At 39.0% G+C, this 1,112,292-nt stretch overlaps 12 protein-coding genes and 1 long non-coding RNA gene across 26 annotated transcripts; 3 read left to right on the top strand and 10 right to left on the bottom strand.

Annotated features, from left to right (window-relative positions):
- Nucleotides 1-71,091: 71,091 nt before the first annotated feature.
- LOC307185374 lies at nt 71,092-80,345 on the bottom strand. Its single transcript, XR_013828029.1, has 4 exons — nt 80,238-80,345; nt 75,946-76,032; nt 75,307-75,431; nt 71,092-71,680 (listed from the first exon to the last, which is right to left on the bottom strand). It is a non-coding gene; the product is annotated as an uncharacterized lncRNA (long non-coding RNA).
- Nucleotides 80,346-137,635: 57,290 nt separating this feature from the next.
- Nucleotides 137,636-489,712, bottom strand: SLC4A4 (solute carrier family 4 member 4). Of its 5 annotated transcripts, none has more exons than XM_079920094.1 (26): nt 489,651-489,712; nt 434,990-435,063; nt 415,141-415,320; nt 344,383-344,518; nt 335,694-335,854; nt 326,632-326,811; nt 284,289-284,365; nt 249,627-249,784; nt 242,866-242,953; nt 240,508-240,662; nt 239,766-239,879; nt 237,388-237,562; nt 217,608-217,741; nt 210,837-211,108; nt 201,337-201,407; nt 188,951-189,142; nt 175,701-175,814; nt 173,883-174,044; nt 158,985-159,163; nt 157,639-157,711; nt 149,819-149,887; nt 147,230-147,403; nt 144,812-144,973; nt 140,892-140,988; nt 138,469-138,548; nt 137,636-137,762 (listed from the first exon to the last, which is right to left on the bottom strand). In XM_079920094.1, the coding sequence occupies exons 2-25, from the start codon at nt 435,060-435,062 to the stop codon at nt 138,505-138,507; spliced, it is 3,240 nt and encodes a 1,079-aa protein (XP_079776220.1). In that variant the 5' UTR covers nt 435,063; nt 489,651-489,712; the 3' UTR covers nt 137,636-137,762; nt 138,469-138,504. The 5 variants fall into 5 exon arrangements, with proteins under 5 accessions (XP_079776220.1, XP_079776222.1, XP_079776218.1 ...); XM_079920096.1 differs by lacking the exon at nt 489,651-489,712 and adding an exon at nt 485,988-486,184; XM_079920092.1 differs by lacking the exon at nt 489,651-489,712 and adding an exon at nt 441,526-441,775.
- A 1-nt stretch (nt 489,713) lies between these two features.
- On the bottom strand, nt 489,714-597,781 carry DCK (deoxycytidine kinase). Of its 3 annotated transcripts, none has more exons than XM_079920098.1 (8): nt 597,067-597,781; nt 592,447-592,562; nt 582,625-582,818; nt 581,474-581,621; nt 576,477-576,592; nt 574,862-574,952; nt 540,031-540,093; nt 489,714-489,797 (listed from the first exon to the last, which is right to left on the bottom strand). In XM_079920098.1, exons 1-7 carry the CDS (start codon nt 597,155-597,157, stop codon nt 540,073-540,075), a joined length of 777 nt encoding a protein of 258 aa, XP_079776224.1. In that variant the 5' UTR covers nt 597,158-597,781; the 3' UTR covers nt 489,714-489,797; nt 540,031-540,072. The 3 variants fall into 3 exon arrangements, with proteins under 3 accessions (XP_079776224.1, XP_079776225.1, XP_079776223.1); XM_079920099.1 differs by lacking the exon at nt 489,714-489,797 and adding an exon at nt 508,781-509,011; XM_079920097.1 differs by lacking the exons at nt 489,714-489,797; nt 540,031-540,093 and adding an exon at nt 571,342-573,128.
- A 3,691-nt stretch (nt 597,782-601,472) lies between these two features.
- MOB1B (MOB kinase activator 1B) lies at nt 601,473-662,501 on the bottom strand. The gene is made up of 6 exons (XM_079919172.1): nt 662,238-662,501; nt 625,352-625,518; nt 619,622-619,715; nt 613,391-613,524; nt 611,138-611,301; nt 601,473-608,536 (listed from the first exon to the last, which is right to left on the bottom strand). Exons 1-6 carry the CDS (start codon nt 662,249-662,251, stop codon nt 608,459-608,461), a joined length of 651 nt encoding a protein of 216 aa, XP_079775298.1. The 5' UTR covers nt 662,252-662,501; the 3' UTR covers nt 601,473-608,458.
- Nucleotides 638,523-639,822, top strand: LOC307185991 (large ribosomal subunit protein bL20m-like; the record flags this gene model as incomplete). Its single annotated transcript, XM_079920634.1, has 1 exon — nt 638,523-639,822. One exon carries the CDS (start codon nt 638,523-638,525, stop codon nt 638,970-638,972), a length of 450 nt encoding a protein of 149 aa, XP_079776760.1. The 3' UTR covers nt 638,973-639,822.
- A 38,224-nt stretch (nt 662,502-700,725) lies between the features above and the next one.
- Nucleotides 700,726-720,524, top strand: GRSF1 (G-rich RNA sequence binding factor 1). Of its 2 annotated transcripts, none has more exons than XM_079919772.1 (10): nt 700,726-701,175; nt 703,696-703,852; nt 704,894-705,049; nt 705,448-705,591; nt 706,384-706,519; nt 710,499-710,683; nt 711,628-711,749; nt 713,299-713,434; nt 714,091-714,166; nt 715,138-720,524. In XM_079919772.1, exons 1-9 carry the CDS (start codon nt 700,816-700,818, stop codon nt 714,138-714,140), a joined length of 1,446 nt encoding a protein of 481 aa, XP_079775898.1. In that variant the 5' UTR covers nt 700,726-700,815; the 3' UTR covers nt 714,141-714,166; nt 715,138-720,524. The 2 variants fall into 2 exon arrangements, with proteins under 2 accessions (XP_079775898.1, XP_079775897.1); XM_079919771.1 differs by lacking the exon at nt 700,726-701,175 and adding an exon at nt 701,456-701,473.
- A 4,811-nt stretch (nt 720,525-725,335) lies between these two features.
- Nucleotides 725,336-810,090, bottom strand: RUFY3 (RUN and FYVE domain containing 3). 5 transcript variants are annotated; one of them, XM_079919766.1, is made up of 18 exons: nt 809,489-810,090; nt 762,165-762,338; nt 761,409-761,526; nt 760,480-760,581; nt 757,497-757,620; nt 756,291-756,352; nt 755,006-755,071; nt 753,668-753,737; nt 743,847-743,939; nt 742,387-742,470; nt 740,194-740,361; nt 739,587-739,684; nt 735,408-735,527; nt 734,228-734,327; nt 732,301-732,365; nt 729,759-729,786; nt 728,924-728,992; nt 725,336-727,080 (listed from the first exon to the last, which is right to left on the bottom strand). In XM_079919766.1, exons 1-18 carry the CDS (start codon nt 809,835-809,837, stop codon nt 726,937-726,939), a joined length of 2,034 nt encoding a protein of 677 aa, XP_079775892.1. In that variant the 5' UTR covers nt 809,838-810,090; the 3' UTR covers nt 725,336-726,936. The 5 variants fall into 5 exon arrangements, with proteins under 5 accessions (XP_079775892.1, XP_079775893.1, XP_079775894.1 ...); XM_079919767.1 differs by lacking the exon at nt 809,489-810,090 and adding an exon at nt 793,604-795,534; XM_079919768.1 differs by lacking the exon at nt 809,489-810,090 and adding an exon at nt 785,631-785,780 and having other exon boundaries at nt 725,337-727,080.
- An 18,425-nt stretch (nt 810,091-828,515) lies between these two features.
- UTP3 (UTP3 small subunit processome component) lies at nt 828,516-830,693 on the bottom strand. The gene has a single exon (XM_079920432.1). The coding sequence runs from the start codon at nt 830,583-830,585 to the stop codon at nt 829,170-829,172; it is 1,416 nt and encodes a 471-aa protein (XP_079776558.1). The 5' UTR covers nt 830,586-830,693; the 3' UTR covers nt 828,516-829,169.
- Nucleotides 830,694-830,726: 33 nt separating this feature from the next.
- Nucleotides 830,727-866,908, top strand: JCHAIN (joining chain of multimeric IgA and IgM). 3 transcript variants are annotated; one of them, XR_013828176.1, is made up of 5 exons: nt 856,914-857,205; nt 861,017-861,143; nt 864,806-864,886; nt 865,473-865,737; nt 866,530-866,908. XR_013828176.1 is itself a non-coding variant. In XM_079920351.1 (4 exons), exons 1-4 carry the CDS (start codon nt 831,620-831,622, stop codon nt 865,675-865,677), a joined length of 441 nt encoding a protein of 146 aa, XP_079776477.1. In that variant the 5' UTR covers nt 830,727-831,619; the 3' UTR covers nt 865,678-866,404. The 3 variants fall into 3 exon arrangements, 2 of the variants coding, with proteins under 2 accessions (XP_079776477.1, XP_079776476.1); XM_079920351.1 differs by lacking the exons at nt 856,914-857,205; nt 866,530-866,908 and adding an exon at nt 830,727-831,647 and having other exon boundaries at nt 865,473-866,404; XM_079920350.1 differs by lacking the exon at nt 866,530-866,908 and having other exon boundaries at nt 865,473-866,404.
- On the bottom strand, nt 849,022-849,394 carry LOC307185820 (large ribosomal subunit protein eL39-like). The gene has a single exon (XM_079920349.1). It carries the CDS (start codon nt 849,186-849,188, stop codon nt 849,033-849,035), a length of 156 nt encoding a protein of 51 aa, XP_079776475.1. The 5' UTR covers nt 849,189-849,394; the 3' UTR covers nt 849,022-849,032.
- Nucleotides 866,909-869,678: 2,770 nt separating the features above from the next.
- Nucleotides 869,679-884,241, bottom strand: ENAM (enamelin; the record flags this gene model as incomplete). The annotated part of the gene is made up of 7 exons (XM_079919825.1): nt 869,679-873,324; nt 876,866-876,916; nt 878,365-878,427; nt 879,434-879,715; nt 882,141-882,185; nt 882,307-882,375; nt 884,188-884,241. 7 exons carry the CDS (start codon nt 884,239-884,241, stop codon nt 870,478-870,480), a joined length of 3,411 nt encoding a protein of 1,136 aa, XP_079775951.1. The 3' UTR covers nt 869,679-870,477.
- Nucleotides 884,242-908,600: 24,359 nt separating this feature from the next.
- On the bottom strand, nt 908,601-947,653 carry AMBN (ameloblastin; the record flags this gene model as incomplete). The annotated part of the gene is made up of 11 exons (XM_079919824.1): nt 908,601-909,146; nt 910,953-910,997; nt 911,433-911,477; nt 911,570-911,629; nt 911,894-911,932; nt 912,842-913,075; nt 914,600-914,710; nt 915,201-915,248; nt 916,539-916,589; nt 919,294-919,362; nt 947,576-947,653. The coding sequence occupies 11 exons, from the start codon at nt 947,651-947,653 to the stop codon at nt 908,601-908,603; spliced, it is 1,326 nt and encodes a 441-aa protein (XP_079775950.1).
- Nucleotides 947,654-953,494: 5,841 nt separating this feature from the next.
- On the bottom strand, nt 953,495-977,580 carry AMTN (amelotin; the record flags this gene model as incomplete). The annotated part of the gene is made up of 8 exons (XM_079919823.1): nt 953,495-953,619; nt 964,454-964,718; nt 967,412-967,438; nt 968,728-968,763; nt 972,226-972,315; nt 973,212-973,277; nt 974,253-974,339; nt 977,527-977,580. The coding sequence occupies 8 exons, from the start codon at nt 977,578-977,580 to the stop codon at nt 953,495-953,497; spliced, it is 750 nt and encodes a 249-aa protein (XP_079775949.1).
- Nucleotides 977,581-1,112,292: the final 134,712 nt, after the last annotated feature.

Below are 1,112,292 nucleotides of genomic sequence, written 5' to 3'. Positions count from 1 at the left end.
TTTTTCATTATAACACATTGCCGTTTTAAAACTTTATTTTCAACAACCATGATGAGAAGGCAGTTTGGTAGTGTTCTCTTTTCTTGCTTTATAACCAGTAAATTTATAGCACTGCTGCTGCTGAGTAGCCAGACTTTCCGTAATAGCTAAAGAACAGTGAGAGGAATGGAGTTGAGATACTCATGAACATTTGATTATTTAGAGCCCTCGGACGTTAGACCCTCCGGTGTTCGTTAGCCTTTTTGATTGTCTTTCTACGTTAATCTCATTGTGAGGCAGGTGTGCTCACCTCTGCTTTCTGACTTCAATCTGCTAGAACAGCATTCACTTTAATTCTCAATGCTTTGTGTAAATATTTGTCCCATTTACCCTATAATTTGGATTATAACTTCTCATTAAGTTTATCATTTAATCTCCTCATCCAAATGCTTGACAGTTTCTTTTCCTTTTAAGTAGTGCCCATCTACTACATTTACTCCAAGTCATTTATATCCAGGGATCCATTTCTGTCTGCCATTCTAAATATACTTGGCACAGTTGCTAGAAGAGTGGCAGAAGGGGCCTCTGAACCATACTAGATCAGTGTTTCATTACGTGGTCATCTACCCCTACCTACCCTCACCCTGATCTTGAAATGATCAGGAAATAGAACCATCAGTGTAATCTTCTTTCGGCTCTACCATGGCACTCAGGACCGGTCCATTTTTATATTCCGTAGAGGCCCACTGACTGTAGAAAAACTTACCGCTACAAAATTAGACTTGATTTTTATTTCTCTCCATCATTCAGGCAAGGCATCCCTGTTCATTCTTCTGAAAACTCATTACTATGCTATCCCTAAGATATCCCAACAGACTTCCCAAAGTTTTCAGAAAGCCACTGTTATGCGCTGGAGTTGATCCTTAAAATTTCGAAGACAGTCAAATGCAAATAGCCAAGAGAAGCTGGGCAAAGAGGAGACTGACTCTTCCTCTCTCATCCCCTTCACCTCCTTCTCTCCCCTTTTCTTCTCTCCCATACTTCAGGAAAAATTGTTACATCTCTCAGTATAAGTAGATTTTATAATCCACAGTGTCATAGCTAGCAATTATTAAACAATTTCTATTTCTTAAGCAGGATATTAATAGCTTTACATGTATTTGTAGAACGATCTAAAACAATTCTAAATGTTAGGTAACATTATAATTCCCCTTTACACATGGGTTGAGTGAGATATACAGAGATTATATAAGGAAAATCATAAGTTTATTTAATGAGTCTGTTACCTGTCACTCCATGTCATTGTCAGAATTCAGCCCGAATTTAGCTAATAATGACAAAGGCAAATTACCGATACCGGAAGACTATTAATTACTGACTGAAAATCCAAAATTATTGTTAAAATAGCAAAAAATGATACCAGGTCAGTAGTATCACTCTAAATTCCATTCATCCCACTTCCTTGGAATCTTCTTTCATTAGTTACACTCTTTTGTTTCAACAATACCTTTTTAATGATTCTAATTTAAAGTTACTTATCTCCTGATCTTAAAAAACTAAGATACTTTAGACACTACTCCCTAGCTACTTTTCTCCTTCCCTTACAGCCAAGATTCTTGAAAGAACAGTATATACTCTCATTCCTTACACCTCTTATTAATTCCTCTACCCTTTGCAGTATGGCTTCTGATGCTACCATACCACTAATGGCAAAGTCACACTGAAATATTCTTGCTAAATCTAATGAACATTTTTCAGTCCTTATCTTACCAGCCTTCTCTGCAAAACACTTGATACCCACAATTATTTTTCTTCTTGAAACAACTGTCATCTGCATTATCATATTCTACCTTTTTCCTTCTGACTCTTCCCTTCTTACTCTCTTTAGTATTGTCTTCCTCTCTACCTATCCCTTAAGTTTCCATGTTTTCCAGAGTTTTTCCTTGATCTTCTTCACTTTTCATGACATGACATTTTCCCTGAGTGTTCTCATCCATGGACACGCCTTCAATCTTCAAATCTCTACCTCTAGCCAGAATCTCTCCCCTCAGCACCAACATTTTTATCCAACTGTCCATGGGGGCTCTCTTGTCCCACAAGAAATTCAAACTCAACATGCCCAAAGTCTTTCCCCTAAAACCCCCTCTTATTTCCTAAATGTATAAATATTATCGTCATTCACATTGTCTAAAATGGAATCCTTGACTTCTATATACATTCAGCTAAATTCCAAATCCTATCAATTCTAACTCTTCAGTATCTCTCAGTAGATACCTTCTTCTACATTATCAGTACTCTTAGGCATTCTTTGCCGGGATTACACCCTTGGTCTCCCATCTCCAGTCTTCCTCCAGTGCCTCACACCCAATTCCATCTCTATACTGAGGTCAAAATAACCTTTGCAAAGCACAAAATGGTGAATACATTCTAATTGCTCTCTGTTGCTTCTAAATTGAAGTCCAATTTTCTTTTTTAATCAAAGAATTTGGACCCTTGGTTTCCTCTCCAAACTGATCATTACTTCTTGCTCCTCTTGTGTTGGTTCTCCTGAACTACTTGCAATTTTTCAAGTACATTAAAGTTGCTCTTACCTCAAGGTTTTGCACCTAATGACTCATCCTAGATTGCCCTATTCGCACCCTATAACGTGGCTCAATCTTTCATCAAGATTCCGGGTTCAGTTTAGACACCACCTCCTCTGGGAATGCTTCCCTGGCCCCCAAGCTGTTATGCTTTCACATTCAGTGCACACCCAATAATTAGCACCTATTAACTATCGTCATTTTTTCCTCGTCTTTTTTCCTGGAATACTGTAAACTCTTCAAGAGCAGGGACACAGTAAAACTAAATAAGGATGTGAAGGATGGTCAATTAAAAGTTCAATATAAAACTGCATTTTGACAAGAATCCTTTCCTCTAAACAAGGTTCAAAAAAATTTGTTATACCTTTTGAAATGACCTACTAGTCTACAAACGAAACACTCCATGATTTAAATAATTTTCATTTCAGATTGATGCTGTAATGAATACCCTACAGTCCTGATGCATGTGTACTGTCTTAGGTAAGTACAGTTTTTAAAGGCAGCAAAGAACCCAGCTTTGTACAATGTATCTTTAAAATCATAATGGGAAGGAGACTATTTGTCCAAATTATTCTAACAATTATTTAAAGTCATTTTATGAGACTATTTTATGAGATGAGAATATTAAGCATATGGAAAAGTTAAGGAGCTTACGCAAGTATATACGACCAACTTCTGACAAATTTAGGACGAGAATTGAGATCCTCAGCCTGGTACTATATCTATCTTAACCTCACATCTAAGATAATGACAGTATAGAGATCATTTCAGGTATTTTAATGCATTCAATAGAAAAAACTGAGTTCAAAGACAGAGACCATCAAGTCTTAAAGATAACATGGCAGGATTCTCAGAAGGAAAGCGGCATTCCTCAAATTAAAGCAACACTGTTGAAATAGTACCACTTCCTTCTTTCAGATATTACATTTTCACCCATTAAGAAATGCCTGATAAAGATATTAAAAGTATAAAATAATTTCGATAGAACTCCATACTTTAAACTGAAGGTGATCTCAACTGTGCACATTTCTACAAAAATATTTCCTCTCTAGATTTAATTGTATTCATTTTAAAGATATTGCTTCTGGGCTTCCCTGGTGGCGTAGTGGTTGAGAGACCGCCTGCCAATGCAGGGGACACGGGTTCGTGCCCCGGTCCGGGAAGATCCCACATGCCGCGGAGCGGCTGGGCCCCTGAGCCACGGCCGCTGAGCCTGCGCGTCCAGAGCCTGTGCTCCGCAACGGGAGAGGCCACAACAGTGAGAGGCCCGCGTACCGCAACAACAACAAAATATATTGCTTCTGAAATTTAAAAAAATGATTTAAAAAAGTGGTTTTGGCTTATCTCAGATCTTAAACAGGCTTTTCAATGATGTAAAATTTTAACTTTGCCGATTTACTGGTATCTTTTCCTAAAATGATATGAAAGCAAAAGCCTTTGACTAATGAAATTCAAGCTTCCAACTATCAACAATATGAATCATTAGAAACAGCAAAAGGAAATTAACATTCTGAGAGGAACTGCAATGGAGATGATCAAGGAAACTCATTTTTGGAATCACCCAATCTGGATTAGAAACCCCTCTCCGTCTATCTTTATAAACTTAAATTATACTGCCTAGAGCTCGGTTCCCTTTTCTGTAAGAAGAAAATTGTAATATCGACTTCTCAGCATTGTTGTAATGATTAAGTGAAATGATTATGCATATAAAATTCCTAGAAAATAGCAGTAATACTAGCAAAGTTGGTACTGCTGCCGCTTCTACTACTGATACAACTGTTGACTAAAGAAAAACATACAACCTGAAAGTTGTGAGTTATGTTTTATTTGGGGACCTTACTGAAGACTACAGCCCAGGAGACAGCCTCTCAGATAGCTCTGAGGAGGTAAAGGAGGAGCCAGGATATATAGGTGTTTTTTTTGCTGAAAAAACAAACATGAAGTTGAACATCAAAGATTATTACTAATCACAAAGAACAGACATCTCAAGTTAATGATTTTAGTTCTTTTCTATTATACGGGAAGGTGCAAGAATCTGGGGTCATTGAAATTATTGCTTTAGATATGCATAGGGCCAGAATCCAGAGCACGGAAAGTTTTCTGTTTTTCTCCATCCTGAATTCCCCTCAGGGCACACTGTCAGGACAGCTGCAGTGTCTGACGGCAGGCAACATTCTTTGTCTGCAATATGAATCTGAACTAAAACAAGTTTCTCTGCCTATATATTCTTGTGCTTTTGCACATGAATATTGTGTCTTAAAGGGAAAGTAAGTTCACTGAACTATTTCTGGAGAAAAAGGCCACACCTGGAACTAATATGTCACTTACACCTCAATTAAAAAATTAAAAGTGAAGTCACTTGAGTATAACTATTCTAGAGTTAAAAATAGTATCTGGTCTCTGTTGCTGCTAAACTAATCCTTTTCCCTCATTTAAATTAATTCAGTCTCCCTCCATCTCAATCCACATATAATCTATATAGAGTTAAAATCCCAATACACAAGTTACCTCACCTCCCACCCTTTGAGGTATCCCTAGCCTTAATAAGAATTCGGGTTGTTTGGAAAGCCATATAACTTCGCCTTTGAATTTGTCTTCACCGGATTATGTTATTCTCTAGGAACTCAGTGCATTTTTTGGTGTCTCATGTATATTCATATTCTTTCAGTCCCTGGGAGCACAAATTGAAAAAGAGAGTATTTTAAGGAGACGTAACACTAATTTGATAGAGTTTTTTTTTAACCTAACAACTTTCTGAAATATTTAATGCTAGCTAAATCAACAGGTAAACTTTTTTTCAGTGACAGATTAATGAAGGGTTCTAATATACTGATTCTTCTGGTTCTAGTCATTATCTTCTATAAATATTTTATCATTTCTCTCGCATTAGTCAATATTTTTCTACGGCCTTTAATTAGTCCTTCAATTTCTGCATCACCCAATTGTTTGATGCAGAATTAAATTAGTCAATTCTTCAACTGACTAATTGAAGAATTAGTCCTTCAATTTCTGCATCACCCAAACACATTTTGATCAGCTAGAAGGAAGCCCTAAAAATCACTCACATATTCCTTCCATAGGTTTCAAACTCTATTTTACCCACTGCCTGTTTATTATAACCACAACCTGCAATTATAAAGGGTTGTTATATTTGGAGCAGTTATGTGGCTTTGAAAGAGCAAATTATACCTTGTTCACAAGGTTGTGGGACTGGGGCACTTGATGTCTAGAAATAATGATGCCATAACCTAAAAGTTCTATTAGGTTTCTAGAACACAGCCAGCAGATTATGATTCTTGGGTTCCAGGTGAATTCTGTAGCTCTGTAGGACAATCCTGGATCCATTTAATTATCAGCAGTTGTGAGCTGCTCTGAATCCAGCACTTGACTTTGATTCCAAACTAAGTAGTGAGCACTTGTCTTCCCTCCCCCATCTCCCCACAGACCAGCCTTTTCTTCATATCTTAAATTGCTGTAGAATATATCCAAGTTCTTCTATGGTTTTTCTTACTCTAACAATTATGCTCTTGATGACAGAAGTGGCACATTATTTAGCGTGAAGCAGTTCCTAAATCCATTAAACTAACTTTGGCTGGCTATGTATTTTTCACTGAAAGCCTACCCCACTCGAGATGTGAACAGCTTATAGAAGCTGAAGCCTTTGTCTCAAGGTGTTCCCATCCTTAGGTACACCCACAATTCATGTCTTCCACTCAACAGCTTGATGCTATTTCATTCTTAACTAAAGTCTTTTTATAAAACGACTTGTCATCTTGACAGTTATTGGGCCCCTTGATCAATTTCTTCTAACCCCCAAGTTGATTGTGACCACATTTGCATGCCCCATTGGAGAAGGAATTACTGTCTTTTGAGAAATCCCACAAAGCCAGTTATCTTTTGCCTTCAGCTTTGGAAACAATTAGTGTTCCTTGGGTTGCCAACAGATAAAGGAGTTAGCTCATGCTGCGGAATCGAGTCAGAGGGAAAATACTACTAGAATCACACTCAGCACAACTAGGTGCTGACACCACAAGAGAAACATATGAGGGAAGCATGGAGGCGTCTCCTTTCTCATCCTCACTCCAAGGCATAAACTCATTGAGGTCAATGAAAGATGGAATTTCTCGCACTGTGCAAACAGAATTATGATACAACCCTGCTGTAGTGTCTTGGAAAAGAAAATAAACAAGGGGGAGACACATTTGCTTCATTACAAAGTAGAAGGTGATTTGATTAAAACCTCACACTCAGTGAGGTACTAAAATAACAACAACTATTATCTCAGTCCCATGACTGAGGGGCCTCATGTGCATTGGTTGTTTTTTTTTCGCTCTGGCAGTGATTATTCATACTCATACATCAGAAACTTACATACACCATTAGTTCAAAGAAAAAAAAACTGTACGATGTACCTTAGCATAACAGTGATGGCTTTATATTCAGGCCTTGGGAATTTCTTACATTGACTCTGGACCCATCAGGTGGGCTGTAGTGGATACACGGGTCACGCTAGACAGGTTTATCTTTATGCGTAATAACCTGACCTTATATGCATCTGTTGAACTGTAGGATGGCTGTCGCCCATTAGCTCTGGTTTTCTAACATTTATTTCCATTATTCCCACAGACCTAGAGCTGGAACCACTCTGGGAATGACATCTGACGGCCTAACCTAAGCAAAACCAGAGCTCCTGGGGAGACAACTAGGATACTCCCTGCTTGTTATCAGCTGCAATAGCCTCGTACTATTGTTAAGTATGATGATCTGTTAAGAAAATAAATGGAACTACAATGCAAACCATAAATGCTACTGAGCATGATGCTACCATGTTGATCTCCAGCACTATTCCTGTGACCTTCACCAAGACACTACAGGAGGCAGCCTCAGCCTCACAAGGCCCCGCTTTTTTCTAGATTTGCTGTGTCCTAAAAGATTCACAGCCTAAGCATCCACTTTACACTTCCCAGCACACTGAGCTCCATGCCTTGATCGCTTCTCAGGCTTAATACGTACCATTAAGAAAAAGTTAACAGCCTTCTACCATAAATAGCCCAGAAGAGCTCACTTCTTAAAGACAAATTTTGTTTTTAATTAAAGAAAAAGCAGCCTCCCTGAGGATACCTTCTTGCTCCCAGCTGCAAGTTGTACGCCATTAATTAGGTAGTATCTTCCTGGCAACAAGTTTATTGTTGCTAAAGACGAGTCCTCAGAGCAATTTATTGGGTCAAAGTTCTAAATACAATGATTTCAGCTGAATTCGATTTACCGTATATACACTATAAGGTACTATTTCTATGTGCTTGATTTGCCCATGGAAACTGAAGGTGTTCTAACTCAACAGATTTTGCTTTGAAAGAAAGATTATGTTTTCAGAATCAATGCTCCTCTGAAACCAATACAAGCCAAGGAAAGCCTTCTATATTTATAGTTAACTGCTTCAAGGAATTGAAATTCATCTCGTGGTAGATGTAGAGTTTTATGGTAGAGAGGAAGCATGTTTTACAGCAAATATAACTGGAGTCATATTAACCAAAATCATCCCTGGTCCCCTCCCAAGATTCTAAGCCCCAGCAGGTTGCATTTCATTAACTAAACCAAGATCAGGTGCTCAAGACTTCAGCTGCCAAGAACTGGGAAAGCCAACGCCTGCTCCTTGCAGCTTCTGCAGCAGAATGTGCAGTTCTACCCTCCCACAAAGATTCCAAGAGGGAAAATTAACCTCAAACAGGGAAGTTCTTCAGGTGATTCCATGAAGTAAAAAAGCAACAACCTACCCATTTCACTTGTAGGCAGCATTCTAGACCTTTTAAAGTCTACTTTTTATTTCTAAAATTAACTTGCTGAAGCTTCAAAACCAACTCTGAGAAGTAAACAGCACTGATAAAAGATATGGGGAACGAGACTCCATAAAGGTGGGTGAAGGGCCCAAGGTAGCAGAGTTAGTAAAAAACAAAGACTTAGTTTTCATTTCTAGCACACCAGTCAAGACTCATAGGCATACTGGAAGAATGTGCTCACTGATCAAATTAGTTTTGGAATCACAATGTAGTGTATGTCCCTTGAAGAGTTACAACTTACGGTATACAATTTATTACTGTCTACATTTAACCAGTGATCTCATTTCCTTTCAGTATGGCCCAGAATTATGGCTCTGTGAAATTACTTTTGATAACTTCTGCTCTGCTCTTATCTGAAAGGTCACATTTACAAATTATTCATGAACTGCTTACAAACTGGTCCATTTTGGTCAAGTATTTTTACACCTGACTAGGCAGAACTGGGTGTTTTTTTTTTTTATCACTAAGTATTCAATAAATATTACATGATTGGTTGAAGTAGTGTAGTCATGGTTCCCCTGGATATATTTTCCAGCAAACTGAACACCTTTCACCATTTAATATTGAGAATCACTGACCCAAATATTCCATCATTTTAGTACAAGAATCTTAAGTTTAGACTTTATACCCGTAATTATGCCTGCATTTCTTCCGTTTCGTAGGAAACAGAGATTTTTTGAGAAGATATTGCCAGAATTTATGCTTATTTCCTAAGTGCTTCCCAACATTAAAGAGACGCTTCTGAATTTCCACCTACTACTGTCAACCATAGCTGACTTTACCGGTTAATGTCTATTATATAAGTTGTCCTCAATTTTTTATACCTTACATATCACCTTCCTTGAAAAACACTGGTCCTCATGAGAGAAACAAAGAAAACAATACTTTGTTTCTAAGAATGTAATCCACAAACTCCATCAGTCAGAGTTCCTCCAAGAAAATAATAGGAGATAGATTGATTTATTATTAAAACTGACTTACAGAATTGTGGAGCTGGGAAGTCCGAAGTCCGTAAGGCAGGCCAACAGCCTGGAGACTCACGCACGTTACAGCCTCGACATAGAATTCTCCTCTGGGAAGCCTCAGTCTTTGCTTTTAAGGCCTTTGCCTGATTGGCTGATGCCCACGCACATCATCAAGGGTAATCTTTTTTACTTGAAATCAGCTGGTGGGAGAGTGAATCACATCTACAAAATACCTACAGAAACATCTAGACTAATGTATAACTACACAAAAAGGCACCATAGCCTAGCCAAGTTGACACCTGAAATTTAACCATCACACAAGCCTTCTGTTATTTTTGTGCCCTTTGCAAGGTTTAAAGTCTTTCAAGTTGCAGTATTAACATCCTGTGTTTTTCTGGATGCCTGAGTCATCCCACAGATGATTCTTAAACCATCACCTGGGAACCATCTCCTTAAATGGTCTACACAGGATTAGTGTATTAGTACCTAACTGGAAACTCTTGCAAAACAAAGCTTCTTCTCGTGGAGATTTAAATTTTAAAACATAAGGGAAAAGCTGTTCTATTATGTCAGTATGTAATATGCTCTAATGAAGTGAGAATTTAATCAACTTAACTGTTTATTTCCATTTAGTGATAAATAGCTAAAAACAAACAAGAAGGCTCAGAAGGTTGTCTTTTTAGGCCTCTGGTCTCCCTTTTGTGTACCTCTCCCCACCACAGAAGTCTCATCCCCACCCATCCATAGACCAGTGATTCTCAAGCCTAGCTGCATATTAGAATCATCTGAAGAAGGGATCATCTGAAGGGAAACAAAACAGAGCGGTGCCCAGGACCCCCCTCTCTGAGATTCAGATTTAATCAGTCTTGATGGAAGCTGCTAGCCAAGACTGCAAATCACTGCTCCAGAAGCGTGGTACCTCACCCCACTTAGAAAAAGGAAAGCTTCTGAGATCAACCCGTTAAGCACCAATTGGCTAAATGACTGATTGTACCGGAGAAGGGAAATTTTCTAACACTGCCTTATCTCAATCTGCTGTTGCATTTTGAAACTTCTGTCAAGTATAGAATGAAATTTTTGTCTCTCATTATAGAAAGCCCAGTCATAGATAATCAAGTCAAAAGATGGCCTTTCCCAGAAGCTATTTCATCCTTGTCCATTTCTTCCAGGATCTAAAGTACTCTTTTTCCCATTTGTCCAAGAAAGTACCTAATTGTTCTTTCCACCACATCCACCGCCACAAGACTCTTAGTTTCATAACTTAAGCTTTTTTGGCAAATTCTGGTTTACATTTAATGATAGGACCTACTTACTCATCCACAGATCAGGGGTTGGAGGTTCCTATATTGCTTCTACCCCAGCAAGAAAGTTTCTAACAATGAACCGTGTGTCTGTGTCCTCACTCTTCAATTATCAGAAGCACAGATCATTTTTTAAAAAATTATTTATTTATTTTTGGTTGCGTTGTTCTGTCCCTTGTATGTTGCGCCATGAATAGCCTCAGGAGGGCATGGCCATTTCAAATCAGAATCTTTACTGCCACCTTGTGGATGACAGGTATAAATGCAGATGGCTGTGGAGAAATCTATTCTAAAATCAGATATTAATAAAATTGATAGTATGTAATCACCTTAAACAAGCTTACTTTGTGCTACAGCTCTATTTAGAACAACATGAAAAGCTTGGAGGCAAGCTAACAACATGCAGAATTTTCAACTTTTATTCTCAGAGATTTTAACTGTGTCAATTTGGCAACTTTGTGCACGCACACTAAATGATCCATCAAAGTTTTTCATTTAGCTCCTTAGAATGTTTAAAATTTTGAGAAGAAAAAGACCCGTTTTATCTCTTAAAAGATAGCAGTAGTGATAAAGTATATCTTCTCAATATTAAACTCCTTCTAAGATTAGGTTAAAAGATGTTAAAAATAGTAAAATACTTCACTTTTTACATACTGTATTACTTTTCAAAGGACTTTCCTACATTTATTATCTCATCTACTCTTCATCACCATTACATGAAGCAGATAATCCAGGTCCTAACACATCTAATTTACAGATAAAATGGGTTCAGGGAGATAAGCACACTGATAACAAGCTAACAGCAATCACTGATCTAACAATAACGAACACTTACTAAGCACTTTCCTTAAATCAGGTAGGGCACATACTGCTCTGTAATTGTGCCACTTATCTATTGTTTGTAACGTGTCACCCTGAAAGAGCAGCTTAGAACAATAATTAAATCATTAAATATGGTTACAAATCTGGGGATTGACTGGACTCAAAGTTTCTCATATAGTTACAGTCAGGCAATGGCTGGGGCTGGGACCATCTTGAAAGATCTTTTATTCACATAAGTGGCATGAGCTGGAAGGAATCAAACAGCTGGGGTCTGGAATAATGGGATTCCTTGGGCATCTCTCTCTAGTGGTCTATTCAGGTGGTCTCCATACAGCAGCCTCAGGGCAGCCAGACTTTGCAAGTGGTGGCTGAAGATTCCCAGAGTGAGTTTCCCAAAATATGACGGCATATCTAATCAACCCTCAGAAATCAGGCAGCATCCTTTCTACCACATTCTATTCAACAGGCAGTGCAAAGATCCATCCAGTTTCAATGGGAGGTGAAATAGCCCGCATCTTTGTGTGTGTGTGTGATGAATGGAGTATCAAATAATTTGTAGGCATTTTAAAACCACCATCTACACGTTAGTTTCATTGACCTCCATGAGGTAGGTACTACTATTATCCACATTTTACAGATGGAGAAGTTGAGGCACAAAGTGGTTAAATAACCCTCCCAAGGTCAACAACTAATTTACAGTGTTAGAATTGGAATCCAGATTGTTTGACTCCAGACGCTATACTCTTAAGCTATATACATACTCTACTGACATTGAAATTGGTAGCTGGGTATACACTGGCAATACTGAGTATTTCACTATCAACTATAATTATCAGGTTAAAAAAAGTGGAAAACCCTATATTTATACTTCTCTTTATCCCATTTCCAAAAGGAAATCAGATCTAGCCAGGCTATGTTTTGCAGAATACATTACCTTTTTGATACAGCCACTATGGAGAACAGTATGGAGGTTCCTTAAAAAACTACAAATAGAACTACCATACGACCCAACAGTCCCACTCCTGAGCATATACCCTGAGAAAACCATAATTCAAAAAGAGTCATGTACCAAAATGTTCATTGCAGCTCTATTTACAATAGCCAGGACATGGAAGCAACCTAAGTGTCCATCATCAGATGAATGGATAAAGAAGATGTGACACATATATACAATGGAATATTACTCAACCATAAAAAGAATGAAATTGAGTTATTTGTAGTGAGGTGGATGGATTTAGAGTCTGTCATACAGAGTGAAGTAAGTCAGAAAGAGAAAAATAAATACCGTATGCTAACACATATAGATGGAATTTAAAAAAAAGGTTCTAAAAAACCTAGTGGCAGGACAGGAATAAAGACGCAGACATAGAGAACGGACTTGAGAACATGGGGAGGGGGAAGGGTAAGCTGGGATGAAGTGCGAGCGTGGCATGGGCATATATACACTACCAGATGTAAAATAGATAGCTAGTGGGAAGCAGCCACATAGCACAGGGAGATTAGCTCAGTGCTTTGTGACCACCTAGAGGGGTGAGTTAGGGGATAGAGATGGTGGGAGGGAGATGCAAGAGGGAGGGGATATGGGGATATATGTATACATATAGCTGATGCACTTTGTTATACAGCAGCAACTAACACAACAATGTAAAGCAATTATACTCCAATAAAGATGTTAAAAAAAAGATGTAGTACATATATACAACGGAATACTACTCAGCCATAAAAAAGAATGAAATGATGCCATTTGCAGCAACATGGATGGAACTAGAGATGATCGTACTAAGTGAAGTAAGTCAGACAGAGAAAGAAAAAGATCATGATATCACTTATACGTGGAATCTAAAAATATGACATAAATGAACCTATCTATGACACAGAATCAGAATCATGGACATAGAGAACAGACTGGTGGTTGCCAAGGGGGAGGGGGTTGGGGGAAGGATGGAGTGGGAAGTTAGGGTTAATAGATGTAAGCTTTTATATATAATGGATAAACAACAAGGTCCTACTGCATAGCACAGAGAACTATATTCAGTATCCTATGATAAACCATAATGGAAAAGAATATAAAAAAGAATGCATATATATATATATACACACATACATATATATGCATTTATAAATATATATGTATAACTGAATCACTTTGCTGTACAGCAGAAATTAATGCAATATTATAAATCAACTATACTTCAATTTAAAAAATATTAAAACTTAAAAGAGAAATAAGTCATGCTGTCACCTCTACAGTAAGGCTCTAGACAACTCACCTGGTTAAATAAAGAGGAGAGAGAATACGTCTTCCAAGTCCTTCAATATCCAGCTCTGGACTTTCTTTTTTACTTTTTACTTAATTCCCCTTTTTACTCAAACTCTCCTCAAGGTTTCCAGTGTCCTAATGACAGTGATAATAACATCTTATGTTTATATATTTTTTGACTATTTTCAATGCATTTGTGTTTTTATTAGTACATTTGATATGTTTATCCAGTCTCCAAATTGGGCTAAAAACCTTATGTTGATTTAATTTAGTATTTTCTTTCCCAGAAACATTTGTTTTCTTAAAGAAATATACTGACTGAAATTAGAAGCCAAAGGACTCAATATATAACTCAAATTTTAGAAACACATGGATGGGAGAAAATATTTTAGAACAGTAGACTCTCCAGGAGACCAGATCGCAGCATGAGGACACGTCTTCTCTGTCCATTTCTGAGGCCAACAAACCCCATAGGGGTCTTACCCATTCTTCCAAATTACCCCTGCCTTAAACAAAACCATCTCAGCTGTGCTCCAGTGCAGTGCCCTGGAAAATGTAAGACACTGACCCAAATTCATAGAAATGTGTAAATAACTGAGACCACAGATACTTTGTTAAAAACAAATTCTGTTAGGAAAGGAATGAGGCCAAAGGCCGCTAATGGGGGTGAGATTCAAAATATTTAACAATTGATATGGCATAGGTCCTGACTAATCAGAACAGGACACTGAACAGTAAGAACAGATGATGGCCATGAACAACCAGCAACTGGCTCAGCCATATGGGGCTGGGGGGGTGTCTATCTATATATTCCCCAAGGGAATATTCAGATGGACCCCCAATATGGCTGAGTTGTTCAGGAATGGAATAGCTGAAGGAGTTAGGAAAATCCTTGGAGAAGGAGAAGGGGCACCAAAAGATAGAGTGAAAGAATCTAAGATAAATTTTACTCATTTGGAAAATTCTAAGATCGACATATTTGTCATTGGCAGTGGCCATGCAGAATAGAACAAAACACTCCTAAGGTTGGGGAAATAATGTAAATAGAAGCCAAAGTCAAATGTAGACTTGTTGAGCAGAAACAAAATTATCAACATTTAAAAAAATTAATTTCAATATCAATAATCTGAGAAGTCATTCATAGAATAAATTTAGATATTATAAAATTACTCAGATGAAAATAAGTTAATATAAACTCAGAGTAAGGCCAAAAGTGCTAGAAACTTAACATAGAAGGAAAAAAAATGAGTTCTAACCTATAATAAGTTTTTCTCATCCGGTCTATCATATATACAGCTCATTGTCATTCATATGTTCCCGGTTATGATACCTAATATACTCAAGCTAAATTGACAATTATACTCAGCTGCTATTCTAATTCTAATGGATTGTTTCTATATAAAAAGCAGAGAATTAAATTGTGAAGGATCATCAGTTTATTAACTCAAAAGACAGCAATGATGAAACCTGTGATTAATTTTGATTCAAATAAAATCAATACTCTCATCAGCTGGCAATTATATAAAGTCAATTATATAATTTTTCATTAGCACAGCTGCATTTTTAAATTGCTATTGCTCTAAGCATTTCCATCGTTATATAATGCAAACATTGAGGAAATTTTTTCTGACACGTTAAAAAGTTTTAAATAGCACCGTTGGGACTTCTTTGGTGGCGCAATGGTTAAGAATCCGCCTCCCAATGCAGGGGACACGGGTTCGATCCCTGGTAGAGGAAGGCCCCACATGCCGCGGAACAACTAAGCCCATGTGCCACAACTACTGAGCCTGCGCTCTAGAGCCCGCGAGTCACAACTACTGAGCCCATATGCCACAGCTACTGAAGACCGTGCGTCTAGAGTTTGCGCTCCACAACAAGAGAAGCCACCACAATGAGAAGCCCACGCACCGCGACGAAGAGTAGACCCTGCTCGTTGCAACTAGAGAAAGCTCGCATGCAGCAATACCCAACGCAGCCAAAAATAAATAAATTAATTAATTTTAAAAAATTTAAAAATAAATAAAACAGCACCGTTATTGCCAAAAATTTAGCATCGATCACTGTTCCTGAAAATAGATCTTCCAGAGCTTTCTTCTATTTCTTAGCTAATTCTGAAAAACAACCATGAAGCCAGGGTGTGCTATGGTTTAAATACTTAACTAAGAAAAAGAGACTGTTCTCTCAGGAGCACCTGTCCGTGAAACCAGTCCCTGCCTCCACTCCTCTGCTTAAATTGATGGATTGTATAAAGGAAACACCAGACAAAGGACCAGACTTCTACCCAGAAACTCAGGCTATCAGAGCACATTACCCACAAGATCTCCATGCCTTCGTTTGTGCTCCAAGTGCAATGAGGCCATCACTAGTCACCATCATCTATTTCACAAGCACTTGAGCACAGGAAGGATGATAAATGACCAGTCATTTGAACTCCACTCTGTCTGACTTGCGTACCTATGAGATTTGAGCCTTTTCTGCTACTTTATATGAAATACGGTACTGTTGACCCCACCCAATCAGAGGTTGATTTGTGCAACTGCTGGTTCAGAGCATAATCTTTACAATATAGGAACAAGGTCTATACCTTGCCCTCTTCACCCTCCCCTCCTTAATGAAAGATTCATCTTACCCATGGAATAAAATGTTAAGAACATCAGTGATGTGGAATTTTCAGGATTGAGCACTTTTTTCCATACACAGATAAGTAAACACATCATTTGATTTTAAAACTGGTCATAACAGAACTTCAAAACAACTGTACTATCCACACTTAGTGAGGTTTTGTTAAAAGGTGGCCTGTTTCCCCAGTCATCATCCACATACTTCCCAGCCTTGTTTTAAGTCATTCCTTTCTCATTTAATAGCTGGGCTGAGAAAGAGGGAACCTGTGATTCTTATCTGCACTATCAAGTAGAACAGAAAGAAAAGGCATTTGCAGGGAGATGTCTTTCTTCTCAACATACACAGTTCATTTTACTCCTCAGACAGAAAGCTCTACCCTATACCGTGTGAAGCAACGACTATGCCTCTTTAGAATTTAAATGAAAGGAATTCTATTTTTTTCTTCAAAGCCTGAAAGCAACACTAGTTCTTGACCAGGACCTCCCTTAGACCTGGTATACAAAGCGCCAGCTCTGAGCATCACACCTTAAAGTGTCCTGTTCTAGCCTTCGTCCAGCCAGGACCCTCCCCATGGAGCCAGGCATCCAAGGGGCCAAAGGGATATGCCCACCCAATAATCCATTCCTCCTCCTTCCAGACCTCACTCTAGGACCCAGGATGCCAGAATTCCTTGCAGAATTCCAGCACCTGCACAGGTCTCCAGGCAGACCACACTGTCAGCAGGCCAAGAGGCAGCTGTTTGCAGAAGATGCGGACACGGTTTAGACACGTGGGCCAAGGTCTGCACGTGCGTGTAAATGAGATCATCAGAGAGCTGGACAGATTCGAACTGGGAAGGAAACAGGGACAGGCCATGGGCTGGAGGCTGGCTTTCTGCATTCTGCCAAATTCTAGTACAGAGTTTGGAAGCATCTAAGGATTTTAAACTTAAACCTAGATTTTCAGGTTGTTATGAAGGTATATTTGCCAAGTGAGGAGGATAGAACAGACTTTATTTATTTAACAGCTTGTCAGCTTGATTTCAAATTTTCAAATATTTCGACATATGCAGTGTGGACCTCCATTTGGACTCTTACACCTGGGCCTGCAGTTTCAGGTCAGGTCTGTATTTTGCAGGTACTAAAATGAATCAAGTAAGTGACTTCTTCCCTTTCTCCCCCCACACAAAAGCAATACTCAGCTGCCTCATCCAAACAGGCTTAAAAACAACAAACTGCACCCAGGCTTATCAGGATGGTGACTTAAAGCAGCTGCTGGCCTTCTCTCCAGAATCAAGTCTGGAAACTGTGAAAGAAAACGAACATGATTTGAGGAACTAAGAACCATAATAATAATAATTATTATTATGAGAATCCTTGGAGAGTCTGAAGGCTGGAGGATCCCCTAAAGGCTATCTTGAAATTGGGAACATCGTGGAGAGGGGCATTGAATTGTAGTGGATTCATCCTTGGGCAGAGGAAACTGGAGGAAAGCTTCTAAAATCTGCTCATGCACTCAGAAAAGTTTAAAACGCTAATAAAATCATAAAAGATAGCCTGAGTAAGTGAAAAGACAGTCTATGCTCTTGCAGTGAATGACTTGCTATCATAAAAATATCAATTCTCTCCAAATTTATCTATAAATTAAATGTAATCACCATTAAAATTCCAGATGAATTTTTTATCAGTCACTCAAAATCTTTATTTGAAAATGGGTGTAGAAATATAAAGTCTACAACAAAGAAGCCTAAAAAAGAAAGTGTAATGTGTGGGAATGTGCATAACCAGATATTAGGACATAATACAAATAATAAACAGTGTAATAACATACAAAGAGTTAAACAGAATAAAATAGAAATCCAGATATACATGGAAACTTACAACATGATAGTAATGGCACCAGAAATCAATGTGAAAAGGTTGGATTATTTTGGATGGTGTAGAATTTTTTAATTATGTAGAAAAATTGAATTGAAACCCTATCAAACAGCACATGCAAAGTAGACTACGTGCAAATGGACTAAAGACTTTAAAGTAAAAGATAATTCTCTGGAGTTAATAAAAAATGTAGGTAAATATATTTGTAACATGGAATCAGGAACTACCTAATAAAAATTCAAAAAAGACAAATCATAGGCAAAATGTTGATGTTACAGAGTTCTGTTCAACAAAGGATACCACGGTAAATTTCACAGCCATACGCAGACAAAGAACATATTTGCAAATCTAAAACCAGCAAGGCATTAAAATTTAGAAAATATGACAAAATCCACAAAGAAAAGAATAAAAATGCATCAATCAAGTGACTAGGTGAAGCACAGGGAATTTTTAGGGTGGTGAAACTATTCTGTATGATACTGTAGTGGTGAATAAATGACATACATTTTTCAAAACCCATAAAAATGTACAAAACACAAACAGTGAACCTTAATGTATGCAATTCTAAATCTTCACCTAGAAGGTCGAGGATCCCAGGAAAGAATACAGACTAAGACAAGAGAATCTAACCGTATTACACATGTATGAAACAACTTCACTGAAGGGATAGAGGGAGAAGATATCAACCTACATAACTTGAGAAATGAATGAAGTCTGTAGGACTAAAGGCAAAAGGAATTGCACATAAACACTGTACTCCAGTTGATAAAGTTATTTCCCATGGGGATACAAGTTAACAATTCTGATACTGCTATACATGTATTCTGGAAGTGAACAATTAAGTGGATGGAGGTTAGTAGGAGCCCGGTCTCTCACTGTTGGAGAGGAAGTTTACAAATAAGTGAGGGGGGAGGCAGAAATGATCAGTGCGGTAATGGATTAGAGTTGAAGATACAAGTAAGACTCATGTTTAATTTAAGGTAGATACAGATGGCCACACACAGAAATACTTATACATGTGTGTCTATACAGGGGTTAGTTTACACACATATATTTGCTTGCTCTGTCACCTGAGAAGGTCTAAAGGAAACAACAGTCCAGGAGCAATGAACACACCTAGCACCCAGATCTTTGTTTCTAATGCCATTCTCCAATAAAGGGATCTCAGAATTCTTGGAGAACTTGGCTATTCTAGGACTGGTGAGGAAATATTAAAAATCAGCCTGGAGACCCTTGTAGTGCTAGGAAGAATGAAAGTGCTCAAAAAAAGGAAAAAAGAAAAAACACAAAGTTTGGGGTAAGTCAAAGGGACACAGGAGCCAATGTAAAGAGTTTACAGTGGTGAAGTCTGGAACAAAATAGATATAATGGTATTGGATTATAACCCAAAGTGTAAAATAAGTGTCCATAAATTAGTCCATACTAATATAAATAAATGATTGCATAAATTAATAAATAAGAGAGAAGAATTAAAACTCCCCTGCAAAAGCATTTCAAGTAAGTTATGTAGATGCTCCTTCCTTAAGTACGGACTTTGCATAGTGAATTCCTTCCAAAAAGTACAATACGGAAAAAGAAGGGGAAAAATAAACTTCACAGTGGAGAAGTCTGAAAAACACTCTTCAGCCAGGAGATCAAAGTCAACATTAACCGTGATAAACTGTGTAGATAGTGTGTACCCTTGATGTGATGGAATGAAAATGAAACTTTACCTCTGGTGTCTTCCTCTTAAAAATCCATAAACTCAATTTATTAATGAGAAAAACATCAAACAAGTCCCAATTAAGGGACATTCTACAAAATACCTGGACCAGGACTCCTCAGAATTTTCAAGGTCATCAAAAACAAGAAAAGTCTGAGAAACCATCACAGCCTATGGAGATACGAAGACGGAGTGTAACGTGGTGCCCTGTACGGGATCCTGGACCAGGAAAAGTATGTTAGGTGAAAACTAAGGAAGTCTGAATAAACTATGGTTCATTAATTCCAACAATTGTAACATACTAATGTAAGATGTTATTAGGGGAAACCTTATGGGGGTGGGGGAGGGAATACGGAAACTCTGTACTATTGGCTCAATTTTTCTCTAAATCTAAAACTCTTCTAAAGAATAAAGCCTATTAATAAAAGTGTGGTTTATTGGTGAGGAAGCCCAAAAGGCTTACAAGCATGTAAAGAGATAGTCAAACTCATTAGTTATCAAAGAAATGCTAATTAAAACATTAGTGAGATATCACTTTACCTCTGTGAGACTGAATGAACTTGGAAAACTGGATAATGCAGGAAAACTGGATAATGCAGATAAAGGAACCCTCAGTGCACTGCTGGTTGGAGTGCAGCCTGGTGTATGTGTTCTAAGAGGCCATTAGTCACTTACATATAGGAACAAACTCTGACTCCATATTCTGTTCCAGAAAATAGATAGATCTCACATGGGTGCCCAAGAGAATATGTAGAAGGATACTGTTGTGGAAACAGAGTAAAAAAAAAAACTGGATATCCAGCCCTAGCCTAGAAGAATAAACAGGTAGAACATGAGGGATGCACACCATGGAATATTACACAGATGTTAGAAACATCAGAAGATGCACATATAGCAATGTGCGTGGATCTTAAAATCATGGTGCTGAGAAAAAATACAAGAAATGCAATGACATTTTTACACATTACCATCTACATAAATTTAAAATGCATACATGCAAAACAAAATTTTGTATTTAACAAGAACAGACACAACGAAAGTATACATAGGAAGCACATAGAATGGTTACTTATAGGCAAAGGGACATGTGGTATGAGGAATGGGGATAAATTAAATAAGAGCTGGGCCTTACATGAACCAAAGAAGAGAACATGCATTAACTGAGAAGTGTGATTATCATTCACTAACCTTCTGCACTTGAGATCCAACAAGAAAGAAAAAATATTCTAGCTCAGATATGGAAATGAGGTCTGAAATCTCAAAATCTTATGCCAGGACTTTATCACTCCTACACACGCTGTATAGTTCAGGTCAACACTGTCTTTGGCTTTGTCCAAGGCCTCTCCCATGGTCTATAACAATAGTTGAGGGAGATGGGGAGGATATGATGTGGTATCCCAAGGAATTCTCCAATGTAAATCGTCCAGGTCTTCTGGGCCAGGCCCAACCTGTCATTAAGACATCATTCCCAGGCACCAGTGGTGCCTGTAGGCTCCTGCCCAGGGACCAGTTAGCCAAGAACTAGGCCAGAACTTAGCATTGTCTGTATGCTGTTGAAGAGTAGCCTACATTGTCATTTACTCTTGTGATGTCAAGCAATTCAAACAATTACAGAGGAAAAAAAAGAAATAATCATTCCAGCATTAGACTAATTTGCATCCTGCTGTGGTAGCCTAGCCCCCGCATAGTACAGAGCAGAGTCAAATTTAACACATTCACAGAAAACCCTGTTCTTTACAAGACACTGAAGAACTATTCTCCAAGGAACAGAATTAGTTCTAAATGGTTAGAATGGGGATTAGTTCAAGAGAAATGTTATGTGAGTCATGACCCCACTGAGCTAAGCTAGACTTAGATTACTTCAAGATCTCTAACTAGAGCCCATTAATAAGAATTATTTTAATAGCTGAAAATTATTGTTTACTATATGCCAGGCATTGTTCAAAACACTTTAACTGTGCTATCTCATATTCACACACTCACACAAAACAAACACAGAAACCTCTATGAGATAGGTTCAATAATTATGCCAATTTTATAAATCAGAAAACTGACACATAGGGAGATTAAGTGACTAGGTGAAGGCTACCCATTAGTAAGTTGTGGTGGAGCTGGGATTCAAAGCTGGGTAATATGACTCAGAGCCCATGTACTCAACTTGTACACCCCTGTCTCTGCCCCCTGGGTGTGGTAGTTTAGGAAGACCAAATTCTCTAAATTATGCACAAAGGTATGATAGAAGAAGTTGTTCATGGTTTGGTCAGAAAGGCATTTTCTACCTATATATTCTAATAGCCAGGCTCATTTAATATATTCTTGTCTGGATCCAAAGGTTTTTGTTTTTCTTTCTTCTTTCTTTCCTTCCTTCCCTCCCTCTTTCCTCTCTCCCTCTTCCCCTCTCACCCTTCTCTTTCTCTCTTTCTTCTGTCGTTATAAAATTGCTGAAAATGCGGTGGAATTTTTATTAATGTGTCCAGCATACTGCAAAATTGAAGGTGATAACAAATAAGACATTTGATAATGGCTTCCACTTATGAGAACGGCTTGGAGAAGTTAGAAAAGAAGTAAAAATTTTTGTCAAATCTCCAATATTTCACATAGAGACAAGATCATCCCCCAAAACACAAGAAACGCTTTTTCCTGGTAGAAGTCTGTGTTTCTCTCTCTCCTAGCTCCACTGTGTTTCAAAAGAACACCACTAAATAAACAGTTCTTAACTCCTCCAGATATTCAATACATTGTTTGAGGTAAAGGAATTGAAGAAACAAACTAGCAAATGTGAGGAAGAGAGAAGAATCCACCATTTTAAGTTACTGTCCATTTCAAACATAGAGACAACAAACCAGTTCTTAAATATTTAAGTTTATCACGGTAGATCTTGTATGCTATCTGACATGCAAAATTAAGTTATCAAAAGTAGAAATAAAAATCTGCTTTTGAAATAAGCATCATTGAAACTCATTACATAACTCCTCTACTGCTATGACTACAATAGCATAAAGTGTATTTTATATAATGGATGCTGTATACTCTATTATGTGTACTTTACTAAACATTTTTTATTTTAGTAACTTTTTGAAATACTGACCAGGCAGTCTACTGCCATCCAGCGTACTTCTAGGCTATTATAAGTTATCAAGGGCCCAAGAAATGGAAAATTATTCTAATGTTAACCTTAGAAAACAGATTATAGATACAGATGGAGGTACAGACATAGCCATAAGATATACAGATATGGAGATATAGATGAATATCCATATTACATACACCAGTTTTTCCTTCTATTAATATAACTAAGAACTGACTGCCCAAATGGGAAGTTGAATGACATTATATGCACTTAAAGCCTCACAATACTTCAGGCAAGTACTTTCATTCTGTATTCTGTGAATTGAAAGGAATCCTTCTTTCCCATTGGTGGAGTACCAGAGAAAAAGAACACTAAATTGAAAGCGAAGAGACCAGAGCTTTATCCTCGTTTTGCCACCATCATATTGTGTGACCTTGGAGATTTCATTCAATCTCCCGAAACTCCCATCTGTAAAATGTTGACAATGGACTATATAACCTCTATAATTCTTTATTCACCCCATATTCTCTGACAACAGTATACTGTGTGTGTGTTTGTTGCTGCTCTATGCCCAGCAACTGAAACTTTTTGAAAAAATTACTCAGTTGACCCACTAGATGGTAGCAGATTCCTGGTATGATTGTAGCAGCCAATTCAACCTTCATAACACCGTGAATTCTAATATCAAAGAGTTAATGGGAGAACTTTTCCTTGGTCATCAAAAAACTGAGTTTTATTCAGCTCTGCCATTTATTACTATGATCTTGGCCAAATGGGCCTTTTGGGGTTTCTGACTACCTACCATTAAATCAAAGGGCATCTTCCAGATCTAAAACTGTGATGTGAATATCCTTACCATAGCAAGAACAAGATAATGTTAAACAGTGATGTCCTCTTTTTCTACCTTGAGCCATTCAAACAGTTTGCATTTGACACAAAGAAAAATTCCATTTTCTATCCATGAGACCTTGGGCAATTAACAACATTTTTGTTTGCTTGTCTGTAAAATGAAGAAAATAATAGTATCTCTAAGGGATATTGTAATGAGTAAACAGATATGACAAGTAAAGCGGCTAATAAATGTCAGCCATTTTTAGAAATTATTGTTTATTATTATGTTTTCAATTATTATGATTTTGTTCCATGGCATTTGGACTCCCTCAGACCATTATTCCTACCACCCCTCTCTCCTGATATTTGAAGGTATAAGCCAGTGACTTTAGGCTGACTCTTATTTATAGGTTCAGAGTCTACACAGAACAGCACATGGGTCCAGAGATACCTCATGGAATCCTCTTCAGTCTAAGTTGCTGCAAATAGTTCTAGGCCTTGGATCTGTAAATCCTGAAGAAATCTAGGTGTTTTGCCTTAATCAATCCTCACTAAAACTCCTTGAAAGAGCCCTCAGGTCTGGAGTTGTAGCCTGTAGTCTTTTGGATTCCCCCTTAAAGAATGGGGACTCAACCTGAAGGCCTCCAGGTAAACATGGTGGACTTCCAATCTTAGCAAAGCACTTCAAAGACTAGTAACTCTGAAAGATGCCTAACCTAGATTGCAGAAGCCAGTGTATCTGGTTCCTTCTTGAACTGGCTCTGATGATTATTTAACACATCAGCAATTATATTGCTTCTAAATAAAAATATTGTATTACATATTGTGTGACAAGAGTTACCATTTTCTCTTAGGTATTTGTTTAAATTCTTGAAGACAGGAAACACATGAAAAGGCCAAAGGTATCGAGTCAATGGAAACAAATAAAATCCCTAGGATCCACTGTGCTTCTTTGACCTCATTAGCTATCATCACTTTGAAAATATTGGATGTTATAACCTAGCAGAATTACAGTGCAAAGCAAAGCAAAAACTAGCTTTAGTTCCTAGTACAAACCATCCCTTTACCCACTCCACCTCTTTTTCCAAAGAAGCCTGCAACAGATTTCTCTGGTTTTCTTTTTTCTTTCTTTCTTTTTTTAATAATTCAGTGTTTAGCACATATTTTATTTAGCAGGAACATAGGTGTATGCTGATAACTTGTTCTGTGTAACAGGGTGAGTCCAGTCAAGATATCAGTGCCAACAAAGAGTGATGAACCAGAGAACATGGCCTAGCCGGGCAAATGCCATGGAGGACGTAGCACAGCCACTCAAGATCAGAACAGGTGATGAGAAAGCAGAACCAGAGATGAGCTGGGTCTAGAAATATCTAGCACCCTTTAGATACTGGCAGGGATGAGACAAGAATGTAAGACTTAGGAGAACTCCACGATCTGAGGCTGCCAGGGGTGATGAAGAAACCAGAAAAAAAAACACCTGTGGTTACCCCTTAAATGAGGCAGTATTAAGAATCTATCTGCTTCCAACACTGGTTCTTTATTCACCGTAGACTCCTCAGGGCCTTCAAAAAAGGCAAGCAAGACTAAACATTTCTTAAATGCATATCTCACATTTAGAAAGAGTAATGAATACAAAATAGAATAAGAGGCAAAGAAGAGAAAAGGCTGGCCTCCACTTACACTTTTTAGCTCAGGAAAAATTCTGCAGATGCAGACCACACTGCACTGAGCTCATTGAGGGTAGAGACTGAGCCTGGCTTACCTGCTTTATCACTGGTGATTAATCTGGTGCTTGGCATACCTGTGCTCTCAGTGAATGTTTGCCTTCATTACTGTTGTTGTGGATGATACAACCGAGTATATACTGAAAGCAAAAGCTTGTGATAATGTCCTGTTGAGACACTAAAGTGCAGAGTCATAAACTCCCTGATCTTTAGCCCTTTCCTGACTTTTAAGCTGAACGTATACATAAGCGTACAAAAGAATTCAACCACCCCAAACAAGAACTAAAGCCAGGATCTAGGCTTCCAAAGGATGTAAACTCCCTGCATGCCTAGTACAGTTGATGGCCTCTGGCACTCTGAATGCCATCCCCGCTAATGGTGAGTTCTTTAGAATTGCTTCATAAACATGGTACAATTGGCAGGAAGTCAGAAGATCTATAACCCATGTCTGGTCTTGGCATCTACCAGCTGTGCAACCTGGAGCAAGCCATTTAATTGGATTTTTTCATACGTTAAACTAACAGTCTAATTTCAGCAATAATAGTCCATTTCAGCAATATTATTCTGATTCTGAGCTGACCATGAAGAAGAGAAAATTGGATTCAGCAGCGTGAGCCAATGTTCCTGATCTTTATAAATTCTCACACAGTCTTTTACTCTCCCTAATCCACATACTTTTCAGTGTGTGAACAACTAAACTGCTTACAGGAGATTTACTGATCACATAAACACAAGGAGGATTCCAGCAAATTACATGTAATCATCTTTCTGTGTGCTTTAGGGCAGTGTGAACTCTCACCATTTCAATATGCTCCTGAATTGGTTAACTAACAACCTAAAACAATTGTTTTTGAATACCTTAAAGAGAAGCTATAAAAATATAGGCATCCTTATACTTTATCCTAGAACTTTTATAAGCAATGGTCTTCAAGGTTACTACAGATGTCACATGAAAATGATGACAAAATTAGCAAATGTGACAAATGAAGCCATCAGTGACTGGAAAAATAGGGCAATGGAGGTGGAATTCTATGATGCTCAGTTGGCACTCTTGTGACACTGAGTCTTATGGTAAACTGTGTCCCCGAGTTGAAAAGAACTCCAATCATTTAATATGTGGCCTTCAAGGCTGCCAGTATAGGGGGTGGGGTAGAGGGAAAGGGCAGAGGAAAATGAGTTCAGGAGCTGAGGCAGCTCTCGGTGAAGTTATGAAGAAGAAGCTGTTTAGCTTCAATCTTCATATAACCCTCTCATCATCATCACCATCCCAATAGGGAACTAGTGTCCAGTTGCAAAAGTTTATCCGTTCAAAGTGCATTACCTTCCAATGTAATAAAAATGTTCTATTCAGTTCCAGTATGGAGTAAGATAGAATAAACACATCCTATCCTGTCTCTCCGACTGAATGTTGCTAAGAACCTAGACAGATTGCATGAGCAGCTATCTGAAGACTTGGAGCAGGTGCAGCAGGAAAGAGGATGAGATTGGAGTACCTCTGAAACAGCAGTGCATTTACCTTTCTCTACCACTGGTATCCCCTGGCCTCAACTCCAAGCAGCCCAAAACCCAGAAGTAAGCCTCAGTGAAGACAGAAATAGTTCCAGGAAAAACTCTTTAGGCTTGAGAAGTGGGTAAGGGGTCACCTAAAACTCTGAAGGAGAGGAAACTTCCTCCCCACTTGGAAGAGTTATGGTCCTAAGACCTAAGAGAGTGGGGTGAACCCTCACTGTTTTTCTCTCCATATATCTTTCAGCCACCAATCCACAAACACTGGTGGAGTCATGAAAAATGCCTGGCAGAGCAAAGTAAATCAACTTCCAGCTTTCTGGCAGCAGGACTGAAAAGGGGAGCCTCGGGTAACTGGAAAGAAATAGGGAAATCACAGATAGGAAGGAGTTCATGAAAACAATACTATAAAGTTGGCTGTGAACTCCTGGGCTCACCCCCAAGCTGTACATGCATGGATCTGACCCTAGTCAGCATAGGAAAGACTCTGAGAACTAAGCTAAGAGTTAGATCATTGCTTATGTCTCAGACTTGCAACTGAATAATACACACACAGGTCAGATCAAAACAGGGCTGCAGAGACTATGAAAAGAGGAGTGAAAGAGGGAATATCATGACAGAATCTGCACACACTGAAAGAACAAATAGGGGATACTAGGCAGAGACCTACGCACATAAATTTGACATCATAGATGAAATAGACTGCTCAGAAACCACAAACTATCTAAATTCATCCAAGATGAAACAGAAAACTGGAATAGTATTACAAGAATTAAGGAAATTAAATATAGAGATATAAGCATTCCAAACAAGAAATCAATAGAGCCAGATTGTTGCAATGGTGAACTTTACCAAAGCATTGAAAGAATAACACAAATTCTACACAATCTCTTCCAAAAATTAGAAGATTAAGAAACATTTTCCAACTGATTTTGAGGCCAGCATTACTCCTATACCAAAATGAGACAAAGACAATACAAGAAAACTATAAGCCAGTATTCCTTATAACATAGATGCAAAAATCCTCCATAAAATGTTAGCAAATTGAATGCAGCAATATATATAAAAAGAATAATATACCACAACTTAAGTGGGGTTTATCCTAAGAGCACAAGGTTGATTCAATATCGAAATTCAACAAATGCAATCCACCATATTAATAGTCTATAGAAAAAAAACCCACAAAATTATATCAGTTGATGCAGAAAAGCATTTGACAAAATTCAATACCCATTCATGATTTCAAAAAAATCTCAGCAAACTAAGATGAAAAGGCAACTTCCTCAATGTAATATTACTAACATCATATTTAACTGTAAAAGATTGAACGTTTTCCTAGAATGGAAACAAGGCAATGATATGACTCTCACCACTCCTACTCATTATCATCTAGAAGTCCTAGCCAATGCAACAAGGCAAGAAAAAGAAATACAATGTACGCAGATTGGAAAGGAAGAAATAAACTCTTTATATTTACAGATAACATGATTGTCCATAAAGAAAATCTCTAGTAACCTATCAAAAGGGGGGAAAAAAGCTCCTAGTACTGATAAGTGACTTTAGCAAGGTTGCAGTATACAGAATCAATAGACAAATATTGATCATATTTCTATATACTAGCAATGAACAATTGGAAAGCAATTCTAAAAATACATGATTTATAATAAGTAAAAAAAATGCAATACAAGGTATAAGTCTAACAAAAGGGATCAGACTCTGAGACTCTCTATGCTGAAAACTACCAATGTTGATTAAAGAAAGCAAAGAACACCTAAAAAAACAAACAGAAACAAATCAAAACAAAAAAAAACTGGAGAGACATACCATATTCATTAATTGGAAGACTCAATGTAGTAAAGATGTCAATTCTCCCAAACTGATCTACTCAGACTTATCCATGCTTCTCATAACATTAAAGAAGCAGAGAAGGTACAAAGAGAAAGATGAGGCAATGAAAATATGAATATCACAGTCTTGCAAATAGCAGATATATTAGTTTTCCATTGCTGCTCTAACAAATTAGCACAAACCTAGCAGCTGAAAATAACAGAGAGTGTAATTTCACCATTCTGCAGGTCAGAAGACAAAATCAAGGTGTTGGCAGGACGGGCTTCCTTTCTGAAAGCTCTAGAAAAGACTCCTTTTCCTTGCTTTTTCCAGCTTTTAGAAGCCATCCACATTTGACGGCTCATGGTTCTATTCCTGCATCATCAAAACCAGTCACATTGCATCTCCCTGTGCCTTTTGTCTGTAAATGTATTTCCTTCTGACTCTCCTGTTTCCTTTTTCCATTTTTAAGGACCTTGTGATCTCATTGGGCTCATCCAGATAATGCAGGACAATCTCCCTATTTTAAATCCAGCTGATTAGCACCCTTAATTATTTTTTGTTTTGTAACATCATATTCACAGGTTCTGGGGATTAGGATGTGGACATCTTTGGGGAGGGGCATCATTGTACCTAGCATAGCAGACTTTACTAACTGATTAATTTTAAGAATCTGATGAAGAATTTTAAAAGATATTGAGATGTTTAAGACAAAGCTGAAGCTAAGGAAGGGTTTCACACGGGACAAAGAAAATATTTATATATGACTTAAAGTTGAAGTGTTTTTATTTTGTTCTTATAAGTTCTCCTTATCTCATTAATACTACCCAGAAGGTCAATAACTGTTTTAGGTCAATAACTCCATAAGCATGAGGTTGAATTAGAAGTCCATTTGGTGTCCTGTATAGTTAGGAAACCAAATAAGTGCATCACATATTATAAAATATAAGCCTAAACTGAATTTTGAAGTGCATCTTAACATGATAAATGTAATCAGAGAACATAAAAAGGTATTACTTACTGATGTACCTGGAATAAAATGAATATAATTTCATTAGTAGAGAAAAACTTTGGAAAGTAATAGAATAATGAATAGAAAAGTACCATAATAACGAAAAGTATTCTTACACAGTTTGTGTTCTTCAAGAACAATCATTTGATTAATCATATAACTATGACCTTATAGGATGAGTGGAAGAAATATTTACAAGGACAATATCCTTGGGTTGATAATAAAAATATCTCCATCTGGCAATAGCTAATGAGAAATGTAATCTAGGATTCTACTAAATAGAGGATGTCTATGTTGCTTTTAATAAACTATATTGACAAGCTCCGTGTTAGTACGCGTACTCCTGGTAAACAGGTGCACAAATGATTCTCAGCATTTCTTCCACAGTGAGCATTCATGAGAGATGATGACACTCATAAATGCAATGGACATAAATGACATTTAAGCTCAATTCCCTGTATAGTATTTCTGATGCCACCTCTTTTTCTCCCACTCCAGGTGATATAGTTAACAATTTGAGAATTAAATTCATGTGATTATAGGTATAACGTAGAAGCCCACTAGCTTCTTGGCTTCTCCCTCCTTTAAAACCTAAATAATTACAATCTGGGCCTCCATTACGCGTGGCTACACAAAGTCCAGACCCCTTTACAAGTCCTGAGACTTTGCAAACAGAGCTTATGCTCTCCTGGTTGTGGCTATGCCAGGCTTCCCCACCATTTTTCTCCATCCCCACCATCTCATAATTACTCCCCATGCTAGTGAAGTTGTCTCTGCTCTGTGTCACTCCAAAACTAAACACCACTTCCCTTTCTCCAAAACACAGCTGACACAGGGCTTTGTTCTTCAAAAGACTTCACGGAAGGAATTCTGCTATGATATAAGCTACCCTCTGTCAGGAATCTTTGTCTGTTTTGTCACTGATGTATCTTAAACACCTAGAATATTGCCTAGCACATAGTATGTGATCAGTAAAAGCCTGTTGAATAAGTGAAAAGTTTGTGGGGAAAAAAAAAAAAGAAAATACAGCTCCTAAAACCCATCAGTCATTCCTCAGCTCTCAATTAAATTCCTAGGACACTTTCACTCTTCTTACGGCCAAAACCCCATCTTTGTTCTAGCTTCCCAGGAGAAATCAAACAAGTTAACCCCATAATAATCTTTCAGAAATGCTACTGTGACCACAGAAAACACAGTGGTCATTGTTTTGTGGAGTAGTTGGATTTCTTTCATTCCAAATCCAGCATTCCAGAATAGGATTTTATTTTACCTTTGCATAATCAAAGATTCATGCAAATGTTTACTCCCAAAACCAAAACTCCTTCTCTCTCAAACATGACAGGTTATTCATCTTTAGCAATACAAAGTGTCAGTGAAAGCTCTGAAGTCCCAGGCTTTTTTCCTTAAATACTTCAAAGAATCCATATCAGTTCCCCACCTCCTCCATCCCCATCTCGCTTTGCATACACACAGCAGTCTGGAAAATGGAAAGTGTTTCCCAATCTACCCTAGAGAAAAGGAAAAATGTGTCTCTGTTTATGGAATCACAGAGGTCATTCCTTCCCCCTGCCCCAACATACACGTGCAAAGATGACTCTGATATCCTCTAATTGTTTTTATTTAAAAATATAAATCATATGCAAACACTTTATAATGATTGTTATTAGTACTGTATCACTAGTGATCTTTCCTCACAACCAATGGTCCACACCAGTGTGTCATGACACTTCAGATGAAAGCACAAAATAATAATTATAACCTAAGGTCTTCACTCTCCCAGGTTTGTTTCCAAACTCATACATGGTGCAAAAGGAGTATTTTCCAAAAAGCATAATTTACAGATTTGGAATATAAAGCACACACATGTGCATAATCAAAGCAACAGCAACTCTATATCATAAATGAAGAAAGGTCACACAATACAGCATGGTAGTCAAGAGCACAGGTAGTGCTTCTTACTACCTAAAATCCCAAAAGGGTTCATGACAATGCAAGGTGGTAGTATATGGTTAAATATACAGATTTTGGAATCAAAAGCACTTGAATCTGAATCCAAGTTCTGCCTCTCATTACTGTGACCATGAGCAAATTATATGACCTCTCTGAGCCAGCTTTCTCACTTGGAAATAGGCACATTAATACAGGTCTTAGAGTGCTATTGTCCAGTGGCAGATATACAGTGGTGCTTCTAGAAAGTCAAAGTCCCAAGTCAGTTGGGCCTGCAATACCATCTTACAACCTTTTTTGCTCTGATCTGTTTGCTCTCCCATTCTCCATGGCTACTATTTAATACCTTTCATTCTACTCAAGCCTGTGTCTACATCTCCCCTCCAATGCCACTGAGAAAAAGAAGTAGCCATCCTAAGTAGGGTGACTATATAATTTCTCATCCAGACTGAGACAATTTTGAGAATAAGAAGGGAAACTCCCATAATTACACCAGGACCATAGATATCAACCAAGATTTTCCCAGACAAACTAGGACATATAATTACTTCAATAATAAACTCCCTCAATTTCCAACCACCAAGCTGAAATAATCCCACCTATATTTCCACCCACCCTTATTCTCCTTGCCTCCTGTGAGAGTGAAAAAGTTACCGCCCCTCCTATCAATGGCAAATCCCTCTGCCTGTGCTCTGGACCCATCTCATCTCACCTTCTCACCTTCCCAACTTTTCAGCCTTGCTCTGTTATTCCCTCTTTCCTGTCTCTCCAACTTCTCTCTCTCTACTGGCTCTTTTCCATCAACAATCAAATATTCTTCAATCTTTCCTAATTAAAAACAAAAGGTCTTCCTCAATCCCATGTCTTGCTCTGGTCATTATCTTATTTTTTGTCTCTCTTTTACATAAAATATATCTCGGAAGTCTTCCACTTGTTTCTTCAATTCTGACTACATCTCTACACACTGCAGTCTGGTTTCCACAACCACTGAAGTGCTCTTGACAAGACCTCCACCTCTATTTCCAATGTATTTTAGTCCTCATATTTTTTTTTATGTTCTCAACAACATTTGATATATTGGTAATGCTGGTCCTTCTCCCCTGACTGTTACGACACCACATTCCAAGTTTCTGGCTATTCTTCCTCAGTGCCCTTTATGGACTCCTCCTTTACTCATACCTTACTCGTAAGTATTCTTCAAAGTTCTGTATTAAGACCTTTTTTGTTCACATTCTCCTAATCTTTCCTATGTAATCTCATCTCCTCCCATGGTATCAATTACCATCTTCATCCTGATGGCTTCCAACTATATGTTTCCAGCCCAGATTTCTTTCATAGTTTTCAGATCAGAATGTCCACTCCTTTTAAATTCATACTGGAACCTCAAACTCAGCATATCCAAAACTAAACATTTCTTCTTCAGAATAGTTGTTCCATCTTCAGTGTTCCCAGTCTTGGTAAATGGCACTACCATTCACTGAATTCCTTGGTCAAAAAATTGGGAGTCTTTCTTCTCCCTCTTCCTCTATATCAATCAGTTCTTCTCTGTAAATATTGTTCTAATTAGTTTACTTTTATCATTCCCATACCCTAATTCAGATCATAATCACCTCTCATCTATATTACAACAACTCTCTGGAAATAGTCTGCAACCACTGGCTCAAGGTATGCCGGGAATATATGGTTTTCCTTCCTTGCTATCTTTTAAAGATAGCTTATCTTAAAATTTTTTTTTTTAATTTAAAAAAGCTGACACAAAGAAAGCAGAAGTGAAGAGGAAGCAGATGCATCTTGTAGCACATGAACCCCTGCTAGGTAAGCAATGCCTGAAGCCACATTTCTCTCTCAAACTTCTCAGTTACCTGAGCCAATGCATTTCATTTTTCTTTTTGATTAAGCAAGTGTATTGGATTTCTATCAACTGCAACTTAAGACCAATACATACTCATATGGCCAGGACATAATCTGTCTTTTATCCTCAATTCCTAGTACAGTGCCTGGCCAATGCTTAACTTGTTGAATGAATGATGTGTACGAAGCACTTGACACTCATTTTTACCTCCATACCAACAAAAAGCAAAGTGCTCTCATTCATTCAGCAAATATTTGTTGAACATGTACTACGGGTCCCTATTCTAGATACTGGGAATACAGCCCTGAACAAAACACACAAAAGCCTCATTCTAATGAAATTTACATATGGTATATGCAAAAATAATGAATAAGGAATTAAGGTGTGCTATTTGGTGGAAGATTTACTATTTTTGTCTGTAAATAATAGGAAAGCCCCTTGGATTTTATGCAGCAAGATAGTGTGTCTGAATCAAAGAAATCCTTCAGTGTTTATCAGCATAAGATATATGAAAATGAATCAAGGGCATGGTATCCACCAAAAGTTAGGTCCAAACAAACTTCAGGGCTTAAAATTCTAACAAAAACAAATTCTTTTATAGAGCGCTAAGGATCCAGGTCACAGAAACTCAGTCACTGACCCTTTAGCTCAATATTCAAGGTACCATAGAGAAAAAAACATAATACATAACGTAGGCAATCCTAAAGTTGAATCCTAGATTTAAATAAAAGCTGTGTCTTTTTGGGAAAGCTTCCTACACTTCCTAAGCACTATTTTTTCATGATAAAAGGAGGATTGTAACACCTAGTCCACTAGGCCTGTTCTGTTCACTTTGAAAATTAGCCAGAGATCACAATATAGTTGAATGAATGCTAATATAAATATTCAACAAGATGATATATATGAAAGCATTTAGACAATGTAATGTGCTATATAAATGTTAGCTGCTTTTGGTATTATTATTATTATTGTGAGAGCCAAGGTTGTGGAAGAGTTGGATAGGAGAGGGTACTAGAAAGAGAAGGAAGTATAAAAACTGACTTGAAAAGGGTTAAATGTCAAAGTGTCTAAGAGGAAAGTGAGCAAGGCCAACAGTAATGAGCAATATTTCCAGGTAACAGAAGTTTGGTTTCACTGCTTCTGTTCTCTGGGCTTCCCTTCTTTGTAACGCTCATGATTCTCTCCATAAAAACTCTTAATCTTATACTCTGTGTACATACCAAAATTACCTCCACCCTGCCATTTTTTAAGATGGTTTTAGGAAGGCAATCTGCTTAAATGATATTACAATGTCATGAAAATATTGCTATTTTTGTGCTCCACTGCTTTGGACTGCATCTTGCTTTCCCTATGGGATGTCACCTCCTCCTGTAATTACTTCTTAATGTTAAAATTCCCACACAATGGCAGTAGTCTCTGACATTTTTTCCTTTTTGTTGTTTCTAATTTTTCTATAACAACTTGGAGTTATAATGAAAATGAACACATTACTTTTGAAAACAGATTTTAATAAAACCAAAATGCTCCAACAGTTGAAAACTAAACTGAGCATAGTTGAAATCTAAATGTTTTAATCCTTGGCTAATTTATTTAATCTCCCCCAGCTTTTGGAAATTTAGAAGAGATAGGTAATGATTTCTTGTCTTGTCTTCAGACGTTTTCAAGGTAAATGCTTGAGTCTGGGTAGGAACTGCCTTTAAATAATACCTTGGGATTTAAGGAAGAAGAAATTGATCAAGAGAAGAGGAAGCCTAAAGAAACAGACTTCTATTCTCCCATCTCTGAACTACTTTTCAGATTACCCTATTTACCTTAGCTGTATAGAAATATTATTTTCATTTAAATGAATAGCTTACTATTAAAAGGTTATTGCTAGGGCTTCCCCGGTGGCGCAGTGGTTGAGAGTCCGCCTGACGATGCAGGGGACGCGGGTTCATGCCCCGGTCCGGGAGGATCCCGCATGCCGCGGAGCGGCTGGGCCCGTGAGCCATCGCCGCTGAGCCTGCGCGTCCGGAACCTGTGCTCCGCAACGGGAGAGGCCACAACAGCGAGAGGCCCGCGTACCGCAAAAAAAAAAATAAAAATAACAAAAAGTTTATTGCTAGCACAATAAACACCATGCATACAATTAAATGTGTTGACTTAATTTTAGTGTTAAGCTTTCTTTGGAACAGCAGTGTTATTCTATACCCTCTAAACCTTTGAAATTTCTGACATAGCATAGCTGCTTGATCATAACCTTCTAAAGAAGAACGAATACTTGTCCTGTCCAGAAGATCACAAGGATAAGAGCTAGGCTAAGGGCTAGGATGAGGAGAAGATGTAGGAGTGGGTCAGACTCAGGAAGGGGCTCAGAACCTGTAAGTTAAGGTGGGTCTGAACCCGGGGAGCTGTGGGCAGTGGAAGTATACATTGATTCTCAAAGGCTTGCAGGGGTCAAAAATCAGTTCAGAGCATATAAGGGGTCACAGCAGACAGGAAAATCTACGGAGCAGAGGTTAATAACACAGACAGAGTTTAGGGGCAGCTCTTGGGTAACAGCAACAAGCAGAAACTTTCCATTTTCGCTAACTTCCTGTCTCACCTACCAGGTTTTTACGTGGTTTCTATTGAAATAGAGACAAACTGGCATGGTGTGTTGAGGTCTGAATAAAGGAATATGTAATAGAAGAGTATGGATGAGAGAGAAGAGGTAGAAATTTTGTTTGTCGGGGGGGAGGGGCAGGAGAGGTACAGGACAAAGGTTTTTTTTTTCTCTTTTAACAAAGTTCTCTTAAATTAAAAAAAAAAGATAAGAAAAATAAAACTCCAAATGTTTGAATTTGGGGATCAAATAATCAGAGCACTGTTTTGACCACCTTTCTCACTTCCCCACTGCACATTATTCTTAGACTTGACAAGATTCAATAAACAAATTTAAGAAATTTTAGAAAAGGACGAGAAAAACTACCTTCACTATATCTAAAGAAAGCAAATACTGTCCTAACACTTATTTTCCTGAGGACCTTTTAAAGATAATATTTAGTCAGAAACACATCTTGAATAGGTGGTATAAGGGGGTGTGTAGTACTGGACAACTTTCATCTCCAAAATATACAATCTTGGGTTTCTCCAGTGTGTAAGTGAGACTGATGGAGCAAAAATTTTACCATGCTGAAAAGATGAGGCAATCATGTCCAGAACTGATCAAGAGAAAACAGAATACTAAAATCTTATTACCTTTCAAAGTCCAGAGAGCCAAAAGCACCCCAGATTTTTTAGGGTTAGTCAAAAACTCCCTCAAAGGCAATATATCTCTAAGAATAAAACAGGGTAAATGAGGTCTTCTTGAAAAGAATTACTTTTAATACTTATGTTAAAAAGAAGGAATGAAAAGTAAGTCTTTTTTTCCACACTTATAAAATCTCACACCCAATACTTGCCTATTTGGTTTGCTTAACCCATGTTTCTCTTGAGGAAGTGGTGGAGAAGATATCTATGAAAATGAGAATTAAGGATTTCTATTAATAGAAATAGAATGATCACATTCTATGTCATCTTATGTGCTACTTTGTGTATTTGAGCAAATAGTGTGACAATTTCAGAATGAAAGAAAATAATGTGAAAAAGTTAACTAGGATAAACTGTGACAAACTTCCTCAGAAAGCTGAATTTTTACTTTGAAAATTTGTAAAAGAAACAAAGATGGGCCAATATGAATTTAGTATTGAGAGCAGCACTTTGGTATGGAGAAAACCATTCTAAAGCAAGTAAAAAGAAGCTTACAATTATCTTTCTATTCTGACAAGCGAATTAGTCAATTGAAAGGGCTTTTCAGACCAATACTTAAAATTAATTAATTCCTAGAAATCCCTGGGAACCAAGTGACAAACTCTTGAACTTTGTCCACAGTTCTTAATATCAGCCATAAGAAGGTAACAGGATAAAGGGTAATTCCCAGAGACATTTAGTAAAAAATCTGTCCCCTACCAGGAGTCTAGAAATCCAAGTTTCAACAGCCGTGACATTTTCGGCTAATCATTTTCCCCTCATTGCGTCTTAATACTTTCATCAGAGGATGAAAGTGTGACACAAACCATTAGTTGCCCCAGTAACCCTTTTAGTAATAACCACCCCCCACCACCAGCCAAGTTTTATCAAGGCACAAGAGTGCCCAGCTAGAGACTGCATTTCCAATCGGCCTTTTAGCTAGGAGTGGTCATGAAATGGCAAAGATGATTTTGCAATTTTTATATCATCTCTTAGAGATGAGGTCACTTGACCTGGACTCTTCTCTCTCCCGCTGGTTGGGAAATGCCAACAACTGGAGCCACCACGTTAGACCCAGCTGGGAACCCACACATTGAGGATGGCAGAGCTTCCACCCAGCCTGGGTTCCTGAGGACATCATTGAGCAGAGAAGTCCCACCAGCCCTACACCACTTCCCTCTGCACTCTTACGTGAGAGCAAAGAACAGATGCTCCTCTTTTTTAAGCTGCTTTAGTTTGGGTTCTCCTTGTTACATTCGCTTAGCCCAAACCCTAGCTAATGCAGAAGTTCCTGAACAAATAATCACAGAAGTATGTTCATAACAAAGAGTTTTGCTTTAGGACGAAAACAAAAGGTAGAATAAACCTTGTTAGCCTGCCAGCGATGATCACCGAAGCACATATTCAAGCTTAAGATCAATTTTTAAATGATATTCTTTTCTTATTTCTTAGCAACTCAGACTCAGAGGCCCCTTTATTATATCTTTTAATTGCTCTATTAATCACTTTCAATGTTCTTCCATTTTACTACCATGCAGTATGACAATAGATTACCTTCTCTACAAAGACTATCTTTAAGTTCCCAGGGGCATTTAGTAAAGTTTTATTATCCCCAGGCATAATCCTATGAGGAGATTAGATCACTAAAATAGTTTTCTGCCTAACAGCATAAGGCAGCCGGGGAGGGCTTGCAGATGATGTGGGGTTTGAAATCTTGAAATCCTGCAGTTTAGAGGAGGAGCCAGAAGGAGCTCTGGGAAAGTCACCTGAATCAGACTCGTTTTTGCTTATGCAAGTCATGGACCAAAAAGGAATTTACAAAGCCACTCTCTAGTGGCTTTGTAAAAACCCAGACTTAAAAATGCAATTTTACACCTACACACAAATTGTCTTTTATTAATTGCTAAACATTTTTATTAGCAATATTTATTAGCAATATTTTCATTTGAAATTTAATGTGAAGTCTCAATGATCTTAAAAGACCGAGTTATTTGACAAGTTTTTTTTGTGCAAATTTAAACTTTGTAATCTGTTGATATCTAAAGGAGAAAAACACAGTATGAGTGACAGATGAATTCAGAAGCATAGAAAGTTTCCCAAGAGAATCTTTTACACAGGGAAGAGATTTAGGTATCCCAAAGGCCAATTAAATGGCATTCAAGGCCTTGAAGTAGGGAGAAATATATCTAAGGGAATGACTAGAGGAAGGCTAAAAAAGAAAGGTGGAGGGATGCAATATAGTCTTTTACCCACTTACTAATCTATCTCTCACACTGAAGCTGCAGCAATCATTTAAAAATACAAATCTGACCATTTTCATTTCCCTGCTTAAAAATCAGAAATGGTTTACTATGGCCCCTAGAAAAATGTACAAAATCCTAACTTGACCTAAAAACACGTTGTGTGCCTGGACCCTAATTATCTTTCTAAAATCACATCAAACCACACTCTCTTCTCTTCTCTGCAGGCTAGGCATACGGGGTATTATGGGGTTGAATCGTGTACCCTCTAAATGTTATGTGTTGTAGTTATAACTCCCAGTACCTCAGAATGTGACCTAATTTGGAAATAGGGTCATCGCAGATGTAATTAGTTAAGATGAGGTCATTTTGAAGTAAGGTGGGCCCCTATTCCAACATGACTGGTATTCTCATAAAAGGGGGAAATTTGGACGTAGATGCAGGGAGGACACCATGTGAAGAGGTACACAGAAAGGGGAGTGATATTTCTACAAGGCAAAGAACACCGAAGACTGCCAGCAAATCACCAGAAGCTAAGGGGAAGCATGGGACAGATTCTTCCTCATGGCCCTCAGAGGGAACTAATACTGCCAACACCGGATCTCCAGAGCTGTGAGATGATAAATTTCTGTTCTTTAAGCCACCCAGTTCATTGTTATGGCAGCCCTAGGAAACTAATACACTGGGTTTCTCCCAACTCTGCATGGACCTTTGCTCTTTCTGTTCCCTTTGTCTTGATGGAGCAACTTCTCTAGCCAAGATTTAAGTCTTACTTTAAGCATCGTCTCCTTGAGAGAGAAATCTTCCTTAACCTCCCAGACTACGTAAAACCTCTCTCCTCCTGAATCTACACTTACCAGTAATTCGACAAGACCCCGAACTTCTTCAAAGCACTTTGCCCTCCTGAATTATTTAACTGTTTACTTAATGTCTATCTTCTGCATCTGGCTATAAGCCCAGGCTAGGACTCTGTGTGTCTCATTCACAGCTGTATCCTCTGTGACCGGCACATAATTAGTGCTCAAGAAATATTTATTGACTGGTTCCCTTGATTTTTAACTTGGAATCCTCTGTTCCCAAACATTGTTTCAAAGATCCCACATCCTCAGTAATAATTCCCACCAAAGTATTTCTATCCTCATGTATATATTCATGTGCCTGAAGGCAGCCTCATATTTCTATAATTTGTTGTTGTCATACCCAACATTTTATTCCATTCCACCGCACATCTGTATAAGCAATAACATTTGTAAATGTACTAGCCTCCAGGAATGTTTTTGACTTGGGTCCTGTATTACTGAAAAGAATCTCAATTATTTGGCAAGCTGATACCCTCATAAGATTCTACCTGTCCAGCAAGGCAGAGGAGGAAAATCATGTGAGACAGAACACGAAAGCAATGAAGCACTTTTTAAACAAACAGTTGCTTGACCTGTGATTCCTGATATGAAAACGTTTGGTGTTGTATGAGGTGGGTGTGGGGGGAGAGATTTGCTGAGAATTACGTGGAATCCATGGAATAACGAAAGTTAATCTCAAAGCATCTATGTCTACGTCTGTCTCTCTGGGTAGATATACGTATAGGTATATTTATAAATGGGAAAAAAAGAGCAAATGGTTCTAGGTAGGCTATTTCTACCTCTCAGGTAAATTCTAAGTTAGTTTGACTTTTGACTCCCAAAGAATTGCACCAATCCTTGAAAAGTGTCTACTTAGATAGATCCAGAAACCTCTCTGTAATGAAGGTCTTAGTGAGTGTGTTCACTGGATGGAAACATTTTGACTTATCCTAAAGAGAATTTCCTCAGTAAATGTGTGTTCGACAGATATTCTCTTAACAGGATAATAGTTGGATATGCTACAAGTTTTAGTATCATGTCCTCAGACAGATTCTTCTGGTCACAGAAGGACTCAAGGGTGGCAGGTCTGTTTTGAATTCCATCAAATAATGACAAACTATAGTAAGGCCCACTACTCTTGGGCACAGGAAGAATAAAGCAACAAGACTTGTCCTAGTCATGTATTTAGTAAATATTTCTTGAGCACTTATTCTGTGTCAACAATTGTGGCAGATGCTGTTAAAACAAAATTAAATAATAGTAACAATAAGAATAGCTTATTCTTATTGGCTGCTGGTTATGTGTTAGGCAACATGCTAAATGCTTTACATACATTATCTCCTTTAATCCTCACCATAGCTTTGTAACATAGGTACTATCACTGTCCTCATTTTATGAAGAACTTAAGTCCCAGAGAGGTCTAGTAGTGTATCCAAGGTCAAAGAGTTAGGATTTATGTACAGCTATGCCTGACACCAGTGCCTAAGTTCCTACCCAGTGCATTATACTAACTCACAATACAGAGTGACTCAATTACTATAATTTTTTCCCCCAAATCCAGAAAATTCAGCTTGAGCTTCTGACCTGAGAAAGGTAATGTAACAGTGAGTTTGAGAAAGGGGATTTAATTCCACAGTAATACAGAAATGGCATTAAGTAACCTTTTCTTAGAATGAGTTTATGGACCATTTCACATAAACTCCCCAAGTTCAGAAGTCAGGATTATAGTGATTTGGGCCCATCTCAAGTGAGCTTAAGAAAAACAAAAATGAAAGAAAGGGACTTTAGACCCTCAAGTCCCATGTGTGTGTGTGTGTGTGTGTGTGTGTGTGAATACAAAATAAAAATAGTGTAGAAAAAAGACCTTAAGTTTTGAGTCAAGGAAAAAATCCAATCTCTTTTTTAATCAATAAGGCAGAAATTGAGTTTGTATATATTTTTGGTAGGGAAGAATTCATAGCTCCCGTGAACTTCTTTTAAAATACTCTGACCCAAAATTTTGAGTCAAAACAGAAAAGAAAATATATTTTTCAAGAATCCAGACAGAAGATGGCACACAAATATAACTATGAGTAAACTCAGAATTCTCAAGACAATGTTAAGGTTATCCCAGATCAAGAGAATCATTGGCCTCTGCTTTGTTACAGAGCCTGTGTATCCCCCAACACATGTCCTTTTGGCATTTTGTCTTTCGTGTTAGAGAGGGCATGCATCTTCCCCACCGCTGATCTTTCCTTCTGTTTATTTAACACCCCTGGCCTCTCTCTGCCTCCCTCCCTCATTCAGTCCCAGAAGACTAGGAGTGAGTTCAGCTGACTGGTGAATTTGAGAGAGCAACTGTGAAAGATTTCAGGAATCACGTGCTTGCTCTCCTCTACAGCTTGGGTGTGTTCTGCACCGGAGCAGAGGGTGCCTGCCCCTTTCTAGCGCAGACAAAGCTAAACAGATGAACCTCCTCATTCTAGATTCAGCATTTGGGAGCCAACTTGTCCACAGGTAGAAGTCAAATTTCCAGTAGTAGTTTTATCAGTAATTAAGGTAACATTTTTTGGCCTCTACCTACTGACTCATTTTCTTATTTCTCAATTATTCTGAAACTAAAAGAGGAAGCAGTGGATTATTTATTGAGCCCCTTTAAAGACCCCCAAACTGCAGATAAATTGATAACAGTAGCTTGCAAACAGGACACAAGAAAAGAAAAGTTTCTTTTTGGTATATTCTGCAAATAAAGAACTAGAATTGAACAAAGGGGTTTTTTAAAAATTATAGTGGTCCATTTTTCCATCCCCATTTTTTTCCATCCTACATTACTAATGTAGCCCTGCTTGGCCAGATCCAGTGAGACCCATGTGTAAATGGGTATGTTAACAGTTTAACTGAAAAGCCCAGAAAAGTCACAAGAAGATCACCTCTAACCCCAGTTCTGTAGCCAGTGGCAACATTTGATAGAGAAGAACTGGAATTAACCTCAGAGGATTAGTGGGGATAATTCTGAGTAATGAGGGAGAGGGCTTCAGATATTTTATTTTCTAGTCACCCTATCTTTTATCTTTCATTTTCTTGTCTACCTGTCGTAACTGAAGCAGAACTGTACAAGGTATGGGGGCCATGAGGAGGTACTTTGCCTACTTCCTACTACAGAGAGAGTAACTGACCAAGAGCCCCAGCTTAGAAATCCAGTGATTGCTTTCAGGCTGCCACTCCCTTAAGCTGTTCCAGCCACTGACTGAGTACAGCAGTGATACTAAGGTAGATTCCTTTCCAGAGAGACATAAGACTACTGTTGGCCAACGTTGTCTGCACAAGCCCCTGATGGCTTTGCTGGCACTGTATGGCACTCCACCCAACATTCTCCCCCTCTTTCCCTCACTCTGGGTTAGACTGACCTAGGGGTCAGACGGATCCCCCAGCTTCCTCTGGGTACCTCCCTATTCCTTTCACGTGGGCATCTTCTCCTAAGAGAACCCTTATATGTTTAATGCCATCTTAGTATCTGATTCCTAAAGGACACCAAAGGAAAGTTGTACAGATTGCACAAATGGAGCCCATTCACATTGGAAGAGAGCCGGAGACCAGCATTTACACAATTTTATGAAATAAGAACAGAGTTAGCTAAAGCTTTGGAATGTATAGTTATTGCACCTCTACAGCCAATGCACAGTGGCTCTGTACTTTAATGGATGGATTTCGGGCAACATCGAAAAGAGGTAATACTGTTTGGATTTGTCAGAACTGATACTGATTTTTCAGCAGGTATGAGAATTGGAGAACAATTAGCATGAGATTTAGCTGAGAGGAATTGTCAGTGTAGACTCAAAACAAAGAATGTCAGAGACTTCCTAAGCTCCACTAACTACAAATTCTATCCATACCACATACTGAAGTGATTGGTGATTAACACCAGGAATACCTGATTTGGCTCTATCCAGTATGGCTTCCGGAATGAACAGACCAAGAAGCAATACCCCTTACAAATCGGTACCTGAACAAGATATATTCTTGTTTATATGTACTACTTTTCCAAAATAATTCTGAGTCTTGCCAATCCATCATTGGATCATACCTCATAAACTAATAGAAGTGCACAATTTTGCACTTGGGCTGTGGTGTATTGAAAGGAAGATTCCAGAGCTGTGCTATCTAATATGGTAGCCACTAGCCGCATGTAGCTTTTTTAATTTAAAATTAAACGGCTTAAACTCGAATACAATTTAAAATTCAGTTGCTTACTATACTATCCACATTTCAAATGCTCCACAGCCATATGAGACTCATGGCTCCTACACCGGACAGCACAGATATAGAACATTTCCAATATTGAACATTCTGTTCTAGGAATTTCCCCAGGGAAACAAGTTATCTGCTTTTTTAAAGTAATTCTGCTACCTTTGGTGTGGAGAGAGTGTTGCAAAGTCACTGTTCCAGGACAGCTTCTCCTCACACCTACTAAAGAGGCTTAACAACAGTTCTACATGCCATTGATATTTTTAGGAGTCACTGAGGAGGGCTCAGTTTCATCTAGAATGAGAATCAGTAACCAACATATATCATGGATATTTTTAGCTAATGTGATATTTTTCGTCCATGGCCTCATGAGATTGTGTTTTAGGACAATGAAGTACCCTTATCAGCTTTTGGGTAAGTAAGCAATGGACCTGGAGAAGGGAGGCACCACCCTGTTGTTGAAATACAGGGTGAACATAGCCGTCTGTGTGACATTTAGTGTGTCTGAGAAGAACCAGGGTTTGGGAGTCTCCTGTAGGCAGGTGAAGAAACCAAGCTTCAAATGGGAAGTGGCAAGGTAGCATGTCTTACTTAGCAGAGACACCACGACCATGCTCCTGAGAGAGTCCATGTGTGCAGAGCCTGTTAGACTTTAAACAGAGGTGTGGTATCTCAAACAAAAAGAATCTTTCTACTAGAATTGTTGACTCTGCTGGAAAGAATATTGGAGGTAATAGGATATAAAATATGGATCTAGAGAAGTTGATCAATGAAGGTCTCTCAGAGGAGGTGACTGAGCAGAAATACACATGTTGAGAAGGAGTCAGTCATGTAAAGACCCAGGGGACAACCTTGCCAGGTTGAAAGAACAGCAAGTATACAAGCCCCAAGGCGTGAATAAGCTTGGCATGTTCATGGGCGAGAAAGAGAACCAGTGTGGCTATTACAGAATAAGAGAAGGAGAGATTGGAAAAAGATGAAATTGCAGAGTTACGATCTTGAGGTTCTATCAAGGAGTTCGGATTTGATTCTAATTGTAAAGGAAGATCATTGAAGAATTTGGAATAAGAGAGTGGCCTTATTTGACTTGGGTTTTAAAAGAGCTCTCCAGACACGAGATGGAAAGGAATTTATAACAGGCAAGGCCCCAGTAAGAAAAAGAGCCACATGTAAAAGTGCTTAAACGACAGGAGTTTATTTTACTTCTAGGGGAATGGGTAGATTAAGGCAGCTAACAAGGCTGAGTGAACTACCCCCAACAGAGAGGAATTATCACTATGCCAAAGCCTGAATGGACAAAAAGAAGGTACAGTGGTGCCTGAACCACTGGTAGAGCCGAAGTAAGGGAAGGAAATCACCCCATGAGAGCTGTTATCCATGGAGGAGCACCGCCACTGCCAGACTATGGGAAGGAAGCCCCCTTTCTCCCTCCAGTCTTCTACTGGGACTCTGAATTTTCTGGACCCAGCCATCAAAGCAAGAGAGCCAGATATAGGGGCCAGACCACGTATTTTGTAAACCTGGGGGGTCAAAGCAAAGCAGAAAAGGATAGAAAGTGAATATAGAGAGTTCAGTGGAAAGCAACAGGACAGGTTGCAGTGGATCAGGAGTAAATCTGTCAGAACCAACTGAGTATATAGCACAATAATAAGTACTATGGAAAATAAAATTACAACACAGTATAAAAAACATTTGTCAGTGTTATATACAGTTTCCCCAAATACAGTAGTGAAAAGACATTTATAAATACTGTGTTTAACTAGTTTATTAAGGTGGCTTCATTCTACCTAAAGAAAACAGTGCTTATGAAAAATAACCTTAGTATCTTTTGAGATAAATAAAGGAAGAACAAGTTATGTCAAAGCCATAAAACAAAAAATAACAAAAAGCAGGTCATATGGGAAAAATCTACTTTATCTTCTGGGTCCGTTCCCCAGGGTATTCATGCTGGCCTTCCTAACTCTTAAATAAATACTCTCCCAGGTAGAAATATGAATGATAAATGATTCTGGGCAGACATTAAAACTATGCTTCCATGAGAAGCAAATATTAACTTCAAGAAGAATGTTCTCATAAAGAATGTTCTCATAACCTAGGACCGAATATTTCTCCCATCTTACTGTTTTCTCCATCCTTCACTACCTTCTAAGGTCTCCTTTTGGGATACTGAGCCATAAGAAACTAACAAAATAACAAGAGAGTTTTGTTAAAACACAGAAAAAAAACATAGATTATTTTAGCACATTAATATATGAGACTTACGAAAAGGAGACAGTCTTAGCAATATTAGGTAAGGCTGAAAAATAAGACAGAATATTTTAGCATAAAAATGATTGGGACACTTGTTAATGGAGGAACCAATCTTAGAAGTAGAAAGCTTTGCTTGCCTTGTAGGTGCTTTGCTCTCTCTTCCTTATCTTCCTTTACTTGTGCATAAGATCTAAGCCCTTTCCACCCCATCCCCCCAAAACTAAGATAAAACAAATGCTGGGGGCCTGAGTAGTGGGGGAAAGAAGCTTGACAAGGGGACAGGCTGACGGTTAAAATGTAAAATAGACTTCTATTTCTGTCTACAAGAAAGTAAGGCAGTTTGGAATTACCCTCTAGACCACTAGAAAACTGGACAAAATGTAAGAAACAACTATTTTCAGATATTAGACAACAGGCAGCACAACCATTAGAATACGTAAGAAATGGGGGTGGTGGAAGGGACTAGTTGAAACTTCCCATCACTCAAGTGATACAGAGAGGAAGAACCCAAAGAGAGTCCAGCAGTATTACTGTGCTAAACAGACACAGATTGGAATTCAGGGAGGCCAAATTGCTAAAATTTGCATACCTGAGACTATAAAATTACATAGAGAAAGGGCTCAGAAACTTGTGTAAGGCTCATCTTGAGTCTTTAGCTAAATAGCATTCTGCCCGTTTAGAAGGTGAAGTTCCACGAGGACAGACAAGAAACATTTCTGAGGAGACAGCAATCACTAGCAAGCTGAATTAATAGTTAGTAGTTCCCAGAGCAAAGAATCGGCCAGGAAGAGTTTGAATTCCCTCCAGACAGAATGGAGAGACCTTGCCACATATTTATGGCACTCAGTAGACTGTAGAAGGGCCATCCCTTAAGGGTGAGAATAAATTTATTTCTAGAATAAAACCTACTCTATATCCATCCAAGATAAAAGAGCTTAACGACAAGCTGTGAAATGATTCAACTAATCCACAAGTGATTTAACTGTCTTCAGAAAAAGATCAGAACTCATTAAATTAACACAAAAATATCTATCACTCCATAACATAAAATCAGAGGCCTAGCAGCCATTAAAGAGATTAGATATGCAAAGAAGCAGGCAAATATGACAAATGATCAGAAGACTCAGTCAAGAGAAACACATCCAGAAATGACAGAGGTAGAATCAGAAGATTGAGATCTTAAAATGTTACCATACGTTTACTCCACATACTCAAGGATGCAAAGGGGAAAAATGAACATGATAATGAAAGGAATGGAAGACATACAAAAGAACCAAAGGGGACATCCACAAATGAAAATTATAACAATTAAAATTTAAACTCTACTAGAAGCATTTAATAGTAGTTTAAACACTGTAAAAGAAAGATCAGTGAAATTGGGGCCATAGCATAGTACCTATCCAAATGAAATACAAAGATTAACAAAGACTAAAAAATCAACAGAACCTCAGTGACTTGTAGAATAATATCAAGTAGTCTAACATAGATATGATTAGAGTCTGAAGGGTGAATGGAAAAAATATTTGAATAACAAATGGTCAGATATTTTCCAAATTTGATTACTTCTATCAACAGACAGATCCAGGAAATTCAATAACACCCAAGCAAGATGAACATAAAGAAAATCACACAAAGGCTATTATGACTGAACTGCTGGAAACAAGCATTAAAGAGAACTTTTTTTTTAATTGCACGAAAAAAGACACATATGCACAGAGAAACAAAAATGAGAATGTCCACAGACATCTTTTTAGAAACTAAGCAAGCTATAGGATAATGCAGAGAGAAGAAATCTATCAACAGAGAATCTGCACCCAGTGAAAATATTCTTGGGGGAAAAATCAGAATTTTATCAGAAAAACAAAAGCTGAGAGAACGTAATGAACAAACCATTTGTGGAAGTAAAATAGAACCCTAAAAATATTAAATTAATCTAAAATAAGGCAGGAAAATGAAAATGAACAGAGAAAACAAATACCAAGATGGTAGATTTAAACTCAACCATGTCAATAATTACACTGCATGTAAATAGTCTAAATATTTGAATTAAAAGACAGAAATTGGCTGACTGGATTATAAAATAAGACAACTGTACACTGTTTGTAAGAAACTAATTTTAAAAATAAGACATAGATAGGTTAAAACTTAAAAGATGGAAGAAAGGTATACAAAAGGTATGCAAACATTAATCATAAGAAAGCTGGAGTGGCTATATTAATATCAGACAAATTAAACAATATAATGTTATCATGAAATGTTATACATTATTTTCAAGTGCACATGGCACATTCATCAAGATAGACCAAATGTCATTCTATAAAAATTAGTTTCAACAAATTTAGAAGGATTAAAATTATACCACATATATTACTTTACTACACCAAGTTAAGCTAGAAATCAATAACAGAAAAGATATTTAGAAAATCCCCAAATATTTGGAAATTGAACTTTTTTTTTTTTTTTGCAGTAAATTGATAAACTTCTGCCTAGATTTACCAAGGGAAAAAAGAGAGAAACAAATTACCAATATCAAGAGTGAAACAGAGAATATCACTATAAATTCTGCAGACATTAAAAGGGTAAGAAAGGAATATTACAAAAAAATTTTTGGCAAAAAAATTGACAACTTAGATGAAATGAGAAAATTTCTTGAAAAACACAAATTACCAAAAACTGCCTGAATGAGCAATAGAAATTAAGTTTAAGTTTTTTAAACTCTTAAGTTATTTAAGTTCAATAACCTTAAGTTTATTAAAAAGCTTAATATATAATTTGAAATCTTCTCACAAAGAAAAAGGCCCAATGGCTTCACTAGTGAATTCTTTGAAACATTTGCAGAAAAAAATAATACCAATTTTATACATACTTTTCCAGAAAAGAGTAAGAATTAACTCCCAAATTGACTGTCCTCCCAGAGAATGTGAACATAGTTGTTCAGTTAATCCCTTCTAATACTGCGAGTGATAGTGTCAGGTCCCCTCCAGGGATGTCCATGTGCCATTAGCTTCCCATGGGTGTGCTGCCTACCCCTGGTGCGGCATTGCTAGGCACACCAGTGTCGAGTCTTCTGTTGTGGGACCATTGTTAATGCATGGTGCTGTGGGTCTGATTTACTCTTTTAGTCATCTTTCCTTGAAATGTCAAGTCCAGTCTCGTTGCTGTTGCTGTCACTGTGGGCATTTGCTGCTAATCATGAAGTTGGTTGCAAAATGTACATTGGAAGCTACTGCTCAGTGCAGTTTTCCAAAGTGGAAGCCTCTTCTGGAGCAAACAAGTAGGAGAGGCCTGTGCGGGCGGGAGACCCCCAGGCCTTGGGACTAAGATGGATGGCGGCAGGGGTCCCAGAGCTGCCAGCACCAAGTGTGATTCTTGTTGTCTATTTTCTCTATTCCAATAAAGCAGACTTTCACACACACACACACACACACACACACACACACACACACACACACACACACAATGAACCGTCTAATGACATTAAGAGGCCAAAAAACTCTAATACTTAACAGTGTAAAACTAAATGCTTTCCCACTAAGATCAGGAGAAAGGTGAGAATGTCCACAACTTTTCCTACTCAAAATTTTACTGCAAGGTTTAGTGTAAAAGGCAAGGGAAAAAAAGATATACAAATTTGAAAGAAAAGTAAAACTCTTTCCAGAAAATATAATCATGTTCTTTTTTAGACTCCTAAAGAATCTATGTTTTTAAAAGAGCTACCAAAAATAATAGTCTAGTTAAGCATGATCAAAAGATATATTACTATACACAAAACAATTACATTTCTATATTGTAGCAATAAACAATTGGAAATTGAAATTTAAAAACAATACCATTTATCGTAGCGTTAGAAACATAAAATGCTGAGAAATAAATTTAATAAAATATGTTCAAGAACCGTTTAGTGAAAATAACAAAATACTGCTAAGAGCAATTAAAGGAGATCAAAAGAAACGAAGACAGATACCACATTTCTAGACTGGAAGAATCAGTATTATTTCGATAACAATTCCTTCCAGACTGATTTCAAATATGGTAATGGTCTTGCCCTCCTGCAGTATGTCCTCCAAACTAACACCAGAGTGACCTTTCTAAATTGCAAATTTGATCATGTAATTCATCTACTTAAAAAAATCTTTTACAGCTCCCCAGGGCTTATAGGATAAAGCCTATACTCCTTAGAACAGCCCTCTGTGATGGGAACCCTCTTGCTGTTCTCAACAATGCCTTCTGACTGAAATGTCCACTTTTAATCCCCCTGGTGAACTCCTTTTTACCTTCTAAGATCCAGACTGGACCTTGATCCATGAAGACTTTTCTCATCTACCCAAGAAGATTTAACTGCTGCCTCTTTTAAGCTTATAGGACCCTGTGTTAGCCCTTTTCACCAATATTGCCATAATTTATTTGATAATCTCTATCTCCCCAAGACAGACTATGGGCTCTTTTATGATCTCCACCTTGAGGGCAGGGACTGTAGCTCATTCATTTTTGTCTCTCCAGCACTAGCATCTCATCTGACACATAGTAGACACTCAATATTTTTTTAAAATAAATCATTGTCTGATCTCCTGACTGGAGCAAAGAGAATAGGAGTTCTTTCAAAGATGAAAGACCCCAAACAGGTTGAATTTTAGAAGTGAATGGGATCCCTTCTCTAAGGTTGGCTAAGATAAATATGAAAAAGGACATTTAATAACAGGAAGAATTATTAAACATTTTTATTCTGGCTCCCTTCTCATTCTGGTATTCTCTCTAATCTAAAGCAGCTCTGAGGACATTATGTTTGACCACAAGCCCCACAGACTATTTCTAGTTTCCCATATTAAATCCGAGAGAAATTTTTATAATATGTCATTTATGGCCTCATTCTACCTCGATCTTCAAATCCACCCACACCCCCCTTTCACTCTCTCTTCCACACTAGACAAATTTCCCCAGGGAAGAATGAAGGTATTTCCAGCAGCCAAATAAAGAACTCTGTCCTGGAAAGTCAGCCTGACCCAGGGAAGTCTGCCTGCTTCCTTTCCACCATCCACAGAGTACTGAGAGCATGCTCACCTCCCAGCCCTCGGGAATTAGCTGCTGCCCTTTCTAGGGCTTGATTCTCCTGCATTGTCTTTGACCTGTAGGTTTGGATGTCTGCACATTCCTTTACGAACATTTTCACAGATTTCCAAAATTATACTGACATAACTTTTCTAGACAGAAGAGTAAGGGGATCTCCACGAAAACCAGTTTCCTTTTGGTTTCTGGAAATAAACACATTTGTGCTAAACTGTCTTATATATTCAGTTATTTAAGATACTTTGTTATTTAAGATACTTTGTTTTGAAACAAAGTCTGAACAATAGAGAGCTACGCAGAAAACGTGACAAAACTAAAATGAAGGCAGGAAAACTCTTGGGAGAATTCCCGAAGTTCCTGTTCCAACCAGGGCAGGCAGAAAAGCCTGGCAAAGTTGACGGAGGCAAAGCTTGTCTTCCGGAATAACTTGTCTCCTCCTCTGCGTATCCTGATATTCTCTCATGCTGCCTTCTCTCTCCCACCCTCTCAGGCAGCTTTCAGGAAATGGTCTCATGTTTCTTCACACTGAAACTGTACTTAAATGTGTAGTAAGAATGAATGAATTTCCTCTCCTCGGGATTTGCCTTGTATAAGAGGACAAAGGTCTTTCCAACTTCACCTTGGTTTAAACCAAAAGGAATTATTTTTAGGAAGAAGCAAAGCAGATGGAAGAGGGAGCAGACTTATTCCTTCCCTTATGGAGGAAGCAGACAGTGCATAGCTGATGGGAAAATATTCTCTGCCAGCACTGAAAGAAGTACTCAGGGCCGCTTTAGCAAAGGCCAAGGAGCCATCTTCACACGTCCTACTGAAGACGCAGCCAGGCCTTGTCAACTGAAACTCACACTTTGAGAGAAACACACACATTAAGGAACAGAGGTAATAGAGGATCCTGACTTCCCTTCACCTTACTGTCTGCTAACACCCCAATATCTTTTCTGTCACACTGTAAAAAATTGGTTTCTTTCACTTCTCCTTGAATGTAAGAGATCTGTTTCTCCTTCCTAAGTGTGTTAGCATTCTTTTGCTACATGTTTTAAATTTTCCCCTTTGTCTTTTCACCTCAGCTTGTCAAGATTCGTTAAATCCTATTGTTATCTCCTAAATTATTACCTCTCTATCCAACTTAATGCCAAAAACCAACTCCTAAAAACAGAAAAATTTGAGTGTGTTAACTGCATTCAATAAATCTTATAGTACTACCAAGAAAATGAGAGCAAGTACAACCTAATTTCCAGGACCTAAAGTTTTAGAAATCATTCTGGCAGCTGCGACCATGGTTACTACTTAGTAAATGGTTTTAACCTTGCATAACTTTTTGTTCCACACTGTGGGGTGAACTGGTGACAAGAAATGGCCTGGCTGAATATCAGTGCTTCTGAAAGCTTGTTACCTCAGCCTACTTAGAATGCCCAGGCTTAGAATAAATAAAATTGTAAGTGAAGAGAATTAAGGGAGAATATATCTTGAATCACAAAAGGGATTGTTCAGTAGTTCCCTCCTTCGGTCAGGTGAGGAATGTTAAAGTTCAGTGAGGGATGTGAAAAATATGTATAAAGAATATTTAAAGAAAGTTAGGGACTTCCCTGGTCGTCCAGTGGTAAAGAATCCGCCTTCCAATGCAGGGGATGCAGGTTCGACCCCTGGTCGGGGAACTAGGTTCCCACATGCTGCGGGGCAGGTAAGCCCGCGTGCCATAACTACTGAACTCCCGCGCCACAACTAGAGAGCCTGCGTGCTGCGAAGTACAGAGCCCACACGCCCTGGAACACACTTGCCACAACTAGAGAAGAGAAAACCCACACACCACAACTAGGGAGAAGCCCTTATGCCGCAACAAAGATCCCTCATGCCTCAAGGAAGATCCCACATGCCACAACTAATACCCGACACAGCCAAAAAACAAAAAAAAGAAAGAAAGTTAATAAGGCCTTTTAAAGACTCAAAGCAGCGTCTTAACTTGAAACAAAGACTGACCTTGGGCAGAGGGACAGATGCGGGGCAGGCGACTGATCAGGTGTGTGTACCCAAGGTGCCCAGTATGTGCCTAAGCTGTACCACAGCTGGGGCTCAAAACCGGGAGGAGTGAAGCAGATGTTACAGGAGTTCATTTGCTTTCAGACCAAGGACTATCTTGAGAAAGAGTGGTCTGCTGCTGTGAAAGTGACAATCAATTACACAAGTTTGGTGGAGAGCAAATGTTTCAAGGTCAGAAGGAAAAACAATGTTGAGAAGCTCAACAGAACTTGCTCCTCACATAACCCCTGACCCAGCTCTCCTGGCCTTCTGTTTGATTCCCAGGATTACCTGTGCAAAACTGAGTCACCAAAGCCCCATCATGCTTTGATCCAAAATAATTGGCAAATTATTTTTGGTGCTAGGATCCAAAAATAATTGGCAAACATCTGTTCTCAAGGTCTCCTTTTATTCCAGTTTAAGTGCTCCACGAAAAGTAGTCTCTCTAAAATGCATCCCAAGAGGCATCTTAAAATTCTTGCCTCCTTTCGCTCCCCTTCACCGTTATCCACGTGCCCCATCCCTCACTTCTGCACTTTCCTTAGATCTCTGTTTGGCATCAGCTTCTCATGGAGGCCTCCCTGACAACCCAATTTGAAATGGCAAACCCCTAATACTCTCACCAACTGGCACCCCTTTACCCCTTTCCCTGTTGTGTTTTTCTTCATATTAATATTTGATATCCTGTGGATTTTGCTGGCTGATTATATTTCTCCCCTCTCTAGTACATAAGCACAATGAGGATGTGAATTTTTTTTGGAGGGGGGCTGGTTTTGTTCACTACTTAGTGTCTGGAATAATAAATATGTATTTAATGAATTACTAAATCAAAGAGTGAATGCTTGTATTGTTTCATGTATTGCTTTCTTTCTACAAATTCATAGAATCTTTCTCTTACCCTTAGATGACTCCATCTACCCAAACTGACTACAGAAAGTTCTAGGTGAACTTAATGACACTGGAACTCATGAGAAATAACTGCCTAAGGTTTCTATTGGTTATGGTCTTAACTGTGGGTTGAGGGATATTACATTTCCTGAGCAAAAGTGGGCCTTAAAAGGAAATTGAGAATTAGGGAAGAAATTGTTTCTTGGTTGAGACAATGCTTCTAGTTATCTCTGCTTTTAATGCTCTTTTGTGTGGTACTTTACCTCTCCTTGAAACTATTCTTGAATCAGGCTTCTTCTCTGTTGTGAATAATCACTTCAAACATCAATGAGAACAAAATAAGAAAAATATACATATTTCACTTAGAAAATTCCCAGGATGATTCTATGACCAAACAGTAATTAGATTTGTTTGGTTCTGATGCTGTTTCCCAGGATAGAAAATACAGAATTGCATCATTAGGCCATTTGCTTTGTATAGCATCCAGCACAGTGAGATGGATACCCATTCACAATTTCATGGAATTTTTTCTGTAATGAAATCTGTAAAGTGTAATCTTCTGCTAAGATATTTATTGCATTTCAGGTTTGATAATGTGTTGGAACCATGGTGAATCCAAGAAATACAATCTCTTCTAGGTAGGAGATTATAATCTTATATAAAAGGGAAACTAATAACAAAAAATAATATATGGTTAAGTAACAAGTAAGTTTATTGGATGTGTTCATTTCACCATAAAGTTTTTTTACTTCATTTGATAGTTAAATGTTCTCTTTTAATCAAGAGATCTAATATTGCTAGTAAACTAATAGGCAACCTAATTTTTGTTTCTGGCCTATGCCTAGAAGTTTAATGTCTCCATTCTTAGCCTCAGTTTTCCCTCAGAATAAACTGCATTTTAAAGCAATTTTAGGATTGACATATATACACCATTGATACTATGCATAAAATAGATAACTAATGAGAACCTACTATATAGCTCAGGGAACTCTACTCAGTGCTCTGTCATGAACTAAATGGGAAGGAAATCCAAAAAAGAGGGGATACATGTATATGTATGGCTGATTCACTTTGCGGTACAGTAGAAACTAATACAACATTGTAAGGCAACTATACTCCAATAAAAATTCATTTTAAAAAAAAGCAATTTTAGCTCAAAGGATCAAATTGAGCTCAATTTGTCTTTCAAAGGAGGAAATTTGTTTTGCCCAGCAAGTAGAATGTAGTGTCAACTGATTAAAAGTGACAATTAAAAGTGAAATGCAATGACTCAATAGCCCAAGTATTAGTTGTTAGAGATCAAGTTCCATAGACTATTGGTTGGTTATTCATTCAAACTGTTCTTTGACTTTAATTTGTACAAGTTCTATTGATGAAGCTGCTTATTTGAGAAGAATTATGTAGTAGCATATTTGCATGAATTAAACCTATCTAATTTGGTACATAATGGCTCAAAAGTCATTAAATCCCAATAAAACTGTGCTTTTTAAGTCATGGGTCTCTTTTCCCAATGTTTACGATAAACTGTTTCAAACTTAGAAGTCTTAGAAGAATTTCTGAAGATAGCTTCAAATTACTCATTCACAGCTGTTTATGTCAGAATTTATCTCAAATAATTTTTGTTGCCAAGTTTTTCTCTACCTTTGCAATAACACATTTCTTTGTCAACAACTCCTGTCACTCCATAGACAGAATACAAACTAAATTTTAATACTATCAGAAGGAAAGTAAAATTAGGATATTAGGACTATCAAAAAAAGTGATTTGCCCCAAAATCAAGTATAAATTTGTTTCTATTACTTACACTGTTTCTCTCCTCCGTAGATCTTAAATATTCACTGTCATGAAATGTTACCTTTAATTAGTTTTCACAGAGCTAGAGACTTAACTCTCCAAGAATAGTCAGGAGTGGTGATGTAATGAAAAAAGTACAGCTTTTTTCTCTCCCTAACTCCTAGTGAGAATTTTAAAAGACATTAACATTTCTGAACCTTAATTTTCTCACCTCTAAAATGAACTTAATAATAATTTACTCACAAGAGGTTTATGAGGATTCAATCAGCTTGCTGTATGTGTCTCCCCCCCAAGAAATTTTGTGCCAAATTCTAACTCCCAATGTGATGATATTTGGAGGTAGGATCTTCGGGGTGATTAGGTCATGTGGGTGGCTCCCTCACAAGTGGGATAGGTGCCCTTATAAATAGACCCCAGAGAACTCCCTCGTCCCTTCCACCATGTGAGAACATAGCAAAAAGCTGAAAAGACGGTTGTCTATGAATCAGAGAACAGGCTCTCCCTAGACACCAAATCGCTAGCACCTTCATCTTAGACCTCCCATACTCCAGAACTGTGAGAAATAAATTTGTGTTGTCTATAAACCACCCAGTCTATGGTATTCTGCCTTAGCAGACCAAACAGACCAAGACAGAAATTGGTACTGAGAAGTGGATGCTGCTGTAACAAATACCTAAATAAGTGACAGTAGCTGTGGCCCTGAGTAATGAATGAAGGCTGGAAGAGTTTTGAGAAACATATTTGAAAGCCAGCAATGCCTTGAATGGACCATTAAGGGCAATTCTGGTGACCGCTCAGTAGAGAAAGCCTCATTTTTCTTAGAGTATACCAAAACAATTCTGAACAGAATGTTGGTAGAAATATGGGCAGTAAAGCCTATACTTATGAAGTCTCAGACAAAAATGAAGAACATGTTTTTGAAAACTGGAGGAAAAGTGATCCTAGAATAAAGTGGAAAAGAATTTGGCTGATTTGTGCTTGTGCCCTAGCGTTTTGCGGAAGGTAGAGCTTGTGAATAATGAACTTGGATAACTGGCTGAGGAAATCTGTAAGCAAAGTGTTGAAGGAGTGGCCTGGTTCCTCCTACTGCTTACAGTGTAATGTGAAAAGAGAGAAAATGATTTAAAGATGGAATTGTTCAGCAAAAAGGAAGCAGAACTTAAAGATTTGGAAAATTCTCAGCCTTCTTATATTGTAAAAAATGAGAATGCTGAACAGAACACTAAAAGTGTGAGCAAGCAAGCACTGGATAAGGAGATTCCTATGGATCAGCCATCTCGACAGCAGCTAGGAACTATCGTCCAAGACCAGGGCAGAATGACCATGAAGGCAATTCAGAGATCACCAGATCTGCCACTCCCATCATAGCCTAGAGAGTAAGGGGGGCAGAGTGATTTCAAAGGAGGGACCACCAGTGCCGGTGGGGCCTCAGTGCACCCTGCCTGGGCTGCCTCACATTGCAGTCTCTGCTCCCAGAACTTCAGCTCCATGTTTCTCGGCCACCCTTGGCACAGCTCTGGTGAGCCCTGGTGCTGCATGGGCTGCTCTCAGCAGAACTTTGGGGGGAATGGCTGCCTTCACCTAAATTTCAAAGGGTGAGACCTTCTGGCAGAGCAGCAAGCTTAAGACACCAGCCCCCGAAAGCAGCAGGGCCCAGGCAGAGAACCAGCATGGAGGCAGGCCCACCCAGAGCCTTGGGGGTCAAACCCCTGTCTAGAAAAGCTGTGAGGGCAGGACTGATGTCCCAGCGGGTCAGAGGGCAGGACTCCTATCCCTTGTGCCTGGAAGGCAGGACCTCCACTCCAGTGAGTCTGAGCATCAAGCCAAAGAGGATTATTTTCAAGACTTACAATCTCGTGGAGTTTGCCTTGTAGCTTAGACTTATTTGAGACCTGTTACTTTCTTCTTTCCTGCTTCTCCCTCGTGGAATGGGAATGTCTATCCAGTGCCTGTCCCACTGTAGTATTTTGGAAACACCTAACATATTGATTTCACAGGTTCAGAGCTGGAGAGCAATTTGCCTCATGATAAATTGTACTTTGAGTTTCAACCATATGTGAGTTAAATGAGATTTAAGATTTTAAAGTTGATGCTGGAACAAGTTAAGATATGTAGGGCTATTGGGATAGAATGAATGTACTTTTCATGTGAGAAAACATGAATTTTGGATGGGAGTCAGGGGTAGAATGCTGTAGACTGAATGTCTGTGTCCCCACCCCCAAATTGATATGTTAAATCTTAACTCCCAATGTGTTGGTATTAGCAGGTACAGCCCTTGGGAGGTGATTAGGTCATGAGGCTGGAGCCCTCATGAATGTGATTAGTGGCCTTATAAAAGAGAACACTCTGCTCTATCTGCCACATGAGGATACAGTGAGAAGTCTGTAACCGGAAGAGAGCCCCCTACGGAACCCAACCATGCTGGTACCCTGATCTCAGACTTCTAACCAGCAGAACTGTGAGAAATAAATGTTTGTTGTTTATAAGCCACCCAGTCCATGGTACTGTGTTATAGCCTTCCAAACAGACTAAGACACAGTTAACAGGGTAACACTCTCCAGAGTATATGGCACACGGCAGATAAATATTAGTTTCTCTTTCTATGGTAAGCTTCTTTTAATTTTTAGAGCTTTGAGATTGGGGATTTTTCTAAAACTTGGTATAAATACTTTTATATCAGTGTTATTATTGGATCTTGATCCTAGACAGAGAAGGACTACAGTGAGTCAAGTGAGGCAACATTTAAGGAGGCACTTGCTCTCAGGGTGGTCTCAGCCCTGCACTAGCATTGATCTAAGAGGGGGTTGCCTCCTTAAATGTAGCATACTAGGTGCTGCCCCATCCTAGTTCTAATCCTAAATGACTTACGTTAACTCTCAAATTTTTTCATTTTATTTTTTCTCATATAATGCTTGTGGCTCGATTAAATTATATGGCCACTACGATTGTTTATAGAGTCCTCAGGGCATTTGTGTTTTGATTGAGACAAAAGAAAATATGAAATATGTATTAGGTATCTACTGTTGCATAAAAAATTAGTCCAATACTTAGTGACTTAAACAACTGTTTGTCATCTCACATCATTTCTGAGAAAACAGTTCTAGCTCAGGGTATCTCAGGAGGTTGCAGTCAAGATGTCACTTGGAGCCACAGTCATTTGAAGCCTTGGCTGGGATGGAGGATCTGCTTCCAAATTCACTTACATGGCTGTAAGCAGGAGGCTTCAATTGCTCAACATCTGGGCCTCTCCATAAGGCTGCTCACGACATGACAGCTGGCTTTCCCCAAGTGAATGATCCAAGAGAGAGAGAAACCAAGACAGAAGCTACAGTGTCTTTTATAACCTAATCTCAGAAGTGACATACAATCACTTCTGCTGTGCTCCACGGGCCACACAGACCAACCCTGATACAAAGTGGAAGGGACTACACAGGAAAAAGTACCAAGAGGCAGAGTGACTATAGCAGGCCATTCTACCTGAGGCCAACTACCTCAATATGTTTTTAGGAGTTTGTTTTGGTTCTTTCAATTAAAAGCCATTAATTAAAAGAAGGTTTTTATCTCCTCTAAACCTCACTTGTCTCGTCTATAGAATGCGAGTAACACTTATACAAAACCTGCCTCATCTTACAGTCAGATGGGTAGAACTCCAAGCATGCAAGTAAAAAGGAGAAAGAAGACAAAAGAACAATAGCATCACAACAGTGCTGCCATCCTGAGGTAGAAGCCAGCTGTGGACTGCAGAAGGCCAACAGAAGACCATTCATCTAGTGAAATTTCTAGGAGTGCATGAAAGCCAGGAATTTCAACAGGACAAAGTAGCCATGGTTGAATCAGCAGCAGACCCCAAATGGGCTGTATGCAGGAGAAAAGAAAACCTGAGCTTCAAGTGACCTCTCCACACAGCAGTGTAAGCCCAAGGGGCCCATCCACAGAGCCAGACCAGGATGATGGTTTATTAAAAGTCCAAATAATCAAATAGGAATAATCTGCTGGTGCAGTTCATAGGATTCCAGGAAGCTGTGGTGATGTGTATCATTCCCTGCCTCTTGAACATAATGTGCTTAGGGTAACCTGGCAATATTGTTACAGTGTAGACTCTGAGCCAATAGATCTGGGGTGGGATAGAGATTCTGCATTTCTAACAAGTGCTCAGGTGATGTCACTGCTACTGGACCACAGATCAAATTGAAGAGCCAGGGTATACACCTGTTCATGTTAGGAACAATCAGGGCATCACTGCAGGGTCTGGAAGACAGGAGCCACCTGAGAACATCTACTCAAAGTTTCAGAATCATTTCTCTTCATCCTGGCTGCCAGCCACCCCTGAGCTAATACATTGGATAAACAAGTCCCTGTAGAGTGTACTGATTCTTCAATCTTTATAAAAACAGGTTTTAAAAAGTAGAAAAAAGTCAAAAGATTAATCCTATACAAATAAAATCTGGTTTCAGAATAAAATGCTCACTCATACTGGGTAAATAGCTCCTTCAAGGCTAAATGATTCCCTAAATGGAACTTCCTTTTTTTAATCTCACATGTCCCTTCTGTCCTTGGAACTGCTTTCCCTTAAGGGAGTATTTGATTTCTTAGAAGTGCGTCATATTTTTGATTCTTGATTCAGTCTGAAGTTAAGCTAAATGTTTAAACGTGCCATAAATATTTAAGTAAGACCCTCAAATTTTGTATGTACACAGAAGTCAAGTATTCAAGTTGCTAAGAGCAATTAATTTTGGGTAGATATGAAGATTACAGAAAATTTAAATTTTCTTTTTTGTGTACTTCTATGTATTCCAAATTCTCTAAAAGTAGAATGAGTAATTTTCATATAAACAACCATATAGTTATTGTATATGCAACTAATTTTTCTGGTCAAGCCATACAACCATCATCAGATTTTGTCACCTCCCAAGATCCAGACATTCAAGAAATATTAATTGGTTTCTACTATGCTTTAGACACAATACTAAGAACTGAGGGTGTGTACACACATGCACACACACACGCACACACACACACACACACACACACACACAGTCCCTGTTTTTAAAAAAGTCTGTTCCAACAGACCAACCACAAGCACTGAAACTGAAACTGTGATTAAAAATCTTCCAACAAACAAAAGCCCAGGACCAGATGGCTTCACAGGCGAATTCTATCAAACACTTAGAGAAGAGCTAACACCTATTCTTCTCAAACTCTTCCAAAGTATAGCAGAGGGAGGAGCACTCCCAAACTCATTCTACGAGGCCACCATCACCCTGATACCAAAACCAGACAAAGATGTCACAAAAAAAGAAAACTACAACAAAATACTAGCAAACAGAATCCAACAGCACATTAAAAGGATCATACACCATGATCAAGCGGGGTTTATTCCAGGAATGCAAGGATTCTTCAATATACACAAATCAATCAATGTGATACACCATATTAACAAATTGAAGGAGAAAAACCATATGATCATCTCAATAGATGCAGAGAAAGCTTTTGACAAAATTCAACACCCATTTATGATAAAAACTCTCCAGAAAGTAGGCATAGAGGGAACCTTCCTCAACATAATAAAGTCCATATATGACAAACCCACAGCCAACATCGTCCTCAATGGTGAAAAACTGAAACCATTCCCACTAAGATCAGGAACAAGACAAGGTTGTCCACTCTCACCACTCTTATTCAACATAGTTTTGGAAGTTTTAGCCACAGCAATCAGAGAAGAAAAAGAAATAAAAGGAATCCAATACAGAAAAGAAGAAGTAAAGCTGTCACTGTTTACAGATGACATGATACTATACATACAGAATCCTAAAGATGCTACCAGAAAACTACTAGAGCTAATCAATGAATCTGGTAAAGTAGCAGGATACAAAATTAATGCACAGAAATCTCTGGCATTCTTATACACTAGTAATGAAAAATCTGAAAGTGAAATTAAGAAAACACTCCCATTTACCGTTGCAACAAAATGAATAAAATATCTAGGAATAAACCTACCTAAGGAGACAAAAGTCCTGTATGCAGAAAATTATAAAACACTGATGAAAGAAATTAAAGATGATACAAATAGATGGAGAGATATACCATGTTCTTGGATTGGAAGAATCAACACTGTGAAAATGACTTTACTACTCAAAGCAATATACAGATTCAATGCAATACCTATGAAACTACCACTGGCATTTTTGCAGAACTAGAACAAAAAATCTCACAATGTGTATGGAAACACAAAAGACCCCGAATAACCAAAGCAATATTGAGAGCGAAAAATGGAGCTGGAGGAATCAGGCTCCCTGACTTCAGACTATACTACAAAGCTACAGTAATCAAGACAGTATGGTACTGGCACAAAAACAGAAAAATAGATCAATGGAACAGGATAGAAAGCCCAGAGATAAACCCACACACATATGGTCACCTTATCTTTGATAAAGGAGGCAAGAATATACAATGGAGAAAAGACAGCCTCTTCAATAAGTGGTGCTGGGAAAACTGGACAGGTACATGTAAATGTATGAAATTAGAACACTCCCTAACACCATACACAAAAATAAACTCAAAATGTTAAACACCTAAATGTAAGGCCAGACACTATCAAACTCTTAGAGGAAAACATAGGCAGAAACTCTATGACATACATCACAGCAAGATCCTTTTTGACCCACCTCCTAGAGAAATGGAAATAAAAACAAAAATAAACAAATGGGACCTCATGAAACTTCAAAGCTTTTGCACAGCAAAGGAAACCATAAACAAGACCAAAAGACAGCCCTCAGAATGGGAGAAAATATTTGCAAATGAAGCAACAGACAAAGGATTAATCTCCAAAATTTACAAGCAGCTCATGCAGCTCAATAACAAAAAAACAACCCAATCCAAAAATGGGCAGAAGACCTAAATAGACATTTCTCCAAAGAAGATATACAGATTGGCTTGCCAACAAACACATGAAAGAATGCTCAACGTCATTAACCATTAGAGAAATGCAAATCAAAACTACAATGAGATATCATCTTACACCGGTCACAATGGCCATCGTCAAAAAAATCTACAAACAATAAATGCTGCAGAGGGTGTGGAGAAAAGGGAACACTCTTGCACTGTTGGTGGGAATGTAAATTGATACAGCCACTATGGAGAACAGAATGGAGGTTCCTTAAAAAACTACAAATAGAACTACCATACGACCCAATAGTACCACTCCTGAGCATATACCCTGAGAAAACCATAATTCAAAAAGAGCCATGTACCAAAATGTTCATTGCAGCTCTATTTACAATAGCCAGGACATAGAAGCAACGTAAGTGTCCATCATCAGATGAATGGATAAAGAAGATGTGGCACATATATACAATGGAATATTACTCAGCCATAAAAAGAAACGAAATTGAGTTATTTGTAGTGAGGTGGATGGACCTAGAGTCTGTCATACAGAGTGAAGTAAGTCAGAAAGAGAAAAACAAATACCGTATGCTAACACACATATATGGAATCTAAGAAAAAAAAAGGTCATGAAGGACCTAGGGGTAAGGCAGGAATAAAGACACAGACCTACTAGAGCATGGACTTGAGGATATGGGGAGGGGGAAGGGTAAGCTATGACAAAGTGAGAGAGTGGCATGGATATATATACACTACCAAACGTAAAATAGATAGCTAGTGGGAAAGTAGACGCATAGCACAGGGAGATCAGCTAGGTGGTTTGTGACCACCTAGAGGGGTGGGATAGGGAGGGTGGGAGGGAGGGAGACGCAAGAGGGAAGAGATATGGGAACATATGTATATGTATAACTGATTCACTTTGTTATAAAGCAGAAACTAACACACCATTGTAAAGCAATTATACTCCAATAAAGATATTTTTTTTAAAAAAAAGGCTGTTCCAGTCAGTGCTCTATCACCAGGTACAGTGGAAACACAGGACAATGCTCACATCAGTCCAGCAACCCAGGAAAGTCTCGAAGAAAAAAATCAGAGTTTGCCAAGCAGAAAAACAAGGAGAGGACATTCCAGGCCGAGGGAAGTGTCCATGAAAGACACCGTCACTGCCTAATTTTTCAGCAAGTCTGATTTTAAAGCACATTATCCTCATTAACTGGGTAGTGCATGTCAAATCTCTAAGGGTTATTTCTGTGAACAGTAAATCTGGTTGACTAGACTTTGATGTTAATGAGAGCCTCATGTTAATTTGATGGCTTGCCAAAAGAAAGTGCACAGAGAAACTAGGGTGAAGAACCCAAAAGACTTTAATCCCAGCCCATAATGGCATTCTGAGACAGGCAGTCCCAGGAATTTATTCTCTGCTGCTCCCGAGAGCCGGTTTTTGAGGCTGTCTTTAGGAAAGTCATTTTTCCTGCGGCCTCCCCATCCACAAACACACACAGACACACACTCTCCCCATCACCTCCAACACCACCCAACATATGCATATAACACTTAACTTCATGGAAACCAATAGAAAGAAAATCAACTGGTCAACATAAACTAGCTCCACTTCTGAATGGAAAAAAACAACTCAAAATTATGCTCCATTAATATTGGTAAAGCAGCTTTGGTTATCCCTTCCATTATTCATTTATTTAACAAACACCTACCAGGTACTAAGGATTTAAATCTGACTGAGACATGGTGTTTTCCCTTAGGAAGCTACAAATCAGACCATGGCACAGTGCAGTCAGTGCTGTGACGGATGGATGGAGATGGACAGTGTGTTAGAGGCACAGGTAGAGTGCATCTAAGTCGTCCTTGGAGGAGTTGTCCTGGAAAGTTGTCCGGTTCCCTGGGAAACTGCAGAGGACTACAAATTGCTCAATACTGCTGGAGCCAAGGTTGAATGTGAAGGAGTGTGGGTGATAAAGCCGAACATATAGAAAGAAATGGGGTCACAAAAGCCTTAGATACTAAATGAAAGAGTTTGCACTTTCTCCTTGAAAGCTGTTGGGAGCTATTGAAGGATTTTAAGCAAGGAAATGGCATGATTAAAAAGATCAGTATCACAGCAGTGGGGACAGATTGAAGGGAGGCCACACAGAGGACAGGGAATGCATTTAGGGGCTATTGCAAGGATCTAGAGATGTTTAGTGAGTCCAAATCAGGGAAGCTGTGTGAACAAAGTGGAAGGGAAGAATTCAAGAAATAGTGAGGAAGAGGATGTTCACAAGAGAAGGAGTCACCAAGGATACCTACCCCAACTCCATGTATTTAGTGTAAGGCGAGAAAAATTACAGGGAAAGCAATAAACTCATCTCAGGGCAGTTTTCAGTTAGAGTAAAAGGTGAACGGAATATTCACAGAGGAGATGGAAGGTGTAAGGCAGTTTGTTAGTGATAGGTCATGAGTTCTGGAGGTCCCAGTGGAAAGTTCTGGAAGGTCAGGTGGGCGGTGTGATGAAGCAGGTTAGGAGAGACATAGAGCAGCTAAGAAATGAGCATTCAGGTAAAGATAGGTTATCTGGAAGTCTTGAACAGAGATGTGGGCTTGATGTTGTCAATCTCAGATGTTCGAAGGATGTGGTATACCCGCGTTAGTCAAACTTACCTGACTGTGAAATGTTTTTCAAGTCATAATGTATTGCTGGAACATCAAAAAGAGTTCATGAAATATGATGAGCTCTTTGATCAAAGTAGGTAGTTAAAATGGTCTTAAGGATAAATTAGTTGTTACAAAAAATGATCAAAAAGCTTTTATTTGTGTCATTTCAGTGTCTAACAGAGGGAAAAATTAGAGGAATCAAATATTTTTGTTTCAGTAAAAACGGAAAAGAAAATCACAGGAAATGATAAAGATAGAGGTCTCTTGCAGCACAGGGGCCCTCCTCGCATATGCCCAGAGGTTTACTGTGATGCCATCCAGGCTAGGTAAGTTCTCACCACAGTGTCCCGGCCCTTTTTCCTGGTTGGTATCAGCCTTTTAGTTTCCTCAAAGGAATTAAAGCTGCAAAAGCAGGTTTGAATTTAGAATGAGTGGACTTTTGGAGTTTTGTACTTGAAGCAGGTGTGGAGGTTCAACCTCCAGTCCTGGCCCCAGTCCCCAGGCTGAAATCCCTTCCTACTTCCCAGCCCAAGTTTCCCTCCAAATCACCAGGGGCAGCAACATGGTCTTCCCCATTAAAAAGTCACAATCAGGCCCTTGAAGTGGGCTCACTGTGGTTGGTTGGGGCATTCTAGGGACCAAAGCAACCAGAACACAATTTAGATGGAGGGGGAGGGAAGGGCAGCAAGGGTTTCAGTTCAGCCCATCCTCTTGGGCCCACAAACTCCTAAACCTCAGGGGAGGAGCCCTGCGGGAGGAGGGCCAGAGTGATGTCTTCTGAAGTGCAGGATTCAGAGCAGGGACCTTCCTGCCCAGGTGAAGTGAGGAGCTGCACCCAGAAGTCAGAAAAAGCAGAGTTACTTCTCACCATGTACAGACTTCACCAGCAAGCCATAAGAAAAAGAGTAACCATTGCTAAAAGCAAGACAACAGGACCAAAATGAAGTCACTTATGCTAAGCCCCACATAACCAACCTGAGAATTAATTACGCAGATAGCTGCTGAGCCCCTTGTGCTAGCCACCTGCTCACTGTCTCAGATGTGGGTGAGCCCTTCTAGGATCCTAGCAGCACAGCTTTCACATTAGGACGTTCCAGACTTTATTGGAGCATTTCTTTTTCCAGACTGGGTCCGGAAACCAGTATGAGTTAGACTGGGTCCAACTTAAAAACCAGACAGGGTTCAGAATTGGACGGGATCCAACTTAGAAACCAAACTGAGTCCAGGGTTAGACTAGGTCCAACTTAAGCAAGGCTGCATCCAGTGTGAGGCCTCAGGTGAATAAAATCTTGTTTGAAGGGGAAACAAGCAGGTTAAACTTACCAAAGATAATCTTGAATTACAGTGGCCATAGTGGAGAAAAATTCTAACCTAGATAAGTTTATCCATTTATGAGGTGTCTTAGAGAAAAGGGGGTGTCAGCCAAGCACTCACCATTAAGGGTGGAGTGAAAATTGTTTTTCATCCTCTGCAGTGTCTGGTGACCAGGCTGAGAACTGCTGGGACAAGCCACTCCATCCAGAGCCTACAGGCAGAATCCTAGGAAAATTGGCAGAAGCCCGCAAAGGGTGAGAATTCTTACCAAAGTTTACTCTCCCAGATCTGTGGTGCCTGATTGAGAGAGGGAGGTATAATTGTATAAGCTTTCCTTTCCAAATTCACATTGGCAGGCAAAAAACATTTGTAAGAATTAAATCTTTGAACTGTGACATTAATTTGCTGCCAGGTACCCACTGGTGGCCAATCCTTTCTCTCCCAGGGTGTTGTCTGCCTGTTTGTCTCATTTCATGTCCTGAGAACTTGACTTGGCAACCATCAAGTTATGGTCCCCCCAGAATACTGGCCAGACAGAAATATGGGATGCACCTTACAGTGGCTACCTACTGTTCCCAACAATTTTCTAAGAATGTTAGTTGAGTGTTGGCTGCCATTACAGGAGAGAATTTTTCTAGTAATATGAACTAAAATTTCCCCCAAATTTCATTTAGGCTTCTATTTTAAGTAACCAGAGCATAATTATATATCTGGAAATTCAGATTCAGAGAAAATATAAAATGCTCTTTTAATCTTTTGTTGTTGCCAAGGTTGACAGTATACTTGCCTATTCTTTCCAAGGACATTGAAAGCTGTGGTTAAACTTTGTCCAAACTTTTCTTTTTTTAATTCTCTAATGAAGTCTGATAGTAAAACAGATGAAAAGAATGTATCTGACTATGACCTTGGTGATTTTCTCCCTAATTTATATTTCCAATAATCTAATTATCTCCTCCCTTGCCCCAGTTGGCTGAAATTCTAGAATGAGAGATAGAATCTCTGTTTTCTGGAACTATCGCTCTATAGTCAGTAAATCTTCCTCCACCCTCCACCTCTTTTTCTACCACTTCTTTGCCCTCACTCATGATTCTCCCATCAGGACTCCATGTTCCCAACAGCCTCAGTGTCAGCAGCTGGGATCAAGGTCTCTTCTCCCATTGCCACTTCCAAACTATTCTTCTCCATCTCTGCTTAAACGATAATAATATATCTACTCCTAGGGAATGATGAACACAAGTTCAGGAAGGTGGTTTTCTTAGAGTGGGGTTGGCAAGTGAACTCCAGACTGCCTACTCAACATCCCAACTTTCATGTCAACTGTTCATGTTGACATGAACAAGCATAATACTCCTCCACAGATTCATTCTTACTTTCCAGATGTGGAACCAACTATCATTTAGTTGGTCAAGTCATTAAACCCAAGAAGCCTCCCTCAGACGCCAAATACAAAATGTTGTGTTTCCTTGCTGCCTTTGCTCCCTATAGATACCTTGAAGCCATCTGCTTTCTTCTATCTCCACAGCCTCTGCTAGTACAACCACTGTCATCTCTAGCCTCGTCAGGTGCAATATTTGCCTAACTGGTCTCTCCATTCTAATCCAGTACCACCACCCAACCTGCTCTCCATCCAGAGCCCAGAGTATTCTTTTCAAAATACTAATCTGATCATGCCACTGCATAAAAAGCTTTCAATGGCTCTAAAAGCTTGTAGGAAAAAAACCTCCCAAATCTTTAGCAAGGCCTTGCGTCATCCTATGTCTACAACACCGTTACCCTATGGGCTCCAGTCACAGTGGCCTTCTCTGTGGTCCTGGAACATGTTACATGCCTGTTCACCACAGGGTTGCTACACAGACTAGTCCTTCTGTCTGAAATACAAGAACATTTTCTCCCACTTCACCCTACCTTTCCCAGACCCCCAAACCCCAGTCCATCATCCCTCTGTTTCATCATGATTTTCTCTTCATCAACTCTTATGTTTCATTCAAATCTCAGATTCAATCACATCTTCAGAAAATCTTTGATTCCCACGGGTAGATGAGGTCTATTTCTTGTATGTTACAAGAAGTATGTTTTTCCCCCTAGAAGTATGTAATTTTATTAACTACTGTCTCCTCAAATCAACTGCAAGTTCCATGAGGTCAGAAATCATGCTTGGTTTTGCTAATTATTATATTCCTAGCAACTAGGCTAGTACTCAGGACATAGTAGGCTTTCAATTAAATGTGTTAAATTGTACAGCACAGTATATTCATTAACTTTTGCCTCATAACAAACAACCAAAAAAAAAATTAGTGGCATACAGCAATAAGCATTTTTTCTCACACTCATGGGTTTAATGGTAACCTAGTATAGACTCAGTTGGGTGACTCCACCTTAATCTCAACTGCACTTGCTTTAGGTTGAATATTGCACTCAGGTCTGCTTCATATGTCTTCCCCAGGACTGATCTCATGGCAAAGTCAGAAGCGCAGGATCCAAGCCAAACCACACAAACACACTTATGGCCTCTGCTCATGTCAGGTCCACTAGCATTCCTTGGCCAAAACAAACATCATGGCCAATCCCAACACTGATGGGGCAGAGAAATATATTCCACCCAGAAGGGGAAAGGGAGGGGAGTGAATATTTGCAGGGCAATAATTCAAACCATCATAGATAGTTAGAGAACTTACTGTAATTCAATTTATAAGGTGTTAGATGACATAAAGATGACATATTAATAAAGGTCAGTGTAATTCAGTGAAAATTTTTTTTAAAAGGGTAGGGCATCATAAAAGAAAAAAAGTTTTATGAAAGAAATTTCATTCCAGGTAGTCCTTGAATAATGAAAGCATTTGAACTTGTGGAGACAGAGGTACCTAGATATCTCAAGGGGCTGAAACAGCAAAAGTAAAGGCCTAGAGATAGGAATGTGTGAACGTATTTAACTATTAAAAGAGTAGGACACATAGAACCTGTAAGGCAGTAGACAGAGAAAATGCAAAGTGATTTTATTCAGCAGTGGACAGTCAGTAATGGCTTTTAAGCAGTGGAGCGACATGGTCAGGGCTGGGCTTTGGGACTATCAATTTGGCAGTAACACACTCATGAGACTTTTTGGAGGAAAAGAGATCGAATAGAGGAAGAACCATTAGTAAATTCTTAGAATGTCTGTGAAGGTGTGACAACTGCTTGATCCAGAAAAGTATCAGTAAGAAATTGGCAATTAGTTGACAGTGGAGAGTTAAAAGAGAAAAGCATCAAAGATACTTGGGATTTTTTAATTTAAGAGACTTGGAAAAGAGTAGTAAAGTTATCAGAAATCAAAAAGCTCTGGTAGAAGAAAAAATTTAGAGAAGATGAACAGTTTGCTTTTGATATATTTTTCTTGATGCCTCAGCATGAACATCCAGATGAAGATATCTGACAGGTGCGGAGATTAAAAGTGAGGCTAGGCTGAAGACAGATACTCGTTCATCCATTCAAGAACCGTGTATTACTATGATCATTTCATGGGCCACCCCATCTTGTCACCATTGTATTTCTGGTATCTAGCAGGTTCCTGGTTTAGTACAGGCTCTTGGAACATACTAATGGAATGAATGCCAGGCAATGGGCCTGCAAAGGTGAGGGAGATACAGACCATGCTCTCAGTAAGTTCGCAGACTAGATTTGAGCGTTATCATAGTAGAAGTTATGCTGAAGCTATGAGAAGAAATATAATTGCCTAGAATCCTTTACCCAACCCTAACTGCCCCAAAGTAAAATCTTGGTAAATATGAACATGCAGGGATGGAGGGGGAGAACAAGAAGGAAGCTGGAGCCATCGAAGGAGTAATTACAGAAAAGAAGGAAAGCAAAACAACCAAGTCTTATAGAAGCCATGTTAAGAGAAAACCACCTTAATGTCACAGAGGTGAGGATTAACAGAACTTCTAATAGGATAAAAAATACTAACATGTTATTAGACTTGGCAATAGCAGGCCCATGATGCTTTTTAGGAGTTGAACAGCAGGGGCAGAAACCAGATAGCAAGAACTTAAAGAAACAGTAAATGCTATATGAGTCAAGGCAGTAAGTTCAGTCTCAACTTTTAAAAAGAAATTTGGTAGTAGTTGGAAAAGAAGGAATAAAACAGTAGTTCAGGAGGTTCTCAATTATTGTACTAAAATAACTCACAACCATGCATGAATGACTAAAATCCTTTTTTTTTTTTTTTTGTTCCCTGTTCAGTTATTCTACAATCCACGCCAGGTAAATCCCTACGTCTAATCTTGTGACTTTCTTCCTCATAACATTTCCATTGGTCATTACCTCTTAAAGTCCTACATTAGATTTTTGCTTTGGTTAAGTGCCAAACCCGTATTTAAGGCATTTTCATCCAGGTCTTTTCCTTATAATATGTATTCTATACTCCCAAAATATTGAATAATTTTCTATCCACTCCTTCCATTAAAAAAAAATTATTCTCATGCAGGTAACTGTTCATACTCCTACTTACATTGCCTTATTCTTGTACTCTTGCTTTCCCCATAAGGCAACTGATCCATGAAGTCTTTGTTAGTCTCCTCAGGCCACTGTCTTTTTCTCATTTCTGAATAGAAAGATACAAATACCAAAATAGTGAACAGAGGCAAATAAGTATAGACACACAAACATTTTTAAAATAATAAACAGATGAGTTGAACAACTTCTATGTTAAAAAATTTAATCTAGATTAAATGGACAAATTATGTGCTCCACCAGAACATAAAATGCTGATATTTATGCAAGAAAATATAGATACCTCAAACGGATACATAACAATGCAGTTAATCTCAGACCCAGAGGGTTGCAGGTTAAGTTTAAGAAACTTCAATGAACAGGTAACCCTGTATTGTACTAGCTGTTCGCTAATTTCAAACATGGTTGGAGAAGGAGTTGTCTAACAGATTTTAGGATGCAAGTATAGCCTTGATTCCAAAATTTGTTTTGAACTATACAAAAAAAGAAGATTATAGGATCATTTCACTTATGAATATAGATGCCGAAGTTTTAAATAACATATTAGCCTACCAACTCCAGCAGTGTATTCTTAAACGACAATCAAGGAAAGGTTAACCCAGATTGAAAAAAAATGATTGAATAATGGAAAATTCTACCAATCGTAATTCACCAAATCAATGAATGCAAAGTGGATTATCACGTGATTTTTCCAATGATACAGGAAATATTTGAATATTTATTACTTAAAAACTAAAACAAAGAAAAACATTTCCTGAGACTAGGAATAGAAAACTTGGAACTTCCTTAATTTCATAAGGCCTGACCACCAAAATTCTATACCAGCATAAAAATAACATCTATTAGAGCAATTTCAATACATCAGCAAGTTTTATAAAATCAATCTGAAAAAGTGAAAGCTCTCCTCTCCACCAGCAATAACCAGCTACCAAATGGAGATCCATTCACAATAGCAACATGAAGTGGAATTAACCTTATAAGGAAAGTCCAAGAACTTTATGGAGTAGATGTTCATGGTGGGCTGACTTAACATCTATAATTTCAGTGTCATCTCAACCAAAATTCCAGTCAGATTTTTCAGACTTTTAAAAATCCTCCCCTCTGCATCACAATTATATATATGTACACTTGTCTTCTTTCCTCTCCTAAATCCTAAGTCATGTGAAGACAGTAATGTCTTCTCCATTTTTAAAATTCTTCGGCATGCCTAATAACACGGAGCCTGGAATGATAGGTGCTTAAAGAAATATATGTTGAAGAAAAAGGAGGAAAAAGACTGTGAAGGTACCCTTCCCATTTTTCATGATTTGTCCTAGGAAGAGTTCTTAAAAGAGGTATGTAAAGTAGACGTCAAGGTTGAAAGGCTTCTCAATTTCTTTTCTTTTCCTAAAGTTTTTATTACGATCGACTCTATCCTAAACTGTCTGAAGTTCTAATAAAGGTTTGGCATATTTATATTTATATATCACTGGATTTTAAAGAAATATTTCACTGACAGTTTCACATTGATTTCTAATCCAATTTCCCTTTGGATTCTCATGCACCAGCTATTTTCTTGTAATAGAAGCTTTGGGGAAATTATGTCATTTAAAAAAATTATTTATATTACTGTTCCTTCTCTTTTTCACAAAAAAACCCCCACATACCTCTACTTTGTTTCTAAATTACTTATCAGTGTCTCTTTAAATAGCATATGAATCAGGCAATGCATCTGGCAAATTACTAGCTTGTATAATGTCCAAATATTCCTCAATAGAAATAGAACCAGAATACTCACCAATTATCCAATGGTATGAAGATTGTGTCTATTTTATGAAAATTTTTAAATTCTCAGGAGATTTATGAGCCCTGAACCATAGATTCATAAATATTAGGCTCATAAATATTAGAACCTGAAACTGATCTCAATAATTAGATGAGGAAAGAGAGAGGTTAAGTTAGTTTCTCACAATCAAAAGAAGTTGGTGAAAGAAAACACAGCAGACACAATCAATCCATCAGCTATTCACTGACTGCCCATACCTTTTTGTTCTTATCATGACACTGTTATTCACGGCAGGGTAAATTTGAACAAAGTCATATAGAACAGCCAGACCTGAACGAAATTGTGAGGTCACGAATATTTTCCTTTCTTTCACAAATTTCTCTTCAGTGGAATACCAGTTCCTCACTTGGAACCATTACCTTGGAACCATTACTTAACCTCTGTGAGCTTGTTACCTTACATGTACCCTGGAGATAATGCCTATTCATAAAGATGTTGGAAAAATTACAGGACAAATGTAAGTCCTTGCTTCATAGTAGTTGATGAAGAGCATTTTTTTCTTCCTTCCTCTCTTTAAGACAATACGGTTTCTTAATCTCTTAAATTCTACTTCTATGAAAACAGGAAAAATAACTCAACCTAACTTACTTTTTGATGAAACTAATTTATATCATTTTCCAAAAATATTTGTTATTTTATTCTAAAATAAAAATTATGATGACTATATAAAAGAAATATTGGATGGGTCATTTATGTGAACTCCTTCTTTGTGTCTATATATCATACTGAAAAACATTTATTTATATCCTAAAATTTGACGTTAGCTTTATTACAAATTTCTGACAATCCAAAGGGAAGGTATGGTAGAAAGAGCACTAGATTAGGAGTGAGGAAAACTTGCCTCTAACTCTGGCTCTGCCATTATTAATCATGTCATTTGGGGTGAATCACTTAATCTCCCTGACTGCTCTTCTCCCCATCTGCAGACTCAAGGGGCTGAGCTAGGCGATTTCCGAGGTTCTTCACCCCAGAAGTGTCTCTGTTTCTCAGTGCTTTTACAGGTGCTCTAGTCCTTCTGAGATTTCATCTTTCCTCATATACTTGTAACTTATACAAAACTACCAAGGACCTTACCACTTCTCTGAGATTTGCTCTTGGAAATTGGAGATATAGCCTAAAAATTAATAATAAAGGAATATGAAAACATTATTATGTTTAGGCTATGCTTATGGTTACACAAATGCTCAGATATATGTAGAAGAATATTAATCTATTATCTCACCCTAATTGTTAGAATATCATAGCAGTTTCCCTCAGAATATGTGTCAGAAGTAAAAAGAACTTGAAGGGTAAGAGTACCTACTTTTTGCATTTAGAGAATGGAAAAGGCTAGGCCAATTGTCCAAGTTGATAGCATACGTAATTACAGTACTGCATCTCCAACTTGCACAAGATACTTGAGGTACCCTAAATTTTTTTTAATTCCCTAAGTATGGTTCTCTCTGAAGTCACACTTACCTTCTGCTAACCTAACTACAGTTATCTGAAGAGAACACTTTTCATTCATTTCATTCATTTACACACTGCCTCATCTATTCAAAAGCAATTTTTAAAAAATTGAATCCCTCCATTTATGCACTGGATTCCAACTCTTTTATCTACTCAAGGAAATTGCTGCAGCAACTCTTCCCTAACCCACATAAATTTGTCATCTTTCCTGAGTATTTCCCATCTGTATAAAAATGCTATAATTTTCTCCCATGAAAATATAAACCCCTCTGGACCTCACAGCCCCTCTAGCTTTTCTTCTCCTTATGAAAGAATTCCCCCAAAGAACTGCCTGTAGTTCTTCTCTCCAGTTATTCTCCTTCATTTTCTCCTGACTCCTACCCTAACCAGGCTTTTGCCACCACTGCTTTACCCAGATAGCTCATGCCAAGGTCAACAATTACCTTCGTGTTGTTAAATCCAACAGCCAGGTTTCGGTTCTCATTTTAGTTGACATATCAGCAGCACATGATGTAGATGATCACTTTCTTTTCCTGGAAACAGTTTCTTCAGTTAGCTTCCAGGATAACTGTTATAAAAACAATAATAATGACTCACACAAGCCAGCACTGTTCCATTTTGAAGTTCATCTGCATCTAGCATGACCCATCTGGTTTTCCATAAAGGTGAATACAGATGAATTCAACTGTGATATGATGAAGACTACTACCCCTCCATCTTGTGAGTCTCTTGTAGGAGTCCTGTAACTCCTCCTGGATGGAGTCCTGTGGTACTATGATTTACGACCTTAACTGAGAGGACAGGGTGGGAGTTAGGAGTTAGAGGGCAATTTCAGAGGCTTTCACTTGCTTAATTGTCTACCAAGGCAGTTACAGCACCTCCACCTCTTTTACTACATCATTGTTATCTCCAGCATGTTAGGACCAGATGCAGGTGTTATTGCCACTACGTTAAACCCTGAGTCATGAAAGCATCTCCACAGCAACAAACCCTTCCCTATCCAGTTTTATAGTTTGCCCCACTCCTAACATATACTATTCCCATACATGCTCTCCCAGTTCCTGTCCATGTTAGCCACATACTTTTTTAAGTAATAATCCACTTCCTCCAATCACGGAAACTGTACTTCTTTCTTCCTTTCACGCTAAGACTTGACCCCAGCTATTTGTCTAGAAACAATGAGAAAAGGTGTAAGCAGACCTTGAGGAGGGCAAGCATCAGCTTGGAAGTCCTCAGGTTAAATCTTTGCACAGCTTCCAGGCAATAGGAGCTGCTAGCCTGAGAGAAGGGCTGCTTCTGCTGAATTTTAGGGTTCCTGGAAACCTCATAATAGCGAATGCTGCATGCTACCACCACCCCAATTAGTATCAGCCATTGGGATCTTTATTTTATCTGACCCAGAAAATGATCACATTGCAGACTCTCATTCTAAAGGTCTTCTTTCTAGGACCACTTTTCATTCCAATTATTTTAGATTGGGTTTCCTAAAAAGCAGGCTCTGAGTCAAGGATTTGGATGCAAGTAACTTCCTTGGGAAGTAATTCTAGAAAGCATGTTAAGGGTGTAGGGAATTGTGAAAGAGAATGAAGGAAATCAAAGAAGCAGAATGTTAAAGTGCAGGTTTTCACAGTAAGCAACTGATATTCTCTGGAAAACTACAGAATACACCTCAGAATTTTCCCACCAAGGGGCAAAGAAGTTGAGGTATTTATCCACAACTCCTGACCGTCACTGTTGCTGGCTCAGAGGAGTTAACTCTCAGTCCCCTTCTGGACCATCCCCAGGCACAGGCCAAACAAACTCCCTCGGTCAATTAGGCAGAAATAGTGCATCTGTATAACCCATAGAAGCTGTAGGAGATCCAGGTAGGTCAAGGAAAAATGATGAGGTATTGACAGCACCTGCTACATACACTACCATATACTGAAAACCTGTCTCTCCTGCCTTAAAAAGAAGGTGCCAACTACATTTTTTAATACACACAAAAATAAATATTATTTTTAAAATGTTTATCCATTTCCTACCTAAAAATCTTGTTTTATTCCACTATTAATATGCACTCTGCAGATTGGAAAAGATTGTAATGAACAACCACTAAAGAATTATTTATGGATACAAGAGATAGACAGATATAGATATCATAATTATGGATATTTTATATAGATATGGATACAATTTATATATATATATAGTACTGTGTGTAATAGAGATGATGAATTGAAAGGAAGAAAGAATACATGCATGTGTAGGGAAACCAGCTGGGAGGCTATTATAATCTCCAGAGCATTAACCAAGGCAGTAACTATGGGTGGAATGGAGAAAGGGACACTTTTGAAAGATCTTAATGAGATGTAATTTATAGAACTCATTGACTGATAGAAAATGGGGATTAGATGAGTAGAGGAATCAAAATATAGTTAACATCTATTCCCACCTTTTAGATATGCAAGGAAAGTATTGCGTTGGCCAAAAAGTTCATTTGGATTTTTCTATAACATCTTACAAAAAACCCAGATGAACTTTTTGGCCAACTTAATACCTAATAGCAATCAAGTGAAAGAGAAATTATAGACATCCTCATAAAAATCTAGTAGAAATCCTCATACTGAATTTTAAACTAACTCCTCAGGTTATTTTGATACTTTCCAAAGTTTGAGAACCAAGGCCTAATAGGATACTACTAGAATTCCTTCTTAAGAGATTTGAGTGTCTTTAACCATCCTACAGGTATCAATACCCAGAATATCATCTATTTCAGGTGTTCAAAGTTTCTATATGGAAATGTACAAAGTCATATTAGTCATATCATAGACCCAAACAATTTAGCTGTACATCTATCAGACTTCCAGTAACTACCTTGACACTCATAGCCAAACGGTGTGTTAACCATTGTCGGACACCATTCTGAGCAGAAACTTCCAGCAAAAGGAGGTGAACTGGGAGAAACATTGAAAAACAAACAAACAAAAGATCCAAATAGCAAAATATAAATGCTTCCTACTCTGTTTGTAATAAGCACTGAGTGAATATCAACTGAGGCAGCTCCAGGACGAAGCAGGATGGAATCATGACTGGCCATTCTAACTTATTAATTGCCCTGTGTTAAACTCACAATATGGTACAATCTGGTTGCCATGTCACTAACACAAACCAGCTGTGACACATTCTTTCCACTTGAGAGACTGATTTAATGCACCATTCAACGGAAGACTGTATTTCTTTCAAATTTGCAAGAGGATTTCTTGTAACAAAAAGAGGCCAGTTTTTCTCCAGCTTCCTAATGACTGAAAAGGTTAAAAATCTCACCAAATTTCAGCAGAAATAAAAAGCATAGGTTTGGTATGAGAGGAGTTATTGAGGTTTTAGGGATAGTGATGGTAAAATATATATCCTGGAAAGATCTTCAAGAAAAGTGGAAACAAATGTTTATTTCTGACTGGTTTAGTACAACTTAATGCATTCAACAAATATATACAGAGTGTCTATTTTATATTTGACTGGCACTTTCTCTGAATGCTGGGGACATAGCATTGAATAAGATAAAGTGTGTCCTATGAAAACCACAGTGGTAAATATTTAACCACCAGCTCTCCAGAGGGAAACGTTCTGATCTGTAAACTTCACTGATTCCTACAGTGTAAATACTCTGATCATGGCCAATTTCAAGCTACTTACATGACATCACTGAGGAGCTGGGAAGTGATGTACACAATTGGCTTTCAGGAGCCAGTAGGAGCCAGCCCCAGCACACCTCTGGAGCATAGGGACAATGGGCTTTCTCAGAAAAAGGGGTGGTTGATTTATGTAGAACATATTAGTTCTGAAAAACACTATATCCCTTTATTGTATACTCTATCCTTCTCTTAGAGGTGCTCCAAACACAGCCCAATAAAAAGTCCCACAGTAAAGACTCATTCAGAATGATCTAGCCCGTGTTTCTCAAAATGATGTAACCACAGAGCTAGCTTGCCAGCCCGGTAATCTTTAAACTACATAATCAGCCCTTGAAGTTGGTGCATCTGACTGTGAAGGACTTAAATGTGAGGATCTCAAAATCCTCAGGACTGGCAGGGGCAGGTACAACTTAACGCAGCCAGAATGACATTTCCCAAAGTGACTGTGTACTCCAAATACATGGAAAATCTGCTCCAGACATCATTTGGTTCTCACCACCAAGACTTGTTTCAGTCACCATTTACATATCTATTTCTCAGTCATTCAGGGAATGGTCAGGTTACATCTTTGTTTGTGAATTCATAAATCCTTCATTTCCTTTTCCTAAATTCTTCCTTGTCATCCATTTAAGGCTGATAGGATAAAAAAAAATTAAAAGTCAAACCAAACCAGTAATTTTATTTGATAACAACTTGACATTAAAAATAACAGCAACCATAACTTAGGCTTCAAAAATATTGATTAAAAGACTATGATTGGATCAATAATTGAGACTTTTTTCCAACCAGCAGAGATAACTGAGAAATTGTGATAAATCACTTATACTTTTATGACAAACAAAATTATGGAGATACTTGAACATTGATTTTTTAAACTTCATATATTAAAAAAAAGAAAAAAAAAAAAACGCTGAGACCCAGAGCAATGACGTACACTAGAAAATATCTAGTAGTGATTTTGTGTTGCAGGCTTGGAACATGTATAATTCTGAAAACCCAAATTCTATCACATAATGTAGTTTTCCATTTGAGGCTTTAAGAAAATTCCAAAATGGTGAAAGCCTCTTGGAAAATAATATTTCTTTCTATCTATCTACCTACCTACCTATTTATCTGAGTTTTGTGGTGGGATCAAGATACTAAAAGACACAATATGTTTACATACACTCATGAAAATATTTCTAGACATTCTTAATAGGATTTTGGATATATTTAGCCTTTTTAGAAAAGTGTCCTAAATACCATTTAGGGAAATTGCAATGATTAAGCCTCAGACTCCAGAAAATGAGGTTTCAAGAACAACCTGGATAAATGATAAAACATGATGCTAAATCAAACAATATTTGAATTTAATTCAGTAAATTTTGACTAAGAACATGCTACGAAAGAGGGCCTGTGCATGACAAGGGGGAATCAGTCCTAGCTGTCAACAGTTCGCGTCTGTCAGAAGCTGAAGTGTTTTAAAATCTTTTGATGATAATTTGTCCAAGGGGAACATTGACAATGAAATAAACATTTGCTGCATAAAATAGAAGATCAAGTTAATAATCTAAAGTCATTTTAGTTAAATTAAAGACAATCCATACAAATCTGGCTTTATCAACAGGGATGAGTTTAAGCTGGAGAGTTAAATTATTGACTCCACTCACACAGTTTTTGTCAACTTATGAAATGAAATCGCTGCCTAGAACAAAACCTACCAAATATTGTAGAATGCTGACCTCACCCATCTTGGTAATGATAGTTATTCTGCAAAATCTTGTGAAGCAATTGATTGTGGCCTTCTTAAATTCTGTTTAAAAGGTTTCCTGTTGTGAAATAGATGAATTTGAATGAAACATTGCTCTTATGCTTTCTGACCATTATTTTTCCCATATAAAAGTGAAATTTTTTATCTACATCCTCTCTGGTTGCTAAGATACAATGTATCCTTAAGGTTGCTAATACTAGTAGCAACAACAGCTGTTGAATCTAATTTGCATTCAAATGAACAATTCACAACTATGTCCTTCAAGTCCCAGGGTGCTCCTGAAGGATTCTCTGTGCACCGATGCAGTAGTAGATGCAAGATGGAAATGAAGTCAATGGTAAATCTAAAAGCTGCATCAGTTAATGGATCAGTCACTCTATGAAGGGCTGCTGATATATTCACAACGCTTTTGAAAAAACAATCATCCCAAAGCTAATGTCAGATCTCCATGCCAGGCCATCTTCTTATATTTCAGGCTGTTCGAGGGTTAATTGCAGCACGACTAGAATTGACCTGAGTTATTTTACCACCTAATAGGGATACCAAAAATCCTTTATTCCTGGTCAAGGCAGGGAACATATGATTATAGTGTTGCCCTGTACCCATGCATCCAGGAAATTTCAGAGAAGTTTGGACCAACTTGTTGGCATTGTTTATTGGTAACAGTGCGACTGATGATTTGTACCTAATCTTCATGAAACCCCTGAAGGTCTCTGCCATTGGTGTTGCCAGTAGTGACAGACAGGTTTCAATCGCTAGAGAACATTCCCAGGACCCAAAGTGACAGTATTTTCCAATCTACAGTTTTCCAAGAAAAACGTACAATATAGCAACAGCATTAAAGTGCCACTGGTGCTCGTCACACAGCAAGACTATTGCTATGTGACCAGCAGATATAAGAAAGCATATTCCTTTTAGTGTTTTTGGCTCTGAAGTGGTTCTTGATCTGAGGGAACAATTGCATCCATCTAGCCTTTACAGAGGTAGAACAACTGGAACTCCTACTGGCCACTTTGAACTCCTAATATTAGTGAGACAGCTATGGACTGTGATGCATATTCTAACTTTAATCCTTATTTTAAAATTCTCCTTAATAATCACCTTTAAAGGAATCACCGTTTTTTTGTTTTTTTGGGTTTTTTTGTGTGTGGTACGCGGGCCTCTCACTGTTGTGGCCTCTCCCGTTGCGGAGCACAGGCTCCAGACGCGCAGGCTCAGTGGCCATGGCTCACGGGCTCAGCCGCTCCGCGGCATGTGCAATCTTCCCGGACCGGGGCACGAACCCGTGTCCCCTGCATCGGCAGGCTGACTCTCAACCGCTGCGCCACCAGGGAAGCCCCAAAGGAATCACAAATTATTATCTGCTTATCAAAAACTTAGAGACTATAAAAAATTCCACTGAACAAAATTGAAGTTACTCATAATCTTACAATTGAGAAATAACTATTAATACTTTGAGTCCTCCTTACCCCTTCCCTGCCAGATTTTCTCTTTGCTTTATTGAGAACTTGTACTGATAAGAATTTTGTATTCTGCTTTTCTTCAGGTAGCCTTTATAACATTAGCATAACACTTGATAATGTCATTTTACTGACTACATAATACTACACCATGAGGGTATCACATCATCATAAAAAGAGCTGTACAGTTGAAATTTTCATTTACTTTTATTTTTCTTCTTGCCAACTTAAAGACAAACACACAACATAAGAGTTGTGAGTTTAAGTTTTATTCAGGGTCTTACTGAGGACCATAGCCTGGAGACAGCTCTGAGGAACTGTCAGAGCTGTCTTAATTTCCAAAAAGATAATATCTATGTTTACACTCACAAAAACTGTACGAGTACTCTCTCTCTCTCTCTCTCTCTCTCTATATATATATATATACATATATGGATATATATAAAATTATGTGAGTAACACCTCAGAAACTTCCCAGTTTTTGACAACATATATTACATTTTTACAACTCTTGAATCTCCTTCTGGACTATTTTCTATCATTTTCACTCAATTATTTGGACTTTATATTTTCTAATGTTTGATAAATTTCACATAATTAGTGGGGTTTTTCCCAATTTTTAAGCCTCTCTCATCCTTTCATTTTTTCCTCAAGAATTTAGAATCCCTTCATCAAAATCTAAAAAGAAGTTGAAATTTTTACTAAACCCATAGCAATTGGTAGATAATTAACATCTTTATAATATTTCATTTTCTTATCCGGAAACACAGTATATTTCTTCATTTATTATAATTTTTATATCTCAGTTTTGCAGTTTTCTGTATATAAATTCAATAATTTCTATTTGATATAATTATTAAGAATGTAATGTTTCTGTTGCTGATGTGTATGTAATCTTATTTTTTACTATACTTTCCATCATTATTGATATGACTATAATCTCATATTCAGTCTTTTTTTAACTCATTAATTTTTACAGATTTTCAGCTGATAAAGTTTCTTAACTATCCAATCATAACTGCTGCATATAACCATTCAGTTCTGTTTTATGTTTTTTAGCATTGGAGAGAATTTCTAAAATACATTTAATAGTAAAAATGATTTGTCTAACCATAGAACTAAAATTTTTTTCTTGTTGATCTAGTCATGGATCAAATATATTCATCATGAGAATCTGTAGTTATCAGGTACAAGAATGCCAAATTTTGTAAGATGACATAATCATGGCCTTGAGGAAGGTCACAGCCTACTAGAGAATAGAGTAGCTTCCAAGGAAAACTCTAAAATGTATTCTATACACCTTTACATCAGCTGCAAACTTCAGTCACCAGAGAAAGGAGATAGCAAATGATCAAGAAATAGGCAGACAGAAATATTCTTGAGTCTATGGGCTAAAAATCAATCAATATAGCTTATTACATTTACTGAGTTCAAGACAATTGTTTTTTAAAATTATTGCTTTAGTGAATTTTAAAATGCATAATTTTAATTTTTAAAGAGAGGAACAAATTTTTTTTTTTTTACTCATTTTTAACTCGGGTCAAGGCATGGACAGTACAGTGAAGAGTCTAACAAAACCTAGGTGTGGCAAAGAAGAAATTTCTTCCCTATAAAAGTACCACACCATGATTCAACCTTTCTGAAATCCTAGGGGCCTTTGGAATTTAGTTTCTTAAATTTAAAGATTATTGGTCAACGTGAATTATTTCCAATTTTTTGAGTTTGTTCCTACCATGTGTGGATTTATAGCGGAGATTAGAGAAAACATATAAAAGTAACTAGTAGAATTTCTGGCCCAAGGAAAATTCATAATACATATTAGTTTCCCATTACTGTGGTGTGTGTGTGTGTATGTGTGTGTGTGTGACTTGAATTAAACTTTTAGTTTTACTAAACTTGGACTCATTTTATGGTGGAAATAATCTATAATTTTTCCAAAAATGACTTGTGAATTTTTTACCATCAGCTGTTAAGAATTCTAATTTTGGTAGTTATCAAGCAAACTATAACTTTTGGTGCACAGCAACCAATTTTTATTTGTCACAGAATGCAAAATTAAAACACCAGATCCCTTATAGAAATATATGCAAAATAAAGTTGATGTAAAGATTAATACATTTTCTTTTAAATTCCATGTATAGTTTATTTCTATTATACCTAAAATTGGGATTTTCTAAATTTAAAATAATCTCGAAAGCTCTTCTGGGGTTCTTATATTTGCCATATATGCACCTCTATTTGGATTGAATTGACTCAAGGGAAATGGATGGGTGGATAGGTAGATAGATAGATGATAGATAGATAACAAAGAAGGAAGAGAACAGAGAAAATTTTCCATGATACGTTTATAAATAAAAACTGTTGCTTCTTGGAATCCAATTAAATTATTGCAAAGTTGAGGTTAAAAAAAGTCACTCATGATCTAGAGTATAAATCAAACAGCTAATCCAGTTACTGCCCATTTCACCAACATTTTCCACCTTATCAAGGATTGATTTACCACAAATTTCCAGGAGGAAAATTTGTTTCCCAGTCTATTACAAGTATTTCTATTTTCTAAAACTTGGATATTCTCCTGGGAAAATTTGAGAATAAGAGTAAAAGTTAACAGAGTCTGTCTTCTCAAATGCTTGTTTTGAAAAGTGCAAATTTGTTCCAAGGTAATTGGCATATTAGGGAACAATTTGGGCATAATGGAACTTCACATTTACTTATGCATGATTTTATCTGCAGAAAAAAAACTACATGAAGGTAAAAAAATTGCACCCAACTGAACTGAGTCAGAACGCACAAAACACATTCACGTAAACACCTTAAACATCTGCTAACTACCTCTATTAATGCATGGGTTAAATTGCAAGGTTTTTTACTATTCTTTTGCACTTGTAAACTTGTTTTATTTTTAATCCAGCATCTTCAATATGTCTAAATGGTTCAAAATTCCAACCTATGCATGTAAAAGGAAAGCTTTAAGGAATGAAGAGAAGCTTGAAATGATAATGCATTTTGAAAGAAATGAGAAAACGTGTGATACTTTCTGAGCAACAGAGACAACACTGGGAAATAAAAGGTTATGGTTGAAACATTTCAAATGCTGAAAAGTCAGTAAGAATAAGGCCTAAAGAAGCAGAAAAAATAGAAAGATTGTTAAGCATATGGATTGACTACCAAATAAAAGTAAATCAGAAACAACCTTCCTCACAAAGAGAAAGCACTATCTATATACAAGGACCTTCAGCAGAAATCACCAAACCCTGAAAATGACCTCTTAATTCACAGCTTTCTTTTTTTGCGGTATGCGGGCCTCTCACTGTTGTGGCCTCTCCCATTGCGGAGCACAGGCTCCGAACGCGCAGGCTCAGCGGCCATGGCTCACGGGCCCAGCCGCTCCGCGGCATGTGGGATCTTCGCGGACCGGGGCACGAACCCATGTCCCCTGCACCGGCAGGTGGACTCTCAACCACTGAACCACCAGGGAAGCCCTTAAATCACAGCTTTTAAAAACAGTGGTGCGGTTGGTGGTTTCAAACAAGGCTGGCATTTCCAAAGCCTTCAACTGTTGGATGAAGACATAAGCACAAACAAGAAAGGCACAAAAAAATTTTTCCAGCAGTGATACAGAAGTTAATTGAAGAAAAAGACTATGCTTTAGATCAAATTTTTAATTTTGAAGAAGCAAATATCTATTCTCTTGTATGCCTAGAAGGACCTACACCTGAAAGGCAGAAAAATATGCCCTGGGATTTAAGGTTGTGAATCGTTTAACTGTGATGTGTGGCTCAAGGTCAATGAGCCACACTTACCCAAACGTTCCATCTGACTTCAGGTATGGTCCTGCCACAATTCACAGCAACTCACAAGTCACAACACTTCTGATGCCCACTTCCAGGTCCTTCTCAAGAGTAAGTGCCATATTTACTATAGTACTTACGTATTAATCATTTAACATGTGTAAAACTATGCTACCATTTCTTCTTCTTTTTTACATATTTATAACATGTCACTGATGAAGTTTTAGAGTATGGTGACCCACTTTTCCCATAAACTCTGTGTTTTTTATTGCACAATTTTCATAGCTTTTCCATTTTGAGGAATGTATGTATCTTGCTATAGCAGGACTGGCTGTACTTCCCTTCAGAGAAGGTCTCTAGTTTTCTACAAATACAACTCATCTATACATTATACTTAGTATGACAACTATCCAGGAAGAGTCTAGTAAATAAGATTAATGGTTTGTCAATAATAGGAAGCAGGGGGTGATGGGGATTTCATCTCTATGCTGACAACTCCTAAATTTATACATTGAGCTCAGATCCTTCTTCTGGCCTCCAGGCTTACATAATGGGCAGGTACTTGACATTTCCTCTTAGACATCTTGCCACCATCTCAAATGCACTTCATATGTCCAAAACTGAACTTTTCATCTTCTCTTGAAAAATTGTTCCTCCTCCAGTTTCCATCATCTGAGTAAACTGCCCCCCTGCTCTTGTTCTTTCTCCCACTCGTGCCTGAATCCTGGTCGTTCCAAACAACTCTCCCCGCCACCCCCAAATACAAATGGCATCTAAACCATCACCAGACCTGTCTGTTCTACCTCCCAAATGCATTTCCACTCTCTCCCTTCTCTCTGTCTGCACTGCCCCCACCTGGTCTATATCTCCCTGGGACCCCCACAGCCTCTTCCTGGTGCCCCTGCTCTAGGTTCTTTCCAGAGTATTTGGGGGGAAAACTAGGATCAAGTGACACCTCTGACTAGAAAAGTCAATGGTGGCAGAAGACCTAAATGGACATTTCTCCAGAGAAGATATACGGATGGCCAACAGACACATGAAAGGATGTTCAACATCACTAATCATTAGAGAAATGCAAATCAAAACTACAATGAGGTATCACCTCACATCAGTCAGAATGGCCATCATCAAAAAATCTACAAACAATAAATGCTGGAAAGGGTGTGGAGAGAAGGGAACCCTCTTGCACTGTTGGTGGGAATGTAAATTGATACAGCCACTATGGAGAACAGTATGGAGGTTCCTTAAAAAACTAAAAATAGAGCTACCATACGACCCAGCAATCCCACTCCTGTGCATATACCCTGAGAAAACCATAATTCAAAAAGGGACATGTACCACAATGTTCATTGCAGCTCTATTTACAATAGCCAGGACATGGAAGCAACCTAAGTGTCCATCAACAGATGAATGGATAAAGAAGATGTGGCACATATATACAATGGAATATTACTCAGCCATAAAAAGAATCGAAATTGAGATATTTGTAAGTGAGGTGGATGGACCTAGAGTCTGTCCTACCGAGTGAAGTAAGTCAGAAAGAGAAAAACAAATACTGTATCCTAACACATATATATGGAATCTAAAAAAAAAAAAAAAGGTTATGAAGAACCTAGGGGCAGGACGGGAATAATGACGCAGACGTGGAGAATGGACTTGAGGACAAGGGGAGGGGGAAGGGTAAGCTGGGACGACGTGAGAGAGTAGCATGGATATATATACACTACCAAACATAAAATAGATAGCTAGTGGAAAGCAACCGCGTAGCACAGGGAGATCAGCTCGGTGCTTTGTGACCACATAGAAGAGAGGGATAGGGAGGGTGGAAGGGAGGGAGACACAAGAGGGAAGAGATATGGGGATATATGTATATGTATAGCTGATTCACTGTGTTATAAAGCAGAAACTAACACACCATTGTAAAGTAATTATACTCCAATAAAGATGTTAAAAAAAAATTCAACAGCAAAAATTGTTAATAAAATGTTAAAAAAAAAAGTCAATGGCTTTCCATTGCAGGTTCTATAATCCACAAAATTTCTTAAATTTGACATGGCAAGGCCCAGACTACCTTTTAAATCTCATCTCATACTATTCCTCCTCACCACCCCCATTCCCTGCATCCTGAATCCTGGCTTAATGGAGCCAGCTTCTTTCCTCCTCACACCTCCACTCATATTGTTCATTTGGCAGGCATTTCTGTCCTATTTCATTTCTACTCAGCCTTCAGATCTCCAGCAAATATCACTTTTTCAGAAATACTTTTCTACCCCTTACTCTAAATTAGCACCCCTCATTCTCTTTCTGATCTTACAATCACTGTCTTTCTTAAGGCTTATCACAATTTTTATGTATTTATTCATTTGTGTAATTATTTGTTAAATTCTCAACTTCCCACTAGACTATGAATCCCATGAGGTCAGAGAGCATCTCTGTTTTGATCACAATATTGCCTAATACATGACTGGCACCAAGTACACACTTAAAAATATTTACAGAATGAATAAACTCCTTCAGAAAATGTTTATCATACAATGTTTTGGAAGTTGGATTAAGCTCTGGGACTATATCTAAGAACATATGATCTTTTGTGGGAGACATTTAATCAGATAATCATCATCATAGCAATAATTAGCATTTTGATGACTCGTGTTGGGTGATGCATTATCAAAATCCACCTTGACAACAACCTTATGAAGTTTGATACAATTGTATTATTATGCCCAGTTCACAGAAGAGGAAACTGAGGTTCATCAAGGATAAGCAATTTGTCCAAAGTTATAGCCAATCAGAGGCAGAAGTTTAATCACATGTGCTCTAATTACTCTCTACAGGGGCAGGAAACACCTACCAGTCCCTGGGGAGTTGGGAAAGCTTTCACTAAGAAGTGACATTTAATCTGCATCTTACAGAATGAGTCAGAGGTTTCCGGATAGAAGGAGGTGAAGGCACACTGGGAGGAAGAAAAAGCAGAAGCAAGTGTGTGAGGGGGCACGGGATATTTGTTGCAGGGCAAAGGGTTCAGAGGAGCTGAAGTGCTAAGTCACAGGGCAGAAAGTACATGGAAAGGAGGCAAGAGAAATAGGTTGGGACCAGATTGAGAAAGTCCTGTGTAAACTCTAATCTGATCAAGGGAAAGCCAGTGGTAGTTTTAGTCTAACAAAAATAAAAATATTCCAGGTAACTTCTCATCTCTTAAAATGCTATGTCCATAGATTCTATCAAAGAAAAACAAAAGTGCCGGACTTACTAAAACACATGGCTAATTAAAGACAAAATGTTAGAAAGTCCTACTTACTAATAAACCAACAGGTCTCTTCCTCTTCCCTACTTCCTTTCCTGGACACATCAGTCCCAGACTATCAGGTGTGGCCAAGTGTGGTAGGAGTCCGCCTAGGAACAGGAGAGTCACGGGGGCCCAGAGTGGGATTTTGCAGCAAGAGCAGGGTGAGATGAGTGTCCACCCAGGAAGGCAGCAAGGGTGGGATGTCAGCCCTCAAGTGGGGTGAGAAGACCTCCATGTGGGCGGGCAGCCAGGCACAAGACGTTGAAGCCTGAGCATTTCCATGGAAGCTTAACCCAGGGTGTGATAGCTAAGGAGGGTAAGGAAGGATTCAAGAAGGAGGGTGCTTGGCACAAGGTGTCAAAGCCCAAGCGGAATGAGGAGGGTGTGTGTGTGGAAAGGGTGACATGGGGTGTGGAACTGGAACCCAAGTTGGGTGAGGAAGGAGGTCTGGGTGTGGGGATGATTCATTGCAGAATATCAGAGCCCAAAGTGGGTGAGGAAGGTTTCTAGGTGGAAGAGTGGCCCAATGTGGGGTGTAAGAGCCCAACTGGAGTAGAGAGGGTACCCATATGGGGGAGGGAGCCATGGCAACAGCCTAGCATGGGGACTTAAAACCTGAATGGAGTGAGGACGGTATCTCTGGGAGGAGAGGGGCAGGATCAGTGATGAGAGTGAATTACATACATGCAGATGAATCAATAAATTAGTATATTAAGGGTAATGGTGCAGGTTTTTTCCTGCCAGAGAATGGAGTTACCAGTATAGAAAGATACCCTATGGTGTTGATTGAAATTGAAGGCTTCAATGTAATCTCAGTGTTTTACAAAATTATCTATATGATAGATAGAGAAATAAATATAGGTTTAAGTGTGTGTATGTGTGTGTGTGTGCGTGCATACATGTAATTCCCAGTTCTGTCCACTAAGATGGCATGATAAGGGCAAAAGCCATATGCACACTTAGCACTCAGATCTTCCTCTCTGAAGACCTTTATCCACTGGAGACAAGGCTTCTTTGAAGAAATAGCTGATTCCAAGGCTGAGAAAGAAAAAATATAAGATGAGCCTAGAATATTTTATGTATCTGAAAGTGAGGAAGTATTAAAAAATTATGGGGACTTGTCAAAAGCCAGATTGAAGGGCTCCCACTGGCCAAGTCAGGGATAATGTGAAGGGCAAAATAAATACACAGGAACAGATTACAATCAATTCAATTAAATAGAATCATAAGAAATGTACCACTCAGGTAGGGGATGATGATAATGGAGGAGACTGCATGTGTACTTTCCTCTCATTTTTGCTGTGTACTCAAAACTGTTTTTTTTAAAAAAGCTTTAGAAATAAAATACAAAATCTTGAGTCCATATTAATATAAGTAATTGAATAAACAAATAAATTGAAAGTATGATGAGAAAGAGGATTTCACACTCTCAAAATACCTTCCCATAGGAAAAAAAAAAACTTATTAACTACAAAGAGAAAAAGAGTAACTTCACAGTGAACAACGCAGGCAGACACCACCTTACTGAAGCAATTAAAGTGAACACCCCTAACAAGAGGAAAATGAAATCATGTCTCACCTGATAAAATGCAAAGAAAAGAAGGCAGCATCACTTTTGCAGTATTTCTGCCAAAGAAGCACAACCTGAATCTAAAGATAAGGAAATATTAGACAAGCTCCAACAGAAGGACATTCTCTAGAGTAATTAGTCCGTAATCTTCAAAAGCGTCAGGATCATCAGTCAAGGAGAGACTGAGGGGCTGTTCCAGATTGAAGGAGGCTAAAGAGACAAGACAACTAAACGCAACATGGGATTTTGAACTGCAGCCTTTAACTATGAAGGATATTACTTCAGTGTGGTCTCAGGATGAGATACGAGTACGGCATCAGTGTTCATTTCCTGATTTGGAAGGTTGTATTGTGGTTATGTCCTTCTTTGTAGGAAATACACATTCAAGTATTCGGGATGCTGAAGCAGATCAGCAATCTACTCAGAACAGATTCAGGAAAAAAGTTCTTTGTACTTACTGTAATCCAACTTTTTGGTGGTTGGAATATTTCTTTTAAATAAAGAAGCAAACAAACAAATAAGAATATCAGACTGATGTCAGCTCAATTCTCCAGAACTCAGCTTGAACTCAAATGTTATACAAGAGCATCTTCATCATTTAACCCCTGGCAATATACTTCTTCCCTTAGCAACGTACTAAACATCACATTCATTCTCACTTTCCTGAACAAATTATACTTGGCTTTCAATCTTTCCTGCCAATTACTTATTACATCACCACTATTGAGGCTGACAGATCAAAGACTACCAGGAACACACTTGAGAAAAGAAAAGAAAAAAAAAAAAATACTGGTGAGTTTATTTAGCTTGTGCAGAAAGGAAGACTGCAAGCCCTCGGGAACCACAGGAGCATCTCAGCAGAAGGAGCTGAGAAAAGATTCTTATGGGGTTTGAGCTCACCTTGGAGGATTCTAAGGAGGAGTTAAGGAAGCAGGGACCAGTTCTGGATTGGAAGCTCTCAAGAAGCCAGTGAAATGCAGTGACTGGGAATCTTAACACATTTCCTCTAAGAAGTGGGAAGATTAAATAAGCCTAGTGTTGCCATCGCTAAAGAAACCACAATCTTTCATGTTAGTCAGAAGAGAAGGGTGTTTACTCATTTTTGTGGTCACATACTGGCCTTGTCTATGGCTTGTTCTCAGTATTGTTTATGTTCTATTAAGAATACTGTGGTCTGGTTGTCAGCAGGGCCATTTTTCAATTTCTCACCAAAGAAGTAGAATAAGGACATAAGTAGTACTATAAGAGGCAGACACAGTGTAAACAGAGGAAGTAATCACTGACTACCTGTTATTAAGGGAAGAGTCAAAAAATTAAAAACATGGAATTAAAATAATAATATTAACAATAATCAGCAGCAGCAGCAGCTAACTGGCTGCCGATTCTAAGGCTTTGCCCAGGCTGAATATGTTTAATTCTCAAAACTACACAGCAAATTAGCTAATATTATTATCTGTATTTTACAGATGAGAAAACTGAGTGATAGATTAATTTGCCCAATGTCACTCAGCTAGTAAATAGCAAAGCCAGGATCACTATATAACACAATGGTGGATTTATACATCCAACAGCCAAATATTTACTAAAGTTACTATATATAAAGTATCATCTGGACATTCCAAGGAATAGGATGTAGCACCCTCTAACATATTCCTTAACCTCTCTCCCAAACATTTGCTACTCTCATCAATCCCCCTGCCTTACATTTTCAAAGGATATAATCTAGTCTCATATTTCATGATTGAAATATGGGATCAATAATAACCTCCCTTTAACTTTAACATACCCTCAACTCAGTCCTTTATCTCCTTTCACTCTTTTCTCCATGCTTACATTGTTCTCTTTTTTGAACTCTATTGCCTCATGTATGCTCCATGCGTAGTCTTGCAACCTGTTTATGTATCTGCGTCTTAGGAGACACATTTTAGCTATGGTTTCGTCTGTTCAGCATCCTCATTTCCTTTTGGAGAATTACTCATACCCAGTGATAGGTTGATAAATGTTGATAAATGTTTTCCTGGATCTCCAGGAAAAAAATGTGAAGATAGATAGATAATTTATATATATATATATATATAAATAAAATTATGTATATGTATATATACACACACTTTTTTTTTTTTTTTTTTTTTGCGGTACGCGGGCCTGTCACTGTTGTGGCCTCTCCCGTTGCGGAGCACAGGCTCCGGACGCACAGGCTCAGCGGCCATGGTTCACGGGCCCAGCTGCTCCGCAGCATGTGGGATCTTTCCGGACTGGGGCACGAACCCGTGTCCCCTGCATCGGCAGGGAGACTCTCAACCACTGCGCCACCAGGGAAGCCACACACACACTTTTTATTATAAATTTTGCTCATATAAGGAACATGTAACGATTTATAAATAATAAAATGTATAACACTCTATCTCTTAATTGTAAGTTCCATAGAGCCAATTTATTCTCACAACAAAAGAATGCTTTTGTTGATATTTTGCCAAACTCCTACAGCCAAACTACTGTTGTAGTTGATGAAAGAATGTAGTTATAACTCAAAGGTTGTTGAGTTTTTTGTGTCTATGAATGAGTAAGGCAAAGCAAAACAACAAAGATGTATGTCAGAAGGTTCTTGTTCATCAATGACATAAATGAGTTCTTTGCTGAATCTGAAATGCTTTTGAAAATACTGGAAGACCATTTCCTCAAGTTTTTGTGCTCTTTCACAATGTAATGGCTACAGGTGTGACACAATTTTAAGCTTAATCTGCCTTATTTACATTTCAACACAGCAATAAATCAAGCACTTCTTTGTAGCACTTGTCAATCTCTATGGTATAAAACAGTTCTACCTTGGCCAGTTTTGAGCTACCAACATGACGTCACTGAACACAGAGCTGGGAAGAGACATGCAGGCACACCCATGTATGATATTTCTACTCTACAGCCATATTAGATGTAAACAACCTCAAGAACATAAATAATAGTAAAATAGTTTGGAAGTTGTAAGTCTTGAGTATTTATTACCTTTGTTTTTAATTTTATTTAATTGTAAGCTAATATCATTGAATTTTAAATAATTACTATATTTACCAACTGGCTTATAAACTTTCTGAAAATTTAATAATTGGCTCTAGTGAGCAATACAAGACAGTCCTAACATACAACTGCTTCTTCCCCACTCATCTTAGCTAGTGATGGGTGGGAGGGCCACTTTCTATCTTCCATAAAGGAGACCAAAGGAAATAGTTCAGTGTGTCTCCCCTCCACACTGAACCAAGGGACAGACCTGGAACCTAAGCTTGGTCCTTTGTGAGCTCTCTCATGGGGCCCTGAATCTTGACTGAGACATTAAAGGAGGGAAGAAGTAGTTGGAGATCAATCACCCATCATGGTGGTAGTTGCTAACCAAATAGCTCCTGCTATGGGACTATGCCTGCTTCCCTTTCTACTGTCCAGAGTGCCTTTGGTTACTGCTTCTTTCTACACCTATTCTCAAGCCTGTGATTCTCCCATGTTCTTTCCATAAATTACATACAGTATGTTTCCATTGCTCACAAACAATAAATCTAACAGTTACTGTGTTTCTTAGGAAAAGGGCTGGATCTTCTTCCTGTTTCTAAGCCTTGCACCTTACATGGTTTTAGGACCAGGTATTTTTCATGGAAGTCATACCAAACTAATTTGTATGTTATCAGAAACAGTATTTTTTTTACCCTTTACAAGTATAAGACCTACTTACTAATCAATCAAGATAATTGTTTTAGAAAGGTGCAGAGATTTAATATTCATAATGATGGTGCTGACTCATCAACAAAATGTAAAATTATTTCTACTTTTCTCTCTATATGACACCAATATATTTTCTAAGGTTTTGGAGCTTAATGATATAAACCTCTTATCTGGGACTACATTTATCAGGAATGAAACATTTCCATATATTGCTTTATAAATAATACATCTCTAGCTTGGCAGACTTTTCTAGCTTTCAGGTTTGGAAGAAGCATGCTTTTCTTATGTTTCCACAGAGAGAAGCATGACTGACTGGACGTTAATACTAAACATTGATAAAACCTGGGAAATATTTATGGATTGTGGAAAGTATTTCAGATTATGGAATAAAGAGGGTGAATTACATTTAGGGCTTTTCTGTATTGATTTAATGCCTCATTACTTATTCTGGATCATAAAGAGTTCCCAGAACACTCTGCTAAAGACTCTCCTTCCCTTTTCACCTTTCCATTGATCCATTACCAACCAACTGTGCAAGTGGATGAGCCACTGTTACTCTAGTAGGAAGGAGAGAGACCTGCAAAGGATAGAAGTACAGGGGAGGCCAATACGGTGAGGGCTGTGAGCTGAGCCAAAATGAATGAAAAGCAAGAGACTCTCTAAGGGGAAAAAATTATTTTAATTCCTTCTCCCATAACCCATACTTAAAATTCAGCATAGAGGGATTATTGGACGATATAGATATCATAAGCAGAAATTTTATCTAAAACTGTTAGGATAGGAGGTTGGGATACAGGCATATAAACAAACATCTGTAAGCATCTGAGTAACTGCTACTTGACACCAACACAGCAATCACTGGTCACATTTTCTAAAACACCACCCTTAAACCCCTGAGTCACAATATATATTTTCTAAGAAAAAAAAAATATTTCTAAGGAACTCTTGAGTCAAGTTTAAGTGTATTGCATAAAACGGATTTAATCAAATAAAGTATCTACCATAGAAACATAATACTGTGGAATTCTTTGATAATAGCAGAGATAGAAAAGTGACTTCAGCAGAAATGATATGATGTGGTAAATATATCTAGATATGCAGACCTGGATAAACTTATCTGGGTATCTAAATAAGCAGACCTGACCTGGAAAGCACGTGCGGAAGATTCACAAGCCCATTGTCTACATGATCTCAAAAAGGCCAGTCACAAAATGTAAAATGTATACTATATCTCCCAAGGGATTGTTGAACTTTTTACTCGTTCCAGATTGAAGACAGTAAAGTTTCGGATATCCCACTATTTAATTTGTTTGATGTGTTTATAAGAATCTGGGGACCATTCTTTAAAGGGCATGTGAGAATGTAAATTACTCTGGGCTCCATTGGTTTGAATGATGTGTGTGTGATGTGAAATAATTATATGATTTATTAGAGAACAGTAATGAGATTACTAGTTAGTGATTATTCAGGTGCTGGATCACTTTCATTTGTTCATCAATTTTTAATATCAGTTAAGGTATTTACTCAAATGGTATATTTAATTAACACAAATAAAAAAGAAATAAGTCATCAACAGAAAAAGAAGTGGCCATTGGGGGTTATCTAAATCATTATCTAGGATGATAGATGGAAAGTAACCTCATGCTGGGTTCATTAATAACCAGCCTTCATATCTAAGCTTCAAAGACTACTCTGAAATACAAATGTGTTCCTTCTTACCACAATCTGTGCTGCTTTTTCTAGTCTGCCAGTGAGCAGACTGTTTCTTTCCTTTATCCTTTCTTGATTTCATGCTGTTTTCCTTGCATTCTGAAGAAGTATACGGGTTACATAAAGTGTAACCCTACTTTATGTTACAGTTTGTCAAGAAGGTGGAGCAGATGGAATGGAAGAGGAAGGTCAGAGGCCCACATCTGAAGCAATGGACAGATGTTTGGGCATGATGTTCTGGAAAGTAAGGAAAAACCTATCTTGAAAAGTCAGATACATATTACAAACAACTAACTCTAAAAGGGACAAGGGTCTGGATACAGTAAAAAGTTCTGGAATAGTTGACATTTACTAATAAATAGGCAATGCAATGCACAAGTAGGGCTTTAATAGGGCAGTACTTAATTATTACCAAGACAAAACCAAAACCAAAAAACCTTGGAGTCTACCTCTCCACCTGAATCAGTACAGAACAAGAAGACAGAAACACTAATACAATTTCTCTACAAATGAGCAAATACACCAACTTTGGATAATATCCTCTGTATATGACAGCAAACCAGCAATGTAATCACTACTATTGCTCTCAGAGAAACTAGAGATACCTTTCCTTGCCTGTGCACAGATTTGGGTGTGCATGTGGTCTGGTGGAAAGAGACATTGAATTTAGACATACATGCTGACCACTGACATGCAATCTTGGCAAACTGCTTAACCTCTCTGAGAACTAGTTTTTCCCGTCAATAAAGTGAGGATAATAATAATATCCAAAAGAGCTATTTCCGAGGGGCTACTCACATTTGGAACTCGTTCCAAAATTTAAAGTAAAAAAATGCACTTAAACATGACTTAGTAGATAGATTCTTGAGGAATGTTAGTTCCAATCTTTTTTTTCCCCTCCCCTTGTACCTATTTCCCTGTTTACAGTCATCTGTGGCATAATGAACAAAGGAGATCAATGAATCAACAACCACTTAGGCAAGAATGGTCAAATATTTGGACATTTCAACTCTGCCAAGAAGCCCCATAGCCGAGGAGCTGGGGGTACTATTTCTCCCCCTCCTCCAGCGGCACACTTTCAACAATTTCATAAAACGAATAGGTTGACATAAAGGATGAGAAAGAGTAAAGTATGAGAGCAAGACCTCCAAACTGGAGTTAGAAGGCAGTCAAGGGAAACTTTCCCCTCCAATCACAGGGGCAGATGAGGCCACTGAAGCTCACCCATGCCCAGGCTCGCTCCCCCAAAATGTTAGAACTAGAACCTCTGTCAAGGCAAAATTACCCAAAACTAACATTAAAATTCTGGCCCCTCTCAAAAAACTAAAAATAAAATTACCATATGATCCAGCAATCCCCCTCCTGGGCATATATCCATGGAAAACTATAATTTGAAAAGATACATGCACCCCAATGTTCTTAGCAGCACTGTTTACAATAGCCAAGACATGCAAACAACCTAAATGCCCATCAACAGATGAATGGATAAAGAAGATGTGATACATATATACAACGGAATACTACTCGGCCATGAAAAGACTGAAATAATGCCATTCGAGCAACATGGATGGACCTAGAGATTATCATACTACGTAAAGTCAGAAACAGAAAGACAAATACCATATGATATCACTTATATGTGGAATTTAAAATATGACACAAATGAACTTATCTACAAAACAGAAACAGACTTACAGATACAGAGAACAGACTTGTGGTTGCCAGGGCAGTGGGGATGGCGGGGAATGGACTGGGAGTTTCAGATGAGCAGATGGAAACTATTATGTATAGAATGGATAAACAACAAGGTCCTACTGTATAGGACAGGGAACTATATTCAATATTCTGTGATAAACCATAACGGAAAAGAATATGACAAAGAATATGTATACATGTATAACTGAATCACTTTGCTGTACAGTAGAAATTAACACAACACGGTAAATCAACTATACTTCAATAAAAGTAATTTTTTAAAAAGTTCTGGCCCTCAATCCTTTTCTTAAAACTACAGTAACAAGATGGACCTTTATGGCAGAATATTGGGAAACACACAGGAAAAACATACGGACAAGTGCTAACTTTCCTGCTCTAATGCAACCCTTTTAGATATGACTTAAAATCTTTAAATATCCTGTTTAGTACAATAGCAGATCTTCCCTGATCATTAGTGATCTTTCTTGTGAATACCCAAGATTATCACAAAACAAGTCATTCTTGTCATGTACTTCAACGCAAAATGGGGAGTGTAGAGGTGAAATGATTCACACGACACGTTTAAGCATAATTAAACATACGCTGTCAGTCTACAGTTGTATCTCTGCAGCAAACTTGGAAGGCCAAGTTTCCACAATATTTGCAGGAAAACAGATACTCTATAACCACAGTCTTATGCTGTTCTCGTAATGATTTCATCAAAGTCCTCCAACCCTCCTGAAGTCTGAATTAGGTAAATCATGAAATCTCTTAAATTTCAGTTTTTACATCAGCCTCTTATGAGGGGAAAATAATTTTAAACTATTAGGCATCATATACATAATAGTTGTTGGTAAAATTTATGTATATAGACCTTGCCACATATAAGCTTACCAAATAAAAACCCAGAAGCAAAAATATCAGCACAGAATGTCAAAATCACAAAGGTAATAAATGTGCACATTTATAGGCCATAAGATCTACTAGTGTCAAAGCTGATGTATGAATTTGCCTACAATATTGTTGAAAGCCAAAGTGAAAGGGAAGCATTCAGTTCAACAAATATTTAAGTTGTTAGTATCTGCTATGAACCAACCACTGTTCTAGGTGCCAGGAATACAGTAGTAAAAATAGAAAAATGTCTTGGTTGTTCTGGCACAGAAGAGTCAATTATTTAATTCTCTTTGATAAGAAAAAGATAGCAACTCTTTAAGGGAAGTGAAGCCTTCCCTGGTGTATAGCAACAATTTCACTTGGAGCTTCACATATGCAACACTGCTGGGCTATGAAGACTCTTGTCTCAATGACATACCTATGAAAGTGCAATATTAAATTTCTTCTTGCATCGTTCAGTGAAAACTGAAGACAAGACACCAAAGTTTGTCTCAGTAAAATCAACCCTGCAGGAAGTCAACACAACCTAGCGCAAATGTGTAATTTTTAGCCGATCTAACTTAATTCAAGGATAGAACCTGGATTACTAGATAGAACCTATTTCTCAGAATCTGCATCAGAGTAATCTTGGAAGCTTCTGAATATTGTAGATTCTTGGACTGCACAAAATCTTAGTGAATCAGAATCTCTGAAAATGGGCCTAGTAGTCTGCATTTTGAAAGAGCTCTGGGATTTTCTTTTATACACCTAATTTTGAGAACCTTTAACTTTGAGAAAGAATTTTTAAACTGTTTTCATTCTTCAGGGATTGTGAAATCAATTTAGGGGGAAAGAGGTTTTCTATGAAATAGATTAAAATAAAATGGAAAAGTAAATATTAAAGTGTATTGCACTTTATTTAAATGTTTACCTAAATATTACTGATAGTAAGCATAAGAATATTTTATGAAATTTTTGCTTTTATGAATACATAGAGTATAATAGGTTATACATATATCTTACTCTGGCTTTCAATCAAAATACTATGAAAACACTAATCAAGAGGTATATATTGACTTCAGATCTTTCAAATATTTTCTGAAAATATCAGTCTTCTCTGGTATATTTGAGAATTAAAAGTAAACAGTGGTGGGCTTCCCTGGTGGTGCAGTGGTTGAGAGTCTGCCTGCCGATGCAGGGGACACGGGTTCGTGCCCCGGTCCGGGAGGATCCCACATGCCGCGGAGCGGCTGGGCCCGTGAGCCATGGTCGCTAAGCCTGCGCGTCCGGAGCCTGTGCTCCGCAATGGGAGAGGCCACAACAGTGAGAGGCCCGCGTACCGCAAAAAAAAAAAAAAAAAAAAAAAATAGTAAACAGTGGTATTATTATATATTATATAAAACATACAGTTGCACATAATATATATTATATACATAATTATATATATATAATATGTATCATGTGCTTTTGTTCTAAACACACTAGTGAAGGAAAACATCAAATATCCTTTGTCTACTATGGTGTCCATCCATATTTTTTAAAATATGTATTGTTAGAAGGGTTGAGATGTCCCTGAGGATTAAACACTCATGTACAAATTCATTACCACCAGCAGAAACTTCTGGCCGTATCCTGCTGAGATGTTTAGAATAAAATAGCAATAAAATTTCCCTAGACATTTTTATGTTCTTGATTTATTATTTCACATGAAACAGTAACTCATCCCAATTTTATTTATGATATTAGAAGATAATACTTAGAACATTTCAATGCATTGTCTCTTTATGATTAATGAACCTAAATTTAATTTTCCATCCAATTCTATAGAGTCAATTCTCTGTAAATTGATTTTCTCCCCAAAATTATGATGCATGTCCCATTATAGTGGGTACTATTTCAGAAAGGGCAGATGTTTCCCTTAGATTCAGTAGTGTAATATGAATGCACACGAATTTTGCAGAAAACATACCTTTCAAAGCTTCACAGAGCAGAAAGTGGCTTTAGTACCTCAATATTTCAATAAATAGATATTGTCAGTTCAGAAGTAAAACTACTAAGGCCGTACTTCCCATCTGAATAAATCTTCACGGTAAGCAATTTAGTTAACTATTAAACAATCTTTATTGTTGGGAAACTGTTCTTTAGAGCAAGTGTTTTTAACATAGAATTCGTAGAAAAGTTTCAGCATGTTTGTGAAGTCCCTGAAATGCCATGAAGAATTCTGTGTATACTGATATATAGATTTCTCTAGGGAATGGATTCATAGCTTTCTGCAGTTCCTGAAGGCGTCCATGGCAAACAAAAACATCACAAAACAAATTTTACTGCTTTAAAGCCAATCCTTATTCTCTCATTCCATAATTTAAACTCTAGAGCTTCTCCATCTGTCTTCAGACAAGATCGAACACAGTTTTTTCCTTGTATTTGTACAATTTATTCTTGAAAGCTTTCATTAGGTAACACCCTGACATTCTCTTCTTCAAGAGAGACAAACAAAGCTTCATCGGAAAGAATAATAGTTGAGAGGAATGGTCTTAAAGGAAGTGAAATTGCCAGAGTCAAAGTCTCTTCAGATTTTTTTGTCCAATCTGGAGCAGTAGAATAAAGTACCAAAGTCTCTGTTAAACAACGTGTAACTTCCATAGTACTAAATGGAATCACAATGGAATGTCAAGCCAGGTAAGTCATTAGGAAAGCACCTTTGTTAAGTCAACATTTCCTTCAAATGGAGGAGGTTAATATTAACATGCCTTCCTAGAAAATGATCATCTCTTTACCATAAAGCACACAACAAATGCACAACAGAAGTCATTTTTGAAATATCTTTTAAAATATGTAAAAAAGGAAGTGTAAGTATAGTAAAACATAATGTGTAGTAAAAGATACATGGCAAATTTCATAAAATGGTGATATTCCCAGGTAAAGCTGCTCTTCTTCCATTAGGCTGAGATAACTTCAGAACATGATAACCTTATGTGGATTTTTATTAAGGAAATCCCAAATCTGTAAGAGCATGTCAGTTTTCAGAATTAATGCAAAACCGAAGTATCCTATGTTCAATATAAATTTTATGAGACATTTTCAAGGAAATGTCAGAATTTTTTTCATTAACACTAAGTTTTGGTTTCAATATATATGGCAATAGTTAGGAGTGATACTTTGGTTTTCTTGTTCTTAAATCACAGAAATTAATCAATCATTATCACATTGTATCCCAAATGCATTCACTGAACAATCATCATTTGATGCTTATTGTGTGCCGGACACTGCCCTAAGTAAGTAATGGTACCTAAGGGCATGTAATGATGAAAAAGAACAGGAATGATTGCTTAACTAAACATGAACAGAATGGATGGTAAATGAGTAAATCATATTGTCTTGGACAGGCACGGATAGTGATTAGGAAATCTGGATAACCAAAAGTCAGATATGAAAAAGTGAATTGTTTTAAACAATAACAAAATTCTGTATGCTTATTAAGTGCCAGATATTATACTAAGAAACTGAACGAGCTTACCATATCTACACTGCACAGAAACCCTAGGAAGTGGATATTTGTAATAGGACTCTGCATCACAAGGACAGAAACCCAACTCACAGAGCCCAGTATTTAGAATATAGTGAGAACTCTCAAACCACTGGCTCCAAACCACTGGTTCTAGAAGAACTGCTCAGGTTCCTTACTCTGTCTTCTCTGCTTCTCTTTGCAAGTCTCCCACACTATTCTTTCCTGGTCTGCAGATGGGTTTCCTCTGGTCCTCATGTCTATATGACAGAAAACAAGACCACTAATAACTCAACTCTTAAATTTTTAATACCAAAGAAAAGCTATCCTTTCTGAGTTGCAATTTTAATATTCCTGGCAAAGGACCACTCTTGGCCAAGGTTTATTCAGATGCCCAACATCAGACCAGCAGTGTTCAGGAGGTCATGTCTGTTATATCAAGGTAACAAGATCTTAAAAAGTCAATCTTTCAGATTTTACTTTCTTTCATGCACTTTCATTCTTCCCCCAACTGGTCAGAGGAATCTAGAAGCTTTAGAATTTTTCTACAAGGAAAGTAAAAAGAAAAAAATGCATGTACTTTCATTTGTAGGTTTGGTTTGGTTGGTGGTGGTTGGCTTTGTTTTTTTTTTTTTTTAATGCTTCCTAACTAGTCTCTTAAGACTCAAAAGGAAGTCCCTGAAGGAAGTGGATCAAAGAGTTTATACAACAAAGATTGAAAAGCAAACAAGAGGGAAGGAAATGACTCCAACTCCCACACTTGGAAAAACGATGGTTGAGCGTTAACTGGGATGAGAGAAAGAGGAAAGGGAATTGTGGTGCCAAGACCTCAGGACAGAATTTCCAGACCAGAAGGGAGTTAGGGATGAGAGGGAAGTATTAGCAGGCAAATATTCTAATCATCAGTAAGCGGCCAGCTTTAGGAAGCAGAGTGGAAGCCAAGATACTTGACTACTCTTATACTTACAGAAAAGCCATGCCAGTGACTATCATCACTCTTGGGTAGAGGATGGCTGCCATTACCAGCTGCCTCCACCTCTATCTATGCTCAAAACTTTGCAGAGTCTCTTGTGGACACTGTCTCTATCATCAACTCAGGACACTTATAAGTACCCCAAAAGAGAGCACAGGAAACTTTACCCACCATATGACAGCAGTGGTGGGAAAGGGAAAGCCCCAGTACAGGTATTTGGATGGGCTGAACAGTGGAAAAACTCACCCTTATTTCACCACCCTGGCAATTTCCAGAGCAGTCATGTAAATGACAGGGTAGGAAGGGGAACATTTCAGGAAAAGTGCTGGCTTGCATTACAGGGCAGATTAAAAACTAGGTATCTCCTAGAACATAAATATTCTCATTTGACACATGAGGCAACTGATTCTTACAAATTTAAGTACTTAACCAAGATCACATGGCCAGGAAATGCTGAGCCACAATGCAGACCAAGCCAACGCCCTGAACCATGATGCTGCAGTGCCTCAACACTCAAATCCCTGTGGCAGCTTCTTTAATAAATAAAAATGAGCAAGAGGCATTTGTGAAATCTTTTTCAAATCACAGTTTCAACTCCTGGCACCATAGGAGGCAGATAGCTATCTGAGCAGCCTTGGCGACAGATGGTTCTAAGATGTTGTGTACAGTATTGGGAGAAGGGGTTCATTTTTCTGCTTGTTTTTTGAAGAAAAATGTATTTATTGCTATCCATTATTTCTTTATATCTACACATCCTGAACTCAGTTGGGATCTGAGATTATTTTTTGTGGGAAGTTTGTATATATGTGTTTCCATTTTGATGAAGATTAATATATATATAGAATGGATCATTTGCCACATTAAGAGACGAGTTTTCAAGGAACAGTAGGGAATTCAAAAGCCATTGAAAATGTGCAACTTTAATCCATATGCATTTTTTTAACTTTTAAAAATCTTAAATAAAATTTATGGTAATTGAAGAAAAATCTTCAAATATGAATTATTATGCTTCCAAATCATCATCTTAATAGGTTTATAGGATTCTATTTTTTGAATATGCCAGATATGTACTAAATGGCAAGTTGGAAAAATTGTTGCTCAAGTTAACTTACGCAACAGATGGAAATTCTGGCTCATGTAGCTGTAAAAGATACTGAAAATATGATGATGTCAATCTCTCTCTCTCTCCATTTCACATCTCTCCCAGTCTCTGCTGGCCCTCATTCTGTCCCTTGAGGATGTTCTGAGTCTATGACATCACAGCTCATTATTCAAGAACAAAGAGAGAACTCATCTCCATTGTTCAAATACCAAATTCCTTAGAGAGACCTTGATTAACCCAAATGGGTCACATGTTTACTCTTGGACCCATACCTGAGGCAAAGGGATTGAGCACAAGGGTTGGCCATGTCTCATTCATGTGTCCACCTTGTGTGAGTGTTGCCAGTATCAGCCCCACCAAAGTTGGATAAGAGATAAGAACAGTGGAAGGTGGAGTCAAGATGGTGTACTAGGAGGACACAGAATTCACATCTCCTCACAACTAGGGCACCTACCAGGCACAGGTAGGAGACCAGAGACACCTAAGGAGACAGGAGGAACCCCCAGCAAGTGGTGCAACACGAAGCTTGTGGGATCTTGGTTCCCAGGCTGGAGGTCAGGCCTGAGCTCCTGTGATGGGAGCTCCAAGTCCAAACCGTTGGACTAAGAGAGAACCTCACACCCCAAGGAATATCAGTTGGACTGAGGCCTTCCAGAGGTCCTCATCTCAGCACCAAGACGCAGCTCTATCCAACTGCCTGCAAACTCCAGTGCTGGATGTCTCAGGCCAAACAACCAGTAACAGGAATACAGCACCACCCATCAAAAAAAACAAAAAAGACAAAATAATTTGTTACAGGTGAAGGAGCGAGGTAAAAACCTATAAGACCAAAAAAATGAAGATGAAACAGGAAACCTACCTGAAAAACAATTCAGAGTAATGATAGTAAAGATGATCCAAAATCTCAGAAAAAGAATGGAGAAAACACAAGAAACATTTAACAAAGGTCTAGAAGAACTAAAGGCAAACAAACAGTGATGAACAACACAATTACTGAAATTAAAAATACTCGAGAAGGAATCAATAACAGAATAACTGAGGCAGAAGAACGGATAAGTGAGCTGGAAGATAAAAGGGTGGAAATAACTGCCAGGGAGCAGAATAAAGAAAAAAGAATGAAGAGAATTCAGGACAGGCTCAGAGACCTCTGGGACAACATTAAACATACCAACATTAGAATTATAGGGGTCCCAGGAGAAGAAGAGAAAAAGAAAGGGTCTGAGAAAATATTTGAAGAGATTATAGTTGAAAACTTCCCTAACGTGGGAAAGGAAACAGTCAATCAAGTCTGGAAGCACAGAGAGTACCATAAAGGATAAACCCAAAGAGACACATGCCAAGACGCATATTAATCAAACTACCAAAAATTAAATACAAAGAAAAAATATTGACAGCAGCAAGGGAAAAGCAACAAATAACATACAAGGGAATTCCCATAAGGTTAACAGCTGATCTTTCAGCAGAAACTCTGCAAGCCAGAAGGTAGTGGCAGCACATATTTAAAGTGATGAAAGGGAAAAACCTACAATCAAGATTACTCTACCCAGCAAGGGTCTCATTCAGATTCAAAGGAGAAATTAAAACCTTTACAGACAAGCAAAAGTTAATAGAATTCAGCACCACCAAACCACCTTCACAACAAAAACTAAAGGAACTTCTCTAGGCAGGAAACACAAGAGAAGGAAAAGACCTACAATAACAAACCCAAAACAATTAAGAAAATGGGAATAGGAACATATATATCGATAATTATTTTAAATGTAAATGGATTAAATGCTCCAACCAAAAGACATAGACTGGCTGAATGGATACAAAAATAAGACCCATACATATGCTGTCTACAAGAGACCCACTTCAGACCTAGGGACACATACAGACTGAAAGTAAGGGGATGGAAAAAGATATTCCATGCAAATGGAAATCAAAAGAAAGCTGGAGTAGTAATTCTCATATCACACAAAAAAACACTTTAAAATAAAGACTATTACAAGAGACAAAGAAGGACACTACATAAGGATCAAGGGATCAATCCAAGAAGAAGATATAACAATTGTAAATATTTATGCACCCTACAGAGGAGCACCTCAATACACAAGGCAAGTGCTAACAGCCATAAAAGGGGAAATCAACAGTAACACAATAACAGTAGGGGACTTTAACACCCCACTTTCACCAATGGACAGATCATCCAAAATGAAAATAAATAAGGAAACACAAGCTTTAAATGACACATTAAACAAGATGGACTTAACTGATATTTATAGGACATTCCATCCAGAAACAATAGAATACACTTTCTTCTCAAGTGCGCATGCAACATTCTCCAGGATAGATCATGTCTTGGGTCACAAATCAAGCCTTGGTAAATTTAAGAACATTGAAATCATATCAAATATCTTTTCCGACCACAACGCGATGAGAGCAGATATCAATTACAAGAAAAAATCCATAAAAAAATACAAACACATGGAGGCTAAACAAAACATTACTAAATAACCAAGAGATCACTGAAGAAATCAAAGAGGAAATCAAAATATACCTAGAAACAAATGACAATGAAAATACAACAACCCAAAACCTATAGGATGCAGGAAAAGCAAAAAAAGTTCTACGAGGGAAGTTTATAGCAATACGATCCTACCTCAAGAAACAAGAAACATCTCAAATAAACAATCTAACCTTACACCTAAAGCAATTAGAGAAATAAGAACAAAAAAATCCCAAAGTTACCAAAAGGAAAGAAATCATAAAGATCAGATAAGAACTAAATGAAAAAGAAATGAAGGAAATGATAGCAAAGATCAATAAAACTAAAAGTTCTTTGAGAAGATAAACAAAATTGATAAACCATTAGCCAGACTTATCAAGAAAAAAAGGGAGAAGACTCGAATCAACAGAATTAGAAATGAAAAAGGAGAAGTAACAACTGACACTGCAGAAATACAAAGCATCATGAGAGATTACTACAAGCAACCCTATGCCAATAAAATGGACAACCTGGAAGAAATGGACAAATTCTTAGAAAAGCACAACCTTCCAAGACTGAACCAGGAAGAAATAGAAAATATAAACAGACCAATCACAAGCACTGAAATTGAAACTGTGATTAAAAATCTTCCAACAAACAAAAGCCCAGGACCAGATGGCTTCACAGGTGAATTCTACCAAACATTTATAGAAGAGCTAACATCTATCCTTCTCAAACTCTTCCAAAATATAGCAGAGGGACGAACACTCCCAAACTCATTTTACGAGGCCACCATCACCCTGATACCAAAAGCAGACAAAGATGTCACAAAAAAAGAAAACTACGGCCATATCTTTGATGAACAGAGATGCAAAAATCCTCAACAAAATACTAGCAAACAGAATCCAACAGCACATTAAAAGGATCATACACCATGATGAAGTGGCATTTATCCCAGGAATGCAAGGATTCTTCAATATACACAAATCAATCAATGTGATAAACCATATTAACAAACTGAAGGAGAAAAACCATATGGTAATCTCAATAGATGCAGAAAAAGCTTCTGACAAAATTCAACACCGATTTATGATAAAAACTCTCCAGAAAGTAGGCATAGAGGGAACCTACCTCAACGTAATAAAGGCCATGTATGCAAACCCACAGCCAACATCATTCTCAATGGTGAAAAACTGAAACCATTTCCTCTAAGATCAGGAAAAAGACAAGGTTGTCCACTCTCACCATTATTATTCAACATAGTTTTGGAAGTTTTAGCCACAGCAGAGAAGAAAAAGAAATAAAAGTAATCCAAATCGGAAAAGAAGAAGTAAAATTGTCACTGTTTGTAGATGACATGATACTATACATAGAGAATCCTAAAGATGCTACCAGAGAACTACTAGAGCTAATCAATGAATTTGGTAGAGTAGAAGAATACAAAATTAATGCACAGAAATCTCTGTGCATTAATGATAAAAAATCTGAAAGAGAAATTAAGGGAACACTCCCATCTATCACTGCAACAAAAAGAATAAAATACTTAGGAATAAACCTACCTAAGGAGACAAAAGAACTGTATGAAGAAAACTCTAAGACACTGATGAAAGTAAGACACTGATGAAAGAAATTAAAATGATACAAACAGTTGAAGAGATATACCATGTTCTTGGATTGGAAGAATCAAGATTGTGAAAATGACTCTACTACCCAAAGCAATCTGCAGATTCAATGCAAACCCTATGAAGCTACCAATGGCATTTTTCACAGAACTAGAACAAAAAATTTCACAATTTGTATGGAAACACAAAAGACCCCGAATAGCCAAAACAATCTTGAGAAAGAAAAATGGAGCTGGAGGAATCAGGCTCCCTGACTTCAGACTATATTACAAAGCTACAGTAATCAAGACAGTATGGTACAGGCACAAAAACAGAAAGATAGATCAATGCAACAGGATAGAAAGCCCAGAGATAAACCCACGCACCTAGGGTCAACTAATCTATGACAAAGGAGACAAGAATATACAATGGAGAAAAGACAGCCTCTTCAATAACTGGTTCTGGGAAAGCCAGACAACAACATATAAATGGATGAAATTAGAACACTCCCTAACACCATACACTAAAATAAACTCAAAATGGATTACAGACCTAAATGTAAGGCCAGACACTATCAAACTCTTAGAGGCAAACATAGGCAGAACACTTTTTGACATAATCACAGCAAGATCATTTTTGACCCACCTCCTAGAGAACTGGAAATAAAAACAAACGGGACCTCATGAAACTTAAAAGCTTTTGCATAGCAAAGGAAACCATAAACAAGACGAAAAGACAACCCTCAGAATGGGAGAAAGTATTTGCAAATGAAGAAACTGACAAAGGAGTAATCTCCAAAATTACAAGCAGCTCATGCAGCTCAATATCAAAAAAACAAACAAGCAATCCAAAAATGGGCAGAAGACCTAAATAGACATTTCTCCAAGGAAGATATACAGATTTCCAACAAACGCATGAAAGGATGCTCAATATCACTAATCATTAGAGAAATCAAAACTACAATGAGCTCTCACCTCACACTGGTCAGAATGGCCATCATCAAAAAATCTACAAACAATAAATGCTGGGGAGGGTGTGGAGAAAAGGGAACACTCTTGCACTGCTGGTGGGAATGTAAATTGATACAGCCACTATGGAGAACAGTATGGAGGTTCCTTAAAAAACTAAAAATAGAGCTACCATATGACCCAGCAATCCCACTCCTGTGCGTATACCCTGAGAAAACCATAATTCCAAAAGAGTCATGTACCACAATGTTCATTGCAGATCTATTTACAATAGCCAGGACATGGAAACAACCTAAGTGTCCATCGACAGATAAAGAAGATGTGGCACATATATACAATGGAATATTACTCAGCCATAAAAAGAAACGAAATTGAGATATTTGTAGTGAGGTGGATGGACCTAGAGTCTGTCATACAGAGTGAAGTAAATGAGAAAGAGAAAAACAAATACTGTATGCTAACAAATATATATGGAATCTAAAAAAAAAAGGAAAATGGTTCTGATGAACCTAGGGCCAGGACAGGAATAGAGACACAGACGTAGAGAATGGACTTGAGGACATGGGGAGGGGAAAGGGTAAGCTGGGATGAAGTAAGAGAGTAGCATGGACATATATACACTACCAAATGTAAAATAGATAGCTAGTAGGAAGCAGCTGCATCGCACAGGGAGATTAGCTCTGTACTTTTCGACCACCTGCGGGTAATAGGATAAGGAGGGTGGGAGGGATGGAGACACAAGAGGGAAGAGATATGGGGATATACATATGCATATAGCTGATTCACTTTTTTATGCAGCAGAAACTAACACAACACTGTAAAGCAATTGTATTCCAATAAAGATGCTTAAAAAAAAAAGAGAGAGAGATAAGAGCAATGGTAGCCTGGAGCAAGCTATGGCCCTTGGAGTTGACTGTATGTATCTCCTCCCAACTCCAGACAAGAGATTGAAATCAGCCATGGTGGGAATATTTACACAACAGAAATAAGCATACATTACAAAGCATACACAAGCATACCAGGACTTTTTTATTTTCCTGGGGACAGGTTGTTAAATATTTATCAGAAATTCTTGAACGGGAGCATTTCCCCACAGCGCTGTGGTTAGGGAGACAGAGTGCTGGGTGGAGACATCAGTATGCTGCTACCAGATCCACTTGTTCTCTATGAGTGCAATTAATAAGTAGTATTTATAAAACCAGATTTATTAACATTTACAATGATTTTTCATGAACAGAATGCTGAGATTAAAGAGGTCTTTTAAAACCTTCCACCTGTTTTCAGACTATTCAAAGAGTTTTCAAACTGTTTTTTAACACCATCTACTCACCTCTCCAGTGTTCAAATACAGAAAAATAGACTTACAAGTTCCAAGAAAAGAAAACATACCATCTACATTCCAATAATTCTGTAAAGACATAACCTGTAGACCATGGTATTTCGCTTGAAGTAAATTCCACATCAGCCTTTCCTCAGATCATTTATGGAAAAATAACCTTGTTGTTGAGTCTGTCTTTTCAAAGGGAAGTATTATGCCCTGATGCATGCCACCCACAGTAAATAATGTATTTCGATAACTACTTTCAAAACTTTTTCAACGACCCACATGCCATACAGTAGCATTTATTTTACAAATATTATTTGACCTCTATCTACATACCAGTCTCTGGTTTCACCTTATGCAAGAGTGAAAGTTCCCAAGAGCCAACTTCTATGATTCTCTCTCAAAGCTGATTTTTCTAAGATTTTTTGGAAGTTGCTTGTAAAATGGCCTATGATCATGAGCTCGGCTGCCTATTTGAGCACATTTTTCCTAGTCAGATAATACACAGTGCCTCCTGGTTTTGCTTCAGATATTTTTATTTTCCAGATATTTTTTCTTCCTTTTGTTAAATTTATTATTATTATTATTATTATTTTTTCTTTTTGCAGTACGCGGGCCTCTCACTGTTGTGGCCTTTCCCGTTGCGGAGCACAGGCTCTGGACGCACAGGCTCAGCGGCCATGGCTCACGGGCCCAGCCGCTCCGCGGCATGTGGGATCTTCCCGGACCGGGGCACGAACCCGTGTCCCCTGCATCGGCAGGCGGACTCTCAACCACTGTGCCACCAGGGAAGCCCGGACCTTTTGTTAACTTTAAATGGACTACACTCATTGAGCAACTATTAATACTAGCTATGGAATAACTTATTGTGTTAACACAACTAATATTTATTGAACATTTACTAACTTGCTAGGCACCATGCTAAACACTACTTTCATCACCTTATTTAATCCACACAACAGCCCTATGAGACAAGGAAATCTTATCCCCATTTAACGCACAGGGACAGGAGATGGAAAGAAGATGAATAGTTCTCTCAAGGTCACACAATAATTGAATGGCATTGCTGGGAATCAAACCCCTGTGCGACACCAAAATCTATGCACTCAACTACCTGAATATACTGGTCACATCATGCACTGAGGTGCTTGCAATTCCAACACACAGTCTCTGTGATGGGGGTTTTGTTATTCTCCTTTGCAAATGATGATACCATGGCTCAAAGTGTTTAAGAAATGTGTCCAAATTTCTGAAGCTACAGGTAATAACTGCCCGAGGTGGATCTCAAATCCAAGCGCAACTTCTTATCCAGAGTTTTTTCTACTACGATGCACCTCTCAGCAGAGTCAAACTATTTGAACGTGTTCTAAGTTTAGTATTTAAATTTTTCAAGGGAACAGACTTTTAAATGATGAATGTATTGGTGTTTACCTATATTAAAAACATAGCATTTATTCGAAGTCTTAATTCTATTACAATTTGGGGTAACAACAGATATTAAGGACTAGAATAAATCACCGACACCCCACAATTTTGTGGGAAGGAGATGTCGGGGAGGAATCTATACTCCAGAAGGTGTAGAAATGCATCAGTATCAGCCAGTAGAAATAGAAAGAGTTGAACTACTAAATCCAGGAGGCACTGTGCGAGTCAGACAGAACTTGAGGAGACAGAGAGAGAAAACAAGGAGAGAAAACAGGTAGAATCATTTGTATTCTTTAATCACAATAGTTAGAGTAACCAAGAACAGAGCAAGCTGAGTTAAAGGTCCGTCAGAGCTACACTGCACAAGTTCAACTCTCAGTCATTCCAGCCTTGCAGCAACTCCTTATTGCAATGACTTCATAATGAGAAGACCACACGCAAATGAAGTAAACAGTTGTTAGGGGGCAGAGTCATAGACGTTTATTACCTCAATTTTGATGTGTCTAGGGAGGATTTAGGGGGATGGTTTGCAACGCAGAACAAGATTGATTATCACGAAATGAAAGAATATGACAAATAGAAGAGTTACCTAGCGCCTGTGAGCTGAAGGGAAGGAAACAGACACTCTGGGTCCTGCCAACTTGTTGCTTCTCAAGCTGACTCTAACAGGAAGAAACCTAAGTCATGTATATATCCGCATTGTCTTGCTGCATGATCATTGCTGCTTGGAAAGAAACCCTAAAAATCAAACAATCAGCCCAGAAGAAAAATTGGGAAATTACACCATATTTCTCTTAGCAGAATCAACATCACAGAGATATCAGCTCTCAAGTTGCTGGGAAAAGCAAATATAGTGCCCTCTTTTAAGGCAGGTACACAGAAAGCCAAGAACTAGGCCACTTTTAACCACCTTAGAATTTTGAAATTACAGAGGGACACTTAAAGAGAAATCACTAGTAAAACAAAGGTAACTGATCAGTAGGGTCCCTGAACATAGGTTGGGGGAGGAGCTTAACTATCAGAAAATTCCATTTCTCAGTAAAAATTCTAACAAAGCGAAGAAAAAATATGGTAGTTAGGCAGTGGGAGGGGTGAGTGGGTGGGGGTAAGGGTACTGTGGGAGGAGTTTGGGTGCAAAGAAGCCTCTAGAATTTGCAACAGGCTTTAGAAATTTTCAGGATCTATATTTAGACGCCCATGTACACTAGCAGATTCATGGACAAAGAAATCTGGAACTTGTGTTTGCTTTTAGGAATAATCAAAGATGGGATGCTTTCCTAAACTCCTCCAGGCTGGATGAAGTGTCACTCCTTAGAGCTCAGGTAGTAGCTCTTACTACATGGCCTGCTCAGATCTTCTTCCCCCACTAGATGTCCAGCCCCTCACTGACAGAGAGGTCTCCTAACACAGCAAGGGCTAAACAAGTATTTACTGGGCTCAGCAACTGAAAAGTATTAAAGTCTACTTGTATTACCCTAATCTTAAAATTGTCCACTAGGGAAGAGAAACGGCAAGCGACTAGCTCCTATGCAGGCATTCCTTTCCTTTTTAGACCCAAATGAATTTAAAATCTGATAATCTAAGTTTTTAAATTTCTTTCTTTCTAGGGGAAACTGTTGCCTGTTTGAGTGACCCAGTTTGTTGCTGCCTCATGTATCCTGCTCTTAACTCTAGATTAGCAGCCAGAGTACTATAGTGTGGTTACCACTTCTCACAATAGGAGTGGGAACTGCATGGCCCAGGCTGCCCTTCAGCTGTATCATAAAATAACTGAAGTGGGACTGCCTCCCTCTCACCTCATCTATCAGTGACCCTGATCAGGAAAACATCTTGTACATTTTCTTGGAACCGCGCCACTCCCATGAGTCTTTGGGGACCATAGTTTAAACCCATCCTTCTATTTCCTCATATCCCTGTTGACGGTACTGAGACTAGTCTAAGGGTTAACATGGCCACCTCTGTGACAGGGAGGGAGCAATGGACTCCAGGAAATAAGGAGAGAGAACACGAAAGTAGCTTACAGCGCGCATACCCAAGCCTGAGGTCTGCACACTTGCTGGAGAAGGATTTTGAGGGAAATGTAAGAGCAAGTGAATCGAAAGATAAGAGATAAAATGAACCTGGTAATAGGTTAATGACCTTACGACGTGTTCTGTGTGAGAAGGCAGCATCACTTCATTCAGCTCTCTGCTCCTGAGCCCCAATGCGGAAGCCTTCTGACTCTAGCATCTAGAACAATACATGTCCCCTTGTCAATCTCACTCTCCTTAGCCTGCTCTATGCTGAAACCCCACATGGGCTAGTGATTAAGGGCCAGACTCCAGCCCCAAACTTTTTGGATTGAATTCCAGCTTCCCCTCCTCCGCTGCTTTATTAATTGAGTGATATCAATTTATTAAATCTGTTTTATAATTTTCATCTTTAAAAGGAGGGATAATATTATTTCACTGTATTGTTGTAATGATTAAATGAGTTAATATGTGAAAAGCACTCAGAAGAGTGTCTGGCACATAGTAAATACTATATACGTTTGTGCTGTTATTCTTCACCACATTTATAACTGCCTGATTTTTATATTTGTTTGTTTGAGTAAGAGCTCTTAATATATGATCTACCCTCTTAACATATTTCCTTCCCGTTTTATTGAGATATAGTTGACATACAGCGCTGCCTAAATTTAAAGTGTACAGCATAATGATTTGACTTACATGCATCATGAAATGATTACCACAATAAGTTTAGTGAATATCCATCACTCATATAGATACAAAATTAAAGAAATAGAAAACTTTTTTCCTTGTAATGAGAACTCTTTGGATTTACTCTCTTAATTTTTTAATGTACAGCAGTATTAATTATATTTATCATATTGTACATTACATTCCTAGTACTTATTTATCTTATTACTGAAACTTTGTACCTTTTGACAGCCTTCATCCAATGCCATTTCCCCTCATCCCCACCTCTGGTAACCGTAAATCTGATTTCTTCTGTACGTTGGTTGTTTCTAAAGTATAATTGACCTACAATAATATATTAGTTCCAGTTACACAACAGTGATTTGTTATTTCTATATATTTCAAACTAATCACCACCATGACTCATTTATTTTTGCAGCTGGAAGTTTGTACGTCTTTCTGTCCCTCACCTATTTCTTTCCTCCCCTATCCTCTCCCCTCTAGCAACCACCTGTTTTTTCTTTGTATCTATGACTCTGTTTTATGTTTATTCATTTGTTTTTTTAGATTTCACAAAAGGTGAAGTCCTACAGTATTTGTCTTCTCTGACTTATTTCACTTAGCATGATACCCTCTAGGTCCATCCATGTTGTTGAAAATGGCAAAATTTCATTCTTTTTTATGGCCGAGTAGTATTCCATTGTGTGTGCGTATTTATATATATACACCACATCTTCATCCATTCGTCTACTGATGGGCACTTAGGTTGCTTCCGTATCTTGACTGCTGTAAGTAATGCTGCAATGTGCATAGGTGCATACATCTTTTCAAATTAGTGTTTTTTTCTTCAGATAAATACCCAGGAGTGGAATTGCTGGATCACATGGTAGTTCTAATTTTTTGAGTAATCTTCATACCGTTTTTCATAGTGGTTACACCAGTCTGCATTCCCACCAACTGTGCATAAGAGTTCCCTTTTCTCTGCATCTTTGCCAACACTGCTATTTGTTGTGCTTTTGATAATAGCTGTTCTGACATGTGTGAGGTGATATCTCCTTATGGTTTTTATTTGCACTTCCCTGTTGATTAGTGAGGTTGACCATCTTTTCATGTGCCTGTTAGCCATCTGTATGTCTTCTTTAGAAAAATGTCTATTCAGATCTCTGCTCATTTTGTAATCAGGTTGTTTGGGTTTTTTTGATGTTGAGTTGTGTGAGTTCCTTGTCTATTTTAGATATTAACCCCTTATCAATTATACTGTTTGGAAATATCTTGCCCATTCAGTAGTGGCCTTTTCATTTTGTTCATAGTTTCCCTCACTGTACAAAAGCTTTTTAGTTTGATGTAGTCTCATTTGTTTATTTTTGCATTTCCTTGAGTCTTACAAGTACTCTCCTCTGCCTTCTGGTGTTTAATGTTGCTATGACAAAATCTGAGGTCAGCCTTATATTAGTTTTTAGTGATTCTTCTAAGGGACTTAATGTTTTGTTTGTCTGTTTTCCTGCCAGGTTATTTCCATCAGAGTCCGATGAGAAAAACAGAAACTCCTTTAGGTGTTCCAAGCCACACTTGCAAAAGTGTTGGCAGTATCGGAAGAGGAAAAGAAATTAGATGGTGATATCCAGAGATCAGGAACTGCAGGCAGGTGCAGAGGCCTGCAGGAGCCTGCAAAACTATCCTTGCCATGGATACTGCTGGAGCTACTGCTCTGCACTGACCTGAGGCTCAGGAACCAGCACTCACTGCCATTGCTACTGAAGCCCAGTGTCCCTGGAGGAACTGCTGCTGCTTCTACCTGCTTCCGGCCTCCGAATCTCACAAGTGGCTCCCATCAGCAGACTCTAACTGAAACCTCTGGCAAAGGAGATGGAAAATGTGGCATACTCCCCTCTAGCACCCTGCAATACACAAGAGAATAGCTTCTGGGTAACAAACTATGTCTGGCATATTTCCCAATGGAAAATGGAAAAATTATCAAAGGACTTTCCTTTGAAGTCAACTTTACTAGCTATATATTCCAGCATTAGTTATTTTGAGTCAGTTTCCATGGTTCAAGATGTACTTTTCCAATATACAGATTCAAGTTTTATTTTATTTCAAGAAAGTTTTCCTGCTTGCATTTGTGAATATTAGTCCCAGTCCATTATTTTGACTTTCTTTTGGGGAGTTCCAATTGTATATATCTTGGATTTATGTTTCTTATGTATCTATACTTTTTTCTCCATTTTTCTGTGATTTGTCCTTAACTTCATTTTATTTCATTTCACTTTGTATTTTTCCCTATTTTCATTGTTTTCTGCAGTGTCTATTCTGCCTTGTGTTCTTCTCAAATGTATTTTAATTTCTATACAAATTTTTCTTCTCTTTTTTTTTTTAGTTCACATTATATCTTTTCATATTTTCACCACTTTTTCTCTGAGCTTTTCCATTTTTCCTTTGTGGTTTTCCACTAGAGTAAAACATTTAATCAAAATTTTCATCTGCAACATAATATTTTTTATGGTTAGTGTTCTTCTGTTAATAAGAATTTATTACTACTTTCTCTACTTTCTTTTATTACTGTATCTTAGCATCTAAAATTTACCAGTTCCTTTTTATTACTAGCCATGAATGCCTTGGATTTTGCTAGACCAGCTGTTTTCAATGGTCTCCTGGCCAAGGATAGATTGTATTGTTATATGAAAAAGTCCCTCCTATTTTTCAGCTACAGAGACAAACTGCTTCCAGCAAATATAGCTTTTCTGTGCAATTCCTTGGTAAACCTAGTATCTTCTGCCTCTTGGAACCAAACCAGCTCCAGGATAATTCTATCACATAGGTCACACAATTCCCACCTCTGTGGTCACAAAAAAATGTTAAGTCCAGAGTGGCCTTCATGAGCTGCTACCACTGGACTTCCCACTGTTAATATTTCTCTCAATTTTTTCTGATCTACACTTCTTTTCAAAAGGAATATGACTCAATCCTGAAGGCCTGTTGTGGCCCTTATATGTAACTGAATAGCATACCTGTCTCCTATTTTTACCATAAAAGGTATTTTTACCATAAATGGTATTTTCAGAGGTTTTGATCCTTATTATTTAATCATTTGTAGGAGGCTCTTGGGTGGCACCCCGCAGGCCTGCAAGCCCTGTAGTTGCCCATCCTTGAAACAGAGGAGCCCAGAAACAGTGGCAGAGACATCAGTGGTTTATTGGACAGGGAATCTTACACATCTGAACTGAAAGGTCCTAGAGCAACAACCCACGGTGAATGGCAGACAGCAGGCAGGACTTGGCAGCCATATTCACTACTGGGGGAGAAGGAGGCTACCATTTATAGGGGGGAATTGACATCAGGTTGGCTCATCAGTTACCAGGGAAACCAGCAGCAGGGGCATGTCCCTCACAGCCCCTCAGGTTAACGACCATCATGAGGGCAGATGTTTCCCTTTAATCAACTAGCAGGTGGAGCCACTCTGGCCTAAGGATTGAAACAATCACCAACTGGAGCAGGGGGAAAGCAAATTCAGGTGAAGCAGGCACTGGTCGAGCAGGGAATGTACAGAGAGCAAGAGAAGAGCCATCTTGAATGGCCTGACCGTACACTCCACCCCTACAGACCCTGCATGACCTTTATAACCTTGGTCTGCCTGTCTTCTGAGATATCCCTGGGATCAGGTATGCAGAAGGGCACTGCAACCAAATACCACAAATGCAATACATTCACCAGCATCTAAAGAGTATCATGAGTCCAAGAGGTGGGCAAACTTTGGAGCCAGGCATTTATCAGGTCAATTTTTCATGGAAGTCCAGAGGAGGACGACAATGGCATCTTGCTGTAGACCCAGCAATCAGACTCATTTCTCAGTGAGACCACTGTTGTTGCCCAGTCGGGAACAATTCCCTTCGCTCTGACCAGCGACAGATGTTAAGATGTTTAACAGGCACAACAAGGGACGTTCATGACCATAACGCAAGATACAGGCAGTAACGGCATTCTGAGATAACACCACCCCTGCCTGTGGTTTTTGTCCTGGTCTGCAATACCATATTGCTTGTCCGTCCTCAGTCCCCAGAGCCAGTGCTGAATACTGGACAGGCGGTACAACAACGGGGGGCCTGAATTAATTGTCTTAGTAGCCTTAGATGTCACCTGTCTTCTACTCAGCCCCACCTGAGTCCCTTTCTAATTCTACTGGGGACTTACCTGCCCGTCCCAGGGCCATTTTATACTATGTTCTCCTCGGGGTAGATCCTGTGGCAAGGGCAGAAGTGAGTTATTGTCCTGACCGATAGCTGGCAATGGTCCCAGTGGTCAAGAGTTGATGGTGTTGACTAGATAGTTGCCTCTGGGTTAACATAGCATAGGCACTGGCATAGGCACAATTGCTCCTGGGATGTTCATTTATAGCTCTTAGGGCTTGAGTTAGGCTTCTGGACCATAGGTAGAGAGAATGACATTTCCAGTCTCAATTGTTTGTTAAACAGTCCATTCCTCCTTTCAATCAGCTCAGCAGCAGTGGGGCTGTAGGGCAGGTGGAAATGCCAGCGTCTGTTATTTTTATCAGCCCATTCCTGAACTTCATGGCTGGGAAAGTGGATACCTTGGTCATTATCGATGTCCTTGGTGGGGGGGGCCCTATGGCACGCACAGCTGACCTAGACCCCAAGTAATAGTTTTCTGCATTGCTCGAAAACATGAGTAGGCCTTTTGTAATATCTTCCACCTGTTGTGACACACTGTAGACTGTACACAGCTCTTCCATCACACAGTATTTTTGCTCTACCCCCTTCATAGCTAGGACCAGAAGCCCAAGGGTGCTCCATTTTGCCATTGCCACAGGTCCCAACCATACCCTTCCAGGTAGCCAGCCACGTCCAAGTCACAAGCCTGTCCCTGAGTTAATATCCCTAAAGCCCATGTCTGTAATTATTTAGGGGTGGTGGGTCAGAGGTATGCTTTTCTTACCCAGCTAGATAACACCCAAGTATCTGATAGATAATCCAGCTCTTTGCATTTTGCCCGTATTCACCTGCCTTCTCCGTGCAGTTAGATGAGCCATGAGTGCCGGACTGCTACTTTTTTTTTTTTTTTTTTTTGCGGTACGCGGGCCTCTCACCGCTGTGGCCTCTCCCGCTGCGGAGCACAGGCTCCGGACGCGCAGGCCCAGCGGCCATGGCTCACGGGCCCAGCCGCTCCGCGGCATGTGGGTTCTTCCCAGACCAGGGCACGAACCCGTGTCCCCTGCATCGGCAGGCGGACTCTCAACCACTGCGCCACCAGGGAAGCCCAGGACTGCTACTTTTAAACTGGAAACAGACTCTGAGACTCTCAGGCCCCACGTGCTAGCGGACGGCCACCTTGGGATTACCCCCCACCCCCACCAACTCTCTGTTCCCCGTCCTTATTTCCCGACATCTCAGCGCTCATGGGAGTTTCTTTGGTATCCTGGCTGGCCAATTGGCTCACCAGTTGTTGGGCTATACCCCACAGGCCTGCAAGACTCACAGTGGACCAGCCTCAAGCCAAAATAACAAGCCCAGAAATAGACACAGAGACATCAACGATTACTGGATAGGGGAATCTTACAAGTCTGAAGCAAGAGGTCCTGGGGCAACACCCTCATGGTATACAGCAAGCAGGACGAGACTTTACTCCTTCACTCCTCGGAGGAGAAGGAGGCTACCATTTATAGGGGGCAATTGACATCAGATTGGCTCATCAGTTACCAGGGAAACCAGCAGCTGAGGCACGTCCATCACAGCCTCTCAGGTTAATGACCATCACGTGCACAGATATTTCCCTTTAATCAACTAACAGGTGGAGCCGTTCTGGCATAAGGATTAGAACAGTCACTAGCTGGGGCAGGGGGCAAGCACATCCATGAGAGTAGGGTGTAGGGGAAGCAGGCACTGGTCGAGCAATGGATGTACAGAGAGCAAGAGAACAGCCATCTCGAGTGGCCCGACCGTACAGAGGCAAAGGGGAAAATGGTGATTTCTGCATCCAGGTTTATATATGGAAAATCCTTGTGCTGGTGACACACACAGTTACACAGAAAAATCCTATATATTAATTGCCTACTTGCTATGATACAAAGCAAAACATAGTAGGTATCAAATAAATGATACAAAAAAAAGAGTCATATCAAGAATGACACCAGGGAAAGCTTCATAAAGAGGGAGGTAGCATTTGATATGGGTCTTCATGAAAAGCCTAGTAGAAGGGAAGGATTTGGGGGCAGAAAGAATGCCTCCAAGGCACAGCTTGGGGAACTATGAGGCTAGCTTGGCTGAGAAGAAGGTGCACGCAGGTGAGTAGAGGGAGATCCTATTCCAAGAAGCAGTTTATAATAATCCCAGCAATATTGGGGTTTTAAAGAGGATTACTAAACCTGGAAAGTTAGATGGTGACACACCCGGGTTGAAGATATATATATATATATATATATATATGTATTTGTCTGCGTTGGGTCTTCGTTGCTGCGTGTGGATTTTCTCTAGTTGCAGCGAGCGGGGGCTACTCTTCATTGCCATGCGCGGGCTTCTCATTGCGGTGGCTTCTCCTGTTGTGCAGTACGGGCTCTAGAGCGCAGGCTCAGTAGTTGTGGTGCGCAGGCTTAGTTGCTCCGCGGCATGTGGGATCTTCCTGGCCTAGTGCTCGAACCCGTGTCCCCTGCATTGGCAGGCGGATTCTTAACCACTGCGCCACCAGGGAAGCCTCTGAAGAGATATTTTAAAGCAGCAGAACCTTCAAATGCTACCACATAGATAAATGTCTATTTTGACCAACTCTAAGATATATCTGTTCACCCTTGAATTATATTTAAAAGTGAGTCTCTGACTGAAGCCAAAAAAAGCACCATTAAGCAGTGGATAAATGCAGTAATGAAAGCAAATGCAAATCTAACATGGATATAATTTTAATTTATTTCGCTTCAGACTGAAAGCCCCATGAGGGTAAGGACAGCAGCTATTTTATTCAACAGTATTTATTAAGCATATACCACAATACCTGGTAATAGGCACTCAATACATAAAGGCTTCACTGTGAATAAATAAATTCCCTAAGTGCAGCTTCTTAGAGTTCCAGTTCTTTCTCATACTGTTTTATCACTTGTAATTTTTACCACGATATATTAAAATATACACTAATTTGAAAGACTTTAAACTTGGAATTTAAAAGTAATAACTTTTTCTCATCTCTCAAAATAGTTGCAGTTAGCCAGAATCACAAAGTCAGAACTGGGACTTCACTGCTACAGGTAGTTATGCCAAAGAGATTTATATACTCTCTTAAAACTCTTCTTTTTAACCTTCAAAATGAAGGGTTTTCCTTTGTGAAAACTGTGCATGTGAACAGATGTACTCTGGAGAAACAAAATTTGATCAATATTGGCCAGAGAGCAAAGGGATTCAGACCCGAATGATTTCCACATGTGACCACTGCATATCAGTCACAGGTGACAGCAGTGACTGCTCTGCTGTGACAGAGAGCTCTACTGATTTCCGTTAGACATGCTTCCACTAAAATAGATTAATTCTTAGTTATCAGAATCTGATTTGGGCACAACCTTAGCAGGCTAATTTTCAGCCTATGGGAATAAAGTCATAGTAATTTTCAGATCATTTAATGGAAGAGAAACCAGCAAAGATAAAAGAAAGACACCACACCAAGAGGCTACCAATGGCAAACATTTCCTTCCTCTCTGGTGCATTAAACATCATCTGATTAGGGTTTATTTTAAAGGCATAATTTCCCCGATAATTACTAGTGGTATAGCTTTCAGGGTGTGTAATTTGCCGTTAGAAAAAATGTCACTGGAACGAGGTGAATTAAATCTTTGCTTTCCATCACAGTCTAGCACTGGTTGCTATAGTTGCCTGTGATTTGAAGCAGTATTCTTGGGCTGTATTTTACTTCCAAAGAAAGATAGTATGTTTTAGAGTAAACAGAAAGGAATATTCCAGTGGGAACTTGATTTTTAAGGAAGTAATAACTGGTGACTGCTTTTCTTCACTTTATTTCTTATATTGAAACGGCTATGCTCAACTGCATAACAAACTTGGCTCAAACACACACATATTTATTAAATTCATGCATGGCTTCTGGAGGCATGTTGTCCAATACTGAACACAAAATAATGAAGGTCTTGCTTCTTGGTGCTATGTCATGTTGATACCATGTATTCCTGATCTGAGGCAATGAGGACAATTCACCTCTGTGATATTCTTCCCCCAAACTCATAATTCCAGCTTCATCATGAGAAAACATCAGGCAAATCCAAATTGGAATTTATTTTACAAAACACCTGACCCATTCTTTTTAAAATTGTCAGAGTCATGAAAAATAAGGAAACATTGATAAACTGTTGCAGACTAGAGCAGGATAAGGAGGCATGACAACAAAATGCAATGTTGTATCCTGAACTGGATCCGGGAATAGAAAAGGGACATTAGTGGAAAGATTGGTGGAATATCAATAATGTCTGTTGTTTACTTAATAGTATTATACCAATGTTAATTTCTTGGTTTTGATAAATGTGCCATCTTCATGTAGGATGTTACTATTAGGGAAAACTGTATTATCTTTGTAACTTCTCTTACTGTAGCTCTTTGTAAATCTAAGATTATTTGGTCAAACATTATTCCGGGTGCTTCTGGATGACACTGACACTTGAATTGGTAGACTGAGTAAAGCAGACTGCCATCTCTAATGTGGATGGGCCTCATCCAATCAGTTGAAGGCCGAATAGAACAAAAAAACTGACCCTCCTGGGAGGAAGGAGAACTCCTCCTTCCTGACTGCCTTTGAGCTGGGACACTGTTGTGGTTGTTTTGTTCTTCCTGACGTTGAACTCAAAGTGAAACTCTGACTCTTCCTGAGCCTTGGGCCTGCCTGCATTCAGGCTGGAACTATACCATTAGCTCTCTTGGTTCTCAGGCCTTTGAACTTGGATTGGAAATACACCATTGACCCTAAGAGGTCTCCAGCTTGCCAGCCAGCTCACTCTGCCCCTCTCAGGACTTGTCAGCCTTCATAATCACATGTGCGAATTCCTGATAATCAATTTCTCTCTCTCTCTCTCTCTTTCTCTCTCTCTCTCTACATCCAATTGGCCCTACTTCTCTGGGACACTGGGACACCCTAACTAACACATTGATGCATACCATTGTAGTTTGTTCATTTACTTTTCTGTGTAGAATATATTCATCTAGGAGCTCCAGTGGCACAATTGGTTAGTGTGCCGTACTTATATAGAATATATTTACCTATTTTAATATTGATAGGTATTCATTTTGTTTGGGATTGTTATAATACCAATTTGGGGATTATTATAAATAATACTGATATGGACACTCCTATACATGTGTCCTGGTACACATGAGCATAAATTTCTCTTGGGTATAAAACTAGGAAGAAGATTCCTGCCAGATCTGTAGATTCAGCACAACTGTAGTTTTTTTAAAGCTCAGCAAAAAGGGCTTCCCTGGTGGCGCAGTGGTTAAGAATCTGCCTGCCAATGCAGGCGACACGGGTTCAAGCCCTGGTCTGGGAAGATCCCACATGCCGTGGAGCAACTAAGCCCGTGTGCCACAACTGCTGATCCTGCGCTCTAGAGCTCGCAAGCCACAACTACTGAGCCCGTGTGCCGCAGCTACTGAAACCCACTCGTCTAGAGCCTGTGCTCTGCAACAAGAGAAGCCACCACAGTGAGAAGGCTGTGCACCACAATGAAGGGTATCCCCCGCTCGCCACAACTAGAGAAAGCCCACGCACAGCAATGAAGACCCAATGCAGCCAAAAAAAAAAAAAAAAACCTCAGCAAAAAAAAGAAAAAAATTTAAGAAATTGACATGCTTATTCTAAAATATATATGAAGTTCAAAAGATTAAGAATAACCCAAACAGTTTTTAAAAAGAAATTAACCTACATGATTTTAAGAGTTATTATAACACTACAGTAAACAAGATAGCGTACTATTTGTATCAAGATGGACAAATAGATCAATGCAACAGAATATAGAGCCTGGAAATATACCCACACCCAAGATGCAAAGCAATCCATGAAGGAAAGACAGTCTTTTGATAAATGGTGCTGGAACAATTGGATACCCACATGCAAAATAATGAACCTTGACTGTTACCTCATATAGTATGCATATTTATCTTGAAATAGACCATAGAACTAAATGCAAGAGCTAAAATTATAAAACTTCTAAAATCTCAATTACCTTAGGTTTGATAAAGATTTCTTATATACAACACAAAAAGCACAGTATCTAAAAGAATAAAATCAGTAAATTGGCCCCAAAATTTAAAACTTTCACTCTTCAAAAGATGCTCTTAATACAATGAAAAGGCAAGCCACAGACGGGGGGAAAATTTCCTAGCAATTTCATTCCTGGGTTTATACCTAAGAGTCTAGATTATAAATGACCACATACAAGAATGGTCATGGCAGCTTTACTCATAATACCTTCAAACGGGAAATAATCCAAATACCCATCAATGGAAGAATGGATAAATATATACATGATCTACTAATTTTACTCTTGGAATTGCATCTTAAGGAAACAATGAAGAATAGGCAATGTCTTGATAGAGGCTGCTCCATCAATCTATATTCAGGAATGAAGATAACCTGGTACAGGGCCATATTGGTTTGTAGCCTGAGAAACTAATCTTTGATGTTATAATCCACCGAGATTTTGAGGCTATTAACATAGCATAATTTAGCCTAAACTGATTTATATACAGAAATTGGTACCTAGAAATGCAGCGCTACCCTAACAAAAACCTAAGCTATGTGACATTGGTTCAGGGACCAGCCTGTGCGTGGTGAGGAAGCTTTGTTAATGGAGTCTGGAAAGATGACAATCTATGCATTGGTAAAACATTTGGTAAAACTGTTGCATGCATTAACTTGGAAGACAGTTAATGTGTTGAGTGATCTTTGGAATTCTGCATAGAGGTTGGTAAACAAAATTAGTGGTACTCCTTCCTTCCTATATATTACAAGACAGAGAATAATTGGTTTAAGGGAAAAAAGTAAATTTGCAATCAGAGATGAGAGGGAATAGAATTGAAAGATTCATTTATTTCTCTTCCCCAAACGTAAAGGGCAAAACTAAGAGGGCATTTGACCTACAAAAGGACAAATAAAATTCACCTCACTCCAAGGACCAAATCAAATATGACCATAATGTCCTTTGTTAAAATTTTTGAATTAATTAAGATGGAGTCCTTTCATTTGGATGAAATAGCTCATGGATAAGAGATTAAAGGCATGAATCTACCCCACCTCCAAGAAACCTGATTAGCTCAAGTCGCCTGTAATTAAGTTTAGAGAAAGAGGCATGTCTTGAAAAGAATTGCAGATGAGTCTATAGGCACATGAAGCTGTTAGAATCAAGTAAATTAAATAGCCTTATTCTGAGAGTATTGTGTTAGTTGAGACTAAATACGATTGTAGCTGTTCTTGACTAAAAATTACCATTGGGGTCCTGGGTATTCCATGTAGAGAAAGTAGGCTGAGAAAGCTATTTAGTCCCAAGGAGAACATACTCCAATGTCCTCTTCAATTGTGGCTAAGAAGGATACTGGGGAAAGGAAATCTTTCCAGAGAGTAGAGCCAAGAGCCACGGAGGATGACAGACTGCGAGCTTATTCTCTGGGAACAGAAGAGGGGTTTAATCAAGGAGTATTCTTCATCCTCAGAGTAGGGGTGGTTCTTGAAACAATGACTCAATGTGATTTCAGAATTGCTTCATGCCTCTCATTATTTCCCTTTCTTCCTGAAAGGAAATATTTGTTGTAATGAGCCTCGCTGTCTTCCATCATTGAATTGTGGGTGTGAATTGCAGGGTCTCTTGAGAAAGAGAAACCATACTCAGACCTGACATAGTAAAGACAATCACAAAATTGTTTACTTTCATCTTGATGCTACTCTTGGACTTTTGGATTTTTCTCCTCTGGGAGAGAAATGAGTACATTTTGTGTGCAGTAGGAAGGGAAGCAAATATTTGTGAATAAGTTTGGAGACTGTGCTAGATTGTATTTTGTACTATTCTTCATTGGCTGTCTTTCCAATGTGGGAGGATTATACATCCCTCCCTGATGACCTAAACTTGGTCATGTGGCTTGCTTGGGACGATGAAACATAAGCAGAAGATTTAATAGCCATCAATGGTTCTCTTTTCCCTCTGCCATGAATTCAGCTATATCCAGATGGAAGTACTCCATCAACCTGGGTCTTGGTGCAAAGATGACATGGAACAGAGCTCCAGCCAACAATGGACTTGTTGCAGAAATCAGGAATAAACCTTTGTTCTTATAAGCCTATACGTTTTTGAAGCTTTTGTTACCTCAACATAATTTTGCCCAAGCTGACCAATATGGCTTTTCTCTCCCTCTTGGAGTTTTGCCAAACATACTGACCTTTTGAAAGATGTCCTTGAGCATTTATTTGAGATGTGAGTTTCTAATGTAGTCTCACCCCCACCAAACAGGTGTTTCAGCTGTTGGTTGGGAGCATGAGTCGCTCTATTGTGTCACAAGAATAAGTGCCAACATGTCATGTTGGGGGAACTAGACTTGCTTTCTCGTGTTCCTGTGAGATCACTGAAGTTGGGGAGAGACCTGTGGAAGCTGAGCTCAGCGGGTTTCCACTTGGGCTTGGGATCAGGATGTATTCCTGGGGAACTGCACAAGAGAGAAAACCCTACTTTAAGAGATGAGAAGGACCATAGGCATAATGCCTATGCTTGTTTTGAACTGGAAAACTGAAGTCACTCTCATGGTGTCACAGACACTCACAAGGCTTGAGTCCCTAAGAGGAATCGAGGAAGCCTGTATCGCAGAGCTAGTTCCCCATTTATTGGTTTCTAAACTCCCATTAAAAGTATATATTTATCATTCTCAGTCAGATAGCCTTTGTGGAGTCCATTGGCCTTTCATTGCAGTGAGACTTAGAGTGTAACTGACCTAAAAGATCTCAGAACTTTTATCCAGAAAAGAAACAAAAACAACTTTGCTTGTCTGATTAAATTGGGAGGAGGGTTGGATTCCTGAGAAATCTGTTTTATAGAATATTTCTGAAGTGAAAACTTGTACTTTACGAAGCATATTATTGAAGTGAATTGTTATAATAATAACACCCATGGTTTAGTGGTTGGGGGCGGGGGTGGAGCGAGAGATCCTGGAGCCACACTGCTCAGGTCAGCTCGACCACTTATGAGCTGTGTGATTGACTCAGGATGGGCTCCTGGAAACAGGCCCCAAAGCAGAGATTTCCCTGTAGGAGGCTGGTCCGGGGTGGTGCTCTGGGCATCACCACTTGTGAGGGAGTGAGGGGAAGAGAGGTGAGTGGAAGTAAATGTTGGACTATGATGTAGTTGCACAAGAGGCCTCAGCTTGTCCCCATGGGGAGCTCTAGAACTGGAATGGCCTTTCAGAAATGCCCTGAATTGAGGTAAGGGACATTGGATGTGAGTTGTCCCTGAAGATGGGAATAATCTTGGATGAAAGCAGCTCCCTGTAGCCAAAGGAAGTTTCTGGGGAGGGGTTCACCTGTGACTGTGAGCAGCCAGCACACCTAGAATGAGAGCCTGGGCCCTGAAGGAGAGCTGGGAAGTGCATCGCAGCGCTGCACTTACCGCGGGCAATCCCTAACTTCTCCAGCCCTTGGTTTCTACGACTACAAAATGGGAGAAATAACAGTACTTCTCTCACTGGGTTGTTATGAGAACAAATTAATATTCGTAAAGCATCTGGAGCATTGCCTACCACACAGTGAGGCTACATATATGATTGTTAAATAATTAATTGTCCAGTGGAGGTTGTCAGGGACTACGGTTTAACAAATAGTTAGGGAAGTTTTATAATTAGTCTATTAACTGTTTCTATGAGGATGGTCACCCTGAAAGTACTTTGATATGTTTGAAATCAGTTAATTCTGAAATAGTTTAGAAGTTCTGCATGAAAATCTTAAGCGTTAATTTGCTAGGAATCTACATGTTAGCAATCATGCAAATATAAAATTTATCTCAGGCTTTAGTCAAATGATTACAGATTTTGAATTGCTGAAATATTAATCAAAGAAGTATTATTTCTGACAGGAGCTGTACTAAATATTTTACGTATCTTAACATCTTTTCTTATGCCTCATTCCAACCACCTTAAGAGATAGATACTATACTGTTATTACTTCTAATTACAGATGGGAAACTGAGACTCAGAAGGTTTTGCAAGGCTGGAATTCAAAGCTGACTCCAAAGCCTCGATGCTTAACCACTGTACTCCACTTCCGTCCCTATAAGTCACCCACATTCTCAGCTGTTCTAAGAAGTCTTTGAAATATGTTCGATCTCTTAAGGATTGCAATAAAAAAAAAGTAGCCTGCCAGTAACTCAACAGCATCATTTTGCAGCTTCTTAATGGAAGACTCAAGCCTCCCATCTCAGATAGTAAATAATTAATACCTTGAAATGTTAAACCTAACTTGTTTTCATAATGAAGATGTCAGCTTGCATGGTATTCTAGAAGCACTCTATAAAAAGACACTTTTTGTATTAAATTGCATATTTAGTATGAGGATATGTATCATGGCATCAAAAACATACTCAGCACTTTTCTAATTACAGCTGCTAATCACAGTCTCACCCTTCAAAAAGCTGCTCCCTTAAAAACAGCTTATATATAGTCACTAATCCACTAAGTCATAGTTACTTGTGGCTCTGCCCAAAGTTAGCAATTGTGTCTGCCAGCTGAGAAACCTAATCAATAATTGAAGCTCCACTGTGGCTAATGCTCAACTGATGCACCCCCTTGATAATTCTCTCACTGAGTCTCAACGTTTGAAATAACCTGACTAAGCTCAATTTTTACCAGGCCAGCCTGACATTCAAGGTCGGGTGAAATAGGGTAAAAGAAGACAACAGCACTGCAGATGCTGGAGAATGGCTTGTTTTCAAAACAGAAGATATCACCATGCTTCTGCTCCTTTCAACACCCATTCTTTCCACCCCTTGACACCAATCCTGATTTGTTTAGATAGTAGACTGAGATACCCCAACCCCAACCTAGCCCCAGAAGATGCTGATCAAATTCCTTTTAGACAGTGGTTGATCTAAACGTGGGGAGTAATTCAGATCTACCCAACGAGACACAGGGGAAGTCTGCTGGGCAGAGCTCCCTTTCCCAAATGTGACGGCGAAGGCTGGCTAAGAGAAAGCCCTTAGCCTGTCTACCTGCTTCTTCCTGCTTTGATATGATGACTGAAAGCACAACAGTTCTCTTGTGAATACGAATGAAACAACAAAGAGAATCGCAAGAGATGCCAGCCGTGACAGCATCTAGACACTGAACAAAAGCCAGAAGCTGCCTAACCCCAGACTATTTAAGCCAAAGTTAAAATTTTTCAGTTCTTCCAAATACATTGCTGACATACTGTGTTCCCACACTTCTCTCAACCTTTTCTCTCTCACTCCTACTTCCCAACATTCTTTCAGCCTCCTTTTATGATGTCAAGGTTAATCTCATTTGCATGTGTTTCTCTAACATTTTTTGATGTCCCATGTTATTTCTATGGGTTGGTTCTGAAGGTTGAAACCAATAAATAGTGTTTCCATTATTATGACTATGGTTAATATTCTAATGTTAGCATGATGGCTATCTTTTTTAGAATAATATTTAATAAGAAAATAATAATAACAACAAACAAAGCTATGGGGAGTATTCCCCTCTATGATTTACACGGAAGGAAGTCCACAGAATCCACAAATCTCGTCTCAGCTCAGGGCACTGCGGACATTCTGCAAAGCACAGAGTTAGGCCCTTAGCCAGGGCCTATACAGGTCCAATACGTTCAGACATTTGGTATGATGGCTGTGTTAGTATTCTAGTAGAGCCAAGTAGTGGGGTATAATTACAAATTCAATATAATTACTTACACCTGAGCCACTCATAGGCGAATGTCAAGTTCAAGTAAATTCTCTTTTCTTCCATTCCATCAAGAGTTCAAAACAAGTCTACTACATATTTGGAGTATTTACTGCTCATACAGTATTTATTTTTCCTGAAGTTTCTGATTGCTTTTGTTTTCTATTTGGGAAAATAAACACATGCCTTCTTCACCATATCCCCAATATCTTCCAGATTCTTACTCTAAGAATCTAGTGTATTCTTTTCTTTGATGTCTTCTAACTTCTATTCCAATTGGGACTGGTTTCTTAATTTTTAGACCATGACTTTCTTGTGCAACTTTTCTCCTTCCAAAACTTTCTAATTGCCCTTTTTTTTTTCAAGGCCTTTATCTTACACTCAAGTTTTCCAAGTTTCCAGTCATTTTAACCATTCCATGGAGTAGTTTTTTAATGTTCTCTCCCAAAGCCCTCTGTCCTCTCTCATTAGTTTTGATTGGTCTCTAGGCCTGATGTAGATCTGTTATTCTGTGACTTGACTATTCAGTAAGGTTGGATCAATTGCTTTTTGTGACCTTGACTCTTTGTCTCAGTTAAATCCCTCACAGCGAGGTACCTTCTTAAGTAATTTTCTAGAAGCAGGTGAACAGAAGATAAACTGTTTGGAATTTGATGATTTCTAAATATTTTATTCTGCCTTACACTTGATTGATGGGCTAGTTGGGTCAAAAATTTTCGGTTTAAAATTATTTTCCTCCAGAGTTCTTAAAAAACATTGCACTAATGTCTTCTAGCCTCCAATTTTGCTGTTGAAAAGCAAAATTGCTGTTGAAAAGAAACTTGGTTTTTATTTCTCTGTATGTGGCCTCTTTTTCTGGACAATTTAAAGATATTCTTTTATTCTTGTGTTCTGAAATTTTTATTCTTGGTAATCTGAAAGCCAACAGTGCTATGCACATATATTTTAAATTATTTATTCAGAGTTGTTCAGATTTGTATATGAAGATATGTAACAACCTTCATTTCTGAGAAATTTTATTATACATTGGTACCCTATACATTTGACTATTTTTCTTTTATTTTTGATTCTATATTTTGAAATATCTCACAAGCTTTATCTTCCAACTATTCTTTAATTCTTTTAAGATTTGGAATGATATTTTAAATTTCCAAGTGTTACCTTTCATTCTTTGATTATTCTATTTTAAATGATCCTGTTCAAATTTTGTACAGGTGTTTTCTCAAATGTAAAACAAATTACAATGATTTTTCTCAAGTTATCTCCCAGTATTTGAAATGCTTCTTTTCATAGGATTGATCTTTTCTAGTAATCTCAGTCTTTCTCAGTAACGCTTAAAGGATTTCTTCAAACATATTGTGATTCTTATTGTCTATACATATCTACAGGGTGCTTTATGTCTGTGGGTGAATCTTGTTGACCCTCAGGCCTTGCCTGAGTGTACAGAAAGATAATTATTCATTAATGTCAGATGAGGAGTTTTTTAACAGGAGCTCCCAATTTTTCCCAAGGCAATTTGTTCTGTTATCTTAGAGAAAAACCCTCTGATTTTTTTTTCAACTTAATGATAAGAGCTTGGTATTAGGCTTATTAGCAAGCAGAGGCGGGAAAGGGGATATATATATATATATACACACACACACACACACACACACACACACACACACACACACAGACACACACACAAAACCTGTTAATATCCATTCTCAGCCCTCCACTTCCCATTCCCATCCTTGGTCCTACCTGCAACATCGGAGTCTGAACCTTGCTGAGATTCTCCTGGCTGTCCATCTATGACCTTAGTGCAGGCTGCTTCACACGTGTTCTAGGCTGCAGCTTCCTACGCTCTGCTTCAGCATCCAAACTTGCATTTACCTTTCATCATTAGAATTTTGTGGGAGTTTCTGGTCTACCTGTGCTACCTTCCATATATATTTTTTTATTCCTTTACAATCACTTTAATGGCATTTTAGAGAGGAGAAGTCTTAGTTCACTAATACGCACAAACGTCAGTTTTACATTAAAATAAAATGATCCCGGAAGCAAGACAGGGAGTATATATTTTCAACAGGCAAACCTAGAGGAAGAGGCACCAGTGGGAGGCTAGTTCACTAATCCAAGTAACAGATGATGGAGTCTAAACTAATGTAGTGGCCATGAAGATATTTATAAAAAGTTAATTATTTAGATCTACTACGGAGATAAAACAGAAATAGCGATTCACTGAATGAATGAAATGAGGAAGAGGCAGGAATTACGGATGACATTTAGGCCTCCGGCTTGAGCAGCTATGTGGCTGATGGCAACACCTGTTGACACAGAGAACAAGAAAGAGTATGTTCTGGTGAAATAGGTGGATGGTTCAATTGGGGTATGTTAACACGTGTTACTTAAAGACAAATATTCCAAAATCAGTTGCATATATAAGTGAGAAGCTCAGGAGAGCAATCTGGGCTGAAAGTGCAGATTTGGTAGTTATCCACACACAGATGCTATTTACTGCTTACCAATGGTTCTTTTTCCTCCCTCCTATTTGCTCCCCCGACCCTCCCCCCTCCCCCCCACCACCATTCTCTGATTATAAATTAAGACTGAACTGAAATTTCCTAGAGGGTTGTAAATATTACATGGAACCCTGGGGAGTCTGTGTCATGTATCTTCTGTGGAGCACCATTCCAGGATTTTAATTTGAGTAATTTTTAATAAGTGCTTATATTTAGTTCTATTGCTTGGAGAATTGATGAAATACATCAGTATCATATAAAGAGTCAAGAAAAATGGCATTTTCTATTTCACTAACTTTATAAAAGAAGAATAACAATACCATCTTCTCAATAAACCATTTCATTGATCTTAGTGGACATACTTTTTCTTGCTTTGAACCCTTGCATGATAGTACTTCATTAAGGCTTGAATAGCTATCCTTACAATTTCTTATTTTACATAATTTGAACATCTATTTTATCCTCCTGCCTAGAGTGATGAAAAGCAATCAGAGGTAGGGACTTGGACTTATATTTGTATTCCCACCAGCACCCAAAGACGTAAAATAACAGGCGCTTAATAATTATTTGAAGAGTTGAACAGAAGCACTTGACACTCATAAATGCATAAAGTTACTTTATTTTAAGTATACATTTAATTTTGAAAAATATAAATGCTAAAATATCTCATCTTCTTCATCTCTTAATTCCATAAAAGTCACAATAGAAAGCTTCATAAAACTGTAAAATACTATAATGTTATAGGAATTTTAGGTTTTATATTGGAAAAAAATTATTAGTAATATATTGAAATGTTCTGTACTTTATCATTTTGTTCCACCATGTTGATCTACTTCACTTAAAATAAAAAGATGCATCATTTCTCCAAAGTTAATAAAGACTTAAGAGAATAAAAATAAGAGTATCTGAAAGTGCGTATTGATTCTGAAAAGTAATGTGTACAGATATGTACCAGCCATAAACATGGCTAAAAAGAGGCAACTATTCATTCTCTTCACATTGTAGGACTGGGACAAAGTTACTTATGGCTCTAAAAATTTCACTGGATGACTTTAGCCCTGAGTTGCAATATCTGCCTAAGAAACAGAATTCAGGATTTTTGTATGTACCCATAGAGCACAAAGAAATGAGCCAAAAAACAGAACATATCCAAATTCCTGGTCAAAACGCAACTTGACTGGTTAGCATATACCACAAAGCTTTTTTATTTCAGGCTGCAATGAAGCTTGATGAAATCATCATCTAAAAACTCCCAAGGCCCAAGCAAAATATCATTTGACTGTATTCAGCCACTTGGTGCCACTGGGCTTCATGCTCATGCTGTGAAGAGGGGATGTGAAATCTCATGGAATAAATAAGAAAATCGCAAGTTCCTGCACCAAAATCATTAAGTGGTATGAAAAGGGTTGAAGAAAGCTTTGTCCCATCCCCTGAACAATGTCAACCTCTGTAATACAACTCAAATCGTTTTGTTTTTGTTTTTTAAAGATAGTCAGCAGTCAATACATTTCAAGTACTTAACACAGTTTAAAAAAAAGAAGCAAAAACTTGGAAGACAATCGTTCTCTGTATTAAACACCAATATATAGCTGATAAAAGATTTACTCTGTGTGTGTTGGTGCATGTGCATAAAAATATATACCAACTGAATTTCTGGCGGCAGACAATTGTTTCTCTTTCCCCCTTTCTTTGAGGTGGTGGGCAGCTGACAATTAAAGGTTTGTTTCCCTATGTCTCTGACTTCCTCCATCCCCCCACCCCACTCCACTGCCTGCCTGGACCACAAAATGATTCCAGTTCCCACTATGGAACACAAAATGATTAGGATTGCAAGTTGGTCACTGTTTTACATAGTAGAGTGACGTTTTTCAAGGAAAACAGTGTCTCCAAAAGATTTTCTTTCAATTGCAAAACCATGGGCCTCTCTGCTCTGATAAAGCAGACTCTTGATCTGGTGATGCTTTCCTTCCAATGGTAAGTCTGTACTACCACAGGACTTCTAGTTAACAACTGCACTTACTGCTTTACTTCTAACAACTTGAATCTGTTCTCTTTGCATTTACATCAGGAAGAGACACTTGGTAAAAAATTTACTGTTGTATTCTGTGTGTCCAGTTTACAGAGAAACAAAACCACCAAAAATCTGGTTAGTCCTTTATAGTGTGTAAATTCAGTTAAAATACAGATAATTCGGTGGCTCTGTGTGGACCTCAGGGTTTGTTTGTTTGTTTGGTAACTATCTGTGTTCCTCTGAAAGTAAATGATTTTTAAAATACTTCTCTGGGTTCCAAAATATTGAAAAGGTTTGATACTAACTGTTCCTTTAAGCAAATACAAGGTGCCACTCCGCATTCATATCATGAGTATTGACCTTCTGTCACAGAATATGGATCATAAATGAAGGTGCAGGTAGCTTTTAGATATACTTAAAGGCTGAAATACTGAGTTAAGTTGCTTCAGGAGTTCTTTGAAAGGGACAGAGAGGGGCATGAATCCTCAAATACTTGATTCATGATCAGAAAAATAAATTATTCTATTTAGAGCTTTTATAAAAGTGAACAAAAGTGTCTTTAATTTAACAAGATCCTAGGTTAGGCTAAATTTAATATGCATGGCTTTTAAACATTTTATTGATGCTCAGGAGAAACAAAGAGAAAAACTTCATATAGTTTTATATTAAGGTAATGAAAAACTAGATAATACAGAGTAATCATTTTAAGGATAGCTCTAAATACAAACATGATGCCGAAATTTGGCATGTGAGGTTTTAACAAATAACATTCACTTTGCCGCCTTCATTTTAATGGAAAAAATTGTAGGTCATTTGTGTCTAATTTGTATAAAATTTGAAGTTTTAAGATTATCAGATATAAAAGTAACAGTTAATTTAGAACAATACAATTTTTATAATCAAAATTTCAACAGGACAGAATTATAATTTAATTAATATAAGAATGAGTGGGAGTCAATATGTGCATATTATGAAACCAAAATAAGTGGTTTCGTTCTGCTTCTAGTACTCCTCCAACGACCGTAGTCAGCATATATCACAAATATAGTTATAGGAATCCAAAATTATGGATTCAACATTTAAAATGCTGTTTTTAATGCAGATTCATAATACATAATGCAGCCTATTAAAACACTACATTTAGATAACATGCTAAATTTGGTTAAAGATCTAATTTTCTTTTTTCTAACTTTCAATATGGTACTTTGAAATACACATACACACACGTATATAGACATGTATATTCTATATGCCTCAATCACAAAGAATAATTGCCTTTCAATCTTAAAGACAAGTGTATTGTTAAAATGTATATATATATATATACCTCTGCGATCCAACTGCATTCTCATAGACACTTTATAAATGTAAAAATGGTCTATCACAGTCCTATGCATTTTGTATTGTAAATAAGGGCTATTGTATCAGTGATGGTGACTGCCGTCTGGGTAATAAAGTATATTTACCCTCATCTGCATAACAGTAAGTCTCCTGGACCTCTGATGGATTTTTCATATGTGGTTTGGGTTTTACAAAAACTGACATGAGAGGCTAGATAACTTTGCCCTTCACCTTACCATCACTCTGTCTCTTTCTACCCTTGCACATATGTGTACCAGCCACACACAGAGTACATACACAAACACACAAATGTTTTCAAAATGAAAAAAATGTCTAACAATACTGCATAGGACATCAAAATGGTAATACAATCAGCATCTTTGCCCGGATACTACTATTATCAAAACATCAGTTATTCCCATTACAAAGGAGCGTCTCCCTCCTCCCCCAGTCTCCTTCATAGAACAGTTAAATTTCTCTTAAAGAAAGGGAAAAATGGATGCTTAGAAACATGGTGTTTTTAATCCGATCTAGCCCTCTGGCATACCCTAGAGGTGGTGTATCTGTGTATGTGTGTGTGTGTATGTTTATGTAAAAATCACATTATATACAATACAATTTTTACAGAAAGCCTGGCAGCTACAAATAAGAGGTAGAACTACTCAAAACTATGTTTCCTGCTGCAGGAAAAAATTCATTTTCTTTACAGTAATTAAAAAAAAGTTTAAAAAATTGACAAAAAATAAGTTGCAGGTTAGGCCCCATAATTTAAACAACAAAATCTAGGAAGAAAAATAGTCTTCAATGTACTCAACAGATAAGTTCATTAAAGGGTTAAAAAAAGTTGCATAGGAAAAAACGGACATTCCAGCACTTGCTACAATGATGGCAATAGTTTCTCTAGTGGGAGTAAAGTACCTTTAGTTTTTCTTCTTTTGATAACTCTTAAGAGATTAGTGTTTATAAGCAAGAGCAAGTTAGAATAGCAGCACTTTTTCCAGTCCTGGAGAGTGCTATAAGCGAGAAGGGACTGTCTGGAGGTCAAGGTTTGTTTAACCAGACAGAAAGACAAGCCAGTAAGCACAGCTCCAAAGCTCAAGGGGGAAGTTCCTTCAATATTTTAATAAAAGGTGTTATAAAATCCTTAATACTTTTGCCCTCTGCTTAATAAAGGAAAAGGACAGGGTCTGTGTGTGTCTTGAGTGACAGAGGAATTTGGTTGTCAGAGGACACATTTGAAAGTATAAGAACAAATAGGGGATTCTTCAGATGTTGTTTTTAAGGAACGGTGCACTACTGTCTTGATTTTACCTATGCAAGAGAGAAGCAGAGAGAGCACTGTATTGTTTGGCCAGTGACCAAAAACCAAAACAAAACAAAAATTAAAAAATAAACAATTAGACAAAAAACAAGAACATAAACAACAAAAACTGTCAGTTGTAAGAAAGACAAACAGGTTACAATATAGTTTCTGTTCCCTTGCTCCTCCAGAAATAATCATTGTCTTCAGGCTCAAGTTCTATTCTAATTTGAGGCACAACTTTTACTGGAGTTCTAGAAGGACTAGAGAAAAAGAAAAAAGAAAAAAAAAAAGTAAGTAACTCAGAATTCCTTTACCATCTGTCAAATGTTTATGCATTGTACAGAAGTCAAATAGGTTCTTCTTTGTTCTCTTTAAATACTTACTTCCTCCTTCTGTATTAAAAACAAACATTTTTTAAATGGGATGAAGTTACCAAATAGAGTTAAGAAATTCAAGTAAAAATTTCATAAGCTCTCACACCTAGATTAGGAAAAAAAAACAATCAAGGAAGAGGACTTCCAGGTGGGTGACACTGTCAGAAGTTGAAGGACAAAAAGACTGACATGAAGAAAATATTCAGAGATTTCACGATTTTGAAAATCAAGGAGGATCTGAAATCTCTAGAGTTGTGTTAAGAGGGAAGAAAACTATTGGAGAAGAGCCGCCAGGAAATGCCAGCTACCCTTAAAACAGAGATGATGCTGATATGACAAGAGCTAACATTGATCCTGGGCTTTACCTTAATGATACTGAAAGATTCCATTATTTCTAAGAGTAAGTCGAGTAGGTCTCTTAGAATGTTTTCTACAAGTAAAAGCTGGGATGAGGTCTGGTGACTAGATAATTTATTTAAGAGAAATTGTAGAGGACGGAGAACGGGGCGTTCTGCCGATAACCTGCCATTGGTTCCGTTTCTGTGGGGCGATCATCCCACAGAATAACATAAAATACTGGGCTGGCCTTTACCTTGGTATACCGAGTGACTGAAGGAAAGGAATTTTATCAGCATGATGTGTGGCGTTCAAGGAATGTTGGTGATTTTTCCCCTAAAAAAGAAAAAAAAATTTTCAAATCATAAATAATAGTCATTGGTAAAGTATAACATTAGAATGAAAAATGTTTCAATCTTCACAAAAATGGATGCATCTTTCACAACTGGAAAGAGTAAGAAAGACAAGTTTAGATGATTTCAATAAACACAGTATCAAGCTAAGAATCTAAGTAGTGTGATGAAGTCAAAATCACTCAGTCTCTTTTATTCTAGGTTTTCTAGAATGGGACAATGTTGTTCTTTGCAGCGAGGGGGCAGGGTAAATCATTTCTAGAGGGTGATAGCGCCTACTTAATGCCTAAGCCTTGTCCTTGGATTTCCTGCCATCTTTAGCATTCATAATTTTGTCCTGCTGTTATTCATGCAGGTAAAAAAAAGAAGATTTTGAGAAACTTACTTATACTGCAACTCTACTAGCAATTTTGTTCTTTCATGGATTAATATGATACTGGAAAAGATTTTAGAATGATCATCGGTATTTTGCTTAAGTAAATTTCTAATATCATATCCACTACTTTCAATGTATCCTTCTAAAGCGTTTTTGAGAAAATGAAGAACAACTAGCACTAAATAACCAACTTGCCACAGGCTTCTTCCAGGAGCCTCAAATTCTAGCTGATGATTTTTTTTTTTAAGCAGCCTTTAAATTGTACTTAGAAGAGCTGTGCTAGGTTATGATGCCAACAGAAGACATCCTTTCATAGTCTCTTTTTGCTATTTAATGCTCTAGAAATGAAAAATGAAACCAGACAATGGTTTGGGGAGCTTGAACTTACAAAGAAAATATTCAACTAAAGCCTGTTGATAGGACTGAGAAGAAAGTAGCCTTCATCACAAGTTACAGGCTACAGACTGGACACCAAAGTTGAGATTGCCTTAATTCTCTTTTCTTTAAACCAGCCTCCAAGATGGCCCCCAATGCACCCTGCCTTCTGGTATTCATGTCCTTATATAATTTCTCCTCACACTGTACCAGGGTTGGTTTGTGTGACCAACAGAATATGGCAGAGGAGATGGTATATGACTCCTGAGATTTGATTATAAAAGACTGCAGTTTCTGTCTTGGTTTCTTCTCTGTTATCACTAGCAGCCATGTCATGGGCAGCCCTAACAGATGCCCATGAGCCAAGGCACTAAAATCTCCTGCCAACTGCCTTGTGCTTGAGCTGGGAAGCAGACCCCCAGTTTCAGTCAGTCTTCAGACTCAGCTCCAGCTAAGCGCTTGACTGCAATCTCACGAGAGCCCTTGAGCCAGAATCAACCGAAATCAGCAGCTCCTAAATTCCTGAACATCAGGAACTGTGGGAGGAGATACAGGTTTGTTGCTTTAAGCTGCTGAGTTTTGAGGTAACTTGTTACACACCCATAGATAACTAAAATACCCATTTTTTCATAAATAGTCATTCATTTCAAACTTTTCTTGGTAACTTCTTATTGAAGTTGAAATAGCACTATCAAACAGAAATAAAAGTACTTCAACTGTCTTTTCCTGTAACAAATCAGTATACTTTGAAGTGCATGTGGATCTAAAAGAATGTTTTCTTCAAATAAGAACTCAAAGTAAAGTAGTTTGGAGGCACTTGCTGCTTGCTATTGGTAAAGCTTGAGATATTCACTAATGTTACCACAGGTTTTTACCCTTTTCAAATGGCCTGTTAACTCAATTACAAAAGCAAAGATGACAGGTCAAAAACCATTATACTTTAGTCACCAGGCTACTACCCCAGAAAGACCAGCGCAGTTACAAAGATAATTTTGAAACAGCAGAAAGGGAATGAAGAAATTAGGAAGAAAATGCAAATATCTTATAAGCTATACCCAAAGAGTGGTTGTTAATATTTTATGATTGCCAATTTAATTGAAAATAACAATTATTCCAAATTCTCAGTATTAACAATTGATTCATTGATCTTTGAGAGACCCATTATGCAATTTCTCTTTTGAGCTGATTTGGTCATTGGTGGAAGCCTAAGGAAGACAAACAGTAACAGACAGTGATGTAGTACTAGAAGCTGCCATTCTACATACCAGCAGAAAAAAGGGAAATCAATTAAAAACATGGTTATGAATTTAGCAATTCAAAGAAAACGGCGATAACTTGGATCAGAGAAAAGATGACCAAATAAAAACTTAAATGGTTATGGATAAAAGAAAAAGGTAAGGAGTGAAGGTCAAGGAATGTAAAAATGAAGTTTCATAATAATCAATGTAAATCTTCATATAGGAAAAAAAAGAAAGAAAACAGAGGAAAAGTTAATGAAGATGACAGTCCTAAAGTTTTTTCTCTGTAAGTGCAAATCATATTCAAGCTGGCATGCAAGAGGTTAGTTCTACTCACTGTCGGAAGGTTTGCTATCACTTAGGAAAGGTTGCTGTTCCATGATGTCCATTGGAATTTTAATACTTGGAACTTTTTCTGAGTATGGGCAGTCAGACTGTGAAAGAAATTTATAACAGTTTTTAGAAAGCTTTTACTATACAGACCTCCCTACCTCCCAGTACTGATTAAACGTACCATATTGTCATTTACATTGTACTACAGCCTTAGATATAATCACTTCTCCTTTGCTGACTTTTCAAATTTTATGGCATCTTCCCCTCACATTTGTTTTCTTCTCTTCTGAGTTAAGGAGATTAAGTCAATTAAAACTAGAACCACACCAAATTGAGATCATTACAAATTAAACAATTGTAAAGCTTTCCATAAGCTGGATTTGCAATCAAATATTTATGGGTTAGTTGTATGTGTGTGTGAAGGAAATAATCTCAAACGTGAAAGACTGTTAATTTAGGAGACTTCCTAAACTATAATATGGTCTTGAAATTTTTGTTTCATTTATGCTTTCTGATTCCACCTCCAGGAATATGATGACTTATCTTTCCTTCCAAGACAGGTAAGAAGACTTTTTCTAATATCCACTCACAAGGGGTCATTTACATAGACTTGAAAATAAACCATCTCCCTCACTCTAATATTCCATCAGAACTATTCTGTAGTTTAAGGCTCATCTCAATTTGCTCACACCAAATATATTTGGAAACTTAGCAAAACATGAGAAAATAAAGTCAAAAGGAAGGTGCCTATGATGGCCAGGTAGGCAGAGAAGAATCATAGCCAAAGTAAAATGATAAAACCAGGCAGCTAATCATGAAGCTTCTTAAAGAAGAGACCACCTAAGCCAAAACTGTAACATATTTCCACAGGATTATCACTTTACTGTTTTTAGAATTCATTATATTGAATCTATGTCTATGCCTAGACTCAAAAGATGGAATTCATCTCTTAACTGAAAGTACCAAGGAGATGATGACCTTTAGCTGAAAGGGAAAAAATAGGAACTAGGGGTGAAAGGAAGTAAGAAAAAAATGAATCTTAACATAAAGCTACTACGCACAATGAAAATTTCTTTATGATGAATCTAAAGAGGGTAATGAGCCACAATATTCTTTTCAAAGATTAAGATATTGCACTTCACTTGAAAAAAAAATGAAGATGCCATGTGCCCCTACCTTTGTAAGAATGTCAAGGACAAGTTTTATTACAGTATTTCAAAGTTTCCCCCAATAATAGCATTTATAGATGAACCGGTTGGCAGCCAACCCTTAATCATAGCCTACTGGGCGGGTTCAAAAATGACTGAGCAGCTCAAAATATTGGCAAGCCATATTTTTCACTAATTCTGCTCACAAATATTAGAGTTGGAACTCCCATGCCCTTGTGTGGCTCCCTACATCCATGGATCCCACACCACACAATGACCAGGTGAACATCACAACAGCTACATTTCAAACGGAGAACCCCAAATAATGGCCTCAACACACAGAACGTATTACACAGATACACTCTGGCTGGATTCACTGTCTAGGATAAATATATAAGCTTGTTTGTTTGTTTGTTTTGGTGGGGTTGGGGGAAGAAGAGAAAGAGGAAAAGAAAAAAACAAGTATCACACATTATCTTCAAGAAATCTGTTGGAGATATGGATTCAAAATGATAAATATTATTAATATAAGAATAGCATTATTTAAATAAAATATGATTTGTTGAAAATCAAATCTAAGACTTAGAAGACCTTCTCAGGAGCTCATTTGATCCAACTTCTGACACTAGAGAGCACTAAATTGAAAACTTTCTTAAAAGTGGATATTTTATTACTATTTTTTTCTTAAAAGCCATTAGAGGGGCTTCCCTGGTGGCGCAGTGGTTGGGAGTCCGCCTGCCGATGCAGGGGACGCGGGTTCGTGCCCCGGTCTGGGAGGATCCCACATGCCGCGGAGCGGCTGGGCCCGTGAGCCATGGTCGCTGGGCCTGCGTGTCCGGAGCCTGTGCTCCGCAACGGGAGAGGCCACAACAGTGACAGGCCCGCGTACCGCAAAAAAAAAAAAAAAAAAAAAAAAAAAAGCCATTAGAGAAGAGGATTCTATAATATTATTTCATACATTTGTAATGTATAATGAATTTTAAGTTTGATGTCCATGTACATAAACTGAGGTACTTGTTTTGAAAATTCAAGATGAAATACTGCTTTGGGCTTCCCTGGTGGCGCAGTGGTTGAGAGTCCGCCTGCCGATGCAGGGGACACGGGTTCATGCCCCGGTCCGGGAAGATCCCACGTGCTGTGGAGCGGCTGGGCCCGTGAGCCATGGCCGCTGAGCCTGCACGTCCGGAGCCTGTGCTCCGCAACGGGAGAGGCCACAACAGTGAGAGGCCCGCGTGCCACACACACACAAAAAATACTGCTTTAATTATCTCAGTATTTCAGGCAGGTTTTTTTTTTTTTTGTCTAGAGTAGCCTAGAAATTTATTTCAAATTTTGAATTCTATTCAATGTGTAAACGCCTCGTTCTTTTTAATACTGCATCTTAATCTGTTCTGCAGTTTAAGCACATTCTCTCTTTTTCTGTCATCATTGGAAACAGAAAATCTATATACATGTTCTCATTGAAGATGGATGGTGACAGTCACAAAAGCTCCCTCAGACTCTTTTTCTCTTTAGCTAAATGTGCCTCATATATTTAGCCTTTTCTTATTGGATCAATTTATCTGAAATCCAATTTTGTCTGTTGCCTTCCTTCACTGTACTGTTTCCAAGTTCTCCAAAAATAATTCAATCAGACAGCCTGACCAATCGAAAATAACCAGACAGGCCTGGATGAGAGTTTTGCCTTTGCCAATATGTGTACACTTAGAAAAATGACTTAACATTTCTCAGTCTAAATTTCCCCGTCTGTAAAATAGGAACAAAAATATACTATAAAGAGCTGCTTTAGCAATTAAGAACAAAGTATGCCTGATCCATCAAAATGATCAAGTACAGAGCAGACACCAAAAATTAACTAGACTCCCATGTTAGAATGAGATACTGGGGATTCCACTAGAATGGGGATACTACACTGTGTAAACTCTAGAACAAACCTACAAATCTTCATATAGAAGGTGTCATTTTGGCTGTCCTTTCAAAAGGCTACTGAGATAAGCTATTGGGGTATTTATGTGTGTGTGTGTGTGTTAAAGAAAAGCAAATCCCAGATTTTCTCTTAGCACTGATCACAGACCCCTACTGAAACACCAAGATTTCTGTGAAATGGCTTCCTAAAAAGTGGACATTTTATTTCTCAACTTAGTTATATGATTGCAAGAGGATCACCTAAATTATGACACTGACTGCTACAATTATGTAGAAAGACCCCAAATTCCAATTTCCGTTCCTTTTTATTGAAAGGTTACAGAGAAGTGATCTCAAATCATGTCAAATCCCAATGCAAGGATAAGTACAATAGCAGAGAACTTTGGTTGAGAGCCCACTCAAATAGATACACAGATCACAGGAGGTGAGATCACCAGCATTTGCCCACATTAGGCTTAAAATTATGTAAAACTGAGTTATTATCTCAAATTTAAATCCTGGATTATCAATAATAAACCCAATACATTTTATAGCATTATGAAACAAGCTTCCTTTTTATGTACGAGATCAGAGATTGAAGTTTTTTATATATGGTGGGCTTTGTTTTTTTAGAAGTCATTATATCATTATCAGTGTATTCACAGTTACAGAAAGACTTCAGAAAATACTTTAAAAAAAATAAAGAGACAAAATAAAGGGCAAAGGAAGGTGAAAAGTGACAAGTAGCACGACCAGGTAAACATCCTTGAAATTCAGTCATACATCGCACACAAGGGTTAAAAAAATACCATTTTCACATTTGTTTAACTAACTTTGGAATTTTACTTCGGAATTTTAGAAAGCTCCTTACATCATCATTGTCACTGTCCAGACTTCCCTTCTTCTTTTTCTTTTTCTTCTCATCCTCCTTCTTTTTCTTATCCTTTTCTGGAATGACATCATCGAGGAAGCTGAGGTCGTGCTGGGAGAAGAGGTAGTCCATGCCTTTTCTGACAGCTACAAGTGCCAAGATCTGGAAGAATAAATATAAAAAGTAGGAAAGAACCCATGTCAGAGAAGTCAGAGTGAGTATTAATACTGCCCTAGCAAAGTCAGTAGAAACCTATTTTGTACAAGTCTAGAGTATGACAGAACTCATCTTGCTTGTATGGACTTACATTATGTAGACCATAAACATCTGCTTCATGGAGAAAGTTGGTTCATAGAAGTCTTACTTTAACTCACTGTATTTTGTTCACTGTACTGTATGATCCCTTCATTTGGAATTTCCATATGAAAAGATTATTTTTTAAACCATTTTCTTCCATGTCAGATTTTTAATAAAATAACTAGAAGTTTCAAGGGAAAAAACAGCCTGTGTATGATTTCTAATTATTCAAAATTAAAACATTACACAGGTTTTTGAAAGTCAAGAAAATCTGTACAACGCATAGTACACTGAGACATCTTCAAAGTATTAATAATGAGGTAGTATTTGAGTTTGCACAGACTATTTAGTCTGCTGGGGCAACTTCAATCACCACCATTAACTGAATACTTATCTTGAGTCAGACGCTGTGCTAAACTCTTAGACAATATTTTCTCATTTATTCCCACAACAAACCTGAAAGGTAGATGTTAGTATCTATCCAACAGCAGAGGAAACTAAAGCTTAGTGACATAAGTAAGTTATCCAAGATCACAAAGCCAGATAAAGGAAGAATACAAAGGGTCCCAGTTTTCTAACTCTAACCCCAGTATTCTTGAACTCTGTATCTTTGCTTCTATGAATTGCTCTTGAAGGTATCTTAAAGATGTCTTTGCTCAACAGTAAAATTAGTATGCAGTAGGACTCAGAAGTCCTGGCCCTGCCTCAAATGAACAGTTGTCTTTATCCATATTATGCTCTATGCCAGCCTCTTCATCTCTTAGAGAAATTAATAACATCTAACCTATTGATATTACATGATTCTTTTATGACCAAATAAAAGCTCTGAAAGATGAAAAATACTTTATAAAGGTAAAATATTTTTTATTATTATTTAGCACAAGCAATAAGTGATTTACTGGATATATTTCAAATTTATCCAGGTCTAACTTTGTTTTTCCTGACTTTAGCAAAACTAATACATGGGTAGATTATATTAATAGGCAGATGGAAGTCTCTTCTCATACTCAGTGTGTTTTCCAATAAGTTAATAGAGTTCTTTTTCAAAAGCAGAACATAAGGGATCATCAAGAGTAAAAATCTGATTCCACAAATACTGTTAATATTTGACACCATTTTTTCTGCTTTCCTGGAGGAAAAAACAATTACAATCAACCAGTATACATGAAATAAAATAATAATTCTGGATAAAAGTAAGAAAATTTTTGTAAAAAAAAAATATGATTTGTATATTAAAGTTCTATTTCCAAAGCTACAGGGGAGACAGAGAAAGACCTGAGGTGGGCTTTGTGACTTGTTTCAAGCATATGCATGTGCATTTTCTTGCAACAAATGTAAGGCTACAGTAAAAATTCAATGATTATTCAAAAAATAAAGTCTTAATTAAAAAGAAAAATAAATAAAAATAAGCCACCATAGCATTATTTCACCCACACAAATTCAATGATGAAGCCAAATACAAAGTCATTGTTTCCTTTTGCCCTTCTTTCACTTGTGATTCAGAGTGGAATGTTAGTTGTTTCACTTTCTTTCTCATCGTAACATGGCAAGGAGAGAGAGCCCAGACTTATCCTTAAACTTAGCATGATACAAAGGAGAAGAACTGCAAAAAATTAAGCTTCTCTCTCCATTTCTTCTATTCACTGGATGATCTCTCATAAGTTGCCAAACTGGTGCTCTATTATTTGGCCTGAAATGTGCTGTACTCTGTTATTTAGACAAATTCCAATGTACAGCAGTATTTTAAAAATAACTAACGTTATGTGCACTTGTGTCTACCATGTGTCAGGCATTGTGCTATATACTTTATATTCATTATTGATGCTCAGAATGAAAACAAAGATGCCGCTCTCATTTTACTGATGAGTTGATGGGAGCTCAGGGAAGTTCACTGATCAGCACAAACCAGAGCCAGTATCTGAACTCAGCTGTCTGACTCCAAGGTCAAGCCTAGATAGACCACAGACCTGGCAACCTTAAATTACAACCAATCAAACTGATTAGGTCAAAGCTGGAAAAAAACTGGAAGCCTCCATAAAAGACACATGTGTCATCAATATTACAATAACCACATGATATTGGTGTGACCTCATGGGTAGGTTCAATTAAAACAATCCCTACCATGACTGGAAAAATGATAGCAGCCACAGTTGACTTGAGGATCCAGAGCAGGGCTAGACAGAGCACCTGCAGGAAAGTGAACAGGTGGACTCTGCGCAGGGGGACATGGCGCAGGTAGATAAAGTCAGGCTGATGCTTCAGGGGCATCAGAAGCAGCTTCAGACGATCCATGAACTGGGAGAAGAAAGGGCAAGAGAGGACAAGTACATTACTTCAAGAGCTGCAGCACCAAGTCATCTCTTTCTGTCTAACTAACCACTAGTGATTTATATTCTACAATTTAGGCAAGCGATGTCCTTGTTAGAGGACACTGGCCAGGGAGTGCAGAGATATAGTCTAACACAGTAAGACGTAGTATGAGTCTTCCAATTTATGTTATTACTTTGCAGGAATATTATGCAGCTATAGGAGATAAAGTGGCCACCAAAGGATAAAGCTTCAAAGCCAAATATAAAATAAAGATGCTCATCTCCTACATTCTACTTGTATTGTCTGCATCTTAGGAGAGAAGATCTTGTGCCTATTATTCTAGTAATAATATGCTGAAGGGAGACATCAAACTCATGTATCTAACTGTGCCGCAGCTGTCTTATCTGAAAGGAAGAGGAGATGCTATGTATCATATATATTTCAATAATGTTTCAAGGATATAAAGGAACTATCTGACTTGAAAATGGGAATGCATTGGTATTTTCATAAATTCCACATTATTTATCTACGGCATAACTTAACTAATACATTTAGCAATGAATTAGCATTTCTTTTCAGAGGAAAGCCACATGAACACTGCAGCGAGTTTCACAGCATCAACAACCAGATACCTGATCTAGGAGAGGCTATTACACTGTCATGTATAAACAGGTACTAAAATGACTACTGAGCACCTATGTGCCAGGTGCTGTGCTTCAAAGAATAACTGCTGAGTTTACATCAATGCTGATGATAAGGATGATACTTAAGTACCTATCATAGGAACTTTCAGATGTAAGATGCTCACTAAATAGCTGTTGAATTGAATAATTATGTAATAAGAACTCTGAAATAATATCTCTACTTTCTTGCTGGGGGGAAGAGAAAAATGTAAAAGTAAATAGGCTATCACAATCTTCTCTGAAGTGATTTCCTATCTAAAGAGTTTTCTTTCTTCCTCCAGAGCTATTTTTGACTGGTAGAAGTATTCCCATTTATAAAGACTGGAGTAATAAAATTTTTTGCTAACTCAGATCTTGCCAAAAAGGTCTAAAAGAAGAAGAGTCAAGAGAAAAGTAAAGAGAAAAGGTGATAGGGCAACACCATGGCAGAATTTAAGAAATCCACTAGCTGTCCCTTCAGCAAGGGATTTTTTCCCCATTGTTATGGAATCGCTGATTTTTTCCCCTTCTATTTAACTTAATAAACATGTACTAAGCTCCAACCATCTATTACACACCTAGAACACATAAAATCAAACTTCTGATCTAGACCGACTTATTTAGGCCAAACAAAAATAAGAACTATTAATCTGGGGACCATATTTGTTTCATATTTTTCCATTTAAAGTAATAAAGAATATTTACAATGTCAGGTAAAAATATTTTTACACATTTATACTTCCCCAAAATTTCACGGGCACAAATAAACCCACATTCACATTCGTCTAGTCCCATCTATGAAAAACCACCTTGTATTTTGTAATAAATATCCAAATGGTGAAGAACTCTACTCAATGGACCTAAACAAGGAAAAATAAAATAGCCTTTTCTCTTTTTGAGGGTCTGGCCAGTTGCTCAGCTCCATCTGATTCTAAAATCAAATTAATCTAAATTCAATAAATAAAAGCAAGGACTATTACGAAGGGGTTTAAATAAATTCTTATGATGTTCACAGAACATGCAGTTTTTTCCCATTAAAACATCACTAAGTGCTAAATAAGGCTACAGTTAACAAGGTGCCAGAAAGCAGCAGCAGTACTTCCAGTTTCCTGGTGCCAATTAAATTAAACCTCAATTGAAAGACAAAGTCCCTTACAAAGTTTCCCCTAATGATTTTTTTAAAAGAGGGCTAGTTTTATCCACGATGTGACAGCTGAAGTTTTTGACAAAAGTAGCACATTAACCACATTGACTTGATTCTTTTATTGGTGCAAAACTTTTGATCAATGATCTCAGCCATGTGAAAAGCACATCAAATAATAGCCTGTTCTTAGTATAAGGTAAAGGCAAATGGATAAACAGTATCTCGAGCACACTGAAGGTTAGATTTCCATCAAAGGAAGGAAGGGAGGAAGGGAGGAAGGGAGGAAGGGAGGAAGGGAGGAAGGGAGGGAGGGAGGGAGGGAGGAAGGTCAGAGATAGCTCTCTCACTTTCCTAGCCAAATGGCTTCTAACAGCTTATTTGGAGAATGGGTATGTATGATAACATTTGTTAACACAAGCTAACTTTATTAATTAAATCAGAAACACAGGTGAATGGTGGAGAAAGTAGGAAATAAATGCATTTTAAAAACTCAGCCGTTAAGGATTAGCACTTTTCTTCAATGACCTATTATTGGACTGTTTTTAATACTACCTGAAAAATATGACTCTGCTCAGATTGCTATGGAAAACTTACCTGCACACCATTAAGAGATGCTACCCCCATATACAGGAACACGCCATAGAGTACAGGCATGGGAATAAACTAGGATGGAAGAAAATTGGAGAAAGTTTAAAAACAATAATAATAAAAACAGTAAGAGAGACCAATAGTTTAAATAAAGGCTAAATCTGAGACTAAAAGATAGGACTTAATAATACAGTGACCACTGATCAGTGTGCTTAACTCATCATTGATAAACGTCTAAACTCTTTGTACCAGAAAGCAACAAAGGAGGGTGAAGGAGACTCAATTTTCATTTGATTCTTGTTTGCATTTTTTTTAACCATTAGAATGCATGACCTTAAAAATAACTTTTTAATGGGAAAAGAAGTCTCTGTTATCCTTTCCCCTTAAGAGGAATGACCATGTGAACTAAATGCTTGCATGGACTGTGAAGCAGAAAGAGAGGCAGAGGGTTGCCCCACTCCGGAGACCAAATTTCTTTCCCCATAGTCTGTTGACTTTTCTCTAAATAATTTTCACCAAATGATCCATCAGCTCGGTGTATAAATGCCTCTTTCAATTAAGTAAACATCAAACAACTGTCCTCTTTCTTCCTCTTAGGAATATTAAGAGGACTAATTAATGAGAACACTGCTTGAAAGGAGCATGGAGCATCTGGAAGCAATTAATTACACACACAGATTAATACACATCTTTTAAAATGGAATTAATACATTTCATGCATTAATTAGCAAGAGTCTTGAACAGTAATGTGAAGTGTTTTAACAATGGGAAGTTCCAAGATGATGTTCCTAAGTTTTGTCTATTCCTAGACCTTTGAAATGTCTCTAGTACTGTGGAAACCAAGCAAATCAGGGATGACTCTGTTTCTGGGAAGTCTTCTATCTGAACAACAATAAAAAAAAATGGGTTCTCAAGCTTGGATTTTCAAAAGAAATTCAAGTTCAGGAGTTTTCAAAGCTCAAATACTAAAACCAAAATCAATTAAGTCCAATCTTACCAAATCTGCACAAAGGAGACTACTGTAGCCAGAAAACAGTATAACTTTAGAGTAATTTTTAAAGAACTATCACATGTATTAAGAAACTGAAGCACAGTTTCTATCAGCCTTTCCTTGTGATCACCTCAAACAGTTCTGTATCTGAGACCCTTTGGCTACTACTAGAGAAACAGTAAATTCCAAAACGGGTCACAACTGCCTCTAATTGTTATTGGTTAGCTGTAAAAATTGTTAAACGTATATGGAATAAATATACTTCTTTATATAAAACATTGCATGCTTCTTCTAAAAAAGACTAACAATTTTAACATAATTAATTTGATCTTGAGCTCAGAAAAAAATAAATGATATTGAATGCTGAAGGTGGTGGGAGGGACAGTGTGAGCGGCAGGGAAGCCATGTGGGCTGTAATACCCAACAGTCACCACAAAGAGGTGAACACATTACATCCAAGCCACTTACGCTGGGACATGTGCCTTTATTTCCTTTAAGAATGTGCGTGTTTCCATTCCCTATGATGCCTCCATACAAATTTACCAAAAGAATACAATAGGAAACTAACAAAAAGACCCTTTTATAGTTTTGACTTATTTCTCAATTTTAAAAATATCTTCTATAGACAAGGCCACTTCTATTCTTCCTTAATATATGAAGATTTCTTATCATTTCACTTCTAATTTCTTGGGAAGAAATGAAAGGTGGAAGGGGAAAAAAGAAGTATAGAGTTCATGGGAAACTAGTTAGAAATCCTGCAGTAGTTATTTTTTAATTTGAGTGTTTTTCTGACTTGAAAGAAAGTAATCACATAGATGATCTTGGACCTTAGCCCAACCCCTCACCTAAGCTTAGTTAAGTATTTTCTCTAATGTAGTTCTAATGCCAGAGTGAAGGCAACTTGTGCCTTGGTGCCTAGGTCTGTTCTCTCTGAACGGATGATGACAGGTTATTTGCCAAACCAACCACAAAATAAAATCAGAAGGCAGCATTAACTCAGAATGGGGAATGGGTAGGAGAACAGATTTAGATATGATAATGTTTTAAAAAAATTATTCTTTGGTGAAAATAGCACATATAAAGGAGACTATTATTTTGATTTTTAGCCAATTTCAAAGTGATACAAATGTCTTATGAAATGCACCATTTTCTTTTTTTTTTTTTTTAACATCTTTATTGGGGTATAATTGCTTTACAATGGTGTGTTAGTTTCTGGTTTATAACAAAGTGAATCAGTCATACATAAACATATGTTCCCATATACCATTTTCTTTATGACAGTGTAGTGTCTCAATAAAAATCTTCCAGTTTGGAATTTGTGATGAAATTTAACAGAATTACTGGGTTAGAGGATATCTTTTATTGGATTTGGTTCATGAGTCATGTTAGGAGGTCAACCCTTAAAAATTCATCACAATAGAATCATTCATCACAATAGAAATTTCCCAAAGGAAGGAAAAGAAGACTGTGTTTTAAGAAGGTAGGATACTACTTTAAGTTAAACTAGTATAATATACATAGTAATAGTAGGTAGACATTTTTATAAAGCAAGACAGGAGAAATTAAAATATAAAAAACACAGGGTAGGGCTTCCCTGGTGGCGCAGTGGTTGAGAGTCCGCCTGCCGATGCAGGGGACGCGGGTTCGTGCCCCGGTCTGGGAAGATCCCACATGCCGCGGAGTGGCTGAACCCGTGAGCCATGGCCATTGAGCCTGCATGTCCAGAGCCTGTGCTCCGCAACAGGAGAGGCCACAACAGTGAGAGGCCCGCGTACCGCAAAAAAACAAAAAAAACAAAAAAAACCCCAGGGTATACTAGGTTCATAGGCATATCAAGAAGTGCCAAATGATAAAATTATGCAAAAAATTATATAAATAATCAATCATACCCAGAAAGCCAAAAAGCATAATTGTAAATAAATATAACAATGCTTTTAATAAAAATTAAAAATGAAAAAATTAAGTGCTTGACCCTATAACCAGGCAGAATAGTGAAACTGAGATGAGATCAATATTTAACATATTCAGACTATGTTACCAAATTTTTCAAATTCTGGTGACTTAACCCTCCCTTTGATTTTCTGATGGTGTTAGAGTATTCTCAAAAAAAATATGTAAAAAGGGTAAATTTAATAAAAAAGAGAGGGTGTAGCATCCACAGCACAGAATTCAGTATAAGAGTGAGGTCTCCCAGCAGAATCATAGTCAGTGTGTGGGTGTGTGTGTATAAAACCCAGAATGAGGTCCTGATAAGATCGTGGGCATAAAAGTTAGACAGACCTGGGTTCCAATTCTGGCACTACTGATTGTGCAACCCAGAGAAAACGATCAACTTCCCCTATCCTCAGTATTCTCATCCAGATAGTGCTTATGATAAAGATTACATAGAACAAACATTTAGTTCAGTGCCTGGCTCATAATAGATACTTTATAAATGTGGCACTGATGTCATTACCATCAGAACTTTTAGTAATAAGTCAAGAAGCCTACAAGTGCAAAGCACCACTTTCTTTGGCCCTCTGTGGTGGGTTTGGGTGGCAGGAGTTTAGGACAGAAGGATGGCTACAGAGGTCAAACTTGAAGGCTTGGTTTTATCTAGGCTCTACAATATTGCTTTTTCAACTATAACAACTGTCTTCAGGAATATGTTATTAAAATAATATCCTAATACCCTTAAGCCTTAAAAATCAATGTAAGGAAGCTTCTGACTTGCAATCTGGTCCCTAGTCACAAGAAACTGTGGAGTGAGCTATGATGAGCAGTTTGTAAAAATGCCATCCTTCTCACTACATAAGAGAATCAGAAATCAGACCAGAGAAGCTAGGGAAGATCATCTCATGAGAAATGAAAATGAATAAGTTCTTAGAGGGCAAATACTGTTTTATTTAAAAGGTGGTAAACCATGACGGATATGAGATCAGGCTTTGGAGTCAGAACTGCCTGAGTTCAAATCTTGGCTCTACCATTTAAGAACTTTGTGACCCGGCAAGTTACTCATAATTTTTCTTATCTATAAAGTGGATTCAATCATAAGTAAGTATACTTTTTGGAGGTGTGACTGGAGAACTAAAAATAAAAAAACCTGTGCAGAGCCCTTAGTCCAAGGCCAAGCTCAATAAATGGAAGCTTCTATTACAACAATCAACTTCAACAATATCAGCAGCAGCAGCATCTTCATTATCATTTCTCCTTGTTTTTCTGTTACTGAACAGAGTGTACGGCATACAGCAGGAGCTCAACAAATGTTGTCAAATACAAATTAAACACTATCCTCCACATTTTAGAACACTGAACAAATCTGAAAGATAAATTTTGGCCACTCCTCAAGTTAAAGATAAACTAATTCAAGCAAAGGGAACAGAAGTAGCAGTGAACTTTTCTTGATCTTTATTTCTTCGGACTTGCCAGAAGTATGGAAAAAGTAAGCTCCAGGAACTGTCTTTCATCTATTTGCTGCTCTTCGGTCTACCGAGTCTCCCCATACAGAACACTAGCTTAACAGGCAGTATTTCTGCTGCAGAAACACAGATCTAAACTATCTAGCCAGCCTAGGAAGCCAGTTATTCCTGCTTCCCAGCAGTTCTGTACTGAATCAGTGGTGAGATTTGAGGCATGCGCCACTGTTGCTGGCCAAGGTCAAGGGGTAGCCTCCTGAACTTAAAGCTAGTACACTATGATTGCTTACATTCTTCTATGTAAAAAGACAGATTTTGGCAAAGAGATCAAAACACAGGTCCATCAACTTCAAAGTAATCAATGTTCAAAGTAAGTCTGCCCAAGTAGGTACAGGGAACAACTACCCACACTGCTTAATGCATGGGAGAAAATAACTAGCATCACTGGAGGCCACCAAACCTGTGATGGATGCAGGGAGTTGGGAGGGAAGGTGTTGAGCCATCTCATTTTTAAAAGTCACATGTTTCTCTTGATTTCATTCATTTGATCCGCCTTTCAAAGGCAGCTCTTTTAAGTAAAACCGTTCCCTAAAGTCATCACCTGTTTCTTTAAAACACAGTCACACAGTGGAGGAAAAAAGATTCCCTCCTCCAAGGTAATTCATGACGCCACTTTCTGCGTGAATTCTGAGGTTAATTGTTAATCTTGACTTCTTCTTAGGCGTAACTTAGGTTTTAGTTAAACTACTCTCAACATCTGCTTCTTCCTGTGTTGACTTTTCAGATGAGCTAACAAGGGTTCTGTAGTGAAAGCACATAACTTACCAAACTTCAATGCTAAGAAGGGCACCTGATCTGAAATTGGCTGACCTTTTCAGATGCGATTCCTGAAGTAAGGAATAGCCTCACTTGCTGAAGTAACATACCACAAGAGTCAATGCTAGACTATTTTATCCTTGTTGTTTTTAAATCCAGGTTCCCCACAATATGTTGGAAACTACACTAACTAAACAATTTCATTTCCCACAGTTTGGGCAAAAGATGGTCTAACAAAAATGTTTGCTGAACTGCCTTTTCCACTGATGCTTACACTGACTCTTTGCATTAACTCAAAGTTGCCAGGTAGAAATAGCCACAATTATGGACACGAGTACCTGAATGAGGGTGAGCCAGAACATGAGTACTTAAGGAAGGTCAAAGCAAAAGCAAGTTCATACTCACTGATCCCTTACATCTATCTTTTTCCTTTCTCTGTATTATAATCTGTTCCCGTAGATACTACAGTGCTTTTCATATCAGGGGCAAAAAGAATCATTGTAAAATGAAGAACAAAAGTGCTTTCAGCTTTAACTCCTCTGCAGCCATAGTTGGGTGAGAAAAGAGTTAGGAAGAGGCCTTGCATCTCTTCCTAAAAATAGCAGTTTATACACTGTTTGTTCTCTGTGTCCCTTTGGAACCATGCATGATCATTCGGTTGACAGATTCTCCAAGATTAAAGCCAATTTGCTATAACAAACAAACAAAGAAGAATTTTAAAACACATCTGACTTTTCTGAGTTAGGATTTTATACTGCATTATTGAAAAGGAATAATATAAAAATAAAATTAAAGAAAGAGTGGGTGGTGATGAGTACGTACGAACTGATGGGAAGATTTCTATTTATCTCTTACTAGTGGCTTAAGAACTAAGAGACCCTATAAAAGAGACTTGGCAGTTGTGTCGTGTGAATCCACCTTCAGGGGTCCCAGGGGCAAATTCCTTCCTAGGAGAGCCTCCCACAATGTGAGGTCATAATTACCTACAATGATCTCTACAAGTTGATCTGTCCAGATGAGGTCCCATTGCCTATGCGGTAAAAAGCTGTCATTAGACTTTTCCACCAGCTGATGTGCTGGCGTCTACGGGGCAAGAGAGGAACACAGAGCACTTTGGAAGTGGATTTGATGCTGTGAAACTCATAACAACTCGAACCTCCCCCACAATTCGCTCTGCACTGGCCAAACTGACAACAGATTTTCCTCTGTCCTCACAGAACATAAGATCTGTCCTTTTTTAAGGTCCTCTGTATATAAACAGAAATGAACTCCTTGCAATTACTTTTAGTTTTACTTCCCCGCATATTACATGAGATACATATTCCTTCATGATTCCAGTCAGAAATTAAACCAGCTAATTGACACTGTAGAAACCAGTGACAAAAGATGAATATTTAAATCTTTTAACTGTTTACAAAGTATTTTGTGCATAATGTATGCAGTAATCTAAATACTCTGAAGGCAGAGTCAGTCCTAGCTATACATTAAGAAATTACAGTTCTATTTTCCACAAATTCATCTGATTGGCAATTGACATATAAATGTGTTAATGGGAAAGAAATGGAGAGCTTTTGCCTTTCACTGTACTTCTGTATTCTCTGAATTCTTTCCAAGAATGTACTGCTCTATTACTTGTGTAATTAAATAAGCATTCAAAAAACCTTTTGAAAAATTAAGGTTGTTTAAAGATACACAAAAATTTTTAGAGAAAAATTTGGAAGGATATTGCTAACAGTGGGACTGTTGATAGCTATTAGGTCTATAGGTGATATTCATGCTTTGTACTGTGATGCAAAGCATAAGATACAAATTATCAATAACTGGCTAGTTTTGTTATGTAATAAAAAAAGAATAAAATATTTGTGTCACAAAAGAAAACTGGAGGCTTCAATGACAGATATATGTTAATCTTTTTAAGTACTATCTCTACTTCTAAATATGCTTTCATATATAGTTTATATTTACCTATTAAACATTCACCCCATCAATCAAACCTATATATTGACTCCTAACTTTCTAAATAATCTGTCATTTTTCTTTTTCAAAAGTTCATTTCTAAAGTTTTCTAGTTACAAATCAGTAATTTTATTCCATTCTTTCTTTGTGGCTAGTAGGCCTTCTGATTCAAAGAACACAGAAACACAGTCAGCAATAATTAATAATAAGAGAACAATTACAAAATGATCATTGTGAGTCATTCATGTTATCCAGGAGTCCAATGTGGGAAGGGAGGGCAGGATTTAGGGACGAGTAAATGGGAAGTGATGGGAAGAAAGGATGTAGGGAGACTAGGAGAGTGAAAAATGTCATGGGGAGTGGAGTTCAGTTAGTTAGATTGAACTGTATGAAACTGCCATATGCGTAGGTCCAAAAATTTGAATAGTGGTAATTTAATATGGTTCAACCAAATAACTGCAATAATAATAATAATAAGAGAAGGGGTGAGAAGGAAATCAAGGTAGAAGTTTTCAAAGTCTTCATTCTACCTGACTCCTGCTTCATTCAGCGTGATATGACGTGATAACAATCTTGCAGATATTTCTTAAGAAATTCTACTGTTCACATATCCAATTATCTGTCAGTGTTCTGAGAAGGAGGAAGAAGTGAGTATTTCACATATTTACCTTCAAGATGGGAGCCATAAAGACTGACAGACCAGTCAGAATAAACACAAGGGTTCCAGTGACTCTTTGTTCCCTGAAACCAAATCAAAAGATTACCAATCTACCTTTTGTTTTCATAAACATGCTCTTGTCTTTTCACCTTCAGAAAATACTATACATGGATGGAATCACTGTTTGGCTAAGACAGCAAAGGTACGGATATCATATGTAATTAATACCTCAAGGACAGCATATAAGCTTAACAGAACTACAAAATTCTCTTAAAACTATTGCAGTATGTGATTTGAATTCATCAAGAAAAAAGTGATTCTGCTAAATCCTTTGTCCTTTTAGAATCAGGAGAGAAAAATCACTTGCTCTGGTTCCACCAATTACTGGCCCACTTGAAGCCCTTATTTTTTAAACAACTTGTACTGTTGTGTAATTACACCTTCCTTCATAGGAGATAGTTATTACATTCTCCCACATTCTAATGAACAAACAGCTCAGGGAAATTTCCTAAGTGCAGTAAATCCCATCAGTCTCATTTCCAAATCTACAACAACAAAAGTACTTTTTAACAAATACGATTCCCATACAACACCCCCTCACCCCAAGAAAAATCACCCACTGTTGTGGCACGGGAAACGATGGCTCTGTCATGTGAGCTATTCACCCAAGCTCTTAGGAGCAGAGTCCGCTGCAAAATACGCAATAAAGTATAAAGGTCTCATAAGAGCTCTTCATGGCTACCCAGATTTAACTGCTGGAGGTCAAGGTTTCTCAGTGCTTATGGGACAGAAAATGAACTGGAAAATAAGAATTCCTCTCCTTTCACAGAATCTTATTTTGGCCGCGTGGCTTGCGGATCTTAGTTCCCTGACCGAGGGTCGAACCCAGGGCCCTGGTAGTGAAAAGGCTGAGTTGTAACCACTGAACTGCCAGGGAATTTCCTCCTTTCATAGCATCTTGAGAATCATAAGCAGACTCAATAGTTTTAGGGAGTCTCAATAGAGCCAAAAAATTAAAGGGCCTGGTTATATATATATATGATTGTGATTGAGTATGTACCATAGCACTAAAATGACCTGCACGTTGAAGAAAATGAATGACCTGTCTGCGTTTTTACTCTGCAAAATTTAGTCTGCTGTTAATCAAAGGAAATGTATATAAGATAAAAAGTGAACTCAAGAAATTATGGAAGATTCTTTCAAATGAAAATTTAGTCCTTTCTAGAACATCAAGTACAGGAATAAATTATTCATCACCAGCCCTTTCTCCTCCACATTTGTCCGTTTCTTTCTGACTGACACATAGATGTGAGCATGGTATGTTTTATAGAGCCATTTTTCTCTGACGTAACACACCTCACTCCTAGGAATTTTGGTTGTTCTCCAGGTGCAGAAGTCTCTGTCTCCATCTTCAAACTGTCGATGTGAGCAATGGAGATGACAGTAGCAGCCACGTACCACGGAAGGGCCATGAAGGAGCACACCACCATGAGGATGGCCACCCAAAAGAGATCCAGGTGATATCCAGCTCCTTTCTGTAGCAAGAGGTAACAAAACCATGTGAAGAAAGCACTCATACTGCTATCTAGTCATATTTCCAGATGGGAGTTAAGATTACCCAAAGAAACCAATTCGCTTTGCTTGATACACGTATCTACCAGAAGATGAGGTCCTTGAATGAGACTTCATCATCCTCATACTATCCCCCTAACAATTAAACGCAAAGCTGCCACACGGCACACCTCCTCTAGCTTGATTTAAGTCACAGCTTATTAGTTGCTTATTGTTAATTATTGTCTCTGCATCCAATTACATAATTGGAACAATGGAGATATAGAACTACCCTGAAGAGCTACTGACATCCTTCAAAGAAGTAATTGAGGCAAATCACCTTGTAGGAACTTAAATGGCAGTGATAGTTACGGAGTAGAAGCTCAATAAATGGTGACAGTAGCAATAGTAATACTGGTTGTTTTTAACATAAACAGGATAGGTACCTTAAAAACAGGCATGATGCCTTCTCTGCTTGACTAGCAATATGCTGTTCACCCAGACAGTATTCAGCACATGTAGACTAGTGATGTGAAAGCAACCTTAAGAAAAGCAACCTTAACACTTTTATGTGAAATCTAAAAAAATGACACCAATGAACTCATTTACAAAACAGAAATGGACTCACAGATATAGAAAACAAATTTATGGTTACCAAAGGGCAAAGGGGGGTGGGGAATTAGGAGTTTGGGATTAACATACATGCTACTACCTATAAAATAGAGAACCAACAAGGGCCTATTGTATAGCACAGGGAACTATAGTCAATATCTTATAATAACCTATAATGGAAAAGAATCTGAAAAAGAATAGATTTATATATATAAATAAAAATACATATACAAGTATATATAAAAAATACATATACGTTATAAAAAACTGAATCACTCTGCTGTACAACTGAAACTAACACAATACTGTAAATCAACTACACTTCAATTAAAAAAATAAAGACAAAAAAGTACACAGAAGACCATTTCTCACCCTTAATAGTATATGAAAATAATTGTTTAACAACATATGAAACATTATAATTAAGGTAATTGTACTCCCCTAATAAGAATAGGCTGATTTCAAACATTGCCAGATAGTCACAATAACATTTACTGACTGGAAGAGCAGACAATGTAACAAAAGGTCTAGCTCTTTTACTCACTAAATAAATATTGTCAAATGTGTCCACAATGTTATTCTCTGGTTATATTTCTCTGTTCTATTTATGAAGAAATCAAATACCTAATACCCCTATGGAGACTGAGAAAATAGAGCAGTCCATTTTCACAGCATGGAAGCAGCAGCGCCAAGAGGCTGAGTATGACCAATCTGAGGAAACAGAGAGGTTGGCTTTAAAAAATGAGAATGGTCTTTACACTAGGAACCCAGTGACTGTTATCATTGAGATCCTGTTACAGTTACTCAGAACACTGCTCTCTTCTCACTGAAATGCCAGGATTTCACCCCTGGCTTGCACACACGGGTCTAATCATGTTCTCAGAGAACTCATCACAGCTGACACAAGAAAGAAAAGCATATTTTTACTTAGTCCAGGTTTGGCTAAGAAAGAAAATCTCCTTGAGAGACAAATAGATTGATACATATTCATAAAACCAGTTCACTGCAATACAAATGGTTTGAAAGCATAAGGGTTTGAATTGGGAGTGGGTTAAGGCAGCGGAAAGGGGGCCAAGGTGAGGATGAACTGAAGTAACTTGTTCAGTAGTGACTAATGCGGTGAATATCATGCTACATGTGGGGTCTCAGTCATTCATTCTTTCAACAAATTCTGACTGCCAACCTAGTAACCAGCACAGGCTTGGATGTTAGTGACATATCTGCAAATAAAACAGACAAAAATTCCTGAGCTCATGGAGTTCACATTCTACTGACAGAGACAACAATAAACAACATAAACAAGTAAACTAGACAGTATCTAAAACAGTAGTAAGCACTAAAGAGAACTATGAGAAGTTGGACTTGTATTCTGAGGACCGTCGGAAGCCACCGTAGGGTTTTAAAGGGAAGAATGAGATGATCTGCTTATGATCTAAACACCACGCCTGCTGTGTTAGGAACAGACTGAAGAAAACAGTAACCAGTTCGGAGGCTGGTGCCATGACCCATGCAAGAGACTGTCATGGTTAGAACCAGGGTGGTAACAGTGAACATAGCAAGAAGTGGGTGGATTCTGGCTACTCCGTCAGGTGGAGCATACAGGATTTGCTCACTCCTGCCTGTGGATGTGTTGGCCATTCATGATCTGGCCTCTGTTTACATCTGCAGCCTCATCTTTGACCTCTGCCCTACTTGGATCCTATATCACGGCCAGTTTCAACCATATGCAATTCCTTGAATATGTCTTACTCACTAATGCCTTTTGTGTCTTTGCCCATATAGCATCCCTACCTGGAATAACCTCTCTTTTCCTTCTTTCCTTGGGCCAGTCCTACTCATCCTTAAGACTTAAATCAGCCTTTTTTTTTTTTTTGGTAGTTTTTCCTTCCTTAGCCCAGGTGAGATAGGTGAGTTTAGTTAGGTTAGATCTCCTCCTTTATGTTCCTCTGTCTATCACTTTACACTTTCCTCTATCACAGCACTCATCACACTGTTTTGAAATTGTAGATGTGTTTATCTGTCTTTGATATCAGACTGTAAGTAACATGAGAAGCTAGGCTCTATCCTGAATACCTAAGCAGAGTACATGATGCATAGTCAATGCTCAATTAATTAAAAAGTGAATGACAAATAGCATGTATACATTCTTGAGTGGCAACTATAAACTCTTAATTAGCTACACAAAAAATTTAAACTTATTTGTTAATCGGTAGAAATGTGAACCTTTTGGAGGGGGAAGAGGGGAGGTGAACAACATCTGGAAATACCACATAGTTTCAAGCCTTATTTAGACTAAATCACTCAAGACCATATTAGAGGTACCAACATAGTAATCAATGGGCAGGATCCCCAAATCTTGTCACCAAGGAAACTGTAATAACCTAAGGATGTGCACACTGGCCAGATCAACGGGTCAAAAGAAGACTGACTGCAGCAAAGTCATGCATGTTACCCCGAGCCACTTCCATGCTTTCTTAAACTATTTCAAGTAAAACAAGTTTGAGCTAGATATCCTGGAGACTAGCAAAAAGGGGCCGCATAATACCAAAGAAGGTGGAATGAGGATTTTAGAAAGTAGAATACAAAGGTAACCACAAAACCACCAGAATAAATAAAAGTTCTGGGGCAAAATAATTACAGACACATAATTACTCTGCCTCTTGATATCACTCCCTTCAGAAAGTCTTCCTTTCCCTCAACCACGCTGAGACTACTTGATGCTCTTAAAAGGAAGGGAAAATTATCAACTTGACCTGAAGGTCCTGCCTGATTTACCTCTGCAGAGCTCCCTCTCCAGACTCAACCCTCCCTCTCTCACTACAGCCACACTGGATTATTTTGGTCATTCATTCTTGCCAGGTTACCACCTCTTATAAAGCCTGTTCATATACAGTGATTCCTGTGCCGTCCTGTGTTCCTCTTCCCACCCAGTCTCACTCAGCTAATCCTACTGTTGTGTGAGATCTCAGTGTTAAGTGCCACCACCTTGGAACCCCCAGCACCTTGGGACTAGGTCAAACCCTCTCTTATAGACTCTTAAAGGACCATCACTTGTCTTTCGCGGTACCAGACACATTTGCAATGTCACATTTTGCATGATTATTGGGATGATGTCTGTCTCCCTCAGGGACCAGAAGCTCCATGAGGACAGGAACCATGTGCGTTTTTGTTCACCACTGAAACTCTAGCACATGGCACTGCGCCCATTACTGAGTGGACACTAGATAAATGTTCATTGGATAAATGAATGCATGTTAATTCATCGTTCAATGGCACTCTGCTAGATCCTAAAAATAAAATTATAGATAATGACACAGTCCTTGCCCTCAAGTTGCTTGCAGAGTAGTAGTACAGCTGGACAAATCAATAGGCATCCTCAGTACCACAGTGTTAAAGGTCTACGGCAGGGGTGAGCACCCAGGAGGGGCACTCAGCTCAGCCCTAAGTCAGGGATAGTTTGCATAGGAGGTGGTATCTGAGCTGAGTCCTAAAACGTAAGCCATAACCAGCTGGGAGACAAGATATGGAGATGCAGGGGAAAATAACAGGCAAAGGAGCTACCATTTTGAGAAAAGTAAATAGAGTTGGTGCTTAGGAGGAGATGGGAAAGGGGGAAAATAAGGCTAAAGAAGTTAAGAACTTTGATGTTTTGCTGAAGGCTTTGGAATTCTTTCTATCATAGAGCGACAGGAAGCTACTGAAGGGTTTTAAGCAGGCAAGTGATGCGATCAGATTTGTGTTTAGAAGGAGGGCTCTGTTGGATTGTAAAAGATGTGTTGGAAGAGGTCAGGACTGGAGGCAGAGATGACAACACTGCCGTAATCCAGGCTTGAGATGATGCAGTTCAAACTAAAGGAACAGTAGTGGGGAAACACAAAGGACAGATGGGAGAGATTTTAAGGGGACTGAGTCCAAAGAGGGAAAAGCAATGAATTTATTTTGCCTAATTTCAATGCTTAAGGCTTACAATGTCTAGTATGGTGTCCTACACATAGTAAACACTGGAGATATGTTTGTTGAACAAAATGATAAAAGCTATGCTCAAAAATTCATGGTGCCCCAACTATTGCCATAAAGACCCCAGAACGCAAATGGTTATGTTAGAGAAGTTGTTCCTGCAAAACAAACCTGTATGTATGGACATGAGCCACTTCTAAGGTATCTCTTTTGGCTACAAGTGTCTGAATAACTAGATTTGAATGGAATGAAAATAATATTAAAATATTTGGCACTTTTTAATGGAAATAATACTGTACGAAGTATAGAAAACAGCATTTTTTCGAAAAAGCCATGTGACATCTTTGCTTCTCACCCCTCCTCCCTACTGCCTCTTGCCTTCTTCAGATTCTGATCATCTCTCTCCTGGATTACACAGCAGCCGCCTGACCACTCCCTCCACCCTCCTCCTCTCTTGTACCTCTCCCATCCGTCTTTACTGCTGCCAGAGTGAGGGTCTAAAGTACAGCTGTGATGCCACCCATCCAGGCTGGCATGCTGAGGAAGCAGGGGAGGCCAGTGGGAGATGAGTAGCCCAAGCAGGACGGAGCAGGTCCCACGAGCCTGGCTTCCCACGCCGAGTCTCCTGCATCTGAGTCTGTGATGGGGGCCCTCACAGATTCCTGAAACGATACCGTTCCCTAAACGTGTCCTGCACATTATGTGCCACTCTTCAAACTGGCACTGTTTCTGCAACTTGACATCTGTTTAAATCCATCCTGTCCCTTCAAGGTCCAGCTCAAACTCCGAGGCCTCCTTCGCATCCACTCAGCAACCCTCAGCTCTCGATACCGCTCTGGCCTCAGAAGCCCCTGCTTTATTCTTGTCCCTGACAACCCACTCTCCTCATTGCTTTCCCTGCCCAAAATCCTTCAGTGGCTTCTTGTTTCACTTAGAATAAAACCTAAGCAGTGTAAAATTATCCTTAAGGTTCTACATCGGTGTTTCTCCCAGAACTATTTTGCGTGCCAGGGGACACGTGGCAATGTCTGGAGACATTTTTGCTTGTAACAACTTGGCGGGAAAGGGTGCGACTAGCATGTAGTAAGTAGAGGTCAGAGATGCTGCTAAATACCCTACAATACACAGGATGGTCATGACCAACAAAGAACTATGCAAAACGACAATAATGCTGAAGTTGAGTGATCTGGTGATCTGGTCCCACTCCCACTGACCTTATCTTTTTTTTTTTTTTTTTTTTTTTGCGGTACGCGGGCCTCTCACTGTTGTGGCCTCTCCCGTTGCGGAGCACAGGCTCCGGACGTGCAGGCTCAGCGGCCATGGCTCACGGGCCCAGCCGCTCCGCGGCATGTGGGGTCTTCCCGGATCGGGGCACGAACCTGCGTCCCCCGCATCGGCAGGCGGACTCTCAACCACTGCGCCACCAGGGAAGCCCTGACCTTATCTTAAATCCCTGATTCCCCAAGGCTCCAGTTACACTGACCTGTTATCTGTTCCTCAATACACCAAGCTTCCCACCCAGGGCCTTTGTACCTACTCCTATCTTTGCTTAGAAAACTATTTTTTAAATAAACATTCATTGAACACCTGTGCTAGGCCTTGTGTTAGATAAAACAATAAGAAAGGATACCTGCCCTTAAGAGGTTTACAGGTTATTAGTTGAAGTCAGGTGTGGAAGCAAATAATTTATTGTATGTGAAAGATACAAGGCACAAAGAAGGCAAGGTCGTTTTCAACCTAGGGGTGGATATGAGTGGTGAATAGGGGAAATCCACTAAACTCCTTCAGGGCAGAGACCATAACTTAGAACAATTTTTATCTTCAACATCTAACACAAGTGTTCCATACAGAGCAAGGATTTAGTAAGCGCTCAAGAGGTTAAGTATGTCCTTTAAAGTTTATAAAAGTCCTTGTCTTCATGGATATAAACCCAAAAATGTCCTACTTTCTGAAACTGGAGATTATTTTAAGTACAAGGATAGGAAGTGAAACTTTACCTCCTTTTGATATTGTATATGATTTGTTAATACAGAACAAAGGTCATTCAGGAATAAATCCACAGAAATCAAAATCTATGAGAGACAAAGATTAGCCTCACAGTTTACATCTGATAAATAGATGATAACAAAGGAGTCAGGAGCAGTACACACACACGCACAGACACAGAATAAACATTTGTGCTAGGAGCCCCCATGATTCAGAGAACAAGCTGGTTTATGGGGACACCTAGAACCATGACACAGTTTCTCCCACCAAGGGAGGGGACACAGATTTGTACACAAATTATAATGTATTTTAAACAGAGATTCAAAGAGGTTTGAGAAAGACACCCAAGAGTACAGAGTGTTTAGCTACGTCTAGTGTGAACCCACAAAATCTTCCCGCAGTGATGCCATCTAAACAGGGCTTTGACTAATGCAAGCACTCACTATGAGAACTGGAGATGGGCAGGCAGGTTCTTCGGTTATCACCCACCTCATACGGTGCAACAGCTCTGAGAAACTTGTGGCCACAGATAACAAAATTCTTCAAGATGTATTTACTAAGTCTACCTTATGGAAATCATTGTGATGGGCCACACGAGAGCTGGAAAGAGGCCTAAAACATGGCCCTTGTCTTGAAAACGTTTGGCTCAGAAAAGAAAATAAGGTAATTACACAAAAAAACTACTGTGCAAGACATTATGTGACCAATGCCACAGAGTAATACAGTAAGTAAGAGCAAAAACAACAGCAATAGAAATTAACATTATAAATGAAGGTTATGCTGACAAGTTTTTATATTTGGAGGATCTTAAAGAATGGGGATGATTCTCATAGGTGGTAATCATTGAGGAGTGGAGAGGAGAGTTGGAATAACCAGCAGAAGAAACTGCGAGGTGAAGAAAAAACAATTCATTTGACCAGGGCATTGTATATAGTATGTGGAAAGAATCATTTTAAATTTTGGGTGAGGTCATATCGCAAAGAGACTTAAATTCCAAGCTAGGGCAAATGGACATTCTTCAAGGGGAGACGGTTTAGAGGGCCAAGGTATAAAAGTTTAAGAACTACAGGACTGACATATCAAAAAAAATGCTTTAAAAAATATTCCAGCTTTTGGAATGAAGCAAGGGAGACTGGTTATTATTGATAACTCATGGTTAAACCATTACAACAGTCTAGACATGAGATAAAAGGACTGAATCTAAGGTATCATAGCAGAAATGGAAAGGAAAAATTAAAACAGGGCACGTTTTGTTTTGTTTTGTTTTGTTTTGCGGTACGCGGGGCTCTCACCGTTGTGGCCTCTCCCGTTGCGGAGCACAGGCTCCAGACGCGCAGGCTCAGCGGCCATGGCTCATGGGCCCAGCTGCTCTGCGGCATGTGGGATCTTCCCGGACCGGGGTCACGAACCCGTATCCCCTGCATCGGCAGGCGGACTCTCAACCACTGTGCCACCAGGGAAGCCCCAGGGCACATTTTGGAGTTATCCAAGAAAGCACACTCAAATTAAGTGTTTTACCATAGAGTTTAACAGAGAAAATCTATTGCTACAACGACCTAATATCTATTTCTGGATACCGATTCCAAGCAATTTTTCCCTCCTGCGCCCTATCTTTAACACTTAAAATCACTTCCCTTGTGAGAAGTATCCCTTGCTTTGAAGCCTGAAGCTCACACTCTCTTCCTGCCTCTGCAATGACTCAGGGAAAGACCTTGGAGAAGTCATGACCTTGCTGAACCTGGTTTGCTTTTGAGTGCTCTGCAGGGATAAAGTGGGACATAACTAACCAAAATGATGGCCAAAAAAAGCCAAGTGCCTTGGCGTTCCTCATCAGTACAGAGCTGCTCAGCAGAGTGGGAAGGTGGATCCCATCCTAAACAGAACAGTCAGCCAGCCAGGGCCATCTGACACAGAGCCAAAGCCAATGCCACCCAAAAACATGCTGCTTTTAGTATCACAATGCCTCCACCTCTCTCACTGTGTCAGGTTTCTCTTTTGAATCAATTTCATAGCAGTCAGGGCCCTTAATAATTTTAGATAGAATCTCCAGTTTTCACATTCCACAGCCTCTTTCCCTAATGAAAAACAAAATTATTTGAACAAAACAATATCCAGTGTGAAAAGCCTTTGATTCATGATGATATCCCCACTGGTATCTTTAGATTTGTGTCAAAACACTGGCATTTATTCTATAACTACTGTTATTCAAAGGAATGATTTCTAATAAGCAATTCCAAAAGTGATGAAAACATTTTTTATTTATTCAACTCCTATTTTAAGAGGTAAATCCTAATATGCCTTGATTTTCTAATGTTTTCTATAGGGAGTAGAATAAAATTTCAGTATTTTATCAACCCCAAACTGGCTAAATTCAAAATTCTGAATTTTATTAGTAAGAAAACTTAATGAGCAAAAAGAATAGGCATTTGCCTTCAAGGACACATAGCAAATCTGACTAACTATATATCAAAAGTAAGAATATGTTTCCAAATTTTTTCAGAATAAAATATATTAGTCAACATCTATTCCCAGCCTTTCAAAAGCAAATCAACACTGAATTCCTCCCAGTAAAGAACATCTAAAAATGCTCAACAAAATACAGAAAATATCTTACAGAAATCATGGTTTATCTGCCAGAAAGTAAGAGAAATAACTGGAAACAAAAAATAATGGCAACAGGAAAGAGTAAATCTACAATGTCAGTAAACCCTTGAGGCCTGGGCCTGCCCAGCAAGACTATGCCAATCTTTGGCGGGGTAAGGCATGGGGTAGAATGACCATCTGACACCAATCCTAGGGATATGGGGGAAAGGGCATAGATGGGAGACACCCCCTGAAATAAAACTAGGATACTCTAAACACAGCATACCCATTTGGTAGACTAGGGGGAAAAAACACCCTACAGAGAGAGACAGTGGGGATACAAGCCTCTCTTGGCCTTGCCACTAGATGTAATGCCATTAAAAAAAAAAAAAAGATTCTCCAAAGATATTTCTAACCATAAACCTACAACTCAGTTTGGAGCTGGACTTCACATTACCTCTGCAGTCTGAAAAACCTTAAGCTAAAAGTGTAGTGTGAATTAGTCCTAGCCTTTTATGAATTAGTCTTGCCACCGCACTCTCAAACGCTGCATAGATATAGACATAAAATATTGAAACTATATTTCATCAAGCTTCTAGGGAAGCAGTCAAGACTACTGCAAATTCTTCAGTACAGATATGGCAGATTTCACTTTCCAAAAATGGCTGGGAAAATATCTCCTGTCCCACATATTTTCCTACAATGTAAAATTGCCACTCCTCCATCAAACAGTGGAGTCCTTCCTTATCTCCTTGAATGGAGGATGGTCCTATGACTATTTTGACCAGCTGACTCTGGCAAAGTAATGAAGTAAAACTGTGCCAGTTGCAGGTGCAACCACGATATGGCCTAATTTTTCACTTCTTCATTCTTGGAAGTCAGCTGCCACGTAGTAAGTGCAAATAACCCACTGCCATGCTGTGAGAAGCCTACACCACATGGAAAGACCCTGGAGGATGAGATGCCATGTGGTGAGAGGGGGAGAGGGGAGAGGAAGAGGGAGGGAGGGGGAGAGGGAGAGGGAGAGAGAAGGGGGGAGAGAGGGAGAGGGAGAGAGAGAGAGAGAGAGAGAGAGAGAGAGAGCGAGAGAGAGCGAGAGAGAGAGAGAGAGAGAGAGAGCGAGAGAGAGCGAGAGAGCGAGAGAGCGAGAGAGAGAGAGAGAGAGAGAGAGAGAGAGAGAGAGAGAGGCAGGCAGACACACCAAGGAATATCAAGGTATGTGAGACATGTGAATCAGTCCGGTCAACCCTTAGATGACATCAGCCCTGGCCACTATCTAACTGCAACTGCAGGAGAGACCTCAAGCAAGAAGTATCCATCTGAACCCTGTCAACCCAAAGAAACATGAGAAATAATAATAAATTGTTGTTTTAAGTTGTTAAGTTTTCAGGAGGCTTGTTATACAGCAAAAGATAAACAGAAAAACAACCTGGTTATCTTCAACAAATAAATTACAAGGGGAAACAAACAGATTGATGGAGGGGAGAATCTATGGACTGATAGTTTATGAAAGACTTACGGGATTCCCTGGTGGCGCAGTGGTTAAGAATCCGCCTGCCAGTGCAGGAGACTCGGGTTCAATCCCTGGGCTGGGAAGATCCCACATGCCACAGAGCAAATAAGCCCGTGTGCCACAACTACTGAGCCTGCACCCTAGAGCCCACGAGCCACAACTACTGAAGCCCACGTGCCTAGAGCCCGTGCTCCGCAACAAAAGAAGCCACCGCAATGAGAAGCCTGTGTGCCGCAATGAAGAGTAGCCCCAGCTCGCCACAACTAGAGAAAGCCCGTGCGCAGCAACAAAGACCCAATGCAGCCAAAGATAAATAAATAAAATAATAAATAAAAGTTTATGAAAGACTTAAGATAATGTTCGAACTTTATTTGGATCCTGATTTAAACAAATACATTATGTTTTTAAAGTTTAATATACATATGACACATTTGCAAATTTAAATATTGACTGAATTTTTGATGATATTAAGGAATTTTGTTAATTTTTAGACTGATAATGGTATTGTGGTCATGCTTTTCAAAAGAGATCTCAAAAGAGATCTTATCTTTAGAAATACATAGTCCAAAATTTATGGATAATATGGAATGCTGTCTACACTTACTTCAAAGTATTATAGGAAGGGGATAAGATCATGGAAATTTAAATGATACAAGATTGGACAGGAGTTGTTAATTGTTAGAGTTGGGTGATAAGTACTGAGTTACACTACTCTGTCTTCTTTTGTGTATGTTTACAACTTTTCCATAATAAAAGATTTTTTCATGGGAATAAATTTTTAAAAAAGTGTTCCCAGGTTGGCTGGACTCTCCTATATCTCCCAGAAGCAAATAAAATCTCTGGAAGGCTCTGAAGCATTTCATAGGAAGATTATTAGCTCACATTTTTTTTTTTAAAGAAAAGCACTAAATACATGAGGAAGAAAGTACAGGTAAGTACAGGTAAGAGCTGAGAAAACAAAGTTCAGAATCAAACCCACAAAGACAGCAAATATATATATACAAAGTTCAGAATCAAACCCACAAAGACAGCAAATATATATATAATATACTCTATTATATATATATTATATATATTATATATATATAATTATATATATATATTTATATATATAATATATATTATAATATATATATTATATATATATAATAGATTATAATATATATTATAATCTATTATATATATATAATAGAGTATATGGAAGAATAATAAAGAAGGGGATTATCAAAATTGAACAAGAAGATTTGGAAAAGAACAAAACAGAACGTCTTAACATAAAAAAATTTATAATTCTTGAAAGGAAAAATTCAATGGAGTGGTTTGGTAGTAGAATACAACCAACAGAAGAATAGAAAGATCTGAAGAAATTATCCAAAATATAGCACAGATACTGAAGACAGTAAATGTGAAAACAAAACAGTTTAGTAGAATTGGGGCACAAGATGGGGATGTACAATAAAATTCTACTTGTAATTCCAGAAGGATGTATTAGAGATTGAAAGAGTCAAAGAATTACAAAATTCCATAACTGATAAAAGACAGGAAGATTCAGGAAGCCCAGTAATCCAATAATAGTAAAAAGAAATCTCTGCTTACGTAAGTTATAATAGAACTCCAAAATAAAGACAAAAAGAAAATGCTACAGCACCCAAAAGAAAAGAATGATCACTTACAAAGCAATGAGAATTATACTGACAGTTCACTTTTATGGAAGTCAAAAATAATTGAAAATAGATTCTAAATGCTGGAAAAAAAATAGCTTTCAACCTAAATTATACATCCAGAGAAACCACCTTTCAAGAATGAGGGTGAGAGAATCATTTTCAGGCAAACATAAATGAGAGAGTTTACCTCCCAAAGACGCTCAAAGGAGAAAATTTCAAAAGTCTGGTAAACTAGTACTGTTTAAGGGAAATAATTCAGTCTAATGAAAAATATTCTGAAAAGGAAGGTCTGAAGTGCAAAAAAAAAAAAGAAAACTTCTTTGTAATTCTAAAAATCTTGACCATGTCTAATTAATTGGATTTTAAAATTCAGGTAGCAATAAACTCTGGGTATTAACAGAATATGATATGGGAAAGAATATCAAACTTAAAGCATTCCTTAGCTCTTAGCATTATTCAGGAGAAGTGTAAAAATACTGACTAACTTTGGAACTTAAAAATGCATATTAAAATATGCAACATAATCACTAAAAGGTAAAGTATGTAACTTCCACCCTAACAGAAAAAAATGTAGAAAGCAGAAAATAAGAAAAACAAACCTGTACCAACCTAAAAGAGGACAAAAAAGGAGAATAAAAAAGAAAGAACATAAAGTTATACAAACAAAGCAAAAATAATGTGCTAAAGATGAATCCAAATCTATTACTCATCACCATCAATTTTAATGGATTAAATTTAAAAGTAAAGATTGTAAAACTGGATTGTTTTAAAAGTCCAACCATGGGTTATCTACAGACACAAGATACAAGGTATATTGAAAATAACAGAATGAATACACATAAGGTACCACAGATTTATTAGTACAAAATAAATTAATCTTTAAGGCAAAAAGCATTACTAGAAACAAAGAGAGTCACATAAAAATTCAATTCACTAAAAAGATAAACTATAAATGTAGATGTACTTAATAACACGGTTTTAAAACAAAGCAAATATTAGCAAAAAACAAAGACATAGTATAGAAAATCAATATAGTAAAAAATTGTTTCTTTGAAAGAAGACCAATAAAATTAACAAACCTCAGGCTAGATTGATCAAGAAAAATAAGAAGCACAAATCAATAATATTTATATATATATATATATTTTGTGGTATGTGGGCCTCTCACTGTTGTGGCCTCTCCCGTTGCGGAGCACAGGCTCTGGACGTGCAGGCTCAGTGGCCATGGCTCACGGGCCCAGCCGCTCCGCGGCATGTGGGATCTTCTCGGACTGGGGCACGAACCCGTGTCGCCTGCATCGGCAGGCGGACTCTCAACCACTGCGCCACCAGGGAAGCCCAATAATATTAAGATTTTAAAGGGAAAAATAACAGATTCAGATTACAAAAATGACAAATGATAATGTTATAAACAACACTGCAATAAATTTTAAAATAGAAGAAAAAAGGGAAAATCTAAAACGTATAAGTTACTAAAATTGAAAAATAGAAATTCTGAATGTCTCATTAAAACATTTTGATCACCAGTTTTACAGTTTCATACAGAAACCACCTGGCCCAGGTAGTTTAACAACTTGTCTGATCATTCAAAGAAAAGATAATTGACATATTATACACAATAAAGAGACTATTATATTCTATTTCAGAGAATGGGATGGGAGTGGAATAGAAGGAGAAATACTCTCCAGCTCATCTTATAAGGAGAGTATATTTCTAATACCAAAACCAGACAGGGACAGTATAAGAAAGGAAAAATGCAGGCCAATGTCACTCTTAAACAGAGATGCAAAAATCCTATATATACACACACATATATATACATATATACACATAAATATGTACATATACATATATAAGCAATATATATTATATTACATATTATAATATATATATATTAACAAACCAAGTTCAATTGTGTGTAAGAAAGAAACTATATATCTGCCAGGTTTCAAGGTTGGTTCAACAGTATAAAATCTATTAATATAACTCACCAAGTCAACAGGTTAAAGAAGAAAACTCATATTTTTATCTCAATAGTTTATCTCAATAGTTTCAGAGAAAGCATTTGTCTTTGTCTTCATTAAGGACAGTTACTGTATTAAAATCAGATGAAGGATAACAGTGGCTGAGTGGTAAACAGTTTATATTGCCCTCTCAGATGGTGAAGAAAATATGATTTGAAACAACTTTTTCAGGTTTAAATGAGGTCTTCCAAAAGTATTATATTGAGAAGATGTGTCCACACAGGGTGATCTATGACTCTGCGAAGTCTTTAAAGAACATGAGCTGTAATTCCCATAAAACTATCTTGATTTTGAAGCATTTAATATTTTCAAGCACCAAAAAAGAAAGTAGAAGGCAGTGATAACCATTATTATGAAGATTTACCTTGAGTTTATGTTCTTTCCTGTTTACAATCACAGCTGTGATTTGCTGGTCCATGAAAATGAGAATGGTGACCAACAAAGCAGGTATAGCAGCTGCAAGGTACACCCACCAGGGGTTTCCTCCAAATGGTGGAACAAACCAACCTCGGTTTAGACTTGTTGGCTTTAAGTAGAGAGAAAACATTTTTTAAAACAATATTAATACATACTACTTGGTGAAAAATCAGTGGGAGAGACACACTTTTATATACGGAGAGCCAACATATTAAAAAACAGAGATAGTTTTACTGATAGCTTGTACAAAGATTATTCAGCAAGAACTTCCTAAAGGAGGTTATTTTTAAGGCAATATTTTAAATGAAGGAAACTGAGAATATACGGTGATGGAAAAGAAGTAAATGCCAATTTTCACATTTAGGATGCTCCAAGGTAAGAATCAGGATGGAAGAAAGTGATTTAAGTTTAAGGGGTAGCCATAAGAAAAACCCAAATGTAATATTCAGTAAGGAGGTAGGCAAGAAATTACAAAACAACCATGAATTTTGTTCATGGGTTTTAGCAATTATACAGAAGTTGTTTTTACTACTGCCAAATTGCAATTGTTTCATGATATAATACATATAAAGCTACAAATATTTTATGTTATAATTAAGCTTATTTAAATACCCTGATCTTATTTTCATATTTTCCTATTCTTTTCCTAATTTTAAACAATATAAATAAACTAAAACAGAATCCTAACTATGAATTATTTTCTCCACATTTACTATGAAGAAAGCTTCACTTCTCCTCTGAAGATATTTCTGTCTCACTTTGCTCATAACTCCATCACTGAATCTATTCACATTTTACTACCTTTACCAGGTTGTGAGCTTATAAGGAAAGGAACTTTGTCTTGCTCTTCAATGCATTTCAAATTCCCAGTATAGGGCTTGACTCAAAGCAAGCATTCAATAAATATTGACTTAACTAATGACTGAATAAATGAGCACTTACCTTTGCTAATAAATATATCATGGCAGAGAAAATGCAAAAAACATTTTGTTTGCTATAACACAGACATCCCTTCCTCATCAGGTAGTCATTAAGCTAAAACTGCAGTTCGTTTAATTTTTCTTAGCAAATATATGGTTCTCAGTGATGGAGAGAGAGGTTAGGAGTGTTCTAGAAAATAAGTGAAAGACTTGTGGTGAAAAATTAGATAGGGATATTTAAGAATGAATGAAATGTAAATATTACCCATTAGGCTTGTACATACCCACAGGTTTATAAAATGAATAATTCCTATATCTTTGTAATAATTAAAATGTACATTATATATACACATGTGTGTATATGGAAGGTAGTTTGGTGGCAGGAAAAGAGCACTGAATTAGTAATGTAACCTTAGGTATTTTACTTAATTTTTATAAGCTTCAATCTCAACTTCATAAAATCAGGATGATGATAGTTACATTGCAACCTAGAATTATTATATGGGTCAAGGTTATAAGTTGATAACCTTGAAATATCCAGTTGAAAATACTCTGGATATTTTTAAATACTCTAAAAATATAAAGCAGAGTTTATAATGTTACCATAAGGTATTTCCAATAAAAATCAATATAATGTGAACCTTGCATTTAGTCCTAGTCAGGCATTTAATTTTAGTGAAAAAATAGACAAAATATATATATGCACCTAGCAACTGATCATTTATAAAATAAAGAAATGGACAATTGTACAAAACTAACTCAAAGAGAAATACAACAAACTAGAATAGGGGAAAGGAAAGAAAACCGAAGAATTCCAGGAATGACCAAAAGACAAGTTCACCTACCTTGAACTCACTTGGCACTATCAGTTTTGGAGTATCCACACCTACCAGGGCATCTATTACACAAAAGATGAGAATGGACAAGATAATGGCGAAGTCACTGATCAGTTTCCTTGCCTGAGAAAATAAAAAAGAAACCAGGGACGATTAGGCACTGGATATATATATCTGCCTCTGTTTGAAGTGAATGAAGAATTCTATATTTCCTAACAGTTTATACTAACAGCTTTATTAACAAATTAAAGGAGGTGTCATACTGCAGAGAGATTATTTTTAAAATTGCTTTTGCATCACTTTCTTACCTGGCCAGAAATAATCTAATTGCACAGAACAGGTGAGAGAGAGAGAGAGAGAGAGAGAGAGAGAGAGAGAGAGAGAGAGAGAGTGTGTGTGTGTGTGTGTGTGTGTGTGTGTCTGTAGGCAGGGGAGGGGATTCAAATATAACATATCCTTGAAGTACTGTACAAACACTCTTTCTGTATGCAATACAAAGGAGACCGGAATAAGGATGAAATCTCAAGGCATATTATAAAATCTGCACAAAAATTCAGAATTCTGTTTATTACTTGGGAGGTAGTGTTGTGAGTACAGAGCAAGATAAATTCCACAGGTAACCTGAAAACTCCAAGAACCAAGCAGGGAAAGTGTTACAGTTCCAGTCCAATGAATGGGCTTAAGACCTCAGAGGAAAAAAAGCGATGAAAGACAGAAATCTGATGGTTTCACTAACTTTGCCAAAGAAAATATTTTTCACTCTACGCTAGTGCTTAAAATCTCTTGTATGTGGAGCATCTCTTTCTCCACCACTTCGTAAGTGTGGTCACCTAAACTTCCTAAGTACCTGCCTCTGGTCAGGACAAGGGCTGGGTTTTATGGGAGTGCATTAAACCCAAACCTTTCCCATGGAGTGGGTGCAGAATGGCCATTTCTGTGTCAGTACCAGAACATGGGACCATTTAGTTGGTTGGCGGTTCCTCTGCAGTGTCTAGCGGCACTGACAATGGCCTACGAGCATTACTATAGCACAGACAGCTGAGTTTCCCTGTAAGGTATGTACACATGGTTGTGCATAATTTGATCATTCAACAAAAATTTACTTAGCATATTCAGCCCTCTGTATTCACAGCTTCTGCTTCCGTGAAAACGGAGGGCCAACTGTAAGTACCTAATACTTTGCTTGGCACTAGGGATACCACAGTAAACAAAACAGACACAATCCATGTCTTCATGAAGTTCACAGTCAAGTCATACATGAGGAAGGCTGTTCCTAAACGAAATCAGGATTTATTCAGCAGTGATAACATAATCTCAGAGTAAGCAGTCAGCTTTCTGGTGCTGCTAGGTGAAGAGAGATCAGTGATGGGCTGAGTGGCTGCACAATTCTCAGGATAGAGGGTCTTTGGAAAGAGTAGTAGGACTACTGCAATCAGGTGTTCAATAGAAACTGAAGTGGAGAATGGAATTACTTGGAGATGTGGGTGTGAAGGACATGGTAAAGGACATGGTAGTGCTCAATTTTTTTTTTTTTTTTTTTTTTTTGGTGGTACGTGGGCCCCTCACTGTTGTGGCCTCTCCCGTTGCGGAGCACAGGCTCCGGACGCGCAGGCTCAGAGGCCATGGCTCACAGGCCCAGCCGCTCCGTGGCATGTGCGATCTTCCCGGACCGGGGCACGAAGCCGTGTCCCCTGCATCGGCAGGCAGACTCTCAACCACTGCGCCACCAGGGAAGCCCGGTAGTGCTCAATTCTTGACCGTGACCAGGTATCAGGAGCCTTGGGTACTAGCAGCAGGATCAAAGATGGCCATTTGGCCAGAAGTTCCTTTCCCTCTTGGAGGACTGGTTTAGCTTTCTGGAGAAGTACACACAGAGGAGCAGAGAGCCAGCTATGGGACTTCTAGGGGCAATTTAACACCAAGCACAAATAGATGGCAGGGATCAATTTGGGGAAAACATATAGTACAGCAGTTAGAAGCACACAGTTTCTATAGTCAGATTAGCTGGGTTGGAACTCCAGTACCATTATTTCCTACTTGTAAATACTTATCCTTTCTTACTTTAATTACTTTATTTACTTTAATTACTTTATTTTAATTACTCCAACTGCAAAATGTAGACAAGATAATCTCTACAACTTCATTGGTCTGTCATAAGAATTACATAGGATAAGCCATGAAAGTGCTTTTTAGCATAGCACCTGCAGCATCACAAACTCTCCTAATATACATTAACTCAGGTTATTTCAAGTTCCACAAAGCCTCTTTGGCTGCAGAAACCACTGGAATAACTAAATAATCTACTGTCAGGAGGTCTCTGAAAGAAATCTTGAATTCCAAGAAACAAGAAATAAAAACCCAGTAATAATATGAAACTGCCACTCAGAGCTCATTTTGGTTGGAAGTATCTGGAATCCCTGCAGAAAAAGGATGCTTCCCAGGGGCTCAATATGGGAGGAAACACCCATTTTCTTAAGTTTTGTGCAAGTAAATTTTCACACGGGCAGCTCAGGATGGTCTGGCAAGAGACGGTCATTGTTGAAGCAGGCTCAGGAGTATATTAAGATGTTACAGCAGCCTCTCTGGTCCAGTAGGTCATGAATCACTGCAAGACCAGAGGTCACTGCCAAGGCAAAAAAGAAGTTCTCTCTTCTTTATCACCCTCCCAATCCTTACTCAGCAGATCCAACTTGTTGACAGCTCAGATATCCTACAAGTTATTCTTTCTAAAGAGGGTAATGGTTATTAAAAAGGCACTGCTCCTCCTTTTTTCCCCCCCATAAACATGAGGAGGGAAGTAGAGGGTAGCAAATGAATCCAATTGGCCATTTCTTGGTAGAAATGCCCCTAGGGCCCGCACCTCTGGCCCTTCTAGGGGACAGATCTGCCTGACTGGAATCACTACCAGGCACCGGGGAAATGCTGCTTCTTTACTTAGGAGAGGAGTCATTCTCAGCCTTCCATAAACCAAGCACTGAAGCCCTAAACCTGCTCTTTCAGTAGTTTTCTTCATTTTAATTAACGGCAGATTATTTTTTTCCTATCGCTTAGGCCCAAAACTTTGGACTATCCATGCAACTCTTCTCTTTCTCTCACATCCTACATCCAACAGGTCAGCAAATTACGTTCAAAACATATCTGGGATCCTGTCTCTTCTCATCACCTCCATTGCTATTCCCACCCTTATCTAAACCACCACTTTATCTCATATGGTTCCTGCTTCCTGTCTCTATACTCGCCAACTTGAGGACACTGCCAAGGTATCACCCAGAATAATCATGTTAAAATTTAGGTCAGATAACGTAGAAGGCAGAGTAATTCCCCTCTAAAGATGCCTAATTCCTGGAACCTGTGAATATGTAATGTTACACGGCTAGGGAGAATCAGAGTTGCCGACAGAATTAAGGCTACTAATCAGACGACCTCGCGATTAGGGAAACCATCCAGGATTATTCCAGTAGGTCCAGTGTAATCACAAGAATCCCTGTAAGTGAAAGGGGAGGCAGGAGAATCCGTGTCAGAGTGATGCAGCGTGAGAAAGACTTGACTGGTCACTGCTGGCTTTGAAGATGGAGGAAAAGGGCCAAGAACCAAGGAATGTGGGCAGCCTCTAGAAGCTGGAAAAGGCAAGGAAAGATAGTCTCCCCCAGAGGCTTCAGAAAGAACACAGCCCTGCCAACACCTTGATTTTAGCTCGTTGAGATATATTTCAGACTTCTGTCCTCCAGATCTCAAGACAGTAAATGTGTTTTAAGCCATCGTGTTTGTGGTAATTTGATACAGCAGCCACGGGAAACTACAGATAGTTTGGGCTTCCCTGGTGGCGCAGTGATTAAGAACCTGCCTGCCAACGCAGGGGACACGGGTTCAAGCCCTGGTCCGGGAAGATCCCACATGCTGCGGAGCAACTAAGCCCGTGCGCCACAACTACTGAGCCTGCAAGCCACAACTACTGAAGCTCACATGCCTACAGTCCATGCTCTGCAACAAGAAAAGCCACTGCAATCACAATGAGAAGCCCACGCACAGAGACGAAGAGTAGCCCCCGCTCGCTGCAACTAGAGAAAGCCCGCACGCAGCAATGAAGACCCAATGCAGCCAAAAATAAATAAATTAAATAAATAAATTGAAAAAATAAAGTAAAATAAACAGTTTAAGTTTAATTATTAGTTTCACAAATTTATATATAATATATTTATATTATATATAAATTTGGTAGAAACCCTTGGCAATGGCATTCTTGTCAAGTGTGGCACTATTATACTATAGGTATAACAGTAGCTAAAAAGTCAAATGCTAATAATTCAGGATTACATTTCTTAAAATTATGGGGAAAGAAAGATACTCTTAATAATATTGCTTAACCTTATTAAAAATCACAGCTAGGGTGATATGTTCTGTACAGTTATATTCACTTCTATTTCCCCTTCCTTCCCCTTAAATTGTACAATACGGTTCAGGGACATCAGAAATCACTCCTGAAGAGTATTTATTGTAAGACATTCATTTCTAAGATAGTGGATCTGGTTTGAACTTCATAGTCAAGGAAACTGATTTTTCCCAGGCCACTTGTGTATTCAACTCTAAATCCTCTAATTAGCGAAGGCAGGTAGGGGTGCTATTTTAGCAGGCTCTTCAGGTCTTACCCTGTACTAAAATTAAACTTTAATTTGAACTGCCTGAAAAATGTCAAGCTTTGAGTATACAAGCTTACTAGATATACTCTAGGACCCAGGTACAGTAGCGTGGCATCGGACTTTAAGGAAGTAAGAATCACTCTATTTGGGTCCTTCTTACCTTTCCAAACACATTTAGCAAAAGAAACATGTATGAATTTCCTTTCATTTTTTAGTTTATTTTATCTTTCCTTTTCATCAAACTCGATCTCTTGCAAAAACTCCATAACAGTACCCTTTTATGTGTCAATATATAAATAAAGAAATCAAATTAGAAACCCATAGTCCCTACTTCCCTACTAGTAATGATTAGAAGTGCCAAAGTTTTCATGAGAAAACTGTTCCCACAAGATTTCATGCCCAATCCTGTGGATTCAGAGGCCTCAACTTTAGCTTGGACAAACGTCATAACTAATGGGTCCATCCAATCAAATGCTAAGTCTCTCTAGGCTCACGCTTCAATATCCTAAGAATATAAACTATCACAATCTAAATGAAACACAAGTTAACTAATATATATCAAAGACTAACTATAAAAAAGTTTGCTGTTCTTTTTGGAGTGGTACACAGATGTGCTATGACATATAATAATTCCTACCTCCATTCATGAATGGGGAAAAGGAAAGTGTGTTTCAACTAAGATTCTTATATACCAGAATGGTTTTGAGCTCTTTTATTTTTGTTTACCATTTTTTAATTATAAAATTGGAGAGGAGAAAAGTATTTCTGTCCTCTGCAGAGTTACAAAATATCTCAATCTAATAAAAAGCAACCTGCTTAAATATTTAAACTATCAAAGCAAAGAAGACATTAAGTGGATGGGAAGGGAAATTCAAATAACCATCTAATAAATCTATTATACACATACTCTTCATGAAGGATGGTACCGTATTAGTTATTAAGAGAGTCATAATCATTGAGACACCAACAGTGAGAAGCTAGTTAATTTACAGGGGAAAAAAATGAATTGGGTTCCTCTGAAGCCCCAGAGGATATTTGGTTTTCACTTTGCGAGGACTGCAGCTGCTCCTAAATTAACTGGGGGGAAAGGCTGTGAGCCTGCAGAGCAGTTCTCAATGGATGGAGCTGTTATAAAGAGACAACTACAGCAGCAGGCACTCTGGGGGTTCTCAATAAATATTAATTCAGGATGTCAATTCCTCGCATGATCGCCGTGCTTGGAAAATGCTAAACAACAGTGTAAAAACGAATTTATTCTAGATGAAAAAAAAGTGTGTCAGACAAATATGTGTCTTTGGCAGTCATGAAAAGGCACAAAATACTATGAAAGTTTAAATATTTGATCCCCTTCCCCCCATAGCCAATGCTATACAGCACTATAAAAGAAATAAGCATTAATATCAGTACAGCAATCATAATATACCGTATTTTGAATCAATAATACCCACTACAATTAGAATTCAATAAAAGGAATGTCTGATTTAGACTCCAGGATTTTAATGCCATAAGCTCGAAAGTCAGAGAAATTCAGGGAACAAAGAAGGGAATTGGATTGGGTGGGCAATTTATCTAGGCGGGCCTTAAGAGCCAGTGAAAGTCTACTTGAAAAAAAAATTGTTTTTCCAAGCAGGGAACAGAGGGGAGTAGGCCTAATCAAGTGGTTCAGCAGGGAAGCTAAGGAGACTTTAGCAGCCATGGGCCTCTTCCTCTATTCTGCCTCAAACTGAGCAGTAGAACAAAAGACCCAAATGCGTGAGTGCCAGAAGCAAATGAGTAAATCACCTGGGAAATACTATGTCCCAATCTGGTCACTATATTCTAAGTAGAAACTGAAAATCTGGAACTGGCTCAGAGAAGGATGGCCAGTGGAATAGGAGTCCAGAAATCACATCTCATACAAAATGACAGGAGGCCTAAAGAAGCTGTAGGGAGAAACTGCCTTCAAATATGTGAAATCTGTCATAGAAAAGAAGGACTAAACTTGTTCTGTGTAGCTTCAAGGGCAACGGCAGACCCCGAGGACGAGGCTGTGGAAAGGCAGGTTTGTGTTTTCTATCAGGAATGCCTTCGGAGATGTGAAGTTCCTGTTCCGGGAAGCATTCGAGCAGCCCACAGATGAGTGGTTGTCAGAAATGAAGAGGCAACGATGGACTAGATGGTATTCAAAGTCCTAATACTAAAATTCAAAGATTAAGACCCAAGTGTCAAAATTTCTTGATCCTCTAATAAGGTCTTCTTGGATATATCCCCCCAAAACCATTACAATAAAGGGCTTTAAAAGGAAGGTGGTTTTATAATTTACATTAAGGTACAAAATTTTAAATTTAAAAAGAACTGGTAAGTCATATGTATAAATGAGACAGTCCAGAAATGGAGCAGGAGATCATTTTGTGTTAATGGATAGATTTCAATGCTGGTGACTTTTGTATGGTGCTTCTGACCAACAAGTACCACGGTCAAAATGACTTCTGTCCACAGACTACCTCTATGCTGACATTAAAACCTCTCACATCACACGGCAAAAGGGACTTTGCAAACAAACAAAACCCTCAAAAACACTTTGGCCAAACAATGCTCCCAACCTTTTTTTTCTTTGGGCTCAATTCAGGTTGACTGTATTTTTTGTTATACATCCACAAAAACTTAAGTATTTGTAATCTTTGTTGAATGTTGAACAGATTGGATTGTGTTCAGAACCTATTACCCTCTGTCATTCTTAAGAAAAAAAAAATATGAAAGTGAGTTTTGAATTAAAAACAAATTTGACTTTAAAAATTATTTTCCTTGGTACAAAATAACACAAGAATTTGAAAATCTGATTCCCTTTCACTGACAAGCAAAGTCATTTTCCAAATGAGCTTCAATGGCAGGATGTGGTCTGATGTTTCCGCAAGAACTAGCCAAATGTCACCCAGTATTATTAACACTAGGATGGGACAAAGAATACAGGCTCACTATTTCTTCCTCATATTTGGATACATTATTTGTTTCAATTTGATAGTTTTTACCATTCACCAAAAAAATTTCTGAGAGAAAAAGAAAACAGAGTAGGGATGCTACCTGATTCTTGTAAAGAGTTGTTTATAAACTAAACTAAACACATCCAACATTAATAGAATTGTCACAGGCCAAAAGGCCAACTAAGAATCATGGTTCCAAAAATACAGCTAATTGTAGAATCCTAAACTGTGTTTTATATGGATAAAAACTAACGTGTCACCTAACTAAAATGCTCATTGTGTTTTCACTGAAATTCCTGAAGCCCTACACTTTTTTCTCATCCATAAAGCCAGCTCCTCAAAGACCACCATCAATTTACTTAGGTCACATGAAGTCACCAAAGTGTGATCCTACAGTAGACAGTAAGCATGAATAGGGCAGAAGGATCAAAATGAATCATCCCATTTAAAAACTCAAAAAATCTAACTTATTCAACAAATACATATTAAGTTCCTACTATATTCCAGGCCCATGAATTACTTGTTTTTGTAGCCTTACCATCCAGTGTTGTATCAAGCACACATCAGACTCAAAATAATTTTTTTCAATATTGAATGAATATACTAATTAACTATAGAATTTAGAATACTGTTATTTTTTTAAGAAGGATATCAAAGAACATTCTGCTCAAATGTCATCTAAATAAACCACAGAAGTTGCCAAAGTTATTAACGGTACCTGGCACTTTCTGATCTTCTCTATTTAAATGACAATAACAACCAGAAGGGTATTAAAGAATCTTACCATTACATCAATTCATGGGCGTGTTAGAACTCTTACTTTTCCCAAGGGGAGGAAAAAGAGGAAATTAAGTAGATCCTTAAGAAAAACATTTTCATGCCAATTACGTACATCAACCAGCCACACTGCATCTGACTATATTAAAGTATCAATAATTCTGCCTAATTCAGAGGCTCTGTGGCTTTATGAGTTCTACTAATCACAATCCTGCTCCATCTTCAAGCTGACTGCTTTCATTTTGCCACTACATATTGCAGTGATGGCATCTCTGCTCCGTGAGCACCACCACTTGTCGGTAGGGGACTCTGGAAGAACATCTCCTGGTAATACCCCAGGCCATCTGCCACAGAAGACCACAGATTATGCTGTGATGCTCCTTCAGGAAGTTTTGATGCCAAAACACTGGCAAAAGACTTGAGGCCGATGTAACAGAAGAGTAAATGTATGGGATAACAGACTAATGCACCCCTCTAAAAGGGGTGGGGAGCACAAAGGGGGCAGTCAGTGGGGTACTGTACTCCACCCTGTTCCACTGAGCATTAGGGCTCTCTGGAAGTGCCTGACAGACAAATCAAATTCCTGATGGACAGGCTAGCAAAGGCAAACTGTTTCATCTTAAGTGTTCACACTTATGGACTGCCAGTGGCTTCATGAGGGAGGGGAAGAGTGGATAACCAACCCTGGTCTAGGCAAAGGCAATGAGAGACTGAACTAGGGGAGCATAAGTGTACATATAAAGGAGAGCGATTATAGCAGGATAATCGAGGGGGCTGACGAGTTTAACTTGATAAAGAAAAACTTGGAAAGGTAAATACGATGGATATCATCTTTTATCATACCAGATCCATTTCTACTCTTTTCCACCAGGCTCTCTGCCTTGGGAGGCTGACCTGTGTGGTCTACAATAGGCTCACGTGCTCTCCAGATTCCAGAAGCCTTCAGCCTGGGCAGGCCATGGGGGGAAGAGAGAGATCAGAGCATTGATTCCCAAAGCTATATCCCTTTGAGGTTGCCTCAGACTGGCTAAACCCCTCAATCCAAACTCATGGGGCCTTTCAGGAAAGCTCTCTCTACCATTTTGTCTTCCCCAGGTTCCAGCAACCACTCCTTTTCCACATTCTTTGAGTGAGGGATAGTAACAGTCCCACTGCTACCAGACACTACACTCTCCTTTGCCGTTTCCCTAAACCTGATCTCACCTTCGCAAATGATGCTTTCATTAAACCCCTCAGACTATCCTAATTTGAGGGTATAATTTGCTTCCTGCTGGGACTCTGACTGATACACCAAGTATGATTTTAAGATTTTGATCTTGGGTGGCTGTGAAGAGAGGTGATATTATTAGCTGAGGTAAGGAGTACCAGAAGATAAGGACGTTCCACTGTGGAAAGACAACCCCACGTTTTGAATTTGCTACACGGCGATTGTGGATCATCCACAGAGAGAGGTTGGCAGCAGCTGCAAAAGCAGACCTGGCATAAAGATGGAGAAGATAATGAACTTTTGGGAACCTGTAAGTCCTGATCATTGCTATAAGCACAAGTTGAATACAGAGAACTTATTTTAGGAGATGGAATGAGAAAACTCTCTTTAAAATTATAGAATACTAGAGTTTAAAGGATGTTAACTGTCATCTATTAATTTCTTTAAGTCTCTCCCTTTACGCGTGTGGACTAAAGTCCACATTTAGCTATCAAAGGGCGCACAGTTAATGGCAGTGCTGGCACTAGCATCTACTGCTTCTGGGTTCCTACATCTGTGCTCTTTCCATAAATTGCAGCATTTATCTCTACTTGACTGGTTTCCACTAGTCAACAAATATTGAGTACTAGCCTGCATCCAACCTGGTGCTAATTGATGTGAGGAGTAAAATAAAAGTATAACAGTTTCCCAGCAGTTTACAGTCTTCATCGACTAACAACTCATGCAAAAGTTTGGAAATGAGAGTGCAAGATAGCAATGACTGTGAAGTTAAAGGAGAATCGGACATTTTGTACGGCAAGGACACTGCCATCCAGTATTAGCATTTTGCAATTTTAGAGGTTTCACGTGGACTGTTGGTGTGAGCGAGGAAGCAGTAACAGTTAGGCTTGATTACTGTCACAGTAGTCAAGGACTATCTAACTTACCATGTTTAAGCATATGTTTTAATTGTAGAATATAGTATACAAGTATAAGAATCTATAAACCTATGTGCTCCTACCTATAGAAACCATCCTTTTAAATGACAGTTTAAATGAAAACATGTTTTGGCAAATGAGAGGAAAAAAAATGCTCTTATTATCCATGTATGTATGTTATGAATTTATGTATGTATTATTATTTAGCTATAAACGTGAAGTAAGTAGGGGACATGACAGAGTGAAAGCCTACACACTTAAACATCACTCCTTAGAAATCACATATATTTTCTCCTGCCTGTTTATTTTATAATTTGGTGTAAACAATTGTAAACAATGCGAGAACCTTCTCAATAGGAATTGTAATTAGAATGCTATCATTATTCTATTTTCACATATTCAACATTTTTCAACATTTCTCAATTGCATTTATCAATGTCTGAGAAATTACCTGTTTGGGCTCTTATAAGGGGCAATTTCTTTTAGTCTAAAGAGCTATTATCAATTTGGGAATTACTGCTGGGAAAAAAAGGTGATGTCTATTAAAATTCATCACTATTGGGCTTCCCTGGTGGTGCAGTGGTTGAGGGTCCGCCTGCCGATGCAGGGGACACGGGTTCGTGCCCCGGTCCGGGAAGATCCCACATGCCGCGGAGCAGCTGGGCCTGTGAGCCATGGCTGCTGAGCCTGCGTGTCCGGAGCCTGTGCTCCGCAATGCGAGAGGCCACAGCAGTGAGAGGCCCGCGTACCGGGGAGGGAAAAAAAATTCATCACTATTCATTTTAAGGTTGAAATTATTTTGCCAACTATGATTTACAAGTGCTTCACAAAATTTTCTACTTTTCTACCTACTACTATGCCTAAATAATATCAGACTTTGGCAAATGAAAGATATAAAAAGAGTGATAATTCCCAAAGTGTGAGCCAAAAAAAACCCACAAAAAACAATGCCCCATGAATTAATAATTAAGAAGGAAAAACCTCAATAGAGAAGAAGAAATCACCCTCAAAGACCTCTACCCAGGAATCTGTTCTACACGTAATATACCACTGAAGAGGTGGATCAAGTAAGCACATTTCCCAGTGCGTGAACTGGTGTCACAAGCTCAAATGTCTTCAGGGATAGGCACTTAATCTGAATGTGTGAAGCAGCCAAGTCTTAGACAACAGAGAGTCGTGAGGACAGTAACTACCTGCAAAGGACAGGTTCCACCTAAGCCTCCAAGTGTGTATGTGTGTGCATGTGTGTGTTTACAAACTGTGAAGTAAACAAAGAATGTCTGGGGGCTGAATTCTGCCTGTGGGCCACCAGTTTGTGATGTCCATTTAAGGCAGACAAAGTTGAACGCTTCTTCCTACATTTCACTTTGAGGAAATGTTTCATTCTTTGGGCCAGCTAGCTCGGGACATTTCATTACAGCTGTGGTCTGAATGTTGCGACCCTCCAAAATCCGTATGTTGAAATTCTAACCCACAAGAAGATGATATTAGGAGGTGGGGCCTTAGGAAGAACATGAGGATGGAGCCTTCAGGAATGGCATTAGCGTTCCTATAAAGGACACTCTGCAGAGCTCCCCAGCCCTTCTACCTCCTGAGGGCACAGTGAAAAGGTGCTGGCTAGGAACCAGCAAGAGGGCTCTCACCCAACCATGCTGGCACTGATCTTGGACCTCCTGGCCTCCAGAGCTGTGAGAAACAAATTTCTGTTGTTTATAAGCCCTCCAGTCTGGTATTCTGTTATAGCCACCCAAACAGATTGAGACAATCATCAAACCTTCCCTTTATTTTCCATTTTAAAAGAAATATCAGAGAGTCAAAAAATTTCCTAGCTGAAAGTGAACGTATTAATTGTCAGTTTCACTTCCCAGGAATTAAGAAAAGGAACTTTATCGACTGCATCTCATGTCTTCCAAAGTTCTCCTGCTCCTTCTACAAGAACACAGGAGGAGAGATTCATGAGATTTCAGCTGTGGAGAGCAGCTCATTGATAAAAATGAGGTATAATCAACAATACTAAGAAGTATTGACACCCTAAACAGTGAGAACTGAACTGTAAAGCAAAGGATTAGTTTTGTTCTGCAGGTAAAAACACAAAATGCCATTAACTAAATGTTGGTCTTATCTTGTAGTCTCTCAAGGAACCACATTTTTGACTTTGAGCTCACCTAAGCATATTAATGGGAGACAGGATGTCTGCACAACTCAGCTCAATTATCTGTGTTTCCACAGTAGGGCGTTTGTCACTACAGGAAGGAAAGGTTGGCTCAGATGACACTCATATCTTACACCAGTACTAGTGTAACATGGCTCAAGTTTACTCCTACAGTCCCTGATTCAACTACTCAATTACTCTCATGTGCAGCTGATGAACAAAGAGTTCTATGTCAAAATTCCTGATTAATATGAAAAGAGTGTTGGCTTAGGTACTCAAACACACTACGGATTTAGAAGATCTCTTCTTAACTTGTGCATTTTTGTATAGAATACACCCCACTTTTTTCTTTCAGTACACTTGGAATTACAACAGTCAGAATTTAGGGTAGAATTATGTGAGCAAAATCCTTGGATGGTTTTTCAAAGCTAGACTACAATTATATTAAGAATATGTACGCACGTAGACACAGACTGGAAAGCAATTTTTTAAATGCACAAATTTATATCGGAAAGGTTGAATTACAGGTGCCTTTTTCATTTTGTAAAGCTGTATTATTGTTAATACAGTGGGAATTCAATGAAAATTACTTAAAGCTCAGGTACTTACCGTGGTTGGAAAATAACGACTAGTTTTGAATTTTTTCAGAGCCATAGAAGAGGTGTAGGTGCCCAAGAAAAGGATGAAAGACATGAGAGTGATATCAGGAACAAAACCACAGTTGTTGCCCATGAGCTTTCCTCCATATTTCAAACACTCCTTCGTCGTCAGAAATGCCCAGTCAAAGGTAGCATTATGGTGCTGAAGAAGAAAAACAGGAAAATTTTTCTAGGGAACACTGCCACAACAAAAGCAGCTTTTGATACTTGATGGGCTATATACGGAATTATGCTAAGAGTCTCTGTAAAACAGCCTGAGGGTAAACCATTGGAAGGTGACACCTGAGGAGGTGTTAATGGAATAACAGGTAAGGGGGCCAGGAGGCTATCAATTATTGAAAATACAATGAGAATGATGCAATCCGTTAGCTGGTTTGTGCTACAACCCTACAATCAACCATCTGTTCAACAGAAACAAACCACAAAGTCTTTCTTTCCTGTGAACCTTCCTGAGAGTAAACCAAGACACAATAATATCTTAAGTCTCCAAACGTGAGACTCTCTGAAACACCTTTGTTGTTCAAAAAGTGATGACTTCTGATGGGGCTTCCCTGGAGGTCCAGTGGTTGAGACTCCACGCTCCCAGTGCAGAGGGCACGGGTTCAACCCCTGGTTGGGGAACTAGGATCCCACAGGCTGCACTAAGCATCCAAAAAAAAAAGTACTGATTTCTGTAGTGCACAGATTCTTGTGCTTCAAGCTGATGGCCATAGAGTTAATGCTCTCAAGGTTATATTTGGTTAACTAATTTACCCAGAGCTTTCACAAATGAGCTATTTCTTTTCTAAATAACTATAGAGATTGGTGACTTCAGGAACTAAACTATAAAAATGTTGGAGATCTCTGCTTTTTTCAATTGCATAACCTAATAAAATACAGCTTTTCTTGTTGACTCCAGGTCAGTGTCAAGAGAATCCATTATTGGAGAGTGCTGTGATGGGCTGTGGAGTTGGGTATGGGATCTCTATCCCTGTGTTACATGGCCTCAAGCTCACAGGTCAATTTTCAAATTTTCTTCTGGCTCGTGAACTGCTGTCATGTTGTCAGTGCTGTATTTCTTGACAGGAGCTCACTCCTGTTTCTGTTTGCAATATGCAAGAGAATCCTTTTGCTAGCGTAGTGGATAAGGCCTGGGCACCCATCCTCCAGCTGGTGAGTTTTAGCTGCTATCAGCTCACAGCTGTCTCCTTTTCTAGAAAACTGCGTTTTCCTGCTTTAGAGCAGCCTCACCTGGAAGGTTATGCCCTCTTGCAGCCAGTTACTCACCAACCCTAATGGGGTGCTACTGTCTGAATATTTGGGCTCCCCTAAAATTCATATGCTGAAACTTTATCCCCTATGTGATGGTATTCGGAGGCAGGGCCTTTGAGAGGTGATTAGGTCAAGAGGGTGGAGTCTTCATGAATGGGATTAGTGCCCTTGCAAAAGAGACCCCAGAGTGCTCCTTGTTCCTTCTGTCACATGAGGACACAATGAGAAGACTGTCTAGAACCAGGAAGCAGACTTTCACCAGACACTGAATCTGCTGGTGCCGTAATGTTGGATTTTCTCTTAGGTGCAGGGCTAATGGGTATGTCATGTGCTAACAGAAGAGTAATTTGAGAATACCTTTCAAAGAAATATAGAAAGAAAAACTTTTCCTGTCCGTTGGAGGCAAGAGTTGTCCCTCTCACCAAATGCATCAATATCCTTTACTATTCATGAATTCTCTTAATATAAGTCATCTAGTCATAAAAGAAGGTCACACACATAAAAGAAGAATCTCTGACCAGAAAGAGTTCATATTTTTATAGAGCTCAAAAGGTAAAGTTCTTACATAAGTCAGGAAACCCCCCCCCCCAAAACTCTAGATCTTTCCCTGAAATATTAGTTTCAACTTGTAAACAGCTGAATTGCACAATTACTCTTTTGTTAAAGTCTGTTTCTGAGAGGTGATTAATCACATCTCATTTTGTTTTTCAGATTTCTGCATATGAATATTTTTTGCATAATACCTTTAAAGTTTAGAGGTCATAACAGGTAACAGATTTCTTTGGTTTAAAACCAGCAAAAATTTACCATAACTTCACTTTAATTTCAGCACTTTAATATCAGCAGAATCCTTCTTTATAGCTGCAGCTCCCAGAAGAGGTAAGCTGCATTAAAACAACCCCAACAGGCAGTTTTATTGATTTTCTTACAGAGATTCAGGTTGAGGTGAAAACTATACAGATGTTCAGGACAGACATGGTTTCTTGTTTACATCAACTTAAAATGCCAGTAACACAATTTTGTATGCCTCAAATGATTCTTTGTGTCATTGTACAGAAATTTTAGCCTCCAACACCATCTTTCACTAAGGGCTTCAGTATAAAAACTTTAGGCAGGATGTATTTATATCAGTATCTGTATCTTAACACACAGTTTCCCACTCCCATAAAACAAACTAGCTAAAAATAATTCTACTTAAATATCACTGAAAAGACATCTATATTACTTGTGTTATTTCAGTGTTACTATTCTGCATAAGCTGGTATCAATGAATCTTAATTCTGTAAAACTTCAGGCAAAATCCATATCGTAAACTAAACATTAAGACCAAGCATGACTCATTATTAATGATGTATACAAGTAAAGATGAAAAGTAGAGTGTTAGATAATTAGCTTATGATTTAATCATCACATATATCAATTTATATAATTTTTACTATCACATATCTCATTTTGTTATCTATGAAACAGATACTTCTGCGTAGAAGTAACATCTTTTTCTTCAGAGGTCAATTTTGCCTTACCTAAGTCAAGGAAACATTAAAAACAACAAAAACTGCGCTGATACAAGTTGCCACTTGCTAGAAGCTAATGGTTTTAAAATTTTTATAATCAGTGAAACATCTTTTTCATTTAAAATTTACCCAGGACCCCAATAATTAAAATGGACAAAACTGAGCTATTCTTCCTTTACACGGTTAGGAGGCCTTGAGTCTCTCTGTCTCTCAACATCCCTGCCTACCGCAAAGCAGCTCCTGACTCATCTCTCTGGAATCCTAGCTCAGTCTGAGAGGAGTCTGAGATTAACAGATACACCCTACTATATTTAAAATACATAAACAACAAGGACCTACTGTATAGCACAGGGAACTATATTCAGTATCTTGTAATAGCCTATAATGGAAAAGAATCTGAAAAAGAATAGATTTGTATACATATGTATAACTGAATCACTTTGCTGAACACCTGAAACTAACACAACACTGTAAATTAACTGTACTTCAATTTTAAAAATTGTCATCATCTTCACGGACAGCACTCTTTGCTCCAGGCTGTGCTCTCTTCACACCGAGTTCTCTAACGACAGGTTAGGGGCATGTGACGTGAAGTAAGGATGAGAATGGAGAAAGGTCCAGATAGGTCAACGTAAGGATGAGAATGGAGAAAGGTCCAGATAGGTCAACTTATTCCACTGATGGGGGCGATTATTCAACTAATCATTTTGAGCTCCATTCTGGGCTGGGTGCTGATACAGAGAAGTTCTAAGTGTAGCTTCTGCATTCAATAAACTTAAATCTACTCCATGTTCGTGGACACAAGAAGTTTTCTATGTAGGCAGCCTTAGGTCAGCAGCTTTAAAGCAAAGTAGGTGAACCCTGGAGGGAGGCCGGTGCTGAGCAGAATTATCTATCTACCTATCTGTTTATCTCTCTACCCATCTCTTATTAAAAAGTTATCTAAAATTACCATGAGTAGTTTAATCTAGGACTCAGTAAACAACATTTCACTGGCCAAATACAACCCACTACCTGTTTCTGTAAATAAAGTTTTATTGAAACACAGCCATGCTCATTCATTTACACACTGTTCATGGCTGCTTTTTGCTACAGCTGCAGCACTGAATAATTTCAGCAGAGACTGACACACAAATCCTAAAATATTTACTATCTGGTTCTTCATAGAAAAAGTGTGCCTACTGTGGTTTACTCTCTTGTCTAGGACTCCTATGTTACTTTACATTATTGTACTAAATAAAAATCTCATGATTTCATCAGAATAGCACATTACACATTTTTGTTTGGCAGCCTTTTATACTTATTATTTCATGAATAGTGTTTGTGATGCTGGTTGATTCACTGTAAATAATTCTGGTTTTGATCATTTGTAATTCAGTCATAGAATAAGCAAAAAGATGTAAATGATTCTTCTTTAGTTCATGGAAATACTGAACATGTATCAAAGCAGCCGACTGGGAAAATGCCCTCATGGGTTTCAATCTCAACTCTATCACCACTCAGTTGGAACACAGAAAAAAGTAACTTCACTTTCCTGTGCAACTACAAATAGGACTTTTTACTTAAATAGCTGCAAAAGAGTACCATGAAGATCACCGTGCTCCTAACTTTGGAAAATGCTCTAAAGTGAATAGTATCCTTCACATGAAAACCACTCTGTTTACAGTTCAGTAAGTCATGGTGGAAAATGTACAACCAAATAACACTGGTTCCTGAAAGAAGGCAATACTGTGTTGGACACATCCAGCGTAGATGTCAAGTGACATGAAGAAGAAAGAAATCCCTCAATCCGCTAAAATATGTAAAACATTGTGTGTATGTACATTTATCTGGGAAGAGCGACCAAAGATTTCATTAGAACCTCAAAGGAGGCAGTGATGCAAAGAAGCTTCAGAAGTACTGCCTTCGTGTTGTTATAACCGAGATAATTCTGTCCTCCTAATACGACATTCTCTGTGTATTTCAACCACACTCCAATTTTCATTCACTCTAAGAGCAACTTCCTGCTTTCAGGATTAACAGTGATTTCTTAATCTCTCAGCAAATGTTCTCCAATTCAGAGAAAGATTAATCATTTTGTACCTACTTCTTAGTAAACTATTCTACATCCGTACTTACATCCTCAGAGGCATGTTAAACTTAACCATGTTCAAAAACTAACTCCTAATCTTCCTCAAACCTGCTCCCCCTAGGGTCTTGCCCATTTCTGTTAATGGCAACTTTATCCTCCTCGATTCTAAGAACAGAAAACTTGAAGTCATCGTTAATTCTTTTCTTTCTCGCAAGTCACATTACGGTGAAGACTTTATATTAGAATACATCACATCTCACCCATAACTATGGCTAACACTCTTGTTCAAGCGACCATTGTGTCCTCTGAGCTTAATGCAGGAGACTTTTATCTCGCCGCTCTGTCCTTTACTCCTTATAGGTGATTCTCATTTCTCTATGGCTTTGATCTTTATCTCAAAAGTCTATGCACAGGATTTAAGTGATTAAATCAGAACTTTAATAACAAAACAGTTGGGAATATAATCTCAGAAGTCCTCTTTGCCTGTCAGAACTGTCATAGCACATCATCTCTAATTCTCATGATGTTTCTAACCTCCTATTGCAAGCACAGTGTAGCTCCCTTCAATGAGACCATCAGTGTTATAAGGTGCAAATGCTCAGAGAGATGTCCAATGGGTCTGGTGACCTGCATCTAGGAGAGATGTCAAGTTTGGGGACATCGACTAAGGAGTCAGCTGCAAAGAGCTGATCACTGGAGTAATAAAATTTAATAAAACTACAAAGGGAAAGTGTGCTAGAAGAAATGAGTGTAAAACATCTAGGGTACCTGCAATAGAAGTAAAAACACCACAAAAGACTTTGAGAGTGATGGGTAAAAGGAAAAGTACAATCACAGTGTTGAAAATCAAAGGACGAGAAAATAGTAGTATGTGGGGGAGGGTTGATAAGGGTCTAATGTTGCAGAAATGATAATGAGGGATGAAGATTGAATAAAATCCATTGATTTATTTTCATTGCTTTTTTTGTGACTAGAATATTTTTGGTAATTTCTTGAGGGGAGTTCAAATAAGGGAAATGAGTTGAGAAATATGTGAGGATGAAAAACTGAAATGGCAATTCCAGACAATTTTTAAGAAATTCAGTAACAAAAGGAAAGGCTAGAGCATGCGAGCATTACAGGATCAAGGCAAGTTCTTTAGGGCTGGCGAAGACTTTTGAGATGCTTGTGGTGGATGAGAAAGAACCCAGTTATGGGTATGGAAGGAAAAAGGGGGTGCTGGGAAAAACAAGAATGGAGGAAGGAAGGTGAAAGATTAAGATGCAGAGAGAAAAAGGGAGATTGACAAGGATTTGGCCTCTTTTGACAGGATGGGTAAAAGCCAGAAATGACAAAAGTATAACGCCTGCAGACCAAAGGGACTGTGTGTCACCAAAAAATAAGAAAGAAGAGCAAAGACAGGGGAAGAATTCAATTTAGGATACAGCAGGCGCCAAAAGAAATGTTTGTTAATTGAATGAATGAAATCACTCATCAAGACACAAATATTTGACATATTTAAGGAAGATATCTATCAGTGTATCTACTCTTTCTATCTGGAGAACAAAACTAAAGTAAAAAAAATGTTCAATTTAGATCATCAGGTAAAATCCAGTATTCCCAGTTACATATGAGTTTCAAATAAACAGTGAATAAGATTTTTAGTATAAGTATGTTCTATGTAATGTGTAGGACATACTTACACTAAAAAAATTGTTCATTATTTATCTGAAATTCAAATGTAACTGGGACCCTATTTTTTTCCTAACTCTGGTGATGCTATTTCAGTTAGCTATAGGCTATTTTGAGTAACAAAAGAGAAAGTAGAAAAATGTGGCCAAAAGTAAACAGAAAATGCACTGGGCCCCAATTACATGGCTAACTAAGATAAGCCTTAAGGGAACAATAAAGAAGAATAAAAACAACTTTTAAAAGTTTTATTGGAGAAATAAAATATGCCCACTTAAATATTAACTAATAATTCAAGGCATCAAAAGCAAGTGTCTAAATGAATGCTACAGAGATGATTAGATCAGAAGAGGGACTGATTAATTTCACTGAGCACAGGGAAAACAAAAGTTAAACTGCACCTTGAAAAAAGAATTGGTCTTTGTAGAACTCTCATACTCAAAAGGCAGTAGGAAGAAGTGTGGCAGGACAACAAAACTAGAAAGGAATGACAGAGAGAGTAACAAAAGCCAATGAAGAGGGGAATAAAAGCGACAAACTCTGGGTGTATATTTCTTTCTGCATTGGCAGAAACAAAGAGGTAAAACATTAGATGGAGAGACACCATGAGCAAAGATGCGGATTCGGGGACATACGATGCTTCATTCACTCATCCAGTCAGTCCTTTAGGCACCACTTATTGAATGCTCACCATGAGGAGGAACTCACAGTGAGTGGACCAGAGCAGAACGTCTGTGTAAATGGGTAGTGAGAAAAAAGGTGCAAAGGAAATGGGACCAAGTTGCTGATGGTCTTAACTGAGGTCAATCTCATGAAAAGAAATTTCCACCTATTTTTATGGATCTCATTTTCTAGAGGATGACCCTATTTGTATTGAGTGAATATGTTTATAAATCTTAAAAGTAAAATGTATACTGAAGGATTAATTTTAAAATTTAAAACACCATAGTAGTCTCCGCAAAGACAAAAGTGGGGGATATATGAGAGGCAGTGGGAAAAATTTTGACAGTCATTGAAGCTAGGTGATGTGTACATATGAGGATTTATTGTACTATTCTATTTTAGTGCATGTTTTAAATTTTCCATAATATTTTTAAAAGTAGGAACATGTACTCTTTAAGGAGATTTAAGGACAGAATAGTTTTTGCACTTCACTTTCTTAATGAGAGAAAATCACAAGGATGCTATGCACAAGATTAATATGACATTCCATTTCCCATGAAAATGAATGTTAGCTCCTACAATCACCCTGAAGGTACATCAAATCACAGCACTTTTACTTCCATGTCTGACTGCCAAGCGGTGTTTATGAGACTGTAACAGGCCTTAGGCCCATGATTAACAGCATCTCCATGTAGACTATCATGATATGCTTCATTGGGTAATACAATAAGCAAAAAAATTCAAAAATAAAAATTAAAGAGTCTACATTGCTCTCTTTGAGTATCAACTGGTAAAATATAAGCCTTTAAACACACACACACATATATTTATATACAAACATATATATAAATGAGGGTAATGCTACAAATAAAAGTCTCAAGGTTAAGTGGTTAACGTACTCATTTAGGACTTTTTCCCTGCAGTGGGTAAGCCAGACTTGCAGTGATCTGCAATCTTACTTTATGGTCTACAGGATGTATGTGAGCTGTGACTGTAGTTATATATACTGTTGTGAAATACCAAAACTAATTGGTTGCTTACTTATGATTAAGATATAGAAAGTTACAGGAGACTGTTAGTTGTCCCAACCTAACAATAAAAGCAAGCAGGATAAGCTATAAAATCATAGTTTAAAAAATTCCACCAGTGAGATGAGGATGCAAAGAAACCTAAATAAACTAAATTCCAAAGTTACAAGACCTTCATAGGAGAGAAGAGATCCATGGCCGCCTCATCCCTGGCGGAGTAGCAGGTGGAAGATAAATGCACTGTAGATGGAGGGATGGAGAAATAAGCCAAATCTTTAATGAATTTTTAATGGTTGCCTATAGTCTGGGGTGACACGTTGGAATTCTGTGGAGTCTCAGGTGTCGACAAAGCCTGCGTCCGTCCACCCAGCAAACTTTCTAATGGTCTTTGTCAAATGCACAGATAGTTCAGAAAAGCCTGGAGATTCAACAGAAGAGCTGAGAGAAACCCCTCTTAGACACAGAGTCTCTATCAAATGCAAGAAAGCCACTTTCCTAAGATGGGAAGCAGGGCAGGAGAGCAGAGAGAAACCCCTCCGTGGCATTCAGCTACTTCTGAAAGGGCTAAGGCATCTGCCCTCTGAAGGTGGCGGGGGCGGGGGGCAGAGCAGTTTGGCAAAGAAAGATCCCCCAAGGCTCAAAAAGCTGGGGCATAAAACAGGAAATAGAGCATTTCAAAGCACTTTCTGGGATGATGGAAATGTTCTATATCTTGTTTTGTGTGGTGGTTACATGAGGTAAAAACTTGTCAAAACTCATTGCAATGAGCACATAAGAACTGTGTCTTTTAAGGTATGACTCAATTTAATAAAAAACGAAAACAAAAAGGAATCTAACATGAAAGACAAATACTAACCGATCCATTCTATCACATCTTCAGAAGAGAAGCTTCTGACATTAGATTTTGAAATCTGTTCTCTCCCTCTAAGAGCTGGTAAGTGGAAGCCAGCAAATCTCAACACTAATTGCTTAGATACAGTGTGGATAAGCTGTGGCTGGTCTCAAAGATTTACAGAGCCCTTTTAAAGAGCTGTGTTTTGCAGGCTGAAGTGAGAAATCAATGGGAAACCTGATGAAGGTGAGAAGATTTAAAGACACAATGATTCCAACAATAAATGCAAACAATGGAAAATCTGGCTTTTATCTTGAAGGGTGGTTATTCTTGAGTTCTAACTTCTGTCTAAATGCTCTCATGCCCCGTTTTTCCTGCTGTTTCCCCCAGAAAACAAACCCATACCACAAGGAAGAAGAAAGCTTGTCTTCATGCTAATGAAGCTGAAAAGAAAAGACCTTCCTTCCTCTGACAGGATGTTCTTAGGGCCTTGTGAGAGGGCGTCTCAGGGGTGCCCAGGGGCTGCATGTCACTCTTACAGCACCTTCTTTCATGATCTAATTATGGCCAAATGAAAAGAAGGAAATAAAGTCCTGCTGACTGTAGGTCTTAGGAAAGGCTCAGGGGAACTGAGCTAGTGTGGCCAAACACACAGAGGACCCAGTAGGTGGTCAGAAGCAGTGGCTTTCAACTTCTCTCCACCAACCTGACTTTTGGTGCCAAACGGCCCAGTAGAATGATAAGAACACCTAAATAGAATAAAAACAGTACCTAACATTGACTGAGAGACAAGTATGTGTCAGCCACTCTGCGAAGTTTTGCCTATTTATTAATCTGGCTCTTCTAGCATCTTTGAGGGAATACTTTTATCATCACCATTTTATAGATGGGAAGCTGCGAAGGTTCCACAGCCTGTTTTTAAAGTAGTGGGGCACTGCGTTTGCAACCAGTCTGACATGAGAACTAAGTATCTGTAAATCCTTCTACAGGACATGCTATTCTGCTTCCCCAAAGAATGGAAATATGCAGATTTTGGAGTTAGAAGGCCCTGAGTCCAAATTCTGGTTTTACTATATACTGGTCATACGGCCTTTGGAAAGTCAGCTAACCTTTATAAGCCTCCGTTTCATCTATAAAATACAGGTAACGTCGTAACTCACACAGGTATTGTGAGGATTATAAACAATTAATGTAAAGAGCCTGGCCCCTAGTAGGTGCTCAATAGTAGGTGCTATAAGTGATGATAATAAATCGTATTACCTCTCTAACACTCATTTTTGGATCACATATATGTGTGTGTGTGTGTTTATGCAAAGTATACGTAAAGGAATAGATACAGAGAGAAAAGGAGAAATAAAGAACAGAATAAAAGTGGTCCTTTATAATTACATACACACACATTACATATTTTTCCCTAATTTCTTCTCTCGAGGTGCTGGACATAGCAACTTAACATTTTAATTAAGGTGTGCAACTGATACACACATGAGGGAGTATAGAGCATTCATAGGAACTATACACACATGGAGTATAGAGCATTCATAGGAACTAAAAAAGTAAACAATAGTAAACATTCCAATTTGCAAACACTGAAGCATCGTGGTGCATTAGCAATAGCACAGGTCGTGGAACCATCCAAACTTCAGTTCAATCTTTGTTCTACTAACTTATCGCTATGTGACCTAGAGCAAGAAAGGTTATTTACCTTCTGGAGCTTCAGTTGCTCTCACTTATAAAATGGAGATAATTATGCCCAGTAGGTTGTGTTAATGATTACAATACATATTAAGGTTTATAATGATGATAATATGTATAAAACACCTGGTCTCTTGTAGATGCTTTATAAATGGTAGCTAAGTTATCATCATTATTGTGCCTTTATGTCCTCTGTCATGGTCGTACCAGAAGTCAACCACAACTTCCATTTGTTTTCCATGAATCTTATAGTGACATCTTATTATAATTATATATCAATTACTAGACTCTCTCCAGGACTTGCCCAAAGACAGGGCTTAAAAAATTCATTAATTTTAAAGCTTTCCTTGATTAGTTACAAAAACAAGTTAGGAAACAATCTCTTTTTTAGTCATTGGAAGTATTTTATTAATTTTTATTGCAAATGAACTTACTGTTTTAATTAGTTACATATATATTTTAAATTTTTAATTAGATTTTAATTAAATTCCTTAAAAGTCTAGAAGGAAGTATTTTTCTCTGTGTTTTAGTCACATCCTTTTAGGCACTAGGCTGGCTGACTGGCTTGAAGATTGAAAACTGAACTCTCTTCTATATGTGGCCTTTAAAACATATACATACTCTCTTTCATATACACACTCTCTCACACACACACACACACACACACACACACACACACACACACACACATACACACACACACGCTCTCAAGCATGGAAGAAACAGAGAGGCAAAGTTTGGAGAAAGTCAGAGAAAACAGTAAGGAAAGAAGTCAAGAGAGCCATTGAATATGAAAACAAGAGAGAAACAGGGTCAAGTGAGAGTTGTCCAGGAAAGATACAAAGCATCATCTTTGAAAGGGATGTTGTGGGCACTGATTATATAATATCTGCAGAAGTGTTCTGGTCTCCTGAGAGATGGGCACTCGATCAATACAAAGTATTATGTATGGGTTCTGTCTTTATAACTGAGAGATTGATATTCTTTGGTAAGATTCCATATCCAGTGTAGAAGGAACACAATTACAAGTCTGAAACAGCACTTTCCCCTTTTTCTCTAACACAAAAGTCTTCTTCCAGTGTGCGACCTTCCATGCAAAACAGCTCATTTTTAAAGCTTAGTTCCAGTCCCTTAAAGATCCTTGGTTACAAGCCATGGGAAAGGATATCATGTGACAGAGGCACGGTCCTTTCTAAGTGACACGGGAAGTGTCCTGCTACAGTCACCCTCAGTGAAGGGAACACAGCACCATCTGGTAGTCAGAAGAATTCGTAATCGTACTAGAAACAAAGAGAGGATACTACGCTATCACTTTGCAACTTCGCTCACTTTCCCTTGTGAAAATATTTCAAGGTGACAATTAATGGACATAACAGTCAAATTCCTGAGAAGGTTTGAAAAGTATGTTGCACTTTAAGTGCACTTAAGTTTAAAAGAAAAAAGAAAAGGAAAAAAATCTGACTAGAGTACAGAAAATGTTTTTCTTGTCCCTCTACCATCACTGACTATTAAATATGTGTTCAGACTAGGCTTGCTGAGTGGTGGGAGACATCATATTATGAATATTATTAGAGTGTACAATATGCAAATGATCTGAAATACTAAGCCACTTACTGCGTCAGTAGAAGAAACAGTTGGCAAATCTTCAGGAGCCAATGTGGTATCATTTGACATGGAGATATTAACTGTAAGCAAAAGACCATTTTTTACTGTAAAAATAAAATTAAAGTGACCTATATGCATATTTAGGAATCTAAACAGGCAGGCTTAGGCATTAAAAAAAATGTCTTCAATAACAACATAAAGGCACAATAAGTTTTTCTTTATTATAACTGTATTCACCTTTCACCTACATAAAACAACCAAAAATTTGGACGTCTTTTGTGCTCTAATCTGATAAGAAACAACGACAAATATTTAAGGAGATGATATTGTACTTTGTTTCAGGTTTAAAAACAAAAACCCAACACTTCTATGTTACTAAAAGGCACTCAATATATTTTGCCTAGTGGAAGAAATGGCTGTTAATAAGTGAGGAAGTTGATCACTGGCTTCACGCACAGTCAAATCTCATGAATTGAAGCTTTACTAATTAAGAATCAGCTGATTTCGGAACTTTGGAACTTTGGAATTCATATGAGAGTATATCTTTGCAAAATGTGTGAAAACAAAAAAGTGCTAAATAATAAATTATATATAATGTATTATTATAATGAGCATGAATATTTAATCTAATTTTTAAATTATTTTCATAGTTTGGTATCATTTGTAGATTTATGAAGATGTCACTTGCAGAAGAACCTAGCTTATTTATTAAACCAACCCTCCTCTTTGAAATATTTCATTGCTTCCTTTCTACTTATGAGTCTAAAATTAAAACATAGGATTTAAAAAGTATTCTATAATTACAAGATTTTTCTTTATCGGATAAGCTCTTTTCCTATTATTTGAAGCTTTATGTATTAGAAAATAAATTGTTATGCAGAGACTATCCCTCATTTATGGAAATATTATGAAACAACACTTACCAGGTTTTTGTCTTTGAGGCTCACAAAGTTCATTTAACATCCAAATTGCTAATTATTGTTTGGTCCCAGAGTGTCCCCCAACCCAGCCCCCAGACCTCTAGCCTGTCTTCTTAGTTTGCCATGTTTTAGGTCTCACTTCTATAAACTTCTAAGACGAAACAAACAGGTTTATTTGACTGTTTCAATTTAGAATATAAGATCCCTGAGGGAAGAAGAAAAGGGGCATGGCTTGTTCACTGCTTTTTCCCAGAATCTGCCCAGTCTGGCACTTAACTAACAGGAACTCAAAAATATTTGTTAATTATTCAACCTTAAAAAAGAAGGAGGGCTTCCCTGGTGGCACAGTGGTTGAGAGTCCGCCTGCCGATGCAGGGGACACGGGTTCGTGACCCGGTCCGGGAAGATCCCATATGCTGCGGAGCAGCTGGGCCCGTGAGCCATGGCCGCTGAGCCTGCGCGTCCGGAGCCTGTGCTCCGCAACAGGAGAGGCCACAACAGTGAGAGGCCAGCGTACCGCAAAAAAAAAAAAAGAAGATGTGGTACATATATACAATGGAATACTACTCAGCCATAAAAAAGAATGAAATAATGCCATTTGCTGCAGCAAGAATGGACCTAAAGATTATCATACTAAGTGAAGTAAGTCAGAAAGAGAAAAGACAAATACCATATGATATCACTTATATGTGGAATCTAAAATATGACACAAATTAACTTACTTATGAAACAGAAACAGACTCACAGACACAGAGAACAGACTTGTGGTTGAGAAGGGAGAGGGGGAGTGGGGGAGGGAAGGCTCAGGAGTTTGGGATTAGCAGATGCAAACTATTATATAGAGAATGGATAAGCAACAAGGTCCAACTGTACAGCACAGGGAACTATACTCAATATCCATAATGGAAAAGAATATGAAAAAGAATGTATATATACGTATAACAGAACCACTTTGCTGTACAGGAGAAATTAACACAACATTGTAAATCAATTGTCAATAAAATAAATACTAAAAAAAGAAAAAAATATGTCTGTGACTTTTCCACCTTAAGCTGGCTTTTAGTCTTTGTGTTTAATGAGAGATCTAGAGAAAGAACAAGCTGCAGGAGCTACGAGGAGAAAAAGAAGGTGATATACACACATCAATGATATAAACCTCCTACGTAGAGCATATCAACTGTACTGTTTAAGGCTGTTCTTCTTTATCCTCTAGTGACCTGGCACCAGGAACTACCCCATGAATCCTCCGCTTTACACGTTAGCAGAAATGGTACCATCAGGAATAGGCACCAAAGCTCACTTGAGGCTAACAGGTCAAGTAGAAGCAACAATCGGCCAATGAGGCAGATTTGCCTGCTCTGAAGCACCATCACCTCACAGTATAGAGAAAGGAGTCCCAGGAGAACTGCGCTGGAATGCTGGCTGCTCCACCTTCTGAAGCACAGTGGCCCCAACTCCCTTGCCACATAAACTTGAGAACATTACCTCACTCCTCTTGACCACAGGTTCCGCAATGGTGAGATTGGATTTGATAGCATCCACCTCATAAGGTTACCGTGCAGATTAAATAGGCAATACAGGCAAAACTGCTAGCACAGTGCCCAGTACCAGGTAAACTCTAAATAAATATAGCTAAGATTACTATTAGCTTCACCATCCAAAGATACATATATATTATTAAAATATTATATATATTAAAATATAGTTTATTAAAATCCAGTAGTAAACTGTCTGGCATTTGGATGGTGCTTAATAAATGTTAGTCAAATCTGAATTTATACCTTCAACATAGCTTCTTAGGGTGGAACTGATTAACCTGCTCTGAATAAGAAAAAATTTAAGAGTATTCTCCATGATAATAAACCTTTAATGTTTTATTCCATTCTATGTAAGCAACATCTTAAGGCAACTAAGTAACTGGAAAATAAATACAGAATAAAATTTAGAGTGTCTGGCCTGCATGGTCATGTCAGATGTATTTAAGGATTCTGGATAACTTGAGCACACGAGTGTCTCTTGATAAAGTCAAATATTTATGCTTTAAGTTTCCAGATCAATAAAAGGACAAAAATGGCTTTTGTAGGGATGACAAAGTGAAGGAGGAAAACTTTGGAAGAAGTAGCTCTTGGGAAAATACCTGCCACGATCTCAGCCTTAAGTCTTAAAACAAGCAAAATTAATAGGAAGTTTTTACTCACTATTTCTTGTTATTATCCTTTTTGTTTTCCTAAGTATGTTTACCAAAACTTCATGCTTGAGATTTCCACTGTCATTAGACAAGTTCAAGGTAAGATGTTCTTTAATCCGTGAACACTCTATTCACATGCTCACCTATGATGCTGCACTGGAGCTGAGCTACTATCTGGTAATAAGCTGGATATATTTAGTCACTACTTTCACAAAAACTTCTCTTCTATACCCACCCATCATTACACTTAGGATGTGCATAGACATTATTCTCAGGGACATTTTCCAAATCTGGGTTTTATTCAAACCCAAAGCTAGAGAATTACCCAGGTCTGGTAATTATCCAGATACACTGCTTCTCCTTTTCTGATTCCTGCAAGCTTTATACAGAAACTGCTAAAACATAGGTTAGGTCAATAAAAGGAAACTAAAATGATGGGTCTTTCAAATATCCATGGTTATCTCAAAAGACCATGTTACCATGAATGACAAAATGTCAGCTGCGCTGGTAAAGTATCTTGGCAAATGCAAGCCTAAGCAGTGCTACAGCAGAAGGCCTTGCACCTCCTGTTCAACCCTCGGTCTATGACTTAAACCCACTGTATAAGCAAAAGAGGGAATGACAAAATAAAAATAAAACTGCATAGAATATGATGCAGGTCATGGAAGATGAATTAGGGTTATCTTTTATGTCCTAATTTTCTTTTAATGGGCTAATTATGAAGCACATATTGACTATAATATGGGACCACAGGAGACACGATCCAGCAGTTCTTTTTAATGGTTATGACATACTGGTGCATAGAATTTATTAAGATAATAGAAAAATTATATACAAAAAAAGGTAACGAAATTCCACTCTAGTGATGATAGTTTTAAAGCATTTGGAAGCCTCCTCATGCTGTAAAATATAACCAAGGTGTGGAAATGGAAGCCATGCTTACTTCCAATCACTTGACTTGGTCTGACAGTTTCATGCCAGGAAAAAGGCCATGTTTTACTTAGAGATACTACAGACAGTGATGCACTCGGTGCCTGAGAAAGGCTTTATTCTTCTTAATCATTCATCCATTACTAAGCATGTTCTCCCTGGAACAGTCAACACTGAATCGATAAGATATACCCCTGCTGTTAAGAGTATAGTGTCTATCCCCTTGAGGCAATTTTCCTTGCTTTTCTAATGTGTTTATCATATTTAGCAAGCCTTTTTCCCCTCCAGATACAAAACCAACACCTGGTCAGAAAATTTATTTTGACCCTTTCCAAAATATTAACAATGCCCTTGAGTGTATAGTCATTGCAACCCTGACATATTAGGCAAATGAACAAAGGTACTAGGGTAGAAATTTACTTATAAAGTCTAGGTCAAATGAATTTCTGACCTTATTCATTCAAAAAGTAATTAACACTAATTAAAAAGCAACTCACTTTATAAAAAGCAGTGTGTACGTGTATGTACATGCATGTGTAAGTGTGTGGTGTGTGTTCTGCTTCATTGCAAGTAGCACAATTCTTAAAAAGCAATGAACTGCACCCTCAAATTTTTGTTGATAGCAGAAGGGGAAGAAGAAAAGGCAGGAGAAGGAAGAGAAGGAGAGGGGGAAAGAGAAGGAGGAAAGTCTACGTCCTGTTCCCTATTTACAGAATTCTAGCATTAATGTTTTTTTTTTCTGCGGTACGCGGGTATCTCACTGCTGCGGCCTCTCCCATTGCAGAGCACAGGCTCCGGACGTGCAGGCTCAGCGGCCATGGCTCACGGGCCCAGCCGCTCCGCGGCATGTGGGATCTTCCCGGACCGGGGCACGAACCCATGTCCCCTGCATCAGCAGGTGGACTCTCAACCACTGCGCCACCAGGGAAGCCCGCATTAATGTTTTTGAATGAATTATGTAGATAGACTCTTCTTAGAAGAACTAGGTATCTCACCTCTGGGACTTTAAAGCCTTTTTCTACATGACTGTGTACAACACTTTTGTAGTCTTGAGATTCAGGGGTATAGTATTAAATGATCTAACTATGATACACTGAACTCCTTAACATTTTCCCTTTAAATACCACTTCAATGTTTCATATTTATCTACAACAGTACCTTAGTTTTTGTTTGTTTGTTGGTAAGCTTACAGTGAAGCCTAGTCAATATCTTTTCCTAGGAAAATTTAAGATTTAAATTGAATTTTAAAATGGAAATTTAAATTTAACTTCCGTTTCTAGGGAAGTTAAACGTGTGAACCCCTTTAAAAGAATACAACTAAAAGATTTAACTGCTGGGGCATCTTTTGTGGGACAGTGAGAAATGAGAGAAGCAATAAATTTTTACTATTAGGTGCCAAACAATTTTACATATCCTATTTCATTTAATCCTTAGAGTAACCTCTAAGAGTAGGTACAGTTACTAACCCAGCTCACAGATTATAAAACAATGACATTACGAACTCAGCCTGGCCCAAGGTCACACTGCTAACTAGAGCTAAAATTCAAACTCAGTTTCCTTTACTCCAAAGAAATTTATGGTTTATATTTTATCACACTAACAGTTTTCTACATTGGGATGTTGGTGATGAATGAAATATTGTGAATTGTCCTTCAACTGGATATTGTTCAGTTTTCATTCTGGGCTTTTGAACTGAATCATCTTCTTTCCTATATACCCTCTGCTATGTAACCATCAAGGCATAGTGGGAAATAGAACATCTATTACCTCTATTAACACATTAATTAATAACTATCCTATTTCTAGGAAAAGAGAATGCTAGCACAAAAACCAGGTGCTAATAAGAACCTGACTGATATGTCAAATTTCATGGCTAACTTTCCTAGCAATTGCAACTGAGCTTCCTTAGTTCTTCAATAAATGAGAACCTGGGTATATGATTCTGATTCTGATCTGATCTTACTTACTGAGCAGCAGATGGGGGCAGGAGGAAGGGACGAAAAGGTGCATTAAGAAAAGGAAACTCAGGAGATGATGAAGTTTTATGAAAGCAAGTAAGAACAAGAAAGATCAGGAAGGGGGGAAGAAGAGTTGTCTTCACAAAGCACCAAAAAAGCCACAATATTATTGTGGCCATGGATATAGTTTTCTTAGAGATTAAGTGAGCCCTATTTCCTTTCCTGTAAAATCATTCCTCAGTTTGCAGGATCACGACTCCATCTGCGCAGTTGCTGGTTCATCCTTACATACTGTCCCAGTGTTGAAAAACAAGTCATCCGCCAGTTTAAATATTATTGGCTCATTGATTGAATTCTTTTACTAGGAGTACATGTTGCGATGAAAGACCAGTCTTTTATTGTTTTTAGAACACTTACTCTAGCTGTATATACAACTGTATTATTCTCTCACTATTGGTTTTCAGTTTGTTGTCATGAAGAACTAAATTTATGGTGGGTCTATGCAGTCTTCTATCAAAAAGTATTAAGGTTATGGGAGAAATACATGATCATTCATCTTAAAAAGGGTTTTGTAAAACATGAGATTGTCCTGAAAATGCAAATAACCATTTGCCTTTTTCCATACCAGAAACAGATCTCATCTCCATGGATTAAATAATCGCTCACATTCACGTACATATCTTCCATGAGTGCCACTCGTCTGAACGACTCTAAAACTAAGGGGTGCAACCAACCGTCTCGCTGCAGAATGAGCCAGTTGCCCAACAACATTTGCTTAGAATGGAGGATGATGAAGACTGGTTTGCTTGTCCTGTCATTCATACTTATGAACCCTAAATTTTAATAAATAACAACAGCAATAATAATGGTTGTTATATGGTTAACATTTAATTACTTACTAGAAACTGTCCTAAATGCTTTGTCTGTAAGACCTCATTTTTTTCTTCAAAACAATTCTTTAAGGAAGATACTATTATTAACCCCATTTTATAGGTAAGGAAGATGAGGCAAAGTTTCCTTGGGTAAAGGAACTTGCCCAAAGTCACGCACTGGGCATTAGCCAAGAAGGACCTGAATACAAGATTTTCTGACTTCAAAGCCCTGCTACGCTGCTTTATTGGTAACCCCTAGAGTTAGTGGAATGGTCAGAATCCTTCCAAGACAGCTCCTAGCTATTTAGGACAGACTTTTTATACAACCTAGGGAAAACAGGTCAAAGGAAAAGTTATCTATCACCCCCTCAGCCAGCACTTGCTATGCATGGGTAAAATCGGTTCAAGCCTCAATATCACTTTCTCAAGAAAACAGAAATCCTTCTTGGAAGGAAAATCACATGTAAAATTTTTGTTGTACTTTTCACAATGAAAACGCATTCAGATATGTCTTCCCTGGTTTCAAATTACCTTCTCTGCCAGCATCCAATTAAAACAATGAATGCAAGTTGCCAATAGCCTCAGGTAGGTGTGGGGCTGACACTAGGGAGATCTTTGTGACAGGTGTGCTGACAAAGTCCTCATTTGGTTCATGAACACTTTAAACCTCCAAACAGCTGGTAGTGTATTTTTTCCTCTAGAAAGTCTTAACGTATGATTACTCAGAATGCCTAAGAAGTCAGCACACAGACTTTTCCACAAATAAATAGATAGATAGATAGAAACAAATAAATAAAAAGGAAAGTTCAAAATCCCACAATTAAACATGTCTGTGATCCGATATTTTGAATGTGTGTAGTTTGGACTTCCCCCGCAACGTCCAGGATGCACGGTTAGAGGGAGTTTTACCCCCTTCTCTCCCAGGAAGAGTTCTAGGAGTTGTGTAACGGCAACACATTTTCTGCGTCTCTCTGGGAAGGATATTTAATTGGTTCTAATCATATCTGTCATGTATTAAGTGCTTACTCTTTTCCAAACACTTCTTAAATTTTGAAATATTTCTAATCGGTACACATCTTAACAATAATAGGTCTTTATATCTACGGCAACCATGTTGCCTGAATCTTCAAATTTCCACTTTTTACCTGTCTCTGCTTGCTTTTAATAGGCATGGGATTTATTTTAATGTGAGCTGATTTTCCTTAAGCAAGACAAAAAGAATCCGTAAGTGCAAAACCCAACAATGCCCTATCTTTTCACCAGTGTCACTGACTGACCCATTTTTAGGGAGATACTGTTCTCTTTCCTCTCACCTCTCAAGATGCATATGGGTCTTATAAGACTTCTCCACCAAAGTGGCAGAGAAGGTGGCAGATATACCAGCAAAATAGCCAGGAGTCATCTGACACAGCCTGCACAAGCATTAAAATTCTTCATAGTTCTTGTTGAGCTTTTGAATTAAGCATCTTGCATTCTAGTCTATAACAAAACCATGTTTGTTTTACTGTAAACAGTAAGTGGTTTTTCCTTAGAATGTATAGATAAATGGCTGTTACATGAATGTGCCCTATGTTTAAGCCCAGGTTTACACAGCCCTCAATACGCTGCTGTGCTTCTGGTGCTACAAGACCTTAGTCAAAAAGTATATCAATTTTTATTTTAAGGGACGATGACCTGTAGCTAATGTTACAACTAGGGATCACGAGCACTATTAGCATTTAATTGTCTGACACAAATGTCTACCCCTCATTCTACCAAAGCAGCTGTAAAGCAACTTTCCCCAAAGTAAATCATTTTTTCCCCAAATGCCTTCCATATTATAAAGTGATAATGAATTACTCCAAGAAAAAATTCCAAAGACCAAATTGAGCACTGTTCTGTGACAAGGTTCTGAGGCTGACTCAGGTTTAGCAAGATGGATGTTAAAGTGCTAAGATGTATAGAATCATACTCCTTACCAACAAGTTAATTTTATGTCTTTCCTAACCCTAGAATATAAATCTTCTCCAAGAACATAATATTCCTTCTTTTCTTTCTTTCTTTTGTTTCTTCCTTTCCTTTCCTTTCTTATTTACGTCGTCTAGCCCAGATGAACCATAAAGCTCTACTTTAACACTAGGTGGCTCTAGTCTGAATTTCTTTCTTAATTTCATGCTTCAAATTATATAAAGTGAATTAGTATCTTGCTTCTTCTATAAGTTTAAGATAATCTATTTAGAATTTACTTAAGGAAGAGATCGCTACAGCAATAAAGAAGCAGCAAAATAAGGAACAGAAGTTCAGAGGACTAGGTTGGTATGGTCCTTAATATGTGATATAGATAGCTGGTTTCCTCACCTATCAGAGAAGATCAAGAATAACGTACACAAAATTTCCTTGCAAATACTGTAGCTTGAGTTAGTTTCAAAGCACTGAGCTAATTATGTTCACATTCCAGAGCTCCTGATTTCACTTCCCGGTTGAATCACATGGCTAAGATACCTCAGGCGATGAGACTATAAATTCAGCAGGATGATTTCTCAGAGAAAATAAAACCCTTTCCTGAGGATCGGGATACCGTGTTGAAAGTTTGCATGCATGGAGCCTACGGCTTCCTCCAAACACAGGGTAAGCAGAAATACCATAAGCATGCTGTCCTCACCTGGGTTGGGAGGCATACAAACACAGGAAAATTGAGTATTGTAGCCCACTTTGAAGTTGGAGTTGATGGGGTAGTAATCAGCTAGCTTGATCATCTTCTTGAAAGCATCATAGATAAAGATGAAACTAATCAGAGAAGAGAAGCCCTCTTCAGTGAAGCGAGTGAAGTACTGAACCAAGAAGCTGGCATCAGTGGCCACCAAAATGAGACACATGAAGGCTGACCACAGGCCAATCCAAAGGCGAAACTCCAAGTAGTCAAAATTATGGTCCCTGGAAAGAAGGCAGAAAGGCATTTAGACTCCTCCTCCAAGGAACACAAAGAATAACACAAAACTACCAAATGACTATAGAATGATTGTTAAAAATACAAGATCTCTTTTAGCCACTATATATAAAGCTCATTCTTGATTTTATCCAGAAAGTATTACCTTAAGGATTTGGTCTAGTGACAATAGGCTACCACTAAGAAATAATTCCAGAAGTTTGAGAAAAGTACATCAAAAGTAGTCATAACATTTGAATGTAAATAACTCATTAATTTTCTTCTTGTAGTCATCCTTTTATCATTATACAGTATCCTTTTTTACCTTTCTTTATGGCCTTTGTTTTAAAGTCTATTTTGTCTGATATGAGTATAGTGACCTCTGCTTTCTTGTCATTTCTGTTTGCATGAAATATCTTTTTCCATCCCCTCATTTAATTTTCTCATTCAAAAAAGACAATCCCTGCCTTTAAAGAATTTACAGAATAAACAATTTGAAAGCATAACACTGGTACCCAGCATGTGCTCAATAAATATTTGTGGGCTTTCTGCTTAAGGAAGATGCTAAGATAAATATGTTCTCTGTCCCCAAGTCATCGAAGTCTACTGAGGAAGACAAACTGATAAACATAATCACACTATAAAGTACTAAGTGACACCTAAAGTTCCCACAGAGTGTCACAGAAGAAGGAGTAACTAATTCGGGCTGGCGTGGGTTGGGGGACAGATAAAGTTGCAGGAAAAACTCAAGGTATTTAAGGATAAGCGGGAACTTTCTGGATAGACCAGGGAGGGCCAAGCCGGGAAGAGGAAAGAGTACTCAGAAAGGCAAATGGCATGAAACTGTGTGCAATGCTCCCTGTGGACCAAGTGCCACCAACACAGGGAGATGGGATCAGATATGTAGACTGTAGTTAGATCAAGAAAGGCTGCATTGCCATGTTACCACTAGACACTACCGCTCCTCTTGAAGCTCGCTCACAGGCATGATAACCTTCTGCTGAAGCTGTGTGTGAAGCACAGTTTTAGAATAGGTTGCCTCCATCTAAGTGGGCCATTTTTTTTCAATGCCCTTTCCATTTCTTACAAGTAAATTAGTTTAAGATTCACATTTAGGAAAAGATGGGTCAAGTGTTGACATTTTACCATTTCCTATTGATTCTTTCAAAATTATGTGGAGAGTGTTTTAAAATAGTTTTTTTTTCTCATCATTTGCAATGCAAAAGCAGTTACTGGTAATCTCATTTCTTGTGTGAGAAAAAAATAAATCAAGGATCATGCATACTTGAAGCTCGATGGCCTTGCTTTTAGACGATGAGTTTCTGATAACTGACAGCCACATATTTTAATACTTTCCCAAAGACATCGTATCAACACTTTCATCATCAACATCCCAGCCTGGGCCACCAAGAAGTCTTTGATTGATTCTTATTAAGAACCTCCTTACTAATATCCATGCTTGTCCTGCTCAAAGCCATTTTCCACATCACAGCCAAAATGACCTTTTCAAATGTAAATCAAATGTCCCAGTTTAAAATCTTTTGGTGGCTTCTCCCTGCTCTTAGAATAAAATTCAAATTCTCTACCTAGCACAGTGCCCGGAGCATAGAAGGGTTCCAATAAAGAGTTGGTAGATGAATTAAGCCATGCCTGCAGGTTACGACTTGACAGGGACAGTTACAGTACTGTCATTGGCTGATGAGCTATCACAGGTAACCAGACGATGACCAACTAAAAATTTTACTAAGTATTAGAATTAAATTTGCTTAGAGTTCATGTGTCAACTTGACTAGGCCATAAGGTGCCCAGATATTGGGTCATACATTATTCTGGATGTTTAAGGGTGGTTTTGATAAGATTAACATTTAAATTGGTAGACTTGAGTAAAGCAGATTGTTTTCCATAATGAGGGTGGGCCTCATCCAGTCAGTTCTTCAACTGAACAGAACAAAAAGACCAGCTTCCTTCAAGCAAGAGAGGACTCTCCAGCAGGCAGACTGCTTTTGGACTTGATTTGTAGCAAAGGCTCTTCAAGCAGACAGCCTTGGAACTTGAACTGGAACATCAGTTCTCCTGGGTCTCCAGGCTCTGGGTCACCCTGCAGGTTTTGGACTTGCCAGCCCTCTATAACTGTGTGACCCAATTCTTTATAATAAATCTCTTATATATGTATACACACATCCTATTGGTTCTGTTTCTCTGGAGAATCCTGACTAATCGCCAACTGGTCAAGTATGCCTCATTTTATAGATGAAGACACCAAGGCCAATGGAAACTAAGTCATTTATCCAATGCCAAGGCTTTTTTTTTTTTTTTTTTTTTCCCGGTACGCGGCCCTCTCACTGTTGTGGCCTCTCCCGCTGCGGAGCACAGGCTCCGGACGCGCAGGCTCAGCGGCCATGGCTCACAGGCCCAGCCGCTCCGCGGCATGTGGGATCTTCCCGGACCGGGGCACAAACCCGTGTCCCCTGCATGGGCAGGTGGACCCTCAACCACTGCGCCACCAGGGAAGCCCAATGCCAAGGCTTTAATGGCAGAGCTGGACCAGAAACCAAATCTCTGTACTCTTGGACTGCTCCTTTTAAAAATTCCAGCACGGTTCCTCCTGTCCAATTTATATTTAGCTCATGGTAGGGTGGGCCTTAAAGTCACTGTCCTCTGTTTCCTTCTCACCAAATCACACAAACTGGAATACATTACCAAGGCAGGAGATTAGTAACACTTGGGTAGAAAGTTATCTTCTATAGATTTCCTGAAATCTTTCTGAAGACATCTTTGGCATTCCCTCACAGTTCCCTTTACGTCTGGAACCCCAGTATTTAATCTTATGCATGTCTTTCTGAGATAAGTAGACTCAAGAAAAAGCTAAATTCTAGGAATTTGAGATAATTTACATTATCATACAGTGAGTCAGAGCTCAGAAACAGTTTTATTACTTCTGAGCCAACAGACTTTTTCCTTAAAATAAAGTTTTAAACAATTATCTAGTTTTGCTTCCCTAACAAGATGAAAGTTAGAGCCATCTTAATTTGTTCTAAGAATGCTAATGGCTGGTTACAAAATTGATGTTTACAAACAGGATGAGAAATAAATCTAATCACCAGCTAATGGTCAGGAACACTATCAGTCTGAATACAAAGGGGCAACAAATGCATGTATAAACTTAAATCTTAGGACCTGAACAATATGCCAAAATAGCTCCTCTAAAATACTTCAATACTCCCAGACTGGCTCTGTAAGAATAACCCAAATAAAATCACTAATACCAATCACTCCATTAGGTAGGAAAGTGATATGTTTACAACAGCAAGAAGAAAGAGGAATAAAAGATGAGGAACTTCTTTAAACAAGCCAATCAACAGTAATGACTACAATAAAAGGCAATGTTACATCCAATAAGACTATCAGTCCCCTTGGTGCCAAGTTTAAATAGCAGTTAAGTTATAAAAAGTTACAAGCTCTAAAAAGGAAATGGTAGTAGAGACCAAAGAAGCTATAGTGAGTGAGAAGGAGAAAATGGGCGCATAGCCTTTTGGTAACACTCAGTGTTTCTAGAGATTGTAAGTGATAGTTTTGAGCAGCATAAACCCAAGAGTACAGACAAACTGAAGAACTCACGTTTGAAGCATGCTTCAGAAATCAGCCACTGACAAATAAATATAAACTCCCTAAACTAAATGATTAAATCCAGGAACTGAATAGAAGAAAATCATAATTTGAAGGCCAAAAGTCAACTGTTCATAGAATATAAGAAAGAAATTATTAAATGACCAAATGACAATTATACAGGCTAAATAAACTCCAACTTTAATTATGAAGTTTCTAAGTGGCTTAGAACACTGTTAAAACCTCCTTCATTCAGATCCTTCCTGAAGAAAAGGAAAAGGAATCTAATTCTCTATTATTGGGATAAACGTGTAAAAATAGTGCAAAAGAGACTGCAGAACTGGGGAAACAAAACTACGTGTTCTCTGCAAAGTTGTGAGCTATTCCTTCATTCTGTTACTAATTTTAAAAGGTGACAGCCTGTCATTCATATGCTTTATGATTCCCCAGTTTATAGGGCAAATATTAAAACCTGTATTCCAAGTCAGAGATAAATCTGTGGATTATGTAGAGTTACTGTTTGAGTCCACTGAACTCATAAAACAAGGATTTACCTATTTCTCCCCCCAAAAAAAAAAAAGGTAAAATATGATGGGGGAAATCAGGGCAAAACATAGTAAAACAGTTTCTTTACTGAACGACTTCTCAGATCCCTCACTACGCTAAAGTGCAAAGTGAATGACCAAGAGGGGGATATAATATAATGTACAGCACTTCCCAGACTTCCCGGGATCACAGAAGTTGTTTTTTCATGGGGTATCTAATGAAACTAGTAAGTGATGAAACACACTTTGGGAAACAGTGATCTACACAAATACTCTGTGTCTGTATAAAATGTTAGCATTGCTGTTATGATATGCAAGCAAATGATATAGTATTGTGAATTGAAGAATAAGGTTTGCCACATAAGTGTCACATGTTGCCCAGTGATGGATTTAAAACACAGTTTCTCAAATGTTTCTTGTTGCTTTACAACCATTTGAAAATAAATCACTTGAAACTATGTTTAAGCTTCCAAATATGATGAAACAGAAGGGAAAGTGAGAAAGGAACTTTCTTAGTGAAAGGAAATAATCTCTATCCTACAATCATCTAAAGCAAACCATGATGCAAACATTTTCTGTAGATTAAGGCTCTGATCACATTGCATCCAATAAATCTTTCTGCAAAGGTTGCACATGTTTGTTCCTGTTTATAGTACATGCCTGTTTAATCTTTCCACAAAGGCTTTCTTGTCTCCCAAAATATTTTCTTAAACATATATAAACTGTTTGACTCTTTCTATAAACTGACATGAGCAGAATTCTTTCCAATGGTCCTCTGAGAATTATGATGGAGTGATTTGTAGTAATGATCTACAGAAAACATAACACTATTTAAAATTTGGGACTTTAAATTCTTGGAAGACCCTTGCTTTTCTTTTCAACCCAGTTCTCAAAACACTCATTTCAAATTCTCATCCCCTCCTCTCTCTCGTGATCTTTTTTGATGGCACACACAGTTTCAAAGGCCATTATATGAATCTTTATGTCCATGAGGCATTAAGTAGGTAAGGACATTTCTAATATTAAAATCCTAGAAATGTATAACAATACAAGTATATTTAAATTCCAACAAGGAATGTTAGCAAGTCGTATGAAATTCTGCCATCTGTCTGGGTATTGAAATCTGCCAGTAAAGGCAATTCTCTCTCAGACATATTAAGTTCATTAGAAAGAGACCAGAATTCCCAATCTGATTTTGAAACTATTTGTGTGCTATTGTGGTCACTTGGATAATTTGCTTAACTCAATTTTCCCCTTCTTAAAATGATCCATCAACTTCTAAAAGAAAATACTGGTATCACAACTGTCATGCCCAGTAGTAACGTCTAGTGATTCCATAAAAGGCATAGGCTCTGGAGTCAGAAAGCAGGAATTCAAATCCCAGCCCTGCCAACGACTGGTGATGCAACCTTCAGCAGTTTGCTTATCCACTCCATGCCTGCTGTCTCATCTATAAAACAGGAGACAGTCCCTACCTCATAGGACTGCTACAAGAAATAAATGAGGGAGTGCCTGTAATGTGCTTAGGACAATACTTGGTACATGGTCAGCACTCAATAAGTGTTAGTTGTTACTCATTTGAGTCTAGAAATGTATCTTTAGTTAAGAACGCTGGAATGGGGGTTAGGAGCAGTGGACCACAGGAACACCCAGTCTCTTTCACAGACGAGCCACGTGACCTTGAACAAGCCACTTCATTTCTCTAGTGTGTCAGTCGGGATCATGGCAGGAAACAGAAGGCAATCTCCAATGGGATTCTGAGGAAAACTTAACACACGGACTATTTACGGAGGTATGAATAACAAAAAAATGGCAAGTACGCAGGGACTAGCAATATCAGGAAGCCATTTCTGACCCCTGGCTTGAAAAGGCCAAGGAAGTAAGAGTCACCAGAGCCTGGTGAGGGCCAGAGGCAGGGGAGAGGAGCCACCTGACAGGGGCTACACTCAGAGGACAAAGGCACACTGCCAGACTGCCTGGTGAAGCAGAGGCAGTGAGGTGGGAAGCAGACACGCCCTGACCTCTCTGCCTGCCTGTGTTCCTGGGGCTCTGCAGGAAGCCAGAGGGCAAAGGAGCCTGAGTGCTGCAGTCCACAGCGGCCAGCTTCCAGAGGCACAAAGCAGGACAACAAGGCAGAGAATCATGGGGGAGGGCAAGAGGTAACAGAACATCGCAGCCTCAGCTGAAGTAAACGTAAACACGTGCTGAAGGACTTAATCTCTAAGGGCTTTTCAACCTCCAAATCTTACAATTCTCGTATTCTGTTATGCCTAATTACTACTCTGTGCTCTATCTAGACTACGAATGGTCCACAATTAAACAATTCTAATTTATAGTTAGATATGTATATACATACTTGCTGAAATTAAATAGAAGCCTCTCAAAAACTAGAACAGGTCCTGTGCTGCTCAAAATAGTGAGTGGTTGACCAGCGAAGAGGCAAAAGACGGCTCCAGAGACAGCGGTGCCCAGGAAACTCTCCAACACGCCCTAATAGAAAGAAAATATAGGTGTTAAAAGAAACTTGTCTTGTTTTCTTTTCATGTGTGATGTCACTAGGGGAATGAAGCCACGTGAATATGCTATTATGATGGCTATCGTAAACATATCAAACATAAAGAATAAAGATTCTTACCAATATGAATATTACCTTTTATTTCACCATACATGCGATTTAGTCATTCCTGCCTACTCCAAGGGCTGAACTGCTCCAAAGAACTATAATGACTGTAATGACTAGTGGTTGATTGCAGAAGGCAAAGGGTGACTCTGATCTACTTTTAAAAATATTAATTGAAGCTTCTGTACATAAAATTGTATTATAAAATCCCACCATGTGCGAAGAAGTGATTTAGTACTTTTGGCGGCATTTTTCTCTCTGTGGTTACTTTCAGTGTTTGTTTTAACCAGATTTCACCTTGCACATAGCAGGTACTTATAAGTAGCTACTTTTTTTTTGCAGTATGTGGGCCTCTCACTGTTGTGGCCTCCCCCCGCCGTCGAGCACAGGCTCCGGACGCGCAGGCCCAACGGCCATGGCCCACGGGCCCAGCCTCTCCGCGGCACGTGGGATCCTCCCGGACCGGGGCACGAACCCGTGTCCCCTGCACCGGCAGGCGGACTCTCAACCACTGTGCCACCAGGGAAGCCCAAGTAGCTACATTTTATGCATAAAAGCTATTTTCTACAGAGAAAAGCTTTTTAAGTGAAGAGGGAGCAAAGAGGAGACAAAAAAATGATTTGCCTTCTACCTTGCAATCTCTAAGACACCAATTCCAAACAAAATTTCTTAGTACATATTCAGTGTCCAATGTAAACTTATACAAGAGCTTTAAGAGCTACTTTAGAGGAAATAAATGCACAGGGAATAACTAAACCTTTGTGGCCACATGTCCCTGAAGGTGTATCTCTGAAACAACCTATTATTTCCCTTTAGCATAACAAGAACAAAGAATTTATATGTGTGTGTGTGTATATATATATATATATATGTATGTATATATATGTATATATGTATATACACACATATATACATATATAAAATATCATATAATATACACAAAAGTATGATAAAGAAATTGGTTTTTTAAAATCAACTTACAGAACTAAACTAAGTGCTATCCCCACTCAAAGGCCATCCTAGGAGAACCTTATTATAATGATTACTTAAATTTTTGTTTTTTAGGCTAACAAGAACCCTTCATTCAAAGATCAAACATCAAGGGGAAGAAATATATTCTGTAACACACGCACATCCCCACCCCATGCCCCGCAAAAAAAGCATAAGCAATAGGATACATATTTTCCAAAAATTACTAACAAAGAAGTTAAATCTTTTCACCTTGAAGATATTGCATACAATAAAAGAATGCATCACTAAAGACTGAACAAATTAAAGAAAAATGTCAAAATATTGAAATATTTTTTACATGGCTTCAAAGCCAGCAATATTTTCTTTAGAATGACATTAGCAATAGTATATCCTCCTCTTTTAAGGGTAGGATTCAATTGGGAAAACAGGGAAAAATCCTTTAGCACAGCATTATGTAATAATGGGGTTGGGGTGGGGATGGCGCAAAAAAGCAAGAATTGACAAGTAATAAGACTGGCTCCTCACACAGTGAGCAGACACTTTGTAAACAACTCAGTACAACTACTTCCGTCCTCAATGTCTAGGTCTGAAGTCTGGCAGATGAGTCTCGTAAGTGGACCCCATTTATATACTTGTGAACTCCACTGCATGTTTGAATGGTGCCATCTCGTTATTTTATAGCCATTCCACAGAAAATCACTGTGTCCAGCTCATTCTTCCTCAGGGGGGCAGCAAGCAGAATAACAAGCAAGGCTAACAGAAACAGGCTGCCTTTATGTAGACAGAGAGAAAGAGGCTCCCCTGTGCCCCCAAAATAGTATTAGTCTTGATCTCTTATCCGTGAAGATACTGAGTTTCAGGGGGTTAAATGATATGAACAAATCCACACTCACTGTGGCACAAGTCTTTGGAGTATGGTTACCTGCCCAACTACTACCACACCCTTGGGCAAAGAGAAAAGGTATACCTTCGGCTGGGATTTTCTTAGACTTGCAGTTTTTTACCTCCTGTGCATTGACATTGGGCTTTTTATGTCTTTATCATTTATCTTTCTTTTTCATGACTTATTTTAGTGTGTATGACATGAAAGGGTAGGGACTGGAAGGCTCTGCGTGGCAGGACAAGCCACACTCTAGGGACACGTGATAGGCAAAGTTTCACTGCATCATTCTCTATCAAGCGTGGAGGAGTGACTATTTCTCATCACTACTGCAGGATCAAATTACAGCACAGCCTGAGTGTAAGAGAGAACACGAATGAAGAAAGGAGGAATGCAAGGTTAAGAATTCTCTACTTGGTCTGACGTGAGGGGCCGGGGCAGGGTCTCTGGTGTCATCCATGTTTCTCTCCCTCCCACCATGCTATACACTATCCCACCACATGCTCTGCAAGCACCCAGGAAACACTAAAGGAATCCAAGAAGATGCCCAAATCACACCCTACATCCTGCTTATCAAAGGCTAACAGCCATCACTGCTCATTCAGTAAAGATAACAACTCATTTCTTCCAGAAAACGGCTTTGATTTGTGGAAGTCATGTGACTGTTAAAAAAGTAGAGTACTTTTATTTTAGTACTTGCTCCTTTGGTAAGTGCTACAGTTTCCATTCTGTTACTGACAATTTTATTTTATTTTATTATTTATTTATTTATTTATTTAGTGGTACGCGGGCCTCTCACTGTTGTGGCCTCTCCCATTGCGGAGCACAGGCTCCGGACGCGCAGGCTCAGCGGCCATGGCTCACGGGCCCAGCCGCTCCGCGGCATGTGGGATCTTCCCGGACCGGGGCACGAACCCATGTCCCCTGCATCGGCAGGCGGACTCTCAACCACTGCACCACCAGGGAAGCCTGTTACTGACAATTTTAAAACAGAGACAGGTGATTTATTATACACATTGCACTGGAAACTTGCTTAAACCCAGAGATGTTTCCAGTGTTTTTGAGAAAAGAACTATTTTCACCACATTTTGACATGTTGCTCTTGACAGTACAGAAATTTAAAAAAATAATCTCATGAAATGAATAACTTTAACTGTAACTAGAATTTAAAGCAATTTATAAAGTGAACTATCAAAAACTCCTCTTCTGATTTATTATAGTCAGCGTTCACTAATATAAAAAAGGAAATAATGTGTGGATGTGTGTATTTTTAATAGCTATAGCTCATAAAGACACTTCTACACCTGATTTCCCACAGAGGAACAAACTCCCTAGCAATTCATGAGAATGTAGATGGCTGAGCTCTGAGGGGTGGCAGAATCAGGTGCCACAAAGCACTCCAGCTCCATTTTGATTTGGCTTTTATTTTATTCCATTTCCAATTAGGTGATGTCCAATGTGGAACAGAAGAAAGAGCTAACAACTGGCCCTCAGGAGACCCAGAGTCTAGACTCTGTTCTGTCACCAAAGAGCTGATGATCTTGGGAATGTCACTTAATCTCTGTCCATTTTGGTTTCTTCATGTAGGAGAAAAACATCAAGGCAGTTCAGTATAACAATGGACTGTGGAGTCAGACCACCTCAAGTTGATATCTAGACTCTATCGTTTACTCCACTGATGACTTAAGCAAGTTACTTAACCTCTCCATGCCTCATACCATCCGTGTGAATATTAGATTAGATAATGCGTGTCAAGCGCTTAGCACAGTCATTGATAGATATGTTTTTGATGAACAGTAATATATACATAATGTATCTCTTTAGATATGAGATGAGGAGGCTGAACTAGGTCTCTTCCAGGTGTTTCAGCACAAAGAGCAGGTCTTGGACTCAGGGATATCTGAGTTTAAATCTCAGCTCCACCAGTTATCAACCTCTCTAAATCCTAACCGTCTCCACAATAAAATCAATGGCTATTTCACAGGATAATTATTTGGACTGACTATGACCATACTATAGAAAGACCTAAGAATAAAGTAAAGATGCAATAAGATGCTGGTTCCCTTCTCTTCCTGTTTTCTCATCTCCTTCTTCCCAGTCTGCCTCTATTACTTCTCTGTCCTTCAAAGGAGGAAGGAGACGGAGAGTGACAGTCAAAAGGAGTGATATGAAAAGATGAAGATCAGTCCTCAGAGGAAAAGGGGGAGAAAAGCCTCTTTATAGATTCACAGTGTTTCGCAGAGCAAAACTCCAACTCAACAGAAGCCTTAGAGGGCGACGGCTACAGCCATTGATTTTGTTGCTTCTTTTCATTCCTTGTGTTACTAAACACATGGAATCAACTACAATGAAACAAAACAGTTTTACTTTACAGCAGTGAAGTCAAAATCCACATCTAAAACAATTTATGAACATTTTTCTGCTCACGTGAGGGTATGATGTTAAACCAAAGATGGTCCTTGTCTTACAGAAGAGCCAAGAAAATCAATCCAAGTCTCATAATAGAAAAATCAAGCATAAAAGAAATCTGACCATAGGAGCAAGGTTCTTTAGGAAAAAAAAAAATCCAACCATGATTGGTAACACCAGCATTTTGTCTTTGAGCTACTTGTGACAAGGTCTGCCAGGGCCATCATGCCTGTCATGGCTAACACAAAGCAAACACATTCAAAATGATAAAACATTAAAAATTTATGCTGTCTACTTTGACTTTATTGCAATTTAGTATCTTTAGTATCTTCATATAACACTAAAGAATGACCTTTGTTGTTTTGTGTCCTTCTTATTAAGAAACGTATTACTTGGATTAATAATTAATCCAAATGCAAAACTGCCTTAAAAAACAAAAGATTTTCTATTTCTTTGGCAATTTTCAACCAAGTAAAACTTGAGAAAAAAAATATTTTGGTGGCAATAAATGCTAAAATAGTCACCAACACTATTGCTGTATTTCAAGCCTTTTTAAAAAAATTGTCTTCTAACCATAAAAAGAAATTTCGGCACGTGTTGGTTGTAATCTATTCAAACTGTGTAGAATGTTGATTAATTAAACTTCTCTAGATGAGTTTTTGAATCTGAAATTTAGCCAAGAAAAATGATGCAGCCTAATGCCATTTAAACATGGCCACTGGAAATAAGCAGACAAATCTGAATTACCTATAGGAGTTTTGATGTCAGATCCCCGACATAAATTAGCCAATGATCAAAAATAAGTGGAGAGATGATGCAAGTATCTAAATTAAATTTGAGTCACAGGAGAATTATCTGGGAAGGTTTTTTTTTTTTGCTTTGTTTTTTGGAGTTTTAAAAAATAAACAAACAAAACGTTCTTTATCTCTACTTTGAACAATTAAATCAGGATCTCCGAAGATCAGGTCTGGGGAATCCACAGTTTTTCAAAGTTCCCCAGGTGATTCTCATATGGTCCAAATCTAAGGTGCAGCCATTCAAGCAACCTTCCTTCCTCTATCAAAATAAGAACCACCTGCTAGCATGGTTAATGATGGGTGGTTACACAGACCATTCATCTATACTAGGGAAGAAGACTGGATATACAACCCTCATTTTTTACTTTACCTGTGTAGCTACAGACTATAAATCAATGATCTCTGTCCTGACAGATCACAACTGCCAAGTCCTTAGTGTGCCATCTTCTCTGCCTGAAAGTGCTTTGTTGTCATAAACAGGATTTCTGTTTACACTGCCCAGCAGGAAGAGCAAAAAGAGGGAAGACTTGAAAGACGAATTATCTCTCTGCTTGAAGAAAAGTATGAGCCAAAATCTTTACCAAAGAGCTTCAATTCCAAGTCCAAGAAAATGGATGAGCAAGTAAGGGAGGCTTTAAAATACTGTTTTGTTTGAAGAGCTGTGGATATGTATCTAGATCATCTGAAGTGTCCAAACATCAAATACCAGCATAACCTTACACAAAAATCAATTCCAGATGGATAAAAAATGTAAATGAAAACATAAAAGAACTAAGATATGTGGGCAAATATTTTTCTAATCTTGGGGTGGGGAAACCTCTCTAAATACATCACGAATATAAGAAACTATAAAAGACTGGAGATTTTGACTACAGAAGAATTGAAATCTTCACAGCAAAAGAAATCATAAATAAGGTTAAAAGATATGGCAGACCTGGGGGAAAATGTATCTGTGATATTTCTGACAAGCAAAGGGAACACATCCTTATTATACAAAGAGTTCTTATAAGTCAATGAGGAAAAAAAAAAGAAAAAAGAATGCCCAAAAGGAAACTATTCCAAGAGTACAAATATAAAGATGCATACGTAAGCAATAAAGCGTGTAAGGATATTAACTCTCACTAAAAATCAAAGAAATTTAAATTGAATACGAATGAGCCATCATTTTTTCAAGCCACAGAATGAAAAATATGAGAATATGAGACAAATCCTGTTCTTGCAAGAGTGTGAGCAAGCCAGCGCTCTTGTCATTACTGGGAGAAGTATAAATTGGTATAACCTTTGTGGAGTGTAATCTGAAATAAATAACAAAAATAAAATAGGTATATCCTGCAATCACATGCTGCTAGGAATTTACTCTAAGGAGGTATTAAGAAGAATGAAAATGTGGTTAAGCACCAAGTTTGTTTACAAATGAAAAAACTGAAAAAAACTGAAAGTCTACTAATAGAGAATTTATTAAGCAGATTATAGCACACACATCATGTGTATAAATAGATGCAGCAGTTAAAAATGATGTTCAAGATCGTATTGAAGTGGAAAGACTTCCATGAAATGCTAGTCATGTATATGATCACATATGATCTCATTTACATAAATCCTATACACTGATCTATCTGTTTACACATGCATTGCAAGACATACGGAAAGATATTCATGAAAAGGTTAATAATGGTTATTTCTGGGTGATGGATTTAAGAGCAAAATTATCTTCTATGCAGTGTTACTGTATTGTTTGAATTTTCCACAATGTATAATTATATCTCATTAAAAATAAAGCTACTTCAAAATAATTTCAAGCTAAACACAAAATAATTTTAGAATTTAGTATCATTTGGGATCTCCACTGCTGCCCAAATGACTATCATTTTCTGATCACCAAGAAAATAGAGTTGACAAAGGTCTTAATTAAAAAAACAACCAAAAAGGTTTCTGGCAAATGAAATTTGATAAAAAAAATTATTTACCTTCAATCAAACAGGTTTAATTCAAAACTTGTAAATAAAATGAAGTAAATTATCTAAAGTTAAAGTTCCTTCCAGGGAAAAGGATGACCAATATCCCTTGGAGTAAGCAGTGCAGCACCCTTTGCTTTGTCACTGAATACACATTTATTTTTTCTTACCACAGCAACCTAATTGGATCATTCCAACAGACTATCCTACCTAACTTTTTGAAACTAGAACATGTTTCAGGTACAGATTAACATGTCACCTTCTATTTCCACTTCAAGGAAGAAATGCACTTTGGTTCCAAAGTGCAATATTCGGGTAAGGTGAAATTATTGTACAGTCCCTCATGTAGTAAAGCAATTATCAGCTGCTTTAATCCTGCTGTTACAAAGAAGTATTTATCTTATCAAGGAATATCATATATAAATAAGAAATGATACATTTGCATCTTGAGTAGATTGATCAAATATTCTTAGCACAGCAGTATGTTAAAATAAAGTCTCAAATTTGGAGATGCCAAATTTATATTTATAAATGTTCCTTATTATGAAACAAGTTCCCTTAAAATGTGCTCTGTTAGGCTCCATAAATATCACAAAACTCACACAGTTCTAAAAATCTTACTGTATTCTTTTACTAAAAGGTTTGTGAAAATAGGATTATATTTACTCCTGAAAAAAATTTAAATGACTTTCTTCACTCAGTCTTCCCTCTAGACTGTTCTCAGTAATTCACAATCAACAATGTCGATTTAAAGTAAAGCACTTTTCTGCGTTCCATGAAGCTCAAAAGAACAAATTTTAAACAACGTAAAGACTTGCTATAAAGCATCAAAAAACTGTTCCTTATATCAGTATCTTACCCATAGACTAAGCTATCCATAAATATTTGTTAAATCAACATTTAACAATTTAAAGCATCTAAATGAATAGGACAACCAAGAGTAGTAGAAATATAATGCAATGAGTTCACATGCATGGTCACAGAGAGTTTAGTTGTGAAAAAGACATGTTTTTAGGATAGTGAAGATAAAAGCCCTTGTTTACTTGACAGTATGGCAAGGGGAACAGAGGATTATTACAGTGGGACTTACTGAAAAGGACAGTAAGAGAATTGCACAGTTCTCAGACCTCAGAAAGCCTATGCTCTGGTCCTTTGTCTTTAACTCTAAGAACAGGAAACAATTACAAGCCAGGGCTAGATCTCAGACAAATATAAGGTCAACTCTTGGCAAAGCAGTTCAGTTACTCCCAGAAGCCCAGGCTGCCCACACTTAACAAGGAATCCATGCATACCCACACTGGAAGACTCAAGAGTCCTCTCAGAGAAGCATGATGGCCCAAATGTATGTGGAAAGTTGAAAAATACATACAGTTATCTATGTTACCATTATAATTTGATTATATTTGGAGCCACTGTAGCCTCAACTGTTTTATTTTGAACACAGTTCCATGGGAAATGATCCATGTGGCTCCCAAAATCTGCTTCTAAAGAGGTGTGTGTATATGTATATATACAAACACACACATATAATGTGTGATACATATATCATTACATATATATGTATGTAATGATTACATATATATGTATGATTTTTAAATATCTTTTATTATTATAATTAAATATATAATATACAAATATAACTCAGAATATATGTGTGTATACTAATTACATATATGTTCATATATATAATATATATACTTCTGCTCTGAAATGAACGCTTAAATGTAAATTCCTATCTCTGAGCAGGCAAGACCTCCTGAACAGAAGTTGGCAGAAGAGTTTGCTTAAACAACACCAGTGCAGTGACTCATTTGTGTTTTCACAACATGCTTCTACCCAGCACCCATGTCTATTTGTAGCCTCAAAATAAAGGCTATGTGAACCATCTCTGAGCTGCCTGCCTTTAAAAGCAAGGACACTGTTCTCAGTTGACTCATTTGAGCTGCCCGTGCTTTTGAGAATAACCCACTGTCACATTTATGAAGACATGTGATATAATTTAAGATTATTTCAGGCTGTGCCAATGCTTTTCTGCTTAGTCTCGACCTAATGTTTAGAAAGTCAAATTCACCCCCCTAATTAAGCCCACTACAAACCACTACTGGTATCTCTGGGGGGTATAAAAAAGATTGCTTTATCAACACTCTAGATTGTAAATACCATCAGAATCAACACTCTAGATTGTAAATACCATCAGAATAGGGATTCTTACTTATTTTGGTCATGTTATCTGTATCCCCAGCACTTAAAATAGTGTCTGGCACATGGTAGACACTCAATAAATATTTGCAAAGGAATGAACCAACCTCTGCCTTAGACCTGTGAAATAATAACCTGGGTCTCAGCACCAAATCCACAAAATATTTTGTTGACCTGGTGTCCAAGTCAAGAAGACATCTACCGCCAGAGCATCAAAACCTCTGTACGTGTTATACAGATGGCCAACAGGCCCATGAAAAGATGTTCAACAACATGAATTACTAGAGAAATGCAAATCAAAACTACAATGGGGTACCAACTCACACTGGTCAGAATGGCCATCATTAAAAAGTCTATAAATAAAAAATGCTGGAGAGGACGCGGAGAACAGGAAACACTCCTACACTGTTGGTGGGATTGTAAATTGGTGCAACCGCTACGGAAAACAGTTTGCAAGTTCCTCAAAAAACTAAAAATAGAGTTGACATATGATCCAGCAATCCCACTCATGGGCATATAGTCAGAGAAAACTATAATTCAAAAAGATAGCTGCACCCCAATGTTCACAGTAGCACTATTTACAATAGCCAAGACACGAAAGCAACCTAAATGTCCGCTGACAGATGAATGGATAAAGAAGATGTGGTATATATACACAATAGAATACTACTCAGCCATAAAAAAGAATGAAACAACACCATTTTCAGCAACATGGATGGACCTAGAGATTATCATACAAAGTGAAGTAAGTCAGAAAGAGAAAGACAAATACCATATAATATCACTTATATGTGGAATCTAAAATATGACACGAATGAACTTGTTTACAAAACAGAAACAGACTTGTGGTTACTGAAGGGGGGTAGGGTGGGAGAGGAATAAATTAGGAGTTTGGAACTAGCAGATACAAACCACTATATATAAAATAAACAAGAAGGACCTACTGTATAGCACAGGGAACTATATTCAATATCCTATAATAAACCATAATGGAAAAGAATATGAAAAATTTATATACATATATAAAACTGAAACACTGAATCACTTTGCTGTACACCAGAAACTAAAACAACATTGTAAATCAACTATACGTCCATAAAAAAACAAGACAAAAAAAAAACCACCGCTGTATGTTAAAGTACACCCTTTCAGTTTTTTGGTTTTTTTTTTTTGCGGTACGCGGGCCTCTCACTGCTGTGGCCTCTCCTGTTGCGGAGCACAGGCTCCGGACGCGCAGGCTCAGTGGCCATGGCTCACGGGCCCAGCCGCTCCGCGGCATGTGGGATCTTCCCGGACCGGGGCATGAACCCACGTCCCCTGCATCGGCAGGCGGACTCTCAACCACTACGCCACCAGGGAAGCCCCCCTTTCAGTTTTGAGATACCCTTCAACATATTAAATTCACCTTATTCCCTGGTCTTCAAAATAGATAAAACCAACAGATATACCAATCTAAGTCATCTACCATTGCAGGAAAACCTAATTTGATGACTATAGGTAAAATTTTTCCATATTTAAATACTAGGATATGTAAAATTACTATGTAACTATTGAGCTAGGTATGTGTGCACACACGAGTCCATTTATATTTATATACATTATTTTAGATCTATAAACTCAGCACTTGGGATCTATGAACCCATTTACTAATAGCATTATTCCACCCTAAAGAAATTGATAATAGAGTACTCAGTTCAACAAATATCTATTAACGGTCATTAATTTTTTATCCCTGTTTTTCAGTGTTTCTGCCACCCACTGAATATCAAATTGTAGCATTTCATCAATGTATTTCTTAAAGAAAAAAGTCTTCAGAAATGAAAGGAAAATATGTCCATCACTATTTTCATTCAGAGAAACATTTAAAATGTGAATTCACAGTTTCAGTGAAACTATCAATGGAGGTTACAAAATCTATTAATAAAATGACCAAACTATGTCTAGCAAATTGTCCTCATAGGTTTGAATTAGATACTTTGAATTAAGTCAACTCCCAGGAGTAACATCCAGCCAAAGGTCATTTTAATGGACATCTTGACACACTGAATGCATTTATATTTCTCCTAAAATCTTCAGAACCCAGAAAACAGCTTACTACACCAGCAACGCCTTTCCCATAACACTTATCACAGAGGAAAAACCCACAGTAACTATACATGTTACACAACAGAATCCTTTACTTTACAGAACTCACTCATACGGAAATTAATTCACCAGGAAGGATCACCAATAGACTTTAACAGATTTCTTCCTGTCTCAGATGCAGTGTTTTAAAGCTAAGTCTTATGAAATTGAAAAGGAGTTAAATTCAGTTTTAAAAGGTGATAAACTAACACATAAGAAGTGTCATACTGCCTCTGTCTCAATGAGAACATCTTTGAAAAAAAATGTGTTGAAAAACTATCTTCACAAAAAGTCTCTCTATATTCTGAAAGACAGAAGGAGGTTTTGTTCTTGCCGCCCTCTCAAAATCACATCATTCTTTGATTTTTTTAAAGATCTTTATTGGAGTATAATTGCTTTACAATGGTTAGTTTCTGCTTTATAACAAAGTGAATCAGTTATACATATATATATATGTTCCCATATCTCTTCCCTCTTGCTTCTCCCTCCCTCCCACCCTCCCTATCCCACCGCTCTAGGTGGTCACAAACCACGGAGCTTATCCCCCTGTGCTATGCAGCTGCTTCCCACTAGCTAGCTATTTTATGTTTGGTAGTGTATATATGTCCATGCCACTCTCTCACTTTGTCACAGCTTACCCTTCCCCCTCCCCATATCCTCAAGCCCATTCTCTAGTAGATCTGTGTCTTTATTCCCGTCTTACCACTAGGTTCTTCATGACTTTTTTTTTTCTTAGATTCCACATATGTGTTAGCATACGGTATTTGTTTTTCTCTTTCTGACTTACTTCACTCTGTATGACACACTCTAGGTCCATCCACCTCAATACAAATAACTCAATTTCGTTTCTTTTTATGGCTAATATTCCATTGTATATATGTGCCATATCTTCTTTAACCATTCATCCAATGATGGACACTTAGGTTGCTTCCATGTCCTGGCTATTGTAAATAGAGCTGCAATGAACTTTCTGGTACATGACTCTTTTTGAATTATGGTTTTCTCAGGGTACATGCCCAGTAGTGGAATTGCTGGGTCATATGGTAGTTCTATTTGTAGTTTTTTAAGGAACCTCCATACTGTTCTCCACAGTGGCCGTATCAATTTACATTCCCACCAACAGTGCAAGAGTGTTCCCTTTTCTCCACACCCTCTCCAGCATTTATTGTTTCTAGATTTTTTGATGATGGCCATTCTGACCGGTGTGAGATAATATCTCATTGGAGTTTTGATTTGCCTTTCTCTAATGATTAATGATGTTGAGCATTCTTTCATGTGTTTGTTGGCAGTCTGTATATCTTCTTTGGAGAAATGTCTATTTAGGTCTTCTGCCCATTTTTGGACTGGGTTGTATGTTTTTGTTATTGAGCTGCATGAGCTGCTTGTAAATTTTGGAGATTAATCCTTTGTCAATTGCTTCATTTGCAAATATTTTCTCCCTTTCTGAGGGTTGTCTTTTGATCTTGTTTATGGTTTCTTTTGCTGTGCAAAAGCTTTTAAATTTCATTAGGTCCCATTTGTTTATTTTTGTTTTTATTTCCATTTTTCTAGGAGGTGGGTCAAAAAAGATCTTGCTGTGATTTATGACATAGAGTGCTCTGCCTATGTTTTCCTCTAAGAGTTTGACAGTTTCTGGCTTTACATTTAGGTCTTTAATCAATTTTGAGTTTATTTTTGTGTATGGTGATAGGGAGTGTTCCAATTTCATTCTTTTACATGTAGCTGTCCAGTTTTCCCAGCACCACTTGTTGAAGAGGCTGTCTTTTCTCCACTGTATATTCTTACCTCCTTTATCAAAGATAAGGTGACCATATGTGCATGGGGTTATCTCTGGGCTTTCTATCCTGTTCCATTGATCTATATTTCTGTTTTTGTGCCAGTACATACTGTCTTGATTACTGTAGTACAGTCTGAAGTCAGGGAGCCTGATTCCTCCAGCTCTGTTTTTCGTTCTCAAGATTGCTTTGGCTATTCGGGGTCTTCTGTGTTTCCATACAAATTGTGAAATTTTTTGTTCTAGTTCTGTGAAAAATGCCAGTGGTAGTTTGATAGGGATTGCATTGAACCTGTAGATTGCTTTGGGTAGTAGAGTCATTTTCACAATGTTTATTCTTCCAATCCAAGAACATGGTATATCTCTCCATCTATTTGTATCATCTTTAATTTCTTTCATCGGTGTCTTATAATTTTCTGCATACAGGTCTTTTGTCTCCTTAGGTAGGTTTATTCCTAGATATGTTATTCTTTTTTTTACAATGGTAAATGGGAGTGTTTTCTTGATTTCACTTTCAGATTTTTCATCATTAGTGTATAGGAATGCTAGAGATTTCTGTGTATTAATTTTGTATCCTGCTACTTTACCAAATTCATTGATTAGCTCTAGTAGTTTTCTGGTAGAATCTTTAGGATTCTCTATGTATAGTATCATGTCATCTGCAAACAGTGACAGCTTTACTTCTTTTTTTCCAATTTGGATTCCTTTTATTTCTTTTTCTTTTCTGATTGCTGTGGCTAAAACTTCCAAAACTTTGTTGAATAAGAGTGGTGAGAGTGGCCAACCTTGTCTTGTTCCTGATCTTAGTGGAAATGGTTTCAGTTTTTCACCATTGAGGACGGTGTTGGCTGTGGGTTTGTCATATATGGCCTTTACCATGTTGAGGAAAGTTCCCTCTATGCCTACTTTCTGCAGGGTTTTTATCATAAATGGGTGTTTAATTTTGTCGAAAGCTTTCTCTGCATCTATTGAGATGATCATATGGTTTTTATCCTTCAATTTGTTAATATGGTGTATCACGTTGACTGATTTGTGTATAATGAAGAATCCTTGCATTCCTGGAATAAACCCCACTTGATCATGGTGTATGATCCTTTTAATGTGCTGTTGGATTCTGTTTGCTAGTATTTTGTTGAGGATTTTTGCATCTATGTTCATCAGTGATATTGGCCTTAAGTTTTCTTTCTTTGTGACATCTATGTCTGGTTTTGTTATCAGGGTGATGGTGGCCTCACAGAATGAGTTTTGGAGTGTTCCCCCCTCTGCTATATTTTGGAAGAGTTTGAGAAGGATAGGTGTTAACTCTTCTTTAATGTTTGATAGAATTCACCTGTGAAGCCATCTGGTCCTGGGCTTTTGTTTTTTGGAAGATTTTTAATCACAGTTTCAATTTCAGTGCTTGTGATTGGTCTGTTCATATTTTCCATTTCTTCCTGGTTCAGTCTCAGAAGGTTGTGCTTTTCTAAGAATTTGTCCATTTCTTCCAGGTTGTCCGTTTTATTGGCATAGAGTTGCTTGTAGTAATCTCTCATGATGCTTTGTATTTCTGCAGTGTCAGTTGTTACTTCTCCCTTTTCATTTCTAATTCTATTGATTTGAGTCTTCTCCCTTTTTTTCTTCATGAGTCTGGCTAATAATTTATCTATTTTGTTTATCTTCTCAAAGAGCCAGAATTTAGTTTTATTGATCTTTGCTATCGTTTCCTTCATTTATTTATCATTTATTTCTGATCTGATCTTTATGATTTCTTTCCTTCTGCTAACTTTGGGGTTTTTTTGTTCTTTCTCTAATTGCTTTAGGTGCGAGGTTAGCTTGTTTGAGATTTTCCTGTTTCTTAAGGTAGGACTATATTGTTATAAACTTCCCTCTTAGAACTGCTTTTGCTGCATTCCATAGGTTTTGTGTCGTCGTGTCTCCATTGTCATTTGTTTATAGGTATCTTTTGATTTCCTCTTTGATTTCTTCAGTGATCACTTCGTTATTAAGTAGTGTATTGTTTAGCCTCCATGTGTTTGTGTTTTTTACAGATCTTTTCCTATAATTGATATCTAGTCTCATAGCATTGTGGTCAGAAAAGATACTTGATACAATTTCAATTTTCTTAAATTTACCAAGGCTTGATTTGTGACCCAAGATACGATCTATCCTGGAGAATGTTCCATGAGCACTTGAGAAAAATGTGTATTCTGTTGTTTTTGGATGGACTGTCCTATAAATAGCAATTAAGTCCATCTTGTTTAATGTATCATTTAAAGCTTGTGTTTCCTTATTTATTTTCATTTTGGATGATCTGTCCATGGGTGAAAGTGGGGTGTTAAAGTCCCCTACTATGACTGTGTTACTGTCAATTTCCCCTTTTATGGCTGTTAGTATTTGCCTTATGTATTGAGGTGCTCCTATGTTGGGTGCATAAATATTTACAATTGTTATATCTTCTTGGATCGATCCCTTGGTCATTATGTAGTGTCCTTCCTTGTCTCTTGTAATAGTCTTTATTTTAAAGTCTATTTTGTCTGATATGAGAATTGCTACTCTAGCTTTCTTTTGATTTCCATTTGCATGGAATATCTTTTTCCATCCCCTGACTTTCTGTCTGTATGCGTCCCTAGGTCTGAAGTGGGTCTCTTGTAGACAGCATATATACAGGTCTTGTTTTTGTATCCATTCAGCCAGTCTGTGTCTTTTGGTGGGAGCATTTAATCCATTTACATTTAAGGTAATTACCAATACCTACGTTCCTATTCCCATTTTCTTAATTGTTTTGGGTTTGTTACTGTAGGTCTTTCCCGTCTCTTGTGTTTCTTGCCTAGAGAAGTTCCTTTAGCATTTGTTGTAAAGCTGGTTTGGTGGTGCTGAACTCTCTCAGCTTTTGCTTGTCTGTAAAGGTTTTAATTTCTCCATCAAATCTGAATGAGATCCTTGCTGGGTAGAGTAATCTTGGTTGTAGGTTTTTCTTCTTCATCACTTTTAATATGTCCTGCCTTGGGGCTTCCCTGGTGGCCCAGTGGTTGAGAGTCCGCCTGCCAATGCAGGGGACATGGGCTTGTGCCCCGGTCCGGGAAGATCCCACATGCCGCGGAGCGACTAAGCCCGTGAGCCATGGCCGCTGAGCCTGCACGTCCGGTGCCTGTGCTCCGCAGCGGGAGAGGCCACAACAGTGAGAGGCCCGTGTACTGCCAAAAAAAAAATACATATATATATATATATATATATATATATATATATATATATATATATATATATGTCCTGCCACTCCCTTCTGGCTTGCAGAGTTTCTGCTGAAAGATCAGCTGTTAACCCTATGGAGATTCCTTGTGTTTTATTTGTTGTTTTTCCCTTGCTGCTTTTAATATGTTTTCTTTTTATTTAATTTTTGATAGTTTGATTAATAGGTGTCTTGGCGTGTTTCTCCTTGGATTTATCCTATATTGGACTCTCTGTTCTTCCTGGACTTGATTAACTATTTCCTTTCCCAAATTAGGGAAGTTTTCAACTCTAATCTCTTCAAATATTTTCTCAGTCCCTTTCTTTTTCTCTTCTTCTTCTGGGAGCCCTATAATTCGAATGTTGGTGCTTTTAATGTTGTCCCAGAGGACTCTGAGACTATCCTCAGTTCTTTTCATTCTTTCTTCTTTATTCTGCTCTGCAGTAGTTATTTCCACTATTTTATCTTCCAGGTCACTTATCCGTTCTTCTGCCTCAGTTATTCTGCTATTGATCCCATCTAGAGTATTTTTAATTTCATTTATTGTGTTGTTCATTGTTGCCTGTTTCCTCTTTAGTTCTTCTAGGTCCTTGTTAAGTGTTTCTTGCATTTTCTCTATTCTATTTCCAAGATTTTTGGATCATCTTTACTATCATTATCCTGAATTCTTTTTCAGGTAGACTGCCTATTTCCTCTTCATTTGTTAGGTCTGGTGGGGTTTTACCTTGCTCCTTCATCTGCTGTGTGTTTTTCTGTCTTCTCATTTTGCTTATCTTACTGTGTTTGGGGTCCCCTTTTCACTGGCTGCACATTCGTAGTTCCCGTTGTTTTTTGTGTCTGTCCCCAGTGGGTAAGGCTGGTTCAGTGGCTTGTGTAGGCTTCCTGGTGGAGGGGACTAGTGCCTGTCTTCTGGTGCATGGTGGTGGACCTTGTCTTTCTGGTGGGCGGGTCCATGTCTGGTGGTGTGTTTTGGGGTGTCGGTGGCCTTATTATGATTTTAGGCAGCCTCTTTGCTAATGGATGGGGCTGTGTTCCTGTCTTGCTAGCTGTTTTGCATAGGGTGTCCAGCACTGTAGCTTGATGGTTATTGAGTGAAGCTGGGTGTTGGTGTTGAGATGGAGATCTCTGGGAGATCTCCATCTTGCCGTTTGATATTGCTGTTTGATATTGAGATCTTGCCATTTGATATTACGTGGAGCTGGGAGGTCTCTTGGGGACCAGTGTCCTGAAGTTGGCTCCCCCACCTCAGAGGCACAGCACTGACTCCTGGCTGGAGCACCAAGAGCCTTTCATCCACACGGTCAGGTACATGGGAAGTTTCTTGCCTTTTGGGAGGTCTGAGGTCTTCTGCCAGCGTTCAGTGGGTGTACTATAGGAGCAGTTGCACATTTAGATGTATTTCTGATGTATCTGTGGGGAGGAAGGTCTGATTTTCTTTATGTGAGGCTGCCTGTATTATCATCTCCATGCTGGCCTCGAGGTGCTTCTCCCGTGCTTTCTTTTCCATTTGTTCTCTTGAATGATGTGCTTTAGTTATCATTATGCTCTCATTTAGATGAAGAATAGCTGCCCAATTTGAATACAGATCAGATTTTATAAAAAATACCATTCTGACAACACTGTGACAATTTAATTTATTCATTCTTGTCTTATGAATGAGGAATAAAAGGGGGAAACACTCTCTTCATATAGTTCATCTCTGTGTCCTACCATGCTTGGTTTCGATTTCCCATGCCTGGGGAATGTGCTTTCTGGGCAGAACAATGTAACTTTTAAAATGTTAATCAGTTGCCAATATTTAAGAATCACCAGATTTCATGTAAGCAATCGAATTTTCAACCTCTCTTTGAAAATCAGAAAATGAAGGAATCCTGAGTGCACATTCACATGGGAACTAGGAAGAGTCATGTGGGGAGCCCTCAGTCCCCAACTACCAGACTTCCCAGCCTAGGCACCAGTCATGTGACTAAAGAAGTCCTCAGGCAACTCCAATCTCAGCTGCCATCTCACTCACAAGTCTATGAAGACCCAAGAGAACTACCCACCTGAGTCCACCAACCACCAAAAACATGAGAGAGAATAATAAAATGGTTGTTTAAACCCTGGATTTAGGGGTAACATGCTTTACAGCAGTAGATAAAGGCTAAAAGATAAAAGCTCTCTTAACAGACGAATTACAATTGTTTAAAGTAATGTCTCCCTTTTTGCTTGGGTCAACACAGATGTCATAGAGAGTCTCCATCTTAATTTTGTGTTTAAGCAGAAATCTAAAACATGAATGTGCCCAGGGGAGAAAAGAGAAGTAGAAGAAAAGCAATCCTTTGGAATCAGCTGTATTTTTTTAAAAAAATAAGCTGGTTGGCAGCACTTATGAATGTCACATAGGTTAAACAGTAATAAGTAGTAACATAGAAGGACAGAGTTTGAAAAGGGCTTGAATCCGGTTGTTTTCAGCTTCACTCGCTACTCACTCAGCACCTAGCACAATACCTATTTTTCCCTAATGACTGGATCAACTAAGAGAAGTTTTGTACATAATTTTCTGATTATGGGAATTTAAAATATCTTCTCTATAACTAAAGCTTCAGCTATTATTGATACAAAAGGAGGGTGAATGCCACCTGCAAAGTAACCAGCAAATTGTGCTTTATACAAAATAAGTTAAGCTAGAGTCTACACAGCTTAATGAGAGGCAGATTCAGGAATAGGAAAATCAACACCTAGCTTTTATTCCTTAAAGCTGAGCTCTACCGATAGAGATGTAAATCCAATCTTGAGCAAATCACTCAATCGCTTGCTCACATGAAAAAGGAAGCTAACCAGGCATTTCCCCAAAACTTGACATATCATCAAGTTTAACAGTACGGTCCACACACTCAAGGTAATAGAAGATCTTAACCTTATACCCAGCACAAAACTAAAGCAGCTGATACCCTTTTGCCCAAACAGAATTGTGTATCTCATTTCCTTCCCTTCTTTTCCCCACTTGTGACTCAAGCCAGATTTCATCAAGCTATTTTTGTAATTACTAAAATGCTGGAAATACAGCAGCAGGCCAGAAGCAAAGTAAAATGCAGCATCTAGCAAAAGAAAGAAAATCATGCTGAGTAACTGAAAGGCCATCTGCTTCTAGCTGAGCTGTAGGGGTGAGGAAGGCAATCTGGGCTGTACTATTTGTGTCTTTCCCCAAACCAAACCCACCTGCATGTTGTCAGTGGCATCCCCAAGCAGTCCTCCAAAAGTGATAGCATTAGTTACTGTTGCCAGATAAATGAAGAGAATTGCTGAAAGAGCCTGAATATTTAAAGCATCATAAAAATCACTGGCAAAAAATGGTGCTTTCCTCTTTATGTCCTTAATTAGTCCACCACAGAACCTGCATAGGGAGAAAGCAAACACGTGACAACATAAAATAAATTACCATCAAATTAACCAAGAGATAACTTAAAGATAATTTAACCACAAAGAATTTGTATTTAAAATGTTTGAATTAGAAGATACTCTTCAACTACTTAAGATAAAACCAGAAGACTGTGAATAATAAATCTTCTTCTGTCTCTTTTTTGGTCACCAAATTAGGCATCACGTTCCCTAAAGACTAGACAGTTGGTCTTTAGACGAGAATGAACTGTGTAGATGAATTAAATTTCTCACTGTCTGAAGAAAAACATCCAAACATGTGAGCAGATCATATAAGGCCCTTTATAATCTTGTCATAGCTTCCCTTCCAGCCTCATTCATTCATTCACTCATTCATTCACTCCACAAATGTTTATTGGGCATCTGTGACATGCCCAGCACTATTCTGGGTGCTGGAAAAACAGCAGTGAACAACACAGGAAAAAAATACCCACCCTCATGGAGTTACTTTCTGCGTGGGGGAAACAAAATAAGTAAAATGCATGGTGCTAAAACATCAAAGAAAAAATTAAGTGGGGAAGCAGGTTATTAAGTGCTAGAGTGCTACGCCTGAAATTTAGAGTGGGCAGATCAGGCCTCCCAAGCAAGTGACTTTGGGGTGAGGATTGGAAGGAATTAAGGAAGGAAACCATGCAGGTGTGTCATGGAAGAGCATCCCAAGCTGAGACCCATCACATTCGTCAGCAAGTCAGCTGACTCAAGCATCTGTCAACTCACTCCCCCACCCACCCCGAACCAAACCTCGCTCAGCCTTTCCCATGCTGTGCCTTCTGCCTATGATGCCCTCCCTCAGAGCTCAACAGCCCTCTGAGGTCTTGACCCTCCATTCATAGTTCAGACATTCACTAGAGGCTATCACGTTTTCTCAGGATTGCCTGTCTGTCTATCTTAGCTGCAGTCAGTGCCCTGCTTCAGTTTTCTTGGTACGCACAGGGCTGTGCATGGTACCAGGCATGCTGCAGACATGCAATACATTTAGGGAACGTAAAATATGGAAGCAGGAAATAACAGTCTGATTAAATTAAAAAGTTAAATCCCAAAAATTATATCTGTATAAAAGGAAAAGTATATTCCTAATGGAAATAGGTTGTAAAGAACTAGTCAGAAAAAAAAAAAAATGGGGGAAAGAGAAGGTTTTACTCTCTATTCTTTTTTTTTCTTTTGCGGTACGCGGGCCTCTCGCTGTTGTGGCCTCTCCCGTTGCGGAGCACAGGTTCCGGACGCGCAGGCTCAGCGGCCATGGCTCACGGGCCCAGCCGCTCTGCGGCATGTGGGATCTTCCCGGACCGGGGCACGAACCCGTGTCCCCTGCATCGGCAGGCAGACTCTCAACCACTGCGCCACCAGGGAAGCCCCTACTCTCTATTCTTTAAGATGGAAGAGGAGAGAAATAATGTCCTCTTAATTTGGGAGAGAAACCCAAGTGGGTCATCAGGGGAAGAAAATAACATAATTTCATTCAGATTCGACTGCATATTAAAATGACTTACTTTTGTGTTTTCAAAAAATCTGCAGTGTTTTTAAAAAGCCATATCTTCATAAAGAGTATCCCACTTAAAACTACAGTTAACCCACAATGAAATGGAGAACCTAACCATGAAGGAAATCCTAATGTGAAGAGATTTAACCAAAACGATCTGGGAAACCTGAATTCCCCACTGCAGGCCCAGGAGATGGTAGCCTGGGAGTTACTCATTTCTGTAACATGTTACCCACTTCTGAGTAAATGTACCGGGGAGAGAGGGAATCATGAAAGCCAAGTGGGGAAGACTGGCACAATACTCAGTCTCCCTGCAACACCCACCCACGAGTTCTCTTTCTCTCTAACACCCCTCACTCATGGTAATACCTAATACCTTTCTCTCATCACAGAAACTCCCTACTTCTGCTTTATTTTGCCCCATAAAACCAGATCCACATTTCGTTATTTGCTCATTGTTTGTCTCCTACCACTACAAGGTAAGACCCATAAGGAAAGGGGTTTTTCTTTCATTCACTGCTGCATCCCAAGTGCCTGTGACTAACAGATACACCATAAATGTGTGCTGGCTGACCAAACAAAAGTACAAACAGGTGAATAAAATGCTGACAGAAAGATGAAGGTAAATTCAGATCGGAAGAGAACCTCATCATGAACGACAGACAAATCCATAAGTTACCTTCCAGTGCGCTGTAATTCCTCACAATCCGCGTGCCCTCCTCCTCCATGGCCTCCATCATGGGGCGTGTCCCCGTTCATCTGAACATTTTCTCCACCTGAGTACATATTCTTTCTAAGCAAGACAAGAGAGCCCAAAAAAAGATTAGTTTATTTCATTCACCTGCCTCTTAGCTGGGTCCTGCACTAGCTGATAAAGAGATGGACCGAAAACCCTTTGGGAGAAAGATAATTATTTCCGGCTGCCATCCTAACAAACAACTTTTGAAATGTTCTGTTGAGAGCCAAGACAAATGAGTGGATGAACAGAAAGTTGAATAACTTGCATGTTGTATAAGAGGGAAATTGTTTCACCTGGAAAAACACAGATTTCTAGAAAATGGCTTCTCCTCAATTATCTCATCCAATTTCTTAACCTCTTAAATCTACAGGGAGTCATCTTGAGTAAACGAATCTTTCCACATGTACAAGGAGTCCCCGAAACAACCCGAAAAAATCTCTACAATGTATTCCAATATCATAATCTGAGAGCTCTAATTTGTCATCACTAATCACAACATATAACATTCACTTTATCGTGTCAACGAAATGTCAAACCAAGGCACATGTGTGATTCATTTGAGATATTACCTCAAGTTGAATGGAAACCTGAAAATCTTAGGGCAGTTGGCTGAACCTCTTTCCTTTTCTAAACACAACCTCCTTCTCAAGGATGAAAACTCCCAATGGCCTGAAAATTTTACCTTTTGTCAGATGATGGAAGACTCTTAGGGGGCTCTATCCTGATCGCTGGATCCCATTCCCCGGGTGGAAGGACAATGACTTCATCTAGGAACTCGTCAATGCCAGCAATCAGGTCCTGCCTATCTTTTGCTTTATAAGCGATGTCATGGAACACCTAAAGAATAAAAAGAGATGTGCTGATCCAACAAGAGAGCTCTCCACATGCCTCACATCATGTAGAGCCTGAAGAATGCAATCCATAATCCACTTTAACATTTCTATAACCATAGCCCCATATTTGCTATTCAGCTTACCCCAAAATATTTTGGTATTCAGATTATGAACCCAAAGAATATAGGTAGAGGCATGAGAACACAGCTGTGTTTCTTTTATATGATTTTTTCTATCAATACCATAAAACAACATTGCCTTTCATCTCCCACTAGCATGCACCATTACTGATATAGTTGTGATGGAAGCCAGATGAAAATGGTTTAGAGAAATATACTGAAGATCATTCCCCAAAATAAAATCTACTGCGCCAAACCATTGCTTATAATTCAAGAAGCGTAAGTTCAAGCTGATTCTTAAGACTGAGTTAAGACTCAGACACTGCAGCTCTCAAACACACAAATAATGTGTGTTAAAGCAAAGGGCTTTAAGTAGGTGATCATCTGTCTATCTTTTAGCAAGGCAATAACTAAACCATCCAAGGCAGCAAATGTTCTATGTCTTTTATGCAAATATACAAAGAAGGAGCCTCCAGACGTCCATAATCCTCTTTGTCAATCGCTCCATTTCTCTAACCTGGCTGATGATCTGAAAGTCCTTTACACATAACCTAAGACTTTCATACCTCGCTAAGTCAAATTCTTTACTCTCCAGGAGAGAAGATGGCCCTTATTTGATACCCTTACCTATTCTTAAAGATCGCTACTAAGACTCTTCTCCTCAATTAGAATTTTTAAAAGCTATCAAGCAAACAACACCAATGGTCTGGGGGCTGTGGGGTTGAGGGGAGGGCAATACAAAGTGCCAGCATATCATCTGTAGTGGACACAATTGGCCACAGCCTTATTTTCTCTTGCTACTTCCCTTAGTAGAGGCTGGAAAGTCGTCATTTTCCCAGCCTACCCTGACGATAAGGATGGGCAATTCTGACCCATGAGATTAAAAAAGAAGGGGGATGGGGGATAGCTTTTGAATACCTGTTAAAAGAGACAGACACAGCTAACACTTCCCTTCCTCCTTCCCCCTGCCTTGCATACAGATGACGTGACTGGAGTTGACGGTAGTAGCCATCTTAAGACCACAAAGCAGGAGCCTTGGCACTTGATTTTATCATTAAGCAGTTAAATTAAAGCAACTCCAGCAACCACCTACCTCCAAATTTCCTCATATGTGAACAAAATAAACCCTAAATTGTTTAAGTCACAATAAGTCAAATTTTCTGTCATTTGCAGCCTAAAGCATTTCTAATTGATACATCTTAGGAGGAATCATTTTTTTAAAGAAATCATAAATATGCAAAAATAAATGAAAGAACCCACTGAGATGCTTAGTTGCCTCAAGGGGAAAGAAACAGCATTGCTATTCATCAATGCTCTCAGATTAAGTAACCATCTGGTAATCACTATATAGAACTTGCCATAGCTAAATGCTCTATTCTCCACTTAACACACGGAGAAGCTAACATATCAAGCAATGAAGCAAAAACAAAACATTCGGGAAAATAGTAAGCTACAAAGATGCAAAAGCAGAAATTAGTGCTCCTATATTCTCATAGTATTTCTCCTCCTATGAGACCAGTTTGGAGTTTCGTTATGTCTACATAATGTGTGTAATGACATTCAAGCTATTAGGAGAGTATGGTCATAATTCCAACGTACTAGATGCTCTGCAGTAACAGTTGCTAATGCATTTTAGTATATGTATCATTCCTTCCCACAAGATAAGAAAACCACAAAAACAGGTACTTTCTGATACCTAAGGGAAAAACTGCATTATCCATTTTATTATGCATTATTTTATAGAACCCATCATTTCTGAAACAACACAGTACATGGACACGAGTTTCCAGAATTAATATATTAAACACTTTAAGAGATTAAGTTAATACAGTGTCTTGAACCTTTTAAATAATATTTAACATACCTCAGTTTAGAGGAAGAAAGGAAAATATGACTTATTCTAACATAAAATTTATTTTTTGAAAACTATCAAATGCAGATGTCAGCTCATTTGCATGAACGACTGTACCTCATGTTTTAAGAAGGTTGGTAACTACATAATTCTAACTGAATAAATTGTGACAGCCAACTCACAGTATGAAAACACAAGTAGGACATTCACAGATCACCATCTTCCCGATTCCCTACCTCATCAGACATCAAGGTGGCAATGGCTCTGCCAATCTCATGGTAGGACTTGGCTTTCCCCTTAGGACCTAAGAGAATGAACAAGAACCTAATGGAAGAGGAAAGAAGCAAAGGCTATAACACACATTTCATCAAACTCAACACACATAACACTGAGACACATTTACCCTAATTCATAAAACGGTTAGGTCTAGAATTCACCTTTAAAACAAAGGTAATATTCTTGCTAATATGAAAGATACTCTTTCACGCTGTTGTGAAACACAAACTGTTTTTCATTTATTTGGAAGCAAGGGAGAATTTAGCATGGAAACCTGAGAAGCTTCTTCACAGAGAAGGAAAGGTTCACTTTATGAGTCATTTAATCTTTCTTTTCTAAACTTTCTTCTCTCTCTCCCTTTCTTCTGACTCTCAGAATCTTTGGAGAAAACCCATTAAGCACAATAACGAGAAAGACTTAGTACATCTTCAGATTTCTCTGACGTTTCTTTACCCAATATGGATGATGACAAATGATCCTCTCCATATTTTTAAGAAATATTTCTACTCAGAAGTGGCTGGGAGTCAGCAAAAACCAAGTCTTCTACAAGTAAGCCACATGCTGACAGCCAAAGCAAAGAAAGAAAAATATGAGAGAAATTCAAAATAAAGCACCATGCACAGCTAAAATTCTTTCATGGGCGTCAACAAGTTTCTTTTCCAAACTTGTTTTCTGGAGAATGCACAAAGCACTGTTCCATAGCAAGCAGGTCCTGAAACTCGCAATAATGAGCTTATCTCCACTTAAGTTCACCCCTTATCATGTTGGAAGGAATCCCTCACTGATCATAAGGGCAAAGATGCATGTCTCAACTGGGGAGCAGGAAACCCAGTAAGTAAATGAATTTAAAAACACAGACAAAAGGCAACACTAGATAAATCCCTTCCTTGCTTATTTATGATCATGTCTTACCTAACATGGAGATAATGAGGACAATAAAAATGATCATATCCTCTGTTTGCACAGCTTTTTAAAGCCTGTAAATCATTTCACATTCACACATCATTTAAACTCTTACTAGCCTCTGCAATAAGGACAGGTATCTTATTTCCATTTAATGGTGAAGAAACCTAGGTTCAAGGAAGTTATGGATGAGCCCAAAGACTGTCCCTAATAAATGACAGAGTAGATAGACAGGACTTCTTACCTCCTGTTTTTTTCAGCACACGGTTCTGCTTAATAATACCTGCCCAACCTATATACCAGAGTTGTGACTTCACAGAGAAAAGCTATCCAACTATGACTTCCATACGTCACTCTGGGGAAAGATGTTGTGGATACTTAGCTGAAGACAAGAAAACTTCGGTAAGATTTTATGGGACCAGGAATGGCTTAGGACTTTTCTTAGTAAAATTTTATTCTTTTACTAATTTAATCCTATATATCTCATTTTAAATAAGAAAGGACTGATAGCAAGCACTCTTCAAGGTATTAGGGTCTGTTCCCAAATGCCCTTGAATAGGTAGTTCCTTTTTTCATCATAAAATTCAATCCAAAGAGTGAAGAAAAAAAAAAACAAATTGAGAATGGAAGAAGGTAAATCTGAAAGTCTGAATACCCATATTTTATACCAGAATAACCATAAAACCATTCAGTATTTATTTGCTTAGAAACCAGTTCTGGAGTGGAGCGGTACACTCGCTTTCAAGTGTTATCACAGTAGAAGAAACAGCAAAAGCAATCAGCAGGTGCGAAAGTCTGTTCAAGTATGAAGGAAGTCATTATTAGAATTGGATTTTAGTTCTTCTAACTAGAACTTTTCTTCTTTTGAAGTTGGACCTAATTTATATACCACTACATACAGTATTATAAAGTGTTTTTTTATGGACAGTACAATGCATTTTTCCGAAGGGGCGGATCACTGATTTGAGTGCAACACCCCAAAAAAATATTTAACCACTACAGTAAAATATAAATCTCATTAAGAAACATCTACAGTGCTGGTCACATGTCCCAATCCTATTTACCTGTCTACCAAGGGCCAGCTGTCAGGCAGGACAATAAGCCCATAGTTTTAGGCAGAAGAAGGCAGATGTGGTGCAGTAAGAGAAAATACATAACACCTGGATGCTTTACTAAATACATTTTTAGATAACGGATTTCCTTTGCTCGTCATTTTTCATTATTTCAATGTATCTAAATACTAGTGTCTAAGTAATACGTAATATCTAAAACCTTTCCAGAACCACTCTCTACCTCTTCCTACCTCTCCCTAGTATCTCCATCATGATTATTTTACATTTAGAAATACACATTATAGAAATGCACATTTATCAACTGACACATAAATTAATGATCAGGTTGACTAAATGGCAACAAAGCCTAAATAGTGTCTTGTTAGAAAGTGAGGAAGATACTCTCAGTCATTAACAGTCCCCAAATAAAAACTTTGGCAGACAATGGGTAACTAGTCCAAGAACTGATAGAATAATGGATCCTCTAACTTAAATACTATAAGATGAGGGCATACATTTTCTACGAGTTTTTACTCTGTTCTTTACTAAATAGTACCAAAGAATGAATGGTAGTAATAGACCAGTGGTGACCATAACGTTTATTATAGCAATAAACCCAGCATATGAGAGCTATAGTGTTTTACTAACCTAGATACAAAGGTACAATTCCCCTTTACTGGGTAATGTGATTTTTATTTTAAAAAATTATATATATATATATATATATATATATATATATACACACACACACACACACACACACTCTTATGTATTATTGTAAGTATATATAATATATTATATATCATATATATTATTGTATATAAAATATATTATAATTATTATATTATATAATATATATTATATATACTTATATTTTATATTTTATATATATATATATACTTTAATGGAAATCATCAAGTGCCAAATAGAAATAAAATATTACATATCAGTTAAAATTTTCACATTACTCCAGGCAGGAACCATTCAGTAAATCCATCTCCTTAAAATGATATAGAGAGGAAATCTGGGCATCTACAAGTAGCAGGAAACGTCACCTCTGGTCAAGAATTTCATCTGTAGGAAAGCAGACCCTTAAGAAGCCTCTAATTTGAACTGCGTTGTTGAAATGGGGATGAGAGATCTGGGAAAACTAACAACACAGAAAAACTCATCAAGTTCAAGTTCCCTCTGCCTGAAACATGTTCTCTCCTCTTTAACCCTCAAAGAAGCAAAAGCTGTTACAACTTTTATGATAGAAGTACCTCTTGCCAAACTCAGCTTTTATAATGTACTGAAAACTTCTTTCATGACTCAAGCTGTTTTTTGTCAAGGGACAGATGTTTTTTTTAAACAGAAGCTTTTTTTCTTTATTAACAAATTAGAGTAAACATCAAATTTGTGTGGCTGAAATGGCACAGCTCATGTTGATGGCTTGGGGGAAATAATTTATGTTGCTGAGTTGTTTTTATTCACTCAAAACTAGAAACAAGTCATAGTTAGAATTTTTAATAGTGCCTGGTTGTCTCGAGAATCTTCATGGGGCCCTTCTACTCTTATGCGCTCGCTTTTCCATACAACTAATTGTGCCTGGGGAGGATGTCTCTAGCATTCTCCACGACAAAAATCAGTACCAGATGATCTGTGTCCAGAACCACTGGGCTATACTCACATTCACAAAACAATTATAGGCAGAAACAGAGCATAATATCAGAAAAAGAGCCAGCCTTCCTAAACCACTCAATCTTTTCAGAGAGGATGTGCACCCCCATCCTTCCTGACATATCACAGCTATTTCTAAAATAAACTCAGAATGTATCAGTCCTCTACTCCCTTCCTTCAAAACAATAGTGAATCAAATAACCCAGTGCTCATATTTAGTGGCTTTGGAAAATGTGGCTAAACTGTACCTTCCACAATAAATTCATGAGGACCGCAAGCCCACCGTAACCAACCATATTACAGTGAGCAACTGGAAGACTGTCACACAAGACAGAACTGAACTAGCAGGACCTCCGTCCCAATTCCTCTAATACAATTTTTTATAGTTTTGACAATTAGGCACAAATAACTGCTTTTAGGCAGATCGTTATTTATAACATAAAATATATATTAACTTACAGTGATATAAAGGGGTAATAAGCATTCTAATTTTTTAGAGGGCTAGAGCTCCCTGAATAACTATTTGCCTTAGATGTGAAAATCAAGGTCAGAAAAGGACAAACTGATCAGGAACTTTGATTATTCTTCATGGGAAAACGCTCAAGTATTTTATTCCAATCCATTCTGGATATCTCCTTAGATTTTCCCTAAAAGCCTGCCCTTGGAGTCAGAAGTCTGCACTGGTAGTGAATCGTCCCTGTGCCTCCACCTCTCAACTATAAAATGGGAATTATGTTCATCTCCATGTGGCCCCTATATATGACTGAGTGGCAGCCTCTATGGACAGGTGTAAGATGATAGCAAGCAAAGTATCTGCAAGATGCTAAGAAAATCATAAACGTATCCTAGCAAGTCACCAGAGATCAAAGGACAGAGTTTATTTGCTTTCACATGGATGGCAAGAAGGGCCCCTACGTGGAGAACATCCATCCAGTTGGTAGGAGTCCAGCTGCAAGCAGAAAGCTAAAACAGATCAAGCCAAGAGCAGAGTAGATAGAGAAACTTGTGGACTCTACACAAAAGGAGCAGCTACCACCACATTTCCTAAAAGATGCACGGTAGTAATGCTGTTTATGATAAATAGTAATAATTATAATAATAATAAGCCAAAGAGCCTAACATTCCTCCACCTTCAAAAGGAAAAATGACCGTTGTTACAAGTTGTGCACAGAAACAGACTTCTCGGGTCTCCCTGCAGGACAACAGGGTGGCATGCATGTTAAAGCACATGGCTGAGTGCAGAGGCATCCTTCACAATGACTACCACACTCCTTGTAGGATTTCCTTTATTGGATTTCACAGGATGCAGCCATTGTAAATGGCCCCATATTACTCATACACAAAAAAGCTAATGAGACTCCCTACTCAGTGATTACAGCTTGCCCTGGTTCAGAGGACAGCAAATGGATAAGACTACTTCCTGGAAAAATGTCAACACGCTAGGATATATTATTCAGATTGTTGCCCTGAAACAGCTTTATGACATTATTGAATTACATTCCCTTGAATTGCCTGGGCTCCTTTTTTCTATTCAAATGATGCTGGATTGTACCCCTAGACTAGTACCACCCTCCAGTACAGAAGAAAATGAACCAGACAGGAACAGAAGATTAGAGGGACACAAAAATAGTCCTGACTTGCTACTCAATGAACTTGTATTATTGTTAAACAAAAAGCCTTTTAAAATATTTTTTATTTGTAGCTTCTAGAGAAAAGTAATAATAAAAATGAAAAAGCAAGAGAAATTTAACACTTCTGGGTACACTTTTTTTTCTTGCAAGCTCCAGTAAAGTTAGTCCAAAGAGACAAAAATAAAACCATAGGGACACACAAGCTGGACTTCGGCCACGATCTGAGTCAGCTAGCTGTTCGCCAGGTGATTGTTCAGATAGAACTGCAAGGGTCTGCTGGAATGTTTTCAAGCAAAAAGCTAAGTTACAGAAAACACAAATCATGATAATCCCATTAACTGAATATGATCATCGCCTTTCCTCTGCTATTTGTCCAATGACTGCTTATATTATTCCTATATTGTAATATGACAAATATTATTCCTATTTTAGGTGTCTAAGAAATATAAAAATGGAGTAAAAATGCCTGTATGATAAGAATGGCCTGTAACCTATAAATTGGGAGGCCATAGGAAATGTTCTCCTAATTTGCCTCCTAAGTTGGCTCAGAACAAACCTCGACCCCCTTGTCTTCTTGGTTGATCACACTCAGATCATCTGAGGTCACTGAGCATTCACAGCCCTTCCTGCTCATGTGGGAAACCTAAAGAAAAGTCCCCTGGGACCCACAAGAGGCACCCTCCCCAAAAAAAGGTCCTATTTATATGATAACTTTCTAATGTCAACCTGAAGATTATAAACTGCTCTTTAAACTCTTCTTAAGCACAAGTTTAAGTGAAGCATTAACTTCTATTGACCCATTGCACTTCAGAAGTCAAGCTTCCTAACTCCTCTACTGGGCTCAGTTACAGAAGGAAATAAAAGAGGATGACTTCTAAAGTATTGTGCAGGGTAATGAGTACATGATTGTAATAAGAGTAATATGCTTCCTCTTAAAACTTTATGAGTCATAACACATAACAGTAAAGTGTGCAAATGATTTTTACATATGTGTATATATAATATACATATAGACATGTCTATATATGTAATGTGCATATGCATGTATGTATGTACCCACTACCAATTCTCTAATAAAACAGAGAGCAAATGAAAGCAACTCTGACCTTTGAATCATTCACCATCTATATGATCTTAGAGAAGTTACTTAAACTTTCAAACTCAGTTTCTTCATCTATAAAATCCACATACCTATAGTTTATACTTTAAAAAAATCATTATGAGGATTAAATAGACTAATCCATAAGAAACTGTTCTGTAGCCCAATGAATTATTATAATTGTTATTATTATTACTACTGTACAAGTGCCAAGTAATCTGATAGCATGAAAATCAGACTGAACCATTATTTCGGGTTAAACCTTTCCAATATGCTTGCTTTGGATGTACCCTCATCCTCTTGGTTCTCTAGCCTGAGGGAGAGAAGCTGTCCCTATCACCACATTGTGGACCCCGGCGGGTCAGGGAGCAGCTTACCTTGTGGGCACAGGGACCTCAGTCAGGGCACCCAGCATGACGGCCTGCTGCAGCCGAACAAAGGCAATGAAAGGAGAATCTAAGAAGTTGACCTCGCCAACAAGCACGTTGGAGGCTTCGGCATCACGTGGCAGTTTTTTCATGAACTTATTCTTCAGCTGCACAGGAAGAGCCAAGAAAACACAACTTATTTCCAGAGAAGGGAACTCAAAGAATTTCCTTTATATGAGTCTACACGCAACAGGCAAGCCCTGGCTAGCTATTCTTCTATTATGTTTAACCATTCTATCATAATAAACATTTCTCTGTACTTTGAATTCAAAAACATTGAGAGTAGAGTCACATGGTTTACATGAGGGTATAGTCACATGGTTTACATTGTTTTAACAATATTTACATATATATCAATTCATTTACTTACTCACTCAATAAATGAGTTGAGAGTCTCCTATGAGCCAGGAACTGATCTAAGCCTTAGGGATAAGGGATGCGTCAACTAATTACATGTCCTCCTTGAGCTCATATTCCAGCAGGGGAGAAGTAAAGTATGATTTAAAGTAGTGATAAGTGCTGAGAAGGAAATAAAACACGTAAGCGGGTACTGCTTTAGGCAGGGAGGTCAGGGAAGGCCTCTGAAGAAATACATTTGACATTGGAGAGAGGGGACAAGCCAAGCAAAGATCTGGGCAAAGAACACTGTAGGCAAAGAGAGCAGCAAGTGCAAAGCCTCTGAGACAGGCAAGAGCTTGGCAGTTAGGGGAACAGTAAGTAGGTAAGTGTGGTGGGAGCTGCAGGAGAAAAGGAGAGGAAAGGGAAGCAAATGAAGTTGCAGAGGTTAGGGGGGACCAGGTGGTAAAGGAAATGAAGGCCACAGAAAGAAGTTTTGGATGTCTTAGACGGAACGCACCTACTAAAAGTCCAAGTGGAAACGTGGAGTAGAAAGACATCAATTCAGGAGATACCACCATGTAAGAAGTATTTAAGACCATGGGGTAGGATGACACAACCTCGGGTGTGTGTGTAGAGAAGAGGGAGAAGATCTAAACGCCGGGCTACTCTACCTTTTATAGGAACGGGAGGGGATATCAGCAGAAGACATTGAAAAAGAGCAGCCAGTGAGGTAGGGAGAGAACCAGGACTTCATCAACTGTCAGGTGAAGAAAGGGCTCAATAAGGAAAGGGTATCAGCTGCTGAGTCAAAGCCTGCTGGAAGTTCAAATAAGATGAGAACTAAGAAGGAACCAATGAATCTGGCAAGGTGGAAGGGCTGGGTGATCCTGACAAGAGCTGTTACAGTGGACACCAGGCTACCCAGTAAAGAATGAGAGGTGAAGAAGTAGAGACAGGGAATGGAGAGAATTATTTTGAGAAATGTTGCTGCCAAGAAAAGCCAAGAATTAAGGAGGTAGGTGAAGGCATAAAACAGGGGATTTTTTAAACGGGAAATATGCTAACACTTTGGAGTGTGCATGAGGATGATCTAGTAGAGACAGATTATTGCTATAGGAGAGAGGGGATAAATGCAAAAGCAGCTCAAGCAACCGTGAACTACTGAGATGACGTCCACAGCACAGGTAGAGGGATTAACTTCAGGCGGAACACAGAGAGCTCATCAATCCCAGCTAGGGAAGGCAGAGTACAGATGGGGGTGATCTGGCAAGTTTGTGGGGTGAAGATGAGGGCTTCTGAGGACTTACATTTTTGCAGTGAAATATGAGTGATCTGATGGTGAGGAGGAGGTGGGATGTACATGGGAGCTTGAGGAGAAAGGTAAAGGGGTAAAGTGGTTTTCTTGGAGAGTAAACGTTGCTTAACAGTCACTTTGAAAAGTTATATTGTAGCTGTTATACATTCCTTTCCCCTCCTCCCCAGCTCCCACTTAGAGTAGGATTGTTCAAGCACCCTTCAGCGAGTGGGAAACATCTCCCAAAAGCTCAAGGAGAACATCTCAACAATCATAAAAGGATGGAGATAAGAATTTTGCAGGACCTTATGAAACACACAGACTTCTAGGATACACTTATCATCGATATGAATGTCTCTCCCCTCAAGTCAAAAAGTTAACAGTGAACTTTTTTTGCCATGGATTATTGCTGATATGGGAAGTGGGAGACATGGTCCAATTTTCCCCAGTAATGAAAAATTATAGTAACATTTAATTTTCAATTTCCATTTAAAGAGTTCTTAATTAGGGAAAATAAGCGCCATGACAGTTAATTCCCCCAAACTATCACCCTCAGTAGCATTTTTATGAGATTCTTTCATTTGGTACTTCATACAAGAAGAAAGCTGTGAGTCAAAAAAAAAAGGAAGTTGGGGTTAATAATTTAGTGGAAACCAAAAAGAAAAATAAAGCAAAGGCAAGATATATATTTTTAGATGTCAGAAACATGACTACTTCTAGCAGTAAAAGCCTTTTCCAAAGTTTACACCATTAATCCTTCAAAAAAATCTGTTTACGTTCTACAGATATGAAAAGAGCAGCCACGGGAATGGTCTAAAAACATCAAATTGCCAGAATTGTTATTACAGTCTAAGAAAGTTACAGTAATGAATTGTTCTCTGTAACACAGAGTAGAGTGTGGGGTACAGTCAAGTGACACAAACGCATAACAAACTATCACTGCAAGAGTAACCTTCTTCCACCTCTTTCCAGAGAGAGCTCCCATTACCAACACAGTGCAAGAAGCTCTATAATAATCCAATTCTCTCCAGCACTCTTTGCTCTAGTTAGGCAAGCAATCTGATCATAATCTCCTTCTGTTTTATGTACTTAGACTCCCATACTTAGGATCAAAAACTGTCCTTTCCTCATTTCTACCTTTTCTAAACCTTCAGAACTCAGAACAAGCCTTTCTACTACCTCAGTGCTCCTCTTTGGCAACTCCAGAAGCATTCATTTCTGAATCACACGTTTGCCGGAGGTGAAGTCTTTCTCCTGAGCTTCCTGAGGGTTAGGACAGTTTCTTCCCCGTGGTACTAAACACTTACTTTGCACATAATTCAGCTGTAATAAATATTTTGAATGGCAGGAATGAACTCTGTAGCACTAAAAATCAGACCACAAGACCATCAAATGCCCAGGAAAGTTAGAGAGGTTTTAGAGGCTCATTCTAGACCATACTAACTATGTCTGGATCTTCTATCACTAAGCAACTACCTGACCCACAACACACAGAGAATATTCCACAGTCAACTATTTTCTTCCACAAAACGCTTTACTAGGACTATGGTACCTTTACTGAGATGACTGTACCATCTTGGAAAATCAGAAGTATATTTTTACAGCTAAAGGAACTGTATTCTATGTGCTCTGAAGAGAAGTAGTTATAAAGATATGTTCCTTTAGACCAGCATACCTCAAACTGCGTTTGTGGAATACTAGTGTTCTTGGACAAACTAATAGCTATTCTAAAACAGAAACGTGTGGCACCTGAGGCGCCCCAGAACTTAGTCCTTTGATGGCTCTTTTCTTTCTATACACACTCCCTGGGTGATCTCAATCAAGTCCCATGCCTTCAAATACCATCTACATACTGATGACTCACAAATTTATATCTTCAGCCAGGACCTCTTCCCTGAACTCCAGTCCTATAACATCTCTACTTGGATGTCTAATAAGCATTGCAAAGTTCACAAATCCAAAACTAAGCCCCCTAAGAGTCCCCTCAAACTAGCTCTTCCTGGAGTCTTCCTCATCTGGTTAATGGCAGCTCCATTCTTCCACTCCTCAGGCCCAAACCTTGCTGTCATCCCAACATCTCCTCCTCTCACACCCCATGTCCATCTTATCAGCAAATCCTGTTGGATTTATATTCAACGTATATCCAGAATCCAACCATTTCTCACCATCTTCACTGCCACCACCCTGGTCCACATTACGAGCATCTCTCTCCTGGGTTATGGCATTGGTCTCCCGGCTGGATTATCTGCTTCTGCCCTTGCCCCCCAGTCAGTTCTCCAAAGCAGCCAGAGCAATCAAATCAGGAGTCAGATAAAACCCTCTGTTGGCCCCATTTCACTGAGAGGCAAGACAATATCTTTATGACAAGCTGCAACCCCGGCATCATCTGGCTTCCCGTCAGTTCCCTGACCTCCTTTCCTACTATCTTTTCCCAGTCTTCTCCTGACCCCCCACTCTAGCCTCCAAGTCCTCCCTAAAACTCGCCAGGCACACTCTTACCTCAGGGCCTTTACACCTGCTGTTGCCCCTGAATGGAACGTCTGCAGGGCTTCCTCCCTCATTTCCTTCAGATCTTTACCTAAGTCACTTCCTCATCAGTCAGAATTTCCCTGGCCACGTTAGTTAAAATTTCAACCTCCCTCTCCCCACAGATTCTTCTTACTCCTCCTTCCTGCCTCATTTTTTAGTTCTTTGTATTTATTATAGTCAAGCATGTTGCATGTTTTACTTATCTTCTTTATTATCTCCCCACTAGACTACCCACTAGAATGTAAGCTCCCTAATAGTAGGAATATACATTTCTTTTGTTCAGTGTTGTATCCCTAATGCTTAGGAGAAAAGCTGAATAAATATTTGTTGAATGAATGAATGATGGTTATTATTTCTGCTCTTCACAATAAGCTTTTCTAATGCTTCTTTTAAAGTAGTAGGTACTGGGCATCCCACCACTAGCCAAGCCATCTAAGTGGACAAAAGGCCTAGATATGGCCTATCTTAGTAAACAGTGATTGGTAACAGTGTTACCATTCACACAGGGACCAAAACATTTTGGAAAATTAATACTCAAATGTGTAAAAACCAATATTTCCCTTTCACCTGAGGTTGTTCCCCTCTTTGTTGAAAGGGCCTTTCACAGTACTGTCCACACTAGGAGAGAATGAGGTCAATACCCAAAATGAAACACAAAATCGGGAGAGAAAAATGGATGAAAAGAGAGACTGCTGAGTCCCCAGCCCAGGCCCTGAGGTCCTGCAGCTTCTCCATTCTGTGAACTCAACAAGAATTCTCACTAGTTATATAAGCCAGAAAATTCCATTTAGGGTTTATATTAATTTGAGGTGATTTCTGTCTACTGAAGTCCAGACCCTTCAAAAAAGTTTATTTGTCAAATAAATTTGAGGAATACCATGTTAAATAGAATTAAATAAGTTTCTATACTATACACTCTCTTAGAGTTTTGAATATGCCTATATGCCTAGGAATGCTTTATCTCCCACTAGGAGATAAATAAGGCACATTTTGATATGAGAACAGATTTTAAAATGCTGTTTGAGACAGAAATTTTCTCATCTCCCATTTAATCCTACTCTCAGCTCCATTTAATTCTCTTCAAATTTAATGGGTGCCTCCAAGGTACAAGGCCTGATAGTGGGCACTGCAGAGAACAGACAGACCCTACTCTCCTGAAGTTTATAGTCCAGCAAAGAGAAGCAACTATAGAAATAGCTCTAATGAAAGAAGAAACATGAAGCAATACGAAAGGTATATTGTTCAACGGAGGTCACAAAACATAGCAATCACACCTGGCAACAGAGTTCAAGGAAGGCTCTTCTCTGGATCAAGGTTTAAAGATCCCCCTCATAAAGGTGGGCTAATCAAATACTGATTCATACGGGTTCTCTTTTCCAAGTACCTCAATAATATTTGATAAAGGAAGAACTAATGACTGAAGTATAAAACCCATTTCTGGGCTTACACAATAAAATGTGAACAATAATAAAGTACTAACAAAAAAGCCTGTCAGGGCTTCCCTGGTGGCGCGGTGGTTGAGGGTCCACCTGCCGATGCAGGGGATATGGGTTCATGCCCTGGTCTGGGAAGATCCCACATGCCGCGGAGCGGCTGGGCCCGTGAGCCACAGCCGCTGGGCCTATGCGTCTGAAGCCTGTGCTCCGCAGCGGGAGAGGCCACAACAGTGAGAGGCCCACGTACCGCAAAAAAAAAAAACCAACAAAAAACAACCTGTCAACATTACACAGAATGGTGAAGAATAACCATTCTTTTATTGGTTATAAAAGATAATGAAAAGATAATGAAAGATAATGAAAATAAGAACAGACTTTAAGGCTTTCAAATCAGGTTGAAGATCACCCAATAAATTCATCTGGATTGAATTCCAATGATAAAGTTTGACATTCTTTTCTTATGAATCATTAGCTGATTCTCCAAGGGATACCCAGCCTGGATTTTATGCAGGGCCAACTATGAGAACACACACGGTGGAAAAAAATTCCTTTAGGCAAACTTGATTCCAAAGAAATGGATTTCAAAGGGCTGCCATGTGGAGGTACAATTGGTAAAAAGATACTTTGACTAGCTCAGCGATTTGGGGACACTTTTTTGTCTTTACCAGGTAACATCACCAACTCTGTGAATCCAGGGGTGTACATTTCAGGTTCCTTTTATATTAGCCTGTATTCTTTCTTCCAAAGTAAGGTCTTGCTACAATTACTCAGAAGTATACGGCTTGCCCTCTGCCGTAAATATTTACTCTTAGAATTTCTTAACCTTCCTTACTTTCTGACCAGTTTTCTAACAACCCAGTGATCAGAGTACTAGCATATCAAGAAACTAGAAATTATGAAGGGATAAAGCAGAACAAGTAGACTGATTATAACAGAGATAGCTTACTTGGGATGACCACCCATGTGATGATGGGAAAGTTACTCATACACAAGCAATATGCATCACATATAGCTAACTGAAAAAAATCAATCTTCCATATTCCACTCAGGTCTTAGATTCTCCTGCTCTTTCCTATAAAAACAGTTTGTATTACAATTTTAGGTTTTCTATATGGGACCTGTCACAATGTAACTGTAATCAATCTTGATTGACTGGGATACCATTATGGCGTCCTTGCCTTCTTGCCATCATCCTCAGACCTGCAGCATCACCTGGTAAGTAGGTCCAGGCTATCATATTATTCCTCAGTCACTAGGCAAGTATCTAAACCCTACCTCTTTTTCTTTGCCATTATTAGCACATGTTAAAATAAGTGTAATCAAGTGTCATTTATAACCAGGAGTACTCATGATTTGTCATTTGAGTCTGATTTATTAGAACAGCCTATAGGCTGTTCAATGCCCTTACTACAAGTGTTGTTTCAAAAACCATTTAAATTTGAGTACACTTTTTCATTATTTTTCCAAAGCTTACATCTACCCCCATTCCATACATTCTCTTTTCCTCTCCAGAAGAATGATTTTAATCTTCTAATCTGTGCTTATTCTCAATTCACCCTGCCTAATGCCTCATGTCAACAGGCTAACAACCACCTGCTTTCCTGAGCAAAGAGCTTATTCCCGGCTTCCTTATTGGTGTTCTTTTCTCTCTTATTTTCTTCTTCTTAGCTTATTTTCTCTTTTTCCTGCTGATTTCCTCCTTTCCATTCTCTTTGAAAATTTCCAGCTCTTATTGTTTCCCAAACAAACTCATCTGGTAATCTCAAAATCATTCTAGGTCACCCTAGTACCATGTCCTTCCAGTGCAAAGGTATCTGCATTAGTGGTAAAATAGGGTCACCATAATTATCAGTTTAGTGATACATATGACAGCCTCAGTTTACACCACTGTCCTGGTGTAATTATTAATATTACCTTCTTTCATTCTCAAAAGTGTTTTGGGCTAAGGAAAAAAGTTATATGATCACTCTACATTTTAATCTCACTGAGGTTGACTCCTGAGCAGTGTCTAAGATATGGCATTGGAAAATAATTATATGCTATGAAAACTTAAGATTCAAGGAACTCAAAAGTATGAGGGATTGCCTGGATCAAACAGCATCTTAGTGAATTATGCTCTCTGAGTATGAATTTATTCATCTACTATATGCTAACAATATTAACTGTTAAGATAGGAAGAAAAGTGTTCTCTCACTCACCATAAGTGAAATGATTCTTCCTCTGCCCACTCCCTTTTTCTACACCTTGGGAAAAGTGGCCAATATGATGAATAAAGTTTGACAAATTCATTGGGATTTTTCCTAATGAAAGGGTTGCAATGCCTTGAAGACAAGAAGCAAGCTATTTTCTCTTACAGCAAGACAAATGAATGGATAAAAGAGACTTTACTTCCTAATCCACATGGCTGGTTAAATAAGAAGATTCAGAGTCAGTTTCCTATGCTCAATTATAACTCCATCATAATTCATGTTTCCTAAATCTGTCAATCCCAGAATTTAGATTCTGCATGGGTGGTTTTAGACACGGAGCTGTATATTTGGTAAACTAGAAATTTCCAACCTAAATAATGTTTCTGAGAGACTTCAGTTCCAGTTATTGTAAATTAGCTTCCATCACATCAACCCTTCCAGTAAGAAAAACTGAAAAGCTGGATTTCTATAAGCTGTTTAAAGGAATCAGAAAGTTACTGTGACATTAAAAACCTAAAGAGCCAATGTCCCTGAAGAGGGAAACTGCATAAAGGTGAGGCTAAATTCAGCTCACCTTTTTCTTCTAAAGGCATTTGATGATTCCTAAGTAGCTGAAGAGATTCAAAAATTGAACAGAGCCTTCAGCAGTCTCAAAGTGATGGGCAAACATGCCAGGCATTCAGTTGGGATCCCTAAAGGACAAGACTAAAGGCAAAAGGGCAAACTAGTAATAAACCAACCCACATAAAGACTGAAACCTAGCTTCCAATCAGCTCAATTCCAGACTAAATATTAAGTTGGCCTGCCCCCAGCCTAAATGCCAGCCAAAAGCAATAATCTCTGAAGAAAAATAACATTATCATGTTATCAAATATCAAACAGAATATCAAATTAGCTCTACTATATATATAATATATATTATATATAATATATATATATAACATATATACATAATATCTGACATTCAATCAGAAATTGCTAGGCATACTAGTAGACAAGATCAATTGACTAGAACCCAAGAGAAAAAAAATAGAAATTAGAAACAAATTTAAAGGAGCTACATATTATAGTTATCAGAGATAGACTTTGAAATAATCATAGTTTTAAAACACTGATGAGATGGAGACTTTCAGAAGAATCCATTTAAAAAACAAACCAGATGTCCTAGAGATTAAAACATGTATCAATGACTAGTTAAAGTCAGTATTATTCATAATTTGAAAATAGGATGTATCAAAATTTGTGGAATGCAGCTAAACAAGTGCATGGAGTAAAATTCATAGTCTAAGTGCAAACATTTCCAAAGAAGAAAAGCTAAAGTTTGACGATCTAAATACTATATATCTCAAGGAATAAGTATAAAACAGCAAATGAACTCAAAGAAGGTAATAATAAAAATAAGAGAAGAAATCATGACATTAAAAAACCAAATGTGCTATGCTGATCATGTGTCCATATTGTAAAAAATTATCAAGTAGATTTTATCACAAATATGTTTCACTTTAATAAAACAATTATACTACAATGGGTGTCTTAATAAACAAACGGTTATTTCGTTCCAATTCTGCTTACATGTAGTGCTCCCTTGGCAGGAAATCTTTAAAGGAAGTCAAGGATGGTGAAAAACTAAAACTGTATTCCAAAGTCCTACCTCATACGTCAAAGGCTTTTGTAAAGATTAGAAGAGATAAGAGGTAAAATGCCTAGCAAGATACAAAAACATGTGGGGCTCACTCCTCCCCCACCTTCTTTTAGTTTCTCCAACATGGAAAGTAAACCTTTCTACTGCCTTCTTTCTTCCTACCATGCATATCCAGGAGACCACCTGATTGTGCTATGTCGGAGGTGACATATTCCTGCCTTTACCTTCCAATGGTATACAAACCCTAATCTCTCACTACTCAACATAAATATAATATAACCTAACCCAGTATACTTCTCTCAGGTTAAAATTAGCCTCCAACAGTGGTGGGAAGAAATAGCAGTCCATCAAAAGCAGCCTTGTGAAAACTAACCCCTGGGATCATTTTGAAATAGATTTGACCTACCAAGAACTATGTGTATATATTTGGAACAGACCTACCATCTCAAATGCTGGGGGTCCTAGAGTCTGATAGGTGGAGACCAGTGCATTGTCTCCATTTGACCTCTATGGTTAACTGAAGACTGTCCCTATCGTCCACCCTCCCCCAAGTTTCCAGCAGCCCTCTCATCCCACATCCAAGGAAGAAGAGGACTGATCTGAACTAATCAAATTCTAGAAGTCAATTCGTTTACACTAGCTTTTCTCAGGTACTAGGAAAATAGTTCTTTTCACTGAAATCTCTGTTCTAGCCTTTCTTTGTAGTAGGGGGTTCTCAGTGCAAAGAGCAGGCCTACTCTTGAGTTCCTAGTACAAGGGGTCTCTTTTGCTTCTAGGCTCTTCACAGCTACCAAGATGAGGCAGAAGGCTCTGCCTAGGTCACCAGGGTTCTGCTATGGGGTTTGCAGTCAAAGCCTCAGTCAGTAAGAAAGAGGTCCTTGGCCTTTGATGCTCTGTGTACATATTTCCTGGCATGATCTTCTCGGGAGTGTTGGGCTGAGAGCAGGTTTGGGTGTTCCTAAGTAGCCTAGACAAATACCATCTGAAACACACCCCAGCATTCCATTCCTAAATCTCACTTCTTTACTGTAAATTGTGTGGTTGCCCAACAAGGAAACGTCAGAACAAGGAAAAAGATAGAAATTGCTGTTTTATAAGCTTAATCGGGTATTGCTCTTTATTTTAAGAATATGCAAGAAAAATTATCTCAAAACTTTCCTGTTAAATAAAGACAGTCTTTGCTCATCCAGTAAGCAAATTTGTGGGATAGGACTTATTTGGTGTGATAGAGAGAACTGCCGGAATAATTACTTTAAACGTTTTTTGTATTGTCTTTATTGACTGACCTTTAGGTTACCTTCAAGCTGTAATTTAGAAGAATATTTTCACTGGCTAAATTTAAAAACCATCAGCCCAATGTCTAAGAGGCTAAAAAGAGGAGCTATTGCTTGATTGCCTAAAGAATCCAAAATTTAGACAATCACTTAAGAACTTCTACGATATGGTCTGAGATTTCTAGAGTGTATAAAATATGAAAGAGGGCAAAGTCATTAAATAAGACAAAATGCCAAAAGGTTCTGTGGCTACGTGTTTTTACTTTCTGAACACTATTCTACTTTCACTTATTCCATTTTTTAAAATACAAAATGAAAACAGTCGCCTGAGGGTGATAATTTGATTTCCTAATTTTTCCTTCCAAATATAGACATCTCACCACCATTAATGCAAATGATTCTGCAAAGCAGCACATTTACAAATGGCTATTAAACTAAATATAACATTAAGCACAATCCATCAGTTCTGATTTCCTAAATAGGATGAAATTTCAAGTGCTGACCTAGTTTTTAAAAATCAACTTGTCAAAATCTCTAGTCACATTTTTTTGTCTTACATCCCTAAAAAATATCAATATGTTTATAGCTATTTACAGTGTTTAAAACATTTTCACATTTACTGTGTTACTTGAATTCTTACAGAAAGTTTACAAGAAACGTACTATTTAACCATTTTACAGATGAGGGAAACAAAAGTTCAAACAGTTTAAAGGACTTCAATGAAATTCATACAGCTAAATGGCCAAGCCAGAATGTGAATTCCATCCACTTCACTACACTGTGAAACCCTTACATTTCTGATGCATATATTTTACTACCTGAAGTTTACAAGATATTGTCCTGAAACTTCTAAACCTTTTACATAGCAAACCAATGTTAAGCATCTGCAATGGTTTAGGTGCTGTACAGATATCCTTTAAAAATTTTAGGAAGCACATTTTAAAGTATTCAACAGGATTTAATTACATAAAATAAAATGAGTCACAGAGAGAGAGAGGGAAAGCAGAAAATCCATATAAAAAATAGCACTTTAAAAAGTATTTAAAGAAAATCAAGAACCTGCAAATTTTAGGTGCTAACTGAGTTGGGTAACGTTTTTAAAAGTTCTTTTTCCTCTTTCATTGTTGTGTGATGAACTCCACCATACATAAAGGCAGGTCAGGGAAGGAAACTCGAAATAATCATTAATCTATCTGGTGGGAAATGCCCTCTACCCAGATGTCCCCTTAGATGCTAACTACAACCCTATGCCTCCAAACTCTAGCCAAGCCTGACCTGGACTGCCCCAACCTTCCCTGACTTTGTTCACAGGACCCTCACCTTCCCTCTGAGGTTACAGACTTATCACAATGCACTGACTGACTGGCTTGGTTGTGACTCTTCTTAGATGATAAGTACCTTTTAAAAAGGGTTCTAAAGTACCCTATGAAAAGAAACTACATATTATTCAACTTTGTTTCCCCAAAGCCTTATAAAGGCACCACCTTGCAGGAAATGTTCACTACATGTTTCTTAAATGCCTGGAATCCATGTGATCATGCCTGTGTTGTGGCATCTTTACATTCTGCACAGATAAAAGCAAGGATACTGAAGGCTCCAAGAAAAGTGCTCCATTTGGTGGAAGCAAACTTAAGAAAGGTCTCTGGTGGGAAGCAAAAAGTCTTTATCGATTCCAAAATTTATGAGCATAGGTCAATGAAAAATAACTTTTATTTTTGGGCTGCATGGTAGCTACCATTCATTGTGGCTTTTTTTTTTAAAATCCCTGCCGAAGTTCCGTAAAGACCTACCTTCTTCAGGATTTATCAGTGAGATTTTGAAAGGGAGTCCTGCTTTTGGAGAATTACTGCATGTTGCAACCCTTCCTAATTTAAGATTTCAAATCTCTGATTAGTAAAACTGCACTTTAAAGGCTTTGTTGTTACCAAGAGGCACAAAAGTCTCCAATAATAAGTTCAAATTATTAGTAGTAATACTAACGATTACTAACACTTTTTAGTCAACAGGCACCAGACCAGGAACTTTGCATGTGTTATTTTATTAAATTCTCACCACTTTTCTACAAGCAGTTACTGTTGTCATTGTTTACACCAGAGGAAATGAGATTTAGAGATTACACAGCTTGACTAAGATCAAGAAACTAGGAAAGGCAGAGGGAGGATTCAAAGCAAAGTCTGTCTGTCTGCAGAGCCCAAGCTTCACCAGGCTAAACTTGGAGATTATACAGACTGCCAATAAACACATGAAAAGATGCTCAACATCACTAATCATTAGAGAAATGCAAATCAAAACTACAATGAGGTATCATCTCACACCAGTCAGAATGGCCATCATCAAAAAATCTACAAACAATAAATGCTGGAGAGGGTGGGGAGAAAAGGGAACCCTCTTGCACTGTTGGTGGGAATGTAAATTGATACAGCCACTATGGAGAACAGTATGGAGGTTCCTTAAAAAACTAAAAATAGAACTACCATATGACCCAGCAATCCCACTCCTGGGCATATACCCTGAGAAAATCATAATTCAAAAAGAGTCACGTACCACAATGTTCACTGCAGCTCTATTTACAATAGCCAGGACATGGAAGCAACCTAAGTGTCCATCAACAGATGAATGGATAAAGAAGATGTGGCACATATATACAATGGAATATTACTCAGCCATAAAAAGAAATGAAACTGAGTTATGTGTAATGAGGTGGATGGACCTAGAGACTGTCATTCAGAGTGAAGTAAGTCAGAAAGAGAAAAATAAATACCGTATGCCAACACATATATATGGGATCTAAAAAAAAAAAAAAGGTTCTGAAGAACCTAGGGGCAGGACAGAAATAAAGATGCAGACATAGAGAATGGGCTTGAGGACACGGGGAGGGGTAAGGGTAAGCTGGGATGAAATTAAAGAGTAGCATTGACATATATACACTACCAAATGTAAAATAGATAGCTAGTGGGAAGCAGGTGAATAGCACAGGGAGATCAGCTCGGTGCTTTGTGACCACCTAGAGGGGTGGGATAGGGAGGGTGGGAAGGAGATGCAAGAGGGAGGGGATATGGGGATATATGTTTATGTATACCTGATTCACTCTGTTATAAAGCAGAAACTAACACACCATTATAAAGCAGTTATACTCCAAACAAAGATGTTAAAAAAATTAAAAAAATAAAATAAATTAAAATCCCTCGTTTCTCTTTGATTGACGGTTCTAGCCCACAAGATAGTTATCTTGTCTTTCACTGAACTGCTGCAGTTTATTGTCAGCACCACACAGTTTATCTGGTCTCTGCAACTCCAAGAAAGATGTTTAAAAAAAAAATTAGTGGAGAAAAAGAGAATGAGCTTTGCAGTCAGAGTTATCAGCAAATCTCAATTCTTCTTTTTCCTGGCTGTGGTTACCTTGGGCAAATTACTTCGTGTCTTTAAGCTGAGTTTCCTCATCTGTAAAATGGGGATAATAAGTGACCCACTCATGGAGTTAAGAGGAGTAAATGAGATGATGTTTGAAAATGTTTCAGCTCAGTGCTGAGCAGGTAATAGACCTCTCAATACATGTGTTAAATGGGGGAATATTATGAGACTCTGAGCCTAAAAAACATCAGTGGAGACAGAATGTTGAAAACAGATTTGAGAAAAATTAAAAGGCAGAATATACAGGACTTGCTGAATACCTGGATAAAAGCAAATATTTCACCAATACTGAAGAATAACGGGTACACCAGTGAGAATCTGGCTGAGCACTAAAAATATCTGTGTCCTCAATTTTTATTGTATTATAACCTAAGCAACAGTTGCTGAAAAGATCACAGTAACCTATCTTCTGCATTTAGCCTCTTCATCTGTAAAGTGAGGTTGATAATAATACATCACATGTTGTAAATAATATGTAAAAAGCTCCTAGTACGGTGCCTGAAATAGCACAGTGGATATTCAATAAATAGTAACAATAATTATGATGTCAGAGTTTTAATATAATCCTAGGATCTATGGGAAACAGATGATTGGAAAAATAATAAAATTTCTCTCTCCCAAAGGAAAAAAGTAGTTACGTTGGTACCACATTTAATTCAGATATCCAATTCTCTGAATTTAGATAGAAATCTCTCTGCCCAGTCTGTATCATGGACTTAAAAACATATATTCATCCAGTACAGTACCTCTCTAGGTAAGTTAATTCTACCAAGTGAATCACTGCATGAGTTTTAACTTCAAAAGTTTGCAGAGCTATTTTCACCATGGTAAGGCTAGAAAAAATCAGATACACTGAAGGTTTAGGTGAGCGTGGGTGTATCAGTGCAGCTATACTGTAAAACAAGTATAATGGCTCACAGTAAGGGCACCATTTTATCTGCATTCCCTCAGAATGACACACTTGACCTTGAATGACTGTGTTTTCAGCAGGAAAAAAAAAAAAATACATGACATGCTTTACTTCTAACTCTCACTCTAACTATTAATATCTTAAAAGCAGTGTCTGTTTACAGTTCTCCTTCTCCCACCCCAAAAAGAAAGATCCTAAACCCAGGGCTTCTTTCATTCTTTCTGCTCCACAACCTCCAGCTACCATTGGGAGAGAGGGATTGCAGAAGACAAAACAAACAAGAAAACAAAAATTAGCAGCATGGAGTTAGTGACTTCAAGAGAAAATTATAGTTTAAGGGGAAATGTTTCTTGTGCCTTCTTTCCTGCACGCATCCCAGTCGGGGTAGCTAATAAAAAACATAGACTGCTCTTTTAAAAACAAAAAGTTCAAGAGATGCGGTGGGGGGGGTAGGGTGGAACCATCAGAGGCAACATAGGCAACCAAGAGTCTAAAGTTAACGGCTTGGCAAACACCCATGCAGGGTGCTTTTCCTGCACAGGACTGAGCAGACACCGTCCGGCGCCCGCAACATCTGCTCCACCCCCGTGCTGTCCAGGAGCCGCGCAAAGCTCTGCTCTCGGCACCATGTGAACCTCAGAGCTGGTAGTCCAGGCTTCTCTGTCCTCAATCTGACCTGCAGTTCCCTGCATTCGGAACAAAAGAAAAAGGCAGGGCTTTTATCAAAGCACAGAGCAGCAGTTCTGAACTTGGGGTCCTTGGTAGGGACCCAGGGAGCCCACGGGCACTTTGAAATTATATGCAAGCTGTTAGGCCTACACATTTCTTGTGCATTTCTCTGGTGAAAGCGTCCGTTGTTTCACCGCAAACTCAAATGGATTCTTGACACGGAAAAAGCTTCAGAACCACTGCACTAGAGAGTCTGAACTGAAAACAGTGTGTAAGGAAGGCCCAAACTGTTACTCTCTGAGGTGTAGACCTCTACACAGTGTTCCTACTGAAAGACTTTTGTGGCCCAAAGAATGGAAAATTTGGAATTTCTAAGCAATAGGGAAAAAGACACACAGAATGCCACAGTGGGAAATGGAAAGACTCCCCTCTACTCTAGATGTGTGTCCTCAGCAAGAACGTGGTCCACAGCTGATTCTCGCAGAATTTTGAAACTGGAAGGGACGTAGAAAGGCCAGTTCTGGCTCTCCTGAGGCCCAGAGAAGCTAAAATTCATTCAAGGTCACACTCCCAGAACGGAGGCAGGGGCAGGACAGATGCCCTCGTCTACTCTGTTCCCACCACACCATTGGAACAGAAAATAATTAAAATAATCATCCATTAAAATACTTTTTTTAAAAAAAGCCATTGAGTGAAATTGTATAAATGCAGAAGTACCTTTCACTTAGCATATCCAATGTGGTAACAAAAATCAGCCTGTAAAACTAACAAGTAGACATAACTCTTAAGACCTGTCTGGGTGGGGTGCTTTAATATCTGATTACTTGGGGTCTAATAAGAAAGTATCAATAAAATGTCCATCTCCAGAGAGACAACAGAGGCAAAACACACTATCTACTGACTTCCAAACGGCTGCTGGCAGTTCCCTGAGAATTCAATACTATCAGCTGGGAAGCATTTAAACCAGGTCCTTCCAGGGCTGGGATGTACAAGGGACCATATGGTCCCAGCAGAACACTTCAAACAGGCAGCTGTATAGCTATAATTAAATCTGTAGTAGTCATGCTATTATTTATTTAGCAGATTTTTTTTTAATGTACCCTTCACTGAGGTCTCTGAGAACACACACCAAATTAGAATAGAAAATACTGAAGAAGCAGAGAAAGAGAATCAAGGGGCTGACAAAGGAGCAGGCAACAGCTTTCCAAAAACTTCCGAGAGGTTCCTCATTTGTACCTGATGAGCTCTGACTGAGCACCCGGAGGTGACGGTCACTTTACTGACAGGAGTAATGAACCCGAGGATCAGCTCACTCCTTTGTTTCACGGTACACTCCACTGCAAAGCTGTACCTCTTTCTGAATTTTGAATTTTTGAATCCCTATCTGCCATTCATTTGACATTCATCGAATCAGAAAATCTTAAAAGAACTGTAAGATGATCTAGTCCAATTTCCCACCCAGTAACTATATTCTTAACATCGAGTCATTTGCTTCTTCTTGAACATGACTGTGAAAGAAAAAAGCATTCAACTCAAGAATTAATTCAAATGTCACTTCTGCCCAATCCCCAGCCCCTGGCAGAACTCATTCTCCCTTCTCTGGTCTAAGATATCTACCACCCTATATTATTTACAGATTTGTCTCACAGTCTATAATCAGAATCCCTAAAAGGCAGAGACTGGATCCTATTCATTTTTGTAGTCCTGATCCATTATATAATACTTACTGCAAAGGAGGACTTCATAAATAACTTAGTGATGAAGCTCTATTTCCTATCCAATTCTTACTTATATTAAAATAAAAACTGCTCCATGAAACAAGCACCCACAATCACAAGTTTATGTCTACAGCAACAGACGGTAAATCTGTTCTCTTTAACCAGAAGGCAAGCTTCATGAACTTTCTACCCCTCAAACCTTCTCATCTCTGAAAGTTATGGTGAGGGACTTCCCTGGTGGTCCAGTGGGTAAGACTCCACGCTCCCAATGTAGGGGGCCCGGGTTCGATCCCCGGTTGGGGAACTAGATCCCACATGTATGCTGCAACTAAGAGCCTACATGCATGCTGCAACTAAGATCCCACATGCCAAAACTAAACATGCCACAATGAAGATCCCACGTGCAGCAACTAAGACCCAGTGCAGCCAAAATAAATAAATAAATAATTTTAAAAATAAAAATAAAAGTTATAAGTGAGTTACTTCAATTATTCTTCTCAGGCTAGTGCCCAGGTAGCTCACCATCCTAGTTCCCATAACCACATCCCCTCAACTGTTTTTGAAAATGGACACCTTTGGGGATTCCCTGATGGTCCAGTGGTTAGGACTCCACAGTTTCCTGCTAAGGGCACGGGTTCAATCCCTGGTTGGGGAACTAAGATCCTGCAAGCTGCACGGCGTGGCCAAAAATAATAATAAAATAAATTTTAAAAAAAGAAAATGGACACCTTTGAAAAATCTGAATCTGATGAAAGTTATAAACTTTCTGTCCAAATAAAGTAAGATTTTCCCCATCATTCACTTCATGTTTGAACTTACACAAGTGTACATTTATTCTTGTTAAATTCTTTATGGGTTCAGGCTGTCAAGATCATTCTCCACCGTGATTCTATCATTTAAAATTTAGATAGCTAACCATGTCCATTTTGTGTCCTCTGAGAATCTGACAAACATTGTATCTTAATCCAAATTGCTAATAAATCTGTTCAGTAGGACAGCTAAAAAGTGCCACGGCATTAGAAATTCCTTCTACATTTACATTGGTTATTAATTTATACACTTGAGTGCAATTATTCTCTAGCTGAGAACCCCTGATGGTCATAAGCTCTCAGTTCATCCTAGCGCTTACAACTATATCATCATGGACCCTATGGATGCCTTACTACAACCAAGTGGCCTGCTCAGAAAAGAAAATGTGATATATAAATATACTTGTGTTCTTCTATTTAATATATAGAGCAATAACTTATATCACAGGTTGGCAAACTTTTTCTCTGAAAAGCCAAATTAGGCTTCGCAGGCAAGATACAGTCTCTGTCGTACATTCTTGTTTTTTCAACAACCCTTTAAACTTAGCTTACCAACCATACAAAAACAGACTACCAGCAGGCTATGACCCCAAGCCACAGTCTGCCAGACATCATCTCTTCAACTTTGAAGCAAATGGCCTATTGGTGAAGACAAACATTTAACCAAAAATTAAAATGGGCGTTATTGCATGACAGCTGGGGTAGTCATCATGATGGAAAAGCATAACGTGCAACAAGAGTTTACAACAGGAGGCTCTCTAGCCTAAAACAGGGAATCCCAGGAGACTTCCCTGCAGAGGTGACCAGTACTGAGAAATAATGGGCGAACCCCAGTTGCCTGGGTAGGAAGAACATTTCAGTCAGAGGAAACAGCATGTGCAAAGGGCCTGGGGCAGGAGAAAGACTGGCACATTAGTGGATCTGGAAGGACATGTGTGTGGTCAGAGTAAAGTCAGAGAACAGAACAGAGAACCTTGCAAAAGGACTCTGGAGACAGACATGAGGCAGGATAACACAGGGCTCTGATGTATGCACCCCAGTGTTCACTGCATCGCTATCTGCAGTGGCCAGGACATGGAGGCAACCTAGATGTCTGTCGACAGAGGAGTGGAAGGAGAATATGTAGTGCGTATGTGCAGTGGAGTATTACTCAGCCACGGAAGGGAATGGAATAATGCCATCTGCAGCAACATGGATGGACCTAGAGATTGTCATACTAGGGGGAGTAGGTCGGACACAGAAAGACAAATATCATGTGATGTCACTTATATGTGGAATCTAAAAAGAAGGGTACAAAACAGAAGTAGAGTCACGGATGTAGAGAATAAACTTATGGTTACCAGGGGACAAGCTGGGGAGGGATGAATTGGAAGATTGGGATTGACATATACACACTACTATGTATAAAATAGATAACTAATAAGGACCTACTGTATAGCACAGGGAACTCTACTCAATATTCTATAATGGCCTATATGAAAAAGAATCTAAAAAAAATGAGTGGATATCTATATCTATATCTATATATCTGATTCACTTTGCTGTACACCTGAAACTAACACAACATTGTAAATCAACTATACACCAATAAAAACTTAAAAAACAAACAAACATGGGGCTCTGAAAGCCATGCTAGGGATAAGGATTCTGGGGTCACTGCAAAATGATTTTAAGCCATGAGTGACACCCTCTGTACAGTCCTTCAGGGCAGAGCCTGTCTTATAACATCTCTATGCCTCACAGCGCTTTATCAGCTTCTACATTCAAAGATTTAAAAATCCCAATGGTTTGTATGAATGTAAAAATAATTCTTAACGTACTACTACAGAAGACGGGCTAGTAGCTTGTTACTTTCAGGAAAGAAGAGAGGAAATAGAAAACACCACCATTGTAAAATCTTACCTGTATACTCCTACGGAGACTATTTAATATAGAATCATAAGATTTATTCTAATGAGAACTTTTAACTTCCCCAGTGTTCTATTTTGCTACTTTCTCTTGAATCACTCCAAAAATTACAAATATGTTGCCTCATTTATTTCACTTGCTCCATTTTCCCCTACTTTGTTTCATAGTTTACCCTATCTTGTATTCACAAGGAGGCAGGAGAAAGCAGGTGGGGAAAGGGAAGTAATATTTTTTAAGCACCTAATTAATCTGTGCCTGAAGTACTTCACATATATTACCTCTTTTTATTCTCAGGAGAACATGAAAGATGAGTTTTTTCTTTGATTAAAATCCTTTTCTCCTATTCTTTCCACACTGAGGTATTACAACTTGTGAGTTTAGATCAAGAAGGCACAGCCAAAATAAAGACAATATAGCCCATAGCATGTTCAGACCAGGATGGCACAGATTAAGAAATATACAAGCACAGGAGCATACAGCCCCTAGTATAACATTAGAGAAGAGAGAATCTTCTAAAAACTTTTTATTTTCATTTATTCTTGATTTGAATAAAACCTACATATTGTACTACTTCAGCACATCTTTGAAAAATGAAAAACAATACACAATTTTAAAAACTAGAAACCAAAATGTGACATGAATCAAGGTCTTTCAAAAGGACTAATTGCACTCCATTCCCTCAGCAGGACTTCATTTAGGGACTCCCACAAAGACAGGTGGGAATAAGAACAACATTGCCATCATCCCGCAAAAATCTCTTTATGACACATTTTTATGGATGTTTTCATAATGTCCTAATGAAAAGAGCTACTTACTCCCTGAGAATTCCACACTTTGAAAAAGAGTTTCACAACTATTTTAAGTAGTAGTTTCAATTGTTATCTTTCTAAACAAAGTCTTCCTCCAGAGTGAGTGCCTGGGGACGCCTTCTTAGAGACCGTAATTCAACAGCCAACGAATTATGCACCAAGTTTTTCTTCGAACAAAGCTTCAATGTGGAGGCTACTAATTGAAATGTCTCAAATTCCCTTTCCTTATTTCTCAGTGTCATAAATAAGCTGATATGGAAAACAGGCTTATCCATAAGTTTCATTTGAGAAACAATGAGTAATGCAGCCAAAGACACTATGAGAAGAGATAAACGTCTTTCATCTCTGACCAAAAGGTTTTTCTGAAACAAGTCATCCTAACAGATAGCTGGATTTCAGCTTGACTTGTTCCAATAATATACTTGGGTCTTTACCATAATGCAGTCCTTGGACTCAAAACTATAAGAAAAATGTAAAGTGAAACAGAGTTATAATCATGTATAGAGTACATATATACAATGGAATAATGAAAAAAAGAATGAAATAATGCCACTTGTAGCAACATGGATGGACTTAGAGATTACTATACTAAGTGAAGAGAAAGACAAATATTATATGATATCACTTATATGTGGAATCTAAAATAATGATACAAGTGAACTTATTTACAAAACAGAAACAGACTCACAGACAGAAAACAAACTTATGATTACCAAAGGAGGAAAGATGGGGAGGGATAAATTAGGAGTCTGGCATTAATAGATACACACTACTCTATACAAAATAGATAACCAACAAGGACCTACTATATGGAACAGGGAACTATATTCAATATCTTGTAAAAAAAATAATAATGTATCGAACTAGTAAATTCTCTAATAAATCACATTTAATGATAAATCCTTCCCAAGTCTGATTTGCCTTACTTCTAATTTCATACCATTTCATATCATACAAAATGAAGTAGCTCACATCTAAAAGTAGAATGTTGGACAGTACCTGATTTGAAATGTGCCATGCTTGGGAAAACTTAGCAATACCATGTCATCTTGCAATAGAACATCTTTCTGTTCTTGACAGTTGACTTTTCCAATATGTCCTTGTGATACACTACATTTTGTTTTAAACAAGTTAAAAAAAAAAGATTCAGAGTTTTCTCTAAGCTATGTCAATCCGCCAGGAAACTATGTTCATTGAGCTTTCAATTATGAGAAAAAATGTATAAATGGATTTTAACAAATGAAAGAGCAAACTATATTTCAAATGTTAGCATTCACATGATTGTTCTAGCTGAAAAAAAAATTTTTTAACACATGACATGGGCAAGAATGTTCATTTCAAGCAACTGATTAACCTAATGAAACACTCTATCAGTGCCCACGATAAGAAACAGTAATTTTTAAAGCTGCCAGAATTATAATCATAACTTATTTATATAACTTATTTATATATAATTTATATAACTATAAATTATAAGACTTTAACAATACTTTCAAAAATCACCCTTCTGTGAGAAACCCTCATAGTCACAGTCATTTTCTCAGCCTTTAAAAGAAGATTTTTTGAGAAAAAGGATAAAGGAGAAGCTGATTCTCCCCAATTAGTCATTATTGTCATTACATCAGCAACTAACTTAAAAGACTCCTATCTCTCCCTCCACCCCAGACCCTCTGCTGTCCGGCCCCCCCACCCTAAAAGGAACATGAGACATACAAATAAAAAACAATAACAAACAAGTGAGTCCCTGTGAAGTGACAAACAGTAAGAGCTTAGATGGTGTTAGAATTTGAGACAGGTGTTAATTAACATGAGCCAGAATGTCCAAAGACACGTGTAAGGCAAAAGCAGCACCTGACTTAGATCCTGAAGAAACGGTAGGAATTGGAAAAGCAGAGAGAAAAAGAGATATTTGGGTCCAGTGAAAACGTGCATGCAGCACCACTATTCATGGAAGGCCAGTCAGACACATTTCACGAGAGCGCAGGCAGAGCAGTGGAGTACAGAAGAACACAAAACCCCAAAGAGCCAGATTAGCAACGTAAATCTGAGAAGCGAGGAATGACATCTAAAATGAAATTGACTTCCATCCTACCCAATCTTCCCGCAAAACAAAGCCAAAAATAACAAGCAGTAGTACATTTAAATAATGAAAATGACAGTGATAAATTAAGACGCGTATAATATTTAAAGTGTACTAATCACATTCCTTTTCACACGACAACCCTGTGGAGAAGGCAGTTCAGACTGAATTATATATAAGACCTGTATTATGAATCAGGAAACTGAGGTTCAGAGGAGTTAAGGTTTAACATGTTTATTTAAATCTTCAAAGCTATTCCTGTGATCAGCTTAAAGAAAAAGTTCAATAATAATTACTTTTTCTTCTTACCAGAAAAAAAAAAAGTTACAACGATGTGTATTTATCAGACTTAATGACCTAGAAGTGAATATATATCTGTAGCAAGAACAAATACTGAACAAATACTGAACTGAACTGAACTTTCCCTTAACTGAAAGTTAAGGGACTATGGGGTGTTTCTCAAAGTTCAGGTAAAATTTTGTAAATCAAGTGAGTATCCACCATAGTCCGTGGACAAGTCAACAGGCTAATTAATCTAATCTACTTTTGCTAATTCTACAGGTAACTCTAATTTAAAAATAAATTTTAATTGAAACCCTGTTGTATTTTATCAAATTTGGGGGATTACTGGCCATTATTCAAAGAATTTTAAAAGTCACAATATTTTCCATTTGTTGGATAAATCACCTCATTCACTTGTATTGTTAATCTGCAGAAAGTTACATTCCAATTTATTTCACACATTTCCTACCTAACTCTTTCTCCAAGGAAGAATGCTTTATTTGGCTAAAGCTCTTATCTTCTGTTATTTACGTTCTCTAAAATGGAAAGATGCTTCTAAAATCCCTCGTTTCAAAATTGAGTTATGTGTAATGAGGTGGATGGACCTAGAGACTGTCATACAGAGTGAAGTAAGTCAGAAAAACAAATACCATATGCTAACACATATATATGGAATCTAAAAAAAAAAAAAAGGTTCTGAAGAACCTAGGGGCAGGACAGGAATAAAGACGCAGATGTAGAGAATGGACTTGAGGGGGAAGGGTAAGCTGGGACAAAGTGAGAGAGTGGCATGGACATATATACATTACTAAATGTAAAATAGATAGCTAGTGGGAAGCAGCTACAAAGGGAGATGAGCTCGGTGCTTTGTGACCACCTAGAGGGGTGGGATAGGGAGGGTGGGAGGGAGATGCAAGAGGGAGGAGATATGGGGATGTATGTATATGTATAGCTGATTCACTTTGTTATACAGCAGAAACTAACACACCATTGTAAAGCAATTATACTCCAAATAAAGATGTTTTAAAAATTTAAAAAACTAAAATAAAATAAAATCCCTCGTTTCTCTTTGATTGATGGTTCTAACCCACACAGTTATCTTGTCTTTCACTGACCTGCTGCAGTTTACTGTCAGCACCACAGTTTATTTGGTCTCTCCAGCTAGATATAAACTCATAATCTGAGACCATATTTTATGCTTTATTTTTATTATATCAGCCTCTTCTCATTGACCTCCACCAATACCACTCAGAGTATGGACACAAAACAAACAGTTGATTCACCAAGTCTTTTAATCACTGTGGCAGCAGAAACATCCAGTCACCATAAGACCCTTAAGAATTTTTTAATTGTTGGTTTATTTAATAACAATTCTGTAGATTAGCCTATTCAGAACAATGTGTGCCTCAAAGACAAACCTAAGGTCTAACTATTATTAACCTAACTATTAATTGGACACCTGGGGATTAGGACCTAAAAAAGACCATAATGCAAATAGGCAGAATTCACCATACTCATAAAGAGCACAGGCTCCAGGGCCAGAAAGCAGCTCTACCACTTAGATGCTATTTAACTTTGGAAAAAATTACTTAATGTCTTTGTGCCTCAAGTTTACCAATATATAAAACAGGGTTGATAATACCAACCAAAGCGCTAGTGTGAAAAAGTGTCCAATGTATGTTAGTCATTATTACTTATTCTTTATAAAAGAACAGGCTCAATACCCTCAGAGCCACTGAATGATCAACAGTGCCGCTAATACTGAACTTACAATGGCGTCCTCTAAAATTACTTGGTTAGTTTCTAGCCTCTTGTATGCATATGCATAGAACACTGAATAGGCAGTAATGTCGACTGGGTATGATTAACCACTGGCTTTTGGATTGCAGAAAAAATTACTGCTACCATTTTAACATGGTGGCAGAGAAAACGGAAGTATGATTGTTTTCACTTCAGTTCAGTTCTAGGGAGTGAAACCAGACGATTGGTGGTAACAACAGGAGAAATCAGTGAGCTCTGCTGGCGACTGATAAGGTCATGAGATTCTACAGAGGCAAATAAATCAACTAGCCACTGGATCAATCAGACAAGTGACGTGGAAACAGGGGGAAGCCCTTCTCTTTCTGAAGAAGAGCAAGGAAAACTTCCTCCCATGGCTTGGCCTCTTCGTATCTCTACTCTGCAGAGACTCCCTGTTGCAAGGGAAGTAAGGAAGCAGAAAAATCTGCAAATATCTCCCAACATGTAATTAATGGTTCGCTGATCTTTTTATCAATTATCCTAGATGAAACACTCCATCAAAGCTCCTAATAAAGGTATAAACTTTTCATTTAACTAACTTTACAGTATGTACGTAAGTTCACTTAGAATTCTCTTGAGGGTGGAGGACTGGGGAGGAAGGAGATGCAGGGCCAAGCTGCAAATGTGCTGGATAGTGCTTCAAAGAGAACACTTGTCCAACTCTTCTTGTGATTTTCCTTTTTTTCCAAATGCTGACCACCAAGAAGGGCTCTTAAGAGGAAGCCATTTTTGGTTGCCAAGGAAATTCTCACAAAGCCAAAGGATTTCTCTCAGAGCTGAGAACAGCCTCTCCTTAAGCAGAAGCAATCAGAAACATACAGGTGGCCAAGTCTACGACCACTGGACTTTTCACCTCCTTACCTCAGAATATAGGCAGATTAGCCAGCTCAGAGATCCAATTAGACCAGGAGAATAAACCCAGTTTTAGCCTTGATATTTTAAGCTTCTGAAAAAAGCCCCCAAAGTGAGCTGGGAGGCAGATGCTAGTGACTGTGATTCTTTTCACGTTAACTGAGTTGCTAAGCTTTTAGTGGAATGAATCAGAAAGGAGAAACTCAAATCTGACTGGCAAACAGTATTCTAGCAGTGGAGGAGGATTAATTAAAGTGTTTAAAAGACCTAGGACACAAATTGATATAATCTTTTGAGGAGGTAATTGGCAATACATGGTGACCCAGCAATTGCACTTACAAAATTTCTCCTTCAGAAATAATCATGAAAGAATGCAAAAAAAAAAAAAAAAGTTACAATGAGGGCATTTCTTAAAGGCCTGTTTGTCTAACTGCAAAGAAATGAAAATAAGTAACTATCTATTAATAGAAGACCATTTAAATAAAATATGATTCATGTATACCATATAGCCTTCAAGGAAAATAAGGTAGACATCCGTGGTATTGTTAGTTTTTTTAAAAATCCAGTTGCAGAACAATATGATCCCATTTGTATTTTATATAAATAAGTATATATATTTTTATGCATAGAAAAAGTCTAGAAGACTACATCAACCTGCTAATAGTAGTTATATTGAGGGTGAGAATTTGTGAACTTTCACTTTCTGTTTTATTCATTTTTCCTTTGTTTGAATTTTTACAGCAATTTTGTATAATTATGAATCAGAAAAAACTAAAGTTTAAAAAACGTCATAGATAATAAAATGTTACTACAGAAAGTAAAGAATGAGTTCATGTTTATAGTTAGAATTATTATAAAGGTTTTTAATCATGCCCTTAGGATGTTTACCACAGGTGCTGCTGCTTTCCGGTTTGCCACTTCTAAGGGGAAAAAAGTGTTTTTTTTTTTTAAATGAAGTTCTGGTCAGAGGTAGGTAACGTGTGACATGAGAGCAGACATCCATTAAAGATAATTGTTGATGGCATTCTACTACTCTCTGCAATCTATTCTAAGTATATTTATGGCATTGGGATACAGGCAGACTGCTACATACTAGAAAGAGAAAAAAGTGACATCAAATATAAATCATGCTAGATAAGACATGCCATTTAAGACATGTAAACCCTGCAATCCCTTTTGCTAAATGTTGAATACAGAACACCCTGCGGTGCTCCTGGAGTTCGATTTTCCCAGATACCGGTGAGAGTGTGGCTCAGGACCCCACGGGGCGGCTCTGTCCTCCACCTACACATTCCGATGCCCCTTTTGGAACAATAAGGACTAAGACACTTGTCACTGTTCCTTAGAGAGACCTCTGGTGAGGGTTTCATGAGTCATGACATCAAAAAGAGAACTGCAGGTAACAGATATAATCACTCAAAAGCTCAATCTCACTACTCTTGGTGACCTACATCCATTTCTAGTGCATTAAAATATTTTAATTTTTAATAATATTAATTAAATAATTATTAATTCTAACTAATAGTGCATGGAAAATATTTTAACTAGGAAACTCATTTGCTTTCTTACAATACTTCAGTGGAACAGAAGAGCTCCCTTTGCCAACAGGAATGAGGTCTTGACATCTATTGTCAAACACATTAAGAAATTGGCTATTGGGTCTGTTGAGCTGTTTAATGCACTGTGGTGCTCATCCAATGTTTAATTATAGGAACAACACCAGATGATCCAAAACATTAGCAAATTCCTCCATCTCATCACACGCTATCCCCAGTGATCTTTTTTCAGTGTAAATCACAACACACAACTCTCCAGGTAGAACTCCTAAAATAGTGTCTTACTGAACACAGAATAAAATTAAAAGGTCCCCCTGGGGCTTCCCGGGTGGCGCAGTGGTTGAGAGCCCACCTGCCGATGCAGGGGACACGGATTTGTGCCCCGGTCCGGGAGGATCCCACATGCCGCAAAGCGGCCGGGCCCGTGAGCCATGGTTGCTGAGCCTGCGCGTCCGGAGCCTGTGCTCCGCAATGGGAGAGGCCACAACTGTGAGAAGCCCAAGTACCGCGCAAAAAAAAAAAAAGGTCCCCTGCATGAAAAGGTTACGTGGCCTTATGTACGTCTGCATACCTGCTACTCCTGCTCCAGCCACTCTGGATTTTTTTTCCTTCTTCCTCTGTTATGAATATACCTTATTTATTCCTGCCTCAAGGCTATACTCTTGCTTTTTGTTCAGCCTAGAAACCTCTTCCCTCAGACTGTCTCTTCTCTGGTTAATCTTCTTACCTAAACCAGCTTTCTTGTACCTCTCCACATTATCCTACTGTATTTTCTAAATAACAACTATCATTGTGTAAAATTAACCTATTCATTTGTTTACTTGTTTTTGTTGTTTACTGTCTATCTGTTCCCAAAAGCACGGAAGCTCCTTGAGTCCAAAGATTTATCTGTCTCATTCACCTCTGGAACCCTAGCACTAAGAACGCTTTCTAGCACAGAATATACTCTTTAAATGAATGAATGAATTCAAATCATAGCAGCCTACAGTTATGGGGTGATTTAGAAGTTAACATTTGTTGCAGCTTGTTTTAAATTTTACATGGTTCTAAGTTTTACAAAAGGCTCCTGAAACACCTGAAAATACAAGACAGAGCTTAGATTACCTGAGATAAGTTAGACAGAGCTTAGATTACCTGAGATAAGTTAGACAGAGCTTAGATTACCTGAGATAAGTTTATCTCCCTTCACTTTCAAGCTGACACAAAACCTGTTTTTAAATGAAGGCTAGTTTTCTGTTCCAGATAAATGGCTTTCACAGGAAGTATATCATTATGAAAATGGTAAAATTCAATGATCGATTTCAACTGAGACCCAGGTCTAAGAACACAGGTTCTTGGAAATCACTATGAGTATCAGTGTTTCTCAAACTCTATTAATAAGTATTGGTTGTGAATTCTTTAAGAATATAGGAGGGCTTCCCTGGTGGCGCAGTGGTTGAGAGTCCACCTGCCGATGCAGGGGACACGGGCTTGTGCCCTGGTCCGGGAAGATCCCACATGCCGTGGAGCGGCTGGGCCCGTGAGCCATGGCCACTGAGCCTGCGCGTCCGGAGCCTGTGCTCCGCAACGGGAGAGGCCACAACAGTGAGAAGCCTGCGTACCGCAAAAAAAAAAAAAAAAAAAAAAAGGAATATGGGAGAGAGCATAAGGTGGGAGGAGGAACCTACAAAAAGTCAAATTTCTTATAGAAAGGGAAAAGGAAGGACAAGGCAGTTTTGTTAATCATCTAAGCAGCAAGCTAACCCCCTTGGAAAGGGGCTCCACAGATAACCACTGCAATGGTTTCACCAGTTCCCATCAAGGACTCCTGGCCAAAGGAAAGCTGTAGCCACTGAACCACAGTTACCAGTTGCAGTCACCAATACTGCAGTGACTAAGGACACCTAACGACTGTAACCTCCTCCTCAACAACATGCCTTTCTTATCAGGTTTTCACAGATGTGATTCCATCTGGATCTTTCCTGACACAGCAGTGTTTCAGCGGGCCCTGAAAAGATGCTAAAGACAAGTATCATAACCTCAGCAAATACAAGCCCTTCTCTGCCACTGCGTCTTCTCTGAGTAATGGAGTGAGACCACTCAGTGACCAATGCCAATCAGAGGGTTTTCTGGCTGAGCCGTGAAAAAGAATAGCAGGTGCTATTGTACTCTTCCATCACTGTGAATATGACATAGCTATGAATGCTAAGGGAAGCTGTATGTGAGCCTCAGGATGAAAATCAAAACGATGGAAAAGTCATCTCAGTTGAATTCAGTTGACTCACTCCTGTATTACACACATGTAAGAAAAGGTTAGGGGGTTGTTCAATCACAAAATGTTTCTTTCTAGATTTCACTGTAAGGTAGTCATGGCTGAGCAGTTTCAAACTTCTACATGGATTACTGATTTCATCCTCTTACTCTCTGACAAAAATATTTAAATTTAGGTCTATCTCTACAAAAGACCAAGATTTCAAAAATAGATATTGAGACAACCAAGTATATTTAAAGATAACAGGCAACAGATAGTGTGAAAAATGATTACCATACACTTTAGAAATTAACCTTAGGCCAAATTCCACCAGGACACCAATGGATAGGTTCTCCGATAAGCTGGCTAAATAACGAGTATCAGGGAAGCGACAACCAGATAAAAAGTTACAAGGTTATATAAGCGCAAATGTCTCTCTAAGAATCTTCAAGGGATTTCTACATTTACTGCATTCACTACAGTCTACAGACTGCAATTTCACTTAAGGTTGGTCATATAATTGTGAGATGGTATTACATTATTGATAATCTTTTTTTTTTTTTTTGCGGTACGCGGGCCTCTCACTGTTGCGGCCTCTCTCGTTGCGGAGCACAGGCTCCGGACGCGCAGGCTCAGCAGCCATGGCTCACGGGCCCAGCCGCTCCACGGCATGTGGGATCTTCCCGGACTGGAACATGAACCCGTGTCCCCTGCAACGGCAGGTGGACTCTCAACCACTGTGCCACCAGGGAAGCCCTATTGATAATCTTGAAAAGGAAAAAGAGCCCCTTTAAAAAAGTCATTGTACCACTGAGCACAGTATTTCCTCCAAAGAGTTAAAGCTATGAGGTAAAATAATAAGATTTTCTTATCTTCATAGCTGATTCCATACTCACATGAAAAGTAGAACTAACCCACTGCATTTGATAAGCACCCGTGGCAGTTGTAAATTTTTTCAAGCACAGAAAAGAAATAAAAGGTGATAGAAAAACAAATCAATCTAAGGTAATTGGGGAAGATAACTGGATAAAGAAGAAAAAAAATCCTCCATAGCAACAAAATAGAGGAGATTATTTATGTCCATTTACAAGTAGATGAGCTCCAGATGTATTTTCTAAAAAATCTACTTCTCCCCGGGTGTTTTTTGCTTAATAAATATAACATCCAAGTTGGAATACTGTTGAAGCATTGAATCACCTAAATTTTGGCGATGCTCTTTCTTCTGCTGTTAACTATTTTGAGCTATTTCTCAATAAAGCAGCCGCTACTGAAATCATAAGTACATAGGCTTGGCACAGCCAGAGAGAGAAAGTGCAGTCCACGGATTTGTTTCTTCTGTTTTCCCAAAACAGAATCTTATAAAAAACATGCCCTCGAATTTTGTCACTATGTAGCTGTCAGAAAGAGAAATTCTGCTCCTCTTCATATCTCTGAACATGAAAACCATTTCTTGTGCTACTGGGAAGTTATACAGCTCCAGGAAGTCGTGAGGCACCATCGCAACTATTCGAATTGTATCCAGGCAGAATAATCAATCAGAAAACTTCAGTTCCAGTTGGATGGAAGTTTCTTGGGCCAACTTGGAAAAGCATACAGAACAAGTTTGACTACTGCCAAGATCATTTCCAGGACATTGGCTAATTAATTATAAAAGCTTTTTCAAAACAAATTTGAGCCTGGCAACCTTTTTTCCCTACCAGACAGAGAAAAAAACAGGTTAAAAAAGAAAAGCCCCAGTTTATTGTGTGTGTGTGTTTTGTTTTTTTTGCCATGGCTTCATCTTCTTAGCAAGCCCATTTTCTTCTTCTCACCCGAAAATGATCGAGGAGCTTTTGTATTTGAAGTTAATAAAATTGTTAAGTATAGAAACAGGAAATAATTAGTTTGAATTTGTACTCTACCTTTAGTTATAGAGGAGATGAATGGGTCAATTACAAAGCTTCTCTTCAAACTTTTTGGTGGGAAGCAAAGAATGGAGTTTCTTTCTCTTTGGAGGAATGAAGGGCTCATTGGATGAGCTATGCCTATTGTATTAGATAAATGAAGAAGGACAGTCGCTCTTATAATGATATACTCATCAACTACATTTTCTGGCTTTGAAAACAAAAAGAACAAACCTCCTGAATCAAATCTTCCTGGTTTCATCTTCACATGAACCTTGATGAATATGAGATGTCGGTGACAGGCATCAGAGATTCTGGTTTTAAGGACCACAAAGGCTTTATAGTGTTGACTTTAAAAATGTACAATGTGAGAGCTGCGAGTTAAGTTTTATCTGGCGCACAATGAGGACTGCAGCCGGGGAGACAGCAGTTTCAGATAACTCTGAGAAACTGCTCCAAGGAGGCAGGGGGAGGAGCCAGGATATATAAGAGTTTTGCAACAAAGGGCAGGCAGTCTGAACGTCACAAGATTATTGTTAATTAAAGAAAACCAGACATCTCAAGTTACGGAATTTAGCACTTTTCTATATATGGGACGATGCAAGAGTCAGAGCTCACTGAAATCATTCCTTTGATATGCACCTCAGCTATCTGGGGCCAGGATCCTGTTTTTTCACATCCTGAGTTTCCTCAGGACTCACCTTAGGGAGTCTGTTGGCTGCTAGATGGCAGGTGTTCTTTTCAGCCCTGAGTTTCCTCAGGGCTCACCGGCTCACGATGGAGAGCTGCAATCCTTGATGACTGTGACATCCTTTGTTTATTAATATGGCAGGAAATATTCCATTTATAAATATCCCATTCCATTTATAAATATTCCATTTATCAATAGCAAAATCAACACCCTAAATCATAATGTTCTAACCTATTTCTTCTAACACTGGAATCAAAATCTCATGTAATACACATCATAAGTCATCAAATTTCTTCTGCATATGCTCAGATATGAAGACACCCAAGAAGGTAAGAAATTTCTCTCAGCATTTACCAGTGGCAATTGACAAACTCCTGACAAGAACTGTCCCCAGTAAAAGAAGCCTTCCTGAAAAAGTGTCAACCAGATATTCCTGACTCTGCCTTATCCAAGCCCCTGGCAAATCTCACGATCAGAATGTCGTTTGGTAAATGCTGTAGGGAGCCAAAATGTACAAAATAGTTTTGAGGAAAATTCTCAACAAGTCCTAGTGGACTGAGGTTTCCCTTTCACTACTGGTATGAACCTGCCAATGAATCCAATATTTAAATGATCTTCTCAGAAGCCACTGCAATGAGAAGCCCTCGCACCACAACGAAGAGTAGCCCCCACTCGCCGCAACTAGAGAAAGCCCACACACAGCAACGAAGACCCAATGCAGCCAAAATTAAATAAAATTTAAAAATTTATTTTAAAAAAATAAATAAATTTTAAAAAGGGCTTCCCTGGTGGTGCAGTGGTTGAGAGTCCACCTGCCGATGCAGGGGACACAGGTTTGTGCCCCGGTCCGGGAAGATCCCACATGCCGCGGAGCGGCTAGGCCCGTGAGCCATGGCCGCGGGGCCTGTGCTCCGCAACGGGAGAGGCAACAGCAGTGAGAGGCTCGCGTAACGCAAAAAAAAAAAAAAACAAAAGAAAACAAAAATACATTTCTTTAAAAATAAAATAAACAATAAAAGTGAATGTAAACTGCCTCCAGGAAGCAATAAATAAATAAATGATCTTCTCCCACAGTATTTCAAGAGGTAGGCCAATGGTAGGGAGGAGAGCTAGCCATATTAGCATTTAAGGTTGGGGGGGCAGCTGTAAAAGTCAAGAATTAATCTCAGTGCAGAGGTGGAGGTAATTAAGCCAAACCAAAGCAGAGTCTCTCTTCTGGGAAACACATGTAAGTTACGATGAGAAAGATTACACCAGATTTCAGAGAATCTTAAAAGTCGGGATAGTCTGAACTTCACCTGATATAAGCCATTATAAGCTTTTGATCCAGGGGAGAAATATAAGAGCAATGATATGAAAAGTGTATTGAATTGGGAGAAAATGGGGAAAGGATTAATTCCCAAGGCTTTTCTAGCAATCTGTTCTGAGATAATGAAGGCCCTACTAGGGTGCTGTTGTTTAGAAGGAGAAGGAAGAAAGAATCCAAAAGCCATTTCACAAGAAAGAACATAATTTCACCTTCCCTGCACTTCTGAGAGTTCACCAAGGTCTAAAAAGCCTCTGTCAGTTAAAGAAGAACATTGTTGTAAACAAGGCTTCATTGTCTTAGAAATATATAATTCAGATTTCTTTATTCAGGTAGAATTTTCAACCAATTAGTCCAAATAACTCATTTCATTTTTTAATGTAAAGTGCAAAATTATACCCAGTCACCATTTTCTACTAGTTTCAAGCCCAGATACCCACCCAACTAGGAAAATGGACCAGTTTCTACCATATTCTTTTTAAAAGAAAGCAAATCGAGATTCAAAACCTACTTACTTTTCATTTCAAATAGGTTACTTCCTATATGCTTTAATAGATAAACATACGGCTAACAAGACTGTCATTACCTTTGCCTGAAATATCCCCTCAAAGTTAACAACCGCCAGCATTTCCTACCCCTTTACAGTTTACCAAACCAGTTTTTTCCACAAATCATCTTATTTAACCATCACAATAAACTTGAGGTAGGAATTAATATTACTATTTTAAAGCTAAGAGAACTGTAGCTCCAAGATTTAAACTGCCCAAGTGAATTCATCTATAAGAGTTGGAGTAGAGACTCTTATCTTCTGAACTTCAAATCCCTTCACACACTGCTTCCCCTTCCCTCAGAGAAGGTGAAAAAAACAAAACAAAACAATCTACACATGTTCGTTCGTTTTAAGTTAGAGGACCATCATTTCTAATCTTTTCCCAGCATCTTCTAGATATACATTTAGTCTTACATTTCAAAGAAGCAGGAATTCTTTGCTTACCTGGTCCTTCTCTGGTTTATCAGAGATGTCATTCAGACTGGAAGAAGTCAGATTCCTGTGGGCCATGGCTGGGCTACCTGGAAAAACAGAAGTGAACCCTAATTAAAGACTTCTTGTTAACAACACAAAGAGTTTGGTTGTACATTTCATGACCACTAGTAGATGACGATGGGAATGGTGATGATGTTTAAGCTACATTAGGATTCTCCTGAACAGGTTTCCAGAGTTGAAAAGTTAGTTTAGAGCACTAACATGGTTAAATGAAAAATGTATAAAATCCCAAATACTTTCTTTAAGTCTTCTGGCTCCGTTTCATGATAAGTTAAATTTTCAAAGAAATGTGTAAAACAATAAGCATAAAAATAAACTCACTCCTGTTTTTGGTTTGCCTTTTGTTACGGCCCTTTACACACATCCTAATCTACCTATTTCTGTTGCCTATAGAGATGGGCTTTTTCCTCATCTCAGTAGAGCCAGCGCCAGGGGAAAAAAAGGCCTGGACCTCCTCTCCCCCAGCCTCTGCAGTCCTTCCTAGGGCACCACTTGCTCTGATCAACCCAAAAAGCCATCTGCACTCCATTCTCTGCCTAACACTTTGATCAAGAATATTTCTCCGTAATGGGCATCTGATCCAGAATCCCCATTCTTTGCCTCAAAGCAGTGTTATCACAGCTCCCCTTATTTCCTGCATTCCCATTTGCCAGACTAAAGTAAGTGTATCCCTTCTTCCCCTTAACACGCCAAACTTCTTATTCAAGTCAAGCGATGGATTTCATCAGGAATACTCCATGGGAACCAAGCTCCCCAGCTGTAAAGCTGCCGCAGGTAAAATCCATTGGCAATCCAGCCAGTGACTTCAGACATGGTTATATGAGAACAGAGAGGAGGGACATCTAGAAGAGGGATAGACCATTTTCAAATAGACTGGTTAATCAACAAAATACTGAGCTTTCATTCTGCAGGTGAACCTGAAATTTCCAGGCTTACTAAGCAAAAGAGTAATTCTTCAAAGCCAGGGTGTTTAACCACCCCCCCCCCCGCCCCCGCAGTGTGCTGAGTAATGGGTTCACCATTTAATCCCCTGTGATCTGACTCAGGCTGGTCTTCACACCAAGAGGACAAGGGTTGAAAAACAAGCATCAAGGTTCGAACACAGCTTCACATTTACTTCCACATAATTCTTTAGATTACGGATTTCCATTCCTTCAGACCAAACCTTCTACACATAATTTTGCAAGAGACTCAAATCTACCCCCTAATAATTTAACGTCTATATAACAGCAGCTCTTTAAATAATATAATTGTCTTTAACTACTAGATCAATTTTCTTGAGTTGGCAAAACAGGATATTTTCCACTCTGCTGCATTTCATTGAGTAAGCATGGCCTAGATCTCTTAAACACTTTACCTGGTAGGATGTTTTATTCTAGGAAAATCTGAGCACAGGGCATTCTTCAAAGGAAAGTAACATGTGAAAAACTGCTTTATGAGCAAAATTAAAAGAAGCTCTTTGAAAGCCACATTCTCTTCTCTGAACCACGTACTAGGTTTCTAGTGTCCACTCAACACAAAAGACACCAAGACACCAGGCCCAAACAAGAATGCCTCCAAATAATGCTGGGCTTGAAACTAAGGAAATGATGAGTACATACAATTTTATACTTTACATTAGAAAATAAAACTAGTCTTTTGGACTAAATGGGTGAAAATTCTACCTGCATAAAAGTCTGAACTAGATATTCTTACTGCAATGAAGTCTTAGCAAACCCTTAATCATAAGTTAAAAGCAACTTATGTAAATGAATAGATGAGATTGATTTCTAATTATTAAATCAATTGTACATAAGCAGCAATACTGAAATGAATTTGAAAGCAATTTTTCATTAAGTAATTTAAATTTCCTGGGCAATATTCTAAACTCCCTGATTTGCTTTGGAAATTCTTTATAAATACTACAAAGGTACATTTCAACTCAAGCACGGTCCTAATTGCTGCAAAATATGAATAAGTAGAAGCCAAATGAATAAAGTTTCCATTATAATGGTAATCCTAACTGATGTCACAACTTTTCCAAGAAGCCTCATATACTGTCTCATTTCTCTCATTTCTGAAAGACAGTTATAGGATGGCTATCTATATTTGTACTATATGGGGGAGTAGGGAGGCACAGGGATAAGGAAGTTGCAGGAACCAGATGGGGAAGAGGAGGCCAAGGTTAAGAAACAATCACATCTATTGTTCCTCCCAACCTTATCTGATTCTCATTAATAAAAGTAATATTAACAGCTTCACTGATGTTTAACTTTGTACTACACTGAAAGAATTCAGAAGTCAACACTTTTAGGTAAACCTTAAGCAAGATGATCCGCATTCTTGCATCTTTTCCCATCTCCCTCCCTATCAAACTCTCCACCCCTACCCTGCAACACCCTGAACCAGGGACAAAAGCTTCCCAATGTTCTAAATCAGTGGTGGCCAAAGTGTTGTTCCCAGACCAGCAGTATCAGCATCACCTGAGCACGTGTTAGAAATGTAAATTCTTGGAACTCACCCCAGACCAACTATATCAAACTCTGGGCAAGGGGTCTAGCAAGGTGGGTTTTAACAAACCTTTGAAATGATTTTGAAGCAAGCTAAAGTTGGAGAACCACTGCTCTACATAAATCAGTTATCTTAACCGGAGGCTGTGTCCGGGTCAGAACTGAATTGAAAGAAACATATAACTTGATGTAGCAAGAGAGGTAGCTCTGATAAACTTGTCCTCCTCCAAGCCACTGCTCCAAACTATCATATCTCAAGCAAATCATTAAGTTAGCATCCTTGCCACATAAACACACACAAAAAGATCATACATGGCCCTTCCTCTAAATCCTCGCCTACACAGTCAAATAAATAAATAACTTTGTTAACAGAACTCACTGTTTAATCAGACTTTTCCAGAAACATATCACCCAAATCAAAGAAGACAAGGACAAGATATTACAAACCAGATTATATCTGGGAATCAGAAATTTCCGTGTGGCACTTTAGCAAACCTGGGAAACTTACACAACAGGACCCTAACAATGTTCTACTGTGGATATTTTGCACCTAACAGTCAACAAGACACATTGTCAGGATAAGTCAGCGCTTTCTAGAGTTTTAACCTATGAGGTGAACTCATTATACTGCAATCTTGAGTGAGTGGGGGTAGCAGAGGCAAATGTCACCTTGTAACAAAAAGGTGAAATACAAGCCTACCCCAAACCATACTACTTATTGTGCAAGTGATGATTCACCTACTCAAAGCTACCACTAATAGGCCTTTTCTATCTAATATCCAGGGTGAATGAACATCTCATAACTGGTCTCGGTCCAAAGGAACTTTGTTTATTTATTTATTATTGTTGAATTTTATTTTTTTATGCAGCAGGTTCTTATTAGTCATCCATTTCATACACATCAGTGTATACATGTCAATCCCAATCTCCCAATTCATCACACCACCATCCCCACCCCACCGCGGCTTTCCCCCCTTGGTGTCCATACGCTTGTTCTCTACGTCTGTGTCTCAATTTCTACCCTGCAAACCAGTTCATCTATATCATTTTTCTAGGTTCCACATATATACGTTAATATACGATGTTTGTTTTCCTCTTCCTGATTTACTTCACTCTGAATGACAGCCTCCAGATCCATCCACGTCTCTACAAATGACCCAATTTCATTCCTTTTTATGGCGGAGTAATATTCCATTGTATATATATATACCACATCTTCTTTACCCATTCATTTGTCAATGGGCATTGAGGTTGCTTCCATGTCCTGGCTATTGTAAATAGTGCTGCAATGAATATTTGGGTGCATGTGTCTTTTTGAATTACGGTTTTCTCTGAGTATATGCCCAGTAGTGGGATTGCTGAGTCATATGGTAATTCTATTTTTAGTTTTTTAAGGCACCTCCATACTGTTCTCCATAGTGGCTGTATCAATTTACATTCCCACCAATAGTGCAAGAGGGTTCCCTTTACTCCACACCCTCTCCAGCACTTGTTGTTTGTAGATTTTCTGATGATGCCCATTCTAACTGGTATGAGGTGATACTTCATTGTAGTTTTGATTTGCATTTCTCTAATAATTAGTGCTGTTGAGCAGCTTTTCATGGGCTTCCTGGCCATCTGTATGTCTTCTTTGGAGAAATGTCTATTTAGGTCTTCTGCCCATTTTTGGATCGGGTTGTTTGTTTTTTTAATATTGAGCTGCATGAGCTGTTTATATATTTTGGAGATTAATCCTTTGTCCCTTGATTCATTTGTAAATATTTTCTCCCATTCTGAGGGTTGTCTTTTCATCTTGTTTGTAGTTTCCTTTGCTGTGCAAAAGCTTTTAAGTTTCATTAGGTCCCATTTGTTCATTTTTCTTTTTATTTCCATTACTCTAGAAGGTGGATCCAAAAAGATCTTGCTGTGATTTATGTCAAACAGTGTTCTTCCTATGTTTTCCTCTAAGAGTTACATAGTGTCTGGTCTTACATTTAGGTCTTTAATCATTTTGAGTTTATTTTTGTGTATGGTGTTAGGGAGTGTTCTAATTTCACTCTTTTACATGGAGCTGTCCAGTTTTCCCAGCACCACTTATTGAAGACACTGTCTTTTCTCCATTGTATATCCTTGCCTCCTTTGTCATAGATTAGTTCACCATAGGTGCATGGGTTTATCTCTGGGCTTTCTATCCTGTGCCACTGATCTATATTTGTTTTTGTGCCAGTACCATATTGTCTTGATTACTGTAGCTTTGTAGTATAGCCTGAAGTCAGGGAGTCTGATTCCTCCAGCTCCGTTTTTTTCCCTCACGACTGCTTTGGCTATTCGGGGTCTTTTGTGTCTCCACACAAATTTTAAGATTTTTTGGTTCTAGTTCTGTAAAAAATGCCACTGGTAATTTGATAGGGATTGCATTGAATCTGTAGATTGCTTTGGGTAGTAGAGTCATTTTCACAATATTGATTCTTCCAATCCAAGAACATGGTATATCTCTCCAACTGTTTGTATCATCTTTAATTTCTTTCATCAGTGTCTTAGAGTTTTCTGCATACAGGTCTTTTGTCTCCCTAGATAGGTTTATTCCTAGGTATGTTATTCTTTTTGTTGCAATGGTAAATGGGAGTGTTTCCTTAATTTCTCTTTCAGATTTTTCATCATTAGTGTATAGGAATGCAAGAGATTTCTGTGCATTAATTTTGTATCCTGCTACTTTACCAAATTCATTGATTAGCTCTAGTAGTTTTCTGGTGGCATCTTTAGGATTCTCTATGAATAGTATCATGTCATCTGCAAACAGTGACAGTTTTACTTCTTCTTTTCCAATTTGGATTCCTTTTATTTCTTTTTCTTCCCTGATTGCCATGGCTAGGACTTCCAAAACTATGTTGAATAAGAGTGGTGAGAGTGGACATCCTTGTCTTGTTCCTGATCTTAGAGGAAATGCTTTCAGTTTTTCACCATTGAGAATGATGTTTGTTGTGGGTTTGTCATATATGGCCTTTATTATGTTGAGGTAGGTTCCCCCTATGCCCACTTTCTGGAGAGTTCTTACCATGAATGGGTATTGAGTTTTGTCAAAAGCTTTTTCTGTATCTATTGAGATGATCATATGGTTTTTATTCTTCAATTTGTTAATATGGTGTAGCACATTGATTGATTTGCGTATACTGAAAAATCCTTGCATCCCTGGGATAAATCCCACTTGATCATGGTGTAAGATCCCTTTAATGTGTTGTTGGATTCTGTTTGCTAGTATTTTGTAGACGATTTTTGCATCTATATTCATGAGTGATATTGGTTTGTAATTTGCTTTTTTTGTAGTATCTTTGTCTGGTTTTGGTATCAGGGTGATGGTGGCCACATAGAATGAGTTTGGGAGTGCTCCTTCCTCTGCAATTTTTTGGAAGAGTTTGAGAAGGATGGGTGTTAGCTCTTCTCTAAATGTTTGATAGAATTCACCTGTGAAGCCATCTGGTCCTGGACGTTTGTTTGTTGGAAGATTTTTAATCACAGTTTCAATTTCAGTACTTGTGACTGGTCTGTTCATATTTTCTCTTTCTTCCTGGTTCAGTCTTGGAAGGTTATACCTTTCTAAGAATTTGTCCATTTCTTCCAGGTTGTCCATTTTATCAGTATAGAGTTCTTGTAGTAGTCTCTTAGGATGCTTTGTATTTCTGCGGTGTCTGTTGTAACTTATCCTTTTTCATTTTTTATTGATTTGAGTGCTATCCCTCTTTTTCTTGATGAGGCTGGCTAATGGTTTATCAATTTTGCTTATCTTCTCAAAGAACCAGCTTTTAGTTTTACTGATCTTTGCTCCTATTTTCTTTGTTTCTATTTCATTTATTTCTGCTCTGATCTTTATGATTTTTTTCCTTCTACTAACTTTGAGTTTTGTTTGTTCTTCTTTCTCTAGTTCCTTTAGGTGTAAGGTTAGATTGCTTAGTTGAGCTGTTTGTTGTTTCTTGACGTTGGATTGTACTGCTATAAACTTCCCTCTTAGAACTGCTTTTGCTGCATCCCACAGGTTTTGGATCATCGAGTTTTCATTGTCATTTGTCTCTAGGTATTTTTTTATTTCCTCTTTGATTTTTTCAGTGATCTCTTGGTTATTTAATAACGTATTGTTTAGCCTCCATGTGTTTTGTGTTTTTTAGGTTTTTTTCCTTGTAACTGATTTCTAACCTCATAGCACTGTGGTCAGAAAAGATGCTTGATATAATTTCAATTTTCTTAAATTTACTGAGGCTTGATTTGTGACCCAAGATGTGGTCTATCCTGGAGAATGTTCCATGCACACTTGAGAAGAAAGTGTAATGTGCTGTTTTGGGATGGAATGTCCTATAAATATTAATTAAATCTCTCTGGTCTATTGTGTCATTTAAAGCTTGTGTTTCCTTATTAATTTTCTGTTTGGATGATCTGTCCATTGGTGTAAGTGAGATGTTAAAGTCCCCCACTATTATTGCGTTACTGTTGACTTCCTCTTTTAGAGCTGTTAGCAGTTGCCTTATGTATTGAGGTGCTCCTATGTTGGGTGCATATATCTTTATAATTGTTATATCTTCTTTCTGGATTTATCCCTTGATCATTATGTAGTGTCCTTCCTTGTCTCTTGTAACATTCTTTATTTTAAAGTCTATTTTATCTGATATGAGTATTGCTACTCCAGCTTTCTTTTGATTTCCATTTGCATGGAATATCTTTTTCCATGCCCTCACTTTCAGTCTGTATGTGTCCCTAGGTCTGAAGTGGGTCTCTTGTAGACAGCATATATATGGGTCCTGTTTTGTATCCATTTAGCAAGCCTGTGTCTTTTGGTTGGAGCATTTAATCCATTCACATTTAAGGTAATTATTGATATGTATGTTCCGATTACCATTTTCTTAATTGTTTTGGGTTTGTTTTTGCAGGTCCTTTTCTTCTCTTGTGTTTTCCACTTAGAGAAGTTTCTTTAGCATTTGTTGTAGAGCTGTTTTGGTGGTGCTGAATTCTCTTAGCTTTTGCTTATCTGTAAAGCTTTTGATTTCTCCATCGAATCTGAATGAGATCCTTGCTAGGTAGAGTAATCTTTGTTGTAGGTTCTTCCCTTTCATCACTTTAAATATGTCATGCCACTCCCTTCTGGCTTGTAGAGTTTCTGCTGAGAAATCAGCTGTTAACCTTATGAGAGGTTCTTTGTATGTTATTAGTCATTTTTCCCTTGCTGCTTTCAATAATTTTTCGTTGTCTTTGATTTTTACCAATTTGCTTACTATGTGTCTCGGTGTGTTTCTCCTTGGGCTTATCCTGTATGGGACTCTCTGTGCTTCCTGGACTTGGGTGGCTATTTTCTTTCCCATGTTACGGAAGTTTTCAACTATAATCTCTTCAGATATTTTCTTGGGTCCTTTCTCTCTCTCTCCTCCTTCTGCAACCCCTATAATGTGAATGTTGTTGCGTTCAATATTGTCCCAGAGGTCTCTTAGGCTGTCTTCATTTCTTTTCATTCTTTTTTCTTTATTCTGTTCCACAGCAGTGAATTCCACCATTCTGTATTCAAGGTCACTTACCCATTCTTCTGCCTCAGTTATTCTGCTATTGATTCCTTCTAGTGTAGTTTTCATTTAAGTTATTGTATTGTTCATCTCTGTTTGTTTGTTTTTTAATTCTTCTAGGTCTTTCTTAAACATTTATTGCATCTTCTCAGTCTTTGCCTCCATTCTTTTTCCAAGGTTCAGGATCATCTTCACTATCATTATTCTGAATTCTTTTTCTGGAAAGTTTCCTACCTCCACTTCATTTATTTGTTTTTCTGGGGGTTTTATCTTGTTCCTTCATCTGGTACATAGCCCTCTGCCTTTTCATCTTGTCTATCTTTCTGTGAATGTGGTTTCTGTTCCACAGGCTGCAGGATTGTTGTTCTTCTTGCTTCTGCTGTCTGCCCTCTGGTGGATGAGGCTATGGAAGAGGCTTGTGCAAGTTTCCTGATGGGAGGGACTGGTAGTGGGTAGAGCTGGGTGTTGCTCTGGTGAGTAGAGCTCAGTAAAACTTTAATCTGCTTGTCTGCTGATGGGTGGGGCTGGGTTCCCTCCCTGTTGGTTGTTTGGCCTGAAGTGACCCAACACTGGAGCCTGCCTGAGCTCTTTGGTGGGGCTATTGGTGGACTTTGGGAGGGTTCACACCAAGGAGTACTTCCCAGAACTTCTACTGCCAATGTCCTTGTTCTCACAGTGAGACACAACCACACCCCTGCCTCTGCAGGACACCCTCCAACACTAGCAGGTACGTCTGGTTCAGTCTCCCATGGGGTCACTGTTCCTTCCCCTTGGTCCTGATGCGCACACTACTTTGTGTGTGCCCTCCAAGAGTGGAGTCTTTATTTCCCCTGTCCTGTCAAAGTCCTGCAATCAAATCCCGCTAGCCTTCAAAGTCTGATTCTCTGGGAATTCCTCCTCCCGTTGCCGGACCCCCAGGCTGGGAAGCCTGACGTGGGGCTCAGAACCTTCACTCCAGTGGGTGGACTTCTGTGGTATAAGTGTTCTCCAGTTTGTGAGTCACCCACCCAGCAGTTATGGGATTTGATTTTATTGTGATTGTGCCCCTCCTACCGTCTCATTGTGCTTCTCCTTTGTCTTTGGATGTGGGGTATCTTTTTTGGTGAGTCCCAGTGTCTTCCTGTCAATGACTGTTCAGCAGTTAGTTGTGATTCCGGTGCTCTCATAAGAGGGAATGAGAGCACGTCCTTCTACTCCACCATTTTGAACCAATCTCGAAACTTTGTTTCTTTAAATTTTATTTTTATAAAAAGAAGAAAAAGAAGAAGAACCAGCCTCGAGTGTATAATCATAATTAATTTCTATATCACTGTATTTTGGCCATAAGAAAAAGAAAGATTTTGAGAAGTACATTTTCAAGCAGTTTCACACAATCAAAAACAATTTCATTTTCAAAGTACCCACTTGGCAGGTACATACTGTCTTCTATAAACATTAATTGCATTCTGTACTAAGTTTGAAAATCACTGCTATTCTTTAGCACACATGTAGCAATTCATAAAGTCCTTTGCAATTGTATCTATTATATACAATAAAAAGGAGTGAGGAGAATGTACAGCATAGAAAGGTGATGATACTTGTATGTGTACATATTGGGTAAAAATGTAAACATGTATGCCATGCAATGCACATAAACTGACCCCCCATATCATACCCTTATAATAAGCCTATACAATATATTCTCTGTACCCCCACTGACTCATTGATACACTTTTCCCCCTTTGTTGACATAACAAATCTACTAGAAAATATGTATACCTAAGATTAAGGGTCAACTCATCTTTTTGAGTATAAGTACGTTAACTTACATTATCTTAATCCTCACATAAACACTTTGAGATTAGTATTATTATTACCACTTTATACATAAAATGAACTTCAAGGAGGTTAAGTTCATGATCACACAGCAAGTGGTAAAACTGTAATTTCAATCTGTATCTCATAATACCAATCCCATTACCTCTGGGGGGGGGGGTGGGTCTCTCTATGTTATTTACATAAATAAACATACAAACATCATCATTTCTAATGAAGAGAAAATATAATGTATAACCACAAAGAATATATTCTATTTCCATGCCAATTACATGCAATATAAAACCACCAAGGATGCTTAAGGCAGAAATGTTCTTGGTTTCCAATTTAGCTGTTCCCAAAGATGGAGTTTGCATATCTTTACTTTTTCATTTTCATAAAGAAAAGGAGAAAAAGATTGAACTCAGCTAATCTGCTTGCCAGAGTGATTAAATAGTAGCCCCAAACCACAGCTCCGTGACAAAGAAGAAAGGATGCTAAAAGCAATAGCAAAGTAATTATAAAAGCAATAATGCCACATGCTTCTGAATGTCCTAATTCATAGTCATAGCCAAGGTGTCTGTAAAATTCCACAATGTACATACAGCCAATTCTCCATTATTTCCATATTAGTTTTGTACCTTTCAAGGTACTCCAACTGCAATTTCTTCCAATTTCAACCACGAAAAACAGGAATATAATGCAACAAGGAGAATAAATCACTTGGGATACTCACAATGAGTTTGACTGAGAAAGTCTAGAAGGAATGGCTGGGATAAGCTTGCATTTTGTCAGATCAGTTTCCTAGTCTTCCATAGCAACAGACCATCAAGAGCTGTCCCCACCAAAAATAATTTAAAAATAAGCATGTCATCAAGACCTCCAACCCAGTGTCATTGCCCACCTCTAAATAAAATACAGAAATATTTAAAATATAAATATTAGGGGGCTTCCCTGGTGGTGCAGTGGTTGAGAGTCCGCCTGCCGATGCAGGGGACACAGGTTCGTGCCCTGGTCCGGGAGGATGCCACATGCCGCGGAGCGGCTGGGCCCGTGAGCCATGGCCGCTGGGCCTGCGCGTCCGGAGCCTGTGCTCCGCAACGGGAGAGGCCACAGCAGTGAGAGGCCCGCGTACCGAAAAAAAAAAAAAAAAAAAAAAAAAAAAAAAAAAATATATATATATATATATATATATATATATATATATATATATATATTAGACTAAGGAAAGTTTAAAATATTACCAGAAAGAGCTCTTTGAAAGAATTTCATAACTAACAGAAAATCAGTTTGGATATTTTCGCTTGTACAATTTTTAATTATTTTGTTTTATTTAGAGGATTTCTGTTGTTTGTTTGTTCATAATTTAATATAATATAAACTCCAAGAGTCCAGAGCCAAGGCCCTTGGTTTGTGTTGCTCACAGTTATAGCCTCAGAGCTTGGCACTAGTGGCATTTAATAAATATTTGTGAATGAATGAATAATAGCAACTGGGTATCATTTTACTTCCATTTGGAGTTACTACTATAAACACTACTGTTCAAACTCTATTTCCTATGGAGGGAGATGCTGTGTGCACACTCCAAGAAACTTTAGACTTGGAAAGCCTTAGAGTAAATAAGGAAGAAGTTTGTAGCTGGCCCAGAACTAACAGAATGGAAAGGCCCTGCCAAACTGGGTAACAGCCTGTCAGTCAGTCAGCAGTGGGAACAGAGGTAAGAAGCAATGAAAGGGAGAATAGGAAACCCCGTGTGCAAGAAGAATCAGATGAGAATGAGAGGAGAAATACGAGAAGGTGTCATGACCTCACTGAAAGGAAAGGAGAGGCTTGGGAAGAGAAAAGTCTGGGGGAACAGAAATAACTCAAAGAAAGTGATCAGCTTGGAAAGTAAAGCAAATTTGGAGAAAGGAAGAATACATCAAAAGATCCAGATAACTATCAAAGTAGTTGGGTCAAGCTCTAATCAAAAGCTGAAGTCATCCCTAATATACGGGGTAAGGATGATGGAGAAGACATCCTTATAGAGAGAGCTGGAAGTGTGCAGAGGCCAGACCAGAGCAGAGCAAACACAAAGACTATTCTCTTTCTTAAAGACCATTCTCTATTATTTTGAGACCTCTGCTGTCCACGTGGCCCTTTGTAATCTACCCATCCTCAACTTCCTTGATCCTATTCTCTCCTGTTTTTGAATTTTCTGAACTACTCTGTGGACTTTTCCCAAGATTCAACGTTAGGTCTTAGACATCTCAATGTCAAATACGCAACATTCATCTCTTATAAGTCTTTTCAAATTTCAACCATCAAAAGCAAAATGCTCTAACCCTAGTGACTCCCATTCTAATAATATTGCACATGATATTTAATTTTTATTATGATCTAAAATAGGAGTTTAATTTTTAAAAGGCATTTCATTCCCTTTCTGTGCACACACAACACACACATACACATACACATAACATTTTAAAAATCTCTACTCAGCTGAGGAAAAAAGTTCAGAAACAAACAAGGACTAGAAAATTTATTAAAATAGGAAAGTCCCCATAAAGGACTTCAGGGAATCTGTGGTCCTTGTGATCACATACAGTATTTGTAACTCTTTGTGTGTCACCTGTGCACGCACACACGCACAATATAATACTATGAACCAAAAGTTATTCTGTCTAAAGAATATAGGTGGAAGTACATAAAATAATTTTTGACCTTATCTCATGAAAATAGAAAAAGAAAAGAACAATGCCATCGCAAGACTATGCTAGTCAGTAAAAGGGTAAGTGAGAAAGACTGATGGAAGATTATGACAGAACAAAACAAACATCTCACTGTCTTCATTCCAAAAAGGCATTGAACCAAAGTGATTTTACTAAATGCCCTTAGGCCAAGTTGAGGAATTTCAATAGGTCCCGCAGCCACATCATTCCAAGAACAGGTACCAGTGTCTGATTTCCTAATTTGGGCCTACTCTCTTGAATCTATATGTTAATACCAGATCCAAGATATAGTAAAATTTCACTAAGTCAGATTAATGGAGAAATTCTCTGAATTGATGAAATGTCTAAATTTAAAACAATTTAAGAAGGCTACCAGTTCAACTAAGTATATAACTTGGCAAATGAGTTTATCCCTCTCCCTTCCTAGATACTTTTAAAACAATAGGTTAAAAAGTAGTGAAAACCAACAAGTATAAAACCATATCAATTAAAAGAACTGGTAGAAGAACAACAGAGACAAGAGATTTCAAAAACTTTCTAGAAGAAAAAGAACAGATAAGAGTATTAGACCCTGATACTATTTGCACTATATAGAAATGGCAGTGTAAAATACACACAGAAAGGTATGGAGTCAAAAAAGGGGTCTTCCATGCAAAACTCTGAAGAAGTGCCACACTGGAAGAGACCAAGTACAATGGAGGCCCAAGTAAGATGCAAGCGAAAACGGATGAGTTCTTGGAAAGTCAATACGCCAAAAGTTTACTACGACCCCAGTGGGCAGCACACCCAGCAGCTGAGGCACCACAGGGCTCTCTGCTGCAGAGAGATTCAGAAAAGACCGGGCAATCAGTGCAGGAGTTTGCACCTCACAGCAAAGTCTTCTGAACTCTAGAATTTAGGGGACACCTCAGGATGACGATTCCTGCTCAATCTAAAACAAATCCTCTTACTTAAATACAAATGGACAATTGAGAATCATCAGACGTTTAAGAGAGGAAGCCCAAGACTAAAACACACACACCCACACAAAACCAAAACACCACAACTTCAGTAAAAGAATTACAATTTAGAACATTTAAATAAAAATTCTTACTGGTTTGTGAGAGATCTGACAAGATACTATATCCATAAAACATGGATAGGATGTTAAGAAAAACAGAACAAGGAAAATGCTTTCGAGTTATACTTTTAAAGACTATATATGATTGCAACATATGTATATATACATGAGTTAGAAAATAAAATCAAGCAAATCTTCCAAAGAAGTAATGGTCGAGGGGGAAAAGATCCAAAAAATATGAGATAAAAGATCAGAGGAGGATCAATCCATAAGGCCAATTAGGAGGGCTATTAAGAGTTCTACTAAGCCAGAAGAAGGAAAATGAAAAACAGAATATTATTAAACAGAATATCCTACAACTAAATAAAGGACATATTTCTTCACATCACAAGGGTCCCTATGGAAAAATAAACAAAACAAACCACACACTCACAAAATCCAGTCCTGTATGTAAATGAATCATTACAACACTTCACAACACCAAGAACGAAGAGACTACCCTAAAATTTCCTGTCTAGAGAGAAAAGCAGTAAGAATTGCACTTTGGAATTCTCTTAAGCAACACAAAACGGAAGAAGAGAATGGAATTATGCTTTCAAAGTTCTGGAAGAAAAATTATTTTCAACCTACATTACTATACTCATCCAAACTATCAATCAAGTGTAAAAAACAATAAGGAAACTTTTGGCCAAAAAAAAAACCCTAAAAAATGTCAACCTTTATATGTCCTTTCATACAAAGTCACTTGAAATGCAATTTGGAAAAATGAAAAAATAAACTAAGAAAAAGAGATACATGGTCTCCAACTCAGGAGAGCAATGAAAGTAAATGCCAGAAGAGCAGCTGTGCAGCAGGTCTGGGGGCAATGGTGTCTTATGGAGCAGAAGGGTAATGTAGGATAGAGAGGAGACAGCAAGGAGGGAGGGACCTGTGAGAAGGAAGTATCTACAGGGTTTATTAGTGCCATTGACGTATTGAAAGAGCTTGGGAATACAGGAACAATAGGTAATTTGAAAAAAAAATGCAATTTAAAACTCCAGGTTAAAAAAAAAACTGTACAAGACAGAAAATGTAATTATAACCCATGATATAGCTTTAAATTATTTTCATATTGTCATAATAATATAAATATTATTTATGAATTTCTGACTTTAGATTCAACTGATAAAGCACAGAATGTATTTCTAGTTAACAAGGATGTAAATCTAACCAATATTTACAATAACTTGAAGTACCAGTGACAGAAATCTGAAAGTAAAATTGGTGAGGAGAGGGCCAAGGAAGGGTAGGGAAGCCAATATCCTTTTCTGACAAGGTAAGAAGTCAAAAGATTCTGTCCATACTTGCTACAAAAAGAAATAAAACTTAGATTTATTACCTAAAATTGCAAATGTAATTAATAATGGAACTAAGAATAACGACACAAATGTATTTGGAGGAAGGAAAAATGTTTGTAGAAAATAAGTAAAATCTTTTCTAGCAAAGAAAAAATTAATAGGAAACATCTAAGACTGATAAATCAGAAAAAGCAAAATAAACCAATTATATGAAGATAACCATGACAAAACTAAAAGAAAAAAATAGAAACAACTTAAAGGGTTAAAGGTGACTGCTACAAGGGCAGGTCTGGGAACAAGGAAGATGAAGCAAAGGAGTTTCTTTTTCATTAGAAGTCCTCTGTGCTCTTCAATTTCATAATCATTTGCACACAGCACTTTAGTAAAAAACATAATACATATGTCTATTTATCATATGATAATGTTAATTAAATCTACTTTTATTATTTTGAAGTACCTGAGATTAAGTTGAAACATTACTGACTAGTAGACAATCTTGGGAATTTTAATTAAATCAAATTTTTAATATAAACATGGAGATCAAGATTTTTTTAAGAGTTTAAAATCAATTTTTGAGTAGTTTTAACATGCTCCGTGAAATAATATTTACACTATTTTTTTTTTTTAATGATGGCAAGGAAAATCTTCCTGAAGGCTCTGTCTGATTATCAAAGATTCATCTCAATAGCTTTAGTCAACAAAAACCCTTATATCAAAAAGTCTATGCAGGGGAAAAAATAGTATGTGCAGAAAAGCAAGCTATTTAACATAGTCCTGCATCTGCAGCGAAATAAATATATAGATATGAATGTTGCTATCAATGTTGATACAGATATAGTTTATTAGTATTATATATAGACATAGATACAGATATAAAACTTTAAAAGAGTAATAGACACATTCTCTGGGCCTCCAGCTACAAATGCAGCCCCTCCTAACTACTGATTTACACTCACAAAATGTGACCTGGAGAAAAGCCATTCAATTAGCTTCCTGGTGCGGTAACTCCTCATGGCCTTGCTGATGCACACCCAGTTAGCTGATACACATTGGGCAATCGGTGGTCACAGGTCACCCACAACTCAGAGGACAGCCTCTAGGAGAGAAGGGAACAAGGACCTTTGGGGCCCATCATGTCCCTATCACATATGTGGCCCTGAACACTCTACACCTTTGAGTGTCTGAGCGAGAGCAAAGGCACGGTGTGTAACAGAAGAACAAACCTGACTCCATACAGGATCTATTGCTTTGGCTCTAACCTTTGTGCTCTGTTGCTTGTGCTTAGTCATGCTGGCTCTGCACTTTTGTCTAGTCAAACAGTAAAAGAATGTTACCTATAGCCTTAAATATACATAATAGCAATGACAAGCCTCTGCCTCCCAGGCTGGACCTTCAAAAGCATAACACTTTTCATTCATATAGAGGTAATAAGTTGCAGAACAGAAAATAACATTTGTCTTGTCGAAGGTTTACATGGACAGTAACCAGACCCTACGTGGTTGGCTGTAAGAACAAAAGATCACACCCGCTCCAGGGTCTGGCCAGCACCAAGAGGTCTGCAAAAACCAGTCAACCCCCCTTCCCCTTTTAATATAAAAGAAGCCTGAATTCTAATTCGGGTAAGATGGTTCTTTGGAACACTAGTCTGCCATCTTCTTGGTCTGCTGGACTTCTGAATCAAGTTGCTATTCCTTGCCCCAATACCCTGTCTCTCGATTTATTGGTCTGTCGTGCACCACGCAGTACTAGCTTGGACCAGTAACAGGTATATCACCTTTCCCAGTGTACACTGGCTCATATACTCACTTTCTCTGCCTTGGAGAGGTTTATTATGCAATTCAGCCAAAGTGACATCTAGGTTTCAAATGATGGGGTCTCAAGTAATCGTAGGGTTACTCTGGGGAATTCTGGTCAGAACTAAGACGGGCCCAGGATTTCCTTCTTATTGGAAACCTCGAGTTGAACTGAACGTCTACAGTTCCGAGTTGATAGTGTCTCACTCCTAAATCTCATCTAGTCATCTTGTTCTAAGAAATCCCAAGGGTGAGAGTCTGTAACTCCATGACACAGATTTGCATGACACCAACTGCCACGGGCATGATTTTTCTGACTGGTGGGTGGGGTGTACGTGGTGGTAACTCACACCTCACCCTCTCTCAGATGAACCTAATGGGTCCATAAGGAAAAATATAAAAGGAACCCAAGAGATAACCTATGTCAGCATAATATCATGGAAAGAAGACAAAGGTAGAGCAAGAAAAGATTATAAAATAGAATAATAATAGCTTATAGAACTGCTTTAGGATTAAGCAAGGAAACACATGAGCAAGTGTCCTGCAGAGATGTTCAATAAATTTTAGTTTCTTCTCTTTCCTTTTGGCCTATAATCACATGCATAAGTCCCCTCTGAATTCAAGATCCTCAGAAAACTGTGAACTACAAATTGCAGGGTAGGATCTTATCATTCGTAATTCTCCAGCCTGAAAGATAGTAGCTGGGGGTTAAAATCATCTGAGCTGATTCAAGAAATGAGGATTGAGGCCCAAACATAGGTGTTACTCATCACACAGAGGGTATGCAGTGACTTCAGGCAAACCAAAGTTAGAGAGCTCCTTGCAAAAGTGTTAGATGTCTCCCTGAGTGCAGAGGTCATTAGTAATTATTTACTTGAGAAACCTATGTAACATGTACCTAGCTTACTTATGTGTGTTCCATCGTGCTGACAGGAAGTTCTTTAGGTAATCACGAATGTTTTCTGAGAACACTGTGGTCTTAGTTCATTCTAGCACCTATCATTCTGATTTGAGGGCAATATATGCCTTTCTCTATTTCCTCCTGAAGTGGAATGGAGGGTGAACTGGACGGGAAAAGAGACAGTGGTAAAATATATGAACACTTGAACAATAACAAAAAATGATACAGACTCTAAGAATACTCCACTGGGTCTAGTTATACTGTTTAAGGATTGCTTAAATCAGTGGGCAGAGGTACTTTCTAGAAAATCCATTTTCTGCTGAATCAAGATGAAGAGGGGAAAAAGCAGAGGATGAAAAAAACTCGTATCAGTAATAACCTGAATCAGTATCAAAAAGTTAGCTTCAGAAATTACTTCAGTACAGTACTACTGGAAATATCTCACTGTTATACATATCTCTTGCAGGAAGATAAATACAGAGGGTACAGTAAGTGCAAACGCCCCACAGGGTAGATATTCTGGAAGGCTGGCTATGTTATTAGAGATGTGGCTCAGAGAATCACAGAGTTAAAGGACACCAAGAGCACTAACCAACTTCTCTCCCAAGCAGTTCTTCTAACAACAGACATAACTAGTCTCCCAATGTCTGTTTATATACTTTTGATGACAGGAAACTTGCCACTTAATGAAGTGATCTATTTTATTATAATTAAGCTCATTCTTACATGCAGTAAACCACTTCAATTTCCCAGGTAAGCAGTAGCATCTGGATGGACCAAGAGACAGTGAGTACCAACCAAAGCATATACATGCTTAGAAAGAGCTGGCTTTCATTTAAATACACAGAACTTCTTAGAAATAACGTACATTCTCATATGTTCCCAGACTTAACTAAGGATTTTCATAATAGAAGCCCTTGCTTTACCCTTTACAATTCTCTAGCACTGGGGAGGTGGTCCCTTCAGCCCTCATTCCCTCCCAAGAAGCTGGTAAACAAAGGTCCCTTGATGAGAAAACCCTGCATCCTCATACAAGAGGAACGGGACTCTATCCTTGCCAACAGGGCCTGAACCTGGATCAAGTCACTGATCCTTTGAAAAAATCATTGAAATTCATAAATCTCTGAATCGTGAAAATAAAAATTACACTCAAATCCTCATCTAAAACATCAGGAGTCCAAGTAATATCTTATTCCCTAAAATATTCACCCATAGGGCCTGATTGTTCTTTGAAGCAGCAGAGCAAACTCTACTTTCCTCTGTGTGTTTATACTAAGCCCACTCTCATGAACCAACTACGTTGCCTTTCTCTGATTCCACTCATCCACACTCAGATGGCCGAGGCACATCCCTCACTATCTAATCACATCCCAGATGGTTTCTAGGTTCTCATTCTCTGCCTTCAGATGTGACCCACCCTTCTCTACAAGCACTTCCCACTCTGTTCAAGAGAACCAGCTTATCACCAACCTCACTCTCCCTTTGGTAAAAGCAGGTCTACTTAGGAGGTCTCGGAAGTAGGTGTCTGCCTTGTTCACTGTATTTTACCAGGACTAGCTAAGCACTGGCCAAAGAGTGGTACTTAAAAATATTTAAGTGGGGCTTCCCTGGTGGCGCAGTGGTTGAGAGTCCGCCTGCCGATGCGAGGGACACGGGTTTGTGCCCCGGTCTGAGAAGATCCCACGTGCCGCGGAGCGGCTGGGCCCGTGAGCCATGGCCGCTGAGCCTGCGCTTCCGGAGCCTGTGCTCCGCAACGGGAGAGGCCACAACAGTGAGAGGCCCGCGTATCGCAAAAAAAAAAAAAAAAAAAAAATTTGAGTGAATGAATGAATTGATGATTTGAATAAATTAATGTAACAGCCCAAAACTCTATCACTGCGACTTCATATAATAAAATTATCACCACTATAGGGGAAGGGATACTTCCAATCCAAGGTAATAATAATCATTCTTACAAAGACAATAGTTACAGCTATCACTGAAATTATTACAAATCATAATAACAACCTACACAGCCTAGGCCCCTAGCTGGTTAAGAGGACATGCCACTTTCATACAGGCTCTAGGCACTTCCCTAGAAACACAGACAAAAATTATTCAAAGATGTCCTTTGGAAACCGGGGAAATGATTCAACCGTGACATCTACAGCAGTTCCTAAAAAGAATATGCTACAAGAACTGATTTTTAAAAGACTTTTATTGAGGGAAAATTTTGTCATTATAATTAAATTTATCCTGTTCTTCCTCCTCAAAAAAGATGCTGACATTAGTCTCTCCACTACATGCACCTAATGAGACTGTTCTTTGATTTGTAACCATGGTTACTACTTGCAGAACCCATCATACTGTATGGCTCTTTCTGAAGCAAAAGCTGATCATGGCCCATAATAGTCTGTGTGATCCAGCTGCTTCCCGGAGTCGATAAGAATGGGCCTTAGAAAATAGAACCATTCCAGAAAATTACACTTCTGAATGCTGACTTGTTGCCTCTCATTGAGAATCACCAGGAATTTCATTTTCTGATTTGAAACAACAAAGCCGAGTCATCAGTGTTCACACCTCTCTTTAGCAGACAACAGCACTATCTGTGGCTAAAAGCAGTGAGACCTGAGGGCAGAAAGAATGAGAAGCAGAGAGAGAAATAAAAAGGAACCACGTCATCTGGAGTCTACACACCTGAGTTCAAACCCTGGTCCTTCACTTACTGTGTGACCTCAAACACTCCCCAACAGACAGGCAAGGTTATAGCAAAAGAACAACCTCAGACTCTCATGGCTTAAAACAACAGTGATTTATTTCTCCCTCATGATAATAATGTCCACATGGATTTGCTTGGGTTTTGGTTCTACATCTCTGTCCTTAGGCCAGGACCTAAATGCATGGAGCAGCTCTCACTAGACACACTGCTGGTTTGAGAGAAAAGAAACTAGTAAAATATGTACTGGCTCTTAAAACCTTTCCCTGGGAATGATACCCATCACTTCTGCTTATGTTCCATTGGCCAAAGCAAGTCCTGTGGTCACACCTAACTTCATGTGGGTGAGGAAGTAGAGTATTCACATACTCCCAGGAAAAGAGAGAGTACTCATATATGCCCAGAAAAAAGGAGAGCTGCAACAGCTGTGAATAGCCCTAAAGTACCACGGTAGCATAAGTACTTAACCTCATTGAGCCTCAGCGATTTCATCTATAACAAGAGTCAGGGATGCTTACTTCCTAGAATGTTTTGTGGGGATTAGCTGGGACAGCACTTGCTTGAATAAATAAATGACAGCTAATAATAGCCGTAGTTGCCTTGGTAGTGGTATATCTCAACCATGGATAGAATGATTAGTCAGCAAGAAATGGATGCCCTAGCCAAGGAATCCAATTCTCAAATTCTATCAATACTGTCAGCAGCTACAGAAAAGCAGCAGAGCTTCCCATGCCAGTAAAGCTGGTGAGTTGGGTATGATATGAAGACTATGATCTGACAAATTTAAAACAATCATTCCTGCTCTACGTTTTCTCATTACCTCTCTTTTCCATCTTTTCTCCCATTTTCAGGTTAAGTGTTCAATTAATCAACAAATATTCACAAAGTGTGTGTCAGGCACTACATTAGCCCCCTGAGTAAGAAACAAATCAGTTTTCTCCAAAAGAACCCCAGTCTAGGTAGGAAGAATCACCACTTATGGTCCAAAAACAGCCTGCACACCACCAGCACCCCTCACCAAAAGGAAAAAAAAAAGTTAAAGAAAACTAAGTCATACAAATAAGGAAATGTAGATATATTTGAGAAGAGTACCCAACAGTCAAAAACAGAAAAGGAACTACCTATTGTTCAGAAAGTTTATCTCAGGCAAATGGATACTACACATTCTGGTTAAGTAAATGCTACGTATTCTATTTCCTTTCTTATTTGTTTTCAGATCGACTAAGCTCTTAAAGATGATAAGAGCATATCCTGTCCATACCAACCTAATGGGGACAAAGGAGATACAAGTGTGACTGACAGTGTATGGTTTGCAAATAATTTACCCATGGCAAGAGCTGGGTGGATGAATGAATCCAGTCCAACGTTTACTAAACCTCTACTAAGTGTGCAACATCGTGCTTGGCGAGGGGATTGAAAGATGATGGGATGTGGTTCAGGCTCTTTGAGCACTTTGCCAACCATGAAGGAAACATATTTGTACTATGGTGTGGTGATAAAGTAATGGCAGGGAGTATGAGAGCAGAAATGAGGAAGGGGCACATTGGTGGGAGGGAGGAAGGAAAGAGAAATGAAAAAGAGTCTCCTGGAGGAAATAAGAGCTTCAAGGATAGATTAAATTTAGAAAAGTGGGAGAAGCTGCAACAGCAAAAATAAGGGACAGAAAGACTGAAAGGCATGTAATCTAAGTATATGAGAATCCATATATTACTGGAGCTGGTAGTACCAGAGTGGAAATGTCAAGAGATGATTACAGAGTTAAGCAGAGACCAACTCAAGGAGCATCTCACAGGTTAGAGAACTTGGGCTTGACCTTCTCAACATGAGCAAGGCTATGACGCTTGGGCTTGCGCATACAAAAAATAGGGAGTAGCCACTAATGGTTTTTTTGTTTGTTTGTTTGTTTTGTGGTACGCGGGCCTCTCACTGTTGTGGCCTCTCCTGTTGCGGAGCACAGGCTCCAGACGCGCAGGCTCAGCGGCCATGGCTCACGGGCCCAGCCACTCTGCGGCATGGGGGATCTTCCCGGACTGGGGCATGAACCCGTGTCCCCCGCATCGGCAGGCGGACTCTCAACCACACCACTAATGTTTTTTGAGCAGAGGGAGTGATATGTGTGCATCTGTGACTTAGGTAAGTCCTTCTGGCGGTTGTGAAAGATGGATTTCAAGGGGCAAGAATGAAGGCTAGGAAAGGAGGAGGATATTAAAATAGTTCACGCAAGAGATAATGAGGATCCAAAGTAAAGCAGTTGTAATGGAGAGTCAGGGAAAGGCAGGAATGAATAGGAAGGGGTGAAGGATGAAGGACAAGAAGGAGTACAAGATGATAGGGGATTCTGCTCTGACAAGGGTTGGAAGAGGGACTCCTGAGGGGGAGGATGCATTAAGAGGACTAGAATTGGGATCTGAATTACCAGGACAACTCTAAACACCATAAACATTCAGTTTACCACAGAAAGAAAAGCCATTATTACTGAAGATTCTGCCTGTAATTTTCATCAAAGTAAAATTCTACTACATGCTGCCAAGAAGAAATTTCATTATTAACTTTGAAATTGACAACTGCAGCTAGAATATTACATTTGCTTTTCCTTCAGTCTCTCTCACTCACATGTGGACAGACACACTAATTCAAGTAGTTAGATCTTCAGTGGTCTCCAAGAATTAAATCCAGACATTGTTTGGTCTAATAAGAGTGGTTTACTATACATCTGCATGAAAGACCCTCCATCAGTTTCAAATTAATCCCGTCTAATCTCAGAAGTCTCCCATAAAACTACAGCCCCAGCAGTTCTTTGGGAGACCTTGAACTGCTAACCCTAGTCCTTCCTCACTATGAGAAAAGCTCTCTTCTTCCGTCTATACAAGTAGGCAGGAGGAGAGTATTTTCTGCACACTGGCCTTGCATAGCGTCACATGGTTCTCAGCATTGCTCAGAAGGGCACGCTCCAAAGTCAAGGTTACAATTTCCGTTATAACTGGGTGGGAGCCATTGGTGCTGTCCACCAAATATCTCTGAATCTTTACCTTCTGGGCACATGGTAGGATAACAATTCTTTGAAGTTAGGTATGGGCATATGACTCACTTTGGTGAATGAAATATGAGTGAAAATAACATGTCATTGCTGGACACAAGTTATTGAGGCAGCCCAGGAGTCACCTTAACTCTTTCCCATGCTACAGTGACTGTGGAACCATGAACCAAGATAAGGCTTCCGTTCGTCTGGATCCTGTATAAGGATGATGAGCACGGCTCTCACAGTTCCACATTAAGCATGTAGTAGTTTAACAGAAGCTTCTGTGGTGTTAACTGAGATGTTTGGGGTTAGCAAAATCCAGCCCACCTTGACTACTAGTTGTCATGAAAGCAGTGAAGAAAGGTCAGGAAGACCCAAAAATTAAGAGTGTTTATTTATCTGGTTTAGACCATGTTAGGAATTAAAAATAAAGTTTTAAAAATATTTATTAATTTAAAATAACATAATAAACCCATTGCATGTTAACATAAGTAATGTATTACATAATAAACCCATTGCATGTTAACATAAGTAATGTATTTTATGAAAAATAACTGTATTTTCCAAAACTAAAAATTTGGCAAGAAGAATGGCATTGTTTCACATTTTTACAAATATCTTGAATGTATGGCTTAATGAAGATACACCTGGATTCTCATGTCTGCCTCTATGTTCAATCTGTTGAGATATGCTGTTTTGGTTGAGCGATATAAAGAAAAACCTAAGACCTTTCAAACTCTTTGAAAGGGTCTCAGGGATACCCAGGGGTCCCCAGTCCCCACTTTGAGAACTAGTTCCGTAGTGTAATTGGTCAGAAAACTTTTTCTGTAAAAGGGGCAGATAGTAAATATTTTAGCCTTTGTGGGCCATACATTCTCTGTTGCCACTATTCAGCTCTACCACTGTAGCATGAAAGCAGCCATAGACAATACATAAACTAATGAGCATGGTTGTGTTCCAATAAAACTTTATTTACAAAACCAGACAGTATGTCACATAGGCCTTAATTGTCCATCCCTGCAATAGAGGATACCTAAGTCAACTCGACACGGGTCCTGCTTAAGAAAGGTATAGCTAGTAGAGGGAACAGGACGTACCCACACACTACAACACAAAGCAGAATGAGATAAAGGTCATGGGAGGAGGCGCAAAAAAAGGTGCTTTCAGAATTCAAGGTCAGTAGAGAGTACCTCAAGTTGGGAATGTTTCAAGGAGAATGTGGGCCTTGAACAACTGGCAGAATTTTGACAGAAAGTCTCAGGAGAAAGGAAAGTATTTCAAGTGGAGCGACTGTTCAGGGCAAAGACACTAACAGAGGGAAATATTCAGCAGCTTCAAGTAATGGTAAGTAGCTTCTGAAATGTAGTGTAGATAAAGGGAAATACAACAGCATGAGATGCTGCTTCCTGAACTTTAGGTCACTATGCAATGGGCCTTGAGTGCCACGATCAGGGGGTTGGATGTGACCTGAGATGCACTGAGGTGCCACTGACCATTTCCACATGAGGATGTCAGCCAGGAATGATAAGATTAACTGGAAGGCAAGTATAGGATGCATTTGCCTGTGCCCAGCTATAAGCAGTGACCCCAGATAACAGGCCAAGCAAGAGGAAATAAGGACCTGAACAAAAGCAATGAGAGTTAAGACCAGAAAGGAGACAGAGGCGAGCAACATGACAGACGTACCATTGAACAGATTTAGTCCTTCACTGCGGGTGGAGGGGAAGAGAGAATGCATAATCAAAGATGACTCTAAGGTTCCAAGTCTAAAGGAGGGAGAAAGACGGTAACGGACAGGAAAGACAGGAAAAGGCACAGATTTGGTGAGGAGAAGAAGACTTCCATTGTGAACATATTCCACATATACCACCATTTGGCCAAATACAAGTTTGAATGCTCACAATTCCCAAGCTCTCCTTGCTGGGGAAAAACAACTCTTATTTCATAATTCCAGCAGATGGTCACAATTTTTCGAAATCTGTGCCTCTTAAAATCTCCTCCAAGTTCCCAGTACTCTGAAATACAACAGAATTTCTAAGTTTTTATTCTTTCTCCACCTTGATTCTTTCTATTAATAACTTCTAGAGCCAGCATCTACTTTAGTCCGCTGTAAATACCATATTAGGTAACAGTGAAATAACTAATGAGCCCTTCTTCAGAAGCTCAGGATAAATAGTAACTAACACCCCCTTTTTGAAAGGGGTTAGGACTGTCTGTATTTGAAGAATGTTATAATTTATTCTTGGCTACCACATAAGTTTTCTGAATGTCTTATGTTAACTAAGAAGTCTGAAGGTAGATGTCAGGTTGCTGAAAGATTTCGTTTCCTACAGTCTTTTCATAGTCTTTCACTATGAAAAGCTATAGTGAGATAATTTTGAAAGTTATACTTGGATTTGCTTTTTGCCCTTGAAAAGGCCAAAAAGTATATGTGAGAATGGCACAATAAATGACCCAAATAATATTCCCAATCAAGAACAAGCCCACATCTTGGATACAGGGATGGAAGGTGAAATGCTGGGAATCAAGATGAAAATGATCTATACTCACTAGTTGCCTAAAGAGAGCTGTGATGTGGTGGTCATTCTGCACCCTAAAGACAGGTTTAAATGGATCCCCCAAACTAAGGTGAGAATGTGCCAACAAAGCAGAATTCTAAAAGAGTCTTGGCCCATGATACATAATCTAACCATCTCCTAGTCAAATGGATCTTCAAAGATGGTCCCAGCAGGCATGAAAGGGGCAGAAATAGGGACTGTCTTCTTTCTGTAAACCCCATCACCCTTTTCTATGACAGGTTTCCTACCATCTCCCTGGTTGCAAGCTCAAAACCTGAGGCATCCTGGATTCCTTACTCTGCATCCCCTGACATTCAATGGGTGCCAATTCCTGCAGATGTCTCTATAACACGTCTTGCAATATCCCCTCCTTTCCATTCCCACAGGCACAATCCTAGCCTGGATGCTCGTTCTCTTCAACTGGTCTCCTACAGTCACCCCCTAACTCTCTCCTTACCTTCAGCCTTTCCCCCTTCTAACCCATTTGAAACCCCTGGCAGATTAATTTCCCTAATACACAGTTCTGACCAAACTACCTCCTTGCTAAAAAACGTTCACAGACCTTCCACAAAACAGCTTAATGATTTCGCCACCTTAACACCCACAGGTTCCGTTCTTATGCCCTCTCTGCTAATTAAATGTGTTGACTGACTCTATGTCACACAAACTCTTCTCTATTCTCAACAACCTGGTTGCTTGTACACTTTTCTCTCAGCCTAGTATTACCTTTCAATGTCTCACTCCTGCTTTTACCACAACCTCCATGAATGGAAGGACAATCTACCCTTTATGGCCCATTGAAAAGTCTGCCTCCTCTGAGAAGAATTAATTCCCCAATATTGTTTTATGCCCCACTACCCACTCTTCTAATAAGCATTTTCAGAGAGTATAATGTAAGCTACTCTGTTACACACTGTAGACAAATAGGTCCCTCCTCATACTCTTCCAAGGGCTCTGTCTCTCTCAAATTGTTGTCAGCTGTGAACTTCCCTCACCTCTCTCTCCCACTGGACCATGAAACTAGAAATGGAAGGGCCCAGGGAACATTCGTTGACTTGAATGTGTTAATGTGAACTCTCTGGGTTCAAGACCTTCCTAAAGAAGTTTCAGTACTCTTTAAGAAAACTCTTGAGCCAGAGAAAATTATAATTTTTATTGGGTCAGTAAACTTTCCAACAGTTGAAAGACTTGAATTGCTTAATTCCAGAAATGCCCAAAAAGAAAAAATACAATTTTTTTTTTCCCTAAAGCAAAAGAGTCCCACTTGCATTTCAGTTCTTTCAATTCTAATGTTAACCGTGTAACCTGGTTGTAAGATGAAACAAGAATCTACAGGATTATACCACTGTGGTTTCATTTAAAAAAAAATAGTACTATCTAATATTAATACTTGGGATAGTAATAATATCACACACCGGATAAGTACCTACAAAACAAAACAATACACTGAATTGGACCAGGGGGTCCCTGCCTGGTAGATTTACAAACTAGACAGAAAGACACAATACAAAGCCAAGTGATGACGGATGCTGGAATGTGCAGAAGATGGTAGGAAAAAAACCCCTAAACCTCATTTTCTTCTTTGAAGTTCAGACCTAACAGTCTAAAGCAGCTGATTTCCACTGCCAATAACTGCAAAATGACACAAGTGTTTTCGAAGGGCTCAGAGGATGTGGGCTGTTAGACGTCAAACTGAATTCACAGATAAGCGCTCAGAGTGAAGAGCCATTCTGGATCTACCAAGATAGGGCACACACCTACGCTCTAATAATGGCAAAGCATTTAGGTGGGTATTAACTTGTCCTGAAAAGTAGAGGTAAAAGCTCCTTTGTTCGCAGTAGCCCAGACTGGTTTTAGACGTGCTGGTGAGATCTCTAAGAGGAAGTCATTTTTGGTTTTGTTCCAACTTCTAATTCAATACCTTGGCAGCGTTTGAAATGGATAAGAGCTGTAAGCTCACATCTGCTTCAGGTGACAACTAAGATAAGAAGCACACAATGTAAAAATGGTGAGAGCTAACTCCCCAAAAGCAACTTTAAATGTAGCTTATTAGAGGTAGTAGTTACTTCAAGTTAACACTAAGTCTGAAAATACCTTGCTGAGAATACTAAAAGATAAGGAACCTTGTCCATAAACCTGTTTTTTAGGTGATATTTTGGGTGGTGTTTCTGAAAAAATAATTCCATGTAAACTATTAGAATAAACTGATGACAAAATTCATCAAACTGCAGTGAGCAGAAATACAAGGAAATAATTTTTCCAGGTAAACAATATTCACTTCTGGTTAATAGTTTACTGTGGTCAAGATGGGCCCTAAAGAAAACTGAACTGTTGGTTGTTTTTAAGGAAATGATAGCGTGTCAAGGATTAATAAATATTTGCTGTACAGCTCCTATGTTTCAAATACCTACACTGCACTGGAAGGGACACAAAAGCATGAGATCAGGCTCCCGACCTAAAGGAGATTTTCTATACAGTGGAAATGAAAAAATACAAGTCATGAAACATCAGATGGCAACATAAAACAACATACAGCAAATCCTCCACTGTGAGACACAGACAATAGGAACTAGGAAATTTAGGACCTGAAAAGATCTTTTGTGTTTATGAGAACAATTTTATAAAGGAGATGGGACTTCATTCGGGTCCTACTGAATAGTTTTGCATGGGCATAATTGAAAGGCAAAGGGATCAAGGCACCCACGAAACAAACCAAAAGAAAAAGGACAAGCTGCTTAGACTAGAGCTTCATACTGAGAAGAGATGAAAATGAGGAATAGGTTGGTAGGACCAGCAGGACTTAACGCCACTTTGCACATCTTCATTATTTTATATATTATGTATATTAAGTTTATTGAACTGATGTGGTAGGTAATAGGGAGCCCTGGGCTTCCCTGGTGGCGCAGTGGTTGAGAGTCCGCCTGCCAATGCAGGGGACGCGGGTTCGTGCCCCGCTCCGGGAAGATCCCACATGCTGCAGAGCGGCTGCGCCTGTGAGCCATGGCCGCTGAGCCTGCGCGTCCGGAGCCTGTGCTCTGCAACGGGAGAGGCCACAACAGTGAGAGGCCCGCGTACCGCAAAAAAAAAAAAAAAAAAAAAAAAAAAATAGGGAGCCCTGGGGGAGGTGACTGAGATGATACATCAAAGTCGTTTGTTTAGGGAGAGAATATGTCATATAAATAGACAATGAGAAGAATCATCTCTCATGACTAAAATGTGTTTTCTTAGAAGGATTGGCCCAGGGTGTGATCTTAAGTTAATTTCCAAATAGGTGCCATATTTCCACAACATGAGCAAACTGAACGTTTTGGTCAATTTCCTTGATACTTTATCCACAACAGTATATCAATGTCTAGATGTCTGACATGGAATAAATAAAACTTTAAAAGGATAACAACAGCTACATTTTCTTGAGCAATTCCTATAAACACTTTCCTAGTAACGGTAAATGCTAGATTTACTGAGTGCTGAGCAATACACTAAACACTTTACATATTTCTAAGTTAATTCTCACAACAATCCTATGTTGGTAAGATTAACCCAGTTTTACAGTTGGGTTTTCTGTAAACCCAGATTTCCATTAGAGAAGTAACTTGCCCAAAGTGAAGAGGCCAGTAAGTGGTAGATGCAGGATTCAAATCCAGTTCTGCCTGACTCCAAATTCCAATGACTAAACTTTGTACCTGCATTTATTTTTTCCCTAAGAGGCACCACTGAGAAAAAAGTTTACTGAAAGAAATGGGTGATTTTTGCAGAGAAAATCATGTGAATGCTGAAGGTTCACTGCAAGGTGAGTAAATCTTTCTGGCAATGTAACCATGTGAGTTTCTTACACTTTAACTTCAGTAAGACACTATTTGTAAAAGTTATAGATGAAACTACTACATGAAGAAGTTCAAGTCCTGCCCAAGACACTTAATGATCTGTTATTAAACCTCTCTAAGCCCCATTTCTTCATCTGTAAACTGTGGATAACAATAGCCATTTCACAGGATTGTTCAGAAAATTAAATGGTATCCCATAAAGTACTTAGCTCAGGGTTTGTACCAAAAAAAGTGATGAATTAAAGTTTGTAACTCTTATCATTATTCAAGACAAAATTATTTTTCAAGCTTCTTAGACCTACTGTACAGCAGAAATAATTACAAAGTTAGTAGTTCAATAAGTGGCCCTTCCCCCCCAGTTCTCCTGCCACCAAATCCTTACTTTTCCTTTAAGATTTAGCCCCAAGATCATCTCCTCCAAAAGCCTCTTCTACCATCACAACTCCCAGGCCCAGCAGATGTTTTTGGTACATGTTCTTTTCTCTTTTGGTTTTAGGTATATAAATCTTGTCTCTTTAACAAAACTCTTTATTTTATAAAAAAAAATAAAGATTCTATCTTATGCTACGTTTTCATTGTCTGTAGCACCTACTGCCTTTTTGTCACTTAACAGGTATGGGGGGGAGGGGAGATTTAGACCACTAACTTAGTTTTTCCTCTCATCCAGCATCTGAATGCTTTCACACCACCTTCAGAGACCTCATCTTTAAGAGATCTTCCTCCCAATCCTCTGAAGTAAGAAGATCTGGCGTCATCACCACCACGAGGAAACTGAGGTTCTGTAAGTGTTCCGTGGAGGGAGCACTGCCAGTGCCAAGCCCAACCCTTAGTCTCCAACTCTTTCCACTGCCTTACAAGGTACTCGGCTTAATGCAGGATGGCAGACCACCCAAAGAATACACTATTACTGTCCTCTTTGCTAACAAGAAATGAATCCGTAATTGTGAATTTAGGAATCTGTGAGCCTTACCCTTCAGGCATTCTTGAGGATGTCCTCCACTCAGTAACCATGAGCCCCATCTTCGTGCCCTCCCACACCCACCACTGCCACCATCCTTGCCCTTTCCCGGTCATTGACTTACTCAGCCATCCCACGCTGGGAAAGCGCCGCACTCGGGGGTCATCGTCCAAGGTGCGGGTTGCTAGGCAGGGCACTGAGTTCTCAAGCGGGCTGCGGGCTTTAGTGTCAGAAGCAGAAGACAGGAAGAGGAGGAGGACACATGAGCAGCCACAGCAAGGATGAGGATGAAAGCATTAATTAAGAAGAAAAAAATACTAAAGCAAATCACACAAGCAGGTTAAAGGAGAACAATGACATATTACATTGACACACACACCCCTCCCATGACCCTGCATCCTTAGATGGAACAAATCCCAACACAGAATTTAAAAGCCTAAAACAAATTACATTCAATCATCATAGTTCCCCAAGTACCAGTGGATGATCCGCCCTGAAGTTCTAACACAAAAAACATGGATTATATCCAGAGGAAAGATTTACATAATGAACACTAATCTCAAGATGTACGATCAAGACTGTTAATAACCTTGCACCACATTAGCACACACAGAGGGAAGTTACACACGCTTTTGTAAAGCACAGGGAGCAGGGTGTTACATTAGTAACGCGCTTTCTTGTGATTTACCCAACAGACCCTTTCATGGATCTTGTACACAAAACAGAAAGCAACATTTCAGGGCTTCCCCGGTGGCGCAGTGGTTGAGAGTCCACCTGCCGATGCAGGGGACGCGGGTTCATGCCCTGGTCCAGGAAGATCCCACATGCCGCGGAGCGGCTGGGCCCGTGAGCCATGGCCGCTGAGCCTGCGCGTCCGGAGCCTGTGCTCCGCAATGGGAGAGGCCACAGCAGTGAGAGGCCCGCGTACCGCAAAAAAAAAAAAAAAAAAAAAAAAAAAGCAACATTTCGTACTCTGACTTCGGAAATATTTTCCTTGATGAATACAGAACTGGTTTTCAATTCCCTTTGCTTCCTGTTTTTCAGCCCTTGAGGAACATGAGTCTAGGATACAGACAAATCAACCAATACAAATCAATTTAGAAATGCATGTTATTTCTCATTTTCTGGTGCCCTTTAATACTTAATTTTACTATAATTTTAATATGTGGTGTACCCATGCCAAATGTTAGACCACATCAGAGACAGAATAATGATGTAGGCTAAATATACAGCATAGTGCCTCCAGATATTTTTAATCAACTGGAGAACACCATCAACTTCAGCCTGAAGATAGTTCCATTTGGGTTTCATGTCATCTGTTTCGCTATTCTCATCAAACGCCTCACTCCTGGTAAGACAGGCAGCATAATTATCCTTCAAGGAACAACAATGAGGTTGGAAATAACTAACCATCAGACTACATACATTTGACTTGCGAGAGTTTTTTTCTCCTAAATAATATAGTCATTAAATGATCAAAGCAACAAACAAAAGCATATCCAACCGAAAGCAAAGATTATCTATTGACACAAGTGTGCAAATGACAGGGTAGACAAATAGTCCTCTTAAGGCTATTAGTGACTGGGGAGGTCAAGTTCTAAATTGAATCAATTATAAATTAATGTAAGTTGATGGCCAAATTTAGGCATTCAGCACATTATAAAATCTAGAAACATTTTTGTCAATTTATCTGTCTGTGTTTAAAAGCTGTAAATAAAGCCAGGACTTGTGAGCGGGCCATCTGTGCCAGCACCTGTTTGAGGCAAATCTGATGTCTTTTCTTTGCAATCTGAATTTTTGTTTCCCATAATTGAACTTCTTTGCAAGTTTTTATTGCACTAAGAAAAATGAAAAAGGGAAATGAACCAGTTGAGATTATTCCAAAATTGCTTTTGTTAAGAGGGAGGCATTTAGAAATATATATTATCATACGGGCCAATTTTCACCTCCTATTTCTTTTGACAACTGAGGGACCTGCTTAGCGAGCCAATATTCCTGCAGGCTTAGCTAAAGGAAATGGAAGAGGTTGGACAACTGGCAGCCATTTATCTAGGACCAAGAAAGGACCAACTAAAATTCCAAATCAGTGAGAACAGAGGGAGGTTAGGAATGCAAAGTAAACTCAAAAGAGCCTTCACATTCTTCAGCTGCTGAACAAGTACAAAGCCACCCAAATTCTATCACCAATACCATGGCTTGCTCCTAAAATGAGTACAAGAGGTCAGCAGCTGCTCCAAAACTCGGGTGCTGATGACTGCCTTTCCCCAACAGCTTCTCTCTCCTCTACACCCCCACCCCCCGCCAACATGTCAGTGCGTTATTTGTTGGGAACTAAAGCTGGGAACTCCTTTTTGCATATACAGCCTCCGCTGATGCTAAGCCTCACCATCCAGGGGACAATGGAATGGAGCCCGGCACACACTGGCAAAGAACCTGGCTCCAAAGACAAGCATGAAAACGAAACTGCCCATAGAGACTTGGCACCTGTGTTTTAGTAAAGCTGATTGGAGCCATCTGGCTGCTTACCCTCATGAAAACTGGAAGGCTCACAGCATCCATTACTCATATTGGCAAATTCCAACATTTTGATTTGTTAGACCTCTGTGTACTTCTGTGCAGGAAGAGATACAAACTCTGTAACCTTTTCATACTGCTTTTCTTCTCTTCACAAATTTACTCCAAAGATAAAATGTTGAAAAGTTGTTCTTAAACATGAAGCCAAACTTTCTATGATTATAGATAGCATGGTAATGATATATTGTGTAAGCCTTTTCCAAATAATGCTTTCACTGTACCTCTTCTACACTTAAGCTACAAAATAAATAGCTTTGCTACTATCCTACATAGTCTCTTTTAAATCACTTTTGCCTGACTTCTGGCATAAACAAGGTAGAAACTGGTTCATATTATTGTGACTTGATGAGGAGACATAGCTCTAAAGATTTTCGGGTGATGGTTTCCAATAGCTAGACTGTAGAAAAAGGTGTTGTGAGGAGGATTTTGGGTTGGGGGGGGTGGGAGTAATGATTCATCTTTCCCTTGAGAATCAACTTGTTCAAAACCATCAGTCCTAAATCTGTTCAAGTAAGGGTGTCCCTACTTGAATCAGGCAAATAAACCAAAAAGAAAAAAACACAAAAAAACCCTATCAAAAAAACATTTTCTTAGCAATCCTATTAAGAAGAAAACAAATTTTACTCGTGCTAAAAGTTTAGGACTCTTTCCGGATTGCAATGTTGTATGTTCAAATAGTTATTCAGCACCTACTATGTATTCCACACCATTATTTAGCCAAGAAATTTAACTCAGGAGTTTAGCAATATTTCTCCTGTAAACACATGACATGTTGCCTAGAAGTCTCCATTTAGAAAGCCAATAAAGACATCCGACTGCCATGTTTGGCATGGATTCCTGCCTAGGCACAGAATGACCTCAGAGCCCTTCAACAACACAGGGTTACACAAAGTAAGAGCTGTGGAATCACTGATGTGTGGGAAATAAATTATGGTTGAGGAAGCTCATTACCACTGTAGCTGAATATGAATATTGTTATCAAGGGCACTAGGTTCCCCCACTTCTCTATCTTGAGGAAAGTTATTTTACATTTCTGAGCTTCAGGTTTTTCATCTGCAGTTGGGGATAATGATATAGAAACATTAGAAACATCACAGGAAACAATGCCTGGTGTATAACAGGTGCTCAATTAATGGGAGGTATTATTGTTGTTGCTGCTACTACTACAACCATTGATGGAACGATACTTCCTTTGTTCAACATCCTGAAGGGTGCTGGAAAACATGAAAGACAGCAACCTTGGCTTAATTTAATGCAACTTTAATATCAAAATGTGATTTTTAAGAAATCAGGTTCATGAACCCCCAAAAAAATCTCCTTTTTGTCCTTTGTATTTATACTGAAACAGGGTTCAAGTAAAATGAGGCATGCTTTATCATTCTTGGAAGACTTTGATTTTCTTCCCCCTTTTTTCTTTTGGGAAGACACGGCAAAGAGTCCACAGTGCTCACATCTCATGTCTCTATTTTGCCTTCCCTCATCCCTCATGTTTTCTTGTCCTTCCCTCTCCTCTCCTCTCTATTTCTCTTTCATAGAGACTAGGGCAGGGAGTAGGATCTACACCTACCCTCCTGTCTGCTCTCACAGCAAGCTGAGTCTGGGAAAAGCAAGACTTCACAAGGGCAGCTCTATCAAGGATCTCAAGCCTTGGAAGAAGATTTACTCGAGGCTGGCAGCAGAAAATCAGTTAAGGGCTCTTTTCCAGAGAAAGAAAGAAATGGAGAAGAGAATATTCATACGTGGTAAGATACGACGATGAGAATCATTCCATTCCTTTACTCCATCACAGACCGTGGTTATGTAAAACAGACTGGCAATTAGTAAAATTTTTAAATATGTTTATTTCATGGTAACATCCTGCTATACATGTATTATTTATTGATAGCTAAGAACTGTCATTGCTCAGACATACTAATCAATCTTTATACTCTAAGTTAAAAATATTATAAAGCCCATGAGTGGCACCTCCTTATGTATTATTTGGATTCTGTAAAGTTGATAATGAAAGTAGTGCTGTTTTAAAAATAAAACTCCAAGAATGTTTTCATATATGGAGTGGTGGGGGAAAAAAATTAAAAGACACAGAAAATGAGAAAATACAAAATAATGGTGGGGAATTGAAGCTCTGTCTTCAGTTTTAAATCTGAAAGGCACTAAATTTTCCCCTTAAAATATTTCTGAATAATAGCTGTTCCTTACAATGACATCTCACGTTATGATTATTAAATACTTCTCACAAAGGTATCTCATTTACTCCTGGTTATATACATAGAATAAGACATTAGTACCCTTATTTTACAGATATAGAAACTGTGGCTCAAGGAGATAATGTAAATTGCTCAAACTCATACTGCTACTAAGTATTACTCCCAGATTAGAATGAAGCCTTTGGAAAAGATGGTGCCATGTCTTCAAGGAGAAGATTGTAAAGTAGGCCTTCAATATCAAAAACTAAATACTCACTTGTGTTATATCTCTTAAGACTGACTCTTCATTGCCATAAACAGCAGACTAGACTAGCAAATACTGCAAGGGCATGACCCTTGGAGAAAAAATGTATTATTGTTTATTTAAAGATCTGAACATTAAAAATCTTAGAAGATCAGTCACCTGTCTGGGGAAAGAAAAAAAAAAAAGAATAGTATCTGATAGATGATTTAGAAATACTACAGTTATTAAGGAATACTTTTCTTCAGACATTTTTCTAGAAACTTTCCATGGATTGGTTCATTTAATCTAAGACTGAGAAGAGCTTGGTCATTCACTGAATTCTAGCCAGGACATTCATCTGTGCTGTGCAAATGAACGGAGAATTAGAGTTCTGAACAAAACAGATGGATGTGTGCTGCTGGTTTTTGAAAAGAGCTGGTTATACGCAGAAAGGCACCTGGGAAGATGACTCTCCTCTGAAGGTGATGTGAGCCTGTCAGCTGACCTATCTCAGAACTGGAGAAGCACAGTGACCTGCTTCTGGAACAGAATCTTTGAGAGAAGTCAGGGAAATGTCTGCCTTACCCACTGATTCAGGGAGCAGGTCTGAATTCAAGGGTATGGGGGGAAAGGGATATTGCAAAGTAGAATAACCAGCCAGAAACAATTGGGGTAAGCTGGAATCCAAAACACAGACAAAAGTTAAGAATGTCTAAAGTGACTGAGAAAGCTGCCAAACCTGGCGATGGTCCCAGCCAGATCCACCACATGTCAGTATCTAGGCAGCTTGATCTAATACCCAAACCAAATAGCTGGAATATGCCTAACCTCCAATCGGGTGCAAAGCAGCAAGAGCCTAGCTAATCCTACTTACATTTCAGTGGGACCTAGAATTACTACTAACGGAAAAAAAATGATTTCTTTTCATTGTTTGTTCTACGTTGCTAACCACTATCTATGTTATTATAGGTAACAGCAATAGACTACACTTTTTAAAATACCTAAAGGTGTTGTGTGCAGCAGTGTGGGAAAGAGTTAGGAAGCAGCATCCTGCCTGGCAGATAACACTGAAAAGAGGAATCCGGGGAGAAAGTAAAGGGTGGGCAATAAATGGTGGGAGCAAGTGGACTGCATTTCTCATACCTGATAGACAAACAGAAACTGGTGAATTCAGATAAAATTTGGAGGTTCAATCAGGAGCAGGCCCTGAGCCCCCATAACTACAGAAGAGGCCAAAGTGCACCAGGAGAAAGCCTGGAGGAAGCAGCACGAGGCCCAGGAGCCAGCTGCCCTGGCTTGGAGCTGCCACCTTTTCCAAATCCTCATCCACCTGCTGCAGCGGCTTTAAGTCTTCGATTCTCAGTGTGGTTTCGGGTTTCCCTCAAAGCCAGCAAAGAGGAAAATCAATGATGGGGACAGACTATTCTGTAAGAGGGCTGTGATGAGAAAGGGCTTCTTCCTCTCCCATTGCTAACGAAACGATATTGGTATCATTTATCAAAGGGCAGAGAAAATAAATCAGCACTATACCCATGAGATTCTTCCAAAATAGTTAAGTTACAGAGCAAATAGCATTCCAGAAAATACTCTTACTCAATATGAGATTTTTCTTCCTTACTTGTGTCTAAACTTATTACATATACTTTAGTATTATTTGTTGAGTGATTACTATGTACAGTTACCATTCTAAACATTTTACATTTATTATCTCATTTAATTTTCATTATCTCTGTTTTACAAACATAGAAACTGGGTACTAAATCACCTTTCCAGTTTTTTGCTGAAAAAACTAATGAATATTGGGATCATAAAATTGGATTGGGCAAAATGAAATTCATAGTCTAGATGCAGTTGGATAACTAAAGTCACTTCTCAGTAAAGGGCATCTGTACACCCAGACCACGGAAGGAAAGGATTTTTATGGTAGTCTAGGGGGAAAAAATGAAGCCAGGAAAAGACCAGGGACAAATTCATAATGGCTTCACCCAAATTTCCATAAAGGGAGTGAGAGCCGAATACTCGAATTATGGTTCTTGGTCCTTAAGTTGGGTATTACTCATCTTTTGTAAGATTAGACAATGTATATCAAAAGTATCCATTTAAATGGTAAATTATACTTTTAAAAATCAGATAATCCTATAAAACATGACTTTTTAAAACAGAGTTATCAGGTAACCTTGTCAATTTATTGACTGAATACAGATTAGGTATAAACTTTACTTTCACTTTCTAATAAAACATAAACTAAATACGTCTTATTTGATTTTTAAATACTACCAAGGAATGTTCCTAGGCTTCAATGTTATTCTTTCATAGTAAACTAAAATAATACAGAACTATTATCTAAGTATCTCTGACCAAATTATTAAGTAGAACCATATGAAATTGCCGATAGTCAACTTTATTTTACCCACAAAAATGGCAATTTCATATGGTTCAACCTAAAATAACAGTGAGAAAGAAAAAGAGAATAGCTAAACAAAAGTCTAACACCAGAGGAAATGAAAACTTCATTAATTTCTTCATGCAACACTAACTCCATAGAAATGCCTCAAGTAATATATTGAGAAAATATAGCACTTGCCTAAAATTTAGTACCTGGCAAACATGCCCACCAGAATTCACAGATGTCTTGGATAAGTGGCAATTTCACAATAATTAACACCTTGGAAGCTAGCCTGATTCTTCCCTGATTTATTAAAAATAAAAATGTTTTTCATTTCTTTTCAAAATCATTAAATCATCTGGAATCCAAAGCCACATCAAGACCCAAAAAATTAGAGTTAACCTTTGGCCATGGCTAGACAGTGGTGGGCTGTAGTGCATGGGCTGGTAAATGTTTGAAAACCAGCTCTCTGGTGGAAAAGTGTGTGTGTGTGTGTGTGTGTGTGTGTGTGTGTGTTTATGTGTGTGTGTGTGTGTGTGTGTAGTAAATTTTACTGCTATAAAAGATGTGCAGCACACGTACAAATAATAAATACACAATGCTCCACTGTAAATTGCCTACAGCCGGTTGATTCTCACAGAAAGCTTTTGTTGATTTTTACCAAACTCTTCTATCAGTAGCCAACTTATGGTTTCAGCTGGCAAACAAGCATAGGTCCAACATCCATGTTGAACATCCATTATCATATATGTTAATGAGTAAGACAAAAGTGAAACAATGAAGGTATATGTAAGTATGAGTGTACTGACTTCACTCAATCATCAATGATGTGGGTGACTCCTTCGCTAAATTGGATAATATCTTTTGAATACTGAAAGAATATTTCCTCAATTCTTTGTGTTATTCACATTTTAACAGCTGTTATGGACTGAATGTTTGTATTCTCCCAAAATTCATATATTGAAATCCTAACTCCCAATGTAATGGTATTAGGAGGTGGGGCTTTGGGTGCAGAGTCTTCATGAATGGAATTAGCACCCTTATAAGAAGAAACAGGAGAAAGATGATCGAGCTCTCTCTACCATGTGGAGATGGAATGAGAAGGTGACCATCTACAAACCAAGAAGAGGACCCTCACCAAGAACCACATATGCTTTATCTTGATCTTGGACTTCCCAGCCTCTAGAACTATGAGAAATAAATGCTTGTGTTTAAGCATTTATACCAGTCTATGGTAACATGCTATAGGAGCCCAAGCTAAGATAATGGCTATAGACACTACCTACTTTTAAGTTTAATCTGCATTATTAGCATTTTCTCTATCCCTTTTTTAGGTCTAGAAACAATTGACAAAACAATATATCAAGTCCTGATTTGTAGAGTTTGCTGATTTCTATGGTGTAATACTACCATCGTAACTGAGTCCAAGCTTCCAATATGAAGTCCCTGAATACAGAGTTGGGAAGAAGTTTTCTACTTCCCACTATTTTGTAGCAGAACCCTATTTTGTAGCATTTTGACTACACAGACACAATAGATGTAACCTGAAGAGCATAGCCTATAGTAAAATGCAGTAAAATAAGTAGGAGATAATGAATTTTGAGTATTTATTACCATTGTTTTTAATAATATGATCTAACTGTATATGTTTATGTAATTTAATTTTTAATAGTAGCTGTGTTTTACAACCAGCCCTCAAAATTCCCGATAGCAATTGGCTCTTGTGAGTACGTAAGAGGTAGCACACTACTGGGGAATGAAAAAATTTCCAATTCTACAGTATGTCCATAGATTTCAGCTATTAATTGCATTGTTGCTATCATAACTAAGGCTGGCATCATCCTGAGTCTATTTTCTAAGGCTGTGATAGAAAACCAAGGTGACTTCAGTTTATCTAGGAGTTTACATGGGGGTATTAGAATCTAGCTTCAACTACAATCGATACATTATTCTGATTTATTAAAGTAGTAGCAAAAGTTCTATAATTTTTTATTTTAGAATTTTACTTTAAGAACATTTCTAACTGTATAAACTTTCAAGTTAAGAAAAAGTGCCTCTAGATAACCAAAAATTTCCCATCTGATACTTTATAATAATGTACCTTGGAGGCACATGAAACTCATTACTATAGAATCTCTTAAAGCCAAATCTTGCCTCTGGATATTTAAAAGGAGTTAGGTAACACAAATGCCAATAACATCTTTTAAAAGGCCTAATCATATTCCATGCTGTAGGGTGTAAGCTGAACAGCTGAAGAGTCAGAAAGAAAAAGAACTGCCTGCCCTTTCTACTTGCTTTCTGCCCAGCATCTATGGCATTTCACATGTGAGAAGGTGAGTGACAAATGCAATTTCAACTTTCCTCTGAAGTACAAAGATCTACTGATAGGATAAAAGATTGAATGACCGAGCAATATCAACTCATTAGTTGTATTCCATGTCCAAATGCTTTCCCCCAAAGCACAAGATTCTGGCTTCCAAGACCCATCTGTTCCTAATTTCTCCTCTGCCTATACTTCCGTGAAAATGAAGCTCACCCTCACACCACACTGGTAGAAGGCACGCTTGCTCTACAATATTCATTCCTCTTCTCGTTGCAAATACAGCAACATTTGAAAACAATGCACTTTCTTGCTTCTTTGTATTACCACCAACTTCGTGATAAAAAAAGTAAGTCTCCAAATCATAAAATTTCATTTTATGTGAGAAAGAGGATAATAAAGATATTAAAAAACAGACTTGTACTTTAAATGCCATAATTTTTAAAATGTGAGTTGTTTTTAAAATTATTATTTGTGACATCAGTTTTAACAAACTGTTTATCACATAACATTTGCAGCCATTAAACTCTTCAAAATGCTATTTAAAAAATAAATAAAACAAGAGATATACAAAAATCAAAACATTTCCAGTCAGCCTCAATATTCCAGGTAATGGTAGAACCATCAAATTGTCACAGGAATGTTCTAGATTAGATTCTTCCTTTTGTGAATGTTTTTTATAAAGAACACTTTAATGTTAATTATTTATTTATAACCTGTTGTGCTTCAAAAGAACACTTACAGCAGCAATTAAATCAATATAAAAGTCACTCAATAAAATTGAACTTTTCATTTGATTCTGCTTAAGGACTAGACACTCATTAAAAAAACTACATAGAATGGTTCCAAAATATAGCAAAGTTTGCTAACAGTAAGCTCTCTCCCAGCCAACCATTAATTTTAATATTAAGTCAGAAAACCCGATTTCCAGAAATGGAGTGGCTGAGTTAGAGTTCAGTTTATACACTTCACTTAGTCCACCTTTTCCGTGACAAGATGTTTTATGTTATTCTGAAAGTGCAGCTGAGAACAATGAATTAGAAGCTCCCTTATCTACTTATTTCTCTTAATACTAAAATGACTGGGGGTGGAATGGGAGAGGCCTAGTTTTTACCAGCCCAATGCTTAGCAACTCTTTCCCCACAACTTCATTTTCCATACCTCATGGAAATTAACTTCTCCCTTAGACTGCACCAAATCATGAAATTTATTCGAAACAAAGACAAAGATACAGAGGATAGACACTTTGCAAGAAACTCTGGTAAATGCAAGAGAGTATAAATAAAACACAGTGCCTTTCCTATTGCTATATAATGGGATTAATATCCTACCTTGAATAATTATTCTCACATCTAACTATCAGTATCATATAACAAAAGAGTAGATTGGTCTTTTAAGCAGTAAAAGTAATACTGAACCTTACTTTTATGCATGATCATTTACAGGCTGGACACCAACTCATGTACCAAGCAAACACTTCATGATACGCGATGTCAGAGTATCATATCTTAGTCTATCCTCCTAATTCTGACAAGCCACCATGTCAAAAGCACTTTCCTTGATGTACTCAATAATCTACAAGTTTGCTGATTCATTGGAAACATCTAGTTGTTTTATCATAGTGTTTTATCATAGTATTTTATCATAGCGTTATTACCAAACCCTCTCAGTCAATCAGAATAGATGTGTGTGGAACAAGCAAGGCATCTGCAGCCTACAGTAACTGCTGACATCTTTCCAACAGGACTGCAAACCTGCCCTATCGGATAAAAAGTGTCATTATGAAATGGCTGTGGCATATGAACTTGAGAAAAGAAGAAATAAGAAGAGGGATTTAAAAAAAAATAATAAAGGTGACAAGAGGTGGAATAAAGGTGAGTGAGGCAGGTAAGAGAGAGCAGCAGCCAGGCGGCCCCTGCATTACCATTATCAGGGTTGGTAAACATCCTACTTGCACTGGAGACTGTCTTCCCAATGTCAGCCAGGGATCGAAGGTTGGATTTCTTGGTTTGATGCCGGTGCTTCCGGAGCAAAGTATAGGTCACCTTATCCTTAAGGTCAGGTTTCAATAGGCCTGTCTCAATCTGATGGTCAACAATCATCTCTGATACAAAAACAAAGCAAAACAAAAGCAAAAAACGAAACTCAGTCACAAGACCACAAAGTTCATGTTTTACTGTAATTTTATGGATGTCATCCTCAAATTTAATATCAATATATTTATCTTCCAAATTTCTAACTTTCCACTGTCTGTGAAGGTAAAGATACAGAGTACAGTGCTATTGGCATTAAAGAGAGAGTTATAAATATTCTGGTATTAATTACATGTTTAGAGAGGAAGAACTGTCTTGTAATTTTTTTTCAATCCCAGTTAGTAGTGAATTCACATTAATCACATTCTTCTCTTAGTAACACAATAAGTAATTTATATTTTCCAATTGTTTTGTTTAAAAGTAAGATTAGAAAATTTCATGTACTCTTATCATAGCAACTGTGCCAGAAATATAAATGATACGAAAAAATCTTGAAGAGAATATGCAAAATTTAACATCACGACATTATTGATTTTTAAATCTGTTTTCCCAAATTCTTCTGTAATGTTATATTTTCTTTATAATAAGACAAAGTAAAGAAAAATAATACTATATCAGGTTATTTGAACACCAATTAATCCAATGAAAGAAAGATTAAAGTATAAAATTATGCCTCAGTCTTTTCTAAGAAGGAAGGTTTATTCTTCTTGTTTAGATCCAACTAAAGCCTTTCTAATATATTAGTCATTTTAAAGTATAACCTGATCAGAATTTTCTAGAAATTTTAATATATTAGTCTTACTAAAAAAAAAAAAAAATCACTAAAATTTCTATTAGCTCTAAGTCACTTTCTTACACTCTTTACAAAAATAAACTCAAAACAGGTTAAAGATGTAAAGGAAAGACCTGAAACCGTAAAACTCATGGCAAAAACATAGGCAGTACACTCTTTTGACATGTCTTAGCAATATTTTTTTAGCCCTGTCTCCTCAGGCAAAGGCAACAAAAGCAAAAATAAACAAATGGAACTACATCAAACTAAAAAGGTTTTGCACAGCAAAGGAAACTATCAACAAAACAAAAAGACAACCTATTGAATGGGAAAAGATATTTGAAAATGATACATCCAATAAGGGGTTAACATCTAAAATACATAAAGAACTCACACATCTCAATATCAAAAAAAAATCCAATTTTTAAGTGGGCAGAGGATCTGAATAGACATTTTTCCAAAGAAGACATACTGATGGCCAACAGACACACGAAAAGATGTTCAACATTACTAATCATCGGGGAAATGCAAATCAAAACCACAATGAGATATCACTTCACACCTGCCAGAATGGCTGTTATCAAGAAGACAACAAATATCAAGTGTTGGTGAGGATGTGGAGAAAAGGGAACCCTCCTGCACTGTGGGGAATGTCAATTGGTACAGCCACTGTGGAAAACAGTACCGGAGTTGCCTCAAAAGATTAAAAATAGAACCACCACACAATCCAGCAATTCCATTTCTAGGTGTTTAGCCAAAGAAAACAAAAACACTAATTCAAAAAGATAATATGCACCCCTATATTCATTGCAGCATTATTTACAATAGCCAAGATATGGAAGCAACCTAAGTTCCCACTGATAGATGAATGGATAAAGAAGATGTGGTATATACGTGTGTGTGTGTGTGTGTGTGTGTGTGTGTGCGTGTGTGTGTGTGTAATTGAATATTACTCAGCCATAAAAAAGATTAAAATCTTGCCTTTTGTAACAACATGGATGGATCTAGGGGGTATTACACTAAGTGAAATAAGTCAGAGAGAGAAAGACAAATACCAAATGATTTCACTTATGTGTGGAATCCACAAAACAAAATGAAGAAACAAACAAAACTGAAACAGGCCCAAAGATACAGAGAACAAACTAGTGGTTGCCAGAGGGGAGGAGGGGAGGTGGGTGGGTGAAATGGATGAAGGGGATTAAGGGGTATAAACTTCAGGTTATAAAATAAATAAGTCATGGGATGTAATGCACAGCATAGGGAATATCATCAATAATATTGTAATAACTTTGTATGGTGACATAATTACTAGACATTGTGGTGATCAATTCATAATGTATAATAATGCCAATTCACTATGTTGTACACCTGAAACCAATATAATATTGTATATGTCAACTATACTTCAATAAAAAATAATAAAATAGTCTTAGAAAAATCTTTCCCAAAAAATTTCTATGAGCTCTTTTTTTCAGAATGGTTCTAAGTAGAAAGGATGACTGTGCTTCACAGAAATTGCTCCATGAGTGGGTCTGCTGAAGGATATGTTTTACTCTAACAGAAAACAAAAAGTCCTCTTTCTCACAAATCAGCATGTCTGCAGTATGACATAAGAGTCTCCTCTAACATCACATCACAGGTTGACATATCCACTGTCCAGAATGGAGCACAGGACAAAATATCACAGAATCTGTGCAAGATGCAATGGCAGGGGACTTCCCTGGTGGCACAGTGGTTAAGAATCTGCCTGCCAATGCAGGGGACACGGGTTCCAGCCCTGGTCCGGGAAGATCCCACATGCCACGGAGCAACTAAGCCCGTGTACCACAACTACTGAGCTCGTGTGCTGCAACTAGAGAAAGCCCAGGTGCAGCAATGAAGACCCAACGCAGCCAAAACTAACTAACTAACTAAATAATAATAATAAAAAAGATGCAATGGCAGGACAACACCTCACTGTCTGCAGATAGAGCTTTGTCCCTGGCAGAGAACTAGAACAATAGCCCCCAGGCCTACCTGTTCAGGCCCACCTGTTCAGGCACATGGCTGCATCAAAACACGTCAATATTTTCCTCTTGCTCAAACTCCTCCACATACAAAAGTGGAGAAGAGAACAAAAGCTCTTCTTTTGCAAAAGTCTGAAAGAAAATTGATGGATACTGATAGGATAACGGCATCTCCCAAACATTCCCATCTCTTCGTAAAGTGAAGTTACAGATGTTCAAGGGGCTTTGTTTGGGCATGACTGCACCTCTCATTAGTCCATCTTTTTAACAAGAAGTCATGGAACTGGTCTCACAGCCAGAAGCTGACGATTCACACAGTGTACAATCAACTACCTGGGAGCCAAGTAGAGGCTGAATCCAGGATTTTCCATCACATGCCTTACACAGATGCTATAAATGTCACATAACACTGGACCACTTGGTAGAGAGCCTGGGCAAAGCAGGAAGAGTTTCTCCCATAGGAATGTTTTGGTTTGAGAGTGGCCTTTAGCTCTGAGTATTTTTAACTACACAAACCTTACTCAGTAAAACTCTCAGAACGGATTCTGTAATTATACTTAACCCTCTGTTCCACAGTGAAATAATTAAGTGCTACTGAATACAACCCGTCTATTTTCCCTTTAAGTCTTAATGAAAGTGGAAAGTCCATTTTACAGAAGAACCATAAAAATAAATAGCCCTGGCATATCTCCTGCAAGTGTTATCAAACTCCTACTCTAATTCCAGGGTTGTGGATTAAAGTGTTTCTTTATCTACCCTTCCTGGCAGGGCCTCCCTCTATTCTTGGTCTCCCCTGTAATCTCAAACCAATGCATATATACGCACAGCCGGCCCTCTGTTACTAATGTCTGGAAATCACCAATTAGAACAGGTTACAACATCTGTGTGGCTTATGCCCTTCATTAGGTTTCCATAAAAATGGCCCACAAGGATCTCTTTAAGCATAAACTACAAAACCCTTCAAGGAAAGTGGAGGCAGTAACATTTCACAGCTACACTAAAATTAAGCCTTCAGTGTTCAAAATCCCACAGACGTTACCCAATTGAGAGAGAAAGTGCCAGCTCAAGATGATCGCAGAGCCGAAAGGAATCTCAGGAAGCAGCAGGTTCAAGCTCTTGTTATACAGATGAGAAAAGAGCGCGAGAGGGGAGATGCTCACCGATACAGCCTAATTAAAGGCAACCCCCCACCACCAATTAAACCAGGTTTTCTGGTTCACTGTTTAGATCTTTTTCCGTATCACATGATATTTTTCTTTCTTTAAGAAGGAAACTCTAGACCAAAAAAAAAAAAAACTTGAAGAGAAGATGGTCATGCAACCCCCCAAAAAGGTCAAAGGTAACATTCTTTTTTTTTTAAACATCTTTATTGGAGTATAATTGCTTTACAATGGTGTGTTCATTTCTGCTGTATAACAAAGTGAATCAGCTATATGTATACATATATCCCCATTATCTCCTCCTTCTTGGGTCTCCCTCTCACCCCTCTAGGTGGTCACAAAGCACCGAGCTGATCTCCCTGTGCTATGCGGCCGCCTCCCACTTGCTATCTATTTTACATTTGGTAGTATATATAAGTCCATTCTTAAAAGAAACACAAAAGGCCCAAGAAATATTCAACTTCAAGACTAACAGACAATTTAAACAAATTTATACAAATTTCACCAATTTTATGTTAATCTATCAAAGTGGCAAAATTTAAAAGACCAGTCTCCAGTGACGTGAATGTTGTATGCAATAGACAAGGCCATATACTGATGATGACAGTAACAAACAGGACAACCTTTCTTGAAGGCCACTTGGCCAATACAAAACAAAGCCATTTAAAATGTTCAAACCCTTTGAATATTTCACCGTAAGAAATCTATAATCAGGATATAAGCAACTTCACAAAAGTATAACAAAAATGTTCATTTCTTTTCTTTACGATAAAAACTTGAAGGCAACTTAAATGCCCAACTATAGATTATTAACTATTTTGCAGCCATTAAAATGATGTTTATACTTATATTTAATAACATGGAAATATTCATATTATGTTTTTAAGTTAGAAAGGGCAGATTAGAGGGTTATAGTATGATCCCAGTTTGTAAAATAAATTTCATGTGTGTAAACAGAGATGTACCGAAAAACTGCTGGGAGGATAGCTCTGAAAGATGAGATTAGTGGTATTTTGACTTCTGCGTGTTATATTTTTCTGCATTACTAGAAATGAACATGTTTTAGTTTTGTGATAAAAAATAAATATATTCCCATTTTGAAAATATAAAAGGTGTTAAAAGCAAGAAACAACATGACTAATACATCTGCCAACATGCACAGCCCAGGAATGCCTTTAAATATAAAAATGAGAGAGCGCTCCAAAAATAGAGCTACATTTTCCTAATCCATTTCCCATCATAATAAAATACCTGAAATGGCTTATAATTGTTTTTTAACTAAGGAGGGGAGAGAAATTCTCATGTACTTGGCTTCATATGCGAATGATACTTTAAATGTAAAATTGTAAGATGACAGCAATAATAAAGTGATTAAAATAACCTATAGAAATGATGTTTTATCCTTTAAATAACACACATTTTCTATTAGGGTTCAGAAGGGGATCTTCATGAAGAAAACTAGGAGAGGTCCTGAGGAGAATCAGAATGAGGCTGAATTTTTACACAAGTGTGAGAAGTGACACCCGCTTAGCAGCGGCCCACTGCTCACAGGCCCCCATGTGGCAGTGGCTTTGCACCTGCAAAGGGAGGGTGCCCCTCGGAGGCCACTGAGAAGGAGCAGCAAGTGGACTGCGAAAAAGGAAAGAAATCGTGCTATTGTTTGTTGGATATAATCACACTCATCATGATTTCTGTTTCTTCTTGTTTGTCGAAATGAAAGTCGGGTGAAGGGGAAATGCATCTTAAGACTTAGCTGCATGCAATTCTCAAGTCTGAATAACACCACCATTCAGGAAACAACAAATCCACTGCATCCTCTGCTAGAAAAAGATTTTTTAATAATCAAGTAATGACAGTAACTGAAGTTACCATGCCATTTTACCACTTGAAATCAGGGCAGTTTTTTTTCTTTCATTTTTTTTAACCTGCTGTAAGGATCTGACTCAGAGGATTTTTAAGTATTTCTTTTCAGCCACTTATACTCTCTCAAACATGTTCTTCTCCCCACTCCTCCAAATCTAGTCCATTTTTTTTTTTAATTTCTTTGTTTTGCTTGTGATGTGTGTTATTTGCCTCTGAATTGTTTCTGTGTTATCAGCTCCAGAATGACAGCACTGGCTCCCTGCCTGCTTGCCTCAGGGATGGTAGAGCAAACATAGTACTGAGTGATGACACCTCAAAGTGACCTAGTGGTGTCCAATTTTAAAATTTAATGACATTATTAAAGCAAATGTGTGGAGGTTAGAGAAAAAAAGCCACAGCTGATAATAAAAAGTAACGAAAAATTAAACTGAGAATGTAAAATGCTTGATGAACCTTTCTTAAATGTAGTAAATACCAGAACCTCTCTCTTTGGCCATTGGCTAATGAGGCTCCAGTGTAATGTGGGACTCTGTCTTCTACTCTGTCTTCTACTACATGGAAAGGGTCAGTTACTGAAGACCAGAAATGCCTTAAGATGGCTCTTTCTGGTGCTGAAGACCTCGAAGACAGTTTTACAGAAAAGCCCAAGTATATACTTCAACTTTAACGTTCATCACCCATCTTGACCAGCCAGCTCCAGGCACAGCAAAGAAGCTGTGAGGTTTTTTTCTAGCTCCATCTACTACACCTTTCAGAAGTTTTCCCCTGCTCATGAAGTCCCTGAGCATCTCTTTACCTGACTCAGTCTACACTCAGCCCCTGCTAGGTGACATGTAGAAAGATCTGGATAAACTCATTCATACTGGGATAGTCATCAAAGTAAGTACAATTACACCTGAGATCCTCATTCAATTCTAACGATGCCCTGAGAGGTCTACCTTCATCCACTTTTTACGGATGAGAAACAGACTGCGAATAAGTTAAGCAATGTGCCTTGTCTGTGGTCACACGTGCTAGTAGGGGTAGACTTTAATTAACCGCCACCCCCACTTTAAATCCACCATTATTTCTACAACACCACTCTGCATCTCATGGAATGAATATATATGACATCTGCCAAAGAGTATGCATATTTTAATAGAAAACAAACCCTGGGTTCAGTGAAATGAATCTCCAAACAGTGGAAGTTCAGGCAGTAACCATGGTCTACGGTAGGACTTTTTTTTTCAATACAGGGAACTTCCCGATGACCCTTAAACCACAACACACAGATTGCGATCCATTGCCCAGTCACAAGTTTAATTCCCATTTTGCTTTGCACTTAGGCACTTCTGACTTCTAACTTCAGACATCTTTGCTCTAGATTAGTTCTTACAGCCTGAAAATTGCAAATCTCGCTCAGAAACTGGACTGATTTTTGCTAACCATGATACTTTTTGGGATAACAATCTCTCTTGCAGCTTTAACAAATGAAGAAAAGTCAGTGAAACAAACAGCCTGGAAAACATTCGTTCCCTTTCTCTCTGTCTTCGTAGATGGGCTTCATCTTCCCTGCATACAATAATCCAACAGCTCTCCTCATATATCAGGTGTCCTTTTTCAGTCTCACCTGCCTTGTCAAATACAAAAAATTCTACGTAAAGCAGTATTTCCAACATTATCTTCTCACTACCTATGCGGACATGGATTTGTAACTTATCCCATTTACAAAGTGGTAGATTTGCAAACCTAATTTCAGGGCCTAGAATAGTGTCTGGCTCATTGTAGAAGGCCATGTACCACTGCTGAATAAATGCATAAACTACTTCATTCTGTCCACCCAGCATCTTCACATTAGTCTTTCTCCCTTCTCCACTTGTACCTTAAGCACTTCAGATGCAAGGAAAGCGTGGAGCTGCTTTGTAAATCTAACTAACAAGCTCTCTGAAGAAGAAACAGATGTGTATAGGTCAGCAAGATATATGCCTGATTTGAGAACGGATCTTCTCTTCCAATACAAATACCATAGCCTTCCCGTTGTCCATAAAGACACAGATGCCATAGACAAGCCCTCTGCCTACAGATATTCAAAGAAATTTCGAGATTACACAGGAATTTTACACTGGTCATCAGGGCCACGATCCACATCCTCTCCTCACAATCCCAAAGTAGGCCCACTGCAGACCCTTAAGAAAGTGCAGTCATGCAGTCACCGAGTTATGGAATTTTCCTAGGAATAATAAGCAGAGCCCCTGCACCTCTCCTTAAGGAACACATGATCTTTAGCACACCAACCTGAAGGACAATAAGGCAGCTTAGGCCAGTCTCTTGCTAGAAAATGAAAACAATAACCTCTCTTTGGAATGTAGCGACGTGTGCTCAAGGTGTTCAACATGGTGAGTTGACATTCATTACACAACACTAATTACAAAGATGCCAAAGCTGCTCTGCACCATGAGGTTCAGTGACTTGTCCGGGGTTGTACAAATGATGCTCGGCACCACCATGACCTGACTCAGTCATTAATCCATAACGTTCTGCTGGCTCCTTGCCCCACCCAATTTGCTCTACCTACAGCGAAAAGAGCTTGACTTTCACCTACAAAATCAGCCCAACTGAGGGACTAGACCTAGACCAGTTTCCTTCTTACAGAATATTCAAACTGTATTTTACAGATGACAAAACTGAGGCCCAGAGAAGCTCAGCGCAATGTCTAAGGTCAAGGAGTTCTAGAAATCTAGTGTCCAGACTTCCAGTCCAGTATGACCAAGGACGAAGGGGGGGTGTTCTATTTAAAATATTAATCTTATGCTAATAAGTGGAGGAATGCAAATCTGTACATATAAACATGGTAATTTTTAATATAACATAAAAGTGAAAAGCATAAGAGAGAGGACTGAGAACCAAAACTGGATGGAAATACACCAAAATGTTAACAATGGCTATGTCCAGATGGAAGTATGATGGATGATTTTTAATTTTTTTCTCAATATTTGTATTTTCCAAATTTTTTGCAATAAACCTTACTAGTTTTATAATATAAAAAAGAGAGAGAATAAATATTATAGAATATTCAGCTCCGCTTACACTAGAAGTCATCTGCATTGAAAGAGACTCATGGAGAGGTAGGTAGAGCAGAAAAAAATGATAGGAACTTAAGACAACATACTTACCCACCAACTGCGGGAGAGAAGAAGCCTCCCTGTCCAGCATGATGGATCCTTTCTCCATACATGTCCTCAGCTCAAATAAGCTATGAAGGGACAAGGTGGCCACGTGGGGCTTGCTCCATCTCTCCCCACCCTGTTCCACTTTTTCTTCAAACTTAATCCACCTAGAAACATGAGATTAGTAAAGAACCATTAAAAGTGTTCTCGTCACCTCTGGAAATAGCAACACCAACCCCCCCAGATCCACCCCCACCAGCACTTCCAAAATGTCTCCTTTTGTGGAGTCTTAAAAGCTTATTCTATCATTAACTACATTACCTTTATAAATACACCAAACAGACTCACTAGACCGCTCCTCCCCCTGACGTTAGAGAGAAAGAAAACAAACCAAAAGGAGCCAACGCCTCCTTGGTTTTATATCTGTCTATATGTAACCACGAAATCCTTAAGAATGACTACTGAACCAAATTTTTCAAATAATGTAGGAAAAATATGCATTTCAAATTCTCCATGTGGGTAGAGCCTACAGTGTGTAAAACAACCACCACTGTGAGAATTCTGTTGTGACTTCACAAGGCACGTTTATATAAGGTAAAATATCAGCATGAATCGATGCTGATCTTAAATATTTGAAAGTATGGTGCGTGAAGTGGTCAGACAAATGAAATTCCCCTTTCATGCTTAAAGAGTGCCAGCATGTGTTGCTGTATCTTACTTTAATACATCTCTCTCAGTTGACACATGTTCCCCTCTCATTGAGATGCTAATAGCTTTACCCCTCATGTTTGGCTCCACATGTGTTTAAAAATACACAAGCTCAGAGAACAATGCATCTACTCTGATAACAACAGATCTCTTATTAACCTTAGTAATGGAACAAAAAACCCTCTCTTACAGTTTCTTCTTTCTAAGATTTGTAGACGTTTTGATAACTTAGCAATATATAGGAATGAAAAAAGTTTAATGGAAATGAGAGCGAAACACATTTGACAGTCTGTATCCCACATATTATACATACTGACTCTTCCTACACTGGTAAAGGAAAACAAGAAAGCATTATCATTTTGCTATTCATCAGGACCCAAAGAAAAATGCTGCTTTCTATCACTTCAAACCTCTGAAAGATACTGAACAAGATAAAGAAGGGGTTAAAAATTGTTTTCCTACATTCTTCATGCAAAAGTTTAATGATTGAAAAATGTTTTCCTAGAAAAAGCTAAACACTCACCCAACTCATTAAAGATGAGAACAAAGGGCAGAGATCAGAGGAAGCTCTACATAAGGTATTATTTATAGACCGCTCACCACCCCCAGAGGAAGAAAAGAACACATTAGTAGAACCATGAGTGAAAATAGATCAACAGATCAGCCACAATGTCAAAGAAAATTCAGAATTTTAATCAAGCCCAACACTCATGTGATTCATAAGTACATGAGCCATATCCCAAAACTCCCTCTTCCCTCTCCCGGCCAGGAAACTTCCACGCTTCAATGGCAACCTTAGCCCCAGCTTCACCCTCCACTTTAAGACCCTCCTCCTTTCCCCTGTATCCCAAAAAATGTAGGGAGTAGAGATTTTTACATGTTTTCCTCACATTAAAAAGCCAACACCAAAGAAGTTCTAAAACTTCAGAACTGGACCTTGTTTATTCTACAAAAGTGGTTGTGAAACATTCTGAGAGAAAGACCTTTAATATTCTTGTGTGTGTGTGTGTGTGTGTGTGTGTGTGTGTGTGTGTGTGTGTGTGTGTGAATTAGTAGTTCTTCACTTTGGTTGGTATTAGAACCACAGAAACAGAAGGAAGTGAGAGAAAAATGACAACTTTATATTACATTCTTATAGAATTCCATGGATTTGCCAAAACAATAAGAGGTAATTGGGTTATTTTGAGAGTAATCATTTTATGGAGTATATTACATTGGCTAACTTTAGGCATATTATCTTTTCAGGCTTACTCACAGAACCTCTAACCGTGTTGACTGGGAGCTAGTATATGAATCATATTTACATCTGATGTTACAGTTTTTTGCTCAAGATGAGACTCTAGAAGATTCCATAGTATATGAAACCTAGTCAGGGTTACATATAATTATGTTATCGATAAAGAGTATAGTGACCTTGTTTTTATTCCTAGGAGTATTCTTATTAGCTGAGGGATAGAATCTTTAGTCACAGAATTTAAGTCCAAGATGAATGACAAGGGCCAGCTAGAAACTCAGTAAATGGGAGTGTTCTATACATACAGCCTTCACTTCCCTCTTCTCTTTCCTAAATGATAACCAGTTGCCCTTCTATCAGTCACCATCAATCTGTATGGCCAAATCCATTTTGTAAAAGAAAACTAAGCCTCACTTACATACGGTATGTGACAGTAGCTCTTTTCTGCTATCACCTTCAACTGTCCAAACAATATAAGTTTAATAAAATGTTCTTTAAGAAAAAAAGGAACAAAACCATTGCATTCTTCTGTGACCAATCTCCTCTCCACAGTTTATCTTAAATATGACTTTGAGCAAGTTTTAAAAGTACCTTTAGAAATAATAAATCCCAACTAGGTTGGATTTAGGGAATAGTATTACTCACCCTCCTGGATTATACCAGCCAAGATTGGGTCAAGCTTTAACCATTAATGGAATGGGAATGTAGTCTCAAAAAGCCAGTTCCTTAGAATCTACATTCCTAAGAGACAAGTATTGTCTCATAGTTCAGTTTAAGCATCTATTTCACTTTGAGTTCAGTAAATATTGTATGTTTAGATGATGTCATATCATAGTATAGCTAATTGCACAAGGTAACTCTGGGATAATGACTATTAAATTACTTTAAAATACATTGCTCTAATTGTTCAAGGAACTGACTGTACTTCCAATACACACTTTTACTCAGAAAGTAATGATTTGCTCACTTAAATAGATTGTTTGCAGGTAGTTTCATTCCAGAAACTACACATGCTATGTCTATCCTCCTCACATATCAAGGACAAATTTGGAAAAAACTGAAAACGACTCAGTTCAAATCAGAACCCATTAAAGAAAAGGCTAAGGCAAAGGTACCAAAGTTCAGGCTACTGGAGTGTCAATGAATTTGTAAAGGTGCTTTAGAACCATGTAATTACATTTTTTAAAAAAAGACATTTTTACTGTAAAATGTACTAAAAGCTACTATCTACCCTTCATAATAACTATGAATAACCATGTATTTGCAATAAGTTTCCTACTTTTCCTTTTGTCTCAGTACTTGACATGTTATAAGAAAATTAATTTGAGAAGCTGGCTTTTTAAATGCTGGCAATTACAAAACTGTTGTAACCTTGAAGGAAGAGTTTATTAGGTGAAGTTTATTTATTCCAAGGTCTTTGAAGAATAATGATAAAGTACACTGCAGTTTAACCCACTCTGAGTGACTGCCAACCAAACAGCATTTCACTCATTTGTTGAAGAAATAGAAAGTCCACTGGGAAACACTGAATTTTGCAACTTTCCAATCATATGATTAAATATACTTAAGAAAAGAAAAGACCTCTAACTTTAAAACATGCCAGTTTTACAGTGGAAAATAGACATGACCTTTGTCTTGGAATATAATCCAACTACGTAAAGCTATTTTAAAGCAATAATAAATTTCTTGCTAACTAGTAAGTGCCTCATCGCACATAAAAGAAGCCAGCGCTAGTGTGCATCTGGGATAAATGATGTTTTTAAGGAGAATTCTTAAATATCTAGATCAACTGTGAAAGTTATTGCAAAACAGTGTAGTAAGCACATATAATTACATAGATGATTAAATTCCTTATTCTTCACTTTTTCTTACAGAAAAAGTAAACTTGGTCTAAAATGGAATTTTCCAGAGCCATCCAGTAGAGGAGAGATAGAGGGGTCAGGGTAGATTGGGAACAGAGAGGGCCCTATGCAAAGCCCCAGGGTAAGTACATGTGGCTGTGTTTGATGGCCAGGCCCCGAAGTCATGTTCTCCAGAGGGAGGCAGGGTCACTCGTGCTGTCCCACTAGAACTGAAACATCAGTACCCTTTTCCTTTGTTGGCTTGTTGGGTTTATTGAAACTTGTGATGTCTTTCCTTTTTACCCAGGTTTGGCCGTAAAATCTGAATCGCAGGGAAGAGGGGAAGTGATCTTTAACATATATTCTTATAACAGTGATAAATTCCAACATGGCCCATCCGAATATTCGCTGAGGGAAAACTGAAAGCCAATAACCATGTTTACAGACATCACTGACTCAAAGGAATACAAGCGTTTGGAGTGGTAGTGATAGCCCTTCTTCCTGGCTTTGGGCCAACACCAAAGCTGGACCATGACTTATTCTTCTACCAGTCTTCTTCATGAATCCATTAGCTAACGTCTAGCCATCTAGAAACTGTTAATGAGAAGCATAGGCTCGTTCACTAATACCAAATATTCCATTATAACTACTGCTACGCCACTGAATGTCAGTATTCTAATGACCTAACACTGAGGATACTCCTTTGAAAAAGAATATTCTCTGCATTCCACTGATTATATACATTTCTCAGGTCTGATCATTCTGCCCTTGGGAGAGTCCGTGAAAATTCAAAGTTCTGACTTTCAGGAAAGGGAACAGCAGGGAAAAGATGTGAAAAAAGAGGGTGGTGGAATTGACTTCAAACTTCATGTAAATAAAGATTTCCCTTGTTTATAGTTTTACATGACTACTGTGCTTTGTGAGACTTCAATGGGGATATTTTTCCTACCACTGAAAGCATTTTCCTTATTTTTTAAGACACACAGCTAACCTGAACTTCCTGAAGTAAGACTAAAACTGCAGTAATGCTGAGACTCAATGTATGATATTCTTGGTCAAAATCAAATCTTTAGTCAACTGAAAAAAGTACAGAACGTGAAAAGGGAGAGTACTAAAGAGGGTACTATTGTGTTCTATGGGGTGTAGGCTCACAGTAGAAACTACACTGAGCTTGAGAAGTCTGGCAGGCTAGTTCTCTATGGAATAAAATAGTCCATTTAATTGGAGTTTTCACAAAAAGCAAATAATTCTCCATTTTATGTTAGCCAAAAGAATATTCATGCTGCATTTTCATATGTAAAATGAGCTCCTTCTAAGCACTAAACTTTTATTAGTCTGGTAGGTTTGAGAGCTTTTCATGGGGAAAAAAAGCCCTATCAGGTCTGGAAACTGGACATCATAAATGGCAGTCAGAAATTACTGCAAAAAACATTCAGAAGCAGAGTTACGTTGCAGGAAGTAAAAATCACTGTCAATTTGAATCATTTCTGGAGGCACAACCACCTCCAAACTTTCCAACAGAATTTAGGTAGAACAGTAAACTAGGAATCAAGGTTCTATTTCTCTATTCTTTCATTCTATAAGCACGTATTTCTCGATTGTGGACTGTGTGCCAGGTAGTTGTAGACACTAGGAATATAGTGGTGAACAAAACAACCAAAAATTCCTCCCCTCATGGAGTCTTAATTTTATTGGAAAGAGACAATAACAAGATATGTTAATATGCTAACTGCTGATAAGTGCCAAAGACAAATAGAATGGAGGATGAGGGATAAGAAGGTTTGGGGAAAGTTTCTATTTTAGACAGGGCAGTCAATGAGGTCATATTTGAAAAAAGACCTGAAGGAGGTGAGGAAATGAGCCAGGGAGATGACTGTGGAGTACAGCAGGGAGAGCATTTCAAGTGCAAACCGCATTTGAACAGCAAGTACAAAGCCTCTGACACAGGAGTATGACCAGGCCAGTGAGGCTTGAGCAGAGTGAACCAGGGGGAGAGAAGTAAGAGATGAGGAGATGAGGTCAGAGATCATAGTGTATAGTTCATGAGGGAGGCAAGGGCAGGTTCAGGGAGATGGACTAATTAGGAAGCATTTGCAGTAATCTAGATGAGAAAGGATGGAGGCTTGGACCAGGGTTGTGGCAGCACTGAATGTGAGATATGGTGAGATTCTGAATATCTGAATAACATTGAGGGTAAACTAAACAGGATGTGCCAGTGGATCAAGTAAGGGGTGTAGAGAAAGACAGGAGTCAAGGAAGACTCCAATCTTTCTGGATTGAGCAACTAAAAAAATGGAGTTGTTCAGTGTGGCAGGTAACTCTGTAGGAGGAGATCTGCGGTGGGTAGGTGAGAAGCTCAGTTTCTGACATGTTACTTCGAGATGCCTACTACCCAACCAAATATTTGTTTTCAATCAAACAAGGCAAGAAGTCTGGGCTAGAGATCTAAACACAGATGGCATCAGCATATTGAGGAATTAGTTGGAAACATCAAACAAAGGTCCTCTCTTGGGCTTTATCAATGGTGTACTGGGTAACTTGGGTCTGTCATTGAGCTGTCCATTAGTCAGAAAGAGATGGATTATCACCGAACTCCAGCTTTGATCACGTAATATTTCTAAGAAAGTATTATATTTAGAACAGCAGATTCTAAGGCAATGAGTTCTCAACTAATCACGCTCAGCAAATGTTACTGAACACCTATTACTACCAAGCGCTGCAAAGCACTGGGAATACAGTAATGAAAGACAGACATGGTGGTCTCTCCCTCTAGACAAATTAGTGTAATGAGGGAGACAAAATGAAAACAATACTATCACATATATGATTAATTAATTAATAGTAATTGTGGCAAATCCTATATGAGAAGTTACAGAAGGTAGACTATTTGTGAGTATGTTTCTTCCTGGACAACTTCCCCCGATACATGGTGTACTCCCACTTCCTCTCCAGCTGTACATACAGTCTCTCAGGGACCAATGACATCACCAAAATGACACGTATGTTCCTAAGGAAATAGTAAGTCTTTAAAGATGGTAAAGTATGCATGACCATCTTAACCTTTAAGAACCTTAAATGAAAATACTATGTCCATCTCATTCAATGTTGAACTACCTATACAATGAGCTGTGATCTCTTCACATTTCTGGGACCAGGGGTCACATAAAATAAAGTGTAGTCTGCATTTGGCTGAAAGAGAAAACAGAATGCTACACCTGAATTCTACTCTATATAGTTACTCACACAGAATTTTAAGATGAAGGTAAGAATCAAAGGAACTCTTCTAGTCGCAGCTGACTACACAATTATACGCACAGGGATGGAACTTCAGAGCTATAAAATACGCATGATGTTAGAGAGGATGCAACCCAGTATGACCCTCATTTGATAGTATAGAAAACACAAGCTCAGGAAGACTACATGACTATATAACTTGTCCAAAGTTAAACAGCTAGTTAGCAGCAAAGCCAAGACTAAACCAAAATCTCCCCAACACTTAACTCATGCTGCACCAGTATAATTCTCACTCTGTTTTTTTTCTATTAGAAAGAAGGAAAAGAAAGAATGAAATGGAGATACTGGTACAAGTTTTCACTTTGAGAGCCTTCTTTCGGAGAATGTTTTATGAACTGAAAGTATACTTTATGAAGGACTTTTAATATCCAGGTTATTGGTGCTGAGAGGGGAATAAGAGACAATTACTATATCATGGAAAGTGGTTCCAAAAGAATAAAGAGTGAAGAGCTTCAAGTGGCAGCCTCAGAGATGGAGGAGCAGAAATGAGTTATTGCCCACTTCTGTATTCCCAGTACCTAAAACAGTGCCTGATGTGTACTATGCATTCAGAACAGAGTTGTTGAATTTAACTGATCTGAATTAAATGACTATAAAAGGCATATGTTAACATTATTTTGTTTGTGCAAGTCAAATGCATTGAATCCCCATACAATGATGACAATGAGAGACCAATAACTGTATTATATCAACGTCTTTATGGTACAGAATTTTTGTATGTTATAGAAGATTTAGTCTTTATGGTACAGAATTTTTGTATGTTATAGAAGATTTAGTGTGGCATATATAACTAAATATACATGCAGAAAGACAGAAAGAAAAGCTCTTATTGTGAGATTAATGAAACTTTAGATATTTGTGCAGTGCTTAACAATTTACAAAGCATTTCCATATAAATACCTGTATGTATGTATATAAATATCCATGATATAATTCGATATCTAGTAGAACCTTATATTTACATATTATATATCTTATATCACATACATATATATTATATGTAATAGACATTATTATCCACTATTTGTTGATGATGAAATCAAAGTTCTGAGAAACTGTTATGTAGCCGGCAGGTGACAAAAGTCTGAAATAGAACGCACTCTAACACTTCCAATTCAAGTGAACCTTCTACTCGCTTTCACTGGATGTTTAAAAGATGACAGGTTTTCACCTGGAATAACGGCAAGTTTGTGTGTAACAGTCATTGTCTTTGCAACCTCCCTCCTAACAGGGAATGGGTAATATAAGTCAGACATGGTTTCACAAGATACTTTGGCATGTGGAGACTGTGAACACATATCACTAGGCTATCATGGTTAGGTGCTGGAGTTTCTTTCTTTTAAATATTTTACTATTGAATAGCATATAAACGGAGATTTACTTCTGATTCCTTATAAAGGTTAAAATTATAACAATGCAGATCAATGACTTCAGCAGTGAAATAAAGGGTGTCCTGCATCCATGTCAATGTCAAAGTCGAAAAAGAATCCTTTTACTCCTTAACCCAGCCAACCTCATGCTCATCAATCATCTGGGCTAGAGAAAGGAGCTCACAGACAAGAATCCTGCCCTGCCCTTGTTTTCCCACATCAGTCCTACACAGTCAGCTATGGCTCACCTCGCCGTCTCCTTCCACTCCATCTCCTGTCCATCCACGGCCAGCAGCTCATCCAGTTCCGTGAAGAGCTGAGGGGGTGCTGGACTGTCATCCTCCTCGCCCAAGATGAATCGGATGCGTTCTGCGGCAGGAGAGACTGCAGAAGTGAAAATACTGTGGTTAAACATTGGCTGGACAACCCTGAGGAAAGTGTAACTCCGAGCTCTTCCTCCGTCCCCAAAGCTGATGGGCTTCCCTTCCACATTTTCAGTGGACATCTTCCTTGCTGAGCCTTCCTTGTCCCCAATCTAAAGACAAACAGGAATCCAAGGCCTTCTCTAGTCCTTTAGTTCTGAACTGTGTCTCAGCTCTCCACCACTCTCCAGAAGGACAGCGCTCCAGTTCTGTGTGGCGACTGGCAAAGAACCTTAGCCCTCTGATGAGCTCAGGTCCAACCACATGACCTTCCCTCCTTCCCCACTGATGACCCACCCAAAAGTATAAGACAGAAACCAGCTTGAGCCAATCACTTTTTCTACCACAGTGGGAGGGGGCAACAGAGCACCCCAATGCTGGGTTTCCCCCAGGCCCCCGCCTCCCAGCCACCCTCCCTCTGTCCAATGCCCAAAGCAGCCCACGCCCTCGCAGGTTCCTCACTGCCCATAACTGCCTAACTGCAAAGCTGATGAAGGAATATTTAACAAGATGGAGCCTCTTCTTTACATAAGGGCAGTACCCAAAAATGTTTAGTCACACTTCAGTGCACTTGAAAAACAAGCCCAAGTAAAATATTGTACACACGAGGGGAAAAAAAATTTCCAACACACTCAAGCACATAATTGAATGCCCTACTAGCTCCTTTTGACCCCATCTCCTAAAAATCATGTAATGAAAAATTAACTAGAATTTCCCCCAGGTTGTGGGTATTTTCTCTTTCTTTAAAAAAAATGGAAAGCATTTGGAAACTGATGGCTATATTACAAAACTAAGGCCCACAGATACTCCTTATAATCCCTGGGTAACCAAGAATATACATGTAACTGCAGTCCGAGTACACAGATTTATTCATATGCAGAACTTTGAAGAAATATATGTACTCAACCTAAAAAAACAAAAAACTTCCTACCATCTGAAAACCACTATAATCAGGACAGAATAAAATTCTGTAGATGAAAATATATTTACTACAAATAAACCCATGAAAAAATATTCAACCTACCTAGTAATCAATACTAACTATTAAAATAAAATATATGTTTTACCTATAAAAATGGCAAAAACTGGGCTTCCCTGGTGGCGCAGTGGTTGAGAGTCCGCCTGCCGATGCAGGGGACACGGGTTTGCGCCCCGGTCCAGGAAGATCCCACGTGCCACGGAGCGGCTGGGCCCGTGAGCCATGGCCGCTGAGCCTGCGCGTCCGGAGCCTGTGCTCCGCAAAGGGAGAGGCCACAACAGTGAGAGGCCTGCGTACCGCAAAACAACAACAACAACAAAAAATGGCAAAAACTTTAAAGAATGATCACCTCAATGTTGGCAAGGGTTTAGGACACATGTACCAGCACCTTCCAATTTATGTCGCTGGTAGGAGCCTCAATGCGAACATCTCTCTGAAAAGGTATGGAAATGTTTTTAAAGTGTATCTATCCTGTGAGTCAGCAATTCTACCACTAGCAAGATGTTCATTCTAAACACATAACAGTTGTTATCACAAAGTCTTAACTACAGAGGTGACCACTACAGCATAGTTTATAATTGAGAGAAACAGAAAAAGCTTAAATGTCCAAAAAGGAGGATTGGTTAAATAAACTATATTACAACCATTCAATCAAATACCACACAGTCATAAAACATGAAGATGAGATTATTGTTTTTTGACATATATATCATATAATATTAATTGAAAAAAATAAAATTACAAAATCATATGCATAAAGCAATCCCATTTTGGTAAAGAAAAAATTACACATATATCCATAAAAGAGTCTGGAAATGAGAGAGCCCTCATTTTGCATGGTTCTAATGAGTGTGAATTTCAGCTACCACAGTTTGGTTAAAGAACACTAGTCCCCCAACAACACAGTTCAAATTTCAGCTGGATGGTAAATTAACTGTGAGTAATTGCATAAAACACAATTACTGTATTTTATGTACTGTATTTTACGTATATGTACATAACATATATGCATCATGATCGTGACCAATCATAGTGCTCCTTTCAAAGTCTGCCAGTGATTGGTCACTACACATTTGTTATCCAGTTCATGCACAGACAGCAAAGTGTGTAGCTGTGCTGCCTTCTTGTCTTCCAATGATAAATTCATATGACATGAATAATCAAAAGAGGGAGCTAGCCAACAAAGATGAAAGTACAGCACAGAAACAAGAAGTACTAACACTGGAAGTGAAATCTATGTCAAATACGAATGGAGTTACAGAAGACCTAGCTGATTATGGGAATGTAGATAATGCTGCCATTCCCCATTTGAGAGACTCTAGATGTACAGTCAGAGGAACTTAGTGAAGGCGAACTCATTAACATCAATAGTAAGGCAAGTGGTTGTAACAGGATGCTAACGATGTCCCAGAGGGAGTGATGCTGGCAAAAATCTTTCATGTTACAGGAACCCTCAGAGACATTCCCTAACACAGAAAGCGCAAACGATAAAATGTTGGAAGCTGATCCAGACTTAGAGAGGAGAATGACAATTGCTCTGGGCATAGAAAAGATGCTCACTCCATTTCATGAATTGTACTGTAGGAAAAAGGCAAACTACTTCCGATAAGATTTTACAAAGAAATCAACCACTTTAATCTCAATGTTTCTAATGTTTTAAATTAGCAAATACTAAATAAATAACTAGTTTTACTATTTTTTTTTCACTTCCCTATACCTTAATAGCCAACAGTAAGAGAGATTTTAATGATTTGGCAAATTTTTTTAAAGGTCAAAGAACAATAATAACTCTTCCCATTGATCATCAGGATTGTTTTGTATAATTTCAGCTGGCATAGTCATTTTTATGGTCCTGCGCTACAGTGTAAAGCAAGGACTGCCTGTATACATACCTTTTAAATGTTATGCAGTTTGTTTCTAGGACTTCTATTTTCTTCCTTTCACTTTCCTATCAATTTTAAAACGTGCACAACTCATTCATGTATTCATTCAGCAATATTTATTGAGTACTGTCTATGTTCTAAATAGGCTCTGCTTCAGACTTTGAAGATAAAGCAAAGAACCTGACAAAAAGGTCCCTATTCTTACTGAGTTTAAATGCTAGGAGGGAAAACAAACATTAACTAATTAATTAATTACTTAAGTGAATAAATAAATTAGCACATAAACCAATAAACAAGAAAAATATCTGCAAACTGTTTTGTGTTCGCAGAACATTAAAAGAAGGTAACCGAATACATATTAATATAAGATACAATATGTTTTACTTTTGTAATTAGAAAAAAAGCTTTGAAATTTCTTAAATCTCTGGGAGAAAAAAAATCTAAAGTTCCAGAACTTTTGTGTAAAAACATTTGCAATGCCTTTCCAGTCAATAAATGGGATGTGGGCTTCCCTGGTGGCGCAGTGGTTGAGAGTCCGCCTACCGAGGCAGGGGACACGGGTTCGTGCCCCGGTCCGGGAGGATCCCACATGCCGCGGAGCAGCTGGGGCCGTGAGCCATGGCCGCTGAGCCTGTACGTCCGGAGCCTGTGCTCCGCAACGGGAGAGGCCACAACGGTGAGAGGCCCACATACCAAAAAAAAAAAAAGAAATGGGATGTGTAACTATTTTAGAGGATCAGAGAGGGCATGAAAGAAATGATATGAGGGTCAGAAATGACTGGCAGAATTTAGAATCTGGACACGACTCCTAACAAGTAGAGTGTTCACACTACTAGAAATGTAGTTATTCAGCAGAGTGGTTCTGAAACTGACAGTCACAAATTTAACTGACTTTTCATCAACATTCAACATCAAAGATCCCTGAGATAGAATTAGCTTCTAGAAGGGAAAAGTCTATGTTTAGAGAATCAACTTTTTGTCGCTTTCTAAAAGATATGATGTGGGTTTGTCCCCATCTCTAACAGAGAAGACTATATGTCTCTCCTGCTTAAAGAACAGATTCTCCTGCACAGACACTACACGCATCTTTGCTGAGCTCTAATCCACAGAGCATTACTCTGTGGTCTGGTGCTCTCAAGTTAGGGAAATACAACTCACTGCTTATCAGACAGCAACTCAGCTGTGACTTCTGTAAAGTGGAATGGAAGAAGGATGTAATGTTGTTACCTCCAGGTCTTCCTCTCCAGGTCCCATATCTAAGCACCTTTCATAAGTTGTCTTATTTATTAAATCCAGTCTCTGAGCAACCAATATAACAATCCCTTTGGAATAAAATTCCAAAATTGTGTATCAAAAATGAGCTTTCTACTCTAGTTTCTTTGCTCAGTTGCTCCCCTAATCAGAAGGAAGCTTCCCCAGGAATCAGAAATAAGAGGTCACAGCAATTGTATTGTCAATATCAACATGTGGGAGGGGCATCCTCTATGGCCAGCAAATACCCTCCCCAATTTCTAACACCATTCTTAACACAAAGATATGCAGAGTGAGAGTCTACCCAATGAAGTACATCAGGAGTTCGTTTTTTTCCATAACTTTTGATCATATCAAGAAATGAGCTAGGGCCTCCCTGGTGGTGCAGTGGTTGAGAGTCTGCCTGCCGATGCAGGGGACACGGGTTCGTGCACTGGTCCGGGAGGATCCCGCGTGCCACAGGGCTGGGCCCGTGAGCCATGGCCGCTGGGCCTGCGCGTCCGGAGCCTGTGCTCCACAACGGGAGAGGCCATAACAGTGAGAGGCCCGCGTACCACAAAAAAAAAAAAAAAAGAAATGAGCTAAATACAAGACACAGTATTGCATTGAGACTCTGGAGCCAAACTGGGTTTGAATCCAACCTCTGCTGCTTATTTGCTGTGTGATCTGAGAAAAGCTAGTTAACCTCTCTATGTTTCAAGTTCCCCACCTGAAAAATGGGATGATGATGATCACCACAGTAGCTAAAATACAAGGTTTAAGTTCATTAGAAAATTGTTGACCCTTACTAGCAAAACCTGCCTAACTTCTAAGAAAGAAAGCTCTCACAGATATTAGCCTTGACAACCCTTATAGGTTGAAAATATATAAGGTAAGAAAGAAAATAGCCAAAGGTTCTGCATGTTTTACTTCAGTGAATTAAGTGGCTTCAGTAATGAGAACACAAAGGTGTATGTTTTAGGAAACAGCCAATGAAAGAACAAGGGGAAAATATAGAAACCCCTTCCGCCTCACTTTAATACTGGGGGAGGGGGGGCAGGTGGGGGGCAAAAACATCAGAAAATCAACTTGCTTTACGGATGAATAGATTATGATTCTAAGTAATACCTAATCTAGTCTCATCATAAAAGAGAACCTGGAGAAAAAAATGAGACAGGGTGACAGAGAGGAAAGAAAGGAGAGAGAGAAACTCAAATTCATCCAATCACCTTTGTCAGAACAGAAGGCCTCTAGATCAAAGTGAAGTTAATGTCTCTAATCTGCCTTGATTTTTTTCCTTTTTTATTCTGCCCTCTGGTTAAAATGTGTTTTGGCTTTTTTGAGTAGCTCTAGAATTTCCTGGAGGGTCCTATATCAACATGGTTTCTCTGACCCAGGTCCAACTGTTGGCAGACCACGTGATGGTCTGCAGGGCTTGGGGACACCCAGTGCTCCCAAACCCCCATTGCCAACAAGAAGAAAGCAAATGTAGGGCAGGGATGCTGTCCACACTTACTGCTGCCACCAGCTACTGCAGCAGACATCACTTCCACACCCGCACTCTATCTCCTGTGGAGCTTGAACTTGGCCTCTGCAGTTGCCTTTCATGTAATTCTGGCCTCAATCTGTGCATTCAACCTTTTCTCCCACAGCAACCCAGAAGTGTCTTGTGACGAAATATACCTGCTCATTTTCAGATCTGTTCCTTTTTCCAGTCTAGAATATTCTTTTCTTTCCTCTCTAACTGATTCAATTTCTAAGGCCCAGATGGAGAGTCTATCTTTTCCAATAACCTATACTAACCATTCCCAGGGACATGAATCTCTCCTTTATTCAAACCATAACAACACTTTATGTCTGAATTACTCATTTAGGCACTAACAAATATACAGCTTGCTCATTAGTCCCTAAACTTTTGTAGATGCACCTTCTCTCTCCAACTAGGTCACCAAGGCCCTGAAAGACAGGGTCTGTATTTTATGCACCCTCCTTAAAGACCAACACAGTAGTGTGCACCTAACAGTCACTTTGAGTATTAATGAATTAGACATGACTAAATAAAACTTGGACATTTTCAAATACACAAACTCACAACCGCTTGCTTGCAAAAAGCAGCTTACAGTAAGAACTCTGAAATGGAAAATAAGTTTGGAAAACTGTCCTTATTCTACTCTTCCCCTTAATCCATCTTTGCATGAGCTGCACCAAAATATAGTCGCCATTCCCTGTACAGAAAGTCACAAATAAAAGAATGAATATTTCCGGTGAGCTATTTTCCTCTGCTAGATGCAATCTCCTCCTACCCTGAGAGACCACAACATTTAATGTGCACATCTATTAAGACATTTAATATCCACTGCTTGGTGTGTTATTCATTGCTGTACTTTGTCTTTGCAGCTTTTCATGCCTTACCTAAACTGCTCTTGGCACCTATCTTGGGCACAGTGAAGTTATACAAAAGAGAATGGATGGAAAAATGAGTAAAAGAATGAATGAAACAATGAATAATATATATTCTGTCCCAGTTCCACACAAGCTATCGTTCTATGCTTCTATCCTCTACCTCTTTTTAAGCACAACTAGGAAAATGACATGATGTAACAAAACGAAAACCCTGGAGGCTTAGCAATATTTGAAGTATAGTTCTTACACTCACATTTGATAACTTAATTAATATTTATTAGTTTTTATTGCATGCAACATACTATGGTATTTGTTGAAATGACACAAAATGTTTTTTAAGATAAGATCTCTGTCCTCAAGGAACTTAAAGCTGGAAGATAACACATAATAATGGGAAAAAAATGCTATTGATAAAAATGTAACACTCAATAACATTTTTGAATTGTTACACTGTACTAGGCATTGTGTTTAGTACTTTCCATTTACATCATTTATTTTACACAAGCCTGTGAAATATCCTCTACTATTATTCTCTTGTATTACTCTCACATTACAGATAGGGAAACTGAGTATTAAGAGGCTAAGAGACTTCCCCAAGATCACACAACTAGTAAGTGATATGACCTCAAACCCACTTGTGTTACTTCCAAGCCCATTTCTTGGCCACCACACACTAATGGATGATCTCACTTTTCAGAATGGTCAGATTTCCATATGAACAGTACAGACAGTAAATGTACTGGATTTCAGAAGAGGCAGAAATCATAATGGCATATGAAATAGTCCTAAAGTAAATTAATTTAACATTTGGTTCATTATCCACTGAAAGGCAATTTGCGAACAGGCCCTTTTATTTTTGGTCTGCGAAGCATCCCAATGTGGTCACCCTGCAGGCTACCCAAGAAAAAAAATTTTAATAGAAATAATGATCATAACGAACATTCATACTGTGCATGACAAGCTTACATGCAAATTCCCTTCTGTGGGTTAAGTGAGGACTTCAGGATTTTGTATTTTCTCCTTGTCAAAGTCCACCATCTGGTAAAGTCTTAGATCTCAAACCAAAGTATAAAAAGAAATAACTATTTGTTTCTTTAAGTTATTAATGTGCTATCACCAACTGGTTTACACAGTTATCATTTTAAGTATTCATTTCTCTTCTTCATTCTGAGATAAAAGTTTGTAGGTAGATACCATGGTTGTTAAAACTTCCACAATTTATCTGATTATTAGGCCATTGTAGTACTCTATAAATGCACTTAAATGTATATATAAAATCCTCAGACTTCTTTTCCCATTCATAACTATAAGAAATGATAAACAACCCAATCCAAAAATGGGCAGAAGACCTAAATAGACATTTCTCCAAAGAAGATATACAGACTGCCAACAAACACATGAAAGAATGCTCAACATCATTAATCATTAGAGAAATCCAAATCAAAACTCCAATGAGATATCATCTCACACCAGTCAGAATGGCCATCATCAAAAAAATCTAGAAACAATAAATGCTGGAGAGGGTGTGGAGAAAAGGGAACCCTCTTGCACTGCTGGTGGGAATGTGAATTGGTTCAGCCACTATGGAGAACAGTATGGAGGTTCCTTAAAAAACTACAAATAGAACTACCATATGACCCAGCAATCCCACTACTGGGCATATACCCTGAGAAAACCGAAATTCAGAAAGAGTCATGTACCAAAATGTTCATCGCAGCTCTATTTACAATAGCCCGGAGATGGAAACAACCTAAGTGCCCATCATCGGATGAATGGATAAAGAAGATGTGGCACATATATACAATGGAATATTACTCAGCCATAAAAAGAAACGAAATTGAGCTATTTGTAATGAGGTGGATAGACCTAGAGTCTGTCATACACAGTGAAGTAATTCAGAAAGAAAAAGACAAATACAGTACGCTAACACATATATATGGAATTTAAGAAAAAAAAAATGTCATGAAGAACCTAGGGGTAAGGCAGGAATAAAGACGCAGACCTCCTAGAGAACGGACTTGAGGTTATGGGGAGGGGAAAGGGTGAGCTGTGACGGGGCGAGAGAGAGTCATGGACATATACACACTAACAAACATAGTAAGGTAGATAGCTAGTGGGAAGCAGCCGCATGGCACAGGGATATTGGCTCGGTGCTTTGTGACAGCCTGGAGGGGTGGGATAGGGAGGGTGGGAGGGAGGGAGACGCAAGAGGGAAGAGATATGGGAACATATGTATATGTATAACTGATTCACTTTGTTATAAAGCAGAAACTAACACACCATTGTAAAGTAATTATACCCCAATAAAGACGTTAAAAAAAAAAAAAAGAAATGATAACTAGCTAAATGAAGAAATCTCCATATACATATAAATCTTTAACGTACATACACACATTTTAGTGGCATCTGTTACTCCTGCCCACCTAGCAACCCTAACCTCTTTTTCTGATAACAGCACCCCATTTTCCTTTGGAGAACCATCTTTATCCTTGTAAGTCCACCAAGGCTGAATTACACCCTGTGACACAGGCCTGGACAATGAGAATATCACAACTCTTGGCCACAGCAATTAATTTTCGAGTGGACACTTCATCTAATCCAGGCCAATCAAAATGAAAAATCATCAGCTTTTTGTTGGAACTTCCAGGAAATAAATCTTCACTTTATGCTAAGATGATAAGATGGTAATAAAATCTTTGAGCGCAGCTGGTCACCTTGCAACCCTAAGGGAAAAGCCTGCCTGGGAATAAGAAACTCAGAACCAAGACAGAAACAAGCTCCTGATGCCATCATTTAAGCACCTAGGTCCAGCCATGCCTGAAGTCAGTAATTTTTCAATGCTATGTAAGGATTCCCTTCTAGCTAAAAGTAATGAGGCGATTTTTCTCGTCACTTACAACCAAAGATTTACGATATAGACATCTATGATTCCATTTGAATGGGTTAGGGTAGAACTAACTTATATTAGCCAACCACATATCAGCATCTTCAAAATAATTGCATTGAAGAACCTGTTTTTATGGAATCCAACTTTTAGTGGAGTAACCTGTACGAGTTCACCTAGAGTTTCTCCATGCCCTAATCTACCTCATAGATTACTTCAACATATCCAGAAAATGACTGCTGACTTACATGCTGGCAGGCTCTAGACAGGTAAATTAGATGGTTACTTTTTCTGTTTCAAGTTAGCTAAGAAATTGAAACAGCCAAATAGCATTCATTTAGATGGATAATTTTTTAAAATACTTAGGTATCCATGTATTAATAAGCTCCCACACATGAAAAGCTGTCAATTATCACAGTTATCCTTAACATGCCATGAAATTATTATGCAGCCTTAAAGAGTCAACAGCGCAAAGATCCTAGATTTCAGAATACTACCAAGCAATCTTACTTAGGGGCAGAGTAAGCTCAATTTCAGCCAACAAGAGATGATAAAAACTGGAGTTCACTGAGATATTTTTGGAAAATACCTGTGTCTTAGGCTTTCATCTTCAAAATGTTGAAAAAAAAATTTACCTACAATTTACATTACAAAAATGTTATCAGAACTCAAGTCATATTTACAAGATTATTCAGAATTCTTTAGAACAAAAAGGTGGTAGCCCTTACATTCCCCAATTTACTCTTTCTCCTTCATAATTTCTGCTAACACAGTGGGTTGGAAAAATTAAAACTAGGCTTTTCAGTGGTGTTAATACATGTACTTAAAATGCTGCTAAGCCATTCACAAAGAAGTAGTCCCAGTGATGGTCTACCAGTCAAATAAATTTTATCTATGAAACTACAGGGCACACCATATTGAAACATTGGCTCAAAGACTTTTGGGTCTGCTGATGCTTTTTATTAATCATTCCAATTATATTAATTATATTATTAATATTATTCCAATATTTCAAGAATCTCTATCAGGAAGACTTAAAATTCTAATCAGTCATTTTGGGGTTTAGCAGCCTCAGTAGGGACCTAAAGTAAGTAACTATTACAGACTGAATTGTGTCCCTGGCAAAATTCATGTTGAAACTCTAAGCCCTAATGTGATGATATTTAGAGATGGAGCCTTTGGGAAATAACTGCGTATAGATGAGGTTATGAGAGTGGGCCCTTCACAATGTGATTAGTGCCCTTATAAGAAGAGACACCAGAGAGTTTGCTTCCTTTCTCTCTACCATGGAGGACACAGGGAGAAGGCTGCCATGGAACTGGGCCCTGACCAGGGAACCTAATCAACTGGTACTTTGATCTTGACTTCTCAGCCTCCATAAGTGTGAAAAATAATTTCCTATTGTTTAAGCTACATAGTCTATGATATTTTGTTACAGCAGCCTGAGCTAATACAGTAACTAAACTAACTAATGGTGAAACTAAACTTTTTGACTTTTTTTTCTGGATTTTTCTCATCACCATATCATTTTCCCTACTTCATTTAATCCAAGTTTGCATGATATTCATGAGCCCTTGGCAGGGGGGATGGGCTCATAAAACAGTAATAACCCAATTTCACTGACATTGCTCTAGTTGCATATCATGCGACTGCACCCCACTGATAAATCTACCTCCCAAGTATTTTCCGGGTCCCCAAGAGATGTTTCACACTTATCCTTTTGGCTCCAGCCCCACTGTTGCTGCCCTCTGTCTGCAAAATCACCTGCAAAGGGTACCACATTTTAGACACTGTCACTAGGGCCCAGCATGGCAATGCCACTACCCTGCCAAGGAAGTCAGCTTCCAAAGTTCCCAAGGAGGCAATATCCAAGGTGCCAAAGCAACACAGTAGTGAAAAAAAAAAAGCAGGTGACCAAGAAGTCTGGTGGAATATCATAACAGATAATGTGGATTTTGATGAGTCAGTACATTGTTCAGAGTGTTGTTTGGCCCCTGCTTGAGTCTTAAGTTATGTCTTTTGACATCTACCACGTGCCAGAGAATTTACAGAAGAAAAATGATTCAAGTAAGGAAGAGAAATTCCTACAACTATGTCTATTCACTCAAATTTAACCACCAGGGTGTATCTGCCTTGTTACAAGGTACCTAACACCTTACATATCTGGATAAGCATTAACTTTTGGTTCTTATTTTTAACTCCCTTCTAGTCGTTTGTTCAGATCAAATTCCTTTCCCCAAAGAAACAGCTTTATCCTGACCTTTCCTTCAGTGAATCAATAAATTCTGTTTTGTTTATTCCAGTTATAATTGGGTTTCTTACACTTGCAACCAAAGGCTAATTTATATAATATATATATTAAAAAAAACAGAACCAAATGTTAACAATTACTATCCCTAAATGATGGAATTATTGATTATTTTTGTTTTCCTCATTTTGCTTACGTGTAATTTCCAAATTTTCTAAAATTAACATTAATGTCATTATTATAAGGAAAACAAACCTATTAAGGTATTTTTAATTGCTAACTTGAGGACAGTCATGCCAAATTAGTGCCAGACACTTCCCTACCGTACTTGAAACTACAGAATCTGAATTATCTTTCTCAACAAATGTCCAAAACAAGCATAACCCTCATGCATTTGCCTTAACGGCTGTCTAGGGATTCAAACAGACAGTTCTGAACCATGTAACAGGACTGGGCATGGTTCTGAAAGGCACACAGGCCTAAAAATAACTCCATAGGCACAGAACAATGGAGACAGGGTGAGGGGCTTTCCATGCAAGTGGCATGGAAAAGTAAGATGCTTTCTATAAAGAGGAACTCACCCTTTAATTAAGATGGTGAAAAATATGGCCACCAGCAAGCTCTTCCTAAAAGACTGAAAAGTTCCTAATGCATGTCACAGTTCCCATTTCCATTTTCCTTTAATTTCTCACTCTCTACTTCACTTCTCTTTGCTCTGCCAGAGCTGTCCATGATAAGGGTTATATGATGAATCACTCTGCTTAAGAGTGAATACATCAGCATTTTCTCCAGGCTCAACTCAGAACAATTATCAGCACAATTTATACCCTAAGGTTTCCAAAGTCAGACTCAATTCTCATCAACATTAGGAAGTCTTCCCGATTCCCAAAATAAACTCTACAGACTTGCTGGAGTGCAACTCTTTTCTATACAAAGTAGCTAAATTTACCGCTCCAATATTAGTGTCACAACCACCATGCTAATGCTGCCATTAGATGCCTCCACGTACAAAAGGAGGCATCCTCCTTTCTGTAGACTGTCGTTCAAAATGCCTAGGAATATAAAAAGCACCAAGCCTTAGAGAATCTTTAGGACTCCATCCCCACATGGCCAAAATATTCTACCCATCTTTCCTGGATAGCAATATTGAGAAATGTGATTCAAAACATAATCCCGCTAAAAAGGGAGCATGGGGAATAGAGACATCAAGGAAACATTACATAGGTGCTGATGTTTTCTAAAGAAAAAAAAAGTCACATTCCCCACAGATATATCACTGCTCTAAAGATTTTGATAGAACTCTGAACGTAATACAGAAATGTCAGCAAGATTCTACAGTAAGCTTTTCCGCCTTAAGTCTGCTCTGAGTTGAAGATCCAAAATTAGTGGCAGTGATCCCCCACTTCTCTGAAGCTTAATTACATTCTCGGCAAAGAAAAATATATATAGCAGGTCCTCCAACACTACCAATTTGACATTAATAGTTTCACTGTTCTCAGACAACACGATGCTTCATTTGCCTTGTTTTATCTACCCAGAAGGCTCTGCGTTATTGAAACCAACCAGCAACATGTGTCCCCTGGCCAGCAAAGACCTCAAAACCAGGCCAGAATCTTAAAGACCACTTGTAAAGCCTGAGAAATGGCACATGGATAACAAGAGTCTAATTAATATAAACAATAAGTTTTCATGCTGTTTCATTAAGTACCTTCCCAAATTATCAAGAGCATTTAAAAAATGCTAAATCCATTTTCAGTAACAAATAAAATGAAATCAGCTAAGTTTTTAGAACCATATTTTAGAAGAGAGGAGCATCATTTGTTACAGAAATAGACTTCCTTCTAGCTTATCCATACAGCTAAACCACACAAAGCTGATAGAAAACATAGATCAGACTGTGCATGTGGGCTGGTTAGGGACTTTGATTTCATTAAAGTCTGCTATGAACAATCTATGTATTTCACAGAGTATTATCAACAAACGTAAGGAAGTCACCCTTTTCAACACAATATGTTTTCACTATAAACTTTCCATGCAACATTTCTTTATCCCTTATATAAAAAGCGTATTTACAAGACTTCAAGTCATCTGGAGATAACCTCAGTTCATTAGAGGGAAGTAAATGAGCACCACTTCAGAAGTCATTATTAACAGCTTCCTGTTCAGAAAGAACAGGCAGAGAAAGTATTTAGTCACTTCTAAGGCTTGTGGTGATGTGTAAGGCATGGCTATTCCTTAATTGGCTGCAGAATTTCCAATTAATTAAATATCAGTCACAAAATTTAGAGTTCCTTTGCCTTCTCAGATGGTCACCTTTTCTTTAGATCCATCACGGGTCAGTTTAAGCTGGTTTAGAAATACTTTTGTCAAAATCTGTCTTTCCTAGAACTATGTTCATAAAATGCTTTAGTAACTTCATAAAGTAGAGATTACACATTCACCAGAAAATTGTCCAAATTCCTCTGTCACCTTCCTTATGTGGAGGGGCAGAAAAGAGCCGTGGGATATCTGGGATTCAGATATAGAGGGATATATAAAGAATGAGACAGGGAACTCCTAATAAGACAATAGAAGGTGCTCTGGGTATGAAAAACGAGACAAACGAAAATCTCTAAGAGGAAGCCAAGATCAAATACCAAAGCCAGCAAATATAAGCAGCAAACCTAAAGGAACCAGAAGGAAGAATCAAGATCAAGTTACCAAGTTAAGAGTGAAAAGCTAGGGTAAACTGAGATAAAAGCAACCCAATGGGATATGTAGGTGAGTGAGTAGGTCAAGGCAAATATTAAATATAAATACTCAAGTTGTCTAATAATGTGAAAATGAACTAAAGAAGTATTATTGTTTTGGGGGCTATGATGAGAGGGGGGGATTGTTCTCAATGCATTTTAAGGAGGACTTACGTAAGATACTTAAAGACCCTCCAAACCTTGCAGATATGTTGGCAAATTCCCCCCATGTGATCAGTGAAGTGTTACAGGAGCTCGTTCTCACTTCAGGGGAAACAGGTCTTTCTGACTTAGGAAGCATTCATTGTTCGGATGGAGTTCTGCACATGCCCTCCTGTCTAGTGATAGCCAGGGAATTTACTTCTCAAGACAACACAACCCTGAGTAAACAATAATCATGGGTGGAGTGATGGAATCAGAATTGTAAGTCCTAGATCCCGTGCTCAGCTCCAATCCCAAATGAGCAAATCCCCCTTCACCCTCTGGCTCAGGTTCCCCACCTGGTTGACATATAATAACAACAGGAAAAAGGAAGAAATTACAAGACACATCCATGGATGATGGAATTGAATTTTACTCTTCTGCCTTACAAAATCTATTCAGAAATACAAGACAGTGCTATTAGATTCAATGATCTACTAACGTGCTGTTCATTCTGTCATTTTTTATCTCATCTTTCATTTGAGAAACAATACCTATCAACAAATTTTCAAATGCAAAGACTAAAAAAACTGAATTTGGCATTCTTGGAGGGAAAAACTAGTAATCCTTAGCAACATTCTCACCCTTTATTTACCCTGCTTTTCAATCAGAGATGTGTAGTGAGCAGTCACTAGGAGTATTTAAAAACCAGCGATAAAGAAGTTATAAAATGAATGAAGATATTTACTCTTCCTTTTTCAATGAATTTATCACCAATTGTGGCAACAAAAATAAACCTCAGTGAAAATGACCTAAAGAGGTAAAGGCACATAACCAACTCCAGAGACCTAAGTGAGCAGGAAATATTTAAGAGAATTTTTAAAACTGAAACTTCACTGGAAGAAGAATAAAGCACGTGAATAAGGATGACGGATTCCAAACACAGAAAGGGAAAGGCATGCATGATGGTTCACAGATTAACAAAAATACACGGTAAAAGGAAGTAAGCTATGCACAAGGGTGACCTACTGAAATGAATGTGGAAATTCTGTATAGAACACATGTTTTGATGTACAGGTCCTACTGACAATCAGCTACTTTTTCTCTTCGAGTAGTGTCTGTCGTCAAAGCAAATACACATCAGCAACCCAAGAGATAATAAATGTTAGACAACATTGTTTTTTCTGAGCTGCACCCAAAACACATACACATGAAGATTATTATACCCTTAGGTATACCCACTCAGTCTCTACTCTTGTCTAATAGAGATTTTAGGAAGTGTGATTTTCTACTACAGTAGAACAAAACTCATGTTTTGTTACCATGTTCCTTTAAAAAGTCTTACTTTTTCGAAACAAGAGCCCAAACAATTTTACAGATTCCATTGTTGGTTTACATAAAAATAAATTACAGTTATTAAATACACTCTGAATTTTTGCCTTATATACTCAAAGAAAAACTGGCCAATGCCCAGTTCTTACAATGTTATATTCATCTAATCCTACTTTAAACCACACCCCAAAATGCCATCTAATAGTTACTTGTGATCCCAGCTAAATAAATCCCCTAAACAGCATTCTGAAAGTCAGTTTCTAATCATTTTTCCTGGCTACTAATATAAAATAATAAAATATTAATATTTAGGTCTATTTGGACATTAAATTGGTGGCTACTAAATTTTCTCCTACAGAGTAATTCATCTGAGTCATACGGATGGCTATGTCCAAGAATTCACTTCAGAAACATCAACTGCAACTAAAATTTTTTCTGAAATGTTTGTATGGTATGTCCTGCCATGAATGACAGTCGGTTCATTTGCCTATGAAATTAGTATGCTCTGAGTCCAAAAAAAAATTTACTCTTCCACATGCTGAAATCAAGCTCACTTCAGAAATGAGTTTCTCTTCTCTCTTGAATCTATTACTATTTTAAGTGATCAAAGACTTTGAGAACAATAACTTGGCTTACAATTCATTTGGGATAAAATCGCATGTAAGCAAACTGGGCTACACACCCACTGCAGTCTTTTCTTCCAAAATTTATACTTGTATTTTCCAGAATCACAAGATTTCATTCTTCCTCTGTCAACTGATCACCACTTGCAGGCCTCTTCAAAAGAGAGTTACTAATATGGGATGTTTTGAAGAGTCTTCAGCTTGCTTTCCATTTTTTCCAGCCAAGCAGTATAAACTGTAATATTTGCATTAGTTAGGGTACCTGATTGGAAATATTACTTAATAACAACATCCATCAGTAAACAGCACAAACTAGGATGATATTATCTCTTTTAAGAACACTCCTATAACCTAAGTAGTATTATCTCTATATTCATAAATGAAACGTGTTCAAGGAGGTTACATACATTACTCAGATCACAAATCTAGTAATGGAGGAATCTAAGCTTTAGAATGCAGTTATGTGGATTTGGCTGACTATAAAGTCTGTACTTATTTTATTATAGTGTGTTTCCCCCTTCATTTCCATTTCTACTGTGTTTCTTAACACAGGATACCCCTTCGAGAGCCCATGAACCATATCTCAAAAACATATCTGGCCACTGACTGAACTTTTTGAAAGTGAGTCATGTTAAAATCTTGATAATAACAATGTTTATTTTTCTCTTTTTAAGTAACCAAGCACTATATATTACCAAATGCCTTCCAGTGAGTGCTAAACTTTTGTTATACTAAGCTTGGGATTGAGCCATTATTCCTTTACTTTTCAACAAGCCATCCATTCTATTGCTTTTAATTTATTTTCCTCTGATTATAAATGACTTTAAGAGCTGTCTAAATTCATTCCAGAGCTCAAACAACATAGCCTATGAACTTGTCAGTTTTAACTTTGGGGGTTACAGATCTGTTTGAGAATTAGATGAAATGTGTACAAACACATACAAGCAGAGTTTTGTAAAAAATGAATGCAGTTGCTTTGAAAAGTAATTTTCTTCGAACTCATCAAACAACTTTCAAAAAATATAAAGAAGACATTCATGCCAGGGAATAAACTAACCTCCTAGGGTTGCATGTGCCTAACTTCCAGTGATGGGTGTACACTGGAAAAAAGGAATAAAATTAACTAACAGCACAGACACACACACTCATAAAATCTTAGTGGATTTAAAAAAAAAAAAAAAAACAGTATCCCATAAAAATTAGCCAAGGACCATTACAATCTTTAAGACTAACTGTCAGGGGTCAATTAGTGCTTATAATAATTCAGTACATTAACTGAAAAAGTACCTTTCCATTTTACAGCTCTGTCTAGAGAACTTTAAAAACACACGTGATCTGTGTTTTAAAATGGCCTGTACCGGGCTTCCCTGGTGGCACAGTGGTTGAGAGTCCACCTGTCGATTCAGGGGACACGGGTTCGTGCCCCGGTCCGGGAAGATCCCACATGCCGCGGAGCGGCTGGGCCCGTGAGCCATGGCCACTGAGCCTGCGCGTCCGGAGCCTGTGCTCCGCAACGGGAGAGGCCACAGCAGTGAGAGGCCCGCGTACCACAAAAAAAAAAAAAAAAAAAAAAAGGCCTGTACCACCATGGTGACCAGCTGACCACTCTGCTTTATGGATTCATTTCCCTAATCTCCACTACGGTGAAATATGTCAGACAGATGTTTCAAGGCGCATCTCTAACCAACATATTCAGGTCCAATTAAAAACATCTGCAGATCTACATTACAAATGCTTCCAAAGAGAATTATTCGCTAAGGTCCAGAAATGTTAGAGGGAGGATTTTCTTCTCTACTTCAAGTGCAGCAACTCTTGTTTCAAAAGTCAGGCTGCTGGCGAATTAATTGAAGCCCAGTGGATGACATTCTGTCAAAACAATCTGCAAACGTTTATTTTGCTGCCACAGTTCAGCTGAAACCAGTTCCTACTGCGATACTGACACTGCTATAATGTTGATTCATTCTTTTGTGTCTTCAAAAATTAATAACCGTAACTTTTGTTTTTTAAATGGTTTGCAATTGCCAACAATATGCTACCTCCAACTGGCTCTAAATAAAGCAGTTCATAATTTAGCTTGTTCTCAAAAGCAGGAAGGCATCTCTCTCTGAAACTCTGGGTCCTAACTGGTTTCTCATGCAACAAAGTGAACCTAAAGATCCTACCGCTGTCCTTTATGCCCAAGAAGTGGTGAGAGAGAACTTCAGAGCCATCAGCAAAGAAGTCAAAAAAGACTTTAAAATGTGCACTTTCAGTTGAAAATTTCTATGTTACGATCATTAAATTGTCCATGTTACAAACCAATCCTCTCATCTAATGTGCGTGTTCTTCAAAACTTTAATCAGAGGGGATAACTGAAGTAGCCACCCAGCCTCAATGTATCTCCGTAAATCTCTATGCTCTGTCTTTAAATTTTAAAGAGTCTCATGAATTTTGCACTTAAAATTAACGAATTTATGTTTATTTTATTATAAAAATATTTCTTTCCAAATATCCAAGTACAAGTAATGCCTTCAGGTAAATATATATTTATCCTGTGTTCCGTACCACTCTATCTCAGGAGCAGGTGCAGCCCAGTCTGAGAAGGAAGTTTTCTCCGTGTCCATTGAAGAAGGTCTAAGTCAATGTCAGCACATGGCTCTGCAATGGCTCGACACCCATCCTGGTGACTATGACCAACTCTCAACCATTCTTTTCAGTTCCTCGTCATAACCAAACTGACTATGATAAAGTAATATAATGACTATCCGAAATCTCTTTTCTATTTTTGTTTTCCCAGGAAACGCAACTCAAGTCCAAACGCAACCTCAAAACACTTACTTGCCTTCTCAACCTTGATGAGGTGTGATTTTGGACAGGTCAGCTCTGCCTAAATCTATGGTATTTGCATGAGTTTTAGGTTTGATGCTGTTGGACATAGACGAGGGAGAAAAACAAAGAATTCCATGGGAAAGGGAGGAACCTAGAAACTCAGCCAAATTTCCAGTCTCTCAAGATTCAGATAGTCATTGTTTGGCTTGATAATTTTATAAATTCCAAGAAAATCAAACATACTATTATTTAATATGTTTGGCTTATTCAATCTCCCTTCGACAGCATGGATAACTAACGGTTGACCATGAATGTGCAAAGTAGCTGTAGTCTATGATCCTATCAGGCAGGCTATTGATTCATTCACATTCGTAAGTTTCTATATACTCATATGTATACTATATACATGTAATGAGTATACTCATCTATATACACTATAGTACTCTGAGTGGGCTCACATCCCACAAGGGGGAAAGACCCACATGTAAACAGATAATTACAGTAATTGTGTTAAGAGCTTTTGATTTATTCATTCATCCAACTGACACATTAAACACCTACTGTGTATTGAGTCCCTAGTGGGCACTATGCTAGGGGCTCTAACAGAATAATGTCGTTTGTTTTCCTTAAAGCATTTTGGAAGCCTACAGTTCAGTGCAGCTAGAGCACAGAGCATGAAAATGTGGTAAGAGAAGAAAGAGGAGCGTATAAAAATAGTATGAGATAAGTTGTGAATGGCCCTACATACTTTGATAAGGCATTTAGACTTTATCCTCTAGTACCAATAGGGAAGTATTGAGGGCCTCAAGCAGGGAGTGGTAAAACCAGCTGTGTGTTTTAGAAAGTTGTTTAGGGCAGTGCCATAGTTGGTGGGAAGGAGGGTAGCCAGCTGTTCTTACCACAATGAACATACCTATAACGCTGTGATGGGAGTTGTGGACACCTATTCAAGTTCACTAATTTTTGCATCTCAGCATCTTTGTTTTCTTAGCTGCACACACCTTGAGAATGCAGCTGCTGCTTCTGCTTGCTTCTAACAATTTAATGACCTGTGGTTAGGCTACCCTGATTCAAAACTGTACTCAGCATTTCTTTTGCCAATCTGTTCATAAACGCACCACTTCCACGTATCAGACAACATCTGATAAGCTTACCTTATTTTCATCCATACTCTTCACCCACGTAAAAAACCTAAACTAACTTGTGGCAAACCGAGACAACGGTTCCTGCTGTAGTCAAATAATGGTGGTGTGGCTTCCAATGTCAATGGCTTAGGAAGGTGATCCAAAACTCAGACTTCCATTCTCACAGCTACTCTCATTCTACATTAACCACTATTAACCCTTGGTAACCAATTACACTTGAAGTATCTTTAAGTGCTTTTTCCAATGGTTGAAAGCAAAAATCTAAAGCAGGCTTTTAGCCAAGACAATACCTGAGTTGTGTTTTCCAAACAGGCCTGATCATCAGATTCACCTGAGGTGATTAAAACCACAGATTACAGGGTTTCCAAGTCTCAGGAGGTCTGAACAGAGGGGTGAACCAGGAATCTGTATTTTTAATAGATCTCCTGGGTGAGCTTATGAATTAGGCTGGTTGATGAATCCCAGATCAAAGCTACCTTAATGAGTTCCTTATAATTAAAGAGCATTACGCACATATTTTTCTCTTAAGTACTTTAATGAAACTTATGCAATCACTTTAAGTAATTGCCACCGATTTAATGTTTACTGAAACAGTTTACAACTAATTCCCATGCCATTTTCTAAACGCTTCAGGCTTACTTGGCTTTCCTACTGCACATTAAAGAGTTTGTTAACTATTAATAAAGAGTGAAGAGAAATCAGAATCTGGAGGTCATTTCAACAGTTAAAGGGGCCGCCAAGAAGCATGATTTGTAATTAGCAAAGCACATGTGAGATCCTTGTGGCATTAACCAGGTTCTTATGATCAGGGCTTTAAAGCAAGAGCAGCCCACGAATAAACAACTCACTTCCTAAAATAAGTCACTTTCTCTTTTTTTCCCTATCAATCAAAAAACATACAGGAATATTAACAAATTGAAGGAGAAAAACCATATGATCATCTCAATAGATGCAGGGAAAGCTTTTGACAAAATTCAACACCCATTTATGATAAAAAACCTGCAGAAAGTAGGCATAGAGGGAACTTTCCTCAACATAATAAAGGCCATATATGACAAACACACAGCCAACATCATTCTCAATGGTGAAAAACTGAAAGCATTCCCACTAAGATCAGGAACAAGACAAGGCTGCCCACTCTCACCACTCTAATTCAACATAGTTTTGGAAGTTTTAGCCACAGCAATCAGAGAAGAAAAAGAAATAAAAGGAATCCAATACAGAAAAGAAGAAATAAAGCTGTCACTGTTTGCACCTGACATGAAACTATACATAGAGAATCCTAAAGAAGCTACCAGAAAACTACTAGAGCTAATCAATGAATTTGGTAGTTGCAAGATACAAAATTAATGCACAGAAATCTCTGGCATTCTTATACACTAATGATGAAAAATCTGAAAGTGAAATCAAGAAAACACTCCCATTTACCATTGCAACAAAAAGAATAAAATATTTAGGAATAAACCTACCTAAGGAGACAAAAGACCTGTATGCAGAAAATTATAAGATATTGATGAAAGAAATTAAAGATGATACAAATAGATGGAGAGATAAACCATGTTCTTGGATTGGAAGAATCAACATTGTGAAAATGACTCTACTACCCAAAGCAATCTACAGATTCAATGCAATCCCTATCAAACTACCACTGGCATTTTTCACAGAACTAGAACAAAAAATTTCACAATTTGTATGGAAACACAAAAGAACCCGAATAGCCAAAACAATCTTGAGAACGAAAAACGGAGCTGGAGGAATCAGGCTCCCTGACTTCAGACTATAATACAAAGCTACAGTAATCAAGACAGTACGGTACCGGCACAAAAACAGAAAGATAGATCAATGGAACAGGATAGAAAACCCAGAGATAAACCCATGCACATATCGTCACCTTATCTTTGATAAAGGAGGCAGGAATGTACAGTGGAGAAAGGACAGCCTCTTCAATAAGCGGTGCTGGGAAAACTGGACAGGTACATGTAAAAGTATGAGATTAGATCACTCCCTAACACCATACACAAAAATAAGCTCAAAATGGATTAAAGACCTAAATATAAGGCCAGAAACTATCAAACTCTTAGAGGAAAACATAGGCAGAACACTCTATGACATAAATCACAGCAAGACCCTTTTTGACCCATCTCCTAGACAAATGGAAATAAAAACAAAAATAAACAAATGGGACCTAATGAAACTTCAAAGCTTTTGCACAGCAAAGGAAACCATAAACAAGACCAAAAGACAACCCTCAGAATGGGAGAAAATATTTGCAAATGAAGCAACTGACAAAGGATTAATTTCTGAAATTTACAAGCAGCTCATGAAGCTCAATAACAAAAAAACAAACAACCCAATCCAAAAATGGGCAGAAGACCTAAACAGACATTTCTCCAAAGAAGATATATAGACTGCCAACAAACACATGAAAGAATGCTCAACATCATTAATTAGAGAAATGCAAATCTACAATGAGATATCATCTCACACCAGTCAGAATGGCCATCATCAAAAAATCTAGAAACAATAAATGCTGGAGAGGGTGTGGAGAAAAGGGAACACTCTTGCACTGCTGGTAGGAATGTGAATTGGTACAGCCACTATGGAGAACAGTATGGAGGTTCCTCAAAAAACTACAAATAGAACTACCATATGACCCAGCAATCCCACTACTGGGCATATACCCTGAGAAAACCATAATTCAAAAAGAGTCGTGTACCAAAATATTCATTGCAGCTCTATTTACAATAGCCCGGAGATGAAAACAACCTAAGTGCCCATCATCGGATGAATGGATAAAGAAGATGTGGCACATATATACAATGGAATATTACTCAGCCGTAAAAAGAAACGAAATTGAGCTATTTGTAATAAGGTGGATAGACCTAGAGTCTGTCATACAGAGTGAAGTAAGTCAGAAAGAGAAAGACAAATACCATATGCTAACACATATATATGGAATTTAAGAAAAAAAAATGTCATGAAGAACCTAGAGGTAAGACAGGAATAAAGACACAGACCTACTGGAGAACGGACTTGAGGATATTGGGAGGGGGAAGGGTGAGCTGTGACAAAGCGAGAGAGAGGCATGGACATATATACACTACCAAACGTAAGGCAGATAGCGAGTGGGAAGCAGCCGCGTAGCACAGGGAGATCAGCTCGGTGCTTTGTGACGACCTAGAGGGGTGGGATAGGGAGGGTGGGAGGGAGGGAGACGCAAGAGGGAAGAGATATGGGAACATATGTATATGTATAACTGATTCACTTTGTTATAAAGCAGAAACTAACACACCATTGTAAAGCAACTATACCCCAATAAAGATGCTTAAAAAAAAAAAAATACAGGAAAGCAATATTTTTGCTGGTCACAATGAGTATTTGTGAGGAGACATTAGAGATAAATGAACTCAGGGCAAAGATATGTGTAAGCAAAACACAAAAAATTGCTAATGGCTATTAAGTGATTACTATTCTTTTTTTGTGGGGGGGAATTATCAGACCAGGAATTTATTTACTTTAACATCTTTATTGGAGTATAATTGCTTTAAAATGTCATGTTAGTTTCTGCTGTATAACAAAGTGAATCAGCTATATGCATACATATATCCCCATATCCCCTCCCTCTTGCGTCTTCCTCCCACCCTCCCTATCCCACCCCTCTAGGTCATCACAAAGCACCGAGCTGATCTCCCTGTGCTATGCAGCTGCTTCCCAGTAGCTATCTATTTTACATTTGGTAGTGTATATATGTCAGTGCTACTCTCTCGCTTCATCCCAGCTTACCCTTCCCCCCACCCCATGTCCTCAAGCCCATTCTCTACGTCTGTGTCTTTATTAATGTCCTGCCCCTAATAGCCAAAGTAATCTTGAGAAAGAAAAACAGAGCTGGAGGAATCAGGCTCCCTGACTTCAGACTATACTACAAAGCTACAGTAAGCAAACCGGTATGGTACTGGCACAAAAACAGAAATATAGATCAATGGAACAGGACAGAAAGCCCAGAGATAAACCCACACACATATGGTCACCTTATCTTTGATAAAGGAGGTAAGAATATACAATGGAGAAAAGACTGCCTCTTCAATAAGTGGTGCTGGGAAAACTGGACAGCTACATGTAAAAGAATGAAATTAGCACACTCCCTAACACCATATACAAAAATAAACTCAAAATGGATTAAAGACCTAAATGTAAGGCCAGACACTGTAAAACTCTTAGAGGAAAACATAGGCAGAACACTCTATGACATAAATCACAGCAAGATCCTTTTTGCCCCACCTCCTAGAGAAATGGAAATAAAAACAAACAAATGGGACCTAATTAAACTTAAGAGCTTTTGCACAGCAAAGGAAACCATAAACAAGATGAAAAGACAACCCTCAGGATGAGTGATTACTATTCTTAATGCTTAGTCTTTGCATTTAATTTTTTCCATTTAATAATGCTAGGTACCATTATTATCCCCATTTTATAGATGAGTAAACTGAGGCACAGAGTAGTTAAGTAACCTATCCAAGGTCAAACAGCGCCAATAAGTAGCAGAAATAGGAACTAAAACCAGAGTCTATGCTTTTAACCACCCTGGTGTACTGATGGAAAAAGAATTACAGGCTTGAACTGTGCTTGAGAGAGGTACAGAGCTATGAAACATAGGAAGGAACATGGGAAGAAACATGATCTTCAAACCAATTCAGTCTTGCAAATCAGTATCCAGTTCACTACTGGGGGCCTATTATGTGTCAGGCACTGCACTCAATACTTTGGGAAATATTAATACAAGGATGAATAAGACATAATCTCTTCTCATCTTCGATGCATGATTTAATTGTCAACACTTTCATAAAGCCTTCTCTAACTCCAGATAGAATTAATCAGTGCTTTCTGGAGGTGCGCAAAGTACTGTGTGTGTCTCTCAAGCAGTATGATATCACTTTTCATACTGCATTATAATTAAGTCTTCATATGTCTGCTGCTCCTCCCATTAGGGTTGTAGGTTCCATAGCCCAGGCTGGGAATAGGGATCATGTCTTAGCTCCTTCTCCAGTACCTGGATTCCTAGCAGTGTGCCTGGGCACACTGCTGTCTCCCAACAGATGTTTGATGAGTGAATGAACAAATGAAACACAGAAGGAGGGACACAGAAGTGAAATAAACGGCTCTAAGAGTCACAGTATGCTAGTGGCAAAGAGAAGAAGAATTTGTATATTCAGCCCTAGTCCAACATTCTGTCTAATACACCATATGCACCACACTAATCTTGTCTTTTACTAAAACTTCATGATTTAACATTTTCTCATATATCATGAAACACACAAAATTTGCTCACATTTCATCTTTATGCTTCATCTCATTTAATATAGTAAACCCTTGTAGGCAGGGGCCAGTGTACACCTCACTTACTGTGTCAGGCCATGCTAAAGGCTTCCATAACTGCAGTTTAATTTCCAGAAGAGCCCTCTGAAGGAGCTCATTCTAAAAATGAAGGTTTAGGGATTTCCCTGGCAGTCCAGTGGTTAGGACTCTGCACTTCCACTGCAGGGGGCACGTGTTCAATCCCTAGTTGGGGAACTAGGACCCCGCATGCTGCACCACAAGGCCAAAAAATTAAAAATTTTTTTTAAATTTTAAAATGAAGCTTTAGAGAGGTCAAGCCACTTGCCCAAAGTTACACAGCTAGTAAGACACACACGTGGGACTTAAATCGAACTCCAAATCACACAGTAGTAACCACTGTCCTACTTTTGTGCTTTTAAAGATCCAAATCCCAGCCCTTCCCCCTACTACTTATGTGACCTTGGGGAAATTATTCAACTTTTCTCATTTTTTCCCAGCTTCACTGAGATATAATTGACATATAACATTGTATAAGTTCAAGGTGTAAAACATGATGATTTGATACAAGTGTTGATATATATTGTGATAGTTACTATGATGATGATTACCACAACAAGGTTAACACCTCCATCACCCCACATAATTATCTGTGTGTGTGTGTGTGTGTGTGTGTGTGTGTGTGTGTGTGTGTGGTGAGAACATTTGAGATCTGCTCTCTTAGTGACTTACAGGTATATAATACAGTGCTGTTAACTATAGTCACTACGCTGTATCTCCATAACTTATTCATCTTATAACTGGAAGTTTGTACCCTTTGACCAATATCTCCCTATTTCTCCCACCCCTCAGCCCCTGATACCCACCATTCTACTCTCTGTTTCTGTGAGTTCATGAGCTTCATTTTTATCATCTGTGAGGTTGGTGATTGAGAACTCACAGGAATGACATAACGATTAAATGAAAGAATAAATGTAAGTTGTTGGTCACATAGTAGGTATTCAGTAAGTATGTACCGATGGGCCCACTGAATAATCAGATCCTGCTCAGCAATTCAGCACATTTGTTAATGATCAATTTAGATAATAAAACTTCTATTAAATGCTATGCCATAAAGACAACTATGTTGGTTGAAAGTTGCTAAGAGAGTAGACCCTAAAAGTTCTCATCACAAGAAAAAAAATTTTTTGAAACTCTATGAGGTAATGGATGTTAACTAAAGTTATTTTGGTGATCATTTCACAGTATATACATATGTCAAGTCATTATGCTGTACACCTTAAACTTATACAGTGTTGTATGTCAATTATATCTCAGTAAAACTGGGGAAAAAAAATTTAAGACAACTATGTTGCGATTTCTCTCCCAAACGATGGAGTTCCAAGTGTTCCACAAAATTAAAAGTATAAGTGAAAGTAAGATTCTACAGTGACTAAAGATACCTATAGGTTAGCATTCTTCTAGGATACCTTTGTACCGTCCCTATTTAATAAGTAAGGACTCTAAAATACAAAAGCAAAAAGCTTGGCCAAGGCCAACTCAGTAATTGGGGAATTTGGAACCTGCGTCCTGCACTCGTTTAATCACAGCTACCTTGCTCCCATACTAAGGTGTGGCTCTTTTTCTAAAAAACACTCCCAAACTGAATCACAGACTTTTGACCCAACAGAGGAAAGATTCAGAAGACCTAATTTCAGATTCAGGCTCTACCACATACCAGCTCTGTGAATCAGGCCAAAGTTTCCTCATCAACAGAGTAGGGATGAACAGCTTTCTCACAGGACGCTACGGGGGTTAAATATACAATGCATAGGAATGGGCCTAGCGTAAAGTCAAGAACATAACAGGCGCTCGACAGATGCCGATGAAACAGAAGCTGGAGCTCATGAGATGCAGCAAAGTACTGGTGCCCTTTTTCTTGCAAGTACTTTATTATAGCAAGGAAGAAGGGAAGAGAGGAAGGAAGGGAGGGGGAAAGAGAGGGACAGGGGATGGACAGGAAAAAGAAGGAGGAGAAGGAGGGGGAGGGAGGGAAAGAAAAGGAGATAAAAACACCTATCTGGGATGGTATAGCTGCAACTCCGTTGAGACAGAGCAGGCAGGCTTCGAATTCATATAAAGTCTTGTGATTGTGATTGTATTACAATGTTAAACTAGGGCCTCCTGTTTTATTCTCTCCGGTAAGAGAACAGAAATTGTGATTCCTAATCAAAAAGTAAAATGGGATGGGTCATAAATAGCTACTTTTCATCCATATATACTAGAAGAGTTGTTTTTCAAGCGATGGTCCATGGGAAAGACATCAGGAGACAAAAAAACAAAAAACAAAAAACGCCTTTAAGTCTGAGAACAAAGTCATCTGCAGACATTCTGACAGCGTGACAAAGAAATGTGTGAAAACACTAATAGGCATATTGCTGCTGTGAAATGACACTTACAACTGTGGAAGTGCCATTTGGGCTAAATTTTATTATAAGCAACCAATCTGCTTTTCTTTACTCCCAAAGAAGGATTACATGAGTAATCGATCAACTGCCCCTACCATCCCATTTTAGCATTTATCTATCCATCCCTTCTTCTGCTAAATCCTCAGATTTATATCTGTAATGTCCCTCAAGTTCATGAGAGGTACCACTCAAGATCACTACCACATTCATAGCAGAGATTAAAACAGAGGAAAATGAGATCTGATGGAAATTACTTGAGAGAGAGAAACAGATGGGAACAGCCTGATTTTTAGACTTTTCTTTTTGTAGATGGAAAACCTCATTTATAATAAAATGTATTGTAAACCTCAGGAAAACAATTACCACTAGAAGTGAAAAAGTTTAAGGAAACCTGACAGAGTTTGAAAAACAACCCATCTAAAACCCATTTACCAAAATCTATGCTTAGACAGCATATGTGATGTTTTTCCATCTCCAAAATACCCTATTTAAGCCTAACATGGCACCATCCTCCTTTCCCATAGGGTCGCAAAGTCCCAGTCTTAGTGTTACCAAAGAGTCATACAATGAAGGCTGCCATTGAAGGTCACCATTGAAATACACGTGTCCTGCCTAGAAACAGGCTGCTGAAAACTACGCATTGAGGATAGAGTGCCTGCCTTTCAGAATATCAGCATACCTGGGGGTGGAGAAACAAACAGCCAGGAGTCAACAGTGCAGGTAGCCCACATCAAAGAGAGTGCGCCACTGACAACCAGTTAGGTTCAAGACCCACAAGTCCATGTCCACACATTCCCTTTGCTGCCTTGTATCTTTAAAGGTCATTTTCATTGATACGGAATGTCTCTTACCTTCATTCCCTGTGGAAGGAATCAAACAATTGTGGTCATAGAGAAAAACCACAGAGTCAGAGAATTTTAGATCTGGAAAGGACCTTAGAAATTACATAGAAATATCATTTTACAAACAAGAAAATAGGTTCAGAGACATTAAGGGAAACATCCATGTTCAGCAAGACTTTTTTTAAACGCATGACTCTTAGCTCGTTGCTTCTCTACCACCACGATACGCTTTTCTCAATAACCGGGTTGTTTTTAAAATATTTCCTTTGCTAAGACTGAAAAAGAATCACCATTATTTCCAAGCCCGCAAGAATAAATATATAGCTCTCAACTCAGATACGTGCCTCCTCCCACATCCACAACGATCACTCCTACCTAGAAACTGAAATAAAATAGCATCTTACGAAGCTATACCATTCTTTCCCAATAAAACAAAAGCACCAAACACCAAAAATAGAGAACAAAACTGGGAATGTGTCAGACTTATCATAGTAATTGTTATTCATTTCCTCAGCACCTGTCACCAAATGCCCTATTTCCTATGGCCAAGAAATCAGGGAGGCTGGTTGTCGGCCAGTTGGCTGAAGTCACAACACATCCTCCCGCCACTTTTCTGCCTCACGGAGAGCAAAACCGAATCTCGTAACTTGACTAATTCAACACTTCAGTCAAACCCAGAATAAAACTTTTCTTTGGAATTATAAACAACGTTCACATTGCAAGCATCTAGATGTGTGAGATGTCCTGCTTCAAAAAAGACGTTTTAAGGATAAACATAATAGCTAGACTAATAAATAAAACTTGCTAAGATTTCACTAAAGTTGAAGCCCAGAAGATATTTTCAGCAGAAAAGTTTCCAATGAAAAGAACAAGCAAATAAATTGAAGATGAAGCCAAAAAATGAAATGAAACCGGCCACTCATCTATGAGGCTGGATGGAAGAAAACCAAGTCCCAACTGATAAACAGAAGCCCGTCTACAAAGTGAGAAACACAGAACCTACCTATTCCTGAACCAGAACTGTTTCCTGTTGACACTTTCTAACCTGAAGATGGCCCCAGCGTCCAACTGAGGAAACACATTTTCCAGGATGGGAAACTCACCTTCGGAAATCCTGAATCTTCTTTCCTCTACTGCTTATTTTGTAACCAAAGGACTCTCACTTTTACCAAAACAGCTAGAAAATTTCCCTGAAAAGTGTAATACACATCTGACCATATCTGTGTATTTGGTGACTCACAAAATTATTGTTTTAGAAGTTGTTAAATGTTACTCTTTAAGCATCAATGTAAAGTATAAAACACTATCAACCTTAACAGCTGAACCTAATCCTTCAAAGTGGTCTTTCACCGGGCTGTGCAGAAACTAAGCCATTACTGATCTCTATCCTCAGCCTCCTTCCTTTTCTCCACCCAAGGCTGCTTGCGGAACCCCAGCATATCTGTGATTTTTCACTCCTTACCAGTAGCCCTTAACATGAATATACCTTTTGACCACCAAAGTAGGGTATATTAAGTTTATGTCTTCTCTTCTCTGGGATTAAGATGACTCATGAGGCATTCATTACTAATGCTGGATTATACTGGAGACAGTAAATTTAAAACAGTAACAATAATTAACATTTGTGTGGCAGTTTACAGTTCACAAAATGTTTTTAAATATATTGCCTCATTTGAGGCTCACAAGTCCCAACCAGGATGGGAAAGGGAGATGGAAACAGAGCCTCAGCAGGTCATAGTGCTATTACGTGGCAGAAGCAAAACTTGAACCCAGGTCCTCTGATTTCAAATACTATGATACTATCTTCTCTTTATACTATGGGAAAAGAAACAAATGTATTGGTGAATTTAAAAACTTTATTGATATATGTGTGTATACATATACATGGCAAATATGAAAGTTAGATGTGAGGATAAGTGATTATCTTCTACAGAAACAACCACACGTGAGAAAACGAAGAGTAAGCGGTTTTTAACGATGAATGTGTGACATGATTTTGCAGAGAAGGCACGTGATGTTACAAGGGCAGCTCCAGTATTCAGGAATAATAATGAGGACAATAAGCTAAAGAAGCTCAGAGTATTACCTGGAGACGCAGACTCAGTCCGTGATGCTGATGGTTTACAGCACAGGGGCTGTAGCAGCCTGCCTCTGGGCAGGGCACAGTTAATGCAGATTCTGCAAGGACTCTGTCCCATGGCCAAGTCTCTAGCTGAGTTTTACAAGGACCTCTTTGTCTTGGGCCCCCTCCCAACACATGGGAAACCTCAGAATGGCTCTTGCCACTGAGTGCAACTAAGCTGAGCCACTTGGTATTACTGGCTCTCGAGGGTGGCCAGCTAGTTGAGCCAAGACATATTTCCAATATTTCTCAGTCCTGCAAACAACCTATACTTTGTAAGAGCTTGTCTTTTATCTTTAATAAAAGATTAGGGGGTACTTTTTTCCAATAATACTTTAAAACCCAGATAATTTGAGAGAACAACGTAATATCCAATGAAGGATAATTTCATATTTTCTGCCCTTTACTTCCTATCACTCAGCCAATATGGCAAACCAACATGTCTGTGGAAATGACATATCTACAAGGACAGAATACTTCTCCTTTTTAACCCAAAAGAGCAGATTTTTAAGTAAGTGCAGTAAGTAGAGAATTATTTGAAACGATCAACTCCAAGGTATGCCAAACACACAGAAGTAAGCTACTTTTTGAAATTAGGAAAACATTAAGGAGACAATACAAATAACCAACAGAAATTATCAAATCATGTTTCAGTCTTCCCCAATCCTTTTTTGATGTTTAAAACATTATCATTTAGTCTAGTGTGTCTAAAAGTAACTAATGCCCCCCAAACAGAAAATACATCCAACTCAATAAAAATAAACCCAAGGAGCCTAGCACTTTGCCATTTACCCAGACATTTCTTATAACGTAGAAATGCTGCATGCTACTAAAAGATACAAATTGGATTTTTAGGCTCAAAGTTCATGGATCATTTCACATGAGCTAGGTCAATTTCTAACTATACCTACTGCAAAACACAAGTTATTATCTTTCTACATGTGCGTTTAAATGCATATAAGTCCAAAGAGAAAAGAGTAGACAGATAACCCTGGAGAGGACTCAAGAGCAAAGGGATGAAGAGAGGCTTTGATTTTCTGCTCCATTACTTATTCTGTATTGTATTGCTTTTGACTCCATTCTGTTTCAACTATGGAAATAAAAATACATTAAAATTTTATTTGTACGAGATAAAGAAAGAAAGTTTAAAAAACAGAACAAATTTAAAAGACTCTGTTCAAGGCAGGACAACTAAAGACCTGGAAACAAGCACTGAATGGCACAATGCCTTAGAAGTGGAGGAGTGGGCAGCCACTGCCAGGGATGAGCACACTCCCATTGTGAAGACTCAAAGTGAAAAGGCAGGAGGGACTACAAATATTTTCTTCTCCAGTCAATGCTGAAGAAGGAATCGGTTGTGATTGCTTCCTCTCTTAGGAAACTCAAGGTAAAGCCCCTGAAAATCCCTTACACGGGTATTAAAAAGGATCTAAAACTAGAGGTAAAAGCCAGTCCAGAGTTACTGCATAAATACGTAAGGTTTGCAGCTCCAGGGTCTAAGCTGTCCTTGGAGACAAGGATCAAGAGATAATTTTTCTCCATCTCTAAGTCCAGAGGCAGACCAACAGTCCCCAGTTTCTGTGTGTTAGACTCAGATGGGAAATGACCTCACTCTCAGCGGGGCAAGAAGATCAGTGGATAGCTCTGAAGGAGAACTTGAAAGAAAGGCAGGTGTGGGGAGGAGAAAAGGAGCTTTTCACTTTGCCACAGTCCATGACTGATACAAGAATGTCATTTTTTTAAACTAAATTTTTAATTTTTAAATTTTTTTGGCTGTGCCGGGTCTTAGTCGCGGCACGGGGGATCTTCGTTGCGGCCTGCGGACTTCTCAGTTGCAGCATGCAGACTCTTAGTTGTGGCATGCATGCGGGATCTATTTCCCTGACCAGGGATTGAACCCGGGCTACCTGCATTGGGAGCGTGGAGTCTTAACCACTAGACCACCAGGGAGGTCCAAAGAATGTCACTGTAAATTGTAAGGAGGAGGAGTCTGGCTCAGAAAGGACTCAGCCTAAAATATTCCCAGACTCAATCGAGTAGGAGCTGAAGAACGCTCCAGCTCCCAGAAGGGTTCCAGGTGCTCAGCTGAACTGTCAACCATACCAAGTTACATTAACAGCAAAGCCTTAGCTATTACCTCTGAAGAGAATGCCACCTCCATACAACCTCTCATATACCACTGATCATACTGCAAATTGATAAAGACTTTGTGGAGGATAACTGTGATGATGCATACCAGAAGCTTCCAGTTCTGCTTCCAGACCCAGAATTCCGCGTTTTGCAATTTATTCTGAGGAAATAACCATGGATGGCCTCAAGGATTTAACTACAGGGCGGTTTGTTAAGGCACTACTTATAGTAACCAAAATGAGGAAGAACCTAACACCCCAAAACAGGGGAATGGGTAAATAAATTATGGTACATCTGTGCAACGGCCTTAAAATGACACTGGGTTGGCTATAAAACTGTATAATAATCTAGGAAGGTATTCATGAGACACTGTTAGGAAAAAAAGAGCAGGTTTTGAACACAGTATGTATTTATAGTATAATACCATTTTTATCAAAAATATATACGTTTAATATACAAACTTAGGAGGATATGCCTAAAACATTAATGGCCTATCTATAGATCCCAGGTGATTGTTACATTTTTCTTCTTTTTGATTATTGATATTAATTATATTTTCTTCAATATAAATACATATACATTACTTTTGCAATAAAAAATATTCTGAAGTATTGTAAAATAGATAACTTCTAAATCTACATCTATAATTATGATGTTCCTAAACTTTAGTTCTTTGTCTACAATTATCATTCCCTACAGAAACAAGCTCTATTCCCCACTTCACTCATTGAAATTATTGCCCTCGGTCATCCATACCTAAAAACCTAAGGTCTGAATACGCATACTTTATAACTTCAGCATACCTAAATGGTCAAAATTGTAGAAAGGTAAATAAGCAGCCTCATAAAAGCAGTAAGTTATAAAGAATCTGTTTTATGGAACAAGATTAAATGTTTTGCAAAGGAAAAACTAAACTACCCTTTTGACTAGTGACTTGTCGTGTTTTCAGCTCAATATAACTGTACACATAATATTTGTAACAATTGTGGCTATCATTCGCTTTTTCCATATCATTGGTTGAAAAAAACAAACTACTTTTAAGACAGCATCCTGAAGTTTAAATTAAAAGAGAACATACAGTAGACAGAAATCAGTCTGGTAAGGGGTAATCTCTGTCTTTCGTCCTTAAATCGGTGGCATGTGTATCTTCTATAATTAATGGCAAAATCTCCTTCACAAGCGGTTTCCAGATGCCTTCCTTAAACTAGAGCTAATCAGTCTCTGATTCATCATGTGTTCAGGAATGCTCTTCTAACAGGCACACTTGCTAGCTCAGTGCAAAAGAAATATTACTACCCACTCCACTGACATTAAAAAAAAAATTCAAGTAAGTTTAATCTCTTTCAGGGCCAGTTGTAGACATACATTCTTCCCCTAGCCAGGTCCCAACCAATTTAAAAACACCCAAACATGAACTTCCATCAACCCATGATCTAATGTGATGAGTTCACCAAGGTGTCCAAGAACCCGAATCACGTGCCAAGGGAAATACAATGAACAGGCCGCTCCAGAGTGAACACACACTTCATACCTGGCAGGGGAATCTGTTCCACTGCAGCACGAGACGGCTTCACAGAGGAAACCTTTCCTAACTGGAGAGTTTGCTTCTCCCTTAAACTCACAGAAATCTTACTTCTATTTTATGTACTTTATTCTTCTGGATGTTGCACCTTGTTCCAGAAAAGATTTACTGTAGTTACTAGTATACTCCTAGTTTGGGAAGGAACATGAAAACTATTTCTGGAAATTTTTGTCAGGTTTAGTTCTCCTTTAAATCCACAGGAGAAAGAAGACCCTAACTTCTTCCTTGGAATTTCTTTATCATCTGCTCCAAAAATCGATTGTGTAACCATTACCTCACCCTTCACTAATGTGATGAAAGCTCATCCTTCCCGCCGGTTCATGGTAAAAGGACAGCTCCTATAGTGGATGCTTTCAATTACGAGTGCTCAGACCTTAAGAGTGACAGGGGTATGTCCTGGGCTGCAAATGGATACCCTGACAGCTCAAAACACATGAAATGGAAAGAAATATAGTTACCCCAAACTTAAGTACTAAAAGAATGATCTAACTGGCCCTGGAGACCCGCCATTGAATAGATTTTGCCAAAGGACATTTTCATGTGACACCAGCAGTCAATGGACTCATGGAGCCAGCTCATGAGAACTTGTCGGGTTTCTAATCAAGATGTTGTTAAGGGCATCGTTCACTGCATTATAGAAAGTCCTCTTTATTTCTTTCTGGGTCTGTGTTGGTTATACCTGTGCTTCTCCTAAGCAAGTGATTTGTTTTTAATTCATGGTCTCTATAAGTGGAGTAAGAAAACAAGTTCCACATTTGCCTTGGTTGATAGAAAACTTAAAAACAAAAATGAGGTCCACATATACCACATGGCCATGACTACCCACTGGCTTACATTTGTTCTTTCTTGACTCCATTGAAGTCACTATTTTTTTCCCTTTAGTTTTCCCACTTATTTATAATTTATTCTTTTAGTGTATGTAATAACTATATGCCACCTGGTTTTTGGTAACAAGGTGGAGTTCAAATAAGTAAATTTAGAAAGTTCCTAGACCTTTTGAAAACTATTGGCTCGATTCAATATACATCGCATACCATACAACAGCTTTTGGGAAATCAAGAAGAAACACACTATCATGAATATCACAATCATGTATCAACCTGAATAGACAATCAGGAAATTTTCAGATTCCCATGCAATCCAAGTTTAAGCACAGTTCCATGTTCACCCACCTAAGTTACGTTTTATAAAGCACTTGGAAAACACTATATTTTATATCAGAGATACAACACAAGCAATTCACGTTTTGCTGTAGAGACATGAAAATCTGTAGAAACATTAAAGTCAAATCCTCAATTATAGCAAAATTGTATTTAGCCCATAGTTAGTTCTGGGCAACTACTACCTGAACATAAAGAAAAATGAGCTAAAGACCAAAAAGAAGTTAATCCCGTCTCTACCTTCATCCCTTCTCAACTAGTCTGTTGTGATTATAAATCCAAAATCACATATTTAACTCACCAGAAAAGCAGTATATTTTCATCTACTTACATCTGTCAGACCATGTTACAGCTATCGTTCCAGGTTTTCTAACTAATGAGACTACCACTAATTAGCTGAATAGGAGATAAATTGAAAAGGCTGTTTTCTTACTACAAATGTCTCCCTTTAAGTCATAAAAAAGTGTCTCCTGCCTTTTAAAATTTGAGGTCTTCACCATGTCTAACCTCTCACCTCCATTTATTCATAATAAGTCACTAAATTTACAGCATTGATTCAACATTGACCAAAATTTCTTCGGTGCCCCCATTTCCATGTTAATTAATGTTACTTTTCATAAACTTCAATCTGATGCTTATTGTTTTCCACAGCTCAACATTTTGACAAATCCTTTCAAGCTCATCCATCAGCACACACCAAATAACAGTACCCATGAAGAAGCTTTCAAACCCTGGATTTTCCATTTTCCCAAGGATTTTCCCCAAAGCCAGTATGACCTTGTGATCCAAGTAAGCCCAACATTTCAGCTTTGAGAGCTTCTCTGTCACATAACCCACCAAATCACCTGACTGGTTTGCATAATATGAGAAATCCAACCTCACCTTCTTCCTGAGGTGTCCTCATAATTTCCCTTGAAATACCGAAGACCCAGTTACCCAGTCATATGTGCTAAAGCAATTACAGAAGGGATTTATTTATTAAACATTAATCCCCTTGTCATGCAGAGTACATAGAAAATCCCTGATGCACTTTTGCTCTGAAACTTCACTGGAAACACATTTTTCTAAAACTCCAACGACCTTTCCCTTGACAAATCCGATAGGCCTTTCTCAAGTTTTCAATCCCCTTGACCTCTATGCTTCATTTAGCACTGCTGAAATTCTCTTCTCGCATGGTTTCCCTGGATGTTCTCTGTGTTCTTCTACCACCTCTTTCTCTCATTTGCTGACTTTTCTTTTTGCCTGCCTCCACCCCCTTGGCTGGCAACAGTTTGTAAGGTTTGAAACTGGCTTTCTGCATTTCTCCCTCAGTATTCACCACTATGAAGCATATACCACAGGCGTTACTGAACGATATATCCCCTTATGCGGATGCCTCAAAAATCAATGATTAAGGCTTGACCTCTCAAATTGTGATCCCATCTCCAGTTACTGACTGGTCAACTCAGGCTACGACCCTGACACCTGAAATGTAACATCTCAAAACCTGAGCTCATTTTTTCCAGCCCAGCAGACTTTCCCAACACAGCCCACTGACCCCTCATTACTTACGCCTGGATTACAACAACCCCTTAACACTCTCCCACCTCTAGCTCCGCCACTCCAATCCATTGAAGATATTTATGCTGCCTAAGTAACTATCTTATCTCAACACATTGCATGTATTCAAGAACCTATGGAGGGACTTCCCTGGCAGTCCTGGTGGTTAAGATTCTGTGCTTCCACTGCCTGGGGCGCAGGTTCGATCCCTAGTCAGGGAAATAAGATCCCACATGCCGCACGGCGCAGTGGGGGGAAAAAAAAAAAAAAAAAAAAAGGACCTATGGCATGTTCCTACTGCGGTATCACGTCAAAGCTATAATCAAATTCATCACAAATTATCCATGGCCATGGAAGTTCCATGTCAACCAAGCCAGCGTGCCTGACTTGTTCATTGTCATTTCCAAAACTGTGTCCTCAGATTTAGCTTTCTTCCTACTCAAAATGCCATCCTCACTTTTATTTGCCAATGTACGTTTCTCTCTTATCCAGTTCAAAATTCATCTCCTTCCTCTGTTAGTCCCACATCTTTAGTACCACTCCCTTCATCACTCAATACTTAGAGATTCTACTTACACTATTTTTTTCACTTACTGATAGGTTACTTGGCAAGTGCTCTCAACTGGTATCGTATGTACACATTATCTTTACCCCTGCTAGATTGTAAAACTCCTTGGAAGCAGGGATTCTCTCCTATTTATAATAACATCTTAGTTTGTATATAAAAACATTTAGAACATTTTGGTATTCTATGCAGTACAGTACCAGCAGGTATCCACTAACTAGTTGTTAATTAATAACGTAGTTGTCATGGCTGACTAATGTCTTAATCCTATACCAAAATCCTATAATATAAGAAATATTATATACACATCCAACACACATTTCAACCAACAGTCCAAAAAGATACAATTTCCTTTAATAAAAAGTTTGTAAATATTCCATTATAGACACTTTCCCTCTTCAAATCAGCTTAATTTCCTTTCTCGTATTTTCCTCTTTAGCTTGTTCACCTGCCGGAAGGAAAGGGAATAATTTCTTACCTAATGTAAATTACTTACTCCTGTCTGTATTGAAATCCTGGCTCCTCCAACTGCTTCACTCTGTGCTATTCTCAAAGGCATAAGAATGCACCTTCTCAAGGTTAGCCTAGGCTTCTGCTAAGTCCCTAAAGTTTGAGAACCTAGAATGTAATTCCACCAGCCACCTTAAAAGTCAAGAAGCAGCCTCCATTTGACTGAAAGGTACAAAGGTCATGCACATTTTGCCAGTCACAGAAAGGAGAAAAAAGGAAGAATTAGAATTGACTTTCTCTTACCTATAGCATGGAGCGAGGAAAAAAGCAGAGTGCTCTCCATAGCATTTCCATGGAGATTTTTTTAACTGAATAAACAACTGAACCACACAAGATGTCCCGAGTGAAGATATCGGCCTGAAGGCTCGAAATGCCCTCAAAACCTCCTCTAGAAGCCTACCCTACATTTGCTCTCCAACTCCTTGTTTTCAAGCCAAACCATCAAGAGCTGCATGGATTCACTGTCTCCATCAGAAAGTAAGGCCTCTGACATTTTCAGCAATCCTCCCTGAAAGAAAAGCATTTAGAAAAAACACATGCCTAAACTGATATATCCTAGATCTTCACTCATGGCTCTCAACAGGGCACCAAGCAAGACAGAACCAATTTGAACAGGACATCATCCTGAATGCTGCCCCTTTCTGGCCCAGTCCCCTAGACTATCAGAACCAAAACATGTTAATATGCAATCAGTACACATTAAAAGTCAGATGGACATGGATAGTTGCTAAATGCCCTTTCGTAGATACAGAATTTTAAAACGTCAGGGCAATATATTACATCATGGGCATTTTCATCACCATCAGTAACAGATGACATGAAGTCACGATAAAAGCTTGACTTGAGATTACGAAAAGGTGCCTTGAGTCATTTATTCATGTGGAATCTTGGTGACATTTAGTAAATAGAAAATACTCTGTTTTACCTCATAGTTCAAAGTAGGATTCAGGGCCCAAAAAACTATTTAAGCATTTTGTTTATTTCTTATGTGTTAAAGCTGATCATTGGATTATAACCAAAACTACCAAAACCAAAATTTTTAATTGTGAACTTTCAACAGGAAGTCTAGGATAAATATAGTATCACTGAGACTTTTCTATCAATGGGAAGAAATCACTAGCACAAAAAAATACAAGATGTGCCTGATGAAAGCAAACTTCTGATTCAAAACACAAAGGCCATACTGTACACTGAAGATATAGAGACAGTCACTGCCAAGGGCATAGGCATGAAGGTCAAACGCCAGGTGGTATTAGTAATGGAAACATGATCCCATAAATGAAAGACTGAATGACACACAAAAGCCTATAAAACACAGGACAACTCTATGCTTCAAGAAGAATGGCTAACATTATCAGAATGTGTGTAGACTACAACTTATGCCTTTCCCACCCTTTGTACTTCCGATGACTAAAAAGCATAAATTCCTATTTTTATCAAGTTTTCTAAAAATGTACGATTCTATTTCCTTTCCTTTGGTTTTAATTTTTATATTTTGACTGTCTGCTTTCCTTCCTATTAGATCTTTCTTTCTGTTACTTTCTGTTCTTTCTAGAATGAGTTGCAGCATGGCTTTCTGTTGTATATACTGGTAACTGGCTGTAATGTGTACTGGTAACTTGCCTGTAAATACTACCACCCAGCTTCCTGAGGACGGAGACATCTAATTAGAGGATTGTAATCAATCCAGGCAATCTGCCTTCACACTACCCAGGGTAAGAACCTAACTCAAATCTTGGCCCTGCCATTTACTTAAAGGCGTCACCTCAAGAAGTTACTGCTACTTAACCTCATCAAGAGCCAAATTATTTAAAAAGACCATGATAATAATAAAGGTATTCATAATACCTCACAGTTCTTATGAAGATTCAAAGAGAGAATGAACAAAATGTACATCATAGTCCCTGGCACGTAATAAATCCTGCCTATTTTTTTTTTTTTTTTTTTTTTTTTTTTTTTTTTGCGGTACACGGGCCTCTCACTGTGGTGGCCTCTCCCGTTGCGGAGCACAGGCTCCGGACGCACAGGCTCAGCGGCCATGGCTCACGGGCCCAGCCACTCCGCGGCATGTGGGATCTTCCCAGACCGGGGCACGAACCTGTGTCCACTGCATCGGCAGGTGGACTCTCAACCACTGGGCCACCAGAGAAGCAGTGTCTTTGGTTCTTTTGGAAGGCCCAAGACTGCCACTGTAGCTACCAGTTTCCTCCCCCCGACACTGCCCTACCACCATATCCTCTATCTTGGATTATATTTTCCACTGTATTATAGTGTCTCAAATATTTTCATATAAAGTACATAGTTTTTCTAAATATAAAAATATACTTGTCCTCATATGATAAATAATGTGGTTAACTATAAAAAATTTTAGTTCAATATTTTCCCTCAAATGATGAAAATACTGCTTCACTATCTTCAGGCATTCAGCACGGTTGCTAAGAACTCAGTTATTTGATTTTCCTTTTTTTTTTTTTTTGCAGTACGCAGGCCTCTCACTGCTGTGGCCTCTCCCGTTGCGGAGCACAGTCTCCGGACGCGCAGGCTCAGCGGCCATGGCTCACGGGCCCACCCGCTCCGCGGCATGTGGGATCTTCCCGGACTGGGGCACGAACCCGTGTCCCCTGCATTGGCAGGCAGACTCTCAACAACTGTGCCCCCAGGGAAGCCCCCCTGCCTAATTTTGAAGTATGAATGATGTTGGTTAGAGTATCACTTCTACCATTTACTCACAATCTTAAACTTCCTACTTCAAAAATGGAATACCAATTGCACAAGATTGTTATAAAGATCAATTGAGACAATGTCAGTGAAAATACTGCTTAACTGTATAGCTATACACAAATGCAAGGTGATGTTACTCTGTCCAACTTAATAAGTTGAGTGTTTTCTGAATGGCATAACCAAAAACAACATATAATGATTGACCTGACGTTGCACAAAGTTATAGAAACTGCTGGTGATGACCCTGGTTTGGTTGGGTGTCTCTGTATTTCAACACAGCATAAGAAGAAACACATGCTAGGGGAAAAACACAAGCCTTCAACTCAAATCTTCCTTTGACAGTACAAAAAAAGCATCCACCACCTGATAAGTAGGAAAGCATCATCCTTCACATCCAATGCTTTTCAATGTTTGGTCTTCTGACTGCTTGCAAGAGAATCCACATGGCTGCTTTTATAAAACACTCCTGAGCCACACAACTTACTTAGTCAGATCTCTGGGAGTGAGGCCCAAAAATCTGAATTTTAAACAAGACCTCCAAGGGATTCTGATGTCCACTCGAGTTTGAGAACTGCTGCTTCAAAGTTTTTATTATGAAAAATCATAATAAACAGAGCTAGCACTTGTCACTATGGAAAACTATTTATCAGAAACAAAGGAGGTGGACTTCCCTGGTGGCGCAGTGGTTGGGAATCCGCCTGCCAATGTAGGGGACATGGGTTCGAGCCCTGGTCCGGGAAGATCCCACATGCCACGGAGCAATTAGGCCCATGCACCACAACTACTGAGGCTGCGCTCTGGAGCCCGTGAGTCACAACTACTGAGCCCGCGTGCCACGACTGCTGAAGCCCGCGCACCTAGAGCCTGCGCTCTGCAACACAGGAGGCCACCGTGATGAGAAGCCCGCGCAGCGCAACAGAGTAGCCCCTGCTCGCCACAACTAGGGAAAGCCCATGTGCTGCAACGAAGACCCAACACAGACAAAAATAAATAAATAAATAAATTCATTTAAAAAAAAAACAAGGAGGAAACAGATCTTACCAAAAAATTTTAATCTAAGTACAGATTTTGAAATGCACAGGATGGGCAAATTTCAAAAAAATTAATATTTAACTTTTCAATGACATTTTATAGAGTAATACAAGAATTGTTTTACACCTGGTCATTATTGAGCAGTCCAGTGTCTCTAGTGCCCTAGCTATTGACTTTGCTTCCCTTAACGCTTGCCCACTTGCCTGTGCCAGCCATATGAGCAGGAGTTGAAAGTCAGCATACTTCCAAGTTCCAGTGTTTCATCAGGCCCCAGCTTTCACTGAACTTGCCTGAAATACTAGCATCTTTTGAGCCTAGAGACATCTAATGAGAGGATTATCATCAGCACAGGCATCTGCCTTCACACTACCCAGGTGAGCCTGTAGGGGGTATCCTCACACAAGAGCACCTCTGATAGCACCCAGTTCTTTCAACCCAAAATGTTACCAGGAGCCGGGATGGGATCATAAAGAATATGCTATGCCAAGAAAGTCTCATTTCCTTTTCTGATTAAATGACTGCCTCATTTATCTTGAGTTAAGCAAAATATCTAATCCTATCCCATCACTAACTAGTGGCACTCTAGGTCAATTCCTTGAAGCAGTGCTTAGGGCTCTGGCCCATCATGGAACACGTAGAGAATGACATTGGTATGTCACACTGAAGTCTACAGAGGAGGCTACCTGACACCTGGGTCCACTGAGGCCCTGCCAGGCTACCCAAGAGCAGCAGAGATCAATTTCTCAGCATATCCATAACCCACTGCTGCAGGACACCCATCAGGAAACACATTCCAAGGACTATTACTCCATGACTAAACAGTTGCCTAATCAGATTCCCCATCGAGGGCAGCAGGCTGATAACTACCAGTGAGAGAAGTAAGTTGGCAGGCTAAAGAGGGAAACATCAGAAAACCAGAGGCTACTGAGGGACAATCTACAACCAAAATAAGAACCCAAAGTGTAAGAATCAGAAATATGCAAGAAAAAGATGGGGAGCAAAAGCACTGGTGGGAGCAAAGGGGTTCCAAGACCAGGACCCATGTGGGTCATTATCCTCATTTAAATGCAAAGGTTCAGAAAGATATAAACACAGAGAGAGTTGACTGATGAACCAAGATCAGCTTGGAGAAGTAATGCACTGCCGCATTCAACATTGCCAGCAATGACTTGGAAGAAGAGAGATAAATAGAATATAGCTTATCAAGTCACACAAGGCTGAGAGATGTTATGATTCCTTCTTGTTTTCAAGGGCTGTTACATGGAAAAAGGAGAAAGGATTAAATGTATTAACAAGGATAAAACTAAGACCACAGGGTCAAAATTACAGGAAGGTTGACTTTGATCGAATGTAATGAAAGGCGTCTTAGTGATTAAAACTGTCCATAAACGGAATGGACCGCAGTGCAAGAAGTAAGCTCTCTGGCCCTAACAGTGTGAATTATGACCAGTCAGAAAAGTCGTAGCAAGGATTTCTACTTTGGTGAGAGACAGAATAACTGGTCCTTTGTGCTCAAATTCTACGAAAAATACTTGTGGTAGAAACCAAGTCTTTCCATTATTAAAGGAGTAGCAATGAATCTGGCAAAGAGTATAACATCTAAAATATCCCCAGTGTGAATTACAAGTAGAAGCCCTTTATTTCCATTCTGGGAAATATAACTGATAGAGGCTTATTTTTACCTTATGACATCATACTACTACCAGTCTTACTCCTATTACCCTTATCACTGTTGATTAAGTTTCCAACAGAAGTTTATAGACATTACAAGTCAAGACAAAGAAAAAAAGTGATTCTGTTCCTGAAAGCTGACTACCTAGAAAATTCTAAGATGATCATTCACTCTCCTCATTTAGCATAAAGAAGCAAAAGGAGGAGGGATCTGCAGCCAGAGGACTATAAAAAGCTCACTTGGGTCTAAAAGGATGACACCGTGGACCAGCCTGGTATCGGCTTACACTGAACTCTGCACGGAAGTTCCCTTGGACCGGAACACTTGCAAAACCAATGGAAATTTTGTAAAAGACAAGGAATCAGCTTCATATCCAACCTGAGTTCTGTAAATAACAATAAGTTCTTAATGGGTACAATTTGGTGATCCATAAATCTTAAGGAAAGAAAGTGGGGATCATGTAGCAATAATGTTGATGCAAAAGCCACTCCCCTGACAGCCTCACATTTCCTTCCCCGGAGCTTAGGGTAATGAGGCTACCGCCTTGCACGTAGGACACAAGAGTGGCCTTCACACCCGATCCTGTCGAGATTCTGCTGACTTCCCACCCACAAAGGCCAAGACATTCAGCGCAACTGAGGCAGAACTAGTTTGGCCCTGTGTGACTCTGATGACAAGAAAGAGAAGCTCCCTCTGTGAATCAAATGTTAGGGCTGCACACATTTCAGCTACTGCAGGCAGCTCTGTACCTAGAGTGGCCTCTTGTTCTGGGAAACATGACCATACAAGAGCACACAAAGATCAAAGGTGGAATGGGGTTTTCACCCAAAGGCTTCCTAAGACAATGAAGCAGAAATGAGGGTGGAGGAGGAAGGAGAGAGAGGAATGAATATCGTGATGATGTTAAACAAATATAAAATCAGCAGAGCCATGGTCACTGTCTATCGCTGCGCTGAGGCAGAGAAACAGTTTTAGGTTACCACAGAAGACAAAGAGTGACAGAACTTTTCCAAAACGCATGACAGGACATTTGGTAGGTATTCTCATTAACAAAACTCTGCTCATCAGATTCACAGACCAAGTCCATTTGGTATTGTCAGGCCTTAGCTTTAAACGTAATGTGGTCCCCCTTACTATACAGCGCAGGGAACTATACTCAATAGTCTGTAATAACCAATAAGGGAAAAGAATTTGAAAAAGAATACATGTATATGTATAACTGAATCACTGTGCTGTACCTGAAACTAACACAACACTGTTAATTAACAATACTTCAATAAAATAAAAAATATATATATTTTAAAAATGTAATGATCCCCTTTTCTTGGCATATTTGAAACATCCAGTGACCAGTCACAGGTGTTCCACTCATTAACACCAACTGACACCATACTGGTCCAGTTAAAATCAGCTTTAGAGCTGCCCTTTTTCCTAATTCCGCTACCTGTCTGCTTGCCATACACTATAACGCTCTGGCCAAACAGGTTATCTTCTGGCTTTCCAAGAGCCTGCTTGTAACTTTATCAGCCCACGGCTACTTTTTCTTTCCTAAGAACTCAGATCATTTTCCCATTCCTTTTCTGTTCAAATTCCAAACCAAAGTTTTCAAGGTTTTTTACCAGGGTTCGTTAAAAAGTTGCTCTTTTTCAGAACTTGTACCAGTGAGGAAGAACTAAGATTATGTAAATAAGAAATATAAGAACAAAATAACGTATAGCATGCAGTCATCTCATTCAGAAAATTAAAGGGAAATTTTAAAAAGGGAAAATAAGCTGAATGCCCCTTGCCATCAGTCACTGATGTTGTGCATTGTTCAAGACAAATCAACAGTTCACATGTCACTGACAGCACTGGGATACTGCTAAGGGGACACGCAATGTTTAACATAGATTATAAGCCCTCAAATATTTTTCAAAGAGAATCAGTCAATCAATTAACCCACTGTAGCATTAGATGCATTACATGTAAACACTTAATATAGTACATATTTTAAATTAAAGGGGGCATATCCATAACACATTTAACAAATGTACTATTAAACATCAATTATCATTTCTCATATCAAGGTTTTATATTCCAACCAGCAAGAGAAAATGAAGATCATACCACAGTCCATTTTATTTTATTTTTTTAATTATTTTTACAAAACCATGAAGTGTAAATCTGGAAGAGACTCTGGAGATCACCTTGGGTCCAAGTTCCTTGTTTCACAAAGTAGAAAACTGGGGCTCATGTTGGTTATCTGAGCTGCAGAAAGTTGTAAGACCACTTACTGCAGAACTGACACTAAATCAAGACTTCCTGACTCTTACCCTAGTGCTTTTATGCTACATTATGTTGCCCCTCAAAATCAAATTCTAGTGCAATCTTCTTATCTAATCATTCTTCAGCACTGTATTAAATACAAAGTTGAACTCAGGCCTTGCTTCGCAGCCCTTAGGTAGAGCCTTCAACTGGGCCTCCAGGCCCACTGCAGGATCTTCAGCCCCAAATACAAGCTCTAGTGTCTGCTTTGTAGTCAGCATCTACTGTCCAACTCCCAACCATCTACTACAGTGCATCCGAGCGGTAATCAGGAAGTAAACTTTGGGTTGGGAGATGTACTCCTTTAGATTCCTGCTCTGCCTGAAATCTGCTCTCATCTATTTAAATATTCCCCAGCCCCCCCAAAAGGTATCCAGCTTATGTCTTTTCCTTTTTATTTCTCTGCAGTGACCACTTCTCTGTAGGAGACATTGGCTACTATAAAAAGTGGGCAACATAATAACTTTACATGGAACTTATTACATGTATCTTTTCATACAGATAATATCTTTTTATTTAGAGGAAAAAAATATATGTATATGTATAACTGAATCACTTCGCTGTACACTTGAAACTAATACAACATTGTTAATCAACTATGCTCAATATAAAATAAAAATTTTTTTAAAAGATATTGGTTACAGACATTTTGGTTCTTATTTAGTTTAAGCATAGGATGAAAATACTACTCAATACAAGAACACTCTAAAAAAAATAAAAATTAAAAAATTAAGTTAAGTTAAAACTAAACCTTGATCTAAACCTCACATCCTATACAAAAATTAACTCAAAACAGATCATAGATTTAAATGTAAATTTGTTTTTTAAATCTTAGATGATAACAAAGGGAAAAATCTTCAGCACTAGGGCTTAGTGAAGAGTTTTTAGACATGACACAAAATGTATGATCCATAAAAGAAAAAAAGTAATTGATAAATTGGACTTTATCAAAACTTAACATTTTTGCTCTGTAAAAAACCCTGTTAAGAGAATGAAAACACAATCTATAGGCTGGGAGAAAATATTTGCAAATCACATATCTGACAAAGGACTCATATCTAGACTATATCCAGAACTCTCAAAACTCAACAATAAAAAAAAAACTAAAACAAACAATCTCACTAGAAAATTGGCAAAAGATACAGAGACATTTCACCAAAGAGGATATACAGATGGCAAACAAGAACATGAAAAGCTATTCAACACCATCAGCCATTAGGAAAATGCAAGATAGGACCCAGAATGGGATTATCACTACACACCTATTAGAACAGCTAAAACAAAAAATAATGACAGCACTAAATTCTGGGGAGAACGCAGGGAAGCTGGATTGCTCATACACGGCTGGTGGCAGAGTAAAATGCTACCACTACTCTGAAAAATAGTCTGGCAGTTTCTTTAAAAACTAAACATACATTTACCAATACAGCCCAGCAATCACACTTCCTGGCATTTATCTCAGAGAAATGAAGTGGTATCTATTCCAAAGCCTATATGCACACAATTGCTGGTGGTACCTTTATTTTGTAAAATCCAGAAACAGGAAACAATCAAAATGTCTCTGAGTAGGTAAATAGTTAAACAAACTGGTATATCCATAGTGTAGATTTCTACTCGACGATAAGAAATGAACTATTTACAACAACTTGCGGACGGATCTCAAGGGCGTTACACTGCTCGAAAAAAAGTCAATATAAAAAGTTAACATACTGTATGATTCATTTATGTAACTTTCACAAAACGACAAAATTACAGAGACGGAAAACAGATTAGTAGGTGCCAAGGGTTAGGGATAGTGTGAAAGGAGAGGGTGTAACTATAAAGAAATAGCCCTCGGAAGATCTCTGCGGTGGTGGAACTATTCTGTATGTTGATTGTGGTGGTGGTTACGTGGATCCATACGGGGGACAAGATGACATGGAACTATACACACACTTTGTACCAGTGTCAATCTCCTGATTCTGATATTAAACTATAATTATATAAGATGTAACCACTAGGGGAAATAGGATGAAGGGGACATGGGACCTCTCTGTGCTATCTCTTGCAACTTCCTGTAAACCTAGCATTTTTTCAAATTAAAAGTTTAAAAAAACCCCACATCACTCCAGCTTGCGGTGCCACGGGATTATTCCAGAAGGTCTGCCATGTTCTCAAGCTTTGGAAAAGGTCTCCTATCTGAAGTTAGATCCCGCGTGCTCACTAACTGTCACGGAAACTTTAGTCCCGTCATGTATGCTTTCACTTTGCTCTTCCGGTATCTCTTAGTTTCAGGAGAGTGTGGCAGCCACAACCTCATGGATTTGACCCCTCAGAAAGATGGAAAATCTTTTCACTCTCTAAAGTCCTGATGTTGGTGGAGGATGGGCACAGCTGTGGCAAATTCAAGTTTTTCTGTAAGAATTAGGAAGCCGCAGCCCAATATAGGAAGGAAACGTGGCGTGGGAGAGAAAACACTCGCTTGAGGGAAAGAGGCCTTAAGTTAACTCTTTGGGCCACCCTGGCCAAGTAACTTTTCCCCAGCTGTCTCATACATTAGATGTGGAGGTTTAGCTAAGTAATTTGTGACATGACAGCCTGCTGGATATGACTACTATTCTCCAAGCACTATCACAGAAAGAAGAGCTACATTTCTGAGAAGCATCTTATTACCTTGAAACACTGAAAGGCAGAAAACCAGTTCTAGAATGTACTCTTTAATCATCACTCTCTGTCACCATTATTTTAAGGAAAATTATGACAGCCAGTTTGAACAAGTCCCAAATGAAAGGGAAATTTTTCAGGAAGTATTGTAGAAAGAAAGTGACAAGCCTTTCCAAGGCACCATGCCAACTATATCTCCAGTTTAAATGACCCTTTGCTCAAGACAAAATTGTTCTTTGGGAGGAAAAAAAACACAACTGTTCTGTTATTTGGACTTATCTTCCCTATTCATCTGATTCATTCATACATTCACTCTGGTGACAGCTCAGGGCAACTCAGAAAAGGGTTGTACTGCCACTGGCAACGATTATAGTAGACGTTTCCTGTGCCTCCATCCTTTGGGGCCACTCCTGCTGTTGCAGTGAAAGAATTTAAAAGAATTTTTTTTCAATCAAGGAAGGAAGCAAAAGAGTCTAAGCTTGTGAATGAGCTGAGGACATTTCTCCAAAGGAATCAATGAAAGACAATATAAAGGGTCATTTGGCCCTAAGGGACATTTTGGAATGTCCAGCAACCTACTTAGGAGTTTTTGTTTTGTTTTCATTTATTTCCTCTCTATTTTACTTGTGACTATCTGAAAAAGAAGCTCTTTTCTAGCAACTTTTTTGTTACTGGTTAGTTTATGTAGCTTCAAAAGCCTAAACTGATTTACAGTAGAATGTGAGAGCTGGAAGAAAATTTTAAAATTGCCTACACCAACCCCTCATTCCATGACTCAGTAAACTGAAGCCCAAAAAGATTCAGTGAAGTGCCCAATGTCAGAGAGCTGGTAAGTGGCACAGATGGACTAGAACTCCATCTCCTGAATACCAGCTCAGGGCTTTCTCTGCTCCATCACAGGACCACTCCGTCCCTTGCAGCTTGGAAAAACTTCTGCAGAGTCTTATAATTAGAGCCTCCAACTCCTCCAAAGATACTGCATGTGGAAACTTAAATTCTAACACCTAAATTACTCAGGAATATTCTATTTGGTGACCCCGAATCCCTATCAAATTGTTCACTCTAATTCTTCATGTATAATTCTATCTGAATGGACTCAGAACACAGTCTATCCCATTTTTAATGGGCATTCATATGGCACATATTTACTGAAAGCTTATAATATGCCAGTCACTAGGCTAAGCACTTGATATTCATTATCTCATTTAATCATCACAACTCTATGAGTTAGGGAGTCTTATCCCCAGTTTACAGATGAGAAAACTGAGACTTAGAGTAAGTTGGGAAACTGGCTCAAGGACACACATCTAATCCAGGTCAATCTGATTTCAGCATCCAAAGCTTACCCAGTACGCTTCTCAGAGCTACAGACTTCTTAATCACTTAGCTATTCTTTCAAATCATTATGCCAATTTTTTTCTTTATCAATATACACATGTAGAATTCTCAATCTAACATTCAGCTTAAGGAGTAAGTGGACTTTAGGCAAAAGCATGCTGCTTTTAATAACTGAAACAATGTGTATTACCTACTAAAGAAACCTCTCAAGAACAACGTCACAAGATTAGCTTTTGACACTGAACTGAAACCAATTCTGAACCAAACTTCTTGTGCTCAATAGAGACTCCCAGTCATCTGGTACTTGCCCCACTGTAAGAGTTAGGCTGGGCAGGAATGGTCTCCTCCTAAGTGAGTTAGCAATCTTTCACTGTTCTCTGCATACTTGTCCCCATTATTTTTTATTTCTATTGTTAAGGATTTAAAATCATTTGCATATGAACTGGTTGCATTGTAACCTGCAACAGAGGAGTATCAGTATCTTTATTTGATCCACCATACATAAAGAGCAGACTATTGCAGTGAGTAAACCATTTATCAGCTGTGTGTCTTGGATGAGTTACTTAACCTCGCTACATTTCTTCATCTACCAAATGGAGTTAATAGTTATACCCCCTTCATAGGTTGGTTATGAGGATTAAGTGAGGCTACTACTTACCAAGCATTCAGAAAAATGCTCAGTGAATGTTACCTATTCTTACTGTGGTGATGGTTATTATTATTAGAATAATCACAAAATGAGAGTGACTTCACTTACATCATTGATCACGGTACTAAAGGAATAAAAAAACAATTCTGTATTAACTATTCTCAACTAAGATCATTACATTTCGCTGCATGCTCCAAAATTAAACTTGTTCATATCGATTCTTGACAACCCTATATCTAGTAGCTAATTCACCCTGGGAGTTCCTCAGAGACCCCATGAAATAAAATCCACTGAAATGTGTTTAAGCTTTTCCTGTGGTTGTGAGAGTCATCTGGAACACCTTCTTTAGAAATTTTGCATGTCAAAGTCATCTCACTCATGCTCCACGATGTGAAACTCTGCACGTGAAAGCCACACACGGGACACACGCTAAAGCTGACCCGACTACCTTTCGAGGAAAATTCGCACTTGCCTGTAGCTACCGCTGCAGCCACCTCAGTGCTGAGGTGAGACGACCTTCCTTCCAGACAATAGTCTAGATTAGGATCTCAGTTTTTTCAAGAGGTTAACAACTTTACCACTTGCTTAGCAAGAGGCCCACTAGTACAACAGTAAAGCAGGAGCTCATCAGAGCCAGAGAGATCTGTATTTGAATCTTGCCAATGAGCAACCTAGATGACACTTCCTGAGTTACTTAACCTCAGTGAGCCTCCCCTTCCTCATCTGCAAAATGGGAATAATAACGTACCTTCTTCATTGAGCTGCTGGAAGGACTAAAGAAGATAATGTATATAAAGTGCATAGTATTCAACAACAACAAATAACCATTATTCCAAGTTTAGGGAAACAGTCTCAAGCAGCAACAGAACACAAGCTTGTCTACTACTCAGTACCAAATTCAAATGAGAGAAGTGATGTTTACAGAAGACGATCCTCCATTCTAGGTCTGCAGAACTTAACGATATACTTGCTTTTAGTTAACTTATCTCCGTAAAGCATTGTAAGAGCAAGATGGAGTGGGGAGAACGTGGGCTCTAGAATAAGCAAGGCTTGGGTCTCTCAAGTTTACACCTTACTAGCTATGTGACTTCGAGGAAGTTATATAAATTCCTTGAGGCTGTTTCCTTATCATTAAATGGATATAATGATACGTTAAAAGACAGTTGCAATAATTAAATCTTTATGAGGGTTAAATAAAGTAAGGCACACAGAGTCCCTAGTACTGTGCCCACCACATAATAGGTACCCAACAAATGCCTGCCCTCTTGCAATGAATTTTGTGTCACTGCATAGTTATAAAATTTGGTTGAGAGCATTATCTTCAATTTTTCTTACTGCCCCTTACCTCAAGTGAAACGTTCCCTTTAGAATCCAATTCTACTAAAATCTTTGCTTCCCTTTAGCATACTTTTCCTCTTCTGACAAGAAATACCTAACTGATTGTGTCTCTCTTTTTAGCTGCCAGGAAGCTCAAAGACAAATTCTACTCCATGACAGTACTGGTCTAAGTGGTTCTGCATATTCTATGTTCTCCCTGGTTTGGGCATATATTTTCACCCATATTTAATTATTACAAGACACCTACATCTTCTGTAGAATGTGAGAAACTATTAACCAACCAACTAATTAATTCAGTCAGGAGGAAAATATTGATCTAAGTGTTAGGAAAAGGGCACCTGACTTGGGATATTCAAGACCTAACTACTCTTCACATTTATCCCCTCTCCTTGGGCAATTCATTTAACCTTTTGGATCTATAGTTTCTCATGTCAAGTAGGAATAATAATCTCTAAAGACCTCTCAGAATCATTTACATATTTAAGTGTGCTTTGTCACCTGTCAAGTGCTGTATAAGGTCAAGAATTATTATTTTCACAATCAAAGAAGAGGTGAATGTTCACATGAGTGAAGGTGTGCACATACGCTTGGACTCCAGTGCAGCACTGGGGACCCCTGCAGGCAAACTGGGAAGATGAGTAGCGATGGAGCTCCAAAGTAGCCACCATGCTATAGGCTCACTAGAACACTCTAGGAGAACTCTCTGAGAAGGAAGAGGCCTGATGGAAATGAATGTAAACACTTCAATGGACAATCCCAATTCAGTAACTATCTTAAGCCCATTTGTTGTTCGGGGGTCACTAATCTACGTTGATTTGCTTAAAGTACAGTGCAAATGAGACCATGGTTTGTTCCCCAGGAGCCCGTCGACCGCACCCCTCACTCTCACCAGACTCATCACGGGAACAGGCTGTGGGTCACAAGGGGCTTATAATGTGGGAATCCCACATCTCTCCTTAATCCCCTACCAGCGACAGTGGACAGATCACATCAATGTCCCAAAGTACTCATACACTATTAATGTAATTCAAAGAGGTGGATTTTTTTTAAAAAAAGCTAAATTTGGGCTAGAATCAAGCAGCTCTTAATAACATGGAGGGTAGGTGTTTCTCCATTTTTAGAATAATTTGCTGATTTATTCCAAGGAGTTCAAATGTTCTCTCAGCATCTCTAAGTCTTTTATTCCAAAACCCCTCCCCCTCACTAATCACTTAGTGTAGCAGCTGCCTGCCCATGGAGGAGAGAGAGAAGGAAATTGCTGCAGAATGGCAGGTTGGAAAGATGATGAGGGAGGAGATGAAGTTGAAAGTCACAGGTTCACGTCCCAACTCCACTCCTTGTGAATGTGTGAATGTGATCAAGTCACTGAATGATAATAACTCATACACACTGAGCCTTATTACTTGCCAGTGCCCTTGGAGGGCCTCATACAGCAACCCAATGAGGTAGATACCTTTCTCACCTTATTGTATAGATTATAAAAGCTGAGATTTAGAAAAGTCAAATGACTTGCCCTGCATCAAAAGGCTGGGAGGTAAGGCACGCTGCCATCTGAGCTCAAACTATGATTCCAAGCCCATGGTCTTAACCACTGTGCAATGCTGTTTTTTGTAAATCTTGCTTTTCTTCATCTGCAAGATAAGGGAATGATAAAACAGGCAGTAGATCTCTCACAAGGTTGTTACGAGGATCAAATGTATGTACTCACGGAGGTGACAGCCCTTTATGAAGTCTAAAGTGCTATACAAATGTGACATGTTCTTGTTCAAGTCAGCATGCGTTTCCTAACACCAACTACTTCTAAGCAAGGCCAAAACGAAGTGACTTCTACATACATTCTGAACTCAGAAGAGAAACGACGACGACGACAAAAGATTTTTAAAAGGCATCTGTGAAAATGAGTGACTTCTGTGATAAGAGCAAAGACGGCCAAGCTGACGGGCAACGGGAAAAGCCCGTTCAGGATCTGCCCACGTCCTTCAGAAAGACACAACTATCGCCTAAACTGCTGGAATTTCAGTAGACAGTAGAAGCTATTCTACTGCAACGCTCATCCATCCATTGCCAAGGCAACCCACTTTCAAAAGGAGTTTTCTCCGGGCTTAAGTTGACTTTAGACCAGTCAGGTGGAAGGCAACTATTCATAGCTGTGATTTTCTAATTGTGAATATAGCCCCCCCCCCCAGCTTTGGAGAAATGAATAGCAGAATCCGCTGGGGCCTGACTGCACCCCATGAAGAAATGTGTCCTCATTCTTGGCCCAACAACTCCAAGGTCACAGTGGAATGATACAGTAGAAAGGGAGCCAGACCAGGGGTCCGAAGACCTCGTCCTAAGCCTGACCCTGTAACACAGGATGTGTGCCTTCGGGCAAGTTGGTAGCCTCTGGGAAGCTCTGATCAGTATCCCTAAGACAGAAATCATGCTTGGCTCTCAATGCATCAAGGGTTCTGGAACAACTGCACAGGGGTATAAAAGCCTCTCTAAGTTATATGGCACTACACAAAAATAAAATAGTTTGTAACATATAGTCAGCTCAGCTTCCTCAACTCTCCGAATGCCCTTTGAACTGCGCACAAGGGGCCCAGGGGAAACTTGCGATGCCATCTAAAATAACTTCGATGGAAAAATGCAACTTGGAGCAAAAGGGGAAAAAGCAAAGTGTAAAAAAACAGGAAAAGCGCCATAAAAAATACATTCTGCTATAGTCAATGAGGCCCTCCTGGGACCTTTTCTGATTTCTTTTTAGGGAAGACACACATTTCCTGATCACAGACTTTGAAAGTACAATCGACAAAAATATACTGATGTACTTAGTACATGAAAGTTTCAAAATTCCTCTGGCCAAACAAAATCTCACTCACATCAGAAATTTCTCTTCCTGCCCTGGGTATGACAGAATAAGCTAACAAACCAAAACCATGGCATTAATCGTCACGGTAAGATACCATTCTACACTCTGGTGACAGATGTAAGTCACTCTGGAAGGAAATCATTGAGTAAGCAGAAGCACCTGACCCCGTCATTCGATCCTCCTTCTCTTCCTTATATCATGTGAGTCAGACAGAAAAGGCATATGTATGAGTTAAAGTCAATGTTCCTGATACTTTCCCCAGAATGGTTTGCCCCTCCACCCTTCTACACTCTAAACTGTAGAACTGGTATCCTCAGGGGATGATCCTGACTGCCAGTAGAGTCTTATTACGTCAAAATGGACTGTCATGGAGCCACTAGAGAAGGTAGGAACGCACCTCTCCTGTGAAGGCCGAAAGCTTTTGCTGAGACTCACTAGTGGCTCAAAAACAAATGCTTTATTGGACACACTGATACAGGAGGAAGCAATATTCGCAGAAAAGAAAGTAACAGCACGTAAACAGAAGTCAGACGTGATTCAGTAGACAAAAGAGCATTGGGGAAAAAAAACATGATGTCGGAAAACAAAACATTCTATTTAAACTCAGATAAAAAAAATTGATGCTTTCATTTGTGCGTTTGACATTTTATATGCTTAATCATTAACCTGAAACTGGTACCTTTTATTTTCTCAAATATTAGTCAAAGGAAATGGAATTATTTTCTAGATGGAAGTTTTCTCAGTGAGGCATTCCCATGCTCAGGCAGTGTTGATGGTATGTCTTTTTTTTTTTTTAATTTTTGCTTTAATGATCTCTGCTTTTTTAAAAAGAGTTTTGTTAAAATATAACTCATATAGCATACAACTCACCCATTTAAAGTATTCAATTTGATGTTTTTTTTAGCACATTCACAGAGTTGTACAACTATCACCACAATCAAATTTAGAACTGATTTTGATCACCCCAAAAAGAAACGTCATGCTTATTAGCACTCATTCTCTTTTTTTCTCCCAACTCCCAGTCCCTGGCAACCACTAATCTACTTTCTTTATAGAGTTGGATGGCATGTCTTAAACAAGAGTGTTTATGTTCACTGTGCTTCTTCCTAGCACAGAGCCTGATTTTGTCTTTTTACCTGCAGTGTTCTTCTCTTCAAACTTCACCAATTTTTTTTCTTTCTCATCCTTTAGATCTCAACTCACTATTGAGATCCCACTATTATCACCGTGGGCCACACTCCACCACAGCACTTACCATAGGTGCAATTTAACATTTATTCGTATGGTATTTGATTAGTAAGTGTCTCTCCCAACAGACTACAAGCTCCCTAAGGGCAGGAAGTGTCTTTAATTTTGTTCATCATCATATCTCCAGCATCTAGCACCATACTTAGTACACAGTAGACCTTCAATAAATATTCTGGATGAAGGGGTAGATGGATGAATGAGGCATCTCATCCTTCCTGACACTGATGTGATCCTGGGGGTTAACTGAGAGACTCTCCCTACAGGTCTCAGTACTGAATAACTTTTCCATGACTTCATTTGTTCAGAAGGAACAAAACTTGGAGCGCTAAAGATTTCCCAGAGCAGGGAAGCTGAGTAACATTTTATACTAAAGTTGCCTGAGACCAAAATATTTTCAAAACATGCAACCAAGATAACTGACCAAATTTTAAAACTTTAAAATTAAAAAAAAATTTTTAAAGAACAAAGAAATGAATGATAAAGTGACAGATAAGAGATTTCAACATACGATAAACAGGTTCACATTTCACCCAGAAAGGAAAACTACCTGTGTCCACTGCAAAATCTAGTCATATTACCCATTGCATGTCAATTTTAGCTACTTTATAGTTTGTTTTGTGTACTTTCTTAAATAATAAATGTAACTACTTAGAAAATCAGTAATAAAAAGATGCACAATATGACTTCTGATTCTAAGCCAAGATTTCTGGATTAAACATGTAGGATTTAAAGGGAGAAAAGGAAAGGCTACTTCATCTATTTTGCTTAAGTTCTTAATCACTCTGTAGCGAAAGAATAATAAAGAATCGATACTGACAATGCAAACTGAACTTGGATGTGTACAATGACTTTTAGCTCTCATTCACTCTAGCTAGAAGCTGTGAAAAACTCTGATCTAACATTCTACCTAGTCACGTTAGTACAATGGTTAAGAACCTTTGCCTAGAGTCAGAGAAACAAACACCAGTGCCCCAGCAATGCCACTTGCCAACCATGTAATGTCAGGTGAGTCACTCACCTCTGTGTCCCTAACCCTGAAAATGAGGACATTAACCTCAGAGGGAAATGTCCTCTGAGGAAAACTAAGATTACAATTTCTAGGTACTGGCAGAGTACACAGACCAGATCTTGTGTCCAATAAATGTTGATTGTTATTATTATCAGCAACATTTTATCAACAAAATTCAAGTCACCTTAAATAATGAGATTTATTCTCATTACTTCTCACAGCTCTCCTTCATAAGAAGAGAGTGAAAGGACAGGTAGACATATAAACAGACCAACCTAGAAAATATGAGGGGCTGCTCAGGCTCACCAGCAATAATGACAAAGTTAAGAGATTCCAGGTCTTACTTCCTCTAAGTAAAAACACATTTTTTACCGTTTATGGAATAAATAATGGAACTAAAATATTCATTCACCAATATTCATTCAAATATGTGTCAGCCACCCATCCTTTTCCATTAGGAAACATGCATTTCTCCAAGTACCACCCAGTTCACTTAAGCTTACATCTCATTGGTCAGGACTAAGTCACATGCCCCCCCCACCCCACCCACAAGAGAACCTGGGAAACCAATGTTTTCAGCTGCCACACTGCTGTCATGAACAAAACTGGGTTCTGAGGATAAAGAAGAAGAGAATGGATATTAGACAGTCTACTAAGCAGAGTCTCCTAAAATGGACTCTCATGCTCGTTTAAGTACAGAAATATGATGACCACATTCTTTCCTTCTAAAGAGGGAAGGGGTCTTTTGGTAGAAGCCCCTCAGCTTGTTTACCCTCCATGCTGGTCCATTCCTGGGTGAAGGAGCAGTGAAACCTAACCAGTTCCTCACTCCTCTCCCCTACCATCCTGACATTCCTGATGCTCCAAGGCTCAATTCAAGTGCTCCTTCCTCTGTGAGGCCTTCTCCCACACCCCCTGCCAAACCTAGGCATTTTCCTTGATGCCCTCATACCACCTTGTGTATAGCTCTACTATAGCAATTACCATAGTCTCTGCAATTTGTCTGATTTGTGTCATTTTCTCCACTTAACTGTCAGGTTTCTTTACGAAATTTTCATCTCTGCAGGCCCAGTGCCCAAGTCTATGCCTAAAAAGAAGAAAAGAAGAAGTACTCCCTAAATATTCCTTGGATTGGATCAAAATGGATTAAATTGAATTGACTTGCACTGCACTGCACTGAAGGCTCAGGGATCTGGCTGCAACTCTTTTCTCACCCTGCTGTGGTGGCTCACGGGGTGCCTGCCCCAGAACCAGGAAGGTTGATGACAAGCTTACAAGCTTATGGTTCATACAAATAGATCATGTCTCAATGAGATCATGCATTAGCTTGGCTTGCTGGCCAAAAAGGAGAGTCAAAAAACAGTTACATTAGCTTATTTCCTCTCAGGGGAACTGTGGAGAAAGGAGTAAAAGTCACTGTTTACCAAACAAAAGGCTGAGAAAACATTTTTTCATTTAAGACTATGACAAATTAGTGAAAGTGACAAAAATAAATAAAAACCTACCACATACTCCAAAAGTTGCACAACTGCCTAAAAGCCAAACTGTAATTGTAAATGTGCTGGCATTTGGCACAGAGATCAGGATTTCAAGGAAGCGAGCCACTCTTTTATGAACACTACTAAACTGAAATGTCACAAGCAGCTTTTGATTAAACTATGATTGTCACAGTATATAGGAATGAACTAACATATGGTGTTTTTAAAATAAACTACTAACCACATCCAGTGGTTTCAATTAAAGAATGGTTCATTGCTTACAAAAATTCCCCTAGATCCAGCTGTCTGCCAAAAAAGTCCCATTGCCTCACTGAATTTCCACTGTCATCAGGCAGATTACTAAAGGGCCAGTCTTGGATTTGATGTGGACACTCAGGGTAACCTCTGTAGAAAGTACTTTCCCCCAGCTTTGTCTTGTGGCTGAACAAATCCTGGGGGTAATCTCCTATAAGGAGTACAAGTTGAATTGCAGTTATATTACATGGCCTACTAGAAGAAATAGAGAATACTTAAAAGAATTTTTTAGAATGCTAAATAAGGTTATACCATAGTGTTCTGGAATTTTTAAAAAATAATAATTAAAAAGTATTAAGAAGAGGACTAGTAAGCTGTAACACCCAAGTTCCTGATAGAAGGAACATCTCAGAGATGACTCTAAAACCAATACAAGGAAATAATGTAAATAGATGAATGACAGGAAGCTAGTTAGAGAATCACTGTCATCATTTCATAATCATGAAAAACTATCCCTGGGGAATTAAAGGTAAGGCAGGTAGAGGCCACTTGGAACTTGTTTGAGGAGAGCATGTGGAGACCTGGTCCTGCTAAGAAATGGGGTTCTATTTTGAGGGGTGAGATGTTAGCCTCTGGCACTCACCCAGTGATCTTTCTGTTCTTTGGTCTCACTGCCTTTCTCAAGAGTAAGGGTCCCTCCACGTTCTCTCCTTCTCAGAATTCGTCATCGCCTCTCTCTCCTTACCTTCAGTGCCACTCATGTGCTTTCTTCCTCTATCCCTACGACTGGCCAAAATGTAGAACTCAATGACATTTTAAAAAATCAATTGTTACTTAAAATAAATACAAACTTCACGTTGGTTTTTCTTCTTATACATTGCCCTTGACTGATCTCTTTTTCGTCTAAACTAGTGTGAGCCTTCTATTAAAATAAGGTTCTCCACGCCTTCTATTAAAATAAGGTTCTCCACACCCACTCTTAAAGGCAGTACATTCTCTCCACCTGCCAGACAAGGAAAGCATCTCTGTCACTTCTACTGTATATAAAATATGCAAAGCAGATCCTCAAATTTATCCCATTATATTCACCACTTAGATGTCTTTACAAATGTCAGAAACAATCATAAAATAATAGAATAAAAGGAGCTTAAAGAGAATGTGTCATAAACGTATTTCCAGTCCATTTCATAGAGGAAAAAAAAACCTATAAACCTTCCAAGTTTGGTTCAAGCATGCAAATAATAGCTCAGAAAAAGTTTCCTCAAGCCACACACATCTGATCTAAATGAGTGGCCAGTGGAACACCAGTTATCCACCTCCAGCCCTTCTTAACTACAGTATCTTTTGCTCAAAATCTATATTTAAAACTTGGAGGAACAAGGGAGAGTATTAGCTGTTTCTGGGTGTGGACATCAATAAAACAATAATCCAAAAATCTTTTTGAAATTCTTTGCTTGTTTGTTTCCTTGGTTTTTGTCTGTTTGGGGAATTCAGCAGTTTCACAAGCAGTAACAAAGTAGAGTCAAAGCACTGACAGGATTTTAGAGTTGCTCATGCATGCATTCTGGATACTGGGTAAATCTGCAGTGAATTTCTAGTTAAAGAAATTGCTATCCCCATGACTTGGTAACAGAAATCACCCTATTTTCTGCTGAAAACAGCTTCAGTTTTGAACAAACACAACTTGCTATATGGTCCACATGTTTATTGGAAATTTGCATCCAGAGGTCACATTTTTCCATTACACCTAAGTTATTCCTTCCCAAAGCCTCGTAAATGAAGCAGAATCAATGAAATATAATTGCTTTCTCTGTGGCCCTTGTGGCAAAATTTGGTAACAGACAAAGGATAACTTTAATACAAATTGATGGATCACAGTAAAACAGCTACCAGAAGTGGCTTCTAAGGGTATTGAGTAAATCCTGCTTTTTTAAAAAATGGAATTCTGCTTAATTGGCAAATAGCAGAAGAATAAAAAATTTCAGGGATGCTCTTGTTTCAAAAACATTACATCATAATTCTGAGAAGGATGTACAAAGGTCACCTAAGTTCATCTCTGCAGCAACATGGACTACTCTGTTTATCCATAATAAACATACATAACAATTCTTAAAATTCTCTATGTAAGACACTCCACAAACAGCCTTGGTGACATCAAGTGATTAACAAATCTCACTATCATAAGTAACCTCTTTTATACACTATCCTCACTCAGCACAGCGGAATATGAACCGCAAACAGTCATGCAGAGGCAAGCTTACTCCAATTCAACATGTTAATATGGTTCTTTAGTGAAATGTCATCTAAAATAATATTTTGCATTCTTGCATTGACATGCGTATCTTCACACATTTTAATACTTTCTCATGAGAAAAAGTACATGCAGGGTAGCACTTTTATTTCTGTTTCGAAAACATGAACAATTTCTATTTTATTTACGTGCTAATTAATCATTGCAAAACAAAGCTGTAGAACTATATAGCATGAGAAAAATTACTTTTCTCTCTTTTCATTTCACCATTATTCAACTCACCCTCTTACACAACTCTGGTGATTTCTATTTTAATCACATTTCAATAAGATTTAGGTGGGGGGGTAGTATTTTTTTTAACTAAGGTCGTTGTTAATACTAAATAATTACATAACCTTTCCTCTTCAGTTTTTATTTCTCAGACACAGCAGAATATTTTAAACTAACTGGTAATTTCTAGACATTTTATTTGTGCATCCACTCAAAGGATATGCTATTTCAGAACATGACTCAAAATAAGTACGAAATATTGCTCCTGCCCGTGAGGCTCTAATGATATGGCTGGAGAGCCGACACACAGCTGAATGAAAGAGGTTAAGTCAACACTTGAAGCATCACAGGCCTAAGTACCAGAATATGTAATGTACTTGTAAAATAACATAAAATACTTGCCACAGGAGTTCAAAAACTGGGAAAGTCATTATGAGTGGGTGTAAATGCTCTCTTTAGGACCTTGCTGAAACAGAAGTAACCTATAATTTTCATTAAACTATTGAAAAAAGTAGAGGAAACTCCACTACATTCTCAATTTCTTTTTAAATGTCTATGGACCCCAAGTGAGGAACCTGCTTTCAGTAATGAGGAGCATTAGAAGGTTTTTTTTAATTACCATTATTGTTTGTTTATTTAAAGAGAGACTAGATGGAAGGGACATTTTAGATACCTGGAAGCCTTGTCAGAAATAACTCCCTCCTAGGGAATTCCCTGGCAGTCCAGGGGTTGCGAGATACCTGGAAGCCTTGTCAGAAATAACTCCCTTCTAGGGAATTCCCTGGCAGTCCAGGGGGTTGCAACTCTGTGCTTCCACTGCAGGGGGCATGGGCTCAATCCCTGGTTGGGGAACTAAGATCCCACATGCCATGTGACACCCCCCAAAAAAAGAACAGTGCATTTTGACAGTATGGAGGTTCCTTAAAACACTAAAAACAGAATTACCATATGACCCAGCAATCCCACTACTGGGCATATACCCTGAGAAAAACATAATTCAAAAAGACACAGCACCCCAATGTTCACTGCAGCACTATTTACAATAGCCAGGTCATGGAAGCAACCTAAATGTCCATCGACAGACAAATGGATAAAGAAGATGTGGTACATATATACAATAGAATATTACTCAGTCATAAAAATGAATGAAATTGGGTCATTTGTAGAGACGTGGATGGACCTAGAGACTGTCATACAGAGTGAAGTAAGTCAGAAAGAAAAACAAATATCGTAAATTAACACATATATGTGGAATCTAGAAATATGGTGCAGATGAACCGGTTTGCAAGGCAGAAACAGAGACAGAGATGTAGAGAACAAACGTATGGATACCCAGGGGGGAAAGTGGGAGGGTGAGGGGGGGATGAATTGGGAGATTGGGATTGACATATATACTCTATTATGTATACAATAGATAACTAAGAAGAACCTGCTGTATAGCACAGGGAAATCCACTTCACTGTACAGTAGAAACTAATACAACATTGTAAAACAGCTATACCCCAATAAAAAAAATTTTTTAATTAAGAAAAGAAATAACTCCCTTCTATTTCAAGTTAGACGCTAAAGTCAGAAAATCCAAATAAGAAGATAATGCCTTAGGAATTCAAAGGAAAGGGCAGACACAAGAGATACTTAGAAGGAAAAACCAATAGGACTCAGTGAGTGGCTAATTATGGGAGAAAAAGAATAGGGAAGAATCAAGTATTACTGAGATTTTGATTATACAGGTAAGAGGATGATGGGGACTCAGTGCTCACAACACCTCTATAGAAATGTGATGAAAAGTCAAGCAACACTCGCCATCCATGGGAAAGTTATTAAAAGAACCCAACATTCCTGCTTCCAGATTGTGGTCATGGAAGAATTCCAGAGAATTTATTTATAGAGTATACCCATGGTCCCCCATGGTCCCACATCCCAACTTCTGCATCAACAGTTCAAACCCATAAAGCCCTGAATCTAAATCCCTGGTATTAAGAACCCATATAGTCCTTTAAGAATCTTTTTTTTTTCTGATACGAGAAATTTCCTGAACAGAATACCATTTCAAGAAGATCCCTACCAGTATCTTTCATTCTTTCACTGCATTCCAATCACACACATTCTCACACACATACCCACAAATACACTCACACCCCCAAGCTTCCAATCTTATCCTTGAACCCAAACCACAGGATGAGTCCTGCCTTCTGCTGAGGAAGTAATACCTGTGACAGATAGTCATTTACACCCCCTTCGCTTCTCTAGAGTATACTTCACATCTTAAATTCCATATACAGCTCTAGTTTTCCCCCATTTTCCACCTCAAGTCACAGTCTCTCTTTAGCCCTGAGTACCCCAGCACCTGGAGCACAGTGGAACCCTCTGAGGCCTCTTGAACTCATGAGTCACTATAAATAGCAGCAACATCAACTCTCCCATGACACACGTAAATGCACTATTCATAACATCTCACAGCATGATAAAATGAAATAACTATTGTAATAGAATAGGCAGAGGCAGCGAGAAATGACACCCTTCCATAGCGTAAAGGACTGCCACTTGGAGGCCACTTCAAGGTGATTTCAAGAGCGCTGTGTTTCCAAAATGCAAGGCTCCCTAAGAGGTTTATATAGTTACCCAACTGGAGAAGGCAGAAGCGCTGTGACACAGTGCTCCTGTACTCGTCAGCATCACAGAGGAATAAACAGCAATTATTTTGTACCACACAAAACACAACATTGTTGAGCCAGCCTTGTGCCACCAAAAACACAAGTATGCCAAACATTTTTCCTCTCTGCACAGCACTGCCTTTGAGTTGCTGATGCGTCCCACCCAACTGCCCTTCTTAACCAGATTAATTTCACTGAGAAACACAAAGGAAGAGCCAGAAAGGGATCCTTTTCAGGAAAGAAGGAACAGCCCATTTGCTTGCTGGGGCCCAGAAGTGGGAATTCCAACTGTTGACTGAAGTCAAGGGCACATTTGGTAAGCAGAGTCACTTGCTAGTGGCCCTATGTTACACAAAAGCACAGCACAATAGGTATCACCTCTGCCCCGTGAAAGTCTTATTTCCTTGGTCCTTTCACCTGCCAGCCAGCATCCAGCCTGTACCACTGGCAAGTTAAGAGACTTAGCTCTCCCAAAGATGCCTTTGGGAGCCAGGAGCCAAGCTGACAGCCAAAGCAAAGGAAGAACTAGTGGGATTTTATAGTAGAAAAGGCCAGAAGAGCTTAAAAAGCAGTGATTAATGTTCACAGGGAATTAATCTCTGCAAAGTTTTAGTCTGAAGCTTTGGCATTACCTGTGTACAATGGATGGGAAAAGATGAGCTTGAAGAAAATGTTCAGAATAACCCAAGATAATAATTGCTAACCAGATACACTTCCCATTTAATACTCAGAGCACTATGAAGTAACCTCTGTCATTATTCCCTTTTTACAGGAGAGGAAACAGGAGCACAGAGAGCTTAAGTATCTTGCCAAGGCCACGCTGCTGGTATGAGCTGGGATTCGAACTCTGTGTGGCTTGCATATGTGCTCCTAACTGATATGATACCCTACCTTTCCAGTAAAATTCCATCACAAGTGGCCCTTCTGAAAAGGCAAACTTTAAGTTTTCAATTACTTTTAAATACCAAAAGCCTTTGTTTCAGACCTAAAGATAAAGTACTTCCTCCTACGTACATAAGATGAAAGATAGAGAAGAGGATGAAAAAGATGGTATATTTCTTTTGTGTTTTGTTTCCTAACAGGGACAGAATCTACCTCCTTTCACATACATTCCAAAGACTCCCTTCTCTCCTACATACTGCTTCATTTGGGGGATACACAAATGGCACACCGAAAATTTTTAAAATCTTACTTTGTGATATCAGCATTAAGGGTCTTGCCTAAAAACATTTAAGAATCAAGAAAAAGTAGGAATGCGCCCAGAAGAATGAGGTCAGGTGTGGGGAGGGCGCAGGGGGGTGTGTGCGCTGGGAAAAGAGGAAGTCAAATGACAAAACCCCAAATAATCTTGGCTCTTATGAAAAGCTACTCTGTTCATTTCCCCGGAAGCACCGAACAAAATCAGCTGCCCATTTCTCTGCTTCAGTTTCCTGACTATAACTGGATCACCAACGGGCATCCATTGTTCCAGGCTCACAGAACAATGTTCACTAGCATAAATGCATCAGTTCTGGTACACATCCAAAGAGCTAAGAAAGAATACCACAAGAGTGAATGAGTGTCTGTGTGCGCATACCCAGCGACCAGATTCCACCACGGGCAAGACATAGGTGTGCGAGGCAGTTAGCACCGCCCAGCGCCGATGCATGTGCAAGCTTGTCAAGAGATATACTACACATCAGACCACTATGCTGAACAGGATGTTCTGCTTGTAGCTCTGTTTCCCAACATTCTACACATCTTCAGAGTCTCTGCAGTCACAGAGCAGCCTGTGATTCCCCCATAAGCATCCCAGGGCACTAACAAAACGCAAAGCGCACAGGTCAGAACCATCGATGGAAGGTCGCTGCACTGTGTTTGCAGAGCCTAGCTCATCCAGGACCACCTTCCCACCCAGAATGGGCAACCCTCAGAGGATGGCAGCTGCTAACTTAGGGGGAAAAAAAGTGCATGGTGGGGGAGGCGAAAGGATTATTTTTAAGGAAGAGCACAATCTAGCTTTTCTCTCCACCACCTACTCCACACACCACCTCCTCGTTCCCTTGTCTCTCCTCCTGCCTGCTCTTCCATTTCACTTGTCTCCCCCAGCCTCTCTCCCCATTACTCGTGTACCACACTTCTCACATGTGCTTTCTTCTCTGTGTCCCAAGCTGAGACACCAGCTCGGACACCACACTGAGAAGAGCAGCTGTGTGAGGACTCAGAGCTGCCACTGAGCTCGGAGGGGAAACGAGGGTGGCTAGCCTCCTCCTCAAAGCTCCAGATGCATGAGATTCAAAATGTGCATCCACTCTTTAGAAGCCCTGTCTTGAGACCAGAGCCACAGAGAAGGGAAAAAAGCATCTGTGTTATAAGTTCAATGAACCCGTTAATTATGTCATCTTCCTAATGTGCCTAAATACTGGAGGATATTTGGCTTACGTCTTGTTATAAACGTCCTTTACTATTCATTCTGTGCCTCCTTAATATGGCTTCTGAAGCTGAGCTGCCATTCTTGTCCGGAAGAGTAAGCATTTTTTTTTGCAGTACGCGGGCCTCTCACTGCTGTGGCGTCTCCCGTTGCGGGGCACAGGCTCCGGACGCGCAGGCTCAGTGGCCATGGCTCACGGGCCCAGCCGCTCCGTGGCATGTGGGATCTTCCCGGACCAGGGCACGAACCCGTGTCCCCTGCATCGGCAGGCGGACTCTCAACCACTGCACCACAAGGGAAGCCCCGGAATAGTAAGCATTTTTAAATGTATGGGATGAATCCACGTGCTCTGTGGATCAATCCCTTCCATCACCTGTGGGTGATGAGCAACTCAACACACTCAGGAGTCGTGTACACAGACCAAAGTACCACTTTAGCAATAGTTCAAATAATGAGGCACTTCCCAAAGTAGTATAATTAAAAGTTAGGACCAGACTGAAATGGCAAGAGAAAAAGGCAGAGCAGGGAAATATAAAAGATCATGTGTGAGGATTAAAAACCAGAAAATCAACTGGATCTTTACCTATAATGTGGGAAATAGACCAACAGAAGTAATGTCTTCCGCTGTAGTAATCAACTGCTCTTCAATAAGCATTTATTAGGCACATATATACTATGTACCAGACACTGTACTAGGTGCCAGAGATAACACAGGTGAACAAAACAAACCTGATCCTAGCTCTCAGGGAGCTTACGATGTACCATCAGCACAAGACAAAACTGTAGGCTAACAAAGTCCCAAAGTGAAACATGTATTATGAAGGAAAGAGATAAGAAGTGAGGGGGGCTAACACTGGAGAACCTACGTCAGAGAGAGCAGTAGGGAAAGGCCTCTCTGAAGAGACCAAACTTTAAAGCTGGAACATAAAGGGAGAGAAAAGCTAACCGGGGCCAGAATGAGTGACCATTCCAGAAAGATGGGATTGCATGAGCAAAGGTCCTAAGGCAGAAAAGGTTTGGGCACCACTGAAAAAAATCACTGTGGCTGAATTAAAGTGAACAAGGAGCAAATAACACAAAGGACTCTGGTGAGACACAGTGGGCCCTAACGCCCAACCGAGATTTCATTCTAAGGAGTGAATGGCATGACCCAATTTAAACTTCATGATGATCACTGCTGCCACTGTGTGGGAAGAGACTTGAAAGGCGGAGTCTGTTGCAGTTGCCTTAAGCAAGAAATAAGGCTTCCCCGGACCACAATGTGGCAGCCAAACCAAAAAAGAGTAGACAGATTCAGACATATTTTAGAAGTAGAACCAACAGAAGTCATTGATGGATTGCATATGGAGGTGACAGCAAGGAAAAAAAATCAGAGATGATTCTCATCAAGTTACTCTATTTCCATGTGGGGCTTCTTCAGAAGTTACAAGCATGACCTGCTACAATGCCAGGCCCTTGCAAGAATCTAGTCTAGAGGACCTGGTATGTCTGTAAACATAAGTTAACTCAAAAACCCAAGATCCAAGAACAACATAAACTGGGTGGGGCTGTTCCTGACAGACAGTAATGGCAGGTATTTCAGTGAGTTTTCCCATAAGAATTTTATCTTCATGTTGGTGTCAGAGCCCTGTAGCTTCCCCCAAATCACAGATTTAAATGTCTTTCCATATCTGAGCACAACAATCTTAAGTAGAATTGCACCAGATAAACCAGCCACCAATCTCGTTAGTCTCCATGATAAGCAGTGGAGAAAATACGGTAATTTCTAAGAGGATCTTCATGTCAAATTGGATGCCTCATGTCAAATATGTCACAGACATATGACAGCATAACTTAGTGACTAGCAGAAAGTAACAACTATAAAATACAAATTTATAAATCATTTATTATCATTGTCCTTAACAATGATGTCTCCATAGGATCGCTTCAGAAACCAAGTATACAACCCAATCCAGTACTCCCCAGGGAGGAGACCTCTGAGGGTAAAGAGAATGAACTGCCTTCCTTATTTTACATGTTGTACTCAAACTGGTCCCCCAAATGCCACAGAAAGCCACAGGACCCCCGTGGGAGAGACAGGTTCAGTCTCAGTACCTTTCTGACCTGTTTATTCACTATTACCTACTTGAGTATTACTGGCATTGTTTCCACTGCCCTTCCTAAAAAGCTATTACATAATTATCATCTCAAAATCCCTTGGTCCATTTGTGTAGGTGAGCGTCTCTTTCCTTTTTAGTATTTATAGTGATGATGCACTCTTGTTCTTAAATTGCAGAATGAGAGATTATGAGAGAGAGAGAGGGAGACAGAGAGAGACAGAGAGACAGATCACACACACGCACACAGTGGAGACGCACCTCTGATTCTGGCTTAGGCCTTGCCAAAACAGATAGCAAATGGAGATAAATAGTAGTAATTTATTTGGAAAGGGATGTTATCTTTTGTTCCTCCAGACTATTAACTGTGAACTTTTCTGGCTGCATTTCAAGGAGTTTGCTTGAGACAGACCCCATTTTTTTAGTCAACATATGAACAGTTCCTTTCAGAAAGGCTCTCCCCCGACATTCCAGTGAAAAGCACAGAACTCTTGCCTCCTGCCCTCTGGTCCCATCTAAGTCTTACATTTATTCCAACACTTTAAAATTTTAATTTAGTGGAACATCTCCAAACTGTCCTCAAAACTTTCCTCTTCAATTTGGTGGTCCACCTGATGGCTCCTCTCAGCATAAGTACCTCTCTAGCTGCTAAGCCACCTGTTCAGCTCCAGGAGAGAGACTATAAAAAAAAAATTCACAGATCCACACCACTACACTTCACACCCTCTTTAATTTAACTCTGTAAATTCACTTTTCAACACATCTGAGCTGCTAATTCTAATTTGGCCTCTCATCACCTGCAAAGACTGAACTGGATCTTTATCTCCACCACCCATAATAAAGCGTTTTATTGCAGGTTCCAGACTTCTGCAAGTGTAGCAAAGAGAGGGAGAACTGTGCTGAGAGCTCTGCCAACATGAAAAGCTGTCACTATGTAACTCCTGTTGGGGAATCTTCCCAAATTGGCATATGTTTCTACTGCTTCTCCCTTCTACAGCATATATTCATGTTCCCTTCAGCCACAAAGCTGCCCAGATAGCCAAACGTTCTCCATATCAAAAGGAACCAAAGCAAGAGACACATACACCTAAACACACATCCACCCTAGCGCTTGAATCCAAGGATGTGCTTTGACCTCCTGCTATTCTGTTCCTAATAACACCTCTATCCAAAGTATGATATCTAATAGGTTCAACCTTTCAAGAGCTGTGTCACTCTATATCCTTCTCTGATTTTCAGGATGCTTTCCCACTATTCCTTTTTAAATCAACCTGGCTAAATGTCACCTATATTCCTATAAATGTCATATATATACATACATATATATATATAGATAGATAGATAGATATTTCTCATCTTGACCTACTATCTTAATAGAACCTATTTCTAAGCAGGAACAATCCAAAAATTTCTTGAAGAATCTCCCAGTTACTGTTGATAACTGCAGTTAAATGCCATCTATAACATTCTGTCCTCCTTCACTAGTCAAAACACACAACCACGCCTAAACTCTGTCCCATCTTTTCTGACCAGCTCAGAATGTTACCAGATCTCCTCCTAGACCAACCTGCTGGGACAAGAAAAGCCTCTCCAGAGACATTACGCTTCAGAGGGCACCACTCCAGTATCGCTGCGTCCCTCCCTGTTAGCCACAAGATCTTGACACGTGTCTTTCCCCAGGCTGCGGGAGTGAAGCAGAGAGAGGCACCCACACCCAGGGAGTACTCACTGAGAGGCTTTAGGATGCTGCTACTGGACTCATCCGCGTTCTCCACGTCGGACTTGTCAGAGTAGTTCTCAGAGATTCTCTCCTTTTCCTTCTTTTCTCTGTGCCCTGCCTTTCTCTTGTGACGTCTCCTTCTCCTGTAGCTCTTTGGCACATGGACCCCGATGTAGATGGTGTGGTGGCCTGAGGAAGGTACACAAATCACCAGTCATTTCAAATCACAGTCTCCGCTGCACAGAAATTGCACAAGACCCACAGGTCAGAAAAAAATGTCTATGAATTCAACACTACCATTCCATATTTGACAAATAAACCGGAAAAATAAAATCTTCTCCCAATTTTCATTGCACTAGACTGTAAATCGACCTGTTGGTTGGCACGAGGATTCAGTGACGGTGGGCTCTAATTCTATCCAGAGAGACCTCTTTGTTTAGGAAAGTCAAAGAATACTGAACCGGAAATCAGGAATCCTTGATTCTGGTCATACCTCTGCCATCAATGAGCTATCTGACCTTGAGCCTGTCCCTTAGCCATTCCAGGCCTCAATCTCACCATTCATATAAAGAGAGGCTTAAATTGGGTAATCCCTAGAGGCCCTTCCAGTGCTAACTTTCCTGGAATCTGTGATTATACTGAACACAGTGATGAAAAAGGAGCTCTTGGAACTGTAGGGGGGGCGGGGGTAGGGGGGAGATCTAACTCAAAGGTCAAGAGGTCATTCTGCGGGGTATAAGGTTTTACACTAAAACTTTTTTTACCCAATCAGCAGAATAGAGACTTAGAACTGGGACAAACTAAGAAAAAATAAGACATACTTGGAGAGAAAATTTTAGAAATACTCAAATGTTCACACTAGGAAACAGCTAAAATGAATGTCAGCTACAGTGCCATTCTCATTTTTCTTTTTTCGTTTGCAAAAGTTTCTAAAAACTGGTTGTTGCAGTGATAAAAATAAACCCAGCCCAGTAAAGATTGCCTTGAAGAGAAGGGCATGAGGAAAAAAGATTGTGAAATGCTTTTAGTTCTCTAGATGGAAGGAGCTGCAAAACTGACAAGTGGTATTATTTTTACAAAATCTGATAAGACAGAAAAAAAAGGGAACTCAAAGTTCTACATTTTTTTTTTAACTGGAAAACTTTTACTTTCACTTTATATACGGTCTAACTTCTGAATGCGGGAACCACCATTTCGGAAGTAATGTGAAAACTTTTTTTTTTTTTGAATTGCAAATAGGAATTGCAAAAAAGATGAGATAATCTACGGATTTCCTTTCCCATTCTGGCATTATTCCTTGATGACCACTTTACAGTGCTGCACACAATATCACACACCCACATGCAATACACATACATGCAAATGTCTGATGTAAATGCTGTGAATTCCTTTCCAGGGTAACTCATCAGGCATATCTAAAAACACCATAATCCACAGGGTTGTTCCCTTAAACTGGAAGGATTAAAACAATTATATCAAGAAAGAGGTTCCAACCAAGGAATGCAGAACCCTAGGTTAATGGGTAAGCATTCAAAAGAAAATATCTCATACTTGGAATGAAGTTGGAGGCATCTACATAAAACATGAAGCACCAGCCCCCAGCACACACACAGATATGCACACAAACACACAGACACACACGCCAACTCAACTACTAAAAAGCACAGTGAAATTCTCCTCACAGAATGTGTGCCAATGAGAAATTTATCATGTCTAACCATTTACAAGCAAATTGTTCTCATGGGAAAACTATATTATACTAGGAAGTAGGAAATGTCTCAGAAACAATGTGAATTAAGAAACAGTGTCAATTGTTTCCTGCCCTCCGGTTACTGAGGGAGTCCTGCAGCTTTATCTCAAGTCACACAATATATGTAAGCAAAGCCAACCAATTTCTTCAGTAAATCAAACTCTGAAAGCTTGATTGCCTTCGTTCAAGAAATAGGAAAACATCATGAAAAAAACTAAGAGGTTGAAAAAAACTTTTTTAACCTGTCACATTAAACATTTTCTTATTTTGTTATACAGCAGAAACTAACACACCATTGTAAAGAATTATACTCCAAAAAGATGTTCAAAAACATATTTTCTTATTAAAAAATGGTAACCAAGCAAAAAAAAAAATGTAGTGGCTAAGCTACATGAGTCAAATTGATGTTACACAGAAAGATTTTTTTAATATATTTACACAAATCTGCATAGTATATTTGATAAATCATTTAAAAGACAGTTTACATGGGCTGATAAGATTTTAAGGTAAGATTTCTGGCTATAAAGTGTTGTTGTCAACCCAACAAAAGAGTTGGGACGATTCAGAAGGTGAGTTTTCAAAGCCCAGGAGAGAAAGGTACCTTACCTTCAGAAACCTAACCGGAGTCGTCATCACCATAAAAATGGTGCCACTGTATATGCATCATGATCACAGGCCTCCTCCCTGCCTTAGGAATAAGATTCAGCTTATCCCCATCTCCTCCTGCCCCTCCCTCAGATGCTCCCCCAACCCCGCCGACTTTCCCACAGGTGGGGAAGTTTCAGACACGATGCTGCACCATGAAGCCCAGGTACCAAGAGTGAATATGGTTCCTTTTAAGACAGCCCGGGGCTTCCCTGGTGGCGCAGTGGTTGAGAGTCCACCTGCCGATGCAGTGGACACGGGTTCGTGCCCCAGTCCGGGAAGATCCCACATACTGTGGAGCGGCTGGGCCCGTGAGCCATGGCCGCTGGGCCTGCGCGTCCGGAACCCATGCTCCGCAACGGGAGAGGCCACAACAGTGAGAGGCCAGCGTACCGCAAAAAAAGAAAAAAAAAAAGCCCCTATTTCAGACATTTTTATCAGCTTTATTAAGGTATAATTCTTCACATACCATAAAATTCACTCATTTTAAGGGTTCATATTCAATGACTTTTAGTATATTTACAGCGTTGGGAAACATCACCATAATCCAATTTCAGAACCTGTCGACCGAGCCAAAAAGATCCCTCATGCTCATCTGCAGTCACTCTCTGTTCCCCCTTCCCACTCCTATCCCTTACTAACACTCTTAGGCTTTTTTTTTTAATTTTTTTTTCCCTTTGCGATACGCGGGCCTCTCACTGTTGTGGCCTCTCCCGTTGCGGAGCACAGGCTCCGGACGCGCAGGCTCAGCGGCCATGGCTCACGGGCCCAGCCGCTCCGCGGCATGTGGGATCTTCCTGGACCGGGGCATGAACCCGTGTTCCCTGCAACGGCAGGCGGACTCTCAACCACTGCGCCAGCAGGGAAGCCCTCTTAGGCGTTTTTTTATACTCTCAGTGATGGCCTCTGGGAAGCTACAATTCTCTGGTAACCACACGGCTATGAATTTTGGGGGGGATCCTTACAGCACAGTAAAATAGAATACGCCTTGGGTGAGGAAGCTCTCGCTTTCCAAGAGCTGCCAAACGAAACCAGGGCACTGAGATGAGCAATTCAAAATGCAAAGCATTTTCCTTTTCCTCTCGTACATTACTGGTAACTACATTTTCCTTTTCTGTCTTCGTTCAGATAAAGGAAAAGGAACGGGGTCCTGAGGTTAAACAAGCCTTTAGGACCTCAGAGACAGTGTTTGTGTTTCATCAATTACTTCTCAACCTCTTTTCATTTCAGCTTCTTTGCCCACCAGAAGAGAGGAAGGCAGCCTCACTCTGGTGACTGGGGGAAAGGCATGCTTTTTCAAAATGATGACCAAATCGTTCATAAGCTGTATGTGCTAAGTACCAAAAATACCAGAAATAAAATAAGCTGGAATGAAAGCATTCTTACCACCTCCACAAAATACCTGTCTTTAGAGTCAATAGAAGCAGCATTACTGATTTAAAAAAAAAAATGCTATTGTTGATAAGAATATCATAGGTGATCTCAGTACTTATTTTCATTAAAATATCTTTACCTCTCTCAGAGATAAGCCATGAAGATTGATGGCTATTTTTAAAATTACAACTCCCCAAATGACACCAAGCAGTGGAAGGTGTAGTATTATTTTACATGTAAAATGCAAAGGAGAAACTTGATAGACAAGATTTCTAATTCAGCAAGAGTCTACAAAACAGTAAGATGCTCAGAGAATCAGGGACGATTACCTGCTTAATTTATGAGTGAATTTTAGGCGCAAAAGAAAAAAAATTCTCTGGTAGAAATGTCAGTAAAAACTGCTTCCAAAGATAATGTAAAAAGAAGAAGGAGCAAAAAAAAAATTTTAATAGGTAGAATTCAAAAGGAAATGGTGATTGTTTTAAATGTTATTAAAATAAAGGTTACATTCTTGCTACTCAAAATTTTGTAAAGTAAAACTACTGGAATCTACATTTGACAGTGTTCTCTTAGGTGTGAGTCAAAGGGCGTTCAGTCCTTGATTTGGCAGTGGCCTCAGTAACATGTGTTCAAATAAATACCCCACATGCCTTTCTCTGACAGATGGTGCAAGTTCCCAACAAACTCTAAATGTCTTGGGAATATCTCACAATCCATCCACAGCCAGTACTACTGGGAAGAAAACATGGCTTTCCTGGTTATCTCTGACCATCAGAAATCATCACTAGGTGATCCCTGTTTCTTCCATCCTCACGTGCTCCACCTCAGGTGAAAGCAGAAGTCCTGCCATGTTATCATGTCCACTTCTCCCAATTCCTAAAATATTTCTAAACTAACAGCACTGAGAGCTGCTATCATGATTTCAGGCCACCAGAGAACTTTTACAGCTAGTAACTCTGTAGCCATTCACGTTAAAGAGGCTTTCACATATACCCACTTCCCTACCAATGATGATTTAGGACTTTGTAGAATTAAACCCATCAAATGAGCCAAACTAAAATTTTTGCAGTGGACTGAGTGGTTAACAACATATGCCTCTCTATGCAGGATAGATCATTAGCTCCTTTAGGAAACATGGTGCTGTGTTTATACATACAGATGATAGCAGCCATTTATGGAATTCTTACAAATATGCCAGGTTCTGGCTAGGTCTCCTACTTCTATTGCCTCATGCAATCCTCACAACTGCACGAATTAAATACTGTCATTATCCCCATTGTACAGGCAAAGAAACCAAGGTTCAGGGAAGTCAAGGATATTGTCACCAGCTAACCCATAAAATCCCACAGGAGAAATATCTCTCAGGTCTCAACATCAAGAAGAGTGAGTGCTTCATTACTGCTTTGGTGGTGCTTTGTCTGTTTTTAGGGTGGTTTTTTTTTTTGTAATGTACACTATATTTACACTACCTTATAATTGACTGTGTTTCCTTCCTCATGCTGAAATAGAAGAGACAAATCTCGGGCCAACCGGTAGTAGGTAGACAAGAGTTTCGCGACGTGAATTTTAAACATGAACCTTGCTATTCCAACTTTTTACCCGTTATTTTCCCTTCACATTAAACCTTTTTGGAATAAAGCAGTATGTAAATATTTTTTAAGACCTGAGATGTCAGTACTGGGGGTAGAAGCTGTGGATGGCTGGGGGTGGCTGTGAGGGAAGGTAGATTTCTAGGCAGAGATTCTACTTGTCCTCTGGTGATCCTTTAGCTACAGTTAAATCTATAGGCCTAAATCTCTGCCCAGAAATCTACCTTCCCTCACAGCCACCCCCAGCCTCCTACAGAACTTCTCTAATACTGAGGGATGTTCCCAATTTGATTTTTATCCACATTGTTGCTCTTTCTATAATCAATGGAATTTCTGTTCTCTCCAGTTCGAAGCAAAGATTCCATGACACTTGGCACTTTACATCATTCTTTCAGAACTAATCAGCAATATTCCACAAATATAAATTAAATTCTGCCTTCTTTGGCTTATCTAAAGAACAAAATTGAGTTATTTGTAGTGAGGTGGATGGACCTAGAGTCTGTCATACAGAGTGAAGTAAAAGAGAAAAACAAATACCGTATGCTAACACATATATATGGAATCTAAAAAAAAAAAAAATGAAATAAAGATGCAGACCTACTAGAGAACAGACTTGAGGACACGGGGAGGGGGAAGGGTAAGCTGGGACAAAGTGAGAGAGTGGCATGGACATATATACACTACCAAACGTAAAATAGATAGCTAGTGGGAAGCAGCCGCATAGCACAGGGAGATCAGCTCGGTGCTTTGTGACCACCTAGAGGGGTGGGATAGGGAGGGTGGGAGGGAGGAAGATGCAAGAGGGAAGAGATATGAGGATATGTGTATATGTATAGCTGATTCACTTTGTTATAAAGCAGAAACTAACACACCACTGTAAAGCAATTATACTCCAATAAAGATGTTAAAAAAAAAGAGAGAAGAAGAAAAAATAATGATAATTTAAAAAATAAAGTAACCTGGTCTTATGCCAAGCCGCCTAAAACACGTTGTAGCTATTGCCGAGGGGGATATAGGGGAGGGAGGCAAATTTAAGAGATATGTATTATTTCTTTTCAATTATGAAAAGAACACTGTTGGAAGAGGAGGCAAAGACCCTGGGTGAGTGATAGATTATTAAAAAGATGTTGTGAAGACTTTACTTCTTGGACCAAAATGAATCATGAAGGTTTTTTAGAAGTACATGCATAAGAAACCTTAAACAGAATCACAGTATCAAGTCCAGATGCCACAGACGTTGTGTGTTTGGCACTTTATATAATAAAAAATAGATCAGTATGTCTAATCCTAAATACTTTAATAAATAAATTGCTACTGTATTACTCACAAACCCATAAGAGTGTCCATAACCAGTTCTATTAAGAAATAATCATAGCAACACTGCTAATTTACTTGAGCATAAATACCAGTTCATGAAAAGAAAACTCACTTTGAAAGGCATGATGTAATTTTGCAGTTAACAGAGGGTAAGTCAGCCCTTGGTTAGATGTTTGCATGAGGGTACACACTTCAAACTGACACCACTACTCAGGACAACAGATGATTTTTATTTCTGTATTTTGGATAGGGGCAACTTTTCACATAGAAAAAAAAATAATAATGCATGTGTTTATTAATAGGTAATTGCATGCTACATATGTAATCTATTTATAGACCATTTTGAATGCTGATTAGTAATCTATTTTATTATTAATGCTACCAATTACACTTAGGAGCAGGCATGCAAGTAAATAAATAGTAAAAGTGATGAAAAACAGGGAAATACTTTTCTTCCCACTGAACTGCATGGGAATTTTGTTCACTGAAAGCCTCCCAGAAATCCTTAAGGCAACTTGGGGTTCCCCCAAGCAAGACTGATAAGAAATCTTAGCTTGTTACCTGGTGTTTACTGAGCACAGTACTTTTAATATTTAATATTTGATGCTGATAATCACGATGATGATAACAATCTCTAGGCAAGAACAAACAGCACAAGGAAAAGGTCTCAAACAGGAGATGAGCTTATGGTGACTTAGCGAAATTCTCGTCCTAAAGGAGAAGCTAAAGCTCAGGAAACTTCTGCACCTGCCTTATAAGTGCTCATTTTTAGCAAAACAGTCCTAATCACAGTGTTTAGGTAAAGGTGAGGACCCTATGACCACACACTGAAGTTAAGTTTCCATTACAGCTTCCATTATTAATAGCTGATAACAGAAGCTAAACTAACCAGCACTGTGTGAAGTCTGAATTAGTGAGTATTTTTTTAAAGAAATGCAACCTTATTATACTCAGTGGTCATTCATTATTTGAAGATATCTAGGCCAGAACAACCACTTGAAGGCAGTACAGGAACCTACCTTGATGAATAAACAGGACTAAAAATCACCTTATATCATTTATAAACTGCAGCTCCTGAAGTGCTCCACAATCAATAAAAAGCTGCTTCTCCAAAGTAATTTTAACTTTGCTCTAGCAAAACCTCTTTTATATTCATACCTGTAGATATAAAATACCTATATTTATACCTACGGCTATACATTTATATTGAGATTTATATATATATTATATTATGTTCTATTATATATATATATAATCTCTATGTATAGAGATAGAGAGTTAGGCATTTTTAAGGACAATCCGAATCCAATAGTGTCAATAAAGTGTCTTTTCCAATGTGTCTGGTGCACAAAGGTAAGTGTTGTTCTTATATCTCCCTCCTATTTCCAAAGGGGAAGAAACAAAGTACTATTTCTCCTCCTTCCCACTCCCCTTGAGCCCGGATAATAACTTGTGAACACGCTCTGTTCTCCAGCTAAGGCACTCCGGAACACTCACTCTGCGCAGGACAAAATAGCCACCTTTAGATCAAGTCTAACTCGTCCCTCAGCTGTTTTTTAGTCATTATGCAGAGCTTAACTGTGCAGCAGAGGCAATACCTTCCATAACCTCAATCCTCCCTCACCCGGCCCAGGAACAAATGCCGTGCCATGTCCACCCTGCTCTGGGAGGGTCTCCCCCAGAGCTTTCATGCCGTGAGTGCCGACCCCCAGGGTTCAGGTCTGTTGTCCTTTTACTTGACAGCACAGAGAAGAGTGGAGCCAAAAGGCCTGGGAAGGCCAGAGCCAGTCAGGGCAGGGCTAAGAGCCAAGAGGAGCCACCCAATAGGAAGAGGTGAAACCTTGACTCATCCTGACATCCCAGAACCCCGAAAGAGCTGGAGCATTTTAATGTGCAGTACACATGCAGTCAGACAAAATCCACCTGTGAGCCAAACACAGAGAACTGACAGTTTCCATTATCTCTCTTGTGGTCACCATTTGCACAACTGAATGGCAAGTGGGACTGGAAGAGAGAAAACAATGGCTAATCCAATGGTCATTGATAACCGGATTTGCAATTGCAGCCAGAGAGGCAGCTTAGACAGACACATAAATGCGCACATTCACACTCTCATTCTAACCACATTGTTCATCTCCGACTCTATTCTGGCTTCCCTTTTAGCACTGGCCTAAGCCCTGGCTGCGCAATAGGAAGAGTGGTCTTTAGTCGCTATAGACAGATAATCCACCATATAGTCAATGCACTCACGGCTAATCAGGTATCACTAATATTAGTTCACATAATTCCTTCCTCTCACATACCTGTATATAGGTAAATGAGATGTGGATAATGCCATGGGGCTAAAACAATGACCAAGAACTAGGGAAAGTGCTTCGAGAGACTTAAATGAGCCTAGTTAAGCCCAATCCCAGAATCTTCACGACTATGGTTTTCCACATGCACCCAGAAAAGAGGACAACATTCACTGACACCGCAGCTCATAATCATACTTTTAGAGTTGAAATGACCTTAAAGATCACCTGATTAAACCTCTTCATATACCAATGAACCAACTAAAGCCAAATAATTAATGACATAGAGGCCGGGACTCTTGGTGCTCCTGGTTATATAAGGTTTCCTTTCCTACTTTCCTACTACCACGGTACCAGTCCCCGACACTACCCCCCATTTTCCATTGTCTGCAAAATACAGTCAAGGAGGGAAAAGGTAATCGATTAGGCCTTTCAAGTTAGCAACTACCTAGAAGACAAAAATGGCTCAGGAATTCTTGAAAATGTTTCTGTCTTATAACCAGAGAATGACAAGTTTAAATCCACAACCCTTAGTAACCATAAACGGCCCCAGAACATGAAGACGTTCTGGCTCTGACATCTGTCCTCCCACGAGCATCTGCGGTCATGCAAACAATGAGGCCAGCCAGGCTTCTGTCTTCTTTCTCTCTCACCTTTTCATAAGCTCTCCCAACACCTTTTATTCTTCTCCAGTTAGTTCTTTCTACCCCCTATTCTTCCAGGCGCTTCTTTAAGCTCTCATCCATCTCCTTTTCTAAATTCCTTTCCCGCTCCAGAGGAACCAGACTTCAAGCACACTTTTTTGGAATGAGCACTGCCCTGGGAAAGTCAAGAAGCTTGCCTTCCTTGTACTAGTTCTTCCCAATTACTATCAGCGTTACTGCAAGCAAATCACTTTACCTTCTCCAAGGCTCATCTCTCCATGTGTAAGGTGAGAACGTTGAGCTACATTTTCTCTAAAATCCTTTCTAGCTCTAAAAATTCTATAAGAATTCTAAGTATTCTAATTGGTTAAGTGTAATGGAGCACATAGGGGAAAGGCCAAAAGTTTTCTACTATTTCTCCAGGTCCCTTCGCCACTTTTTTTTTTTTTTTTTTTTTTTTTTGCGGTACGCGGGTCTCTCACTGTTGTGGCCTCTCCCGTTGCAGAGCACAGGCTCCGGATGCGCAGGCTCAGCGGCCATGGCTCACGGGCCCAGGCGCTCCGCGGCATGTGGGATCTTCCCGGACCGGGGCACAAACCCGTGTCCCCTGCATCGGCAGGCGGACTCTCAACCCCTGCGCCACCAGGGAAGCCCCCTTCGCCACTTCTTATGAGGATAGCTTTCTCTTTGGGCACTCTTCAGTCTACTCCGATTTGACTCTTTACTAACCATGCCACCCAGATTGCTAACAAAAGCCACCAAGCACTTTTTTCTGCCAAAGCCACTGGTTACTTTTCGCTCCTCATCTACTTGACTCCAGGCAGCACTCAGCACTGTCGGTCACTGGCTCCTTGCTGAAAATGCTCTTCTCTTGGCCTCAGACACACACTTTTCTTGGTTACCCTCCAGCTTCTATGATTGCTCCTTCTCGGTCTCCAAAGGTTGGCAGAGCAGAGCCCACCCAGTCCTCTTCTCATTCTATTCTCTCCCCTTGGTAATGTCATCCATTCCTATGGCTTGAAATGCTAGCTATCTCCCTGGGATTCCAAAAAAACTTACATCTCCATCCCTGCCCTTTCTTTTTAGCTCCAGTTGTGTAGCCAAGTGCCTACTTTAGAGTTCTACTTGGATGTCTCACAGGGACCTCAGACTCAAAAAGCTGATTGCCTACCATCCTCCACTACTATTCCTCCATCGTACAAATGGCACATAAGTCTCCCAAATTGCTCACAGCACAAATCCAGAAGCAATCACCCCCACCCACCCATCTGTCCATCAGCAAGTCCTGGCAATTCAACCCATCTTTTTGTCCCTCTACTCTAACCCAAAATCATCTCTCAGCTGAATCTTAGCAACAGTGTCTCCACTTTTATCTTTGCCCTGTTGGGAAGCTCTCTCCACCCATGAGCCAAAGAGATATTTTTTAAAATGCAAATTTTGTCTTGTCACTTCCCTGCTTACAACCCTCTGCAGTGGCTCCCCAGTGCACCCTCAGTAAAATCCTAAATCCTTAGCATAGTATAAAAGGCCATGAATTATCTGGGTTCCATCCACTTCAGGCCACTCTCTCCCTATTCATGTAGTCTAGCCACATGGGCTTTATTTTCACTTCTCTAACAGGTCTACCTCTTTCTCACCACTGGGCCTTCACACATCCTGCCTGGGAGGCTTCCCTCATTCCTGACCTAGCTAACCCTCTTCACCCTTTAGGTCTCAACTTAATGTCACTCTATGGGAGATACATACCTTGGTTTCCCATGTAACCTCACCCACCTACATGATACACTCTCTAAATTATCACATCAAACAACCTTGTGTCCTTAATTAATGACTGGTTTATTTGACCGCACATTAATTATGTCCCTAATTGGAATATATTATCACTTTCAACGATACATATGAGCCTGAAAAAGCAACATATTAAAGCTTACATATCTGCAACTGTTGGTTACCATTTTGATAAGCTTAAAGAAAAAGTTAATAAAAGCACTGTCCATCAGAGTTAACAAGAAGAGTTAACATAGATATTAACCAACTAATTTGTTAATCACCAGTTATCAGTACTAGCTTTAGTCTGAAAGCATTCTGCAGTCACAGCAAGCACTGGTGAGAAAGGGTTAAGCACAAAGATAAATCACCTGCAAGGAATATAACCAAGGAAGATAACATCTTAAATTTACAGGGTTCATTCTGGGGATTTCAAGTTAGTTTCCTTATATCCCTAGCAAGACTAGGAGATAAAGAAGCACCAATGCTGTTTCTTTGTATGAAAAACTGAGATTCAGAAATTAAGTAATTCGTCAATGGCTTACTGCAAATATCAAAGTATTTTTCTGGTGTTATCCAAGAATCCTTAGAGCATCTCTAGCAGGTGGATAAGAAGATAGGTTATTAACTGCACTCTGTACAAAGGAAATATAACCGCACAAACATGATTGGCCTCATGTTACCCAGTAAGGCGGGGCAGAGCCAAGAACAGAAATAGGTCCTGAGCCTCCTGGTTCCCCACCATGTTCTTTAACCCACAGCAGACTGAATAAAAGTACCTCAACCCAGATACCGACTGAATTTGCCAAATACCTATATCCACTGGATTTGACTGTGAGCTTTCATTTAACATCCAAGACATTGTCTTTATTTTTCAACAGGGATAGAATCGTGTTGAAAATTTAATAATCAACTGGAGAGTAGGGTGGTGATTTATCTAATCCATAAATGTGAGGTTCTGGCCCTCTAGAGCTGATATGCTGGCCAATTTTACTAAAACGCAAACATTCGTTTTTATTTCCAGAAGTTTTGGCCTTGTAAAAGTTCTTGAGTATCCCACCATGAAAAGAGTTGGTAAAGTCACGTCCGGAGAGGTTGAAGTAAAGTCTGTTCTCCTTTCAAAGTCAATACAGTATCAAGAAAGGTGAACATGTTGGATATCGCACTTAGGATAGCTGCCTTGTAATTCTAACTCTATAGAAAGGTAAAAACAATTAACCAGATTTAAAAGCTTTTGCAGCTATTCAGGGAAGGGAGTTATTTAAGTCGCCTCTACTGCTGATTTAATGGATGTCACTCACCACCCTCCCTCCCTTCACCTTCATCCCACCTGGCAATCAGCAGCTTCAGAGGTACAATATTTGGAACCTCCTGTGAACTCCTGCCATGGCAGGCTCTCACCTCAGTCCCCTAAATGCTATCAGCCAAAAAAGTAAAACAAAACAAAACAAAACCAGATCCCAGCAGTATGCTCACCGGAGCAATGGGAGAGCCTCAACTGAGCTTTATTCAGTTTTATTCCATTCTTACTCTACTCTCCCTCATCAGTCCCAATTTTCAATTCCCCCAGTGACTCTGAATCTTGTAATGATAAAAATGGAGAAATACTTAGCTCAGGTTTGAATACTTGGTATTACTTCTATACTATTGAATAATCTCATTGAAATGGCACCTAAATTACATAACAGCCAGTAGTGGACAGAATTACCCTAGTCTATGCTGCAGAGCAAGGAAGGGAAAAAAAGAAAAAATATATATATATATTTATACATATTACATATATAATAGACCCTTGAATCCTCCTCATTGGTAGGAAAATATCATACACTTTAATCTGTTTTCCAGAAAAAGTAACTTTGCAGGTTTTATTAGACAGTGGGCATGCGTTTGTAATTTACCCTGTATGCAATCATGGTTAGTGTGTCTCTTGAAAAACGAGACAGTTTCACAAACTAGGGGTAATGTCTGTCGGAGCAGACTAACCATGGAAATCAGATCTCACGCCCAGAGCTTAAAGGGAATCAGAATGAATCCAAAGAGAAATAAATAGCAGGCCTCAGGAAACTTCTCTTGACCTTTCTAGCTTTCCTTTTCCAATACAAGAAGCAGTAGGTAAGCGTGGTTATTAGGAAGGCAAGGGACAGATGCCTTGCTAAGATGAATTAAGCAAATAACAAACATCATTTCGGTCAGTTCGAATTTTTTGGAATGATAATCATCATGGAAAATTATTGGTGAGGGGAATTCCCTGGTGGTCCAGTGGTTAGGACTCTGTGCTTTCACTGTTGTGGGCCCGGGTTCAATCCCTGGTCAGGGAACTAATATCCCACAAGCCACAATGCGCCAAAAAAAATTATTGGTGAGACTGTATCAATCAGAAAGCAAAAGGACAGACAGTGGTATAGTATAAAGCACTCCTATGCCTAATGCCAGGTACAGCAGCAACATTATTTCTGGTAATTATTTAAACAGTTCTACGGTGAATGACATGTTCTATTATTCTCATTTTACAGAACTGAGAAATTCAAAATCCAAACTCTAAGTTTCGTCCTTCATTTATGCAATGCTTCAGCAATACAGCAAGTTTTAAACTTTTATTTCCACACCGATGCTTAGCCACTCTGCTTTAATAACACATGAATAACACAAATGACAGAGACTCCCAAAAATAAATATGAAATAATATGTCTCAAAAATATGAGCAGAGGGGCTTCCCTGGTGGCGCAGTGGTTGAGGGTCCGCCTGCCGATGCAGGGGACACGGGTTCGTGCCCCGGTCCGGGAAGATCCCACATGCCGTGGAGCGGCTGGGCCCGTGAGCCATGGCCGCTGAGCCTGCGCGTCCGGAGCCCGTGCTCCGCAACGGGAGAGGCCACAGCAGTGAGAGGCCCGCGTACCGCAAAAAAAAAATATGAGCAGATACAAAGCTTTGAAAAAGAAACTCAACTATAGACAAAATATGCTCCAAGTGTATTATTTCTGAATCCTTGTAAAACACAACTCAAGTACCAAGTTCAATTTTGTATGCCTCTTGCCATAAAAGAATGTAGTCACCTAGGACAGAAAGTGGCTTCTAGAGGGCTTTAGCCCGTACTACACTACCAGGGAATTCTCTACAATTGGAAAACTCTGGGAAGGGATGTCTGACTCCAGTTTCAAAAACCCATGGAATTATCATCCAAGAAATCTATATACAAATATTTAATGTCACTGACACAGCAGGAGGTGTCAGAGAGCTAAGTATTGCCTGCTTTAGGCCCTCTGGCGGGCTATCAGCTGGAGCCACGAGGAGAAAGCAGCAGGACACTGGGAAAGGTCTGCGTGGGCTCAACATGCTCTGGGAACCCAAGCATCAACCCTTAAACACCTCACCGCATTTCCTTCAAGCTCTCCAACGTGTGGATACATTGTTTCTTTCAAGAAGGCTTTTCCTTCAGCAATATTTGCCCAAGTATTTCCTCTGTACACACTGTTTCGGAGCAATTAGAGTGAACAGGAGAGAGGAGGTCAGCAAAATGCAACCGGACACTTACATCCTGCGCTCAGAATAGCACCCGCTTGGACTCAGCCCCTCCCTTCCCAGCTGATAGGTTTTCATTCACTCCTTCTCGGCAATTACGTTTTTGACCATTGTAATTATTAACAAATGTCCACCAGGCCCCACTTTTTCTTTAGCATACTACCTCCTCCAATACACATAAATACATCATCACAATATCCTCTAGTGAAAAATAGGTTTAAGTCATTATGATTTCATGTCTGTAAAATGTTGAGATCCTGACCTCCAAAAATACAAAAGCCACCATTTCATCATTTTAGTCTCTCTCCTCAAAATACAGAGCAGAGGAAGGAAGAAGAATAAGGTTGGAGGTGTTTTAGGGGCTTTTTTTTCTTATCAATATAAATGATATAAATATATCAATGATCTTTGCAAAATCAAATGGGATTAATAGCAAACATAGGATCATCAGAGACTATATCATCTCATTTGACTAAGAGAAGTAAGAGAACCAAATTTCTAACTAAAAAAATTTAAACAAAGATTTTAGAGGACTATATAAAGTAATTCTATATATGCTTCATTTAGTTTATTTACACATTCATTTATTCATTCTTTCTTTTAACAAAATATTTAGTGAACGTCTACTTTGTTCCAGACCCTGTCCAACTTTTTTACTTTTATTTCCCTAAAAATAACCTTCCTGTAAATTCCATGCAGTTTCAACCATACTCTCTCTCTTAATATCCATCAGTAGACATGAGAATTTGTAGAATTATTCTTCCATTTGGACAGATGGGAGCACACTTCCTTTTGGACTTGGTTTTCAATGGAAGAGGAAAACCACCCCAATACATCATAATGGCATTTAGAGCACCGATCAAACTTCAGAAATGCAGACCCATTTCAGCCAATATTGTCTTGCTGTACTTTATGCTTCCTGAGTTGCTGGGTAGGCTTGATGTTAAGAAAAGGCCCCTCCTCGTGAAGTCAGAGTTGCCAAGGCTTGCCGGGGAGTTACCTAGCCTTGCAGAGCCAAGGCTTTATCTCAAGGATAAGGTGGAGTTTGCTCTTTTTCCCCTATTGCAAAATATGAGAATATTAAGTAATCTGTTTATATCATACAGATCCAAAATCCTGGCTGACTTTTTAACGGATAAAATATCCATAGAATTTCTTCCTCTAGAAAAAGCTACCTGGGATCTTTCTTCCTATCTCAACCCCAGTTCACCCAACAAAGTTTGCCAATTTCCATTAAGTGTGTTTGAAATGAAAAATCAGTCTTGTTCGTCATAGTGGGCATTTCTGGGTCACTCTGGTAATGTCAATTTGTCATTTATAGACCAATTCTGTGGAAATGTCTGGGCGGGAGCCTTTTGGAACAGAAACAAATAAGATATCTGAAATGTTACAAATTTTAAATGAGTTTATCCACAGTAGCCACTCTATGCCAAAAATGTTAGCTTTACAAAACACAGTAGAAGGTAGCCACTGAAAGAACAGACATACAAGCCTCTCTTTGTTTTGAAGATTAAATTCCACACTTGGTTTCCTTTCTCAAGAGTATCTTTTTAAACCATTAACACAAATGCACAGGAGGCAAATTATGTGAAAACGAGCTTTAGGTCTTTAAATATATATCTCACATAGATAAATTCATTATTTAAACAGAAGATGACTCCTCTTCTGACTCACTCTATTCTTAGTGAGTTTTGCAGCTGATGGTTTTCTACTGAGTTTTTAGAATGTGGATTAAGTGTCACACCACCCACTGAGAGTAAAGTTGAAGCAGGTGAACTGAGGGTATGGTTGGAAATCTCAACCTGTCTCCCCTGCTCAGAGCTACAGCATTAGAAAGAACTACCAGGGAGCATCTGACTCTGCTTGCCTTCAGGCTGAGCTGAATCCAGTCACCCCAAACTGAGCGACCTTAAGAAGAACTTTCAAAGCATAAACATTTCAGAGTAACTAGAGTTACTGGAAGTCACCCTAATAATCATTTAATGGGAGTGCACCTTATTTGTGCAAATTACTTTAAGAAACAAAGTTTTATCTTAAGCTCACTTGTGCCAAGTGTGCTGCAATATACTCCAACCATGTTTATCCAAGAAGCCAAGAGAAATAAATACTTGGATAAAAGGAAACACATTTGATAACAGAAATGTTAGGTGTTCCAGCTCCTTCTTCTTCACCACACACATGCTTAAGGAAGGAAGCCCCTCAGCTCCTTGCCCTCTGAATTTCTGATCCTTAAACCTGGAGCACTTACTTCCGCCATAAATGTACCAGAAACTCAGCTACTTCGTAACAAAAATAACAGTCTGCTTTCCTTCAAGTACACTCTATGCAATTAAAAATATGAGACAGACTCACATCCTTGTGGAAAACATTCCCCAAAATCTTGATTAGAAGTCTTGACAGTCAAGTCATCTGTTTCTTCACTCTCAACCACTGGGACCATGAATAAGCCATCAAGCCCATCTCCATTTCAACCTCTTTACACTTTCACCTAGAGTTACTACAAAATTTAAGTGCTAGGTGAGAAAGTGGATGAAGCCAGGTGAGAAAATGGGAGGGTCAACTGGGAGGGCACTGAATTAGAAACAACAGTTCCGAATTACTGTTTCATGACTTCTGCTATAAGGAGCCCACACTGTTGGATGTTCTCCACCAAATAATGGCCATAAGCAACCATCCTACAGGGCCTCAGGATTCAACCACAGGCAACTAGCTAAACATGCTTTGAAAGAAATGTAATCAACCCAAGCTCCACTCAATGTGAAAGATAATCATTAAAATAGAAGTCTTACCAGAATAGGAAAATACACAAAATCCATGTGGCAAGCTGAGTCATCACAAAGACAATTTTACAGATATCTCTACCTTTTGCCGTTTTTGTTTCTCCATAAAGAAACCCAGCTACAGATTTGTGTGCTATTCATTACAGTGTTGTCTTAATTTTGTGCTTGAAAATCAAGGGAAAAACTTCTTAGTCAAAGACTTAAGAAACCTATGTACAATATCCTACTGCAGTAGAGTGCTGTCAGTCCTATAGACCTTACAAATTCAAGAGGTGATTTACATCTCCTGTGAACTTAGCTAGAAGGTTATTCTCAAGGAACACACACACACACAGAGTACACATCTCACCCCCACGCTTTCTTACAGATTTTTCTACTTAATTGTCCTGAAATTATAGGATATTTGCTCATTCCTACAATATTTCTTATATTCATATGCTATAACTTTAAGATTCTTATCTCCCCTTTGACACTGGGACAGTGACAGAGTCAGCACAATGAAGACTTAGCAGCATGGGTTACTAGAATCTTCAGACAAAAGTTTCACTATTTTGCTTTCACTAACTTGGCATTTTCCCACAGTCATGTTGTAAAAGTGCAAGGAACCCATAAAACAATATGAAAGAAAATATTGTGGTTTCCTTTTTCCTAAGAAACGTAGGCATCAAATTCTTATTATTCAGTCTCAAGAGCATACATGTGGCAAGTAGGGAGATGGGGGGCTGGGGGAACCAACACTCCAGCACTACAGGGTCAGAAGAAACTTACCTAGGAAACATAATGGCCACACTATTCACACTATCCCAGGTGGCACAGGAGTATCACTTGCCTGGGACCTGGTGTTCAGTCTGGTTGACGAATCACTCCAGAACACACAGTATCCACCTTCTTTTTCCCAACTCCACCACCCGTCTGGTCCAAGTCTTGGTAGGCATTAAGTAATTACCAAATGGTACCCATCAGACTGGAGTTTCCAAAATACATATGAATCCTTTCTCAGGTGATTTTAAAGGGCAGAATTTAAGACATGGTTCACCAGGAAGTCTTACTTAACTTTATGGGTACTTTCTAGAACCTTGATTGTTTTTAAAACTGTCATTATAAATGTTGTATACCTGTCACGCCTTCAAATAATTATTTTAATAAATATTAATTAAGCCCTGCCTTACGACTGTCAAATAAATAGTATTATTCCCACATCATTGATAAGTCAAGAGACAAGAGAAGAAAAGGCACACTGAAAGCACCATAGCACCAGCTAAAATTTAACTCTTATTTGATTTTCAACTGGCACTGGAGAACATTAATAAAAGAGGTCCTAGAGATTTTTTAAGTAAAAACTGCTTGTCTCAGAAACTAACACACCATTGTAAAGCAATTATACTCCAATAAAGATGTTAAAAAAAGAAAAGAGTAAGAGCGACAACATCAAGAAAGGGTCTACAGATATAGATATTGAAAAGATAATAATAGAATATTATAATAGACTTTTGGATAGTAAAAAAATAAACTACCCAAACTCAGTCCAAAAGTGTATAGATACAGTGAATAGATAAATGTATTCATTCATTAAATAAACTGAATTTGTAATTAAAAACTTTCCCACAAAGAAAAGTAGCCCCAAGTGGCTTCCCTGTAAAAAAAAAAAAAAACAAAAAATGCTTGTCCATCTTTCCTTAACTGAGACACATCCATAATTACCACTCTTTAACTCCTCAGCTTAGCCCCATGTTTCCTGCAGTAATGGTATCGTTCTCTCTCTGCAACATCTGTTTTTCTACCCTGCAGGCTATAAGAAAGAATATTAGAAGATACTGCCAAATACATTTATATAAATCTAGCAGCTTTCCTGAATTAGTCATTGGAAGGTAGTTAATATTATCTGGCAAAATATTGATTTTTGACAGAGAGGCACAGCTAACACAGGCACCTGCTTCAAAGTAAGACCTTTTTGTTGTTGTTGTCAACCATGCGGGACAACACTGATTCAGATTCTGATGGTCCACGGAAGTTCTTAGAATTACTCTGTGTTGAAGCAAAATGTGGAGATTAATGAAACTCCACAGATAGGCTTGGGTTTTTAACTTCAAAATTATAAGATACATGAAATGCATGAGTGCTACTATTTACAAAGACATATGTATATGAATATACACTTCCCCAGACCCAGCGAGCTCACCTTCTACTTCTTCTTCATCACACACATGCTTAAGGAAGGAAGCCCCTCTGTCCAGGACAGCTTCATCCTCCATCCTATAGTAATAAAAAAGAAAAAAAGAATGCTCAGACTTCTCCTGGAGTGAGCCACTGGACACAGCCCAGCTTCTGGGCAGGTGAACCTGCAAGCTGCTGTTCATGTTAACAGGGCAGAGTCCCTCTTCCTTTGGTGTCTGCTGCTGCTTCACTCCTTCAGCTCCTCTCATTGGTGCTTGAGAATATGCCGGTCCCACATAGCTTCAGTTCTAACCTTGACAGGGCACCCACAGGGACAGGTAAGAGAAAATCATCTCGATCCTTTAGGCTGGATGCTGGGGGTTCTCCCCTTTGGGATGCGCCCCCAAAAAAAGATGAAAGGAAAAAAAAATACCAAGAGAGGAAGTTTGGTGTGCCTGGAGTGCTCGTGATGATCGTTTGTGGAAATCCAGCTTCAGTGCTTAGCTCTTTAAACACCCACTGCATAAAAATGTATACCCTCACACACACACACGCACACATGCACACCCACCCACGCACAGAAAGCGACAGGGAGTTAGGCTAGTGCACAGTGGAAGCCTAGCTTCCAGCCAGCCTCTTAATACCAGCACAGCCCAGTGTTCTCTGTTGAGTGGCAAGCTTTGAGTCACATGTTGGCCTTACGGAAATCTGACATCTGAGGATTATCCAGCAACCCGGCTTCGGCAACAGTCACATATATATGCCACCCATTCATTCATTTTCCACATTCTTAATCACACGTCTCTCTCTATGTATATCTGTCCCGTTAACTCTTCCCTGAAGGGCATAAAGTTCTTCATTTTGTAGCCACGTTATGCTGTCCTCCTGTCTCCTTACATAATAGGATGTCTGCAATTTCCTATGCTAAATAAGACCTCAGGATCCAACCAAGTAAGGACAGCGTTTGTACGGCCTCCAGATGCCAAACATGTCTCTGGTTTATAGAATAAGTTAAGGTTTATTTCCATATTCTGTGACTTCTTTTCATTGCATTAACTTTGACATACAGAATTCCATGAACTCTATTTATAGTGAAAGCAGAAAGAAATCCCGAATTGCTCAAATGCTGCTTGTGTCGTACCGGTCTAGAAACAAAGAACGTTCTCTGAGGAGAGCTGTCCTATGTCATACCGTACATGAGCTCTACCAGAGAGTGAAATGTTCACTCTGTATTCCATTCATCCAATTATATGCTCGGGTATTGAATACTGTACTGTAGGTCTGTTTTCCATACTGTCTGTATAACTTATTCTTGTGCTTCCCATATTTGTTATCATCTATGTGATATGCACTGAATCTTTTTCTTCCTTTCTATTTTAGGAGCATCTCACAAAGCAACCATCTGAGCTTAAAAAGTCAGAAATATGGTGTCAGGTAGACCCGGATTCAAAAAACCTAGTTCTACCTCTTAGTATTTCTATCACCTAGAGCAAAGTATCCAACTTTTTTGAGCCTTGGTTTTACCATCTCCAAAACAGGGGGAGATAATATCAACCTTGTAGGAAATTCAAATCAGGTAACACACATGAAAGCACTCAGTTTTGTGCCTAGCACCTGTTACATGTTTAATAAAGGTTTGTTTCCTTCCTTTCTTCTTCACCTGACCTTTATTGGTGGACAATGCCATTAAGAAACTCATTACTTTTGGAAACTTGCAGAATATCCTTTTTCAGGGATGTGGGTCTTATGCGTAAAAGTTCATCTTTTTTCCTTTTCTCTACTCAAACTAAAAATATAAAACTAAATAAAAACAGGACATGGATCAGCCAGCAGGATCAGAGTAGAAAAGAAAATGCCTTGAAGATCTGAGAGGTCAAGTCAGTTACCAGCCTCTGTGAGCCTCTGGTTCCCATGAAGATTAAATAATCCAACATATTTACTGATTCAGCAAATATTTATTTAGTGTCTGCTATGTTCCTGGCACTCTTGAGAGGGAGGGGAATATATTTTTGAATAAGGCAGACAAAATGTCTCAAAAACTAATAATAAATAGATGAACAAGGTAATCTTAGCATTAATTGCTTTGCAGAAAAAAATAATAATAAGGCAGGGGGCTACTTAGCATAAGGTGGTTCAGATGTGGATTCTGAGGAGGTGACATTTGAGCAGAGATGAAAATGACAGGAAGGAACCAGGCATTTGACAATCTGAGGGCAGAACATTCCAAGCAAAGGGAATAGCAAGGGCAAAGGCCTTAAGGTGGGAAGAAGTTCAGCATGTTATAGGAACAGAGCAAGGTCAGTGAGCCTGCACAGATAGACAGGAGATCAACTGGAGGTGACAATGCAGGAGGGAATCAGGGCCATGCAGCTCATGGTAAGAAGTTAGAATTTTAGGTGTTACGGCAGCCTCTGAAGAGTTTCAAGATGGAAAGTGACTTGAGCTGTTTTGCCTTTTAAAGGATCACTCTGGGGCTTCCCTGGTGGCGCAGTGGTTGAGAGTCCACCTGCCGATGCAAGGGACACGGGTTCGTGCCCCGGTCCGGGAGGATCCCACATGCCGCGGAGCGGCTAGGCCCGTGAGCCATGGCCGCTGAGCCTGCACGTCCGGAGCCTGTGCCCCGCAACGGGAGAGGCCACAGCAGTAAGAGGCCTGCGTACTGCAAAGGGAAAAAAAAATAAAATAAAAAATAAAATAATAATAATAATAAAGGATCACTCTGGCTGCTATGTGAAAAGTGCATAGTCAGGAGACAAAAGAAACTAACAAACTATCTCAGGAGCCCAGGGAAGACTATGGGAGAAACAGGTTTCAGGGGAGGAACCAAGGGTTCTTTTCTGGCCACTTTATGGTTGAGATGCTTATTATATATTAAAAAAGAACTGTCAGGCACACAACTAGATGGAGGTCTAAGGCTAGAGCTCAGAAGCCTAAGGTTGGAGATAAAAATTGGGGAATCAATGAATAAAGCTAGTATCTGAAGCTATTACTAGATGAAATTCAGGAATAAAATACAGAAATAGAGGAGTTGACCTAAGATCCTGTGCCAGGCATGCCGGGCATGCCAACATTTACAAGCAGAGCAGAGGAACAAAAGCAGTCAATGAGGTAAGAGGAAAACCAGGACAGAGTGATGTCAAGGAAGTTGAGGAAAGAGGAGAGGGCCGTTATCGAGAGGCTGAGAAAGACGGAGACAGAGAAGAAAAACTTGGGTTTGGCAATATGGAGGTCATTGGTAACGATGACCAAAGTACTTCAAACATACCATGCACAGTGCTAGACACACAGGCAGCATTCAGTCATTCCCTCTTCTCTTTCCTGCCCTCCTCCATTCATCCATTCAGTAAATATTTGCTGAGTACCTACTAGGTGCCATGCACCCTTCTGGGCACTGGAGATACAGTGATGAGCAAGACAGACAGAGGCTCTAGTGTAATCATATCTGCCTTCTCGAAGACTTCCCCTAGCAATCTGAGGGCTGGTCCAAAGAACAAGACCCCATCAGTAATACAGCACTCGTAGACCTAGGTAAGGATGACAGCTTAATGGAGAAATTTCCTTAAAAGGCCTTGGAAACACAACAAAATCCTGGAGTCCTGTACTACTGCATCTACATTCATAGTACTGTCTCCCCTTCAGGAAACAAAGAGTAGTGTGGCCCACATTTCTTCTCAGAACAAACGCTTTCCATTCCTATCAACCTACAGAATCCAACACAATTTCCTGCAGAATATCATTTCTGCACCCCACCATTAATCACGCTGGTCCCAAAGTCATTTACTGACTTTTCACACATTTCCTAAATAAAATGTTTACTAGCCTTTGCACCTAAGCCCTTCCCAAAATCGCATACAACAAACAATCAAAGCAGAATTAAAGGAAGAAAGCAGTAACAATTGAAGGAGACCGTACAAACGTGAATGCCCAGAGCCCTCTTCCTGGGTGGAGAAAACCATCCAGCCTAACTGAAGCACTGTCCCCAGGCTCTGTCTGAGTTAGAGAGAGAATAATGGTTGGGGCATTCTTTGGCTCTTTGATACATATTTCACATTCCCTCCAAGACTATACATAGCAAGTAATTAGAAACCTAGTTCTTTCTGATGGACAATGCAGAGAATCTGTAAGCAGCCTCCTCCTCCCTGTAGGAAGTGAAAAAGAAAATGCAAACTGAAAATATAAAACCTGCACGCCCAAAGCAGCCCTCTCCCGGTCAAGACCAAGTGCAGCCTGGCACATCTGGGCTTTTGCACCAAGTACAGGGATTTTACAGCTTTCTTCCATCTTTACACCACAAGCGTCAATTATTTGGGTTTGTGTTCGCCCTCCCCACCAAATCCTCTCAGCAGTTGCTTGCTATTATTAGTAAGACAGAGATATCTTTCAAAATGACGGTCTGACCCAACCAGATTTCCCCTCTACCAGGAAGAAGAAATGAACTCATCTGGTCCCTAATCAGGCCCCCAAATCCATTCTGAAATGTTCCTTTCACACGAACTGCACTTGCTGAAAACAAAGAAGGGAAGGAGCATGCTTCTAAACAGCTCCCTAGGTTGCTCGCATCGCCAGCGTGAGGCAAAGTTCAGAACAGATTTGCAAGCTTCTCACCATCATCACGGGGATAAGGGTCATACCAGTCAGTATAAAATCCACACGGGGCCGATACTGCCTTCCTTCAACAGGGCCTCTGACAGTAGAAGTTCGACCCCTTCCCCAGAAGTCCACACAACGTGGGGCTTCTCTCATCCTCCATTATTCTGGGACACAAAAGTGATTTAACTGTAACACATGTCAAATCTGCTGCGAAACGGACCAGCTCTCAGCAGCCGGTCCTAATCGCCGAACAGGCTTGTAAGGGTGACTTAAGCCCGGCACGAGAAACATGTGTGCAGAACTGTCAGCCATTGGGCCATGGGCACCCATCTACATTCCACTCCTCTGAGTTCCCACCCCTAGAGCCCTCGCCAACTGCCAACGTGCTCACCAGCTAGTCCACACAGAGCAAGCAGCTGCCACGCAGCCCGTCAGCAAGTGGCAGGCCGCCAGCACACAAGTTTCAGAATGTGAGCCCTGTCACAGTGCTGCTAAAGGTTGAAGGTCTTTGGTGTGCTAGCCTTTAGATTAGCCTCACTTGCCCTCCCACCTCCCTTCTCCCATCCCTCCCCTGTTCTGTCTCCCACGCCAGCATTTCACTCGTCTCTATAGTAACAGCATCTGGTTTCAGGGTTATAACTTTATGCAGAGCAATTCTCCTCCTAACTGAAGGCTTTTGCCAAAGGATGCACTAGCAGCAAAAAGGCTGCTGCTTAAGGTGGAGCCACGTGTTCCCTTGCCACCCCAGGACCGCGGCTAGGTTCTGAGCTGCAGGGTCACAGCCGCAGCAGCACCCAGACCCAGGAAAGCGGAAAACAGCCCTCTGACCTTGGCACACTGGTGTGTACACAGAGGAATCATTCTGGGGCTGTAGCCCCACTCCCAGAGCCAACCCCCTCTCCTCCACACCCTGTTCTCCACTTAACCAAGCCGCACGTGGATCGAATGAGCAGTGGGGCTTTCTGACTGCTTCCAAAAAGGCACCAGACCATGGCACCCTAGGGAGCAGAACGGTTCCAGTTGTTCACAAGTCCATACCTGACTTGGACACCACCGGTTCTTTCCATGCGTACAACTTAATCAGTTAACCTCACATTAAAGCTCATCTCACTTTATCCTCACTAGCTGTTTACAACAGCAAGGGAACCCCATAATCTCTCACTTTACAACAGCTTTCCTGTGCACAGCAAATGTTTACACACATGCCCGCACACACCGAAGTGACGCACGCAGGGGAGTGGACAAATACCAGGAAGTGAAGAGTTGTATTATTAGTATTAGCTGTTGCTGTCGTGAAAATTATATTTACACTGTGCATAAGGGCCTTTCCTTGAGGACTAAAAGGGGTTCATCTCAAGTCTCAGAGCTCAAATGCAGGCTCTCCTTGCTCCTTGGCTGGTCTTAGATCAGATGGGAGGCAAAAAATCAGTATTTTCACAGGTCTTTTTCAGGAGCCACACAGAATGCAACCACCAGTACTGACATCTAAAATTATACCCTCACACACACATCCCCGAATTCTATTTCCTATTCAACTCATCTCTAAGAAGTGGGGAACCGTTTTCATCACCCATTATTTGCCAACGTGATGTTTTCTTTCAAAGTTTGTAAACCACACAGTGTTTTACTGGTGCCTTTGTTGTTTTGGAAAATCTGCTGTCCACATTTTCAACGTACACATAAAGAACAACATCGGTTCTCCAAAGCACAGGCGACAGGGGAGAGCAATCCCAGTGGCTGCAAAGAGCACTGCCATCTCTCGGCAACACGTGTTCACTACAGGGAAGTGGCCAGCAGGGGCGGAGGAAAAGCTGCAACTGTTTCCTTCCTAACTTCACCTCGTCGGGTGCTGAGAGGGCCTTCCACTCCCGCAGGGAGGAAGGGAGAAGAACGCGGGTGTGGGCTTAACTGTAGAGACTCCTGGAGCTCTGGACGTAGGTGCTGGGAGAAAGAAACATCAATGTGGCAAACCTGATAAGCATGACTAATGGCAGAGGCGAGTCCCAGCGATCAGGCGGCAGCAAAGCAAAGCAAATCCCCTCCACAGAGTTCAGGAGTGCCCTCAGCAGTCTGGAAATGTAAACAGGCCCGAGGTCAGGGAGAAAGGGGTGACAGCCCCACACGAAATCAGACTGGATAAAAGGTGAAAATGGAATCCAGAGCAGGATCACGCCAAACATAATTCTGGATTTATGAACTGCATTAAAAGTTCATTTGCACTCTTGGGCATTTATCCTAAAGAAGTGAAAACTTATGTTCACACAGAAACCTGTACATGAATGTTCAGAGCAGCTTTATTTGTAATAGCCAAAAACTAGTAATTAGCCCAGATGTCTTTCAACAGGTGAATGGTTAAACCAACTGGTATATCCATACCATGGAATACTGCTTAGCAATAAAAAGAAACAAACTATTGGTGAAAAAAAAGTAAATTGAATGAATCTCCAAGAGATTAGGCTATGAAAAAGGCCAATCCCAAAAGGTTACATACTGTATGGTTCCATTTATACAACATTTTTGAAATGACAAAATTTTAGATGCGAAGGACAGTTAGTGGTGACCAGAGTATAGAGATGGCAGCGGGTGGTGCTCACAGTTATAAAAGGGCAACATGAAAGGTCCTTGCTGAGTTGGTCCTGTTCAGCATCTTACCTGTGGTGACAAATACACGAATCTACATAGGTGATAAAATTGTACAGAACTGAAAACACACACATACACCCATACAAAGAAATGACTACAAATAAAACTGAGGAAATCTGAATAAGTGGATCATAAGTGATCAGTGAATCATATCAGTGCCAAAATCCTGGTCGCGATACTGTACTAAAGTTTTGCAAAATGTTAACGGTGGGGAATACTGGCAGTATACAAGTGATCTCTCTGTATTATTTCTCAAATATACATGTGAATCTACAATTATTTCAATAAAAATTTCAATTTAGAAAAGGTCATTTCAAATCTGCTTTTTAAAATTTCCCCTGGAAACTTTATTTAATATGATGGCCAGTTACAGAAGCTGGTCCATCTACACATATGCAGAATCAGGTAAAAGTGAGTGCAAATCCCAGATGTGCCCTTTAGTAACTGTGTAACCTTGGGAAAGTTAGTTAACCTCTCGCTTCAGTGTGCTTTAAAATGACCCTAAAACACTTCATAAGTGATTTAGGGTATTAAGTAAGTAAGTTCCCAGAGTAAATATATTCAATTAATTTTAGTTGAATCTAAATCTAAGGTCCCAAGGGTCCAGAGAGTATAGTAGAGTTATTAACAGTCTTACAAGCCCAAAGGCCTAGTTCTGTCCCCGTAAGCAAATGCATGGGAGTGTCAACTGGGGAGACCAGCAATAAACTGCCCTTCAAGGCCAAGGATCAAACTCCTCTCTCCCATCTTCTGCATGTTGGGGCAAGGTCTCCTGCACTGTCCTCAGACTGCTGACTGAGCTCTGAAAGGCTGGAGCAGGCTCAGCAATAAAGGACAGGGAAAGAACTAGTAGCAGGATGGAGACAGCATGAAGGGAGAGGAAGGGCCTGGAGGCTCAGGGGAGGTGACAGATGAAGGGAGAAATTGTAGAGAGGGTATTAAGTGCTGAAAAGGGAACGGCTTGCCTGACCCCCTGGGACATCCGCCTGACTTACCCTTACACCGTTTAATTTTTTTTAATGGGCTGATCCACTTGCTTCCGATCCATATGCTTCTGCTTCTGACCAGACTTCCTACATCAAAAATTCAGCACTTTGCCCACCGAAAGTTTTCTCAGAGTTTTGACTGTTAGGAACAGGAAAAGGAGGCTCCCTTCTCAACTCTTAACTTTCAACTGCCCTTCTTCAAGGGCCCAGGTATGGAAACAGAAAGGTCCTAAGAGAGAGTTCAGGCGAGAACTGGAAGGCTGGGGCTACTCCATGGGAGAGCCAGGAGGGAAGCAGTGGGCACATCCATCCTGTCCCCCAAATCCTCCCTGCGGCCAGCCCTCCAGCCAAGAGCCAGACCGAACCAGCAGCCAAGTAAAGAAGGCAGAGCAAAGGAAAGAAGGGGAGGCCCACAGGGTAAAAGTGGGGGAAAGGGCATCTATAGCTGGAAACCCATCCTGCAACGCATGTGCCAACATGTCCAGGCTTAGAAGTGAGTGTATCGGGGCTGGAATGCTACCTGCCCTCCCACCAATGGCTTCTAACTGATCTTCCTGGCTCTGGACTCACTCCCCACTTATCCATCCATCTACAGAACAAATCTGGTATCATTCTTCTTTTAAAGATCATTCATTACATTGAAGATGAAGTCCAAACTGCTCAACATGGAATTTAAGGCTTATCATGAGCCCTTCCACACGTAGCTCTGGCCACTCTCCACGCCATTCCATTCCCTGAACAGGCTACCATACCTTCGTGTGCGTGCTGTTTCCTCTAAATACCATGTCATCCTAGTTAACCCATTCTTCAAGATCCAACTCTCTAGAATGCTCTCTACACTCTCAAACACATCCTTCCCCAAGAAGAGCCATGCTTCTTCCTCTGTTCTCCATTGGCTCCTTGAACGTGTCTGCTTCTCACGCAGCAGGTACAACACTGCACTATCATTTATTTAACCTCAAGCGACTGTCCTTGGACACATCATGGCAGTTGTCCCCACCACCGTATGAGGTCTTTGAGAGCGAGTATCATCTTTCCTGAGCCTTTCTACCTCCAGGGTCAAGCATAGGCGCTACACATAGTAAGTACTCATCAAATGTTGATGAATGAATGGATTGATCAATCAACCATTGAGGAAGGGGTACAGTGAGGGTACATACATGTTTGGTACTAAGTGCATCTCTAAGTGTAAAGACCCTATATGTAGTTTTCAAACATGAACCCCATACACAAGCTAATTTTCAATTACTTGTCAAAACGCTGATTTGCTCCAAAGTCAGAGGGGGAAATGGCTATGTTGTATCCCTTGAAAAATGTTACGTCTATGGATGAATTAAGTGATTTTTTTAAAGAATAATCTTAACTATCTAATTTTTTCCTTGTTGCCTAACTTTAGAACTTAACCTTTCACATAGACCGTAACTGCACTGTGATATGCAGAATTAAGTTCAAATGAGAATTTCCCCTTGTCTGCTTAAAACTAAAAACTTAAGAGGTACCTAGATCTGTCACATAGTAGGTTCTAAGTAAATATGTGCTTAACGACTATATGAATGAATGAACTTAAATCACAGCTTATACTGCTTTAAAAATCCAGAAGAGGGCTTCCCTGGTGGCACAGTGGTTAAGAATCTGCCTGCCAAAGCAGAGGACATGGGTTCGAGCCCTGGTCCGGAAAGATCCCACATGCCGTGAAGCAACTAAGCCTGTGCACCACAACTACTGAGCCTGTGCTCTAGAGCCCGCGAGCCACAACTGCTGAAGCCCGCGTGCCTAGAGCCTGTGTTCCGCAACAAGAGAAGACACCACAATGAGAAGCCCGCACACCGCAACGAAGAATAGCCCCCGCTCGCCGCAACTAGAGAAAGCCCACGTGCAGCAACGAAGACCCAATGCAGCCAAAAATAAATAAATAAATTTTAAAAAATAAATAAATTAAAAAAAAAATCCAGAAGAAGCATGAGAAGCTATGAGAAAGCTCAGTTTTGTTCCTCAGGCCTGAAACTGGACAAATAAAACTCTGTAATGTGTTTAGGTAAACCAATACAGAAGCTGGATAGCAACTACCTGCAAAAGGAAATTAGGATTTGAAATGTCAACATAAACTTTGAGCTCTGGAAATTGCAGCCTAACTTTAAACTTATACATAGTTAATGTTAATTGTCTGTAGTAATTAGTACAGGGATAGCCCGGATATCCAGAGTTAATTCATACTTCTCATTTGAGTCTGTGACTTGGCATACATTCATTGTGGCTTCTACAGTGACCTCAGGTCAGATCCAGGTTGGCAGGTGGATGGGGACTCCAGAGTAGGTGTTTGTTCCAGGACACAGTGCTGGGAGTCAGCTGAATGGCATCTGCGCAGGTACAGCTCCTGAGATCCCACCTCTGACACCCAGAGCTAACAGTGGAGAAAGCAGCCTTCCCTTCCCAACCCTACCCAAAGTTGCAGCCACACCATTCACATCTTCCATCTTGAACCACCACATCTGCTGGCAAGGACAAGGCTCCTGGCATTTTACTGAGCTCTTGCTACATGCCAGGCAATGTGTTAAGCACCATGCACGCATTATTTCATTCATGATGCTGTAAAATTTTGCCCATCTGGCTTAATAATAAGACAGGGATGAAGGTTTTAGCTAAAGGACTTCAATACCTGTAACAATGTAGGGACTGAGAGTAGGGATTCTCATCATCGATTAGTTCCTTAACAGTCCCACGTTTAAAACATTTTCTACACACCAGGTATTGTGCTAAGCACTTTACAATGCTTGTTTGATTCAATCCTCATGACAACCCCATAAGGTAAATACTTTTAACATACCCATTTACAGTTGTAATTTGAAGTTAATAATTTACCCAAAATCACACAGCAAGTGTGACAAGAAGACCAGGCAGGAAGTTTAACTTAACCACTCTCTCATACTCCTTCAAAATTAACCAACCGATGTCCATCAGGGATTACCTTCAAGAATTTTTTTTCATATTACTTAACTTCAGTATGCCTTCCTATAACTTCAAATTATATCACTTACACTCACCTCTTTCCCTATCTTGGTGTATCTATGGGCCAGAAGTTGAAGTATCCTCTAACAGGCTTCCCAAATAAATGTCTTTATTTTTATTCAGCAAACACTTAGGTTAAGCTTACTATGTGCCAGCCACTGCTGTAACTGCTTTACAAATATCATCAGCTCATTTCATTCTCACAATAATCTAATGAGGTATGTGCCATTTTTATCATCAACATCTCTGAGGCACAGCGAGATTTAGTTACTTACCCGAAGTCACACAGCTAACTGTCGAAGTCAGGATTGAAACCCAGGTGGTCTAGATCTATAGGTCTGTACTCTTAACCACTACATGTCATGCTGCCTCCCTTTAGCTAATTTGATTGATCTGTTCCAAACTCTTTAGGAACCCAGGATCACAAATTTAAACAGACCTTTGGTGAAAGAGCAGACTCACCAGAATACCTACAGAGTATACAGACCCTTGACATTCATCAAACTCCTCCCCAACCCTGTTTTGCAAATGCTCAAATTCACAAATATCACCATAACATACAATTTCTGATATAATGTGTGGTCAAGTGTAACTATACGAGTTTCTGAATTCCCAAGGAAAAGAAGGCTACCGGGATGACAGGCAGTGCAGGGGGTGGGCCATCCACCAGGCTCAGTCTGGGCTCACCAGTGGCACAGGGGGTCACCACTAATGTCTCTATAAAGCACAAATGACTACATGGTATGACCCTTCAGGGCTCCCCGCAAATAGCCGAAATCACAATTGTTAGGTTCACGCAGGCCAAGGATCTACTGTACCAAAGTCCGAAGAGTACATCGCTCATGATACGGGCTCTACCATTAAGCAGAAAACCGACTTTATCTCATAAACTTTATAAGCACAGTTCACTGTTTCATGAAGATACTTCTCTAGTCTATTTTCCCTTACCAATGTCTCTTTCCACAATACTGTTCAAAGTTTATCCTTCATTTTCCTCAAGGAATCTCTCAGTGTATATACTTGTGATCAAATTTTCCAAAGTTTAACTTCTCATTCAGTTAACCAATTTATTGAGTGGCTACTATGAATAGGCCTTATTCTAGGCGCTAAGGATAAATCCATAGTGGAAAAACATACAATCAACAAAATTCAAAAGTAAATTGTATAATATGTTAGGGGGTGATACTGCTACGGAAAAATGTAAGCAAGGAAGAGATTTAAGGAGTGCTGGTGGGATGGGGTGGGAGCAGAGTGACTCCCAGTGGCTAGAGCAGTGTAGGATAGGAGATAAGTCCAGAAAGGTCAAACTAAAGGAGGGGCAGGCTGCATGGCCTGGGAGGCTATTCAAAGGTCTTTGACATTTACTCTGAGCAACTAGAAACCACTGGGGGTTTCTGAGCAGCCATAATATTTCCTCAAGCTTACAGTCTTCTTTACTTTTTAAATCTTTGTCATTATATAAACATTTCCATTAAGGTCCTCCCCGGAACCTACTTCTACTCAGAAGGTCTTCCAAGGGCCACAGCACAGAAGGTACAGGCAGGGTCTGCCGGGGCAGCTTCCTACAGCAGCCAGGCCGGAGCCGGCTTCAGTCCTCTGTGTGCAGATCAAGGAGCGGACCAACCCACCTTAGAAGAATTTACCCCCAGTGTTTAGCACCTACACACTGACTTCCGCCTCATGTCAGTCCTCTGAACTAAGGCCAATCTGCATTAACTTATTCATATACTCATTATTAACTTCTGCCAAACTAGCCTTGAAGTTCATGACTTATGTAGTTGCCACCTGAATCCTCACCTACCTAAATTTGCCCCAGAGATGGCAGCTCTCAGTGTTAGAAGATGCCAAAGCAGATGACTAACACGTAGGTATCAAGAGAATACTGTGGAATGGATTTTTTGGTGGCTTTTTAACACCCATGACTCAAATCTATGCTCTAAATAATAAAGGAATATGTTTAAAGTTGTTTTTAACAGTAAATTTTCTGGATTAATCTTGTAAGAACACAAAGGACATGGAAAGATTGCAAATTCCTTAGTTACATCTATTGTATTTTAGGAAAAATGCACTCAGCTTGTCAACCCTTGTCTAATGATGGAAGAAATACTTGTATGGCTCTAGTGGCTTCTTAGCAAGGAGTGGGCCACCCCAGAGAAGCATGGTACTCCCTAACTTAAAAACACCCTCTTTAACTCTGGTAGATTAAAAAGAAACCTACCAGATATAACTATCAAATGCAAAATGCAGGTTGAGATCCTGATTTGAACAAATCAACTGGTTTTAAAAAAATAGGGGGGACAATTAAGGAAGCTTGAATATTTAATTGAGTATTAGATGATACTAACAAATTACTGTTAATTTCTATTAGGTATGATAATAGTATTGGGTTTTTTTTAATGTATTTATTTCTTAGAAATATTTTATTAATTGGTAAAATAACACTATGTAGGATTCGCTTTAAAATCTTCCAGCTAAAAAAAAAGCTGGGGGTGTGTGAGACAAGATTGGCAACATATCGGGAATTGTTGAAGCTGCATAATGGTAGACGGGAGTTCCTGTACAATTCTCTCCTCTTTTGTTCATGTTTGAAATATTCCAAAATAAAAAGCTTTTTAAAAAATTCCAGGTGGCCAACACTTTCTGGAGGGAAGGGGTTGGTGGCGCCGGGAGCAGTTAGTGAGCCGCACCACAAACAAGAGCTCACACACACACACATACAAACACACAGGTGCACGCACACGTGCACATCCACACATGCACCCACTGTGTCTCCAGGCAGCGGCCACAGCCGCATCTCCGACAGCAGCTCCAGGCAAAGTGACAGAGGACAGTGCTGTGATTTGACTAAGTGGACATCACCTTCAGTCAGTCCCCAGCCATCTGCTGTGTGGCTGACAGGGTCTTGGTGCTCCGGCCAGGTGTCAAGCCTGAGCCTCTGAGGTGGGAGAGCCAAGTCCAGGACATCGGTCTACCAGAGACCTCCTGGCCCCATGTAATATCAAACGGCAAAAGCTCTCACACAGATCTCCATCTCAACACTAAGACCCAGCTCCACTCAACGACCAGCAAGCTACAGTGCAGGACACCCTATGCCAAACAACTAGCAAGACAGGAACACAACCCCACCCATTAGCAGAGAGGCTGCCTAAAACCATAATAAGGTCACAGACGCCCCAAAACACACCACCAGACGTGGTCCTGCCCACCAGAAAGACAAGATCCAGCCTCATCCACAAGAACACAGGCACCAGTCCCCTCCACCAGGAAGCCTACACAACTCACCGAACCAACCTTAGCCACTGGGGGCAGACACCAAAAACAATGGGAACTACAAACCTGCAGCCTGCAAAAAGGAGACCCTAAACACAGTAAGTTAAGCAAAATGAGAAGACAGAGAAATACACAGCAGATAAAGGAGCAACGTAAAAACCTACCAGACCAAACAAATAAGAGGAAATAGGCAGTCTACCTTAAAAAGAATTCAGAGTAATGATAGTAAAGATATCCAAAATCTTGGAAATAGAATGGAGAAAATACAAGAAACATTTAACAAGGACCTAGAAGAACTAAAGAACAAACAAACTGATGAACAACACAATAAATTAAATCTAAAATTCTCTAGAAGGAATCAATAGCAGAATAACTGGAGCAGAAGAACGGATAAGTGACCTGGAAGATAAAACAGTGGAAATAACTACCACAGAGCAGAAAAAAGAATGAAAAGAATTGAGGACAGTCTCAAAGACCTCTGGGACAACACTAAACGCACCAACAGTTGAATTATAGGTGTCCCAGAAGAAGAAGAGAAAAATAAAAGGGACGGAGAAAATATTTGAAGAGATTATAGTTGAACACTTCCCTAATATAGGAAAGGAAATAGTCAATCAAATCCAGGAAACACAGAGAGTCCCATACAGGATAAATCCAAGGAGAAACACGTCAAGGCACATATTAATCAACCTATCAAAAATTAAATATAAAGAAAACATATTAAAGCAGCAAGGGAAGAGCAACAAATAACGTACAAGGGAATCCCCATAACGTTAACAGCTGATCTTTCAGCAGAAACTCTACAAGCCAGAAGGGAGTGGCAGGACATATTTAAAGTGATGAAAGGGGAAAACCTACAACCAAGATTACTCTACCAGCAAGGATCTCATTCAGATTTGACGGAGAAATTAAAACTTTTACAGACAAGCAAAAGCTGAGAGAATTCAGCACCACCAAACCAGCTTTACAACAAATGCTAAAGGAACTTCTCCAGGCAGGAAACACAAGAGAAGGAAAACATCCACAGTAACAAACCCAAAACAATTAAGAAAATGGTAATAGGAAAATATATATCGATAACTAACTTAAATGTAAATGGATTCAATGCTTCCAATAAAAGACGTAGACTGGCTGAATGGTTACAAAAACAAGACCCGTATATATGCTGTCTACAAGACACTCACTTCAGACCTAGAGACACATACAGACTGAAAGTGAGGGGATGGATAAAGATATTCCATGCAAAAGGATATCAAAAGAAAGCTGGAGTAGCAATTCTCATATCAGACAAAATACAATTTAAAATAAAGATTATTACAAGAGACAAAGAAGGACACTACATAATGATCAAGGGATCGATCCAAGAAGAAGATATAACAATTGTAAATATTTATGCACCAAACAGGAGCACCTCAATACATAAGGCAAATGCTAACAGCTATAAAAGGGGAAATTGACAGTAACACAATCAGACTAGGGAACTTTAACACCCCACTTTCACCAATGGACAGATCATCCAAAATGAAAATAAATAAGGAAACACAAGCTTTAAATGATACATTAAACAAGATGGACTTAATTGGTATTTATAGGACATTCCATCCAAAAACAACAGAATACACATTCTCCTTAAGTGCTCATGGAACATTCTCCAGGATAGATCATATCTTGGGTCACAAATCAAGCCTTGGTAAATTTAAGAAAATTGAAGTCGTATCAAATATCTTTTCCGACCACAACGCTATGAGACTAGATATCAATTACAGGGAAAAAATCTGTGAAAAATACAAACACATGGAGGCTAAACAGTACACTACTAAATAACCAAGAGATCACTGAAGAAATCAAAGAGGAAATCAAAAAATACCTAGAAACAAATGACAATGAAAACATGATGACACAAAACCTATGGGATGCAGCAAAAGCAGTTCTAAGAGGGAAGTTTATAACAATACAATCCTACCTCAAGAAACAAGAAACATCTCAAATAAAAAACCTAATCTTACACCTAAAGCAATTAGAGACAGAAGAACCAAAAAACCCCCAAGGTCAGCAAAAGGAAAGAAATCATAAAGATCAGATCAGAAATAAATGAAAAAGAAATGAAGGAAACAATAGCAAAGATCAATAAAACTAAGAGCTGGTTCTTTGAGAAGATAAACAAAATTGATAAAACACTAGCCAGACTCATCAAGAAAAAAAGGGAGAAGACTCAAATCAATAGAATTAGAAATGAAAAAGGAGAAGTAACAACTGACACTGCAGAAATACAAAGGATCATGAGAGATTACTACAAGCAACTCTATGCCAATAAAATGGACAAGCTGGAAGAAATGGACAAATTCTTAGAAATGCACAGCCTTCCAAGACTGAACCAGGAAGAAATAGAAAATATGAACGGACCAATCACAAGCACTGAAATTGAAACTGTGATTAAAATCTTCCAACAGGGACTTCCCTGGTGGCACAGTGGTTGAGAGTCCGCCTGCCGATGAGGGGACACGGGTTCGTGCCCCGGTCTGGGAAGATCCCACATGCTGGAGAATGGCTGGGCCCGTGAGCCATGGCCGCTGAGCCTGAGTGTCCGGAGCCTGTGCTCCGCAATGGGAGAGGCCACAACAGTGAGAGGCCCGTGTACCACAAAAAAAAAAAAATCTTCCAACAAACAAAAGCCCAGGACCAGATGGCTTCACAGGCAAATTCTAATCAAACATTTAGAGAAGAGCTTACACCTATCCTTCTCAAACTCTTCCAAAATACAGCAGAGGGAGGAACACTCCCAAACTCATCCTAAGAGGCCACCATCACCCTGATACCAAAACCAGACAAAGATGTCACAAAAAAGAAAACTACAGGCCATTATCACTGATGAACACAGATGCAAAAATCCTCAACAAAATACTAGCAAACAGAATCCAACAGAACATTAAAAGGACCATACGCCATGGTCAAGTGGGGTTTATCCCAGGAATGCAAGGATTCTTCAATATACCCAAATCAATCAATGTGATACACCATACTAACAAACTGAATGACAAAAGCCATATGATCACCTCAACAGATGCAGAAAAAGCTTTTGACAAAATTCAACACCCATTTATGATAAAAACCCTTGAGAAAGTAGGCATAGAGGGAACCTACCGCAACATACTAAGGGCCATATATGACAAAGCCACAGCAAACATCATTCTCAATGGTGAAACACAGAAACCATTTCCTCTAAGATCAGGAACAAGACAAGGCTGCCCATTCTCACCACTATTCTTCAACACAATTTTGGAAGTTTTAGCCACAGCAATCAGAGAAGAAAAAGAAATAAAAGGAATCCAAATCGGAAAAGAAGAAGTAAAATTGTCACTGCTTGCAGATGACATGATACTATATAGAAAGAATCCCAAAGATGTTACCAGAAAACTACTAGAGCTAATCAATGCATTTGGTAAAGTAACAGAATACAAAATTAATGCACAGAAATCTCTTGCATTCCTAAACAGTAATGATGAAAAGTCTGAAAGAGAAATTAAGGAAACACTCCCATTTACCACTGCAACAAAAAGAATAAAATGCCTAGGAATAAACCTACCCTAGGAAACAAAAGACCTATATGCAGAAAACTATAAGATGCTGATGAAAGAAATTAAAGATGATACAAACAGATGGAGAGATATACCATGTTCTTGGACTGGAAGAGTCAACATTGTGTAAATGAATATACTATCCAAAGCAATCTACAGATTCAATGAAACCGCTATCAAACTACCAATGGCATTTTTCACAGAACTAGAACAAAAAATTTCACAATTTGTATGGAAACACAAAAGACCCCGAATAGCCAAAGCAATCTTGAGAAAGAAAAACAGAGCTGGAGGAATCAGGCTCCTGGACTTCAAACTATACTACAAAGCTACAGTAATCAATACAGTACGGTACTGGCACAGAAACAGAAATATAAATCAATGGAACAGGATAGAAAGCCCAGAGATAAACCCACACACATATGGCCACCTTATCTTTGATAAAGGAGGCAAGAATATACAATGGAGAAAAGACAGCCTCTTCAACAGTGGTGCTGGGAAAACTGGACAGCTACATGTAAAAGAATGAAATTAGAACACTCCCTAACACCATACATAAAAATAAACTCAAAATGGATTAAAGACCTAAATGTAAGGCCAGACACTATCAAACTCTTAGAGGAAAACATAGGCAGAACACTCAATGACATAAATCACAGCAAGATCCTTTTTGACCCACCTCCTAGACAAATGGAAATAAAAACAAAAATAAACAAATGGGACTAATTAAACTTAAAAGCTTTTCCACAGCAAAGGAAACCATAAACAAGACCAAAAGACAACCCTCAGAATGGGAGAAAATATTTGCAAATGAAGCGACTGAAAACGGATTAATCTCCAAAATTTACAAGCTCATGCAGCTCAATATCAAAGAAACAAACAACCCAATCCAAAAATGGGCAGAAGACCTAAATAGACATTTCTCCAAAGAAGATATACAGATTGCCAACAAACACATGAAAGGATGCTCAACATCACTAATCATCAGAGAAATGCAAGTCAAAACTACAATGAGGTATCACCTCACACAGGTCACAATGGCCATCATCAAAAAATCTACAAACAATAAATGCTGGAGAGGGTGTGAAGAAAAGGGAACCCTCTTGTACTGTTGGTGAGAATGTAAATTGATACAGCCACTATGGAGAACAGTATGCAGGTGCCTTAAAAAACTAAAAATAGAACTACCATATGACCCAGCAATGCCACTCCTGGGCATATACCCTGAGAATACCATAATTCAAAAAGAGTCATGTACTGCGATGTTCATTGCAGCTCTATTTACAATAGCCAGGACATGGAAGCAACCTAAGTGTCCACTGACAGATGAATGGATAAAGAAGATGTGGCACATATATACAATGGAATATTACTCAGCCATAAAAAGGAACGAAATTGAGTTATTTGTAGTGAGGTGGATGGACCCAGAGTCTGCCATACAGAGTGAAGTAAGTCAGAAAGAGAAAAACAAATACTGTATGCTAACACATATATATGGAATGTAAAAAAAAAAAAGCGTAAGCTGGGACGAAGTGAGAGCGTGGCATGGACGTATATACACTACCAAATGTAAAATGGATAGCTAGTGGGAAGCAGCCTCATAGCACAGGGAGATCAGCTCGGCACCTTGTGTCTACCTAGAGGGGTGGGATAGGGAGGGTGGGAGGGAGACACAAGAGGGAGGAGATATGGGGATATATGTTTATGTATAGCTGATTCATATTGTTATACAGCTGAAACTAACATACCACTGTAAAGCAATTATACTCCAATAAAGATGTTAAAAAAAAAAACAAGACAGTAATGTCATACATTGCCTAATAACAGGTTTTTGCTATTGATTATATCAGGTAAACTTTACACCTTTGCTGGAATATGTGAGTTTGAAAACTTAAGATAGCAGATTCAGCAGACGCAGGTACAGAGAGACCAGACATTTCTCTGTTTAATCATCACTCAACTCATAAATGAAGGTATTAGGAGACAGAAAGGATTGTGATGCTAAAGTTAGTATTGGCACTTGAATTAGAATTTGTCTTAAAAATATCAGTTTGCTTTGAAGCATGCTACACAGACCTTAACCATGTTTCTGTACGATCCTTTGTGAACTGAAAATGCCAATACAGAATGAACTGTTTTGATAAGCTTCCTCACAATTTTACAGTATATTTAAAGTTAATCCCTAAGAACTAATATGCAATGATGCCATTTTCCTGATTTTATTGTTATGAGCCACAGTTTTATATCCTACAGCTTATCTGATTTGAAAATGGTTGTCATGTTTGGAGAAAGTTAATATTGAGTCATGCCAAAACCTTAATAAACTTAGCCTTGAACTAATATTTCAGGCTCATGGGCGATTTCTGTATGCTGAGATAGATTTTAGTATTAAAGAAATCCAATAGTGACCTTTCCATAAAACCTTAATAAAATTACTTTGTGATATTAAAATAAAAAATTTTTAAATAAATAATAAATAGTTCCAAACTATCCTGTATAAGCCTCCCTTCTTCTATGCCCAGTGCATTCCAGAAAACATGTATTAATATAAAATTATAACAAATATATTCACGTTATAAAGATGGTTCCGTTCCCAAAGATTTAAAAAACTCTAACGCCCAGACTCATGTCCCTCATTTTAGGCATAATAAATAAAAATGCATAGGAAGGATTTCAATGTGTGTTTTCTTTTCCTTCACACCTTAATCCACAGGCTCTCATCCAGCGAGTACTGGATTGACTCCGGCGTGTCCAACCCTTTCCATCTTAGTCAAAACGAAATGAAGTTTATGGTATGTATGTTTAGTAGCATCAGCATTTTTAATTGTTCCCCTCATCTGTGTAAAGCTGCATGGTAAAATGCAAAAGTATTCATATATCTGCAGCAACAAACACTGACTGAGGTGCAAATATATCTGGTGACGCCGACAACACAGAACCGCGGGCCGTGTGCAATGCACTGCAAATTCACCGCAAATGTCCCTCCAGCTCCTCGCTGACACAAGCGCAGTGTGAAAGGTCAATTACAGGGTGGGGGCGGGGCGAGGCGGAGCCCGTCTTATATACTAAAGCGCAGTCTGTATCAAAGCTGAAGCTGGGAAAGTCAGGACTGCCTGTATGTACAAATATATGATGTCTATGCACAAGACAGTGAGCTATCTTTGGGATCCTGGAAGAACAAAAAGTACCCCAAAACCACCACAGTCCCTTCTACTGCTAGACACTGGTGACGTACAAGGGAAAAGGCAAAGAAGGATGTCCTGGTGACACCATATTCCCTCTTGCCAAACACAGGACACCTATTTTTTCCCAAAGAAATAACATTACATTTGTTGGTTAGGTTCCAAAGCCAACTCACATAAAACTATTTACTGCAAATGTGGCCAAATTATAGTAATAATAATAAAAGCTAATATAAGTGCATTGTATGAATTGTTTAAAACTTAATACCAGTCTATGAAATAAGTGCTATTAATATCCCCATTTTATAGATGATGAAATTGAGACTTAAAGATGTAAGCAGTTGTCAAGGTCATACAATGATGGAATCCATACAGGTTATCAGCTAAACAGTATTGAAATAACTAATAAGAGTATAGTGCTGGAAGTATTGTTTCAGGTACAGAATGGGTGAAATAGGCTTGTGTGGGGTAGAATGGAACCCCACCATCATTCTAATATTACTTTCTATGAAAAAATGCATTTTGAGCTTCAAATAACCATATATAATGATAGCATTCCAAAAATGGGTAGGAAGCAGCATGCATTTGGTTAGAAAGGTCATCAAACAAATAACTGAAACTAGAGGATAAATATCAGTGTTATCTCTAATAGATAAACATAAATAAATTAACTACCATCAGTTGAGACAAACCTACTCCAAGAAGAAATTACATACACATATTGTCTAAGGCAACTTTCTACATTTGCTTTTCCCCTTATCTCAAAAATCAATTATCTGCATAAACACATGACAGCTACAAACCAAAGTAAAACACCAATCAGTTCTTAAAGATCTGCTCTGTGTCATAACATTCCCTTTCTGGAGACTTGGGACTTGCTTGTGAACTTTTACCAACTTGAATCAATTTCACAAATCACTAGTTAAAAAGAAGAATTACCTCTTCATTTAAATATCAGAAGACAATTCCCTTTGCCAAGAAGAGTCTTAGAAGTTAAGATGACTTTCTCTCCAATCGGCATTTGTTTTAACTTTTACAATCCTCCCAGCTTACTAGCTGCAGCCAAGCTGAAAAGGAAGAGCCAAAAACAGTGCAAGTCAGACTGTCACTACCACATTCCAGCCTTGATGGAGACCTCTGAGTGTGTTTTGTAAGTCTTCCTGCCTGTGCTTATGGTTCTGTAAAACCAAGAGTCAACACCAGGCAAGGCCAGCTAAGTACAAGTGATGGCTCTCATGCCAAATGGAAGTGATGACCAGCTGAGAGTTGCCTGTTTCTGTTACATTCACAGAATCATTTTTGCTTTGAAAGGCAAGCAAAAAATAAGTACCTACAGATAAAAACTACCTGGTAACCTATACAGATGCCATTTTGCTAGTAGCCAAATCATTTATTGCTTCATTACACTATTGATTTGCACTGTTTTGTCATTGGCTCTGATGGCCCATGCATTAGAGGAAACATCTTATTCACTCTCAGTAAGGATTAGTCTACTTAAGGAAAGAAACTTTGACGTCTGGGCAAATCTAAAGTGGTATCTCTTGTCCAATTCTGATTCTCCCAACCTTATTCCACTCTCACAGTTTCTCTAAAAACAATTAGTAATGACTTTTTATACAATTAAAAAATGAGCGGAAGACCTAAACAGACATTCTTCCAAAGAAGATATACAAATGGCCAACAGGTACATGAAGAGATGCTCAACATCACTAATTATTAGAGAAACGCAAATCAAAAGCACAATGAGGTATCACCTCACACCTGTCAGAATGGCTGTCATCAGAAAGTCTACAAACAACAAATACTGTCAAGAATGTGGAGAAAAGGGAACCCTAGTACATTTATTGTTGGTGGGAATGTAAAATGATGCAGCCACTATGGAAAACAGTATGGAAGTTCCTCAAAAAACTAAAAATAGGACTACCAAAAATATGATCCAGCAATCCCACTCCTGGGTATATATCTGAAGAAAATGAAAACACTAATCTGAAAATATACACACACACCAATGTTCTTAGCAGCATTATTTACAAGAGCCAAGATATGGAAGGAATCTAAGTGTCCATCAACAGATGAATAGATAAAGAAGATGTTATATACACACACACACACACACACACACACACACACACACACACACACACACAATGGAGTATTACTAAGCCATAAAATGAATGGAATGAAATTCTGCCATTTGCAACAACATAGATGGACCTGGAGGCTATTATGCTTAGTGAATAAGCCAGGCAGAGAAAGACAAGTACTGTATGTTATCACTTATATGTGGAATCTAAAGAATAAAACAAATGAATAGGGGGCTTCCCTGGTGGCGCAGTGGTTGAGAGTCCGCCTGCCGATGCAGGGGACACAGGTTCATGCCCCGGTCCGGGAGGATCCCACATGCCATGGAGCGGCTGGGCCCGTGAGCCATCGCCATTGGGCCTGCACGTCCGGAGCCTGTGCTCCGCAACGGGAGAGGCCACAACAGTGAGAGGCCCGCGTACCGCAAAAAAAAACAAACAAACAAAAAAAAACGAATGAATATAACAAAACAAAAACAGACTCACAGAATATAGAGAACAAACTAGTGGTTATCAGTGGGAAGAAGGAAGCGGGGAGGGGTAAAATATGGGTAGGGGATTATGAGGTACAAACTACTATGTATAAAATAAATAAGCTACAAAGATATATTGTACAGCCCAGGGAATATAGCCAAAATTTTATAATAACTTTAAACGGAGTATAATCTATAAAAATATTGAATCACTATGTTATACACCTGAAACTAATATAAGATTGTAAATCAACCATACTCCAATAAAAAAAGAATCTTTATAAAATAAAGTAATTCAAGTTATTAACTCTCTAAGTCTCAATTTCCTCATCTGAAAAATGGGTTTAGTAATAACTGCATTGTTCAGTTGTGGGTAAGCTACAAGATAACATACACAAAAGCACACTGCGTGGTAGGTGCTGGGCATAGAGCTGCAGACCACCCAGGCAGCTAGTTTTATTGTGCAACAAGGTCCTTAACTCTTCCCAGACAGGCACAAGTTCATGAAGGTCACATTGCTAGCAACCAGCAGAGAGGGAATTCAAACCCAGCTCTGCCCGATTCCAGTGCCCTCATGCCATGCCTCCTCCCCTGAACGGAATATGGGGAATAGCCAGGTAGTTCTTCCAAAGTCTCTTCTAAGCTTATGAGTCCCAAGGTGGGAGCCAGGAACATGCGAGAGTTTCCCTCTTCTAAACCTTATGTGAAGTGCAGGGGCATCAAGGAAAGAGGTCATCAGGCATGTACCTGTTGACATGCCAGAGGTCCAATTTGTCAACCGGTTGATAATACTCAGAGGACTCACTGGGAATGTGGCTGAGGACTAGAAAGCCGGCAGAGTATTTTTGAAAGGTGGTCGCCCTGTGAAACATAGACCTGCTGATGTAATTTTTGTGACTAGGAAAATGCTGAAAATTACCCCAAATGCCAATTTTTTTTAAATCAGAAGAAAAGAAGACTAAAAAATAGAAGTGACAGAGGGATGTAGGCAATAAAACAAAGAAAAAATGTATCCCGGGGTCTTCACTAACATAGCTTTGGTAAGAACTAGTTTTCTGAAATTAATGATTTCCTAAAATAGAAATGACAGACTTGGTAGATGAGCAATAATAATTTCTTGTGTTACTAAAACTACTGACTCTGTATGACGCCAAAGAATTATCAATAATGGTAATTATATGTACACTTAGCTATGCACCCACTATGTTCTGGTCCCTATAGATGGTTCACTTGTGATCTTCACAACAATGCGCAAACCCTAGAGTGACTTTAAGCTCCATTTTACTTAGGAAGAAACCTAGTCTCAGAGCCATAAAGGGAAAGGCCCAAGAATGCACAGCCTAAGACAGGAAGAATGGAAATTCACACTCAGATCTGTCTGACTTGAAAACCAAGGGTCTCCCTCACTGGCTGTAAGAGTGCCCAGCACAGGGTCCATTTGCTGTGTCCTCCCACCTAAGTGACAAGTGAAAGGTTCGAGGTAGATGGAGGCTACTGGAGGAGCAGACCTGGAGCATCAGTGGAAGAACATCACCTGCTCCTCAGAGACCAAACAAATGATGCCGAATGTAGTGAAACTGAGCACATGTATTGATTTTAAATGGGCGCTATTATGACAATAAGTTGTTTTGAAAGTTTGTCCTGCACCTTGGACAGGACCAGAACACAAGGTTCTCAGAAAACCAAAAAAAAAAAAGCAGTAAAGAGCAAATTAATGAATACCCCCCACCCCTGCAAATAACAAGCCCATCTGTGAGTTTTAGTCTACAATCAACAGGATTGAGTAGAGCACAGGAGGACAGACAAAATGACTTCCAAATTTCTGTGATACCACTGTAAACGTCTAGAGTATTATTTTCAAGGTGCTTGAGGAGTTCACACAGTTTAATTTCTCAATATGCTTAATAGCTAATTAGATAGGTTAACTAGGTTAGAGATAAGACAGTTCAGACAAAAGGAAGTTCTAAGCATGTGAAGAAATCACAGCAAAAGCAAAATCATAATCCAAGCTCCTAGTATAGAATTTATTTCATTGATAAGACGGCCACTGTGTCAACTGTGAATCCTGACGGTTCCCAGCCAGTGTACTGGAATCACGTTCCAGGTGGGCTAAGATGTCCATCCTCACTCCAGGCAGGGCCAGGCACAGCCAGGGCCCAGGCCAGTTACCTCCATCCACAAGATGTCTAGACTGCTTACCCAGAGTGCCATACAAATATTATTACTTACTAAGCATTCTATGATATGACAAAGGTTCAAAAGTATTAGCAAATGAATCCATCGCTTCACCAACTTTTTGATCAGGAAATGCTAACAGAAAGTCCACCATGTCCCTGGAGTAGTGCGAATAACCACTCCCCCTCCATCCTCTTCCCTCCCCCATGGGGCCATTATTTTTCTAACAGCTGTTGGCCAGCGTCATCCCAGGCTGAGGATGACACACTTTCTGAAGTACTATATACAAGGCTGTGTAAACCAAGGTAGGCGGCCACAGCTGAAGGCACTTCTACATCCCTCAGTACAGGGTCAGTCGATGCCAAAGGGGGAGCCCCACACCGTTCAGTTCTGCACATGGACCACTCACAAAAAATGTACTGGGATGCAACTGGGTGCCTGGACGCCACATTAAGAAATGATTGAGGGGACTTTCCTGGTGGCGCAGTGGTTAAGAATCCATCTTCCAATGCAGGGGACACGGGTTCTAGCCCTGGTCCGGGAAGATCCCACATGCTACAGAGCAACTAAGCCCGTGCACCACAACTACTGAGCCTGCTCTCTAGAGCCTGCAACCCACAACTACTGAAGCCTGTGTGCCTAGAGCCCGTGCTCCGCAACAAGAGAAAACACTGCAATGAGAAGCCCGCACACTGCAGCAAAGAGTAGCCCCTGCTGGCCGCAACTAGAGAAAGCCCGCGCACAGCAATCACGGCCCAACACAGCCATAAATAAATAAATAAACAAATTTATTAAAAAAAAAAAAAAACAAGAAGTGATTGAGGCATACTAAGTGAAGTAAGTCAGGCAGAAAAAGACACATATTATATGATATCACTTCTATGTGGAATATAAAAATACAAATGAATTCATTGACAAAACAGAAACAGACTTACAGACATAGAAAACAAACTTATGGCTACCAAAGGGGAAAGGGGGGAGTTTGGGATTAACAGATACACACTAAAATATATAAAATAAACAACAAGGATTTATTATACAGCACAGGGAACTATATTCAATATCTTGTAATAACCTATAATGGAAAAGAATCTGAAAAATATATATATATGTATAACTGAATCACTTTGCTATACACCTGAAACTAACACAATTTTGTAAATCAACTACACTTCAATTAAAACAGAAAGAAACAATTGAGGCATGAGTGCCAACTGAACCATCACAATGATATTGCGAGGGGGCAGCCTGAGTGGGAGCAGAGAAGAGGGAGGTTTCCGTCTCACCTTTTCATCTTTCACTGTATTTATCGATACCCATCGTAAGGACAGCCAAGGTAATGACTGTTTATAAAGAGCAAACAGTGTGCAGTGAAAACTCAGCTCTCCACAGTAAGATGGGCCTGTGTGGTGGCAAAAGAGGTCCCTGGCTTCAAGCCCACCACCCAGGTAGCAGAGCTCTCTTGTGTCTGCGGATCCCAAAAACAAGAACAGAGACTTCCCCACTTCTGCTTTACTAACTCCTTATAACATGTCAGGAGCTGTACTCACAGGCCAATCCTTTACCAGACAAAGTTCAGGGTTACTACTAGTAATGAAAATAAAGGAAGGTACAAATTATATGCCAGTCAGCAACACAGTGCATGTAGGATGATACATTAGTCTGAGATGTCATCAGCCCTTATACTCCGATCTCATTTTTAGAAAACTTTCCCCAGCACTAGAGGAGTTTTGCCTTCATGGCAATCACTCTGCTTGGCTCTCTAATATCTATCCCATCCCAGTTTCCATAATGTGACCTGGCCTGCCCAAAACTGCACCTGGTACCCTATTCACATGTGCACACATACACACACACAAAGGCAGTATCATTATCATTTCAGAATATAGGCCAACACCTCATTCCCCTAGATTCAACCTCTGCCTCACATTTTCACTTTTTCCCCATAGTTCTCCAACCCCAACGTAACTCTGCCCTGTGGAACCCGACTCTGGTCTTAGTGACTTCCTGGCTTTTCTCTCATTTCTGGTGAGACCCCCAGACCACAGCAAGTCAGCCCTGGTATTCACCTTCTGCTCCAAGCAAGGACAACCCCACCTTCTGCCCAGCCCTAGAGGACTGGGCCTCTTCCTTGCTGCTTTCCCAGCCAGGTACAATTTTGCTTAGATCCATTCCTTATCCTGGGGATTAAACACAGTAGGGTGACTATATTAAAACTAACCCCGAATCTAACCAAGTGAGAAACCAAATGCAGTAAATAGGACACTAAGAAAATACCAAAGTATTTCAAATCAGAGAAGAAGAATAGAGATATGGACCTCAAAATTGCAGGGGGAAATTAGATAATTTTGGAAAGAGGCCTGAATTAATTATTTCAGATGGAAGACAGACTTTCTGAGGGCAGACACACTTGGACAAGCAAAGGTTGGAAGGTTAGATTTTTCTTAGATGGCATCTAAGTTGTCTCTGTAAATGGCCCATGAGACATCCTGACAGTTGGCTGACTTCCTTGGTGATGTAGCACTGCAGTCATCACATCCAGGAAGCTGGTTGTTAAGTCTCACAACCCCTGACTTGGATAACTCCACACAAGCCTCTGCTTCCTTTGTATCTATTTCCTCAGCTTTAAGAGACAAAGCTCACTTTTGTACAACCTCAGGCCTAAGAATGCTATGTGGCTCTGAAAAGATCCATGAAGCTCTTCACACACACACAAAAAAGCATCAGATAAATTCTAGAGATATAATACCAATGTGTGTTTACTCCCAACCTATGCAGGTTTAAATTGACAAATGTTCCACCTTCTGAGCAAGAGACATTGATTTGTAAAGGTCTGTCTGCCTGATGAGGGCAGGGGTCCAACTCTTCAGGTTCATGCCCACATTTATCAGGAACTTGTGTTAAACCCACATGTTTTTAAAACTTCCAAATGCAGCAACATTAAGGTCACTGCTATTTTGTGCCAGTACATTCTTAATAATATGGAGAGAAATACAACAGAAATCTGTTATAGACCCAAAATGTCTTTCTATCTACCTGATGAAAGTACCTCAGGAATGGCGTAAGCTATCATTTACCATTTCCATGTTTTAATTTTGCAAACTGTTTGGCGTTTCAGAGGCAGTCATTAAAAACTTCTGTATTTTAAATAAAGCACAGTAATGACAGATTTAAATTCACCATGGTATAAAATCGTAAGGCTATCACTATGTCTTTATCTTGTTAAAACAAATAAAAATTATACAACCTTTTACAGTCACCAACCAAAGCCCAAAATCTGTAGGAGCGAGCAAAGGAAAAGAGGGAAGCTGATTATGAAATGAGAAACTGTTTTATGAAGGTGCTTTTGTGGTAAAAGTGTATGATGCAGTCACCCTGGCACACAAAGGTAGTATTTGAAAGCAATCTAAAAACTACACGGATCTGCAAATGAATAAATGTTCCCAAGATAAATTACAAAGAAAAACATTCTGAATGTGACTTTTCTTTGTAGTACGTTTAGCTGGAAGTCTGTTCAGATTTTTTAAACAATTCTTTGGAACTTTGATTATCCAGCACTCTTTTTTTTTCACTTTTCGACTTTGTTACTGTGGCTGTACACCTCCAGTTCAGCTCACTTAACTTCTTATTGAGGACCTACTCTGCGGTAGTCCAACCCAGGGACTGGTGACACAAAAAATGAATAATATACAACCACTTCATAGAGGAGATTATAGCCTACTAAGGTAGAGCCTACTAAGCTTATTACCAGATAATTCTGCATAGCTTCAAACTCCAAGAAATATACTTGTTCAAGAATAACAAGAGATATTGCTTCATCCTTTTTGTCTACATACACAGGATTCCCAGTAGCAAGGAGAAAGCATTCTCCTCAGTTGGGTTAATTTCCCTAAGCTTCTACTTGGGGTGTGGATGAGGAGTAGAAGGAAAGAGGCAGAAAAAGAGAGAAATCAAATAATACATTCTTTAGTGAGAAATAACCCATAAGAAAAGGTTTCCTGGGCTTCCCTGGTGGCGCAGTGGTTGAGAGTCCACCTGCCGATGCAGGGGACATGGGTTCATGCCCCGGTCCGGGAAGATCCCACATGCTGAGGAGCGGCTGGGCCCGTAAGCCATGGCCGCTGAGCCTGCGCGTCCGAAGCTCCGCAACGGGAGAGGCCACAACAGTGAGAGGCCCGCGTACCGCAAAAAAAAAAAAAAAAAACAAAGATGTTTGGAAGACTATGAAGTGATTCATAAAGAAGAATTTGAAGTAGCAAATTCTGCATCACTCTCCCACTTCCAGAGCTTCCTTTACCACTACAGAAAGATGAAACTTAAATTGTTTTTTAAAATTTTATTTATTTATTTACTTGGCTGCACCGGGTCTTACTTGCAGCATGCGGGCTCTTAGTTGCGGCATTCGGGATCTAGTTCCCTGACCAGGGATTGAACCCGGGACTCCTGCATTGGAAGCGTGAAGTCTTAACCACTGGATCACCAGGGAAGTCCCGAAAATTAAGTTTATTCACTAAATGATCTGATCTCAACATTTTAAAATTCATTTTACCGTCTGTGACCTTTGTTTAGTTTATGTGTGTGTGAAATGACGGGAAATCATATTTAGTTTTAAAAGCAACACAAATATGTACCGATAGGCATAGTTTTCTTTAAGGTTATGGAAGCATATCCTAAAAATTTATCCTCACACATGGTTACAGATTTTTTAAATTTTTATACCTCTGAATTAATAAGCTCAGAAATATTGTTTGGAAGACCCATGTGTCTAGACATATTAAATCAAATGAAACTCTCCGAGAGACTTCACACCAGTGTCAATAACATAAACCATCAACTCTCATTTATTCAAGGGAAGATTATAGCATTTGGAGCACAGCCAACATCTCATTTCTTCTTGCTGTCCTTTCAGCCTGCAGTATCTTATCTATCTTATTGGTAGGCATCACTCCAAAAGTCGTAATAAACTAACAATTATTAAGTCCTTGCCATGAGACAGGCACCACCGCTGTCAATATATGCTAGAGCATTTGATTTTCCACAGCTACCCTATGCGATCAGTACTATTGTTATGCTTATTTTACAGATGAGGGGCACAAGGATGCTGTTAATTGACTTGCCCAAGACCACAGTCATAAATGGCAAAACAAAATGACCATTTGGTCTGCTGCCAGGGCCTGAATACTTAAGCACCGCATGATATGCCTCCGATAGATAGCCATCATAGAGGAAATAAAACCTAAACCAAGAAATAAAACCCAAACCAATCAATAGAGTAAGAAACCACTCTCTCCTTTTTTTATATATACAGAATCAAAATGAATGTGCATTTCATGGGTGAAACTGTTCCAACTATTGATCATAATGAGATTTCATGTATTATCCATAGATTTTTTTAACCCACATATTCAATCCCAGGCCCTCAGTTAATTGAGAGGTGCTGGTTTGATCTTTCCTATCTTCTTAGGTATTTGTCAAATCTAATACATATTTATCAAGCACTGAACTCAGCCCTAAATTTTTTTTTTTTTTACTTGTGGCAAAAAACACATAACAAAATTTTCCAACCACCCATTTTTAAGTGTACAGTTCGGTAGTGTTAAATATATGTACAATGTTGTGTAATGAATCTCCATAACTTTCAGCCTTAGTCCCTTCGGGCTGCTATAACAAATTATCACAGATGAGAAGCTTATAGACAACTGAAATTTTCTGTTCACAGCTCTGTAGACCAGAAGTCCTAGACCAGTCCATGCACCAGCATGGTCAGGTGCAAGCCCTCTTCCAGGTTGCAGACTTCTCACTGTATACTCACATGGCAGAAGGGACTACAGAGCTCTGTGGAATCTCTTACAAAAGCACAAATCCCATTCACAAGGGCTCCATCCTCATGACCTAATCACCTCCCAAAGGCCGCACCTACTAATACCATCACCTTTGAGAATTAAGTTTTCAACATGTGAATTTGGAGGGGGACACAAACATTCAAACCACAGCAGCCCTAAACCCTTCTGAGGACCATTTTGTCATACCATTTTATTCTTTATCAATGACCCCTCTTTAAATTTCTGAAGTTGAGCAAAATCTTCAAAATAGAAGCGTTCTTTTTAGACAAGCACATATAAGACTCTGACATTATAAGTGAGTGATTCTTAACCTCTTTTGGGGCCATGGCCTTTTGAAAATCTGATAAAAGCTATAGATAATAACCTCAAAATAAAATGGATAGATGAATGTATAATTTAAATGGTGCTCTATTTTCATGAGGTTATTGAACCCCTGCCCCGCAAAGGCCAACTCTGAACTCAAGTAAAGAACCCTAATTTTCTGGTATTATTTTGCACTAGTATTTACCAATCTCTTATATTGCAGTATTCTTTTAAATATCAAGCTTCCCTTAATGAGTGGTAATCAAGATCTTATTTGTAAAATTTCACATAAACATGATCTTATTTATAAAAATTAAATTAATCTACCAATATTCAGGAAAATAAGTACATTGCTTATAAAAGGAACCCCACAGAGGCAAGGAATTCCCTTACTTCCCATAGGTATCACATATTCAATGTGCAGTTTCCCACAAAAATGCTATCAAAGTACCTCATGTCTGAAAGTAAGCTAAAGTACAAATGCAGTCAAAGCTGCCGATCCTTATGGGCATACCTTCTTCAGATCTGATAGCAAGAAAGCCCCATGACTGATTGTAGATAAGCTGGACTTGATCACTACCTTTCCAAATTTAATGCACTGTGGTTAAATAACCATGTTCACTGGTTTTGATTGCATCATTGCACTTTCTGATGTTTCTGATAACATAAAACATTAGATTTTTAGAGGTGATATCCTAGAGCTGAAGGGCTCTCATTTCCTTTCCACCCAGACTTGGGGGGGAGTAGATAGCTAAAAACTAATGTTTTGTTTTGTTATTTGTAGGGGACTAAGTAAACATTGTTAAGGGACACTAGGCCACATTAAATATAAAATATTTTGTATATGTCACCGCTTTAGCAACACATGAATCCTTTGGATGCACTCTTCCAAAAACATATAAACATACAAATTCTGTATACAATATCTGGGGGTTCATGAGCCCCAGCCTAAGGTCCAGCTGTGGACCCCAGACCTCAAAATTAAGAATCTATCTCTGCATTCAGCAGACAAGTGTAAGCAGACACTTCTAAGATTTCTAGGACCTTATCTCCTTGAAACGACATGAAGAATCGAACTCTGGCTGCCTTTAAAGGTGTTCATCATACGCAAAGAAACTCAGCACTTATCAGAGCCAATCACCACAGCATTCTCTGTTATCTGGTCAGTTTCTCAAAACATAAACAGTTTAGTTAACTGCTCTTAAAGGAAGGCCCTGGCTCTTTTTCTGTTTCAAAGGCTGAGAACCTGAGGGATGGATAGCCTCCTGCGTCTGCCACAGTGACTTCATGCTGCATCTCTCCAGAGAGCTAATCAGTAGACATCCTGAGGCTGGCAACACAAATGAGCCAGGAATCAGTCTGGCTAATGTAGGTATTGTCATCTGGTAAGCCGTGGTCGCCACCGGAAGCCACCCACCCTTGAGTGACAAGAGCCACTCAAGGCTCTTGTCATATTGGTCATATTGCACCTTCACTTAAGACATCCCTCTTCTCAAACTCCTTTCAGTTTTATTAACGCCAGTGTTCAATTATCCATTTCATTCTATACTAAATTAGCCTCTTATCTTCTTTCTTGTGCTCTAATTTTTTAATATGTTTGTCTTCTATACATGTCACATAGCTCAACTGTCTATAATACACTATTCAATATATATACATACTCCAAGGTTAAGTTAAAGTTATAAAAACTACTGTTTGAAAGATTCATTAATTTATTAAAACTGTTTTCAGAATGTGACTTTTTTGCCACTTAGATTTGTTCCCATTGCTCCACCAGGTTTCCCAAATTTTGAATTTGCCATATGAGATGAGAATGTACTAATTTCAGAGACTAAACTTACTGATACTTACTATTCCATTTTTCTTTTTTTTACAAAAAAAAATTGTATTCCAAAATGATGAGCAGGCAGAAGTGAGATGAAAACAATGGGAACAATGAGAAGAAAAAGTTTTCAAGTACTCAACATCCTTGATTACTTTTCCCATGACCCTGTGATTGGAAACCAGGACAGCATTTAAAAAGCTGGTCACCTTGGAAAGCACAGAAACCTCTAAAAATAAAAATCAACATTTACAGACTCTGCCATAATGGTTTCCTGGTAAACAGAGAGACATGCCTGCGATTCTACCCCCCACACAGGGGTTGTGGCAATTAATTATTCAACATTTGGAAAGTGCTTTGGAGATAAGAAGCTAAGTGCTAAAAACCATCATCAATTTGCAGCAAACCGCACTTAAAGCGAACTCACCAGGTTTACAGCTGGAAACTGAACCATTAGTCTAAGTCCATGATTTCTTTTTCATTTTTTTTCCCCATTTCATTTAGACCATTAGACCGAAGAGCTGACACCCATCTGGAACCTTCCTTTTCCTTTTGGTTAACCTTTGAGTACCACTGAGTAAAAACTAGCCCTTAATTTTCAAAAACAATGTAAATTCTAATAATGTGGTTTCACTGGAATTCACAGTGAGATACTTATTATGTATCCTTCCTCTTCTATCTTTTATTTAAGTAATATAATAGTGAGTTTACTAAAGATTTCATATGTAAAACTCTGAGAGTAAAGTCTAGTTTAATGTATTTCTACTGTATTAGTGATCATTTAAGCAAACATTTTATGTCCATGACTGTACTACACGTATAAATTTAGATGAACAAGCTAAGAATTGGTTAACCTTGAGTAATACTCTATATGAAAGTAATGTCCTTCTATTTAAATAAAAAATTGGGTTTTGTTTGACAATTTTTCCTTCTTATCTACAATATATTCTGGTTTTAATTTATTCATTTTAAAACTCAAAACAATGGCCCAAGATTGAGAATTTTTTTTCACCAGACTATAACTAAAACCCACATAAAAACCCACCTGCATTCATGCTAAAAAAAAAAAGAGGAGGCATGAAGTGGCTTCTAGAGAGTCAGTAGCAGGCCACACTCTGCAAAGCAATCACATGGTAATTGTGGCTGGTCTGGGATTAAATAGACAATATACAAGATACAATCACTCTTACCCATGTCCATTTTGGAAACAATAAATAATTTTGTCCAAAATATTCATTTTTTACTTCATGTCTCCTACACATTGAAAGATCATATATACAAATGTCATAATTTCATGTTTTAGAGAATTAAATTCTGTACTGACATAATCTTCTTGGATATGAGACTTGTTTCCATTACATGGAGCTCAACAACATTTCTCTGAAAAGAGGGTTTATGTATTTTAATCCCCAAAATGCACAGTTTTAAAAGTCATCTTTGGTTTTAGAAAGGGCTTATTATGAGATGAGTTTTCACCACTTTAAACAGTAATACCTTTTACACATCTATTAGTCAAACCTTAAATCTTTTATCAATATTCACCCCCCCCAAAAATAAAAACAAACAAACAAAAAATGTGGAAGTAAAATCTTAGATGTACTTGACATTCCTAATCTCAATAGGGAAAAAAAAAACCTTGCTGGTTGCTGACGTGAGATTCTCCATAAGGCTCCCGGCTCACATAACAAAACTAACTATGGAATTCTGCATGGAACCCACAATGCACTGCTCAACCCAAATATAAGGTAACACCAAAGCAGCTAAGATAAATTTTCTCATTGACTGGGCTTGATATTTACTATGTGTTCTATATAATCTTCATCATCTATGGTTCACTGTATAATAAATATGTAGATAAATTATTTTTCATGGTTTACTCCGAATATTCTCATTTCTTTAAAAGAAATTGAGAAGAGCTACAAGCAACTTAAAACTAAGGAAGAAAATGAATCCAAGGAAGGTCTTTTATTTTAAAATTCCATGAAAGGAAGTATCACAGTAGTTCCTCCTCTGCTCTGCTGGCTTTATTAGGATATGCCAATAATGGACTATTGGTGCAAAGAGAAGAAACAGACAAACTTTATGTTTTAAAGAAGTGTTTTGTGGCACACATAATTAACTATCACTGCTTTTACGTTAACAGGGCAAAATAAACAACTTACTATGATATAGTTGCCTGGTGCGTAGGGGGTCAATCAAGTAAGTCATTTCAAATGAAACGTTTTCCATCCATACAAATACGAAGGAGATAGAAACTGCCCAAAGGAATTAGCCATGTCCCCAAGTGAATGAGAAATGAATTGGCAGGGACCGAGCCTCCATGAGAACATTACTTTGAATCAAAACCAAATTTCTAAAACACTCCAGGTGACCCGCTCTATATTTATGGAATTTAAATACTGAAATGTTGAAGAGAATGATTCTGAAATGTTTAAGAAATGAAGCAACTTAATTAAGTTGGCAATGCTGTATTTACTGATTGTGTTGTAATGTTCAGATCTAGAACCAGAGTGACAGGAAAGACAAAGATCAAGACTCTGGGGACCTTCTGAGACGGACACTATCACCTGGCCATGAACTGCTGTATCCTACTCCCCAACGCAACAGCAGAGGCGGGTCCATGTCCCATAAACTTGGAAGGTCCTCGCCTAAGTTACTCTGAGGGAGGCTAAAAATGACACACACACACCCCTACCTAAAAATTTCATTCACCATATGCCCAAATCCTTCCAATTTCATCATCAGTGATTATTTCTTTTGCACCTTTCTTCCAGTAAAAATTAAAAATGCGAATACTACCAAAATACATAGTACACTAAATTAATGTTCTTACAAGGATATTGTCAGACTTTTTCCTCTTGCAAAGAAAATTAGAAAAAATTAACAATGAGAGCATTAGCTTTCAAACTCAAATTGTATTAAAAGAACCATATTATAAAGGAAAGGTAGAGGTGATGAAGTCAGGTATGATCATAATAAAGAACACCTAAATCATACTATGTGCTACAAACTTTTCTAAGCATTTCACATATATTAAGTTACTGAAAGCAGAGGACTTAAAGGAGGTGGATTCAGATGAAGAGCTGGAGCACTAAGGATCTGGGAGCCATGCTGTATCACCCAGATCTCCCCTCATAAAGGAGGGGCTTCCCCGTGGGAATGTTGGGTGACTGACAACGCCCAGCTCAGTCTTGCTCTGGAGAGCCACCTGATTCAAAATCAGTGCCCTGGCCAAGGGCAGCCCACATCTCACGACTGGTTGACATGGGGTAAAAAGGCCTGGCTCCCTTACCTCAAGAGGAGGCAACTCTGAAGGGTCTCCTCTGCTCCAGAGCTCCTGAGGGCATCAGCAGAAGGCTTTGCTACCATCGAATCGACTTCAACTCCTCCTTGTGCCCAATCTAACTTCCTTCACTCCCTCACAGGTATTATACCTCAGCGCAAGCCCCAATAAACTTCCTGCCCAATCAGAACCCGTTTCCCAGGGAACCCAACCTAAGACCATCCTGGAGGCAGGGCTCAAGCCCAGGCACTCTGGCTCCAGCGTCCATGCTCATAAACAGCACACTGAAATCCTGACAGTAATGCAGATTCAGAAAACTAGCTCAATGGGAGTTTCCACAGGCCTCAATACCTGCAGGTACAAAGAGGTCTTGGTAACAATAACCAAAATTTGCCACAGGACTGCTGGATCTCAGCAACCTTCTCTCATTTCTGGAGTCTGTCAGTCGTGCTCACCACCAGTCCTTTCATGACCTTCTATTTGGACCTCTTCACTGAAGGCCAGTGACTACTGGAGAATGCCACTTTTCTGCCCAGGATGCTCTCTCCGGGTGTCCTAATGCTTTAAACCTTCAAGGCACTGAAGCCCACAGCTACTGCCTCAGGCACCATCACCCCAGAGCTACACTCTGCTACCTGGATCCTGAAGCAGCCCTCTCCCGGCCCACACTTCTCAGACCACCTCACGAAAATGGGTCCTTCGGCTTTGTCTTACAGTCTCTCTCTCTCAATATGGCTAAGGCCTCCTTCCTAGGGCACAGTACCCTCCATTCCCCTCTCTCGTCGTGGCCTCTAGTCAAAACAGCATTTCCTCATATATGTTCAACTCATGAGAACAGATACTTTGGGGGTCACTGCCCACCATATAAACAAATAGCAAGATCCTCAATCCCTGTTGAGACACAGCTAAGACACCCTCTTTACAACATAAAGGATAAGCAAAAGAATGTATAAAGCACAGCAATATGGGAACACTTGGCACAGGAGCAATAACTCCACCCATCTCCAGCCCAAAGAGCATCACTGAACTATATAATGACCATGAGAGATGAACAAAAGGGAAAATTATATTCAATAGATGGTTAAGAAAGGAGGTAAGTGAGTGCAATTCAGAAACATATTTTAAGACAATTTTTTTAACATCTTTATTGGAGTATAATTGCTTTACAATGGTGTGTTAGTTTATGCTGTATAAAAAAGTGAATCAGCTATATGTATACATATATCCCCATATCCCCTCCCTCTTGCGTCTCCCTCCCACCCTCCGTATCCCACCCGTCTAGGTGGTCACAAAGCACCGAGCTGATCTCCCTGTGCTATGTGGCTGCTTCCCACTAGCAATTTTAATTGGATGCTTAATTAGGTAAGCTTCAGTTATCAGAAAATTCAATTAAAGTGAATGCTTCATACTCTAATGACAGTAGATAAATAGATCACTCCTGCAATTTAAGCAGACAGATTCACAATTTCCCAGAAATGGTCTCTTCAAAATATGATTTCCCCTCCCCTGATTCCACAGACTGCAACCCATGGTACCTACTGCCCTTACTTCAGGCATTCACACCATCCCATCACTGCTCCCCAAATCGTCAGGGTCCTGATAGATCCCTTACCCCTGGACACCCACCTTAGAACCCTCACTGTCTCTACAGGACTAGGAAGTTATTCCACCAGCTCCCCATTCAAGCAGCAACCTGCTTGAAGCCTGAGCCACGTACTCTAGCCTGGTTTTCTCTGCTGCTCTGGTTTTTATATAAAAGACACTGTGTTATTCAAGCCCATACACCCGAGTCCTTCCATCACAGAAGCTAAAAGCTGTGGGTCGAAAAGAAATATATGGCATTGGGCTTTCTAAGCTCTCTATTTAATCTGTGAACATAATATTACATCTAAAGTATCTAACACACCGATTTTTAAACCTACAAAATAAATTTCATTTAGTTGGGAAAGCAAACTCTTTCAGAGTACTGGAATTATCCCAAATGAACCCTGAACCAAAAGTGTTGGTTTTAATTCAGAAACACCCAATTTTATTTTATCAGCAGCAAGGGGTGGACTTGATTTAGAGAAATTTTACAGGGAGTGTTAAATGATTTGATCATTTTATAGCCTCAAGTGTTAACAATGCACTTATACTAGTACCTTCTGGTCAAGGTCAAGACCTGAGATAAGACCTGCTGAGGCAGGTAAAACTTTACAGGAAACGACACGTGAGGTCAGACCCACAATCCCTTAGACCACACTTCAGTGACATCTGACAGTGACATCAAAAAGCAAGAAACCATTCTACAAAATGACAGGTGACTCGAACAAAGTGCTGTGAGAGAGCTCTGGGTCAAGAGAGAATACTGTCCAAAGAGGTCTATCTACCAAACATATCCATATTCTCTTTTACATTGTATAAATACTTAATCTACGTAAAGATTTGTTCTGTGCCTCTTTAGAAGCCAGTTTCTCCTCTTAGGGTAAAATGTTGTTCACAGAAATATCCACTACATAAATTTAAACTCTAAACCTATTTCTCTCAGTTTTAAGTGGACCTCCTAGCACTGATGTTCTTGGATTTGGGGCAGAGTGTTCATGACTTTCCCTAGGCTTGGACTCAGACGTAAGTGAGGTCTCCTTTCAGACTTCATTGTTCAAGATAACAGCATTCAAGTCAGTTTCTGTCTGTTCTCCTGAAGACAGCCCCCTATTCTCATGATATGCAGTGCACTTCTCTAGACCTTTCCCAGTTATGTCTGTCTTGAGGTGCAAGACCAAACCTTCGAGGGAGCCATATAGGTAAGGCTCATAAGGATGAACACAGACATTCAACATTAAAAGACCCCTATTAAGAGGTGATAACTGAATTAAAATAGTATGTGTTCAAATGTAATATTTATCAATATACCAAAAAATAATCAAACATTGAGATTTCACTGGAAATACTATTCTATATATAACAAGTAAAACATCTGTTCTAAAATGTCTCAGTATATTACGCATTCACACATATTATAAGGCACATAGATGATAAGGCAAATAATATACACCTAACACATAGATACATAGTGCAATGATATTCTCTCACCTTTACATAAAACCCAGTATTATCACAGTGCCCTAACAGTAGTACCATAGAGGAGTCCTATTTTCCTCATTTATATTTGTATTATATCTTCCAAAGATTTTATGAGAACAACATCTGGATTTAAACCTCCTAGTTCAACACGATCAGTACAATATAAAAGAATGATTCGAGTGAGGCAAACACCAAATTCACAGATGTGAATACATAAGTGAATAAATGACTCTCCCCTTGCCTACCACAGGAGATGCCCACTCAGATTTGCCAATTGAAACCCAGAAAGTACTAGATGTGCCTAATTTTGCCTTTTTTACACTATCTGCTACATATTCTCCAGAGAAGGCACAAAATTACAATTCCTGGGCTTCCCTGGGGGCGCAGTGGTTGAGAGTCCACCTGCCGATGCAGGGGACGTGGGTTCGTGCCCCGGTCCAGGAAGATCCCAAATGCCGCGGTGAGGCTGGGCCCGTGAGCCATGGCTGCTGGGCCTGCGCGTCCGGAGCCTGTGCTCCGCAACGGAAGAGGCCACAACAGTGAGAGGCCCATGTACCGCAAAAAAAAAAAAAAAAAAAAAAAAAAAATTATAATTCCTTTTAAACTTTTTTTTAGGTAAATGCCTCTTTAGAAATCTTAAAAGTAGTGCTCACTGGGGGAAGCTGGGTCAAAGCTATGTAAAAACTGGACTATATTTTTCTAACTTCCTGTGAGCCTACAATTATGTCAAAATAAAAAGTTTTTTTAAGTGCTAGCAACTCATTTTTAATCTCAAAAAATTAGTGCATAAAACTGTGTCCAATTCAGAGAACAGATAAAATAGAGTCTTATCTAAATAGAACGGTTAGGTAATTTTTCCAAGGAACTATAAAACATCACAACCCTAATTACAAAAGTTGCATCCCCAAAGTTACCAGATTCCAAACTTCATGACAACGAATTTCACAAGAAGTATTTGAAAGACCTAACAGCAATGATCAGAGCTACTACACTGGAGGAATTTCTCGAGAAGAAATAGACTTTAGATTAAATTGAGTGTAATGACTGGGCAACTCTGATTGGTCTGTCCAGATTTTTTAAGTAACTAATTACAATTCCACTAAATAAGTATTTTCACTATAAAATATGCTATCCACTGTGAGGACCACAAAAGATACCCTGACACAATTCTTACAGTGAGGAAGCAGAAAGTGTAGGAAGACAACATGAACCCATATGAAACAGGGCAGTGCAGAGCAGTAAGCAATAAAGTGATCAAATAGAGTGTACAATTCACTGCCTAATGTTTTGGCAGGAAAAACTGGGAGTGCTTGAATTATATTTTCTTCTGATGTTTCTGGATGGGTGTTTTAGTTTCATCTCTTAATGTACTTTTCAAGGGAAATTATCTGATCTCATTTATCTAAATCTTTTGAGACACTTCCTATCCACCTTCTCTCATTTCCCTGGCAAAGGAGTTCAACTTGTAAAACTGCAAACGTGTGAGCTGTGTGTTTCTTCTCAATCTGTTAACGCTCAGCAATTTTCTAAAGGTGATTGTAATCAGTACTTTAGCCAACTCCTAACATGAGGCCCTACTCTCTGCTAACATCATGAGTGCTCATCTCACATTCCTAAGGACACAGTCTCTAGAGGTCTAAGGAATGAAGGCATTTCTGAAGCAGTTCTGCTGGGAGGTCTCACGGCAACTGCGGTCAACATGCAACACGCAAGGGGAGGGTTTGAGGAGGGCAGCCATCAACACTCAAGATACAGTCAAACTTCCAGGCTGATGATCTCACTCAGTCCTCACTCAGAACAAACATGTTTCACAAATAACACTTTCAGAACTTCATTCATGATCATTATGGGGTAGAAGGTACCAAAGCCTGGTTTGTGTTAAAGACATTAGGAATCTCCCCATCAGGCCATAGAGACCAACAGATTTCCATGCTGAAAAGCAGGAGATATGGAAGAGCTAATCTCACTCCACTCTCATGGGATATCAGTTTAGATACTATAGTTGTCACAATCCTATTCTTTAAATAGTTGTTCTTCCCTAAATCCATAGCCTCAATTTCTTTTTTAAAGTCACATGTGCTGAGTAGACACCAAAGGGAGGAGTCCTGCTTACAGCTTTTAACACAGCAATAACCAGACATGACTGGGTGCTTTTGTTTTTAAAGGACCCACTTTAACTTCTCACAGGAATGAAATCACCCAGAACAGAAGATGAGGTTTTCTGAAATTCACTATTTTTAAAACAGTAGTTTAACAAGACTCACTATAATTACCCTTTGTATTTATTTCAATTTTCCATAGCATTATATCTGTAACAAGAAAACAAAAGTTGTCTACTATTCCAGATGATTCCATTTGTCCAGTAAATCACCCTAAAGCAGCCACATTCGGGTCAAGCACATACGAGGGATGCTACCTAAAATGTAAACGTCCTCATAAAATGTACACTGACATGTTATTCTGAAGCAATACATGTTAGATACTCAGTAATCTGAGTACCACAAAAGTTATACTTAAATGATAAAAGCCAACCAACCAACACTACCACCACCAGCTCTCAAAAGAAAAGACAAAAAACTCAAATATAAGAAAAAAGGGGAAAAAATCAGTCTTTGGGTAAGAAAATCTAATTAGATTTCCATATCAAAGTCCAAGTTTCTTCTGCGGCAAGACTGATTTTGCAAAGGGATATCTACTGTTGTTTATCGTGTAATTCTCCAAAAAAAAATCATACAAATTTTCATTCCATTTCATTTAAATATAAATACAGGGCACTAAACTCCTTTTCATATGAAGAAAAAGGAGGATCAGAAAGTCAAACCAAAGTTGAGAATCAGACCTTTCAAGGGATTAAGAATCGCTGCTTTACACAAATGTTCATAAGGTATATGCTGCATGTTTGCTTCTGATAATAGAATCAACATATCCGAGAAGCAACTTAACCATAGTAAGCTGAAAGGGCTCTCTACAAGCTCCAGTTTTCAGCTGTTATTCATCTTTAAATATTCCATTTTTCACGAAACATGGTTTCCAAGGTATCAGCACTGGAAAACCCACTACAAGATTTTAAATCTGGAAATTGTTGGCCAGCATTCTATTTATAGAAGCAAAAAATATTCCATGTGTAAGCTCTGGGGGCTCACCCATGGGGTAAAGAGCACTATAATCATTTTCAAGGGTTCTCCAGGTCCTGTGTGTGTTATTTGGAGGCATAAATTTGATATGAGCTACATAGTGAAACGAGTGATCTCAAGCTGCTGGCTACCAGACTCAATTTTTCAAGCTGATGTTTAATAAACCCTGTTCCCAACTCAGCTTTAGCAATAAAAAGTAAAAGTTCTAGAGAAAAAAATGTAAAACACAGTTCGAAGCACGCAGAGTTAACAGCTCAAAAAGGGTGCTTAAGTGTGTTGTTCATTCATTCAGCAAACAAGCATCTATTACTATGTCAGGAACTGCTCTCAGTGTTGGAAGTTCAACTCAAAAGTAAGATATGTTTAGAACACAACAACAATAAAAAAATAACTAAAATATGTATAGCCATTTACGGTTCTGAGCAAGGTTTTATAAATACCACCTCATCTGTCTCCCATAATACCTCTAATGAATTAGGTTTTACAGCTATTTTAATACTAATGAAAAAAACAAGAGATCTATTACAGATGATTTTCTAAATTCTCCGAATCAAATAACTCACAAATAAGAGAGCCTGGTCTCCAACTCATACCTTCCAAATGCACATTTCCATCAGTCACTGGGCAATACCACATGACAAGGTACTCTACTTTTATGGTAAGCACAGAGGCCACATTCTGTATGGTTTCGAATGTTGTGTTAAAGCTGTTTTTTTTAGGGACACAGTTTCACAGATCCAGACTACGGTGTTTACAAGTTCAAAATGTTTCTAAGCAAACAGGATACTACAAAAACTGGTTAGAACCGACTAGGCCCAAGATGGTTGTAAGATTGGACTTCCAGGAGACCTTGAACCTCAGTATATGCTCATCATAATATATTAGCATATGCTAAACGACACACCCACAGGTGCCAGTCCAGAGGCTGATCATAAAGGGGCAAAATGTGGGCAGTGGCCCAATTCCTGGAAATCCCCGCCCCTTCCCCAAAATAGGTGGAATAATCCTCCCACTTGTTAGCCTATGAAATAACCCAGCCCATAAAAGCTAACAACTCTATACCCCTGGGCTGCTCTCACCTTCTGAGATGGACCACATTCTGCCTATGGAATGTGTATCTCTGAATAAACTCACTTTCACTTAAAAAAAAAAAAGATGTTTCCAATCTCTTCACCCGTTTATTTCATTTACTATACAGAAACACTGATGAACGAGTTTGTCTGGTTAGCTTAGCTTTCTAAACAGATAAGGTAAGTTTACCCGCCAAGTACTAAAATCTGTAACTTGGGATAACATACTGGGCAGAAACTCCATGAGACCCTGAACTAGTACTTCACAAAAGAAAAACAAAAGCCAATCAACATATAAAAAGGTACAAAAGGTACTCTGGGAAATGTAAATTAAAACCACAATGGGATACAACTATACATCCACTAGAATGGTTAAAATTAAAAAGAGATGATACCACCTGTTTGTAAGGATGTGGGGCAGCCAAAACTCTCGTAAGATGCTGGTACCACTTTTGAAGGAAGGCACTATCTACTAAGTCTAGCTCACCAATCCAACTCACAACACACGCATCCCAAATTCCCACATTTACCAGAAGACATACGTAATAATGCTCAGAGCAGCACTTTGCAGAGTAACCAAAAACTGGAAAAAAACTCAAATGTCCATCAAGAGTGAATTTATTCAAGAGTCCATCATGAATAAATTGTGGCATTCTTATAAAGTGGAACACTGTAATGCAATGAGAATAAACAAACTGTTGCTATGCACAAAACGTGAATGATTCTCACAAACATAACATTGAGCAAAAGCAGGCAGGCACAAGGATATACAACTTTTCTGGTAGAAAGTTCAATAAAAGGTAAAAGTAGGGCTTCCCTGGTGGCGCAGTGGTTGAGAGTCCGCCTGCCGATGCAGGGGACACGGGTTCGTGCCCCGGTCTGGGAAGATCCCACATGCCGTGGAGCAGCTAGGCCCGTGAGCCATGGCCACTGAGCCTGCGCATCCGGAGCCTGTGCTCCGCAACGGGAGAGGCCACAACAGTGAGAGGCCCGTGTACCGCAAAAAAAAAAAAAGGTAAAAGTAACCTGCAGTCCCAGAAGTCAGGAGGGAAGCTACTCTTGGCGGGGAGGAAGGAGGGGGTTTCTGGCTGCTGACAATGGTCTACATCTTGGCTTTGGTGCTGGGTCAGGGCTGTATTCACTTAGATAAATCACTGAGCTATTTACTTATAATTTAATGGCATGCATACTTTTCTATACACGTTACATTTCAATAAAAATGTAAATAGATAGGAAGACGGGAAGGAGAAAGAAAAGAAAGAAGGGGAGGAGGGGGAAGGGAATGTATGAAGTGATGCTGTCAGGGCAGCGCAGAGTCCAAACCACCAGGCTTTCTTTCATTCTTACATCTGCTATTAGTAGTTAGTCTACCTCTTCCTTTACTACCAAGCCGTTCTCTGGCACTTTTCAATATTATCCATGCAACTGCCAATATCAGGCCATTTCTATCTCCTAATTTGTAGTTTTCTGTTTGCTGTAGGATTAGAAATGTTATAATCAGCAGCTGGAACTGTATCTGAATTAAAGAGTAAACAGAATCTGAGAGATGTCTTATGAGTAAAGTGAATCCTCTTTAATGATGTCTTTTTTTTAACCCTCTATTTTGCCTGCTCAGAGGCTGTTTTGCTGGAAGAATATGCCAAATATAGGAGTTCCAAATAGATGGAGTTGTTACTGGGCCCTATCCGTGAATACTAGGTCTCCAGGCCAAAGCTAGAATTAACAAACATAAAATTGCAGATCCCACAAGTTTACTTATTTGCAAATAGTATAAGAGAATATCAGGCAGTAAATATATTTATAAAAAAGAAAAGAAACTGCTAACTTTTTTTTTTTTTTTTTTTTTTTGGCTGCGTTGGGTCTTCACTGCTGCGTCCGGACTTTCTCTAGTTGCTGCTAGCGGGGGCTACTACTCTTTGTTGCAGTGCACAGGCTTCTCATTGCGGTGACTTCTCTTGCTGTGGAACACAGGTTCTAGGCGTGTTTGCTTCAGTAGCTGTGGCACGCAGGCTCAGCAGTTGCAGCTCAAGGGCTCTAGAGCGCAGGCTCAGTAGTTGTGACGCACGGGCTTAGTTGCTCCGCGGCATGTGGGATCTTCCCCGACCAGGACTCGAACCTGTGTCCCCTGCATTGTTAGTCCAACTGCTAACTTCTTACCCAAGACATTATGTACACTTTTTCTGATTGTGTCACTCATAGAACATCATATCAGTTTCAAAGAATATATTCCTTTGTCATTTTGTATTTTTATTAATTTTGATTTTTCAAATCCCCCAAAAATGTATACTAAAAGTTTTATTTTAAACTTTTTTAATGTTTCCAATACAGAAATTCAAGTGAAACAAAGGATACTCTTTTTCTACACAATAATCCACAGAGTAAAAAAAAAACAAAAAGACCTTGAAATACTAGTTGGTGATTATTTCCTTTTACATCCTAATTTCATGTAACTTCTTTCTGTATCCAGTCTCCATGAAAAACAAAAGTTAGCTCTCACGCCTGGAGCTAGAACGGGCACACACAAACTGAAAGCTTCACCCGCGGGCACTGCAGGACCTGAACTAAAGAGGAGACAGGTGGGTGCCTCCGCTGAACAGAATTACCTACAGGAATGGAAACTCTCACTTTACACCAAGATCAATGTTCATCTGCTTTAGTATCTTAAAAGCTGTGACTAAAAACAATACTCGTTCATTTGATAACAGTCATTCAATAAACAGGCGTCACTAGTTCAAAGATGAAATGTTCATTCCCACCTCCACCAATAATTTTCCACTTAGTTTAAGAAAAGCATACAAAGTTCGCTGTGTCTTAACTTCCTCATCTTTTTGACAAGCATGATAATCCCTTACATCTACTTAATTTTCAGGGAAGCAGAAAAAGATGGATGTTTTGGCTTCTGAAAACAACAATAGATGTACATGTTTTCACCATTATTAGTTCTATCACCATCTTTTCGAACATATAACTTAATCCAAAGGCAAGTAAGACCTTATCATTGAGGGATGAAATTATGAACATCATGAAGAAGACTGGAAGAAAAAGTTTTCTCTCTTCTTTGTCACAGCAGGTAAATAAATCCATCACCATTCATAACTGGCTGTCCTTTTGATGCCTTGTTTGAAATGCCATTGCACTGCTGAGACTAGAGAAATGCAATAAAAGTCATTGCCACAAAATCATTATGACAGTCATAAATATGGTTTCAGATAAAATAAAATCGGCTACCTCTACAAATGAGTATTATTCGTGCACCTGTGCATGTGCATGTGTGTAAATGTACATCAGACAAAAGAACTGGGTAAAAGGTGGGTTAAAAGAATCCATCTCCACTGCTGCAAAAATAACTAACGGTGTGCACTACAGGGGATATAAAATATCATCTTAATGTTAGAAGGACAGCAGCATATTTTCTATTTGTGACATAAACATATCAAATGCTTAGCTCTTGGGAGAAAGGCAAAGTGTATGTGAGGGGCTTCCCTGGTGGCGCAGTGGTTGAGAGTCCGCCTGCTGATGCAGGGGACACAGGTTCATGCCCCGGTCCGGGAGGACCCCACATGCCGCGAAGTGGCTGGGCCCGTGAGCCATGGCCGCTGAGTCTGCGCGTCCGGAGCCTGTGCTCCGCAAAGGGAGAGGCCACAACAGTGAGAGGCCCGCGTACCGCAAAAAAAAAAAAAGTGTATGTGAAATACAACTAAGTCCTGATCTTATATGAAAAAAACATTATTCTTCCCCTCCCTTAGAATTCCTGCATTATGCAAAAAGTTCCTGAAAGTAGCAAGATCTAATTTAGTTTTGTAAAAGTCTTACTAACTTCCTGGATGTTCCTAAACTATGTGTTTTGCTAAATGGCTTCCCCAACATAGATAAACGTCATAAATCACAGGTTGGCCTCAGAAACTGCAGCAACAGTGAGAACCAAGATAGGTGTTCCGCTTACAGCTTCTTTTGTCCCATCAAATCATGTGCCCTGATTCTTTCCATTTAGCAATCAAGGAAAACCTCCTTAGAAACTTTCATCATCATTAGATTTTTCTCTTCTCAGTTTGTTCTTTCCACTTCCAATCTTTATAGCTATCAACTCCAGTCTTGGCTTCTATTCACATTAAAAACAAACAAAGAAACGCTCCAAAACAAGTAGATGATGTGTGTTGCCACACTTAAGTAGCAGTGAATTCTCACAGGACTCTCTCCCCTAACAATAGTAGTCCTCGCGGACTGCAGCGCCCTCAGAGGCAGGCAGAGAAACCTGATTATCTACATGATTCAAAAACTTATGTGTATTTCCTTTCCTTAAGTGCTGTGTTTTCTTTAAGATGTAAGCTATGGCCTGACCTTGTAAGCTATCCACCTTGTTATCAGAACAAGGGATCAGAACCTTAAAATTATACTTGCGGGAGCTAAGTGAAAAATGAAATTACCACCAGAGTGTGCTGGAAGTTGTCCCAAAGGTTACCCGTTTCTATCACAATGTTTTCTCTAAATATGATTCCCTGTATCGCTTTCACACACTGTTCTAAACCCAAAACATATTCTAATCATTTAAAAGACTAAACTAATAACACTAACATTCAAACATTTAAAGGCATTTTACGTTAACAAAATGAACTGAAAGAGATACATATATGTTAGTAAGGCTCCAGAATGACCCCTAAACATTAAATGATACCCAAAACCTCATTTTGAAAACAGCTTCATGCAAAATGTTGGGGGTTTCTTAGTTTTCTGTTTTCACAAAGGTAGACATGCCTGGAGCTATCAAAATATCCCATCTTATCCCTCCCACCTCCACTCTGATAAATACCCTATGCCTCAAGAGTTCGTAAGAGTACTATTTTCCTCTCTCTATCCATATATGTGGGAGGTTTTTGTCATCTTACCAGAGACCCTGAGATAAAGTTAAAACTATTCAATTTCAAGATGTAATAGAAAGAGAACAGAATCTTATCACTACATTTAACTTTAAAATGAAAGTAAAAGTTTTTTTTCCCCAGTTGTTAAAGCTATAGAAAAAGAAGTAGGCATGCTTTCTTTGACTGAAGTTATACTAATAACCTCAATCTAAGTGCCATAATGACCATGAAAATTACTTAAATGTTAATGTGATGGATACAAGGAAGAGAGTTCTTAAGTCAGAAACCTTTTCAAAAGACATTACATTGGCCATAAGAAGCTACTGAATACTGCTCTAACTGCTTTGGACAATCTATTCAAACCAAAATGAAAAACTAAGCCGTATTGAGCAATGTACACTTAAATTTAATTCAGGTAGTATTCGAACTCCAAGTCCCAGATACATGAGAAAAAGGGAAATATGTTACAATGCAGTGTCTCTTAGGAAAGGAATTGTTCCAGGATTTGAGACAATGTGTGTTTGGCACAGGCCAGTGTTCATGATTTCCCATTGGGAGCAACTTTCTCCAGCACTGAAGTGAAATGGGAAAAGAAATGAGGAGGGTAAACCAGAATTACAAAGTGCTCTTCATCATCAAGCCTGGAAAGAGCTTGGTGCAGGCCAATTATGAAGGCAAGGCCTGGAGAAGGAATGAGGGGTGGACAAAACAGAAGTTTTAGATGGAACTTTTTTAAAAAATGGTTTACGATGGTAGAACAGAGGTAGAATGGCTTCCTTCTCCATCTCTCATGTCAAGTTCCGGGTTTTTTTGTTGTTACTGTTCTTTTGTTCTTTAATAACTTTCCTACTTGTGGTGCTTGCTGCAGTTTGCTGATGTAGTTCCCAACTCCTGCCTTTCTTTGGTGACTCTTATTAACGGACTGGCAAAGGCTGGGTAAAATGCACTTAAGAAAAAAGAAATCACCTCTTCTTGCCAAGACGCACATGCTGCCCAGTACCTGAGGAAGAGCTCCACTGTCGCCGGCCAAGAGAAATCCCAGTTTAACCTCTGCCTACCCTTTCCAAATCCATTGCAAATAATTGTGTGTGTGCCACTTGCAGAGAATCTGCCTGACTCACCCCCGCTTTCGGCGTGCCAGGGAAAGATGTGAATGCTCCATCTCGGAGCTGGCAGTGAAGTGGGGGCCGCGGTCTCGGCGGCACCTTAAGTTCCCCCCCCAAGCCTCCCCCGCTAGTGGGTTTGGGGACGTTACCCTCTCAAGCAGGTGCCCAGCCACACTGGGGCCACCCAGGCTCACAGGAACACACGTGTCACTGCGCCGGAGCCCAGCCCGCGGGGTACAGTGGCCCCCCAGTCCGGGCGGCAACGCCGGGTTACGAGCTGAGGGCTTTACAGTGGGGGAGAAACAGGACCACCCAAACTCTTCCTCTAAACGCGAAGAAAAAAAAAAGTACTTTTCCGCGTCCTCGGCTTGCACACTCCGCCAGCGCCCAGCCCCGGGGATGCCCGGCCCGCAACTGACCTCTCTCTCCCTCCCGGCGCGCGCCAGAGGCCGCCTGAGCCCCCTCCGGGACCTGCCCCGGGCCAGCCGCCCCAGCGCCCGCCGCCGCCGGGAGGCAGGGGAGTCGGCCGACCCTCCCTCCCCGGCCCCGGCCGGGCGCTCACCTCCTCGGGTCCGGCTTCCGTCGCTCCTCCAGTTTGGCGGCTGAGTGTGGGGCTGCAGCCGCCGCCGCCGCCGCCACCGCCTGCGCCGCCGCCGCCGCCACCGAAGCGCTGCCCGGCGCGCCGCCGGGGCTGGAAGCTGGGGGCCCGCGGGATCCCCGGAGGCGCGGGCTCGAGGCGCGGCGGGGCCGAACCGCGGGAAGTTGGTGCGAGGCGCGGAGCGAGCGGGGCGCAAGCCACCCGAGCCCAAGTAGTCACAACTTTGCCGCCCGGGTGGGTGCGCGCTCCGGGGCGGAGGGAGGCGAGGACGGGGCGAGGGCGCTGGGGCGGGAGGGTCCTCGGAGCCAGCAGGACGGGAACCTGAACGGCCCGCGAGAAAATGGGGGAGATAGCGCGGGGGATAGATATCTACACGGCCCGCGTGGTGAGCGGCCAGTGAGTGTGGGAGAGCGCGGGCGTCTACTCTACTTTGCCTTCTGCAGCTCCTGCATATTTATGGGGATCGCCGACGTTTCTGCCAACGTTTCTGCCAGTAACTAACACTGCAGCGGCGGTGCCCGGCCTGGACGCCCCTCGGGAGCGAGCCCGGGGAGGGCGGGGGGATCGGAGAAAGCGGCGGTGGTGGAGGTTGTGCCACGAGCGCGAGCCCGCGATCCATATTTAAAGCCGCGACTGGCCTCGGCCAGCCCCCTGCCCTGCCCTCGCTCGCGCGCGCCCGGCCCCCACCGCTCCGGGCCGCCGCTCGGCGTCAGCAGCCCGGGCTTCGGCGGCGGCGGAGGCGGCGGTGGCGGCGGCGGCGGCGGCGACGGCGGCGGCGGCGGGGAGGGGCCTCGCGCCGCACCGCCTCTGCCGGGGGCCCCGGCTCTTCGCGCAGCGCCCGGCTGGAGCTGACCGAGGACCCGGCTCCCGACTCGCCGCCTTCGCCTTCCTGGGTTCCGTCTCTCTCACGCCCTGAGCGGGCTGCGAGGACCAGCTTTTTGCCCTGTTCGCTAGAGTTCCCCGCTGGGGAGAGCTTATTCTCTCTTGCAGAACTGAAGTTGCTGGCATTTCCCAGCCCCAGGTCACTCTTGACGCTACTTTATAAAACTTGAGGAATATAGGTAGCGAGAGTGCTGCCAGCACACAGTATTAAGACATCGTACACCTTTAGCAGAGGATGCCTGGGGAGGGCACGGCTCTCAACCTGTCCTTCGCTTATGTCACTGGACTTCTGTCGTCCTCAAGAAGTTTGGGAAACATCTTTAAGCCATCCAAGGGAGTTTCTTGAGGATATAAAGGGATTATTGTATTTACTGTGTTCCTAAGACCAATTAGAGTTTAAGTCCCCTTTGCCAAGCACATACTACTAATAATATATCGATGACCCAGCCCCATCGTGATCAGTTAAGTAGACCATTAAGCTATAAACAGACCGTCAGCACAGACACCATCTAATGTTTTGAGTACTGCTAGAGAGAAGCCACTTAATGGATTTGAGCCTCACGGTATATGACGTAAGCCTATATAAGCCTATTAACACATATTATATATATAATACACATGTGGAAGTCACTGACCAAACTGCATCTTTGAGGATAGCCACCAAAGCACATAAAGCCCAAGAGAAATAATATCACATACTGACAACCTGCTCCAAAGATTTGGTTCCAAACCTTCCTTCAGTGCTAAGCTGTAATTAATAAGACTTGGGGGGGCGAATCTGGAGGGAAATAATTTGGGGACAAGGCTTTTTTTTTTTTTTTGTCTGCGTTGGGTCTTCATTGCTGCCTGCAGGCTTTTCCCTAGTTGCGAGGAGGAGGGGGCGGGGCTACTCTTTGTTGGGAGCGCAGGCTCTAGGCGCGGGCTTCAGTAATTGTGTCACACGGGCTCAGTAGTTGTGGCTCGCGGGCTCTAGAGCGCAAGCTCAGTAGTTGTGGCGGTCAGGCTTAGTTGCTCCACGGCATGTGGGATCTTCCTGGACCAGGGCTTGAACCCATGTCCCTTGCATTGGCAGGCAGATTCTTAACCACTGTGCCATTAGGGACGTACCAGGGGAAAAGACTTTTCTTTCCAGTATTTAAAACTGGAATAGATCTATTGCACCTCACCACTGCTTGGGAAGCAGGTATATACTCATGTATCTTTTTAAAAAAACGTGGTGTGTTTAAAATCCTTAGTCAATGCTTAGGAGACACTAGGAACCACCAGAAGCTGTCTAATGTTTAAAATTAAATTGCATTAATGTTGTGTGTCTGGGTGTTGTTACATCTGGCTCACATATATGCTCACACATTCAACATGACCCACTGCAGTGATGTGGGAAATTCAAAACAAGATTTTTTTTTTTTAGCTTTAAAGGTTTTCCCTACATAGTTATATTTTGTTTTTAGACTAATGTTAAAATTAACTTTCAGTCCCTGAGCACACAGTTAGCAAGAATCAGCAACCCCAAAGTAAGCTCACAGGAAAAGAGAAGACACTTTTGTATTAAGAATTTACAACTGCTGTTCAGCAGTTTTTCACACTGTGGATTACGTATTTCAACATAGCTGACAATTTCTCATTATAATCGTGAACCAGCCATGAATGGTCAGCGTTGGTGACTGTTTGGGAAAGGAAAAATCCAAGAAGCTTATGTTTTCCAATATTCTGCTACAAAATATATCAAACTGTCCTTCACACAAACCAAGTAAGTAACCCCTGAAGGCATTTTACTATCAAGATTGACCAAATTTACCCTGAAAGAGTATAGGGCTGGAGTGTGGGGTGGGAGGCAGAGAGGGAATTAGAGCACTTTGGGCTGAGGTTTTGTGTGTGCCTTAAATTAATGAGAAAAAGAGCTGTCACTGGCAAGAAGCCAACAACCTGTTATCTTTCTCATTACTTGATGTTTGGTATCCCACAATTAAAAAAGCATGTTCCATTTCCTTTCCTATTGATTATTGTCCAGTAATTGAGATGCAAGTGTTTTTCTTTTGAAAGGTCATTAACTTTTCTCGTTATCTCTGCATGTGGTCACCTTTGCTATTGCTATTCTGAGCAAGGACAATGAATCCTGAGATCTTTTTTTCACTGATTCTAAACCTTGAATTATGTCCCTTGATTCTCATGAGCCCAAGGAAAGATTTATTTGTTCATTTTGTACTGGAGTTCACACAGCTTGGTGACAAGAAGGATGAACAGAAAAAATTAGTGGAATTAGAAAAACAATATAAGTAGTCTTTTTGGATAATGATTTTTTTTTTTTAATAAGTAACTCTCTGTGGGGCTTCCCTGGTGGCACAATGGTTAAGAAGCCACCTGCCAACACAGGGCACATGGGTTCGAGCCCTGGTCCAGGAAGATCCCACATGCCACAGAGCAACTAAGCCCATGCTCCACAACTACTGAGCCTGCGCTCTAGAGCCCACGAGCCACAACTACTGAGCCCACGTGCCACAACTACTGAAGCCCGTACGCTTAGAGCCCGTGCTCCGCAACAAGAAAAGGCACCACAATGAGAAGCCCGCACACAGCAATGAAGACCCAACACAGCCAAAAATAAATTACAAAATAAAATAAATAACTCTCTGTGCTAAATGACCTTCTAGAATACTAACCCACTACTTAACTTATCAATCAAATTTCTTTGATATCATCCAACGTCCTTATAGGCACCTAAAGGAAACAAAAGATGGGAGGAAGAACCTTTGTTTCAATGACAGGCACCATCTAGTGGCAGCAGGTGATGAAACCTCCTGACGACATAATGTCTCCAGCAAGAATGAAGATGAAGGTTTTCGAATAGGCAGTCCAGGCACTCCTGGTCTTGGAGAAGCTTGGCACTCTTTGATTCTAAAACAAGAAGTTTGTATGTTAAAAAATAATGCAACTAGTAGATCCTGTGACGATTATTCACAGAAGTAGGGCACAGATCTGACCTGCAGGTAGAATTATTGCCACAAAGAGTTTTCTCAATCTTTGTGTGATTGTGTATCGTCACACCTCTTTATAAAGACCTCTGTATTTTTTTTTACTTAAAGACCTCTGTATTTAAGTTTCTTTATATAAACCAAGGAGAGTGATGGCTTGTCACTAAATATTATCTATAAAGCATTTTTTTCAACAAATAGCAGAGCCCATAAACTATTATTTGGGTTTTTTTATTATCCTATTTTACTAGAAAAGAAAAAAAGGGTGAAAGATATAATTGAATGCTTATCCTGGAGTTATACAAAATTGCAACATTCATACATATCTCATTTGGGGCCCTAAACAAAAGAAGGTAGTATAGATATGTTATATCCTGTTACTACAAACTTCAAAGAATAATCAGAAATGTTTCTCAATATCAGCTGCTTTTTAAACACATGGCTCATTGGTGGAAGTCTGATAAACATTTTGCTACACAGAATAGAGATTTTCTTTGTGCCAATACTTGTTTTGACTTGTAGTTGTTTTGTTATTAAGCAATATTGCTATCTAATGCTCATTAAAGTGGCTGCCCTGGAATCAGTTTAATCAACCACTTCATAATGTAAGAGTAAGGAAAGAGAAAACCACTTTTTCTTCCCATCCTGGGACTAGTCTGGGATGAAACTGAAGATATAGACAAAGAGAGACAAAGAGATCACTTAAAGACTTCATTTTTCTTTCACTTACACTCCAGAAATTACATATTCAGTCTGAAAAATTCCTGAGTAAATTCAGCCAACCTTGATATATAATCTATATTCCCTCCTTCAAATTCCAGGTTTAAAAATAACTGTAGTCCCATCGACGTAGAGAACAAACATATGGATACCAAGGGGGAAAGGGTTTGGGGAGGAATTGGGAGATAGGAATTGACATATACACACTATTGATACTATGCATAAAATAGATAACTAATGAGAACCCACTGTATAGCACAGGGAGCTCTACTCAGTGCTCTGTGGTGACCTAAAATGGGAAATCCAAAAGAGAGGGGATATATGTATATGTATAGCCGATTCACTTTGCTGTACAGTAGAAACTAACACAATATTGTAAAGCAACTATACTCCAATAAAAGTTAATAAAATATTTTTTAAAAATAACTGTAGTCCCTTTTTATGAGTGAAGCAAGATGAACACAGGTTTTGTAAGCTGTCAGCATGGCACGAGCTAGGGAAAATAATTTTATTTGGTTAAATATGCGTCATAAGTTGCTTCACAGCTTAAACTACTGAAATCTCAGCCATATCCAAATGTCACTTTAAAACAACATGGGACTTTCCTGGCCGTCCAGTGGTTAAGACTCCGCGCTCCCGATGCAGGGAGCACGGATTTGATCCCTGGTCGGGGAACTAAGATCCCATATGCCATAGGCGCAGCCTAAAAAAATAAAATTAATTAATTAATTAATTTAAAAAAAAACACATACCTATCGTCAAATATTAGAAGAGGTTCTAACTTGTAAAAACAGGAGACTATATCTGCTTATGTAGAGTAAGGCAAGTTATTCAACCTTTCTGGGACTCAGTTCCCTCAGCAATAAAATCAAGGGGCTTAAGATAATTACCCAAAAACCCAATAATTCCAATAGGATACTACAATATTTTCCTTTAATAAAATTTGAACAATATGTTTGTGATAGAGAGAAACTTGCAAATATTTCAGAAATAGTATTGACACATTTATTATGAGTGCTCTGTTTAATAACGCTAGGCCAGAGTTTCAGCCTCTTCCTCCTACAGGAATTCTCCCATGGATCAGCCCCAAAAGCAGGACATAGGCTTCTCTGTTTGGAAAGGAAAAGGGAAAATTAAATTGAGCTACTAAGCCACTACAACCTATGCCCTCTATGATTAAAAAGATTAGTCCGGTTTTAGGTAAGATAGTAGAGAATTACATCAGACTTTTCTACCAAAACCGACTCCCAGGGCCCTTGGACTCTGCTAATCAGTGTGTGTGTGTGTGTGTGTGTGTGTGTGTCTGTGTGTCTGTGTGTGTCTGTGTGTGTCTGTGTCTGTGTGTGTCTGTGTGTCTCTGCCTGTGTCTGTGTCTGTGTGTGACCCACTAGCCACATCCCACACACAGACAGGTGCTTGTTCCTTTGTATCCTGCTGGCCTCCCACCTCCTGGAGGATGAATAAGCCCAGATGGCAGGCTGCTTGCTCTGAAGTTGCTCTTCCTTTTCTCCTATGGACTGAGTCACATGGACATAGCTGTTCCACTGTGTGGAGACAGGTCTTCTACAGATTAACCAACCACTGGATCAAACTGGTCCATGACCATTCTCATCCCATTGGTCTACTCCCCAGACCAGGCCTATCCTGCAGCCCACAACACCCCCCATCTCCCTGCAAATAACCAAACAGTTGACACTTCCAGTGCACATCTGCAAGACAGATCTCTTTACACGAAATGCTGCAAGATATTGAAATTTGAATATTAAAAGTTGCCTCTTCTTTTTCCCCCTATCCTGAGGGAGGACACATTCTGAGCAAATTTGCCCTTTATGACTTTTCAGTTTCCCCTTGCTGACCAAAAGATGCTCAGTTCTACACAGAACATGAAGCATGATTGGGTTACCCATTCAGCCCACAAATATTTATCAAGCACCTACTGTGTGTCCAGGACTCTTCCAGGTGATGGGTTCCTAAAACAAGCAAAGTCCTGGTTTCATGGAGATTACAAGTGGACAAATATCAATAAATAGACAAGATAATCTCTATTCCCTTGGAATGCAAAATGCTGTGACGTAATAAACGGTATAAATAGGGTGGCCAACCATCCCAGTTTATAGTTCCAGTTTACCCTTTTATCCCTGTGTAATGATAATAGCACTCCATTTCATTATCAAATGAGAAATTGGTGAGAAGTTATAGAATCACCTTAGCTCCAGAAGAAACAAAACACAGTGAGAGGGTGAGGGAGAGCTGTTTGCAAGTGGGTATTAGGGAAGGCCTTTCTGACATGGTGATGTTTGAGCACACAGATCTGAATGACAAGATGAATACATATGAAAAATTTTAAAGGCAACTTGACAGGACAAACAGCATTTGGCACGAGTCTTACACATAGTAGGAACTCGGTAATTACTCATAGAATGATCAATTGCATCCACTCTTTTTGGAACATTAAAAAGAGAGACCCTTACTCAACCAGAATACTTTTCTATTACAACAGATTCAGGCTCCACAAATTCCTTAAGACATCATTCTTCCTAATCTATAACTTGTAGACTATATCTATGTATTTATTTGCATGTGCACAAAACATCTCTGGAAGGATATAAAAGCAACTAAAAACAGTATTTGCCTCCAGGAAAAGGAACTAGGTGATTGTGGGGTAGGCATAGGGAGAAAGACTTTTCACTGTATCCTTTGTAATTTTTTGAATTTTGAGCCATGTGGATCAATTGCTTATTTTTTAATTTAAATTTGAATTAAAATATATAAATAATCTCATTTACCTGCCTATAACTATTTTCCATACAAGTACTGTATAATTATATATTGTATATTATTGTAATATATAATTCACAGAAACCCTTCTGATAGTAAGATTAATATCCTTACAAACAATGAAACAGAGGCTACTGCAACACCAATGACACGACTGGAATGTCTGAACCCTTTCATAGTTATTGGATGCTGTTCAGTGCTGACAGTGTTTGCTCACTACCCACCTGGGCTTTGTTCAAGTTAGTGTTGTGGGATGAGAAGATCTTCAAAAGAATATTGCTGCTTTTCTTGCACCTTGGCATATAAAAATACAGTACAAAATTTTAAAGTAATGTTTTATTGGGCATCTTGTTGTACCTTTGATTATAGCTGTTGGTTTTCAAAAATGAAAATCTGTTGCTTTTTTCTGTTATGATAGTAATATAGTTTCATTATAAAAAAAGTTGTGCAACAGAGAAAAATAGATGGAATGGCAGTGAGAAATATCCCCTTTCAGAGAAGACTGCTAATATTGGGGCATATTTTCCTTTTTGCATAATTAAGATCTGTGGTTTCCAGTTGATTGATCACAGTGTATTTTTTTTTTAATGATGTGGTCATCGAGACTAACTTTAAGTGAGGACAATCTCTTTTGGCATAAACACAAGTTTTAAGAGATACAGCTAGAAAAAAAGGAGTGTGGAGCCTGAATTTGGTTCCATCTTCCTAAACCCAGTTAATAGGTGTTACACTCTTATGTCAGCACAATTCCAGAATTGCCCTTCTGCTTATGAAAATTCACATGAAATGGGCTCTCTATTGACAGTTTCTGCTATCTGGCGATGAAAATATTGATAGCCCCACTAACAATACTAATACATGCTAATGCCGCTAATAGCCAACACTTACATAGCCATTACCACGTTCCAGGGACTGTTCTAATTACTTAAGATAAATGAACTCCATCTTCATAATAACCCTATTATTAGTAATGTTATCACTCCCGTCATCAAGAGAAGCAACGTGAATACCAGAACTCCATACATCTTCTTACATGTCAACTCTGTTTCAGATTTCCTCAAAATTAGCGGAAGTTTGGAGTTGGGGGTTGGTCTTTTTCTGTGAACTTAAACATCTGATCCAGAGAGTTGGCTAATTGTTGGGGAAATCCACACAATATGATACTTCAATTATATCTACTTCTCCAATTTCAACTGAACCTGACAGAGCACATGTACGCTAATATCAACACCTGCATATACTTTCTGAGAACTCAGCTATCCAAAACCAGAATGTTTGGAAGTTGAAGCCACCATAGTTTGGTTTTATTTTCTTTTTTAACATGGCTGCTTTTAAATCACAACTATTTAAAATGAGATTTTTTTGTGCTATTTTCTTTTAACTTCAATTACATGTATGTGCTTTCTAGCCACTCATCCCTAGAGGGCACAAAATAGACATACAACATATATGTTTGAAGGTCATTAATAACATCTCATGAATGGATAACACCATGGTATTTGCTTGTTCCATCCCTCCTTAACTTTAAAATTTTTCATACTGAAATAAGTGGTAGAAGAAAATCTTTTTCTTGGTATTCTGGTATGGTTATTGTTGTTTTGGTATTTAGGCCCTGGCCTGGTACTAGCAATCTTCATCCCTAAGTTAAATTTTAAGACTTTCACCTCTGTTTACCAAAAATGAACATTTCATCCAGCATTACACAGAAATGGGTAACAAATTTCCTTCAGCACTTCTTACTTGCTTAAATTTAAAGGTTAGTATTCAGCAAAAATCGTTCAGAAACTTCTGTGCTAGCATCTGTAATGGTAAGATAGAAACTGAAAGAGAAAGGTAATTTTCAAATAATTAAAAGGTAAATTCCTTTCCTCTCAATTTTCCATTTGAGTACTTTGGTAACTTTGATCCAGGGAAAGTAACCCCAGATCACTCCTAGGTGCTCACATTTCTTCATAGATTCAGTGATGCCTTAGAACCAATACCCTGGTATCCTAGTCCAAGGATGGTATTAAAATAAACCCTAAAGAGGGACAAAGTGGAAGAAAGAGCGCTAGACAGCTCTTGCTGCTCCAGCCAGTGGCCCTCAAATTCCATTACCGCTTCTTTGATTAAATTAAAATATAATAAGTATTGAGTACTTATTTAACACTTTGTCTATCCTGGCAAAAGTAAAAGACATTCCATTTAGAGAAACAACTATTCAAAAGCTTCTGCTGATGCTGCAGTTACTATTTGGAATAAACAGCAGAGTAATCAAGTAGATGGAGGTGATTTTTCAGAGAATACAGAAGAAAATATTACATACTAGGTATAGTGGTTCTGTCCTTTCATAATCTTGCTTTCATAATCTTGCTTTCATAATCTGTCCTTTCATAATCTTGCTTTCATAATCTTGCTTTAGCATAGACTACCAATTAAGGCAAACAGAAGTAGTCCAGTATAATGCTAAAGTTGAAGCAAATAAATTCAGTGCTGCATTCAATAATTAATAATAGCTACCATTTGTCAAGAACTTCCTAATCCTTGTCGATAAGATAAAAATTATCCCTATTTTACAATTAAGGAAACAGAAGCCCAGAAACAAGTACCAAAGTTATGGGGCCAGGGTTCTGAAACCAGGCCTAAACCTCCACTCTTTCGACTCCACCATGTTTCCTCAATCTACCCCTAGGACGTACACAGAGAAAGTTAAGATTACATGGTCCTTGGTCTTTGGTGAAAAAGTGTGGGCTCTTTACCACCCACCCACCCCAATTTTCAGTCTAAACTGCACACAAAGCAGGTGAATCTTCCTAAAGCACTGTTTTGATTAAGCTACTACCCTCCCGAAAAAACAACAACAACAAAAACACTTTCGAAGCTCTTTATCAACTACTGAATAAAGTTCAAATTATTTAGCTTACAGTTAGTGACCTTTCTTTTTTTTTTTTTTTTTTTTGCGCTACACGGGCCTCTCACTGTTGTGGTCTCTCCCGTTGCAGAGCACAGGCTCCGGACACACAGGCTCAGCGGCCATGGCTCACGGGCCCAGCCGCTCCGCGGCATGTGGGATCTTCCCGGACCGGGGCACGAACCCGTGTCCCCTGCATCGGCAGGCGGACTCTCAACCACTGCGCCACCAGGGAAGCCCAGTGACCTTTCTTGACCAGGTTTCAACCAGCTGTATTTGCTACTGATCCCATACATAGCTTGATGTATGGGACTTCTCACCACTCCCCAAGCATGCATTTCATTTTCTTGGTCCTGGTTACTGGCTCAGGCCAATTTATTTTACGAGGAATGAATTTCTTTCCTCCACCTCCATCTCCACCTATTGAAAGCCTTTTTATTTTTAAACACCCAATTAAAGTGCTACCTGATCCATATTATCTTCTCTGATTAGTTCAGTACAGACGACCTCTCTCTTCTCTATACGGAGAGCATTTAGGTTGTGCCACTTACATCTCAATGTAATGAGGCTTTCAGTATGTGTTCCTCATTTCCCCCACAAAACTGTAGCCTCTGTGAGAGTAGAAAATGGATCTTACACATTTTTACATTCTTCATCTCCTCTAGTGCAGTCCCATGAATATAATAGGCTCTCACCAAAAACTGGATGAAAAAATAAAGCATGAATAAATGAAGCTTAAGTTGAGGTAATGACAATTACAACTTCAAATATAGTAAGATCTCCCTTGAAAGGTCAGATTGAACCCAAAAAGCACTTGTGAGTTTTTACTTTCCTGTGGCTATTAATTTAAAAATCATCTTGTGTGTTCAGTCTTGGGCTTTAGTACAATATGGATAAGTTTTCATGAGAAATTAGGCTTAAACATATGATTTTTCCTTGTTTTAAGCAATCTTTCGTTTATTTTTTTCAAAAAAAACCATTTTTAGAATGTCTATTATGCACCAGATCCAATGAAGTACTGAAGAAATAGGGGTGAGCAAGACAGAAAAGGCCACTGTCTTCAGGGAGCTTAAATTTTAATTGTGAAGAGAGGCAATAAACAAGTAAACAAATGTATAGATTAAGTTCTACTACAGAAATTAATATGATGATAAAGGAGAGAGTAATGAGATCGAATACTTTCGATTGGCTCATCAGAGAAGGCTTGAGGAGGTAACAGCTGACTTTAAGAGTCAGCCATGCAGAAAACTGTGAAGAAAACACTTCAGGCAGATAAAAAGCAGGTTCAAAGACTCTTGGGGGTTGAGGAATAAAAGGAGACTGGTGAGGGTAGAGCAAAATGAGCAAAGGAAAGAGTGGTATGGGATGAGATTTGGGGAAGGCAGGAGTCAGATCTTGCAGGGTTTTGTAGGTCCAGAAAGAAATTAACATCATATGCTAAGAGCAATCAGAAGCTACTGAAGACTTGTAAACAAGGGTATCACATGATCAAATTTAGGCTTTGGGAAATTCATTCTTAATACTAAATGGAGATGGATTAGAGAGGAACTGATGGCTTGCATTTGGGGGAGAGCACTAAAGATGGGGAGAAGTGGGTGAATTTGAGAGGCATTTTGGGTAGAACTAAGTGGACTTGACAGATTAGATATACGAGTTGAAAGGACAAGAAAAATCAGGGATGACTCCTAAATTTTGGCTAGGAAATGGTGCTGTTTCCTAAGACAGGGTTACCTGATGAGGACCAAGTTTGGAGAAGACAGAAACCACTGTTTTGATTTGGGGAGAAGATATAGAACACTGTTTTGAATGTAGTAGGTCTGGGATGCCGTTTAGACACCCAATTCTAATAAACAATCAATATCATAAAAATGTTAACATTTCACTAAACACTTATATTTTCTCAATTTTGTACTCACTTTTTCTTTGGCCAGGGCGGCAGATTCTATTTCCCAAAGAGGGTCTCAGTAACATCTCCCATTTCCACATCTTCTTCTGCAATGTGACCTTAACACTCCCCTATAAAGAGGTAGAGTCTAACTCTCCTCTCCTGGAATCTGGTTGGACTTGGGACCGCTTTGACCAACAGAACACTGTGGAAGTGAGGCTGTATGGCTTTCAAGGCTGTGTTATAAGAGATGATGCAGTTATCACCGTGTTTGCTGGAATAGTCATGCTTGGCGACTTGAGCTGCCATGTAAGAAATCCAACAGTCCTATAGCTGCCATGCTTGGCTCCAAGCCAATTCACTTGGAGCAGCCACATGAAGAAGCCAGCTGTAGGCAGTCCAGGTGGCAGTTCTAGTCTCCAAGTCTTCCCAGCACAGGACCCAGCCATATGAGCGAAGGGGTCTCCAAATGATCTCAGCCCTCAAATCTTTTCAGCTGAAATCCTAGACAGTGTGGGGCAGAGACAAGCAACCTTGCTGTCCCCTAGCCTGACTCACAGAATCCATGAGCATAATAAAATGATTATTGCAAGCTACTCAATGTTGGGGTAGTTCATTAAGCAGCAATAGTACCCAGATCAGCCCGTTAATCAAACATTCGGGGAATAGATACATATAAGCTATACTCCGACCAATTTGCTGCCTGTACAGTTAAATACTACATTCCGAGCAGAGTATGCAATTCCCAGACAAGTTTCTTAAACTCTCATTTTACTACCTCTAATAAAGGTTGAGTAGCCATATTAGTGGCGACTATGGGACAGACAAGGAATCAAGTTCAGACGTAAACTTGGCACTTGATTCTTCTTAGCACAATTAAGTTTGGTAGTAAGCATATTCAATTTTGATAAAAACTCAAGTCAAATGAAGTCACCTTTTAAAGCCCTGATGCACATATCCACATTTCAAATGTTGTGATTTCCCTTATATTTCATAAGCAGTCTTCCTGCAGATATCTCTAAGGTCACATGAGTGGAGCTACAGATAGAATAGACTACTAATGGATAAAATTCCTGTATGACAGATGGTTAGGAAATTGGAACACACAGTTGTTATGTTTTCAGAAGCAATCCTCTATATTTTTTTCTTTTCTTAACAATCAATATTTTCTCTTTACCTTCCTTTCAAAAAGTGTGAAATAGGAGAATTTGGCCTTGGATATTAGGATGTTTTTTCAAAATAATACCTTAATTTGAAAAACTGTCTTAACACAATGTACTAAATTTTGAAATGAATTATTTTCCCAGGAAATAGCACCTGCCATCCTATAAGTGAATAAAGTCAATTTGCTTTGCCTCTACAGCAATCAGAAATATTTAGTGACTGATCACACCTTCCTATGAGTGACTAGCAAGCACTAACAATAAATTACATGGCTGAGATAGCAGTTATTTTAGCTGGTCTTTAATCATATTTTACCCCTCAAAAAGTTTTAATTACTCTTGCAGATCCATAATCAATATGAAACTTTTAGCCTTGTATGGGCAAAATAAACTGAACTCAAGAATCCTGACCCTACTCCCTGCTTTCACTATTAAGCCATATGGATAATACCAATATTGATACTCTATTTGGAGTGTTAAAATTCTGGAAACCCCTATAAAACTGTAACTATGTGTGTTTATGTATATTTTTTTCCCGTTTCTTTCCAAAGAAATAAACTGACATACTCAGTATTTGAAGCCGTAGAATGTTCCGGCTGCCATATGGAAACTTTTATTTTGGAAATTATGGGGTCATGTCATTTTTTTTTTTTTTTTAATGATGTGCTATAACAACTTCAAAACAAATATATGTTTGTTTTCCGAACCGTTTGAATTTAGGGGCTTGTTACATTTCATGAATGTATACCCAATAAGAAATAGGATAAGAAATTACTTTAAACCAGGGGTCACCAAACTTTTTCTTTAAAGAGTCAGTTAGTAAATGATTATGTCTCAACTACTCTCAACTCTGCCATTGTTGTGAGAAAGCAGCTGTGGGCAATATGCAAATGAATGGGTGTGCAAATGAATGGGTGTTGCTGGATCTGGCCACAGAAGACCAAACTTTGCCAACCCCTGGCTGAAACTAAAGGCAAGCTACATTAATAAGATATACTGGAATGTAAACATGTTTATTTATGAAAAGATCTTTCAAGTCTTGTTAGTGTCTCTTTATACCTCTTGTTTTGTTTTATTGCAGACTATACCATGCCACCTCACTCAGCCAACCTCCACTCTTGCAGCCAACTGAGACAAGTCAATTATCATATTACATCCATGACTGGAATGCCACAAAACCACTCTGGGACACCACAGCAGAAAGAAACAGACCGAAAGACTATACCTAGCATTTTAGAGTTGGAGGGAGGTGTGAAAATACTAATTCAAACTATTTAGCAAAGCATTCTATTACCTTGTGTAGATACATTTAAATTTAAAATGATGGCTGATGTGGCTGATGGGGGCGGGTACACTGCTCAGAGGCACTAATATCCACACAATGAAGTGGACACTCCCATTTTACTTAAATTAGAGAACCTAATAAAACTAGAATAACAAAAGTTAAGCCCACACCCTAACCAGTCTCACTATTAAGTAAAACTGACAGAAAATGGTAGATTAAAATAATACCTTTATAAAGTATTTCTACTCCTTTGGCTAAATGATGCATCTGATGTAGTCAACCTGGCTTCATTTTATTTTTTTTCCTCCCAGTTTGTGTTACTAATCACTTTCTAAAAAGTCATCTCCCTTGTACCTCTATGACTCTGATTTCTAGCTCCCTGACCCCATGGTCTCCGTCAAAGATTGAATCATTCCTGATAAAGAACCACAGAACAATTTTAGGAACACTGTTTCAGTTGAAAAAGAATGTTACCAAAAGTAGTAAACAGCAAAATCAGGAGCAATAGAGTAGGTGAAAAAAATAAATGGAGCTGAAATATCAAATAAATGTGTCTGATGAATGCTTGAGTGCCTTGTCTTCCTAATTTTACATAAAGAAATTTTCACTATATATGGTAGACTTATTTTGCTTTTCCTCTGTCTTTCCAAGTTTTGATCCAAAATCAAGCACAATGGTAAAATGCTCTTTCAGAGTAATAATCTATAATTCTTTCTTGAGCTAATCCACTAATCTACTTTTACTTTTGCCTGTGCTCTGCAGTCCTTTATGATTCACACCAATTCTCATGAACTACGACTCCATTTAAAAGACTGGAATAAAGACACAGACCTACTAGAGAATGGACTTGAGGATATGGGGAGGGGGAAGGGTAAGCTGTGACAAAGTGAGAGAGTGGCATGGACATACATACACTACCAAACGTAAAATAGATAGCTAGTGGGAAGCAGCCGCATAGCACAGGGAGATCAGCTCGGTGCTTTGTGACCACCTAGAGGGGTGGGATAGGGAGGGTGGGAGGGAGGGAGACGCAAGAGGGAGGAGATATAGGGACATATGTATATGTATAACTGATTCACTTTGTTATAAAGCAGAAACTAACACGCCATTGTAAAGCAATTACACTCCAATCAAGATGTAAAAAATAAATAAATAAAATAAAATAAAAAAATAAAAGATAAAGACAAGGGATCAGGGCAAGGTCCGTAGGGACTGAACTCAGGTGTTCTGCCACTCAGCCTTGAACTAAGACCACTAAAACCTGGGAATTATCTGGTTAACAATCATGCACTTACCTGACAGTGGTGGTATCAAATGGGATGTAACTGTTCTATTCCTTATTGGAAGATCTGCCTAAAAAGACTATGCTTTGTAATAACAGTCAAACAGGAAAGGGCATGAGCTTTGGAGTCAGACCAATCTGGGTTTGAAGCTTCACTCTACTGTTTATTCTCGGGGTAACTTCTATTATTAGGGTGATGGTGGGCTCTCAGTGCAGGTGGTAAAGGTGGGGGTATTTCTAGTAGCTCAGTAACCATGCAAAGAAACGACAATTATAGAGCCAAAATACTATTAAATAATCTTCTTGGCCCATCAAACATATTGAATGCCTCAATCTATGTTCTATTGAGTGAGCAAGAATGTTATCTCCTTAAAGTGACGTTGGCTGATTTAAGGCCACTGCTTGGCATGAAAATAAGCACTGGAAGAGTCTTCACTATTAAATTCATCCTCTTATTTCCTATAGAACTGCAAACCTCACTGTAGTCCCACTCTCAATTAGTAGATTGGAGTGGGAGTAAAGTCAGAGTTAGAGAAGAGAGAAACAGATTTATTTCTATACGTTTTTATTACTTTCTTAAACTCTGAGAACAGAATTAAATAATCCATGAGAGTAGACATTATTCTCTCCCATATTATCATGGTTGTCTTTCCTACATGTCTTAAAAAGTCACTATAAATGTGTCCTAACACAACGTTAGACCTAGAGTCTATAACTGCCACACTCCTGCTCAGTTTTTTGCTTTTCACTCTGAACTTTGTTTTTTTGTTCACTCAACAATTTATACAGTTTATGTGTCAAACACTAGGTTCAGCAGTGGGAATAAGCAACAGTGAACAAGACGTGACAAAGTCCTTGTCCTCATGGAGCTTACTGTAGAGTTCCTATGGAAAATAGATACTAAAGAAATATACAAATAGGCAATTTATTAATTGGATTAGACAACAGTCGTCATTGACAGAATAGAAGGAGATCTGCTCTATGAAAATCCGGTGAGCTATCACCTCTATACCTAATGGGATGGCAACTGAAGACATCTTTCCTATCTCCACATTCCCTGCCACTGACGTCATCCTCTCAGTAAAACCCAACAGTGGGAGACAGATGATGATGCTTGGGTGGGGCAATAAATGCTCTTGTATAGTAAGTTAATGAAATAATCATACTGCCGCATGATACCTTTTCACAGCCTGTAACACTGTACTTGCCTTCAGGGAAATCACACAAATTGTTTATTTAATGCACACTGAGAGGCTTATTTGTTTTGTGGAGAAGAGCTCAGAGTGATGTTTCTGTCAGAACCCTATGGCTCACTCATGTTTTCACCTTTGTAAGAGAAAGAAATTCCAGTTGGAAACACTGAAGTCTCTTCTTCTGCCTCTTGATAGACACAATCCCCGCCTCAGGCACAGAGCCCTAACCAATACTGCAGAAGTATGGTTTCTTTGCAGTTTTAGGCAGTCCTAGAATTTTTTTTTTTTTCTTTTGGCCCACGCCATGCGGCATGTGGTATCTTAGTTCCCCCACCAGGGATCAAACCCCTGCCCCCTGCAGTGGAAGCATGCGGAATCTTAACCATTGGACTGCCAGGGAAGTCCCAATCCTAGGATTTTTATATTTATCTGGAGGGCAAATACTTATTATCGAAGGTACTACTTCTTCAAAATATAGATCTTCCTTCAGAGTTCATCAAAGCCTCATTTGTAACATCTAGCCAGTATATGAAAGGAGAGTGTGCCAGTAAGGAAAAATTAGTCAAAGCCCTCCGCCACCTTGTTTTTTTCTTTTCTAATTATCAGGATTGTTTTTGTGCTGTTGTTTTGACTTTTCAAATGTGGTAAAAAGATATATTCTAAGCCATGGACACTGTGTTCCTAGTCTGTATATTTTTGTCAAACCACTTTCATTTATGTACTTTGTTTAGACCAAGGTTTTTTTTGTTTTTTCATAGCTCCCTTCCTTTCTGTCTGCTCCTAACTTCTACCTCTTCCTTCATCTATGCTGTCTTCCATCTTACGATACTAATGACATTACATTCCCTTCCCTCTGCCCCATCCATCCCCCCATTTTGGGTTTCCTCCCATGATTTAAGCTGGTTTCTGAATATGTAAGGTGAGCGTTCCTTTGCTTCCTATTAAAGAGCTATAGAAATAAAATGGAGCTCCACGTGAGCAAAGCTCAATATATAGCAGAAGAATTACAATTTTATCAAGCACCCAAAAAATGGCATCGAGTAAAATTTGACATTTATTATGGCTGTCCCTGTGTTCTTGGGGAAAAAAGAAAAAACAAATGCTGAGAGTTCACACTTACCTGGACATATGTATAACATAAAACAATAGGGAATGTGTTTAATTCTTTTCAAATAGATATCAGTAAGAAAGAGGAAGTACTGGGTCATGGTTAGGACTCAACTCTAGAATCAAACTATATGGGTTTAAATCCTGGCACATTCATTACTACCTACTTGACCTTAGCCAGTGTTATCTAACTGCTCTGAGGCTCAGTTTCTACATTAGTAAAAAGTATCTACTTCATCTAGTTATTGTAAAAATTACATGAATTAAATAGATGTAGGGACTTCCCTGGCTCTCCAGTGGTTAAGATTCTGTGCTCCCAATGCAGGGGGAACAGGTTCAGTCCCTGGTCAGGGAACTAAAATCCCACATGCCTCAGGGCTTGGCCAATAAACAAACAAACAAACAAACAAATAAATAAATAAATAGATGTCGAGTACTCAGAAGGTGTGGTACATAGGAAGCATTCAATAAATGTTAGCTATTATTATGATAGATTCCAAACTGCAGAAATCCACATCTTTCTTTTTTGAATTCTAATACGATAGAAAATTCAAACCAAATGAATTGGAAAACTACCCAGATTTTTAGAGAGGCTTACTGATCATCATTTAGCAGTACAGGAAAGTCATATATATATTTTCATTATATAGACATAGATGTATAACTATACACACACATTTTGTATCTATAGTTTTCTTTTATAATTAAAGTTATATCTCATTTTTATTTAGCTTCTTATTATATATGTATATTTTTAATAAATTACACATGAGGTACTGTGAAATTCACCCAGGTGCTTCCTGGGTAAAAACACTGGACTTTTAAGATCTCCCAGGTGAAAATAATGGAACATGTTACTTCAGGACTCCGTTTTCCAATTCACATCAGATTCCCCTCTGGATTCTTGCAATCTGAGAAGCACACACAAGCTAACTCATCTCTTACTGGCCCGCCCACACTTTACCCATACTCTCCCTCTGCCCTGACCCAGAACACCACGGGGGGCAAAAAGGGATAGAGATTGAGCAGAATCCCTAGAATCAAGTCTGATGAGGAATCAGAATCCATATTGACACAAGAAGTGCCTGCCAACACCAAATACCCTTCTCCAAGCCAGCTATTCCTTTTTCAGCACATTGCTACAGGGCTAAAGGGACTTAGGGACTCATATTTAAGGGGAGGTGCTTTGCCATTCCAAGTAAGTGGCTGTGAGAAGGTCACCATGGAAACCACCACTTGAATTTTGGTGCATTTAAAACCTCAATTCAGCGTTTAAAATCTGTAGTTTGCCCTTGAGAAACATCCCAGCTTTGGTATCCCAGCTTTCTGGTAAAAAAGCTTTGGGTAAGTGGGAGCAGAGGTGATTAGTCTGTTTATTTAGCTAATAAAACTAAACTATTTCTTTTAGGCACAGTAGTTGGTTTCTCTGCCAGTGTAAGCAGGAAATTGGATTCATTATGTTTAGACATGCCCTTTCATTCAGGTCACAGTTGTACATTCGTAAATCTTTTTATCATATTTAATATCTATGCAGACGCTGTGTGGCTACATGTTTATTTTACTCCTTCCTAAAAAAAAAAAGACAGAATCAAGGATGTGTTTGCCTGGCATTCCAATTTTTTAATTGGCTCTTTTCCCATAAACCTAGGTTGTTGTTTATAGTTTCTTTCTCTTACAAACACCATGGTAACCAGGGAAAGAAAACTTTTCATGAAATTCATTTTCATCATTCCATAGTCTGAAAATTACATTTAAATTCTGAAAAAATGTCTCTGAATCAGAGGGTGCCAGTTTCTCTGGCATATAAGGTTTCCTAGTTGGTCCTGTTTTCCTCCTGCCGCCATTCCTCCTTAACAGAGATACCAGTAAGCAAGGAAGGTGGTCACTGTTTTTCCACATTTCCCTTCTGGAGGCCTTCTCTTATAAAAATTCTTACATGTGTAGAGTAATATCCAAAAAGCAGGTGCAAAAGGCAAACTGAGGTACACATAATCCAAAGATTAGAAGGTCTCTGAATAATCAAAAGTTGGTTGAAAGTTGTGTACTGAGTTAATGTAATTAGAACATTACATTTAATTTCAAACTGCCTAATTCACAGCTTTGAATTTGTACACTGAACTCTGTAATGTATGCAAAAGTAGTAAATGCAAAGTCATTAACATATTGCTTATGCTAATTTTGTGTCCTTTTGGTATGCAAAATCTAGAAATTCCATTCAAAAATAAATATTCCAATGACAATATTGATTCATATCATGTGAAAACATGTTTTCCAATTATCAGTTTGATTTATAACAAACACATTAATATATATTCTACTAATATGTATTACTTTTATATAATTAAAAGTTGTATTATTTGATACTCTTGAATTCTAATGGCATGGCAGCATTACTACTAAATTTGGATTGTCATTAGTGTCTAATAATTTATATCATTACTCCAACTTCCTTTTGCTTTAATAGTGTTTTAGCCATAGACACATACTCAACTTTACCTCAAGAATTCTTACAGATATCAGTTGAATGTCACAATTCAGGTTTGTAGACCTTTCATAATTGCAGGTTGGAGTGTGGGGTATTTACATCTACAGATTAAGGAATAAATAATTAACAAGCTATGAGTAATGCCACCGTAATTATGCTATTTAGACAAACGCTGGGTAGGCATAGTCTCCTTTCTCAAACATGAAGCATTTTCTTTATGACATTCCATTCTAAATCTCAATTTAGAATAACTAATAAAAATGATTATAAATTGCTTTGCAAAAATAAAACTGCTAAGCATGAGCTGAATAAGTACTATTAATTAAAGCGGTTAAGGGTTTGGAGTAAAAAGGAAATGTTGCCTCAGCATTGCTAAAATGAGGCCAAAAACAACTGCTGATGAAATGTGAGAAATCCATAGGAGAATACTAGAGGTAGCAAAGGTAGCAAAGATGGCTTCACTATAAGGTAAGCCTCATATTGTGTCAAGGGCTGTTATTTTCTTTTGATAAGGTATTTTTATATCAGCTGCCTACAGAATCACTATATGTGTCCTTGTTTGGACATAAGCCAACTTCTCTCAAGGTATAATTTTACTGTTTTTATACGAATACGTTTGGTCGTATCAGAGTCAGTTGTGGTAAAAGTCCTATAATTTTTACTTGCAAGATTTGTGAGCATAGTATGGTCAAACACCATAAGACATACCAAAAACATGTTATATATACGTGAGGTGTGCACATAACTGCACAAAGTGAAAATTCATCAGAGTAATGAAATTTTGTTAAGGCTACAGATCAAAAAAAAAGAAAAAATTCACCTCACCCAACTGTGGTCAGGTGTCAAGAGTCCTTCATGAGGTTCACCAAAATCTCTGACCGACGCACAAGTAGAACAGGCTATTAGGAAACTAACTCGCTTCCCTCCACCACAGCTTCTTTGGCAGCATTCTGTGGAATTACATGCCACAGAACTGGCCTGTTTACACAGTGCCTCATCATTCCCACAAGTCCAAAACTGGGCTTTTATGGATAATAACAAAGAAACATAACAATGAAGGATAGACTTGAGCTCCTTTTTATTAAATTAGTGTGTGAAAAGCCAGCAGAGATCATGTGTATTCTTGTAAATTCTGCACCAACTGCTCTGTAAAGAATCATGATGTGCAAAGTTTATGCATATATATAACCAAGAAATGCAAATAAATGCTTCCAATACCTGTAACACCAAATGTACTCTTTTTAAAAATCACATATTTTTATCCTAATTCATGTATTTAGAATGCCTCCAATTAAATGGATAATTCTGTAAACTCATGCAGAGAAATATAGCAGAAATATTTTCATATGATGGAGTTTCCCCTAAATGATAGCCACCAGCTCCATATTTTTGGACTGCCTTCAAGATGAGACCAACAGTGTTTATTCCTTATTTGGTTCTTTAATAATTAAACGCTCTCTTTTTGCGTTTTGTCCAAAGTGGAGAGACACGTTAAGTCAAATTCCATTCAACAAAAACTAGTGCTATTCCCAGATGGAAGAATTACCTGAAATCCTACAAAACAATTCCCATCTACAGAACTCAACGTGTTTAACATACAGAGTTGTTATACACCAGAACTGGAAGGATTTATGAGAAGTCATATGGGTTGGTGGCTTTCAAACTTTTTCAACCATACACACACACACACACACACACACACACACAAACCAAGTCTCTTATCCTATGAAATGCACTCTGAGAGTTTCTATTCTATTCTATTTTCAAATGTTCATTGTCACCCGCTAAATTGATTTTGTGACCCACTAGTGGGTTGCAACCCACAGTTTAAAAATTTAGGCCACACTCCAGCCTTTGGCAATTTATAAGAATGAAATAAAATATAGATGAAATCCAATTGTTTTCATTTTAAAAATGATGCAAAAGTGGACTTATATATCAATCTTTTCCAGAGCATGGATCACCCAATTTTCCTTCACAAATATAAGAAATAATAAATGATTGATTATTTACAACTACTCTCCCTTTAATTGGCATAGATTTCATTTTTTTCCAGTTTCTTCTTAATCTATAATATGTACCAACATGACCTTTGTCTTCCTGACATTGTCACTAATGTATTTTAGCATTTCTATTGAGAGAGAATATTTATTATTTATTATTCTCTTTCTATTTTCCCTTTAATCAAGTCCAGTATACATTTTCATAGTGATTTTCCAATTCTATTAACCCTAACTGTTAACAAACTTACCCAGATTCTTTGTTGATTGTACACTGGAGGGTCAGGTGCTCTTGTGATAACTCTTTCCAGCACCCTTCCTTGTACAAACATCTTCTCTCTTCATTCCTCTAAAATGTATCATTAAATTAAAATTTCAGGGTTTTTTTAAACTTTTCTTTTGCTTTTGTATTTTTTTAGTTTTTTAAATTTCTTTTTAAAAGTGCAGTTTTTTAGTCACATATGTTAAGTGTTTGGATGGCTACATGGGGCCAGTGGCTACTGTACTAGATAGTACAGGGTATTCCGTCTCCCCACAACTAGGAATGAAATATAATCATATAAGAACAATTTGGGGCATGGACTTTCAAGCAGCAAAATATTTCTCTGACACACCTGAATCACACCATAACTCTTCTTCTACCCTCATCCCCACATTCCTTTAGACTTATGAGAAGCTAGAAGAAAAATACAAGAAGAAAAATGAGGAGAGCTGATGCAAAAGGATGGTCAGCTAAAGCCAGAGAGAGTGGTCCCAGAGCACTTACCAACCTAAAGGACAAAGCAAGCTGCCAAAAGGGAAATTCAGGTTGCCTTCTCCACACCCCCCAATGCACCCACACCTATCCTTCCCCTATTCCCCTCTCTGCACACTTATTTAAAGAATTGCTAGTGGAAAGCCGTTGATGCAATAAGGAAAAGGATTTCATTTTTTAAATTATCTCTTCTGCTAGTCCTGCTGAATGGCAGGACCTTTACAGCATTTTGCAAATTGAATTTACCTTTCCATTTAGGTAACACACTTAACTGAGCTTTCATTTGCCTACTGTGGACTAAAAAAAAAGTCCTATGTATTTACTGGCTCAGTTCTCTGCGTGCACATGAGGGAATCGGGGTGTTTACATACCACTATTTCTGGCTGAACCTACACTTTGGTTCCCAGAGGAAGGCAACTTGCCGACCATCTCCATGTATGAGAAGGGCATCTGTTTTCCCAGCCACATCTTACCGTATGGTTCTTGGTTCTCCCCAGACCCTAGTGGCTAGCTTCCCCCTCCCACCCTCAGCCAAACTGGTTTCTCAGTTCTCAGATACTCTCTGTTTCCCTAGGCAACATCACTGTGTACAGAAACTCATTGCTTGGACACTCCTAGGATTGTCAGGGCTCAACATTTATTTTTATAATGATACTCAAGATTAACGACGCATTTTCTTTTTCAAGCACAAAATTTAAAGGGTATTGAAGTATAAAAAATGGTCTTATGAAGATATACTATAGATAAGTATTTGTAAGCAGGTAATATAAATATATATTTCACACTTAAATTTATGAACCATTAAATTAAACCAGATGGCTAATTGGATTTAGGGGCTCCATTTGATGAATCAAAAAATAATGCCATCTTTGAAAGTAGGCCAGTAAAACTCTGGCCCCACTGCATTTTCATAGTGATAGGAAGAGAAAAGCCATTAGCGAACAGCAAATCTCATCCAAACCTATCAGCAGAATTGACAAAACTCGTCCCAAGTTAAGCTTCAGAAGGTAAACAAGAAAAAATTGCCCATCTCCCACCTCCATCCATTTGGAGCACAGTACCTGACATGTGAGTGGTGCTTAATAAACATTTGCTGAACAAATAAATAATGAGAAACAGAACAGAAAGTATCTCCATACTTACGAGTACTTAAAGAATTTCAGACTCACACCTGAAAGAAGCTTAGAGGTCTCCTCTCTAGTATAATCCATGAGCTGAAGGAATTTAATGCTCTCACACTCCCTGCTTTTAACACACAAGATTTAGGACTTCCTATTCTCTGCTAGAAAACAGCTGTGTCTTATTTCTATGTCCTTTTTGAACCAATGCCCTAAATCATATCAGAAGAGAGCCCAGAAAAAGACTATCATTTGGAGGAGAGAACCTGCATGTAATTCTTTTCTTAGTGTTGCATCAATTTTTAGGCCTTTAGTTTTAAACTAATAATAGTAATAGTAAAGAGTGCCTCCATGCCACCTTCTAAAGAATTAATAGTGAGAAAACTCAACAAAGAGAATTTTACCATTCTGACTACACTCACTGAGCTTATGGTGCATCTTGCTTCAACCACTTCCTTCAATCCCAGCTTCCAGGGTTGAGGCTATTTCTACTGAGGACCTTAGGAGAGTCATTCCTTTGGAGGGTCTTGAGAGACCCTATTTCCTTTTAGACTGACCCAAGACTCGTTTCACAGGGTCTCAGAAGAGCACTAAGAAGGGCCAATGGGAAAACTTTAGGCACAAGAGGGATGTTGACTCAATAGGTAGAAGAACTGTCTATGAAATTACAAATATTGGACGTGCTATCTCAGGACCCTGTCACAGTTCAGATAAAGGGCAGAAGCAGAGAGGAAGGAAGGTGCATCAGTCAGCAGTGAGGGTGAAAACTTTTAAAGTCCTTTTTAGTCCTAAGCTCCTGTGATTCCATGAGCCTCCCCTCCCGGCCTTCTGAAATAAGTTTCTGAATCTAGTCTCTTATCTGAACTGCAGAAAGTAAGGAGGAAAATGGAAGAAAGTATAGAATCTCACATGGGTCAGGCCCAGGGCTTTCTCGAGACCAACCTAGTTACCTCTCGAGTCACTGCTTATTGGAAGTACTCAGTCCTCCCTCAGGCCACTGGGACAGACCAGTGCTTTACCAGGCATGTGCAAAACAAACCCTGCCTTAGAACTGTGGAAAACAGCGATTTTTCTGGCTACAATGCAGACAGATGGCTGCAGCGCCCTTTCAGTCCCCCTCCTCAGAAAGACCATACCTGAAAAACCATGAGATCCTACTTGATTTAATCCCACGTCCTGAAACATGATGTTCCGTGTCACAAGGCTATAAATTAACTTGGTATTCTGACAAATGAACTCCTGGTGTGATTAAGTCAAGCCCCGTTTGTTTACTTTTTCCTCTTTCTCCTGCTCCACTCCATCACAGGGCACTGGCAGAAAAACCCAAGTCCTCGGTTCATGCAGAGGAGAAGTGCAAGGAGAGAGGAAGGAAAAGCATCACTATGGTGCGTGGTTTGGTTTCTCACAGTTGACTTTGAAATTCATCTCTCCAACTGCTTATTACTCATTGATTGTCATCAACCGCCAACACCGGGGAGAGTTGGGGAGATGGCAGGCAGAGGTGAGGAGGATGAAAAGAGGACAAGAAGAGCAGAGGAAGGAGAGAGAGAGCAGACATAAAGGAGAAGGAAGAAGAGTAAGAGAAATGTGAAAGGAGAAATTTGAAAGGAGATGAAGAGAAAGACTTCTTGTTAACAACAGAACACACACAATTCCCAACCCCCCATGTAAGTCTCTTAAAAAAAAATAGTTGGGCTTCCCTGGTGGCACAGTGGTTGAGAGTCCGCCTGCCGATTCAGGGGACGCGGGTTCGTGCCCCGGTCCGGGAAGATCCCACATGCCGCGGAGCGGCTGGGCCCGTGAGCCATGGCTGCTGAGCCTGCGCGTGTGGAGCCTGTGCTCCGCAACAGGAGAGGCCACAACAGTGAGAGGCCCACGTACCGCAAAAAAACAAAACAAAAAACAATGTGTTTATGATGTCTGTTACACATCCATATGGAAAGCCAAGTCAATTAAATATAGAAGTCTGGAGATCAAAGAAAAGTCAAACTTGGAGATATAAATTTGGAGGTCATTAATAGATTTTATTTATTATCATTGGATGCTATGATGGGTTCAAAAACAACCCATTTTAAAATATTTTACTAGAAAATCCAAGAAAAGGGAAACAGAAAATCAAGCACCTCTATTATCCCCAAAAGAAGCAGTTTAGCTTGACGAAGTAGATTTACCACCACTTCCCTCCAAACTTGTGTTAAATAAAGAAAAATGAATCAATCATCAACTCACTGATTTTTTTTTTACCTGTACCCTTTTTTCTGGCCCCCCAAATACCCCACCAGCCTCCTTCCCTTGCTGCAAAATAGAAAATCCAGTTTCACAGGCAAGGAAGTGTGAATCACTGTGACAAAGGTAGAAGGATACAATCAGTACAGAGAAGAAATAGTGTTTCGATAATCTGTGAACCTTGAGATATGCTTGTTCAAGAGAACTTTGCTCATTGACTGTACAGATACTTGGAGATAATATGAACTGAGTGAGCTTAAATTATAAGCTGATTTCTCTCACTGGAAAGATGGAAGGTCTTTGTGTGCCCTTGTTTGCCCCTCTCTTTTCCTGCTAAGGACAGTTCTTTCCCATAGACCCTATCTAGTGTTTTGCAAGAGTTGACACTAGCCATGACCATTATTTGATGTAATTGCCACCTGTGATTTATCTCGTTTGCCTGGGCAAGCTTTGGGAAAGAGGTTGGCCTAAAAACTAAATTAATATATAAAAAAAGAATTGATTAGTGAGGCAGCCAGGGAATGGATAGTGTTAATATTTTAATGGGGTGATAACACTGGCCTCCAGAAAGAGTTCATTTATTGACCTCTCTGACTTCCTTTTATTCGAAGTGGTGACTAAACATTCCCTTCATTAATCAAATTAACTACCTGGTCTGTCATTCCAAGGCCACAATGACATAATGCATGAAGTCTGTCTTTTGGAGCCCTGCTATGACACTGTTAAAAGTGGAAACAAATATGGCAAATACATCCATGGAGGGTTCTTATATTGAAAAGTAACAAGATCATTTTGTTAGAGCCCAGTATCAGCAAAAAGAAAAAATCCACAGGGCATTTTCCCTGTGTGCTAGGAGCCACCCTTGCCAAAGTAAAGTATTGGGTCCTATTTCATGAAATTGCTTGGTAGATGAAACTTCCTAGTAAAGTAGACACTTTGCCTTTAAGCTCGTGAGCAGAACAAACCAGAAACAAAAGAGAGAGTCTTTCCCCATGCTAATAGCACCTTTATTCGACTCTACTTCTTTTTTTAGACAGAACCAGTGGTTAGCATTGCCCTCAGAGGTCAAGGGGGGACAGGTAGAAACCACTTGAGAATTTTCTACCCTAAGATTGTTGAATGTTCAGGAGATAATACAGAAAGCAAATAAGAATGAAGTAATAATAGAACCAGGACCTATTTCTCAGGAGAAATGAGGGTTTGTTCAAGCTATGAGAAGGCTCTAAAAAAGAGGGTGGTTAAAGGACCTTGTGAGTGTCTTGAGATCACGAATCTTGTAGTCATGTTCACTCAATATTTTTCAATGTATAAATGAAAAGGTCTTTTCAAAGTAAGAAGCTAACCCAGGAAGCATCACTTTCTATACCACAGAAGGAATGCTGAGCAGACTCTTCAGGTATCCTGGCCAGAGAATAAACTGATGTCTAGATAAAAGAGTGATCAGGGTAAGAAGTTTCATGGATTAGCAATCAGTGGAGAATGACTCCTGAGGAACTAAGGTGCAGGGTGGAGTATAAGGTGGGGCCAGGAGGAAATATGAGAGTTTATTAGAACTTGGGTCCAGGATGGAGGCTTCTATCACAACTGTGGTATAGAGTCAGAGCAGATTCAGCAGTAAAAAGCCTCTTGGCCCAGAGCTAATATTCCCCCTGATTAAAGTGGAGTCTGAGCCAGATCTAAGCTTAAGTGGGAGCTTTACTCCAACTCTGGGAAATGGTAGTTAAAACGGTAAGGAAGCCAGATTGGTCATTACACCATCTTCCTCTCAAGGATTCCTGTAGTTAGTTTTATGGGAAAGAGCTACATAAAGATATCTCTTTATGACACAGAAATATCTCTTATTTGGCCAAGAGTAAGAGCATAGGCTTTGGATTCAGGCAAAAGCTTCAGCTTTCTCATCTATTCGCTAGCAAGATCCTGGTGATAGCAACATAGCCTCTTTGTATGTAAAGCATGCAATGTGCTTAATACTGTGCCACACTTACACTAAGTTATACCAAAAAATGTTACTGTTATTATTTCAGAGGGCTTACAACATGCCATACATGTCACTTCATTTAGCCCACCCAACATCCCTTGAAGTAGGTCTACCACATGTTTATGAATGAGAAAAGTGAGACCCTCAAGAGATTATATAACTTGTCCAAGGTTACACAATTAGTACAGGAGGAACTGGTATTTCAAACCAGTTTGTCTAACAGCAGAACCTTTGCTCTTATAATATACTCATCCTTGAAAGTATTAAGTGATAATAGAGTCTTCAGTCCACTTTAGAATCTCAGATGGCCCCTCCCAGATAGTTCCTCAGAGGATGGCGTACAAAACATATGGGCGTTATAGGCAACCCCACCCTAATACAGACTAAAGGGCAATAATTAGCTCTGCTTTAATCTGTTCCAAGTGACAGGTGAACTTCTGACTCTCTCTCAAGAGAACTCAAGACAAACATTCCCATGTAAGATTCGTGAAAAAAGCATTCAGCTATGCATGAGGGTCCTTCTCTAACTATATTGGGCTTGTAGCCAGTTCTGCTGGTCTTTAGGTCATCAAGGACATGCTTAGTATTGAGTTCTCGAGCACCCAGCTAGAGACCCTGGGATGAAACAAACACTAAATCCGAAAGCATTAAAACAGGGTCTGTGATGAACACCTGAGCTATACTGGCCTCTAAAGCTAGCCATCCAAAGAGACAGGTCAATGTATAGACAAGAAAAGGAGGTTTGAGATCTTGTGGTGCCCCCTAATGCCTGTCTCTGCAGCACTATGAACCTCTAAGAAGAGAAGTTCTGAGGGTTTGAAAACTTAATCAGAACAGCATTAAAAGTGTTGAGGGGGGCTTCCCTGGTGGCGCAGTGGTTGAGAGTACGCCTGCCAATGCAGGGGACACAGGTTCATGCCCCGGTCCGGGAGGATCCCACATGCCGCGGAGCGGCTGGCCCATGAGCCATGGCCGCTGAGCCTGCACGTCCGGAGCCTGTGCTCCGCAACGGGAGAGGCCACAGCCGTGAGAGGCCCGCGTACCACAAAAAAAAAAAAGAAAAAAATGTGTTGAGGGTCTCAGTTGAGTCCAAAATATTAAGTTCTTTCAGGAGGCAACTGGGCTGGGCTTCAACAACTCAACAGCTCAAAAAAGACAAGTATTCACCTCTGGGATCTAGTGAAGATATCTGAGCCATGTTAAAGAGCAACCTCAAATGAGCTTAGCAGTTGACTCCCAGCAACCATAATCCCCAGCAAGCACTGACCACAGCCCACTGCCTCATGTCACCCCCTTCAGTAGAGGCTCCATCATCCTGGCTCTCTTAGAGATGAAGATCCCAACCTCTGCTGCACACAGAGGAGACAAAGCTTGCTGGCTTTCCTGGGGCCTAATATTCACCACTAATCTCTCTAGGCACCACCCTTTCCCCATGGGGGAAACAGGACTGGGTTCCATAGTAACTGACTCAGCCTGGGGGGGCAGTGCAGCCTTCAGAGACTTCACAGAACACCAGGGAACCAGAAATGAGGAGCTGCTGAAGTTCCCAACTGCCCTACTGGAGCCTCTCAGCCATGCTAACTAAGGACAGCAACAGAGGAGAAAATCCCTGGCCTCTGGGTCTTCCGTTCAAAGTAATACAATTCAGTATTGTATTGACTGAGTATTCTTATTCAGTGATATTGAGAGACTTGGAAAGCAAGTGTCGGGGAGGTATGCAGAGTAGATGGCAGGGTCTGCTTTTAATAGAGCAAAGTTTAGAACAGGATTTGGGCTCCAAAAAGAGGATACAGAAACAATATACTGTTCCTCCTCCTTCACGGAACAATTTTTTCCCTTTACAGGGAAGTTGCTGTAGACAAGCATCATAAGTACCACAGTCAGGGCCCAGGCCATAACGTAGTCTAACCTGGACCTAGATGGATGGCAGGATAAGCAAGACAGGAGGAGTCTCTATTAACAAAAACTGGACAGATCTACAGTGACATGAGAGAATATACCCATGACCCCAGCAACCACACTAAGCTTTGAATGTCCTTGAAGCCTTCCTTGTCTTCTACCTTAAATATTCAATAGAACCACACTTTATTCCATATTCACGTGCTCTTATATAAAAAATAATGATTGAAATGAGAATTTTTTAAATCTATATTTTTGAGTAAAATCAACTTTCAGGGAAAATGATTCATGTTCTTCTCATGCAATTCCACAGACGTCCTTGGGCAAACTGTTGCATACACCTGTATTTAGGCCTCTGAGAGTCAGGAACACAGTGAAGGTCCAGGAGGTCTGGTACATAGCCTCCAGAAAACTTCATGGGGGAAATCAATGGTTGTGCCCGTGAAGCAGGGCAAGGCATTTGTTAGCTGCCACAAGAACAAAGTTTGAAGAGGAGGGCTTCAGTCATTGGAAGTTCTGGCAAGAGGAAAGCAGAACCCTAAAAATGTGAGGAATGAGGGTGCCAAGTTAATAACGGGGGTATCACGGCAAGGACAGCCACTAGAATCAGAGAACCAAACTGAAAGACTGTTATACTGATAGCCTCCAGTGAATCTCACTTCTGGTATTCACAGCCTTGTACAGCCCCTCCCCTTGAATCTGAGCTGCCTGCAATCTGGCAGAAGTGATGCTGGGCTAGATCCAGGACAAAGCCTTCAAAAGGTCTGCAGCTTCTGCTTTTGCACTCTGGGGGGATCTGGCCGAAATGTAAGAAACCTGACCACCCTGGACCACCTACTGTGAGGAAGTTCAGACTGGCCACGTGGAGAGGAACCCAAGAATCCTGCCAAACAAGGTGCCCTTGGCTGGATGCCCCAGCTAAGTACCAATTTGCCAGCCATATGAGTGAGCCGTCTTGGAAGATAACACCACAGGGGGCACAATCACACTGTCCTTGCTGAGACATAGTCAAAATAAAGAATCGTAAGCAGGTATTCCAGTTCCACGTGTAGGCAGCTTGTAAGTTGCCACTCTGTCCTAACAGTAAGTAAAAAACTAAACAGACTGAAAAATCAACAACTCTTCTTGAATCCTTAGAAGAGGGAAGGGCATGAAGCAAAACACTGCCCCCCAAATGGGAGAGACCAAAAGGAGAACACAGAGAATCACAATTTACCAGAGCAGAGACCCCTAGGCAGGTACCACCGTGGGAACCAGTGCCTGGGTAGGAAAAGCTGAACTGTAATAGAGGAATTGCTGGAGGCTCCGTGCAGAGAACTCTGAGAGCCAAAGACGCCAAGGGGACCCAGTCTTGGAGGGGTCCCCACAATATTGTGAGATTTACCACCAAGAACTCAACCAGATTCCCATAGTCAATACAGGAGAAAAATCTCAAGTTTCTGGCAGGAAGAGAGAAAAAGCAACCATTTGGAAGAGCCAGAAAGCTCTGTTCTTAACAAGGCCTGCCCTCAGGGGAAACTAGTTAACCAGAGTCTAGCCTGCTGTGGTATTATCAGATCCTAACTGATTTGGGGGCAGGAAAATGCACAAATCAGGTAGCTCTGGCCTTCCACCCAACCTAGCCATCTTGTTTCACCTAAGAGGGGAGAAAAAAAAAAACAACCCTGAGGAGTGCTTGTAAAATTCACAGTCCAAAGACACAGACCCACTGAAAGACTAGACCTAATCACAGGGCTATAGAACACTTCCCCTCCCCACACCTCACCACCACATTACTAAGGCCCATTTACAGCCGTTCTTTTTACTCAGTACAACATGCCCGATGACCAAGAAAAAAATTACAGGGCATACCAAAAGACAAAAAACACATTTTGAAGAAACAGAGCAAGCATCAGAACCAGACATAGCAGGGATGTTGGAATTATTAGACTAGGAATTTAAAACAACTATGATTAATAGGCTAAGGGCTCAAATGGATAAAGTAGACAGCATGCAAAAACAGATGGGCAATGTAAGCAAAGAGATGGAAATCCTAAGAAAGAACTAAAAGAAATGCTGGAGATCAAAAACACTGTAACAGAAATGAAGAATGCCTTTGATGGGCTTATGAGTTGACTGGACATGGCTAAGGAAATAATCTCTGAGTTAGAAAATATACCAATAGAATCCTTCAAAACTTAAAAGCAAGAGAACAAAGGCTGAAGAATCATAAGCAAACAACTGATTGTTGCTTAAACCACTGAGTTTTGGGGTGAATAGATACCAGGAACACACAGTGAAGCATCAGCCTTACAGAACTAGCGGGGAAATAGAGTCCAAGTGGGACCTTGAGAAGATGGCTTGATGCTTCCATGCTACTAACCTAAGGCTCCTAAATTTCTTCCTGGGGAGTTCAGGGTCAAGGAACTAAAAGCAGCTCAAGTGCTTTCACCCATTTCCAAATTATAATGAAAATATCCTAAATTTCCACAAATCTTACCCTGATAAATGTGGAAATCACCAAATGTACTTACATAAACTGATAAGCGATGCAAATCTACAACCTTGTCTATTCCTCTGGTGCGCAGAGCTTGCTAGTTCCCACCACATTCTCCACATCTCCATCAGCACTGGGGTGGTCTTGAGCTCTCTGTCTTGCCTATATGGTGCCCAACACAGTGATCACATGTGCAGGTACTTAATATCCCACAGAGGACAAAGGTAGCAGAGATCATGATTTCTCGATGGTTTGGGTCAGTCAACACCAGTTGTAAAAGTAACGCTGGAAAAGGAAGTACTACTTAAAAATTCCAAGTAGGTACACAGCTGGTAAAGCTACATGGGGCAAGACATGATGACTTTCTCTTACTATGCAATACCTGTAAGCAATCGCAAAAGAGATAACAGTTATCAAGGTCTTATTATGGAATGCAAAGCTTTGAAAGAAATCTGTAAGATCCGTCTATCCCTCTGTGTCTAGGCAGAGTCCAACCCACTCTTCACCCTTGCTATACAGACCACTTAGAGAAAAGCATGACATATTATCCAAGAGGTAGTATCCGCCCAACTGAACTTGCTGTAACTGCTAAAACCAACAGGATTCTCAGCCACAGGATGTCACTTCTATTTCCATAGAAATAGACAGGCTTTGGGCAAATTCAAAGTACATGCTTAAAAATAATTTTGCAGCTTCCTTTGAGCCGAGACACACCGTCAGCTGGTATACATTTTAGAGCCCCCGTCGACATGTGTCTAGAGAAGGAGTGGATTAATAATAGCTTACATTTCTATAGTGCTTTTCATCCCAAAGGATCCCAAACAAGGGAAACAAGCTGAATCTTTTCTCCTTGTTTAAAGGGAAAAACCCTAGTGAATTTCAAAGCAATCCTAAACATGAGAACTAATTACAAAGAAATTCACTTTTTTAAAGTGTCAGGACATAATTATTATTTTTTTAAACTTAAATAGTATCTACATTCCTTCTGAGAGCTCACAAAGAAATGCCACCATCTCCATCTCAGAAGGCTATCATCTCTTTCCAACAAAGACAACAGTAGCAGTGCCGGGAGATTTAGAGACATTATGGGTGAAGAGATAAAAATAATAATTAACAATTGCACAGGAAGCTCCATCTGGAGCATCCGATAACACAGTAGGAGACGGATACAGATGGCAAAAGGTGGGTGGCACAGGGTAGAGCCTGTCCTGATCTCGTGGGCTTGGGACCTCAGACACACTCAGATTAGTATAGGCTTAGTTCTTTCCACTCCCTGTGATTCAGATGGAAGTAGCTAGGACAGAGCCAGCATGTTTTACCAGTGTCCAGGAAATCTGGGCTCTAGATCATGGTATTATTCTGTCTGGCACCATGACAAGGTTAATAGTACATTTACCAGTGTTTGATAATCCTAGATTAATATAGCTTTTCATTCTCTAAAGTACAGAGTCTTTCTTATCTTTAACCCACGTAGTTTGCATATACTTCCACATAGTAATTCTAGGCACAATGCTGCCTATTCTGAGCTTTTTACCCTGATTGGCAGATAATTAGAACCATGAGATGTCAGCAGGTGTTGAGATAAAAAGACATCATAAACCCAGTTACAGCACAGACAATGGCTTTTTAATAACCTGTTTAAGTCACGCAGTTCCCAACTATCTCACACTTTTAGGATGAGTAGTTACTTGATCCTGGAGGACTGCTGAGCTAGGAGGACCTCTGCTGTTAAAAAAGAACCAACATCTTTAGAGGGACAGTGAAAGTTCACTTCCAAAGAGGCAAAACCGAAAAAAGCCATCACAAAAATACTCAGAAAGGAAACAGGATTTCTTTTTCATCAATTTGTTTCCTCTCTACAGAGATGCCAAACCAGCGTGAGGTGGACAGACACACCGCCACCCTCCCATCTGCTATTGTTAGTGAACATGACCGTATGATGAATAAGGCAGAAAATTAAATTGCTGAGAAGATAAAATTATCTCGTTTGGGAAAGAGAATACATTAATCGCATTGGGACTCTAAATAAAGCCATTCTTTCTCTTTAGTGTCATAATTTGAGATTTGAGTGTATACCACTTACTTCATATTCTTTATGATGACTATATTCTTAGCATGGGATAGATGTGTAAAGGGGAGAACTTTCTGCCACTGTGTCACTGGGAAGAAAAACGCTGCCATTATGACACACACCCTCCCTCAGAGAGGGTTTTGTGAACACAAAAGATATCTCCCCTTAACTTGATTTTTTCCAAAAAAGGTATTGATTCCTCAAATCTTCAGAAAGGATCTATTATTTGCATAGCCTTGTGTTAGGTGCTGCAGGGATACAAAAGTCTAAGAGAGAGGTTTTGCCTTTGAGAAGCTGCAAAATAAGATATACATGCATTAAAAAACTAATACAATAAAAGAGGTGCCTTAAGGTAGGCTATGATTTGGTGCTAAGAGCATATTAAAAATAGTAAGTACTATTCATATAACAAAATGAGAGAACTCTGAAAACTGAAGAATCCAAGGGAGTCTTTGAAGAACAGGTCCTTGAAGATAGATAAAATTTGAGTTAGCCAGAAGAAAAGGGGATATTCCAAGTTGGAAGCTGGGGTAGGATTTACTCGAATAATGACACTAGGATAAGAATATAAAGACTTGATTTAGGGACTGGGAATTCAGGCTAGCTTAAGAGATGCGCTCCTTTAGGGCCAAATTTTGAGGCTCCTTAATGCTTAATTCAATGATACCCAAGTAGTTTGGATTGTGCAACCTATTAGCAAAGATTTTTAGCACACCCCCAATTATTTGTATATACATAATACATGTACAATGAATGGATATATCATGCACTTTAAAGAACATATTTTAAAGAATGAAATAAATAATAGTTCTTTTAAATTTTGTATTTATGGTACAAAAATTCTTTTGTCATAAGTGAAAAAAATCAATATTTTTAATGAGAGTAATATGATTTAATATACTTTGTTAATCTTTTTTTTTTTTTTTTTTGCGGTACGTGGGCCTCTCACTGTTGTGGCCTCTCCCGTTGCGGAGCACAGGCTCCACACGCGCAGGCTCAGTGGCCATGGCTCACGGGCCCAGCCGCTACGTGGCATGTGGGATCTTCCCGGACCGGGGCACGAACCCGTGTCCCCTGCATCGACAGGCGGACTCTCAACCACCGCGCCACCAGGGAAGCCCAACTTTGTTAATCTTTTAATAATGTTTGGTGACATAGTGATCCAAAAGTCTGGCTCTACATTTATTTTATTCTGATAGTTGGTTTTAGTGGCTGATACAGGTGGCAAAAGATATGTGAGTGGTTTGGGTTTTTTTTCACTTTTAAGTAAGGAAGGACTCTCAATAGAATTTACCATTAAGTTCAGCAACATTCTATGCTTTGTGTCAAATGCGTTTAAACACCATTAAAATATTTTTGTTTTCTGAAGTTAAAGACAAATTTACCATGAAGCTAATGAAGCTTCAGTGCAAGACCCCTCACCTGCCTGAGCATCTCCCCAGTAATGTATCCACATGGTCATATATTTCAGTAAAGACTGCAGAGGTGAGATAAAGGAATGACATTTTGAGCACAATTAAGACCAGTGTTTCTTCCCACTCTGACTGCCTCTAAGACACTTCCTTTGTGTTACATGTGGCATAACGGGCTGCAAGTACTTTTTGGTTCTGAATAAGGGGAAATAGAGCTGGGAGCACATTTAGCTCAGGTTTAGTGGGATATATTTATATGGTTCCTAGGCTCTTCCATACGTACTTAGGTTAACACTAGCCACCCCAATAGAAGATGCCTTCCAGGAACGTTCCTGCCCACTGTGTTTACTCGTGTGTGGTTATGACATGAAGATGCAATATGAGTGTGTTCTATGGTGTGCAGGGTCAAAAATATGTGAAAGTGGAAGAGAAACAAGGTTTGAAATTATGGAACCAGAAGCGAGTCTGTGGAAAATTCTTCCAGGCATCAGGTGTGTAAGATTTTAAGCAAAGGATCTGGTTTTCAGTGGAAATTATCTCTGTCATCATATTCAATTTTAAATAACTCATAGATTTTTTTAGTTTTGTTTTTTACTGTATTCACGTGAAACAGAATTTATCATAATTCCTGTGTTTGCAAGACACAAACCTATAGCAATCCTACAACCAGTGGGTATGTCTGTATGTGAAGTCACATATTTTGTGTATCCAGCTATCAGAGCACATCTTACCATGTCTCACATATCTTGTCCTGGTGCAATCTGGCAGTTCCAGATAAAGTGGCTACAAGATTGCCACCAACATAGCAAAACAAATAAAGAATGAGTTTTCCTATGACAGAATTCCTACACATGTTTATCAGTAAGTCAGAATATATAGCATAAGAATAATTTGATTATACAGTTATATAGCTCACTACAACATCAGGGCAGTTTTTAAATGCACTTGAATTTGCTCTAATAAACTAGTATTGTTCGTTCAAAGAGCATTTAGTCTTGCATGATGAAATATGAAACTCCCCCAAATCTTACATCTCAAACATAAACATGATAGAGGGTTCCCCAAATTTGACTATAACTTGAAAAATCTGTGTAACATTATTAATAGCAATTATTATCAAAATAAAAAACAAATTTTGATCAGTCATGCTAAAGAAAGTATGAATTATCTTTCTATTTTGTCTTTAGAAAATATTGCAAAGTGATTGTCATATGAAGGGGTGCTCAAAGAAGATGCAGCTAAAAAAGTACAGAAAAAAAGGTGTTATAGAGGCATGTCAACAGTTCATTTATAAAAACATTATGTTTTTTTCTGGATCTTGTGTTGTTTTGGTATTTTCTGCTTTTTAAAATGAGTAACTATTGTGATTTCTTTTCTCATTCTAAATAAATGTTCATTTTCACACTTGATTTTACATTTTCAATTTTATCTTTTTTCTCTTAAAGAGGCTTCCAAAACTCAGGTTCAAAGTCCACAAAACCTGAATATGCTCTTTTTACCTGCTCAGTTTATAAGTATCTTGTGAATTTAATGGCTTCATACTATCACTAACTAAAAATTCAAGCACTATGTACACTTAAAGTAAGATGTATTATTAAATGTAAGAATTCATATTTCAAGTTGTCAGTTCAGTAATTTTGAATCATTTTGACCAAATTTTTGTCAGACCTGATTAGTTGCATTATTTTTACTGCATAATGTGTCTTGCAAAGTGTTTACACTATGAAGAGAAGTAACAGCTTGGCCTTTTTTTGTTGCTCTCCTATACTTGCAGTTACTATTCTCTTTAATCTGTGATTTCTTTCTAAAATCTTTTTAAGCCACTGGCTCACTCATTAAAGCATACAATCAATAAATCATAGCTAGATGCATTTAAATAGAAAAACATCACAGTATGCTGGAAGCTATCCCGCAAAATGAGGGTATAACTGCCATCCTCGAAGCACTTTGAAACTTCAGCTATTACTTCAAGATATCTCAGGCACCATGAGTGACATGGTCATCTGTCATAGAGTGTGAAAGATAGTACCTGTATCAATCTGCATATGACATGTTAGCAAAGTTTAATTTCTTTTTTTTTTTTTACTTAAAAATATGTATAATTATTTACCTAGTATAGAAATAGGAATAAAAAGTTCTACCATATTCTCGTATTCCAGTGGATTGTCTTTCACAACCCCTGAGTATACCCACCTCACTCTGGAGATTACTGGTCTAGTGAATGGGTGTAAAGTATTTTGAAAAAAAGAAACCATAGAAGATTTTTGAGCAATGGAGAGACATTAGAGCAGTATTTGGGGGAACTATTTTAATGAGGCTGTCCAAGATGGATTGAACACTTGAATTTGGAGGTAGAAAGATGAGTTAGGAGGCCAGAGCAAAATCTAAAAATGAGGTGATATGAATGAAAATTAGTAGTGTGGAAATGAGAATAACAAACAAGACACAAGACAAACTGACCTGATAAATGAAGAATAAACAGAATTTACAATGCACTCATTCACCAGACAGGTTCTGAAGGTGTGGGTGGGTTTAGGACATTTGATTACCTGGTATATTTCCTGTGATTACATCCAGTAGCAAATTACCAGACTATGTCCTCTGGGAAAGCAGAGTGTTAAAGTGCCACAACCACGCAAAATAAACATGCTAGAAAAATTAAAACAGTACACATAAACATATGGGATTCAGCTGTCTAATTAAAATCCTAGTGAGCCAACAATGGCCTAAAACTGTAAGAATTCAGTGACTGCCAGAAGAAAGCAGCAAATCAGACACTCAAAGTGGAAACAGATTTGTCTCAATTGACACTTCCTATCAAAATTAGCAAATTTTAAAACACCAGTTAAAACCAGCTCAGCCAGAAATATCCAAAGGCTATATCAAATTTTAGATCTTTAGAGTGATTTGATTCAGAAGATCCTCAAACAGTGAACTAGACCTTTTTCCTTATTGATAGACTGGAGCATAGAATAAGACAGGACAGAATGAGCAAAAATATCAACTCACACTAGTTCAAAACGTCTATATTATTACATCTTTTTTTTTTTGCATTTAGTTATTTTATTTTTGTTAAATTTTTTTCAAATGAGTAAATACTCAGGGTTAAATATTAAATGAAAGTATAGCTGATTCACTTTGTTATACAGCAGAAACTAACACACCATTGTAAAGCAATTATACTCCAATAAAGATGTAAAAAGAAAAACTTCTAATAAAAGCTTTGTCCTGCCCTACAACCACTTAGCCTCCCAATCCTTCTTCCTATAATCATATTTAAATAATTCAGTAATTATATAAAAATCTTTAGAAAACTTGCTATTTTTTCATTTAACATTTTTAGTCATGACATTTTTGCTTTATGCTATGAGAAATGAAGATTTATCTGTTTGTTCCACTGCCAACCTAGTTTTCTGCAATTCACCCAACAGCACTATATCTGGTCGTGTGTTGGAATCTTCTTGTACCAGATTGCAAGAGCCCATTGTTTTAGGAATATTGCAAGCCAACTGTTAAACCATTATTAAAAATTAAATTACACAGGGCTTCCCGGGTGGCACAGTGGTTAGAAATCTGCCTGCCAATGCGGGGGACACAGGATCGAGCCCTGGTCCGGGAAGATCACACACGCCGCGGAGCAACTGGGCCCTCATGCCACAACTATTGAGCTCACAGGCCACAACTACTGAAGCCCGCACTCCTCGAGCCTGTGCTCCGCAACAAGAGAAGCCACCACAGTGAGAAGCCCACACACCGCAAGAAGAGTAGCCCCCGCTCGCCGCAACTAGAGAAGGCCCGTGTGCAGCAATGAGGCCCCAGTGCAGCCAAAAATAAATAAAGAAATTTATTAAAAGAAATTAAATTACACAAACTTATAGTTAAATTAATTACATTAACAACAAAGGCAATGAATACTCAAAACTTACACTTCCTAATTATGTTACTACCTTTTACTATTATCTATGTTACTGAGGTTATTTACATTTATTGTATCTGTATGGTAGGAATACTATATAATGGCATGCTACTACACATATCTTCCCAACTCTGTGTTTAGTGAGGTCACAGTAGTTGCTTGACATTGATCATAGTGGAAGTATTTCACCACATAAATCAGCAAATGCCACAACTCCAGGTTTGATTTATTGACTTGATGATTGTCTATACTTGTTTAGAGACAAGAAAATAATGGAGAAAAATTTTAATAATTTAGATAAAATGGGGACTTCCCTGGAGGTCCAGTGGTTAAGACTTCACCTTCCGATGCAGGGGGTGTGGGTTCGATCCCTGGTTGGGGAGCTAAGATCCCATAGGCCTTGTGGCCAAAAACCCAAAACTTAAAACAGAAGCAATATTGTAACAAATTCAATAAAGACTTTAAAAAACAAAGGTCCACATCAAAAAATAAATAAATAACATAATAATTTAGATAAAATGTAAACGTGTGTTATGTTTGTATCCATTGCATCATGAATAGATAAAAAAATGAGGGAATATTTTTCCATTATTCAAAAAATATTATACATTTCAGCAAAGCGGTTGCTCATGTCACTGGTAAATGAGTGAAGTTCTGACGTCTTTATTGTTTCACTTCTTTCTTTTTTTTTGCGGTACACGGGCCTCTCACTGTTGTGGCCTCTCCCGTTGCAGAGCACAGGCTCTGGACGCGCAGGCTCAGCGACCATGGCTCATGGGCCCAGCCGCTCCACAGCATGTGGGATCTTCCCGGACTGGGGCACAAACCCGTGTCCCCTGCATCGGCAGGCGGACTCTCAACCACTGCGCCACCAGGGAAGCCCTTCTTTCTTATTTTTTAAGGGAAAAGAAAATTCAACTAACATTCATATCAAAAGAATGTTCCTTTTTCAATTGCAACCATAGGTCCACAATGGTTCAAGAATTCAGCAAAAATCAACAAAACATGTGAGAATCAATTGCTTTATGGAATTTACAAAATACAGTTTTGTATATTTTATTATTAAGTGTATATTGTGGGCTATGTATCCTTTATATAAGTAAAATTTATAATAAATGTATGTATATAAATATGTCCATTTTTGAGAGCTATTTGTTAAACATTCACTAGCATATTACTGGTTACATAACGATTCTTATTAAGTTAATAAACAATATTTGCATAATGTCATAATATAAATATTCACTGAAGAGCTAAATATGTTTTCTTTCTAGGATAAATGTTTTTCCTGAAGTTTCTGTCTTTCTTTTTTCCTTGCAGAATTTTTATTATAGTAATTCTCCACTTTTATTTCTGAAAGCTCTATCATATTAGGAATACTATGGAGTCTTTTACAGGTATGGGGAGAAATAACTCCCTGCTAGAGCCCTCTGGCATTTCACTGCAATTTAATTATTTTCTAGGCCTATGGGACAGGAGTTATCCTGGGACATTATTGACTCTTTTCCCCTAGCATATTGCAATGTAACATTTAACAATGTAACAATGTTCCTTGACATGGATCTTTTGCATGTATTTTATAAGGCATTCAATGTGCCCTTTAGATCCAGAAACCTGCTTACTTCAGCTCTCATATTACATATTTGATAAATTCCTCTCTCATATTACATATTTGATAAATTTCCTCTGTTATCTCTTCCTAGACCACCGATTACTTTATTGCTCCTTTAAGTCTCTTCTCCCTTATTTTCCATATCTTTGACTTTTTGTTATACCATCTGAGAGATTCTCTTTTGTTGATATTTTTTCAGCCATTATATTTTTGCTTTTCAAAATGCTTTTATTGTTCTCTTTTATCTTTTTATTTTACCCTTTTCTTGTTTTATGAAAGTAGTATCTTTCTTATCTCTATAAGGTATTCATTTTTTTTCTCTTTTGAGGTTCTCTGCACTACTGCTGTTTTCTCTGGCTTTATGTTATTTATTTGTTTACCTCTGTCTCTTCTGTCACACAGTAAAATTTCTAAAATTCTTTGCTGTTCCATGGTTGCCGTTCATACTGACATGAGGCACAAACACATCAAAAAATGGTTGGGAGTTCTGTGTATGTTAACAGTGTTTTAATCAATGGATTTCACTTTGTGGTAGGTATGTCCAAGGAGATGTCTAAGGGAATCATCTGGGGGAAATTTCAAGGCCAGCATGTGGAAGTCTATGACAGTTGAATTTCTTCAGAAATTAAACTTCCTATGGGGCAAAGTGCAACTGCTGTCAGTGTTACGCTATCAATCTCTTTTAGGCCCTACATCTCACTTCCACTGTCCTCTTTATCTGTCATCTCTAAATCTAAAGGCTCTGTGAAGTTCTGTGGAGGCGAATCAAATTTCTATGATTCTATGTCCTCTTTTGAAAACACTCAGTGGTAAAATTCCACCTCTTAGCTATACTGGTTATTTCTATTCCATCTACATTTATTTATTTGTTTGTTTGTTTATGGCTGCGTTGGGTCTTCATTGCTGCGCACGGTCTTTCTCTAGTTGCAGCGAGCAGGGGCTGCTCTTCGTTGAGATGCACAGGCTTCTCATTGCAGTGGCTTCTCTTGTGCGCAGCACCAGTTCTAGGAGTGCAGGCTTCAGTAGTTGCAGCACGTGGGCTCAGTAGTTGTGGCTTTCAGGCTCTAGAGCACAGGCTTAGTAGTTGTGGCACACGGGCTTAGTTGCTCCGCGGCATGTGGGATCTTCCCGGACCAGGGCTCCAACCCGTGTCCCCTGCATTGGCAGGCAGATTCTTAACCACTGCTTCACCAGGGAAGTCTCTCCATCTACTTTCTGATTCCAGAATTACATTGAAATCTTCCTGGTTTCCAATAGTGGCAGAAAATGTTTTCAGGCCACCCTCCCACTGAAAATGACTAAAATTGCCAGTTCAAATATTTGTTCAATCTTCTTTAGAGAAGCAAAGAAATCACAAGTTATTTTGCAATTTTCAGGCCAAAATTGAAAGGAATGCAGAGACTAGAGAGATAAGCCAGCACAGAAGCAGAATTGTCCCGATGGCATTGACAACCAAAGGGGATAAAATCAAGGTCCAGGGCCCACACACTGTGGAGATTCTAGTAAAAGAAGCTCTTCTCTGTAAACTAGGGCTCCAAAGGACTACAACTTCAGAAAATAGTAAAGCGTTATCAGCTGGGTGGGTCAAGGAACCCTGAGCCAGTATTTGCTGCTGCCTGACAGAAACAATGCAAAACTTCTCTGGAGGTGGCAAACAGGATAAGTAAAAAGAAATTCAAATCGACACACGTCATAGTGAAAGAGCAGAACCTCAAAGATAATAATAAACTTAAAAATCATAAAAGAATCCAGGGATAAGAAGGAGATTAAAATGAGCAATAGGCTGACAGTTAACTTCTCAACAGCAACATTGGAAGCCAGAAGATAGTGGAGTAATATCTTTAATGTGCTAAAGGCAAATATTTGCCAACTGGAATTCTACAACTAGTAATTGTTCAAGAATAAAGGCATAATAAGGATATTTTCAGAACAGCAAAAACAGAGACACTTCGCCACAGATAGATCTTCAACAAAGGAAATTCTAAAGGGTGCGTTTGGGCACAAGGAAAATACTCTTAGAATGCTAAAGACAAAAGAAATGAAGAGCAAAGTAAAGTGGTAAGTATGTAGATAAATCTAAATAAACATTATCTATATAGTATAATAATAGTAATATCCTTGTGTTAATCAATTCATGACAACAGTACCATGTAAGACAGAAGCAAGGTATGTGAGGTGAAGGTGTGTCCTAAGGACCTTGTATTGTCCAAGAAAAGGATAAAGGTTTTGGTTAACTTTAGACTATGATGAATTAAATATTCATGTTGTAATTTCTAGGAAAACCACAAAAGGAATAGAAATAGAGCATAGGATTTCCAGATGCAATTAAGGTAGAAATCAATAACAAAAGATAACTAGAAAATATGTTTAAAAGTTAAGAAATAAACCTCCGAATTTTGCACTGGTCAAAGAAGAAGTCATACTGAAAACGAAATTATTTTAAACTACAATATAGTGCTACATCAGACCCCTTTCATCTTGGAAGGGCTAGCCGTTCACCCACAGAAGGGTAGATCGCTAAGTCAGACTAATTTTGTGGGCATTCTCCCGCTAGAGGATGGCCTCTATCCCATTCTCTTTGACATTGCAGGTATAAAGAGTTTTTATTGTTTACTTTCATTTTAGAGAAGTCTCTAGAGGAAAAGGAGATGAACACATGTTTCAATCGGCCACTTGTAGCCTAAATTCCATTATGTCATTTAAGCAGCTATAAGAAATAACACAATATGATGTACTATTTCTTCCATTTTTCCTCTCTTTAAGCTTTCAAAATTTTGCCATTTAAACAAACAAACAGTCCCTATCTACATTTTTATTTTCAAGTACAGGACAGATTCATTCACCAGATATCTATATTTCTGAGAATTTTCATTATTTTGAAAGACTTTCTAAGGATAAAATTCCACTTATTTTCATTAAAGGAATATATTTATACTTAAAACATTTTTATAAGCACCCTTAATGCACTTTCAAAAAATTCTTCTTCACATTAACTCAGGTAATAAAACCAGCTTCCTTGCAATGAAAACCAGCTGGTGTCCACCTCCTGATTTTTTTTTTTCTCTTTTATGCAGTTGAAGTGAAGGAATATTTATGGTGGGTTAGAGAAAAGATGCACAGAAAATGGTCACAAAATCCTATGTACATACAGAATGGGTGTATGTCTTGACCCATTCTGTGTTAAAGGTAGAAAATTTTGAGCCAAGTATATTATCTGAAACAGAAAATCAGCTTAACGATAATAACAAAAGCAGACAAAAACAATCTCCAACTGGATGTAGTCTCAAACATGTTGACAAACTATAGAAACTAAAGACTACATTTTGCTTTCCTGGATATGTATGAGTTAATCTGTATACCAAATAAAGGCCTATTTTGGTCTATTAACAGAGTGTGGGTTAAATACTTTTCAAATGGAAAATTATTATCCACATGAGAAAAAAATATTTCATTCATATCTTTAAAAGTATTTCAGAGAAAAATTTAATTTCCAGAAGCAGACAACCTGCTAAATAATAATTTATAGGAGTTTGCTCACCTTACATAACAGCACTCTATTTTCAGCAAGTACACAGTTCACTGAATTTTCATTCGTTTGAAAAAAAATCTGTATTAATAAAACAATTTGTGGTAATAAAATACAACTGTTAAGAGAAAGCAGGCCATACTCCAAACCTCCCCACTTTGAAAAAATGTAGATTAGAATCAGACTAATTGTATATAGTGAAGAAACATGAGGTCAAATTCTGCATCAACATATTTCAAGCTAGCAGTATGTCTTGCTGTTCTTATCGCTACCTCTATCCTAGACACTAATTTCAGTCTTTTTATATTTTGGTTCTTTTTTTTTAAATTAAACACATGGATTCAGTCTACTAATAAAGTATACCTATTAACTACTTTGTTTTTAGAAAGATATTCTCCATAAAAAGAAAAGGAAAAAACTTTTAAAAGACCTCTAAAAGTTAATAGGACATATACTTTTAATTATACACTAAAATGTTTAACAGGTTTAATTTTTCAGGAGTGGTACCATGTCTCTTTAGATGCCAATCCAACAATTTGTCTTTGTACAAAGGGTGCCTGCCTATCCACCACTAGCCCAGTGAATCTCACTCCATCAATTAGGAGACATTGTTACTTTATTGCAGTCATCTGTAGAATCTAGTGGTTCTCCATTAATGTACTAGGTCCCTGAAATTAAAGATGGAAAGGGAACAGAGTCCAGTTGAAAGTGTAAAGGGAGGACTTCCCTGGTGGCACAGGGGTTAAGAATCTGTCTGCCAATGCAGGGGACACGGGTTCGAGCCCTGGACTGGGAAGCTCCCACATGCTGCAGAGCAAGTAATAAGCGCGTGCACCACAACTACTAAGCCTGCGCTCTAGAGCCTGCGAGCCACAACTACTGAAGCCCGAGAGCCTAGAGCCCGTGCTCCGCAACAAGAGAAGCCACCACAATGAAAAGCATGCACACTGCAACGAAGAGCAGCCCCCACTCACTGCAACTAGAGAAAGGCGGCTCGCAGCAACGAAGACCCAATGCAGCCAAAAATAAATAAATTTATTAAAAAAGAAAGAAAGAAAGTGTAAAGGGAAGCTGGGCACAATCTAATTTAATTATCAAGGTTGGAATTATTCCAGGACTCCATCTGCCGTAAGTACCCTGGGATCTTTAATGACCACACGTGGTCAGGATTCCAGTTTTACAGCTCATCCAATTAATTGCAAGCACATCTTCTGCTATACCATTAGGTGACAGGACTGGGGAATCCACTCTGCTAATTAAGAACTTCAGGCCTTGTGTTAGTTTCCCAGAGGACTTTTCAGGGTCTCTGGGTATGCGTACATGGCCACATAAAGGTACACTTAATAAGAGATACTTCTATCATAGATCGTGAACAGGAGAGACTTCAGACAGTTCTTCTCCACCCTATTAGGACTGGATAATCTCTACAGCACAAGCCAGACTAGAAAATGCTGGACTCTTGGGCAGTTCCCAAGAGCCAACCCCTACTCCATCTCTTTTTTATGGTCAAGGGTAGAATGTACAAATTGCCTTGCATAGTCCTACATGCCCTCTGGAGGAATTCACCCTCACTCTTTGCATCAGGTCTCATTTCAAGACCTTAATATACTCTTAAGGAGGGTAAAAATCCTCATTTTCTCATATTCTTACATTAAAATGTAACTCTATCTTCCTCAATTTTCCTGTCTTTGAAGGAAGCATAATGTTACCTGCCATCTCAAAAAAGTGAAGTCTGAAGAATATTTTTCCCAAAGTGAAAAATAGGAAAACCTCTTCAAATAGCCTAGCTCAGTGGTTCCAGACATCATTCCATTGACCAATGGCATCTGAATCACTTTTGAAATTTGCTAAAAATAGAGATTCCCAGGTCCCAATACAGAGCTACTGAATCAGAATGACCAAGGATGGAAGCCAAGTATTTGAGTTTTCAACAAGCTGGTGAGATCAATCTGCTTGTTTGAAAACCACTGGGCTCTGACTTCCTTTGGAGGGAAAATAACAAAAGCCCATTCTGTGATTTTGAAAAGAAAACCTTCTTCATCCATCACACACAGTACACACAATATCTTTCTCCCTTTTCTGTGCTTATTTTCTTTCTTTTGTGCCCCTTGCATTGCTTCTATTTTAGATCCCATCATCTCAGTTATCAAGCTTAATTTCTTTCTTCCCAGGAAGCACTGTATAAAATTACTTTGGGATCTTATTAAAGTTGATGCTAATTAACCCAACCATATTTATTTTCACACTCAGATAATATGAGTAATCCATGAGAGACACTGAACTTTAGACACGAGGGAAGTTAAAATGCCTATGACGCAAATAGAGGCATTAGAAAAAGATTATTGGACAATTTAAAACTAACTGAATGCTACTTTTTCCTGTTCCTGTAGCTGATGTTCCAACATAATCGTTTGGTTTTAATTCGTGGGAAAAGAGATGTTTGAAGACATTGCTGAAAACTGGTACCATGGCAGCCAGAGTGGAACAAAGACGGCAAAAACTTTCTAACGCAATCGAGATTTTATTCATCTGTAAAATGAGATGGTTTGTAGTGCAGGATCTCTTAACTCCCTTCTCACTCTAAACTGCCAGCAGTCCATGAATGTTCATAATCATTGAACAAAATCCTCAGCAACTTAGCAAGAACATGAACATGTAAAATTATCAACGTCACCTGTTACTCTTAGACCTGGAAGAAAGAGGTGGCTTTAATAAAGGAATCCAAGAAATATTTCTAGGACAAATAGGGTGGCCTATTGCCCAGGTTTGCTCAGTACTGAGGGATTAACCAGGACATAGGATTTTAGTGCTAAAACCTGGACATTTGTAGCCAACCATGATGGTTGGTCAGCCTAAAGCCAAAGGTTGAGTTCATGAGCTGTAAATGAAAAATTTTACCTTGTATATGTAATTAAGCTTTTGACACACTGAGAGGTGAAGATGGAGCTCCCCAGATTTTAGACAGGTGGCTGGGATATGATAAGCTACTTCGAATCTTCTGAGGTATCCCAACCATAATTAAAATAAAAATAGCATTTGAGCATAAAAGGACCTAAGGTATGATCTGAATAAAAAGCAACAGAGCACTTGAGAAGGAATGTAAACAATACCTTTATCAGAGAGGGATCTGGGGATTGTATTGTACATAGCAATGATTTATACATGGCACTTCAAACTGAAGAGGCCATCAGGAAGTGATTTATTTAAAAAGAATCTAGTGCCTCCCAAACAGTTACAAAAACCTACAAATAAAACGGCAACTGACTTCTCACAGGGGTAAACGCGGATATGCTTAGCAACTGAACCTATTTACCTGACTCCCCAGTGTGTATTTCTGACCCTCAGATATGCCTGCTCCATGGATTTAGGCAAGAACAAGGATCCATCCAGAGAACTTATAAAGAGATGGATTCATATCATTAAGGAATTATTTCATTTTGTGTTAGAGTTGATACAATAGACACTATGAGGTTAAAAATGTATGTCTGGGGAGAAAGGATCCTGGGAAGACGGTAGAATAGGAAGTGCCAGGAATCTGTCTTCCCACAGACAACAATCACACTAGCAGGATCTGTCTGATGTAACTATTTTGGGAACTCTGGAATCTATTGAAGGCTTGCAACTTTCAGGGGAAGACTTGGACAGTAAATTGCAGTTGATTTCAGTCAGTTTCAGCTCTTACCACAGGAAATGAAAGACAAAAGAACTATAAGGTATAGAGAAAACAAATAACAGACTGACAGAAGTTCTTCCTTATTAGTAATTACTTTAAATGTAAATGGATTAAATTCTCCCATCAAAAGACAGAGATTGGCAGTAAGGAAAAAAATACCATGATCCAACTATATGCTGTCTACAAAAGACTCACTTTATATTCAAAGACACTAACAGATGGAAAGTGAAAGGATGGGAAAAGATATTCCATGTAAATAGTAACCAAAAGAGAGCAGGATATTGCTATATTAATATCAGACAAAATAGAGTTTAAATCAAAATAGGTTTCTAATGGGTACAGAGTTTCAGTTTTGTAAGATGAAGAGAGTTCTGGAAATGGATGGTGGTGATGGTTGCACAACAATATGAAGGTACTTAATATCACTGACCTGTACACTTAAAAATGCTTAAGATGGTAAATTTTATGCTATGTGTATTTTACCAGAATAAAAAAACAATTTTAAGAAAAAAAATTGTTTGTATTTATACAATCTCCTAATTCAGAAAAGGACTCAGCTTTTTAGGAGGTGGTAATCATGTTTGCAGAGACAATAAGATAACCTCCATTATGATTTATTGAAACATGGTAAAGAAAAGATCTAATAGTAATAGCTTGTCCATATAACCAATGAACTAGCTTTTTTCAACCCATTTTTTGACTGACTTCTCGGCTACATTTAACACAGCTTATCACTTCCTCTTTTTTTTTTTTTTTTTTTTTTTTGAGTAGAAAATTACCTTTATTGAAATATGTCTGTTTCCCTGGAAAGGATATTGAACTTGGAGACAATATCCAAGTTTGATATTGAATTCCTTGATGCATTCCACTCATTTACTGGCTAATCACACACTAACTAAATGGCCTTGAGTAAGTAGTATTTTTCTGCTTCTTTCTCTCTAAACACTTCCTCTTTTTATATGAACAAAATATCAAACTTCTAAATATAAAAGTTTCTAAATCTAACTGTGTAATAGTGTCCTGACAAGCCCTATTGGAGCCTGAGGCAAAAGGAGAATTCAGTAATTCTGACCTTGACTTTATTTAAAAGTTTGATGTTTTAATCATCAAGGACTTTTTGCATCAACTAGGTTTTTTTTCAAACACTGCATTAAAATATTATTTATCATAATTACTGGGGTTTTGGGCACCCCCCCCTTAAATTTTGTGTCCTGAGGTGAGTCCCAGCCCTGAAAGGACTCTTCCTGTCACTTCTGTGATATCACAGTTTGCTAGTTTTCCCCTCTCTTTCTGGCCTCTCCTTCTCAATCTTTTTTGCAGTTCTTCCTCTGTCCGTCATCTAAATGCCAGTGTTCTTCAGGATTCTCATTAAGTCTTCTCCCCTTTCTCTATACATATAGTCTGGATTATCTCAGTTACTTCCACGTTCTACTGATTCTCAAACCGTTTCCCCTTTGCTTTACCCTCAGCCATACTAGCAGCCATACTATATGGATAATTTAACCCTAATCTAAGCCCAATCCTCTGCGTTTTGGGTCAATTTCTGTTCCTGTGATGTATTTATGGAGACGTACTTCCCACTCCCAATGATGTACTTCCTCTTGCCATTAAATCTTTGTGCTCACCAAAAACCCTCTCCCTACCTCCCTCATGCCCGCTTCATACCCTAGGGTACAGGAAGGGAGAGAAAGAAACAGAAACCCTCCGGCCCTCCATTTTAGCCTTTCCTCCACTTCAACCTCCAATTGCTCAGCTCTGCCAAAGTATCTCTCAACTTCACAACTTCATACACACTGTCTTCTCTATTCTGGCATATTTCCTTACTTGCTAGCAAACTCTTACTTATCCTTCAGGTTTCAGCCCACATATCCCTTCCAGAGAGACCTTCTCTGCCCTCTAGATTAGATTAGGTTTCCCTGCTATGTGTGCCTATAGGGCTCTGTACCTTCTCTTTCATATTTCTTATGTTTTATTGTAACTACTTGTCCCATTTCCTGTCTCCCCCACTAGACCATAAACTCCATGAAGGCGGAAGCCATGTCCATCTTGTTCATTATTATACATCCAGCTTTAACACACTGCTCGGGATTTATCAGCCACTCGGTAAGTAATTATATAAGGAAAAGAGGGTAGCCAGAGAGAATCAAACACCATCTAAGCAGAACCAGTGCAATCAATGAGCAGTAGAGCAAATAAGCAAAAGGCAGCAGATGCAAAGATCGCAAAATCCAGCCACTATTAGGAAGCAGCTAAGAAGGAGCTCCCAGTTTTTTCTAATCCTGTACACATCTTTTCTGCTAAATAGCCTGGACTCCTTGCCCTAGTACTATCTGTATAATAGGCACAGCACAATCCATTTGTTAGCTTGGCCGACCTGGGGCCTCTGAAATCTTGGCAGACATCTGCAGGGCCATCTGGCCTTTAGCATCCCTCCTGAAACTCATTTCTGCTCTTCTGTGATCAAATGCTCTGCCCATTGATCTCTTCCAGGATGTAGGGTTTTACTTGCTGTTTGCTGGCTATTGCATCTCACCAAAGAGTAGTACAGAATGGCTTCACACAGCAGTAAGGAAGAGATTCAAGCTGGCCAGGTCGCAAAAGCTCACTGTGAAGCTTAGAATCCCTTCTTAACAAAGTTAGGTTTATAATGTTCTTCCAAAAAGATTATGCTGCTCAAACAGGAAGCTCATATTATACAGTGTGTGACTAACACGTATGGTTTTACTGGTCAACAATTTGAAACAAGTTCAATTCCATAGACTAAAGAAAAACAAACCCTCAATTGCTTAACTTTTAGCCTGTTCATTGAAAACTGATGGGGTATATATAAAACAAAAGGCAATAGAGTCAAGCTAAGAAATGTAGAACTTGGCTCTGGGGGACTTCACTGAAGACTGCAGATGAAAGAGACTTTTCTCATCCCAGGAGAATGAAGACTGTCACATGAGCTGGACATAAGCACAAAACATCCAGCTTCCTGTAATCCTCAAAAAAGTGCAAAGTAAATAAATAAATAACAAAAAACACAGAAGAGAGAACTTCATTAACTTCACTGTGTGTGGTTAATACTCCCTATTAGCATGTGAGGATTTGTCAGAAGACACTCAGAGCTTCCCCGACGATATATAAGGGCTAAGACTCACACAGCTAATAAACCTCTCTAACTAGTTAGCATCATCTATAAAAATACTGCAGCCTTAAATATTATAAAATGGTAGAGCTGAATGTGAATCTCATTGAAAGCATTTTTTCTACATCATAATAAGCACGAGCCCTATTTATAATGTGATGCCAAAAACAGACAGACACTGCTTAATGTTTGGGAAAAGATCTTATATGTGCCACTCCACTGCAGAGGCTCTGCATAGTAAATATGAGTACATTTCCGATCCATTTTTCCTGGGGTCTTTTCCCTCTGAACATCAATATGTAAGCCACAGGAGCTTCGAAGCAGGCAGGAGGAGACATCCTGATAACACAAGACTTGATACTCTGACTGCTTCCCAAACTGCAAAGGATAAAACTCCCTTGCAGCAGAGTCCTGCATTTTATTACTATGTGCCCCACTCCTGGCTTTCCTTGCAATGCCATATCCTCATATTTTCCTCCCAATTAGAAATTCATAAGGGAAATCTGTGTACAGAAAGGTATAACCTGGGATACATGTTAGATCTTTTCCCCCGCAGAGGACAGAGTTACCAGCCCCTTGAGATTTTTTTTTTTCCAAGTCTAGCTGACATTTTGGTGCCAACAACAATTGCTGGTTAAATCAGCTAATCAGCCAAGATGAGGTCTTTTGTTCTCCTGCTTTTGTGACTTCTTTGTTTATTTTTATTTTTATTTTTGAACATTTAAAGTTGCCAACAGGACTTCCTTAGCGGCACAGTGGTTAAGAATCCGCCTACCAATGCAGGGCACACAGGTTCGATCCCTGGTCCGGGAAGATCTCACGTGCCGCGGAGCAACTAAGCCCATGTGCCGCAACTGCCGAGCCCACATGCCCCAACTACTGAAGCCTGCGTGCCCTAGGGCCTGCATGCCGCAACTACTGAGCCTGCGTGCTGCAACTACTGAAGCCTGCATGCCTAGAGCCCATGCTCCGCAACAAGAGAAGCCACCGCAATGAGAAGCCCGCGCACAGCAACGAAGAGTAGCCCCCGCTCGCCGCAACTAGAGAAAGCCCACGCACAGCAGAAGACCCAACACAGCCAAAAAATAAAAATAAAAAATAAAGTTGCCAACAATTCCAAATGGTGTCTCATTATTTCTTTCCAATTTGTTTCCATGTGAAGATAAAAACTATTGTATCCAGACCAGATTATAATAGGATGCATAAATGACCCACCGTAAGTCCTACAGATAGATATCCTCCTACAATGGTTTGAAAAGGAATTTTTTTACATCAAGTCACAAAAGGTAAAAATGCAACTCCATATTCCTTTATTACCTATATTCATCATCAACAACAAGAGCAAAGATTTATTGAGTACCCCCCAGTATCACAAGAGGAACTCTCGGAGTTTAAATTAGTACAGCTAGACCTATGCAGTTTATCAATTCAGAACAAGGTCAGACATTTGCTTACAGAAACAAAAAGGTTTTCCTCTTCCTAGCCATTTATGATTTAAATATTTTTTTTTAAGTAAAGACAGGAAAGAGGTTAAAATGCAAAGCTGGTTTTTTCCCATACATAACTTTCTGACTTACAATAGGTCAAGCATCGGTGCTCAGGTTTACAGCCAGGAGAGGTTATGAAACAGGTATGGGTATCTGTAAAAAGAAAAATAACACTTATTTGATGAATCTTAAATGATATAAATTTTTCATTGAGAGTATGATACCTCATGATACCCAGATCCATATGAGAATCTGTTCATTTCTTCTCTTCTTGCCCCCCTTTCAGGTTCTATTTTTAGCATTCTATTTTTAGATTTCTGCACTCATTGCTGAGGTAATATGATGTGCAAATTTCCATTAACTGGCAAAATACTGAAAAATCAAAAGATTTCTTCCTAGAAAATATATAGGAAATTTGCCTCAGCAAATCTCTGCAAGAACTTCTATAAGGCTATCTACTCCTAATCTCTTACTGAGATTTGAAACACATAAATACAAATATTTCTTTCTAAATGTTTGTCAAAGTGAAAAAGTCCCTATAAGAAAACGTGGGAATATAGAATCCTATTGAAATATAGAAAAATAGAGATCTATTGGAATTCATCAACCATAAGGATTTGGATTCTCTTAAAAACAAAAAACAACAACTCATACTTAAAATAAGTTTTAGTGTAGAATTTGTGGCCAGATTTACCTTACTTAACCAGCAGACTGCTGGTTCTTGTTTATATGTTTACGTGATCTTGTATCTTGTCCCTTAATGAAAAATCATCTTTATATGGTCTTACTGAGTAGTTCTACATATAGTCCACATATGGTTCTCAAAGATTTAAGAATCTTTTTATTGTATAAACGCAATAAATTTTTTTCATGTTATCTTAGTTGTTATTACAAACACTATCATATTTGGGAGAGGAAAGTCTGCAAAATGTATGCAGTTTTGGTAAATGGGTGCAAAACTAGAGTTAGAAGCCAGGTCCTGACAGAGACATGCAGTATTTCCCAAAGCCCATAACTGTTTATTTTCTGTCCCTGTGAAAGAAATGAAAATTTCAGAATGCCCATAGAATAAAGAGAATACGAATTCGGACTGTGAAAGGACCATGACCCATTGCTGATTACTTGAGAGTTTGGGACTTAACCAACACACCCACCCGCAGCTCATCCTCAGGATTAGCACATCACCGTTTAAAATACTTCCACGATGAATAGTCTTCTGTGTGAATTTACCTTGTGTTCAAGTATTTGCCATTACTTTCTTCTGTGTCTCTGACTATAATCATCACAGTCACTGTTTTGTCTCACTAGAGCCAGTTGAAATAACCAATCTCTGAGTAACCCCTATTAATTATTTGAGACTTGGGAAGAAAGAGCCATTCTGAAGAGGTTCCCATTCTACCTTTAGCCTTCGCATTTTTCCCAGAAAAGAATAAACTGTGTCTCTTTCAATAGCATCTGTGTGTGTTTGGCCAAATAACGCCTCAAGGAGCAGTGATACAGCATAGGAGTTATAAGAATGAAGCCAGAGTCACTGAAATCCCTCAAGCCACAAGGTATTCTCCCTGAACTTGATGGCCTGTTACTATCTTTATCTGCATATATACATGTTTATTTTCCAATAAAAATTTTCATTTAGAGGTAGGTTTAAATAAAGAGTTGAATAGGTTCATGGAAGCCTCAGATAAGTTAAAACATACATACGACAAAACCCCTTTAAATTATATTTAATGTAGTGGACTTACTGAAGTTACTTTTATAGAATATATTTCAACACAATCTTTCCTAAAAAGGATATTGAACTGTTTTAATTAATATAGAATTGAATTCTATATTAATAGAATTCATATAGAATTCTCAGCACATCAAAAAGCCCATCTTGCCTTTAAAGCATGTTAGAGAATTTTCCATATAAGCTTAAGGTTATAAGAGCTTAATACCAACTCCCTCCTCAGTCCTCCTTGAACACACATAAATACACACACACACACACACACACACACACACACACACACACACACACAGCTCCAGGGAAGAGGCAGAGTTAGATCCCCATATAGACTCCACTGCCAAAATAGAGGTTTCTGCATTCAAGTAAGCTAATAACCATTACTCATAACAAAGATGAACAGAATACTTACTCTAAGCCAGGCACTGCACTACAGCCTTATATGAATTCTTTCATTTAATGCTCAAAACAACTCCATAAGCTATCATGATTTGAGGTTTAGAGAGTTTTTGTAGGTTTAGAGAGAATTGCCAAGTTCACATGGCCAAGGAAGAGTACAGCTAGAATTCAAACTTGGGCTGTCTTACCCCAGAGCCCCATGCTTTTGCTGTCCCAGTCACAGCATTTTTAGCAACCTCATATAAACCCATGGAGCACCTTTAAGTCACCATTTCACAGCTTAAAATTTTGTACTCCTTTCTTGTCCTGAAGTTGCCATGTTTTTTAGTTCAAGTGTCAATTTACTTCCTTCAACACTGGAGCCAAGTAAGCCAAGAAGGCTTCTAGAATTGAGCCAATGATTAGAATCAGGAAGTAATAATGAAATTTTTAGGCTGTAATAAGGCAACAGTTGGAAGCGTGGGAAAGAAGGGAGCTTCTTTTTCAAAGTAGCTAATTGTCTTATCAACTGAGAAATGGATATATCCAGTTGTGGTATATTCTCAAATAGTAGTTAAAACAAAGGAATTATATCTAATGTAGCAACATGGAAAATATCTGGAAAAACTTAAGCTTGAATGAAGAAATCAAGTTGGAATATGTTATGTACTGAATAATATTATACCTTTAATTCTTAAACCCATAAAATAACATTATATATTGATATGGACACACACATGTAAACAAAATACATAAAAAACACTGATGGGAAGGGGAAAAAAATCTGCCTTGGGAATGGTTACTTCTGGGGAACTTAGGGAGTTACCGGCTAGGGATTAAATAGAGGACTTTGACTATATCTGTAACATTGTATTTATTTCAAAATGTCTGAGACAAAGTTGGCAAAATGTAAATACTTGTTAAATGTAAGAGGTGATTACATGGTATCTGTTATATTCGTTTCTATAAATTCCTGAATATGTGAGAGTTTGTTATTTCAACATAATGTTCTGAATGTTTGAAATAGTTTATCATTTCAACCGCACAACTGAGGTGGGAAAAGTTATGAGAAATAGATAATTATGTATTGTGAGATGGGGAATGTATTGATATATAATTCACGCTCTCTTCTGAGGAAAGAGAAAGACCAGCCACTGTTGAATGCAAGGAGCATAGAGCAGTTTTGTGGCCATCTGAGCACACAGTCTGGGGAGGGGGAAGATGTCAAAGTAGTGGTTAGATAGAACACGGGAGGAGAAAAGGGGATGAGAGAATATAGTGTTCTGTTGCGGGCGTGGTGGGGGGAGTCATATGTAAATGAAATGTCTGAAACCTGAACTATAACTGACTGCAAATGCAGAGTCCTGGCTGGGCTGGAGCTGAGACTCAGACACACCCAAGTTAAGGAGAATAAGAGGACACCCAGCACCCTTTTTCCCTCCTGCAGACACAGAATTTATTGAAATAAACTGGATTACTTGAGACTGTGGATCCGCCTGGGAAAATAATTAAATCCTGACCCCAGTTAGGTTTCACACATATACAACTATGTCTGTTTAATTGAGGAAAACTCAAGTAAAATCAGAAATAACAAGAGACAACAGAAAACTTACCAAAGGGAGCTAAGTGTCTGGTGCAGTAAATTCAGCAAAAGAACCCGGTGGAGGGCAGAGAATTTAGCAGCTCGGAGCAGTACCCAAGAGGACACAGGCATTCCAGCAGCATGTTCGAGCCCTATACCTATGAATTAACAGCTGTCTCACAACTTAGAAACTTTGGGGCACAAGCCTTTGTACCATTCCCAAAACTGAAGAAAGAAAAACTCTGTTTTTCATTCTCAAAAACAAAATTGGTGAAACTATTAGCAAAGATCCCAAATGAGAAGGTGTTGGTGGCAGCAAAGTCCCAGCTTACCAGGCTCAAAGGCGGCTGCAACATCAGAGTTCCAACCAGATTACTTCCAGGTGGAAGTTCTGGCTGCAGCAGGAGCAATGCAGTTCAACTCAAAAGACAGCACTATTTATCTAACTCATTGTGTTTTAAGCCTCACCAAGCCTGTTCTAGAACTCTTTGTCTTCACCATGAACACAGAGCAAGGAAGCATTCTTTCTCTGACTTTGCAAAAGCTCCACTGGCTGAGGTGCCTGAGACAAGAGCCATACCGAGGCAGTGATGGCAGCATTGTGGCAGGCTGGCACCAACAAGGCAGCCCTTCCCAATGAGGCAGCCCTTCGCTGGGATCTGCAGCTAGACTGCAGTAGCAACGGCAGAGTCCCAGTTTTCGCAGCTGTGGCAATTCAGTTTAGGAAGCCCCAGAATTGAGCTCTAGCCCGGACTCATTATGGATAAAGGAAAAGCATCTTGTGGGGGAGTTTCCACAAATAAATGGAGGAGGGGGACCCCACACAAAGCATAATGGGTAGGTGAGGTGTAGAGGAATTGAGATGTGAATGTTTTTGTGCTCCTAAGGTGGGAAAGGCTGAGATGTTCAAGTTACCTTAACTTGCTACTTGAAAGACGGAACGTTTATGAAAGTCTTTGTGCTTCAGAGGGAAAAAAAACATAATAAAATAAAGCAAAACACACGTTTGAATTAGATCATTCTTTGCAATGTTTTTGCATCCCTCTAAGATATGAAATCCTCTCAGAGGATTTTTTTGGTTAAGCAAACAAGGAATGGGAAGGGGGGAGGAAAAGAAAGAAGAAACTGCAAATGATCAAATATATCCACTTACAGTATGTTGACAATCTCTTCAATTGTAAGCAATGAGAAACATGTAATACTTGAGCCTGTTTTAAATGAAACTTGGTGTAATAGCTAGAATTTTAGCCTGAAGCCTGATGGTATAAGGGGAGAGGTGACAGCACCCCTGCAGCAGGGATGACAGAAGACAGAAATCCAGGTGAAATGAGGAGGGGCTGAGCCATAACAGTGACCACAGAGCTGGCTCCAAAGATAAAAAGCCCCCCAATTCACCCCCAAACATTTAAAAGCCCGTAACACAAGCCATCCTCAATTTACAAAGCATTTAAATATACGAAGAAAGGAAAAATTATGGAAGTGAGAAAGGCAGGAGAAGTAGAAACACCAGAGATAATTCTGATGCAGTGTTGAGCATTGTCCAGAAACATGGGTGGAAAGGGAAGCTAGTCATCCTCTTAAATGTGTCCTACGTGGAGAAGCATTTTACCCAATTGGTTTGTTGAAAGTGCAGGTACCCTTACTCACCCAGCACTTTGCCCATGTCAAGAATCATGCTGGCTTCCCTGAGAGATCCTCCTCTGCCTTAAGCGGTTCCATCAGTTGCTGTCTGAGAAGGCGGCGAAGGGAGAGTGCACACTGACCCTAGCGGGCCCAGCCCAGCCTCCTTAAGAGGGCAGATGGGACACATGTGAGCTGTCTCTACCTTCCTGAGTCTTGCACAGGTATAAACGCATAAGCGTCACAGCAAAGGATCACATGGGGACCAGAAGAGGCGCACGCATGCTGAACTCCTGCTGTCAAGGTAACAACTACCTTCAATTCCTGGCAACAGGATCCTTCCGGACCTGCTGTCAGAGAAACTAAGGGATTAGCCAGACTTTTCCCTCTAGGGAGGTCACTGCCCTCCAGAGGGCAGATCAATATATTAATCCCCCCAGAGAAGACTGTCAGCATTGCTCAGCTGTGGGGGACACAGCCCATAGCCCTTACACTTCACAGCTTCTTACTGCTTCCAATACAGACTTAGTACCCACAGAGGAGTCTACCTCCAGTTAGTGACATACGATGGCTTGCTGGCATCCCGGTCTCTGTGGAAAATGGTCCATCATCAAATCACAGCAATTCCTTTTGGTGAAATTCAAATCTTATCATAATGGGACTTGAGGATTTGATGATACCTGGAGATCATTCTGGCTACAGAATCTTTAAAGAAATAGCATGCCTGAAATTCAAAGCACAAAAGGACATACCACTTCTACAGCCATAGGTGTTTTAACACATTGCATATGCGCACATGTTTCCCCTGTCTTGACCAAATAATAGGTTTGGAATAGGAATGCATAGCAATTATAAGACCCCAAAGCCCCCTCCTCTCCCCAGGAGGTGTCTCGAGAGCAATATCAGAATTCTCTCAGCAACGAACAACTGACACCACTTTCCTGCAATCCTGGCTCCCTGAGATGACGGCAAGGCCTCTGAGAGTTTTACCTCTGCCATAGAAGCACCCTAAAGCTGACAAAGAACAAACATTATGTCACAATTCCACCAAAGTAGAGAATAGCTCTTCATGACTCTGTTCTTAAATTATTATATGGATCCCAAAACAGCAATGCTTTGTTCCTCCAATGTTCCCAAGATTTTCATGAAAAAATCTCTTTTGACATTTTACTCTCAGGCCCTCCCTAGCACTCAGACAGGGATCCGTGGGAACTGGACAGAGTATGAGCTTAATGAAGAATCCTCAACGTGCCCCCAAATTATCCCACCCCCACCAACCCTAGGCTGCCGCCAGCCCTTATTCCTTTAGGATGATTTATTGCCAAGCAGGCTGCTCAGGCCACTTTGTAGATAGACTCCTAGAGACCTTGCAAATTTAAGGAAGCCTGAGACACAGACCTCCCAGAATGATCAAACCTGGGATAAACACAGTTAAGGTGACTTTATTTATGACCATGTACATCATTCTCTCAAGTAAAATGACTTCCTCACAATGGAAGACAAAACTATCATTAAACAAGAGAGAAGGGCTTCAACTAAGCAAGAGCAAAGATTCTGCACATGTCCACATTTACACACCTGAGAGAGGACTGGAGTGTGCTGAGGAAAATCAGAGTCAGAAAGCTCATAGCTTGAAAAATTCTTTCTTTCGGTGACCTCTCTAACCAAGGATCAAGGCTCTTCTATTGTCAGACACATGGAATCAAGGAGATGTCTGACAACTATCTCTCTTAATCACAATTTCCTCAACTGTGAATATCAAGGGACGTTAACTTTTGAGAATCTGAGAGCTACAGATCTTCCCCCCAGAAAAACAAACACAAACACTTCTATACAAAATTTTGCACATAATTTTCGGAGGATAAGTTTCACAGATCTTAAAATTCAGGTTAAGGAACCCCGAACTAGATGATTTCTGAGATTTCTTCCAACTCTAAGATGAGTTTATGGAAGTTCTGGTTAAACTTGACAGATTAAACAATCTCATTTTTCTCTACTCCCTCCTAAAAACTTACCAGAAAAATGAAAACAACCAGAAAAATAATAAAAGGTGAGGAGACGTTAACAAAATAACAGAAAGTAGAAAGTAGATGGACAAGTCAAACTGACTTAGCTGAGCAGAGATTTAAGCAGCTGCACAGAAACCATTCAATTCACCACCCAGAACACTGGAATGGCTCTGAAACTGAAGGCACTAGTACCTATGAAAGTAAAAGTGAGAAGGGAAGTCAATCAAGGTTTACTCTCTTGTACAGGCTCTACCAAAGCCCAGTAACTACTTTTGTATTCTTTTTCGTAAAGAGGAGCCCCTAAATTGTATAGCTTTATGCCCCAATAATCTTGAATTTGTCCTTCAGTGTGGCTGAAACAAAGATAAGTTGAAAGTCTTTATTAGAAAAAGTTAGATTCCAAGATGCTCTTCCTCAACCAGGGAATTACTGTGTTGTACACCTGAAACTAACATAATGTAAATTAACTATAGTTCAGTTGAAAACTATCTGGAACATAGTGGACATTCAACTAGTATGTGATAAGTAGATGAAGAGTAAGTGAATTAATGAATTAATGAATGCCAATTGTACATTCAACAATGATTTGATGCACTTTGAGGGCCCAAAATGTGTTAACTTCTAGAACCCCTTCATGGGACCACAGTACTCCTATATCCAAATCTTTTCTCATGCTACCTTTTCTCCATAGAATACATCCTTTTTTCTTATAGTTTCTAGAATCTCGTCTTTTCTTATGAAGGTTTTTCCAAGTAATGAGCTGAAAAGAGGCCCATTCTATCTAAACATGCATTTTCCTGCAACTCACACTTGATTAACATAAATACGTTTGTACTGATTTTTCTAAATAATGTATAATCATTCAGTATATTTGCAAGATAGTAATTCTTTTGTCTTTTAATGTACAGAAAAAAGTCTTAATTATCTATTTTTATTGGAAGAAACTGAGTGCAATAGGAGAAAAAACAAGAGAAGTACGGTCCATATCAAATCTTGCTTTCAAATTCTTAGGCATCATTAAGCAGAATACATAACAAAACCATCTGCTACAATGTTCATTATTTCTTATTTACTTTTCCCCCTATATAGTGTATAACCAAACTTTGTCAAACAAAATACTGATCCTCTTTAACTGGGGAAAAGTATAAAAACAAATACAAACAAAATAGCAAGAATAGCAAGTAGCTTATTCATTAGCATGGATAATGAAGAGTTGAGTAAACATCTTATTTTGGTCTATCTTTGTGTACCTAACATAGAGTGTGCTGGGTAGAAAAAGATAGAAAGCAAAATTAAAAGTATATACTCTAAGAACTCCAGGATCATTTTTCACTAACCAACTTCCTACAGAGCCTTCACACATATCCTATTATATTTGATTTTTTAAAGTTCATATTTATAAAACATTTCAAAAAATAAATGACTTCTGATGCTAAGTGACAAATACATTCCCATATGCTACAGAAGAATCAAGTACATTACAGAAAACAAAAACAAACCTGTATATTAAAGTGCCAAGGATTAAAGAAAATTCTTTTATTCATTCAACCAATGTTTATCTAGCATCTGCTTCATTTTCCAGATACCATTCTAGGCACTGAGAACACAGTAGTAAACAACACAAGTCCCTGCTCTGGTGGAGTTTACATTCTAGTGTAGGAAGACAGACTATAGACAAATACATAATTTGTCAGGTGGTGATAAAAACAGTAAACAAACACAAAGCATGGTAAAGGGAACAGTGGGAGACAGAGGCAGGTAGTCAGGGTAGTCAGCTAAGACCTGATTAATAAGATGACATTTGAGTAGAGACCTGAAGGAAGTGCTGGAGTGAGCCATGAAAAGATCTCGGGGGATAGCATCCCAGGCAGGGCAACCATCAGGACAAAGTCCCTAGGACAAGTGTGCTTTGTATATTCAAGGAACGGCAGAGTCCAGTCTGCTGTGAAGCCAGCAAGGAAGAAAGCAGTAAGAAGTGGAGATCATGAAGTACCTTATAGAGAATGGTAAGGTCTTTTGTCTTGCCTCTGATTGAAATGAGAGACAAAAGAAGGGATTAGATTTCCCTTATCCTACTGAAGAAGTCAGTCCTTCATTTCTACCTGGGATGGAGTAGAAGGAAGGAAAGGAATACATTAACAGGAATCACAATACCAAGGAGGGAAGAGACTAGTCCTGGTGAACAAGAGACTGACTGGAAATCCACTTAAGATCATAATATGTGGCTCTTGCAATTTTTATCTGAAAACACTGTTAATAGCAGGCTGACATTCGTGATTTCCTTCCATCCTAAATGCAGTAACCTCCTATTTTCCCATCAGGTGAGACAGGAATGCTAGTCTAAATTCAGCCTAATCATGGTGCCAATAATAGCACAAGTGTGAAGAGCACTTCTGAGCTGAAGATCCCCAATTTCTGCTTCTGAATTAAGCCTTGTTACATGTCCTCCAGGTTCAGGTTAATCACCATCCTGCGGTGAGCAAACTCAAAGGAGAGGCATCGACACTCTAACAAAGCTAGACCTCAGAACAAATTACCAAGCACTAGCCAGGCAAATGTGCCAGCATGCAGTAATCTCGTCTTTCTAGTTGCTGTATTTTTAGCAGTCACTGCTGAGCAACTCATTTTCCCACACTGAGGCTACTAGAGTAATTTTCCAACAGAACTTGCACAAAATATCACCAGCCTAATTTGTTTAACCTTCATAAGCTTTCTTTCTCTCCCTTCCTTCTTCCTTCCTTCCACCCTTCACTCCTCCTTCCCTTCCTTTCTTTTTCTTAGTAATCATAGCTACATTTTGGGCCTAAATTGTCTCCTTTAGAGGTGAAGTCTCTCCCTGCTTTAGGGAAAGAACTTTTCTGTGTTTAATTTTAATGGTAAATTAGGTTCAAAAAAACAACATCTGTTTTGAGCAATATTAAGATTGTACTGTGAAGTTCAAGTCCTCTTGGTGAATTCTCTTTCTAGTGAAATATTTTTGTGGTTATTGCTGCAAAAGAAAACTATTTTGTTCTTCAAAACGGATGCCAGTCAGGGAGCTCTATGGGAATTCCTGCTTCCTCAAGTTTCAGCCTATTCTTCTCTTTACAGCTACCATCACCTGGTCCTTATCTTCCCACACCCACTGGGATTTGAAGACTCTCATTTATTGTTCATCACTATGCAGAAAAAGAAATGTAACAGAAATTCAAATTGCGATGATGTCACAACAAAATTTTAAATCTCACCTAGTTCTTCAGGTAATTAATTCCTATTCTATACTGACATCTAACTGGAGACAAGCAAATCTCTTTAGCACCTTTCCTGAATTTTCTTAGGAAGTGTCATCCATCAAGTGTTTATTAGGCATTATTATGTGCCAGGTATTGTTCTAGGTCCTAAAGATATAAAACAAAGCAAACAAACAAAGATTAATAAATCCCTGCTATTGTTTCCAGTGGAAGGAAACATGCACTAGCTTGGGGGACTGTGATAATACCATAGAAGAAAATGAGACAGGGAAAGAGGATAGGAAGGATTGGGGCAGGGGGCAGGTGCAACTTAAAACAGGTGGTCAGTCATACTGAGTGAAGTAAGTCAGACAGAGAAAGAGAAGTATCATTTATATGCAGAATCTAAAAAGAAATGATACATATGAACTTATTTACAAAACAGAAACAGACTCAGAGAAGGAATTTATGGTTGGGCGGGGGTAAGGGTGGGGGGAAGGGATAGTTAGGGAGTTGGGGATAGACATGGACACACCGCCATATTTGGGCTTCCCTGGTGGCACAGTGGTTAAGAACCTGCCTGCCAATGCAGGGGACACGGGTTCGAGCCCTGCTCTGGGAAGATCCCACATGCCGCGGAGCAACTAAGCCCGTGAGCCACAACTACTGAGCCTGCGCATCTAGAGCCTGTGCTCCACAACAAGAGAAGCCACGACAATGAGAAGCCCGCGCACCGCGATGAAGAGTAGCCCCCGCTCGCCGCAACTAGAGAAAGCCTGCGCACAGAAACGAAGACCCAACACAGCCAAAAATAAATAAATAAATAAATTTATAAAATACAATAGATAACCAACAAGGACCTACTGTATAGCGCAGGGAACTCCACTCAATATTAACAACATAAATGGGAAAAGAATTTGAAAAAGAATAGATACATATATATGTATAACTGAACCACTTTGATTTATACCTGAAACTGTCACAAAATTGTTAATCAACTATACTCAAATATAAAATAAAAAGTTTAAAAAATAAAATAGGTGGTCAGGGAAGGTATCACTGAGAAGATTCATCTGAACAAATACATGGAAGATTTGAACATACAAGATACCCTTTCAGGAAGCATTTTGACTTTCTAAAAGTCATTTCCTTTCTGAAAACGTGTCCTCTGTGGTGGTTTTAAGGAAACATATTTTATAGCCTTTTTGATCACTTTACACAAATTTAACTATGTTAGCTCAAAGGTGACCATTCTCATCATTATTATCTAATATTGTTCTGGAGGAAAACAGTGGCCAATGCAATTGGTCAACGACGAAATTAGTTATAAAAATAGAAAAGGAATAGGTAAACATTATAATTTGTAGACCATCTAACAATTGCTTTCAGCTTAAAGAAGGAACAAAAATCAATTAAAATTAAAAGAGAAATCAGCAATGTGAATGGTTACAAAATTAATATGTAAGTATTAATTGCTTTCATATGTATTAATAGCAACAACAATCAGTTTAAAAATACAAATGGGCTTCCCTGGTGGCGCAGTGGTTGAGAGTCTGCCTGACGATGCAGGGGACGTGGGTTCGTGCCCCGGTCCGGGAGGATACCGCATGCAGCAGAGCGGCTAGGCCCATGAGCCATGGCCGCTGGGCCTGCGCGTCCGGAACCTGTGCTCCGCAGCGGGAGAGACCACAACAGTGAGAGGCCCGTGTACCACAAAAATAAATAAATAAATAAAAATAAAAATACAAAGGAAGATAAAATCTCATTTACAATAACAACAGAACATGGCAAAATATTTAGGAATAAACTTGACAAGAAATGTGCAAGAACTTTGAAGAAAATTTTGAAATACTACTAAGGAATGCAAAAAATAACCTTTAATACATGAAAATGAATATCAAGTTCATGATTAGGAAGACTCAACATCATGAAGATAGCAATTCTCCCTAATTTAAATCTATAGTTTAATATGATCCCAATAAAAATACCATCAGGGGCTTCCCTGGTGGCGCAGTGGTTGAGAATCTGCCTGCTAATGCAGGGGACACGGGTTCGAGCCTTGGTCTGGGAGGATCCCACAAGGCGCGGAGCAACTGGTCCCGTGAGCCACAACTACTGAGCCTGCGCGTCTGGAGCCTGTGATCCGCAACAAGAGAGGCCGCCATAGTGAGAGGCCCGCGCGCCGCGATGAAGAGTGGCCCCCGCTTGCCACAACTAGAGAAAACCCTCGCACAGAAACGAAGACGCAACACAGCAAAAATAAATTAATTAATTAATAAACTCCTACCTGCGACATCTTCTTTAAAAAAAAAAAATACCATCAGAATTTTTGTCAGAAAAACAGTAAGGTATATTTAAAGTGCATATGGAAAAGAAAAAATGCCAAAAGGCTGTGAAACTCTAAAAATATAAAATTAATAATAAGAGGGGAACAAGCCTACTAAAATTATTTTTATTTTGAAACTTCACCAATTAAAATAGTGCAGTGCCACTGAATGACTGACAGACAGATGAATGAAACAGAATAGAAGGTCTAGAAATAGACATAAATATATTAGGGAATTTAATATAAAGGTGGCATTGCACATCATTAATGGGAGATGGATTATTAAGTAAACAGTTCTGGAACAAGTAGCTTAGCTATATAAAAATTTTTGTCATATCATTTATACCAAAATAAATGTTTGGTACATAAAAGTTTTAAACATTAAAAAAATAATAAAGTATAGACTCAGAGTAGGGACAGCCTTACTAATTATAACACAAAACCAGGAAATCATTAAAAACTGATCAATTCAAGTACATAAAAATTTTAAATTTCCACATAGCACAAACGCTGTAAGCAAAAATTTTTTTTAAAAATTTCAACAAGTATAAAAAGGAATACCCACACATTGCTGGTAGAAGTATATAAATTGGTACCGGCTCTATTGAGAGCAATTTGACATTATTAAAATTAAATCTTAAGTGTATACATCTTTGACTCAGAAATTTCTTCTAGGAATTTGTCCCAAGTATTTATTGATAAATGAGAGAAAAGACATATACAAAGATATTTATGCGTTATTTAAAATATCAAAATATTGAACCAAATGGGATACATCTATGTAATGGAATCATATGCGACCTTCTAAGAGTAAGGCAAATCTGTATGTACTGATATGAAATGATCTCCAAGATCACTATTATCTTCCCTTAGCCCAGGAGCAGAAACAGAGACCCAAAAACCCAATGGATTAAGTTTGAGACAGAAAAAGTATGGATGTATGCTTCTAGCTTAGCTTTTTTGTCCCCAAAGAGTTAATATGCCTGAAGCTAAGATAGAGACAAGAGAGATGGAGAACAGACCTGGATGGGGTCCAGGACTGGAGGCCCTTTCAAAGTGGGAGTGGGAAATTTTTAGGCCCAGAAACATAGAGAAAAGGACTCCATGATGAGTTATTCTTAATGTGTACCCCACACTGACACTTTGCCTCTGAACATTAACCATCTAACCAACCTGGACACTCTTAAGATGGCCCTTGAAGAGTGAGTGGGACTTAGTGTGGGGAATCTGGACATCCTATGTGGAGATGGATACCTAAGGGAAAACTCTGCCCACTGACCAGTGTGGAACTGAATAGAACCAGTTGGGAATTTCTGTCTTTAGGAAATGATGGATGCTGTCATATATGTCATCCCAAGGAATTTGAACTTACTCTCAATTCCCAAACTTTGTATCAATCATTCCCATTCATGATGTCTTCTGTGAAAAACACTGTGAAAGATGGCTCTCCTGACATAACTAATTTATGGTGATGGAAATGAGAATAGTGGTTATCCTAATAATGTAAAGAAAATGTAGCGTGGGACTTCCCTGGTTGCTCAGTGGTTAAGAATCCACCTGCCAATACAGGGGACATGGGTTCAAGCCCTGGTCTGGGAAGATTCCCACATGCCACGGAGCAACTAAGCCCATGTGCCACTACTACTGAACCTGCGCTCTAGAGCCCGAGAGACACAACTACTGAAGCCCGCGCGCCCTAGAGCCTGTGCTTGGCAGCAAGAGAAGCCACTGCAATGAGAAGCTTGCGCACTGCAAGGAAGAGTTGCCCCCGCTCGCCACACTAGAGAAAGTCCTCGTGCAGCAACGAAGACCCAACGAAGCCAAAAATAAATAAATAAATTTATTAAAAAAAGAAAATGTAGTGAGAAAAGGAATTCAAATGTTGGTAATGTCAGTGGGGGGCACATCTAAGAGCCTTCTGTGGTACTGAAAATGTTCTGTATATTGATGGGAGGCAGTTAGATGCATGTAAACATACTTTTAAATGTTTGCTTAAAATTTACAGATCACTGTATATAAATTACACCTCAGTTTTAAAAAACTAACCTGGGATTTCCTTCAATTCAGCCACAACCTACTTGGGCCTGAGTTACCCACATTCCTCTCTTTCTCCCCCATGAAGGGTCAAACTAACCTGTTCAGCAAAATTCCAATGCCAGATAGTACAAATGCAAAGTCACAAGGAAAGCAGAAACACAACCATATTTAGCTGGTGTAGAGATCAAAGAAAAGTAAATAATGAACTGTGGCTTCATCAAACATTTACAGACAAGTACAGGGCAGAACAAAGCAGCCAATAATCAAGATATACGTTCGGATTATATTTGCTTTAGAACAATTTATTTTCAAATTTGCGATTGGCTTTTAAGTCTTTCATTTAACTCTAACATTTTATTAAAAGATTATAACAAAATTTTGGTTAATTGTCGTTTTATAAAACTATAATCTTTTAGTGCTTTTAAAAATACTTCTTAAAATTTAAAAAAATACTTTTTTGAAATTTTGTACTTGCATTGCCCTACAGTCCAGTGACCTATATGTGTCAAAGCAGCTGCAAGAACTCTAGTAAGACTAAGAAAAATCTGAATTCCTTTTCACACTACATTTTCTTTTGTCTGCACGTGTGGGAGACTTATCTACTTTCGGGAAGGTGTTGTGGAGATTTACTTTCCTTAGTTCTGAGCCTCTTCTTGTTTCAGTCAAAAATACAACACTCCCTACTATCCTATTCCCACTCCCCTTACTTCTCAACAGAAGTAATTTTTGGTGTGAGGGTAAAGAGCAAAATAAAGTCATAGGCCAAGGGTGGCCAAAGTCAATGACCTCTGTGGCAAACCCAAATAAGCTTGCTCCTACCAGAAACCACAATTTGAGGGGTGTGGGATAAGCAAAGTAACTGAAAAACAAACTGCCACAAGAAGGAGGGCTAATGGTAGGAAGGAGCTGCATTGAATTCACCCAACAGCACCATTTTGTCCTATCAACTATACTTTCTTCTGTAGAAATCCTATGAATTTTGAGCTCATAGCAATATGAGGCCAGGAAACAATCAGATATCAAAGAGAAGAAAGCATTTGATAGTATTAATAGCAATCATTCCCAACTGTATTCATTTTTTCCCCCTCTTGGAAAAAAATGACAAAGAAAATACAGCATTTATTCCAGCCCCGCTGAAATACATCTGCCTGGAATTGTTTCTATTATTTTTGAATCAAAAACATCTTATCTTTTAAACTTTTATTATCACACCATTTTTGTAAAGACCTTACACCACTGAATCCCCCCAGAATGGACAGCTGTGTTATTATGGAAAGGGAAAGAACCTGGATCTAGACTATCTAATTGGAAAATCATGGCTTTGCCACTTACTGGATATAAAAAGGAAGATAACATCTAGCTTTACAAAGGTGTCATAAGAGGTAAAAATTTTGTACCTTGTAACAACTTGCACAAATGTAAGGCATGAGAGAAGCAGTATTAAAGTGGAAAGGACAGAGGCTTTGGTCTAGGGAGACCCTGGTTCAAAACTCAGCAGTATCACTTTGACCAAGTTAAGTTCCCTGAACTCAATTGCTCCATCTGGATTGTTGCAAGGATTAAATATTAACTTTTATAAAGGTCCAGACACTTAACAGATATCCAATAAATGACAGCTCTTATTTTGAAGATTTTTTTCCTTTCCTTTAGTCACTTTTCATTCATTTATTCAACAAATGTTTATTGAGTAATAGGCATTGCACTACGGTGTAATGGTAAGACATATACAATTCCTATCTTCATGGAGTTATTGTCTAGTTGGGAACTCAAACAGAAAATTACAATATAATTTTATATGTATTATAGTAGAGAAAGTATAGAGTGCTATGGGAACCCAGATGAGAGCCACTTTGTTCAGACTTAGGTCAGTACTATAGAAGCTTCTTGGAGAAAGTGACTTTGAGCAGAAAACTGATAAGTAGGAATTAGCAGATGAAGGAGAAGGAGTAAGGGAAATTTTCCAGGCAAAGATATGTGCAAAGGCCCAGAAGCAAGAGAAATGTTTGTCAAAGAAACCTCAAAATACCCACCAACACATACACTCTGTTCTGGGATTAGAACATAAATACTCTCATACAGATCTTTCTGTCCTTTTCTTGTCCAGTGACATCATGTCTTTCAGCCTTTCATCTGACAAATATTCATCGAAGACAACAGAAGAAAACATATTTTCATCTTCGGCCAAAATCCTACCATGACCAATTACCATTATCAAGTAGAAATTCCTGGTTATGTGGCCCAATAATTCACAACACATATTATTCCAACCTGGAGATCTAGGAGCATAGCATCAGACTGGATGATGATGGATAAATACCACTCTCTACTCTCCATGAGCTTAACCATCTAACTAAAAAAATTAAACATAAAATTGATTAGGACACAAAATAGTATGTGATTAAATATTACCTGAGTGATTGTACAATAAATGTAATAGAAATTTAGACAAGGATAGATCATGATAAAAATCTTATAAAGCCACTGCCGCTTGGGACTATTTTCCTCACATCATTCAAATGGGCTTACTGTATTATACACATGCGCATGCACACACACACACACACACACACACACAAACACACTTTGACAAGTTTGTTTGGTCATTCAACAAATGTTTAAGGATCTACTATTATATGTATACAACAGATACAGGGACAAAACAAAGGTCCTGTCCATATAGATTTTATATTTTTGTTGGCAAAGGAAGCAATAAACAAAAAACAAGAAAGCACTTTACACATATATCTTATTTAATCTTTGAAACAACTCCACGAGGTAGGATTTATCATCCCCCTTTTACAGAAGAGACATGGGATATCAAATAACTTGTCCAAGATCAAACAGCTAGCAAGTAGCATAGCCAAAATTTTAACCTAGGTCTATCAGATTATAAAGCCCAAGTCCAACATCAGCAATTCCACTCCACTGCTGAAACTTTCCATTTCCCTGAATGACAGAGGTTCCTGGAGGCTTCTCTGATACATGGTCGGTCCAGAAATAGTCTGCCCAGGATTAGCCAAGTGATTCTCATGCTTTTTGCTTCCACTGAGCTAGGTCGCAGGCTCTTTCTTGTCCTGCAGTGTTCTTTCTTCCATCTGTATTGCTTTCATTGAGATTTTACTTTCTACCTCAAATATATATCCATGGGTTCCATTCTATGCAATTCCCTTCTCTGCTTTAACATCTTCAATAAATTCCCCATTCATTTTCCTCATTTACCAAAAACAGTTGCTGATTAGTAACACTATACTCCCCTTCAAAAGTATGGCTTTAATGGGCTATGTGGCTACGGTGCTACGTTGGAAGGGTTACTGTATTTGGATTTATATGTATTAACAATAGTTCTATCATTAAGCAGTTCAGTGCCTAGTTCTTTTCTACATTAACTCATTTTATCTTTTCAATAACACTGCAGACCTAGAGGGGTGGGATAGGGAGGGTTGGAGGGAGTCTCAAGAGGGAGGGGATATGGGGATATATGTATACATATAGCTGAGTCACTTTGTTGTACAGCAGAAACTAACACAACATTGTAAAGCAATTATACTCTAATAAAAATATATTTTTTAAAAAAACACTTCAAGTTAATAAAAAATGTTCCTGTGTTACATATGAGGAATTGAGGTTCAGAGAGGCTGAATTACTTGCTCAAGGCCAGGATATAGTAAATTTAGGTCTTCCCAGGTGTTTCCTACTATATCATGTTGCCTCCCACCTAAAACTATACAAATCACAGAAATGTAGTTTTGAAAGGACACCCTAGGATCCCTTACAAGTTCCCTTTTGTGCAAGCACCATTTCTACAGAATCCTTTCCAGTGATCCAGTCTCTTGTAGAAATACTGGCTTATCACATTCAAATTGTGACCTCTGTGAGACTCAGTTTTCTCATCTATTAAACGGAATACTTCTATTTATCTCACAAGGTTATTGTGTGGATTAAATGATAGAGTATGTAAATGTCCTTTGCAAACAATAAAGCACTTTATAAATGTTCCCTGAACTTTCTTTACAAGTATGTTAGACCTGAAAAACAAAATTGTATCTTTGAATTTAAGTTATTGTAAATGGATTCTCCTTAATATATCATTTCTGACTTCATAATCACAAATTTAAAAAGAGCAATATATCCACAACTTTTCCTAGTAGGCAAAATTATTTTCCGTTACTACTAGACATAAGACTAAGATTATAGTATAAGTTTTTCTCAAACTCTTTTGGAGATGGAGGAAAATATCAACTTTGGAACAGCTATGAGAAAGTGAATTTCATCTTTTTAATGCACAGCTATGTAAAATAATTAATATGGCTTGCAATAGGACAGGCTTTAAATAAACTTTCTAATATAATTAGAAAGTATAATGATATAATTTCATTAGAATTTGTGCACATATTAAAAATATCAACACAATTGTAATAATAAACATTTATTGAGCACTTAACATTTGGTAACTCATTTAATAAAATTCTTCAATTATAGGAAAATGATAATTTAACAGTTAAAGTTTAACAGTTAAAGGAAAGTTAGTGTAGGAAGCTAGTAAAATAATAATATAGGCAAAAGAAAAACAACCTACAATATATAAACTGACTTTTACTAGAGCTTTTGGTAAGTTACTATATCCAACAATAGAAATGTTTCAGAACACTTTATAGATACCACAGATAAAACAGGTTAAATTTTATTACCTATAAAATGCCCAAATGTATGCTGATTTAAAACTGATCCATGGGAATAATATTATGTCCCTTTAACCAAGTAAATGGAAAATTAGATTTCTCTATTTACTTTCTTTAGTTTTCAAATTCATCTTAGTACATTAATCTTAAAATCTGTCATTTCCCAGATTGTTTCTGTGCTTCTTTCCTTGACATTCATAGTTTCCCTTTCTTTTCTAAGAATTTTATTCTAAAAGGCCATAAAAATATATAAGCATATATTTGTATTGTATGTATATATATGCACAGTATTTACATCTTTTTCTAAACTATTATTTCTCTTGATAATAAATAAAAATCAAACCAGGACAGAAGGTTCATACATTCTTCACCCCCTATTAAGGCAGAAAGGTGGAAATACATCATGTCTTTTGTGTCGCATAAGCCCATCTCACTAAATGAAAACACTTATTGTTTTACTTACAGCCAACGTCCTTCAAATTGCTTGTGGTGATATATTTTTTCATCAATGATGACTGGAAAAATCAAAGAAATTCAGTTTTCCACCTTCTAAGCTTCTTTTATCTCTAAATGATGCAGGCTCAAGAGTTGCCAAATGACATGGGCAAAGGCGGCCAAATAGGGCTTCCTAGCCAATCTAAAAATAGCAGATGGTGGTGGTGGGCAGATATACCATTTCTCTCTTGTTCTTTTTATTTTTTCTAAGAGCTAGGTACCATAAACATGGCTTGTTCAAAATTAAAATGGTACAAAAAGAATTACATTCTCTCTTGCCCTAAGATCTAGACATGTGATCTGTTAGGATCTTGTTAATAAGAAAGATGCGAAATTCAATGCAAAACTATATTCTGCGTTTCTTACAGCAAGGTTCCCATACCCAATTTCCACCTACTCTGATAGGAAATCTAACCATAACTTGATGGAATCAAGGACTGCCTTTGCCTTTTATTTTTCTTTCCTAGAGCCCCTTAAATAATAACTATTAACAGTTGTATGTTTTATAATTTAAGAGGTCCTTTCACAGATTTGGAAAGGTCCTACCATTACAATCTGAGAAACGAGAAAACTGAGGCTCACAGAAGTTGAAGTTTACCCAAGCCCAGCCAGATAAAAAAGTGTGTCTTCAAATTTGTCACACACGTGCACACACACACACGCACACACATGTACTCTCTCCCTAAAGATTCCAACATAAAACAGCACTTAAGGACTTAACTTTCACATACACATGTAAGCATGTACAAATATATTTTAAAGAGAAAATGTTACAATAAATTCGAATTAGAGGTCCTTTACAAATGCAAAAGTTCTACAAAGTGTGAAAATATGAATTTACTAATCATATTAATTATATAAAGATAAATTTCTTTAAAGAAGTTCATTTTTCAAAATGATTATTCATTTAACAAAAGAAATTAAAGAGTTACCATGGATATTTAAGTTTTGTTTGAAGGTGGGAACAAAGAAACAGGTTAGCAGGAAATACTAATGTGTAAGTAGCTAACTCTCAGTGGCAGGATTACAGATTTTTTTTCTTCTCATATTTTCTAACATTTCAAATTTTACAGAGCCAAGAAATTATGGGTTTAACTAAATTTTCAAAAATAACTTAGATGCAAGAAATTTTTTTACAATATACTTTAAGGTAAAAAAAGCAGGACATAATATTGAATCTATAGCATGAACTCAATTTGGTAAAAAAGAAAAATGTTTCTTTGTAGATGTAAGTACATAAAGCTGGAAGGCAACAGTCCGCTAGGTTGGTACCTCTGAATGATAGGATCTAGGGATTACCTTATTTCAATATTTCTGCAATGTCCAAATTGTTTTAATGGGAGTGTTGTACTTTTATAAAGAAAAGAAAAATGTTTAGGTTTATTCTCAATGCCAACAGAAATCAAGTAAAAAAAAAAAACTCAAATTATAAATCAATGGAAAAAATTAATATATCAAAAGTCTAATTTATAACTTTCAATTTATGCCCATTAAGTATCTATAAATTTTGCTAATAATCCAATCTTAGTTTTAAAAACTCTGTATTATTACATTTTCAATACGGAATTCAGAATCTTGGTTTTTATCACTTCCCCGGGGCAGAAATATTGGACTCATAACACTAATCATAATGTTGTTTTACTTAAATAAGAAAATACAAAGAGCAAGGGCAATTTCTAAACAGACTAAGGATAATTTATAGACATTGAAAGTTCTTTGTTGCAACATATCTTCTAGGAAGGGGTACAAACATCCTTATACATCTTGCTTAAAAACGATAAAAACCATAGCCTATTTTTTAAATGTATTTTATTGTAGTTGATTTACAATGCTGTGTTAATTTCTATTGTACAGCAAAATGATTCCGTTATATATATAACTCCCTTTCCCCCTTGGCAATCACAAGTCTGTTCTCTATGTCTATGAGTCTGTTTTGTAGATAAGTTCACTTACGTCATATTTTAGATTCCACATATAAGTGATATCATATGATACTTGCCTTCCTCTTTCTGACTTACTTCACTAAGTATAATCATCTCTAGACCCATTCATGCTGCTACAAATGGCATTATTTTATTTTTTATGGCTGCGTAGTATTCCATTGTATATATGTACCACATCTTTTAAATTAATTTTTATTGGAGTATAGTTGATTTACAATGTTGTGATAGTTTCTGCTGTACAGCAAAGGGAATCAGTTATACATAAATCCACTTTTTTAGATTCTATTCCTCTATAGGTCATTACAGAGTATTGAATATAGTTCCCTGCATTATAGAATAGGTTCTAATTAGTTACCTATTTTATATATAGTAGTGTGTATATGTCAATCCCAATCTCCCAGTTGATGCTTCCCTGTCCCCTTTCCCCCTTGGTAACCATAAATTGGTTTTCTATATCTGTGGCTCTATTTCTTTTCTGTAAATAAGTTCATTTGTACCATGTTTTTCGATTCCACATATAAGCGATATCATATGATGTTTGTCTTTCTCCGTCTGACTTACTTCACTCAGTATGACAATCTCTAGGCCCATCCATGTAGCTACAAATGGCATTACTTCATTCTTTTTTACTGCTGAGTAATATTCCATTGTATATATGTACCACATCTTTTTTTTTTAAACATCTTTATTGGAGTATAATTGCTTTACAATGGTGTTTCTGATTTATAACAAAGTGAATCAGTTATACATATACCTATATACCCATATCTCTTCCCTCTTGCGTCTCCCTCCCTCCCACCCTCCCTATCCCACCCCTCTAGGTGGTCACAAAGCACCAAGCTGATCTCCCTGTGCTATGCAGCTTCTTCCCACTAGCTATCTATTTTACATTTGGTAGTGTATGTATGTCCATGCCACTCTCTCACTTTGTCACAGCTTACCCTTCTCCCTCCCCGTGTCCTCAAGTCCATTCTCTAGTAGGTCTGCGTCTTTATTCCTGTCTTGCCCCTAGGTTCTTCATGACCTTTTTTTTTTTTAGATTCCATATATATGTTAGCATACGGTATTTGTTTTTCTCTTTCTGACTTACTGCACTCTGCATGACAGATTCTAGATCCATCCACCTCACTAAAAATAACTCAATTTCGTTTCTTTTTATGGCTGAGTAATATTCCATTGTATATATGTGCCACATCTTCTTTATCCATTCCTCCGTTGATGGACACTTAGGTTGCTTCCATGCCCTGGCTATTGTAAATAGTGCTGCAATGAACACTGGGGTACATGTATCTTTTCAAATTATGGTTTTCTCTGCATATATGCCCAGCAGTGGGATTGCTGGATCATATGGCAACTCTATTTTTAGTTTTTTGAGGAACCTCCCTACTGTTTTCCAAGTGGCTGCAGCAATTTACTTTCCCACCAACAGTGTAGGAGGCTTCCCTTTTCTCCACACCCTCTCCAGCATTTGTTGTTTGTAGACTTTTTAATGATGGCCATTCTGAACGGTAGGAGGTAGTACCTCATTGTAGTTTTGATTTGCATTTCTCTAATAATCAGCAATGTTGATCATCTTTTCATGCGCCTGTTGGCCATCTGTAGGTCTTTGGAGAAATGTCTATTTAGGTCTTCTGCCCATTCTTCGACTGGGTTGAAAAAACATAGCCTTTTAATCTCATCTACTTACCAAGAGAATGAAGTTCTCTTGGTGTTAGAAATATCAAGCATCAAAATCTCCTGAGAGTTCTCCATAACAAATATTTATTAATTTTACAATCTGAAAATAAAACTACTTTATTTCAAAGAACATTTACATTCAGAAATGAAAAATCATAATTTTCTGAAACATTAGTGGAGATATCAAAAATGTTTATATTCAGCGCCACTCAAAAAGTAAAAGCACAGAAAATAAAAATAAAGGAAAATGCTAAGAACTTAACACAATTTAATCTCCTTTATCACTTCAAACTTCCTCAAGGGGAAGAGTGACTCCTAACAACTTAGATGTTCTTTCATCAGTCCCTGGCATGCAGTAGGAGATCAATAAATATTTGCTGAATGAATAAATTTAATATTAAATGAAAACCTTCTCCCAAGAATCTCAACCACCATTCCAATCCCACTCACCAGAGGTAACAACAATGAAGTTTGGTGAATCTCTCTCTCCACACACCATAGCTATTTCCACTCAAAAAATACAGTGATTATTCTACTATAGTTCCATTTTATTCACTCTTTTTTTTTAACAACTGCACAAACTTACCAATTTTCCAGATGCTTTCAGCAACCAAGATATTGAATGTAAGGAAATAAAAGTACTAATAGTAATGGCTAACATGCATTGAGCATGGTTCTAAGTGCTTTATATATACTACACATTAAAATTGCACAACTTTATAAGTAGGTACTATTACTTATGGCCCTCTTACAAAGAAATTTAAAAATATTACTTTCCCAAGATTATAATGACTTGCCTAACGTTAGACAATAAGTGGCAGGGCCAGGATTTGAAGCCAGCAGTCTGTCTTGGGAACCTGTGTTCTTAATCATTACTGCCTCTGTGATGTTAAAAATACTAAAGATAAATTCTTACTTAACAACAGCTGACTGTGGTATATACCGAATGTAAACATAATAGGACACAATGTTTGGGTTTGTTTGGGTTTTTTTAACTATACCAGAACCTTGTACTGAGGATTGCCTTCAAAGCAACCATACCAATAGGTTATGTGTTGTTTAGAGTCTGCCGTTAGTCATAAACATTTGCATTAGCAAAAAACGTATGAATTTCCTTCACATATATTTCATAAACTGAACAAGAAATCTAAGTGCCTTATTGTTACCTTCTTTTATGGCCAAAAGCAGCTTTTTTCAAGTTTTACTATCCATTTTGTTCATTAGACTCGCCAGTAAATGATTTACGGTCATTAAAAAAAAAAAAAACAACTATATCCAGTCACACACACAAAAAGAACCTGAATCACGTTTAAACAGTTATATAACTCAGATTCTAAACTCAGATCCAAGAGTGTTTTGAATAATGGCAGAATCTTTGGAATAAACGTATAGTCTCTCAAGGTAACTATTCTGAAAAGGACAATATTCAATTGTCTATTTAAGGTCAGTCTGTTAAAAATTAGTTATCATACTTAACTGGTTACTAATCTAGCAACCAGTTCATGTCAACCATCAGCAAAATAATAACTTATGCCCATACCGTCTATTCTGTCCCCAAGGCAGGAATTTGATAACTAGTATTCTAAGCTCTGTACAACATATCAAAATAGTGTTGCTAAGCCAACTGAAGCATAAATTGTTTTATAACATTAGCCAATTTCCTAATTTACTCTTCTAATATAAAATGATTCCACTCTAGCTGACAGTAACAGCAAGGACAAAATGGCAGCTTTAGAAGATGCCTTATCTTTGAATGAATCTTATTAGTTTAAGCAAGGGATAATGGTAAAAACAGTGCATACACACACATATAAATATATTCAATATCACCAAAATACCACCACCATTTTGAAGTGATGCCAAGTAACATTAAAAGGTGATATGTTTCAGAAGATGGGTCAATCGAAAATCAGGTTTCACCTAACTCTGTTACTGAATCACTTTCTAGATCATGGTTTTGTTAAGTAAAACTTCCTTCTTGGAAAAATAAGCATCTGTCTGAGCTCCATGCAGTTCCACAGAACAGTAAAAATAACTTAAGTTTCTTTGTATACATAATTGCTAAATAAATGGGAAACAGTCTTGCAAGATAACCCTTAACAAACAGTCTAATGAGTGAACATTAGAAAATTAAGTTTCCTGGCAACCTGTTAGGCATAATTATCTAACCAATCACTATCCCATAAAAAAACAATTGGTATTATTCAATCTAATACTTAGAGAAGCCCCTGGGAGTTGGGTACCAGACTTTCTTATAGTAAAATCATTCTAAAAGTATTGCCTTTTTGATTGCCTGTATTTATTCTGACAGCTCATTTTCTTCCCTCCCCAACATCTGTACACATAAAATCTCACTCAATAAAGTTTTTATTAATCAATTAATGCTTTTGCTCTGGCAATGCAAAAGACCTCTCATCAGCTCCTATCTTTTCCCAACCACTCATCATCAAGATTATGATGCTTGGATTAGAGGCAGAGCAGAGGAAAGAACCAAGTATATAATGACCTCATGTGGCAAAGGGCTACAATTACTGATTTCACTATAAAATAATCATGGACTTAAACTACTTTTGTTATCGGATTTTTATTTTCAAATTGCTATTTTAAATGGGCATGAAATACTAGACAGAGTTAGGGACGGAAAGAAAAATGACCCTAGATATAAAGAGCAGAAGTAAAACTAGAGTCGCTACTCACTAAAATAAAATGAAACCCCACTCTAGAGAGTCAAAATATCTGGGTTTTGTTTCAGCTTTAGTCTTTGTGGGATCTTGAGAAATCCCTCAGCCTCTCACATCTGTAAAACGGTAATAAATTTTGTCTACCACAGAGTCTAAGTTACAATGGTTAAGAAAGGATTTTAATATCTGATATTTAATGATTCTTTTATTCTATTTATGGTACTTGTTATTTTATACCTAAAATATTTTTAAGGTAATCATAAAAACATAAACCAAAAACTAAAGTACTGTTACCTAGTTTGACTTCTAATTGTCACCTTTTATATTCTAGTACAATGGACATTGATCTGTGTAGTACTTATTTTATTCTAGGCACAGAACTAAAATTAAATGAATTCAAAGAGTAGCCATATTGATAATAATCTTCTTTGAGAATGGTCTTAATTCTTAAAAGAAACACTTTATTTATCAATTCAAAATCTGCCAAAACAGAACTTGGTGTTAATTTTTTGTGAAATCTTTGAACCAAACCCAAATCTTCATTTATACAAAATATTCTGAGAACATCAATATCACATTAAGAATTTATACCTCATTAAACATACAATTACAGAGCTGCAGACACAGTAATTTTTTAAAAGGTGGGGGAAAGGGAGTATGTAAAACAGAATCAAATTCAAATTACATACCTGTCCCTCACTTTATGTCTTTTATTACTGAAAAAAAAGCTGTCACTAAGTAAAAAGCTTTAAGTGAAATATCTTCCATTAATTCTAATGGGGCACATTATATTATATCCTAAGATACCAAAAATGTATCGATTGAATAATAACAAGTTTACAAGAAATACACAATATAGACTGTGCATAAAATATATTGTAAACAAGGTTTACTGTACTTGCCAAGAAAGAAAATTTGATAATCAGTGATGGTTGGTGGAGGAGAGGAATAAAGAAATCATTCTTTGGAAGGTGAGTTCTGCTTTCTGTACCATTTTCCCCCACCAATCTTCCACCCTTTTGGGGACTAATGGTTATCTGGCATTCAAACTCCACTTAAAATTAAGTTATAACACAAAAAAACACCTTTAGGAAACTTCAAAACACATGTAAATGGCATCTACATGTAACAGACGAGAGTCCTAAAAGATATAACTTTTTCATTCCTCTCATTTCACATACTTATGGCAAAGCAAAATTACCTGATGTACAGTTCAAGTGTGTTCAAAATGATAATCTCTGTGTAGTATCAAGTAAATTATTATGTTTTTGTCTGAGCTGGAAATGTTTAAATATTGTTCTTTATTGCATATTTGTTTAGTATATTTTAGCGAAGGAAGAGTCTTTATACCCAAGGAGAAAAAAAAAAGGTGATTGTCTCAACAATGATATAATCATTTAAAAGATGTTATGGTAGAAAGTTATTACTGAACAGCTCTTATGGGGGAAGACTGTATTTAAACATTTTTGGCATTACTAATCTCAGTACTAATAAATTTTATAATTAATAACAACATTCCAAGGCACTACACAGAATAAGGAAAAAAATGAATTATATCAAACCTGCCTTCATTTTTCAATATTCTACTCTCTAACTGAAGATGAGGAAAAACGATTTCATTATACAAATAAATTCTTAAAAGGAGAAAAAGCTTATTAGGATAACCTCAAAAAGCACCCAAAGTGTTACTAAACCTAAGTAGCTCATACCTCTAGGAAATGCAAAATTACCCAACTTCAAGACTTAATATGAAGCTACAGTAGGGACTTCACTGTCAGTCCAGTGGTTAAGACTCCACACTTCCACTGCAGGGGGCACAGGTTTGATCCCTGGTGGGGGAACTAAGATCCCGCATGACGCGTGTCGCAGCCAAAAATAAAATAAAAAATAAAACAGAATAGAGAGCCTAGAAATAAAGCCACATAATTATAGTCAACTGATCTTTAACAAAGGAGCGAAGGCAATTCAATTAAAGCTAGTCTTTCAGCAAATGGCGCTGACAACTGGACCTCCACATGCAAAAAAATGAATCTAGATGCAAGATCGTACACTCTTCATAAAAATTAACTCAAAATGGATCATAGATCTAAAAATAAAATGTATTAATTATAAAATTCCTAGAGGATAACATAGGAGAAAACCTAGATGACCTTGGATACAGCGATGACGTTTCAGATACAACACAAGGTATGGGGCTTCCCAGGTGGTGCGGTGGTTAAGAATCTGTCTGCCAATGCAGGGGACATGGGTTCGAGCCCTGGTCCGGGAAGATCCCACATGCTGCGGAGTAACTAAGCCCATGTGCCACAACTACTGAGTCTGAGCTCTAGAGCCCGCAAGCCACAACTACTGAGCCCACATGCCACGACTATTGAAGCCCACACACCTAGAACCCGTGCTTAGGAACAAGAGAAGCCACCGCAACAAGAAGCCCGCACACGGCAACGAAGAGTAGCCCCTACTCGCTGCAACTAGAGAAAGCCTGCACGCAGCAACAAAGACCTAACGCAGCCAAAAATAAATTAATTAATTAAATCAAAAAACAAAACAAAACAAAAGGTATGATCCATGAAAGAAATCATTGATAAGCTGGACTTCATTAAAATTAAAAACTTCTCGCAAAAGACAATGTCAAGAAAATAAGATAAACCATAGATAGGAGAAATATTTGCAAAAGACATATTTGATAAAGGACTATTACCTAAAACATACAAAGAACTCTTAAGCCTTAGTATTAAGAAAATGAACCCAATTAAAAAAAGACAAAAGACTTTAACGGACACCTCACCAAAGAAGATACACAGATGGAAAGACGGTTAACATCATGTCATTAGGGAATTGCAAATTAAAATAAGATACAACAAGCCTATTAGAATGGCCAAAATCCAAGCCACTGACAACAAATGCTGGCAAGGATGTAGAGCAATAAGAACTCTCAGTCATTGCTGGTGGAAAGGCAAAATGATACAACCATTTTGGTAGACAGTTTGGCAATTTCTCACAAACCTAAACAAACTCTTACCATATGATCCAGCAATTGCATTCCCTGGAATTTACTCAAATGAACTGAAAACTTATGTCCTCATAAAAACTTGTACACCGATGTTTAAAGTAGTTTTATTCATAACTGCCAAAACCTGGAAGCAACCAAGATGTCCCTCAGTAGGTGAGAGGATAAACTATGGTACATCCAGACAACAGAATATTTTTCAGTGCTAAAAAGTAATGAACTATCAAGCCATGAGAAAACATGGAGGAAATTAACTGCAACTTACTAAGTGAAAGAAGCCACTGAAAAGGCTCCCTACTGAATGATTCCAACTCTACGACATTCTGAAAAAAGGCAAAACTATGGAGACAATAAAAAGATGAGTGATTGCCAGAGTTTAGGGGAGAGGGATGAACAGACACAGAGGATTTTCAGGGCAGGGAAGCTATTTTGTATGATACCACAATGGTGGTTACATGTCATTATTCATTTGTCAAAACCCACAGAAGATACAAGACTGCATAAACCCTAATGCAAACTATGGACTTTGAGTGGTAATGATGTGTCAATGTGGGTTCATTGATTATCAGACATAGCACTCTGTTAGGGGATGCTGATATTGGAGGAGGCTGTGCAAGTATGGAGGCAGAGAGTATATGGGAACTCTGTACTTTCCACTCAATTCTCCTGTGAACCTAAAACTGTTCTAAAAAATGAAAATAAAAACTATTAAAAATAAGTTCTGTAGTTTAGTTAACAGTAGTATACCAAGTCAATTGCCTAGTCATGATAATACACTATTGTTAAGTAAAATGTTACCATGGGTGTACACAGGAACTCTAATAATTTTGCAACTTATGTGAATCTAAAATTATTTCCCCCCCCAAAAGAATTTTTTTCAAAGGAAAGAGGTAGGAGCTTCCCTGGTGGCGCAGTGGTTGAGAATCCGCCTGCCAGTGCAGGGGACACGGGTTCAAGCCCTGGTCCGGGAAGATCCCACACGCCACGGAGCAACTAAGCCCGTGTACCGCAACTACTCAGCCTGCACTCTAGAGCCCGCGAGCCACAACTACTGAAGCCCGTGGACCTAGAGCTCGTGCTCCGCAACAAGAGAAGCCACCACAATGAGAAGCCCGCACACCGCAACGAAGAGTAGCCCCCACTCGCCGCAACTAGAGAAAGCCTGCACGCAGCAAGGAAGACCAACGCAGCCAAAAAATAAATAAATAAAATAAAATACAATAAATAAATAAAGGAAAGAGGTAAGATTTTTCAAATGAGGAAGGCTATTATCTACCAGGATTTGTAAATACTTTAAGCAACTTATCTAGCATTTTTCTGTAGGTAATGAGATTTATACCTCTGTAAAAAACACTTTGGGACTTCTTGTCTTTTAAAATATAACAGACCTGATTCCTAGGGGCTTGGTAAACACTGCCCTAAGTTTCAGGCATAAAAGATGAGAAAACTCTGAATGAAGGGATAAATCTTGTACAATTAATCACCTTCTTAGAAGAGTAAACTATAAAAAGTAGTACATATACTTTGAAGAAAGATGATCTGATAGGGGAGACAGGATTCAAGAGATAATGCAGACCACTAGGCTCAATACCCTTGTGCTCACCCAGTGGTACAGCTTTTATTTTAAGTCATAACAAATAATAATTTTTTAAGCTTCTTTTCAATTTTACAGATTTAAAAAGTCATTAAGCTAAACATTTTTAAAGGTTATGGAAAATCTCTGAAATATGTCTCCACTTAAAATAGACTCAATGTTAATTTATATAAGCCACTGTCAATCTCTATATATTCATAATTTTCTCCAAAAGTAGAATAAATTTTAATTCTAAAAGAGATGCAATCATTTCAATGAGTGTAGCTCCATTAGAGTTCATGATATTTTTACTTATTTATTAAGCAAATATTTAATTTAGTAACAAATTCATTTACATTAAACAAAAACAATCTATACAATATCATGAGACAATTTAAATATTTATGGTAATTACAGATTTGAAACAGTCTCTTTTTCAAAGATCAGTGCATCTAAACTGTTTAACTCACTAAATTATCATCTTTGAATATTAAGAAACCAAAAATAAGAAATGATATTTTAAAAAGGAAAATGATAGTTTCAAAGTAAAAGTAACTCTTCCTCTCATTAAAAGCCACAGAATTTTTCTAAAATGTCAAGTAGAAAGGTTAAATACAAAGAAAACACACTGCACACTGCACACCTTAACTACACAAAGTTGAAAGAAATCTATATGTACAGACCTAAATCTATACATACAGACCTAAAATGAACCCATGCAGATTTTTTAAATTACAACTATTTTACCCCTTGCCTTCTTTATTAATATATGTATTTACTAACATATAATCAACAAAAAATGATAATGCTTTCAAGATATATAACATAAAGCAAGATCATTTTTATCAGTAATTTCTCTTAAAGGAGGGGGAAAAATACTTCAGGTATAATCCAACAGAGAAGCAAAGCAAACTATGAAGTGAAAAGTGATGATGATGTTCTCAAAGTAGAAATGTGTGACTTTTATTTACTTTTAAATAAAACTTTAAATAGTAGGCTGCCTAATTAATCGAGACAGTAGGGGAAGTAGGAGGCAGGAAGTAAGAGCTGGGACTAACTAAACAGACTTAACTGCTAAGAAGAAAATCTACCTTGTCTTCAGTTTCCCTTTTGACAGCTCACCAAGTATAAAGAAAGACTACTCATTCCCAGTATAGCATCAATAAAAAATAAAATGGAAAAATGTATCCCTCACTATGTCCCACTAACATTTTACCTATAAAAATGGGAAGAAATTAAGGAAAACTATAATTCCACCTCAAATGACTTAAAGACAATCATAGATTAAGCCAATCTTTTAACTATAGTAGTAATACTCCATTCTAAAAGAATGGTCTGAGAAGGGAAAAAGCAGGTAGCTATTTAAGTTCCAAATAAATTCAACCTTTCTATTCATGTAATAATCTTCAGTTATCTTTTAAGTATAGAAACATTTTCTCTTTAATCCTACAAAATCCCATGCAAAAGATGAAGACTCACTTATACCACAGATGTAGAAACAAAGGCAGGAAAAAGATTAAATGATTTATAAGTTATGCCATTACAAACCGGGAACAAAGTCTAACCTGCTTCTCTACAAATGTATTATAGACACATTAATAAATCAGTGAAGTAATTAAATACTAAACCTGGTCTTATCTTCCACATAAATTAAGGCAGAAGGGAAGGCACCTGATCAAAAGTATTTAAAATAAAACCTCATCATACTTTTTCTAGGGATTCCTTAAATTCCACTTTTCAATTTTTAAAAGGTACACTAATTTACACAGGACACATTACCATTTACTATGTAACATTAAAGTCTGTAGTTAAGAAATTGGTCAGTGAGATGAGAAGCACCAGAAAAAAAAAAAAAGTCAACCGGCTGAGGAGGATAATAGAGGAGAAAGACAGAAGGGGGCTGGGTCCTTTATGATGCAGCTTAGCCACTATAATGATTCTGGAACCATCTACCCCCAGACTTCTTGTTGTAAGGGATACTTAAATGTCTTTCTTTTTTAAAAGCCCCAAAAAAGAAAAGAAGAAAAAAAAAAAAAGGAAAAAAGAAAAACTAGCTATAAACTTTTATATAGGATTCATTAAAAAAAATTGTTTCTTGGAACAAAAATAGTTAAAAACTTGGGTTTAGAAGAGAGACTTGTATGAATATGGACCTATGAAGATACACAAAGCTGAAGTATGTGTAATCATTTGGCTGCCTGCAGTCTTCAGCAAGATCACAAAGTGCTCAAAAATTCTTTTACCTGAGGGGAGGAAAAAAATATTAATATAATTCCTTGGCTAATTTGAGATATCTACTATTCATTTTCAATTAAAAGTATCTACACAGTTGAAGACCTCAACTGTATAAGTAACTCTATCACAAAGCCATATCATTTAGTTTCAAAAGAAATATTAACAAATACTTCAGTATTAGAAGATGAATGACCTAAAATGTCATCACAGGAGTCATTAAATTTACATCTAAGATTGATACAGTTCTATAATAGCCATAACACTAATTTTGTTATCTCTTTATAATACCATAGACTACTGACATGTGCAGCTTTAGTACTGATAACATTAATAATTGCAACGGTTTAATAAGTCTAAAGGTCCTGATTATGTATGTAACCTATGTAACAAATTTATAATTTTTCTGAAGCACAAATCTGAATCATATATACACACTGTAATATTAGTATGTGAGGAAAGGTCATATAAGTAGTGAATGAACTTAGCCAACTGGCCAACGTCACAATTCAAGATACTGCTCTCTACGTATTCTAGGCTGCAGAGTAATTCTGAATAGACAAAGATTACCACCTTGCAAAAATACCTGAAAAAGAAAGCAAACTTCTAGTAAAACTAATTAAACCAAAAATAAATAATAATATGAAATGGTGATTATTAATCAAAATACAGAAGTGTTAGATAAAATTAAAAAGTGGTTTTATAGATTCATCTAGTTAAAATGATGGCTGGCTGACTTAATTTTATTTATTTTGTTTTAACAGTATCACAAATGAATTCTGTACTAGGTTTTTTAACATCATTAAATTAGTATGAAGAGGTCACTTGAATTTTCCAGATATGCTTTTCTTTATATCATGGGAAAAACAACTATATGCTACAGTAGTTATCTATAAATGGTGAGATTTTCAAAATTCTTGAGATACATCCCTTATAAATGTTAAATATCTATTATAGTAAACAGCAGACATTTTGTGACAGGAAAAAAGAAAAATAAGATTTCTCTCAAAACTAAACAAACAACAAAAAAATGTGGCTTCTTCTTTAGCTCTTAGATCACTAAGTTAATTAACATGGATATAAGGATATTTGTTATACAAATCCCATTACTATTCTCTCTCAAGTGTTCATCAATAGGTTCTCTGCCAGTCCCTTTATGAATATGAGCACCACTCACTTTATAGAATATAGTCAACTTCCAAATAGATGGAGGATAGATCAACTCTGATTAGGACAATGACTCAATGATTAGGCAGTGCCAAGTTGTCACTGACAAGGTCCCAAATAGAACTCAAAACTAAAAATCTTTAATCTCAAGACTCTAGTTAGTAGAAAAATGGATGAGATCCATATCCTACAGCTTCAAACATCTTCCATACTGAATTTAGTTGAAAAAGATTAATTTCACAAATAGTTTATTATTATCTAAAGATTGGTGGTATAGGGAAGAGGGGAAGAAAAGGGAACAAAGCAGAGGAGTGAGCAAGAACTTTTGTTAACGTGGTTACCCCTATAATACAGATAAAGAAACTAAAGGATAAAGAAGGTCCTCATTTTAGCTAAGGCTACAAAGCTAGAAGTTGAAGTTAAGATGAGAATCTAAACAGTCTAAATCCCTCTAAAGCTCTTAACTGTCTCTTAATATAACTTTATGTAATCTTTCCTTAGAAAATTGTTTTCTCACAAAGTTAGAACACTTCTTTAGACAAAACAAATATTATTTATAGTCTTTGTATAAATCTACCTTTTCAACCAGACTGTCATGTTTGTCTTTAAAGTCTTCATTAACATCCAGTGTTAAGATAGGCACTTCTTGTAGATAATCAAAGTTGGTTCTGTTTGAAAAGAGAGAGATGAACAAAATAATTAGAAAAAGCAACAAATAAAAGAGAAATACTAAAAAATTATTCTTATGTCTTCACTGGAAAACAAAATGTTATCAATCATTTTATATTAAAATTATCCTGCCAAGTACTTCATCTGGCAGCCCCTTCTTTCTCACCTAGATTTACTATACATGTCTAAAAATCTCAGGTATAAAATATATAAAGTTAGGCATTGTGAAATGTAATTCTCTTCAAAAACCAAAATCATACCATAAAGTAGGAATGTTTGCTTTTTCTTAGAATTTTGCTGTCTTTTTTTAAAAATACATTTATTTATTTATTTATTTATGGCTGCATTGGGTCTTCGTTGCTGCACAAGGGCTTTCTCTACTTGTGGAGAGCAGGGGCTACTCTTCATTGCGGAGCGTGGGCTTCTCATTGCGGTGGCTTCTCTTGTTGCGAGCACAGGCTCTAGGTGCGAGGGCTTCAGTAATTGTGGCGCATGGGCTTAGTTGCTCCACGGCATGTGGGATCTTCCCGGATCAGGGCTCAAACCTGTGTCCCCTGCATTGGCAGGTGGATTCTTAACCACTGCACCACCAAGGAAATCCAGGAATGTTTGCACTTTATAGATGAAAAAACTAAAGCCCAGGGAGGTCACTCTAAGGCTCAGAGATTGTCTAAGGTTGTATACTAATAAGTGAGATGCGTCTGAACCAAGATCTGACTAATGACAGAGTACAGTGATCTAAGAAACAAACTTGAAATATCTTAAAATTCTCTCTGAAAGAGTATAGGTATATCTCAGAGATACTGCAGGTTTGGTTCCAGACCACTGCAGTAAAGTGAGTATCACAACAAAGCAAATATTGCAACAAGCAAGTCACACAAATTTTTTGGTTTCCCCGTGCATACAAAAGTTACATTTACTCTATACTGCAGTCTATTAAGTGTGCAATAGCATTATGTCTAAAAAAAATGTACATACCTTAATTTAAAAATACTTTATTGCTAAAAAATGCTAACCATCATCTGAGCCTTTAGAGAGTCACATAATCTTTTTGCTGGTGAAGGGTTTAAAATATTGCAAGAATTTATAAAATGTGATGTAGAGACACAACATTAGGAAATGCTGTTGGAAAAATGGTGCCAACAGACTTGCTTGACATAGGGTTGCCACAGACCTTCCATTTGTAAGAAATGCAGCATATGTGAAGCACAATAAAGTGAAGTGCTATACAACAAGGTATGCTTGTACCTAAATAATGTATACAGATATATTTCCTACTTTATCCCTTAATGTGAAATTCCATATATTATGCTGTAAATACTGCTGGGGGAGATTAGCTATAAAAACTTTAAGAAAATAGGATCTCATTGCAGTAAAAAGAATCAAAATCCATACTTAATTCTGGGAGATCCTACAATACTAATAAATAAAAATGGCTGAAAATGAAAAATTATACATGATTTGGATTAAAGTTTGATAAAGGAATTTAAAATGAATAGTAAATAAGAATAAGGAAGTCTTACTTTACTGTTCTATGCAGGAGCCAGCTTTCATGCTTATAGTGAAGCTTCTCTAAGTATTCAAGAGGAATGCCTTGTTCTTCATTTCTTCCCCGTAAATATATTCTATTCAAGCATTTCTAAAAGCAAGCAATAAGAAACAGGTAGGAGGAGTGGAGGAGGCAAGGAACAATTATTCTTGACGGCTGCCATTAAATTTTTCCTTAGTGTCTCTTTAGTTATGCTAGCCAAAATCTCTATTTATTTTCCCTAGGAAGTTGAAGTAGTTCATTTTCCCCTCCTTGTGCTTTTCAACCATTTGGTAGCTCTAAACCAAGTGTTACTCTCAAAAATAAGTCAAAATATGTGTATAAAATTTGGCATCCATACTTGAAATAAACTGTATAAAATAAGTTTAGTTAAAAATCAAATAATTTACCTGTGATAAACCATGATGGAAAAGAATATGAAAAAGAATATAAATATGTATAACTGAGTCACTCTGCGGTACAGCAGAAATTAAACACAACATTGTAAATCAACCATTCTTCAATAAAATTTTGTTAAAAATTTAAAAGTTCAGGGACTTCCATGGTGACGCAGTGGTTAAGAATCCGCCTGCCAGAGGAAGGAACACTCCCAAACTCATTCTATGAGGCCACCATCACCCTGATACCAAAACCAGACAAAGATACTACAAAAAAAGAAAATTACAGACCAATATCACTGATGCATATAGATGCAAAAATCCTCAACAAAATACTAGCAAACAGAATCCAACAACACATTAAAAGGATCATACACCATGATCAAGTGGGATTTATCCCAGGGATGCAAGGATTCTTCAATATATGCAAATCATTGTGATACACCATATTAACAAATTGAAGAATAAAAACCATATGATCATCTCAATAGATGCAGAAAAAGCTTTTGACAAAATTCAACACCCATTTATGATAAAAACTCTCCAGAAAGTGGGCATAGGGGGAACCTACCTCAACATAATAAAGGCCATATATGACAAACCCACAGCAAACATCATTCTCAATGGTGCAAAACTGAAAGCATTTCTTCTAAGATCAGGAACGAGACAAGGATGTCTACTCTCACCACTCTTATTCAACATAGTTTTGGAAGTCCTAGCCACGGCAATCAGAGAAGAAAAAGAAATAACAGGAATACAAATTGGAAAAGAAGAAGTAAAACTGTCACTGTTTGCAGATGACATGATACTATACATAGAGAATACTAAAAATGCCACCAGAAAACTACTAGAGCTAATCAATGAATTTGGTAAACTTGCAGGATACAAAATTAATGCACAGAAATCTCTTGCATTCCTATACACTAATGATGAAAAATCTGAAAGACAAATTATGGAAACACTCCCATTTACCATTGCATCAAAGAGAATAAAATACCTAGGAATAAACCTACCTAGGGAAACAAAAGACCTGCATGCAGAAAACTATGACACTGATGAAAGAAATTAAAGATGATACAAATAGATGGAGAGATATACCATGTTCTTGGATTGGAAGAATCAACATTGTGAAAATGACTCTACTACCCAAAGCAATCTACAGACTCGATGCAATCCCTATCAAACTACCACTGGCATTATTCACAGAACTAGAACAAAAAATTTCACAATTTGTATGGAAACACAAAAGACCCCGAATAGCCAAAGCAATCTTGAGAAAGAAAAACAGAGCTGAAGGAATCAGGCTCCCTGACTTCAGACTATACTGCAAAGCTACAATAATCAAGACAGTATGGTACTGGCACAAAAACAGAAAGATAGATCAATGGAACAGTATAGAAAGCCCAGAGATAAACCCACGCACATATGGTCACCTTATCTTTGATAAAGGAGGCAAGGGTATACAATGGAGAAAAGACAGCCTCTTCAATAGTGGTGCTGGGAAAACTGGATAGCTACATGTAAAAGAATAAAATTAGAACACTCCCTAACACCATACACAAAAATAAACTCAAAATGGATTAAAGACCTAAATGTAAGGCCAGACACTATAAAACTCTTAGAGGAAAACATAGGCAGAAACTCTATGACATAAATCACAGCAAGATCCTTTTTGACCCACCTCCTAGAGAAATGGAAATAAAAATAAACAAATGGGACCTAATGAAACTTAAAAGCTTTTGCACAGCTAAGGAAACCATAAACAAGACCAAAAGACAACCCTCAAAATGGGAGAAAATATTTGTCAATGAAGCAACTGACAAAGGATTAATCTCCAAAATTTACAAGCAGCTCATGCAGCTCACTATCAAAAAAACAAAAAACCCAATCCAAAAATGGGCAGAAGACCTAAATAGACATTTCTTCAAAGAAGATATACAGATTGCCAACAAACACATGAAAGAATGCTCAACATCATTAATCATTAGAGAAATGCAAATCAAAACTACAATGTGATATCATCTCACACCAGTCAGAATGGCCATCATCAAAAAATCTACAAACAATAAATACTGGAGAGGGTATGGAGAAAAGGGTACCCTTATACACTGTTGGTAGAAATGTAAATTGATACAGCCACTATGGAGAACAGTATGGAGGTCCCTTAAAATCTAAAAATAGAACTACCATATGACCCAGTAATCCCACTACTGGGCATATACCCTGAGAAAACCATAATTCAAAAAGAGTCATGTACCAATATGTTCACTGCAGCTCTATATACAATAGCCAGGACATGGAAGCAACCTAAGTGTCCATCGACAGATCAGTGGATAAAGAAGATGTGGCACCTATATACAAAGGAATATTACTCAGCCATAAAAAGAAACGAAATTGAGTTATTTGTAGTGAGGTGGATGGACCTAGAGTCTGTCATACAGAGTGAAGTAAGTCAGAAAGAGAAAAACAAATACTGTATGCTAACACATATATATATGGAATCTTAAAAAAAATGGTCATGAAGAACCTAGGGAAAAGAGGGGAATAAAGACCCAGACCTACTAGAAAATGGACTTGAGGACACAGGCAGGGGGAAGAGTAAGCTGGGACAAAGTGTGAGAGTGGTAGTATATATATGGACATATAAACACTACCAAATGTAAAATAGATAGCTAGTGGGAAGCAGTCGCATAGCACAGGGAGATCAGCTCGGTGCTTTGTGACCAGCTAGAAGGGTGGGATAGGGAGGGTGGGAGGGAGGGAGATGCAAGAGGGAAGAGATATGGGGACATATGTATATGTATAACTGATTCACTTTGTTATAAATCAGAAACTAACACACCATTGTAAAGCAATTATACTCCAATAAAAATATATATATAAAAAAAAGAGTAAACCAAAAAAAAAAAAAAAAGAAGAGCCAGGCAATACAGGATCCACAAGAGATAAGTGAATAGGTGTCTCAAGAGGATAAGAATAAAAAATCCAAAAACAGCAAATTTGAAACAGAATGGCAGAACAACCAGCCCAGGCTGGAGCATGGAGCTTTGAGGTTTTGAGTCATTTCAGGATATTTGAGGCAGTAGGCTATGTAGTATAAGGAGCTGGAGCTGATCTTCCTGAAGAAAACGAAGAGTCTTGAGAGGTTGTGCCTTCATTAAAAGAGAGCTAGTAAAATTCCATCCACAAGCCCGAGTGAGAGAGAGGGAGCCTGAAAACATTTCAAGACAATGACTTGAAAATAAATAATTCACCAGTGAGAACCTGAAATCACAGGCCTCAGACACATGTAGCACTGGGGTGCTAATTCACACAACTGACACTGCATGTGAATCCTCAAGATGAGGAATTACCATCGAACTGTTCCATACCCTTGAGGCTCTTATCTCTAAAGACCATGGGAAAAATAGAAATGAGTTAAAATGGAATAGACTGTAACAAAGAGTGGTAACCAGAATAGAATGCTTTTTGTTTTTGTTTTTTTAAATAAATTTATTTGTTTAAAAATATTTAAAAAATAAAATAAAGTTTTGTGTTAGACTTTAAGATATTGACTATGAATGTTTCTAGCAGAATGAAATTATTAGTATTCTTCATGTTTTCTTCTATATTTGTATATACTATTTTCATAATTAAAAACAAAAATTCTTTTCAAAAATAAAAGTGAATTTCAAAATTATTATTGTTAAATTCTGGCTTACTTGACATTAGAAGAGGAAAAAAATCATCCCTTGGAATCAGAAACCTAGTTTCTTTGAAAATTCAGCTTCAATAGCAATACGGTATTCTTTCAGGCTAGAAGTCATGGCATTTACATTCACCAGAGCCTACTTTGTGACTTAGGGAAGAAACAGGAATAAAAAACAGAGAAAAATGGGGATGCAAGCACCAAAACCAGAAATTCCTTAACAAATGTAAGCTCTTATTTAGGTTACTTTTATGAAAGGCATCTATCTACTTGGTCTTCCTGGATTCATAACATAATTTCATATGTAAACAAGAATAGCTATTTACAACCTATGACAAAAAGCACATTTTCAAGTAACCTCCCTTAACTGAAAATGGCAAGGGTCCTCTAAGGCTCTTCTCAACTACAGCTGCTACTGCCCACCCATTCCAAGCCACAAACAACCATAAAGGATTTCTTGAAATGGACCTCCACCAACTTGGCCAGTCCTTCAGCAAACATTTACTGAGCTCCCACTATGTACCCAGGCCCTATTCTAGGCACTGGAAATTCAACAGTAATTAAAATACCCAAAGTTCTACCTCATGAAGCCTACATTCTAGGGGTTGCTTTAGAAAGTTTCTTAATGCAGCTGTGATAGATGACAGACCCTGAGAAAGTCAGGAGGAAATAATGAAGAACAGAACTGAGGAAGAACAGAGAAGGGGCCTAAAAGAGCAACTTCCAAATGCGGGCTTACAGTTTGTTTAGGAAAAAAGAATGTTTCTATCTACACAGTTATGAGTTTCTAATTTGGAGGTGGGGAGTGGAGTTAAACTAAATCGCCTTCATTGCATACCACTGAAAGGATTTCTAAATATTATTCTGAAATGTCAATGGACAAAACAAAATTTTATTGTTTCTCACCTCTGGAGTGGCTCGAAGATAAATGATTCCATCCAGTTCAAGGCTTTGGCCAAACTGGTTATTCATCCAGTCATGCCAGTCTTGATAAATGGTCCACTCTGTTTCATTCATGCAGTCAGATTCATACAAATTAGATGCAAAAATATACCTGCAAGAGAGTCTACATCAACACATAAATTCTTTCCAAAAAGCACAAAGAAAAAACGGATCTACTAAATGGACATGAAACATTCTCCTAAACCCATGGCAGATAATGCCTTGGTTAGCAGAAAAAAACAACAGCAGAAGAAAACAACACATTATCTCCAACTACAGAAAATATGTACTTGGCCAGTGGTTCCCAAAAATGTGGTGTGAGAACCCCTGGTGGTCCCCAAGACCCTTCTAGGGGTTCTGTGAGAGACCAGATTACTTTATATACTGTACTTCAACCAAAAGCTTACAACTGCTTAAAAACAGAAGCACAAATGAGAATACAGCTGACTTCTATTAAGTCAGACACTGAAGAGATCTGCAAAGTTTCAAACAATGCTACTCTTCTCCCTAATTTTTTGTGAAAGATATAATTTTCACATCTTTTTTATGTTTATATGTAATGGATTTATTATTACTAACTTTAAATAAGTTAATAAATGTTTTTTATATTTCTCAACCTTAATATCTAATAACATAAATATCAATAAGACACGAAGCTCTTTGGGCTCCTTAATAATTATTAAGAATGAAAGGGGTCCTAAAGTTTGAGAACCTCAGATCTAACTCTAGTAAAACAATCCTTACATAATAAGTAGGGTAATTCTAAGCCTCCCTTAGAGATATATGATCTCCTAGCTCCAGGTGCAAGTCTAGAATACAGATCCAGATTTAACCAGAGCAGATAAGAATTTTAAGAGGGTTGGAAGAAAAAAAAACTTCTCTGCAAATTTGAATGAGATGAGATGGCCACTATACCAGTTTCCATGGCAGCTAGCAATTATGCTAGAACTTCCCTAATGGCATTAGTACTAAACTGCTGAAGGTATTAAATGTCATTTTCCATCTCAAATCTCCAACTCAGCCTCTCTTATTACTTTGATTCCCAGGAAACAGGAAAAAAAAGTCCACTTCTAAGTCAAGATTCCAAACTGACAAGTACAGTCATTTATATATACCTGTCACTATACACAGATCGTTCAAAAAATAATACAGGTTTCTCTGCATCTTTGAGCTTGCCATTGAGAGCAGCAAGCTGAGCTCGTATTCGACTGAGGCAGGCATATGACTGGAAGGTGAAAGACCACCGTTCAGGTTTCTCATACATCATCTGAAGAACATTCCCACCACTTTTCTGAGACGTTGTCAGTTCCTATTTTGAATTTGAAAAAGGAAACAAAAAGCAATGATCAATAGGGCTATTTTAATATTTTTTAAGTTAAAAAAATTGGATAAATAAAAAAACCCAAAAAACCCAATTTAAAAAATGGGTAGAAGACCTGAATATACATTTTTCCAAAGATATACAGATGGCTAATAGGCATATGAAAATATGCTCAACATTGCTAATTTAGAGAAATACAAATCAAGACAATGAGATATTCACACCTGCCTCTGAACACAGTGAAATTACTTATTGCTCTTACAAAATATCACAAAAGTTTACTAGTAACACTGCTTTGTTCAGATTTCTAGCCTAGCACCTTCCCTGGACAGAGTACGATGTGTTTAAGTAATTAAACAGGCAAAGCCATCTTAGGTCCCTTCCAGTATTCCTATCACACTGAAAAACTCCTGAGATACCTTGGTGGTATCTACTTGCTAATCTCTCTCCAACCACAGCATCCACTTTTCTATATTCTGTAGAGCCAATTTCCTGTTATTAGATTTTTATATAATCTGATTAAAGTCATTTATATTAGGGAATATCTGATTTAAACCATGAATTTTTTTTAAAGAGGCTTGGTATCCTCAATGAATCATTTGCAAAAAATATAGAAAATAATTTTGAGCATCTTTCCATTGCCACTTCACTACTACAGGCCAAAGTCAGCAAATCCTAACATTCGAAGCTTCCAAATCAAAAAAAAGGGGAGGGTGGGGGTAAAGAGAAAGAAGCCACTGAAATTTCTTCCTTTTTTTTATTTTTTAAATTTATTTATTTATTTTTGGCTTCACTGGGTCTTCGTTGCTTAGTGCGGGCTTTCTCTAGTTGTGGTGAGCGGGGGCTTCACTTCATTGCGGTGTATGGGCTTCTCGTTGCAGTGGCTTCTCTTGCTGTGGAGCACAGGCTCTAGGTGCACGGGCTTCAGTAGTTGCAGCATGCAGGCTCAGTAGTTGTGGCTCGTGGGCTCTAGAGCACAGGCTCAGTAGTTGTGGCGCACAGGTTTAGTCGCTCCACAGCACGTGGGATCTTCCCGGACCAGGGGTCGAACCCGTGTCTCCTGCACTGGCAGGCGGATTCTTAACAACTGTGCCACCAGGGAAGTCCCTGAAATTTCTTCCTTTGAATGACAGTATTTTCTTTCTTTTTAAATTAAAACTGACTGCACAGTAATAGAATATATTAGAATACTTTTGATATTAGAGTTGTCAGATTAAGAAAGAAAAAACAAGGGACATCCCTGACGATCCAGTGGTTAAGACTCCACACTCCCAATGCAAGGGACATGGGTTCGATCCCTGGTCAGAGAACTAAGATCCATCCTATGTGCCGCGTGGCCAAATAAAATAAAAATTTAAAAAAAGAAAGAAAGAAGAAACAAAACCCAGGACCCAGGGATGCTTCATCATCTTTTCTATGTCAAGCTATATAAAGATTCCCCCAACAGCTATACAGTCTTTAATCTTGTTTTCTAACTTTCAAGGAATAAAATATGACTGCCTAATTCCTATTCTCAATCCTAGTTCAAATACCCCTGAACACTTCCTGAAAGTTCATGCTCAATGTAGGTGGTTTTCCTCTGAGGAAAAAAAAAAAAATCCAGAAGTGTAAACATTACAACGGACTTCAGTTTCAGTTAAGAACGAAAAACCACACAAACACATGACACTTTGAGGCAGAATTTAAATTTCATACCACAAACCACATAATTAAGTGAAACTTCTTCTCAAAACTGGAAGAAAAAAAAGATAAAATGGCAAGAGGCTAACAGTCAACAATAGGGCTGTTTAGAAATACTGAGCAGATGATGAACTGAAATAAGGGTAAAGTAACTGCCTTCCCAAACTGCTTAAAGAATAAATTTAATTTTATTAGTTTCAAGGGCCTTTGTTAATTTAATTATGAACTGACTTTCCACTTATTCATCATCATCCAGGGAGAAAATGTTTCATACAAGTGAATTTTTCCAGCTAAATGAAGTATATCAACTCAACCAAAACTTTCGTGTAGTTATTTTTATAAAGAGGACAGTATTGTCTATTTTATTTTCCTACCCTAGTAAGCATAGCATTTTGGAAATTACTCTTAGTAACAGAGACAACTTTATGAACACTGACTGCTGGATTTATAAGAGAACTTAGCTAAAGAGCACAAGCTGCTATTCCACACATTAAAAAAAAATTAATTAATTTTTAAAAATTTAAGAAAATATATCAGGCACAGAAACACTAGTATGAAAAGATATATGTACCCTTAGGTTCATTGCAGCATTATTTACAATAGCCAAAATATGGAAACAACCTAAGTGTCTGTAGACAAATGAATGGATAAAGATGTGGTGTATGTATACAATGGAATACTACTTGGCCATAAAAGAGAACAAAATCTTGCCATTTGAAACAACATTAATGGAACTTAAGGGTATTATGCTAAGTGAAACAGGTCAGACAGAGAAAGACAAATACCACATGATATCATTTACATGTGGAATCAAACAAACAAAACCAAACCCCCAGCCTCACAGGTCTAGATGGGGGGGTTGCCAGAGTGGAGGGAGGTAGGGGATGTGGGGTGAAATGGGTAAAGGGGATCAAGAAGTACAAATTTCCAGTTATAAAATAAATAAGCACAGCATGCGGGATAGAGTCAATATTGTATCAACTTAGTATGGTGACAGTACCTAGACTTCCTGTGGTGATCATTTTTACAATGTACACAAATGTTGAATCACTATATTGGACACCTGAAACTAATACAATATTATATGTCAATTATAGCTCAACCAAATATATTTAAATATTAAATACATAATATTAAATTATTAATTATCAAATAATCAAAAAATATACATTAAAAAGTTGTTTTACTTGACACTAAAAGAGGGGCAGAGGTGTAGTGGTATTTACATATACATGGAATTCTCTGTAGTATAAATGTTAATTCAAAACACAAAATTTAAGTCTTGGATTAGTCTGCTCTATCCCTGGTTGCATTATCTGTAGCTTACTTAGCATATTTTCAAAAAAGAATGTGCTTAGGAATGTGAACACAAAGGCCATATTTAAGTTTTCTTAAAAGTTTATTTTTTATGTCTTAGATTTAGAAAATAAAGAATTTTCGTTGAAGAACTAGTAAGTTCATTACACAAAATATCCCTTCATTAAGAAAATACACTTCAATTTTAATGATAATTATAATAATATCTACTGTTTATTATTTATTTTATGCCAGGGACTACATGAAAAGTTTTACATACATTATCTCGACCCTATGAAATAGTCATTACTGACACTATTTTATAAATTTTAAAAATGGGGCTCAAAAAGGTTGAATAACTCATTAATATCAATATATCTGGTAAGCAGCAAAACTAGGATTCAAGCCTAAGACTGACAATAAAGCCATATTCTTTCCAAAATGTTGATCTGCTATTAAATACTGAAGTTATATCATATCTATAAAGCAAGTAATACTTAATTTGATTTCTTGAAGGGAGATATTCAGATACTATGTGGATAATTAACTGGTGCTGGTGCTCTGTATTTTAATAATTTTATCTTAGACATGGATAACTTTACATAATTATACAATAGAGAATTCACTAATGACATAAATACAAATTCACTAGTGAAAATACATCTGAGTTATTTTTATAAATAAAACTAGCCGTGAAAAACAATTTTTTGTCTTTATCATTATCTGGGCTTACTATTTCAGGTTGTCTTTGGTGCACAAATACCTATTACCAAAATAACCATCAACTTTATTTTGTTTTGTTTTGTTTCTGGCTGCGCCCCAAGGCTTGTGGGATGTTAGCTCCCTGACTAGGGATCGAACCCATGCCCCCTGCAATGGAAGAGCGGAGTCCTAACCACTTGGACCACCAGAGAATCCCCTAAAATAACCCATTAACTTTAAAATAAACTTCAACAACTTCTACATTGATTAATTAAACATGGCACTTTTGAGTTTAAGTTACATTAACAAATATATTTAAAGTACTTCTATTTAGAAATTGCGTGTGATAGATACTACTACGTGTTCCCTAAAACCAGGTTGTTTTTCTTCCTGGACACACAGCTAGGCTTTATTTCCCAGTCTCCCTTGTAATTAACTATAGCCAGAAGACTCAGTTCTAGCCAGTGGAAGTAGGGCAGAAGCAATGTTTATCATGTCCAGGCTGGACCCATAAAAACCTCTCAAAAGCGATGATTCTTTCTTTATTCATCAACTGGAAGCAAAAGACACCAAGGCCCTAGAGCAGCGGTTTTCAACTTCAACTCCAGGGCAGGGGTACCAAAGTATGATCCCCATTACAGCAGCGTCAACCTCACTTGGGAACTTGAGAGAAATGCACATTTTCAACACCCCACTGCCAGACCTATTAAATCAGAAACTGGGGTTGAGGGCCAAGTCTTTGTTTTAACAAGTCCTCCAGGTGACTCTGCTGAACCACTAAAGTTTGAAGCACTGTCCTAGAGGTTAGATGAGCCACACATTAGAAGGGGTCTGGGTCTCTGAGTGACAGCATGGTATGCCATCCACTCAATACCATATTGTACTGTACACTGCCTGAGAAATGAAATTTTATCATCTTAAACCACAGAGACTTTACTATAGCAGCAAGTATTACCTTAAATTTACCTGATACGGACTTCCTTGGTGGCGCAGTGGTTAAGAATGCACCACAACTACTGAAGCCTGTGCTCCCACAACAAGAGAAGCCACCACAATGAGAAGCCCACGCACCATAATGAAGAGTAGCCCCTACTCACCATAACTAGAGAAAGTCTGCAAGCAGCAACGAAGACCCAATGCAGCCAAAAATAAAATTAAAAAAAAAAATGACTTATCAAAAAATATGCTGTTGTTTCACAGATAAGTATATTTTATCCCTTCTTTCACAGAGTTACTAATTTTTCAGTGACTTCTTAGTGGTAAGAAGTGTTAGATAAAAGTAAAATAGCATTTCACAGTAAATAACAAAGATCTCCCAAAAGAATTCAGCTCACTGAGAGAAACAGACTAAAAATATCTTCCTAACAGTCTGTAGACCTCAAAAAATAGGCTAAAAGAAAGCAATTAAATGAAAGCTTTGGGCTTAAATAATAACATAAATCACCAAATAAAGCACATTGTTATTTGAAATAAATCTTTAATACAAAGACTGATAATCATCTGGGTCATATGATTTAAAGATACTCTTACCATGGGAGGAGAAGGGAGGGGAGACTACATAATCTTTCTAGGTACTTTCTCCTTCTTTATTTTGCTATAATTGGTGGGAGCTCATCGATAGTATAGCAACATTTCAGCCACTAGATGGCAGGTAAAAAACAAAACCAGCTAAACATGCAGGTGCAAATTAAATTACTGACTAGGGGAAGAGATCAAAGGTACCAGCAGCCCAACTCTTCCCATCCCAGTGTTGCTGCCAAGAAGTGTGATTAAATGGAGAACATTCGAAGTAGGACTGGCCTTACCAGAGTTGGGTCTGAAGACAGTCTACTTCTCACTATTGACAGCACGCTAAGAAAGCTTAGATTTGGATAGTGGTTCACACTATAATCCTAAGGAATAGGTCAGGGATGGGTCTGGGGAAGAAGGGCCCCAGGATGAGGGAAGAAATTCCATTTCTTGAGGTCCAGGAAAAAAGAAAATATCCAAAGATACTGAGAACCCACCCACTCATTACTACCCTCACACTCCGCTACCTTATCCCCAAAATACTATCCCCACAATCTGAAACTCCACCTAAGTGGAGAGGATTAACAACATAGTAGCCTTTAATACACACACAAAATTAAAACTATCCTCCAAGAATGTACACAAATATACAAAATCCAATGAAGGTTACCAAATTGTAACATGGTGGAGACATGACTGGATTACAGGAAACTGATGAAAGTATATGTTCATGAAAGTATATGTTAACAATAATAGTAAGTTCACTTCCATGGTAGTTATAAAGAAAGTTTGGAATTTTGACTCTAGTACACAGGAAGAAAATGCTCCAGTCCATAAACATGAATATCAGATCCATGAAGCCAATTCTTAAAATGGAGACAGATGCATCAATGCATCTTAGTCTGATGACATCAGTCATTAAGATAATATAACTAATTCCCCTGAGCTCTGATTCTAAGCTTAAGACAACCTTCTTATTATAAATTGGCTTCCCATGTATATTAATGCAATGTTTTCAACCTCTCCTCTCTAACACAACTAAAGGGTTCAATACACTCCTAACACTAACAGTGATTCACTAGGACAGTCATTTTTAACCAGGAGGCATCCCACATATTTAAATTCCCAAGGGATTGTTTGTTGTTTGAAAAAGCACCAAATCCTTGAGATCTTATAAGTTCCTTCTACTGGACCTATATAGAGAATGGGTTGACCTACATCAATGAATCTGATAATTACATTTCTCTCTGCAAATTAAAATTTTTGACATTATAGTTTTTATATATGTTCCTGTGTGCTTCGTTAATATAAGGTACACTGGGAATTCCCTGGCGGTCCAGTGGTTAGGACTCTGTGCTTCCATTGCAGGAGGCACAGGTTCAATCCTTGGTGGTCGGGGAACTAAGCCGTGCAGTGCGACAAAAAAAAAAAAAAAAAGTAAGGTACACTGAGAGGCAGAAACATTTAATGTGCCAGCAAACCAGTTATACATGTTTAATATGAGTTAGAAGCTATGATATTAAAATTAGAATGGACCTTAAATGAAGGTCACCTAATCCAATCTAGTCTAACATTCCCCCAATGAAAGAGTTCCTTCTGTATTTCTCACATTGGTTTAATTTGGCTACTTTCTACCTAACCCCTGAGAATGACTGCACTGACAGTTGACCCCAGAAATGAGGGGGAGAAAGACTATTTTTAGAACACAGGTCTCTCATTTCTAAATGTAAGCAAACTTGAATAGGGCACTTTGAAAGAGGCCACAAGACATACTTTAAGAGGCAAAAATGCAGGGTGAGGGAAGACAGAAGATCCAAAGGAAAATGGGCAAAAGAACCTGAAAAGGGACTTTACAAAAGGAATCCAAATGGCAAATTAATTAATTAATTAAAGGAGCACCATCTCATTAGCAATCAGGAAAATATACATTTAAACATAAAAGATATTAAATGTTCGACAGAATAATAAAATTTAGGAAGCTGGACAATACTAAATACTGGCAAAGGGGTGGACCAGTGACAGCTTCAGTACACTGTGGGGAATGTAAACTGGTAAAACCATTTCAGAAAACAGGCATCAAACACATACCCACCACCCAGTAATTTTACTTCTTATTCCAAGAGAAACTGTTGCATGTGTACACCAGGATTCATATTCCTAACAGGGCTGTTTTTACAGCAACTAAAGTAGGAACCGCTCAAAAACTGATTAAAGGTATAGAATGGACCAACAGTGATATATGAACACAACTGAATACCATATGGCAATGAAAATGAACAAGCTATAGCTGCATGCAACAATATAGACAAATTTCACAAACTTATTAAGCAAAATAAGCAAGAGGAAAAGGAATGCAAACAGATGATTTCATTTATACAACATTAAAAAACAGACAAAACATTATATTTCTTAGAGATATGTTCATGTACATAAAATTCTTTTTAGAAAGCAGAAAAATTATTATCACAAGAATTATTTTATGTGAGTGATTACCCCTAGCGGAGTTATTACCCTTGGGAAGGAGATACTGTGACCTGAGAAGAACAAACAGGGACTTCTTGAACGAGAAGGTAATGGTCTATTTCTTGACCTGGGTGATGGTTACAAAGATGATAGCCTTCAAATTGTTCTTTAAACTGTACATAGGTTTATATACTTTTCTATAGTTATATCATATGTCAATAAAAAATGTTAAAAGAAGCAAATAAATTTACCCACTTTAAAACTCTACTTAAGGCTAACTCTGCCCTTCCTCAAAGACCAGACTGAAATATCAATTTCTTAAGAAGATGGAGTCCATATGGGAAGGAAGTCCCTTCAGGGTTTAGTCCTAGATTATTCAAAGGATTGGGGTGTAGTGAGTTGGGTCCCAGACCTAAAGTTAACTATGTTTGGCAAACAGGTATTTGAGAAAATACTTGTGGTTATTATAAACCAGTGTCCCCAAAGTCTGCAGAGTACCTTGGCTGGTGACTCCTCCTTGTATATATGATTCACATTTTAAATATTCAATTATTATTCCTAGATTCCCTAGACCAACAGCTAAACTTTTAAAATGAGACTTTTTTTTCAAAACCTCTCTGTCCTCCTCAGACATAACAAAGTAAGTTTCTAGCACACATTTCCATTTTTCCATTTCTGCTATGCTGCTTTCAATTTCAATTCTCATTTCTCCAGAAATAAAAATCTTAGCAATCACATCTCTCTTCATACACATAAAGTTTGCTGTAAAGAATGGAATTTAACGATTATGCCCTCTTTCTCATTTGTAGTGTAGGATGGAAAGTTCTGGGAAATTGAAACTTGTGTCCAGGGTGAAAGTCCGACATGAACAAAAGTACAAAAATAATGGCTGTCTCTAAGACAAAAGTCCTGAAAAATAAACTAGTAAAATTCAGCTATTGGGTAGCTGTTTTTGCTTTTCTTATTTACCTATTTTTAAACAAAATGTAAAAAGCCACGCAAGAAATTTAACTTAAAATTAGATTTTTTTAAAATGTTTTAATTGGGCTTCCTGGTGGCACAGTGGTTGAGAATCTGCCTTCTAATGCAGGGGACACGGGTTCGACCCCTGGTCTGGGAGGATCCCACATGCCGCGGAGCAACTAGGCCCGTGAGCCACAACTACTGAGCTTGCGCATCTGGAGCCTGTGCTCCGCAACAAGAGAAGCCGTGATAGTGAGAGGCCCGCGCACCGCGATGAAGAGTGCCCCCTGCTTGCCACAACTAGAGAAAGCCCTCGCACAGAAACGAAGACCCAACACAGCAAAAATTAATTAATTAATTAATAAACTCCTACCCCCAACATCTTCTTTAAAAAAAAAAAGTTTTAATTAATTTTTTAAAACTTTTAAAATTCTACTTAGATGCAATGGAGTGCATAATCTTAAGTGCATAGTTCAATGCGTGTTATACATATATATACACTTCCACATAACTACTGCCCAATAAAGATACAGACTTAGAGCTATATTTAAAACTTTGTTTGTTTGCTTTTTTTAAATTTATTTATTTTTGGCTGCATGGGGTCTTTGTTGCTGCGTGTGGGCTTTCTCTAGTTGTGGCGAGCGGGGGCTGCTCTTCATTGCAGTGTGCAGGCTTCTCACTCCAGTGGTTTCTCTTGCTGTGGAGCACAGGCTCTAGGCACACGGGCTCGGTAGTTGTGGCTTGCGGGCTCCAGAGTGCAGGCTCAGTAGTTGTGGTGCACAGGCTTCGTTGCTCCGTGGCATGTGGAATCGTCCAGGACCAGGGCTTGAACCCGTGTTCCCTGCACCGGCAGGAGGATTCTTAACCACTGTGCCACCAGGGAAGCCCTATATTTGAAAGTTTTACTGCAAAAGGAAAAAAAACAAAACAAAAAAAATCCAAGAATACAACTGTTCTCTAAATCAAAAATTTTTATTTTATTAAATAAAGTTTATTTTCATACCTTAAATTCATCCTGAGTACTCTGAACATTGCACCACCTGGCAACAGGTTCAGGAACCACTTCCCAATCCTCACAGACTTGTTTAAGGATATTCACAAATGTTGACTTCCCAGCAGCTATTGTGAGAGGAAAAGTGAAACTGAGGAAGGAAATTTATCAGGAAAAAAATGCCAAGACAGCCATCAGCTTTTACAAAATTTATAATAGCAAACAATAGAAAAAAGAAAAGCATTCGATTTTTCTAAACTTTCTCTTTTAGACTTTATTTAAATGAAAAGTAAAAGGATCCCTGCCCACCTGTATTAAGCTCATTTGTTTGTTACTGTTTTTAGTTTACCAAAGCCATGGAACAGAATTTTAAAAATTCTAGGGAATTCCCTGGAGGTCCAGTGATTAGAACTCCGCACTTCCAATTCAGGGGGATGGGTCCCATCCCTGGTCTGGTCCAGGAACTAAGATCCCGCAAGCCGCTCAGTGCGGCCAAAAAAAAACAAAACAGAGATAACTGTGGAAAGTGGTTAAGGCTATTATCCCACTTAATTAGGTATGTAATTTTGGGCAAGTCACTGAACCTCTCAGAACCTGTTTCCTCATAATACAATGGAGACTGTAATAATAATACCCTCCTCATGGAAACTGCTGTGATAAATAAGTAAACTATCACAACAGTGACAGTCATTCCAGGCTCTTGCATTTTCAAAATTTTCCTCTCTACTGGCTCTATTTGTTCAGTTTACAAACAAACTCAGGTTTTTCCTATCTAAAACCAATCTAGAAACAACCAAATAAACCACAAAATTAATATAAAGATGCATCCAGGGAATTCCCTGGTGGTCCAGTAGTTAGGACTCTGAGCTCTCACTGCCAAGGGCCAGGGTTCAATCCCTGGTCGGGGAACTAAGATTCAACAAGCCAAGCAGTGTGGCCAGAAAAAAAAAAAAAAAAAAAAGCACCAATTCCCAGAGTTTTAGGATGGGAAATAATATGATTATTATTATATGACACTAATTATCATATGACACTATGGCTAACAGAAATTATAAAAATATTTTTGCAAAACACTTCCTACAAGCAATAGCCAAGTTTTTTCTGCTTCACTTTTATGGTTCTGTGCACTCTATCAAACTCCTTAAAAAAAAAAAAAGTTGTATAGACTTTACTTTTCCCTGATCATTCACTAGTTTCTGAGATATCTAGAAGGAAAAAAAGAAAACAGTTTGGGTGTAACCAAGACATTATATTCACTATTTTAAAATTATCTGGGAGGGCTTCCCTGGTGGCACAGTGGTTGAGAGTCCGCCTGCCGATGCAGGGGACACGGGTTCGTGCCCTGGTCCGGGAAGATCCCACATGACGCGGAGCAGCTAGGCCCGTGGGCCATGGCCACTGAGCCTGCGCGTCCGGAGCCTGTGCTCCGTGGGAGAGGCCACAAAAGTAAGAGGCCCGTGTACCGGGAAAAAAAAAAAATCTGGGAATTCATTCAATTTAATAGTAGGGAAAGTCTTGACCTAGAATTTGACAGGGTTTAACAATACTCTTAATGACCACCACACCCTTCCTATCTGAAGTCACCAAATGTGATTATATTAGTCATCTCTGGTCAGCATGATGTTTTCTCTCTCTCTCCATATATATGAATACAAATGCACACGCACACAGATAAACATATAAAAAACAGCAACTGAAGCAAAGCCTCCTCTTCCTTATAAACTGGATCCAAAGAGGGCAAAAAGAACTTACCTTTGACTCGAAGAACTATAATCAAACCTAAAACATTACATAGGTCGATAGAAAAGAAAAAAAAAAAAGAGGAAGGGTCAATCAGAAGGTAACACAGAGAGAAGAGTTAAGAAGCAAAACACAAAAGTCATATTACCACCAGAGGACAGGCAAAAAACTTTTAAGGATAAACTAGATGACCATGAGGTTTAATCATAGGAAAAACACTGGTGGACCACAAATTTCATGTGAAGAGGGTAAGCACAGAAACTGTAAGGCATTAAGAAGTGAATGGAAGCATATAAAACGTTCACCAGACATTCACTGAGCTAGATGGAGGAAGGAAGGAAAACATGATGTTCAGAAAGAGCACCCAAGGAACACATTAAAACACCAGCCATCAGCTAGAGTCTGAAAGCACTTAAGGCTAGAGCATTCAGCTTTCTTCTGATACTGCTTACAAACAGAAAAAGTTCATGTGGTCATACTCTGAAATTTTAAGAGTAATAACAGTTACTCTCTAAAATTACTCTTTATTTCAAGCAGTGTAAAAATAGTTACCTGCAGTTCCCAATCAGACTAATATCCAGTTCCTTAACTTTTGAGGAGGAAATGGGGGGCTTGAAAATAAGCTAATTAATAAATTAAAATTCTAGGAAGGCAAAGGAGAACAAGAACCAAGGACACTGATGTTAATACTTTAAAAAGTCATGGGACCTAACAAAATTATTAATGCCAAGTAGGCATAATGATGCCAAAAATCATTCTATACAGACCATTAAGATGAGAAGTAGGTAAGGACTCCAAAATCTAACGTAAGAGAGTAATTTAGTTAGAGAACATGAGAAAACAAGTTACATGAGTATGAAATGAAAATGACCAGTTAAAGTTCAAATTCAGAAAATAGACGAATCATGAAATAGTCTTCTATAAACAGATTAGCAATTTGTACATATATGGCTTATTTGGGTCTGGCAAATAAGGCGGAGGGCACATGAACAACAGTATAAGAGCATTAATAAACAGCAAATGACAAAGCTGCAGTGTCAGGGAAAACAGTTAAGTGGTGACATATCCCATCTAAAGAGCAAATGGTTCTCTTACAGAAACACAGTGCTACCAGATCTTCAGATTTTTCAAGAGAAGCCAAGAACCTAGATGTTTATGGGAAATCTCAACATTTGTAAATGCTAGCAACTAATTAAAAATGTTTTTTTCAAAGTTGGGCATGCCAATATTGTGTAACTGCAGGCCATCAGTTTGCAACTCCTTCCAGTGTAGGCAATGGGGAGGTCAGAGAATTTTAAGCAAGGGATAACACAATCACATTTGTATACACAAAGACTGCTCTGGGAGAATTTTGAGAAATTGGAGAGGGGGTGATATATTAGGAAATTATTTTAGGTGCTGAAAAGATTAAAGATGCTTGGAAGGAAGTAAATTTCCAGATATGATACATTGCTTCAGTGGATTTAGGAAAGGGAAGGGATTGTGGTATAAATCTGAGAGGTTGTTCATTCAAATTTACTTTTGAAAAGGTTTTGTTCATCTACTTTCTCCTGTCTTTATACATGGTCTTCTATATCCAATAAGTAGCTGTGAGGAATCATACTAGTAAACATTCACCTTCAAAGAACTTATCCAGCTAAGAAGAAATGAGAGTCTATTACATTGATCTTTCCCACTGGTGCCTTAATATTGGAGCAATGAAACAAGATGTCCTCTTTGAGGGTGTGTCCAGCTTTTCCTATTCCTTGGAATGCTGCTAAAGCACCTGTTTGCCTTGCCTTTTAAAAGAAGTACAAGTGCTTTCAGCACAGTAAGAATTAAAATTTGCTGTATGCATGAATGGCCAGTACCTAACTTGGAACCAAAAAAACCAAAATCCTATCAAAACAGGAAGTACCAGGCATAGGTTTCCTGTGGTAGGAAATAGAGAAGAATTGGACGTTCTCATGTATCTTGCAAAATGACGTCTGGGTTAAGAACAGAAACAGCAGTGGTCTTTGAATCATAACACAATGTTTACTTGGATGTTGGGTAGGGAGTGAGGAACTCCTTCTGCTAAGATCATTTAAAAATTCTCTCCATGTACTTGAATGTTTACAGCAGTTTTATTCATAATCTAAATACTGGAAACAATCCAAATGTCCACAATTGGGAGAGAGAAATTGTGGTATATCCGTGCAGTGGAATACTACTCAGAAACAAAAAAGGACAAACCACAGATACAAGCAACATGAATAAATGTAAAAGGATTATGCTAAACTAGAGAAGCAAGACACAAAAGGCTACATACTCTATGAATCCATTTATATGACATTCTGAAAAAGGCAAAACTTACAGGATTAGAAATCAGATTACCGCTTGCCAGGGGATAGGAATGGAGAGGAGACTGACTACAAAGAAGCAAGAGGGAACTTTCTGCAGGGATGGAAATGTTCGGAATGTTGATCATGGTGGTAGTAAAACATTGTATGTTTGTCAAACCTCATAGAGGGGTATACCTAAAAAGGAATCCTTTAACTTATGTATATTGCACCTCAAGAACTGACATACAGACACATCCAAAAAAAACACCACACACCGCAAAAACAAAACCCTTCCCACACAAAGAGGATGAAAGGGACCCCAAGCGCGCCTCACAAGGCCCGCAGGCCTAGGCCGGCCGCCTGACGCCCAGGGGTCACGGACACCCTCGTGGCACGGGAGGGAAGCTGGAGAGGCAAGAGAAGGGTGCTTTCGGCGGCTGGGGAATTTGAGGGCGCGTCTGCAAGCACAGGAGCAGACTGGGAGGAAAGCCCTCAATGAGGAGGAGCAGGGATGAAGCGAAGGGGCGCTTCAGCCGCCGCTGCCGCGACTACCCCTGCTTTGGGACCAACACTTCCCGAGGCTCCTTACCGATGTTCCCTTCGATGGAAATTTTCTTGATGCGGGTCCCCTCAGAGCTGGCTGCGGGAGATGGGCAGCTCCTCTTGGGTGGGGTGGCCATGCCTCGTCTTGTGGCGGCCCCGAGCGCGTCGGGCAGGGAGCGCTGGGAGGTGGTCAAAGGTGTGCGCGACTGGGCCGCCGCCGCCGCGGAGCTCGCCTTAACCGCAGGCTCTCTGGCCGGCGGGTACCCGGGTTTGATTTTGGCGCGCGGCTGCCGCTGCCGACTGAGGCGGGACTGTGAAGTGGCCGCCCGCCCAGCGGGGAAGCCACGCCCCCGCCTTCCCCTAAACCTGAGTTCCCTCCCGGGCCCCTCCGCCGGAGCCCGCCTCGCGCGGGGCCCCTGCGTGCGCGCCCAGCACGAAGGGTCACGGGGAGCGGGGGGGCGGGGCCGCGCGCGCGCAGGCGCATCTCTGCCCAGAAGGCGGTGGCAGGGAGGGTTCCCTGAATCTTGTGGGAATCCAGGCGGGTGCCCAAAGGTCGAAAAGAGCTCGAGGGTAGAGGTTGCGCCACCTGCCCTCGTCACCAGGAGTGGGCCGGGCTTTGGGGAACTCGTTTGTCCCGTGGGGTTTGTGGGTTCTGAGCGTCTGGACCGAATTGGTTGGACTTGAAACTTTGAACTTGTCAGGGGTGAGGCAGTGAGTAGTAGAAAAACGAAACGGATTACCCTGTGTTCTCAGCCTGGAGGCTATCATCAGGCCAGGTGGCGCTGGGAATGTATTGCATTCTTACTGTGTGCCAGACATTATTTTGAACGTTTTTCATTGGTTAACTAGCAATCAAGTGCCAGAGATCCTACCGTTAGCCCCATTTATCAGTGAGGAAACAGGCACTGAGGAGGGATGTTGAAAGTCTCAAAGTCAGTGTGAGTGGAACTGGGATGGGAATTGAAGTATTCAGATGCCACACCACAGGAAGCCTTTTCTGATCTCTCATATCCTGATTTGGATGCCCCATTTATGCTGAAGGGGAGCAGAAGGTGCCACCCCCAAATTTGCCACTTTGGCATATTACTTTGAATTAAATAAGGACACTCTGACCGTCCTTTGTTCCTCCTGAAGGCGGGGGCTAACTCTCCCATATAAAAGTTACCTTCCCTGTACCAGGAGGGTAGAAGGCAACCTATCGCCAGAGACTGGGAATTTAGGGCAGAGAAGACTGGATAAATAAACCTTGTTACTGTTTCAACAATTTACTACACCAGGCCCAAACCCCTTCGTCTTGTCAATTCATCACAAATTTATTGTTTCTTTGTCTAAAGGATATAAAAGCTTCCTGCTTTAGTCATTTCATTGAGTCTTACATTTTTATGGGGCTCCCGTATGTAATTAAATGTTTTTCTCCTGTTAATTTTATGTCAACTTCATTATTAGACCAGCACCTAAAGAGGGAAAATTTCTCTGCCCTACAATGCTGTGAAGAAGTTACCACACTGGGTAGGTTTCTGTTCAGCATGACTATAAGCTTAATTAAATCTGCATACCCTACACCTAGCACATAGTCAACAAATGTATGTTGAATTTTTGAATGCCTACTTATGTGCCATGTCCTCTGCTAGATGACTCATCTAGCTGCGGACAAATGCAGTGTAGAAACGCCCAGAGGAATTTGTTTTTAATCACGGTAAAGACCTAGTAAACAGGCCACTCCCCAGTCTAGAAGTTCCCAAGTTCAAATTGTCTACATAAACCATAGGCCCTATTATTCTTTCCTACCTTACAACCAACATCAGACCTGAAATGCATCAAAAGGTGGAGTAAGAAGAAGGGGGTAAATGGTGAATCTGTTCTCAGAAATAGAAGGCAGAAATCAAAATGTGATTCCATGGGGAACTCTAGGATGAAAACAGAAAAAATCATTTTTTGTAAATTCCCTATTTCATTATGGTAGTATTTTATGTATATTACTTTTGTTTATCCCCACAGTAATTAGTAGCAGGATCCTTGAAATGAAAAAGGCCTGAATACTTGTCATGGGGATGGCAAGGAAGCTGGGGAAGCTACTAGGTTTTTGTTTTGTTTTATTATATTTTGGTCTCACTGAGCAGATTGCGGGATCTTAGTTCCCCAACCAGGGATCAAGCCCAGGCCCCCAGCAATGGAAGCTCGAAGTCCTAACCACTGGACTGCCAGGGAATTCCTGTTACTAGGTATTATACTCCACACCCAAACTTGGGGGAAAAAAAACATGTAATGGTAAGGGTTTTGGCAGCTACTGAGAGAGTAATAAGGCAAGGTAAGTCTCTGAGACCTTAGTGGAACTCACTAAGTCCCATGTGGATCTGACAAAGATGTTTGGGGTTGAGGATTAGAAATCTCCAAGTGTGGTTCCCCCTCCACCAAACCAAACCAGACAAAAAACAACTAAACAAAAACAAAAACCACAAAAGAAGTACTTGTATAGTGCAGTGACTGAGAGTTTAAGCACTGGATAATTAAAGACTGGTTTCAAATCCCAGTTCTGCCAGTGTCTGGCTGTGAGAACTTGAGTTCCTCCAAGCTGAAGAGTGTACCTCAAAAATACAAATAGGGAAACAGGAAACCTAGCTCTTTTGACATCAATTTCAGCATAATTTCCCATTATGGAGCATAACCAGTCGATAACACAAGAAAGAGACTAGAGAAAAGCACTCTCAAAAGTACCTCCCTGATTTTTGTCCACAATCCCTTTTCTGAAACTCTTGTAGTCAACTCTGTTTCAGAATTTTTAAAATTTTGGAATTTATGGGACTTCCCTGGTGGCGCAGTGGATAAGACTCTGCGCTCCCAATGCAGGGGCCTTGGGTTCAATCCTTGTTCGGGGAACTAGATCCCACATGCATGCCACAACTAAGAGTTCACATGCCACAACTAAGGAGCCCACCTGCCACAACTAAGACCTGGCACAACCAAGTAAATAATTTTTTTTTAATTTTGGAATTTAGAAAAGAAATATAGTTATATACCACATATATTATGTAACCATTCCTCACCCTCCTGCAAAAGTGTTAAGTACACTAACATTTTGCAGTGAAACATGTTTTCCCATTAAGTAGAATAAAGGCTATTAACCTCAGATCAGGTTAAGTTTGCAGTGAATTCAAGAAAATACTTTGTTTTCTGAGCGTTTCAGATGTTGGAATTACAGATAAAAGACAGGGTATTAGAGCAGGGGTCCCCAACCCCCTGTTAGAAACCCGGCTGCAAAGCAGGAGGTGAATGGCAGGTGAGCGAGGGAAGCTTCACCTGCCACTCCCCATCACTCCCCATTGCTCGCATTACCGCCTGAACCCCACCCCCGCTCCCCCCGCCCCCTGTCCGTGGAAAAATTGTCTTCCACAAAACCGGTCTCTGGTGCCAAAAAGGCTGGGGACCTCTGTATTAGAGCACTCAATCAGGTGTGAGCATGCTACCATCTCAACCCTTCCTTGCCAGAAATTTTACTACTCCTTCAAGTTAGGAATTCCTTTTCTCCAGCGGTAATGCTGGTATAACTAAAGAATGAGACAGGGTCTCCTAACTGATAACATACAAGTTTATTAAGAAAACTCTAGGGATTTCCCTGGTGGTCCAGTGGCTAAGACTCCGAGCTCCCAATGCAGGGGGCCCGGGTTCCATCCCTGGTCAGGGAACTAGATAGAGCCCACACGCCCCAAATAAGAGCCCGCATGCGCAACTAAAAAAAAAAAAAAAAAAATTTCCGCGTGCCGCAACTAAGACCCGGCACAGCCAAATAAATAAATAAATAAAACTCTAAACCAACTGAGAAAATGAGGACAAAGGCTGAAAAAATAAGAGGTCTTGAACATTGATAAGTAGTGGTTACACGGCCCCTGCATTTGTGTACGCCAACCCAACAACTTCTGTAAAAGGATGTTTATCAACTTAATAAACTTGCTTATAAATTTCTACCTGCAACCTTCATTACTACCTAGAAAACAGAAGGATGCAGAAGCCATCATAACAGCAAGATTGGGAGAGTGCTTCCAGCAAGTCTGAAGTGTGACAGCAAAATAACATAGTAGCAGGGCATAGGAGCAAGCCAGCAGCCCTATATTAGCAAAGGAACATATATTTTGCTGCAGGCTTGTAAAGGTGAACTTAAGTCATCAAGAAAACATGACACTGTAATCATTATGCTGTTCGTAACAGTATCTATGAAGCATGGCTGTTTAAGCATTAAAGAAATAATTTAGAACCTTTGTTACCAAAATGCATCATTCCATACAATATTATATAGTAAAGAACCATATAAATTCAGTACAGTTGAAGCAAATGAACCTAATTAGTAAAACAGTTAATTTTTATATGTGTATATTTCTTTACATACAGTAGACGCTTTGTACGTACTATACATGCATAATAACAAGGTTTTTTGTTTTTTTGTTTTTTGTTTTTGCTGTACGCGGGCCTCTCACTGTTGTGGCCTCTCCCGCTGCGGAGCACAGGCTCCGGACACGCAGGCTCAGCGGCCATGGCTCACGGGCCCAGCCGCTCCGCGGCATGTGGGATCTTCCCGGACCGGGGCACGAACCGGTGTCCCCATCATCGGCAGGCGGACTCTCAACCACTGTGCCACCAGGGAAGCCCTAACAAGGTATTTTTTATTAAAGCGTGCAGGCACAGTCCACATCAGCATGGACTAGCATTTTCTACTCCTAGTCTTCATCTCAAATACCAATTAGTGACACTGGGCAACTATGGCTACTACCATCAAAATATTCTCAACCTAATGGTCTAAACACAATTTCCTCTAAACATAAATACCTCTAAATAATGATACTCTAAGAATACTCTAAAATACACATTTCCTTTTGGAACTTAGGTATCAGGGTAAAAGGAGGATTCTCCCATACTGTTTATTCTTTAATGGTCTGTAATGAAGACAAAATATTAGATAAAAGCTTAATGGAAAGGTGAACAAATAATTATTTTGCTAATTATTCTCATGGTAATAGTATATTTAAAGAAAATAAACAAAACCACTGGCCTCAAGGTCAAGCATATTTGGGTTTTCACACCCTAGCGCAAATCAATGACTTCTATAATCTCTAAACTTTAGTTTTCTAGTATAGAAGACACTGAGCCACTAACTTCCAGGGTTGTTGTGAGCATTATAAAAAATAATGCCTAACAAGTTTTAAATGTTCAACATATTTCATATACCTTCAATATTTCTCTAGGAATCTGTACAGTGTGGGAACACCTACAGCAAAAATAAACAGTAATGCAAAGTCAGGATTCATGGCCAAACATAACTATTTATTATTTTTTTAAATAGACATTCAGTTTCTTCCTTTAAAGAAAAAAAACCCTAGAATTTAAATATTTCCAATCCCATGACATACAAGTCTGTATACATTATTTACATCTCTCAATTAAAACATATTACAGATTTTCCGACATTCAGTATCCCCTTTTATTTTTTAGTTCTTACCACACTACATGGTTTGTGGGATCTTAGTTCCCTGACCAGGGATAGAACTTGGGCCTCCAGCAGTGAAAGCGCCAAGTCTTAACCACTGAACTGCCAGGGAATTCCCTCAGTATCTCCTTTTAAAACAAAAACGAGAAAACAGTTGAAGTCTGATCAAAAGTAACTACAATTTGAGTAATCTTGGCACAGTTTACAATATAGCCCCCATGTTGCATTTCATGTTTTAGATTCAGCTACTTTAATAGAGAGAAATTGTCCATCTCCATTAGAGCAGGATCCTGTCTTACTCATTCTCTGCAACAGTTGCGCAGTGTGAATGCTGCCTCATGCTTCCATTTATGGCACTGGCAGTATTCTGGTTTTGTCCTCAGAAATGATTCTATTAAAACTTTAAGCATTCTCATGTTTATTGTATTCTCTCTCAACCTAGATCTCGTGATGCTATTCCTAGATAATTTTTAGTAATAATGTATAGGGAAAGTTCAAATAAAACAAATTTAAGTTTTCCCCACAAGATTAGTGTCCTTACCACCCTAGTATGCATGTACAAAAATAACAAATACAATTTAGTGGCTGTAAAAAACTATTTCCCCTAAAAACAGTTATCTCTGCAGAACAATTTAAGGAGAAAAGTGTTCTTAAAATGAAAATGCAAGAATCTATTTTACAACTTGCACAATTAAGTAAACAAAATGAAAACCTGCAAACCTGTAAGAAACACCCACACATATAAGAATTTAATAATATATAACAGAAATTAAATATTAATAAAAGATTTAAATTTATATCTCTAGTAATCTCAGCTTCAGTGATGTAGTTTAAAGAAAGCTATCAACCAAAACCAACCAAAAATGCTTATGTAAATTGTATCATCCAACACTTCAGGTGCAACCTATGTATTGACAGCAATCACTTCAGAATCACTAACAGTGAGGACCTATATAATCAATCTGTTTTGTTTTTCGTCTGTGTGTGTGTGTGTCTGTGTGTGTTGTGAGATAGGGGAGAGAGGAGTATATGGAAAGTCAACACCAGTAAGGAAGTAATTTACCTCCAAGGAGAAGGAGATGACAAGTAAACATAAGTTTGGAAAGGCCAGTGATTTCACTATCTTTGAGGATTCTAATCCAAATTTTTCTATTGCGTAGTATTATATGCAAAAAAGGAAATTTGTATCACACTTGCAAAACTGAGAGTACTCAGTATTTTAATCTGTATTTTCTCTCTTTTGTCAAAATTTAAGTATCAGTTCAGCTGCAAGTGGCAGACATGGAGCACAGTTTTATACCTTCAAAATGAATTTTTCTCTATAATTAGCCTATTAAGAGAGCCTCAAAAATTCAAATTGTCTGCAGTCAGAATTGTTATTATATCTTAAAATTAAATTTTTCCATTAAATCATGAAATAGCTTTAGCTCTAAACAGTTATCTCATATACCATTAAACTGACAGCTCAACAACTGTAATTCCTATGGTGAAACTTAATATTATGACAAAATGCTGATATTTAAATCATTTTAGGAGCAGTCCGTATAGATCTAGAACAGTGTTTCTAGGAATTGGTATATTCTTTAATATCCCAGATAAGTTTCAAAATAAGTTAAGTTTTCCTCTTGGTATGCAGTGACATTTTCAAATATACTTCTTGTCTCCTATCTTTTAAAAAGACATTCAAAATGTTAAAGTTATAAATCACATATGAAATGATTATACAATTTGAAATATTTTACTGTGACACACAGACTTAAATTCAGCATAATTAATATATAAACTGTATTCCAATTTCTTTTTACAATGATCTCCAGTCTTTAAATTCAAATTGTTCATTTGCGTGAAAATAAGTTTAAAAAAAAAAGCATGGAGGTAAAGCCTGCTGCTTCCTTAAGCTACTTCTATCTTAAATATTGGATCCATTTTTATTTTTAATATACCTTCAATCAAAACTACCCTACAGTACTCAAGATATAATCCAAAAGTTATCAGGAAAATGGACCAAAAATAGAAAATAAGAAAAGGACTTTGGTTTTTTAAACTATTATATTTAACTGTAAGGTAATTAAACTAAATTAAAAAAATAAAACTTGTACATCCAAACAATACTGCCTACTTCAAAGCAGTGACATCAGGAAACTATTTTTTTATTAAATGATGCTACAAATCAGTGCTCAAAACATTCTGTTCTGCAAATTCAGAGCCTATGGCATATTCTTTTGAACTTCCTTAATAGTTTAGTTCTAAGAAAACAGCCAAAGTAGAGTTGTTTTGGTGAATGAGATAGGTCATATTAAGCTTCCAGAAAAGTTTTCAGTGCAACTGAAATGATAAAACAGATTTTCTTGCATAGTCACAAACCAATTCTCAAGGCATCGCTGAAAGTGTTCTAGAAATATTACACCTTTGCAGCATAGCTGGAATAAGTAGTGCTCCCAAAGAAACTACTCTGAAGATCAACTCTCATTTGAGATGTTCAAGGTATGACATATTTATCTTAAAAGGAAGTCCTACAACTTAATAATTTTATCTCACATATTTTACCATTTCAGTGGTTATCAAAAACTCTCTCAGAGAGGGTGTACACAAAGGTATAAAAGAAATCTGTCATTTTGCTATTTTCCCCTAAGCAAGGAAAATGCTAATACATAAAATGCAGTGTGGTGCTTACATGTAAAATATAAATATCCACATTATCGGTAATTCTTGAATATAAGAGACTGTAGTGCTTTATCTTTCCTGATAAGCCAGGCAGTACCTCAGTCTGCGACATATTATACACTAAACATATCTTTTCCTACTTAATTTTATGCTGAACATTTAGCATTTAAAAATGACAAAGGTAGGAAGAGATAGCAATCTAAAATCTTTCAATTTAAGGTAAACTGACCTCCAAAGCCTCTACCAGCTAACACATACTTAATGTTTTAGTGCAGCCTAGTGCCATGGTTTTTATGGAAAACAGAATAATCAAGCCAGTAAATGAAAGCCAGTAGCACCACCTACAGCTAATGGAAAGATTTTCACTCTGTTATTAATTTCTCTCCACCACCATTACACCGTCATTTAAAAGAATTACTAAAACTTGCTTCCTATCAACATTTAACCAAAGCTTTGTGACAATACTATGTTAACTTACTACTTTATATTTTATGCTTTCATCAGCAGATGAGAAAACCAACTTCTGCTTTATATCTCTGTATGAAGAGCAGGGGGGGAAATCATTATCCTGGTTATTTACAAATTAAGAAATCTGGAAAGAAGCCAATAGACATTTATTAGCAAACTATGTTGTAAAACCAAGATTTGATCCTTATTTTATAAAAGGCATCTTACTAATGCTCCTGGGAACCAAACGAATCAAAGCAGCTTTTTATTAAGTCAGTTATTTCTCACATGCTCTGGTGTTTCCCTATTTGCAGCCATGTAACACCATGCACAATGCCAGGCCTCTCCCTGGGAGAATGTCTCTACTTTGTTACCATATATATACACATACATATTTCCTTACTTCCCAATACCTCTGTTTAAAGGAATACTCAGAAGCAGGCACCTGAGATTCTGGCACAGTGATAAGAAACTCCTATCTACATAGAGTGGAAAAGTAAGTCCGACTACTAAACATTAATTTATAATAACATTTGTACAGTGTACTACTGTATAAGGCTTAAATGAGCAAAAACAATGTTTCACTTGTCTCTCCACACTTGGCTATTGCAACCCCTTTATTACTAGGTTGATATGAAGTCAAATGCAGTATTGGAAGACTATTTGAATAATCATATGTTTCATCTTCCTAAATAGATGGTACCCCAAATCACTAGAGGCCAGATTTTGTTTCTGAATCAACCCACAGTGGCTGATATTATATATTTGGATACTAAAAGATTTGTTTTAAGGAAATCAGCTAGTTCTCATTGCAGTTTATAAATAAGTATGACCAATGAATGTCCAATATACTTGCTTCTGCCAGGCTCTCCTGTTACTTTCTACTGTTGGTACTTGGAGAATGATTGCCAGAAATGAGAAAAAGGCAGTTCCTACTGATCATAATTGTAATGGCAGTAAATTGTATCACTATTCTACTTGTTAATGGCAAAAACAAACTGATTTCATTTTAGATTCTTTTGTACTGCTTTTAGTCTATACAATTTCAGAGTAAGACTTCTATTCTACAAGGAAAAAGGTATACATTCCTAACAAAGGAAAAATATATAGTTCTAACTGAAGGAAACAGATTTACCAGAAATGACAAAATTAAAACTGGAAGTCGAAAAAGGATATTTCACAAGAGTAAAACTGAAGTGAAAACTGTTAACATTTATTTTAAAAACTAAGTTTCTGGGGGCTTCCCTGGTGGCGCAGTGGTTGAGAGTCCGCCTGCCAATGCAGGGGACATGGGTTCATGCCCTGGTCCGGGAAGATCCCACGTGCCGCGGAGCAGCTGGGCCCGTGAGCCATGGTCGCTGAGCCTGCGCGTCCAGAACCTGTGCTCCGCAACCAGAGAGGCCGCAACAGTGAGAGGCCCGCGTACCGCAAAAAAAAAAAAAACAAAAAAACTAAGTTTCTGAACTTTTTACTTATGGGAATAGCTCACCAGAAAGTCATAGCAAAAAAAAAAAAAAAAATGTAAAAGTTATTAACTACTTTAGCACTTTCATTATCTGATATCACTGCAAAGAAAGATTTCCTTTCACAGTGGAAAAATCAGAAGTCAGAATGTTTCAAGTTGGGCCTATAACAAGTAAAGAAGGTACTGTATCATTTTAAAATGACAAACACCAGCTCCATTCACTGAATGGAAATGCTGTAAAGTGATCAATTTCCCCAAAGTCCTTAAATTCCATGTTTATGTCTATATCTAAAATTAGTAATTTATTTTTAACTTCTCATGGAAGTTGATTCCTAAAAGGAAGTCTCTAAGACTTTGCTTACAAGATATTGATTAAAATATTCATGCCATTCTATTCAAGAGTTTTGAGAAAGGACTTTCTTGAACTTGACTCCCTGTACTTAATCCCATCTATAACGCACCATTCAAACTAACCCCCCTGCAAACAAACACACACTCCTATCACCTCCTCTTCAAAGCAGAAGGGGATTCTGCAGATTTATGGCTCATTTGGCAATTGCTAAGAAACCTCACAGTTCAGCATCATCTCTGAAGATGGCAAACCTATATATAACCTGAATTTTTACACCTACAGTGCAGTTAACATGTAGAAAGAAGCCAAAATGTAACCGGTATTACATTTCAACATCTTCAAGTTTCAATATCACAGATATCAAGAGATGGAAAAGACGTGCTTGTAGAACTTTAAGCATCTGTTGAACAGAATTACTATCAATATCAAAAATAATTAAGAAATACTAATTTTTTATGCTCTACATGCACACCTTTACAAACTGTGTTTCTTTAATGTAGTAAAAGCTGGAGATCACCAATTTAGGTAAACTATGGCTTTTATCAATAGGTATTTTGAAACATGCATCAGTAAGTGCCCTGGGTAGTAATCCTAATATTGTTTCAAGCCCTGTTCAGTTCTATGTCTGTGCTTTGCACCTCAGAAATGAGCCTGCCAAGGCACTTAAAAACATAAGACTTTTGGGGACTTCAAAAATCAACCACAATTTACACAACGGAGAACCCCCATCCATCGGCAGTCCAATCAATAAGCATTTCTTTCAACATATAGTATTATCAAAAATTCCCCAAGTTAGAAAAAATACTGTATGCCACTAAGACAAAATTTACCCCTATCAACTGAATAGAGAATGGTTCTTGCCTTCCTCTAGCCATAGTATACGGTTTCATTTATTCAGAATAAAGAAAAAGGAACCCAAACAAGCCCCCCAAACCTAACATAAAAACAACCAAGATAAAAATAAAATAAAACAAAATCCAAATGCACTCCACACAGCTTCATTTGAGGAATAATTTGCACACATCTGCATTCTTTTATCTGTCCTTTGAGGTGAGTTTTTCGATCAGTTCCTGGAGTGGTGCAAGTTCTCTTCTGTCAATAAGGTTGAATTCCTATGTATGACAAAGCCAGAAGAAATAGCAGAAACATTATTTACATCTCATTCCAAAACAGATTTCCATTAACATTTGTTGGAAATTAGCTTTTAAAGTAAATAAAAGTCAAATCTTTTTTTCAAGAAAACTTTTTCTATTCCCTACCTCTGTGTCTTACGCAAATCACTTAACCACTTCTGATATTATATTTTACATCTGTAATAATATTAGGGTAAATTACCTCATAAGATTATTATGGGGACTAAATGTGATACTGTATGTTAACCACTTCATGTAATCCCTGGCACAAAGTAAACGCTCAATAAATGGGAGTTGCTGCTTCCTGTTAAAAGGAATAACCAGGGCACCATTTAGATATAGTCAACCAAGCAGGGATCAAAAAAAATCTCAGGCAAATTTCAGCATTATATGAAGAGTAAAAAAGTTAGTTTATGTTATTAACTAACGTATCTGCAAGCTACCATATAATGTGGTATGAGAATAACATGAATAATGTAGAGTCCATAAATGATAAGTAAATCCTGTAAAGAACAAATAAGAAAGCCTGGATTTAAATTGTGCTTCTTTAGAAGTTCTACCACTGTCATTCTGAAATTCAATTATGAATAGATTTCCCCTGAACTATAAATTATAAGGCTAATAAAAAGTGGCTGTTCGTGGAGCGGCTAGGCCCGTGAGCCATGGCCGCTGAGCCTGAGCGTCAGGCTCCGCAACGGGAGAGGCCACAACAGCGAGAGGCCCACGTACCGCAAAAAAAAAAAAAAAAAAAAAGCTGTTGATACTTCTGATCTTTTGATATTCTGCCACAGTGGGGCATTCTGAGGTCACAATTTCACTCATTTATTAGCATCCATCACGTGCCAAGCACTGCAGTAAGTACTAGGAAGGCATTAAGGGGCACTCAATAGCAAGTCTACCACTAAGACTTGCGGGGTCTGGACCAATAGCACAAATGGATATATATCACATGACTAAATTACTGTATTTTACATTAAGCTAATATATTGTTATATATGTTCGATTCTCCTACCTTAACAAACACACCATAGTAGCCAGGAAAGCAGATTCAAATTTAGAATTCTTAAGACTCCCAGTCTACATTGGAAAGTAGTGACATGAGGAGAGCCAGTCCCTGGCCCTCAGCAAACCTCCCTGATCTACCAAACCACAGCTCCATCCTGTATTTCAATGGGTCTCACATGCAGGAGTGTGGACACCCTGACAAGCTTATAAAGGCAATGTCCACACACACTCACCAACAGCTGCCATCTGGCTATCCCTTAGGTCTGGCTATCAGAGATATGACCTTCCCTTAAAAGTACGGACCAAAGGAAAAGATCCATGCAAACCCTGGCAATACACTTGAGACCATGTGGGTAGGGAGTTCTGAATCTCAGGTATCCAAGCACATACCAGAAGGGATCTATGTAGGTATGTCCTTGGCCCTATGGACTTCTCACTCCATGCAGGAGTATGGGCAAGGGCCAGAGCAGAACTTCTAAATTGTGAGGCCCAGGGCAGAGGCCACTCTCACTCAAAGAAGCGGTAATACTGTATAACTAATGGACCCGCCTTTAAGAAGGTCACAGTGTCCTGAGATGAAACTAGGCTCAGATGTGGTAAATGCAACGTATCAATCCCTTACTATTTTGCTAGGAGTTGGGAGATACAGTGTACTTTAAGATCATATAATAAGGTAAAACTAATAAACCTTCTGGTGGGAGAATATCCTCTCCCAAACCACTAAAACCTCAAGCAATCATGTTCTGCCTAAACCAAAGCACAGATGCAAATTTTAGGATAACATTTTGTTTCTATTGGTGTCTATAGATGGGATACCATAGTAAAATAATTGCTCAGGGCAACAGTTTTGGCAAGTTACTATCTCCTAAAATTTGTTTATATAGGTGAAATTAAGATACAAAATGTGTATCCCCATTATGAGGAGTGTGTATAGAGGGAAAATAAACACATTTTTCTTTGTGGAGATGGGGCATGGGAAAGGTATTTATAAGTTTATGCCCACAGATATACAAAAACAACACAGATTCAAGCTTTGGACTGCTCCTGCCTACCATCTCCCTTCTCCAAACTCCACCAAAAAACAGCTGCTCAGCTTCTGCATTTCTACCTCTTTTTCACTCCTACCTTTTAGTTCTCTAATTATTATAGCAGGACAAGAATAGCCTCACTCCTTTTAGTCTACATCTCTAAGGCCCATTCTCTGAGAAATAAAGAGAGAAGGAAGAGGAGGTCAACTAAGGATTCAGATCAAAAGTTAATGGACCTGGCTCCCCTGGTGGCGCAGTGGTTGAGAGTCCGCCTGCCGATGCAGGGGACATGGGTTCGTGCCCTGGTCCGGGAAGATCCCACATGCCACGGAGCGGCTGGGCCCGTGAGCCATGGCCGCTGAGCCTACGCGTCCTGAGCCTGTGCTCCGCAATGGGAGAGGCCCGCGTACCACAAAAAAAAAAAAAGAGGATGAAGACTAGAGAGATATAGCAAATTTTATCCTGACAGTATGGATGTAGTATTCACCTCATAACTCTGTAGATAACTGCTTTTTCTGAGCAAAAAAGATCTCCTAATCCAACTTACCTGGACAAAAAAAATAAAGTGCTTGAAAGATGTATTGAGATGTGCTTCCTCCTGCAGCTGGATGACAGGGTCAAAATGCTGATGATAAATGTGAGCATAAACCCTAAAGAGGCGTTTGAGTATAGTTTTTGCCACAGACATGAAATTCTTCGGAAACGGGACACCTAGTAAATAGATAAACAACCCCCTCTATTAACAAGAAGAGAACAAGGCATTATCAGCAAATGGCAATATAAATTACCAAGACAAGGCTGAAAATAATAAGTATTTATGAATTACTACTTAAAATACCCATTGTACTTTTCAAAAGTTCTCAAAATATCATGAATGAAAATAAACTTCAATGCTTCTATGGAATAAGAATTTGTCTTCAGTTTAGCCCTTTAGGCCTCTAATATACCACCACTTTACCAAAATGAAACAAATGTCTAAGATGGTAATGGAGCTAAAATGCATATTCAGATCCTCAGGTTTCTTATGCTGAACACAAATAATGTATCACTATGTTTAGTTTTGTTTAAAATGCCTGCAATACATTTTCAGATTTTTTTCTATGGAAATTATTTCATTACTACACCAGGTCTACATTTACCCTGAAATTAGCTGCAGTCTCTGCTCAATTAGACTTGTTTTATGAATTAGAGCACTTTTACAGCATTAAATACAAAACTAGAAAAATACAAAAGTCTACATCCTTTGTTAAAGTGGCTAAATGATCCAGATTTACACAAGGCAAATGACACAAGGCAAATACTGGTACTACTGGGTTCAATGTCATCACATTGCCTACTGCCCATTTAAAAATATTATAGATCACATTATAGATCACATTATAAAACATTATAGATCACAAGAAAACATAAGACATTTTGGGGTACATAAGTGTCTCCCAAAATGAAGGGACACTATATAAAATAGTATGCTTACATTACACACTTCAAAAATGTCAGTGTCATGAAAAGACCAAAAAAGCCTGAGAAATACACATATTCCACACTAAAGGGGGCTAAAGAGACATGACACTGAATGAAAACAAATGTCAAAGATTTTCTTTTGCTCTAAAGGATATTATTGGGAAATTTTGAAAAATCTGAATAAGATTTGTAAATTAGACAGTAGTATTGTACTGGTGTTAATTTCCTGATTCTGACAGTTATACTGTGATTTTTCTAAGGAAATACACATTGAAGCACATACAGATAAAGGTCCATCATAATTGCAACTTACTCTCAAACAGTTCAGGAAAAAGAAAAGAATGTGGAGTGGGGAAGGAGGGAGAGAGAGAGTGAAAGCAAATGTGTTAAAATGTTGGCAACTAAAAAATCTGGAAGAAGGATACATAGGGATTGTTTGCACAATTCTTACAAATTTTCTAGAAGTCTGAAATTGGGTTAAAAGTTAAAAATTATGTTATGAAGATAAAAGATAAGATGAGGGCACTTATCCCAAACCATTACTATGTATATAAGTAATGCAGTCTTGAAAAATAGACCTTTCATTACAAAGGCTCCAAAGTAGTTAAAGCATTCAATGAATGTGTTTAAAACAAGCCATAACAACAGCAACTATTTACATTGCTGTCTCCTCCACTATATCCTTCTCCCCAAAACTAAAAAAGCATAAAATACACTCAAAAAGTTGAAAAGAGCAAATTCTTAATTTTTTCAGAAAACACGGTTGTAAGGAATTTGACACAGTAAAGTCATATGAACTGTCTAAATGTAAATAATTTCCACTTGAAAGGTCAGCCCTTTAAAAGGTCAGCATATATAAAAGTCACTCAGTTGATAACAGGCCAACCTGTCAAATCTTGTTTTCTTCTCACCTAGCCTGATTTCACAGCCTGCAAGGTTCACACGTGGGTCATGAATACAAATGCCCTCTTTGCCACAAATATAAGGTAAAACTGTTTTGAAGTCATATAAACTCCCTTCCTAAACAAGAAATGGATATGACTGCAGCAGATGATACTGGCTGCTTACCCAATGACCAGTCTCTTTTTTCCCTAACACAGACCAGATTTGTTACTATCCAAGATATACCGATCTTCTTACTGTTTAAAATTATAGGGAGGTTTACCTAATGTTCATGATAAACTTGGTATGAAAAAGATAGACACTTTCAAGTACATAAGATTAGCAATATTTTGATAGGTATGGTAATTTAACATGGTTCCTGGAATAGAGAGGCAATAAGCCCTAGAAATGCATGAAATTAGATAAATCATGATGGATCCCAGTTAAACAATTATACCAATTTTTGATGGAAATAATGTCTCATCATCCAACTGGTCCTGAACCCAAGTCATCAGGTAATCAATGTACTTTGGTGCAGAGCACTTAATAGGCTTCTTTATGTTTGTTCCATCTGCCCAATGATACTCATATCTGTATTGGAAAGATAAAAAGTACACAGAACATCAGTGTATACCTATATATAATGTGTAAGTTTTTATATTACATATATATGTTTATTAGGAATGTATTCAGGATGTATTTTAATCTCTTCCTCCAAAAAAAGATTTTTTGCATTTGGCACTTAAATTTAGCATTTTAAAATTGCTATTGGACTATTTTGCATTTATCAGGATACAAACTAAGCAGATCCCACCAAACCCATTTTTTGTGAGCTTTCCTTCATACATAGCAGTTATATTTTAGAATCACACATAGTATAAACTGCTATAGTAGAAACCCTAAGTTTACTTCCCACTTCTATGATGACCATCTTTAATCTTTATGATTATTGTTTTCTTCCTCAAAAACCGTTTCTCCTTACGCAGTACAATTCTTTTTAACTTGGGGCTTTAAATTTTGGGTTAAGACTAGAGAATGACATGGAAGCACCTAAGTAAGATTAATGAAAAAGAGAATGATTCAATATTTGAGTACATTTGGCTGAGGAGCTAAACATGCCTTTGAGGAAAATTGGCAACCCAAATAAAGATGCCTATAGTATCTAGGTATTAACCAGACACTAGCCTTTGGTATAATAAACATTTAATGTGCACCTACCATGTGAGTAATACTGTGTCAAGGAATACTGTTCTTGAACAACGGACACTAAAATGAAAGACACTTTCCCTGTTCTCAAGGAAAAAGACTAGTAGAGAAGACAGACTTGTAAATTAGTATGTAAAAACAGTACAACAGAATGCTAATGGAGTTAATTAAACAAACACACACACACACAACCACAACCTGATTTTTTTTTTTTTTTTTTTTTTTTGCGGTATGCGGGCCTCTCACTGCCGTGGCCTCTCCCGTTGCGGAACACAGGCTCCGGACGCGCAGGCTCAGCGGCCATGGCTCACGGGCCCACCCGCTCCGCGGCATGTGGGATCTTCCCAGACCGGGGCACGAACCCGTGTCCCCTGCATCGGCAGGCAGACTCCCAACCACTGCGCCACCAGGGAAGCCCACACAACCTGACTTTTAAGACAAGGAATAAGCATGCAGCTGAAACTCCATGTACAAAATTATCTAAACTGAACTAGCATTTAGTTTTTTAGTTTCTGAAGGTTACCTCTGCCACTTAGCTTCTCTCTTTGAATCAATTGTGTTTTTATAATCTTGTCCCAGAGTTTGGACTAACGTAATGATAGGTGATTAAGCCTAGCAAAGGAGCTGGAAGAAAATATAATGGAAAAATACTACAGGGTATTTTAAACATTGAAAAGTATCTTGAGATAGGATAACAAGGATGCTTTCTATTTAATCATAGTTACTTACACTTGAACAGTAAATCTTAAACAGGATACACCTGAATAAATATTCTGACAGCATACCAACCTTGGGAAACAGGGATGAATGTCAAGTCTACTTTGAAGGTCTCCAAGAGGAGATTCCCCAACATTTCTTGGCATCCTGTTCTACTATTTAATCACTTTCACAGTCAAGATATTCTTCCTAACATAAAACAAAAGTCTCAAGTGTGACTTAAGCCTCTTCTTGTTTGAGCCTCTTAGGAGACAGAGAACATGAATGGTAGGACTTCTGGCCATCCTTACTTAGTCTTCATTTAAAGACAGGAACTCATCCATGTTTTTTCCCTTATGTTATGAAGCCTCAATGTTTTTGCATTTCTCTCACAATCATGTTTTTCATTTTGTTAATGATTCTCAGGTGTTCCCTATTCATTTTTAAATGCAGAAGTCAAAAGCAGGCACAGTAAACCAAAAAATCATTTTCAATATCCTGAAGCTTTATAAACAATACTAATATTCAATGTCCTAAGGTTTTTTGAAAAATAAAACAACTGCATATTGCTTATACTTCTAGAGTTTATAACTATGATTCCCTGATTCTTTCCTTTTCTTTTGTCACGTTTATACTTAATGATGACTTCATATTCTAACTCTATTTTGCACCCACTGCTTTTTTTATTCCACCTTTGACAGACCATTGTCTTTGAAATTTATTTCTGTCATCATGGTATGAACTTATAAACTACAAATTCCAAAATGTTCATTTCTTGGTTAATAACGATAATAAATAGTAACTGAGAAACCACTTCAAGAAAAAAAGTGCAAAAAATACTAACAGGTGGGGTCTAAACAACATGCTACCCAGTAACCAATGGGTCCCTGAAGAAATCAAACAGGAAATCAAAAAATACCTGGAGACAAATGAAGACAAAAACATAATGATCCAAAATATATGGGATGCAGCAAAAGCAGTTCTAAGAGGGAATTTTATAGTAATACAAGCCTACCTCAGGAAATAAGAAAAATCTCAAATAAACAATCTAAGCTTATACCTAAAGTAACTAGAAAAATGGAACAAACAAAACCCAAAGTTAGAAGGGAAGAAATCATGAGGAATAGAGCATAATTAAATGAAATAGAAACTAATAATAATAATAAAATAAATAGAAAAGACCAATGAAACTAAGAGCTGGCTCTCAGAAAAAATAAACAAAATTGATAAAACCAAACAAATAATATCAGAAATGAAAGAAGAGAAGTTACAAACAATACCACAGAAGTACAAATGATCATAAGAGATTACTACAAACAATTATAGCCAGTCAAATGGACAACCTAGAGGAAATGGATAAATTCCTAGAAACATGCAATCTCCCAAAACTGAATCGGGAAAAAATTGAAAATATGAACAGATGGATTACCAATAATGAAACTGAATCAGTAATTTTAAAAAAACCCAAAAACTCATAACAAACAAAAGTCAAGGACCGAACAGCTTCACAGGTGAATTCTACCAAACATTTAAAGAGTTATATTACCTTCTACCAAACATTTAAAGAGTTATATTACCTATGTTTCTCAAACTATTCCAAAAAAATTGAAGAGGAAGGAAAACTTCTGAACTCATTCTATGAGGCCAGCATCACTTTGACCAAAATCAGACAAATCACCACATAAAAAGAAAATTTCAGGCCGATATCACCAATGAACATAGGTGCAAAAATCCTCAACAGAATATTAGCAAACCAAATCCAACAATACTTTAAAACCATGATCAAGCAGGACTTATCCCAGGGATGCAAGGATGATCAATATCTACAAGTCAATCAACATGATACACCACATTAACAAACTGAAAAATAAAAATCATATTATCATCTCAACAGATACAGAAAAAAGCCTTTGACAAAATTCAACATCCATTTATGATTAACAAAAACTCTCAAAACAGTGGGCTTAGAGGGAACATACTCAACATAATAAGGCCATATATGACAAACCCACAGCCAACATTATACTCAATGGTGAAAAGCTGAAAGGATTTCCTGTAAGATCAGGAACAAGACAAAGATGCCCACTCTCACCATTTTTATTCAACATAGTATTGGAAGTCCTAGCCAAAACAGACAAAAAAAGGAAATAAAATGAATCCAGATTGGAAAGGAAGAAGTAAAACTGTCACTGTCATTGCAGATAACATGATACTATACATAGAAAATCCTAAGGATGCTACCAGAAAACTACTAGAGATCATCAATGAATTCAATAAAGTTGCAGGATACAAAATTAATACACAGAAACCTGTTGCATTTCAACACACTAATAGTGAACTATCAGAAAGATAAATTTAAACAATCCCATTTACAACTGCATCAAAAAGAATAAAATACCTAGGAATAAATCTAACCAAAAAAGTACAAGACTTGTACTCTGAAAACTTTAAGATATTTATGAGAGAAATGGAAAAACACACAAACATATGGAAAGATATAACATGCTCACAGACTGGAAGAATTATTATTTTTAAAATGACCATACTACCCATGGCCATCTACAGATTCAAGGCAATCTTTATCAAAATAAAGTGGCATTTCTCACAGAACTAGAACACGTTAATTCTGAAATTTGTACAGAAACATAAAAGACTCCAAATAGCCAAAGCAATCTTGAGAAAGAAGAACAAAGCTGAAGGTATCACACTGCCTACTTCAAACATACATATAGTATACTATAGCTATACTACAAAGCTATAGTAATCAAAACAGTATAGTACAAGCACAAAAGGAGAAACACAGATTAATGGAATAGAATATAGACAGCCCAGAAACAAACTTACACTTAAACGGTCAATTAATCTGCCAAGGAAGCAAAAATATACAACAGGGGAAAAGAGACAGCCCTTTCAATAAATGATGTTGGGAAAACTGGAGAGCTATATGTAAAAGAATAAAACTGGACTACTTTCTCACACCATGTACAAACATAAGCTAAAATAAAAATGAGGGACTTCCCTGGTGGTCCAGTGGTTAAGACTCCACACTCCCAATGCAGGGGGCCCGGGTTCAAGCCCTGGTCAGGGAACTAGATCCCGCATGCCACAACGAAGAGCCCACATGCCACAAGTAAAAGATTCCACAGGCCACAACTAAAGATCCTGCATGCTGCAACAAAGATCCCGCATGCCACAACTAAGACCTGGAGCAGCCAAATAACAAATATTTTTAAAAATAAATAAATAAAATAAAATAAAAATAAATTAAAGATTTAAATGTAAGAACTGAAACCATAAAATTTCTAGGAGAAAACTCTTTGAAATCAGTCTTAGCAATATTTTTTGGATCTGTCTTCTCAGGCAAGGGAAATAAAAGCAAAAATAAATAAATGGTACCACATTAAACTAAAAAGGTTTTGCACAGTATGGAAACTATCAACAAAATGAAAAGGTAGCCTACTGGATGGGAGAAGATATTTGCAAGTGATATATCCAATAAGGGGTTAATATACAAAATATACAAAGAACTCATACAGTTCTACATCATAAATAAATAAACAACCCAATTAAAAAACGGGCAGAGGACCTGAATAGACATTTTTCCCAAAGACATACACATGGCCAAGAGACACATGAAAAGATGCTCAACCTCACCAATCATGAAGGAAATGCAAATTAAAACCACAATGAGATACTTCTCACACCTGTTAGAATGGCTATTATCAAAAAGACAACAAATACCAAGTATTGGCAAGGATGTGACCAAAAGGGAACCCTCATGCACTGTTGGTGGAATTGCAAATTGGTGCACCCAGTATGGAGAAAAGTATAGAGGTTCTTCAAAATATTTAAAATAGAACTGCCATAAGATCCAGCAATTTCTTTTCTGGGTATTTACCCAAAGAAAACAAAAACATTAATTTGAAAAGACATATGCAACCCGTTTTTCATTGCAGCATTATTTTCAGTACCTAAAATATGAAAGTAATTTAAGTGTCCATCAACAGATGAATGAAGATGATGTGGGGTGTGTGTGTGTGTGTGTGTGCGCGCGCGCGCGCGCGCGCGCGCGCGCACACACACACACACACACACACACACACACACACACACACACACAACGGAATATTACTTAGCCATAAAAAAGGGAAAGAAATCTTGCCCTTTGCGACAACACGGATGGATCTAGAGGGTATTACACTAAGTAAAATAAGTCAGGCAGAATAAAACAAACACCATATGATCTCATTTACATGTGAAATCTAGAAAACAAACACAGATACAGCACACAGAGGGGTGGTTGCCAGAGGGGAGCGGGGTGGGAATAGAGCAAAATAGGTGAAAGATATTTAAAGATACAAACCTCCAATTATAAAATAAATAAGTCATGGGAATATAATATTCAACATAAGGAGTATGGTCAATAACACTGTAATAACTTTGTATGGGAACAGATGGTTAGTAGACTTATCATGATGATCATTTCATAATGTATGGAAATGTCAAATCACTATGCAATACACCTGAAACTAACATAATATTGTATATCAACTATATTTCGATTTTAAAAAAATATTTGGATAGAGAGGCATAAGCAAACAGAAAAAAGGCAGGATGGAGGACAATACAATAGGGAGGACTATAAAGCTCAGGCTAAGGAATCTAGTCATTGGTAAATCACTGAAGGAGATGCTAAATACAGAAATTATAAGGTCAAAAATTTTCTTCTTATCTAAGAACTGTATGATAAAGTAAAAATGAGAACTGATCATGAATCATGTCTTACTTTGGGCCAGCTGACATCACTGGACAACTTTCTTCTGTACAAAAATCTGTGATTGTTCCATAAAGCATGTTGATCTGATTGAAGAAATCTACAGCTGCAAAGCAAACATCAGTTATAAGTAAAAGGTTAAATTTTAGTTTTACTCAAACAATCTTTTATTCCAGCAGAATCTCAGCTCTATCAGTGTTCTTTCCTCAACAAAGAACAGGTGAAAAGAATACAAACAAACAATATTTGCCTCACTGAATTTAGGAGCTTCTGTTTATTAAGTGACTCCCTTAAGAGAATAAAAAGGCAAGCAAGAGTGGGAGAAATTATTTGCAACACATATAATCAATAAAGATCTTATATTCAGAATATATAAAGAACTTCTATAGATCACTTAGAAAAAGGCAACACCGTAATAAAATGTGAGACAGTTTCTGAGTCTATTGGTTATCTCTATGGAAAAGAATAAAACTTGACTCTTCACTCACACAATACCTGAAAAGCAATTCCAAGTGGATCATACATCTAAATGTGAAAGGCAAGACAATAAAGTTTAAAAGAGCACAGAAAAATATGTCCATGAACTTTGGCATGCAAATATTGCTTAAGAAGAGCACAGAAAGCACCAGTCATAAAGGAATAGTTTTCTATATGTTTCACTGGAAAACTGTTATTCCTTGTTTTTTTATAATTTTTATTCTACTCATAATTTTTTTATATTGACCTCAAAGCCAACAAGTTTATTAAATTTACCTATTCATAATAATAGTGATGGTGTAGTAATAAAATCATGGTCTTTTGGTTTTTCAACATTCATTCATGCTGGCTATGAACATAAATGTTGTTTCTTCCTTTCCAGTTATTATTATCTTTTATTCTTTTTCCTGCCTTACGGCATTGGCTAAGACTCCAGGAAAGTGGTGATGGTGGCTAACCTTAACTCATTCTTAATCTGAGAAAAAACTTCAACATTTCATGATCAAATATGATGTTTGCTTTATCTTTTTTGTAGATATGCTTTATCAGAAAAAAGTTCTCAACTTTTACTTCATAAGTTTATTACGAATTGATTTTAAATTTTACCAAATGTTTTTTCTGCTTATACAGAGATGATCATACGATTTCTTCCTCTTCCTTTATTTTGGCTAATGCGGTGAATTACAACTGATTTGCAAGTGTTAAGCCAACCTTGTATTCTAGGAATAAGAACAATTTGGTCATGATGTGTTATAATTTTTTTAAGTATTGCTAGATTCAATCTGCTAATATTTTTATTAGGATTTTTACATCTAAGTTCATAAGTTAGATGACCTGGTTTCCTTTCTTATATGTCCACATAGAACTCATAATACTAGTATTTTCTCCTTTCCACATAAAAGCTTTAGAAAGACTGGTGTTCTTTCTATCTTTTCTTTTCTTTTTAAAATTGAAGTATAATTGATTTACAATATTTTATCAGTTTCAGGTGTACAACATAGTGATTCAATATTTTTAAAGATTACACTCCATTTAAAGTTATTATAAAATATTGGCTATAGTCCCTGTACAATATACCTTTGTAACTGATTTCTTTTATACATAGAGGTTTGTACCTCTTAATTCCTTACCCCTATCTTACCCCTCCCACCTACCCTCTCCCTACTGGTAACTACTAGTTTATTCTGTATCTGTGAGTCTGTTTCTGTTTTGTTATATTCATTCTTCTTTTTTTTTTTTAGATTCCACATATAAGTGATAACATAAAATATTTGTCTTTCTCTGATTTATTTCCCTAAGCATAATACCCTCCAGGTTCATCCATGTTGTTGCAAATGGCAAATTTCATTCTTTTTTATGGCTCAGTAATATTCCATTGTGTGTGTGTGTGTGTGTGTGTGTGTGTGTGTGTGTGTGTGTATACACCACATCTTCTTTATCCATTCATCTGTTGATGTACACTTAGGTTGCTTCCATATCTTGGCTATTAGCTTCCATATGCTGCTATGAACACTGGGGTGCATGTATCTTTTCAAATTAATGTTTTCATTTTCTTAAAATATACATCCAGCAGTAGAATTGCTGGATCATATGGTATTTCTAGTTTTAATTTTAGGGAAACCTCCATATTGTTTTCCATAGTGGCTGCACCAATTTACATCCCCACCAAGAGTGCACTGTAGGGTTTCCTTTTCTCCACATCCTTACCAACATTTGTTATTTGTGATCTTTTTGATGAGAGCCATTCTGACAGGTATGAGGTGATATATCATTGTGGTTCTGATTTGTATTTCTCTGATGAATAGTGATGCTGAGCATCTTTTCATGTGCCTGTTGGCCATCTGTATGTCTTCTTTGGGAAAATGTCTATTTAGGTCTTCTGCCCATTTTTAATCGGGTTGTCCTCCACGTGAACAGTGGGTAACCTATGGCTTTGAATCCCAACTCTATACTTAATAGTTGAGTTACTTAACTTCCCTGAATCTCAGTTTCCTACCTTTAAAATTCAGTTTACTGCAGAGTGCTAAAAAACAAAATCGTGTCTACCATAAGGTAGACATTTAGTAATTGTTAGTTTTCTTCCACAAATGAAGATATGGCCTCAAGATTCTGTGCCACAAAAATTAACTATAAGCCATCCACCCACTTTTTCCAAAACTCTGAACGTTGTATCTCCTTTAAACTATCACTCTCTAGCAGCAGAATGTTCAAAACCAGCCTCTGGTTTCTGGCTATGAGACTAGTTGTTGAATTTGTAATTCCCATCTTCTACCGTTTATCTTCATCTGGCAAGTAAACTGAAGGAAAAAGGCCATTAAGATGCCAATCTTATCAACAAATCCCCTTCACTCTTTTATGTACCCGAAATGTTTACTTAATCACTGTCAGTGAATGGAAATTACCTATCTAGCCTCAAATCCTATTCACTTCATCAAGTGCCACTTGGAAAGATTACTATAAATAAGAAAAAAATTGTAATCCAATACTTCAGTCAACTGCTATATTTTAAAGGCAGAATTCTATGTTCTACAGGGATGTTCAAACACTTCAGTTCAAAGCAATTTTTTTCTGGCTATAACTTCAAAATGTCTGTGAAATTTTATAAGTTCCTGAAGTTCTAGACATTTCAATAGTACAGACACTCAGTTCTGATAATTGAGACAGAGAAAATACAGACAGAAAACAATGATCTGGTTTTATACTTAAAAGTCACAATCTCATGTAGTACAGAAGCTCTACACTACCTTCCTTAGATTTCTAAAATTAGAAAATGAGCTCTCAAATAAATGGTACAAAAAGGCACAAACAAGTGCCCAGAAAAAGGATGTACACATATATTGGAAACTTATTCTGAATATTTTCCTTAAAGTGTCATAGAACTATCTTATAGGTTAGATGACTCTCATCAATAAAGCAAACAAATCACTTTATCTCTTTAGTAACTAAACTCTCTGGGTCCAGGAGGATAACCATACTCTAATAATACTGCTCTTACAGAACTGCTGTCACAGTAAGGTTTTAAGACATCTCAGTAAAATACTTTAGGTTCCTAAAAGTTAGTGGGTGGCAGCTCAATTTATAAATCCCATGATATGTTTCAAATTACAATAAGATACTATCAAATGTTACAATAAAAATACTGCTCTGTTTTTCCTTAATCAAAGCCTAGGCATTTAGTGTATATTTTCAATTCAATTTCATTTATTATAACTAGAGTCATATAAATTTCCTCCAGTTATAAAATTCTATTAATTTCTTCACCAATGCTGATAAAACTTGAATACTAAAAGTACCACTTTTGGGCTTCCCTGGTGGCACAGTGGTTAAGAATCCACCTGCCAATGCAGGGGATACAGGTTCAAGCCCTGGTCCAGGAAGATCCAACATGCCATGGAGCAACTAAGCCCATGCAACACAACTGCTGAGCCTGTGCTCTAGAGCCGGTGAGCCACAACCACTGAAGCCCGCGCGCCTAGAGCCTGTGCTCCTCAGCAAGAGAAGCCACCGCAATGAGAAGCCCATGCACCACAATGAAGAGTAGCCCCCTCTCTCTGCAACTAGAGAAAGCCCGCGCACAACAACGAAGACCCAACGCAGCCAAAAATAAATTAATTAATTTTAAAAAAAGAGAGAGAGAAAAGAATCAAAATAAAATTTAAAAAAAATTTTTTTTAAAGTATCACTTTTATTCCCCAACTTACTCTGGCTTAATTCCCAAGAATATATTTACTTTTTACTTATATTTTTTTCTTTCTAGAGGTTAAGAATATATCATAAACATATTTTACTAATTTCATAAGATCACTATTGAATTGTCTTTTTTTCTTTTTAAAGCGTAGTTTAGACAAATAACTAAGTATGCTACTGAAAGAGGCAATTTAGCATAGGGGTTAAAGCGCAGTCTCTGAAATTTTAGAGCTCTATATTTGAGCCCAGGCTCTAGCATTCAATAGCTGTATAACCTAAGCACATTACTACAATCTTTCTGTCTCAGCTTTCTTATCTATATACTGGGATAATAATAGTACCTATATCATGAGGTTGTAAAGATGAAATAAAATAATCCATGTAGAAGAAAATAAAAACAATAATTTGAAAAGATACATGTACCCCAATGTTCATAGCAGCATATGGAGGCTAATAGCCAAGATATGGAAGCAACCTAAGCGTCCATAAACAGATAAATGGATAATGGTGTGTGTGTGTGTGTGTATGTATATATACATATATATAAACACCACATCTTCTTTATCTCTCACACACACACACACACACACACACACACACACACACACACACACACACTGGAATATTACTCAGCCATAAAAAAGAATGAAATTTTACCATTTGCAACTACATGGATGGACCTGGAAGGTATTAATGCTTAAGTCAAACACAGAAAGACAAATACTGTATGATATCATTTACATGTGGGATCTAAAAAATAAAATGAATGAATATAACAAAACAGAAATAGACTCACAGATATAGAGAACAAACAAGTAGTTACCAGTGGAGAGAGAGAATGGAGGAGGAGCAAGACAGAGGTAGGGGATTAAGAGGTACAAATCAGCAAGTATCAAATAAATAAGCCACAAAGGTACAACACAGGGAAATACAGCCATTATATTGTAATAACTTTATTTTGTTATTTTTTTTGCAGTATGCGGGCCTCTCACTGTTGTGGCCTCTCCCGTTGTGGAGCACAGGCTCCAGACGCGCAGGCTCAGCGGCCATGGCTCACGGGCCCAGCCGCTCCGCGGCATGTGGGATCTTCCCGGACCGGGGCACGAACCCGTGTCCCCTGCATCGGCAGGCGGACTCTCAAGAGGACTCTCAAGCCCCCTTGTAATAACTTTAAATGGAGTATAATCTAAAAATATTGAATCACTATGTTATACATCTGAAACTAATACCATAAATCAAATAAACTTCAATAAAATAAATAAATAAAAATAATTCATGTAGAAAGAATAGCAGAGTGTCACAGTGTTCCATAAACATTAATTGCTGCTATCATTATCATTTTTTCCAATGAAGATGGTAAATCTATGCTTTGTATTACATGGTAACAGGAGATAAGAATTTCATGTAATTCCATATTCAGAAATAAAATACCATAAAGGTTAAAGTAAATTGAGGTACCACTATCTTGTGGTATTAGGTTGCTAACTAAATCCTAGAATAGAGAGCACCCCAACACTCACCTACAGTGAGGCTACTAACCTAATTTACAGTCTACTGAGAAACAGAAAGGCTACTTACTGTTCACTGCAACCCACTCATTTAGATCTTCCCCCTCAGGAAGCATGACAGCCATCCGGAGGTTTCCACTGCCCAGTGTGGCCTCTGCATGCTTTAAGAGCTCATACTGGTGAGAACCCTCTGGTATGTTCTTCTTTGGTTTAAACGTTTTAGAGGAGCGACTACCACTATGAATAGAAAAGAAGAAAAAGGCACATCAGTGTTTAAGGCATGACTTTCAATAGGGTCTACTATACTATATTACTGCATAAAATAACAGCAGTGATCCTAAAAGTCCACAAATAAACAACCCTAAATTGTATCAGCTACATTAAATCCCGGCAACATTACTGTTGTAACTACTGTGTTTGATTACCCAAAACTCCTACAAACCTTCTCTACATTCCCTACTGTAATTCCAAAGGAGAAAAAGAATTTTTAGCTATAACTAATCCAACTAACTAATCTAACAATAAATTACTGATTCAGTAATCTATAAAAACAAAAAAGTACTGGGGACTTCTCTGGTGGTCCAGTGGTTAAGACTCTGTGCTCCCAATGTGGGGGCCTGGGTTTGATCCCTGGTCAGGGAACTAGATCCCGCATGCCGCAACTAAGAGCCCGCGTGCCACAACTAAAGATCCCAAGGGCCGCAATGAAGATCCCACACGCCACAGCGAAGATCCTGTGTGCCACAACTAAGACCCGGTGAAGCCAAATAAATAAATAAATAAAATAAATATTTGAAACAAACAAAAAAAAGTACTTCTGTGATAATCTTCAGTCATTGTATTCCTTTTTATCCCTATTCTAAGTCTCTCATCCTAATACAAATAATTTGTTTCCTTTGTATAAAAACATAAAGATATAATTTTATATCAATGAAGCACAAAAATCCTAGAGCAAGAAAGAAAAGCTACATGTGCTTCTATCCAATTATAGGAAGCAACAGCAATCTTAATCCAGAATCCCAGGTATGCAGATAAGTAGCTAGACATTAATATGGTTGCTCAAATTTCTAAATGTGTGTATGTATACACAAAGAAATATATTTTTTAAATGAATCAATGGAAACTCATCTTAGAAATGGTTTTAAGAGTTTTTAAGAGACAGATTCTTCTGTTAATGCTGGCAAATTCTTTTTTTTCTTTAAAGAGATGTTCAAACGGATAGCCCCTTTTTTAATATATAAATTTATTTATTTATTCACTCATTCATTCATTCATTCATTTATGGCTTCGTTGGGTCTTCGTTGCTGTGTGCGGGCTTTCTCTAGATGCAGAGAGCGGGGTCTACTCTTCGTTGCGGTGTGTGGGCTTCTCATTGAAGTGGCTTCTCTTGCCGCAGAGCGTGGGCTCTAGGCGCACGGGCTCACTAGTTGTGGCTCACGGGCTTAGTTGCCCCACGGCATGTGGGATCTTCCTGGACCAGGGCTTGAACCCGTGTGCCCTGCATTGGTAGGCAGATTCTTAACCACTGCGCCACCAGGGAAGCCCCAATGCTGGCAAATTCTTATCAAATTGTATTATATTCTAGTCATCCATTCTCAATACTCCCCTGCTCTTCTTATGAAAAGCAACAGATAGGGAAAGAATGAATTAGAAGAGGCTGGATAAGTAGGAATTATCTAAAGTTTAATGTTACTAAATTCATACTACCGTTAGCATTCAGACATTTGAACATACGAATTTGAAAATTAAATTCCAAAGAAAACAGATAAACAATAGTTATACTTTCCAAGCTCTCCAAAGCTTTTCACTTTTAACAACCTTCTCCCAAGCTTAGCCCCAAGATCTCTCCTTTTTTCCCCAAGATAAAGCAGTAGTTCTTAACCCTGGCTGCATTTTATAATCACCTGAGGAGTTTTCAAAAAATATTGAGAATCCTGAGAGAAACTAAGAATCTACTTACTAGTCAACCCAAATATCCAATTCAAATGACAGGTATTTTTCACTTTAAGATGATGGTATTCTCATTTACATGTAAGTCTCTCAGGTGTTTATTTAGAGTAAAGTGATGCTCCTCAACTCTAACCTTGGTCCCTCTCCCTGCCAGATATCTCTACTCAGCAGCCCAGGATCTCTTTACAAACACTAATCGGATGATGTTACTCCTCTGCTTAAAGCCATTCAGTGGCTTTCCACTGCACTCAGAGTAAACCCCAAAGTCAATATTAGACACAGGGTCTGGACCCACACTAGAGTGTGGAAACTCTTCTTCAGTTTCATCAGATAATGTATTAAATGCCGAATTCTCTCCCAGCATCTCTAAAATGTGAAAACGTAGAAAAGGTCATTATGCTTACCAAGCTGGAAGCTTATTTCATTTTCCTGCTCCTTCTCATCCTTTACCAAAATTTAGTGTGAGAAATAAACTTCACCAATATTTTTTACAAAAAGTCATTTTACTAATTTATGTATGATTAACTACAAAAATAGCTCTCCTAACATCAATCTGGTGCATGTCTTCAGGCCTAGTGTTAAGTACATTCGCTTTAATTAGCCCACTGCTGAGACTGGTGCAGCAACTGAGGTGACAAGATGCTCTGAAAAGGGCTGGCAGAGTACATGAGAACAACAAGGACATCAGCTGTGCTTGCATGCAGGAGGGTCAGAGCCTCCTCTGCTCCCCTAAACCACCTATTTATTCAACCACTGTCCCTTCAAGTTTTAGGTTTCCAAATGTTTTCTTGATTGATGACCCACCCAGAATTGGTCTTCCACAAAGCTAAACAAATATACCTCAAAGACCTAATACTTGGGTAGAAAGAAAAAAAAAAATCTGAGTTTGATTTTGTAAAGGCCAGTTTTGACACTTATCAGCTGTGTCTAGCAAATTACCCAACTTTCTCGAGCCTATTTTTTCTTTAATAGTGAAAGCCTAGTAACAATAACAAAACATTACCACTACCTGTATCATAAAGAGCTGCAAAATGAGAAAATAATAAAGGTGAAAAAAGTTTCTAAAGCTGTAAAATGCTGTGCAAATGTTAGTATCCTTCCTTTTTCTGAACCAGAATGACTCATAGTAAAAAAAAGAAATGGTAGTGCAATGTACAAAGCTGTATTCAACCCCTATTCCCATCCTTGTCTCCTAAGACTGGGGAAAATATAACCTTACTTTGCAAACAAATGCTCTTACACATCAAGTTCCAAACAGAATTTTTAAAATGTTTTTTGGTCCTATTCCCATGTCACGGTTCAGGTGATCTCAGAATAATCATGGGGCTGGGCGGGAAATCAAGAAAACAAGGCGCTAGTCCTCATTTTGCTATTTTATCCTTATGTTACTTAGGAAACCACAAATTATCATCTGGGCTTCAATTTCTTTACTTTGTTTTTTGAAAGTCTGGAAAATAACTTTTTACAAGAGGGTATAATTTAGAGATGAGATAATGTTTATAAAATGTTTTTAGTTCCCTGAGGACTCCCTCCTCGGTTCCTCATTTCCATGTACATTCATACTTCCAAAATGCTTTCAAGTCCTCCATCAAATTCCCCTTCTTTCTGACTCTTCTGCTTTATTCAGGCAGAATAATTAAGCATTTCAGTATTCTGATTTTTTAAATGTTCTTTTTTAAAACTATATTCAGTTTTTCTTCAACTACCTGAAACTTCAACCAGGATGCACCCTACCCTGGAAGGGGTGGTGGTTCAATACTGCTCCTTATTCCCATGTCAAAAGATTAAGAGAGTCCTCAAGTTCAAAAGTACAAGTACCAAAGCATGTACACAAAAATCCTCATCAATGAGTGCAAGTTCTTAAGGTAACAATGTATGTGGCCAAATGCAAATATATCTCACATGACAGGTTAAGACATTTGATGCAAATATTCAAAACCATTTTCAATAACAGAAAGTATGTAGCCCTCCCACCCACCCCACCCCCTCAGAAGAAATTTCTGTATCAGAAGAATCTCAGAAGAAATATCTTGTGTATCCTTCCAGAGAGTCTATGTCTATACAAGCATAAGAATGACTGTGCCTGTTTTATACAGTTCTTGCATACTATAGTATACTAAATAATGTTTTTCGCTTAATATATCCAGAATATTGTTGTGTATTAAGGTAGAAGTATATCTACTTTATTCTTTTTAAAGACCAAATAATATTTCCTTATATAGGTATATAATATTTTCAATCACCTACTGATAAACGTTTAGGTTGTTTCCAGTTATTTGTTACTTCAAACAATGCCACAGGGACTTCCCTCGTGGTCCAGTGGGTAAAACTCCACACTCCCAATGCACGGGGCCCAGGTTCAATCCCTGGTGGGGGAACTAGATCCCACATGCGTGCCGCAACTAAGATCTCGTGTGCTGCAACTAAGACCCAGCGCAGCCAAAAATAAATAAATAAGTTTAAAAGAAAAACAAAACACTAAGATTCCAAGAGCGTTTTAAACTATAAAAAACAAAACAGAAAAACAATGCTGCAGTAAGTACCCTCATATTATGAAAGATAAATTCGTAGAGGTAAAATTGCTGTGCTAAAGAGCACATACATTTTAAATTTTTATATAAGGTCTATTTTTTCCCCAAAAATAAGTTGTACCCTTGTAAAACCCATTAACAACGTATGAGAGTAGCTATATACTTTTTTGGTCTTCGAGCACAGGGATTCAATTGCTAGTTTCTCTTGTACAGCTCCCAACAGGGCATCATAACTGTGTGAGAGTTTAGAGCTTTCTGATTAGAATGTAAATGTGACTGACAATTCACAGCATTACCCTGAGGTCTTTTCTTTCCAAATAAACATCCAGGAGTCAGGTTTGTTTGTTCTAGTCCTCTTACTCATATTTGAAGGACAATCAATTTCTAGAGCAAGACAGGATGGCTTGACAGGTAAATAACTGAGTCTAAAAGGAAAACTCTGAACACATATCCCTTATAATTAGTCATCCAATTTGATCACCTTTTGTAAATTTCAAAAGCATCATTTATTTCCTCTTTGAGTCCCTAAATAGATTAGTCCCCACTGTGACACCTACATTTATTCTCATAAACCATTTCTTACTATCTCAACACAGTCACACTCATCATTACCCTCAATTTTAACCCTTTATTGTTCAATCCAACTATCAACAAAATTGATATTTTCTAAGTTGGACTGCAGAATCGTAAGGCTGAAGGAATTGAGGGGGCAGATGTACAGAGAACTCAAAACAGGGGCACTGGTAAGGGTTAGAAGAATACAGATGTGTATATTTTGACACTGAAGAACATGTCCATATATTCAAAATTAGAAGTAAATTAACATCAACTTATTTGTGTCAATAACTCCATACCTTCAAAGTTAAGTGACTTACTCTGACCACCTAGCTAAATTAAATGGCAGAAGTGGGACTCAAAAACAGTCCATTATCTTCAAGTTACTTAACATTACTAAGCCTCAGCTTGGAATAATAACATCTACCTTACTATTGAACCCTGTGGTAAGAACTCCACTAATATTAGCTCACTTTGTTCCACCTCTAGGTACCAACCTGATATTCACAACAGTAGCTCCTTCTATAGGTCTAAATCCAATACTAGAGATCAGATACTTGATAAATACTTGTTAATTGATAGTTCCAGTCAACTTCAGGCTGAGAACTCCTACACTAGGATAGTAATGATGATGATTAATATTAACTAATATTTACTGCAGGCCTTGTACTCTTAAGTATTTTACATGCAATATCCCATTTAATCTTCATAACTCTATGATGTACATGCTATACTTTATTTTATGGGTAACAAAACTGAGACTTAAAGTACTTAAATAATTTGCTCAAGCTTATAATATTGGTAAAGTAGGAGCCAGAATTTAAATCTAGGATTTAAATATTTAAAGCCCATTCTTTTATCCACTAGCCAACACTACATGATGCTTACCTTTATTTTCTATCCAATTATTTCTATTTTCTTCCTCTATCACCAAAGTTTAATCAAGTCACTTATGAAACAACACAAGGCTAATTTGTACTGAGAGTGTCATTAGTAGGTACATTTTTAAAAACAATCTTCAAAGTACCTAATTCCATTTCCTCTCTTCACACCTCTCCTAATTTATATGAATATTTAGTACTGCCATTAAGGAAAAATACAATTTCACGAGAGAGTAATTTCCCCTAAAAGGTTGCCAAACACATCTGTACTTTCAGAAACACACACATGCACCAGCAAAAAATGTTAGAAACTGTCAAAATCAAGTAGAATGGGTTCTAGACATAATAAAGTCAAAGGTTAAAGGCTAAAAGCTATGAGTACCAAAAATACAATCTTGATTCAGAAAGTCAGCAATCTGAACAGACATATCTATAAATACATTTCTACCTTACATCCTTTTAAAATCACTAATCACTGGTGGTGCTGTTGCTGTTATTGTTAATGTTACGAGAGTAAAAAAAAACAAAAAGAAACCCTCAATATTTCTGGAAAGCAAGAAAGAAGGCTAAGAGAAGATCAGAAATTGAGGAAATCTGGTAAGATTAAAAGGTTGATGAGATACAGTGACAGTGAAAGTCTGAAAAAAACCTAGCCTAGAACGTGCCCAGTAGAAGACTCAATGAACATGCCCAGTAGAAGACTTACCTTCTTAGTGAACGTAAGAGTGGTTCCCACTGTGCTTGAAGCTCAGAATCTGGACTACAGGAAAGTGAAAGGACTGTAAGAGACTCTTCAGGAATTATATAGGACTGTGATTCAGAGTCTCTGAGCAAGTGAATCCCAATACCCTCCTCTGCTGACCTTTTTCTGAGCAGTACGCAAGTGGCAGCAGGTATTTAACATTAGGCTAAAGCTCAGTGCTTTCAGGACGAGCAGGTTCCTCTGTAGGCAATTTACTAAAATTAAAAATTCTCTTCTGTGAAAGACACTGTAAGGCACACAGACTAGGAGAAAATCTTTGCAAACCATATATCTGATAAAGCACTTGTATCCAAAACATACAAAAAGTTCTTAAAATTCAACAATAAGAAAACAACCCAAGGAAGAAATGAGCAAAAGATATGAACAAACCCCACCACAAAAGATAAACAGATGGCAAATAAACATATGAAAAGACAGTCAACATCATTTGTCATCAGGGAATTGCAAACTTAAACGAGATACCATTACACACCTATTAAAGTGGCTACAAGCCAAAAAACTGACAATACCAAAAGCTGATGAGGATGCAGAGCAACATTCATTGTTGGTAGGAATGCAAAATGGCACAGCCACTTTGGAAGACAGTTTGGCAATTTGCTACAAAGCTAAACAGAATCTTTCCATACAACCTAGCAAACCCACTCAGGTATTTACCCAATTGAGCTGAAAACCTATGTCCACCCAAAAACCTGCCTGTGAGTGTTTATAGCAACTTCGATCATAGTCGCAGAAGTGGGAAGCAACCAAGATGCCTTTCAATAGGTGAATCAATAAACTGTGGTACATCCATAAAATGGAATATTATGATCAGAGATTAAAAAGAGACAAGCTATGAAGCCACAAAAAAATAAAAAACAAAACCATGAAGAAGCCTTAATTGAATATTGTTAAATGAAGAAAGTCAGACTGAAAAGGCTACATAGTGTATGATTCCAAATACAAGGCACTCTGGAAAAGCTTTAGAAACAGTAAAATAAACAGTGCTTGCCAGGGGGTCAGGGGAGGGGAGGAGAGATGATTAGGTATATTACCAAGAAAACTGAAATTTATGTCCACAAAAACTTGTATATTAATGTACACAGCACCATTATTCATAAGAGCCAAAAAGTGTGAGCAGCCCAGAAGTCCATCAACTGATGCATAGATAAATAAAATATGGTATATTCACACAATGGAATATTATTCATCCATAAAAAAAGAATTAAGTACTGATAACATGTTATAACATGGGTGAATCTTGACAATATTATTATGCTGAGAAAAAAATTCAGACACAAAATATGAAGTATCACATTTTTTATGATTCCATTCATATGACACGTCCAGAATAGACAAATCCATTGAGACAGAAAGGAGACTAGTGGTTGCCAAGGGCTGGAGAAGAAGAAATGGAGAATGACTACTAATGATACAAAGGTTTCTGTTGGGTGTGATAAAAATATTCTGGAATTAGTTGTGATGGTTGCACAACTTTGTGAATATACTAAATCCACTGAATTGTATACTTTTTTTTTTGGCTGCAACATGCAGCATGTGGGATCTCAGCTCCCCAACCAGGGATTGAACCTGTGCCCCCTGTATTGGAAGTGCAGAGTCTTAACCACTGGACCACCAGAGAAGTCCTGGACTGTATACTTTTAAGGAAGAATTTTATAGTATGTGAATAACAGCTCAACTTTTTTAAATGTTTAAAGAAAAACCTTTACTATTAAAAAAAAAAAAGGAGCCTCCCAATAACATTCCTCACCAGTTCAATAAGTCAGTTTCTTTCATCCATTTATTCACTCTTGCATTCCTTCATCCAACTAGCATATTCTGACCACCTACTATATTCTAAGTAGCACTGTTCTAAGCCCTGGGACACAGCACTGAACAAGAGAATCTCTACTTTCATGGTGGGGAGAGGAGGTAGAAGAAAAAGTAAAACCAACAAAACACTACTGGGTAGTGGTAAGTGCTATGATGAAAATAACAGAATGATGTGACAAATAATGTAATGTGACAAGGCACTATATTAGGTTAGATAGTTAGAGAAGGCCTCCCTAAGGCCAGAAAGACAAGAAGAAAGAATCAGCCATGGAACGATCTGGGGAAGAAGCAAGAGCATTCCACACTTATAGGATAAACTAGCACAAAAGTGACTTTTTCAAGGAAGAGGGGTTAAGAAGGTAATGGTGATGAAGGCAGCATGAATGATGGCAACAGTGGTATAAGAAATCAGAGTCTTGTAGAACCACACTAGCTAAGACTTTAGAGACCAAAGTATGGAATTTAGATTATCATTTTAAGTATAAATGTGAAGACTTTGCAGATTAAAAAAAAATGGAAATATAACATGACAATTTAATGGTCTAAAAAAGATCATTCTAGTTGCCATGTAGAGAATGGACTGGGAGGAGGGCAAAAGTAGAAACAGAGAAGCCAGTTACGAAACTACAAAGAAGAAATGAAAGAATGATCGCTTGGACAAACAGGGACAGAAAGATGAAGCCAGATTCCAATATTTGTAGGTAGAACCAACAGGACTCACTTTGGATTTCAGAATTTGTGGAGAGTGGTGAAGAAAAGACCATCAAGAAAGACTCCTAGGTTTTTAGTACCAAGCAGGTAGAAAATGAGCCATTTATTGAGATAGGTCTGGGAAGATGGATTTTGCACAAATTGAGATACCTATTAGACATCCAAATGGTTAAGTTAGGCAGGCAATTGTACCTACACGTCTCAGGTTCAGAGGAAAAATAAGACTGAAGGTAACTAATACTCTTGGCATTCTCACTGGTTAGCACAGTGCCAAAAGATGCACTAGTATATTATTAAAACAAGTATTTTATAAGCTATGAGAAGTCCTATAGTAAAGAAAATTGCTTATGGTTTAGCTCAGGGCTTCCCAAACATCTTTAGTCATGGAAACTTTTCTTCCACATGTTAACATCTTGCTCCTTAACACACATTAGGGATCATTGCACAAGTATATTAAACTGCTAACTGCGTTACCTCTCAATTTTCAGCATATTCCTAACATTTCAATTGTATAAAGTGTAACTCCATGACTTCATGCAAGAACAGGTAGAGGGTTGGTCAATTCGCTATTTATTTAATACCCCATAAAATTTTATAATCTAATCCTTAGAAAATAAAAAGCACTTCACAAGCAAAGGCCAATTAGTTTCTACATCTGTGAAGTTATGTGAGGCATAATTTTAGCTATAGATGAAGACACTAAAGTTTAATCACTCATCTCCAATCACACTCTGAGCTTCTAAGGTGTATACAGACTGCAATTTCCTTTGCCCAGAACTGAATTCATTATTCAGTAAATAGGTACTAAAACCACAGGAGATTTTAGGAAGTGCCCATAGTTGAATATCTAGGTGATTTCCATGCAACAGCAGTAACTGCATTTTCTGAATCCTCTACAATGCGCTGGACTGTTAGAAGGAAGAAACCAAAACTTGCATATGCAGAGCTCAGAATGAGCATCAACCTGCAACTGAGTTGGCAGTAATTCCAAATATACTGATATTTCAACCAAGAAACACCCAGGGAGCTTGAACATCACTTCTTTTATAAAAACTTTTCCTAACCTTCCATGAAAACCTCTCCATCCTCTCTTCTGTCTCCTTGTAGCTTAAAACACCCGTAACACATCTATGTGTTTGTTCTCTTTCAGATACCTCTTTTGAAAAGGAGGCTGTGGCCTCTTCATTTTTGTAACTACACTGCTCAATGTGGTATCTGGGATACAGAATAGGAAAGGGCAAAGGATTTGGAGTAAAGACCCAGTTTCAGATCCTGTCTTCATAACTTACTAGCTGTGAAATCTTAGATAAATCATATAACTTCTCCAAGCTACAACTAAACACTGGACATGACATCACCAATTTTGCAGGACCATTATGACAATTAAGTGAATGAATACATTTAAAGCAGCTTAATTTTTTAAAGTAAGTTTTTACATTCTTTTTTAACATTTATTTATTTTATTATTTTTTTGGCTGTGTCAGGTCTTAGCTGCAGCATGCGAGGTCTTCGTTGAGGCATGAGGGATCTTTCATTGCAGCATGCGGGTTCTTTGTTGCAGTGCCAGGCTTCTGTCTAGTTGTGGCGTGCGGGTTTTCTCTCTCTAGTTGTGACATGCAGGCTCCAGGGTGCATGGGCTCTGCAGTTGTGGAGCGTGGGCTCCAAAGCACATGGGCTCTGTACTTCGCGGCATGAAGGCTCTCTAGTTGTGGTGCGGGAACTCAGTAGTTATGGCACGTGGGCTTAGTTGCTCCATGGCATGTGGGATCTTAGTTCCCCAACCAGGAATCGAACCCGCGTCCCCTGCATTGGAAGGCGGATCCTTTACCACTGGACCACCAGGGAAGCCCCTAAAGCAGCTTAGTTTTAAGGTAGCTCTCACACAGCAAATGCGCAGTATAGGAAATGACAGCTTAAAAATGCTCAATGAATGAAGGACTATATGTATATGCATTTATACGTATACACATACACACACATATAGATAATCATCACTTTATCCCTGTATTAGTCCATTCAGTCTACTATAACAAAATGCCACAGACTGGGTGGCTTATAAACAACAAAAATTTATTTCTCACAGTTTTGGTGGCCAGAAGTCCAAGATCAGGGTGTCAGCATTGTCAGGCCCTCTTCCGGGTTTCTGACTGGCCACTTCTCACTACCTCCTCATATGGTGGAAGGGATTAGGGAGCTCTACGAGATCTTTTTCCTAAGGGCACTAACCCCAGTAATGAGGGTGGAACCCTGAAGACCTAATCACCTCTCAGAGGCCTCACCTCCTAAGACCATCACATTGCACATTAAGATTTCAACTTATGAATCTGGGCGGACACATTCAGACCATAGCAATCTCCCTGCCATATTTCTACTAATCCATAAAGGGTCAGATTAAAACAGTACCTCCTCATGCTTACTCGTTTTCATTTTTCTTTCTCTCTCTCACTAGACTGTGAGTTACTCAAGAATATGGATCATGTCTTGGTCATCCTTGAATCCCGAGAATCTAACAAAGAACCTGGGACATAACAGCTTTACTAATAAATGTTTATGATCTTAAATAATGATACTGAAAGGAGAGAAAAATCTTGTTCTTATTGCAAGGAGCAATTGTTCTCAGTATTAAAGAAAGGGATTGACCCATCATCTTTATTTGGTGCAACAAATCTAAAAGATTTTAAACTACAGCAAAAGAAGTAACAGATGGATTGGGGAGATTTCCTAACCCTGACACCAAAATTTCATTTTCAACCTTAGGCCCTTTAACTCCTAGAGGAAAACATAGGCAATACACTCTCTGACATAAATCACAGCAATATCTTTTTCGATCCATCTCCCAGAATAATGGAAATAAAAACAAAAATAAACAAGTGGGACCTAATTAAACTCAAAAGCTTTTGCACAGCAAAGGAAATCATAAACAAAATGAAAAGACACCCCACAGATTGGGAGAAAATATTTGCAAATGATGTGACCAACAAGGGATTAGTCTCCAAAATTTACAAACAGCTCATGAGGCTTAATACCATCAAAACAAACAACCCTACCAAATAATGGGCAGAAGACCTAAATAGACATTTCTCCAAAGAAGACATACAGATGGCCAAGAGGCACATGAAAAGATGTTAAACATCGCTGATTATCAGAGAAATGCAAATCAAAACTACAATGAGATATCACCTCACACCAGTCAAAATGGCTATTATCAAAAAATCCACACACAATAAATGCTGGAGAGGGTACGGAGAGAAGGGAACCCTTATACACTGTTGGTGGGAATGTAAATTGGTACAGCCACTATGGAGAACAGTATGGAAGTTCCTTAAAAAGCTAAAAATAGAGCTACCATATGACCCTGCAATCCCACTCCTGGGCATATATCCAGAGAAAAGCATGGCCCGAAAGGATACATGCACCCCAATGTTCATTGCAGCACTGTTTACAATAGCCAAGATATGGAAGCAACCTAAATGTCCTTCAACAGAGGAATGTATAAAGATGTGGTATATATATATATACAATGGAATATCACTCAGCCCTTAAAAAGAATGAAATAATGTCATTTGCAGCAACATGGATGGACCAAGAGACTGTCATACTGAGTGAAGTAAGTCAGACAGAAAAAGACAAATACTGTATGATGTGGAATCTAAAAAGAAATGATACAAATGAACCTATTTACAAAACAGAAACAGACTCACAGACTTAGAGAATGAACTTATGGTTACCAGGGGGAAAAGATAAGGGGAAGGGATAGTCAGGAAGTTTGGGATCGACATGTACACACTACTATATTTAAAATGGATAACCAACAAGGACCTACTGTATAGCACAGGGAACTCTGCTCAATGTTATATGGCAGCCTGGATGGGAGGAGAGTTTGGGGGAGAATGGATACATGCATATGTATGGCGGAGTCCCTTTGCTGTGCACCTGAAACTATCACAACATTGTTAATCGGCTATACTCCAATATAAACTAAAAAGTTAGCTGACCCGGAATCGCTGGGGAGGGGTGGCGGAGGCGCGGGCTGCTGGCGCCATGGTCTTCCTCACGGCGCAGCTCTGGCTGCGGAACCGCATCACCGACCGCTACTGGAGGGTCCAGGAGGTGCTGAAGCACGCGCGGCACTTCCGGGGGAGGAAGAATCGGTGCTGCCGGCTGGCCGTCAGGGCTGTGACGCGAGCGTTCGTGCAGTGCACCCGAGCCCGCAGGCTGAAGGGGAGGAACCTGTGGACGCTCTGGATCAGTCGAGTTACAGCTGCTTCCCAGGAACACGGCCTCAAGTACCCAGCATTCATCCTCAACTTGATTAAGTGCCAGGTGGAGCTCAACAGGAAAGTACTTGCAGATCTAGCCATCTACGAACCAAAGACTTTTAAATCTTTGGCTGCTTTGGCCAAAAGGAGGCGACAGGAAGGATTTGCTGCTGCCTTGGGGGATGGGAAGAAGCCCGAAGGCATTCTTTCCAGGGTGGCACAGCACCTCTGAGGGGGATGCTGACACCCACTGACTGCCCTTTGAGGCTGAGCATCTTAGGAAGTTTTTTTCTTCCCCCAAGTGATGATTATACTAAAATAGGGACTAAGAGCTATTTGTCAACAATGAGTAAGTTTGACTTGCATTTGTGTTAATTTACATTTCAGTAACAGGCCTGAGAGAAAAGGCCTTATCTTGCCTCTTTTGGCACAGGTTCAGAAATCTCACATGGATTGTGTAAATAAAATTTGTGTGGAACGCAAAAAAAAAAAAGTTAAATAAATAAATAGGTCAATCAAAGCAAGACATCTCAGTCAAAGCAAGCCTACTCCTCCCATTGGGGGAGGGGAGGTGGAGGGAGGAGGTAGCTCTTATTTTTCATTTTATATAGTTATTTGTAATAAATAAATAGGTTGCGGTTTCCTCCCATAGTTTAGAGCAATTTAACTTTACTTTAAAAACTAATAAGCACTTCCCTGTAGTAACAGGATTTTTTTTTTCCACCAAAGTAAAAGTGGAGAATTTCCCTGGCATCTATTTCAAAACCACAGCTCATCATAAACAGCGCAACAAAAGATCAAGTCTGCAGTCTTGGCAGTAATGGAACAATCTTTACATCAGGTACAGATCTCAAGTTAACAGTAGAGCAAAGATTCACCTACAACTCCTATAGTCCATCATTTGCCTGCAAATATGAAGCAGTAACACAATAGGTATCAACTCAGTGACACAGCAGTTTTACTGGTCTAAATGCTTTGAAATTAAACTCTTACAATAAAGCCAGCCTGACTAGGAAAAAAAAGACAAAGTTAAAATCAGATGGAGCCTACTCATCCTTATCTCATACACTTTTAACTGAACTTTCTTTTTTTTTACCAGTCATCCGTAGAGAATTAATTCAAGGGTCATTTTTCCTCAGGAAGCTTCACTGATATCCTAAGCTATGTTAAGGATGCCTCCTCCATGTTCATACAGAACACTAAAATGTGTCTCTATTTTACAATGCGCCATGAGATTCTCAAAGGCAAGGACTGTTTCAAGCCATCACTGCATCTCCAGAACCTAGCAGAAGGCCTAGGTCAGAACACATCCTCAACAAAAGTTTGTTGAGCTAAACTGATAAAGGACTCCAGGTCAAAAACGGTAAAGTAAAAGCAAACATTTTGACAACATTTGCTAAATTTATATTCTGAGCTTATACAAATAGGCCCAGTCATAATAGATACAGAAGCATAGTACATACTATACATGCATAGTTGTAGCTAAGTACATAAGATGGAAATACCTCCTGTAATGTTCTTAAAAATGTATACAATTTTTTCTTTACTGACCTTTTTACCTCTAGTTCTTAATCTATTTTGAGCCTCTGATAATCTGAAAGACATTATGAACCTTCTCTCTAGAGACATAATATTTTGCATACAGGAATTCAGGGAAGTGCTAAAACCTGCTCATAAACCCAGAAAAAGAACTTCTGCCCTAGTCTGTCTCCCTTCTCTCAGGCTACCATGAGAACATTGATTTTCTCCTGAAATCTTCTAAGAGCTCCACATTTATTTTGTAATCCTTTAGATGTATTCTTTTGGATAAAAACACACAGATGTTAGGATGATAAGTATAGGTCTTTTAGTCAATTAAAAACATCTACAGTTTGTATTCTACGGTTTATTCTTTTTCTATTAAATAGTAACTCTAATAGAAAGCTTTGTTCATATTTATACAATAATTTATATTAAAGTTCAAAACCACGGCATTTATAAGAAAGTCAATGCATTAAATTAATAGTTTTAAGAAAAGAAGAAGCCCATGTTAATGCCTATAAAAACTGATAAAGTGTCCTGGAAAACAGGAAAAGCCATTTCTTTTATTACTGGAACTGGAGGAATATATTAGAAACATGAATACAAAAGTTATAAACCATTTTTCTCCTATAAATCTAATTTCAAATGCAGCTAACTGGTTTTTGTTTGTTGCCTTTTTTTCTTTTTTTAATAAAACAGAGATAATTCCTGATTTGGAGATAAATTTTAACCAATGAATAATTCAGGTCAAAGGAATTAAAGTTTAAATGAGATTTGCTAAAGCACACTCTAGAAGCATAATCTGAATAGTCTGGAGTACCAGTGAGGACTGATAATAAACAATAAATAAAAGCTCCTTGCAGCTCAAATTTACATTAATCTGTACTTTTGTAAAAATTAGAGTTATTGAACTCTGTTTGGTGGAAAAGGACTCTTAGACTCACTACGTGCTAATACATGGCAGTAACAAAGAACTCAAAAAACATTAAGTAATTTAACACAGTGATATAATTTCCTTTCTCTTAGAGACACCACAAAACTGTGGATGCTTAACAGAACATGGCAATAAAATGGATCAGTACCTATAAGAAGACTATTCTGAAGAGTGATGGTTAAAGACGGTGGGCTGAAAACACACATTAGCTTCCACTCCCTACTCAAAGTGATAATAAAGTGAATTTTTAAAAAAATCAATCCCATAAGGATAAAGAGAATAAAAGAGAAGAAAACAACAATTTTAGGAATTAGAAAGTAGATGAATAAATAACTGAATTAACAAACCTAAGGAAGGATTTCCCTGGTGGCGCAGTGGTTAAGAATCCGCCTGCCAATGCAGGGGACACGGGTTGGAGCCCTGGACCGGGAAGATCCCACATGCCGTGGAGCAACTAAGCCTGTGTGCCACAACTACTGAAGCCCGCAAGCCTAGAGCCTGTGTTCCACAACAAGAGAAGCCACAGCAATGAGAAGCCTACGCAGTGCAATGAAGAGTATCCCCCAATCTCTGCAACTAGAGAAAGCCTGCGCACAGCAACGAAGACCCAATGCAGCCAAAAATAAGTAAATTAATTAATTAATTAATTTTTAAAAACCCACACATATCTAAGGAAACTTAACCCTAAACTTGGAAGCAACCCAATTTATACAACAGATCCCATAAAAGATTCAGGAATCAGTACAAGTAGGATACTCTGGAAGTAGGAGTGAAGATGGAACAAGACTTCCACAGTCTGTTTAAGGAGTTACACACCCAGACCCCCTCTGCAATCTACACAGTAGGCTTCTGTACTACCTCCCATCCTAAGAAAAGACTAGAAGCTAAAGGTTTATTCTATGAAGAGGGCAAAACAGAGAGGGTGTCTGCCTTGGCAGATACAGTCACAGGCACAGTTGCGGGCAGATGTACCATATTTAACACTGGGTGATTAGATGAGTTTAAAAAAATCAAAGTTGAGACCCCTAGCCTTCTCCCCCAGTAGGATCCCCAGAACCTTGCAGTCGGGATAATAATCTCCAAGCGAAGACCAATTGTGCTTTTTTTTTTTTAGCAAATCTGACCACACCACATAAAGACCTAGAAAGTACTTTATCCTAGGGGTTCTTCAAGGTAACAGCCTAGCCATATCACCCTTCAGCAAATCCCACAGTTGACATGCCCACCACACACATGCACAGAGTTCCAATTCACTTTTCAGTTGTCCTACTTGTAAATAAAAGCAGAAAGCAAAAGGGTTACCAGGTCTTGAGGGAAGCCTCTAATGTGAAACAAGACATCAAAATAGACAGAAAAAAGCAACTAAAAGGATAAACAATGGCAAAGAATAAAAATGCCCCCCTAAAATTAATATACTCAGTGATAGGAAAAAAATATTGCTTCATGAAATGAGAAAGGAATACTATATATAAAAAAGAAAAGAAGACCCTTGAAATTTTTTTAAATGGTAGCAGAAATGAAAACCATAATAGAAAGAATAGAATATAAAACTGAAGTAATCTCTCGGAACGCAAAGCATAAAAAACAAAGAAAGAGATGTAAGAGAAAAATATCAAGGATCTGTCCAGGAGGCCCAGTATCCAAGTAATAAGAATTCCAGAAATGTATAACAGAAAAACAAGGAAATATTTTATCAAGAAAATACTTTATCAAGGAAATAAACCAGGAAATTTTCCCAGAATTGAAAATGCCTTTTTATTTATTTATTTTTAAATTCTTCTCAAGTCCTTCCTTCCTTCCTCCCTCCCTCCCCCTCCCTCCCTCCCCCACTCCCTCCCTCCCTCCCCCACTCCCTCCCTCCCTCCCCCATCCCTCCCTCCCTCCCCCTCCCTCCCTCCCCCATCCCTCCCTCCCTCCCCCTCCCTCCTTCCCTCCCCCTCCCTCCCCCTCTCTCCCTCTCTCTCTCTTTCTTTCTTAGCTTTAGCATGCATGTGGGATCTACTTCCCTGACCTGGGATGGAACCCGGGCCCCCTGCATTGGGAGTGCAGAGTCTTAACCACTGCACCACCAGGGAAGTCCCCAAAATGCCTTTTTTAGACTGAAAGAGAGACCACCAACTCAGTGGATGAAAATAGACCCACAACCAAAGATGCAATTATGAAATCTCAGAAAAAAGAGAACTTAAAATTGTCCAGAGGAAAAAACAAGTTTCATACAAAGTATCAGAAATCAGAAAGGCATCTGGACTTCTCAGTAACAAGTAGAACACCTCATCCATATAAATTAAAATTAAAATTCTGTGGGAAAATTTACAGCCTAGAACTTGATACATTGACATAACATCAAGCAAGTATGAAGGTAGAATATATTTCTAGACACATGAGGTCTCAAAATATTAACATTCCACTTACTGTTTTTAGTTAGCTTTTAGACAGTATGCCCCAAATAAGGGAGTAAAACAAGAGACAGGATGTGAGACCCAAGAAAAGAAGAAATCCAACCAAAAACCATGCAAAGGGAATCCCCAGAATGAAGGTGAAGGTAGATTCCAAAAATAACAGCTACACAACAAGATTAAGAAGATAAAGTGAGAGAATCTGAATGTATTTGAAGGTTAACTGAGGGAATGTTTGGGGATTAAAAAAAGTATTGACTACACAGAAAATAAAACAAAAAATTTCCAGAAACACATAAAGTTGTTCAGGAAAGGAAAAATAAAATTACAGTACATATACTTGGCTCAACTGTCAACAGTGTTTATATAGTATTAACTGCTATACTGAGAAGCAGGCAGGATGGGATGTGTGTGTGTATATATATATGGTATGGGAGGGGGTGATAGTCTCTTCTTCCATAATAAGAATTCAATAGTTAATGCCTAGAAATGAAAAAATCAATATGTAACAAGATAAACTAGTTAGAGATAAGAAATTAAAAATCAGGTAAAAGAGCTCAAATGGCTGTAACTAGAAGCAAGAAAAGACATTGTTTTTATGACAAGCTTTATAAAACTATTTGACTCTAAATCATGTACATGTATGATACTGACAAAAAATAAAACTAAAACTTAAAAAGTTTGAAAGCTTAATAAAAAAGTTTGAATGTTTACCAAAACATGGCAATAAAATTGGGTTATTTACAGAAATGTTAATGAACTGCTCTATCTTTAAAATCTAAACATACTGTGCAATATATTTCTGACCCCAGTATTATTTACAGTATACTATGGATAAGTAAGCCAAAATCACCTATATATATGCAGACTTGTCCTAATGGTTTATTAGCTGGTGGCTGCTATTGCTATCATCCTTAGCTCTATAATCAAAATTGTTTCAAAAACATACATTCACCTTAGAAACTTGCCAGATTCAATCAGTTTGATATACCAATGGTCCCTGAGGAAACCAAAAGCCATCAGTTAAATACACATCAAGTTGAAATTTGTAAAAGTAGCATGCAGCACAGGGTAGTGGGAAAACACCGATGCTGACTGGACCTAGGGCCCTGGAATCACAGAGTACCTCTACTACTTGAGAGACCTTGACCTGATTACTTAGCCTCTCTGGAGACTTATCTGCCTCATCTGAAAATGAAGAAAGCATTATGCTGCAGAGTTGTTTCAAGGATTAGAAACCAGTAAGTAAAATACTACTGCAATGCCTGGCACAAGGCTCAATAAAAGCCATCTACCGTTATTGTTTAACTTGAGCATTATCTACCTCATAAGGAATAGGAGAAACCTTGATTTTACCGTTGTGTACTCTAGGCTGGAATCCCTAATTTGCCTTGTATTAGCTGGGTGACTTTGGGTAAGTTACTTAATCGCTCTGATTGCAAAAAAGAGAAATCATATCACCTACCGTGTGGGATGGTTCTGAAAACCAAATGATATGTATAGAAATACAGAGAATAAGCTGGTGCACAATCAGTGCTCAATAATTGATACCAGTTAAATATATCTGTACCATCTCTTTATCCTTTATCCTTCATAGTGAAGGTCCATCATAGACATAAGCTTTGTTATAGCTACACACTGTCCGGGCCTCTCACTGCTGTGGCCTCTCCCGTTGCGGGGCACAGGCTCCGGACGCGCAGGCTCAGTGGCCATGGCTCACGGGCCCAGCCGCTCCGCGGCACGTGGGATCCTCCCGGACGGAGGCACGAACCCGTGTCCCCTGCATCGGCAGGTGGACTCTCAACCACTGCGCCATCAGCGAAGCCCCATACTGTCCTTTTTTAATAAGCAATTGTAGAAAGTGTGAAGTCATGTAATGTCAAAAAATACAACTAAAATAGTAAGACACTTGGAATTCTTGGTATAATCAAGATTAGTCTCATTAGAATTTGTTTATATAACTAAGTGTAGCCTTGGAAAATCACAAGATCCCAGAGTCTCAACTGGTTCATCTAAAAATAAGAGGTTGGAACAAAATCTTCTCTATTCCTAAAAATCACTAAATGTAAATTATTTCTCCAGAGATTTAATCTCATTCTTACCAATCCCACAAGCCACCATAAATCTTTTCAAACACCATAAGGAAGAAACACTGAATGTTGTCAAACATAAAACTGTCTTTTTTAGAAATAAGAAAACAAGGCACAAAAGTACGATTTTACCCAACTTACACACTCCAGATCACAAGAATAACTGAATTCTTCTATAAAGGAACTGAGGGAAAATATTTCTTTTAATCAAGATTGTTTCATTCTCCCTTTCTGTTCAGAAGCAAGGATTTCCATATTTCAGACCACCAATGGTTTAAGCATGAGCTTATGGTGCCCAAGCATAGGACAAATCATGATACTTCTAAAGGAAGGCTAAAAACAAGAACGGCTGGTGGCTATCAGTGTGATGTCAAGAAAGTCCCTGTGAAAATAATACACAGATGCAGCCAAACCTGAGAATACACGGCAAAGAAAGGGCTGTATAAAACTCCAGGAAAGATGCAAGTTAAAAAAAAAAAAAAAGACCCTTTAATCCTAATACAGTCAACTGTAAAAGTGACATTTCACATTATCTGAGATTCAGTAATGCTCCCCAGTACCTGGAAAGGGCTTCATCTGTGACTATTTAAAAGTAAGAGAGAATAACACAAATGAGTGAAAAACATAAAAGAGGAGAAAAAAGTAAAAAACGCATAAAACTAAATGAAAAAATCTTCCCCTCTTCTCTCCAGTTTCTTTTTGAACTAAGTGAAATGTAAATATCAGAACTGCCATAAAAAGAACAAATTCATTAAGGCTAGCAGGGTTCTTCACACAAAGTATGCAAAGTATTTACTGATAAAGTAATAGTGTTCTGAGTTTTTATAACACATAACTTACCCATGCTTATTATAGTTTGACCTGTAAGTGCTCAAAAACAACAAGCATATCATAAAGGCATATTCTTCAGATTCATAAGCAATTAGACACTACTATTCACTCAAAGTTTGGGGAAAAAGATTCTCCACTTTGAAATAATCCAGAAAGAAAACCCCTGGTGAAGCTCTCTATCAAACTCCATGAGAAAGACAATAAATGTGTTGAGAGTAACCCGTGAAAAGCAGTTTTACATCTACCTCCAGAATCTATAGGTCATTTTTACAGCTCCAGGTACGTCATCTGCCTCCCAAACATGTTTATCATTTGCATTAAATTATCAGTTTCCTATCCACATTAAAATATCAGAAAGATAACTTAGAAACAAAAAATCCGATTGGAGTTAAATACCTCATTTTGTAAAATCCACCTCTACAGATAATCTGTGCCTATCTTGAAGAAAAGTAATATTTTCCTAGCAAGTTATTAAAGAATTTTAAAATTATATTCTACAGTTACTTTTCATGACTATTAATTTTTAAATTTCACTTATTAAAAAATTACATTCTCAATTTTAACATAAAAGATATAATTTTCCCCTTTTAAATTAAAAGAGAAAAAAGGATGATGACAATAAAAGCAAACACCCTAACTATGCAATTAGAAATAAAGGGAACATACAACTCAACAACAAAAAATCAAACAACCCAATCAAAAATGGGCAGAAGACTCAAATAGACATGTCTCCAAAGAAGATATACAGATGGCCAATACACACATGAAAAGATGCCCAACATCGCTAATTATTAGAGAAATGCAAACCAAAACTACAATGAGATACCACCTCACACAGGTCAGAATGGCCCACATTAAAAAGTCTACAAATAGCAAATGGTGGAGAGGGTGTGGAGAAAAGAGAACCCTCCTACACAGTTGGTAAGAACGTAAATTGGTACAGCTTCTATGGAAAAGAGTACAGAGGTTCCTCAAAAAACTAAAAATAGACTTGCCATATGATCCAGCAATCCCACTCCTGGGCATATATTTGGAGAAAACTATAATTCGAAAAGATACATGTACCCTAATGTTCACTGCAGCACTATTTACAATAGCCAAGACATGGAAACAACCTAAATGTCCATCAACAGATGAATGGACAAAGAAAATATGGGGGGTGTGTGTGTGTGTGTATATACACACACACACACACACACACACACACACAAAATGGAATACTACTCAGCCATAGAAAAGAATGAAATAATGCCATTTGTAGCAACATGCCTGGACCCAGAGATTATCATACTAAGTGAAGTCAGTCAGAAAGAGAAAGACAAATACAATATGATATCACTTGTATGTTGAATCTAAAATATGACACAAATGAACTTACTTACAAAACATAAACAGACTCACAAACATAGAAAACAAACTTATGCTTACCAAAGGAGGAAGCGGGTGGAGGAGTGATAAACTAAGGGTTTGGGATTAGCAGACACAAACTACTATATATAAAACAGATAAACAACAAGGTCCTACTGTATAGCACAGGGAACTATATTCAGTAACCTGTAGTAAACCATAATGGAAAAGAATATGAAAAAGAAAAATATATGTATAACTGAATCACTTTGCTGTATATCAGAAACTAACACAACACTGTAAATCAACTATACTTCAATTAAAAAAGAAAGGAAGAGGGACTTCCCTGGCGGTCCAGTGGTTAAGACTCCGTGCTTCCAATGCAGGGGGTGTGGGTTTGATCCCTGGTTTGGGAACTAAGATCCTACATGCTGCGTGGCGTGGCCAAAAAATTTACAAAAAAAAAAAAAAAAAGAAGGAAGGAAAAGAGAGAAAGAGGACAGAAATTCTTTGGAAGAATCTTTACTATTAACCTGTTTACTTGGTTATATGTACAGACATATTTACATATATATGTATATATTTATATATATTTACACATATACATATATATTTATATATATATATTTGAAGCCCAAGAAGCTCTCACAATTATTATTCCTAGCTATTATTCCCGATGCTGGTGGAGATGCAGGGATATGAGCACTCACGTTCACTGCTACTGGAACACAATTTACAGTGGCAGGTAGGGAATGTGCCTGGCATATATCGATTCTTGAAAAAAGGGTAAAACAACAAGGTCTCTACAAAATTGTAAAATAAAGATCCAATAAATAGGTGTTCCAAATCTTTCTGTGCTCAACAGCCACCTATTTCTAGCTCCCCAAAAGTCTTTAGAAGGGAAAAATTAGAGCAGAATGAAGGGAATCACTCATATCTCCTCCACCTACCACCACGTAAATATTTGAAAATGTCACTGACTTGTTAAAAAAAAATTTTTTTACTTCTAATTTATCTCACCCCGCACCTCCCCGCCCCATCCCCTTTGGTAAGCATAAGTTTGTTTTCTAAGTCTGTTGAGTCTATTTCTGTTTTGTAAATAATTCATTTGTATCATTTTTTAGATTCCACATGTGATACCATATAAAAAAAATTTTATTACCAAGTATGTAATATATAACAGGCACTATGCTAGATGGCAGAGATTTAAAAATAATTTTTGAAACTGCTGCATCTTCAAAGAGGTCACATACTCTGATGAGGAAGAAAGGCCTGAAAACTGACAAGTACAATATCTTTTTGATACGAGCTATAATAAGGACTACAGAGGTCACTGAAATGGTACTGAACAAATTGGGAAGGGGACAGAGGTCAGGGAAAAAGAGTTGGCTCCTGAACTAAAGAAATGGAGGTGGGATGGAGAAGGGCTCCAGCCAGAACAACAGGATCAGCACTTAAAAAAGCAGGCAGAAGTGGGAAAAATGCATGTTGAAAGAAATGCAAATAAAATGGCTAAGCTCAGTGCAGGGAATACATGGAAGGAAGGAGCAGATGAGGCTGGAGTGTTAGCAAACACCATTATCATGCGGGCTCTCTATGCCTTGGGACTCGGCCAATCACTTCCAGCCCATTCTAATCCCTACCTGAGAAGCCCAAGTAAATTGCAGGAAGAAAGTGGGCCAAAGGATTCCAGCTGCCTGCTTTCCCTATCAAAAAACAAGATGCTGGAGTGGAAATAGTGGCAACAGTGCAAAATTAAGCAGGGCAGGCCCCCAAATTCATCCAAATTCATATTTTAGGCCTCTGCCTAAAAATACAGAAGCACATATTTGCAAAATTTCTGCTGTTTTGAATACGTGAATATACCAGACACGTAACTTTTATAAATACCGAATGCAACTATTTCACACCTACACAAAGAAGTTTGTATTCTCACTGGAATGTCAATCATCTTTAACCTTCATTAGCCAGTGGACTTAAAACTAATGAGTTTACAACAATTTTATTGAAGAGTACATCCATGTAATATGCTGGTCTCCAATTTTAAGATTCTTGAGGACAGAGACCACATCTTATTTATTTCTGAATCCCTACCTTTCTCCTCCTACCACCAGCACCTAATAACACTTTGCTTATACACAGGAGACTCCAATAAATATTTATTATATTATGCAGCAATACCATGCATTTGTTAACACAGCTAAACAACATTTGAATTCAGAAACAGTTTACATACTGGGCTTGGGAATTTCATGAGCAAGGATACTAACAGTGTTTGCACAGGACCCTCTGGTTGTTGAAAACCTCCATATACATTCTCTCATTTAATTCTCGCAGTTACCCAACGGAATAGGCATTCCTTTCCTCCCAGTAAACAGAGGAAACAGAAGAAATTACGTGACGTGCCCAAGGTCACATGGCTAGTGACAGACCAAAGACTCTGAAACCCAGGTGTCCTCACTCACAGGCCACTGTCCTTTCCATGACAACCTTTAGTCTATCAAAAATATTTAAATATTGAGGACATATTTGCCAAGCAAGGTACTAACATGCTGGGAAATAAAACAGTGAACAAACCTTATGAAACTTACAGTCCAGGAAGGGGGAAAAGACCTTTAACAATAATTATAAATAATTACAAGTGTGCAAAGACAACCAGAGAACCTAACCTTGAGGGCTGTTAAAGAAAATTTTTTAAAAAATTCACTGACATTTGTTAAAGATGGTAAGGCAGATTTTATTCAGGAACAATGAGCTAGGTATAGGGACTACTGCAATGGGATTTTACAGTATGGGAGAGAGACGGAGTTCAACTCCAAATACAGCATGGGCAAGAGGGAATGTATAACGAAGAAGCAGGGTGCGGGGTGAGTGGATAGAAAAATTACTAAGAGGAAATATCAGGGGGAAAAGGGGACGGGGCGGGGGGTGTTGTGTTTCTGGTTAAACTGAGCTAACAGGATTCTTTTTTTTTTAATAAATTTATTTATTTATTTATCTTTGGCTGTGTTGGGTCGTCATTCTGTGCGCGGGCTTTCTCTAGTTGCGGCGAGCGCGGGCTACTCTTCGTTGCGGTGCGTGGGCTTCTCATTGCGGTGGCTTCTCTTGTTGCCGAGCACAGGCTCTAGGCGCACAGGCTTCAGTAGTTGTGGCACGTGGGCTCAGTAGTTGTGGCTTGCGGGCTCTAGAGCACAGGCTCAGCAGTTGCGGTGCACAGGCTTAGTTGCTCCGCAGCATGTGGGATCTTCCAGGTCCAGGGCTCAAACCCGTGTCCCCTGCATTGGCAGGCAGATTCTTAACCACTGCGCCACCAGGGAAGCCCCTGACCTAACAGGATTCTTGCTGAAGACAGGCAGGGGTGATCCATACATCACCTGAGGGATGGTGGCGGAGGAGGAAGCTGATCAGATGTTGATGGTGGTAGGGGATTGTGGTTAACCTGACTAGCAGGGTTCTTGCTAAAACTAGACTTTACAAGGAAGTGCACACATGGACCTATTAGAAAGTTCAAGACCTGACCAAAGTTTGGTCAGGCAAAGAATCTTTGTCAGGGCCTCACAGAGTCTCTCAAAGACAGAGGTAGTATTATACTGAATCCCAAGGATTTTTTTTTCTCCTTTACCTTACTTTGAATTACTTAACTCAATGCACAGGCATCCATCGACTTACTATTGTCTAAAGCTTCTAAAACTTGAAGGTGCTCTTTAAAGTAAGGGATCTTATTAAAATGCATTCTATTTCAAGGATTGGAGTCTGAAATCTTGCATTTCTAACATGCTCCTAAGTGACGCCAAAGCTCCTCACTTTAAGTGTCTAAAGTAGACTTCTCAAGGGTTATAGTTATGGGAGTTCCCTCATGACCTAGTGGTTAGGATTCTGTGGGTTCAATGCCTGGTCGGGGAACTGAGATCCCACAAGCCATGCAGTGTGGTCAAAAAGAATCCAGAGGGACTTCCCTGGTGGCACAGTGGATAGGACTCCGTGCTCTCAATTCAGGGGGCCTGGGTTCGATCCCTAGTCGGGGAACTAGATTCCACATGCATGCCGCAACTAAGAGTTCGCGTGCCACAACTAAGAAGCCCGTGTGCTGCAACTAAGGAACCTGCCTGCTGTATCTGAGACCCAGCACAACCAAATAAATAAATAAATATTTAAAAAAAAAAAAAAGAATCCAGAAATAAACATATTTTAAATTTTTTTAAAAAGAGAGTTATAGTTATGCATAGTTATGATCTCTTCAGTCCTGGGGGTGGCCTTCTGTCACCAGAGGGTCAAGAGTAGCCTTTAGTCCCAACGGTGCTAAATAAAATGACAGTGATACTTTCTTAATACGGAATGACAAAAAAAAAAAAAGGTAAAGATATCTCTAGAACCTACAGTTATCACGTGACAATACATTCCCAACAGCTTATAAACATGCTACCATTTGAGCAAAAGCTAAAATTTTTCCCGTTTTTATTTATTTATTTATAACATCTTTATTGGAATATAATTGCTTTACAATGTTGTTAGTTTCTGCTGTATAACAAAGTGAATCAGCTATACGTATACATATATCCCCATATCCCCTCCCTCTTGGGTCTCCCTCCCACTCTCCCTATCCCATCCCTCTGGTGGTCACAAAGCACCGAACTGATCTCCCTATGCTATGCAGCTGCTCCCCACTAGCTATCTATTTTACATTTGGTAGTGTATGTATGTCCATGCCACTCTCTCACTTCGTCCCAGCTTACCCTTCCCCCTCCCTGTGTCCTCAAGTCCATTCTCTACATCTGCGTCTTTATTCCTGTCCTGCCCCTAGGTTCATCAGTACTATTTTTTTTTTTAGATCCCATACATATGTGTCAGCATGTGGTATTTGTTTTTCTCTTTCTGACTTACTTCACTCTGTATGACACACTCTAGGTCCATCCACCTCACTACAAATAACTCAATTTCGTTCCTTTTTATGGCTGAGTAATATTCCATTGTATATATGTGCCACATCTTCTTTATCCATTCACCTGTTGATGGACACTTGGGTTGCTTCCATGCCCTGGCTATTGTAAACAGTGCTGCAATGAACATTGTGGTACATGACTCTTTTTGAATTATGGTTTTCTCAGGGTATATGCCCAGGAGTGGGATTGCTGGGTTGTATGGTAGTTCTAATTTCAGTTTTTTAAGGAACCTCCATACTGTTCTCCATAATGGCTGTATCAATTTACATTCCCACCAACAGTGCAAGAGGGTTCCCTTTTCTCCACACCCTCTCCAGCATTTATTGTTTGTAGATTTTTGATGATGGCCATTCTGACTGGTGTGAGGTGATAACTCCTTGTAGTTTTGATTTGCATTTCTCTAATGATTAGTGATGTTGAGCATCTTTCATGTGTTTGTTGGCAATCTGCATATCTTCTTCGGAGGAATGTCTATTTAGGTCTTCTGCCCATTTTTGGATTGGGTTGTTTGTTTTCTTGTTATTGAGCTGCATGAACTGCTCGTAAATTTTGGAGATTAATCCTTTGTCAGTTGCTTCATTTGCAAATATTTTCTCCCATTCTGAGGGTTGTCTTTTGGTCTTGTTTATGGTTTCCTTTGCTGTGCAAAAAGCTTTTAAGTTTCATATGGTCCCATTTGCTTATTTTTGTTTTTATTTCCATTTCTCTAGCAGGTGGGTCAAAAAGGATCTTGCTGTGATTTGTGTCACAGAGTGTTCTGCCTATGTTTTCCTCTAAGCATTTTATAGTGTCTGGCCTTACATTTAGGTCTTTAATCCATTTTGAGTTTATTTTTGTGCATGGTGTTAGGAAGGGTTCTAATTTAATTCTTTTACATGCAGCTGTCAAGTGTTCCCAGAACCACTTACTGAAGAGGCTGTCTTTTCTCCATTGTATATCCTTACCTCCTTTATCAAAGATAAGGTGACCAGGGCTTCCCTGGTGGCACAGTGGTTGAGAGTCTGCCTGCCAATGCAGGGGACGCGGGTTCGTGCCCCAGTCCGGGAAGATCCCACATGCCACGGAGCGGCTGGGCCCGTGAGCCATGGCCGCTGAGCCTGCGCTTCCGGAGCCTACGCTCCGCAACGGGAGAGGCCACAACAGTGAGAGGCCTGCGTATCGCAAAAAAAAAAAAAAAAAAAAGATAAGGTGACCATATGTCCATGGGTTTATCCCTGGGCTTTCTACCCTGTTCCACTGATCTATATGTCTGTTTTTGTGCCAGTACCATACTGTATTGATTACTGTAGCTTTGTAGTATAGTCTGAAGTCAGGGAGCCTGATTCCTCCAGCTCCATTTTTCTTTCTCAAGATTGGCAAAAGCTAAAATTAATTCAGCTCAATTGAGGAACATTTTGGTTCCCAAATGTCTAGCCACTTAGAATTGTACTTTTTGGTATAGTTTGGCTCTAACTACAATCTGAAAAAAAATTTTTTTTATTTCAGTTCTTGATAACTTGCCATTTCCCAAATTAAAAATTGACAAGGTTAACAAAGGACTGATTAAAAGCTTGAACGTTCTGACAAATAAGACCCCTTTGGGAGTCCTTAACAATAGAGAGGAAACACAAGCATCAGTCCTCAAAACAATGCTGTGTTCCGGTTGAGTCTTCAGTTTTGACAAATCGGTGTTATTCACTGACTCAAAAGTACAATTTCTAAGAGTTGAAAATAAGAGAACCAGTTGAACATTTGGCAGGGTGTGGGGAAGGGTTAGGGAGAACGGAACCAGGCATACGTGAGTACAACCTATAACCAACAGGGAGTTTTTAAACAAAGAGCTATTTCATTAGTTAAATCTAATGCTACAGGGCACCAGCAAACAAACAGATTCTCTAAAGAGAAGGTCATGCTGCTGCCCATCTGTGTGGAACATGATCTGGGCATCGAGATACCAGAAAAGTTGCCATAAAAGACTTTTACCCCTACTGTTTCCACTTTATTCTATGTTTATACTGAATACTAAGAAATTATTTAAGTTAAACCATTAACTATTTCTACAAAGAAACACACAAAAATTAACACCCAATACTATAACTACTGAACTATTCTCATCAAATTTCAATTTGATAACAACAAGAGAACTTAGGGAAAAAAATAAAACAATAGTAGCAATAAAATAAGATTCAGTCTTTCCATTACAAATATTAATAAGGCTGCTTGACTATGAGGTACTTAGACTATTATCCAAATAATGTTTGTTTACCTTCAAGCTTCTGCTTTTAAGTTCTAACTTCAGAAAATCAAAGTAGCACCAATACATATGATAATAAACCTACAGAAATTGGCTATGATTTAGTAATCAGAAATGATGACTATGTTTATAAAAAATAATAACAGCTACAAGCAACCATCACACTGCTGAGATATTGACAATGAACTAGATATCACTGCTGCACATTGAGCTAGGCCTTTTACGTTCAGGATATCTAATCCTCCCAACATCTCTGAGGTATTGGTCCTAAACACAGGATTCATGGGGGAAAAAATTAGATTACTATCACACTCATACCACACATAGTGGAGTCTCAGACTACTTTCATCCTTAATATGGCCGAAGGAGGGGTCCACACATGCTCAGGAAAGGAGTAATGGTGGCTGGATGACAACTGAAGGCCAAGCCACATGGAAGGTGGCCAGGCAGAGTTAGAAGAATAGCTATATTTACAGAGGTCTGAACAAATAAGTGTATTGAGGATAATGGGAGCAAGGTTTCTCACTGACAAAGGAGAAAGTGAAAACCACATAAAGGGATAAGACTAGGATGAACCCTGTGCTCAGAATTGCAGGAATTAGTGTGAACTCATTGGGTATATATGGATAGATAAAGAATAAAATATTTGGATGTAAATTTGTATGGGTATGTATTTTCTAGCATTGTCCAATGAGAGGGCCTGGGAGCAGCAAAACATATGTAGTAATAAGCACACCTATCACCTAAATTCTGGTTTCCAAATACTATTCATCACTGGCCAGAACCAAGGCCCTTAGAGAAATGGCCAGTTCCAGGACTGAGGCAGAGAAAGTATAAGATAAACCTGGGGGACTTCCCTGGTGACACAGTGGTTAAGAATCTGCCTGCCAATGCAGGGAACACGGGTTCGAGCCCTGGTCTGGGAAGATCTCACATGCTGTGGAGCAACTAAGCCCCTGCACCACAACTACTGAGCCAGTACTCTAGAGCCCGCGAGGCACAACTACTGAGCCTGTGATCCACAACCATTGAGCCTGTGTGCCACAACTACTGAAGCCCACGCGCCTAGAGCCCGTGCTCCACAACAAGAGAAGCTACCACATGAGAAGCCTGTGCACCGCAACGAAGAGTAGCCCCTGCTCACTTTAACTAGAAAAAGCCCACACACAGCAACAAAGACCCAATGCAGCCAAAAATAAGTTAATTAAATAAATTAATTAAAAAAAAAAAACGATAAACCTGGAATATCTGATTGTGCCGGAAAGTAACGGAGTACTCAGAGAAAGACAGGAACAAATCAAAGGGACACAGAAGCCAGTCTGAACAGGACTCCAACTAGCTAAAACTGAGACAATTTGAGCACCAAAATAAATAATGATTACAGATTATAACTCATTAAATAAAATAGGAACCCATGAGTTCATACATACTAAAAAAATAAATAAATGGGAAGAATAAGTCATCCCTTACAGTAAAAATGTCAAATAATAAATGTAAAAGCAATGACAGAATTAGAATATTGGCAAGCATCACAGTAGTAATATAGAGAAGAAATATCAATGAACACTCAAACTAGTAGTTGAAAATGGAAGCAGATAGTTACATAATCTCAAAATAGCGCCCGACAAAACATTAATCACAAAAAGAAAATATGTAATAACTTTATGCTGGAGAATCTTTATAGACACTTTAATCAAAGGAATCACCTCCAACAATGGACAAACATACATTATGTGCACCTGATAAGATGCTGTAAGAAAAACATGTATCACACCTGTGATACTTGTGCCTCAAATGCACAACCAGGTCTCACCACAAGGAAACACCAGACAAACTCAAACTGAGAGATATTCTACAAAATGATTGGCCTGTAGTCCTCAAAGATATAAAAATCCTGAAAGTCAAGGAAAACCTAAGGTAATGTTTCAGTTTGAAGAAGGCAGCACACACAAAACTGGGTATGAGACATGATTCCTGACTGGATCCTTTTGCTGAGGATGACATTATTGGAGCAACTGATGAAACTAAATGGGTTCTCTGGATAAGGAATATATGGGAGTTCTTTGTGCTATTCTTTGCAGCTTTTCTAAAAATTTGAAAATGTTTCAAAATAAAACTTAAAAATCACTTCTGCAAATGAACAGGTTTCACAGCTACACTTTAATTAAGCATGCTATAAAAGATGGCCTTAAGTTAGTTAATTGATACAAAACAAAAATGGAAGTTATGCCCCTGAAACTAATGTTATACATCAATTATATCTCAATCTTTTAAAAAATGGAATGTTGGAAGAAAGGAGAGTTTAAAACGTCTCTATAGACCTAACATTCCTAATAGGTACCATTTTTCTTGTATTTTTCAAGAAGTAACACAAGTATTCTGCTTCAATACCTCCTAGTCAAATATGCATTTGAAGACAAGTACTACATATGCTTTCATATATCAGAAACTCCAAAGATACAAAAACTCTTCAAGTACATCAAGGAAAAAAAGTCGTTAATGGTAAAAGTAATCACATAGTAATTATTTTGCACTCTGTAATGTAAAACAAAAGCAATCCTGTATCAGATGGTAAGAGTAAACTAAGGACAGCCAAGTATTGACATTTGCAATTCCCAAAACTATAATTCTGAAAAGATGACCATACTTACTTCAACTCCCTCCCCCCCACCCCCGAAAAAGCATAACTTATTAAATTGGTTGGTCAGATAACAAAACTGCAAAGATAATACTTGGTCAACAGCCACTCAAAGTGATGCTGTAGAAGTATACTGACATAAAAAATTCACAAGTGAAAAACCTGGTCTATGGACAGTAGGGATCCATTTGTGTATTTTTACATATGTACAAACAAAAACGTGACAGAAAAGATTAGGAAGTGATATCACAAAATACAATAGTTATCTCTGAAGGTGTGATTATGAGAGATTTTTATTTTCTTCCTTTTCTTAAAAGTATTTTGTGATTACTCCAACATGTGTATTATTCTTTCTTTTTTTTTAAACATCTTTATTGGAGTATAATTGCTTTACATTGTTGTTAGTTGCCGTTGTATAACAAAGTGAATCAACTAGTATTATTCTTACACTAAAAATAAAAGTCAAAAATAATCTTAAAGTATTATTTAAATTTAAAGGTTTCTATTTTCTCTTCCACCATTATATTCCTGATGACCCTTAGAAAGCAGTCCTCACAGTATGAGATATTAATACCTGGTCATGAAAGACTTCTCTTAAAAACAAGGCCTATATGAATACCACCTTTTTATATAATTTTATCAATTAGATATAAGGTAATATGAGGTAGGTTCTCTGGATCTAGACTGCCAGGATTCAAATCCCAGCGACCCCACTGACTAGCTACATAATTTGAACAAATTATTTAACATCTCTTTGCCAGTTTCTTCATCTGTAAAAATGGGGTTCCTGCTAGTTATTAAATTGAGTTACTTATCTAAAGCATTTGGTGTCTGGCACATGGTAAGCACTTAGCAGGCTATTTTTATTATTAATTTATTTTACAGGTGAGGATATTGAAGCACTAAAATCAGTTGAATCATCTGCCTGAAAACAAAGATGCTGGTATGGGGGGCGGGGTGGGGGGAGGTGTTTGGAGGAAAGAAGGAGGTAAGAGAGAAGAGAGAAGTAGAAGAAGGAGACAGAGAGACACACATATAAACACAGCTAAAACCCTGTGTCCCCTTTCCCAAATTGCTATTCTTCTGAAAACACAAATGGCAGCTGTCTAGCATAATGTTCAATAAATATTTCCTTCCTTTCCCAACCTCTTTGTTTCTTCCTATACAGAAACAGACCTGGTTTATATTCATTCTCATTCCTAAACCACCTTCCTACAAACTTCTGTTTTAAAGTTAACTATATTTGTTCTAACTCTGTTCCAACCAAGCAGTCTTACATTAGGAAATTACACCTTGGTTTTTTCCTAGTCAAATGTTTCTGTGGAATTCCATGTCAGAAGAGACTTGCAATCTAAAAATGCTAGAAACATAGAGAACACTCTATATATTTTTTGAATGACTGTTAAGAACTCACTCTGATCCTAAATCTCCCTCAATTTTATATGCATAAAATGTCAGGAGAGGAAAAACCCTAAGTCAAGAGACCTGTGTTCCAATTCTACCCAGGCCAATAATTAGGCCAGTAACGTTAGGTTGGTGATTTTGCCACTTTAGCAAAAAAGAGAGGAGTAAGCTGTGTTACTGATAGACCCCATCTAGCTCCCAAATTCTACAGCCTCTTGAACAAACCTGAAAATGGAGAATTCACAGGCAATTTCATGCCCCCATGATGTTTCCTCTAACTGAAATCTCCCATTTCCCCTTACCCTTTTAGAGAACTCTTGTTATACCTTCCATTAACTATCCATCACTTCTTCCATGAAATCTTCCCCCTGCTCAAATAGAACACTCTGTATTCTTTGGACCCCTATGCTTGTATTGCGTCTATTACAGATGACTGTTTATATACTGTCTACCATTTCTAGAGTCTCACATCTTGCACAATGCCTAGCACACAGAAGGTACTATGGATGTGTTTAAAGATTTGAGTCTATAAAGTTAAATTAGGTTCCTGTGAAGTTTTTGTATGCACTATCTGGGAGTTTAGCTTAATCTGAAGACACACACAGGCCAATATGCAGCACAACCAAAGGTTTGTCCCAGTTAGAATCAAAGCAGTGCAAATTTATTCTGAACCAGTGCCTACACCAGTGCCTGCACAATGAATGATGTTTTTTATTTTGTTTTTGTTTTGTTTTGTTTTTTGCAGTACACGGGGCTCTCACTGTTGTGGCCTCTCCCGTTGCGGAGCACAGGCTCTGGACACGCAGGCTCAGCGGCCATGGCTCACGGGCCCAGCTGCTCCACGGCATGTGGGATCTTCCCGGACCAGGGCACGAACCTGTGTCCCCTGCATCCGCAGGCGGACTCTCAACCACTGCGCCACCAGGGAAGCCCTGAATGATGTTTTTTAAATCAATAATTCTTTTCTTCTATCTTAAAGCCCTCAAGAGTTATGAGTCATCAACTTCATAACCCTATCTCACATTGCCCTTATTTTTGCAGTTTCATCCACTTATAGCCGCTTTACAAATAAGCTTCCAAGAACTGGAGAGAAATATTTGTATTTAACTCCTAAACTGCAACTCTTATTTTCTCTGCTTATCTGTTGGTACAGAAATAAGATTCAGGAAATTATACCAAATAATAGATAACCAAAACTTTGTTCTTTCACTTCTGGTAATAATTATTTCTACTTACGAGGTGTTCACTTCAGATTTTAAACTATCAGTGGACAAAAATCAAAACCAAAAATATTAGATTAACTTTTTTGGACTGTCAAGCAGCACACGGGCAAAATATCTTGAGAATTTATTAACTGCTACGTGTGACCTGACTGAAAAATTGTGTTCCAAATAGTACAAACCCTCTAATGTGCTATCTACATTAGTTATGGCAAGATTCTTCTTATGCAGCTAATACGCTTCAGGATAATGAACTTATCCATTACATTTCTGTAATTATTACTGAGCCATGGAAAAGCAGGATACTATTGTATTTATATTCAGAAAATACCACCCAAACCTTCTCTATCCCCTAGTTTCAGCCAAATATGGTTCTTCCCTGCTTCAAACAATTTTAGCTATGAGTTCCAAGAGACACAGGCCCATCAGAAGCAGTCAAGGACATATCTACATTGCTATTTCAAAGACAGTTTTTAAATTCTTGAAAAAATCAAAAAACAGCAATGCAAAAAATACTCAAGATGAGAAGTTTCAAGTGGAGATGCTTGGCTATCTTGATTCAAACTAAAATAGGAAGCAAAGACGTTTATGAAATCACTCAGTCCTCTCATCTAGTACTACCTACCTGACAAACTCAGAATCAACTTCTAGGATGAGCCTAAGAAAGAGGTTTCATAAACTCAAATGTGTTAGGCAGGTTGACACAAGCCAGGCAACCCCTGTGCATATTAGAAATATTAGCAAGTCCACCTGCCGGTTAGCCTCTGTGATGGCTCAGTTTTGCTTAAACACCCTAAAAAGGATTAACATTCTAGATATAAGCTTGTGAAAATAAGGGTTAATTAAATTCTCAGGATTCAGGTGCCAATGTGATGACGAAAAATTATGGGAGGTGGGGAAAGAAGAAAATCTTTAAATGCTAATTTTCTCCACAACGGTAAAGGAGCATATGGGGTGGGTTTCAATCTCCGAGTTTTTATTAGCTTTCTAACCACAGATTAAACAGAGGTGAATCACAGCGAAGCCTTCAAAAGAGTAATTTCCCAGGGTGTAAGGTCCTGTTTTCGGAGGACCTGAGGCTTGTCTGCTGCCACCATACTCCCATCCGGCCACCCCATCTTTCTGCCCATCCCCCTCAACTCGTCTGCAATAAACGATAAGGGAAATAATGACGAGCACTAAATGTGACGTTGAGTTGGCATTTACAAATGATTTGCAAAACAACTCCCTAATCAACCCAGGGCACACTACCCAGACCCTATATGGTGGTTGTCTAAAAAGATAGAGCCCATACTCTTCAGGGGAGCACGCTGGGAGGAGGGGCGCCTCGGGAAAGCAAGGCGCTCCAGTCCCCAAGACCCCAGGTTGTCACCAGAGGATCCTGACGCGCAAGCAGCCGCGTTGTGTTAAATCCACAAGACTTGTCACCCCAACTTCCCACTCCTAAAACCTAAGTGGGGGATGAAAAGGATCCTAGGGTGACAGAAGAAAGTAGAAGCTCTATCTTCTGTGCTTGGGATCCAGAAATAAAAGCAATGAACAGGGGAGACGGAGGCAGACGACCGGGCACGCGTCGGATACGGGTCTTGCGGAAGAGTGGGAGGTATCTATATAGAGCGCGCAAACAAACAAACGCAAGAGAAGAGCGAGAGGAAAGGTTGGGGTGATGGAGAAATGCGGCTGCGGGCATCGGGGTGTGTCGGGACTTGGGGTCCGGGGAGAAAGAGAGCCTCCTTGGGGGCCGGAGGATTCCCCGCCTGCTCGAAGCGGGCCGGGAAGGCGGCGGCGGTCAGGCAACGCGAGCATTCGGGGCAGGTTCCCCGAGACCTGGTGGGTGGGAACGCCCGGGTCAAGCAGCTAGGGGCAAAGCTGGGAGAAGGGTGGGGGACCCGCGGCCCAGGTCTCCTGAACAAAGCCGGTGCGCGCTGGGCCTGGCTACTCACAACAAGAAGCTCATGTCGGCCGTGGCGTGGGCTGCGGGCTCGGCGGTCGCGAGGCCTCGGGGTGGCGGCGACGTCGGCGGCCAGGCAAGGAGAAGAAGGAGAAGGAGGAGAGGATGAGGAGGCGGGGAACGCCGGCTGCTCGGCGGCCGCAACTTGTTCGGCTTTGCTAGTTCCAATGGCTCGCAGAGGGTGCGGAAGTGGGAAGCGCAAGGCTTGAATCACTCAGTGGGAGGAGAAGCAAAAAGGGGCGGAGAAAGGGCCACTCGCCTCCTCCACAGAGAACAAGAACCGCGACCGCAGCGCTGCTCCCCCGGCACTTCGCCTCCATCCCCTCGCTGCCCCTACCCCGTGAGCTCTCGCGAGAGCGGCGCGCGCCCACCCTGCCCCTCCCGTTGCGACCCCGGGTCCTCTACTTTCTGGACACCTTTGCAGCCCCGGGCCACGCCCCGTATGTGTGCTGGGGCCACCCGTTTAGTCGAGGCCAGTCCACCCGGTTGGGGGTCGTGGCAGAGTCCTCCGAGCTGCTTAGCTGGGTTTCAGCGGCCAGGAAGGAAATTGGCTGCAACTCTGGGATGACAGAGTCCTGCAGTGAGGGATGGAATTGCCACCAGAGTTCTGCCCACTGTGAGTGCCCAGATGAAATGTTATGGAGTCTCTCTGCTACGTATGTAAAACCAGGAGTGAGTTTCATCTGGTTGGAATGGTTTGGGTGTGGTTCCGCCAGAAGAGAGGAAAGGATCTAAATGGGCTTTCAAGGCCCCTGTCGTCTTATGGGCATGTTTTAAAACCCTAAACAAGGAGATGGTTAGGGTCCATCACTGTCTGAACAGGCAAGTGAGGCTGTCAGCAGCAGCTGGGAAAACTGCTGTGGTGACATATCCAAGTTATATGGAGCAAATAGATTATAAAGCCTTTCCCTGGGCCCCTTAACTATGTGAAATGCAAGTCCTTCTACAAGGGGGTACTGAATTCTTTCTAGCTTCTAAAATGTTTTGTGCATCAGAGTGCTCAGTGGCTATAATGGACTTGAGCCCCATAAATGCTTAATCAGCGTTGCCACCAGCCCACCACAGCATTATCGATTTGGGTACCGATTTATTTTACAAAGAGATGTCCATCTTCTTTACTCACAACGCCCGTCAAATCTGCAAGTAACTTTTTCAAAGAATCTTAACAAAATTTAAATTCTGTGCAGCTAGTAACCCACCTTGGGCTAATAGACTTGAAGGAGGTGCCAATATGAAATGTGTTCTGTTGAGTTTATGTACTATTAGTTTGGCATGTTAGTAAATCAAACCATTTTTTAAAACAAGAACATATTGAAGTGTTGATACTATCTCAGGAACAGCAGAGGTCACTGGAATAATTTGAAAAGACTTAAGCCTCCAAAGGTGCTGGAAAGAAGGGAGAAGGAGGCGTTATCTTACTATACTGAAAATCATGGACTTATGACATAAAAGCCCTGTGTTCCAGATTTTGATATGATAAAGATTTAATATACAATTCCGTAAGGGTCTTCTGACAATGACTTGAATGACCAGATTAGGATATTATCTTTTATTTTGGGAAGAGTAAGTCTGTAAACCTGTTAGAACAACAGTTTCACCCCCTTTAAAATGAGCGCTTTGGATTATTACATGATCTCTAAGATATCTTCCAGTTCTAAAATTCTGTCATGCCAGGGACATCCTTTAGATTACTGGCAGACAATTTCCATCTGCTCCCTGGTTTGGTAGGCTGGCTTATGTAGCCTTGCTTTTGGTCTAACTAAATTTAAATGAATCCTATGACTCTTGAGTCAGGGCAATGATTGGGAGAGGACAGAATCTGCAAAACTACTGAGTTCTTTATCATACCAGTAGGAGAATTGCCTGAAATTAACAGCTGATAAAACATAAATGTATTGGTCATAAAAATGAGAGAGGTGTCATGTTAATAATACAAAATATAATTTCAGAGGTTAGACATTTAAATCAAACAATGACTGTCACTTAAAATTATTCAGCACTTAAAAATATTGGGCAGTTTAGAATCAGAGAGAGACTATATTCAAATAGAGATTTCTAATTCCATGTTCTTCTTCACCAATCCAAATTTCATATCACTCTCTTCCTAAAATTTCAATTTCAAGAAGTTACTCTCCTAATCAAAATCTTACTTTGTTTATGAAGCAAGATTATTAAAATTTATACTCTATGGGGCTTCCCTGGTGGCGCAGTGGTTGAGAGTCCACCTGCCGATTCAGGGGACGTGGGTTCGTGCCCCGGTCCGGGAAGATCCTACATACCGTGGAGCGGCTGGGCCCGTGAGCCATGGCCGCTGAGCCTGGGCGTCCGGAGCCTGTGCTCCGCAACAGGAAAGGCCACAACAGTGAGAGGCCCACGTACCGCAAAAAAAAAAAAAAAAAATTTATATTCTATCCACCAGTTTCTCAAAGAAGTGGAATTATAACATGAATAGAATAGAACAGAATGTGAGTGGGTATATGCCTTCACATACCTTTAAATATTCATTCAAGTTAATTTCTTATCATAATAAACAAGTAAGTATATTTATATAAATATAAACAAACAAGATAATTATAAATTGTGGTAAGGTATAAAATAAATTGAATAATGTGACAGAGAGTAGTGGTGAAGGAAGATCTAATTTAGATTGAGTGGTTAAGAAAGGCCTCTCTAAAGAGGTGAAGTTTTGCAGAGACCTGAAGGAAGAAGAAGGAGCCAGCCTTGCAAAGAGCTAGGGAATGATCATTTTCTGGTAGAGGGGATAAAAAGTACAAATGCTCTAAGATAAGAAAGAGCTTAAAGGGTTCTCAGAACTGACAGGTTATGGCCTGGGCAGCCTGAGCAAGAAGAGTGGCATCAGATAAAGCTGGACATGTAGACTGAGGGCTGGCTGGGGCTCACAGCCATCTGGTTTTATTTTAAGAACATAGAGGAGTCAGCCGAGAAGTAAAATAGTAAGAAGTTAAGATAAATAATCAGAATAACATTTTATTTTTTTAATTTGGAAAATTTCAAACACATAAAGAGGGGAAGAAATTAGTATAATGAATCCATCACACAGCTTCAACAATTATCAGCTCATGATCCTTGATTAACATTTTAGAAAGATCACTCTCCCTTCTTGTGGAGAATGTTCCGGAGGAGGCCAACATGTCAGCAGGGATGCCAGAAGACTTATTGTAATAGCACAATTGTTTCTCAACAGCTGTGACTTGGTTTAGGGTGGTGTCATTAATAATAGAAAGAAGAAGTTAATAATCTCAAAATGAACAGCACTTGGTGATTCATTGATTATAGGGATTGGAGAAAAGAAGGAGTCAAAGACTACTCCTGTCATTTTGGCTTTAGTAACTGGTGGATGGTGCTGCCGTTTAGTAAAATAGGGAAGATCTGAGTCACAATTTTGAGGTGAAACTAAAAGTTCCATGTTAGATATGTTAACTCTGAAATGTCTTTTAGACATCAAAGTTGCCATGTCAGGTAGAGTTTTTTTTTTTTTTTTTCAGGTAGAGTTGACAGCTGTGCAAAGTCTGGGGAGAGATCTGAACAGGAGATAAGAATGCAGGACACCTCAGTAAGTAAATATTGATAGTATTCAAAGCCTTAAGGTGGGCTTCCAAATAGGAATTTATATGCCAGATAAGAACAGACTTAGCAAAGTGTTACCTTTAAGCGTCTGTGTTTCTTTCTTCTCTTCCCAGATATCTCAGGTTTTTGATCACCATTTACTTCCTCTCCTTCAGTTGCAGTTATATTCTCCTTTTCCTTCAAGGTGAGGGTTTCTACAATCATAAAGAAAATGATTCATCGCATCTTTTTATAGGATAAGTTAGTCACTGCCAATGTGTTAATTAATATGTTACCCTTCTCCAAGAAAACAACAGCAGGTAAAGCCAAATTTCCAAGTAGTAGATCAGGGGAAATTTCTCCTTATAGAAGTATTTCAGTTAAAAATAATGAAATAGAGGGACTTCTCCGGTGACGCAGTGGTTAAGAATCCACCAGCCAATGCAGGGGACACAGGTTCGATCCCTGGTCTGGGAAGATCCCACATGCCGCGGAGCAGCTAAGCCCCTGCGCCACAGCTACTGAGCCTGCACTCTAGAGCCCGTGAGCCGCAACTACTGAGCTTGCGTGCTGCAATTACTGAAGCCCGCGCGCCTAGAGCCTATGCTCCACAGCAAAAGCCACTGCAATGAGAAGCCCACGCACCACAACAAAGAGTAGCCCCCGCTCACGTAGCCCCCGCTCACGGCAACTAGAGAAAGCCTGTACACAGCAACGAAGACCCAACACAGCCAAAAAAAAATAAAAATGAAAGAAATAGGAATGATTGAATTATTATTAGACTATCACTATTTTTGCAACCCCCAATGGATTAATGGATCTAGACATTGATCACCAATGGCTGCTAGTATCACAAGAGAGACAACCACACTTTATGTGTGTCCTGATGGAAGACTATATCGTCACCTGTGAAGAAGTCTTGCCAACAAAATAGAACCTGAATCTGATCAAGCCTCTATATCAGATTTATCAAATTACAGGAAATGTAGGGCACAGAAGAATATGGTAAAGAACATGTTAAATGACTCAACAGGGATGCAAGCAGCAAATCCAAACAGTGGGGAAAATATGCAGGACCTAATTTCTTCAACAAATGAATTGCAAGAAATAAATAGAGCTGAAGGAGAGACATAGAGGTTGAAAGATAAGAGACATATCATCCAGCTGTAACGTGTACAGTCATTTGCATCTCGATTCAAATAAGCAGTCTGAAAAAGAACAATAGCATATGTTTATGTCATTTATAGACAACCAAAAAATTTAAACATTGGATATTTGATGTTACTAAGGACTAATTATTATTTGTAGTGATGATGTTGTGGCTGTGTTTTTTGAGTCCTTATTTTTTAGAAATATGTACTGAAATAATTGCAGATGAAATAATATGCCTGGGATTTGCTTCAGAATAGTGTGTGAGGGGGAAAGGAAGTAGGAGTATAGATGAAGTGAGTTAGTAATTGTCAAAACCAGGTGATGAGTACATGAGGATCATTATACTGTGCTGACTACTTCTGTTTAGTTTTGAAATTTTCCATAATAAAAAGAAAACAAACAAATAGCAGGTCTCATTTTGAAAAGGCCTAGAAAAAGTGTTACTATTAATGGGGTTTTAAATGTTTAGTATAGAAGATGAGTTTTCGGACTAAGGAGTTCTTTCCTTGCCTTCACATTAGCTAACTTTTTCTACATATATATATATAAATGTTCTTTTACCTGTAAAACTAAAAGCAAATATTCCTAATGCCAGAGAGAAGAAATGCAGAATTCAAACCCTGTAGCTAAATCTGAGCCTCAGTATTTCTTGAGTAGCTGTTCTCTTCTGATTCAGTAATGTGATCTGACTCTGAAAGAATAGATACCTGAACAACAAACATGAGATAAAGTATACCGGGCAACAAATCTTTAGTAACCTGATAAAATGCATTCCGTTGTGCAGGAGTGTTTGGGTTACATAATATCTAGATTGATGTGGTAATTATTCCATCTAATTAGTTTATTACATATTATTTTTGCTTTTATAACTACCATTTTTTGATTATTCCCGATGGGCCAATCACTCTGCTAAGCTTTTTGTATATTTTATCTCTGTTTTATTTATTTCTTACACTTGCCCATGAGGTTGATATTAGGTGTTATTCCCTCTTTTATAGATAAGGAAACTAATGCTGAGAGGTTTTGTATGTAACTTGCTCAAGATCACATAGCTCGTAAGTACAATCTGAATTCAGTAAAGTCCATTTCTTTCCCCCGCCTCCCAGGATGACCTAAATTAGAATGAATATATTCTAAAGGAATTTTGGCATACTACACGATCCCATTTAACATAGCTAACAATTCAACCTGATCCTTATCAATGGACTTTAGATTTTAATTCTATGTCTTCATTAAAGACAAACCAATTAATGGTTATAAATGCTTCTCAAGGACATATTATTTTTTTTAACATCGGTATTGGAGTATAATTGCTTTACAATGTTGTGTTAGTTTCTGCTGTATAACAAAGTGAATCAGCTATATGTATATATATATACATATACATATATACATAAATATATATACATATATATATGTATATATATATATCCCCATATTCCCTCCCTCTTGCGTCTCCCTCCCACCCTCCCTATCCCACCCGTCTAGGTGGTCACAAAGCACCGAGCTGATCTCCCCATGCGATGCAGCTGCTTCCCACTAGCTATCTGTTTTACATTTAGTTGTGTATATATGTCAATGCTACTCTCTCACTTTGTCCCCACTTACCCTTCCCCCTCCCCGTGTCCTCAAGTCCATTCTCTACGTCTGCATCTTTATTTCAAGGACATATTATTTTAATGTAATAGAAAAAAATGGAAGTATTAAAGGTTGTTTGTAAAGGTTGGTGTCTCTCAATGCGTTCATTTATCACCAAAAAACATAGAGCATCAAAACACATTATAATGTGTTACAGTGGAAGAAGGATCTTCCATTGATCCCAAACTGAAAACAGTACCCTCACTTTCAAGATGTTCATTCCTTTGAAGGTGAATTTTGTGCAATAGGATGCTAGATTTAAGGGAATGATGAGGTGCAAATCATTCATTTATCAACTCAACAAGTATTTATTGTCTATTATGGGCCTCTGTGAGCAAAAAAGCAAGGATGTAGTCGCTGCCATTACGAATCCTATGGATCATTGAGAAATACAGGCAAACAAAGAAAAGCAAAATTAGAAATTGTGTGTCAGGAAGGAAAGGTCCATGTTGTATGTGAGTGTATTACAGGAACCTCACCTATTTTGGTGGTCAGAGAATTGGATCCTATGCATTCAGAAGTAAATAGTATGTATTTACTCCTTGCACTTAAATTATTGAGATATATATATATATATATATATATATATATAAACAGCATAATTTAATAAAACTTCTATCTCCCCACTCATCATTGCCAAACCATTTTGGTGTCTTAAAGCACCATGATATGGACTTCCCTGGTGGCGCAGTGGTTAAGAATCTGCCTGCCAATGCAGGGGACACGGGTTCGAGTCCTGGTCCGCAAAGATCCCACATGTCTCGGAGCAACTAAGCCTGTGCACCACAACTACTGAGTCTGAGCTCTAGAGCCCGCGAGTCACAACTGCTGAGCCCACATGCCACAACTACTGAAGCCCGCGTGCCTAGAGCCTATGCTCCGCAACAGGAGAAGCCACCACAATGAGAAGCACTTGCACCTCAACAAAGACTGGAGAAAACCTGCGTGCAGCAACAAAGACCCAAAGCAGCCAAAAATAAAAATAAAAACACTGTGATATAGAAATTTATTTTTGTTTGTGAGAAGCCAGTCTTTTAGAACTTTTCTGAAAATGCTACTTTGAGTATAATGTTGAAGATCTTAGTCATAGGACAAACATCCTAGAAGATTTCTTACATGGGCCTTCGACTTGCTCAATAAATGTTGAATTTCTTGATCTGTCAAATTTACCCTGGTTTATAATTAATTAATTGTTTTTCCCATTAAACTTAAACCATGTAGCCACTTTTCCAGTCAGCTGTATGGGGAGAAGGAGGAAGGCTCCTTTTGAACCTATTCAGAGCTGCTTTTCCCCAGTTGATGGTACATTGCCAAGGTCAGAAAGCCTAAAATTAACTCCACCAGCAGTGTTTAGGTTTGCTTCATATAGCACATGGACTCAGGGGGCTCAGTCTGCTGGGCCTGCTTGCTGCTTCAATCTACCGTGCTCTTAAAAGTTTGTTTGCCTGGAGTGCATGTTGTGCACAAGATGTGGTAACTAAGCAGCTTGAAAGTATGTGGGGACTAAGCAAATAAGTCTCTCCTTTAATCTCAAAAAAACCTAGCAACAGTGTTGGGGGGAGGGGGGTGGGGGATGGAGGAGTCCCTACTGAGTACGTCAGTTGAGAGGCTTAACTTTTAACCTTGCTGAAGTTTCCCAGAGAGCAGGCTGCTGACGTGCTGTCAAAGACCAAGAGATGATGATGCAGTTTCAAGGAGTCTAAGTTTTTAGCCCACCCATCTCCATGAGGTCCTTTAGCATGAAGGACCATATATAGACATAGAGAGTATCCCAACTGGCTGCAACTTAAAAATATCCTAAGGATCAGCAGCTGTTACTTTCACCCACAGAAATTCACAGTTGGCTTAATTAAATTGCGCCTGTTCTCAAGCGCTGCAACCCTTTGGGTTGTGCCCTAGGTGCTTATGCTGCCTCCCCCATCTCCATTCCCTTCCTCAGAGTAACTTAAAGCAGAATGGATGAATGAAAGAGATCACCTTATGAGCAGTTCAAGGTTTGCATCAATATAAATAATGAAATGTGGAAGTCAGATCTTGAATCCCTGCCTAGACAACCACTGGACTTTAGGGACCCTAAGTGGCCCCTAGCCTTGGCCATTTGTTCTCTCTTGCCCGTGGCTGCTCCCACACCCTCTTCTTGGCATCTGTCTCGTGTTTTCCATAGTTGTCATAGTCACAACCACAGCAACCTGAGCAGACCACAATCCTCTTATAGCTGGAGACATGAGCTACTGCTTTACACGATATAATTCCCCTGTCCTGCACCAATAGGAATCTGGTCCCAGATAGTCAAACCATTTGTTTTTCCTCAGGAGAAATATTCCAACCCTCCCAGAATATGACTGTCCTTAAGGTCTATATGGCATCAGGGCAGCCAGGAAGCAACTACAGAGAAGACGACCAAGATAATCAGTCCCACCTTGAAATTTGACCAAGTATATCCAGATCCCTTATTTATATAGGCTGTACTCTGTGTTTCCACACCAATCATTCCATTTGAGTATAGGACAAAGAGATTTAGTAAAATAAAACCATAGTGGGCAGGCATATTTCCTATCCAAAATAGAGCTTTTAAAGGAAGTAATCTTGTAATGTACTCCTTAAGGGATAAGGAGTGAGATCTTCCTGGAGCCCTGCAGGATAAAGGACCACTTATAAGAATCAGTGAGTCAGTAACATTTTTTGAAGATCTACCATAAACCAGTTACCCATGCTAAGGGTGAAGATACAAAAGCAAGGTGCAACGTTACCACACTCAGGGAGCTCATTTCTAGTGGCAGAGACTGACTTATAAACAAATAATTGCAGCACGAAACCATCCCTCTTATAACAGGATTATATGCAAAGGACTACAGGAGCCCAGCTAGTGAAAGTGTTAATTTGAGGAGGAAGATAGGGTCCAAGAGAGTTTTACCCAAAAAGCAAGTCTTAAAGGGTTAGTAGACTTTCTCCAGGTAAGGAACGGGTGATGGAGGAGTAAGGGGCAGACAATGGCATTGCAGAAAGATGATGTAGCACGTGTAAATCCCAGAGTCATGAAAAAAATACATGTATAGGCAAAGGAATTGTTGACTGCTACAACCATTTACACCTTAGTATGAACGCTTATTCATTCGACAAATATTTATTAAGCACTAACTATATGCTAGTTACTTATGTAAACATTGGAGATATAGTAGGGTACAAAACTAAGTCCCTACCCCCAGGATGTTTACATTCTAGTGAGGAGGAGATATTCTGAATTTGTCAGTATTACCTCTCTAGTTGTATTTGCATTTTAATTATCCCTGATTATAGCATGAAATCTCAAGCCTTATTAAAGGAAAATTTTAGAAGAATAAAGGTATCAGGAATCAAGTAGGGAAGAAATTTTAGAGTCAAAATTCTGAAAACAAAAGCAGACAATAGTTCCAATGCTCATTTGAACTCCACTTCAGCTGATATCACAGAATCACAAATCCAGTCCAGTAGGAGGTGCTGTGAATATTTAAAATACAGCCTTTAGCCATAAACTCAATGGCTGTGTGGCCAAATGGCAGGCCTAAAATTGGAGCAGGTGTGTGTGTGTTTAGAAATTAGGATGGATCCACTACTGTGTTCCCGGGAACAAAGCCTTTTTCTCTCCTTGTTCTTTCCTCCCTCTGGTAACCTCCAGGGACCTGTGTCATCTATCAGAGTCACTGTCTCAGGGCTGTCATGCTTGCAAATTCCATAACTCTTCCCCAGATCATCAACAACCTTCACAGGAGCTGGGGGCAGGGAGGAAGGTGTTGGCTACACAGCGTGGCTCAAAAGGCCAGTTCCTCCCAGGAGGCCTCAGTGGTTATTCTGGATAAAGCAGCTCTTTGTTCCCTGTGGTACTCTGGAGCCAACTGTGGCTGCCTGTCCTGCCATGGCTCTTAGAGAGCTTGTATAATCATGGAAGCATATGAGAATCTAAGCCAGTGCTGGAAAGGAACCACAGAATCTTCGGGAAATGAGAGGAACTAATATTTATTTTCTGTTGTATAATTTTCTGCCAGTATCTTGCAAAGCTCTTTATATCTCACTTAATTCTCACTACAACCTTATGAGGCAGATGTTATTGTCTCAGTTCTCTGGATGAGGATATTAAATCATATCTAATATATGTAATACCAGTAATAAGTAGTAGATCCAGAATTTGAACCTAGGTCTATCTATTTCATGGGGAATCAAAACATCCTAGAGCTTTGTATATTTAAAGAGTTGGGATTTTAGGTAGTACACAAACACAGCATTATATAATATTGAATTACATAATAGGGAAGTTGTCACCTTTAAATTCATTTCCATTTCTTCTGACTATATCAAAAAGAAAGTCTTGGTTTGATGCTAGTATGTCTTTAACACCTCTCTAACACTTAGCCTCCCTTTTTATAAAAGAGCCCCAGGCTTTAGACCCAGAGACTTCAGCAGGCAGCAATATCTAGCTAGAGCCTAATAGTATTTTGCTCTAATTGAATTTATTTACATGTTCTTCTGCTACATGAGACACATAATACCGGTTTTCGGGCTTCCCTGGTGGCTCAGTGGTTAAGAATCCACCTGCCAATGCAGGGGACACGGGTTCGAGCCCTGGTCCGGGAAGATCCCACATGCTGCAGAGCAACTAAGCCTGTGCGCCACAACTACTGACCTCGTGTGCCACAGCTACTGAAGCCCGCGTGCCTACAGCCCATGCTCTGCGACAAGAGAAGCCACCACAATGAGAAGCCGACGCACCGCAACAAAGAGTAGCCCCCATTCACCGCAACTAGAGAAAGCCCGCATGCAGCAACGAAGACCCAATGCAGTCAAAAATAAATAATTTTTTTAAAATACTAGCTTTCATTTATACTAGTGATATAAAATTGGGCCTGTTAGTTAAGCTCAGGACCTCTAGCATCCAACCATCCAGATTCAGCTACTTTCTAGCTGTTTGACCTTGGACAAGTTAGTTAACCCTCAGTTTCCTCACTTGTAAAATAAGTTTTATGGTGTTATCTACTATATAAGGTTGATGTGTAGATTCAATGAAATATTGTACATCAGGCACTTAGAACATATTTAAAATATCCTACTGTTTAGCACAGGGAACTATACTCAATATTTTGTAATAACCTATAAGGGAAAAGAATCTGAAAAAATAGATATATTTATGAATACCTGAATCAGTTTGGTATACACCTGAAACTAACGCAACATTGTAAATCAACTATACTTCAGTAAAAAAATATATACTATTGCTCAATAAATGTTAGTTACGATGAAGTTTAAAAGAAAATGAGCTGATTTACATCAGGATTTCTGATCTTTGGTACTGCTGACATTGTGGGCCAGGTAATTCTTTGCTGTGGGAGGCTGCCCTATGTATTGTAGGATGTTTGGCAGTACCCCTGCCCCCTATCCACTAGGTGCCACTAGCACCCAGTTATAACAAACAAAAATGTCTCCAGACATTGCCAAATGTTCTCCTGGGTGCAAAGTCATCCCTGGTTCAGAACGACTGATTTAGGGGAAAACGTTAGGTAAAAGCCATATTTAGATATGACAAACATCTAAACACGTAACAGGAAAAATTGAAGTTTGGGAAACACTGCTCTAAGACAGTACTATTTGAAGTTTAATTCTAAAAATCAGAAATTACTATTTTTATTTGCAGGTTTATGACAACATTCTAAGTTTCCTATCAAAGTTAAAAGTATTCAAACAACTTAGAAGGGGCTAGACTAGTAAGTACATGAAATTCATCTTTATTTATTTTTACATCTTTATTAGAGTATAATTGCTTTACAATGGTGTGTTAGTTTCTGCTTTACAACAAAATGAATCAGTTATATATATACATATGTTCCCATATCTCTTCCCTCTTGCGTCTCCCTCCCCCCCACCCTCCCTATCCCACCCCTCTAGGTTGTCACAAAGCACCGAGCTGATCTCCCTGTGCTATGCGGCTGCTTCCCACTAGCTATCTACCTTACATTTGGTAGTGTATATATGTCCATGCCTCTCTCTCGCTTTGTCACAGCTTACCCTTCCCCCTCCCCATATCCTCAAGTCCATTCTCTAGTAGGTCAGTGTCTTTATTCCTGTCTTACTCCTAGGTTCTTCATGACTTTTTTTTTCTTAAATTCCATGTATATGTGTTAGCATACGGTATTTGTCTTTCTCTTTCTGACTTACTTCACTCTGTATGACAGACTCTAGATCTATCCACCTCATTACAAATAGCTCGATTTCATTTCTTTTTATGGCTGAGTAATATTCCATTGTATATATGTGCCACATCTTCTTTATCCATTCATCTGATGATGGACACTTAGGTTGTTTCCATCTCTGGGCTATTGTAAATAGAACTGCAATGAACATTTTGGTACATGACTCTTTTTGAATTATGGTTTTCTCAGGGTATATGCCAGGAGTGGGATTGCTGGGTCATATGGTAGTTCTATTTTTTAGTTTTTAAAGGAATCTTCATACTGTTCTCTATAGTGGCTGTATCAATTTACATTCCCACCAGCAGTGCAAGAGGGTTCCCTTTTCTCCCCACCCTCTCCAGCATTTATTGTTTCTAGATTTTTTTGATGATGGCCATTCTGACTGGTGTGAGATGATATCTCATTGTAGTTTTGATTTGCATTTCTCTAATGATTAATAATGTTGAGCATTCTTTCATGTGTTTGTTGGCAGTCTGTATATCTTCTTTGGAGAAATGTCTATTAGGTCTTCTTCCCATTTTTGGATTGGGTTGTTTGTTTTTTTGTTACTGAGCTGCATGAGCTGCTTATAAATGCTAAAGGAACTTCTCTAGGCAAGAAACACAAGAGAACGAAAAGACCTACAATAACGAACACAAAACAATTAATAAAATGGGAATAGGAACATCTTTATTCTTCTTTGACCTCCTTCTCTTCTCCTGCCTTCTAGTGTGCCACCCAACACCTCCCTCTACACACATTCTCCTAAACTGACTAGGCAACATCCTTCATCCAGACTTCTTATACACCCCCTCCCCAATCGAGTACTCTTCTCTTCCCCCAGTGCTCTATTCCCTGCTTTTTGAATTCATGTAAAAATGTAATTGATGCCATATCAGTGTGTTTTCAGTTACAGACAGCAGAAAACTGTACTCTTAAATGGTTGAAACAATGAGGAAATTTATTGGTTCACAGAAATGAAGTTCAGATATTGGGAGGTTTCAGAGTAATGTTAATTCAGTGGCTCCAGCTCTGATTTTCTATGGTTCTCTGTAGTCTGCCCTTCTGTGTGTGCTAGCTTCATCCTCTGCTTGGTGATGAATTGACTACAGCAGTTTGGGACCTCACATTCACAGGCAACCATTTTCAGAGGACGTTAAAAGAAATTTGTCTCTGGAAGTTATCCAGTGCCTTTAATGAAAGTTCAGCCTCAGGTTGTTCAGCCTTATAAGTTATTTGCCTTTAATGATTAGATGCCTGAAAAACTCTATCTCTGAAGTTCATTAGTTTCCTGGGTTGTTGATAGATTAAATGAGATAATATAAGTGAAAGCACTGTAAACTGATTTGTAAACTGATATGTAATTGTAAGATATCTTCTCTTGGAAAGGTCTTTTTTTAAAAGAATAATCGATCTACTGAACTAGATGATTCATAGTGGAGTTTATTGTACAAACACTCATAGAAAAACAATGGTGCATGAATGCCAAAGAAACTTCAAAACTGGTGCTTTAATAAAGCCAAACAGATCTCAAGGAGACCTGGTGATTGATTCTAGACTCAAGACAGCTCTGGACTACTCAGCAGCAGAATTTGTGGACCTTATTATGCTCTGCATTGATATGGCTCAGCTATAATAAATGTTTCTACTTTCTTCTGTCCTGCTCCCAACTGGCAAATTATTTCTGCATTTGTAATTCAAATTTCCAGGATGGGGATGATGATTGACTTAGCCAATACCTCATCTATTTTTGGACTAAACCCTTTACGCAGGCCACATCAAAGGCCACTGGCCAGCTTGTGGGGAGGATGTGCTTGGTCTCCATGCTTAATAATGTCTTTCAAAACCTAAATGAATGCCATTTCACACTACACAATATGTTCTCGCACAAATCAAGAAATTGACTTAAGTAAATAGAATGTGTAAAAACATCAGTACTCTGTAATTAGACTATAAATGTAATACAATTCTCTACTCAACAGATATACCCATAGGATGGGGGCTTCAAAAAAAAGAATTTTCAGAAAAACTGAAATGGGCAAGTTTAGCCAGGAAAATTTTAAAAAATAAGTGTAATGAGGAGGTGATCAGGCTACCAGATATTAAAACATTATAAAGTTACAATGTTTAAAAGCTTGAAAAGAAATCTAGATCAATGAAAGGGAATAGGAAGAAAACAAGAAAAATAGATTATTCAGTAAATGATGATGAGACAACTGGAGAACCATCTGAAAAATCTTGGATCCCTACTTTAATTTCTTACCAAATTAAATTGTGAATGGATCAAAGATTTAAACATAAAAATTGAATCCATAAAAATACTAGAAAAAACATTGAAGAATTTTTTTATAATTTCATCAGGGAGAAAGCCTTTCCAAGCTTGACATAACTTGACATCCAAAGCCACACAGATATTCACAGGAGATATTGATAAATCTGATAAATGAAAAAAATTGCCAATAATGAAAAATATTAATAACAAAATTTTAAAATAGATAATTTGGGAGAAATATTTACAACATATTACAGAAGTAGTGCTTATTTCTTCACTTTATAAATAGCTCTTATAATTCAATAAGAAAAAGATCACAACACAATTTTTTTAAATAGAGGGAAAAATACATAAACTGAATATTTTACAGCTGGTAAGTAAATGAGGCAGATCTATATAAACTGATCTTAAATTATCTTTCAGATATATTAGTAAGAGAAAAAAGGATATGGTAGAGGATAAGGAATCAGACATAGAGGGTGATTAGTTCTCAAGAGTGGGGATTCTGGCTAAACTGATTTAGCAGGATTCTTCCTAAAACTGGACAATGCAGACAAACATGTCGGCCCAAAGTTCAAGACCTACTTGAAAAGATGGCTCAGAAGAGCCTGACTAAAGTTTGATCAAGGAGAGAGTCTTTGTTGATAGTCATAGATTCCAGGGATTAGGAAAAGGGGGTTATTATTCTGCCTACCACCAAGCAAATTGATCAGCCAAAGAGAATCAACTGAAAAACTATTATAAGCAATAAAATAATTCATTAGAGTGGCTGAGTATAAAATTAATGTATAAATTAATATAAAAAGGCAACATCCCATCCATCTAGCAACTAAAATTATAAAATACATAGAAATATCTATGTTCTTGATTACTCAAGAAAACAGTAAAAGTGTTGTTGAGAAGGGAAAATATCAACCTGGGATCAGAATTAGGAAGAATTATTTTTCCACGTATCCTCTTTTGCATCATTTAAGTCATTTCATAGCCATATGCTGTTAAACATATGAGTCTGATCTTGTCAATGCCTACTTAAAATTCGGTATTGGTTTTTTGGATGTTATTGCTGCTTGCCAGAATTGTTTTTGTGGGTTTGTTTTTGTTTTTGTTTTTGTTTTTGCTGTCTATTATCCAACTCCCTTTTCCTATTTTGGGAGAATCTGCTACTGTGTATGGTTTCAGTAGGACTCAGTGCTCCATCATTTTCTATGGAAACTGAAGGGGGAAGAAATGGGATCTTCCTGCCCAGGGCATTGACTCTGGAGGTGGTTACACTGAAGCCAGGGACACTTAGCTCTATCATGGGAATCTGCAGACGCATCCCACACAGGTGGAGGTGTTCCATTTTAATTAAAAACAGCCATTGTACTTTGTGGTTTTTTGCTTGTTTGTTTTTGTTTTTATTTATTTGGCTGCGTCGGGTCGTAGCTGAGGCATGTGGGATCTTCATTGAGGCATGCCAGCTCTCTGGTTGAGGACCATGAGTTGTGAGGTGTGGGCTTAGTTGCCCTGCGGCATGTGGGATCTTAGTTCCCTGACCAGGGATCGAACCTGCGTCCCCTGTGTTAGAAGGTGGATTCTTAACCACTGGACCACCAGGGAAGTCCCTGTACTTTGTGGTTTTTGACCCAAAGGAGCATCTTGGTTTTTTTCTGTTTTCCAGATCTTATCTTCAGCCTCTTGCTGATGTTGTGAATCCCGAAAACTAAGTAATAATATGTGATTTTTTTCCTATTTCTTGCGGTCAAAAACCCTAATTCCAGATATCAGTCAAACCCCTTAGCAAGTCATACAAGGACCCTCCTTTATTTTTAGGCTTATCTCTAGTCTACCTCATTCCCAGTACATACCTGGATTTTCTATAATTTCCCAAACATGCCATGCCTTTTTACCCCTCTATACCCATACAGAATATTTTCTTTTCCCAACAGAGAGGTAAATGCCTTCTGAGCTTTTAATACCCACTTAATTCAACCATACTTTCTCTGCATCAACCCCTCAGTACTTTCTCTCTTACTTCTGTGGTCTATTACAGTATTTATCATATTATGTCTAAAGTATTTGAACTATTCTGTATCAGACTGAGAATTCTGAGGTTTGCTCAGACCACCAGGGCCTGGTCCAGCACAAGGCATGTTGAGGCACCTTAATAAGTGTTAACTGACTACATGAATGAAATTAGTTAAATGCATTTTTGATGATTCAAGATTATTTTGACCACCATCACCCTTTTTTTTTTTTTTTTTGTCCATTTCACTATAGCTCTTTGGGGTTATGAAGGGGTAGAGTATGATTTGTTCCTTTAAAAATCTATTTAATATTTGGCAGCTTAAAAATAGCTTACACATATATTTTCTTAGTTGATTTTTGTTACAATCATGTGTGGCAAACTAGGGTAATGAGTTTCAGAGAGATTAACTTTCCTAAGATTATATGACATATATATATATGGTAATAATAATATAAAATTAATAAAGGAAAAACATGTAACATTTACTTAACACTTACTATGTCCAAACACTGTTTTTTTTTTTTTTTTTACTTGCTGTATCTAATGTGATCTTTTCTACCGCATGGTAACTATTATTATTATCCAGTTGTGTGGTTGGGGAAGCTGAGATCACCAGTCAGTACATGGTAAAGCTGAACTTGAACTGTTGAAATGGAATCAGTGTCCCAAATCATTATGCTACTCTGGTAATTTTACTGTAACCTCCTGCTGTTATTAATGGCCATACTTATGGCTTCGTATAGTTTCTTTTTCTGCTATTTTCTTGCAATGCCATCTTGCTGCTGCTAATTCACTATTTCTTATCTGTGCTGGAAAACAGATAAGTAAACTTATTGTGTCTAAAATTAAGAGGAGGAAATGAACGAATATCTATGGTTTCTGTAACACCTTTTATGAGAAAAACTTTGTTTTGTTGTTGTTCACGTTTTGATTCTCCATCATATTCTATTTAGTAAAAGTCCCAGAAAAGTGCCCCTTCTCAAATAACTTTATTTGAGTTAACTCATACAATTGACCTGAACACAAGTTTCTCTAAGTAGTCAATAATGAGGCATTGGAGTGACAATAATCTGGAAGCCATAATCTTTTTTCAGCCCTTGAGCTCGTCCACCTAAAGGAGAGAGACAGTGGCTGGCTCAGTGAACCCACCACGGAGTGTCTATACTATAAACTGCTCAGCAGTGTTAAATGGCTGAAATGTTAAGTGGATAATACTTTACCAAAGGAGCAGAGCTCACAGTTTCAGAAGAGCTACTGAGCTCTAGAACACTTGTTAGAAATTGCCCTTTTGTTAGTTTATTCTTTCATTAGTGTATATTTTTCTTTAGTACAGCTTCTTTTCTTTTTATCATTTATATATATGCATTTATATATCATTTGCATATATATGTATCACAAAAAAAGACCAGAGAGCTCGAATTTGCCTCCATCACTGGCAGTAGAAAAAAGCCCACTTTTGTATGTGTACTACTTAAACAGCACAATAATGGTTAGTTACCCATGAATGGGTATTCATGTAGTTTCTTTCAGAAAAATGTTTAAGAGTCTGATTTCACTCATTCAGTTCATTTCATGCACATTTACCATGTGCCCAGCAGTCTATAGGTACAAGACATACAGTAATGAACAAAATCAATATGGTTCCTAGCTTCATTGAGATTATGTCTCTTGGTGTATGGCCTCATTGTATAAACAACTTTTATTTTTAATTTATAACCCAAAGTCATCATAAAATACTACCTGTAAAATTTTTATAACAATATGAAACTTCCCAAATATACTCCCTCAGAAAATATGGGGCCAAATATAATCATTGAATTTTAGTGCTGAGATACATTTTAAAATAGGCATATATTATGCTTTTCTGCTGTGTCTTAAATTTCATTAGGTACTATATTAATTTCCTATTGCTGCTGTAACAAATTGCCACAAGCTTAGCAGCTTGAAAGAACACAAATTTATTATTTTACAATCTGGAAGTCAGAAATCCAAAGTGGTATCTTACTGGGCTAAAATCAACTTATCAGGGCTTTGTTCCGTCTGGAGCCTCTAGGAGAAAATCCACTTCCCTGTGTTTTCTAGCTTCTAGAGGCTTCCTGCATTCCTTGACTTGTGGCTTTATTCCTCCATTTTCAAAGTGAAACACCACTTTGTTAACTGTGGTGAGATTATGGAAATTATTTTAATTTTTTTCTTTTCAGCATTTTCTGATAGATCATATTTTCTTTTTATAATACAAAAAAAAAGAACATTATGACAAGATTCTGTTCAGAAAACATTTTAAATTCCTGTGCAACTAGAACAGATCAGTAGGAATTGAGGCTGTTCAGATCCGGTTGGAACCAGACCAAGACCAATATTGTAGCCTGGGTAATGATCTTAGCTTGACCTGATGAGCAGTGGAGAACTGTGGGAGATTTTTAAGCAGATGATTACCAGTCATATTTGTAATTTAAAAACAAGCTGTAATTATAGATTTTACTAATATAAGATAAACTTTACTACTATTTTATAAACCCCCCTTTTAGATTCACAAACTGTAATTTAGTTGTCTCTGTTGTTAATCTAGGCCATTTCTTCATACCATCAGGCTGATACCAATTTTTAATTCACTTTGCTATGAAAAGAAGCATTTACTTTATGCTCTTATGGATAAATGGCTGGATTCTTCATCTTTTGTCTACGGATATCTGGTTCATACTTAAACACTACTGTTTCAAGTGAATCAGAATTTCTCCATTGTCAATGCAAGTGGAGTGGGAAAAATTTCAGCAAATTTTTATTATTCATTAGCCCCAAGTATCTTCTTGACCTTTGGCCAGGGGGTAAAGCAGTAGTGTTGATTAGTAGGTTTGGTTCTGATAGGTGGGATTTAGGATACAGATTTTCAGAAACATGCTTGTAGGGGTCAGCAGAAGCTGCTGGGGGAGGAACTAATTGGGTGAGAACTCTGCCTCCATCCCCAGCCCCAGACACAGGGACAGGACCACAAGGTAAATGCCTTATTTATCTACTTCATAGTATTTATTATGTTTTGTATGAGATTAATTTGAAAGAAAAGACGTAGGTTTGAAAATCTTGGAAAACACTATTGTTAGCCCATTTTTAGAGTGACATTTTGCTCTATACTCAGCTTATAATGAAATAATGGGTAAGCTGCTTGTCTAGCTGTGGCTTTACACCCTCCTTAGATGTCTACGCACATACCACCCACTGTGTCTCATAATGCATCCAGCCTGCTAGGAGGATAAGAATTTAAATTTCATTTCAAGGGCACAACAGCTATTTCAAATATTTAGTCACTAAAGGAAATTAATCAAAGATTCCTTCATAATTATTGCCCTAATTATCTGAATCAATATTGTCTCCTAGAAGTGGTTTACTTCCACTGAAAGCAGCTTACTGTCATGATCTAGCTCAGCAAACATGAATTATTATAGTTGCTTTGAACAAAATATGTAGTTTATAGTTGCTAGATTTAAAAATTACCCAATATACTTTCTTTTTTTAAATTGAAGTATAATTGACTGACATTATTATATTAGTTTCAGGTGTACAACATAGTGATTCGATATTTTTGTACATTGCAAAATGATCGCCCCAATCAGTCCAGTTATCATCTGTCACCATACAAAGTTATTACAATATTATTGACTATATTCCCTATGCTATGACCTATTTACTTTTTAACTAGAAGTTTGTACCTCTAAATCTCCCTCACCTATTTCACTCATTCCCCCACCCTCTAATATACTTTCTTGAATGTAAATAACAAAGTACAAGCAAAACAAAACTGGATTTCTTTCTTTTTTTTTTTTTTTTTTTTTTTTTGCGGTACGCGGGCCTCTCACTGCTGTGGCCTCTCCCGTTGCGGAGCACAGGCTCCGGACGCGCGGGCTCAGCGGCCATGGCTCACAGGCTCAGCCGCTCCGCGGCATGTGGGATTTTCCCGGACTGGGGCACGAACCCATGTCCCCTGCATTGGCAGGCGGACTCTCAACCACTGTACCACCAGGGAAGCCCTGGACTTATTTCTTAATTCTGACAAAAGTAATCTTCTTATGACTGAAAGGAGAGAAGCAGATCAATTACTTTTCAATGTATTAATAGAATTCTATTCACTTGCTAAAGAGTGTATTTTGTAATACAATCTATTCAGTATGTTAGTTTCACTTTTTAAAAATTTGACCAGTGACTGTCAAGCAATAATTAACTGAGTTCTGTCTACTTAGAATTAATACTACTGAAAACTGCTCTCAATTTTACTTTTCTACAACAGCCTTAGTAAGTCAATGAAAAATCAGACCCACAGCTACTGTTAATATGAAATTGTCTTTAAGTTTCTATTTAGCTGCATAAAAGAAACACCACTTTAATTTTTTTAATGAAATGGCTTTGTTATTAGTTAATATCAGGTTACTTCCACAAAATCACATATTGTATTGATGGATTACATCATTACAACTCACACTCTACCTTTTATTCAGGTTTGGGCAAATGAAACCAAATTTCAAATAGGAGATTTCACATTTCTAAAAATATTGACTCATAGTAGTCAGATGACAAAGAAGGATGGGACAAGTCAATAAATACAAATTACTAACATCGACATAGGAACTGCAGATTTTCAAACATTTTTCATAGGTATTACGCTCATAAGAATTGATTGTTTCACAACAATTATTATCATTTTTCTCCTCAAGTACCTTGAAGAACAGAAGATATGGAGGAGGTAAACACAAAAATATTTATGAAATTCAAAATGCGTGTTAAAACAAAATTTAAAAGTGCTTGAAGAAAAAACATAGTTTAACTATTTTAAACATAGTTTAACTATTGGGCTGGCCAAAAAGTGCATTCTGTTTTTAAGTAAAAATAAAAGACACATTTCTCATTTTCACCAAGAACTTTATTGAACAACATATTCACCCTTTTGTTCCACTACCTTCTGCCATTTTTCAGGCAACTTCATCTTCTAATTTCATCTTCCCAAAACGTTTTATCTTTTTGAGCAAAGAACTATTCCAGGTGCCTTTTACGGTTCCTTTGCTTCCAGGGAATTGACATTTTTTTCCATTAAGAGAATTTTGTAAAGACCTAAATAAATGGAGATCCAAAGGTGCAGTGTCTGGTGAATACGGCAGATGAATCAGAACTTCCTACCCAAGCTGTAACAGTTTTTGCCTGGTCATCAAAGAAACATGCAGTCTTGCATTATCCTGATGGAAGATTATATGTTTTCTGTTGACTAATTCTGGATGCTTTTCGTCGAGTGCTGCTTTCAGTTGGTCTAACTGGTAGCAGTGCTTGTTGGAATTAATCGTTTGGTTTTCCGGAAGGAGCTCATAATCCAGGACTCCCTTCCAATCCCACCATATACACAACTTTACCTTCTTTGGATAATGACCAGCCTTTGGTGTGGTTGGTGGCGGTCCATTTCGCTTGCCCCACAATCTCTTCCATTCCACATTATTGTACAGTATCCACTTTTCATCACCTGTCACAATTTGTTTTAAAAACAGAACGTTTTCACTACATTTAAGTAGAGAATTGCATGGGGAAATATGGTCAAGAAGGTTTTTTTTCCCCCGCTCAACTTATGTGGAACCCAAACATCAAAGCGATTAACATAACCAAGCTGGTGCAAATGATTTTCAACGCTTGATTTGAATATTTTGGGTGTGTCGACTCTCTCCCGCGTGGTGTAACATTTATTGTTCTCGATTAATGTCTCGATTTGATCACTATCAACTTCAACTGGTCTACCCGTCCGTGGAGCATCGGCCAGTGAGAAAGCGCAAAACTTCGCAAACCACTTTTGAAACGTTCCATCAGTCACAGCACCTTCTCCATACACTGCACAAATCTTTTTGTGCGTTTCAGTTGCATTTTTACCTTTCTTGAAATAATAAAGCATAATATGCCGAAAATGTTGCTTTTTTCTTCCATCTTCAATATTAAAATGGCTACACAAAAATTCACCAATTTTGATGTCTTTTTTTATTTTTATTTTATTTTATTTTATTTTTTTTGCGGTCCGCGGGCCTCTCACTGTTGTGGCCTCTCCCGTTGCGGAGCACAGGCTCCGGACGCGCAGGCTCAGCGGCCATGGCTCCCGGGCCCAGCCGCTCCGCGGCATGTGGGATCTTCCCGGACTGGGGCACGGACCCGTGTCCCCTGCATTGGCAGGTGGACTCTCAACCACTGCGCCACCAGGGTAGCCCCCATCCCTTTTAAGAATAAAATTATATCATGCAATACCAGAGCAATTTATATTCTGGGAAAAGAATAAAGAGCGTAATCTCATTTGTTAGAATGTAGTATAGTGTGAAGAGAACTAGCTTTGAGGTAAGAAATCTGGCTTAAGGTCTTGCTCTACACTATTAGCTATGGGACTGGGTCGTGTCACCTAATTTCACTCTATTTCAGTTTTCCAGTTTAACAAATAGGGTTAATATTTAGCTCGTAGGTTATTGTGAGGATGAATACACAGTAGTAATGGTAACTGTCATTATAAATATATAGATAGAAGTGCTTGCTTTTTCCTTTATCGCTGAGGTTCCCAATGTAGTGCTTTAAAGAAAAATGTTCTCCATTTTTTTCTATTTTTCCTTCTACTCTTGATTATATTCTGAAAGTGTTCACATCTAAAAATGTTGCCTTATACCAACATTAAGAAGAAAAAAATCCATCTGTAAAGCATTATCTGTTGGGCAGTAAAGTAAGGGTTAGGGAGAGCATAGAAGAGAGATGAATTTTGGAGCATGACAGTGGATTATTATGAACTTAGATAATTATTCCTACTGTAGCTGCTGTTCAGATGTGATTTTGTTGCTGGAGCAAATAAAAACTGAGCCATTTATACAGAACCACTCCCTGAAGGAGATCTATGGGCTATTTGGGGGCAGGTTTATTTTGTTGGACCACTTCCGTCATGGGAGGAGCAGCATTTTGTTCTCAATGGGATAGACACTCTCTATATAGATTTTCCTTCTCTGCACATAAAGTTTATGCCAAAACCACCATCCATGGACTCATGGAGTGGCTTATCTTCTGTCACGGTATTCCATACACCATCACTTCTGATGAAGGAAGTCTTTGTATAGAAATAAAGAGTGGCAATGGGACTATGCTCATAGAATTCACCAGTCTTACCCTGCCCTCCTCCCTTCCTAAATCCACTGGCTTGACAGAATGGTGGAATGGCTTTTTGAAAAATTATTTATGGTACCAGCTAAGTGGCCTATGGCATAACTTGTGCAGCTGAGTCAATGTCCTCCAGGGTGCAGTATTTGCTCTAAATTAGATAATAATATAGATGGTGTTCTTTCTCCTATAGCCAGGATTCATAGGTTCTGGGAATTAAGGAGGTGAAAATGGGAGTGGCTTTTTTCATTATTATCTCTAGTGATCCACTAGCAAACTTTTGCTTTCTATCCCTGTGACTTTAGGTTCTGTTAATGTAGAGGTCTTAGTTCCAAAGGGAGGAACGCTTCCACTAGAGGTCACAATAATGGTTCCATTAAACTAGAAATTGAGACTGCCACCTGGTCACTTTGGGCTCCTCATACCAATGAATCAACAGGCAAAACAGGTGATTACTGTACTTACTGTGGTGATTGATCCTAACTACCAAGGGGAAATTGTGTTACTACTGCATAATGGTGATAAGGAAGGATAAGCCTGAATTGTGGGAGATCTCCCAAAGTGCTCTTTTTACTCCCATGTCCTGAGATTTAAGTCAAGGAAAAAACTACAGCAACCCAATGTGGGTGACAGAAATGAAGGTTTGGGTCACCCTGTCAGTCAAGGAACCAGGGCAACGGGACTATGGAATTAATAGTAGTTATAAAAGTCAGCTACAACCATGTGAGCAGGAGTAAAAGTGAGGTCTGTAATAGTTATAAGTATTAAACTGAGAAAATTGCTTTAGCCACATCAGTGATTACAGAAACCTCTGAAAGTTTTTATTTACCTTCTATCTGTGTCTATTCTGGAATTTCCATTTCAGAAGGCAAAGAATTTTTTAAAAGTCTACTTTTCAAAATTAACTTTTAGCACATTACATAATGTCAAATAAGCCAACTAAATGTTTTCCACTAAAGGTTTGATTGAATAGTTTACATATTCAAAATTAGCACATGAAAGCATAGCTGAGGCAGTGACAGCTCTCTATTAGTTGCTAAAGTGCTTTGTGGATATTCCTAAGCAGTATTCATACTTTATATCCTGGTTATTCATTCACTGTTACAGTTTCCAGGCTAGCCTACAAACTCTATATAGGCATATTTTTTCTCCTTTTTATATCCAGTACCCAGCTAATGTCCAGGTCCTAGAAATACTCTGTCTGCGACAAAAACGTTTACAGTATATGTGGGATACAAATGAATGAATTAACACTGCATGTGTATAAATGAGTAACTCTAAAGTGACTAAAAATTGATGACTGTAAGTAAACATCCTTATAATCATTTAAGAAAGGTGTAATGAAAAGAAGTTCAGAATCAGAAAGATGGGAGTTTGCCAGCTTAGCAGCTTGTTAACTGTTAAGCATTGGGCACCTCACTTAACCTCTCTGAATCTCAGTTTCCTCTTTTGCAAAATGAGATAACATCTTAACATCTTGCAGCATTGTTATAATTAGATATAATTTACACACCTGACACAGTGCTTAGCTCAGAGTAGGTTCTCAATAAAAGGTAGTTCTATTATTATTTACTGCATATGTCCAGGAGTAATTAAACAAGTCTTTGTATAAATCATTAAAATTTCTGAGTTAACATATTGAGTTTACTAGAATTATTTAGAAAACGGAAAACAATGTATGATATTCTGCCTCATAGCAGGATTTAAAAAAAAAAACTTAGAATACTCTTCTAAACCTTGAGAAAACCCTTCAAACTTTGAGTCTTTTTAAAAAATTGTATTTATTTTAAAAAATTATTTATTTTTGGCTGCATTGGGTTTTCGTTGCTATGCGTGGGCTTTCTCTAGTTGCAGTGAGCGGGGGCTACTCTTCCTCATGTGCCCCGGCTTCTCATTGCGGTAGATTCATTTGTTGTGGAGCACGGGCTCTAGGTGAGCGGGCTTCAGTACTTGCAGCACGCTGGCTCAGTAGTTGTGGCACGTGGGCCCTAGGGCTCAGGCTCAGTAGTTGTGGCGCACGGGCTTTGTTGCTCTGAGGCATGTGGGCTCTTCCCGGACCAGGGCTCGAACCCGTGTTCCCTGCATTTGTAGGCAGATTCTTAACCACTGCACCAGCAGGGAAGTCCAAACTTTGAGCCTTGAGAAATGTCACCTATAAAATCTTCATCTGGACTTCCCTAGAGCCAGTACTCCACAGTAAGAGAAGCCACCACAATGAGACGCCCCTGCATCACAACAAAGAGTAGCCCCCACTCGCCACAACTAGAGAAAGCCCACGCACAGCAACCAAGACCCAACACAGCCAAAAATAAATAAATAAAACAAATAAATTTATTTTAAAAATAAATAAATACATAAATAAAATAAAATCTTCATCTATAAAATCTTCATCTTCCGGCTTCCCTGGTGGCGCAGTGGTTGAGTCCGCCTGCCGATGCAGGGGACACGGGTTCGTGCCCCGGTCCGGGAAGATCCCACATGCCGCGGAGCGGCTGGGCCCGTGAGCCGTGGCCGCTGAGCCTGCGCGTCCGGAGCCTGTGCTCCGCAAAGAGAGAGGCCACAACAGTGAGAGGCCCGCGTACCACAAATCTTCATCTTCAACACCTACCCTACCTATGTTACAGAATTCTTGGAAGAATCAAATCTACAAATGAATTTTGTAAACTATAAATGCTAAACAAATGCTAATTATTGTTTTTATATCTTCCATCTGAGTGCTTCAGCTATCATTGTGACTTTTCTTGTCACTGCACTATTATAACAATGCATTTTTACCTCCTTGTCCATTTTCTTAAGAAAAATCAGAGCTAAGGGCTTCCCTGGTGTCGCAGTGGTTAAGAGTCCGCCTGCCGATGCAGGGGACACGGGTTCGTGCACCGGTCTGGGAAGATCCCACATGCCACGGAGCGGCTGGGCCGGTGAGCGATGGCCGCTGAGCCTGCATGTCCGGAGCCTGTGCTCCACAAACGGGAGAGCAAACGGGAGAGGCCACAACAGTGAGAGGCCAGCGTACCGAAAAAAAAAAATCAGAGCTAAAATTTGCCACTTTCTTCAAAAGCTATCATGAGCCCAATGATCTAATGTTTGTTACAAATTCATAAAATTCTCAGCCCAAGAGACATAGATATTGAAATAGCCCAAAGAAAATTTAAAAGCAAAGTGTTATGTATCATTCTGTACTCATCATCATAGTTCTGCTCATTGAAAGCCTACGGTCGTTGAAGTAGACTTAGAAACTTGAAAAGTCAGTGGCACATTTCATCAGGCACCAAATGTGCCATTGACTCTCCTCTTAACCTTTACTTTAGAAACTTTAGGATAAGAGCTTTGTATGAACAAACCAAGATGGCCCTCAGCATTATAGGAACATTGACTTTGTGTGTTTATGAGGTGAGGGTCATGTCGTTTGGGTTTTTTTTTATGTGGCTTCACAGCTAATAGTTCCTAAATTTAGCTGCATATCAGAATCGCCCAGAAATTTGCCCCAGATCTATTGTGACAAAATAATAAGAGGAGTCCTAGAAAGAGTATTTTGAACAAATTTCATGTCTTTCTTATTGGGAACCTCTGGCTCATCTTGTACTGTTTTTCTTTTCTCCATTTTTAGTGCTCTTTCCCTTGCTAGTGGCTCTGTACTTCTCAGGATTCCCAATGTCAGAATGAAATCTATCTGATATGTCATTAACATCCTAGTGTGACTTAATTTAATGTGCCATTTCTTCAGAAATGCTAATGGTGGAATTTGGGACTCTGATAGCATGGAGTGGGGGTGGATGAGGGAGGAGAAGCTTTGCTTCCTGGCCCCCAAAATGGCATTACTTAGGGAAAGCTCCCTTTTATTACCTTCCCATAAAGTCAGCCCTACATATAAATTACGCACCACTAAAAAGAGATGAATTTCAGGAAGAGAAAGTGCAAGCAAAGTCAATGGAAAATCTGGATAGCACCTGGAATCTTGACTAGCAAGTCCCTACAAAGCTCCCTGCTTTTTCTTTTTTCTTTTAAAAATGAGAGCAAATGCATGCAACCTTTCTTATGGAATAGTGGATTGTTCTCACTGGAATTACTTAACTTGGGCTGGGTCCCCACTTAGTAGGGATGTTGTAAGGGGATTCAAACATTGGGTTAGAATCTCTCAATAATTTTAACGTTTTTTTTTTTCTTTTCATCCCAAAGACGTTACAATCCTTTGACATAGTAAAAATTACTCTTTTGGTTTAATATTTCCCCAGTTTGTGACAAGTAGGATTAAAGCCTTTACTTTTTTTTTTTTTGACATCTTTATTTGAGTATAATTGCTTTACAATGTTGTGTTAGCTTCTGCTCTACAACAGAGTGAATCAGCTATATGTATACATATATCCCCATATCCCCTCCCTCCTACTCCTATCCCACTCCTCTAGGTCATCACAAAGCATCAAGCCGATCTCCCTGTGCTACGTGGCTGCTTCCCATTAGCCATCTATTTTACATTTGGTAGTGTATGTATGTCAGTGCCACTCTCTCACTTCGTCCCAGCTTACCCTTCCCCCTCTGTGTCCTCAAGTCCGTTCTCTACATCTGCATCTTATTCATGCCCTGCCACTAAGTTCATCAGTAACGTTTCTTTGATTCCATATATATGTGTTAGCGTACGGTATTTGTTTTTCTGTTTCTGGCTTACTTCACTCTGTGTGAGAGAATCTAGGTGCATCCACCTCACTACAAATAACTCAATTTCATTCCTTTTTATGGCTGAGTAACAGTCCATTGTATACATGTGCCACATCTTCTTTATCCATTCATCTGTCGATGGACATTTAGGTTGCTTCCATGTCCTGAAAGCCTTTACTTTTGATATATGTCTGTTAGCTCCTTCAGTTTGACCTTTCCCTGGAAGCCTCTGCCCAGGGCTGCCATAAGGCTTATAGAGGACAATTTCAGGACAGAAAGACAGTCCAAAGAGCTCTTGAAGTTGCTCTCGTGATCTAGGCACTCCTTATTTCTCCTGTGAATTATTGCATTAGTCCCCTAATTACTTCTGGTCTCTTGTCCTCATATTCATCTTCCGAATTCAGCTTCTGAACTATTGCCAGAGCCCAATTTCTAAATGTAATTGTGCTTATATCAATTTCAATGGGCACCCCATTACCTTCCAGATAAAGTTCACATTCCTTACGATGTATGTATAAGGCTTTTTAATGATCTGCCTTTTCATCATTCCCACTATGTTAGTATTCTTGCCACAAACCATTTGCAATTCCTTAAATTCTCTAGATCTTATGTTTCTGAGATTGTGTAAAAACTGCTCCTTCTGCCTAGAACAGCATTCCCTTTATTTTGCTAATCTTTATTGGTTCCCTCAATAGCCAACTTTGTTATCAATTCTGTTGACATGGTCTTTGACCCATAAGAGTGTGAAAGTGTCCCTCTGTTGAAGTCCAATGGTATCCTGATATATCTCATTATCACAGTAAATACAGTGTGTTGGAATTGATTTTCTTATCCATCTTCCTTATTAGACTGTGACAGCCTTGAAAGTAGGGACTAGTTTCATTATATATTTCTCAGTGTCTAGTACAAAAAATGCAATAATAAATATTTCTGAAATTAATGAGTCTCAGAATAGATCACTCCTAAGTCCATGATCTATGAGGTCAGATTCATGGTTAGCCCTCAAGATAACTGTCACCTATAGAAATTGTAATGAGTGGAAAAAACTGTGGGGTTGGCTATTGAAATACAGTCCAGCATACAAATTCTGAATGGAGAGTAGACCTAGAATCTCAAAAATATGTCCACGAAGTTGTAAGAATGGAATAGGAATAGAATTGGTAGAAGTGCAATTACTTTCTTGAGTTATTCCAGGGATAGCCCTTGTGATAGCTTAGATTTCAACTATCCTGTGTTTTTATTTGAAGAAAAATACCTAGAAAGCAGGCCCTACGCATTAGTTAACTCTTTTTTCTCCTTGAAATCTTGAGGATTAATTTGTGATTATAATAGTAGATGGAATAAGTAATTTTGTGTAAATGAAGTATAACAAGTGATCATAGTAAAATTATATATTAGGTGAATCCCTTCACATGCAACCCTACAAATGATAACAGTATTTGCTCAAGTGACTTCAATATAAATTAGGTACTATATGTGTACTTATAGCGGCCTCTAGTAAGTGTTTGTTATAAATGGAGCCTACAAATAGTCAAATTAAAAATACATATTAAGATTATTTTAAAATACAGGTTTATATTTTTACTAGAAAAATGTCCTCTCCAATGTCCAATTTACCATTAGCTTTTTCATTTTTGTTACCTCTTGATCAAATAGAAATGTTACCTATAAAACCAGCATTATATCCCTTAACCCAGTGGTCCCCAACCTTTCTGGAACTAGGGACTGGTTTTGTGGAAGACAATTTTTCCACGGACTTGGGGCGGGGGGGCGGCAGGTAGGGTTCAGGCGGTAATGCGAGCGATGGGGAGCGGCAGACGAAGCTTAGTTTGCTCACCCACTGTTCACCTCCTGCTGTGAAGCCCAGTTCCTAGCAGGCCACAGACCAGTACTGGTCCTCAGCCCAGGGGCTGGGGACCCCTGCCTTAACCCCCACACATATACACACACTCATATATATGTATGGTACAGATAGGTAGGTATGTAGGTAGAGAGGTAGATATAAGGATTTTATGATACAGACCCTTGTTTCATAAAAAATGTAGTTGGGAAAACAGACTAAATATAATACATAAGAAATAGGTACTTCCGGGAGTGGGATGAACTGGGAGATTGGGATTGACATATATACACTACTATGTTTAAAATAGGTAACTTATGAGAACCTACTGTTTAGCACAGGGAACTCTACTCAGTGCTTTGTGGTGACCTAAATGGGAAGGAAATCAAAAAAAAAAGTGCATAAATGTATACATATGGCTGATTCACTTTGCTGTACAGCAGAAACTGACCCAGCAGTGTAAAGCAACTATACTCCAATTGAAAAAAAAAAAAAGGAAGAAAAAGAAATAGGTACTTCCAAGATCTTTTTACAGTGATGAGTCTCAATCCTCTGATGACCTTCAGACCATTAGACCATTAGGGTATATATATCTGCCCTAGACCCTAGGACATGCTTAAACAGGTCTCTTCAGAGTTTAGCATTAAACTTGGTGTTTTCTAATTCAATAGAATTTATTTCGAAGAAAATTTTATTTTCCTAGGGAGGAAGCTGTCTTAAATCCTTGGATACATTGTTAACAAATAAATATTGAGGTGGCTATATGCCAACTACATTTCAATTAAAAAAATAAATAAATACTGAGATGGGATCAGAGGGAAGAAACAGAATTAAAATACAACAATAACCATTTCCTTTAAACAATGCCTAAGAAAATAATAATAGTCACCACTTATTAATTTTTTCCTATGTGCCAGGTAACTCACAACTTTATGTGGTAGTTAATATTATCTCTATTTTTTAATTTAGGAAAACAAAGCTCAGAGAGATTAAGTAATGACCAAAGTCATGTAGCTCGACAGTGACATAGCCAGGATTTTATCAGACACTGATTCTAAAGTCTTGTTTTTCGTAATTAAGCTATTTTTAAATAGGGAAAAAATTATTCTTCCAAATATCACCTTTCTTTCATGCCTCTTTTCTCCAGTGTCCTTTGTTCCTTGTGACACAGAAGCCAATTTGTCTATTGTGTTTCCTTTTCCTTTTGCTCTCAATTTAGAAACAAACTGTCTTCAGAACATCCTTTCACAGCAGGTGGAAAACTTGTCAAAATCCCAAGTACAGCAGAATTACCAAATTTAAAAGTGATGAAACACTGCACAGACCATCATGGGAAGGGTACACAAAAAACTGGTAACATATTTGAGAACTGGATGACTGGAGGCCAGTGGTTAGAGGCAAACCTTACTCTGTGTGTGTGTGGGCGGGTGGTGTACGCACATGTTTGTACACGTGTGTATATATAATCTTGCATGGCTTGACTTTTTTTTAAACAGTAAGATTCTGCATTACCTATTTTAAAGAGGTGATTATTCAGAATGAGACCTATTAACAAAGGCTTCTCGGTTATTCTGTGTCTCGTGTGAGAAGGTTGATGCACAGAGCCTTGGCTCCTGTTGCACCCTAGCTTTTGCCCTCCTAGGAAAAGCTAGTCAGCTCAGTTGCTGACTAGTCAAAAGCACTACCACCTGATCTCTGTAAATATGGCCAGAGGATGCCATAGCCCATCATCCACTTTCCGTACATCCACAATGTGAGCTTTACACAGTAGTACTGACTCAGCACCCATAGAGGATTCAGTTTTGTGACCACCTCATATACCTTGGAGTAAATCAGTTCCTTGTGATAATCGTGTTGACATTGTATTCTGAGAATTCCCTCAGGAACCCAGTTCAGGTTTCCAGTCTTGTTCATTTAAAAATTGCCATGGGAAAAAATGGACTACTAATGTAAGATAATCCTTTTATTTTTTTAATTACTGTTTCTTGATGGTATTTTTCATTTAAACAATGAATCAGCTACTCTCTTTCCCAGACACCTACTTTAATTTTAACAAGCTCATTTTATTTATTTATTTTTCTTTTGTATCTTATTTTATTTTGTTTTACTGTTTTTCTTAAAGTTTCCTCTTTTTTTCACAACTCACACACACACACACTGTATTTTATTTTTACAAGAGATAAATAAACTGACACCAAGCATTGTAAATGGATGACCACAACAAAAGCAACAATGATCGCAATTACCGAACACGAAACACACTCATACTATGTCATAATATTGACATTCAGTCCAGGAATCCTCCACTGTAACAGCTCCTTTACTTTGCAGTGAAAATTGATTTGTATATTGTATTTTATTTTTTAAATTATTTTTTTTGGAGTATAGTTGCTTTACAATGTTGTGTTAGTTTCTCGCTATACAGCAAAAGGAATCAGTCATATGTATACATGTATTCACTATTTTTTAGATTTCCTTCCCATTTAGGTCACCACAGAGCACTGAGTAGAGTTCCCTGTGCTATACAGTAGGTTCTCATGAGTTATCTATTTTACACATAGTACTGTATATATGTCACTCCCAATCTCCCAATTCATCCCACCCCCCGCCTCCCCCCTTGGTGTCCATATATTTGTTCTGTACGTCTGTGTCTATTTCTGCCTTGCAAACAGGTTCACCTGTACCATTTTTCTAGATTCCACATATATGCGTTAATATACGATATTTGTTTTTCTCTTTCTGACTTACTTCACCCTGTATGACAGTCTCTGTGTCCGTCCACATCTCTACAAATCACCCACTTTCGTTTCTTTTTATGGCTGAGTAATATTCCATTGTATGTATGTACCACATCTTCTTTATCCATTCCTCTGTCAATGGACATTTAGGTTGCTTCCATGTCCTGGCTATTGTAAATAGTGCTGCAATGAACATTGGGGTGCATGCATCCTTTCGAATTATGGTTTTCTCCAGATATATGCCCAGGAGTGGGATTGCTGGGTCATATGGTAGCTCTATTTTTAGTTTTTTAAGGAACCTCCATACTGTTCTCCATAGTGGCTGTACCAATTTACATTCCCACCAACAGCGCAGGAGGGTTCCCTTTTCTCCACACCCTCTCCAGCATTTATTTTTCGTAGATTTTTTTGATGATAGCCATTCTGACCTGTGTGAGGTGATACCTCAGTATAGTTTTGATTTGCATTTCTCTAATAATTAGCGATGTTGAGCATCTTTTCATGTGTTCGTTGGTCATCTGTATGTCTTCTTTGAAGAAATGTCTATTTAGGTTTTCCACCCATTTTTTGATTGGGTTGTTTTTTTGATATTGAGCTGCATGAGCTGTTTGTATATTCTGAAGATTAATCCCTTGTCAGTTGCTTTGTTTGCAAATATTTTCTCCCATTCTGAGGGTTGTTTTTTTGTTTTGTTTATGGTTTCCTTTGTTGTGCAAAAGCTTTTAATTAACAAGTTAATATTAATAAGTGAAAAAGCTGCAGTATTTAGAGGTTTATTAGTCTGTTATGTGTCAATCATAAATATTATGATTATTATTTTTATTCCATCACAGAAGGGTTATCCAAATGCAATCTATGGGAGAGATAAAAATTGGTTAGCATGGGACTTGTTAATAGTGAATATAGACCAAATGACAAAGTTAACCTAAGAAACACATCACTGCAGCAGAAACAAATCTTTGAGCTTGTGGATCCAGTGGATCCATTTTTCTTGTCAGATAAAAGAATAAAGCAGTGATAGTGGTGATAAAATGCACCTCTTTGTCTTTCCTTGGAAGTAACTGGTAGCTTCAATTCCTGAAGTTCTCTGTATCTACTCAACGTAATAAACTTCTTCCTTTAATCTTGGATGATGAATAGCACCTTAATCACAGGTTACACAAATGGGCACCATTTCTTTATGGTACTTGACTTCAATTCCTTTTCCTTTTGCCACCCTAGGCTTATTGACATCCATGGTTCATGATTTTTTGTTTCTTTCAAATGCAAAGGTAGCTGTGGGGTGGGATCCTTTGAGATTAACTCAACCTCATTGCATATCAGAAGAAAGTGTTCACCTTTCAAGGATTGAGGGGCATGGAAAATAAAATGAGTTCCTTCACTTATTTATTAGTAATTAGAACAGTTGTCCCCTTCCAGCTCCTTTCCCAGCTCCTAATAATGTGCTGTTTAGAGCCAAGAGGGCTTCTTTAGAACATTCTTTCCTAGTGATGAAAGGCAGTCGTTCTTCTCCTTCCTTCTCCTTACGCTCCCCCACATCCAGTGTTTCTTTACACCAATTTAGACTAAGTAGTTCTACCTCAGGAATTCTCCTCAGAGAAGCAGGCTGACACCCTCTCAGTGCTACTCTGTATTTAGTACTGTAATAAGTGCTAAATGACCACACTAGAAGAACAATGTGCTTTATGATTAACTTATCATAGAAACGGTGGAGGAGCTTTCTCCTATTTAAAGCTAATCTCTGCCTCTGAGCTTTGATGCCTCTCCTCTTTCACCTTTCTAGGAACCCACACACCAATTATGCCTATTTTCTTCTGGTTACTCAAATTTTTATCATCTGAATCCTTTCCCGCCAGCATTTCAGCATGCTTTACTCTCATTCAGTTTAATCCAAACAAAGCAAAACAAAAGCCACTTTTGACCTATACTTCCTTTACTGCCTTATTGTTTTTTCACCTACAAAATAACTTATTTTGCACTTCTATCTCCATTTCCTCACCTGTGCTTTTTTCTGGCCTCTGCTCTCACTCCCCCAAACAATTGTGGATAAGGTTATTGAAACCTTCCCATATCACTAAATCCAAGACTTTTTCTTGTTCTCACCTCACTTGATGAGTACATCCTGATCTTAATAAGGACTTGACACTGTTGAATACTATCTATTTCCTTCCAGAAATACTCTGTTGGCTTTCCTTAATTTACTCTTAACTCTCTTGCTGCTCCTTTCTCCCCTTTTGTTAGTTTACTTTCCTGTACGGGGCATTCAGTGTTGTAGTACCTCAAGCCTTGTTTCTAGGTCTTCTTCTCTTCTCACTCTAAACTTAGTCCTAGCAATCTCATTCAACCAGCAGCTTCATTTATACCGACAGCTACTGAATAAATATTTCTAGGACAGACTTCTCTGGCTTAACCCAAAATGGGGTTGATTTGCTTCCAATATATCTATATTGAATTCTAAACTTTCCCAGGTATGAAAGTCATCGCCATCCATCCCTCCAAGTTCTAAATAATAACAAAATAACAGAAAACACTATTCCCCCTTTCTAATCTAGCCTCAAATTCTGTTGATTCTACCTCCTAAAAAAATCTCTCAACTCTTCCCTCTTCTCTTCATCTCCATTGTCATAACCCTACTCAAGAAGTCTCTCAATGTAGTTTTTTTTTTTGCTCAAGAGTCTTTTTATTTCCATAATAAAATTAGCACTAAAGAGGACTAGTTATAGTTATTTGGGTTTAAAATAATATTTATTAACACAACTTTTAAAATCTGGTGTTCCATAAGACATTAGTTTCAATTTTCAAAATTTGCTATTCTCTCTTTATATAATCCAAACATATGTAAGTCTAAACATCATTTTGATATTTAGTCTGTAAACTTATTATTGTATCCCTGAATGCATAGAGCATAGCACAGTGCCTGGAACACAAAAAGCACTTAATAAGTGTTTGTTAGATGAATGACTAAGTGTTCAAAGTTAGTTTCTTTTCTCTTTTATTTTCTCCCAACTTCCTCTAAATAAAAACTAAAGCTTTCCATTTTGGTAGTTAGGTGTTACTCCTGATTATAATCTGTAAGATTTCACTCTATGTATTTAGGTTTCTAATCCACTCAGAATTACACAATATGGATGATGGTTTTGGCTATTAAGAAGATGAAGGCAAGATTCTGTAAATATGGACAGAATCCCTAACATGTCCCCAAATTGTGATTTGTAGTAGTGATAATCTGTTATGAAGAGCTAACCCATTTTCCTTCTTGAATGGGAAATCTAAGGAAAAAACAAACTCTAGGATTCCTAAATCTTGCAGAAGTTCCCTTCTCTTTGATATTCCAGGTCCATAGAGCCAAGCCAATCAGATTTTTTCCTGTTCTTCACTTTTTTTGGTGAGGAAAGGGTTTTCTAGGAAATACTGAACTTTCCTTTCCCTAAAAGTAGGCCAGAGTAAACAATCAAACTTTAAATGCAATAATCTTTCATACTTTAAACCAGCTGTTAAAAACAAAACAGGTCCAAAATGGAGTCACTTATGCTAAGCCCCACATCACCAAACCTAATTACACTTTTGGGCTTTTGCAGAAATGGAATCTTAAACTAGTCAATCAGGAATTACCTGATCAGCACTAGTGAGGTAGTCTTCCCGATGGACCCCAACTACGCCCTAAAGGAAAGCAACCTTCACACAACCAATTCACTTTTTTTTTTTTTTTTTTCTTTCGGTACGCGGGCCTCTCACTGCTGTGGCCTCTCCCGTTGCGGAGCACAGGCTCCGGACGCACCGGATCAGCGACCACGGCTCACGGGCCCAGCCGCTCCGCGGCATGCGGGATCCTCCCAGATCAGGGCATGAACCCGTGTCCCCTGCACCAGCAGGCGGACTCTCAACCACTGCGCCACCAGGGAAGCCCCCCAATTCACTTTTTGCTAGTATGATTTCCTTGTCCCGCCCTCTTCTGCCTATAAAAGTCTTTCATTTTATACAGCTCCTTTTTACCTACTAGATGAGATGCTGCCCAATTCCTGAATTGTTGGATAAAGCCAATATCTTTAAATTTTACTCAGTTGAATTTTTTTAACACAACTAATCTGAATGTCATTTTTTCCCCTTTAAGTCATTATCAGTTTAAGATGAATGCTGAAAGGATGATTGACATGATCTTTGGGGTTTGCTTTAAAATAGTCCAGATATCTTAAACAAGAGAGAGATGAAACAAGAATGAAAAATGTTGATACAATTTCTGAAATTCTAGAAGTTTATTATACTTTTCTTTGAGATTTTCCACAATAAAAAGTTTTAAAATTTTAGCTTTTTCTATTTTTCACTCTCTGAACTTCCTTGAGAGGGGTCCTGGCCACCGGAGGAGGAAAACTGCACAACCATTCCTTCGCAAACCTCTGCCTGTCTATTCCTGAAACCTCAGGAGGGGCTTTAATCTTTGTTATACAGGTTTCACCTGCTGTCCGAAAGCAGAGCGTTCCTATGAAACCTTTTGGAAGCCAAAATGGCATAAAGTGAGGAAGCAATTACCCTAGAAGACATTTTGCTAAGGAAATAAAGCACAGATGTTCAAATACACAGTTCAAAGCTATAGCAGGGAGATGCTGAGTACAGTGTCCCAAGACAGAGCTTGGTGATGCCACTGCAGCCTCTACTACGGCTGCTGTAAAACAAACGCCGACTACTATTTTAAATTTTCGCCTTTTCCCATAAAAGTGAAAATCACATTTCTTTCCACTAGCAAAAATAGGTACTAATATGGGTCTTCGGTAAAAGCGAAGCGGCCTGTTGTGAACTTTCTACCAGCGGAGGAATACCTGTATTCGTTATTAACATATAACAAGTATCTATAGATTTCATTTTAAAACAAAGAAAGCTGGCTTTCCGCACATAACCCAAGCTGGGGGGCGTGGAGGGGGCGTTATTAAATCTCCGCCAGTATTATCCCAACCTCTTTTTATAACCAGAGTATCACAATTCCTTCCAGGAACGGCCCTTTTGCCCCTCACGTCACAAGACTGTGGAGAAAGTGCAGAGCGTCGGTAGATATCCGTTCCAGGGCTCAGCCCTCCAGAGAAGGAAGCCTCGTCCTCTTCAGGCCTCAGTTTCCACCAAGTGAAAGAATAACCGGGCGATCATACCGGCCCCCGGCCCCTCCCGGCCCGCGGGCAGCCCTGCCCCGCCCCGAGGGCGGAGACCGGGCGGAGCAGCGCGCCCTCCTCCGCCTCCTCCCGACTCGCCGCTGCCCCTGGTGCCGGCGGCGCATGTGCCCGGCAACCCCTCCCCGGCCCTGGATTCCACTTCCCCTCCGCTCACGCTGCAGCCGCAGCCGCCTTCAGGCCCCGCGCCGCCTCCGGAGTCCATGGCCGGGACGCGCTGGGTGCTCGGGGCGCTGCTCCGGGGCTGCGGCTGCAACTGCAGCAGCTGCCGGCGCACCGGCGCCGCCTGCCTGCCCTTCTACTCGGCCGCCGGCTCATTCCCCTCGGGAGTCTCGGGCCGTCGCCGCCTGCTGCTGCTGCTCGGGGCCGCCGCGGCCGCCGCCTCTCACACGCGGGGCCTCCAGACTGGGCCTGTGCCGGCCGGGAGGCTGGCGGGGCCTCCCCCAGCGGCCGCCTCCGCCGCCGCCGCGGCCGCCGCCTCTTACCCGGCCCTGCGCGCCCCTCTGCTGCCGCAGTCGCTGGCGGCGGCGGCGGCGGCGGGCCCGGCGCGCGGTTACAGCCAGGTACGTGGGCGCCGAGAGGGGCCGCGCGCGGGACCCTTCCCCGGCAGTGCGCACGCGCCCCCGCGCCCCTCCGCGTGTGCCTCGCGTGCGCGCCCGGGGATCCGCGGCACGCGCCACAGCCCCCCGCCCGCTCCCACCCTCACCCGCCCAGTCCTCCTATTGGGCCCCAGAACAAGGGACGGTCTCCCAGCGCTCGGGTTTTCTCCTTGTTTTGTTCTCCTCTCGAGTCTCTGGTCGGTTGGGCAGTGTAAGTGTGGCTGGGGGTGAATGTTGAGGCCTTGTTTCCCGCCCGCCCATGGTAGGTTTTGTGAGGCTGTTGACGCCCCCACCGCGCATCTCTGTCGCTCTCCGCCCGCAGGTGGTGAAGTTGGGAGGCCGGACCCCCGGAGGGCTGGGACTCTCCGTGCCGCCCGAGCACTAGGCCTGGGCGGCCCTTGGTGCGCCTCGCGGCCCGCTGCTACGAAGGTTCACGCACACACTTGCGTGGGCTAGGTTTGTGGGGAAGGAGGCTGGACCCCAGCGCTCTCCTCGCTCTCGTGCCCCTTGGGAAAGGCGGGCTGCCCCAGTTACTGAAGGTCACCTCTGCACCTTCACTTCCTCTGACAGAAGGTCCTTTCGGACCGTGGGTCACCGCTGATGGGAAGGACAGTTTGGAGACTGACATTGGGGGAGGGGGACCGAGGAGAGGAGGCGTCTGGGGCTGAGGCGATGGTTTGGGGACCCAGGAGTGAGTCTACAGTATTTTTTTTTTTTTGAGTCAGTGTGTGCTTTAAGTACTCACATTGCAAATATTTTGTGCCTCGTAGGAAGCTTTCTTTTCTGCTTCTTACGTGGCATCTGGGAAATGTCCGCACACTTTTTGACTACCATGTTCCTGATGCCTTGGGTCATATTGTTAATTCAATTTGTGCTTCTCCTTGAACTTAGGGAAACTGGGAAGCTAATCAGCGTGGCTGCTGTCTGCCAGTGGCTGAGCTAATTGATTTGAATCCTGGCCCAATACTTTCTGCTGCCCTTTTCAGTGAAAGCTTGTGATGCTTATGGAATTCTGGGAAAATGGGGAATGTTGCTCTTATTAAAAAAAAAAGCAACAAAAAAACTGTCTCTAATAAGCCTTTGTGACCTTGTTACTCTCTTTACTTGATTATTTTTTTCTGTGAATTTGACTAGCATAATGATCTGTTGAGGCTCTGCTAGTAAGTAAGCCTCTGTGCTTACTTTTATTATTGATTGCACAAAATTATGTGTAAATTTCCATGAAAATGATGGGGATATACAAAGGAGTGAAGTATCTCTCTTTTTAGCCCCATAGAGTGCAAGTCACTTGACTTAAAGCCTGAGTTGTCTTCCCATGTTGATAATTGAAGTGCTTGTTGCATTCTTATTAAATAATGTATGAGGCCTCTGCTAGAGGTTTACATTTATCATTGACTCCTTAAAATTAGACATAAATCTTCGTGTAAATGGTAGGATGGTACAGAGAAATCTATTTCCTTAGCCTAGTAGAGTGCAAGTCTTAAAACCTGAGTTGTCTTCCCTGGTTATGGTTGTGCTTGTTGGAATCTTGTAACATTTCGGTTTTTGTTTAGTGTTGTAAAATAGAGTTCTTTGGGTATGTCTCAGGCTCCTGTTACCTCACACTACTGCTGTTGCCTTTTATGATCTTTCCCTTATTCAGTTGGTCTGACATACTAGTTGACAAATTAATCTTTCCAAGCATCCTGCTGTCTTGTTGATTTACACACTTCTAAATGTCTTTTATTAGCTCCCCTTTGCCTACCAGGTTAACGACACACACTGAGCTCAACCCTCAATTCCTCTGCTATGTGGTACCCAGTTTTTTTTGCCAGCTCATCTTCTTTGGCTCCTAATTGTACCCTACAGTTTAGCCAAATGGAATTATTGCTGTTTTGCAAATGGGCTTCTGTTCATACTGTTTCTTCCCCTCACTTCTCAAACTGGAATGCCTATCCTTTATATATTTCTCTCAGAATTCTAGCCTTCCTTCAAGGCTCATCTCATATCATGTCTTGATTCTTCTGTTGGTGCTCTGTTATGAATTTCTATAATATCTTGTACCTTAATTATAGCCCTTAAAGCATCTGTCTTGTGTGCTTGTCTTAGTCTGGATGGTACGCTTTTTGAGATGAGGGCCTAATTATGGTGTGCTGTGATTAGGAGATACATATTTGTTAAATTGAAGGGACCCCTGTTGTCCTGCCTTAACTAAAACACTATTATGAGGTGTACTTCGGGACTGATGAATTTAAAAACAAGCCTGGAATAAAATTTATGTCCTGCCAAACCATCAGGCTATACATGCTTGTTGCTTTAGGATGTACAATTTAAGCCAAAATAGGATGAGTTAGATTTATGAATTTTACTTCTTGCCTCTGAAATACTAATGGTCCCCAAATAATAATATCCAGGGTGTTAATTTGTAGAAACAAACTTTGAAAATAAATTTTCTAAGTAAGTTGTTCAAGAAATATTTCTACATTTCTTCATTTCTCTTGGAAGGAGTCCAAAACTACCTACCTGGAAGACCTTCCACCTCTCCCTGAATATGAATTGCCTCCGTCCAAGTTAGGAGAGGAAGTGGATGACGTTTATCTCATTCGAGCTCAAGGATTACCGTGGTCGTGCACTGTAGAAGATGTGCTTAGCTTTTTCTCAGGTATATTTTATGTATGTTTTGAATATGTAATTTCATCTGACTGAAAGGTAGTCCCATAAAATTCAAGTTAGGCTGTGCTGTAGACATCTTATTTGATGCATGGGAATTGTCTCATTCTGGCTGGTTACATATGCATAGTGACATCATGTGTATCATTTGTCATATATACCAGGTTGAATACCGAAAAAATTTTAATGTTAAAAAACTACATGATGCAAAACCAGTTTTCTCTGAAGTTTTAATACGTACATATCAAAAGGTGAAACCTGTTAGCGGGAATGTGTTAGTGAGAATATAGATTGGGTAGCTTTTTATGTAATAACATACATTTAGAATACAAGATCACTTAGCAAGTGATATAATTCCCTTAATAACATGTTTGAAGGTTTATGCATCTGTAGTTAAAGTTTCTGTATCTGACTGATTTTTAATTTTCCTCCCTCTTAAGAAGCCTTTAGAAGATGTTGCCTTAAATGTTCTAAAACAATGTAACTGTATTAAGTACCTGATATGCATTTGTGTGGATCAAGCAGTTTATAAAGCCACTTACATCTTCAGCTTGCTCCCAGTATAAGTAGTGTGCAGTATGGGGATGTCTTTCTTTGGTAATGAAAAGGGGGAAAAGTTAAATTATTCTTATAGGAGATATATTAGAGTTCTTATGGATATGATCATAACGAAAGAAGACACTTACGCAGAAACCGTATTTTAATTCCTTAAGTGATTTGAAACTGATTGTAGAAGCATTTGGAAGTCCATATTACATTTTGTATTGAGCCTAGCCTGATTTGCCATTTAATGATCAGGGGGTCATAAGCTTTTGTGCTAAGGTTCGCTTATTTCTCCACATGGAACATTTTAGAGACTACCAGCTCATCAGCATTTGGACGTCTTCAGTGATGGGGGTTTGTGTAAGGAAAATGACAGGCATTTTGGATATTGCTTTGTTTGGGTTTTGGAAGATTGCAATTCTAGTGACTTGTATGATTGATGTAAAACTTTGATTTCTGGTTTTAATTGATTTTACTCACATACTTTCAGACTGCAGAATTCGCAATGGTGAGAATGGAATCCACTTCCTCTTAAATAGAGATGGGAAACGAAGGGGTGATGCCTTAATTGAAATGGAGTCAGAGCAGGATGTGCAAAAAGCCTTAGAAAAACACCGCATGTACATGGGGCAGCGGTATGTGGAAGGTATGTGAAGTCGTGTTATAGCTTTTCGGGTTCATTACATTGACTGTACTTTTCAAGGCAGCTTCATTTGATCCTGTATTAGATATTATGAACAGTGAAGTAGTTAGATTCTATGAAAAACCCTTTTCCAGGGTGTGAAAATGAAGCACATAAATAATCTCAGTTTCTTATCTATAAAATGAGGGTGTTGACCCAGTTTACTTCAGAGGTTGTGATGTTACAGCTGGCGCATAGTAAATACTTGATAAATGTCATTTATTATTTTCTCCAGAGAAGTACGTAAGGTTAAAAATACTAGTTTTTAGATTCCTGGATAACTCACCCAGTGTGATTATTTTTTTAATGGCTTCTTCCTTTGTTATGTAAATATTGCATACCTTTTGTGCTCTTTTTCTTAGTATATGAGATAAACAATGAAGATGTGGATGCCTTAATGAAGAGCCTGCATGTCAAATCTACACCTGTGGTAAATGATGGTGTGGTTCGTTTGAGAGGACTTCCTTATAGTTGCAATGAGAAAGACATTATAGACTTCTTCGCAGGTGCTTTTCAGTTATATCGTGTTGGGGCCTCATATCTTTTCCCCCCATTGTTTCCTTCTTTATCTTAGGTGAACCTTCTCTTGGTAACTGCATGCAGTTATATTAGGTTGTTTAGGGGAGAACTCTTCACTTGGATTGCCAGTATTTATAGATTATATAAGTGTTTTGATCTAAAACACTGATCTTTGGGGGGTGTCATATTTCAAAATAATTTAATGTGGAGGTTTTTTTTTTTTTTTTTTTTTACTATTGAGGAAAATATCCTCTCATGAGAGTGGCTGTATTTGTCTTAGACAATAGTGATTTATATGATCTAAAAGCATTAACATCTAGGGAATTCCCTGGCAGTCCAGTGGTTAGGACTCTGCGCTTTCACTGTTGAGGGCGCGGGTTCAGTCCCTGGTCAGGGAACTAGGATCCTGCAAGCTGCACAGCACGTCCGTTTAAAAAAAAAAAAAAAGCATTATCATCTTAGGGGTAAAATATGCACCAGTAGTGATGTTAGTCTAAATCTCTGTATATAACTAATGGCAAAAAAACAAATTGTGTGTTTTAGATGGACTGCTTGGACCCTAAATGTTCTGGGAATGTGTGGGTGTTATTAGCTTTTGGCTGCATAATAATTTTCTTCCCATTAGGCATGTATTCAGCTTTGGGACTGGCAAAATAGGCCCACAATTTTACTAATAAACTTAAAAAGAAATTCTTAGTATTTGAATGAATGTGTTAAGTCTAAGAATAAAAAAGCTTCTGTTAGCAGCACTAATTTGTAATAATTTTTTGATATCCTAGGACTGAACATAGTAGACATTACTTTTGTCATGGATTATAGAGGGAGAAGAAAAACAGGAGAAGCCTATGTGCAGTTTGAAGAACCAGAAATGGCCAACCAAGCCCTTTTGAAACACAGGGAAGAAATTGGCAACCGGTGAGTGAAGCAGATACTAATGTTGCAGAAGGATCATATTGGCCAATACACTGGGTCGTTTTGATGAATGCAGTATAATATGACTGTAAAATTATCTAAACACAGAAAAAGTAGAGAGAGTAGTATGATGAGCTGTCAAATGCCCATCACTTAGATTAACAAATTCTTAACATTTGTTGTATTTGTTGCATCTGTTTTTTCAGTATGCATCTTTAAGAAAACATTTTTACATTATCCCAATATTATCACATTTAACAAAATTAGTGATAATTTATTATCTAGTGCCAGTCCATAATCACATGTTCCCATTTATACCCAAAATGTCTTTCTCCAGTTGCTTTTTTTTTTTCCCTCACCAGAATCTAGACATGGTCCATACGTTGTATTTGATTGTTATGCTTCCATTTCTCTTCAATTAGAGCAAATCCCCATTTCCTTTATTTTTATGTTCCCTCTCCCTTTTTATTATTATTATTTTTTCTTTTGGCTGCATGGAGCAGCTTGCTAGATCTTAGTTCCCTGACCAGAGATTGAACCCAGGCCCACGGTAGAGAAAGCATGGAGTCCTAACCACTGGACCACCAGGGAATTCCCCTCCCCCTTTTCAAGATGCAATTGGCTTTTGAAGAAATTGAGTCATTTGTCCTGTACAGTGTCTCACGTCCTGTGTTTATCCTTTTGCTTCCTCACAGTGTCACTTAACTTGTTCCTTTGCATCCTCTATTATTTCCTGAAAACTGGAAGTTAGACCTAAAGTCTTAGATTGATTCAGGTTAACAATTTTGATAATAGATACTCTATAGGCAATACTGTATACTGCATATCACATCACACTAGGATACACGTAGTGATGGGCTGAGTTCATTTCTGTTTTTTAGTTTTCTTTATTTCTTTTTCTCTTTTATTTTACTCTTTTTTTGTGTGCTCATTTGTGTTTTAACTTTGGGGGAGTACTCAAAAGTGTCAAATTTTAATTCATTGTCTTGCTTGTTTTCTGACCTTTTTTCTTGAATTCTTTGAAGTTTAAAAAAGTCATTCCAAAGTCGTTCTATTTCAGGATCTACGCATAGAATTGGTTCAAAGGTCTTTATTAAAAAATTTTTAATGAAGAAAATACATGCAAAACACACACCGCCCCCCTTAATTTTCTTTCAGTACTCTTCATATTTTCTTATAACTGGGAACACGTCAGTAATATGTTTTTATGTGGGAACATCAAGGCAGTGTATAGATCTCTTCAGTAAATTAAGAAATGTTGCACATCTGGGTCTGTAAATGCAAAGGATTTGTACAATTCAAGCTTAATAACCTAATTTGGAAAAGCATTGTTGAGAAAAAGAAAACTGGTTCCAGAAACTTGGATTTAACAGTTCCACAGCCAAACAGCAAGTTAGAATTGACATTTAGTTCATTAATTCTCAGTAGCCTCTTAGTGAAGTCCTGGGAGAAGTTAGCTCCTCATATATTGTGACTTTTAATATCTTAAACACATATGAATAATTTTCATAGAATTGAATTGTAAGACCTCAAGAGATTGTTAATCAACTGTAAAAAACAAAATGAAACCTTTCTCACTAGATTCTTGTCATACACACAGTTAACCTTTGCGTATTTGTCCGCATGAAGCAAAACAGGGTAGAAAACATTTGTTAAAATGCATATGAAGAAAACTTACCTTGGGAGGATTAAATCAGTGACCTGCTCTGTTGAGAGTACTTTTTCATGGGTGAATATCTATGTCCATTTTTACTTTATGCCCCACCTGTTGTCTTTGGACACCTCTGTTTGTTAGCTATCAGAAATAATATGTATGCATGTTTTATTTTAATTTATTTTATTTAAAAAAAAATTTTGGCTGCGTTAGGTCTTCGTTGCGGGCCTTCTCCAGCTGCAGCAAGCGGGGGCCGCTCTTCGTTGCGGTGCGTGGGCTTCTCATTGCGGTGGCTTCTTGTTGCGGAGCACAGGCTCTAGGTGCACGGTCTCCAGTAGTTGTGGCTCGAGGGCTCTAGAACGCAGGCTCAGTAGTTGTGGTACATGGGCTTAGTTGCTCCTCCGCATGTGGGATCTTCCGGGACACAGCAAGATCCACCTGCATTGGCAGGCAGATTCCTTTTTTTTTTTTTTTAACATCTTTATTGGAGTATAATTGCTTTACAATGGTGTGTTAGTTTCTGATTTATAACAAAGTGAATCAGTTATACATATACATATGTTCCCATATCTCTTCCCTCTTGCGTCTCCCTGCCTCCCACCCCTGTAGGTGGTCACAAAGTACCGAGCTGATCTCCCTGTGCCATGCGGCTGCTTCCCACTAGCTATCTATTTTACGTTTGGTAGTATATATATGTCCATGCCACTCTCACTTTGTCACAGCTTACCCTTACCCCTCCCCATATCCTCAAGTCCATTCTCTAGTAGGTCTGTGTCTTTATTCCTGTCTTACCCCTGGGTTCTTCATGACCTTTTTTTTTTCCCCTTAGATTCCATATATATGTGTTAGCATACAGTATTTGTTTTTCTCTTTCTGACTTACTTCACTCTGTATGACAGACTCTAGGTCCATCCACCTCACTGCAAATAACTCAATTTCGTTTCTTTTTATGGCTGAGTAATATTCCATTGTATATATTTGCCACATCTTCTTTATCCATTCATCCAATGATGGACGCTTAGGTTGCTTCCATCTCCTGGCTATTGTAAATAGAGCTGCAATGAACATTTTGGTACATGACTTTTTTTGAATTATGGTTTTCTCAGGGTATATGCCCAGTAGTGGGATTGTTGGGTTGTATGGTAGTTCTATTTGTAGTTTTTTAAGGAACCTCCATACTGTTTTCCATAGTGGCTGTATCAGTTTACATTCCTACCAGCGGTGCAAGAGTGTTCCCTTTTCTCCACATCCTCTCCAGCATTTATTGTTTCTAGATTTTTTGATGATGGCAATTGTGACTGGTGTGAGATGATATCTTATTGTGGTTTTGATTTACATTTCTCTAATGATTAATAATGTTGAGCATTCTTTCGTGTTTGTTGGCAATCTGTATATCTTCTTTGGAGAAATGTCTGTTTAGGTCTTCTGCCCATTTTTGGATTGGGTTTGTTTTTTTGTTATTGAGCTGCATGAGTGCTTGTAAATTTTGGAGATTAATCCTTTGTCAGTTGCTTCATTTGCAAATATTTTCTCCCATTTTGAGGGTTGTCTTTTGGTCTTGTTTATGGTTTCCTTTGCTGTGCAAAAGCTTTTAAGTTTCATTAGGTCCCATTTGTTTATTTTTGTTTTTATTTCCATTTCTCTAGGAGGTGGGTCAAAAAGGATCTTGCTGTGATTTATGTCATAGAGTGTTCTGCCTATGTTTTCCTCTAAGAGTTTGATAGTTGCTGGCCTTACATTTAGGTCTTTAATCCATTCTGAGCTTATTTTTGTGTGTGGTGTTAGGGAGTGTTCTAATCTCATACTTTAAATGTAACTGTCCAGTTTTCCCAGCACCGCTTATTGAAGAGGCTGTCTTTTCTCCACTGTATAGTCTTACCTCCTTTATCAAAGATAAGGTGACCATATATGCGTGGGTTTATCTCTGGGCTTTCTATCCTGTTCCATTGATCTATATTTCTGTTTTTGTGCCAGTACCATACAGTCTTGATTACTGCAGCTTTGTAGTATAGTCTGAAGTCAGGGAGCCTGATTCCTCCAGTTCCGTTTTTCGTTCTCAAGATTGCTTTGGCTATTCGGGGTCTTTTGTGTTTCCATACAAATTGTGAAATTTTTTGTTCTAGTTCTGTGAAAAATGCCAGTGGCGATCCTTATCAAACTACCACTGGCATTTTTCACAGAACTAGAACAAAAAATTTCACAATTTGTATGGCAGGCGGATTCTTAACCACTGGGCCACCAGGGAAGCCCTGCATGTTTTATTTTAAAAGAGTTCAATGTAAAGTTACTTTGTACCATTTATGCCTGTTCACTTTTGCTTTGACATAGATACATAGAGATATTTCCAAGCAGAAGGAATGAAGTTCGAACACATGTTGGTTCTCATAAGGGAAAGAAAACGGCATCTTCTCCCACTGCTAAGTATATAACTGAGCCAGAAATGGTCTTTGAAGAACATGAAGTAACTGAGGATATCCGACCCATGACGGCTTTTGAAAGTGAGAAGGAAATAGGTCAGGATTTGCCTCTTATTGAAACTCATTGTGTCTGCCTTGTACGTTTTGATATTTGTTAAAAAAAATTTTTTTATGACCATGTTGTATCAAATTGTAGATTATAGGACAAAGGAAATTGAGTTAAATGTTTAATTTAATATGCCTTTGAGTGTAGTATGTGCTATGAATACAGTCGTCCCTCAGTATCCCCAGGGGATTGGTTCCAGGACCCACCATGGATACCAAAATCCATGAATGGTCAAGTCCCATAGGCAGCCCTCCATATCCACGGGTTCCACATTCACAGATATGGAGGGTTGAAGATGGTCTTAATTATTTCATTGGTTTTTTTTTTTAATTTAATCATTTTTGCAGATTCTGTATCAAAACCTGGGTTGCACATATACAACAAAAAGAAGTAAGATGTCAACATTTAAACTTAAGGTGGGAAATGATGTGTGTAGAGAGCAGGATTGTTGATTAAAGTAAGGTGTTTTGTTTGCCTCTGTGTTTAATTATTCCTTTGATTCTTAATCCCAAAGCAACATTTGGAATCTTTAAAAGTTTGATAAATACTTTTTAAATTTGTGCTCTAGGATTATCCTGTTAACCATATTTATTCCTTTTTTTTTTTTCAAAGTGACTATAACCCAGGGAATTTCTCTTGTCTTTATTTTTACGTTCATAATCATTTTTCCGTCTCTCAGTTGTTAGAGAAAGGTACGTTCTTTTGTAACCTGGTAATGGTTTGAGACACTAAATCCTTATGAGTGTTCCGGTGATACTTGTTAGGCAGCAGAAATTTCAGATCATCTTGGCTTTTAAAATTGAAACCCTCTTCGTTACTAGGGTATTTCAAGAGTAATTGAGGATTTTGTCATAAAGGTCATTCCTAATTATAATCTGCTAATAACTTTTGAAGTGTTTATGTTCTTGACAGTGCTTTTTGTCCCATTTCTTAGAATTGCCTAAGGAGATGTCAGAAAAGATCCCAGAGACTGTTGATTTTGGAACTATGTCTTCACTACATTTTGTCCACATGAGAGGATTGCCTTTCCAAGCCAATGCCCAAGACATTATAAATGTGTGTGGCAGTAAGATATCCAATCTCAGTAGCTTTGAACAAAAGTTCTAAAGTTTTGAACTTCTATTTAGGGAAGGTAGAGAAGAAAAATATAGTATTTCTGCAGTATCTTTGGACAACAAGGTGGCATCTCCACAGTTGTGGGGCCTTGTTTTATTTTCTTTGGCTGAGAGGTGTGGGTTTTATTACATTCTAAGGTCATGTGTATAATGGATGATAACATTTCATAGGTGCAAAATAATATGGCGTAGGTTAAGTATTCAATGTAAAAAAGCTTGGTCTTTCTCTAAATTAGTTCAACCCATTCATTTTTTAAAATTAATTAATTAATTAATTTGGTTGCACCGGGTCTTAGTTGCGGCACATGGGCTTCTTAGTTGTGGCATGCGCAAACTTTTAGTTGTGGCATTGAGCCAGGGCCCCGTGCATTGGAAGCACAGAGTTTTATCCGCTGTGCCACCAGGGAAGTCCCTCAACCCATTCATCTTTGAGTTTAAGAAAAGGAGACTCCGAGAGCATTTGTCACAGGGCAGTTGTATACTAGACACGAATCTAGTACTCCTAAATGCCTGGAGTTATCATTACACCATATAGCCTTCTTGCATCCAGCTTCCCTGATTTTTGAGAAAAGGAATTTTTAAAATATTTTCATTTTATGATAGGTACTCTATGAAATGAAAAGATGAAATAACAGAGTCCTTATTGACTTCCTGAACTCCAGGATGTGTGCTTAAGGTAGATTAAAATCTAGGATCCATTTAGTAGTGGGGCCTCAGAATTAGTTAGTAGTGGGGCCTCAGAATTTGTCTTTATTACTTCAAAAAACCTATTAAGAATCATATTTTTACCTAAATGAAGGTTGCACAGTCTCATTAAAGAATTGGTTTGGTTTGGAATATTAACCACTCAGTGTGGTAGCTCTGTTTAGGTAGTGCTGATAAGAAACTTATTATCAGCTCCATGTTTGATTAAAACATGGTAAAAATGAATTATTAAGAAATGAAGTGTAGGGACTTCACTGGTGGTCCAGTGGCTAAGACTCCGCACTCCCAATGCGGAGGGACCCAGGTTCGATCCCTGGTTAGGGAACTGGATCCCATGTGCCACAGCTAAATGTCCCGCATGCCACAAGTAAGATCCAGTGCAGCCAAATAAATAAATCAATCAATATTTTAAAAAAAATAGAAATGAAGTATATTTGACGGACAGTTTTTAGAAACGGGAAAGGAGGTGTGTGGGAGGAATAATAAAAGTGGTCCTTGTTGGTATAAAGAAAAGTTTGATAACTATTGTATATTATTGTATTGTGTATATAGTTTAAGTTCTCTGTGAACAGATACTTGAAATGTAGCCGTGAGTTCTCAGAAGATCAGAAGAGCCAGCAGAGGTAGTAGATGTGTAACTACATTGTTGCTTAAAGAGATTTCCTACAAATAAATTTATCAGGTGTATGAATGAAAGTCTGAAAGAAAAATGCAGAGCCACCAGACTTCTAGAAATTGACCTAGTAACATTATGTTCCTTTTGGCTTCCTTTGTTTGTTGTTTAGTTTTTTGCTCCACTGAAGCCTGTTAGAATCACCATGGAATACAGTTCCAGTGGGAAGGCCACTGGAGAAGCTGATGTGCACTTCGAAACCCACGAGGACGCTGTTGCAGCTATGCTCAAGGATCGGTCCCATGTTCGTAAGTGCTGCCCATGGTTTTTGTTATTTTTGATGTCTATCTTTGTTTACAAATGCCTTTCTCTGTTTTTTGTGGGGTTTTTTTGTTTCTTTTGTTTTGAGAAAAGCCAGCATAAAGCACTTTTATTGCAATAATAAATCTTGAAACTCATATGTAGTGCAGGGGGGTAGAAGTAGGGGTGGAGGAATAAGCAGCAGTTTCGCTCACCAGATCACTACACAGGACAGCACAGGGATGAGAGAGGGGGAAGGAGAAGCCAGGAAACTCTGAGATCAGCAGGGGGAGCTGAGCATCAAAAAACAGGAGATGCTGAAGCTGTGATGACCAGCATCATTTTCTGAAGACAACACTCAGGGATTTGTCATGATGGCTGGGCTTTCATAGGTGTTAAGTGTCTACAAACAGTACCTTCAATTTAACTTTCGATTAAAGTTCTTAAAATTAGGAAGTGGAGCTTGGATAGCTGTGAGATTACAAAAGTCCTAAATATCCATTAGAAAAACCACGGGATGGGAAAAAAAGCCAGGTCATGAAGAAGGCTTCAGAGGTCCCTGCTGGCCTGGGGACAGACACCTGTAGTGTCCAACATCTCAGTGAAAACGATCTGCTTTCAAAAGGCAGAGGGTTAAGAACGGATCCTTTTTTGTCATTCTCAGACCATAGATATATTGAATTGTTCCTGAATTCATGTCCGAAAGGAAAATAAGACTTCCAGGGATTCCAGAAAATAAGGTAAACTTAAGAGGTGCAATTGTGTAAATTATTTTCAGTTGATAAGTTAATCATTAACTCACAGATTTATAATATGGTTGAAAACCATTTTAATAAACATCAAACTAATCATGATAATTGAAGTCTGACTATAGGGAATGAAATTCTCCTGGGAAATAGAATTCATTATGATCATACAGTAGCTTTGAGTATTTTCCCCATTAGAATCTTTTTGCATCATTCCCAACATTCATCATGCTATGTGCTTAAAAAGAACTTTTCATCTTTAGTAGCTGTATGTTATAATACACTGAAAATGTGCCTTGTGTTAGCTTGTCGTCCTATAAAATTTACATACATTTCCTCAGTTCTAAGATATTTTTTAGATATCTGAAACCAGGGTGTGTCATGGATTTGTACACTTAATGTAACACTGCTTCTTTTCCTGAAATGGTGTTATGAAAATTGTCCTAGGAAGTACATAGATTTCAGAGTTTTATCTGTGACAAATCAACTAAATATGTATTGATGTCCCTTCCCTGACTCAGTGCCATGTGTTCTCTTTTTCCCCATAAAATCTTTTAATATATTGTATTGTGATCATTTTTCTACATGTGATGGGGCTTTCCTTTAAGACACTTACCTGTAGTGATTTCTTGAAAACACATGGGGCATTTGTTTACTATAGTTGTCATAGGCTATTTTTGGATATAAAGTCCCACAATCTCGTGGGACTTAAATATTTACATTAGCTAAAATCTATGCAAAATATATTCTGCGCCCAACTCTGAAAATCTGCTATCTTCATAGCAGGCTGCAAACACTAATGCCTAACTAATTTTCTTCACCTTAGCTTAATTGGTTTGTCAGATAACTTGCAATAAATCAGAAAGAAAAAAAACTATTGAATTTGTAGTTTTAAGTGGTATGGGAACTTGCGCAACACATTTTCATTTTGAGTAAGCATGCAACATTTTTTGTTTTATTTTCAGGATGAAGCAAGAAGCATTTCATTTGCACATCTTTCTTGGACATGGGATCTAAAGTTCCAGGTTTTTAGCAGCAACTGCTAGAGAAACCATTTGGGGGTTTGGGGTTAATTGCTTATAAGAAAAATTCCATAGTGGACTGTTTAGAAAGAAAAAGGAAAGATTCAGTTTGGGATTATGAAATAAACCACAGATTTACTTTTTTGTTTAAACTGTCCAGGATCTGATTAAAAAATCTGGTCTTTATTTTATATGATTAAACAGTTTTCATAGACGATTTGTGACCCAGTGTAAAGACTACATATTTTTATTCAGCGCTGTCCTTTAAAATCTTTCTCCCATTTTAAAAATGATCTGTTTGAGGTTTTGTTTTTTGCCTGTGAATTAAGAGCTCTGATGTGAAACTTTTTATGGAATGAAATACTGATTATTTTAACCAAATACTCACCAAAGCAAGGAAAGGTTTCAGACCTTTGAACCATTATGGTTTGGCAGAGTTATTTTAATTTTAGGTGTATTTGGTTACTTAGATAGGGGTAGGAATTTTAAAAAAATCAAAACAAAAAACAAATACCACAGGTTAGTGAGTGTAAATGACAACAGTTTGGCAGTTTTATGTCTTTAGAAATGTTTTGCCTTTCTAAGCCTTGTGCTGAAGGCATTTAACATTGGTGCCTGTATAATTAAGGAGGCAATTATAGTCTTAATGTAAAAGTTGTCTGACCCCTGCCCCCCCACCTGTTTTTGGTTTTGGGGTAGACCTTAAGGTGTGTGTTAGTCTCAGTACTGTGAAGTGACATGTCATAACAGTCCTGACTGGTAAGGACATTAATGGCTTCACTTGAATTTAAACCAGCTCTAGATAGGAAAAAATCTGAGTCTCATTTGCTTTTTCAGTGGGGTAGCACATCCCATATTTTAGAACAAGTAGGGGTGCCTTGCTTAACTACAAATAGCATTTAATGTATAATCGTGTGAAAGGATTATGGATAAAGCTGTATTTCTGTCACATTGTGGCAGTACTTTCTGCTTTAATATTAAACAGCTTGTTATTTAAATATTGGATCAAAATGGCTGGCTTCAAAATGTAGTCATTAATAAACTAACTTTATGTGTACCTGTGTAGGAGAATCAAAGTCCTGTATGTTTTCTTTGCCTTGTTCCTGTTCTCAGGGTGACGACTGTCACGTGGTTACCAGGAGATGCAGTTCTAGTTCTTAAAGTTTAATTAGCCCAGATTTCTGAGAGGTGGTATCTGGAAGAGAGATTATGTCTTCTCTCACTTAATACATAACCATCTTTGATTACCAGCTAAGATACGGAATCACTGTACTGTAAGTAGTCAATAAATGAAGGCTTGTTTCAGGCTGAAGATTACCTAAGAGTATTTATTTTGGAGTGTGTGAATCAACCTAGTACATTTTTATTACATCAAGTCCTGGTATATTATTATAAGAAGAAATGGTTAATTTGTAATTGTGTTTGCTTTTATCATCCTGTAAGAGCATGATTCAGTCAACCAGCTTAACATCTTCCGTATTACGACCTAAATAGAAATGTATTTTCATATGTGGTTGAATGTATTGAGCTATAAGAACTGGTGTCTGTAGCCATATGAGCTACTAGAATGCGATCTTTTCTTTCTCCCTCTAGCAGTAGGTCTGTGGAAAAAAATCTGTAGTGTTGATTAGGATTGGGGTTGGTGAGGAATTAATTCATTTGCAATTACTTTATTTTAAACCTAATGAGGGACTTCCCTGGTGGTCTAGTGGTTAAGACTTCATGCTCCCAATGCAGGGGGCCAGAATTAGATCCCTAGTCAGGGAACTAGGTCCCGCATGCCGCAACTATAGACCCGGTGCAGACAAATAAATACGTAAAAATAAAAAAGATAATGAGTTTCCCTTGCACATCTCTCTGAAAAGAATGAGAGCAAAGCATTAATACATTACGTGGTGGGTAAGCTTGAAGTGTGTATCTTCTTGTCACACTAGTGGCCAAGTTCTCAGAAAAAAGGTGGGCGTTCTTGGGAAGTCATCTTATGAATTCATATACTTTCCTGTACTTCCTTTAGTAGGTTATTGCTCATAATTTACATTAGTAAATGAATAATTGCTGACAAGGCAAATTACTAGAAAATTACTAGAAAGGGAAGAAAAACAGATAATAGAATAAAAGTAATCTTTTATTTTTATCCCATCTAAAGACATACTTCTTCCTCTTGAAATTTGACAAGACTGGATTATGCATCATCATTTGCTATTGAAAGAAATAATGACAGTGAATTTTGCTCTTCTCTTTGGGTCCTCTTTGTCTTTATAATTTCCTTTGTGGTAAAGCTCTCAGAAATAGTGGGGTTGGATATGTCCAGGTTACCCATATCCTGCTTTGGCTAGCTCAAAGGAATTGCAAGGGAAGACGCATAAGGAGCATGTAAATACCAAGGAGAAGATTGTTGAAGATTGTGATCTGATCTGATATACTCACTTCTGCCAGGGAATTAAGCAGAACCATTTTGTGCTTGTCTTTCCACGTCTGGGTCAGACGCTTCTGCCAGGTGGCAAGGGAGACTGATTCTGCTGTGGAGCAGTAGGCTCTAAATCCTTCTCACTTCTGTGGTGTGGAGAGAAAGAAGCAGGAGAAAGCCACTTCCATCTATGTGACATTTTGAGGCAGTGACCCTGCTTATTATTAGTTAACATGCCCTATTGGCATCCTCTGCCCTAAACAGTCCCTTAGCGGGTTCTCACTTGGAGATTTTTCTCTGGATTACATCTTGATCATTTTATAATTTAAAACATTCCATTATTTTGAGAGTTTTCCCTAAATTATGTGAAAGGGTTCACGTTCAATTGGTAGGGCCTGTGTTATAGAGTAGAGTGGTATCTCTCAGCAGTAAAGTGCCTAAGTTCCAGGGCTTTGAAAAAAAAAATTGCTCTAATGTAGTAGGAATACATTTTTCCCGCCTGAATTCAGCAGATCAGAAAATAAATCTCTGAAGTTTGTACGAAGGGAATAAAGCTGCTATAAATATTTGTGTGTAGGTTTTTATGTATACATAAGATTTCAACTCATTTGGGTAAATACCAAGGCGTGTGATTGCTGGATCATATGGTAAGACTATGTTTAGTTTTGTAAGAACCTGCCAAACTGTCTTCCAAGATGGCTGAACCATTTTGCATTTCTACCAGCAAAGAATGAGAGTTCCTGTAGCAACTCATCCTTGCCAGCATTTGGTGGTGTCAGTGTTTTGAATTTTAGCTATTCTAATAGGTGTGTAGTGATACTTAGTTTTAATTCGCAGTGCCATGATGTGCAGGATGTTGACATCTGTATATATTTGCATCGGCATATTGTCTTTGGTGAGGTGTGCAGATCTTTTGCCCAGTTTTTTTAGTTGGGTGGTTTTCTTACTGAATTTCAGGAAGAGGATATAGGAAGGTTTAATTTGGTTCTTAAACCTCGATGATACGAAAATAAATAGAATAATTTTTAAATTTTGTGGTTTTTTGAAGGAAATAAAATTCAAGAGATATGAAGGGCTATACGGTGAGCAGTTTCCTTCCCATCCTATACTTCAGCCACTTAGTTCCCCTTCTCAGGCAACCCTGTTATCAGTTTCTAATGTAGACTTCCAGTGATTTTACTGTATAGATAAGCAAATATTAATAGGCATTTTCATTTATTTAAAAAATATAAATTATAGCATAGTATGCATACTATTCTGTACATTTCTTCCCATTTAATTTTACATTCTAAATATTTTATATCCGTATATAAAATCCTTCCTCATTTTTTAAAATGATTGTACAGTGTGGGTGTATTTCATTTAACCTGTCCTTACTGATAAAGATGTAAATTGTTTCCAACCTTTTGCTGTTATACTGCTGAAATGAATTACCTTGTATAAATTTGTATCATTTTGTACATACATAAATTTCTCTGTAGGATAAATGATCAGAGTATGTGCACTTGTAATTTATATCTAAAATTCAATTGATATCTATAATTTGTTTTTCCTTAGTTTGCACCAGCAATGCAATGCAAGTGTCCATTTCCCCATAGCCCCCCCAACACAGTGTATTAGCAATCTGTTCTTTGCCAATCTGCCAAGGTTAAAAAAAACACACAGAATGGTATTCTCTTATGATGGAGCATTTCTTCATGTTTAAGGGGCTTTGGGATTTTTTTTCTTACAAATTTGTCTTCATATCCTCTCCCCATTTTTCTTTTTCTCTTATAATCCCCATCTACTTATCCTCATTAATTTTAAATCAACTTCAAGACAGCATCATTTTATCTGGATATATTTCAGTGTACATCTCTTTTAAAAAAAAGACTTTAAAAAGTACCATCATTCCTAAAAATACTAATTTCTTATCAAATATCTATATGAAATGTCATTTTATATTTGACATTTGAATCATGATCTGAACAACAGTCCACACATTGCAATGGTTATTATGTCTCTTTTTTCCCCTGCAACATGTTTTAATAAAAAAATTCAAGTATCTGGAAAAGTTAGATTAAAAACATGCCTATACCTACCACCTAGATTCTACAAGTAACATTTTGCCATATTTTCTTCATCATGTATCTGTGCACCCATCAGTCTTTTTTCTTTATGTGTGTCAAAGTTGTAGACATCTATACTTGAATCTTAAGCTTTGTGGCATCCATATCATTAAGTAGACTTCTTGTTCTTGAGGTAAAATTTACAGTGAATTGAACAAATATTAATTTGATGAGTTTTGACATACAGCTGTGTAACCCAAACCCCTTATACAAGCTATGGAACATTTCCATCACGTCAGAAAATTTCTGTAGTCAATTCCTGTACCTCTCCCATCCCTTTTTATTAGGATTTTGTCTTCACCATAGATTAGTTTGGCCTATTCTAGAACTTCATAGAAATGGAATCAGTATGTATTATTGTGTAAATTTCTTCCTCTCAGCATGTGTTGAGATTCATCTATGTGTTTCAGCTCTTTGTTCCTTTTCATTGTTGAGTAGTATTCCATTGTATGAATATGCTATAGTTTAACCTTTCACTTGTCGGGTGAACAGCTTGTGGGCGCTGGGCTGTTTCCAGTTTTTGGCTATTATGAATAAAGTTGCTGTGAATATCCTGTGCAAGGCTTCTTGTGGACCCACGTTTTAATTTCTTTTGGGTAAGTACTTAGTAGAATATCCTAAATTGCAAGGTTGATACATTTTTAATTTTACTAGAAATTGACATACCCTTTTCCAGAGTGGTCATCCTGTTTTAAACACCCGCAAACAATATGAGAGTTCCAGTTGGTCCACATCCTCACCATCTGATGTTTTCAGCCTGTAATTTTAGCCATTCTGTAGATAGTGGTATTTCATTGTGGTTTTCATTTGCTGTCCCAATAAATGATGTTGAGCATATTTTCATAAGCTTATTGACCATTCAGATATCTTTAGTGAAATTGAAGTGCCTGTTTCTTATTTCTTTTAATCTTAATGTTTCCCCTTCCATTTCTTTTTTCCCTTCTTATTTGTTGAAGAAATGCAATAAACCTTTAGAGGTTTTCCACAAGCTGAGTTTCGCTGATGGCCTTTCAGTGATGTTAAATGAGCACTTTTCTATTGTGTTTGGTCTTTTTCTTAATTAATTGGCTTAATTGGCAGGAGACCTTGCAATGAGCTGGCTTTAAATACTGCCCCCCCCCACCCCCTGACAGTTTGTCACTTTATTTGCTTATCATGGCAGAAATTGTTTTTATGTGGTAGATTTCTTAAATCTTCCCCTTTTATGGCTTCTAGGTTCTGTGTCAGAATTAGGACATTCCGGTGAAATGATTTTGAAAGCACCTGGTGATAAAGCATGAAGTTGTGTAGCCAATGTAGACTGTAGAATATGGACAGCTCAGTGAAACCCACAAGGATCACCAAGGTACATTTAAGAATAAGCTTCTCAAATGATCCAGACTAAATTTGAAGCCTGTGAAACTTCACAAGTGTATTCAAAGACTTGTGATCCCAAAACGTGCTTGGTTCTAACTGAAATAAAGAGGCTGTCAACCCTTCTGCCACTTGATGATGACATTTGGGAATAAAGACCAGAACTGAGAAACCAAGTTACTCAGAATTTCTGATAGGCTGGCAGTAATTCCATCCATTTCTTGTCCCCTCAAGAGAGCAAATGGGGGAATACAAGTGATAATATTGGGCTAATTTTTAACCTGCTCTAATTTACAGGAGTAAACTATTTGTGATAGACCTTATAATTGAATATGAATGATCCTAATCTGCTGAAAAGCAGCACCCCAAAATGGCATGGTAGTACTGCTGCCTGGAGACTTGTTCAGTCTTTCTACCCCACTACCCATTAGAGTCCTGAGTCCTCTCTCTTTACCAAGCTTAGTTATTAACTCAGGAATCTGACCTCCTCAGCACTGCTTACAGTTGGTCTCTGGTTCTATTTTTAACTATGTTTACATTTCAAGATGATATGCTGTCTTTGAATAAAGTTTGTCTTTTATTCTAGGTATAGAAACTGTGCTTATCAGATCCTTGATTTCTGATTTGGTAGATTGACATGCTTGCAAAATCTCTTATACGAAAGTAATTAATGTGTTAACAACAAAATCAACTGTCCTCAGGAATGTTGAGAATAAAATAGAAAACCTCAATAATTGACAATCCCCAAGCTAACAAATGTCTAAGAATCATTAAGATTTGACCTGGGAGAACATTTGTGGGGTTATTAGGCTAAGTTATTAGAAAGATGCTTTACTATATATCAAAACATGCCACTTACTTCTGAAATATAATTCTTTAAAAAGGGCTACATTTTCTCTTGGGCAAAGCTGAAATGAGGCTGTAATATAGGCGAGGGCCCTGAGAGTTACTTCAAAATCATTAGGCCATACCTGGAGTCCTTTTACAGAATGGTTAAATTCCCTTTTAAGAATTTAAATCATACATTTTTTTCCTGACTTTCACTATTTTTTATTACTAGGTGTTTTTTATTTCCATTAAATTTTTTTTTAAAAAATTGAAGTATAGTTGATTTACAATGTTGTATTAGTTTCAGGTGTACAGCAAAGTGATTCAGTTATACATATCTATATCTATCCTTTTTCAGATTCTTTTCCCATATAGGTTATTAGAAAATACTGAGTACAGTTCCACGTGCTGTAAATTAGGTCCTTGTTGGTTATCTGTTTTATGCATAGCAGTGTATATATGTTAATCCCAAACTCCTAATTTATCCCTCTCCACTGCTTTCCCCTTTGGTAACCATAAGTTTGTTTTCTATGTCTGTGGGTCTATTTCTATTTTGTATATGTTAATTTGTATCATTTTTTTTTAGATTGCACTAATAAGTGATATATACTTGTCTTTCTCTGTCTGACTTACTTCACTCAGTTTGATAAATCTCTAGGACCATACATGTTGCTGCAGATGGCATTATTTCATTCTTTTTTTAGCTGAGTAATATTCCATTCTTTATCCATTCATTGATGGACATTTAGGTTGCTTCCATGTCTTGGCTATTGTAAATAGTGCTGCAGTGAACATTGGGGTGCATGTATCTTTTCAAATTATCATACATTTTTATAACTTGACTGTAAATAATGAATGAACCAAGGACGTTGTGCTGAGCTATAAATCTGATTTAAAATCCTCATGCTGAGGAAAATTCTCAGATTCTATTTGGAAATAAACTGCATTTAGGGAGTTTAGTCAAGTTCTATTAGGTCAGACCTGTAGTTGTTTTGAGTATGAAAGCACGATTTTTAAAATTTAAATAAACTTTATTTCAAAATAGCTTGACATATACAAAAATGTTGCAAAAGTAGAATTCCTACTACTACCTCACCCAATTTCCCTACTGTTTACATCTTACATTCCTACAATATATTTGTCACAACTAACTTTAGTACATAACCATTAACTAAATTCCAGACTTCATTCAGATTTTATTAGCTTTTCCCTAGTATCTTTCACTCCAGGATCCCACATTACATTAGTCTTCGTGTCTCCTTAACCTCAGTCTTTCTTGTTTTTGATGACCTGACAATTTTAAGGAGTACTGGTCAGATATTTTGTTATATGTCCCTCAATTGGAGGTTCTTCTCATGTTTAGACTGGGGTTATTGGTTTTGCAGAGAAAGAATACAAAGGTGTCATTCTCACTGCATTCATCTTATCAAGGATTCATGTTATCAACATGACTTATCACTGACCATGTGAATTTTGATCACCTGACCAAAATAGTGTCTCCTAGGTTACTATAAAGTTCCTTTTTTCTCTTTCTATAGTCTCCTTTCTCGAAGTTACTAAGCACAGCCCAGATTCAAGAGGTGGGGAGGTAAGCTCCACTTACCTGAAAGAATAGTAGCTACGTAAATTATTTGGAATTTTTCTGTATAGGAGAGATGACATTTCTTCACCATTTATTTAATCCTTTATATTAATATGGACTCGTAGGTATTTTATACTCTGGGTAATAATCCTATTCTACGTTATTCTGCTCACATTTTTTCAGCTTTACTCATTGGGAGCTTTTAGCTTGTTCCTGTATCCCTTTGAGAATCAGCCATTTCTCCAAGGGGTCCTGGTTCCTTTTATTGGAGAATGATATTAGAAACCAAGGTTTGGTTTCTAATGAAAGATTGGGCATTGGGTGTGCCCAGTGCTACTGGGGTGTCGACTTCCAGACCCTCTCAGCAGATGGGGCTTTATGTCTGTGTACCAGCCATATACACATACATATCTAATTATTTTCTGTATCCGACTGGAAAGCATGGTACTTTAAAAATCGTGGTAAAATATACATAACAAACTTTACCATTTTAATCATTTTTAAGTGTACATTTTTGTGGCATTAAGTACATTCATATTGTGCAAACACCACCACTACCATCCATCACCAGAACTTTTTCATCTTCCCCCAACTGAAACTCTGTATCCATTTCCCCCTTCCCCAAGTCCTTGGTAACCACCATTTTACTTCATCTCTGCCATTCTACTATCTATGAATTTGACTGCTCTAGGCACTTCAAACAAGTGGAAACCTACTTGTCCTTTTGTGACTGGCTTATCTCACTTATGTCCTTAAGGTTCATCCATGTTGTAGTATGTGTCAGAATTTCCTTTTTAAGACTGAATACTACTCTCTTATATGTATCTGTCATATTTTGTTTATCCATTCATCAGTCAATGGACACTTGGGTTGCTTCACTTTTTGGCTATTGTGAATAATGCTGCTATGAATGTGGGCGTATGAATAATTGGTTCGAGTCCCTGTTTTCATTTCTGGGTATATACCCAGAAGTGGAATTGCTGTATTAATGGAACTTTTAATTTCTTTATGAACCAACCACGATACTGTTTTCCACAGTGGCTGTAACACTTTACATTGCCACCAACAGTGCACAGGAGTTCCAGTTTCTCCACAAGTTTTTAATTTTGATGAAGCCCAACCTATATTTTCTTATGTTGCCTGTGCTTTTGGTGTCTTATCCAAGAAATTGCTACCAAATCCAATTTCATGAGTCTTTCTCTTCTCTGTGTTTTCTGCTGAGTTTTATAGTTCTAGCCCTTATGTTCAGATCTTTGATCCATTTCGAGTTAATTTTGTATATGATGTAAAGGTCCCTTTTAATATTTTTGGCATGTGGATATCCAGTTTTTCCAACATCAGTTTTGAAAATACTTTCCTTTCCTCATTGAATAGTCTTGGCACCCTTGTCAAAAATAATTTGACCATATATGTGGGGGTTTATGTCTATGCTCTCTATTCGATTGGTCACTATGTCTGTCTTTATGCCAGTACCATACTGTTTTGATCACTGTAGCTTTGTAGTAAGTTTTGAAATCAGGAAGTGTGAGAGACATTCAATTTTGTTCTTTTTCAAGATTGTTTTGGCTATTTAGGCATCCCTTGAGGTTCTACCGGAATGCTTCTATTTCTGCCAAAAATATTGGGATTTTTGATAGAGATTACATTGAATCTGTAGATGGTTTTGGGTAGTATTGGCAATGTTTTGTAGTTTTTGGTGTACAAGTCTTTTACCTGTGTGGTTAAGTTTATTCCTAAGTATGTTGTTCTTGGTGATGCTAAATGGTGGAAAGCACAATTTTCAAGGAAGAAAGGCCTAACATTAAGTCGAGGTATTCATGACTTGGTCCCCTTGCTTTTGTGGGCAGCTGCATTAATAACAGATCTTTGGAGCTTTGTTTTATTAAAAAAAACAAAAACGAAATGCTATATAGCTTATGTGCATTTCAAAATCAAATCTCAAGTGGTGAATTACTTATTCCTCCTTACATTCCATGTGGCCTCTTTTCAATTTAATTCAAAATTAATTATAAAATAACTTTTGCTAACTCAGGATAATTCCCCACATTATCTGTAGCACTTAGAACAGTGCTGGCACATATATGTGGTAAAAAAATAAGGAGAATGAAGAATCACAAGAAATAAATATTATTTAAAGGGAAAAAAATGACAACAAACGAGGCTAGAATTATTAGGTTTTATTTTTCCCTAGTACTCTTAAAACTCAGCTTCACCAAGTAACAGGTCAGACCTCTGGAATAACAACTCTTTTTCTGGGCTGTAACCCTTTTCAGGAGACAGAATTTATCAAATATCATAGTTCCAGGATGTTTCCACCCCATAATTCTAAGCCACTTACAGAATCATATCTTCTTAGGTCTTAAGTGGAATCAAACAATCTAGACACATGTAACATAATCAAAAGAGCATAAACCATTTCTTTTCCTTCCCCTGCTGAATGCACTTCCCTCTTTTTCCCCAAAGGGTTTGTTACTAAGAGATGTTGAAGTATCTTACTTTCCAAGAAACCTGCCTACCAGTTCTGAATCTGAGCCTGGAATAAGGGATCTCTTAATTCACAAAACAATTTAATAAATATTCTAAGCTAATTATTCTCAGCCAAGACAAATTAAATTTGTTTTACTTTACACCCGACATAGCTTTGCTTCAATACTTCCTACTTGCAAAAGTCAAACCCTATCTTTAAAACCCCTTATAATTTCCATGACTGAGAGGAAAGAGGGAGTGGGGAAGGCGGGCTTGTTGTGTAGTAGGGGATTCTGAAAAGGGCAGATACTTAGTTTTGAAGTCACTAAGTGGAAAAACAGCAAAGGTTCTTCCTCCTTATTCTGATAATGAAAACACATGTAGGCCAGAACTAGAAAATTCTGGTCCTAAAACTATAATATATTATAATAGTTTTAAGTACATTCAAAATTTATATTACTCTTTAATTTATTTTCCCTGAGTTTGGGTTCACAGTTTGGTAGAGATACTTTAAAGAAGAGGTAGTTAGTGGGGGTAAAGAAGAAATGATGTTTGTGTCTAGCAGCATCTGGGAAAATATGTTAACATCTGTCATTTCAATCTCAGTTAACAATTCTCTTTTCCTCTTGAATCTGAGAATGTAACAGAGGGATGATCGTTTTCCTTTTTATTCTTATCCGCCAAGGACCCTCTCTCCTATAACATCCACCCCAGTAGTATTATCACTATTCATAAAAATGAACAGCCCTTCCAAATGCTCCAAAGTGGGGTTGTTTAGATTTAGCAGAGAGAGGCTCAACTGAGTAACTTTTATTCACACAGTCATTAGAGAAAATGAGCAAAATTCCAGTACTGCCAACCACTGCCTTTTCTCCCTGGACCTGGTTTATTTAAATCATTCCTGTCAATTCTTGAGTTGATTCTAAAGTCTGGGCTCTAGGGGATCCTGACATCTAACACAGGTAGGGACATTTTGGTCCAGATCTCAGCCTCCAGTCTTACAATGGGCTGCTGGAATATTGTTTCATCAGATGCTCATGACAGGGACTGCAAACTCGCTCAGGCTTGATACTTGAAGGAAGAGGCAGTTCGTTTGTTGAGCAGGCATTACAGAAGGTTCCTCTGCAGTTCTTACACACGTTCTACAAGGAGAGGGGGAGATCAAGTGGGTAACAGAAGAGCAGGGCATAAGGATGCATGGGATATAAGAGGCCAAATATGATAGATGCTCAATGTCTAATAAAATACTGGCTGAATGTGTGCTGTGTGCCACACAGTATCTAACTAAACAATCTGTCTACAAAGAAGCATACAGTCTAGTTCTTAAGATTTAAATGAAGAGAAGCATTTCCACAGAATGCAAATGAACAGATACAATAATTATTTATCTTTATAATATATACTTTCATTTATATTCACCTTTAGGTGGGCTACTTCTAAAATTAGTTTGCAATTACCCAAGCATACTTCAAATAAGGCAGGCAGTGACCTAGCCATGGGGAGGGTTGGGTAACTGACATAAGATTAAAAACTTTGCTGAGCATGAACTGAAAGTATAATTTCTAATACACTGATGTGCTCAGTGCTTTCCTGTGATGCTCTACAAGCACATCCTTTGGGGTTATCAGTGCAGCAGGAGCACAGCTTCCTGCATCCTTTTTATTGGGAAGTTAGTCTCTTTATTAAGCATTTTGAGTCTTTAGTGGCCAAACTGTGGGACAGCATGTGGGTCATTATGGCAGTGCCACTGGTAAAGCTGTGATAGGTTGGTGCACACATAGCTCCAAGGGTCCCTATTTAAAGGCTGTGAAGAATGATTTCCCCCCTAAATAATGCTACTTTTCCCCAAACAATTCATCTTCTTGAGGGTGCAGCAGAGCTAGGGGGGGTCATTTTTATTTGAAAGCCTGGGAGGAATCTTCCTCTGACATATTGCAGTTAGTTTGCATGGCTTAGAAAAGAAAAGCCAGAATTAGATTAGCAGCTTCTTCTGTTTGGGAACACATTTCTCTAATTACAACTTCCAATTCCATAAAGGCAGTTTATCTTTATCTGCTTCTGCTAATTTAAGACTAGGTCATGCTACAATTTTGCTTGTTAAAATTTAGCAGGATCGCAAATGGTGGCACGCAGGTTGTAACCCAGAATTTGGGCACGTTTCCTTCTCTTCTAAGCACTTGTTTCTGACATTCATTTGTCCATAACATTTCTTGAGCATTTACTATGAACTGGGTACCATATTAGGTGCTGGGGGATCCTACTGTGAACAAGGCACAGCTATGGCTGTCAAAGACACTTAACTTTTCCTGCATGCTTCCTTCACCCTGCTGACTCTAGGATAACAAGCTGGGTAGGGGTTTAGGCAGAGACCCTTGAGGATCCAAGGGGAGAACAAGTGATTTGGTGGAGAAAGAGCTCATTTCCCTCTCAGAGGCTATTTCCCCAAATAATTCAAAGAACCCAACCCCCCACCCCGCCCCAACCTATCTTCTCTGTACTAAGCAGGATGGAGTACTGGAAGGTGTATAGACTTTGGAGCCAGAGTCAGGTTGCATCTGGGCTTTCAGTAACTGGGATAATGCACTTGACACCTCTGAGCCCAAGGTTCTTTATATAATGATGGCACAAGGGACACAAGCTTAACAAGAACAAGGACTTGGGACTCGGTCTACATTTTGTTCATTACTCTTTCTCCGGCACATGGAATAGTACATTCTGCATAGTAGGCACTCAATAAATATTTACTTACAAATTTATGTTTGTTTTAAATTACTTATATAGTTAATTTGTATTTAATATTTTAATGGGGACTTACTAACATGACTTAATAGGACTGAAAAAAAATAGGTACACACTAAATGCTTGCTCCTTTTGCTTTTCTCCCCACTCTCTGCACTCTATACAGCGAAGTCCCTATCGTGAGAAGCGGCTGGTGGTGCAGTGGGTGTCCCTGTGAAGAACCTGTTCATTTCTCGCCACTGTTACCTTTGTTAGACTGCAGTCTTCCTGGCACAGCTGACACATCTGTGGCTTTTCGGAGGGCAGCGGCTGATCCTAAACCACACAGTGAGCCGGTTAGTCTCCCTTAGCCCCGGAAAGACCAGTATTTTCAGAATATGCATTTTTTAGTTACAAAATTAACATAATCACACTACAGGCTATCTGGAAACTAGAACAAATTACATACAGTCTCACCACCTTATATACAACTCTGATAATCCTATCATTCTCCTTGGTGCTCTTTTAATTTTTATAATGAAGTAACGTGATTTTATCTATATAAAGAAAATTCACGTATATAAATGTAAAAAGCTAAAAAAAGGAAGCCCCATCCCTCTTGTCTTATTCTATCACCAAGAATGGAGGGAGTAGGCATCATTATATCCTAATAGATAGATGACAGCAGTGACTCAGACATAGTAGCATTTATCAGTTTTCTCATGGAGTTGTCATCTACCACTATATTTGTAAATGTTTGGTTATTTCTAAGTGATCAATAAGTATTTTTTCTCTTCATTTTATATAAGGGAAGACTAAGGGAAAGGGAGGTACAGTGAGCTCTCAGGTCCCGTGGTATGTCAAAGAGAATCTCAGATAGGAAGTTAAGAGCTGCTGTTTACTTAGTAAATTGCTCCAAACTGTGCTACTTCCTGTGAGCGTTTCAGCCAAATGCATGTTTGTTCAGGATATTATTAAAAGGATGGGAAGCAGAGGCCTGTATGCATTCATCTACCTCCCTTGCTGCCTCGTGTACAGCTAGGCATGGTCCAGCCAACTATTTAATTTATACAAGGTGTTTTAGGACAGGAGACTCAGTTACCTGTTCATTCACAGGGTGAGACGGCAGCCTACAGTGGGAAAGTAGAAACAGTAACTAATAGCAACATATTTCCTTTTTAATCATTTCAGAAGCACACAAAAAGCAATACCATGGTTCTTTTATGTTGCTGAGACCAAAGTAATTATTAATGTTGACCTCCAAAGAGAGGAAATTTTGGTTGTTAAATCTATTACTAGAATATGATCCTACATTATGCTAGTAGCTTCCTGTTTAAAAATAGATTGGAGTTAAATTTTGTTCCCTTTTTACTACCAAGAAAATAGTGGTTATGTTTCCCAACCTGTAAAACGTCAATGGCCAAGGCCATACTTTTAATAGCTTTTTTCCTATCCAATATTATGGAAACCTACCCATTATCATATGTCACGTATTAGTCCCTTCTCCCACGTACCCATTCAGATTGAAATATTGCTTCATGATACCAGCTGAGCTAACCCCGATCTTCCCAACTTGGAACAGAACTTATACAAGAGGAGAAGCAAAGCCTCCTCCTCAGCAAAGCCTCAGCTCTGGGAAAAACGGACCACAGATCTACAATGGTTCCAATTCTCTTTGGTTGAGTGGCAGTGTGACCATCAGTGTTACCAGGTTTTCAGCTGTTCCTTGGACCACAATCCCAGGAAACCTCGGTATGTTTTAGGATTGCAGTTCCGGCCAGGATAGGCCCTGGCAGCAGCTATTATATAGTGCAGAGACAAAGGGCTTAAAAACAGAAGACATGATAAGGAGAGGCAACTTGGGCCTCTCTGTGGGCCTCAATTTTCTCACCTGTAAGGTAGGAATGGATGATTAAACTTTTGTAAGGAGATAATGAATGTGACACACTTCTTAAGCTGCAGAGCACAATACAAATATAAGGTAGTACACTTGTCCCTCCCTATCATCAGGTTCCGCATCTGTGGTTGGTTAAATCCCCAGATGAGCAACCCACAGATACAGAGAGCCCATTATATCCATTGTACTAGGCCATTTTATGTAAGGGGCTTGAGCATCCATGGATTTTGGTATCTGAAGGGGCTCCTGGAACCCTGGATACCGAGGGACAACTGTATCGTCTTATATTCCCAGGGCCTAAAATCAGAACCTGGCATGTAAGACCCTCTTGAATGTAAATGACTTGATTTTAGTCTGGAACGTGGCTGACTCTGAAAGGCCCTTTTGAGCCCTGGTTAATTTTGTGGTCTAATTCCTTCCCATGGCCCATGCTGATCTATAATGTTAGATGGACTGTAGTTTAATAAGGCTGGTCCTAGATCAGACCATGTTCTTTGGGAGTAAACTTAAAGGTACTGGAATCATTCTGGCCTTGGAGGTGAGGAAGAGCAGTTTAGGCTAAGTACCTGCAAAATCAGCCTACTGTTGGACTGTGTGATTTATCTTCCCCAGCAGCTAGTTTTGCTCCAGATGACACCCTATCTCATTCTTAAGGCATTAAAGGCTGGACAGGTACAGCTGCCAAAAATGTATACTGTATAGGTCTCTCAAATCCCTCTATGGTATCTTTCCTTGATAATAATCTATTTTTGTTGTTGTCATTAATAATAGACTTTAAATTTTAGAGCAGTGTTATGTTCACAGCAAAGCTGAGCAGAAAGGACACAGATTTCTCATATATTCTGTTGGACCTCCCACCCTCCAGCCATTATCAACGTTCCACACCCGAGTGGTACCTGATGTTACAGTCATTGAACCTAAACTGACACATCATAAGTCATAGTTTACCTTAGGGTTCACTGTTGGTGGTGTACGTTCTGTGGGTTTGGACAAATGTATAATGACATGTATCTATCATTATAGTGTCATACAGAGTATTCTCACTGCCCTACAAAATCCGATTCATCCATCCACATCCTCTAAGCCCTGGCAATCACTATCTCCATGGTTTTGCCTTTTCCAGAATGTCACATAGTTGGACCTTCTTCATTTTTTAATACAGTGGCAGTATGTAATGTTTTGTTGTTAAAATAATTGTTAAAAGTCAACTTCCTTGGAATGATCCCATGTTCTTCGTTGTGGGGAAATGAGATGAAGAGTTAAGAAAAAGGAATAAAGCAAAACTGTTTTTCTCCTTAAGACAAAAAAAGTAAGGGCAATTAGAGTATTTATTTGAAACATAGCTGCCTTTCACTTAGTACTTAGGTGGAAACAAGTCATGCCCAAGTACATTTAAGAACCTAGGAAATGCTACGGTTTGTGCTTCATTTACTTGTCCTACTGATCCAGTAAAGATTAGATTAGACATAATCCTTTAAGTGATAGTTTGGGGATTAACCAGGGAAGAATCAGAGGACAGCTTGATCACCTTTCTTTCTTTCTTTCTTTCTTCTGGAATGGACTAAATGAGTTTGGTTTAATATCTGGCTTGTTATTCATTCACTCCCCCTTCAAAATGTCTTTCTGAAATATTAATATTACAAGTCAGTGTCTGGTCTGTGTCATTGCCAGTGTATATCAAAAGCTCCCTTTTCCCCACCACCCCAAAATAGCTTTATATCTTAGTTAATACTTCATTAATAAACACCTGTGGCTTTCTTCCAGGGGCTTTTTTAGTTTAACATTTTCCTCTTCAATTTTGTGCTTCTCATCCTGCCAAAAGAAAACAGCCCAATTTATTAATTATTCAGACCGCTAAACAATGATGATGCTGCAGACATTTTCTTCTGTATTGTCTTAGCTTGGGTATAAAGCTAAGCAGCTTTTTTTTTTTTTTTTTTTTTTTTTGCGGTACGCGGGCTTCTCACTGTTGTGGCCTCTCCCGTTGCAGAGCACAGGCTCCGGACACGCAGGCTCAGCGGCCATGGCTCACGGGCCCAGCCGCTCCGCGGCATGTGGGATCTTCCCAGACCGGGTCACGAACCCGTGTCCCCTGCATTGGCAGGCGGACTCTCAGCCACTGCGCCACCAGGGAAGCCCTTTTTTTTTTTTTTAATTAGGGAAGGAGTTTAACTTTGGAGATATTTTCCATCATTCTTTGTTCCAAATAGTTTCTTAACAAATGATTCTGATAGGGTTTGCAACAAATGATTTTCAGAGTAGATATTTTCTTTAATGCTTGAGACTCAAATGAAATTCAGAATGTATCCTATTTACTTACAAAGTGGCTTCAAGGTATCAGTTACTTCTTAGGAAAAAAAAAAGAAACAAAAACATACACACACACCCCCAGCTGAGCTCTGGACAGCTAGTGAAACCGAGCATGGCCATGTCCAGCAGACTGTGTAATCCTCTAGACGCTCGGTCAAGTAGTTGCCTCAGTATCATGACAACTTCTATAGCCTATACAACTCGAGGAGTTTTCTACTCTGAAGGACCAATGGAAAATTCCAAACTGCATTTCTACCAATGCTGCTAAGCCCTGCCTGGGCAGTTTTGGGGGGACAGATTCTTCCTGTGGCACAAACACTGCTGTCTGCCTTGAACTCCTTGCCCATCAGCCTCTAAAAGGAGCATGTACGTTCTCAGAGCACTCCTGGAAAGGCTCGCACTGCACGGCGATTCAAGATTGAGAAATCTAAGGCCTCACTGGAAAAACAGGATAAGACAGGCCAAGATTTTAAGTAAATCTCTGTAAGCCCTTATACGTAGATTTTATGTTCACTAAACTAAGATGATAAAGACAGCCTGCTACAGAGAGAATAGTTCTTTGCACATGTTACATTAGAGGTGTAATAAATTTCCATTCACCACTTTTCTACTCTCCAGCAAATTAGCAGCTCACTCTCTAGAAATTTTAAAAAGCTTATAAATTTGTCCTGCTTTGTTATATATAATATTTACAAAGAAGGTATTTTTTTCCCTGTATTTGACAGAAAAAGTATTTCACGCTTTCCTGATTTTATTATTTGAAGAGAGTGGCTCGGTTTCCTGGGTCCCAGAGATGATCGTAATCCAATGTTAGATCTCTCACCACTACAGGTTGCTGGAGGTCTCTTTCCTAACAACACTGTTCTGTAGAAGCTTCTACTCCTGCTCTTTAAACCACTCTATATTACCTTCCTTTCCCCGTGCCTAATTCCCTTTTTTTCTAATTTTCCCAAGAGAAGTACCTTGAGTATACTAAAATTGAAATCTTCATGACTTGAAAAAGGTGTACAGAAGCGAATCCATATTTAAGACAATTCTGTTAAAGGGCAATTCAGGGTTGGGGAGGGATGACTATACCATATTATTAAAAAGATACTAAAATAATCTTACTTAACAAACTGAAAGGAATAAGATGGTCACTGGGAATTATGGTCATTAATCCCCTTTTCCAAATGAATTCAAGTTAGAGTGTCCCAGGGGCAGACTCAGAATCAAGCCTCCATGTGTTTACTCCAGCTCTCGCCTGCCACCTACGTACTCAAGGCCATAGCAATAAGGCATGTGTTCCATAAGAGAAAACTGTCCGGCCCATCAAGGTAGCCTCTAAAAATTAAGTAAATAAACATGGGAATAACAAATATTACCGTTTTGGGTTCTGGCTTCTGGGAACCCTTTCCTGGGATGCTCCTGTTGTTTTGTAACCTTCTTTCTCTTTCCTGTTTTAGTTCTAACTCAAGCTGGTTCCTGGGATAGGTGGGAGAGAAAAACGATGAAAATTTGGATTTCTGTACTCCTATCTTCTAAAGAATGCCAAACCCTTTTCTTAGAGTTCAGTAATTAAATTTTAATACTTGATTAATAAAAAGGATACCAGATATATATGGACAACCAGGTTTTAAAGTACTAAAATACAATACAATCAAACCAGTAACACTGAAATACATTCAACATGTTTAATCTTCCTTGGATGATTAAGAATGCACTTTCGGATCTCCCAGTGCCTCAGGGTCACGGCTCCGAATAGCAACATTTAATACTAACTCTTAATGAAAAGTTGTGGTCAACTGAAGATTTACTATAATTGAAAGACAGTATTTCTAAATTTTCAGCAAGATACAGTATGAAAGCACTAACTCTGTAGTCCCATTACATATGAATTAGCTGCTCTCTCTTCACAGTTATGTAGTTAATCCCCAGTTACACCCTCAACCACTAGTATCCTTAGTAACTGTGTGCTTTTATATCCAACAGCAAAGTTCTATTTGTTTGAAGTCAGTGCCTTAGGTACAGAGTTGAGTCTCATTTGAGAGATGGTATGGAAGAATGGTTAAGGGCTTGGAGTCAGAGAAATTGGCTTTTAAATTAGTGTTGCTACCTATTAGCTTAACTGTGTGAATTTGGACAATTTAACCCCACTGAGCCTCAATTTCCTCTGAAGGTGGGGGTAATAAGATCACCTACAAATAGGGTCGATGGGAAGATGTTAGGAGAGAATGCATATGAAGTGCTTAGTAAAGTATATGGCACACAGTAAGAATTCAGGAAATCCTATTATTATTAGTGTTGTGTTGGCTATTAATTCTCTTACTCCATCCTATTTACCTGGGATCTTGAGTTCTAATTTCCTAATTCTTTGATGGCAAAAGATGTTGACGAGATTTTGGGAATGCTTATGTATGTGAAGCTTTCTGAATTCTAATTCTGGAGAAAGGACATGGCAGGACAAAACAGACATGGCTTGATCAGGAGACCGCCCCTCTCTTGCTGTCTGGCCTTAGTACTTCCCATGACCACCCTGGCCGCTAAAGCCAACCCGTTCTTCACCGCTGCCTGGTGAGTTCCTCCACTTCCAGCTGCAGACTGTTGATCTTGTCTCCGAAGTCCTGCTTGAAGAGCCGGTTGTCCAATTCAGCAGACTGGCGGCCTCGCTCAGCCTGGCGCAATCTGGATGTGAGCCATATGAACTTGTGATAAAAAACACAAGCCATGGTGGGGAGGAAGACCAAGTTCAAAACACAAAATAAAACAACCCAAGGGCATGAAGAGACAGAGAGAGGAAAATAAACTTTGTAGGACGTGGGAAGAAATTATGGGGGGAGAAAAGATGGAGAAGAAACAAATTCTTTAAAAAAAGCAAGATGAAGGTGAACCAGGCAGAGGAATAGTTGATTTTCCATTTTTTTTTATTCTAGTACTACAGTTTACAGCCATTAGATGATAAACAATAAAACATCACTTTTTAGAAAATCCATATCCAAAGCCAACCTCAAGTACATAGTAATTAAAGTTAAATCCACTTTTTTGTTTTTATTTCCTAATAGGTTTGGTACTTTATATTTCTGTTTTATACTCACTGGAACTTGCAAATGGGCAACTACCTTCTTATATGTGGAACTAGAACATTTTCCTGGTCCCTTCCCTAAACCACAAATTATATTAAATCACTGGACACTATACATCAACCTTTACCCAGGCTTCGGGTTTTTAACATAATGAAAAGCCTTTGGCTATCTCTTTCCTTTTCCATTTCTACCAACTGGTGTGTGACTAAGTGGACAAACAATTCAGCACTGGGCCTGCATAAGATTCCTGACCATATTCTCTGGAAGATTGTGAATGTTTTCTTCCAAATATCCTATAACTTTGCACCTATAAAGAAGCATGTTCTAAGGTGAAATATCTGGGGCTCTCTGTAATAGAATTTGGGAGCATGCTACTATGCTACTATGTATAGTCTTTAAAATGTTTTATTTTGGTGTTTGAGCACTCCTTCCAAATGCTCATAGAAAAGGCACCTCATCACCACAAAAGGCTGATGAAGGTAAGAAGAGGTGCAAAATTATAAGAGAGAAACTAAGTTCAAAAGTACAGGCTCTTCCATGAAGTTGGTCATACTTTCTTTGACTTGACCTTGGTTCAAGTCTGCAAGGACCTATAAAAACACACATGAAATCTATCTTACTCTCTTAATTCTGTTTTTTTCCAAGAAGACAGTAAAGAATTTAAAGAGCTGGGAGCAAAGGGGTTATCTTTGTCCCCACTTAAGCAGCTGAAATGCTGCAAATCTACTAGAATGAGAAAAAACAGAAAAACAAAAATTTTCCCAAGACTTTTTGAAGGAATAAAGGCTTATGTAACTAACACCTGTTCCCCCCAATCAAAAGTCATTTTTAAAAAAAATCAAAGTATTTATAGGATTATTACAATGTAATGCCTAGGAATGGTCAGATCTGTGGTCACTTAGAAAAAGAAGCCCTGCTGATTATTGTTTATGAATACCTACTGGGAACCTTTATTTTTAGACTAAATAATAATAATGAATATAAGTTTATCATTTGTCTATTTCCTACTCTGAAATGGTTTTCTAATAGATTGTTATTCTCCTAGAAACTTAAGCAAATTCCCATCTGAACAAAAAGTAACAGAAACTCTTAAGTAAATGTTGCCAGCAAGGAACAAGAGGCAGGAAACCATCACTCATGTCTGTGCCTTGTTGTCTTTACTCCGAAAGGAAAAGCAGGATAGATGTGAAAAACGTGTAGCGTATTTTTTTTTTTAATAGAAGAGATGTGCTTTTATTAAAATGGTTCTCTCTGAGCTACCTAAATAGGAAGTGGAATTGCAGGAAAATGGCAGAGGTAGAAGATGACAAATATTAGGAGGGTTTTCCCAAGCTTCCACATTATTATGTTATCATAAGTTACCTAATCACTAACTTTATCTCTATGACTTTAAAGAAATGTAAGGATGCTGTTCCCCGCCCTCACCCTACTGCCCCCCACCAAAGTCACTAAGGCAAAATAGTTGCAAGCAATCTTGGTTACTGAGAGTAGAACTGTAGTGGAATACTAAGTACTTATCCTTGGCTTGGGGATTAAACCTAGATGACAAAAGTGAAAAGGGGTCATGGCCTAAGAGACACAGAACTACTTTAGAAGAGTCCAAGACCATGTGGCAGTCACCTCTAGTTCATTACATCGCAACGGCAGAACAGGCTCAATGACACAGACATCGCACCTAGAAACTGGTATTGTTGGGGACTGGACTGTAAAGGTATCAGTCATATATGTACAGAGCTTCAATTCCCTAGGATGTTTTTTAATGGTGTGTTTATTTATTGGTCAACTCAAGTAATTTCTCAAAGTTTATTTGGTATTTAATTGAGAACTTATACTCAATTTTCTAACTCTGGGGAGAAAATAAAGAAGAAAACACAGCCTATATATATCAAACGTTTTTTTTTTAAAAGTCCAGCAAATTCAATGTTTGGTGACATTTTATATAGAATCAGAGCATAAATGCAATAACTTTCAGATTTCTTCCTTTTACAATTAAGCTGTGGTATCCAACTTGCGAGGTGACCAGCTGTAAAATGCCTAATGATGTTTTGGGATCAGTTTATTTGCTGCACTATTTAAGGTCTTTGCCTGTTTCACCAAATCCTTCTCACTATATTAATACAATACAAATAAAAATGGGAATGAAAGGGGAATGAGAAAATGAATAAATAGGAAAGACAAAAATAGCAAGAGAACAAGTCAGCTTAATAATACTTGAAGAGGTAAGTCATTATTTTAGTTGTCTGCTTTAAATGCCAAGCCAAAAATCCACTGAAAAATAATCTGATACATTTCAAAAACACAATTTATGAACACTAAAATTGATTTCTTAAATCATAAACATATAACTGCTATGAGCAAGCACTTAGATAACTTCCGAGATAGACTGATACTTTTTCATTTCAAATCAGCCAAACCAGAGTTTTCAAGCTTATTTATTAATTTGCAATTAACTTTTGATTCAACAGTAATATGCAGTGCTGTTCAGGACCCACCCTGGTCAAGAGCCATCTGAATAAAAGAAGCCATCCATTCACCCTTTCATCCATGCACTTACTAAATGAATGCCTTGGACACTCAAGGCACTGTGACAGATCCAACAAGGGAACTTAAAGGATTAGTTAACTAATGTCAAGGAACTCAGACTCTCATCAGAAGATACGTATATAAAGGTTTATAAGGTAGGACAAAGTCAGAAGTGCTATAAGCAGTATAGATAGGTATGGATATAAGGCTATGGGAATTCCAACTAGTACAAATTCGCAGTTTACTTTTAGCTGGGAAGGAGTGTTAGAGGAAGCTTTGGGTAGGTGGCATTGAAGCCTGAACATAAAAAATGTATCTGAAGAACAAGGAAGTGGGAAGACAAAGGGCATTTCTAATTGGTGAAACTATTAGGCAAGACATGGATGGGGAAAATGGGAGGCATGTCTAGTAAGTAGTTTAGTTTTGCTTAGGTGCAAGAAGGGTGATCAGTGGGTGTTAACAGGTAGCAACACAGGCTGGCAACGCTTAATGACCATGGGTGCCCTGGCTCATTCAATCTTCAAGCCTTAGCCATTTCTCTTGGCAGCTGAGTCATCAGGAAGAACATGGTGGCTTCAGACAGAAAGAGAAAAGAGTAGCATAGGGAGAAGATGTACTCTGGGCAGACTGAATTGTAGGTACTGGTGGGAAGTAACTGGTCAGGGGATGAAAATGCAAGACTGGTCTCCAGATTGAGGACAGAGCGGGAGACCGACAGATCTAAGAGGTGTGGGCGGGATGTGACAGTAGAAGCTATAGAACTATTCAGGAGAAAGCAGAGAGAAAAAGGAGATGAGGGAGGAGGGAAAGGGGTTACAGTTATTAGAAGGGCCCTCAGTACCCCTCCATCACCTAGCACCAAAGTCTTCAAAGACCTGAGTGATGAACAGTAACAGAATCACAAACAGATTTAAAAGTCCTTTCATCCTTGTAAGTATCCCTCCTCTAACACATGACACTAAAATGGTTTTTAGTGACATCTTTAAAAAACACAAAATTTAACTGGCTTGCTTTCTACTTGCATGCCTGGTGTTAAGCTTGGAGATTCCCACATACTCTCTGCCAAATGCATAGCGCATTCTCTTCACGTCCAGGACTGAACGCCCTAAGTGTTTCACTAAAGAAACAGCACTTTTACCTTTGTTCAAGTTGTTTAATGGTAGCAGCCATCTGATTAGTCTTCTCTTCCAAGCGACTGTTTAGTTCACTTTTCTGTTTTACTCCTAAGTCTGAACTCTGTTATGGAAAAGAATTATGAGTGATGTTTATGTTTGCATATAACATAAAATCCTGAAACAAATCACACATACCTGTTGAACCTAATGGTAAGCGGGAACTAGAGAAATAGAAATGCTCATGTATTTGCGTATCAGTTAATTACCAAGTGTAGAAAAAGCAAGAAGCAACATTTAAGATTAGTATTGTTATATGCAGTTTTGTCTCAAAAATCAACATTGGAAAGTACATCAATTTATCTATATAACTCAGTTGGCAAGTTAGGCTGGAGAGTAGAAATTATTTTATAGGATAAAAAAGACCCTCTTGCCCAGTTACAATGTAAAAAGTGGCCATGACTTTCCAGAACAGCAATACAGGATCCTAGGATAGACCGATTCCTAAAGTGGTTTATTGGTAGCTAGCCTCAAAATGAGATGTGACCCTTTCTTCTTCTATTTAAAGTGTGATTCTAGAGAAGAAGAGGGGCAGAGGGAAGCCCTGGGATTTTAGAGAGCCAGTGAGCCTACCTGCAACTTAAAGGCAAGTTCATGCTTAAGAGCCCTGAGATCATCCAGCTGCTGCCGCAGAGACACCAGGGCATCCTGCTTCTCACAGACATCCTTCTCCAGCATCTTCATAGCCAGTTCCATCTCCTGTCTCATGCTGATCTGGATTTCCAGTTCTTTTTCAACATCCTGCCCCGAAAGGAAAACAAATTACTTATTCTCTCTTTCCTCAACTAAGTGCAAATCACAAAATTCCACAGGACAAGGTAGACCAAAACTCTCAGGTATAAAGTCTGGCAAAGCAGCTATAAGCTATCATTCAATACAGAGACATTAACAAAAAGAATAATGATTAGGATAATTACAGTACCATTTACTCAATAATTTACGAATCTGAAAAACTCCGTAGGCCAAACATAGTGCTATGTAATATGTCTAAAATACTTGAGTCACTTCATTAGATATTAGAACAGACAATTGATGTCACATCTTATTATAGAAATATATATTAAGTGTTACAGCAGCCAGCACAAAATGAAGCAGTTGGAATTCTCTTCATTTGGAGGCTACTGACATTTTCAAGAGCCCAAGGAACCCAAAAGATACTTTGGGTCCCCAAGGTAACAGCTCAGTTACAGGCAATGGTCAATATGGCTAACTGAGTTTTTAAAAAATTTTTTATTTCATATTGGAGTATAGTTGATTAACAGTGTTGTGTTGGTTTCAGGTGTACAGCAAAGTGATTCAGTTATACGTATACACGTTATCCTTTTTCAAATTCTTCTCCCATTTAGGTTATTACAGAATATTGAGCAGTGTTCCCTGTGCTATACAGTAGGTCCATGTTGGTTATCTATTTTAAATATAGCGGCTAACTGAATTTTTCTATTCATTTATCATGAGATGTATCTTTGTTTCAACCATTATTACTGCAACATTATTTGGATGATCAGGGGTACAAAGACCTGAGGTTATTCTGCATCCAGGCTGTGCCCAGGGCACATTCAGAACCTTGCCTACTTGCTTGGTTTCTTTCTCTTTTAATGAACATTTATCTTAATGTGGTACGAGAATGTGGAAAATTTTATGTAAAATTTTTTCACTTGCAACTTAACTGAGACACTCTTCTGTACATGGTTAGCATGAACGGAGACAAATCAGACTGCTTCTTAAAATGCTGACATACATTATTTCTAGGACCTTCCTTATGGAAAGTATTTTGAGATCAAATCCACAAACACATAGAAGGAAAATGATAAATATTTCAAGGATGTTAAATAACAGTGTTAAAGTAACATCATAAAATAACCTGAAATTCTGTTCTACACACTGTTATAACAAACTACAAATCAGATCACCCCTTATTTTTAGGCTTCTCCCTGCTGTTAGAGACATTATTGGAGGGGGATTATTTGGTCGTCATACTATCTAAATTACAGGAAGAGTTAATGTACTAATACCACGGGTGTATTTAATATACTAATATTTGGATAAAATCTATTATAGGAGTATTAGTCCTTATTACACATTCTTTTATATGTGTATATATATATTTTTTAATTTCTAAAAATATCTTAAGACTAATACTGATGTACATTTTTCTGTTTATGTATAAGAACAAGAATAAATTCAGAAATAACAACTAAAAATAAAAGCATACAATTCTAAATTAATGATTCTTAAGGAGAAGAGGAGCTGCCCAATCCAAGGAGACATATCTTTGCCGGGGTGAGGAGGGGAGATAGCATAGTTTAAAAATGTAGGTTCTGCAACTAAGCCCGTGCGCCACAACTACTGAAGCCCATGCACCTAGAGCCTGAGCACCGCCACGAAGAGTAGCCCCTGCTCGCAGCAACTAGAGAAAGCCCACGCACAGCAATGAAGACCCAACACAGCCAAAAATAAATAAGTAAATTAATTAATTAAGAAAAGAAAAAAGTAGGTTCTATATACCTAATGTTTTTGCAACACAAACTATAAAAGCAAAAATAAGTTAAAAATTAAAATAGGTAAAATTCCATTGGCTGTTGAGAATGCTCAGAAAAAGGACTGAGGAAGCACTGTAGGGAATATGGGTTAAAAGAATGAGAAACTATTTCATAGGATCCATAAAATTTGCTAGAACACTACTGATATTCCTTGATCTGTGAGGTAAAACCCCTAGGTAGGGGTTTTAATGTGTTCCTGAACTATTAGGACCTAAGCAAAATTTACCAGTCGTAGTTGTGTCTCCTCCTTTAAGTGCTTCCTTGCTTCACTCAGTGCTTGCCCTTCTGAAGTTCTGTCTGGCTTAGGGCCCTTGAAAAGATAAATAAAATAGTACATATTTAAGGATTTAAAGAATTTATACAGTTTGTGGACACTAGCACTGCTATTTAGTAAGGGAAATGATCATACCTAAACATGTATGATAATGAACGAAGACAACAAAGAAACTGAAGAAGTTTGGTAAGTATTCTTAAGCCAAATTGGGAGTTTCTTTCCATTTTGTTTAAAGTCCTAAGATAGTTTACCAAACCAAGTGGTAGAAGTCTTAAAAATCAGCCTCTGAAAACAAAATAGCATTTACTGTAAACGATAAATTGGGCCAAACGTTCAAACAGGAATGTAGTCCTACTCCAGAGATCTCACATCTGGTGTCTCCACCCATACAGAGAGATCAGAGCTAAACATGAGTAGCTCATCAGAAAATGCTGAGTAGTCACAGTTGTTTTTACAAAGTCCATGCATTAAAGGCAAACATATTACTCATGTCGGTCCCCACTCAGAGCCTAGGTGCTTACTCTTTAAGAACAATGTTAATAACTGGATTTCTGGATTCCTAGGTCACAGCAGGTTAGAAGCATTAGAATAAGTAGGGAGACCTTTCTAGAGAGAGTAATGCTAACAGCAGTAAGAAGCAATAGATGCCAGTGAAATAAAAGGCAGAAAAAACCACCCACAGTAATCTGGGAATATTTAAGCTCAGAAGCTAGAAGCTCTATCAACTTCAATAGCCGACCCCCACCAAAGTAGCACCGTTACAACTCAGTACAGAATTGCCAATGTTGATAATTATGATATTCAGTCATCATAAAGGGCTAAATGTGTTCAATTACATCCTCCACTTAAGAAAGCTTAGAACTGTACAATATACAAAAGGTTTGCAAAATATCTGTTTAGACATATATAAAAAGTTTGGTATTGGGTTGGCCATAAAGGTCGATTGGGCTTTTCCATAAGATGTTATAGAACCAACCCTATACTTTAAGGGATTGAGTTATCTAGAAAATTCATTTATATGGTAACTCTTTCCCAGTGATATCAGATAAACACTTTTTACAAAATAGTAACATGGTCTAAAAATAATGGTATATTTAATATAGTAGAACACTTAAATATAGTACAAATCATTAGTATGTAAAAACAAGACGTCGAATTAGACTGTTTATTGAAGTCTCTAAACAGATGTGGGTGGCGGTGAAGCCAAGCAGTGTTTGTAGGAGAAGGGACATAGCCCCTCCCATAACCTTTGCCATTCACTCAATTGTGCCTGGAGCCTCAGTGAAAACGGTGCACTTAACATATGCAAATGCTCACAGCTACCAAGTGGTCCTCTGGAGGCAGCCCCCCCCCCCCCGCCATGACACATGACATGCTCTCTGGGAATATTTCATAAATCCAGTAAGATTAACCTTCCGATTAGATTCCAATATGTAGGAGCTTTCCTCTTTAACTCGTTCCATATCTTCTTGCAGGGTAATAATCCTGTTGTTTGCAACTGCAAGCTGTTGATAAAATTTTAAAAATAATCATTATCTTTCTTTCACTAAACACAGGATAAGGTAATTCATGATCTGCTAGGACATGATTTTCAGGCTTAGCTATTCTTAGAAGGAAAGAAAGCTATCTATAGCCCCATAAAAATGTTCTTATAGGGAACTTAGGAAAAATGTCTTTAAAGATAAAAATAAAAAATATCTCCTATTACTGCTTTTAGTGTAAACATTTTTTCAGTACCACAATGTTATCTTACAATTATTTACCTCAAGGGTCTCCTCATGGATAACTTGTAATTATATTTAGTTATAAAATCTATTTCTGGACTTCCCTGCTGGCACAGTGGTTGAGAATCCGCCTGCCAATGCAGAGGACATGGGTTCGAGCCCTGGTCCAGGAAGAGACCACATGCTGCGGAGCAACTAAGCCTGTGCGCCATAACTACTAAGCCTGCACTCTAGAGCCCACGAGCCACAACTACTTAAGCCCACTCGCCTAGAGCCCGCGCTCCACAACAAGAGAAGCCACTGCAATGAGAAGCCCATGCACCACAACGAAGAGTAGCCACAACTAGAGAAAGCCCATACACAGCAATGAACACCCATCGCAGCCAAAAAAAAATTTAAAAAACCTATTTCTTTTTTTTTTTTAACATCTTTATTGGAGTATAATTGCTTTACAATGGTGTGTTAGTTTCTGCTTTAAAACAAAGTGAATCAGCTATACATATAAATATATCCCCATATCTCCTCCTTCTTGCGTCTTCCTCCCCCCTCCCTATGCCACCGCTCTAGGTGGTCACAAAGCACCGAGTTGATCTCCCTGTGCTACGCAGCCGCTTCCCACTAGCCATCTATTTTACATTTCGTAGTGTATATAAGTCCATGTCACTCTCTCACTTCCTCCCAGCTTACCCTTCCCCCTCCCTGTGTCCTCAAGTCCATTCTCTACGACTGCGTCTTTATTCCTGTCCTGCCCCTAGGTTCTTCAGAACCTTTTTTTTTTTTGATTCCATATATATGTGTTAGCATGCGGTATTTATTTTTCTCTTTCTGACTTACTTCACTCTGTATGACAGTCTCTAGGTCCATCCACCTCACTACAAATAACTCAATTTCGTTTCTTTTTATGGCTGAGTAATATTCCATTGTATATACATGCCACATCTTCTTTATGCATTCATCTGTCGATGGACACTTAGGTTGCTTCCATATCCTGGCTATTGTAAATAGAGCTGCAATGAACATTGTGGTACATGACTCTTTCTGAATTATGGTTTTCTCAGGGTATATGCACAGGAGTGGGATTGCTGGGTTGTATGGTAGTTCTAATTTCAGTTTTTTAAGGAACCTCCATACTGTTCTCCATAATGGCTGTATCAACTTACATTCCCACCAACAGTGCAAGAGGGTTCCCTTTTCTCCACACCCTCTCTAGCCTTTATTCTTTGTAGATTTTTTGAGGATGGCCATTCTGACTGGTGTGAGGGTGATACCTCCTTGTAGTTTTGATATTCATTTCTCTAATGATTAGTGATGTTGAGCATCTTTTCATGTGTTTGTTGGCAATCTGTATATCTTCTTTGGAGAAATGTCTACCTAGGTCTTCTGCCCATTTTTGGATTCGGTTGCTTGTTTTTTTAGATATTGAGCTGCATGAGCTGCTTGTATATTTTAGAGATTGATCCTTTGCCAGTTGCTTCATTTGCAAATATTTTCTCCCATTCTGAGGGCTGTCTTCTCATCTCGTTTATGGTTTCCTTTGCTGTGCAAAAGCTTTTAAGTTTCATTAGGTCTCATTTGTTTATTTTTGTTTTTATTTCCATTTCTCTAGGAGGTGGGTCAAAATGGATCTTACTGTGATGTACGTCACAGAGTGTTCTGCCTATGTTTTCCTCTAAGAGTTTTATAGATTCATAGTCTGTCTGGCCTTACATTTAGGTCTTTAATCCATTTTGAGTTTAGTTTTGTGTGTGGTGTTAGGGAGTGTTCTAATTTCATTCTTTTACATGTAGCTGTCCAGTTTTCCCAGCACCACTTATTGAAGAGAGTGTCTTTTCTCCATTGTATATTCTTACCTCCTTTATCAAAAGTAAGGTGACCATATGTGGGTGGGTTTATCTCTGGGCTTTCTCTCCAGTTCCATTGATCTATATTTCCATTTTTGTGCCAGTACCATACCGTCTTGATTACTGTAGCACTGTCGTATAGTCTGAAGTCCGGGAGCCTGATTCCTCCAGCTCCATTTTTCTATCTCAAGGTTGCTTTGGCTATTTGGGGTCTTTTGTGTTTCCATACAAATTGTGAAATTTTTTGTTCTAGTTCTGTGAAAAATGCCATTGGTAGTTTGATAGGGATTGCATTGACTCTGTAGATTGCTTTGGGTTGTATAGTCATTTCACAATGTTGACTCTTCCAATCCAAGAACATGGTATATCTCTCCATCTGTTTGTATCATCTTTAATTTCTTTCATCAGTGTCTTATAGTTTTCTGCATACAGGTCTTTTGTCTCCTTAGGTAGGTTTATTCCTAGGTATTTTATTCTTTTTGTTGCAGTGGTAAATGGGAGTGTTTCTTTAATTTCTCTTTCAGATTTTTCATCATTACTGTATAGGAATGCAAGAGATTTCTGTGCATTAATTTTGTATGCCTCTACTTTACCAAATCCATTGATTAGCTCTAGTAGTTTTCTGGTAGCATAATCTTTAGGATTCTCTATGTATAGTGTCATGTCATCTGCAAACAGTGACAGCTTTACTTCTTCTTTTCTGATTTGGATTCCTTTTATTTCTTTTTCTTCTCTGATTGCTGTGGCTAAAACTTCCAAAACTATGTTGAATAATAGTGGTGAGAGTGGACAACATTGTCTTGTTCCTGATCTTAGAGGAAATGGTTTCAGTTTTTCACCACTGAGAATGATGTTGGCTGTGAGTTTGTCATATATGGCCTTTATTATGTTGAGGTAAGTTAGTTCCCTCTATGCCTACTTTCTGGAGGGTTTTTGTCATAAATTGGTGTTGAATTTTGTTGAAAGCTTTTTCTGCATCTTTTGAGATGATCATATGGGTTTTATCCTTCAATTTGTTAATATGGTTTATCACATTGATTGATTTGCGTATACTGCAGAATCCTTGCATTCCTGGGAAAAACCCCACTTGATCATGGTGTATGATCCTTTTAATGTGCTCTTGGATTCTGTTTGCTAGTATTTTGTTGAGGATTTTTGCATCTATGTTCATCAGTGATATTGGCCTGTAGTTTTCTTTCTTTGTGACATCTTTGCCTGGTTTTGGTATCAGGGTGATGGTGGCCTTGTAGAATGAGTTTGGGAGTGTTCCAACCTCTGCTATATTTTGGAAGATTTTGAGAAGGATAGCTGTTAGCTCTTCTCTAAATGTTTGATAGAATTCGGCTGTGAAGCCATCTGTTCCTGGGCTTTTGTTTGGTGGAAGATTTTTAATCACAGTCTCAATTTCAGTGCTTGTTGACTGGTCTGTTTATATTTTCTATTTCGTCCTGGTTCAGTCTTCGAAGGTTGTGCTTTTCTAAGAATTTGTGCACTTCTTCCAGGTTGTCCACTTTATTGGCATATAGTTGCCTGTAGTAATCTCTCATGATCCTTTGTATTTCTGTGGTGTCAGTTGTTACTTCTCCTTTTTCATTTCTAATTCTATTGATTTGAGTCTTCTCCCTTTTTTTCTTGATGAGTCTGGCTAATGGTTTATCAATTTTGTTTATCTTCTCAAAGAACCAGCTTTTAGTTTTATTGATCTTTGCTACTGTTTCCTTCATTTCTTTTTCATTTATTTCTGATCTGATCTTTATGATTTCTTTCCTTCTGCTAACTTTGGGGTTTTTTTTTTTCTTCTTTCTCTAACTGATTTAGGTGTAAGGTTAGGTTGTTTATTTGAGACATTTCTTGTTTCTTGAGGTAGGACTGTATTGCTATAAACTTCCCTCCTAGAAATGCTTTTGCGGCATCCCATAGGTTTGGGGTCATCTTGTTTTCATTGTCATTTGTTTCTAGGTATTTTTTATTTCCTCTTTGATTTCTTCAATGATCTCTTGTTTATTAAGTAGTATATTGTTTAGCCTCCATGTGTTTGTATTTTTTACAGATTTTTTCCTGTAATTTATATCTAGCTTCATAGCATTGTGGTTGGAAAAGACACTTGATAGAATTTCAATTTTCTTAAATTTAAATTTACCAAGGCTTGATTTGTGACCCAAGATATGATCTATCCTGGAGAATGTTTCATGAGCACTTGAGAAGAAAGTGTATTCTGTTGTTTTTGGGTGGAATGTCCTATAAATATCAATTAAGGCCATCTTGTTTAATGTACCATTTAAAGCTTGCGTTTCCTTATTTATTTTCATTTTGGATGATCTGTCCATTGGTGAAAGCGGGGTGTTAAAGTCCCCTACTATGACTGTGACTGTTACTGTTGATTTCCCCCTTTATGGCTGATAGCATTTGTCTTATATATTGAGGTCCTCCTATTTTGGGTGCATAAATATTTACAGTTGTTATATCTTCTTCTTGGATTGATCCCTTGATCATTATGCTTGTCTCTTGTAATAGTCTTTATTTTAAAGTCTATTTTGTCTGACATGAGAATTGCTACCCCAGCTTTCTTTTGATTTCCATTTGCATGGAATATCTTTTTCCATCCCCTCACTTTCAGTCTGTATGTGTCCCTAGGTCTGAAGTGGGTTTCCTGTAGACATGACATATATGGATCTTGTTTTTGTATCCATTCAGCCAGTCTGTCTTTTGGTGGGAGCATTTAATCCATTTACATTTAAGGTAATTATTGATATGTATGTTCCTATTACCATTTTCTTAGTTATTTGGGGTTTGCTATTGTAGGTCTTTTCCTTCTCTTGTGTTTCCTGCCTAGAGAAGTTCCTTTAGCATTTGTTGTAAAGCTGGTTTGGTGGTGCTGAATTCTCTTAGCTTTTGCTTGTCTGTAAAGATTTTAATTTCTCCGCTGAATCTGAATGAGATCCTTGCTGGGTAGAGTAATCTTGTTTGTAGGTTCTTCCCTTTCATCACTTTATATATGTCTTGCTACTCCCTTCTGGCTTGCAGAGTTTCTGCTGAAAGATCTGCTGTTAACCTTATGGGGATTCCCCTGTATGTTATTTGTTGTTTTTCCCTTGCTGCTTTTAATATTTGTTCTTTGTATTTAATTTTTGATAGTTTGATTAATATGTGTCTTGGCATGTTTCTCCTTGGATTTATCCTGTATGGGACTCTCTGTGCTTCCTAAACTTATTTCCTTTCCCATATTAGGGAAGTTTTCAACTATAATCTCTTCACATATTTTCTTCTTCTCTTCTTCTTCTGGGACCCCTGTAATTCGAATGTTGGTGCGTTTAATGTTGTCCTGGAGGTCTCTAAGACTGTCCTCAATTCTTTTCATTCTTTTTTCTTTATTCTGTTCTGCAGTAGTTATTTCCACTATTTTATCTTCCAGGTCACTTATCGGTTCTTCTGCCTCAGTTATTCTACTTTTGATTCTTTCTAGAGAATTTTAAATTTCACTTATTGTGCTGTTCATCAGTTTGTTTGCTCTTTAGTTCTTCTAGGTCCTTGTTAAACGTTTCTTGTATTTTCTTCATTCTATTTCCAAGATTTTGGATCACCTTTACTATCATTACTGTGAGTTCTTTTTCAGGTAGCATGCCTATTTTCTCTGCATTTATTTCGTCTGGTGGGTTTTTTCCTTGTTCCTTCATCTGCTGTGTGTTTCTCTGTCTTCTTATTTTGCTTAACTTACTGTGTTTGGGGTCTCCTTTTCACAGGCTGCAGGTTCGTACTTCCCATTGTTTTTGGTGTCTGCCCCCAGTGGGTGAGGTTGGTTCAGTGGGTTGTGTAGGCTTCCTGGAGGAGGGGACTAGTGCCTGTGTTCTGGTGGATGAGGCTGGATCTTGTCTTTCTGGTGGGCAGGACTGTGCCTGGTGGTGTGTTTTGGGGTGTCTGTGACCTTACTATGATTTTAGGCAGCCTCTCTGCTAATGGTGAGGTTGTGTTCCTGTCTTGCTAGTTGTTTGGCTTAGGGTGTCCAGCACTGTAGCTTGCTGGTTGTTGAGTGGAGCTGGGTCTTAGCGTTGAGATGGAGATCTCTGGGAGAGCTTTCGCCGTTTGATATTACATGGAGCTGGGAGGTCTCTGGTGGATAATGTCCTGAACTCTCCTGCCTCAGAGGCACAGGCCTGACACCTGGCCGGAGCACCAAGACCCTGTCAGCCACATGGGTTTTGGTAAGTCTGAGGTCTTCTGCCAGCATTCGGTAGGTGTTCTGTAGGAGTTGTTCCACATATAGATGTATTTCTGATGTATTTGTGGGGAGGGAGGTGATCTCCACATCTTACTCCTCCACCATCTTGAAGGTCTCCTGAAAAAAAACTATTTCTAAAATGTATAAGAGGTCACCTCATGCCTTGGGACCCATCTTACAAACCCTCCATAAAACCTTTAACAGATAATTTTTTTTTAAATGTTCAACTTTCTTTTTAAAGATTTATTTATTATTTATTTATGTATTTAGTTTATTGTAGGCTGCGTTGGGTCTTACTTGTGGCATGCAGGATCTTTCATTGTGGCGTGCGGGCTCTTTGTTGTAGTGTGTGGGTTTCTCTTCTGTAGTAGTGGCACCCAGGCTCCAGAGCGTGTGGGCTCTGTAGTTTCTGCGGCACGTGGGCACTAGTTGAGGCACGCGGGCTTAGCTGTCCCACGGCATGTGGGATCTTAGATCCCTGGTCAGGGATCAAACCTGCATTCCCTGCATTGTAAGGTGGATTCTTTACCACTGGACCACCAGGGAAGTCCCTACATATAATTTTTAAGAGAGTAAGGAATGGATTCCAAAGTTCTCACTCTAAAAGATGCCATTAAGCATTAAAGAGATTTTTCTTTTCAGCACCTACAAAGACAAGGTAATGTTATTGGCAGTGTATCTCTAGGGGAAATGTTTATAACCCTATTCCACTGGAGGGAAGAGTATGGTGGAAACGCTCTCCTCTGTACCTACTGAGCTCAGTTCCCACAGAGAGTGGGAAGGTGCCTGAAGGAGGCTAGGAAAGGAACTGAGCAGACTCCTCTCAGCCAGGCTAGTCTCCCTTTTCATCATCTCTGCTTGGTTCCTGTTCTACTATGTAAGTACAGAGGAGCCAAGCTCAGGCAAGCTTTCTAGAGGCAGGTATGGCAGCCCATTTCTCTCTCTGCTCTGTGGGCCTAAAATGCGTAAAGAAGTAACTCTGGGCAGACGGGTCTGCTCTCTAGATCCAAGCGCACCTCGGACTGCTTCTTCCAAGGTCTCATCATCAGAGAAAATATTACAAGTGACGACTGCAGATCCAAGTGCACTTTCTAAGCTTTACCAACATAAAGTGGATGTTTATTTACCTTCATCTGCTCATTTCTTCTCATTTTGTCATATTGGTTCAGAACTCAGGAGGGGAAAAGAGGCCTTTTTTGTTTTGTTTTGTTTTTTACTGGTCCCTTTAAATCCAAAATAGATGGAAATGAGAGAGGGCAGAACTTATTAGCCTTGTCTGCTCTTTATAAAGTCTACACAGTGCTTTCCTATCTCTAAAAGTTCAAAGCTTTAAGAAAATAAATCTTACTGGTAAGATAAATAAGTAAACGAATAAATTAATATTGTTGGTAAGATAAGTTTAGGCCAAGAACACAAGTCCTGTGACTGAGGGAATAAAATTTATATTTACTGAGTGCTTATGATGTGTCAGGCACTAGTCTAGTCCCTTATGCATTAAATCATTTAATTTGTACAAAAATCTTCTTCTTCTTCTTCTTCTTATCCCCATTCTACAGATAAGTAAACCAAAGAACAGGAGCTCAAGTAACTGGCCCAGGATCAGAAAGCTAGCAAGCGCCAGACCTGGGACACAAATTCAAGTCTAGCTCTGGAGAGCAGGCTTAATTAATATGCCACACTGCCTCAATATAACAGCAGTAGAATCACAGTAGAAAACTGCTCTGCAGAATGTTTCCAAAGCCTTGTGGCATAAAATTCTAAGGGTCATATCAATAAATTAAAGTTTTAATATAATTTAAGAATCTACATCCAAAAATAAAGCCCCCAGAACTGAGTAATATGGAAGGTGTTTTAAAGTCATAACAATGAACAATGATTTTTTCCTTCTGAAAAAAATCTGATTAGATAGCGTTTCCTGACTAGTGCTTTAACTTGCTTATTTTAGACCAAAATTTTTTTTTGAAGTATAGACGATTTACAATATTATATTAGTTTCAGGTGTACAACATAGTGATTCAATATTTTTATAGATTATACTTTATAAATATAAAATCTATATATAAAATATGTAGATTATATACTTTTATATATTATAACCTTAAAGTTATTATAAAATATTGGCTATATTCCCTATACTATACAATATATTCTTGTAGCTTATTTATTTTATACATAATAATTTGTACCTCTTAATCCCCTACCCCTATCTTGCCCCTCCCCACTGTTAACCACTAGTTTGTTCTCTATATCTGTGAGTCTGTTTCTGTTTTGTTTTATATTCATTTGTTTGTTTCATTTTTTAGATTCCACATTTAAATAAGATACAGTATTTGTCTTTCTCTCTCAGATTTATTTCACTAAGCACAATACCTTCCAGGTCCATCTATGTTGTTGTACTTAACCAAATTTTTCTCACTGTATGTAATAGGATAGTTATAATTTGAGAAAGAGAAGATAAAGTCTTTGCCACCTAAAAAATTTTATTTAAGGTTTCTCATAGAAACGTCTAATGCTACTGAAGAAAAAAATATGTCGCTTAGCTGTTGGTAAGTTAGGGGAAAAAAAATTAATCAGAAGTAAAATATGAGGTTATTTTTCCATTCTAATTTTAGGGACTTTTCTAAGAGTTTTCACATGTATATTCTTACTTGATCTTCAGGGTAATTGTGAGCTAAAAGGGGAAACACTCTAATTTGCCAGTTAGGGAACTGGGCCTCTTGGAGGTCAAGTGACTTACTTGCTCAGGAGCACGTGACATGTAAACTGCTATACCAAGCACTCTTCTAACTGATTTTACTTGCATTACTTCATTACTCCTTTCAACAACCCCATGTGCTAGGTATGGAGTTATTATTATAGATAAAGAAATGGAGGCAATGAAAGAGTAAATAATAGGGTCATATTTGTTATTTCATTGTCAACTGCAACCACATCTTTGCTAGGCTAACATCCCCACAGTTTACTGTTAGTTCATTATTAGTACTGGTCTCCTGACCCGTGTTCTTTATGTCATCTACCCCATCACCCCAAGGAGAAAATAAAACCCTTGAAGGCAGGAACTTGCCAATCTGGCACACATAAATCAATGCCTGGCAGATATAAATCTTTGTCTAGCTCTGGCACATACGTAGTACCCAAATTGTTTGATGAATGAATAAATGATGAATATCACGCTACCTGCTAAACATTAACTCTAGGCTAGCCCAGACAAAACATTCACAAAAGAAAGCAAAATATTTGATCAGCCCAGGTTCTATGACTTCATATTCCAACTGGATAACTGAGACCCCTCAGATAAGCCAGCTGGCCATTCCTGGTCAGAACAAGGAGTCCTATAGTAGATATTATCTGAAAAGTCAAGTCCTTTATTTCCAGGCTCCAGAGAAATTATTTTCCACTAATACACTCTACTAAATTCTATAAGTAAATCAGAAAACTTCCAAAACACTTACCTCCTCTGTCAGTTTAGTGTTGGATTTTTCTAACGCATCCACTTTTGCCTGAAGGTTGTTTACAGTAGCACTATCAAGAGAAGAAAAAACATAATATAGTCTCTTTTGATAAACAGAGCAATATCCTGTACTTTCTTTTAAAATACTCATTATACTTTCATTGTTTACTGTCCATAATTCTTGACAGACTTGTAGGCTCTAAGACAGCTTAGAAGGTGATGTGAGTCTTACCTGCTCCATTCTTGGCACTGAAGTTTGTATTTAATAAGTATTTGTTGATGAAATAAAAGAGTTGATGCACTACACAGTAAACTTTACTTAAATAATAATAATAGTAATAGTAATAATAATAATGGGCTACATGAATTATGATGTGCTTGCCATACACCAAGCACTCTTCTGATTTTACTTGCATTATTTCATTACTCCTTTCAACAACCCCATGTGCTAGGTAGGGGGTTGTTATTATAGATAAAGAAATGGAGGCATTGAAAGAGTAAATAATAGGGTCATATTTGTATTTGTCAACTGTAACCACATCTTTGCTAGGTTAACATCTCCACAGTTTACTGTCAGTTCATTATTAGTACTCAGTCCCCAGAGAAAATGTACTTAAATTGTTCTTGAATTTTCTAGATGGAACCAAGACTATAATTTATATGGATACTGGTATAGTCACATTTTAGGTCTTACTTAAATTAAAATGATTATCTTTCATAAGAGAACTATAAATAAGGTAATTAATGGGTATATTAATTCTTCTGAATTATTCAACAGTTTTTAGACCATCAGTACACTTGAGAATACCAATAAATTTTGGATAGCTCTCCTCAGGAAAGAAGAGATTGTTTTATAACCTGGTCATGAAAAATACTTGGTGAGTACTTGGTAAATTAATGGTAGTGATGGTGGAAAAAGGGTAAATTAATACTATCAATCCAGTGGATGAGAAGTGCAAGGGACCAACGAGATACAATTAAAGGTACTAAAGTGATGAGTGCTTTACCCAAGATTTAGTCCTGAAATATGTGGCTGGATCTACCGAACCAAGAAGACCTCCAATTTCAACTATGTCACAAACTTAAGAGTTCTTAACTGAATATATTTACATAATCACTAAAATTCTAATTACATACTGATTTTATATTGCTTTTCATTAAAGCTCACCGAACACTTAAATGCCACATATCCAGTGTCTAGCTCAGTGCCTGGTAAGCAGTAATTCTATATATATTTGTTGAGTATTGTCTGAATTTATCCTAACTGCTCATCAGTTTACCTTTCCCTTCCCCCACACCAAAACCCCCAGTAAAGTAATAGTATTTATTCATTCTTTACTTCAGATGTCTGTTGAGTTCTTCTACATAGTTCTTCTGATCCAGAATTGCAGTAATCTGGCCATCTCTGAGGGAAAAAAAAAAAAATAGAAAACAAGTAAATAATATTAGAAATACCAAGATGCCCCACCCCTAATCTTTTCATAAAACATAGAAAGGAAATTATGGCACAGACACACTGTATCAGAAGACAGACCTGATGTATAATCCCCTTGGCATATCAACAAGACACTTGGAGGTTTAAAATGGAAACCACCCCTGCATATTAATAAAGCTCTTGCTATAGCTTATATATCTTAATAACTTAGGTTATAGGTATAATGTACAATCTATTAGAGGCATTTAAAGAATAAAAAGTTTCTTCTCACAACTGATAGATTTTTATTTTAGCTTTGTTAGTATTATTTATCATAACAATTTTCCATTTGTCATAGGAATTGAATTAAGCTTATTTGGGTGAAATAATTATTGTTCTCAAAGGCTATATATTTATTTGCCTTTAACTGCTGTTTGGCTTCAAAGTGAATGGCATAAAAGGCTTTCACAAAGATCAGGTGTTTATTATTACATGAGTAAATTAAGTGTGGAAAAAGAAGGTTCACTTCTGGGACCAGATAATCTAGAATAGGTGAAAGTTAAACAGACAGACTTTTCAACTGAAAAACAAAATTCAAGGCCACATACCTCTATGACTACTAAAAGGACAAGCAATATAATCTTAGCTCAATGCCTAAGGTTAAAAACTTCAGACTAATTATGCTTTCAACTGCTAAATTTATAAAGGTAAAAGGTGAGTTTCTGATCGCTAATTTCCAAGTACCATATGAATATTTTTAAAACTTTAAATTTTGAAATTATTTTAGATTTACAGAAGTTGTAAAAGTAGTGCCCAGTTTCCATACACTCGGCTCCCCGTAACATTAGCATTTTACATAATCCCATGATGCACAGGTAATAGTGCAAATTTTAAGCAAACCGACAATGCAATCCTTCTGGTCAAGAAAACCATGTTTCCAAACATTACTTTTAAGAGATGAAGCATTTGATTCCTTTTATAAAAATTTTTATTTTGTTTGCCCCTGAGCCACATAGTAGGAAAATCTACTTAACTAAAATCCCTTTTAGGGTTTAGCAGGCATAATTGTCAGATATTTTTGACAAGATTCTATTAAAGCTATCTCATCAGAAATTCTTTCAGCACATCTGTTAAAGCAGTACTGTTGTAAACTTTAAATACTATCAAAGAACATTAAAGAAAAAAGAAAACTAATTTTCTTTGTACATACCCTTCACTACCTTTACTGCTGTTCCCATCCTTGAGATACATTGAAAAATCTATAACTCCAACCTACAGAGAGAATGTTCAGAATTCAATATAAAATTAGATACTTTTCCCAAGGCATAACACAATGTCTCTTTTTAGGTACTCAAAATAGTATTACGGTCATGACAACTACTAGAAATTTTTAATAAAAATTTAATGTTTTATTATAATCAAGAATTGACGGTTGTAAAGCAATTATATCCCAATAAAGATGTTAAAAAAAAAAAATTGACGGGACTTCCCTGGTGGCGCAGTGGTTAAGAATCCGCCTGCCAATTCAGGGGACACGGGTTCGATTCCTGGTCCGGGAAGATCCCACATGCCGCGGAGCAACTAAGCCTGTGTGTCACAACTTCTGAGCCTGTGCTCTACAGCCTGTAAGCCACAACTACTGAGCCTGTGTGCTGCAACTACTGAAGCCCACGCGCCTAGATCCCACGCTCCACAACAAGAGAAGCGACAGCAATGAGAAGCCTGTACACTGCAACGAAGAGTAGCCCCTGCTCGCCACAGCTAGAGAAAGCCCGTGCGCAGCAACGAAGACCCAACGTAGCCAACAAAAGAGAAGAAAAAAAAAGTTGGAAAAGGTAACTTAAAAAAAAAAATGCTCCTCCTTAAAAAAAAAAAAAGAATTGGCAAGGGTTGTAAATAAAGAACCAAGATTAAGTCAGTAGGACATGGCTAAGAAAGTCAACTGAATACTTAATATAAATTAAGGTTTAACATTTCTTTCTCTCTTGCTTATTTAAAATATTCTGCTACTAAACCCCTGTGTATATATTTTGGCTTATATGTGTGTACATATATTAGGTTGGCCAAAAAGTTTGTTTGGGTTTTTCCATAAGATGCTACGGCAAACACATATACATATGTTTGCTGCTGAACCACACAGCACACAGCATATATATATATATTTTACCCTGTGCAAAATATTTTTAACAGGGATCACAGTTAAGACAAGAATTTGAAAAACATTCATTATGCATAAATAAGCCAAGCTGGAAGGAAAAACAAACAGATTTTTTTATATTCACATCAAAAATAAAGAAAATCCTATTTATGGCTCATAGAAGTTCCCCTAATTTGGTTGGTATAATCTGATCAATCCAAATTCTGAGATAACAGAACTCAGAGTGACACACTAGGTAACCAAGTATCTTCCTCATACCTGAGAGTCCAAATCTTCTCCTTTCATACAGAAATTGGCATCAATGACATTCAGACCCACCAACAGACCAGCAATTATGGCTCCCTCTTCTTCCATCATGAGGGCATTGGGTTCATAGAATTCACTGTAAGAGAAATCCATGAAACAGTCTACTGTAATAAAACCTCAAGAATCCAATGATGTAACCATGAGACAAGGAGAAAAGCACTTGCCTCGTGGTTAAATATGGCCATCTATAATAACAGCAAAAAAGTAAAAACAAGGATTACTTGGATACTTTATTTTAGATAATAGGGATATGAACAGACTCTAGATAATAGACAGTCCAGCTGAAAGAAAAGTGATTAGAATGGTATTTTCACTGAAGTGAGCATTCATGCTTCTGCCACATATCTGTATTTGTAACGCACCAGGGGATAATTTTTCAATCTTTCATGCGTCTTAAAAAAACCGATTATTTTGTTTTTAAAAAATTGCCTTTTTTCTGATCCGCTTTATTTTTTAAATTTAATTTTATATATATTTAAAATTGTTTTATTTTATATTGGAGTATAGTTGACTTACAATGTTATGTTAGTTTCAGGTATACAGCAAAGTGATTTAGTAATACATATACTATATTGTTGTATGCAATAGTAGTTCATTCACTTTCACCTCTGGACAGTATTCCATGGTAGGGATATACCACAATGGATTCATTCTATTTGCTGTTTCAGTTGTGCAGGCTACAGTGCTTTGCTGAACACTACTGCACATGGGTTTGGGTACATATACACATGCATTTCTGTTAGACATACCTAGGGTGTGAAAGTGCTGAGTCAAAGTAAGTGAAAATATGTATTAAAAAGTGTTCCCGGGCTTCCCTGGTGGCGCAGTGGTTGAGAGTCCACCTGCCAATGCAGGGGACACGGGTTCGTGCCCGGGTCCGGGAAGATCCCATGTGCCGCGGAGCGGCTGGGCCCGTGAGCCATGGCTGCTGAGCCTGCGCGTGAGCCTGTGCTCCGCAACGGGAGAGGCCGCAACAGCGAGAGGCCCGCATACCGCAAAAAAAAAAAAAAAAAAAGTGTTCCGTCTAGTTCGTAAGACTGAATGCATTTACTCTAGTGCTCTGCTGGATGAAGAGCTAATTCTTCAGACCCCAATTGAATCATATAAATTTGTAGCCGCCTACGGCTTGAACACTAGACCCTACACCACTTTAAGGCTTGATCCTTGGAAAGTTGAGCCTTCCCCTTGTGGAAATAAATAAGCTCTCCAGAATGGTTACTGTTCCTCTTTCCCCTGATTTGTTTAATTTTCTGAGGCAAGAAAACAGCAATCAATGGCACACGCAGCTGCAGCAACATTAAAACAATGCTCCATGTTAGGATCTGCAGTGCAATTTTTTGTAAAAACTAGGATCTTGAAAAATTCAGCCATGTCTTTAAATTCTCGATTACTTATTCTTCTTACAATATTTCTCAGAGGCAGTCTGCTACACTTGAATTTCTTTTAGTAAATATTAATGACCTATAAAGTATATATTAAAAAGTACACAAATCATACAATACAGTGGAATGAGTTTTCACACAGAGAACACACCTATGTAACCAGCACTATATTAAAAATCAGTACATCATCAGAACCTCCAAAGCCACCTTGTGCTCCCTTCTACTCCGCATTTACTACCCCTACCCTGCCAATGGTAGCTCTTTCCTGACTTCTATCATGAAAGATAAATTGTGTACGTTTCTGAACTTTATATAAACGGAATAATGCAGAATGTATTTTTCATGTCTGGTTTCATTTGCCCAACATTACACTTGTGAGATTAATCCATATGGCTGTGTGTAGCTGCTATATGGTATTTCATTGTATGAGTATACCATAATTTACCTACCCATTCTACTGTGAATAGATACTTGGGGTCTATTACAAACATTTGGGGCTGGTACAAACACTGTAATAACTATGAACATTCTTGTTCATGTCTTTTGTTGGATATAACTATGCATTTTTTATTGGATATAACAACTAGAAGCAGAATCCTCGATCACAAGGAATGCTCATGATCAGCTTTACTAGAGGATGACAAACAGTTTTCTTAAATTTCTATACCAATTCACTCATCAGCAGGACATTAAAGTAACTTCACATCCTCACCAACACCTGCGATGACGTGTCTTTTTCATTTTACCCATTCTGGTGGTTGTGTGAGGTTATCACACTCTTGTTTTAACTTGAATTTACAACATGGCTAATGAAGTTAGGTATCTTTTAATATTTTTACTGGCCATTTCAATTTTCTTCTTCTGTGAGAGGCTTGTTCAAGTCCTTTACCCAGTTCTGTCTTTGCTCGTCTGCCTTTTTCTTTTTGGACTGATGGAGTTCTTTATACACCATGAGTATGCATAATTTGTTGAATATATGTATTATGTATTGCAAATATCTCCTTTAGAGTTATCGGTTACCTCTCACTCTTAATCTCAAGAGTGACTTTTGACGGACAGAAGTTCTTCATTTTAATGTAACCAATTTAGCCATTTTCTCCTTTACAGGTAGAACTTTTTGTGTTTAAGAAATTTTTGTCTACTTTATGTTTCTTCTAAAAGCTTTATTGTTTTCTCATTCCCATTTGTACCTATGACCCAACTGGAAATTTTTTTGTGTGCTGTATTTGAATTTAATGTTACACGTCAACTTCCTGTCTTAGTGAGCCTGGGTATATGCTAAGGTGTCAAAAGCCTTCCCTGTTAAGTTTTGACCTGTCCTGCAAAGGACCATACATATGCCACAGAGACAGTGTGAACACACTTAATATAAAAACATCTGTTCTTGCGTATGTGTGTGTGTGATGTGGGAGAAGGTATTAGCTGAGCTACGTGAAATTGTCGTGAATCGAATGTTTCTGACCCCCCAAAATGATAAATTTATATGCTTCAGCCTCATATGATATAGAACATGGGGAGAAAAAGAAGGAAGCTCAACGAGAAGATCTTCATACCTGAGAAGTTCCTTTTTATTGATCAGAGCTTTCATATACTCTGAAAGTTTCTTTTGCATCAATGCCAAACGAAGCCAGGCTCTTCCTCTGCCTACTGGTGTCCTACAAAAACATAGAAACCAACTAAAAGTAGCAGAGCTAGAGGCCACAGTGGGACAGGTCCATTTACTCCCGCTAACGGGCCCCCCCAGTGTAAGGTGCACAGGACGTGCCCCTCACAGCCTCTCCCACCACACTCCTGTGGGAGGACTTCTGTGTGGGCCAGTGGGAGCCAGGGGTGTGTTTGGGACAAATGCTCTCGTGAGGAATTAATTACTGAATGAGACTATGATTTGAAGATAAGACCTCTGGAAGGCCAAACTGAAAATGCTCCATCAGACTAGTTTTGGTAAATCCTCATAAATTTAGTGAGGATCATGTAAGCACCCGAATAACAATAATCAGGACACAGGCCACTTAGACCTCTACTTGATTACAATTAGACCAATCTAATTTGGGAAGGTGATTACCACTCTTTTTCAAGTCCCAAGGAGGTTCCGGGTGTCAGATCCTGAGGCTCACTTGACAACTGTTTTAATCTTGGTTCTCATCAAACACATTGTTTGTCTTAAGTCCAACACGCCACCTCCCTAGATCTAACTTCTTGAGACTCACTAGCTGATACCCACAAGTGTTTTTAAAAAAAAGAGAACATTTGGTATTTTAACATGAAGACAACCTTTCTTAGATTAAGAATAATTATCCCTCACACTTCTCATTATTCTATGCTACCAGTTCTCTCGTAACATCACTTATTCATAACAGCATTTTGCATTCTGGACTGTCATGAAATAAATTATTATGATCACCGTTGTCTTTAGTCTCATTCCTAAAGGAGGTAGTTAAGAAGAATGTTTTCCCTGACACACAGAATTGAACCTTAAACTTACTTAAGTCCTGGAAGGTCTTTAACACTTGCTGTTATCTCTGCAGCTTCTGGAACAAGCTTTTCTACCAGTTCTAGAGGGCCCCAGAAGGATTTATTTTGTCCAAGAAAAGTTTTCTTAGCTAAGGCGATAAAAACAAAGCAATATTTTAACATTTTCCACAACATAAACACACTCTCAACACACACATACCCTCTCCCATCTATTCAGTGCGCTTTTCCGGGAATTAATCCCAGGTTATCAGACAGTTCTAAAATTATTCATGCTTTCATAATAGATAACATTTCATAAAAATCAAAAATCCCCTACTTTCCAAGACTCGGTCCTTCCTCTTTCAGGAAGAATTTATGGACTAGCTGTATAATAACGATAAAATATTTTAACAATATCATGCTTAAAGCCGTGTGGTATTAGTGAAGAAAACAGTCCAGGGGAAAAGAATATGTAATCCAAGAACAGGTTATCAAAGATTGGAGCAGGAGGAGGAAAAGAAGCCAAGGTGAACAAGACCAGGTCCTGTCCTCAAAAGCTCACAGTTGGGCTTCCCTGGGCTTCCCAGAGCCATGGCCACTGGGCCTGCGCAACCGGAGCCTGTGCTCCGCAGCGGGAGAGGCCAAAACAGTGAGAGGCCCGCGTACCGCAAAAAAACAAAAGAAAAAGACTCTTATTCTTTGGCTCCACCAGGAATGCTTCTCTTCTGGAGCATGTATTGCTAGGAAACAGGTGTGTGCACATTTGTATTTGGAGGCCACGGTCTACCTTTCAAGCCGTGTTTCAGGCAGTGCTCCATCACCACAAAGAACTGCTGGAGCGGTGCGTAGTCAGAGTCCAGAGTTCTCCCTAGGTTCAGAGCAGATTCAATCAAGCCCTTGATACTCAGCTTGGCCATGTTCATCAGGTTCATGCGTTCGTTAGCCATGAGATAATTAGGATCTGCAGCCAAAGGAGAAAAGGATGAAGCCTGGTTACTGGAAATAGCGCATTAAAATATTCAGTATAAGTTCACTGTGTTGACATTTGCATTGATGGCACAAAAGCAATAGCGGGTAAGACTGTTGGTGTCTTGGCAAGAATCAAGGCCTTGGCACCAAATTATACTATTAGTTGTTGTATTCTTCCCCACCATGTGCTTTCCTTTTTTTTTTTTAAAAAAAGATGCCAGTCTCCCTTAGGAATATTCTTGGTGAAACAGTAAAAAATGTATTTATTTTATAAAATTTTGAGCCTTGAGTACAGTCTTTTAATATTCTCACCACTGCCTCTGTTACCAGCCTAACTTGGGTCCGTCACAACTCAGTACTGCACAGTCTTCACACTGGGCTGCTTCCACCCTTGCCCTGCCTCACCCATTCTCTACAGCTTGTGAAGCGCTCTAAAAAATAAAGCTGGGCTTCCCTGGTGGCGCAGTGGTTGAGAGTCCGCCTGCCGATGCGGGGGACGCGGGTTCGTGCCCGGTCCGGGAAGATCCCACATGCCGCGGAGCGGCTGGGCCCGTGAGCCATGGCCGCTGAGCCTGCGCGTCCGGAGCCTGTGCTCTGCAACGGGAGAGGCCACAACAGTGAGAGGCCCACGTACCGCAAAAAAAATAAAATAAAATAAAAAAATAAAGCCAATGTAGAGAAAAAGGACAAAGCGCTTAAACTTTGTTCCAAATACGCTATGTGCATTATTAGTATTTATACTAGTTAGCATTATTATTTAAACTATGCATTACTAAATGACTAAAAATAATTAACATTATTAGTATAATGAAGTATTAGAACTTAATCAACTCCCCGATTTTTTAAGACTTAACATAGAGCACGTGGCTCTCATCAACCAAATAAACTCCCTGAGGAAAGGGACTAAGTACCACATTTTACCTGACATCCTCCCAAAAGTTAAATGTGTTAAATTTCTATACGAATTGAAAAAGGCCTAGAGATCTATGAAATATTTTACCTTTTTTAGGAGGACTAAAAGTAGTACTAATAAAAGCCATGCTCCCATAATAGAAATAAGCTACAGCGCAAAGCAGAGATTATTTCATTCAAATTGTCCCAAGTAATTTTCTTCACACAGTGTTTTCATTTAGATATGCATTCATAGTTAAATGAAGCAGAATCAAATAGTCAAATTCTAAGCTCATCTTCTCCATTAAGTTTAAGGACTTGTAGGTTTACAGTGCCCACTATACAAATCTTGGTTTGTTGTAGTGTTCTCTGAGGTAATAATTTTAGAGGATACTTTATTAGGAAAGTCAGAATTGGTGTATGTTGCCACGAATTCTCTCTTGCACACCAACAAATGTTTTAGGGCCATGCCTCAAATCTGGCTCTCTCTGTTCATTGTAGGTCAACTTGACAAGAATGGAATAAACCCACAAGGGACATTGAAATACACAAAAAACTACCCCCTGACAAACTGCCATGAAGAACAACTTTATCAGATATTAATTTCCAACATTATTATCAGCATTTATGTGCACTGTACTGTTTCCGACCTATAATCCCTGGGAGAAAGGAATAGGGCAGGGGTGTGTGGGTATGCATGAATGTTTGTGGAGAGCTCCTGGATTCTCCATTTAACATAAGAAAATGTGGCTGAAGTTGGATTAACTGGCAGTCCATAAGGTACCACTCCCTCTGCCTTAAGTCTGTTGACCAATAATTCAGGGAGCTAATAACAAAATTAAGCAATGCTCCTAGTCAAAGTAAATAATCTAATTCCAACCTAGTGAGAACTAGTCACGTGGGAGAGCTGGATCTGGAATATGTACAAAACACGATGCTTTGAGGCATTTTTCCAGAAGTGGTGGTACTGGCTCTTCTACATTGCCTCATCTCGTTCTTGTCATCAGTAGCAGAAATGTTTAGGACATCTGGTCAGTGGCTGGGACGCATTAAACTACAGAAAGGTGAACTACTGCCTAGGGAAATTAAATTCCTGATACCTTAGACTCCATTAGTATGGTGCTATAACCTATTTGAACTAACCTGCATCAAACATAAACAACCCACCCATTCTTTAGAAAATATTACTCTCAGTCTTGGCATTACTAATATTTTGGGTCAGATAATTCTTTTTGTGGGGGGCTGTTCTGTGAATTAAATTTAGCAGCAACCCATGCCTTTACCCACTAGATGTCAGTAGCACGCTCTAGTCATGATAACCCCAAATATCTCCAGATATCGCCATAAGTCCCTGAAAGACATCTCTTACCTGTGGAGAACTACTACCCTAAACAAATGAAAGAAAGTCAAACAAAATTCAGCGTAATTTGACAACTAGACATAAGAGCTCAAAAGAATTTTTTGCTCATTATTAATTGTTTAATTAATGCAAAAGTTCAATGATTATTTAATGCTTACTATTATCAAAGTGGTGCGGCACGGCCAAAAAAAAAAAAAGATTTTGTGGAACTAATGTATGCTGTTTGTTTGGCTGGGGTTTTTTGGGCGCACCATGCGGCTTGCGGGATGTTAGCTGCCTGCCTAGGGATTGACCCATGCCCCCTGCAGTGGAAGTGTGGAGTCCTAACCACTGGACTGCCAGGGAATTCCCTGTATGCTGTTAAAAAGGGAAGGGCTGCAGTGACCAAAAGACATGGGGGGACTTCTGAGGGGCAGGTAAATTTCTCCTTTTGATGGGGTGTTAGTTTTGTGAAATAGGTGAGTATGTGAAAATTCATTGAGCTGAGTACTTATAATATGTGACCTTTTTTATATATTTTACACTTTTAACTATAAAAAGCTTTAAAAAGTTCTGTTTTATTATATAGACCAGAAAATTATTTTAAAGTGCGGGACTTTTACAATGTTGTCTGTCATACTTTTTCTATGAGAAAAATAATTAAAATTGCAATTATTCACAATGCTAACATTTAACACTATTTTTCCAAAAGTGAACTTTTGTTCGTTCATTCATTCATTCATTTTTTTCAATAAATATTGAACATCTACTTGGTGTTAGATACTGTATTTAATGCTGGGAATCCAGAGATAGAAGACCTAGTCCTCGACATCCAAGTGCTTATTATTTATCAAATTTGGGTTATACAGATGTCTGGAGAACAAAACAGGGCAGCTTACAGAGAATACTTGAAACTTCAGGATAAACATTATCATCTTCAACAAAGATTAATTTTATTTCAGGACAAATAAATTAAAATGTTTTTATGTTAAGCCATATATATGCATTCTATGGAATCAAATGTAAATTTTATATATATTTTTAAGGCTAAGATAGTAGATATGAAAGTAATGTAGGATTTCATGCAAGCTGCGAGTCTGATACAATTTCCTCTGCCATTGGATGTATTCTGAGGGAAAGTTTAAGAAGTGTCCATTACCCATGGCTATTACTTAACATTATACTGAGGGTGGAAGACCAATGCAATTAGAGAAGATAAAGAAATTGGAGACATATAAACTGTAAAAGTGTGGATCATATATTACTGCTCTCATACAATCTGATTTTGCACCCAGAAAAAATCAAAGTAAACTAAAATTTTTACAAAAACATAATAATTCACAGAGGTAGCAGAATATAAAATTAATATATAGAAATAACTAGGTGCCAAATACGGAGGATGAGACTTTTGAGTTCAATCTTAAAGGACAAAGAGAAATTAGTCAGGCCAGGAAGGGTTAGGAGTAGAGCTGTGAAGGGAGTAGGATGGAAGGACAGCTTGGGTAAAGGAACAGAAATATGAAAGAACATGGCATACTAAGGAAAACCAAGAAAATGCCGTAAGTTTATGATACACGTGAGTAAGGGTTGTGAGGTAAGACAAGGGAAATAGGTAAGGGAGAGATTGCTAAGGACCTTGTTTAAGGAATATGGATTTTACCTTAAAGTCAGTAAAGATTTTGATGTGAGGCGTAATGTCACTGATTTGAATTTTAGAGAAGCCATTCTAGCAATCTTGTGGAAGATGGATCGAAAAGGAATAAAATCTCAAAGCTGGGGAGCAAGTAAGGGTTTACCACAAAAACTGAGGAGGAAAATTATAATATGGGATGGAATTGGAGCAGTGTGTGCTTGTGGAGAAGACGGAGTTAGCTCTGAGAGATGTTCTAGGGGTAGAATGTTAGGATTTCAGGACTTGATCACCAGCTGGATTGAGGGAAGAAGGAAATAGAATGGAGAGCAACTTCTGTGTTTCTAGTTTTGGTGATTATTTGATTGTTTCTACATTTGGACGGTGGTACAAATCACCTTGGTGGGAAACACAGTAGGAGCAGTGGACTAAAGAAACCATGTAGAAATGACTGTAGTTATAATAAACCATATTGGTTTTCAAAGTCCTTTTAGGAGCGTATGGGTCTTCATTACACCTCTTCAAGGCTGCTGATTTCCATATGAGAAAATTCTAACAAACTTTACAGAGTCATGTGGTTCATCTAGTCAACAGTGATGACAAAAATGGACCCAAAGTCACATAGCTAAGAGCGACAGTGAGTCACACTGTTCTGCAAACCAATCATCTAACCAAGACCCTATTTTATCTCCTTATAGTGCAGTGACTAAGGTTCATACCGAGAAATATTGAAATGTTTTATGAATAATTGAAGGAAAAGTAAGTTATCTTTAACATTATGTTAATATTAAGTATGTTACATCATACCCAATTCTTGGTAAAGTGGGAATAATTCATAGGTAGCACAACAGTTACTTTTATCTTAATGTGAAACAAAACAGTTGTCCTACAGAAATTTCCCAATGGTACCTAAAAGCATTAATATGAGATTTAAAATGACCAACTAACAGAAAGATATTGAAAGGAAAGCTTACTTGATGTTCAGAATGACTGAAGACCAATGACTCCTAAATAAATCTACTTTGAACTTTTGCTGTAATAGTTCTTAGAGTATAAAATTAAGCATAAAATGAGTTGTCTGTGATAGTGAAAGAAATCACTGAAAGTACTAAAAAGATCTTTAATAAAACACCGTTTAACTAGTCTGATGACACTTATTTGTACAAAATAATTATGAACTTTTACTCAATCCTCATTTAAAAATAATAAAGTCTTAAGACCCTTAGATTATCTATATATGCATCTATATCTGTATTTATCTATTCTCCTTAATGTCATTTCAGATATCACATAAGCTTCTACTCAAGAATAATGAAGAGGAAATTCACTTAAACAATATTTTCTCTGGGTTGAAATCTGTTAAAGGAGTTAATCAAGAAAATTTAATCACTAATTTATTTATCCTGATTGCTACCTTTCCTTAGTAATAGCATAATCAAAGATATACTTTGCTAAAATTAAGCCTTATCATCAGAAAGATTATATCCACCCACTACTCAATCTGTTTGATATGAATCATCTATGCTAATTAGCTTATTATATGATGCCAGGCAAGGAATCTTACTTCTTTGGGGCCTCAATTTCCTCATCTGTAAACGTACTTATTCAGTAATTTTTTTTTATAAAGACATCACACACCCGCACCAATCATAATGACTAATTGCAGCACTAATTCTCAAGCAGGGGGCACATTAATATGCCTGGAATGGGGTGAAACAACATGGCTTGGAAAACCCCACCAACCACTCTGATACCAAATGAACTAGATCCTTGCCACTCCAAGTGTGGTCCTGGAACATCAACATTGGCATCACCTGGAAGCTTTTAGAAATGGGAAAACTTGGGCTCCAATGGTACTACTGAATCAGATTCTGGACAGAACCTAAAGCAATTTGTATGTGCATTAAAGTTAGTGAAGCACTGACCTAGCTCTTCTAGCTCTAGCATGTCATAATTCCATGATTTCACAGATGGCTTCCTCAAGGCCAACCAATAAATACATTTATCAGTAGAAAGCCCCCAGGAGAAAGGAATAATAAAGATCGCAGCAGAAATCAACAGCAAATAACACTATTGAGAGAAACCAGTGAAACCCAAAGTTGGCTCTCTGAAAAGATCAACAACATTGACAAATATTTAGCTATACTGACGAAGAGAAAAAGAGAAAAGACTCAAATTACTAAAATCAGAAACGAAGAGGAGACATCACTATTGACCTTACAGAAACAAAGAGGATTATAAGGGAATACTATGGGCAACTGTATGCCAACATATTAGGCAACCTAGATGAAACAATTTCTAAGGACAATTTCTAAGACAGATAAACTACCTAAACTGACTCAAGAAGAAATAGAAAATCTGAATAGAACTATAATAAGTAAAGATATTAAATTCATAATAAAAAACACACCCCATAAAGAGGCCAAAACCAGATGGCTTCACTACTGAAGTTTACCAAACATTTAAAGAATTACTACCAGTTCTTCACAATTCCAAAAAACAGAGGAAGAGGAAACACTTCCCAACACATTCTATGAGACCAACATTATCTGAGACCAAAATCAGACAAAGACATCGTAAGAAAACTACAGATTAGTATCTCTTGTTAATATAGATGCAAAGCCCTCAACAAAATACTTGCAAACCAACTCTAGCAACATACAAAAAGGATTATACAATATGACCAAATGGTTTCTTAGATGACACCAAAAGCAAAAACAACAGAAAAAATAAACTGGACTATACTAAAATTAAAAACATTTGCACTTCAAAGGACATCATTCAGGAAAAAAAAAGCCCATAGAATGGCAGGAAAAAATATAAATCAGATCCAGTATCCAGAATATGTAGAGAACTCTTACAATTCAACAATGAAAGACAAATACAGCAAGTCCCCTACATATGAACCTTCAAGTTGAGAACTTTCAAAGATGCAAACGTGCATTCCCATGTCCAATCATGTAAGTTAGCTCAGACGTCTGTGAGATTACTGTACTGTAAGATTAAAAATGTTTTCCTTATTTTTTGTGTTTGTTTTTTTATGTATTAATGTGAGAAAAGTATTATAAGCCTATTACAGTACAGTACTATATATCTGACTGTGTTAGTTGGACACCTAGGCTAACTTTGTTGGACTTAATGAACAAATTGTACTTACAAGCACACTCTCAGAACGGAACTCGTTTGTAGGTAGGGGACTTACTATTACCCAGTAAAAAAGAATGAGCAAAGGATTTCAATAGACATTTCTCCAAAGAAATACAAATGGCAGGACTTCCCTGGTGGCACAGTGGTGAAGAATCTGCCTTCCAATGCAGGGTACACTGGTTCAAGCCCTGGTCTAGGAAGATCCCACATGCTGTGGAGCAGCTAAGCCCGTGCACCACAACTACTGAGCCTGCGCACCACAACTACTGCAGCCCATGCGCCTAGAGCCCGTGCTCCGCAACAAGAGAAGCCACCGCAATGAGAAGCCCCTGCACCACAACAAAAAGTAGCCCCCGCTCGCCGCAACTAGAGAAAGCCTGAGAGCAGCAACAAAGACCCAACGCAGCCAAAAATGTAAATTAAAAAAAAATATATTGATAATTATTGAAGTTGGGTGATGGAAACGTTAGGGTTTCTCTTATGCTACTCTCTCTACTTTACGTACTTGAAAAATCTCATAATTAAAAATAAAAAAGAGAGGAGCTTCCCTGGTGGCGCAGTGGTTGAGAGTCCTCCTGATGATGCAGGGGACATGGGTTCGTGCCCCAGTCCAGGAAGATCCCACATGCCGCGGAGCGGCTGGGCCTGTGAGCCATGGCCGCTGAGCCTGCGCATCCGGAGCAGCGGGACAGGCCACAACAGTGAAAGGCCGGCGAACCAAAAAAAAAAAAGGTTCTGCTTTCTCTTGCTTCAGGACAAGGTTTAACTGCTAGCCTCCAATAAGAGTCTAGTGCTGCTTTCTTCCCTGAACATTACCAATATTCCCCTTTTGATTGGCATTAGCATTGAAATGAGCAAGCTTATTTGGTTATTTAAATTCCAAAACCATTGTCTATGTACTCTTACTTATTCTTCGTCAGGTATTGTGGAACAATAAGAAATCAATCAATTTCTCTATTTACCTAAGCCCTCACTTCCTAACACAGAGCTCCTAAAACCCTAGTAATTTCCCAAGTGATAAAGGCATCTTTTGTTATATTTGGTTCTTGTTTCTAGTTCTGAAATAGCTCCAGAGTTAAAGGTATTATAAAAGGAGCATCTTTGTTATTTATAACAAGTCCCTTTCAAACACAGAGTTTATGCTAATGAGGTGAATTTTAGAAAGCCCCTAAGGATGGGAAGGCTGGTTGCCAGGGGGAACCAGTGGTGTGATAAGAGGATTGGAACTTTCAGCCATTCCCTCCCCCACCTCCAAACCCAGGGAGGGGGGACAGGCTGGAGAAAGAGCTCAAACATCAAAGACCACGATTTACTCAATGATGCCTACATAATGAGGCCTGCATAAAAATCCTCAAGAAAAGTGTCCAGAGAGCTTGTGGTTAGTGAACACATCGAGCTGCTGGGAGGGTGATGTGCCCAGAGAGAGTATGGAAGTTTCATGCTCCTTCCCACATACTTTGCCCTATGCTTCTCTTCCATCTGGCTGTTCTTGCGTTGTGTTCCTTTATAATACACCTGTACTTTAGCAAGTAAACTCTTTCCTTGAGCTGTGTGAGCCAGTCTAGCAAATTATAAAACTTAAGGAGGGGTCATAGAAACCTCTGATTTATAGCTGGTTGGTAAGAAGGACAGGTGACAACCTAGACTTGTGATTGGCATCTAAAGTGAGGGGGCATCTTGTGGAGTCTGTGTTAACCCCAAGTAGACAGTGTCAGAATTGAACTGGTGTTGGAGAACTGGTGGGTGTGGAAAAACTTCCCCACACATTTAGTGTCAGAAATGTTGTGAGCAATAGAGGAAAACACTTTTCTTTCAGGTATCCATTTCTCTAATCTTTAAAAAATGTCCGTTTCTAATTCCAGCTTGCCCAAGAGTTCCTAAGAAACCACACTTTCTTCTTCTTCACTGCCCTCCCATATCATAATACAATCAATTTTAGTTTGGGAAAGTTTCCCAAACATCTTCAAGTATCTTTACCTGAAGAATTCTGCACCACAGAAGAATACCCAGAAGATTTCTGGGAACATCTAGAAGTTGGGACAATAGTCAGTCTTCTCTGTTTTGATGCAACATAAGAAACTTAGGTGGTAAGTACAAATTCAGGAATTCCTTACTCTGCTCAATTTACTCCATAGAAATAAGTTAAATATTAGGGGGCAACACAGTGATCTAGCATAGTGAGATCTCTGATCTAGAAGAGTTAGAGCTGTCTCTCTCATATTCCCTGGGTGATATTGGAGAAATTACAAATTTCTTTATATCTAACCTGTAAGATACTGAGACAGACAATTCTCCATGGACTTCTTGTGCTACTACATGTCTTTATGGGTTGTATCAAGACTGAAAGGCTCTCAATGCTCTTTGGCCCAGGCCATTTCTCAGGGTTCTTTATGCAACTGATCATCTTAAGAGAGGAGGCTTTCCTACTGCTTCCTATAAAAACAACGGTTCCCCAAACTGTGTTCCTCAGCTGCAACACTGAACCACAACATGTGTAGCATTTTTCTAAGCAATACAGTGTCTCCCAGGTGCAACTCTGGTGCAAGAGGAACTGACACAAATGTGCTGATGCTCAGACTGCTTGCAGTGTCATGAGAAATAAAGTCTTTTGTCGTGTCCTTCACCATTATCCAAGAAATAGGCTAATTTTTTAGTTTGTAAGTAGAGTAAACCCCAACCTTGACAAAAGATAGGAATAATCTCTACCCTTAACTTAACTCCTTGCAATATTGTACACTTGTGCTCCAAATGAGACAACACCAAAAGTAATATAGTTAAAAGCATGATAAATTCCAGTATAGGATTTGAGGCAGACCCTAAATATGAAATTCACAGAAAACATGGAAGAAAGTATTCCAAATGGGGAGAATGGGTATGTGAAGTGAGGTGAAGGAAATAAGAATGGTGTGGGGAGTTCTTCCTGGGGAGAACTGGAAAACAGGAAAGGTAAAGTCAAATGACAGGTCTCTAAAACTAGACCTGCATGTCCAGGAAGCAGGCAATGGGAACCAATGTAGGTTTTGAGCAGGGAAGTCACATGATTAGAACTTTGTTTCAGGATGATTAGTCTGAAAGGTTTATGCAAAGAGAATCTGAAGAAGTTGGGGGAGAGGATCAAAATGGCTTCACTTGAAGAACTGGACCTGTTAAGGATACAGAGGAGTCGAGAATAACCTAAAGTTTTTGCCCTGTGAGCCTCGAATACTGTGCTGAAAATGGAAATGAAAAAAACTGAATAACTGTTTTGGAAGTAAGGGGTAAAATCAGCTTGGCTTTGGATACAATAAAGGATACAATGATGTAGAAGCATTTGAAACATAATTTTCATCACATAGTTGTAAATACAAACTAAAGTTTGGGTTGGGATCATCACTAGCCAAGGGATAATAGTACCAATGATTAGAAATAAGATGTTTCCATCAGAGGAGATGGTTTAAAGAGAAATAGACGGATGCAAGGTAACTGGCCTTTAAAGGGTGCCAACAATTATAGGCTAGGAACAGAACACAACATACTGGCATTGCTGGAAGAGCTCTTTTGCTTATATCTTGGTAGCTAGAGCTGAAATGGATACACACCAGAGAGGCACTACGGGATACTGGACTATCTTTCAAATTAAAGGTCACAACCCCTTAGTCGGGTATAAAAATCGATTTAGTATGTCCTACAGTGTAAGGTTATACGTTGTTTCATGAAACTTTTGTTCTAGATATTTAGAAATAAATGATGTGTGTATGGAATTTTGATGAAAAAGTATTTTTGAGAGCCAACTAGGTTTGAACTTTGGTATAGTGGTTAACAGCACAAGCTCTGGAGCTAGTCTGTTGGACTTTGAACTCTACTTGAACTCTTCCCCTGGCTGTGTAACCCTAGGCAAGTTCCTTTTCTCTTTTCTTTCATTTTTTTTTGCACTTATTATTTTGAGACAATTATAGATTCACATACAGTTGTAAGAAATAGAGAGATATTGTGTACCCTTAACCTAGTTCCCCCAAAGGTAACATCTTGAAAAACTAGAGTAACTTATCACAACCAGGATATGACACTGAACTGTATCACAAGGATCCCTCACTTTGACCTTTTACAGCCCACAAGCACTTCCCTCCTGTCTCCTACCCCCTTATAACCCATAGCGACTAATCTGTTTTCCATTTCTGCAGTGCTGTCATTTCAAGAATGTTATATAAATGGAATCATACAGTATGTAACTTTTAAAATTGGCTTTTTTTCACTCAGCATAGTTCATGAGGGATCCATCTAGGTTATCAATAGTTCGTTCCTTTTTATTGCTGAGTAGTAATCCACTGGGGAAGTTTCTTAACTCTGTAGACCTTACTTCCTTCATCCATAAGATAATGATAGGGTTTTGAAGATTAAACAAGTTCATGTATGTTAATCATTTAGAAATGCTTGGGATGTACCAAGAATAAAAAATTGTGGGACTTCCCTGGTGGCACAGTGGTTAAGAATCTGCCTGCCAATTTAGGGGACACAGGTCGAGCCCTGGTCTGGGAAGATCCCACATGCGGCAGAGCAACTAAGCCCGTGTGCCACAACTACTGAGCCTGTGCTCTAGAGCCCACGAGCCTAGAGCCCATGCTCTGCAATAAGAAAAGCCACAGCAATGAGCAGCCTGTGCACTGTGACGAAGAGTAGCCCCTGCTCGCCACAGCTAGAGAAAGCCGACGCACAACAACAAAGGCCCAACACAGCCAAAAATAAATAAATAAAAACAATTTTTTTAAAAAGAATAAAAAATTGTTAGCTATCAAAATTATTATGGTCCTCCATAAGTAAGTTTAAAATTTTTATTTAATTTAAAATAAACCTTCATTGAATGTCTATGTGATACAGTGCTAGATGCTAAGAAAATTTCTTAGATATGTTCCTTCCATTTTTCAGAACGGTGGACATCAAGTCTCAACTCACAAAATATATCAAGGAACCAGTAAGCCATCTTGATGAGGTATTATTTCATACAAGTTATATTATTTCCCTAATTCAAGTAATGTCCCAGCCACTCCAATGCTCAGAGAGATGAGTAATCTGGGCAACTGCAAGTTCACATAATCGGTTTAAAAGGTTTGTAGTAAGTACAGATAGGAATTCAATATTTATTGAGAAGCTAAAGGTAGTAAACCATGTGCTTTTATTATTTCATTTAATCTTCATAATTTTCTAGTGAGTTTCAAAACTTTTAGACCTAAATTAATAGCATATAATGAGATGAGATGTGATCAATGTTGTAAGCATGATACGATTCCACCCTAAGAAGACATTTCATATTCTACCAGACGGGAGTTACAGACACATTGACTGTAAAACCAACTATCACTGTAAGAAATCAGTTCACCAGAAAAACCTTCAATCTTGCCAAAATCAAAACAAAATAAAAGAAAAACCAAACCCCAAAGCTAACAGTTCAAATCTGTGACCTCCTAGAGTTTGTTATTTTAAAAAGCAGATTTTCAGGAGGCTGGAAGCCAGTGTTAACACATTTTCTATTAAAAAGCCACCTCTTATGACACAACCATAACAACAGATAAGAAACAGAATTAAAACAGCTCAGCAGTGAAGGTCTCCTGACAAGATCTGAGCCTACATACATCAGCAGCTTTCTCCGGTTCGGACTGCAGGCTCCTCCCCAGACCCTGAGCTGCTCTGGGTATTACATGTGGATAATACTCCATAACTCATGTTCATTCTTGTTACAAGTACTCATTTACAAAACCTCTAAGTTATGTAAACAGTAAAATTCTAGCATTTCATATAACTGAAATGAGAAGAGATGTAGAAAATTGTATAAAAAAGACAAGGATGAAATGACTCAAAAAAAGTTAACAAGTAAAAGCCATTTTCCTTCCCCCTTCCTTCCCCTTCTGACTTTATTTTTTTAAGCTATATTCCAGAAAGACTTTTCTATAAGTAAGTTCTTGGCCAACATTACCATATACCACTTTACTGGTAATCTACTAAGATCATCAAAGTAACACAATTTACATCTTCTTACATGCACCCCTATGTTCATAGCAGCACTATTTACAGTAGCCAAGACATGGAAACAACCTAAATGTCCATCAACAGATGAATGGATAAAGAAGATGTGGCACATATATACAATGGAATACTATTCAGCCATAAAAATGAACAAAATAATGCCATTTGCAGCAACATGGATGTAACTAGAGATTATCATACTAAGTGAAGTAAGTCAGAGAGAGAAAGACAAATACCATATGATATCACTTATATGTGGAATCTAAAATATGACACAAATGACCTTGTCTATGAAACAGAAACAGAATCAGGGACATAGAGAGCAGTCTGGTGGTTGCCAATGGGGAGGGGGTGTGGGGAGGAATGAACTGGGAGTTTGGGATTAGCGAATGCAAATGGGTATATATAGAATGGATAAACAAGGTCCTACCGTATAGCACAGGGAACTATGTTCAATATCCTGTGATTAACCATAATGGAAAAGAATATGAAAAAGAATGTATATAAGTGTATAAGTGAGTCACTTCACTGTACAGCAGTAATTAATACAACATTGTAATTCAACTATACTATAATAAAAAAAATTCACACATCTTCTGGGGGTTTCCCTTTTTGATTTCACCTATGACAATCATTCACAAAAATTCCAGCAAAAAGAAATGAAAAGGAGGAGGCTGACTCTTAGAGTAGGCTTGATTCTTGCAGTAGTACCTTGTATCAAAGAAATAGAATTTTGCCAGGGCTAAGTCATAGGGAAGAAGTTTCTAAGAAGGGCACAGATTTGTTGGCCTATATGCAGCATTTTTCTTTAGTACGTAGTCTATTAAAGGAACCAAAACCTTAAACCTATCTAGTGCCTGGTAAATAATAATAATAATAATAATGATAATGGCAGCTAACATCAGTACTCACTGAATGAATCAACACTGTCCTCTTTTCTTTCTTGTCTATGAACTGTCAATCAACTAGACAATACTGATCTGCCTTTTCATCAAAATACATGTAACTAATTATATTAAAAGTAGAATCAAAGATGGAATAAAAAGATAGTTTGACTATAGGAAACGAGATGAAACTCAGGATAATTTACTCATTCAAAGTAAAGTGCTGAAGAAGAAACTATTGGGCATCACTGGAGAGAGAAAACTGCCTTAGTTTTTTGTCTGGTGTGACCAAATCTACGGAGGACAATACCGTCCTAAGTCTGATACGAATACCAAGAAGTTTAAGACAATCTCTGCTCTCAAGGATTTTACACTTTAACTAGGAATGTAAACACACAAGAATTAGAGAACAAGTAAAAAGCCTTAGGCTCCAAGTTCTGCAGGATTTGAATGAATGGAGAAATGAACTGGGCCAAAGCTGTCAGGGAGCGCTTCACAGAGCTCTCATCTAGACTAAATGGGGATGTAGGGGGCACAGGGGGAGGGAGAAGGGAAGTAAGTGCTCCGGGTGGGATGTCACAGGAACAACGCAGGAGAGGAGGCTGAGGTCAGCTCATGCAGTCAGTGAAAAGGCCAGTGTGGACAGAGTGGTGGGTGTGCGTGTGCTAGGAGAGCATACACTGAGGCTGGGGGACTTGTAGGTGCCCAGCCAAAGTGGGAGAATGTAAAATGATAAAGTGGAGCCAAACTTCAATTTTTCTATCTTTATTATCAAATGTGTAAATCACCTTGAGATCCCTAAAGTTAGGTGCCAATTACAGAAGAAATAATTATCGGTTTGGGGAACCTTCATGCATTTGAACATATGTGCTACTTTTCAAGGTAATTCCACCAGAAGGGAATGCTATTACATGACCAAGCTCAAAATGACTTAATGTTCTGGGAAATCTACAAATCAGAGCAACATTCCAGGTACTTGAAGTTCCTGGGATCTGTTTGTTTTTAAACTGCTTGTTCATGGTAATACATATAGATATATATATTTCTTTTCATGAATGATAAAAAATTTACATCTTCCTAACACATGAAAAAACAGCCATAGAAAAATGATATAATCTTGAAATAAAGTCCCCTTTGAACATATTAGTATCTTAAAGGAACAGCATAAACGTATATTAATCCCACTTTACTTGGAACCAGAAAGATAAAGATTTTTAAATGCAAGACTCTGAAAACCTAATCCTGTGCGAAGTACCTGCACGGAAAATCTGGCGAATATGCTTACTGCTCCAGTTACAGTCATGGGAAATAAAACCTAAAGCGGACACGTCCTCTTATGGAAAACAATCAAAAGGTGGTTAGAAGATTAAAAAGAAAAAGAAAAGAAAAAGAAAACTGAAAGATGTTGGTGTGGCACGCACCTTCTGTATCATCGCGCATTTGCTCCACCAAATCTGTCAAATCCTCCCAAGAGTCTTTGCAAACAGCAAAAAGAAAGGAAAAGAAAGATAAAATGTCATGCAAGCCAAGAACGAAAAGTGTTATTAAAAACAAGGTTTCAAAAGGGATAACTGAAAGGGAGATGCCTAGAACTCTTTGGGCTTAACTCAGAGATTAGCAGTGAAAAGCGCTGGGAACAAACCCAAAGAGGAATGTGACACTAACCGAGCAGAAATATCAACTATGACTGTTAATAGGTCTCAAAGCTAAGATTAATAATTTCAAGGCTTCTAATTTCACAGATTTTCTATGGGATCTGTATATCCCATAAATAACAGACTTTATTTTCCCACTGAAAATCAAGATGAGACTCTGTATTCTAGTGTACACAACACTGACCTCATTCAGTATTTCTTTTGATCCCTTCAGTGAAGCTAAAAAAACATGTGGAATGTTTTTTAGACTCAGGCCAAATATCATGATGCAAAACTAGTGACTTTTCCTAAAACAACCAAAGAATACCCTAAATACCTTTCCCGAGCCTTCCACCCAAACAGCTCTCCTTCCCCCAAACAAAAATAAAGGAAAAGTTGCTGTTTTGAAGATAAATCACTTATAATTCAAAAAAGACAGATGTTTATTCAGTTAAAAGTATAGTACTCTCTCTCCCCTCTTACTATAAACTCAGTGTTCTTGTATACAGAATATTCCATGTGAGACAAAAGGACACAGATGTCACGATTACAAATATAATAGATACTTTATTATAGTGTCTTCTAATAGTGTCTTAAAGCTGTAAGATCATTATCTGTTCTGAAATGAATTTTGAGAACCTATAGAAATTTTTTAAAAAATGGATTAGGTTCATCCTTCAGTAACTCTGAAACCATGGTATTATACACAACTGCAATATTCATAATTAAACCCACCAAATCATGTGAATTTTATATGTGTAAATACGCAAATACAAATAAAGGTAAGTTCTCAGAGGATGAAGCGTAACAGAAATGACAAAATGGGCAAAGAATACTTTGCCCATGACAAGCCCTCTTTCTTGAAAAATTTATCATGGAAGCCAGCATAGGGTCTGAAGCAATAACTTGGAGTAATGATCCAGAAAAAGAATTTATCATTTGTCCTACTCACTAGTTCATTATATTAACACTGTAATTAAACTGGTCAACTTTGGTTCTCACGTGGCATAGTGATTTTCAAGTGGAATGTAAGCATTCATTCTAATGTGAAATATATGTTCAGTTATCCTGTAAAGACGTGCAAAAAACCCCACAAATATATAAAAAGTTAAAATTTAAATTCAGAAAACAGGGAAGCAGATGGGGATCTAGTAAAGTGATATGTGATTAAAATGAAACTTTTTTGAAAACTACATATATAGAGATTATTGGTTAGGTCAGACACAAAGATAAGCAATATAAAAAGTAATATAAAAGGTAATATAAAAAGAATGCAAGTACCTATACCCTATTACACTTGTACCGTTCCCCAATTCAAAAGTTTAGAAATCAATGACTTAGAAAACCAAGCACAGGAGTACAGCTCAGAGAACCAGGATTAAATTCCTAACTTCTGTCAACATCCCAAGCAAGTCACTTTATAAACAGAGGTAGGAGAACATGATAGTTCAGAGAACAGACTCAGGAGCTGGAACACCCGGGCTCACGTCCCAGCTCCACCCCTTACTGTTTGTATGACCTTGGTCCAGGTACTTCATCTGTTTTTCCTCAGTCAGTTTCCTCATCTATAAACCATGGACGAGAGGATTACCTATCTTACAGCCCTGCTGCAAGGAGTAAAAAGAGCAAATACAGGTCCAAAATCTTTTAGCTGAATATTTTCTGGCCAAATGTATTCTGAAAGGCAGAATTTTATTTTTTTTAGAAAGGTAAAACGGCATATACTGAGGCCAACATGTAGAACCAGCAGGGCCTGAGACAGCACTTCACAAGCGAGCACATCAGCATTTCTGCAGGACACATATGGATATTCAGATTAAATAGGATAAAGACTATAAATAGCCTGAAGTAAATTCAGGTCATGTTTTAGCATCAAATGAGTTCAGGCAAATTTATGAAAAATGCTTTTGGCTTTAAGAGCTTTTTTTTGGATTTATGTCTAGAACACTTAGAAAGTATCTCATACAGAAAAAGCACAATATTATTATTTTACAATGAATTTGTGTTAAAAGACATCATATATATATATTTGCATATATGATTTTCAAGTATAATCCTCTGAAAATATAATATGTTACAGATTTATATTATGTAGGATTATAGATTCATAAGAATATTCTTTTAACGATCATGTTAGTTTGCCATACAGACTTGCCATGTGACCTTGTGAAAATCCGTAAGGTGACTTCCTATTTTATTCTTCATTTCTTTAACTAAAAACTACATTTGTCACCTAATAAAAGTCTACTCTATTAAAGCAAAATATAAAGAAACTCCAAGATTTGTGCAAAGAAGAGCTCAGGAAAGTGAATTTCTAGTTGGAAATGGGTGTGGGTACAAGGGATCTCTCTGATTTTCCCCTTGGCATGGGCCACCTAGAGCACTTTTCTGTTCCAACCAGACATATTTTGTTTTGTTTCTAAAACAACATTTAAAATTATGAGTGTCAGAGTGATGGAATCAATTTAAAAGAGCCCTCCTCCCCAGAAAGGTAAAAGGTATGTTTTCTCCTTTTAAAGTTGTTACCCACTTTACCTTGGCATGCTCACAGTTTTATTGTAATAAAGAATGGATACCATAATGCTCTTTTATAACCCCCAAAGAAGGATTTATAAAAGATTTTTTAAAATTGTGCCCTCTGGAATATGTTCAAATTATTAAAACAACAACAATAAAAACAAAAGTATGTAATACATGAATCAAAGAGGTGGGTGGCAGCATGACCAACTCTTCTCTTTCCCAGAACATTTCCTTTTTCTAGGGATAATACTTTGTTGACTTGAGCATGTTTTGCCTGGTCTAAAAAACTATATTACCTTTCATTTGTATCATAATACATATTCACAAATTGCAAAGAAGCATAATCTAAAGCCTTGCTGGTTGATACAAAAGATAGGTCTGGATTAAAATTTTGCTCTAGATAATGCATAGTGCAGAGCTGTAGCAATCAGAATTGTGCCAGATGTGCACTATATTAAAGTGAATGGTAAAGGGGAGCTTCCAAAGTTACTCTGGCTAAACAGACAGCCTCAGTTCACTCAAAACACTGACTCATAAGGAAAGGAGTGCATACCTTATAAATGCCAAGTGGATTGTCACAGGGTGTGGTGCCATGAGACCAATGCAATGTCAGGACCACCACTCCACTCTAAACGCTTGGATTTAAAGCAGTTAAAAATGCTGCTCTTAACAGACTCTATCATCTTATTTTTAAGATGCATATGAACAAAGACATCTTTTAAAGTCAAGAGATAAGAGACAGGCTGGAACTATACAAAGGCCCTGAATTAGGAAGCATAGGTTATTTGAGGTTCACTGAACCATTTCCTGGCTAAACATGGAGACTAATTTACTTAGCTCTGGAAATATTTAATTAGGTGGTACTGTAAAATAGTTGTTCTTACGGTACGTGGTGACTCAATGATGATGCAGTGTGGTCTGGTAAAAGAGGGCCTAGCTTTGACACTGGACCCTGCATAGCTACTTCTTTTTTCTCTCCATGAGGGAGAGCTGAAGCTCCATCCCTCCTGAGAAGCACTGGAATAGACTCAAAGTGCTTCTCCATTGTTTATGTACCCAGGCTTGTGAGATCTCTCTTCTCGATATGTTCTCTCTTCAGGAGTATTATTACTATAGACAAGGGAGTTGCAGTCAAGTTTAGAGACAAAAGCAACCAAGTTACACTGTCTCCTTGAGGCTAGGTGTCTTTGATTTAGAGTGTTACTTTTTAAAAGTTTACTAGAGTTTCTTGAGAGTTTCTTGACGGGACAGCCTTCCTGAAGCCCCAACCACTGATCACAAATAACTCTGAAGGACTGTTGTGAAAGTGAATGTTAATTAATTTAAAGTACTTAGCAAATCACAGGTACTCAATGTCAACTTTACATTTATAAGAAACCAATATGTGCCCTGTATTTTGATTTGGCTACAAACTGGAGTCCTCTAAGTATATTTGCCATAATTATTCAAAGGAAATAGAGGTAATGGGATTGGGAAAACAAACAAACAAACAAACAAAAAAACTAAACTAACTATTAAACACAGGGAAAGAACATAAGTCAATGTAAGTAGAACAAGGACAAATTTAGCAGCTGAGACACTGTTAAACAATAATATAATTAGGTTGGTAACCTAATAATAAATATTAGCAGAGGAACTGTCAAGCTAACTTAAAAAAAATGCTAAGAGGTCCTGCTATATAATAAACCAGTAATTTAGGCCAAGGTCTATCTTCTCCTCAAAGTATAATAAAAAACAAAAATATCTGCAAAGAAATACAAATGGTCCTGGAAAAGGTAATATTAAGTTACTGTGGGGCTTCCCTGGTGGCGCAGTGGTTGAGAGTCCGCCTGCCGATGCAGCGGACACGGGCTCGTGCCCCGGTCCGGGAAGATCCCACGTGCCGTGGAGCAGTTGGGCCCGTAAGCCATGGCCGCTGAGCCTGCGCATCCGGAGCCTGTGCTCCGCAATGGGAGACGCCACAACAGTGAGAGGCCCGCGTACCACCAAAAAAAAAAAAAAAAAAAAAAAGTTACTGTGACACTGTGATTTATAATAAGAAATATATCTTTGGTTTTCATGCCCAGTCCCTGACAGAGGCCTCCTGAAACCGTATAAATTCCTAAGTGCTAAGAACAGTAGGAGCATCTTTTGTTCTAATCAGGTGACTCTGGGTGGCTCCTGAATGGGATCTGGTTCCCATCATTAGAAGCTTGGAATTATCAGCAACACTCCCCCACCTCTCTGAAGAGACGAGAGGGGCTGAAAATGGAGTTAAAAATTGGTCTTATCCATGTGAGGAAGGCTCCTTAAAATCCCAATAGTATGGGGTTTGAAAGCTTTCAGGTTGGTGAACACATTCACACACGGGGAGGGCGATGCATTCCAACTAGACAGGGACAGAAGCTCCTGCGCTCTGGGCCCTCCCAGACCTCACCCTACGTATCCCTTCATCTGGCTGTGCATCTGTTTCCTTTATCATATCCTCTAATAAACTGGCAAACGTTAAGTTAAGTGTTTCCCTGAGTTCTGTGAGCTCTTTAGCAAATAACTGAATATAAGAGAGAGGTCATGGGAATCTGTGATTTGTAGCCCAGCCAGAGAGAAGTGGTGGGTGACCTGGGGCCCTACAACTTGCATTTGGCAGCTGAAGTGTTATGGTTGTGGGCTGGGAGGGAACAGTCTTGAGGGTCTGAGCCTTTGATCTGTGGGATCTGATGTTATCTCCAGGTAGACAGAGTCAGAAAGGAGTTAAATTGTGGGACACCCAGCTGGTGTCATGGAATTGCTTGGCATTGGGAAAAATCCCACACATTTGGTGACAAGAAGTGTCGGAAGTGAAGTGTTCTGTGTGAAAGTAAAAGAGAGACACAAGAGGAGGAATGCAGGTTTTTCCAATACAGTTATCAACATTTGAGCCGTTTAATATTTGCTGAGCACGAACGGGGAGCACAGGGCTTTCGAACGGGGAGCACAGGGCTTTACTAAGGCAGTTAGGACAGTTAATCTGTACAGAAGAGACAAAGATGAAGTATCCACAGACACTGCCCTTGAGGAGAACTATGTAACTATGACACAAGGTAAAAAGGGATTGGTATTAGATAAAACAGATTCCTAAGTCAGGTGAGCAGCTAGGTGACACAGGGCCTGACGGGGAGTGAGGGGATGAAAAAAAGGGGCCTCCACTGCATCAGGAGACCCTTTGCCCTCTTGCCTGAATGGCTGCAATGGCAGAAAATAGCGTCTCTGACTAACTGGACCTCAACTGGGTAGCTGCTGCCTGTAAAAGAGGACACTGTGAAATTCTCAGATAACACAGAGTACATCTCATACATACCCTAAGTTTTACAGCTCTTGGAGAAAGAAAAAAGAAATTCCAGCAGCCTTTTCATTGTAGAAAGTAAACCATAGCGATCTTAGAGAAGTGTGAAATTTCTCACTGTACAATCAACAGTAAAACTCATTCTCTTCTGCTAGGACATTGTCACTGGCTCAAAGAACCTCCCCCCTCAAAAAAACAGATAAAATATTATCATGCAGTTTGCAGTTGCTGAATCAACTGTCCTAAAACCCCACAACTGTTTCCTTTGAAAGTTCAGATTTTAATAGTGTGGGAAACCACAACCAACTGCAGTGGCAAAAGATGAAAATGAGTTGCAAAGAAGCAGCCAATATGAAAATTCATGACACCATGGCATTAAATTTTTTTTTTAATGTTTACTGCAGCTTGGAAATGTGTATAAAAAAAGTAAAATATATTACTATTTGACCCAGAAATTCCACTTCTAAAAATGAAATTGTTCAAGTGAAAAGTGTTCAATTTATAAACATAATGATGTACCAAAACTGTTTGGGGTAGCCTAAGTTTGAAATAACCTAAATATCTATAATAAGGGAGTAAACAAATCATGGCACATCCAAACAAGTGAAGACATTAAATGAGGCAGTAGAGATTTCTATTTACTGAAGTGGAGAGAAGAACGGCAGGTCACACAAGACAGGTATGGGATGACCTTACATGCATAAAATTGTGCGAGTTTGTAAACGAACCACATGTGTATATATTAAAAAAGAGAATCAGGTTGCTAGACCTTACCAGTGGTTACTGATAGGTGCTAGAATTTTAGGTGAATTCTACTGTTTTATATATTTTTACTTGTCTGTATTCTGTGACTCTTAAATGCGAGTATATTATACAACTTTAAAAATAAAGTTGTTTTCACTAAAATTCATATATATATATATATATAATTCTAAATATATTTTTCTAAGAGATATATAAGATATATAAGATATATAAGAAATATATATTTCTAAGAGAACCCCAGTATTTTCAATATGCTGACATAATATTTTTTTATTGGGGGAAATTTAATTATGATGAAAAATAAATACTTAGCGGTCATTTGACAATAAGTATGTTTCACTGTCCCTCTACACGTGTTTCTAAGCTCATCAAATTCAGCTATTTGTTCTCTGGCAAAGTTCAAATACAAAAAAATTGCAAGGGAATGAATTTTAGTATTTACTTCCCTGTACTCAAAAGTACTTCATAGCAGTCCCAGTGGGGTTAGAACAACAGCAAAGGAAAATCATGCCCCATTATACTCTCCACCTTCCCAAAAAAGGGGCACAACCAACAAACCCAAAATAATACAGAACCACACTGAAGCACAGAGAATACTGTGGGCGCTCTCAAGTGACAGCCTTGCTCTCTTCCTAGCCAGGTCTCACAGGTACCCAGGCTTGGGAATCCAACAGCTTGAATTCCAATCTGAGATCCATCACTGAGTATTAGTTATCTAATCTGGTACAGCATGTACCTCTGGAAAATGACAAAGATGTCCATGATTAGCTTAGGACAAATAACCTTCTGGCACTAGGCGCTGATAACCCAAAGAAGAGTTAATGTGAACTACACTAAGAAAGTCACAAATTAAAGTAAAAGCTCCGTTCAAAAACGGTCCAGAAAAAGCTCACCAATAAAGAGGAAAGACAGTAGTAAGGCACTGTGATTAATGACAGGGCACTAAAGCAGACTCCAGTGACAGGAGTACTAGGGAGTTGGGAAGAAATTGAAAGCAGACCTGAAATCAGAAGGAGAAAGCTGATTTTAGGGAGAGCACATTACAGTCAGCTCAGAGGAAACATGTAGCTCTTCTATGGTTTCATTACAGATTGAGGTACAAATGGAACTCTGCTGATACTTCTCTCCCAGATTTAGGACTTTATAAAATCTCAGAGGCAAGTGGGTAAAACTTACCTTGGAAAGGTGACTAGCCAGACTATTCCCAGAGCAGAACAACAAGAAGGGATGAACCTTGTCCAAAGAACTTTGTCTGGTAGGCTTCTGAGATGGTAGTGAAAGCTATAACCTCTTCACTTTGAGAAGTTCACGAAGACTGCCTTGTGCACACGTAATCACAACTCGAGAGAACCTGACTATGAGGCTAACCGGGTTGGTGGCAACAGATATTCCAATAATCTCACTGAGGGCAGATTACAAAAGGAGGAGTGCCAGAGCGAAAGCAAAGAACAACACGATTCTGTAAAACAGAGAATCCTAACAACTCAGGTTTTATTTTCTGAACACAGGAAAGGAATAAATCAAATGCTGTACTAAATGCACCTAAGTCTAAGTGCTGTGGGTCACCCTTGTGCACAGCATGCAGCATTTAGACAGCTCTGAAAACAAAGCATGCCAAAAAATAAACCCTGACCTGTGACCTGGAAAAACTCAAGATGTTTACTAGGAATATTAAAAAATTATAGTGGAAATTGAATCTAAAGCAGTAGCTCCACTTTTTTTTTTTTTTTTTTTCCGGTACGAGGGCCTCTCACTGTTGTGGCCTTTCCCGTTGAGGAGCACAGGCTCTGGCCGTGCAGGCTCAGCGGCTATGGCTCACGGGCCCAGCCGCTCCGCGGCATGTGGGATCTTCCCGGACCGGGGCACGAACCCGTGTCCCCCGCAGCGGCAGGTGGACTCTCAACCACTGCACCACCAGGGAAGCCCAGTAGCTCCACTTTTAGGCTATTTCTCCTATTCATGGCTGTTGGAAACTCTGTCATGTAAGGTACTTAACTCTGAGTTAGAAAGATGGATGACTGCACATCTACAGTTTTCATTAAGCTTTTTTCTTTAAAGAAAAAAATAACATTGTTTCTTGATTATAGTAATATATCCTCTTGTAGAATATTTGGAAGACATAATGAAGTATGAAGACTATAAAAATCATCTGTAGTTCCACTATCCAGAGAAAACCACTTTTTTACATTTTTCGTACATTTCCTTTCACTTGTGTGTACGTGTACCTATATTTAAATCAAATTGTGGAAACTGAGACCCAACGCAGCAAAAAAAACTGTGACCACAGTGTATATGTGGCTTGGGAGACAGTTTTTAAAACTTACTATATTTTATTTTATTTATTTATTTTTTGCGGTATGTGGGCCTCTCACTGTTGCAGCCTCTCCCGTTGCGGAGCACAGGCTCCGGACGCGCAGGCTCAGTGGCCATGGCTCACGGGCCCAGCCGCTCCGCGGCACGTGGGATCTTCCCGGACCGGGGCACGAACCCGTGTCCCCTGCATTGGCAGGTTAATTCTTAACCACTGCGCCACAAGGAAGCCCATAAAACTTACTATATTTTAAAAAATACTCCCTGCCATTAAATATTCTTCCACAACACCATTATTAGTGTTTGTTGTATTGATGCTCTACAATTTATTGAACAATTTTCCTATTAGGTTATTTAAGTTGCATTTAAAGTTTTGCTACTATAAATCATAATACAGTGATAAATATATATACCTATATATTTTGCCTTTATCTTTGATTATCTCCTTAGGATAGATATCTGGTAAAACAACTGGAACTTAAGTTTTCAAGGCTCTTGATTCACACCGATAAAGTGATTTCCAAAAAGTCTGTACCAATATATATCCTACTAGCAGAGCCCTATCTGAGCCTTCCCACTTTCATCAGCACTGAATATTATTCATAGATATTTTAAACAACAACAACAAATTATCTGTTGTACTAAACTTCCTTTTTTTTTTTTTGCGGTACGCGGGTCTCTCACTGTTGTGGCCTCTCCCGTAGCGGAGCACAGGCTCCAGACGCGCAGGCTCAGCGGCCATGGGTCATGGGCCCAGCTGCTCCGCGGCATGTGGGATCTTCCCGGACCGGGGCACGAACCCGCGTCCCCTGCATCGGCAGGGAGACTCTCAACCACTGTGCCACCAGGGAAGCCCTAAACTTCCATTTTTGAAATAAGATACAATGAGTCTATAATATGAGATAAATGATTTTTAAAAATTTAAAATACCCAGAAACATAAGTTATGTGTAATGGAGGGAAGGTATTCCAATAATCTTTTCATAAACTTTTCTTTTAAGAATGATTATTTTCTGGGGTTATGAGGCATTAATGAGTTCACCTAAAGTGTGGTAGATAGCTACAATAAACAGTACACAGTAATATAAGGCCTTCTGAAGGATGCAAAAGTTTTACCCTAAAGAACTTTCTGTATAATCTCATAAAGTATGAATCACATAGGTTAAAATAAATCACTGGAGAATGATTTAAAGTGCATTCAATCAAGCGACACAGACAGTATCCAACGATTCAGGAGATGAAGGATATTGGACTTGTTGGAAAAGGTTCATTGATGAACCCTTTCCTAATTTAATGTCAGCACGGAGAATCTAAAGCGGGAATAGTATAACAACAAGAATAATCAGGGTTTTGGCAAAGTGCAGAATCACAGCCTGATTGAAATTGGTAAGCATTGAAAAGGAGTTTGAAAAAACATTTGATAAGTAAAATTACCCCAAAGAAGGGCATGGGAATAGTTAGCTAAAGAATAAGGATTCAACGTCGTTACTGTTTCAGACAATCCATAATCATGAACATTACTGCTACCACAAACAGCTTTCCACGTCATTTTGCACATCTACTTGAGAAACATTTTAAATTTAGCACATAAAGGTGCTGCCTGCCCACCAGGTCAGTTTCAGCAGCGTGCCATTTTTACTGTTTCGCAGCATCTGCACAACTATGTAAATATTTTTATGGGCTTTATAAAAACGGGTGGAAAGAGGAAAAAAAAACCCCAAGTGGATAAAATGCTAAGGTATCCAATTTAATTGATGGCAATCAGCAAGCCTGCCCCAATTGGCATGCTTTTGGCCTCATTTGGATGCTCACTGGACATAAGCTGGTCAATGCCACGTTCAATTGTGTACAAAACTACTGGAAATATGTCACCAGAGACTGGGAGGAAGATGTTCTTTATGACACACAGGTCTATTGTTGGACGTACACTCACTGAATTGCGGTGTAGGTGAGCTGCACGTGGGTTGGATGGAGGCTCCAACACTTACTACATCTCTGAATCTGTCAATTTGTAAAATGGGGATAACAGTACCTAGGCTCAAAGGGTTTTTGTAAGGATTAAGTGAGATAATTCATATATATTACTTAGAGGAAACAGTTCCTGGCACAAAGTAGCTGCTCAATAAAACATAGCATCTCTTCTTGCTACACCACCACCACCACTACCACCTTTTCAGGAATATTCTACATTCAATATAAAGGCTGCCTGAAACAGGCTCTTGTACAAGAATGAAAAGTTTACTTTCTTGAAGACTCATTTGGCAATTTTATAAAGAATGAATCAGTATAGGAAGAGAAATGGTTTGGAGAAAAGCTAAAAGTAGGTGTAGGAATCTGGATGTGACATAATTAGATCCTGGTAGTTGCGGAAACTAAAATGAAAGACAAAATTAAGCTTCTGTTGTGGAACGGAGCACATAAATCCCTCTTTTATGGCCTAACACATACAGCACTATTTGTTTAATCATAGCAGAAAACTACAATAGCCAGATGCCTTAAATCTGGTTTATATAATTTCATACATATATATTTCATACATTGGCTCTGTACCATGGTACTGCAGTGATTGCCATTTTACTTGTTGAACTACCCTACTTCCCACTTGTCAATAAGCTCAGAAAATACGGAGGAGCGGGCTTATTCACTGTGCTGTACCTCAGGACCTAGCATAGTGTGGAGCATAAATTCTGATCTTATGATAAAAACTGTGTTTTTTAAACACTGCTTTTTTTCTTTGGGGGTTCTAACAGACCCTAAGGATTTTTCCCCTAGGAAAAAAAAAGCACAAATGTAAAATTTTACATATAATTTTTTGAATCATGGTTTCCAGATTTAGAAGCCCTGCACTAGACTGTAGTGAATTCATGCTATGAAGTTTCTTGGTAAACAGCCATTTGGATTCCCCTGACAAAATGCCCACTGGGACAGGCACTTTTTTCATTAAAACATATGCAGGTCCCAAGCAGAATGGGGTTTTACTAGTGTGCAGTGATATTAATGAGTAAGAGTACGTTAGTAAATGTCAATGGAGTTATCTCAGCACCAGACACTTTCCATAGTCACCAGATAACAAACATTTTCCATTTCATCTTCAGGGGATTTTTCCTTGCTTGTTATATCAGTAGCGTATTCCCTACTGAATGGAAAAACCTGATCCCAAATCTACACCCATACTGTCCTTTGGGAAGTGTGGTCACTCTAAGTGTTACCTGGCTTTGAATTCCATGTCCAGTTCCTAAGGAACAGGATTGTCCTTTAGCAACTAAGTAGTTCACACTTGTTTTACAGCAGCCTCTGACATCTTTGTTTCATCTCTTTTCTCTCTTTTCCTTGACTGTGAATTCATTGAGGGCAAGGGCCACCTATTTCTTAGTCTCTAGAACTGGACTTTGCATGAAGGGATGCCCAATAAATATTTCTGACCAACTGACAGACCAAAACACACTCCTTGCATGTGGTGCAGTATCATTACTACACTCACAGATGTTATATATAAGCTATCTCTTTATACATTACAGTATAAGTGCCAGGTAGTCTAATGAACACTAAAGCAAAATGCAACTACCAGGGGAAAACTGCAGAGTTACGCGGTAACAGCACGTCGGCCATCACATACAGTTCTCTATAGTAACACTAAAATCAAAGACTTGAGCAGAGATTCTCTCCTCAATGTGCCTGCTCAATGTATCATTTCTTCGTAGTCTGCCTCTTATTATCTGTATTTGAGAAGGAAATTTTCTAAGTCAAAAAAATAATTCAAAGCTTATAGCTGTCTTTATAACCAAATGGTATATTATACTGTACTAAACCGATCATCTGCGTTTCACCTCTCAGTGTCAGATTCCTCTTCTTTAAAAGAAGGTTAATAGGAAAAGAAGTATTTCTTGATAACTGCGTTTTATTTTTAACCAATTATTTTCTCGTTTATATGAATTTAAGCTACTAACCTTTAGTCTGTCTGGTAAACAACTAGTTTACACTACTCCAGAAAGTTAGATATAAAAACAGAAATACACACTAAAACGGCAATAGATTTAAGAATGGGGCTTAAACTGTTGCAGCTCAAACCACTGCTCCATGAATAACTATTACACAAATAACTAAATTTATAGGGCACTTTACATTAAGTATCTCATTTAATCCTCCTAACCTACTATCTGGTAGGTACCAGTCCTAACTACTTGTTATACCCGAGCTTGGCCAGCTCACTATGTACTGTCTGAAACATCCCCTCCAACCCCTACCCGCCACGGTGTCAGCCTGGTGATGGTCTAGTTATCATGCAAGGTTGAGCCCAGCCCAAGTGTCACTTACTGGATGAAGCCTTTGCTGAACCTTCTCCTTACAATTAAAGATTTGGAGATTTGCTCCAGGTTTTTCAAAAAAAAGTGTATTAGAAGAAGTGAAAGAAAGATCACTTCCTTGACCACCAATAAGCACTGAAATAATTAAGTGAGTTTTTATTCCCACGTGTTTCAGAGTTAAGCTAGGCAGAAATTCTAGGTCCAGGCCTACACTTTGGACAGCACAGTGAAGGAAGGAACTGTTTTCAGAAAACAAAAGTTGGAAACCGCAATGCTTGTAGTGCTGAGGCCACAAAGTTAGTCTATATTACCCTCTTAAGAGGATACATTATGCTTTTGCCCCCTTTCTCTCGTGGGAGTCAGAGGGCCCCAATGCAGGATTTGCGCGGTCAGATGTCTGAAGTATTCTATGAATACTCCTGTGCCTGGGCACCAGGTGCTCCATTTTGTCAACACAGTAAGATTCCCATTATCACTGGCCTGGTGATCACCACTTAAAGGTTAGTAGCTAAATTAAACTTAACAATTGTCACTAGCATCAATATTAAAGCAGACATTTCTTTGGTTCAAATGACTGTTTAGACATCCAGAGTTAGCCAGTGGAGCAAGGAAACAAAATCCCTGTATTTTATTTACCTGGTTTCCTAGATCACTAAACCTATAGATGTTTTCCTGGGTCTGGACTTTCTTTTATTACTTCTAGTGCTAATCATTTGAAATTGTTTCTTCTTTTACCCAATTTAAGGCAGAATTCCAAAATTCATTTGTTAGCATTTCTCTATTTTCCTCCACACCCTCCATAGTTGACTCTTAGGTGTTGGGAACTTCCTATTTGTCTGTTTCCCTTAATCTAAGGATGTGCCACTTAAGCTTAGGTTGCAGCCCTCATACATTTTCCATCACAGAGTTCTCCATATTGAATTTAAACAGTACCACTACAAATGCTTATGTGAACCAAACAGCTCACTTTTGTTTACTCACAGGAATCTTGCTCAAAAAACAAACATGTATTCAAATTATTAAATTTGTTAAAAGTTATTTTGAGACACTGACACATTAAATTTTATAATTAAGGGAATATTTGATATCACATGACTCTCAAAATGAATATATTTTAAAACAAAATATGCAAATTGAGGCATTTGCTAAAAGACTTCTTGGTAGCCTTCTAAAAATGTATTTTTCTTCCCTAAAGATTTTTAAAGCTTTGGAGGCTGTTCTTAACAGTACTGGCATTGTATGCAGTTCTAGCTGATGTCCTCTAACCCCTGTGTACATTCTGAAACTTAGAGCCAAAGGAAGCTGTCCAGCTGACAAATCAATTGTTAAAAGATGCAAAGGGCCTTAAAAACTACTTAAACATTGCCCTTAAAGACACACCCAAATGAATGCTTTGTGTTGTGATGTTAACCCTCTCTAAAAGTGTCTAACTGGGAAAATAAAATCCTTTTCAGACACAAAGAGTGAAATCTGAGTCATGATAAGATTGCAATGACACTAGGTCAAGGGAAAGGAATCACTTTTCCTAACCCAATTGCTAAGTGCAATTCACCTTGTGCCCTCTATCCTGCAGTATGTCTAAATATTAGGCAGATTTTATGAAGAATTTATTCTCATACGTGAGCATTTCTGTCTTCATTATTTTAAGGGTAGAGAATAAACACTAGCTAAGAGGTCACTACATAAAAATACAAAACAATTTGACTCAAATTATGACTCATGTTAATTCTCTTTCTTACTGTACTAAGAGAATTTAGGGGTAGAAGATGAAACGCTCTCACAATTTAGAAAAGGTTCTGGGAGAAAGTCACAAGTCAAGAACCACAAAGGTCTCAAAGGTACTGACAGTGGAAATTTCAAATGGGTCATCATAGATACCACAAATAACTTATAAAAAGCAATGGCCAATAGGTTCCATGGGAAGAAATTACCTTATCAATCATGCCTTTTTAAGGCATTGTGCTTTTTTAAGACACCATATTCATTAAATAAGCACTGAATGGAAAACTGCTTTCTCATCTAACCTTATAATCTATATTATTAAAGAAAAAAATGTTTGACCAAATATTTTCTAGATATCATAGCCTGTTTAACATTATATCCTGATGATAGGATACCCTTCATGAGCGTTTCAACTATATCATGTACAACCCTATAATTATGGTCATGCTTTTTTATCTTTATTAAGAATCACTACAATTTCTATAATATTTTAGCATCTAATCAGAATTAATAGCTTTTTCATTGTTGATTAGGGTCAGATGTGATAAGTGACCTCAAATGTTCTTTTTAGAGGCTTCAAGACAAAGAACTCTGAACAAGCACCAGCATCTTTTGAAAGGATACCTCAGGGGGCAGGGAAAAATTATTTTTCCCAGTAAAGTAGAGAAGGGGAGCTGGTGGTAGGTAAGGATGAAAGGTTTTCAGGCTTGTTAATAGTTTACAGCATGGGTTCTTCCTGCCTTTCCCTGACCCTCCCAGCCCGAGTAACAATGGGGATGCTGGTGAGATACTAGTGGATGGGTTCTAACCATACCTTCGTGGGTAGGCTCTGGGTCAGGTGTAAGTGAGATGTCATCCAGCTCTCGCAGGCAGAGCCATTCTCCATCCATAGACACTCGGAATTTGCAAAGGTAGATGGTCTCCATAGCAGCCTGTGTGATCTTGTCAGTGGTGGGGGTCGGCATATCGGTGGGAGGCGTCAGAGCCGACATGATGACTCAGCTGGGACCACAACACACACACACACACACACACACACACACACACACACACCGCACAAAAATAAAGCCTCCTCAACAAAAACCCCCAATCCAAAGCTCTGCAACAAAGCTCTCAAGAAACGGGGTGGGGGAGGTTAAAAAAAACACACCTTATGGTTTAAGAACTAACTGTTCAAGATAAACAATTCTACCCTATCTCTTCTCATAGACAGCCCCTACCACCTAGCAAAATAAGATGATGCTTGTCTTCTTCCAGCTTCTCTCTTGTTATCTTCCCTTCCCTACCTCCTTCTTTTTCAGCTGAGCCAGAGGCTTGAAATCCTGCACAGCCGATGCTACCTTAGCTGGCTTTGAAAAACTGGCCTCTGTATGAGTAAGTGAAAAATCCTCCTTCTCTGTGCAGGAAAAAAAAAAAGTACAAAAGAAAAAAAAAACGAACAAAAAATAAACCAATATTTTCGATTTAGCTTAAAAAAAAAAAATCCTGAACTGCAGAAATCACTTCCAGGATCTGCTCAGAGGAGCTGGGATGCTGAGTTCTAATAGGATTGGTCGTGCGCAGTAAGCAGGGTGTTGACCAAAATGGCTGACTAATGAACTGAACTGAAAATTCAGGCTCATGTGACCAGCTGCTCTGAACGTAGGGCGAGCAATTCCCAGGATGCTTTATAGATGCTGCTGATGCAGGGAGAGCAATTAGGCTGCTAGCTCTCATCCTGCACAACCCACTTCCAGACTATGCTAGTCAAACTGTGATCAGACATAACACAATGCACATATCCTCATCAATTCCCCTCTCTGTGGGAGAAAAGGGCTGGATAACAGGAAGACAGTTAATACTGGGTAATACTGCACCGCAAAGATGGTAAAAGAGGTAGTTAGATTACTTTAACAAGCACATAATTCACCTCTTTTTTCCTTATATACTTAGCTATCAAAATTCTTTGCTCTGCTAAAGGTGGTGTTTTAAGAAAAACTAAAGCAGATTTTCCATTTAAATACCATACTCTCAGGCATTCATAATTTCCTTCTCTAAAGTACAAAGACCTAACTTTGTAGACAGGACAGAAGTGCAAGAAAAAAAAACTTGAAGTGAAAAAAGTAAAATCCTTCCTGATTAATGGCAATTTCCCCCTCCCCTTCTGATATTGCTGTATTTACCAAGTTTCTGCATTAGATTATTTTCTAGTACCTTAAAAATTCTCCCATCTTGGAACATGCTAAGGGCATATTATCCAGTTCTCTTAAACCAATCTACCAGTTTACCCACCCACCCACGTATCTATACTATCCAAGGAGACCATTATGCCTTGGTAGCAAGAAGTTAGGTACTTGCTTTCTGAGCTACATAAATAACAAGGAGATAAGGGATGACAAAGATTTTCTTTGAAAATGTTTTGGACGATTGAAAATAAGTTTTTGTTTGTTTGTTTGTTTTTACTTAAGGGTCTGGTTTTTAGGAGGAGCACAAAACTTCAAGAAATATGTCCCAAGATGATTTATTGTGTTCTAGGATTTCTTATCAGAGGGTTATCTAAAAACTGAAAGAAAAATTTCTCCTTGAGTATTATTAAAATTTTTAAAAATATTTATTCATTTTTGTATGCGTTAGGTCTTCGTTGCTGTGCACGGGCTTTCTCTAGTTGCGGCGAGCAGGGGCTACTCTTCGTTGCAGTGCGCAGGCTTCTATTTGTGGTAGCTTCTCTTGTTGCAGAGCACAGGCACTACGTGCACGGGCTTCAGTAGTTGTGGTGTGTGGGCTCAGTAGTTGTGGTGCACGGGCTTAGTTGCTCTGTGGGTGTGGCATGTGGGATCTTCCCAGACCAGGGCTCAAACCTGTGTCACCTGCACTGGCAGGTGGATTCTTAACCACTGCGCCACCAGGGAAGCCCAAGTATTTTATATATATATATGTGTATATATATATATATATATATATATATATATATATACACACATACATACATACATATAAATAACTGAATCACTTTGCTGTATACCTGAAACTAACATAACATTGTAAATAACTATAATTCAATAAAACAAATTTTTTTTAAGTAAATGAAAAGGAAAGCCATACTGGAATAAAGTGTTTACAGCAAATACAAAAAAATTCATAAATGCTTCCATCCTAATTTGAGATTCAACTCAAAGAAAAAATGCTCAGAACCAGATTCTGTAGGTAAACAGGTATTTTCATATTGTTAGAGGGAAGGCAATCTGGTACAATGTAAGAATATATATACGTATATGCTTATTTATAATTAGGAAGAACGTCAGCAAGTTACTAAGGAAAATAAAATTTTCCAACTAGGTTTATTCATTTCTATTTAAATCTCTTCCAACATTATTCTACATCTGGACCAGAGCTATTCATTCATTCATTCATTCAGTAAATATTCACTGAGAGTACTCCATGTGCCAGGCACTGGGCATGCAGCTTAAGACAAGATCACTTCTTCAAGGAAGCAGAGTTTACATATCCAAATACTGAATATAAGTCTTTATTTAACACATTCACATTTAATTACAGTCCAATTCCTTTCTAGCCAGACATCTTTATAGATTAAAACTTAAAGGGAGATAGTTTATAGTTTCACTTTAAACCATGTAATACTTCAAAACACCGTTAAGCAGTCATTAAAATCTTTAAAATTACACTGAATAGTTCCTGGAACCACAATACCAAAGAGCCCTGGCTATCTGTACATATGACATCAAGACTCTAGGTCACTGATACATTCTTAAAATATAGAACTGTGAATATGTGAATTAATCTGAATGCTCTGGGATTGCCTGTGTCCACCAACATCTGAATTCAGCCTGTCACAAACCACGATGGACAATCTTCCCACCAACCAAACAATAAGCATTTATTTAACCCTGAACAGGAGATCTGGATTGATTACAACGTACCAGCAAAACAAAAACATCTAGGTCAATAAGCACAGAAACTTGATTAACATTCCTTCCAAAGGTCCTCTCCAGGTAGACACAAGGAAGGAAGCCCAAAGCAACTAAAACTTCTGCCAAGGAGAGAAAAACCTGTCTGCACTGGTTACCCTTGAGTTTCCCATACCTATCAGTTTGAGGGGGTATTAGCAGTTATTTCAGAAATAAGAACTGTGGGTGGGCAGGAAAACCTGTACTTTTACCCAGTTATACCTGTTTGCAGGTAACCACTCTTGAGTCTTCAACATGACAGTTACTCATTGTTCTGTTCATAAGCAATGAATTTACTATGAAAACACGTACTAAATAGAGGACTAATAAAAATAATTTTAAATATTGCTTGGTAATGTTTTTACTATGTAAACATATTAGCTTAGAATATAAGGGCAATATTAAGTCATCAGTAAGACATACAAACCTTGAACTTTTTTTTCATAATCTTTTCTCATAAACACACTAATTATAAGCTGCATTGAACTATTTTCTCATTTGATTCCACTTGAGAATAACAGCATATATTTGTAAAAGAGTTGTGAGGAGGTCTGGGGTACAGTTTGTGGCCCTAAAACAGAATTAACAAGGCTATGTGAAGTTCAAATCCAAGATAATGATCTGAACAATACTATGTTCTAACTGCTCACCCAGCATGAATTTTCCACATTATGGTTGATTCAAAGCAAATGAGATTCACTTTTCAAAGTTAGTACTTACATTCCTTTAAAGTATATTTACTCAGCTACTATTATAAGACAAAGGCTGATTTGTCACACCCAATGGCCCTGTTATACGATGTGGAAAAATTATTACTACTTAAGGTAGCTACCATTTATTGAATTTTTATTTTCTGTTAGGTGCTTTGTAAATATCATATCAAATCCTCACAAGAATCCTGCAAAGTTGGGACTTTCCTGGTGGCGCAGTGGTTAAGAATCCGTCTGCCAATGCAGGGGACACGGGTTCAAGCCCTGGTCCGGGAAGATCCCACATGCCGAGGAGCAACTAAGCCCGTGCACCACAACTACTGAGCCTGCGGTCTGGATCCCGCAAGCCACAACTACTGAAGCCCGAGCGCCTAGAGCCCGTGCTCCGCAACGAGAAGCCACCGCAATGAGAAACCCGTGCACGGCAACAAAGAGTAGCCCCTGCTCGCCGCAACTAGAGAAAGCCTGTGCACAGCAACGAAGACCCAATGCAGCCAAAAAAAAAGAAAAAAAAGAATCCTGCAAAGTAGGTATTGATATTCCCTCTTTACATTCAAGGAAACCAAAGTTGAGCCACATAACTGGCCCAAGATCACACAATTAGCAAGTGGCAGAACCAGGATCCCCAGCTGCTTCTAGAATGCCCATGAAGTCCATTTTTTCTTCTATACTTTGCAGCTTCAGCACTCCACCCCAAGGATTAAACTTTACTCAGGGAAAATAAAGGAAAACAAAACAAAGTAACACAGGCAAGGTCCTCTTGAAATTTCCTAAACAGTTATTTCAACAAAGTTAAGATTTGAAGCAGAGAAAAAATTTAACCGCTTTCATACTTTACACCTTAATGTTTCACAAACCATATATTCCACTTAGTCACCCTTATACATCTAGTTTACGTTTTTAATAAGTGGGCATTTTCTTTTCTTTCTTTCTTTCTTTTTTTTTGGCCAAGCAGCAAGGCTTGCAGGATCTTAGCTCGCTGACCAGGGATCAAACCCAGGTCCCAGCAGTGAAAGTGCTGCATCTTAACCATTGAGCACAGGGAATTCCCAAGTGGGCATTTTCTGAGAAGCTGAGAATCCAGCATGTATCTTTCTGCTTGTGCTGGCGAAGGGTAAACCAGATTCTTCCTGACTATTGTGAAGGATGTCACTTGCTTAACTGTACCATTGAAAAAACCATCTTACCGAGTTCCCGCCACATTTACTTATCCGGGTGGACATATTAAGAACACCTGATACATCCAGAAGTGTTAAAAGATAAATGAAGTGGGGGGAACGATTTTCTAAAATGACTTATTTCAGAACTTCTTTAAATAACAAACTTTGATGCCTAATTTTAATTCTTAAAAAAAAATCACCAATACCCATGAAACCATTGCCCAACTGGAGAAACAGACCAGTGTCTTTCATTTACATGCTCCTTCTCTGTTCTGAATTCCTGCCTCCCCTTTTGAGGCAGCTACTTCTGAATTTTGTGTAAATCACTGTCTTATTTTAGAAATATTACAAATACACGGATGCCTAAATAATATTTTAGCTTGTTTTTTTTTTTTTAACTGTAGCGAAAAGGGTTTGATACTGTATATAACCTAAGCCTTTCACTCAAAACTGCATTTTCTAAGATTTATCCACATTGTAGTGTGTAGCTTGTACTTTACCCTTTCGGCTGCTGTGTTACAAGGTAATAGTCCATTGTATGTATAAACAATTTTTGATCTATTTTCATGCTGGTGAGCATTTGGGTTATTTCTAATTTTTTCGTTTTAAATGATATTATTTAGATACTTTTCAGAAATAGATTTCTGGTAGGTATGCCAATTCTTCTTCAACAGGTTTGAGGGTAAGAGACCACTTCACTTACTTCTTTTACAGTTAGCTGACTCCTCCTATTACTTAGTTCCTATTCTGCACACAATAGTGCTTCTTAAAATTTGTCAACTTGTGCAACTACATCAATTTGTAAAGCTCACAAGTTCTGTTCCCCAAGGCTTCCTGGGTCACGGTTTTACAATTTAAGAAGAAAAGTCTCATCCCCTCCCCCCAAGTTCACTAGTTGCTGTTAGCACAAAAGGGTTCCCTTGATGAATTACCATCATGATGCCATCTGGGAAAGCCCAGATGTTTCTGCTAAATTATAAGATTATTCAATTGAAAGATCATGACTTTGTCACATGCTCCAGTCCTCCCTCTCACTTCCTTCCCTCCCCCACACAAAGATCTATTATATCCTCCTCTAATGTTGAGATTGCTACAAGTTTAGGTTTATATACTTGGCAGGCTCAGTATTACTTTGTAGATATTCCAAGGAAGATAATATATACTATGAGTATACCTGAGAAGGTGAGTTATGGTTGCTAAAAACACCACCAGGACTATTACATTGCATACTATTTTTCTTGTAAAATTAACCAGCATAAGACTGAAAATAACTCCTACCTTAATAACTAAAATGGATCTCATGGCTACGTGGCAGTAGGTAATAATTTACAGATGTAAAGCTACCAACTACTTAGTAGACAATCTTGGGAAACTTATCCTCCTCTTGTCTCAATTTATTCAGCTATAAACATGGAACTAAATAACTAGCTTCACAAAGATCACAGGCTCCACGAGAAGAACTCTGCCTGTTTTACACACCATTACACACTTGCTTAAAATAATACCTACCAAATACCAGATACTCCATAGATACTTGTTGGTATAGACATGTAACTCTAAAGCACTCTATATTCTTGCAATGATATATTTCCACCCTCCTGTTTCACTTCAACCATGAAAACCCCCAAGTTCTAGAAAATCAAGCTATATTTATGCCCCAACAAACATGTCATTCTAACACAGGCTTTATTCATTTATACACAACAGATTCAATGATTTAATATGTATCAAGCAACTATTATGTCTAGCCACTATGGATATGAAGAAAGAACAAGGCAATAGACAAGAAACAGAAAATTACAGGTGTTTAAGAAATTTCTAAATCCCTGTCACACACATGGCTATTCAGTATTGCTTACATGCCTAACTATTTTCTCTATTACGCTGGTGGCTTGTGAATTTCACATTCATTCATTTTTAGCAAATAGGGCTTTATCAGGTAGAACAAGGAACTAGAGGGCTACTGCTGCCTAAAGAGGAGCCTCCAGTTTAGGATGTGACTCCAGTTATGGGAGGTGGTGAAGGAGGCTGAGAGCATGTGGACTCAAGCCAGAATGCCCACAGTCAATCCTAGGTCCATCACTTAGAAGCTGAGTGCTTGTTTCTGCGCCTGTTCCTTCACTGACAAAATGGCGATACTCATATTCACTACTTCAGAGTTAGATGAAGTAATGAAAGTAAAATGCTCAACATGGTACTTTACACAAAGTAAGCAGTCAGTAAATGGCAGCCATTATCATCATTTTAATATGTGATTCTGCTTTCGAGAGTACTGGGAAACAACCCAAAAACCCAAAAAACCCAAAAACCCTATCAATCACATGAAATGAAAGTCAGTAAGGATGAATGTTCAAGGGACTAAGGTAGAGGGAAGTAAAAAAGGCGATCTGAGTAAAGGGTATGCTGGGGCATCACTTGGGACTTGAGAAAGGAAGAGGAGAGAGGGGTCAGAATTTTACCAAGCCTTCATAACAGGTGACCAGATTTCCTAAGTTCATAAAAAAGGCAGAGGAAGCAGATAAATGTCTGTGGACAGTCCATAAACAGATTCTAAAATTAGAGAGAAAAACCATATTCTTAAAGGCAATATGTTGAAACAGTTTCTCCCGCTTTCTACATGCCTTTTGCTGTCACAGTCTGCTAATCTCTCCTTTCCTTATGGATCATGAGGTTTCAGACTTTCCCGCCTCTGCCCCACCATCCATGACACTCCCTCTGACACATGCTGAGTGTCATGTCCATTCCGTATGGAGCAAGTCTAGAACCAGACACTCACTAAGATGGGTTGTGCAAAGAGGAATATCATCTTGGCCCAGCAGCCCTTGATTCCTGATCTGTTATGTTTTAGGAAGACTATGAACTTTTCACAATCATTCAAACATAGCTACAGAAGAGGGCGTGACAGTATTGATAGGTACCCTCTCGAGTACCACTGCCTTTGTAACTCTAAAAGCATTTCTTTTCACGTAATTTCAAACCAATTCTTTATGCTTATGGTATACTACTAACTTCCCAAAATAAAATTTAAAGCTCATACTTGAGCCACGTCGCACTGTAGGAAGACATTATAATGTTAATAAGGTTTGTGTAGAAATGTAAGTTGTGATGTTCTGCAAAGTTCCTTAAAATGGGATTCTACTTTTATTTATGATGGCTACAGGTTACTTATTGTGTAATGATAGAGAAGCAGCATATCTTTTATGCGACTTGTTTCATTATTTAAGGAATTTTCAAAAATATTAGCCAACAAGGAATTATCATTATTTCATCCAGTTAATTTGGCTAAACTCTCATCATCATCCACCTAGACTTTCTACTACCTATAACATACACTAGAAAAATATGTTCTCAGCTTCTTGATAAAATTTTACCTGTTTAACACATAGGTTTCTGTTAAAAGTCAAACAAAAAAGGGAAAAGATGAGAGACAAAATACAGTCAGGTGAACATGTTTTGAAGCCAATACTATTATTTCAGTCTGAAAAGTTGCTTTCTTTGCCACCTTTCCTCTGCTGTCTCTCCCACTCAGGAACTTTTTTACTGCCTTCTACCCAAACTGGGTTCTTTAAGGCCTTGGTGAGGGAGTACACAGTGATTAACAACATGAGCGTTGGATACTCAGACTATTGAGGAATATGAATTCATTCTCTGTCCTTCAGTTAAAAAAAAGCAATATATACAAATATTGAATTATTATGTTGTATACCTGAAACTAACACAATATGTCAATTATGGTTACCGGGGGGGAAGGTTGAGGGGAAAGGATAGTTAGGGAGTTTGGGTTTGACATGTACACACTGCTATATTTAAAATGGATAGCCAACAGGGACCTACTGTATACCACAGGGAACTCTGCTCAATATTCTGTAATAACCTAAATAGGAAAAGAATTCGAAAAAGAATAGATACATGTATATCTATAACTGAATCATTTTGCTGTTCACCTGAAACTAATACAACATTGTTAATCAACTATACTCCAATATAAAATAATAATTTTAAAAATATGTCAATTATATATCAGTAAAAACATAAAAACAAAAACCAAATAAACAAAAAACACTTCTGGGGACAGGGACAGAAATCTGTGTTAACAGGACCTCCAGGTGACTCTGATGTGCGCTAAAGTTTGAGATAAGACTTTTCCTAAACCAAAGAATCTACATCTCCAGAAAAATCTTCTAAATCCAAGGTTACTCTATCAGAATTTATTTCATAATAGCTTAGATATCACTAAAAGACTGAATCAAATACTCTGATGAAAAACGTATGTTGCACCTACCTATATGAATTCTATGTGAACTACTCCTCCCCATTTTTTTCTTTTCAGCTTTCATTGTTAAGTGAGTAGTTTTATGCACTAGCTCTTCCATCTAATGGAAATTCTAAGAAATACCTCTTATAAATATAACCCCCCAAACTGATAAGTACTGATACATGTGAAGTTTGTGCCTCCCTGCCTAGAACATAAAAATATTCTATAAATGTAGCCACTAAGTACCATTACTATCTTACTAGTCACATTCTTTATTCATAATTGTTTGGGTTACAGAACTACAGTAAAATTTCTGTTATCTAATGAAGAACCTTTTAGGATCCTCTAGTATCCAGAATGAAGCTAAGATGAGAACTAAGAAAAAAGAAAACTCTGAAAGAATGAACCCATGATTATCAATAGCAGAGCAGCCAAAACAAAGACTCAAAAATTACATCTAATATTCTGAAACTGTTGCTTTGTCAATAAGAAGCATAACAGGACTTTTTGATAATGCCAGGCCAGAAGAGGAGGTAAAACAAAAGAAAGCAGGCAGAAGAGAAGGGGAGCAATTGGCTGGGAAGACAAACTGTTGACAGTTTAGGCAGCAGTGGTGATAAAAGCAAAATCAGGAAGGCAAGCAGCAGACAGCAAGCTTAGTCATGAGGTGGGAAATGGGGGTATGACCCAGCTCCCAGGACCTTAGACGCTCAAGATCCCAGGTTATTTCAGCTGTGTGTGGAAAAGGACCCACCTGCATTTAGATACTCTTAAGGGCTAAACTACAGGTCTCTGGTAGTCACTAATCTACAATTACACACCGAAGATGCTACGTTTCTGAGGGTTTCCCCCCTTTTCTTATGGGCCTTTACTTTTGCTATTTGACAAAACAGCATTTAATGAATCAGAAAGTGGCTCTTTGCATTCTGAACACAGCTGGAAAAGAGCTGATGGCTGACAGATTTGTGAATCACAATACTGTAAATGAAGGCACTGCTCTACATTAATTATAACAAAATGCTGTCTTCTAAAAAGTCACACATCAAGCTAAAACCTACTCATGTGAGGTGAATGCTCAAAACTTTTTGGTTCTGATGGTTCAACCCTTCCCCTGCACACCTCCCAATTTTGAGCTGATGCCTCTACATTTACAAATCCAAAAAAAGTGACTTTTGTCTTTTCAAAGTTTAAAAAGCACACAGCAGATGAACTGATTAATGTGTATTCAACTCCTTATCAGGTATAATGTTTTCTAGAGTACTATTAAACAATGAAAAGAGAAGAAAGAGAGAGACATAATAATAGAAATACCCATGGAGAATAAAGTCAATGAATAAATACATACATACACATACAAATAATGTATATACGCACATATACCTATATAATACATAATATCTTTCTGTTGTAGGTGTGTGTATGAAACTGTGAACCTAAAATTGATTTTCTCCTCTTAAATACACATTCCTGGGTTCGTATGTAAATGAGAGCACTCATTCCCCACATCCTGGACTCTTAAAGAGCATCCATGAGAAACAGTGAATGCTTCTAGAAGCCTCATTCTCTGCACTTTCCAGGGCTCAACCAAGGCATTCACTGTTAAGTATACTCAACTTTGACGTGGGTAGTCACTGTAACGCTTCCGGTCCTTCCCAAGACGTGTTTCCCCCTTCTTTCTATTCCTTTCCTAGCTCTCCTATCTCAAAATAGCACATGCAAATACAGAAAGAAAGCTGCTACTTTGTGAGTGGACTCTTTTTTGGTACACTGCTGTATTTGGGAGAGAAAAGACAAGGACAGAGATGTGGGCTATTTGTATGGCATTGCTTTAAATATAAATGTTTGTGGTAGCTCTGAGAGTTGAAAGAGGAAAAGAACTGTCAATAGAAGCTGATAACCATGCAAATGGCAGGGGTGCCTCTTCCCTCCAACACCAAGGAGAAGCCATCTCTTGTCCATTCTGTCCACTCACAAGATGACTTCTAAAGTTAGGATGGAAAAGGAAGGCATTAGGTGTTACTGAGCAAGGGCTGGTGTGCCCTTGGCACAGAAAGCCAAACTCTGATAACAGGTGTTTGCGGCAAAGTAAGGGTTTATTTGCAGGGCGCCAAGCAAGTAGAATGGGCAGCTCATGCTCAAAAGACCCGAACTCCTGGATGGCTTTCAGGCAAGGGTTTTTAAAGACAGTTTTAGAGGAGAGGGTCGTAGGATGCGTGATCAGCTCGTGGACCTTTTTCTGATTCGTTGGTGGTGAGGTAACAGGCTGATGTTTCAGGAATCTCAAACTTCTGGTTCCAACCAGTCTGGGGTCTACCTTGCTTGTGGTCAGCATGTAGTGGCCATCGTCCACCTGGATGGGGGTCTTAGTCTCTACAGAGCAACTCAAAGATATGCATCAGGGGCTTCCCTGGTGGCGCAGTGGTTGAGAATCTGCCTGCTAGTGCAGGGGACACGGGTTCAAGCCCTGGTCTGGGAGGATCCCACATGCTGCGGAGCAACTGGGCCCGTGGGCCACAACTACTGAGCCTGCGCGTCTGGAGCCTGTGCTCCGCAACAGGAGAGGCCGCAATAGTGAGAGGCCCACACACCGCAATGAAGAGTGGCCCCCACTTGCCACAACTAGAGAAAGCCCTTGCACAGAAACGAAGACCCAACACAGCAAAAATAAAAAAATAAAATAAAAAATCACAAAGAACTGAAGTAATCTACTGATTCATAAATCTAAATATTCATTTAAAAAAAAGATATGCATCAGATTGTTATCTATATCCCCTCAGGAGAAACCAGGAGTCCTGTGACACTACTGTCCTCTTCACTGACTGCTTGCATCTGCTCTTTGGAACTCAGGGAAGGCCTAGGAGTCTAAAGCCTTTTTTTCTACAAATAAGAAATGGGACTTTTGTACTTGGGAAAGTCCCACAGGGTCCTGCTTGGTTTCAATGCCCCCTTTACTTTGATACTCCTCAATCCTGAGGGGAACAGGTATGGGACAAGAAAGGAAATAGAGTTGTTGGTTTTTTTTAATATAAATTTATATATTTTGGCTGCGTTGGGTCTTCGTTGCTGTGCGCGGGCTTTCTCTAGTTGCGGTGAGCGGGTGCTACTCTTCGTTGCGGTGTGCGGGCTTCTCATTGTCGTGGCTTCTCTTGTTGTGGAGCACGGGCTCTAGGCGGGCAGGCTTCAGTAGTTGTGGCACGTGGGCTCAGCAGTTGTGGCTTGCAGGCTCTAGAGTTCAGTCTCAGTAGCTGTGGTGCACGGGCTCAGTTGCTCCACAGCATGTGGGATCTTCTCGGGCCAGGGCTTGAACCCGTGTCCCTTGCATTGGCAGGCAAATTCTTAACCACTGCACCACCAGGGAAGCCCGGAAATAGAGTTTTGAATAGAGAGGTTAATCACAAACTTGGCAGAAGAACTCAGTTTTAGGGGGACCTGGTTTCAAAAGTATTGGACCATGGCATGCAAGTAGCTCCTTCTTATAGAGTTGATGAGAAATTGGAATGGACGGTCATACACCAAGGGGGAAATGGCCCCACGAAATATGAACACATACATCTCTGTGAATGCATGCAAAAGTTCTGGAAGAAAACTCACCAAACTCAAAAGTGGTAGTCTCTGATAATAAATTGTGGTGGTGATGGGGGGTGGGGGAGAGGAGGGTTTGGGGGCCCACAAAGAGGAAAGTCACTTTGTGCTCAATGTACCTTTGCATTATAAAACATTTAAATAGTGAGAACAGATCCATGTGCTACTTGTGATTTTTACTTAAAAAAAAAAAGGCATGGTAGAAATTTGAGATTTAAAAGCTAGGAGCATAAAAATTTAGCAGATTACCAGCACTCAGAGTCAGAGAGTGACATAATCCAACAAGGCACATCAGAAACCTTTCATATTGCATTTAAGCTCGCTGCATGTTTCATGGACATTATATCCTGCAAGATTTTACACTGAAACCTTACATGTCATGAACCCTGAAAGGTTTAGGCTACCTCCTCTGCACACATTTTTGCTGTTCTTCATCGGTGTCATTTATAACAAATCTTCTAAACTCAAATGTAAAGGTTAATTTTAAAATCTCTGAGTACAGTCAAGACTTCTAAAATGAAGAGATAATAATGCCTTAATAAACAGTCTATCAAAATGATTATATATTATACACTTTTGGCAAGTACATCAGCGAGAGTTAAAAATTCAGTGTTGAGGAGGCAAATGTTCATTAGCTGTTGAGGCTGAGTCTAAGTACTGCCCTGCTAACTGAAATGAGAAGTCTTTGAAAAACTGCTGGTCTCAGGTTGCTCAAATGAGTCATCAGGACAACCCGAGTTCTGATATCCAGGTACATCATATAAAGCAATATTGCACTGACTCTACAGAGCAGCAACAAGGAAGTATTTTTATTAATATCCAGAGAATTCCTTTTTGCAAGTATGTGTGTTCTAAAGTACATATAAAAATAACAGGTAAAAATAAAAACAGTACAAAACAAAAACTACTTTAAGTCAGTTTTATAGTTGAATAAAATAAGTATCAGTGATCTTTGACAATATGAACTGTCCTCAGTGACTGGTCTTTAAAAACAGTGCAAGTGGGACACGTGTATTTTCCCAGTAAATTTTCTGAGTACTTACACACCAATAAACTATTTCAGAAATTAAAGACCAGGACGAACTATTAGAACTTTATATGCTAACAAATCATGCCATACATCTGCTACTGTTGTAAGGTAAGGACCAAGGGATCACAGTTACGAAACTTTAGCTTTAAGTTCTCCGTTGCTGATCTTGATCATGCTGAGGCCCCAATTTTCGGACAATACTTAAAAATAAATAAAGTCAACCCTTAATATGAAGAAGGAATCAAATAAATCACCTGAAATTCAGATAATTCCCATAACTGATACTGGCCAACAGTTGAAAAAATTTTCTGTATCACAACTTCTACCACAACTGTTACACAGAGTTATGAAGAAGTGAGAGGAGGGTCTTCTTCATCCTATAATGACTGGTTAATAAGCAGATTACACAAAAATAGAAATTCTTAGGAAGAAAAAGAGAGGCTGTGCTTAAAGAACAAAGTAGAAAGCAGATGCCTTAGAAAATGAAAAGCAGTGTTGCGAATATTCTTATCTTTACCTCCTCTGCTTATCAAAAGACTCATTTCTGACATTATTAGACACTCTCTTTTGGAAATTAGTGGATTACTGCAACAAACTATGACTTTACTAAGACTCTAGGTCTATAGTCAGTGTTGGCCCCCATTCTAGGTAAGTAATAAAGAGAAGCTAACAAAGGATTACCTCCAGCTGAATCCAATGGACCCTAATCTAGGGAGGAACCATCCAATCACAGTTTTGGACGTCTGCTATTCACTTAAAGAACATGGGCTCGGTAGGCAAAGAATCTGGGTCAACTTCATTCTTTCTCTCACACTGTTACTTAGGACAAATCACTTAATCACATTGATCCTCAGCTTCCTCACCTGAAAAAGTGGCATATCTGGCTTACAGAGATGTGACAATTAACTATGATAATCACAGCACATGCACATAGAAAGTATTCAACTAATGTTAACCTTTTTCTAGGGGACGGATCAGGGGCAGAAAAGGCAAAGTCAGGGTTTCTTGGCAGTGCAGAACAGTTAAAAGGTTTGCTTTCGTGCTAAACAAGAAACCTCTAGCTGTGTCTCAGAGAGAGACAGACAGAGACAGATTGATCGATTGATTCCCTCTTCACCTTAGGCAAATTTCCCTTTTCAGAACTCATACATGAAAGTATTAGGCATTTATATCATGCCTTGTATCTTCAGTCACATTTTCATACTCTAAGATCTTGTCTTTTTAAACCAGATTTAATATTCTTCAAGTTTTTTATACACATTGCCTACTCTAGGGCCCCGCTCACAGCAGGTTGCACTAGACCTTTGTTGACTGATACAGCACAAAGTGCGGTGCGCTGCATTTACAGGACTCCGGTGATAGTGCTTTTAAAAGGTGGAGGCCTCTTCCTACCAAACGATATTATCCTGGGAAGTGCCCTCCTAAAGCCACACTTTCCCTTCTCGTCATCTCGCGCACAGTTCCTGATTTCTCTTCCCATTGTGGGGGACGGATATGTGATATTTACGGGTGTGGAGTGAACGCTAGTAAAAAATTTAGTGGTCCAACCGAGGCCACGCGGGCGGCGGCGGCGCAGCAGCCACACCTATCGACCGCAGCGGCGCTGGGAGCCCGCAGAAGGCGGGACAGCTGGGCTGCCGGGTCTCCGGACACCGCCCCCTCCTCCATTCCTTCAGGAAGGGCTCCCACCGGAGACCCGGGGCTGGGACCCGGCGAGCACGTGGGAGGCTGGCGAGGACGAGCGCCCGGCCCGGGAGGGGAGAGGAGGCCGGGCGGGAGCCTGCGGCCTTGGTAGACTAGGAGGTAAACAGTCCGGCGCCCGGACCGCGGCCGCCCCCCTGCGCCCCCGGATGGGAGCTTCCCGAGAGCCGCCCCCAGCGCCCAGTCTCCCCGTTGGCTCGGGGCCCTGCTCAGCTTCGGGGAGCCAGCAGGAGGCGGAGCTTTGCGGAGCCGGACTGGCCCTTCCCGGCCGAGGCCCCCCTTCCCCACCGGCATCCCCCTTCCCGGCCGCTACTCACGGTGTTTGCCGCCGCCGCCGCCGCCGCTCGGGTAGTTCAGCAGCAGGAAGGGCAGCGGGGAGCCCGGCGACGGCGGGGTCCTCCAGGCGCGCTGTTGCTGCGGCGGCGGGCGCGCTACGAAGCCGGCGCCTCCATCGCCCGGGTAGAGCAGGAAGAAGGGGGCAGCCACCGGCGAGCCGGGCTCCGATTGCCCCGCGGGGGAGGCCAGCGGCGGCCCCGCCTCGTCCTCTCGGTCCGCGCCCCCGGCTGAAGCGCGGCGCGGCTCCTCCAGCCGCTGTTTCCCGCCCCTCGCCGGTTCCTCGCTGCAACTTTCCGCGCCGGCAGTGGGCGGCGGCGAGGTCTCAGCCATGCTCGTTCCTTCCTTCGCCGCCGCCTCCGACTCGCACCCGGGCCTGGGCAGGGGAGCAGAGGGTCACGGCGGGAAGCCGCCGCCCCGTCCCGTCCGCGCCACCGCCACCTTTCTCCTTGGCTACGGGCCGGCGTCTGGGCTCTGCCGTTCCGTCTACTGCCCGCCCCGCCGGGGTCCGAGCCAGTTGAAGGGACGGCCCCGCCCGACGGCGCGGTCTCCCTACCGGCCGCCTCCTCCCGCCTGCCCCTCCCGCCCCGGCCCCCAGCCTGCGGCGCGGCTCCCCTAGGGGGCGGCCTCCTCCTCTTCCCACTTCCCACATTCCGCTCGGCTCCGGCGGCGCTGAGCTCACTCCCGACCCTGGGGGAGGGTACGGTGCCCAGTGCCTGGTCCTTACCGGCCCCCGGCACGGCCCTCCTAAGCGGTCAGGTGTGTTTACCCCCCGGTGCTTGAACGGTGGGAGACCTGGCCAAATATCTAGCGGCGCTTTTCTGTGCAACCGCCCAGCTTCATCGGTAGCACGGAGGCACAAAGATCTGGGTTGAAGAGGCGAAAGCTAATTTTAAAAAGGAACCTGCTCCCCCCACCCCTCCCGTATTAAACTGTACCCTATGCCTTGCATACACTATAACCGTTCATTCACGGTTTTGATTTATGAGCTTTTTATGTGAGACACCAGGGGTGGGTGTCTTCCTTCCCCCACCTCTTTTGTTCTCTGTCATGTGCCCTGTATAGAAATCTTGTATTTGCTCTGACTTTAACTCCCTGGTTTTCCGGGGTTCCGCGTGCGCCTGAATACGTTTTAAACCAAACAGCTTAGAATTTATGTGACAGGCGTCTGTTACAGGGCGACAGTTTTCACTTTCATAGTGCCTGTGTCTCACTAGTAATTGGCCACTGTTGCTTTATTTTGAATATTTGAATCGACGATTACTGATCCAGTAATTCCCATAAACATTTCCTTCTATAATAGAGACAATTTCCAGTTACTATCGTTATTCCTTAACTCTAGATTCTATGAACGTGCCCTCGTATTTCCTAGGTGATTAGCTTTGTGTTCGGGTTGCAAAATGCTGGCATGGAATCCATGTTGACTCATAATTAAAAATCACTGTTGTGTAACATTTTGAACACCTGCTTTTCCTTCTTTCTCTGGTCTGTCTTTCCCTCTGTAGAGGAAGTTATGCTTCTCTGAAAGGAAAAGTAAACCTTTTTATTGTTGTTATCCTCTGAAAATGACTCTTGAAATTACAAGAAATTACCGTGACACGTCTAATACTATCTTTCACCAAGTCTTTTAAACAAAACATTTTAAAAGGAGGTGTTCACAAGAAGCTAACATCAAGGAGTCAGAAAATTTCTTAGTAGTTTTTCAGTTTCTGGCATTTCCATGACCTGTTGATTCCAGTGCTACAGCCTACTTGAGTAAGTTATTTGTTCTCTGAGCCTGGATTCCAGTTCTGGAATAGGGGAAAATAATTATTATTAGCTATGTATTATCATTTTAGTAAAACAACATATAACTTACAGTAATAAAAACAGAATTGCTGGGGGGAGCTCTTTCATCATATCTTTAGCATTTTGGAATTTTGTTGGGTCTTTTCAGTCTCTCTAAGGGCGAGAGTCTTGATAAAAAAACATACTTGCCTTTTAGGAATTACAAGCTGTATAATACCTTGAAGAGAAAAACTAAAGCATTACAGATATATGATTTTAATACCCAACCTTAACTGGATCTTTTTTTTTTTTTTAAACTGAAGTATAGTTGATTTACAATGTGTTAATTTCTGCGGGATAGCAAAGTGATTCCTTAACTGGCCTTTTACCTTGTTTTGGCATGCAGAAATTTCCAAGCATCATTGTATTCTTGTCAGGTTCCTTCACACAGGTGTTTTGAAATTTTTCAATAAAGAATTTAACAAGAATATACACTTATTCCATTGTAGGTAGAAGAAAAGAAAACAGACTCCACACAAATCACTCTTGAGGAAGGGCAGTAAAAGCCAAGGGAGTCACCAAGTTAACAAAGTATAAAATGTTGTCTAGTTTAAATCGCCAGATTTCTCCTTTCTAGTTATCCAGGTTACCTACAGGTATTAGAAACATTGACATGCTGTGGAATCTTGCAGTATACTGGGGTTTTTGTGCCTCTTTACTTTTAAAACAGTTCTGTTTATGCTTTATGTCATTAAGTGGCAGTGCAATGAATATAGAAAATCAATTGAAATATGAGTCCTTTAACATTTACAGGCAAGGCTATTTATGGGCATTTTCTTTAAAGTGGATGATACTCCAAGTTCCTAGTTTCTTATGCTTTTAGCTTTTGGATCAATATTATAATCACAGCTCTACATAACCTTTAGTGACATAAAGGGCTGATTCAACTGCTACATACATTTAGGGACGCTAAGATTCAAAAAACAAGCCAAACCATGCTGCTCCTTTATGAAAATGCACAGAGCATCTGCCTATACTGTTTTAAAGGGACGAAATCCAAACCACTGTAAGAATCAAATACTATTAATTTTCCTGTAAAATAAAGCAAGAGGTGTTTTTCAACTTTATTTGCATTTTGTTTTTAGTTTTTCATGTTTGGTGGTTTTTTTTTTTTTTTTTTGCAGTACGCGGGCCTCTCACAGTTGCGGCCTCTCACTGTTGCGGCCTCTCCCGTTGCGTAGCACAGGCTCCGGACGCGCAGGCTCGGCGGCCATGGCTCACGGGCCCAGCCGCTCAGCGGCACGTGGGATCCTCCCGGACCGGGGCACGAACCCATGTCGCCTGCACCGGCGGACTCTCAACCACTGCGCCACCAGGGAAGCCCTCATGTTTGGGTTTTTGAAACCCTTAGGGGATCTTAAGGATGGACACTTAGAATATATTACAAACTTTTAAAATATCAATGTCATGGATGTACTTTTAGCCTAAGCTTCTTAGAACTGTGATCAGAGAAAAGATACCACTTGGGAAGGGATGATATTCTTTTTCAGATTTCAGTAGTCTTAAATTTATTGAAACTTATTTTGTGGCTTAGCACGTGATCTATCCTGGAGAATGTTACATGTGCACTTGAAAAGTGTGTATTCAGCTGTTTTTGTATGGAATGTTCTATAAATAGCTATTAAGTTCATCTGGTCTAACGTGTCATTTAAGGCCAGTATTTCCTTATTGATTTTCTGTGTGGAGGATCTGTCCATTGATGTAAGTGGGGTGTTAAAGTCCCCTACGATTATTATATTACTGTCAAATTTTCACTCTATGTTTGTTGATATTTGCATTATATGTATCTAGGTGCTCCTATGTTGGGTGCATACATGCATACATATTTACAATTGTTACATCTTCTTGTTGGATTGATTCCTTTATCATACTAAATGTCCTTCTTTGTCTCTTGTTACAGTCTTCATTTTAAAGTCAATTTTGTCTGATATAAGTATTGCTACCCCAACTTTCTTTTCGTTTCCATTTGAATGGAATACCTTTTCCATTCACATACTTTCAGTCTATGTGTGTGAGATATTTTCTTTCATAATATTTATTTATTTATATTTTATTTTATTTTTTTGAATTTTAACTTAATTATTTTTTTACACAGCAAGTTCTTATTACTCATCCATTTTATACACATCAGTGTATACATGTCAATCCCAATCTCCCAATTCATCACACCACCATCCCCACCCCCTGCAGCTTTCTCCCCTTGGTGTCCATACGTTTGTTCTCTATATTTGTGTCTCAACTTCTGCCCTGCAAACCGGTTCATCTGTACCATTTTTCTAGGTTCCACATACATGCGTTATATACGATATTTGTTTTTCTCTTTCTGACTTATTTCACTCTGTGCGACAGTCTCTAGATCCATCCATGTCTCAACAAATGACCCAATTTCGTTCCTTTTTATGGCGGAGTAATATTCCATTGTATATATGTACCACAACTTCTTTATCCATTCGTCTGTCGATGGGCATTTAGGTTGCTTCCATGTCCTGGCTATTGTAAATAGTGCTGCAGTGAACATTGGGGTGTATGTGTCTTTTTGAATTATGGTTTTCTCTGGGTATATGCCCAGTAGTGGGCTTGCTGGATCAGATGGTAATTCTATTTTTAGTTTTTTAAGGAACCTCCATACTGTTCTCCATAGTGGCTGTATCAATTTACATTCCCACCAACAGGGCAAGAGTGTTCCCTTTTCTCCACACCCTCTCCAGCATTTGTTGTTTGTAGATTTTCAGATGATACCCATTCTAACTGGTGTGAGGTGATACCTCATTGTAGTTTTGATTCCCATTTCTCTAATAATTAGTGATGTTGAGCAGCTTTCCATGTGCTTCTTGGCCATCTGTATGTCTTCTTTGGAGAAATGTCTATTTAGGTCTTTTGCCCATTTTTGGATTGGGTTGTTTGTTTCTTTAATATTGGGCTGCATGAGCTGTTTATATATTTTGGAGATTAATCCTTTGTCCGTTGATTTGTTTGCAAACATTTTCTCCCATTCTGAGGGTTGTCTTTTCATCTCGTTTATGGTTTCCTTTGCTGTGCAAAAGCTTTTAAGTTTCATTACGTCCCATTTTTAAATTTTTTTTATTATTTTTGTTTTTATTTCCTTTACTCTAGGAGGTAGATCAAAAAAAATCTTGCTGTGATTTATGTCAAAGAATGTTCTTCCTATGTTTACCTCTAAGAGTTTTATAGTGTCCGGTCTTAAATTTAGGTCTCAAATCCATTTTGAGTTTATTTTTGTGTATGGTGTTAGGGAGTGTTCTAATTTCATTCTTTTACATGTAGCTGTCCAGTTTTCCCAGCACCACTTATTGAAGAGAGTGTCTTTTCTCCATTGTATATCCTTGCCTCCTTTGTCATAGATTAGTTGACCATAGGTGTGTGAGTTTGTCTCTGGGCTCTCTATCTTGTTCCATTGATCTATGTTTCTGTTTTTAATACCAGTACCATATTGTCTTGATTACTGTAGCTTTGTAGTATAGTCTGAAGTCAGGGAGTCTGATTCCTCCCGCTCTGTTTTTTTCCCTCAAGACTGCTTTGGCTATTCGGGGTCTTTTGTGTCTCCATACAAATTTTAAGATTTTTTGTTCTAGTTCTGTAAAAAATGCCATTGGTAATTTGATAGGGATTGCATTGAATCTGTAAATTGCTTTGGGTAGTATAGTCATTTTCACAATATTGATTCTTCCAATCCAAGAACATGTTATATCTCTCCATCTGTTGGTATCATCTTTAATTTCTTCCATCAGTGTCTTATAGTTTTCTGCATACAGGTCTTTTGTCTCCCTAGGTAGGTTTATTCTTAGGTATTTTATTATTTTTGTTGCAGTGGTAAATGGGAGTGTTTCCTTAATTTCTCTTTCAGATTTTTCATCATCAGTATATAGGAATGCAAGAGATTTCTGTGCATTAATTTTGTATCCTGCTACTTTACCAAATTCATTGATTAGCTCTAGTAGTTTTCTGGTGGCATCTTTAGGATTCTCTATGAATAGTATCATGTCATCTGCAAAGAGTGACAGTTTTACTTCTTCTTTTCCAATTTGTATTCCTTTTATTTCTTTTTCTTCTCTGATTGCCGTGGCTAGGACTTCCAAAACTATGTTAAATAATAGTGGTGAGAGTGGACATCCTTGTCTTGTTCCTGATCTTAGAGGAAATGCTTTCAGTTTTTCACCATTGAGAATGATGTTTGCTGTGGGTTTGTCGTATATGGACTTTATTATGTTGAGGTAGCTTCCCTCTATGTCCAATTTCTGGAAAGTTTTTATCATAAAACTTGTTGAATTTTGTCAAAAGCTTTTTCTGCATCTATTGAGATGATCATATGGTTTTTATTTTTCAATTTGTTAATATGGTGTATCACATTGATTGATTTGCATATATTGAAGAATCCTTGCATCCCTGGGATAAATCCCACTTGATCATGGTGTATGATCCTTTTAATGTGTTGTTGGATTCTGTTTGCTAGTATTTTGTTGAGGATTTTTGCATCTATATTCATCGGTGATATTGGTCTGTAATTTTCTTTTTTTGTAGTATCTTTGTCTGGTTTTGGTATCAGGGTGATGGTGGCCTCATAAAATGAGTTTAGGAGTGTTCCTTCCTCTGCAGTTTTATGGAAGTGTTTGAGAAGGGTAGGTGTTAGCTCTTCTCTAAATGTTTGATAGAATTCACCTGTGAAGCCGTCTGGTCCTGGACTTTTGTTGTTTGTTGGAAGACTTTTAATCACAGTTTAAATTTCATTACTTGTGATTGGTCTGTTCATATTTTCTGTTTCTTCCTGGCTCAGTCTTGGAAGGTTATACCTTTCTAAGAATTTGTCCATTTATTCCAGGTTGTCCATTTTATTGCCATAGAGTTGCTTGTAGTAGTCTCTTAGGATGCTTTGTATTTCTGCAGTGTTTGTTGTAACTTCTTTTTCATTTCTAATTTTATTGATTTGAGTCCTCTCCCTCTTTTTCTTGATGAGTCTGGCTAATAGTTTATCAATTTTGTTTATCTTCTCAAAGAACCAGCTTTTAGTTTTATTGATCTTTGCTATTGTTTTCTTTGTTTCTATTTCATTTATTTCTGCTCTAATCTTTATGATTTCTTTCCTTCTGCTAACTTTGGCTTTTGTTTGTTCTTCTTTCTCTAGTTCCTTTAGGTGTAAGTTTAGATTGTTTATTTGAGATTTTTCTTGTTTCTTGAAGTAGGCTTGTATAGCTATAAACTTCCCTCTTAGAACTGCTTTTGCTGCATCCCATGGGTTTTGGATTGTCGTGTTTTCATTGTCATTTGTCTCCAGGTAGTTTTTGATTTCCTCTTTGATTTCTTCAGTGATCTCTTGGTTATTTAGTAATGTATTGTTTAGCCTCCATGTCTTTGTGTTTTTTACGTTTTTCTCCTTGTAATTTGTTTCTAATCTCAAAGCGTTGTGGTCAGAAAAGATGCTTGATATGATTTCAGTTTTCTTAAATTTACTGAGGCTTGATTTGTGACCCAAGATGTGATCTATCCCAGAGAATGTTCCTTGCACACTAGAGAAGAAAGTGTAATCTGCTGTTTTTGGATGGAATGTCCTATAAATATCAATTAAATCTATCTGGTCTATTGTGTCATTTAAAGCTACTGTTTCCTTATTTATTTTCATTTTGGATGATCTGTCCGTTGGTGTAAGTGAGGTGTTAAAGTCCCCCACTATTATTGTGTTACTGTCGATTTCCTCTTTTAGAGCTGTTAGCAGTTGCTTTATGTATTGAGGTGCACTTATGTTGGGTGCATATATGTTTATAGCTGCTATATCTTCTTCTTGGATTGATCCCTTGATCATTATGTAGTGTCCTTCCTTGTCTCTTGTAACATTCTTTATTTTAAAGTCTATTTTATCTGATGCGAGTATTGCTACTCCAGCTTTCTTCTGATTTCCATTTGCATGGAATATCTTTTTCCATCCCCTCACTTTCAGTCTGTATGTGTCCCTAGGTCTGAAGTGGGTCTCTTGTAGACAGCATAACTATGGGTCTTGTTTTTGTATCCATTCAACAAGCCTGTGTCTTTTGGTTGGAGCATTTAATCCATTCACGTTTAAGGTCATTATTGATATGTATGTTCCTAAGACCATTTTCTTAATTGTTTTGGGTTTGTTTTTGTAGGTCCTTTTCTTCTCTTGTGTTTCCCACTTAGAGAAGTTCCTTTAGCATTTGTTATTGAGCTGGTTTGTTGGTGCTGAATTCTGTTAGCTTTTGCTTGTCTGTAAAGCTTTTGATTTCTCCATCGAATCTGAATGAGATCCTTGCCGGGTAGGGTAATCTTGGTTGTAGGTTCTTCCCTTTCATCACTTTAAGTATATCATGCCACTCCCTTCTGGCTTGTAGAGTGACTGCTGAGAAATCAGCTGTTAACCTTATGGGAGTTCCCTTGTATGTTATTTGTCGTTTTTCCCTTGCTGCTTTCAGTAATTTTTCTCTGTCTTTAATTTTGCCAATTTGATTACTATGTGTCTTGGCATGTTTCTCCTTTGATTTATCTGTATAGGACTCACTGTGCTTCCTGGACTTGGGTGGCTATTTCCTTTCCCATGTTAGGGAAATTTTCGACTATAATCTCTTCAAATATTGTCTCTGGTCCTTTCTCTCTCTCTTCTTCTGGGACCCCTATAATGCGAATGTTGTTGCGCTTAATGTTGTCCCAGAGGTCTCTTAGGCTATCTCCATTTCTTTTCATTCTTTTTTCTTTATTCTGTTCCACAGCAGTGAATTTCACTATTCTGTCTTCCAGGTCACTTATCCGTTCTTCTGCCACAGTTATTCTGCTATTGATTCCTTCTAGTGTAGTTTTCATTTCAGTTATTGTATTGTTCATCTGTGTTTTTTTTGGGGGGGGTACGCGGACCTCTCACTGTTGTGGCCTCTCCTGTTGTAGAGCACAGGCTCCGGACGCGCAAGCTTAGCGGCCATGGGCCTAGCTGCTCCGCGGCATGTGGGATCTTCCCGGACCGGGGCACGAACCCATGTCCCCTGCATCGGCAGGCGGACTTTCAACCACTGCGCCACCAGGGAAGCCCCATCTCTGTTTGTTTGTTGTTTAATTCTTCTAGGTCTTTGTTAAACATTTCTTGCATCTTCTCAGTCTTTGCCTCCATTCTTTTTCCTAGGTCCTGGATCATCTTCACTATCATTATTCTGAATTCTGGAAGGTTGCCTATCTCCACTTCATTTAGTTGTTTTCTGGGGTTTTATCTTGTTCCTTCATCTGGTACATAGCCCGCTGAGTTTTTATCTTGTCTCTCTTTCAGTGAATGTGGTTTTTGTTCCACAGGCTGCAGGATTGTAGTTCTTCTTGCTTCTGCTCTCTGCCCTCTGGTGGATGAGGCTATCTAAGAGGCTTGTGTAAGTTTCCTGATGGGAGGAACTGGTGGTGGGTAGAGCAGACTGTTGCTCTGGTGGGCAGAGCTCAGTAAAACTTCAATCTGCTTGACTGCTGAGGGTGAGGCTGGGTTCCCTCCCTGTTTGTTGTTTGGCCTGAGGCAACCCAACACTGGAGCCTACCTGGGCTCTTTGGTGGGGCTAATGACAGACTCTGGGAGGTGTCACACCAAGGAGTACTTCCCAGAACTTCTGCTGCTAGTGTCCTTGTCGTCATGGTGAGACACAGCCACCCTCCGCGTCTGCAGGAGACCCTCCAACACTAGGAGGTAGGTCTGGTTCAGTCTCCCCTGGTGTCACTAGTCCTTCCACTGGGTCTCGATGCGCACACCACTTTGTGTGTGCCCTCCAAGAGTGGAGTCTCTGTTTCCCCCAGTCCTGTTGAAGTCCTGCAATCAAATCCCACTAGCCTTCAAAGTCTGATTCTCTAGGAATTCCTCCTCCCGTTGCTGAATCCCCAGGTTGGGAAGCCTGACGTGGGGCTCAGAACCTTCACTCCAGTGGGTGGAGTGGTATAAGTGTTCTCCAGTCCGTGAGTCACCCACCCAGCAGTTATGGGGTTTGATTTTACTGTGATTGAGCCCCTCCTACCGTCTCATTGTGGCTTCTCCTTTGTCTTTGGATGTGGGGTATCTTTTTTGGTGAGTTCCAATATCTTCCTGTCGATGATTGTCCAGCAGCTAGTTGTGATTCTGGTGTTCTCATAAGAGGGAGTGAGAGTACGTCCTTCTACTCCGCCATCTTGCTTCCTCTCCCTGTATTTTTTATATTTCTAGTAGTAGACTTTTCTTTTTGGCTTAGAGAAGTCCCTTTAACGTTTCTTTTAAAGCTGGTTTAGTGGTGCTGAAATCTTTTAGCTATTCATTGTCTGTTAAATTCTATCTCTCTTTCAAGTCTGAATGATAACTTTGCTGGGTAGAGTATTCTTGGTTGTAGTTTTGTTTTGTTTTTTTTCCTTCTGGCTTGCAAAGTTTTTGTTGAAAAGTCAGTTTATAGCTATAGCCTTATGGAAGTTCCCTTGTATGTAACTAGTTGCTTTTCTCTTGCTGCTTTTAAGATTCTCTCTTTATCTTTAATTTTTGGCATTTTAATTTTAATGTGCCTTTGTGTGGACCTCTTTGGGTTCATCTTGTTTGAGACTCTGTGCTTCCTGGACCTGAATATCTGTTTGCTTACCCAGGTTGGGGTAGTTTTCAACTATTATTTCTTCAAATAAGTTCTCTGCCCCTTTCTCTTTCTCTTCTCCTTCTGGGATCCCTATAATGGAAATGTTAGTATGCTTGATGTTGTCCCAGAGGTCTCTTAAAATATCCTCATTTTTTAAAATTCTTTTTTCTGTTCAGCTTAGGCAGTTTCCACTACTCTGTCTTCCAGATTACCGATCCATTTCTGTGTATCATCTAATCTACTGTTGTTGATTCCTTCTAGTGTATTTTTAAATTTCAGTTACTCTATTCTTCAGCTCTGTTTGGTTCCTCTTTATGTTTTCTAACTCTTTGTTGAAATTCTCACTGTGTTCATCCGTTCTCCTCCCCAGTTCAGTGAGCATCTTTATGGTCTTACCTAGAACCCTTTATCAGGTTGATTGCTTATCTCTACTTCATTTAGTTCTTTTTCTGAGGTTATGCCTCTTTGTTCGGAACATATGCCTCTGTCTCCTCATTTTGCTCAATTCTCTATGTTTATTTCTATGTGTCAGGTAGGTTGGTTACACTTCCTATTCTTATTGTTATTTTATTTTTGGCCATGCGGTGCAGCTTGTGGGATCTTAGTTCCCTGACCAGGGATTGAACCTGGGTCACAGCAGTGAAAGTGCCGAATCCCAACCGCTAGATCACCAAGGAACTCCCTACATTTCCTGATCTTAGAGAAGTAGCCTTGTGTAAAAGAAATCCTATGGGGCCAATCAGCATGCTACCCTCTGGTCACCAGAGCTATATGCTCTAGGGGTGCCCCCCCATATGGGTTGTGTGTGCTGTTCTTTTGTGGTGGGGCTGACTACTGTGGGTGTGTTGGTTGGAGGAGCTGACCCCTGGCCCAGTTGGCTGCAAGGCTGTGCCTTATGCTGTAGCTGCTGTGGCCTGCTGTGAGGCAGGACTGGATCCCCGGAGCTAATAAACTACAGGGAGGATTCCAGGGTGGAACTTATCAGCAATGCTGTTATCACAGTAGAATGAGCTCCCCCAAAATGGCTGCTGCCAACATCTTCACTTCCAAGGGGAGTCCCAGTTGCCTCCTGCCTCACCAAGAGGCTCTCCAAGATCACCAGTTTGATCCAGGCTTATTTCAGAATACTACCTCTCTGCTGGGACTTGGAACATGTGAGATTTTGCAAGTGCCCTTTAAGAGTCAAGTCTGTTTCCTATAGCCCTCTGGCTCTCCTGAACATATGCCCTGCTGGTTTTCAAAGCCAGAAGTGCTGAGGTTTTGTCTTCCTGGTGCATGACAACCAGGCTGGGGAGCTTGATGTGATGCTCAGCCTCCTCACGCTTTGGGGAAGGACCTCTATGATTAAAATATTCCTCTTGTTTGTGGGTCACCAGATTCGGGGTGTGTGGATCCTGACTATACTGCCTCTCCACCCTTCCTACCCATCTCGTGATTCCTTCTTTATGTATTTAGTTGTGGAAAATCTTTCCTGCTAGTCTTCAGGTTGTTCTCATAGGTTGCTGCTCTGTAATTAGTTGAAATTTTGGTATGTCTGTCAGAGAAGGTGAGTTCAGGGTCTTCCTACTTTTAACATCTGGCCACCTCTCTTATGAGCACTACTCTTAATGCAATACTCTTATTAAGAGTACAATGCACTCTAAAGAAATATATTTAGCTTAAGCTATATATATATATATATTTTAAATTTATTTATTTAATTTATTTATTTTTAGCTGTGTTGGGTCTTCATTGCTGCACGTGGGCTTTCTCTGGTTACAACGAGTGGGGGCTACTCTTCGTTGCCGTGCGTAGGCTTCTCATTGCGGTGGCTTCTCTTGTTGCGGAGCACGGGCTCTAGGCACGTGGGCTGCAGTAGTTGTGGCGTGTGGGCTCAGTAGTTGTGGCTCGTGGGCTCTAGAGCACAGGCTCAGTAGTTGTGGCACCCAGGGTTAGTTGCTCTGTGGCATGTGGGATCTTCTGGACCAGGGATCGAACCTGTGTTCCCTGCACTGGCAGGTGGATTCTTAACCACTGCGCCACCATGGAAGTCCCCTTAAGCAATATATTTAATCAAGATCAAACAATGGCACTTTTCTTTGGGTGGTAGAAATATGGATGTATTTTTCCAATTTTCTATTTTTCTTCATTTGCAAGTAGTCTGTAATGAATGTATTACCTTTATAATAGAAAATAAAACATGTTGAAGGACTATTTTGATGAATAGTTTGATAATTATCTTTTTTTATTATGTTATATCTTTTTAATGAAGATCTACTAACAGCAAAGTTGTGTTCCTTGTGTATACTGTGGAGTAGAACTCAAGAGGCCTACCCTAGAGGAGCTTATCATATTTTGTGTCTATTTAGAGTTTTAATATCTTAATAGAATTGCTGAAACTACTTCGTTGTTTGCTTTTGCTGACCGTCTATGACTTTGTCCACACTTTGTTCCAATTTTCATGCTTTTTTTTCAGATTTTCTTCTAAATTTCTCTCATATCTGACCCTGAATTTGTCCTCTTTGCTTTAATTGAAATTTTCATCTTTTCTTGCCTGTGTTATTGCAAAGGACTCCTACCTGTTTTTCATGCCTCTATTTTTAATCTATTCTAACTCCATTGCTCTACAGCAGCTAGAATGAGTAACTTAATCTTCTGAAGGTTGATCTAATTATGTCACACTGATTCTTGAAAACCCTGGTTGCCTTCCCTATACCTGGTATACAATCTAAGCTCCTTAAGATCATTCCTGATCTAGCCCCTCCCCACTTTGCTGATATTATTTTCCTGCGCTTGCTTCACCCTTGTTGGCTCTGGATAAACTTTAACATGTTTGACATTCCTTATATTGCCACACCCACTCTTCCCTCAAGATTTCACTCAAACAGATCTTCTCTGGCCTCCTTAAGTAGAGAGGCACATGCCTCTTTGGAGGTCCCATAGCATGCTAACTAGGGCAGTTAATTGCTCCAACTGTGTCTGTCTCTTCCACCAGAGTGTCTACATCCAAAGTTGACATCTTTGAGGTTCTCCTTTTTCAATGCACAACACATTTACTCGTTTAATAGTTCTCATGCCCCTACCTCCTCCCCCCACCCACGTACCTTTTTATTAACAATTCCTTTCCTCTTCCTAAAATCTTATCAAAATTCTTTGATCCTGTGGCCATCAGAGACCTTGAATAGAAGTGATTCAGAAAATTTGGACTGAATATGAAGTTTAAGGAATAAACATTTATTTGGCTGCAGTCTCTCTTCTTGTGTATGTTCAAGCATGATATGCTTAGAAACTTAAGTATGTTTAAAAGCTCGCTGAATAAATATAAAAAATTCTAGGTGCTAATAAAATTTTTTTTAGTCTTCTACTTTGAATAATCCCCTTACCTACCAATGATTAAGATGGTCCATATATATATATATATATAATATATATACATATATTTATTTATTTATGTATGCCATATAAAGCAATGCTTAAGGGTACAAGGAACAGTCCCCTAAAGTCTCCTATGAAGTCCGAGTATTCCAGGCTTCAGAGAGTCCAGGAATCCAATGACATGGTATGTAAAATGTTGTGATTATGTCATAGGGAAGAACAAATCTAACTCCATATTGGGTCTGTTTCTTTTATTTTACCTTTGTATTCTATTGCTTTTGCTATTAGAATGTTGCCTATAGCCTGAAATATACAGGATAGCTCATTTTCAAGTCTCCGACCTTGAAAGGTATAACACTTTTGGGACTTCCCCTGTAGTCCAGTGGTTAAGACTCTGCTTTCCAGTGCAGGGGGTGCGGGTTCAATCCCTGGTTGGGGAACTAAGATCCCACATGCTGTGGGGTGCGGCCAAAAATTAAAAAAAAAAAAGGTATGACACTTTTCCATTCATATAGAGATAAAAAGTTACAGAACAGAGAATAACATTTGTCTTGTTGCAGGTTTACAGGAACTTAGTGACCTGATCTATGTGGATAGTTGCAAAAACAAAGGAATCTGACACCAAGAAGTTTGTAACAACCAACTACACCCCCTCCCTTTTTAGTGTAAAAGCCCGAATTCTAACTTGGGTAAGATAGTTCTCTGGACACCCTTAGTCTGCTGGCTTTCCAAATAAAGTTACTATTCCTTGCCCCCCAATAACTCCTCTCTTGATTTATTGGCCTGTTGTGTGATGAGCAGTACGAGCTTGGACTTCGTAACAATTAGGCCTGTGTTATTGTTCTGAGGGGAAGGTCCATTGCTTTCATCAGGTTCTCATGGGACTACTCTAGAGTTTTTGTAGTCTCATGGTAAATAATACCACATCATATTTCATTCTTGTAATTAATTTCATTCACATGCTTATGTTATAAGCGAAGAGAACCTAAAAAGCTGTGTGTTCAGAGCAGTGTTTCCCAACGTGTTTTATAGAGCTTCTGGATAAGCATTCTCTGAGGTGTCTCTTAAAAATACAGATCCCTGGGTCTACACCAGGCCAGCTAAATAATAAGTTGTGGAGGTAGGGCACAAGAATTTGCGTTTTAAACTTACCAATGGATCCTTAGGCATTCTGGTTTAAGAACCAGTATGATAAAACCAAGGAGAAAATGAACTCTTTCAAGGGGAGAAAATTAGTTTTGTTTTTATTTATTTTTTTAATGGATTAATAGTAACTAACATGAAACACTTACTCCCTGCCAGGTGCTGTCCTAAATGTATGTTATATGGTTTAACTATTTAAATGGCTATAACAATCATATATTATTCAGTGTGAGGAAATTGAGACACAGAGAGGTAAATAGACGAAAGACACATAGTAAGTGGTAAAAGTGGGATTTAAACTCTGTCTTGGCTCCAGAGGTCAAGCTCCTAATTGCTACTCTGTATAGTTTCACTTAAGAGAGAATATTTTTATTAGTTTCCTGCAGGTTTTTTGTTTTGTTTTATAGTTATAAAAAGTGTTGATTCTTAATATTTATTATTATTCAAAGCTTCACTTTGAAGCAAATATAAAAAAATCAGTTTTTCTTCTCCAGTGAATAGCTGAAAGAATATGTATGTAAGAAAACATTTTCTGGAACACATAGTTAAAACAACTACATCAAATTAAAAAATTTGATATGACACTGAGCAAAATTTAAAAACTTTAACATTTGTTGATGTGGGTGGTGTTAAACTTTCTATACTGTTTCTGCATTTAAACTTGTGATGGCAAACCACAAATGTTTTAAAAAGAATCAATATTTGAAATGATTTTTAAAACTCTGACTTATTACCTGAAGCAATATTCAGTTTAAATGATTTGGAACTGTAGTTGAATCCTACATGATGTTTTTGGATCATCTACTGTTCAGAAAGTGGTACGTGTTCATCATTGTGATCCCTGAGATGTAAATTATACTGATTTTCACCTTTCCTGAATTATTTTGGTAATGTTAACTTATATTACCATATTAAAATTCTTTTACTTCATACAACCAGCAAGGAAAAATAAGCGACTCTACTCCTCAGATATATCAAATATTTTCTGTATCAGATATGTGAATACAGTTATTCACATTACCTAATCTAGTTTTTATATTTAAAAATCACAAAAAGTAATTTCCCAGTTTGCCAAAAGTTTTGACTATTAAAGTCTGACAAATTTATTTCCACACAAAAATTAAAGGGATATGTTTATTTTATTAACTCCTTCATAAGTAAGAATATAGGTGAGAAACTATGGCTTACAGAATTGACTAGCCCAAAGCCAGTCAGCTGATTTAGTGGCAGAGTAAGTTACTGCATCACTAATTTGATATTTTCTTCTACTTTAATTTTTAATATTTTGTATTTTCAATAGCTGCCCATAGCTTAACATGCTGACATAAAACTAACAGGTTGTTGCTTTGTATTGATGCCTGACACCAGTAATCTACTTTATTGGAACTCTTATCCATGTGAACTCTCCTGAGTTCACAAAGTGAGTCTCTGTGATAAATGATCATACTGAATAGTTAACAATTTATTATTCATGTGTTAGGACAGTATCCAGCACATCTCAGTGCTCTTTAAATGTTTTTTAAGTAAATACAAAATTTGGAAGATGTAAACATTAAATCCAGTAGTTTCTCTGTTACTTCGTTTACTGTTAATTCACCTCAGGCAAAGCCACTTTTTATGTTTATAAAATAGGATAGTACCATCTAGATCCTAGCTATTACAGAATGAATTAATATTTATAGTGTTGTGAGGTCTCTAAAGGAATATGTGATACATCTGGAGAAATATGTCTTAATTTTTTCCACTTTCCTTGATGGAAGATTTTTCTTCCTTTAAAACATTTTTTTTCCCTTAGCACAACTTTACACGTGGCAGAAATTCGACGTAGAACATTAAATACCTTCAACCTCTAACTTCATTTCCTTGTTTTTGTCCTGTCCCAGATTTTCTATATCCCTTCATGTGCTCACTTGCCCAGTGCTCCCCTCTTGTTCCAAACTTAGAATATTAATTTCTTAAGCATTTTTACATATACGACTATATTTTATTCTCTATGTTCCTGCAATGAATAGGAATCACTACACTATTAGCTATGTGTTGAGCATCTGTATGTCAGATGTGGATGCTCACAACCTGTGATAAGAGCCAACACTGGGAGTTTCCTGGTGGTCCAGTGGTTGGTGGGACTCCGAGCTTTCACTGCTGAGGGCCCGGGTTCGATCCCTGGTTGGGGAGCTAAGATCCCACAAGCCACACAGCGTGTCAAAAAAAAAAAAAAAAAAAAGCCAAAGCCAACACTTATTAGGTGTTTACTGTGTAACAGGCATTGTTCTAAGTGCATTACATATATTAATTCACTTTATCCTCATAATAATTCTATGAAGTAGGTACTACTACTACTATCCCCAGTTCAGATGAAAAAACTGAGGAAGAGAGATCAAGTAACTTGCCCCTAGTCACAGGTACTAATTGATGAAACTGGGGTAGGAATCTGGGTGAAGCCTGCTCTTCAAACAGAAAAACTTGAGTTTTCCACCTGTGTGTTTCTCCTTTACTGTCACACTATTACCACTCACAACACTTCTGACACCATGTTTCCCCCACCAAGCAATTCTCTGCAACACCAGCTGGGTGTCCTACAATTTAACCAACTCTGACAGTCTACCTGGAGGTAGCGTCAGATCCCACAGGTTAAGGGCTCGGTCCCAAAAGACTGCCCCTACTCCACTTTAGATACCAATCACAAAGTCCAGGTTGTTATCTGTGCTTCTGACCGATGGACTTTAAGTCTGACGTTCCCATAACTCCCACCTTGGGTTTGATTAATTTGCTAGAGTGGCTCACAGAACTCAGGGAAACACTTATGTTTACACTTTACTAAAGAACATGATGAAAAATATAGATGAACAGCTAGATAAAGAAGTACATAGGGTGAAGACTGGGAGGATCCCCAGCACAGGAGCTGCTGTCCCCATGGAGTAGGGTGCATCACCCTCCCAGTACGAGGATGTGTTCACCATCCTGTAAGGTCCCCAAACCCCATAATATCGGGATTTTGTGGAGGCCTCCTCACATAGACATGACCAATTATTAACTCCATCTCTAGCCTCTCTCCCCTCTCTGAAGCACGGGGGTCTGGGGCTGAAAATTCCAAGCTTCTAATCACAGCTTGGTCTTTCTGGTGACCGGCCCCCATCCAGGAGCTCACTTAGAGTCACCTTATTAGAACAAATGCTGTTCCCACTGCTCCTACTACTTAGGAATTTACAAGGGTTTTAGGAGTTCTATGCCAGAAACCAATATATATATATTTTCTATTGTCTCACAGCTCTTAACCACTGTTATATGTATATACCTATACCCAAGGTAGGTATAGTACCATATACCTGAAGAAAATGAGTCAGAGATCAAGTATAACTCAAAATCAACCTAGTAAGTTAACTCCAAAACCTGTACTTTTTTACTATATCAGAAAAGGAAGTATAGGATATGGCTCTTAAGCCAGAAAGGCTAGGCTGAAATCCTGGTTCTACCACTTAATAGCTATATGACCTTGAGAAAGTTACTTCTCTTTGCCAGTTTCTTCATCCTTAAAATATGGATAATAGAATTTACTACGTAAGAGTTGTGAGGAATAAGGATATAAATAAAATGCTTACAAAAGTACCTTTGCACTCAATATAAACGTTTATTTCTAACTTTCCTTTTTTATTTATAAGAAAATAATCTGGCATGTGCGCTACTCTGGCAGCAGTTGTAAGCCAGAAGTTAAAAGAATGAAGGCTCAAATTAAGCCGGCTTGGGTCCAAATCCCAAGCATATGTCCTTTAGGAAGTTAACCTCCGGGAATTTCAGCATCCTCATCTCTGACGGAAGAGAACAGTACCACTGCACAAACTTGTGGTAAATGTTTTAATAATAAATATTAACCACTGACCACCTCTGCATTTCTAGCAGCTAGCACAATGTTTAATGAATAAACAGTGATATAGGTAAGATGTCCTTTGTGCTTTCCTTCACTAGTCCTCTCATTTTCTCCCTGGCATCATCCTAAAAATTTTTAAGTTCACCATCTCATCTTTTCCCTACTGTAAAGACCAGAATAACTATAAAGAAAAATGTAATTTTGTTACCACCTTTAGTTACCACTTACCCAGTAGTAATCATACCAGATTTTCAGCAAGTGTACAAAGAGCACCCACCAGTACAGAAGGGGAAATGGAATTTTTATCTTACCACATTAAGGACTATTAAAAAATATTCACATTTAATGTAATTAAGGCATATCTCTTTCTGTTTTTAACCAAGTTCCTCTTGAGTCCTAAGCTTGTACCACAATAAAATGTACAAAATCCATAAGTTTACAGTAGACTCATTATTAACAAGTATGCTGCTCGAGAATTATACTTTAGGTAAATGAAATGTCAGAACTACATTATAGCCTGTCTTACAAATAAGATGACTGCCAAAGGTGCATTCTCTTCACTTTATGTGAAAAATTATAAAAGTACTATAAGTTTGATTGTTGCTCCACAACTAGCTGTGGAATTTCCCTAGGCTACTATTTGACAGAATGTTGGAGAACTTTTTTCATCACCATCTCTCTTCCCACGCACCCTCATATTGTTCCCGCAGTTCTTAGTGTGATCTGATTCCAAATTAAAACACAAATAAATTAAGCAGTAACTCAAACAATTTTCCCTATTGACAGACTTTTAAAAATTTACGGTTAGGTATTAAATATTAATACAATCATGTCACCAGTTAAAAATAAAAATTTATTGATCCAAAATTATTGCCAAAAAACTTAAGCTAAGCAAAAACTTTATTTAAGCTTAATGCTCTTTTTAACCCCTGCACGAATGCCAGATAGTTCACCACTATAACGTTGCTCTTCTCTACGAACTTCACGAACCTGGCCTCTTCTGCGAATTTTGGCTCTTCTGAACTTCTCCCGGTGTTTCACTCTGGGATTCCGATCAATCTTCTTTCTCCTAGGTGTAAGCCCCCTATTTTTAGCAATCTGATAAGTAATGGCTCTCTTTGCATTTTGAACTTCAAGAGCCTGTTCTTCAGTACTATCTTCTTTCTTTCTCTTCAATTTTTGTCCGTCTTCTATTTCTTTATAGTATTTCAGTGCAGCTTCATCAAAATCAGAATCATCAGAAAGGTCTGTAACAGCAAAGGCAGCAACAGCAGAAACAGATTTTGGCTTGGCCTTTGTGGATTTTGCTTTTAGATTCAGTTCTGCCTTTCCAGCATCATCGTTAAGTGTGAGCAGATGACGAATCTCAGAGGACAGCTTCTGATCCACAAATGACAGCTTGTTGATCAAATTTCGGTAGGTAACAAGCCTTTCTATGACAGGATGTCCATGTGCAGGGACTCTCCTAGCTTTCAGAATCAGATAAAAACTGATGTTGGAGCAGTAGTTCAAATAGAGATTGTATTTGGTCCTCAGGTATTGGCTTCCTTTTCCAGGTGGAATGATCTTTTGCTCCACCAACTGTAGCAATGGCTCCAGCTCATCCTTCACCTCTGTCAACTTAACTTTCAGGTCATCTATCAGCTCCAAGAGCTCTGGCGATTCTTTTCGCAGCATCTTCAGCTTCTCTCTCACTGAAACTTTCGCCAAATCCTTCACGACCCGTGTCTCAACCTCATTTACCCGAGGTACTGGTTTTGCAAAGGCCTCCACCCAGGTAACTCCAAAATCGTCCTCTTGCAGAGCTTGGGCTAAACGCCGCTGAATGAGCTGTGCCTCCTCTTCCTCCTCTCTTTCCTCTTCCTCTACTTCTTGTTGACTCTGCCGGCCTCGGGACTTGGAACCATAGTCCGTGTCGTAGTAAAGTTTTTTCCTCTGACCCCACGACAAACTGGGATCCACCGAGGCCTCAGCCTCACTCTGCATGGAGCTCCCACCATCATCATCGTCATCCTCCTCATTCCCCGCACTCTCTTCATCTTCATCGTCCTCATCGGCGATATCTAGGGCAAGAACCTCCTCCTCATCGCCATCCTCCTCCTCGGCCCCACTCTCCACTTCGCTCCACCCCTTAGCCAAGGCAGCCCGAGATCGGGCCTCATGGAAATCATCTACCTTATCTTGGTAGTAGCTGGAGTCCGCTGGTGAGGGAGGAGATTCCAAATTGTCATCATTTTCGTCCGCTGGGTCGCGACCTGCCTTAACTCGCACAGCTGCCCACTTGGCCGCTCCGCGCCGCCGGGATCGCCCCACCATAGCTCGCAGTGTCAGCTTCTACAGCGACGTCTGGCTTTCGGTCACCTCTGACTTCCGCGCACGAGCCACGCGCTCCAGCAACAAGCCTCTATAACAGCTACGCGCTCTCCTACCATGCGCGTCTGCGGGCACTCCAGTAGGATGCAGGAGTTTCCACCTCCTTCCGGCCCCCAGGATGCTCTCTGTGTGGCGTTTGAACCAGGACTTCCGGTTGGTCCTTCAGGCCTTTCCGTGTAGGAACAATAGGTATAGGAAATTCAGTTCCGTAGAGCCCTTTAACCCAGTTCTTACTCTCGCGAGGCTGGGCGTCGCTAGGGGGATGGCCTGGTGAACCGCGAGGTGATGTCGCGGTAACCATTGGAGGGCGCTTTACCTCCACGCCTAGGAGAGGTCACGGGGCGGTGCGGTGAGTTGTCCTGCCTCCGTACCGGTTGTCACCGGCCTGGAGCCGAGTCCAAGTGTAGAAGATTTCTTTGTTTACTGGAATTGTTTTATCTTCTCTGCCTATCCGTCTGGAAGTTAATCAGGTTATTGTTGTCTCAGCAACGTCCAAATATGACATTTCTGGGCCCCGTAGCCTGAGGCGGCAGCGGCCCCACTGCGCTCTGGAATCCTGGCGCGGGCGTCCGGGAAAGCGCAGGCCGGGCCGCCGGGCGGGTGGTAGCCCGCCTTCAGCTCTCCTTCCGCAGGGCTCGGCGACTTCATGGGATTTGTGTCCCTGAGGAGTTTCTGAGGGATGACGGTGGGAAGGCAGAGCCGCGCTCTAGAGTTTGCTTCTTTCCGAGGAGCTCAAGTAGGCTGCAGAAGACACCGCGATTTCTCTGCCTTTTTAGTGGAAGAGGTTCATTCTTCAAGATATTTTGGAAATGGCACATTTTAACTTTCAAGGGCGGACGCTTCATGAATTGTTCAACACTTAATAAGCACAGGGCAGCGTGCTAGGCTTTGGGAGAACAGTGGTGGGCGAAAGCAGACGCTGTTCTGCAGTGGTGGAACTTGTGGTCTAGCTGGGGGCACGTGTTAATCAAGTCATCATGCAAAACGTGCCTGATTATAATTGGGGTGAGTACAGGGAACACTTGTCCTGTGTTACCCAGCTGCTGAAAATACTCAACCTGCCTTTTTACATCGCTTTTTGTACACGCCATCCATCCCCCTTTACTAAACACTAAAGTGTTGAGTACTCCCGCCCAAATACGGGAAATTTCTGCTGTATTGAAGAGACAGTCTAAGCATCACCTCTTTGATCTCGTCTTTAATTCCCTTAGTCTTTTCCTCAGTTCTTCAGTATCACCTAGTAGACCTCAACGAACTATGATATTGCAAGCACGCAATACAGTGTCTGGCACAGAGTAAGTGTTCAATGAAGATTTGTTTAATGAATAAGTATTGAAATTGCAGTATTTGATTATCTGTTTCAGGTGCTCCATAAACGGAGGGAATGAATAATGCATAAGGCTGCGAACATCCTTAAGGGAGATAACCTGAGCTGGAATGGATTTTAGGAGTCATGAATTCCAATTCCAGTATCTTCATTGTATACATGTGGAAACAAAGACTTGGGAAGGTTACATTAGCAAATCGAGCACAGAAACCTGGGGTAGGGCTCCCACACCAGGCCCTCACATTCAGCTGCTATAAGTCCTTTGCTAATTCAATGTGAATGAGTTTCAGACCTTTTCCAGAGCATAGGCTAAGCTGGGTGGATGAAAGAAACCAAGAGCTCAGATGAAAGTGTTTGAAGAGGAGGGTGGTAATAAGGGAAAAATCAGTCAAATTTGTCTTTAGAAGTATTTCTAGGTCTAGAAGTGTGAAAGGACTGCCCTGCAATCTTAGAGTAATTCAGGGTTTAAGTTTTCAGACATTACATATGATAGGTTCATATTCATTATATATGTTAGGTATTATGACACCTTCAGATGTGGGTAGTTGAAAGCTGAACTTTTGATAAGTTGCTAAAATTAATGGCGACATACAAGTTCTTTGCAGAAAGTGCAGTGTCATTAGATTATGAAAAATAGTACAATTTTTTAGAAAAATGGTATTTTGAACTAAATATTTTTTAAAGTGTTAAAAGTTATCTTAAGCATTAAAAAACCTTTACAAGATTTTAGGTAATACAATTTAAAGAATAGAAAAGGTGTGGGTAAAAGTCTTATGTTCTGATGGTAAGCCCAGAATTCATTTTTGAATGTAAATTTTAATAGGTTTTGTCATTCAAATATTAACTGCTTATTAATTGTAGCAGAATGCTACATGCTGTAGTAGATCTAAAGGTGAATTAGCCACAGTCTCTTCTAATCAGGTAGAAAAGAAGACATGCATACAGATTATACTAAAATACAGGCAGTGTGAGGTAAACCCAGTGCTGTGAGAGATCAGAGGTGAGAGATCGTCTCTGGATTTTGTTCTGGAAATGTTGCTTAAAGAATGTTGCATTTAAGCTGAGACTGTGATTAGATCCATGCTTTAAATGTATTAAATTTACATTATATGTAAGCATTAAGTTTTACTTAGGCATGTAAATCTCAATTTTTCTGTTCATTTTTATTGCTAATTATTTGAGAATTTGTAGTCATACTTAACAAAATGCGTATACTGTTATAGAGAAGGTAGAAAAATATTTTGGATATTTTTAATGGAATGATCACATTCCTCTAATATTATTTGGTTTATACTATACATTACATTTCCTAACTATTTAAAATAAAGTTGCAGTAACCAGTGCATATTCAGAGAGTGTTGTATTCTAACATTCTCAGATCTTTTTGATGAACAGTTCAGAAGTTAGTTCTTCCATTCCAACAGCTCCCATAGTCTAATCTTCCATAGCCTAATCTTGGAATTATTTGCCATTTGTTGAGGAAATTGTTTTCTTAAAAATTTGTATTGCCGTGACTTACCTGGTGGTCCAGTGGTTGGGACTGATCACTTCCACTGCAGGGGGCGCGGGTTTGATCCCTGTTTGGGGAACTAAGATCCGGCATGCCGCACCGCCAAAAAAAAAAAAAAAAAAATTTATTGCTGGAAAGACAGATTAATGCTTTATTATATTATAAGCCTATGCCAATTAAAAAGAAAAACAGAGTCCCCAGAGAAAATGCACAAATATTAAATAACATTTAACCATTATTTTTGTGGCAACTATAATGTATTATCAACTTGAATCTTTATTACATTATTGTGATGCCTGCTCAGGAGTTAGCACACTACACATAATGAGAGCCAACAGGTTTCTTTTCTTTTTTTTCGTTTTTTTTAGAATACCCTTTTTGCCTTATTCTAAGCCTCTTGTAGGATTTTCTTACTGTAGAGGTGGGGTTCATGAATGACACACTAGGTGATATTAGGATACTTTCTTCAGGGCATGAGTTCAAGTTGTTTAAGATATTCTACCACCAGATTAGCTTAAACTGATCTCAGTTTCTTCTGGACTTGCAGCAATAATAATAGCTAACATTGAGAGTAGTTATTATGTTCCAGTACTGTTATAAGCTCTTGACATTTAACCCTATGAGGAAGTACTATGATAATCTCTAATTTAGGAAACTGAGGCACATGGAGTTTAAACGAGGTCTTAAGACTGGTAAATGGTAGAACTAGATTTGAACCCAGACAGTCTGGCTTTGGAATTCACACTATACTATAGCTAACTACTGTACTATATTGGCTTTCAAATATTCCCTTAATAGGTCTTTTCATTTCCAGTCTCTGCTATACATTTGATTCAGCATCATCAGGTAAATCTTCCTAGAATACCATTTCCCTCATCCCACACCCTTGCTCAAAATGCTTCAATGGCTCTCCATTACTGTCAAGATAAAGTTCACAACATACATGGCCCTCCCACAGTTTTGCCTCAAAGCAACCTTTCTCGCCATACCTTTCATTACCTCCCTACTAAAATCTTCCATTCTAACTTAAATGCTCTACCACTCTTTATTCCCCAAACGTTGCTTTGTGATTTCCTCCTCTCTTTCTTTGCTCATCTTTTCAGTGTTCTCATAATTCCTTATGTAAAAAAGTTGCAAATCACTACAGACATCTTTTTGGTTAAATTCTCACACAGGTCCATAATGGGACCTGTATGAGGCTGTTTGAAAAGCTATTATTGATAGCAGGGTGTTGGAGACAACCTGGATGTCCATCCCTGGAAGAGCAGATCAATAAATGTCATGGGTGAACAGCATGGAATTTAGGAGCATAAAGTGACCATACAGCTTAGTTTGCTTAGTACAGTCTTGTTGAACTTGTTATTCTAGTGTAATTATTAATAGCAACCCTTTTACTTTTATGATTTAGATGATAAAGTATATGGTCATCTTAACTATGCAATAATTGGAAAGTGGATTATATATCCACATATCAACATGAATGGATCTTAAAAGCAATGTGCTTAAGAACAAAAGTAAAAAAAATGAGATATGTAATACAATGTGTACAACAATACAGCAGCACACATTTTGTAAGAACATATACAAACAAAATAATGTGCATTAAATACAAAAGAACAATTGCTTATGGAGGAGCAAAGAATGGGATGAGGCTTGGAGATTAGAGGAAATAGGAGAGGTATCAATACTTTCCATGGACCAATAATGATAATGTGCCAGGAACTGAGGAGAATGATTAACTGTTTGCATCTGAGGTTCAATTAAAAATAAGGAAAACAAAACAAAAAACAAAACAAATAAGCAGACAAAAAATGACCATATACGTCTCTAACTTAAAGTCCTTTAAAAGCTTCCCAACATCTATAGGATCAAGTTTATATTCCTTATGACCTGATTCCTGCATACAGCTTAAGCTTTACCTCCTACCACACTCTCACTGCTACTATGTACGGCATAGCCTTGTATATGTACACAACATATGTACAATAGATGTAAATATTAGGCTAAGAGCTAAAGCCTTTATTGTATAGCAACTGAGGGCTGACTAGAAAAAAAATTTATGTGGGTTGTGTTTCAAAAAGCTTCACCATCAAAACTACAGTTATCATTGTATCAATAATTAATATAAAAATAATTGTATCTACCAGGTTCCTCCTTAACCTGGTACAGGCTATGCTTTTTCTTGCTGCCTTTCCTTTACACATGTTGTTTTCTTCTATGCTTTCTAGAGAATTCTTACTCATCATTTAAGGCTAGTTTTTTTTTTTTTTTTGGCCACGTGGGAGCTTAATTTCCTGAACAGGGATCCATCCCGTGTCCCCTGAAGTGGAACCTCGGAGTCTTAACCATTGGACCACCAGGGAATTCCAAAACTAATTTTAAATGTCACCTTAAAAGCCTTTCCTTGTGTCCTCAGACAGGATGAAGAACTTCCTCTTTTGCATTTCCATGCTTCAGATCTCTATTTATACTTACTGCTTTCCCTCCATTAAGTGTATAAGCCCCATTAAGGCTGGATCCAAGCTGTTATTTTTTAAATCCCTAGAATCTAGGCCAGTATTCGAGAAAATATGTTTCTAAATGCAGTGTCAGCATACAAAATAGTAGCCTTTAACAATGAATTGCAATGTCTTTTGTACTGCTCTGGTCATCAGCACAGGTTTGTTTTTTGTTTTTTTTTTAAGTAACATTTAAAAACTGAAATATTTGATATATGGCTTTTGTGAACTTAAGCTAATAATTAAATGTGTATTTGCCTTTCATCCCAGTGTCACAGACTAGGTTATGATGACTGAATTTGTCGAAGAAGTAGTGTTTTTTTTTTGTTTAATGTTCAGAAGAAGTAATAATAGTTAAAATAATTTGATATGAGAGTAATAATGGGAAGATGTATTCTTGGTGTTAAAAGTGATCAACCTATTTAGATAATTTAATATACCTCACGGAAACTCCTTGAACTACTTTTAGGTACAAAAAAAGAAGGATTATTTTTAGGTGTAAGAAAGAAAATAGAAAAGGTGAAGCATAGTTGCCATCTGCTTTCATTTCTGTCAGAAACCACTTACTCTGAAACCAGTAAGTTATTGATTCTTTTTGCAACTAGGGTGTGTATCTATTTAAAGACACAAAAATCCTAAATGTGATTTGGAAGTAAAATATAGAACTTATACTGAAGTATGAGATAAGCATATGAACCCTTGTAAGCTTTTAATTAAAAATGACTAGGTTTGGTAGTTTTAATTACAAAATGAAGAATTTAATGAAATTGTGACACTACTTTCTCTTCCAAACTCTAATTCAACTAAATACTGCACAATTATTTTCTAAACATTATTTTAACCCCTTTTTGTTTTTTCTTGTCATGAGGAACCTTGTAGATACAATTATACATATAACTGTTGATTCAGTGATAATTGTACTTTGATGGTGAAGGTCTTTTGAAACAGTTCACGTAATTTTTTTCTCTTTAGTCAGCCCTCATTCTCTACAGTATAAAGCCCTCTTATCCTAATATTCATGGCCTGCCTATATCTGGCCCCAACTTATTTTTCTAGCTGCTGTCCTACTACTTTCATTGAGGAACTCTACATTGTAGTTAAAACTAAAATGCACATTGTTCTTTTTCTCTTTTTAAGATTTCCTTCCCTTGGCCTTTGCTTATGCTGCCCCACATCTCAATTCTTAGATGGCCTTCAAGGCCCAGCTAAAATCATATCTTCTCAAGGCTGTATTCTCTGATATGTTTCCTTCCTTTGGCATCTAATAGCCCTTTAACTCTTCCTATGTTAGGATTTTTTTTTTAAATGGAAGTATAGTTGACTTACATTATTGTGTTAGTTTCATGTATACAGCAAAGTGATTCAGTTATTTTTTTCAGATTATATTCCATTATATGTTAGTACAAGATATTGAATATAATTCCTTGTACCATGCAGTAAATCCTTATTGCTTATCTCTTTTATTTATAGTCGTTTGTATCTGTTAATCCCATACTACTAATTTGTCCCTCTCTCCCTCTCCCCTTTGGTAACCATAAGCTTGCTTTCTATGTCTGTGAGTCTGTTTCTGTTTTGTATATAGATTCATTTGTATTATTTTTTAGATTCTACATACAAGTGATGTCATATAGTATTTGTATGTCTCTGTCTCACTTCACTACGTGTAACATTCTCTAGGTCCATCCATGTTGCTGCAAATGGGAATATTTCATTCTTTTTTATGGCTGCATACTATTCCACTGTGGGTGTGTCTACACACACACACACACACCACACCACACACCACATCTTCTTAAGCCAGTTGTCTGCTGATGGGCACTTGGGTTGTTTCCGTGTCTTGGCTATTGTTAAGTAGTGCTGGTATGAACATTGGGGTGCATGTATCTTTTCAAATTAGGGTGTTCATCTTTTCTGGGTATATACCCAGGAGTGGGATTGCTGGATCAAATGGTAGCTCTATTTTTAGTTTTTTTAGGAACCTCCATACTGTTTTCCATGGTGGCTACCCCAATTTACATTCCTACCTACAGTGTTCCCTTTTCTCCACACCCTCTCCAGCATTTATTTGTAAACTTTTTGATGGTAGCCATTCTGATTGGTGTGAGGTGACACCTAATTGTGGTTTTGATTTGCATTTCTCTAATAATTAGCGATGTTGAGAATCCTTTCATATGCCTGTTGGCCATCTGTATGAATTCTTTGGAAAAATGTGTATGTAGGTCCTATTTTGGGATTTTAAAACATTTTCTCCATTGTGTTGAGACTATTTATATACTTGTTTTATATTTTCTGCCAGATATATCACCATTCATCTCTGTAACCTTTATAATATCTGATACAGTTACATAGTAAGTACCGATAATAGCTAATCAAATAATGAGAGTTAAATTGAGTTCTCTTAAATTTCAATAAGGTATTAGAAGTTAGTAAAAATAACTTAAAAATTTAATGAGTCTGAAAATGTGACTGATCTATATCTATTTTTGATATTAAGAGATAACTTAGACTTTATGCTAGGAGCAAAGGGGAACCATTGGGGGGTTTTAAACAGGACAAGATTAGAGGATTGACGGGAAGAGGTAAGATTATAGAGAGGAAGTTAGTGTGAGGCTGTTACAGTCATCTAGGTGAAGAATTTTAGTGTCTAAACTAGGGCCCTGGAAACAAAAATATAAGAAGTACACAGATTAACAGCTATTTACGCAATGGTATTACAGGACTCAGTGTCTGATTAAGGATGAGGAGGTGAGGAGTTAAAGTGACTCACAGGTTTTCTTGGACAACTGAGTGGATGATGGTACCCTCCACTAAGAAAACTCAGGAGGAAAGAGGTTAGCAGGGGTGAGGAAATAGAAAAATAAGTTTTGGACATTGTGCCTTTGAGGTGTCTGTGAAGGGGTTTAAGTGTCTAATCTCTTCTAGACAGTAGGATATATGGTTCTGAAGCTTCGGGGGAGAATATGAACTAGAGCAAGAGATTTGGGTGTCTTCCACATTTAGCTGGAACATGAGACTATATTTGCTATTTAACTAAAAAACAAAATATGGTTTGGAGTTGTTTTTACCTAAGTAGCTAGCGTGCATGAATTAGTTGAACAAAAAGGATATACTACCTGCCTGCCACTACAGTTATAAGACTATAATCAAGTGTGAAATTTAAAAGGTTTGGATTAATAAATGAGCTACATGCAATTAAGTATGTAATTTTAAACCTATTCAAGTTTAAGACCTCTAAACTTACCCTGTAAAACTAAGCCATGAAAAATTACTAAAAACAACAATAACAAAAAATACATCTGAATAAAGCTTTCATGTGTGCTCATCTCTCATTTTTATCATGTTCAGAAGTTTTAGTCCCTGTCTGGGCTTTCTCCACTTGCTGTTGTCAATAACATTGAATATTTGGGGAGATACTAATTACATATCAGGCACTCTACTAGGTGTCTTAAGTATATTATCATATTTAATTCTCACAATATATCTATGATGAGGGTACCATTATTATCCTCTTTTCACAGATGAGGCTCAGAGATGTGAAGTAATTTGCCTGAGGTTATATAACTGGTTGTTAAACCCAAGTCTGTCTCAATCTGAAGTTATTTTTTTAAAACTATTTTATTATACTGTCTCTTAGTCTACATTTTATCACAATGAAAACCTTATGCCCAGAGACATATGCATTTCTGTTTCAATACGTACTGAAAAAAGTTGAACCCTCAGATTTATAGACTAAGATTACTCAGAGATATGGTATCAATTTCAGCCAATATAATGGCAGAAAAATAGGAGAATCAGGAGGCATCAGCCATATTGCATCTCTCCAGTTTTATTTTAGGGCCTGGGAAAGCATGAATTGAGTAGATTTGTTCAGAGTACAGGCAAATATAGTCATAAAGTATAATTAGAGGATATCATTCAGAGATTGATCTATTGTTCCTTCATTGATTATTTTTGGGCAGGTTTATTCTGTGTTGTTTTTTTTCTTCTATGATTTTGGTAAAATTGTTTATTCACTATAAATTACTTTGTTTACTTCAACTTATTTTTGTTTACACTGATTGCCGTATCAGAGCATTACTTCACGTTGTGATTACTAACTGTACAATTAATGTTCTATTATGCAATATTTAAAGTAACAGTGAACACATTACTTGTTTCCTTTCATATAAGTATAAATCACTGATAATGTTGTGATGTTATATTTCAAATTTGTTTCTTGTTGCTAAAGAGCTGAATTGAATGAAGATATTTAATAATCAAGTATAATATAGTTATCTATACAAAATCATTACTCTACAACCATATCATACAATAATGCTAAGTTTACATCCATGTAAACTATTTTAATTTTGCACAGCACACAGCACTGTAGTAGGTGCTTAAGGGTAAGTGTGTTGAAACATATGAAATATATGGTCTCTGGACTCATACTGCCGTACTGAACTTTCATTTCCTTCAATAGTCATGTTTTCTCTCAACTCCAAATTGTCAATGTTTTATTTATTCCTAGACCATAGTCCTCCCATTTTTGCCCTACTTCTACTCATCTTTCAATCTCAGCGTAGATATTGCTTCCTCTGGGAACCTTTCCTTGACCCTGCCTACCTCTCTCCCAACATCTGTGCTCCTATCGCACTTTGTACTTGTCATCATGTAAACCCATTTGATCAAGGGTCTTACCTATTTTGTTCACTTGTATCCCTGCCACATAGAGTTGATGCCAATAGATACTTGAGAGAAAGAAAAAATGAATGAATGAATGATCATTTGAATTAAGGGCCAGGTAAGCATTGGTCTTGCAGGCCACATATACACATTTGCTATAATGGCAACTTTATTTCAGTATCATAAAGAGAAAATAAATTTGAAATTTATTTTTAAATTTTTAAAATAAAAATATGTGGTTGCCTCCAATTATATGAGGAAATTATGAGCCAAAAAGATAGCTATATTAATTTCCTATTGCTGCTGTAATAAACATTGGTGCTATAAAAAAATTAGCCGGGAATAATCAATTATTGCACATATTTTGGGCCAAAGCAACTTATTTGAAACTCTGAGAGAAATACAAAAGAATTATATAATAGTCTTGAAAGAATGCATCAGATATTTTAAAAAATTTCTTTGGATATTCCTCACTATGGATTTATGCTTTCTCCTTGTTATTGGGGAAAACAGACTTAGTATGGCACTTAAATATGATGTAAAAACTGAGTAAAAGAGTTAGGAACAAGAAAAATTTTATTTTCTTAACCATTTTCCTAACTGAGTCTTTATAATTCCGTTCTGGTACTTCCTTATATCCTTTTAATGGGGTGCCAATTGCTACTGCTCTTTATGAACCCCTCTCTGCATCTAGAAAGTGTTTATTTATTTTTACTTTTTTAAAACATCTTTATTGGAGTATAATTGCTTTACAATGTGTGTTAGTTTCTGCTGTTTAACAAAGTGAATCAGCTGTGCCTCTCCGTTGCAGAGCACAGGCTCCACATGCGCAGGCTTAGCGGCCATGGCTCACGGGCCCAGCCGCTCCGTGGCATGTGGGATCTTCCCGGACTGGGGCACGAACTTGCGTCCCCTGCATCGGCAGGCAGACTCTCAACCACTGCGCCACCAGGGAAGCCCTCCCCTCCCTCTTGTGTCTCCCTCCCACCCTCCCTATCCCACCCTTCTAGGTGGTCACAAAGCACCGAGCTGATCTCCCTGTGCTATGCGGTTGCTTCCCGCTAGCTATCTATTTTACATTTGGTAGTGTATATATGTCCATGCCACTCTCTCACTTCTTCCCCGCTTACTCTTCCCCCTCTCCCATTCCCAAGTCCATTCTCTACGTCTGCGTCTTTATTCCTGTCCCGCCCCTAGGTTCATCAGAACTGTTTTATTTTTAGATTCCATATATATGTGTCAGCATATGGTATTTGTTTTTCTCTTTCTGACTTACTTCACTCTGTATGACAGACTCTAGGTCCATCCACCTCACTACAAATAACTCAATTTCGTTTCTTTCTTTTTATGGCTAAGTAATATTCCATTGTATATATATATGTGCCACATCTTCTTTATCCATTTATCTGTCAGTGGACACTTAGGTTGCTTGCATACCCTGGCTATTGTAAATAGTGCTGCAATGAACATTGTGGTACATGACTCTTATTTAAAAAATTTTTTTTGAATTTGATTTAATTTATTTTTTTATACAGCAGGTTCTTATTAGTTATCCATTTTATACATATTAATGTATATATGTCAATCCCAATCTCTCAATTCATCACACCACCACCCGCCACTCTCCCCCCTTGGTGTCCATACGTTTGTTCTCTTCATCTGTGTCTCAATTTCTGCCCTGCAAACAGATTCATCTGTACCATTTTTCTAGGTTCCACATATATGCGTTAATATACGATTTGTATATTAACAAATATACGATATTTGTTTTTCTCTTTCTGACTTACTTCACTCTGTATGACAGTTTCTAGATCCATCCACATCTCTACAAATGACCCAATTATGTTCCTTTTTATGGCTGAGTAATATTTCATCGTATATACGTACCACAACTTCTTTATCCATTCGTCTGTCAATGGACATTTAGGTTGCTTCCATGTCCTGGCTATTGTAAATAGTGCTGCAGTGAACATTGGGGTGCATGTGTCTTTTTGAATTACGGTTTTCTCTGGGCATATGCCCAGTAGTGGGATTGCTGGCTCATATGGTAATTCTATTTTTAGTTTTTTAAGGAACCTCCATACTGTTCTCCATAGTGGCTGTATCAATTTACATTCCCACCAACAGTGCAAGAAGGTTCCCTTTTCTCCACACCCTCTTCAGCATTTGTTGTTTGTACATTTTCTGATGATGCCCATTCTAACTGGTGTGAGGTGATACCTCGTTGTAGTTTTGATTTCCATTTCTCTAATAATTAGTGATGTTGAGCAGCTTTCCATGTGCTTCTTGGCCACCTGTATGTCTTCTTTAGTAAATGACTCTTTTTGAATTGTCGTTTTCTCAGGGTATATGCCAGGAGTGGGATTGCTGGGTCATATGGTAGTTCTATTTTTTAGTTTTTAAAGGAACCTTTATACTGTTCTCTATAGTGGCTGTATCAATTTACATTCCCACCAGCAGTGCAAGAGGGTTCCCTTTTCTCCACACCCTCTCCAGCATTTATTGTTTGTAGATTTTTTGATGATGGCCATTCTGACCGGTGTAAGGTGATACCTCATTGTAGTTTTGATTTTCATTTCTCTAATGATTAGTGATGTTGAGCATCCTTTTATGTGTTTGTTGGCAATCTGTATATCTTCTTTGGAGAAATGTCTATTTAGGTCTTCTGCCCATTTTTGGATTGGATTGTTTGTTTTTTTGATATTGAGCTGCATGAGCTGCTTGTATATTTTGGAGATTAATCCTTTGTCAGTTGCTTTGTTTGCAAATATTTTCTCCCATTCTCAGGGTTGTCTTTTCATCTCGTTTATGGTTTCCTTTGCTGTGCAAAAGCTTTTAAGTTTCATCAGGTCCCATTTGTTTATTTTTGTTTTTATTAGAAAGTGTTAATTTATTTTTTATTTTATTTTAAAAATATTTATTTGGTTGCACTGGGTCTTAGTTGCAGCTTGCTGGCTCCTTACTTCCGGCATGTGGGCTCCTTAGTTGTGGCAGGTGGGCTCCTTAGTTGTGGCCTGCGAACTCTTAGTTGCAGCATGCATGTGGGATCTAGTTCCCTGACCAGGGATTGAACCCGGACGCCCTGCATTGGGAACACAGAGTCTTAACCATTGCACCACCAGGGAAGTCCCTTGAAAGTGTTAATTTAGTATGAGGTAAATTGTACACATATGAAGAAGAGTGATAAAAATGGAAAGTAATATGCCAACTTGTGTAAAATGATATAAAGAGATATAAGATGAATTTATTAGCAATGAAGAAACAGAGTAATGGAGTGAACAGAATGGGCTGACGTGAAGCAGGGAAGACTTACTAAAATAAGTTTAAAAAATTTTAAGATTTTTGGCAAAGATTGGCAGGAAGTAAAACGAAATTTATGGCGAGGAAATAACAGAGTAAAAAAGATTCTGAAACAGGAGTTAGCAAATCATATATAGGAAAAGGAAAGCAGACATATTTGACTAGAGCAGAGGCCTCCCTTGAAAATAAATTAGAATTTTCTTAAAGCAGCAAGGGACCAGACCACTGGAGTTAATGGATTGGAAGGAGTATCTTGTTGTTTGAGGGGTTTCCTGGAAACCTTGTTTATTATTGTGTCTCAGAAATTATCATGAAACCTAAACCATTGTTTTTCAAATGAATTTTTGGAGATAGGGTGTTTGTAAATTAGGACCAGCCCAGAAGGTAGTGTGGTGAGAGGGAAGAGCTCTGTATAATGGTCAAATGACTAATATGTAGTATCCCAAATAGCAATTCTGTGAAAAGCCACTGCAGGTGCAAGTTTATTTAAAAACAGACTACAACACAGGTGCAATTCTCCTTATAAACATTTAACCACAAAACACTACCCTGAAAGTCTATGTGGAAAGCCATTGGGAAAGAAAGATAATTCAGTTTCTTGTTTGTTTTAATTTTTAAAAGAGTTGAGGATGAAATTTCTTTCTCATAGTTTGAATTCTTTTTAAATTTAGTTTTTGCCTCCTGATATCTACATATAAATTTTACATATGCCGTGATTGGAGGCAGATCAATACTTGAAGAAATTCTGTATGCAAGAACCAAAATGTTTAGGGTTAAAAAATGTCAGTTAGAAGAAATTTCTCCATACAGATGTGAAAAAAATACTATTGATGACTTTTGGTTTTGTGGGAAGTGAAAGAGACTAGAAGTTAGGAGGCTTAATGCTCTACTGTTAGCTTTAGAATGACTAAGATTGATTGAAAAATTCAAAATAGATTCTAAACTTGTACAATTTAAATGGGAAAAAAGTTACTCTTATCAATATAAAGAAGTACATGGTGTCATTACTATGGTTTTCCCTTTCATCATTTTGCTGTAGCTCCAGGGTTCTTTTTGTTTGTTTGTTTTTTGCTATTGTCCTGGGGAGGCCAAGCTCTTTCCTATCTTAGGCCTTATACTTGCTGTTTCCTTTCTTCTTGGGATAGTGTTTGTCTGAGTCTGTGGAAGGCAGAATAATGTCCCCTCAAAAATGTTCATGCCCTAGTCCCTAGCACCTGGAATCTGTTACCCATTACATAGCAAAAGAGACTTTCAAATGTGATTAAAGGTATTGGCCTTACAATGGGGAGATTATCCTCAATTATCTGGCTGGGCCCAATGGAATCACATGAGTCCCTAAAAGCAGAGAACTTTCCCTAGCTGGAAGCAGGAGAGATATGGCAAAAGCCCAGGTTAGAGACATTTGAAGCTTGAGAAGGACTTGACCCACTGTTGCTAACTTTGAAGATCAAGGGGGCCACTAGTCAGGGAGTGTTGTCAGCATCTAGAAGCTGAGAACAAACTTCAGCTGAGAGCAGGCAAGGGAATGGGGACCTCAGCTTTAAAAGTGCAAGGGACTGAATTCAACCAACAACTTGAATGAACTTGTCAGTAGATTCTCTACCAGAGCCTCAAGATAAGTTAAGACTCAGGCTGGCTGACACCTAGGTTTCCACATTGTGAAATCAGAGCAGAGGAATTAGTTTACCCAGACTTCTGACTTAAAGATCTGTGAGGTAATTCATTTGTGTTGTTTTAAGCCACTCAATTTATGATAATTTGTTATAGCAGCATAGAAAGCTAGTTCAGGCTTCTTCTCACTTGCTCCTGTTTCAGCTTAGATGTTACCTCTTCAGAGAGCCCTTTCCAGAGTATGTCTTCTAAAGTAGGCTACATCAACCCTACCCCAGATGCTGTCTGTCACACTACAGTTGTCCTCTGGTATCCGTGGGGGATTGGTTCCAGGACCCCCTGGGGATACCAAAATCTGTGGATGCTCAAGTCCCTTATATGAAATGGGATTTATATAAAATGGGTCTGCAGATTGCGGATGTGGAACCTGTGGATGTGGAGGGCAGACTGTACTTTGTTTATCTGCTTCATTGCATTTATTGCAAACTGTGATTGTTTTATTTATTTTTCTCATCTGTCTTCTCCACTAGAGTATAATCTCTGGGAAGGCAGGGACAGGTTAGTCACGGTCAGCTGTATCTTAGCACCAAGGATACAACATATTAAATACATATTAGGTTGGCAACATACATTTTTTGAAAAGTAATTTTTGATATATAGGCATACCTTGTTTTATTACACTTTGCTTGTGTTTTCTACAAATTAAAGGTTTGTGGTAACCCTGCATTTGAGCAAGTCTATTGGTGCCAACAATGTTTGCTCATTTTATGTCTTTGTGTCACATTTTGATAATTCTTTGACTATTTCAAACTCTCCACCAGCAAAATTACAACTTGCTGAAGGCTCAAATGATGTTTAGTATTTTTTTTTTTTTAGTATAAAGTACTTTTTAAAAAAAAATTTTTCTGGCTGCACCACATGGCATGTGGGCTCTTAGTTCCCTGAGCAGGGATTGAACCCATGCTCATCTTAACCACTGGACCACCAGGAAGTCCCTAAAGTACTTTTAAATTAAGGTTAGTACTTTTTTTTTTTTTTAGACATAATGTTATTGCACACTAAATAGACTATAGTATAAACATAACTTTTATATGCACTGGGAAACCAAAACATTCATATGACTCACTTTATTGCAATATTCACTTTATTGCAGTGGTCTGGGACCAAACCTGCAATATCTCTGACGTATGCCTATAATAGTAAATGAAATAACTCCAAATAGGGTAGTAGAGACTATGTGACAAACCATAGTATATCGACATTATGGAATATTACATAACTACTTCAAAGGTTAACATGTGTTCTATATAAATTTTTGGAAATTGGTGTATAAAATATACAAGTGACAAAGAGGAACACAAAATAGTTTGCATAAATGTATAATCATTAAAATGCATTTATATAGACTTTTAAAGATTAGAAATTAATTTTGGAAATAAATTTAGTATTCTTAATTCTGCCCTTAATTCTAAGCATTTGCTTAACCTGTAATAATATGCAAAATGTGAGGCCATCATTTAATTCTTAATCTACAAAATAGATCCAGGGTTAAGATTCTGAAAGGGAAGGGATAGGCATGCACTGTTTGGAGTGCTAATTGGTCTTTCTTTGATACTGACTCAATTATCTTTAATTTATTATGAATATATAAGTTGTAAAGGATAATATAACAAACACCCATATACTACTACTTGATTCAAGAAATAAAACATTACAAATCCAATTGTAATTGCTTGTTTACTTCTTACCATTATTAAGCATATCTTTAAAATTTTTTTGATAATGATTCTCAATAAGTTATATTTGCTTTTGTGGAATTGGAAGGAGAGTGCTCTACAGGTGTTTTGGGAAGTCCAGACCAACCCAGCCAGGAAGGATCTCCCCTTCCAGGGGAGAAATAGATTACCAGTAGATCAAGGGCTTTAGCTTGCATTTGTCATAGAAAAACTCCCTCTTTAATCTTTGTGAGTAACTTTACATACAATGGATTTGTGGAACTTTGAATGACTATCGGATGTTTTGGGGCTTCTAGGATGTTTAAAATTAATTGGTAACAATTATATATTTATTATACTATTTATAAATACACAACGAATTTTCCACTTTTTTTTTGGCTGCGTCTGGTTGCAGCACGTGGGATCTTTGTTGAGGCACACGGGCTCTCTTGTTGAGGAGTGGGAGCTCAGTAGCTGTGAGGTGTGGGCTTAGTTGCCCCACGGCGTGTGGGATCTTAGTTCCCCGACCAGGGATGGAACCCGCATCCCCTGTGTTGGAAGGTGGATGCTTTACCACTGGAGCACCAGGGAAGTCACCAGAATTTTCCACTTTATCTTGCTTCTCTTGGAGATCATTTTTGCAGTTAATGATTCTTGGATCTTTCCTCCAGTGCTAATATGATCTTCCCTCAGTTTATTTTCCTATGTTAATTCAAAAATTACTTTTGTATTGTCTAGTGTCTCAAAGGTATAGAAAATAGATATACAGAGAGAAGGTGTAAAGGCTTTGTTTCTGATGACTCTGTAACATATTTTAGAAGTTATTTTCTGGAGCTGATTTGGGCAATACTATTTACTACCAAAACCAGTTTTTCATATAAAGTTCAAGGGCAAATTGGAGCAGTGAATTGTTAATACTAAATGTAGAATTTAATCCATTAGAAGGAAAATCAAGAGTGTTGAGCTACTTCTTGGATTTAAAGCCAAGAAGGCTATTAAAAAATATCATCCTTTTAAGTGTTTAACTGGAAAACTGCCAGGATATCAAGGATCCTTTTATATTATGGAAGACTTTCAAGGAGAGAAATCACATGATATTAAAGATAGAGGCTAAGGAGAGATTGATTACTTATGGTAAGTATTCATGCTCTCCTTATGGATGAAATGGAGAATTACAGTCTGTGTGATAGTATGGTATTAACTTGATAGTATGGGTTAACTTGAAATGAACTACTATACCCAAAATGTGCTTATTAATGAATTGTTGTTAGCTTGGAGGGGGACTTTAGATGTATGCCATAGAAGTCTATCTTCAGCACTATGCCACTGTACATTTTTATTACTGACTTAAATGAGGATTCTGATGGCATGTATATTAAGTTTGTAGATGCTGTGGAGCTAAGAGAAATAACTAATGTGCCAGGTTTCAAAATCTGGACTCAAAAAGAATCTAATAGGTTGTAATGTTGGTCTGAGTTTAGTAAGAGAAAACTTAGGGACTAATGCTAAATCTCACACCCAAATCCCAACTGTTCAAGTATGAGGAAGTTATTACTTTATAGAAACACTTACTATTTTTTTTCCAACAAAAGGTTCACATATTGATTACTGAGCTACACAGTGAGCAGTGGTGAGGAAAGATCAAGAAAAGAGGAGAGAGCATCAAACACAGGCAGCTGTTCCAGACACTAATGATGTTCTGATGCGGTAAGATACAGTTGACCTTGATAGCATAAGTGTGGGCCACTTCATATGTGAGGCTCCTTATAGACCCAGCTTGGTTCTTCTCCAATGTCTTCTCTTAGAGTTGTACCTGATTTTATTACCAGTTTTTATTTGAATCCACTGGGGAATGGGACGATTCTGCTTTTGTTTCTTGGCCAGGAATCTCTTGATCCTGAAAGTCTTGTGAGAAGACATGGCGAGGAGCAAATCCAACCGCACATAGGTTGGCGGACAAGAGAAAAGACTAGAAACACTTATTTTTTGAAAGAAGATTTTAGTTGACTGACATGTAATAGAAGCCAATAGAGTAACACAGTTGTCAAAAAAGAGATACTATAATCTTAAGTATCATTTATTGAAAAATGTTATATTCCTGCTGTGTTTTGTACTTGGTCAAATAACACTTGGACAGTTGTATACATATCTGGACATTACACTTTAAAAAGTGACATTGACAGTATGGAGCCTGTCCAAAAAAGAGATGAATAGTATTAGAGGACTTAAAATTAGACACAGTTTTCAATGCCTTGTGAAGATGTTCTCCATTCATCCTTTATTCAATAATATATTTTAGGCAGTCCTGTGCTTCGTTCTTGGAAACAGAAGTGAGCAACAAGACAATGCAGTTCTCAAGGAGCTTTTATTCTAATGAGGAGGAGACAGATACTAAGTAAACAAAATAAGATATTTGAACAATGATAAATACTATGAGGAAAATAAAATAGAGTAATATGACAGTGACTGGTAGTTAAGATGATTAGCAATCAGAGAAATTGTCTCTGAGGCAATGACATTTGACTTGAGACTTCAGTGATGATGAGGGGCCAACCATGCAAGGATATGGAAAGTGTTTCATGCAGAGGGACTATAAAGTACAAAGGCCCTGCACAGAAGTAGCTGCTGGAGAATGATGAATGAAAGGGAGAGTTGTGGGAAATCAAGGAAGATAATGAGTTTGAATTTATTCTAAGTGTAATAAGAAGCCAGTAGAGGGTTTTAAGTCAGATATGATCTCATTTACCTTTTGAAAAGATCACTGCTGAGTGGACAATGAGTTATGGGGGTAAGACTGGATGTAGAGAAGAGTTTAGAGCAGAAAATAGTTTAATGAGTAATAAACATGAGACCATTTTTTCCTCCCAATCATTGCTTCCAATTACTGTAATTAAATTTTTCTTTGCCTTACCTTGACAAGGTTTTAAAAAGATTCAATAATTTTGGTAATTTTCCATTATTAAATGTTTGGTTTATTTGCTGTGAACCTGTGAAACTGTTGTAAAAAGTAGTCTATTAAAAAAAAACCTCTAGTTCAGTCTAAAAACTTTTATCTCATACTTTATGGAAACACTTATTTTTAAAAGAGAAGTTTAGTTGACTGTATAACTGATAGAAGCCAAATAGAAGCCAACAGTGTAACATAGCTGCCAAAAAAGAGATACTGTAATCTTAAGTAGTATTTATTGAAAAATGTTGTAGTGTTGCTTTTTGTTAATTTCAAGCCTCTGGCATCTAATTCAAACAAGATGGAATGATAGAGACCAGATTTGCCCTCCTGCCTGGAACAACTGACAAAATCTATGAAATAATGATTTTTAAGACACTGTAAATTAGGCAACAAAGGACAGTGATCTCTGAGAAACAGAAAACAGATGAGGAGACCTCTGCAATTGCCCCAGCTTGCTTCCTTGAAAGAATTTCTAGGCCATGGCTTCACTGGTGAAATCTGCCAAACATTTAAAGAAAAAAATAATACTAATTCTACACTCTTCCAGAAAGTTGAGGAGGAGGAAATACTTTTAAACGTAGTCTATTGGGCCTGCATTATCCTGATAAAACCAGGCAAAGACATTACAAGAAAAGAACATTTCAAACCAATATCCATTATGAACATATATGGAGAAATTCTAAGCAAAATTTTAGTAAGTTGAATCTATCAATTTATAAGAAGGATATTACATCATGATTAAGTGGGGTTTATCCCAGGAATGCAAGGTTAGTTTAACGTTTAAAATCAATGTAATTTACCATATTAACAAACTAAAAAAGGAAAATCATATGGTCATCCAGTAGACAGAGAAAAAGCATTTGAAAAAATACAATATCCATTACTGATTAAAAAAAAAAACTCTCAGCAAACTGGGAACAGAAGGGAACTTCCTCAACTTGATAAAGGACATTCAAGGAAAACCTAACATCATGCTTAAAAAATGAATTCTGAAGATGTGAATGTTTTTAACAGCTTTATTGAGATGTAATTGGTATACAATGAACTGTACACATTTAACCATACAATATGATAAATTTTGACTTATATGTGCACTCCTGAATTCATAACTACATCAAGATAGTGAACATATCCATCCTCCCTAAGAGTTTCCTCATGTGCCCTTGTAATCCTACTCTCCCTCCCTTTTCTCCCTGTCCCTACCTTCCCAGGCAATCACTGATCTGCTTTCTATCACTATAGATTTGTTTGCATTTTCTAGAATTATTTATATTAAAACATTATGTATTTTATATGTAACACTTAATATAAAATTTAATATCATACATTAAAATATATTTTTAAAGAATCTTTAAAAATATATGATTATATATTTTATAATATATTTAAATATTTTAAATATACAAAATATATGGGATCATACAGTATGCACTCTTTTTGATAATTTTTCTGGCTACTTTCGCACAGAACAATTATTTTGAGATTCATCCACGTTGTTGTGTATCGCAACAGTTCATTCACTTTTATTGCTGAGTAATGGATATGCCACAATTTGTTTATCCAGTTTTTTTTTTTTTTTTTTGCGGTACGCGGGCCTCTCACTGCTGTGGCCTCTCGCGTTGCGGAGCACAGGCTGTGGATGTGCAGGCTCAGCGGCCGTGGCTCACGGGCCCAGCCGCTCCGCGGCATGTGGGGTCCTCCCAGACTGGGGCACGAACCCGTGTCCCCTGCATCGACAGGCGGACTCTCAACCACTGCGCCACCAGGGAAGCCCTATCCAGTTTTTTTAATAGACATTTAGGTTGCTTCCAGTTTTGGGCTATTACAAATAAAGCTAACACTTTTCCCAAGTGTCCTTTGCCTCCCCCTCCAAGTCAGAAAAACTTTGGATATATTCTTTTTCTTCCTTTTGGCTTTATTGAGAAATAATTGGCATATAATGGTGTGTAAGTTTAATATATATATCACATTTTCTTTACTTGTCTCTGTGTGGACACTTAGGTTATTTCCACGTCTTGGCTATTGTGAATAATGCTGCAATGAACATGGGTGTGTAGATATCTCTTTGAGATAGTGATTCAGTTTCCTTCGGATATATACCCAGAAGTGGGCTTACTGGGTTGTAGAGTAGTTCTATTTTTAATTATTTGAAAATCTTCATATTGTTTTCCATAGCCACTGTATCAGTTTACATTCCCACGTACAGTACAACAGGTTTCCCTTTTCTCCACATCCTCACCAGTATTTGTTGTCTTTTGTCTTTTTGATAAGTCATTTCAACAAGTATGATGTTATATCTCATTGTGGTTTTGATTTGCATTTCCCAGATGATTAGTGATGTTGAGCACCTTTTCATGTACTTGTTGGTGATTTATATGCCTTCTTTGGAGAAATGTCTATTCAAATCCTCTGCCCATTTTAAAATCAGATTTTTTTTCTGCTATTTAGTTGTATGAGTTCCTTATTTATTTTATATATTAATCTTTTATCAGATATGTGGTTTACGAATATTTCCTCCCATTTCATAAGTTGCACTTTCATTTTGCTAACTGTTTCTTTTGCTGTGCAGAACCTTTTTAGTTTGATATAGTCCCAGTTGTTGATTTTTTTTCTTTTTTTGCTAGTGCTTTTGGTGTCTTAGCCAAAAATTATTGTCAAGACCAATTACAAGGAGTTTTTTCCCATCTGTTTTCTTCTAAGAGTTTTATGGTTTTAGGTCTTATGTTTAGGTCCTTAATCCATTTCAAATTAATTTTTGTGAGTGGTGTAAGGTAGAGGTCCAGTTTCATTATTTTGCATGTGAATATCCAGAAGAGACTGTCCTTTCTCCACTGAGTATTATTGTCTCTCTTGTCAAATATTAGTTGACCATACATGTGTGGATTTATTTTGGGGTTCTCAATTCTGTTCCATTTGTCTATGTGTCCGTTTTCATGCCAGTATCCTACTGTTCTGATTACTAATATAGATTTGTTGGATATTTTCATTCATACCTTATAAGGGTCATATAGCAGGAGCCCATATCAGTTTCTATGTTTCTACATGCCTGCAACCCAAGCGGATATGTGAAGCTCTCCCAGGAATGTTTTCCTTAAACTTCATTGCAACTGATAGCCCCAAGTTGAGTTTGCATTTTCTGCAACTCAACAAGGCGTGACCAACATAATGTTGGTGATAATTGTCATGATGATGATAATAATCACTGGTACCTATTTAGCACTTAGCATATGCCAAGATCTGTTTTAACTTCTTTATATGTAGTAATACATGTTAAGCCTCACAACAGTCCTATGAAATATGTATTGTTATTATCCCCATTTTATAGAGAGGGGAATTGAAACATAGAGGTTAAATGATTTGACCAAGGTTTGCCTAGTGTCTCACAAATAGTAAGTGGTGGATTGGGTGGTAAATGCAAGCAGTCAGACTCAGAATCCTTTGTATTCCATTGGCCAAAAAGTTCGTTCGGGCTTTTCCGTAACATCTTGCAGAAAAACCCGAACGACCTTTTTGGTCAGCCCAATATTAACTATTATGTATATTGTTTCTCAGTTTCCCCTTCTTGCAGGGTTCTTGATCTCTTTATTTTCTTGATTCTCTCCCTCACTTACCTTTGGGGAGAAAAGAACACCTTGTCCTGCCCCCCTCTCAAAAGTAAAAGGGGGAAAATCTCTTACCACAAACAGTGCTATTTCCAAAAGGCCAACAGCTTCTGTGATAGCATTCCCCTTTTCCCTCCAAAGTTCTCTAAAGACTAGAGGATTGAACCTGGAAGTGGTGGGGTAGTGATGGTAGTAAGTTGAGTTCTGTTGCTTCTTGTTAAGTCTTGGAGGAAGTATCCAACTCTCTTTAGAATTTAGGGTACTTGGCCATTCTTGTTTGTCATCTGTGAGTCCGAGTTGCCAATGCTGGGGCAAAGGAAAAAATCACTTTTTATTACTGAGGCTATTATAGTAGTCTAGGAAAGAAGACAGAGGCTTGGACTAGGGTAGCAGTGAAAATGGAGAGAATCATAAAGTTGGGATATATTTTGGAAATAAAACCAACAAGACATGGTAGTAAATTGAATATGAGGGAGAAGAACAGAAAGGGATCAAAGAAGAGGATTTTGCCTTGAGTAACCAGGTAGATGGAGGTACCATTTACCGAGATGAGGAAGACTAAAGATGAAAAGAGATTGGAATGGAAGTGTGAGGGTGGCTTGTCATCAAGAGTACTGTTTTGCCTGGTTAAGTTTTAGGTACCTGTATCAAATAGAGAGTTGGATACAGGAGTTTGCAGCTCGATGGGCAAGGTAAAGTCTACAGTTATAGATCTGAAAGTCACAGCATGTCCTATATTCAAAGACATGGGATCAGATAAAATCAGTTAGGGAGAGGATGGAGAAAAGAGAAGGCTGAGGATCAACCTTAATATTCAGAGGAAAACTCAGCAAAATACTGAACAGGAGTCATCAGTCAGATAGGAAGAAAACAAGGAGAGTGTATTGTCTGTGTCTCAAGAGAATCAAGTCTTTGTCATGATTTGAGTATCCTAAATATAATAAGCTATGTACAGAGGAAGTGAAGCATCGACCTATTTCAGATGGTTTTCTGAACTCAGGCTGTCTGCTGTATAGGAAATTGAAACAAAACTTGAGTGGAAATAAAGAAGGTGAGACTAAATTACCTTAAGATCTCTTTTATCCAAATGAGTCTACCACTGAAACTCTTACTGTAAGAATCATATGTTTAAATGTGGAAAAATAAACCATTTTTGGTGAAGAATTTAGAACATGGGGCTAAGCTCCCAATTATTTAACTCACTTGAATGGATACATTTTTTAGTAGGAAGAACAAAATCAGAGATGAAGTGGTTTAAAAATTAAACCAGACCTACTAAAAAGATTAGGAAACAATTCACCTATAAAACATAAATAGAAGTGAATATAAGCCTCAGCTAAGTGATTTCCAATGTAAGCCCATTTGTTTAAAAAAATTACCTTTATTAGCTTCTGTCTCTTCCATTGTTAATGCTGCTAGTTATGTCTCCTCCCCACAGGCTTCTAGTCTACCAATTTTCAAATTTTAGTGTACATCAAAATCAACTGGAAGACTTTTTAAAAATACGTATTTCAAGGTCACATCTCTAGAAATTCTGATAGGGTGTAGCCAGGAAATCTATATTTTGACTAATACTCTAGGGAAGATGACCCCGGGACCACACTTGACAAAACACTTGTCCTGATCCTATGTTGCATGTATAGGTAACTCTCTTCTGGTAGCAGAAGTGCCACTTGGCACTGTCCACACTATTTTTATTAAAATAATTTATTTTAGATGCATGATTTACATAATAGAGTTACAAAACTATAAGGCTGAAAGAATAGAAATCAAAGAGCTTTTCTTTAGCTTAGTAGTTATATGTCAGTCTTGGCTTTTATAAAAAACAAGTTTTGGGGGAGGCTATAATTTGTCTCCAGAGATTTATCCAACTTGCTTGTTGGGGAGGCAGTCTACCCTTGAGTTTATTTTCAAGGAAATAATGGCTTAAAAAACGTATCCAACTAACTTCTAATTACTCTTTTTTTTGGAGTGATATAATAAATCAGTTATTTAGATCTTAAGTGGTTGATCTTTGTTTTGACATCCTGACCACACACTAAAATAATGAGCTTTCAGATGTTTCTTTTTCTATAAGATATAATTATTCATGTGAATCCAGTGTATTTTTCTTAACCTCAAATAGTTTCTAAGTCTTATGAAAATATAAATTAAAATGAGAACAAAGTTTGACAGTGCAATAATATTGTGTGTTCTAGTGCCTGGCACTTTGTCCTTGCTAGACGTTCAGTACGTGTTGACTGAAGGAGTACAGTTATGTGCTAGTCTTTAATAGCTTTCATTCTGCCATTTTTTACTGCCAGCTGTGAAATCCGCTTGCCTACTTATGGTCCTGAAGTATTTCTTCAGTAACTCGCAAAATTCTACGAGATCCTTAAAAAATTAGGGAACTGAAAACCAAAAGTAACATAGATTTGATGTTGTATAATTGTAGCCAACCCTGCCTAAGAGACATTCTAGCATGTTGGGGTAGGAGGTAGGGGGATGCCCTATCCAAAAGCTCAGGGTTTTGTTTTTTTTTTTTTAACACTAATTAATGAAAAAAATTTATAAGCAATACTGTGGTGATTCAGTTTTCTGTTGAGGCATCTCAAACACGCATCATTTCATGGATTTACAATTCTGAAAGGTATAACTGGGCGAGCAAATACAGGGTCTGCTTTAATACTATCAAATTGAAACATGGCAACTGATAACATCTAGCATCCACCTGTTTCTAATTCCAGTTCCACATTTGAACTTATAAAATAACTGAAAGTAATGAGAATATGTATATATTATATATATAATCTATAATCTGTATGTTAAACCTGGTAACTTGGTTAATGAAGGACGAGAAGAAGTAGTTGACATAAAATGCAATTGGAACCTTAAAGGGCTTTAATTTTTTCCTCCTTCTTCTCTCTTCTTCATTTATTGTTCCAGGCACAACAAATACTATATTATGTTTGACTTGAAAACTTTATTATCTAGGTAATAACGTTGAGAATCCCCATTTAAACATTCTTAATGGACTACTGCCTTGAAATTATTATTAGTTTTCTGATTTAATTATATAGAATAAATGTAAAATAAAAAGTCATTGCACCAAAACATGGCTTTAGGGGATATTTTGGAAGAAAATACGTAAATCTGAGCCATGATTTCCTCCACTGCAGTATTTAAATTTCAGACTTCAACCGCAGTTGTGATTGTTTTTAGTTTGTTAGCTGCCTGGAGTGTTATTTTAAGAAAGCAGAAGCACCATCATTTGCACACTCCTTATAGACCACACACCTTAACCCTGACTTTTTAGCTCCAGTTTTTCAAAAGAAAGTCAAGATGAAGAACTATTTGCTTTTCTGGGGAGTCCTGGCCATTTTTGTTACGGCTGTTCTTGTGACAGGTATGTGGTATTTTGAGAATGAACCCAGATAAAAGGAAAAATAGAACACAGATCTGTTCTTCAGATTTAAACATTTATATTTGTGTTTTGGTTGGACAGCTAGCTGGCTACTTTTTTCTAGCATGTCTTAATCTTTGTATGAGCAGTGATATTTACATGGACAAGACTCATTGTAATTCTTTTTATTCTTTTTTCTCTTCTCTTATTTGTTTGCCTACTGCAACCTAGAGAATAAGAAAGTAGATATTTCTGGATAAGTACAGATAGCTATACTTACACGAATACCCATATTGAATCTTGAAAATCAGTAATCTTCTCCTTGAGTATCTCAAATTTATATTCTGGAGAAATGAAGTAATAATTATTATAAATACAATATAGAGTGCATTGGGATTTTATTTCCCCAGAGAGCTTGGTATTAATACGTTCTAACAACGTTCCTGGATCTGAGCCTACAGATTTATTATGACCCTTTAACAATGTTTAATGTTGTACGTGTTTCCTATAACTTGATGGCTGAACTTCAGTTATTTTGTTTATTAACTTTTCAAACTATTATAGAAAATGGATTATTTTCTGAATATAGAAGTACAGTGTTTAATAATTTTCATCTAGAAGGGCATATGAATTAGAAGTGATACAATTTGGCTGGTTTGTTCTAAGACTTACTGAGTTTCTTCTTTTTTTTTGATCTCATTCTTATTTCAAGACAGAGTATGATGTAATTAAGAACAGTGATTTTACATATACTAACTTAGCATTAAGAATAATGAATTTAATAACATTTAAAACAAAGATATTAGTAGTAAACCATGTATATGTACCTATACATATATAAATACATATGTTTATAACATATTTATATACCTATAAACACGTGAAACATATATATAGCTATATATGTATAAAAGAGCTATAATTTATTGAGTATATACTATATTCTAGGCATTATGCTAACTTTAATTCTCACAATAACCATTTGAGGGTAGGTACTATTATTGTTTCTGACATATAGTTGAGCCCATTGAAATTTAGAGAGATGAAGTAACTTACCTAAGGTCATACAACAAGTATGTGGTAGGTAGAACCCAGGCCATCAGACACTATAGTCCACACTCCTAACTACTATCCTATTCTTCCTGTATAAAAGAATCACCTTTTAGTAAACTCATTACATTCATATCTAGTATGTATTGTCTATTTTCTTACCCGTTTGAATTGAACTAAATTTAACAAATATTTATTGAGCACCTATCTTTCAGGTGCTCTTGGAATAAAGTAAGGCATAGTCTACAATAACAGGTTTATTAGGAAAAATACTGCTTGTTGATGAAACAGAATGTTAGAATCTTACAAGTCTTGGTGAATTGAAAGTATTTGTACATTTTTCTGGTAGGTATATTAGGCTACCTAGTATTTTTATATAGTAACAGTAATGATGGTTTTTTCCTAGGTTTCTGGCAAGAAAATATGTGCCATAACTAAACTACAGATATTTTCTATTTAAGATTTAATGGTCAAGTCACTACTTGACTCAATCTGTATTTTTTGGTCAGGCATTACATGCTCATTTCTGTTTTATTGAGAGAAAACATTTAAGAGTCATGAATACAGGAGGAGGAAAAGGACACCATTTAAGTCATCTTACACTTTTCAAAAAATTAAGAATTATATCATTGTCTTAAATTGCTTCATAATGATTTTTCTCCAATACCATACAGACCTTAATCAGAAGATTTATTAAGAACTTATGACTAATGGCATAATAACACATTATAAAGTACTTCAAAACAATTATAAGTACAATAACAATGGTCTTAAAATGTTTTGTAATGACTGTTATTAAGACTGAAATACTGCAGTTAGCTCCTTTCTGCTCTGGGATTGTCACCAGAATAATTAGATTTCCAGTTACAGTTATATCTGTCCTTATCATTTAACCTTTATAACTTGAATTTGTGTGCTAAGTCTTTGTTTTTTTAATTGAGGCTTGATGGAAGGAAATTTTAAATGTCACTTAGCTAAAATTATAGGAATAAAAAAGATATTTAGCATCATTATTATTGTTTAGTTAACACTATTAAATAAAGCTATTTATTTTTGGGGAGGGAGTGGGTTGTCACTTTTTATTTATGTCTTTTACATTGTTTTAATTTTTTACAATAATTTTTCAACTTTTTAAAGAAAAAACAATGTTTTTTTTACTCAGGTTCTTATGCATTTTAAGAGAGATGAAATGACACTGTTTTCCCCCCACTACATATATTATAAGCATCTTCTCTTTTTTTATTAAAAATTTTTACAAGACAAGGAAAGACTGAGGAACTGTCACAGATTAGAGTACATACATATATACTAAGGAGACACAACAAATAAATCCAATGTGGGATCCCAGATTGGATCCTTGGACAGGAAAAGAGTAGTGGAAAAACTGGTCAAATCTGAATTAGGTCTGTAGTTTAGTTTATAGTATTATATCAATGTAACTTTCCTCATTTTGATAACTGTACTATGGTTATGTAAGTTGTAAATATTAGGGGAAATTAGGTGAAGGATATATGAGAACTTTCTGTACTATTTTTGCAAATTTTCTGTAAGACTAAAATCATTTCAGAATAAAAAAAGGTAAAACTTTTTTTATATATTCCGGAACTTAATTCACTATTTTCCTTTCCAAGCTTGCTTTTTCTTCTCTGTTCCTTATATTTATTAATGGAATTATTAGTCTCCTCGTCACCAGTAAAGCTATTTATTATTAACTCTTCAGGTATCTGTTAACTGATCTAAGTCCAGATAATAAGAAATTTTCTTTGTTAATTCTTTGCGGCACTTACCAGACCTCACTGTCTAGTATTCAGATTAGACAATAAATGTTGACATTCAGAGTTAAGGCTTAAATAGTCATCTGTGTATAATATTCAGATTAGACAATAAATGTTGACATTCAGAGTTAAGGCTTTAATAGTCATCTGTGTATTCACTCATTCATTTATTATTTTTTTCTGTACACATGCATATTATATTAAATAGAACTTGTACCTCACAATATATTCTAAATTGTTTTAGCAAATTTATAGCACCTTATGTCTCTATATATTGTATCTTTAAAAATAATTCTTATAAGAAATATTAATAAACATAGCACTTATTATTTTATTGTATTAAATCATTATACTATGACAACCTGAATGTTATTATGAAAAAGAAGAATATAATTAAGTTTAGGAAACTTTTAGTGGAGAATATTTAAAGTGTTACAAAATAAGGTTATCTTTGGGAAAATATGCATGTTCTTAGTTCTAATGCAATCTAAGGAAAAAAGAAAATATAACTGGGAGTTCAGGAAGGACGTGACACTTCAAACTGGGCTTATTAGAAAGGCTAATGTTACTTTTTGTTCACTTTTGAATAAATTGCTCTGGTCTGAGAGAAATCCAGTTTAGATTTTTGTTTTCTTTCTCATTTTGGCATTTGGCACTGACTTTTACAAAGCCACATCATTCAGAGGGTTGTGCCTATATTCATAGCATTAGATTAAAACCAGAATTCTTTCAGTCAGGTTAGAAAGACCATGGACTGGTCCAAGGGAAGGAGAGAAAATTCCTTTTGGAGTTCATTTGGATTTCCTTCACTACGCTGTGAGATTTCACTTAGCTATTTTAGATTAGGAAAAAGAACAAATGGAGAAGCCGAAACTGATCAACCATAAAACTTAAGTTTTCTACTGGGGGGAAGGGCATAAATTAACTCGATAGAAAGTATAAAAACAGACTTTCATTTACCTTTCTTCTTAATATGTTTATCTTTCAAGCCCAAGATGAAGATGAAAGGACTGTTCTTGTTGACAACAAATGTAAGTGTGCCCGGATTACTTCCAGGATCATCCCTTCTGCTGAAGATCCTAGTCAAGACATTGTGGAGAGAAACATCAGAATTATGTATGTGGTATTTCATGTTTCATTTTTTCATACTGTGAGCAGAGATACTTTCTTATATTAGCAATTGTTTGCATGTGATACCTATATCTTTGCTCCTCTTTTTGGTGTGTAGCACCTTACATTAGTTGAATCTGGTTAATGGGCTTGAGCCAATTATGTAGAAGTTGGGAGCAGGAACAAAGGTTTCCAGGCAACCTAAAACCAGTCAGCTAGATCAAATAATAACCGAAGGTCGCATCTAGTCATCAACATGCCCTGTTTATACGGAGTTATTTCAATTTGAATCAGAACTTTTAGTTGCCCTTGATCAGTTCAAAGTGAAACTTGAGATAACATTAAAAGGCTTGTTTTGTACCATATATGGACCACAGAGTATTTCACTTTGTACTCAACTGCCTGTCTCCATAAAAGTAAGGTAGACTAATCCAATTGACTAAATTAATTTCGTCTACACTTGTATATTGGACTTCAGATATTTATTTCATATCACACATAGTCTGTCATAAGCTATGAGTCTTATTCGACAGCAAAAATGCTAATAATACTTAAGAACTGAGATTCCTATTGGATCTAGTCATTAATGTCTTCCTTGTGAACTACTTCTACCTTGAATAGCCTCCCCCCCAAATCAAATACCTCTTATTGAAACAGAACATAGTATTCGATCCCATTTAATCAATGGGAGAAGTATAATATGCTTAAGAATTTGTTTCGAGTTCTGGCTGTCACTAAATAGCTATGTGCTCTGGGATGCTAGTTACTGAACCAATCTAAACTTCAACTTTCTCATCTTTACTAATAGGAAAATAATATGTATCTCATAGGGTTATTGTAAAGATAAATTGAGAAGATCTATTCCTTTTAAAGACTGTATAGTTCCTGGCACATTTTCAAAACATATTTGTTGTTATTTATTCACCTATGTGCCAGTTATCATTATGTCACTATCCTTCTTAAAATCCCTTTGCTGGTTCCCGTAATGTTGTTACTAGGATAAATTACGAATGTCTCAGCCTAACCTATAACGCTCGGCAAAACTCTCAAGCTCTTCCATTGCCACTTCTTTTTTCACCTCATGTTTGAAAAGCCAGTACATTGCAGTGCCTTTATTTTCTCACACTCACAGTGCTCTCTTCCTCCCGTTTTTGCATAACCTAGTTCCTCTGCTTGAAGAACTCTTTCTCCCACCCCTCTTAGCCTGGTTAACTCCTCACCCTGCATGTCTTAGCTTGGACATCTCTTCCTCTAGCAGATTTTCTCTGACCACAGAGTCTATACCACATAGCTCCCTGTTAAGGATAGAACAATTGGAGAAGCATGTAACTTGAGGAGATGGCATCCATGACACTGGCACTTAAACCATGTTGAAGAGAAGTGTCTATCTTATGTTTAAATCTCCAGGGGACAGATATAAAATGGCACACCAGGATTCTCTAATTTATCTTTTTCTTCTATTACATGATTCTTTTTATGATATATTATTTATTGGAATCAGGCAATTCAGTTACTTCATGCCACTTCCCTGATGTGTATTGATGCTTCCCTAATCTTATTTCTGAAAGTTTTATTATCATCGCTGTGTCATTATGGCATTATTCCCAACTCCATCACTTACTAATGATGTGACTTTGGGCAAGTTACTTAACTAATTTGAGCCTGTTTCCTAAACTGAAAAAAAGGAATAATTATATAGGTATGTATATATACACATATACTTCCTAAGGTTGTGAGGATTAAATATAGTAATGTATAAAAGCACATAGAACAGTGTTTGGCCCATGGTGAAACACTCATACATGTTTATTCCCTTATTTTTCTCATTATTTAAAGCACTTTTAAATACTACTAGAGATTTTACAGTGTAATAAAGAGTTGATCATTCATCCATTCATTTGGCAAACATTTATTGAGTGCTTCTGAAAGCCACTGAGGATTGGAGCTGGGGATAAAATAATTTACATAAAACACAGTCCATGCCATCAAAGAATTTACAGTCTAGTAGGGAACTTTAAATAATTGAAAAGGCAATTTCAATACAGTATTGTAAATGCTATGACAAGAATAGGCATAGGATGTTATAGGAGCACAAAGTGGGGGCACCCAGTCCAGTCCTTGGGGGAGGTGGGAGAGTGGCAGGGGGACGTAGGAGAGGGTATTTGGAGTAAGTGGTAGAAGTGGATGATGGCTGTTAGCTGACTGAACTGGAGTTAGCTAGGTAAATGTGTGTGGGGGAACGGCAGGGTTGATGGGTGAAGCAGATCATGCCAGGAAAAGGAAAAAGGGTTGCTGTGAGGATTATATGAAATCATCATGTTAACATGTTTATCATAGTACCAGGCACACTGCAAGTGCTCAGTAAATGTTAGAACTGTTACTGTTTTTGTCACTGTTAAGACTTGGAGATGAGAAAATCGTGGTTAGTTTGTGCAATTGCAAACAGCTGTTTACAGCTGGCACCTGTTATAAAGAGGGTGGTGTGGTGAGAGAGAAGGCTGGAGAGTTAGAGGTATTTCATGTAGTGTCTTCTGTGCCATCTTAATGATACCCTGTTTTCTAGGGGGAGACAGTGTAGGTTTTAAGCAGAGAAGGAAATTAGGCTTGTATTTTAAAAAGACTATTTTGACAGTAATGTGGTTAATACATTGGAGGGGTCAAGACTGAAGGAGAGTATTGCTGCAAACTAGGAGAGAAATGGTGGTGTCCTGATCAAGTAGCTGGAGTTCACAGATGCAAAGAATCAGAATCAGTTGAACTGTGAGATGGATTAGATATAGGTCATGACAGAGAGGGAAGACTGAGGGTGGTATCCAAGTTTTTGGCTTGGATATCTATGTGGATAATATTGCTAAATACTGAGTTAGGAAACATGAGGGGTTTTTTTGGTTTGTTTTTTGTATTTTTTGGTAGGGAGGGATGCATATGATGAGGAGTGGTGACATAGATGAAAAAATGTAAAATTTAACAAAATCACCTGAACTAGTTGATGTGTAATTTTTCATGGAACATCTCCAAATCAAGAGGTCTGGATTCCACTTCCAGCTTTACTACTTAGTAGTTGTGTGACCTTGGGTAGGTCACCAAGCTCTTTGATTTATAATTACTGCATTTCTAAAATTTGGATATTAGTATCTGTCCATTCATTCCATAAATATTGAACATATTCTACATGCCACACATGTAGCAAGGCACTGGGAATGTGTAAACATTTTTGCTTCAAGGAATTTATAGAATCTAGAAGCAACTACTGTGTAGGTAAGCAACTGTAATATGGCATTTGTTATAATAAGATATATGAAACTTTAAGGAGACTACAGAGGAAGGAGTTTATTGAGGGGTGGGGATGGGATCAAAGTAAAAATCACAGAGAAGGTAAAACTTGAGCTTATTTTGAAAGGAAAAGCAGGGATTTGCCAAGTAATCAAAGATAGTTGACAGAGGAGTTGTTGTGAGGTTTATTTTGAATGACAATGTTTAAAATGTAACAATTACTGTGAAATCTTAGTAATAGTATTACTAAAGAGTGTTTATAGAGTGCTAAATGTCCGAATGAAATAGTAAGTACTGTCCTAGCAATATACCTATTACCAAAAATAGCAGTATCTGCTAATTTCATTATTATTCTTCTTTGTTTTCTTTCTTTCTTTCTTTCTTTTTTTTTTTAGTGTTCCTCTGAACAGCAGGGAGAATATCTCTGATCCTACCTCACCCCTGAGAACCAAGTTTGTGTACCATTTGTCCGACCTGTAAGAGATTTTCCTTCATACTAATATAGATATTGAAGTCAATAACTTTTAATTAAATTGTAAGAATGTTTTTGAAAACAAATTGGGGTATAAACATTTACCAATATAATTTGAACTTTTGAATACATTAATTCCTGTGTTAAACATTAGGTATCATAAATTCATAAAACTTTATCACAGATAAAAGTTAGCTGTAAATTTATTCTAAAGATGAAATTATTGCCATTAGTACAAAGGACCAATTTGTCGTTATAGTTCAATAATCAGACACATTAACATGCAGGTGTTTCTTTGGAAACTATAGAATCCAACATAAAAAATTAAAGAACAAACCCTTCTTTGTTACTATAAATAACTCATTTACTCCTAGTACCTCACAATCATATTATCATATTATTAATTATATTGCTTCCTTTCAACTGAAGGTTGAAAAATTACGTAAGTAATTCTGTTTTATAGAGACATTGAAGTCTGAAAGGAGTCACCCTTTGTCAGAACTAATTGATTTTGGATAGAAATGTATAGTTACTCACATTCTGAGACAACATTTGATGGGGGTTGTCTAATGCATCTATTTGTTTTTCAGCTGTAAAAAATGTGATCTTACAGAAGTGGAGCTGGATAATCAAGTAGTTACTGCCACCCAGAGCAATATCTGTGATGAAGACATTGAGACTTGTTACACTTATGACAGAAACAAGTGCTATACAAACAGGGTCCCACTTACCTATGGTGGTAAGACCAAAATGGTGGAAACAGCTTTGACCCCGGATTCCTGCTATCCTGACTAATTTAAGTCATTGCTGACTGCACAACTCCTTATCTTGAGAGGCTCTCCATTTTGATTCCAGGTAGTTAATATATTTACTACCAGTGAATGTGAAACCATGATTTTTTTGGGGGGATAATATAAAACTAACTACCCCACTCCCCCCCACCCCCCTGCCCCTGGGAAAATAACTGAAATAGTAGCATTGTTATTTTTTAAGGTAAATTTCTAGCATTTAAAAAAATAAACAAGGGGAGAAAATAAAACTCAAAAGAGTAAAAATAAGGAGACATAACTAAATTTTGCCTTTTTTTTTTTTTTTTGGCTTTGCCCTGGAGAGCCCAAGCTTTTGCGCATTCCACACTATTCTCTTCAAAAAAAGTATCACTGTGCAGAGAAAATTTATATGTATATATAGGTCAATTGTTTGTCTTCATTAGAAAAATAATAATTGGAAAATACGTTTTGGAAATATTCATAAAATAATTTAAAATGGATCTCTAATATTTATGAAACCAATTAGCTGAAAGTGACATAATTAAGCGTATAATTGAAAAATGTATTTTGATATAACAGATTTGGGAGCAAATGATATGGATTTTTTTTAATAAAATTTTTTTGATAATCAGGAGAGTGTGAGAAATTCCCACTAGAAATCACCTCTGTTATAACTGAATCTAACAAATTATGTATTCCAAAATATGTATTCTCCAGCACAGTTTGAACAATTAAATAGATTCATAAGCATATACCTGTGTGAAATAATTTACTGGAAAAAAGTTTGCTTGTGTTAACTTTGCTGTATGTAAGTTAAAATATCATTTATGGGACTTCCCTGGTGGCGCAGTTGTTAAGAATCCGCCTGCCAATGCAGGTGACACAGGTTCATGCCCTGGTCCAGGAAGATCCCACAGTCTGCATAGCAACTAAGCCTGTGTGCCACAACTACTGAGCCTGCACTCTAGAGCCTGTGAGCCACAACTCCTGAGCCCACATGCCACAACTCCTGAAGCCCAGGCTCCTAGAGCCCCACCCTGCAACAAGAGAAGCCACTGCAATGAGAAGCCCGCGCACTGCAACCAGAGAAAACCCGTCACAGCAACGAAGACCCAGTGCAGCCAAAAATAAATAAATAAACAAAAATATCATTTATTACTGAGGAACGGTTTGTAAGTATAATTATGCATTAATCACTGAATTCAAACCTGTAATATTTGAGGTAGCTTTGTCATTTTATACCTAAAATTAAATAAAAAGGCCAGGTCCATCCTGACAAATACAGTGTTTCTCATGGCACATAAAACTTCTTATGGCAGAAAGTCAAGGCCAATTGGCATACATATCTAAGACTACTGTGGAAAGTAAATGCTGACCCTGCATTTAAAATAATGAGAAGCTGATTAGTAAAATCAGTTTCTTGAAGAAACATTGTTCTGTTTTCTTTTTTTTCAAATGGTAATAGTCATTTTTAATAACTTCCACTGTGTTCATACTGATTATTCAGTGTTTTTTGTTTTTTTTTTTAGGGATAAGGCTCCGACACTCTGGTACTTCAGTAGGAATCATAGTTTTGACATGCTAAAGACAAATCATTCTTGACCAATCTTCAATCTGGTATGTGGTTTTAGCCAAGAATTTGAACTTTATTTAATCAGTAAACAGTTATTGAATATTTACCACATGCAGGGAACTCTGGTAGATTTTTGGTGATTAATCTGTGATAAGTGCCCTCAAGATAGTGCCACTCACTTCCTAGACCTCTGCTCAGTTGGACCCCAGTTCAGTTCGGTAACAATCTTCACCATGAAGCTCACCCTGACTACTTAAAAAAAAATTGCAAATCCTGTTCCCTGTCTTGGTTTATTCCACCCCCATGTACTTATCACCCTCTAGCAGACTATATCATTTTACTTATATATTATGTTTATGGTGTCTCCTCCACAACAATGCATAAGTGCCACAAGCACAGCCATTTTCGTTTTGCCCATTGATGTATCCCCAGCACTGGGAAGGGTGTCTGGCACGTAGAGAAGCTCAATAAATACTTGTTGAATGAATGAATATGAGTACAGCTTAGTTGAGGAAACAAGACATATGCATAATCACAATCACTTGGCAGAGTCACGTAAAGCAAAGAAGTAGGTTTCGAAGTGTTCTGAGTATTTATGGGAGACTTCTCCCCCAGTTTTATTGAGATATAACTGACATACAACTTTGTATAAGTTTTAAGGTGTACAGCAGAATGACTTCACATGCTTATCTATTGTGAAATGGTTGCCACAATAAGTTCCGTTAACATCCATCACCTCATATAGGTACAAATTTTTTTTCCCTTGTGATGAGAACTTTTAGGGGGAGACTGTTTCTGAAGAGGCTGCTCTACTGTATTCCCATCTTTGCCTTAGTTTCTCTGCATACCCAATAAAAAAATTTTTGGTACCGTGTTGCAAATTCTCGTAGGAGAGAGCCCTATGCCAGTATTATTGCCTCATTAAATGCCAGCTGGAAGAGGACTGCAAACTTAAAGTCCTGTGGGTCTTCCTTCTTTCAGAAGTTCAGTTAAACTCTAGAATTATCATATTGAAAACAACTTAGCACTTATACTAAGTGCTAGGTGTTAGTCTAAGTGCTTTATTAAGCATTAACTCATTCAGTATAAATCCAGAGTAGCAGGTGACTCTTAAATGAGTTACTGAAGAGTGATTAAAGCCTTCCTGTTAGTTTCATTCATACATTTAAGTGGACAATTTAGCAGGGATACATGAGAAGTCAGTGCAGATGAAGCAGCTGTGAAAGGAACCTCTCCTTTGTCTTTGTGTGAGGTCCATGGGCTGTTCCCAACCAATGATGACTGAGTGTGGCAAAGATACTAAGACAGGCTTTGGGGTGGCAGTGTAGTATAGTGGTTAAATCCATGGCCTAGCTTGGAATACTCTACTTAGAGACTAACAAGTCACCAAGGGCAAGTTTATTCAATGTAAGGTTGAAAAATGAGTAAAAATAACTATCTCATAGAATATCTCATGAAATAACTATCTTATAAAAGTAAGCATACATGCCATAATGTACGTATATCACTTAACACAGCTTTTATAGCTTTCAGTAACCTGTAAATTACAGTTGATGTTATGTGTTGTCTTTTGGCTCTTCTCTTTGCTCAGGCAACAAATCAGAGAAAAATGTGAACACGTATTAGATCAGTGATTCTCAAACTTTAATGTGTGTGAGACTCACCTGGAGGACTCATTGAAACAGATTGCTGAGCCCCACCCTCAGATGCCGATTAACTAGTTCTGGGATGCCACAGGAGAAATTGCAGGTCTCAAAAAATTCCCCGGTGCTGCTGCGGCTGCCTGGGAATTGCTTTAGAACCACGACTTTAGAATTATAAACCTCCATCTCCACCTAGTGGCTGATTTGTGAAATACAATGCATATGCATTTTAACACGTTTCATTTAGTCCTCATAAGTGTCCTGTGAAATAATCATTGTCTTCATTTTACAAATCATGAAACTAAGATACAAAGGAAGTGTGTCTGTGAATAATTCTACCAGGGCATGAAGAATAAGTCTATATGTTAGTAGTAGCATACACCGGTAGGATCACTTACACTGGGCTACTAAAGAAATTAACCACTGAGTGTTTCTCTTATTGGATTGGGATAGTGTTACCCCCAATATATTCTCTAGATCTTGCAGGTTATGAATTGGTGATGGGGTATGGCAAGTCCTACTCTTTTTATCTGATGCTCAGTCGAAGAGGGGGAGTTCTTCCCTCTCTACCTTCCTGAGTCTTGTCTCCAGGCTACTAGTTCTGGGTAAATATTCTCTCTTCCCCCGTTCTTCTTCTTGAATGTGTTCCTCTGGCTGAGTTGTGTCTACCTGGTAAAGGCCATAAGAAAATTAAAAATAAAAGTAGGTAATAGTGTCTACTATTTCCAAAATACATTCTACAATGATGGTTAGGCTGGGCCAAGAGAAAAATTGGGATAGAATTTAGAGGAAATACAAAGAGGGAGTGAGATGGGCAGTCTTAAGATATGCAAATGGTATAGCAGGGAAAAAAGATAAATGGAAGGGAAGAAAGGAGTCAGAGAAAGAGATTGATTGACAAGTGATACATTGGGAGACAGAACAGAAAGGTGAAAAGAGAGGAAGACATATGGAGAAAGTAGATGTAAAGACTAGTGATGGTTAAAGATAGCTTATTATATAAGAAGTGATAGAGAAAGATGGGGAAGGAAAAAATAGAAAGCTAAACATAGAATGGTTGAAAGAAAGAAAAGAAGGAAGAGAAAAAAGGAAATGATAAAGGTAAAGAAAGAGGTAGTAGAAGAAAAAATTCCAAAAGAGAATATTAACCAGGAAAAAAAAAAAACCTGACAAAGACCAACATGAGAAAAAAAAAAGTACAGTGAGTGCATTAGGGTTATATTGATGTATAGATCTCCATACATAAAATGGAAAATTCATCTGCTTTTTTGTCTTGCAAAACCAGACAATTTTGCAAGTATGGAACCTTGAGAGAAAAAGGAAGATTCGGCAAGCAAAGGGAAACTAATCCAGACAAGTGGCTTCCAAGTTTCAAGGCACTGGTGGTCATAGCCTTCCTGTTTGTTTTTTTTTAAGTGTGTGCTAATTGGTGACAATACTAGATCTAGCAACTCCCAGAGCCCCAACCTCCTATTGCTGGAATGGGGAAAAACTCAAGGATAACCAAGAGGGTGAGATACTTATCAAATCTTGGGGGAAGAATGTCTGGAAACCACTGTAGAATAGCAGGTATTTTCCTTCCCCAAAGAATGCTTGATTGAGATAATTCCTAGGCCTGAAGTAGTAAGCAGTCTTGCACCTGGTCCTGTGGATTGGTCCCTACTTGAAGAGAATCAAATAGAGTGTGTTCATCTGCGTTAAGTGGGTCTACATTTATATTCTGAAACTGTGCCCTGGTAGCTAACTCAGCCAGTGAGTTAGGAATTTCAGTAGGCGTAATTGGATCCCCATCAAATGAGCCTTGCCTTCCAATGCTAGATGGAGTTCCAGTGCTGGAGGTGTGATACTTTGTTAATTTGGAGCCAAAACATGGTAACTGTAGGATGCTAGATGGTCTTTGCTGCCTTTCACCCTCATTTCCTTGCACTTCACTTGGAATTCCTTCTGGCTTGGGACCTTCATCAGGTGTACCAATAACAAGCTGCTCAGGAGTAAGATCAACAGTTCTTTCATTGAGCTGGTTGCCTTCAAATATTTGTTCCAAAATGTTTCCTTCTCCTCCAAGATCACTTTTGAGGCAAGGTGTATTCTTTGATTGAAGGGAACTGGTTTCGGGAAAGGGCATAATTCCCCTTTGGCCCAACTGATTTATAGAACGTGGTGTGTTCCTCTTCAGAGTGGACATGTCATCTCTGAAAGGACTTGGGTTTTGACTTTCTCCAGGCAGTCTTTTCTCTGAGCTGTTTCTTTGGCCAGCTAGGATGCTTGTCGGGGAGATAGTATGTCTTACATGCGTAGTTTGACTGTCTTCTATATACACAGGGCTGGTGTCTTGGTTCTCCCCTAGTGCAAGACCAAAAGATGGAGTGTAGTCTTGTAGAGCAAGTGGATTGTCCTTGGGCCCTGTGGAGCCACCAGCACAGCAAGGGCCTCTCTGGCTTAGGTGAAATAAATGTGCTCCTTTTTGAACTGCTGGGTAACTTGGAGGAATTAAGTCTGGGAAAATCAAGTGTTCTCTTTCTGGTGAATTTAACCTAGTGGTCTGCATGCCATAATTCAAATTCTCACCTTCATGCCATATTGGATTTTTCTGAAGCCCAGCTGGGGAGTCACTGGAATAAGGCTTGTTCTCCTTCTGGTATAGTGAACTAGCAGGGGCTTTGTGTAAATTTGTTGGCTGATCCCAGAAATTTCTGTTAAAATATGGCTTTCTTTCTTTCTGCTCTTGGGCTTGAATCCTGTGGTCCCAGGAATTCCAAGAAGGAAACATAGTGCTTTCTTCTTGTCCAACGGCATTATTAGCATAATAGCCCCTGCTCTCCACTGGCCGCGGTTCAGTGGGAGCTGTATTATATGATGGGAAATTCTCATCTGGGCTCCAGGGGTAAAATTCACCATAAGGGAAATCCTTCCTGGGTTTTGATGGATTAATATCTAAGGAATAGGGAAGGTATTCCTTCGGTTGATTTGAGGTATATTGCTCGCCTTCATAGTGCCTAACTGTTGGGTCTCCTTTAAAGCTTGACTCCGCCACACTCCATCTACTTTGTCCTGGAAAAGATTCATCTCCAGTTGGCTCTATTGGGTCTTCCTCATTATAAGGGATTGTCTTTTTTGGGTCTGGAGTATTCATGGGATAGTGTGGATTTTCAGGTTGCCTCATTGTATTGGGAGAATCATCTCTTTCAGCCCATGTATTACTTCTAAGGTATGGTGAGTTTTCCCTGGGATCATAGGGGTTATAGTCAGGGTAATAAACACGTCCTCCAGAGCCATGGGAAGGATGAGGTAAGTGTTCTTCATGCCTTCCAGGATCTTCCTTAAAAGGTGGAGAGATTTCTTGTTGGTTCCAAGTATTTCTTCCAGCCTTAAAATGTTCCCTTGCAGGGGAAGGAAATCCCTCAGGGTACACAGGCTGATATATACTGTGCTTTAATTCTGGCTGATTAATTTCTGACTCATATGGAATTCTTCTTGGCTCTAAAATAATCCCTTTGAGCAAATTCTGGCTTTGGGTTTGTCCATTAGAATTTGGAGCTCTTCTGGAATCTCCGCTCAGGTAATAAGAGTTTTCACGTTGACCAATAGAATTAAAATTTGGGACTAGCATGTTATCCTCAGGGTGAGGCAGTTTATAGTTTGATTTATTAACTCCATAGTCTTGAGAGTTTCTCCAGGGGCCACTTGGATCCCTTGTAGGAATGACTATTCCTTCTTTTTGACTTACTGGCTTCTCTCTTGGATTTTGGATGTTTTCATTGTGGCCAACAGTACCATGTTTGGGACCCAGAGGGGCAACATTGGTTCCCACAGGGTGTTTATTTGGCCCTTCAGGCTTTCTTCTGAAATTTGCTGGATTTCCTGCATAATTGGGAGAGTTGCCTCTTGCAGTGGAAGCATAAGCTCTGCGGTATATTGGATATCCTGGGCGAACTGCTTGTTTGCCTTCCAAAACAAAGGAGTTCCACCGGGGACCCCTTTGAATTTGTTGATTTCGGTTAAAAGGCCCATTACGTTTGTGCCCCGTAGCGGTGCCAGTAGGTCGCCATTGTCTTCCTGCAGGAAAACTACGGATGTTAGGATTTGGATAATTTTCATGAATATTTGTCTGACTTGGTCCCCGTGGGGTTTGACTTCTTGGAACTCCCTGGCCTGAAACATTTACTGCAGGGCTGTTTTGAGCTGTAGGATTGCTCACAGTGTTAGACCCCTGGACACTGTTTCCTGTTGGGCTGGTGTCATTTCCACCCTGACTCCCTCTGGGATTGGGTGCATTTGACTGGGTAGAATTAGTTTCAGGAACTGTTGAATTAACCGAAGGATCAGTGGCTGGACTCTCTGTTTTAGGAGGATCTTTTTCTTTTGGTTTTTCAAAATCTTGTTCAAACATCTCTTCTGAATAATAAGGAGGACGGCCCCCAAATCCATGATATCCAAAATATCCAAAGTAAGGATTCTGTAGGGAAGAAGATGGAAATTGACAATTATTCTTTGTTTCCCACCATGGTGCTGCTTGGAATTTTTAAAAGTGATAGTAAAAATCTTATTGGCCACATAATTTTTAAATCACTGTTGGCTACGCTTTCTTTCTTGAAATTTGATTCCTCCTTTTTTTCCATGACCTTTCTTCCTTCTGGTACTCTTACTCTCTGACCATTACTTTTCAGTTTTCTCTTCCTAGGCCTGGATTCTAAATCTAAGTTCTTTTTGTTTTTTTTTAGGATTCCATTCTCTATCCACCTTATTCTTTTGTTCTCATTTTGCACACCTGCTTTGATCAATCTATTGCAGTCCAGTTCTTTCAATACAGATACATGCCAGTGACTCCTAAAGCTATAACTCTGGCACATGATTCTCTCCTGAGGTTGAGACAGCAAGACTGCTACGCTAAAGAGTTTATGAGTATCTCCAATTGAATGTACCCAGACTGGACTCATTTCCCCCAAAACCTTATTCTCTAATATTCTATATCTAAGCAGAATTCACCACTATATACCCAGTTTCCCAAGTTTCCACTCTCTCCTTTATTTCCCCCAGATAATTAATGACCAAATCTTATAAAATCTAAACTTTCATCTTTGTCTTCTCCTCCTTTATCCCCAATATCCCTGAACTATTGCAACAGTTTTCTTACTGGTTACTCTGGATATAACTTTACTTTCCTGTAATACTGCCTGTGCATTGCCATCAGAGTAGTGGAGGTTGGGGGTGGGTATGTGGGAAAGTTCTGTCACTTTCCTCCTTAAATATTAAAGTTGCCCTTACCTTACAGGACAAACTGTAAACTCAGAGCATAACATACAAAGCATGGTGCCAAAGAGTGGGGCTCTAGACAAATATGGGTTAAAATCCCTATTCCACCAGTACTAATAATATGACTCTGGGCTAACCTCAGTTTATTCATTTGTAAAATGGAGATAATAAAATAATATCTACCTCATAGGTTATCATGAAGATCAAGTGAGGTAACATATATAAAGCTCAGTGCCTAGTACTTACTAAGTGCCTGATAATAATAATATATAATATTAATAAAGATAATAATTATTATTTTAAATAATCATCTGGCCCATAACAATTATATCCAGCCTTATTTCCTCCCCCTTGTAGTTTATGCGGTTGTAAATCACACTACTTGCAGCACTATTCACAATGACCTTAAAAAAGAAGGAAACTCTGCAATATGCACCAACATAGATGAACCTTGAGGACGTTTTGGTAAGTGAAATAAGCCAGTCACAGAAAGATGAATGCTGCATGATTCCATTTTATGAGGTATCTAAAAGAGTCAAATTCATAGAATCAAAGAGTAGAATGGTGATTGCCAGGGGCTAGGGGGAGGGGGAAATGGGGAGTTGCTAATCAACGGGCTTAACGGTTCAGTTAAGCAAGATGAATAAGATCTGCTGTAGAACATTGTACCTATAGGCAACAATATTGTATTGTATACTTCAGAATTTGTTGGGAGGGTAGATCTCATGTTGTGTTCTTACTACAATAAATAATAATTTAAAAACAGCTACTTTTAGTTCTCTGAGTACTCTATGTTTCAGTGCCTTTGCACATGGCTTCTTCAGATTGAACTTTCTCTTTGCCTATACATTTATCCCTCCTGGAGAACTTGATTCATCTTCAGGACTCAGCTTGGGTGCTCCCTTCTCTGTCCTGGTTTTCTTAGGCAGAATTAGGCTCTACTCTCAGGTGTCCACAGCAGTATAGGCTTCTGCTTTAACAATTATCCCACTGAATTTCAGTTGCTTGTTTTTCTGGGATTCTCCCACTTGACTTTCCCATGTGAAGTTTTTGAGTGAAAACATTCTTCTCATCTTTGTTTTCCCCAGTACTTAGCACAGTGGGAAGTGCTTAATAAATGTTTGTTTAATGAATGATGCAATCATCATGAGCAGTGTCAGTATGTTTGTTAGACACACATGTGGCATTTAGGTCATTTAGTCTTTCTTTAAAAAAAAATACAATCTAAAGAAAAAGTATTTTTATTCCTACTTGTGGATAGAGATGAAGAGACGGATGGGTGAGGATATGTCTCGGACAGCATGCAGCAAATCAGGCAGTGTCCCTGAGAGGTGGAATGCAGATGTTAATACCTATGCAAATTGCCTGTGTCATCCTCTTTCACTCTCTCATGAAATGTTTGTAAAAATTTGAAGTCCCCATATTTACAATAACCAGGACATGGAAGCAACCTAAATGTCCAAAAGAATGAAATAATGCCATTTGCAGCAACATGGATGGACCTAGAGATTGTCACACTGAGTGAAGTCAGAGAATGACAAATATCATGTGATACCGCTTATATGTGGAATGTAAAAAAAAGGGTACAAATGAACTTATCTACAAAACGGAAATAGAGTCACAGATATAGAAAATAAACTTATGGTTACCAGGGGGTAAGGAGGAGGAGGGATAAATTGGAAGACTGGGATTGACATATACACACTACTATATATAAAACAGATTACTAATAAAGACATACTGTATAGCACAGGGAACTCTACTCAATACTCTGTAATGGCCTACATGGGAAAAGAACCTAAAAAAGAGTGGATATGTGCATATATATAACAGACTCACTTTGCTCTACACCTGAAACTAACACAACATTGTAAACCAGCTATACCACAATAAAAATGAAAAAAATTGAAGTGCCCATTTCCAGGTTGCATGCACTTATCTGAATAATCATTTGGGATTATTTCACAATGATATATCTGAAAGCACCTTATGCCATTACTGAATAGGAATTTTCAATGTCATTATTTTAACAACCCGCCCCTCAGCCCCTCCCCCTAGAACTATCAGGTTTCCACATTTCACTGAGGACATATCACATATTTAGGGAAAAAGAGGAAGTACACTCCAGGGGTGGGGTACTGTGCCACAATCACTACAATGGCTTTTTTTGATGACACATTGCTAGAATATTTAAATAGCGTATCACTGCATTTGGCCCCTCTCCTAGTGTGGTGTACTAAAAAACCCATTGAATAGGTTATCAGAACACTTGGATTCTGGGTCCAGTTTATCCTCTAACTCAGTAGGTAAAACTGAATAGTAATTTAGCTTCTCTTGGCTTCAATTTATTTGTACAATGAGGTCATTAGATGGTTACTTAATTTCCTTCTGGGGATAACATTCTGAGACAGATTTACTTCGTTCCTGTTGACTAGTTGTTCCATCACTGTTTAGAGTCCAGCATCAGCCTTGAGCAAAGGTTAGTAAGTTAGCCTTCTGAGAGAGAGAGAGAGAGAGAGAGAGAGAGAGAGAGAGAGGTTGATTTCTATACATGTAGGGGAGAAATGATATATCACATTTATTTTAGATTACTTGCTTGGTTTGTTTCACTTTTTAAAAATCACAGGTGCTGGAGCTACAGGTTCATGTGTTGGATTTTAACTTTTTTATTAGATAGAGATAAAAAAAGCAGAGACTTTCATATTGTAATTCCTAATGAGGATTGTAGCTTTGCTTGTACTTACTCCACCTTCTTCATTGCTGACTGGTGGACGTCCATAACCTGGTGGTACCCTCTGAAAGGTGAAAGACACAATGAACACAGAGAAAACCACTTTCTATGCTGCCATTTGATTGTAAAACTCAAGATTTTTAAAAATAGTTCAAGTCAGCGTTAGCACTGTTGGTGGCTTTTAGCTTCTGAGTCATTAGCTCTTAAAATCTAGCTATTAATAATTATGACATAACCATCAGTGAATTCTGATAAATACAAAGCCTTCATCTGGATCCCAGGTTATCTTACGGAAAATACCACATGTGGCTGCATATCCTGGCAGTCGTCCTGCCCCATCACCAATACACACACGTGTGCGTGCACACACACACACACACACACACACACACACACACAGATTTGAGTGCTGTTAGGATCCAAACATTTATATTAGAATATCTAATAATTGAGATTAAATAATGATGTTATTTTTTGAATGTTTACATTTAAGGTGACAAACTGACAATCCTTCCTGGATTATTACTAAAATATTTTTATAGTCAAAACCAAGGTTTATTTTCCTAATCAAACTAGGAGGTTGGGTTTCTGCTCATAGGAGTGTTGAGAAAAGCATAGTGGGACGGTTTCAAAAAGCAATTCAGCTCCCACAGAAGTTCTACATAGATGAGATTAATAGGTATTTCAGCAAGAGAATCATGTTCATCTCCTTTTTAAATCTTCACCTGGTACTGCCTTCATTTTCTTTGTTCAGTATTGCCAGTAAAAAGGATGTCACTCTTGCAAGGAAAAAGAAATAAGAAATTTTTACTGCTTGAAATGAATTGTTCCTTGGTTATAAGAAGCCTTCTTGACTATAGAGTTGTAGACAAGAAAAACCAATGCCATAGCTAAATGAAGAGTCATCAAATATTTATTGATGTTGTTTTTGTTAGTTTAACTGCAACTGACCATTAATATTTCTATAGTTCAGTTAGTTTATTTTGCGATTCATATCTTAAATGCTTGCCATGCAATTTCAACATTATGTTTTATTTTAATGATTTTAACCTTTAAAGGATTCCTATAATTATTATTTTGTAAAATTCTTTACAATGAAATATCTTTGTCTAGAAATAATAAGACATTATGGAAGGATCTTAGCCTAATCATGGTTTCCAAACTCCATTTTGTCCCAGTTTCCCCATTACATTAAATGAGGATAATCTTTGTGTTTTCTCATCTCTTGGGTGAGGAATAGTAGTGAAGGAGCACAACCTTTTGAAATTAATTCATTATCTAAGTTAGTAGTAGTGTTGGATGATTTAGGCTATGTTCATTTCAACAATTTGAGTAAAAAATCCAATTAAAAAAATCTTTTTTTCCTACATGATTACTGATGTGATGATTTTGTTTCATATTCTCTACTGATTGGCATATGGCATTCCATTTAAAATGTATGAACTCAAATTAGTTTGAGATACAGCATGCTAATATTATTTTTCAGTTCTAATTTAAAGGAAAAGAACTCACATGTGGAACATGCCACGGTAGCTGTTGATAGGGAAATAGCCCATTGCCAAATGGTGGGAATGCCTAGAAAGAAGAAAAGAATCAGAGTGATGTGGAAATGAGAAGAGTAAATGAAAAATGAAACAAACTTATTAAAGACAATTATTTAGAACTTGGAAGTCTACATCTTCCTTTGCATTAAACTGAATTTTTTAAGGGCAGAGATGATAATAATAATAATAACAATTAGTATTATTGAGCACTTACGTTCTAGGTAATGTGCTGAGAATTTTATACTAGTAAGTTCATTTAATCCTCACATAACTGTAGAAGATATGTGCTATTATTATTTTCATTTCACTTAAGATTCTGAGGTTCAGAGAAATTGAGTCACTTGCCCCAAATCTCAGAGCTGGTAAAAATGATTGAAGCCAGGATTCAAAGCCAGGAGTGTCTTTTCATTCAAATTTGTATTCTCTACAGCTATAATAGGTCTGATAATGAAGGCTAATCGACTCAAGACAACATTTTAGAAGCTCCATGATGGATGAGATCTTGAGAAATCATCTGCCCGTCTTCTTGTTTTAAGTCAGGACTACATTTATGCTATCCTGAAGTCCTGGAAGCAGTGTTAACTTTCAGAGCAATGTTTTAGACAGTCGAAGCATAGATCTGGAAGGGACTTAGAGAACATTCCATTTACTCATGATGAACCTGGAGCCTAGAAAGGCAAAGTGACTTGCTCAAGATCATACAACTAATAAGGGCCGGGGTAGAATTTGAATCTCTGTTCCCTGACTTTTCTGTTGGTGCTCATGTTTATACCCTGTTGCCTCTGTATTTCAAAAGGAGCTTCTCAACAGTATTTGGGTAATTTTCCATTAAATGAAGGCTAGAATAGACTTGCCAGGCAGTTTTGGATAGGTGGTGACAGCATCACCTTGGAAGAAAGTGTCCAAACTAATGATTCTGTTTTGTACATAGCGGTATCTGTGTTGAGGAGCATTGGAGGAAGTGTGTTTGTGGGGGTGGCATGGCCCTCTGAGGCCATTTATGACTCTGGTTTGGAATTTTGCTGGGCAAGCCTCACCTGAGGTGTCTGGGTTTCCTCTTGGGGCTGAGTTGGGGTGGGTGATGGCTGCTTTAAAGGATGCTCCGGTAGGGGCTGTTTTAGTTGAGGCTGGTTGGGTTTCTGGGTCTCTGGGGCTTGATCAGTCTTGCTCTGGTGTTTGGGTGCTGAGGGAGATGAAGGTTTCTGTGGGCGCTTCTTGTTGGGTGGTGGCTGAGGCCACATGGGCATCTGGTATGGCAGGAAGAGCTGAGGGAGCTGCATACCATTTCCATACAAGGGACCCAGGTGTACCATCTGCAAGGGTAGTAAATAACAGTAAATTCACATGAGTGCTGGTACTCCAGCTCTCCCCACCCTCTCTGTCAGTCTCTAAAACTCAGTCCAGGATCTTAAAAAGCCTATGAAGCTTAAGTCAACAATGGAAGCTTCAAGCTCTTTAGCTAGCATTTTATTTTATTTATTTATTTATTATTTTTATTTTTTATTTTTTTGCGATACGCGGGCCTCTCACTGTCGTGGCCTCTCCCGTTGCGGAGCACAGGCTCCGGACGCGCAGGCTCAGCGGCCATGGCTCACGGGCCCAGCCGCTCCGCGGCATGTGGGATCTTCCCGGACTGGGGTACGAACCAGTGTCCCCTGCATCGGCAGGCAGACTCTCAACCACTGCGCCACCAGGGAAGCCCTAGCACTTTTTTTTTAAATGCTCTCTTATACTTTTTATTTTTGTTATTTTTTTAAATTGTAGTATAGTTGCTTTACAATGTTGTGTTAGTTTCCACTGTACAACGAAGTGAATCAGCAATATGTATACATATATCCCCTCCCTCTTAGACCTCCCTCTCACCTGCCTAGCTAGCATTTCTTTACATGTTTTCTTACAGAAATGAATTTCAGTCTTTCAGAAAACCAATGAAACAAAGCAAAAGGCAGAATTAGGTGAGAAATTTCAGTTAAAGAATTCAGCTTATAATTTTCTAACTCTGAAGCCCTGACTCAGGTAAGAAGTATACAAGTCAAGTTACAGAGGAGTTGATATCAAGTTTACAATTCCTGTGACTTGTTATAGGCTGGATGAAGAGGAGAAAGAGCAAAAAGAAGACGAAGTGAGAGTGTTAAAAAAAAAAGAAAGAGAAAGAGTAAAAATTTTATGTGTGTAAATATCCTTATATGGGGCCTGTGTTCTCGATTACAGGTGAATCCTCATTAATTCCGTTTTCATTATGAAAATCTCCACAATTACAAGGTTGGCAGGGAAGCAAAAGCAGTTATAATCTGAAAATGCTATGTATGAATTGACCTCTTACAACAGTAGTTCCCATTCAAACATTCCCTCTCTGACTTAACACCAGTCTCTGTCTCCAGGCTTCATTAATCAGTCTCTCACTGTCTATGGATGATACACACACAATACCGTGCAAATGCCATGTGGATTGATGGAAGGTGAAATTGCAAATCTTGCATTAAGATGTAGGATTTCATGACAATTAAGTTGGTAAAAATTTCAAATCACTGGCAAAGTTGCTAAAACTGAGAATGAGAGTTTGAAAACTTGGGCCTATCAAAAGATAAAGATGAGAAAATTGACAATGGTGATGATTTTAGGTGAGAGGCTTTAAAAGAGAATGACTTGAATGAAAAAGATTAAGGGAAAATTGATGAAGTCCTTGATTTTTCCCCTCAATGGGTCTCATGATCATGTTACCAAAGTCAAAAGTAACATATAGTATTATTGTACTATCATACAATTTTTTCAGAAAAACTATGCCAGAAGATTCAACTGATAATATGTTCATTATTAGTTAGTTCTAAGAATTAGCACATAGTGGGAAGTATAAGCTAAATTTTAAAAATTAGACAAAAACTTATTTCATAATTTTAGTGTTATCTTTCAAGATAATCCAAATAAAACTTTATCCTCCTCCCAGTATTTACTTATGCTGTTTTTTCTCATTATTTGTAAATATATCTTGTATAGTCTTTTCCCAGAACAAATTTCTCTCAGATATAAAGAAGCAGTGTAATTAATAAATGCTTTTTTCTACGTGAAAGTACAATATTAATGAATAAGAAGAAAATTTGGTGTAAGGGGATAGGTGAAATAATTTTTTTTCCTTGAAACTCTTATAATGGTTAATTAAAACATGTGAATAATGATTGGTGTCTTTATTAGCTAAGACAGACCTTATAACTATCTGTATATAAACAAGAAATCATTAGAAATAATATAAAGCGGAACTTACAGGTGGGGAGTTCATAAAGTTGAAGTGACCATAGCGCATCTGTGACAACAGGAATCCATTTATGTGGCACAAAGTGAAAATTTTTTATTCAATAAAATCATAAGAAGCAAGTTTCTGATTTTTAGATATAATAGTCATAATGTCTTTGACTAGTTATACATGAATTTAAAATAAGTAATGAAATTTAAAAACCTTCTATGGCACTATGATTTGAGAGTTTAAGAGGTAGAGTCTCTCTACCTCTTCCATAAGAAATTTTATATATCAGAAAGTTTTCCATTATTCTCCTTTTTATTTTTTGTTTTTTGGTGGCACCTGCAGCTTGAGGAATCTCAGTTCCCTGACTAGGGACTGAATCTGGGCCTGGCATTGAAAGCCCAGAATCCTAACCACTAGGCAACCAGGGAACTCCCTAATATTCTTTTTAAATGAACTCTCAGGACAGGGCTCTGGAAAATGTCTCTCCTGAGACTAAACATACATACCTCCTCACTTTTACTGCTAAATCCAGGCATTCGGGGCATTTGCATCTGGAAGTGAGAGAATATTTGTGACAAATTCAGAACATCAATTGAAATAAGCCCAGGAATTTTCCCCAAACTATGCAACAATAGAACATAAAGAAAAGTCCTAAATTTTTTTAATACTCACTGGCATAGCTATGGAATAACAAAGCAGACCTAGAAAGACCAGGACACTCTTCATTTTTCCACTTGGTACCTGGGATACAAAACTGGATTTTAGTTTTGAACTGTGAAATAATTCTGCTGGGGGCACTTGGTGCTTATCCAGGCACTAGCCCACCTGCCTGTCAAGGAGAACACTGATATACACAGTGAAAGGGACCTCTGGTGCCATCTTTATTTTACATTAAGAAACTATGTGTTATTACCTGGTACTGTTCTAAGCTGCCAAAAGGGTCAGTTAAAAAGGAAAGATAAAAGTAAGAGGGAGAGAGAGAGAGACAGAGACAGAGAGACAGAGAAAACACTGATGCTTGAAAAGATGGCTCATAGCACTGGAATGTGAAAATTAGAAATTAGGAGTTTATCTTGAAAAATGTGAATATTGGTGATTTTGAATTTCTAGTTGCTAGGCTGGTTTAGAAAGTCATAGTAGTGTCTATATTCACTGTTCAGGATAATCTCAGTCCCAGTGACAGGACAATCCAAAATCAGTACTTTGAGCTACTTTCTAAGGTGCTATAGACTACATTCCATTATAAAAAGGCTTGTTATGTACACTGGAATGTTTTAGAATCTATGCTTTTCTTCTTTCCACTATTGTTGTTTCTATTATTATTATTGTTATTATTTAATCTTTTTACAAATCACTTCTGCTCAAGGTCTGGTAAAAGAAATGGGAAAAAATAAGAAAAACTATAAATTTATCTCTTTGTTAGACACTTTGATTAAACATAGAGGAAAAGATAGAAACTATAGACAAATATGAAGTTCAGAGATTGTTTTCATGGATTTTATTTATCCCACTCTAGTTAATTTTGCAAGGCTTATATAATTAATACTTGTATTTACATCTTTGAATAAGGTTTCTTCTAAAGCATTTACTTGGGTAACCCCTTAAGAAAACTCTTCCACTTACATATACAATAGACAAAAATAAAGGTTTTAATCAGAATGATATATTTTCACGGTTTATCAGATGCAAGACAATTCCTAGCATAGTAACCAGGATATAGACACCAGTATTTGCTCATTCCTTTTGTTTCTTTCATTTTCTGGGCATGAAATGCACCTAGTAGTGATTTGAGCCAATGCTCACCCTTCTACTTGCTTTCCACAGAAGCAATATAACTAGAGGACACTTCATCATTTTCTTAAACTGTATGTTTAAACAGTTACCTTTTACATATCAGAGAAATTGGGAGAGTATAATTAAACAAAGGAAGCAGTAATATGTAAATGTCTTTCCTACCAATTAAAGATTTTCAGAATCATAGCATTGTAGAGAATTAAAAATAACTGAAACTAGTGTGCTTAGTATAGGTTACAACAGCACAAGGAAGTTACTAAAGAGAATACTGGTGAATGCTTTCCTAAATCTATTTTCTAAGATTATGACCTGAGATTTTGGGGGAAGCTTTGTATGTTTAATTTCTATCTTGCTTAATCATCCATCTAATTTCTATAGTAGCAGTCACTGAGATTCTTGATAATGCTAAACACTCATATAGGAAGATGTGGTCTTTTGTTTTGCAAATATAAAATGTCACTCTTTTTCTCTTTTATAAAATTAATATATTATGTTGGATGACTTTAAGATTCCTTCCATCTCTAAAAATTCATGATTGGATAAAAGTCTATGCTTAGCTGTTTTTTTAAATTATAATGATTGTTGTGGAATACAATGACTATGTAAGTTCTTAGTTCTAACATTCCATCTGTGGTCTCAGATGCTCTTTTTTCTTCTGACATATTTAAATAGTGTTTTATCCTCTCAAGTGTACTTCTGACAATATTTAGTTCGATATGTGATCTGTTTGTATTAGGAAAAATAAATGAAAATACTCACCAGGTTATCTAGCTTAGGAGACGAAGCTTCATGCCTGCAGTGCAGCAGCAACATTTTTTCACCAAAATTTTCATAAGCCTTTAAGAAAAGTATAGATTTTGCATGAGAAGAAACTCAAATATAGAAATGAAACAGATAAATGAAGAAACTAAGAACAAAACTTCAGCTCTACCTTTATTAGAGAGTTTTCAAACTCTCTTCAAGCTTAATCTTCTGTTGCTTTAAGAGTAAGGTGAAAGCTAAATCAGAGAGAAAATGACCCAGGCACTGTATTTTGAGATACTTTTAGTGCAATGTTGACAAAACTTGAATGCTCAATGGGGACGTGTACAAAAGCCCAGTGTTAAATGAGATCTAATTAGTTTGGAAGAAAGCTTATAAGAAAAATAAATGCACCAACTAAACGAAGAAGTTTAAAGTTTTATCAGAAGATTACTGTACAAAAATTGATTATCAACAAACATCAAAGAATGCAATCAGGAAGTCAACCAACACCTATGAATTAAGTTCATTATTTGGAACTATATTAATTATGTTGAAAATCTCTAATACTCACCTAATGCCACTTAGAAACTCCAACATATAAAAAATAACTTTTACTTGAACTTTGCTAGCCTGTCTTTGAAATATATTCTTAATGGTCTACAGTGGAAATGACTACACGTTGCTAAAGCCAGGGAGATCTCAAGAAGCTAGACACATTTATTTCTTAATGATAAAACAAAAATTCTTCATGAAGATGTCATGTTCTGTACCAAAAAGGCTTAAAATAAAAAGACTCCTCCTTTTCAGAAAGCTTGGGTCACATTTAAGCACTGTTGTAGACCTGCACAACCAATCAGCTTTGAGAAAAATGGTTTTGCCATCACAAGAGTTTAAAACACAGCCAATGTAAAATTTATAATATGTTATTATAGGAGCTGTCAAATCAAGCCTCTTATTATGTATAATAACAGTCGAGGAAAATGAGCTTACAGCAGTAAGATTTAGAAGATGCTTTCCTTGATGAATTTGGGGTTTTTTAAGTATAGAAACATTGTTTATGCAAAGATATTTAGGGAACAAAGGTGAATGAATATTAACCATATGCTATTGTCATAAAGCATTGACCATGATCAAAAGGCAGGCCAAAATATGTATTTAGTTTAATATGTTTAGTTAGTATATATTTAATATATAATTAAAGTTAACTGGAATGTTATGTCAACATTCAACTCAGTGACTTGGTTTGATTCATATTACATAAGGATACCAGGCCATAGAGCTCTTTTTGAAGTCAGTATAGGTTAGTTACTGGGGATTCAGAGTTGTAGAAGAGAAAGGCAAAATGACAAATGAACTCTCAGCTATTCATGATAATACAACCTCATGAAAATCAGAGTTGAGAAATTCGCTGAAGGAATTATGTTATGGATGTTTTTAGAAATCTCACTTCCCATAATAAAGACTTCACTGCTAAATAAATAAATAGGACAATTATACTTTTCATTGACGAGAGCGAACTTTGTTATCTTTGCTGAACTTAGATTCTCCTGTTCCCTATGGCTCCATTTATAGTGGTGATATTTGCTTATTTTAGTGTTGGCATTTAAATAGCAAGAATTTTTTAATTTGATGCCAAAAGATGGTTCCTACTTTGTGTGACTGTGCACATCAGTTCACCTAGGGGTTGTACAAGGTGCTGTTCTTCCAAGGCATGAGAGGTGCCATGTCATTCCTCTTGGGCCAAATAACACTGCATTTTTTAGCCCTCAAACTCCCTGAATTTAGTACCACAAAGAATAAAATTGCACCGGAATAGATGACTTTAAATTGATCTCTAAATATCTTTTAAGTCTGTATGTGTCCAAGAAAGTGTGCAAAGTTAGATCTGCTCCAAGTGTCTGACTGTCTTTATCTGACTTTGTAGAAACTGAGTAGGAATTACAATATTGTGTGTATGCTGAGATTTGTTTGTAAGTGGTAGGACACTGAGGGAACAGTGTATTCACGAAGATGAAATGGGAATCGTGATGCTGGATGACCCTGGTTTCTGCCTGTACCCTTCACATAGAGGCTAGAGTTTTATCAGCCTTAGCCATATAGGTTCTTGGGAGTTGCTACTAAACCTCACTTGATGGCTTCTCTGTTTACCCTTGTTCCCTCTGCCATAAGGCTGGTTAGTGGTCATGAAATAATCCATGTTTTAAAAACCCATCTAAGGGACTTCCCTGGTGGTCCAGTGGGTAAGACTCCACATTCTCAATGCAGGGCGCCTGGGTTCGATCCCTGGTTGGGGAACTAGATCCTGCATGCATGCCGCACCTAAGAGTTTGCATGCTGCAACTAAAGATCCCGCATGCTGCAACGAAGATCCCGTGTGCTGCAACTAAGACCCTGCACAGCCAAAATGAATAAATAAATATTAAAAAAAAAAAAACCCAGCTAAGCTATTGAATGGGTGAACTCTTAGTAGTGGTGGATCAGATTGAGAAAACAACCAAGCATCTTTTTTTTCTTTAAAAACACTAAAGAATTGCTTAACTCCATAGAATATTTTGAAATTAGTTCTTTGTGACTTTCCTCCTTTACTCCAATTATCTTTACTTATTTTATAAATACTTTTTCCCTCCAAACGATTACAACTGTTTTTGAATATGTTTATTATTTGGCTTTTTAAATTTTTAGAATTTCTCTCTCTCTTTTTCTCTGTTTCCCTTTTTGTCCATAAAACAAGACTTCTTATTCGGTCTGTGTAAACCCATGCCATTGTATGTAAGAATTTGTGTGTGGATGCAATTTTTTTCCCCTGAAGGAGAACCTATATCCTTGAAGGGTCTGTGACCTCCACACTCTCCTAAGATCCTCTCGTTGCCCTAGATTTTAAGCCACTGGGAGCAGAAAAATCTTCTGATTTCTGTGGTGGAAAGAGACTGAGATTTGGAGTTGCCAGACCTGAGTTTAAACCTTCCACAAATTAACCAACTGTTTAATTTCCTGTTCAGTAAAATGGGGGTAATAAATTTCTTCTAGGAAGTAATTTAAATAATGTGTGTAAAGTGCCTGACACCTGGCAGGCACTGAATGATGATCAGTTTATGACTGATCAATACATTAAGGTACTTTTGTGGTTCCACATTATACTTCATAATTAAGGACCTACGAGCAATAAAGGCAGTAATGATTCTCAGAGCAAATAGATCTTCTAAGCATGACTGTCACGCTGAAGTTCTGTGGATTATTATTAGTAGAACCCTTCCACACTGCAGAATTGCTGAACTTGGGGTACTTGAAATAAAGTAGTGTTTTGGGAATCCACTATTGGTGGCCAAATAGTATCCAAGCATCCACAATCTTGATTTCTCTCTGGAACTATTCCTATAGCATATCTTCAGGCCCTAAATGTGAGACACCTTCTTTCATAAGGAAGACAACGTGTAGTTTAATCTTTCACAGGTTAAGTGGTTAATAATGTTTATTCCACAGACATTTCCCGAGCAGCCTCTTCATGCAAATCCCCAGCTGAGGTGCCCACCCATCCTGTATAAGCTGTTGGGATAGGAAAATTTCTGAGTCAGAACTCAGTAGTGGGTTTGAATTCTGGTATCTATGACTTAATTGTTTTAAAACCTTAGTCAAGTGACTTAAAGTCTTTAAGCCTCAGTTTCTTTGTTTGTAAAGTGGGGGATAATAATAGTATTTCCTTCATTAGTTTGTTGAGAATTTAATAATTTATTTAAAGTTCTTAGTACATAGCTTAAATAAATGCCACAAATAGATATATAAATATTACCTGTGATTATGATTAGAGCTTGCTCAATAGCTGTTTTGTTACTGACCACTGATACATTTCTTAAAGATTTTTAAGGCTGTTTCACCTCTTTGTGCTTATTGATGAAAAAAAGAACAAAAAGACAGAAAGCAAACAAAGAAACCTCCAAGGAGCAAACAAACATCTTCATAAATAGAATATAGAAAAAAAGCTGGATCATAAAGTTTATCAGATTTATTCAGTTTAAGTCTAGCTTTTGATCTACAAATACAAAAGTTACTCTGTGTTGCCAGTGAGTTACTGCTGGCAGGTGGTTATTTATTTGGGCCACCCTCAGAGGTAGTGTTTATATGTACTGAAGATCAGCTTAAAAATGACTCAGAATCTAAGAAGATTACTTTGTTCTCCATCTTCTCTCTTCAGTCTGAGAAGATGTAACCCAATAGTTAAGAACCCAGGCCTTGAGTTTCAAAATACTGAGTAATGTATACTTAGAATAGTGCCTGACTCATAGTAGGTGTTGCATGTGACTTAAGCATTTTTCTACTTCTTATACTTTGTGGAAGCTGCTTGTAATGTCATCTCATCATGGAAATAATATCTTTTATATGTTGACCATTTATTATATGCATTGGGTGCTGCTGTAAGCAATTTTCATGGTTTAATTCTCACCATTCCTCACCACAAGCCTATGAGATAGGTTCTATTATTATATACATTTTACTATAAGGAAACACATAGAAAGATTAAGTAGCTTGTTTAATTACATAGCCAGTAAGTGGCTAAAGCCAGACAGTCTGACCCCAAGGTCCCTGTTCTGTCCTCTACTCCATATTGTCTTGGCCTGTATTGAAGCAGTGACATTAAGACACAGCTTATTTAGCTTTTTTTCCTTAACAATGACTGTCATTGTCCCTATTTGAGTATCTTGGTGTAAATGGTGGGGGAAAATCACAGGGAGTCAGAATACCTAGTTTCTAGATTAATTGATCACTCACCAACCCTGGGACATTGGGAATTTCCTTAGACTTCACTGCCTTTCAGTTTCCTTAACAAGAATCTCCCTATTTGTTTTCCAAAGCCTATGATATTGTCTTTTATCAGCAGAGTAGAATACTAGTAGTCTGGACTTTCAATCTAAGAGAACCTTAAAATATTTGCAGTTCAGTTCTGCTGAAATGCCTGGTTGAGAGAAGTGGTTTTGGGAATAGAGCTATTCAGCCACCTTCTGTCTCTGGTGTGACTTGAGTCACACCATCTGTAGCCCATACCTTTAGATTAGCTTAGCTCCTTTAAAGAATCACTTCCACTAAGGTGTATTTACTAAAGCTCACAAATGAGAGATAGATGTAGGAAATCTATTGAGCACCCAGCAGGTGCTGGAAACAGTGCAAGTGAGTGGTGTTACGATGGTAAACACCACGGACAGAGTCTGGTGCCATCATGGAGCTATTTATCCAATAGTGCATCTAGACCTTGCAATGTCAGGTGTAATACTGACATTGGAGGGATACGTAGGAGGGATTTTATGGAAGGTGTCTCAGAGGAAGTGAGATATAAGCTATAACCTGATGTCTGAGTTGAAGGTATCCAGAAGAACATAGAAAAGTGTTCAAGGCAGAGAATAGCATTGGAGAAGTCTGGAAGAAGAATGAACAAGGTGAATTCTAACAACTTAGAAAAGTCTAGAATGGCTGCAAAAGAACTCCATGGCTGAGAGTGGTGAGAGATGAGGCTAGAAGAGGTGAGCAGGGCTAGTCAAACAGAATCGCAAGCCTAGAGAAGGACTTTTCCATAAAATATTGTTGAAAGCTGTACTATGTCTCTTAATATGCATTATATAAAACTCTACAGAGGAAATTTCTTCTAGAATTTTATTTCAGGAAAAACCTTGCTGTCCTTGACATCTAATAACTTATTTTTCTGGAGTCCCATTGCTAGTGGAGTATCCAGACCAGTGCCTTTCCCTTCTACATCTTATTTTAGGAATTCTAATCACTTTTCTTACAACCATCATGTGATTTATTTCCTGCTTTTACATAATAAGAAGTATTATGAAAAAACATTCTGTGTTTTCCTACCACTCTGGTTACTAGCTAAGCTAAATATGATACTTAATTAACAGTGGATCCAGGTTATATGAGGCATTAGCTAGTATAATTTTGGGGGCTTTTCCTTTAAGAAAAACAACACAAAATTTAGATAAGAAAAATGTTTGTTTAGATAAGAAAAGAAATTGCAACAAATTTCAGATTTTTAAGAGGTGACAAATAGTACAAACAATATAAAATTTCGAAAAACAACTTAATATTTTTACTAGCTACCTGACCTCTGTTATAGCATCTGTATGTTTGAAGGCCTATTTCTCCTCCTCTACTCACATGTTTCCAGTGCCAGCTTTCAAGACATATTCGTTTCACAGTATGATCTCTGGTCCTGCACCTTTAGGTCAGGTGTAGAATGAGTAGGTATTGAAAATTAGGCATGGGAAGTAGGAATATTCTTGGAAGCCATTCCCACATGAGGATGGCTAGCTATATTTTAACTATACATAGAAGTTTACTATGGATCACATAAATATATCACACTAAACCCAAACTAAATGTCTCCACATCTCAGCTTCTGAAAATGCCCATGGTTATTCCAATGCCATTTGAATTTAGGAGAAGCGTGATGGAGGGACCATGGGAGTGGAAAGAGGCAGCAGGCTTAACCAATTGTAGTCAACGGACTCAACCTCTGACCCCGTGTTGAGCCTGTGAACTTCCTTTTTGCTTGTGTCTACCTTCTAATATTACTAACCTTATTATTATTTCTTTTTTTTTGAGTTTTTTTCTTTTACTTGCACTTTTTAATTGAAGTATAATTTACAATGTCATGTTAGTTTCAAGTGTACAGCAAAGTGATTCAGTTATACATACACACACACATATATATATACATATACACACATATATATTCTTTATCAGATTCTTTTCCATTACAGGTTATTACAAGACACTGAGTATGCTCAGTTCCCTGTGCTATATAGTAGGTCCTTGTTGTTTACCTATTTTATACATAGTAGTGTGTATATATTAATCCCAAACTCCTAATTTATCTCCCCCCAATTTTACTGTTTCTTGCTGTGAACTGTCTAAAATAGTTTTTGAGAAGAGACAGATATTAAAAATTTAATTAATAGAATAAGATAGTGACAATAATAAACCCTGCCTAATTATCATTCTTTTACAGTAATAACACCTTGAAATATATAACAATAAATATCTTCATTTACTGCATGCTGGGCACTGGGCTAAGTGCTTTAGGTGATTTATTTTACTGTTGAAAAAATGGAGTCTTAATGAAGTTAAATAACTTGCCATAGCCTAAGTGGTAGAATGGAGATTTGAACCCACGTCTGCCTGCAGTTAACTATTTCCATCTAAATAGGGTAGACATACATGGTATGTATGTTTTTATCAGAGGTGTCAGGATATAGAACCAAGTTTCTACAAAGGACTTCTTTGTCAAAATGAAGTGGGATGTGAACTTATATGAAATGGGTTTGTGAAATTTCAATTCCAAATAGTAACATGACTTATGATTTTTTAAAGTCCAATTGCATGAAAAGTAAAAGAAAAAGTCTTGCTTCTCTTGAAAGCAAGAGGCTCTGTCTCAGTATTTGGAGTGTAGTGCATACTGGGCAAGATGAAACAATTTTTAAATAAACAGTTAGAGCAGACTAGATAATTGTGTAAGTTGAAGCTTGTTGAGTCTATCACGTCATTTATTACCAGACATCATCTAATCACTTTTTTCAGAAATGCTAGCATCTACGCTGACACATCCACACTGAAATGGTGCACACATTTCAAGCTCTTCTTCCTCAATAGTCCCAAATACATGGGATGCAGTCTTCTGTTTATGGCTTTTGTGTTGTATGGGTCCCTTTTCCCACCTGCCACCACCAACATTCACCCATCTGTTCACAGGGAGGGGGTCTCATAAACCCACCTGTGGGATGCTAGACCAATGTGAACTTGGATTCCGAGGTGCTACCACCCATTTGTTCAGCCTGAGATGTAGGGTTAGAGTTGTATACTTCAGGTATGTGGCCTTTTCCTCGTAACTCTGAATGGTAGATATTTAATACTGGTAGAAACAGAAACTTGAGGTGATTAAGTAACAAACATAAGCTGAGGCTACACAGAGCATTAGTTTGCACCAATGTCTGTTGCCTCCACTTTCCAGTTGCAACAATACCATCATCACAGGGCTAGGCAAATGCCAGCACAAGGGGGAGCCATCAGCATTAGTAAGTCAACGTTGTCCCCAGGCAGTTTCCCTCTATTTCTGGCCAGGAGTCCATCTTGGTTCTTCTGCTTTCCTTTGATGACAGATCATTCAGGGCTCACCAGCAATTTAGTATTTGACTGGAGCCATCAGCATTAGTAACTCAACGTTGTCCCCAGGCAGTTTCCCTCTATTTCTGGCCAGGGGTCCATCTTGGATCTTCTGCTTTCCTTTGATGACAAGATCATTCAGGGCTCACCAGCAATTTAGTATTTGCCTTCTATATAAGAAATGTAGGAACCCAGCATAATTTAGTGTTCAAAAGATAAGCAACTGGATTGGCAGACCCAGCGCGGCTGCGGCGGTGACAGTAGTGGCTTTTCCTCTAGCCGGAAGCTGAGCTGAAAGCCCTAGAATAAGCCCAGTGTGTTGCTGCTGTTGCTATCCTCTGGCTTGGTTTGTGCACGCAGTGGGAAATATTGCTGTCTGACCAGCAGTCTTTTGACATCAGGACTGCATCTCTATTCTTCTGGAGTTTCAGAGGAGAAAGAGAATCTGTCATTAGCACTGTGTGCTTTTCACAATCACAATACCAGTAACCCTGCATCCAGTGGTAATAAACAAATTGGCTATGTTTCCTTCCTACCTTTCCTGAAGTTTCTACATTTGCAGAGTTCTGGAGAGCATTTGAAGATACTGGTCATCAGAAAACAGGAGGAAGGAATAGCCGTGTGGCTGACAGGGTCTTGGTGCTCCGACCGGGTGTCAGGCCTGTGCCTCTGAGGTGGAAGAGCCGAGTTCAGGACATTGGTCCACCAGAGACCTCCTGGCTCCATGTAATATCAAATGGCAAAAGCTCTCCCAGAGATCTCCATCTCAACACTAAGACCCAACTCCACTCAACAACCAGCAAGTTCCAGTGCTGGACACCCCATGCCAAACAACCAGCAAGACAGGAACAAAACCCCACCCACTAGCAGAGAGGCTGCCTAAAATCATAATAAGTTCACAAACACCCCAAAACACACCACCAGAAATGGTCCTGCCCACCAGAAAGACAAGATCCAGCCTCATCCACCAGAACACAGGCACCAGTCCCCTCTACCAGGAAGCCTACACAACCCACTGAACCAACCTTACCCACTGAGGGCAGACACCAAAAACAATGGGAACTATGAACCTGCAGCCTATGAAAAGGAGACCCCAAACACAGTAAGTGAAGCAAAATGAGAAGACAGAGAAACACACAGCAGATGAAGGAGCAAAGTAAAAACCCACCAGACCTAACAAATGAAGAGGAAATAGGCAGTCTACCTGAAAAAGAATTCAGAGTAATGATAGTAAAGATAATCCAAAATCTTGGAAATAGAATGGAGAAAATACAAGAAATGTTTAACAAGGACCTAGAAGAACTAAAGGGCAAACAAACAATGATGAACAAGACAATAAATGAAATTAAAAATTCTCTAGAAGGAATCAATAGCAGAATAACTGAGGCAGAAGAATAGATAAGTGACCTGGAAGATAAAACAGTGGAAACAACTACCACAGAGCAGATAAAGAAAACAGAATGAAAAGAATTGAGGACAGTCTCAGAGACTTCTCGGACAGCATTAAATGCACCAACATTTGAATTATAGGGGTCCATGAAGAAGAAGAGAAAAAGAAAGGGACTGAGAAAATATTTGAAGAGATTACAGTTGAAAACTCCCCTAATATGGGAAAGGAAATAATCAAGTCCAGGAAGTGCAGAGAGTCCCATACAGGATAAATCCAAGGAGAAACATGCCAAGACACATATTAATCAAACTATCAAAAATTAACTAGAAGGAAAAAATATTAAAAGCAGCAAGGGAAAACCAACAAACAACATACAAGGGAATCCCCATAAGGTTAACAGCTGATCTTTCAGCAGAAACTTTGCAAGTCAAAAGGGAGTGGCTGGACATACATAAAGTGATAAAAGGGAAAAACTTACAACCAAGATTACTCTACCCAGCAAGGATCTCATTCAGATTCAATGGAGAATCTGCTTTTGCTTACAGACAAGCAAAAGCTAAGAGAATTCAGCACCACCAAACCAGCTTTACAACAAATGCTAAAGGAACTTCTCTAGGCAGGAAACACAAGAGAAGGAAAAGGCCTACAATAACAGACCCAAAACAATTAAGAAAATGGGAATAGGAACATACACATCAATAACTACCTTAAATGTAAATGGATTAAATGCTCCAACCAAAAGACATAGACTGGCTGAATGGATACAAAAACAAGACCTGTATATGTTGTGTCTATAAGAGACCTACTTCAGACCTAGGGACACATACAGACTGAAAGTCAGGAGGTGGAAAAATATATTCCATGCCATTGGAAATAAAAAGAAAGCTGGAGTAGCAATTCTCATATCAGACAAAATAGACTTTAAAATAAAGACTATTGCAAGAGACAAAGAAGGATACTACTTAATGATCAAGGGGTCCAACCAAGAAGAAGATGAAACAATTGGAAATATTTATACACCCAACATAGGAGCACCTCAACACATAAGGCAAATACTAACAGCCATAAAAGGAGAAATTGACAGAAACACATTCATAGTAGGGGACTGTAACACCCCACTTTCACCAATGGACAGATCATCCAAAATGAAAATAAATAAGGAAGCACAAGCTTTAAATGATACATTGAACAAGATGGGCTTCATTAATATTTATAGGACATTCCATCCCAAAACAACAGAATACACTTTCTTCTCAAGTGTTCATGGAACGTTCACCAGGATAGATCATATCTTGGGTCACAAATCAAGCCTTGGTAAATTTAAGAAAATTGAAATCGTATCAAGTATCTTTTCCCACTACAACGCTATGAGACTAGATAGCAATTACAGGAAAAAATCTGTAAAAAATACAAACACATGGAGGCTAAAAAATACACTACAAAATGACCAAGAGATCACTGAAGAAATCAAAGAGAGAATCAAAAAATACCTAGAAACAAATGACAATGAAAACACGACGGCCCAAAACCTATGGGATGCAGCAAAAGCAGTTCTAAGAGGGAAGTTTATAGCAATACAATCCTACCTCAAGAAACAAGAAACATCTCAAATAAACAACCTAACCTCACACCTAAAGTAATTAGAGAAAGAAGAACAAAAAACCCCAAAGTTAACAGAAGGAAAACAATCATAAAGATCAGATCAGAAATAAATGAAAAAGAAATGAAGGAAACGATAGCAAATCTCAACAAAACTAAAAGCTGGTTCTTTGAGAAGATAAACAAAATTGATAAACCATTAGCCAGACTCATCAAGATAAAAAAGGAGAAGACTCAAATCAACAAAATTAGAAATGAAAAAGGAGAAGTAACAACGGACACTGCAGAAATACAAAAGATCATGAGAGATTACTAGAAGCAACTATATGCCAATAAAATGGACAACCTGGAGGAAATGGGAGAATTCTTAGAAATACACAACCTTCTGAGACTGAACCAGGAAGAAATAGAAAACATAAACAGACCAGTCACAAGCACTGAAATTGAGACTGTGATTAAAAATCTTCCAACAAACAAAAGCCCAGGACCAGATGGCTTCACAGGCAAATTCTATCAATATTTAAAGAAGAGCTAATGCCTATCCTTCTCAAACTCTTCCAAAATTCAGCAGAGGGAGGAACACTCCCAAACTCATTCTACAAGGCCACCATCACCCTGATACCAAAACCAGACAAAGATGTCACAAAGAAATAAAACTACAGGCCAATATCACTGATGAATATAGATGCAAAAATCCTCAACAAAATACTAGCAAACAGAATCCAAGAGCACATTAAAAGGATCATACACCATGATCAAGTGGGGTTTATCCCAGGATTGCAAGGATTCTTCAAATCAAGGATACGCAAATCAATAAATGTGATAAATCATATTAACAAACTGAAGGAGGAAAACCATATGATAATCTCAATAGATGCAGAAAAAGCTCTCGACAAAATTCAACACCCATTTATGATAAAAACCCTCCAGAAAGAAGGCATAGAGAGAAGTTACCTGAACCTAATAAAGGCCGTCTGTGAGAAGCCCACAGCCAACATCATTATCAATGGTGAAAAACTGAAACCATTTCCTCTAAGATCAGGAACAAGACAAGGTTGTCCATTCTCACCACTATCATTCAACATAGTTTTGGAAGTTTTAGCCACAGCAATCTGAGAACAAAAAGAAATAAATGGAATCTAAATCAGAAAAGAAGAAGTAAAGCTGTCACTGTTTGCAGATGACATGAATCTATACATAGAGAATCCTAAAGATGCTACCAGAAAACTACTAGAGCTAATCAATGAATTTGCTAAAGTAGCAGGATACAAAATTAATGCACAGAAATCTCTGGCATTCCTATACACTAATGATAAAAAATCCGAAAGAGTAATTAAGGACACACTCCCATTTACCATTGCAACAAAAAGAATAAAATACCTAGGAATAAGCCTACCTAAGGAGACAAAAGACCTGTATGCAGAAAACTATGACACTGATGAAAGAAATTAAAGATAATACAAACAGTTGGAGAGATATACCATATTCTTGGATTGGAAGAATCAACATTGTGAAAATGACTATACTACTCAAAGTAATCTACAGATTCAATGCAATCCCTATCAAACCACCAATGGCATTTTTCACAGAACTAGAACAAAAAATTTCACAATTTGTATGGAAACATAAAATACCCTGAATAGCCAAAGCAATCTTGAGAAAGAAAAACGGAGCTGGAGGAATCAGGCTCCCAGACTTCAGACTATACTACAAAGCTACAGTAATCAAGACAGTATGTTACTGGTGGAAAAACAAATATAGATCAATGGAACAGGATAGAAAGCACAGAGATAAACCACGCACATATGGTCACCTTATTTTTGATAAAGGAGGCAAGAATATACAATGGAGAAAATATAGCCTGTTAAATAAGTGGTGCTGGGAAAACTGGACAGCTACATGTAAAAGAATGAAATTAGAACACTCCCTAATACCATACACAAAAATAAACTCAAAATGGATTTAAGCCCTAAATGTAAGGCCAGACACTATAAAACTCTTAGAGGAAAACATAGGCAGAACACTCTATGACATAAATCACAGCAAGATCCTTTTTGACCCACCTCCTAGAGAAATGGAAAAAAAATAAACAAATGGGACCTAATGAAACTTAAAAGCTTTTGCACAGCAAAGCAAACCATAAATAAGATGAAAAGACGACCCTCAGAATGGGTGAAAATATTTGCAAATGAAGCAACTGACAAAGGATTAATCTCCAAAATTTACAAGCAGCTCATAGAGCTCAATATCAAAAAAAAAAGAAACAAGCCAATGCAAAAATGGGCAGAAGACCTAAATAGACATTTCTCCAAAGAAGATATACAGATTGCCAACAAACACATGAAAGAATGGTCAACATCACTAATCATCAGAGAAATGCAAGTCAAAACTACAATGAGGTATCACCTCACACCAGTCAGAATGGCCACCCTAAAAAAATCTACAAAGAATAAATGCTGGAGAGGGTGTGGAGAAAAGGGAACCCTCTTGCACTGTTGGTGGGAATATAAATTGATACAGCCACTCTGGAGAACAGTATGGAGATTCCTTAAAAAACTAAAAATAGAACTACCATATGACCCAGCAGTCCCACTCTGGGGCATACACCCTGCGAATACCATAATTCAAAAAGAGTCATGTACCACAATGTTCATTGCAACTCTATTTACAATAGCCAGGACATGGAAGCAACCTATGTGTCCATTGGCAGATGAATGGATAGAGAAGATGTGGCACATATGTACATTGGAATATTACTCAGCCATAAAAAGAAACGAAATTGAGTTATTTGTAGTGAGGTGGATGGACCTAGAGACTGTCATACATAGTGAAGTAAGTCAGAAAGAGAAAAACAAATGCCGTATGCTAACACATATATATGGAATCTAAAGAAAAAAGGTTCTGAAGAAGCTAGGGGCTGTACAGAATTAAAGACGCTGTCATAGAGAATGGACTTGAGGACACAGGGAGAGAGAAGGGTAAGCTGGGACGAAGTGAGAGAGTGGCATGGACATATATATACTACCAAATGTAAAATAGATAGCTAGTGGGAAGCAGCTGCATAGCATAGAGAGATCAGCTCGGTGCTTTGTGACCACGTAGAGGGATGGGATAGGGAGGGTGGGAGGGAGACGCCTGAAGGAGGGGATATGGGGATATATGTACACATATAGCTGATTCACTTTGTTATACAGCAGAAACTAAAACAACATTGTAAAGCAATTATACTCCAATAAAGATGTTAAAAAAAGATAAGCAACTGGAAAAGATTGGGTTTTTAAACAAAAGGATATTTTTCTTTCGTTTATTTTTAAACAATGAAATAGATTTTCCTGCATTGGAAAAGCTTCCTGAAGAGAGAAAATAATATAAAAGAGATATCATATATGTTCAGTTTTTTAAGAACTGGTTTCTGAAATAGTGGAAGATTCCACTATGAAGGAAGAGAAAAAGTTTCTCCAAATCATTAAATCTCAGAGGTAGAAAAGACTTTAGGATTATCTAAAAGGATGGTATCCTTGTTCTAGTTTCACAGACCTAAAGCCTTGGGATAATCTTTGACTCTTCTCCCATTCCTCGGAAAATCCCGTCAGCCCTACCTACAGAATAGATCCAGAATCAGACAATTTTGCACCTCTTCCACCCACTGTGGTCCAATCTTACCACCTTAGTGGTCCCTCTGCTTCTTCCTCCTTTTCAGTTTATTCTCAAATTAGCAGCCAGAGTGATACATTAAATATATAAGTCAGATCATGACCTTCCTCCAATGGGTCCTCATCTCAGCCTGTTTTAAAGACAAGCTTTAAATAGCCACAAGCCCCTATGTGTCTGATCCCAACTCTCTGATGTCCTTCTCCTCCTACTTTGTGTCTTTCCTCTGCTCAGGCCACACTGGCCTTGTTACTTTGTCTTGATCATACCGGGTATGCTTGTACCTCAGGATCTTTGCTATGCCTTTTGCTTAGAATGCTTTTACCCAGAGTCTATGTGGCTTACTCCCCTGCCTCCTTTAGGTCTTCACTCAAATTTTACCTTCTCAGTGAGGTAAAACTGTAGCTCTATCATCCTCACTAATCCCCTCTCCTGCTTTATTTTTCTCGATTTCACTCATCATCAGCTGACGTATATTTTCCTAACAAAGTTTTTGTCTGTCTTCCTCTTCTGCAATAAAGGCAGGGAATTTTATCTGTTTTTTCCATTACTGAATTCCTAGCACCTTGAACAATAGTGAGCACTCAGTAAATATTTGTGGAATTAAATAAAATCTGGTAATTCAACCACTTCATTGTGCATATAAGGTGGGGGGGGAAGATGGTCTAGAGAGATTAATTGGTTTTTTTTTAGGGTTCCACTCCTGGTCAGGGTCAATGTTGGTGGCACTGACTTTCAATTTAATGTCTATTTCACCACACGATGTTTTTTTTTTTTGAGCAGTTATTAGCAGTTGATAGCTACGCTCCAGGTTTGAGACTCAGTACATCAAATAATGATAATGGGAGAGGCAGTCAGCCAGAGAGATAGAGAGAGTGAGAGAGAGCAGAGAGCCAGAGGGTGCGAGAGAGGGAGACACACACACACACACACACACACACACAGGTTGGGGAGACAGAAAGGGCAGACAGGAAAAAAGACTCAGAGGACAGAGACAGTCCTAACTGGATTCATGCCTCCAATCGTCCCGCATTCAAAGACACCCTCCATCCAACCCACTTCACTACTATCAAGGTTAATTTCACCCAGACCAGTTCTGGTCCTGTATCACTCTTCTCTGAGAGCTACAGAACAAAATGTACACTCCTTAGCTGGGCATACAAGTCACTATCTGCCTCCTCTTGTTTTTCATAACCTAACACTAAAGAATATTTCCTGACATCATGACACTCTTGCCATATTATTTCCCCTCCCCAGACTCTCCAGAGCTTTCTAAATATTTGTCCATCTGCACTTGTGGTTTTCTGAGCCTAGAATTCCCTCTTTACTTCTTCCACTTAAAAAACTCTGTATCTTTTCAGAGCCAACCCCAAAATACCCTCTTCTGAGAAACTCCACCCTTCTCTCCCAGCAGAGTCAACTTTTCTGTTCTTTGAGTCCTTATCTAAGCAGCAGCATTTACCGCAGCACCTGAGTTACCTACTCATCTTGGTATCATTGTGTCTCTAGTGGCCAGCACAGTACCAGGGTCTAGTAGGTGCTCAAAATGTGTTGGCTGAATGAATTAAGTACAATCGCAGAAGCTTAACTGAACTTGACTCTTATGATAAGTAATTATGGGCAGTATAAAATAGGGGACCATGTACATGTAGCTGCTTATACAAAATGACTTAGGCTATTGCCTACTTAAAGCCCTCTCTTGTGGCAACAAATCGTTAGTCTAAATTAGAGACTCATTAAGTCTAAATGTGCAATGGCAGTTTTTACCGGCAAAATTCTCACCAGCTTTGCTTTCTTTTCCAAAATCTATGGCAATTATGCATTTTTAATTCATTAAGTCATTCAGTAAATATTTATCAGGCACATATTCTGAGTCAGGTACCATTCTAGCATCTGGAGACACTGAGGTAAACAAGACAAATATCCCTGCTGTCACAGAGCTTATGGGCTATAGCAGGGGAGGCAGATTTTAAACAAACATTACACAAATAATTAATTCATTGCAATTGTAATGATAGGTGATATTATATACATCAATAGTTCTAAAAAGCACAGTAATTGCTAGCATTTATGGAGCTCTTAATATGCAAGTCAATATTGTAAGTTCTTAACAAACATGTTGAGTTTTAATACCTTTCTTAACCTTGCATGTTTTGCTTTCACATAAGGAAGCCATGGCACAGAATGATGAAGGAATGGGGTCACCAACCAGGAAGGGCAGAATTGGTATTTAAACTACTGTGCTGTACTGCTGTCCAATGAAATCCAGCCATGGAGTCAGGGTTAATTCACAGGTTTCCTTCCGCCTGTGTAACACCAAGACTCAGAAGGTGCTTTAGAAGTGGTAGAAGGTAGCACAGAATAACAGACTGGGAATACCTTGGTCAGACTGGCTTCCAGTGGGTCCCATGTTCTTCTCTGTGTAATTTTGAGCAAGTTATTTAACTTTTTTGGCATTCAGTGTTTTATTTTTTAAAATTTTAATGTACCTTAAAGGTTCTGTAAGGACCTTTCATTTTGGAAATCATCCCATTCAAATGTCACCTCCTCAGTGACCTCTCCCTAACCACCCCGTAGTATCTTCTTCCTCCTTCTTCCCTCACTCTGTTTTAGTTTCTACACAGGGCTTATCATTATTTAACATTGTATCACAGATTTGGTTTTCTGTTAACTGCTTTTTTTTTCAATGCCTGAAATAGTGCTTAGTGCATGGTGTTCACTTGGGTCTTTGTTGGACAAATGTGCTTTCCAGGAGACTGGGATAGGTAACCACCCTCAGCACCAGCATGGGATCTTTCACAAAAGTATGTGCTTGGCACTAACATTTCTAAAACTGCAAAAAAGGAGACAAAATCTATGTTTTCAACACCCACACCTTTCGTAAACTTGGCTTGAATGTAGCTGACTTGGCATATTTGGGCATGGGCTGGGTATAAAAGGAAGTCTCAGAGATCCAAGACAGAGGGACAGTCTTAGGATTTCTGACTTTCTATCTTCCATTTTTTCCCCAAGGTTGTGCCCTGTAGTAATGCTGTAGCTTCCGTCATCTGGGACTTAGCCTTCCTTGCATCATGGAGTAGCATAACCCTAGACAGTCATATTGAAATCATGTCTAGCCTGTGCTAGACACATGACTCCAGGGTTGACCATTTTATGTCAGTTTTTCTAAACACATCTTTAAATAACACCTCCACATTTCTAGATTGTGAATAAATTAGAATGTAATCCCCATCCACTTGGGAAAACCCACAGTCATTTTCTTTGCTGTGCTCACATAGCTTATCTTTAAGTCATTATCAAACTGGTGGTTATGTGAGGGTTTCTGGGCAGAAAGGTGCTGAGCCCTGTGAAAAATGAAAGTGCAGGCAGAGAGCTGAAGACATCAGCAAAAGGTATGCTGACAAACAGCTTCATAATGATCATTTCTCAAAGCTGGGAGTTTTGTTTCTAGCGTCTGGCTTCTGCAGAGTGTGGTTGCCGGTACTCCTACTTTCCCCCTAGTCTCTAGTGTTTATGGAAGAAAGGAACTGTCTAAACTTTGGGTTTGGTGCCCCTCTTTGCAAAATGCAGCCCAGCCTGTGTGTTGATATCCTTTGACTGATAGTCACATGCAGCCCATATGAGCTGACCTTTCAGTACGAGCTGCAGATTTGGATGGAAGTGGAACACACCTAGGAATTCAAAGTTGTCATGAGTTGGAGACTTGTTTTCCCGAAAAGAGTATTTTCAAGTTCTGAAAAATTCAGACTATGAGTCAGGGTCAGTTTGAATATTTGCTCAAGTCATACAATACCATATACTGGTAGGTATTTGAATGATTAGACTTTAGGCTGTCTGAGTAATCCCTGAAATTGTAGGGAGAATTTTATGAATACTAGGAAAGATGATTCATAGCTTTCATTTGATTCTCAAGTGGATGCTTGACTGCTGTGGAGGGTCTGTGTGAGAGTGCTGAATGGGAAATCTGAAGGTCTGCATTTTTCAGCTATTAACAGCAAGTAGAATTTGAAAAAAGACATTATTTTTCTGGGCATTAGACTCCTCACCCATAAATGAGAATACTGAATTAAGTTAGTGTTTTCCCAAACTTTATTCATATACATAGTCATTTATGTACTACTGCCTTCGTGATTGTTGCCATATCCTACCCTAATCTGTACTGTTTACTTAATTTCAAAATTTTTAACGCTTAAAAAATAAAATTTAGTTTAAAAGGAACCTCATTTTTGCATCTGTAAATGGAAAACTTGATGTAAGTAAAGTATGGTTATTTATGTACTACTTCAAAATTATTGCCTTTACACTGATGGCAGGTGTGACAATTGAGACACATTGGCATAATGGATCTATTATGTTTACCATTCCAGATTCACTCCCAACCTTTCTCCACCCAGAATGGCCTAGAAGACACTTCCTTGACTAAGGCATTATGAAGAGCTCTGTGGTTTTATCCTCTGTAGGTCAGATAAAATGATAGGGGCTGCTGCTTTGGAATATCAATGGGTAATATAGAATTATGAAATAATAGAGGCCAGGTGGTGATGCTTATCTCTCAGAGACAAGGAGGATATAATAAGCCACCAGATGGAATGGTAGTCAGGGTGCTTTGACCTACAGGGATCTGTGGTGATGACTAGTAGATCATGGTCTCTAGAAAACAGTAGATGGACATCCTGTTAAGGTGCTGCTTGACATAAAAAGATAAAAAGATTCTAGGTTCACTAGGGGCAGGACAGAAATAAAGACGCAGATGTAGAGAATGGACTTGAGGACACGGGGAGGGAGAAGGGTAAGCTGGGTTGAAGTGAGAGAGTGGCATGGACATATATACACTACCAAATGTAAAATAGATAGCTAGTGGGAAGCAGCTGCATAGCACAGGGAGATCAGCTCGGTGCTTTGTGACCACCTAGAAGGGTGGGATAGCGAGGGTGGGAGGAAGATGCAAGAGGAAGGGGATATAAGGATATATGTATACATATAGTTGATTCACTTTGTTATACAGCAGAAACTAACACACCATTGTAAAGCAATTATACTCCAATAAAGATGTTAAAAAAAATTCTAGGTTCACCAAACCTAACTCAAGTCACCACAATGGAATTCACAGTCTCTTATCTAGTTTTCAGACCTAGAGCCCCTTAGCTGAGGGGAGATGAGGTCCCTGTGAGAAAGACCACATATGTATATTTTGGAAGTTTCCTTAGATTTTCTCTGGAAAGACTTGAAGCAGTTTACTGTGGTGACTGTGTAGGGTGGAGTGAGGGAAGAGAAATACCCAAACTTTCTGGAGGTTATTAGATAGTGGTTATAAACCTGAAAATCTTCATATTTTACCAAGTAAAGCTTATAGAAGTCATATGAGAGATGGAATCTTGGTCTACATCCATCTAACTGTGGCCCAATGACTCTATCTTGTGGTTATTTCCCCAGTCCCAGAATATATAGTCAGAATAGATATGCCTAACAATTGGCAGCATTCCACATTGATTCCTACCCCAGTGGAATGAAAGCTATAAGTAGGAAGGTCCAAGTGGAAGGAAGCTCCTAGAACTGTATTCCTTTCTTTAATCCCTCAACAAGATGGTAAAACCTATAGGGGGAACTACAGAGATTAGTGTCACCACTGAAGGCTTGGGAGATGACCTACCACATCCGCACTTAACTCACTTGTTTGGCTGATGTAAATGCTATATGGGTCATGGGGACACAGTGGATTATTGCAAAATCAATCAGGTGGTGATGCCAGTGGTAGCTATAGTTCTAGATGTGGTAGCTTTATTGGAACAAATCAGTATAGCCCATGGCACTTCATATGTAGCTATTGATATGACAGATGCTTTCTTTCTATTCCAATCAGTAAGAAAAATCAGAAGCAGTTTTCTTTTAAATGGCAGGGACAATACAAACTTAAACTGTTTTGCCCCAGGACTGTGTCACCTCTCTTGCAATTTGTCATAAGATAGTCCTGAGGGTCCTTGATCATCTTCAAATCCCACAGGAAATCATGCCAATCCATTACATTGAAGACACAATGCAACAGGTTTTGATTAGAATGAAGTAGCAAGCCAGAGGGTGGAAGATAAATACTGCAGAAGTTTATGGGGCTCCTGACATTTCTAGAGGTCTAGTAGTCTGGGGCATGTCAAGATAACTAAAGTGAAAGGTAAGTTGCAGCAGCTTGCACCACCCTACAGTAAGAGAGAAGCACAATGCTTTTGGATTTCTTTGTGTTCTGAAGACAACATATACCACCTAGTGTATAACTTGAAAGGCTGCCAGTTTTGAGTGGGACTTAGGACAAGGGAGGGGTACGTGTTGTAGCATAAGCTTCCCTGTCACTTTGGCATTATGACTCAGGGCTTTATGGAAGTATCTGTGGACCTCTGACAAGTCCTGACAGGAGAATAAGAGCACGGAACCTTAGGGTTCTCCTTGTGAAAAGAAGTTCTTATCTTGCTACTGGACCCTAATAGACACAATATGCTGATTTTGGGATGCCAAGTGACTATGCTACTTGAGTTACCCATCTTGAACTATGTGATTTATGATCCACTGAACCATAAAATAGTATAAACAGCAGCATTCCATTGTAAGTGAAAATGATCAGGCTTTAGCAGGTCTGGAGGCATCAAGTAATTTGCCTAAGCAACAGGTTCAGGTTCCTCTTTATAACTTTGATGGCTTTCCCTCAATCCACACATTTGGCTTCACGGGGAGTTCCATATGACTAGAATAACCAGATGTCAAGGTTTGCCCTAGGTAGTACTGGTTTACACCTGTTGTCCGACATTCATTCATCATTCATGACACCACTTTTCGTTATCAGAGTATCCTAGTTTGGAGAATCAATTATATGACTACCTTATTTCTGATCAATTAATGGAGAGGAAAGAGTGTGTGTGTGGTTCATGGATTTCTATACTCAGGTATCAGCTGGAAGTGCACGGTTAATGCACCACAACCCCACTGAGTGGGCAGAATTTTAGTTTGTCTATTTTGTGTGGAAGGACAAATGGCCTGAGATATAGATCTATACAAACTCAGGGACAACACCAGATTGGTCAGCTGGTCAAGGACTTGGAAAGAACAAGATTGGAAGATTACTAATAAGGCAGTCTAGAAGGCAGGCTATTTAAATAGAGGCTTCGGGATGGGATGCAGTAGGAAGATATTCATTTCTCATATAAATTCTGGTAGAGGGAAGCCATAGTAGAAGAAATTCTCAATAATTAAGATGGCTCCTCCTGTGGGCGACATTTAGCCTCTTTCCCTGACCACCTTGGTGTTTTCTCATGGACTGGTGTTTGAGGTGGCTATGGTGGCAGGGTATCAACAACTTGGTATCCCACCTTGTCAAAGTTGATCTAACTATTTACACAATTAAGTGCCCAGCCTGCTTTGAGCCCTTTATAGGACAACATTCATCAGAGAAACCAGCGTATGTGAGCTCATAAATGTATGCTCTGAATTACAAAGAAGGACGAAAAAGGTAGTGTGTGGAAGTGTGAATAGAAAAGCACAATTTCATCAGATGATGGGAAAATTCCATTTCTCCACTGTTACTGCTGCTGTTTTGCTTGGTTCTCCTTATGAAAATGATCAGTAGGAAAAGAAGGAAACTACTATGATGTAGCAATTTTATCTGTGTACTTTATCTCATTTAGTTCTCACAACAACCTTGTGAGGTGAGTTGGGTTGTAGCTCCAATTTGGAAATGAAAGCACAGGAGCAGAGAGATTAAGTCTTACTTCCAAAGACTCATAGATGATTAGATGTGATGTCAAGGTTTGAACACATATCTCTCTATATGTCTTTTACCATACTGCTTTCTTTTTTTTTGATGTGGACCATTTTTAAAGTCTTTATTGAATTTGTAACAATACTGCTTCTGTTTTAGGTTTTGTATTTTTGGCCCCGAGGCATGTGGGATCTTAGCTCCTCGACCAGGGATCAAACCTGCACTCCCTGCATTGGAAGGCGAAGTCCTAACTACTGGATTGCCAGGGAAGTCCCCATATTGCTTTTTAGGAGACTGTCTGGAGTGCTAAGGTGGGTCTCAGTGGGCATCTGCTGGCTACCATGGCAGTCATTCTGTTACACTTACACCTTTGCCAGGACAAAAACTGAATTTGAATCTCCTACATCCTCTTCTCTAGCCCATGGAGTAGGGGTGAGCAGAGCTCTGCCTGGAGAGAGCGAGAAAATAAGAGGTGGCTGCATGGTCCTGTTAAGGCTCCTGAAGTATCCCAGGTCAGGAGGTATCTCAGGGCTCTTTTCCTTGGCTGCATCTCCAAAATCTCCACAGGGCATGGAGGGGAATCTGAGCTCCGTGGAGCCTAAGACCTGGGCTGGGCAACTTGGGAGGAAGTGGAGAGAATGGGGGAGGAGGCTCCTTTTTAGGGATGAGGCTAATTTTCAGATCTGGCCTTGGAACCTCTTAATTTAGGCAAATAGCCGTGACTGATATATACCTAGCTTTGGTGACAAGTAATGATCATTTTCTGGTTATCCTTTTCCCACATTATATTTCACAGAAATGAGCTAATTCTTACATGGTGCCCACATAACTCTTCTTGTGTTTCTTCCTCTTGGAGGCCTCATTCTACAGATGCTTTTGATACTGTTCTGAGAAAACTTATGTGATCCCTCCCATCCCCTCCCATGCTCCTAACCTTAGGCTGGAGACACCCCTAATCTCCTCTGTGGTTCAAGAATACCCTGTACTTGGCCTTGTTATAGCACTTTCACATGTTTGCAGGTTTGGGAGTATCTATTTTGCAGTGTTGTTGTGAGATAATACATGTAAAGTACTCGGGCTTGGCCTAGAGTGGCTGTTTTTGTTATTACTGTGGTTGCTTGTCTGCTTGTCAATCATCCCTATTAAAAGCTCTGAGGGAAGGGGCTGTGTCACTGTTCCCTAGCACAGTGCCTAGGACATTGGTAGATACTCAATAAACTTTCCAGGAAAGAAAAATGAGTTGAATAAAATGGGTTAAAGAGTAGCAAATACAGGGGGTGAATATGCTTTTCTTAATAGTTTGAATATATGTAAATAATAAGCGTATAATTTCTGATAGTTTCAGTGAGAAAAATTTTTATTTAAAATAGGCTAGATGCTTTTACTAGATAAATAAAATACTCTACAAATGAGAATTTTAAATCCAGTATACCAAACCCAGTAATACCAGTCAGGGCTTGTCCACCAATCCCCATTTAATAACGTTTAAATGAAATAACTTATAATTCTAAGAATATGTGCCTTTGCTTAGAGAAAAATTTCCAAAGCAATGTCACATTTCCTGGATATAACAGTGTCATGCTAGTAAGAGAAATTCTATAATGTCAAGACAGCTAAGAAATGGTGATTTTCAAATGCAGAGACCCTTAGACTTGCTCTGATGTTATTAATAGTATTTCTAAATCACAGAGACAGGCAACACATTTTATTTCAATAAGAGAATGAAAGCAAGAAGGGGACCTACAGTATTTCTAGCCACTTATATTTATTAGTATGTGCTTAACACTTTTAATGCCTTTGCTGCAGAGGGTAATAAGTGTTTTCACAAAAAGATAGACTATTGGGACAAAGCTGGGAAGCTTGTGCATACAGTAAGTAGCTGATATCTCAAGGCTCTCAGGGCTCTTGGAAATGCCATGCATCATGCTTAATCTGGGGCTGCTGGGCCTTGTTTCCTGGCATCGATGTGTGCTGACTGTCAGGGGTCACTGTGGAATCCACGGTGGTTTCTTCCTGGAGACCCAGAGTTGTGGTCTCATCAGCACTGTAGGTCTCATAAACATCAGCTAATCCAGGGGTCATCAGTGGGTCTGCAGCTGCTGGGGTGACCCTGAGGGGTCCCCTGCTCTGCCTTGCAGGGCCTCTTGCTAGGTTGGGGATATTGCCTTTAGGATTAGCAAGAAGCCCTCCAAGGGCACCAGGTGCTAGCTCTGAAAGGAGAGCTGGGTTTTCCAGATCGGCTGGGTTGGCCTCCGGCACAGGGGGGTCTTGTGCACCTCCTTCTCCCTTCTCCGGGCCTTTGGTTCCAGCGGCTGGGGAGTCAAATTCCAGAGTAAAGTCCCCGCCCATGGCTGGATTGGGGGGCATCCCTCCAAGGCCGGGCCTCATGCCTCCAAATCCCGGGAACATGGCTCCATAGGCCATGGGGCCTCCTCCTCCTCCCTGGAAAAAAACATTTATCACATATTATTAACTATGCGATGCCATTATACCCGTCAGATTCACTGAAAAACCATAAAAAACTGATAGGGAACAGAGAGTTGGCTGACAGCTTTGTGTAAGCACATTTCTCACTAAATTGACTTCTGTACTTTTCTGGGTGGGGACGCTCACTTCTTTGAAAGGGAGATGAAGACCCTTTGAATGCCTGCCGAAGGGTAAGAGGGAAAGAAGCAGGGAAGTAGGACAGAACCAAGTGTACAGGCAAAAGGTAGTTTGAATTTCATTTTAAGAAAACAATAAGCAGTTGAAAAGGGCAATACCATCATAAGACAAACAAAATCTGATGCATTCCTGAGTTTGTTGAGCAGAGTTTTGGAGGACATTGTCAGTATCATTTCTCAGTATCCCTCAAAATGAATGAAGCCCCATGTAATATTTTCTCTTTTGCTTTAAAAATTTTTCCTTCCTTCCTTCTCTACTTCCTTCCTTCTTCCCTCCCTCCCTCCCTCTGGAGAAACAGAAATATTTTCTTCCTGTGGACAGTTAAAATTCTAGAACTGACCATGTGTCCTTTTTTCCTTTGTTGTGAAAAATTTCAGGACCAAATCTTGGGCTTCTTACAGCAAGTGTGCAGGGCTTTGTAACTTGCGTATCTGTATTCTCATTTCCTCATTTTAAATTCTATCTTCAATTTTTTGGTTATATTTATTGTGTTTTTCATAAGCTACAGAAAAATCTTTTAAGAATGAGGCAAAATATAAATTAATTAAAATTTTAAAATAATAATTAACACACTTGAATTTTCAACCCATTTCGTTGGTGTTATGTAGAGTCAGTACTTTTTCCTCTTATATTCTCCTGGCTCTCCACTCGCAGATTTTCCCATCATCTCCTCCAGGGGTGGCACTGTGAACCCCTGGGCTGCTACCTTTATCACGTGATTTTCACATTTTCTGCCCTGTATCTATTTTTTCCACTGACTAGACTGTGAACTCCCTGAGATCAGGAACCTTATCTTATTTATCTTGCCTCCATAAGATCTTTTTATGTGTCTCACTCACAGAAGGCACTCAATAATGTTGAGATTCAAGTTTTCTTCAGTGATAGCATGTTTACATGTATTTATTAACTGAGTAGGATCCGTAGTTGATAATGATTTGTTAATTCAGTATGGTTTTGTTTTGTTTTGCTTTGTGCTCTAACAGATTTAACGTAGAAATTTCTGAGGGAAAGAAGTCCAGTTGTGTGAGTCTATTGATCTCAAATTTTAAAGTTGTAATATGCATAGATAATGATAAGAGAATAAGAATACACTTGACTTACATTGTTAATGTACTTTGAATTTTACAATAATCAAATTTTAAACTTGGTTAATTTTGTTTCTTTTTGATCTCTCAATTTTGAGGTCTAAGTGATTTGCAATTTTGTTGAATTTGTTATTTTGAGGGGTTAAGTGGTCTGAGAAGTAACGGGAACTTCATGAACCATGTGTATCTTTTTTGGTTTGAAGCGTTTGCTGTTCAATAATGGTGGCTTTTCAAGAGAGGTTTCTCCTGTTCTCATATTCAAGAAATGGGGCAAAATCCTATGTGCAAGAATGGTCATCACTCAGAAACGACTATATGGGAAATGTGATGAAATCTTTGCATACTGCTTCAAAATCAAGCTTTCGGTTTTGGAGTGGAACAACTTGAGTCCCATGTTGTATATTCAGCTATATTCAGGGCCAACACCTCTTGCAGCCAGTCATCTGTGACTGTTCTCCCTTGGGCACTATTTTAAGAAGACTTTGAAGACATTACTCACAGCCATTTCTTCTGAGCTCATGATGCCAAATCTGGCAGGAGCGTTCTGTTCAAAAAGAAACACAGCATCATATTATGAGCCAGCTGACTCCTATTATCTTTGTAACTACTCAAGACAAAGTTAAAAGTCATTTAGTCTTTCTTTAAAACTTAATATTAATACTGTGTCCAGAGGCAGGGTAAAGTGGAGAGATGAGTCATTATTAAATAAATGTAGCCAATTTGGATAATTAAGATAGAAAACTGACCTTTTCTTTAATGCCACTGTGTGTGTGTGTGTGTGTGTGTGTGTGTGTGTGTATGTGTGTTTGTATGCCTGGCCAGAATTATCCAAATAGGAAGTGTCCCTCCTTGCCATTTCAGTTGCTAACTTAGGCATTCAGAGAATATGGAATCTATTGTTTGAGGCCTAGATTTTATAATATTATCTCTTAAGAAAACATTTAATTAAAATGATACTTTTTATAGGATAAAGACTTACCAATTGATTTGCTCCATAGGACATGTAAAATATTCCTGGATAAAGCTAAATATAAATACAATAATCATCACAAAATGCATTTCCCAAGAGAAACACTTTTAAGTAAATCACAGAGAAGTGGTATTAAAAAAACTTACTGGAGGTGGTTTATTTTGTGGCACTGGTCCCAGAGATATCAAACGGGCTATTGGAAACATCTTTAAGTGGTAGAAAGAGAATAAGCAATTCATATTTGCTATAACACAGGCAAACCTCCCATTACGGCCATTTCTAGAAATTATATGAAACTTATTTTCAGATGGATTACTATGATAAACAAGTATTTAATACTTAAGCAAACAAAGGAACCCATTATATTTCATATTTATGGATAAATGGGGCAATTAAAATTTTTTACTCTCCTTTCTTGAAGTATAGAGATGTATTTCCCAAGAAAATGTCTTACGGCGATTTGTACTTACCGATGGATCTTGTGGATCAGCAAAATTCATTCCTGGCAACTGCATTACAGATAAATATTAAAATTACTGAACAATTAAAATAGACGAAGTGAACTTAAAATGTTCTTATCTTATTTACGATTATGATAAAACAATCTAAAATGAATTTCCTTGTTTTTACTTTCATTTCGCCTCTGAGGGTACAACCAAAGAGATTACAGTTGCCCTTTACTAACATGACTCAAGTGCACAGAGAGGAGATGGGGCATGTCTGTCATGAGTTTGCTTTGTTTTGCAGAATAGAAAGTAATGAATTTTGGAATCAGAGCATGCCAGATTGATTTGAATGCTGGCTGTGCCACTTAATTTTTGTGTAATACTGGGAAAATTTTATAACCTCTTAAAATATGTCTTTTTAAAAAAGGATGATAATATCTATCTTCATAGGATTGGAGTCAGGTGGTATGTGGGGATGTTAAATGCCTGCAGCATACTAGTTACATGATACCTTCCTTTTCTGTCCATTGCTCTTTTCTCAATATTATTACCTGATACTTTCGCTTGATTGTCTTCTCTATTACCAGATAGAGAAATAATAATGCAAAAATACTATTTGCAATGCTGAGGGATCAATCACTTTTCTCAGTCCTTCCAACATTGAAAAAAGCCTGATGATAAGAAGCCTGGAATTCTCTGGGCTGTCCTATTTCCTCTGAAAGCTTTCATCTTTTGTAACTAAGAAACCAATTTTACAGGAACAGGATCTTTTAGAATCCATGCCCCATCTCAGATGGCAAAGGGCAGGAATGGATATTTATATTCTACTCCCAGATATGTCAATTGCTCGAAAACATTTGTATTTTCGTGCATTATGCCCAAAGCTCTGATTATTTAAATGTGCTCTGCAAATCGATTTTCTTTCACTAAGTTAATGGACGATCCAGATCTGACTTCAGAGAAAGGAATTACCTCGGTCTTTGATGGCTTTTCTGATGGTGCCACCTGTTGAATCATTGGCCCCTCTGATTGCTGCAAGGGTGGATGTCCCGGGTAAATCGGAGGCTGAGGTATTCCCTTCTGGACTGTGTTCTGGACGGAGGTTACAACGGTGGGCTGGAGGAAAGGTTTCTGTCCTGGCTGTGGAGGCTGCAGGGATGGCTGCGATGGGAGAGGTGGGGGATGCACAGGCAAAGAATATTCATACTGCAGAGAAATTTGAAAGGAGCGTCAGGAAGTGATGGCTCACTGAACTGTGGTGTCTGACAAAGCAAAAGGGCTTGAGGAACTTTCTACTTGGAAGAGAGTCTAGGAGACTTGTCTTGAAGATGTGTTCCATAGGAAGCACTGATTCACTTAAAGTCAGTGTTTTTGGGAGCAGTCTGGTAGGTGTTTACCTCCCCTACTTCCTTTGGGACTATGACTGCGCATGAAGATGGAAAGCTATATGAACTTCTGGGTAGACTGAGCCGTTTCGTCCTCTGGGTTCCCACAGCTGCCTCTATGTATCTCTATTTTAACACTCTCTCACTGGATTACAATTACTCCTGATAAAGCTTTGTCCCTTGGTCAGCTGACAGAGGATAATGTCTTATTTATCTTTATAGCCCCAGGACTTAACATAGGTCCTAATAAGTGACTGGCACAGGTTAGATAATATATTTTTTGAGTTAATGAAAGGAGAAAGGGTAATTAAATAAAATACCAATCAAATTCTTACATCATGAGTTCATTTTGGAAATAATCAAGTGGAGAAAGAATCACCATTAACATAATTTACTGTCCCACTAAATGTGGCTTTAAAAACAAAAAAACAAAAAGTAAACAAAAAAGAAGTCTCACAACAATCTGGCTGTGCTTCATCTCTTCAACCATTGCCCATCTCTAAACTCCTGGGCTTTCATTACTTGTACCTCATTCATTACTTATACCTCACAACTTAGCACCCTGTAATATGTTGTCTTGTCTTATCCCCTAATCAGATGTGAAATTTTGTAAGCTTTGAAGGCATTCTTAAACACCTTCACTTTCATTTCCAATCTACCATTTGGTTTATGTATTTGTTAGGTATCTAATAAATAATGATTAACTGATTGATGTATTTATTAATTGCTTAGGGTTTATGATTTTTTTTTTTCTAGTACGTGGGCCTTTCACTGCTGTGGCCTCTCCCGTTGCGGAGCACAGGCTCCGGACGCGCAGGCTCAGCGGCCATGGCTCACGGGCCCAGCTGCTCCACGGCATGTGGGGATCTTCCCGGACTGGCGCACGAACATGTGTCCCCTGCATCGGCAGGCAGACTCCCAACCACTGCGCCACCAGGGAAGCCCTATGATGTTTTAACTAGGAATGTTTGGCATCATTTTAAATGTGTCTTTTAGTAATTATTTAAGGAATCTTGACTGAAATCAGAATTTTCCAGGATATAGCCTGCTTTCATTTTCAGGCTAGTTTATTTATTGTTCATATCTTTAACATAGGTATCTATGTTTTGGAAGCCATATCTTCCTATTTGAAGTAAATATACAAATGGGTTGAAAATTTGGACCATTTTATTTTAAATTTTCCTAAGTACTAAAAACAGTTATAGGTTTTGATTTATTGTTATTTGGAAAATTTTTTATTCATTACTGTTACCTGTCTATGGTTACTATATGACAACTTAGAGAAGGCAAGCAGGAGAATATTTTAAAGCTTGAAGTTTCAGACACATTGATGCAATTAACTTACCTGTTGAGTTTCATGTTCCCTTGGTCTCATCCACGGGAAAGAGGAATGTGGTGGGAGGAGACCATGCATCCACAAAGAATTAAATGATTTCCCAAAGCCAAATCTTGAATACTAAAGACATGGAGAAAAAAGTATGCTTATATTTCAGTGCTTTCTTAAACTTGGTTTCCATTTTCTAAAAAATCCAAAAAAAGTGTAGAAATAGCAAAAATTAGAGTGTTATTGGTTAATTTAATGTGGCTAGGTTAAGTCTTCCAATAGACTTGCTTTTTATTCTGAGCCAATCTGACATATTCCCATAAACTTCTTTGAGATTTTGCTTTTTTAAGCATTCATATTTTGGGCTGCATAATAAAATTAATAATACAAAAAGGAACTTTTTTCTTACTAAAGAAAATTCAACATTATTTTTATTTTCTCCTACCATCCCATCCTAGGTGCTTATTTTGTTTTAGGTTATCTCAATTACTCATTTGCTTTTTCAGTATTTAGGATATTGTTTATTCACAAACAAATTTTATGAATTACAGTGCTGCTGCTAATATCACTACCACCAACACCATGAATATTTGCAATAAGAATTATTTGAAAATAAGGTTACCTGAGAAAGCATGTTTAATCCCTGCAAACTTCCCAACTGTCTCATTGTCTATCAAGGAAAAAAAAATGTGGGTTAGTGTTTTTCACATATGTTCCTTTTGTGTATGACACAATTGATTTTCGCCATATGGTAGTATTAGCACAAAGTTTGGGGTGGGTCAATTTGAATAAAATAAGAGACACAAATCATCACTAAAAAGTAGAAATGTTAAATGTGATTCTGCCATTGTTGTTATCATTGCTATTAAAATAGTGAGCTTGCTTTTCATCATTAATTAAAAGAGAGAAAATATCATTTAAGTGGAGGTCATATTGAAACATGGGAAAATAGTTCATTGAATTGAAATATCAGTATAATCACGAGGACATTGTCTCATTGACTCTTTTTTCCCCCATTTAACTTACTTTGCCTTTTATAAATCCAGCCCGAAGAGGAATTTGAAAAAACAGGCAAACAAACCAAGCACATTAAAACAAAACAACCCTACCTCCTTCCCAAGTAAAAGTTCTCAAAATAATAAATATAAAAAACACTGGGGAAAATGGTAAGTATCTAGATAGATGGTCAAGAATGCTGCCAATGCAACAGAAAGTCAATTTCATTTTTCCTGGGAAGAGGTTTAGAGTGCTTTGCGTTAAGTTTAAGCTAGAAAGTAAGAAAAAAAAACCAAAACTCAGTGAAATTAGCTTCATTTTGAAATAAGCTTCTAGCACAAAGTATCGATTGCCCTCAGACTGTCATGATATAAATAAATTTTGCAAGGCCTTGTGAAAAATTTGTAATCTCATAAATATTTTTCTATTCATAACTGTTTATATTTTTTACTGATATCTGAAACATTTCTATTTTGCTGGGGTTTTCTAGACAGAGTATATGTTAGGTATAAGAACTGCAATAAGACAGACAGAGGCTGTGCAGGAGGCACTATAGTACAGTGTTAATGCTATTTACAGTCCTCATAAACAATTACATTTTGTAAGATAAACTTTCCTCATGGGAACTTTATCATATGCTATATGGAGAAGGAACTAAGTATAAGCCATTTGTGACTTCAGAATAATGTGTTTCAATTAATGTATATATATGTATTAGGTATTAAATATTAGTACTGCTTTGATCACACACAGATGATGTTCTAAAGACCAAAACAACTGAAAATTTAAAATTGCAGTAAAATTATAAGATGAGGCTCTAATAAATGTCATAAACTTCTCTAGAACTGCGCAGGAGGACAGCCACTGACTTCTGGCCAGGAAAACTGAGAAACAGCCCATGTATTTCTCTTATGAAGAACATACCAATGTAAGGATTATATGTAAATACTCTAACAATACATACCTCAAGGCTCAAACTAGCCATGCCTGGTGTCCCAGGTTGCTGAGGAAACACCTAAATGGAAATAAAAATAATTTTGAATTTTCTTTGATGAGAAACTTCATTACACACTGAAAATAGAAAGCCACACATACACATAAGGGCCAGCTAATATTGGTTTATTACCCAAATGACTTGAGCTTTTGGGTAGAATGAAGAAGAACTTAAATTGTTTGGAGTATTAACATAATATTAAAATTTATTTTTTTGGCTGCACCGCACGGCTTGTGGGATCCTAGTTCCCTGACCAGGGACTGAAGCCAGGCCCTTGGCAGTGAAAGCATGGAATCCTAACCACTGGACCGCCAGGGAATTCCTAATATTTAATAAGTTTGCTCCCACATGAATCATCTACCCTTTATCTACATCTTAATGCTATATTGCTTTAAAAGCAAAATTTGATTTAGTTTGAAAGTTATGTTGAAAACAGATGAGAAGTAAAAGAAACAAAATAGAAAACTAATAACTCAACTTAAATATTATCACATAGAAAAGCAAAGGGAACAAACTCGAACTCAGTTTTCTTGTGTGTTTGACAAATCTACATACCTGGTTTGTGGAACGTGGTGTGGGATCATGGCATTCGGCAAAACCATGTGTAAAACCTAACTTGCCTCCCATTCAAAGGGCTTCAACAAATCCTCCATCATCTTTAGTGAAAGATTATTATTTTTAAATGTTTTTTCTTCTTTTTTTGTTTTTATTTTTATTGTGAAAGATTATGTATAAACCTGTTGATCTGTGTTTATATTTTTGGGATCATATAAAAGGCATTTTTTCTGAAATAAAAGGTATTCTAGTACCAAGTACTATTATACTTACTGTGTTCATTTAAAAGTTGTTAAAAAAATATAGCTATATTTACAGCTAGGTTTTTAAACTGTAAGATATTTTCCTTTCTAAGCCAATCCTTATTAATATGCATGAATACAAGTGGGGGAAAAAAACCAGAGAATGGAAGAGAAGAGTAACAATTAGAGTAAATTGGATTTTAAGCGGTTTTTGTTCTTTGGATATTCTTACATCTAGGGTCAAGGGGTTTTAATGCCTTACTTCCTTCATTTAAACCACAGGTATTTTTGGAGTCTTCACGAAATGTATTGGGATTATTTTTCCTTTGTGAGGAAGTTCAGGAATATTTTTCTGAGCATATGTTATTTGTCTCCACGTCCTACATTTTTATACAGGTAAAATCCCACCTTCTGGGTCATGGTGCAAATTTCTTCAAATAATGCAGTTTTGCAAGTGGATAGAAGGGAAGGAGTTATAAATGTGTAGCAAATACTCCAAGTAGAGAAAGAGGTTACCTTTGTAGACAAAAAGAGTGATATGTGTATGTGTGTGGTGAGAAAATTGTTTGGAATTTGAGGGGATGTGAGAGTAGAGCCTTCTTTCCTCCTATTAGCCAGTACAAAAGTAAGGTAACTGGGATAGATTCAACTACAGGACAAAGTACACTTTGCTTCTATTTGGTCGAAGTCATGAATTAATGAGCAATATCTACATGAATGCAGATAGACAGAGGATATCTTTCCCAGGGGGAAGTAAAAGGAGAAGAACATCTGATTTGGCAGTTGGCAATCTTAAGCCATTGTCCTCTTGCTCAGAGTGGACCTGACTGACACAGGTGTGGACCATTGTAAGTTCCAAGAGTGTTAAGGTGTTAGACTGATGGTGGATGGCTGAGGTGACCCCAATGTCAGTATCATACAAAGGTAAGCTAAGGTGGCAGCTTTAATTTTTCTTTCATTTAAAATTCATGTTGAGTAATGTAAAAGAAACTCTTTTTATCTGTAAAATGGAGGTTTTCATCCTAGCAGTCAGTTTTCATCCCCCTTTTTTGAAATGTTTTAACTTTAAGAAGCTCAAATGTCTACTCCTTTGTCTCAAGGAACTTAACTATTTAAAGTTCATTTAAGACCACCTATGAGCTCCTCAAGACAAGAGACCACGTCACATTTAATTTCACATCTCCAATGCCAGCACATGGCTGGATACACTGCAGGTGCTCGGTCAATATTTGTCAAATGCATGAAGCAACTGAATAATGTCTTCGTGTAAACAGAATCACATGATATTGGCTGGAGTAGTTCAGTGCTCAAAGGATTGTATTCATATGAAATCATCTCAATATATGATGGAATGTACCAGGTGCAGGACTGTAACATACAAGTAGCCCATTGCATGGCATGTTTTAATTTAAGAAACTTCAGTGCTTAGTCACACAGTATCTCCCTATAAGACAAATTTGTTGGTTAATTACTAGCTTCAAATGGAATTATTTAGCTCAGTTTTGTAACCATAGTAATTTGGCTAATGTTGTTCTTTTAAAAATGAAGAAGAAAACTTACTTTACTTTTTTGGAGAAATTTCCTCTTTCCATTTTGATTTCATAATGGTTGCAGGTAATTGATAATAAATTTGTGCTGTGACATTGTTGGAGACCACATACATCTTTTAACTTTGAGTGAATGGAATAAGATGTAGAAGTTGTCTTTGGAAAATTTAAAATATCTTTCTGTATAACAAAATTTTATATTTGGCTTACTGCTTTTGGATTATAAGGGCTGACATCTGGGCACCTGACTTTTGACTCAGTAGGAAGATACCACTGGATTAATCCCAATGAGTCCAATTATGGACACTCAGCCACTTCCTTCAGTGTTGTTTGGTGTCTGGCAATGTCTCTACTAGGGTACCCTCTAGAAGACTGACTTACCGGCACTGCAGAACTCATTTTCAGGAGGCACAGGATCAGTATCATGTCCTTCATTTTGAAAAGTGGGATCTGAAACAGAGTTGCATTGGAGAATCAAATCGGATGAATTTTTATTTCAGAATGGCTAAAAGACAATATTTCCATGAGCTCTTTGCTCTTCCAAAACGACTAGGTTCAAAACAAAATAAAACAAAACCAAAACAGATAAATGTTGCTAAACAACTGATTTTTATTTATTAGTTTTTGGAATGAATTGATGAGCAATTAAAAAATTTCTAAGTACTTTTTTTTTTTACAGAGCTACCACCTAAATGAACATGTGGGAACACTTCCATGAATATTTAATTTCATTTCATAAATGAAAATGAATTAAATGAATTAAATTAAATTCATTAAAATTTTAAATGTGAAATGTTCCACTATGTGAAATGTTGGTCTATTAAGTATGATTCACAGGAATTTTTACTTTGTTTCCCTCCAGAATAAATTTTGAAATGCATTTTAAATGTAATACAACCAACAGTCATTTCATAACAAACCTTTATATGCAGATATAAAGGGTATACTATTCTATGTTTAGGTTAGCCAGGAAACCATGCCAATAATTATCGTTTAAAAATAAAAATTAACTAAATATTTTAATTTCCTTTGATATTAGTGGAAAATATGTCTCAAAATTGAGTTTTCCTCTTTCTAAAATGAATTATCTCTTCAGTTTATTCTATAAGTCCAGAAGGCACTTTACTCTCACATGAACAGAAATCTGACTAGTCAAGAGATTTGCTCAACTTCTAATACTTTTCCAAATTAGGTACTGTCACTAACAATCATAAATAGTAAAAAAAGTCTATAGGTAAGTCTTTTTGTCCTTAGCTGAAAGGGTATTAGGCAGGTCTCCTCTGGAACATGCTAATAATGTTTCACAATAAGCTATTATTCAGCTTCTGGTGACAAATGAAGATAAATCCTCTTTATAAAAGCTGCCTGGAGATAGGAAAAAAGAACAGGAATCACATGGAAATCATAAAATCACATTTTACCTTCAATGCTGGCATGCACTGTGCTCTCAGGGCCTGGTGATGCCAACCAAGATAGTTCTAAGAAAAGAAGATTAAAATTTTTTTCTGCACTGTGCCTGAGACTCACTCTGTATCCCTCATTCAGGGAAGACCTGAAACCTTTATTTAAAGTGCCAATCCACCAATCAAAGTAAAGCTAAATGGGGGGAAAAAAATCACAACTCTGCTCCTGCAATTAGCCCACACCCTTTTATTTCATGCAAGGACATTGGCCCAGTAGAGTCTCATTATTTTTAATTGTAACTCAACCCCTGTATTTATTCAGAGAACTTGATTGCAGAGAAGACACTGAAGGAATAATAAACATAAACTCTGAAGACAATGGTTTTGGTGAGCTGGGGGAAATATATGCAAAATAGGGGCAAAATAAACCCTTATTTGTTTTGTGCAGGTTTTTATCTTCAGGTAAAGTTAGTGACCAAGTGCTAGCATTCTCACTTTCATGTTTGTTGTGGTGAAAGTAACGCTCCTCCCTTCTCCCAACATACACACAATCTAGAAGGAAACACTAAAATAACTTTCTGGGTTTAGAAGCGAGGATGAAAATATTAGATGGATAATGAATATGTTATGATTTTTTCCTCAGAATTTCCTAGATATTTTCGTATCTGAAGATTATAGACTAGAGATAGCCAAACTTTTGCAAGAAATTTCAGTTGGACCTGCTGAAATAATCACCTCAGGTAAACTTTTAGTGCATATTCTTTGGGAGGAGGGAGACATAAATCAGGACATTCTCCATGAACCAATCAAGTCCACGGGCACTACTCTCAGTTCACTCTTTAGATAGAACAATTTTCAGGCATTTAGTATCAAGCCAGGTTAGTAAGTCATATTCATGTCACTTAAAAGGCCAACATCAACATGAATGGAGTTTTCTCTGTGAACAAATAAGCATGTCTTAGATATGGATTGAACTTTAGCTGCTTTTGTTATTTCTCTGCCCCTCTTTGTCTTTCCAAAGGTATGATTTCAGATGTGGTAGGGATAAACATTTAAGATTAGTTTCTTGAGAAGGGATGAGTAAGTATACTCCTTAGGGAAGTAGAGATCTTGCAAATTACAGGGAACATTTAGGAAGCTGGTATTTTAGGAGAAAGATTTCTTCATACATAAGTTAGGCCTTACAGCTTCAAATAGTGTTATCTAAGAAGCTGTCCCTGAAAAACTCCATTTCTCATTGATAAGAGAATTATTTTAGGGGGCAAGGAAATAAAGATTGTGAATATGTTTTGTAAATAACAAAATGTTAATGAAATGATAAGTATTATTTTTGGTCTCTCGTCTCTCTCTCGCTGTCTTTACTCCAGCTGTGGTGCTTGATCAAGTCCATTAATCTCTCTGAGCTCCACTTTCTTCCTCTGTAATATAAGAATAATCATTTACTACCTACCATAGGCTTATTTTGAAGATTTGGTGAAACGATCAAGACACAACAGCTGCCATACAGTGGGTGCTTAATAAATAGGTTGATTGTCCTTTGTGTAGGAGAAACTACATGAAACATGTGACCATGAAGACATAGTGTGTGTTCGTGTGTTATAGGAGAAGTTTTGGTGGTTAGGTCCATGAGCTCCAAGGATGTAGAGGAGGGACCTGATGGAAGGCATTTCCTCTTCATGGAAGTTGATGCTAAATCTATGGGATTAAGTTTCCTAGTTGACAGCTAAACAGGGAAATGTGTGTGTGTGTGTACGTGTCTTTTATGGTTTATGAGCATGATCATAATTTTGGTAGCACTCACATGTTCTGCCTTACTCTTAAGCCAAATATCCAATACATCATAAGTAATGTTGCTTTTACCTTTTTAAAACATCCTTCATACTCAGTCCTGGGGTTGTTGTCTTCTAGATGTTTGCCCATTAGTTTCTTTTTCCTTCAGTTTCCTGCATACCAACACCAAATTTATCTTCCTAAAATATTGGTTTCAGCATTTCACTGCCACACTCAAAAACATTTAAAGTATCCCTAAGGCTATAATGTAAAATCCACCCTCTGTAACTAGACAGTCAAATTAACATTTTAATTCACCTTCCAATCATATCTCCCACTTTATGTGAGACACATGGGTATAATAATAATGATTGTTGTAATCAGTTGAAGTTAGTCTCATTTTGTATCCAGTACAGTTTTTTATTTTTGGCTTACGTTACTGGGAAAGTTAGTAAATATTCCTAATATATGCTATGCAAAATGTTTTAATTACAAAAAATCTGGCAATTATTATGAGTATATGAATGCATTTCTGATAGTGATTATAGGTTTTAAGGAAGTAACTACAGCTGATGGAAAGTATGTAATGTTGGTCAAGACAGTACCTATATAAAGAACAACCAGAGTCCCAATTTAAAAAATTCTGTGTCCAGCAAAAATAAAAAACCTCAGAATAACAGAAAATCTGAACACCTGAGGGGACACATGCCACAGAAAAAGTGATAAAGAAAAATCTAGAGAAAGAAGACCCTGTGGACAATGTTAATAATTATAATTATAGTAGCTGAGAGCACAGCTGTTTAAATCCCCTCTGTCACACTGATCATGCGACACTGGGTGAGCTACTCAACTCGAATATATATAATATTTTCATATAGTAATTTCATCTGTGAAGTGTGGTCTACCGTAGGACAGCATTAATTTCATTTAATTTAAATAGAATACTGAACAGAATACTAAAATAGGATATAGTGCTTAGCATGCTCTCTGATATGGAGAAAATGTTCAACGACCATGAGTTATTCTTCTTCTTGAAGTAAAGAAACATATATGCTGAAAATATGCTTCATATTGAACTGTGGGCCTTGGTGTGGCTGTTCCAGCCACCAGTGGGAACTGTAACAATTAACTAAAATGTATAGAAATGATTTTGTATGTTGATTCCATGTGACAAAATATGAACTTTGATTTTTGCTTTGTTTTTACATATTGTCCTTTCAACCTTCTACTCTAGCCAGAATTATTTAGTCATTCTTTCCAGTTATGCCCTGGTTTTTCTCTTCCTGCGTTTTGGATGAAACTTCCTCTCTGCCGAGACTCTTTTCTCATCTCTTCACAACTTGTTTTTAAAGTTCTACTCAAATTTTACCTCTTCTGTGACTCCTTCCCCCACCATTCCATTCCTCTGTGATTTTCTCTTCCCTGAATTCCAAATAATTGTCAGTCACTTGTCAGTTGTTCGTACACTACATGGTGACTGTTTGTTGTATACACTTCACATTTTACTTTGCATGTGGGCCTCTAAATTTTGGGTATGGTTTTCATGTCTTTTCAACCATATAAAACATTCCTGTGAGAACAGAAATCATCCATTCTACTATGTTGCACCTTTTGGTTCTATGCACATTATAATAGGTAATATTTGGATAGTATTTACCATGAGAAGGCATTATTTTAGAGTTTTACATGTATTAATTTATTTAATTCTCATAAGAACTTTATGAAGAAGATACTCTTCTCCCCTTTCTATATATGATGAAACTGATCTATAGAGAGATGAATTGCCCGAAGTGACAATCAAATAAGTGGTGAAACCAGAATGTGGACACCTGCTTCTTATGCACTATGCTAAAATGAATCAATCATCCATGGCAGATGACATGGACCAATCATTTCAAATACAGAGAAGTACAACACACCTGTCTGTAAGGAATTTATCAGGTATTTAATCAAAGAAGAGAGATACACAAAAATAGTTAATAAAACATATAACAAACCAACAATAATTTAGTTAAAAAGCACACATAATATCAAAAAGCATAGCCTCACATGGATTAACTGCTAAAATAAGAATGCTACAGAACAGTGATTCTCAGTCAGGGATGATTTTACCCCTCAGGGAAATGTCTAGGGGGTCAGGGGGTATTTTTGGTTGTCACAATTTGTAGCAGGGAATGGGGAAGGAGGGATTTGCTATTGGCATCTAGTGAGTAGAGGCCAGAGATGCTGCTAAATATCCTACAATGCACAGCATAGGCCCCTCCACCTGACCAAAAAAGTTTATCAAGCCCCAAATGTCAACAGTGGTGAGGTTGGGAAACCCTGCTGTAGAAGATTGCTATAAAATTTTTGAGGTTGGAGAAATACTTTGGGACTTTGGGGTCAGGTATGAGGAGAATAGATTCATGCTGAGCCTTGAAAGAAGGATAAGCTTTGATAATATGCTCAGTCAATAGCTGGTGACTGAGTGAACTGTCAAATATTAAGTGTTCCAGGGAAAGAATCTGATGGAGTGTCAGGCATTAGACTTTAGTGGAAGGAAACAAGGGCAGAGGGTATTATCACGTCAGGGAAGGCCAATTTTTAAAACTGATTTTGTATGTTGAATAATAAAAGCAATAATAAAGGGTTTATGGATCTTACACTAAAGTCTACAGTATATAATATTAATAGCTTATTTTACATGTACACACTGCTATATGTAGAATGGATGGCCGACAAGGACCTACTGTATAGCACAGGGAATTCTGCTCAATATTATGTAACAACATAAATGGGAAAAGAATTTGAAAAAGAATAGGTACATGTATATGTGTAACTGAATCAGTTTTCTGTACACCCCAAACTAACACAACATTGTTAATCAACTATGCTCCAATGTAAAATAAAAAGTTAAAAAAATAAAAAATTATTATATGAATAGCTTATTTTTATCAACCACCATTTACCATGCACTAGGCGCTGTGCTTTATATTCCTTATCTTAAATCATCTTCATTAATCACCTCATGAGATAAGTACTGTGAAAACTGGACTTTAGAAAAGATACTATGTCCTTCAGAGTTAATAAGTAGCATGACTGGAGTCAATCTCCAAAGACCATGCTCCTGACTGCTAGGCCACCCATATTGATTGCTAGTGCTTAGTGTTTTATAAGGCTCATTGTCATGCTGGTTTAGGCTAATGTTTATAACTGATTTTTAACTTTTACAAAATTTGGATAATAAATTTTTGTGAAATCTATTGATACATTATTACCATATAGTTCTACAGCATAGGAGTCAAATTTGAATTATTTTTGCTTGCTAATAGTCAAAGTTGTTTTGAAAACTGCAGAAAATATTAGAAAATAGTATTTTTGTTGGATTCTGTTTGTTTCATAATTAAGAACAATAACCAGAAAAATAAGGTGATTATGATAATGATTGTATAAATAAAAAAGAGAAACAAATTAGACAGAATTTTACTACCTTACCAGCTGTTTTTATTTTTTTCTCTTACAGTACTTATTCATGTTAAATTCATATTTATCATAGTTATGATTGTAGTGTAAGTATAATTTTGTATTGGGCTTTATGCTTTATATTAATATGTAGGTATAAATACTGTATTTTAAGTTGCTTGGGTAATAGCTTCTCAAATTGGTGCTTAAGACTCCTTTTTTTAAATGTATTTATTTATTTATTTATTTTTGGCTGCATTGGGTCTTCATTGCTACACGTGGCCTCTCTCTAGTTGTGGTGGGCGGGGGCTACTCTTCTTTGTGGTCCACGGGCTTCTCATTGTGGTGAATTCTCTTGTTGCGGAGCATGGGCTCTAGGTGCATTGACTTCAGTAGTTGTGGCATCGGGCTTAGTTGCTCTGTGGCATGTGGGATCTTCCTGGACCCGGGCTCGAACACGTGTCCCCTGCATTGGCAGGCGGATTCTTAACCACTCCGCCACCAGGGAAGTCCCAAGACTCCTACTTTTTGACTTTTGATTGTTTCTAATTTTTCACCATAAATATTTTAATAATTTATATTTTAATTATTTTCTTAGTATAATTTACCAGAATAGGATTCCTAGTTAAAAGTATGCATTCTTTTATGACTCTTGTTAAGTATTGCTGAATTATCCAAGTTTATATGTTATCAGTAATTTATGTATACCAGTTCACTTGCCAGAATTTGTTCATCTAATTAATTTTTCCCCATAACTTAATAGGCATAAAGCAATATTTCATCATTTTTTTGAGGTATAATTGACACATAACTTTATACTAGTTTCAGGTGTACAATATAGTGATTCAATATTTGTTTATATTGTGAAATAATCCCTGCAATAAGTCTAGTTATCTGTCACCATACATGGTTACAATGTATTTTTTTTCTTGTGATGATAACTTGGGGTTTTGATTTATATTTCTTTGATCATTATCAAGGTGAAATATTTTCCTCCTGTATTTATTTTCTAACTATACTTCTACTTTATGTAAATTGTTCATGTATTTGCTTATTAGCCACAAGGAAATTGATATTCTTATCAATTTGTGTTTTATATATATATCGCTGAGCATATATTATGAAACTCTTATATAACATACAAATTAATCTCTTGCCATGTTTGATGTAAACTTTTTGATAGACATTTAAAAAATATATGTTAAAATGCCTTCCATGTAAAGAGTTTATATTTTATAGTAATTTCTCACATAGTATGTTTCATATATACTTATTGGAGTCAGGTTGAGCTCATTTTCTGCCCCACTTTCCTTTCTTGCATGGTGGATTCCAAAGTCACATACTTGGAAACTCTGATGATGAACAAATTTGTCATTAGTCCTTTACAAACAAAGGAATTTGTGACAGAAATATGTGTAATGGGTACAGTAGTTCTTGGTAGATTGTCAAGTAACACACCCACTTGCTTTGTATGTTAAAAATGGTGATTCATTTGTATTTTTCTGGATTATTATCTGCCAGTTGATACCCATTATAAGCCACGTCAGAAGAACTTTTGGAAGAATGAGAGAGTTGACCACAAACCAATACAGTGACTTCATGTCTACACACATTGACCCTACAAGATGACATAAAGTTAGTTTTACAGTAGAAATGGTGTTTTGTTTTTACCCTACCCAGGAGAAGCTTCTTGCGTAGATAATTGGAAAGCAAGGCAGGAAGCATGTCTTGTGCTAGTTACTTAACTGCTGAGTTTGTTAAAGAGCATTTATTAAAGGCTCACTATGAACAGACTACATATTAAATTTAATGATGGTAAAGAAAGACACTCAAGCTCCTTTTCTTCAAAAGTGTTACAGTCTAGGGCTTCCCTGGTGGCGCAGTGGTTGAGAGTCTGCCTGTCGATGCAGGGGACATGGGTTCGTGCCCTGGTCTGGAAAGATCCCACATGCCGTGGAGCGGCTGGGCCCGTGAGCCACGGCCGCTGAGCCTGCGCGTCCAGAGACTGTGCTCCTCAATGGGAGAGGCCACAACAGTGAGAGGCCCGTGTACCGCAAAAAAAAAAAAAATGTGTTACAGTCTAGTTGAAGAAACCCTACATAACGTTGATACATGAGCTGACGTGAGCCTTATTATGAAAAATCTTATGTTGAAGAAGATAGTACACAAAGTGCTTAGCTGATGAAAATGTGGGCTTTGGGGTTAGTGTGGTTGGGTTGGGATAGAGATTCATGACTTTCTAGCTGTGTGTCTTGGGCAAGTTACTTCAGCATTCTATGCCTCAGTTACTTCATCTGTAAAAGGGTATAAATAAAGAAATCTACACAGAGTAAATAAAATAATGTCTAAGGTACTTAGAACAGTGTCTGGTACACTGAAAACATGAAGTTAATGCAAATTATTATAGATTTAGCACAAATGCTAAAGGGATGTCAAATAAAGAGTTTATTAGAATGGGAGAGGCTTAATCATAGAAACACTTTTGCAGAAAGTGAGTTTTACAACCAGGGTTGCAGATAAAGAATATAGAAGATAAGGTGAAAGATGCTTCCATATTGAAGGAATGACTTATGAAAAGAAAGGAACTGGTTGCATGATGGTGAAAGAAAACGTTGAGGTCAAATGATACTAGGGAATCTAGTGAAAAATGTATCCGATTAGTAGGATGTGATGTGATCATGATACCAAACATACTGAACCTTAGTTTTTCTTTTTGGAAGACGAATATGGTAATAAATGCCTAGGACAGTGAAGAAATTAGTTTCTCTTCTTTTGTAAGTTACTTATAACCAAAGTATGGTATCATGAAAAAGAAAATTTTATCTCAGTTTTCGAATTTTTTTGGTCCCCATAATGTAAAAATCTGATATTTGGATACATACATTAAGAAAAATTCAAAGTTTATGAAAATAATAGATTATATTTGCTAAGTCTTTTCTATGTTCTAGATCCTGGCCATTTATTTCATTTCCTCTGTACAACAGCTCCATCAGGCAGGTACTATTATTACTGTTAATGTTTTATAGATTAGAAAATGAGTTGAGTCAATTTAAGTAATTTGCCCCAAGTCACACAACTAGTAAGTAGCACTCTGAATTCAACCCAGATCTTTCTGACACTGGAATCAAATTGCACCAAAAGATTAAAAATTCCTCAATGGAAAGGAGCTGAATATTAAAAAGGAATAATTATTAATTGGATGATTGAATTTTATTGCAACTTAAATGAGAGGTTAAAATTGCTCCCTTACCCATTTAACAGGCTGAGCATCTAATGTGTACCAGGCATTGTTCTAGGCATTGAGATTTGAAAGAGAACAAAACAGACAAAAAACCCTCAGAGAGCTCACCTATTAGTGGGGGAAACTGTCAATAAACACAGTAAGTAGGTTAAATATGTAGTATGATAAGTGCCAAGGGGAAAACATTAAGTAGGAAAGAAACATAGGGATTGTTGAAGGGTATGTGTTGAAATTTTAGGTACGGTGGCCATGGAAGGTTTCAGTGTAAAGATGTCATCTGGGAAAGAAGTGAGGGAGAAGGTCATATGGATATTTGGGAAAAGTGTATTCCAGGCAGAAGAAATAGCCAGTGCCCAGAGAGATGGTTCCATTGGTGTTTAAAAACAAGTAATGGAGGCTAGGTTTGGTTGGAAAGGATTGAATGAGAAAAAATCATAGAAGGTGAAATCATGGAGGATCTCATAGTTCATGGTAAAGACTTTGGCTTTTACTCTGAGTGAAGAAGGAAATCATTGGGGTTAGAACAGAGGAAGAACATGTTCTGATAACATCTTTATAGGACTATTCTGGCTGTGTTCTGTAGCCTGAAGGGAGCCAAAGGCAGAAGCATAGTATAGGTTAGGAGCGATTGCAATAATCCAGGTGAGAGATGATGGCAGCTTGGGCTACAATAGTAACAGTTGAAGTGGCTGGACTCTGGATATTTTTCAAGGTAACTCTGGTAGGATTTACTGCTAGAGTATATGTAGGGGTGAGAGAATGAAAGGAATCAGCAAGGGTGGCGTAATATTTATCTAGTGCATTTAATTCAAGGGTTATTTATCTTTAAATGTAGCTATTTGGAACATGTTCAAGAACTCAGAAGTAAGCAAAAAATTCTCGTCAAAGCCACTAAAACAGAGAGCACATAGCCCTAAAGCCAATGTGCTTATAAGAGATTTTTCTTAGTTCCTTTTTTGTTCTTATTTGAGTTATAGTTCAAATAAATATCATCATTTTATTATTTTCAGATCATAAGAAAATAAGAAAGGAAAGAGAAATACTTCTAAATTTAGAAACACATAGTCACCAGAAATAATAGCTGAGACTAAGAACAAAGGTAAAAACAAACAAAACAAAAACATAAAAATCAGACAGGCTGAGGATGCTTTATACAGAATATCATGTTTCTCACTGTCTTAGAAGCCCCTCTTAAAATAGAAAAGGGAGTTTTAAATGATCATCGTGTCATTAAAATCAGGTTACATTATGTTTTTATCTTTTAGTCTAGGAAGCAGAGAGGTAAAATTATAGAGTTTGCCTCTAAAATGATGAAATGTGTTGGAATTCCTTACCCTTATCAGTTTCTAGGGTGAGCACAGTGAATTCTGATAGATATACACAGCTCTGGTAGTCTCGAATTATGATCTCCTTTCCTTCCCTGGACAGCGGGCTTAACAAACCATAAGACAGTGTAAAGACCCTTTTTTCTTCCCTTTCTTTTAAAACTGGAGCATAGAGCAAGCCCCATTAATGAATTACCTTTTTTTTTCTGAGACCCTTCTTGACACATTTCAAAGGCCTGTAGGTGCTCCCAAAGCTCTCAATAAGCCCCAAAGACCCCTGAAACCAAATTCTTTCAAATATTTCAGCTTTAGGTCAATAAGTAGAGTAAAAAGCCACACAAAATTTCAACTCAAGATACTTCTAATTTCAAAGCTTGTCTTTCCAGGCCTCTGCAGCTTGCCATCTGTAGTTCTACCTCTCCTGCCAATGACCATAGGCCATAGTGTTGCACTGTCTGCCCTAAGCAGGGTAGGGAGGAGGACAGGGGCTCTGGCAGCATTTTCTGCCTTGGACTGGGATGTGGCTTCTTCTTCCTGTTCTTCTTTAGTCAAGCTATCTACACTGCTCTGAATTCATAATATGGGCTTTTGCTGCTTCTCCATATTTCTCCATTTTCTTCTCTGCTTTCTAGAACTCATTTTAAGTAAGCTGGGGCGAGTGAAATAGTAGTGGGTCAACTGCAAACTTCATTTATCTGAACTTCACATACGTGGAATAGCTCATTCTCTGATAACCCTCACAAATGGAGCATTATTGGTTATACAGTGTATATGAAGACATGTTTCACATGATTATTTCTTTCAAATTTAATTCTATCATTGAGAAGTAAATTTTAACCATTTCTAGAGAGAGATGGATTAAAGTAATGACGGAGGAATCTTATTGTGACTCTGAGACACTGCATTTCACAGCGTCACATTTAATGATACATCATTAAAAAAAAATCCTGACCATGTGAGTCCCAGGGATGAAGAGTTTGGAGGATTTTACTGAATTTTAGATAGAGGAAGGTAATGTTGGGTTGATGTAAAAATATAAGACTCTAAACCAACTGGACTGCAAATGTAAGAACAACTTCTCCCAGAAAGCAGCCAGGATTTCTCATTCAGGCAAGAGGAAGATCCTGTCACTTTCCTACTGTTGTCTCAGCATTTCTGGCTGAAACACAGAAGTGCAGAGAGGTACAAAACTGTAAGCAAAAATAATAGAGGAAGTACACATGATGAAGCACATGTATTTGCTCTTTAAACCAGAAAGATGTGTTTATCTCTTGACTGGTAGCTGTGCTTTCCAGGATATAATAAAATCTAGCATAGAATAGGGGGGAAGTGAATGCTATCTGTTAGGGTCTACTTTTACTCTATTCCTGGTATTTTCCCTATATTATTACATTTATTCCTCATAAGAACCCCCGGAGGCAGGTATTATTATGAGCGCTAATGTTTAGATATGGAAATGAGCATCAAGGAGCTTTAACTATTTGCTCAAGGACATGCAGGCAAATAGTAGAGTCAAATTTCCAATTTAGTCTGGGTCCAAAGTCCACAGCTCTTCCGCTGTAGACATGTAGCTCAACCTTACAGGGTTCAATATTTGTTGAATAAATGACTTAGTGAATAAATAAACTAATATCTTTCACTCTGGCCACTCCAGACAGATCTACCTGAAATGAAGGGGCAGCACAGATCTGTCCTTACTCAAGGTGTAAGAGGCAAGATCCTTAACCTTCTGTATTGTGTCTAAGGACATTCAAGTCTTCTCTCATATTTTCTGAGATATACGTGAAATTGGATTGATCTTCATGTTGTGATGGGGGAAGATGGGATAGAAATAAGAAAGTAACATTTATTAAATGTCTGCTAAATAATAGACAATGGACATTTTTTCTATGTTATTTCATGAAATTCTCTTATAAGCTTTATAAAGAAGCCTTATTGTCCCCATCTTTAGAGATGATAATACAGGCTTTGAGAGGTTAAGGAACTTGTCAAAAATATATATCTGATAAGCATATCAGAATTTGAATTCAGGTCAGTATCACTCCAAGATCTGTACATTGCTGGGTTTTGTTTTTGTTTGTTTGTATATTTGATTTACAATATTATATTAGTTTCAAGTGTTCAGTATTGTTATTCAGTATTTTTATAGATTATACTCCATTAAAAGTTATTACAAGATAATGGTTATAAATTCTTTGTTCTGTACAATATATCCTTGCTGCTTATCTATTTTATACATAGTAGTTCATATCTCTTAATACCATACTCCTAATTTGCTCCTGTCCTTCCCTTTCCCCTTTGGTAACCACTAGCTTGTCTTCTCTGTCTGTGAAACTGTTTCTGTTTTGCATATAATTTATTTGTATTACTTTTGAGATTCCGCATATAAGTGATATCCTACAGTATTTGTCTTTCTCTGTCTGACTTATTTCGCTAAGCATAATAGTCTCTAGGTCCAGCCGCATTGCTGCAAATGGCAGAATTTTATTCTTTTTCATGGCTCAGTAACATTCCACTGTATATATATATTATATCTTCTTTATCCATTCATTTGTTGTTGGGTACTTTGGTTGCTTCCATATCTTGGCTACTGTAAATAGTACCTCTATGAATATTGGGGTGCATATATCTTTTCAAATTAGTGTTTTCATTTGTTTCCAGATATATACACAGTAGTGGAATTGCTGAATCATATGATAGTGCTGTTTTAGTTTTTTGAGGAACCTCCATACTGTTTTACATAGTGGTTGTACTAATTTATATTCCCACCAAAAGTATACAAGGGTTACCGTTTTTCCAGATCCTCTCCAACATTTGTTATTTGTAGGCTTTTTGATGATAGCCATTCTGACAGCTATGAGGTGATATCTCATTGTAGTTTTGATTTGCATTTCTCTGATAATTAGAGATGTTGAGCATCTTTTCATGTGCCTGTGAGCCATTTGTATGTCTTCTTTGGGAAAATATCTATTCAGGTCTTCTGCCTATTTTTTAACTGAGTTGTTTGTTTTTTTGATACTGAGTTGTATAAGCTGTTTACATACATGCTGTTTACCCTATATCACACTGTCCTTAAGTAGGAAACTGAATCTGAATGGATTATATTAATCAGCATTATTTACTTTGAGCTTTGAAGTGCTTTGAATATGTTATATATTAATTCATAATATTATTTCACAATATTAATTCATAGTAGTTGTTAAAACAGAAGGAAGCTTAGACGCATTTGACTCAATTACTCTCATTTTGGTTATGGGATCTTGTACATTAAAACAAAACAAAACAAAAAGACAATCTTCTACCTAAACCCTGGAATTGTAAGTTATGGTGTAAGTGCTCTGTAAGTGTGTATGTTGTGTCACCATGCTGCTTTTTTAGATAGTATCTCCTTACTCGTTTCTTAGCTAAATTTCGCCATTTGTACCAATCCTTCAAAGGCAAGAAAACTTACTGATTTGTTTTGGAAGAGCTGGGCAGAACTGGCAGTCTCTGATTAAAGGCCTAAACCAACTTGGAAAAAAATCACATTATTTTCAATTCACATTTCTGCCTGATAGGCAATGTCTGAAGTGTGTCTATGGAGGTAATTACCAGGGAAAATATAGGCTAGAAAAACCAAGAAACAGTGGACTATCTTTCCTCCAAAAACCAAAGAAATGAATCAACAGAAAGTAAATCAGTAGAGTCAGCATACCTTAAATTTTAGGGTTTCCATTTAAGAGACCAGTAAAACTGGAGAAGCATTTTAAAGAGTATGATCAAAAAATTTTTGTGAGATAAATATATATTAAGGAATTAGAAAATGTAAATTTGCCAAGCAGTTTCATTTCTCCAGATGATTCTTATAGATATGTAGCTGTTAATGATGATTGTAAATGATATAAGACAATAATAATGAATATTAATGAGGTCTTGCAATGTGCTGGACATATAGTAAGCATTGAACATGCATTATGCCATTTAAAGCTTAAGTTCTCTCATACTGTCATTCTGAATGGTAACTATAACCAATGTTAAGGTGCAATTGTTCCCTTTAACAGGGAAAGCATCCCTCCTTACTTCCCTTACATCTGTCTGTCTTCACTCATGTATGTTACCTGCCTTGCCTGGGTAGGCATTTTGGCTTTTGAAGCCTGCTCTAAACCTTAAGTACTTTTCACTGCAGCAATGCAGGATGACTTTGGCTAAATTGACTTTCCACTTTCTCATTCAGCTTATGATGTAATGGGACTTACACTGTTATAAGTTGTAAGAACAAAATGTGCTTCTTACTTAATGAAAGCGAAATGGGAACAGATGTATTTTCAGGCCTCATGGAGATGGAATGTCATCCAATACCTTGTAATTGCTCTGGTATCCAGCAGCTTCACAACTCAGCAGGCACTGCAGCTTTCTCTTCTGGTAGCTGTGACATCTTACAGAAACATAGCTGTTCTCTGCTGCTTTTCATGATCCAGCTAACTAGGTTTACTAACTGCCTCTTCCTAAGTCTCTAAATTTCCTAAGACAGAGGACATGACTGATTTAACTAGTCACCATTACATATAGGAACTCTGAACTGGGCAGGACTTTTGAGTCAGGGCAACTCATAGACAGTTGGCCAGAAAAAGTACCCATCCCTAGTCCAATAAGTTGTGTCCATGGAGGTATGGTGAAAGTTATGAAGCATGACTAAGGAAATTTTAGAAGGGGAAGTGGGTCTGGCAGGCATTTTGAAGCTACCAGAAGGGCTTATGACTGTCAGATACCTTTCTTGGCCTGTTCTGTATAAGCTTCTTGACACAATGGTAATATTAAAAACAGTCAAAACCAAACTATTTTATTAATTTATAACAAGCAGCAGAGCTCTCTCTGGTCAGACTATTCATGATCACTTTACTATTGCTCCATAGAAAGACCTATATCAAAAGCTAAATCATAATCACATAATTCTTTGTGAACATAAGGTTAGCTGGCAAAAGACTAAGTTAGTCTGGCACATATAGCTAACAAAATGGTGGATTTGTCACTAGACCTGGAATACATGGAGTTGCTTAGCCACAACCTCCTGCATCTTTCCCATTAGAGATGGCCTTACAAATTGTTTGTAATTTTGAAGATTCACTGGGAAGAGCTGCTTCAGTAGGTGATGTTGACTAGACACTACCAGTGTTTGTGGCTTGCCTTTTTCTTTTTTTTAAAAAATAAATTTATTTATTTATTTTTGGCTGTGTTGGGTCTTCATCACTGTGCACAGGCTTTCTCTAGTTGCAGTGAGCGGGGGCTACTCTTCGTTGTGGTGTGTGTGCTTCTCATTGAAGTAGCTTCTCTTGTTGTGGAACATGGGCTCTAGGCATGCGGGCTTCAGTAATTGTGGCATGTGGGCTCAGTAGTTGTGGCACACGGGCTTAGTTGCTCCACAGATTGTGGAATCTTCCCAGACCAGGGCTTGAGCCCGTATCCCCTGCATTGGCAGGTGGATTCTTAACCACTCCGCCACCAGGGAAGTCCCTGTGACTTGCCTTTTTCTAATTTATTTAATTTTTAAAAATTTCTAGCTGAAGAATTGTTAATATTTTTCAAAATGAGAATACTTTATTTTAATTTTTATTGTAAAAAATAATATATGACTTTTTTTTGTCCTTCCAGTCATAAGCCCTTGCCTAGGTGAGACTCTACTCTGGTCATTCACTGTGCCGTCGTGGTGGAGAGGCCAGAGGTGCAGTGGTCCATGTGCAAATTATCATGCCCCAAGACTGTGATGTGACTGAGCCAAAGCTGGCATTCTAGGGTCTTCCAGGAATAGTATGGCCAATGTGGAGTTCCTGGAGTACATGGAGCAGAATCTGTGCTGAAGGGAGAGGCCTATTAACATTTTCTCATCCACATCCAGTCCACAGGACTACACATTCTCAGAGTATGGTCTGGAGATACCCAGGGGTCCCAGGATCATTTTGGGCATCCTGAATTCAAAACTTTCAAAGATAATAGTTCTAAGATGTTATCTGCCCTTTTCCCTCTCGTTCTCTTCTCTCACAAGTGCATGGTGGAGTTTTCCAGAGGCTACATGATGGATGATATAACAGTGGGAATGCAGAAATAGATAGGAGAATCTCCCTATCTTCTATGAAGTCAGACATTAAAGAGATTTACAAATATGTAAAAACAATTTCATTATTTCTTTCTAAAATTTTGTTTTGAGAAATGTAGTGACTTTTCATATAAATTTTTTTGTTTATGTTAGCATGTAATTGGTTTGTTATTGTTATTCCAAAATAGTTAATAAATAAATATCAAAAAATTCTAATTTTAACCCACAAAGTCCTTTGGGGTCTTCAATAATTTTTAAGAGGAGTCCTGACATTGAAAATACCCCTGTTATAGGCTTCTTTTTTTTTTAACCATTACTGTAATTTAAAAACTGGAAAAAAGCCCCATATATTTCCATTATATGATCCTAATTCTGTAAAATTGTAGACACATAGATGCATAGGGAAAAGCCTGGAAAGAAATACACAGAAACAGTGATCATTTTTGTTAGCAAAATGGATGATTTAATATTTGAAAATATCTGTCTTTTCAAAAGTTCTACAATAAATGTGAATTCTTTTATTATTAAGATAAAATGATACATTTAAAATATAGGACATGCTGATTCTGTGGTGATGCACAGGTGGTAAAGTGAACTAGAATAAACTTGGTTAGACATTTAGAATTATTTCTAAGTCTACAAAATTTAGTCTTACAAGAAGTCTATAAAATAGAGTTCCTCCCAGTTTTCAAGGAGGATAAAGGCTTTCTAACCTCGAGACGGGTTTCATTTTTTTTCTTTTTGGGCCGTGCCACGCATCTTGTGGGATCTTAGTTCTCTGACCAGTGATCAAACCTGTGCCGCCTGCCATGCAAGGGCTCCACTGGACCTCATCTTTTCTTAACCTCTATCTTCTTTCAGATCTCTTTCAAAGAGTTACCTTGTGAGAAAGTTTCTGCAAGGGAGAGGATTGAAAATGAGACAGAAAGTCACAACAAAATGGTAATGTGAATGTGAAGGTAAAACTCTGGGAACCTCCGTTTCAGGATTTTCTCTGCTGCAGTGACTTTTAATTACATTCATTCCTATTAAATTGCTTCCACATGATCTATAGTTAATCAGAATCCTCCTCATGTATTTAATTAAATGCATCCATCTGGTCATTTGTAAACAGCCACTGGGTGATTTCTGTGAACTAGGCAGTGGGCTCTGATGCTGAGATTACAAGGCTGAATAATCATGGTCCCTTTCCTCTCTAACAGTTTGTGGGAGAATCAGACGTACACAGAACTAATTAAAGTTTGGTCTGACAAGAGAGGTGTGCCAAGAACTATGCTATCATATAAAATTTAGAAGTTGGTTTATTTACTCAGCCGGAATTTACTGAGTTCTATCTTTGTGCGAAGTACAGTGATAGAGGATATAGCCTGGCAAATAATTTTGCTTTCCAGAAGCTTGCATTTCAGTTGGGGAGGCAATAATGCACACACACTTAAGATCAGCAGTGGTAGTTCAAGTCAGTAGGAGACTAAATTTCAACTACTTATAGTAAATAGAGTCATAGGATTTCAAAGAAGAGACCTTCAAAGGCACAAGCAGTTTCGAAAATCTAATTGCAAAGCTCTCTGAATGAGCCTTGAAGAGCAGATAGAACCACAGGGCAGAGAGGAGGGACAACGTGTCTGAGGGTAGAGGTGGCAAATAGTGTACATTTTTTCTCCTCCTCAGACCTGAAGTCCTCTTTTTACATAAATATTTCCTTTCCTGAAATTAAATTCACTCTGTAACCTACATGCAAACATAATTTAAAAACTAAATTACATTAAATATACATATAATATCCTTACTGCAATTTAAAGGAGAAGGAAAAGTATAATAAGCAGTGTGCATTTCAATATATAACACGTGAGCACGACTACACAAGAAGCCAAAATGAGGTAGTCAGATGTTTGTACCTACTTGTAATGACTAAGAATTTAGAAGTAAAAGTAAAAGCCATGCTGAATAAGAAGTAGAGGAGAATGAAAGAGCAGAGGTACAGTAGACACTAGAATAAAAACTAGTGTTAGGGTAAGTAATGACAGACTAGAGCTGTCTATATATGATAAGAGAAAGTGGGAAATAACCTTAACTGCAGTAGGGATAACATGTCAAGACAACTTACAGACTGCTGAGGTGAGAAAATGAGGGAGTATGATCTTGCAAATTAGCTGTACCTTATTTACAAGTGTATGTCTAAATAATTCCTTGTGTTTCATGGGACAGAGATGAGACAGAATAGTTGAGTAAACAAATTCTATTTTAAAACCACATGTTGAGGTATACATTCTGTCTTGAATATACAAAGGGACCACAGAGACCATATACTTTGATAGTCAACGGGGAATTAGAGACCTACTGAGAAAATAAATAGTAAATCAAGGGACAATAGAGAAATTTTGTGGCAGATCTATGGGGACTATAAGGTTGAAAAGAAAGTTAGATTGAAGAACAATGGGGAATTTCAAGAAATTTCAAGTTGTAATTTTTATAACATACATAATAAGAAACCATTATTCCCCAAAGTAAAATGATAGAATTATTAATAAAACGTGGTAAGCTCTTTGCACTTCATGTATCTCAGTTAACATTAATGGTGTCTAAAATCTCCACTGTAAAATATTGGCAAGCGGCAGCTATAAATATAGATGGTACCACTGTGGACCATTGGCTCAAATGCCATGAATGGTGCTTGTCTTTAGGGACTTGATTTTCCACAACGGTTAACAACTCTCTGAAAAGTTTGAGCAAAAACAAAGCATACTCTTTCCATGATTAAAAGGAAGGTGCAGGCCTAAAATATTCTGTGTATATTAACATTTAAAAAGAGTTGGATCCTAGGCTTGGATAAACAAATTGTTTTATTTAACTCCATGAAAGTCTGATGGGGCATTTGAAAGGCATGCAAGATGTGAACCAAATCTTTCTCATTTGGCACTTGCCCATGTATTGCAGAGCATTTAGCAGCACTGGCCTTTGCCACTGCACATCAATAGCAGCTTTAATCATCATGACAGCAAAAAATGCCTGCAGAAATTGTCAGAATACCCCCAAGGGTTTGTCCCATCTCCATTACAAGGTTCTGTTTCTATACAGCAGTGAAAAAGGCTTAGGCTAAGTTCAGTTGCTGCAAAACTAATGCAGTATGGTGGATTTGAAGGAGAGTGAGGACGCCTTCTGTTCAGTAGAGCCAACTGGTAGAGACTTTTAAATCAAAGCCTGCAGAGTTTATTCAAAGTCTTGAGAAGTTACTGGAATGTTCTAATGGCTTAACTTACTCTGAAATTCACACTTTAGTTTTTCATGTTTCATGTAATTTTTATACTGTCATAGCTCAAAAGGATCAAACACCTTGGGTAAAAAAACAGTGAGTTTGCAAGTTGTATTGACTCAATAGTAGATGTTTAAGCAGAGTCCAAATCCCATCTGTCTGTCATGGCCATTTGTGGTTAAAACATCAATTATAGGGAATGTTTATTTAAGGGATGTCATTCCTGGAATATCATGTCTGCTCACCACGTCAAATAGGTAACTACTTGTTATGTAATGAAGGGGGTAAGGGATTTCCCTGCTGGTCCAGAGGTTAAGACTCTGTGCTTCCAATGCTGGGGGCACGGGTTCAATCTGTGGTTAGGGAACTAAGATCCCACATGCTGTGCAGCACAGCCAAAAACAAAAACAAAAAAAAGGAAGAAAAAAAGAAGGGGGTAAGAATAGAGCACCTCTAGAATTTTCATTTCATGGAATTTTATAGTCTTGCAACAATTCAAATCTTGAAATCATGTCTTAAGTTAGGAAAGAATCAAGAACATACCTGACTTTTCTTGGGGCAGCTGACCATATTTTTACCCCAGACTGCTCATGGTTTTGGGTCACTTTTCTCCCTTGTGTCTAGGTCTCTTACTTTATGCTGACTGTCTTAGTCTAGGGCAATTTAAAGCTTAAATATTTTAGTATCTTCCAGAGAGTATTATAGAAGGGTGCCCCTGATTTCCACAGAAACATGTTATTTTCATAGCCCAGCATGAATACATACCAGTCATCCTTTCTAGGCAGAGTGGATATTTTTTCTTGAGTCCTAGGCCCAAGGAATCTTCTGGGACTTGGTAATTTCCTAGAGAAAAGTATAGGACAATTTCAAGGACAGGGATTATATCTTATTTTTCTTGTATTTCCAGCACCTAGGATGATGTCTAGCACATAATAGGTGTTCAGTAAGTGTCTCTTCATCTGTTTATGCTGTCTGGCGAGCAGAGGGAGTTGAAGATGCACCTCAGGATTAGAGATCAAAGTGGGGAAAGGAGGAAATTTCTAGCCCATAGAAAAGCAGCTGTCAAAAAAGGAGACAGATAAAGTTGAAATTTCCAAGAGGGCTTAATTTAAATCTTTCAAGAAAAGATTACTTTTGGAGTGTTAACTCATCTTGATACCATGTGGATAATAGATTTGAGGAAAATATCTATTTTTATATGAGTTTGAAACATGGGACTACCAAAATGCTTAAAGATGAAAATAAAGATTGCCCAGAACTAACTTTGACTCATGTTTGACTGTATCTACTTTTGTTTCAGATACCTAATATATAGAATGTAAGCTCCTCAAGGAAAGGGATCTTTGTATTACTTACTAAATTATTCCAAGCAACTATTAGAATACTGCCTGGTACATACAGATACTAAATAATTAAACTGTTGAATCAATTAATCAATTAAAATCATACTGTACATACAGTTTGCATTATTTTTAAATTTAACATGATATTATCCATCAATGGAAGGATGGATAAAGAAGATGTATATATACATACATGTATATATATGCATAAATTTATTTATATATATACACACATGCATTATTGTGTGATGAAATATTATTAAACCATGAGAAAGAAGGAAATCCTGTCATTTGTGACAACATGGATGGCCCTTGAGGGCATTATGCTAAGTCAGACAGAGAAAGACAAATACTGCATGGTATCACTTATATGTGGAATCTAAAAAAAATGTAAAATTCATTGAGCAGAAAAGTGGTTGCCAGGGACTGGGTGCTGGTGGGGGAAATAGGGAGAGGCTGGTAAAAGGGTACAAACTTTCAGCTATAAGATGAATATGGTCTCAGGATCTAATGTATAGTCATCAATGATGACTATAGTTGATAAGACTGTATTGTATAGCTGAAATTTGCTAAGAGAGTAGAACTTAAATATTCTCACAAAAGAAAAAGAAAAAGATAGGATGTGTTACTTAACTGGATATGGGAATCTTTTTTTAAAATTTTTTATTGGAGTATAGTTGCTTTACAACATTGTGTTAGTTTCTGCTGTACAGCAAAGTGAATCAGCTATACATACACATATATCTCTTCTTTTTTGGATTTCCTTCCCATTTAGGTCACCACAGAGCACTGAGTAGAGTTCCCTGTGCTATACAGTAGGTTCTCATTAGTTATCTACTTTATACATCGTTGTGTATGTATGTCATTCCCAATCTCCCAATTCATCCCACTACCCGCTTCCACCTTTGGTGTCCATATGTTTGTTCTCTACATCTGTGGCTCTATTCCGCTTTGCAAATAAGGTCATCTATACCATTTTTCTAGAGTCCACATATATGCATTAATATACGATATTTGCGTTTTCTTTCTGACTTACTTCACTCTATATGACAGTCTCTAGGTCCATCCACATCTCTACAAATGACCCAATTTTGTTCTTCTTTATGACTGAGTAATATTCCATTGTATATATGTACCACATCTTCTTTATCCACTCCTCTGTTGATGGACATTTAGGTTGCTTCCATGTCCTGACTCTTATAAATAGTGCTGCAGTGAACATTGGGGTGCATGTGTCTTTTTGAGTTATGGTTTTCTCTGGGTACATTCCCAGTAGTGGGATTGCTGGATCATATGGTAATTCTATTTTTAGTTTTTTAAGGAACCTCCATACTGTTCTCCATAGTGGCTGTATCAATTTACATTCCCACCAACAGTGCAAGAGGGTTCCCTTTTCTCCACACCCTCTCCAGCATTTGTTTTTTGTAGATTTTCTGATGATGCCCATTCTCACTGGTGTGAGGTGATAGCTCATTGTAGTTTTGATTCCCTTTTCTCTAATAATTAGTGATGTTGAGCAGCTTTCCGTGTGCTTCTTGGCCATCTGTATGTCTTCTTTGGAGAAATGTCTATTTAGGTCTTCTGCCCATTTTTGGATTGGGTTGTTTGTTTTTTTGATATTGAGCCGCATGAGCTGTTTGTATATTTTGGAGATTAATCCTTTGTCAGTTGCTTCATTTGCAAATACTTTCTCTTATCCTAAGGACTTTTTCCGTCTTGTTTATGGTTTCCTTTGCTGTGCAAAAGCTTTTAAGTTTCATTAGGTCCCATTTGTTTATTTTTGTTTTTATTTTCATTACTGTAGGAGGTGGGTCAAAAAAGATCTTGCTGTGGTTTACGTCAAAGAGTGTTCTTCCTATGTTTTCCTCTAAGAGTTTTGTAGTGTCCAGTCTTACATTTAGGCCTTTAATCCATTTGAGTTTATTTTTGTGTATGGTGTTAGGGAGTGTTCTAATTTCATTATTTTCCATGTAGCTGTCCAGTTTTCCCAGCACCACTTATTGAAGAGGCTGTCTTTTCTCCACTGTATACTCTTGCCTCCTTTGTCATAGATTAGGTGACCATAGGTATGTGGGTTTATCTCTGGGATTTCTATCCTGTACCATTGATCTATATTTCTGTTTGTGTGCCAGTGCCATACTGTCTTGATTACTGTAGCTTTGTAGTGTAGTCTGAAGTCAGGGAGCCTGATTCCTCTGGCTCCATTTTTCTTTTTCAAGATTGCTTTGGCTATTTGGGGTCTTTTGTGTTTCCATACAAATTGTAAACTTTTTGTTCTAATTCTGTGAAAAATGCCATTGGTAATTTGATAGGGATTGCATTGAATCTGTCAGTTGCTTTGGGTAGCATAGTCATTTTCACAATATTGATTCTTCCAATCCAAGAACATGGTATATCTCTCCATATGTTTGTGTCATCTTTGATTTCTTTCATCAGTATCTTATAGTTTTCTCAATACAGGTGTTTTGCTTCTTTACATAGGTTTATTCCTAGATATTTTATTCTTTTTGTTGCAATTGGTAAATGGGATTGTTTCTTTAATTTCTCTTTCTGATCTTTCATTGTTAATGTATAGGAATGCAAGAGATTTCTGTGCATTAATTTTGTATCCTGCAACTTTACCAAATTCATTGATTTGCTCTAGTAGTTTTCTGGTGGCATCTTTAGGATTTTCTATGTATAGTGTCATGTCATCTGCGAACAGTGACAGTTTTACTTCTTCTTTTCCAATTTGTATTCCTTTTATTTCTTTTTCTTCTCTGATTGCCATGGCTACTTCCAAAACTATGTTGAATAATAGTGCTGCAAGTGGACATCCTTGTCTTGTTCCTGATCTTAGAGGAAATGCTTTCAGTTTTTCACCATTGAGAATGATGTTTGCTGTGGGTTTGTCGTATATGGCCTTATTATGTTGAGGTTGGTTTCCTCTAGGCGCACTTTGTGGAGAGTTTTTATCATAAATTGGTGTTAAATTTTGTCAGAAGCTTTTTCTGCATCTATTGAGATGATCATATGGTTTTTATTCTTCAATTTGTTAATATGGTTTATCACATTGATTGACTTGTGTATATTGAAGAATCCTTGCATCCCTGGGATAAATGTTGTTGGATTCCATTTGCTAGTATTCTGCTGAGGATTTTTCATCTATGTTCATCAGTGATATTGGCCTGTCATTTTCTTTATTTGTGCTATCTTTGTATGGTTTTGGTATCAAGGTGATGCTGGCCTTGTAGAATGAGCTTGGGAGTATTCCTCTCTCTGCAGTTTTTTGGAAGAGTTTGAGAAAGATAGGTGTTATCTCTTCTCTAAATATTTGATAGAATTTGCCTGTGAAGCCATCTGGTCCTGGACTTTTGTTTGATGGAAGATTTTAAATCACAGTTTCAATTTCATTACTTGTGATTGGTCTGTTCATATTTTCTATTTCTTCCTAGTTCAGTCTTGGAAGGTTGAACATTTCTAAGAATTTGTCCATTTCTTCCAGGTTGTCCATTTTATTGGCATATAGTTTGCTTGCAGTAGTCTTCTAATGATCCTTTGTATTTCTATGGTGTCAGTTGTAACCTCTTCTTTTTCATTTCTAATTTTATTGATTTGAGTCTTCTCCCTTTTTTTCTTGATTAGTTTGGCTAAAGGTTTATCAATATTGTAAATCTTCTCAAAGAACCAGCTTTTAGTTTCATTGATCTTTGCTCTTTTCTTCATTTCTATTTCATTTATTTCTGCACTGATCTTTATTATTTCTTTCCCTCTGCTAACTTTGGAGTTTTTTTTCTCTTCTTTCTCTAATTGCTTTAGGTTAAGTTTAGGTTGTTTATTTGAGGTTTTTCTTGTTTATTGAGGTAGCATTGTATTGCTATAAACTTCCCTCTTAAAACTGCGTTTGCTGCATCCCATAGGTTTTGTGTTGCTGTATTTTCGTTGTCACTTGTTTCTAGGTATTTTTTGATTTCCTCTTTGATTTCTTCAGTGATCTCTTGGTTACTTAGTAGCATACTGTTTTTTCTACATGTGTTTGAGTTTTTACAGTTTTTTTCCTGTAATTGATTTGTAATCTCATAGCATTGTGGTTGGAAAAGATGCTTGATATGTTTTCAATTTTCTTAAATTTACCAAGGCTTTATTTGTGACCCAAGATGTGATCTATCCTGGAGAGTGTTCCATGTGCACTTGAGAAGTAAGTGTATTCTGCTGTTTTTGGATGGAATGTCCTATAAATATCAGTGAAGTCCATCTTGCTTAATGTATCATTTACAGCTTGTGTTTCCTTATTTATTTTCATTTTGGATGATCTGTCCATTGGTGAAAGTGGGGTGTTAAAGTCCCCTACTATGATTGTGTTACTGTCGATTTCTCCTTTTATGGCTGTTAGCATTTGCCTTATGTATTGAGGTGTTCCTATGTTGGGTGCATAAATATTTACAATTGTTATATCTTCTTCTTGGGTTGATCCCTTGATCATTACGTAGTGTCCTTCTTTGTCTCTTGTAATAGTCTTTATTTTAAAGTCTATTTTGTCTGATATAGAATTACTACTCCAGCTCTCTTTTGATTTACATCTGCATGGAATATCTTTTTCCATCCCCTCACTTTCAGTCTGTATGTGTTCCTAGGTCTGAAGTGGGTGTCTTGTAGACAGCATATGTACGGGTCTTGTTTTTGTATCCATTCAGCCAGTCTATGTCTTTTGGTTGGAGCATTTAATCCATTTACATTTAAGGTAATTATCGATATGTATGTTCCTATTACCATTTTCTTAACTGTTTTGGGTTTGCTCTTGTAGGTCTTTTTCTTCTCTTGTGCTTCCTGCCTAGAGAAGTTCTTTTAGCATTTGATGCAAAGCTGGTCTGGTGGTGCTGAATTCTCTTAGCTTCTACTTGCCTGTAAAGCTTTTGATTTCTCTGTCAAATCAGAAAGAGATCCTTGCTGGGTAGAGTAATCTTGGTTGTAAGTTTTTCCCTTTCATCACTTTAAATATATTCTGGGACTCCCTTCTGGCCTGCAGAGTTTCTGCTGAAAGATCAACTGATAGCCTTATGGGGATTCCCTGGTATTTTATTTGTTGTTTTTCCCTTGCTGCTTTTAATATTTTTTCTTATATTTAATTTTTGTTGGTTTGATTAATATGTGTCTCAGTGTGTTTCTTATTGGGTGTAGCTCTCTGTGCTTCCTGGACTTGATAGACTATTTCATTTCCCATGTTACGGAAGTTTTTGACTATAATCTCTTCAAGTATTTTTTCAGACGCTTTCCTTTTTTCTTTTTCTTCTGAGACCCCTATAATTTGAATGTTGGTGCATTTAATGTTGTCCCAGAGGTCTCTGAGACTGTCCTCAATTCTTCTCATTCTTTTTCTTTATTCTGCCCCTTGGCAGTTATTTCACCTTTCTATCTTGCAGCTCACTTATTCACTCCTTTGCCTCAGTTATTCTGCTACTGATTCCTTCTAGTGTATTTTTCATTTCAGTTATTGTGTTGTTCATCACTGTTTGTTTGTTCTTTCATTCTTCTAGGTCCTTTTTAAACATTTCTTGTATTTTCTCGATCTGTGCCTCCATTCTATTTCTGAGATTTTGGATCATCTTTACTATCATTACTCTGAATTCTTTTTCAGATATATTGCCTATTTCCTCTTCATTTGTTTGATCTTGTGGGTTTTTAGCTTGCTTCTTTGTCTGCACATATTTCTCTGTCATCTCATTTTGTCTAACTTACTGTGTCTGAGGTCTCCTTTCTGCAGGCTGCAGGGTCATAGTTACTCTTGCTTCTGGTGTCTGCTCCTGGTGCCCTGGTTGGTGAGGTTGGTCTAGGGGCTTGTGTAGACTTCCTGGTGGGAGGGACTGGTTCCTGTACTCTGGTGGGTGGAGCTGAGTATTGTCCCCCTGATGGGTAGGGCCGTGTCAGGTGGTGTGTTTTGGGGTGTCTGTTAGCTTAGTATGACCTTAGGCAGGCTGTCTGCTGATGGGTGGGGCTGTGTTCATGTCTTCCTAGGTGTTTAGCATGAGGCATTCAGCACTGGAACCTGCAGGCATTTGGGTGGAGCCTGGTCTTGCTGTTGAGATGGAGACATACAGGAGAGGTCATTCTGATTAATAGTCCCCGAGGAGGAATTCTCTGGTGGTCCAGCATCTTGGACTCAGCACTCTTACCATGGAGGCCCAGGCCTGAGCCCTGGATGGGGAACCAAGACCCTACAAGCTCATGCCATGGTGAAAAAAAAACAACAAAAAGGAAAAGAAAACAAACAAACAAAACCCAAGACAAATAGCAAAAACAAAAGCAAACAAACAACAATAACAAAAAGAAAAGAAAACAGACAAACCCAAGACAAGTGGTAAAACCAAAACCAAACAAAGACAAAGAAAGAGACCCAAAGAAAAAAACAAAGGAAAAAAACCAATAGAACAACCAACCAAAGAACCCCAAATGAAAACAAACAATAAAAACAAAACTAACAAAAAACAAAACAAAAGCAGAAAGCAAACTAAAATAAGCAGAAAGAAAACATAAAACAAACACACAAAAATGATAAAAAAAGATAACAAAAGAAAAAACAAAAACAAGAAAAAACAACAAAAAAGTAAAGTAAAAATAGAAAAAATATATTAAAAAATTTTTAAAAGAGAAGAAAATAAAAAACAATGGAACAAAATAAAACAAAAAAATAGTAATAATAATATTTTCCCAGGGCCTTAGCTGTCAGTGGGTTTGCCCCCGTTGTGAGACACAGCCAACCCCTGCCTCCCCAGGAGGCCCTCCAATGCCTCTAGGTAGGCCTCTGGACACGCTCTGGGCCCTGTTGGGCAGCTCTGATGCTTACCTGGCCCAAGTCCCTTGTGTACTTGCCCCCAAAGTCTACAGCTGCTGAAGCTAGACCAGTCTCAGTTGTGGGATTCATGCATTCCACAGATGCAGGGTTTACCAAGCTGATTGCTGGGATTTAATCTGCAGCCTGTGCAGCTGCATGGGGAGACTTGCATTCCTCTTCCTTAGTTGCACAGCCCCTGTAGCTCAGCTTTGGTTTTGGCCCCATCTCTGAATGTGGGCCACCCTCAGGCATCTGTTCCCCACCCAGGCAAGAGGGGGCAAAATCAGTGGCTGATTGGGGCACACTTACTTGCTCAGGCCAGGGAGGGATAAGGCAGCCACAACTGGGACATGTGCGAATTGTCTGTGGCGGCAGAGACCAGCAGTTGGCCCTGGATCACAGGACCTTCTGCAGTGGCAGCCTGTGCAGGCTCCCGGGAAGGTGGGAGCAGTGACCTGCACTTGCTCACAGTATCCTTGGTGGCAGCAGTGACAGCAGTAGTGGTCTGCATCCACCTCTGGGGTTCAAGATGGCAGCTGCAGCTCACTCCCACCCCTGAAGCTCATGGAGGTAGTGCCCTGCCACCTGTGAATGCACGGAGAAAGAATCTCCTATGGCAGGCTTACCTAGATGGGGGAATTATTTCACAATGTTTATGTCTACAAGATCATCACAACATACACTTTAAATATCTTATAATTTTATTTGTCAACTGCACCTTAATAAAGCTGAAAAAATTGGCATTATATTGTAAACATTTTCCTACATTATATTTTTAACACATAATATTTCATTAATTATCTATATAATCACGATTTTATCTATTCAATAAAATTTTCATTTTCCTTTGATTGAAAATACTATTAGTCCCCACTCCCAGAGATTTTGATTTAATTGTTCTGGAATGGAATCTGGGCATAGATATTTTGTAAAGTTTGCCAGGAAATTTTAATGTACAGCCAGGACTTGGAAGCACTGCTCTAAGTTACACAGCCAAAGTACTTTCCAAAAGGTTGTACTGATTTATATCAGAATGCTATATACAGCACACAGCTGTTTTCACCAGCACTGATCATTATGTTTACAGTTTGAGTGGTCAAAGTATGGTCCTCAGGCTCAGCAACAGTGGCATTGCTCAGAGATTATGAGAAATGCAGTATCCCTCTGGTTCTTTCTTTGCCCCATTGAATCAGGATCTAATTTTTAACAAGATCCTCTGGTGGTTTGAACGCATATTAAAGTTTGAGAACAGCTGATGTAAAATATCTTAATTTGATAAGGCAAAAACAATATATTTTTATTTGAACTTGCAGTGGTTCAACTTTTGAAGTTAAACTGCCACTTCTGGTTCTTGTTTTAGAATTGTCCATTTCCATCCTTTGCCTGTTTTAAAATTAGGGCTATTTTCTGAGATGTTTTGAAGATTTGAAAAACCTGATGGGTTTAAAAAGGAACATGAATGAACTATGAAATAGAGATCTATTGACACTGAAGTTTAAACCTGTCTAGACGCAAATGACACAAAAGAGAGATAGGGGAGAATGTTTTGAACAAAGGAATAACATTTAAACTGATCCTTATTTAGGGCTCTTAGCATTAATATCTCTTTTCTTGGCATTTATGAAATACCCATTCATTCATTCATGCATTCAGTCAGCATTTCTGACTGTCCCTATATAATACAGTGTACTGGTGCTATGAGTCTCTGTGGCCATAAAGAAATCTGTTTGCTCATCTTTGGGCCTTACATTCTATTTGGTGTGGTCACATGTGTACAAAGTTATCTAATGGTAAAAATTTTGTTGATTATGGTGGATTGAGTACTAACTGTATGGCTTAGATATTGGGCTCATCTAGACATTAGAAAATGGGTAGTGGAAGGAATGGAACTCACATCCATTGAATGCTTACGCTGTATGTGTTCCATCTTATTCAATTCCCATGATAACTCTGTAAAGTAGTCAGGATATTTGGATCATAAATCATGTGAAGAGTGATTGTTATTAGTGACAAATCAAATAAAATTTATTTGGGGGAAGAGGGGGACAACTTTTCCTTACAGAAGAATTCGAACTAGTAAATGTAGAAAGAATGAGGGAAATAGTAAATTTCCATCAGAATGCCACAGTAATCATTGCTGCAGGCAAGATCCACAGATGAATGCTAAAATTAATGGTCAAAATTTTAAGGAGAAACACAATATTTGCAGAGCCAAAAATTATCTCTCCCAAATATTTATTTAGTCCAAAGAGAAACATAGTAAATTTATAGTGGAAAAACCTAGCAGATATAACTTCAACATCACATAAGACATAAATGATACCATTTATCCCCCTGAGGAAGGGCACATCACCTCTGTGGAATGCTTCCTCAAAATTTATAACCTCAATCTAATTATGAGAAAACATTGGAAAAATTCAGATTGGGTTAGTCTACAAAACACCTGACCAGTACTCTTCAAAAATGTCAAGATCATTAAAGACAAGGAGAGACTGAGAAGTTGTCACCAATTAGAAGTGGCTAAGGAAACATGGCAATGAAATGAAGTGTGGGACCATGAATTACATCCTGGAACACAAAAAGAATAGTAGAGGAAAAACTGGTGAAACCCACTTAAAGTCTGTAGGTTAGTTAATAATATTGTGCTAATGTAAATTTCTTAGTTTTGATAATTATACCATAATTATGTGACACGTTAACATTATGGGAAGTTGGTTGAAGAGTATATGGAAGTTCACTGTACTATCTTTGCAATGCTTTTATAAGTTTTAAATTATTTCCAAATAAGAAGTTAAAACATAAAAAACATTTTATACTATCAAGGAAAAAGTCTGTGCCTCTTCATCTTGATTCAGCCTTCAACATAGGACTGCGATCTTAACCATCTTCAAGAAAAAGAAGAAATAAAAAATATAAATGTAATTGGGTTTTCCTTTTGTAAAGAGTGACCATTTCATTCCAGAATCCAGAAGTATTGGCTGTATAGAGCCACTTCTTCACTGTCAGAGGGTCTGCAAAGCATTGCTCCTGTGAGATGAAAATTACATACTATACAGAATAATAGGCACTTCTGAAACTTCTCTTCACAATCAATAAAGTTTCATCTTGGTCATCATGTATCCCAGCCTGCTTATTTTCATTTTGTAATTAAAAAAGAAGATGGAAATAACAGTATATGTTTATATGTTACTTTATATTTTGCAAAGGAGTTTTACATTTATATTTTACTTTATCTTCACCAACCCTATGAGACAGGGTAGTTATTATCAGCAGCCTTGCTTGGTGATTTCAAAATATAGGCTCTGAGATATTCATTATGTTCTAAGGACACAGTTATTGGTTGGTACTCTTTTCTACCTCCCTGAAACTTTCCTACACTCTCTGAAAGTGAAAGTGGAAAGTCAAATTCTCTTGTCCTTACAGGTCAGAAAACAGGGTAATACTTATAATGTAATTAATCATCATCATCATAATAATAACACCCAGCCTTTATTGCATTCTTAAAATATGCTAAAGAATTTGCCAAGTATTTTCTAAGCATATAATCTCATTTAATCTTTTTTACAAGGGGGTTGAAGCAGACATGGAGAGGATTGGCATCTGATTGGATGTGATGGACAGGAGAAGAGGGAAGCATGAAGGGTTACGATGGTGATGTGGCATGTGGTGGGACTACTAACAAAAATAGAGGGTGCAAAAAGAGGAACATGAGGGAATATAATTTCATTTTTGAGTATGTTGTGTGTACTATCAACCCTACAATATGCCTCCTATTTGGCTTCTTTAAAACACTTAGAATAATTTGTGAAGGCAAAAAAAAAATTTTAATGTGCATTTTATTATAGTGGCTCAGAGACTGAGATTTGATCAGATATGAGAATGTAAGCTCATAACTTTCAGCAGACTCTTCCAGTAACCACTTGCTTGTCATGGTGCGCAAGCTTCCCTAAGAAAGTTTCTGGAAATTGCACTGGTACAGCAATGCAATCTGGGGAGACATTCCTTTGAAAAGCCCATCAGACTACAATTATAGTGTGTGGGTTAGACAGGGCAATGGAGGGGTTAAATGTTTCACAACTAACTATGAGAAGCTTGCTGACACAAAGTCTGATTTGAACAGAGATTAAAAAAAATACGTCTACAGGTATAATCATACGTGGGTTTTCCCTCTCTGTAATCCCACAACTACATCCCTTGGAGTGGAGGACAATGAGGAGAGACACTGCATTATTAAGCAGTCTTAGATCAGCTGATCAAACACACACAACACCCACAGGAATGTACAAAGCCGTCTTTCAGGTCAGAGACAAGTCCTTCAACCCACAACTCCACGGGGCCCAAGGATTCAGTCATCCTCACCACTTATTCACAGACAAGAGACCCTTCATCTCTCATAGAATTATAGAAGCATAGTTTATGATTCTATGTTGCTTTATACTTTGTAGGAGAAAAAACAAATCTTCCCTTGAACTTATATCTTTTCCATGGCCTTTAGATTCGTTTAATCTAGGGCCCCACACTTTCTTGTCCCAGGTTTCCAGAGCAAGTTGATTCCCCACTGGATGGGGCTCCTGAGGGGGTCTCGTCCCATGGGTGGAGCATCTTCCAGCCGGTCAGACCTTCCACACTGCCAAGATGGACCACATTTTAGCCGGTCTTGCATTTGGTATAATCCCTAAAACCACTCTCTTCCCTTCCTTTATTTACCTTTCTTCTCTACCAAATGCCTCGCCCTCCCCCTGTTGCCCTTGGTGGGCATGTCACAGTGATGGGGAGGGATGAAGGCTAACATACTAAATCATCTCACTGATACAAATTTTCAGGTAGGGAAAAGGAGGAAAAGAGGCTTCCAGTGATAGGAAGTTCCAACGTCACTTCTCCCACAGACAGATCAACAGAGATCATTAAAGATTTCTTACTGTACAAAAATCCCTTTAAAAATTTAGGGAATTAGGTTGTATAAATTATGGTTAATTGATAAAGTAGAACACAATTTAGACATTAAAATTGTTTAAGCAAAATAATGACAGGAGAAAATACTTATGGTATAGAGTTAAGTGGAAAAAGCATGTTACATAACAGTATATATTACTGCGGAATAAGCTCAACTCTGAAAAAAATACATAAAATATGCACAGAAAAACGTGACTAGAAAGTATTTATCAAAGGGTGAAGGTTAGTAACATATGAATGGTGGGATTTGAGTTACTAATTTTCTTTCTTATAATTTTCTGCATTAAAAATTTTTTCTATCTGCTTCTACTTTAAAAAGCAAAGTCGTGGGCTTCCCTGGTGGCGCAGTGGTTGAGGGTCCGCCTGCCGATGCAGGGGACATGGGTTTGTTCCCCGGTCTGGGAAGATCCCACATGCTGCGGAGCAGCTAGGCCCGTGAGCCATGGCCGTTGAGCCTGCGCGTCTGGAGCCTGTGCTCCACAACGGGAGAGGCCACAACAGTGGGAGGCCCACATACCACAAAAAAAAAAAAAAAAAAAAAAGCAGCAAAGTTATAATAATCAGCTGGTGACTGGCTGAAAGTCTCATTATTTGATAAACTGCACCAGCTCCAAAAATAGTGGATATTCTTATAGTCTTGGTATAATAATGTGTTTTACTTTTTAAATGGAAACATGTATACATATTCAAAGTAAGCAGAATAACTTGTGTAATATTTTGAAGTCTAGCATACACATATACAAATATACTCACACACCCTCCATATTAGAGTCTTGTTCAGTTTTTCTTTATTCATGACAAAAGGGGACCATTAACATTTAATTTTTGAGAATTCCAGAAGTATCGTATTTTTAATGAATAATCACTTCTTATTTGATATATGGTGACATGAGGCACCATGTGGGGTTGTTCCTAAATTAACAGAATCAGCAACCAAGCCTCAGTTGAGAACAGGGGTGAGTATCCACACTCCTAGTTTCAGGGGTGAGTATCCACACTCTTAGTTTCGGGGGTGAGTATCCACATCAGGTGTGGGGACTGGCCACTTCGTTGAGCATCATACACCTTTTGATTGTTCATAGATCTTCCCCCTGCCAGAGATACTGTGGAATGGGTTAGGAGTAAAGATCAGGAATGGAAACCTGGTTTTCAGTAACGATAAAGTCATTTGGACTGATTCTTCCTGCTCAAGACAAGTAAAAACTGAATGACACACAAAAATTTTAAAACCATCAAAGAGTTAATCAGATAGTGTAGATTACTAGGCTAAGATCCAGGAGGGGATGGAAATCTAGAGAGAAGAGTCCAGCATTTAGGGCCATTTTTGCGCTGATTCTAGTTGCCAATCTAGAAGAGTTTGTTTAATAGTCTGGCCAGCCTGAAGGGACAGCAGTCAGAGTCCAGGGCCCACCAAAGGTGGGAGCCCTGGACCTGCCATTGATTAGGGACCAGTAAGGGTGAAACAAAAGTGAGTCAGCTGCCCTCGAGGGACTGCTGCCTGTCCTTCTGTTATTTGGAGGGCCCAGAAAAATCTCAAACTCTAAAACTGGATTAGGATGATCCAGGTTGTTATTTCCCTGGGCTCCTGGCAGAAACAAACAAAAATACCCTCTGACACTAATTGTTTCTACAAAAATTTTTAGCAACAAAGTTCGACATATTATCAAAGATAACCTGATTCAATAGGAGGCAAGATCCTATGGGAAGAATGAGAGGAAAACCAGAAAATAGAAAGCAACGGATGGGGAATCAAGATAATTAGAATTATACCTTGCTTTGAAAAAACTAAGACTACATTCAAAGAGATAAAAGCAAGCCTTGAAATCTTTGACAGGCAACAGGAAACTATATAATATGGTGTAGCCGATTTCAAAAAAAGCCAAATATGAATTCTGGAACTGAAAATGTCAATAAACAAAATTAAGAGAACCAATGGAGGGGTTTAACAGCATGTTAGATACATTTGGATAAAGAACTCATGAATTCATAGGTCCAAAGGTTAGAATGTAGGGTGAAAGTAAACATCCTTAGCAATATATATTGACATCCAGGAGGTTGAATTCAAAATATTGAGGATGCTATCTGCAACATGAATCTGTCCACAACACCAGTGGAATTCACCTGGAATCGTAGTGGGAGGGCAGTGTGTTTATCTGCACAGAAAGTGCTCTCATATGTGCTATCTTCCTTCTATGATTTCTAGTCTATGACTTCTCAATTATATTCTCAGTTACATAGGGACACAAATAAAATGTCAGGATTTTTGGGTCCTAAAAATATTTGATAGATTCTGTAAGGGACATATAAGTACAATACTTGTTGAGATGTTCTTATATGTAATGTCTTCTTGCAGTTTAAAGGAAGTTTAATTCAAATTAGCTGTTCTTTTAAATTTTATTCTGAAGTGAATAATTGTTGCAATTATTTGTCCTACGTGTTGGTCTAAGATCTGTCATGACCCATTTCGTATTGGGTATATGGTAACCTGTTTTAGTTTAACATATTTAAAGTTTTAACTATATTAATAATTAAAAGTTCAACTTGTGTTTGCTTAGTCCCCTTGAGTTTCTTGAATGTGGCTTCTTTCATCTTAGAGCTTATATCTTACATCTGCCAGTCAGGTCTGCCAATATTTTACCGGGAGGATAGACCTGTATTTTTATGGCCCTTTAGTGTGACTTCGTTTCCTGGCCTGCAGAGGCCTTCTTACCCAAGGGATACTTAGACAGTTGAAGGAGTTATAGAATTTGGTTTCCTTCTTTCCACACCACTCCCATGGTATTATAAGTCATCAATCACTTATGTATGAATACTTTGCTCATACACTCTCTGATTTTCCTTAAATGTTGTCCTTAATCACCCTTCCTCCTGAATACTTGAGTTCTTACTTGGATTTATGTATAGCTATCATATTTGAGACGTAATTTGTTTTTAGAAGTATCTTGTCCCACAAAAGGGACACTTGCTGCTTTTTCTTTGACTCTAGCTGGTTCATTACTTGTAGTTTTCTTTCTCAGGGCCACTAGGGGGTGATATTTTCTATCTCTTAGTCCTCATTTCTAGCAAACCATATCAATTTGCAAACACTGTGGGCTAATATTTTAAAATACTAACCAGTAATTTTTTGGGTATATTTTAAAAAATTAATAGACTTTAAAAAAATCAGTTTTAGGGCTTCCCTGGTGGCGCAGTGGTTGAGAGTCTGCCTGCCAATGCAGGGGACACGGGTTCGTGCCCTGGTCCGGGAAGATCCCACATGTCACAGAGTGACTGGGCCCGTGAGCCATGGCCGCTGAGCTTGCGTGTCCGGAGCCTGTGCTCTGCAACAGGAGAGACCACAACAGTGAGAGGCCCGTGTACTGCAAAAAAAAAAAAAAAAAACAGTTTTAGGTTTACAGAAAAATTGAGCAGAAAGTACAGAGAATTCCCTTTTATCCCCTTTTTGTCTCCTGCACAGTTAATCTTATTGTTAACAGCTTGCATTAGTGTGGTACGTTTGTCAAAATTGATGATCCAATAATGACACATTTTTATTAACTAAATCCCATAGTTTACATTAGGGTTCACTCTTTATGTTGTATATTATGTGGGTTTTACAAATGTGTAATTATGTGTACCTACCATCTCAGTATCATACACAGTAGTTTCATTGCCCTAAAAATCCTCTGTTTCACCTGTCCATCCCTCCCTTCTCCCAAAACTCTGGCAGCCACTGATCATTTTACTGTCTTCACAGTTTTGTCTTTTCCAAAATGTCATCCAGCTGGAATCATACAGTGTGTATCTAGCAGATTGGCTTCTTTTGCTTAGTAATATGTATTTAAGATTACTTTATGACTTTCTGTGCCTTGCTAGCAGAATAATATTCCACTGTATGTTGTACCACAGTTTGTTTATCCATTGAGCTATTGAAAGACATCTTGTTTGCTTCCAAGTTTAGCAATTATGACTAAAGTTGCTATAAACATTTTTATGCAGATTCTTGTGTGAATGTAAGTTTTCAACTCACTTGGGTAAATACTAAGGAGTGCAATCCTGGATTACGTGGCTAAGGGTATTTTAAGTTGCGTAAGAAACTGCCAAACTGTCTTCCAAAGTAGCTGTACCATTTTGCATTTCTACCAGCAATGGATGAGAGTTCCCGTTGCTCTACATCCTTATCTGCATTTGGTTTTACCAGTGTGTGAATTTTAACCTTTCTAATAGATATTCAGTTGTATCTCATTGTTTATGAATTTACAATTTCATGCTGACATATGATGTTGAGCATTGTTTTCCCATATTCCAAATAATTGCCATCTGTATGGGTTTTTTTTTTGGTGTCTGTTCAGATTTCTTGCCCATTCAAAAAATTGGGTTGCTTGTTTTCTTATTGTTGAATTTTATGAGTCCTTTGTATATTTTGGATACCAGTCCTTTATCAGATATATGTTTTGCTAAGGTTTTCTCCCAGTCTATGGCTTTTAAAAAATTCTCTTACCCTATCTTTGGCAGAGCAGAAAAACTTTAACTTACCATTTTTTCTTTCATGGAGAGTACTTTTGATATTGTATCTAAAGAGTCATCTCCAAATCTAAGGTCATGTAGATATTCTTTCTGTATATTCTAGGGATCTTTATTTTTGCATTTTACATTTAGGTCTATGAGCCATTTTGAGTTAATTTTTGTGAAAGGTGAAAGGTCAATGTCTAGATTCTTTTCTTTCTCTTCATCTTACAATGATTTTATATTATTTTATGATCTGGTCTTTTCTCTAACACTATTGATTAAATTTGATTTTTATTTTTAGTAATTTAGAAAAGTTTCTTTCAACTTTATAACTTGTTATGCAAACCCATGTTCAAACTCCATCTCCACCAAATGCTAGCTCCTGAGTGACCTTGGAAATGTTACTTATACCAAGCTTTAGATTTTCCTGTTGTTAAAATAGGGGTGTTGCTTTTAACCCTGTGGCTCTTCCATTATATTTAGACATGCACTATCCAGTGTGGTAACCACTAGCCAAATGTGGCTATTAAGCACTTGAAATGTGGCTAGTAGTTTAAATTGAGATGCAAATTGAAACACACATCTAGTTCCAAAGATTTAGTAACCAAAAAAGAAAAAAAAGATAATTAATTAATTAATTTATTTTTGGCTGCATTGGGTCTTTGTTGCTGTACGTGTGCTTTCTCTAGTTGTGGCGAGTGGGGGCTACTCTTCATTGCAGTGCACGGGCTTCTCTTTGCTGTTGCTTCTCTTGTTGCAGAGCACAGGCTCTAGGCACGCAGACTTCAGTAGTTGTAGCATGTGGGCTCAGTAGTTGTGGCACATGGGCTTAGTTCCTCCATGGCATGTGGGATCTTCCCAGACCAGGGCTCGAACCCATGTCCCTTACATTGGCAGGTGGATTCTTGACCTCTGCACCACCAGGGAAGCCCCAAGATCATAAATTGTTTGTATTATATGTATGTCCAGGGTATAATATTATATATATATGGTTAAATAAAATATATTATTAAAATTAACTTCACCTACTTCTTTTTACCTTTTCATGTGGCTACTAGAACATTTAAAATTACATATGTGATTCATGTTGTATTTCTATTGGACAGCATTTCTCTCTAGAGTTTGGTATCCATTACCTTACCAAGAGTAAGTTAGAGTTCTATTTTCCAAAAATATTTTGCACTTCTTACATAGAATGCTCTCAGTATATATTATTTCCCTTTGCTTTGTACTACAAGCAGAACTTGTCACCTAGAACATGGGAGGTGTTATTATGAAATTTTTGCTTTATAATAAGGACATAAATAGGATTATTGCAAAAATAACACAAAATACAGAGGAAGAAAGGGCAAATACAACTGGGTAAAAGTGGTGAGGCAGAGACAGATTAATTATAAAGCCAATAAAGTTTAAGTTTAAGCTGCAGGGACTTTCACTCACACAGCCTCCTTCCAGGGCCCTGAGAGTATGTGTTTGTGGGGTCTTATATTTGTAGCTCTTGAAAATGTAAGATAATCACAACCAGTGAAGACATCTGTTTCTCTCCATGTTGACTTTTCTTTCATCATACTTTGTGTCAATGGCATTGGGGTTATCACAGGCATTTTTAAGATCTGCCTCAGAAAGGTTGAATTGGGGAGATATTGAATTTGGGTTTAGTGGGCTATATGTATGTGGCTTGTGAATAAGTTGCCACTTTAGAAATGGCTTCAGGAATAATACTCCTACCCCCTACTGTCTCCAAGTTTCAGTGTTGGGACACCAAAGTGAAAGGCGAAAGTTGGCCTTGCCACATGAACTTGTCTTTTGGTGCTTGGCAGCAGAAGTATGAGTAATGAAAGAGAAAAAATGTCTGTAATGTTTGAAGCCAGAAACTAGTTTGTGTAAAATTCTACCAGACTGTAAAATTGGAAGCAGAGTTTTCAGTTTTCACTGATGCCTCCTTTAAAGGGAAGATCTTTTCTGCCAGGAATATATTTGATATTGCAGCACATGCAATTATACATTTACTATAGCTTTTTTCTTTTTTGGTGGGAATTGAATAAATTAGATTTTATCAGAGTTACTGTGTGTGTAGGGCACAGACTAGCAGTACAATAAGCAACGAGAATGTCTGTGTGTAAAGTCACACACATGTGGTAGATCACTATGCTATTTTCAATATATAACCAGGGAGAGGATTAAAAAATGTGAATGTAACATCATTCAAAGTTATTCTCAAAATTTGGTGAGGATTCTTGGGGGTCCCTGAGATTCTCTTTTTTTTTTTTTTGCAAAGTTTGATAAAATTTTAGTGACTGCATATACTCCTGGAAACATGACCACACTCAAGATACAGATGTTTCCATCACCATAAAAACTTTACCCGAGCAACCGTTGTGTCGATCCTTCCACTGACCCTGGCCCCAGGTGGCCACTGATCTGTTTTCTGTCACTATAACTTCGCATTTTCTAAAATTCCATGTAAATGGACCTGAGATTCTTTTGATAGGTCAGTGAGATAAAACTATTTTCATAATAATATAAAGATTTCAATTTCCTTTGTCATTCTCATTCTATGAAGAATATACAGTAGAATTTTCCAGCAGCTACATATGTGATATTGTGACAGATGAAGATTGAATGCAGAAGCAGATAAGAGAATCCTAACATCTTCTATTAAGTCAGACATGAGAGTTCAAAGATAAAACCATTCTTCTCACTAAATTTTGTTAATTAAATTGAGCATTCTCATCAAATTAAAAAAGTTATTTTTAATTTAAAAATGATGCTATTTGTATTGACATGTAGTTTATGTGTCATTGATATTTTAAAATGAATTAATAACTAAACATTTAATGTTTTGTAGTTTTAATTTCTACCATCAAAAATGTTTTCAGGGCTTCCCTGGTGGTGCAATTGTTGGGAGTCCGCCTGCCGATGCGGGGGATATGGGTTCTTGCCCCAGTCTGGGAAGATCCCACATGTCGTGGAGTGGCTGGGCCCGTGAGCCATGGCTGCTGAGCCTGCGTGTCCGCAGGCTGTGCTCTGCAACGGGAGAGGCCACAACAGTGCAAGGCCCGCGTACCGCATTAAAACAAAAAATGTTTTCAATGATCAAATTCCTATTCCAGTAGGTCCTCATTTAATTTCATTGAAAGCTAAGAATAAGAAACTACCTGAGCTGTAAAAGGCCATTAAAAGGACATTGTCATTCTCAACACCAGCACCAGTATTTGAAATTCTTTGTTTGTTTTGTGTCCTGGAGGTTTTCTATGACATAACACTTTTCCACAGTGAGATCAGTGACAGATGAGACATAAGTCTTTTTTCTGTAATGTGAGAAAAGAGTGACTATAAAAGTAGAGGAAGAAATGTAGTACATGTTCTCAGACAGATCTATCTTAGGAAAGTCCATATGTGGGATGTAAATGTGGAAACTGAGCCCTTAAATCCATCTGTTTGCCTTTAGCCTTGGGAAGTTTTCAGATTCCCCCAAGTGTAGCATACCCAGGAAGACACCTGATCTCAATGGTTTAGCTGGCAATTATATACCTACACTAATAATTAAAGTATATTGAGGAAGACCAGGGAGAAGATGTGGGGCTGGAAGGACAGGTAATTTTAATTGGTTTGAAGGATATTGAAAGTAAACAAAATGAATTTCTACAGTGGTTTGGAGTTTACAGAACACTTTCATGTATTACCTGTTTTGATCATCTTGTTAAACTTGTGGGGTATCTATAACAGGTTTTTGCCCCCATTTTACAGATAAGGAAAATGAGGCTCAGAGAGAATGTTTTTTGATAGAGGGTTACCTAGGAAATCTTTTGATTAGCACTTTTTTTTTTTTTTTTTTTTTTGCGGTACGTGGGCCTCTCACTTTTGTGGCCTCTCCCGTTGCGGAGCACAGGCTCCGGACGCACAGGCCTAGCGGCCATGGCTCACGGGCCCAGCCGCTCCGCGGCATGTGGGATCCTCCTGGACCGGGGCACGAACCCGTGTCCCCTGCATCGGCAGGCGGACTCCCAACCACTGCGCCACCAGGGAAGCCCTGATTAGCACTTTTAATTAGTATCACATGACATTAATGGCAAAGTATTTTTTGAAAATTAAATTCTAATTTACTCTTATTTGGCTATAAAAATCTTAACAATTCATAATATGTTATTCAGCTCTGCAAATTTGAAACACTGTAGCTAATAAATCTTTAACAACTAGTAAAATTTTAACCACCTGAAAAACATAACATGGAATATATTGTGTGGGTATATATTTAGGTTTTTTCCATACTGATGGGGCTGACTCAAATATAATGAGGAATGTTATTAAACCTATTCATATCTTTCCTATGTGGGACCTCTACTGTAGTTTATAGTAATCCCTCCAACTCCCTCCCACTCTGAATGAACTGCAGTGGTCTGGGTTATAAATTTAAATCAGATTAAATTCTACCTTTTAGGTGTGCAGAGCAAGAGTCTCAACTTTAGTGGATACTTTAAAAATTTTTATTTTATTTATTTTTTTAAATTGAAGTATAATTAATTTACAATGTTGTGTTAGTTTCATGTGTATAAAAGTGATTCAGTTATATATATTTGTGTGTATATATACATTCTTTTTCAGATTCTTTTCCATTATAGGTTATTACAAGATATTGAGTATAGTTCCCTGTGCTATATTGTAGGTCCTTGTTGTTTATTTTATATACAGTAGTGTGTATATATTAATTCCACACTCTTAATTTATCTACCCCCCCATTACCCCCTTTGTTAACCATAAGTTTGTATTCTATGTCTGTGAGTCTATTTCTGTTTTGTAAATAAGTTCATTTGTATCATTTTTTAAGATTCCACATATAGGTGATATCATATGATATTTGTCTTTCTCTGACTTACTTCACTTCATATGATAATCTCTAAGTCCATCCATGTTGCTGCAAGTAGCATTATTTCATTCTTTTTTATGGCTGAGTAGTATTCCATTGTATATATATACCACATCTTCTTTATCCATTCATCTGTCGATGTACATTTGGGTTGTTTCCATGTCTTGGCTATTGTAAATATTGCTGCAATGAATGTTGGGGTACATGTATCTTTTCAGATTATAGTTTTCTCTGGATATATGCCCAGGAGTGGGATTGCTGTATCATATGGTAGTTCTATTTTTAGAATTTTAAGGAATCTCCATACTGTTCTCTATAGTGGTTATACCAATTCACCTCCCACCAACAGTGTAGGAGGGCTCCCTTTTCTTCACACCCTGTCCAGCGTTTATTGTTTGTAGACTTTTTGATGATGGCCATTCTGACTTGTGAGAGGTGACACATCATTATAGTTTTGATTTGCATTTCTCTAATAATTAGCAATGTTGAGCATCTTTTCATGTGCTTTTTGGCCACCTGCATATCTTCTTTGGACAACTGTCTATTTAGATCTTTTGCCCATTTTTTTGATTGGGTTATTTGTTTTTTTGATATAGAGCTGTGTGAGCTGTTTGAATATTTTGGAGATTAACTCCTTGTGGGTTGCTTCATTTGCAAATATTTTCTCTTATTCTGTGGGTTTTCTTTTCGTTTTGTTTATGGTTTCCTTTGTACAAAAGTTTTAAAGTTTAATTAGGTCTCATTTGTTTATTTTTGTTTTTATTTTCATTATTCTAGGAGGTGGATCCAAAAAGATATTGCTGCAATATATGTCAAAGAGTGTTCTGACTATGTTTTCCTCTAAGAGTTTTATAGTATCCAGTCTTACATTTAGGTCTTTAATCCATCCATTTTGTATTTATTTTTATATATAGTGTTAGAGAATGTTCTAATTTCATTCTTTTACATGTAGCTGTCCAGTTTTCCCAGCACCACTTATTGAAGGACTTGTCTTTCTCCATTGTATATTCTTGTCTCTTTTGTCATAGATTAATTGACCATAGGTTCATGGGTTGATTTCTGGGCTTTCTATCCTGTTCCATTGATCTGTATGTCTGTTTTTGTGCCAGTACCATGCTGTTTTGATTACTGTAGCTTTGTAGTATAGTCTGAAGTCAGGGAACATGATTCCTCGAGCTCTTTAGCAGGTATTTTATCAATTTCATTTCTTACTCAGGCATACCAAATTAACGATTAAATGCCATAATCACTAGCTCTGTGTATAAGCAGCTTGAGGACAGACAATATGAATTATAATTCTTGACTTCCACTGCATATTTTAGATGCATATGTAATTTGCTTTTAATTTGAATATTAAAAATTAAATTTGTGGCTCTTATGGGATAGAGTGGGTCATAAGGTAATTGTGAGGAAATTAGAACTCTTCTTACACAGCTGGATGTCCACTCCCATGACTGCAGCATTGTCTGCTTCCAAAGAAAGTCTAGACCAAGAGTACCATCTAAGTATCCTGAAGTAATGGAGTTTCTGAAATTGTCCAACTTTCTTTCACCCGCAAAGAAGAAAAAGAGTCAGTTTCAAAATACATTTTAATATACATATCTTCTGGGTCTAAGGTGGCATAATGTTATATTTTAAAGATAAATTTATCCATTTAATTAGTATTCTTTGTCAGAAGTCAGTATTCCCCAGGAGTGTATATCTTCTGAAATTTCAAGAAAAAATTTTTAGGTAAACTAAGAATTAATTTCTTCTGATACACTCCAGTATGTGTCAGTCTATTCCATAATATGATCAATGAAAATGATTCTTATGGATCACCACATTTGAGGTGGCTTAGTTGAAAAAATTTGAGACAGCTTACTAAATTCCTGGAAGAAAAAAAGACACTTTTTAAATGTAGGTAAAGGCATATTGAATTCAAACATGTTTTACTTGAGATCAAAATTTCTTTTTTTGGAGCAAGAGTATCAATAGCAAATCATTCTTTTGTCCATTTGGATATTTGGAACATGTGGGTCTGGACATCCTCATAGGTTAAATGATTATCTCTGTCTGTTGGTACTAGAAGAGCTGATTTTTGCAACATTTCTTAAGTCCCATCTGAGGGGAGTGGCACATGGGTTCATGCATTGCACTAATTCTAGTCTATTGCTAGTGGCAGCTTGCAACCTTCTGAAGCCTCAGAATCTTCCCTATGTTAGGAAGGTTCTGAGGCTCATCCATGCTTAGTGAGTGGAAAAGAGTATCTTGATTGATTAACTGTGTCCTGTGTGTGTTTGAAGGGTGCAGGGGGGATGGGAAATGGAGAACACTGTCTGTTTCCAAATATTTCCAGCTCCGACCTAACATGGAAAGTAAATTATGCCAGCAATTAAATGTCTTCTTTCTGGATAGATCCAATAGGGTTGGTAGCCCAGTAAAAATACTCCCTCACATTGCTGTAATCAAATGTGAGTGAGTAAGGGGGCTCCCTGATATTACTGGGATCTGTATTTGTCAAGGCAAGACAAAGAACTCCTCTCTCACTCTGCAGATGACTTTCACGGCCCTGGGGCACTTTCCTGGCTTGGAGAACTTACCTTTTGGTGACCCTGTGGTGGTTTCCTCAGTGGTCTGTATGCCCCTTTGGATGCCTACAGGGGTGGTCTCTGCAAAGTCGTCATCTGTGCCACTGGTAGTTGGGAAGGGGCCCTCTGAGTTTCCCCGGATGGCAGGATTTGCTCCTGCTTGTCCTGCAGGAAGGATTCCATTCTGGACATCTGGAGTAGCCTGACTGGTGGGCAGGATGGCTCCGGGAAACAAGGGATGGAAGATAAATCCTGTTAAGATTTGGGGGGTCGCTGGCTGGAATGAGAGAAGGAAATAGAAAACAAAGTCAAAGGAACACAGTTAAAAGGTGGTCAACCAGCTTTTTCTTCCTTGAGGGCAGCAAGTTTTGGTAGGATTTACAGATGGAGAGGGTAGAGTCAGAAAAAACAGTAAAGATCGAGCGTTCCTCAGAGGAAATCCCTCCCTCTCCCAAGCCAAGCCTGATGCTGTTTTCATTACTGGGATTCCTTGCTGTGCTTCATTTTCCTCAGAAAGGGAAAGCCAGAATCAAGCCAGTCACAGGAAGAGGAATAATGCATCATTTGTTCATATCAGGAATAATGCATCATTTGTTCATTTGTTCATATCAGTCACAGGAAGAGGAATAATGCATCATTTGTTCATCATTTGAGGTAGAACTAAGGGAGAAAATCCATACAATTACAGGGGGCTGCATTTCTGTTGTTGACCTAAAGCATCATCTCTCCTTTGCCCATATTTCTTTTTAGAGTAATTTAAGAGACTAAAAGTTAATGGAAAAATTAGTTCAAGTAGATTAATCAATTCTTATCTCATGGTTTTCACCCCTTCAAGTTTCTTTTGATGTATTTTTCAAAGGCATTGGAATATTCAGTCAGAAACGTTTCTTTTGGCAATTCAGCCACTGGTGTATTCCTTGAGGTTACTCAGTGGGTCTTCTCTCTTTTGGGCAGTCAGTGATTTGCCCACTGGTAATGAATGTTGTTGCTACTTACACTTGTTGTTGTTGTTTTTCCCCTGGGAATAAATTACTGTGAAAAGTTCTTCCTAAGAAGTAATAATTTGAAATCAGCTGGTTTTGGAGAGAGTTCAGGCAAGAACCAGTTCTCTGGGACCTCTCAGTTCTGACAGCATTCTCACAGAATAAAAAGCATTGAGAATTCAAAATTAAGATACAGGTCCGTTTCTTTGAGTGTGGATCTCAATTGTTAGTTTGCATAAGCACCATCTGGAAGGCAGAAATACGCATTTTTAACCAGCTCTCCAAGTTGTCCTGGTTTGATGGTCCAGGACTGATGTTTGGAAAACACTGTCTTAGATTTATGAGGTATTGGAACCAGAATTAGACTTATGCTGAGTGAGAGATAGGAGTAGAGTACAGAAAATTTCAAATTGGGAGTTGGGACTTTCATACATTTGAAATAAAGAAAGTGGCTTCCCTGGTGGCGCAGTGGTTAAGAACCTGCCTGCCAATGCAGGGGACACAGGTTCAAGCTCTGGTCCAGGAAGATCCCACATGCTGCGGAGAAACTAAGCCCATGCACCACAATTACTGAGCTTGCTCTCTAGAGTCCTCAAGCCACAACTACTGAGCCCACGTGCCACAACTACTGAAGCCCGTGTGCCTAGAGTCCATGCGCTGCAACAACAGAAGCCACCACAATGAGAAGCCCACGCATCGCAACGAAGGGTAGCCCCCACTCGCCATAACTAGAGAAAGCCCGTGCAGCAACGAAGACCCAATGCAGCTAAATAAATAAATAAATAAAATAAAGGTGAGTGGTGCCCATCATTAAAAAATAAGGCAAAAATAATAGACTATAAATTACCAGTGCACTATATATACTAAAGGTAAATATTTGTTCATAAAACGTGTGTGTGTGTGTTAGTTACATAAAAAATATAGCTATTACTGTGAGTTTCACCAAGAAAAGAAAAAAAAAGAAAAAGAAAACCATTTTTCTATCCACTAGTATAGTGGATAGAAAAATGGTTTTCAATCTGGATTTACTTTTATTTTTTTGACCTTCGGACCTAATTTGCTTAAGCTTTCCGAGTCTCAGCTTCTTTTTATATAAAGTTGGTATCTCTACTCTACTTTGTAATCTGGTGAGGATTAAAGGCAACACATGTAAAAAAATCTCTATTTTGTAATCTGGTGAGGATTAAAGGCAACACATGTAAAAAAATCTACTAAGGTGCCTGTTTTATAGAATTGGGTCAATAACTGGTTGATATGGGTATTCATGTATCAGTGTTGGCAAAACATCCCTGTTACTTGATTTTATTTATGGACAGTCTAGGCAAATCCCTACCTTTTTAATAATAGAGGTTTAAAAACTGTCTTCCCAGATATTGCCTCAACTCTTTACTTCAGTGTCATGTTTAGATACCATATTAATTCAAATAATTTTTCTCTGAAAATGACTTATGCGGAAATGCATAGAAATGCCTAGTAATGGTACTATGAGTTTTATTTAGGGTCAGCCCTCTAGTTATTCGTATGTATAGAGAAGAGTTCATTCATCACCATAAGATGCTAGAAAAATAATAAATTTTTCTATAAACATTAAACATCTAAGTCAAAAAATTAATCCTTCCTGCGCTAAATATCAATATGTATATTATTCTAAATCTGCATGCATTTCAGTAACTTACAATCCTACATTTTAATCAATACAAAGTTTAAAACTATGAATTGGCTTTCTGGATAGAACTGAATCTGACATCAATATGTGGAAAACAAAAGCTAAGTCAAATTAATGGGGACAAGTAGCTGGAGAAGGATGATGAAATCCCCAGCTAGACAAAAGCTAACCTAATGTGAGGACCTATAAAAGTGTTCAGTTTATGATAGTATGCACCAGATTTAGGGGTTGTGGTCAAAAGTGGCTATATGACGATAGAAAACAACATTGTGGTAGCAGTGAAAGGAATTTGAAATACTAGTAATTAATTTTTCTTTTTACCAATTCCTCTGAGCTTAGGATAGCACCCTAAAAAGAAAATAACACAAGTTATTAGACAGATTTTTAATATATTTGAGGCAAGGTTTAATATATTTGAGGCAATATATATATTATAATAACTTAAAAACTTAAAATAGTTATAAATATTATAAAGAGATATGTGTTTATTTTCAACAATAATTTAAACTGCCTTTGTGATTTGTATCACAAAACTCAAGTTTGCACATGACATTGAACTACTAACGTTTATTATTTGAGTGATGGGAGGTCTTCTGCATTACAGAAGTTACATGTTTTCTATAATTAGGTAATAGATACACATGAGGGGAGACTTGGAAGATGCAGAAAGCAATAAAAAAAATCCCATCATGCAGAATGTGATATTTTTTCTTGCAGATGTTTTTCAAACATTTCTTTTTTACATACTAGAAGTCATGTAATTTTTACAACGTGTCTTACCTTTTCTGTTAATACTACACAGCAATCATTTAACCACATTACCAACAAATTTTAATAAATATAATTTTGAATGGTCACAAAGTATTTGATTTTATGTTGTACAGTTTACGTAATAATTTTCCTTTTGTTTAAATGTAGGTTGCACCTAATATTCTTCTCTACCATAAAATTATTTTGATGAATTTATTTGTAAATAAACCTTAGCTGTATTTCAGATTATTTCCTTGGAATGTGTTCCCATATGTGGAATTAAGAGTTAATATGAATTTTATACTTGATTCTGCTTTTAGAAGTAAAAGCTGCCATCTGATGTTCATATTTGATCTTGGGTCTTGGTAATTTTATCAGTGATCTCAAGAATTACCTTTCACAAAGGAAAATAGAGAGAGAGGAAAGTGTGTCATTTTTAGGGAAAAGATATATAGTTAATAAATAAATTTGAGATAAAAATCCCCCAAATCATTAATTATTAGATCAGCCCATTAATTTAATATTTTCTTAACAGTGTGGTTTAAAGGATTGACTGGTTGCTTCATCTGTGACATTTACTAACTGTGTGATTGTAAATAAATAACTAACTGTAAGTATTGCCAGTTACTCATCTTTACATTAGAAATAAAAGTATTGTCTATAAAAGGTTGTTTTGAAAATTAGATGAGATAGTACATATTAAATAAAAAGTACTAGAACAGTGCCTGGCACATAGTAAGTGCTCAATAATTATTCTTGTTATTATCAGTGTCCATACAGTGCAAAGTAAATAGGAAACTTGGCAACTATCTGGTGAATTGAGATAGGATGAAATATTTCACACTAAGATGATTTAAAATAAAAATCATTTTACAAAATAATCCTACCTGGGCTCCAAGGTGTGCTACAATAACTGGTAACACCTGAAAAAAGAGTGAGAGACATAGGAAAAAATATACTAAAAGGTAAGTTCTGGTAGTGATATAAATATTGAGACTTTTAAAAAGCATACAATATTTACTGAATAGATATTTGTTTAATGTATCATCTATGATCATATATATGGACTCACAGAGCAGGACGGGAATTGGAACTCATCCAGTTTGTAAAAAGATTAGACCCAGAGATTTAGAAACCAGTCCAAAGCAGCACATGTAAAAGGTAGAAGTTAGTAAATTGGATGAACAAAAAATAACTTTGATTTCAAGCTATCCCAAACCTAAAATTATTCCAAGCAATCATGTTGATAAAATCCATGTGTTTCTTTTATATGACATCTCAGAAGATATATTAAAACATGTAATGGATATTTTAAAATATCACGATTTCTTGAAGCATGTGTACTTAGTCTCATAATTGTTGCCTGGATATTTTGATATTAAAATAGAACACTGGAAGGAAATTTTGGTTGATATTGTTCAACAACGCTCATCCTAACAGAGTTCTTAGAGCTAAGTGAGAAATACCACACTGGTCACTGATAACTGCGTACATGTTATGGATTTGTAGTTGGAAAGATCTGGGTGAGGTGTTGGTGTGCTCTAGCACTCTAAGAACTAACCATGGGGTCTGTCAGAAAGAACTAGGGTTTTAAGGTTTATTTTTATTTCTATAGAAACTCATAGAGTGTCACAAAAGTTATCAAAATGGGACTTTTAATATTCCAGACCTAAAAGATTTGAAAGTCTTATAAAAAGACTCTTAACTTTATTATTTCTCAAGAAGTTTGTACAGTAACACCCATAATGCCAAAAGGTAAAAAGTACACACATTTAAGAAAAAGCCTTACTCTCTGTCAGATCCCTGGCTACTGACCAAAAGCAACTCATCTTCAGGGTGGCAATGGAAAAGTGGATTGAAGGGAAGGGACACAGGATTTGGGAGAAAACAAAATTGAAATTTCTTCTTTAAAGGCAAATTGGAAGGAAAAGAAAGATACAAAAGGAAACCACAAATGTCTAAGTAAAAAATGTATTGTAAGAATTAAGTAATGTAGCACCAATGTAACAAGGAGAAAAAGTGTTAGTTTTCGACAGAGATATTGTTTGAAATAATAATAGCTAACATGTATTGAATGAGTACCATGTATAGGCACTGTTCTAAATGTTTTATGTAGATTTACTCATTTAATCCTAACAGCTCTAGTGGTAGATTCTAATTAATCTCTATTCTATATGATGAAGAAAGGGAGTCACAGAGGATTAGGTAACTTGGCCACATAGGCAGTAAGTGGAGAGCTGGGATTTGACCAGAAGTTTTGGCATTCTAGAGTTCACTCTTAGCCACTCTGGCCTGCCTTAGATAAATGAACGCTGTGGGCAGCTGCCCAGGTTTCTGGCAGGGATGTAAGGTCCTCTACATAGGGAGAGACAGGGTCGGAGGGACTGGGGCTGCGCAGGAGAAGGCATGTGTGGGGACCCTTGGTGGTGGCATAGCCTAGAGACATCGAAGAATCCCCACAGAGAACGAGGATTGATTTATATTATTGCATGTTGGGGAGTGTGGAATGTCGAACCGTCTCTACTGAATCTTTAGTAACATCTACAGTGCCCACATATGCCTTTGACTCCGGTGGATATATTCTTTGGTGGATATGAAGATGTACTAAGCCTGACTTCCAGGTTAGAGCAGGCCAGCAATTGAAACTGAACCTGGGCAATTGGCAGATGGATTACACCAGGGTCATGTAGTAAAGGGATTCTCATTTTATTTGCTACTCTCTCTAGTCTTTTTCTGAGGATGACTTTTATTATTAAGATATAAATAAGCAGCAGATACTTTGAGTGAAGGCTCTAATATATCTGTAAGGAATAAGTAATGACTGATAGACAGGTATACACATCAATATTAAAAAAAGAAATGTAAAAATTAGTTATATTACATATTTTTACAAATATGAATAAATGAAGCAGTATAGTTTCTTGTGTTGTTATTTGGGACAAAAGGCACAGAAAAAAGTATTAGTTGCATATGATATAGAATTAAATTAAGCAGCTTAAAATAATTTTGTAAATTAAACTCAGTTTTGATTATAATTACTAATTAACATAAGCTTGCTACTATAAGTTGGACGTGTCCATAGTGGTAGGAAGATGGTTAGGGTATAGTCATGCTTCATTATTTGGGAATGTGTATTAAAATTCTTACAGTTTTGAATATCTTTGGACCCACAAATTCTATTCCTAAGAACTGGTCTTAAAGAAATAATCACTGAAGTGGTCAAAGACTTAGTCAAAGGATGTTCACTGTAGAATTGTTTATAGCAGCAAAAATTTTGGGAAAAAACCCAATGTTTTCAATATGATGGAATACTAGCAATCATTTAAAACAATGTTATAAGTGATTCACAATGTCATAAGTGAATATTCAAAATATAGGAAAGACTATTCAAAATGTATTAAGTGAAAAAATTAGATTATAGAACATCAGCTATAGTAAGAACATATTGTCTTTAAAAAGTGTACTTATATGCATAGAAAAAGAGTGGAAGGACATAACCTAGAATGTTGACAGTGTTTAATTCTGGTTGGTAGGCTTATGAATTTTATTTTTTCTTTTTCCTTATCTGTGTTTTCTAAATTCTCTATAGTTAACATATACTATGTATGTAATAATCAAGAAAGCTTCTACAAAAAATTAGACCATTACGTGGGAATGATAGGGGCTGAGGTCATGTGTTAGGGAGAATTAGTTAACAGTAACCAATTTAGTCATAAAGGGATCATTATATATTTCTTTAGAGTAATTTAACTATTTAGAGAAGTTCCAAGAAGACAAAATTTGGACTTTGCAGTTAAAATGCAAACACTTTGGAAAGAGGTGATGTCCTAAGTATGTCATTTATATCTTCATGTGAGGGTTTTTTGGGGGGTTTTCCTGAAAGCAAATAACGATGGCAGGAGAGAAGGAACAAGAGAACCCTTGGGGACTCGAGAGGAGTCATGAAAAAAGCACACAAAAAGGATGAGATTAGATTTGCTGGAAATAGACTTTATCCATCTCTTATTTTTTCTTTGGAATGATTTTGGTCACCCAGAAGGTCTTCAATAGAAACAGAGCAAGCTGGAGAAGAATCCTGATACCTCTCAATCCCCCCGTTTATTCTTTACTTCTCGATCTTCCCCAACTCTTCATATTTCCTGTTACCTATTACAAATGTATTCTAGAGAGGTTATGGGGCAGCATGCTATTTTCTTGGTGTGTTCTCATGGGATTTCAGCAAGAACCAAATTGCCAAAGACTGCTTTAAATTTAGTAGGACATCCCTCTGCAAATTATCAGGGTAGAACTTTAAAGAACCTTGAAAATATTCTTTCTTCCCCTTTTGGCTTTCACCTGAGGGAAAATGCTCCCCATTGTTAAATTTAGTAGGTCTTTGAACTCACTTGTGGTTGCAGCTGCTGCTGTACCTTCAATCCCCCCAGGGTCAGTGGGAGGGTCTGGGTACCAGGTGCCATCCCTGCAGCAGGATTTAGCTGTAGGGCAACGAGGAAGATTTTCATTGTGTTGTTTCAGTTCAAACATCCAGGACCCGAATTCATATTTAATAAATGTAAAAGGGAGGATTAGCTATGCAAATATATAGTATACTACACTGCATTTGGAATTAGATATAGAAATGAAGTGCAAAGACTTGTTTAATCTACTAGTACAACAATCAAGTCCAGGACTAATTTTCTCATATTAAGTTTTTCTTTGGCATTTAACCCATTCTCCTGAGGATTACTTAAGTGATTCTATATTTGCCTTCCCTTTTTGGCTGCAACAGCAAGGGTTCCTGGAATTTTTCTGATGACTTTCTTATGAAGGACTGAGTTCCTTCATAGGTATCCCCATGAAAATTGTGAGGCTCAGAATAAAATATCTAGTCTGAATATGGTCTAGTACTATATTTAAATCAGACCAGTGGAAAAAATCCATTTTAAGCAGGAAAGAAACATTATCTTATCCCCCAAACAGATTAAACTATACAGATATTCTATGAAAAGAATGTAGATATTTCTACCCCTTCTTGTTTGCTCTTGTTTTTGGGGCAATGAGAGCAGTCATAGTGTTTGTGTGGGTATGTGGATGTTGTATGGGCATGAGGAAGATGTGTCAGAGGAATGGGGAGGGGAGCTCGGAGAGGAGGTGAGAAGAACTAAAGAAGTAAAGACTTAAGAATTAGATTAATTCCTTTAGAGATTCTCTTGCTAAGAAAATTTTCTAATGATGTATTGAATAGCATTGAACTCTCTTTGACTTTCCTCTGTCACTACAATGAATATGTGTGCATGTGTACATCTATGGATACACACACACACATACCCTCCACATTAGGTATTATTTTTATTTAACAATGGATATTAAAATGATAAAAAAGAGTACTTACCAGTTGCAGGTCTGACCCCAGTGTGAGCATCTGTGTCAATGGAATTAGACTTAAAGAAGGGAAGACCTGCAGGGCATTGAAATTGATGTGTGAGACAAGAGGTTGTCTGGTTTTACAGTGCTGTCAGTGGAGGATATCCTCAAGTAACCTATACTCCAGTCACAGGTGGATTTACCACGAAGGTAAAGCTTCAGGGCCTCTCACTAACATTGCCCCCTTCCGTGGCCCTAGGAGGCACACTAGCGATGTGTCAAGTTTAAGGTATTTATCAGCTTAAAAATATGTAATTTACTCTTATTTCTTATCTAATTATAAATTATTCACGTTAGTAACTAATTTTACATATCTAACTTTGTATTATTTTTCAAAGAAGGTCCCCAGAGCTTCTAGTTCCTTAAGGAGGGAGGTCAGCTACTGACATGAGTATTGTATAATGTCCATAGACCAAAAAGAGAACTTTAGACTGGTATTATTGTACTATTTCACAAAGTCTAGACATAGGTAAGGAGAGGTCCTTTTGAACAGAGCAAGGGTGGGAAGAAGCGGGTGTGTAGCCAGGAGACCATGCAGTTTTCATATGTATTTAAATATGTTTCAAAGACAGATTTTACAGTAACACATCAGCTCATCAGCAACAATGAAATTTAAGAAAACCACGAGGAAATCTGCAATTATTTTTATAGATTACTTCTTAATCCCTGCTAGTTCTGGCAAATGCCATACATGATTAAGTCACAGTACTTCAAGGGCATAGATGACCAAGCTGTTTCAATAGGTGTAGCTATTGCTTTTCAGAGTTTACTAGATTTGGTTGCTAAACCAAATTATTATTCAGACAAAAGGAAAAAGAATGAAGATGTGTTGCTTTTCTTGCTCAAAGTTTTGAAAACAAGTATTTTCTTGTTTTTATTTTCCCCCAAATAAAGCTTTTCACTCTGTTGCTCAGTCATGAGACTTTGGCTGAATCTTGATTTTAAATCCACTAGTCTTAACATGTTTCCTTTGCTGGTCTGTATATGTTCCCCATTGTAGGACTCTTACCTGATTTGGCTGTTGTTGGTTTAGCAGTGTTGCCTGACCTGGAACCAGCTTTGTTGGAGGAACTACCAAAGCAGGGTTGAGCTGCATCTGTGATAACAAATTTTTGCAGAAACAGGGTTGTGTTTGAGGTTTTGCATCCATTTATTTCCAGGAGGTAACAAGTTGACCCAAATGCAAAAACATCTGTCTTTAGCCTCTGTGGGTTTTGGAGCAGTTTTAACTCCGTGGAACATTTTGTGCATGACAGGAGATGGAATTGTGGAGCAGAAAAGTGCCAGACCAGGAGGGGTGCTCTGGGGAGGGACAGAGGGTGAGATAGGGCACATGGATTTCTGGAGGTAGGTCCTAGGTTCCCATTTCTTTTCTGAAAGTGCTTTCCTCATTTTCCAGGACATGAAATATATAGTCCACACCTTAGCTCTATACACATTTGTTTTTTCCCAAAGCTTGAAGGTAAGCTGCCATGATTTCTACTGCATTTTCACAAAGCTTCCTAATTTTACCTCGTGCCTGAAAAGTCACTTCCTGTAATGGAAATTCTGTCCCCTTCCTGGCCAGGGTATTTTCCTAGTGTATTGAGAATAACTGAATTTTAGGGGTAAAAATCTCCTTGAATTCATATGATCTAGTTGTATTGTTTTATAGAAGAGGGAAGTGAGAAGCAGTGTCAGCTGCCAAGGTGATATTTTGAGTTGCAGAGCCTGTACTAGGATCCCTGCAAGTGCTTTTAGTCCTTGAAGAAATGAATCCTTCTATTTGTTTTTCTTTGTATTCCATCTGCATTCAGGTGGAAGCTCTCTGGCCAGGTTGACTCTGGTTGGCATTTGCTCCTGGCTGCATCCCCAAGGGCAGTGTGCTGTGGGCCCCCCAGCACTGCATTAACCCTTGGATCACTTGGATATATCCTGGAGCTACTAATGACTCTTGATTTCACTTCAGTCTTTTTTCTCAGTTGTAAGAGGTAAGATTGGTACTATCTGTCCTTAGGGGTCCCTTTAAGCCTTAAGATTATGTAAGTATAAATTCTGCAAATGTGTTTTCATCCACTACAATCCACTGTCAGCATGGCAGTCAGAGGGATCCTTTTAAAACAACAGTCTGGTGTGTTTACGTCTTTGTTCAATCCGTGGCTTGACTTCTTTTTCAGCCAGGGACAATACAATGGCCTAAAATGCCCTCAGGCCCTGGGCCCCCAGTGCCTCTCTGACCTTCCATCCTACCTGATTTTCTCTTGTTCACTCTCCTACTGTTATTTAGGCTACTTGCTGTCTCTGGGACACTCAAGTCTGCTTCTTGCCTCAGAGCCTCATCTCCACCTGTTCCCTCTGTCTGGAATGCTTTTTCCCCCATCGTTGGCTCACTTTATCACCAGCTTCATGTTGTTGCTCGAGCTCACCTTCTTTTTGAGGCCTAGCCTGACTATTCTTCTGAGTATGCAACCTGTCGCATCTCCAGTATGTACCCTAGTCCAAAACTTTTGATTTACTGAAAACAATTGCTAGGCTGCTTTAAGTGTTCGATTCATTTTATATACCTTTATGATAATTCAATAAATTCATGTACAAATCATTTTTAAAAACCTTGTCTATGTGTCCTGAGTTTTATTTAATAAATACCAATACTATACCTAATAGACATTTTAATGTTACTTCCCACATTCCCTGCACCACTGTTTCTAACTGCGCTCCCAATCTGCATTAACCTGCACAGCACTCCTCAATCTGCTTTGAATGATAGCTGTGCTCCAGGAAAGTTTTATTTGTCTTGGGTCTTTACAAATTTTATAGTAATTTAAATTCACTAGAGACACCTTATTTAGAAGAACCTTTTGACAAACTTCTTCGGTGAAGCGCAAAATCCATGTTTTACAAAGAATTTAACTTCCTAATTTACCTTGTTTAAACATCACATTTTTGTAGACAACTTCTTTAAAGGACACATGTATATTTGTTTTTGTTTTTGTTTTTGCGGTACATGGGCCTCTCACTGTTGTGACCTCTCCCGTTGCGGAGCACAGGCTCCGGATGTGCAGGCTCAGCGGCCATGGCTCACAGGCCTAGCCGCTCCGCGGCATATGGGATCTTCCTGGACTGGGGCACGAACCCGTGTCCCCTGCATCGACGGGGGACTCTCAACGACTGCACCACCAGGGAAGCCCGACAAATGTATATTTGCAATGAAATAAGAAGGAGGATGGTTATTCATGTTTTGTTCCATCCCCTTCCCCCAAGATCACCCTGTTCAGGTCCTTCATAGAACTAATCATGGTTATAATTTATAATTTAACATTAAAAATATTTTTTAGTATCTATAGCCCTTGTAAACACCATGAAGGATCATGCCTTTTTTTCTTACCATTGTATCTTCAGCAACTAGCACAATATATGGTATACAGAGAGTTTTCAGTAAATATTTGCTGATTGTATGGATGAGTAAGGAAGTGTTAAGTGAGCTTGAGGCCTAACTGAGAATTATTTCTTTTTGTTCTGCTAATTCATAGTAAATATTTAAAAATTTTTTCTTATTGTCCACACTGAAGCATCTCAAACAAAGGGAAATTCACTTAGAGACCCAAACCACCCATATTATGTCTATAAAATATTGAAGGACAGTTGGAATACACGTTTGAATACTAGTGCTCTTTTTTGTTCAAAAAACTGTTATATATGAACAGGTTTTGTGATGAAATGTTCTAAGTAAAAAATATTGACTGCTTTCTAATATTCCCTTACTATTGCATGATTTGGTAGACATTTTACAGTTTATACAATCTAGATGTTTCATGCTTCCAATTAGAAAAATCAGAATGTTTTAGTTTACATCTTTGGTCATGACAAAATAATTAGTTGGCAAGAAAATCTTAACTTCTTTTTGGAAGTAGAATCATTATCCACTTTGAGCAGACATAATCTAAAGCATTCCTTTTTCTCCTAATTTCTACCCTATTTCTCTGCCAAAAATAATCAAAATTAATTTATTATTCAAAATAAATCAAATAATCAATAATTTATTATTCAAAAATAAATCAAAATAATAATAAAAATTAATTTATTATAAAATTAATCCACTCAATCCACGATAGATTGGATGTATTTTAACAATGTAAGTACATTGAAATATGCAGTAACACTTCATTAGTTTATCATCTTTCAACTTTGAAAATAAAAACAGGAAACTAAAGGAATGGGTCACGAAGCAGTTTTAGCAGAGGGCAAGGAGAGAGAGAGATGCAGCTCAGGCTGGTTGGTTCATAAAATATACATTTTTCACTTACTGGTAATGATAGAGTTGATCCTAGAAGACAAAACAGGAGAATCGTAGCCTTCATGTTCAAATTACTACCTGAAACAACAAAATAGTGTTATTCTTTCACTCTATTTTTTTCTTTTTGAGACAAGGTGGTACTTGAAAAAAAAGAATGCTCTATTTGAAACATAGTCATTTCTGTTACCTTTTTCTTCACTAGGCAAAATGTACAGGTGAGACAATATGCAAAGTCCAGTTGATTTCTCTAGTTTCTATGATGAAAAATTTTACCCTTTCATGAGCTGTGAGTTTGTAGTAGGAATTTAAACTTGACTCCAGGAGGCTGGCAACTGAGGGACCAATGAGGACTTAGCTGTTTGTGAAATCATTTGGTTTCTTTCATTTCCCAACACTTCATTAGGTGAGTTATTAGCGGCAGACATCATGTTACCCAATGTCTACCATTTGAATAGAGGGTATTTCAGGAAGATATACTTTGTGTAATTAAAAAAAGTGCAGTCAATGAAAAATTACAATCCTTCTTCACCTCCATCTCCTTCCCAAATGGCTTCCCAGACATCCCTAGTTTATCATGTATACATAATAAATCAAACATCAAAATATAACTGTGTATGTTAAAAAATAAGACCTATTATGTTTATTGCTCTGAAATTTACTTTTTTACTTAACAAATAATGGATGACCATATATGTCAGTACAGATTTTATTTCATGTATTTAATGACTACATTATATTACATTTCCTTTTGATGGAAATTTAATCCATTCCCATTTTAATTTGTAATTATAAAAGTGGTACAATGAACATCCTTATAAATTTTTTTCACACACGTGGGAGCATTGCTGTAGGTATTATTCCTAGAAGTACTGTAGTAAAGGATATGTATGTTTTAAGTTTCAATAAGTATGGCCAAATTTCCTTCCAGAAAAGTTGAATGGTGTACTTTATTTTAAATGGGGAAAAATCTACTTTAATCTAAGCAAAATGCAGGGATCCACTGAGGTTTCTTTCACAGAAAGAACAATGAGGTGCTCACCATAGGTTTTCAGGTCCCCAGGCTTCCCCTGGAGTTTTTGAGATATGCCTCTTCTCTAACGATTTATATATGGATGGAGGTGGGGTCTGTTCAACAAATTTTGAGTCCAATTAAAGATAAATCTGTGTCATGCCAGGATTTCACATGGAAGACCATCTTAGTTCCTATTTTTTGTTGGCCATTCTGTGCTGAACAGGGATAGAACATGTGTCCCCTGCAGTGGAAGGGTGGAGTGTTAACCATTGCACCACCAGGGAAGTCCCATGGAAGGCCATCTTAGATTTGGCTAGTTTTAGGGAACAGAATGTCTGTCTGAGACGATTAGTTGTTCCCAAAACCTTTTCTGTAACTATTCATTACACAATCAACTTTTGTTACTGTCTGGTAAGAATGAGAGAAACACAAAGGTTAACCCGTGTATGCTTGGTAAATGTAATCCTAGGAGTAGTCACAGGTACGAAGGGGAGCGTGGTTAATTTTGTTGGGGACAGACAACAGAGAAACCCAGTAGAGGAGGTGACCTTTGAACTAGGTTTTGAAGAATAAAAATAATCCATTCATTAAGAATGCAAGAAGAGCAGAACAAGTGTTTACATATGAAGGAGAGATGTTATTGTTGCTTATCACTGGAACCAAATGAGGTGAGGCTAGCAGTGAAAGGTTGGAGAGATACCTAATTTTAATCACCTGTAGTATTTTTGATTGTTTGCTTCTATTATTTACTTTGGCTCTTGATCAGACATTATCTCACACAGCTCCTTCATTATTTCCTGACTGTATGTTTCTCTTGAAATAGATGGAGAGTTCCTGGGGCCTTGTCTTATATTTCTTTAGTGTCTTCTATATTAATAACTTTGTAGAGCAGCAGATGGTCACTGCATGTTGATGGATAAATGGTAGAGGTATATACTCTAGGGAGTTGGAGCAAGGTAGAGTTCAGAGAAGAGATGAGACTTTAAGTGGATTTGAAGGATATATATGATTGATGGGACAGAGAATAGCTTGGTAAAGAAGGTGAAATTAAGAGGAACAATGAAACATAAGAGCTAAAGTATGTGGAAGGGAAGCAACTTTATGTTCTCACAGGCTTTCATAGACATATTCATTCATTCTTTTTTTTTGCGGTACGTGGGCTTCTCACTGTTGTGGCCTCTCCCGTTGTGGAGCCCAGGCTCTGGATACGCAGGCTCAGTGACCATGGCTCACGGGCCCAGCCGCTCCGCAGCATGTGGGATCTTCCCGGACCAGGGCACGAACCCGTGTCCCCTGCATCGGCAGGCGGATTCTCAACCACTGCACCACCAGGGAAGCCCTTCATTCTTTTGCTCAGTCAATTCATTCTTCCAACCCATTATTTAGCATATATTCACTCTATGTTCTGCTAGCATTGTTTCAGTTCCTGGGGATAAAACTGAATGGAAGGGGCAAAAATCCTTGCCCTTAAAGAGCTTACATTTTGTGGGGGTACATTAAATAGTCAAGCCTCATTGAGTAGGGGGAGCCCACCACACTGGGTAATTCCCTCTCCCCTGGGCATTATTTTCAGTGAATGTGTAGGGGGAGGGGCTTCCTTAAATATATATATATTTTTCTTTTTTGGAAGAGGCAGAGTTGAATTTTATGACACTGTTTTTCCTCGGCTTAGGTGAGGAGACGGGTTCTATTCCCAATCTAGAGTATGGTGCTAATGAATAGCTCATTTGAATTGAATCACTGTGTGACTGTCTGGACATCAGGTGATTCAGGGAACTGACAGTGCGTCAAATGCCTGTTGCAGACATGTCTCCAACCCCAAGCTAGAATGGGACATGCCCTAGCTTGGAAAATGAGCAGTCAGTAGACTTTGGCCAAAATAAACAAGGGAAATTAAGAAGGGTGAGTAATTTCTTAGACAACGAATTTTAAGTTTGAAAGCTGATAACTTGCAGTAATATAATTATGGAGGTGTGTGTCAAGAAATATGTACTATAAAAGGGGGAAATTCCTCAATCATTCCAAAACTGAGAGACATCAGCAAAAACAGTGAGGTAATTTATTTTTCTTAAATGATATGAGGATTCATTAAAGTGTTTTGTGAACCACAGGTGACACCTAGCCCTGTAGGTCTAGACATTTCTTGATGTTTTTTATTGGTTTTAGTTTTAAGTTTCTTTGGTTTATGGAATATTTTGAGAATCTGATTGAATCTATACACCATCTCCTCAGAAAAAAGGCACATATGCCCGTGAACACAATATGTATCTAACAACACATGTGTATCATGGATGTCCTGAGAGCCTAACTGTGAAGACCTAGGTTAAGAGTCCCTGGTTTAGAAGAATCCTGGTGAAACCTCTCTTGTGTGACCCCTGAACTTCCTAGGATTTCTCAAGCCAAGTAATGTACCCTCTTCCCAACTCCATTACACCCAATGGATGTGGGAAGATAGGAATTACCCAGACCCAAGGCACTCTTTGTGAATCCCAGTCTAAGAGGACCTGTTCAGCAATGAAAAGATAAAGTAGACTGGAAACCTCTTTTTCTCCTTCTACCACTTGATCATTCAATCACAGTATTAAAAGGATTTGAGACACATGATTGCTATTTATTATTGTGATATTGTGATAACGTAATTGAATAATTAAGTAAATTAATAGTTGGAAACTGCAGTCAGCATTCCCTGGTGCATAATAATTCCAACAACACCTTCTAAATATAAACCTAAATTGTCCTAGCCCAGACATTGTACTAGATGCTAGGGTACAAAAGTGAATAAGACAGAATACCTGCTTACATTCTTATGGGAAATACAGCCAGTATCAATCACTGTATAATGTGCAGGTGAAATGGAAGTATGCACTGGATGTCAGAAAAGAGCCTTAGTGGATTTTCATCTTGTTTCTCTAAACTTGTTCATGATATTCCCTCTGCCTGGAGTCTCCCATTTCATCTCTGGCTGTCAATGTTCTACTCATTCTTAAAGATCCTTCTTTATGCCACAATTGTCATTGTCTTTCTTCCCCTAATTTGGAGTCAGGATTTCTTTTCCTTCCCTGAAACTCTATTTTAACTAATGAATTTCATATTTATTTTATTCTACTTTGGCTGATGCTATAGTTATTTGTGTTCTTATTTTGAGATATTAGATTTAAAAGAAGATCTTGTGTCTTGTTCATTTTGTATTCTTTGTACAACCCAGCAAAGTATCTTGCATGTGGTAAAGCAATAAATATGAGTTGAATTGAGTTATCACTTGCTTGACTTTGTAAATTTACAAAATTCTTTAAAATTGTTGACCAGTTCATACTACCCAGAGGAAATTAGGGTATATGCTTGAAAACCTTCTGTAGAGCCACTTTTCTATGGAGTGGTTTGATGAATGTCAGAAGGACAGCCACTGAATTAAGTATATCTAAAATTCTACTAAATAGAAAAAACTATATAGGTTTATTACTAATCTTTTGAAGTTTTTTTCAGGTTGGATATCAGGAAAATATGTCCAGACTTCTTGGGAGAGTGGGTTGGCCATTGGTCATAGGTGATAAAGTTCAGTATGTAATGTCATTAGAAATACTGGATACATTATATCAAATTTCCACATTCATCAGGGTTGAGCTCAACACGTTGTGGTAACATTGTACTCTGTTTATGTGGGAAAATTTCAACTCACCATTAAAAGTACACTCTTATGGATTTAAAAATAGCAGGCTTTGTTGTAGATGATTTTTCAGAATGAGAAAGAATGTCCTGCAAATGGTCACAAATGAGGATGCTGAGGGGAGAAATGAGAGATGTGGTACTAGTATAAGGATTAATTCATGTTTTCAGTGTTTGGATGGTGGTATGATGGTTTAGATAATAAGGTTGTGGAATGGTGTTGGGAATTTACATAGTTTCAGAGTCGAAACAATACTGACAATTGGGTAGTTACTTTCAGTTTTGTAGGAGTATCAGGAAGATATATAGTTTTAAAGGGAAATGCAAGGTCAGTATTTGATTCTGTGGTGCCATAAGAGATTCTGTGTTTCAAAGTTAGACAAAGAGCCAGTTTAAGATTAGGCGCCATCATAGGGAAATCTTTTTGTTTCAAAGTAATTGTTATAGGTGCCAGCTGTTTTGGATGGGGTGGTTTGTTTTATAGTTATAGCTGATGTTAGTGTGGGGATTATGGTTAGAACTTAGTTGTAGATGTGGTGGCAGTGGTAGAAGTTGCTTTAGAAGCAGTGGTAGCAGGGACAGTGAAAGTTATAGTACTAGTTTGTATTTGAGGGTGAGAGCTTGCAAATGAAAATATTAGATCTGGATGTGGGTTTTGATAGAGGAGCAGGGGAGGAAAAATTTCTTTTTGGTGAGATTGAGTTTGTCCAGGTCTTTTGTTGATTTGTTTGAAGTTTGGTGTGGGCAGGTATTTTTTGATGTGGCTTTTAAAGTTTTTTATAAATAGTAGATTTTGGAAAATACTTTGATAGCTCAGGACTTGATTGACTATGGGGTTTTATATGAGTTTTTGAGAGCAAGTTCCTGACTGAATAGCTGTTTTAAGAAGAGCTCTGGACAGGACAATTCATTGCCTAATAGCTGCTCTTGGATGACTATATGGAAAGACAACATCTAATTAAGTAAATGTTTCTGGATGCATTTTAGATGGGTTCATTCTTTGCGTATTAGCTATTCTTGAATAGTTTTGTGTACATCCAGGTCTCAGCTGAACAGCTTTTTTTGGACCAGCTATGGACAGGGAAATGCTTTCCTGATGTTAGCTTTTGGAGAGTTTGTTTAGAGGCAGCTGTTTTTGGATGAGTACTGGCTTGTTTTAGATGAGGTTGTTTGAGGTAGCTCCTTACTGAATAGCTTCTTTGGATGAGAGAATTCTTTGCAGATCAACTTGTCTTGGATGAATTTGTATAGAGCTAGGTCCTGGCTAAACAGCTGCCTTTGGATGAGCCTTGGAAGAGAAAGCTTTTTTCTGACAAGGTGATTTCAAATGAGTTTGTATAGAACTAGATCTTGAATAAACATTTGTTTGGGGGTGAATTTTGGATGGTAAACTTCTCTGTTGATTAGCTGGTCTCCAGTGAATTTGTATAGAGCCAAGTCTTGTCTGAACAGCTATTTCTGGATAAGTTTAGGTTGGGCCAATTTTTTGCTCATCAGCTGGTTTTGGAAGAAGTTGAATTTGATCAGAGTTTTATAGAGATGAATTTGGCCTGAAAGCATGTGAATTGGACTATGCTCTTTGCTTGGTTCTACCTTTCCTTTGCTGACTGTTATGAAATTGATCAGAGACAAGGGTAAGCATAAGAAACTATCACTGAATCTTAGAAGAGAAACAAGTGGGTAAACTGGTAATAGTGTGTTTATTTGACCCTCATTTTACTGGGAGTTCTAAGCTAGCTCTCATTTGGCTACATAATTTAGCTGCATGAATTTCTTGATTGTACACCCCAGGCCAAATACTCCAAACAACTTCCTAGATGTGTTTTAAAATCATCAGATGTCAAGAATGTCCTTAAGTATCTCTTGTTGGACAATTGTCAATTGTCTGGCCTAGGTAGTTTATGTTAACTGTTATGAGAACATGTTGATGTGGGGTGGGGAGGAATTTCTTGTCTTGGGGCTTGCTTTAGTGGCTGGTTCCACACTGTGTCCTCATCCCCTTACCCTAAGCCCAATTGAGTTCTAGTCTTATAACTAATTAATTATTCAAACAAATGTCTATTGGGTATTTACTATTTTTCAGACAATGAAGATTGAGCTTGAAGGTTGCCAATTTGCTATCTCTGATTTAATATGAGAATAGACAAGGCCCAAGATTCAATCATGCCCAAGACCAACATCTTGAAGTGTGGATGGAGGTAGAGAAGTCAGCACAAGAGATTGAGAAGGAGCAGCACCACAGGAGAAAACCTTCGAGAGGGTGGTTTTACACAAGGCAAAGTAAGAGTTTTTCAAGAACGGCAAAGTGATCAAAGTGTGGGGAATTGCTAAGAGGTCAAGTACAATAATGACTGAAATAAGTCCATTTAAATTAGCAGCAAATAAGTCTTTGGTGAACTGAGGAAATCGTGCCCAGGGGTGTAAGGTGAATCAGAGCAGGGTGAGAGGTAAAGATGTGGACACAGGATGATGGGATGTCTGTAGACAACTCAGCCTTTTGAAGACTTCAGCTGTGAATTGGTGAAGAAATAAAGGAATAGAGGCCCTGGGAAGGCAGGGTGTTTTTGTAACTAGAGCACAAATGGAGGGATTGATCTTTTACTGGGCCATTTTAACAGGAATAAAGACAAAGAAGATGGGAACAGATGCACCATTTGTAGATGTGGTAGCAATAAATTGAAGGAATCAATCTTATGACTGCTGTTTGCTCTGTAAAATATTAGGCAAGTTCATTTACTAAGAGCTGAGGGAGAAGGGAAAGAGATGGAAATTTTAGGCTAGAGAATATGTAACATAATCCTTTTGAAACATAATCCTTTGGTACCCTCCGAGATACAAAAGCCTTTCTGTGTCCCCTGTTTCTTGTTTATAGAAAAAAACTTTAGTCTCCTAGACCTTCCCTGAGTTCCAAAGAGCAGATTCAAAGTTACTAACTAGGAAAGTGAGGGAACACAGAAACAAAGGAAAAGCAAGCTCAACATATTTTTTTCCAGGATTGTTAGGTTAAACTAATACCTTGATTTATGACCCCAAACTGTTGAGATAATGTCCTGTGGCTTCAACCAACTGGCCCCAAGCAGACTTAAAATTGATGACCCAGGGAGAGTCAATTAAGAACTGAACCTCCCGAACCATCATGAAGGCTCTAAATAAATTATAAAGTGCCTCAATCATCGCCTTTGCTATCTCCTAGAAAGAAGTTAAGGGATCATAAGACCATGATTTACTAGTTTACTTTACAGAAACACATAGATCAGTCGTGATCACCAATGACACATCGAGTCAAAAAACGGTGTCAGGAAGTCTGCAACTGAGGTCTTATCAGGAAGCTAAAATCACAAAGAACCCCCTCCTCTTTACCCTTTATGCCTTTAAAACCCTTGAGCCCCTGGCCAGACAGCAAGGTGGATTTGAGACAAGCCTCCGTTTCCCATCTTCTGGGTTGGTGGCTCCAACTAATAAACCTTTCTCTGCTCCACACTTCGACTTTTCTGTTTGCTTGGACTCACTGTGTGTCAAGCACATGGACTTGGGTTCGACAACACTTGGGAGTGTGAGTGAGCATGCTGACTAGAGACTAGTGGTCTGGGGCAAGCATTTCTAGTAATTCCAGTTGTTCTGCTATGCGATCATTTCCAGTAGCTCTCAGCCTCTTGGTTACAGTGGCGTGGTTCAGATGGTTGTGTTTTCAGTGGGATGCCTTCATTATTATGGACACTTAGCCATGGTGTTGAGGATAGTCAAAACTTCACGGCAAGTATGGACCTAGCTAGGGATCCTCACCTGAGATTATTCTTCCTCAGGTCTCTTCCTCACCCCTAATCCTTCCAGCTGATTACCTCTCCTTCTTTAACTGAAACAACATGGAGGAAATAAAAGACATTATAGGGGAACTCTCTTTTCTTCTCAGCCTACTTGTACGTGGACTCATCTCTTTCTTGTTACGATGGATGAAGTATCCTTACTCCTACTAACGGACCACTCCTCTACATTTGTTCTGGATCCCATTCTTTTTTACTATCTTAAGCACTTCACTTTTTTCAGTTATCTTCCTATCTCTTTTTCTTGGATCGTTTCTATCAGCATACCAACATGACCCACATTAAGAAACATAAAACAAAACTCTCTTGACTCTACAGATTCATCCAGCAGCTGCCTTATTTTTTTGACTCCAATTCCATAAATAGGAATTGTTTGCATTTTCTAGCTCTGTTTCTTCACCTCCTATTTACTCATTTCACAGCTGCTACCATTCCTATGACTCCATTAAAACTGCTAATTACCTTCAAGTTGCCAGAGATAAGGGACACTATTTGGTCTTCATTCTGTTCTGCCTTTTGGTGGCATTTCTACTATTAACCACTGCCTCTTTCTTGAAATACTTTCCTTTTCTCTCTGGGCTTCCATGATACCACTTTCCTGGTTTTGCAGATACCTCCCTGATTGTTCCTCCTAGTTTTCTGAATTATCTTTAGAAAAGTGAGAGTGCCTCACTATTTACAATAGCAGGACATGGAAGCAGCCTAAATGTCCATCGATGGAGGAATGGATAAAGAAGATGTGGTACATATATACAATGGACGGTTACTCAGCCATAAAAAAGAATGAAATAGTGCCATTTGCAGCAACATGGATGGACCTAGAGATTGTCATACCGAGTGAAGTCAGACAGAGAAAGGCAAATACCATATGAGATCACTTATATGTGGAATCTAAAAAAAATGGTACAAATGAACCTATTTACAAAACAGAAATGGAGTCACAGATGCAGAAAACAAACTTATGGTTACCAAGGGGAAAAGTGGGAGGATGGATAAATTGCGAGATTGTGATTGACATATACACACTACTATATATAAAATAGATAACTAATAAGGACCTACTTATAGCACAGGGAACTCTACTCAATACTCTGTAATGACCTATATGGGAAAAGAATCTAAAAAAGAGTGGATGTATGTATTTGTAAAACTGATTCACTTTGCTGTACAGCAGAAATTAACACAACATTGTAAATCAACCATACTCCAATAAAAATTAATTAAAATGTAAAAAAAGAAAAAATAGAAAATTGAGAGTGCTTCAAGGTGTAGACCTGAGCTTTCTTCCCTTGCCTTCTCATTCATTCTCTTCCCTTCCCTTTTCATCTCTTCTCCCAACTCTCTCCCTATATGATCTCACTCAATTCCATGTCTTTAAATAAAATCCAAATGCTTATAACTCTCATATTTATATTTTTCCCCAGATTTTTCCTATGAGTTCATACCTCTATATCTAATGAACTACTTGAGATCTCTATCTGGACAGTCGTCATCTTGAACATAATGTGCTTCAAACTGAATACTTAATTGAACTCCATTCTCCTCTCAGTCTCATTTTTCCTCAAGTCTTCACTATCTTGGTAATTGGCACCACTGCGACCCAGTTATCCAGGTCAAACACTGAAGGTTTTTACTTTAACCCTCTTTGGCGTGTCCTGTCGGTACTACTTCTAAAATATTGATATATCCCAAACCTCTCAAATTTTCTCCAAATCTGTTTTTTTCCCCAAGTCTCATCTAGTACTGGGTTTTTCAACCTTGGTACCATTGACATTATGGACCAGGTATTTCTTTTGTTTTTAGGGAGACAATCTTATGCATTGTAGGATGTTTAGCAGCATCCTAGGCCTCTACTCACTAGGTGTCATTACTGCCCCTCCAGTTTTGACAAAAAAGTCTCAAGATGTTGCTAAATGTTTCCTGGGGGGGCAATATTGTACCCAGTTAAGAACCACTGATCTAGTAGTTTAAGACACCATGACCTCTAGCATGAATCACTGCAGTAACCTCCAAACTAATCTCTTGGCTCTTACTCCTGCCTCCTGGTCCTGGGTATCATTACCTGATGGCTGTGATGACTTTTTCACTAATCCCCTGCTTCCACTCTTATTCGCCTACTGTTCATTTTCCACCCAGTCACTATTTAAAATGTCATTCAGATAATGTCCTGCCTTATTTAGCATCCTTAGTGACATTTCATTGAATTTTGAGTAAAATACAAACTCATTATTATGGTCTACAAAATCTTTTAAAAATATTTTATTTCTTAAATTAAAAAAAAACTTAAAATAATTTAGTTTCTGTTAACCTTGTCTGGTGCAAGTCTTCCTGTAGTTCACTGTGTTCTTGCCATTTTGGACTTCTTTCTATTCTCCTCAAACATGTCAGAGGCTTTGCCTTTGCTTTTCTATCTGTCTGAAATTTTGGGCCCCTAGATGTTTGCCTGGCTGGTTCCTTTTCCATTTTTAAGACTTGGCTTAAATGTCTTATTTTCAAAGAGGCCTTTTCCGGAACACTCTAATGCCCAAGGAAGTGCTTGCTCCCCATCACTTTTCATCACATCTCCCTGCTTACTTCCTTTACAGTACTAACCACCACTTCCAATGACCTTGTTTATGTGCTATTTAGTGACTAGAATGCAAGTTTCATGGAAGTGAGGGCATTGTCTTTTCCATGGCCATCTTTCTGCCCAGCACATAATAAGCACTTGATAAATATTTATTAAATAAATGAATGACACAATTTGTTATAGTGGAAAGTGCACTGGCATGCTAGAATCAGATATTTGCATTTGAATCCTGTCTTTGTTATTTACTGGCTGGGTATCCCTAGGCAAATTAAAGAATATTGCTAGTCTTAAATTTTCATATATAAAATAGGTATTTTTGTCCTCATCTTATAGAATTGAAGGTTTGTATGGCTGTGAACATCTAGCAGTATGCTGGGTAGTAGCTACTTAATATTTATTTTCACTTTGGAGTCTGAGAGCCAAGGCTTAAACTGACAGCAGATGGTGTCTGTGGGAAAGATGTGTTCATTGAGTCCCTTTGCTTCTGGCTTTAAGCAATGATAGGTCACTTCTTCATAAAAGGTGAGGGGCTTCTCTCTCTCCATCCACCATCACTGCTGGTTCTCTACTTCTTGATCAGAGGTGTGTGTTTTCTAAGCATATGTGGGATATGGACTCTCAGCATCACTGGGGGTCAATTTTCCTGGGGAGTCCCCTATTGCCTGGGGCTCAAATATTCACTAGAGAATATCCACAGATTAGAAGGGTTACAGGGAACAGTTTAGATAACCCAACTCTGGGATCCTACCCTCTGTCTCTTTCAATCTAATAGCAGGATATTCAGATGTTTTTGACATATTAATATTCAGAGTTATTTTGTCCTCTCTTTGCTTACATCCTTCCATTGTAGCCCTCAATTCTATCTTTGCATATTCAAAAAATATTGTTAAAAGAAGGAACAGTTTTATCTTTAAAAGGAATGCTACTCCCTCTAAAACTCAAACTGCAGCCAGGCTTAAAAGTAAAATATCTTTCCCCTTCTACATTTGTAACTCAGTGGAGAAATAAAGTTAATAGATCATTAATGAGTTCTGTTCCTAATATATGCCCAACACTGACATAAAGGGGAAAACAAGAAGGAAAACAGTAAAATATCCAAGTGTTCTTTGAAGGCTGTTTTAGAAATTATCTGACAAAGTTGTGGCGTTTGTTCAGGGAAACTACATGAGGATGCTTCTTATTGTTCTTGTTCAGCATAGTCCCTTGGTCAGCATAGTAAGGTAAAGGACTGTTTACCTCTAGGTAGCTCCTGGGTTGATCTGTTTGTCTTGGAAGATAGGGATCTGCAACCAGATGCTTTCACTTTGGAGAAGAGAATCTTGCTTCTAATGTAGTTGATCTTCAGAAACTAAGTCTGGATAATATCTCTTTATTTTGTTGAAGCCTGTTGGTGATGATATCCACACTCTTTTAGCATATCCATACTCTTCTATATTCTTTGTATGGGCTATAATATATAAATAATACAGTTAACAAGTTAAAAAGTGAGATTAAATTACATCCTGCATCACTGCTACTTAAAACATGATGCAGTGTGCCATTTGCTGTCACTTCTAAATTCCGGAGTTTTAGATTGTACCTTTTAAAGAGACCCAGTTTCCCCCCGACCCCCGACAAAAAAATAAAGTAACAAAGCAAGTGTGCAAACAAGCAAACAAACAAAACCAAACACACACCACCAGAATCTGCACTTCACGAAGGCTGCGACCAGAGGGTGCAGCTGTTAAGAGGCTGTAAGATTTACTTTGAACAGTTTTTCTTTATTATTATTATTTTTACATCTTTATTGGAGTATAATTTCTTTACAATGGTGTGTTAGTTTCTGCTTTATAACAAAGTGAATCAGTTATACATATACATATGTTCCCATATCTCTTCCTTCTTGTGTCTCCCTCCCTCCTACCCTCCCTCTCCCACCCCTCTAGGTGGTCACAAAGCACTAAGCTGATCTCCCTGTGCTATGCGGCTGCTTCCCACTAGCTATCTATTCTACGTTTGGTAGTGTATATATGTCCATGCTACTCTCTCACTTTGTCACAGCTTACCCTTCCCCCTCCCCATATCCTCAAGTCCATTCTCTAGTAGGTCAGTGTCTTTATTCCTGTCTTAACCCTAGGTTCTTCATGACATTTTTCCCTTAAATTCCATATATATGTGTTAGCATATGGTATTTGTCTTTCTCTTTCTGACTTACTTCACTCTGTACGACAGACTCTAGCTCCATCCACCTCATTACAAATAGCTCAATTTCATTTCTCTTTATGGCTGAGTAATATTCCATTGTATATATGTGCCAAATCTTCTTTATCCATTCATCTGATGATGGACACTTAGGTTGTTTCCATCTCCTGGCTATTGTAAATAGAGCTGCAATGAACATTTTGGTACATGACTCTTCAAATTATGGTTTTCTCAGGATATATACCCAGTAGCGGGATTGCTAGGTTATATGGTAGTTCTATTTGTAGTTTTTTTTTTTTTGCAGTACACGAGGCTTTCACAGTTGTGGCCTCTCCCATTGCGGAGCACAGGCTCTGGACATGCAGGCTCAGCGGCCATGGCTCACGGGCCTAGATGCTCCACAGCATGTGGGATCTTCCCGGACCGGGGCACGAACCCGTGTCCCCTGCATCGGCAGGCGGACTCTCAACCACTGCACCACCAGGGAAGCCCTATTAGTAGTTTTTAAAGGAACCTCCATACTGTTCTCCATACTGGCTGTACCAATTCACATTCTCACCAGCAGTGCAAGAGTGTTCCCTTTTCTCCACACACTCTCCAGCATTTATTGTTTCTAGATTTTTTGATGATGGCCATTCTGACTGGTGTGAGATGATATCTCATTGTAGTTTTGATTTGTATTTCTCTAATGATTAATGATGTTGAGCATTCTTTCATGTGTTTGTTGGCAGTCTGTATATATTCTTTGGAGAAATGTCTATTTAGGTCTTCTGCCCATTTTTGGATTGCGTTGTTTGTTTTTTTGTTATTGAGCTGCAAGAGCTGCTTGTAAATTTTGGAGATTAATTCTTTGTCAATTGTTTCATTTGCAAATACCTTCTCCCATTCTGAGGGTTGTCTTTTGGTCTTGTTTATGGTTTCCTTTGCTATACAAAAGCTTTTAAGTTTCGTTATGTCCCATTTGTTTATTTTTATTACCATTTCTCTAGCAGGTGGGTCAAAAAGCATCTTGCTGTGATTTATGTCATAGAGTGTTCTGCCTATGTTTTCCTCTAAGAGTTTTATAGTGTCTGGCCTTCCATTCAGGTGTTTAATCCATTTTGAGTTTATTTTTTTATATGGTGTTAGGGAGTGTTCTAATTTCATTATTTTCCATGTAGCTGTCCAGTTTTCACAGCATCACTTATTGAAGAGGCTGTCTTTTCTCCATCATATATTCCTTCCTCCTTTACCAAAAATAAGGTGACCATATGTGCGTGGGTTTATCTCTGGGCTTTCTATCCTGTTCCATTGATCTGTGTTTCTGTTTTTGTGCCAGTACCATACTGTCTTTTTTTTTTTTTTACATCTTTACTGGAGTATAATTGCTTTACAATGATGTGTTAGTTTCTGCTTTATAACAAAGTGAATCAGTTATACATATACATATGTTCCCATATCTCTTCCCTTTGCAGCTCCCTCCCTCCCACACTCCCTATCACACCCCTCTAGGTGGTCACAAAGCACTAAGCTGATCTCCCTGTGCTATGCGGCTGCTTCCCACGAGCTATCTATTCTATGTTTGGTAGTGTATATATGTCCATGCCAATCTCTCACTTTGTCACAGCTTACCCTTCTCCCTCCCCATATCCTCAATTCCATACTCTAGTAGGTCTGTGTCTTTATTCCTGTCTTACCCCTAGGTTCTTCATGACATTTTTTTCCCCGCCATTCCATATATATGTATTAGCATATGGTATTTGTCTCTCTCTTTCTGACTTACTTCACTCTGTATGACAGACTCTAGGTCTATCCACCTCATTACAAATAGCTCAATTTCGTTTCTTTTTATGGCTGAGTAATATTCCATTGTATATATGTGCCAAATCTTCGTTATCCATTCAGCCGATGATGGATACTTAGGTTGTTTCCATCTCCTGGCTATTGCAAATAGAGCTGCAATGAACATTTTGGTACATGACACTTTTTGAATTATAGTTTTCTCAGGGTATATGCCCAGTAGTGGGATTGCTAGGTCATATGGTAGTTCTATTTGCAGTTTTTTAAGGAATATCCATACTATTCTCCATAGTGGCTGTACCAATTCACATTCCCACCAACAGTGAAAGAATGTTCCATTTTCTCCACACCCTCTCCAGCATTTTTTATTGTTTTTTTTAATTGTTGAGGCTTCTTTTAATTATTTATTTTTATTCTTGGCTGTGTTGGGTCTTCGATTCTGTGCAAGGGCTTTCTCTAGTTGTGGCAAGCAGGGGCCACTCTTCATTGTGGTGTGTGGGCCTCTCACTGTCGTGGCCTCCCTTGTTGCAGAGCACAGGCTCCAGATGCGCAGGCTCAGTAGTTGTGGCTCACGGGCCTAGTTGCTCCATGGCATGTGGGATCTTCCCACACTAGGGCTCGAACCTGTGTCCCATGCATTAGCAGGCAGATTCTCAACCACTGCGCCACCAGGGAAGCGCTCTCCAGCATTTATTGTTTCTAGATTTTTTGATGATGGCCATTGTGACCAGTGTGAGTTGGTATCTCATTGTAGTTTTGATTTGCATTTCTCTAATGATTAATGATGTTGAGCATCTTTCATGTGTTTGTTGGCAGTCTGTATATATTCTTTGGAGAAATGTCTATTTAGGTCTTCTGCCCATTTTTGGATTGGGTTGTTTGTTTTTTTGTTATTGAGATGCATGAGCTGCTTATAAATTTTGGAAATTAATCCTCTGTCAGTTGCTTCATTTGCAAATATTTTCACCCATTCTGAGGGTTGTCTTTTGGTCTTGTTTATGGTTTCCTTTGCTGTACAAAAGCTTTGATGTTTCATTAGGTCCCATTTGTTTATTTTTGTTTTTATTTCCATTTCTCTAGGAGGTGGGTCAAAAAGGATCTTGCTGTGATTTATGTCATAGAGTGTTCTACCTATGTTTTCCTCTAAGAGCTTGATAGTTTCTGGCCTTACATTTAGGTCTTTAATCCATTTTTAGCTTATTTTGTGTATGGTGTTAGGGAGTGATCTAATCTCATACTTTTACATCTACCTGTCTAGTTTTCCCAGCACAACTTATTGAAGAGGCTGTCCTTTCTCCACTGTACATTTCTGCCTCCTTTATCAAAGATAAGGTGACCATATGTCCGTGGGTTTATCTCTGGGCTTTCTATCCTGTTGCATTGATCTATCTTTCTGTTTTTGTGCCAGTACCATACTGTCTTGATTACTGTAGCTTTGTAGTATAGTCTAAAGTCAGGGAGCCTGATTCCTCCAGCTCCATTTTTCGTTCTCAAGATTGCTTTGGCTATTTGGGGTCTTTTGTGTTTCCATACAAATTGTGAAATTTTTTTGTTCTAGTTCTGTGAAAAATGCCAGTGGTAATTTGATAGGGATTGCATTGAATCTGTAGATTGCTTTGTGTAGTAGAGTCATTTTCACAATGTTGATTCTTCCAATCCAAGAACATGGTATATCTCTCCATCTATTTGTATCATCTTTAATTTCTTTCATCAGTGTCTTATAATTTTCTGCATACAGGTCTTTTTTCTCCTCAGGCAGGTTTATTCCTATATATTTTATTCTTTTTGTTGTAATGGTAATGGTAAAAGGTAAATGGAGTGTTTTCTTGATTTGACATTCAGATTTTTCATCATTAGTGTATAAGAATGCCAGAGATTTCTGTGCATTAATTTTGTATCCTGCTACATTACCAAATTCATTGATTAGCTCTAGTAGTTTTCTGGTAGCTTCTTTAGGATTCTCTATGTATAGTATCATGTCATCTGCAAACAGTGACAGCTTTAATTCTTCTTTTCTGACTTGGATTCCTTTTATTTCCTTTTCTTCTCTGATTGCTGTGGCTAAAACTTCCAAAACTATGTTGAATAATAGTGGTGAGAGTGGGCAACCTTGTCTTGTTCCTGATCTTAGTGAAAATGCTTTCAGTTTTTAACCATTGAGGATGATGTTGGCTGTGGGTTTGTCATATATGGCCTTTATTATGTTGAGGAAAGTTCCCTCTATGCCTACTTTCTGCAGGGTTTTTATCATAAATCAGTGTTGAATTTTGTCGAAAGATTTCTCTGTATTTATTTAGATGATCATATGGTTTTTCTCCTTCAATTTATTAATATGGTGTATCACATTGACTGATTTGTGTATATTGAAGAATCCTTGCATTCCTGGGATAAACCCCACTTGATCATGGTGTATGATCCTTTTAATGTGCTGTTGGATTCTGTTTGCTAGTATTTTGTTGAGGAATTTTGCATCTATGTTCATCAGTGATATTGGCCTGTAGTTTTCTTTCTTTGTGACATCCTTGTCTGGTTTTGGTATCAAGGTGATGGTGACCTCGTAGAATGAGTTTGGGAGTGTTCCTCCTTCTGCTATATTTTGGAAGAGTTTGAGAAGGATAGCTGTTATCTCTTCTCTAAATATTTGATAGAATTCACCTGTGAAGCCATCTGGTCCTGGGCTTTTGTTTGTTGGAAGATTTTTCATCACAGTTTCAATTTCAGTGCTTGTGATTGGTCTGTTCATATTTTATATTTCTTCCTGATTCAGTCTTGGCAGGTTGTGCTTTTCCAAGAATTTGTCCATTTCTTCCAGGTTGTCCATTTTATTGGCATAGAGTTGCTTGTTGTAATCTCTCATGATTTTTTGGTATTTCTGCAGTGTCAGTTGTTACTTCTTCTTTTCTATTTCTAATTCCATTGATTTGAGTCTTCTCCCTTTTTTTCTTGATGAGTCTCGCTAATGGTTTATCAATTTTGTTTATCTTCACAAAGAACCAGCTTTTAGTTTTATTGATCTTTGGTATCGTTTCCTTCCTTTCTTTTTCATTTGTTTCTGATCTGATTTTTATGATTTCTTTCCTTCTGCTAACTTCGGGGTTTTTTTGTTCTTCTTTCTCTAATTGCTTTAGGTGCAAGGTTAGGTTGTTTATTCGAGGCATTTCCTGTTTCTTAAGGTAGGATTGTATTGCTAACAAATTCCCTTAGAACTGCTTTTGCTGCATCCAATAGGTTTTGGGTCATCGTGTCTCCATTGTCATTTGTTTCTAGGTATTTTTTAATTTCCTTTATGATTTCTTCAGTGATCACTTCTTTATTAAGTAGTGTATTGTTTAGCCTCCATGTGTTTGTATTTTCGATGATCTTTTCCTTTAATTGATATCTAGTCTCATAGCACTGTGGTCGGAAAAGATACTTAATACAATTTCAATTTTCTTAAATTTACCGAGGCTTGATTTGTGACCCAAGATATGATCTTTCCTGGAGAATGTTCCATGAGCACTTGAGAAAAATGTGTATTCTGTTGTTTTTGGATGGAATGTCCTATAAATATCAATTAAGTCCATCTTGTTTAATGTATTATTTAAAGCTTGTGTTTCCTTATTTATTTTCATTTTGGATGATCTGTCCATTGGTGAAAGTGGGGTGTTAAAGTCCCTACTATGAATGTGTTACTGTTGATTTCCCCTTTTATGGCTGTTAGTATTTGCCTTATGTATTGAGGTGCTCCTATGTTGGGTGCATAAATATTTACAATTGTTATATATTCTTCTTGGATCAATTCCTTGATCATTATGTAGTGTCCTTCTTTGTCTCTTGTAATAGTCTTTATTTTAAAGTCTATTTTGTCTGATATGAGAATTGCTACTCCAGCTTTCTTTTGGTTTCCATTTGCATGGAATATCTTTTTCCATCCCCTCACTTTCAGTCTGTATGTGTCTCTAGGTCTGAAGTGGGTCTCTTGTAGACAGCATATATATGGGTCTTGTTTTTGTATCCATTCAGCCAATCTGTGTCTTTTGGTGGGAGCATTTAATCCATTTACATTTAAGGTAGTTATTAATATGTATGTGCCTATTCCCATTTTCTTAATTGTTTTGGGTTCGTTATTGTAGGTCTTTTCCTTCTCTTGTGTTTCTTGCCTAGAGAAGTTCCTTTAGTATTTGTTGTAAAGCTGGTTTGGTGGTGCTGAACTCTCTCAACTTTTGCATGTCTGTAAAGGTTTTAATTTCTCCATCAAATCTGAATGAGATCCTTGCCGGGTAGAGTAATCTTGGTTGCAGGTTTTTCTCCTTCATCACTTTAAATATGTCCTGCCAGTCCCTTCTGGTTTGCAGAGTTTCTGCTGAAAGATCAGCGGTTAACCTTATGGGGATTCCCTTGTGTGTTATTTGTTGTTTTTCCCTTGCTGCTTTTAATATGTTTTCTTTGTATTTAATTTTTGACAGTTTAATATGTGTCTTGGCGTATTTCTCCTTGGATTTATCCTGTATGGGACTCTCTGTGCTTCCTAGACTTGATTAACTGTTTTCTTTCCCATTTAGGGAAGTTTTCAACTATAATCTCTTCATATATTTTCTCAGTCCCTTTCTTTTTCTCTTCTTCTTCTGGAACCCCTATAACTTGAATGTTGGCGCATTTAATGTTGTCCCAGAGGTCTCTGAGACTGTACTCAGTTCTTTTCATTCTTTTTTCTTTATTTTGCTCTGCAGTAGTTATTTCCACTATTTTATCTTCCAGGTCACTTATCCATTCTTCTGCCTCAGTTATTCTGCTATTGATCCTATCTAGGGTATTTTTAATTTCATTTATTGTGTTGTTCATCATTGCTTGTTTCATCTTTAGTTCTTCTAGGTCCTTGTTAATGTCTCTTGCATTTTGTCTATTCTATTTCCAAGGTTTTGGATCATCTTTACTATCATTATTCTGAATATTTTTCAGGTAGACTGCCTCTTTCCTCTTCATTTGTTAGGTCTGGTGGGGTTTTACCTTGCTCCTTCAACTGCTGTGTGTTTTTCTGTCTTCTCATTTTCCTTATCTTACTGTGTTTGGGGTCTCCTTTTTGCAGGTTGCTCGTTCGTAGTCCCTGTTGTTTTTGGTGTCTGTCCCCAGTGGCTAAGGTTGGTTCAGTGGGTTGTGTAGGATTCCTGGTGGAAGGGACTAGTGCCTGTGTTCTGGTGGATGAGGCTGGATCTTGTCTTTCTGGTGGGCAAGTCCACATCTGTTGGTTTGTTTTGTGGTGTCTGTGGACTTATTATGATTTTAGGCAGCCTCTCTGCTAGTGGGTGGGGTTGTGGTCCTGTCTTGCTAGTTGTTTGGCATAGGGTGTTCAGCACTGTAACTTGCTGGTCGTTGAGTGAAGCTGGCTGCTGGTGTTGAGATGGAGATCTCTGGGAGATTTTCGCCATTTGATATTATGTGGAGCTGGGAGGTCTCTTGTGGACCAGTGTCCTGAAGTTGGCTCTCCCACCTCAGAGGCACAGCACTGACTCCTGGCTGGAGCACCAAGAGCCTTTCATCCACACGGCTCAGAATAAAAGGGAGAAAAAGTAGAAAGAAAGAATTGGTAGAAGTAGAAAGAAGGAAAGAAAGAAAGAAAGAAAGGAGGGAGGGAGGGAGGAAGGGAGGAGGGAAGGAAGGAAAAAAGAAAGAAAGAAAGAAGATAAAGTAAAATAAAGTAAGATAAAATAAAATAAAGTTATTAAAATAAAAAATAATTATTAAGAAAAAAAATTAAAAAAAGAAATGGATGGATAGAACCCTTGGACATATAGTGGAAGCAAAGATATACAGACAAAATCTCACACAGAAGCATACACACACACACTCACAAAAAGAGGAAAAGGGGAAAAAATCATAAATATTGCTCTCAACGGCCACCTCCTCAATTTGGGATGATTCATTGTCTATTCATGTATTCCACAGATGTAGGGTACATCAGGTTGATTGCGGAGCTTTAATCCGCTGCTTCTGAGGCTCCTGGAAGAGATTACCCTTTCTCTTTGTTGTCACAGCTCCCGGAGCTCAGCTTTGTGTGTAGGACGCTGGAGGGCGTCTGTTCTTCGCTCAGACAGGACGGGGTTAAGGGATCAGCTGCTTTGCGGACTCTGGTTCACTCAGGCCGAGGGGAGGGAGGGGTACAGAGTCCGGGGCGAGCCTGTGGCAGCAGAGACCAGCATGATGTTGCACCAGCGTGAGACGTGCCGTGCGTTCTCCCGGGGAAGTTGTCCCTGGATTCTGGGACCCTGGCAGTGGCGGGCTGCACAGGCTCCCTGGAAGCGGGGTGTGGATAGTGACCTGTGCTCACACACAGGCTTCTTGGTGGTGGCAGCAACAGCTTTAGCCTCTTATGCCCGTCTCGGGGGTCCACGCATTTAGTTGCGGCTCGCGCCTGTCTCTGGAGCTCCTTTAAGCAGCGCTCTTAATCCCCTCACCTCACGTACCAGGAAAAAAAGAGGGAAGAAAAAGTCTCTTGCCTCTTCGGCAGCTCCAGAACTTATCCCAGACTCCCTCCTGGCTAGCTGTGGTGCACTAATACCTTCAGCCTGTGTTCACGCCGCCAACCCCAGTCCTCTCCCTGGGATCCGACCTCCAAAGCCTGAGCCTCAGCTCCCAGCCCCCACCCGCCCCAGCGGGTGAGCAGACAAGCCTCTCGGATGGGTGAGTGCCGGTCGGCACTGATTCTCTGTGCAGGAATCCCTCCCCGCTTTGCCCTCCGCACCCCTGTTGCTGCGCTCTCCTCCACGGCTCCGAAGCTTCCCCACTCCGCCACCCACAGTCTCTGCCTGTGAAGGGGCTTCTAGTGTGTAGAAACCTTTCCTCCTTCACAACTCCCTCCCACTGGTGCAGGTCCCATCCCTATCCTTTTGTCTCTGTTTATTCTTCTTTCTTTTGCCCTACCTAAGTACGTGGGGAGTTTCATGCTTTTTGGGAGGTCTGAGGTCTTCTGCCAGCATTCAGTAGGTGTTCTGTAGGAGTTGTTACACCTGTAGATGTATTTCTGGTACTCTGGAGATGTATCTCCAGAGTGGCTGTTGGCAATTTACATCCCTCCCATCAGCGTAACAAGGCTCCCTGTTCTCCATGGCCTGTCCTGCGTTTCTGTTTTTTACACTTTTTTCGGGTGGCCCTTTTGACAGGTGGAAGTGAGACTTCTTTGTAGTGCAGATTTCCTTTGCAAGCTTGCTTGGTTGGCCAAAAAGGGCGTATGCGTTTTCTCCTGAATATATTCAGGAGAAAACGCATACGCCCTTTTTGGCCAACTGCATCATTGTCAAAGTTCTGCCGCTTTTCATGTGCTTAAAATGCGACTCCAATCTACCTCTTGAAATCTGTTTCCTGCATTTCTGCCTTGGTTTCAAATCCTCTTCGTTGCCTTACCTCAGTATAGTTTTGGACGATAGTTGTCCTTTATAACTCTGCAGGTTTGTGATGTGCAGCGCCCCTGAGCTCCATTTTTCAACTCGCGTGTTTGTGAGCTGGCCGCAACACCACAGGAATTTTTCAGGCCCTATTCTGGTTCCTGGGTGGCAGGCTGAGCATTTGGTTAATTCTTGCTGATGGGAAACTAGAGTGACCTCTGCCTGACCAAACACCTACAGCTAGTCTCTCATTGGTTCCTCCTCTTGCCGTTCATCCTCCGCACAAATTGCAAACTGTGGGAAACAGGATGTTAAAGGCGCTGACTTTCCAAGTGGGGAGATTGTTAGTAAAGTGGTTGGAATGGCGAACCCGAGCACCAGGAATTGAAAACTGAGGTGCGTTTTAGAAATATTTCCCAATCACATGGTGTATTATCCTTTGGATTTCCAATGCAAGTTTTATCTGTAGGAAAGTTCCCTTGGACCTGGAGAGGTGGGACCCATGGAATGGGTATCACGCAGTGTTACTTTAAAGGGTCTGCATTTGCTCACCCACCCTCACCAATCCTCTCAGCCCCAAGTGTTTCCAGCCTTATGTGTCTTCCAGCTGTGGGTGTACATGTGGTCAAATAGGTTGCATCACAGGCCCTGAATGAATCTTGTAAGAATTTCTCTCTTTCACTATCTTTATTTTTTTGTAATTTATATTTATAATGGGGTTTAGCTGATTTTCAATGCTGTGTTTATGCCGCTTCACACCCACTTGATTCACTTACAGAGAGATATCAATGAATACTTTTTAAGATTCTTACTATGCATATATATTGTTTTGTGGTGAATAGGGTGTGTTGAGTCTGGTTCATTGAGCAATGAGTAGGTCTTGTCTATTACATATTTGGTTGATGGAACAGTATCTGTGCTAATTTCAAACTCTTGTTTATGCATCATGCCACCTCACCTTTCCCCTTAAGCAGCCATAAGTGTGTTTTCTAAATGTGTCTCTGTTCTGTTTTGTAATTCAGTTCATGTGTAGCGGTTTTTACATTCCCTCTATCAGTTATATCTTAAGGTAAGTTTCTTTATCTCTGTGACTTACTTGTCTTAGAATCATCCTTCCTAAACCATTCATTATGCTGCTACTAGCCTCATGACATTGATTTCCTGGCTGAGTGATATTCCATTGTACATAAGTAGCGCAACTTGCTTATCCATTTTTCTCTTTCGTGGGATATTTAATGTGTACCCTATTCGAAATTCTTGTAAACAGAGCAGCCCTAGACTTTGGGGTGCCTGTGTCCTGTTGATTTTTGGTTTTCCCAAGGTATACACCCGTGTGTGGAAGTGCCCTATGCTCTGGAGCTTTGTTTCTTATATGTTTTAAGAAACAGCGTACACTTCTCCAGAATGGCTGTTGGCAATTTACATACGGCCCATCAGCGTAACAAGGCTCCCTTTTCTCCATGTCTTTTCCTGCATTTCTGGTTTTTACACTTTTTCAGGATGGCCCTTTTGACCGATGTGAAATGAGACTTCTTTGTACTGCTGATTTGCATTGCCCGCTTGTTTGGTTGGCCAAAAAGGGCCGCATGCGTTTTTTTCTGAATATATTTACGAAAAAACGCATATGCCCTTTTTGGCCAACTGCATCATTGTCGAAGTTCTGCTGCTTTTCATGTGCTTTAAAGGTGACTCCCATCTACCTCTTGAAAACTGTTTCCTGAAATTCTGCCTTGCTTTCAAATCCTCTTCGTTGCCATACTTCAAGATATTTTTTGACCATAGTTATCATTTATAACCCTGCAGGTTTGTGAATTGCAGTGTCCCTGAGCTCCATTTTTCACCTCGGTTTTTTGGGAGCTGGCCGCAAAACAGCAGGATTTCTTCATGCCCTATTCTAGTTCCTGGAGGCAGGCTGAGTCTTTGGTTAATTCTTCTTCCTGATTGGAAATTAGAGTGACATGTGCCTGTCCAAACGCCTATATCTAGTCTCTCATTAGTTCCCCGTCTTCCCGTTTATTGTCCAGAGAAATTGCAAAGTGTATGAAACAGGAGGTTAAAGGTGTTGCTTCTCCAAGTGGGGAGATTGTTAGTAAAGTGGCTGGAATGGAGAACCAGAGCACAAGGAGATGAAAAATGAGGTGCATTTTAGAAACCTTTTCTGATCACATGGTGTACAGTCCTCTGGGTTTCCCATGCATGTTTTAGCTGTAGGAAGATTCCCTTGAACCTGGAGATTTGGGACCCATGGAATGGGTACCCGGCAGTATTACTTTAAAGGGTCTGCATTTGCTCACCCAACCTCACTAATTCTCTTAGCCCGAACAGTTTCCAGCCTTATGTTTCATCCTGCTATGGGTCTAGATGTGTTCAATCCATGTTGCATCACAGCCCCTGAGCAAAAGTTGTAAGAAATTTTCTCTCTCTCACTGTCTTTTATTTTTTTTAAATTTATTATTATATTTGTTATAGCTGATTTTCAATGCTCTCTTTCTTGCTGCTGTACATCCTCTTGATTGACGTACAGAGAGCTGTCAATAAGTTCTTTTTCAGATTCTTACCAGTCGTATATATTCTTTTCCGGTGACTTGAGTGTGCTGAGTGCAGTTCTTTGAGGTACCGTGTAGGCCTTGTCGATTATCAATTTGGTAATTGGAATGGTATCTGTGCTAATTTCAACCTCCTGGATAATGCCTCACCACTCCCCACCTTTCCTCTTTAGCAGCCGTATGTTTGTTTTCTACATATTTGACTATGTTTCTGTTTTGTAATTTATTTCATGTGTAGCCATTTTGGATTCCACCTTTATGTGATATCTTATGATATGTGTCTTTTTCTTTCTGACTTATGTCACTTAGAATGATCGTATGTAACTCCTCCCAAGTTGTTGCAACTGGCTCTATTTCATTGATTTCCTGGCTGAGTAATATTCCACTCTACATAAGTATCACATCTCTTTTATCCATTTTTTTCCTTCCAGGGACACTTACATTGTATCCAAGCTGAGGCTCTTTTAAACAGAGAGGCGGTAAAGGTTGAGGTGTCTGTGTCCTGTCAATTTTTGTTTTCCCCAAGATATACACCCATGAGTGCAAGTGTCCTATGCTTTTTAGCTCATTTTTAAAGATTTTTTAGTAAACACAATACACTTCTCCAGAGTGGCCTTTGGCAATTTACATTTCCACTATCAACCTCACAGGGCTCCCTTTTCTCCTCACCCTGTCCTGCATTTCTGGTGTTTACACTTTATGAGGATGGCTCTTCTGACTGATGCGAAGTGGTACATTTTGTAGTATTGATTTGCAATGCCCACCTGTTTGGTTGACTAAAAAGGTTGTATGCCCTTTTCTTGAATATATTCACAAAAAATGCATACACCCTTTTTGGCCAACTGCATTGTTGGCGATGTTCAGCCCCTCTTCTTGTGCTTTAATGGCGAGTCCTTGCTACCTCTTCAAATCCCTTTCCTGCCATTCTTCCTTGCTTACAAGTCCTTTTCAGTGACATACCTCAAGACATTTTTCGGTGATAGATATTTTCAACTCTGCAGTTTCGTGAATTTTAGTGTCCCTGAGTTCCCTTTTTCAACTTTTTTTTTGGGAACTGGCCACAAAACAGTGGGATTACCTCAAGCCCTATTCTGTTTCCGTGGGCAATCTTAGCCTTTGGTCAATTTATCTTCCTGATTGGAAATTACAGTGACATGTGCCTGTCTGAACACCTAGGACTTGTCTCTCATTGTTTCTCATCCTTCTGCTTCATCCTCTGGAGAAATTCCAAACTGTGTGCAACAGGATGTTGATGGTGCTGACATCCCCAAGTGGGGAGATTGTTAGGAAAGATGCTGGAGGGGTGAACACGACTACCTGGAGATGAGGAGATGACAAGTCTTTTCCAAACTCTTTCCGATCAAATGGTGTACCATCTTCTGGGTGTCACAGGCATGTGACATGTACTCTAACCCTAACCCGCTGTCGTACCCTAACCTTTACCCTAAACAATACCCATTCCCTAACCCTAAACCCTTATCCTAAGGCTTACTCTAACCCATACCCTAATCCTAACCTGTACACGAACACTAACCCATACCCTAACACATACCCTAACCCTAACCCATTGTCATACCCTAACCTGTACCCGTTCCCTTTATGTATGGAGAACACCAGGGATTTTTGCAAATCAGTGTCTCCCCGAACCCCAAACGGGAATTTTTAAGCTACAGCTACACGTATGTTCATTAAGGGCCTTGGGCAGTAGGCAGAGTCCAAACTTTAGATGATTGAAGTCATCAGGGTCAGAAGCGCTCACCATCAGCCTCCCTTAGGTTACATTTTGTCTGTCATTGATAGATGATGTTGATAAAAATATCTATTCTTTTTCAGATTATTTCCCGTTATAGGTTATTACAAAATATTGAGTGTAGTTCCCTGTGCTATACAGTAATTCTTTGTTGATGGTCTATTTTATACATAGCAGTGTGTATGTGTTAATCCCAAACTGTTAATTTATCCCTCCTCCCACCTTTCCCCTTTGGTAATAATAAATTATAAGATTTTATACTTCTCAGAAATGGGGGAGCTGAAAGAGAGGTATCATTTTCAATGGAAAAGCATTCAAAACAAGATTGAAGCTTCAACCAAGATTATTAGATGTACATCCTTGGAAAGAAATCACTTCATTTCTCTAATGTTGACCTGACAAATAAGACAAACCCCTTCACTAAACTTGCTTATAATAAAGTGATGGAAATAACAAATGGAAGTGTTAAAAACATCTTATTTTACCTGAGCCTTATACACGGCTCTATGTTAATTACAGTTTGGCTCACACATCTGTTCAATGAAGTTACAATGTTCTCAATTTCTGTTACTGATCCTACAGAATGGGCCCCAACAAGGGTCCCCCCTGCCCAGTGTCATGGGAGTCAACAGATCGAGACTCAGTTTGGTCTCGATCAAAGGAAAATTTACATTTTGATCAGAGAATGGAGAGGTGAGAGCATGCGCTCCCCCGTGGGTTGTGGGCTTGGCTGCTCTGTAGGGATCCTGGGAGCATCAGAGGGAAGGAGGGAGGGTCGGAGCTCTCGAGGGCCGGGTTGGCTGCAGCTCAGGCTCTATGTTGCGAAGTCTTCATGGGGCCCCATGAGCTGAGGTGTCGGCCCAGCCTTTTAGCACTAGGAAATCTGGTCTGAAGTGTTGGGTGTGGGATTCTCTACATGTGGAACCCTAGGGGCACGTGAAATTAGACAAAGCACAAAGGAAAAAAAGGTTAGAATTTATTTTATTGCCCAGATTCTATTTTTTTCTCCCAGGAATTTTTCATGGGCTTTGCCGGTGACAAAACCCCCTCTGCCTTTTGTCCAGTTCCTCATTCTTGGGGCACTGAGGGTGCAGACCCATCTTCTGTAAATGTTTCGTGCTGAGTTGGGAGTCCTCATACCTGGGGGAGCAGGGGAAGAACTTCTCCCCAGCAGCCTCCAGGTGAGCTTGATTGTCCCCAGGCCTCCTGCCTCACCGCTCGTCCATGTGAGCACCAGCATTGGAAGTGTTATAGATTCTAATGACCTTTAAGGCTCCAGGAAAGAGATGCACAGAGACGCTGGGCAGGGGTCGGTTTTACCCCACCCCACATTTGTTTGGCTACCTTAGGCTGATGGTTTCTGCCAGCATAGATGCTCTGACCAGTATTCTGCGCTTTCTTCAATTAGGCCCCTGAATTAACGTACAAACAGCACCAGGTGTCAGAGCCCTACCCACTCAACTCCCAGACAGTCCAGGGCCGGTGGTGATCCAGGACCATGACAGCCACTGAGTCAACGGCCTTTTGAAGTAGCCAGGAGTCCAGCCGGTCTCATTGGCTACTGTCACCACAGTACCTGTAGGATTTTCTATGGTGACAGCATGATATATGGTTCCCCCACCAAGCATATGAGCTCCCCTCTGGGTGCAGTAACTCCTGCAAGCAGTAGTCTGCTCTTTTGGGGCACACTCTTGTTGTTTTCTGAGAGAAACTCCAGGTCAAGTGATGGTCACATGAGTCGTCATGCGGGCCGGTTGCCCCTGGTTGTCTCTCTGGAGGTTGGAGCTGGAGGGCCTCCTCACTGGAGGTCGGTGTGCCCACGGAGTGACCCCTGCAACTTCAGGGCATGATGGGTGGTTAGGATCACCACGTGGGGACCTTTTCCCTTGGGAGGGAGCTGGCCTTGCAGGCTGCTGATTTCCAGGATTATAGATACCCCCAGTACCCTGGCCAGATGTGGCAGTGGGCCAAGCCCTTGGTGACCATAGCTTATCTTACCTGGAGGGCATTCTTGCATTGTTCCATTTCAAGTGGTCCCAGTTTTTGCACTAATACTCCAAGGGCGATTCACCTTGTATGGGGATGTAAAGGTCAAAGGGTTTAGTTAAATTAGGGAGTTCCAGGGCAAGGGTCTGAATTGACTGCTCTTTCCATTCTTGAAAGGCTGCTTCTGGATTCTATTCGAAAGGATCATCATCTTTTCCTTTCAGTGTTTCATATAGAGGCCCAGCTAGTAGACTGTAGTTAGGGATCCAGAAGCAGCAAACCCTGGCCTCCCCAGGAACCCCTAAGCTGTCTTCTAGTTTTAGAAAGGGGTAAGGCTGCAAATGGTTTCTTCCCTTTCCTGGGATGGGTTCTCTGACATTCTGTGAGAATGAAGCCCAGGCAGGTCACCGCAGTCTGTGATATTTGAGCTTTTTCTTGGACAACTTCTATCCTTTATTGGCTTGGTAGTTCAGAGGCCTCCTTAGTAGGGCTGGCGATCAGAATGTCGTCTGCATATTGAAGGAGGGTTTCCTTTTCCAGAGGTAGAACTTTTAGGTGGTTAGCTAACGTTTCCCCAAAGATGGTGTGGGAATTTTTGAACCTTTGGGGCAGGACGGCCCAGCAGTATTGTTTTTGTTGTATGTTGAGTCCTGCCACTCACAAGCCAAAATTTCTTGTGACTCTGGCACTAATGGAATACAGAAGAAGGTATCATTGAAGTCTAATACAGAATACCATGTCCTGGTGGATGGTAGAATGACCAGCAGGGTGTAGGAATTAGGAACAACTGGATGTATATCCTCGGTGGCTTCACTGACTGTCCTGACATCCTTTACCAGGTCCCCAGCTGCCCATGGGGCTCTCGTGGTCAGGCCAATCCCAGGATATGGAGCTCATCTTGGCAGGCCCCCAGCAGCCAACAGGGTTCTCATGGTCACGCCACTCCCAGGATATGGAGCTCACCTGGGCAGGTCCCCAGCAGCCCACGGGCCTCTCGTGTTCAGGCCCTTCCCAGGGTATGGAGCTCACCTGTGCAGCTACCCAGCAGCCCATGAGGCTCTCGTGGTTAGGGCCCTCCCAGGATACAGAGCTCCCCTGGGAAGGTACCCTGGCAGGGCTGGGCACACAGGCACCGTGCACATAGCGCTCATTGCAGAGCACCCCCAGCTCACCTGTCACTCAGAGCTGACACAGAGCACCTCAGAGCAGGACTTGAACTAACAAACAGCAACACTGACAGGTCTGTGGCTCTGGGCATCACTTTTTGTGGCCTCCCTCCGCCTGGCCTTCCAGAGACTTCCACTGCAGATGGGGCACCAGGCCTCTGTCTCCACCCACCACCCCTCCTCTCCCTGACTCCTGGGTTCCTCATTAGGAGAGGGTCTTCTTGAAATTGTCTCCCACTCATGGGCCAGATAAAATGATTAGAAAACAAGCCAGAACTGCAGCCCCTTGTCTATCCTGACTCTCAGGAGCCCACACCTGTTCCTTGGACCTGGCCGGTTCAGCAAGTTCCATTTTCTGCAACTGTGAGCCCCTGAGGGGTGATGATTGGCTGACCTGGGCAGGCCAGCCCTCCCCAGGTGTGCCTGGGTTGAGATCAATATAAATACCACTCCAGGCAGCAAGAGCCCCTGCAGCCGTGCCTGACGCCATTTTCTCTGCCCTGTCAGCAGTCTCGGGGCTGGGTTGGTGGGAGGGAGTGAGAGGCCACGGCTTTGTGGGTGGCCCAGTGTGAGTGGGGCTCTGCTGGACTTTCTGCAAGAGTTGTCAAGCTGCCACCTGCTAAAGAAGAGGATGTGTCACCCATAACTGCTGCTGGAATTTCTCCCCATGCAGAGGTGAGGAAGGAAAAGAGCAGTGGGGGCCTGGACAGGAGGGGTATCTCAGGCAGGGAAATGGGAAGCTTCCAGAAGAGTGCCCGGGGCCAAGACAATCCTGGCTGGCCTTCAGGCACCAAGTCAGCCGGTGTGCTGTCACTGGTGTGGCTCCATGGCCCTTCCTCTAGGCTTTCAAGTCCTTGTACATATTCAGGTGTTTTACCTGGGAATGGTGGGAACAGTTCAGCAGCAGCTGGCCTGGGGCTCAGGTCACGTTTACTCACAGATGCCTCGGCACGGTGCCCCAGCTTTGCAATGAGGACGCTCCTTGTGGGGTGGGTGGCTGCTGGCTGCATGGGAGACGATTCCCCACCTCTGACCAACTTCAGCATTGTTTACCACTGGAGCAAGTACCCTGATAGTGTTTACCTCTGTATAACTGGTGGGTTCATTTTTTTTTTTCTTTTTTGGTTCAAGTTAGATTTTATTCCTCTTTTTTGTATTTATAGATATAAGCATGGAAATAATTCATTCCTATAAATACATGTATGTGAAGGGAATACCTTTTTTTCTGTTTTTATAAATTTTGTTTAATTTTTAAACTTAATTTTATTTACTTTTTTATACAGCAGGTTCTTATTGGTTATCTATTTTATACATATATATGTATACATGTCAATCCCAATCTCCCAACTCCTCCCAACACCCCCCCGCCCACGTCTTTACCATCTCAGTGTCCATACGTTTGTTCTCTACATCTGTATCTCTATTTCTACCCTGCAAACCTGTTCATCTGTACCATTTTTCTAGGTTCCACATATATGCATTAATATACAATATTTGTTTTCCTCTTTCTGACTAACTTCACTCTGTAGGACAGTCTCTAGATCCATTGACATCTCTAAAAATGACCCAATTTCATTGCTTTCTATGGCTGAGAAATATTCCATTTTATATATGTACCACATCTTTATCCATTCGTCTGCCTCTGGGCATCTAGGGTGCTTCCATTACCTGGCTTTTGTAAATAGTGCTGCAAAGTATATTGTGGTGAATGTGTCCTTTTGATTTATGATATTCTCTGGGTATATGTCTGGTAGTGGGATTGCTGGATCATATGGTAATTCTATTTTTAGTTTTTTAAGGAACCTCCATACTGTTCTCCATAGTGACTGTATCAATTTACATTCCCACCAATAGTGGAAGAGGGTTCCTTTTATCCACACACTCTCCAGCATTTGTTGTCTGTAGATTTCCTGATGTGGCCAGTTCTAACAGGTGCGAGGTGATGCGTCATTGTAGTTTGGATTTGCATTTCTCTAACAATTAGTGATGTTGGCTTAGGGTAAGGATTAGGGTTAGGGATAGGGTAAGGGTTAGGGAACGGGAACGGTTTAGGGTAAGGGTTAGGGTACGACAGTGGGTTAGGGCTAGTGTACATGTTAGGATATGGGTTAGTGTTAGTTTATGGGTTAGGATTATGGAACAGGGTACAGTAAGGCTTTGGATAAGGATTAGGGTTAGGGAATGGGTATGGTTTAGGGTACAGGATAGGGTGTGACAATGGCTAAGGGTTACCGTATGTGTCAGGGTATGGGTTAGTGTTAGTGTACTATTTAGGAGTAGAGTACGGTTTAGAGTAAGGCTTCGGGTAAGGACTAGGGTTAGAGTTAGGGTAAGGGTTGGGGAAAGGGTACACTTTAGGGTACAGGTTCGGGTAAGAAAACAGTTTACTGTTAGCATACGTGTGAGTGTATGGATTAGTGTTAGTGTATGGGTTAGGTTTAGGGTATGGGTTAGGGTAAGGATTCGGGCAAGGTTGAGGGTTAGGGTTAGGGTTAGGGAACGGGTACGGTTTAGGGTACAGGTTAGGGTATGACAACGGTTCAGGGTTAGCATACGTGTTAGGGTATGGGTTCGAGTTAGTGTACGGGTTAGGATTAGGGTACGGGATAGGGTAAGGGTTAGGGTTAAGGTTAGGGAATGGGTATGGTTTAGGGTACAGGTTAGTGTACGACAATGGTTTAGGGTTAGCGTACATGTTAGGGTATGAGTTAGTGTTAGTGTATGGGTTAGAATTAGGGTATGGGTTAGGATAAGCCTTCGGGTTATGGTTAGGGTTAGGGAACGGGTACGGTTTAGGGTACAGGTTAGGGTACAACAAGAGTTTAGGGGTAGCGTACGTGTTAGGGTACTGATTAGTGTTCGCGTACTGGTTGGATTAGGGTATGGGTTAGGGTAAGGCTTCGGGTAAGGATTAGGGTTAGGTTTAGGGGACGTGTACGGTTTAGTGTACAGGTTAGGGTACGATAATGGTTTAAGGTTAGCGTACGTGTTACGGTATGGTTAAGTGTTAGTTTATGGGTTAGGATTAGGGCACGGGTTCGGGTAAGGCTTCGGGTAATGGTTAGGGTTAGGGTTAGGGAATGGGTACCGTTTAGTGTACAGGTTAGGGTACGACAACTGTTTATGGTTAGCGTATGTGTTAGGGTAAGGGTTAGTGTTAGTGTACGGGTTAGGATTAGGGTACAGGTTAGGGTAAGGCTTTGTGTAAGGGTTACGGTTAGGGTTAGGGTTAGGGAACGGATAGAGTTTGGTGTACAGTTTAGGGTATGACAAGGGTTTATGGTTAGTGTACATGTTAGGGTACGGGTTAGTGTTAGTGTACGGGATAGGATTAAGGTATGGGTTAGGGTAAGGCTTCGGGTAATGTTTAGAGTTAGGGTTAGGGTTAAGGAACGGGTACGTTTTAGGGTACAGTTTAGGGTACTCAACTGTTTAGGGTTAGTGTACATGTTAGGGTATGGGTTAGTGTTAGTGTACAGGATATGATTAGGGTATGGGTTAGGGTAAGATTTCGGGTAAAAGTTAGGATTAGGGAATGGGTACCATTTAGGATACAGGTTAGGGTACAACAAAGTTTTAGGGTTAGTGTATGTGTTAGGGTACGGGTTAGTGTTAGTGTATGGGTTAGGATTAGAGTACGGGTTAGGGTAAGGCTTTGGGTAAGGGATAGGGTTAGGGTTAGGGAACGGGTACGGTTTAGGGTACAGGTTACAGTACGACAACTGTTTAGGGTTAGCGTATGTGTTAGGGTACGGGTAAGTGTTAGTGCATGGGATAGGATTAGGGTACGGGTTAGGTTAAAGCTTCGGGTAAAGGTTAGGGTTAGTGTTTGGCTTAGGGAATGGCTACGGTTTAGGGTACAGGTTAAGGTATGGCAAAGGTTTAGGGTTAGAGTACGTGTTAGGTTACAGGTTAGTGTTAGTGTACGGGTTGAGATTATGGTACGGGTTAGGGTAAGGCTTCAGGTAAGTGTTAGGTTTAGGGTTAGGAAACGGGTATGTTTTAGGGTACAGGTTAGGATACCACAACGGTTTAGGGTTAGCGTATGTGTTAGGGTATGGTTTAGTGTTATTGTACGGGTTAGGATTAGGTTACGGGTTAGGGTAAGGCTTTGGGTAAGTGTTAGGTTTAGGGTTAGGGTTAGGGAATGGGTACGGTTTAGGGTACAGGTTAGGGTATAACAACGTTTTAGAGTTAGTGTATGTCTTAGGGTATGGGTTAGTGTTAGTGTACGGGTTAGGATTAGAGTACAGGTTAGGGTAAACCTTCGGGTAAAGGATAGATGTAGGGTTAAGGTTAGATTACGGGTACGGTTTAGGGTACAGGTTAGGGTACGACAAAATTTTATGTTTAGTGTATGTTTTAGGGTACGAGTTAGTGTTAGTGTATGGGTTAGGATTAAGTTACAGGTTAGTATAAGGCTTCGAGTAAGGGTTAGGGATAGTGTTAGGGTTAGGGAATGGGTACGGTTTAGCGTACAGGTTAGGGTACAATAAAGGTTTAGGTTTAGTGTGTGTGTTAGTGTACGGGTTAGTGTTAGTGTATGGGTTATGATTAGGGTACGGGTTAGGGTAAGGCTTCGGGTAAGTGTTAAGTTTAGGGTTAGGATTAGAGTTAGGGAATGGGTATGGTTTAGGGTACAGGTTAGGGTATGACAACGGTTTAGGGTTAGCATATGTGTTAGGGCATGGTTTAGTGTTAGTGTACGGGTTAGGATTAGGGTACAGGTTAGGGTAAGGCTTTGGGTAAGGGTTAGGTCTAGGGTTAGGGTTAGGGAATGGGTACGGTTTATGGTACAGATTAGGGTACAGCAACGATTTAGGTTTACTGTATGTGTTAGGGTACGGGTTAGTGTTAGTGTATGGGTTAGGACTAGGGTACGTGTTAGGGTAAGGCTTCAGGTAAGGTATAGGTTTAGGGTTAGGATTAGGAAATGGGTAAGATTTAGGGTACAGGTTAGGGTATGACAGTGGTTTAGGGTTAGCGTACATGTTACGGTATGTGTTAGTGTTAGTGTATGGGTTAGGATTAGGGTACGAGTTAGGGTAAGGCTTCCGGTAAGGGTTACGTTTAGGGATAGGGTTAGGGTTATGGTTGGGGAACGGGTACAGTTTAGGGTACAGGTTACGGTACGACAATGGTTTAGGGTTAGTGTATGTGTTAGGGTATGGGTTCGGATTAGGGTACTGGTTAGGGTAAGGCTTTGGGTAAACATTTGGTTAGGGTTAGGGAACGGCTACTGTTTAGGGTACAGTTTAGGGTATGGCAACGGTTTAGGGTTAGCGTTCATGTCAGGGTATGGGTTAGTGTTAGTGTATGGGTTAGGATATGGGGACGGGTTAGGGTAAGGCTTCGGGTAAAGTTTAGGGTTAGGGTTACGGTTAGGGAATGGGTACGGTTTAGGGTACTGGTTAGCATACGACAATGGTTTAGGGTTAGCGTTTGTGTTAGGGTACGGGTTAGTGTTAATGTACTGGGTAGGATTAGGGTACGGGTTAACATAAGGCTTCGGGTAAGGGTTAGGTTTAAGGTTAGGGTTAGGGTTAGGGAATGGGTAGAGTTTAGGGTACAGGTTAGGGTAGGACAACGGTTTAGGGTTAGCATACCTGTTAGGGCAAGGGTTAATGTTAATGTACGGGTTAGGATTAGGGTACAGGTTGGGGTAAGGCTTCAGGTAAGCATTAGGTTTAGGTTTTGGGTTAGGGTTAGGGTTAGGGAATGGGTACAGTTTAGGCTACAGGTTAGGGTATTACAATGGTTTAGGGTTAGCGTACGTGTTAGGGTACGGGTTAGTGTTAGTGTATGGGTTAGTATTAGGGTACGGGTTAGGGTAAGGCTTTGGGTAAGGGTTAGGATTAGGCTTAGGGTTAGGGTTAGTGTTAGGGAACAGGTACGTTTTAGGGTACAGTTTAGTGTACGACAATGGTTTAGGGTTAGCATACGGGTTAGGGTATGGGTTAGTGTTACTGTATGGGTTAGGATTAGGGTACGGGTTAGGGTAAGGCTTCGGGCAAGGGATACGGTTAGGGATAGGTAATGGGTATGGTTTAGAGTACAGGTTATGGTACGACAATGGTTTAACCTTAGTGTATGTGTTAGGGTATGTGTTAGTGTTAGTGTACAGGGTAGGAATAGGGTACGGTTTACGGTAAGGCTTCGGATAACTGTTAGGGTTAGGTTTAGGGTTAGGGTGAGGGAGCGGTATGGTTTAGGGTACAGGTTAGTGTACAACAACGGTTTAGAGTTAGTTTACGTGTTAAGGTACAGCTTAGTGTTAGTATACGGGTTAAGTTTAGGGTACGGATTAGGGTTGTCTTCGGGTAAGGGTTAGAGTTATGGTTAAGTTTAGGTAATGTGTACGGTTTAGGGTACAGTTTAGGGTACAACAATGTTTTAGGGTTAGCGTACACGTTAGGGTATGGGTTAGTGTTAGGTTTAGGATTAGGGTACGGGTTAGGGTAAGGCTTCGGGTAAGTGTTAGGTTTAGGGTTACTGTTAGAGTTAGGGTTAGGGAACCGGTACTGTTTAGGGTCCAGGTTAGGGTACAACAAGGGTTTAGGCTTAGCGTACGTGTTAGGGTACACTTTAGTGTTAGTGTACGGTTTAGGAGTAGGGTACAGGTTAAGGTAAGGCTTCTGGTAAGGGTTAGGGTTAGGATTAGGGTTAGGGTTAAGGAATGGGTACGGTATAGGGTACAGGTTAGGGTACGACAAAATTAAGGTGAACGTACCTGTTGTCGAACGGGTTAGTGTTAGTGTACGAGTTAGGATTATGGTACGTGTTAGGGTAAGGTTTCAGGTAAGTGTTAGGGTTAGGGTTAGGGTTACGGATTGGGTACAATTTAGAGTACAATTTAGGGTACGACAACGGTTTAGGGTTAGCGTACGTGTTAGGGTACTGGTTAGTGTTAGTGTACGTGTTAGGATTAGGGTACCAGTTAGGGTAAGGATTCGGGTAATGGTTAGGGTTAGTGTTAGGGGTAGGGAACCGGTACGGTTTAGGGTACATGTTAGGGTATGACAAGGTTTCAGGGATAGTGTACGTGTTAGGGTTTGGGTTAGTTTTAGTGTACGGGATAGGATAAGGGTATGGGTTAGGGTAAGGTTTCGGGAAAGGGTTAGGCTTAGGGTTAGGGTTAGGGAACGGGTACGGTTTAGGGAACATGTTAGGGTACGACAACGGTATAGGTTTAACGTAGGTGTTAGCGTACGGTTTAGTGTTAGTGTATGGGTTAAGATTAGGGTACGGGTTAGGGTAAGGCTTCCAGTTAGCGTTAGATTTAGGGTTAGTGTTAGGGTTAGGGAATGCTTACGGTTTATTGTACGCGTTAAGGTACGACAATGGTTTAGTCTTAGCCTACATGTTAGGGTACGGGTTACTTTTAGTTTACGGGTTAGGATTAGGGTAAGGGTTAAGGTAAGGTTATGGGTAAGGGTTAGGGTTAGAGTTAGGGTTAGGGTTAGGGAATGGGTTCAATTTAGGGTACAGCTTAGCATACGACAAAGCTTTAGGTTTAGTGTACATTTTAGGGTACAGGTAAGTGTTGGTATACGGGTTAGGATTAGGGTACGGATTAGGGTAAGTCTTAGGTAAGTGTTAGGCTTAGGGTTAGGATTAGGGAACGGGTACGGTTTAGGGTACAGGTTAGGGTATGACAACTCTTTAGGATTAGCGAATGTTTTAGGGTACAGGTTAGTGTTAGGGTGAGGATTAGGGTACGGGTTCGTTTAAGGCTTTGGGTTATGTTTAGGTTTAGGGTTAGGGATAGGGAATGGGTACGGTTTAGGGTAGAGCTTAAGATACGAGAATGGTTTAGGTTTAGCGTACGTGTTAGGGTATGGGTTAGTGTTAGTGTACGGGTTAGGAATAGGGTATGGATTAAAGTAAGACTTCGGGTAAGGGTTAGGGTAAGGGTTAGGTTTAGGTTTAGGGTTAGGGAACTGGTATGGTTTAGGGTACAGTTTAGGGTACGACAATGGTTTAAGGTTAGCGTACGTGTTAGAGTACAGTTTAGTGTTAGTGTACGGGTTAGGATTAGGGTACGGGTTAGGGTAAGGCTTCGGGTAAGTGTTAGTGTTGGGGTTAGGGAACGGGTATGGTTTAGGGTACAGGTTAGGGTACGACAATGGTTTAAGGTTAGCGTACGTGTTAGAGTACAGTTTAGTGTTAGTGTACGGGTTAGGATTAGGGTACGGGTTAGGGTAAGGCTTCGGGTAAGTGTTAGTGTTGGGGTTAGGGAACGGGTACAGTTTAGGGTACAGGTTAGGGTACGATAACGGTTTAGTGTTAGCGTACGTATTAGGGTATGGGTTAGTGTTAGTGTACGGTTTAGGATTAGGGTATGGGTTAGTGTAAGGCTTCGGATAATGGTTAGGGTTTGAGTTATTGTTAGGGTTAGGGAATGGGTACAGTTTAGGGGACAGGTTAGTGTACAACAACAGTTTAGGTTTAGCGTACTTGTTAGGGTATGGTTTAGTGTTAGTGTACGGTTTAGGATTAGGGTACAGGTTAGGGTAAGGCTTTGGGTAAGGGTTAGGTTTAGGGTTAGTGTTAGGATACGGGTACGGTTTAGGGTACAGTTTAGGGTACGACAACTGTTTAGTGTTAGTGTACGTGTTAGGGTACAGGTTAGTGTTACTGTATGGGTTAAGTTTAGTGTACAGGTTAGGGTAAGGCTTCGGGTCAGAGTTAGGGTTAGGGTAGGTGTTAGGGTCAGTGATAGGGAACAGGTATGGTTTAGGGTACAGTTTAAATACGACAACAGTTTAGGGTTGGCATACGTGTTAGGGTACGCGTTAATGTTAGTGTACGGGTTAGGATTAGGGTATGGGTTAGGGTATGTCTTCGGGTAATGGTTAGGGTCAGGGTTAGTGTTAGGGTCAGGGCACAGGTACGGTTTAGGGTTCAGATTAGCATACGACAAAGGTTTAGGGTTAGTGTACGTGTTAGTGTACAGCTTAGTGTTAGTGTACGGGTTAGGATTATGGTACGGGTTAGGGTAAGGCTTTGGGTAAGGGTTAGGGTTAGGGTTTGGGTTATTGAATGGGTACGGTTTAGAGTACAGTTGAGCGTACGACAATGGTTTAGGTTTAGCGTACATGTTAGTGTACGGGTTAGTGTTAGTGTACGGGTTAGGATTAGGGTACGGGTTAGGGTAAATCTTCGGGTAAGGGTTAACTTTAGGGTCAGGGTAACAGTTACGGAACGGGTACGGATTAGCATACAGGCTAGTGTACGGGAAAGGTTTAGTGTTAGCATACGTATTAGGGTAGAGTTTAATGTTAGTGTATGGGTAAGGATTAGGGTACGGGACAGGGTAATGCTTCACGTAAGGGTTAGAGTTAGGGTTAGTGTTAGGGTTAGGAAATGGGTACGGTTTAGGGTACAGGTTAGGGTAGGATGGCGGGTAAGTGTGAGCATTCATGTTAGGGTACTGTTTAGTGTTAGTGTATGGGTTAGGATTAGGGTATGGGTTAGGATTAGGGTACGTGTTAGGGTAAGGCTTTAGGTAAGTGTTAGGGTTAGGGTTAGGTTTAGGGAAGGGGTATGGTTTAGGGTACAGGTTAGTGTATGACAACGGTTCAGGATTAGCATACGTTTTAGGGTACAGGTTAGTGTAAGTGTATGGGTTAAGATTAGGGTACGTGTTAGGGTAAGGCTTCTAGTAAGGATTAGGGTTATGTTTAGGTCTAGGGTCAGGGATAGGGAATGGGTACGGTTTAGGGTAGAGGTTAGGATACGACAATGGTTTAGGGTTAGTGTAAATCTTAGGGTACAGGTTAGTGTTAGTGTACGGGTTAGGATTAGGGTATGGGTAGAGGTAAGGCTTTGGTTAAGGGTTAGGGTAAGAGTTAGGGTTAGGTTTAGGGTTAGGGAACGGGTACGTTTTAGGGTACAGGTTAGTGTACGACAACAGTTTAGGGTTAGCGTATGTGTTAGAGTACGGGTTAGTATTAGTGTACGGGTTAGGATTATGGTACGGGTTAGGGTAAGGATTTGGGTTAAGTGTTAGGGTTAGGGTTAGGGTTATTGAATGAGTATTGTTTAGAGTATACTTTAGGGTACGACAATGGTTTAGGGTTAGTGTAGGTGTTAGTGTACAGATTAGTGTAGGTGTTAGTGTACGGGTTAGTGTTAGTGTACGGGTTAGGATTAGGGTACTGGTTAGGGTAAGGCTTCGGATAAGGGTTAACTTTAGCATTAGGGTTAGGGTTAGGGAACTGGTTTGGTTTAGGGTACAGTTTAGGGTACGACAATGTTTTATTGTTAGAGTACGGAATAGGTTACGGGTTAGTGTTAGTGTACGGTTTAGGATTAAGGTACGGGTTATGGTAAGGCTTCGGGGAAGTGTTAGGTTTAGGGTTAGGGTTAGGGTTAGGGAAAAGGTACACTTTAGGTTACAGGTTATGGTACGACAATGGTTTAGGGTTAGCGTATGTGTTAGGGTAAGGGTTATTGTTAGTCTACGGGTTAGGATTATGGTACCTGATAGGGTAAGGCTTCGGGTAAGGGTTAGGTTTAGGGTTAGTGTTAGGGTTAGGGTTAGGGAACGGGTATGGTTTAGGGTACGACAAAGTTTTAGGGATAGTGTACGTGTTAGGGTACAGGTTAGTGTTAGTTTATGGGTTAGGATTAGGTTACAGGTTAAGGTAGGGCTTTGGGTAAGGGTTAGGATTAAGCTTAGGGTTAGTGTTAGGGTTAGGGCAGAGGTACGGTTTAGGGTACAACAACTGTTTAGGGTTAGCGTACGTGTTAGGGTATGGGTTAGTGTTCACATACAGGTTAGGATTAGGGTACGGGTTAGGGTAAGGTTTTGGGTAACGGTTAGGTTTAGGGTTAGGGTTAGGGAACGAGTATGGTGTAATGTACAGGTTAGACTTCGAAAATGGTTTAGGGTTAGCATACATGTTAGGGTACAGTTTAGTGTTAGTGTACAGGTTAGGATTAGAGTACGGGTTCAGGTAAGGCTTCGGGTAAGGGTTAGCGTTAGTGTCAGGGTTAGGGAATGGGTATGATTTAGTGTACAGGTTAGCATACAACAACGGTTTAGGGTTAGCGTACGTGTTAGGGTACAGGTTAGTGTTAGTATATGGGTTAGGATTACGGTATGGATTAGGGTAAGTCTTCGGGTAAGGGTTTGTGTTATGGTTAGTTTTAGGTAATTCGTACGGTTTAGGGTACAGCTTAGGGTACGACAACGGTTTAGGTTTAACATATGTGTTAGTGTTAGGGTTAGGGTTAGGGATAGGGAACCGGTATGTTTTAGGGTAGAGTTTAGCATATGACAACGGTTTAGGGTTAGCGTACATGATACGGTATGGTTTAGTGTTAGTGTACGTATTTGGATTAGGGTAAGGGTTAAGGTAATTCTTTGGGTAAGGGTTAGGGTTAGAGTTAGGGAATGGGTACGGTTTAGTGTATAGGTTACGTTATGACAACGGTTTAGGGTTAGCGTACCTGTTAGGGCATGGTTTAGTGTTAGTGTACGGGTTAGGGTGAGGGTACGGGTTAGGGTAAGGCTTCAGGTAAGGTTTAGGGTTAGGGTTAGGGTTAGACTTAGTGAACGGGTATGGTTTAGGGTACAGGTTTTGGTAGGACAACGTTTGAGGTTTAGCGTACGTATTAGGGTATGGGTTAGTGTTAGTGTATGGGTTAGGATTAGGCTACGGGTTAGTGTAAGGCTATGGATAATGGTTAGGGTTAGAGTTAGGGTTAGGGGTAGGTTTAGGGAATGGGTACACTTTATGGTACAGGTTAGGGTACGACAAATGTTTAGGGTTCGAGTACGTGTTAGGGTATGCGTTAGTGTTAGTGTACAGGTTAGGATTAGGGTACAGGTTATGGTAAGGTTTGGGGTAAGGGTTAGCGTTAGACTTAGGGTTAGGGTTAGGGTTAGGGAATGGGTACGGTTTAGGTTACAGGGTAGGGTATGACAACAGTTTAGGGTTAGCATAAGGTTTAGGGTACTGCTTAGTGTTAGTGTACAGGTTAGGATTAGGTTATGGGTTAGGGTAAGGCTTTGGGGAAGGGCTAGGGTTAGGGTTAGGGTTAGGGAATGGGTACGGTTTAGGGCACAGGTTAGTGTATGACAATGGTTTAGGGTTAGCGTATGTGTTACGGTACAGGTTAGTGTTAGTGTACTGGTTATGATTAAGGTACGGGTTAGGGTAAGGGTTAGGGTTAGGGTTCGGGTGAAGTTTAGGTAACAGGTGTGGTTCAGGATACAGGTTAGTGTACGACAATGGTTTAGGTATAGCATACGTGTTAGGTTACATGTTAGTGTTAGTGTATGGGTTAGGATTACGGTACGGGTAAGGATAAGGCTTTGGGTAAGTTTTAGGGTTAGAATTAGGGTTAGCATTAGGGAATGGGTACGGTTTCGGGTGCAGATTAGGGTACGACAATGGTTTAGGTATAGCGTACGTGTTAGGGTACGGGTTAGTGTTAGTTTATGGATTAGAATTAAGGTGCGGGTTAGGGTAAGGTTTTGGGTAAGGGTTAGGGTTAAGGTTAGGGAGCAGGTATGATTTAGGGTACAGGTTAGGGTATGACAACGGTTTAGGGTTAGCGTATGTGTTGGTATATGGGTTAGTCTTAGTGTATGGGTTAGGATTAGGGTAGGGGTTAGGGTAAGGCTTTGGATAAGGGTTTTGGTTAGGGATAGGGTTAGGGTTAGGGAACAGGTACGGTTTAGGGTACAGGTTAGGGTGCGACAACGTTTTAGGGTTAGCGTATGTGTTAGGGTACGGGTTAGTGTTAGAGTATGCGTTAGGATTAGCGTACAGGTTAGGGTAAGGCTTCGGGTTAGGGTTAGGGTTAGGGAACGGGTACGGTTTAGGGTACGGTTTAGGGTACGACAACGCTTTAGATTAGCGTACGTGTCACGGTACTTGTTAGTGTTAGTTTATGGGTTAGGGTTAGGGTACAGGTTAAGGTAAAGCTTCAGGTAACGGTTAGGGTTAGGGAACGGGTACAGTTTAGGGTACAGTTTAGGGTACGACAACAGTTTAGTTTAGCGTATGTGTTAATGTACGGGTTAGTGTTTGTTTACGGGTTTGGATTAGGTTACAGGTTAGCGTAAGTCTTCAGGTAAGGGTTAAGTTTAGGGTTAGGGTTAGGGTTAGGGTCAGGGAACGGGTACGGATTAAGGTACAGGTTAAATTATGACAATGGTTTAGTGTTTGCGTATGTATTAAGGTACAGGTTAGTGTTAGTGTACGGGTTATGATTAGGGTATGGGTTAGGGTAAGGCTTTGGATAAGTGTTAGGGTTAGGATTAGGGTTAGGGAACAGGTACGGTTTAGGTTACAGGTTAGGGTACGTCAACGGTTTATGGTTAGCGTAAGTTTTAGGGTATGGGTTAGTGTTAGTATATGGGTTAGGATTAGGTTATGGCTTAGTGTAAGGCATTGGGTAAGGAGTAGAGTTAGGGTTCGGCTTAGGGAATGGGTATGGTTTAACATACAGCTTAGGGTACGACAACGGTTTAGGGTTAGCGTACGTCTTAGGGTACGGGATAGTGTTAGTGTACAGGTTAGGTTTAGGGTACATGTTAGGGTAAGGCTTCAGGTAAGGGTTAAGTTTAGGGTTAGGGTTCGGGTTAGGGAACAGGTCCGGTTTAGGGTACAGGTTAGGGTACGACAATGGTTTATGGTTAGCGTATATGTTAGGGTACGGGTTAGTGTTAGTGTACACGTTAGGATTAGGGTACAGGTTAGGGTAAGGCTTCGGGTAAGGGTTAAGGTTAGCATTAATTTTGGGGTTAGTTTTATGGAACGGGTACGGTTTAGGGTACAGTTTAGGGTACGACAAAGTTTTTCGGTTAGCGTACGTGTCAGGGTATGGATTAGTGTTAGTGTACGGGTTAGGATTAGGGTACGGATTAGGGTAAGGCTTCGGGTAAGGGTTACGGTTAGGGAACAGGTACGGTTTAGGGTACAGGTTAATGTACGACAAGGGTTTAGTGTTAGTGTATGTGTTAGGGTATGGGTTAGTGTTAGTGTACTGTTTAGGATTAGGGTATGGGTTAGGGTAAGGCTTTGGGTAAGAGGTAGGGTTAGGGTTAGGGTTAGGGAGCGAGTATGGTTGTGGGTACAGGTTAGGGTTCGACAACGGTTTAGGGTTAGCATATGTTTTAGGGTACGGTTTAGGGTTAGTGTATGGCTTAGGACTAGAGTACGGGTTAGTGTAAGGCTTCGGGTAAGGTTTAGGGTTAGGATTAGGGTTAGGGAACGGGTACGGTTTAGTGTAGAGTTTAGGGTATGACAACGGTTTATGTTTAGCGTATGTGTTAGTGTATGGGTTAGTGTTAGTGTACGGGTTAGGATTAGGGTACAGGTTAGGGTAAGGCTTTGGGTAAGGGTTCGGGTTAAGTTTAGGGTAAGGGTAAGCATTAGGGAACGAGTACAGTTTAGGGTACATGTTAGGGTATGACAACGTTTTAGGGTTAGCATATGTGTTAGGGTATGGGTTAGTGTTAGTGTACGGGTTAGGATTAGGGTACAGATTAGGGTAAGGCTTCAGGTAAGGGTTAGTATTAGGGTTAGGGTTAGGGTTAGGGTTAGGGTTAGGGTTAGGGTATGGTTTACTGTTTAGGGTAGGGTACGACAATGCTTTAGGTTTAGTGTATGTGTTAGGGTACGCTTTAGTGTTAGGGTACGTGTTAGGATTAGGGGACGGTTAGCGTAAGGCTTCGGGTAATGGTTAGGTTTAGGGTTAAGGTTAGGGTTAGTGTTAGGGAACGGGGACGGTTTAGGGTACAGGTTAGGTTATGACAACGGTTTAGGGTTAGCGTTCGTTTTAGGGTACGGGTTAGTGTTAGTGTAAGGGTTAGGACTAGGGTACAGCTTAGGGTAAGGCTTTGGGTAAGGGTTAGGTTTAGGGTTAGTGTTATGGAACGGGTACAGTTTTGGGTACAGGTTAGAGTATGACAATGGTTTAGGTTTAGCATTCATGTTAGGGTACAGGTTAGTGGTATTGTACGGGTTAGGTTTAGGGTACATGTTAGGGAAAGTGTTCGGGTAAGGGTTAGTGTTAGGGTTAGGCTTAGGTTTAGGGTTAGGGAACGGGTACACTTTAGGGTACAGTTTAGGGTATGACAACGGTTTAGGGTTAGCATACATGTTAGGGTATGGGTTAGTTTTAGTGTAGGGGATAGGAATAGGGTACGGGTTAGGGGAATGCTTCGTGTAAGAGTTAAGGTTAGGGTTAGGGTTTCGGTTAAGGTTAGGGAACAGGTACTGTTTAGGGTACATGTTAGTGTACTACAACAGTTTAGGGTTAGTGTATGTGTTAGGGTAAGTGTTAGTGTTAGTGTACAGTTTAGGATTAGGGTACGGCTTAGTGTAAGGCTTCACATAAGTGTTAGGTTTAGGGTTAGGGCTAGGGAATGGGTACAGTTTCGGGTACAGGTTAGGGTACGACAACTGTTTAGGGTTAGTGCATGTGTTAGCATAAGGGTTAGTTTTAGTGTACAGGTTAGGGTTAGGGAACAGATTAGGGTAAGGCTTTGGGTAAGGGTTAGGGTTAGGGAATGGGTACGGTTTATGGTACAGGTAAGTGTACGACAACGGTTTGGGTTTAGCGTATGTGTTAGGGTACGGTTTAGTGTTAGTGTACGGGTTACGATTAGGGTACGGCTTAGGGAAAGGCTTCTGTTAAGGATTAGTGTTAGTGTTAGGGTTACAGTTAGGGTTAAGGAATGGGTACGGTTTAGAGTACAGGTCAGGGTGTGACAACAGTTTAGGTTTTGCGTATGTGTTAGGGTATGGGTTAGTGTTAGTGTACGTGTTAGGATTAGGGTATGGGTTAGGGTAAGGCTTCGGGTAACTGTTAGGGTTAGGGTTAAGGAATGGATACTGTTTAGGGTACAGGTTAGTGTACGACAATAGTTTAGGGTTAACATACGTGTTAGGGTAAGTGTTAATGTTAGTGTACATGTTAGGATTTGGGTCAGGTTTAGGGTAAGGCTTTGGTTAAGTGTTAGGGTTAGGGTTAGGGAACGGGTACGGTAGAGGGTACAGGTTAGGGTACAACAACGGTTTATGGTTAGCGTACGTGTTAGGGTACTGGTTAGTGTTAGTGTACATGTTAGGTTTAGGGTATGGGTTAGGGTAAGGCTTCAGGTAAGTGGTAGGGTTAGGGTTAGGGTTAGGGTTAGGAAACAGGTACAGTTTAGGGTACAGGTTAGGGAATGACAACGATTTGGGTTTAGTGTACATGTTAGTGTACAGTTTAGTGTTAGTGTACGGGTTAGGATTAGGGTACAGGTTAGGGTTAGGCTTTGGGTAAGTGTTAGGGTTAAGGTTAGGGTTAGGGAATGCTTATGGATTAGGGTAGAGGTTATGGTACGACAATGGTTTAGGGTTAGCGTATGAGTTAGGATATGGGTTAGTGTTAATTTACGCGTTAGGATTAGGGTACAGGTTAGGGTAAGGCTTCGGGTAAGGGTTAGGGTAAGGGTTAAGGAACGGGTATGGTTTAGGGTACAGGTTAGGGTATGACAACGGTTTAGGTTTAGCGTACGTGTTAGGGTATGGATTAGTGTTAGTGTATGGGTTAGGATTAGGGTATGGGTTAGGGTAAGGCTTCGAGTAAGGGTTAGTGTTAGGGTTAGGGTTAGGATTAGGTTTAGGGAATGGGTACGGTTTAGGGTACAGTTAAGAGTACGACAACGGTTTAGGGTTAGCATACGTGCTAGGGTATGGGTTAGTGTTAGTGTACGGGTTAGGAACAGGGTATGGGTTTGTGTAATGCTTCGGGTCAGTGTTAGGGTTAGGGTTAGGGAACAGGTACTGTTTAGGGTACAGGTTAGTGTACGAAAACGGTTTAGGGTTAGCGTACGTGTAAGGGTATGGGTTATTGTTAGTGTACGGGTTAGGATTAGGGTACGGCTTAGTGTAAGGCTTCGGGTAAGTGTTAGGTTTAGGTTTAGGATTATGGTTAGGGAACAGGTACGGTTAAGGATACAGGTTAGTGTACGAGGATGGTATAGGGTTAGCGTATGTGTAAGGGTATGGGTTAGTGTTAGTGTAAGCATTAGGATTAGGGTATGGCTTAGTGTAAGGCTTTGGGTAAGTGTTAGGGTTAGGGTTAAGGTTAGGGAATGGGTCCTGTTTCGGGTACAGTTTAGGGTACGAAAACGGTTTAGGTTTAGCCTATGTTTTAGAGTACGGGTTAGTGTTAGTGTACAGTTTAGGATTAGGGTATGGCTTCGGGTAAGGGTTAGTGTTACCGTTAGGGTTAGGGTTAGGGAACTGGTACGGTTTAGGGTATAGTTTAGTGAACGACAACAGTTTAGGGTTGGCGTACGTTTTAGGGTATGGGTTAGTGTTAGTATACGGGTTAGGATTAGGATACGGGTTAGGTTAAGGCTTCGGGTAAGGTTTAGGGTTAGGGTTAGCATTAGGGAAAGGGTACGGTTTAGGGTACAGCTTAGGGTATGACAACGGTTTAGGATTAGCGTACATGTTAGGGTACAGTTTAGTGTTAGTGTTCGGGTTAGGATTAGGGTACGGGTTAGGGTAAGGCTGTGGGTAAGTGTTAGTGATAGGGTTAGGAAACGGGTATGGTTTTGGGTAGAGTTCAGGGTACGACAAAGGTTTAGTGTTAGCGTATGTGTTAGGGTATGGGTTGGTGTTAGTGTACGGGTCAGGATTAGGGTATGGTTTAGGGTAAGGCTTCAGTTAAGGGTTAGGGTAAGGGTTAGGGAACGGGTATGCTTTAGGGTACAGCGTATGGTACAACAACGATTTAGGGTTAGCATACGTGTTAGAGTACGGGTTAGTGTTAGTGTATAGGTTACGTTTAGGGTACGGGTTGGGTAAGTTTTCGGGTAAGGGTTAGTGTTAGGTTTAGTGTTAGGTTTAGGGAACATGTACCGTTTAGGGTACAGGTTAGGGTACGACAACGGTTTAGGTTTAGCCTACATTTTAGGGTATGGGTTAGTGTTAGTGTACGAGTTAGGATTAGGGTACGGGTTAGTGTAAGGATTCGGGAAAGGTTTAGGTTTAGGGTTAGGGTTAGGGAATGTGTACAGTTTATGGTACAGTTTAGGGTAGGACAACGGTTTAGGGTTAGCGTACGTGTTATGGTGTGGATTAGTGTTAGTGTACAGGTTAGGATTAGGATACGGGTGAGGGTAAGGCTTTGGGTAAGGGTTAGGGTTAGGATTAGGGTTTGGGTTAGCATTAGGGAACAGGTACGGTTTAGAGTACAGTTTTGTGTATGACAACAGTTTAGGGTTAGCATATGTGTTAGGCTGTGGATTAGTGTTAGTGTATGTGTTAGGATTAGGGTACGGGTTAGGGTAAGGCTTCGTTTAAGTGTTAGGTTTAGGGTTAGGGTTAGGGTTAGGGGACGTATACAGATTAGGATACAGGTTAGTGTACGACAACGGTTTAGGGTTAGAGTACGTATTATGGTAAGTGTTAGTGTTAGTCTACGGGTTAGGATTAGGGTACGGATTAGGGTAAGGTTTCAGGTAAGGGTTAGGTTTAGAGTTAGGGTTAGGTTTAGGGAAAGGGTATAGTGTACGGTACAGTTTAGGGTACGACAACGGTTTAGGGTTACAGTACGTGTTAGGGTACACTTTAGCATTAGGCTACGGGTTACGGTAAGGCTTCGGGTAAGTGTTAGTTTTAGGGTTAGGGTTAGGGAATGGGTACGGTTTAGGGTACAGGTTAGGGTATGACAACATTTTAGGGTTAGCGTACGTGTTAGGGTATGTGTTAGAGTTAGTGTATGGGTTAGGTTTAAGGTACGGGTTAGGATAAGGCTTCGGGTAAGGTTTAGGGTTTGGGTTAGTGTTATGGTTAAGGAAAGGGCACGGTTTAGCGTACAGTTTAGGGTATGACAACAGTTTAGTTTTAGCATACGTGTTACAGTAAGGGTTAGTGTCAGTATAGAGGTTTGGATTAGGGTTAGGGTAAGGTTTCGGGTAAGGGAGAGAGTTAGGGTTAGAGAATGAGTATGGTTTAGAGTACAGGTTTGTGTACGAAAACGGTTTAGGGTTAGCGTACGTGTTAGGGTACGGTTTAGTGTTAGTGTATGGGTTAGGATTAGGGGACGTGTTAGGGTGAGGCTTTGGGTAACTGTTAGGGTTAGGGTTAGGGTTAGAGTTAGGGAATGGGTACGGTTTAGGTTACAGGTTAGGATACGACAACGGTTTTGGGTTAGCGTACGTGTTAGGCTATGGCTTAGTGTTAGTGTACGGCTTAGGATTAGGCTACTGGTGAATGTAAGGCTTCGGGTAAGTTTTAGGGTTATGGTTAGGGTTAGGGAATGGGTATGGTTTAGGGTACAGGTTAGGGTACAACAATGGTTTAGGGTTAACATATGAGTTAGGGTAACGGTTAGTGTTAGTGTACGGGTTGGGATTAGGGTATGGGTTAGGGTAAGCCTTCGGGTAAGCGTTAGGGATAGGGTTAGGTTTATGGTTGGGGTTAGGGTTAGGGTTAGGGCACGGGTAAGGTGTAGGGTACAGTTAGGGTACGACAACAGTTTAGGGTTAACGTATGTGTTAGGGTAAGGGTTAGTGTTAGTGTACAGGTTAGGATTAGGGTACGGGTTAGGGTAAGGCTTCGGGTAAGGGTTAGGGATAGTGTTAGGGCACGGATAAGGTGTAGGGTACAGTTTTGGGTACGACAACTGATTAGGGTTACAGTACGTGTTAAGGTATGGTGTAGGATTAGTGTATGCGTTAGGTTAAGGCTTCGGGTAAGGTTTAGGGTTAGGGTTATGGTTAGCGAATGGGTACGGTTTAGGGTTCAGGTTTGGGTACGACAAAGATTTAGGGTTAGCGTATGTGTTAGGGTATGGGTTAGTGTTAATGTACAGGTTAGGATTAGGGTACGGGTTAGGGTAAGGCTTCGGGTAAGGGTTAGGGTTAGTGTTAGGTTTCGAGTACAGTTCAGGATACAGTTTAGGGTACGACAATGGTTTATGTTTAGAGTAATTTTAGGGTAAGTGTTACTGTTAGTGTACAGGTTAGGAATATGTTACAGGTTAGTGTAAGGCTTTGGGTAAGTGTTAGGGTTATGGTTATGGTTAAGGTTTTGGAACGGGTACGGTTTAGCATATACTTTAGTGTACGACAATGGTTTAGGTTTAACGTACATGTTAGGGTATGGGTTAGTGATAGTATACGGGTTAAGATTAGGGTACAGCTTAGTGTAAGGCTTTGGGTAAGTGTTAAGTTTAGATTTAGTGTTAGCGTTAGGGAACAGGGACAGTTTAGCGTACAGGTTAGGGTACGACAGTGGTTTAGCATTAGCGTATTTGTTAAAGTACGGGTTAGTGTTAGTGTACGGGTTAGGTATAGGTTATGGGTTCGGTTAAGGCTTCTGAGAAGGGTTAGGGTAAGGGTTAGGGTTAGGGTTAGTGTTAGGGAATGGGTACAGTTTAGTGTACAGTTTAGGGTATGACAAAGTTTTAGGGTTAGAGTATGTGTTAGGGTACGGGTTAGTGTTAGTGTATGGGTTAGGCTTAGGGTATTGGTTAGTGTAAGGCTTCATGTAAGGGTTAGGGTTAGGGTTAAGGTTAGAGTCAGGGTTAGGGAATGGGTACGGTTTATGTACAGGTTTATGTACGACAGCAGTTTAGGGTTAGCGTACGTGTTAGGATATGGGTTAGAGTTACTGTACAGGTTAGGATTAGGTTATGGGTTATGGTAAGGCTTCGGGTAAGGGTTAGGGTTAGGGTTAGTGTTAGGAAATGGGGACAGTTTAGCATACAGGTTAGGGTATGACAACGGTTGAGGGTTAGCGTACGTGTTAGGGTACGGGTTAATGTTAGTATACGAGTTAGTATTAGGGGACAGTTGAGGGTAACGCTTTGGGTAATGGTTAAGGTTAGGGTTAGGTTTAGGATTTGGGTTAGGGAACCAGGACGGTTTAGGGTACACTTTAGTGTACGACAACGGTTTAGGGTTAGTGTACGTGTTAGGGTATGGTTTAGTGTTACTGTACCGGTTAGGATTAGTGGGCAGTATACGGTAAGGCTTCGATTAAGGGTTAGGGTTTGGGTTAGGTGTACGGTTTGGGAATGGGGACTGTTTAGGGTACAGGTTAGTGTACAACAACGGTTTAGGGTTAGCGTATGTGTTAGGGTACGGGTTAGTGTTAGTGTATGGTTTAGGATTAGGGGATGTGTTAGGGTAAGGTTTCTGGTAAGGGTTAGGGTTAGGGTCAGGGTTAGGGTTAGGGTTAGGGAACGGGGATGGTTTAGGATACAGGTTAGGGTACAACAACGGTTTAGATTGAGGGTACGTGTTAGGTTACGGGTTATTGTTAGTATATGGGTTAGGATTAGGGGGCGGGTGATGGTAAGGCTTCGGTTAAGTGTTAGGGTTAGGGATAGGTTTAGTGTTAGTGAACGGGGATGGTTTAGGGGACAGGTTAGGGTACGACAACGTTTTAGGGTTAGCATACGTGTTAGGGCATGTGTTAGTGTTAATGTATGGGTTAGGATTAGAGGACAGGTTAGGGTAAGGCTTTGGGTAAGGGTTAGGTTTAAGGTTAGGGTTAGGGTTAGGGTTAGGGAACAGGGACTGTTTAGGATACAGATTAGGGTATGAAAATGGTTTAGGTTTAGCGTACGTTTTAGGGTATGGGTTAGTGTTAATGTACCGGTTAGTATTAGGGGACGGTTTAGGGTAAGGCTTCTTATAAAGGTTAGGGTTAGGGAATGGGGAAGTTTTAGGGTAGATGTTAGGGTACGACAACTGTTTAGGATTAGTGTACGTGTTAGTGTACGGGTTTGTGTTAGTGTACAGGTTAGGATTAGGGGTCGGTTTAGGGTAAGGCTTCTGATAAGGGTTAGGGTTAGGGTTAGGGAACGGGGATGGTTTAGGGTACAGTTTAGGGTATGAAAAAGGTTTAGGGTTAGCATATGTGTTAGAGTACGGGTTAGTGTTAGCGTATGGGTTAGTATTAGGGGACGGGTTAAGGTAAGGCTTCGGGTAAGAGTAAGTGTTAGGGTTAGGTTTATGGTTAGGGAACGGGGATGGTTTAGGGTATAGGTTAGGGTAGGACAATGGTTTAGTGTTAGCGTACGTGTTAGGGTATGGGTTAGTGTTAGTATATGGGTTAGGATTAGGAGACGAGTTAGTGTAAGGCTTCGGGTAAGGGATAGGTTTAAGGGTTAAGGTTAGGATTAGGTTTAGGGTTAGGGAATGGGGATGGTTTAAGGTACAGTTTAGGGTACGACAACGGTTTGGCATTAGCATATGTGTTAGTGTACCGGTTAGGGTTAGTGTACCGGTTAGGATTAGGGTATGGGACAGGATTAGGGTAAGGCTTCAGGTAAGGGTTAGGGCTAGGGTTAGGTTTAGGTTTTTGGAATGGGGACGGTTAAGGGTACAGGTTAATGTATGACAATGGTTTATCGTTAGCGTACGTGTTAGGGTACGGGTTAGTGTTAATGTATGGGTCAGGATTAGGGGACGGGTTAGGGTAAGATTTCGGGTAAGGGTTAGGGTTAGGTTTAGGGTTAGGGAACGGGGACAGTTTTGGGTACAGTGTAGCATACGGCAATGGTATAGGGTTAACTTACGTGTTAGGGTACGGGTTAGTGTTACTGTACTGGTTAGGATTACGGGACGGGTTAGGGTAAGGCTTTGGTAAGGGTTAGGTTTGGGGTTTGGTGTAGGGTTAGGGTTAGGGAACGGGGACAGTTTAGGGTACAGTTTAGGGTACTACAACGGTTTAGCATTAGCGTACGTGTTAGGTTAAGGGTTAGTGTTACTGTACGGGTTAGGATTAGGGGACGTGTTAGGGTAAGGCTTCGGGTAATACTTAGGGTTATGGTTAGTTTTAGGGTTAGGGTTAGGGAACAGGCTCGGTTTAGGGTACAGGTTAGGGTTTGACAATGGTTTAGGGTTAGTGTATGTATGTGTTAGGGTACATGTTAGTGTTAGTGTACCGGTTAGGGTTAGGGAACAGGGACTGTTTAGGGTCCAGGTTAGGCTACGACAAAGGTTTAGGGTTAGCATATGTGTTAGGGTACATGTTAGTGTTAGTGTACCAGTTAGGGTTAGGGAACGGGGACTGTTGAGGGTCCAGGTTAGGGTATGACAGCGGTTTAGGGTTAGCGTACGTGTTAGGGGACGGCTTAGGATTAGGGGATGGTTTAGGGTTAGTTTTAGGGCTGGGGAATGGGTATGGTTTAGGGAACAGGTTAGGATACCACAACGGTTTAGAGTTAGCGTACATGTTAGTGTATGGGTTAGCATTAGGGTAAGGTTAGGGTAAGGGTTAGGGCAAGGATAGGGTTAGGGTTAAGGTTACGAAACGGGTACAGTTTAGGGTACCACAATGAGTTAGGCTTAGGGTACGTGTTAGGGTACGGGTTAGCGTAAGGGTTAGTGTTAGGGTTAGGGAACAGGTACGGTTTAGGGTACAGGTTAGGGTATGACAACGGAACAGGCTTACGGTACAGGTTAGGATAAGTGTTAGTGTAAGGGTGAGGCATAGTGTTCGTGTACGGGTTAGGATTAGGGGACGGTAGGTTAAAGGTTATGGTTAGGGAAGAGATATGGTTTAGGGTACAGGTAAGTGTACGACAATGGGTTAGGGTACGGGTTAGTGTTAAGTGTACAGGTTAGGATTAGGTTATGGATCAGGGTAAGGGTTAGGTTTAGGGTTACAGTTAGGGAATGGGTATGTATTAGGGTACAGGTTAGGGTATCTATTAGGGTATGGGTTAGTGTACAGATTAGGATTAGGGTATGGTTTGGGTAAGAGTTAGGGTAAGGGCTTTTGGTTAGGTTTAGGGTTAAGGAACAGGTAAGGTTTAGGGTACAGGTTAGGGTACGACAACGAGTTAGGCTTAGAGTACTTGTTAGGGTATGGGTTAGTGTTAGTGTAAGGATTAGGGTACCAGTTAGGGTTAGGGAATGGGTACGCTTTAGGGTACAGTTTAGGGTATGACAACAGGTCAGGCTTAGGGTACGTGTTAGGGTACAGATTAGTGTTAGTGTATGGGTTAGCGTAAGGTTTAGGGTTATGGTTAGGATTAGGGAACAGGTACGGTTCAGTGTACAGTTTAGGGTACAACAAGGGATGTGGGCTAGGGTACGTGTTAGGGTATGGGGTAGTATTAGTATATTGGTTAGGATTAAGATACAGGTTAGGGTAAGGACTAGGGTTAGCGTTAGGGTACGGGTTAGTCTATGGGTTAGAATTAGGGTACGGGTTAGTGTATGGGTTAGGGTAAAGGTTAGGTTTAGGGTACAGGTTAGGGTACAACAATGTGTTAGGTTTAAGGTACTGTTAGACTACGGGTTACTGTTAGTGTATGAATTTGTATTAGGGTTAGGGTTAGGGGTATGAGAACGGGTTAGGGTACGTGTTAGTGTATGGGTTAGGAGTATGTTACATGTTAGGTTAAGGGTTGGGATTAGGGTTAGGGAACGGGTATGGTGTAGGGTACAGTTTAGGGTACGCCAGTGGGTTAGGATTAGGGTACGGGTTAGGGCAAGGGTTAGGGTAAAAGTTAGGGTTAAGGTAAGGGTTAGAGTTAGGGTTATGGTTAGGGAATGGGTACGGTTTAAGGTACAGATTAGGGTATGGGTTAGTGTACTGGTTACGACTAGGATACGAGTTAGGGTAAGGGTTAGGGTTAGTGTTAGGGAATGGGTATCATTTAGGGTACAGGTCAGGGTACAACAACAGGTTAGGGTTAGGTTACGTGTTAGGGTACGGGTTATTTTTATTTTAAGGGTTGGGATTAGGGTATGGTTTAGGGTATGGTTTAGGGTACGTGTTAGGGTATGGGTTAGTGTTAGTGTACGGGTTAGGATTAGGGTACAGTTTGGGTAAGGGTAAGGGTTATGGTTAAGATTAGGGAATGGGCAGAGTTTAGGATACAGGTTAGTGTACGACATGGGTTAGGGTTAGGGTATGTGTTAGAGTACGGGTTAGTTTTGGTGTACAGATTAGGATTAGTGCACGGGCAAGGGTTAGGAATCGGGTACGGTTTAGGTACGGGTTAGGCTTAGGGTACTTATTAGGGTACAGATTAGTGTTAGTGTATGGGTTAGGAGTAGGTTATGGTTCGGGTAAGGGTAAGGGTTATAGTTAGGGTACGGGTTAGTGCTAGTGCACAGGTTAGTATTAGGTTATGGGTTAGAGTAAGGGTTAGGGAATGGGTGAGCTTTAGGGACAGGTTAGTGTATGACAACAACTTAGGGTTAGGGTACGGGTTAGTGTTAGTGTACAGGTGAGTATTAGGTTACAGGTTAGGGATCAGGCTTGGTTTAGGGTACTGTTAGGGTACATGTTAGTGTTAGTGTATGAATTAGTATTAGGGTACAGGTTGCTGTAAGGATTAGGGTAACGGTTATGGTTAGGGTTACGTTATGGGTTAGGGTAAGGGTTAGGATGAGGCTGAGGGAATGGGTATGGTGTAGGGTACAGTTTAGGGTATGACAACGGGTTAGGGTTACGTTGCGTTTTAGGTTACAGGTTAGTGTTAGTGTATGGGTGAGGATTAGGGGACGGGTTTAGGGTACAGGTCAGGGTATGACAACGGTTTAGGGTTAGGGTACATGTTAGGGTAGGGGTTATTGTACGGATTAGTGTATGGGTTCGGCTAAGTCTTAGGGAACGGGTAGGGTTTACGGTACAGGTTAGGGAATGACAATGGATTAGGGTACATGTTAGGGTACAGCTTAGTGTTCGTGTATGGGTTAGGATTAGAAGTTGTTTAGGGTTAGGGTATGGGTTAGTGTATGGGTTAGGGTAAGGGTACGGTTTAGGGTACAGGTTAGTGTATGACAACAGGTTAGGGTACGGGTTAGGATGAGAGTAGGGGTTAGTGTAAGGTTTGGGCGGGGGGGTGGCCCTTTGCTGAACATGCAAAGGACACATTGAAATAACAGTTTGGGCCTCATGTTCTGTTAAAGGTGTTTGACCAGAGTGCACTTTCAACTGAAGCTAAAGAAGAAATGTACAAACTGTATCCTAATGCCCGGAGGGCTCACCTGAAAACAGGAGGCAATTTCCCTTACCTGTGCAGAAGTGCAGAGGTGAATCTCTGTGTACAGGTAGGTTCTAGGTTGGATCCCAGAGCACTTTGCACACAGAATCTGGTTTGAAACATAAAGGTTTCTTTTATTTTTTGGTCGTCAAGTAAGAGAACTACAGAATTCTCTGTAGGAATGAAGCATTGACTTGATATATTGGTCCACATTAGTAACGTACAGGAGAATTCAAGCATATTAGAGCCACCTGAGGGGCTCTATGCCCACTATCCCTTTTCTAAGAACCACAGGCCTGAACTCACACACTGAAGCAGCTGTTTGGTACAATGGGACGTTGGCTCCTGGACACAATGAATTCAGCCAGAGCGGGACACCAGACTTAAATGGAGTCAATCTGAATCCCACGAAGGGACTTCTTGGTCTAATTTTAATGCATTCAAACACACGCACACAAACTCTACTTCTTCTAATACCTGCCTAAATGGATATTAGAATAGTGGTGAGAAATGTTTGCTTTGCAATTTGGCAAGTAGTATCAAGAGCCTGAAAAGACCAGTACGGGTTAGTGTTGTTGGTGTACGTGTTAGGATTAATGGACGGGTTAGGGTAAGCCTTTGGGTAAGTGTGTGGGCTATGGTTAGGGTGAGGGTGAGGGTGAGGGTTAGGGAACGGGGATGCTTTAGGGTCCAGGTTAGGGTACGACAACGGTGTAGGGTGAGCGTACGTGTTAGGGGACGGCTCAGGGTAAGGCTTCGGGTAAGGGTTCGCGTTGTTAGGGTACGGGGACGGTTTAGGGTACGACAAGTGTTTCGTTTTAGCGTACGTGTTAGGGGACGGGTCAGGGTAAGTCTTCGGATAAGTGTTAGCATTAGGGTTAGGGAACGGGGACGCTTTAGGGTCCAGGTTAGGGTACGACAATGGTGTAGGGTGAGCGTACGTGTTAGGGGACGGGTTAGTGTTAGTGTACTGCTTAGGATTAGGGGACGGCTTAGGGTAAGGCTTTGGGTAAAGTTTAGGGTTAGTGTTAGGGAACTGGGACGGTTTAGGGGACGGGTTAGGGTAAGGCTTCGAGTGAGTGTCAGGGTTAGGTTTAGGGTCAGGGAACGGGGATGGTTTAGGGTACAGGTAGTGTATGACAACTGTTTAGTGTTGGCGTACGTGTTAGAATATGGGTTAGTGTTAGTGTACCGGTTAGAATTAGGGAATGGTTTAGGGTAAGGCTTTGGGTAATGGTTAGGGTTAGCATTACAGTTAGTGTTAGGTTTAGGGAATGGGGATGGTTTAGGTTACAGATTAGGGTACGACAACGGTTTAGGGTTAGCGTACGTGTAAGGGTACGGGTTAGTGTTAGTGTACAGGTTAGGATTGGGGATGGGTTAGGGTAAAGCTTCGGGTAAAGGTTAGGGTTAGGGTCAGGGTTAGTGAACGGGGACAGTTTAGCGTAGAGGTTAGGGTACGAAAATGGTTGAGGGTTAGCGTATGTGTTAGTGTATGGTTTATTGGTAATGTAGAGGTTAGGATTAGGGGACGTGTTCGGGTAAGGCTTCAGGTAAGGCTTAGTGTTAGGGTTAGGTTTAGGGTTAGGCTTAGGGAACGGGGCGGTTTAGGGTACAGTTTAGTGTACAACAATGCTTTAGGGTTAGCGTACGTGTTAGGATACGGGTTAGTGTTAGTGTTAGGTTTATTGGACAGGTTAGGATAAGGCTTCGGGTAAGTGTTAGGGATAGGGTTAGGGTTAGGGTAAGAGAACCGGGACGGTTTAGGGTACAGGATAGTGTGTGACAACCATTTAGTGTTAGCATACGTGTTAGGGTATGGGTTAGTGTTATTGTATGGGTTAGGATTAGGGGAAGTGTTAGGGTAAGGCTTCAGGTAAGGGTTAGGGTTATGGTTAGGTTTAGGGTTAGGCTTAGGGAATAGGGACGTTTTAGGGTACAGGTTAGGGTACGACAAAAGTTTAGGGTTAGCATATGTGTTACGGTACAGTTTATTGTTAGTGTACGGGTTAGGATTAGGGGACAGTTGAGGGTACAGGTTAGGGTATGACAACCGTTTAGGGTTAGCATACGTGTTAGGTTATGGGTTAGTGTTAGTGTACGGGTTAGGTTTAGGGGACGGTTTAGTGTAAGGCTTTGGTAAGGGTTAATGTTAGGGTTTGGGTTAGGGTTAGGGTTAGGGTTAGGGAACGGTGACGGTTTAGGGTACAGGTTAGGGTACTACAATTGTTTAGGCTTAGCATACGTGTTAGGGTATGATTTGGTGTTAGTGTACGGTTTAGGATTAGGGTATGGGTTAGGGTAAGGCTTCGGGCAAGGGTTAGGGTTAGGGATAGGGTTAGGTTTAGGGAATGGGGACGGTTTAGGGTACAGGTTAGTGTACGACAACGTTTTAGGGTTAGTGTACGTGTTAGGGTACGGGTTAGTGTTAATGTATGGGTTAGGATTAGGGGAAGGTTAGTGTAAGGCTTCAGGTACGGGTTAAGGTTACGGTTAGTGTTAGGGAACGGGGACGGTTTAGGGTACAGTTTAGCGCACGACAACAGTTTAGAGTTAGCGTACGTGTTAGGGTATGGGTTAGTGTTAGTGTGCACGTTAGGATTAGGGGACGTGTTAGGGTAAGGCTTCGGGTAAGACTTAGGATTAGGGTTAGGGTTAGGTTTAGATTTAGGGAATGGGGACGGTTTAGTGTACACGTTAGTGTGTGACAATGGTTTATGATTAGCGTACGTGTTAGGGTAAGGTTTCGTGTTAGTGTACAGGTTAGGATTAGGGATCAGGTTAAGGTAAGGCTTCGGGTAATTGTTAGGGTTAGGGTTAGGGAACGGGGACAGTTTAGAGTACAGGTTAGGGTACGAAAACAGTTGAGGGTTAGTGTACGTGTTAGGGTATGGGTTAGTGGTACTGTACTAGTTAGGATTAGGGGACGAGTTAGGGTAATGCTTCAGGAAAGACTTAGGTTTAGGGTTAGGGTTAGGGCTAGGGAATGGGGATGGTTTAGGGTACAGTTTAGTGTACAACAATGGTTTAGGGTTAGCGTACATGTTAGGGTATGGGTTAGTGTTATTGTATGTGTTAGGTTTAGGGGACAGGTTAGGGTAAGGCTTTGGGTAAGCGTTAGGGATAGGGTTAGGGCTAGGGTAAGAGAACTGTGACGGTTTAGGGTACAGGTTAGTGTATGACAATGGTTTAGGGATAGCGTATGTGTTAGGGTAGGGGTTATTGTTAGTGTACAGGTTAGGATTAGGGGACGGGTTAGGGTAAGGCTTCGGGTAAGTGTTAGCATTAGGTTTATGGTTAGGGTTAGGAGACGGGGATGGTTTAGGGTACAGGATAGTGTACGACAACGTTTTAGGATGAGCATACGTGTTAGGGTATGGGTTAGTGTTAGCGTACGGGTTAGGATTAGGGGACGGATTAGGGAAGGTTCGGATAAGGGTTAGAGTTAGGGTTAGGGGACGGTTTAGGTTACAGGTTAGTGTACGACAACGGTTTAGGGTGAGCGTACGTGTTAGGGAATGGGTTAGTGTTAGTGTACGGGTTAGGATTAGGGCACGGGTGAGGGTGAGGCTTCGGGTAAGGGTTAGGGTTAGGGGATGCAGATGGTTTAGTGTACAGTTTAAGGTACAACAATGGTTTACTGTGAGCGTACGTGTTATGCTATGGGTTAGTGTTAGCATACGGGTTAGGATTGGGAGACGGTTTAGTGTAACGCTTCGGGTAAGGGTTAGGGATAGGGTTAGGGTTAGGGTTAGGGGACGTGTACGGTTTATGGTACAGGTTAGGGTATGACAATGGTTTAGGGTGAGAGTATGTGTTAGAGTATGGGTTAGTGTTAGCGTACGGATTAGGATTAGGGAACGGGTTCGGGTAAGGCTTCATGTAATGTTTAGGGATAGGGTTAGGGTTAGGGGACAGGGACGTTTTAGGGTACAGGTTAGTGTACAACAACCGTTTAGGGTGAGTGTACGTGTTAGGGTACGGGTTAGTGTTAGCGTACAAGTTAGGATTAGGGGACGGGTTAGGGTAAGGCTTCTGGTAATGGTTAGGGTTAGGATTAGGGTTAGCATTAGGGTTAGGGGATGGGGACCATTTAGGGTACAGGTTAGTGTACGACAGCAGTTTTGGGTGAGCGTAGGTGTTAGGGTACAGGTTAGTGTTAGCGTACAGGTTAGGATTAGGGGACGGGTTAGTGTAAGGCTTCGGGTAAGGGTTAAGGTTAGGGTTAGGGTTAGGTGATGGGGACGGTTTAGGTTACAGGTTAGGTTACAGCAACGGTTTAGGGTGAGTGCACGTGTTAGGGTACGGGTTAGTGTTAGTGTACAGGTTAGGATTAGGGGACGGGCTACACTAAGGCTTTGGGTAAGGGTTAGGGAAAGGGTTAGGGTTAGGGGATGGGGATGGTTTAGGTTAGAGGTTAGGGTACGACAACGCTTTAGGGTGAGCGTACATGTTAGGGTATGGGTTACCATTAGCGTACGGGTAGGATTAGGGGACGGTTGAGGGTAAGGCTTCGGGTAAGGGTTAGGGTTATGGTTAGGGAATGGGGATGGTTTAGGGTACAGGTTAGGGTACGACAACTGTTTAGAGTTAGCGTACATGTTAGGGTATGATTTGGTGTTAGTGTACAGTTTAGGATTAGGGTATGGGTTAGGGTAAGGCTTCGGGTAAGGTTTAGGGTTAGGGTTAGGGTTAGGGTTAGGGCACGGCGAATGTTTAAGGTACAGGCTGGGGTATGGCAACGGTTTAGGGGTAATGTACATGTTAGGGTATGGGTTAGTGTACAGTTTAGGATTATGGGACGTGTTAGAGTAAGGCTTCGGGTAAGGTTTAGGGTTGGGGTTAGGATTAGGGTTAGGGATACAGAACGGGTATGGTTTAGGGTTCAGTTTAGTGTACGACAAATTTTTAGTGTTAGCGTATGTGTTAGGGTACAGGATAGTGTTAGTGTATGGGTTAGGATTAGGGGACGTGTTAGGGTAAGGCTTCAGGGAAGGGTTACAGTTAGGGTTAGGGTTACGGTTAGGGTTAGGGAACAGGGAAGGTTTAGGGTACAGGTTAGTGTACGACAACGTTTTAGGGTTAGCGTATGTGTTAGTGTACGGGTTAGTGTTAGTGTACGGGTTATGATTAGGGGACGAGTTAGTTTAAGGCTTCGGGTAAGGGTTAGGGTTAGGGTTAGTGTTAGGGTTATGGCACGGGGACTGTTCAGGGAACAGGTTAGTGTACGACAATGGTTTAGGGTTAGCGTACATTTTAGGGTATGGGTTAGGGTTAGTGTATGGGTTAGGATTAGGGGACGGGTTACGGTAAGGCTTTGGGTAACGGTTAGGGTTAGGGTTAGGGTTAGTGTTAGGGAACGGGGACAGTTTAGGGTACAGTTTAGCGTATGGCAACGGTTTAGGGTTAGCTTACGTGTTAGGGTATGGGTTAGTGTTAGTGTACGGGTTAGGACTGGGGAAGTGTTAAGGTAAGGCTTCGGGTAGGGTTAGGTTTAGGGTTAGGGTTAGGGTTAGGAAACAGGGATGTTTAGGGTACACTTTAGGGTACGACAATTGTTTAGCGTTAGCATACATGTTAGGGTATGGGTTAGTGTCAGTGTATGGGTTAGGATTACGGGACGTGTTAGGGTAAGGCTTCGGGTAAGACTTAGGATTACGGTTAGGCTTAGGGTTAGGGTTAGGGAATGGGGTCGGTTTAGGGTACAGGTTAAAGTGCAACAATGGTTTAGGGTTAGTGTATGTGTTAGGGTATGGGTTAATGTTAGTGTATGGGTTAGGATTAGGGGATGGGTTAGGGTAAGGCTTTGGGTATGGGTTAGGGTTAGGGTTAGGGTAATGGGATGTGGACGGTTTAGTGTACAGTTTATGGTACGACAAAGTTTTAGGGTTAGCGTACGTGTTAGGGTATGGGTTAGTGTTAGTGTACGTGTTAGGATTAGGGGACGGGTTAGGATAAGTCTTCGGGTAAGGTTTAGGTTTAGGGTTAGGGTTAGGGAACGGGGAAGATTTAGTGTACAGTTTAGGGTACGACAATGCTTTAGGGTTAACGTACGTGTTAGGATATGGGTTAGTGTTAGCGTACGAGTTACTTTCAGGGAACGGGTTAGGGTAAGGCTTCGTGTAAGGGTTATTGTTAGGGTTATGGTTATGGTTAAGGAACGGGGAAGTTTCAGGGTACAGGTTAGGGTATGACAAAGGTTTATTGTTAGCGTATGTGTTAGGATAGGGGTTAGTGTTAGTTTACGGGTTAGGATTAGGGGACGTGTTAGGGTAAGGCTTCAGGTAAGGGTTAGGTTTTGGGTTAGGTTTAGGGTTAGGGAACGGAAAATGTTTACGGTACAGGTTAGGGTACGACAACAGTTTAGGGTTATTGTATGTGTTAGGGTACGTGTTAGTGTGAGTGTACAGGTTAGGATTAGGGGATGGGTTAGGGTAAGGGTTCAGGTAAGTGTTAGGTTTAGGGTTAGGGTTAGGGTTAGGGATCGGGAACGGTTTAGGGTATAGGTTAGGGTATGACAATGGTTTAGGTTTAGCATATGTGTTACGGTATGGGTTAGTGTTAGTGTACGGGTTAGGATTAGGGGATGGGTTAGGGTAAGTCTTTGGGCAAGGGTTAGGGTTAGGGTTAGGGTTAGGGAATGGGGACGGTTTAGAGTACAGGTTCGGGTATGACAAATGTTTAGTGTTTGTGTACGTGTTGGTGTAGTGGTTATTGTTAGTGTACAGGTTAAGATTAGGGGATGGTTTAGGGTAAGGCTTCGGATACGGCTTAGGGTTAGGGTTAGGGTTTGGGAACAGGGACAGTTTAGGGTACAGGTTAGGTAACGTCAACGGTTTAGGGATAGCGTACGTGTTAGGGTATGGGTTAGTGTTAGTGTATGGTTTAGGATTAGGGTATGGGTTAGGGTAAGGCTTCGCGTAAGTGTTAAGGTTAGCGTTAGGATTAGGGAACAGGGACGGTTTAAGGTACATGTTAGGGTACGAGAACTGTTTAGGGTTAGTGTACATGTTAGGGTACAGGTTAGTGTAAGTGTATGGTTTAGGATTAGGGGATGGGTTAGGGTAAGGCTTCGGGTAAGGTTTAGGGTTAGGGTTAGGGTTAGGGTTAGTGTTAGGCAACGGGGATGGTTTATGGTAGAGGTTAGTGTACGAGAACGATTTAGGGTTAGCATAAGTGTTAGAGTATGGGTTAGTGTTACTGTACGGGATAGGATTAGGGGATGGGTTAGGGTAAGGCTTTGAGTAAGGTTTAGGGTTAGGGTTAGGGAATGGGGTCGGTTTAGAGTACAGGTACATGTATGACAAATATTTAGGGTTAGCGTACGTGTTAGGGAAGGGGTTAGTGTTAGTGTACTGTTTAGGATTAGGGTATGGGTTAGGGTAACACTTCGGGTAAGGGTTCAGTTTAGGGTTAGGTTTAGGGTTAGGGAACGGGGACGTTTTAGGGTACAGGTTAGGTTACCACAACGGTTTAGGTTTACCGTACGTGCTAGGGTACACGTTAGTGTTAGTTTACGGCTTAGGATTATGGGACGGGTTAGGGTAAGGCTTCGTGTATGTCTTAAGGTTAGGGTTAGGGTTAGGGTTATAGAACAGGGACGGTTTAAGGTACAGGTTACATTACGACAACAGTTTAGGGATAGCGTATGTGTTAGGGTACGGGTTAGTGTTAGTGTACGGTTTAGGATTAGGGAACGGGTTACGGTAAGGCTTCGGGTTAGGGTTAGTGTTAGGGATCGGGGACACTTTAGGGGACAGGTTAGTGTACGACAATGGTGTAGTGTTAGCGTACATGTTAAGGTATGTGTTAGTGTTAGTTTATGGGTTAGGATTATGGAACGGGTTATGGTAAGTCTTTGGGTAAGTGTTAGGGTTAGGGTTAGGGTTAGGGATTGGGGACAGCTTAGGGTACAGGTTAGGGTACTACAACAGTTTAGGGTTAGCGTACGTGTTAGGGTACAGGTTAGTGTTAGTAAACGGGTTAGGATTAGGGGACGGTTTAGGGTAAGGCTTCGGGTAAGGGTTAGGGTTAGGTTAGGGAACAGGTACAGGTTAGGGTACAACAAAGTTTTAGAGTTAGCATACGTTTCAGGATATAGGTTAGTGTTAGTGTATGGGTTAGGATTAGGGGACAGATTAAGATAAGGCTTCAGGTAAGGGTTAGGGTTAGGGTTAGGTTTCAGGTTAGGCTACGGGGATGGATTACGGTAAAGGTTAGGGTACGACATCGGTTTAGGGTTAGCGTACGTGTTTTGGTACGACTTAGTGTTAGTGTACGTGTTAGGATTAGGGGATGTGTTAGCGTAAGGCTTTGGGTAAGGGTTAGGGTTAGGGTTAGGGTTAGGCAATGGGGACGGTTTAGGGTACAGGTTAACTTACGATAAAATTTTAGTGTTCGCATACGTGTTAGGGTATGGGTTAGTGTTAGTGTACAGGCTAGGATAAGGGGACGGGTTAGGGTAAGGCTTCGTGTAAGGTTTAACCTTAGGGTTAGGGTTAGAGAATGGGGACGGTTTAGTCGTAGGGTACAATATGACTATGGTTTAGGGATAGAGTATGTGTTATGGTACGGTTTAGTGTTAGTGTACGGTTAGGATTAGGGGACGTTTTAGGGTAAGGCTTCAGTTATGGGTTAGGGTTAGTGTTAGTGTTAGGTTTAGGGTTTGGGAACGGGGACGGTTTAGGGTACAGGTTAGGGTACAACAACGGTTTAGTGTTAGTGTACATGTTAGGGCACGGGTTAGTGTTAGTGTATGGTTTAGGATTAGGGGATGCGTTAGGGTAAGGATTCGGGTAAGTGTTAGTGTTAGGGTTAGTGAATGGGGACGGTTTAAGGTACGGGTTAGGGTATGATAAAATTTTACTGTTAGCATACTTATTAGGTACGGATTAGTGTTTGTGTACAGTTTAGGATTAGGGGAAGGGTTAGTGTAAGGCTTCGGGTAAGGGTTAGGGTTAGGTTTATGCATAGGTATAGGGAACAGGGCCGGTTTAGGGTACAGGTTAGGGTATGACAACCGTTTTGGTTTAGCGTACGTATTAGGGTATGGGTTACTGTTTGTGTACAGGTTAGGATTAGGGTACGGGTTAGGGTTAGGCTTCGGGTAAGGTTTAGGTTTTGGTCAGGGTTAGGGAACAGGGACGCTTTAGGGTACAGGTTACGGTACGACAATGGTTTAGGTTTACCATACGTGTTAGGGTACGGGTTAGTGTTAGTGTATGTGTTAGGATTACGGGATGGGTTAGGGTAAGGCTTCGGGTAAGGGTTAGGGTTAGGGTAATGGTTATGGTTAGGGAGTGGGGACGGTTCATGATCCACGTTAGGGTACGTCTACGGTTTAGGGATAGAGTACGTGTTAGGGTACGGTTTAGTGTTAGTGTATGGCTTAGGATTAGGTTTAGGGTTAGGGTTAAGGTTAGGGTTAGGGTTAGGGAATGGGTACGTTTCAGGGTCCAGTTTAGGGTATGACAATGGGTTAGTATTAGGGTACGTGTTAGGTTATGCTTTATTGTTAGTGTACGGGTTTGGATTAGGGTACCATGTAGTGTAAGGGTTAGGTTAAGGTTTCGGTTTAGGATTAGGGTTAGGTTTCGGGTTAGGGTTAGGGAATGGGTGAATTGCAGTGTCCCTGTGCTCCATATAAATTGATGGAAATATCCAATGGAAGTGTTAGAAACATCCTATTTTACCCGAGGCTGATACACTACTATATGTTAATTACAGTTTTGCTCACACATCTGTTCATTGAAGTTACAATGTTTTCAATTTCTGTTACTGATCCACCAGAGTGGACCCCAACAAGTGGCCCCCTGCCCAGTGTCATTGGGGCCAACACATCGAGACTGAGTTTTGTTCAGAAGCAAGGGAAACTTATATTTTCTTCAGAGAATGGAGAGATGAGAGCATGCACTACCCCACGGGCTGTGGGCTGGGCTGCTGTGTAGGGATCCCAGCAGCATCAGTGGGAGGGAGGGACGGAGCTCTCGAGGGGCGGGTTGGCTGCAGCTCAGGCTCTATGTCGCGGAGTCTGCATGGGGCCCCAGCAGCTGAAATGTCAACCCAGCCATTCTGCATTAGGAAATCGGGTCAGAAGTGCCAGCTGTGGGACCTCTGCATGCGGGACCCTAGGAGCACATGAAATTAGACAAAGCACAAAGGATTAAAAAGGTCAGACTTGACTTTATTGCCCAGATTCTATTTTTATCTCCCAGGGATTTTTAATGGGCTTTGCTGGGGACAAACCCCTCCTCCGCCTTTTGTCCCGTTCCTCATTCTTGGAGTGCTGAGGGTGCAGACCCTTCTTCTGTAACTGCTGAGTGCTGAGTTGGGGGCCCTCATACCCGGGTACGAGGGTCAGAACTTCTCCCCAGCAGCCTCCAGGTGAGCTTGATTGTCCCCAGGCCCCCTGCCTCCCTGCTCCTCCACCTGAGCACCAGCAGAGACGCTGTGGGGGCCAGTTTCACCCCGCCCCACACTTGTTCGGCCACCTTAGGCTGACCGTTTCTGCCAGCCTAGATGCTCTGACCAGTAGTCTGCACTTTCCTCAATTAGGCCCCTGAATTAATGTAAAAACAGCACCAGGTGTCAGAGCCCTGCCCGCTCAACTCCCAGACAGTCCAGGGTCAGTGGTGATCAAGGACCATGATGGCCACTGAGTCAACAGGCTTTTGAAGTAAACAGGAGTCCAGCCGGTCTTATTGGCCACCATCATCACAGTGTCTGTAGGCTTTTCTATGGTGACAGTGTGATATACGGTTCCCCCGCCAAGATTATTAGCTCCCCTCTGGGTGCAGTAAGTCCTGCAAGCAGTAGTCTACTCCTTCGGGATACACTATTGTTGTTTTATGAGAGAAACTCCAGGTCAAGTGATGTTCACACGAGTCGTCATGGTGCCCTGTTGCCCCCGGTTATCTCTCTGGATGTTGGAGTTGGAGGGCCTCCTCACTCGAGGTCGGTGTGCCCACGGAGCGAACCCTGCAACTTCAGGGCATGGTTGGTGATTAGGATCACCACGTGGGGTCCTTTTCCCTTAGGAGGGAGGTGGCCTTTTGGGCTGCTGATTTCCAGATTTTTAGATACCGCCAGTATCTTGGCCAGATGTGGCAGTGGGCCAAGCCCCTTGGTGACTGTAATTTATCCTACCTGGATGGCATTCTTGCGTTGTTCCATTTCAAGTGGTCCCAGTTTTTGCACTAATTCTCCAATGGCGATTCACCTTTCACCGGGAATGGAAAGGTCAAAGGGTTTAGCTCAATTAGGGAGTTCCAGGGCAAGGGTCTGAATTGACTGCTCTTTCCATTCTTGAAAGGCCACTTCTGGATTCTATTCAAAAGGATCATCATCTTTTCCTTTCAGTGTTTCACATAGAGGCCCAGCTAGTAGACTGTAGTTAGGGATCCAGAAGCAGCAAACCCTGGCCTCCCCAGGAACCCCTAAGCTGTCTTCTAGTTTTAGAAAGGGGTAAGGCTGAAAATGGTTTCTTCCCTTTCCTGGGATGGGCTTCTCCGACCTTCTGTGAGAATGAAGCCCAGGCAGGTCACCGCAGTCTGTGATATTTGAGCTTTTTCTCGGACAACTTCTATCCTTTATTGGCTTGGTAGTTCAGAGGCCTCCTTAGTAGGGCTGGCGATCAGAATGTCATCTGCATATTGAAGGAGGGTTTCCTTTTCCAGAGGTAGAACTTTTAGGTGGTTAGCTAACGTTTCCCCAAAGATGGTGTGGGAATTTTTGAACCCTAGGGCAAGATGGCCCAGAAGTATTGTTTTAGTTGTATGTTGAGTCCTGCCACTCACAAGCCAAAATTTCTTGTGACTCTGGGACTAATGGAATACAAAAGAAGGCATCATTGAAGACTAATACAGAATACCATGTCCTGGTGGTTGGTAGAATGACCAGCAGGGTGTAGGAATTAGGAGCAACTGGAGGTATATCCTCGGTGGCTTCACTGACTGTCCTGACATCCTTTACCAGGTCCCCAGCAGCCCATGGGGCTCTCGTGGTCAGACCAATCCCAGAATATGGAGCTCACCTGGGCAGGTACCCCACCCCCACCCCAGCCCACGGGGCTCTCGTGGTCAGGCCCCTCCCAGGATACAGAGCTACCCTTGCAGGTACCGTGGCAGGGCTGGGCACACAGGAACCGTGCACATAGCCCTCATTGCAGAGCACCCTCAGCTCACCTGTCGCTCAGAGCTGACACAGAGCACCTCAGAGCAGGACTTGAACTAACAAACAGCAGCTGCGACAGGTCTGTGACCCTGGGCATCACTCTGTGTGGCCTCCCTCCACCTGGTCTTCCAGAGACTTCCACTGCAGCTGGGGCACCAGGCCTCTGTCTCCACCCACCACCCACCCCTCCTCTCCCTGACTCCTGGGTTCCTCTCATTAGGAGAGGGTTTTCTTGAAGTTGTCTCCCACTCATGGGCCAGATAAAATGATTAGAAAACAAGCCAAAGCTGCAGCAACTTGTGTATCCTGACTCTCAGGAGCCCACACCTGTTCCTTGGACCTGGCCCGTTCAGCAAGTTCCATTTTCTGCAACTGTGAGCCCCTGAGGGGTGATGATTGGCTGACCTGGGCAGCCTTACCGTGCCGGCCAGCCCTCCCCAGGTGTGCCTGGGTTGAGATCAATATAAACACCGCTCCAGGCAGCAAGAGCCCCTGCAGCCGTGCCTGACGCCATTTTCTCTGCCCTGTCAGCAGTCTCGGGGCTGGGCTGGTGGGAGGGAGTGAGAGGCCACGGCTTTGTGGGTGGCCCAGTGTGAGTGGGGCTCTGCTGGACTTTCTGCAGCAGTTGCCAGGTTGCCACCTGCTAAAGAAGAGGATGTGTCACCCATACTTGCCACTGGAATTTCTCCCTGGGCAGAGGTGAGGAAGGAAAAAAGCGGTGGGGGCAGGGACAGGACGGGTATCTCAGGCAGGGAAATGGAAATCTTCCAGAAGAGCACCCAAGCCAGGACCATCCTGGCTGGCCTGCAGGCACCAAGTCGGCCGGCATGCTGTCACTCGTGTGGCTCCATGGCCCTTCCTCTAGGCTTTCAAGTCCTTGTATATATTCAGGTGTTTTACCTGGGAAGGGTGGGAACAGTGCAGCAGCAACTGGCCTGGGGCTCAGCTCACGTTTACTCTCAGATGCCTCGGCACGGTGCCCCAGCTTTGCAATGAGGACGCTTGTTGTGTGGGGGCTGCTGGCTGAATGGGAGACGATTCCCCACCACTGACCATCTTCAGAATTGTTTACAACTGGAGCAAGTGCCCTGGTACGGTTTTCCTCTGTGTAACTGGTGGGTTCTGTGTTTTTTTCTCTTTTTCGTTTTTGGTTCAAGGTAGATTTTATTCCTCTTTTTTGTATTTACAGATATAAGCATGGAAATACTTTATTCATATAAATACATGTATGTGAAGGGAATAATTTTTTTCTGTTTTACTTTTTTAAATTTTATTTCTTTTTAATTTTGAATTTTATTTTATATTTTTATACAGCAGGTTCTTATTGGTTATCTATTTTATACATATAAATGTATATACATGCCAATCCCAATCTCTCAACTCCTCCCACCACCACCCCCCCAATAGCTTTCCCCTCTTGTTGTCCATACGTTTGTTGTCTACATCTGTTGCTCTATTTATGCCTTGCAAAATGGTTAATCTGTACAATTTTTCTAGGTTCCACATATATGCATGAATATACAAGATTTGTTTTTCTCTTTCTGACTTACTTCACTCTGTATGACAGTCTCTAGATCCATCGACGCCTCTACAAATGACCCAATTTCATTTCTTTTCATGGCTTAGTAATATTCCATTTTATATATGTACCACATCTTTATGCATTCGTCTGTCTGTGGGCATTTAGGTTGCTTCCATTACCTCGATATTGTAAATAGTGATGCAATGAACATTGCGGTGAATGTCTCTTTTTGATTTATGGTCCTGTCTGGGTATATGTCCAGTACTGGGATTGCTGTATCATATGGTAATTCTATTGTTAGTTTCTTCAGAAACTCAATATAGTTCTCCATACTGACTGTATCAATTTATATTCCCAACAATAGTGGAAGAGGGTTCCTTTTCTGCACACCGTTTGCAGCATTTGTTGTTTGTAGATTTTCTGATGATGCCTATTCTACCAGGTGTGAGGTGATACCTCATTGTTGAATCCATTTCGTTGAGCAAGGGGTACGTCTTGTCTATTACATATTTGGCTTATGGAACGGTATCTGTGCTAATTTCAAACTCTGGTTTGATGCAGCACCCCACCTCACCCTTCCCCTTAAGCAGGCATAAGTTGGTTTTCTAAACTTGAGACGCTGTTCTGCTTTGTAATTCAGTTCCTGTGTAGCCAAGTTTACATTCCGTGCATTAGTGATATCTTATGATATTTCTTTTTCTGTGTGACTTATTTCAGTTAGAATCATCGTACCTGAATCCACTCATTATGTTGCTATCGCCTGATGACATAGATTTCATTGCTGAGTGATACTGCATTGTACGTAAGTACCACAACTTCTTTATCCATTTTTCACTTTCTGTGATATTGAACTTGTACGGTAAACGAGGTTCTTGTAAACAGAGGCGTCCCAAACTTTGGGGTGGCTGTGTCTTTTTGATTTTAATTTCCCTAAGCTTTAGGACCATAAGTGGAAGTGCCCTAGGCTCTGCTGCTTTGTTTTTTAGATGTTTCAGGAAACACCATACACTTCTCCAGAGTGGCTGTTGGCAATTTACATCCCGCCCATCAGCATAACAAGGCTCCCAGTTCTCCATGGCCTGTCCTGCCTTTCTGGATTTTACACTTTTTTCAGATGGCCCTTTTGACTGGGGGGCAGTGAGACTTCATTGTAGTGCAGATTTCCTTTGCAAGCTTGCTTGGTTGGCCAAAAAGGGCGTATGCGTCTTTTCCTGAATATATTCAGGAAGAAACGCATACGCCCTTTTTGGCCAAGTGCATCATTGTGGACGTTCTGCCTCTTTTCCTATGCTTTACATGCAATTCCCGTCTACCTCCTGAAATCGCTTTCCTGCAATTCTGGCCCGCTTTCAAGTCCTCTTGGCAGCCTTACTTCAATATATATTTGGACGATAGCTGTCATTTATAACTCTGCAGGTTTGTGAATTACAGTGCCCCTGAGCTGTAGGTTTGTGAATTATAGTGTTTGTGAATTACAGGTTTGTGTAATTACAGATTTGTGAATTACAGTGCCCCTGAGCCGCAGGTTTGTGAATTAGGTTTGTGAATTACAGGTGTCTTAATTACAGTGTGAATGTAATTCACACTGTACGTTTGTGAATTACAGTGCCCCTGAGCTGCAGGTTTGTGAATTACAGGTTTCTTAATTACAGTGTGAATGTAATTCACACTGTAGGTTTGTGAATTACAGTGCCCCTGAGCTCCTTTCTTCAACTCGCTTTCTTGTGAGCTGGCCGCAACACCGCAGGATTGCTTCAGGCCCTAATCTGGTTCCGGCACGGCACGCTGAGCCTTTGGTTAAATCCTCTTCCTGGTGGGAAATCAGAGGTAAAATTGCCCGTTCAGACCCCTACCTCACCCTCAGCCCCTTGGTGATGTGGGTCCTCTGGATTGTGGCCACTTTTGCTGGGTTCCTCACCTTTTGATGATGTGGCCCCACTGGTGTGAGGACACTCCTGTCTGGTTCCCATCCACTTGGTTATGTGGACCCCCTGGGGAGAGTCTGATCCTGGCTGTGTTCCTCACCCTTCTGTGAGGTAGGCCCTAGCTGTGAGGTCAATCCTTCCTGGTTGGCACACATTGCCTTGGCGACGTCAGCCGTGTGGTGGCCGTTGGTGTGTGCTAAGAATCTCCTCCCCTCGGTGATGATGGCCCTCTGGCATCAGGCCCTAACTGCTGGGCTTCCCACGTTTTCTGATGGGAGCCCAGTGATGCCAGGACACTCCTGTCAGTTTCCCATCCCCATGGGGATGTGGGCCTTCTGCTCTGAGGTCCCAACACCTGGGTTGCTCACAGTTTCATGATGTGGGCTCTCTGGTGTGAGTTCACTCCTGCCTGGATCCCATAGCTTCTGTGCTCTCGGCCGCCTGCTGGGAGGTTCCAACTGCTGGATTCCTCACATTTCTTATTCTTTGGGCCCTCTGTTTTTAGGCTCCTCCTGCCTGCCTCACTCCCATCCCCTTGGTGATGTGTGTCCTCTGGTTTGAGGCCACATGTGCTGGGTTCCTCACCTTTCGATGATGTGGCCCCACTCTTGTGAGGACACTCCTGCCTGGTTCCCATCACCTTGGTGATGTGGGCCCTCTGGTGAGAGTCTGATCCTGGCTGGGTTCCTGAACCTTCTGTGAGGTGGGCCCTCTGCTGTGAGGTCACTCCTGCCTGTCTGGCACATGTCACCTTGGCGACGTGGGCACTCTGGTGGCAGTTGGAGCCTGCTGGTAGCCTCCTCCCCTCGGTGATGAGGGCCCTCTTGCGTCAGGCCGTAACTGCTGGGCTCCCCACATTTTCTGATGTGCGCCAAGTGAGCGAGGACACTCCTGCCAGGTTCCCATCCCCATGGGGATGTGCGCCTTCTGCTCTGAGGTCAAAATGGCTGGCTTGCTCACAGTTCCATGATGTGGGCCCTCTGCTGTGAGTTCACTCCATCCAGGATCCCTATTGCCGGTGCTCTGGGCTGCCGGCTGGGAGGTTCCAACTGCTGGATTCCTCACCTAATTTATTCTTTGGGCCCTCTGTTGTGAGGCTCCTCCTGCCTGCCTCACTCCCAGCCCCTTGGTGATGTGTATCCTCTGGTTTGAGGCCACATGTGCTGGGTTCCTCACCATTCAATGATGTGGCCTCACTGGTGTGAGGAAAATCGTGCCTGGTTCCCATCCCCTTGGTGATGTGGGCCCTCTGGTGAGAGTCTGATCCTGGCTGGGTTCCTCACCCTTCTGTGAGGTGGGTCCTCTTCTGTGTGGTCACTCCTGCCTGGCTGGCACAGGTCGCCTTGGAGACGTGGGCCCTCTGGTGGCAGTTGGGGCCTGCTGGGAGCCTCCTACCTTCTGCGATGAGGGCCCTCTGGTGTCAGGCCCTAACTGCTGGGCTCCCCACATTTTCTGATGTGCGCCCTGTGGTGCGAGGACACTCCTGCCAGGTTCCCATCCCCATGGGCTTGTGGGCCTTCTGCTCTGAGGTCCCAACGGCTGGGTTGCTCACAGTTTCATGATGTGGGACCTCTGCTCTGAGTTCACTCCAGCCTGGATCGCATAGCCTCAGTGCTCCTGGCCGCCTGCTGGGAGGTTCCAACTGCTGGATTCCTCACCTTTTGTATTCTTTGGGCCCTCTGTTGTAAGGCTCCTCCTGCCTGCCTCACTCCCAGCCCCTTGGTGATGTGTATCCTCTGGTATGAGGCCACATGTGCTGGCTTCCTCACCTTTCAATGGTGGGGCCCCACTGCTGTGAGGACACTCCTGCCTGGTTCCCATCTGCTTGGTGATGTGGGCCCTCTGGTGAGAGTCTGATCCTGGCAGGGTTCCTCATCCTTCTGTGAGGTGGACCCTCTGCTGTGAGGTCACTCCTGCATGGCTGGCACACCTCGACTTGGTGACGTCGGCTCTCTGGAGGCAGTTAGAGCATGCTGGGATCCTCGTCCCCTCGGTGATGAGTGCCCTCTAGCGTCAGGCCCTAACTGCTGGGCTCCCCACCTTCTCTGATGTGAGCCCAGTGATGCCAGGGCACTCCTGTCAGGTTCCCATCCCCATGGGGATGTGGGCCTTCTGCTCTGTGGTCCCATCGTCTGGGTTGCTGACAGTTTCATGATGTGGGCCGTCTGATGTGAGCTCACTCTGGCCTGGAACCTATATGGTCAGTGCTCTGGGCCACCTGCTGGGACGTTCCAACTGCTGGATTCCTCAACTTTTTATTCTGTGGTCCCTCTGTTTTGAGGCTCCTCCTGCCTGCCTCACTCCCAGCCACTTTGTGATGCATGTCCGCTGGTTTGGGGCCACATGTGCTGGGTTCCTCAACTTTCGATCATGTGGACCCACTGGTGTGAGGACACTCCTGCCTGGTTCCCATCCCTTTAAAGATGTGAGCCCTCTGGTGAGAGTCTGATACTGGCTGGGTTCCTCACCCTTCTGTGTGGTGGGCCGTCTCCTGTGAGGTCATTCCTTCATGGTTGGCACTCCTCGCCTTGGTGACGTTGGCCCTCTGGTGTCAGTTGGAGCCTGCTGGGAGTGTCCTCCCCTCAGTGATGAGGGCCCTCTGTCATTGGGCCCTAACTGCTGGGCTCCCCACGTTTTCTGATGTGACCCCAGTGATGCCAGGACACTCCTGTCAGGTTCCCATCCCCATGGGGATGTTGGCCTTCTGCTCTGAGGTCCCAAAGGCTGGGTTGCTTACAGTTTCATGACATGGGCCCTGTGATGTGAGTTCACTCTGGCCTGGATCCCATAGCATCGGTGCTCTGGGCCCCTTGCTGGGAGGTTCCAACTGCTGGATTCTTCACTTTTTTATTCTATGGGCCCAGTGTTGTGAGGCTACTCCTGCCTTCCTGACTCTGAGCCCCTTGTTCATGTGGGCCCTCTGGTTTGAGGCCACATGTGCTGAGTTCCTCACCTATCGATGATGTGGCCCCACTGGTGTGAGGACACTCCTGCCTGGTTCCCATTGCCTTGGTGATGTGGGCCCTCTGGTGAGAGTCTGATGTTGGCTGGGTTCCTCACCCTTCTGTGAGGTGGGACCTCTGCTGTGAGGTAACTCCTGCCTGGCTTGCTCACGTTGCCTTGGCGACATGAGCCCTCTGGTGGTAGTTGGAGCCTGCTATGAGTCTCCTCCCCTCGGTTATGAGGGCCTTGGAAAAAACGCATACGCCCTTTTTGGCCAAGTGCATCATTGTGGACGTTCTGCCTCTTTTCCTATGCTTTCAATGCAATTCCAGTCTACCTCCTGAAATCGGTTTCCTGCAATTCTGCCCTGCTTTCAAGTCCTCTTGGCAGCCTTACTTCAGTATATTTTTGGACGATACCTGTCATTTATAACTCTGCAGGTTTGTGAATTACAGTGCCCCTGAGCTCCTTTCTTCAACTCGCTTTCTTGTGACCTGGCCGCAACACCGCAGGATGGCTTCAGGCCCTAATCTGGTTCCGAAAGGGCACGCTGGGCCTTTGGTTAATTCCTCTTCCTGGTGGGAAATGAGAGTTAAATTTGCCCGTCCAGACACCTCCAGCTAGTCTCTCATTGGTTCTCCCTATTCCTGTTCATCTTCCGCAGAAATTGCAAACTGGGCCAAACAGGAGTTTAAAGGCGCTGACCCTCCAAGTGGGGAGAGTGTTAGTAAAGCGTCTGGAATGTTGCACCCGAGTACCAGGGGAGGAAAACTGAGACATATTTGAACACGTCTCCCGTTCACACGGTTGATCATACTCTGGGTTCCACATGCATGTTTTAGCTGAAGGAAGAATACCTTAAACCTGGAGAGTTGAAACCCGTGGAATGGGTACCATGCAATATGACTTCAAAGGGTCTTCATTTGCTCACCGAACCTCTCCAATCCTATCACTGCTGCTTTTATGCCCCTGTACACATGCTTGATTCTCTTTCGGAGACATAGCAATCCATAGGTTTTAAGATACTTACTAGTCAGGTACATTCTTAGGCGTTTAATATGCGGTGTTGAGTCCATTTCGTTGAGCAAGGAGTAGCTCTTGTCTACTCCATATTTGGATTAAGGAACTTTATCTGTGCTCATTTCAATCTCTGGTTTTATGCAGCACCCCAACTCACCATTCCCCTTAAGCAAGCATAAGTTGGTTTTCTACATTTGAGACCCTGTTCTGTTTTGGAATTCAGTTCCTGTGTAGCCAAGTTTACATTCCGTGTATTAGTGATATCTTATGATGTTTCTTTTTCTGTGTGACTTATTTCAGTTAGAATCATCATACATGAATCCACTCATTGTGCTGCTACGGGCCTGATGACATAGATTTCATTGCTGAGTGATATTGCTTTGTAAGTAAATACCACAACTTCTTTATCCATTTTTCACTTTCTGCGATGTTGAACTTGTACTGTAAAGGAGGTTCTTGTAAACAGAGGCGTCCCAAACTTTGGGGTGGCTGTGTCTTTTTGATTTTAATTTCCCTAAGCTATAGGACCATAAGTGGAAGTGCCCTAGGCTCTGTTGCTTTGTTCCTTAGATGTTTCAGGAAACACCATACACTTGTCCCGAGTGCCTTTTGGCAATTTACATCCCGCCCATCAGCATAACAAGGCTCCCAGTTCTCCATGGCCTGTCCTGCCTTTCTGGATTTTACACTTTTTTCAGATGGCCCTTTTGACCGGGGGGAAGTGAGACTTCATTGTAGTGCAGATTTCCTTTGCAAGTTTGCTTGGTTGGCCAAAAAGTGCGTATGCGTTTTTTCCTGAATATATTCAGGAAAAAACGCATACGCCCTTTTTGGCCAAGTGCATCATTGTGGACGTTCTGCCTCTTTTCCTATGCTTTCAATGCAATTCCAGTCTACCTCCTGAAATCGGTTTCCTGCAATTCTGCCCCGCTTTCAAGTCCTCTTGGCAGCCTTACTTCAGTATATTTTTGGACGATAGCTGTCATTTATAACTCTGCAGGTTTGTGAATTACAGTGCCCCTGAGCTCCTTTCTTCAACTCACTTTCTTGTGACCTGGCCGCAACACCGCAGGATGGCTTCAGGCCCTAATGTGGTTCCAGCACGGCACGCTGATCCTTTGGTTAATTCCTCTTCCTCGTGGGAAATGAGAGTTAAATTTGCCCGTCCAGACACCTCCAGCTAGTCTCTCATTGGTTCTCGCTATTCCTGTTCATCTTCCGCAGAATTTGCAAACTGGGCCAAACAGGAGGTTAAAGGGACTGACTCTCCAAGTGGGGAGAGTGTTAGTAAAGCGTCTGGAATGTTGCACCCGAGTACCAGGGTACGAAAACTGAGACATATTTGAACACGTCTCCCGATCACATGGTTGATCATACTCTAGGTTCCACATGCATGTTTTAGCTGAAGGAAGAATACCTTAAACCTGGGTAGTTGAAACCAGTGGAATGGGTACCATGCAATATGACTTCAAAGGGTCTTCATTTGCTCACCGAACCTCTCCAATCCTATCACTGCTGCGTTTATGCCCCTGTACACATGCTTGATTCTCTTTCGGAGACATAGCAATCCATAGGTTTTAAGATACTTACTAGTCAGGTACGTTCTTAGGCGTTTAATATGCGATGTTGAGTCCATTTCGCTGAGCAAGGAGTAGCTCTTGTCTATTCCATATTTGGCTTAAGGAACTTTATCTGTGCTCATTTCAATCTCTGGTTTTATGCAGCACCCCAACTCACCTTTCCCCTTAAGCAAGCATAAGTTGGTTTTCTAAATTTGAGACCCTGTTCTGTTCTGTAATTCAGTTCCTGTGTAGCCAAGTTTCCATTCCGTGTATTACTGATATCTTATGATGTTTCTTTTTCTGTGTGACTTATTTCAGTTAGAATCATCATACCTGAATCCACTCATTGTGCTGCTAAGGGCCTGATGACATAGATTTCATTGCTGAGTGATATTGCTTTGTAAGTAAATACCACAACTTCTTTATCCATTTTTCACTTTCTGCGATGTTGAACTTGTACGGTAAACGAGGCTCTTGTAAACAGAGCCGTTCCAAACTTTAGGGTGGCTGTGTCTTTTTGATTTTAATTTCCCTAAGCTATAGGACTATAAGTGGAAGTGCCCTAGGCTCTGTTGCTTTGTTTTTTAGATGTTTCAGGAAACACCATACACTTCTCCCGAGTGTCTGTTGGCAATTTACATCCCGCCCATCAGCATAACAAGGCTCCCAGTTCTCCATGGCCTGTCCTGCCTTTCTGGATTTTACACTTTTTTCAGATGTCCCTTTTGACCGGGGGGAAGTGAGACTTCATTGTAGTGCAGATTTCCTTTGCAAACTTGCTTGGTTGGCCAGAAAGGGCGTATGTGTTTTTCCTGAATATATTCAGGAAAAAACGCATACGCCCTTTTTGGCCAAGTGCATCATTGTGGACGTTCTGCCTCTTTTCCTATGCTTTCAATGTAATTCCAGTCTACATCCTGAAATCGGTTTCCTGCAATTCTGCCCCGCTTTCAAGTCCTCTTGGCAGCCTTACTTCAGTATACTTTTGGACGATTGCTGTCATTTATAACTCTGCAGGTTTGTGAATTACAGTGCCCCTGAGCTCCTTTCTTCAACTCGCTTTCTTTTGAGACGGCCGCAACACTGCAGGATGGCTTCAGGCCCTAATCTGGTTCCGGCACGGCACGCTGAGCCTTTGGTTATTTCCTCTTCCTGGTGGGAAATGAGAGTTAAATTTGCCCGTCCAGACACCTCCAGCTAGTCTCTCATTGGTTCTCGCTATTCCTGTTCATCTTCCGCAGAAATTGCAAACTGGACCAAACAGGAGGTTAAAGGCGCTGAACCTCCAAGTGGGGAGAGTGTTAGTAAAGCATCTGGAATATTGCACCCGAGTACCAGGGGAGGAAAACTGAGACATATTTGAACACGTCTCCCGTTCACACTGTTGATCATACTCTGGGTTCCACATGCATGTTTTAGCTGAAGGAAGAATACCTTAAACCTGGAGAGTTGAGACCCGTGGAATGGGTACCATGCAATATGACTTCAAAGGGTCTTCATTTGCTCACCGAACCTCTCCAATCCTATCACTGCTGCGTTTATGCCCCTGTACACACGCTTCATTCTCTTTTGGAGACATAGCAATCCATAGGTTTTAAGATACTTACTAGTCAGGTACATTCTTAGGCGTTTAATATGGGGTGTTGAGTCCATTTCGTTGAGCAAGGAGTATCTCTTGTCTATTCCATATTTGGCTTAAGGAACTTTATCTGTGCTCATTTCAATCTGTGGTTTTATGCAGCACCCCAACTCACCTTTCTCCTTAAGCAAGCATAAGTTGGTTTTCTACATTTGAGAACCTGTTCTGTTTTGGAATTCAGTTCCTGTGTAGCCAAGTTTACATTCCGTGTATTAGTGATATCTTATGATGTTTCTTTTTCTGTGTGACTTATTTCAGTTAGAATCATCGTGCCTCAATCCACTCATTATGCTGGTACGGGCCTGGTGACATAGATTTCATTGCTGAGTGGTATTCTGTTGTACATAAGTACCGCAACTTCTTTATACATTATTTGCTCTCTGGGATATTTAACTTGTGCCGCAGAAGAGATTTCTGCAAAAAGAGCCGTCCCAAATTTTGTGGTGGCTGTGTCTTTTTGATTTTAATTTCCCTAAGCTATAGGACCATAAGTGGAAGTGCCCTAGGCTCTGTTGCTTTGTTTTTTAGATGTTTCAGGAAACACCATACACTTCTCCCGAGTGTCTGTTGGCAATTTACATCCCGCCCATCAGCATAACAAGGCTCCCAGTTCTCCATGGCCTGTCCTGCCTTTCAGGATTTTACACTTTTTTCAGATGGCCCTTTTGACCGGGGGGAAGTGAGACTTCATTGTAGTGCAGATTTCCTTTGGAAGCTTGCTTGGTTGGCCAAAAAGGGCGTATGCGTTTTTTCCTGAATATATTCAGGAAAAAACGCATACGCCCTTTTTGGCCAAGTGCATCATTGTGGACGTTCTGCCTCTTTTCCTATGCTTTCAATGCAATTCCAGTCTACCTCCTGAAATCGGTTTCCTGCAATTCTGCCCCGCTTTCAAGTCCTCTTGGCAGCCTTACTTCAGTATATTTTTGGACGATAGCTGTCATTTATAACTCTGCAGGTTTGTGAATTACAGTGCCCCTGAGCTCCTTTCTTCAACTCGCTTTCTTGTGACCTGGCCGCAACACCGCAGGATGGCTTCAGGCCCTAATCTGGTTCCGGCACGGCACGCTGAGCCTTTGGTTAATTTCTCTTCCTGGTGGGAAATGAGAGTTAAATTTGCCCGTCCAGACACCTCCAGCTAGTCTCTCATTGGTTCTCGCTATTCCTGTTCATCTTCCGCAGAAATTGCAAACTGGGCCAAACAGGAGGTTAAAGGGACTGACTCTCCAAGTCGGGATAGTGTTAGTAAAGTGTCTGGAATGTTGCACCCGAGTACCAGGGTACGAAAACTGAGACATATTTGAACACGTCTCCCGATCACATGGTTGATCATACTCTAGGTTCCACATGCATGTTTTAGCTGAAGGAAGAATACCTTAAACCTGGGTAGTTGAAACCCGTGGAATGGGTACCATGCAATATGACTTCAAAGGGTCTTCATTTGCTCACCGAACCTCTCCAATCCTATCACTGCTGCGTTTATGCCCCTGTACACACGCTTGATTCTCTTTCGGAGACATAGCAATCCATAGGTTTTAAGGTACTTACTAGTCAGGTACATTCTTAGGCGTTTAATATGGGGTGTTGAGTCCATTTCGTTGAGCAAGGAGTAGGTCTTGTCTATTCCATATTTGGCTTAAGGAACTTTATCTGTGCTCATTTCAATCTCTGGTTTTATGCAGCACCCCAACTCACCTTTCCCCTTAAGCAAGCATAAGTTGGTTTTCTACATTTGAGACCCTGTTCTGTTTTGGAATTCAGTTCCTGTGTAGCCAAGTTTACATTCCGTGTATTAGTGATATCTTATGATGTTTCTTTTTCTGTGTGACTTATTTCAGTTAGAATCATCATGCCTCAATCCACTCATTATGCTGGTACGGGCCTGGTGACATAGATTTCATTGTTGAGTGGTATTCTGTTGTACATAAGTACCGCAACATCTTTATCCATTATTTGCTCTCTGGGATATTTAACTTGTGCCGCAGAAGAGATTTCTGTAAAAAGAGCCGTCCCAAATTTTGTGGTGGCTGTGTCTTTTTGATTTTAATTTCCCTAAGCTATAGGACCATAAGTGGAAGTGCCCTAGGCTCTGTTGCTTTGTTTTTTAGATGTTTCAGGAAACACCATACACTTCTCCCGAGTGTCTGTTGGCAATTTACATCCCGCCCATCAGCATAACAAGGCTCCCAGTTCTCCATGGCCTGTCCTGCCTTTCTGGATTTTACACTTTTTTCAGATGGCCCTTTTGACCGGGGGGAAGTGAGACTTCATTGTAGTGCAGATTTCCTTTGGAAGCTTGCTTGGTTGGCCAAAAAGGGCGTATGCGTTTTTTCCTGAATATATTCAGGAAAAAACGCATACGCCCTTTTTGGCCAAGTGCATCATTGTGGACGTTCTGCCTCTTTTCCTATGCTTTCAATGCAATTCCAGTCTACCTCCTGAAATCGTTTTCCTGCAATTCTGCCCCGCTTTCAAGTCCTCCTGGCAGCCTTCCTTCAGTATATTTTTGGACGATAGCTGTCATTTATAACTCTGCAGGTTTGTGAATTACAGTGCCCCTGAGCTCCTTTCTTCAACTCGCTTTCTTGTGACCTGGCCGCAACACCGCAGGATGGCTTCAGGCCCTAATCTGGTTCCGAAACGGCACGCTGAGCCTTTGGTTAATTCCTCTTCCTGGTGGGAAATGAGAGTTAAATTTGCTCGTCCAGACACCTCCAGCTAGTCTCTCATTGGTTCTCCCTATTCCTGTTCATCTTCCGCAGAAATTGCAAACTGGGCCAAACAGGAGGTTAAAGGCGCTGACCCTCCAAGTGGGGAGAGTGTTAGTAAAGCATCTGGAATGTTGCACCCGAGTACCAGGGGAGGAAAACTGAGACATATTTGAACACGTCTCCCGTTCACACGGTTGATCATACTGTGGGTTCCACATGCATGTTTTAGCTGAAGGAAGAATACCTTAAACCTGGAGAGTTGAGACCCGTGGAATGGGTACCATGCAATATGACTTCAAAGGGTCTTCATTTGCTCACCGAACCTCTCCAATCCTATCACTGCTGCGTTTATGCCCCTGTACACACGCTTGATTCTCTTTCGGAGACATAGCAATCCATAGGTTTTAAGATACTTACTAGTCAGGTACATTCTTAGGCGTTTAATATGCGGTGTTGAGTCCATTTCGTTGAGCAAGGAGTAGCTCTTGTCTATTCCATATTTGGCTTAAGGAACTTTATCTGTGCTCATTTCAATCTCTGATTTTATGCAGCACCCCAACTCACCTTTCCCCTTAAACAAGCAGAAGTTGGTTTTCTAAATTTGAGACCCTGTTCTGTTCTGTAATTCAATTCCTGTGTAGCCAAGTTTACATTCCGTGTATTACTGATATCTTATGATGTTTCTTTTTCTGTGTGACTTATTTCAGTTAGAATCATCATACCTGAATCCACTCATTGTGCTGCTAAGGGCCTGATGACATAGATTTCATTGCTGAGTGATATTGCTTTGTAAGTAAATACCACAACTTCTTTATCCATTTTTCACTTTCTGCAATGTTGAACTTGTACTGTAAACGAGGTTCTTATAAACAGAGGCGTCCCAAACTTTGGGGTGGCTGTGTCTTTTTTATTTTAATTTCCCTAAGCTATAGGAGCATAGGTGGAAGTGCCCTAGGCTCTGTTGCTTTGTTTTTTAGATGTTTCAGGAAACACCATACACTTCTCCCGAGTGTCTGTTGGCAATTTACATCCCGCCCATCAGCATAACAAGGCTCCCAGTTCTCCATGGCCTGTCCTGCTTTTCTGGATTTTACACTTTTTTCAGATGGCCCTTTTGACCGGGGGGAAGTGAGACTTCATTGTAGTGCAGATTTCCTTTGCAAGTTTGCTAGGTTGGCCAAAAAGTGCGTATGCGTTTTTTCCTGAATATATTCAGGAAAAAACGCATACGCCCTTTTTGGCCAAGTGCATCATTGTGGACGTTCTGCCTCTTTTCCTATGCTTTCAATGCAATTCCAGTCTACCTCCTGAAATCGGTTTCCTGCAATTCTGCCCCGCTTTCAAGTCCTCTTGGCAGCCTTACTTCAGTCTATTTTTGGACGATAGCTGTCATTTATAACTCTGCAGGTTTGTGAATTACAGTGCCCCTGAGCTCCTTTCTTCAACTCGCTTTCTTGTGAGCTGGCCGCAACACCGCAGGATGGCTTCAGGCCCTAATCTGGTTCCGGCACGGCACGCTGAGCCTTTGGTTATTTCTTCTTCCTGGTGGGAAATGAGAGTTAAATTTGCCCGTTCAGACACCTCCAGCTAGTCTCTCATTGGTTCTCGCTATTCCTGTTCATCTTCCGCAGAAATTGCAAACTGGGCCAAACAGGAGGTTAAAGGGACTGACTCCCCAAGTCGGGATAGTGTTAGTAAAGTGTCTGGAATGTTGCACCCGAATACCAGGGGAGGAAAACTGAGACATATTTGAACACATCTCCCGATCACATGGTTGATCATACTCTGGGTTCCACATGCATGTTTTAGCTGAAGGAAGAATACCTTAAACCTGGAGAGTTGAGACCCGTGTATTGGGTACCATGCAATATGACTTCAAAGGGTCTTCATTTGCTCACCGAACCTCTCCAATCCTATCACTGCTGCGTTTATGCCCCTGTACACATGCTTAACTCTCTTTTGGAGACATAGCAATCCATAGGTTTTAAGATACTTACTAGTCAGGTACATTCTTAGGCGTTTAATATGGGGTGTTGAGTCCATTTCATTGAGCAAGGATTAGCTCTTGTCTATTCCATCTTTGGCGTAAGGAACTTTATCTGTGCTCATTTCAATCTCTGGTTTTATGCAGCACCCCAACTCACCTTTCCCCTTAAGCAAGCATACGTTGGTTTTCTAAATTTGAGACCCTGTTCTGATCTGTAATTCAGTTCCTGTGTAGCCAAGTTGACATTCCGTGTATTAGTGATATCTTATGATGTTTCTTTTTCTGTGTGACTTATTTCAGTTAGAATCATCGTACCTGAATCCACTCATTATGCTGCTACGGGCCTGATGACATAGATTTCATTGCTGAGTGATACTGCATTGTACGTAAGTACCACAAGTTCTTTATCCATTTTTCACTTTCTGTGATATTGAACTTGTACGGTAAACGAGGTTCTTGTAAACAGAGGCGTCCCAAACATTGGGGTGGCTGTGTCTTTTTGATTTTAATTTCCCTAAGCTATAGGACCATAAGTGGAAGTGCCCTAGGCTCTGTTGCTTTGTTTTTTAGATGTTTCAGGAAACACCATACACTTCTCCCGAGTGTCTGTTGGCAATTTACATCCCGCCCATCAGCATAACAAGGCTCCCAGTTCTCCATGGCCTGTCCTGCCTTTCTGGATTTTACACTTTTTTCAGATGGCCCTTTTGACCGGGGGGAAGTGAGACTTCATTGTAGTGCAGATTTCCTTTGCAAGCTTGCTTGGTTGGCCAAAGAGGACGTATGCGTTTTTTCCTGAATATATTCAGGAAAAAACGCATACGCCCTTTTTGGCCAAGTGCATCATTGTGGACGTTCTGCCTCTTTTCCTATGCTTTCAATGCAATTCCAGTCTACCTCCTGAAATCGGTTTCCTGCAATTCTGCCCCGCTTTCAAGTCCTCTTGGCAGCCTTACTTCAGTATATTTTTGGACGATAGCTGTCATTTATAACTCTGCAGGATTGTGAATTACAGTGCCCCTGAGCTCCTTTCTTCAACTCGCTTTCTTGTGACCTGGCCGCAACACCGCAGGATGGCTGCAGGCCCTAATCTGGTTCCGGCACGGCACGCTGAGCCTTTGTTAATTCCTCTTCCTGGTGGGAAATGAGAGTTAAATTTGCCCGTCCAGACACCTCCAGCTAGTCTCTCATTGGTTCTCGCTATTCCTGTTCATCTTCCGCAGAAATTGCAAACTGGACCAAACAGGAGGTTAAAGGGACTGACCCTCCAAGTCGGGAGAGTGTTAGTAAAGCGTCTGGAATGTTGCACCCGAGTACCAGGGGAGGAAAACTGAGACATATTTGTACACGTCTCCCTTTCACACGGTTGATCATACTCTGGGTTCCACATGCATGTTTTAGCTGAAGGAAGAATACCTTAAACCTGGGTAGTTGAAACCCGTGGAATGGGTACCATGCAATATGACTACAAAGGGTCTTCATTTGCTCACCGAACCTCTCCAATCCTATCACTGCTGCGTTTATGCCCCTGTACACATGCTTGATTCTCTTTCGGAGACATAGCAATCCATAGGTTTTATGATACTTACTAGTCAGGTACATTCTTAGGCGTTTAATATGCGATGTTGAGTCCATTTCGTTGAGCAAGGAGTAGCTCTTGTCTATTCCATATTTGGCTTAAGGAACTTTATCTGTGCTCATTTCAATCTCTGGTTTTATGCAGCACCCCAACTCACCTTTACCCTTAAGCAAGCATAAGTTGGTTTTCTAAATTTGAGACCCTGTTCTGTTCTGGAATTCAGTTCCTGTGTAGCCAAGTTTACATTCCGTATATTACTGATATCTTATGATGTTTCTTTTTCTGTGTGACTTATTTCAGTTAGAATCATCATACCTGAATCCACTCATTGTGCTGCTAAGGGCCTGATGACATAGATTTCATTGCTGAGTGATATTGCTTTGTAAGTAAATACCACAACTTCTTTATCCATTTTTCACTTTCTGCAATGTTGAACTTGTACGGTAAACGAGGCTCTTGTAAACAGAGCCGTTCCAAACTTTGGGGTGGCTGTGTCTTTTTGATTTTAATTTCCCTAAGCTATAGGACCATAAGTGGAAGTGCCCTAGGCTCTGTTGCTTTGTTTTTTAGATGTTTTAGGAAACACCATACACTTCTCCCGAGTGTCTGTTGGCAATTCACATTCCGCCCATCAGCATAACAAGGCTCCCAGTTCTCCATGGCCTGTCCTGCCTTTCTGGATTTTACACTTTTTTCAGATGGCCCTTTTGAGCGGGGGGAAGTGAGACTTCATTGTAGTGCAGATTTCCTTTGCAAGCTTGCTTGGTTGGCCAAAAAGTGCGTATGCGTTTTTTCCTGAATATATTGTGGACGTTCTGCCTCTTTTCCTATGCTTTCAATGCAATTCCAGTCTACCTCCTGAAATCGGTTTCCTGCAATTCTGCCCCACTTTCAAGTCCTTTTGGCAGCCTTACTTCAGTATATTTTTGGACGATAGCTGTCATTTATAACTCTGCAGGTTTGTGAATTACAGTGCCCCTGAGCTCCTTTCTTCAACTCACTTTCTTGTGACCTGGCCGCAACATCGCAGGATGGCTTCAGGCCCTAATCTGGTTCCGGCACGGCACGCTGAGCCTTTGTTAATTCCTCTTCCTGGTGGGAAATGAGAGTTAAATTTGCCCGTCCAGACACCTCCAGCTAGTCTCTCATTGGTTCTCGCTATTCCTGTTCATCTTCCGCAGAAATTGCAAAATGGGCCAAACAGGAGGTTAAAGGGACTGACTCTCCAAGTCGGGAGAGTGTTAGTTAAGCATCTGGAATGTTGCACCCGAGTACCAGGGTACGAAAACTGAGACATATTTGAACACGTCTCCCGATCACATGGTTGATCATACTCTAGGTTCCACATGCATGTTTTAGCTGAAGGAAGAATACCTTAAACCTGGGTAGTTGAAACCCGTGGAATGGGTACCATGCAATATGACTTCAAAGGGTCTTCATTTGCTCACCGAACCTCTCCAATCCTATCACTGCTGCGTTTATGCCCCTGTACACACGCTTGATTCTCTTTCGGAGACATAGCAATCCATAGGTTTTAAGATACTTACTAGTCACGTACATTCTTAGGCGTTTAATATGGGGTGTTGAGTCCATTTCGTTGAGCAAGGAGTAGCTCTTGTCTATTCCATATTTGGCTTAAGGAACTTTATCTGTGCTCATTTCAATCTCTGGTTTTATGCAGCACCCCAACTCACCTTTCCCCTTAAGCAAGCATAAGTTGGTTTTCTAAATTTGAGACCCTGTTCTGTTCTGGAATTCAGTTCCTGTGTAGCCAAGTTTACATTCCATGTATTAGTGATATCTTATGATATTTCTTTTTCTGTGTGACTTATTTCAGTTAGAATCATCGTACCTGAATCCACTCATTATCCTGCTCCGGGCCTGATGACATAGATTTCATTGCTGAGTGATACTGCGTTGTACCTAAGTACCACAAGTTCTTTATCCATTTTTCACTTTCTGTGATATTGAACATGTACGGTAAACGAGGTTCTTGTAAACAGAGCCGTTCCAAAGTTTGGGGTGGCTGTGTCTTTTTGATTTTAATTTCCCTAAGCTATAGGACCATAAGTGGAAGTGCCCTAGGCTCTGTTTCTTTGTTTTTTAGATGTTTCAGGAAACACCATACATTTCTCCCCAGTGTCTGTTGGCAATTTACATCCCGCCCATCAGCATAACAAGGCTCCCAGTTCTCCATGGCCTGTCCTGCCTTTCTGGATTTTACACTTTTCTCAGATGGCCCTTTTGACCGGGGGGAAGTGAGACTTCATTGTAGTGCAGATTTCCTTTGCAAGCTTGCTTGGTTGGCCAAAAAGTGCGTATGCGTTTTTTCCTGAATATATTGTGGACGTTCTGCCTCTTTTCCTATGCTTTCAATGCAATTCCAGTCTACCTCCTGAAATCGGTTTCCTGCAATTCTGCCCCGCTTTCAAGTCCTCTTGGCAGCCTTACTTCTGTATATTTCTGGACGATAGCTGTCATTTATAACTCTGCAGGTTTGTGAATTACAGTGCCCCTGAGCTCCTTTCTTCAACTCGCTTTCTTGTGAGCTGGCCGCAACACCGCAGGATGGCTTCAGGCCCTAATCTGGTTCCGGCACGGCACGCTGAGCCTTTGGTTATTTCCTCTTCCTGGTGGGAAATGAGAGTTAAATTTGCCCGTCCAGACACCTTCAGCAAGTCTCTCATTGGTTCTCCCTATTCCTGTTCATCTTCCGCAGAAATTGCAAACTGGGCCAAACAGGAGGTTAAAGGCACTGACTCTCCAAGTGGGGAGAGTGTTAGTAAAGCGTCTGGAATGTTGCACCCGAGTACTAGGGGAGGAAAACTGAGACATATTTGAACACGTCTCCCGTTCACACGGTTGATCATACTCTGGGTTCCACATGCATGTTTTAGCTGAAGGAAGAATACCTTAAACCTGGAGAGTTGAGACCCGTGTAATGGGTACCATGCAATATGACTTCAAAGGGTCTTCATTTGCTCACCGAACCTCTCCAATCCTATCACTGCTGCGTTTATGCCCCTGTACACACGCTTGATTCTCTTTTGGAGACATAGCAATCCATAGGTTTTAAGATATTTAGTAGTCAGGTACATTCTTAGGCGTTTAATATGGGGTGTTGAGTCCATTTCGTTGAGCAAGGAGTAGCTCTTGTCTATTCCATATTTGGTTTAAGGAACTTTATCTGTGCTCATTTCAATCTCTGGTTTTATGCAGCACCCCAACACACCTTTACCCTTAAGCAAGCATAAGTTGGTTTTCTAAATTTGAGACCCTGTTCTGTTCTGTAATTCAGATCCTGTGTAGCCAAGTTTACATTCCGTGTATTACTGATATCTTATGATGTTTCTTTTTCTGTGTGACTTATTTCAGTTAGAATCATCATACCTGAATCCACTCATTGTGCTGCTAAGGTCCTGATGACATAGATTTCATTGCTGAGTGATATTGCTTTGTAAGTAAATACCACAACTTCTTTATCCATTTTTCACTTTCTGCGATGTTGATCTTGTACTGTAAAGGAGGTTCTGGTAAACAGAGGCGTCCCAAACTTTGGGGTGTCTTTTTGATTTTAATTCTTTTTGTGTCTTTTTGATTTTAACTTCTCTAAGCTATAGGAACATAAGTGGAAGTGCCCTAGGCTCTGTTGCTTTGTTTTTTAGATGTTTCAGGAAACACCATACACTTCTCCCGAGTGTCTGTTGGCAATTTACATCCCGCCCATCAGCATAACAAGGCTCCCAGTTCTCCATGGCCTGTCCTGCCTTTCTGGATTTTACACTTTTTTCAGATGGCCCTTTTGACCGGGGGGAAGTGAGACTTCATTGTAGTGCAGATTTCCTTTGCAAGCTTGCTTGGTTGGCCAAAAAGGGCGTATGGGTTTTCTCCTGAATATATTCAGGAAAAAACGCATACGCCCTTTTTGGCCAAGTGCATCATTGTGGACGTTCTGCCTCTTTTCCTATGCTTTCAATGCAATTCCAGTCTACCTCCTGAAATCGGTTTCCTGCAATTCTGCCCCGCTTTCAAGTCCTCTTGGCAGCCTTACTTCAGTCTATTTTTGGACGATAGCTGTCATTTATAACTCTGCAGGTTTGTGAATTACAGTGCCCCTGAGCTCCTTTCTTCAACTCGCTTTCTTTTGAGCTGGCCGCAACACCGCAGGATGGCTTCAGGCCCTAATCTGGTTCCGGCACGGCTCGCTGAGCCTTTGGTTATTTCCTCTTCCTGGTGGGAAATGAGAGTTAAATTTGCCCGTACAGACACCTCCAGGTAGTCTCTCATTGGTTCTCCCTATTCCTGTTCATCTTCCGCAGAAATTGCAAACTGGGCCAAACAGGAGGTTAAAGGCGCTGACTCTCCAAGTGGGGAGAGTGTTAGTAAAGCGTCTGGAATGTTGCACCCGAGTTCCAGGGGAGGAAAACTCAGACATATTTGAACACGTCTCCCGTTCACACGGTTGATCATACTCTGGGTTCCACATGCATGTTTTAGCTGAGGGAAAAATACCTTAAACCTGGAGAGTTGAGACCCGTGTAATGGGTACCATGCAATATGACTTCAAAGGGTCTTTATTTGCTCACCGAACCTCTCGAATCCTATCACTGCTGCGTTTATGCCCCTGTACACACGCTTGATTCTCTTTTGGAGACATAGGAATCCATAGGTATTAAGATACTTACTAGTCAGGTACATTCTTAGGCGTTTAATATGCGGTGTTGAGTCCATTTTGTTGAGCAAGTAGTAGCTCTTGTCTATTCCATATTTGGCTTAAGGAACTTTATCTGTGCTCATTTCAGTCTCTGGTTTTATGCAGCACCCCAACTCACCTTTACCCTTAAGCAAGCATAAGTTGGTTTTCTAAATTTGAGACCCTGTTCTTATTTGGAATTCAGTTCCTGTGTAGCCAAGTTTACATTCCATGTATTAGTGATATCTTATGATGTTTCTTTTTCTCTGTGACTTATTTCGGTTAGAATCATCGTACCTGAATCCACTCATTGTGCTGCTAAGGGCCTGATGACATAGATTTCATTGCTGAGTGATATTGCTTTGTAAGTAAATACCACAACTTCTTTATCCATTTTTCACTTTCTGCGATGTTGAACTTGTACTGTAAACGAGGTTCTTGTAAACAGAGGCGTCCCAAACTTTGGAGTGGCTGTGTCTTTCTGATTTTAATTTCCCTAAGCTATAGGACCATAAGTGGAAGTGCCCTAGGCTCTGTTGCTTTGTTTTTTAGATGTTTCAGGAAACACCATACACTTCTCCCGAGTGTCTGTTGGCAATGTACATCCCGCCCATCAGCATAACAAGGCTCCCAGTTCTCCATGGCCTGTCCTGCCTTTCTGGATTTTACACTTTTTTCAGATGGCCCTTTTGACCGGGGGGAAGTGAGACTTCATTGTAGTGCAGATTTCCTTTGCAAGCTTGCTTGGTTGGCCAAAAAGGGCGTATGCGTTTTTTCCTGAATATATTCAGGAAAAAACGCATACGCCCTTTTTGGCCAAGTGCTTCATTGTGGACGTTCTGCCTCTTTTCCTATGCTTTCAATGCAATTCCAGTCTACCTCCTGAAATCGGTTTCCTGCAATTCTGCCCCGCTTTCAAGTCCTCTTGGCAGCCTTACTTCAGTATATTTTTGGATAATAGCTGTCATTTATAACTCTGCAGGTTTGTGAATTAGAGTGCCCCTGAGCTCCTTTCTTCAACTCGCTTTCTTTTGAGCTGGCCACAACACCGCAGGATGGCTTCAGGCCCTAATCTGGTTCCGGCACGGCACGCTGAGCCTTTGGTTATTTCCTCTTCCTGGTGGGAAATGAGAGTTAAATTTGCCCGTCCAGACACCTCCAGCTAGTCTCTCATTGGTTCTCCCTATTCCTGTTCATCTTCCGCAGAAATTGCAAACTGGGCCAAACAGGAGGTTAAAGGCGCTGACTCTCCAAGTGGAGAGAGTGTTAGTAAAGCGTCTGGAATGTTGCACCCGACTACTAGGGGAGGAAAACTGAGACATATTTGAAAAAGTCTCCCGTTCACATGGTTGATCATACTCTGGGTTCCACATGCATGTTTTAGCTGAAGGTAGAATACCTTAAACCTGGGTAGTTGAAACCCGTGGAATGGGTACCATGCAATATGACTTCAAAGGGTCTTCATTTGCTCACCAAACCTCTCCAATCCTATCACTGCTGTGTTTATGCCCCTGTACACACGCTTGATTCTCTTTTGGAGACATAGCAATCCATAGGTTTTAAGATACTTACTAGTCAGGTACATTCTTAGGCGTTTAATATGGGGTGTTGAGTCCATTTCGTTGAGCAAGGAGTAGCTCTTGTCTATTTCATATTTGGTTTAAGGAACTTTATCTGTGCTCATTTCAATCTCTGGTTTTATGCAGCACTCCAACTCACCTTTCCCCTTAAGCAAGCATAAGTTGGTTTTCTAAATTTGAGACGCTGTTCTGTTCTGTAATTCAGTTCCTGTGTAGCCAAGTTTACATTCCGTGTATTAGTGATATCTTATGATGTTTCTTTTTCTGTGTGACTTATTTCAGTTAGAATCATCATACCTGAATCCACTCATTGTGCTGCTAAGGTCCTGATGACATAGATTTCATTGCTGAGTGATATTGTTTTGTAAGTAAATACCACAACTTCTTTATCCATTTTTCACTTTCTGCGATGTTGATCTTGTACTGTAAACGAGGTTCTGGTAAACAGAGGCGTCCCAAACTTTGGGGTGGCTGTGTCTTTTTGATTTTAATTTCCCTAAGCTATAGGATCATAAGTGGAAGTGCCCTAGGCTCTGTTGCTTTGTTTTTTAGATGTTTCAGGAAACACCATACACTTCTCCCGAGTGTCTGTTGGCAATTTACATCCCGCCCATCAGCATAACAAGGCTCCCAGTTCTCCATGGCCTTTCCTGCCTTTCTGGATTTTACACTTTTCTCAGGTGGCCCTTTTGACCGGGGGGAAGTGAGACTTCATTGTAGTGCAGATTTCCTTTGCAAGCTTGCTTGGTTGGCCAAAAAGGGCGTATGCGTTTTTTCCTGAATATATTCAGGAAAAAACGCATACGCCCTTTTTGGCCAAGTGCATCATTGTGGACGTTCTGCCTCTATTCCTATGCTTTCAATGCAATTCCAGTCTACCTCCTGAAATCGGTTTCCTGCAATTCTGCCCCGCTTTCAAGTCCTCTTGGCAGCCTTACTTCAGTATATTTTTGGACGATACCTGTCATTTATAACTCTGCAGGTTTGTGAATTACAGTGCCCCTGAGCTCCTTTCTTCAACTCGCTTTCTTGTGAGCTGGCCGCAACACCGCAGGATGGCTTCAGGCCCTAATCTGGTTCCGGCACGGCACGCTGAGCCTTTGGTTAATTCCTCTTCCTGGTGGGAAATGAGAGTTAAATTTGCCCGTCCAGACATCTCCAGCTAGTCTCTCATTGGTTCTCGCTATTCCTGTTCATCTTCCACAGAAATTGCAAACTGGGCCAAACAGGAGGTTAAAGGCACTGAACCTCCAAGTGGGGAGAGTGTTAGTAAAGCGTCTGGAATATTGCACCTGAGTACCAGGGGAGGAAAACTGAGACATATTTGAACACGTCTCCCATTCACATGGTTGATCATACTCTGGGTTCCACATGCATGTTTTAGATGAAGGAAGAAAACCTTAAACCTGGGTAGTTGAAACCCGTGGAAACGGTATCATGCAATATGACTTCAAAGGGTCTTCATTTGCTCACCGAACCTCTCCAATCCTATCACTGCTGCGTTTATGCCCCTGTACACATGCTTGATTCTCTTTCGGAGACATAGCAATCCATAGGTTTTAAGATACTTACTAGTCAGGTACATTCTTAGGCGTTTAATATGCGGTGTTGAGTCCATTTCGTTGAGCAAGGAGTAGCTGTTGTCTATTCCATATTTGGCTTAAGGAACTTTATCTGTGCTCATTTCAATCTCTGGTTTTATGCAGCACCCCAACTCACCTTTCCCCTTAAGCAAGCATAAGTTGGTTTTCTAAATTTGAGACCCTGTTCTGTTCTGTAATTCAGTTCCTGTGTAGCCAAGTTTACATTCCGTGTATTAGTGATATCTTATGATGTTTCTTTTTCTGTGTGACTTATTTCAGTTAGAATCATCGTACCTGAATCCACTCATTATGCTGCTACGGGCCTGATGACATAGATTTCATTGCTGAGTGATACTGCATTGTACGTAAGTACCACAAGTTCTTTATCCATTTTTCACTTTCTGGAATATTGAACGTGTACGGTAAACGAGGTTCTTGTAAACAGAGGCGTCCCAAACTTTGGGGTGGCTGTGTCTTTTTGATTTTAATTTCCCTAATCTATAGGACCATAAGTGGAAGTGCCCTAGGCTCTGTTGCTTTGTTTTTTAGATGTTTCAGGAAACACCATACACTTCTCCCGAGTGTCTGTTGGCAATTTACATCCCGCCCATCAGCATAACAAGGCTCCCAGTTCTCCATGGCCTGTCCTGCCTTTCTGGATTTTACACTTTTTTCAGATGGCCCTTGTGACCGGGGGGAAGTGAGACTTCATTGTAGTGCAGATTTCCTTTGCAAGTTTGCTTGGTTGGCCAAAAAGGGCGTGTGCGTTTTTTCCTGAATATATTCTGGAAAAAACGCACACGCCCTTTTTGGCCAAGTGCATCATTGTGGACGTTCTGCTTCTTTTCCTATGCTTTCAATGCCATTCCAGTCTATCTCCTGAAATCGGTTTCCTGCAATTCTGCCCCGCTTTCAAGTCCTCTTGGCAGCCTTACTTCAGTATATTTTTGGATGATAGCTGTCATTTATAACTCTGCAGGTTTGTGAATTACAGTGCCCCTGAGCTCCTTTCTTCAACTCGCTTTCTTGTGACCTGGCCGCAACACCGCAGGATGGCTTCAGGCCCTAATCTGGTTCCGGCACGGCACGCTGAGCCTTTGGTTAATTCCTCTTCCTGGTGGGATATGAGAGTTAAATTTGCCCGTCCAGACACCTCCAGCTAGTCTCTCATTGGTTCTCCCTATTCCTGTTCATCTTCCGCAGAAATTGCAAACTGGGCCAAACAGGAGGTTAAAGGCTCTGACTCTCCAAGTGGGGAGAGTGTTAGTAAAGCGTCTGGAATGTTGCACCCGAGTACCAGGGGAGGAAAACTGAGACATATTTGAACACGTCTCCCGTTCACACGTTTGATCATACTCTGGGTTCCACATGCATGTTTTAGCTGAAGGAAGAATACCTTAAACCTGGGTAGTTGAAACCCGTGGAATGGGTACCATGCAATATGACTTCAAAGGGTCTTCATTTGCTCACCGAACCTCTCCAATCCTATCACTGCTGCGTTTATGCCCCTGTACACATGCTTGATTCTCTTTCGGAGACATAGCAATCCATAGGTTTTAAGATACTTACTAGTCAGGTACATTCTTAGGCGTTTAATATGCGGTGTTGAGTCCATTTCGTTGAGCAAGGAGTAGCTCTTGTCTATTCCATATTTGGCTTAAGGAACTTTATCTGTGCTCATTTCAATCTCTGGTTTTATGCAGCACCCCAACTCACCTTTCCGCTTAAGCAAGCATAAGTTGGTTTTCTAAATTTGAGACCCTGTTCTGTTCTGTAATTCAGTTCCTGTGTAGCCAAGTTTACATTCCGTGTATTACTGATATCTTATGATGTTTCTTTTTCTGTGTGACTTATTTCAGTTAGAATCATCGTAGCTGAATCCACTCATTATGCTTCTACGGGCCTGATGACATAGATTTCATTGCTGAGTGATACTGCATTGTACCTAAGTACCACAAGTTCTTTATCCATTTTTCACTTTCTGTGATATTGAACTTGTACTGTAAACGAGGTTCTTGTAAACAGAGGCGTCCGAAACATTGGGGTGGCTGTGTCTTTTTTATTTTAATTTCCCTAAGCTATAGGACCATAAGTGGAAGTTCCCTAGGCTCTGTTTCTTTGTTTCTTAGATGTTTCAGGAAACACCATACACTTCTCCCGCATGTCTGTTGGCAATTTACATCCCGCCCATCAGCATAACAAGGCTCCCAGTTCTCCATGGCCTGTCCTGCCTTTCTGGATTTTACACTTTTTTCAGATGGCCCTTTTGACCGCGGGGAAGTGAGAGTTCATTGTAGTCCAGATTTCCTCTGCAAGCTTGCTTGGTTGGCCAAAAAGGGCGTATGCGTTTTTTCCTGAATATATTCAGGAAAAAACGCATACGCCCTTTTTGGCCAAGTGCATCATTGTGGACGTTCTGCCTCTTTTCCTATGCTTTCAATGCAATTCCAGTCTACCTCCTGAAATCGTTTTCCTGCAATTCTGCCCCGCTTTCAAGTCCTCTTGGCAGCCTTACTTCAGTATATTTTTGGACGATAGCTGTCATTTATAACTCTGCAGGTTTGTGAATTACACTGCCCCTGAGCTCCTTTCTTCAACTCGCTTTCTTGTGACCTGGCCGCAACACCGCAGGATGGCTTCAGGCCCTAATCTGGTTCCGGCACGGCACGCTGAGTCTTTGGTTAATTCCTCTTCCTGGTGGGAAATGAGAGTTAAATATGCCCGTCCAGACACCTCCAGCTAGTCTCTCATTGGTTCTCGCTATTCCTGTTCATCTTCCGCAGAAATTGCAAACTGGGCCAAACAGGAGGTTAAAGGGACTGACTCTCCAAGTCGGGAGAGTGTTAGTAAAGCGTCTGGAATGTTGCACCGGAGTACCAGGGTACGAAAACTGAGACATATTTGAACACGACTCCCGATCAAATGGTTGATCATACTCTAGGTTCCACATGCATGTTTTAGCTGAAGGAAGAATACCTTAAACATGGGTAGTTGAAACCCGTGGAATGGGTACCATGCAATATGACTTCAAAGGGTCTTCATTTGCTCATCGAACCTCTCCAATCCTATCACTGCTGCGTTTATGCCCCTGTACACACGCTTGATTCTCTTTTGGAGACATAGCAATCCATAGGTTTTAAGATACTTACTAGTCAGGTACATTCTTAGGCGTTTAATATGCGGTGTTGAGTCCATTTCGTTGAGCAAGGAGTAGCTCTTGTCTATTCCATATTTGGCTTAAGGAACTTTATCTGTGCTCATTTCAATCTCTGGTTTTATGCAGCACCCCAACTCACCTTTCCCCTTAAGCAAGCATAAGTTGGTTTTCTAAATTTGAGACCCTGTTCTGTTCTGTAATTCAGTTCCTGTGTAGCCAAGTTTACATTCCGTGTATTACTGATATCTTATGATGTTTCTTTTTCTGTGTGACTTATTTCAGTTAGAATCATCATACCTGAATCCACTCATTGTGCTGCTAAGGTCCTGATGACATAGATTTCATTGCTGAGTGATATTGCTTTGTAAGTAAATACCACAACTTCTTTATCCATTTTTCACTTTCTGCGATGTTGATCTTGTACTGTAAAGGAGGTTCTGGTAAACAGAGGCGTCCCAAACTTTGGGGTGTCTTTTTGATTTTAATTCTTTTTGTGTCTTTTTGATTTTAACTTCTCTAAGCTATAGGAACATAAGTGGAAGTGCCCTAGGCTCTGTTGCTTTGTTTTTTAGATGTTTCAGGAAACACCATACACTTCTCCCGAGTGTCTGTTGGCAATTTACATCCCGCCCATCAGCATAACAAGGCTCCCAGTTCTCCATGGCCTGTCCTGCCTTTCTGGATTTTACACTTTTTTCAGATGGCCCTTTTGACCGGGGGGAAGTGAGACTTCATTGTAGTGCAGATTTCCTTTGCAAGCTTGCTTGGTTGGCCAAAAAGGGCGTATGGGTTTTCTCCTGAATATATTCAGGAAAAAACGCATACGCCCTTTTTGGCCAAGTGCATCATTGTGGACGTTCTGCCTCTTTTCCTATGCTTTCAATGCAATTCCAGTCTACCTCCTGAAATCGGTTTCCTGCAATTCTGCCCCGCTTTCAAGTCCTCTTGGCAGCCTTACTTCAGTCTATTTTTGGACGATAGCTGTCATTTATAACTCTGCAGGTTTGTGAATTACAGTGCCCCTGAGCTCCTTTCTTCAACTCGCTTTCTTTTGAGCTGGCCGCAACACCGCAGGATGGCTTCAGGCCCTAATCTGGTTCCGGCACGGCTCGCTGAGCCTTTGGTTATTTCCTCTTCCTGGTGGGAAATGAGAGTTAAATTTGCCCGTACAGACACCTCCAGGTAGTCTCTCATTGGTTCTCCCTATTCCTGTTCATCTTCCGCAGAAATTGCAAACTGGGCCAAACAGGAGGTTAAAGGCGCTGACTCTCCAAGTGGGGAGAGTGTTAGTAAAGCGTCTGGAATGTTGCACCCGAGTTCCAGGGGAGGAAAACTCAGACATATTTGAACACGTCTCCCGTTCACACGGTTGATCATACTCTGGGTTCCACATGCATGTTTTAGCTGAGGGAAAAATACCTTAAACCTGGAGAGTTGAGACCCGTGTAATGGGTACCATGCAATATGACTTCAAAGGGTCTTTATTTGCTCACCGAACCTCTCGAATCCTATCACTGCTGCGTTTATGCCCCTGTACACACGCTTGATTCTCTTTTGGAGACATAGGAATCCATAGGTATTAAGATACTTACTAGTCAGGTACATTCTTAGGCGTTTAATATGCGGTGTTGAGTCCATTTTGTTGAGCAAGTAGTAGCTCTTGTCTATTCCATATTTGGCTTAAGGAACTTTATCTGTGCTCATTTCAGTCTCTGGTTTTATGCAGCACCCCAACTCACCTTTACCCTTAAGCAAGCATAAGTTGGTTTTCTAAATTTGAGACCCTGTTCTTATTTGGAATTCAGTTCCTGTGTAGCCAAGTTTACATTCCATGTATTAGTGATATCTTATGATGTTTCATTTTCTCTGTGACTTATTTCGGTTAGAATCATCGTACCTGAATCCACTCATTGTGCTGCTAAGGGCCTGATGACATAGATTTCATTGCTGAGTGATATTGCTTTGTAAGTAAATACCACAACTTCTTTATCCATTTTTCACTTTCTGCGATGTTGAACTTGTACTGTAAACGAGGTTCTTGTAAACAGAGGCGTCCCAAATTTTGGAGTGGCTGTGTCTTTCTGATTTTAATTTCCCTAAGCTATAGGACCATAAGTGGAAGTGCCCTAGGCTCTGTTGCTTTGTTTTTTAGATGTTTCAGGAAACACCATACACTTCTCCCGAGTGTCTGTTGGCAATGTACATCCCGCCCATCAGCATAACAAGGCTCCCAGTTCTCCATGGCCTGTCCTGCCTTTCTGGATTTTACACTTTTTTCAGATGGCCCTTTTGACCGGGGGGAAGTGAGACTTCATTGTAGTGCAGATTTCCTTTGCAAGCTTGCTTGGTTGGCCAAAAAGGGCGTATGCGTTTTTTCCTGAATATATTCAGGAAAAAACGCATACGCCCTTTTTGGCCAAGTGCTTCATTGTGGACGTTCTGCCTCTTTTCCTATGCTTTCAATGCAATTCCAGTCTACCTCCTGAAATCGGTTTCCTGCAATTCTGCCCCGCTTTCAAGTCCTCTTGGCAGCCTTACTTCAGTATATTTTTGGATAATAGCTGTCATTTATAACTCTGCAGGTTTGTGAATTAGAGTGCCCCTGAGCTCCTTTCTTCAACTCGCTTTCTTTTGAGCTGGCCACAACACCGCAGGATGGCTTCAGGCCCTAATCTGGTTCCGGCACGGCACGCTGAGCCTTTGGTTATTTCCTCTTCCTGGTGGGAAATGAGAGTTAAATTTGCCCGTCCAGACACCTCCAGCTAGTCTCTCATTGGTTCTCCCTATTCCTGTTCATCTTCCGCAGAAATTGCAAACTGGGCCAAACAGGAGGTTAAAGGCGCTGACTCTCCAAGTGGAGAGAGTGTTAGTAAAGCGTCTGGAATGTTGCACCCGACTACTAGGGGAGGAAAACTGAGACATATTTGAAAAAGTCTCCCGTTCACATGGTTGATCATACTCTGGGTTCCACATGCATGTTTTAGCTGAAGGTAGAATACCTTAAACCTGGGTAGTTGAAACCCGTGGAATGGGTACCATGCAATATGACTTCAAAGGGTCTTCATTTGCTCACCAAACCTCTCCAATCCTATCACTGCTGTGTTTATGCCCCTGTACACACGCTTGATTCTCTTTTGGAGACATAGCAATCCATAGGTTTTAAGATACTTACTAGTCAGGTACATTCTTAGGCGTTTAATATGGGGTGTTGAGTCCATTTCGTTGAGCAAGGAGTAGCTCTTGTCTATTTCATATTTGGTTTAAGGAACTTTATCTGTGCTCATTTCAATCTCTGGTTTTATGCAGCACTCCAACTCACCTTTCCCCTTAAGCAAGCATAAGTTGGTTTTCTAAATTTGAGACGCTGTTCTGTTCTGTAATTCAGTTCCTGTGTAGCCAAGTTTACATTCCGTGTATTAGTGATATCTTATGATGTTTCTTTTTCTGTGTGACTTATTTCAGTTAGAATCATCATACCTGAATCCACTCATTGTGCTGCTAAGGTCCTGATGACATAGATTTCATTGCTGAGTGATATTGTTTTGTAAGTAAATACCACAACTTCTTTATCCATTTTTCACTTTCTGCGATGTTGATCTTGTACTGTAAACGAGGTTCTGGTAAACAGAGGCGTCCCAAACTTTGGGGTGGCTGTGTCTTTTTGATTTTAATTTCCCTAAGCTATAGGATCATAAGTGGAAGTGCCCTAGGCTCTGTTGCTTTGTTTTTTAGATGTTTCAGGAAACACCATACACTTCTCCCGAGTGTCTGTTGGCAATTTACATCCCGCCCATCAGCATAACAAGGCTCCCAGTTCTCCATGGCCTTTCCTGCCTTTCTGGATTTTACACTTTTCTCAGGTGGCCCTTTTGACCGGGGGGAAGTGAGACTTCATTGTAGTGCAGATTTCCTTTGCAAGCTTGCTTGGTTGGCCAAAAAGGGCGTATGCGTTTTTTCCTGAATATATTCAGGAAAAAACGCATACGCCCTTTTTGGCCAAGTGCATCATTGTGGACGTTCTGCCTCTATTCCTATGCTTTCAATGCAATTCCAGTCTACCTCCTGAAATCGGTTTCCTGCAATTCTGCCCCGCTTTCAAGTCCTCTTGGCAGCCTTACTTCAGTATATTTTTGGACGATACCTGTCATTTATAACTCTGCAGGTTTGTGAATTACAGTGCCCCTGAGCTCCTTTCTTCAACTCGCTTTCTTGTGAGCTGGCCGCAACACCGCAGGATGGCTTCAGGCCCTAATCTGGTTCCGGCACGGCACGCTGAGCCTTTGGTTAATTCCTCTTCCTGGTGGGAAATGAGAGTTAAATTTGCCCGTCCAGACATCTCCAGCTAGTCTCTCATTGGTTCTCGCTATTCCTGTTCATCTTCCACAGAAATTGCAAACTGGGCCAAACAGGAGGTTAAAGGCACTGAACCTCCAAGTGGGGAGAGTGTTAGTAAAGCGTCTGGAATATTGCACCTGAGTACCAGGGGAGGAAAACTGAGACATATTTGAACACGTCTCCCATTCACATGGTTGATCATACTCTGGGTTCCACATGCATGTTTTAGATGAAGGAAGAAAACCTTAAACCTGGGTAGTTGAAACCCGTGGAAACGGTATCATGCAATATGACTTCAAAGGGTCTTCATTTGCTCACCGAACCTCTCCAATCCTATCACTGCTGCGTTTATGCCCCTGTACACATGCTTGATTCTCTTTCGGAGACATAGCAATCCATAGGTTTTAAGATACTTACTAGTCAGGTACATTCTTAGGCGTTTAATATGCGGTGTTGAGTCCATTTCGTTGAGCAAGGAGTAGCTGTTGTCTATTCCATATTTGGCTTAAGGAACTTTATCTGTGCTCATTTCAATCTCTGGTTTTATGCAGCACCCCAACTCACCTTTCCCCTTAAGCAAGCATAAGTTGGTTTTCTAAATTTGAGACCCTGTTCTGTTCTGTAATTCAGTTCCTGTGTAGCCAAGTTTACATTCCGTGTATTAGTGATATCTTATGATGTTTCTTTTTCTGTGTGACTTATTTCAGTTAGAATCATCGTACCTGAATCCACTCATTATGCTGCTACGGGCCTGATGACATAGATTTCATTGCTGAGTGATACTGCATTGTACGTAAGTACCACAAGTTCTTTATCCATTTTTCACTTTCTGGAATATTGAACGTGTACGGTAAACGAGGTTCTTGTAAACAGAGGCGTCCCAAACTTTGGGGTGGCTGTGTCTTTTTGATTTTAATTTCCCTAATCTATAGGACCATAAGTGGAAGTGCCCTAGGCTCTGTTGCTTTGTTTTTTAGATGTTTCAGGAAACACCATACACTTCTCCCGAGTGTCTGTTGGCAATTTACATCCCGCCCATCAGCATAACAAGGCTCCCAGTTCTCCATGGCCTGTCCTGCCTTTCTGGATTTTACACTTTTTTCAGATGGCCCTTGTGACCGGGGGGAAGTGAGACTTCATTGTAGTGCAGATTTCCTTTGCAAGTTTGCTTGGTTGGCCAAAAAGGGCGTGTGCGTTTTTTCCTGAATATATTCTGGAAAAAACGCACACGCCCTTTTTGGCCAAGTGCATCATTGTGGACGTTCTGCTTCTTTTCCTATGCTTTCAATGCCATTCCAGTCTATCTCCTGAAATCGGTTTCCTGCAATTCTGCCCCGCTTTCAAGTCCTCTTGGCAGCCTTACTTCAGTATATTTTTGGATGATAGCTGTCATTTATAACTCTGCAGGTTTGTGAATTACAGTGCCCCTGAGCTCCTTTCTTCAACTCGCTTTCTTGTGACCTGGCCGCAACACCGCAGGATGGCTTCAGGCACTAATCTGGTTCCGGCACGGCACGCTGAGCCTTTGGTTAATTCCTCTTCCTGGTGGGATATGAGAGTTAAATTTGCCCGTCCAGACACCTCCAGCTAGTCTCTCATTGGTTCTCCCTATTCCTGTTCATCTTCCGCAGAAATTGCAAACTGGGCCAAACAGGAGGTTAAAGGCTCTGACTCTCCAAGTGGGGAGAGTGTTAGTAAAGCGTCTGGAATGTTGCACCCGAGTACCAGGGGAGGAAAACTGAGACATATTTGAACACGTCTCCCGTTCACACGTTTGATCATACTCTGGGTTCCACATGCATGTTTTAGCTGAAGGAAGAATACCTTAAACCTGGGTAGTTGAAACCCGTGGAATGGGTACCATGCAATATGACTTCAAAGGGTCTTCATTTGCTCACCGAACCTCTCCAATCCTATCACTGCTGCGTTTATGCCCCTGTACACATGCTTGATTCTCTTTCGGAGACATAGCAATCCATAGGTTTTAAGATACTTACTAGTCAGGTACATTCTTAGGCGTTTAATATGCGGTGTTGAGTCCATTTCGTTGAGCAAGGAGTAGCTCTTGTCTATTCCATATTTGGCTTAAGGAACTTTATCTGTGCTCATTTCAATCTCTGGTTTTATGCAGCACCCCAACTCACCTTTCCGCTTAAGCAAGCATAAGTTGGTTTTCTAAATTTGAGACCCTGTTCTGTTCTGTAATTCAGTTCCTGTGTAGCCAAGTTTACATTCCGTGTATTACTGATATCTTATGATGTTTCTTTTTCTGTGTGACTTATTTCAGTTAGAATCATCGTAGCTGAATCCACTCATTATGCTTCTACGGGCCTGATGACATAGATTTCATTGCTGAGTGATACTGCATTGTACCTAAGTACCACAAGTTCTTTATCCATTTTTCACTTTCTGTGATATTGAACTTGTACTGTAAACGAGGTTCTTGTAAACAGAGGCGTCCGAAACATTGGGGTGGCTGTGTCTTTTTTATTTTAATTTCCCTAAGCTATAGGACCATAAGTGGAAGTTCCCTAGGCTCTGTTTCTTTGTTTCTTAGATGTTTCAGGAAACACCATACACTTCTCCCGCATGTCTGTTGGCAATTTACATCCCGCCCATCAGCATAACAAGGCTCCCAGTTCTCCATGGCCTGTCCTGCCTTTCTGGATTTTACACTTTTTTCAGATGGCCCTTTTGACCGCGGGGAAGTGAGAGTTCATTGTAGTCCAGATTTCCTCTGCAAGCTTGCTTGGTTGGCCAAAAAGGGCGTATGCGTTTTTTCCTGAATATATTCAGGAAAAAACGCATACGCCCTTTTTGGCCAAGTGCATCATTGTGGACGTTCTGCCTCTTTTCCTATGCTTTCAATGCAATTCCAGTCTACCTCCTGAAATCGTTTTCCTGCAATTCTGCCCCGCTTTCAAGTCCTCTTGGCAGCCTTACTTCAGTATATTTTTGGACGATAGCTGTCATTTATAACTCTGCAGGTTTGTGAATTACACTGCCCCTGAGCTCCTTTCTTCAACTCGCTTTCTTGTGACCTGGCCGCAACACCGCAGGATGGCTTCAGGCCCTAATCTGGTTCCGGCACGGCACGCTGAGTCTTTGGTTAATTCCTCTTCCTGGTGGGAAATGAGAGTTAAATATGCCCGTCCAGACACCTCCAGCTAGTCTCTCATTGGTTCTCGCTATTCCTGTTCATCTTCCGCAGAAATTGCAAACTGGGCCAAACAGGAGGTTAAAGGGACTGACTCTCCAAGTCGGGAGAGTGTTAGTAAAGCGTCTGGAATGTTGCACCGGAGTACCAGGGTACGAAAACTGAGACATATTTGAACACGACTCCCGATCAAATGGTTGATCATACTCTAGGTTCCACATGCATGTTTTAGCTGAAGGAAGAATACCTTAAACATGGGTAGTTGAAACCCGTGGAATGGGTACCATGCAATATGACTTCAAAGGGTCTTCATTTGCTCATCGAACCTCTCCAATCCTATCACTGCTGCGTTTATGCCCCTGTACACACGCTTGATTCTCTTTCGGAGACATAGCAATCCATAGGTTTTAAGATACTTACTAGTCAGGTACATTCTTAGGCGTTTAATATGCGGTGTTGAGTCCATTTCGTTGAGCAAGGAGTAGCTCTTGTCTATTCCATATTTGGCTTAAGGAACTTTATCTGTGCTCATTTCAATCTCTGGTTTTATGCAGCACCCCAACTCACCTTTCCCCTTAAGCAAGCATAAGTTGGTTTTCTAAATTTGAGACCCTGTTCTGTTCTGTAATTCAGTTCCTGTGTAGCCAAGTTTACATTCCGTGTATTACTGATATCTTATGATGTTTCATTTTCTGTGTGACTTATTTCAGTTAGAATCATCATACCTGAATCCACTCATTGTGCTGCTAAGGGCCTGATGACATAGATTTCATTGCTGAGTGATATTGCTTTGTAAGTAAATACCACAACTTCTTTATCCATTTTTCACTTTCTGTGATATTGAACTTGTATGGTAAACGAGGTTCTTGTAAACAGAGGCGTCCCAAACTTTGGGGTGGCTGTGTCTTTTTGATTTTAATTTCCCTAAGCTATAGGACCATAAGTGGAAGTGCCCTAGGCTCTCTTGCTTTGTTTTTTAGAGATTTCAGGAAACACCATACACTTCTCCCGAGTGTCTGTTGGCAATTTACATCCCGCCCATCAGCATAACAAGGCTCCCAGTTCTCCATGGCCTGTACTGCCTTTCTGGATTTTACACTTTTTTCAGATGGCCCTTTTGACCGGGGGGAAGTGAGACTTCATTGTAGTGCAGATTTCCTTTGCAAGCTTGCTTGGTTGGCCAAAAAGGGCGTATGCGTTTTTTCCTGAATATATTCAGGAAAAAACGCATACGCCCTTTTTGGCCAAGTGCATCATTGTGGACGTTCTGCCTCTTTTCCTATGCTTTCAATGCAATTCTAGTCTACCTCCTGAAATCGGTTTCCTGCAATTCTGCCCTGCTTTCAAGTCCTCTTGGCAGCCTTACTTCAGTATATTTTTAGACGATAGCTGTCATTTATAACTCTGCAGGTTTGTGAATTACAGTGCCCCTGAGCTCCTTTCTTCAACTCGCTTTCTTTTGAGCTGGCCGCAACACCGCAGGATGGCTTCAGGCCCTAATCTGGTTCCGGCACGGCACGTTGAGCCTTTGGTTAATTCCTCTTCCTGGTGGGAAATGAGAGTTAAATTTGCCAGTCCAGACACCTCCAGCTAGTCTCTCATTGGTTCTCGCTATTCCTATTCATCTTCCGCAGAAATTGCAAACTGGGCCAAACAGGAGGTTAAAGGGACTGACTCTCCAAGTCGGGAGAGTGTTAGTAAAGCATCTGGAATGTTGCACCGGAGTACCAGGGGACGAAAACTGAGACATATTTGAACACGACTCCCGATCACATGGTTGATCATACTCTAGGTTCCACATGCATGTTTTAGCTGAAGGAAGAATACCTTAAACCTGGGTAGTTGAAACCCGTGGAATGGGTACCATGCAATATGACTTCAAAGGGTCTTCATTTGCTCACCGAACCTCTCCAATCCTATCACTGCTGCGTTTATGCCCCTCTACACATGCTTGATTCTCTTTCGGAGACATAGCAATCCATAGGTTTTAAGATACGTACTAGTCAGGTACATTCTTAGGCGTTTAATATGCGGTGTTGAGTCCATTTCGTTGAGCAAGGAGTAGCTCTTGTCTATTCCATATTTGGCTTAAGGAACTTTATCTGTGCTCATTTCAATCTCTGGTTTTATGCAGCACCCCAACTCACCTTTCCCCTTAAGCAAGCATAAGTTGGTTTTCTAAATTTGAGACCCTGTTCTGTTCTGTAATTCAGTTCCTTTGTAGCCAAGTTTACATTCCGTGTATTAGTGATATCTTATGATGTTTCTTTTTCTGTATGACTTATTTCAGTTAGAATCATCGTACCTGAATCCACTCATTGTGCTGCTAAGGGCCTGATGACATAGATTTCATTGCTGAGTGATATTGCTTTGTAAGTAAATACCACAACTTCTTTATCCATTTTTCACTTTCTGTGATATTGAACTTGTACGGTAAACGAGGTTCTTGTAAACAGAGGCGTCCCAAACTTTGGGGTGGCTGTGTCTTTTTGATTTTAATTTCCCTAAGCTATAGGACCATAAGTGGAAGTGCCCTAGGCTCTGTTGCTTTGTTTTTTAGATGTTTCAGGAAACACCATACACTTCTCCCGAGTGGCTGTTGGAAATTTACATCCCGCCCATCAGCATAACAAGGCTCCCAGTTCTCCATGGCCTGTCCTGCCTTTCTGGATTTTACACTTTTTTCAGATGGCCCTTTTGACCGGGGGGAAGTGAGACTTCATTGTAGTGCAGATTTCCTTTGCAAGCTTGCTTGGTTGGCCAAAAAGGGCGTATGCGTTTTTTCCTGAATATATTCAGGAAAAAACGCATATGCCCTTTTTGGCCAAGTGCATCATTGTGGACGTTCTGCCTCTTTTCCTATGCTTTCAATGCAATTCCAGTCTACCTCCTGAAATCGGTTTCCTGCAATTCTGCCCCGCTTTCAAGTCCTCTTGGCAGCCTTACTTCAGTATATTTTTGGACGATAGCTGTCATTTATAACTCTGCAGGTTTGTGAATTACAGTGCCCCTGAGCTCCTTTCTTCAACTCCCTTTCTTGTGAGCTGGCCGCAACACCGCAGGATGGCTTCAGGCCCTAATCTGGTTCCGGCACGGCACGCTGAGCCTTTGGTTAATTCCTCTTCCTGGTGGGAAATGAGAGTTAAATTTGCCCGTCCAGACACCTCCAGCTAGTCTCTCATTGGTTCTCGCTATTCCTGTTCATCTTCCGCAGAAATTGCAAACTGGGCCAAACAGGAGGTTAAAGGGACTGACTCTCCAAGTCGGGAGAGTGTTAGTAAAGCGTCTGGAATGTTGCACCCGAGTACCAGGGTTCGAAGACTGAGACATATTTGAACACGTCTCCCGATCACATGGTTGATCATACTCTAGGTTCCACATGCATGTTTTAGCTGAAGGAAGAATACCTTAAACCTGGGTAGTTGTAACCCGTGGAATGGGTACCATACAATATGACTTCAAAGGGTCTTCATTTGCTCACCGAACCTCTCCAATCCTATCACTGCTGCGTTTATGCCCCTGTACACATGCTTGATTCTCTTTCGGAGACATAGCAATCTATAGGTTTTAACATACTTAGTAGTCAGGTACATTCTTAGGCGTTTAATATGCGGCGTTGAGTCCATTTCGTTGAGCAAGGAGTAGCTCTTGTCTATTCCATATTTGGCTTAAGGAACTTTATCTGTGCTCATTTCAATCTCTGGTTTTATGCAGCACCCCATCTCACCTTTACCCTTAAGCAAGCATAAGTTGGTTTTCTAAATTTGAGACCCTGTTCTGTTTTGGAATTCAGTTCCTGTGTAGCCAAGTTTACATTCCGTGTATTAGTGATATCTTATGATGTTTCTTTTTCTGTGTGACTTATTTCAGTTAGAATCATCGTACCTGAATCCACTCATTATGCTGCTACGGGCCTGATGACATAGATTTCATTGCTCAGTGATACTGCATTGTACGTAAGTACCACAAGTTCTTTATCCATTTTTCACTTTCTGTGATATTGAACTTGTACGGTAAACGAGGTTCTTAAAAACAGAGGCGTCCCAAACTTTCGGGTGGCTGTGTCTTTTTGATTTTAATTTCCCTAAGCTATAGGACCATAAGTGGAAGTGCCCTAGGCTCTGTTGCTTTGTTTTTTAGATGTTTCAGGAAACACCATACACTTCTCCTGAGTGTCTGTTGGCAATTTACATCCCGCCCATCAGCATAACAAGGCTCCCAGTTCTCCATGGCCTGTCCTGCCTTTCTGGATTTTACACTTTTTTCAGATGGCCCTTTTGACCGGGGGGAAGTGAGACTTCATTGTAGTGCAGATTTCCTTTGCAAGTTTGCTTGGTTGGCCAAAAAGGGCGTATGCGTTTTTTCCTGAATATATTCAGGAAAAAACGCATACGCCCTTTTTGGCCAAGTGCATCATTGTGGACGTTCTGCCTCTTTTCCTATGCTTTCAATGCAATTCCAGTCTACCTCCTGAAATCGGTTTCCTGCAATTCTGCCCCGCTTTCAAGTCCTCTTGGCAGCCTTACTTCAGTATATTTTTGGACGATAGCTGTCATTTATAACTCTGCAGGTTTGTGAATTACAGTGCCCCTGAGCTCCTTTCTTCAACTCGCTTTCTTGTGAGCTGGCCGCAACACCGCAGGATGGCTTCAGGCCCTAATCTGGTTCCGGCACGGCACGCTGAGCCTTTGGTTAATTCCTCTTCCTGGTGGGAAATGAGAGTTAAATTTGCCCGTCCAGACACCTCCAGCTAGTCTCTCATTGGTTCTCGCTATTCTTGTTCATCTTCCGCAGAAATTGCAAACTGGGCGAAACAGGAGGTTAAAGGGACTGACTCTCCAAGTCGGGAGAGTGTTAGTAAAGCGTCTGGAATGTTGCACCCGAGTACCAGGGTACAAAAACTGAGACATATTTTAACACGTCTCCCATTCACATGGTTGATCATACTCTGGGTTCCACATGCATGTTTTAGCTGAAGGAAGAATACCTTAAACCTGGAGAGTTGAGACCCGTGTAATGGGTACCATGCAATATGACTTCAAAGGGTCTTCATTTGCTCACCGAACCTCTCCAATCCTATCACTGCTGCGTTTATGCCCCTGTAAACACGCTTGATTCTCTTTTGGAGACATAGCAATCCATAGGTTTTAAGATACTTACTACTCAGGTACATTCTTAGGCGTTTAATATGGGGTGTTGAATCCATTTCGTTGAGCAAGGAGTAGCTCTTGTCTATTCCATATTTGGCTTAAGGAACTTTACCTGTGCTCATTTCAATCTCTGGTTTTATGCAGCACCCCAATTCACCTTTCCCCTTAAGCAAGAATAAGTTGGTTTTCTAAATTTGAGACCCTGTTCTGTTTTGGAATTCAGTTCCTGTGTAGCCAAGTTTACATTCCGTGTATTAGTGATATCTTATGATGTTTCTTTTTCTGTGTGACTTATTTCAGTTAGAATCATCGTACCTGAATCCACTCATTATGCTGCTACGGGCCTGATGACATAGATTTCATTGCTGAGTGATACGGCATTGTACCTAAGTACCACAAGTTCTTTATCCATTTTTCACTTTCTGTGATATTGAACTTGTATGGTAAATGAGGTTCTTGTAAACAAAGGCAATCCCAAACTTTGGGGTGGCTGTGTCTTTTTGATTTTAATTTCCCTAAGCTATAGGACCATAAGTGGAAGTGCCCTAGGCTCTGTTGCTTTGTTTTTTAGATGTTTCAGGAAACACCATACACTTCTCCCGAGTGGCTGTTGGCAATTTACATCCCGCCCATCAGCATAACAAGGCTCCCAGTTCTCCATGGCCTGTCTTGCCTTTCTGGATTTTACACTTTTTTCAGATGGCCCTTTTGACCAGGGGGAAGTGAGACTTCATTGTAGTGCAGATTTCCTTTGCAAGCTTGCTTGGTTGGCCAAAGGGCGTATGTGTTTTTTCCTGAATATATTCAGGAAAAAACGCATACGCCCTTTTTGGCCAAGTGCATCATTGTGGACGTTCTGCCTCTTTTCCTATGCTTTCAATGCAATTCCAGTCTACATCCTGAAATCGGTTTCCAGCAATTCTGCCCCGCTTTCAAGTCCTCTTGGCAGCCTTACTTCAGTATATTTTTGGACGATAGCTGTCATTTATAACTCTGCAGGTTTGTGAATTACAGTGCCCCTGAGCTCCTTTCTTCAACTCGCTTTCTTTTCAGCTGGCCGCAACACCGCAGGATGGCTTCAGGCCCTAATCTGGTTCCGTCACGGCACGCTGAGCCTTTGGTTATTTCCTCTTCCTGGTGGGAAATGAGAGTTAAATTTGCCCGTCCAGACATGTCCAGCTAGTCTCTCATTGGTCCTCTCCATTCCTGTTCATCTTCCGCAGAAATTGCAAACTGGGCAAAACAGGAGGTTAAAGGGACTGACTCTCCAAGTCGGGAGAGTGTTAGTAAAGCGTCTGGAATGTTGCACCCGAGTACCAGGGGAGGAAAACTGAGACATATTTGAACACGTCTCCCATTCACACGGTTGATCATACTCTGGGTTCCACATGCATGTTTTAGCTGAAGGAAGAATACCTTAAACCTGGAGAGTTGAGACCCGTGGAATGGGTACCATGCAATATGACTTCAAAGTGTCTTCATTTGCTCACCGAACCTCTCCAATCCTATCACTGCTGCATTTATGCCCCTGTACACACGCTTGATTCTCTTTTGGAGACATAGCAATCCATAGGTTTTAAGATACTTACTAGTCAGGTACATTCTTAGGCGTTTAATATGGGGTGTTGAGTCCATTTCGTTGAGCAAGCAGTAGCTGTTGTCTATTCCATATTTGGCTTAAGGAACTTTATCTGTGCTCATTTCAATCTCTGGTTTTATGCAGCACCCCAACTCACCTTTCCCCTTAAGCAAGCATAAGTTGGTTTTCTAAATTTGAGACCCTGTTCTGTTCTGTAATTCAGTTCCTGTGTAGCCAAGTTTACATTCCGTGTATTACTGATATCTTATGATGTTTCTTTTTCTGTGTGACTTATTTCAGTTAGAATCATCGTAGCTGAATCCACTCATTATGCTTCTACGGGCATGATGACATAGATTTCATTGCTGAGTGATACTGCATTGTACCTAAGTACCACAAGTTCTTTATCCATTTTTCACTTTCTGTGATATTGAACTTGTACTGTAAACGAGGTTCTTGTAAACAGAGGCGTCCGAAACATTGGGGTGGCTGTGTCTTTTTTATTTTAATTTCCCTAAGCTATAGGACCATAAGTGGAAGTTCCCTAGGCTCTGTTTCTTTGTTTCTTAGATGTTTCAGGAAACACCATACACTTCTCCCGCATGTCTGTTGGCAATTTACATCCCGCCCATCAGCATAACAAGGCTCCCAGTTCTCCATGGCCTGTCCTGCCTTTCTGGATTTTACACTTTTTTCAGATGGCCCTTTTGACCGCGGGGAAGTGAGAGTTCATTGTAGTCCAGATTTCCTCTGCAAGCTTGCTTGGTTGGCCCAAAAGGGCGTATGCGTTTTTTCCTGAATATATTCAGGAAAAAACGCATACGCCCTTTTTGGCCAAGTGCATCATTGTGGACGTTCTGCCTCTTTTCCTATGCTTTCAATGCAATTCCAGTCTACCTCCTGAAATCGGTTTCCTGCAATTCTGCCCCGCTTTCAAGTCCTCTTGGCAGCCTTACTTCAGTATATTTTTGGACGATAGCTGTCATTTATAACTCTGCAGGTTTGTGAATTACACTGCCCCTGAGCTCCTTTCTTCAACTCGCTTTCTTGTGACCTGGCCGCAACACCGCAGGATGGCTTCAGGCCCTAATCTGGTTCCGGCACGGCACGCTGAGTCTTTGGTTAATTCCTCTTCCTGGTGGGAAATGAGAGTTAAATATGCCCGTCCAGACACCTCCAGCTAGTCTCTCATTGGTTCTCGCTATTCCTGTTCATCTTCCGCAGAAATTGCAAACTGGGCCAAACAGGAGGTTAAAGGGACTGACTCTCCAAGTCGGGAGAGTGTTAGTAAAGCGTCTGGAATGTTGCACCGGAGTACCAGGGTACGAAAACTGAGACATATTTGAACACGACTCCCGATCAAATGGTTGATCATACTCTAGGTTCCACATGCATGTTTTAGCTGAAGGAAGAATACCTTAAACCTGGGTAGTTGAAACCCGTGGAATGGGTACCATGCAATATGACTTCAAAGGGTCTTCATTTGCTCATCGAACCTCTCCAATCCTATCACTGCTGCGTTTATGCCCCTGTACACACGCTTGATTCTCTTTCGGAGACATAGCAATCCATAGGTTTTAAGATACTTACTAGTCAGGTACATTCTTAGGCGTTTAATATGCGGTGTTGAGTCCATTTCGTTGAGCAAGGAGTAGCTCTTGTCTATTCCATATTTGGCTTAAGGAACTTTATCTGTGCTCATTTCAATCTCTGGTTTTATGCAGCACCCCAACTCACCTTTCCCCTTAAGCAAGCATAAGTTGGTTTTCTAAATTTGAGACCCTGTTCTGTTCTGTAATTCAGTTCCTGTGTAGCCAAGTTTACATTCCGTGTATTACTGATATCTTATGATGTTTCATTTTCTGTGTGACTTATTTCAGTTAGAATCATCATACCTGAATCCACTCATTGTGCTGCTAAGGGCCTGATGACATAGATTTCATTGCTGAGTGATATTGCTTTGTAAGTAAATACCACAACTTCTTTATCCATTTTTCACTTTCTGTGATATTGAACTTGTATGGTAAACGAGGTTCTTGTAAACAGAGGCGTCCCAAACTTTGGGGTGGCTGTGTCTTTTTGATTTTAATTTCCCTAAGCTATAGGACCATAAGTGGAAGTGCCCTAGGCTCTCTTGCTTTGTTTTTTAGAGATTTCAGGAAACACCATACACTTCTCCCGAGTGTCTGTTGGCAATTTACATCCCGCCCATCAGCATAACAAGGCTCCCAGTTCTCCATGGCCTGTACTGCCTTTCTGGATTTTACACTTTTTTCAGATGGCCCTTTTGACCGGGGGGAAGTGAGACTTCATTGTAGTGCAGATTTCATTTGCAAGCTTGCTTGGTTGGCCAAAAAGGGCGTATGCGTTTTTTCCTGAATATATTCAGGAAAAAACGCATACGCCCTTTTTGGCCAAGTGCATCATTGTGGACGTTCTGCCTCTTTTCCTATGCTTTCAATGCAATTCTAGTCTACCTCCTGAAATCGGTTTCCTGCAATTCTGCCCTGCTTTCAAGTCCTCTTGGCAGCCTTACTTCAGTATATTTTTAGACGATAGCTGTCATTTATAACTCTGCAGGTTTGTGAATTACAGTGCCCCTGAGCTCCTTTCTTCAACTCGCTTTCTTTTCAGCTGGCCGCAACACCGCAGGATGGCTTCAGGCCCTAATCTGGTTCCGGCACGGCACGCTGAGCCTTTGGTTAATTCCTCTTCCTGGTGGGAAATGAGAGTTAAATTTGCCCGTCCAGACACCTCCAGCTAGTCTCTCATTGGTTCTCGCTATTCCTATTCATCTTCCGCAGAAATTGCAAACTGGGCCAAACAGGAGGTTAAAGGGACTGACTTTCCAAGTCGGGAGAGTGTTAGTAAAGCATCTGGAATGTTGCACCGGAGTACCAGGGGACGAAAACTGAGACATATTTGAACACGACTCCCGATCACATGGTTGATCATACTCTAGGTTCCACATGCATGTTTTAGCTGAAGGAAGAATACCTTAAACCTGGGTAGTTGAAACCCGTGGAATGGGTACCATGCAATATGACTTCAAAGGGTCTTCATTTGCTCACCGAACCTCTCCAATCCTATCACTGCTGCGTTTATGCCCCTCTACACATGCTTGATTCTCTTTCGGAGACATAGCAATCCATAGGTTTTAAGATACGTACTAGTCAGGTACATTCTTAGGCGTTTAATATGCGGTGTTGAGTCCATTTCGTTGAGCAAGGAGTAGCTCTTGTCTATTCCATATTTGGCTTAAGGAACTTTATCTGTGCTCATTTCAATCTCTGGTTTTATGCAGCACCCCAACTCACCTTTCCCCTTAAGCAAGCATAAGTTGGTTTTCTAAATTTGAGACCCTGTTCTGTTCTGTAATTCAGTTCCTTTGTAGCCAAGTTTACATTCCGTGTATTAGTGATATCTTATGATGTTTCTTTTTCTGTGTGACTTATTTCAGTTAGAATCATCATACCTGAATCCACTCATTGTGCTGCTAAGGGCCTGATGACATAGATTTCATTGCTGAGTGATATTGCTTTGTAAGTAAATACCACAACTTCTTTATCCATTTTTCACTTTCTGTGATATTGAACTTGTACGGTAAACGAGGTTCTTGTAAACAGAGGCGTCCCAAACTTTGGGGTGGCTGTGTCTTTTTGATTTTAATTTCCCTAAGCTATAGGACCATAAGTGGAAGTGCCCTAGGCTCTGTTGCTTTGTTTTTTAGATGTTTCAGGAAACACCATACACTTCTCCCGAGTGGCTGTTGGCAATTTACATCCCGCCCATCAGCATAACAAGGCTCCCAGTTCTCCATGGCCTGTCCTGCCTTTCTGGATTTTACACTTTTTTCAGATGGCCCTTTTGACCGGGGGGAAGTGAGACTTCATTGTAGTGCAGATTTCCTTTGCAAGCTTGCTTGGTTGGCCAAAAAGGGCGTATGCGTTTTTTCCTGAATATATTCAGGAAAAAACGCATACGCCCTTTTTGGCCAAGTGCATCATTGTGGACGTTCTGCCTCTTTTCCTATGCTTTCAATGCAATTCCAGTCTACCTCCTGAAATCGGTTTCCTGCAATTCTGCCCCGCTTTCAAGTCCTCTTGGCAGCCTTACTTCAGTATATTTTTGGACGATAGCTGTCATTTATAACTCTGCAGGTTTGTGAATTACAGTGCCCCTGAGCTCCTTTCTTCAACTCCCTTTCTTGTGAGCTGGCCGCAACACCGCAGGATGGCTTCAGGCCCTAATCTGGTTCCGGCACGGCACGCTGAGCCTTTGGTTAATTCCTCTTCCTGGTGGGAAATGAGAGTTAAATTTGCCCGTCCAGACACCTCCAGCTAGTCTCTCATTGGTTCTCGCTATTCCTGTTCATCTTCTGCAGAAATTGCAAACTGGGCCAAACAGGAGGTTAAAGGGACTGACTCTCCAAGTCGGGAGAGTGTTAGTAAAGCGTCTGGAATGTTGCACCCGAGTACCAGGGTTCGAAGACTGAGACATATTTGAACACGTCTCCCGATCACATGGTTGATCATACTCTAGGTTCCACATGCATGTTTTAGCTGAAGGAAGAATACCTTAAACCTGGGTAGTTGTAACCCGTGGAATGGGTACCATACAATATGACTTCAAAGGGTCTTCATTTGCTCACCGAACCTCTCCAATCCCATCACTGCTGCGTTTATGCCCCTGTACACATGCTTGATTCTCTTTCGGAGACATAGCAATCTATAGGTTTTAACATCCTTAGTAGTCAGGTACATTCTTAGGCGTTTAATATGCGGCGTTGAGTCCATTTCGTTGAGCAAGGAGTAGCTCTTGTCTATTCCATATTTGGCTTAAGGAACTTTATCTGTGCTCATTTCAATCTCTGGTTTTATGCAGCACCCCATCTCACCTTTACCCTTAAGCAAGCATAAGTTGGTTTTTTAATTTGAGACCCTGTTCTGTTTTGGAATTCAGTTCCTGTGTAGCCAAGTTTACATTCCGTGTATTAGTGATATCTTATGATGTTTCTTTTTCTGTGTGACTTATTTCAGTTAGAATCATCGTACCTGAATCCACTCATTATGCTGCTACGGGCCTGATGACATAGATTTCATTGCTCAGTGATACTGCATTGTACGTAAGTACCACAAGTTCTTTATCCATTTTTCACTTTCTGTGATATTGAACTTGTACGGTAAACGAGGTTCTTGTAAACAGAGGCGTCCCAAACTTTCGGGTGGCTGTGTCTTTTTGATTTTAATTTCCCTAAGCTATAGGACCATAAGTGGAAGTGCCCTAGGCTCTGTTGCTTTGTTTTTTAGATGTTTCAGGAAACACCATACACTTCTCCTGAGTGTCTGTTGGCAATTTACATCCCGCCCATCAGCATAACAAGGCTCCCAGTTCTCCATGGCCTGTCCTGCCTTTCTGGATTTTACACTTTTTTCAGATGGCCCTTTTGACCGGGGGGAAGTGAGACTTCATTGTAGTGCAGATTTCCTTTGCAAGTTTGCTTGGTTGGCCAAAAAGGGCGTATGCGTTTTTTCCTGAATATATTCAGGAAAAAACGCATACGCCCTTTTTGGCCAAGTGCATCATTGTGGACGTTCTGCCTCTTTTCCTATGCTTTCAATGCAATTCCAGTCTACCTCCTGAAATCGGTTTCCTGCAATTCTGCCCCGCTTTCAAGTCCTCTTGGCAGCCTTACTTCAGTATATTTTTGGACGATAGCTGTCATTTATAACTCTGCAGGTTTGTGAATTACAGTGCCCCTGAGCTCCTTTCTTCAACTCGCTTTCTTGTGAGCTGGCCGCAACACCGCAGGATGGCTTCAGGCCCTAATCTGGTTCCGGCACGGCACGCTGAGCCTTTGGTTAATTCCTCTTCCTGGTGGGAAATGAGAGTTAAATTTGCCCGTCCAGACACCTCCAGCTAGTCTCTCATTGGTTCTCGCTATTCTTGTTCATCTTCTGCAGAAATTGCAAACTGGGCGAAACAGGAGGTTAAAGGGACTGACTCTCCAAGTCGGGAGAGTGTTAGTAAAGCGTCTGGAATGTTGCACCCGAGTACCAGGGTACAAAAACTGAGACATATTTTAACACGTCTCCCATTCACATGGTTGATCATACTCTGGGTTCCACATGCATGTTTTAGCTGAAGGAAGAATACCTTAAACCTGGAGAGTTGAGACCCGTGTAATGGGTACCATGCAATATGACTTCAAAGGGTCTTCATTTGCTCACCGAACCTCTCCAATCCTATCACTGCTGCGTTTATGCCCCTGTAAACACGCTTGATTCTCTTTTGGAGACATAGCAATCCATAGGTTTTAAGATACTTACTAGTCAGGTACATTCTTAGGCGTTTAATATGGGGTGTTGAGTCCATTTTGTTGAGCAAGGAGTAGCTCTTGTCTATTCCATATTTGGCTTAAGGAACTTTACCTGTGCTCATTTCAATCTCTGGTTTTATGCAGCACCCCAATTCACCTTTCCCCTTAAGCAAGAATAAGTTGGTTTTCTAAATTTGAGACCCTGTTCTGTTTTGGAATTCAGTTCCTGTGTAGCCAAGTTTACATTCCGTGTATTAGTGATATCTTATGATGTTTCTTTTTCTGTGTGACTTATTTCAGTTAGAATCATCGTACCTGAATCCACTCATTATGCTGCTACGGGCCTGATGACATAGATTTCATTGCTGAGTGATACGGCATTGTACCTAAGTACCACAAGTTCTTTATCCATTTTTCACTTTCTGTGATATTGAACTTGTATGGTAAATGAGGTTCTTGTAAACAAAGGCAATCCCAAACTTTGGGGTGGCTGTGTCTTTTTGATTTTAATTTCCCTAAGCTATAGGACCATAAGTGGAAGTGCCCTAGGCTCTGTTGCTTTGTTTTTTAGATGTTTCAGGAAACACCATACACTTCTCCCGAGTGGCTGTTGGCAATTTACATCCCGCCCATCAGCATAACAAGGCTCCCAGTTCTCCATGGCCTGTCTTGCCTTTCTGGATTTTACACTTTTTTCAGATGGCCCTTTTGACCAGGGGGAAGTGAGACTTCATTGTAGTGCAGATTTCCTTTGCAAGCTTGCTTGGTTGGCCAAAGGGCGTATGTGTTTTTTCCTGAATATATTCAGGAAAAAACGCATACGCCCTTTTTGGCCAAGTGCATCATTGTGGACGTTCTGCCTCTTTTCCTATGCTTTCAATGCAATTCCAGTCTACATCCTGAAATCGGTTTCCAGCAATTCTGCCCCGCTTTCAAGTCCTCTTGGCAGCCTTACTTCAGTATATTTTTGGACGATAGCTGTCATTTATAACTCTGCAGGTTTGTGAATTACAGTGCCCCTGAGCTCCTTTCTTCAACTCGCTTTCTTGTGAGCTGGCCGCAACACCGCAGGATGGCTTCAGGCCCTAATCTGGTTCCGGCACGGCACGCTGAGCCTTTGGTTAATTACTCTTCCTGGTGGGAAATGAGAGTTAAATTTGCCCTTCCACACACCTCCAGCTAGTCTCTCATTGGTTCTCCCTATTCCTGTTCATCTTCTACAGAAATTGCAAACTGGGCCAAACAGGAGGTTAAAGGTGCTGACTCTCCAAGTGGGGAGAGTGTTAGTAAAGCGTCTGGAATGTTGCACCCGAGTACCAGGGGAGGAAAACTGAGACATATTTGAACACGTCTCCCATTCACACGGTTGATCATACTCTGGGTTCCACATGCATGTTTTAGCTGAAGGAAGAATACCTTAAACCTGGAGAGTTGAGACCCGTGGAATGGGTACCATGTAATATGACTTCAAAGGGTCTTCATTTGCTCACCGAACCTCTCCAATCCTATCACTGCTGCGTTTATGCCCCTGTACACATGCTTGATTCTCTTTTGGAGACATAGCAATCCATAGGTTTTAAGATACTTACTAGTCAGGTACATTCTTAGGCGTTTAATATGGGGTGTTGAGTCCATTTCGTTGAGCAAGGAGTAGCTCTTGTCTATTCCATATTTGGCTTAAGGAACTTTATCTGTGCTCATTTCAATCTCTGGTTTTATGCAGCACGCCATCTCACCTTTACCCTTAAGCAAGCATAAGTTGGTTTTCTAAATTTGAGACCCTGTTCTGTTTTGGAATTCAGTTCCTGTGTAGCCAAGTTTACATTCCGTGTATTAGTGATATCTTATGATGTTTCTTTTTCTGTGTGACTTATTTCAGTTAGAATCATCGTACCTGAATCCACTCATTATGCTGCTACGGGCCTGATGACATAGATTTCATTGCTGAGTGATATTGCTTTGTAAGTAAATACCACAACTTCTTTATCCATTTTTCACTTTCTGCGATGTTGAACTTGTACTGTAAACGAGGTTCTTGTAAAGAGAGGCGTCCCAAACTTTGGGGTGGCTGTGTCTTTTTGATTTTAATTTCCCTAAGCTATAGGACCATAAGTGGAAGTGCCCTAGGCTCTGTTGCTTTGTTTTTTAGATGTTTCAGGAAACACCATACACTTCTCCCTAGTGTCTGTTGGCAATTTACATCCCGCCCATCAGCATAACAAGGCTCCCAGTTCTCCATGGCCTGTCCTGTCTTTCTGGATTTTACACTTTTTTCAGATGGCCCTTTTGACCGGGGGGAAGTGAGACTTCATTGTAGTGCAGATTTCCTTTGCAAGTTTGCTTGGTTGGCCAAAAAGGGCGAATGCGTTTTTTCCTGAATATATTCAGGAAAAAACGCATACGCCCTTTTTGGCCAAGTGCATCATTGTGGACGTTCTGCGTCTTTTCCTATGCTTTCAATGCAATTCCAGTCTACCTCCTGAAATCGGTTTCCTGCAATTCTGCCCCGCTTTCAAGTCCTCTTGGCAGTCTTACTTCAGTATATTTTTGGACGATAGCTGTCATTTATAACTCTGCAGGTTTGTGAATTACAGTGCCCCTGAGCTCCTTTCTTCAACTCGCTTTCTTGTGACCTGGCCGCAACACCGCAGGATGGCTTCAGGCCCCAATCAGGTTCCGGCACGGCACGCTGAGCCTTTGGTTAATTCCTCTTCCTGGTGGGAAATGAGAGTTAAATTTGCCCGTCCAGACACCTCCAGCTAGTCTCTCATTGGTTCTCGCTATTCTTGTTCATCTTCCGCAGAAATTGCAAACTGGGCCAAACAGGAGGTTAAAGGGACTGACTCTCCAAGTCGGGAGAGTGTTAGTAAAGCGTCTGGAATGTTGCACCCGAGTACCAGGGTACGAAAACTGAGACATATTTGAATATGTCTCCCAATCACATGGTTGATCATATTCTGGGTTCCACATGCATGTTTTAGCTGAAGGAAGAATACCTTAAACCTGGGTAGTTGAAACCCGTGGAATGGGTACCATGCAATATGACTTCAAAGGGTCTTCATTTGCTCACCGAACCTCTCCAATCCTATCACTGGTGCGTTTATGCCCCTGTACACATGCTTGATGCTCTTTCGGAGACATAACAATCCATAGGTTTTAAGATACTTACTAGTCAGGTACATTCTTAGGCGTTTAATATGCGGTGTTGAGTCCATTTCGTTGAGCAAGGAGTAGCTCTTGTCTATTCCATATTTGGCTTAAGGAACTTTATCTGTGCTCATTTCAATCTCTGGTTTTATGCAGCACCCCAACTCACCTTTACCCTTAAGCAAGCATAAGTTGGTTTTCTAAATTTGAGACCCTGTTCTGTTCTGTAATTCAGATCCTGTGTAGCCAAGTTTACATTCCGTGTATTACTGATATCTTATGATGTTTCTTTTTCTGTGTGACTTATTTCAGTTAGAATCATCATACTTGATTCCACTCATTGTGCTGCTAAGGGCCTGATGACATAGATTTCATTGCTGAGTGATATTGCTTTGTAAGTAAATACCACAACTTCTTTATCCATTTTTCACTTTCTGTGATGTTGAACTTGTACTGTAAACGAGGTTCTTGTAAACAGAGGCGTCTCAAACTTTGGGGTGGCTGTGTCTTTTTGATTTTAATTTTCCTAAGCTATAGGACCATAAGTGGAAGTGCCCTAGGCTCTCGTGCTTTGTTTTTTAGATGTTTCAGGAAACACCATACACTTCTCCCGAGTGTCTGTGGGCAATTTACATCCCGCCCATCAGCATAACAAGGCTCCCAGTTCTCCATTGACTGTCCTGCCTTTCTGGATTTTACACTTTTTTCAGATGGCCCTTTTGACCGGGGGGAAGTGAGACTTCATTGTAGTGCAGATTTCCTTTGCAAGCTTGCTTGGTTGGCCAAAAAGGGCGTATGCGTTTTTTCCTGAATATATTCAGGAAAAAACGCATACGCCCTTTTTGGCCAAGTGCATCATTGTGGACGTTCTGCCTCTTTTCCTATGCTTTCAATGCAATTCCAGTCTACCTCCTGAAATCGGTTTCCTGCAATTCTGCCCCGCTTTCAAGTCCTCTTGGCAGCCTTACTTCAGTATATTTTTGGACGATAGCTGTCATTTATAACTCTGCAGGTTTGTGAATTACACTGCCCCTGAGCTCCTTTCTTCAACTCGCTTTCTTGTTACCTGGCTGCAACACCGCAGGATGGCTTCAGGCCCTAATCTGGTTCCGGCACGGCACGCTGAGCCTTTGGTTAATTCCTCTTCCTGGTGGGAAATGAGAGTTAAATTTGCCCGTCCAGACACCTCCAGCTAGTCTCTCATTGGTTCTCGCTATTCCTGTTCATCTTCCGCAGAAATTTCAAACTGGGCCAAACAGGAGGTTAAAGGCGCTGACTCTCCAAGTGGGGAGAGTGTTAGTAAAGCGTCTGTAATGTTGTACCCGAGTACCAGGGTACGAAAACTGAGACATATTTGAGCACGTCTCCCGATCACATGGTTGATCATACTCTAGGTTCCACATGCATGTTTTAGCTGAAGGAAGAATACCTTAAACCTGGGTAGTTGAAACCCGTGGAATGGGTACCATGCAATATGACTTCAAAGGGTCTTCATTTGCTCACCAAACCTCTCCAATCCTATCACTGCTGCATTTATGCCCTTGTACACATGCTTGATGCTCTTTCGGAGACATAGCAATCCATAGGTTTTAAGATACTTACTAGTCAGGTACATTCTTAGGCGTTTAATATGCGGTGTTGAGTCCATTTCGTTGAGCAAGGAGTAGCTCTTGTCTATTCCATATTTGGCTTAAGGAAATTTATCTGTGCTCATTTCAATCTCTGGTTTTATGCAGCACCCCAACTCACCTTTCCCCTTAAGCAAGCATAAGTTGGTTTTCTAAATTTGAGACCCTGTTCTGTTCTGTAATTCAGTTCCTGTGTAGCCAAGTTTACATTCCGTGTATTACTGATATCTTATGATGTTTCTTTTTCTGTGTGACTTATTTCAGTTAGAATCATCATACCTGAATCCACTCATTGTGCTGCTAAGGGCCTGATGACATAGATTTCATTGCTGAGTGATATTGCTTTGTAAGTAAATACAACAACTTCTTTATCCATTTTTCACTTTCTGCGATGTTGAACTTGTACGGAAAACGAGGTTCTTGTAAACAGAGCCGTTCCAAACTTTGGGGTGGCTGTGTCTTTTTGATTTTAATTTCCCTAAGCTATAGGACCATAAGTGGAAGTGCCCTAGGCTCTGTTGCTTTGTTTTTTAGATGTTTCAGGAAACACCATACACTTCTCCCGAGTGTCTGTTGCCAATTTACATCCCGCCCATCAGCATAACAAGGCTCCCAGTTCTCCATGGCCTGTCCTGCCTTTCTGGATTTTACACATTTTTCAAATGGCCTTTTTGACCGGGGGGAAGTGAGACTTCATTGTAGTGCAGATTTCCTTTGCAAGCTTGCTTGGTTGGCCAAAAAGGGCGTATGCGTTTTTTCCTGAATATATTCAGGAAAAAACGCATACGCCCTTTTTGGCCAAGTGCATCAATGTGGACGTTCTGCCTCTTTTCCTATGCTTTCAATGCAATTCCAGTCTACCTCCTGAAATCGGTTTCCTGCAATTCTGCCCCGCTTTCAAGTCCTCTTGGCAGCCTTACTTCAGTCTAGTTTTGGACGATAGCTGTCATTTATAACTCTGCAGGTTTGTGAATTACAGTGCCCCTGAGCTCCTTTCTTCAACTCGCTTTCTTGTGACCTGGCCGCAACACCGCAGGATGGCTTCAGGCCCTAATCGGGTTCCGGCACGGCACGCTGAGCCTTTGGTTAATTCCTCTTCCTGGTGGGAAATGAGAGTTAAATTTGCCCGTCCAGACACCTCCAGCTAGTCTCTCATTGGTTCTCCCTATTCCTGTACATCTTCCGCAGAAATTGCAAACTGGGCCAAACAGGAGGTTAAAGGGACTGACTCTCCAAGTCGGGAGAGTGTTACTAAAGCGTCTGGAATGTTGCACCCGAGTACAAGGGTACGAAAACTGAGACATATTTGAACACGTCTCCCGTTCACACGGTTGATCATACTCTGGGTTCCACATGCATGTTTTAGCTGAAGGAAGAATACCTTAAACCTGGAGAGTTGAAACCCGTGGAATGGGTACCATGCAACATGACTTCAAAGGGTCTTCATTTGCTCACCGAACCTCTCCAATCCTATCACTGCTGCGTTTATGCCCCTGTACACATGCTTGATTCTCTTTCGGAGACATAGCAATCCATAGGTTTTAAGATACTTACTAGTCAGGTACATTCTTAGGCGTTTAATATGCGGTGTTGAGTCCATTTCGCTGAGCAAGGAGTAGCCCTTGTCTATTCCATATTTGGCTTAAGGAACTTTATCTGTGCTCATTTCAATCTCTGGTTTTATGCAGCACCCCAACTCACCTTTCCCCTTAAGCAAGCATAAGTTGGTTTTCTAAATTTGAGGCCCTGTTCTGTTCTGTAATTCAGTTCCTGTGTAGCCAAGTTTACATTCCGTGTATTACTGATATCTTATGATGTTTCTTTTTCTGTGTGACTTATTCAGTTAGAATCATCATACCTGAATCCACTCATTGTGCTGCTAAGGGCCTGATGACATAGATTTCATTGCTGAGTGATATTGCTTTGTAAGTAAATACCACAACTTCTTTATCCATTTTTCACTTTCTGTGATGTTGAACTTGTACTGTAAACGAGGTTCTTGTAAACAGAGCCGTTCCAAAGTTTGGGGTGGCTGTGTCTTTTTTATTTTAATTTCCCTAAGCTATAGGACCATAAGTGGAAGTGCCCTAGGCTCTGTTGCTTTGTTTTTCAGATGTTTCAGGTAACACCATACACTTCTCCCGAGTGTCTGTTGGCAATTTACATCCCGCCCATCAGCATAACAAGGCTCCCAGTTCTCCATGGCCTGTCCTGCCTTTCTGGATTTTACACTTTTTTCAGATGGCCCTTTTGACCGGGGGGAAGTGAGACTTCATTGTAGTGCAGATTTCCTTTGCAAGCTTGCTTGGTTGGCCAAAAAGGGCGTATGCGTTTTTTCCTGAATATATTCAGGAAAAAACGCATACGCGCTTTTTGGCCAAGTGCATCATTGTGGACGTTCTGCCTCTTTTCCTATGCTTTCAATGCAATTCCAGTCTACCTCCTGAAATCGGTTTCCTGCAATTCTGCCCCCCTTTCAAGTCCTCTTGGCAGCCTTACTTCAGTATATTTTTGAACGATAGCTGTCATTTATAACTCTGCAGGTTTGTGAATTACAGTGCCCCTGAGCTCCTTTCTTCAACTCGCTTTCTTGTGAGCTGGCCGCAACACCGCAGGATGACCTCAGGCCCTAATCTGGTTCCGGCACGGCACGCTGAGCCTTTGGTTAATTCCTCTTCCTGGTGGGAAATGAGAGTTAAATTTGCCCGTCCAGACACCTCCAGCTAGTCTCTCATTGGTTCTCCCTATTCCTGTTCATCTTCCGCAGAAATTGCAAACTGGGCCAAACAGGAGGTTAAAGGCGCTGACTCTCCAAGTCGGGAGAGTGTTAGTAAAGCGTCTGGAATGTTGCACCCGAGTACCAGGGGAGGAAAACTGAGACATATTTGAACACGTCTCCCGTTCACACGGTTGATCATACTCTGGGTTCCACATGCATGTTTTAGCTGAAGGAAGAATACCTTAAACCTGGGTAGTTGAAACCCGTGGAATGGGTACCATGCAATATGACTTCAAAGGGTCTTCATTTGTTCAACGAACCTCTCCAATCCTATCACTGCTGCGTTTATGCCCCTGTACACATGCTTGATTCTCTTTCGGAGACATAGCAATCCATAGGTTTTAAGATACTTACTAGTCAGGTACATTCTTAGGCGTTTAATATGCGGTGTTGAGTCCATTTCGTTGAGCAACGAGTAGCTCTTGTCTATTCCATATTTGGCTTAAGGAACTTTATCTGTGCTCATTTCAATCTCTGGTTTTATGCAACACCCCAACTCACCTTTCCCCTAAAGCAAGCATAAGTTTGTTTTCTAAATTTGAGACCCTGTTCTGTTCTGTAATTCAGTTCCTGTGTAGCCAAGTTTACATTCCGTGTATTACTGATATCTTAAGATGTTTCTTTTTCTGTGTGACTTATTTCAGTTAGAATCATCATACCTGAATCCACTCATTGTGCTGCTAAGGGCCTGATGACATAGATTTCATTGCTGAGTGATAATGCTTTGTAAGTAAATACCACATGTTCTTTATCCATTTTTCACTTTCTGCGATGTTGAACTTGTACTGTAAACGAGGTTCTTGTAAACAGAGGCGTCCCAAACTTTGGGGTGGCTGTGTCTTTTTGATTTTAATTTCCCTAAGCTATAGGACCATAAGTGGAAGTGCCCTAGGCTCTGTTGCTTTGTTTTTTAGATGTTTCAGGAAACACCATACACTTCTCCCGAGTGTCTGTTGGCAGTTTACATCCCGCCCATCAGCATAACAAGGCTCCCAGTTCTCCATGGCCTGTCCTGCCTTTCTGGATTTTACACTTTTTTCAGATGGCCCTTTTGACCGGGGGGAAGTGAGACTTCATTGTAGTGCAGATTTCCTTTGCAAGCTTGCTTGGTTGGCCAAAAAGGGCATATGCGTTTTTTCCTGAATATATTCAGGAAAAAATGCATACGCCCTTTTTGGCCAAGTGCATCATTGTGGACGTTCTGCCTCTTTTCCTGTGCTTTCAATGCAATTCCAGTCTACCTCCTGAAATCGGTTTCCTGCAATTCTCCCCTGCTTTCAAGTCCTCTTGGCAGCCTTACTTCAGTATATTTTTGGACGATAGCTGTCATTTATAACTCTGCAGGTTTGTGAATTACAGTGCCCCTGAGCTCCTTTCTTTAACTCGCTTTCTTGTGAGCTGGCGGCAACACCGCAGGATGGCTTCAGGCCCTAATCTGGTTCCGGAACGGCACGCTGAGCCTTTGGTTAATTCCTCTTCCTGGTGGGAAATGAGAGTTAAATTTGCCCGTCCAGACACCTCCAGCTAGTCTCTCATTGGTTCTCGCTATTCCTGTTCATCTTCCGCCGAAATTGCAAACTGGGCCAAACAGGAGGTTAAAGGGACTGACTCTCCAAGTCGGGAGAGTGTTAGTAATGTGTCTGGAATGTTGCACCCGAGTACCAGGGTACGAAAACTGAGACATATTTGAACACATCTCCCGATCACATGGTTGATCATACTCTAGGTTCCACATGCATGTTTTAGCTGAAGGAAGAATACCTTAAACCTGGGTAATTGAAACCCGTGGAATGGGTACCATGCAATATGACTTCAAAGGGTCTTCATTTGCTCACCGAACCTCTCCAATCCTATCACTGCTGCGTTTATGCCCCTGTACACATGCTTGATTCACTTTAGGAGACATAGCAATCCATAGGTTTTAAGTACTTACTAGTCAGGTACATTCTTAGGCGTTTAATATGCGGTGTTGAGTCCATTTCGTTGAGCAAGGAGTAGCTCTTGTCTATTCCATATTTGGCTTAAGGAACTTTATCTGTGCTCATTTCAATCTCTGGTTTTATGCAGCACCCCAACTCACCTTTCCCCTAAAGCAAGCATAAGTTTGTTTTCTAAATTTGAGACCCTGTTCTGTTCTGTAATTCAGTTCCTGTGTAGCCAAGTTTACATTCCGTGTATTAGTGATATCTTGTGATGTTTCTTTTTCTGTGTGACTTATTTCAGTTAGAATCATCATACCTGAATCCACTCATTGTGCTGCTAAGGGCCTGATGAAATAGATTTCATTGCTGAGTGATAATGCTTTCTAAGTAAATACCACATGTTCTTTATGCATTTTTCACTTTCTGCGATGTTGAACTTGTACTGTAAACGAGGTTCTTGTAAACAGAGGCGTCCCAAACTTTGGGGTGGCTGTGTCTTTTTGATTTTAATTTCCCTAAGCTATAGGACCATAAGTGGAAGTGCCCTAGGCTCTGTTGCTTTGTTTTTTAGATGTTTCAGGAAACACCATACACTTCTCGTGAGTGTCTGTTGGCAATTTACATCCTGCCCATCAGCATAACAAGGCTCCCAGTTCTCCATGGCCTGTCTTGCCTTTCTGGATTTTACACTTTTTTCAGATGGCCCTTTTGACCGGGGGGAAGTGAGACTTCATTGTAGTGCAGATTTCCTTTGCAAGCTTGCTTGGTTGGCCAAAAAGGGCGTATGCGTTTTTTCCTGAATATATTCAGGAAAAAACGCATACGCCCTTTTTGGCCAAGTGCATCATTGTGGACGTTCTGCCTCTTTTCCTATGCTTTCAATGCAATTCCAGTCTACCTCCTGAAATCGGTTTCCTGCAATTCTGCCCCGCTTTCAAGTCCTCTTGGCAGCCTTACTTCAGTATATTTTTGGACGATAGCTGTCATTTATAACTCTGCAGGTTTGTGAATTACACTGCCCCTGAGCTCCTTTCTTCAACTCGCTTTCTTGTGACCTGGCCGCAACACCGCAGGATGGCTTCAGGCCCTAATCTGGTTCCGGCATGGCACGCTGAGTCTTTGGTTAATTCCTCTTCCTGGTGGGAAATGAGAGTTAAATATGCCCGTCCAGACACCTCCAGCTAGTCTCTCATTGGTTCTCCCTATTCCTGTTCATCTTCCGCAGAAATTGCAAACTGGGCCAAACAGGAGGTTAAAGGCGCTGACTCTCCAAGTGGGGAGAGTGTTAGTAAAGCGCCTGGAATGTTGCACCCGAGTACCAGGGGAGGAGACCTGAGACATATTTGAACACGTCTCCCGTTCACACGGTTGATCATACTCTGAGTTCCACATGCATGTTTTAGCTGAAGTAAGAATACCTTAAACCTGGAGAGTTGAGACCTGTGTAAGGGGTACCATGCAATATGACTTCAAAGGGTTTTCATTTGCTCACCGAACCTATCTAATCCTATCACTGCTGCGTTTATGCCCCTGTACACACGCTTGATTCTCTTTTGGAGACATAGCAATCCATAGGTTTTAAGATACTTACTAGTCAGGTACATTCTTAGGCATTTAATATGGGGTGTTGAGTCCATTTCGTTGAGCAAGGAGTAGCTCTTGTCTATTCCATATTTGGCTTAAGGAACTTTATCTGTGCTCATTTCAATCTCTGGTTTTATGCAGCACCCCAACTCACCTTTACCCTTAAGCAAGCATAAGTTGGTTTTCTAAATTTGAGACCCTGTTCTGTTTTGGAATTCAGTTCCTGTGTAGCCAAGTTTACATTCCGTGTATTAGTGATATCTTATCATGTTTCTTTTTCTGTGTGACTTATTTCAGTTAGAATCATCATACCTGAATCCACTCATTGTGCTGCTACGGGCCTGATGACATAGATTTCATTGCTGAGTGATATTGCTTTGTAAGTAAATACCACAACTTCTTTATCCATTTTTCACTTAGTGCGATGTTGAACTTGTACTGTAAACGAGGTTCTTGTAAACAGAGGCATCCCAAACTTTGGGGTGACTGTGTCTTTTTGATTTTAATTTCCCTAAGCTATAGGACCACATGTGGAAGAGCCCTAGGCTCTGTTGCTTTGTTTTTTAGATGTTTCAGGAAACACCATACACTTCTCCCGAGTGTCTGTTGGCAATTTACATCCCGCCCATCAGCATAACAAGGCTCCCAGTTCTCCATGGCCTGTCATGCCTTTCTGGATTTTACACTTTTTTCAGATGGCCCTTTTGACCGGGGGAAGTGAGACTTCATTGTAGTGCAGATTTCCTTTGCAAGCTTGCTTGGTTGGCCAAAAAGGGCGTATGCGTTTTTTCCTGAATATATTCAGGAAAAAACGCATACGCCCTTTTTGGCCAAGTGCATCATTGTGGACGTTCTGCCTCTTTTCCTATGCTTTCAATGCAATTCCAGTCTACCTCCTGAAATCGGTTTCCTGCAATTCTGCCCCGCTTTCAAGTCCTCTTGGCAGCCTTACTTCAGTATATTTTTGGACGATAGCTGTCATTTATAACTCTGCAGGTTTGTGAATTACAGTGCCCCTGAGCTCCTTTCTTCAACTCGCTTTCTTGTGAGCTGGCCGCAACACCGCAGGATGGCTTCAGGCCCTAATCTGTTTCCAGCACGGCACGCTGAGCCTTTGGTTAATTCCTCTTCCTGGTGGGAAATGAGAGTTAAATTTGCCCGTCCAGACAACTCCAGCTAGTCTCTCATTGGTTCTCGCTATTCCTGTTCATCTTCCGCAGAAATTGCAAACTGGGCCAAACAGGAGTTTAAAGGGACTGACTCTCCAAGTCGGGAGAGTGTTAGTAAAGTGTCCAGAATGTTGCACCCGAGTACCAGGGTACGGAAACTGAGACATATTTGAACACGTCTCCCTATCACATGGTTGATCATACTCTAGGTTCCACATGCATGTTTTAGCTGAAGGAAGAATACCTTCAACCTGGAGAGTAGAGACCCGTGGAATGGGTACCATGCAATATGACTTCAAAGGGTCTTCATTTGCTCACCGAACCTCTCCAATCCTATCACTGCTGCGTTTATGCCCCTGTACACATGCTTGATTCTCTTTCGGAGACATAGCAATCCATAGGTTTTAAGATACTTACTAGTCAGGTACATTCTTAGGCGTTTAATATGCGGTGTTGAGTCCATTTCGTTGAGCAAGGAGTAGCTCTTGTCTATTCCATATTTGGCCTAAGGAACTTTATCTGTGCTCATTTCAATCTCTGGTTTTATGCAGCACCCCAACTCACCTTTACCCTTAAGCAAGCATAAGTTGGTTTTCTAAATTTGAGACCCTGTTCTGTTCTGTAATTCAGTTCCTGTGTAGCCAAGTTTACATTCCGTGTATTAGTGATATCTTATGATGTTTCTTTTTCTGTGTGACTTATTTCAGTTAGAATCATCATACCTGAATCCACTCATTGTGCTGCTAAGGGCCTGATGACATAGATTTCATTGCTGAGTGATATTGCTTTGTAAGTAAATACCACAACTTCTTTATCCATTTTTCACTTTCTGCGATGTTGAACTTGTACTGTAAACGAGGTTCTTGTAAACAGAGGCGTCCCAAATTTTGGGGTGGCTGTGTCCTTTTGATTTTAATTTCCCTAAGCTATAGGACCATAAGTGGAAGTGCCCTAGGCTCTGTTGCTTTGTTTTTTAGATGTTTCAGGAAACACCATACACTTCTCCCGAGTGTCTGTTGGCAATTTACATCCCGCCCATCAGCATAACAAGGCTCCCAGTTCTCCATGGCCTGTCCTGCCTTTCTGGATTTCACACTTTTTTCAGATGGCCCTTTTGACCGGGGGGAAGTGAGACTTCATTGTAGTGAAGATTTCCTTTGCAAGCTTGCTTGGTTGGCCAAAAAGGGCGTATGCGTTTTTTCCTGAATATATTCAGGAAAAAACGCATACGCCCTTTTTGGCCAAGTGCATCATTGTGGACGTTCTGCCTCTTTTCCTATGCTTTCAGTGCAATTCCAGTCTACCTCCTGAAATCGGTTTCCTGCAATTCTGCCCTGCTTTCAAGTCCCCTTGGCAGCCTTACTTCAGTATATTTTTGGACGATAGCTGTCATTTATAACTCTGCAGGTTTGTGAATTACAGTGCCCCTGAGCTCCTTTCTTCAACTCGCTTTCTTGTGACCTGGCCGCAACACCGCAGGATGGCTTCAGGCCCTAATCTGTTTCCGGAACGGCACGCTGAGCCTTTGGTTATTTCCTCTTCCTGGTGGGAAATGAGAGTTAAATTTGCCCGTCCAGACACCTCCAGCTAGTCTCTCATTGGTTCTCGCTATTCCTGTTCATCTTCCGCAGAAATTGCAAACTGGGCCAAACAGGAGGTTAAAGGGACTGACTCTCCAAGACGGGAGAGTGTTAGTAAAGTGTCTGGAATGTTGCACCCGAGTACCAGGGTACGAAAACTGAGACATATTTGAACACGTCTCCCGATCACATGGTTGATCATACTCTAGGTTCCACATGCATGTTTTAGCTGAAGGAAGAATACCTTAAACCTGGGTAGTTGAAACCCGTGGAATGGGTACCATGCAATATGACTTCAAAGGGTCTTCATTTGTTCAACGAACCTCTCCAATCCTATCACTGCTGCGTTTATGCCCCTGTACACATGCTTGATTCTCTTTCGGAGACATAGCAATCCATAGGTTTTAAGATACTTACTAGTCAGGTACATTCTTAGGCGTTTAATATGCGGTGTTGAGTCCATTTCGTTGAGCAAGGAGTAGCTCTTGTCTATTCCATATTTGGCTTAAGGAACTTTATCTGTGCTCATTTCAATCTCTGGTTTTATGCAACACCCCAACTCACCTTTCCCCTAAAGCAAGCATAAGTTTGTTTTCTAAATTTGAGACCCTGTTCTGTTCTGTAATTCAGTTCCTGTGTAGCCAAGTTTACATTCCGTGTATTACTGATATCTTAAGATGTTTCTTTTTCTGTGTGACTTATTTCAGTTAGAATCATCATACCTGAATCCACTCATTGTGCTGCTAAGGGCCTGATGACATAGATTTCATTGCTGAGTGATAATGCTTTGTAAGTAAATACCACATGTTCTTTATCCATTTTTCACTTTCTGCGATGTTGAACTTGTACTGTAAACGAGGTTCTTGTAAACAGAGGCGTCCCAAACTTTGGGGTGGCTGTGTCTTTTTGATTTTAATTTCCCTAAGCTATAGGACCATAAGTGGAAGTGCCCTAGGCTCTGTTGCTTTGTTTTTTAGATGTTTCAGGAAACACCATACACTTCTCCCGAGTGTCTCTTGGCAATTTACATCCCGCCCATCAGCATAACAAGGCTCCCAGTTCTCCATGGCCTGTCCTGCCTTTCTGGATTTTACACTTTTTTCAGATGGCCCTTTTGACCGGGGGGAAGTGAGACTTCATTGTAGTGCAGATTTCCTTTGCAAGCCTGCTTGGTTGGCCAAAAAGGGCGTATGCGTTTTTTCCTGAATATATTCAGGAAAAAACGCATACGCCCTTTTTGGCCAAGTGCATCATTGTGGACGTTCTGCCTCTTTTCCTGTGCTTTCAATGCAATTCCAGTCTACCTCCTGAAATCGGTTTCCTGCAATTCTGCCCTGCTTTCAAGTCCTCTTGGCAGCCTTACTTCAGTATATTTTTGGACGATAGCTGTCATTTATAACTCTGCAGGTTTGTGAATTACAGTGCCCCTGAGCTCCTTTCTTCAACTCGCTTTCTTGTCACCTGGCCGCAACACCGCAGGATGGATTCAGGCCCTAATCTGGTTCCGGCACGGCACGCTGAGCCTTTGGTTAATTCCTCTTCCTGGTGGGAAATGAGAGTTAAATTTGCCCGTCCAGACACCTCCAGCTAGTCTCTCATTGGTTCTCGCTATTCCTGTTCATCTTCCGCAGAAATTGCAAACTGGGCCAAACAGGAGGTTAAAGGGACTGACTCTCCAAGTCGGGAGAGTGTTAGTAATGTGTCCGGAATGTTGCACCCGAGTACCAGGGTACGAAAACTGAGACATATTTGAACACATCTCCCGATCACATGGTTGATCATACTCTAGGTTCCACATGCATGTTTTAGCTGAAGGAAGAATACCTTAAACCTGGGTAGTTGAAACCCGTGGAATGGGTACCATGCAATATGACTTCAAAGGGTCTTCATTTGCTCACCGAACCTCTCCAATCCTATCACTGCTGCGTTTATGCCCCTGTACACAAGCTTGATTCTCTTTCGGAGACATAGCAATCCATAGGTTTTAAGATACTTACTAGTCAGGTACATTCTTAGGCGTTTAATATGCGGTGTTGAGTCCATTTCGTTGAGCAAGGAGTAGCTCTTTTCTATTCCATATTTGGCTTAAGGAACTTTATCTGTGCTCATTTCTATCTCTGGTTTTATGCAGCACCCCAACTCACCTTTACCCTAAAGCAAGCATAAGTTTGTTTTCTAAATTTGAGACCCTGTTCTGTTCTGTAATTCAGTTCCTGTGTAGCCAAGTTTACATTCCGTGTATTACTGATATCTTAAGATGTTTCTTTTTCTGTGTGACTTATTTCAGTTAGAATCATCATACCTGAATCCACTCATTGTGCTGCTAAGGGCCTGATGAAATAGATTTCATTGCTGAGTGATAATGCTTTCTAAGTAAATACCACATGTTCTTTATCCATTTTTCACTTTCTGTGATGTTGAACTTGTACTGTAAACGAGGTTCTTGTAAACAGAGGCGTCCCAAACTTTGGGGTGGCTGTGTCTTTTTGATTTTAATTTCCCTAAGCTATAGGACCATAAGTGGAAGTGCCCTAGGCTCTGTTGCTTTGTTTTTTAGATGTTTCAGGAAACACCATACACTTCTCCTGAGTGTCTGTTGGCAATTTACATCCTGCCCATCAGCATAACAAGGCTCCCAGTTCTCCATGGCCTGTCTTGCCTTTCTGGATTTTACACTTTTTTCAGATGGACCTTTTGACCGGGAGGAAGTGAGACTTCATTGTAGTGCAGATTTCCTTTGCAAGCTTGCTTGGTTGGCCAAAAAGGGCGTATGCGTTTTTCCCTGAATATATTCAGGAAAAAACGCATACGCCCTTTTTGGCCAAGTGCATCATTGTGGACGTTCTGCCTCTTTTCCTATGCTTTCAATGCAATTCCAGTCTACCTCCTGAAATCGGTTTCCTGCAATTCTGCCCCGCTTTCAAGTCCTCTTGGCAGCCTTACTTCAGTATATTTTTGGACGATAGCTGTCATTTATAACTCTGCAGGTTTGTGAATTACAGTGCCCCAGAGCTCCTTTCTTCAACTCGCTTTCTTTTCAGCTGGCCGCAACACCGCAGGATGGCTTCAGGCCCTAATCTGGTTCCGGCACGGCACACTGAGCCTTTGGTTATTTCCTCCTCCTGGTGGGAAATGAGAGTTAAGTTTGCCCGTCCAGACACCTACAGCTAGTCTCTCATTGGTTCTCCCTATTCCTGTTCATCTTCCGCAGAAATTGCAAACTGGGCCAAACAGGAGGTTAAAGGCGCTGACTCTCCAAGTGGGGAGAGTGTTAGTAAAGCGCCTGGAATGTTGCACCCGAGTACCAGGGGAGGAGAACTGAGACATATTTGAACACGTCTCCCGTTCACACGGTTGATCATACTCTGAGTTCCACATGCATGTTTTAGCTGAAGTAAGAATACCTTAAACCTGGAGAGTTGAGACCTGTGTAAGGGGTACCATGCAATATGACTTCAAAGGGTCTTCATTTGCTCACCGAACCTATCTAATCCTATCACTGCTGCGTTTATGCCCCTGTACACACGCTTGATTCTCTTTTGGAGACATAGCAATCCATAGGTTTTAAGATACTTACTAGTCAGGTACATTCTTAGGCATTTAATATGGGGTGTTGCGTCCATTTCGTTGAGCAAGGAGTAGCTCTTGTCTATTCCATATTTGGCTTAAGGAACTTTATCTGTGCTCATTTCAATCTCTGGTTTTATGCAGCACCCCAACTCACCTTTACCCTTAAGCAAGCATAAGTTGGTTTTCTAAATTTGAGACCCTGTTCTGTTTTGGAATTCAGTTCCTGTGTAGCCAAGTTTACATTACGTGTATTAGTGATATCTTATCATGTTTCTTTTTCTGTGTGACTTATTTCAGTTAGAATCATCGTACCTGAATCCACTCATTGTGCTGCTACGGGCGTGATGACATAGATTTCATTGCTGAGTGATATTGCTTTGTAAGTAAATACCACAACTTCTTTATCCATTTTTCACTTAGTGCGATGTTGAACTTGTACTGTAAACGAGGTTCTTGTAAACAGAGGCGTCCCAAACTTTGGGGTGACTGTGTCTTTTTGATTTTAATTTCCCTAAGCTATAGGACCACATCTGGAAGAGCCCTAGGCTCTGTTGCTTTGTTTTTTAGATGTTTCAGGAAACACCATACACTTCTCCCGAGTGTCTGTTGGCAATTTACATCACGCCCATCAGCATAACAAGGCTCCCAGTTCTCCATGGCCTGTCCTGCCTTTCTGGATTTTACACTTTTTTCAGATGGCCCTTTTGACCGGGGGGAAGTGAGACTTCATTGTAGTGCAGATTTCCTTTGCAAGCTTGCTTGGTTGGCCAAAAAGGGCGTATGCGTTTTTTCCTGAATATATTCAGGAAAAAACGCATACGCCCTTTTTGGCCAAGTGCATCATTGTGGACGTTCTGCCTCTTTTCCTATGCTTTCAATGCAATTCCAGTCTACCTCCTGAAATCGGTTTCCTGCAATTCTGCCCCGCTTTCAAGTCCTCTTGGCAGCCTTACTTCAGTATATTTTTGGACGATAGC

Source organism: Stenella coeruleoalba (assembly GCF_951394435.1).
Source record: "Stenella coeruleoalba genome assembly, chromosome: 4".
NCBI lineage: Eukaryota > Metazoa > Chordata > Mammalia > Artiodactyla > Delphinidae > Stenella > Stenella coeruleoalba.
The sequence above is the reverse complement of the archived record's forward strand: the minus strand, read 5'-3'. Positions and strand labels throughout refer to the sequence as shown.

Excerpts from the sequence above, each read along its gene's own strand:
- DCK (XM_079920097.1), bottom strand. The coding sequence starts at position 597,157 with ATGGCCACCCCACCCAAGAGGAGCTGCCCATCTCCCGCAGCCAGCTCT. Across the intron at positions 582,819-592,446 it reads GTACTCAGGATGAATTTAAG|GAACTGACAACGTCTCAGAA; the intron begins GTATGAAAATAA and ends AATTCAAAATAG. Across the intron at positions 576,593-581,473 it reads ATCTTCGAGCCACTCCAGAG|AAATGCTTGAATAGAATATA; the intron begins GTGAGAAACAAT and ends GCTTGCTTTTAG.
- SLC4A4 (XM_079920092.1), bottom strand. The coding sequence starts at position 441,734 with ATGTTTGGCGTGATCCTGCTCTGGATTCCATTTTCACCTTTTATCCAG. Across the intron at positions 217,742-237,387 it reads ATGCCACTGACAACATGCAG|GGCGTGTTGGAGAGTTTCCT; the intron begins GTGGGTTTGGTT and ends TCTTTCTATTAG. Across the intron at positions 157,712-158,984 it reads CCAAAATTCCTAGGAGTGAG|GGAACAAAGAGTCACTGGAA; the intron begins GTGTGTTACGTC and ends ATTTGGTTTCAG.
- JCHAIN (XM_079920350.1), top strand. The coding sequence starts at position 857,142 with ATGAAGAACTATTTGCTTTTCTGGGGAGTCCTGGCCATTTTTGTTACG. Across the intron at positions 857,206-861,016 it reads TACGGCTGTTCTTGTGACAG|CCCAAGATGAAGATGAAAGG; the intron begins GTATGTGGTATT and ends TTATCTTTCAAG. Across the intron at positions 861,144-864,805 it reads GAGAGAAACATCAGAATTAT|TGTTCCTCTGAACAGCAGGG; the intron begins GTATGTGGTATT and ends TTTTTTTTTTAG.
- LOC307185820 (XM_079920349.1), bottom strand. The coding sequence starts at position 849,188 with ATGTCTTCTCACAAGACTTTCAGGATCAAGAGATTCCTGGCCAAGAAA.
- RUFY3 (XM_079919766.1), bottom strand. The coding sequence starts at position 809,837 with ATGGCTGAGACCTCGCCGCCGCCCACTGCCGGCGCGGAAAGTTGCAGC. Across the intron at positions 743,940-753,667 it reads ACACTAAACTGACAGAGGAG|CTTGCAGTTGCAAACAACAG; the intron begins GTAAGTGTTTTG and ends TTTTATCAACAG. Across the intron at positions 739,685-740,193 it reads AACTTGCCTTTAAGTTGCAG|AGTTCAGACTTAGGAGTAAA; the intron begins GTAGGCTCACTG and ends TTTCCATAACAG.
- UTP3 (XM_079920432.1), bottom strand. The coding sequence starts at position 830,585 with ATGGTGGGGCGATCCCGGCGGCGCGGAGCGGCCAAGTGGGCAGCTGTG.
- GRSF1 (XM_079919772.1), top strand. The coding sequence starts at position 700,816 with ATGGCCGGGACGCGCTGGGTGCTCGGGGCGCTGCTCCGGGGCTGCGGC. Across the intron at positions 703,853-704,893 it reads TGTGCTTAGCTTTTTCTCAG|ACTGCAGAATTCGCAATGGT; the intron begins GTATATTTTATG and ends ACATACTTTCAG. Across the intron at positions 706,520-710,498 it reads AGGGAAGAAATTGGCAACCG|ATACATAGAGATATTTCCAA; the intron begins GTGAGTGAAGCA and ends GCTTTGACATAG.
- MOB1B (XM_079919172.1), bottom strand. Across the intron at positions 619,716-625,351 it reads TGAGTGGGTTGCAGTGAACA|CTGTAGATTTCTTCAATCAG; the intron begins GTAAGTAGCCTT and ends TTTGCTTTGCAG. Across the intron at positions 608,537-611,137 it reads ACTTTATTTTTTTTGTCCAG|GAATTCAACCTTATTGACAG; the intron begins GTAAGTTGGATT and ends TGTCATACATAG.